At 46.1% G+C, this 1,153,433-nt stretch overlaps 1 protein-coding gene across 12 annotated transcripts; it reads right to left on the reverse strand.

Annotated features, from left to right (window-relative positions):
- Positions 1-29,667: 29,667 nt before the first annotated feature.
- Positions 29,668-900,564, reverse strand: LOC138528761 (uncharacterized). 12 transcript variants are annotated; one of them, XM_069640654.1, is made up of 9 exons: positions 900,358-900,564; positions 719,857-719,931; positions 620,385-620,585; positions 441,672-441,761; positions 294,715-294,830; positions 196,146-196,252; positions 186,584-186,640; positions 44,833-45,067; positions 29,668-38,691 (listed from the first exon to the last, which is right to left on the reverse strand). In XM_069640654.1, the coding sequence occupies exon 9, from the start codon at positions 32,082-32,084 to the stop codon at positions 31,131-31,133; it is 954 nt and encodes a 317-aa protein (XP_069496755.1). In that variant the 5' UTR covers positions 32,085-38,691; positions 44,833-45,067; positions 186,584-186,640; positions 196,146-196,252; positions 294,715-294,830; positions 441,672-441,761; positions 620,385-620,585; positions 719,857-719,931; positions 900,358-900,564; the 3' UTR covers positions 29,668-31,130. The 12 variants fall into 12 exon arrangements, with proteins under 12 accessions (XP_069496755.1, XP_069496792.1, XP_069496799.1 ...); XM_069640691.1 differs by lacking the exons at positions 441,672-441,761; positions 620,385-620,585; positions 719,857-719,931; positions 900,358-900,564 and adding exons at positions 108,971-109,057; positions 368,384-368,590; XM_069640698.1 differs by lacking the exons at positions 186,584-186,640; positions 441,672-441,761; positions 620,385-620,585; positions 719,857-719,931; positions 900,358-900,564 and adding exons at positions 108,971-109,057; positions 368,384-368,590.
- Between the last annotated feature and the right edge of the window lie 252,869 nt (positions 900,565-1,153,433).

The following is a 1,153,433-nucleotide window of genomic DNA, read 5'->3' on the forward strand; positions in this document are numbered from 1 at the left end:
CAGCGCTGCTCTGCTGCTTGCTAAAAAGTTCCTATTGAAAAGGGAATATTTTACATTGACAAGGATGCTGCCCTGACACTCTTTTCATCTGTTCAACATCACACTGATTTTATCAGTGAGACCCTGCCCATCCATATTCGGATTGTGCTCCAGCATAAGAGAGCATTCTGCCTGAATGAAAGGCTGTTTCTGAGCAGATCTGGGAAATCCACACAAACTTTGCTTTCAGGCGCATGGAAAATGCTTGACTTTTGTGCTTCAAAAGAAACCCTAGCTTTATGGGCATATGTCAATTTCAGTGGACCTGTGTCTTGAACAGACTGCTGCATGAGAGAAACTGACTAGGGCTGCAAAGCAATGTTGGGAATTCAGATGAAAGAGAAACCCTTTTGAAAGGGACATCACAGCAGACTTCACCACATGTTAAAATGTGCTTTCACAAAAAAGAAAAATACCCGTTTTAAACGTGTAATGTTGAATAAGGCCCTGTCCTTGCCTAGCAATGTAAAGGGGTTTTGCTGGGAAACATATTTGGGATGTTTTATTTCAACAGGCTTGCTTTTGGTTTAGAACAACATAAAATAAAGAAATAAATGTATTGGCTATACTGGGAAATCAGCCCAAACAGGTTTTCTGTCATGGCTCAAGGGACATGTGGGCGTTGACAACAGGAGTTAGCTACCCCCACAGGAAACCACAAGGGATTTCTGGGACATCTACATGTTAATTGTGCCCTTTGAAACTATGAATGGATGAGGAGGCAGAATATCACACATTCGTCAGACTTCTGTCTGTGCTCCAGGTTGAGACAATAGATTCTGGCACACCGACATGTGACATTTGGAAAATCACCTCCCCTCAACTTCTACTTAAAAGCTTAAGCTTTTAAGGGAGCTTAAAAGCCAACTCTAGAGCAGCCTTGGACGTTTTGCCCTTATTTGGTAGACAATGCTGGCCATCAGGCTCCAAAGGCTATTTTATTAATAGATTTCAAGACTTTTTATCTCTGAAATTGGACAATGCAGTAATGCGAACGTTTCACAATCTAGATGCACTTTTGGTGGCTTTAATTTAAGTCGTGGTAGCCTTCGTTGACATATTAGGGACAGAAATGGCAGAGAATTGAATATTCTGAGGAAAGTGTATATGATGCAACTTTGAAATTCAATACTCAGATGCCTTATGATAATGCATACACAGGAATAAAGTTATAGAATTTTAGGTAAAATAATTTCATTGACAATGAGGAAAAATTATTAGACGGATGAAACAAAGTCCTACAAATGTGAGAATTGGACTGCCATGCTCTGTGTGAAATATGTAATCTGCTTATGTGGTTTGTGAAAGTGCCACAAATGTTTGATTTATGTTAAGATTGATTTTTGGCAAAAAGGACTGTAGGACGGCTTTGCACATCATAAAATACAAACCCATAAATGGAGTCCCCTCCTGGAGGAGGCGACCAACATAGGCTGACAATTCCGGTTCTTAGAGGGTAGGTCTAGCTTAGTTCTGCCCAACATTAAACCCAGTGATGATATCCGCTTTATATAAGGGATGGGAGGTCACACGGACAGGACTCGCTCCTGAATTTCCAGTGCTTGCATATACAGACATTCCAGACCCATCTTTACAAGATTCCAAACTCTACTGCCAGGCCAAAGCATAGCTGATCCTATCCCAGCAAGGCCACTGATCCAGAAACCCCAATAAAAATCCCAATAACAAAGGGGAAAAAGCTGTGGTACCTTTTGAGAGTATCCTGTGACCAGACCCGCTTTTTGCCCAATACCTACATGCCCTCTGTACCCTTGCCATTCAGTGACCAAACTTGCCCAGCTGTTTCCTGTAAGGGGCGCCCGCCGTGCTGTGACCAGAGTCCTTTGAGTCCAAAACCAGGTTGGCTGTCCCAAATCCCAAACTTAAGTGCGGATTGTGAGTATTTCCCCATCCCATATCAACACATAGCCTATCCCATCTTGACCCTTTGTCTTTGTCCTATGTTCTAAGTAATCCTATTCATAACCTGGTAATTGTTTAAAACTTTTAAAATTCTCTGTGCATCAAGTCCTTGATTTCCTAGTGTTAGCGCCATTCTTTCGTTCACCCCATCTTGTAACTCCTTATCAATATTTTGAATAATTAATTTAATTTCTACATAAAGGGGCACGCGGCATGAAGGGGGTTAAGACTGCCGTTTAACCTGTTTCATGGGCAGCGCTATCTTCTTGATAATCTAGTGTAAGTACAACTTGTCCTTTTTCTTTACGAACCAATTTTCTCTTTTTAACTGCTTTATTTGACCAAAACCGAATTTCTTTCACCTTGAACATCTCATCCAAGTATTCAGCTATAGTCACTCTTTCACTTCTATACGATCCCTGTGACGTGCATCTATTCCCCAGCCTAAAAACCGCACTCCGATTCTGTATGTTTCACCCCTTTTAAAAAAAACGTTTTGACATTTAAAACTGCAAAAAGTGTAAATTGCTATTTTTCCATGTGTGATTTTGACTGCGCTATGTTCTCCATTTCAAGTTGTTTTTTAACTATATGCCTTTTGTGATACCTTGCCTTATAGTTGCTAGTGATATAACATCCCTGATACTGTGATAAAACATATGTACATCATTATTTAATCACACATATAAATCATTATTTGTTAAATTCCGAGCATCATTTTATGCCATTGCAAAGGGTTTTAAAATCCACGTTGCCACTAGATTCTGTTTGTTGCCTCATATCCCTGGCTCCCTACTGCTTCTTTCTATCCACTCAGAATTCGATTAATTGGGGTGTGAGGGAACATTGCAGGGGAACCCCTAACTCGTGTACTATGTACCCGAATAGAAAAAGTGCTCCTATTCATTTGTGCTTTAGATATGTTCTTGTAGAAGGTTATCCATTCATTGGTGATTGCTGTCCAATATAAAAATTGTGTGATTTCCTTTGAAATTAAAATAAATAAATATTGTATTGTATTACCACCCACCGGCCTGGTTCATGGTCCATTGTGACCCCGGGTATTTGTAAAAGTGGGCGTGAGACGGGTTGGGTATCGGCTCAATTCGAATTTGTAGAAAATAAAGAAAAGGTATTCTCATTAAGTGCTACATCCTAGGCTAAGACCAAGGTTCGTGGTCCGGTGTGTGACGCCCGATTGGAATCCTTCACAGCAGCCTTAGACATACAGTTAAAATGTGCAGGGAAGCATGCAAAACAGAGAGAGTAAGCAAATGCAATGTCTGTGCTCAATACACAGTCAGAAATATCATGAACATGAACCATAATCAGTAAGTGCATTGCTCTTATTCGCTACACCATCTGACCCTTCCTCTGTCCATACTACTGCGTATGGGCTGAAGATGGGAAGACCATGGGTTACACTTCACTGAATCGTGAATCTGCAATGTGGATGTGCCTACACAAAAATAAAGCCGGCCTTCAGCAGATCAGATGGTCGATGCTTTTCTACTTGACAAACCTACATGAGTAGGAATGATGATGATCCACCACACTACTGGTTCTGTCAGCCGTAGGTTGGACCAGCAATTGAGAGTTGCCACAAAATCCTTAAGCTTGTCCCAGCCAATGTTCAGTTTTGCCAAGAGCCACCAATATGAGCATATGTTCAGGTTCGCCCAGTATCAAGATAGATACATTTATATAACCTTTTTATCAGTCTCTCACTGCTATGAGAAACCTACAACTGCAGATATGTCTCAATGTCTCCCTTCCACTATTCCTCAGGGTTCTCTTGGCATGCAATAGTTGCAGCCAAACATAATTCAGTGTCTCCCTAATAGACAAAAGCTGCTCCTGCCACCAGCTGGCAGCCACCCTACAATGATTGCCATGTGTGCCTGCATTTCAGAACATCTGATCACACAAGCTGCTCCCATTTGGTGCCACAGCCACCCTTTGCGCCACAGGGGGTGGGCTGTGGCTGGTGCCGCTGAATGTGGTTAGCCCTCTTTTCCATGCTTCAGCACTCTACATCATAGTGGGACCTGAATCTCCAGATCTGCTGGCAGGCACTTCTGCCACACCCATGGAGGAAGGTACCATGCGGTGGATGCCACAAAAGGTGTTAATCACTTCAGGCTCCCACCAAATGTGTTTTCACATGTCAAAATTTCCCAATGAAAAATACTTACACTTCTTGCCCTGTTGCACACTATTCTTGCAAAGCTTGAACACCACTGTACACTCCCCTCTTTGTGTTTGCCCCTCATGCAGGGCCAAGTAAAACTACAGCCTGAAAGAGCCAGTTGTAAAAAGTGACAGGGCAATAAATGATCTTTTGTCACATCCTGAGTTCTGCCTTACCCCTTCCACAGGGCAGGAGATTCCCTGTATGAGCTCAGTCAGCCACTCCTCTTCCTCTTCCTCATCCACAGGCTGCCCTACGTCTGCCCATATTCTCTTTGTGTTCCTATTCCTGATATTTATGTGCCTTCTTGTGCTCTGCCCCTTTTCTGATCCTCACTATGCCCCACATATGCCTTCTGTACCACCTGCTGCCTCAAATCCTCTTGCTTGTGTTCCTTCTCCTATTGCCATACATCTGCCTTTTCATGTTCCAACTTTTGCTGCCCCTCCATCTCTGCCTCCTGGTGTTCCACTTATCGCTAACCCGCTACCTTTGTATCTTCATGTTCCGCCTACTGCATCCCATTTTCCTGACCCCTTTCCTCATTATCTTGCTTCTCCCACTGTAACATCGTCAATTCCAACACCACCTCCTACTGCCCCAACAGCCACCATGCCCCCTTGAGAAATCCAGAGGCTCTTGACACTCCTGATGCATTACATCAGGGACACCCTCTCCCCCAAAGTCTGCACACAACTGTTATGTGACTTCTTCCTTACTTTCTCACCCTCTTTCGGTCTACCACTTTACAGCTCTCCACCTTTACCTTCCTCCAAGGCGTCAGTGTATATTTCACTGGATGAGGTATCAGCTAAAACCTCAACAGGCTATTGTGATGAACTGCAATCTGGTAAGGGTGTGAAAGTCCAAGCTCATTTTGATTTGTATTAGATAATATAATTATGCAGGTAAATCTATTGCAGAAATGGTGGTCTGCTAATCAGACACCCCTATCAGAAAAATCCATGCCAAAAGCACACTGCCACCTGTGACCTGATGCATCAGTCTACTAAACTGCAGCTTCTATTTGACAGCTGTTGTGATAGTTTGGTCACTGCAGAGGTTACATTTAAATCTGAACATCTCCCAAAACCATAACAATGATGCTAAACTACTGTCTGGTGGCACGATAATCTTATAATATAGACAACACCTATGTTTTGTATGGTTACTAGTAGTTCACATAATTAAAGACACATCTGAAATTAATCAACTCTGTGACCTCAGACCAGACATGAGAGGCCTTGGTGATTTCACGCAGTCTGAACGTCTGCATTCAATGGAATGAGAGAACAGGCAGAATGACTGCCTTCATGGACTCTGCGGGGGGAAGACTATCTCCTCCCTGCCAGGCACATTCGTTCTCACCGGAATATCATGCGAGAGCCTGGCTTCCATAGCCAAGGCTTGTCTCACTCTAGGGGGTTGCACAACAGAGAGACTGTCAAGTTGCAGGCTTGGGAAGGGGTGGAGGTAAACAAGTCCAAGAGCAGAATAGGGCTTGAGAAGTGTTCCTCCATCTTGCTTTTCTGTGCAATTGTCTCTTCCTGGTTTATAGTCATTAAATTGAATGCAATAATGTCGAAAGTCAAAATATAGAGAAAATAATGTCGAAAAAAAAGGTCTAATTTCTTTTTTATTACGTTTCTTTTCTCGAAATGGGGGGTTCTCCCCCCAAGCCTCCTTTTTTGTATTTTTTTTTATTTTACCCCTTTTTTTTAACTTACTAAACCCAAAAAATACATATAAATAAAAAAATAAAACATTCGACTTTTTTTAATCTACATTTTTTTTTCGACATTTGACATTCAACTTTATTGTTTCGACTTTTTGACTGCACACCTCTCTTCCCATGTCCGCCACTTCCTAAGAAACAAGACACTCTGGGTATGACATAAGAAGGCGGATGCACTTGTCACGAGGACAGGGACCTCTTCAAGCAGGCTTGCTTTCATTGAATCCCTGTGGCCTTCCGCCCAAACAAGAGGAGGTTTCCCCAGTCCTCCGATTCACTCATGAAACTTCAAGGACATCAGAAAGATTTCATATGGACCCCATTGGGTGCAGTCCTCTCCCAGAGGTGAAGGCAGGTGATGGAAGGCAAGGCAGGCTCTGCTCCCTACCAATTCCCCACCCATCCCCCAGGGCACACTGAGGATTGAACTGCTTTTGGGGACCAAAACTGTATTTTGTATGGCAATGGCACTGGAACGTAGACCCAGCACTGGAGGTGAGGGACTCCTGAAGGTGCTAGCTAAACTCCATTGGGTTAGAAGAGAACAATGACCAATCATTTCCCTGTACTCCTGTATTGGGACTCACAGCAACCACAGAAGACAAACCAGCCATGTCACCTGTCTGTCACGCAAACGGAATTCAAAGAATTTCGACACCTTTGAGCCACCAGGCTGCCTTTGGTACTAGACTTTGTGGTATCCAGTTAAATTTTCAAATGCACATTTTGAATGCCTTTTTGTGAGAAAAAACAAAATGTCGAAAAAAAAAATACAAATATAATTTTTTTAATTTTATATATATTTTTTGGGTTAAGTTAGTAAAAAAAAAAAAAAAAGAAATTCGACATTTTTTTTCCAGCATTTTTCATTCGAGAAAAAAGGCATTGGAAAATGTCACTTTAAACCAGACTTTGTACTGCCACTTGCACTCACACTGAAAGTGTTTAAAAAACGCATACCTTACCAGGGGTATCACGCAATCCACCTCCTCCCCGGCTTACCACCATCTATCAGGTCGATATGGCCAGTGAGGGGGTACGAGGCCGCCCGTGCAGCCATGCCTCTCAGCAGACCTTAGACCTACTGACACAGGACGGCAACGAAGTCCTCCTGCAACGGAAACAGGATACATTTGTCTCGCCTTGCACCTAGGCAAACTAACCCGTCGGTGGGGCAGGCTAACCCCCTAACATCTCTCGTGCGTTACAGACGCGCTTCTTCCCCAGGATGGGTGACACTCGATCACATCCCCTAAAGCTGGGGCTCCCAGGGAATACTATCGCCTTCAAAGAAACTCGGCCTGACCTGCAAGATTCGCTGGCAGGAGACCCTGAAATATCTAACCCGGTCCCTCTTCACAAAATCCAGCGTGCATTTTTCACAACTGGATTTACCCACGTCATACGCCTGCACGGGCGCTGCGTCAACGAGAACATTGTCCACCATTTTGCAACAACCAGAAAGGATGTCCACCACAAAATGGGGAATATGGAGTCTATTTGACACAACAGAAAATGAACATAACACGCAGACACCACAGGAATAAACCAAGCACACCTTCATCACGTGCAATACACAGGATCATTGTAACATATGTACTCACAGAATTCATTTTCACTTTCATTTTTTTTCTCAATACCACGGATTATAAGGCAGGGTTACATAAGGATCATCTGTGTCAGGATGTTATAAATCAAGGAAGTCCTGTGTCCAAAATCCCAAACTGACCTTCACACAACAAACTTAATAGAATGTGAAAAATAGGGATGTCTGCTAGCTGTACACCTACAGCTTCTTTTAGGAGTTCCAAACAAAGTTCATAAGTGCAGATGAATCCATGCCAGACCCCATTCTGGAGACAAATATTGTACAGGAGAGAGGCATGCACCCTGTGGGACTCGATTTTGCAAATGAGCTGGGGCTGCCTCCACGCTATTGCTACATACCCACACAAGTCTATTTTCCCAGAAAAACTTCACCCATGCTGCTGTACCATCCGAAAAAGCCACCACTTCCTTTAATCTATCGATCCACAATCAGTGGTCCACCAGATCGAAAGCAACCGACAAGTCCAGCAGCATGAGCAGTACCATATGTCCTTTGTCAATTACTTGCAGCATAATGGATTTTATGCCTGGCCTGAATCCGGACTGCCATTTCTTTAGGATATTATGGTTCAGCAAGTGCTCTAAAATCTGCTTATATGCCACTAGATCAAGTATCTTTAGCTAGAATGGTGTGTTGGAGATCGGCCAATAGGTAGATGGTGCTAGAGGATCAAACCCAGTTTATCTTTTTTTTCTTCTTTTTTTTTTTTTGATCCATGCATTCTTTAATTCATCCGGCACACGATTCCCCTTGAAGGACAGGCATACAAATGTTGTCAAAGTCCTTATCAGAGATGGCAGATAAGACATAACTGTAATTGCTGGGCAAATATCTCCTTTGCAATTAGTAGGTTTGAGTTTCTTAATGATGTAAGACAGCTCTGATTCTGCCAGTGTCTGAAACCAAATTGTCTGCATGAATCTGCTTGCATGGTCTTGCTGGTCTCAGATGCCATACTTCCTACCTCTAACCCTAGATCAAGTGTACTCCTCTTGATGTTTGTGTTTTGCTTAATCTTGTGAAGCTTGTCCAACATTACCTCTTGAATAGAGGTGCACCAAGCACCATCTTTCATTGGGCCTTCATGTTTTTTTGAACAGATGATTTCAGCGTTGGCTATCCTGGTGTCGTACATCACTTTTTTGCTTCCATAATTGCTAGTTTACATACCTTAGCTGTGTTGCTGTATGCTTCCTTATCTTTACTAGTTCCTGCATATTTCCAGACATACTTTTAAAAATGTTTGGACACTTTAAGCCTCTGTAGTTCAGGTGAATACCAAGTATTCACATTTTTACATGTCAACAATCTGGTTTTTAATGGTTCAACGGCATTTACTGCTCTAGAGATAGTCTTTTGGTATACCTTTGCTATATCATCTATGGTATCCATGTTGACCAATTCCCTTATGAATGGGATGATCTATTCTTCCATTGCCCGAGGGGAGAGTTTCTGTAAATTCCAAGAGGTTATCCAGGTTCTACTCAGAGGGGTTTTCTTTATTCTCTTAGGACCAACAGATCAAAAGGACAAAAGAATTGTCCCACCAAGGACACAGGGCGATAGTGGGCTCTATAGTAGTGATATTATATGTGGCCCCCCAGTCCAGAGTGTCACCCCTTTACATGGGGTGCCTTGTTAATTTGTTGCTTATTCCCGTTTCCACGAGGAAGCCAAAATGGTCAGTATCTTCCCCAAACCATACATTAAAGCCTCCCAAGAGAACACATTTTGCTGTCAATTTAAACAAGGGAAATATAGCATTTCCCAATTGATTAGCAAAATCCAGCATCAGTAAGGGGGGGGGGGTCTATCTATCGGGACTAAATCGACTGTTGCATTGGCATCTATGCGGACCTTTATGTGTAACATCTGGCAGCCATCAGGACCCACAATTTCCACATCCCAGGCTTCCAAGTCAGCTCTATACATGAGGGCAACCCCACCCCCTTTCCCATTTTGTCAATCAATATATGAGATATTGTAGCCTGCATGTGTGGCCAGGGACAGGGGGCAGGCTGCCTCATGCAGCCATGTTTCAGTCAGGGCACAGATGTCTAATCATGGAGGGATTTCTGTTCTTGAGGTTTCATGAGGTGGGAATGAACTATAGAAAAAAGAAAACAACAACATGCCTTACATCTATGCACCCTGAAAGTAAGTAACCTGTGAGTTTTGCTGTATTTACTTTTGGGGTCACTCTTAATAAAGGGCTAATTACAATTTCCCAAACACCCGTTTTGTTTTCAGTGCGGAGCTTCATTATTAGGGAGGTTCTGATGAAATGGAGGATCACAAGTCTATTTTCCCAGAAAAACTTCACCCATGCTGCTGTACCATCCGAAAAAGCCACCACTTCCTTTAATCTATCGATCCACAATCAGTGGTCCACCAGATCGAAAGCAACCGACAAGTCCAGCAGCATGAGCAGTACCATATGTCCTTTGTCAATTACTTGCAGCATAATGGATTTTATGCCTGGCCTGAATCCGGACTGCCATTTCTTTAGGATATTATGGTTCAGCAAGTGCTCTAAAATCTGCTTATATGCCACTAGATCAAGTATCTTTAGCTAGAATGGTGTGTTGGAGATCGGCCAATAGGTAGATGGTGCTAGAGGATCAAACCCAGTTTATCTTTTTTTTCTTCTTTTTTTTTTTTGATCCATGCATTCTTTAATTCATCCGGCACACGATTCCCCTTGAAGGACAGGCATACAAATGTTGTCAAAGTCCTTATCAGAGATGGCAGATAAGACATAACTGTAATTGCTGGGCAAATATCTCCTTTGCAATTAGTAGGTTTGAGTTTCTTAATGATGTAAGACAGCTCTGATTCTGCCAGTGTCTGAAACCAAATTGTCTGCATGAATCTGCTTGCATGGTCTTGCTGGTCTCAGATGCCATACTTCCTACCTCTAACCCTAGATCAAGTGTACTCCTCTTGATGTTTGTGTTTTGCTTAATCTTGTGAAGCTTGTCCAACATTACCTCTTGAATAGAGGTGCACCAAGCACCATCTTTCATTGGGCCTTCATGTTTTTTTGAACAGATGATTTCAGCGTTGGCTATCCTGGTGTCGTACATCACTTTTTTGCTTCCATAATTGCTAGTTTACATACCTTAGCTGTGTTGCTGTATGCTTCCTTATCTTTACTAGTTCCTGCATATTTCCAGACATACTTTTAAAAATGTTTGGACACTTTAAGCCTCTGTAGTTCAGGTGAATACCAAGTATTCACATTTTTACATGTCAACAATCTGGTTTTTAATGGTTCAACGGCATTTACTGCTCTAGAGATAGTCTTTTGGTATACCTTTGCTATATCATCTATGGTATCCATGTTGACCAATTCCCTTATGAATGGGATGATCTATTCTTCCATTGCCCGAGGGGAGAGTTTCTGTAAATTCCAAGAGGTTATCCAGGTTCTACTCAGAGGGGTTTTCTTTATTCTCTTAGGACCAACAGATCAAAAGGACAAAAGAATTGTCCCACCAAGGACACAGGGCGATAGTGGGCTCTATAGTAGTGATATTATATGTGGCCCCCCAGTCCAGAGTGTCACCCCTTTACATGGGGTGCCTTGTTAATTTGTTGCTTATTCCCGTTTCCACGAGGAAGCCAAAATGGTCAGTATCTTCCCCAAACCATACATTAAAGCCTCCCAAGAGAACACATTTTGCTGTCAATTTAAACAAGGGAAATATAGCATTTCCCAATTGATTAGCAAAATCCAGCATCAGTAAGGGGGGGGGGGTCTATCTATCGGGACTAAATCGACTGTTGCATTGGCATCTATGCGGACCTTTATGTGTAACATCTGGCAGCCATCAGGACCCACAATTTCCACATCCCAGGCTTCCAAGTCAGCTCTATACATGAGGGCAACCCCACCCCCTTTCCCATTTTGTCAATCAATATATGAGATATTGTAGCCTGCATGTGTGGCCAGGGACAGGGGGCAGGCTGCCTCATGCAGCCATGTTTCAGTCAGGGCACAGATGTCTAATCATGGAGGGATTTCTGTTCTTGAGGTTTCATGAGGTGGGAATGAACTATAGAAAAAAGAAAACAACAACATGCCTTACATCTATGCACCCTGAAAGTAAGTAACCTGTGAGTTTTGCTGTATTTACTTTTGGGGTCACTCTTAATAAAGGGCTAATTACAATTTCCCAAACACCCGTTTTGTTTTCAGTGCGGAGCTTCATTATTAGGGAGGTTCTGATGAAATGGAGGATCACAAGTCTATTTTCCCAGAAAAACTTCACCCATGCTGCTGTACCATCCGAAAAAGCCACCACTTCCTTTAATCTATCGATCCACAATCAGTGGTCCACCAGATCGAAAGCAACCGACAAGTCCAGCAGCATGAGCAGTACCATATGTCCTTTGTCAATTACTTGCAGCATAATGGATTTTATGCCTGGCCTGAATCCGGACTGCCATTTCTTTAGGATATTATGGTTCAGCAAGTGCTCTAAAATCTGCTTATATGCCACTAGATCAAGTATCTTTAGCTAGAATGGTGTGTTGGAGATCGGCCAATAGGTAGATGGTGCTAGAGGATCAAACCCAGTTTATCTTTTTTTTCTTCTTTTTTTTTTTTGATCCATGCATTCTTTAATTCATCCGGCACACGATTCCCCTTGAAGGACAGGCATACAAATGTTGTCAAAGTCCTTATCAGAGATGGCAGATAAGACATAACTGTAATTGCTGGGCAAATATCTCCTTTGCAATTAGTAGGTTTGAGTTTCTTAATGATGTAAGACAGCTCTGATTCTGCCAGTGTCTGAAACCAAATTGTCTGCATGAATCTGCTTGCATGGTCTTGCTGGTCTCAGATGCCATACTTCCTACCTCTAACCCTAGATCAAGTGTACTCCTCTTGATGTTTGTGTTTTGCTTAATCTTGTGAAGCTTGTCCAACATTACCTCTTGAATAGAGGTGCACCAAGCACCATCTTTCATTGGGCCTTCATGTTTTTTTGAACAGATGATTTCAGCGTTGGCTATCCTGGTGTCGTACATCACTTTTTTGCTTCCATAATTGCTAGTTTACATACCTTAGCTGTGTTGCTGTATGCTTCCTTATCTTTACTAGTTCCTGCATATTTCCAGACATACTTTTAAAAATGTTTGGACACTTTAAGCCTCAGCAATCATTTGCGGTGCAGATGTAGTGGATGGTAAACACAGATTTAGTCGAGACTCTTGCTTGCCTTGCAGGCTAAACCCAATGATTGAAACATTTTTACCTAGAATTTCAGGCAATGAAAACAGTCTACCAAGTTTATGGGGTCAGCGCTATGATGAGCTATGCAGATATATTGGTTGCTAGACAGATTCACTCTGGATAATTGCTAGTATAAATACAACATAATTGGTAGTCTAAACACAAGATTATAGTTGAAATTTCAGGGGGGAAAGGTCAATTTAGCTCTGTTATGGGGTTAGCAGTATAATGAACTATACAGTTGTAGTGGCTGCTAAAACTAAAAGATTAATTCTAGATAATTGATAGTCATGTGGTTTAACACAATGGGTCAACCATTTTGACAAGGGTTTCAGACAAAAAGAAATCATATAGCTATGTGTTATGGGGTCAGCAGTATAATTAGCTGTTGTTGGTTAAACTAACACAATGATTCTATACAATTTATTGCCAGGTGTTCAGAGGCAGATATTATAACCTCAACAGTTGTGGTGCGCATATGCGACCTAATGACTCTAAAAAGGCTACGTGTAATGGGGTTCCAGGTGCAAGCATGAGATTGTCCTTCCAGTATAATTGGTGGACGGAACTGCAAACCAACGTATTAATTCAAGCAAAAAGTCACCCAAGATGGCAATCATGAAAATGGTAGGCAGGGCTCAATCCGGAGACCCTCTTCCATTTCCATGGCAGTTTGGATCAAGGTTTAGTGCAGTGCCACTGAAAAGAAACATGGGGGACAGGAGGTTGGCAGGCTCGGTGTGATCAGTGCGCAGATTGCACCACATCGGGCTTGGATTGTGCAATCCAGCCCTGGTTTAGAACGACCGGATTACAGGGTGGGCACGGCATCCAAAGTATTTTGCATGACAGAACACCATAACTACTACAGGTAAGATGTTGCTAGATTGGCGGACAGAAGCACTCCTTTCTATGTTCACAACAAAGCCATGCCCAAATGCTTCCAGTGTTGTTAAGGCCATATTAAAATGGTATGATGGCAATCACACTTTGCTGATCAGCAGTGATGCTGATGAAAGTACATGTTCTGTTATCATACTAATTTTTCTTTCATAACATGCTTAATAACAGAGAGGTTTCTAAACGGAGACCGGGATTCGAACATGTGTTGCAACGTATTTTCTTGCTTCCAAGAGAAATGCGCTCCCACTGAGCTATCCTCCTGGCTCATGTAGACTAACTGCTCATTGGGTGAAATTAGCTTCATAACAGCAGCAGCTCACCTGTACTTTCATTTCCTGCTGTGGGTTTCTTGTGTGATTTTAGGTAATCTAAATAGGTGAGGTGAAAAGAGAGGGTGATAAGTCTCATCTCATTACACAGCTTCCCACTATGCTGAAGGGGGAATATGGATATGTTTCATGACTTTTCAGGACTCGAGAAATCCACTCGACCACTAGTATAGTCTAGTGCTTTTTAGGTAGGTTGAGTACCATTTTCTTAGTACCCGGCCATGTGGTCAAGGGACCCTTCTGAAATGTTAGCTTGAACTAATGGCACTGTCCTCTAGATGGCAGTAATGCACCAGATTAATCCAAATTACCTTGAAGTCACTCTGTGGCAGTCTGCAATTCAAGCTTGTTGGAGAAGATGGTCTGGTAGTAGTGGGGCCTGGAACAGCTCAGAAATGGAGGTCTACTGAGATCCAAGGAGTCGGTGATTTCAGTATGTGGTTGGCACAAAAACGTTTCTATATGACCTAGAAAAGGTGTGGTAAAATAAAGATCTTCCATTACACTAGTCAGTATATAATGGGCACACTGAAACTTACTGGATGAAGTTTTTGCCAACTCATTACAAAATAACGACTACAGGTTTACGTTCTGGGAGCAGGAACCCACAGTGGAGGTTTACGGCGCTTCCATTGGAAGTACTGTGATAAAGAAAGAATATAAGAAATCTGAGGAAGTGGCCCAGCATTGAGGCCAGAGCAAAGCAAACCTCTCCCTTGATAAAAGGGCAGATGAGTTGCCCAATGTTGAGCATCAAAATATATATCCAGGGTGTTGTTCTTCAAGTAAATGTAACTTGGAGGCAGGCAACGGCCAGGCTCATTTGTATTCATGAATGTCCTAGCTCGAGAGAATATACAGCCAACAGTAGGCAGTGGCCTGTAGCCCCTTATGTGCACCTCTGCCACTGCTATTGTGCAAGAAGACACAGATCATTGGTAAGCAGCTGCATTGCGCAGAACAAAGAATTGACTCTTCGTGCTCTGTTACTTATATTAATATTAAGATAACTATGCATCCGTTTTCAGACAACCACATTCATTCTGCTAACAGTCAGCACAATTTAGTTCTCCTTCTGTTTAATAAGGCCTCAGCTGATGGGAGAGTTCATGGTATGTGGCATCATGTATCCTAACCCTGCCTCGAGCCCTAACTTTTAGGCATGTTATAATTCAAACCAACAAGTTATTGCAAACTCTAGGTGAGTCACCTACATGTATTACAAAGCTCACATTGGCCTATTCTTGAAATATAGTGGATCTTGTTCTCTCTTGGGTCTATAGGAAATTGTGTTCCTGGTCCAGAAGGAGAATATTTGAAAAGCAACTTAACAGTGCTGATAATGTTTCTTCGTGGGTCGCCATGGTTTTTCCATGCAAACATATGCCCTCAAGTTTCTATGTAAAGCTCATTTTGTTATTGTCAAGTAGATAAAATGAGTTACTCAGCCTGAATATCACGCAGGATCTTGACTTGCTTTTCAGTTATTATTGCACTCAAACAGTGGCATCACTAGGGTAGGGCCAGGGGGACACTGGACGCAGCCCTGCCCTTTATTGTATACACTGCAGGTAGCCACTCGAGAGGGCAGCAGCCCTTCTCACACCGATCACAGCTGATGCCTCTCCCCTGATCTGCCACCCACCGACAACACAGTCTGCAGGAGCAGCTGTGCACCCCTCTACAGCGCTGCAGGAGCAGTCACTGGGAAGCACTCCCTGTGCCTCACTAGGTGAGCCCCTCACCCATGAGCCCCACTGTTTGCACGCAGTGCACCGTGCATCCCCTCCCCAGGCACCTGAAATCTATTGCCTGCATGCCGCAGAGAGCCTCCTAAAATGGCAGCCGCCATCTCTATTTACATCGTTGCCTAGCAACGGGATACGAATTTGCCCAGAACGCCACCGGCAGGCGGAAGGCCCAGAGAGTAAGGCCCATTCCTGTTTGCCACGGGAGCTGGGGAGCAAATACTCTTCGGACTCGCACCTAAAATACTCTAACACACTGTGAGTAGACCTCAGCTCGCATATAGTTCTCGGTGTACACTTAACCCTTGCAGCCCATTACCAAATACTGTATACATGTATGCCCACCTCTGCCGACTGTATTGTGTTACTGCCTGCTGTTAAGGTCATTACTAAGGTTTGTTTGTTATCTCTGACCCCCTTGTCAAATTGCACCTAGGCAGCCTCCTCTTAGCTCTTCTGTACTTCTAAACTGTCTATTCTCATGCTCAATTCATGTAAATGATGTACCTAGATGTGCCCTCTCTGAATGCTCCCAATGCTTCCCCTTGCACCCACTCGATAGGGCCCCACCGCATCCACCTGTGTGCCACTCGGTTCCTACTCGATATTGTGTTCCTCTAGATTTACCTGTGTACATTATGACCGCTTAAGACAGCATGATCCAAATTGCTACTTTAGCTGTGCCTGTCAATGCAAAATACACAGTTGCATGCCTTGACTCCCACCGCGTTCTAGGTTGTGGCCCATATTAGCGTACTATCAGTTATTAGTCATACTCTTCATATTGTCCCATTTCTAGCTGATTTACCTCATGCTTGCAACCAGCCTACCGTGATTATATTTGCCTCTGCCTGCCCCTAGCGGCCATTGACCGTAACTGCCTCTGCCTGCCCCTAGCGGCCATTGATTGTATCTGCCACTGCCTGCCCCCAGAGGCCATTGATTGCATTTGCCTCTTCCTGCCCCTAGCGGCCATTGATTGTAATAGCCTCTGCCTGCCCCTAGCGGCCTTTGATTGTATTCACCACTGCCAGCGTCCTAGACTATCCAGCCTAGCCTAATGAATGCACAGAATACTATGCTATTGAACTTGTCTAACTAGTTCTGCACTAGCACTATACAGTATCTGCTCTCTACAAATGCATTCCTCTGGTACCCGCTCCACAGCACCTACACCTCTCCTCCCCCCCCTTCATTTTCCTCATTACACTCTCATTCAGGGCTATCTGCAGCATGCCGCCGGCACACCCAGACCTCACACCACTACCAGACCTCCTGCACACTGCATCATCCACAACACTTCAAACTACATTCAGCCACGGCAACACCAATCCGACTGGACATCCCCGTCACCACATCAGGCCCTGTAGACTAAGAAAATGCATCAAGCCCCTCTTCTCTCACCGCAGCCCACCACCCTCCATGCACCTTAGGAACCACAGACTTAGCTCTCGCACCCACACATCACCCCACACCATCACACTCCTACCTCGCCCACTCATACACACACATACCACCTCTCTTACCCCCAACACCAACACACATACTCCTCCACCAGCCAATCTAGACTTAAAATGCGCACTCATCAATGCTCGCTCTCCCCATGCCCATGTATTGAAATCAATGATCTCATTACCTCCCACAAATTAGACCTACTAGCCATATCCGAATCCTGGCTCCATGAAGCATCGAGCCCATCTACAGACCTAGCCCTCCCCCAAGGTTACACCATCCTTAGACAGGACATCAAAACCGCCAAAGGTGCTGGCGTTGCCCTCATCTTCAAAAACACCCTTGCCATCAGAATGTGTGACCAACAATGGGACAACAATGCTGATCTTCTCACTGCCAAACTAGCCCTCTCACCAAACTGCACCATAAACATCATAATGACCCACAGACCACCAGGATCACCTCCAGACTACCAAAAGCAACTCCTACAAATCATAGGTAACAACCTTAAAAGCTCTACTAAAACCATCCTTCTAGGAGACATTAACCTTGGATTATCTGACCCTAAGGACAAAGCAGCCGCACACCTAGCCAAAGATTTCTCACACATGGGGTTCGAACATAAAATTACATCACCTACTCATTGTAAAGGCCGGTCCATTGACTGTATTGCTGATCACAACTGCTCATCTACCATCACCTCCATTTCGGCTCTCCCTTGGACAGGCCACCACTACATACAATTCTCCATTCCCACCACTCCTACCTGCAAAACCCTAACTCATGCCCCCCCACTAAAGTAAGAAGCTCCAAAAAACTCACTGCTATCAACCTCACTCCTCTTCTTGATATTCCTGAGCTCAAACCTCATTTATCCATGACCCCACCTCTATCGCGAACATCTATACCAATGCTCTCACCCAAGCCATTGAAACAATTGCCCCTCTAGAAGATAAAAAAGAAAAGCAAAATCTATGCACTTCAACTCCTGGTTCACAGAGGAACTATCTGCACTTCGCAACAATAAACGAAAAGCCCTATCCATGTGGCAATCAGCACCTAACCAATCTTCTCAACGAATTCAAAGAACTCTTACTGACCTACAAAAAAGCTATATTCCACGCTAAATCCGAATCCTATAACCAGAGAATCACTAAAGCCAGCTCCAAATCTAGAGAAATATTCTCCATATTCAAAGAACTTACCACACCCACTTCTAGCCCGGATGAAATCATCAAGGATGAAGCATGGTGCACAGGCATCCAGACTGCCCTCCTCAATAAAGTTAAAACGCTCCACGATAAAATAGCTTCCCAACGTGAAGCTCTCAATACCCACACCAGTCCTCCCTCACAATCTTCACTCGCAAACACCCCTTTTCGCCTTCAGAGAAGTCACAGAGACGGAAGTCTCTGTCCTTCTCAAAAACATCAAACCATACACCTGCAAAGGAGATATCTGCCCACCCACCATCATCAAAGAGTGCACTGAATCACTCACCCCAATCATCACAGCATTCATCAAATCTTCCTTCTCCTCTGGATCCGTACCACAATGCCTTAAAGAAGCCTGGGTACGCCCACTCCTAAAAAAACCTTCCCTTGATCCCTACTCCCCCCAATAACTATCGCCCCATCACCACCGTCCCCTTCCTCCTCAAAATCTTAGACAAAGCCACCCATAACCAAATCCACCACTACCTGGAAACCAATGACATCTTAGGCAGAAGACAATCGGGTTTCCGTAAAGGCCATGGGACTGAAACTGCCCTCTTAGACATAAAGAATCAAATCACCAAAATTATGGACACAGGCAAACCTGCTCTCCTTCTACTGCTCGATCTTTCCGCAGCATTTAACCTAGTAGACCATAGCATCCTCACCTCTAACCTATTCAACGCAGCACACTTCTCTCACAAAGCAACCGCATGGATCACCACCTTCCTAGAAGGTAGGGCTACGAAATTGTACTCAGACCAGGCCAAAGCTCCCCCCTCCACAATCAGTTATGGAGTCACACAAGGGTCATGCACCGCACCAACCCTCTACAACTTCTTCACCAAACCCCTCTTTGACTTAATGGACACTCTCGGCATAGCCTACACAAACTATGCAGATGACACACAAGTTTTGATCCCCCTCTCCGGAGATTATTACCAAAACACAAAAGCTCTCCTTAAGATCTATACCACTATCCAAACTTGGATGGACATTAATGGTCTTTGCTTAAACTGTGATAAAACTTAGATCATCATCCTAGCCCCCAGCGAAACCCTACTCAAACTCAGCCCCAAATACTCACAAATGACCATTGACAATACTAACATACCTGTCTCCTCAGTCGTGAAGACCTTAGGAGTCTACCTAGATGCCACTCTCCATGACACGACAAGTCAGCGCCATCTCCTCTGCATCCGCCCTGACCACCAAACTCATTTATGCGGTACAACCCTACCTTACCGCACCCAACTGCCTCTCCATCACCAGAGCTGCTATAGGAACTAGATTGGACTACTACAACGCCCTCTAGCTGGCACATCAACCAAAAACTTAAACAGGCTCCAAATAGTGCAAAATAATGTTCTCTGCGCTGCACTACACATACCCAAATTTGATCATGTATCACAGGCCAGAAGAAACGTACACTGGCTCCCAGTCAAGGAAAGAATCCATTTTAAAATACTCACCCTCACACACAAATGCATCAATCATGCAGCACCCCCCTACTTATCAGAAACCATAACCAAGAATGTTTCCATCCGCCCTAAAAGAAGCCACCATGCTAACCAACTCCAAGTTCCCAATATAAGAAGAGCCAAAGCCGGCGGCATTGGCTTCCCTCACATAGCACCTAATCTCTGGAAAGCTCTCCCCAACTCACTCAGAGCATATCCCTCGCTGTACTCCTTTCGTAAATCCCTTAAAACCACACTATTCAATTAAACCTCACCCCTGCCCTTACCACCCCTTACTCTCAACCGTATCGTAACAATGTGTCTGTAATGCCAGTATATGTATGTATTCATTATGCTCCTGTAATGCAAATTACCTTGTAACCACTTGCCTTCCTCTGTAACCAGCTTGATGTCTTTATCTGTAACAGTGCCACGATGCCCCCGGGCTGTTGTGCGCTTTAGAAATATGAATAAATAAATAGTGGCCTTAATGGCTTACAATTACTCCTTTGTCTTATGCCTTATCTGATAGGAGTCTCCCAGATGTGATGGAGAACCCAACAGGTGGTTTACCTAGTACGTGGGTGTACATTTGCAAGATATTTAAAGCTACACAAGAAAGCTTACTTTTTCAAAGTTAGCAATTAAGTCTACTACTTTAACATGGAAAAATCGGGTTGCTTTATAGAGATGGTGCACGGTACAAATACCTTTAACATTTCACTGTCACCACTGAAATGGTCCTCAGGTGCTCGTTTTAAAAAGTTGTGCCCAAAGCTAGAGGTTTGTGACAAATGTAATCGTTATCCTAGTGACTTTACTACAAACACTTTTTTAGCAATTCTTAAAGTGAGGAAAGTACAGTTGTGCAAAAAGAAGGCTTGCTTTCAGGGTTGCATTATTTAGCATTCTGCGACTTCAACTTTTTCTTTCAGGATGTCGAAAATAAAAGAACAATATTTGTTCACTAAGGATTAATATATTGTATGGTTACCTTAATTTGAAATGTATATTTTGCAAGTAAACTATCAGAACTCTCAAGCTTTCAGTAGCCAGGCATAAAAAGGCCATTCTGTCCTGTTTTTCTCTCTCGAGATTCTGGGACTGTTTTATTTTCTATGCCATTTGAAATTTAGGAAAACTATACATCTCACAATTACAAGCATTAACAGGACTGGGCTGCCTTCTCATGCATGGCCATGGGAAACATGAGCACTCTGCTCTAACAAGCAGTATTATTTTAGGCTTGAAATCCGAAATGTACATATTTGTAGGATGTTGAATTTGAAAGTTATGTGTTTGAATGCCTAAATTGTAGATTGGGTTAAAATCCCAGTTTTACTGTTTCACCAAAGTGTGTGATCTTGGGCAAATTATGTAATCTCTTTATCTATAGTGGATGTACCTCAGCAGAGACATAAAGGATTCCCTCCTCTATTCCTGCCAGTCACCCAAATGATGTGGACCCTCCATAGTATGGCCCCAAAAGAGAATGATTTAAACATTTTGCCATGCCCCGTTTTGCTATGTTATTGAATTTTGTATAGTACACAGTCCACCTTTCATGGTCTCTTGGGTTTTCAGGATCTTCAAGAGGTGGGGTAGGAGACAAATGCAGAAGCAGAGGAAGGTTGCAATGTTGATGTGTGCATGATCTGAAAAAAGTAGGATTCTCTGTTGTGTATGTTTTATATATTTTGCGAGTTGCCTGGAGCAGTGGTTAATGTGCACTCCAGGTTGGTAAATTAAATTGCTTATGTGATATTTGTGTGTGTTCTTGTGGTGTTTAAGGAGTGTGGGGAGTTGTATTAGTGTATCTGTGGTAGATTAGTGTGCTATTTAGGGAATTTCTTCGGGTGGTATGCTTTCTATTCTGTAATACGTATTGATTTAGTAAGGAGTTGTATGTGAAAATGGGTTGTTTGTTAGGGGGGTGTAGAATGATATTCAGGTAGTTACTGTTACCATACATTGCCCAACAAACCACCCCGATAAGAACTGGCAGCAACCTTTTTCATTTATTTGCTTATATCAATGGAAAACATTATTATGGGGCTTGGGCTCTGGTGTTGTGGGGGAAAGGATGACAGGTTTGGGGCTTGCGTTCTAACCTCTGGCTGTTGAGGAGGCCGTATTCCAGGTATGGGGCTTGGGTTCTGGTTGTGGGGCAGCAGAATGACAGATATAGGGCCTGGACTATAGTGGTGGGGAGTCAGGATGCCAGGTATGGGGCTTGCGTTTAGGCCTCTGGCTGTTGAGGAGGCAGGATGCCAGGCATGGGGCTTGGGCTCTGGTGGTAGGGAGGCAGGATGCCTGGTATGGGGCTTGCGTTTAGGCCTCTGGCTGTTGAGGAGGCAGGATGCCAGGCATGGGGCTTTGGTGGTGGGGAGGAAGGATGCCTGGTATGGTGCTTGGGTTTTAGGTGTTGGGGGGGAAGGATGCCAGCTATGGGACTTAGGCTCTGGTGGTGGGGAGGCAGGATTCCAGGTATGGGGCTTATGGTCTGGCCTCTGGCTGTTGAGGAGGCGGGATGCTAGGTATGAGGCCTTGGTTATGGTGGTGGGGGGACACAATGACAGGTATCGGGCCTGGGCTGTGGGGGAAGAATGCCAGGTGCGGGGCCCGAGTTCAGTTCGGAAAAGCATACTAATAGCCCTTTTATATGCGCCCCCCCTACATTAGCCTCTGGCCCCGCCTGTGCCCCCTAAATGCGATTCCTGGAGACACCACTGCACTCAAAGGGTTTCTCGAATAACAGACGTGCAAAATAATCTGGTATGATAGCAGCATCATTGCAGCTGGTATCAGTGCCTGTTACTGGGTTTGTCAAACAGATAAGATTCTGCATGTACATGGTTTTTCAAACTGGGAATGCACTCCGATCATGAGGTCCAGAGTGTTCTGTCATTGTGTAAAATGGGTATGTACTGGATTTATTTAAAAAACAAGTGTATATTATTCGAGTCAAAAAGACATTTTGGTTCATCATATTGGATGCATAATGGGATTGTCAAACTATGGCTCAACATCAGGATTTTCTTTTTTTTGAAAATGCGCATAGGACATGACTATCAAGTCCCCAAATCTGGGTCCTTTGCAACAAGATGATGAAGGTAGAAAGGAGTAACATTGACCATTGGGAATGGAGCAGTATGCCAATCACAGAGGGAGAGGAGCCTATAACCGGGCCAAGAGCTGGAAGGCGAGGCCCTGATCCAGCCCTGGCATATGGCAGGAGGGGAGCAGGAGAGCACTGATTCAGCCCAGTACTGGGGGGAGAGGCAAGATGGGGACCAGAAATAGCCGCTGAAGCGAGGGGGAGTGAGAGGGAGGCCAAAGGCAGTCCAGCAATGACTGAACTTCCAACTAGTACTGGAACGTAAAGTGAGAAGAAGCCCAGAACCAGCAGAGGGGGCTGCCGGGGACCCAACAGGTAAGGGAGGGGAGCCCATTGATGGGACCTTATGGGCGGGCGGTAGGAATCCCAGCGATGGATGTGGGTGTGAGAGGGATCACAGCAATTGGAGGCATGTGAGGGAGTGAGGATGGCCAGGAACCTGCCATGGGAAGAGCAATGGGTAACACGCAATTTACCAGAGTTTCTCAGGGCGGTCATAGGGGTCAGGATCACTGGATGGGACTATATTGAAGAGGATGTCTGTGATGTGTGTCAAAATGTGAACACCCCCACAATAAAAAAGGGGAATGTCAAACTCTGGGTATGTGAGAATAGCCAATCAGAGTATGCTGGAATTCTGCAGACAGTACACATTCTTGAATTTAGCAGACTATACTAGCTTGTAAAAACTTAATTGCGCAAACTGGGACTACACTGCGATTTAGAAAATTGAATGTATTGGGTTTGCCAAACAGTATACAGAGTGTGTTCAGCTAGTAGTATACTACGGTTATCAAACTGGAAATATCCTGCACAATCTGTGCTTAAAATGGCATGGTGTAATGAAAATACGGCGGGCTTGTCAGAGTACAATGGGGTTGCCAAGCAGATAATACTCAGATTGTCGAACTGGAATTTTGCAAACTGGGCGCATAGTTGGATTGGAAAGCCAGGAACATACTAGGATTATACAAACCAGGGATGTACTGTTATAATTAAAGTGGAAGATGTTTGGGTTTGTTAAACTTGGACTATATATACCGTGCTGAGCAAACTGAGAACGCACTGGGTTGGTGAAAACGGAATGTCAGACTGGGTATTGAGATGATCAACATGGGAGGATATGGGGTGTGTGCAGACTGGACCCATTGGAATTGTGCAACAGTAAGCTAGAGGAGTATATGCAGTGACCATGTCATGCTTGGTACACCGAGAATACTCTTTGTAAAACGGAATATTATTCAGATTGTTAAATTACATCATGTTATGATGGTTTGACAGGATTTTCCATGTCAATTGTCACGATGACACAAGGCATGACCCATCATGACCTCTGGGATCTGAGTGTGTGAGGGCAGAATGCAAAGACCAGCGGGGGTTGGGGTGGAAGGAAAGGAGTATGATCCATTGGTGTGTTGAAAAAGAAATAAACTCCGTGGTTTGCTTTTCAATAAAATCTGCCCCCACAAGATAGGAAGTGCCTCATTCTTGTGTCTGGAATGGGCTGTCATGGAAAAGCTTACTTTTAAAAATCATGTTATATGTTGGAACTGGTCCTTTGAGAGTCCTAATCCAATAGTGTTTCAAAGCCAGCAAGTCTCAGCCCCTGACATGATAATGAGAGTTCCTTACCTACGTATGGCTTACCATCTGCTTGTACTCCATAAAAACAGGCAAAACAACACTAAAAAACAGTCCTAAAAAATGTTTTCTCTCAAAAAGGTAGCAGGCGCCCCTCTCCAGAAAGAACATGGCACGATAACCTGTTCTGTAGTTTTTTTCCCCACTTTCAGAGTTCGCAGCCATCACTTTTTACTCACTGTACCTTTCACAGACTGGAAATAACTATTTGCATATCAGTCTTTGTCCCTCCCACATGGGCAGTCCAGCACCAAAATGCTATGGCAATTCCCTTCTGAACAAGAGTATCAACAGCAACCCCATACACGTGTTTCAGACCTTGTTGGGCCTCATCAGTGAGGTGGATACGTCATCAGCCTCCTCCCTGCTCTCACCCACATAGCTCCACTGGGTTGTTGGGATCAGTGTTACCAGCAGCACCAGAAAAGTGAAACAGAAAAGGGCTCTACCGTTAGTACTGCCTGGACATTTAAGATTACAATGCATCTTTCACTTTGCATTAATTACTAGGTGCAAAGAAGTATGGTGGGTACCAAGATATCAGTTTTACTGTTCAAACATATTTTTACTAACCTAAAAAATACCCACAATGGAAATTACATTTTCTCCCTAATTACAATTACTCACTGTAGTGAGTAACATACCCCTAGTCCATAGTCCCCTTTGCTGCATACTGCATGGGCATCCCTCGCTAGGGACGGGAAAGGGAACCTTTTACACTTGTAAAAAGCATTTCCCCTTTAAATTTAAAGGCGCATAGAGGCATGGTCATGGGCGCATGTGCTCTGCTGACTCTGCCTCCGCACCTCAGTACCCTTTTCCGCGTCAGCCAAATTCAGACTACTAACTACATTTTAGGAGGAAGATGGAGGGTTGTATGGAGGAAAGGGGACAATGGACTAGGAGTATGTTAGCCACTACAGTGACTAACTTGTAATTACTCCTACTTTCCATCCCCTTTCCTCCATACTGTATGGGCTATTACAACTGATGATTAGCCCTTAGGGAGAAGAGGTGACCTACAGCATTACACAAATAGATTCCTTAGCACTGCTTCGAAGCTGCATCTGACCTTGCGCTGCTGTCCAGACAATAATGCTTGCAAAAAGCAGACAGGGACATCCATGTCGCTGCCCTGCAGATGACCTGCCAAGGTACATGCCTTTGGAACACCACTGCATTAGACAGTACTTGTTCTGCTCCCTGCAAGCTTCCTCGATAACCATCACCATCCATCTTGCTATGGAAGCTTTAGAAGATTGAGAGCCTGGCTTTGATACTCCAGAGATTACGAACACAGTGTCGGACTTGCAGAGCTCTGGGTCCTTTCCAGGAAGAAATTCAGAGTTCTTCTAACATCGGGACTGTGCAGGGCCCTTTACACATCTGACTGCGGATTGGGAGAAAACGTTCAAATGGAATGATGAGACCACCTTTGGTAAGAACGTTGGATGAGCCTGAAGCACCACTTTGTGCTTGTGGAAGGTAGGGAACAAGTTACTTACCTGTCAATATTGTTCTCCAGCATGGGTCTAGCATGGATTCACATGCTCATGAATATTCCCCGTCATCAGGCTGTGAAATCTTGGTAAAAGAAAAACCGTTTCACTTTCACTTTAAAACTGTATTTCTCCCATTAACCAATCACTGTCCTCTGGGTCACACTACCCCCTGCCAATGCCAGTCCTCTCCCTTATCCGCTCCTCTGGTAGCCATCTTCTGATTTGGTAAGCACGCAAAGTGTCAGTATGACTAAGAAGAGCCGCAGAGGAAGGAGGGAGGGTTCATATGTGAATCCATGCTGGAGAACAATAGTTACAAGTAAGTAACTCGTTCCTTCTCCAGCCTCGGGTCTGGCAAGGATTCACATGCTCATGAATAACGAATACACAGCAGTACAACATTACACAATCACAAGAGGTGGCAAGGTTCAACAGACGCAATTCCCGCTTACCTCTGGAACAGACTCACCTCAAGCGAGCAGGTTGCGTAGCAATGCTTGGCTGACCTGGACTCTTCCTTGGAATCCCTTTCGATGCAGTAGAACTTTATGAAGTTATATGTGGACCTCCACGTAGCAGCCCTGCCAACGCTGTAATCGCAGCAATAGCTCTGGTACAATGGGGTTTCAGACGGCCAGGCAGTGGTCTGTTCACCAACTGATGACAGTGCATGATGCAGCCTTGCGATGGAAGCCTTGTACACGGCCTTCTCGTGGTTCACAGGACAAAAGTTCATAAACAGCTGTGAAGTCTTTCAAAAATGTTGTGTGTGCCACGTAGCACTTCAGGGCATGAGCAAAGTCCAGCGAGCCCAAGGCCTTCTCAGCCGGAGACAAAGGTTTCGGAAAAATAAAAAACAGGTAACATGCTGCGCCCAGCCCTCCAAAATTACAACTGCTGCCTAACCCTACTAATCATGACTGTCTTCTCCCTGGCCCCACTCAAGCTAATGTGCAGCCCAAGAAAAATGTGCAGCCCAAACCCAGCAGATGGGACCAAAAACCTACTACAGCATCTGAGCCTAAGCTGATACCCTGCCTTACCAACATCATTCCAACGCTCAGCAATCCCACTGAGCCCACTGATGTATTGAGCCATACTACTCTTTCCTCATCACACAACACCCCAAAAGACATTCAGACTACCACTATCAGTGAAACTACCATCAACGGCGGTCTCATCAACGCTAGATCACTCCTAGCACACGCCCTTGACATATCTGACCTCATAACTACAAACCATCTTGACCTACGAGCGGTCACAGAAAACCTGGCTGCAGCCTGCAGCAGGCCCTGCACTCATTAGCCATACCTGGAAGGATTCACAATTTACAGGAAAGATAGCACTGCCACCAAAGGAGGTGGAGTTGCCCCGATCGCTAAATCTGACCTATCCATCAGAGAATCACATGACCAAGCTTTCCCTTCTGGGGACTTCTCTCAATCAAACTATCCTAACCCAATACTGCAACCACCACCATGCACATTATATACAGACCATCATGCCCACTACAAACGTTTGATGAGTATATAACTCTACTCCTCTCAAAAAACACAAAACCATCCACTCGAATCATCATTTTAGGCGACTTGAATCTTGGCCTCTTTGACATCCTAGATCCCAACGCCACGACCATTCAAAACACAATGGCCACTCTTGGACTTACTCAATGCATTGAACAAGCTACCCATGACAAAGGATGCACCTTAGACTGGCTTGCCGACCTAAATGTATCAACCAGCATTACTGCCAATTCCCCCTGACCCTGGTCAGACCATAACATCATCACATTCACTATCCCCAAACAAACCCAAACCAAAGCTGTTCCACACTTAACCCCAGCTACCCTTGCAAGATACACACAACATCAAACGCACAAACCTGCTCCCTCTATTAGGCCCCATTACTGAAGGTATCTACTTCCATGCCAACCCATCAGCCATGGCAGACATCTACAACCCCATTATCCTCCAAGCTGTTGACAAAATTGCCCCACTCAAACACCACAAACCAAACCAAAACAGACAGCTTGCCTGAACTCCTGGTTCACACCTGACCTCAAGAACCTTAGATTGAATAAACGTGCCTCAGAATTAATCTGGAAAGCCTCACCATCGTAAAACAACAGGATCTATTCATCTCCTCTGCTCAAAAAAATACAAACAAGCTATACTGCTAGCTAAAAATGCCACATACAATGAACGCATATGCTAAATCTGGCAGTAAGGAACTATTCCCCATCCTGAGGTAACTTGAGTCTCCCACTGTCAGAAAGACTAAACCTGGTGTGCTAACATACAGCATGCACTCTTGGACAAAATAGCTATGCTCCAAAACAAAATCGCAAACAAAAATGACAAGTTAACATTGCCAGCCATGAACACTGCCCGGCCAATCTAGAGAGCGCCCGTCTTCCCCCCCCCCACCTTATTGAATTTAGGCCAGTCTCCACCCCCGAGGTCATCAAAATCAGCCACGTTTTGTGCTTTCTGAAGCCGCTGAAGCCGTTTAGTGGGAATACCCAGCAGTTGACTATTAAAATAGTCTAAGTGGGTGCTGGTTAGTGCTCTTACCACAAATGCATGATCTTTTGTTGGTATATAGGAGATTGCTTGGCATAGCATTCGCAAGACAAAATATACTGTCTTGATCTTAGCTCCCACCTGGGCTTCACTGGCCAGATCTGATACTCATCACCCCAGCATGGTTGCGGTTGATTTGGTACCCGGACCTTTTCAGACTGTCAGCGTCAGCGCTAGTTAAGCTACCTGCGGTCCCGGCTCTTCGCACCAGAGAAGGAGGGCAAATCCGGCATCGCAACCCAGGATCACTCAACCTGAGGGCTTGGCTCCTGTAGCTCTATAATTCGGAGGATATGAGTTGCCGACGCACTGCATGAAGGTCCTCATCAAGGCCAGAGCATTGTCGACTCTGAAGTGATAGGGCCACAAGTGGAAGTGTTTCACTACTTGGTGCTGGTTGCAGAAGATTACCCCTTTGCGGGTCACGGCCCTGCAGATTCTTCCGTACTTGCTATCCTTGGCCAAGTCTGGCCTGGCATACACCTCAATCAAAGTACATCTGGCAGCTATCTCCTGCTACATCAAGTCTCCAGGAAAGTCTTCATTTTGGTCTCATTGGCTCGTCATGGACTTCCGCAAAGGACTTTTTTGATCTTTCCTGCTGATGAAGGCATCTGCCCCGCCGTGGGAACTCAATAGGGTTCTGACGAGGCTCATGGGGGCTCCCTTCGAGCCTATGCATCAGGGCCTTCTCAAGTTCCACTTGTGGAAAACGACTTTCCTTGTGGCAATCACCTCCGCCAGGAGGGTGGGTGACGTAGAGGTCCTCTCCTGCAAACAGCCATACCTGACTTCCCACGAATCGAGGGTGGTGCTGCAGACACACCCCTCTTTCATGCTGAAGGTTCAGCCAGTATTCCACCTAAACAAACCTATTTAACATTTGTAGAATGCGTTCCAAACCCTTAGGTATCTGGGTGCTGGAGAGCAGATAATACACATTACAGGGGTTACCACAGGCAACAATAGAAAACATGGGTTTGGCATAAATCATATTAAACATATTTACAGACATAAGATATTTACAGATACATTGTTCCCGTCGGTACATAATCAGTGATATTTACATATGCAATCTTATTCAAATGCGTAATTTGCAAATGAGGTAGAACAGATGTATTTACATAAGCATATTGTATAAGGATGATACTGTGAGCATTGAGTCACAGAAGGCTACACATTGGAGGTTAAGAACCAGGCTTTCTACGGAATGAAGTGTGGGAAGGGTCAGATCTAATATCTAAAGTTTCGCTGCCACAACTGGGAAGCTACGTCCCCCAGCCTTTGTTCTTTTGAATTTCAGAACAGAGAGAAGGGAGGCTGAAGCAGAGTGTGCAGGCTTGGTGGTTTGGGTTGGAGTTAGCAGGTTGGTAAGATATTTAGGAGCTATGTTAGTGAGGCATTTGTGGGTGTGGTGTGCCATTGTTTTAAATTTGATCCTGTCCTGAACCAGTAGCCAGCATACTTTGCATCTGATTTCAGAGATATGTTATCTTCTTGGTATGTTTAGTGCTGCCATAAGGCGTTATTTTAAGTGACCTGTAGTTTTTTAATGCTGCTAGTCAGAGTGCCAGCCAGAAGGATATTGCAAGAGCAAGAACCCTCATTCAAGAGAATGAGGGCTCTTGCTAAGGTTAGGCAGCTGTCTTATGATAAGTAGGGTCTGCAGGCGTGAATGTGTTTTGCAGTGTAGGCTGCTGATGAGATTATGGAGTTAACTTGTCTGGAGAAGGTTAAGGAGTCCAAGCACACGGCCAGCGTTTTAACTTCTTTAGAGACAGTAATGGCATTTCCATCTATTATGAAGTGTTTGTATTTGGGGTCAAGTTTTCTGTGGAATTTGGGTGCCAACCAGGAGTAACTCTGTTTTGTCATTGTTTAGACAAAGTTCATTTTGGGCCATCGAGGATTGGATCATCTGGTAAATGTCATTGAGGATTGTAGAGTCTGTGTTGTAGTCTTCAGTTAGGTGGATTAGAATTTGCATATCGTCCGCGTAGTTCGTATAAGACACTCCACGTTGGTGAATATGTTGTAAAGATCGGGTGACATGCAAGGTCCTCTGTCCAATCTGCTCTGAACTTGCCCAAAGGCTGTAGATGCCAGCTTGGCTAAAACAGCTAAGGATTTAGCAGTCTCGGAGTTAGCCACCTTTTTGTTGAGCTCCTCATCTGTTGAGGAGTAGAATAACCCCACCCCCTCGAATGGGAGGTCAAGAATCCGCTCTTGGACATCTGTATTAAACCTTGTGGCCCTCATCCATGCCCAGCACCTCATGTTGGTGGTCATGCAGATGGCCCACCTCGGTGGGTCTATGTGGGCCACAGCTGCTTCCATCATGTCATGCACCACCAGCTTGGCTTCTGCTAGCCCCGATTTGAATGCAGCCTTTTTGTGAATTGGAAGTTGTGGTAGAAAGGTAGAGATTTTTCTCCATAGCGTCTACTTAGTGGCTGTTAGCAAGGCATCCACATTTGCCTGCCTACAATGTAGGCCCGCATTAAGGTATACCTTCTTTCCGAAGGCTTCCAATGCCCTTTCTTCCTTTGCTAACAGGGACATCATGGTGGATGAGGCGGTGAATGCCTGTGGCTTAGAGTACATTGCCAGAGCTGCTAACTGATGAGTGCAGCTGATGGGACAGCAGAATGGTGTCACCCACTCTGCCTGCCTATACGTAGTGTCCAGCTTTTTATAAGTTGGCTGAGTATTGCAAGGCTTGGTCCAGGACTTTTTATCCAATGCCTCAACATCTTTTTGAAGGGGTATTCCCGACCTGGTTGATGACCTTATTGCTAGCACCTCTGCCAGGACCTCTACCTCCAGCTGTTCTTGCGGAGGTCGCAGTAGTCCAAAATACTCTGCCAACCCTGCTAGTCTGTCATGAAACCTTGACTGGGTCTGTAGGACCTGCACCCCCTGATTGGGGCCTTGTTGATGGGTTCCAGCTGCAGGCTCAGAGCCCGGACGCATGGCATCCAGCTGTTGAGACAGGTTATGGCAGAACCTCTGGTACTCTTTGTGGTACTGGATCTGCCCCGGCAGTGACTGCAGAGGCACTTGTACCGGGGTTGGTGGCAGCCCTTCTAGTGGAGCTGGTGGTTGCACCGGAGGTGGTACTTGCAACAAAGCTTGTGGTTGAACGGGTGTGGAATGAGGCACCGGCGTCACCTCCTTTATGAGGCTTTTCAGTATTCCTACCATTTGCTGAGACCTCATAAGGGTCAGACATTTTTCAAAGAAATGCTGCTCACACGCAGGAGAAGAATGTTCTGGTGCCCTGGGAATGTTTGCTATGGGCTGTGTCCTACCGGCCCCTTGACTGGCCTGCATATAGGTTGCCTCCATATAACGGACTGATGCGGGCAGTACAGGGTATACTGTACACCAGGACATTTACAGTGTATACATTGGCGACCACTCACCCTAGCAGTAAAGTTATGCCTCAGCATTGAAGGAATACAGCCCTGTGGAACCTCAGGCTGGGATGGGCGTGTCTCTTCATGTAGCACCATCTTGTCCCACAAAGCCACCATTTTGTCTGTCCTAGCAGGAATGTGCGGGAAACTTTAGTCCGGTGATGGACCTGCACAAGTAGGTGCCTGGTTGCCCGCAAACTGCTGCTCGGTACTCGCTTGCACCTCAGGTACCGACTTGGAAGGCTTGTAGCCCTCAGGCTTGTGCTCACTAGTGCCCTTGCGGAGTGGCGCCTCCTCAGGCCTGGACCCGGTGCAAGGGAAATGCCCCTCAGGAGTACTCCCCATGTCAGAACCTTGCAGTCCCTCAGTTTGGGTCCCAGTAAGATCTTGTGACCCCTCTGTCTGTAGACCCGTAGGTCTTAGAGCCCCTGGCCCCTGACTGGCACCAGGATCGGAACAATCCCTCCCACTTAGGGTATTCCCAGGAAACAAATCTCTCTTTTGGGGTGTGTGAGAAACCTGAATGTGTCTCCCTGACTAGTTCCAGGGTATCTGTCATCCAGGTGGCCAGGACACGCCCATTGCTATTGGATCCTGTTCCTGGGTGTGGACCAGTGAGGGAAGATCACCTGGATGGGTAGGTCCTCTGGGAGTTAAAGTGGGAGGTGAGATGCAGTATCCCCCCCCTTTTACATTTTCCCTAACCTACCACGTAGGATACGCAAACACTCCAGCCCCCCTTTTTTTACGCAAACACTTTCACATAAGATGAAGGACGATGGACTAACACCCGAACCAATTACCCGACATGTCCCAACACAAGGGTCAGGCAAAGTCTGGCAACTGAACAGAATCACACACACCTGACAGTCCTTTCCCTCACCACAGGAACAAAAAGAGGAGCACAAGAGCACAATATGAGCAGGGCAGAAAGCACGTCGCGAGAGCTAACTCACCACGGCAGATTAAGAGGAGGATGAAAACAGCGCAAAAAGAGAGGGTGACAAGGAGAATGATGACCCTGCCCTTTCCGACCAAAGCCTTTAAAACCTCTGCGGATGGAATCGTAAGATCGCAAACAATAGCCAGCGTGTGTTGCAGCAGATGCCAATGGTACACTGGACCCTACTCTGCTGATAACCAAGCTGGGGAGAGCCGCTTGTCTCTGTGGTATTAACCTAGACTCACCCTTCTTGTGTTTGAGGACTGTGTGCCCTTTTTATTGCAGCCAACCTGTTTGCTTTTGGCAGCAATGTGGCCATTGCTATTTTCCCCAACCATAAAAAGGCCAGTTGGTGGCTTCTGGGCTGCTCTTCTGGGGACCAATTCAGAGATGGATAAAGACCTGTTGGGTTTCCTTGCCTTTGGGAGTCTTGGTTTACCATCTCTTTTGAGTGTGATGCTTCTCCCTCTCCTGGTAACCCAAACTCAAGGTCAACCATCTACCGCAGCTTTGGAGTTGCCTGCGTTAGTGGTCTTCTTGGCATTCACATTACCTAATATGGCCATTGTTGCTTTTGAGTGTCTTTGATTTACATGCTTCACAGGTTGCACATGTTTCTTATGGAATGTCCATGGGCAAGCAGGGATTACACACCTTAGGCGTGGCATGGCAAAGGAAGTTGAATTGAACTAAGGGAAGGCCTTAAACTGAGTATGCTCCTTGCTGCGATACTGAGCCCCACAATGTTAAATATGCTATTAGAATCGTTCTTTTAGTTGACCAGTCCCCAATGCCATTTTTCAGGGATTGGACCAATGTCAGTTGCTGGCGTCATGTTGTTTGAGATCGCTTCCACACCTCCAAATTCTGCAAACCGACTGATGACTGAAAAAAGAAAAACAATGTGAGTGATAAAACTCAAGGAGCATTATGAGAATTTGACAAATACTAGAGGGCTGGCATGACGGGAATGCCACTGTTGATCTTGGAAGTAGACTGCTTGCAATACTCCAAACCAACCTCTACATGTAGGATTATTTATGTGTTTAAAAAACCTAGTGTCCGGAATGTCATAATGACGACACGTACGCTCGAGTCAATTGCACTGGCAACACTCGGGGAAACTGTCATATTACCAGGGGTAAGGCCAGACATTTTTAGCCATTGTGCTGAGAGTAAGAGTAAGTAACGCAATTGTGAAAACCCAATTTGTGCTGTCTGGACATGATAACCAACTTTGTGCTTCTATTAGCACCAGTGATCTCACTAGCGCATGTGCAGTCATTGTGCTGCTGCTTCCACCGATGATTGAAGTCCTGGCATTATTCCAGTATTAAACCCAGACATATTTAGTAATTTCACTGCTACTTCAAGCAGTGCACACCATGTCACTGCTCCAGCACCAAGACCAGCGCAACATGGCTACCAGTGATACAAATGTAGGTCTTCCATAAAGATGTCAGAGTAGCCTCACACAGACCTGCCTGCTTTCAATACGACTGATGGAGACTGGGCTTACCAGGTCAGCTTTCCCCAGACAAGCGGAAAGCCAGCAGCAGAGACAAACACTTCCAGGAGGGGTGGATCACAGTCTTCACTGAAAGGTCAACCACTGACTGAAGGCTTGATGCTAGTCAATTGCCTAGACCACACTGGGAACATTAGTCAATGTTCTTTGAGGCACCGGCTGGTAGAGCAGTTAAAGGCAGGCAATGATGGGTTAACCCAGCATATTAGCCATGATGTGAGGCGTAAGGGGAAAATGTGCACAAAGTGGGCAAAATGTAAACTAATTATGTGCTAAGTGGGTATACTGGAAAATGGCCAGAGGATGCCAACTGCGCATAAGGGGAAGTGGAAGTGGCCATAAATTAACATAACTGGGTAGAATGTATACTGTGATGTGCTAGGCAGGTTGGGGAAATTGGCAATGATGTGCTAACTAGACATAAGGCACACCGACAATGATATGCTAGCCAGGTTTATGTACACCGAAAATAATCAGAAAACATCAGAAATGTGGCGACTTCTAGTGACGACGACCCCTGAAATCGTAAAAATACTGCACATGGTTTCAGAGTGCAACTGCAATTAAAGACCGGAGTCGGAAGAAATAAACAACAGCAAAACACACCATGAGGTGGTATCTTTGTGCCTCTAAAACTTCTGAGGTTATTGATTGGGTTTTCAGAAAGCTAAATACAATATGTTTGTGAATAGAGGACTTCGAGGTGTGTGCATTATACAGGGCATGACTGAGGCTTTGAGGTACACAATGTTTGGAAGTCTGGTTCGGAATAGTAAGTGCCCTGCGCTTTCAACAGCCGTCATCTCTTTTCAAATCTTATCTCCCCCCCACCAACTCATAGGACAAATTCACAGATCCTACCGCACTGTACACAAACACATTAAGCCACTTTTACAGATCGTTTGTGCTGAATTAACTATGTAAAGTAAACTGAATAGACACATGGGCATAACATCTAATAATTTCAGTAGAACAAATATAGCAGCACCATTAAAACCCAGATTTCAAAAGTAGGACAATAAACGTGGCACAGTGGAGAACAGATTCAAATTTGTTGGACTTGAAAGTTGGGGTACAAACCGAGGACATTCCTCCCGATCCTGGCCAGTTTTTCTTCAATCGGATCTACAAAAAAACGAAAACAAAAAAACAACGACAGAAGGTGAGCACAAATATATAACCCCACAAACATGAGTGTGCTTTGCTTGTCCAAGTTGCCAGTGTGATGGCGGGAGTCCACTGCTTTCTTTTCCACTTGGTCTACAAAGTCAACCATCTTGAAAAGAGCTAGCCACTGTCTCCACGTTGCTCCTTGCGGGATCAACATTTGAGGGTGTCTCGGCTCTGAACTCTGCGATGGGTACAGAGACACCCAATCAAGCTTGCTCCCTTTGCGGATTTCTGTAAACAAGACGAAGGCTTCTGATGGCATGCTCACAATTAAGATTTTCAAAGATGACTGGCACTCTTTTGAACCAAAATCAGCAGACAGTTTGAACAGAATATTTTCAAATGCAGCTTGCTTCTGTTTTCAGATGAAAATGATTGGAATCTGAAATCACGTCCTGAAAGGATTTCTTATGATCAATTCTCTGAAGGACAAAAGATGTTTTTAGCAAACCCACAGACACACAGTTGTAGAACATGTGGATGAGTTGGAGTTCAGAACAGAGGTCTTTGCAGAAGCAATCTCTCATACACGTTTGATATCCGTCTATTCTTTGTGTTCATCTAACGAAAGTTATAACTGGCACATAAATAAAAGAAATTTCTGCTGGATCAACAGCGTGTATTACAACTGTTTTGACTGTGCATGGTATGCATTCCCACCAATAGACCAACAACGCAATCATTTCAATCACTTCAACTGGACATGTAATGTCCTGTTTTTTGTATATAGCCTTAAAAATAATCCCCTTGAAATCCACTGGTCAACATTAAAATGTGAAATTGATATTAACAGCTTGCTTGGATCTCTCAACATATTTTGTGAGTCTGCAACCATTGGCTCTCCACGTGCGTTGGCCACTCCCAGCAGCCCCAAGCAGAATAGGGGGGGGATATTGTGAGTGGTAGACAAAACATCTGGTGAGACGCAGTTGTCAGACCTCTGTGTACCACGTCAGACAATTAGCAGGCTCCTTGTAACAAATGAAGTGGTTGCCAAAGGCTATGCAAGTCTGCCATATCAAATAACGGTGCAAATAAAACATTAGCACTAGTTTAGCTGTTTGTTCAATAGAGAACGGGGTACTAGATTTACCTTGACAAAAAGAAAACACTTTGTTGTCACTCGTTAGACTATCAGAGTTGCTCCATAACGAGTAGTAACTAGTACTCTGTATTGCATCAAATTGTGCACAATAGGAAAAACACGCAGCCTGAATTTAAAAATATATATTTTTTTCCTCTTTGGTCAATACAAACCAGAGGAAATAAATACTGTTTTCCTTTCAAGATGCTACTGTAGTGATGGTGAAACCAGTTTGCTCAACGTATTACTATGAAAGTAGCAAACAGAGGAACCAGTTTGTACGATAGGGAGTGAAGTCAACAGCAACACTCAACAGCAACACTTGATATGCTTCATGTGAAAACGTGCATAATGAATGCTGGATTACGTTAGGCCTTCCCCTACGAGTAATGTTACTGTAGATCAGAGGTTTGGGACCTGTGGCCCGCCCGACGTGTTGGACTACAACTCTTACGATCGCTCACCATTAACGATGCTGGTTAGAGCTGATGGGTATTGAAGTCCAAACATTCGGAGAGTCAAAAGATTGCAGACCCCTGATGTAGACTAAACCAAGTTAACCATCTGAGTAAAATAAACGAACACGTGAATGAAAATGATTGCAAATAGAAGAATGACTTGAGTGCATTTACTAAAGCAGCACTCATCTACAAGAATCGGCTGGAATACACAGCATATAAAATCATCCCTTTGCAACCTCAAATACAGCAGCTACAAATGCACTGAAATGGCCATTGTTTGTTAAACAAAATAGTCTTGAGTTCCCAAAATCGGGAAGTATGTTTTTTCCCTCTGCCATCTCGAGGAACTCTTGGATATCAAGAGGGGGAGGTAGGGTGGGGGAAGGGGGGATAAATCAGATTTTCCCTGTGGGGCATTTAGAAACTTTTTAAAAAAACAGTCTAAAAAGTTCAACAAGAGTAACTGAAACACAAAGGTGCGCTTGAAAACTGAATCAAGAAATATCGGGATTGCACAAGAACACAAAATAATAATAAATAAAAAAAAAAAACACTTGGAAAAACGAGCATGATGTGTGCACTGAGCAATTCATTCACTTTTGAAAGGCAGAGGCATTCGGTATGTGCATTCCAGGCCCATTTCAGGGATATGCAATCCATTGAATGAACAATTAAGATCTCGGCCGAGCTTCGCCAGGGAGGTGCATGCCACACAGTTCCCAAGAGCCTCACCTGTGACCTCAGTCTCCCTCACAGGTTAAGGGTCTCAGGGACAACGAGGCATGCTGGGAGCCAGAGGTGCATGCGGTGAGTGCGCAGAAGCCCGACTGAGCCAACTGGTAAAAACAACTGCTTGGATTTGACAAGGAGATCATGAACAGTGTCTCTAGGTTTAAGGTCTATTCACAAAAATAAAATAACAGATGTATCAGCCATTCTAGCGCATGGATTTCTTTCATCTATTAAGTATTCACATGTTGCACATTCAAGAACTTACATTGATGAAGAGCGCACAGGTGAGCGGTTTTGGGGTTGTTTTGAGCCACACACGCTCCAGGAATCTCAGGAACGTCGAGACTCCCTCAAAGCAAAAGATAAAATATCCAAAACGAGCGTCATCGTCCTGGACCAATAACGCGCACACACACACAAAAATACCAAGACATGCATTTACATTTGCAAACCACTATATAGAAATGAGAGCAAAGTGACAAAAAGATATAGAAAAATAAAAAGGAGGACTCGTGCAGGTTTTAAACTAAAAATAGACTAGCATAGCCTTTTGCTCAGAGTTGTGGACCTCTTTGCTTTCCAGCTTTAAAAAAACACCACCATTGAATTTCTCCAGTAGTTGGGTGTGATCCAGTAACAGCAACCATGGCATCCATCATAGTCTTTCTGTAAAATTGAAAAGAAACAATTTAAAACATGACTTATGTGAAATTGTAAAATTCACCCTTAAATACAAAACAAATTTAAATCTCAAGATCAGCTTTAACTGGCTTCAACCAGATTCACGATTTTTGTGACTAAAACATAACCAAGGGTCAGAGTCATGAATAGGTTATCAAATGGCAATATATTTGGATCTAAATGTGCTTATACTTCTCCCATTTAGACTTTTGAACATCAGGATGGAGTTAAGGTTAGGGTAAGTACTAACACATAATTAAGCTTTACTCCAACCACTTAGCCTATATGCAAGGTTTGCAATCCCTAAAACTTGGCCCAACTTCCCCTATCCAACCCTAATCCCCCCAAGCCCCCAACTTGTAAATCCAACTTCAACCTTCCAGCAGAGGCCCAAAACCTACATCTTTATTCCAAGCATAAAACAATATACCAATGGCTTAAGTTTTAAACCCAACCACCATAACATTATGCATGCCTAGGTCTACACCAAACCTATACATTCATTCACCCCCCATGCAAAATAGAACTTAAACTTTCTATTTTTAACCCAATTGCAAGTCCACAACTTCACTTTTCTAAATCTAAAACTGGAAAAAATCTGCAAATAAAAACAAAGAATTGCAGCCGACATGAAGTATAACATTAATACCAACACATAGGATAAACCACAACATCTATACCCTGAAGACTACTCTTAACCCAATAGCAAAGTCTACACCCCTAATCCTTAATTTAACCATCCAAGCCTGCACATATCGCTGTAGGTTTAGTGTAAATTTAATAGGGATAAGTGGCCGACTATCAAAGATCAAAGCCCTAATGCTTAGATTTTTGGCTAAGCCTATATGTCAAGACCACACAGAGAAGCCCATTTGTTAATCTTATGATATGTTACAAGGCTTTTATACGGTGACAAATCACCACCGAAGCAGTCTGAGCACCTGGCTTCTCTGAAAAATGTTGTATTGTACCTCCGCCTGAGGTATAGACGCTAGAATGCAGAACAAAAGGAGTTCAGAGAAGAAAGATGGTAAAGTGGGTAAAACGTTAACCAGCCAAATGAGGGGGCTGATGTAAATATAACCCACTAAAGTAATGTTTCAAAACCTCATTTTAACCCAAGTCTTCCAAATCTAAACACATCCCCCAAGTATGAACTCATAAGCCAATGACCAGGACTATAATACAATTTAAACCTACACCTAAACACGTCAGCCTATAAGCAGCTAAACAAGAAAGTGCACGCCAAAGCCTAGATCTTTAAACCTGAATCTAAATATATATCTATGCCCACATCTAAACTGCAAAATTAACAATAACTTTAAAATAAGATTAAAACCCAATTCTATAAACAAACCCTCATCACTTAAGCCTGAAACTAAACTTGTAGGCAAAACACTTCAGGTTTAGGTTATGTTTCAAAGCTTTTGTACAATGCCAATCAAGACTGTAGTGGTCCGACAGTGGCGGTACCTTGTCCGAGAAAAAACAAAATTACTTACCCCTGGTAATGTTCTTTTTAATGGATGTTCCTCCCACGTATTCATCATCTTTGATAGAGCCGATATCCTACTTGCATCTGAAGCTGTAAGCAGGATATCAGATAGAACAAAGAGGAGGAATACGTGGGATAACACGATCCATTAGAAGAACAAATTATTTACCCCTGGTAATGTTCTTTCTACTGTGGTTGCATAAGAAGGGGGTCTATCGATAATAGCCAACAGTGGATTGATCATGAACTTTGTGAAAGAGGAAAGATGAGAAATCTCATGGTAACAAGCAATTTTCCAGTGATGTCAGTTTACATTATCCTCAATCTCTTTATGTTAAACTTTGACATGTAGGACCAAGGCCTCCATTCAAGAGGTATCATCTCCTCTACATCTAGGCCAAGTGGTCACCTTCCAGCTATCAGCCTTATGTTTTACATGGATACCCTGCAAATCTACGTAGTGTCTCAGGAGGAGATTGCCACTTCAGGGATAGTGCCCTTCAGATTCTCCACCCCATAGGGATTCCCACTGCTCAGCCTTGCAATGCAGCCATGTGAAGGGAATCCATTGGGTTCCCAGAGGCCTCAACTTACTAGCATGCTTCGTAATTTCCTATATCAAAGCAGTAGTTTTTGATGCTTATGTGAGGCAAAGCTAAATCTAGGGGGTCCTAGCAGGTGAGGAGGGTGGGTGGGTGGTGAGACAGAATGAAGCTTTAGCCTCCTTCTCTCAACCTTTATACCAACCCTGTAATCTTTAAATATAACCCCCCCTAACACTAACCTTTAAGTCTTGGCCTAGATCCTAAGCCTACACTTCAAAGCATAAACCATTAAATGTAAAAAAAAAAAAGCTAAACCTAAATATTAACCACTAAAACTCCTTCAATTTGGAACCTCGAAGTGCAAGTCCAGAATAGAAAGCATAAACTCAAAGCCCAAAACTAATCATAAAGCGAAACCCCCGTCCAAATCCAAGCCTGCACTTCTAAACTCAGGGCTGTACTCCTAAACCAAAGGTGGATTCTTGAAATGCACACCCTTAAGTCCAAGTCCCTAAAACTATGCCCTTTTACGAAAATAACTATCCCCAGCCTAGATCCTAAACCTGAGCCATTAAAATAAAGCCCCAAAGCCTAAATTAATATGCCACATGGATTACCTAAACCCTTTAAATTAATCCTAAACGCTAAATGCATATGCCAAAGATTTAACCACTAAGAGTAATCCACTACACATGACCCTAGAACTCTAAACCCAACTCCAAAGCCTAGTTCACTAAATCTTCTCACATTTTAAATCCTTACACAACACCCCTAAAGCCCATCCCCTTATGCCAAATACATCTAAAAAATAAAATGTGAATTTCACAAAATGGTTATTCAAGCGGATAGTAGTAGTTCTTTGAAAAGGCTCTGATCAACTAAAACATCTTTGCAATGGCCAATGGCAGGGAACAAATGTACTCATTAGCTCCTCTCTGTAATGTGAATTAGTGGTAAAGCTGGTGAGGTGTGTTCTCATACTATGAATACTTTCACCCTCGCCAGCTAATTCAAATCTCTGTCATCAAACTTTATCTTATTGGTCTTACATGCATGAAAGTCTGCTGGTCCTTCAGAATATAATATATGATTTATGACAAGTACCAAAGAAGGGGCAATTATTAATTTGAGACGATTTCAAATTTTAAATCCGCAAAAAGGGGAATTTGTATATTTTAAAGATCTCGGTGCAATTTTGTTGAAGGTAAAAACTAAACTAGGTCACAAATTCTTTTTTTTATTCGAGTTTGTGCCTTTGAGGCCAGTTTCATTAGATTGTGATTGATGAAGTTTAATGTTAAAATACATTTTCTTGTAGTACTCTATTCTATGCATTGCTTACAAGTGTATATTTTATTGATTTTGGATTATGTTCTTGATCCTGTGATCCAAAAACAAATAGATAATCAGTAGTTTGAGGAAAAAAGGGGGTTAGCAAGTTTCTAAAATGGCTGTCAATCAGTTAAAATAGATTTATTTTGGGCACCGCTAAAATCATATAAAAGGTGAAACCTATTTGATTAGAAAAGCATTTGCAACCAGCAGAAGCAGTGGATGGTTATGGAGGGTGGGAGAGAAGAGAGAAAGAGAGAAAGAGGGAGAGGGAGAGGGAGAGAGAGAATCCCTTGAAAATGAAAAACCCAATCAAAATAGTCCAGTAAAATAAGAAAGTCCTTCAGAATATAATATATGATTTATGAGAAGTATCAAAAAATGGGCAATTATTAATTTGAGATGATCTCAAATTTTACATCCTCAAAAAGAGGACTTTTGTATATTTTAAAGATCTTGGTGCAATTTTGTTGCAATTAAAAAAAAAACGTCTCTATGCCGGTGGCAGGTAAAAGAACTAAGCTAGGTCACTGAAATTCTTTTGAGGGAACAAATGGGTAAAAAGAGGATTTCAATTTGAGAAGTTTAAATGGAGAGAGGGAAACCCCCAGCTTAGAATAGTCACCTATTTTTCCTGTCAGATTTAATTAGATAGGATTAGTCCATCGTCTGCCTGAAACAAGCTCAGTCATCGAAGGTACAAGCATGTATGAGGTTTCAAAGTGTACTGATTGATACCCCGGTGTTGGAGTTGGCAAGAACCAATGCAAAGAGGCACTTGTAGCCGAGTAAACAAGGGTCAAGCTGGAGACCATGTATAGTCTGACTAAAGAGCAGGCAGTCTAAACCTATAAGAGCGGACAGCCCTGTTAGTCTACATTTCACCATCACATCCTCTAACCTTTGATAAAGCTAGAGGTTTCCAGACTTCTCAGGGCCCCCCAAATGCTTCAGAAATGCCCACTGTACAGCGACAATGGCATTCCGAATAGCCCCGTGCTCACCAGAATACCTGCACATTCTGCACAAAAAGGCACTCTCCTTGGATGATGCTGATAGGTGCTGTCAAGGCTGTTATCAGGATCCAGCAATCGTATGTGATGGGTAAATGTATGCCATTGGGCAGAGAGCAAAACGAGAAGATGGTGGCATCCTCCAAGAGCAGAACTGAGATCAATGGCTTTACTTAAATGCCGATCACGGGAATGCAGCAGGGGGAGAAAGCAAAAACATACACAACAGTAGGAAGACATCCTACACCACCCCAAATCTGCTTGCCCAAGGCGGCCCAATGGTCCACTATACAGCGTTCCGGTCACATTTGCCATATGAAAGGCTTGACTTGCTTGTGTTACATGAAGCCATACCACCCTTGGAGTGGCCAAAACGGAACTAAAAATTGTACAGCAGGTGGGTGCATCTGAACAGATAAGACTGATAGAACAACATTTGTCAAAGATCAGTGTCTCAGTCTTGAACTTCATGGCGCACATGTCTGGTGGCACATACCCCAGTGTGCCTGCTGGACAATACATTTCTGGACCAAAAACATCACTTAGTGTGTAGCCATCCTTTCAATTGGTTCACTAAGTCTCTGAGCTTCCTAAAAGTCCATAAGATTTATGATTTGCCAAACTTTGAGAAACTCGTGGTATAAGTTGAAAGTTGTCTAAGAAATTTTACAAAAGGACTGTCCAAAAAGCAACAGCACCAAATTCAGAGATTACAAAAGAGCTCTAATTGCATGCGACTGTCTAGTCTGAACAGCAGCAAAAAGACGGCAGCTAGAAAAATAAAAGAAATCCTTTAGAAGTACACAAAAGTCTAAGAGCCCACTCGGAGGGAAGTGTATAATTCGCAAATCCCAGTTTTCAACTTGAGTAGTAAAAGTGAATTGTTTATTGAGCAGCTCTTAATGGCTGTCAATATTATGAAAAATCAAGTGTACGCCTTCTATAAACTTCAGATGCATCAAAAACGAAGTCCTCCTTGCCCAGATTTTAACATGTGATCTGCAGGTTACGCACTAACCTGTGAACTACTATTATTAAGGGTCACTGGATAAATACAGATGAAAATGCCATAAATGAGTTATCTTTTGGTCATTTACCAGTATTTCAACTGCATTTATATGTTGTTCGGCAAAAAGGATACAGTACAACTAGCATTGAAAAAATACACATCAACACTTCACATTTGGAGTAATATTTCTCATAGCACCACCTGGGGCTTGCAAGGAGAACTCCATGTACAACTTTACAACAAAAGGCAGCTTTTTGAGCCATGTGCTCTTTTCCCCCCCATACAAAATAATGTGACCTAACATGGATGCAGTCTTAAAGAAAGAAAATCTGCATGGTTTCCTCCCTAGCAGACATGGAGATATAGTGCACACGTAGCCATCCAAAACACCTGCACCTGCGACTGCTGCTGACCCGACATGTCTCGGCATCCATATAAATACAACTAAAATGCAACTGCCTCCTTGGACACTCCCCATTCCACCAGTCTGCAGAGCCATTGGCTTCCAAGACATGACTAACAGCATGGGGAGAAAAGGCAGAGATCTGCTTTTACGTTTTTTCCTTTTTTATCAGGTGGGTTTCCATCTGTGCGTGTGTGTAAAAATAGGTAAAACATGGAGAAAAGCAATCCTTAATTCTAATGCAGCGTTAATGTGATTTCTTATCTTCCATTACGCTGAGTGGATTAGACTTTTAGTCTGAGAATTTCATATCCAAATCTGTAACTTACCCTGAAGTTATACAGCAGAGCAAATGTTTTCTTTCCATTGGCCAGATTGAAAACTTCATGAAGCCGCAGGGAGATACCAGAAGCTTTATTGATATAGGAAGATCCAACAATCAGCCAACTACCAGGACAGGCTCCTGAATCCCTCAAACCTTTCAGCAAGAGCGCGGCCAGGGACTGCGCGCAATTCCTCAAAGTGGTGGATCCTTTTTCTTTCTTGTTCTGCTTCCACGATCGCCTGCAAGACACAGCAAAACAAACCACAAAGGTGGAGATTAAGTAGACAGATAACCCAACATACACAATAAAAAGGTGCTTTAATTCATAGAAACAAAAACAAATGCTTTCACAGCACATTTCAAATCAAATCCTAAATAGGATTGAAAAATCAGAAAAATTAATTTTGGGACAACCCTTCGTCGAGTTTTGCTGTGCAGATGAGTGTTAGGGGGAGCATGGGAAGTGAGGGTCTGGGGGGTAAATGGGGACTTCAACATATTCTGGTAATCTTATTAGATTTGGACCTCCGTCTGTCACGGCATAAGATAGGGGAGGGGTCTGCTACCCTGATGCTCTCCAGCTGTTCTGGACTACAACTCCCCATGAACCCTCAGTATGGACTATGCTGGCTAGGACTGATGGGTAGTTTTAGCATAAAACATTTGAAGAGTCAAAGGTTGCAGACCTCTGGGTTAGGGCATATGAAAAAGTGGACATCGGCCTAAGGAGTAAACCAATCCATTGCACTTGTGTGGTGCTAGAAGTAGCCTCGCTACCGCAGACCAGAGAGAAACGGCCCAGCGCAGATGTATCATTGAATCTGATACATTGGGCAGGTAAGTGGCATATTGGCACAGCATTCTGAGCTTTTACAGAGCATCAGAAGCTATGAAGTGGCATTTTACTTGGTGGAAATGTGGATTGGTTATACTTTAAAGAACCTTTGTTTTCCTTTCTACAAGAGGCTCTAGATCTTTTTTTACATTCATACAACACATCAATTATGCTGCATCAGCCTCTTCAATCTTCACTCTTCTCTGGATATTAATGTCACATCACAATGGCAAACCCCAAAGACAGTGACACTCATCGTAGATTGCTCAACATCCGGAACATTTGTACTGTTCATTTGACATGATGAGGTTTGAGTAATGTAGAGGAATTGCCTGCTAATACTGAACGTGGGGGGTAGGAAAGGTCTAGCCACTGGCCAGCACCAAGACCGCCAACCAGTTGGCATATAGATTGAATTATAAAACTAAAGGCCGTCTAAAGCACTCCTCCAGGAGTTTGACGGCCAAGGGCATTGCAGGGAAGGAAGCCCATCTGCATCACGTCTCTATGCGGTGCTTGTATTCACTCAGACCAAGGTGCATAAATAATACATGCAATATTGGTTAGTTTTTAGATAAAAGGCATGGCACTTACGCCAACAATGGGCCATAATCTACAAAATTCAGCAAGGTTTGTTTGCAAATATTTCCATAAAACATTTAAACTTCCCAACAAATTTAACATTGATAAAAATAAATTATACAATGAAAATTTTAAACAGTTCACTGGCTAGCATCATCAACTAATATGCTGTGCAAAGCTGCTAAAACAATCAGATAACGGGAGAGGCACATTAAAATACAAAGTGCTTATAGTATTTGAGTTCAGAGCAACGGTAGAATGAATAACTTTTGTTAACAAAACAAAGTACAGATAAGCCTGAGTCACAAAATTGGCTGAAGGCAGCTTCACAATAAAAAGAACTGCAGCCGAATGATAACATTCTATTTATTCACAATTGGCCTAATTAGTTTAATTTACCTTTGAATAGGTAAAGTGCCCTCCAGTTTTCCCTGAAGGCACAAAAGTATATTCTATGCTACCTGTGCTGTTCAAAGTTTAAATTCCACCCCTTGGGCAAAATATTAAAATGCAGCTCAGTTACCAAAACCACACTCTGAGATTCACCCATTGACAGAGTCCTTGATAAGCAAGAAAGAGGTCAAAATAGCTCCTTTAACACTACAGCTATTATTGACTATGGACATCAAGAGAACAGTAGAATGGCGGTTCAAATTTCTAAATTTTCCGATACCAGCATATCATTCCAATTGCTGCCAAGGAATGTAACAGAGCGGTTTGTTGAGACCACAAGAGCAGAGCCAGGGTCAGCATATCGTTCACCAGACTGCACTCTCAAAACAATTCTCTTTCCACATTGAATGAGGTACATTACGGCGACAAATGTAACCATGGGCTTTCTTTTTAGTTTCACTACAAACGGTCCATTTCTTACTGTTCAATATCCATCAATTGATGGGATGGACTTCCGTATTTAATTTCTACTATAGAGCAGAAGTGTCTTGGCAAACTCTACAGACACTGAATTGCCCCACCCATCTACAACTGTGAAAAGTCGATGCCACAAGAAACCAAAAGGCCAATACAACCTAATTTGTTTTACTGTGGCTATCATGAGTTATCCGTTAAGCACATTAATTGGACGACCTGCATCCAGGATTTTGCAGTATTCATTTGCAGGTCAGTTAGCACAATTCGTTTACTTTATAAATTGTAAAAGCTCATAATTTGCAAAATAGAAAGCTTAGCAAACTGCAATATAAGGTCACATTTACCCAAAGGTACAGACCAGGGCATGTCAAATTGATCAGCAATTACCAGATGCATACCTCAATATGCAAAATGGGTCAAGAGTTGAATTTCAGTAAATGCAGAGATAATCTGCAAAATGGGTCACAATGTATTGCATATATAGATGAATAGCTATGCTGGTTATGTTTTAGCACCTTCATTGTGTATACACTTGACTAATATGTTTTCAATGGAACATGCAAGCTGTACAACAGCCCAGTTTCTAACAAATGCATAACGTATACAGAGAAAAATAGATCAACATCTGCAAAATGAGAACAATTTAGTAAACAGTTCATGGGCTGAAACAGCCCATATTTTACTGATTGCATAGCTATGCCCCAACTTAATTTGGGGGGTACTAGCAACCAGTGTTGTGACCTTTAAATATAAAGGTTTTCCTGGGAGTCGTTTCTGGCAAGTAGACGGTTACATTTATCGTTTCCCTAGTTTGCCTGCAATCGTAACTGGTGAAGACGTCATTGATGCATTGCTCAAAGCAGGTGGTAGAGACTTCCAGGCATTGTGATGTAATAATAAACTGAACCATAAGCAAATGACAGCTGTGTGTGCAAATCGACGGCACAAATTAGCTTTCAAAGGATGCCAAAACGGCTGGATTGTACTCATGAAGTTGGCGTCAGGAAACTAAAGTGGAAGACCCAATGAGGAAAACACAAATTAATGTCCTAGCACCAGGGGTACACCTCTAGGCACCTAGGATCCCATTTCCTTAGCTGGTAGAGGGCCCCCTAAAAATAATACACCCACAGAATAATTATTTCTGCACTTGCATGGTTCACGGATGACCATAGAGAACATCAAGGCAGACTACAGCAGGGTTAGACTTGGCAAACCTTGGGCATCCAAGGTCTATGGGGGAACTTCTCATTGGACAGACTACTGTTTTCCAGAGGTGGTAGGTTGGTAATTGGTGAACGTGGCATTGTCTCATGACGATTGTGTGCCAGCAGTTAGAGTTAGCAGTTAAGAGTTGACATTAAGCTATTCAATAGACTGGTGCAAGAGTGCCTGCAGGTGTTCACTGGACTAATGGCACATATTCCTTTTGAGCGGACTACCTTTGCTCACAGGAATTTATGAAATGTTGACACTTCAGGGAACCACAAGTGCCCACTCAAACAGATGGCGCTATACCAGCGCTTATAAGCAAACCCCAACATACGAGTGGTAATCAAACTGCATTCATCTGCCTTGCAAAATAAAGTGTTTTGAAAAGAAACATTTACAAAAGAAACAGTAATCAGGGCAGCGCGATTTAGTGGTGGAATATGGATGGAAAAATGAGTTGAAGAGAAATTGTTAACACGAGAAGGGGGGCAGGGCACAGTTCAAGTAAATCCATTAGTTTGCAACTGTACAGCTCGAAACAAGGAAGATGATTAGAGGGGTGGGAGTGATGTCTACCTCAGGACCCTTCAAGAGATAGGAGGTGCTTTTAGGGCGAGCTTGAAGCCTTGCAAACTGGCAATGTTCTTAATTTCAGAGGGGTGTGACAAAGTCCCTAGAGTTCCCTTCTTTTAAGGTTCAGGAAACTCTAGGGACAAGGCAGTAGCACCCATCATGGGATGTGCTATGTGGTGGAGGCCATTTAGAGACAGCCCAAATTGAGGGGGTGCCCAAATGCCATCCCCCTAACTAACCCAGGATCCCAATAGTAAATGGCACATAGTAATTAGCCACCCACGTGAAGGAGGTAAGTTTTCAAATGATCAGGACCATTTTCACCTCCGTTAATTGGTTTACCTAAACTTCCAAAGATAACCATCTGACCTTTCCTACGCACAAAGGAGTGTGGGAGCCCCTATGCTGGCCACGATCATGGGTCAAATACCCTATTCTATGGAATTTCTTGCACTCAGGAGGGTCTACAACCATGTTTTAGCTTACTGCACCCTTCACAGAGGAAAGATACCCATTTGCATATCAGTCTAGTCCAACCCACAAGGGCTGTCCAGCACCGAAATCCTAGGCAATTCTCCTCTGAACAAGAGTACCATCAGCAACCCCAGACACGTGTTTCAGCCTTGTTGGATCCCTTGATCACTGTGCTTAGAGAGGCACAACTTCACCTCACTGATGAGGCCGGACTTGGCTGAAACATGCATCTGGGGTTGCTGTTGGTAGTCCTGTTAAGAGGAGAATTGCCTAGCATTTCAGTGCTGTACTGCCCATGTGGGTGGGACCAGATATGCAAATGGATATTTTTCTCCTCTGTGAAAGGTACAGTGAGCTAAAATGTGGTTGTAGACCCTCCAGAGTGGGCATCTTCCCACAGAACAGGTTATGTGTATGTGTTTGTTCTCAGCAGATGGACTCCCAGGCCTTTTCCAATCACCCATGCCACTTTCCCCTTCCATGAATAGATGCATTGCCCATTGTAATCTGACCCTTGTATGAGAGGCTGTGCCTAATGCTGGTGTCAAAAAAGCTGCACACAACTAGAGTACTTCTTTCCTTGCGTACTTGCAATCCAAAGGTTTAGGCTGCCAACCCACTGCTACCCTCAAAGAGACATGGCAATGTGCTGCAGAGCCTGGTGTGCCACTTCCACCTGTCTTCAATCACAAAGTGTAATCAAAGAAAGAATGATTAATCCAAGGGTACAATTTCTATATCATCCCATCAGACCGATTATAAAAAAAGGGGGCTCTGCTCTCCATGTTAGAATAATAATAATATACATCTTTTTTAGCCCTAAGCTAATCAATTTTGTGATAAAAATCCTGCTTTTAGTAATAATTAAAATGGGGTTGCATTTGGCAGTCATAAGAGTAGAAACAAAATAGAAGTGTGTTCATGGCTTCCTCTGTTAGTTATTACAAGAAAAGGCTGGGTCCGAGGAGAGGGCATGTATTAGTCACCTAGCCTTCACCGATAAACCTAGGTTAAATAACATTTAAGGACAGGTCCTCCTATTCTGCGAAGTAGGTTAGGCTTTTCCAATATGGCTCTATTCTCTTCTTTAAATGCTATATAAACGCTGACTGCACCAACCAGAGGTGAGTTACACATTGAGTCATAGTGTTCAGCCCTACCACTTTGTTAAACGCACAAAAGATATCTTTTAAAGTTGTTCAAATTGTTGGAACGGAGGACAAGTGGATTCTGTATTTAAGGCCTCAAACATAAGTCACCGTCTGTGAACTGGCAGAAAGAGTCATTAAAGCCACAAGTAAAGTGGTATAACAATAACATCTGTTGAATATGCAATTTGTTCGGCCTTCTGAGGATTAGGGCATTATGATGTATGTAGTCTGAACATATGTGTTATCTCTTGCAAATGAATGACAAAATGACCTATGCTGATGCAAGCTTCATTAATTTGTATAAAAGGAGAAGCCAGGTACTTCACTTCTCCACTCTCCATGAAATAATGGCGTGGATGAACCTGAAGTCTGCTTGAGGGTATGATAGGTGCAAAATAAATCGTATCTTGTAATTTTGAAACTCTGCCTCAGATACTTTACTTTGTTTGAATTATAGCGCTTCAAAGTCTCATTCACTCATCCCTTCACAGAACTGAGAAAGAAGAACCACAAACTGGAAAGTGCAAGCATGGAGAAGATGACGGGGACCAAAAGAGCTACTGCTAGCAAAGCCCAGAACTGTTTTTGCAGGAGAATTAAAACTCTGGAAACCTACCAAGAACAAAATGCACCACAAGCAAAGGGAAAAAAAATACTTAAAGCTATGAGATTACTAACATAACAGATGGCTCCTCGATACCCAGACTTTACACTAGACTCTTTGAGGACCAATATAATTGTAAAGCGCTCCTTTGCTTCCTGAAACTAGGACCGCTCTCAGCAAGTATCCGAATAATAACATTCATCAAGACACTTTCAGTTGACCACCTTTGCCTTCTAACTAGTTGGATTCCCATGGGGTGTACAGGGGTTGCCCCTATACATCATAACACAGTTAAGAAAGCTTGTTCTGTTGATCCTGCACCTCATGGGAGAGCATTTGTAGGATAAAGTCAAGAGGAAGAAGCGGAAAAGCGATGCAGCCCAAAGAGGGAGGGCAAAATAGTTGGAGGGCTCGAGAATACCATATTTAAGAAGGGGAGGCAGCAGGATATTGAGTTAAGTGGATGGGGCCGGGTGGGGGTGGATTTGCTGACCACATAGAACTTGAAGGGGTATCTGTGATGAATAGAGAGCCAACCTGTGCAGAGGTGGGGGAGGAGCGAGCGAGGTTGGAGGGTGTACGGGTGACTAAATTGAGTTCTTAAGGAGGGGAGAAAGAGTAGAGGGCATGGATCAGTTGTCATGCCTGCCGAGGACAAGGATTAAGTTTCTCGTTGAGTGAAAGGGGAGGTTGGAATGTGGCTTGCATACATTTATAAGGCTGCGTCTGGCTGCAGAGACTGTGGGAGGTAATACAATGTTTGCGTTTAAGACGGACATAAAAGAGAAGCCAGAGGTTGTGATCCTTTGAGGATGATAGGAGGCAATTAGAAGCAATAATATGGAATAGGGAAGTTGGGCCTGGCTGTTAGGAACAGGAAAGGTGGAGAGCAGATTTTAGAAGGGTTGAGCCTCAAAGCACATATTTCCATCTGGTGATGGATGGCAGAGAAACAGCTGGAGATAGGATTGGATAGTTCGAGTTGAAGAAGGAAACAATATTTGGGTATTGTAAAAAAGATGTTGGTATCAGAAGCTGAAGTGGGTCAGTCTGCTGAGAGGGGAGGTGGAGAGGCAGAGAAACCGGATATCCTTGATCCCTTGTAAAGACACTGTAGCAGTGGGAACATCTCAGTCCCCATTATAGCTTTATATGAATCATTTCTGTTCAAAATGATACCCTTACTTTAAATAAATATGCACCCCCCTCCATCCCAGACACTCTTAGCATGTAATTCCTCAGACAAAGGCTTCAAAATTAGAAAGACTTGCGGAAAACAAATGACTAAGTAAGATCTGATATTTTGCCGATGAAGCACTATTCTCCAGTAATCCCCAGTGCCCTTCCTGATCCACCAACAGGAGCCACGTTCGCAGCTGCATTCGTCAATGTGCACTCTCCATAAGGGTCAGATACTTTCATAAAGAGCCCTATGGCATTCGAGTAGGTCAGCAGCATGAGATGGGCACTATTCATCACAATACATTGGTTTTTGAAAGGTGGTCATGCCCAGCAAGCGGCAAAACAGGTAACACTGACACCTGTCCAGAATACATGTTTTCAGGCCATATACCATTTTAAATGATTCATATGAACGTTTCTACTGAACGTTGTAATCTGCATACATGTGTTAATAATGATTGTCACATTTTTAAAACGGTTCACATAAAGGGTAATCTACAGTCCCAGAGATTAGCAGGATCTGCCCAGCTAAGTGAGTCTTGGAGAATTGCAAGTTGGCCACACATTTTTACCAATCCAAATAAAATTACATCTGTCCATCTAGTGTGTTAAGTATTTCCAAGCTTTTTCAACTGATTAAGAATGAATGTGTTGATGTTATTTTGCTTTGTGGTCAGAAAAACAGAAAAACGTGGTATTTTGAGAAGCTGCCAGGTAGCTTGTGTGTTGGGTGTATGCACAGATGTCCCTCCAGGAGTAATGATTGTGGCTCTAAGCACTTATATATTTTTTATAATTATTGATTTGATTTAATAAAGTAATATTGTTGCTCCCAAACGAATGTTAAATGACAAAATGTAAACTGCAACCACAAAGGCAGAAGATTGCTCCACCAGGGGCATAGGGCTACTAAAGAAACCCACCCTGGATCCCAACAACCTAGGTAACTAATCGCCCCATCACCCATTTTACCATCCTAGGGAAGATCGAGAAAGCGGTAGCCGCACAACTGCAGCAGCACATCAACACCAACAATCTCCTCCAAATCAGCAATCTGGATTCAGACCCAGATGCAGCACAGAGACAGCAACTGTACAGGTGGTCGACGATGCCTTCAACATGCTTGAGGATGGCCGCCCCTGCCTTTTGGTTCTACTCGACCTCTGGGCCGCTTCTGACACAGTACCACCAAGCACTTACGGACACCCTGCATCGGCGCATGGAGATAAGCAACCTTGTCCTACGTTGGTTCAAGTCTTACCTCGGGAGCCGCAAGCAGTTTATTCAGATAGACTCTTCTAGATCGCCAATGCTATCCGTCACCTGTGTCTTGCAGGGTTCCATCCTCTTCCCAGTGATATTCAATCTATACATGGAGCCGCTGGGAGCTCTCAGCCACACACAACATTCACCAACACGCCGATCGACTCCATGAAGGACATCCATAAACTCACAATCAGCCTCTCACTGATCCAGTCTTGGATGTCCAGTAGATACTTGAAGCTTAACCCCTCCAAGACCGAATTCCTACCCCTCACCAACATTACCTAACACCCAGACATACAGACCTGGCGTTGAACCATGAACTCTGAGGGCTTCACACCCAAACTCACCTCCTGCGCAAAGTCTCTTGGGCTGGTCCTATCCCACCTGAATGGGGGCAATTCACTCATCGAAAGCCATCCATCATCCTACCTGGTGCCCCTGAGAAGTGTCCTACACACTGCTGCATGCCCCATCAAGGATCTATGCAGATATGACCACATCACTCCAGCCTTCACTGGCTCCCACTGCATGCACAAATCACCTTCAAGTCTCTCTCCACCATCTATGAGGTGGTTGCCCTCAAGTCACCCAGCTACCTCACAGAGAAACTATGCATCTGCAGCAGACAATTCAACACCAGAAGCCAGGCAGGTGCAGACTTGAAATCCGCCGCTGTGAAAAGCAAAGGACCAGAAAACAAGCCTTCTCTGCTTGCTCCCCAAAACTATGGCACCTCCTCCCAGTCGACATCAGACTTGCTCCTACAATTCTGAAAATAACTCAAGACCCACTTCTTCAAGGAGTCTCTCCTCCTAAACATCTAGGCCACGACATTGCCCCTCTACTCCCCACCACATAGTACAGCTGTACCCCTCCCCTGTCCCCCGCTCTATCCTACTCCGCTGTATAACTGTTCTGTTGTTACCACTCAAATGCTGTTATGTATCTGTGTTTTTTGTATACCTCTGTAAAGCGCTCCATTGCTTCTCGAAGCTAGGTCTGTGCTCAATAAATAACTTAATAATAGGGAGGCAAGGGGCTTGTCCTCAGAAGAGGTCTATAGGAGAGTAAAATGTACTATATAGCAGACACCTTAGAGTAGGATAGGAGTAGGTTTGCATTAGAATCTATGCATACACAGCACAGGTTAGAAGAGCACTGGGTACCATGAAAACGTTGCCACGACTAAAACAGTTCTTTAAAAAAAAGGCAGAAAATAAAATCATATTGATAGTTAGTGTAAATTAAAACCAGAGTGAAAAATGGAGAATAAACACAGATTCCGGAACAGATTTGGGAAAGACATCCCAAATCCCAAAACGTGCATATGAACATGTACAACCAAAATGAAACTTCAGCCAAACCCGGAACCCATCCACACACTAGGAATGTGGCACAGGCCGCATAGCACACATACATGGGTATGTAGATTGTGAGGGTTGCAGTGGTGGAAAGAATTGAATTAGTCAGCAGGGCCCAGCTGAAACCAGACTCAAGCCTTTTAATTCATAATGACTTCTCTGTCCCTCCCACAACACTGGACCCCCAGAGAATCGTGGGCTGAAAAAAGTGCTTGGAGTATGGGGGTGCGGTGGTGAGAGGGGGCAATTGCAAAATGGACATCTTCCTGTAAATTTAACAAAGATCCTTGGATTTAAGTGGTGCTCGCTCTTGCAGCAATGGAAAGAGCCACGCATCAATCTAGGCAGACGAGCACATTTGGTGAAAATAATGAACAAACAACTATGACTACACAGAATGAACACGCTGCAGAACGTAACCAGCACTAGGAAAGGCGTTCCATGCCATGTGAAGGCATGTTTTAATAAACTGAAGTAGTTGTGGTTGAATGCACAGGATTCCTTCCTAAAAGCCCTCCTTGAGATGGAAAGCATAGTTTAATTCGCCTCATGAACGTATAGGTGTATGTTGTTTTTAGGTATAACAAGCAATGTTAAAACTTTGAAAATAAAAAAGGGAATCTGTAAAGAAAACTATGCGCAGAAAAACATATGTCAACAATAAAAATCTTCACAGATTTCTTCCCCGTGTACCCCTCCATTTCATGCCACCTTTTAATATTTCCACCTTCGTTTTCGAAACACCACAAGACATTTTTGACCCCAGAAAGTTAAATTACTTCCATAACATCTAATGAGTGACAATGGAAAGAGCTACTGCTCAAACGTATGGATGTTACAGCCCTGAAGTGTCTCTCGAAATTGTATATTTTTAATCACAAATCTCGTCAGTGCAGGGCTCCCCCATTGCTCCTCATCACTTCTGACTTCGCTTAGGAGAACCAAAAGAAAAACGAGAACTCATGGTGTCCATGTAAGATTTCAATTGAACATTGCGGTATAAGTATTGACGATCTTCAAGGTAGCCACCCATGTTAGTTATTCTTCTCACCCGCAAAAGAAAACTCCTGTGAATCGAGCGCAATTGCTTTAAGAATCAGTCATGAAAACCCCTTTCTAAATGAAATGTTAAAATGTCAAATAAAAGTAGAGATCAACAACAGTTACAGGGCGAAATCTGTCCCTTTAGTTCCCTGGATTATAAAATGCCAATGTCATGAACTACAGAACACTTCCCTTTTGGACTTCCTGGTCCTTGTCACAACGGGGCTTGCACTCCATAATACTCCCAACATGGTCGTCCAGCGTGAAACCCCTTTCTCGCTCCATGCGCTGGATGTAACGTACTCTATTAATAGACCACGCCTTCCGCGGCTCTGCGTGTCTCAATGCTATTCAAAGTAGCGATCCGACATGTGTCCCGTAGCTCGCGGTATTTCTCCCTTGTAGCTGTCTATCTACACGTTACTTGTCCCTTCCTTTCCTCCTATTTCCTGGACTTGTGTGCTAGTTGCACCTTTCCTAGTTCCCCGGATTCCTGGACCCGCGTCCCGGAAACTGAACGCACTCTGGAGTCGGAAGAGACGCAGGCAGCCTTGTTCCAAGAAGGCAACGACCAAGGACTCCAGCAAAGAACGGACCCAGGTGAGAAGGGGGGAGGGGGGACTCCTTGAAAGCCAAATCACCCAAACAAGTACATCAGGCTCAGAAATTTTGGTGCATGAACACAACAAAGCTCAACCCCTAATTATTATTCATGGTGAACACATCTTGCAAAGTTCTGCCACAAGAGTGTTGATACAAGTTTGAAAAATTCAACTTGGCCCATTGCGTAGAGAGGGGGGCAGTTTTTGTGTAATAGTTAAGGTGAAACCTTTATTTTTCTCCCATCACACCCTTTCCTCCGCAGAAAGCTATGATGCATGGACTAAGAAAATTCGACGGCTACCTACTTTTCAATAGTCCAAAAAATCTACATAAAATTTTGCTTAAATATATTTTTTCCCGGGGTTCAAAAAGATTAGTAAGTTTCGGGAGATTTGTCCAACAGTTCAAAAGTAATAGGGTATCCAGTAAAAGGTGTTTTTATTTCGTGCACTTTCCTTATGCAAAGTCATTGTACTGTTGCACAGCCTAAACAAACCCTTGGACAGATCTGCTTTTCATGTGTTTCAGGACTTGCAAAAAGCAGATCAGATATGCCTTTCGTTGGTTTGGTGGGAATCTGTACCCAATTAAAAAAATATGAATTACATATACACTGATCTTTTTTTTTACTTAAAGAGCAGTTAAGTTGAACAGATTTAAAACAGAAAAACCCTTGAAATTAAGCAGATGACCAGATTAGCTCAGCAGGCTCTCGTTGAGGTCACCCATAATGCCATTTTGTATGTCATTGAGAATCCCTTCTCTTATAATATGTATGTGCTCATGGGCTTTGCAAGGGGAATGTAGCAAGTTGAGCTGGTCACGACTTCCCATATCTTCTGAATTTCAATGATTTTGTTAAGTCTGTCAACGTAACTGCAGTTTATATATTGGTGGTCACTGAAAAAAACGTATGTATTTTATAGTTAAGGTGAATAGGAGACACATAAAAACCCCTCAAAATTCGATTGTTAATAACTTTTGATTAGAGTAACGGATTTTGCCGAATTTTCCTAATTAAAAGTCTACCTCATCCATCCAGACTGCAAATTTTCATAAAGATTTGTTAGAAAATAAAGTTACTGAGCGTCAAAGTTTTTTTTTGCCAAAAGTGCAGCCTACTTCCCATTCATTTTCCCACAGACAAAAAAGGTCAATTTTTGCCAGAGTGCACAGCCTAAACCGCTGGATGAATTTGGACCAGGTCCGAAACTACTTGGGCACGAAACATTGACTCGCGATCCATGCATAGCTTGGGGTTATTCCGTGTCATAGTGACTTTAAAATTTGATGGAGAAGGGGGTGCCCCATTTCCCAAAAAATAGTTATATCTCCCATGGTGCATTGCAGGACCATTGTTTTCAGAAATTAAACTACTGCCATCTCGTTTTTCTCTCGATGCGAGAGATGTGTGCGACTGTAGCCGGGGATTTGGGAAAATGAAACGCAGTAAAAAGCTATTTGCAACACAAAGCTTTCTGTTGCCTTGGCTATAGCTGCAAATACCCGACATCTGAAATCAAACTGCATCACAGAAGCAGTGTGCGCTCTGGGGTGAAAGGGAGAGGGCAGGGGAGGTGAGGAGGGCATCTGGGGAGGGGGGGATTTGGCACAGATGAGGGGTGCACTTGGTGATGGCATGGGGGGCAGGGATGCATCTTTTTCCAGTTTTATTTTCAGATATTCACAGCTATATCCGAGGTTACAAAGGACTACAGATAACCATGGGTATGTGTAGTCTGGTACGCACAGTTAAATATTTAAGGTTTTAAAGATATTTTTATAACTATAGTGATATGAGGGTGAAAAATCACTGGCTATGACCAAAGGCCATGACCAGTAACTCAATTGCGATCCAGGTCTCCCATTCATGCAGTAACCAGGACAGGCTCTGCTTAGCTTCAAAGTGAGGAAGGGGCCAGCCTCCTCAGGCCATGTTGCCCGATAAATGAGCCAAATGTACAAGACAACTGGAATGGGCCGGCCCTTTTCTTTCTTTGAAGCTAAGCAGGGTCAACCCTGCATTGAAGCTAAGCAGGGTCAGTCCCGTTTACTGCATTGATGTGCGACCGAATGGGCATCTGAATTATTTCCTTTTTTTAAGCCATGCTACTGTCAGTCCTGGAAGGTTCTACACTAGATGTTTTGCCTTTTGCTGAATTGCATTCTGGTAATTGTAGTCTCCCAGTCAATAATAAAATAAATAGGTATTTTTACAGTAACAGTGGGTTTCCCATCCGTGCAGTAACTGGGACGAAACCCTATGCCCCCTGCCCCCTTAGAAGAACACTTAGAGAAACATGGATGCCCTACATTCCACAGTCCTGAAGGCCATGCAGTTTTAGTTTTAAATATCTCATAATACACGGCATCCGCATTATAAAACAGAAAAAATGAAGAGAAAAAAAGACATTTTTTTTAAAAATCACTTTCATGCTGAACACTGCTATAGAGAACCCTGGCCTTAAGGAGTTCGAGACACAGCTCTATGTTATTTTTTGGATTTTCACAGGTTTCATACCTAGCCTTTTTATCATTGAAAGTATGAAATGTATGCCCCATGAAGCATCAAGCCATTGTGGCCTCGTGATTAAATGCTGGGCCTCGAACTCTGGCAGACCAGGGTTTAAAGCTGTACTTTTTTTAATTTAACTAATTTAAGTTAATTAAAAGAAAATGCAAGTGCGAGTTGGCGAGGTGTGTTGCAGTGCGGTCCTGTGATCTTTTTTAGCATGAGGGCATTTAGACGTGCCTGCAATGTCATCCACGTCCAAACATCCCTCGAGCCAAAAATAACAGCGCCGGAATGGCTCGCACAAAAAAGGGAGTACCGAGAAGGGCACTGCGGCGGTATGGATGTGCCAAATCGGGCCACGCCAAAATTATGGCGCCGAAAAGGGGCATGTTGCATGGAGAACGCTATTTAATCAAAGCGTGTGCTCCATGGCAAATAATGTAATCTCTCTGTGCATTGCCTAAAAACATTGTGAGTTCTCAAAGCCTGCAATCCAAAGGCCATGGCTAGTGGTCTGGTGATGTTTTAAAATGGACAGTAGGCACAGCCAAAGGCCATGCCCACTGACCATGGACGTAGACTATGCTGTTGGTCTGGAAGCGTTCTAAAATCTATGGGATAACAAAACCCTTGAAATTCAAGGCAAAAACTTTAGTTGCAGGGACGGTAAGGTGAGAACTTAATGCAACAAAACCCTGGAAATTCAACTAAAGCCACCTTAACTCTGTGCGATGACATCACTAATTACATTACAACCGTAACTGGCATGAAACATGTCCTTCAGCCATGGTTTGTGTGCATGCCCAAATATATTTGAACACATGAACGTGTACTAGTCATGGCCTTCAGTTATTGAAAGTGGTCACAACATTCACCCATATGCAGTGAATATTTTAAAACACTAACAAGCTATCAACCATAGATTTTGGCCTTTACCAGTGGATTCGGCTTTCAACAGTGTCCACTGTATATTATATACACTGTACAGGCACTAGTCATAGACTTTAGCACAATGCTGGCCAGTGGCCACAATCTTTGACTGTGCCCACAATATATTCTAACAATAAATGGGCCACTAGCCATGGCCTTTGACCTTGATCGGTTTGTACATGTTTTGGCCATGTCCACTGTAAATTTTAAAATAATAAAATGCAATAAGCGATGGCCTTCAGCCGTGGCCACTGTGTATTACACAAGACTAACCAGCCACTAGCTATGGTCTTTGGCCATGCCCACAGTATATTATATACACTAACCAGCCGCTAGCCATGGTTTTCAACACAATACTAGCCAGGCTGTGCCGACTGTATATTCTGACATATTTGGGCAATATCTATCGCTTTTAGCCATGGCCACCGACTACAGCTTTCAACGTTCCCCAATGTATATTTTAAAACAGTGACAGGCTACTAGGCCTGGCTTTTAACCATGCAAATGGGTATTTAACACTAAACAACCACTAGCTATGGCCTTTGGTGCTGTCCAGTGACCCCAGCCTTTGTCATGGCCAAGTCCACGGCCTAAATTGTTATTAAAGTAAGTTTTCATGAGATAACTTATAAAAGGATGTTATGTCTAATTCCATTATTTATGTAATCAGTTATATTTAGTGTTGTCATCAGTTATGGCATCAGTGATGTGATCCCGTAATGGCATCATTGTGGTCATAGTCTGCGCAACAGGGGACACAAAGTTAAGGTGGCTTTAGCTGAATTTCCAGGATTTTGTTGCATTAAGTTCTCACCTTAACTGTAGTTGTTAAGTTCTAGACCTTAACGTCCCTGCAACTACAGTTTTCCTTGAAAATATATCTGTGTGTGTTGCAGCCCTGTAGTTATTGTTAAGTTGCTCAACTCATTGACAGCACTTTTTGGACGAATCTTCATCGAACATTGCAACAAAAGTAGTTTGGTGGGGTTTCTTCCAAGGGGGCTGTGGGGGGGCACAACGTTATAAAAGGGGGGGGGGTCTAAAATGAGTGGAACTACTCATTGACGCAATGGAGAAAAATGTGCTTGCACTTACAGCCCAAACCGCTGGACGGATTTTATCCAATTTGCACCACGAGTGACGGCATGGTCTTCGAAAGCGTGCTTTTGTAAATTTGGTGTAAATCAGTCCAGTCATTTTTTTAAAAAATTAACAAAAAGTAGGCCAAAATATATTTGTGATCTCTGGGTCCAATCAATAGACTCTATTTAGAGTCCACGGACACACCCTGGACCAATAAGAGAACAGCGTGACGTTCGTGGATATCGTACGCTAACGCAGATGCTGAAAAGCGTGAAGCGTGAAGCGTGAGGGAGGTGGGTAATATTTTGGGAAACGGTCGCCATGTTGGATCCGTGGGCAGCGGCCGGTGTCCGCTGAAAGAATGGTGCAGAAAAAGTCTGGAAAACACATTTGGGGTTATTTGGTGGACGAAAGGGACTGGAAAGGGTGGGGGAGTGAATTGTATGTACTCGTTATATGGTTTAATTATATTGTGGTGGTTGTGGCCAGTGGACAGATTCTTACAGCCAGGCCCCCAAGAATCTGGTTACTGCCACACACACTATAGTAATAGGTGTATAGTGATTATAGGTACTGTAGGGGGAGTATACAGTATTTGTAATATAGTGGATTTATTTAATTGAAGTGCATATGGCATTTATGATTGTAGTACAATTGAGAATAGTGCTCCTTGATGTCTCCTCCACCTTTTACACCGTCAACAAATGTATCCTCATTAAACGGTTACATGATACCACCAGCATCATGGACTGACTGGCCTCTTTTCCTCACTAACCATCCTTACCAGCTGCAACTGGCCATTTGTACTTGACCACCTGTCTACCGCCAGAGTACCCTAGGGTTCTATCCTATGATTGTGGCTCTTCAATCTCTATTTCGTGTCTCTGGCTCACCTGATGTCCCTCTTTCCTCCTTTCCAGTGCTATGTTAATGACACACAGCTTTCCTTAAACTCCCCTCAACTAATTTCTTTTCGTTTTTTATCTCTGATTGTTTGACCACCATTGAGGCATTGTGGGAGGCTAACAACTATCTCAAAGCCAGTAAGACACAGATCTTTCTTATTGTGACACTTGTGCCCTTTTTTTCTCCTAATCTCTGGCCACCCTCTTTGGAGCCTCCACTGTCACCATCCTGTGAGGCCAAAACCATTGGGATATCTTTAAGTTCTCTCTCTCTCCTTTATTCCTTACATTTTGGAGTTTGTAAAGAAAGCCCACTTTCAGCTTCACCTCCTTATATGCATTCTACCATTCCTCACATTCCCCCAGAAGCTCAATGTCTCTAGAGCCCTGGTTCCTCTGTAGGCTGGACTTCCATAAAAGCCTCTTCTTTAACTTCCCCGTTTGTGGTCTTCGCACGTTTGGCTAATCTAAAATAGGGCTGCATGATTTATCCTTGGCCTCAAGCCCAGGGATCGTATTGTTGCATCGCTAAAATGTATAAATTGGCTCCTGGTGGTTGCAAGGATAAAATTCAAGATCCTCTGTATCGTCGACAAGGCTTTGTGAGACCTGGGACTACAATAGCATAAAATTTGTCTCCCTAAATACTGCCCTGCTAGAGCCTTCCGCTCCTCTAACTCAATTTCTCTGCTTGTCAAACGCTTTTTCAAAACAGAGCGCGGGGAAGGTTTCCCTCTCTTTGGACGCTGCCTCTCTTTGGAACAGCCTTCCTGCTCCTCTTATACTTCAGCTGTTCTTAACTTTTAAAAACTTTTTAAAACTCTGCTTTCCTTTTCCTGTATTACTTAATCCCTTCTCTGCTAACTCATGCCAAATTGCTTCCCTGCCAACTCATGCCACTGAGACTGGTCCCTCATGAACTTCAGAAGTTCCAGACCCTATATCTAGTCGACACCAGTACACTCCTCACCCCCTTCAGTACTGCCCTTGCGAGTCTACCACCTGGCGGCTGTGTACCCTACCCTTGGGACTCCTCTGACCGAGCAGTTAGCCAGTAGCCTCCACCTTGATATTTTCCTTCTGGGCTTTTATCAGAACCTGGCAATCCCTACTCCCCTTTCCAGTCATGTACTTCTCTTACCGCACAATACATATGTGCATTAATAGCAGCTGTGTGTACAATGTTTTTGGATAAGCAAGGGAGATGCAAAAGAGAACTAGAACATTCTTAGGTGGCAGTTGGTGTGTGGAAGTTTAATGTATTGATATGTTATATCAATAGTTTTCTGAACCGATTGGTGGGCAGGGTTGTGACTGTTTGAAAGCAGGCAATTAGAGACTTATAAACATAAGAGTAAAAAAGGTAGAAGAGCTGTCCTGTGCAATGGTGTGCACTTACAAACCAGGTTTTTTAATGATGCATGGCCTGGCGAGGGGACTGCAGAGACCTTGGATAGTCATAAAGGTCTATGGTCTATGGTCCTTATTGTGTGATAGAGAAAAGTATTTGGGATAGAAACACAATTGCGCTGTTTTCTTTTTCTTTGGTATAAAATTGTCAATTATTTCCATTAGCATAGTAGAAAATGCTAATGGAAATGTTGGAGAATATTATGGATTAACTACTTTACTGAAAAATGTAAAGCAAATGGAGTCTAAGCTTATTTTTTTACTTCCATTTTGTAACTGTAAAAGGTTGTTTCTAAAGGAACTTTTTGGGATGTTTTTTTTTTATTTTGGATTTTCTTTTTTTTTTGCAGGAGAGTTCAGGAAGTAAGGTGGGGAAGGAAATAAAGGAAGGGGCACCAACCACAGATATGGAGGGGCAGGTGAACAGGGTAGGATGTTGGGCGTGCATTAAATCTAAGGTAGAGGGCAGTGTTTATCATGCTCCTAGATTACAGCCTTCGAGAGCACTTCAAAACTGCTCCCCCCTGCAGGGTGGTGTGTTGCAGTATATAAAGAGTAGTGCTGTCTTGGTAATATATGAATCAACAGCCTCTTTTATGGCTGGCAAGGTAGCTGGTGGGATTTTGTGCCCCAAAGGAGTAACCTGTGTGGTGATGGTATTGGTTGAGGAAAATGAGATAGAGGAAGATATCCTACTTCCTGAGAAAGGAACAGCCTTTCTCAGAGCATCCCAGTGGCTGGATTTGGTGTGGTGGTGCATCCCGGTGGTACAGTAGGAGTACTGCCCAGGCTGTCCGAACAGGCATTTGACCTTGGTAACCTTGGCCTTTGGTACACCCCCAATGCTGGTAAAGAACCGCAACACCCATGATTCTCTCTAGGTTTCGGAGGTAGCCATTTCCTCCATCTCATCTTTCTGGTCCTCTTGATAATTTTCTGCATCATTGTGCTTTTTCAGTTGTCCAGGCTATACAGCTGGTGATGGTGGTCGCGGCTCCTGGGGAGGAGGAATGGCCAGGACTGAAAGTAAATAGCAGTTGTGCTAATATTCTTCCAAGCATGTGTTCTCCCCTGGATTGCAGATGGTAGATAATTAAGAATAGGTCTAGGAGCTATGCTATGGTACATTTTCAGCTTGAAACTTTCTAGATCAGCTGAAAATGTAGTTTAAAAATGATTGTGAAGCACGGACCCGTTCGCGAACATGTCATCAAACTGCACGCATGGTCATGTGACACTGTATGGAAAGTGCGCAAACGTGGGCGAACAAATAAAACAGTGCAAAACGTTGTAGAAATTGCATAGAAGTGCTACAAATGTTGCTAGAAATTGGGGAATGACAGTTACAAGGTGAAACTTTGATCGTCCGAAAATGCTGCTATGTTGGGTGTAAGTATAATATTAGGAAGTGGTAGCAAAAGAGGATGCACTGGTAAAACCCCATGAAATTCAGGGAAAAAATGTTGTTAAAGGGACGTTATGGTTACAAGTAAAACTGAAAAACAGAAATTTGCATGAATTTGACTGAAATTGCAAACAAGTTTGTCACGTCTCCACACCCACCCCCCGCACCCTTCCTTGCCCATCCACCCCACGTTTCAGCACAATTTGGAAAACATTCATTAAAAAATGAAAAAGTTATTAAGAAACCAAAAAAAAACTTTTCAGCCTACTACCATTCATTTCCCGATGGGGAAAAGTCCAGTGCACAGAAAAACAAAATGTTTGATGGATTGGACCAGGTACGAAAAAACTTGGGCATGTAGCGTGGACCCCATTTCCAAGAGGGATACGAGAGGGATCTGGGCTTATTCTGTCCAGTAGCTAAAATATTTGACGGAGAAGGAGGTGCCCCCTTCTCCCAAAATTATAGCTAAATCTCCCATGGTGCATTGCAGCAGAGAGGCCGAGAGGCTTCTCAGAAATTAAAAAAAAAAACGAGCAATATTTTCCCCAAATTCTATTGCTAACAACATTTGACTTGCTGGATGTGGATGTAATTTTGGGACCAATATTTTAACAAATGAAAACGTTAAGAAAACAATGACTACCTCCAGACTAGTTACTGCTACCCCATGTTTTTTGGGTGCTTGGACATCTACAATCTGCAAGTGAGTGATGGCTGAACTCTTTCATTGCCTCCACTAATCTTTCTGAACCATTTACTGTGCCTATGTACTCTGCCTTCCTTGACTCAACTATCCTACATCCTCTCACTACATTTGTGCCTCCTTTTTTAAAAATCGATTTTAGCTGTGTGTACTTTTACATCTATACACCTCTTGTCTCTTGAAATTCGATTTCCTTTCTGGATTGCATGTATGCCTTTGTGACTACCCCTAGTAGGCCTGCTGGTGAGTTTAGCTAGAACTGTGCTGTGCAGCCACTCTTCTTCGTTCCTCGACTAACCTCCACCCCCCTATGGCCTTCTCCATTACACCCATCTTCTCTAATTGCTACACTATCACCTATCCCCTGTCTCTCACGAAGTCCGGCAGGAAAAAGCACAAGAAAATAAATCTTTAGTGCAAACCCTGGCCTTCCCATCGCAGACACCTGTCAGCACTTCCTCCAGAGAGGTCTTCACGGATATCCTCTTCTGTCCCCTCCGCATCTTCTCAACCCACCCCATCTCAGCTCTACTCGCTCTCCTTTCACATCCTCTGCCATTAATGGTGGCACCAAGTGGAAAGTCCTCTTGGACGGCTTCTAACCTACATGTTTTTCATTAATGTCTATCACACAGGCACTATCCTGGTTCAGGGTCCTTAACCCAACCTCTATCTCTTTGACCGGATCCTGCTGTCCCTCATTAACGTCCTTCCTTCTCCTACTCTCTCTATTCCTCCTCCTCCGACTGGTGTACCACAACCCTGTATCCCACCTCAAAAAGGCAGACATAGCCTCCATCTGGCGACCCTTAACGCCTGCTCAGCCAACAAACACTCCGCTGACATCTGCCTTCTTTTTGAAGACATTGACCTCGACATTCTCGCTCTTACCAAGACTTGGTTCAAAACCTCGACCTCACTGCACTGGCGGTGGGGTTGCTTTAATCTTCCCTTTAATCTTCCCTGAGTGGATTCCTGCTTCCATTTTACCCACCCAGCTCTACTCTTCCTTTGAGAGCCTGGTATGCAAGTTGGTCATCTCTCCCATCTTCACCCTGCCCATTGCTACCATTTACTGTCCTCAAGGCGCCACCAGCCTATTTCTCTCTGAATGGGCTGATTTCTGTTCTTCCCTACTTTCATCCATCTCCAACCTTCTCCTCTTGGGTGATTTGAACATTCAACTGGACTGCCCTGGCTCAGCATCCACTCTCTTCATCAATCTCTACACCTCTCTATCCCTCGCCATTCTCCCTTCGGTCCAACCCACTTGGCTGGACACACTCTGGATGCCCTCACACACTCTGATCGAGATATATATATATATATATATATATATATATATCTCTCTCTCTCTCTCTCTCTCTCTCTCTCTCTCTTCTCCCCCCCCCCCCCACTAGTCACCCCTCTCTCCTGGTCAGACCATTCTCCCCTCTCAACTGAGTATCTTTGACCCTCACGCCGCTCCCCCAAAAGCCATTCCAACCTCGTTCACCAACATACACCCGATGAAACGAGTGCTGCTGCCTTCATCCCCGCTCACCCCCATACCCCTCACGCTACCTCTGACTGCTCTCAGCAACCTCCACTTTTCCATCACCAATACTCTTGACATTCTTGCCCCAGGCATTAGGATCCGCCTGAAACCTGCCTCTAAACGCAACACCTGGTACGACTCTGGCCCTGAAACAAAAGTGCAGGATGGCGGAACAGATGTGGCAAACCTCAGGCTCATCCTCTGAAACTGGCCTGCCGCCTGCTCCAAAGGCAATACAGACTCTCCGTGTGTGCCAGGAAAAGAGCCCACATACAGGCACACTTTTGCTTCCAACAACACGGCTGAACTTTTCAAGATCTGCAGGGAACTAGCCAACCCTTCCGCAGTCTCCTCCTCCCCTTCTCCTTCCCAGGCCCTCTGCAATGCACTGGCCATTCACTTTGCCAAGGAAACTCAGGACATCCTGAACACCCTTGTTACTCACCCTCCCAAATCCCCTTGTCTCCCTTGGCCCCTCACCCTGCTCCTTCTCACCTGACACACCTTAAGAATTCACCAGAGTTGTCCGCTCCATGAAGGTGTCTTCTAAACAGGGTTCCCCTTACTCATCCAGAACCATCAAGGTTAACATTGGCTCTCTTGCACCCCCACTCACTGATTTCTCCAATCATTCTTTTGCCACTGGATCTTTCCTCTCCTCCCTTAAACAATCTTGTGTAGCCCCCTCCTGAAAAAACCTTCAGCAGATCCTACCTGTCCTGCCAACTACTGCCGTATTTCCATCAGGGAAATAGGGCAGTAGATGGCAGGACAGGTAGGACTGCCTAGGATCAATGTGCTCGCCTTGGAAGCAAGACGATACGGAGCACCACAGGTTTGATCCCCGGGTCCACACTTAGAAACCTCTGGGTATTAAGCGTGTTATAAATAACCTATCATATCATATCACCACCACCCTCCCGGGGGAAGCTGCTGGAAAGCTGGCATAGCCCCAACTTCACTCGCACACCAAACTTTTTGGTGGTTACCAAGGCCATCAATCTGGATTCCGAGCATTCAGAGGCACGGAAACTGCTCTTCTGAACACCTGTGAAGAACTGCTTGCATCTCTGTACACCAACTCCCCTGCTGTCCTCATCCTTCTCGACCTCGCCTCTGCCACTGACACGGTCAACCATTACATCCTGCTACAAGACTCCATGATACCTTTGGTGGACAGGGACATTATTCCTAACTGACCGCTCTTCCCAGGTCATCCTGAGCACCTTTTCTTCTCCTACTTCTCCACCTGTGGTGTCCCCCAGAGATCTATCCTCTCATCTACCTTGCTCGGCTTGCATGCCTCATCTCCTCCAACTTCCAGTGTTATGCAGACTACATACAACTCTTTTTAAAACTTCCTGCTGACCCTCTTGCACCTTCCATCCTCTCTAAAAACAGAGATCCTTCCCATCGGGACCCCTGCTCCCTCATTCTTCCCTTCTCTCTGGCCTTCCTCCATGGGCTCATCCCTTCTTCTTCTGAAGCCAGAAATCTTGGAGTCATCTTCGACTCCTCTCTCTCCCTACTTCCTCGCACTCAGGACATTGCCAAGAAGTCCCACTTTCAGCTCTTCCTTCTCAAAGGAATTCTACCTTTTCTCACCTTCCCCCAGAGGCCCAATGTTACCCAAGACCTGGTTCTCTCTATGCTGGACTATTGCAATAGCCTCCTCCTGAATCTACCTTCTTCCACTCTGCGACCCCTCCAACTAATCCAGAATAGGGCGGTGAGACTTATCATTGGCCTTAAGCCCAGGGGCCGCATCTCTCCTGCCCTAACAAGTCTTCACTGGCTCCCGGTTGTTTCACAGATTAAATTAAAATCCCTCTGCATCATCCACAAGGCTGTCTGGGCCCGGGGACTACACTTTATCTCACTACATACTCTCCCTCTAGACCACTTTGCTCCTCTCACACCAACTCTGTGTGTAAAGAGTTTTGCTAAACAGAGGGTAGGTGGTTGATCGCTTTCCTCAGCTGGCTCCCTCCTACAGAGCAGCCTCCCCCTCCCTCTACGGCTTGAGCAGGACTTAAATTCTAGAAGCTCCTCAAGACTTTCCTCTTTACCTCCTCCTCCCCTTCTTCTCTCCTCTGCTAATCTCACAGTTGCTTTGATTGGTGTCCATGGCCCTTATGCATGCTAAGGCCCCTGACCTCTCACACCAATTGCCCCAGCTCCCATCTATCCTGAGCACTTGCCTTGGCACACCCTCCGACTTGGAGGTTCGCGCTTACACATAACGTGGCTCCGGCCGTGTAGCACTCACCATACCATGCACTTACCCCCTCTACTCTCTTCCTTGTTGCACTTGCACATTCTGAATACTCCCAAGGCATAAAAGGTTTGTCCTTTTTTCCTTCCCTCCACTGCTTTTAAATATTGTGTTTTAATGTGTTTCACTCCCTTGTTCCCTCCCTTTGCCCTGTGGGCCCTTTGAAACAGTATTTTACTTGCTTTATAAGGGCCTTACAAGTGAACAATAAATAAATAAACCACAGTTTGTTTTCAGCTCATTCATTTTCCAATAGAGAAAATGTTCAGATTTTGAACAGCCATAGCATGAAAACCACTGGGAAGATTTGGACCAAATAGGAAACAATTTGGGCACAAAGCAGTGATTTAATTTACTTGGCTTGCTTGGGGAAAATCCATCCAGTAGTTTTTAAAATATTCGACAGAGAACAGGCTGGCACCTTAAAACCTTTATATCATTCTTGGAGCTTTGCCGAGAGAGGCTAATAATGACTTGCTGAATGGATTTGGATGATATTTTTTTTAAAACCAAAAGATTTGTAAAGGCCTCCCCCCACCCAACCAACTGAAAATGTTGAGCACAATTCGACCTAAAATGAAAAATAAGTTATTAAGAAAACATATAAACGCAGTTTTCAGGCTACTCCAATTTGTTTTCCCATAGAGAAAAAGCAGTTTTTGAACAGCGATAGGCTGAAAACCATTGAACAGGCAAACTTTGGAACAAACTCCCCACGACCTTACAGTCTAATAACGTTCTCGACATCAGAGAGAGAGTTAACTCTGTTTCGGTCATCATTCTAGGGGAACTATGCTTGTTTTGAACAACAGCGCTTAGATGGATATGTAAATACCAAAATAATAGCAATCACATAAGGCTAGAGGTCGGAGTGGGAAAGAAGACCAGGTGAAGTTGGGGATTTGGTGGGTTAGGGAGCCAGTTATGGGTAGAAAATTTAAATTCAGGTTACATATGGGAGACCATGTGAATCTCACGATATTACAGAGGCAGAGTCGCAAGACGCGCTCAGAAAAAAATGTGCGTCACACGAAGAGATGAGTAATGAGGGGTAATGACAGTGTGTTAGGAAAGGAAAAAGCAATTGAGTGGGGTGAGGAGGACCTGGAAAAAAAGAAGGGGGACGCATGTTCAGTGTCTGTGAGGATGTGAATGTCTTCAATTCTGAGCATTTTTCCTGTTATCGCAGGAATCCGCGAACCACCACTCTACAGGAGGAATTTTGTTATTGGAAGTGATTACTGTGAAATTATCACGGGAATAAGGATTTAGAAAAAAGAAGGTTTCCTACAGTGCCTACATCTACTGGGAAGGGGGCAATGGGTGTTTGGTAACAAATTAATGGTGTGACATGGCCAGTAGGCCCAAAAGAAAGATATTGTCTCAAGGGCATAGCTAATGAGACATCAAGAAACTATGCCAAAGGACATGGCTAGGAGATGTAGGACCTGTTAGGAAAGATTTCGTAATTGTAGGTAATTTTCCTTCCATGTGGCAACCCCTAAACTTTTTGCTGTTGTTTTTCACCTTGTTCTTGACTTTGCCAGAGAAGTGCAGCCTTCTGCCGCACTCCTCTGGGCTTTCGCTCCTTTCTTACGGGGAAACGGCATGCCCTTAAGACAGTCAGTACCGGGGAACGCTGTTTCCCATAGTTTCTTTTATCATGTTGCGGCTTTCGTGCAACATGACACAAGAGGGCACTGTAAGCTAAGTTACAGCTCTCTTGGGTCTCTAGCCTTCTACAGGCCCTAGATACTCGTTTAGGATTGTATCTGATCGGTGCAAGTGATTCAGGGACAGGAATGGTGGCAGCGATCGTTTCTTGTGTTTTGAGCTCCTTTTGGCGTTCTAAGCGCGTTTCTCGCGCTTAACCCAAAATGGTGGCCTGGCTCCCAAAATGGCCAGACCACGAGGCTCCTTTGTCCTGTCCGCTGACCGTCTTGTTCCCTTCACCTTCCCCAGGTCGAGCCGACCCAGGGCCTTCCTTATTTGGGCATGTACTTTCCCGCGAAACACGGATGCTTTCGCGGGCTTCTACATGTCTTGTGTGTGCCTCCAGGATGTGGGCTGGGATGTCTGGTCCCAATACACACCCTGGGTGCCAGAGAATCTAGGGTGGTGTGAATGCCTGGGACCACCGTGGTCCGTGATTGGTCCACGAATGGTGTGAGTGTTGATGAGCGGATCTCCCATTGGGTCCCCTCCGTTTTGGCGCGAAGGGGACCGTGGATAAGAGGGGGCTGGAAACACCACTACCATGTCGATCTCCTGAGTTCTCACGAACGAAGGAATACAGGAGCCAAGTATCCTGCAACCAAGAGGCTGGACCGAGGAATCGCTGGTGACCCGCTGAAGGACTTCTCCTCTGCACTGCTGTCGCCTTGTGAAACCCTTTTCACCTTTGATCGAACCAGAAGGCCTGTACTGGTACTTCGACCCTTGGAATAGCGGGAACAGCTATTCTCGGCATCTTCACCATCTCCTGCCAGTAAGCCTTCGGAAGCGTCTCTGGGCCATCCAGCTGACTGACCAGCTTACACGGGAGTCTTGCTCTGTAACCGCCGCCAGGTTGTGTAGTATTTCGAGTCCTTGTCACTCTCACATGCTTCGTACACTTGGCGTTCCCAGGTCTGAAGTGAGTAGTGTACATTTGGCTCAGATAAACACTGCCGCTCCGTTGCCCTGCTGTGGTAAACTGTGCGGGTTTCTTCGATTGGGACGTCTTTTTACTCAACACGACGACGAGGCGTTCCCTGCTCTTCTGAACCTGCCAGCTGCTGAAACTGACGCGGAGAAGCCTGGGTCTGCTTGCATCGGGGACCGGTGAGTAGCATAGCTAGGATCTGGTCGCCCTCCTGCTGGAGCCCATTGCTTTTCCCCGCTGTGTCAAACAGCACCCTTTTCCGTACTCGCGCTCTGCTTCTGCCCACTGTGGAGGCTGCGCTTGAGTCGCGGAACTTGTTCTTCTTTTGTGCACTAAACTGAACTGCCTGATTTCCCTGGAAGAGCTTCTCCTTTTGCCCGTTGGCACCAGCGCGTGCAGGTACTTTTGAGCGCAAGGCTCCACTCTTCGCAGGGCTCGGACTTCCATCTAGTTAGGTGCCTCTGAAGGCGAACTGGGTCTAAGCATACTGCCTGTTTTCCCTCCCTTTTAGGTGGACTACACATTTCGTGCATATAACACTTGAGACTTGTTGTATTTGTATATATATTGTGTTGATATGGTATGTGTTGGTTTACTATCGTTATATTGTGATTTTCTCGCTATGGTCATTGTTTTAAAGGCCTTGGAATAAATGTGTATATATTTTTAATATACCAACTGTTTGGAGTAGTTTGTAAGTGATCTTGCTTTGTGTGCTCATTGCGGGCTTTCAGTCACCCTCACCCCTCTTGAGACCTAGTCTTGACCGCCGCGATCGCTACCCTGATCGGTCTGGCTCGTCCAGAGGTTACCCTGTTCCAAGTAATTAGGTTGGCCTTCTGAACTTCTACGCCACCAGGACAGAGTTCAGAAATCCGTCTTAACAAATTGGTGTACAGCGGTGGGATACGACTGAAGGTATCCAGTGTTGCGCACAAACTAAGGCATTTCAGGTTATTCCAACCAGGACACGTAGTGAATTGTTGTAGTATAACTTTAAAAAGGCCATAGTCCTATCTAAGAGTATGGAAACAAATACCTTGTTAACTTTAAATGCTTCCATATCAGAAACATTGAAAAAGATGTGTGCGGAGAGAGGTGTTTCCTCTGAAGGCACGAAATTGGAAATGATCCAAAGAATCGTGGCGTGGCAAGAAGCGCAGCTTGACGCTATAACTTCTGAGGACAGTGCGGAAGGAGGTGGGGCTGCTCTCACTGGTAGAACCGACGGTTCTGCCGCTGCATTGATCCATCGCGACCACGAGGACAGGGAGGACGAGATGTCTAATGTTTCCTCTGCTAGTGCTGATGGGGAGGCGATGCTTGAATTCAAGAAGCAAGAGCTGCGGTTTAGGCAGCAGGAGCTTGAATTCAGCATAGCCAAACTAAAAATCGAACAGGCAGAAAAACAAAAAGACAGGGATCACCAGTTGGAACTGGCCAAGCTTCAGGTTGCAAATGGGTCCAAGGGTCCTGGACATGGGTCTGGGGCCTCCTCTCATCCACGGTTTCCGAAAGATCTGCTCAGTGTGTATGAGGAAAGGAATGACATTATGGACTGGCTGAATGCGTTTGAGTATGCATGCGAAGTTCAACAAGTTGACAATGCTGATAAGATTGCCTGGTTGCTCAGCAGACTGCCCCATTCTGGCTGTAGTGCCATTATGGAAATGTCGAAGGCTGAGCGAGCTGATTTCGCAATGTTAAAGCAAACTCTCATTTTAAAGTTTGGGAAGACTCCGGCCCAATATTTGAAACGTTTCAGAGAGTATAAGAAAAAGGAAGGTGGTACTTGGGTATCTTATGTCACTGAGTCCTTGAAAAACTTAACTGGCTGGGTCGAAGGTTATAAGGTTTCTACCTTCAAAAGCATGATAAATCTTGTCATGCTGGAACACATTTTTGCATCTTCTTCCCCGGAGCTTAAGCAGCATTTGGCCGATTCGAAGGAGATAGATCCTAAGAAGCTGGCCATTGCAGCCGATTTATGGGTGTCACATCGAGTGTCCCATAAGGACCAAACTCATCCTGGTAAGCAGGAGGAAGGGAAAAAGTCCAAAGATAAGGAGGGTGGAGAATCTGAAAAATCTTCTTCTCATAAGGGCCACAAAAAGAAAAATAAGGGTAAGACACGAGAACTCACAGGGTAGTGGAGGTCAGCCTCCGAAACAGAACTCTGGTTACAATAAGCCTCCCTATGTAAACAGACCCAATGGATCTTGTTTTGCTTGTGGAGCAACTGACCACGTGAAGGGGGATCCCCGGTGTAAGGTTAGACCTTTGGGGGTCCACTCCGCTAATCTGGCCTTCTCCTCCTACGAGGAAAAAGAGATTACAGGAGCATCCTTCTCCTCAGACTCATTTCCCAGCGGGATAGAGGCTGAGGTAGTTTTAGTTTCCCTGGGTTCCTGGGAGCCTAAAGTCGCAGAGGCTTATGCTAGGATTCCGGATAATACCAAGCACTACTTTAAAGACAGTGTGCTGATCAATGGAGTAGATACTCCAGCTCTTAGGGATAGTGGGTGCAGTCGCACTGTAGTGGATTCTACCTTGGTAGACTCGGAGGAAGTTGCCAGAGCTACTCTGATGCCCACTAAGTTGGCTGACGGCCCACACTGTATGTTCCCAGTAATACCTGTAAATCTTACTTTAAATGGTACAGCAGTCAGGATTCCAGTGAGCATTCAGAGAAACGTCCCGGGAAAGGTCTTGTTAGGTAATGATCTCAGGGCTTTAGGGCTCGTAGGAGACACTGCCGAAAGACCCTACACACGGTCTCAAGCACGGGCAGCATTGGCGAAGACCAATACGCTGTCCCAGCCGAAGGGGAAACCCAAGGCGAAAGGAGTCGACAAGTCAAGACGAGGGAAAGAGAATATTCCCCCGAGCTCGCCTACCACCTCGGTGGAGGAAGTTGGTCAATCGCCTGGGCCTGACGAGGAGGTGGCGATGCCTGAAGTATTTGACCCCAACGATCATCCTGAACTAAAAGACTTGTTAGTTGAAGGAGGTCCTGATAGGGACGAATTCAGTAAAGGCCAACGTGAGTGCCCATCTCTGGAAGGCCTAAGGAGACAGGGCTGCTCCCAGCTTGAGGGTGAACCTCCTGGGACGCATAGGATTTATTGGGAAGGTGGACTCCTGTATAGTGAGCCCACAGAGTCTACAGAAGGAGACCATAGGAGGTTGGTGGTTCCCCTTGCTGTTAGGCCCTTCCTCCAGCAGTTGGCGCATAAAGTTCCCCTTGCTGGTCACCTTGGTATGAAGAGGACCAAGCAAAGGTTATCCATGCACTTCTACTGGCCCAAGATGGGGGTGCAAGTAGAAAGTCACTGCAGGAGTTGTGCCTCATGCCAGTTGTCTGGTAAGGTTGGCGCGACAATCCAAGCTCCGTTGGTACCGCTCCCAGTTGTGGGGGTACCATTTGAAAGGGTAGGGATCGACATCGTTGGTCCCCTTGACCCGCAAACATCCTCGGGCAATAGGTTTATCCTGGTGCTGGTCGACCATGCAACCAGATATCCTGAGGCCATCCCATTGAAAACTGTAACTGCCAAGTCAGTTGCAAAAGCTTTACTTGGCATATTTACTAGGGTTGGCTTCCCTAAAGAGGTTGTGTCGGATCGTGGCAGCAACTTTATGTCAAAGTATATGCAGGCTATGTGGAAAGAATGTGGGGTCACCTACAAGTTCTCTTCTGCATACCACCCCCAGACCAATGGTCTGGTGGACCGTTTCAACAGAACGTTAAAGAGCATGATTGGGGCTCTGGAGGAACCTCAGAGAAGAAAATGGGATCTTCTTTTACCATGCTTACTGTTTGCCTACCGAGAGGTACCACAGGAGGGTGTTGGCCTCAGCCCCTTCGAACTTCTGTTCGGTCATCCCGTACGGGGACCCTTAGCTATCGTCAAAGAGGGATGGGAGATGCCCACTCCCCCTGTTACTACCAACGTAGTTGATTATGTGCTAGGGCTCAGAAAACGGATGGTACTTCTGATAGGCTTGGCTAGTGATAAATTGAAGGCAGGACAAGCGCTGGTGAAACATTGGTACGACCAGAAAGCTTCCCTCATCAACTTAACACCTGGTCAGCAAGTCCTGATCATGAATCCCATAAGGCCTTGAGCTTTACAGGACAAATGGTCAGGCCCTTACACAGTGGTGGAGCCCCTTGGTGAGGTTAACTATTTAGTGGACCTTGGAAGGCCTGGACAGGCTCCAAAAGTGTTTCACGTGAATAGGCTGAAGGCTTTCGTCCCAAGAGTCGAAATCGCAGCACTGCTACTGGCTTCAGATGTTGAGGAAGAGGAGTCTGAACCTCTCCCCGACCTGTTCCAAAGCAGTCCTTCAGATAGCTCCTTTGAGGGTGTCCGAGTGGCCCCTCACCTGACTTTTGATCAGCAGGCTGAGGTGAAAAGTTTGCTTAGGCAGTTTTCCCCCCTGTTTTCACAGTCGCCTGGTTTGACACCTTGGTGCAAACATAACTGACACAGGAGACAGTGTACCTACCAAAAGTAGGGGATACAGGATGTCAGACAAAGTACGGTCTTATATTAAGACCGAGGTCAACAAGATGTTAGACCTTGGGGTGATTGAACCCTCTAGTAGTCCTTGGTCCAGCCCTGTGGTTTTGGTTCCAAAGGCAGGCACTTCTGAATTGAGGTTCTGCGTGGATTACAGGGCTCTGAATGCTCACCAAGACAGATGCACACCCCTTGCCTCGAACAGATGAGCTGGTGGATACTTTGGGTGCCTCCAAGTACCTCAGCACGTTTGACCTCACTGCTGGCTATTGGCAAATAGCTTTAGTAGAACATGCCAAGGAGAAGACCGCATTTTCTACTCCAGACGGCCTTTACCAATTCCGGGTAATTCCGTTCGGGTTGAAGAATGCACCTGCCACTTTCCAGAGGCTTGTGAATCATGTGTTGAATGGGTTGGACGAATTCTGTCTTGCATAACTGGACGATATAGCAGTTTTCAGTGCCACCTGGGAAGACCATGTGAAACACCTCGGGATTGTGCTCCAGGCTCTTCAGAAAGCACACCTGACCATAAAGGCTAGTAAATGCCAGATTGGACAAGGCTCAGTGGTTTACCTTGGACATGAAGTAGGTGGAGGGAGGATACAGCCTCTTCCCAGTAAAGTACAAGCAGTACAAGACTGGCCTACCCCCACTACGCAAACCCAAGTGAGAGCCTTCTTAGGACTCACGGGGTATTACCGCAATTTTGTGGCAGACTATGGCACCATAGCTGCCCCTCTGACTGCCCTCACAACTCCGAAGAAACCCAAGAAGGTAACTTGGACCGACGAGTGTGAGAAGGCCTTCAATGGCTTAAAAGACTCCTTGTGCCAGGCCCCTGTCCTCAGGGCCCCTGATTATCAAAGACCTTTTATCGTGCAGACGGACGCCTCTGACACTGGGATAGGAGCTGTACTATCACAAGTTGATGAGAAGGGTAAGGAACACCCTATTAGTTTTATTAGCCGCCAGCTTAAGGACAGAGAGCTCAGATGGTCCACGGTAGAGAAAGAATGTTTCTCTGTTGTGTGGGCCCTAAGGAAGCTGAGGCCCTACCTCTATGGGACCCACTTCACTGTGCAAACTGACCATAAGCCCTTAAAGTGGCTAATGAACATGAAGGGGGAGAATCCAAAGTTGCTTAGGTGGTCCATAAGTCTACAAGGCTTCGACTTCACTATTGAGCATAGGCCAGGTATCCAACATAGCAATGCTGATGGGTTGTCCAGAATGTTTAACCGACCTGAACAAGAGACTCATCCAGGGGTGGATTAGTTCCCCCTGTCCATAGTCTGGGAGGGGCGAGTGTTAGGAAAGATTTCGTAATTGTAGGTAATTTTCCTTCCATGTGGCAACCCCTAAACTTTTTGCTGTTCTTTTTCACCTTGTTATTGACATTGCCAGAGAAGTGCAGCCTTCTGCTGCACTCCTCTGGGCTTTCGCTCCTTTCTTACGGGGAAACTGACATGCCCTTAAGACAGTCAGTACCGGGGAACGCTGTTTCCCGTAGTTTCTTTTATCATGTTGCGGCTTTCGTGCAACATGACACAAGAGGGCACTGTAAGCTAAGTTACAGCTCTCTTGGGTCTCTAGCCTTCTACAGGCCCTAGATACTCGTTTAGGATTGTATCTGATCGGTGCAAGTGATTCAGGGACAGGAATGGTGGCAGCGATCGTTTCTTGTGTTTTGAGCTCCTTTTGGCGTTCTAAGCGCGTTTCTCGCGCTTAACCCAAAATGGTGGCCTGGCTCCCAAAATGGCCAGACCACGAGGCTCCTTTGTCCTGTCCGCTGACCGTCTTGCTCCCTTCACCTTCCCCAGGTCGAGCCGACCCGGGGCCTTCCTTATTTGGGCATGTACTTTCCCGTGACACACGGATGCTTTCGTGGGCTTCTACATGTCTTGTGTGTGCCTCCAGGATGTGGGCTGGGATGTCTGGTCCCAATACACATCCTGGGTGCCAGAGAGTCTAGGGTGGCTTGAATGCCTGGGACCACCGTGGTCCGTGATTGGTCCACGAATGGTGTGAGTGTTGATGAGCGGATCTCCCATTGGGTCCCTTCCGTTTTGGCGCGAAGGGAACCGTGGATAAGAGGGGGCTGGAAACACCACTACCATGTCGATCTCCTGAGTTCTCACGAACGAAGGAATACAGGAGCCAAGTATCCTGCAACCAAGAGGCTGGACCGAGGAATCGCTGGTGACCCGCTGAAGGACTTCTCCTCTGCACTGCTGTCGCCTTGTGAAACCCTTTTCACCTTTGATCGAACCAGAAGGCCTGTACTGGTACTTCGACCCTTGGAATAGCGGGAACAGCTATTCTCGGCATCTTCACCATCTCCTGCCAGTAAGCCTTCGGAAGCGTCTCTGGGCCATTAAGCTGACTGACCAGCTTACACGGGAGTCTTGCTCTGTAACCGCCGCCAGGTTGTGTAGTATTTCGAGTCCTTGTCACTCTCACATGCTTCATACACTTGGCGTTCCCAGGTCTGAAGTGAGTAGTGTACATTTGGCTCAGATACACACGGCCGCTCCGTTGCCCTGCTGTGGTAAAAAACTGTGCGGGTTTCTTCGATTGGGACGTTTACTCAACACGACGACGAGGCGTTCCCTGCTCTTCTGAACCTGCCAGCTGCTGAAACTGACGCGGAGAAGCCTGGGTCTGCTTGCATCGGGGACCGATGAGTAGCACAGCTAGGATCTGGTCGCCCTCCTGCAGGCGCCCATTGCTTTTCCTTGCTGTGTCAAACAGCACCCTTTTCCGTACTTGCGCTCTGCTTCTGCCCACTGTGGAGGCTGCGCTTGAGTCGCGGAACTTGTTCTTCTTTTCTGCACTAAACTGAACTGCCTGATTTCCCTCAAAGAGCTTCTCCTTTTCCATCTAGTTAGGTGCCTCTGAAGGCGAACTGGGTCTAAGCATTATTGCGCACTGCCTGTTTTCCCTCCCTTTTAGGTGGACTACACATTTCGTGCGTATAACGCTTGAGACTTGGTGTATTTGTATATATATTGTGTTGATATGGTATGTGTTGGTTTACTATCGTTATATTGTGATTTTCTCGCTACGGTCATTGTTTTAAAGGCCTTGGAATAAATGTGTATATATTTTTAATATAACAACTGTTTGGAGTAGTTTGTAAGTGAGCTTGCTTTGTGTGCTCATTGCAGGCTTTCAGTCACCCTCACCCCTCTTGAGACCTAGTCTTCACCGCCGCGATCGCTACCTTGATTGGTCTGGCTCGTCCAGAGGTTACCCTGTTCCAAGTAATTAGGTTGGCCTTCTGAACTTCTGCGCCACCAGGACAGAGTTCAGAAATCCGTCTTAACAGGACCCAAAGAAACCTGACAGTTCAACATGTACAGTGTCCATGGGCAAAGGTCGTGGCCACCGGCGAAGGCCCAAGGCCATGGCTAGTGGGCCCCAAGGATACCTACTGGTGCAACATGTACAGTGGCCAATGTCGAAGGCCGTGGCTAGTGGGCCACGAAGGAACTATAGTAGAAGAAAACCCTTGAAATTCAGTGACAAAATACCTTAGTTAAGAGAGAGTTAAGGTGATCAAATTTAACACAACACCACCCATGAAATTTAGCACTCACATTTCGAGCAAGTCCACCTTAACTATGCACCCCCTGTTGCACAGCTTATGACCACAATGTTGACATCACTAGTGACATAACTAATCACATCATGCATGACATCACTGATGGCCCCACTAATTCAAGCATGCATGACAGCACTGGTTTGATTAATAACATTTAGAAATATGACAAATGTTTTTAACATAACATGTAAATATTTCATACTTACACACTACAATGCATTCTGCCGATGTTTCTTTACATGTAGCGTGCGGTATACAATTATCTAGCATAAGAAACAGTTTCTTTTCATATTAACCAAACTTTGAATACTTAGATTATATGTTATCACAATGCACACAGGCACATACTTTATTTTTTAATGCGATTATCATGTATAAAACTTGTCATTCAGAAAATAATATGTGCATGTAATATTTCAGTGCGGAGGATTGTAAATTGAAATGTGAAATAGATTTACCAGAATTAGGTACTTATGGTAATTGTTTAGGTATGCATGCCATTCAAACCATTTGTATAACGTTACATATGTATTTTTAAGTTTATAAATTGATAGTATTACAAATGGATGTGCCACAGTTAATCATATCATACTTTTGTATCAGTGTATTGTTCCAGGTCATTATTATAGTAGTGTAATAAAATATGGATCAAAAGAGGTCAACAAAAATATTCTAACTTACGTAATGTCACATTTGATGTAATTATTGATCTCATTGCTGATTTCATGTATGATGTAATTAGTGATGACACCACTGTGGTCATAAGCTGCGCAAGGTGGACTTGCTCAAAATGTGATGGCAGTTTTTTTTTGGTTAAATCTGATAACCTTAACACTAACTTAACCGTGTTTTTTTTCTTTCACTGAACCCACCCATAATGCTTTGCAGCAACTGAGGTTTTTCAGAAAATGAAACGGCACCATATTTTATAGCAATGCAAGGCGTATTGGTGCCAGAGCAGAAAATTACAAACCCTCTTAAAATTTTTTTAGGGGAGGAGGCAAATTGGATGACTTTGTTCAGGGTGAAAGTGGGGGAACGTGAAACAGTAGCAATTGGGAAGTGAGATTGGGGGAGTGGCAAGGGGCTAGGAATAGCATTTCTAGACATTTGTGTTTATCTTTTTACTAGTATTATTCACAATAATTAGCTTTCGTTTTTGAAGTGTCAAAGGAAATAAGTAGGTGTCTACAATTATATTACAAGAAGGCAAGAGAATGTTTTCCTTCAGGTTGAATGTGGGGAGGGTATAATTTTGCAAGAACAAGGGAGGGGGGTCAAAAAATCCTTTCCAAAAGAACTAGAACATACTGTATATCACACGCACCCTTGTCCCCGGTCCTTCGGTGTCACTGGCCATGAACCCTGCATAGCTTGGTTTAGAAACATACTGGTAATAATGAATAGGACCATCTGTGATGATATAAAAAGAACAAACAAGAACTAAAGGTGGTGTGAGATTGCACAACAAATCGCTTGATATTCCGTGAAAAAACATGAGTTGAAGTGACGTTAAGGGGAATGTTGCCAACAAAACCTGTGAAATTCTTAAGTGTTGGAAGTTGCGCCACCTTAACGATGAGCCTCTCCGCCCCCTCCCATTGCAACGCCACAAGCACATTTGTTATTTATATTTATTTGTACAGAACCCAATAAACAGTTTGAGGGCTGTTTTTAAAAGAGACCTTTAGATCGATGACCAGTTTATAGCTGTGTGTGCAATGTGAATGTGGGGGAAAACCAAGGACCGGTTTTGGGGAGCGGAAAAAGATGGTGGCTTCTTTGTCTCACAGAGTTGCACATTCTGGAATGAAACTAGAAAAGGTCAATGTGTTTATTTTTCAATTGCAGGCTATAGAACTTGCCCTGCTGATACCACCAAACCTACATCCGCCCACGTGGCAAGACCCTATAAATGTCGTCGCATTCTTTCTGCCGTACCGATCCAGCACCCGGAACACTATTACTGCACACAGTAGTTATGGACTTTACACCAGCCAACACGATCACAGCTGAGGGCACATGTTGTGGCATGGTTCAAAACTTAGTATTCAATACACTGGGATATCTAAAATCCCACTATCGTAAAGTCAACCGAAGAAAATCATTTCTTTGGATAACTGCACATAATCTAATTAAAATGTACCTAAATAACACATTAACTGGTGGAAATATTATTTAAACCTTTGAATATATACGCATTTCAAGCCGTCATTGTTAAACACACCATATAGCATATATTTGTATTGTTGAAAATACTTTAAGGTAACGGTAAAAAGGAAAACTTGTAGCGACTTATGGTCTTAGTGGGCAGGGTTACCTCTCAGTCCCGATAAAGGCATACGCTTGGCAGGCAACCTTAACCACTTTGCTGGATTAATGCTTTCCCTGAATAGTGCTGTTGATGCATATCACAAGTGAGTCAGCACACATTTCGGGTGCACTGGAAGAGAACTCAAACTGTGCATATTTGCTTTGAGACGAAGAATGGACCCTTTCGCTTTGGCGTTTAGCGTATTGTATGGATCTCATTTGGTTCCTTTCTTTGAATCCTCATTCTCCGGTACCACACTCCTCCCTTCTCAGTTTTGCACTATATCTGTGTATTTCTAGAGCGCCAAAGTCCGCAGGCATCCACTATATCTGGTACTCCTCTCCCCCCGCCCTACTCTCTCTTTTTGTATGGTCTCTGTATCCCCACCATTGCTCCCTTCCTCAGTGTACTATTCCGCATTCCCTTGTCCCTCCTCATTCTCTCCCACCCTTCCTGGGATCTACCATCTCTCTCTGTTTCCGCTTTTAACGCTGCGGACTGAATTCCCTTTGTCTGATTTCTGGGATTTCTCCCTGTGGTAGCCTTTCTGCCTCAAAAAAACACTTTAACTAAAATTGACAAACACATTGCAGCACAAATAAATACAACTAATAGCAGGCATTGCATTACCAAGGCAACCCTCTTTGTTCTCTGCGCCACCAGTCTTGCGCAGAAGACGGTAAATAAGGAAGGTTCCAGTACACGGCAACCCCTGAATGCGTTCAAAATTCACCATGGTTTCTTTTATTTGGATTGAAAGATTCAGAAACAAGCCCACCTTACTCCTCAACCAAATACGCACCTCACAGAATTATACATAATCATTGCGAAAGTAAACAGAATATGAAGAACACATCATGGGAAAGAAATGGAAGCGAGGAGGGGGTACTACTTACCAAACCGGATTTTCTAATGGGGTTGCACGGAAGGGTCTCGGAGGTTCAGGTGTTTTTGCAGCGAGAAAAACTCCTTAGCATTGCAGTCTGCCGCCAGCCTCAGCAATCTGTCTCAATTCCAAGCGAGTAGGATGGGGAGGGGCTCTCCTTTACTGCGCCGTCAGACCTGCTTGCCATCGATGCTGCCGTTTGCTTTTGGCGAAGCTCCAATCCTTGGGACACCCGCAATGCACGCTGCCCATGCAACCCCCTCCTTTGCGCTTTTCCTGCGCCTCCCTTTTGTCAAACCTTCCTTATTAGATTGCCAGACAGCAGCCAGACATTGCGTTGATACCTGCACAGGCAACGCCCCCACCCCCACCGCATGCTACAGATCCCGCCAACAGGTGACCTTGTTGTCCTGCAGACAAAAGCAGCGGGCATTTCCCAAGATGCCAACAATGCAGTCTGAGAATTAACCGGTTCAATGGGATCGATCAGCTCTGTACCACTGATCAAAGCCATCGGAAATTCCCAAGGTGAAAGCTTTGATGAGCCAGTGAGCACATTAACATATGCCCTTCTCCGCAGGTCCCTGCACAGAGGTTTGCATCCAATCTCCCAGTGCGGTCTTGAATGGCTCTGTATGCATCAAGTACCCACCCGCCCTCCCCAGCCATTGTATTGCTTTCTCTTATACCAACTCCTATTCTAAGCTAGACCCACTCAGTGGTCAATTTACAACCTGCCATCTCTGCAATTGTATCAGATATCAGCACATCTTGTTCTGATATCTACCATTCCGCAGCAAAACGATGGAGAATACTATCACCATCAAGTTGCATGAAAGGTTAACTTGGTACAATCTCCTGCAAGACTATCAAACCAGCTTCCGTCCAAGAAGCAGCACAGAGACCACCAGCATCCAAGTTAGTGACGATGCTCTTCATACATACCCTGGGCAAAAGGATAACCCAGGCAATGCAACCTCTCTGCTGCTTTCAAGAACATCAGCCATGAAGCACACCTCAACATCCTTTCAATGCACATGGGCTTCGAGCAGTACGTGCTGCAGTGGGTTGCCCCTTATATCCCATTATATATTGAAAACGGAGACCAATTGGGCTACAAAACATCTCAAGACCCAGTAATCTGCAAAATTTGACAATGCTCCACCCTTTACCTCGTCATCTTTGACCTACATAGGCAGAACCTCTGGTGGTACTCCTCAACAACACAGACATCAAATACAACCATAATAGAGCAGCTTTAACTAAGGATAAATTGCATCAATAACTTCAATCCACTCAAGCATTGTCCGCTTCTCATCCAAACCTGGATGTCATGCAGTTACATGAATCTCAACCAATCAAAGACCAAAATGTATTCTCCTAGAAAACCCAACCAAGAATGCACAAGTCCAGAGCTGGCTGACTGACATGATGCTCGACAGAATCACGCCTCAACGACACAGTGCAAAATCTTTTCGCTTTACTATCGACGCAGCTATCCAAGCCTTGGTTATCTCCCACCTGGATGATGGCAAAACCATACTATCAGGAGTCGAAGGTACAACCTTGACACTTACCTTCCGAAAGCTGTCCAGCAGGTCTCATCAAGGGAACTAGAATATTCAACCACATAACCCCATCCTCAAAGAGCTACAATGGCTAATATTCAAACATTCATCATGTTAGGACAACCTGCATCACTTAAAAAGCAGTCACAACCAACACATCGCTACCTGGCCAAGAACTGCACCACTTCAGGAGGCCACCATGACACGAAAAACCACCAACAGGGGAGAAAAACAAAAATTAAGGAAAGGAACGTTCTGCTACACAAAAGGTCTCTGGAGCAAGGTACCAAGGAAGTTAAAACTGCCCCCATCCCATACTTCAGAAAGGACCTAAATCGCCAATGTCTAATCACTCCACTGAATCCAAATTCTCATGCTCTAGAGCTCCTTCTGACCCCCATCCATCGTGGTTCACGCCAACCCCACGCCCTTACTTGTAATCCCCATGTGCGTTGCCTATGTAAAGCACGCTGTTGCTTCCCAGCTAGGTTCGAGCTTTATAAAAATCCCACACATGCATACTATAGATCGGTGCTCAAAACCTCAGAACATAAAACTGATCCCCAGATATGATTCATTTGCAATTGGTGGTGGCAGGAGGGAACCTGCGACGGGGTTGTGGATTCCAACCACATAGCAATGGATGAAAATCACACAAACAAGTGCACCACATTTCACATTCTTCAATTGTGTGCAAGTGATTAGGGAACCCACGGCTGTATTTTAAGCAGAAAATACCCCTGAAAGGCTCAGTCTCCTATTCCACAAGTAGGCCACTCAATGCCAAAATATTAAGAGAACTGCAGTTTTCTTCCGCACCTATGCCCCAAACTGGCAGCCCTCACCCTACCACCAAACCTATCCTCCGTTTGACCTTTTGTCAACCCCTTCCGATAGCTTTTTTGGCAGAGTGTGTAGCATTGCACCTAGTCTTTCCTTTCTTTTCTCTCCCATGCCCAGTCATTTATGTGTGTGCATTTGCTTAGGTTGTCTTTCCAGCTTTCTTAGTCTTAGTTTTCTTCCTTGTTGGATTCCTGCTAGCCTTAAGGCCTGCATTAAAGACTGTCCCAAGTAATTCACAAATATCAACATTATCATATACTAATGGATTGCTACATCAAACCAATCCTCTTTCATGCCAGCCCTTCCTTGCCTGTGGGTTCGAGCCTCGGTTGAAATATATTCACACTCACACTTGACATTTCCAGAATATAAATCCAAGTGTTTATCTGTACATCCCCTAGTCAGGCATACTAGCAAAGAGCTGCTTGATCGCTGCAGGAATCTGCATATTCCCAATCCATCAATCCCTGCAGGAATCTGCACATTCCTAAAACATGGATCATGTAGGTTGTTTTTTTCACATACCACCAGCATGGATCCTTGCTTCCATTTGAAAATAATGGCGCCCAGGAACAATCTTCACACCTAGAACGGAACCCACCATGTCTTAAAGACGGGCGCTACAAGCTTCAAAAGAACTGGAGTGTACCATAGATTTGAAAAAGCTCACCTCAATGAGCCCAGCAAATCCCCCCCCACAGACAGAACTCTGCACAATACCCAAAAGGAAGGATGAAAACATTTACATTGAACAGACCCCAGAAGGAATCTACAAGTTCCAAAGGGTTATACACACTGAGACAGACTGACATTGCAAATCAAAATGCTAGAAAAGGGGGCATTCAGTATAACAGTAACAGGCACATGTCTAGCTCACACCCTTAAGCACAGACAGGAAGAACCACAGCTACCCACAGACTCTGCACCATCAACACGCGGGCTCAGTAAGACCCAATGCAGTGTCAGCCCCTGCACATTTTGCATTGCACCTCTCACTCCTTTGCCGGTGTCAAGTTATGACCGACAACGTTCCGATCTTTTCTCTACAATATGGACAGTGTCTTGTTGCAGATTGTATAACTAGCACTTTGCAAATCAGAACAAACTGCAGGAGGTGATTGAGACCAACAAGTTACTTTCTTACCTGGTAACGTTCTTTCGATGGGATGGTCCGACGACGTATTCCATGTCTATGACAGGTAATGTCCACAGCTGTGCGGCTTCGGAAAATCTTTGGCGTCTGCGTCCTGCGTCGATGACGTCGATGTGCCGTCCCCGAGGACCTCCTCCGACGGCCGACGTCACCCAATGTGATAAGTAGGACGCACGACGCCCATAGCCTCAGTTCCGTTTTTTCCGCGAACGTGTTCGCTTTGTGAATCTCGGTACACCTCGACTCGTTGGAGTTTGCTGTTTTCACTTCTCGGTTCGTTGAACCTGTTCGATTTGTTGTGTAGACCTGTTCATGGCGATGTCTTTCTCATCTTCAACCCCGCGTCCGGGCTTCAAGAACTACGGGGACTGTGGGTCCAAGATGAAGGCGTCGTGCGAGTCCGTGACCGACATCTGGTGCCTCGGGGAGGCCCACGATACGGACGACTGTGTCGACTGCCAGTCGCTCACGGCAAAGGCCTTGCGGGAACGCAAGAAGAAGCTGTCGGTAGGCCGGGTGTCTAAGCCCCGGAAGTCGAGGTCTGCGGGCTTTCGACGGATGACTCGAGGGGCGACTCTCCGCGTCGTCGTCGGAAGTCCGGTGGGTCTCCTTCTAGGAGTCGGTCTCGCCACTCCTCCGCCTCTTCGAGGCATTCCAGGAAGCGCCGGCATAGGTCGCCTTCCCCGTCCTCTTCCGAGGACTCCGCCCGTCGTCGGGGCGCTTATCCCTCCATGCAAGCGACACCGGTGAAAAGGGCTTCCTTCGGGAATCAGATGCTAGTGATTCAGGAAACGCAGGGTACCGGTCCGTCCGCGCTTCCTAGTGGGGTAGGTCGGCACCAGTCGAGAGAAACCGCTCGTACGCCTTCGGGCTCGAGTGGTCGGCACGGCTCGCGGGAGAGGTCCCGCTCAGACAAGGGTAGCCGTTCTCGCCATGCCCGTGCCAGGTCCCGGTCCTCGACGCGCTCGAAACCGTGTGATCCTGTGCCGTCTTCGATGAAGACGTCGACGCCGGTGGCGCTGAGGTCGTCGACGATTTCTCGAGGCTCCGCCTCCGAGGGGCTCGTTGACGCCGTCGGCACCTAGGTTGTCGACAGACCCGCTCGGAGCTCTGGCTTCGAGGACTGTGTCGACACCGCCGATGCTGGCGGCGCTGCAGCCGACGTCGACGCAGATGCGCTCGACGTTGACGCCTTTTCTGTCGATGCCGGCGCCGACCCGTTCGGTGCCATCAACGTCTTTTCTGTCGACGCCGACTCGTTCGGCACCTTCGACGCCTTTCGAGGCGGTGGTGTCGGAGGGGCCCCGTGGCACAGGGTTTGCCCCTAGAAAGGCTATGGCTAAGATCCGGCACTGCTTTGGTCCACAGAGGTCTTCCTCTCCCCGCCTGGAGTACATTTCAGAGGGTGATGAAGGCTCTGATGGCGGCCTGGTTCCGGTTACGATTACGTACGATTACAGATGAGCTTATCTCGGGCCATAGCCAGTTTGATGACCTGAAGCAGTCACAGCATGATGCCAGTGGACTGGACACCTCTCCGGAGGTGGAGTTTTGTCGGCCGGAGCCTGGCACTCATGCCGATTCTTCATATCGGCGCCTTATGTCTCGGGTTGGGAAGCTCCCCCAGGGGAGTTCGTTCAGGATGATCTCACGGACATCCTTGATCTCGGTCCACCCACTGACCCAGTTTCGCCTTTTCATATGGCTCTGCAGAGAAGGGTGGCGGCGGCTTGGACTGCTCCAGAGAGTCTCCCGGCAGTGGGCAAGTCTTTGTCGCGAAAATACCGTCCAGCCAGTAGCGACCCCTGCTACTTGTCTAGGCACCCCACCCTGGAGAGTTTGGTGGTGCAGGTGGCTACGGCCCCGGCAAAGCAGGCGTCTTATCTTACCATCCCTCCGGATAGGGACGACAAACGTTTTGACGGCTGGGTGAAGAAAGTGTTTTCTTCGGGGGGCATGGCGCTTCAGGCGGCCAACTCCATATGTGCCTTGTCTCGTTTCACACACACTCTGTGGAACTGTGTTGCATTAGCGGCTGATCATATTCCCGAAGGGGACGAACGGGATGGTTTCCTTGCTATGGTTCAGGATGGCAAGGATGCCATGTGTGAGGCAGTTCAGTTGGGTTTGGACTTGGCGGATTGTGTCAGCCGGTCCATGGCGGCTAGCACCGTAATGCGCAGGTTTGCGTGGTTGCGGAAGTCTGGGTTCGCTCCTGATGTGCAGTCCCAGCTCCTCAACATGCCCTTTGACGGTGAACACCTTTTTGGCAGCAAGGCTGATGAGCCTTGAGAGGTTGCAGACCTCAAAAGCTGCAGTGAAGTCGTTAGGCGCTGCAGTTCGCCAACCTACGCCTTTTCGTCCTAGGGGACAGCAATGGAGGGGAGGTTCCTTTCGCTATTACTCATCCTTCAGTAAAGCGAGGGGAGCTAGCAGTCAAAGAGGCCATCGTAAGAGTGCCAGAGGTGGAAACAAAGGTACTCGAGGTGCCAAGGCCGCTCGGGCAGTTGCCTCTTTGCCCTCAGGCAACGCCGCAGCCGCTACCACTCAGTCATGAGGCCAGGTCCCATGGTTCGCCGGCTGGGGGAAGGCTGGTGCAGCATCTTGTAGAGTGGCAAGCCATTACTTCGGATGTGTGGGTTCTGGAGATCATAACCCACGGCTACTGTCTTCCTTTTCGGCAGAGGCCTCACGACAATCCACCAGGGAGCCTCTCTTTGAAGTGTCCGGATCCGCTCCTTGCGCAGGAAATTCAAGCCCTGCTGGAGAAAGGCGCTATAGAACTGGTGCCTGTAGCGGAGAGGAACAAGGGGTGGTATTCCCCTTATTTTTTGATTTCGAAGAAAGACGGGGGATTGAGACCCATCATGGACTTGCGCGGTTTGAACAAACTCCTCAGGAAGGACAAGTTCAAGATGGTGACTCTTTCTCAAGTCCTCCAGGCCCTTCAACTTCAGGACTGGTTGGTGTCTCTCGACCTCAAGGATGCTTACTTCAATGTGCCGATCCATCCTAAGCACAAGAAGTACCTGAGGTTCGCGGTTGGCGACTCGCACTTTCCGTTTCGGGTCCTGCCGTACGGATTGACCTCCGCCCGAGGGTTTTCACCAAGCTCATGGTGGTGGTGGCAGCGCATCTCAGGAAAGGGGGGATTCACGTCTACCCCTACCTGGACGATTGGTTGATCAGGGGGAGCTCTCCCGAGCAAGTCCTGGATCATCTGTCCGTCACCTGCCACTCCCTTCACAGGCTGGGCTTCTCCCTCAATTTAAAGAAGTCCCATTTGACACCAAAGCAGCGGCTCCAGTACATCGGAGCAGTGCTCGACACGTCCCTGGGGCAGTGTTTTCCTCCTCAGGTGAGGGCTCTTCACATTCAGCAGATGGTGCACAAGTTTCAGCTTGCCCAGAATCTCCCAGCGTCCGAATTCTTGAGACTGTTCGGCCTCATGGCATCCTGCATTCTTCTGGTGCCAGAGGCTCGTCTGCGGATGAGATCTTTGCAGTGGGCACTCAAGCTCCAGTGGTCTCAGTCCTCCGGCAGGCTGTCGGACCCTGTTCAGGTGCCGCCCTCGGTAGCCCGGGACCTTCTGTGGTGGGCCGTCGGGGGCAATCTGATGAAGGGGGCCCCATTTTGGCTGCCCTGGCCGGAGGTGACGATCGTGACGGACGCATCCCTCACGGGATGGGGAGCTCATGCCAACGAGTTGACAGTCAGCGGTCGTTGGTCTCCGTCGGAGTCCAGACTCCATATCAATCTGTTGGAGCTGAGGGCCGTGAGGCTAGCCCTGAAGGCTTTTCTGCCGACCTTGCGCGGAAAGAGTGTCCTGATTCTAACGGACAACACGGTGGCCATGCACTATCTCAACAAAAAAGGGGGGGCTGGGTCACTTCCACTGTGCAGGGAGGTGATGCAGCTCGAATTCTGGGCCATCCAGCAGGAAGTTTCGATCTCGGCTGTTCATCTGGCCGGAGACGACAACGAGACGGCGGATGCTCTGAGCAGGCAGAGCTCGATCTCTCACGAGTGGGAGCTGGCTCAGGAGATTCTCCTGGAGATCTTCGCCCTTTGGGGGACCCCTCAAGTGGATCTCTTCGATTCCAGTGTCAACCGGAAGTGCGAAAGGTTTTGCTCGCCGGAATTTCCTCCAAAAGGAGCCTTAGGAGACGCGTTTGTGGTGGAGTGGTCATTCCCACTGCTGTACGCGTTTCCTCCAGTCCCCGTCATCCCGCAAGTGCTGTGGAGGTTACGGAGGTTAGGTTCCCGGATGATCCTCATTGCTCCGGCGTGGGCCCAGAGGACGTGGTACCCGGACCTTCTAGACTTGTCCATCTGCCCTCCACGTCGTCTTCCCTACCGAGACGATCTGCTCTCACGGGAGGGGGGTCAGTTTCTCCATCCAGAGGTCAGGTCCCTCAATCTTCACGCTTGGCTTCTGAAAGGTTGAGGTATAAGGATTGGGACCTCCCTGAAGACGTGATGGAGGTGTTGCTTTCGGCCAGGCAGCCGGCAACAAAGTCTCTGTACCGTTGCCGTTGGAGAAAGTTCTGCGACTGGTGCAGAGTTCAGAATGTGGATCCTTTTGAATGTGACATTCCCATGGTTCTGTCGAGTCGAGGCGTACCAAGATTCACGAAGCGAACACGTTCGCGGAAAAAACGGAACTGAGGCTATGGGCGTCGTGCGTCCTACTTATCACATCGGGTGACGTCGGCCGTCGGAGGAGGTCCTCGGGGACGGCACATTGACGTCATCGACGCAGGACGCAGACGCCAAAGATTTTCCGAAGCAGCACAGCTGTGGACATTACCCGTCATAGATATGGAATACGTCGGAGGACCCAATCCCCTCGAATGTACTGTTTAAGGCCGCGATTGTGAAGGTATATCACAGGTGCATGCAGGAAATGTCTCAGCACAATAAACACTCCTCCAGCCACACACACGCAGGGTTCGAAATTGAGGGGAGCCCTTTAGTTCCCGCTTGCCGCCTAGAAGAGCCTAGGTTAGCTTGAGACCAACAGCTACATTTGGCTCCCCAGGCCAAATGATGGCGAGCAAACACACCTATTTGAATTTAAATATGTGCATTTGGGACAATCTATAAATAAAGATTAGGACACATCAATAAGCCATGTAAAGCCTATGAGAGTATCAATAATGGACAAAGTGATAAACTTACATCATTTGTGGAAGTTAGATATGAAAAACATGATCTACTAGCTCATTATTCCCCAGTGGTAGCTCCTGGTCACTGGTGAATGCTGGATACCCAGGAGCTGCTTTTTGCTCCTGCTTATTCAATCTTAATTTCAACACACACAATTAAGGTTATCAAGACTGTAAAAACATAAATGCCACCTAATTGCGGCTTTTCGTCTTATTGAAAAATTGACATACTGGGGTACACGAAAAATTGCACGAGGCCCACATAGTCACCTCTACCACAGATGACCACTGACATTTATGTACAAAAACACTACCACCCCAGCAGCTATAAAGAAACAGTACAGACACAAGTTCAGTTTCAGCCACCCTCAGAGAGAGAGAGAGACACACACACACACACACACACACCCACAGACCCACAGAGATATCCATAGTTCCATGGACATGTATACACAGTCTAGGCTCCAGGCAGAGGAGTATAGTCTCAGCCACTGAAACAGTGTAAACCCCGATCAAAATATGAGTCTGAAACAAAGATCCATAGTGGCAGCAACAGATACATTGACACTTAATCGGCAACACCATTTAAATAAACAGACAAACCATCATACACTCAACTAAAAAACACACACAATATCAGTCACAGGCCCATGCAAGTAATCACATTCACAAACAGTTCTGCAACAGATGTAGTATCCGGTACAGATTCAGCCAAGGAGTCACAACCTCTAAGTGGCCAGAAAATACAGTCTGAGACACAGGACACATTCACTCTCGACTACAGACGGACCCATTCTCTACGACAGGTGCAGTTTCAGCCCCACAGATGTGCTTGCACAGTTTCCGACAAAATCTCAGCAAAAGAAACGCATTCAGTCTTTGGCAGCCACAAGCATGCACCCTCGTCGCCGCTACATAAACACATTTGCATGGTATGGCTGCTTTTACCCCTTAAACTCAAGAACACATTAACAGTTTCACCGATAGAGACAAAGTCTTTAGCAGTATCCCAACAAAATATCCCCACCAAAAATATTGGCATACATATGGCCGTTTGTCTGGCCATAGGCGATATTTTTGGGGAGGATATTTTGTGGGAACGGGGGTTTCCCCAGCACATTTTTGAATAATGCAGGGGTTGCGGGGGTGTCCCCCGGGGTTGGTGATATTTTTGTATCACAATATTTTTGCGGGGATATTAACAAATGGAACCTCTTTAGCTGAGATCACCACTGCATAACCTCATCCACAGATGTAGTCTCAGTCAGAGACAGATATGGTACCAGATGGAGTCTTGGCGACAAAGGTACACATTCTTAGCTACCTACACCAAGGCATATCTCAACCTCTTGACAGACATGCATCTCAGTCACCAACACGCATACAGTTTTAGCCACAAATATCACAAATATGCATAAAACTTGTCAACTACAGACACATTCCAGTGTGAGGCGGATGACAAATACGCCTGCAGCGTCATTTAAAGTCACACTAGCAGTCTCAGCAATAGATACACAACTAGTCTCAGCCAAAGAGGCAAATGCAGATTCAGATACAAAGAGAATGTACAAGTCAAAGACACACGGTTGCAATTCAAGAGGCATAGGGACACTCTCAGACACAGATACAGTCTTAGCTAAAGGCAGACCTGCAGCTCAGTTATACAAACACACAGTCCCGACCACACAGACAGGAGGACAATCAATGCCATTTAGAGAGAGTGTGGGGAGGCTGGAAGAGAGGGACCATGAGGAGATCAACAGGCCATTAGGGGGAATTTGGTGAAAGGCCTTAACATTGGTTACCATTTTGAATTTTCGAAGAGGGAAGAAGAGGTTGAGGGTGGAAAGGTCCAACACAACTCTCAAGCCATCCTGGTTCTTTTTTATGGCGAAAATCCTGAAATAGAAGCCCAATCCTCGCTGGGAGGCTGGGACTTCTTCCACAGCCTGGTTCTCGACGAGCGACCGAACTTCTGCCAACAGAGTTGCTGTCCCAATCTGTGGGAGGGAGGAGAGGAAGGTATCGATAGGCGGTACCCCATGGATACTGCCGTGAGTATCCAGGGGTTCAAAAACTTCTGACACCAAAACAGTGTGTGAAGGGCAAGCCTGCCCCTCACTGGAGACACGTGGATCCGAAGTGGCGTATCGTGCCTTCTTTCCCTCTGAGGCTGTTGTGGAGGAAGGGGACTGGGAAAAGCCCTTGCTCCTCCTTTTGTTGTTTGTGCCATTGTTGACTCAGCAAACAGTCAGGCTGTCTGGAACTCTGTTCTTGGAAGCCGGGGAACCATCCGAGCATTGATGTGACTCGGTGTATTCCTTGTGAGTGGCCTTCATAAGAATAAAGACTTTGCAGTTTGCAAACTCTTTCTTTTTATCTAACTCATCAGTGGTTGAGTGAAAGCCATCTCCCCCCTTGAATGCAAGATCCAATATGCGTTCCTGGACGTCTGGGTTAAACCTCTGCCAGTGCCCCCGCCTCCGGTTGTTCAACACTGGTTTGAGGAAGGCCCAAGTGCCATTGGTGGAAGGCTTTGGCCGATGATGGGGTGTCGGGGTCTTCTACCTCGTCTGTGTCCACCAGGGCGTCCGGCTGGTCCGGAGCAGGTGGAGGGGTGCTGGGTGCTGAGGGCTGAGGTGTGGAGACCGGAGCCGGAGGCTGCAGCGGACGCTGGTATGGAACCGCCTGAACTATGGTAGGCAGGGGAGCCAGAATGTAATGAGCCGGCGTAGGCAGCAGGGGCTGCACCAGGGCCTGCAGCTCTGGAGCCATAAGAGGAATGACTACAAGCGCAAGTGGAGGGTCTGGAGGGAGCATGTCCCCGATTACATCCCTTAGGATGGGCCCCATCTGAGGAGATCTCATGAGCGCGAGGACATTTTCAAAGAACCTGTCCTCGCAGGCCAGTGGGGTGGCAGGCAATATTGATGGGACAGCAGGCAGCTGCTGGGGCCGGTGCGTACTCCATCTAGCTGTTTGCGGTGTAAACCTGCCATGCGCTGCGCTGCTGATGGATAAGCTGTTGGCCACGTACCTGGTTGACACCAGTCCCACCTTGTAACTCATTCACCCACCTGCTCCGTTCCTCAAGGAGGTATCGGATGAGCGGCCATCTTGTCTGGCACAGTGGCCATCTTGTCGAGCTGCATCCCACATGCGAAAGTCATGGTGCTGGGCTCACTGGGCCCAGTCTCCTCCAGAGTCTTGGCGATGTAGCATGAAACATACACTGCACCTCAATCGGAGGCTGGCTAGGTGTGTTGCCCTCGGCTGAGTTGCTGGTAGTGCTGCGTTTAGGCACCCTCTCTGACATGTTGCTGGTCCAAGGGCAAAGCCCCTCAGGTGTACGCCCGGTAAAAGAACGTTGATGCCCCTCAGCACCATCTCCAGAATGATCTAGACCCCTCTGCCTGGTGGCCAGTAGCTGAATTAGCCTCGGTATTTGTTCTGGTGCAAGAACCTGAGAGGTTCCTCCCATCTGGGCATTTCCTTGGAAAGGAGTCACCCTTGCGTTGTGTGCTGGAAAAGAGCAGCCCTCCTTTGGGCCTTGACTTATATCTGACCAAGTCCTTCAAGTCCTCTGCAGCCGACTTCTCGAAGAGCTACCTCCACCTAGCTAGTCTGTTCTTCAAAGCAAGCGAAGAAAGTGTGTTGCATGAGGTGCAACCCTCCCATCCGTGGTCGGGGCCAAGGCAGCGCAGGCAAAGAGTGTGGGGATCAGATGTAGGGAAGAGCCCCTCGCAGGCTGGACACCTGCTGAAGCCCGCTGAAGTCGACATGCGCCGAGGAGGAGCGTGGCACCAGAGGACTAAGTGCCTGAATGATAAAAGACAAAAAAGGCGGAAGAAAATATCCGGGGAAGTGTGTGGTATTACATGGCCGAAGCCAAACCCAGGAGTGCTGGTGAAATCAGTCTGTTCCCGTCGACGCGGAAAAGGGGCCTGGGGAGTGACACCGGTGGGCAGAGTCAGGGGAGCGCATGCTTCCAGGGCCACACCTCTAGGGAAGATATCTTTCTGGTGAAAAAGGTTTTGTTTCCCATCCCCAGCGAGAGACGTCCATGCAGTATGGAGGAAAGGGGACATGACGTAAAAGTAAGATATAGCAAGGAAGCAGGATACCACCAGGTAACTCCACTTGAGTTAAAGAAAAGGAATGTTCCAGCAGACCAGGTCAAATCTGGAACTGGTGGCATGGTATTCAAGATGATGCAAAATTAACAGCGATCAGGGAGTTTGCCAAAGAAGTGACTGGAGAGGGGGTGTCTCAGGGACCAGGACCGTGGAGCAGTGAGCTATTCCGCAGTAAGGCAACTCCCCAAGCTGAACTCAGACCCTGGGAAACCTAACCAGAGCCAAAAATATAAAACCAGTAACTCAACCTCCTGGAGGAGTTCTTTGTTCTTTTTTTCCAAACCGTGGATATGTTAATCACACAGGCCCCGACAATTGCACTCAACCAACAAAGGTGTGGGATTCCGAAAACAAAGACAACAGTCATTCAAGCATGGCTGGAATGGGGCCATGTCAGGAACATAGTAAGAGACACTGTTCTTTTGCATGACTTTCACCGAGAGAATACTTGGAGAAGCAAACATCTAGGTTTCCTATTCTATGTCCCTCTCTGTAAATGTTTTTCTCCCCTTTCATGAACACATGATTTCTATAAATCAAGGGTGCAAGGATTGAACACCCCAAGAAAACTCAGGAAGGGGTTCCCACTGAAACAAGAGGATTTGTAGTTTCTTTATTGACACCCCTCAGGTTTTCGTAATCCTTTACTCTTCCATTCACATTATTGAAAAATCCAATACAATCGCTAGTTTTAACAGACATTGGTCTGGTCATGTGTTCCCCATGAACATACTTTGTGGCAAAGTCAACCCCATCTCTCCAGAAAGTCCATGGGACTTGCAAAAGGTGAATTCACGTACCCAAAGGCACACACTAGTATGTAGGTATACAATGGTGTCCTCTGTTAGATCTTTGCGTTTCACCTTTGAGACAAATCTAAAAGCATCTTACAATGTTCAGTTCTCCCTCTCTTTTGTAAAGTTAAATCTTTCCTTTGGTCTTGGGTTAGACTTTATTACACCACTGCATAACTGCAGCGTTTAATCTTCTTGGTGTAGGTTGTACATTGTATACGTTTATACTATTTTATGATTCCAATGTATAGTGCCCCACTGCCTTCAGGCCAGGGTTGTTCTTTGTGCTTTATAGATCTACAAGGGATCCTCCTTCAATTAGGACGTGCCTTTGTGACTCTGGTTGGTGCCCCCCCCCTATAGCTTATCAGAACTAATCCATAGGTTAGGATCTATACACTACATTAGGCTCCATGGAAAATGGCAGGCAACCTGAAAAATAAAGCTTGCATTTAACAAGGATTAACTTGAGGGTACTTTCTATACTTATGCTGTGCTTTCTTCGGCAAAAAGCCATAAAAGCAGCAACAATAATTGATTAAAGATGATAAAGTGCATATATAAATGCATAAGGCATTGTCAAATGATAGTAGTACAACATAACATTTTTTCCACAGTACAGAATAATTCTAAATCTCCTCATTAATAAATAATCTTATATCAATTCTATTTAAAATATGTTGAGATCATTGAAGGACCCAATTACTCAATTTCTCAGGATTCATACCCAGAATACAATTGCCACAGCCCGGACAAATGCTGCGTTTTCCATTATTTTATATGCAGTTACTTCTGTATGAATATTACGGATCCTGGCTGTGTTCAGTCTTTGTTTCAAATATTGGGTTTGTATATTTTTATATGCAGGGCCGAGCAACAAAAAATTAATTTTGGTTTGCTTGTGCCAGTACAATATGGGAAGACACCTGTTGGCATAAGACCCTATTTGAACGTACGAGTAGCCAAAGGTAGAATGTCACATCTTAGTTTGAAGAAAAGTGTACGTGCTGCTTTAGGTTTTAAGTAGTGAACGGAGGATAGCACAGGGGCAACATGCCGGTCTTGGAAGCAAGACCACGCAGAGCAACAAAGGTTTGAATCCCATATCCACGCTTAGAAACCGATCTTGGGTACGCTATTCAGTGCGTTTTTTTATTTTTAAGTAGTCCAGCTATGCTTCATAGCCCAGTAAAGGATTACAAACCCAATAGGAAATGACAGTCAAGAGATAATAGCATTGGGTATCAATATCTTCTATTGCACCGTTTCGAATTTCAGTTAATGTTTTGGCCAGGCCATTAATCAGTTTTCAAAGCCTAGATTAAGTAGAGAGGATTTTGTGTGATTACACCATGGCAAACTGCGCCCGCCTTCTTGCCTCAAAACATCTGAGAGTGAATCTCTGTACTTTTCCAAGAAAGGTGAGCTCGTAGAAGGACCCAGTACAAGATGGGTTTGGTCGCAATTTTCGAGACCTATGTAATTCATGCAAGTGGATTGTGGGTGCACTTTTGGGAAGACCCTGAATATTTTTAATGAAAGTATTTTCAGTGACCTTGAAGGAATTTACGGGGTGTATATATATATATATATATATATATATATATATATATATATATATATATATATATATATATATATAATACATTACTCAACGTAATCATATTTCTGATGCTTGTATCTGCTTAGATTCACATGATGTGCATAGGCTGGCATCTAGTGGAAGCTGCAGAGTATTACAGTTGTTTTTGAAATTCAAAAAGGGACGTTGACAGGGCGTGCCAGTAATACTATCCCTAGTGTGACGTTGTTACACTACGGCAGCAAAGAGCTTTCTTACGAAGAACTTCCCCCACCATGGACTCCGTTTTGGCATTGTTACAAGTTGCCTTGGAAACTGTTCAGGTCACGTAAACGTGCTAGTCAGATGATCGGACGTGCTTCGCTTACACGGAAGCCACACCTCTTGTTCCTTAAAGCCTTCAGCCGCGGGAACTTCGTTGCTGCTAATTGTACATTACTACGTGCCTTTTCGTAGCCCAACTATGCCACTGTTTGCCTTCCTCGGATTACCCTCCGTGAACCTTTGACTCTGAACTCTCGTTACCAGACCTTGGCTTTGTACCCTGTTTCAGCCTGGACACAGAGCGAGAGACAGTAATGCTACTGAGCGTACTCATTGAAGACACTGATGCAGACGTGCTACCTCCTCCAAGGTGACCAGTCAGTACCCTGATTCCCAAACTTCGTGAAATAGCACTGACTGAAACTTGCTATAAAGTGAAGGCTATCCCTTTAAGAACAAACATGTGGCTCCGGGGGGGCAATTGGCAGCCTCTTGAAGATTTCCACTTTGCACAAGGGGTGCTTGTTGTCAACTTGTATTGATTCCGGTGGAGGATTGATTTCCGCTGTGCCGTTCACTATCCATTGAGTTGGACCTTGGGGATTGACCACTGGCCCATATATGTTGAGAATAGGGCTTGGTGATTTCTCCATGCCCACGTCCTGAAGAAGGTCTTTGACCGAAACACGTGTCGACGCTTTTTGGTGTGAATCATCTGGTCAAATAGAATACCAGATGCATAACGACACCTGATACTATGGACTGGGTCACTGATTAATGTGACAATTGAAACAACTGGTGTAGAAATATTACCAAGGTCTACTGGTTTAGAAATTACACTGGGGCCTTGAATACTGCCAGCAGTTCTAACAGGATGTGGTTCTGTGCCGTGGCAAGAGTCCACAGACCCTGAGCCGTGTGATGAAGGTGATGAGCCCCCCCACCCAGTAAGCAAGGCATCTTTCGTCATTATAGCTTGCACCTCTGGATCGTGGAAGGGTTTGCCCCTTAACAGATTCTCCCTTGTCCACCAGAGAAGGTTTTTTACTAGTGTTGGCAAAACAACCACTAGATTGTCCCAATGACCAATTTGCCAGAGACCACTGTTTTGCCAACCACTCCTGCATGGGACGCATGTGCAGGCATGCATGCAGCACCTGCTAAATGCAAGATGACATCATGCCTAGCAATCGCATAGCTTTGTGTACGCTTATCTGCGACCGGCCTGATAACGTGGAATTTGCAGTAACATTTTGGACCATTTCCTCTGAGAGGGAAGAGTAAAGCCTCCCTTGTGTCTATTACAGCTCCTGGGAACTGTTTGGTAGTGCTGGGCACTAGGCTTGATTTTTTTTCTTGTTTATTGAGAAGGCCAAATGAAAGAAAATTTAGCGTTCTTTTAATGTTTGTCCTGTAAATTTGGGGGGTTTCCCCTGTAATCAGCCAGTCGTCCAGATAAGGGTACACTGGGATTGACTCCCTGCACTGCCACCACCGTCAGTACCTTTGTGAATACCCTTGGAGCAGAAGCTATGCCGAAGGGTAGCACTTTGAATTGGTAGTGCTGGTTTGCGATCTTAAATCGTAAGACTTTTCTGTGAGCTGGGAACATTGAAATATTAAAATAAGCCTCTTTTTTCATATCCAGAGTTGCCATGTAGTCCACCCGCTTTAGCAGAGGGATTACTTCTTGTAGCGTAGTCACAGAGAATTTTTGTGGCTTGACATATTTGTTTGCAGGGTGTAGGTCTAATACTGGGCGCATTGTTAGATCTTTCTTTGGCACAAGGAAGTAGGTTGAATAAATACCCTTGTTTACCTGGTTCACCAGGATGAATTCTATGCCGTCCTTTAGGAGCAGCGCTGCAATTTCATCGAGAAGGATGCAGTGTTCTTCCTCTGAGTGTGTCTTTTGGCACAGGTGATGGTTTTGGGGTTGCTGGATTAGTGCCACACAGTACCCACCTGCCACGGTGGTCATCACCCATTTGTCGGAGGTGATCCCCCTCCCATGCTTGGGTGAAGTTTGAAATACGCTCACCTACTGGAGAGGCATGGGAGGGCACCGGAAGTGGGTAGTCACTGTTTTGGAGGTGTTGCTCCACCTCTAGAGGTGGAGGACATCCCCGGCCGCGTGTTTGGCGCTGTCCCCTCTGGTAACCCTGTGAGGCTTGGCCTTGATTGTTACCCCAGGATGCCCCTTGGTTTTGACCATGCCCTGAACCCTTCTGGAAATGCCGTCCTCTGAAGTGACGCAAATTACTATTCCCTCTTTGGCAAGAGAGTTTATCTGTAAGTTGTCCCAAGGACTTGAGAGTATCGTACTCGTCTTTCGCAGACTTTACTGCATCCTATACTGCCTTACCAAAGAGGATGTTGGGCTCGACCGGCATATTTAGCAGTGTTGCTTGAGTCTCCTGCTGGAATCCGGATTGGCAAAGCCAAGCATGGTGCTTAATAATAGTGCCTTCTGCAATAATTGTTTCTGCATTATCAGCGGCGTCTAAATTATTTCTTAGGATGCAGCTAGAGACTGCTCTGCCCTCTGCTGCTACCTGGGCCAACTGTGTTCTTAGGGGCTCAGTAGTGTGGACACCTTGTTCCACTTATGACAATTGTAGATAGATAAGAGTAGTAAGAGGCTACTTTCCTGCCCCTGGTGTAGAGGCATTTGCTTTCTTTGTCAGGTGGTGCCTTAGAGGAAGCTGATGGAGTACCGGCTCTCTTCGGGTGTTTGTCACTACCAGAGAGTCTGGTTTAAGCGGTCCCCTGATATAGAGGGGGTCAGTGGGCGTAGGCCAAAGGGTTTCTCAATGCGTGGTACCCCAGAATATCCTGAACAAAATCCTTGTCCTGCTGAGTCTCTTGTGTTTTGATCTGGAAGTGCTCAGCAGCCTTAATGAACATGTCATTTAGAAGGGGCTGGTTGTCAATAGGCGAATCAGTCCCACGGGGAGGTCTTGGGTTACGGGAGAGGCTTTGTCATAGTCATCCCCATACATTTTCTTTTGTACCTTCTTAACCTGTATAAGTATCTACAGCATCATGCTCATAGTCTGTGTCAGAGATTAACACAGGGAGGGTCAACCTGGGATGGAATATCCAAGGTGTCTAGATGAGACCTCCTAGAGGGGGAGTGAGTAGTAGGGGCATTTACAGTGGCTTGAAGCCAGAGGCAGATGTAGTAGGAGTGTTTTAGATGCTTTGGAAAGCGTATGGGTTTTTCTCAAAAAAAAGACCAATAAAGGTCATCCTCCTCATGACCCAATCTATGTCTTCACAAGTCCATTGGGCTGAGCTCGGAATGGACATAGGGCCTAGTGTTGAAGTCTGGGGGCCTGGTAAGGAATCTTCTTCAGAAGGCAGTGATTCCTTGTGAGGTTGAGAACCCTTGTGAGGTTGGGAGTCCCTATCCTTGGATGAGGAAAGTGACCTATCGTTGTGAGGCGTCTTGGAAGAGCGCTTCCTAGACGCCTTTCCCTTGATAAGCCCTCTCGGGACAAGTTTTTTCACCAAGTGGGCTAGTCCTGACTGTACTGAGGCCTTAACTGATTTCTGGAAAGAACATCGAACCTCGGAAGTGGAGTAGCCCGACGCCTCGTCAGCCGACATACGGTGTTGGGGTGTGGTTTTATTCATAACGTCTGTGCTGTCTTTCGACAGTCGGGGTCTGTCATGTAGCGAGCGGGACCTCAAATGCCCAGAGGACAGTGAACTTGCAGACCTCTCCCTAGACGTCGTGTGGCCATTAGTTGACGACCGTATCAAGTCTCGGGCCTCGGGTATGTGTTTAAAGTAGGGGTTGCGTGAGAGCCGATGCCGCCGGGGGTCGTCCACATAGCCGGGCCGCTGGCCTGTCTGGTGGGATTGGGGACTTGCACTTGGGAAACAAATGTCTCCCCTTCGCTGTCCGAAATGGCGGCATCGCTGAAGGTCCCCTGCGCGTATATGGTGGCCTCGGCCTGCATGGCGCGCCCAGCGTTTCATCTTCCGGTCCTTCAACATTTTCAGTTTGAAGAGCCGGCAGGCTCGACAGTTCTCCTCAACGTGATCTTGTGGGAGGCAGAGGTTGCACACCAGGTGCTTGTCGACCCACAGGAATTTTTTCTTGCAACTTGGGCAGAACAGAAAAGGGGTTCTACCCATGATAACATGTAATGGCAGCTCGGCGAATGTAATGTAGGAAAAGGGGCAGTATACCTGGATGTGGTATATTATTTAGCACTTTATACCTGGATACCTCAGAAATAGTTCCTTGGCAGATTCTTAAGGCCACACAGAGACCAGATGGGCAGCCAATCCTTTGCTCTAAAAGTGTTCAACAACCTACAAACTCTCAAAACCTCAGTCACCATACATCAAGACTAACATTACTACAATCTCAATCCTACAGATTGGTGACATAGTAATCGTCACAGCCATACGGGTCACAGAAACAATCAGGCCTTCAGACACAGAATGCATATAAACACATGGTGCACACAATACTGACACGTCCCATATTTACACACACACACACACAGGCCAAACCGAATATGTAAACAAAAACCTTCAATTTTTTTATATAAGAATTATAAAGATTTCACATTCAGTTCCAATTAAAATACAGCTTCTGTGAAAGGTAAATTCCAATTAACATGTTGAACTTGACACCATGTTGCAGCATTTGCCAGTCAAAGCGGAAATCAAGAAAAATGAAGCAATGTCTGCTGTGACATCACAAATTATGAACACTACCCTCTCACTTAGAACGCCAGGTGAGACAGAGATAAATGTAAATACACAGAGAGATACCTCCATGAGAATTGAAGCAATTTAAACAAGCAGGCCAGCAATCTGCAGAATGTAGCACAGTCGGCTTGCCGCGCAGAGGTCAAAGCACTTAAGATATTTCATTCAAAATATAGCATTCCCCCATTCAACAGAAATAAAAGAAGCACTTGCCTTCCATCTAAAAAGCAACTTATCACAGGTGTGGAAAATCAATATGCTGCGATAATTGCCACAGGGTCTCTCAGCGTATGTTGATATATAGGATCACATAATAAAGTAATTCTACTATAAAGAGAAAAATGTATTATCAGCAATTGTTTGCCTCGCTATGTTGCCAACATGTTTGATTCAGGAGATGATAGAGCAGTTTGTTTTGGGGGAGGGAGTCGCTTGTCAGCTCTCAATGACGGCTCACCAGACATTGCCTCATTAAAAAAAAAATACAAAATAAATAAAACACCCACATTTAGAGAAGATCATTGCAATGTAGAAACAAATCCGTCTTGATACCGGTCTAGGCTCATAGGGATCAAGTAGTAGGGTCACCGTGCAGGGACTCACTGTTTGTGCAAAACCTTAACTCATACTATTCTGGGGTTCGCCCAAGTACAACTTAATGCCCCCCCCCCCCGACCAACTGAGGTTCGCGTTATAGGGTTCTACTGGGTTCAACCTCACCTCTCTATAGGGCGAGGCGAGCAGAAACTCAGGCCAGTCTGCAGCCGCCATTTGAAGAGGCAGGAGCTGTGCTTACTAGGAAAGGGGATTGTAGCCAGGACAGTAAATAGGTTAGAGTAAAATTAAATCGATAATAGGGTCCAAGCACAATTGTGGAATTAAGGTGAAGGGGAGGGGCCGAGTGAGGAGGTCGGCAGTTGGGTAGATTTGGGGGTATGGGGCAAACAACATGCAACTAAACACATCAGAGTGCCAGCACAAAACGTGAACCCCACGTGAATATACTCAGAGGAGAAGGCGTCCAAAGCCCTGAACCCCAGGTCACTTTTGTAAGCATGGGAGGAGGACAATGCAGAGAGCCATGCGCATTTATTGAAAGTAAGTGGTGAATGAAATTAACATATCTGAATTCTCATCATTAGCCAAACGTGCTAGAGGACATTGTGAGAGGTAGGGTATGAAGGTGTATTATTGAGTGTTGTTCATCTGCTACTGCAGCAGTGGTCTGCACTGAAGAAGCCCAGATAGTATGTGGGTCTCTGCACCAGTTAATCGGTAGTAGGTTCGTCTGCAAAGAACAGGGGTATCTCCCGCAAACCAATTTGGTGCATAGAAAAGAAATATAATTGCACATACAGCTCCTTGCATCAGGTGCTAAATGATAGGAGTTCAGGAGGGTAAAGTTGAACTGTTGTGAACCAATGCACAAAAGTGAAAAATAGGACATCAGCTCAGCAACAATAGAGCAATCCACGGATGAGGAAGAGGCCGTTCCTGATAAATCAATTTCTTTGGAAACTACTTAAAAAGAACACAAAGAATATAACCCATTCCAAGATCGGGACACCTCTAGTTTCACGATACAACAGATGGTGAGAGAAACAGACAGAAAATATGGTACAGGCATTGCCAAATTCATGCAATTGTCGATTGCAAGCACTATACAACGCAAGCAAAAGAAACACACTAATGGTAGCAGAAATGTGCAGTTTGGCAGGTCAACAGCACACACACATCACCCACTGCAAAGTACACTTTGCAGACCAGAAGGAAGAGAGTTAAAGGCAGTCAGCCCTCACCAAAAAAGGAAAAAAGAAAAACACAAAAATTAGTTCTTTTATGATAGAAAAACAACAAACATATCTTGCTACCTGTAATATATGCAAGAAAGGTGTCTTGAAATCAGGGTACCAAATAGGTCACTTCTTCCCTATGGACCCACATTAGAAATTCTCGTTCACATGCTTGGTAAATTTAAATGGGTACAGGGCTTTTTCAAAGCAAACTGCAGGCAAGGGGTACACATGCACCACTTCAATGAGCACATTGCATGAAAGACCACACAACAGATTCCTCAGATAAGGATTTGCCAGGGAACTACCTACAATCACACATACAGAGCAGTATGGTTTTGGAGATGTTGAATCTTTCCAAAGGGGCAGAGCGAATTGAAAGAGAATACAATGTAATGAGCAATCTAGTTGACTCTGCAAACCACCAGAGCCAAATGTCATCCTCTGCATAGTGTTACACTCTTGACCGCCATGTCTGATCAACACCAACATTGAATTCAGCTTTGATTCTGCCTCAATCTATCTGGCTCTACCAACCAGCAGAGCCACTAATCTAGTGCATTTTTCCCCAGTGCAACTTGTCCCTTTTTTTCTACCCACTTGCCTATATATCATGAAGAAGGTGGGTGTTGCAAAAGGACATACTTCTCCATGACATCCACCACTAACTCATCACCCAGCTAAAAATTTACTGACAAAGGTCAGGTGTAAACCTTGTATAAAAAGTGTAGGCTTTGTAAAATTCTGTGACATAGATGCTCCAAACCAGGAAGGCTGTGAACAAGTCTTGCTTTAGAAATCCTGAGCTTGCAACAACATAGAATGCCCATGTATGGATTCAGCCGTCCAGGTGTGCTTACAAAGCAAACTTAGTATGCTGTGTAGCCAAGGAACAGCTGTGAGAGATTAAGTTGACGCCCCGGCCAGAGTTCAGATTTAGCCCAGGGCCAAAGGCCTTTGTAAGACTGCACTAACTGTAAAATGTATAAATGCTCTCCTTGTGAATGGGGAAAGAGCAGTCACAGAGAGATGAGAGAGGCCAGGTGGTTCACATGGTAGATTGTACAAACATGTGGAGTCTGCTGCAGAGCAAATAATTATGTTCTGGTGTTTCATTTTGCCTTAAAGTTATTTTCTGAACAAAGGCGGGAATACAAATAAGTATTTCCCCACACAGGCAATGCATTGATCTCTCACTTGTTCGGCCCACAAGACACCACATCCTGGATTCTACTACCCCCAGAAGGAGGATGAACTTCAAGTGATGATAAAGTGACTCTTGCTAGTCACTGGCTCAGTCTGTGAAAAGCCAGAAAGGAGGGAGGGGCAGGGAGTTCGGTCATGGAGACAATTGAGCTGGTCCAGAGTCAAGGGGAATGGAGGTTATGATATGATAAGTCATTTATAACACGCCTGTACAAAAGTGTTCATAGGCACAACAAGACAATGGAAGGAAGACAGAGGGCAACACAAACGATCTTACTAGGCATTGTGTCATTCAGATCATGCAAGTGCGACACCGCAAAGTGCAGGGGGAGGGTGAAGAGGAAAGTTCGAGGGAAAGGGGAAGTTCAGCCAGGGCAGCACAGCTCTGGGTAAGTGCAAGGAGGCAGGGGAATGTAGGGTTACAGTTACAGCCCTTAAGTGCATGGTAGGCCCAGAAGCAGTGCCGGGGCAACTGTTTGTGGAGGAGCCTGGTACCCAGTGAGACTCCGAGGGTAGCCAGGCCACCAGTCAGCGCAGCAGATAGGTCAGCAAGGGTGAGGGAGAAATCAGAAACAAAAAGGAAGGCCTTGAGCTGCTTCTGGACCTTCAGGTGGTCCGGCTCAGGTTTGAGAGGGGCAGGGAGGCCATTACAGGGGGAGGCACCTGCAGAGGAGAGAAATCTACCCCCCCCCCCACTCTGCCTGGAGAAGCGTCTGACCCTCAGAGAGTTAGAGGTGGCTGATCGAATGGTTTCAGAAGGAAGGTGTTTTGGAAGAGAGCGGGGTGACTGTAGTGCCAACCCTGGCACCAGAAATCCTTGTGGGTGATGCAGAGGGTCTTGAACTTGATCCTTGCAGCCACCAAGAGCCAGTGGAGAGATTTCAGGGCTGGAGAGATATAGTCCCTTTGCTTGAGGCCAAGGACAAGTCTTGCAGTGCTTTTCTGGATTAGTTGTAAAGGGCGTAGAGTAGAGGAAGACAGATTGAGAAAGAGGCTGTTGCAGTAGTCCAGCCTAGAGAGAACCAGGGCTCTGGAGACAGTGAAGTTCTGGGGGAAAGTGAGAAAAGGAAGAATACCTTCAAGGAGGTGCAGCTGGTAGTGGGCTTTCTTGGCAAGGTCGGTGAGGTGAGGAGAGAATGAGAGATTGGATTCTAAGATGACACCAAGGTTGTTTACCTCGCAGGAAGGCGAACGAAAAGGACACAAGGAGGGCAGCCAGAGTGAGAGGGGGAAAGCAGGAGCAAGGGTCCCAAGGATCTCAGTCTTACTGGCATTAAGGTATAGATCGTTGGAGGCACACCAATCCTGAATCGTAGCTAAACAGTCAGGAATGAGCAAGAGCGGGAGGTGGCTGAGGTGAGCCTGAAAGAGCCAAGTGTCATCAGCATAACACTGAAAGTTAGAGGAGAAGGTAGAGATGAGGTGGGCCCAAGGAGCCAAGTAGCTATTGAAGAGAATGAAGGTTGCTTGTTACAGGATTATCGGTGGTGAGCTGAAGTGTCATCTGACACTCCCTGTGGCCATCTTTGTTGCCAAAGGAGGGTGCTTAACTAGCTATGTCTGACATACAGTGTGGTTTTCTTGAATACATCTTTGTGCCGCAGCATTCAGTGGTTACACATTGTGGAGCTGTTCAAGGCACTCTTTACTTGAGTAGCCCATGGAACTGTCCCCACCCACTCAGTCACACCACTCCAGCAACCTGAAGTAGTCCATCACCCATGACTAGAGGGGCAATGACATCTTCTGACCGGACTACATCCTCTTGAGGAAAACCTTTGCCTGCCTCCAGGCTCCTCCCCCTGAACCATCTTCTAGGGGCCATCTCTAGCTCCTCCACCTTGTTGTTTTTGTTTTCCTAAAGCATCACTACCACCCCATTCTCGTCCTCCATCTCCTCTGCCTTCATGCCCCTGTGCCCCAGTGGCTACCTCTCCCTGCTGCTTCTACACCAACTCCCCCTTTGGTAATTCCAAGGTCACGGTACTGTCCCACCTTCTGCAAGAACTCAATTGACTGTCTCTACTACAACCAACTCTAGATTGTTAGCCACGACATCATCCTCCCAATGTTCCATCTCCTCCCTCTCAACCACTGTATTTTCCCTCTCAACCACTGTATTTCCCCTCCTCACACTGGTTTCAACTTCTGTCTACCCCTGCTCAAGAGCATTCTCACTGCTGGCTGGCTCCCCAAGCCTTGACAGAGAGGAGTCATCACCCATCTCCTCCTCTATGCACTTCCTCAAAAGAAAAAGCATATGTTGCTCAGGGCTGGAATGTGCAAAACAAGTGAAAAAGACAAAGGGATTCTCAAAATACTTACATTGTGGGAAAGGGTTCTCAAAACACAACAACAGCAGGGAAGGTGATTGATCACAGCACAAAAAAGTGTTTCTACTTACACAGGAAGGGAAAGGTCTTAGTAAACTTATTGTTGTGGCTTCACAAAGAGCAGGAGAAGGTGCAATGCAACATTTTAGAGAGGGAGCCTAAAAACACAGAGACAAAAGAGGGCATAACGCCGATCAAAATTACAAGCACAATAAAACTCAGAAAATGTCCTGCAAAACAATCAATGTATGAGCCTGCCCTGTCCACTCCAAACTCAACAACCAAATAAAGCTCACAAAAGAAAGCTGGTAGCTAACTGCGTTTTTTAAAGGCCTCCGCCCCCCCCCCCCCCCCAACAGGATTAAGCATGGCTCCGGGCCTCACATAGCGTGAAGGCACGCACGACTGGCTGTAACGCCATTAGTGCCAGCTGGAATTGCACTGAAATAAGGGTTACTGTCGAAATATCGGCGCCAATAGCGCTACCACCGCTGACCCTGGCGCTAATAGCACTGGCGGAAATTGCGTCATCGCCGGAACGGGAAACATTGGCGACAGCCATTTTTCAAAAACACAATCCATCAAATATCTCCACTTCCTGCAGCCATCCAGTCCTGGAAACACGCCAGAATGTCTTAGGAGAAGATCAGAGGCAAGGTGGATGAAAATCGACTTAGGAAACCTAGGTTTAGTGAGGGGGAGCTGGTGGTACTGACCGATGAGGTTATTCACTGTGATGAGCTATATGGCACCTGGCAACGCAAAACATCTGCACAGCACATGACAGCTATCTTGCACTTCATCAGTCAGAAAGTTACAGCTGTGGCCAGCGTACCCCGTGACGGGGAGGACTGTCGTTAACGCTGGAATGACCTGAGGGTCAGGATGTGGGGACTGTTGTCACAACAATGCCAGGAATCACTGCCAACTGTAGGAGGAACTGTGGAGCCACTGGTCCTCACCGCCTGGGAGGAAAAATGAAGCACAGTGCTGGATATGGAGGGAATAGAGGGAGTTGGCGGCGCAGAAGCGGGTGTCAACAGCAGGAAGCGAGTTACCCCCCCCACACACAAGTGCATGCACAAATGACAAGTCTAGCATAAGATGCCCCAGTGGACAGGGACACGTGTCAGCAGACCCACAAGCTGGGCCTGCCAACAAGTTGGAGTGAGGGGTTGGCACATAAGCCACACTCCACAGTAGCCACATGGCAGAGCACCAAGGGCACCCCTGTGTGTTACGGCAGTGGGAAGGGGTGGCAAGTGACCTATCCAAATGCCATGCACACCACATCCCTGCTGGTGTACATTGTGCCAATGGCACTGTGGTACGTGAGCAACCACGACACTGTGCAGCAGTCAGACCAGCATGTTGTCGGCCCAGTTGCCCTGCCCCATGCTGGAATGGCAGACAAGACACAGGGTAGTACAAGACCCCATACGCTGACATGGACTCAGCTACCCAATCACTTTACACGACAGCACAGCCCTGCTGGCTGCACAGCAGTGCCCCCTAGAGCCATGGTAGTGCCATGGAGTAAGCCACCACATCCACCCCCACAAGCAAAGTGCCATCCGGGGAGGGGATGTGGGGGCATGAAGGACCACAAGCATGCATGCCAAACATAGCTGCCCTAGCATGGACACCCTGTCCTCCCAACACACAGTCCAAAGACCAACTGGTCATGTGTCACACACTCATTGCTGCACCCATCCCCATCATGCTGGGCCCACATGCAATCTCCCCAAACCAACCATGCCCATCTGCCCAAATGTGTGGGGTCCCAATTGTACCATAGTGACTGTGTCTTGCATGCCAACACATGTGGGGGAACCATACGCAACGACTTTTGCATCCAGGCCCTCAAGGTCTGCCATCACCACCACTCACCCCGCAAAGACACAGACAGGATATTGCCAAGGCGGATGTCCCACTGTGAGACCCCACAACCCAGCAGGGCCAGGCCGACGTCCACTCCAAAGCCCATCAGACCCACAGTAAGAGTCATTGCGCTAACTCCAGCAGCTGGTGGGCCTAACATGGAGGCCACACCTCCAGACAGGGCAACTGTGGAAACATAGGGGGACACCAGCCCGGTGTCACCACATACAGAAGGGCCACAAAACCCTGGCCGCACTGGCAGCCACTAGCATGCATCCACACCTAAAAGCCCTCCCCACCACCAGTGTGCTCAGTCCCCTGAAACCCTTTGCTGCTGTCGGCATGCTCAAACACCCACACCGGACATTGACACTCCTTCATATCGCTCCCCTGACAGCAGCTAAGTGCAACTAGACAGCCCCCCTCTCAATACGGCACACCAACAAGCAGCATGGAGCTGCAGTGGCTAGATGAAATGAAGCAGAGAGAGGGAGATGGAGGCAATAGGGCACACACACTCGGAACACCTGCAGGCCATACGTGACAGCATACAAGGGGCCCCCTGAAGGATTGTGCGGGCCATAGCAAAGAAGTGGGCCGAGACAACTGCCAGTATGGCCGCCCAGAGATCATACAGCCAGAGGGTCAGGAAGATGAAAGAAGGTGTCTCTGCACTGGCAGTTGCCATCCGCCAGAGCAACAAGTTGGCACGCCAGTAGATCCAGGGGCCAGGCCCCATCCCTTCCAGTTCTAAGACTCCCAGAGATCAGTCTCTGCAGAGCACACCAAGGCATCAGTCCCAGAACCATCTGCGCCCAAGATCACTGGGGGTAGCATGGTGGGGTGGGTCGAAAGAGGCAACGGTTGTATACATCAATACACTTATTGCCCTGAGCGTTCATGCTGGGGAGTTGGTGGTGGGAGTAGGGAGGGTGGGCTAGTGTGCTGGGGGGTTGGTGGTGGGAGGAGGGCGGGGGATAGTTCATTAAAACTGTTCAACTTCATCAATGCATGGACATTCCTCCATGTGTCATTGTGGAGTTTATTTACAGAAGTGACTGTCACACAGTGGTGCAGGGCTTGTGCCAGGGAAATGACTAAAAGAATTGTCAATCAGTGCCTGGTGAGCCAGTTTCCCATCCATCATGTGATTTCCGAAGTTGCCTGCTGTGGCACCTGCCTCAAGCACATCATCATCATCTGGGGGTGGCATGTCTACATCAGGGACTAGGGGTACATTCCACCCTATGACAATGTTGTGTAGCATGGCACGCACAAGCACTAGTCTTCCTAATTTCTCTGGAGCGTACATAAGGGCTCCACCTGTGCGATCTAGGCAGCGAAAACGTGCCTTCAGGAGTCCAAAGGTGCGCTCAATGCACACACGGGTCCTGCTATGTGCGTGGTTGTAGGCTATGTCATGAAGCATTCGTGGATCATGCACAGGCATCATTAGCCAAGCCAGCTGCGGGTATCCAGAGTCACCTGCATGGGTAGAGGCACAGACAGTCACTGTGAAATGTGTGGGGTGGAATTGCACAGTATCAGGACAATAGACATGTACATGCATATGGGGCTTCATCCCATGACATGTGTCAGTACAATGTCTGCGCATGCTGTGTCACTGGTATCATTATTTTGGCTTCACGTGCACCCTGATACATTGCAGCAGATGTTTCGTGATGCGTCCGTCGGCGACATGTGTTCCTGGTAGCTGTCTTGTGGATGCGTATTACTCCCGTGCATGCGGTATGCTGCATTGACTATCAGCCTTCCCTACACCTCTGGGGGCAGTGGGTCAGCATTGCAGGGTGGGTGTGCATGGGTACATGGCTGTGGCACTGTCACGGCTGCTGTTGTGTGCTGAATGTGGCACTTTGTAATTGCTTTGGATCATGCCCGATGCATTGTGGTACCTGTTGTCATGTGTGTGGTTAGAATTGCTTTTGTATGCGTTCAACAGCAGGTCCGTCCAGATGTGTCCAACATGTGCATGCTCCCTGGGCTGTACTCCGGTGTTGGTGCAGGAGCTGGCCGGGTAATGCCTTTTCATTTACTTCTCATGCCATGCTTTGTGTCCTTATTCAGCCCCACTAATTTGGTCAGGTGTTTCACAGTGCATACGTGCAGGCAGATTTACTCACCCACTATCCACGTTGGTTGTCCTCTGTGCCTCTCCATGTATACTAGCAGTGTGCTGTTCCATAGGACTATGGAGGCGAGGATGGAACCTGGGTAGTGGGCACAGCAGTGGATGATGATGGGGTTAGAGTCAAGGTCACCTGCACATTGAGGGAGTGGTACTGCTTGCAATTTCAGTACACTGATTCATGGGCATGGGGGGGCACAAACGCAAAATGGGTGCAGTCTAGGGTTGCAATCACATTAGGCAATTGGGAAACAGCATAGAACTGTGCATTCATGGCACTGACCTGGGCTGAGGTGGTGGGCAGTGCAAAGTGGTATTGCATATGCGACACAAGGGCATCCAGCACCTGGGTAAGAACTGCACAGAACGTGGGCTTTGCCGGGACCGATGTCCCCTGGACTCCCACCGACGGGGAGCATCAGCCCTCGAGTCGTCGAGGACAGACCGGTAGATTTTTTAGATTTACAGGGTTTGCACACCCGACATACCTGCAGCTTTCCCTTACGCTCCCACAAGGCCTTGGCAGTCAGCGACTGGCATTTCGAGCAGTCATCTGTGTTTTGGCTCTTGCCCAGACACCATAAACAGATACGGTGTGGGTCTGTGATGGACATCTTGGACTTACAGTCCCTGCACTTCTTAAAGCCCAACCGCGTGGTTGAAGAAGAAGACATTATCGAAGATAACACGAGGCATGCAGAGTTCTCGAAGCAAACATGTTTGCGGAAAAAACAGAACTGAGGCTACGGGCGTCATACTTATAACATCTGATGATGTCACCCTCGATGGAGACTGTCGAAGGACATGACCCAACGCAGGACGCCCTCTGCCGAAAAATGTCCGAAGCAGCACAGCTGTGGACATTACATGTCAAAGATGTGGAATACGTTGGAGGACACAATCCATTCGAACTGTGCCTTCATGGCACTGACCTGGGGTGGTGGGCAGAGCAATGTGGTGTTGCGCAGGCCACATGAGGACATCCAGGACCTGGATAAGAACTGCACAGAACGTGGGCTGTGCCATGTCGTGCATCATGGCCACAGAGTGCTGGAAGGTGCCAGTACCCATGAATAGTAATACTGACACTAGCTTAAGCAGTGGGGGCACAGCTGTACGGGCGTTACTCATGTACCCTATGTCGTCCTGTATTGTACTGAGCAGCTCAGTAGTGGTCTACCTGTTGAGGCAGTACAGAGTCACCAACTGGGTGTCAGGGAGTATCCATGGTGAAGACCTGGGGGTGGGTGCATGTCTTGCTTGGCCTCTTCTCCTCCTCCTCCTCCTCTTCTTCTTCCTCCTCCTCCAACCCCCCCTGTGCCCGGGCCTGGTTGTCCTGCATCTCAACATCCAGGCGCAGCATGACCAGCTGCCTGACCGAGCTCACTGTGGATAATGACAGCATGGTGTTGGGAACAGTGTGTGGGGTAGAGGTGTGCCTATGAAGCCTTCTGGAGTGCATTGGGAGTACCTGTGGCTTTATTTCTGACACCTGTGTCCATTTACCTCCAGCTGGGGGTAATTGCCCCGTGTTTTGTTTTTGGCACTAATACCACTGCACATGAACTTGTGATGCGGCTGTGATTGCGCTTGGAGTTGTCGGAGCAGATATCGCTGGCTGTAAAAGTGCTGGATGATTTACAATCAGCAGTATTTACGCCAGCTTGTGATCCAGCAGAGCGGTATTGGCGGCGTTAATTCTGTTACCGTCACTTTAAGGGTTACCGCCGCAATTTTGACGAGGCCCTTAGTGTTAAGATTGCTGTCCGAATAAACCATTTCCAAACAAAGTTCTTACAAGTGCATATTAAAACATCCACACTACTACTGCTGAAACCTCACTTAATATCAAGTAGTTCCCATCAATAGCATAGTTAAAGTGAGAGCTATGGATTAGTAGTGAAATGTGAGTTAAAGTTTAATTTTTATTTGCATGGACTTCATATTAGGAAGAAAGATAATCTGCACTTTATTTGTAAGTTAACCTTTACTTTTCCATTGCTTAAAGCAGTGTTTTGCAGCCTGCATATCTTCAGATGTTTTGGACTAGAACTCCCATTATCCCTCACCATTGACTAGGCTGTCATTTTTAGGGGATAGGGGTGCCAGTATAGTTAGTGTTATGTCATACAACACTTAAAAAAAGAAAAATTAAGAAACATGTTCATCTAAAACCGCTTCCGGAATACATGCCTCGAATTGTCCACTTAAAGATTTTTGGCACACACCTAGCACTTACCTGAAGTTGTGCAGTCCACGATGCCAAACTCGAGATATTCACTTTAAAATAAATAGCACTAATAGATTTGTAGATGCACAGTAGAGTCAGAAAAACAGCAATACGCACAAATGGAACAAAACACTAAAGCATGGTATGAATGCATGAATGAAAACACAGTGATACACAAATATGCACTAAAGTGCACAATCACCTAGTGAAAACAAACAGACGTTTGGTGAATGAAGCTGAACAAAAGACCAGAATGTATGGATGAAAAACACCACACAGACACGACGCATGTATATCAAATTTGCTGATGAGGTATGCCCGCACACAGACACCATCATCAAAAAGACACTGACTAACAATGATACGAGGGAAGTACTAGGGAGAAATCCTCCTTTTTTTGATGAAGACCCAATGGTTGAAACATGTGTTGGCTTTTTTCTCATGTAAATGGCAAAATTGGTGCTCTTAAGACTCTGGCATTCATTTGCCCATTAAAATCAAGACTACGTGCACTAAGCAGTTTCCAGCCTATCAAATGCTCACCATTGAGGCATCACTGAAATGAGTGAAAACCGCTATATCCAGCACCAATATCACCGGGGCCCCAGCACCTTCTCCCCTAACCTATACCACAGGACTTTGAGAGCATTGTCCCGCAGGGGCCCTGGAACGGCAGCAGGAGGAATTATAGATCTCATAACCAGATGAGCGCAGGGATCCGTTTTTTCGTTAAAGCTCCCCGTCTTCATTAACAGTTCCAAATGTACGTCACGAAAAGTGCAACAACCCACCACCCTAGCACATCAAACATCCCGGGTAGAATTACACCACCTTCACTCATCAAAATTCTAAGTAATTCCAGTTTATCCTCCCCACCCACCAACAACCAAAGGAACACCCAATAACTAAAGCAAAACCACCCACCCAAATAACACGGTATTAAAACCCATCACAATTCTCACAGCATTTCTAGACACCAGTCAGCAACCCAGATAACACAATGTACACACCCCTGCAACCGAAAATGAAACCCATGCAATCAATGCATCAACTGCTGACGTGACACACCAAAACCCCTCGACTCTGCAAAAACCCCATCCTAGTCCTAACATGACCCACCAAGCCATGGAGCACACCATCAATGCAGTCTTTAGAGACATCTTTCAACACCCCAAGTAACATACTTAGAATGCTTCCAACTACAACCAACCAAGAAAATACCTTGCAGTTGTCTTAGAAAAAACTACTACCAACAAAGGTAGCTTCCCGCCGCCTGTCCTGGGTGACACCTACAATGAGTCACCATCCTCACATCAACCAATGTAATAACCTCATAATGTAACACAATTATCCTTTTAAAGCTGTAGTGACAACCTAGGTAACACCCCATCAGTCTAAGTAACGTGTCTCCCTGATGCACCGCAAGTACTACCCCAACAAAAATCATCATTAAAAAAAACTCTGCTAGTTTCTTACAGCCATAGCCTTTGCAGAGCCATTTCAATGAGAACCATGTAATCTGCAACCAACAGACTTTCCAGACATTGACCACCAACCCAAGTAGAGCCCGTTCAACCTTCACCACCCTCCAGCCACATGCTAACACCCCATCTTCACCAGCATCCTCGTCTCCCAACAAGACAGTCAACATCCTTATAATATCTGCCCCCCCCCCGCGCCCCAACGGAGCAACTATGGAAATAGCACTGCAATGCACACGCCAGCCTGCCATCTTCAGCTACCAGGAAACACCTCTCCACTTCTTCCCCAAGTCCATTCCTAAACCTCTGCAAATAACAGAGGTAAAACCCCAATAGCCTACTTTACTTAAGCTACCATGTCACGCCCGATCCCTCTGAGAAACAGCGGCAATCCAGGCGAACCCTGGAACCCCAACTCAATCCCAGCCCTCCCAGACAGCTGCAGGCAACACACCCACAACTGCCCCACCTCAGAAACCCCCCCCAAACCCCCCCCATCCATCAGCAATCCGTATAACTGCCCCACAACCGCTCCACCTTCAGACTCCTGCCAGCAATGCATTTAACAAATCTCCATCCGCTACCCATCCACGCCTTTCACAGACACCCATCGGAAACAAGCCATGCATGACCACAACCCTGTCCGACCCTGGTCCGCTATGCAGGTAGCAGCCCACACACACCTCAGTGCTGCATGCGTATATCTAATGTAATGAAGCACGGCCACACCCAAGGCTGGTGCCAGACAGAGGAGCAGTAGACTGGCAGGCGGAGAGCCCCGGAGGCACCAAGGGGTCAGGTCGGCAGCATTCAATATAGCCCAGCACAGCAGCACACATAGTGTCTAGAGCCACTATGCACCCGCGACCCCCGTTGCTACAGTATTACCCTGCAGTTTTGGGTGCGACCTCTGTACCGAGTTCTGCTACTGAAGCAGGGTTAGGAATACAAAAGAACGCAGCGTTACCAGCGCGAGCGCTTTGAGCTTACTCTTCGGTCCCGTTATTTTTCCTCAGGAAATTCTCCCTTCTGCTCGTCGGGCCACAGGGAGTGGCGGCGGGAACGCGGCTGCACCGGCCGAGGAACGACGGCCGCCGCCGCCGTCACCACCACCACAGCCACGGGTGAAGGCAGCGGCGCTGCAACGCAATGCGGCTCCCGTCAGAACGCGGGGCTCGGCCAGACTGGACCCAGACAAGGGGGGCTTGTGGGGGTGATTGCAGGGAAGGGATGAAGGAGGGAGAAACTGAGGGTGACATGGAAAGGAGGGGGTTTAGTCAGAGATAGGGGAAAGGGAAAAAAAAGAGGGAGAACGTGATAGACGGCTATATGGAAGGGGAGGGGGTGGGGGTGACAGACTAAAGAGGAGGGAAGAGACTGCAGCATAATATAACCTGGCTGGAAGTGAACAAAAAAAACGTAAGTGTCTGCGACGCAGCGCCGGGGAGGAGAGCAAGGTGTCTGGCTCCCCCGTGTGCTGCAGGCCCTCGGGAGCTGTGGGAAGCCTCGGCGGCATCCCCCGCCCCCACCGCTCGTTCACTTGCAGACACAATTGCCGGCATAATTTGGGAACACGGACACGTGCCTTGGGGTTTGAAATGGAATTTGCCCTCTCTGGGGTGCGAACACGGGAGAACGTGGAGAAAATGTGAACACGTGAGAGAAAACATGCGAAGAAAATGAACCAGAGACGAATGGCCTCAAAGCACGAAGAAATGACAAAAGAACATAGAAAAATGCAACGATAGAAATAAATCCCAAATTCCCACATATAGACACTGATTTTATTTGAATCAGTGGAAATTATTTCGCAAGATAGTAAAATGAATGGCGTTACAGTAACGTATTTGAGAGAGAAAAAATCTCTTTAGACAAAAAAGGGAGACAAAGAACGCGAGGGAAGGCGGGATGAAAAGGGACCGTATGAAAAAGGAGAGGAAATGAACGATGCAGACACATTGCAGGGAGCTGATGAACAAACAGCAGCAATAGGAAGCAAAGAGGGGGGAATAGAAAAAAAGAACATCTTAAGACCTGCGAAATAAAGTATTGAACGTGACGAGAGGAAAACTGCACGAGTGGAGAGAAGAACAGGACAACGCAGACAAAGGAGGAGGGCGAGGCTACCCCAGAATGGATGAAAGTGGGAAGATAAGAAGCTACAAAAATGGAGGGCAGGTAGCAAAGAGAAACGAAGGGAAAGACCAATTGATAGATCAAGGCCAGGCAAAAAGAAAGACACAAAGGAATAAGTAAAAAGGAGCAAGACAAGCAGCGCTACGGAAAAAAGCGCAACGCGAAGCTAGAAGCAAGTAAGCCAAAGACAGCGTGCATTGTTAAAGTTTCGAGAGAACATTCTGTTTGGGGCGTGCACTGTATAGGCCGTTTGCACTATACGTGAAATATTACACTATCGTACGGCAAATAAGGGGCGAAGGGGAGAAATGAAGCAGGGACAGGAGGCGGGGGGGGGGGGGCATGGGAAACGGGGTCATGAAGGAAAGGGAAGAGGATGGAGAATAGGAAAGAGGGGAAGATGAGACTAAGGGTAATATCGCGAGGCAAGGGAGGGGCCCAACATACATGTGCTAAAGAAAAAGGACGCAAGAGGAACTGAAAACTAGAGAGATGGCACAGGAAACTACGCTGCACAAGAGGGTGAAGATGGCTGCAGAGAAGCATGGCGCAGAAAAGGAAGAGGCGAGGAGGGATGCAGAGCACAGGGCAAGTGGAGAAAGAAAGCAAAGCTAAGAAAAAGCGGAATGTGTTCTCGAAGGAAATACAAGAAACCTAAGAGTGAGCAAAAAAGTGAATGAAAGTGCGGAAAAACGAGACTGAATTTGTGTAAGAGAGCACCAACGGGAAAACACTGACAGAACAAAGAAAAAAAGAAAAAGAAATGAAGACAGATTAATGGCTAGAAAAATGAAAAAAGGTAAGAGTAGCGTAGAGCAGAGTGAAAAGGTGGCACTCGAATCCGACTAAAGATGAAAAGCAGGAAAAGGGGTCGTGGAAGACCAAGAATCTAAAAGACACAAGCCCGGGGGAAATAGAAGGACGAGCGGCAGCCGAGAGGCAGAGGATGGATGCAGCATCCTTAACGCGGATGCCTCCTCGGAAGGAAGGAAGGAAGGAAGAAAGAAAGAAAGAAAGAAAGAAAGAAAGAAAGAAAGAAAGAAAGAAAGAAAGAAAGAAAGAAAGAAAGAAAGAAAGAAAGAAAGAAAGAAAGAAAGAAAGAAAGAAAGAAAGAAAGAAAGAAAGAAAGAAAGAAAGAAAGAAAGAAAGAAAGAAAGAAAGAAAGAAAGAAAGAAAGAAGTCGGGCAGAATGCAAGCAGTATGCACCTAGATGCAGAAAATGGGGTAAAAGCAAACAAAGGAAGGAGGGACAGCGAGACAGGCGACGGAAACCAGGCAGCAACTAGAGGCGGAGAGACTGAAGCAGACGGGGAGGAGTGAAAAAGGGAGAGCGAGAGAGACACGTAAAAAGGCAGACACTGTTGGGAGGGGCGAATAAGGGTAGAGACGGATGAGGGGTGATGCGAAAAGTAGGGAAGTGATAGAGACTTCCTGCACCCGGGGAGAGGGAGAGATTCTCAGGGAAAAGCGACAACGAGGAGAGCGGAGGAAAAGGAGATATTGAGGTTGACAGAAAAGCAAATACAATGAACAAACCAACCGACACTGGGCGGATACCCTGCTGATAAACCAGGGTGCCCCGACAGCTTGAAAGCCATCTTCTGTGATGGCAGTCGGAATGGCATGACATGAAACGCGTGGGCTCTCTCCCACTAGCATTGCTACCCAGCCAGCAGAGCCAAAGACGCTTCCAAGACCCTGCCCGTTCCCACTCCCCATCCTCAAATGACACAGTAGGGGTTATGCATTGTCATTGCCCGTGACTGCCAATGTCGCAGCCAGTGCCGCCGCCACTGTCACGGTCGATGACTCACTAGCATCGCAGTCGGTATCTCCACCAGTACCCAAAGTCACACTGCTAAGCTCCGCCAGTGTTAAAGCTGGTTGTGCCTCCAGTCGAGAATTTCACTAGCATCACAGTCCATACCATCACCAGTACCCAATCGGTGACCCCGCCATAGTCGTAGTCGAAAGCTCCACCAGTGTTCAATCTGGTGATGCATCAGTGCCACAGGGAGCAACTTCACACCAGTGACACTGTAATTGACTTCAACAATTACTTAGTTGGTGACCTAATGAGGCAACGATTATGCCAATGACACAAATGTACAAACCACCAATATGACACATCTAGCAACTTCAACAAAGAGGATTTGGCGTCTCTACTGATGACATAATATATAACTCCATTACAGAAAGAACCACCGTCTGCCAATGAGACACTGAGCATTTAATCAAGGATGCAGTCAACCTTTCCCAGTAATACCATTACATGACCATCCCAATACACTCCACCGTCCATCTGATGACAACTTTGGGAATTCCTCTAACATACCTGCAAAAAGCCCCCAGGATATCAGCTGCCTCTGAGATTACCTAGCCATCATCCGAATGCCTACTGAATTCGTCCCCATCGCCCCCCCCCATCCAGCACGCTAAACAAATTGTCCAACAGTGGCTCGATGATATGCGCCTAGAAGGATTTGATTTGCAACTCTTGGATTCAGCAACATCCTTAGGCTTCACCATTGACAGAGGCCTGTCCTTCCAGAAACATCGCCAATATCCTCCAAATGGCCTTGCTCCAAATCTCCATCCTTTATAAAGTAAAACTCTTCATCCCGCCACAGTAGTGCAGGCCTTTGTGGTCTTGCATAATCAATGGGAAAATGCCCTCCTGATGGGGCTCCCAGCCACTCACTTGACTCGCCTAAAGGAAGTTCACCGCACTGCAAGAAGTCTCATCATAAGTGTGCGGCAATTTGACCCAATTACCCGTGTCCTATGCAAACTACACTGGCTTCCTCTCCAGGCCAGGATATTGTTCAAGACTGCATGTATCATCTACAAAGCCGTCACAAGTAGCAAACCAGCGTGCCTGGCGGCTAAACTCTGCATATCCGGTGGCAAACACCCCTCATCCAACAAATCAACCAACTGGCTCCAAGCGCAACTCACCCACAAAGAGGAGACCTGCAAAAAATCTTTCTCTTGTCACGTAGCCACTTCTTGGAACTTGATCCCGGTAGTGATTCAGAATGCCCACACCATTCTCCAATTTCTCAAATCTGTCAACACAGCTTTTTTAATAACACCTGTCCAAGGGCTAATCTCAATGGATGTACAGACTGATGCAGACTTCAACTGACAGTATTGTGCTACTGTTAAAAAGATCCCAGCCCATACGCTGGCTACCCACACCCTGTACAGTGCTCCACTACTGTGTAGCTGGGTCAGCACTTTAACCAATGAACTACAAATAAGAAAAATACAAATAATTGGAGAATTCCAAAGAATACATTTGAGTACTATTATCATTGTTAAATTCAAAAACTTCTTGGTTATCTCAGGTGGTGAGCACCCCACTGACGCAGAGTCGGCTCTTATTCTAATGATACACAGGAAAGCCAAAACAATGAGACTTTTCTGACTACCCAATAAGATGACCTGGAATTTACTGAGCTTTGTGTCATTACGAATCAGGTGAATGATTATACCTCAGAAAGTGGTAGACAATAAGAAGTGTACAATTGTGTCATTCTATTCCACTTCCTAAACATTATGGCATGAGAAACCTTAATACTTGGGCTGGTACGAATCTACTCCCCGGTAGACAGAAGAGAGAATTAAAAGACCTCAAACATCTACTACCAAAAGCCAGGTCAACAGTTAAGAGCATATTTTTAATACACTATTTAATTTTGAAGCTAAATATGGATCTTCTCCTCCTAACAGAAACATGGATTCCGGCAGATACTCCTACCATTCTTTCTGATCTTACACCTATGGACTACAATCTTATATCCAAGTCCCGATTTACTAAAAAGGGTGGCGGCCTAGCCATTATTTTAAAGTCTGGGGTAAATAATTCTACATTAAACATGCCCAGTATGCTCAACGGATGAATCACTTGCCACACATCTTCAACGTGGGCATTCCAACGCCATTAAGTTGTTGTTAACATATAGAACCCCTGCACCTAAGAGTAACTTTGTTGATGAGCTATCAGAAATTCTTCTGAACTATTTCGGAATCTTACCAAATGAATAGTGCTAAGTGACTTAAACCTAAACCTTTGGACTAAATGCAAGACAGATACATCAGTCGCACATCTGCTTGACTCTTTACAACATTTTGGTCTTCCAGCTAATCCTCTTACACATAAAGCTGGCCATATATTGGACTTCATTTTTGCTTGGTTCTTGGAAATTACTGTCACCTATTGGACTGATTTTTGTGCAATTCCATTCTCAATCCCTGCTATGCAGCTAGAGAAAACAAAAGGACGGTCCCATCCCCCAGTTATATCTCAATCCTGCAACCATACCTTTAAGGAATCAGCGGTTGAATTATTAGCTACTTTCCCTTCAACTCAGAACCTAGCTGTGACCTATGATCCAAATGAGATGCTTGGAAATCTAGACAGTCTCGCCACAGATGTCATTGACAAACTTGCACCGCTCTATTAGGTGGACGACATCTGCTACTGAAAAAGTAAAAGATGGTTTAAAAAATAAACCTTTCACAGAGTAAAGTTAGGAACCCATGGAGGCAGTGTTCACAATCTTGTAATAGTGAGAACTACAGAATATTTAAGCAACACTAGCTTGCTTATAAAGAGATTGTAAAGGCTAAACAACTATGCTACACATGCAAGATTGAATCTGCTCCTAATATTCCCAGGAAGGTATTTGCAGTCATCAATGAGATCTGCAATGAACCAGGCAACCACTATAGTACTATCGCAATCACTGACTGAATAACTGCCCCTTCATTTCACACACAAAATCCAGAAAATTAGGAACGACCTACACTCAGCTAAGTCTCGATTGGCTCTTGCAGCCTAAATTCCTACAAGGGAATACACTGGCTAATAACATCCTTGACTCTTATTAATTTAGAGATAGTCACTGTTTTATACACCACCTTTCCTCTGCTAAATATTCTGGCTCCCCACTTAATATACTTCCTCAGAGATTTGGCCATGATCTTTGCCCACTCTTTCTTGATGAGATCTTATATCTTTTCAAAGTATCACTATCCTCACTGATCTTTCCTGATGACTGTAAATGTTCTGTGACCAAGCCCCTTCTAAAAAAGCAATTTTGGACTCCTTAGAACTGGGCAACTTCTGCCCCACTTCCCAACTACTATTACTATTCAAACAACTAGAGGGGGTTGTAGTGACTCAGATCCAAAACTTCATTGAGAACTCGGAATTACAAGATAATGCCCAGTTGAGTTCTAGACCTCTACATAGTGCCAACCTATTACTACCTAATTTTTGGACCCTCTAAGAGGGAATGCAGACAAAGAGGGCATGGGGGCACTGATTCTGCTTGGCCCGTCAGCAGCGTTCAACACAGTCCATCACACAATCTTACTTGGTAGGCTCCAAAATCTAGGAATCCAGGGCATCATCCTTAAACGGATCCAGTCCTTTCTGGCAGAACGATCCCAAAAAGTACATCTAGGCCCCTTTTCCCAGCATCTCCATTTGAAGTCTGAGGTCCCACAGGTAGCAGCCTTGTCACCGATTCTCCTCAATACGTATCTCTGTCTACTGATGGAGGCCTTAAACAACCAGGAGTGGTCTTCTTTAATCATGCAGATGACACCAAGTTTCTGGTTGACCTCAAGCATGGAGACAAAAACCTGTCTGCCAAGATTAGAGACTGTATGCTCTCAAACGCTGGGTGGGCTGGAACTTCCAAAACTTAACCCAGATAAAACCAATATATTAATGGTAAACAAGAAACCTAATACCTGGGCCTCACTGTACTGGCCACACATATTCGGGAAATGCCCTGAACCAAAATCAGAAATCAAGAACTTGGGTATCATCCTGGATTACAAAAACAGGTTTATTCCAGAATAGAGAAATAAAACATCTCCATCCCCATTTAATTTTCTCACATCAAGTACTAGTGATGAACTCTTTGTTTTCCTCCCGCCTGGTCTTAAACAATAGTATTTACCTGGGACACAAAAGCTCTTGATTTCATGGATGCAGAGAGTGAAAAATGCTGCAGAAAAAAACTGTACTGAAATATACAAAATATGGTCCCATTCCCAGACATTGTGCTCTAAACTGGTTTCCTGTTTAAAAAAAAAAAAAACAAATTGGATCATATTCATGCCCGTTTTTTAAAGTCTTCAATTCCCAAATTCAAACCTCCTTTCCACTGAACTAAGTTTGCACACATCGTCTTGATCTTTAAGTTCTAATCAGGATAAAAGGCTTGTCATACCTAGGTACCACAAAGACAGACAGGGGGGGGGGGGGCAACCTTTGGGGGTTTACGTGGTTAGAATTTGGAACAGCCTACAATTTCTGCTCCATAGAGAGTCCAATTTTTTGGCTTCTCAAACAGCTTAAAACCTCTCTTTAATCTAGCCTAGGTCAATGGTGCTCCTTATTCCCACTATTCATCCTTTCTACAGCACCAAGATACTCTCAGATCATCACAGAACTGTATTAAACACTACTACATAACATAGCAATTAATGAGGGGGATGTCCTTTAACTGCTTGCAACACCAACATGAACAGAGTGTTTTAAACTGTATATAGATTTGTGAAAGTGGGTTTGTATGTTCGGTGTTGGCTCCAGCCCCTTAACAATTGGTGGGCTGAAATGTTGGCCCAAGGGCGCCATACCAGTCTGGGGTGTACTGGCAATAGTGAAATTTGACCAACCCCACCCATTCTCCCCGCACAGGGTGTGGTCTGGCCCTGTGATATCAGTATAGGCGGTTTTGGGCAAATGCCGATTTTGCAATTGTTGGCTGCAGCCCCACAACAGTTTGTGGGCTGAAATGTTGGCCCGGGACAGCATACCATGTATGCTGGTGTACTGGTAGAGGTGAAATCTGACCAACCCCCCCCATTTTCCCAGCACAGGGTGGGGGACCAACCCCCCCCCCCATTTTCCCAGCACAGGGTGGGTTCCAGCGATTGCCGACTTTGCGACTTTTCAAACATAGGAAGTTGTGACACAATAAAACATACACAAGGCTACTGCATATCACCACATGCATGTTAGCTACAGACCCGTGCAACGCTGGGTGTTACCACTAGTATTCTATATTTACTCTTGGCAACCAATGGTTTACCATGGATAAAATGTTGGACTAGGGAACCTGTGAGAATCATTCAGCCTGCACAGCTTTTTCTTTCTTTCACATAGTTTAGGATTTAGTTTTTCTGGTATCAGTAATACTATTACATACCACTAGGGCACAGGTACAGCTGACTCAGAGGTATTTGGTTATCTCTTGACAGACATGGGAAACCTTGTACCTGGATGCTTTATGGAAACATTCAGGAATTCATCTGGTATCTTTTGGAAAGTGGTACTTGTGATACACCCTGTGATATATGGATGGAGCCATGGCATTACCCCCATTCATACAGTCACATACCAGCTCATTTACTCAGCTTGCATCACACCGCTAGGCAGTGCCAGGGGCCCATTAATGAAGTCAGTAACAACCACAATAGTATTTTCTTCAACAGCCACATTGGCACAGGTGGCAACAACCCCTGTCATGGATATAGAAAACCCCATGGATCTAGCCATTCATGGCTCCATTAATAGGTAAGAGGCAGTCACAGGAGTCTCCCAGTGATGACGAAGTGAAGGAGTGAGCACTACTCAATACAATCACAATGACAACCTGTGTTTACACAGTGTTATTTGGTGCACACTAGAATCACCCTTGCACTTAGTGGAATCATTATAGGTAATCCTTCAAAAATGTTCATTCAACCATCTAAAATACATTTATATTACATATTTAATTTGAAAAAATCCACATCTTCACTTTCTTGAAAGACGACGATCACCTCCTTCAGTCATTAGTTGATAGCTCAACTAATACAGTGGACTTCCCCATTATTCCGCGGGAAATAACCCCCCTAACATATTTGGCAACAGCTCCATTCACTCAGTCACGCTGATACAGCCCCCAGCAGCCTAACAAATGTGGATATAGATGATGAGATCATTGACACATCCAACAATAGTCTGATTGATGCATCCTTCAGTATTCCCATTTATACACTCGGCATCAGGTCCACTGGTAATTTTGCCATCAGCCCTACAGATACCCCCAGAAATGGCTCCATTTATACAGTCAATGGGATTCATATACTCAAATAATCCTAAATTGATGTAGTTGGAAAAAAAAGACTACTGCTGCAAAATGCTATTTCTACAGATGGCTACAGCGCCACTGATTCATCTGACAACCACCCTATTGATGCACTGATTAATACAGCCAGAGGCAGTGCCATGAAAACATTTGATGCCAGCCCATGCATACATAAGGGGACCGCCCCATTCATACATTTGGACCTATCCCACTGATAAACTCAGGGACTGACCATTGATAGACCGGACAGTCTATTGATTAAGTCAGCATCAACCTCACTAACGCAATGGGCCGTTCAAACAGTGGTTATCACCACTTTTTTTCTTTACCCTGTCTTGGCACTTGAACCTGTAACCATGATGTTCCTGGTTCACTGGTCTAACCACTGAGCTCACAGGTTCCCTGTAACTGTTGCCATAGACAATAACAGTTCCAACAAGAGTGACAACCTACAGTGGCAATAACCCATTGACACAAAATTAGCAACACCCGATGAAACAGTTGAGTGAAAATTCATTAATTCAGACAGTGACAGATGTTGTGTAGGCTTGGAAAAGACATGTTTAGTCACTGCCACAATAGTGCTACTTGGCCATAAGATGGCAATAGCTGGCAAACGATGTTAGTAAATGGGAATAGTATGCAGTGCTTAGCAAATGCACAACCATCCATCAGTACTGTTGGTTTTTCCAATCCTGTTTTTTTTTACAGGAAAGCAATGCAAGGAAAAGATGCAAAGTCACATATTGCTTATAAATCAAGTAGCTGAAGGTACATTTGGATAAGACATTTTTAATACACTAATTAAGCCCTTACATTTCAGAAGACAACTTAGAAATATAATTGCCATCTCTTTTAGAAGCACTGAGCTAGCTCAAAGACATCCAAGTTAGGGTGGGTTTTGGGCAGGGAGGGCCAGGTGTTGGGTCTGAATGGCCATAGGGATAGCATGGCTGTGGGTGGTTAATAAGCCAAAACCCACAGGCTTCTCCCGCTTGCAACAAACCTCATTCAGATCATCACTTCCCATGCCAATAGTTTCAGCTTAAAGGCAGCACATATAGCACTGCCTAATTAGTAAAACAAAAAAATAATGAACCACCTAAGGTTAGTCAGACATATTGCACTGATCCAATTTCTAACAGCAAATTGATACAATCAAATACACCCTCATTGACAAAGCTTTTGAAACAGACAGCCCCATCATTATAATCAGTATAAGTCTATTGTTAAAATCGTGGCTACTCAAACTACCAGGATGTTAATAATTTAGCAAGCTTCTCCTGCTAACATGGTAACATGGGCAAAATTGTGATGATCTGCTATATCATGGGCAAGATGGCGGCTCATCTTTAAAACTTCCTGGAGCCTTTTTAGGATCTCTTTTTTTAACACCATATTCTCATCAAAACGCAATCGATCCAAAGCATCCTGCCTTTGATTTCATCTGGATGCTTGTGAACCATTTCCCCATTCGTTTTCAGCTATAGCTTATAGCTTGCACCCCTTCATGCTCGGCTGAGTACTGTGGGGACAGACCAGCACTCCCACGTCTTTAAATACTTCAAAAGGCTCTTACCTGAATGTCGATCTTCAAAGTCCCACACCTTGGTTGTCATCACTATTCTGGCTGTGCCACTGGCTCACTGATGGCTCTAATCACCAGTAGCCCTGCAGTTGCTCTGTCAACACCGGAAAGGGAGGGTGAAATCACTGGTGGACCCACATGCTGTCAGCTCTGCAGCCCTCTGCAGTCACAGATCTCTTGACCTGGCTACACTGTGTATGGGATGCCCTTTGTGAGAAACAGGAGGGCACACTCACCTCTTTTCCTCCTGTATTCTCCTCTCAGGTGGCCAGGGAAAGGCCATCACTCTTGGATCCTGACCCTAGGGATGGATATGTGAGGGAGGATCGCCTGGGTGGAGGAGACTTGGGAAGTGGGGAGAGGGCATCCTTATGTGAGACATGGTATCCTCCATTTCCTTTTCATAATGAGCCCTCTATCCCATCAAGTCTTTGTAGGCTACTGTCAGTCCTTTCTCTATTCTTCCTGCCAAACTTTCCCAAAGAAGCACCATATCAACACAGAGATGAGGAGGAGACTAACTAGGAAGAGACATCCTCACTTTGTTAATACAAACACATATCAGCCTCATTTTGATAATGCAGACATACATCAGCCTCAGCTGTGTACTGGGACGAGGAGGACAACATAAATAAGGCAGAACTACCATTTTAATGGTGAGCAGTTTAGTCTTTCCTGGACACATTATGGTGGCAGGAACTGTAAAAAGCCAACACCCTTTTGCAAATGGAGTCAGCTGTGGAAACAGGGCTACGGATTGCTTTGTGCAGGCAGACCTCTCCGGATCTGCGGTGTGGCAGACAGAGTGGTCGAGACCAGAGAAAGGATGAAGAGTTTATGCAGTGGGAAGCAGAGCTGAAGGACGCTGGAGGCCGGTGGCAGACCAAAAGAGGGAGACCGGCACTGCCGAGCGAAGAAGTCCTAAGAATTCAGAGCTGCAGGTGGAGCCTCACCGGATGGGCGGAGCATCAGGAAGCTGCGGTGAATAAGAGCAAGGTACCGCACTGAAAGAAGACAACCCATGGTGGTCGAGAACCTTGCAGAAGAGCTGTAAAATCCAACCAGTGAGTGAAACCAGAAGGGGAAGCACAGGGCTGGCCGGCACATAAGAAAAGCCAGCAATGAACATTGTTTAACTAAATCAAATAAGTACTTTTGAATATCGAATGAAGTGAAAGCAGTTAGAAGCACTTCTGAATGCTGAACAGTCCGGATACAGTTGGGAGCATTCTTGAACATTAAGCAGAGTGAAAGAAAGGTTGGGAATCTGCCTGATGCAAGGAACTGTATATTATATGAGAAAACAAGCAATGGCAAGAGCCGGGAGAATGCAAGAAAGTGTGACAAATGCATAGTGGCCAAACAAGTCACATAACAGTGTCAGGAAAGTGCGACACAGATGAAAGAAGCAAGCATCACTTTCAAGTTTAAACAGTGGCAAAGAGGTGATGGAAAAGCAGTCAAGACGGTGCATTGGTTGCGTGATCTGTAATGGGTGGACCATGTGGTCCTACAACTGCTCCTAGACCAAGTACACCACTTTGTATGGTAAAGTTTTGAAAGCACCTATAAAGAGGCTTGTGTTCTACAACAACCTTGTATGTGCTTTGAAGTCAAGACATTGAACTGCCTATGTGAAATAGCGCCAAGTGACAATCTTCTAAGAGCTGGGAAGTGTCCAGGGCAATGTGTCTTAAAAGCTGGAAGATGTAAACACTTGGGGAAGGGAACATGTATGCCTTTTGAACTATTTTTGAACTTAGGAAAGGGGAAGCTGACTGCAAGCCAAAAGAAGCTCTGAACTGTACTTTGAACAATATTTGTTTTGTTGCTGACATCCCAACACATTGTATACAGTTAGACACAAAGGCAAGTATAGGTTTTGGACACACACAGACTTTTACTTCGACTTCCTGACACAGACTATCCTTACTTTAGGTAAGGAAATCCCACCTTAGCATAGAGCAAGTTAGGCCTTATCCAACCCTGCATTTTAAGTTAATAAAACCTTTGTGGACCAAACTTGAACCTGTTGTCTGTGTCTGCTTCATGATACCTCACACCTTACTGCCCCACCTTTCAGACATTTCACTCATCAATATTGACTTTTAGAATTCCCAGCTCCTCTCCGTATTGATTATGCTGGCGGCCATCTTAGAGTGAAGCCAGCTTGAAGCTTGTGCAAAGAATTCTTGCTTTACAAGCTTATTTTCCTACAACACAGCAATCAGTTTGTCTATTCTAACACTATTGATCGCTTGCTCGAATCACATCCAAAATACCATCCACTTTACAATATTCATGTCTTCAATTGGGCTACATCTGAAATGCGCTCCATTCTCATGATGGATCATTCATTGCTACTTTTACTGAAGAACTTCAAGGGATATGTACCCTTCAATGCCATTAATCTTCTTGTTATCCTGAACACCAATCATGCCCTCTCAAACTCTCCCTTACAGATGCAAACCCAACTACGGTTTCATCAATCATCTCAATTTTACATCAGCCAAGTAATATGCTCTTCGAAGCCATGTTTCCTATCCTATCTTAGATTGTTCCCTGAACATATTAGCTATTATTCAAAAGCAGGCTGATGCAATACTTTCACTCAAGACTGATGACAAGTCAGGAGGTCTGCCGTTCTCACATACTAGCCTCTTGGTAATTGCCTCTCCCTTTTTTCCTCATTTAAAGTTTATTACCCATCTTCAAGTCCCAATTTCACCCTCTTTTTTTCAGGCACATATCGTCCCACTGGTAGAAAACCCAGTTTCCTGCAACTCTTAATTAAACTCCTCACAATCCCACAGGAATACAACACAACATTACTTTCACTGGAGGCATCCACATCTGGGTAGGTAGCTTATCCAACTCCCTAATGGACATCTCTACTATGGGTCTCTACCAACTAATCAATCACCATACCTGCAACGTGGTCCATACACATTACGGATTCCTCTCCTCTGACCACCTTCCAATGCCCTGATATTACTCCTTTGATCTGTCTGGTCTACTCAGTCATTCTCTCAGATTGTGACACACTACAAACTTCAGAAATCCCCAGAAATCAAGTCTGATGTCACCTAGTTAGAATAGTTGGCTCCAAACTAATGTTAAACCATTAAGCATTTCATTCAACTTCTGACTACAAAACTCAGAATATTGACATCAACCATGTTTCACATCTCTGTAATTTTGGGAATGCTGGATCACACTTCTAGAATTAAGATTACTGTTCCATGAACCTACCATACTTGGGTAGTCCAACTCATCCCTGAATGGAAGGAACTTCGGAAGGAAGAAAATAAAGAGAGGAAATCCAAATATCCTTCTAGCAAATTGCAATGTAACAACACTGAGTCCCAATGTACAATCAAATCCAACCAGTCAAGGAGGATTGCCTCCCTCAACGCATCCAACCAAACAAAATACAGACACCATCACTATTTCAGAAATGTGTTTTTCACTTAAATTGTTCTTTGGCACCAGTAACAAACCAACCCCAACTTGCTTGCCTGCACAGAATCCCTCCCCTGTTCTTTAGACGGGCCAACCCTCCCCATTCCCTTTAATGTTTAGCTCTGCCATCACAGGTTTTCCAAAGGCATTTTCCTGGAACATTTGAGACTCTGCTGGATCAAACCTAGAGAGAACAAACCCTCTAACTACAGGCCACTTTCTACTGTCCCTTTACTTGATAACATAATAGAGTAACTGGTCACCACAGAACTACATTCTACCCTCAAAAACAGCTATATTTGCAATCTGCAGCAAATATGGTACCAAGTCACTTACATGAGTGTTACGGCATGATCGCCGCACCCTCAGTGACTTATGCCCATGCCCTCTGAGTCTCGCTTGACTAATCAGCCATTCACAATACCTTCCACCATTCAATCGTACTTCAAAGGCCCATAATAGTGGCAATGCTCATCTTCCATTCAGTGTTATTTTGAATCCTTTTCAAATCACAAATCCAATCCTGGGAGCAGGACACTGCAGTCCCACGTACGATAAGAACCACATTTTTGGGGCCCAGTGCCCCCCATGCTTTTCTCAACATGTGTTCCAGATGCTGTAACCCATTATACCGGATCGCCACATCGTCAACACCACAAAAGTAAAAAGCACAAACCTAGTCAAAACTGATCACATGTGGCCCATTCTTCAATCCTTCCAGTTTATTCCTAGTGAAGGATCTTCAAAGCCAAGGTATTAATCCTAATCCAAAAAGGTCTTTGCATAAAATTCTCCAGACTACCATGGAAACCTCTTTTCCAGTACTAAATACAGCATGTATGTTTATCAGCCCTCCTTCACCTTCAAATTTATGTCAAACGGAGATCTGCTGTGAAAGGTTTCAGAGATTGGAATTCTCACACCCAATTTCTTTAAAAAAGTACCAATCTTTTCAGCTTTTGTGCCCTACTGAAAATGAGCCTCTTCTCTCAAGAGTTCAATGTTCCTCCCTTCACGCCATCCTGTCAGTGCCTTGATACATTTATTTGATTTGCTGTATCTTACAAATGTCCAAAATAAATTATCACCATTTGTTCTATCCTAGTGGACTGGGCCAAGTTTTCCTCCAGAATACAGCAGAGGTCCCCTGGAAAAGAGGCATTTGACAACTTCCTTCCAGTGATGGAACGGATATCTTTAGCCAAAGGTAACACCATCCCTACCATCAAAGACACCCCCGACCCCCAGCTTCTCATACATTCATCCCACTTAAAGGAGCAATAACATACTCAACAAAAGTAGATCAAAAAAATGCTAAGCAAATTATAAAACAGGTCCAGAGAAGACCAAATAATAAAATCACACAAATGGCTTTCAGAATGCCTGGAACCGATGTTGACTTTGTTACAAACCTAGAAGCAGAAACCTCTCAATTTGGCAACTGAACTTGAGAAATTCTGCCCAGAGTGTCTAATAGAATATTTACTATACTGCACTTAGATCCTTATCACCATTCACAAGAAAGGTCAAACAGACGCGCTGGGAACAAAAGTGTTGTCAGCGCATTCGTTCACGAGAAAAGAAGAAAAACAAAGGTAAGTGGGGTTGGGAGGGGATCGTTTGGAGGGGAGCGGAGTCGAGGAGAAAAAAAAAATAATAATAAACTTACCTTAGTCCCCGGCAGGGGACGAAGGCAGCCTTCAGCCTTGGGGAGGCTAGGAGCAGGGATTGCCCTGTTTCAAGGCTCTTCATTGGCTAAGGGGCTGCCACACCCCCCCCCCGCCCGGAACAAATGCAGACACGTAGGTGCATCCACAGGATTACAACGTGGTATGGCTCGGAAACAAGCCAATCACGTTAAGTGTATCCCGTGAACACACCCACGCCGGGTACTAATGCAATATATTGCTTTGCACCCATAGTAATCAGCAGTCGTGCCATCAGCCTATAGATGATCCTGCAGAATGTACCTATGGGAGCTCTTCACCTCACATATATTTTCAAGAGCAAATTGTATTATTACAGCTACCCTAAGGCACCGCAAGACAGAGCCCGCTCTTTAAGGAACTGATCCATTAGTAAGTACAATTGCTGACAGTTGGCTAATCCCACAATTGATCAACTGTGTCAAAGGGTGCTGCATGGCCCAACCTAGAACCTCAGACTCAGCTAGAACCTGAGTCTAGATTGGTCCCTTAGAGTATGAACTAAAAGCATGCACAAAAGTCCCAATGAACAAAGCACACCAATGATGCCCTTTCTCACCCACAAAAAGTCTCAGTAATGACACAGCCAGGATTCAGTCAATAGAAAAAGTGGAATACACCCCGATTGAGATGGCATAAATTCCATGTATATTTCTTGGGATTCCACAAAACATGAAACCCCAGTGTTAACATGAACACTTAAATTATTAGACAGAAATCATCCAGGTCTTCATCAATGATGGAACTGTCTGTACTCCAGTGAGGCGACAGGCAAAATGAGACAACTAGCACTACGCTGATGATACATTGATGGCACCGCAATGTCCAACATCATTTAAAACATGGCACAGTTGTCGTCTTTCAAAAAAAATACAGACAGCATCTTCCTCTGAATAAAATGCATTACCTCTCCTATGACACAGTCAATGACTGCCACAAATGACACTGTTAGCAACTGACTAATGACAAACAGTCACTTCCATGACACAGTTAGCACCTCCCACCAATACCCAATAATGAAATGACATATGAAACAGTCTGTATTTTAGCATAGCATGTATTTAGCATAGCATGGCCAGCAAGTCCTCAAATAACATTTTCAGAGACTTCCTGATTGACAGTTAAGGAACAACCAATGATATTTTAGGTTATATCTTATTGACTCCTCCCATAAAAGGGCCCGACTCCCTAATGTACCTTGGCAGTCTGATACTCCTTCAGGCTTATTGTCCAAGTCTCTCCATGTGCTCAAAAAGGGTTTTACCGAAGTAACTCACAGACACTTTTGCTAACTACGACTCCAGAGACAATACTGGTGACTCTACCAAAGATAGTCAGCAACACCCTGAATGAAAGCCAGGGACTCCCTCAAGAAAACAGATATGTGACGGAATGCCATCTGTGAGGGCAGGAAAGCCTGAATTGTTTGTTGATTTTCATATCCATAAAATGATGAGGATAGTTTGGTTTCGGGAGGCGATGCCTGTTAATCATACCTCACCCCCCTAATGCTCCATGCCAGTAAAAGCGTAGTGCACCCATGTACATTTTCTGGGCCTGTGTATTGGCAGCCTCCGCGACTGCTTTGCAGAGCAGGTTCAAAGGTCACCTATAATGTACAATCAGCTGGAGCTTGCAGCTCCAGGCAGACTAGGTGTGTGCAGGGCAGCATTTATAGCCAAAGAGACCCCTTTTCTAAAATCATAACTGTGTGGCTTAAGGGCTTGGTGGGCATAATAAGAGTAGCCTTGCTTGGTTTGGCAGGGTGGCTATCGATGACATAACTGTTGATCAGCCACAAAGCAAGTTGATATCATAATTGTCACCCCAATGACGTATCAATGGCAGGGCTGTGTAGATCCAGTTTGTCTTGTCTGGGTCCCACCCAGGCACCCTCTGGGTGAGGCCAGGAAGCCTCCCATTTGATGCTCCTGTTATTGAGTGCCACCTTCTCCCCACGTATAGGAAATTTCCCTACAGGGAACCTGCTTTCAAAGACAGATCTGCCAGGATACAATAGGTAGTCCACACCAGAGAGATAAATGCCAGAGACTTTCAAGTTAGGCATATATAGGAAGAGGGCGAGGTTAGAGAAGCCCAGGGACATAGGATAGTCCACAGAGAGGTTCCAACACCTTGGATTTTGCTGGGGCTGCACATACTTCTTGCCCCACCACTTTAGTCCAGACAGAGAACTCTGGGTACGAAAACGGAAGGAAAAGGACCCTTGTTAAAGCATCCCTGATTGGTTCCCATCTATCCTTCTTTATTGGCTCCACTCAGTTGTGTATTTTTACCTTAATAAGAGGTTGAGGTCCCTACTCTAAGGGTGCGAAGTGAGGACACTGGCACACAGGTGGCATGTGGAAAATAAATTCGTTTTATTTACGTTTAAAAATAAATAAAAGGAAACCCTTACCTACCCTCAACTCTAAGAGGCGTATGCCAGCCTCAACGTACATACTAAGGGTCCGGTCAGAATGTCAGAAACCAATAAAAGTTCAATGTCTTGTGTTCGAAAACCTCACTCTGTCTCTTAACTCTAGTCGGACTATAACAAACACAAAACCTTTGGTGGTCCAGAAGAATGATTACCTTCTTCGGGACAGCAGGTTCGCACCCAGATTGACTCCCTTTTCCCAGACGGCAATACTTTTCCTCCACACGTCAACAAAGCAAAGTTCCAGTCAAGGCAAAGCACGTTGACTTCATAAAGTTCCACCTCATAAGGGGGCTGCCCCCCCTAACCTTTCTCAGGTTCTCCCAAAACAAAAACACAAAGGCTCCCTTCCCCCTGGCCTTTTTCTGGGTTGTATGACATAACAAAGTTCTCTTCACCAGGGAGAATGCCTCCCTTCCCCTGGCCTTTCTCAAGCTTATATTGGACAACACCACAATTCACAATGCCCGGGGAATGACTCCCTTACCCTTGGCTTTCCTTCCAAATTATAAAGTATCTCGAAGATCCCAGACCTCTGCTTCTTTCACATTCTGCTTGGTTCACTTCCCTGCCAAGTATGGTCCTTAGTAAAAGTCTCCTGGTTTCCCTTCTCATGGGAATGGGTCCCAGAACCCTCTTCTTTATGTTCAGGTACTTGAAGCCCTCTTCTCCCTTGTACCACCACGAGGAAGATGACTTGTGTAGTTCTTGTGTAGTGGGTCCCAGACCCCTCTTTGCTTTTGGATAGTTGGGACACTTTCCTCCCAAGTACCGCCACAAGGGAGATGACTTGTGTTGCTCTCACATAGCGATGGTTCCCAGACCCCTCTTTGCCTTTGGATACTTGGGGCCCTTTCCTCCCAAGTAAAGCCACACAGACTCATGTTGCTTTCCTTTGGTGGGTCCCAGACCATTAAGCTTCTCTTGTTGCAGGACCGACCTGGTTCACTTGCCCGCCAGGTACTGCGACCATGAAGATGCTGAATGCACCTTCTTAGTTTCCCCACCTGCCAGCACGAGTATTCCCCCCCCCCTCCCTCTAGGGAGCCTTGCAATGTGCTCGGTACAGCCCGGTCTCAATCTTCCTCTGGGCTGCACTGTCTTTCCTTCACACACTTCCCAGGCTTAAGGAACACTGAGGGCTTCTACCAGCTCACCTTGTGGTCCTTCCACTCTGGACTAGCCGTGGTCCTCCCAACTCCCGTCTTGGCATCCTGGTCTGCTTCCTTCCACCTTCCTGCACCCTGCTAGCTCCTTCAAGGAGGATGAGATGACGGATTCCTGAGTCGCCCTTCCTTTTCTACTCTAGATTGACCAATGAACAGCCAGCAACAACTAGACTGCTCATTGTGGTCCTTAGGAATAGTCTTCATGTCTCCTCTTCATCCCAGTGCGGGGCACTGCATTGCTCCGCACATCATGTTCATCCCAGTACTGATCTTGAGGCCTCCCAGTTAGTCAAAGGTGGTGTTCTTTGTCACAATCTTATAGTGGAATTTACATGGGTAGTCCCCACTCTTCCTCGTCTCAGTACATGTTAAGGAGATGGAAGTGTCTACCTTACACAGGTACATGGAAGTATAAGGGACTATGGGACCTGGTACACCACGTGCAGGGGTAGAGGTACACCACGTTCTACCCAGAATGTCATCCCTCGTGCCGTAAGGGTTTTCCCTTCCCATGTGATCCTCCCTTGGTGCACCAACCGCAGGGGGACTCTAGGACTGTGGCCGCACCATTCTAGCCCCATGGGAAGGGTCCCCTCCTACAGGAGAAGGGACGACATCCAACACTACCCTTAGTTGATTCATCTTTGGACAACTGAAGGAGGATTCACTTGGAACCTAGTTGTGAGTACAGTCTGCTCCAAAGTCCTTTATCAGAGAAGTGAAGACTAGAGACATCTGAGCAAGAGCAAGTGCTTGTCCCCAACAATCCCTGGGGCATATTTGGGGTGGATCTGCAGGGTGGACCAAGACCTTAGCTTCTCTCTGAATTACGGGTGACCATGGTCCTGCACACTGGAAATAGTTCCTGAAGGCGATCTCTGCTAACATTGCTGGCATGCTGAGCAAGGACCACACTGGCCCTTGGAGACTCAGAAGTCAAGGAACAGTTCTAGGCCCCAGATTCCCAAATCAGAACGCTGCTGAGATACACCGAACCAGACATCACTTTCCTGTCCCAAGCTTCTTCATGCAAAGTGCTGCTGCTGTTTGTAAACCGCACTGTGTGTTGGACACAGCCCTTTTCTTCTCTTAATCTCTTTGGAATGTGGAATGTGACACAGCTAGTTCTGAGGAGGAGTTGTGTGATGTTGTAGTGTCACATTCCATTCCTTTGGGAGTTGTAATGTGGAATGTGAATCGAAAGAAAACGAGAAAGAGACAGTGAAGGGATGGAGTCTGGCAGTGTTGTTGCCGCAGGCATACTCTGTAACATAAATAAACACATTGATCAACTCACTGTGACTGGAGTTTGTGTGCAATACCACAGTGCCCAGCTCACAAGCCCAATGCTGAATCACAACCTCAGAAAGTGCTTTAAAGCCTGGCTTGATGCTGTTGAGCTGCAAGAGCAGGACTAACAGGTACTTTGCAGTGGGCATGTTCCACATTTGAGGGGCGTAGTAGCTTCAACAAACCCACGCTCTACCTTTGTTCAAAGATCTATTCTTCATTCTGAAATTGCTGCTGATGTTTTTCCCCGGTCTACCCCTGTCTATAAGACCCTACAGAAGTCTGCATTCCCTATGTTCTCTGAAACAGGCGTGGTGTGTTCGTGTTTTTATTAGTTGTGTGAATGTTTTGTTTAGTTAAATGTCATTATTTTGTAGAACCTCGACTGGACAGTCTTATTTTGGATTCATTGTATTAATGCTGCTTGGGTTGCTAATGTTACACACTCGTAAACCTTTTTTTGTGTTGTGTCTGGTTTCACCTTTAAGATTGGGATCACTATTTGTTTATTCGCAGTGTGGGGCTGAGAGGAAGCATTTTAGTCACTACTAATCCCTGTTTGGGGCACAGCAGCAGTCATTTCGTCAAACTGGTGGCAAGTAGTGGGATCTGCTGCAGATTGTGCTTACAGCTTACTCAATCAAAATAAATATGTGTGCAGTCAACGTTAGAAACATTGCCAGGGGATTTTTGCATAATGGAATTGGACACAAGCTGTGTAAAGAGCATGACATCTAGTTCCCTTCATGAGCTACGTCAGGAAAGGGGATTCCCGAAGTGCAGAAAGTTTAGCAAACCCAGATTCCTTAAGGGTGTCCAAGGTTTTGAGAAAGTGAGGAGAGGGGCTGTCCTGGGAGGGGGGTGGTGACCCTGGCCCCCAAGGAACAAGTTACTTACCTGTAACTGTTGTTCTCCAGCATGGGTCTGGCATGGATTCACATGCTCATGAATATTCCCCGTCGTCAGGCTGGGAATCCTCGGTAAAGAAAAAACCAGTATCAGTTTCGTTTCTGATCTGTCTTTCGTAGTAATAACCAATCACTGGTCTCTGCGTCATACTGACCACAGCCAATGACTGCCCTCTACCTAAGCACCGCCTCTGGCAGCCATCTTCAGATTTGGAAGCACGTGAAGTGGCAGTATGACCAAGTGAAGAGCCGCAGAGGGGTAGGCGGGAGGGTTCGCATGTGAATCCATGCCAGACCCATGCTGGAGAACAACAGTTACAGGTAAGTAACTTGTTCCTTCTCCAGCATGGGGTCTGGCATGGATTCACATGCTCATGAATAAAGAATACATAGCAGTACACACATGCACAACCACGGGAGGTGGCAAAGGCTCAACATTAAGCATTACATCAAACTCAACATTAAGCATCTTACCTCCTCACCAGGCTCACCTCAGGCGAACAGGTTGCGCAGCACTGCTTGGCCGACCCTGGACTCCTCCCTGGAATCCCGATCGACACAGGAGAACTTTGTGAAGGTGTGCGTCGACCTCCACGTAGCAGCCCTGCATATGTCCAGCAGGGGCACACCAGAAAGGAACGCTGTGGTAGCTGCGATCGCTCTGGTGGAATGGGCTCTCGGACGGCCAGGCAGCGGTCGGTTTGCCAACCGATGACAGTACATGATACAGCCGGAGAGCCATCTGGAAATGGAAGCCTTCGAGAGAGCCTTCCCCTGATTGACAGGTCCAAAGTTCACAAAGAGTTGTGACGTCTTCCGAAAACCCTTCGTGCGGTCCACGTAGAACTTCAGCGCTCTAGCTACATCCAGCGAGTGCAAAGTCCTCTCAGCCGGCGACGAAGGCGACGGGAAGAACACAGGTAACACCAAGGGTTCGTTGAGATGGAAGTCCGACGGTACCTTGGGCATGAAGGAGGGGTGCGTCCTGAGCACTACCCTCGTGTCGTGGAAAGTCAAGTACGGGGCCTTGCAGGAAAGGGCCCGGATCTCTCCCACTCGTCGTGCGGAGGTGATGGCCACAAGAAAAGCTGTTTTCCACGATAGAAACTTCAACGGGGCCGAGTGCAGAGGCTCGAACGGAGGTCCCATGAGCTTGGTCAGCACCACGTTGAGCTCCCACGCCGGGGCCGGAGCCTTCACCGGCGGGAACGATCTGAACAGTCCCTTCATGAACTCTTTCACCAGACGATGAGACCACAAGGACGTCCGCCCCGTGGTTCTGGTGTATCGGGAGATCGCAGCAAGATGAATCTTGATGGACGCGTGTGCCAGACCAGCTTTGGCCAGCGTCAGCAGGTACGGCAGTACTTGGGGGGCCGTAATCCGTAGAGGGTTAATCTTCTGTGCGTGGCACCAGACAGAGAACCTCTTCCATTTGTGTCCGTAGCATTTAAGAGTCGAGGACGCCCTGGCCTTTGCAAGAACCTCTCTGCAATCGGCCGGTATGTCGTATCCTCCAAACTCTAGCGCTGCAGGAGCCAGGCCTGCAAGTTCAGCGACTTCGGGTCGTGGTGGAGGATGGCGCCTCCTTCCCTGGAGAGTAGATCCGCGTCCGCCGGCAGCTTGATCGGCGGGGACGCTGACAAGTCCAGAAGGTCCGGGAACCATATCTGCCTCGGCCACGCAGGTGCGACGAGGATCATCCTGCACCGTGACCTCTTGAGCTGGTTGACGAGCCGGATTAGCAGAGGCAAGGGAGGGAACGCGTAGAGGAACAGGCCCTCCCAGGGGAACGAGAAAGCATCGGCCATGCTCCTCGTCTGGGGAAACCTGCTGGCGAACCTCCGGCACTTGGTGTTCGTCGCCGTCGCGAACAGGTCGATCTGGGGTGTGCCCCACCGTCGGAAGAGGCGATCCACCAGATCCTGCCGTAGTTCCCACTCGTGGCACGAGCGCAGCTCCCTGCTGAGTGAGTCGGCGATGGTGTTTTTTATCCCTGCCAGATGAAACGGCACCAGAAAAATCCCTTGGGCAACGGCCCAATGCCACAGGTCCTGCGCCTCCTTGGACAGCGCTGGGTACCTGGTTCCGCCCTGTTTCCTGATGTAAAACATGGTGGTGGTGTTGTCGGTGAAGATCCTCACCACCTTGCCCTTGAGGGACGGAAGGAAGGACCTGAGGGCCCAAAACACTGCACGGAGCTCCAGGACGTTGATATGCAGGGACTTCTCCGTCGGGAGCCAGAGTCCCCTTGCGTGCAGATTTTCGGTGTGCGCTCCCCACCCTTCCAGGGAGGCATCCGTGGTCACGGTCTCCTGGTGGGCTGGGGTCTGGAAGTCCATGCCCGCCGTCAAATGCGCGCGGGTGCCCCACCACCGTATCGCTCGTCGGAAACTCTCGTCGAGCTTGATCCTTTCCTCGAAGCTGCCCGTCGTCTGGATCCAGCGCGCATCCAGGAATTCTTGCAACGGGCGCATCCGGAGCCTGCACATGGGAATGAGGTAGATGCAGGAAGACATCATCCCGAGGAGGGACTTGATGGACCTCACTTTGGCCGCGTCGGCCACCAACATCCGTTGCACCTTGCCCAAGATGGTCCTGGTCCTCTCCTCCGACGGGGAGGCCAGAAGGGACACTGTGTCGAGCCTGGCTCCCAGAAACAGAGCGACTTGCGCGGGCACCAGGTGGGATTTGGCGTAGTTCACGGAGAATCCCAGGTCCGTGAGGAGTTGGACGGTCCTTGCCGTGTGGACCACGGCGAGCTCTCTCGTCTTGGCGCGGATGAGCCAGTCGTCCAGGTAGGGGTAGACGTGAATCCCCTCGCGGCGCAGCTGCGCCGCCACCGGTGCGAGGCACTTGGTGAATACCCTGGGTGCCGACCGTAGTCCGAAGGGAAGGGCTTTGAACTGGTAATGACGCCCTTGGACCACGAATCTGAGGAATTTGCGGTACCCCTTTAGGATGGGAATGTGGAAGTAGGCATCCTCCAAATCCAACGACGATAGGAAGTCTCCTTCCTCCAGCTGACCCAGGACGTGCTGGAGGGTGACCATCCGGAACTTCTGCGCCTTGATGAACTTGTTCAGACGTCGCAGGTCCAGGATGGGGCGCCATCCTCCCGTCTTCTTCTTCACGAGGAAGTATCTCGAGTAGACTCCGGAGCCCCGAAGCCTCTTTGGGACGAGTTCGATGGCGCCCTTTCTGAGCATCGCCTTTACCTCCAGGAGAAGTTGAGGGACGTGAAGTTCTTTCCTGGCCACGGGGGGGACGCGCGGGCACCTTCTTTGAAACTCGAGCGCGTGGCCCCGGGCCAGGGCGTCCAGCACCCAACGGTCGGTGGAGATGGACTCCCACACGCTGACGAAGCCCGCCAGCCGGCCTCCCACCGGGGTGCTTCGGTGGGGGCCCGACCCCACGGCCGGTTCAATCCTGCTTGGGCGCGGCCTTGCCGCCTTGACCTCCTTGGCGACGACGGCGGGGTCCGCTAGACTTGCCTCGTCCTCTGTAGGCCTCTTGCGACGACGAGCGGGCCGCTTGACGGTAGGAAGCGAAACCGCCGCCGGAACCTTTGGAGATGCCCTTGCCTCCGCCACTCCGAAAGGGCGTCCGTCGTTGCAGGACTCCAAGGGCCCGGGCCGTCTCAGTATCCGCCTTGATGGCCTGAAGGGAATCGTCCACTGTCTTCCCAAACAGGTTGTTCCCGTCGAAGGGCATGTCCAGGACTCTGGTCTGGACGTCCTGCCGGAAATCCGTAGCTTTGAGCCATCCACGACGTCGAAGGCAAACGCCGTTGCCCAGCTGGCGGAACCCGGTGTCGGCGATGTCCGTCGCCACGGTGATGGCGTGGTCCGAGGCCACCTCACCTTCCTGCAGGATCTCAAGGGCCTCCGCCCTCTTGTCGTCCGGCAGAAAATCCAGCAGGGGAGCTATCTTGTACCAGAGCTCCCTGTCATAGCGGGCCACGATAGCCAAGGCGTTGGCCGCTTTAATCGTCGTCGCTGCCGACGAGATGACTCTACGTCCCATAGCATCCAATTTCTTTCCCTCGCCGTCCGGCGGGGAAGTCGATGTGGAGGCCGCACCCCCCCCGCTTTCTTCCTGGCTGCCGCGGAGACGACGGAGTCCGGGGTAGGCTGCGCCCGGAGGCACAGGGGGGCCGTGTCCGGGACCCGGTACTTTTTCTCGTACCGGTCTCTTCTAGCTGGCGTCGTGGAAGGGTTCTTGAGGAGGGAAAGGCCCTCATCCCAAATGTCGTCCAACAGAGGCACTGAGAGGACCGTCTTCCTCTTGGCCGCGCGCCGCTGATAAAGGAAGCCTTCCTTTTTCTTCTCCTCAGGGCAGAGTTGGAAAAGCTCGGAAGCCCTGGAGATCATGGAGTGGAAAGATCCGATCTCGTCGGGCGGAGAAGCCCTGGTGGGAGGCGACGACGGAAAATCCTCGTCGTATGCCTCGTCGTCCGTACCCGTCGCTGCCGTGTCAGTCCCCGTATCATCCCCTCGGGTGGACGGGGAGGAGGGCTGGAAGGGGCGCGACGGTTGAAAAGGAGGTGGTGGATGGATCCTTCTTTTCTTGGTAGGGGGAACACCAGAAGGTCCCGGTTCTGGATCCCCCGACGGGAGAGGTTCCTCCGTCGGTAACGGTAGCCTCGTCCTTATCTCGGAGCATAAGGACTGTATGGCCAACAAAATGGCCGCCGAGTTGTCTTGCGGCGCTGGCAGAGGGGAATCCGACGGGCGAGCAGGGGCCCCGTCGGTATCCTCGACGATGTCGTCGTCGTCACCTGCGTCGGGGTCCATTCCGACGGGCTGGCCTTCTTCCACGCCTAGGCCGTGGCTTAAGACCTCGATCAGCTCCTTTTCTGAGGTTGAGGCCGAATCTCCAACGACGCCCTGCCCCCCCTTCTTCTTCCCCACGGAGGGTTTCACGGGGGTCCTATCGATGGGCACAAAGGAAGACTCCCTCCGAGGAGGCAGGGAGATTCTGGGCCCTGAGGTCGCCACCACTGGTGCAGCCACCACAGGCTGAGCCAGGGCCGCCGCGACCGTTTCGATAGAGGGCTTGGTCGGATGGATCAAGGCCTTCACCACCTTAGGTGCGCTCACCGCCTTATCCTTGAGGGAGGGGGCACTGCCACGCTCCTCCTCTGCCTTAGAGCTCGACCGGGGCCTCTCCAGGAGCTTCGCCGGGTGCTCGGCCTTCCTCTTACCCGACCCAGAGCGTTGGCTCGTGGTTGATGGTGCCGGGGAGGGTGCGCCCTGCCTGGCGCCCGTAGAGCCCGACCGTTCGGCGCTCCCGGTGCCAGCGGACTCGCGGTGCTTGGCCTTATGTTGGGCCCCCGTCGCCGGGGCGCCCTCAAAGGTCTTAGAAGACCGCTCGGATTTCTTCTTCTTCTCGCCAGACGGGCTCTTACCCTCCAGCCAGTTGGCGAGACGTTGATGGCGGTCCTTCATGGTCCGTTCCGACATGTTGCCGCAAAACGCACAGTCCTTCTCCACGTGCGTCTTGTCCTCATGAAGGCAGTAAAGGCAGAAAGAGTGTTCGTCCTCCTTGAAGACGTTCTGCAGCTGGCATCCAGGGCAGACCCTGAACAGCTTTCCGGGCGTCGAGCTTCCCTTCTCCTGGGCCATCTCCGAGACCGGGCCTGAGAAGCTTCTGGAGTCCTCCGAAGTGTAGCTCGACGAAATCTTCACCCTTGAGGGGCACAGATGAATCCGACACGGGTCCCCGTTGATCGGATGTAGGATCGGTGGAGCTTGAGGCTCTTTGACCGAAAGAATCGAAGTTTTTTGTGAAAAAAGCGCAAAAAATAGCACTAACGCTCGAGAGCAATAGCACGAGGATCCCAACACATGAACGTGCGGTAAAAATCTGAAGATGGCTGCCAGAGGCGGTGGTTAGGTAGAGGGCAGTCATTGGCTGTGGTCAGTATGACGCAGAGACCAGTGATTGGTTATTACTACGAAAGACAGATCAGAAACGAAACTGATACTGGTTTTTTCTTTACCGAGGATTCCCAGCCTGACGACGGGGAATATTCATGAGCATGTGAATCCATGCCAGACCCCATGCTGGAGAAAGGCAAGAACACATTTCAGCAGGGGACATGGTAGAGGAGTGAGAAGAGACAGACAACTGTTTATTTTTCCCAAAGGGCGTGTAGTGTGGTTTCCCAAGAATCCAGAGCCTCACTTAGGTCCCAAGTTTCAGTTAGGTCTCACGCCACAGCCTGGTCCCAGGGTAGTCTCACAGGGGCTGATTTAGCTGCTAGAAACCTCCTTCTAGGTAACAGGATGGTGGGCCCTAGCAGGACAGAGGCAGGGAGAGGAGGCACAGCTACTGAGGGATCTGGTAATGCTGGAATTGTGCAAGCTAAAACCTGAGAAGAAAGGGGAAACCCACATAAGCTTTGTACGGGGGAGAGATACATGTCTCAAGCAATGCCATATAGGCAAGGTCTTTGTCCAGACATACGAGGTGGGTAAAGGCATAATAAACTGGTACAAGGCACCAACGTTAGCCTTCCATCTCCAGGAGGTGGATGTGTAGGGTGCAGCCATTAGCCGCTTAGACAGGGACTGATAATATTCAGATGACTGACTCCTGAGGAAAGGGCTCATTTATTCCAAGATGAAGGCCAACATTCTCAGGAAGTTCTTAAAGAACAGAGGATTCTTAGAGAGCTCTGTAGGAGAGATGGTCCAACGTTTGAAGCATTTTGCCATGTGTCCTTGAAGTATCTGATTGAGTTGGTGACTGGTAACAAGGTTGACACATTTGAGGGAATGTATAGTTTGGCTGCATGTGAGCATATTCTCAAGAATTGAGAGGCAGACTTACACCAGCATCTAGTGGACAAGAATATCACAGACACTGGGGAGCTTACAAAGGCTACCGAGGTATGCAAGCACTCATGTCTAGAAAAAGGCTCAGGCAGAGACACCTAAAACTGATGAAAAGGCCACAGACGCTTGCAAACAAAACGACAAGTGTTCTAGCACATCTTCCGAGAAAGGGCCCCATAAATCTGATGGGAAATCCCAACCACATGGCTCGTAAGCTCTGTGAGAAACCAGAAGTTGTCTCACCCACTAGTCCCCGGGAGTCTGTCATCCAGGTGTCCAGGACTCGGCCTTTTGGATCCCGTTCCTGGTGGTGTACCAGTGCGGGAGGATCAACTGGGTGAGGGAACTTCAGGGAGTGGGAGACCGGATGGTGAGATGCGGTTTCCCCTTCCCTGTGATACCTTTACCCCTTCCTACCAGGAAGGTTACGTAGGAACTCTACCCCCACCCCCTTTTCCTCCACAAACACTTTCACACAGACAGCCCACTGTGGGAGAAAACGGACTAACACACAAGCAGTATACCGGACGTGCCCCAATATAATGGTCAGGCAATCACTGATCATCACACACACATGACTTCCATTAAAGTTCCCTACACAGATAAAAGACGGAGCACGAAAACACACTGAGCGAGGCAAAGCACACGAGGAAATAGCAGTTTCAAGACGGCAGCTGAACAAGGGACGAAAGACTGAACTACTTTGGGTTTGCAAGGAGGGAAATTCCCTTGACCTTTCCGGCAAGAAACCGTTACTTTCAGGAGACCTCGAGATTGGACAGCTTAAGGCCACGAAATCAGTCTGAAGAATCCTGCATTGTGTCGGAGGTACCTGCACGCCTCCTACATGACTAATCAAGTCAGGGAGGAGAAGCAGCAGCAGGCATGGTGCCATCCTTGGGTCCAAGAACAAAGTTGCAACAAAGAAATCAACACAGCGGGTGAGTTGGAGACCGGTACCAGACCGGTCTGGGCTGAAGCCAAGGTTGCAACCAGCAACATTATATAACGAGCCCTGGAATTAACATTGTTCAAACACGTGTTATGAAAGATGCGAGTAAAGTTAAACTGCTGATGAATGCTTGAACATTGAAATGAAAGATACGATACCTTTGACAGAGTGGTCCGGCACCGCATGCCTGCTCAATCGAAGGTCTCTGTAAGGTATCCAGCCAAGAAGTGGCTGAAGTGAAAGTTAAAGATTTGTAAGGAGAAAGAGTTTGTGAATCAAAGTGGTCCTGCAAGGAGTCAAGCAAAACCCTGCGCACAGTCTAAAGTCTTTGATTTTTGATACAGAAAGGAAAGATTGGAAACGAAGATAAAGTGGTCCGAGCCCAATCGAGGGAGGCCAATTGAGAACATTGTGTGAAAGTGGGTCTGAGCCTGACAGAGGGGGTCTCGAGGTGAACAGTGAATCACCCGAGAAATTGTACATGTGGAAATCCTGAGAAGAAAGAAACATTAATGTTATTTGTTGCATCAGGCCCTCTGTAATAAGAGGCTTTCAATGGCAAAGTGACTTTGGCTAAGCTGGAGTGTGCCGCCTTGTCCCGTGCTGACAACGTGGGGAAGGTGAGCCAATGGCTCAACTATCCAAACATATCATTTCTTCAACACTTTTCTTTTGAATAACATTGTTTCCCCACACCATTTGTATTTAGTTGTAAAGATTGGCAATAGGTTTATTAGTATAGGCCCTTTTATTTTGACAAGACTCTACTAGGACTGCGTTATTATTGGATGGTCAAAGCTTGCTCATATCTTTACATTTAGGCTTAGAGAGCCGTTTTTCCAACTCATTTTGAAAGTTCATTAAATACCCTTGAACTGTGATCACTTGTGTCATAGTCAGTGCTATCCTCATGGACGAGGCCATCATCAGAGACAGCATCTGAGCAGATGAATTCCCACTAGGCTACGGAGTGGCTGGATGTTCCCTAGTGACGCAGAGTGGACAACGTATTGGATCCCCAGAGGAGACTCAAATCCCAGCCAGTATGGTACGCCTCATTCACATAAGTGTGTGCCCCTGCCCAAATTCCCCCCATCAGCCTCCATCCCGAGGTCGGATTGGCTGAGTCTGGCTTTTTTTCTGCCAATCATGCGCCGTCAGGCGCTCGCCGTCATACAGCTGGAAGGCACAAGCTCAAAGGCTTGTATCTGTCCAGAGTGACCAGAGGCCAAGGCCGGAACCCCTGCCACTCCTGAATTTTCACCTCTCCCCACTGACCCATGTGCATGGCCCAGAGAGCTTGCTGAGAAACTACTCCAAACAGGCCTGGTAAGCACTACTTATATCCTCTATGCCTCTGATGTATACTGACCCTATGCTCTTGTCAATATTCTATGGCCAACATAAAGACTAAGTGACGCTCATCTCAACAGCTACAGCTTGACATTTCCACCTCCCACTTCCCTCGTTATCATTATCCTTAGGTGTCAACATCTGCAGCCACCCATGTCTATACTAAACCAAACTACTTTGAAGTGATAGTGTTTCATAACTTTCTGTTGCCAGTGAGGGAACCTCATTGAGATAATTGTGTTAACTTTTGCCATCTAGAGTCAATGCCAAATTTTGTGGCCCGCCTGCCTTAATTGTCTGATAATCCCATGGACTCTACCAAATGTTGACTGCTGATACAGCCTGTTATCGCCCATTGTGCTGTGTCATTCACTCCCATAGCCTACACTAGGAAACTGAACTAGGTACACCCCAAAGTGACCCCACCCACCTTACTTTGTTTCTATGATAAATGCACCTTAGCTTAAACAGTATTGAAATTGCCCCTACCTGTCTGCACATTGCATTCTAGCCATACTGTGATTTTTGTACTTATATGGACCCTGCTGCCACAATTGTTCCTACCTGTTTGCACATTGCATTTTAGCCACCTTGTGACTTTTGAACTTTGATGGACCCTGCTGCTACAATTGTTCCTATCGGCTTGCACATTGCATTTTAGCCATTCTGTGATTCTTGAACTTAGATGGTCCCTGCTGCTATAATTGTTCCTACCTGTTTGCACATTGCATTTTTCACACTACATTCTAACCATTGTGATTTTTTAACTCAGATGGACCCTGCTGCCAAAATTGTTCCTACCTGTCTGCACATTGCATTTTAGCTATCCTGTGATTTTTTAACTTAGATGGTCCCTGCTGCTATAATTGGTCCTACTGGTTTGCACATTGCATTTTTCACACTGCATTTTAGCCATCCTTTGATTTTTTAACTTATGCCACAATTGTTTCCGCCTGTTTGTACTTTGCATTTTAACCTAAACTGTGCCTTTTAAACTTAGGCGAACCCCTGCAGCTAAAATTATCTCTGTGAGCACGTGCCTGTGAACATGCCTATACCATGCCCAGTTTGCCACACTCACGCATTTTACTTAGCCTATGTGTGCTAATACGTACTGTCTCTCTGCCTGTCTCATAGCACTGCGACTATCGCGCCGCTTTCTGCTTGCCCACTGTTAATACAGGCACTAGCACCCATTCTGAGCTTACCTTATATATGGTACCCCTTAGTCAGCCCACCTCCACATAAACTATGTGTTTGCCAGTTACTTATACAGTGGACTATCTTACACTTACTTATCACTATAGATGTCAACATGCCTCATTCTCTGCCCGCCCTGGCGCTTGAGATACCCCTGAACGTTCCCAAAAACCTAAATGATATGATCACCAGACCATGCAATCTCTCCCAAAGAAACCTCAAACTTCGCGCTAGACTCCCTAAAAAGTATGAACCCACAGCCAAATCCCTAGACCTCCTTTCTAACAACTTGTCTAGAAACCAAAAAAGTGCCCAGCCTAATACCAAAATATCTCTACATAACTCGACCAACACACAGCACCCACTCCAGCTCAACAGCCGACTCTCTCGAGACCCTACCACTTGCCCTAAACCCCCCCCACAATACTGCGATACCACCCATTGAGCCTACACTGCCAGGTATAAGAGGAGCCTTAATAAATGCCCGGTCTCTGGTGGCACACGCCACAAAAATAACCGACCTTATCAAAACTGACAAAATGGACTTCCTCGCCATTATGCAATCATGGCTGCATCCAGCAGCCGGTCCAGCAATTATGCTAGCCATTCCGGAGGACTACACTCTTCTAAGAAGAGACCGCACCTCCTCTTGAGGTGGTGGCCTAGCCATAATTGCAAAAACTAGCCTAGCGCTGAGACTTGCTACCCCACTAAAGGTAGACTCTTGCGAACTCCTAACTGCCAAACGAACTACCTCAACTACTGAAACCTTATCTATCCACCTCATCTACAGACCTCAAGGCCCTCTAGGATCCTTTGAAGAAGATCTCACTAACATCTCTCGGATAACCTCAAAAATACATCACCAAGCCTTCTCCTATGAGATTTTAATCTAGGCTATAAAGACCACTCAGATCCTAATGCAACACAGATCAACGATTCCATCGAGGAATTAGGCTTCACCCAAAAGGTAACAGGCGCTACTCATACTAAGGGCAGAACCCTTGATTGGATAGCGGAACACCATTGTGTAACGTCCATTAATGCCATAACACCTTTGCCCTGGACTGATCATCACTTGATCTCATTCGCCCTTGAAACCACAGCCCCCATCCTACTATCAGTATAGCCCCTGTTATTCCTACAAGGAACACAAAGAACATTGCAGTGGACAAACGTATTCCTCTGATCATCCCTACTTTGAAACCTCTCCCTGACTCTGCAGACCCGTCTACCTTGGTCGAAGAATACAATAAGGTAATGTTATCCGCCTTAGACACCATAGCACCTTTGAAAATTAGAAAATGCAAGCAGAAAAAACATGTTAATTCATGGTTCTCTCCCCACCTAAAAGCCAGACGACTCGAAAAACGTAAATGTGAACAGATATGGAGATTAAACCCTTCTGAAACTAACAAAAATAACCTCACCAAATTAGCCTCCCTATACAAAAAAGAAATAATCCTTGCTAAACAAGAATCCTACAATCTGCGCATCACTCAAGCTAAGTCCAATACAAAAGAACTATTCACAATCGTCAAAGAATTGGAAACACCTATCCAAGCCCCTGACACCTGCCTTAAGGACAAAACCTGGTGCACTAGCATTCGGAGCACTCTAACAAAATAACGACATTGCAGGCAAGATTAACAACAAAAAAGAATCCCTCCTCCTCGCCTTTAACTCTAACATTACGGCCCGTGTGCCCTCGAACACCTCCTCACCTCTCACCCTGTCTGAAATATCTAAACCCCTTTTTAACTTTAAGAAAGTTTCCATTCTAGAAGTTGAAAAGGTTATTTTAACTCTCAACCGTCCAACTGCCACGGCGACCCTTGCCCTGCACAAATTATAAAGGATGCCGCAAGGGATCTTTCCCCATTTATATCCAAACTCATAAATACCTCATTCTCTCCTGGTACCATCCCCAACAATTTGAAACAATCGTGGGTCCTCCTACTTCTAAAAAAACAAACACTTGACCCGACCATTCCCACAAATTATCGTCCCATTACGACAGTACCATTCCTGCTTAAAATTCTGGACAAGGTAGCGTACCTCCAAATTCAACAATATTTGGAATGTAACCACCTCCAAGGAGTAAGTCAGTCAGGTTTTAGACCGCAACACGGAACGGAAACTGCACCGATTGACCTTAAAGCACAAATAGACACCCTTAGAGACAATGGTAACACGGCACTACTACTGCTGCTCGACCTCTCAGCGGCGTTTGACTTGTTTGACCATAAGACTCTCTGCCACCACTTAAACTCAGACACCCACTTCTCACAAGAAGCCATAGGTTGGATTCAATCCTTCTTAGACAATAGAACTATGCGGGTCTTCGCACCTTCAGCAGCCGCAGACCCTATTCCCATCACTTGCGGTGTGCCTCAGGGCTCATGTGTTTCACCCACTCTGTACAACATCTTCACAAAGCCCCTTTTTGATGATCTAGACGGCCTGGGTATCACCTACACCAACTATGCAGATGATACACAGATCCTCATCCCATTGACGGGAGATTAAGACAAGGATTTGGCCTTTGTGAACAGAGTATATATCATCCTCCAGGCATGGATGGCCTCTCATGGACTATGCCTGAATGATGACAAAACGGAACTCCTCATTTTGGGCACCACGGCGAATATCAATAAATTAGGCCATCTATATTCTAACTTCACCATAGACAATAACAATATCCCAGTAGCCAAGGAAGTGAAAACTCTTGGCTTTTACCCCGACTCCACTCTCACCTTCAAAACACAAGTAAACTCCATGGCCTCGGCCACCGCCTACACGTGTAAGCTAATTAGAGCAGCTAAGCCTTTCCTTACACCCAACAACTGCATCACTCTAGCAAGAGCCTTGGTATTATCTAAACTGGATTATTGCAACGCCCTATACAATGGCCGCAACAAATACATTACCAACAAGATACAGATCTTACAAAAAATGCTTTAAGAGCAGCCCTTAACATTCATAAGAAAGCTCACATATCTGACTTTAGAAGATCCAACAACTGGCTCTCCACCAAAGATAGAATCTTCCTCAAATCAGCCTCCCAACTCACAAATGCTTACATATGGCCACCCCCAGATTCCGGAGACAATCCACTAATCGCCTCGCTAGAACAGCTAATACTAACCTAGGCCTAGATACAAACGTATGAAGACTGGTGGTAGTAGCTTCCCGGTCAAAGCTGCCCAAAACTGGAACTCACTCCCACCCTCTTTAAGAGAAGACATGCCCTACTTACGCTTCAGATCTAACCTCATCCAATGGATTAAGGAGCATGACATCTGACCTTCTACCACACCGCCACACCACTGCGTATAACTGTATATCTGTATCTGTATAATTGTACATATTGTATATAAATGTGGCTTGGTGCTCTTCACTCTCCTTTGCTCTCTTGTATGATACAAGCCAACACTGTTTATTATTATTTTGCACTGTAACGTACAGCAATGTAACCTAAGCTGAACAACCCTCTTTTCCTTCTTCTGCGCCCTAATACCTTCGGGTCTGGTGCGCATAACAAATACATAAACAAACATACAGCACCCAGACAATTTTGGGGTAAGTGTTCATTATTTGGAACAAAGCTGCTAGTGTCCCAAGTATAACAGTTTACAAACTTCACTTAGACACTAAAAGAGGCAAATAAGCTATATTAGTGTGCTGTACCTTGTTCCACCTTCAGGATTGCGATCACGGTTGGTTCAGTAGCAGTATGGGGCAGAGCAGGCATTTTAGCCATTACTCATCCCTGTAGTCCTGCAGACAGCAGTCATTCCTCTTAAGTACAGGCGTGGATCAGGCAGGATTAGGAGCACAGAGTCTAGCAAAAACAAATGATTTAATATTGATAATGTTGGTACCCGAAGGTATCAATACACTTGGATGACGGACTGTAGTGTAACAGATCCATAGGATATAGTTTGTGACTAAACAACTCAACAAAATCTAAATGAGCTGAATATATTGAGGGGGACTGTCTAGTAAATCTATGACAGACACTACTTTTACATTTAGTAACTGATAATAGTGCTATGGTTGGGGGACGGCCTTTTGGCAGACAGACCGTCACAGCATGAACATGGTCAGTCATCAGAGTTCAATGTTCTCCGTCATGTGGTCTTCATTATAACCCTACACCGATGAATGTCTCACTGTACATGTGTGGGAACTCAGAACTCATAACAAGAAAAATCTCGACTCATTTAGCTTTACATTTCTTATATTAAGATGTCTCAAAAAAAAAATGCAAAAGAACCATACCATTGTTTCTGCAAGTCTTTGCAAAATCTCCTATACATTTATATTCTAGTATATAAATAAATAAAATAAGGCCAGGCATGTGCATGCACCTGCTTATGCAGTTGCCATCTAAGCCCACAAAGCAGCATAGCTCCACCACAGTGGAGTATGAGAGAGGGCCAGAAAAGGAGAGGAACTAAGTGCACCTTGCACACTGACCACACTGTTCAAACGCATGGCTCCCACAAATGCCCTGAAAAACAGCACAGTCCCCCGCGAGCATTCGGAATGGCGCACGACACCTCACAGATGACACGCTGACAGTAAGGCTAACAAACTCCGCGAGCAGCTGCCGCATGTCCACAACAACTGAAAAGTCTCCGAGAACCAACAGCTCTGAAATGAATTCCTGCGGCAGCTTGTGCAAGCCTCCACAGAGACCTCCAAACTCCCAGAGCACCAGCAGAAACAACTTCCGGAACATGAACTCCCAGAGCCCACCGGCACCAGCAGTCCAACAAGAGCTGCACTTTCCCAAACTGCGCACTGGACTTCCTGACACCACGGTTGAAGAAGAGACACAGTAGTGTTTTGCAAACACGGGGCTGCGTCCACAAAACACCATCAGAGCAGAGCCGAGGGAAACTCCAGAGCCTGTGCATGTTGAGCCTACTTTCTGAGCACTGCAGCAGCACACAGACATTGCTAGTAAGAAAAGCATTCAATTTGACCACTGTCACTTCAGCAAAGCCGATCCTCCAGGAAGCTACTTCAATGCCCTGGAGTGTCAAGGTTAGCCTTCAGTAAATGTGTTCTACTTGTTTAGCAGGGTTCCCGAACAAAGGAGGCTAGGCACTTGGCTACTATTTCTCAAAAGGTGTCACATTGTTTTGTTTACACAGGTTTTGCTGTAAAACATCTAATGGTTCTGTCTGATTTTGCTTTCTTTTTCGGCCTGTGGATGACCACGTGTTTTTCCATGCCTGCTCACAGTGTCCAAAAGGGGTTGGTGAAATAGCTAAATACGCCCAGCACAATTTTCGGGAATATTATTTTATACCTCTGGATTTGCTTGTTCTGTGCCTGACATGGGTCACAGGTCGCCTCAAGAAACTCGGAACATTGATAAAAGGTTGAATGGTTTTATTAGCAAGATTCGCTTCACCTTCCCAGGTGGGGTTTGAGATGCAGGTTAATTTGACTAAAGGGTAGTTCTATCAGCCACCTCAGCCTCCCGTGGGGTCATTCCGCCCTAACCCTGACTTCCCCACCACCTTAAGATCAGGGTGAACACTACTGATCGGTCACACCTACTAAGATAGCCTCTCTACCCCGGCAGGGTCTTGAGGCTAAAGCCTTATCGGTCTCCCGCGGGCACGTTCTAGGAATGCCGTTCTCTTGTGTTCCCACAAAATTGTTCTTAAAGATGGTTCAAGATGGCGCCTGTTTCTTCATACACTCCCTCGTTCACTCTCGCACTTCATCTCGTTTCCGTATTCTCCACCCCACATTTCCCATCCTTACTTCCTCTTCCTCTCTCCGCATCCATTTCCTATGCTCCTAACTTCTACATTTATCTCCGACTACCTCTGATCTTCCTTATCCTACTCTCTCCCCCTTCTACTCCCAACTCCCTCTTCCCACCCACTTGCACCGCTGTCCCCTACAGTCTTCCCTGGCTCTTCTCCCACCTCCCTTCCCTTCTTCACTGATCGCTTACTCTTACCTTCCACCTACTACTACCTCACAACACATTCTCCTCCTCTCTCTCTACCACTCACTGTCACCCTCTACCCTACTAGTGCCTGGAGGATAGCTCAGGGTCAACACGCTCGCATTGGAAGCAAGACACAGAGCAATACGGGTTCGATCCCCGGGTCCACGCTTAGAAACCTCTGGGCATTAAGCGCGTTATAAATAACCAATTACAACGACTCTCTTTCTCTACTCTCTCTTACCCTTCCACAATGTCCCCCTTTCCTTCCACTACCTCTTACAACCCACTTTACAACCACTTACTCTCACATACACTCACAATCATAGCTACACTCTCTCTACTAGGTGCCACTCACACACGATACCTCCCCTTCACTCCTATTAAACTTCTTCACTGACTTGTTAGTGCTCTGCTCCACCTTCCGTCCTCCTCTGGCCTCTTGGTCCATCTCCACACCTCTTGCCTCCCCTGAAAACCACACATTCTCTGAGGCTCCCACAGGTATACAATACCCGTGCCCTCCTGCATTTTGCCTTCCCTCCCCATTGGTTATGCACTCCACTCGACTCTGGAGCCCAATACGAGGCTCTCCTTTCTGCCGGGGCTCGATTGCTGTAGTGAAATTCTACAAAAAACCCTCTTCGCACCACCCATCTTCCATTGCTCAGCAATTCAGTCTCTGTCCCATTGGGCTTTGTTTTTTCCTAGCAGTGCCTGAAGGTCCTTGTACTTGAGCAAGGTGACAAAAAGAACGGAGCTCGGACCAGCCTTGAGGCGGTATGGCATTTGGTGACTGAAAGTGGAACCTGTCATTACAATCAAAGCACATTCAGAGGGAACATGTTCCCTGCTCCCTCAAACTCTCTCTGTGGTAGGACTGTCTCTTTCAAACGCCCTGGATGGCCTCCTACTCCAGAGTGGGAGTGGCCTTTGTTATCCCCTGACAAGGTCACACCCCTGACCCTTTCAAAACATGCCAAGGACCATCAGGCCAATTCAAATGAATCAAGTACACTCATGGATCTAGAGGCCAAGATCCTTATTGGCACTGTTTGTGGATGAGCTTCTCAATATCATACACCCTCTACAATCATAGCCCTTAATGGCCACACACGTCACTGGAAGACATACAACGAATGGCATGTGGCTCCAGGCAGGTCACTCACCCTAGCCTAGGACCCAGTTTATATCTCTTGCATGAAAGATCACCCACAATAGCTGCATTGACTTTGTTTTATCGTGTGGGTTTGCTTTCTCTTTAATGGTAAAATCAATGAAATAATGGGTAATAAGTGCTATGGAAAAAGGGCGGAGAGTTAGGCTTCCTCTTTGAGAATATTATCTTGTATTCTACATTAAATGTTTTGTATTCAAAGTGGTATTTCTGTAGAATGATTAATAATTGTATTTTAGAGATCATGTGAATAATCCTGGTTTGTTTTCTTTTTTTCTTTTTCTTCTTCTTCTTCTTTTCTCCTTCCCTCCCTTCGAAATGTTTTCTTTTGAATCTTCATTAATGTGTAACTGTAACTGTGTAACCAATTCACAATAAACAATCTCTGGTGTTATCACTGTTCACGCTGTGATTTCTTAAAATCTGAAAAAAAGGTTCACACCCCTTGGTCTTCTTTGTTCCAGTGAACATTGACTCGCCTATCAAATACTTCTAATCACCAACCACTGGTCACACCACGGAGCCACAGCAAGGTAGAAAATACATGCAGCAAGATTTCCCAACAGAGGGTTCTACTTCCTTAATGGCATCCTCAAAGTTAGAGGCCTCACTTCTACCACATGCTCCAAGGAGAAAGGCAGTGTCTCTGCAAAGGACCAGCACATGTCACATCCCGATACTAAATAAAGGCATCCAGTACAAGCATCCAGTACAACCAACAGCTTGTGGTGGGTCTGGCAACAGGAGGGCAAAGATGCCTGGGTTCTGGCATGGGTCACCATAATCGTCAAAGCGCTCCCTCACCAAGCTACCAGACATTTAAAAAGGAAACCCAACTCAACAGGATGGAGAAGAACGTTCACAACCTTATCACCAGGAACATCACAGAGGCTGTTGCAGCCTCTATGGTGTCTAGGACAGGGAAGGTTGATTAATCAAGTTACTTCTTGAAGCATAAGAATGGCCCAAAGAAAAAGGTCATAACTATTCTATATTCAAAGGCTATGAACAAGGTCAAAATGTTGTCTCCTAACTAGGCCTTCAGACATCTTTTAATGGACAATTAGCTGTCTGCCATTACAAGACACTTCTACGTTCTCAAAGAGAGCCACAGACATTGTTTCAATGCATTATCACCAGAGGTCATAATGGTTATTTACTTGTTCCAACTCATCTGTAATCGGCTCCTGAAGATTTTCCTAACTTCATGGGGAAGTTATTTTTCTTGGAAGAAACAGTTTATCCATGCCTTGATGGATACCTGTTCAAAGCATCAAAGAACCCACTGAACCATTCCCTTGCCTGGAGTCTCCAGCACCTAGCCATGGTCAGCCCGTCAGTGAAGCAGGACAATTCTAGCTAGTAGCCATCAAAGAACATTGAATGCCTGTGGAAATCCATACAGACCCCGATTTGAGTTTTTTTTACATTTTTTATTGAGAAGAGAGATTGTATTGATCCAGAACAAATTCACAGGGCTGAAGTCATACCTTATCCCACAGCCAGTATGGTGTCAATGGCCCTTACCTTAATTGACTTGTGCTCGTCTATAGTGCCATATGCAAGTCATATGTAGAAGTTGGAAGATCATCTGGAGAAGCAGATGTCAGAGAAAACAGGGGATTCAGAATACGTCATCCCTCTCCCGGAAGACTGAACAATTGCATCAACTGTAAAGCAACCAATTTGATGGGAGGAATACAGTTCCAACATTCTCCTCTTGGGAAACAAAAATGTCCACAGACCTCTCGCTGGTGGTGGTGCTGTATGGGACCCATTTTGGCACAGAGCTGTTGGTGTGCAGAAAACATCCATTTTGTATTTCTTTTTCAATGATTGCCTCAATGCTGTGGGTTTTTATGGTAGTTTTGTTCGTTTTTTGTGTACTTCTTTTCATAAGGAGGAGCCAGGAATGTTGAAGTCTTTGAGGGCTGATGCATAGCAGTATGCTCTCTGTTATAGAGGGCATCTGTGAAGGACCTTTGAAGGACTAACTGTTGGTCTGCTTGACTAGTTTGTAATCCTAGCCCTGTAATATGTCGACATAATGACCTAAATGATAAACTGTGTATATGGAACTTAAAATGCTCTAAGACACCATAGTTTAATTGTAGGTATTGTTGATATCCCCTCCTCACTTTGGGTGTGGTAGGGGCTAAGCTATACTATTTGCTTTATTTGTGCTACTTGGTCTTCAATCTTCTGGTTCCATAGGTTCTTTTCCCTTATGACAGGTTGAATGCACCGATTGACTGTACCTCTAATTGGGACTGTATAATTGCCTCACGGCCTTGGTTGGAATTTTTAATATTGCCATTATTCTTATTATTCCACTTATGATGGTTAAGTGAGTTTTTCTCTTTTTCCCCCCTTTTAAAAAAATTACTTTCTTTTTTTACTATGATTGTGTTTTTCTATTTGTTCTGATTCTTTTACTTTTGTGTATTTGTAAAGTTTAATTAAACCAATTGCTATAAAAAAATCTATGCTCTTTCAATTGTGCTCATGATTGAAGGTTTTTGGATGATTACTTTGTGTATTCTTATTCCGGATGGCGTGCCATTTTTCAGTTAGCCCAGATGCTGTGCTGAAATATTGGCTAATTTCATTTCACTCCTCCCTCCGCTGCCCAATTTCTTGTCGTTGATAGACTGCATGGCATATTTCCTATCTGTGGATAGCAGCACTAAGCCACTGCTTACTCACAGGCGGGCCAGCCACATGTTTGCCAGTTTCTTCCTTTGCTGACAATGGAAAACATTGTCTAAGTAACAGATCCCACACACGGTCGTTGTCGTCCTCATCCTCTTCTGGAATCTGCCCTCATTGAGTCGTTCTGTTTACCAGCAACGTATAGTCACTGTACAATGCTTTGCATTTTGATTGGCTAGGTCCCTGCTACTGCACTTTGGTTGGCTATGGCCCTTGTTTGAAATCTGCATAGCTGCATTTTGATCACAGAGGAACATGTGTTAATTTGAATTGCATCATTTTAGTCAAGCCTGCCACTGCACTTTCATCACCCAGAGCCCGGTGTTTAATTGCACTATTGCATTTTGATTGCCTTTAGTCCTCGTTTAAAAGTTGCATTACTGCGCTTTGGTCACCTAGGGCCCTCTGACAGGTGGTCGTCCATTGTGGTTACTTGCACCCCCACTTTAACTGTTGGCTACATGCACTCCTCTACATCACCACACTCCCTTACCTTCCCCCTTTTCTATGCCTCTGCTCAATGCTTTCCTCTACTGCTAGTTACACTCTCTTCCCTATGGCCCAGGTCGCACTTAAGCGAGCATCGCCCTCATCCCCTCCTCCCTGTTCGCCTCTTCTGCCTATCATGTTAAGGCCACTCGCCTGATCCACAAAAGGCCTTTTGGGTGGTAACGAGTCTTATAGTTGGGTCAACCTAGTCTTCATAAACCAATCGTCAGGCTAGACTGATCAAATGGTAAAGGTTGTCGACTTGTCAGCGTGATGGACCCGCTTATGAAAGGGGAAGGAGAATGGCTTCCAGGGGCTGGGGTGGAGGGGTGAGCAGTGTGTGAGGAGTAGGTTGACAGTGAAGGAAAAAATCAAGGCCAACATGGAGGATGTGCAGGAGTGGTGGAAGACTTGGGGTAAATGAGATAGGAAAGGGGAGTAGCAGGGCAAGGGGCCAGGGCTGTATAAACAGCGAGTGAACCGGATGAGGTGTGGGCAGGGGTGAGAGGGGGTGGTGCAGCAGACGAAGGTCTGAGTGGAAGGGGATTAGGAAAGGTGAGAAGCAAGAGAGGATGGGTGAGGGGCCCAAAAAGGTGGGTGCAGCGGGGGAGAGAACAGTAAGGAAAGGAGGCCGGACAAAAAGGGGGAGGTATGGGGTCAACTGTTATGCAGTTGCCCATTGTTAAGTGAAATGATGGACCAACCAGAGGGGGAGGAAATCTGTTGGAGTTGAACAAAAGACCAGAGGACCAAAATGTATTGGAATTAGACCTAGACACTGCCCATTCTAATTTCCTCTATACCTCTCACTTCCCACTCAATACTCTCTCCTTATCTTCACCCTCTTCTGCGCAGGCTCTGGAATGCTCAATCTAAAACAAATCCTTCATGACTAATCACTTTGATTCTTAACCCCCACCCCTCCTCTTGCAGTCATGAGAATCACAGACATGGGTGATCACCCCACAACTCCCGGTAATCTGCACACCGACAAGACAACCTCCTGTCTTAATGATGAACAAGGCTCACCCACTCTGCCCCACTTCCACCTTCTGACTTTCCTCCTCTCTCCTATTAGCACATTGCCTCACAAACATTCCCTCTCAACACAACCCTGATGTATCGACCACTGGATTATCCCCATCCCTCCTCCTATGACTTGGGCTAACCTCCTCCACCCCATTCTCACAGAAGCCTCAGTAGTGCTCACAGGATACTTCAAAGTCCACAAAATCTTACCAACTGCAACTGGACTCCATCCTCTTTGAACAATCCCTTACCTCACAGTACACACACTCATTCCAAGGACAACTCTTTTGGCCTGGCTATCCTGTGCTCTTCCATCTTCTTCTGATCTCTGCATTGACCCCCTCCCCTTCTGTGGTCATCGCTTCCCTAACTAAATGAAAATCCAAACCAGACTCCTTGGCCCCTTTACCCAGCCAAGGTCCAGGCCTCCTTTTTTCTCTCCTACTCCTCCTCAGGCTTCCCCTGTTGAACAAGCCTTATCCAACTTCATCCTAGCTCTCCACTCCCCTTGACCAAGGCTACTCTTTTCTGACCTTTTCTCCTTCCAACGCTCACCTCCAACTCTGCATCACCGTACTTCTAAGGTTGACCATGCAATGCCACCTTGACAAGTGACAAGAGTTGTACCCTCTTCACTCTTATAAGAATGCCCTTGTCTACTCTAGTACACCTGGGATTGCGCTAAATAATCCAACTTCAACAATCTAATTGCTAGTCTTCTCTCTCATCCCTGTTGACATCATTCCACACTGCAAGCCATGCTGGCCCCTCAATACCCTTGTAAAATCTCCTGTTCCACAACCATGGACTTCACCCAAATGTTCTCATTTAAGATTGCAAAATGTCCTTTTTACCCTCACCTACTACACTAAATCCCCTTCTCAATTGGAACCCATCCTGAATCTGCATCAACCCATTTCACCTGAAGATGGTCCAAGAATTTGCACCGCTCACCTACGGCGCTATTCAGCTTGTCTCTGATTTTGACTCTTACCTGAATGTTTCAAGGTACAACCTCCAGCCAATCACTAAGTAGCCCTTAGCGGACCCCAATAATCCTAGCAGCTTGTGCCTGTCCTCCCTCATAAGTCTAAAATCCTCAAACGACTTGTCTTTAACATAAACCCACCTACCTACACACAAATGGCTTCCGTGACCAATGCAACCCTCTGCAATCCAGATTCCACAGCAGGCGCTCTACTGAAACAGTTCTCACCCACGCCTCCAACCGGACTTCTGCACACCACTGTGCACCATCCTCCATCCCTAGACTTCGCTGCTACCCTCGACTGCTCTTGGATTACTCTTTTGTCCTTCTGACTCTTTCTGAACTTGGTCTTCTAGATGCATCATTATCTGAAGAGCACCCGCCTGATACGGCTGACCCCAAATGGCAATGGCGTGATGCCACTCTGCCCCATGCTGCTCCCAATTTATGCAGATTTAAAAGCAGGCTGCTCTTTCTACGGACAGCAGCACTTTAGGGGCTTGTTCTATTCAGGGGATCCCCCACCACCCTTTGTGCTACCCCAGCAGCCATGCCCGAGCCAACTCACAATTTTATTCTCTAAACACAATAACTCCAACTCCACATTTGCCTCTTGTTGAACCTCTGCTACCCCCACAGATCCTGTTCCTGACAAAGCGCATCCTTACAGTATCTTCAGTCGTGCAGCCTCTGACCTACTTCCTGCAACCTATTTACATGCCAGTAAGTAGATGCCAGAATTCAGATGGACAATGATCCACAACACTGCTCAACAGTGGATTGCATCCTACCTCCCTCATCGGTCCTTCTCCACTTTGTGGAACTCCGACATCTCCGACCTCCCCTTGGCATGCTTCAAGGTTCTGTCCCCGGCACTTTGGGTTTTTGCCCCTTGACCTCTCTTCCCTCAGTAGACAGAGCTCCGCCTTTGGACTCTCCTACCACCTCTTGGTGGATGACATGCAGATCTTCTGCTTCCCTAGTCTTACTCCCGATCTCTCCACTCATTATTCTGCCTGCTTCGCTGCAATCCATGACTGGGTGTCGTGTTGTTTTTTGCTCATCTACTCCAAAACCAAAATCATCTACATTCCTGCATTCAAAGTTCCCTTCCCCTTCATTCACTGCTCCCTTCCCAACCGGACTTGCTCTCCCCATCGGATAAGGCACACAAACTTGAGGTCCATTTTGACAGCAGCCTCAACTTTAATCACTTTATTACCACCACCTCTACTGCAGGAAGGGTTAACCTCCTTAATATCAGAAAACTGTATCCCTTTCTTACGTTCAACCAAGACAAAACCCCTATGCGGATTCTGGTACTTAGTCGCCTTTACTACTGTGCCAGTTTACTCCTGGGCCTCCCCATCTATTCATTCACACCTCTCGCCAAACTTCGACGCTTCATCAACCAGACCCCCTGTAATCTCGCCTGCTCTGCTCCCCACCTTTAAACACTGCCTCCATGGCGCATAGCTTTCCTTGAAAAATAACACTTACGCTTCACATTTCGACTGCACATTTTCACATCTGTGCACGACCCGTCTCCTTCATTGGTGGAAAACATTGACTCCTGCTATTCTCTCCTTCATGCATGCTCCAATGAACTACCCTACCTAATCTCGCTGTTGCTTGCCACTGTGCGTGCACTCTTGATTTTCTCCGTCTCCCACCTGGCCTACACAAACTCCTTTCCACCACATATTTAAACCTCCACTACCATATACTCTTAAATCTGCACTAAAGCTCCAACTCCACGATCCTGGAAGTAGCACCCTTCACTTACCCTCACAATACTGCCCGTCCCCACTACTAGGTACATAACGCTACTTTAAATCCCACATTGTATATATTCAATCCCCTCGAACTATGCTCTGCTCTGCGGCTTTTTCCATCCCAGGTTTCTGTACCATGTGCTACCCTTCATCCACAGGTGAAATCTGCATTACCTTTTTATTCTTCTTTCATACGACACCTGATCCAGGACACCGCGGTCTGACGGTTTCATGCATGTCTGGTCTAAACAGCGTTTTGCCTACAGTGCAATCCACCCACATTCCCACAATTCTCCAATTCTCCATTCACAAATCTCTAAAAACGTGGCTTTTTCAACAACACCTGACCAAGGACTATATCAATGGACACACACACACTGACACACAGACGGCTACACACAGTAGTGGGCTACTGTTAAAAGGTGCCAGCCAAACGACGGCTACCCACACCGTGTACAGCGAAGCGCTGCTCTTGAGCTAAATCTGCACTTTAAAAAATAGAATACAAAAAAATATGGTGGGCTTTTGGGGTACATTTTCATGCTCCCTCAGTCATGCTGGTGGGTACATAAAATCAGCCCTCTGGTCATAACCAGGCTGGGGAAGCAGCAATGATGCACTATTACTGGGCCCCAGACAGGCGAACACTAGGCATCCACTGAGAAGTCCCCCCAGCCCAGGACTTGCCAGGAGGGGGCATAAGAAAGCACACCCATGGCCAGGACATCGCAGACCGGTGGAAATAGCCAAATGTATCTAGTAACGTATAACCTCTGATGGTGTATAATGCTGCCCCTGCTCACGTCATGCACAGCCAACCCACAGATATCTAATGTGTATGCGATATTGCTCCATGTGTCAGCCATCCAGTATGTTATTTAGTTGCTGGTCCCAGCATAGTCAGTTCTTGGCTAGAAAGGGAGGCTAGACTAGGGCTCAGAGGGTCTGCAGAACAGGACAAAAGATCGACATCAGCTATTGTTCAGCCAGGTTGAGGGCAGCTTCCCGGAGGTAATCCCGGGAGGATAGCTCAGCGGCAGCGTGCGCGTCTTGGAAGCAAGACGACACGAAGCAACAACAGGTTCGATCCCCGGGTCCGCACCTCTGGGTGTTTAAGCGCGTTATAAATACGTAACTAAGACAAAAAAACCACAACTACGCAACTAAGAAAAACAAACAATTCCTGTAACAGCGCCTCGATGCCTGCGGGCTGTGTGAGCGCTTTATAAATGTAAAATAAATAAATAAATAAAATAAATAAATAAATTGATGCCTATTAGTTGTGTTGTACCCTTCAACACGTTCGATTGGCTTAGGACACCTTGGGAGGGAGTACAATGTTTGAGGGGAACAGAGAGCAGAGGAGACCTTCAGAGGATAAGGGCCTTGCTGGCTTTTGTCTTCACCAGATCCTGTGTTTAGGCTGAAGAAAGCCCTGCAGGATGGAAAGAGTGACTTCTTTCCTCTCTTCAAGAGTTTAGTTTAGTTTGTTTATTTTATAGCGCGGCCGAACCCTAGGGAACTGGGCGCATTGTCTTGGGATCAACAGTGTTACATAACTTTGCCCATACAAGATATAACATTGGATAGTACAGAGTAACAGTTAGCGAGAAGGACCAGGTTACATAGTGGTCCGTGAATAATCTTATATTAGCTGCAAACGTGCCAGTAACCTGTCTAGTGATACATCTTAGAACATGCAGTATTTAAGTAAATAGAGCACAAGGTACAGGAATTGGCTATGTGCAGTCTATAGCCGAGTTGAGAGTAGATTATTTACCTTAGCTCGGAACGACCACAATGAGGTGTCGGCTATGATTGTCATGGGTAAGGCATTCCAGGATTTGGCTGCCAACACGGAAAAGCTGGCTCCCCCGGCTGTATTCAAATTGAACCTTGGGACGTTGAGTTGGTGTAGGTATGGGGATCTGGTAGGTCTGGAGGAGAGCACTGTCTCGTAGGTTTGTCAGATAAGAAGCGAGGGGCTGTCTGGTATAGGCATTTGTGCGTAATGACAAGTGCTCATAGTTTAATCCTCTCACGGATGGGGAGCCAGTGGACTTCCTTCCTGGCAGTGGAGATGTGGGCCTTGCGAGGGAGATTGAGGGCGCATCTGAGTGTGTTGTTTTGGAGTATCTGTTCGTTTTTGAGCGAGAGAGTTGAGTCAAGATACACACCCAATGTTTTGACTTCTTTAGAAGCTTTTATAATGTTGCCATCCATGACGAAGGATTGGTATCTGGGGTCAAGTTTGTTGAGACGGGCCTGTGAGCCAACTACCAACAGTTCCGTCTTGTCGTTTAAGCAGAGGCTGTGGGTGGCCATCCATGCTTGAATTTCAAGGTAGATCTCATTAAGTTTAGCAACATCTTCCTCATAGTTCCCCGTGAGCGCAATGAGGACCTGGGTATCGTCAGCATAGTTTGTATATGTGACTCCCAGGTCATCAAGGCGATTGAAGAGGAGCTTGGTGGAGATATTGTAAAGCGTGGGAGAGATGCATGAACCTTGGGGGACTCCACATTGGATTGGGACAGGGTCTGCCGCAGCGCTACCTGAAGGGATGAAAACCGTAGTTGTTCTGTCCGATAAGAAGGACCGGATCCAATTGGTGGCATCCTGGGGGAATGCATCAGCCGAGGAGAAGTGTTTGGTGAGTATTTGGTGATTGACTAGGTTGAAGGCTGCTTACAAATCTAGCAAGAGCAGGATGGCCAGATTGCCCTTGTCTTTGCATTTTTTGATCCAGGAGGGCTGTTTCAGTCCCATGCATGGGTCTAAAGCTAGATTGTCGCAGACCTAGGAGGTTGTCGTCTTCCAAATGTTGTTGAATTTGGAGGTATGCTACTCGGTCTATAATTTTTAGGAGAAAGGGTACAGTCAATATGGGCCTGTAGTTCGCGGGTGTGTTAGGGTAAAGGTTAGGTTTTTTGAGTAGGGGTAGGACCCAGGCCTCTTTGAGGTTGTGTGGGAGTACAGAGTTTTTGAACGATGAGTTGATCAAGGAGGTGATAAAGGGGGCTAGATCTTTGCCTCCATCCTTGATGACTAATGCTGGGCATAGGTTACCTAGACAGTTGGAGGGTTTTAGAGTGGCGATTATATTGATTACTTCATCCTCTGTGACTGGTGAGAAGTGGAAGAGGGGGCAGTTGGGATGGGGTGGCGTGGGAGTATTGCTTGCGTGGGCTTCAGAGACGAGGTTAGCTTTTCTAGATTCAATCTTAGCTTGCATGAGGTCTATTTTATTGGAGACTGCTTGTTGGATGTTGTTACACCAGGTTTTGTCCTTGATGCAGCAATCATCGGTAGGGAGAGTCCAGTTAATTTAGGATAGAGAATAGCTCTTTTGTGCTGGATTTGGCATTGTGTATTCTCGTATTGAAGATTACTTTTTTGCTTTCGTGATAGCTGCTTTGTAAGTAGCTACTGTCTGTGAGAATTTTTCTTTCGTGGAGATAGAGGGGGCTTTTCTCAGCTAGATTCAGCTGTCCTCTTGAGGTTGCGAAGTGCTTTTAGTTCTGCCGAGAACCATATGTTCACGTGTGCTGTTGGTTTGATTGTTTTTTAGTTTTAGAGGTGCGACGTGGTTCAAGGCTACTTCTAGTGTGTCATTGTAGAGTTTCACTAGGGACGTGGGATTGGAGTTAAGGGTGGTGGGAACCGTAGAGGTAATGGGGTACAGAAGGGGTCTATGATTCTCTATAGAGATGTTGCATTTATTCCTAGCTAAAGATTGTAGTGGAGTGGTGTGAGGAGGGCTTATTTGTGTGGTTATAGGGATAGTGAAGCTGATTAGATGATGGTCTGTCCAGGTGCAAGGGGTGATGTCAGTCAGAGAGATATCACAGTTGACATCGGCCAGCCAATCTAAAGTTCTGCCTTTAGCATGTGTAGGCTTGTTGATGCGTTGCGTCAGGCCTGATTGTGTTATGGTGTTGTTGATCAGGGATTCATTTGAGTCATTAGGGTCCTGAAGGCCGAGGTTGAAGTAGCCCATTACTATAATTTGGGAGGTGGGTTTTGTGTTAGAGGTCAATAGGAGGGAGATGTCCTCCTCAAAGGTCTGTATACCAGGTGAGCAAGTATAGTTCTGGAGCTGGACAATGGGAGTTTAAAGGATAGGAGTTCAGCAGATGAAATGTCTAGTTTGGTAACTTCTCAAATATTCAGGTTGGATTTTGTAATGGCAGCTACCCCACCACCTGTCCGCGGAGTTCTGTCTGCTCGGATGATGCAGTAGTTCTCTGGGGCAGCCATGGAAAGAGTTGGCCCTACGGCAGCGTGTAGCCAGGTTTCAGTTACTGCGAGGAGGTCTAGGTCATTGGAAGTAATCACGTCTGCAATATCAAGCGCATGGGCTACTAGAGATCCAGCGTTAATGAGGGCACCTTTGATAGTGGTAATGGCAGGGATATCCGAGTTCCCTAGTGGGGTACCCACATGATAAAGGTGCGATAAGGTCGTTGGAAATATCAGTGAGGATTACTAGTGGATCAAGAAGTGGTGATTTGGGGTTCTCTGCATGTAGGATGGGAATGTTGCATCACATATGCTTGAGGTTGATGCAAGAACTTAGTCTCATATTTCTTAGCGGCAAGGGGCATGCAATGTCGAGACCTTTGGTGTTGTGTGTGTTCAGACAGGAGCCAAGTTTGGTATTTCTCAGGCGAGTGGGACATGGGTAAGGGGTGTAGGAGGAGTGGCAAATTTGGCTATCCATTCTAAAGGAGACAGGATAGGCTGAGGGTAGTGCTCGTCTCTGGACGGTATGGGGGGGACAGTCTTATCCCAGGTGCTGGGTGGGAGGTTTGATGAGGATATGTTGTGTCAGAGCGGGAAGATGGAGGCCATGGTAAGTGCTACTCTTCTTAGTAAAGCCATGTTAGTATGCTCGTACCTTGGGAGAGATGATGCATAAACAGTAGGTGATTTGTGACGGTGGGTGGGTTAGTAGTTGGTGTAGATGGAAGTCTGTTTCAAATCAAGTAGAGTGTCAGTCTGTGAGAATAGGCTGATTCAGGCTGTGCAACATGAGGGAGAATAGGCTGATTCAATTTTTGCAATTCGTTGACAAAGTGGGCTAATTCAGGCTATGCAAGAGGAGTGCCCTGTGTGGCGCATTCACCGCTCTGAAGGAAAGCCGCCATTCTGCAGTATCCCACAGCACAGGAGACCCTTCCAAGGGGTTTCTCTACCAGAAGCTGGTGGATTCAGCTTCTAGATAGTCTGTACGACATCATGAGATGAAGAGAACCTATGGGATAGAGTAGTCCAAAGGACAGAAACATTCTATTCCTCGCTCAAAGATTGGCTGTTTCCTGGAAGAAGAGGCAGGCCCAAATGGTGGGTACTCCCCTTTCACTATATGTTGAAGTCCAGCAGAAACGGAGATTTCCATGTGTGACGAGCCTTCAGATGGCGTCACTTCTCCCCAGGGGAGAATCCATTCCCATGAGGCTAGGTACGTGAGCCCGCTAACCAATAGTCCCGCTAGGGGTCGTTACATACAGGAGGATCTCATGGGGAGGGACTCCTCGCCTGGGGATCAGGATGCAATTGGGAGGCACAACCCCTGTGAAATCCAACCAAGTAGGCCGATGATCATGCCCAAATTGTACCAACATAAGATCCTACTCAACTTCATCCTCATACAACATTCATACCGTAGGTTTATGTACCACATTCATTAGAAATGTACACTTATATTTTGTCTTGTTTAGATTCTCTGGGGAATTAACTTCAAATATCCTCCCTTTTGGTCGTTTCTTTGGGCCCAATCTCCGAGCGGATATCTCAGATCGATCTCTCAATTTCTTGTTTTTTCTTTGACCTGTTGTTTCAAATACACCTCTGGGTCCATGTAGTGGGCTGTATCTCCTAACAACATCTATCGGTTAGTGGAGAACCGCCTCTCAGACTATTGGGATATTATTGTTCCAGTATCCGTCAGTTGATCTAATGGGCCCCCCTCTTATATGAAGGGTCCATCATCCCTCTTTAGGTCCAATTCCTTGGGCTCCAATGAACTTTTTTCCTTACAGCCAAGGTGAGGCTTTTTTCGCTCTTGCTACCCCAGGCTTCTCAATCCCTGGTGCCTTATTTCCGTTTTGTCTGACTCACGCAGATGTTTTTATACTGCCATTCTGGTACCCTCAGTTCTTAAATTGGCTGCAAGGCAAAGTCACACGTTGTGTCTGGGATTATTTGTCCTGGTGCACTATGTCTGGGGTTCAGGTTCCTCCTAAACTGACTCCTATTTGGGTCGTCCCCAGGCCACACCGTCTGCTGTTCCGCCTCTATCCTTGCCGGGTGCTTTTGAATCTATGTGTTATTGTGAAATATTGTGAAATATCGAACCCATCTGATGACAAAAGTACTGAGACGAAGAAGCGGTCAAAAACGCGTTATTTGAGAGGGACAAAAGCTAGAACAGCTATTGTCAATTGAAACGATGTTACGTTGGGGCCGTCCCCGCTATTTAAAGTTAACAGCGAAGAGGGACGGTCTTTCGTAATCCACCGACCCGTCCGGCAACAGCCCGTGCAGTTCTGGCAAGCTGCAAGCTGTGATACAACCAGAGGGAGAACCAGGCGACCGAGGAGGCTGCATCAAAGCCTGGTAAGCTGGTGCCGAACTTCATAAGACTGCAGCGAGGCTGGTCTCCAAGGCTGAGAAGAGGAATAGCAGGACGCCCAAGAAGTGCATTGCAGGTCGGTTGGGAACCGGCAAGATAAACATGCAGAGACAGAGGTGGTGGTACAACCTTTATTGGGTGGACCGTGTGGTCTGACAACAGTGCTGAGACCGCCTACCATAGCCTACAGCAGAGCAGCATAGGTGACTATCAGGAGATTTCGAGAGACCATGGAGGAGGCATAACCTGTCACGGCAGGACTGAGGTGTCCAACAGCTACGCTGAGGCGGGCCACAATAACTTGAGGTGGAGAGAAGTGAGACGCAGACGACTACTAAAGGAAGATGTTGAACTATAAGTGTGGACATGTAACCTGTGGCAAAACCGGTGAAGAGTCTGCCAGGAGAATGCAACAGGAACACTTACAAGCCTGGAAGGGGGCCAGTAAGTTACGAGACTGTAAACCATAGAGAAATATAGAAAACTGTAAACCATTTTGTGATACAGTTTCCCAAGCCAGCTCCACAAATGTGTAGGGCTGAAAAGTGTAGAAGGACTCCGGGGACAGCTTCATCGTTCCAGTGGGGGCAGATACAGAATTGTATAAAACCTAGAGGTTGTGAAAACCTCCCTAAGGGAGCTACAAACCCTATTGAGAACTGTCAAAGACATTGGCGAACCAGCTAGGAGAAGGGGTCATTCTCCTAGCCCCACAAGAACTTTATGTGACTATTTATTTTGAGTCACGTAGATCGCAGAACTTTTGCTTTGAAAAACGAGAGGCACTTGGACGTTTCACTGAATTATGAATAGTAGCTGGATTGTATGGTGTTTTGTTGTAGTGACAGGGATAGAGTATGAGCCTTTGTGATCGGGACGGTGCATATTGTTTTGACTCAGACAGAATTCCTGACAAGCACCAGAGTTTCCTTAGTTTAGGTAGGGCAATCCCCTTAGAGTTAGAGATAGATAGGTTTGGTTTATTATTTAATAAAAGGCTATAGGAACCACTATGGCACCACTTGGGTCAGTCTCGTCATTCCTTGTCACCACACATGCTGGGAAGTACTGGGACTTTTTGCAGATACACACTGAGGCTGGTGGAAGATTCTGTTGGGTTCAAACACCCCCTTTCTGTGCTCCAAAACTTCTTCAGGGACTGGGAGGTATTTGTGTTTGGAGCAGTGACCGAATATTTCACAACCATCCATCTGCAGAGGCCACCATGCAAGATCACGCTGTGCCATAGCCTACATTGCCACCTCAACTGCACAGGGGGTCGTCCATCACTCACAGGTTGAGCGCCCTTGAATCATCATTCCAGGTGTTAGTTGTTTGCCCAAAAAACTTGCACTCGGGCCAGGAACTGCATCATTCCTGAATTTTGGTTGTTTGGAACTCGGTAACATCTGGAAAGATGAAGGGTACTTCAACCCTCAATTCGAAAACAGCAGCTCCCAATTTCACCTCTCTGCTTTTGCAGAAGCAGAAATTTAACACAAACAATTGTTAAGACGGATTTCTGAACTCTGTCCTGGTGGCGCAGAAGTTCAGAAGGCCAACCTAATTACTTGGAACAGGGTAACCTCTGGACGAGCCAGACCAATCAAGGTAGCGATCGCGGCGGTCAAGACTAGGTCTCAAGAGGGGTGAGGGTGACTGAAAGCCCGCAATGAGCACACAAAGCAAGAGCGCTTACAAACTACTCCAAACAGTTGTTATATCAAAAATATATACACATTTATTTTAAGGCCTTTTAAATAATGACCGTAGCGAGAAAATCACAATATCACAATATTAAACCAACACATACCATATCAACACAATATATATACAAATACAACAGTCGCTAGCGTTATAAGCACGAAATGTGTAGTCCACCTTCTAGGGAAGGAAAACAGGCAGTGCGATAACGCTTTAGACTCAGTTCGCCTTCAGAGGCACCTAACTAGATGGAAGTCCGAGCCCTGCGAAGAGTGGAGCCTTGTGCTCAAAGTACCTGCCACGCCGGTGCCAACGGGCAAAAGGGGAAGCTCTTCGGAGGAAGTCAGGCAGTTCGGGTTAGTGCCCAGCAGAAGGAGAACAGGTTCCGCAACTCAAGCGCCGCCTCCACAGCGAGCAGAAGCAGAGCGCGAGTACGGACAAAAGGGTGCTGTTTTTACACAGCGGGGAAAAGCAATGGGCTACTGCAGGAGGGCGACCAGATCCTAGCTAAACTACTCACCGGTCCCCGAAGCAAGCAGACCCAGGCTTCTCCACGTTAGTTTCAGCAGCTGGCAGGTTCAGAAGAGCAGGGAACGCCTCGTAGTCGTGTAGCGCAAAAAGACGTCCCAATCGACAAAACCAGCACAGTTTGTTGCCGCAGCAGGACAACGGAGCGGCCGTGTGTATCCGAGCCAAATGTACACTCCTCCCTTCAGACTTGGGAACGCCAAGTGTACGAAGCGTGGGAGAGTGACCAGGACACGAAATACAACATAACCTGGCGGCGGTTACAGAGCAGGACTCCCTTGTAAGCTGGTCAGTCAACTGGATGGCCCAGAGACACTTCCGAAGGCTTACTTGGCAGGAGATGATGAAGTCGACGGGAATAGCTGTTCCTGCTATTCCAAAGGTCGAAGCACCAGTACAGGCCTTCTGGTTCGATCAAAGGAGGAAAGGGTTTCACAGGACGACAGCAGTGCAAAGGAGGATTCCTTCAGCGGGTCACCAGCGATTCCTCGGTCCAGCCTCTTGGTTGCAGGATACTTGGCTCCTGTATTCCTTCGTTCGTGAGAACTCAGGAGATCGACATGGTAGTGGTGTTTCCAGCCCCCTCTTATCCACGGTTCCCTTCGTGCCAAAACGGAGGGGAGCCAATGGGAGATCCGCTCATCAACACACATACCATACGTGGACCAATCACGGACCACGGTGGTCCCAGGCATTCACACCACCCTAGACTCTCTGGCACCCAGGATGTGTATTGGGACCAGACATCCCAGCCCACACCCTGGAGGCACACAAAAGACATGTAGAAGCCCGCGAAAGCAACCACGTTTCGCGGGAAAGTACATGCCCAAATAAGGAAGGCCCCGGGTCGCTCGACCTGGGGAAGGTGAAGGGAGCAAGACGGTCAGTGGACAGGACAAAGGAGCCTCGTGGTCTGGCCATTTTGGGAGCCAGGCCACCATTTTGGGTTCAGTGCGAAAAACGTGCTCAGAACGCCAAAAGGAGCTCAAAATAAACAAAACGATCGCTGCCACCATTCCAGTCCCTGAATGACTTGCACCGATCAAAATACCATCCTAAAAGAGTATCTAGGGCCTGTAGAAGGCTAGAGACCCAAGAGAGCTGTAACTTAGCTTACAGTGCCCTCTTGTGTCATGTTGTGCGAAAGCCGCAACACGATAAAAGAAACTACGGGAAACAGCGTTCCCCGGTACTGACTGTCTTAAGGGCATGTCAGTTTCCCCATAAGAAATGAGCGAAAGCCCAGAGGAGTGGGGCAGAAGGCTGCACTTCTCTGGCAAAGTCAAGAACAAGGTGAAAAACAACAGCAAAAAGTTTAGGGGTTGCCACATGGAAGGAAAATTACCTACAATTACGAAATCTTTCCTAACAATCATGCCAACAGGCCTCATACTGGAGTCCTGAGCGCGCTCTTTTGGGGGCAGGTGGAACACCCAACATGCATATTGGTGCCCCATCTTCGGTTTATTGGCACCTTGGGAAACAGGCCTATGTCGGTTGTGTTTCCCCTTTGCCACTGTAATACAGGATTAGGGTTGATATCGTGTCCGTTTATGAAATCGTGGTTTATCTGCGAGGTCCCAGGCACTGCAAGCCTTTGTTTCCAGGTGATCAGCCCAGTGTCGTCCTCCATTCTTAGCGCCTCAGTGCCCAGGGTCATCTCTATAGAACAGAGGTGGCCCACTTACCTGCATTTAGTACGACATTGGGGAATTCTGTCAACATACACCCCATTGGCCTCTACAGTGTGCCATTCAAGCACTACTGTCATTTGTATATAAAAGACGTTTTGGAAAATTTCTTTGTACTTCATATTTTGTGCCTTTTTGTGCAGGTTACATTGGGCCTCATTACGAGCATGGCGGTAGCCGTGCCGTACGGCAGGCACGCCTACCGCCATGCTCGCTACCGGCCCGCCACCCACGATTGGGCAATAACCGGCCCATTAAGAGTTGAATGCGCCGGTAATTGCCCATTCACAGGTGGATGTATTGCCGAGCTCCCGATCCACATTCTGCCCTATAGGGCAGAATGGGGGTGGGGAGCATGGTTGCACCAGCACCGTTCATAACGGTGCCGGAGCAATCACAAGTTCTGCTCACGGGTGCCGCACAGCCTGCCAGGAACCCGCGAGCAGAACTTGTAATGTAGCGGGTCGGCATGAACAGCACCGTTCATACCGTCACTGCCAGGGTCATAATGAGGCCCATTGTGTCTTTTTTGTTTAAATATCTGTATTTTTTTTTCAGTGCCGTCACACAGCCTCTAGATGTGAACCACATTGCTTGAAAGAAAAGGGTGGCGAGGTAGCACTGGACAATCACATGTATGACTCTGTGGTACCATTCTACTGGGTAGTAGTGATGGGTACCAGCCTATTGGAGAAGGAATGATGGGGGAGAGCTAGGAGACGTTGACAATGTAAGTGCTCGACTCGAATCATGGGTCATACCATCAAACTAATAATTTAAATAGATCGTGGACTCTTGAGGGGATTGGAAACAAGCTTTAAAGGATAGCAATGCCTTGCTAGCGGGATGAGTAGGTTTGGACCTGTTCAAACCACAATCAAGTAGTGGACTGATGAGGTCACATTGATTCAAACCTGAATAAAGGCCTTGTATCAGAAGAAAATCAAAGTATATTAAATACAACTGAAATGAGAGCAAAATGATTTAGAAAAAGAATTCGTGCTAAGTTGAAAGTGGCTCAAACAGAAACTTTTATCTATTTGAGTTGCTCCAATTGGGTTTGAAATGGAGTCATTTCGAGCTTCAGCTTCAAATGGTTTGGATTATTCAGGCTGATTCGCGCCCCCATTGTTTAGACAGGCGTGACTCTTAGAGGCTTGACTCTCACTTGCACCAGTCTAACCTGAGCAATGCTTCACCACATGGAAATCTCTTGCCATCCCAGGTCTACTCTTCGATACAGGCACATTTAAACCACCCCGTGCCTCCTTGAGGTATGTCTTCAGAAATCCAGATTGGGGAGCTTGTGATGGAAAGGGGGCGGGGGGCATCACCTTAGAGGCCATCATTTTTCTGGCTGGTGTTAGGAGATCCCAGATATCCCTGCTACACGAGAGGTGCCCCCAGGGATATAGTTGCACCCCATTGGGTGAGTGGGGGTGTCCCGGAGGCAGGCTCAATGAGTGGGAAGTTGTAGAGAGAGGCACTCTACTCCGGCCAAACAGCAATGTCATTTCCACCTGTTGCTCACCTTGAGCGTTCGGCAGAAAGGAAACCACTTAACTGTAAAAAGGACATCTGGCCTCACCTAGGTGGAAATGTATTATCTTGTGTGAAAGCCCACCAATACCTGGGCTGGAAAAAAATCCAGGGCAGGTACTATTAAATATGTTTTCTTCTGTAATATGGCAGTTCATATCCATATCGAAATAGGGCTAGATTACTGAATTCCTAAACATTGATATGATAGGTTATTCGCGGACCCGGGGAATCGAACCTGTGTTGCTCCGTGTCGTCTTGCTTCCAAGACAAGCACGTTGCCGCTGAGCTATCCTCCCAAGACCATTATATTGGCTTAACTAGAGCAGGTATCTTTACCATTAATGTGTCTTTGTTTGTTGCCCCTCAAACAGTGCCTATGAATATACCAATGGCAAAACACTGGGGAACAGAACTAGATGTGACCTCAATTTTAAAAAGTGAAATACATGTTTTGATTTGTTAAAGTACGGAGTGTGAGTAGTTCTGTGTTTTAGTCCCACCTGTTGAAGGCTGCATCCAAAAAGAGTGCGTTTTTAGGCCGATTTAGAGCAGCCTTGAATGGGTGGCAAATGCTGATATCAGGAGCTTTTACCCCTGAAACTCCCCTAAAGTCGATCGCCCGCCTGCCCCCTCCCCTATCTGCTCCAAACTCGCGAGAATTTCTCAACTGGGGGTTTCACCACCTAAACTCCCCTTTCTCCCTACCCCCCTCTCCACACTGCAAGCATAGCATCCCCGCCCCGCAAACACACACACACACACACACACTTTACCTGCTCTCGGATCCGCAGCGTCCCTCTCCCGGGCCACCGCAGAAGAGCCCCTCCGCTAATTTGTGTGCAGCACGGGGTGAGGCTTGGCTTCGGCATTCTGTGAGCAATGATACGCAGTCTTTTTTGCCCGCAATCTCTTGATTGAGGGCAAAAGACTGAATATAGGAATGCTCATGTGAATGATTTTGGATCTAAGTTCACTCCCACTGGCATTCTTTATACTCGGATCTCTCAGGAAGAGACTGAGAAATGTTTATCAGCTGTGCTTTCCCAATAATTAAATTCATCAGTATGTGGGACCAAGGTTGTGCACATGCAAACAGATGCGGTAGTATATGGCTGTGATTTTCACAGAACACTTGCCAGAGCAATTGCAAAAGCAGGCACATAGAAAAGTCAAAGATAAGAATACAATCGCCCTTCACAGTGTGCTCGTCTTGTTCGTTGCCATTAGTTCATCCCATCAAACACCAAAACCGATGAGGCTGAGCTAACTTTTTAAATGCAGACATCAAGACATAGACAGAGGAAGAGGAAGAGATTGCTGGTTGGGGAGGTAGCATAAGAGAATGAGGCAGGGTACACAACCACGTGACAGAGACAAAGAGCTGGAGACAGTGAGGCAGAGAATGAGTAGTGAGGGAGGGAGGCAGGGAGATTGGAGGTTAGCGTGAGAAGGAGAGAAAGTGTTTGAATAGAGAGCGCAAATAATACGTTCAGTTGACTAGGGCATCAGCTACAAAGATGTCTGGATTGTTAATGTTACAGTTTAAGTTTCTGCCTGTCCACTTGGCCTTTCTACCTTCCAAGAACTTTAGAGTTAAGTAGCACCAACACCTCTTATTTGAGAGTTCTACGAAGGCACAAAAAGTCGTTACAAAGATCAATTTGAAAACAACTTTCAAAGAGACAGATAGAGAGAGAGAAATAGAATAGACAGAGAGAAGGGAGAGAAACAGAGCAAAAAAGACAGGCAGGTCGATGGACTGTTTATCTTGCTTCAGCGGTATCGGGTAATAATGTTCCCATACATAATGTCGCCGGGAAAAGCCATTGGCATCATGATATAGGGTGCCATTATGTATGGGCAGGGGTTGCGTGGATGTCCCCTGCAAAAGATCCCCTGTCCTGTTATTCGGTTCCACGATACAAGTACAGGATTTGGCCGAAGCGGTTCCATGTAATAATGTCAATAAACTGCAACTTTTTTGTCAGGAGGCAGTTTTGCTGGGACATTATTACATGGCACCGCTTCAGCCACATCCTGTACTTGCATCATGGAACTGATTGACGGGACGGGATCTTTTGCTGGCAGGGGGCCTCGGTATGCCTATGCTTGCAAAGGCATGCACATGTTTCCGTCTAAGTAAAGGAGGTCCCCTGAGAATTGTTCTCCGGGTGATGGCTTTGGTTAGATCCGGGTGGTGACTCCTTTAGAAACTGCCCCTCTCCAGTATGACATCAAAAGAAGAATGGACACATCTCTCCACAGGAGCAACACATCTAGCCCCCAGGTGGCCAGGACTCACCTGAGCACACAACCCAATGTCTGTTTGCTGGCATGGGAGCCACCTCGTCACAAGTTGACCTGCGTTGAGATTAGAGCACACATCATCACCGTCAGTCTAGTCCAAAGGCTCCGTGTTTGAACACTGTGCTAGGAGGTGCTCCTCATCTTGGTTCCATGAAACAAGAGTGTAAGTGCATACTCGGGCGTGCAACATGGAAAGCACACTACTGCCAGGGTGGCCATAGGTGTTTCTTGGTGGCGCTGGGCTCGGCACTGCATGAAGAATTGCATTTGGAGGAAGGAGGCTATTAAAAGGGGTCTATTGCTGGCCCACACTCAGTTTAGAGACTCATTTAATTGGTCAGTCAACCAGATCATTACCCACAACTTTTGTTTTATAAAATGATGGCGACTTTAATACTTTTACATGCACTCCTTTTTAATGTTAGGTTTGTTTTCAAGAGAGAGCGGCATAGCCAAAAGGACATTTTAAAGTTTAGCATAATACAAAATGTCATGTAGTTCTTATTACTTTGTTGCATGTACATTGCAGAGAATACAATGTAACTGATACAATCACTAAAATGCATTAAGCGTCAAAGTAATTCAATGTATTTTAAATTAACACTTTTCAGACTTAATTTCCAACTTCAGGTTTGCTTCCCACACCATCAAGGCAGGTATTAACGTTCTATTCCCAAGCAACAGACACAAATAAAACCGACTAATGTCATCCGCACATTTCGTCCAATACGTATTCCAATATTTTCCTGCAGTCATCAAAAAATCCCATGGCACTGAACAATACCACATCATGTGCTCCCAGATCCTCGTGTACCCACTACAGAAAGTGTTTTAAGCTAACTCAAGAATACTGTAGCGTCTGTAAGTCACATTTTATTTTGGAAGAGCTCTACAGTTAAACTGTATATGTTAATTTGGGCAGTTTACACCACTCAGTGTCCTGTATTTATAAACTTGCTTTTAATGAGCAGACAGAGCACAGGTCTGCATTGTCACCTGGCACGCTGAGTCTTTAATGTAGCTCGATTTAAAGAGTCTTCCAAATTAGATAACACTCACCTGTTTGATCATAAACCTTCCAGATGTTTTCCCCGCTAACAATTTAGCCAAAGATGAATTTTTAAAAATCCCACTGAGGTGCAGTATCCTGTATTGCTTTTTTATGTTTCTGCTGCAATTAAACACGATTAAAAGGAACACTTCGAGCTGGAGTCCTTCCCTCTGCCCTCTAGCACTCATCATCTGCGCTGGACTTGCAACAACATTGCGCCCTGCTGGGGGTAAGGACGGGGAAACTTTACATGCACTTTTTGGGCGATGCGAGTTACTTTCATCTTGGGCGGAATTCGCACAATTTTTGAATGTGTAATTTATTACTTAGCTGGTGTTTCCAGCATGATGCGCCCGTGCTAAATGTGATGCATAGATCTTTCGTTTTCACCTGATGCCCTGCGCATTGCCACCATGCCGAAGGCCCTCCAAGATGGCCGTGTGTTCGTACTTCTTGCGAAGTGCTGTTGGAATGTTTCCTGTTTTGTGGACCAGCACCCGCCCCCTCTCCCATTGTTTGCCATTGGCCCCTTAAGCCAATGGCTGTAACCGGCAGGCAGGAGCCGGCCCAACCACCTAAGGCCCACAACAAAGGCCCCGTCTACCCCTGTCCACCACAGTACGCCGGTTCGCCCCCCCGTGAGTGTCCATGTGCCCCCTGTGAGTGTCCATGTGCCCCCTTTCCCCCCCCCCTTACCTGCCCTCTTCTCCCCCTCCACAACTCCCTCCTCTTCTACTTCTTCCTACTCCCCTTCCTACTTATTTCTGTTCCCTTGACTTTTGATAACAGCTTGTCTGTCTCCCTCCTCCTCCCCACCCCTGCTTTTCAAATTTGTCACTGACAAATTTGCTCAGTAACGTGCCTTGTTCATCTCCTTCTCCCCACTCTTATCCCACCGCGACCCCCCTCCCACCGCTCCTCTTGTATACCTCCTGCACTACATCAATTGTCGTCAGGCATAGTAATGTTACTGCTTGCTTTGTTCTCCTTCCTATGCATTTCCTCTTGCCTTACTTGTTCGATGCACTTGCACTATCAGAGATGTCGACAGGCCTATTACGATAGTTATTTTTCAGATTCTGTATTGTTTCAAGGACTTTAACTGAATGAAACTGTATTTTCCTATGTTCCCTCCCTCCTTGAAGCGCTTTGAAACACATTGTTATAGGCGCTATACAAATAAACAATCAATCAAAAACGACTAAATTGTCCACCTTCCTTTAGACTTATTTTACACCCTCTGATGGGCAAAAAGAAAATCCTTCATAAGAAATATTGGATGGCAAATGTGGGTTCCCCCAGAGAGGAGTCAATTCAAGCATTCGAGTGTCCATGTGGTCCAGGTTACATAGTGCCAAACAGCACAGATCTCACAAAAAGTCTATTAGGACATCTTCAAAAGAAACAGAATGATGAAATGTATACACATCCCTAAGGGGAATCGGGATGATTATTCATCTTAAAAGGGGACCATTGCACATCATATAAAATACATTTACATTCAAACAGATACGGCATGAGGGCAGATACACATGGCATGGTGGCAGATACACAATCATTTCCTATTTTAAGGAGTTCTAAAACGACATTTACCCAAGCCCTATCAAGTCTTTATACACGTGCACTGTTCTGCTTCATAACCCGCCAAAAACAACCCTATGGTGATTTGTTTAAAGAATTCATTAAATAAAAAAGCAGGGAATGGTTTAAAGCAAAAACCAGGAGTTTGTCAAAACCAACAGTTATATTAGGTCTTCCTGTCAGAAGCACAGTTTTTAACCTCTTTAAATGATCAGCAAGTTTAATTGTCTGGAATATGAAATTCAATTTGTAAGGATACTCAAATCTTTCAGACACACAGCAGTAAAATAAGGTTTAGAAGATGGTGACTCTGGGGGTCACAGCTCGCGAGGGAATGCTTACCTGGTTGGATAAGAAACATGGTATGTTCAATTTTGTGAGTAATGATTTTACTGTTGGAAAAGCTGTGATGGTATGTGATAACTGTCTGTCCACTGTGTTTCCCCAAGTATATTTAGCTTTATTTGGGTAGTAATGCAAGGTCATTCCTTTGTACATTTCTTGGAATTTAGACTGGAGGTAGACTATGCCAAATCAGCTGATTCTGAAGGATCCCTTTGTTGCGTTGGAAGGTGAATTTGCCTAAATGGACAGTCTCCCTGATGAACCACTTTACCCGTTACGTGGAATGGGGACGGCAACAAGCACCCACCTCCCCTCCCAAATTATCCCCAGAAACAGGGGGTTAATAATCAATTGTAGATCGGACGGCCTTGCTGGGGAACACTAGAAAAGAGCCCATCAGGTTTGTTGTGGAAGTTCCACGAGCTAAGGGATTCAGGACCAGTCAGCAGCAACTAGAAGACTCGTGACCACAGGCCAGGGCGAGTGTATAGACGGGTTACTGAAGCAGCTTGGGACATTTACTGGACACTTGGACCATCTTACAAAGGCCAGAGGTTGACCACGATTGTGTTCCCTAAATAGCTGAAAAGAACCAGTGGAGAACTGAGCTAAAGTCCTAGAGCCCGCCCAGTGAATATGAGACGTTAACTGGCAGATGTAAGCGAAAACTAGTCCTGACCAGGAAGCATCCGAAGAGCTGTCAGACTTAGTGGATCCCTCAGTGGACAAAGCCTTGGGAATGGCCCCCATTGGCGAGAGGTTTGCAAGTCAAAGGCTAACTGTGCCACCCAGAAGGGACTAGGCCCTTGAGTGCTACCATGGGTCAGACATGTTGTCTTGCTTAGGTCTGTGTAACTAGGCTAACACGAAGGGCCTGTTCACAAGTGTGGCGGTAGTTGTAAAGCAATGGGGTATTTCTGAAATCTGCATGATTTACCTCTCTGCCAAACCAAGAGATTCAATATCAAAACTGTCCTTTTCTGCTGGATTTTGTGTGGGTGTGTGTGGGGGGGCATGGGGGGTTGGGGTGGAATGACTCCAAACAAAAGCATTACAGTGTGCAGTATTGCCCATGCTGTATTACTGCATGTCCCCAAAGGCCCCAAAATGAGGAATAACAGAAGGATCCGGGTGACTGCAAACCATGTGGACCCTTCCTGATACAGAATACTCGCCACATGAGGTAACAGAAAATGAGTTTGGCAGCATTACCAAGTGAATGCGGCCAATCGCATGATCTTGCTTGTGGTCATTCTTTCTCATGGGTTTCGTGTGTTGCTGCTGCCCTACCATTTAACAAAACATTTGAACCTCCAATACTTATTTCCTCAATTACAGAAATCACATGTAAATGTTCAGAGTCTGAACTAGCCATATCATGTTTCCTATAAAAAAGCATTACTTTCACTAGAATGACCCACAAAGAAAATAAAAATCCAAAAACGTATGCTGCCTTTAGATTCAATTCTCTCTCTGCGTTATCACTACGCCTTCAATAGCACGTGTTCACTTGCGATAGCTTTACTCTGCGATACGAGGCATCCGTCGTCAGTCACCGTGATCTGCTTCAGGCTTTATGCCGATAGATCTGACGAGGTACTATTGAAGCCATCAACTTAAATATTTGGAAACATCTCTCTGCAGGGCTTTGGCGGTTTCACTCTTAACTGGGCCTAATTCCAGCATCATCCACCATCTTGTGAATGTTTCACTTATCAATATAGCTAGATAAAGAAATAGGGACCGAGTTACGAGGGCTCGGCCATTTCCAAACCACATCTTGGAAAGCATTCTCCCCATAAACAAAGATAAATTAAACAATCCTGTGTTGAGTGGACCGCTGATTCAATGATTCCTCTGCCGCTGAGAATGATTTGCACATACTCTCTGGGTATCTTATGGTGTGTATATTTAGTAGTAGGCTAGACCCATTTAGCAACTTCTTGTTTTTAACTTTGCAGGAAGAGGTCTGGGCGGATCTGGTCACCAATCCCAAAAGGCAGTGTGCTTCATGAGCCCGCAGGCTGCTCGGTAAGAGTCTGTGCATATGCTCCATCAGCAGGAAGGCGTTTATGTGCTTGGGGACAGGGACGGGCAACAGAAGAGAAAAGAGGAAGCCGGCTAAACCATATCGCTTCACATTTCTACTCAGCATCAAAGTTTGGAGAATGTGTCAGGATTTTGAAGCTAAATTCTTGATTACTGACATTTCCCAGAGTCGCCGCTAGTGTTTGGTGCCCACATCATGCAGGTGAAATCAAGATGCGGTGTGTCTGGAGGATGCATGGGCACGTCTAAGTGGTGCATGTGGGTTCGCGGATGTCACTTAACCTGTGAGGCTAGTGAGACGCGGAGCAGTCATGGGGGTGTGAAGGGTTGGCTATATTTGGAGGCGATTTACAGAGAGTCTCCTGCTCACCACCGGCAGGTAGCCCCAATCCCACCATCGTCCATTGATTCCAAAGACCACACAAAGCCAAACCTGTTGTGCTCCAATAGCATGAATTCAGGAAAGAGTCTCACCTAACCTGACTACCTCTACCCTAAAGTCACCAGCATTGCAGATAAAACATATGTTCAAGAGACGTTCTAACATCCCTGCTGGGCAATCTGGCAACGTGATAACCTGACCCAGGAGATCGAGTAGAATAAACTGAAGAGAAGTGCAAAGAGGAAAGCGCTAAAACAAGGATATACAAAAGGATGATTTACAACGTTGTTACAGTAAGTCAATCAGGGACTTGGGACTGTGCACGGTGCTCCAGATAGGATTTGGAAGTGGGAGCATTGTACTCCCCATTTTTTAAAGTTGGGAGTAAAATAATTTTTTAATGAGTAGAAATGTAAGTCCCAGTGAAAGTATTTGCTAAGCGAGTAAAAAATGTTTTGACTGAAAAACTGCAATGTTTTGTAAAATTGTACTCTTTGCACCTAGTTATTCATGCAAAACGTTTTCTTCTTCCAATCATGCAGTTAAAATAGTAGTTTATTCCTGCGGTACTACATGCACTATTCTACTAGTCCAAACATATCCATGGAGCTGTGAGGGATAAAGTAGGGGCGCACTATTGTACATGTCTTTCTCCTATTTTTGGGGCGCATTGGCCAATTTCTAGGGAGTAAAAGTGCATAGCAGTGAGGTCTTCAGAAACTGGAGGGCCCCATTAAAATGAATATTATTTCATCAACCCCGCCCCCTTCGCTTCTCAGTCATATTATATAGTTTGAACCTGAATCAAGGTAGGAGCGTCAAAGCTGCAAGCTTCGGATAACAAAACAAATACACTCTTCCCACCAGAACGCTAAACACTCAACTATAAAGTAGACAAGGAGGCGCAGGACATGCCTCCCCTGCCCACAATGAAAATGTACATTAAAAACGCATTAAATCCCCAACAAAAGGGTTTTGATTAATGAAGACAGCCCCAAACAACTGATCATCAAAACCACTCATGACTCACTGAGGTCTTCTACTTAATCTTAGTGGATTTCTCTTAAGATGGATGAAGTTATTAGGTCTGATGCTGCGCTGACCCTACATTTTTGTTAATTGGATAAGTCGAAAATACTTCGATTATCGCATTTCTTGAAACATGTAAATGGAGTGTGGGCTGAATAATGAAGCTTAACTAAAGAACTGTTCCATTAGGGCTTCAAGGATCCTGTGCACCAGCGTGCATGTTCTCAGTGTGCAACAAAGAGAATATCCCAACACAGTGACCATTGTGGATTTGAGATCAAGCATTGATTATTTCTGTGTGAACAAATTAGAACGACAGCAGTTTCCTAAATTTGGCAAATAACTAATGTGATTGAAATTTCATTACATGAACTGTGTTTTCTTAAAAATCCCCTTGCTGTAAACTACACAGAGATTGAAACCATGCGCGAAGCACAGCCACGCTATCATTCCCTGTGTAGACTGTGGCTCAGCAGACACTGAATTAACTTCAATTGTCTGGCGGTTGGCTTACTTTCAGCTGCGTTGATATTATTTATATATTTGTTCCTATTGAAGTACAATATATGTGAAATAAATTAATGCTGTTGCTGTCTCACTCTTTTTTACTACAAATGTTGAGAATATTGACCTTTTCAGAATAGTCTCCATTTTTGGGCTAACATTTCTTCAAAATAATGTTTGCAAGTATGTGGCGCATGACAAGAATTGAGTCTAACTTAGCTTATTGGGTTTCTCAAAAGGGTTCATGGTGTTGGTGTAAGAGAAGGCACATCTTTTGTACTCTTCTAACAACCTAATTTTACTGTTTTAAAAAATACAGATATAAAAATATTGTCCTTCCCTAGTTAATGTCGAGACCCATTTTTAGGTCTTCATAATCGTTTTACTGGAGGATGCACAGGGAGTTTTGCCAACACCTGCAATTGTGGCATGAGCTAGACTATGCAGGCTTCTGCACCTGAAGCACCCCTTTTTCGCTGTGGCGTTTCAAGAGATGGCCATTGAAAAACAAGAATCATAGGCAATTTTTCCCAAAATATGGGTTTGGGTTATTTCTGTGGCAATAAAATGCAGCTGCAAGAAAGGACAGGAACAAGTAAAAAATGTGCAACATTTTCACATCAATCTTTTCAACAACCCCAAAAAAGAACCGTCATATAGAAAATAACTTGCATTTGCCCAATGGAAATGTTAAACACAAACGTTACACATTTTCAAAACCATTTCTGGTGTGCTCAAGTGTTCTGGTGGGGTGACTCCCCTTCCGTGGTGGAGTCGCGGTAGCGCGTTGCCATGGCCATGCCGCAGGGAAAGCTAGAAGATTGTACAGTTATCTCCTCAGATGTTATTCTAAACTATACAACCTACTACCTCAGCCTGAAGCACGCCGCAGGGAGGGGAACGGTGCTCCCAGGACCCAGGCCCAAGTCCTGTGCGCAGAGGCTTGCGATTCTTCATCAGCGGTGTGCTGAGGTAGCTCCTTGTGTCCTCCTGTTTCACATCGGCACCCAGCTCCCCCAGCATTTATGCATGCAATTTCCTCGGTATTTTACAACTTTAACCCCATAAGGCTCTAGGAATATACCTTGATGCTCTGCAAATGTGCCTAAGCCCAACCTGGCACCCCCACGATATACACATACTTATCCAGAACCCACAACACATGTTTACCAGTGCACCCCAACCCTGGCATCCAGCACTGAGAACCCCCAAACACAGCTCTAGCAAAGCATCGCAATTCTTACCTGTCGCTTTAAGCTGTTCCATTCCCAGGGGCTCAAAGTCTGGCTGTGGCCAAGAACCTCAAACAAAACAAAAGCAGCATCAGCGAAATGGGGAATGCACAGCATGGAAGCAGAAGACAACGAGCCGAGCAGGGAGTGTAGCATGGGGACACAAAGGCTCACTGCATGGCCTTCAGAGGGATGGAAAGCCAGGTTTCAAACATGTGGCCTGCAGAGAGCGGACAGGGCTGTGCCGCAGGCTCTGCGTGACTTCACAGCACCAAGAGGCGTGCGCAGCTTCATGGAAGGCGGGGGGGAAAGAAGTCAAGGTGAAGAGAATGTAAATCATAAAATGACATTTTTTAACAACGGCCACTGAGCAGCACATTGGCTAAGTCCCCCCACCCCCCCGCCAAAAAAAAACATCAGTCTCTGAACATAATACCTGTGCTATCTATGGAAGTCCATGTCCTCAAAGTTTTTATTGCAGTTTAACGTTGGCATCACTACTCACCTGTAATTAAAAGAGACATCACTTCTCAACTGTAATAACTTAAGGCTGAGTGGTAATGTCTAGGAGCCTGTTGCTATAGCCAACAGCAGCTGCATAAGCAGAATTCCAGCTGCCGTGCATATTGCATCATTCTGTGCTTTCTTTCTCTGTCTGGCAAGTGATGCATAAAGTTGATCTGAGGAAGTTTATGCCGATTTGTTTCTCAAGCAAAACAAAAAAGCCGATGGCTGGAAGGTTTAGAAACGATCTTCATCTCTGGCCTTTCTCTGTGCAACCCTCCAGACCATCGTTTTTCGCAGCCATTACAAAAAGGCCATTACAAAAGGGGAAAGGCCATATGCAAATCAGGCCAGGTCCCACCCAAATGTTTTATCTTTCTTTAATGCACTGCTGGATGTCGGTACAGGGGAGCAGGGACCTATCTGCACACTAACACTTATTTTAAGCTACTTCGTTTTAGCTGGCTTTTATTAAAAGAGGATTACACAGCGTCATGCGTGTGTTTGCATTGCATCACAGACTTGCAGATTCAAAGTGCACTCTACATAACAAAGATCGCTTGCATCAATGTGAACAAGTAGTAAAAGCGGGGGGGGGGGGTGAATCGGATACTGTAGAGAATAAAATACCCCTAGCTCTATTTAATGGGGGTATTTCATATCAGCTCTGAAACCCAGACCAGATAGCGGATCTCGGGGAGCATTGCACACGTTTTACTGTACGCTAACAGGATCCCTCAGCAACTAGCAATATCGGTATAACGCATCGTAGGGGGTACTTTAACCCATGCATTTCAGAAGGTAATACCACTTTCTTAGGAAACATTAGCAATAGATTGCCGTTATACAGCTTAACCCCATTTCATCGTTGCAATCTTAGTCACCTGTAAGTACCCAGTTTGGCCTAGAGATGGCAGCATTACACAAGTTCACTACAATGGACAGATTTGCAGCAAACCTCCCCAAAAACAAGTTCTGAAAGAACTGGCTCAAATGAACCTACCAACACTTAAACAATGTCATAGGAAGGGCATTCTGGCCTTTAACATGAATGCGCATTAGATAAAAGTCCTTCTCTACTAAGATCTTCCCAAAATCGATTTTCGGACATCAGGCTGCCAAGAGGGAAACACTTTAATAAGCCGTCGAACCAGGCACAAAACACGTGTTTTTTGGTTTGTTTTTTTAAAGGGTTTGACACACAAAATCATCCGCGACATTTTAATAGTTTTCGAAATATTGGGCTGAAAGTTGCCCATTATCTGAATATACTTTATCGTGTTTGTCTTTTAAAATAGTTATCTAGTTGCATCCAGTTAGCTTCGATAAACACCAAAAAGAGATGGATGATAAGCTTTGAAGTAATTACAAAAAAACGGCCAATTGGACAGTGCCGCCTTTCATTCGTACAGGCATTGCACTTACGCGAGGAGCCACCCGCAAGGCCGAAGGGTGTCTGCGGTGATTGGAGTCCTGCACACAGGGAGCGTGGCCCCGCAGTGCAGGCTGGACTGTTGTCATTGAGGGCCAAAGGGACGAGAAAGCAGAACAAAGAGAGCCTTGCAAATGAACTGCCATTGTATAAACATGCCAAAAGGCACTGGATTCAAAAGCTACCCACGTGGATTTGCAGTGGTTATGATTAATTGAAAGCTGTGCACAAGCCAGAATATTTTAATATTTTATGGAATGACAATGATTGGGCTCTGCCGCACGATCTAGGTTTGATGGTCAGAGACGGACGTATTCCGAGGGCGCACTGGGAAGCTACTGGGCAGGCAGGCTGATGCCAGCCACCTTCTGATCATACCGTCTCTGCCCCAGCCCCACTGGAAATCCAGCGCCTGCGGGCCCGTATACCTTGACGTCATGTTGGTTTTTGTTTTTTCCCCAGGAGCTGTGTGTGTGTTATATCTGAAAATTACATTTTCGATGGTAAAACAAAAATCATTGTTTATACAAAAAATGATATTTTGGGGGAACGTTGCGCAAAGACCATGGACCCATCACTCATCAACATGTACATCACAGGCTGTTTTTCCTATGGAGGAGTGGGGGTGCTCCCGGGAGGCCGCTGCTTAGCAAAGGTCAGTAGTGCTTGGACAAAATCATCAAATGGAAAGCCAGCCTGCCATTATTAACCGGGACTGCCTGGTCAGGAAATGTCCGATGAACCTATAGACTAGTCAACATTTCCCCGCGTTTCAAAATATACACACTGCTTTAGCTAGTGGACCAACATTCAAGGTCGGCCAGCCCGGCCGCTTGAGTTAAAAGAAAATTCCCATATTGGCCACACGAGGGCAATGTCACATAATATAACGCTACTAGCGCCAGCCTATTGTCGGTTTACAGATTGCCTGCAGACATAGGTTTAAACCAACTGATTTAATGTCTGAGACATCCCTTGTAGACAACACTCTCTACCAGTGGCTCCAAGGACGGAGGTCTTCACTCTCTTAAAGGAAGCTCTGACAGGCCACTCGGTCTCCCATAAACAGCACTCGGTCTCAGAGAGTTGGAGACAGCATTGATGGAGCTCAGCAATGAGATCGCATTCCTAGTGGGACTGTCTCGGAGTCCGCGCTGGCGGGGCTCCTCGCGCTCTGTCACACTACCCCTGGGCTCGTAACACATACATGTTTCTTCTAGGGGTGGTTTTAAGCAGGAGGAAACAAAGGGAGGAGTGCAAGGAGGAAGCGAGCTGGAGGTGACATAATCCTGGATGCTGTTGCCATGCCGACACAGACCCACAGACTCGAGCTTGTGTGTGAATCATACCGCAAGTTCGGATCTACGGGTTTATGGCAACCGGCAGTGCCCGCAACGGAGAAATGGGGAGGAAGGGTGGGCTGGGTACTTTAGGGGGCCCAACGCCTTGTGTCGTGCACAAAAGCATAACTGACCCTGGCTTGCGAACATTCATGGTAGATGGAGGCCTAGGTGTCACCTGTAAGGTGCTGACCCCGGCAATGAAAAGGCGCCCTCGGCATAACGATCGCCTTTTACAATTCTGCAATATGCACTTCTTTTTATCAACATACGAGGGCGCTGCAGGACATTACATGAAGAAAAAAGGCATTTTTTTTACAAACATCCTTTCTGTTGAAGGCTGTCAATTCTCCCATTGCGCCAACATAAATAATAATAGATGTGAACACTTTAGTCTTATTCATGTTGGTCCAATACCAGGTATGACAGTCTGCAGCAAAAAAAAACAACAAAAACACATTCCCAGGACCAACACAGCAACAACATTCATTTCATGAAAGCTCTTGCACAGTGGTGTGAGGACAGTGCATACCTGAATGGTGAAAGCAGTGTTTCCGGATTGTCAGCGAGATGAATGGCAAACACAAGGCAAGGCAATGCAGCTATTTTAGTGGCTGGTGACACCACAATGAGTTCCATGAGGCAGTGGTCTATGGGAAGGCAGCGTTAGCAATGAATGATGACATCACAGCATACTAGAAGTGAAGGGCCATTCAGTTTGCTCTGCCCAAACCTGCATCACCTGCGGTACACATTTCAATCGAGACCCCAGAACATCACTCACTAGAAAGCCCCCTTTAAATAAGCCAACCTAACCTCAACCAAAGCATTATAAGGGCACTTAATTACGACAGAAGCACATTCCGCCAACAATGCAGCACACTCATGAAACATGACTTGCCCTCTCCAACATCTCTTAGTTCGATAAGTTCAATTTAAAGTTCTGGGATATTTGGAGATCTCTACTTGCTTGCTCCACAAATATCATCCTGGCTAGTTATAAACCAATACTTCAAATATTTAAACAAATATGTAAGCACCTCCCTCGCCTCACTTCCTCCCCTCCTCCCCCGCTCCACCTTCCAAAACCAACTATTTTAGGACTGGATTTAGGAAAAAGAACTATCACGTTCTTGACTATGAATCATGTTTTTGCACAGGTCTGCAGCCTGTGAACTTTAATGGGTTTGGCGAATTTGTTTTAGCTGCAATTAGCCAAGACTCGCTCACCTGAGCAGGGCTTCAGCTGAAACGAAGTGGTCAATAGGAAGGCTACATTTACAATGGAAGGTGACATCGCAAGGTGTTCTCTTACACAGAGAGCAACGCGGAGGCCCCTTTAGCAAAGGCTGAGGACGTCTGATGAGCACTCTGCTAGGAAGTTAGAAGTGCGGCTGGTGACATCCTGGCGCCCCTCCTGCTGAGAGGACAGGTTTACCGAGATTAAAGATGATGGGGCCCGGCCAGTAAACAATAGCAGATAGTGCCCATGGCAGGGGCACCCGGCAGTCAGTGTGCTGGTAACATCAGTGCTTTTCACGGGTTCAAGCCTGTGTTTTGAGGAGGTTGACTGCATACCCCCCCCACCTCGCAAATAATAAAAACATTAAAAAGAAAAATGTGCTGCCACACCCGGTGGGTGCTACTCCCTTTTCAGTCTGCATTACCATTAAGACGGGTGCGGGTAACTGTACATCTATACCATGCTAAAGGGCCCTTTACTTGGGATGGAAGGCCATTGTTGACTGAGATTGCCCACTCTGATATATATATATATATATATACACATATACACACAGGAAGGAACAACGCTCTTTTGATCACTAACAATGTAGCAATATAAGAAGTCAGATGTGATGGGAAGCAGTGAGCATCTTACAATGGCGTGAGTTTGAGCGACATTCTGACCAGCTTATGGAGAGGAATACATGGAACATGGGGGACAACGCATGGGTGGACTCACAAAGATGAAGGGCAATCAACATTAGACATGTTTAAGTGCAGGTAGGCGGCACGGCCAGCTGTGCTAGGGATGTGGCTATGATGGCTGGAGTGGAGGAAGGCACAGTGAGGGACAGAGGCAGGTTAGAGACAAGGGAAAAGGTGAGCTAGCAGGCAGATGAGAGGTAGGTTGAGAGGGTCTCTCTGAGGCAAGGAGGAAGCTTTTATTTATGTATACATTTATTGTGCATTTGTTAGGCACTTTTACAGGAAGCAAATACTGTTTCAAAGCACCCACAGAACAACAGGGAGGGAACATGGGATGATGGACAATGTAATTACAGCAAGTGTAAATAATTAAATACAACAAAGAAGAGACAATGGGGAGGAGAAGACAAACCTACTATGCCTTGTGAGTGTTCAGAACGTGCAAGTGCGGGGGGTTGGAGGGGTGTGGGACTGGTGCTGTGCAGTTCATGGAGAGCAGCAGGTGAAGTGCTATGACGAAATGTAAGTGCAACCTCCAGTGGTGGAGGATGAGCCGAGGCAAGTGCAGAGGATAGAAAGCAGCTGGGATAATATGATGGGGGAGGTCAGGGCCCCAAGGAGGCATAAGGGCCCTGCACACCAGTCAAGGTACTGTGCGATTAGCAGGGGCGAAGGAAGAGGTAAAGAGGAAGGTCTTGAGGAAGGAGGTTGTGGTCAAGAGAGAGACTGTTCCAAAAGAAGGGAGCCCGCTGAGGAAAGCGATCAACCATCTGCTCTCATTTTAGCAAACTGCTTCACACGCAAAAAATCCTAGTGGGCTGTTTCTCCAATGTCCTGGGGAATAAAATTCCTGCAAGTGAAGCAAGAAGAGAGAGAGCTGAAATGAGAGGAAGCACGGGGAGGGTGAGGTAGAACCAGGGTAGGCGAGAAGGCAGAGCGCATTTTACAAAACAGCTTGTAGAGTTGGATAGAGGATGATAGATCGTGGCGCCTTACCTTGGATAGCTCTGTGAATCAGAAGATATTTAAATGTGGCCCTGTTTTGCATTGTAAGCCATCCAGCCTGGTGACGGTACAAGGAGGTAGGTGTGAAGTGAGAGAGTTCAAAGAGAGCCCTGGCAGCGAAGTTAATGATCTTGTTGAGAGGACAGAACGCCTAGTCTGGGAGACCAGATAGGATGCTGGTACAGTAGTCCAGTTTAGAGAAGACGAGGGTGGCTAAGAGATGCATGATATTTCAAAGGAGGGGTCTAATTTTCCTAAAATGTAGGAAGTTGAGTGAATCTTACGAAGCCCAACCCAATATAAAACAAATCAACATCCAGGAATGCCTATTGGGGGTGACTGTTGAGGATTCTTGGATGGGCAAAGAGCTGTTATATAATCTAAGCAGCCAAGAGCCACCTCGAGACAGAAAAATATAATGTCATTTCTCTATTCAGTTCAGAATATGCTTTGGTTTGAGGATTTATTGGATTTGGATGAAATATGGTGAAATACCTTTTCTGATGCTATCACAATGCCTTCTGCAATGGCCCACTAAAGCAGAGGTACATCAAAGGTTGATGGCATCACAGTGGGCTCTGCCAGGCGGTTACCAGCATGAACGTTTTCAAGAAGCATCACACACTTCAATGTGGTCAATGAACATGTTTTCATGCACTCTTCGAAGGGTTGGCAAACGATGGGATCTTCTGCAGGGAAATGCAACATCCCTTTTAGCAGACTACCACTGATGCATGCGCCCTAACCGAGTGTATGTGAAGGAGTCAGGTTCTAAGGCTGAAATATTGCTAGCAGATAATTTTAGCCAAAGTATCCGGGTTCCGGAAGGTAAGACACAATGTCCTAGTGTGTCCCTCTACTGGGCGTGCATGCTGCATGGAGAGGAATGTTCCTAGTTAGTCCAATGTATTTAACTTTTCCTGGAAAACTCTTCAGTTCTATTACGAGCTTGAAAGGGAACTCTTTGCCTGGTGGCTAGCAAGTCTTCTCAGATATCCATACCACAACCCGCAGTTCATTTGCTGAACTTCTCGTATCTGAAGTGCACGTTGGCCTGATGGAAAGGATTTTTTCATCTGTAAGGTTGTATTTTCATGTTTTATCCACAGGGCATTATCATGGGTTAATGGACTGATACTCAATTTTACACTATGGACAGAGGATTGTGCAATGGGAACTAATAGAGGACTAAAAAGTGAGCACGGAGTACTTAATATTCCCAACAATGAAATGCCACCGGAATAGCAACTGTGGAATTTCCAGTATTTGCTCCATAGCTGCTGCAGGAAAGGAGCAACCAACGAGCCTTTAACCTAATAGTGCTTTGCAAACGCACATAGGAATTCTGACGCTTCAAAATGGAGGGTGCCATCAAAAAACGTTGATGACACCTTTATACAATTATAATGGCAGGAAGAGCCCGCTGGCTTCCAGAGGAGACTACAGTGCCAGGAAAGGGGAGAATAGGGAAGCGTTTGCACTTTCTCTGATGAGAGCTGTTGCCCTCAGGACTTGCTTAGTGGAAATAGATCACAATAAGATGTCTAATTACTTTCCCCTGGACTTCAATTTTGGAGGAGCGAGTCCCCATGGCCATGCAAACGTTGCGTCTTGCCCGAGATCCATTGGCACTGGCAGCGCATATGATCTATCCTGCATTTGCCAGCTTTCCAGTGAAACTCTTGCTTTTGGTGCTGGGCTAGCCTTATTCACTGACTTTACAAGCTGCCCACGGTCAGGAGAAACGCCCAACAAACACCCAGGAGCCAACTATCAGCACCAATTCCGCTGCGTCCAGATATCTGGGAGTGCACGAGGGGACCGATGGGCCATGTGCTAGAGGCACCCACCCCCTCATATGGATATTCATTTTGCCCTATTTATAAAATGCCACAATATACAAGCAAAGAAACCTCAAGATACCCCAAGCAGTGCTGCAGAGAAGGCTGCGGATTTATGATCTTCCAGGACCTAAGTAGGCAGATGTTTTGAGATGGAGAAATCTACATAAAGGTGGCATGCAAGAAAACACCCATTGACCATCAACAAGTAGAGAAGCCCGCTGCCGTTCCAGAGTCAACATCGCCATATCTGAAAGACCTTTGCCCACTAAATAATTTGGGTACAAAAGAAACAAGCATTGGTAATGCCAACAGTTTTGGCTTTTGTGTAGGCCTGAGAAAGGCATTTTCCAGGCACTGCCATAATGATACTGACTGGTCATTAATGATAACAGTTGCAAAATGGTGCGAGTACCTGGGCATACAATTGCAGTGCCCAGCACATGCTTATCTAATGGCTAAACGCAAACCAACACTGTTGGCTTTGCCAATCAATGCTTGTTTTTTTGCAGAGTTTAAGTGAACAACCGCACACTGCTTGTAATTCAAGTGGCTGAAGGCAGACCTGCTTTAGACATTTGTATTACACCAGTAGTGTGCTTACTGTTCCAATTAAGGTACCTTGAGCTAGCTTATCAAGCTGTAACACCATCCTTTGCACTCAGAGATCCCAGTAGGATTTGTTTTGGGTGGAGAGAGGCCAGGAAGAGGATGGGAATGGCCATAGCAATTAGCATGGCCATGGGCAGTCAATGGGTGAGTAAATAACCAAACATCACCTATAAGCATTGTGTCCCTCCTCACATGCCATCTTGCCCTAGCTGTACCCTAATGCAATCGTGTTTGGATTATAGGTGGTGCTTTGGCGCCACCTAATAGCCTAAACTAAAAAAGGGCTGTGGGTATCCAGTTCACCAGAATCACCCCAGACTGCGATCCCAGAACTCTAGTGGTATCCACCCAAACAAAGTATTTGTAGCAACCCAGTACATATCAATTAACATTTATACTAGTCCCTAGTAATTTAAATGCAGAGATTTCTGGCATCGGGTATTCCTAAGGACACATACATGGGCATCAATACTTGTACAAGCATGAAATCAGTCCACCCAGAGAAATCTCAAAGGATTCACTCTGGCCAAGCCCTATCCCCTACCCACAAACGCCGCAAATTGGTACAACCTTGATTTGTCCACATGGGCCGCCCTCCTTAGAGATTTTCTGGGGAAACCCTTCAACTGTGCCTAGGGAAGGAAAACCCTGACATTGTGGTCCTATTCTGGTGCCTAAGGCACTGCAATGCAGTTGGTGATGGCAACCAGTGCTAGGCAGAGCACTACATTACTGGAGATGGTCAGCAGGCGAGGGTCAGAAGGGATGAGACGTGATCTCCATGCACCCCCACACGTGTCGACTGTACAGCAGAAACCTGGATTAACAAGTCTCCTTGCACAAAGGAACCACTTGATAGGAATCATCTGTCCCCACCCTCCTATCAAACACCAATTGCTACTTCTACCTACCTCTGATGGTACCAGTCAGGGGCAGGAGAGGTGATGCAGTCCAGAATTCGTGTTGAACAGGGTCCGTTTTTATTGGCCTTGCTTCAGCCTTGATTTTCTGGTTATCCCTGAAATTCAAAAGAGAATCTTTTAGCCATATCTTCTAAAATGTAATTGCGGTTTACTCTACTCATCAAAGAAACAAATCCACGGGCCTGGAATAGTTTGTGCATCTCATAGCTGCACATGAAGGAACTCCTCTGAAGTGGCACCCTGCTGGCAAAAGGGGAGGGGCTTTGCAGGAAATGTCATTGGCTTTCAAATGCAATGGGGACATTGCTAGACAGGCTGGGGCAGGCTCAGTCACACACCAGGTTTTGACTAATACGAATATACCGGTCCCACTATGCCCTTCAGACGCACCATTTAATTAAGATATCTGTCCATTTTCCAATAAACCCTTTTGTAAGTCCTATCCTAAAACACGGGAAGGCAAAGCCAGGCTTCACTCGGGGTTCATATGTCCTCCCTTACCCCCTCACCCTTCCACCTTCCCCAACTGTAATCGAGGAAGCTTTTTTGCTCCAGACAAGGACCCCGCACCCTGATCATTTGATAAAAGAAAGAAAAAGGACAGTCTTGCTTTGGGAAATGGATGCCTCACAGCGCACACTAGGGAAGATTGCGCCCCATCAACATTACCTGCGCATCTTATAGTACAAACATGAGACGTTAAGGCTAAACACAGTTGGGATATGCTACAGCTGATCAAAAACCAATTGGATAATTTACAAATGATCATGCTATGCATAGGCATTCCAACATCTCCTGCACAAAATCAGACTTGTGCAAAAAAAAAAAGGTGGTCATTCACATTACAGTCTGATGAATGCACTTGTGTTAAAGGTGCCAATTCAGCTCCAGATAGAGGGACGCACCTACCAACTGCGGGAGTAAAGAAGATGCACGTTGGGGGTGGCCACATGGGGAATAACACAGATGCTCTGAGCCACAGACACACTGTATAAAAGATGAGGGCAAAGTGGGCTCTAGGATAGAACACTCCTGTGCTGAGCTCTTTTTGTTTTCTGGTTATCAATAATTATTCCATACAAGGTCACAGCACAGATGTGGAAAGGTGAACCCAACACCTTTCATAATTAGAAAGTAGAAATTCCTGGTTACCTTGCTGGATCAATGGAGCCGAATGGAGTGCCACTTCATTCAGCTTAATTGATCCAGCGACGCTCGCACAGGCAACAGCCTTGAAATTGAGCAATTATTGAACTAAAACCATACGGCCATATCGCATTCCACTTTCCAAGACCCAGATTACTTTCCTTGCCTTGAGAAGGAACCTTAGGGTTCGAAACACGTGTCGGCTGACCACTTTCTAGACTATTTCTCTACCCTTTGCACATTAAAATAAACCATCTCAGACACTGCAACTAGCGTTTAAATTCTTGTAATCACAAAACTATGAAAAAAAAATCACAGCAAGGTAACCAGGAATTTCTACACACTGTATAAAAGGACTTCACCGGGAATGGTAGGGGGTAGCGATACATTGGATGTAAACTTGGTCCAAAACTATGCTCTATGCTTAGCTAAAGGAGGGGAGGGACAAAGATAGCACAATCACAAATACGCATAGTGGAAAATCCCACGTGCGGGCTGGATCTGGGAACTTTCGATTTTAAAAAACGTGACCACAATGACAGGGATGTGTAAAGGGAGGAGGATTAATTTACTCATCATATGGGAACTAACACAACCAGAACTGGGTGATGTAACTGCAGGGTGGTCAGCCAAACAAGCCATTCTGCACAGTAGCGGGCAGGGAGGCTCTTTTCCAGTGTGCTGGTCACATGACCGCTGATGCCCATAGGCAAGTGGCAGTGGAAAGGGAACACTGGACGGCGTGGCGTTCCTGGAAGGACCAATCAGACGGTAAGTTCATGAGCTCAGACCAGGTGGCCAGCCCTCAAAGTATCTACCACAGAGTCCGCGAAGGTCATTATCTAACAGGTAGTGTGTAAATGTCCCCTTTCCCACCAACTCCAGGGGGTCTTGTGTCCTGTTCTCAATGGTGCTGACCATTGGCAGCGTATTAAAGTTCTGACAGTCAGCACAAATGTTGCTTCAACCAGGGTGGGTTGTGAATAAAATGTGGTACCACATGGGGAGGTGATGTGAAACAATTAACTGTTTGCTCTAATGACGTTTTCACGAATGCAGGAGGAGGAGATCGCAAACCAATCAAATCTCTGGGAAGCACAGAAAAAACGAATTCTCCAACTTGCAAGTGTTTCTCCTGAGTTCCGACTATTGCATTTCTTGTTATAAAACTACTGTTAATATTCATGTCAGCCTCTCGATCAGAGCAAATCCACTGTTTTGTTGGATATGTGTTCATCCAGCTGTAATAAACAGCGTTGCTTCTTGCCCGGTTTGTGTTCCATTTATTGAGTACATGGTTTTTATTATGCACTAATTAGCGGACCTCTGACTACATTTTTGGAGGCCCCAGTGAGATGTCTTCACCGGACTACCGAGGGTATCCAGGCCACCATCCCTGGAGGCGCGGGTCTGGCGACTGCAGACCTGTTCAGAGTGCATCGCTGAGGAGGCCCTGCAGATGCAGAGTTCGCAAAGGTCTGCCAGGTCCCGACAGCCGACTCATGTTTCAGTGGAAGGGCAAGCCTGTGGCGGAGGCTCAGTGGACTCGAGACTATCCAGGATGTGAGTATAATCTTGCAAGAAGACACTGCTCAATAGGTGTATGCTAGTAGAAGGCGGGTAGATTTTTTGCACAGAGTACAGGATGCATCCTCGAGAGAAGGGAGGACGATCAACCATAGTAGTGTAGATATTAGAGTGTACCACCTAATAGGGAGTGGGCCCTGTTGTGGGCACGCCTGCGTTAGAGCAGGAGGGGTGTGTGGTGAACTCTGTTGGACAGGAGTGGTGTGTAGTATTGTATAGTTGCATCATTTGGGGTACGAGTTGTAGAGAAGGACACACATGTGGTAGTTAAGAGTCATTGAATGGCGAGGGCTCCTGGTGGACGAGTCAGCACCCACAGGTATCGTGTGTAAAATAGCAGGCTTTTTGCATTATTAACAGCAGGCATGTCCCAGTGGTGCATGCATAGATACCGGACACTCTTGCACCAACATGGGGAACGGTGAGCCCCTGGAGAGGGCTGTCAAGTACAAACATTGAGTGAATGGTCAGCCTGTGGAGAAGGCCAGAGTGAACATTGAAGAGTGTGCTCGGTAATAAAGGAGGGGAGAAGAATTGGGGGAACAGAACGAAAGGAAACCGAGTAGTGGAATAAAAAAGAAAAATAAATAAATCGCATATATGGCAGCCCCTTAGATCATATGTGCCGTAAATTGCCACAGTATCACAATACACTATTAAAATACAACTTCCAGTGAGCAGAGGAGACTGCAGGCCAGTGTTTCCACGCCTGGCCAGGAGAAGGGACGTTTGACAGTAAAGAGAATACGTTCTCATACCTGTTAAAATATAAAGGCGCTGAGCTAAAAAGCAGGCATAATATATTGGGTCTCTGAAAACTATACGAGGAGAATAAAGAGGATGAATTAAAGAAAGAAGTGGGAGGGGCCTGACCAAGCATACCAGTCCCGCCCTACGGGTTATATCCCACTGTATGACCACCCGCAGGGTACACTAATCCACAGCGGGAAATATCTAAGGGAGATCAGGGGAAAAGCACAAGGGAAAAGGAGGAGGAGGAGGAACAAAGAGAGGAGATAGATATGCGGGCAAAAAAAAAATATCTAGTAGACATCGAAAAGATCACACGCCAGCAAGTGGATGCGTTGCTCAGTGAAACAGAACGGGTAATCGAAGAGGTGAGTAGGAAGAACAGGGGGAAGGAGTATCGGGAAGAATACAATTCTAATTAGATGGGGAGGACTGAGAAGAGGAAACAAAAAAAGATGGGGCGAGGAAGACAGCATCAGATGCAGGATTAATAGGAGATTGATGGAGTGACAGGGACAGTGACAAATGGACATCCGACAAACTAAGGAGAAGAGGAAGAAAAGAGCAGAGACAACAGGACAGAGATAGTTACGGTAGGGATTGGTCAACCCCTTATGCAATAGAACGGGGAAGGTAAAAATGGGGTTAATACAAAGCTGTCAGGGGATGAGGGGCAGGACCAAAAGCAGGAGTAATGCCATTACAGACGGGACAAGGGGGAGCCCATTACGTGCCCTGGCAAACAATAGACCGGGACAACCTAATATGTAGTTTACCTTCTCTCGTGGCTGGGGCCAGTAAATGGATACAGGCACTCAAGAAAAAGACAGCAGGGGTTACGCTGGCCATAGGGGATATGTTTAACGCAATCATAGGAGAACAGGCAAGCAGAATTTGGAATCAGGCGGGCTACAAAGGAGTGAAATTGAGCACCAATGCTCATGATGGAGCTCCATTTAACAATTGTCAAGCACATGTCTGGGAAGTTCTAAGAAGCATGTATCCAGACAGCTATGACCTGGGAACAGTGATGACACATAAAATGAAAGGAGAAGATGACCCGGCAGAATATATAAAGAGAGTTCAGGATTTATGGACCCAAGAGACACAAAGGTCTTGGGATGAATGTATACCATTGTTCCATCACATACTAGTGAAAGGACTGCCAACAGAAGTACAGGCATCCTTAGGTAAGATAGCGGGCATAGAAGCTTGAGTCGCTGGCCTGAAATACAAGCCACAATAACACACTATTGGTAAGGAGGCAGGGAAGTGAGAGGCAGGCAGCGGAGAATGCCACAAAGGCAGAAAATATGAGTACAAAAGAAGCTGGATAAATACACTATGGAAGGAGCACTGTTTGTGCCAGTCACTGCTGCTGTGACACCAGCACAGCAGGGAGGGTTTCCCGTAGGACAAGCACTGCAACAAGGAGGGTACATGCAGCCACAGTATGATCACAATGGGGAATACTACCACAGGGGGACTAGATGCATGGGGGATACTTCCCTATATGAAGAGGGTTTTTACAGCGAGGAAGGCGGGTATCTAGGAACAGGATGCAGGGTCTTCGGACCATGCGACATGTCAGAACATGGGACACGTAGCACTATTTGGCCATTTCTGCAACAGGCAAAGGCAAACCAAGTAGTGCAACAGCAAGGACTCCAGTGGCAGCATATACAGAGTCCTCTAGTGCAGATACAACCACAGCCAGGGGAAGTGCGGCCCCAAGGAGGAGGAACTTACAGCAGGGAAATCGTCTGAGCGGTGACCATGCAATGCACAGTAGCAGGGGGAACTAGGGCAAAACGTGGTTCCCAACTATACAGGAGTCACCCCGGTAGAAGGCAATCCCTTTCCCTTCCTGCCGGAACAACACAGCAATGGGGGAGCCCAAAGAAAGTCAGAGCGTGTCCAGCCCTACCATTAACTGACGACCCCGAAGACGAATCCGAGGTGGCAGTGAAAATATGACCGTGAGCGTTCTCATTTCTCATAGATACAGGAGCAACCACATGCTGCATTAGAGCAATCTAACAAAGTCATGGATACGCAGGGGTTATCTGGGTTGGTTGTCACAGTTCCAGCAACATCTCGTAGCTCCCTTAATCTACTCCAAAAACACACCCATCAACATATTGGGGAGAGATTTGCTCAGTAAATTGCATGCAACTATATCATTCACAGAGAGAGGGATGTGTGCTCCACATCTGGCATTTACTATGCCCAGGTAGCAACTCTTCTCTTGGCAGCACACGTGCAAAAAACCTTGCGAGTGCCGCCACTATATCACAGCATGCTCCGGCAACGCAGGGGAAGGTGTTCTGACTGCCTTCAGAATTCCTCATCAGACCACAGTGCCAGAAGGATGAATTCAAGGTGAAAACAACTGTACTACAGTTGGAAGAAGTAGTAATACGCAAGGACATGGTGATTCCGTGTGGCACAGATGATGACAACATGGAGCGGCGAACCGTGCTGTCCACCGACCCCATTTTGAGAATTACAGGAGTGTCGGACGAACAACTGTTCGCCGATGACCAGGAGGAAGGAGAGATGGTGATACAGATACCATGCCCAGTTCAGGTAGTGGAAAAAGAGGAAAAAGAAATATGGCTACACAGAGGGTGTTCACTGGGATCAACAGACCTGATTTGGCGACAGACTAGCACAGGGAAGCCTCTGATGCCCAAAATATTGTTAAATGTAGCTTTAGAACAGTTGCATTTCCCCACTCATACATCCAAAGAGAGCATAGCAGCAGATCTCAGAGGGGGATGGTACGTTCCAAACATGCATGAGCGAGTAAATGAGTGAGGGAATTGTATGGTTTGCAAATAGTTTTGGTCTGGTCACACAATGAAAACCTTGCTCGTCCAGCACTTGCATATTGACTGTGTCGACATGCAAGAGTGATGTGCCTCCTACAGGTACCCAATAGTAATAGTCTGTCCATTTTCACATTGGCTTGAAGCAGGCCCCTGTGCAAAGAATGATACCAAATCCACAGCAATGTTTCTAGTGAGGGAAGTATTCCCACAACGGAGCATATGTGAAGTGATAAGATCAGATAATGGTCAGCACTTCGCCAATGATCTCTTTGAGGAAATAATGTCTCCTAAGAATTAAACACAAACTTTGCAGTTTACCGGCCGCAGGCGAACAGGATTGTGGAAAGGATAAATGGCTTACTAAAAGAGCGCTTGGCTAATCTAACAAATAATGTGTATCAAAATTGGCTTTTTTACCTTCCTATTGCACTCTTTGCCCTCCGTATACTCTGCATGAAAATGCAACAGGAAGGAGAATGCATGCGCCTGTACTTCCTTCACGTTCAATTTCAGACGCTACCCCGAGCTCAGAAATCCTTGGAAAGTAAATGAAAAAAACTGACAGATGACAAATGTGCTTCTCTACATTTCCCGCCAGGTCCAGCAATCTACAAGTGTGCCAACCAACATTGAATAGAGTGCACAAGCATTTCCACAAACACAGCCGCTCTATCCGGGGGACAAGATCTTCATTCGTAACACAGTAAGAAAGTGCAAAGAGCCTCAGTTTTGTGGTCTGTTCAAAGTAATCTTTTCAACAGTGAAGATAAGAGAACGTCGTGCATGGATTCATGACACCAATGTTCGGCGAGAAACCAGCAGCATGTTGGTAAGAGGAGTTAGTGGATGGGAAGGATAACCCTCTTTACATTAACATTTTGTAATATAATAAAGGTGTTACAGGGCACCCTCAATAAAGATGGACGATGGACAAGGAAAAAGAAAAGGGGCTGGGATTAATGAGAAGAGTGGGGCAAAAAGTAAAAAGCAGTATATTGTTCTGCATCTTTGTTTTCTGTCTTGTTTGTCTCTTCTGGTATTTAGCACATAAGGTTAAATTGATGATAGGCAAACACGCTCTAAGAGAAGTGTGGATAGCACACTGGAATTCCAAAACACTGTTGGGGAAGGAGTAGATCTGGCCTCAGAAAATATATGGTATGGGGAAATGAAGAAAGTGGGACGGGGGGGGGGGGGGGGAGTACCAATGATACCCTGTACATGTGCTCACTGATTCTACACTCAAAAACGCCAAAGCAATTCTTGCCACAAGAGGGGACAGCAGACGAAGAAGAATGTCTGGTACATCTGGCCTTGTGCAGAACCAGGGGTATATTCCAGGGACATACGGTAGAAGTAAAGTGGATTGATGAGGGGGAGGAGGTGTGCGAGGACAACTTTATAAAACTAGAAAGCATGGCACATGAGGAGAAAAATAAGCACATGATTCTGGAATACATAACAGAGGGCGCCCAAAAGGGAAAACAGGTGGCCACTGTCCATAAAAGAATATACTGTAAAACCTCCACAGGGTAAGATGTGCCATGGTTCCACATCAGAACCCTTGATGCAAATCCAGGGTTCTGTGTTACACAATTGGAAATGGGAAAGCGGAACGGCACCGTGCCATGCAGAAGGGCTGGTGGGTTTTAAAGAAAGAGTGGTAAAGAAAATAAATGCTATACGGAAGTACATTTGGAGCAGTTATATACGTGCTTTAATGTGGATAAAGAAAAAACACATGTCAAGAAAACAAAGCCACTGACACAATATTCTTCTCTATGTATGTTTTAGATCCAACGAAACAATACTGGAGAAGAAAACCGGCTGCGGGAGGACTATGGACATTACGGCATTACAGAAGGGGAACACTTCTGTCATGGATACTTGGTGTGCGTGTGGAGCACGAGCATATGCCCAACTACCACAAGACTGGAAGGGAGTTTGTGCACTGGTTACTCTTCATAACCAGACACTAGTGGTGCCCCACACAGACCTGATACTGCTCAATGGGCTGTGTACAGCTAAGGAGAAAACGGCAGTAGAAAAACAAACAAACCAACCAACATAAGGTAATAAGGAAGAAAGGTCCAGTAGTAACTATATCTGAGCTGAGTCTACCAAGAGTTTAGGGAACCTTCCATTTTATTTGAAACTGTTCAGTACAGCATCTGTTTTCTTTACTTCTCTTCTGGTACCTGGGGTGCAAGCAGCAGCCATTGCAAAATGGCTAAAGATCACCCGGTACAAACTGCTCCAACTGGCAAATGCAACTGAAAAGTGACTCAACGCAGTGCATGAAGAACTACATGCTCTATGGTTGATGACCCTCCAAAACCGCTTAGTTCTCAATCGTATAATGACAATGGAGGAAGGAGCGTGTCATAAGATAGGCAGCTCATGCTGTACCGCAAACCCACCAATGACACTACAAATGGAACAATCACAGAGGCGGCAGAGGAAATCAGGACAAAACACGAGAGAGTGAAAAGAGGCGCAAGACATTTTATCGGGCATCTTGGTTGGATTCATTTTTTGCCTCTGCACCCAATTGACTTATAGCTATGTTTAAGATAAGTGTCCCCCTGCTCGTCGCGATCCTCATGCTCGACTGCATCGGTCATCTGATCATCCAGTGGTTTAAATGCCACCAGCACAAGAAAGGGTATGCAATGTCAAAGCAAAAAATGTAGGTCAAGGAGGTATTAGGTGAGGAACACCGCAGAGTGAATGAGAGAGTGAAGAAGAAATAATATTTTCAGCATCACCACCAGACTTGGAGAATTACCATGCATTACAGGGGGAGTGTTCACCTAACGGGACAGAAATATTGATTTTTTGGGGAATACTTGGATGGGTACGAGGAAGAGGGGTACACGATGAATGTAACAAGGGTGTAGATGCGGAAAGAAAATTACAAGGAGATGAAAGGGGCAGAAGTATCGATGGAAAGATCAATCGAAGGGGGGGAATATGTTAAAGGTGCTAATTCAGCGACAGATAAGGTGACACACCGACCAACTGCGGGAGTAAACAAAATGCACTGTGGTGGTTTCCACATGGGGAAATAACAGATACTCTGAGCCACAGACACACTTATAAAGGCATTCACCAGGAATAGTAGGGGGTAGCGATACATGGGATGTAAACTTGGTCCAAAACATTGCTCTATGACTAGCTAAAGGAGGAGAGGGACAAAAATAGCACAATCACAAATATGCGTAGTGGGAAATCCCTTGGGGTGGCTAGTTCTGGGAACGTTCAATTTAAAACATGCGACCACAACGACAGGGGTGTGCAAAGGGGGGGGGGGCTCAATTTACTTGTCATATGGGAATTTACACAACAGGAACTGGATGATGTAACTGCAGGGTGGTCAGCCAAACAAGCTGCCATGCACGGTAGCGGGAGGGAGGCTCTGTTCCAGTGTGCCGTTCACATGACTGCAGATGCCCATCAGCAGGTGGCAGTGGGAAGGGAACACTGGATGGAGTGACAGTAAGATCCTGCTCGTATGAGGTGGCCAGCCCTCAAAGTATCTACCACAGAGTCCGCAAAGGTCATTATCTAACAGGTATCTTGTGAATGTCCACTTTGCCACCAGCTGCAGGGTGTCTTGTGTCCCATTCTCAATAGTGCTGAACATTGGCAGTGTATTAAAGTTCCGGTGGTCAGCTTCATTAATAACAATATATTCTGGGGTGGGTTGTGAATAAAATGTGGTACCACATGAGGAGGTGAGTTGATGGGAAACTATGTTACTGTTTTCTCTAATGACGTTTTCAATAATTAACCTAACTGTCGAGGAGGAGATTGCAAACCAATCAAATCCCAGGGAAGCACAGAAAAAAATAATTCTCCAACTTGCAAGTGTTTCTCCTGACTTCCAACTATTGCATTTCTTGTTATAAAACTACTGTTCAAATCCAATAAGATGTCAGCTTCTCTATCAGAGCTAATCCACTGTTCTGTTCGATTTGTGCTCACTGAGCTGTAATAAACAGCGTTGCTTCTTGCCCGGTTTGTGCTCCATTTTTTGAGTATGTGGTTTTCATTATGCACTAATTAGCAGACCCCCGAGTACACACTTATAAACGTATTGAAAGCCCACTGGATAATGTTTTCCCTTATTTTCTTTCCATTTACCCTTTCCATTTACATATCCTTTCCCCTTTTTTGGTTTTTAATAGGATTTTGCAAGGCTGTCAGGACAACCACAAACCTGGTTTCACCCTTATTAGGGATCATCACTAAAGTACACTGATGTTGGAGCATACTGCACTGATGATCCCTAATTAAGGGGAAACCTGGTTTGTAGTTGTCCTCACAGCCTTGAAAAATGTCTGTCTGTGTTTGATTATTCTTTGTATAACGTAGGACTGCCCTTGAAGACAAAGACTATTTCCTGGAAAAAAGCCTTGCATGTGTGCTAATTTGCATACCCACAATGCCTAACTGATGTGGCTCAGAACTGAAGGTGCACTATTGGTACAAATGCCAGAGTGGTGCCACTAACCCACGAGAGCAAGCAAATAATGAACACAATCGACATTTATTTCTTACAGCCACCGAGCGAGCAGATACAGAACATGTTGGTATCCTGAAAACGGTTTAGCCAAGGATTGGGAGGTGTGCATAGATAATGACAAGAAAGTCGCACAAGATTACTGGCAAAAGTTTACTTTAAATTTAGCAGGCCCATAAAAAAAGGTTGCTGGTAGCTAAGAACACTTTATTGTATGTGATGGTTTTTCTAAATGTTCGTAGGTGGGATTTTGTAGACTAAATAGACAGAGCAAATAGATCAGTTTCTAAATAATATTAAGGAGAGAACGGCAACCAGAAATGATCATAGCCGGCAAAGTCAATTAAATGATCTGTAATGTGATGAATATATTCTTGCATGACATGCCGCGGAAGTAAAACAACAAACAGTTTCACTCTGCCATCGACAGGTCAATGGGTTGGTGGAGCGGTTCAATTGTGTGCTGAAAGATGCTGTGCAATAGATTTGCTTAAAAGAGGAGATGAGGGAGGTACTTGGAAGAGATTCAGCAAACGTACAGGCGTGCTGCAAGCTCAGGGGACATGGCTTCTTCATTTCAGATCATGAGAGGCAGAAAGACTGTTACCGTGGTGGCTGGTGATGGGGGATAGAAGGAGCACGTAGTCACAAATGTGTGCTTGGAAAAAGTTAGGAAGAAAATAAGAGACAGGTACACATGAGTGGGAAGTATGAGAAAAAAATGTATGAAGGAACCACTGTTCTGTGTGAGACTATATGAGTAATGTCGACAAAGCACATGGATAATGGTGCGCAGAGACACAGTACCCCTACCAAAGTGATTGGAGCATTGCGTAACGCAGGTAAGGACAGAAGATGGGGAGAGGGTGGAACAGAGAGAATGTTGCCATGTCAGAAAGGCAGGTTTGTGAAGTGGCAGATCTTAGATTGTGACCGGAGTACCCGATATTTGCACAATAAGTAAAAGGGTAAAAAGAACAGAAGTCTTTGAGAATGAACCACCCAAGGCAATGTATGTACCGCTTAATTAAAAACAACTGTGGAAGTTGAATGTGAACATGGAGGTGGAGTGTGACTATACCAGAGATTATAAAAGTTCAAACCAGGCCTTGTAAGATATAGATAACGTGAATGCAACATTTTTCTATTTACTCATAAGCTATGGGAGCATGACACTACCTGTGAACAGGAGAGGGGCACTGCATGAGCCACATGACATTGTTGTATCTCCCGGCATACCTGTATTTAGTGCCTCCACCTACCTGAAAGGGCGGACTCAGTAGGAAGCGGTGGACAGAGGGACTCTTGGTGTAAGTTATTCCCCTCTAGATCTCAACAAATAAATAATCATTATTTTCACAATTTGTAATGAACAACACAGAATTGTACACACACTTCTGTCGCATGGGCGGGGGTTATCATATATAAAACGGGTTTAAAGATATTTTAATGCCTGTAACCAATCACATTGTTTCTACATCATACTGAACCTATAAAGCCATTTTAAGGTTTACTCAGGCCTTGCGCTCTCACTGTCTGGCCAGTTCTCAAAAGGTGGATCAGCGTTATTTTTTCTGAAGAGCTGCCACCGTAAGCCACAATACTTATGGGCACTAGCAGAAAAACAAGACAAGACGACACACACACACACACACACAAGGTGTTTAATTCTCCAGAACAATCACATGTTTGGAGCACCTGTGGGATTCCTACATTCACTAGAGGGTGTGAGACGGGCATGGCATCAAGAGAAAGACAGACTCATAAGTCACAGTTTGATAACTTTTAGTATCAAACTTTGTGGGGTTGGTCTAATGCCTACCTGGCCCTAGCTTTAAGGGGATTGTTCCCTCAATTGATGCTTGTAAGGGCCATTGATGTCCGTAAGTCCAAAACCAGTGCTTGCCCTCACTGTAAAACCAAATGTGATAGGGGGTCTTCTTAACGGAAAAAAGGTGACTCGAAATGTAATCCACAGCTGGTTTCAGGTAGTCTTACCACTAGGTGTAGTTCTGCCAGTTCAAAATAGTTCAAATCAAAAGGGTTGCCCTTGGAACCTTCCACGTAGGGCTCTAGCAGCAAATCAATTATGCTCACAAGGTCTCTTGAGTCTCTTGGGGTTCCCTTCCCCAAGCTTCTATCCTTCCGGTTCCAAACAAAAAGCCACAGGTCCTTTAAGGCCTCTTTGGGTTCCCTTTCCGCAAAATCTAGGCATCTGTTTACAAAAACCAACAATGTCTTTTGTGGGCCTCTTAGGGTTCTCTTCCCCAAGCCTAGGCCCCTCTGGTCTCAAACAAACAAAATGTTCCTCTTGTCGGGATGTACCTTTCACTGTACAGTTCTTTCACGGGGGTAGTATCAGAGACTCAAGAATGCCGTGTTTTTGCTCCTCCCAGGTGCGACCACTCTGACCTCTAAACCCTCTCCTTATTCTCTGGCACATTGTGCCTATTTCCCTCTGTCCTTTTTCACTTTACTGTGCTTCCTGCACACCACCTTTTCCCGTTGTGCACACTTGCACCTTATTTCCACCTTTCAGTGCCTCTTGCACAATTCTCTTTGCTTTTCACTGTGCCTCTTGCACCTTCAGTTTCTCACTGTACTCTTGCACCCTCAGTATTTAGTATGGGTCACTTGCCATGGTGACTCAAAGTCATCTTGAGATATTTCTGGTAGATTAAGTGTGCTTTGTATATCCAAGACATTTTTTATTATAAGCTGTAGTCTTCTTAGAGCGATGGGTAGGACATTTATGCACAGTTCAATGAAATTGGTATTCACGGACCAATAGGGAAATTTTGGAGTCCACTAGAAGCAGATAGACTGCCATTTAATTGCTTTACCATAATACACGATCCTAAATTCAGGGGGAACAGAGTAATCCAAGGTTACATCGAGCCATGTATGTCTGTCAAGAAAAATGCACACACTGGGCATTACCCTGAATGAGAGTGGTAGATTGGAGATAGAGAAAACGTGAGTATCGCAGGGTACTTGGCTGCCCAGTAGAGCCCAGACTGCAAGCCGAATAAGCCCATAACACAAATGACAAGTAGACAAGGATTTGTTTGTTTGTTGTACTCAAAATATGAACAATATTATCACAATTTAGACAGCAATGCTTGCAGGAAGCAAGGAGATTATCTGCGTGGTCTGCTGGTCTTTTCTGAAAGGCTCTGCAGGTGGAATGAGAACATGAATGGATCAAATATGTATATAGCGCTGCAATGACAACTGAATTACTTCAAGATGAGGCTTGGTTAGAAGGAAGGATTTCAGGATGAATGGGCGATTGAAAAATAATTGAGGTTTTGATTATTTCATTTTGTTTCTGAAGTACAGGTGGCTAGTTGTGTTGCAGACTTTCATGATGTGTGATCCATAGTTGTGGTCCTTGGGCTTGGAAGCACACTTGCCCTGTAATTAGTGGTATCTGTTCAAGTATTTTATGGCCTTCCCAGGGATGCTTTAGTGCGATTTCTTTTTTGATGACGACTCTGCATTGGCGGGAAGGCAGTGAAGGGATTACAGGATTGTAAAAAAAATGGTGTTCAAGAGGTTCATTCAGTCAACCAGTTTGCGGATGTGTTGCAGACCAATTGGCACTGGTAGAGGTGGGGTGTTGATGTTCTGATCGTTATGGTTACGGTATGTATCGTTAAGTCAGGAGTTAACAGTACTTTCCACTATCCTTGGACTATCCTCTGTGGGGATGAAAGAAGGGATTTGTTGGAATAGAAAAATGGGAAGAAGCAGGAAGCACAAATCCGATGTAGGTGTCAAGGTTCACTGAGTAGAGGTGAATGCCTAGAGTGGTTGTCCAACTCCAGCCATCGAGGGCCAATATCCTGACGGGTTTTCATGATATCCTCCATTAATATTAATGAGAAGAAATGTGCATACATTTTGAATCATTGTATGCATATGTATCTCATGAATATTAATGAGAGGTATCCTATAAATATGACATGGATCTGGCCCTCGAGGCATGGAGTTGGACAAGGTGCACTGGACGGTGTGTGATGTCTGAAGTAAGTATGAAGTTAAGGAATATATCTTCAGTTATGATAAGTTTTCGGCAGCTCCTTGCAAAAAGTTTTGCCCGTTGGGGCCTAATGCAGTGAGAGCCATCCCCAAAGGACGTATCATGATCACGTTACTTGATCAGAGGACACAGGCAAGCGTGAAGAGCACGAGTGACGGCAGGGGCTGACACTTGAGGAGCTACCCATGAGATCTGGTGGTAGGTAGACTGCAAAGGGGTACGTTTGAGTCACTGAGGTTAGGAAGAGGGAATGGCCAAAACTGGGAAGCTTCAGATGGTAAAGAACAGAATATCATGGTTACCAGAGATGAGGTAGACCCAATTCCGGAGGGGCTATCAGGCCGGTCTCTCCATCGTCCGCTGCTTTGTGGTTGTTGTGTTGTATTTTGAGCGGTGTGAATGCTGCCATTTTTGGGATCAGGAGGGAGTTGGATCAGTTTTCTCATTGATCTTATGTGGTGAAAACGCTGGCAACATGTCCTCAGTTGTTAAGGTCCAGTGAAAGTGTAATGATTACTTTTTTCAAATATTAACTATTCCTTCTGCAAATAAAGTATTTTGTGAAGGGAGGTGCACACTATGGGTTTCAGTGGGTGTGACGTCCTTGGCTGAACTCTTGTCATGTAAACCCCCCAGCATGCCTTTGCAGGTGCAGGCTTACAATTATGTTCAATCTTGCCATGGATTTCTGTCCTTTTGTTTATGAAGATCTTTGCAGGTCAGCATGCAAACATACACACACTCAGATCTGCGCCGAAGAGTTGATCATATCAGACACTTTTTGAGGGGATGGGTAGATGGGGAGGGAAGAGAGGAGCTGAGATCAGGGACAACAGACATTGTGCCAAGTCAAACCCCAGGGTGCTGGGCTCAAGTCAAACCCCTGGGTGCTGGGCTCAAGTTGCTTCATTCCAAGTTCAATGATTAAGCCGTTAGCAGCACATGCAGTACCATTGCATAATAACTTTGCCCAAGAGCGAGACTGTACAAAATGATGAAAACGGTAAGTGCTCAAGAATGTCCTGAGGTCTTGTGATCCAAAGGCAAGTATGTGTGTCATCGGGCCTAATTTCAATCAGGGCTTTCGACGTGTCCATGGACCAAACTGTTCCCTGAAGTATTGTAGGACAGATCTCCAGGCACCAACATCAGCATTTTGGCCCACACTGGCAGTAGGTCTGTACCAGACAATGCTTTGAGTCTATGCACATGTTACTTGTATCAATCTTTTCAGATATCAATCAATTTCTTTCCTTCAGGCCAACCTTGCCCCGAGGACAAACCGACTGGAATTGCTACCAGGCCATTGAAGTCTTCTGTCCTCGCTTCTTCGAAGCGCAACTTCAAACAGAACATCCGGAGACAAAATATATCACGCACCAGGAGGCTGTTCAATCAAAAGTGCTTTAGCTGCTGTCACACAACTGACCACCCAAAGGAACTGCCAACAACCTTCCACTGAAGAGCCCATCCATGCAGATTACGTCTTCGCCTTCATTGCAAATCTGATGTCCACAACCCAGCCATAATCAGTCTCACAGAACCAATGTTACACCTCCATATGCCTGGTCACCATTTCAATCTTAGATCCAGATCTGCAATCGCCATGCACATGAATTCTATAGCATAGAAAACCCTGGTCAAATGTCATCCCGTATCGGCAAGGCACCCAGTAGACCAGATTAAGGCTCTTGTGAAGAAAGGCAACATGGGCAAGTTGAATACAGGGCCCAGGCTGTGAGGGGGGCCGCCTGCCTCCTGAGGCCCCTTCTGAAATGCCACATCTCATTGCTCGCACTGCCCCCCCAAACCCGACTTGGCAGACCTAAAATTGCCACGGGCACCTGACCTTGCCAGCACCAAAGAAAGGGAGGGCTGGCGAATGTAGTAGCTTCCAACTTTAAAATTTGACTTAAGTATAAGGAAGCCATTTTTTGAAAAGGAGGTGGGTACTTGCTTTGTGGCTAGGGACGGCTTGTATAGAGACGATTTGCTGAAGGCTGGTGTCTCTTCATGCCCACTCCTCCCCCATGTCTAGCAAACACAATGGCTCCAATCCAAGACACTTGGCATACATCGCTACCAGAGCGCCACAGACGCCAGCCGTTCAGTGCCAGCTTCACCCCCACCTTATGTTTTTCCTTTCTCTAAATACCTGGCACTGTCACAGAAGCATATTGCTTCTCCCATCGCCCCAATTTATACTGTCTGGATGGGCACCCCCGCTATTGACGCTATGAACCTTAACAAAGCCCATCCTCATTTTACTGTTTTTTCTCCAACCCTCCATTTTAAGTGGCAGAACGCAGGGAAAGTAGTGCATGCAAAAAGAAAAAATTATGAAAAACAAAATTTTATATGTGGAAAAAAGGGACCAGGTGCCGAATGTTTTAGCGGAGCGCGCCCCATGCCGCACTGCGCCAACCGCTGACAAAGGGGGCAAGAGCTTGAAATGGAACCTTCGTGGATCAGAAATAAAGGGGGGCAAAAAAAGAAGAGGAAAATATAGGGAAAATGGAACAGCTATGTATTTTCTTCCCTCCCCTTATGCAATAAAATGAAACTACTTACCTGAGGGGTGCCACCTGCATCAGGGCATTCTCTGAGCGACGCAGAACCTGGCATCAGCTCACCACAATCTTTGTGCCAGGGAGGAATATGTCTTGGGCAGATGAGGAGGGAGAGAGTGGAGGCAGAGAGAGGGGAGGGGCCATGGAAAGATAATGGCTGGAGGAGGGTGGGGGAACCTCTGAAAGGCACCTCCATGCTTGTAGTCTGCACTTGCAACTACCGTGCCTCGTTTATGGTTGGGGTGTAGCATTTGTTTTCTCATACTCAACCATTAAACACAGAAAATGACAATGGAGCTCGTGGGATGGACGAGGACAACAAATAATAACATTTTAAATATTGGGGAATCGAGCCAACACTGTCGGCTTTTGGCGAAAATACGACCAAATATCAGCCCCACCCAAAACAAATGATATATATATACATATATGGTGTTGGATAAGTAAAAAGAAATTTTAAAAAAATCGTAATTTCAAATTTCAAGCGAAAATGTAGTCTTGGGCTTAATTCACCACTCACCGGCCATCTGCGAGCCAGCCTTTTTTGTAGGTGCCAATTGGCAGAGGCCCAGTACACACACACACACACAACACAAAGGGCATTCACTGTACATGGGAATGGCGCAAGGTGCAAAGAGCATTCTCTGCACCCCTCACCAAACAACAAACATTTATTTTTTTTTAAAAAGGGGGGTGCCGTGAGGTGAAGTCTGGATTGAGACACATAAAAAGGGCGTGAGGGGGTGAATATAGGCCCCCACCGCCGCAAACATTTAGGAATGAGAGGGAGATTGGCACCGCTGAATGGCCACAGCAAACAACAACGGCAGCAGCCCAGCGAGGATGCCCTGCGTGAAGCTGCTGCAGGTTGGCACGGGCTGGCCTGTTGCTATAGAGATTTCAGAATATTGTTCAGCTCCCAGCCGGGCTCTTTGGGTTGGTGCCCATTTTTCCTCCGCCCCTCCCCCACCTCTGAATGTGCTCTGCTACTGCCCCATAGCTCCTCTTTTTTTCTTCCTCTTCCTCCTTTCTCGCTCACCCTCTGTAATGCATTCGCAACACGCAGCACTGCGGCAAGTGCCAGCGGCAAGTGCCAGTCCCACACATGGGTAAATGCTTTCCAGGCAGCGAGCTGGCATGACTATCTGTGCTTTGATCATTATCAACCACTGTATTGAGACCAATAACTTAATGTATTATTATACATCACAACATATCAATCATAACATATCAATCACTCAACCATTATTCATTCCAATAGTCATTGGTAATCATCAATTATTGCATAGCTTTGTATTACCATCAACTGTTGTCTAGTCGTCGAACGGTCCACTGTTTATCCATCATCTACAACCACTACATAGCCACTGTGTCCGTGAATCCTTCTATTGCACAGTACAACCATAAATCACCTTACAAACCCTTGTATACCCATAAATCACTACATTCATTTCAACCAGAACATAATTAGACCTCAAAATGTGCACTCCCCACTAGCGAGTGGAAATGGACTCTTGCCCAGCAGGAAATGGTGTGCTGTGTGCACGTGGATAACTGAGGGTGCGAGGGACTCGTTATGCCTCACTAGTAGCAGGCAGATGTCATTTACCCTTGATCAGCCACCCCTTTAAACATTTATAGATTAAAAAACGACTTTTCATCACTGTACAACCATTGATCACTTTACGAAACTGTGCACTGAGGCCGTTGGGAAATGAGGACAGAGATGAGACTCTCTTTTGGGTGATTAATCAGTTTGTTAGAAGCCCTTCTAGAAAGGAACGATAGACTCACATGCCTCCAGGAAACAAGGGGAAGCCATTCTAAACAAAATGGTTTTTCTATGAAAACAGTATCCAGGAGAGGCAAACACAAAAATGGGACGCGACTACCCAGTTCTCTGAGAAAAGATAGTCTTTTCCATATTCTCAATACGTCTGTCCTCTTCTGGTCACTCTACTCTAAACACAAATGCTCCAAAATAGTGGCCAGGTACAAACCCTATTCTTCAAAGTCCTGCTAGCCCCATAGCAAGCCCTAATATACAAAACACGAAAGATCAAGGTTCTGGGCAACACAATAGTTAAAATCTTGTATCCAGTAGTCCCCTTAGGTGTTGCCCACCTAAGGTACTCACAGTTCAGATCCAATCCTCACGGTTCTTTAGGGCTTTTCCTTCAGACCTGGATCCTTCCTGTTTCTCTGGAGGTCCCTGTGTAGACCCTTTCTTTGTATTCCTTCCTTTTACTTTTTAGAATCCTTCTCCAATTTTTGGGAATTCATATGTCTATCCCTTCATTGAGTGTTCTGTTCAGGCAGCTTATCTTATTTGTCCTTCTTCCTGGGTTACATCTGTTAGAAGATGAAGATTTTACTTTTGTAAAATTGTTCTCTGCCCAGAAACTTGAAGATGTAGATTCTGTGTGGAGAAAACCTGAGGACTCCCACCATCTTCAACACGTTTTTAGAATCTGAAGGGAGGAAGAGGAGGAGGAGCTAGTGTCAAACTACTCAAGGTCCCAGTGGTAGGAGGGCGACAGCCTACAAAATAGAGTTTTCTTATTTTCAGCAAGGGCAAACCGAAGGGTAACCGAGGATTCCCAGCCTGACACCGGGGGATATTCACAGCATGTGTAGTTATGAAAATCCATTGCTGGAGTACCTTAGCTCTGGCTTTCCAACTCCCCCAAGGGCTTCTAGTCAGCCAGCCTCCTCTAGGGCCTTCAGGGCAGCGCAATTATTCCCCTCTCCTAATCTCCCGAGGCTTGCACCACCTTCCTCACGGCAGCAGTTCTTCCAGCATTGCCCGCTGCAACAATCTCCCCTTGTATCCAGGGAGCCTCAGCACATATGTCTGTTTCCTTCACTGTCAAGACCCTGAATCAACATTTCCAGCTCCTTTTATACCCATGGGGCTGTGTGGGATATTCCAAGGATGACTCCGATTGGTTTTTCCCCCTATACTCTTGTATTTTCTCAAGGGAATGGGAATGGTTATTTCGCCATTAGGAGTCTTCCATGGTTCAGGAAGCCATGGTTTCTATTAGGTTTGAATTGCGACCACCAGGTTTATAAGTACCCACGATGTGCAGCGCCATCTTGAAAACCTATTGGGATATTATCGTGACTTGGTTGTGATTTCCAGCCAGTGGAGAACATTCCCATTGGTAAACACACTTGTACTCTATCCCTGTATTTGGGGAATCGGCCTGCTTGTCTGTCGCATCATTGTCTTATCCATTTCAGATTTGTGAACAATATGCAATGGGCCTCTGAGGCACACAGGTTGTGTGGTTCTCGGTTTGTAGCTCCTTCACTAAACACGGTGCGGAGGGTCCAACTCACCATGCTACCAATCTGTTCCTCTATTCATCTGTATTTGTCAGACACCATAAACCTATATAAATCTATCACTCTGTATCAAACAAGTTGTCTCCAACAATCACTCCACCGATTACTGTGTTATCACCATCAACCACTACCTATGCTTTGAACCCTTATTATCAGTATATCAGTAATGATCAACAATTATCTATACATTAAGCATTCTGATGATTACTATAGGTAAATCGCATCCACCAATCACCATCCACCATGCCTATCGAACTAGTGATCACTGCTCATTGCTATATATCCTTTGATTGTCATCAACATCAAGCAATGCCCTCTTTTTAACTAGACATTCATTGATCACGATCAACCAGTGTTTTACCAATTGACTACTATATCATTTTGTAATCACCGATTAATCTCAACCACCATCAACTGAACACTACATTGACAACTGCCCATCTATACCCATCAATCACTCCATACATCATGGTCAGTCAATCCCAATATAAAAATCAACACTACATTCATTACTAATAATTACTTTATAACCAGTAATTGCCATCAACCGCTGTTGTTCACTATCAACAACTCATTTAACTATTTATTTCTCAAGACCTGTTTATCTACTTATCTATACTTCATCAATTGCCATCTGTGCATCAATCACTCACATTTCTCATTAACAGTTCTAAAAACTCATGGACTTGTTTATCAAGCCATGGCTGCATCAAGCATCTATTGGACACTTCCACATGTATTACTGTTGACTAAGCATTCCTTCAATCACTAGATAACTATTCCATCTATCGGTCTCACTATGACAATTTAAGCAACTAGTTATCTAATGATTGGTCCATCAATCACCAAGGGTTCATTGAGTGGTTTGTGGATTGGCGTGCCATCCACTAGCTGTGCAGCGAGTTATCCATCAATTCCTCAATCATTCACAATTGTGTGATTCTTATTATGCACTTATTGGTGAATTCATTACTGTTTCTGAAGATGGATCTTGATTGTTCACTTTAGCTTCCACTATCTGTTCATCTAGTCATGAACTGATCCTATCTCGGACAGTATCTCAATGGTTTTCTATAAATCATTCTGTGCATCTTACTCTCCATTGATTAGTCAATCAATGAACATGGTGCATACAGTTACCCTTTGCTCCATCTATTACAATTTTCACATCCAATTATTAGATTGATCCATCATGTACTATCTGGAATTTCTGGCAGGGGTTCTTCCATAGAGCCCGGTGGGGTATTTGGTTCCAATGGATATTTGAAACAACTCTCTCTCCCCTCCTCCACTATCCTTGATGGAAGAATGGGATCACTGGATTTAAGGGGACTCCCACGGACTACACTTTTAATTAACAAGACGAAAGAGAATGGTGGTCCTAGGTTTGACCATTCATACCCTTCTGATAATTATGAAACCTACTAGCAACCCATATATAGTACCTCTGCACACTAATACATGACGCATTGTCAGCCAGGTGCGCTTTGGTGTATAAGTGTGTCGAGACGAATGCTTTCAGTTTCTGAGTGCTATTGTGGTTAATCTGTGAGAAGCATGTGGGGTGGTGACCCAGCGCCAATTCACTCCCAGACAATTAGACTCAAGTAAAGTACAGACTCTACACTTAAGAACATGCTCTGATTTTGTTTGGAATATAGACGGTGTCATTTGAGAATGTCTCACCACCTGTATTCTTGTTACAAGTGCCTCAAAAGAGCACATGTTTGTCTATTGAAATAAAGTCAGTTGGGGACTTGGGATTTCATGTAAGGGCGCACACACACAGCTTCACAGATGTTATGTTGGCATCATGAAGCCCTAACTTGATCAAAAACAATTTGGTCTTGGAGGAATCTGGGCTAGTAGTCGATTATATGCGGACACTGACATCCCCCCCAATTTCCTGAAGTAGACGACACAGTTGCCCTTACAAAGGGCAGAATTGAGACAAATAAAAGCAGGCTACTGTCTTACTGAGACATTACAGAAATCCTAACATTCTACTCTATGTTTAGCCACATCCTAGGGAGGGTACACCTGTGGACGCAGCAAATGCCCTCTGAATCCATGTATGCCCTTACTGAGTTGCATGCTGAAATCCAAGCAATACTTGTAAAACAGTACTAAATGTACCAAGGAGGACACATCAAGCAGATTTTGACTATCACTGGCGTACCTCATTTGCATGAGGTTTTCAGCCCCTGGAGGATAGTTTTAAACTATTAGCATGGGGGCATGTGATCAGGGACAGATATTTGCAATGCATTGCTCATCCCTGAATAACCCGTTTAGTCTCCAGCCAAAGAAAATGTTCCATGTGTAGGCTTGCTTAAATTGGTTGGCTCTTGGATACACAGTGGGTTTAATCGCATTTCAACCAGTAGGCCCTTTAAGCGAGGTAGCACTATCTGGGATGGATGGGGATGCAGACCGATTCAGGAAGTTGGCAAAAACAAACTTTTGATTGCAATTGTCTAAAACAGGAAGTACAACGGACGTCAATGGATAGTCGCTCAAATCTCTCTCAAGAGTTCTCATCCCAAGCATTTCATAAAAAATTACATTTATATAGTGAAAATTCGTCATCTTGGACATCATACTACGTGGCAAAATAAGAAAACCTATGTGAGATTGTGATTGGTCTGCAGGGAACATCTAGGTATACTTTTTATGGGCGATAGGATTATGATTGGATCTCTAAGGTCCGGTGGACAGCTAGGCCCACCTCTAGTGCAAATCATCTTCGCTGTCATGAAATACATGACGTTTCATTGGCTTTCAAACTATCGGGCTCTTTACTACATGGCCCACTATGATTGGTTGGCACACGTGTACCTTTCTAGAACATTCCACTCGCTAGCAGCACGCAAGCTGGTACCCCAGGTGCTGGAGGGTTTAACTTGACCAGGCCTCCCCGCCCAATTAGCCCAACATCCATCATCACTCTTACTGTCTGCCATTCAAATTAGTCTTTGAACTCGGCCTTGCAAAGTATCACTACGTCTGAAAATAGAAGGGAGTGTGAGCATGGTCTTATCTTCAAGTATCGGGGTAACTTGCCCAAAGTCTATTTTCATCTTGATCATGTAACAGGAGACCGTGTTTGAGCTCTTTCTTTCATAATTAACAGTATTAAATGAATAAAACCTGACACTTCCTGTGTTATTCCATTACACTTCAACGGGAGCTCATCTCGCTTCTCACGGTCATTGTATCTTCTCTAATAGATAGCCAGTTTCTTGGCTGCCCCAACCCTTGACACTAGGCCAAACACCCTTTCTCGAATCTTCCCTCATCATTAGCCGTTTTCTTCTACTGCCCCACACTTTCAGCTATTCTGTTCATGGGGTCCTAGTTTGCCAAAATACGTAGTGGAACATCCAGATTCTATACACATAATGGCGGCGCCGCCTGTAGTCTATTCACTACGTATAGCCAGCCTTCATGATTAGTCTACTTGCGTTTCAGCATCTGTACAAATACAAAACGGCTTGCATTTTATTCAGTGCTTTCCGCATATGCAATCTTCATTTCACTCGTGAAATGTTGCTCAGTTTTTTACTTCGCCATCAGATTCTAGAAGGTCTATATACTCTCTTCATTGGCATCTCTTCTGTGTGCGTCATTTCTGCTTCATGTGACGTCACCAATCTTCTCTTTCATTCATCTTCACACTTCTTCCAGAACCTCCTTTAAAAGGACTATCATTTCTCCGTGTGTACATCATATAGGGTTTTCTCAATGGATACCTTGTTTCGAGGATTCTTCACGGTATAGGTAACATTATTAGCGCTGTGCATGTCACAATTCCCGGTTTCCAACATATAGGCAAACTGGGGCTGGACTGCTGGTAGAGGCACTTAACCCCTCCTCTACACGTTCATTCAGAACATTTTGATATTCATTTATTCCTCCAACACAGACGTCGGCGAGGGGCGGAGCCGTGCTGAATAGCGGAACCAGCTGTGGAACAGAGAGAAGCAGGCAGCAAAAGGAAGTGATGCGGACCCAATACAGAAGTAAAGGCCGCCCAAAGCAAAGCTTACCTTACCTTACGTAGAGGACATGGTGGGCCCAGTTCCCACAATCAGATGCTGAAACCAGGGACAGAGGGAGGTGAGAACAAAATAACAAGAGAACGCAGAGACGAGCGGAACCCAAAAACCGCTTGCATCCAGTTAGGAAGAGCGGGAAGCCTTGAAGAACATCACAGCTGCCAAAGAGACACATCCTTCCCAGAGCAAACCCTGCAACACTGAAGGTACGTAGGTTGCCCAGGTCGGAGGGAGGTGGAGAGAGGAAAGAGTGAGTGGGGAAGAAGGAAGGATTGCCCTAACCCTATACCAGGGTCACAGAGAGGGAAAGAACGGTAGAAGGGTTATGGGAGCTCGAGAAACCAGAGTACTATCAACTTCCAGAGGGATCAGAGGAACTCACAAGAGTTAAGAGAGCCATAAGGAAAGAGGGGTTACCAATACCCCAGAGAGATAAGTGAGACATTGGGACAGAGGAACCCAAGGGGCCAGAGGCACCCAATAAGTAAAACGAAGAACAGATTGGAGGGGAGCACAGTGGCTCTTAATACCTGAACCAGTTATTGAAAGAACCCAATTAAAAAGGGGGTCACCAATACCCCAGAGGGAGAAGTGAAAGAACAAGGCCGGGGGTGGGGGGGAGAAAGGACTTACCTTAAACCAGGAGAGTCATAGGGGTCTGACAAGAACAAGAAAACGAGACAATCTGTATAAACCTACCAAAGAATCTCAAGGGCCCTGAGAACTAAAAGAACAAGAAGGAAAGAGGAGTGACCCCTGTCCCAGAGAGATAAAGCTGCAGACATTGGGACAGAGGAACCCAGCGGAACCACCGGTGCCCATAAGCAAAGTAGAGAGGAGACCGAAGCAGAGCCCACAGGCACCAAACCCTGGTAATTAGAAAGCAGTGGAAAGGGATTAGGGAAGTATCCCTCCACCAAAAGAAAGTGGGACAGTTTGTTTTTTGAAGAAACTTAAGACTTATTGTTGAACTTGGAAAACGTATAGAACTTTGATAAACTGCCATGAACTGATAAATAAGGAGAACAGTTCATTACAGATGACCAGTAGATCCAGATCCAGGAATAAGTCTTGGGACACATGAGAGAGGTTGTGGTGAACACTGAGTGTAGGACACTCTAGCTAATGTCTTTTTACATTTCTTCTCAGTGGTAGTGCTAGTTTAGCGGATAGGTTTGGACCGAGGACTATTTTTCTTTTGACTATTGATAAGCACCTTTCTTTAGTTTTGATATGAAGGGAACTCCGCTTTAGCAATCGGGTAAGTGAGGCGTTTTTTTTTTAAGTTACATAAAGTTATCGGGAAATTATTTGATCTGGTCCAAGTCCTTCTTCTGGCTTTCCAAACTTCCCTCCTGGCCCACTGGTTCTCATACTCCAACAGAGAAGCAGGAGAATTTAAAGTGTTCTCTGGTCCCATAGCAAGACACTATCCGTGCCCGGTCTGCTCTTTTTCTTTGTAGCTTCTACTTTCAAAACAATGTCAACTTTACTCTTTCTCGGAGCTCAGATCTCTCGTTTCAAGAAGAAGCAGAACACCTCTGCATTGCTTTCCATTTCTGAACGCGACAGCCTGTTTCAGCGAAGCAAAGGACCATTGGACCTCTCTATTTACATTGTAAAGGATATTATCACAGCGTGAAGAACAGCTTCAGCCAATCAAATCAGCGAGCTTTCCATGTTTTGTTCAGAGGACTATTCAGTAACTCATCAGGACAAAGTGGTGCTTTGATTCGACCATTCATCAAATTAATATTCCTTCACAATTTCCATTTGAACAAAGGAACATTGTCTTCCTGTATATTTTCCTAGGCCTCAATTCCTACTTCTATGTAGGCTTCCAGTTCCATCTTTTCTTAGACTTCTTGGATTAGTAGGCCTAAACTTAAAATTGAAATGGACAAGCCCACAAGCACCAAAATGGTGGCTTTCTTGCACATTGGAATTTCTACATTTGAGAGCTCTGCTCCTGAATGCGGTTTAGCATGTTTCTTTGTATTTCATTTTCTTAAAAGCTTCATGGCTGTAAACCTCCAGAAGGAATCTGGAAGGGCAAGGAGCTATTGGTGTTTTTTTCAGTTTGTAACCATTGAGGCAACTTGTAGGGATGGCACATGGCTCCTACTATTTAGCAAGCATAAAAGTGTTTGGCTCAATTCTTTCAAACTGAGAGCCTTTCTCGAAAAACCAAGTCAAATAGTAACTGCAAAACCAGCTGCCCGATGCGGTTACCGTTTCTACTTTTTCCATTCACTGTTTAGAAATAAGGCTCACTCGTTGATGAGAACGGGGATTGGTGAGACTTAAGTAGAAGTTGGACGAAGCAATGCCTAATCTCAAACCACTACCCCGACTGCCCGAGTCCATCCAAGCAGCTGGCCATTAAGAGCGCCAAGGTAGGTCACCAGCCCTGGGAGTGGAAGCCGGGGCTGCAAGGGTGCAGAGTGGAATGCATGCTCCAAACAGACTGCCCACAGATTACATTTTTCGACAATTTAAAAAGCAGGTTGTGGAGCGGATACATAATGGCGGCAAGGCCCACTGGCAGCTAACTGTAAAGAGATGTGCAGTGTAAATCTCCAAAAAGGTAAATGTTGTTCCCTCCATTATATCTCTCTACTGGCATGCACATCCATTCCCCCCATCTTGGTCTACCTACCCCATCCAGCTCCACCCCGCCTCCCTCAAGGTGCATCCCCCCTCCCCCCACCCCCCTCTCAGCATCCGCTAATCTGCACGAGTTCCTTATTCTGCATCCCTTTTCATGTCACTTTCTCTCCTCTCACTGCATTTCTCCCTTTTCCATCCATTTACAAAAATGCCAGAATAATGAACACATTGCAAGCTGGGCAGTGTGCAGATTACGCTTTCTTCCTGGGCTGCACCAGGATATGCGCTGTGTTCAAAATCATGAGCCGCAGAATCACCAAATAAAAGCAAGAGAAAGAATGGGGGGAAAAAAAACATTCAAATGACATTATTACTTCCAGCTCTAGTGCCAACCTGCCTTTGCCAGTTCAGTGGTTATTAATCTCAGCCAGCTTGCTCCAACCCGCCCTCTACCCCCCTGCCCTCGGTAAGTGGCAAGGCTTGGGGGCTGCAATCTGACTTGCCACATGTAATGTAGCAGCTGTGTCCCACCTCGGCTTCAGCAACAGCGAGGCAAGAGAGAAGGGAAGGTTAGGCCTCCCCAGCAACCCACTGGTAAACCTCTTCTCTGTGCATTTATTTAATTATTGTGCATTGGTAAGGCTCTTGCTGTATAAGCGCCTTACAAATGCACAATACATAAATACATGAAGAGCTCTTTCTCCGAGAATAGTGGGATCTCCCTGCCTGAGCATCCAAGGTTGTCTCTCTGGAAATAGAGAGCTTTGCCGTGTGCCTGGTACTTCCAGTTTAGGATACAGGTATATTACATAAAAGGGACATTTGGGGAAAGGCTGGGGGAGGGAGGAGCAGGAAAGGAATGAAAACTGTCTCCAAATAGGAAAGAAAGAAAAACAAACGTAGTGGGGATAGGAAGACGAATGACGAAAGTAAGAGAAAAAGGGGACAAAGGGTGACAGAGAAAAGTAGCGAAGAGAAAGAAGTATGCAAGGACGGGGCAAGGCAGGGAAAATGTAAAAAAAGCAAGACACTAGTTAAGAACGGAAGACCATTAAGATAGAAGATGAAGAGGGCTACGAAAGGCAGGGAGTAGAGAAAGGGTGTGAAGGAGACCGGAAGAAGTGAGGGAGTTTGCAAAGGGGCCAAGGCTTCTATAAAGAGGTCTACTGGGGAGAAAAAGAAATAAAAAAGGGGGTCTCAGGGAGAGAGAAAGAGCAGGGGAAGAAACAGGGAGTAAGGGAGAGAGGCAGGTGTAAGCGAGGCAAAGTGGGGGTAGAATGAGGCAAAGGGAGAACACAACTAAGGGGCCAAGAGAGAAAAAGGAGAGCAAAGAGACTGGAGCAGAGAGTAGAGACACAAAGAAAATAGGAGTGCGGTAAGCAGGAGAGAACCAAGAAATAAGGAGGCAGTGAGGGGAGGAAGGACGTCCGTGATTTCACTGAATCCACTTCACCAAAAGGTGAAATCTTCAATTTTATTTTTCTACAAATCTTTTTTTATTATGCGGGTGGAGACCACCTGCACTCCTCCCACTCCCCCCTACCATATCCTATCGCCTTACACCCCAGCTATGTTTTAAAATGTACCCACTCACCTAAAAAATTCAAAGAAATAAAATCGGAAGATTTCTGATTAGGTGAAAAAGTAAATCGGTGAAATGTACTCTACTGGGGGAGGAATGAATCAGAAACAGTAAGCATTAGCAAAAGGAAAAGAAGACATGGCAAAGAGAAAGGGATGATGGGGAAGAATGGGATCGATTCTAGAGAAATTAGAAGACTGGGCTTCGGCAAAGAAGATGCTAATTACATATCAGTGTGGCTTTAGAAAGGGTCCATCAACCGTGCAATATAAAGTCCTTTACTCCACAAAATCCAGTAAGGAGACAATAGACGTAGCATTAATAGACTTCTCAAAGGCCTTCAATGCGGTTAATCGCCAATCTTTACGGATACAACTGAAACATTGGGAGATTCCGCCGCCACTTTCAGCAGTCCTTCGAGCACATGCATGAAGACACAAAAATGAGGATTAAGCGTGATGGCGTGAGCTCCCTCTCGGGTAGGATCCCCACCAATAGAGAACTGAGACAGGGATGCATTCTTGCTCCCGTCTCTTCAATCTATATTTGGTGGATTTGGACTTCACTCTGAGGGGCCTTGTTGATCAGTCCCAAAATTGGTGATCACAGCATCAATTGGTTATCCTATGCAGACGACGTGGCCCTCATTGATAAATCACCCATTGGCTTACAGAGGCTTCTTGCAGCACTGAGGGAATATGCAAATAAGAATTAGCTCATTATCAATCAAAAGAAAAGCCAAATAGTCAGCTTTGATAGTCACAGGCAAACGAGAAGAAAAATAAATTGTTCTATTGATGGCATCATGATCGATTATAGAGAGGATGCAATCTATCTGGGTTTCCGATTGTATTGTTTATATGATCAGTTGGATCTAATATGAATTCTAGAGGATAAAATAGACCAACTAGCTTTTCAGATGAGGAAAATATTGATACGGTTTTGTACATTTTCGATCATACCACTGATAAGGTTCTACACTTAAAAGGTAATTCCAAAAATACTATATGGTCTAGAGAGAGAGCGTGTGTGTGAGTTATGCTCTTCCATGGGACATGTTGGAGGCAGACTATAGAAGAAGATCCTGTGCCTGCCCCTCTCTACCCATGGTCTCATGGGGGTATGAGTTGAAGTGGCGTGTGATCTCTCTGGAAAATAAAATCTATTTTCCCAGTCCAAATTCATTATTCGAAAATGTACAAGAGGATATGGTCAAAACAAAATCCACATGATTAAGTATGATAGAATCTTTTACTGATGCGACTTTCTTTCCAGATATATTCGACTTGTATGCTTTGTTTATTGAATTGTTTTTATGATGATCTCAAGGAAATGCTATGTTTTTGTGGATGTGTTTGTGTGTGATGTGAAGGATCAGATTTTGATCAATACAATAAAAAAAAACAATGGGAGACAAGTAGGGTGAGGAAGGCAGCACAATCAGAGTTCAGTAAGTCATGGAGAAGAGGAATGTAAGGGATGAGGAAAAGGGAATAAGGGAGGCAGGGAAAAGATTTTGAGAAGGGGGAATAGAAAGAAGAAAAATGGAGAGAAAGGTGAGCTACTGAGGGAAAGTATAAAGAAATAACGAGGCATGGGTGGAGAAAGGAAAACAAACGTGAAAAAGAGGGTTGACATGTGGAAAGGCAATAGGGACAAGGTAGACAGAGTACTAAATGTGGCAAAAGGGAAGACAGGGGTGTGCAATCAGGGAGTACAAATAATGGCTGAAACAAGGCATGAGGAAAGGTTAAAGGGATGAGAACTATAAAAGAGTGCAGCATGGGAAAAGAAAAACACACGGGCAGTATGGCAAAAAGTCATTTGCTGTTGGTGTAGGCAAAAGAGGCAGGGGAGAACATACGTCGGTTGATGCCGGTTATGGAAATAAATGCACATTATAGGGGCAACGCGAAACTGCAAGTAGGAGAGAAGGGTAAGAACGAGGATAACGACTAGAGACAGTAATTAGGGGAGAAGACAGGAGAGAATATCATGAAGGGGAGGTGGTGCAGGGGTGCAAGTAAATAAATAGAGGGTACTTGTGAGGAGAAGTAATGTGTTTGTGAAGTATAAGAGGTCAAAGAGAAGGGAGAAGCGGCGGCATGAAGCCACAACATGGCGGCGTGAGAAAGGACACAGGTGGAACGAAAGAGAGAATGAGACAGAGTGAGGCGATCGAGAGAAGTAGGAGATTGGCAGAGACCAGAGAAAACGAAGACTCCCACAATATTATACTAAAAGCCACAGAGCAAGTACGAGGGAGAGGGAAAAAGCGATCACGGGTAAAGGTGAGGCAACAGAAAACATGCACTAACAGTGCTCAGAACCATGAATGCACTGGGCTGCACCAAGGTGATTAAAGCAGAGCAATAGTATTCACACTGAGAGGTTGGCCTCCCGAGGGGCACCGCGATGATGGCAGCGGGTGGGGGCGCAAAGTTCTTACAGATGGGAATACCAGGATTGCTTTTAATAGAAAATATAAGCAGATATCGCATGTGGGGGTGGGGGGGTCGGTAACACTATTTTTACTCAAGGTGGAGGGACCAAGAAAAACAAGACATCACTGCAGCCTGAGAAGAAAGACTGTCGCCTCATCACAGAAGGTCTCTGTGTACAAGCGGCCGGGGCCAACCATTATTGCCAAGGAAACAAAAAGACACGCTTGGATGGGGTCACGCATACTGCTATGTAGCTGAAGGGGTGTGTTTGCACATCTTTCCCTGCATCAGAAAGGTGTTCACTCGGATTAGCGCGACTGCACAAGTGTAGGGAAAGGGGTTTTCCTACACGTGTGCAGTCGCACTAATCTTGGCGGGGGGTGGAAGCTGGGGCGTTGTCCACGTCTTTAAAAGTGTATCCTGTATTCACAAGCAGGGTGCACACGGAAAGGCACGGCAGCATGATGCAGCCCCCTCTGCCTATTCTGAAAAGGCCCCGGGGAGTGTGCAGTGCGCACAAGGGTCATGTATGCATTTCCACCCTCAGCACTCGTGTAAATGCTGGGAGCCAAATAACAAAAGCGTCGGGCTGGTGTGCTCGACAATGCACTCATGTGTGCTGGCTTGGTGCACTTTTGCGTGGCATTTGCTAAATGCGCAGGACATCCACCATCTAAATCCAAAAATCCAAAATGGAGAAAATGCTAAGCAGGAATCAAAGCCATCAGTCTCTGGGGAGACCACAGGATGGGGTCCCGAAGGGCTGATGTGGGGGTCGGTGGGGGGCACTCTTTCTCCCCACATATTCAGAGCCCGAGGGGCGGTGTGATGGTGGTGTGCCGGCTACACCGCGCGCATGCAGGAACATGGAATATGCCGCCTGACAGCAGAGCGCCTTCATTGGAGCAGACAAGTTAAACAACGCAATGCCTGGCTGACTGCAATCTGGATCCGGGCTGCGTGAAAGAAGAGTTTTTAAAAATGATGTCCGAGTGCGTGTGGTGGAGGATTTGTGGTGTAAATGAGGGCATAAATGAGTGTGAATGTGGCGAGCGGGTGGAAGAGCATATGGCTGCTGTATTGTAATTGGTTATTTATAACGCGCTTAATACCCAGAGGTTTTTAAGCACGGACCCAGGGATCAAACTTGTGTTGCTCCATGTCGTCTTGCTTCCAAGACGAGCGGGTTGCCCCTGAGCTATCCTCCCCAGACCTGGGTTCGCAGGTGAACGTGCGAGAGAATGAAGAGTGGGTGCAGAAGTGTATGTTTGTGTGCGTCAGCAGCCCTCTAATTAAAGGGGTGGGGGATGCCAAGAAGACGACTTTTTTTTATTGTGTCATGGTGAAGACAGCATGAGAAGTGTTCTTATGTGGTGGGGGCCAACAGGGGTGGGGGCAGTCTGCACATACTACTTCAAACCTCCCTCCCCCACCACTCGGTACCCCCTCTTGGTTGGTTTGGGCTCCCTCACTATTCTGGATCGCTCCCACATATTCGTGGGGAATAGTTTGCCGTTCCAATTTTTAAAAAGATCACCACCACCACTGGAATTCTCCAGGAACTTTACCAATCTCATATCATTTACACAAGATCCAAAACTCTAGACCTAGAGACACAGACACAGACACAGACACAGACACAGACACACACACACACACACACACACCCCCCCCACGATGCAGCTTCTTCCATCAACGGTGCGTAGAACTCTGACAATACTTCACAATTTGCAAAGCTTTGCCAGCGCTTTCAAACCTTTCACTAAAGCATTATGACATTGAATTATAATTGAATAGTACTGGGAGGGAACGCCAGTGCGGGAAGTGTGTTGAGATGCAGGGGCAGTGCGGGAGAGGGAGGGGCTGCGAGACTGCTCTTCAGCGCAGTGCCCGCGTCTAGGCAGCACTGGCACAGAGCACGCGCTGTTCGGGGAGTGCCACGGAGCTTGCCTCCTGCGATCCACGCAGAGTCTGCAAGGCTGCTCTTTTGTCTAGCAGGCTTTGTCGCCAATGAATATTCAGTGCCGTTAGACACTGCCACCACCATCCCTGAGCAGTAGATCGCCATCCTCTTGTGTGCCTATCCTTTTCAGAGGGGGGGGGTTATTGTACTTGGGATGCATGTCTCTGTTGAAAGCTGGCCCTACATTTCTCCGACAGTAAGCACGGGGAGACATGACTGGCCAAGCTAAAGCTGAAAGACAGGGCTAAAACATGGAGAATGTCTTCCAGTGTTATTATAAGAATCATGTAAGCCTTTTTCCTAGCTCTGGTTGCAAGAGATCTGCCCAGCTGTACTTCTAGATTTATTAACATTGACAGTACCATCTTTTGACATTTAGTGAAGGCTTGGACTTTGGTGTTCTGAGCCCAAACTTTCATTTGCTCACCAATATAACTATGCCAGACTGACAACGGGCCCGTTTTAGGCCATGGCTATCCCCCGTGGCAGGAGGTTTGCACATATATGCTTTTCTTTCGAGATACCAGGCTGTCCCAAGCACCTCAGGAATGCCACCATGCATTAATGGTAACAATTGAAAAGGTGCAGAAGGAGGAGACAGACACACAGGTGGCATGGAGATTGATATAGACCTCTATTTGTATACTGAATAAAGAGAACCCCTCAATTTCCCTACATCTACGAGGGGTTTCCCTGCCCCAACTAAAATGCTAATCGATCTGTCAGAATGTCCTTTGCAACTTAAGTCCACCATGTGCCAGGAGAAGGACTCCCTCCTCCTGGAATTAATGGAACAGTTCTGGTTCCATGTTCCACACCAGAGGGAATGACTCCCTTGCCCTGGCCTTGGTTACCAAGAGAATGACTCCCTTCTCCTGGTATCTTGACCTCCCAGTTTCACACAGCCATGAGGAATGACTCCCTTCTCCTGGTCTCTTGACCTCCCAGTTCCACACAGCCATGAGGAATTACTCCCTTCTCCTAGTCTTTCTTGGTTACAGGGCAAAGCCTCCCTTCTCCTGGTTCAGAGTTCACAAGACCAGCTGGGAATAACTCCCTTCCCCCGGCCTTTCGCTCACTTTGTTACACAGTGCACAACACCAGAGGGAATGACTCCCTTCTCCTGGCTTTTCTGAACTTTACTATGAGGGTCCCAGACCCTTACTTCCCCCTCTTTAGACTTAGGCAGACATGGTTCACTATCTTGTCAAATACTGCCACAAGCAGGATGGCTTCTATTTCTCCTTTCTTTTAGGTGTGGGTCCCAGACCTGGTTTTCTCTATGGTTTGATTCTGGCAGACCTGGTTCACTCTCCTGCCAGGTACTGCCATGAAGAAGATGGCTTAGGTTACTATTTCATGGGTGCAGTTCCCAGACCCATCTCTGGTTCTTCCCAATAACTTTGCTGCGATTACTTGGTCCCGGGAGAGACACCCTAGCATGTGCATTGCCCCCTACATACACTCCAGCTCTTTTGTATCTTCCCTTAACTCTTTGAGGGTTTAGATACTTCGCCAGGACTACCAGGGTTCAGGGTGCACCTCTGCGGGCTGGTCTCTGCTGCAATGGTGATGCTGGTATGCTTTCCTGTCTTCAGGATTTGTTTCACCTTCTCGTGGCAAATGGAGAACTCCCTTGCTACCGTTCTGTGATTTCCACTCTCGCACTGGACACCGGGCTGCTCTCCCCAACCGGATAGGGCACTTTGTTGCTGACTGCTTCCTTCCAGCTTCCTGATCGACGTTTTCCTTCATTTAGTCCTTCTTCCCTTTTATCATTAAACAAAGGGTTATTTAGTTGCACACTCCCCAGTGGAATACTAGAGCGCTCATCTTTGTTCCACAGGGCTTTCATTACTCTGCACCGCCTCCTCACCCAAGTATTGATCAAACGAGTCTCCCTGAGGTAGTCCATGTTCTTCTTCATCTCAGTAGAGTTTAACGCCATGGCCCTACACATGTACATGGGTTGGTTAGGATGATCTTGGGGTGTATTGAGGTGTGTGCTCTATGTGATTTCTTAGAATTTATTTAATCGAAGTAGAAATCATCGAATAATGTTTTTTTTTTCGGGAAGATTTTGTCACAAATATATGCGGGGGAAACCCCTTGCATCACCCCCCCCCCTACATTAATTCTACACAAAAACCCACCCCCACATATATTTGTGGCAAAATCCGAAGCAAGAAATTAGATAATTTCTACATCAATGAAATATACTGTGGCAAAGCGTCCTATCCCGAGGTGCGTAGGGCAGGGATGCCATACCACATGCTCCCTAGATGGTCATCCTTGTCCCCAGATGGGTGGGGGAGCAGTCACTCCCCATTAGATCCTCCCACTGTGTACCACCCCAAGGGGGACTATCGGGTAGTGGTCTCATCACCCTTGCCTCATGGGAAGGGGCTACCCCTCGGGGAGAAGTGACGACATCAAAGGATTTGCCACATAATGTACATCTATAGACACACAGAGTTACACAAACCAATTCGGACCGGGAAATGAGCCTAGTGCTATGTGCACACATCACTGGTGTCTTGTAGAATTTCGGTCAGGCTGAAAGCGTCCTCTTTATTTATTTAAACTGTCTAATTAAAATATTGTTGTCAGCATAGACTACTCACATTAAACCCAAAACATCAGTGGGACCTATAATAAAACAGGACTCCCCATATATATTGCAAAAGCAGGCTATGGGGAAAGTCAGACATGTTACATCTTGTTCCAGACTCCTGAGTGCTAAGGGAATTTGGGCACACAGTAAAGATGCCCACAATGAGCGCGTCCAGAGCTCTGATGCCCTTTTCTATCTCAGAAGGGAGATCCATTCTTCCTTAACTATGGGTGAGGCAGAATGCCTTTGTGCGAGCCATGGATGTCTGCCTCATCAGGTAAGTAGGCACCAGTCGACTGATGTAGAGATTGTGGTGTGGGGAACAGAGATTTGCATCTATGCAAGCTGGAAGATTCACAAGTTAAAGCACCGCCTCACACACGGGACCAGCCTGCACTCAACACATTTGAATCCCAGTTAAGCAGCGTCTGCCATCATCCTTCCAAAGTCAATACATTGAATGCCATTCAATTGTGTAACACTTATTACAGGGCGTAAAGGTTGGAGGAAACTATAGTGGAATGCTATATAAAAAACCTTTGACCTCACGGACCAAACGCCTGGCACCAGGAAGGGCGTTTGTCTCAGTAACTGCCTTTTGAGTTTTACGGGATTACAGGTGCATTAGGTAAACTTCATCAAGAGTTTCTGGTCCCCAAACTGAGCATCTCTTCTGGAACAGGTGTACCTAAAGTAGGGGTCTGCGATTTGCAGTTCTTCAGATGTTCTGGACTATGCCTCCCTTGATCCCTCACTATTGACTATGCTGGCTGAAGTCAAAGGGCGTTGTAGTCCAAAACATATGGAGAGACACGCGTTGCAGGTCCCTGACCTAGAGGAAGACTGCACTGCTGTGCAATAGCCCACAGGGCTGCCCTGTAGATATGCAAGATAAGATCATACCTGTGGAAGTATCTAGAAGCTGCAGTAGCACTGCTGAAATAGCCATAGACACTCAGCTGACGTCATCAAGCTGAAGAAACGAGACATGATCCAGCAAGCAGCAGAAATGGAAGAGTCGAGTCCAACAAAACCATCCCCACCGTAGGCCAAAATAGTACTATGTTAATAGAATGAACAACCCTCTCGTCCCTAGCACCCCTCACGTCCGCGTGGCCTGTTGAGGTAGACCTCTGCTTGGCAAGCTCGATAGGTGATTGGTTCAGGCCAGAACTGCAGTACTAAAACACAGGGGGCGCTGTGTTGCTATTATATGTCTGTGGAGGGATATTCGCATAACACCTCATGTATATGCATTACTAGATCCAAAACAAGTATGCATAGAAAGGAAGAGACTCGTAATTTCATGTATACAATGATGTGCCATACAATCATTTTGACATATTAAGTATGGAGTAGCAATCCAACGTCAGTATCTCCTCTGGTACCAGGGTGTCAAGAGGGAGCTCAGTGGAACAAGCCATTCCTTTGCGGCTCCCCGAAAAGAACAAGCACAGGCAAAGCAAAACGTGTCTTTAATGATGTGCAAGTTTGTGTGCTCACATTTCTGACTGGATTTGTGGTTGGACAGAAGGACCAGTAAGTTTGTGCATGGGTGGGTTTATGGAGTGAGGGACAGAGAAGTGCGTTTATAAGCAGTTGTGTTAATATGTATATAGCTGGGTGGGGTTGTATGGATATGAAGCTGTATTGCAAACTGAAGTCTTAATATGAACTCTCTCTCAAACAATGAATTGCCCTCACCAACAGGACTCTAAATGGGAACAGAAACAAGTATTAACAAACATAAAAAGGCGTATAGACACCCAGAGAAATCGTAGGTTTTCCATTTCTTTGGGTTATTGAAGAAGCATAATAGCATGCTTCAAACATAATGGAGAATTCCACAAGGAGAGAAATTACCCACCGACATGTGGCTATTTTTATTTATTTTTTGAAGGGCCTACCCAATCCCTATTTGAAATAGAAAAAAGGATTGGTTACAGGTTCTGGTCGGTCCCTACAATAGGAAAAACCTGACAATTATCCTCACAGGATGAAAAGTAATATTTAAACATGTTAGTGAACTTTTAATATAAAGGTCTGGCCAGACATACTACAAAATGCGTGAATCCCCCATAGACGCAAATGGGCCGCCACCAGTGGCAGGCACTTTGTGCACACTCTTGGGGCCGATTATAAGCCAAAGGGTAGGGCCTTGAATTGGTAGTGCTGCGCTGCACTACGAAGAGTCGAAAATTGCTGTGATTCCTGTGAATGGGGATGTGGAAGTAGGCGTCCTCCAGGGCCAGCGAAGTTGAGAAATCCCCTTTTTCCAGTTGGCCGAGCACGTTCTGCATTGTGACCATCCTCAATTTGAGACTTGCGGTGCTTGTTTAGACGTCGCAAGTCTAGAATGGGCTTCCAGCCCTACGTCTTCTTTCTTACCAAGAAGTATCCGGAGTAGACTGGGGAACCAGCTCTATTGCCCCTTTTCGCAGCATGGCCTGTACCTCCTCCAAGAGCTGAGGGACATGCTGCTCCCGACAGGCCACCGGCGAGATCCACTGACACCTGTGTTGAAATTCCAGGGTATGTCCTTGGACTAGAGCATCCAGTACCCATCTGTCAGTGGTAATATTTTCCAACTCGCTGATGAACATCGTCAGCCGGCCTTCCACCGGGGTGCATGGATGGGGCCCGACACCTTGGCCGGTTCAGGCTTGCTTCGGCATCCACTTCCTGCCTTGCTGGCGACAATGCTGACCTCCTCCTCTGTAGGCCTGGTAACAGCCCATGTGGGCTTCCTGGGTCATGGATCTGGACAGCTGATGGTACAAGGAGGAAAAACCTCTTGACGACCTTCCTGACATACCTCTGGAAGAACGAAAGGAAGAGTGGTGCTGTCGGAGCGTACCCAGGGCATGGGCCGTCTCCGTATCTGCCTTGATGGCCTCTAGGGACTTGTCGATGGCCTTTCCGAAAAGGTTATCCCCATCGAAAGGCATGTCCAGTACCTGCGTTTGGACCTCTTGACGGAAATTTGTGGCCTTCATGCAGCCTTGGCGATGAAGGCAGACACCGTCCCCCATCTGGCGGAATCCTGTGTCGGCAACTTCCAGTGCCACTGTGATGGCATGATCTGACACCATCTCTCCCTCCTGGAAGAGGCCGATTGCCTCCATCCTCTTGTTCCCGGGAAGGAACTCAAGAATAGGCCCCAGCTTGTACCACAGCTCTGTGTCGTACCTGGCTAGGATCGCCAGTGCGTTGGCAGCCCTGATGGTTGATGTCGCAGTGTAAATGACCTTCCTCCCAATGGCATCCAACTTCTTGCAATCGCTGTCCGTTGGGACGGAAGACGGGGAGGACGGGTTAGAGGACTGCTTCCTCGCGGTCACCGAAACCACTGAATCTGGCAGTGGTTGCAACCTCTGGCATTTGGGTCTGGATGCCGGTACTTCTTCTCCAGCCTATCTCTGTTGGCTGGAACCGTGCAAGGGTTCTTCAAGAGGGCCAGGCCCTCTTCCCACACGTCGTCCAGGAGGGGTACCACCATAATTGTCTTTCTCTTGGTCTCGCACCTCTGGTACAGGAAACCCTCCTTCCTGATCTCCTTGGTCATGAGCTGGAACAGCTAGGAGGCTTTGGCGATCATAGAATGGAACGATCCCACCTCGTCCAGTGGGGATGCCATAGGCTGCAGGGACCTGCTGCCCGCTCCCACGATATTGTCGTCCATCATCGCGGATGTATCCATCGCTGTACCAGTGGCCAGATATGCTGGGGGAAATGGGACCTGACGGGGGTGTGGAGGCTGAAAAGGGAGCATCGGATGGCGCTTTCCCTTCCTCGTAGATGGTTGAACAGACCCTTGTGGCATCCTCTTCTCGATCTCTGACACCAAGATGTGGAGGGTGGATAGGATGTCCAGAGACATCCCTCGGTGGAACTGGTGTGATCAGGCTACTAGGCCCTGCACCCTCATCACTTTAGTCGTTTAGTCGTCGCCCTCTTCCACCTCCTCATGGACCGTGTGCAGGGACTCCATATCCTCGTCCTCCATGGATGAAATTTCGACTGATCTGAGGCCTCCTTGCCCCCCTTTTTTCCACCCTTAGGGTCAGCCCCTTAAGCTTTCAAAGGAGCAGCTGCCACCAGCTCTATTGTCGATGAAGACCTTTCTTGTGCCACCTGGGCCTTCTTGGGCAGCTCAGCCTTCTTCAACTCCGCCTGCGGCTTCTTTGCTTCTCCCACAGGTTGGACGACTTCCTCTTTGAGGAGGAGCTCGATTGCCGGCTGGCAATGGAGGGAGGCGGAGGGTGATGTCGATCACGCCCTGTCTGCCGTGGGACCTGCTTCCGGTGCCACCCCAGAGGAGACAGACCTGCGGTGCTTGGCCTCATATTGGGCCCCCATGAATGGGGCGGCCTCACAGGACTTAGAAGCACACTCCTCGGACTGACCGGTCTTGGGTGAGTCATGTCCCTGCTCGGGGCACGGGGCAGAGGCCTTGGCGTTTAGCCAGGCCATCAGTCTACTGTGCCTGTCCTTTGTCGTTTTCTTGGAGAATCCTCAGCAATTCTTGCAATCCTCTTTCCTGTGGTCCGGGTGCAGGCATTAGAACCATTGCAAGTGCTTGTCCTCCACAACCACATTCTGGAGCCTGCACTTGGTGCAGTGCTTGAAGAGGGATCTTCCTTCTTTCTTCTCCTCGGTCAGGGTCGGAGGGTACAAAGTAGGCACAATGGCCTTCCAGAAACTTAGACAATCTTAGCCCTTGAGGGGTGCTGAACTTAACTAACAATGGATCCCCCCTGTCGGCAGATTGAGAGAAGAGCATGCAGGCTCTTTTAGAACAAAAGTAGAAAATTTTGCTTAAAAAAAAAAAAACACAAAAAACACAAAAAACCTAGAAGTAGCTTGCAGAGCAAAACGAGGACTCCCAATACTGAAGCGTGTGGTAAAAATCTGAAGATGGCTGCCAAAGGAGGGTATTAGGGAGAAGGCCGTCATTGGCTGTGGGCAGTATGACCCAGAGGACAGCGATTAGTTTATGGGAGAAATACAGTTTTGTTAGTGAAAGTGAAACAGTTTTTTTTTTACCGAGGATTCCCACCCTAACAACAGGGAATATTCATGAGCATGTGAAACCGTGCCAGATCCTATGCTGGAGAATGTTTGGTACCTTATCTAGAGAGCAGGAAATCTCCCTTGGGGGTTAGCTAGGAATGGAACTTCAAAGACATCCCTGCCACTACAATAGGTAAGTCGCACAAGGGTGCCGACTGCTGAAGAACTTATTTATTTAGGCAGACAGACGAAGAAGGCGGAGTCAAGAGTAGTCCAGATCAGAGGTTCAGACCACAGGGGGGGAGGGGGTTTGTGGATTTTGCTACGGCTGCTAACGGTTTATTGAGAGGCCACCCGCAACACAGGGAGTCCCTTCCCTCCCCAATTGAGGTGTCACACAATAAACGGTATAAAGTTCATTCTTTTATTCAGCCCCATCTCCAATTCATCTAATACCCCTTGGATCTCTCCCCGAGCTACCAATGATTCACGAACCAGGCCGGTGTATAGGAAATATATTTATTTAAATTGGATATTTAAAAAAATACATATAATAAAAAGAAAAAAAAAAGAAAAACACACTTAAACATCAAACACCACTTTATCCGTGGCACAACACAATAAACTTCTCTCAACATAAATAAATCACACAAGTGGTTTGAAAAGAACACAAATCACAATGCTTTACTTTCTACAAATTGCATTTCAAGAAATAATTAAACTGATGAATAAACAAAAAAAATTAGATGTGCAATGCTGTGCAATTTCGATTTTCCTGGATGCTTAAAAGGCTAGCAGTTTAGTTTTACAAATGTGTCCAAATGCATATGGCAATTATTATTTCACCCACACTTCGCTTTAAAATAAACGCAGGGTAATTTAGCAGTTTGTTTTTCAGACGCCCCCCTCCCTACTTTGGTCTGTGTTGGGGAAGTCGGAGAGAAAAATAAGATGATTCAACAATTTTGAATTTCAGACCTGCCTCCACTTAAAGGTCTGTGTTGGGGAAGCTGGATAGCAACATTTGGGAAGATTGGAGAATTTTGGATTTCAGACCCGTTTCACTTAAAGTCCTGTGTTGGGGAAGATGGCAGTTTAGGGATTTTTTTGGTTTAGGGACAAAGACACCTATCCTCCTCGAGAAGTTGGGGTCAAAAGTATAAATAGGATCACCCAATTAAATTACAGTCTATAGTTTTCAGTGCACGCTGGGAATGAGCTTTCTAAATTTGAATTTTAACAAAAACCGGCCTGTGGTGTTCTGCTAAGGGGAATTCATTACATTTTTATTTTTTAGTTAAATAGGATAAAGATCTGCACAGTTTTGCCCCCCTGCCACTATAAAGTGAAAGGATTTAAAGCCAGCAGACCCCCCCCACACCTTTTGGTTGCGAAGGGTTCAATTCTATGTGCATAGAAAACCTCTTTTTAAAGTTAAGGAAAGTCAGCTGCATGTCAGGGCCCTCTGGAAGGACAGAGCGGGGGGTCTGGTCACTCGATTATCAAGGATGGTGCCCAACTCTTCACCATAGAGTCCAGTCAGATTTTTTAGGCCTCCCTTGCAATAGAGAACTCCACCCAGATGCTATCTCCTTTGGCGAGCCCTTGCACCTGTCAGATGGTGAGTTTCATCCTTCCTCGTAGTGCATCCACCTTATGTAACAGTGATGACACCATCAAGTCAACAATCTTGGGGAGCACCCTGCAAGAGTTGTCGAAAATAGGATTGGACAGTTACACTTCCCTCTTCTCACAAAAACAGCCCATCTCTAAGGATTGGTTTAGGAGTCTGGAGCGGACATTTGGAAATTCCCATTTGTAATCCCCATTTGTAATCATGTCAAGTTTTGGGTAAAAACTAGTTATGTATCAAAAACATTGTGATTTACTAGTAACTGCCAAAATATACATATATTCTGATTCAGCTAATCAGGGGAATTTAATAAAACAACAGCTGGGTCTGCACCATGTCGCAAAGCCGTTTGGCAATTTTCTGCTGTTTTTACAAAAAGCATAATAGTTAGGAACATGTTATTTATTACTCATATTCCTAACTTTACCCTCCACCCGTTCGTCAACTCTCAAATTTGGAAAATGTTTGGATCAGCCAGAAACCCATTTTAGATGGTTATTACAGTTTCCTGAGGTGGATGAATTGTATCACCAAAATTGCCTTGAAATTACCTAAACATTGAAACATATATCAAGAAAATATGGTTTATGGTTGCTGACAAAAAAGCCTTAATGATAAAAGCCCTTTTAAATTAATAGAGCATCTTTGAAATATGAAAATTGGAGGCATCCTGTCTCCAGCGCCATTTGCCTCTTTGGGTTATTGTTTTTAGTATTCTCCTTGCTGTATGAGGGGTAGAGTGCAGATCGTAAATGGGGGATGCATTTGCTACACAGAGATCCCCCACTACAAACATCTGGCATCCTGTCTTCCTATTGGAAGGGGACCACCTTTTCTTCAGAAAAGCTTCTACTTTCCTGTATTTTATTCTTTCCAGAGTTGAGCCTTGATTATAGCCCCTGTTTTCACACCTCTCACCCTACATTCTGGACATGCACCAGCCAGAGCATTTGGCCTGCTCAGAACTGCCCTTTCAAAGACACAAAGTCTAGGGAAAGTTGGTATTCAACACCTCTTAGCAGCCACACTTTATTGCACTTGTAAATAGCTGGGGAGATGTAAAAGCCAGGCTTGCCATGGGGTATTTCTTTATGAAGTTTGCCCTCCAACAAGCCAAAAGGGTCTGCCTTGGGCCTAAATGAAATCTTACAAAGTTTTTTTCCCGTGCTGCAGGTATTTTGCAAGTGAAGCATAATCTATGTTACATCTTGTTAACACCATGTCTTTACCCTGACATCTTTATGTTGGCAGGCGAACATTTTTCTCATGTCTTGATTTAACTTGCAAACACACATGCAAAGCCATTTTGGCACCAGTGTTTAAAAGTTCTGCTTTTCATGTGAAAGGGACCTTTGAATTTCTTCTGCCTTTGAGAACTAAAATGCTACTTTTCCTTTGCTAATGACAGGTAGTCCTTTTTCACATGGCCCTTCAGTTACGTTGGTTTGGGGGCCTTTACAACCCACAGGTCTCAAACTTCATTTTCTGTCATGAACACTGGTTACAGTACATGAATTGGACCATTGACAGCAGACTTGCTATGAACCAATCCACTCACTTTTGGACTATATCCGGTGTGACCCAGCTTTAGGGGATTCATCTTTTGACTACTACGCAGAAGCGTGTGTTGTGCTGTAGCCTCAGTGCCTGTTGCCTTCCCTGAATGGGCACACCATGTCCTATTTCACCAACCAGGAGTCACTGGCTGGTGTTAAACATACCCACCTATTAAGGCCCCCAGAGTAAGGCCGGGTCTGCTCCTGTCAGTGTCTGGCCGGGCCTACGGGCCCTACTCTCTTACAACTACAGCCAAAGATGCTCCATCATGTTGGATACACAACCCATGCACCTCTGGACTGTGACATCCCCATCTTGCCATCACGCGAGTACTGACTGTTGCTGGCTTTGTCTCTACTTAACTCACTTCATCTATCTATCCAGACATTCACATTGCATATGCCCCCTGTACTACCGTGAAACATCACTCTGCTTTCACTCCCATGGCTACATTTCCACTGACCCCATCGCTGTACTGCTGCGCTGCAATACCTGTGTCATCCTGCATAGTTTGTCTGTTGGTGTAAAATTCGAAATTAGATGTGCCGTCATCCTGCATTTTATGTGTCTGTTTGTGTAAAATTCGAATTTAGGTGTGCCTTCATCCTACATTGTTTTGTACTCTTATATGTCCCATCTCCTGGCCTACGGACATCACTGCCACTCCCCCACCTTACTCTTCCACATTCATTAATGGTGGCACCAAGTGGGAAGTCCTCCTTGTGGGCTTCTCTCATCTCGCTGCTGCATTAATGTCTCCCTCACGGGCACAGTCCTGGTTCAAGGCTCGCAGGCCAACCTCCTTTTCTTTGACCGGATCCTGCCTTCTCTCATCAATTTCCTTCCTTCCCCTGCATCTCCCCCTTCTGCGCCACCACTTCTGACTGAAGCCCCACGCCGTGATACTCCGCCTCAAAAAACGTCCAACAGCGGCGATCGTCTCCACCTGGCGACCCTTAACTCATGCTCAGCCATCAAACACTCTGCTGACATCTGCCTTCTCCTTGAAGACACTGACCTGGACATACTTGCACTCGCTGAAACTTGGTTAAATGCCAGATCAGTTAATTCCATTGACTCACTCCTACCTGACGGCTTTAAGATTACCTCAAAGCCTCGACCCCACCGTGCTGACGGTGGGGTTGCCTTAATCTTCCCAGAGTGGATTCCTTCCCACTCAGCCCTATTCGTCCTTTGAGAGCCTAGTATGCAAATTGGACATCTCTCCTTCCTCCAGCTTGACCATTGCTACCATCTGCCGGCCCCCAGGCACTTCTTCTCTGTTCCTCTCTGAGTGGGTGGACTTCTGTTCCTCCCTTCTCTCTACCATCTCCAACCTGCTGCTACTAGGTGACTTCAAAATCCACCTAGACTCCCCTTGCACAGCAACCACCCTCTTCACTGAGCTCTGCTCCCCCATATCCTTCTCCATTATTCGTTCTGGACCTACCCATTCTGTTGGACACACGCTTGACGCCAACATCCACTCCAAGCTTACTCTCTCTACTCCCCTGGTCACCCCTCTCTCCTGGGTCCCTATGGCCCTGTGACATCTCAAAGCTCTGCCAACCTCGTTCACGAACATCAGTCCGATAAAACGAGTATCAGCTGTTGCTTTCTCTTCCACTTTCATTCCCCCTTGCCCACCCAACACAGACTCTACCACTGAGTCCACCCTCCGCAACCTCTATCTGTCCATTACCAATACCCTTGACATCCTTGCCCCAGTCATGAGGATCCGCCTGAAACCTGCCTCCAAGCGTAACACCTGGTACGACTCCGAATTTACAGACCAAAAACATAAGTGCAGGGCTGCTGAACGGAAGTGGCACACTTCAGGCTCACCCTCTGACAAACTGGCCAGCATCCATATCCAGAGACATGACAGACTCTCCATCCGTGCCAAAAAAAAGCACACACATTCAGGCACGAGTGTTCAATGCGTCCAACAACACAACTGAACTCTTCAAAATCTGCAGGGAACTTGCCAACCCGTCCGGAGTATCTTCTGCCCCTGCTCCCTCCCAGGCCCTCTGCAATGCACTCATCTCTCACTTCATTTCCAACATCCAGGACATACTGAACAGCCTGAACACTCCTCCAACCCAACCCCCCCCAGCCCACCACTAACCTCCTCCTTCCTCCTTCTCCACCTTCGCTCCTATCTCCCCTGAAGAAGTCACCAGAGTTGGCAGCTCCACAATGGTCTCTTCCAAACAGGTTGGCCAATGCTCTTCTAGAACCATCAAGGATAACATCTCCTCTCTCGCACCTGCTCTTGCTGATCTCTGCAACCACTGCTTCTTTTCCATACTCCCTCAAGCACTTCCTTATGCGTCCCCTCCTTAAAAACCCCTCTGAAGACCCTTCCTGCCCAGCCAACTACTGCCCCATCTCCATCACCCCATTTTTGGGGGAAACTGCTCGAGTAGTTGGCCCTCCCACAGCTCAACTCTCATACCAAACTTGTTGGCGGTCTGCCACCAATCTGGATTCCGAGCATCCAAAGGCACGGAAACTGCTCTTCTGAACACCCGTGAAGAACTGCTTGCTTCCCTTGATTCCATCTCCCCTGCTGTCCTCATCCTCCTTGATCTCTCTTCTGCATTTGACACAGTGAACCAGTCCATCCTCATAAAAAGGCTCCATGATACCCTTGGTATCTCGGAGCGGGCACTGATATGATTGTTACAGGCCATGAACAGTGAGGATGTGAAATTAACTATCCTACTCGGCCTGCCGACATTTCAGATAGTGCAAGAGCTAAGACATAGATAAGGAAGGGATGGGGAGAGTGGGAAGGAAATGGAAACAGACAGGCGACTACTGTACTAGGCCTGACGACATTTCTCGTACAGCCGGAGAAAAACAAAGGTGGGGAGAGGGGTGCAGAAAGGGAGGGGAGGAACAAATCAAGCGACTATCATACTAGGCCTGAGGACATTTCAGATAGTGCTGGAGGGGTGGAGGGGAGGAAAAAAACAGTAATGGGAGGGTGTAGGAAACAGACAAGGTTGCTATCATATTAGGTCCAGGGACAATTCTGATAGAGTAAGTTCATAGAAGAAAGTAAGGGGAGGAGATAGGAAAAGGGAGAAGGGAAAGGAGGAGAGAAAAGAGTAAGCAGTCAAAAAGAGTGGAGAAGCAAGAGTGGAGAGCGAATACAATTGCAGAAGTCAGTATTAACACATAATGTTGCAAGCCAGGATACAAGATGAAGATGGGAACAGCATGATTAAGGGCCACCATGAGTACAAGATGCAAAGGAAGTCCAGCATGAGAGCTGAGAAAGAGTGATGCACCGTGAATGAATGAAGTCCAAAAAAGTCAAATCCAGCATTGGCAACAAGACAGTGATGGTGAAGGAAGGCACCAGGTGGCCGGGGCTTGCTAAGAGGTGAAAAAGAGCAGCAGGCAGGAAGGTACCAGGTGGGCGGGGCTTAGGCCAGATGACCTAGATCCACTTGCACCTGCTCCCCATATGCAAAGGAAAAGAAGCTGGAGTGCTCCTTAAGTAGGGAAACAGAGCAGCAAGCAGGAAGGCACTAGGTGGGCGTGGCTTGCTAAGTGGTGAAAAAGAGCGGGAAGCAGGAAGGCACAAGGTGGGCGGGACTTGCTAAGTGGTGAAAAAGAGCGGCAGGCAGGAAGGCACCAGGTGGGCGGGGTTTAGGCCAGGTGAGCTAGATCCACTTGCACCTGCTCCCCATCTGCCACTGGACTGGCTTACCTCCTTGTTAACTGACTGTTCCTCCAAAATCATTCTGGGTCCTTTCTCCTCTAACTGTGGTGTCCCCTGGGGCTCAATTCCTTCACCCTGGCTCTAACATATGCACGCCTCATTTCCTCCTTCTCCCACAAATTCCAGTGCAACGCTGACAACACACAACTCTTCTTCAAACTTCCCACTGACACGCTTGCACCTTCCTTCATCCCAGACTGCCTCTCTGCCATTCAGGCCCGGTGCACTGCTAATGACCTCTGCCTCAATGCCAGCAAAACAGAGGTTCTCCCTATTGGGTCCCCGGCACCCTACCTCTTCCCTTCACTCTGACCGCCCTCCCCTGCCCTCTCCTCTGAAGCCAGGAATCTAGGAGTCATCTTCAACTCCTACCCTTCCTTCATCCCTCATATTCAGGACATTGTCAAGAAGTCCCACTTTCAGTTCTTCCTTCTCAAAGGAACTCTACCCTTCTTCACTTTCCCCCAGAGGTTCAATGTTGCCCGTGCTCTGGTTCTCTCCAGGGTAGACTATTTCAACAGCCTCCTCCTCAATCTTCCTACGTCCACCCTGCCACCCCTCCAGCTAACCCAGAATAGGGCAGCAAGACTTATCCTTGGCCTCAAGCCCAGGGACTGCATCTCTCCTGCCCTTCACTGGCCCCCGTTCTCAGTAAAGATTCAATTCAAATCCCTCTATATCATCCACAAGGCTATCTGGGGCCGGGAACCTCTATCTTCAAAGATTTCTGACCAAATACTCTCCTTCTAGACTCCTGCGTTCCTCTGGCACGCACTCCAGACCTCCTCAAGTTCCGGAAAAGCCTCAAGACCTTTCTCTTTACCCCTTCCTTCTCCTCCTCTCTTCCCTGCTAATCATACAGCAGCATGACTAATGTGCAGGGCCCTTATGTATCCTCTTGGGCTCTGACCCCCCACATCTCTCATGCCAGCCGCTGTCTTACTGCACTTGCTTAGGCTCACGCTCCCCACGCAAGGTTGCACTTACATTTTCACTACTTAGCACTTCACCCCGAGCACTTCTCCATGAGCACCACAGCACCTATCCATTAACCCTCCCCTCTGCATGTTCTGAACACTCACAAGGCATAGTAGGTTTGTCACCCCTCCCTTTTATTCTCATGATTTGTTTGTACTATTAATTCTATTATTTATCTTAGTTGTAATTCATGGTCTACATTTCCCGGTCCCACCCTGTTGCTCTGTGGGTGCTTTGCAACAGTTTTGCTAATTGTACAAGCGCCTAACAAGTGAACAATGAATAAATAAATAAACACTGAAGAATTATTCATCTGAAACCTGGTTGAGAATACACTCTACTCCAAAGTCCTCTGCCGGAGTGGTTAAGACCAGAGATTTTCAGGAAAAGGGCACATTTTTGTCCCCAACCGACCCAAGGGCTTTTTTGCGGTGAAGCTGTTGTGTGAACAAAGACCTTACCTGCTTCCTGAACACTGGAAACAGGATCCTAATCACTCAAAGTAGTAGTTCATGCAGGTGATCTGTGGTAAACTTCCTGGTGTGGAAGCACAGAAAAAGGACTACCCTTGTCCCGTGGACAACCTGGTCAGGGCCTCCCAGTAATCCTGGCACCGATGGGCCCAGATTCCTGCATCAAACTGCTTGTGAGCTAAACTTGACCCGGACATCACCTTGCTGTCCCAAGCTTCTTCATGCCCTGTGTCAATGTTGCTTACGAACCAACAAGGGTTGACTGTTCGACCCAGTTGCCCAGCTCAGCAACACATTGTCAGCTCACCACCTTAAAAAGTCCCAAAGCCTGGCTTGAAGCGGTTGAGCTTCAACAGCAAAACTAAAAAGTATGGTCCTGTTCCCCTGGTCTGCCTGTTGAGGACCGTAGTGACTTGTAAGAACCCACCCATATTCTTCATTTACGCATTGCTGCTGAACTTGGCTTTCAATTCCTGTCTTTAAGACCCAGAGTGCCCCTTCACTACAAAGGCCTGCATTCTCTGTGCTTTCTCCAACAGGGATGGAGTGTTAGTGTGCTTATTATTTGTGTGAGTTGTAGTTTAATTAAAGTCCCTATTTTTATAGAACTTTGATTGGATAATCTTTGTTTGGGATTCATTGCACGAAAGCACTTTGGGTTGCTATTGTGAAGGGCTCACAGCCCATTCAGATGAGTATAGCCTGCTGCAAGCCTGCTCTATCCAACAGACAACCCTACAGGTAAGGGGTGCATCCCCCACTTTTACTCTGTAAAAATAGGTAAATACTCCCAAAACTGAAGTAGGGAGTAGAAATACCCCCACCGAAAAAATGGGAAACAGAAACATAGGGTGCTGTGGCCCTGCTTTCACCCACAACTGCATGGATATGTTTGAACCAGTAGTACACTTAACATAGGAAGAAGAAACTACTAGTATTACAGCCGGATACAAAGATTAAAATGCATCTCTTAATGTGCATGAATAAACAAGGTGCAAAGTCGTATTTATTACAAAAACATTTGTTACACGTGTAATTTGTTTTTACTTGATTATAAAATACTCCCATTGGGAATGGGGCTTAATCCTAAAAATCATTTAACTCCCAACTTTAAAAAAAACAGGGAGTAAAATAATCCCACTTCAAAATCCTACCTGGAGCACTGCTAACAGGTGAAGGAGCTATAATGTAGAGGTTTTGCTGCTTCAATTGTACGATTGGCTTTATTGTTGGTTTAGTAGTAGTGTGGGGCCTAGTAGGCATTTTAGCCACTGCGTATCCCTGTACTCCTGCAGAGCAGACAGTTATTTCCTCACAACCCTCTCCGCACACAAAAGTGGGTGTCCACATCAGGGAAGGCACTCCCTCAGAAAAACACTTGAAGATATCACACTATGTCCTACCCTACATCAGGAAGAGTCCAAGGCTTCTGGGGACACTGAAATTAGGTCTGTACATATCATGCCAGACTGACTACCCTGCTGTGTTGGAGTTATTTGCAACCCAGAATCCTCACATAACCTTCCTTTGCATGGGCTCGGGAAGCTGGCAGAGGAGAATGTGATGTGCAGTAAGGCAGCTGTGCTCGGCCGCATGACCAGAGACTTATTTTTATCGGTCTGTGGTGAATTCCTCAGTGCCCTTGACTTCCTCTCAAAATCATTGAGCACGCTGTTGGGAGGTGGACTGTGAGCCACTCCGCTCTAACGTGGCAAAACCAGTAAAGTCCTCATTGTGCCACTGTCAAGAAGGCCCCAGCACTACAGAATACCACAAAAGGCTAGGATAACTGATAAAATGGTGCCTAGCATGGCTACCCAGGCCACGCATTAGCAGTGGATTTTCAAGATTAAGACACATACAGGAGGTTTGGAGTGGAACATCCAAGGAATTACTGGGGAATAATCCACAGAAAAAAAACACACAATATCACTATTGGCAGAGCGCACCACAATGTGCCAAAATGGAATTTGACCAGCGCACAGCTCAGGCGCAACGCGTTTGTCTTGAAGGCAAGGCAATGCAGCCAACACAGGTTCGAATCCCGATCCCGTGCTTAGAAACCAATAATAAAATAAAATAAAAAAAATAGCTTTAGAATGGGAATAGAAGGCCTCAATGTGTCACATCAATGGCATTCATTACTGTGGGATCACAGATATAGTCAGTGCAAGAATTACTAAAGGAACAGTACAACAGTCTTTCCCATTACTAGGCAATATTGAGGAAATACAAACTATTAAATACTAACAATTAGCTGTAACTGTTGTACCAGACTCTGATCTAATACTCTCCCTCACTCGCCCCCCGTTTCACCCTCCCTCTATTTCACTATGTCTCTGCATGTGTTTCTGTCTCTTTCTATGTGGGCGAGTTTTGAATTCTCAGACGTGGATTTGTTAAAGCTATCCCAGACTTCCATGCACGGCCAGAAAGGAAAAAGGATATCTTGTGAAAGGGTGCTATGTTCTTTACAAAAGCAGCTATTAAAAAAATAAACAAAAAAGGGGCTTAGTTTGCTAAAACTGCAAACTGGATCTTTTTAAAATTTCACAATGTTCATTTCTAATGGGCACTTCCAGTACATATTTTAACTGGAGTAAAAACGTTACACTTGCCTTATTGAACAAATGACATTAGCAAAACCTAGAATAGCCGAGCACTTATTTTCTATAGAAGGCTATCATTTTAAGATAGACCGTCTGGAACACTCAGATTGGACTCTTTTGAAATACCCCTATGAGGACAAATAAAGTGAGGTTTCTAGCTTACTTTGCATAAAAACAAAAGGCATTTTGGGAACATAGGAATAACCACAGATCTGTATATATGACAAATAGAGCGGTGCTAAAAGGGTGGTACGATTAAATCAGCCACTAAATAATACAAACTTGGACTGGTGCTCGTTTTTTTAATTAATTATTTTTAAACCACACTTCCCTAACATAAAATGTTTTTAACATTACGGATCTGGTGACCTGGATGCCGGGGTAGAATTCTGCAACGCAACTTCGGTCACTCCTTTGCAGCTATAGAGGTTTAAGTGCCATCTGGAGACGTTTCCTTTCCCCATGCAGAATGATATCTAGTGTCCCAAGCTAAGGATGTCTGTGTACATCCTCATTTCTCAAGTGTGTAATGTGCAGAAATCCTTATATGTGCATGTTCTCAGCAGCATCCCACAAACATTGCAATAGAGGGCTGAACACAGACTGCTCTAAAATCCCAATGCTTGCTCCCACCATTCGGGGTATTTCTATTGGAATTTATAATCGAACATGAACTCTGAGCTGAGACTGGCCTGTAGCAGATCTGCCCAGGAAGGGCTCAGGCAAGGGGGGCAGGTGTGGGTTGCAAAAGAGTGCTATAATATTACATGTGATGCGCACACCCATTCGTTAAACATGTGGTTGCAATACTGATGCCCTTTCCTGCGCAGGGAGCCTCATCAAACACCACCTCAGATGTCACCGGTTTGAATCTATGCCTACTCTTTCCACAAGGAAGATCATGGATGGGCTGCTTAATGGAGGGATGCCGCTGGGGCCGCCTTTCCAAACTTGTAAAGTCGCAGGGTGAAAAACAGATCGTGTGATTTCAGTGTTTTAAGCATCCTAGGCATTTCTAGGGAATTCATTTTATTTATTTAAAAGGGCATTTTAAAAAACAAATCGCTCGTTCTCTTACAACGCTTTATTTACAGGAAAAAAATAAAACCACAATAAAAACTTTAATCACACAGACTATACCCAAACTGTGAAAAATGCCTTTACAGAGTAACACATGAAATGTTTGACAATGCTTGGAAAAATCATGTTCACGGGTGTGGAATGGGCATTGCAAAATAGGTTCTGACACATCCTGGTAGTCGCACCAAGGGATGCCCTTAAGACTCCTGTAAAAGCAAAGACGACATTTTAAAATTCTGCTATAAAATGCCATGAGCAAAATGTTGAGGGCAGCGGATGGCACTAATAGCTAAGAGAAAAGAACCTAAATCGGCAATAGCCAATCGCTCATCACAGAGGGAGGTCAGCGCTGACCGCATACTGGCACACGCGGACCCCAAATCGTCAAGCGTAAGAAGGGAAGACACTTTTTCAAAGATCTCAGTTAGAGCAAAGCTGCAATTAGGCTGGCATTTCCGAGGGCTCCAAGTTGCCTCTTTTCCCCGCCAACAGAGTGTGGGTCAGCAAAAGACTACTTCAAGGGACTCTGCACCATGCCCTGCTGGAGGAATCCATTTGCTGGCAAGCACGGAGGCAGACAACCACTAACTCTGCACGCATAAAAAAACTCAAAGTAGCGAATAGCTCCAGAAGTACATTTTCTTAACCGATCATGATAACTTCTCATGGTCGTCTGTACACTGTCTCACCATTTTTGGCGTTTCGGGGATGAAAGGCAACTATCAGCAGCAACACAGCCGTAGACTGCACTGACCAGTTCCTTTCGGCAGAAAGGGTCTTTGTTTAGGGGTAGCGACACAAAGCCGATGGGTGAAATACAAGATGTCCCCGATAGGTTACATACTGCTGGCTTCAAGGCTTATTGTAACAGAGTATCACACCCCTTTTGCCACTTAGTTTCAAGTTTACAATAAGAATATTTTAGCAGCATTACAATATTAGAAGGGCACCCATAACCTACATGAAAGAGGGGCATTATGGACTGCTTGGAAAACTATTTTCTGAGGTCTTCAAGAGGGATATGCATGAGGCCGAGGCCACCGACTTTATCGGATTTCAATAACAGAGTCTCGTTCTGTGGAAAGCAATCGTTTTTTTCCCTAAGTCTCAGAAGCCTCTCATGCTCTAACCACATCGCTCTGAACCTTTAAGCCCCCCTTCCCGCTCCCCATCAAAGAAAGGTTCCAATTCAAAAGCCTTCACTTCACTCAACACTGTACACAAACCTACCCCCTCGTGATGTCTTAAAAGCAGACAGAACACCACGCTTTTGACACCAGAAACCAGGTTGGTGGCTCACTGGACTGATGCATCCTCTACAGGGAAAAGTGAGACCACCTGGTCACAGGTACAAGAATCCCTGCATGTCCAATCAGACTTTAGCCCTCTCAAGTGGAGTAAAAGCGAGTTGGGTGATGATAAAAATACCTTATTCAGTGCAAAGAGATCTCCAGAGAAACGTACCTTTTGCCAATATACTAGTTATGTCAGGAGCGTCCATGAATAACTTGTGCTGCCGCACCTTTTCAAGTGTCATCATAGAGGCTATACTAGGCCTGGCCGATGGATATCGAATTTTGGTGATACATATCGATATAGTTTCAAAAACGATATAGGATTAGACAATATTGTTAACATCAAGATATGTGTATCTATAATGTGACAATACGATGACAAATCAATATGACAAAATGCCACAATTCCTTCTTCAGTGCATATGGGGATGTGTATACTACTACTTGCATTTTTTTGTCAGCATTGCCATTATTGTTCAGATGATGTCCTTTCGAATCAATTACAATTTTTGGATGATGTTAACTGGCAATGTTAGAGTTGTGGTTGCATATTCTGATAATACTGTTGGCATCTCACATGCAGTTGGCCGCATACAACTGAGCATTTAACCCGCATAAACAATATTGAGATAAATATCGCATATCGCCATTCAGCCCAAGAATATTGAGATATGACTTTGGGTCCATATTGTTCAGCCTTAGCCTATACCATACATCTGCCTTTATGCTCCAAGTCTATGCTTATGTTTAATTCTTGGAGTTAGAGGGAGTTAGAGGGACATCATTTTGAACAGAAATACTCAGAGCAACTCAACAAATTCCATGACCCCTCATCTGCAATCAATCCCTCATTGAATGTCTCTGTATTAACCTGGAGGTGCCAGGTTACCCCACCAATATTACATCTTATCCTTGGATGCAGTGGTCCACCTGACTGCTCGGGGTCTCCTGAAGCCAACCAGTTAGCACGCTCTGCCTGCAGATTCCTCCTTTCATGAAACTATCCAGTCGCAAACGAAGTCAATCTCAACCCGAAGGAAATAGGTTTTCTTTTTTTCTCCAATGGCCTCCGCGGAGAGCTCTGTACACAGCAGATCCTCACATTATATACACAATCGCAAACTATACTAAAACACTCGCAGCAAGCTCCGCACAAATAGGTTTGCTTGGACACACTGACTATCTGTTACCTTTCCTTAGTTATTAACACTGGTCCACTCCTCATTGCGTGGGCACACTTCTGACAATCCTTGGAAAATCATATGGAACCTTTTGGGAAAACAACCTTGAATGAACGTTGAGAGTGAAGTACATAAATAATTGTGCAATTCAACAACTGTTGATCTGAGGACATCTACTACGGCCTGCAATGACACAATGACACCAGTTTTAACCTGTGACCACAGATGCCATATTTAGAGAGGGGGTCCTTGGGTGGTGTTGTCTTACAGACGACTGATCGGAGCATTGGTTATGGGGATCGTTATGTGTCCATTGATTATTGACGATGCATAGGATCACATTCAAATACGTCCATTTGCATGCTCCCCGCTACTGGGCAAAAAAAAGATGCCCTCTCCGGTGGCCAGAGCAACACCAGACATCTCGACCTGGCCAGAAAAACAGCAGAATATCAAAAAAGACTCAGGAAACAAGAATTCTTGGTCTACACCTTCAAACCAAAGAACCTCATAACAGTCAACATATGCCTCACTGCCACCCTTATTCAATTAAGAACAGTAATAAAGACCTCAAAAGAGCACCATCTTCATACCCCGTAGGATGCTACACCGAGACACGTACTCCTGGCGACCACCCTCTAGAGCCCACCCAAATTCCAGCCTCTTCATCAGTGTAATATTAAGTAGTCCATTCTACCTTCAATGGTATGCCCGCAATATCTGCTATGGTGTAAGGATTGGCCACCATCCCATATAGATATAACAGAAGGGAGAGACTCAAAAGCATGAAGGGGACAAATGAGTTCTACAGATATCGCACAAGGGGGGGGGTGGTCCCCTAAATGAACTAAGTCTGGGATGTGCTTCTAGATACAACTATATTTCATACTTATGGTTTATGAAGTATTGGCCGTCAGCAAACCCTATCCGATTTAGCTAGACAGGGCCAGCAGCATAGGATTTCGTCCCAATTCTTGCTAATGTTTGATTGATTTGGAATTATAGTCCAGCATTTGTAGACCTATTGGTTTTTCTATTTGATAAAGGCCTAGAATGACATATGTTTCACTGTCCTTATAATAGGCCATACAGCATGCATAATCTGTTCTGACATTCTGCTGTATATATTTGGACCCACCATCAGTTGCTAGTATATATGCAGAGGTCTAAGGTATGTGTTTACTGTTGTGTTGTTTTCTTTGTTATATCGGTTTACTTTGAAGCATATTTTATGGAATTTATATTTGCAAGGTTTGTAGGACCCATGGGTCTACTGAATAAACAATTTAGTTTTTACTTCATATATGTGCCTTCTATCAGATTCGTTTTGACCAAGTCCACGATAGCCATCTGCCTTATAGGAGTGTGTGGCTCTGCAGAATTGGTTTTCCAATTGGTTCATTTAGTGGACCACCCTCTTATGTGACACCATCCCATGTAGACATCGAGCCTTTAACCCATAGTGATGTATAGCACTCAGGTGCTTCATGAAGCTGGGTTTGTGCTCAAGATATATCCAAAATACAATAAAAACATTGGCCAAACTCGGGTATGACACCCGATGATTAAACAGGGATTGAAAGTTTGACTGGATAAGCAGGAGCTAAAAGTAGCTCCTGGGTACCAAGAATTAGGCAGTCACCAGGAACTACCACTGGGGAACAAGGAGCCAATACATAGTGTTCCACAAATCCGGCTTCCACATAAGAGGCAACCATGTCATTTTGTCCATTATGTATGACCCCTTATGCTTTAAATGCTGTATAGATGTGTCCTAATGTTTATGGATAGATTATCCAAAGAAATCAGAGTTAAATTCACATAGGTGTGCTTGTTCAACATCAGTTGTCCTAGGGAGCCAAAAGTAGCTTTCAATCTCCCATCCTCATCTGACTCTACCAAATCACCTGATTCCACAAGGGCCCTGAGCAGCCTGTATTACTGCTCCAGCTTTTTCAAATTGCTTTCTCTTGGGTTTAAAACCAGACATTGGCTAGCTCTCTCCCCATTCTGGCGAGCTCATGAAACTCATTTCCTTGCACTTAATGTTCCCAGGGTCTTTTCAGACTAATCTTTCATTCTATGCTATCCCCACTTTCCATCCTTTACCGGCTCCATTTCACTGTAACTCCTTATTGCCAGAAATGAAGGGCATTCCAAGAGGGAATGACTTCCAGATCACCTTTAGGAATCACTTTCTCTCACAGCAGGAAGACCTAGCACCTTCTAGTGCCATTATCAGTTTACCCCCAAAAATCTCCCCCATGAACCACAACCACTGCCAAAACGGAACCTCTACAAATACTATAACTTTACCAAAGATGCATTTAAGATCTTCTTGTGCTGCCCCATTCACCCTTTCAATCTACTTTTTCTCCACTAACCCACGACTATGAAAAGCCAAAGTGATAGGTCTGTGCCAATGACTAGTCTGCCATTTGCACATTACTTATTGGTCAAGCACATTTAATTGGGTGGCCAATGATTGCTGGCATAACAAGGCACCCTGTCAAGAAGTTATCAATTAGGTGGCAACCTCTGGCATCACAGTGCTCCCCGTTAGGATACACCCAACAGGAAAGCAGCATTAAAGACCTGTGATGGTGTCAAAATCTGTTCTATCAGCACCAACAATACAGGGCGTTTTTAAGAATGTTTGAAGGCATCACTTCTTTAGTCGTCACTAAAAGAACTGCATTACAAGGGGCCACAATCTGTTAGATAGTAGCCAATAGGAATGCAACTTTGAAAATATATGACATCAACATGACTTTTTAGAAAGCAACCAATAGGAAAGTCATTTTTGTAGGTAGATGACATCACTGTGGCCCGTGCTTAACAATGTCCACCATTCGAATTTGATGACATCACAACGTGCTCTGCCAGGCTCCCATTGAAAACAACAAGGGTGTAGAAATATTAACATAGTATCATTTCCTTTCAAAACAACCAATATTTTTTTGAATGCGATACACATAGTCAGCTCAAAAAGATGGACAGATGTGTGCCACTTGTTCTGGACTTTGAATGCATCTCACCTATGAATTTAAATGGCATGTGTTTCACGTGGGCAGCCACACTATTTAACACAGAGATGTTTATTTCACACTGCATCTGCAGAGGCGCATGCAGCTTTATGTGCCAGCCAGCACCCAAGTGCGGTTACCTTGGATACCCACTCTCCTTACCACCATCGTTGCCACCCTCGCCCTCCGTCTCCTGGCTAGTCCTCGGCCAGACACAGTGTGAATGCACTCCCCATTCGGGAAAAATAACAATTATCAACAATGCCCTTTCAGAAGATGGCATACTATCCGGGTGCCCATCTGCGCTGTCTGCAGGCATAGAAGAGCAGAAGGAGTCTCTGCCCATTGCCAACACGGCCAGACAATGAATGAACATAGTTACCCGGATGGTCATCCAAAATGGTAGCCTGGGCATGAGGAGCGACAGACTGAGGGAGGAGCGTTGGCAGCCAGACTAATCCTCCCTTCCCCCACACATTTTGCTATGTTCCCCCCCCATGCTCCCTAATGTGTTCCCCTCTGTAATATCTCACCAATAACTGGATCCCATTCGCTACAACCAATTTTCTTCCTTTGCGTTTCACTCGTGTGCTTCCGTGCTCTGCTGTGCCTTTCCCGATCACCTTCCTCTCCATCTACTATCGCCTCTCTGTCTCCTCGCCCCTTCTGTGCTGCCATTGTCTCATTACTATAAACCTTCTCCTCCCTCCCAGCTTTATTTTAAATCCCCTATTCACCAACCATTGGCCTACACTTCAAGTGCCATATAACTCTGCCACGTGCACACTTCCTTGTTCCTCTCCTCATCCTTTCTTCTTCATCACTTTGTGCCTCCATTGCCTTTTCCCTCCCTCCCACTCACCTTCCTAATATGGATCATTTCACTCCCTTTTCAGGGTGACTATTCTCTCCTCTGCCCTTTCTGCTCCCTGCATCGCTGTTCTCCATTCCACCACTGCAATGCTTTCCTTGCTTCCCCCACATCCTTCCCTTGCAAGCTCCCCCTTCCCCTCACCTAGGTTGTCTAAGGCTCATTTCCTCTTTTCTCTACTGCCTTTTGCACTCCTATCCAAGATCTCCAAGATCTCCATCAGCTCCATCAGCTCATTCATGCCCTTTCCTCCCGCCTTCCCGCCTCTCCTTTTAACACGGCATTTAACATTCCATCCATCAGCCCATCCCTCTTTCATATCCTGCAGCCTCTATTCAACCCTCTGTATCTGCCCGCTCAGTCTCGCCGTCCTCCTTCTCCCTCCTCCCGCTCGTCCATTTGCCAGTCAGAGGAAAGTGAAAGGCCGGGGAGGGTGCGGTTTCCAAGGAAACCTGTTCCCTAGCAACGGTGGGCCTTTGGCAGCCATTCCAGCTTCTGGTGGCACTGATCGATGATGCTCGCACCTTCCCTGGCACCACAGACAGCAGGCGCATGGGAAATAACCCAACCCCTGGCCTTGGCATTGCCAACCTAATCAGGCGAGCAGTGAAAAACTCCGCCCTTCCGTCACAATGTCTCCGCTCATCAAACTTTATATAAAAGGAGGTTAGGATCAAACCACCCAAATGTCTGAGAAGGATGGAGGGAAACCAGGGCATTTTGCGACAGTTTCGTGCTGCTGAAAGGATTGTATGGCTGGGGTCGAGTCAGTCCCATGGCCTAATTTGCCCTGGGCCTGGGATGTACTATTGAATTTGGATTGGCCAGGCAGATACACACGCACACTCAGTAAAAGCATTTAGTTCAGAGACTATCTTAAAGTGAATGAGTTTAACACAAAAACTCCCGTGCAAGTGTCCCCAGACACGCAAAATTTCATTTTCCACCGTTTCTTCCCATGATGCACTGCAGTTCCTGCTGGACTCTCGTGATGTATGAACGGCAATCCTGCTAGATTTCCACTGTAAGTTGAGACCTATGTGACTGAAAAGGGCATCTCTAGCGTAGCCCATAGTGTCAAACATGTGGTTGTTTTTCCTTCTCCCCACTTCCTCTGTGATGTCAAACCTTCCCTTTACATCCTTCAGATATCAGTCGAAGCACATGCCTTTTTTCAGTTCCACCAGGATTATCACATCGAGCAAAAGAAAAATGGCTACTTCACATTTCTGAAAAGCCTCAGAACTGCGATGAACCATGGGACATGCATAAGGTTTTTGGACCGGGGATCCGCCGACTCTGTCAAATTGTAAATTGGGTGAATATTGAAACATGATTCTGGTACTTCAGGCCTACACCCAGCACGACCACGGGCTTTGTTTGTGCCACTCTGTTTCCTACAAATCATCCATTCCCTCCGCTGTGAACAAAAAAGCCACTAAAATGGCAGCAGTTGCACTCTGTAAGATCCTATTACCAAGGACTCGAACAACGCACTGGTGATATAGTGAACTACATGTAAATACTTAGTGATTATATGTACTGTAGCTAGTGCTAAGCAACTAGTAATCTAGTAGGTGTAAGATACGCCCGATTTGCTGGAGTTGTGTACCTAGTTAATTGCAGTGTCATCCCTGATACAGTGCACCTAGAAAGGGATCACTGGCATGCCAGCCAAGGGCACCAAACGGTGTCCAGAAGTGTAGGGCCAAACAACAGCATAGACCCTGGTCAGAAACAGAGGCCTGTGGATGAATGCCAGACTCAAAAGAAAGCAGTAGTGGTGAAGGCCCAGACATTGAAATGGAAACCCACTGAAAAAGTGCAACAAGTGAAAAATATTGCAGTCTGGAACTTGGTGTGTAAGCTCCTAGAGCCCATGAAGAAAGGGTTCTATGTGATATTCCCGCTTTTTGAAGGTTGCATGCCAGAAAGACCAATTTATCTTGCCCGATTTTGGGTGGCCCCCAAAAAGCAGAAATACCACATTTCACCTGCCCAACCTTCCAGGCAAGCCGTCCCCCTGTTCGCACCCGCCCCCCCCCCACCCTCTCCTGATCAAGGGGGCATATCTCAGAAGTCAGGGGGGGGGGGTTCACCCACCAAAACCCCCTTTGCATCTGCCGAATCCCCCACAGCACCAAGAATTCTGCCCTCAATCCCCCATCACACGCAAACATGTAAACATGCAGTCACATTTACACTCACTCCCCAGTCACAAACAATGGCCTTCTCTCTACCACACAACACAGACATACGGACACACAACAACCAACACCCACAAAACCACTCACCTGGGACTCTCCGCTACTCCTCTTTCGGGCCCTGCCACGCATGTCAGCCCCTGCCCGTACTCGTTTGTGGCAAGGCATGACAGGTCGCTTTAGAAAGACCGCTCTGAGCAGTCTCGGACCAGTCTTTCTAAAGTGATATTTTTACAATCAGGATAATATTAACTATCTTTTCACTCCACACAGAAGAAAGGGGTATTGACAAGAAACATTGCCTTCTGGAACTTGAAGTCAGAACTCCTTGAGTAGATTCTGAAGGTGAAGTTAAATGACCGTTTTCCCAGGGACTGGAAGACCAGAACAACCACAGCCTCAGAACAAGGTGGGAAAACGCTAGTGGCACCTCACCCAGGCGTACAATTTTAACGATTGATCACGTCACCATTTCAAGTACGTCACAAACTATACAAATTCAGTAAACATGCAAAATGTTTTAAAAAACCTGATTAATTTGTCATGAAGTGACACACAGGAATATTTTTTTATTAGTCTTGGCAGGCTACTCCTTGCCACCCCTCACGGAAAGTGTGTTCGGGTAAACCAATATAGAGAAATCTACAGATACACATTTCAAGCATCTGATCCATATTTTTTCGCATCTGTCGCCTGCTAGATTTCACCATTAGAACACTGCTAAAATGTTTCATAAAAGCCTCCATTGTGTAATAAAACGTAACATAATGTAAACTGATCTTCTATATGCAAGTCTGCCATTTTAGCGCTTTTTGGTGCATTCTTCTGGGGGAAAATATGGACTGTTGGGAGGCAGATGAATACGTTACCATAGCTTCTGCCACTCCCCCGGTCCAGTATCACACAAGTGAGAAACGCTATTCACTGAGGCAACCGTACCATACTTATCCAAGGCAGGTTCAACAAGAGATGGACACAATCTTAGCTAAAGATGGCAAAAAGTAACAAAACTAACGCTGTGACAATACAGGTGCATGCATTAGACACGAAGCAAGCACTAAGAACGCATACGTACATCAGGCAATGCATGCATTTATACATGAAGAATATTAACATAGTATCCATTAGACATGAAGAATACCAATTTAAGCAATGTATAAGCTCAATGCAACATGAATTACACTCAAATATAGCTCACTAACAGAGAAACACAACCGAATGGGCAGCCAACTTCTCCAAAATTAAAAGCCACAACATGCTTCTAATTAAATGAAGGGCCTCAATCACCACAAGAACTCTAAATGTTGAAATCTCAAATACAGGTACAGAGAGAGCTCAGACAAGAGCCGACAGCCACACGCAAGGTTACCGCGAATTAAGGGATAGTCAGAACGTTGCAGTGAAAGCACGAGATAGCAATTCCCTTGATGCAAGACAGATGCTCCCAAATAAAGGTTTTATAAGAGTACAGCCAGCCTCTGCAAGCCAGGTGCAGGACAAGCATAAGCCAAAAGACTACATGAATAATTACTCAAGAGTGTTCCCGGTAGTAAGAGAAAACAGAACGCTTGAATCCATATTAGCTGAAATCCCAATAAATGAAGGGTAAAATAATTCCAAACACGGTCCCATCACACGTGAGCCATAATTGGAGAACACGGTTTAGTCATTAGAAACAAAAATAAAAGATAGGATACCTGCCTTACTCCTTACTTGTATCCCCAGACACGAGATGCCACACAAAGCCAAATACAAAGAGATCACCCTTGCTCAGGGCCTAGAAAGGAGGGATGTTATGTTCTTTAATTGAAAGGAAAGCAGTCCATGGACCTCTCTCCCTCTACTCCTGTCTGGCTCATGTCTTGGCAACCTTCAGTTGTGCAAGGTTGGTAATTACGAAAAACCCCCCTATGTTATGCCGCCCATGAAGGAAGGTGCCAGCCAATTACAAATTGCAGAGATTATCTCTTTTCTACATTGATCACTTTAGAGGTGATCGCAGGAGGAGCCTTCAGAGAAGTGTTACCAATTAGAAACATAACCCCTATAGAATGTATATGTAATCACCACTATTTTCCAATCCCTGGTCCCTGTAGGTTTTGGTAACTAAAATCCCAGTATGTCGTCAGTTATGAAAAATGTTGAATATATAAACCATTTTTTATGTAAACAAGCAAGAGTGCCAAGAACATTCTGCTTGTATGCTGTCCCTGATTTATTTTGCAGGGTTTTGCCTTGCACTTTGTCTATTCCCAGTTTGAACTGGCACCAGAACCTCTGTAATATTGGGACTTTCCAGGCCATCTTGACAGGACGTTTAGTAGATGACGAGCAAATGGCATTTGGTAAACCAGAGTTCTTGATCGGTACAGGCCAGAAGTATCAAAGTCATGTGTGGTGGTAGGATTCCATGTGGTTTATGGTGGTGATTAGTTGTATTTGTAATCCTTGTGAGGACACTCGAGAGCTAGTAGCTCCTAGTGCTGGGACACCAGGAGAAGGAGGGGGTACCAAGTGACTCCGATCTGGTAAATGAGATTATGGTCACCAATTTAGTCTTTGCATAAACGTGGAGGTCTTCATGTTCTCTTTCTCATGAGAAGTTGGAGAGACGGCCGGATGGAGTTAGATCGCAAGGGTATTCTGGCCCGATCGAGTCCAGTACCAAGTATGTGCTCGTTTGTGAGGTTAGTGCTCCGGTGGGTCTTTGAAATCAGTGGGTTATGATAATCAGACTTTGACCTAATGTGATTTGTTTTTCCTGCTGCTGTTGCCTAATGTGACATGTGTTTTGTTTCTTGCTGCTGTTGTGAGTCCAAAGCATACAAATCACAACTCCCAACTCTTCCAGGGCCATTTTGGGGATATTAACACAAGAAACTGACAACCTGGTATTTACACACATCCTTAGTGATTTTAAAGCCATAATATTATGGAGCAAAATAGGGTTTACTGTAATATCGATCTCAATGTCGATATTACAGTAAACCCTAAATATTGAATTCTAGTGAATATATTTAACCGGGTGAAAACAAATTGCCCACCCATATTAATTTCATTATTGTTTATGTGTAAAATTGCTCAGTTGGTACAGCATTAATATGGAAGACCGTCGCAGGTGATTACCAGAATTGGAACCATTGTATATAGCTCGAGATAGGAGATATAAAAGCTAATTAGAAAAGGAGGCCAGAATCTGCAGGAATAGAATCAGATGTGCTTTTCGACTCCTGGATTTTGCTCAGCCTGGTGATTGCATTCCAACCCCTTATGGTTCCTTTTATGGCTTGAAGCCCCTCCAAAAACGGAATGGTTCACCACTCATTCCTCTCTAGAAACGAGGTAACTATTGATCAGTCAATTCCAGAAAATGGCCAATGAAGGATTAAGGTTGACAGGTCAGACGAGGGCATCAGATGCTGCACACTATGCTGCACAGCAACAGGAAAAACAGATGTCACAGGCAAACTCCAATTATTAAGAATATTTTTTTTAAAGCCAAGTCGCTCAGATAACTTACTATTAATGCAGCTTTGAAAAATATGATGTCCTTAAAACACCATTTAGGAACATTCCATAAGGCATTACCGCGCAGTAACTGACTCTCTGAAAGTCAGGGCTAAAGTCGAGGGTACACGCGGGTGGACAGAGTCCACCCACTTTTTTCAGAGTGTGAACTGGCCACCCCTCCCCCCCCAGCTAAAATGAAAACACATTGAATGTCATCTTTCAATTTATGCAAGTTCCAGGGAAAACATTTGTATTGGAGTTTAAAACATGCACACCTTTTAACTTTTTGAAAAACACTGTTAGAAGAAAATATCCTCTCTTGTTGTGTGTGTGTGGATTTTATGAAAGGCAAATGCCATTAGTCCCGTGCAATTTGGGTGGTTATGCAAAGCCAATTTAATTATATGTGCATAATTCACCTTGATATGCTCATTTCCGGCGACGTCACATCCCATTGCATTTGTTGAGTCCCCCCCCCCCCCACACACTAATTTTTAGGTCTTGACCCCTGCTGAAAGTATGCATCCAAAGCATAAGGTGGAGTCAAATAGAGGGAAAAGTGGCTGCCCCGCAGCCCATCTACAGCGCCCAAATACATAATCTTGTTGGATCATAGGGCCTGGTGGCACACAGTCCTGCAGAATAGCAAAATGACATACGCCTTGTTCATGTGGGTCAGGGAAGGTCTGGTCCCTTCCTTGGGTGCTCCCTTTTTCTGGATTATTTCTCCTAGCTTTCCTATGCTTGGGGACTTGTGCTTGGTCGATATTGATCGCGTCGCTTCTAAACTGCATCTGCCTCTTTGAGGTGTTGCTGTAAAACATCAGCAGCATTTCCCCATCAAGTAAGGCACCCCCCTGTGAAGACTCGCAGTGCATTCTGGGGGAGCAAAAGGGATCCCTTTGGGCTGTCGGTAACTTCGTTTCTTTGTGTTACACTGTCCTTGCACAGCCTCACCGGCTCTTTCTCGGTCTCTGCCATCAGATGTGCAATCTCTGGTGGCCACACCCATGTTTTCGGCATGTCTGCTGCGCCCGATGCTCCTCGTGCAGTCGTTCACTCAGCAGCTGCAAGTATTGCTGCACACGTTAGCACGGCTCCTGAAGTGGTGCCAATGCCTGTGCCGTCTATGCCCATCACACAGTGACATCACAGCTTGCGGATTACAGTACAAGGTACGATCATACTTTCGCAAAAATACACCTAAATTATAGGTGGAATATCCTTTGCTTGGTGTTAAACCATAAATGTTCGAAAGAGTTACAGTCACATCGCCATTATCATCTGGTCCTGCTCCCCTGGGCCTTTCCACCCAAATCCGAATGGATGAAATGGAATGACAAAATTCCAGCTGCATAAACCCATAGCGTGAAGACTGGGCGAGCTTAGAATTAAACACAACCACTGCCATTGTTTTTCAGCCCGCTGCACCGCCACGTGAAGGTGGTGGGGAGCCCATGCAAATTAGGCTTGATCTCGCACCAAAAAGGGGCAGTCCAGCCAAAACTACATGTTGCATACCTTCTGCGTGTGACCACGGCATTGCCAAACATGTTGGGTATGAAAACAGAGTCGCAGTTTGGAACTCTAGATGCAGCACGTTCTGGACCCGTGTCTAGGTAACTCGTGCCTTTTTGGCAACTTCAGAACGCTGATGTTGTATATACCTGACTGGTCTCCAAGAGGGCTTATAGGTTCGGGTAGTCCCAATGAACAGGCATTTCTTATGTTGACACGGACTTTGTTGACGCTTCAAAGCTCAGTCCAATGACACCTGCAGGTCAAACACATTTCAAAAGAAAAACCCTGGACACTTGGACCCTCATGAACTGAGTAAATGCTTTAAGACATCTTAAACTACAAGCCAGCAAACCAAGAGGCCACCTGACAGGCCCGTGCCACTGGGAGGAGAATCTGCACAATGGCGTGTTCACACGCCAGGGAGGAGAAACCCCTCCTGTGGTAAAGAATGAACATTCCACTAAGAAGGTTTACAAAGGTTCCGACACCTACGGGACAGCAAATACACCTCTGCATTCAAATACTAGGACATCCCACTGTGGAAATATCAAAAGGATTCTAGTGCTCTGAGTGAATAAGAGATCATTTGAAACTCTACGTGGATACCTTGTCAAGAGACCATTCTCCCCTGCCAAATGTGGTACATTCCACTAGGAAGTGGTCCATAGATTCCAATATTGTAAGTTGAGACTGACACATAGACCAGGAACCTTCCAGTTAGAAGTATCGCATGGATTTAGACACCTTTTTGATGGTAAATACCTCCCTTCCTACAGAGAGAGGTAGGAAATGTTTGATGACTTCGGAGAACCCAAAGAGAACAGGGGTTCTCTACTTCACTGAGGGAGAATTCAAAAAGGAAGTGCCATGGAGGGGATCCAAGATCTCATCTGCCACTTAGAAGTATTTCAAAAGAAAGTCATGTGTGTATTCTAAGATTCTGATGAGAGCATAGACTCCATGCCAAAGAAAGAGCATTCAATGATCTAAGGAGCATTCCATGGATTCCGATACACTAACAGGCGAAGAAACACCTGGACACAGAGCAGGCACAGTACTGGGGGTTGGGGGATTTGATCATTCATGCAGATGGCACAATCCACCAGGAAGTGAACTATGGATTCTGATGTGAATGCGAGAAAGAGAGAGAACCCGTTCACAATGTCACACGCATAGGACATTTCACTGAGTGGTGCTTAATCTCGAAATTGAAAGAATAGTTAAAAGGACTTCTGCAAGCAGACTGTGGCATGCCAACATTCTGCGACCAAAAATATGCACGTTTCAAAAATAGTAAGTAGCATATGATGAAATAACAGGAAATTATGTCACATCAATTTTACCCAAATAAATGACAAAGAAATAAATCTGGGGATCAACAGCTGCCGATTATCACTAGATGGCCAGGCAGCTGAAACAAGAAATACCCACTGAAAAGCTATAAATCCTTCTTTGTCAGCAAATGCCTGCTGCGGAGGAACCAGTGTGAAAAGGCAACAAGGTGATAACACTTCTGTATACCCCAAGGGAAGTGACGGCCACAAGGGCTCCCGCAAATGCAGCTTGTAAAGCAAGCCACAGAACAAAAGTAACACAAATATATTGCTGTGTTATAACACTCCTAACTGGCAATGTGAGGACAGTTGCTACCCCTCGCCCCCCCTGAGACTTGAGGCCTCTTTCGTTTGTAAGGGTTGAAAGGCCCCAACGCCGTTCCCGATTGCGGGGCTCGATGTTAGCAAGAGGCTGGCAAAACGTGGGAGAAATATTATTTCCAGCCACTTAGCAAGCACATTGCTCAGGGTAATCAGTTGTTCTTTTTTGTAGGAATTGGAATGCGTCTGTAGTGGAAGCCAACAGGCAAGAGTGGACTCTCACATGGACTTTGATAACAAAGGAAGAGTTACCCGAGTGGTAGGCAAAGTGTAGCCCATCTTTTAGTTTGGTGCCACGGGCAGCACTTTAATCACGACAATGGAAGAATATTTAAAAGGCCTTCTGCAAGCAGGCTGTGTTATTGGTGGGGGGCTGTCATTTGTAGTTTTCTATTTTGGTGCAATTACTTCCACCAAGGTGGTCGCTTTGAGTGATTATTATACTTTGCAAATAAACAACCATATTGTGGTTCTTGTACGAAAACATATGTGTACTAATTAGAGCTTTGACGGTATGTGGCAAGTTGCTTAATGCTGGCAAATTCTGGGTGCACTGCTTAACCAAACTGTGTGATCATGGACAAATCATTTGGCCCAACCCAGCCACATCAGTGAGCTGACACGGACAGTAATGTGCATTTTATCCTTAGGCAGTGTTGGTGACCTGATGGCCATTACATTGCACGATTTGCTGCATGCCACGCACGTCTCAAGACATATCTTAGTCCTACATTGCTTTTAAAATGTTTTCCCCCCAATTTTAAACCAAGCAGTTGCTTGTGACTGTTATTTTATGCCAAACACTAGCTAAAGGAAACTTCATACTAAAATAGAAATTGCACATGCACAATTGAGTCTGTATTGATGTCTTGTTGACTGCTTGAAGAACACTGCATTATGCACCAGTGCCTGCTGCATGACCCAGCCGCATCGATCCTTGAACTGAAAACAAATGTCAGAGCTTTTTTTATCGTAGCTATTGTTTTTGTCCATTCATGCAGCAAACGTTTACATTGTACAGACACTCATTGCACTCATCTATTACTTCAGAGTGCATAGAAAGGCTGTATTCTTGCTAATTTTATGTCTTGGGGTAGATCTAACTTCTGGTGACATTTAAAATATTAGTACAAAATTGCTAATCAAATTAGTGTTTGCTAACCAAACAAATTTGAATCATCGAATTCTGCTAATCAATTCTTGAAAACTAATGTATGTCTTGCACTACCAGAGCAGGTGGCCTTCACTGGATTTAAGAGCCTCAACAGTATGTATTTGTTAATCACTGGTGCATTAATCAGCCCTTTTCCAACAGCAATGCAAAGTTCTGCCTTGCTGCTTCCTGGCCTCATGCACCTGGGTTCCCGGGGACTCGACACCGGCCTGGAGCGCTTTGGGCCGAAGCCTAGGCGAGAGGGCTGGAACGTTCTTCATTGGCGAGAGAGAGTAACCCACTTAACTCTGGGAATGCGAATACCAGACACCAGGCAGGGCTGGCAGCCAATCAGGGAGGAGACAGACAGCGTACACACCACCCGGCAACAGCTCAGACACCCAATAAGGAAAGAGTACAGGGCTGTTGGAGTGGAACAAGGTCCTTATTTCTCTCGCTTGCTCTCACTCTCTATGGCAGTGTGATACGATAGATGTGCCACGTTGCAGCCGGAATGGCGCATGCGTAAAAATGAAGCGTTCTGCAGTGGACGTTTGTGCCACTTACGAGTCAATCCAAAAACAAGAAGGAAACACTCTGCATTCTTATCACTTATTATAACGATTTTAGTTTTCATTTCAGCCCTGCAAAGTTCACAGTGATGATATTCTCAAAGCATGATCCAGTCCACTGTCAAATTTGTATAATACCTAAGCAAACATTTAGGAATTTGCCATCCCATTGAATAGAGATTATTTCGAACTTAGTCACATTCACTACAGATCTAAAAGGGGAGGTGCTTGGCTCTGGCTTCCCAATCAAACTGGTAATAGCCAACACATCAGAAAACATTATGACGTTATCACAATCCATCAACGCTCATGCTTCCTTACCATTGTTGAGTACAGTACCATGTAATGTTATCCCCACCAATAATATCGCCATATATATGGTCGTGGGGTAAGACCATGGGGTTGTGGGGGTGTCCCCAGCATGTTTCATGGCTTAATATCGGTGCAAAAATATGGCGATATTTGTATGGCGATATTTTTGCAGGGATATTAACACATGGAACCTTCAGTACTCACCTGCATTAGCAAACTATGAGGCAAACTGAATAACGCACTCCTGTAGATGCCTTCCCTATTGTTGAGCGACTAGCCCGTCAGCACCTGCTCATTGGGCACCGTAATCTATACGGCTAACACTGTGATTCCCACCAAGCATTTGAGCATCGACATTTCAAATTGGGCACATTGTCTCCTGTTAGAAAACCCCAAACACATTATCATTGCTGCCTCTTGTTTGGTTCGAGAGATCTATACCAATAAGTGGAGTGCATTGTCTGGTTATATTGACAAAGCATGGTCAAAGCCCACTTTTCATAGGTCGTTGCACAAGCAGGCAAAACACAACTTCTTCCATTGTCCTGTCCTATGCTTCATCAGCTGTAGTTCAATATTTGGTCACTGAAGTCTGTGTGACAAGTCACGTGACTTATGTTCAAATAACGGAACGGATATTCAGCACTTTCCTTCATAAGCAGAACTCCACAAAGAAAGAAACCATGTAAAGGTGCAAGAATGGCCCCGGACAATGCCCGCTACAAATCAGATAGAAAGAGCCTGATTTTGTACATCTCGGAGAAGTGATCAGACAGGAAGCAACTAGATCACGCTATCACAGGGCCTCCAGGCTCCACGCCCCCGCTTGTCTCTTTGTCTCTCTCTAGATGGATAAAATCGGCCTGCAGGTCTTTGGCAGGAGCAAAAGGACATCTCATGCATCCGCAATACATAACCTGTGGGGGAGATGCACCTCTGAACAGTCACACATGCAGGCTGTTTTGATAAATACACAATTAGATTTGGAGGGTATTCACAGATCTAAGGTCCACTATTTGGCGATGTTGGCAAAGGTTGTTGTTAGCCGTTTAGAGTTTTGTGGTTGTCTAAGTGTGCAATTTATGTCTTAGAACATTTATGACCAGATGGGTCCCATTCACACCTCAATGGACATGGCTCGGAGATGGTTCTAGAAGCCCCTGGACTTTAGCTGGATCTGGGTGTTATTCTTGCAACAGTATGAACTACTGACAGCCTAAGATTTAGAACGTTTGTGTTCATACTCAAAGGGCGGCTTCCACATTCTTCAGTGACACTCCAACTTCCAGCAATACACATCTTTCAGAGATACGTGCAGTGTTGGTTTAGATGTTTTTAAGTTCCTCCACGGGCAGTCATTTTCCCCGATGAAGAATCCTCTCACCTGACATGCGCTGGATTAATCTGTCCGTCCTCTTGGGAATCATTTGGATATGAGGTCATGTGGATGGAGTAGAAAAAATTGTCCACAACTTGGTGCAAAAATGTATGTTTCCTTGGTGACTTTCCACAAACCACAATTTGTCTTTGAAAGGTAAAGCAACATCCACCAAGGCAAATTGGAGCCAAAAGGCATCCAAAAAGACTAAGGCCTAATCATATATTACAAATACAGTCAGAGATACAGACATCTCATTCAATTTCACCTGGTGATATGCTGCTTTGACAGCCGCCGTATTTTAGAATGTTACACTACTTATTTTCATCCTGTGCATCCATGACAATCAAATATTATCTGGCAAAATGTGACTATTGTGAAACACAGAATCTTTACATTCCATTTTGGTTTTGGCAATCACTGTGATTACTACTATAATTTGTCTCAATTTGCTCCCTACATTGATGGGTAGGCCTATAATATGTAACGTCAAATAGCAGCCTACTATATTTTAAGTCAATCCAGTTTTTGTACCAGTCAACTCCTTGACCTTGTTGTCCCTAATTTGCTTGATGGTTTACTACACCCTGGAAAAATGGTACACAAACTATCAGTGTTATGCACAGAGCACCATTGGAAATTGTGAAATCAGATATTGATCACCCTTGCCAATGTTCCGCCTGCCAGAGACATTTTGTTCTCTTCTTGTACAGTCCACACCATCCCGTCAGTATAATTTGGCTTGCCATAATGTTTGGAGATTGTGGCATGCTCTTTACTCTTAACAATCATTTCAGTTTAAAAAAAACACTAACAACAAAACAAGCATTCCTGCATCTTCTGATTAGAATTGCATAATCACCTGATCTAGTTTAAAACGTAACTCCCTCAACCGAAATAACTGGCCGGGCACCAAAATGCACAGTGTATTGCCTCCTCAAATATGCTAGTAACCCATTTCATCCTCTCGTTCTCATTGTGGCAAACAATTCTTGCCTTTTGCCAGCCTGCGCATTAACCGTGAGTTTGGGAGCAAAAAGATAAGTCCCTTTGTAGCTACTAAGAAATAATTGAAATTCCGTTTTTGAAGGTGCACCATGTCTTGGATGAAGTGGATTGAGTGCACATACACCCCATTGCGAATCCTTTAATGTGGACATCTGCAATGGTGCCCAATATTCTAAACGCACTGTTGCCTCCCACCTATGAACGTGGGAACACAAGACTCCATGCACTCCTGAACAATACGCTCCCATGCCTTGGCACCCCTAACAGTTGCTTAAGTTGCAAATTCTCCAGACTAGAAGTCATTCCAGAGAGATAGCACCGAAAATGCAAAGTGCATTAGAAGACATTTTAATCACAATGTTCTTAGGCATGCAGTTCATAATATGCTAAATAATCTCACATTTCAGATAGAGCTTCCTGCCATACAGCACCCGCTTTTAAACACCTTTAGGTGTGGTTTTCCCATTCAGTATGCCAATATCATAGGCCTGTAACACTCGTCTGCCTTTTAGGCGCTATTTTACAGCCGTTTCCACATGCAGGGATGTTTGTTTCTGTCCCACCACCCCACACTGTACCCTATATCAGTGCACTGTGTTGCATTTCAGTGCCTCGAGCTGCCCTCTACGGTTCTAAAGGACTCAAAGAATAAGGCAGGCATGCACCCAGATATAGCAGTGCCCTGAATGGTGTCTGTGGGTGTCTTCCGTGACCAAGCCATCTTCTGCAGCAAAATAAACATGCACAATGCTATATCTGCAGATTTACATTTCCTCCGCCTTATGCCTTCAACTATAGACAGATCACCAGACATCTACTTGTGTTTAGGCATCTCTTTGGAAGTAATGAACATTGCATTTTGTGATATTTTGGAGTCATGGTTTAATGAGGAGGCTCTGTTAAAAGGAAATTCAAGAACTCTGGGAAATAAACCTACCATGGTCATGAAGGGTAAATCAGACATAGTTTAGAAGATGCACATTTATTTTGCCATCGAGCATCTTTAAAATATATAAACATTGGTGGTTTAAACACTACACACAACCACCGTTAAACGGTCACTGCTGAAACCTTCACTCGCCCCTTTGTTTTGGATGGTTGTTAATTGGGTCGTGTGATGGTGTGTTAATATTTTATCTTTAGCTTGTATACTGATGCTGTGTGTTGTACTGTGATGGGCGTTTAGTTGCAGATTCTTACATTTTTAAGCACAATATGTTTGATGAACAAATCCAGCAACAACAAAAAACACACTCTGTTGTGCGACTCTGAACATATGATGCGCTGAATATTTTTTGATTGGTTTGGTCCTTGTAACCATAACTGCAGTGTCAATGTGAGTTGTATGATTTGTAGTGGTTTAGGTTTAGCTACGTTTGTATAGGTTTCTTTTTTCTTTCACATGTACAGCTGTGTGTGTGTGTGTTGTGGTGGATAATTTCCTTTTTTGTGCATTATCCTCCTCATTTGCATGCTGTAATGGTGTGCTGTCGTGCGAGTATGTGTGTGTTGTCACAGACTGTTTTGAGCCATATATATATTCCCCGAATGATGATGACGTGTCCTTCTGACTGCAGTGTGCATGACTGAATAAGGGTGGGTGGGTGGTTGTCTGTGTGCATCTGTGTATTCTGGGATGCACATGTGTGAGCATTTGTAGAATATCATCTTTCATTTCATGTTGTCCCTTCCACCTTGCTGCACATGTCATTTGCCTGATCATTAACATTTTGCAGAATAGCTTTCAATTTCAGAGGGATTCCCCGCAGAAGGGCGTTCAGTTACCCCAGAAGTCTGGACTATCAGATCCAGTCGAAATGAGAGTTAGCGGAACAGGTAACAGAATCTTTTTGCTGAACAGATACTTTTAAGAAATCCTCCAGATGAGCCACTAGAAAGTGTCCCAAATCTAAATACTGAATCGGAGATCAAGAGAAATGTAATAAAGCTGAAAGAATAACATTAAAAGACAACTTTCCATTAAATAGGCAACCGAGTGCTGGTTGACAATTTAATGAAAAGGTATCTTGTAATGTTACTTTTTCAGCCATTTTACATTTGAGTTGACCCTAGATTCAGTATTTGTATTGAACGGTCTTCCGTTCCAGTCTGAAATCTACTTCATACCAAAGGTTGTGGAGGGCTATCCATTGAAGAAAATGTTTCATTGGCCATTTATTTTATAGTCAAATCAGAATAAAACCCGAAGCTGCAGATTTTGTGTAACGAGATTCACAGCCGTTGGGGAGGGTGGTGTCACACACTGGGCACTGAACAGGCAGACCGATGACAACACCCGAACATCATTTAAGCCTCAGACTGTTGCATTGATGCAGTAGCTGGAGGCCAGACTAACTTCGATGTGGGAACGGCATGTCAGGCTGCAGCCCCGCTGCAAGAAATGCACTCCACACCGTGTCATCACTGCGGAAACCTAACGCCAAGCTGTGACAACCCCACAGGAACTCTACGTCAGGCTGTGACATCTCTGGAGGAAATGATTATTACACTGTATCATCACTCCAGGGACACATCAGACTGACATTGTTGCAGGAACAGGTCCGGAAGAAGAAAAGAAAAAAACAAAAAGCCCAGAAAGTTCATCAGTATAATAAATAGATTTAAAATGGTGGTCATAAAAACAATGAGGTAAAGGAAAAGAAATGTCAAGCATGTCAATAAATAAACTAGTCAAGAAAGAAAACATCGAGTATATTTCAATAAGAAAATGGGGCTATAAGCTGGCGATATATGTCTTCACTCTGCCTCCCCAAATGAATCAGTTACGACTCTGCCTCCCCAAATGAATCAGTTACGAGGTCCTAACTGAATAAAGTCAACACGGTCTTTCTCCCCCACATAAATCCACCATTCACTAAACGTGTCCCGTCAAGTCACTGTTTAATTTAGGATGCTATAATTTCAATAATAGGGCATTTTTTTGGATCAATGTGAAATAAAATCTCATCAAACCGCCCCTTAAAGGGTTACAGAGGTATCCCCGAGTACCCGCATCCCAGAGTTCAGAAAAGTAGCTGTCTTCAACCCATTCCAGAGAGTAAAATCCTCACTATGCTGGAAGTGCACAGCAATCGGCCGCCATTTTAGAGCCAAAGCAGAAAAGAGGCACTTTTCCAAAGATGGCTTCTCATCAGCACTGTGCTGAGAAACGGTTCTGCTCTTGTCCGTAAGGGGATCTTTCTTAATCTGATTTGTAGAAATCAAGCACAATATTCTCAATATCTTGCATAATCCTCTCCATCACAGATTCATTACAACCTACCACGTTTTGTAAATTTTTTGTACACAAGTAAACCAACCGTACAGCAGGTTATATCAAGCAACTGAGCCCATGCTATGAGGGTCACCTTGGGCCAGTCCTCCCTCTTTACCCAACTTGAGACAATGAGGTTTGCAGTTTTGCCTTCTCCATATATAACTTTTTGGGCATACAAACCCCAGCCGTAAAACAAGGCCATGCTCCAGGTGACTGGCATGACTTGACAAGACAGCATTTAGCTGCTGTTACCAGGGGACACGGATATGAGATGATTTGTTAAATGGGGAGGTGCTGGTCCTGCATCAATCTAAACAATGAAACAGCAAAATGTGGGCCGTCATACTTCAGTATTGTTCATATCAGTCTATTTGAAGATAGAACAGTATGCGCCATAACACAATTAAAATTGCCCAGATTCTGGTAACTGAGAGAAACTTGAAGTCAAGTCAAGAAGCGTCATTTCTTTTTCCAACTTCACAAATTATCAGCAGCCACGAATCAGAATATGAACAGTTAATATTTTGAAGGGCTGCTGCTTTAAATTGAAAATAAATACCTTTATTTGAATCCGTTGGCTTCGGCAACTTCTCCTTCGAGTGTTGCATTTTTTGCAAATCTATCCATGTTGATCTTTCAGTCTTTCACACTCTTCCTCGCTGATCCGTCTCTCTCCCATCTCTCCATTCCCCGACCCCTCCCGAGCCGAGGAAAGACATTGCTTCGTTGCCAACCCACACAGTGCTCTCCGCCGTACCTCTTCCGACACCCGTGCGGGCAGTCAGCCAGCCAGTGACCGGACGCAGTGGAGAGCATCTCCTGATCTCCTCAGGTGACCCAACAATTTCATCATTAGTTTGTTGTTGGCCTCAACCTTTAACCCTTTACACGGAGTAGACTTCTTCTCATTATGCTGGAAGTGCGCAGCAATCGGCCGCCATTTTAGAGCCAACACAGAATAGAGGCACTTTTCCAAAGATGGCTTCCCACCAGCAGCGTGCTGAGAAGCAGTTCTGCTCTTGGCCGCAAGGGGATCTCGCGTACTCTTTTGTCGCAATCAGACACAGAATACTCAACTTTGTAACTATCAAACGCAATCTTCTTTTTCACAAATTCTTTCTATCCTTTCAGATGTCGTGCCCATTTTGTCAAATATTTTACGCGACTTTTCGATCGTACCATTTTCTCTCTGAAACATTTCCTAGTTCAAGGAACTTGGCAAAGGTTACACACAAAGTGCCACTATGTATGATCACACAATTAAGGACAGTGAGAGTTGTAGCACCCTAGAACAAAAGTACTTACATTTTGAAATTATGAATGCGGGCTGACCCTATTCAGTCCCTATCTCAAACAGGGCAGTAACTATAAAATACTGAAAATCGGAGCCAGTTGCAATACATTCTTTTTAAAATGAGCATTCCTTTTTTTACTAATGATTGTCAAACAACTGTTATTTGGTCAACCAAAAAAAGACTTTCTGTACAACTTGCCAGTTTTAATTTCAGTTTGTAACCCCTTGTTGTTCGAGTCAGGAGTAATGTGCTGTCTAAGGGCTCCTTGCAAATGCTTAAAAGCGCACAGTTTGTGGGCCCCTCTTCTCCCCACTCTGCATTTTAAAAGGAGAGGAGAGGAGAGAGAGAGAGAGAGAGAAAGAGGGTGAGAGAGAGAGGGGGAGAGAGAGAGAGAAAGAGAGAGAGAGAGAGAGAGTAGAGTGTGTGTGTGATATTCCGTCGAAAAACCTGCACGATCAGAGTGTGATCTTCTACGATGTCACAAACATAGAAACACAAGAATTGCGGAATAACCTGTGGGCCCGATTGCACCCGAATAAAAAACAGGCTTTTTTGGTACTACTTATATAACGCAGATGCCTCTTTATCGCAAACCCAAGGGTCACGTGCTGAGCCTCAAGCAAACCCTTCCACCGCCCATGCATGCCATCCTTTGCCATACAATAAGGAACACGGCCTCTCGAGCCCATGCCATAAGAGCAGGAATGCATAGCGGAGGGCCATGTTCCAGAGGGGAGAGCAAATTGTCCATCACTTTACCAATTTCCCTTATTTTCAAGATAAATCACAAAACGTGCATTACATGGCAACATACACTTACATTATCCATGTGTCTCATATCTGCCCACATACGCTGCATGGTGAGAATGTGCATCGGTGTGCAATTTTTTGCAGTAACCTTGCCTTGCAACCATCAATCTCTCCTCCAAGAGCCCACGCACCCATCAGCCAATGCCCCATAACTACAGGCACCTCAGCATAGTCAAGAAAGTCACGGCGGACCAAAATGGCGAATGCTTTGAACACATTAACGAAATGGTAGTTGGGCACAAATGTAGCCAAAACTAAAAAGGAAACATTTGCAAAAATAAATCCTTAAATGCGACTTTCCTCAATTATGAACTATTGCCCGAGCTCCGTCAGTGTGTAATGGCAATAACAGTAAAGATGTACTTTCAGCACCCTGACGGCCATATACAATATTAACAGAGCACAAAGCAGCATTGCAAGCTTTCTGAAACAGGGGGTAAGTCAGTAAATAAAAGTGCCTCTCCCCCAGCCCATGCTATGTAAAGAGAGTGGAGTCAACAAGTTATTAATAGGGAGAAAGATCCGCGACTCTAGGAGTATCTCAGAGTCTCTCACACATTGATAACTTCACAGACCTAACATCAAAAATAGAAATCACTATGGGCAATTTATTAAATTCAGAACAACAAACCTCGAAGGCCAAAGGTGCCTTGATGTCAAGAGTGGCTCCCAGATTGTGTGACAATGCTGTGTTTAGTTATAACGACCGTGAATGTCCTCTGAAAAGGGTTCAGTCACCTAAAATAAGATGAAAATCATTTCGTTTGTTCCCTGGTTGTTGAAAAGGGTACCAATGCGGGCAAATCATGGACGCATTCAGGCATAGATGAGTAGAGCACACCGGATTCCACGCCCCTTGCTCCTGTGTGACTGACTCCAGTCCCAAAACTAAGCTAGCTGCACCCTATAGTCATTAGGACTGGCCACTTGAGGACCCCTTTTTGTGAACTCCTATGAACTCTAGGCAACATCCATGGTCAGACAGGGGCATGAAATTAACTCAAGTAACAGTCAAAAAGTGTCTCATAGTCGCAAAAGTATGTTATAGTAGTAAACGGAGGGGAAGGGGCGATTCTGGGGGTAAAAATGTGCTCATTGCCAAGAATATTTACTCAGCAACATTTGTCAAAATTACAGTGAACTCGTTAACCCGACCCATTTCGGCCAAAAACTAGCCCACTTAGACCAAATTCAATGGCCCACACTAGCATGTTGGGTCTGCACTCCAGGCACTGATATTGCCCGAAAGGTCAGTCCAAGTATGGCCACACCTTCCCTACGCAAAATCAAGCAACAGCAGTTAGCACAGTCCTGGGTGTAACTCGGCGGCCATCTTCTCGAGTCGATTTCAGTAGGAGAGTTTGAAGACCGCTAAGAGACGCACATCAGATTTCTGTGATTGGGAAGGCTTGTGACAATTCAGGAGGAATAAAGATATACACTTCTTTATAGAAACCTAAACATATTTGGGTGTTTACTTAATGTTCTTTTCTTTAAAAAATGTGGGTAAATGGCATGGATGCAGACCGATGCAACAAGCCCCCCATTTAAAAAAATGTAATACGAAGAAAAGACATTTAACCGTGCATCTACCCAACCTTCATTCTGCATGATAAAACTTTGTAAGGCGCATTGGGCACTGGGTGCTAAACTCTTGGTCTTCGGGTAGCAACATTTTTCTTAGTTTAGTGAAACTGACAACATTTCATGCATGATTGGTCTACGTTCAGGAGGATTAGAATTAGCGGGATAAAAAAGCAAGAAAACAGTGTAAGTTATTGGCACTGCTTTAGTTTAGTACCTTTTAAAGGAATTCCCTGATCTTTGAAACATTTGCCAAAACAGCAAATCTTTTGGCAAAAGAGAAACTTTGCGGGTGAGGTGTTAAAAGTGGTTGCTAGTAAAGGCCTCCAAGAAAACAATTAAATGTCGCTCCATCTTCTGTGTCTACATCCTGCTCTTCATGCACGTGGATGTTCAGCATGCTCAAATATTAGCAGCTCACGCTCGTTCAAAGTTAAGCACATCTGATATCATGTCACAACAGTCACAATCTAGGGGTAGCGGTTATCTCCCAATGTTCAATCCTCAAAAAATGCATGTGTGGGGCGAGAAAGAGACCACTATTTCTCAATATCCTCTTCCACTAGTCCTCTTCAAATTCAGAGGCGATTGGCTTAAACTAAACTGAAGGAAATACAAACAGGGCAGTGTATCTGAAAGGACAGGGCATCCTGATGGGCATTAGCAGTGCTTATTCCTCCACCCGAAATGACAGTCCCATGCGGCGGTAAAGGTGAATCGACACCAGGTTATGGGTTGTGGTTAGTCCCCAGTCTGAAGTCCCTTAGGACTACATTGGGGCATAGAGACATTACTGCCAGATGAAATACCACACGAGGGAATTCCACAATTTTACCTCCTGAGGAGTTTGCAATTTATAATGAGAAGTACTGAAAATACAGGGGGTGCCTGCGTTACCTTCCTTTTTCCCCATTTATTGGCAAACTTGTAATGAGTCCCAATAGGTCGGGCAGTCTTAGTCACTCATCGAAGCAGGTCTGATATGTACGTGTCTTTGCTTCAGATCGCCTCCCCTTTAAAAGGCATCACCTGGTCATAACATCTTTCAATTTATTAGCGCACCGGTACCACCTCTCGCTAAATCCAATTGGAATGAGAAAATTGTGCGCCTGGGCAAGGGTTCACAATTAGCAGTAGAACTGGAGCACCAGATTCCATAAGATCCGTGCATTTCCAAATTATTTCTGCTGACTGGATTTCAAAACAATGCATGCCCAGACTAAGGTCGAGCATCTGCGGTTGTAAGCGCCTTTCTGATACTTCCAACAAAGTGATAATTTGTGTGTGCAAATTTGTGTACACAAGTCCCGGGGGGAGCAGGAGGGGTTATAGGGGGAAATCTAGCAGTCCTTTTCTTAACATTGCAGAATGAGTTTGGGCGGGGGTGGGGGTATGGTCCTGGCAAGGAGTACATCCCTCTCCTCTGACCCCCTTCAGCCCGGGTTTGAGAAGGCAAAATAGGGTTGCTTATATGAACTGCTGTTTGGGGGTGTCAGATAAGATATGGGCAGAGGGATTCTTTAGGGACCACCTCCCAACCATGTCCTTAAGGTCTGAGCGGTGGGGTTTGTCAGTGGGGGTTGGGGCGTAGTGTTGATGGGGGAAATGGAGGGCAAGAGAACAGTTAGGTAGTCTGTGGTGCTAATGTGTTGCACATTAGCGTGTCAAAGTGTGCTAAGTCGGGTCAAATAAAAAAGGCATTATACTCAACTCATTCATTTTTAGCATTGTAATATTAGTGGCACCCAAATGTAGGTGTAGGGTCTGACAAAATGGAGATGACGGGGATCCCGGTACCTTATCAACAAAAAGATATCGTGCTCCAACACGCTGGAACATAAGCAGTGGTGAATGCAGTTATCTGCCACATTTGCCTAATTCTGAAAACATAACACGTTCCCCCAAAAACAATCGTGCACACCCCATGCTTTACATGGCTTGCAATTAAGGAATTTGTCATGCACAGTATTTATAATCCAGAGAATGCTGTCCCACATCTCACTAAGATGGCAGGCCCACAGTGCCAACCTTCCTGGATGTACGGAGGACAGGGCAAGGGCGCTGCCTTCATGTTTGTTCTATGCCCCATGGCTCTCCATCCCCATTACAAAGGTTGGTCTGCTTTCCAGTCTTGGATGTGCACTAAAGGACTGAAAAGAAATGAGAATTAAACCGAGGAGCTGGCCCCAGCAGTCAGGCTTCTGCTGTGACCCTGTGACGTCATGATTTCTGAACAGGGAGAAGAACAAGAGCAGAGGCATCTCCTGGGAACCTCACATTCATGAAGCTGTGCACGCTTAATTTATTCCATTGTCACAAGTCTTATTCACACTGATTTGGTCAGTAAACTTTGGAGGGTAAAGTAAATTAAGAAAGCAACCTATTGCTTTGCCTAACAAATACTGCATCGCTTAGAATGTAAGTGGTTACCTGGCACTGGACGCGCTTTGTTGGAAATCTGCTTCTCAGCTTCTAAGACACCTATCCTTGCCACTTAAAGTTTGTGTCACCATTTATTCTGAAGCCTTTTCTGCTTCGCCTAAGCGTCTAGGAAAAGCCACCCATGTTGGCAGCCACAGAACGTGTCTCTGTTCTGCCAAGGGTCGCCAGTAGTGCTCCTATCCATTAGTGGGGCCCATCCATGGCAAATTACCTTTTGATGTGACTTTTCATAAACAATATGAGACTAAACTTTTGGGATCATTTCGAGTCATGTGTCCTTTGTCCACTTTGATGGGATTCTGAATCAGACGTCTGCAGAATAACATATGCAGAGGAACCTACAAAAAAAAAAAAAAAAATCCCATCGCTCTAGGAAGGATTAGTTGAATAGCAAACGTGTGGAGGTCTGTACATAAAATGCAGACAGATATACCATGAAGTCACTCCTGCAGAGAAAAGTAATAGAGCTTTTTGCTTAGACCTCCCAAGATCGGTTTGAGGGATGCTAGACTAGGACCCCACGCGGGCAGGGGGTCTCAAGAATGACCCTCCCAAAGACACCAGGTTTTCAGAATCAGCATAAACTATGTAAATGACTCCGATTCAGATTCACTGTACGCAAGTATAATTTGTGTGAAAAGCCTGAAAACAAGGGGCGGGGGTGGCTAGGGAGGAGCAGAAATAAAGACCCTTGCCATAAAGGTGTGTAGACAAGAAAAGAGAGACAATTAGAAGGGCAGCTGGAGAGGACATGCAAAAGGGGCGTGGCGACTGGGAGAGAAGGTCACTATCGAAATAGCAGTTCAAATCGGTGGTTGATGTGGCAGACGAGTTTTAAGATGGCGCCAACCGGTAGAATTACTGAAGGAAAGGAGTTCGCCGATGGGGGGAGATGTTAATGGGAAGATACACGTTTGAAGGAAGCGCCAACAGTCTGCCCCGCAGCTCTTCTGCACGGTAAGAGCAGAGATCATACCAGGGCACAGGTGACCTTTCCAGCTATACCACAGACCTCACCCTTTGAAGTGAAATCCAATCTTGTGACGTCTAAAATAATAGGAGACATACACATATGTTACTTTGCATCATTCTGTTCTGCGAGCCAGGCTTTCAGCAGAACATGCAGGTCTAATCTTTTCTATCTGAAAGGCAAAGGGTGGTTTGGTTAGTGCGGAGGGTTTCTTTCCTAGGACTCAATGGAGCTAGTCTTTCCTACTGCACTTGAGAGCCTGTGTGCACCTCCTGTAAGAGTCCCTTTGCTATTTAAGAGGCCACGACTTCCACGCTCCATCAGCCCGGTCTGTATACACATATGTCCTATGCATATAGTATTTCATGAGCAATGTATGCATTTTTGAAAAGCCTCACACGAGTAAAGAATATTGGTATAAATTTTCAGCATCTTGAAAAGTGTTACAGAAGAATTACTGGTGCGCCTGTGATCTTAGGAACACTCATCAAAACAGTGATGGTCTCTGTAGGACCCACCAATGTCCGTGAAGAAAACTGAACGGATTAATACCAGCAAAAGGGTGGTCTTATTATGGATTTTTTGGGCAGCCTCTGCCGGATCTGCAACTTCAATCTTGTGAACCGAGCTGGCGGTGCCGCGTTTGTGTGGGAGCGAGCGCCCATGCATACCAAGATGGGCCCACTGGTGCTGCCCCCAACACCGCCAGGCTTCTACACTCCCATAATTGTTGCTATGGCCTGCTCAACTGTAGACCTGCCTACCAGGTGTGTCCCAGCATGCATTAGCATACTAGCTGCTGGAGAGAGATTAGTAAAAAAAAAATAAAACAAAGTGACACAGAAACCTTATAAGCAGGTGGAGCAGTGCATGCTGTGGCATACAGGCTGCATGCAAACGGAGGACAGCTGGAGAATCGGGAGGAACGTGGCATGAAGAGCAGCAGAACATTTTCAGCTGAGAAACACATTCCTAATCCAAACTGACGTGAACCTGTGCGCAAAGCTAACCCATTTGAATGCCGATGCATGGGCCCCGGTGTCCTGAGCGGCACACATTGTACTCACATTCAGGCGTTGTGCGGAAAGCAGGTAAGGAAAGAGGGTGCCAGAAAAGGAGGCAGTGAAGGAATGTGGGCCTGTAGAAGCAGGTCAGCCCGAGTTCCCAGCGCTCTTATTGGTGGACGTGCAAAAGCATGGGGAGAATCTAGATTATCGGGGGAGGATGTAGCCAATCGGGTAGCTCAGATGTGAGCATTACCTCATAGTATCAGCACATCTTCCGAGCTCCCCTGAGCAGCAGGAAAGCCGCCATCTTGCTTCCCTGGCTTTGCACTGGCCTCCTGCACCCCCTCCATTTCGGCTCATCTCCTCCCTACTCCCTGACACACTTTTCCATTCACCGGCCACTCAAGTCTGTCACCATTCCATTCACACCTCCTGCAATGGCTGCCACAGAAAACAACAGCCCAGGATAGTTTTCCTGCTCCCTTCCCAATGGCAGCCATTTGCTGTTCATATTTTTTTTAATAAAACTTGCGCAAACGCCCACCTTGCCGTTTCACAACTTAAATACAAAGGCTATTGGCCCCCAGAAAGCATCCTGGAGGGGCCATCAGATTTAACCCTTTTCGTGGGGGGCAGGGTGGAAGGGAAATAAAATGATGCCGGGGTGCAGGTTAAAGCCCTCAATTCACTCTGGTCTGTAACTTGGACTCCTGTCCATTAACACGTGTTAAAGACCCCGAATGTGGACTTTATTGCTGAAAATGATTGAATTTAGAATAACGTCAAACTGTAGACAACCAACGTGCTGTTATTGACACCAACAGAGCAGAACACAGACACCCCACTGAGAAAGGGACCACTCTACCCGAGGCTAGTCAAACTGCTCCTAATCTACTCTATTTTAGCAAAGCTCCGAAGACTGCCGTCTTCCAAAACTAACATTTCATAAACAGAATTATTTGAATGAGGATATGCTCAGCCTTCCAGCTAGTTGAGCCCTCTATAAACTTAATTACGATAGCATACTCTGCCCTATTGCTTCCATCACTTCTCGCTGCCATCTTCTCTTCACTTACGCGTGTATTACTGCAAAGCATCCCGACTGCCACAATGCAATCTAAAATAGAGAAATATTTCTAATGAGTAAAACACTACATAAAAGGGAAACACTACCTCCTTGCGGTGCACCAGTTCACAATAAACACCAACTGACCATTGATTACTTTCTCCTCGGAGCTCTGAAACACCTGGGAACGAGGGCGATATAAATAAAATATATCCATACAACTCTTTCAGTAGCATTCTAATCCTCATTTCGTGTTTCATCCTGGTTCAAAAACAGGCGAAACTTTCCTTCTTCAAGTAATGCTAGACACTAAAAAAATTGAATGTCAAAAACAGAACATCTCATCGACAAAGCTTGCCCAAATGGCCAATGGAAAACCGTTCAGGGAACTTAGACTGGATGAAATAAGGTGACAGGACAAATCAAGAAGCTTTCCACCAAAGGATAGAGTGCAAATCTTGAGAAAATAATCACATCTTGCCAAAATGGAAGACAAGCAAGCATAAGCAAAACAGTGGGGAACTTCTGAGCTGCATCAAGAAATATGGTGGCACTGAGAGTAGGATTGCTCAGTGACAGCCTATGCGATCTAAGCGCACTAGATCTGGTTCTATGTGATATTTTTGCTTTTTGTAGGCCGCCTACCAAAAAGACAGATTTTTGGGCCGATTTTCAGCGGCGCACAAAAAACGAAAATAGCACACACATTCCTTGGAACCCCCCCACCCAAGCTCACTGGTGGAATCTTTGAATCTGGGGGTGAGGGGGTTTCACCCCCTAAACCCCCATTCCCCAGCCGCCGCCACCTTCCTCCCCACCCAAGCATTCCCCTTACCCATAAACACACACACACACACGCGCAACACAAACACACTCACTAACAAACACTAAACTGTACTCCCGCGATGACTCTTCCTGGTCCTTTAGTGCCTGTCAGCCCATGCGCGCACTCTTGTGCGGGAGGGGCATGACAGTTTGATTTTGAAGGACCGCTCTGTATGGTCACAGAGCAGTCTTTCTAAATCAGTCTTTTCTATTCGATGAATAGAAAAATACATTTTGACCTAATACCCACGTGCCTTGAACTGACTAAAAGTGTGTGAAATTATAAACTTTTCTTCTTGTTTTCCTATGCCGGTCTACTTGTCTACCATTTCTTCCGTCCCCACCATATTACAACAAAATAAAAACAATAACAATATCATCAGCTGTTAAGCTGCGCTGCATGCTCTATTCCTCTAGCTATTCAAGGCAGACTGATGAGAAAAAAAAGGTAGCTCTCGCATAGTGTCTTTTCCATTTCCATGGAAGCTAATTGAGGAACTACGAGGAGGGCAGTAGTGTGAGCCAATTCAGGCAGCAGAGGTTGATAATCGAGAGGAAGCAGCCCTCAAAAGTGATCAAAACACTGTTCTTTACCGGGTGGTGTAGCACGCGTTCTAAGCAACCCGTTTGGCTGCTGCGTGAATAGTTGTGGTTAGAAGAGTGCTAAAGTCCTAGGGGCAGTTCTTAAAGTGGGCCGGGGCCGAGCCCCGGCAGTCTCCAAAAAGTGGGACTGAGCCGGGGCCCCGTCCTACCGCAACATTGGCGGGATGCATTATCACGTCGCGGCCGCAGCCGCAACGGGATAATGCGCCTGCAATGAAGTCAGGCAAGCTGACCGAAGTGGCAACCAGCCACAGCGATGCTGTGACTGGCTGCCACTTCCGTCAGTCACAGTAACTGCATCTGGTGACCCCTCGCGCGAGAGGTCACCAGAGGCAGTTACTGTCCCTTTGTTTCCCCAGGTCGCCGATGCGTCTTTAACCCTCGACGAACCTGGGGATTCCTCGACATATTTCGAGGTTTATAAAAGATGGCTTGAATTGTGTACTTTCAAAGCCATCTTTTATAAACCTGAAATGTTACAAAAGATGGCCTGAAAACTAGGCAAACCGTAGGGTATGCACACAAATATATATAAATGTTATATATTTGTGTGCGTACCTTACTATGGTTTGTGTACTATGCAAGCCATCTTTTCTAAACATAGAAATATGTAACATATTTCTACGTTTATAAAAGATGGCTTGCAAAGTACACAAACCATAGTAAGGTACGCACACAAATATATAACATTTATATATATTTGTGTGTATACCCTACGATTTGCGTACTTTAGGCCACGCCCCTTCCACAAGCCACGCCCCCAAACGAGGCCCCCCCCCTCGATTTCTTACCCCACTTAAAGCCCTGCCTAGGGGTAGAGCTGAGCACCCATTAATGGCCAGCTAGCCCAGAGCCATAGGCCTTAGCCTTAGCCAAAGACCTTCACCAGGGAAATCACTAGACATTTAAGAACATCTCCAGGCCATTAATGTGATTAAAGACAGGGCAAATACTCGTTGTTCGAATTGGCATTTTTTCCCTAAGGGATCAACTTCAAATATGGCCAAAAAGTAAAATGATACTGGAACACTGGCAGTCTGTTTTCTATTTTTATGGCAGCTGTGGAAAGTGCAACAAGGCACAGCAAAAAGTGAAGGAGGGAAAGGGGGAGTGGAATATTATTGTGAAGGGGCGTAATATGGTCAACAGTGGCAAGGGGAGCCAAGGGTGGCAGTGAAGACTGAGAACTGAGCAGGAGCAGGTGTCTGCTTCCTCAGAATGAAGGCCTTTACTAGTGAATCTGGCCTGCATTCGGAGCAAGCTGCTTGGCTTCTGCGTGACTTTCGGGGGCTAATAGCTATTATTATTGCCCAATTTACCCCGGAAAGGGCTGAGTTCGCACTGTCTGAATTCAGGCTTGGCTAGAACTGCTTTGCCCTGTATACAGTTCCAAGACCTATCAGAAGAATGGATTGGTCGCTGCATTTCCCTTTAGTGTCAGTTTGCTTACCATCTGCCCTACAGGTAAAGGATTAGAACTAATGATCATATGACAACCAAGGCTCCCTTATAGTCTTCTATATAGTCTTTATGGTTCTTGTGTAAAATTCTGTTTTTCTATGTAGGGGATGGGCAATTTACCCAGAAATCGGAGCGTGGTGGTGGATCTAAATGCTGCATCAACGAGACCCAACACTAGTGAAACACACTAACAAAGTGCATGACAGTGAAATAGGTGAAGGATGTCCAGAGCAATGACGGTGGTTATCATTAATTTCACACCATTGCACCCATCACTTTTTGGGTGTAGTTTTCCCCCTTAGTGAGAGATGTTATGCATAGATGGGGGTCTCTTTCTTCCTACATCTTAAGGAGCCAAACCGCACAGTCAAAACACATCTGCAGGGTATGCATTAGTGGAGAGGGGACGAGAGGTGGCAGTACGGCGTGGGCTGCAACAATTGGTGGCATTTGTAGCCCCCCTTTCAGCATTGACACAAGAAAAGAAACACATGGCATGAAGGGTTCTCAGACCCAAACCGATGGTTATGATTCATTCAACACCTTCCATCCATCATGGTTTAGTTTAGGGGTTTCCCCTTGTTCCTGATCCTCAGAGTATTAAATCTAGGTTACCTGCACCCAACCATCCACTTTTGGATTTTTGTTGGTCTTCTATTCTCTATCTGAACAGACTACCAGTTCCAAGACATTTACAAGTTGATTTCTTAATCTCAGTCTGTTGATTTCTATTCATCTAATCTCTCTCTGCCTACTGGTCAACCTATCCATCAAGCAAATAATCCATCTCTATATTTACCCCATATATCTGTCGGCTTGCTTATTATCTAGTGTACATATCGGTTTGTCTGTTTCCAATGAGTCTATTAGCCTTTGGTGTGTCAGTCTATTGCTTTGCATATCTGTATCCTCAGGCTCCGCCTGCTCGGCTCTCTTTCTTGATATCTGTAATATTCCATGCACACTTACCTTTTCTGCCAGCATCTAGGTGTTCTGCGATTTTATTCTAGATTATGGAATGCAGGGAAATGTGTTTTGGGAGCGAGTGGCTGGCAGATGGAACTAGGCTCTGGGTGTGTGGTTGAGCTCCTGTTGTGCCTATTGTGACAAATCTGTGGATGTTGTCCATTCTCCGCTAAAGGGGGGGGGGGCATTTCCTATGGAGCCAGGGTGGTGCATCCACAGTACAATAATCCCCCTGGGGGTGGTGCACCGTGGGAGGATCATATCGGAGGGTAAGCCCCTTATGCTACTAGGAGCGACCATCCCCTGAGAATGCAGTATACATGTGCCTCATTAGACCCTCCCTCTTTCTGAATACCAGAATCTCCTTCACTCTTTCCAACCAGTGCCAATATTTATTATTGTAAGGTCAGCCAACCCAGTAAATTAGACCCAACTAAAAGGCACCTGAAAGCACGAATGGCTTTCCATATAGTTCCAATTCAAGTACTGTGAATAAGATGATGACCAGGAGTACAAGGATCACTCACTCCAGACAACCTGAGCGAATGGTCTAGTCTCCCACACCATTTGATTGGACAAGGACAAAATAACAGAGAAATCAACATGGGGAGAGTCATCCTCCGAGGAGGAAACCCGGGAGAAGCTTTCCAGGCGAACAGGTAAGCGAAGCAGGAGACACCTTGCATCCAGGCAAATGGGAGTACAACGGTAGCCTAGGACGAAGGAGATACATCAGGCGCTGTCCTAGAAACCCTCTTGGCATCCCAAAATCCAAGGAGTTACTCAGTACCAGAACTGCAGCTAGAGGAGACAGCAGTAACCAGTGGGGCACCCGCCGACGTGAAGACGAAGACTGGAAGCACAACCCATGAGAGAAGCAGCGATCGCTGGAGCCGCCGGAGACCAGAGAGAGCATCCGAACGCTAGCGCAGCCTCATGCTGAAGCAGCGCCACTCAGAGGACACGAATCACACAAAAAGGTATGGAGGCTGACCAGGAGGTGCTGGAGGTCCGGGAGAAATCTGGGAATAATCGCAGAACACGAAATAAAGGGAACTGTGACCCAGAGAGTGAAAGAGAGAAATAAACACATATATGCTTGGGTAAACCAATCTATTGTAATGCAACATTGAGCACCTGGGCCCGGCACGCAGATGAAAGTCAGAGAATAAGAGGGCCACGAATCCTGAGAGGAACAGAGACAGTCCAAAGGAAAGTGTATGCTTGGCAGGAGAGTAAACCAAGCTACTGCAACAGTGCACTGCGAGTCTGGGACACACACCCATTTGAGAGCCAATGAATAAGAGGGTCTGAGACCCTCAGAGAAACAGATGATCCAGAAAGAAATATATGCTTGGCAGGCGAGTAAACCAAGCTATTGTAATGCAACATTGCAAGTCTGGAACTCTGACCCATATCAAGGTCTAAGAATAAGGGGACGCTCACTCAAGAGAGCACAGGGCCTGGAAGCCAAGGAAAGAGGTTAAAGAGTGACTGTTTGTTATAACTTCATCGAGTGGGTTTGGCAGAAGAGGGTGCTAGATCTAACCCCCTTTGCACCTGTGAACAAAGAAGGAAGGTTCACAGGCTTGTTTTAAGTAGAACCAGAAGGAATCCAGGGGAAAGGAGCTAATCACTAAATCACTAGAATACTACATTAAGAAAGAGAAGGAAAATGTGTTTTGTTTTGAAAACCCAGGACATTGGGAATGTTCAGTTGAGAGGAAGGGTCATCCTCACTTTCGATTTGAGTTAAACATCCCTGCACGTTACATCTAGGTTACTAGTGTTACAGCCAGAAGCAGGGTTTTTGGACACGACAGTGACTGTTTGACATCCTGACATTGTCATTAGATTTCTTTGAGGCAGGAAAACGCCTCTTAGCTTTAACCCTTTAAGTGCCAAGGACGAGTATCCATAGACTTCAATAATAGCCTGGCACGGACACAGAGGCAATTTCTCCAACCCTTTTTCTGGTTTATAAAAGTTTATAATCAAACCTATGTCACCTTTGTGCCCGAGCCTTCCTTCTGCACCCTTACACTGTGCTCTTGTAACTTACCAGGGCTCCACAATGTCCTGGTGTTTTAAAACTATCTACGGCTGTCTGTCACTGAATACACATTGCTTGATCTGTTTTTTGCTTCTCTCTCAATTCTGTGCCTTCCCTTTCAGTTGATCAGCACACATGTCCCTCTCCCTCTACCCCCATTAGTGATAGAGGCCCCGATATTTCCACATCCACCGCTAGGTCTTTACCTGGGATTCTAATTAAGCCTTTTAGAATGAGGGAGGGGTCCTTATTGCAGGGCAATGACTCACCCCAAGTTCTTTCCGAAAACAAAGCCAATGGCTAGAAGTCATGATGAACATCCCCCCATCCCCTTGGTCTTTGGGGCTAATAGCACATGGAGCTGTGCAGGTAATTATTAATGGGGGGGGTTATTAGTACACAAATAATTTGACATTTTATTTTTATTGATGTGGATTCAGTAACACGCGTTACACATTTTGTGTTTCTTTATGGTGTGTTACTTTGGAAATGGTATTGCGCCTGTTTCTGTCTACTGCAATGGTTTCTGGGTGGTTTCTCAGGCTACTGTTCAAGTCAGAATCTTTGGCATTAAAGAACGGTCCTCGAGATGCCTTGCTGTAGCACACCCGTTATTGTAATTTTTCCCTTTCGGCATCATTTAGGAAACATATCAGGGTCACAGAGCTATAAAGCATCACCCCCACCCCCGCCACCCCCGCCAGCACAAGCATGCATTGCCCAGTCTGCATCATATGACAGCTGTAAACAAAGGCATCCACCACAAAGGAGGACCTTCATCCAGGATTACCTTCAACTCAAATACGTACAGTATACAAATCTCCAAAAGGACCATGTGGCCAATAGTTCTGCAGCCACTGGGCAGGGAAACAGCCTAGGTCATAGGCACTTGCTTATGCACACCTTCCCCCGTCCCACCAAGTAAGAATGATGTTGGTGGGGACCCCACAGATGGTAGAACTGCTTATATTATCTATAAAAAGCAATCTCTCTCCTCCCTTTTGAAAGCGCCCCATACACATCCATAGACCTCCTCTGTGCCCCCACCATGTGGGGGCAGCCTAAGAGATGGAAAACAACTGGCTAGAGCCACGCATGGAAAGGTTTGGGAAGAGGCATAAAGGAACACGTGATACACATGGACAATGACAAGGTCTGTATTTCTGGGTGTCAACAGGGCTCCTGAATTACAGTGGGATCACATATCCATCGGGCAGATCACATATGAAGGGCACAGACTGACACTATGGAGACACGCGTCCCTTCCTCTGAAAAACATAAATGTCAATGCACAACAATGGTCCTAGCGTGCAAACTTGGCAAAATGTGGTGGCTTCTATTTACACGAACCCAGTTAAGTAATAGCATCGTGCTAGATACACCGTCAAATGCTGGAGGAAGGAAGGGCCACCCTACCAATCTCTGGCCGTGCCCAAAGCAAGGCTTGGACAGAACCAAGCCTCAGGGATTCCTTAATCCTGAGAAACTGAACGCATCCAAGCTAGGGCACACTCGCCATATTGAACTGCACACCATGCTCGGTCCCTGCACAGCCTCATGCCAGATGTATCTGCATTGCCCATCTCTCACCAGTCTCAGAATCCCAATGTGGGAACGAGAAAAGAAAAAACGTGGGAGTTTACAGAAAAATTGGAATTTGAACGGAGGCCCCTGTGCGGTTATATTTAGACTTTGCAGCTGCACCACGTGTCTGTGAAAGTGGACTTTGAGTTAGGCAGGCTCACAGATCTCACCTTGGGCAGCTGCCATTCCTGTGCCGCCAAAGGAATGAAAGCTGATCCTCTGATGCTGCCATGCATGCCACTCGTGCATGCCCCCAATGCCGGGCAGGCCATGTGCATGGCAAATGAACTTTGTGCCGCTTGAGCCGTCGGTGTTGCGTCTTCTTTTCCTACATGGCTCCACACCTCACTACTTTCCTCAAAGTTCTCCAAATGGTGAACTCTCTGGGCCAGAAACAGAGACTGGATTAATAGCAGGGTTTAGTCCAGTAATGGACACGTCCAGGGCAGGCAAAATGGGCCTGATGTTCTCATCTGGAAAATGCACAAATCGAACGCTCATTGAGGGAACTAGGTGCAAGCGGGAGTGCCCTCCTTCACATGGTTACTTCCTATCTGTGGGGGGGGGGGTGGCAGAGTGTATCAGCAGTAAATGTTGCAATTGTCAGCTTTCGTGTCAGCTTTGCAGAAATTAAAAGAAATGGTGCCTGCATAAAGGGGTGCAAATGGTATGGGGAATAATGGGATTGAAAGGGTGATGCCTACCTCTCCTTCTTTTGGGCCTATAGTTGTTTTAATGAGAAAGAACACAGAAGCCACACTAAGGTAAGGTATGGGGTCTTACATAGCACCCATCTGCTAATCATGTTGGACTTGCTGCACACGGCTCTGTAAGAAAGGCAGGGGGCTGTGCAAGTCCGATAGCAGGAAAGGCAGATGCAGAAAGCCTGGAGTGTTGACGCGAGTAGGTTTGAAGTAAGGGTTATATTTGTGCCGATATGAACAATCTTTTCTTTTTGATGGGTACCATGGGTACTATGGACTTATGCAGGTTAGCCGCAAGAGCTGCCCCCGGCTTGTGAAGCTTTGATTGAGAAAGTGGTTGTGATTAGAAGATGGGTAAGGTAGGAGTCTGACAGGCATACTAGATCGAGGGGCTCATCTGAAGAGAGTGAGTGAAATGCCAGGTTGCAAGAACTGGCGTCACAGCCACCTCTGTTAGCAGAGGTTTGGCAACATTGAGCAGATTATGCAGCACAAGCAGGCAGTCGATGTATTGTAGTCGGGCTGCCAACATGATTTATCCAGTTTCCTTTTAGTTGGTTGTTCCGAAGGTATATGGAGATGGATTTGGGTATATTGGGAAGAATTTTGTTGTTGTATAGATCCCGTCAGGTGTGAAGTGGGTTGTTCTTATGCATCAGATGCTGACAGATCATCAAGAGCGGGACGTGAACAGAACCCATGCTGAGAGTTCTTGTGTTAAATTATCTAAAAGTAGGAACTGGCACTTCCCTGTCCCAGTAGCGAGAAGGTAAACATGTGGAGGGAAGGAGCCAGAAAGAGAACACAGAGGAATCCAAGAGATTCTAAAGGGATGAGGATGAAGACTATTAGGAGAAGGGGACCATTGGGTACAGGGGCTATTGAATGGTTGGGAAACAGTCGAAGAACTGGAAGGCCAAAGAAAGGGAGACGCACGCCAATCAGAGGTGGGTTTGACATAATAGAATTTCAGACAATATATGTGATGAGGTTTGAAGACTGACCAATCAAATATCAAAAAGTGGGAGAAAAATGACTGGAAGAATTTTGGTCTTGCGGCTCGCACGTACCCAACTACAACAGCATTCCCCATGGATGCTGCATTGGGGAACCAGTCAAGAAACGGATGCTGCATGCGACAGCAGGAGGCAGCCAAGGCTTGCTTCACATCTGCTCCGTCAGGCATTGGGTAGGGGATCCTGCAGGGATCTGCCCATTGGCTGCCAGATTATTGCAGACTGAGAAGTTGAGCTTTAGGGGGCAGCCCCTTATTACTGAAATGTTATGTTGGGGGTGGAGAGACCATTTAAAATCCTTACCTGTAAAATGTGGGTTTCCTGGCTGTGAAATTTGGGACTCGACTTTGGCCTGAAAAGTGACGCAATATAACATAAATTGGTTAAGATTGATCGGAGCAAAACCAAACGTTGATGGCTGGAACATGTCTGAGGATGCTTGTGACCTCGTGCGGAAGGGATATGACCTAGCAGCTCCGGCTAACCTTCCCCTTTGGGGGCATAGGGGTCAAACCCTGATTTGCATATGGTCTTTCTCTTTCTGTAATGGCCTGGCAGGCAAAGAACGACAGTCTGGAGGGTTGCCCAGAGCAATTGCCAGAGGTTTAAGTTTAACTGTAAACCTTCAAGCCATCACCACCTTGTTGTGATAAGATTGATAGGACCTATGATTAGCCCAAACTATGGTGCAATGAGTAATGTAACTTTATTCTGGGCACGTTTAAAGCAGCAGAAGCTGCAAGGGAGTTGCATGACCGAGCATGGTGTCAAAAACTATCCTATTTCAATGTAGAAAAGAGGAAATGATTATCTGACTCAATGCTAGTTGGGTTACTGAACTTAGCATGTTCTACAGGTGATGATCATTCTCAAAACATTCCTCCATCTCAGACATCTCGGACTTCCAAAAAGAAATGTAATTTCCAGAAAAGTGACCTTACATGAAGTGGGCACGGTGAACCCCCACTATCACCACAGTTGGCAACTGAAGTTTAGATAATAGATTATAGCAATCCAGCTGTGATACACCTTTTGGATGGAAGATAATTGGGCTCATAGCTCTAGATTACTAGTTGCATTCCACAATGGATCTTGAATTCATGGCTCGGTTTGAGCAGCCAGGAAACCATCTTAAAAGCTTTGGTGCAAGGTCAGAGACCACTAGCTAACCAGACTGCCACTTTTTCAATCAGTTGCAGGTTCTTGATCCATTTTAAAGTGAAGTATACACACACAGAGTTTGCATAGTCATGGCTAGAAAGTAGGCTAGCCATGCAGTGGCCCGCTATACCAATAAATATGCTGTCCCATTCCTTACACTCTATGAAAGGACATTATCTGTCTTGACAATTTGAGTCACCTGTGTCTCTAGCAATATTTAATTGTATGACACCCTGCCCAGAATCCTAAACATTTGAAGCTGGCATTCAGATGGTTGAAAGCTTGATAAATCAGGGGCGCGATAAAGTGGTTCAGACTACAGCACCAAGCGCCACCTCCTACATTGTGTGACCGATTAATGCTAGATGTTTAGCAATGAAGTGGGTATGGGCAGTGAACAAAAATGCATAGAGTATACGAGTGGTTTATCAGGTCCAGACAAATGTAAACATATTGTACTGCAATTCAATTTACCCTTTTGCATCTCAACAAACAGCTTTTCATGTTTGCTGTATATTGTTTGTAGTGCACCTTGCGTTAGTAAAATTGAAAAATTGTGTAAATGTTGTCGGACGATTGAGGGCCGTACAACCATTCATTCTCTGTCCAGGATTGAGCTAAATCATTGTACATAGATACAAATCTTACAATTGACCCCCCCCCTCCACCCGCAAGGGGAAGGGCACTCACTCGCCCATGTTACTGCAAAACCGAAGATTGCTTGCCCCTTCCTGGGAAAGTCACTCCTAGGGTTTGCTAGCAAGACAAGTTATGCTCTCTAAATAAACAAAAGAACCCACTGCACAGAGAAGGTAAGAGGATGGGAAAGAGAGGGAAAAATATAACAAATTAATTATTATTGCAAAGAAAATTAAGGAAACAAATAAATGAAGGAAGAACAAAATGGCTCTCTGCTTCAGCCAAGGTAACTTATGGTGTGCCCAAAGTTTCAACTTGGTCTGTGTAATGTTTTAATGGCTCTAGTCAACCAGATTTGTAGTTAACAAGACCTCATAAAGTGTTCTTCCAACTCAAAGGCACAAAAATATATCTACAAGTCAACTACAAGATGGGCGGATATTCAAAGCTGAAACACTCGGGAGCAATATCAAGCTCAAAGCATCCAAAATGGAAGGTAATCGTTAAGGCTGTGCACCTGTTCCCCTCTGATCTTTAGCAAGAAAACGAATACCCTTCCGATGGAAAGAGCTGGGGAATTGCTGTTATTTTGGCATGACCGTAGTGGCAGAGATAGTTGCAAAAGAATATGGCAGCACAAAATCTACAGCTACTCCATCCACTCTTACTCTTCTATGTTCAATGACTGAATTAAAGTGGTCAATGCCACAAATGTATGTTGGCTTGACGATGTGAACTTGTCTCATCTGGACCTTCTTAAGTTGTAGGTATCAAATCTACATGCTGTTCATGAAGTGATGCCTGGCCACCTTTCTATGGACAAATTACCTCACCTCTAGTGATTACTCTACTGGCTCCATGCCATTCCCTCCGACCCCAGTGATGTTCAAAACCTTATGCATTATCCATGTGCTTCCATTGAGGGCACAGTATGTCTTCACAAAAGATATGCCAACGGTGTCCTTCTGTATTTTACTACCCACTATCAAAACTGTCAGCATAACCCAAAACATGCTGAACTACGAGAAGATAAGTTCTCACAGGAGTAGTGCAAGCATCTATGCTAGCCCAGGGGCACTGCTGTTTGGTTTGTTTGTTTATTTGTATGACGCAAGGGTATCTGGGCGCCTTAGCACAGTGATTTACAGGAATACTTTCAGCTTAGTTGCAACATTTGAAAGGAATGACGACAATATATCAGTGTATACAGTAAGAAATGCAAACAAACAGCGTGCATACAAGAATACGGGTATACAGTGAGAGGCGAGAAACTTGGCACCCCCACAACCGACTCCCTAATAATGGGGCGATGTTATATTTTTAAAGCCAGAATGGCTCCCACCCCCATTGTGCTCCTCTGAGGGCGACACCTAACACAACTGCCTAGAATTGCCCCATTGCTACGCCAGCCTTGGGTTCCAGTAGCTAGGGCGATCAATGTTCAAGCACTGGGCCATGCTATATCCTCGCTCCCACTTGGTCTCCCAAAGAAAAATTGGGGAAATACAGTTAATGAAATGGAGGAAACATTAAATGGCATGCCTTTTAACAAAAATGAAATTCTAAATATGTCTTGAGGAGAAATATAAAATTGAACAATAGCAGTTGAAAAGAAAATGCAAAAGGAACAGTCGTGGAAAAATGTACAAAGGGGATTTGCATGGCAGTGGCAGAGGCGGAGATGACGGGCTTGCAGAAGGAATCATTGAACGGGCTTCCAGGCCAAGTGCCTTCTCGTAAACCTCCAGCTGTTGATTTTCCCGCTTCGCACATCACATTTATGTGGCTAATGCCACGCCCAGAGCTAGCGCCCTGGTAATCTGAACCGAAACCACCACCCGACCCATGATCTTCATTCCACAACTTCCTCACCAGGAGTAAAAAATGTTTTTAAAAAAGCGAGAAAACAAGGGGACCGACAGGAAAGATCCAAAAGGGACATTTTAAAAGTCTGCGTTGACCAACTCAGGCTATACCATATTTAGTGGAAGAGTAAACCGTACATTCTCACAGCGTACATGAAAGCCATAGCGCATATTAAAGAAAATGAAATACAAAAATCCAGCTTTTCACACCACTGGATGATTTTCATGGGTTGTAGCTTGGGATTTTCATATTTTTGGCCTGGTTTCTTGGCTTGCGTCAGAACCCGAAGATGCTTGCCAAGAAATTGTGGTGGATAGAGGAAAGCAACACACAGTGAAATGAAATAAAAAGAATATGGCGGGAAAATGAAAGGATTCTTACCCTTGCATCAGTCAGATTCAGATGGTTTCTGGCAGGCAACATTTGGCATCTCTGCTTTTCCGATAGCCGGTTATCTGGACAACCTCCTTCCTGAGAGAACGTGGTTATTTTTCCATCTGCAAAATAGAGAGATACGATAGAGAAGCTCGGTCAGGTTGGAGAAAGCGGAATTCTGTCTGAAGAAAGGCGCGGAGTTGGCATGGAAGGGTTACTGGAGCTGTGTGCCTTGGCACCAGTCCATGCCCGCAGAGAGAGAGAAAGTGGTTCTATGCTTGCAAGGGCGGGAGGGGAAACAGAGACAGGGTGGTGGAGAGAGTGGAGGAGCGAAAGCGAGTGAGCACTGGAGAGAAGGGTAGAGAAGGGAATAACTGCAGAAAAAATGGTGGGAGAAAATGGTGGAAAGAGAGAGAGAGGAGGCAAAGAGACGTAGAGAAAAACAAGAGCAAAGGTTGGAGGGACCAATATGGAAAGACCGCGGAGAAAGTGTTTTGGGGTAAAATTGGGTCGGAAACCAGTGGCGGGAATTTAAGGGAAATTAAGAGAATGTGAAATACAAAAATGGAGTAAAGGAAGAGTGCACTGGAAGTAAAAACGGACTGAGAGAGAGACAGAATGTAGAATGCAAGGAACCAGAGAGAGAGAGAGAGAGTGAGAGAGACCCAGAGACAGAACAACTGTGAAAAATTAGATAGACCAAGAAAGGAGGACTGGCGGGCCGGACAGAGCTAGGGGATGGCGAGTCGGACAGATAGAGGAATAGGGAACAAGACAAACCTAAAAAATTGGAAACTCAGTGACACAACAAAACGGGAAGAGTGCAAAGGGTGGCGGTAAAGGAGGAGGCCAAAGAAACTGGAAGACCATATGTAGATGAGAGCAGTAAGAGACAGAGTAGATGATGAAAAGGAGAGCAATAGCCTTAGAGGGCAACGGTGTATGAGGGAGAGAAAGATGGCGAAGAGCAGAAAAAAGAAAGCAAAAAGGGAAGAGGATGCGACGGATAGAAGCAAACAAAGAGCGCACTGGAGAGACCAGCACAGAAAAGAGAGTGAGTCCAAGTGGGAGAAAAAAAGAACAGGGAGGGGCGGGTCAGCAGGAGACCGCGCGGTTACGTTGGAACAATGGCCGGCAACTTTATAGCAACTACGGCAGCACTGCATTCCTGTGCCAGGAAAGAGGAGGGCCAGGGGAGAGGCGATTCCTTGGGGTGGGGGTATCCTCTCAATTAAACCCTGCAAAAAAGGACCCCACAACCACCAAGCCCCATCTGGGCTATTAATCCCCACCCTTTCTCCAGTTTGGTATTTCTATCGAAGATATGGCCCAGTGCCAATAACCGGTTGAGAGGGGCAGCGAGGCATCTAGACAATGACAGGATACAAAAGTGCCACAGGGATCAGCAAATGCTCTCAAGGGGGCACCTCCAGGGAGTGCACCCCATCACACAGTCACCACCACGCCACGCTAGCGCCGCCCACAATATTTTCACACCCTCCCGCCCTCACAACCAAACGAAATATCTTTACCTTCAGTGGTACATCGGTTCAATTAATGATTCATTTAGAATATTTCTGCTTTTAAGACAAAATGGAGCACCCAGTAAAGGCTGGGGGAAGAGCGCGTTGGAGAGAGAGAGAGAGAGAGAGAGAGAGAGAAGAAAGCACATAAACCTCGGATCCTGGGCCCTCGTCCAATCCTCAAACAAACATGCGTTAACCGTTTCCTCCCTCCTTCTGCAGGCGTCAGCCGGCTAGACCAACGTACTCTGGAAAGTCTGCAAGGGCCGAGCGCGCGCCCGCGCACACATATATACACACACACGCACACACACACACACACCGGCCTGCGCCAAGTGACCAACGAGCAGCGGGAGCGATTAGTTATCTCGTCCGGCTTCTTCTATACGTACACTTAAATAAAACAGCCATTCCAAATTCCAGGGCGGGCGGGCAGGCAGGCAGGCGAGCGCGGTCTAGCTGAAGGAGGCGCCGGGGCTGCGGAGCCAGGAAGCCCCGAGGTGAGAGATTCCGAGTGCAGCCACTGACGGAGCGTGCTGTTGCGCGCTTGCGTGACTGCCCTGCAGCTGCTGCATCTTAGCCTCACGTTGGCATCAGCCCGCCTATGGGTGAATTGTAGGGTTTTTCGAATGCTGTAGGGATGCGGATGTTCATTCAAAAGAAGAGTGCCAGACTGCGTTAGTTCATATTTTTGGACCTGAAATGCAACAGAGTGCCGTATGAGTCGATCGCGGCCGCCTCGCTCGAAATGAAGAGGACTTTTTTTTTTTTTTTGTGGAAACATTGGCCTGTTTTACAGCGTGTAAAGCCGCAACAAATTCTCGTGGATTACCGAATAAAGAGAACGTTTTAGTTTGGATTTTACCATTCATTAAAGTATACACATTTGGAAGGCGGGGGTGGGGTTTCTAAGCAGTACCTACGATGGGGCTGGTGGGGTGAAGGCGAGGATCTCGGTAGTGTTTTCTGCGGAAGCTCGGTCTTGTTTGAATTTAAGTGGAGGGCTTCTAGGTCCGTTTTATTCTGGCCCCAACACCCCCGGCACCCCACCTCCCCTCATCCCTCAAACACTGAGACGATCCACGTTTCTGCCAGGTACACCGTTTGCTCAAAGTGGATTGCCTGCTCTCATGATGCCCATCAGTTTCCAAAGACGTTAAGACCTCGATGGCAGCGGGTCTGTATGGCCAGGATGCCCTGGGCCAGGGACAAAATGGCAGTGGCCTGGTGGGAGGCAGCTTTGCCCTATAAGATTTTGTGCGGTCTGCCAGTAGAGTAGTCTCAGTCCAGCCCATAAGGTACTGTGTCATTACTTTTGTTCAACAAATAGTGTTGATGCTGGGTTGGTTTGGGTAAAGTTGTTGATATGAGCGCTGAAACCGAGGGTGGCAAGCAGGGTGAAGCCTGATGATTTGGACAGTGTTGTGGGCATGCCATTAACAGATTACATTCAGAGGCAGGACTGAACAGGGTAGTTTTTTTTTGGGGGTGGGGGTGAAAACATTCTGTTTCAGTATTTAAGTTTGAGGAAGCGGGGACACGAGAAACCTTCAATGGAGCCCCCAGTGATCTGCCCAGGATTTTGCAAGGGGTGGAGAATTTAGCACCTTTCACTGATGGGTGTGTCATACTCTTGAATCAGCTTGGTCTTTGGGCTTCCTGCTGTCCCACAAAAGGCGTGAACGTACTTCAGATGTGAACTTTGTTGTGAACCTAATGTTGACCAATTGAGATATGTTCCGACAGCGGAAGGCTCTTGAATAGTCTGCATTCTGATTCTTCATTCAATATAAATGGCAAGGATTACCTACAACTTTATCGCACAATGTCACTAGGGATGTGGCCAGTGGTGGAAGTGGAAAAAAGGAACTACTGGTACTCTGGCTGCATCCAAAAAGGAGGGAATGGGATGGCCAGACACCTGGGAGGGCAGGGGGGGGTGGTGGTAGCAGGATCTCAAACCATAGCTTAACAATGAAGCAGTAATCCACTCTGCAAATCCTGACCACATATCTTCCAAGCTTTACTCAATATAAATAGTTCAGATTTCAAGACCTACATTAATAATGTCTTATAGAGTGTGCTTACAAAAAACACAAATTGCATAATAAAGCAGGATGACAACATGTACATCCTTACAGCAACATGTTAAGCCAAAAGAATATCCTTGTGGCTTTAATTTTTGCATCCCGAATGGTAAACCATAAGTCCCAGAATGCAAGATAATGCCAACCCGAAAAATCTATTTAAGCCCAGTGTACTTTCATTGATTTAAGACCTGTAATAAAACAAAGTTGTGTAATAAGCGCAAATAGATATGGAGATTCTTTGCAACAAACCTCCAGCTTGCTGTTTTTTATGATTTTGAAAACATATGATTAATGACATAAAGCAACTTTGTGTGTGTCTGCTTAGCTGTGACTTGGGATACTGGCAGTGCTTGAATATCTGGCCTGAGTGGATTCTATATTTGGCTCAGGAGAAAGACAGTGTCAAGTATGAGTTTCTTGAGCCTTTGAACTAAAGGAACGCTCTGTAAAAAGCAAACTAACTAGTGGTACGGCGTACCAGGGATGTATATTACACGTCCATCTCTGGTGGTCTCTTTGCTCATAACCACTCTTCTGCTCCGTTCCATTTGTCTCTTCATTCAAGCAAAGTGACGGGCTAGAAGTGCTTGCTTAGGTAACGGGTAAGACTTTATATAGTTAGCATAGATGTGGACTCTCCCACCCTGTAATCACACATGCTCTTTGTATGCAATTAATATGTTGCTGTAAAGCGGGCATCATTGCAAATATTTTTTTTTATATGAAAACAATTTCTGAATTGTAATATTCCGGCTGATGTTTGACATTTTCCCCACAATGTCTCCTGCGTTAGTTTCAAAGTTCCTCTCTAGGCAAGTCTCATCCTCAGTGAAGTCTAGTTCTGGGTTCTTGCTATTTCCAGGTTCTTTTTGTAAGCTGTGATACTAAGCAATTACAGTGTTTTGCTTACACAGTAATTGACTGTGGCAACTTGTGTAAACTCCCAGTCAAATCGCAGCTTCAATGCCGATTATTCAGCTAGGATGAATAAGTGATGAAGCAACATTTTACATATTTTATACCGAGTTTGGCGATCGAGTTCAGTCTCGCTTCCTCACTTGTGAAATCAGACGTGTTTTGGGCTCCTGTGGATTGTATCCTATCATTTGCTGCTGTACCTTTAAGAAACTAAGGACTGCTTTTCCAACCTAATTGGAGCTGGGTGCATAGCGCCGGCATGCAAGTTCGGCGATCGAGTTCAGTCATGCCGAGGTAAGCTTATTTGTGGTGGTTTGTTGAGTCTACGGAAAAAGTAGGTCGACGTACCCAACAGCAGCAATGATTACACAACTCAACTGTACAGGCATTACAAGGGGTGGTGAGTGTGAATTCCCCTATATCACGTAAAGACATACCCTTATTACAGGACCTATGCTTGTTAGTCTTTAACTGCCCATTCTTTACCTCTCTATAAGTCTGTGATAACAGATGCCAAGCCTTTAGAAGTTGACAATGTTCCTTGTAACACAGCACACTTAACAGGAACACCCGACAGTGTCCCTTTGAGGAGGGAACTGCACATCTTGTCTAATTCTTCCTCGTCAGCTACGAGATTGTCATTGTTGTGACCCACGGATATTCCCTGTGCCGAATCTGGACAAGGTGGGCAAACTATTGATATCTGGGAGGAGGTCCTGCTAATATCTTTGGGCAGCTGCACAGTAAAGGAAGAGGCGACCTCACTACTGGTGACAAGACTTTCCGGCAATATAGCGGAGATCAAAACTCGATGGACCAAAATACATCAGAGGTTAATGACTGCTCTTGTAGAGGAGCAGGCATGCACATCACAGATAGGCCTCATCCCCTCATCTCCTACCTTTTGTATGAATAACAAGAAGACACTGTGCACGACACCTGGTATAATTCCAATAATGCATAGAGTGTATGAGAGACGTTATGCGCTCAGACAACCATATCGAAGGTGGTAGCAGGAGATTTGCAGTCACCACTGAATTTCGAGGAGATGTAAAGAAAACCTGACAGGTGCAAAGTGGCATCATGAAGAGAAGAGAAGACGATGCACCGAAACGATATAAGACATATTTAAAGAATTAAGATGTAACTGAAGAAACAAGAGTAAGCATACATACAAGTGGGAAGAAACCATATATACAAAGATAGTATTCAGATGAGTAGTGAATGTATATATGTAGAAACGCAAAGTAGATGAGTTACAAAGAAGCTTTCTGCAGTAGAAAACATAAAATGGGTGAAGTGGCCATGTTGAAAAGATGGACGTCGGCTTTGAATAAAAGTAAGCAAAGAGCTCGAAGGAGAGAGACTAGGGTTGTAGTGCTGACAGAGGCTGGAAATATAAATTTGTGCATGAACAAAGAATAGCAGTTGGCCAGAGATCAAGGATGCCACAGCGATAAGCTACTGAAGGGTACAGGTGAGTCAACGAGGACAAGCAATGTACACAGGACATATTTCTCTTAGATTGTAAATGAGCCATTTGTGAATACCAACTTTTGACGATTAAAGATGCAGAAAAGCATATGTGAGACAGAACAGCCAAGTTTCCAGAGGCCGAAGAGTGTAATGACACTGGAAATAATTGAATCAAATAGCACTAAATAAAAGGCAAAATGGACAAAATCATGGTCTCTTCACACTCACACATGCTGTAAAGACCAGAAAACAAGGCCTATTCATGAGCTCCAGGCAAAGATAACCTTAACTCCCTTAAAGTTCCAGAGAAGAGAACAACACGTAAGGTCAAGTGCAAAGGAGAATCCTTGGCTGAAGGCTTGGCCGATGAAAGATGGTAGACTAATTGGGCAAGTGGGCAGTAGTCTGACATTGTTCTCTGCAACTGGGTTTCATTTTGCTTACGTGCTGCTAACAAACAATGTCCAAGGTTGGGAGAGAATGCAAACCAATCACAGGGCTTTTGTGTTGGTGACCATATACTGTTGCAGAATCTAATCTGCTGCTGTTATGCTACTATAATCTGTATTTATACGTAGTTAGAGGGAAGTTCAAGGCATGCCTACTAGATGTGGGCAGCTAATCATGTCACTAACACCTACATATGTTATAAGTAGATATGTTCTAACCAATCCCTCCACCTGATAGGTTTTATTATTTGCCACATAGGAGGACGTCAAAGCTAACGTACATTGACTAACCAAAGAACAATTGACACGCAGGGAGCTTTGTCTCAGACAAGAACTTGTGGAACAGGAGACCAATGAATGCCAGATATTCAAGCATCGAACTCTGGAACCAACGCAAGGATACTGACAGAGGAATTCTCCGTCTCTGTGCTGCCTTCAATAACTGTTCATCAAACCCCAGAGAAAGGTTTTTCCTATATTTACCAAACAAAAAAAGAAGGAAGTCGGAACACTTAATAATGACGAGAAAAAGAACAAGAATAAAACAAAAAACAGTCAGAAGAGAAAAAGGCCAAAATCCAATGGCTCAAGATCCTTCTTGTAGAATTTGAGAATGCTGCCCCCTTTAGAATTGATTATATCTAGCCCTCACAAGTTGATGGGATTTCCCGATCAGGTTTCCAAAATAAAAAGAACAAAGAAGTTCATGAAACATCGTCACCTACACTCTCTACAGTGGAGAGCAATGAAGTAGCCACACAGGAGAATGAAGTTGGAAAAGATATTTTTTCTGATTTTTCTACCTACTAATACGTGGAGGAGGAGGTCCCAGAGACACCTGAGCCTCCAGTCAAAATCCTAGAACCCAAAGGCCTTTACTGCCAATTACCCTTTCCTAACAATCAGTGCCCAAGATGATATCCAAATTTGACTCTAGACCCGGTGTCAAGAAGATCTTTGTGCCCTTTCAAACTTCAACACAGAAACGGGGTGTGGCAGTCATGAAATACAAATCTACTGCACCCGAGTACATACTTAAAGATACTAACGAGACCCTTCCAACTACAAAAATCATGCACCCACCAAATAGAATAAGGCTATCTTTGGAGAGGCTTTTGTTTGCGGATGTTCTAATATTGAATCAGAGAAACGTCTGACAACTGTTACACCACCTTCCAAACGTATGCCTAATTGTCTCAGAAGATATCCAAGTAGTAGAATTTGTAAAAGCATGTGTAAAAGAATCATGGACAGTTCGGGTAATTCTCAATTTCTAGTGAAAACTAATCTCGGATGCTACAGACACATTACTTCCTCTGGGTTTGAGCTAAAAGAATGTGATGTACCAAAGCTGGCTGCTTCTTAATCTGATAAACACCAAGCTGCAAGGGAAGGCTTATTGAAAGTGACATTCTCGTGTGGTAGTTCTTGACAGGAAAGTTATTGAAGATCGGAAAGGTTCTCCTCCCCCAAGACCACAAGAATATTTGTCTTGGATAGCAGAGGCCTTAGCTGCCCCTAATAATGACTAGATCGAAGTTGGGGATGACTCCTGTCTAGGGGCAGTGGCTTTCTGGAAGGCTCAGGGGTTCCAACATTTGTTTATTTAGTGATAGTCAGTTAGACTTGGCTTCTTACGACATTTAATGTTTGCAGGAAACGTGGCTGCACTCATGGATGGACTCCATGTGCGATGGATTTTCTGTGCATCTAAATCCATCGTTGAAAGGTATAAGGGGAATACCCTATTCAGGCTTGCTACCCTTGATTAAAAATAGACAAGTCCTGTCTCTGGTTGAGTCAAGACACCTGAATCCATTTATTCAAACATTAATACTTGTGACGAATGTATAGCTCGTTTACCTAAGGCTATTGTTTTGTTTAATCTATAGTGGAACTCGGCTATGCTAGATTCAACTTCCTTTGTTAACTCCGTTAGAAAGGCAACGGATGAATCTTTCATTCAACTGTGCAATCCCTACTTTATCGTCTGTGGGGACTTAAATGTTTGGACACATTCAGGAATCCTCCGCCCCTCCTCAAAACAAACTCTTCTTCAGTTCAAGAGAGCGTGGCCTTATGGACGCATGAACTGAATGAGAGGGAATGTTCTATGTTGAACGGACGGACTAAAGGGGGTATGCCGGGAAGACCAGCTTGGGCATGGGGAAATACAGAGAACTCACTGGATTACATTTTTGTGTCACAAAATCTTTTTCATCAAGAGTCCCTTGTAGTTCTCCCAATGACCAATAGTCATCATAGCCTTCTAAGGATGACATGGAAGGGATGACCTGAAATGGTTCATGGGGGGGGAACACCTTGTGTAACACAGGAGGAATAGATTAAAGATGAAACCGACTATGTTGATTTTGTTTTGTTCATACAGGAGATTTTGGATGGGCATAGGCCTGGTTTGGAATACACCCCTATTCTCTTTCATTATGACGAGGTGCCTGGGAGGCACAGAAAGCCTGAACTTCGCCCCAAACACCTCCATAACAAAGACTTGGTTAAACAAATGAAATTGAGAGCAGATCTTAAGAACCTAAGGCGAGATGGGATGAGATCCTCAAATGCCCAAATAAAGAAAAGAAAGCAAATATATAGGAATTGCTTAATCTCGTTGAGAATGATGAGATAACAACAGGAGGTGGATCTAATGCGGAGGGCAATTTGTAAAAGAAATGCGAGACACACTTGGGACCTAAATAATAACAATGGTTTATTTCAGACCTCCTTTTTGATTAATGGGTGTCTGACAGTTGTTCGGGTAATCATATAAAATTGTTATTTGCCCCTACTAATCCGGTTGTTGAAGAAGATGGACAAACTATTGGTGATTGGTCCCTAGATTCTGAGATAGATGAAATAGAGATTTAAATTAAAAAAATGGAATCCATCGCGCACGCCAGGCTCTGACTGCCTCATCAATCATATGCTCAAGGAGGCATCAGAACCATGGTCTGAGTTTTCTTTATTGCTGTTCCAACAAATTTTTAAGGCAAAGGCCACCCCTACTTCTTGGAAGTCGGCAATAATAATACCGATTTTCAAGAAGAGGGATAGGACGAATCGAAGAAATTATCGGCCTATTGCCCTGTTGGACATCTTGGGCAAACTATTTGCATCAATATTGCTACCTCATCTCACCACCTGGGCAAAGGGAGATGGTCGTTTGGATCCGTAGCAAGCAGGATTTACCAAAGGAGTTAGTACGGATTTAAATCTCTACTCACTAAACCCTCTAAAACTACTATTAAGGGAGGCACAAAACTAGTTTTAGCTTTTATAGACTTGGCAAAAGCTTTTGACAGTGTGAATTGAGACAGTTTATGGTGGAAATTGGTATCCTGGAACTGACCTAGAGATCTGCTACAAGCAATTACATCTCTATACTCAAACACTATGATGGGGGTCAGAATAAATTCACAAGGCTTGCTTTCTAAGAGAATTAAAATTTAGAAGGTTGAAGCAAGGTTGCCCCTGTCATGATGCCTACCTCCAAGGAGCCAGGTCCGACCCAGCAACCCCAGAGGCAGGCATCATTCCCCCCCAGGGAAGTGCCAGCGGGCCCAAGCTGGGGCCCTTTGGACACAGTCCTGGCGCCTTAGGCGCCAGGCTCATGTTGGACCCCTGTCCTGGTGCCTTAGGCGCCAGGCTCATAAAGCTAGACATGTGTTCAAGTGTTTCAATGTGCACTTACCTGATGCAGACCATGCTGCTACATCCAGGCCCTCTTGAGGCCTGAATGGAACTACTTTACCTGTGGGACTACTTTCCACCTGGGTGTGGTCGGGGAAGGATACATACCTGGAACTTCTTCCAAAGCTATTTAAACCACGCCCGATCAGCAACTCACGCTTCGCGTTGTTCTGCTCCTCGCAGCTGGACGTTCACCGTGTCAGCTCCTACATCTGGACTTCAGCCATGCCTGTCAGCATCCTGGGTCGCCTGCAAAGGGAGATAAGAGAGAATTGGAGAGAAAGAAGACCTTACCTGCTAAAGCTGCATCACGGAGACATCACACCGACGATCCTGAAAGGGAAGACATCATTTAAAAGCATTTCGCTTCGATCGCTGCAGCGCTGCATTTCACTCACCTTTCCTGGGCGCCTCCATCTTCAGCAGCGATCATCCGGATCCGCACCCACTTCCCAGAGCCTAGAGAGAAAAAGACAAGAACACAAGGTGAGAGAAGGAAGGGAAAAGTAAAGGCTCAGTTTCCTTCTAAGACTTACCTGTTGGGTCATTCCCATTTCATTTCGAGTCCTGCCGCTTCCTGGCATTCCGGACCCCGGCCCCTATGGGGAAAAAAGACAAAGACATTGAATGAGCAAATGCAAAGACATTACCTGAACCCTCATCCAGAACTTACCTGTCATTTACTGGAACTGCACGTTTCACTTCGGGTCGGCGCCATATCTCCGGCATTCCGAACCCCGGCCCCTAAGGGGAAAAAGACATAAGCATTAGCGCTTGCTGCAATAAGACAATTAACATTATTATTGAGCTTGAACTTTTGAACTTGCAACAGAACTCTTACAGCGCCTCACCTGAATAGTCAAGCTTATTTTGAACTCCCATCAAACCTCAATCCAGTGAAGTAACTGGGTTTCAACGCACCCCTGCATCAGAAGCAGGATGGAGAACTCATCCTTCCAGACCCTAAGGTGAGACTTCACGGGGAATCGTGGAAGGGTATCGTGGAGGGTTGGAAGGGAGTGGGAGGCTTGAACATTATTCCGTCAGTAGGTAATACTCCCTTTTCACGCACAGGGGAATATTCCTGCGAGCCAGAAAAGCCAGAGTAGAGGGGCCCTTCCTGTCCATCTTCAGAGTCCTGCGCTTCACCATTGAAGAAGCATCAGCACTCGAAGCCAGACCTGCGCCTCCGTGGGAATCAGGTGAGCGTGACAGCCCCCTTGCATCTGCTTTATTCAACCTATTATCTATTGGAAGGGAACGTTTTACTGGATACAGCTAATGCCTTCCCACCTAAGCTGAATGGGAATCTAGTGCTGTGGATGCTCCATGCGAATGACTTGGTCCTCATAGACCAAACGGCCAGAGGGTTGCAGCGCAGATTGACAAAACTACAGGCCTATATGACAACCAATAATTTAAGGATAAACATGAACAAATTAAAAATATTAATCCTTGGTAGATTGATGGACAAAAAATTAACTTTAAGTGGCTGGTGGGCAGTGAATATTTGAAACAGGTTACAACAATGCTCTACTTAGGGATTTGTATTAACAGAAGACTAAATGATAATCCCTGGCCCACAGAACTAAAATCAAAAGTTAAGATAATATCCGCCCAAGGGTCCATACTTCATAGGAGGTATGGCAAGTTTATCATGTTAACTATTTTGATCTTCTACAAACATAAGGTAGTAGCGGGTAATTATGGGGCCAAGGTAGGCCTAAATCTACCATGGCAAATTTGGGAAGCCCTAGAAGGTGCGTTTTGATAATCAGACGCGAACTGGGACCTCAATCTCCATATCCGAGGACACTTTGGAAATCTTTGTCCCTTGTGTGGAATTGCATCATGCAAGATTCTGCTGTAAGATCAGAAGCAAGGGAAGAGGACAACTGGTCTATTGGTGCCTGGGAACAGAAATGCATTGATTGTTTAAAGGCCTTAGAAACCTCAATGGAGACCTTGGTAAAAAAAATCCTGAAGATGTTCAACAACTTAGATGCCAAGATTGGATTGGCACTCAATAAAAGAAAGAAAGTTAAAATTAGCCTTGGATCTTGGTTTTGAATCTCGAGCTATGAATTTCATACCCAAATACTTGGCTAGGTTTCCGAGTTCTTATCATCGGAACCAGTTCTTGCATCCAATATTATATCTATACCCAACCAAGGAAGTATCATTTTCTCAGAAACAAGGTCCTTGGATGGATATGGGGGGGGTGTAGATTCTACTTAGGTCTGGGTATAGCTGAGACATTGAAGCATATAATTACTGATTGTGCTGCTTTAACTTCGTTGATATCATTTTATTTGTGGACATGTGTTGAGAATGCTACCTCATTCACTATTGATGAATGGTGGAGCATTTTTTATCTGGTGAATGTCTTTGGCATTTGCTGGGATAACATTTTAAGATTATGTTTTTAATCTTTAATGGGGGTTTTTTTCTGGATCTTTTGTGATGTAGTTATGATGGTGTTGGTCTTATAAGATGTAATTAATTGTATTTTAGGATTCTGTTATGTGAAAGCTTTGTACTAAACCGAGCACAAAAAAATATTAAAAAAAATAAAAAGACTTCATACTTTTCTAAATAAAAACATACCCCAAAGAAACAGCATTGGGAAATTGCTTTTGCAACATTTGTGAAAGGAAAAACAAAATCACTTAAGTTCAATTTTAGAAATACAAGAGTGAAACAAGATCTACAAATTACACATTTTGTTAATAGATTAATCTTAAACTGTCCCACAGTGCGACTGAAAATATAACCCAGTTTTATTTGTATACAGCGGACATGGTTTCCCTGCTAAACCTGCCTTCTTTATCCCGTTTCTACTTTGCTGTATTGGACATTCAAATCAATATTGTGCGGTTCTGCTCAAACCACAAGAAACCCTCAAGCCGCAGGATTCAACATCCACTGGCACTGAGGGTTTTTGTTTGCTATTGGAGCATGAATTTGGTGCTTGTTGTGGTGTGCTGGGGTTCAGTTTCATAATAAGATTACATTTATGTTCCCAGAATTCAAGGTTTATTTTCAAGTGCTGTCTATGCTGCTATCAATTAGGTTTAGAGAACTGTACAAAGATCGAACACTTTAACCAGCTCTGTACTGTGGAGGAGAACAAGTCTGTAGTTGAGTGTGGTGTAAGGTAGCAAAGGAGAGTGATCCCTTAGAGAAATAGCCTTTCCCCTGGTCTAGCATTACAAAGACCGTCGAGGCCCATGCCCATCTCCCATCGGTAGGCCTTCAAGGAATACACATTGCTCTGTGGGTCTTATTTTTTCTACAAAAGAGGGCCAGAGGCTGTGAATGCCATGCCAGGGGCATGTGAGAAGATTTATTAAGTCGCGTTCCTTTTTTAAACATACATGAAGGGGGGACTGCTTTAAATCTTTCTGATGCTCACTCTATTGTCATTTGCCTCCACCACACTCCATTGTTAAACTCCTCCACCTACACTTCTTATTCAACATACCAGTTAATCGTTCCCCTCACTCACAAACCAAGCCACAAGTTAAGGGACTATGGGAGTGTACTGCCTCCGCCCACTTTTTTTCAGAGGGTGAACGGTAGCCTCACCACTGATGTTTATAAGTAATTTAAAAAAAGGTACTTTGCTTTCTCAAAAGTGCACTTGCGCGGCTTGGATTTAAACCCAGGTCGCGCGATTGAAAGGCGACACAAAGTGTCCAGAAACAGCTAAATGTCTCCTAGGTTCACTTCATGTGACGTCACTTCCTTCCCAATGCAGCGCCACAGTCCATCCCCCCACCCCCACTTTTTTTATTTAAGGAGTACAGCCCTGCTCACAACCAGTTGAGTTATTCCTGTCCTTTTCCAGTTGTGGTTCTCTACTCTCGCACTCCAGATGAGGCATTCTTAACTTTGTTCGCAAGTTGACTCTGGCCTTGCATAACACTTGTGATTATCCTATGCTCACCCCCACATAGTTTTTTTCCTTCTGCTCACCCAACCCAGTTGCGGATCGGCTACCGTCACTTCCAAGTTGTCCCTGCCCTTTCCTCACTCGCAAACTGGGTGTTGGCCCGTTTGGCCATTGGGTTATCTTTCACTGACCAATGTTCCTATCTGCAGCTCTATGTGGACACACATCGTCATTCTATCACATTCAAGCCCGTTCCCTGCACTCACCCCAGTTGGGGTGCTCTCCTCACAGGCAGCTGTTATTCCCCTCCACTGAAAACCAGCGGTAGTTTGCTTACCTTTACTTTCCTATTTGCTTCGCCATTGCCACCCTGAAGAGTTGACTCTTACTCCTGCATCCTACTTGTGACTCTCTGTTTTTACACCAAAACTGTAGTACTTCCATCTCTCCACTTGTGGGTTCTCTTCTCTTTGCACATCATTAGTACTCTAATCTAATCTAACACACTGACTGGAGTTTCTAACATTATCACACCGACGTTGTGATTCTCCATGCTTGTATCCCACGTGAGAGTCTCACTCTCGACCCCACCTGTGATTCTCCTACCACTAAAGCCGAGTGGTGGTTCTCCTTATCTCACATTACAGTTCATAATGGTGTTCTCCTCCACGCAGGTTACATATTGGTTTTGGTGTCTATCAGCTCACTGTAATTGGTGAATTATGTTCTCTGATCCAGTGCAGTCACGACAGACTCCACTGTAGGATTGTTAAATATGAGGACATTAAATAAACATTTAATGCTATTCTGAGGATTTACACCATCCATATGGTCGGTGTGCGCTCGACTGTGCTTTTTGAAATTTTTAATTAAATGGAATGATGGTAGACTGACCTCAGGAAAATGTTTGGGGCACACATTTTCATATGCTCATACCTTGACATACTCAGCACTCAGGGTGGACACAGGCACAGTCCACCCTGTCATATTTAGTGGGAATGTGACAGCAGGGAGTGCACCATGTCATCTCCAGGAGGGGGGAGGGTCAACCTTCTCCCTGCCATGGCTAGCCTGATGAACTAACAAAGGCTCCATGGATCCGCCCTGCTCTTTCGTTAGGCCCTGCAGGTGGTGGCAGCGATTAACAGACAGAGTACTTCAAACATGCCCACATGGGGCCTGTCTGCAGAGGTTAACAAAGAAGACAGGAAACCCAACAGCCTTTCAAATGCAACTGTGTCAACCTGAAGCCAGCTCCCGCCCTCAGTATCATTGACTGTGAACTGTCATGTCTGGAGTTGGTGTTTGCGGTAGGCCAACTCCCAGTAGGGGGACCCCCATTCATAAGGTATGAGAATGTGGTTTGAAGGAGCCAGCAAGTCTGGTTTCGCCGCAGATTCAATGGAGGCCTGCCGCTTTAATCAGGAACCACAGAGAGATCCATTAACCAGAAAGACAATAGACAGGAAGATGGGTGGAACTTAGTATCACAAGGTTTCACCTCTTTACCTTTCCTGTTGCAAAGCACTCTGGTAATGACCTCACGCATACAGGAAATTTGTGGTAGGAACCCAAGGATTGGTTCATTAAGGTAGGCTTAGCCTACACAAATCACTGTGGCCCACTTGGCTTTAAAAGAGGGCTGAGCCCATCTTTTGGCAGATCATCTGATGACTTCACCAGAAGTAACAAAGAAGAACTCATCTTTGGACCCTGGCTGAAGGTATAGTTTCCTTAGATCTTTCGCCAGTGAATGAAGGCCAGGATTTCCAAAGAGGGAAGCAAGGTCCCTCCCCTAAACATCTCACAGTGAACAGAGGGAGATCCAGAACTAAAAGGACCCTCCAGCCGCTCCAGAATTGGTACCCAGCCAGCACACAGTGCGCCCAAATAGGCTCTGCAGCAAGCTACCTTTGTAGAAAGTGTGGGAAGGTCTCTGAACCTACAACAAAGGACAAGGCAGCCACCTGCAATATTGCCCCCCCCCCCATCTTAAAACACGACACAAGCCCATTGAAGTAGCTAGAAAAAGTGCCTTGACAAGCATCTACTGCTGTCCACCAGAAAAGCCCATTTTCGTGTCAGTCGAGTTCCTCGAGCTGCAATCAACTGCAATGGTGACCATTGTTAAGCTGCTGTCACTTAAAGACATCCGAGACATCTCGACCAGTGCTTCAGAACCGCCGATCAGTACAGACGATTGCGGACCCTGAGCTGTCTTGTAGGCTAGCCTGCAGCCGTTCGTCCAGCTTCGCTCACCGAACTGTCTTGCTGCCCAATACCCGCAGCTGACTTCCATCTTGAACTCTGTCACAGAAGCCTGCAAAGCACCCTGAAGCTGACTCATCTGTGTTGAGCACCAAGAACACATACAGCACGAGGTACATTGTGGTTCTGTCCCTTTGTGTTTCCCAACCAAAATAGAAATGGCTGCCACGGATTGGGAAACGTGGTCGGTTCTCCCTTTCCGTGGCAGCCATAGTAAACAAAGAAGATGTACATGTATATGTATATGTAATCCCTTCTCCCCTTCCATGGCAGCCATTAAAACGAATGAAAAAAAAAATTGTAAACAAAAAATAGCCACCATGGAAAGGGCATAGTCCCTTCTCCCTTTCCATGGCAGCCTGATGGTAGAATGAAAAGGAACTGTGAGGGACGCGCGCCGCATCCCTCGTCAGGTAAGTCCTTGTTGGCCAAGTAATGCCCCAGCGAGGGCCAATGAGCTTGGTTGTTACAAGCTCATTGACTCTCGCCGGGTACTCATAAACCTTCTGTACATTATTATTTTTTTAAAGGGGGGATCTGCATTCTTTTTTACGAAAGAGAAAAAAAAAAAAAAAAGGAGGTGAAGTAGAGGCTCTGGACAGCCTTCAGAGAAGACCTGGAAATAGAACACCTCTCTCCATGCCAAAAGAGGAGGGTGTTCAAAATAGTCGAGCCCCTGTTGGGTCTGAAAGGAAAGAAATGGGAGAGATACTTCTACAAACAAAGAGAAGATATTAGCGTAGCATAAAGAATGAGAGTCCCAGGGAAAAATACAATGAAATAGAGTCGATGGTAAATGCTCAACTGCATTACAACTATGTTGCTGTTAAGTGGTCTGCCCCTCCTTTTCCCTTATTTGCTTTCTTCACCCCCTTTGCCCCACATCACCCCTCCCATACTTCACTCGCTATACTATAACGTGGTCTGCTCAATTTCTTCAGCACTGCAGAAAGCTCAAATAAAAAAATAAGATGTCAGACTGGGGTCATGGGCACTGCTATTCCTGTAGCAATTCTGGCCTCGCTGTAATCGAGTGCAATCACACAGCGAGGGCCTGGGACCCTGCAGTGAGAAGGGGTGCAGTGGCCCCCACACGCTTGACAAGACATATGTAAAGATATGATGCCTATCTTTGATGGCTCACTCCATGGGCGGCCAGTGGGAGGCGCTAATGCATGGAGGCAAATGCAACTCTTAGGGCTAGCAAATGCCTAGCACTTCAGTGTCAGGGAAAGTGTGAAAATTGTTTTCTGATCTCACTCGAAAATGGTGGCGAACACTTCAATGAGATGGGAAGACGTCCAGGGCGGAAGGACGCGCCCAGGAAATGGCAAGGTTGTGGGTAAAAGGATGAGCCAGGCCTGGAGCTTCACAAGGAAGCGTGGCTCTCCAGAGTTTTCTAGGGATACCGGAGCCCTGACCTGGGAAAGAAGGTGTTACACTACCTCAATTTCACAGGGTTATAAGGTAGGCTTCCGAGCACAACATGTTGCAAACCGCTTGGTGTATCCGCGCGGAGCTTGCATGTCACATTGTCTACTCCCTGCAGATTTGACTCGGATTTTCATTCTTCCATGGTTGACGCAGTGATTGGCATTATATATAGGTCATCACAATGCAAAATACGCAAAAGCCTTCCTAACAGGTCGTGATATACTTACTTGACAATTGGTATCAAACTATGGGGGTACGCAGTGCTGCTGCCTTAATGCTTTTGAGAAAACCTGCAGGTCTTCGACCTTTGCCTCAAAGGTCACACAGAAAATAAGAAAATTAACTTCTGGGCAGATAGAGAAAAAAGGAAAAAAAAAAAAAAAAACTCTGATAAACACATACGGAGCCGCTTCCATAGGTTCAATTTAAAGCAAAGATGTGGAGACCAAAGCCAAGCTTTGGGTTTTAATCTTGACGCACCATGTGAATGCAGAAACCCAAAGCATGCTGGACAAATGTTAAAGGTATTTGTACCATGCACCGTCACCAACAGAGTTGGTCCCCGGGCGCTCTGGCGGATCTGCAAACGAGATGGTGGGATGGGTTAGTAGGTGAAGCGGGAGTAGGATAGTGAGAGGAGTGGTGTTCTGTTGGCAGCTTCAACTCGGTATACACCAGGTGCTGAGCTTCAGTGTGAGTGTCGGATCAATGTCAGTCCTTGTGTGCTGTTGGTGCGGCTTATGTGTTGTTGCGGTGTTGTGAAGTGCGTGCGGGTTGTTGTGCGAGAGGTGGTTCTGTGAGATTTTTGAATGAGATAAGTCTGCAGAAATGCTGAGTTTTTTTGTTAGTGGGTTGTATGAAGTTTAACATGCTAACATTCAGAACTCTGTCCGAGTGTGGTGCTTGCCAATCCTCCCAGTCTCATCGGGGTGAGCTAAGGGGTTACGCCTGGCAAGGTTTTAGGTTTGTGTGAGGCGCTCACTCTGCTGTTCTAACGCACTCTGTAACTGTTCCAATTGCTCCTCGCCTTTCTATTCTAGCAAGCTCTGTAGGAATTCTAATGCTGATGGATTGAATGGTGTGGGTTGGGTGTCTATTCTCCTCCTTGGGTGCTGGAGCTGGTGTTGTGGTCTCCTCTCACTAACTTTCTCTCTAAATGTGTCTGCTGGGGGGTTTGGATATGGTACGGCCGGTGGGCAGTGGATGAGTCGTTTAAGGGATTTCGTCTCGGTCCGAGTATGTGATGGGTCTATGGTGACCTCCTTTTGTTGCTATTTCCCATTTGGGTTCTGTGTATGTCCTTTTTGGGAGTGACCGAGGTTGGTGTTTTTCATCGTTGTTTAATGGGGTGGGCGTTACAACATAACAATTCACAAGGTGGCAGCTTCAGGGGCGGGGGAGGGGGAAACAGCTTTGTGACTTGAGTTACCGCCATTTCTTTATTTAAAGCATGCTAGCAGATGAAGATACCAACAAAACCCTCAGCAAATCCTTAGATACAACCAAGTCTACTGGTAGAAAGCCTGCAGAATTAAAACAGTTTCTGTGACACCTAGCCAGGCGCCCAAGATTATCGCACAGAAGACATCACCCCTGAGTAAAAAGGTAGGATGAGGTGCCAGTGTTTTCACATACCCCAGACGTCAAGGTTTCCTAAATGTTATTGGTTCCTTCAAGCACAACTCTATGAAGTCACCGAGAAATACACCAACTAGACTCCATGTATGACCCCAGCATGCCTGCACTGCCTTCTTTCCAGTCCTACATGGGTATTGCTCTACCCATTACTGGAATATGGCCCTGACAGTACACAATAACTGCACAAGGCATTCTAGATTTACAGCCACAGGACCCAATGTGGTCCATGGCCTTATATATGCCCCCCTACACACTTCAATATGCTGTACGCACATGTTCCAGGTTACTCTGTAAAGGAAGGATGGCCCCCATTTTGAGACCTATAATTACAAATGTGCCTTTACCAATCCTTAAAAATCGATTTTGCCCAATGCATTTGAAAAAAAGGGTTAGACCAGTTCCCTCTACTGCCCCCAATGGTCCCTTCAATTGCCAAAGTGAGTGGGTTCGAATGTGTGGCACAAATTCAAAGTCACAATCTCAATAACCAGATTTAGCTCATGGAAAGATCACTCCTATGGACTCATGCCTTCCAAACGCTACTGGCACCATGTCTCGGGTCCTGTTCAGTGGCACATGCCTGTTGGGGAGACTCCCAATTCTACGCCATGCTGCCAATTATGGCCGTTTCATTTTCAGCATAAGCAGGGTCAATGAAAAGAAGAAACCTCTCACTCTCACTTTAAATCACCAAGATCTTCAACCTGATTGCATGCATATTCTGAGCATCGAGACTAGGGCTGAACCTTGTCAGCTCAATGATCTGCAACCTGTGGCTCTCCAGATGCTTTGAACTGCCTACAACTCCCAGGATCCCTCCACAGCAACTATGCTGGCTAGGGTAGATGGGAGTTGTAGACCCATTACATCTGGAGAGCCAAAGTTTTAAGATCGCTGCTAGCTCATCAAACTCTATCCTTCCCACACAACACCTACAGGGTTCGAAATTGAGGGGAGCTGCGAGCTACTTAGCTCCTGCTTCTAGCATAGCAGAGCCTGGTTAGCTTGAGACCAACAGATACCAGGAGCTATTGACTCCTAGGGCCAACTGGTGCCTTACTAACATGTACAAGTGACATTAGTATTTAAGAATGTTAATAAAGAATTAGAACACACCCAATACACGTTTGAACACAATGGTTCAAACAAAATGGACAGAAAGTTCAAAGGAGCATCCCTGGTAGTTCCTGGTTCCCCCACGGTAGCTCCTGCTTACTGTGTGACATCGGACACCCAGGAGCTGGTTTTAGCTCCTGCTCGTCGAACCTCAATTTTGAACTCTGCAGCTATTGGGGCAGAATTGAATAGCCCTAAGACTTGCCTGGCCTGGAGAAGGCCAGAAGAACATTCCACCCAAGCAGCAGGATCCTAAGCAAACACTACTTGAGTTGGCAATCCTGGGCTGTTCGGTTGAGATCCAAGTGCAGGGATGGGGCATTGGAAGTGGGTCATGGGATGTGCCGAAAGTGTATAAGCTTACCCGAATAACTGAGGCCAACAAGCATCTGGGCATAGTGCGCACACCGCGGGCGGGGACTCTGTAAAGGCCAGAGCCTGGCCTCTAATGCTTGGAGCATGACATTTCACAGTGAATATAATGGGAATGGGACATTACATCTCTAAGGCTTGGGCAGAACATTTGTGATGCAAAGGGTAGTACTTCTAGAAAGACCCGCAGATGTACTGCTACCGTCATGGGCGTAATTTTAGGGGGGGGGACGGGGGTGTTTGTCCCCCCCAACTTTCATGGCACACAATTTTGTCCCCATTCATTTGAATGGGGCATTTTTTTTTCAGATGACATGTCCCCCCCAACATTTTCACCAACGTTACTCCACTGGCTACCGTACTCTTAGCAACACCCACAGGCTCGGGGCAGTACATTTATACGGTCTCACATGATATCCCTGCAAGGCTACGAGCAATATCTCTGGAGGTTCGAAGAAGAATTTCTATTGGAAATAATGTACTATAAGCCTGGGGCCTTACCTGTATTGGGGCCTGAGGCAGCGCCTCTATAAAGCCATGGGCAGCTCTTCTATAATTTCCAGGACCATATTCCTTTAGGGGACAGAGCAATACCTCTGTGTGACTGGAGAAACCTCTCCAACTAGGGTTGTGAAGAATGTATATGGGCAGTACCCCTAGAGGGAGGGGATCCACCAGCTGGCAACAAACTGCCTACCTCGATGGGATTCTCAACCACGTCCCAGTGCGGCGTTTCTGGTGCATTTCTCCCCCTGCTCAGACTATGGAGGGAAAAAAATGCTGAATAAGCAAATCCACGAGCACTGCAAGAAATGTGCAACACCTACAGGCGTACGACCTCTTCTAAAAATGATTTGCGCAAGCATACTTTCATAGCGCAAAGCAATGTGCGCATTTAAAACAAATAGCGGAGCGCCCGCAAGAGGGATTGAAGCTGCCGAGGAGGCGTGTGCTATGGCGTCCTTCCTGATTTTAGGAATTCTTAGGTGCGACCTGTGCCTTAAGGGGGGGTAAGGAATAAGGAGGCGTGTGGGGTTAATGAGTCACAAACAGTGTGGGGGCGGGGGCCTAAGCAATGTCTAGGGTTGGGTGCCGGTTTTGCTGGGATTATCCCGGAATTAGGCTCCCTAGCGGCCAGCCCCAAGTTTGTTTCAATTTAAAAACCCTGTGCCGGTTTTGGAGAAGGGAGGTTGACAGTCCTGTGTTTTTAATCGCCAACAATTAACCTAAATAAACATTATTAGATTTTCAGAATATCGTCATCTAAGGATGGGCTGAAACTCAGGTTTTAAGTGGGCCGGGGCCCGGTAATCTCCGGAAAGGGCTCCCAAGTGTGCCCCAGCTCCACCTCTTTTACCAGCCACCCCCCCTAATCGAGGAGGCAGGGGGCTGTCGGAGCGTGTCCTTGAGCCACACCCCCTTACTAGAGCCCCCCCCCTGATTTCCAATCCCACTTAAAGCACTGGTTCTCAACCTTAACCTTCCACGTTCCAGCTATATGCCTTAACTGCTTGTGCCACAATGACAGGCTCAGATACAAGTAACTTGCAAGGCATGTAATGTCAAACAAGTTCATTGTATGCATATGACATTAAAATGCATCCTTCAGTCAGTATTACTTAATATCATGCTCGTTATTCACGTGCCTTTATCAACAGTGAAAACTGCACAATTTGTATGCAGATATTGGGTGATAAGGTGGGTGGGAGTGGTAAGGTCGGGTTAAGGGAGGGCAGAGGGGCGGCGTAAGTCGTCCTTTTATGTTGTTGGTCGTGCTGGTTTTTTATCTTCTGGTCACCCTATTCTATGGCGGCCCAAGGATCGCAAGTAGCTAAGGCAAGGTTGTCCAACATATGGCCTGCGGGCCACAATGCGGCCCTCCAAGCCATTTCATGTGGCCCGCGAGGCTGAACAGACACGTGTAAGGCAGTTACAGGCCTGGTGCATTTTTTTAAATAATTTTTTTATGAATGTTTGTCAGGTCCGTAGACCCGAATTCTGGGCTCAGGCCACTGCCTGGTTTATTTATTGATTTGATGTTTGTCGGGTCAGTGGACCCGATTAATTTATTTATTTCTGCAATGTTGAGTCTGACCAACATTGTGGAATTAAATAAATAAATCGGGTCCACGGACCCGACAAAAATTGAATAAATAAATAAATATACCGGGCCGTGTCAGAGTAACTGCCACTGGTGCCCCCTAAAAGGGGGCACCAGAGGCAGTTACAGGCCCGGTGCATTTTTAGACTTTGCCAACTTTGCACCAGACCTGCAGACTAACTTAACTGGTCTGCTGTTAAATCTCAGTTACCAGTTTAATGATATCCACTACACTACAGAATAATTGCTCATTTTACTATAGCTAATATGATAGCTCAGTGGGTTGAGCGCTCACTGCTGCGATGTGTGTGTGATCTGCATGTTCGAATCCCTGCAAAGCCATCTCAGCCTTTCATCCTGCTTAGGTTGATAAATGAGTACCAACACAGGTTGGGTGATATTGTATGCATATTTGTTCTATAAAACAGAGCTTTAGTGTAAGTGCTATACAATAACATTATCATTTGGCCTTGGACGTCTGTTTGCATTCACAGTAACTTGACAATATGGATCTATACACACAGATCATATGGTGATCCATTCTTGTATAAAATGTGTTCAATGTTTGTCGGGTCCGTGGACCCGAGTAATATTATTTCTGGGCCGTGGCGGAGGACCGTTGCTGCCTCTGGTGCCCCCTGGATCAATCACCTATGGTAGCAGACATGGAGGCTGCAATGGATCTAGTTGCAGCTCACTCATTGTGCCCACTGCTCCTCATGAACCCCCATAGTTGGTCAATCTAGTGGTGTCATCAGGAATCAAATTTAGGAGGGTCACAGAGGGGGCCAAAGGCAAAAGTAGGGGACATGGTCAACATAGATCCAGAACATTTACTTGGCAACACTAGTCAAAACTATTATCTGCATAGTGAAGTACCTAATCACCAGTGCCATGGTATGCTCAGGCAGCATCAATCCTGCTTTGTACAGGACAATGCTGGCCTAAATTGGGAACAGCCAGCATAGACCTGTTGCTACAGAGGCATATTTTGGGCACAACCAGCATGCCAATGTGTTACATCAGTAACAGAGCTGTCTTACAACACTGTAGACACATTGATCATTAAAACGTGTTGTGTTCTACAATGTTCTTGTCGGCTATTGGTGACATGGAATGTACATGTTTTCCTTTAGAACTGATTGTAAACTTATGGCTGTTTGGCCAGTTTTCCTGCTGTAAAATGCACCATTTCTGCCCCATATTTGGAAAACAAATCTTGGGGGGGAACCCCCCAAACCCACCGTAGATCGTTATAGCTCCCTCGCTGCGCTCGGTCGCCCCCACTGTTTCAGAAAAATATCAGCACACACACACTGGTGGAAGAAATCACAACAAACTACCTTTGATCACTGTCCCTGACACCAAAAGCTATCTTTGGGACTGCATGGCTTTCACTGCCTTCAATGCTATTGTGTCAAAGGTCACACACCATCGATTTTGAATATACTGCTTTGGGTAAGGGTGTTGACTTATGGCTCACCGGCCCACTGGATAACAAAAAGTTAATGCTTCGGCCCCACATTCAAAAAGGTTGGACAAGCCTGAGCTAAGGAGTCTGTGTAACTATAGCAGTGTCCTAACAGATGTGACCAGATATTCGTACCTGGAATCTAAGGGAGTACACTCTACTATTTTAAAAGGTGTATTAAATGGAAAACAAATATTCCACAGTCAAATTCACAACTATAAAAATATGCAAATATGAAAACTAAATAAAATCAAAATAGATTTACTCAGGTAACAAGCCCTCCCAATCACTTCTATATATTAATTTAATTAAATCATTCTAATGGGAAGACTTCAATGTAATAGGTAGCAAAAATCAAACAATGTATTATCTATATTTTTCCTTGATCGGATTTCGAAGGCGACACTGATGATGGGTGATAGTGAACTCTAGTGGGGAAATCTGATGGGGACCCCTGGTAGAATGCCAGTCCAAAGACTGTTTTGTACTATGCCAGGGCAGAGCCCCAGCTATGAGGATCACTGCTGTAGAACAGCTCTGCCAATGCATCCACCCGGACCGCCAATACACCTCAATTCGCCCACCTCCATCTTGCCCTTTCACTGCTCTTCCAAACTTGACAGTGCATCTGAATCCATCTGAACCCCCCCCCCCCCCACCCCACCTTGCTAATCAGGGACTACCTTCCACACAGCTCTGCAAAATCACCGCAATCGTAACCACAGCTCCCAGTAAGAGCAACTGCACACAATGCTTTTCATTGCCCGATATTGCTAATCCAACTGTACAATAAATTGCTGTGATCAAGCTACACCATTACCAAGGGGAAAAATCACTATGTCATGACAAATTCCCTTAATCATCATGAGATAACGGCAATAAAGTGTGTGGAATGAGACCCACAACACTACCATAAAATACTGCAGTGTAGCGTTGTAAAGAAGTGACTTCTGCTCTGCAGGAGTAGAAGGATGAGTAGTGGCTAAACTGCCAACTCAGCCTCCACACTTCTACAAACCAACCGTGATCTCAATCCTAAGGTAAATCAGACAGGGGGAAAGAGGTATACTGCCTTTGCTTTTTGTGGTAATGTGAGCTGAGGGAAGGCTATACTCTCAGAAGGGGTGTGAATGTGAGACAGTTGCAACACAAACAGCAAAGTATAACGGTCCAAAATAAAGCAATGTCCAATCAAGGTTCTATTAAAATATATATAATTACATTAAACACAACAATGCACAACTATTTAAAACAGTATATAAAAACCCACCCCTGTAAAGAAAGAAAACCATAATGTAATTTAATAAAGGCATGCACTCTGGATATTTAGCAGGGAGGAAAAAGGAAATAAAAGACCACAGTGTTCAAAAAGCAGGTCTTATGCGGGAAAAGGGATCAAAAGTGACCTAACCAGTCTCTTGGCCACAAAGCTGGACCAGGAGGGCATTTAGGAGACGATAATGCCTTCTTACTGTTCTTGGGCGGTTCAACAGCATCAAACCAGGCTTCTTGTTCTTCTGCAAGCAGGATGAACCAGGTTCAGATGCAGCAAGTCATGTATCCAAGCAGCATTCGGCAATCAAGCCGGGTTTGAAGCACTGGCTCAGAGCAGTTCAATTTCAGGGTTCTTGTGATGCAGTTCCAAAGCACACCAGAGTCTGTTTGAAATTCGCTCTGGTTAGAGACATGGTAACTGTTGTCTAGGTTGGGATGAGTCCTTCTGCAGCAGTTGGAGTTGAGGTCCGGTGATGACTCAAAGCTGTGGCCTGATATTCCAATGTGCGGTTTGACGTGGGAGCAGGTTGTGTCGTTGGTGACCACTGGTTCGGGTCAGTGTGCATTGAGATGCTTCCAGTGGTTCGAGACGTAGTCTGGCGATGAGTGGTTGGTTCGAACTAACAGGCTTGGCTTGGAATGATGTAGTGTTGAGCTGGTTCCGAAAAGTAAGCAACAGCAATCTAAGTCGAGAGATTGCCAAAAGCAGCACCGGCAGTCCCTGTTGGTTTGACTGCTGTCAAACGTGGTTCGAAGATGGCTCGAAGTGGTTGCATGGCAAAAAAAACAGATATCCTGACCGTCATGGCACTCAGGGTGCTGCGAGTCCCAATCCAGGGAGTCAGGCACAAGAAAGGTCCTTGTTCTCATCTCTCCTAAAATGGGGGAGGCTGGAAAACACCTGCAGGGGTCCTACACCTCCAGCGAGGTCCTAGGTACCAATATAGCTGGCAGAGAGGGAGGTCTTGCTCCAACAGCAGGTCTCCCCTCCTCCCCCCAAAGACACCCAGTGACTGGTTAGGGAGCAATGATTGCCTCCGCCTTAGGAACTCAATCGTCACCTCACTGGTGGAAGACTTTGGTCAACTCTCCCAAAAGATGTGAAAATTAATTCTTCATTTGGTGTGAATGGTTTAAGGGATCCAACCCATGTTCTTCTGATAAATTGCCTTTGCCTGCTTGCATCATGCCCAAAGTGTTTTTTGCTAAAGGAAATGAAGGCAACAAGAAAAGAGGTACAGAGAGAAACATAGTCCGTCCGCACGTGTGCTGAGCTCCCTAAGGCTACAGAATCCCTGCCCTCTGCTCAGACCCATAGTATCAAAGGCCCTTTTTACGCAGCACCCTGGTGTGATGCTAGTCCTTTTGTGTAGGATATGTCCTTTGCTCCTGTCGTGCTGGGGAGAGGTGTTACCTGACCTCACAAATGATTAAAGGAGAGGCACAGTCTTTCACTCTCTTGTCCTGCTAGGTTGTCTAACTAGAATACACAAAAGCCTTACAGAGCAGGCATGGGCTCACAGTGTTGACACATGTATGATATAAATCAGATGTGGCTATTAATACTTATGTAAACCCTCCACCACCATACCACATGAGGTATGGCTTATATTTTCAGATTACCCTGCCACCAGGTAGGAAGTTTTTCATAATCATATGGAATTTGGAAGTATGAATGCAACCTCTGCACTGCAGAGACTTGGCTGTCACAGCAGCTGTCATACAAGACACGTGTAACCTCTGAACCTATTCTTCAGCTCCTGCTCTCCAGTGAACAGGCCAAGGGACTAATGCAATAGGGCACAGATGTACGTTTTGCTTTTGGCATGGAGCTCATGAAAGGGCGGTCCGATTAGCAGGCCACCATTTCAGAGATTGACTTTTCTGCATCATGTTATTAATCAATAAAAATGCCAAAAGCTAGGCCTTCTACACCCTTGACAGATGGCGATTCCTCACAGATCCCAATTATAAAGGTGAACCAGGCAAAGCCCTAAATATATACTTCATTTGCTTTGAATGGTAGCGCAGGCCAAATGACAGGCTAAATCTTCATGATCGGTTTAGGAAACAGTAGCAACCCAAACAGAGACTCCAGAATAAAAGAATGTCCAATCAAGGTCCTATAAAAATATGAACTTAATTATACAATAAAATGCAAATAGCCAACTAAAAACACCGGCAAAGATTCACCTCCGACATCATCAGGGTCATGAGCCCACCAGGGGAGAACAGAGTCCCACCTCGACCTGAAATGGGAGGCTTACAATGGTTTTCACCATAGCCACTCCTTCCGGCAGGTGGGGCGAGGTAGTTTGGAGGTCCCAGCCCTTGCCCGCTACATGTGCCATGCTTGTTGACGGTGGTAAAACTGTCCATCACCCAATACCTGCCAAACCCTATCCTGGCAAGAATGTTGTTTTGTTGCAGGACCTCTGGGTCCCAGAAGGCCCTGCAGCAGCTACCAATCACTGTGTTCTGTAGTACTGGTTTTGCAATTCATTCTCAAACAATAGAGTCAAACGGCCTGACCAGACAACAAACAAGGATCCACCGGATTGCAGCAATTGCAGCCAAACAACTGAGCCTCATGCCGGGGTGATATTATACCACCACGCATGGAAAGTGGGCTGAGCTAAAGGGGGATTTTAATACCTTCAGGCTTTGTGGCCCAACTCCAGGGGGACAGGCAAGACCAGATTGACCTGGGAGAGCAGATGTGCAAGATAACCAATGGAAGGCGGAAAGGAGCAGAACAGGATGTATGGGGTATAAAAATGCTGAATGCCAAAATATTAGTGAGGGGTGTTCGGGAGAAGTCAGGTGGAGTGAAGATGACCTGAAAGACCAGGCAGATGATGGACAGTGGAGTGGAGCATTGCAGACAGTGTTTGGAGAATGTTGCAGGTGAAATGTTGGTAATGAGAGAGAAAGTGGTACTTGGTTGAGAATAAGGAAGCCTTTGGGTGAGAAAGTGTTTGGTGGACCATGTTAGAGAGGATAGGAATATAGTCTAGGTAGAGATGAAGTGAGAGTCGGGAGAGTGATTGAGAGAGTCAAATAACTATGTGAGGAGAGTGGAAAGATGAAAGGAGAGAAAAGGGGGAAATAGATTACAGTGGAGAAAAGAAAGGGGAGAGAGATTGGACTTCAGAGGGATAGAAGAAAGGGATGATGACCCAAGGGCATTGGGCAGTATAGGAGAAGGGGGATAGAATCAGCAGTGTGATGTATCGGATGTCGAGAATACATCCGAGACGTCACACTGCTGCTTCAACGATCTTGGCAGCTGAATGCTCTGACAATAGACGTGACCACGCCTGTTGACAAGATGACGACTGCATCCTAAAGAAGTGGATCCTTCCACCTCTTAATCTGACCCACTAAGCTCCTTGGATTCGATCACATAGGACCCTCCACTTCTAAAGACACTCCTGTCCTGATGAAGGCCTACACCATTAGAGCTCACATAGCTCCACGCAAAATGGCCGAAACACTGTCGTGTTGACATGTATTATATGTTGTTGTTCAACTCTTGATTGTGCCCACACTCTATGGGCCCCCCACCTGTTTATGATTCCACTGAATTCTCTAAGCTTCCTTCCAAAGGAACCTATAGAGAATGAACAAACTGTACAAGTAGATGTCTCAAATATTGACTACTTGATCATTCGTACTTAGGTACTACACTTTGTATGTCCTCAAATATGAATGTCCTATGTTTTTCTAAAAATACCAGTGTATTACTACACCACTGCACTTCAAAATAAAACCCTTTTGTGCAGAAGAACAGTTTCATGAGAATTCTGTGACCACCCACACAAGGGGTCACCCACTCGGTGTAGCAGTGGTTACTCTTCAGCAGAGATTGACCTGACCTTGCTCATTCATTTTTTGATATCACACACAGGGTGCCTTGCCTGCAGAAATTGAAGGAGGCAGGAAAAGGAAGGGAGCCCTAAAATAAGAGTAGATGGTGGAACCCCTCTCCAGGCCTACCTTTCCTCTCTGGCTACTCCGCCCCCCTCCCATGCTTTATGGCTTCAAAGGTATTCCGGTAATCAGCACTCTGCTGTAGTGTAAGGTTGGCTTTGTTATATTTATGTTGCTTCTGAACCACTGTTCAGAGGAGACCTCCTGGAGGTTTCCATGCCCTAGGGAAAGGATTTATCCTTCCAGCTGGAGAATCAAAGGAGGCAGCCGCTTGCCCATTGTTACACCTAGCAGATGTAGAGACTGTCAGCCTAGACAGCAATCCATATCTGTCCTGGTTTAGCAGCCTAGAGTCTTGACCCGAACGTCCTTACATTCTGGAAACTCCTCAAGACTTTCCTCTTCCCTTCCTCTTTCTCCCTCACTCTCCCCTGCTAACCTCCTTCTCTTCACTTCTTTCCCTCCCTGCTTCTCTTCCCCAACCTGCTCAGTTAGCGGACTGGTTGCCTGGTGCACCTCCAGAGCCTCACAAATCCCAGGCTCCCCCACCAGTCCTGCACTTGCCTCCGGGCCTCTGCACTCTGCCTGTCACTACTGCTGTATGCTCCATGATAGGGGCAACCACTCTGCACTTAGCCCATGCCCCTGCTGGACTGGGCACCCTTGTCCCCACCCCCTTCCTCGCACTTCCTGTTCTGTGCACTTAAACAACCTTGAATGTTCCTGGCCCTAACAAGTCTGTCATTCCAGTCCTCCCTCTGTCTCCCCTCCCTAGCTTGGTCTTGCTTGAAATACTCATACATAGGCGCATTTCATGACCAACCTCCAAGCAATCTGAAATGTTCACCAGGCAAGTACTGTAGTTTATTATCTGTATGTTCCTTTCCCTCTTCCCCCCCACCCATTTTTCCCCTCAATCTTTGTCAAGCACTCCACCAGTAGGCATGCCTCTGGCCTAGTATTATAGTTATTGTTAGATCATTCGGAATCTTCAAGGCCTAAGAATGACAACTGGATCCCCTTGTTCCCTTCCTGCATTGAAGAGCTTTGAAGCACTTCACTTGTGTAGAAGCGCTTTACAAATAAACAATTACAAGCCCTGCTCACAGAGCTAACACTGATGTGTTATTAAAATTGATGTTGCTCTATAATTTTGGTCCATAACAGTCACCATGCCAAAACCCTGTCTTAGCTTATATTTAAAGATGTGTCTGCCGCCAGACTGTCTAAGGCATACAATTCTCAGAATGTAATATAGAGTTGCAAACAGTTAAATTGCACTCTAGCTGCAGGGACTTTGTGTTCCAGCAGCTACCAGGGAGGCACACTTGATCTTTGAACTCACTCTGTGTCACTGCAGAGCTGGGGATAAATATATGTGACGAATTGAGGGAATGTGCCCCTTCTCCCCAAGGGGGAGCCCCCTCCTGTGAGGCTAGGGAGGTGAGCCTACTCCGCAACACCCTGAATAGGCTTTGAGGTAAGTGAGACTTCACCGGGAGAGACTCCCCCTTCGAGGACAAGGACTCCCGTTCCTGTGAAGAACTCCCTAAAAAAAGTCCATATTATGGCTTACATTGCATGTTCCACAACATTAGAAACCTGTAAGTATCATGACTATGACAAAGAAACTCTTGATAGATGCCAAAATCTTACAGCAAAATAATATTTTCCTTTAAATCCTAATATCCCACTCACTGGGAAAAATAGATTAAATAACCGACATTCGACGTACCAAGAGGAGAGAGGTAGAATCAGCACGAGCGAAGTCCACAAGTTTAAAACTCACCTGAAGAGGGAGATGGCGACATGGACAGGAAATCCGCAGAGAAGGAAACCAGAGACAGTGGCTGGGATGCCAGAGTCACTGCGCCAAGGCAGAACAAGAAGCTCGCAGTTTAGGAGGCCGGAGGAAGGTAGCAACAAAACCACAGGAACCTCTTGGTGGACAGCCAGTCCCTCCACCATCACGGATACCATTGAGAGTCCAAGAACACAGGGTGTCCGACGCCTTGTCAAGGGACAAGAAAACTGAAGAGGGAAGAGAGAGCGCACAGAGAAGTACGGCCCCCAAGTGCAGGCTACAGACCTGAGAAGAGGTCACAAAGGAACAAGACTCGCGGAACAGTTCCCCCTCAGAGTAGAAGGTAACGGGGAGAACGGGCATAACAGACGGTCGAGAAGGGATCAGTATATTAAGAAAATAACTTCTCAGTAGAAGTCACAAGATAAAGTTCCCTGTGGAGGAAATCAACTTAAAATATGGGAATATAAGAAAAAAAATAATCTACAGAGAAAAGAATCATGGATAGCAAAAAACTGGGAAACGGGAAGAGTCACAAAGGTTGTACAAGAAGTAGAGAATATCAAAAGAAGATTTTTTTTAACCCAAGTTTAGAGAAACTAGACAAGTGAAGCCAAACAAGAGTCAAATAGAACAAAGTAAACTAAGCCACAACTAGCCAAGAGAAAGGGACCATTCAAAACAATGTCTTTCCCAGACCCGATTGAGGCAACAACCAGGAACGCATAGCTGACAAGAGCCCCAAAAGGGACTTCCAAGGAGAAGGGAAAACTACAAATCACTTGAAGAGTTACAGAGACTGGTGCAAGTCATCACAAGAGACGATTTGAGGATTATCCATTAATGAGGAATCCTACAGACTGGTAATAGAAGTAACCTCAGTGGAAGCGAGTCATTCTCCACCTATAGTTTTCATAGTATTTTAGTCAGCTAGGGTTGTTTTTTGGACAGCAGACTTTTCCTTTTGGACAATTTCAACTGAAAGAAGAGCACCTTAGTTAGAAAATAGGCACGGACCACCCAGAGAGACAGGGAAAGTTAGGCCTCATCTTATTTTAATCAAAACCTTGTGAACCATGTCCATACTGTGTCTGCGTTCTTCTTCTGACCCGCCACAGATGTCAGAAGGTGGTTACAGCAAAGGCAGGTGTGTATTACACTTTTGTCATGGAGTGTTTATTTAAAGGGGGGCCCGATCAGTATGTCTCCCTTTCAGAAACAGAATTGCCTGTATCATTTGATTTTAACAAAAATAAAAAATAAAGACAGGGCGTTCACACCCTCTAAGATGGCAATCTGTCGAAAGTGTGACTAACACAATGCATTCCTATGGGAATACTGCACAATTGAACTTCAACGCTCTATCGACTCACTGTTTGCCTACACTAAAGAAAATGTACTAAAGAAAATAATTTGAAAATCAACATTGGAAAGACCAAAGTTCTTATTGTTTGCCCCCGTTCCAGGACAAAGAATAGCTTTACTTGGAAATTGCACGGCACTCCTTTGTAGATAATTATAGCTATCTAGGGGTTCCTATTAGGGCTTGTCCTAAAGAATCTTCTGACAGCGATTTTGTTGGGGGTAAGGTTTTGAGGAAATGGTTGGTTTTAAAGAAATATATAAACAGCAAGGGAGGACAGAACATAGAGGGACTAATATCCATATACAAGACCAGTATTATACCGTGAATATTAAATGCTACCCATTTCCCTTCCAGAATCTAGTACGAAATGGCTCGAGATCTTGGAAGGCAAATTACTTTGTTCAATTATTGGTGTGCCATCATCTGTACTGGTGGAGGCGCTGAGGCTTGAGTTTGGGCTCCCCTCTCTTAGATCTTTGTGGTTACGTCAGCAAGGTAAATGTATACTCTCTTTTTATTTACCTATGTTAAACCAAAATCGCTTGTTACGCCTGATAACTAAACAATATCATAAGTCATCTCTCTGCCCTCTTTTTTCCAAAGTTCAGGCCTCTTAGTGAAGATCTGATCTCCTCCCTGCTGCTGCCAGGGAAATGAAAAATAAGACAACTGTATGGGACATTAACTCCAGTATCTGCCAATTACATCGGAAACAAAAGAAAATTATGCCATGTTCGCTAGTCAAGGGTTTTGCTATAACCAACCTTGCACCTATATGGTTAAGGCATGCAGTATGCAATTAAAATGTTTTAAAATTATATACCCGAGATTTAACATTCTTTTGACACGAGAATAGATTGGTGGTTGGACTGGAATACCTTATGAAGAATCATGTATGCAAATCATCTATAGAATCTTCTTGGCATATCCTTACTGCTTGTGTGACTTTACATAAATCATATGACAAAGGATATGCTTCTCTGGTATGGATTTTATCAGTGCTGACCAATTTTGGAACTCAATATATTGTGCTGAATCTGTTGTAATTACTGCGTTTGCTTTTTATATTTGGAATGAGGCTTTCTCTGTAATGTAACGGAACGTAATGTTTCTGTTTAATGAAATAATGTTTTTTTTATTGTTATGTAACAAAAGTAATTTTAAAGTCACACCATGTATTATTGCAATTTTTTACTTTAGTATTCATGATGTATTTTTCCTTCTTTTTTTACTGTGGTGAATTCTTAACTTTTTCTATGTATATTATGTGCTTAAGGTTTGTATAAATTAACCAAATGCACGATAAAAAAATAAAAAAGAATACTGAACATCTGTCTCCACACTGCATAGCACAACCACAGAAATCCTGCACCTCATCCATCCTAAAGTATTACAATTTAATTCTACCACAAGGGTCAATTTAGCACATGACAGAACTATTACCACTCTGGGGTTCTTCCAATGTTTTATGCCCAAAACATTTCTGCCAAGCGCCTACTTTATCTATGCCATGGAGAATGCCCCATTACCAGAGCTGTCACATATCAACCATCACCCCTCTGATACCATATGGCAGCTTTATAATGGACATGTGTCAGATGTACACTCTTATCTGCTCTTCTGTTTGTGCTTTTCTTTTTCAAGGCATGGTATCTTGGGCATATCTAAAATGTACTTTAAATATGACCGTCAGTCATACGATTTTGGCTCCTTTGCCACCGCCATCAAAAAAATCAGCTGGGTTCATCAAATACACAATTAAGTCATCAGTAAAAAGTGCAAGATTCTGTTTCCCTCTTACTCCATAACCTCTGAAAACTGATAAAGCCTGTATAACACGACAAAAGACCACAGATTAATACTAACTAATGGTAACAATATTAACTTTTTTATATAGAGTTAACATTAGCTGGTATTTCCCAATTTAATGGCACTAAGTTTTCAACCTTGGAGAAGTGAGTTGGCCCTACTGGAATTCCAACTTGCAAAGTACAGTCTTGCCATGCTAGAGCCCAGCTCTTGGCTGTCTTGCTGACTCCTCAACCACAAAGAAAACAATGAGGAGGCTACTCATCAATGAGTACCCTGGCGTTCAAAAGATTGGACCCTGCCTTCACCCACATTTCAAAGCCACTGCCGCCTGGCATGGCCATTCAACATAGTTGCATGTCTTATCCAAATAGAACATCAGCTTGCCCCCCATGTGTGCTTAATATAAGAAGTGCAATGATTTCCCAGTTTTGCTACCCCCCCATGCAAGACCCACTTATGCTCAAGGAATCAAAGGGAGACCCACTTTCGATCGACATGCCCTCACCATAGCCAATGATTCAACTCAACATTGGTTGATAAAACGTGCAATGTCTTGTGGGTGGTTCCTTTGTGGGATAATGTAGTGGCCCACTTTAAGTGTTGGAGATAGCACATAAGCTTAGACATCTACATATCTGCCTGACTCTACCCAGATTTCTTGAAAAAAACAGTAAGGCCATTTTCCACCAGGACTTTTCCAGACAGAATGTGTTTGATCACCTCAATTATCACCGCTCTAGTCTTTTATGGGTTCAGAAATGCATTTGCCTTCCTCAGAGTTTCTCACTGTACACATTATTCTTGCCTTCTGCCATGAGGTGCACATCATTTGGAGTGCCCAGATTTTCATAATGTTGCTTAAGCCATTGTGTGACTGCCCAAGAGTCCATTATCAATTCTGCAGGATAAATGCGAATACCCCCAATGTCCTTGCTTGCACATGCTGTACCCCAAAAGCTTCTCAGCAGTAGCTTATTTTTCATACGTCTGCTCAACCAAACCAAGTTGGCCAGGACACCACCTACCACTGCAACGTCCACATCCGCCTGTACATCTAAGAATTGATGGCAGGTCAGCGTCTCTCCCTCATCTTCCTTTAATTAATTTCTTGCAGGTCCCCAAGATACAAGTCTAGGACCTTTGCTGCTTCACAAACCTCCAGAATGGCCTTCATCTGGAATCCACTTCTAACAAGGAAGGATAAAAATACTGTTTCTTTACAGAGTGTGTAGCTGCATACCCACCTGCAACTTTGTGGCTATCTAGTAAATTTGGATATCTACCCGTTACCAAAGCATGATCTGATCACTGGGCATCGTAATTGCTGGTATCCAGTGCCATCTATTTTCTGAACTCTTGCAGAAGCCCTAGACTAATTTAGCCCTATGTAGGATCCTTGAGGGGGCGAGTAACAATTAAAACTAGTTTACCCATTTTGTTGCTCCAACCAGTTGCCCAAACACCTTTTGCCTGCAACATGCGATTAATGATTTGTGAGGTGCGGTCTTGACATTCACTGTGTCTCACTGTGTCCCATGCTATTTCCCTATCCGGCCTCGATATTCAAATCTTATCCCACCTTTACAAAACCTTCACAAAGGTTAAGTACTCAGATGCATAGACGTTTCGTGAAGATACAGACCGTTACAACAATTACCAAATTAAAATTTGACCCGAAACATGTGCAGACTTTCCTTTGATGGTCTCTTACATTGTATCAAATGCAACAAAGTAATAATATTTTTACATTACTGGAACACTTGTCCATTGATTTAGCTACATGGTCTGGGTTTTTTACTTTCAAGATTTTTACGAGTTAATGGCAACCTGGGTTCCCCGTTGACCATGCAGTGCTTCCGTTACATTGGTTTTATAGGTAACACCTGGGGCACCAAAGCCGAACCAACTACACAGCGGTACATGGAGGTCTAAACAACATTTTCACAACACCTTCATAGAATGTTTTGTAGACTATTCATGGAATTTTAAAAACCTTGAATAAAGTTGTTTACTTGAAGGCTAGTTGGACACCATTTGAGCCCTACAAGAACCTCAAAACAAGAATATAAATGACTAAAACGCTGTAGGAAATCTTTAGAGCTGCAACAAACCACCATTGGGCACCAACGTAGAGATGTGATTCAGTGGGAAATGTGAAGAGAACCAAAAAATGTTGGATGCCTACAGGCGATAGACAGAATAAGGACAGGCAATTTATGGCCCTTCAATGAACCAATACGGACAATTCCAACACTTACACCACCACTAGCAAATCCAATAAAGTCGCAACTAGTCCGGTTGTTCACTTAAATCGATTATATCAGTGACAAATCAATGAAGCATCTCAGACACTCTGATGGACAACCTTATGGAGTAGACGATCACCACACGGACTCCACTGGAAAGCCTCAGAGAACACATAACCAGAGTATCAACAGAGCTTTAGCAAACATATCCTGCAAAAAGCCTCCTTGTATCAGAATGAAACCTCCTAATTTTGGCCATGACCTCCCATAAAATCCCTTAAAATTACTTATCTGCCAGATGCAGCAGATAAACACAATAATGCCACATTTGCTTGTGTGTTTTATATCCCGATGTTACCAGCATCTGAGTCCTAAAAGCCTTTTTAATGAAAGCAAAGAAGATGCAGAAAGTGCTTGGACTATGGCAAATCTGCCTCTTCTTAGCCCGCACCACTGGACCCTGCATGGCCTCAAATGCCAAGTCCGTAGTGCTGGGCAAATCCTGCTACCCCCGTGAGAGACACTACTACTAAAGCATCAAACAGTTCTGCCTTATTCCTGGACTTACAAGGCACTGCCAGGTGGGTGGGGTGGTTTAATCAAAATAGCATACATTCAAAAACTTTGCCCAAGTATGTTGATGAGTTCTTACAGCACAGCGGGTGGGCATAACATCCATCATCAGCTCACACCCGAGTTATGCGCCAGCCCACCTACCCCAGATCTGCAATGCCATTATATGGTTTCAGAATCACAAGACTAGGTTAAAACACAGGTTATAAACGAGGACGTTTTTCAGAACCTTGAAATGAGCATTATCATAGTGTAATGTTGGCAAAGGGAGACGCTAAGCACTGTTGTGGGGTATTGGGAGAGACGCCTCAAGTTTTGTAACAGTGATTAAGAGGCCCTCTGCTGATCTATCTACTGTTCATAGTAACAGGGGTAGGCATCCGCCTGATCACAGCATATAGATCTCACCTGTGCTGTTGTGGGGGATTGGCTGCATGTGGGCTCCATGTTGCCAGTAGGCTTGGGATGTAGCATGCTGAACAATCCATGGGAGAGGCCTTAAACTGCGAGTCGTTCTCTGCTGACTGACAGCCTGGCCCTGAATGCTGCAGATGGCCAAAGGAGTACATATAGCTTGTGGTATGGAGACATGCGAGTGTTATGACAAACACAATTGGCCACACACCCAGAGCGCATTACGTGCTCAGAATGGTTGCAAGCTTGGATTACTTTCACGGTCATATTTTTCTAATAGCGGTTTATTTTATCTTCCCAAAATGCAGTCTGGTTTTATGCAAAGCAGCAAACCACCCACATTCAGGGCTGGCCTCAAGCATGAGCAGTTGGGCCACGCGCAGAGAGGCATTTTTTTGTATAATGCCACATTTTCCACATATCAATCAATGAAAAACCACCAAGTTGCATGTTCACAAATTATATTTTTTTGTACGTCTTAAAGTCGCTAAAAAGTACATTTACGAAAACCAAGGCCACTTTTGTTTTAGCCATGTGCTAAATTGCATTCTGGATTTTATAAACTGCCATTCCTTAGGCATGCAGCTCGCTTTAAGTTTTGAAAATAAAAGCATTGCTTAGAGATTCATTTAACATGCAAAATAATCATCATCAGTAGATTTTAAATTAAAAGCATAATGCTAGCTGGAGGAGATGGCCAAATACGTGTACTATACAAATATAGGCAAACATGAAGTAGCATAACACTATCTGATATGTTTTACACTACATTCAAAAGACTGATGGTGTTTTCAAAACAAATTAGTAAAAATATCCTTTCAAACAACACTTCTGCCAACTCCAACTACAGCTGGGAAAATGTGTTCACGTGCTTGAGTTACAGACCAGTCTCCAGTCCTGACATCGCACTTCAGGTACAGTAAGATAAAATGATTTTCCAAGGAGCATACACTTTGATTAAATGCCAAAATTAGAAGTCCCTACAACTTCAAAAATTCCTGTGACCTTTCCAGGGTTCGAAATGAATATTCAACGAGCAGGAGTTAAAAGGAGCTCCTAGGCGTCAGGCCTCACCCAGGAGGCAGGAGTTACCGATGGGGAACCAGGAGCAAGTACCTAGCGCCTCGCAAGTTTAATTTTAACTCTTTGCCCTTTATATTTAAATGTGGCCGAGGTGTGTTCTAATTCTTCTTTATTAACATTCTCAAATACTCAGTGTCACGTATGCAGCTTTGCAAGGTACAAGTTGGCATGGGTAACCAAGGGAGCTTCTGGAAGATTTGGTTTAAAGCTAACCAAGCTCTCTACTATGTTAGAAGCAGGAGCTAAATAGCTCCCAGCTATTTCGAACCCTGCCATTCACATAGTGGACATCACAGAGGTTTTGCCTCTTTGCTTACTCCTGGCAACTTCTTTTAATGTAACTTCCCACTATCCCCTCGTGTAATACACTCATTTTGTGACACCATTTTCTGTGATGCTATCGATGACCCTACATATGCAAATTAGGGGGGGCTCACAGGTTTTGCCATGCAGAGCCCCCAAATCCTAGGTCCAGCCCTGCCCAAATCAGTGCAGTACCCCTCCCTTTTTTTATAGGAGATTGATTTGCATAATTCATAAATTTGTTTGAGGATAGCTCAGCGGCAACGTGCGCGCCTTGCAAACAAGATGACACGGAGCAACACAGGTTTGATCCCCGGGTCCGAGCTTAGAAACCTCTGGATGTTTAAGCACGTTATAAATACGCAACTTAAGAGAAAAAAACTATTACAAACTATTCCTGTAACAGCGCCTCAATGCCCGCGGGCTGTGTGAGCGCTTTAAAAATGCAAAATAAATTAGAGAGAATTATTTATTTACAAATTGATCCAGAGAGAGCTGTGCGTACAACACGGAGAACAGATGTAAATAGAACCACCCGAGACATGCTGAGTGAGTGAACCAAAATACATATTTGCAGGGTTCTCGTGATGTATTGTTTGGGGTAGGCGGCCATTGCCCAAGACCCCAGCCCCTCTACTTTTTAGAGTGCATCCATCACTCTTTAGGCCAGGCCCTCTTGTTGGAGCACCAGCTCAATTTCTCATGTAGGCCGCAGTTTGGTCAGTCAGCACACCACGTTCTAGGCGTTCACGTTTTGTTCCAGTTCTGCAGCATTGTCACGACACAGGCTCGTGGCTTGATACCGTGACTTGTGCACTTCTTAGAATCACATGAGCACACCCACACGCTCTTCCCTCGAGTATTTACGGAGGAGTGTGTGTGGGGGGGTGGGTGGGGGCGTCACTTCATCCCTGCTCTGCGGAACTAGTACATAGCTTGCGACAGACTGGGCAATAAAGGTACACGACGCCAGCATCTGGCAGCGGGTCTGCTGTACACTTAAATGCACTTTTTGGGAACAGTTGCTATGGCAGCAACACCTCAGTGGGGTGGCGAAATACTAGTGCCAAATATCAGATGTGTACAGATCTCCTCTCCTCCCTGGGCTCTCGAAAGCCTGAACACTTTTCTAGAAAAATAGTGTTTGCCCATTTGTAGTTAGTCCTTGATTGATACGTGTATTGGTTCAGCAGAAGGGCGCGCATCCACAGACTCATACCACAAGGTGTCTACCGGGCCACACGCACACACACTTTTTTATGATTACCCCAAGCCCGATTCTTAAAGCTCTGGGGAACATGCCATTATATTGCATTGCCAGTCATTCCCCAATCTTTGTTGCGCACTGTGTACTGTGTGCCCATTTGTGAGCGCGAGCAAGAACCAGGAGGAGAGTGAGGGAGAACGACTGATGCAAAATGAGAGGCGGTGGGAGCGGTCTGCAGAAGCCAGTGTGAGGGGTTTCAGTATATGGGCTGGGATCAGGGGGGCAATGTGGGTAGGCTTGAGTCGTCGGGAATTAGAAGAGCACTTGAAAGGCATTCGGGAAACCTGGCTTCTTCCTGGCGCGTTTGAAACGCCTAAAATGTTCTTTGTTGTGCTGGTGGTTTATTCACTCTTTCTGTCCATCACCTCTTTCGTCTAGCAATGGTTAAGCAAACCCAAAGTAGACAGGCCCCGTTATGGCAAGAGTGCACATACCAGGGCAACGGTGCCCACCCTAGAGGACAGCCATTGGCGACCCTTCAGCATTGCACCCACAAACCACGGACAGGCAGGCACGCGATTAGGGGTTCTATGCTCAACCTCGCCGCCAGGAATGCCGAGTTCACCCACCACACTGTCTAGCACAGCCCCACACAAGTCTCTGCGCCAGCAAAGGGCTCGGAAAACCCAAAACAAAAACACCGACACTCGTAAAAGATCTATCCTAACACCCATGAACAGATTAGGAGGGGGGGGGACAGAGGCCTATAGGCAGCCGATCGCCCCCGCCCCCTTTCCTCTCACCCCTCCACACTTCACCAATCCTCCAGACATAGCCCTTGACCACGGCAGTGCTCCTCCAATAGGCCACACGGCCTTGCAAACGGGAGCGGTATGCCCTTTATGAATCGCACGCAACCGGAGGTCAAGCATGTAAATGATAGCAGAGGTGAAGGGCATTTCCGGGATTCCACAGTCTCACCTGGAGCCTATGCATCGGGCGGGCAGCGAGGGCGGCCTGCGTGAGAGAGGAGGATGCGACTCTACACGTACGCCAGGCTCTGCAACTGCATAATGAACGCGCATTGTTCCAAACAAGGGGCACGCCCTTCCAGCAACAAATGCCACAGGAGTGTTACTGTTACAAAGAGTCTGCATTTTTCCAAGTTCTGTGGGGTGGTTGTGTTTTCACGTGTCTGAAAGAGACTCAATGGAAAGCTCTTGGAAGCAATTAAAAAAGAATTCAACTCTCCCAGAAATCGATACAAAATTTGAGACACCCATCCATTCTGGAAGGAGCACTTCTTACATGCTTTGAAGAGCATCTTTCTTTCAAACGTGGGATGCCTGAAAGGGGTTAGAGGCGGGGGGGCGGGGGGGGGCAGATCGGAGAGCCTCCTACATGCAGCAAGCAGCAGCCTTAATATGAAACAAGCAAACTGGTGGTATTTGGTAATTACAGCAGGGAGTAAAATACAGTCTATTTCTGAAGGGGAAAATGCAACTGCCTTGTAAAACCCTCTCTGCATCGCTCCATAGGTGACCCCATCAATTGTTGCCTTATATACTATCAGCTCCGAGTTAAACTTCAACAATGCAGCAACCTCCACCCCATGCATGTTTTAGGTTACTGATGAACTTTTCTTTTCTTATTATTGAAATTGAAAATAAACATGTAGAAATTTAGAGGCTGAAAATGCCGAAAAATATGCCTTTTTCCCGTGGCATTCTTAGAACTTGTGGCAAAGTGCCATACCAGAGGTGGAAATGCTTGAATAGAAAACTGCCAAGAATCCTACCAAAGGGATGGTGAACTTGGCGCAGAAGTAACTTGCCAGCAGAAAATGTGAACAAGCGGGAACAGTAGCCTCGCAGAAACAGCCTCCCTCACCCATCAGAAGCGAAGCTCTAAATAGGAAATACGTCTACATGGATCACTTTATATTAACATAGTTGTAAATGTATCAAAGAACAAAAAAGGCCGATCTAAACCACACGCACAAAAATCGTTTTCACACGTTTCACCGTAGAACCTAAATGCCAGCGGGTACATCGTGACGCGCCAAACACCGGACACGGCCCGTAGGTGTGGCCACACCATCCTTAAAGACGTGCAGCTAGCATTTTGGAATGCAATTATAAAATGTATTATTTAATGTTCATCATCGCCACACCAACCAAAGCTGCACATGCGAGGATGCAACCTGTGGTATCCACTCGAGGCACTTCTATTCACCTGAAGCTCAATAAAAGGCCTATTTTCATCAAAGTTCTTGCTAGAAAAATATGTAAGAGCTGATAGTGGGAATGTTCTGCTTGTGCCACAGGCAGCATGTCTAATTGGTTTTGGTCTTCTGAGAAACAAATACAGACGGGACTGCAATGTCCGACTCACTGCTCAACAAATACTGCAGGGGATCTAAATTAAGACTGGATAAGCAGGAGCTAAAAGCAGCTCCTGGGTATCTGGCACTGACCAGGAGCTACCACTGGGGAACGAGGAGCTAGTACACTGTGCTCCACAAATCTAACTTCCACATAAGATGCAAACTTAACATTATGTCAATTTTGTATGACCCCATAAACTATAAATGTCCTCTAGATGTGCCCTAATGCTTATTGATAGATTGTCCCACACACACAAAGTTGATGTCATATGTATGTTTGCTCAGCATCATTTGGCTTGAGGAGCCAAACTTAGCACCTGGTAGCTGTTGATATCAAGCTAACCAGGCTCGTCTAGACTGCAAGCAGGAGCTAAATAGCTTCCAGCTCCCTTCAATTTCGAACCCTGAATACTGGGAATCCTTTAATTGGGAAAATGTCTTTGATCATCCTTGTAGCTTTTGTCAAATACAAAAAAAACAAGCTATAATATTGGATATCGGTAATGAAGTTGAGCAAGAAAGGATCCACTTTGAGAAATGACACTATAGAGTAATCTATACAGAAAAGACGTGGGACAAGTGAGAATTCTAGTCCCACATAGTTCCATTGAAAAAACTCACAATTTCGAGACTTTGACCCACTTGGGGAACAATATGACTGATCATAGGGCTGGGAGAGCAACGAACAGCTGCATTGGACAGAATCATTTCACATTGCTCAGCAAGTTCATCTATAGATCTGTTAGTACCCTGCAGGACTGACAATCCTTCATCCTTTCCTGCTCAACACACTGAGCAACATTAAGTTTGATAACAATGTTGCGAGGCAGATGACTACGGCATCCATAGCTTCTGCCCCTCCCCTGCAGCAATATTGCAAAGGTGAAAGACGTTACTGACTGAGACAGCCATTCCACCCATATCCCCTACAGGTCCTGCAGGGTTTGGGAAGATGGCAAAATCATTAAAACGAACATTGTAACAGAGCCTGAATTAGACACGAAGCAAACATACACTCCACATGGAAGAACACATACAGTAGGTAATATATGCATTTAGACATGAACAATACTAACATAGCACCCACAGACATGAAGAACAACCACATGATCAATATATAAGGTGAATGCAACATGAACAGCATGTTAATATAGCTTGCTAACATACTAGCCAGAGTGTAGGGGGGCAGCCATCTTATAACAAATGGAAGCCGCAGCACGGCTTTAAATGAGCACATGCCTCAACGCCACAGGAAAACTCAAAAGGCTGGATCCACAGAAATACGTGTCTGTGCAGTGCTCAGACCGTAGCTTGCAACTAGTGGCATGGTTAAAGTGAAATTTGGGAGGATCGGAAAGACAACGTGAAGGTACAAGATAGCAATCCCCAAGATTCAAGCAGTATAATCCCAGATTAATTTAATGCTCGTTGTGCTCTTATAAAACTTTGTTAGCCAGGTGCAGTATAACAGTAAGCCAAAAGACTGCAGGAAGAGTAACTCAACAGTGTCCCCACTGGTAATAGAAAGCATGACACACACGTTAATATTAGCTAAAATCTCACGTAAGAAGTACATCTATACCAAACACGGTCCCACCGCATGTGACCATATTTGGAGAACACTGGCCATTCAATTGAAGAGAGCACGGATAGGACACCTGCAATACTCCCAATCTATGCACATAGACATGAGGCACCACACAAGGCTAAGTACAAACGTGTTGCCCGGTCTCATTGCCTGAGAATGAGGGATGGTAACTTTTAATTGAAGGAAGAATGTTCCACGGGCTTCTCTCCCCCTAGTCTATGTCTGGCTCAGATCCTGATGACCTGCTAAGTATCCAAGGTTGGTAAGGAATGTGCCAACCTATCAACATCCTTAGAGACATGCCACCCATCATGCCAACCAACCTCTTTTCATGATAATGATGTAGTTTAACCTTTATCAATATTGGGGTGGCTCCAGGTGGAGCCATCACATAGGTGTAACCTAATAAAAAATTTTAACACTTATGGAATCTATATGTAGTCAAACCCACTAACCTATCCCAGTTCCCATAGGTTTTGTAAACTCATATTATATTTTGTCATCATTGATGACACATTTGTAGATCTAAAGCAATTGTTTTTGATAAGTATAGAGAGAGTGACAATATTTCAATGCGTGTATTCTGTCCCAGTTTTGTTTAAATAATAAAGTTGGGTTTTGCATGCACTCGTCTACTCCACCCGGGAGTCTGGGTTGGATTGACTGTTTCCTCTGGGATTACCTGGGACTTTTGGGCCCCTTAACAACACCTTTTACATTGCTTAGAAACGGGAGGAATTCAGCCTGAAGTACTGTAAATAAATGTGATCTATGGGCTAAACTACTCCCAGCTGCACAGTAAAAAGGTGCTGCGATTCATGCAGGGGCATTTTGTCTTGCCGGAGCGCTGTTCAGTCCAGAGGCCAAAACCCCTGAGCATAGTCTAGCCCACTGAGCCCCAAAATTAGCTCTCAGTCAGGACTCAGGAGCTCTCACTCACAGGCAGGATTCATAAGGCTCACAAGAGACTGAATATTTAACTCAGCGTAGAAACAGCCCAAGCCCGCATCCCGAGTATAAGCTCTCTGAATGGGTATATAGGTCTTGCGATTTACCGTCAATGTTCTGTTAGGGTGAGAATTTAGACAAATGAAAATGGCAGAGAGCCCCATTTGCATTCCTTGGTCAGAAGGATTTCATGCTGAATAACTACGACAGACATATTTCAAATGTAAAATGTCATCATTCTTCCGTTCCTTTTCTTTTATGCAAATCGCCAGGATCAGGCTCCTTCAAGAGATCGACTTGGGTCTTTGTCATCTCCACCCACATAATGCTTCTCCAATCTGCCCCCCCCCCCCTCCGTACAAAGGGGCTTGGGGAGTCCCAGAATAAAGTCTTCCATTGCCAGCACTGGACCCAGCTGGGAGTGCTTCATGATCAGCTAATGTCTATGTAGTGTTGAGGAAAGTCAGCGCCACATCAAGGAGGAATCGGAAAAGCTAGTCCGACCTTTATGGAAATGGCAGCTGGAAGACTCTGCTGGGAGTTGCTTTTCAGCCTAGGTGTTACGATAAATGATAAACGTGGAACACTGATGTCATCTTCTTAATACAGGGCTGTACTGATGCCACTTCTAGCCTCTTTAATTGGGACAAAATACCATCGACTATACACGATAATGATACTGCAAGTCACAGGAGTTCTGTGACCAAGCAGAGGAACGAGGCCCAAGGCGGAGCCACTTTTTAAGGTGAGGGAACTTGTAATATAATTTTAAATGTATAATAAAGGGCATTGTATTCTTATATTACATTATCATTTCTTCTAGATCTCTCACTTGCTTTGAGGGAAGGGTTATTCCACTTGTTGAAATACAGAATACATGCAAATTCTATTTAGTTGGAAAAATTCAGCTACCTGCAGAATTGAATGTCTTTTTAGCAACTCTGAGAAGCATGCATAGAGGAGCTACCCTCTTTTTAGTGTAGAATACTTGGTTCTTAGCAGACGCATTTCTGCTCTCCTTTACTGAATGCCGGAAGTGCTCTAAACACACATACTACTGTAAATGTCTCCTTATTTATCATCTAATTATTGAATTTGGAAAGAAAAGGATTTTTTCAAACAAGGAAGCTGAAAAGCCAATCACATCATTTAAAAAAAAAAGATCAATGTTTCAGTGGTCCCCAACGGCTGCTTTTCACACAGTGGGGACTCTTTCAGTAAGCAAGATTGGTCACGTTTGAACTAGCAGTGATGTCACTTCCTTGTATGTGTAGGCTGGAGTAAGAAGCCGATGTACTAGGTTTCATAACTCTATGGAATGCTGCAATGCAGTTCCAGTCCAGTGCTTGAACTGGGCCGAGGAACAGCGTGTTTGAGTTGGTCTTGCATCCCTGCTTTTCCTTAGGGGCTGCATCTTGGCACCCAGATGGTTACTGTCTCCCTTTCCCCTACCTTGCAGTGACATATCCCGTTGGCAGTTGCACGTGTTTGCTGCGTCACCTGGGGCGGACCATTCTTCCCTGCACAGGGCTTAGATGTTTGGAGTGGAATTACAATCTGGGACGGTTTTAGTGCGCCCTGGGGCCTATTGGCATGTGGCGCAAAACAAATAAATAAATAATGATAATTATGTGAAGAAACCATGGCAAGAGAGCATTTTGAAAATTGGTCTGACAGGACACTGGTTCTGGGGGTAGTCGATGAGCAGGTTGAAAGATGCAGGTTTCTTTTGAGAAAGGGTCCCATTAAAACATGCCCGGTCTGAGAGTTTTTTATTCCTAAACTGCAGACAGGGAAGAGAGACCTATAACATACGCATACATGTGTTCTTTTATTTTAAAAAATCTGGGATTTTTATGGCTTTCTGAAAATCAGAATGAACCTTCAATAGAAATAATGCCACCAATAGACTGAGTAAAGCCCCTGCTGCTACTGCTAGACGACGGAATAGCTAGCACATTTGTCAGGCGAAGTGTTTCAGGCTTAGTTGCTGTGACAGAATACCATCAGTGAGGGCGTGGTTGCCCAAGCATGTTTTTTTTAATAGAAAATGATGTTGGTAATTGCATCTCAGAAAGTGAGATCTGCTAATCAGTCCTCAGTTTCATATTGGCCCGTGCTGAAAAGTATATTGCAAGCATGCATCTCTGCTGGGACTGTCTACTGACCTCCCCATCCCCAAACCTGCTTTTCAGTGAACTTGAACACTTTCAAGTCATTTTCCAGTGGTGTAGGACCTGCAAAGCTACTTTGACATCACGTTTGAGCTCTTGAGCTGCTGACTGAACCATCGCCTGCAAGCACCAATGCCATATTCAAGCCGATGGCCCGTGAAGAACCTCATTGCATTGCTGGAATTCATCTAACCGACTTGACGTCGACTTAATCCATTTATGGCACCAGACTCTGCAGTCTCAACACCAATGTAACCCACTGGCATGCACCAAGAAGGCCAGCTACGACTCAAGAAGAAGGGAAAGGTATCCACTGGGGCTCTGTCCCCCTGGCCTGATTAAAAGGGTTATAGTGACAATCCAAGACCCCAATCCATACATTTTTCTATAGGCTATCATTTAATCTTGGAAAAATGCTGCTCAGATAATTGCTCATCTACCACCGACCTCCGACCCAGCGTGCCTTTTAAATCTGAAACCTGCATATTCTATGTCTTCCTTTACAAAGTTGGGTTATTAGTGTTAGTATATATATTTACTTTTAGTTTAACAACCCCTACTTTTGTATAGGACCTTGGTTGGACATTCTTTTACTTTAGTATCATGGTACTTTTGTTGTTTGGATGCTTCTGGGTTAGCTTAGTCTGCCCTCATCTCAAATTACCAGAAGAGGTGAAGGAGGTACACCCGCCAGGTTTCAACTTAGTTGCAGTGTTGGGCTAAGCACTAGTTGTAGCCACTACTCATCCCTGTACTCCTGCGGAACAGTAGTCGTTTAATCTCGGTTGCATTGAGCCATCTTGCTGGGTTGCTTCATTGAGCTCTCATAATGTTGGCTGGTCTGCCCGAGGAGGCTGTAGTGCCGAGGGTCTACTGATCTGCCCATTGCAGCCTCTGTGAGAGTAGAAAAAAAAACATGTTCTTTAACTATGAATGCCAGATTTGGTGTGTGTGTGTTTTAATGCTAGGAAGGGCTGAGCCTTTGTAGTACGTTCTTAATCTGTCCCTCTAGGAGGAGCCGCTCACTGGGGCCTGGGTATGTGGTGGATGGAGTACTATTGAACGTTTACGGTATAGATTACTCTGCAGTGGCCCCCTCCCCCCGTAGAGCTTGCTGGGGAGGGTGTTCTACTGCTTGAATGCCTTTTTTTGGAACATCCCATCAGGTGTTCCATATATATATGTTGCAGCACAACATAAAAGCATTTCCCATGGTACTTGAAGCACCTTCCCAGTGGTATCCAGTGCACTTGTTTGCTCCCAGCATTAATACCGAGTTTCTAAGCAGGGCTACACTTGTGCAAAAGGACTCAAAATGCATTCTACATACTTGGGCGGTTATCTGAAGTTGAGCCCATTGCTAGGAGCATGGCTTCACAGTTCCTTAAAGGGCCGTAATGTAGGGGAGTACCAGGAAAGAAATCCAGTCCGTTTTCCCCCCACTTGCGATCCATTTGTGCAACAGGGAGGGTCTTCTCATATTTATCACCACTTTATGAGAAGGTTCCCAATTTGCTCCATGTACCGGTATTGCTTTTAAATACCGCCTGCTTGGAGGGACCTTTATGGGTCCACATACATCCCATTCTTAGGATATTGCCCCTGTGTTATGAATTATGGGGGCAGTGTAACACCTTGATTTGGATCAATATGTATAATTAGTGTACCTTATTTATAAGCGTTTACCTTTTCTTAAAAACAGTTGAGTACTGTATTGAAATAAACAGTTCTAGTTATTAATTATGCAAATCTCTTTACACACAATTTTCAAATAAATGGGTCTGCATGCATGTAATGTTGATATATACACACATTTCTGGCACCTGTCGGCCTTGTTAAACAGCCACAAGTAAAGGCCCTGTTAACAGATTATATGTGCAGTATACATTAAACTAAGGGCTGTATGACTGTTTCCCACACTCTGTTGTAGCCATGAGTTTCTTCCAACTTGACCAAATAGAAATGCACTCGCCACATCGTGATGGGTGACAAAATATTTACCAGTGCTTTCCGTAAAATGGTGCATGTTGCCATAAGCACACTTCCCATTTGGTGCAATGCACCCATCCAAAAGCCAGCCATGCAGAGAGAAACTTTTATTGACCGTTTACTGCAAAATGTTTGTTCGCAGTGAATGTCAAATAAACGTTTCTGTACTGGCTCCAGTCACTCTGTGTATTAACGATCTATACAAAGCCCTTGTGGACTCTGATGCAGACTATCCTAGGATCGGCAAGAAAGCGTTTCCACTTTAAGCATATGCCGATGACACAGTTATTATAGCTCGGACTACGAATGCCCTCCAAACACTCATTAATGTTTACATGGAATTTATGACTAACTTAGATTTAAATGTAAATACAAGTAAATCGGCTGTCATGGCATGTTATTCGGGGTGAGCCAAAAAAAATTAAGATGCACAATATGTTTAGCAATGGCTCATTAATTCCCAGAGTAACCAAATGTCACTACTTAGGTATGTGTTTTTTCTGAAAATTGGAGGGATCAGGCACACATACATAAGCAAAGTAGTAAAATGAGGTGGGCGTATCACGTTTTATGAAAATGTGTCAAGGGCAACCATTGAGAATAATCATGGCGGTATACCATGTGCAGACAAAGGCAGTAGCCAACTATGGGGCTTCCCTGTGGGGATTTGAAAATGTAGATGCAATTGAAGTAATTGAGAACACATTTCTCAAGAAATTATTGTGTCTTCCATGCTCCGCTGCGAACTTTGCAGTACATGCAGAGCTCGGATTAAACCACACTGGAGACGACTGGTATGAAGCCTCATTTATGCACTGGCTGGGTCTGTGGTCAAACCCTAGAGCCTTAGTAACTCAGAGCGTTGATGCTCAGTGTTTCCTGGAGCAGGATACCATGGTTGAAGTTCTTTGGCGAGTGTACAAAACAGGTGAATGCCCCCACTCCTTTGTGCCCTGTGAACTCCATAGCATCTGAAGAGTGCAAAACCTATAAAATGGGTTTCCGTTACATAACAAAAGTCAAACGCGAGTCAATAGGACTCTCGCTTGAGTCAAAAAAGAAAAATGTTGTCATAATGAGGGTAGATGTAATCCAGTCTTATCTCATCTATAGTAACAATCCGATAGATTGTTGGGTCTTGACCAGAGCACACTTTAACTTGCTGATGCTGTGAGCAAATACCATGATTTAGCAGGGCCATGTGCCAAACTCAATTTGTCTGTGCTGTGGTGATGCAGTTGAGGAGCTATTGCATTTTGCATTTTTCTGCTCATTCTATAATGAAATTAGAAAGCAGACAATTACGTCTTTGCCTTGGCAAGCTTCATTTACTGAATGTCGGCCAGTCTTACATTTTTATTACAGGCTCAACCATCTTTGTTTTGTTGCTTGATGTTTCCTGGTTTATTTGAGGAGAGCTTGGAATCTGAGAAAGCGTACACTGGATGCTTTGGTGTATTCCCCCACGTGGTTTTTCAGCCCTTTCGTTATCTAAGCTCTTAAACAAATTGCTATTGGGTTTTATGTCATGCTCCATGTTGATAATAATTATAATGATTGAATTTATTTTGTTTTATCAACTAATATCTAATGTTATGTTGTATAATTGTTCATTTGCATTTTATTTGTGTTATGTATTGGTTTATGGATTTTATCCGAATAAACTTTGATTGATATTGATGATGAAATAAATGTTTCAAACATCCCCATACTCTCCAGCAAGGTGGAGTACCATGCAAACAGTACTTGGCCTTCACAAAACTTCCTCACCAAGGAGAGTGTAACACCAAACTGGAGTACACATTGAGGTTACGATTCTTAAAATCATAGTCTCTTGAGCACTATTATGGTGCCATGGCCACCCTGCATTCAGAAGTTACCACTCCTGACACGGACATCTTAAAATTTACATTTTTGTGAAGATTATGTGTATGCACACAATGACTCCGTCCACGAAGAGCTAAAAATACACAAAGCTGACCTAATCAATCCGGCAAATTGCTAAATAATCACTAACACATGGTCCTCCCCAAACTCCTGGAGAAATGCACCACCAACACAGATTCAGACCAAAGAGTGGATACAAATCCCACTAACTCATAAGCAACACACTTGGGAATAAGAGGATGCTGTGCCACATGGATTCGAGCACTACTCTGGTGATTAGAAGCTAGAGAAGTATAGAATAAAGCACTATGTATCTAATACAATACTATGCATAAGAGCCTAGGAAAAATATTAGAGGACTGAGAGGAACCACTGTAGGCTGCATTGCCTAATTCCTGACCCAGTAGACAAACAACGGCCCCTTTCAGGTCATGACCCTGCAAGCCGACATGCAGAGTACCCAAATGACCCAGTTCCCTGCCTCCCTTTTAAAAAATATACATCACCCCACCAGCGACAGCCAAACGACCTGGCGCCTCATGCCCCATATGACATTTCCAGAGCTATAAGAGTTATCATTTTACCACTCTCAAAACTAGATTACGCCTAGGGTTTCTGGAACACCTACTCACAAAAAGGTCCAAAAATGAGTCAGCCAGGTAGCTTCTAAGACTCAAAGGATATGAAGATATCGACTCCGCCCTTTTGAACACCCCGCTGGCTGCCAGAGGATTCCCTTCAAAACTCTGTGCCTTCCCCGGCATGGGCCAAAAACTCATCACAAGGAAATTCATCCACTACTAACCACCAAGAGCATTTTGATACAACATCGGAGCTTCAACCGGAAATACCAAGGAGATCTTTTCTCTCAAGCAAACTTTGTAACTCTCCACCACCTGACCCTTCAGAGTACAGCTGAAAGCCTATTCAACACCAACAAGACAGCACTAAAACCTCAACCAACAGATGCCCATTCTTGTTACTTGTGACTTAAAATCTCCCCAATCTAAGTTATACGAACATACCACAATCCCACACACAACTCGTCACTTGGTGCAGTATGCGATTATGCTCCTCTCCCATGTACCCCTCATTTGCATACTCCCTTCTCCCAAACTAACTCAACTTGAAGATCTCCCACCACTTTACACCACTCGCACAAATCCCCACCACGCAGTGACACCTCAAGACTAAAACGTACCACATGAACATTAACGGAGCTGTGAAAAAGCTCACTTCTTAAGCTCTCACCCTCATCAGCAGCTAATCCAGATGCGTGGCACACTCATTTATCAGACATTGGACTCTCCTCTCTAGATAAACACATACCCAGGTGTCAATGCCAAACCCACATAAGCAGAGGGGTATGTATTTAGGGATTCAGGGTTGATTGGCATATTTTCAGCCTGCACTCCTCAACACTCCAGGTGTTGCATCTGCCTCTCCCTTCAACCTACAAAAATCCTCACTCGCCCCACCCCTTTTCGCGCAGGGCTTAGTTCAGGGAGGACACCAACATGGCAGTAGGGTGCTACCCTACATATATACAGGACATCCAGGGCTGAGCGATGGATGCCATGGACCATATTCATTGGAAGCTTTTGCGCGCTGCTGTGCTTAGGTTCATGTACAACCCTGTGCAAGGTCCTGTCTTTCAAAAGTATGTGATAGACCTATATAGGATAAAACTTCCTAATTTAGAATAATCAATTATTTAACACAGAATATCTTGGGAAATTTGCATTGCAAGCCTCTAAATAGCTATCTCGCGTGCTTGTGTGGTTTTCCAGTTTCTAAAGCTGAGAATCACAATCCCCTCCTCCCCCCTTCTATTTTCAGGGAGACTGGAGAGAACTGCATATAAAAAGAATTGAAGAATGTTCATTATGTCATGAAAATAGCAGCTGACTTCCATGTGTACACGTGCCCTGCCCTGTGCTTTGGATCAGGCAGTTACAGCACCCTATGACTAGAGCCCACGGCTTTAAGAGGGAGGAAGATTCGAGAAGGGGGCCCTTAAGCAATATTTACATGTAGGGGTGGCCCAAGAAGCAAAGTAAACTAAGCAAACTGTACGAGAGGTGCGTCCCATGTAACAAAAGAAACAGCACAACCGATACAGTTGAATTTTCCATGTATTACAAGTACAACATATAAGTGGGCATAGTTCCTCGATTTATGTTTCAAATTCCTCCACGCATTGAAGGAAACGACATGACATGGTAAGGGAGGGGCGTGGGGTTACGCTGACGCTTCTGCCGTCTCAGCATACGTCAGGCACAGAACATGTCCAGTACTCCCTGCAAACTCAAGCCCACGCACAATCTCCCACATACCCAGACACATTAATCAGAGGCCAGGTTCAGCCTCGTATGCCCTGGTGCTGCCATCAAAAATGTATGTGAAGTCGCATATGCCGAGCGAGATGCTCACGTGCCCGGCACTATATCCTATGCCACGCGCAGTCGCATATGCAAGAACAGCCTCTATATGGAAAAAGATGCGCCATGAGGCAGCATACAATTTCACGAACCCAGGTACTGGCGTCATGCCCAAAAACAGCCTTGCTATGCCACGGTGGACATTTTCTGCTCTTCGAGTCACTGAATTCGTCAATTTACGAAGGCAGCCTTGGTCCATTTTGTGGCGCCTGCATGCTGTGTGCGTTCAAACGAAGTGCAACACTTGGTTGACTGTAAACAGGAGGCGCATTTATTCCCTGCGATTGTGTCATTAAAGCCACAACAGTCGGCAACGATTCAACACTTTAGCCAGTGGCAGCGAAAAGTTACTAAAAACTTGAAACTGTAGCACTTATTCGCTGCACGTCCACTATTCCAAAATTACAATGTCTTTAGCCAATTGCTACTTTTCCTTGAAAGCAACTGGGCGGGAGTTGGTGCTCTCGAAGTTCCCATCCTACCTAAAGTCAGGCATCGTGCTGAATAGTTTTGCCTGATGAGGAACACAAGAGTAGGGATGCAGAAACCTCCAACCCCGTCTGAACCTAGCATGACCACCGAAGCAGCTGGCCAAGTGCCACCTGCCTGCCCCATAATCTCGCACCAAATTGTGCCTGGATAACACAAGGTCAGACAGCCTTGGGCATAGATTTCCAGAGATATCCACGATAGTGCACTCAGGGTGGTCTTCTCTGGTGGAAAACCCAAGTACTGTGTTTAGGAATAAGGAGTCCAAATCCAATGAAGGTACTTTGAGATACATTCCCCCATTGTGGGCCCCTTGTAGCCCAGAACTACGGAAGGCCATCCATCCTACGATGTCCAACCTCTTGACTTGGTCAGAACAGTCAGGCGCCTCACACCACTTGATGGGGTGGCACTGTAACTTCAGACATTTAGGCTTTCTGAAGCACCAGCAAAGTTCACAGGTCAAACCATGCCCTCCTGTGCTGGAGCCTGGAGCATATGAGGAACACCAACTGAACTCCTGAGCCTATGTTTACCCCCCTTGAACCCTTTACCGGGTGGCAAGGAATGCTCTCTGCATCTAGCCAGAATCTGCCACATAGTCAAGATAAGGCTCACAGCAATGCAGACAGTGTGGTTAATTATGCATATTAAAGTGTGTCGCTGTAGAGTTAAACAGTAAAATATAATGGTCTCCCCCTTGGTAATTTCATGTATGAAATATTTATGGTCATCAACTTTAAAATCCATTGGAAAAATGTAACCACTCTGAAGGATAACTAAAAACTCCCTTAAAAATATAGTGATATTGATTAATGTCACTAGGGCCAGAAAGGTGGCCTCAGGGCGATGACATTGCATACACGTTCCTCTACTAGTGAGAATAATATGTAGCCCATGGGCCGGCCTTCGGTAGTGTTGGTGTTATTTTTCATCTTGTAGCTGGGCCGGTGGCTTGTCTCTGAGAGAAGGATCTCTTGGTGGCCAGTGCCCTGACATTGAACAGTACTACTGGCTTGGGGGTTCCACAAGCCAGACGGGGCCCTAGATCACTCTGCAGTGGTTTTCCTTTTTTTTTTTTTTGAGAAGCGAGATAAAAAGACACGAGAGGCCTCAAGAAACCTCTTCAGCAGTGGGCACCGAAGGGAGCATACACATATAGCCTTACAGCTGTAGTAAACATAGCAAATATGGTTGGCTTCTGGTTTTCCCCATCATTGTTTCTTTTCCCACATTCAGCCCATAATCAGCCCAAGCAAAGGACCTATGGCATAGGCAGGGTGGCGCAGGTGCCATGGCTCTCTCGGTCCCAGAATCCCAACAATCAGGAAATGGGTTACCGCAGCAGAGAGACGCTCTTTGTACTAAATCAGACCCACAACCCCTTGCATCTCTTGAGCTTCTGGGCGCAGAGAGGGCAGTGCCTGTGTCAAACTCAAAGTGGGCATGGCCTGGACATTGTTCACAAGCTGCCCTTTGATATGCAAGCCCCCTGGTCGTCCTTCTAGCAGTAGGCGCCCAATTGGATTCCTGGACGTCACTAGCAAGAGATGGGGATGGTTGTCCAGCAGAATCAGTACTGCTGCTCTGTCGGGGGCCCGGGGAGGCTGCCTCAAGAGCTCTCATCCCTTCCTCCTGCTTGTTCATCACTTGTTCTCAGATTCCGGTTGATGGTGCCAGAGTGCCAATTACCTTAAGAAGCGAACTCCACCTACCAACCCAGAGCAGCATCTCTGTTCCATTCACGCACTCGTGGCGCTTGCCATGAAGAGAGAGAGGGCACTCTGCCCAGTGCAACGTTAGATCATGCTCTAGACACAAATCTTTTGAAGTGCTAGGGTTGTGCTTAAATCCCCCCCATCCATTGCTCCCCCTCTACACTCAGTCGACCCGCTTTCATCAGAGCCCTAGCAGGACATGCCAACTCTATAAAAGCTGCGCAATGTAGGCCTGAGAGTCTTCCGTAAGGTTGATGAAAAGTTACAAAAACGGATTTGAGAAACTGATTGTCACACACTGGCCCAAACCCACCCACCCCCATTTGACTTCCGAACGGTCTCAGAACTTGGGGTTGGCAACATAATTAGAGGTCTAAAGTAATCTTGATGCAAAGGAGACGCCTGCCTGGCGCCAATCGTCAAAGCCTGCGTCGACAAGCTCACCCCAATCATCACAGCCATCATAAATTCCTCCTTCACTTCAATAAATTGTCCCCACATCCCTGAAGGAAACCTGGGTGCTAACCCCGCTAAATAAACACTTCCTTAGACCCCATCATCCCCATGAACTACCGCCCCATCACAACCGTGCCCTTCTTCCCCAAGATCCTTGACGAGCCACCTACAATCCAGGTACAACAATTCCTTGAGAAAAATCATATTCTGGGGATCCGCCAGTCAGGATTCCACCACAGACATTGAACTGAATCTGCCCTGCTCAACTTGAAAAATCAACTCAATGTCATTAAGGATGACAGCAAACTCGCCCGACTCGTGATGCTGGACCTCTCGGCAGCATTTGAACTTGTTGATCATCAAACACTTTGCACCAGCTCGAATCGATAGCAATCTTCTCACCATCAGGCACAGAGTGGATCAGATCATTCCTGGCTGACAGAACTTCCTGAGTCTTCATTGACAAAAACAACACCTCACCAATGCCAGTAACATTTGGAGTTCGCCCAAGTCTCCTACCTTTCCACTACACTGTATACCATTTATACAAAACCCCTCTTCGATCACCTTGACCACCTCGGAATACCTTACACAAACTACAGAGACGATACTCAACTCCTTATCCCCCTATCAGGCTCCTACACCCGAGATACTGCTTCACTCAATGCAGTCTACGAAACAGTCCAAAACTGGATGGCAACCCACCCGTTATGCCTCAACGATGACGAAACTTAAATCCTCATTGATGGCTCCCACTCCACACTCCGAAACATGGACCCATCATACAAGGAGTTCAACATTGATGGTAACCTGATCCCCAACTCATCTGCAGCTAAAGAACTGGGCATTTTTTTTGCCTCAACTCTTGACCTCTCTCATCAACTAAACTCCATTGCTTCATCCGCTGCATATACCGTCAAGCTGCTCTATGCCAGCAAACCCTTCCTCTCCACACCAAACTGTCTTACAATAGCAAGAGCCATTACAGGAGCCAAGCCGGGTTACTGCAAAACCTATTTGCAGGAATTTCTGAATGTAATCTGAGCAAATTACAGATTATCCCAAACAATGCCTTACATGCTACCACAGCTCTATCCAAGCACAACCACGTCACCGAAGCTAGAAGAAATGCTCACTGGCTTCCGATACGTGGAGGAGAGGATCAAGTTCAAAACCTTATCCTCATGCACAGATGCCTTTCTCAACAGGCGGAAAGATACACCCCCACACACCCACTTATATCAGCAAACTAACACCTAGTCAAAGTTCCCAGCTGCAGACGCAAATCTGCTAGAGGCTCAAACGTCCCTGTCATGGCCGCAAAACTATGGAACAACCTCCCCATTGACTTGAGATAGGAGTCCTCACACTGGATTTTCTGAGAAAAAAAAAAAAGAAAGACCTGGCTGTTCTTTTAAAGCTCACGCTCCAAGGTCAAATCTACCACAATCTTCTTTACAGTGTACTGAAACGTTTATACTTGACCCTCCATATACCCCCTACATCTTTCCCATCCCCTCTCCTTCTACAGTTCTGTCTCTTGATCTATCAATGTAACGAGCGCCTTGATACCCAAGGGTTCAGCGTGCTGTAACAAATGCAAAATAAAATAAATATATGCCCAGAATTAGTTTGAGTGGTACAACTAAGACCAATCCCTCCCCTTCCAACCCAAAGGGAGTTTGACTGACCCAGGCAGGAACACTCTTTGCTTGCACATAAACACGGTCTGCTACTCCCCATATGTGGCTGTGCAAGCTCGGTTCCTTACCACACATGGTCCATGGGGCATGCCACAGGTTACATGTTGGTACTGGGTGCTTCAGAGCTCAACGGACAACTTCACAGATGTAACGTAGGCCAAGCTTGCGGCTCTGCTAGCCCCTCAGCTACTCCATAACGGACAGGCTGCCAGACCCTCTTTCTGCCATCTTACCTTTCACGCGTGATCCGGGGTAGGACCTCTATAACAACCGTTTATCCATTGGCTAACTTTCAGGCATCTGAGAGAGTGCAAACATTTCATCCCACAGTTGGCACGTCCGTCCTGGAAGCAGAGGCTATGCCAGGCTCCCAATACATATATCTATATCGCCCACCTGTGGTACTGTTTCCCTATACAGTGCTTGCATTTTTCTATTAAAAACAAAAATACTGTTTGATCCTCCCTTCATTTAGCCACTTCGGGTCTATTCATGCAACCCATGTCTTGTGCTGCACAACCAGCCCCACCCATTTCACTGCATTTGAGCCTTTTCCTTGGAAAGCGAAATTTAGCTGTGTGCATTTTACAATCCGGCACCCTAATTTCACTGCATTTGTGCCTTTTCCTTGGAAACCGAATTTAGCTATGTATATTTTACAATCCTGCACCCTCATTACACTGCATTTGCGCTCCATCCTGTGCTCAAATTTGCACTGCTTCTTGTTCTCCCATTGTTACTACTAGGCCACCTGTGAGATTAGGCCAGCACCATGCAGTGCATGCATCACCTCTCCTTTCTACTCCCCTCTGCCACCCTAATGGTACTCACTATCTCTCCTATCTTCTCTAATTGATACTCTAGCTCCTGCCCCCCTCTCACTAAACCTGGAATCAAAAAGCACAAAACAAATAAATAAGACATCCTGCGTGCAAACCCTGGCCTTCCAATTGCAGACGCCTATGTCAGTTCAACCTCCAGAGAGGTCTTTGCGGATATCCTTTTCTCTGTCCCCTCTCCAGATCTATGAACTTCTCATCTCATATGTACTCTATCCCCTTTCACCTCCTCTCCCATTAACAGTGGCACCAAGTGGGAAGTCCTCTTGGCTGGCTTCTCATCCTCATGTTGCATCGTTAATATCTACCACACTGGCACGATCCTGGTTCATGGTCCTCAACCCAGCCTCCTCCTCTTTGACTGTATCCTGCCGTCCTTTTAACTTCCTTCCTTCTCCTGCCTCTCACCTGCCACTCCCACTGTCCCACCCCCTCTGACCGGAGGACCATGCCCATGTACTCCTCCTCAAAAATTCTTTCAAAGGCAGAGACGCCCGCTCAGCCAACAAACACTCTGCTGATATCTGCCTCCTACTTGAAGACACTGGCCTTGACGTTCTCGCTCTCACCGAGACTTGGTTCAATCCTAGCTCAGTCACTGCTTTTGACTCCCTTCTTGCTGATGGCTTCAAGATGTGGGTTCCTTCTTCCATTGTACCCACCCAACTCTATTCTTCCTTTGAGAGCCTGGTTTGCAAGTTGGTCATCTCTCCCTCCTCCGCTCTGACCATTGCTACCATTTACCAGCCCCCTGGCACTACCAAATGGGCCGATTTCTGCTCCTCCTTACTTTCAACCACCTCCAAACTTCTCCTCTTGGGTGACTGCAACACCCAATTGGACTCCCCTGGCTCAGCAGGCACGCTTTTCATTGACCTCTGCACCTCTCTTTCCATTTCCATTCTCCCCTCCGGTCCAACCCACTTGACTGGACACACCCTGGACGCCATCATCCACTCTGACCACTCGCTTGCTCCCCCTCCGATCACCCTTCTCTCTCTTGATTAGACCATTCTCTCCTTTCCTCCCTCCTGGGTCTCTTCGGCCCTCCTACCGCACCAACAAAAGCCCTGCTACCCTCATTCTCGAATATTCACCCGATGAAATGAGTGACAGCTGCTGCACCTTCATCCCCCTTCTCCCCTACCACAGGTTCTACCACTGACTCTGCTCTCAGCAACCTTCACTCAGCCATCAGCAATACTCTTGACATCCTTGCCCCAGTCATGAGGATCTGCCTGAAACCTGTCTCTAAGCGTAACACCTGGCATGACTCAGAACTTGCAGCCCGGAAACTAAAGTTTAGAGCAGCAGAATGGTAGTGGCAAACCTCAGGTGCACCCTCTGACAAACTGGCTGACGCCTGCTCCAAAGGCAATACAGACTTGCTATCCTTGCCAAGAAAAGTTCCCACATTCAGTCACGGGTAACTGGTGCTTCCAATAACAGCTGAACTTTTAAAAAATCTGCAGGGAGCTAGCCAACCCTTCCGCAGTCTCCTTATCCCCTCTTCCTTCCAGGGCCCTCCGCAACACGCTGGCCCTCACTTTGTCACCAAAACTCAGGACATCCCGAACACCATTGTCACTCAACCGCCAAACTCATCCCTCACCCCCTTGCCTCCCTTGACCGCTCACCCTCCTCCATCCGCCTTCACCCCTGTCCCACCTGAAGAAGTTTCCAGAGTTGTCTGCTCGATGATGGCTTCTTCCAAACAGGATCCCCCCTGCTCCTCCAGAACTATCCAGGACAACATTGGCTCTCTTGCCCCCGCACTCACCGATTTCTGCAACCACTCTTTCGCCTCTGGTACTTTCCCCTCCTCCCTCAAGCACTCCCTTGTGTGCCCGCTTCTGAAAAGAGCTTCAGCAGACCCTACCCGTCTATCCAACTACCACCGTATTTCCATCACCCCCTTCCTGTGGAAACTGATGGAGAAGCTGGTCTTGCCCCAACTCAACTAGCACACTGAACTTGTCAGTGGTCTTCACGATCATCAATCTGGATTCCAAGCATTCAGAGGCACAGAAACTGCTCTTCTGAACACCAGTGAATAACTGCTCACATTCCTGGACTCCAACTCCCCAGCTGTCCTCATCCTACTTGATCTCTAATCTGCCTTTAACACTGCCAACCATTCTATCCTCATACAAAGGCTCCATGATACCCTTGGTATCTCAGAACAGGCACTGGAATGGCTGACCTTGGGCACCTTCTCCTCTCCTTCGTTCTCCGCCTGTGATGTCCCCTAGGGATCTATCCTCTCCCCCTGGCTCTTTAACAACTACCTTGCTCAGCTGACACTCCTCATTTCCTTCTCCCCCACCCAACTTTCAGTGTTATTCAGATGCCATACAACTGTTTTTTCAGATTTCCTGCTGACTCACTCGCACCTTCCTTCATCCCGATTTGCCATCCAGACCTGGTGCACGACCAACAATCTCTGCCCCAATGCCAGCAAAACTGATATCCTTCCGATTGGGACCCCTGCTCCCTCCTCTCTGGCCTCCACCTTGGGCTCTTCTCTCCTTCGGAAGCCAGAAACCTTGGAGTCATCTTTGACTCCTCTCTCTCCTTCCTCTCTCACACACGACATTGCTAAGTCGTGCCACGTTCAACTGTTCCTTCTCAAAGGAATTCTTCCTTTTCTCACTTCCCCTAGAAGCTTAATGTCTCACGAGTCCTGGTTCGCTCTAGGCTAGACTACTGCAACAGCCTCCTCCTCAACCTACCCTCTTCCACTCTGCGATCCCTCCAGCTAATCCAGAATATAGCATTGAGGCTTATCCGTGGCCTTAAGCCTAGGGACCACATCTCTCCTGGCTAAAAAAGTCTCCACTGGCTCCCGGTTGCTCCATGGATCAAATTCAAATCCCTCTGCATAATCTAGAAGGCTGCCTGGGGCCAGGGACCACATCATCTGCAACTCTCTCTTACCAAATACTATCCTTCTAGACCCCTACTTTCTTCTGGCTCCAACTCCTTGTGTGTAAAGCGTTTTGCTAAACAAAGAGCTTTTCCTCAGCTGGATCCCTCCTGAGGAATAGCCTCCCCTCCCCCTTGAGCAGGACCCTCTTAAGTTCCGAAAGCACCTCAAGACTTTCCTCAGCTCCTCCTCCTTCCCCTCATCTTCTGATCTCACAGTTGCTGCGATTGGTGTCTTGGACTCTTATGCATTCATGGGGCTCCTGACCACTCGCACCCAATCTCCCCAGCTTCCGTCTACCTTCAGCACTTGCCTTGGCACACACTCCACACTGGAGACTTGCACTTTCCACCTAATGCAGCTTCTGGACGCATAGCACTTATCAGACCTTGCACTTCCTCGAGCACGGACACCCCAGCACCTACCCCACTGCCCTCTTCCTTGCTGCACTGAATACTCACAAGGCATAGTAGGTTTGGCGTCCCTTCCCCCAATGTATTTATTTGTATATTTTAATTGTACTGCATTCCCTTGTTACCTCATTCCCTCTCGGTTGCCCTGTGGGCGCTTTGAAACAGAATGTGCTTGCTGTATAAGCTCCTAACAAGCAAACAAACTAAACTATATTACCCATGGGCAGTGTCACATGGCCACAAACAGTTGTTCTACGACAGGTGCAGCCATATTAAGCCCAGGTGCAGCCTCCTATTTCAAGGCACTGCCATTGAAGAACAAGATACATCTTTAAATGCTGAGCTAGAACCAAACATAAGCAAGTACTGCCAGCAAATGCCAGGCACCATCTTAAAAGGCTGCATGCAAAATAAAGGTGCCCAAAATACAGTCCTGCATGTCTGGGTAAGTCCATCCGAAGTCTGGTGTGGCTTCATATGCCCTACCCAGATATATCCTCATACATGCAAGTCAATCCTCAGATGACCCACAGGCTCATTTCCACTCTCAATGTTTGGCTACAGCGACATACACGCAATAACTGCCCATTACACCCACACGGAGACCGTCTAGGCCGGTACTGCTATCACGTGCCATGTACAGCCTCACGTGGCCTACTAAAGTTATCATGGGAACCTGCATATGTAAGCCCGGGGACTAGCATATGCCACATATAGTCTAATGTGTTTATGAACAGCACCAGATATCCAGCATTAGCCATAGCCATAGACATCTATTGGCATCATATGTCCATAGAGCCTCGTGTGCTGATTTAATCAGCTCGGTGTGGCTGCAGATGTCAAGATACACACTCATATGCCGAGCTACTATCATCATGTGCCCAAACACTGACGTTACATGCCAGGTGCGCGTAGGCGAATGAGAGGGAAGGCTCATATGCCCAGAAGCAGCCTTTTATACAGAGCTACAGTCTCCATTTGAAAATATACAGGTAAAAAAAGCCATCTAGAACTAATGTAGGACCTATTTAATTGCAATCAGACATCTAAAGCCACTATATCCTATTCCACATGATATAGTGGCACTGCCACTTAGAGTGTTGCGTTTTCGGAGATGTGACTACGTTTTCATGTTACGGTCTTAGAATGCCTGGGCTACGCAGCAATAGGATGGAGGTTCTTCATCACAATAGCAACTAAATATGGCTTTTACAAAAATGTAGTTTGTTTAGATTTTCACAATGTATGTATGTATTTATTGCGACAAAAAAATAATTCATAAATTAAATAAATGACTGGAGAAAAGACGTGCCCATTTCTTATGATCTACAACTGTGAGAACATCCAGGGTAGCGTATGCCGGATCTAGGGAACCAATAATGGGACCAGAAGATCTCGTTTAACGGCTTTCAACTCATATGTCTCAGCATATGACAGGGGCTGGGGTTGATTTCCCACAGTATGCAGCGGAAGGAGGTCCATTCCTTTTGTGGGCGTCAACACAAATAGTGTGCCGAATTAATATGTTTGCACTTCGATAATAAAGAAGTGTTGAAGGTTTAACAAGTTTATGGAAGGCTTAAGATGATAGCAAATGTTCAAGTGTTCTTGAGGTCTTTTAGGTGGAACCTGAGTCTCAATAAGGCCAGTCCAGGAGGACACTTGGGTGGTCCGTTAGTTACTGAGAGTTTAATGAGAACCCTGGAGATCAAACCACTCCACTGGAAGCGTTTTTCTGTCATCATCTGAGATTCAATGTATAGTCTCAGAGCCCACAGGTATAAGGATTGGAAAAAGCAGCAACGCTCCATGCAGTGCAAGGTGCATTCTTGAAGACAGATGCTAAGCCTCCAAAACGTCCTTTTGAATTCTTCTGTCCATTCTCTCGTAGAAGAAATCCTGTAAATCAAAACTCAGTGGATGTTGGTCCTGTGTGCCGTGATGATGGTTTAACGGCTTCAGAATAGCATTTTGGGAGGTGGCACCAGAGAGTATTTGTGGGTGTTGTAAAGTTCCAAGCAGAATCATGGCATTGATACAGTTACATTCATGGAATCATCCTTGTACAATAGGAAATATAAAAAAGAAAATGAAATTTCAAAAAAATGATATCCCGTTAGAAAGAACTCACATGTATGCACATAAGTGTCTCTGTAGAGCTCATTTATCTTATTTAGTTTTTCATGACTTTATTGTCCAAAATCCTTTCTGACTCTTACTGCAGATAAGAGTGTCGGATGCAACATTTATCTGGCACCAACACAGTGATGTGTTCTCAACTCAAAGCTTCTAGGCCATGGTTCTCAGTGTTGACACACCGTTCTCTGCAGGTCCCACCAAGAATACCCATTTGCGACTCCTCTGAAACCATCTGTGACTCCTCCGAATCCTTCATTTCCCTAAACCCCTAAATTTTAGACCAGGTACTAAAATGCCAGGGCATGTTCCATGGGACACTGATATCATCTTTGTTATGTCTGTAATTACAATATGCCTACGTTCTGGGAAAACGGTAATGCTCTTCACACCCTGCAGACCGGTAACAGTTGGCTAGGAGGCGAGAAGAGCAATTGTCCTTCGGTCCACAAAACCCTTAAGTTAGATCACTTTTCGCCCAGGATGTATGCCACCGGCCTGGTGAGACAAGCAAAACTTTGCTTGTAGCAACCATTTATCGAATGTAGGGTCGGACACTGGGGGGCACAAACCGACAAGGGACGGGTGAAGTGTTCTCCTGTAGCTTCAGCAGAAGGAAGGATGGATGGTGATTTGAGAACTGATTGAAGATAATTGAGGGAGAAGCCTATTAACTATTTCAATGTTGGACCGTGGTGCGTGCATGCTTGACAGTTTTTCCAGGTTTGACACTTTTTCCATGTGTCCAACCTGTCTGTGCTCTTCACACTATTAAAGTTTAGAAACAATGCCTTACTTGAAGGGAAACATATGTACATAAGCACTCATGAAGTTCCTGGGATGTCCTTGGGTCCAGGTAAGCAAATGACATCAAGTAACAGCAGTAGAATTCTGAGGACTGAGAGGAGCATGTAGGGGTACATCCCTAAGAGAACGGTGGAAACATCTGTTTTTGTTTGTTGGTACGGAAGTTTGAACCTATCCATCTGAATTGTGACCGACTGCCTCATCCAATCTGCCTATCCGGTGCCCGGCAATTTCCCCACATGCCAAGATGCTTCCGCATGTAAAACTTATTGGATAAGAATACAAGTAAATTAATACTTGAATATAGCATATGGTCCTGGAATTGAATCACAACACTGCAGCTAGAGGATTGTATCGATATGAGAAACCCCACAGTTATAAAGAGAGAATTGAAATAAAACCGGCAGGGATGGAAGGAAAAAGATTATGGTCCAGTAACAACCCCCAAAAAGTTGGCCAAACGCATCTAAAAACACCTAGAGACAGAGTACACGATGCACGCCTAAAGAAGGGTCATAGACTGATATTCCCCAGTGATCTGAGCCGCTCCGAGCCCTCCTAGCCACACACAACATCTGCATCCACCAATATGCCGATGACACACAGCTATATCTCAAGATCGACTCCATCAAGGACATCCATGGCAAACCTGCCTCTCGCTGATCCAGTTTTGGATGTCCAGTGCATACTTGAAGCTCAACACCTCCAAAACCAAATTCCTACTCCTCAGCAACAATACTGAACATCCAGACATACAGACCTGGCTATCAACCATGAACTCTTGTGTGCTTCACTCCCGAGATCACCTCCTTTGCCAAGATCCTCGGGTTCCACATTGACAAACACCTCTCCTTCAAGACACACATAGCTAAGAAAACTCAAGACTGCTTGGTATCACCTCTCCCCCCTGCAAAAAGTCAAGCCCTTCCTCCGTCCAGACAGTTGTAGATCCACTGGTCCTATCCGACCTGGATGGGGGCAATGCACTCCTCAAAGGCCTCCCGTCAACCTCTCTTGTGCCCCTGAGAAGTGTCCTACACGCGGCCGCATGCCTCATCAAGGGTCTACACAGATACAACCACATCAACCCGGCCCTCATCGACCTTCACTGGCTTCCACTGCACACACAAATCACCTTCAAGGCTTGCTGCATCATCTATAAGGCCGTCGCCCTCAAGTCACCCAGCTACCTCGCATAGAAACTCTGCATCTCCAGCGGACAGCGCACCACCAGAAGCCAGGACACGTGCACACTTGAAATCCACCACTGCAAAAAGGAAAGGACCAGTAAACAAGCCTTCTCTGCCTACTCCCCAGGACTACAGAACCTCCCCATCATCTGCATCAAACTCTCCCCCACCCTCCAACAATTCAGAAAAGAACTCAAGCCCCACCTCTTCACAGAGTCTCTCCTCCTCAACACCTAGGCCAACACGTTGCCCCTCACGCCAGCTGACTCGCTAGACGCCACCCGCCCCTCTGCTCACCGCCACCCGGTATAGCCGTACCCATCCTCTTTGCTCCTCTGTATCCTAAAACCCGCAGGTCTGTGCTCAATAAATACCATGAGAAGAAGAAAATGCATTTACAACATGCACTTAAATTAGAACAGAACCATTGTGGGGGTGAACAGGTAATAGAAATTAGTTAAATGGCTCAGCAGGGTTATATTTCTTTTTCCATGAACAAGAAGCTGTACTCCTGCTAGCGTGCAGCCTGTGCACATGCGCAGTGTGTCCAGCTGTGACTTGGCACAAAACGTGATTTGGGAAAATGGTCACGGTCACTGAAATGCGGGTTAGGGTGGTCAGGGACTACACCGTAAATCCCTGTGCGCTTCCACTTGTGTGTCAGCATACACAGAAGCGACGTGTGCACCTCAAACGCTGCTACACAGGTTTCTATCCACGTGTTTTGGCTCAAGAGGCAAGGAGGAAAGGTACTGTGGAATTTAACATGTCCAGGCAAAAGAACGTGAGAGGCACAGATTAAGCGCGCATCCCGTCACTAAGCAGCAGTTCTACTTTACAGACACATTGGGGAAAAGAACGCTAGGCCCGGAAAGGCAATGGACACCATAGGCTAAAGGTATGAGCCCCAGGAGGTTGCATGCCCAGAGATCAGGCAGAGTTGCATAGTGGAAGAGCTGCATGGCATAGAGGAGCTGCTTGTAACAGCAAGCTCCAGACGTGTCCATTGTGTCCACCCTTCGCAGCACAGCAAGGAAGATATGGTAATGCGGCCTAACAAAGAGGAGTGCAAACAGATTTATTACACTCAATGTAACACACCAAAATGGCAGCTCCACGCCCAAGTCTACTAAAAAATTCCCACAAGAAAGCCATCCATTCAAAGAAAAAAACGTTTTGGCACACAGACAAAATGTGAGTATGCACTGCTCACATAAGTCATGAAAGTGAATATATGTAAAGATTTGAACATACACACACACAGTATCTACAGACAATGCATAAAGAGAAATGGTTTGAAAACATACTTCAATATAACTCACACTGGTAACTACTGCCCCAATAATAGTCACTGGTGCCTGGCTGCAATTGCACAAAAGACAGTGGTTTCCAGGTCTGTCGTTCACAGGTATAATTAAAAATCTGTGGATTACAGCTTTACAAACAAATCGAATAATAAAGTTATTCTTTCCTTTCAAAGAATGAAACATTAAATAATTAAATTAAAGGCCCAGTTTTTCAAGGGATTCCTTCTATTGGGGTATGTAGGCGGATTCACATCACCTTGTGATGGTCCTGCCATTTCCTCACAACCCGTTCATCGCCGAGTGTGCGTCCGCAGATCGTAACACCACGCCTTTGTGCTGACGTGAATTATCTGCGTGTGTGTCATCAACGTAGAACCCAATACTTCCCTGTTGCCCCACACACTTTTCAGTCTCTTTCAACGTCTTATAAAGACATCTATCGACTTTCAAAGATTATTGATTTGTACCATCTAAGGATATTATTTTCAGATAATAAAACAAACGGGTAACAAAAACTGGATCGTTGTGCTTTCACACACACACGACAGTGTAATATTACAATTATTAAAGAACATGAACCAGTTTTGTTTGGTACAAACATTCTTCAAAGTTCCATCTGGGACACATAAGTAAGAGATTGCCTTTCCAGGGATATTTTGCAGGCACGCAGGCCCTTAGTTTGCAATATCTGGAGTATGGTGTAACGGGACCTTGATTCCTGTGCACAAACATTCTGTGTGGGTTCATTTTTCCACCCACAATCTCTTCCCAGATAAAAGTGCATTTCTTCCACGACCCCAGCTAAACTCGTACCTTCAACTCCAAAAAAAATACCAGAGTATCCACCCCCAAAAGGGAAGTCATACCATCGATGGGAATATTTTCTATCTAATAATCTGCCTACACAGCCCTAGCACATCACTCCACAGGGCAGTTCTACAAGAGAAAGTGTCCAGAGTCTCAAGGCACCACCCCGTCATGGATATTTTACAGATGGTCAAAGTGACTGCTCCATCGAGAACCAAATGTCCCTATATGAGAGTCCCCTAAACAAGGCCTTGTTTGCAAAATTCTAATGGGCAGCTCCCAGTGCGGAAGAAATGCCCCATAAACAAGGTTCCTTCCGATTCGGGTGACCAGATTGTCAAAATAAAAAAGGCACAGGCGACCATAAAAGTAGGACTACAACCAACAGTGGCTACCATGACTACACTTCAGTAGTGGGAAAAATGGGAGAGCGGAGAGGTAAACCACAGACATTCCCCTGGATACAACTTGCGCAATTTGGTGGTAAAACTGGGCGTGTTAAAAACAAGCTTTCGCCGATTGCTATTTGAGGCCTTGCTAGGAAAACTTTTCCAAAGCAGTCTCTGTAGCATAATCAGTTAATGCATATGGCTGCCCACTGCGAGGTTGGTGGTTCGTGCCCGGTAGAGATATGGGGGAAGTGTTAATGTAGTTTTGCCAAAGGGTAACGTGTATAATACATGTGAATTTTTGGCAACCGAGCACGGAGCATGAAGATGTACACCCCCTCCCTCAGTAACCGATAGGATTCTGACATTAACCATCACCATGCCTTTCAACAAAACCGGGACAGGGTTTTTAAAAAAAATTAAACAATTCTCAGGACAGGGGGCCCATTTCCAGGGGTTATCCTCGCTAAACGGGGACGTGCGGTCACTATACTGCAGACGGGCCGTTTCACTGCAAACCTGGCAGGGGGTCTCTTCCAAAGGCAACAGCACAGCTTTGCTCACTAGCCAACAGCCTCAGCAAATGTGCCCCCACACCTAAAAAAAACCTCCAAACACTACCATGTTTTACCATTAATCCGAAGAAAATAACTGTCCCCATGCGACTGTTCGTGACTTGTGGCAGGCTCCAGTCCCAATGGTGTAAATCCAGACTTTAATGCAGCATTAATAAGAACGAGGAGGCGGGGTGGTGGGGCTATAGGTACCCCCAATTATTTAGAGAGATCGTTTTGCAACGTGTGCGTCGTTATGGCTTAGATTTGAATAGAGTTCACTTACTGGTAGGGGTCGGCGTGTGCCCCCCGTTGCCAGGCCCGTCGAGAGGTGGCGTCTGCCGCAGGCTGCACAGGTGCCTCGTGACCTCTGCGTCGCCGCACGCTGTCCACGCTCCACGAGAGTCACACACGCCGGGCAGGGCATTAGTCTGCCACCGCATCGCCTTTTCTCTCTTCCGCAAGGGCAAGCAGGGGGAGGCGGCTGCCAGCCCGTCCCCAGAGGCAGGAATAACGGCTTTCGGGGAGATGGCTTGACAGAAAGGACGTGATTTGCGAATGGACTGGAGTTTTGGGGTGAGAAGCAGGTACCAGGTGACTCTAGGCTAGAGCCTCCCAGACTGCGGCCAGTCCGTCAGCCCCGCGTTTCATTCGGTTCGTGAAAGCAAATTCCGCTGAAAGGAAATGAAATCCCCGGCCCGACTCCCGCCCGGATATTTTATCTCGCGCGGTGTGATCTCATGGTGCAAGTGCTGAAGGGGATGGAAGGTCGGACCGGTGCACGAGGGTGCCATCTCGCTGCTTCATCGCCGAGGACCAACCAGCCAATAGTGTGTGTGTGGGTAGGGAAGGGAAGGAGGGTCCTTTTCAGCCGCCCTCCTTCTGTCGACTTAAATTCGCTCTAGCCAATGGCTTCGTTGACGGAGAAAATGTGCACATTTTCTATGAAAGAATATATTTTTTTTGTCTATTCATTTTTACCAATGTATTTTTCTTAGAAGCCTTAGGTCATTGGTATATAGTGCCCCGCCCCTTAAAACATAAGCTCCCACCAACCGCCTATGCCAGTAAAAAAGCAGACACAAATTCTCCCTCTCCAGGCCCGTCTTCTCTTTCTCCTCCAACAACATATGCTCACTTCACTTTCTGCACGGTTGAAGGGGGCACAGACAGATAAAGGACCACCCCGATGTTTTATATATTATTTTTTTAAACAGTGGAAATCAAGAAGAAAACGTGTGGGAACAGCCCAAAAAGATTATATACCTGTTGTCACCCCATTTTTTTATTTTTATTCATCGGCACAAACCGCCAAGTCTTTAAAAAAAAACCTCTGTAGGTTTGCAGAAGCAAAGGGCCCAAAATCACACTGAATGGGGGTAAATATAGTACTGGAGGAGGTATACGGTGGAAAAAGACAACCCAGCGTCTGGGTGGTACTGGCACGGCAGAATCTTGGCGCAAGGGCAAACGGTGTAAGAAGAGCAACCCAAAATAAGGAGGATCAAATACGCGGCTGGAAATCATTCTGGGTACGGCTCTGGTTACATTTCAACCAAGCTGCATGTGAGGGTGGGTCATGTGGGGAGTGTCACCGGCTCCCATTGTGAATACATAGAACAGTGGGACGGGCCGCAAGATTTCAAGAGAAAAGATTATCCCAGAGATGAGATTGGGACAGAGTTCAGAATAGTGTTGCACGGTGCTCTTTGTAAGGAGACGGGTAGTCCTTAAATGTTGAGGGTTAGGGCATTAGAGGAAACTGAGCTAAGCATGTGCGGATTCACAATCGAGGGCCTGACTGGGTTTGTGGGCAAGTTCAGGTTGAGATGGGGAGAAAGAGGGCTCAGGGTGGAGCTCAGGAGGGGGGGAAGAACCAATATCTGGTCTAACCAGATGGTAGCGAGAGGGTTCCAGAGTACTGCAGTATTGGTAAAGATAACACAACTACCCTAAACAAGAGGCATTACAATTGGAATGTGGACAGCCTGTTCTCCATAGGCCGTGTGGATTCGAAAGTGGTGCAATCCAAGTCTGCACTGGCAGAAATGGGAAACCATGAGATTCCAGGGGTGGGCTACACAGAGGGGAAAAATACCCCTGATCTATTAAGCAGAATCAAAATGAAATCGGAGATCTGGTCATTGGAGAGGGGCTGGTGGGGGCAAGGGTGCCAGCAAAGGGAGGCAGTTTATGTTTACTTGTGCTTTATTGTTTCTGCACACCTTTCCACTCTGTGTTTGACTTGCCAGGTCTCCCAGCAATGTAGCCACCATGGATTGTTATATAGATTGGCAGGCCACTCCAGGGCCTACACTTCCTATCCACAGTCCTGGAAAGTTGCAGGTTAAAAACACAACTCCAGTGTAGATCTCCATTTGAGTGACACTCTAGTATCAACGGGCAACTCTTGAAGACCCAGGAACCTCGCCACTTCTACATGATCCACAATGCTAATGTACTGCTCCAAGAGAACAAACCAGGGCATTCCATGGCCCAAGATCACACAGAAGGTAATCGGTGAAGCGGGCATTCCTAGCTTCAAACCTGGACTAGACTGCCATGCCCTTGCAGGTCACTGAGTGGTGGATGTGTTAAACAAGCCCCCACATATGAGCAGTTTGACAGAGAAACCGATGCTACGCCTGGCAACCAATAGCGTGCCCAGCATAATAACTATGCTAGTATGTGGCGGGCAAACGGCCAGTCCAAACAACATTTCCCATGCTTTACTCCCCCAACCACTACCCTCCCCCGGTCATAATCCGCTGCACCCCCACTTTACAGTGGCTATGCAAAGCACAAGACCAGTGGCGATCGAGGTGGAAAATGCCAAAGTCTCCCATTCTTGCCAGTCCGGAAAGTCACCACCACCCGATAGAACACAATCAGTACCTCAAGAGCTGAAATTCTGCCCACTCGTCTCGCGCCCCTAGAGGAGGTTCACCCTGAAAAGCGAACTCTATAACTCCATTCACTGCTATTGCTGGGCAATCCTCCCAGGGTAAAGTGTTACCCACAGATCATGGCCCTGCCCTACTGCTCAGCCATTGGTTGCGGCCTGGCGCTAGGAAGAAAAAGCCTCCCCCAAGCCACCAGTGCTGCCCAGCGATGAAGTGCAGTGTGCCCCATGTCGTCACCAGAACGTCATGGTCTGTTAATGCCACTGTCTGCTCAGGTCAGGGCGCTGCTGCGTCTCGCCCTGTGATATGCTTGGTACATTTTAGCATGTACGACAGTCCCACGGCTGACTCGTATTACGATGATGCTGTGGCCGCTTAACTCAGCATTACTCAATGTCATTGTCAGCACAAGTGGCTGTGTCACTTGGGCTCCACATCGCTGTGTTGGTCACGCCATGAATGTGTCCACCGTTGCCTCAAATCGATGTATCGTACTCACGCAAAATCTCTGTTGCCCCCAAATCGCGACCAGATTATGGTGCTATTACCCCCAATATCACGCCGGTGGTGATACTCATTTTACAGAGTAACTTCACTCCGTGTCGTGAGTGTGGCTGTCACCCCCATGGTGCACTGTCACCCTATGGTGCTGGGTCGCTATGTCTTGTCGCTGCCATACTGTCGCCATGTAGTGCTTTCTCCATGTAGCGGTATCGTTAATACCGCATGCCTGTCATTCGTCGCATATGCAAGTCTGCGTCTCCTGCCTTCCCTGGGCTCACGCTTTCATGCCTCTGTGTCGGCACTCTTCTCCCTCCCTGCTTTAGCTCTCCAGCCCACAACCCCCTCTTTTGTCTCATGTGGTTCGCACTCATCAAACCGCCTCTTCACCCCTCATTCGTTCCTTCCACCCATCTTGCCTCATTCTCTCTCTCCTATCTCCCAACGAGCCCCCACCCTGTTCTCAACAGCACGCCCCTGACCGCACCCCATATTCAGCCGCCACCCCCACATCCATCCAACCGAGCATCGACTCAGAAAAATCACTTTTTCAGCTGCGCATATAGAATTATAAACGAGGAATTTGAGGGCACGGTCACCCATCACCCTACCCGTTCAACTAATACAATTGAAAACTAAACTGGACACTAACTTGTAAGTGTGGATTTCGTTATAAAACTGGATGCACGGCCCCTCCCCGGTGGGTTTCGCCGGTTCCTAGATCCACACGTCTCGCCACCGTGTCCCCTCCTCCCCCCATCGGATCCGTCGACTAAACTGGCAAAAGACATTCACTTTCTCGGTCCCGGCTCCAGCTTTCCAAACCCTCCCCTTTCCAGACAAAGGGGGAGGGAGAGCCTGGGGCGAGAAGGGGAGGGCAGGCAGCCCTGTCCCTGGAGTCTGAGGTCATGTTCAAGAGGCACGTGACCATTCAAACACTGCTGCCCGCTCCCGATGGTCCTCGCCCATAACCCCACCTCTTATCAGCACTCCGCCCCCTTCGGCGGAAGCCGGCTGCTGTGCCCTGGCAAGAGCCAGAAGTCAGGTCTGGCGGATGACATTGACCCCAGCTGGCCAGGGTCGGAGGGGAGGCCCGGCGGGCACTGCTTCCTTCGCTGACCTCTCCTCTCAGAACCACCGGATAATGGGGACAGAGGGGCGGAGAGAGCACGAGAATACCAATGTTGGTGTGTACATTTGAAGATGTGTGACTCGCCAACAAGAAATATGCACAATGGGACCAAAAAGTACATACACTCCGCGCTAAAGCGCCATCGGGACAAAAAAACAGTACGGTGTCAAAATAAGACCGTTAAAAATGTGCCTGCGAAGGAGCTACTATGCTGAAATCCGCTAAAGCACAGGCTCAACGCTTTTCGGTCTTCTCGATTGGTATAACGAGGTGTTCGCTCCTTCTGACCACATGACCCTTTCACAAATTCAGTTATTGCGGATATAAGGAAATGTGCTGTTTAGTTACCCCCGTTTTTAAGGCGATTTTCTGAATGTATGCACTGATCTCAGTAGTGACCAATCGATTTTATTTTTATTTGCTATCGGTAGCTTCTTGTTAAAAATTGATATTTTGCGAGCATTTTCAGTAGGTCATTAGATTCCAGTTGGGCTTTGAAGATAACAGCAAAGTTCAACGTTATGTTTACATCAACATTAAGTGATTAGGTTAAGATTGTTCATGCTGTCAAAATAGTCTTTCCATACGTTGGTATTTGGCGGTTGTGGTGGGGCCCGCTACTGGATCACCGGGGCGGGCCGCCACGGATATCGGGGGCACCCGACGCAAACCATGAGGCTGCATCCAGGCAGGGGTCACCCTGCTAACTCCGGAGTACGACACGTGGGCTGGGGGCACCCGGCTCTGGCGGCACCCAGGCTGGGGTTGCACAAACAGCTGTGATCACACGGCCAATACCTTAATGTGGGACAGTGTTGCGCAGCAGGGGCACCGTCCATTTGCAGGGCCCCGCCATTGGCCCTGCTGCACTTGCTGTAGCACAAGCATGGTGGGAGGAATAACAACACCGGAGTCAGCTCTTTGTTAGACTGACGAGCCGGAAATGGCTCATCCCTTTTTATTAGGTGGGTCACATGGTTAACATCATGTGACACAAGCAGAAGTCCTGGGAGCTACCATGCTCCCAGGAGGGGTGACATGCAACAGCGCCTATGTTTGGGGATGATCGACTAAGATGGGGGATGGAGCCGGCCAGTGGGATTGCCCACTGCTTGACCTTAAAAATCCTACGTCAATGTGAATAACAAATGCCTGACCCTAACATGGATGCTAATTGAGCGACGAGGCTGTCCCCAAACAACTACGATCTACATATGGCTTCATTTCAAAGCTTCTCTCTGTACATATAAATGGTACCGAACTGCCAACTGAATAGCAAAAACTAAAATTAACAAAATAAATCCAAGCGCAGGTCACTTATGGCGTAGCTAGAAAGCTTTAAAGTAGCAATCTCTTGCATAGAAGGGGAACCTACAGCTGCCACACTGTGGGGGGACGTGCCACCCCATGTCAGGTTTTTGGCTGGACTGGGCCTGACTGCAGTAGCGGCTGGGTGCTGGCGTGGGATGAGGAACGCTCCCGCTCTTCTAGGCATGTCAGACGACCTTGAAGCTCTCCCTACTTCTTTATTCCTATCTGCAAGGAGCGTGGCAGACCGAGGCCTTGAGTGAAGATGGGGCATCGAGTTTGGTGGGCCTAAACTGGACATGAAATGAGTAATAAAGCATTTTTCCTATTTTTTTATATGCCTGTATGTGTGTATTATGTGTGTGTCGGATGTGTATGTATGTAATGTCTGTATATGTGCGTGCCTGTATGTGAATGGTATATTTGTATGTATGGGTGTTAGTGCATGTGTTGTGTGAATCAGAATGCAACGTGTGTGTGAATGTTCTGGGTGTGCGTGTGGAGAATGCAGAGTAAATGTTCCGGGTGCACATGTGTGTGAATATGTGAAAAGGCATATGGATGAGTGACTGGTGGGTGCATGGCTATGAATCTGATAGTGTGCATGAAAAGCATTGGGGCTTAGGGCACATGTTTTACTGGGCATCTATGATAAAGCAAGCATGATAAGTGTTATTATGTAACTAGACTGGCATTTTGCTGCAGCCAGTCTAGCCATTTCTTACTGTGTTTGATATTATTTTCCTGGGCATCTATGATAAAGCAAGCATGATACATGTTATTGCCTGGGTAGGCTGGCATCTTGGTGCTTCCAATCTAGCAATTTCTTACTGCAGCATGACACTTGTTTACTGGGCATCTATTATAAAGCATAAATATTAAGAGTTATTACGTGGCTAGACTGGCATATTTGTGCAGCCAGTCTGGTCATTTTGTCATCCATTCTGCCGAAACGTCAGCAGCACATTTACCCAGATTCCCAATGGGCTTTTACTTTGTGCTGCATTTCCATTTCTAACATCATACCCAGATGTAGACCAAATATGAGGTCAGACTTTAGCCAGGCATAGGAGACCTACTATCAACGTCTCCTCCGTTTGCACTGCCATCTTGTGTTCTCTACACCCAATGGTATGGAACATTCCACTTACAAACAAGTTGTCTGTTAAATGTATAAGTGATTTTGATCCACATCCCATGTCATTTGTAATTATGTCATAGTGAATCTTTAACTATGTGTTTGTTTTCCACAATGGACATCATGTAATGTCATGTATATAAAAAAACAACCTAAATATTTTGCATAAAGAAAAAAGCATCAGCTAACTAATAATACAAATCTGAAATTTTTATATGAGTTTGAGATATGTGTTTGGCAGCAGCAAACATGTTGTTTCTAACAACGGTTGCCCAAATTGTACGGGCACCCAAAAGGGTCTAAAAACCAGTGTGTACTGTATTCATCTTGCGCACCTCCTATATTCATAGAGGGTAGGACAACCCCCTTGTTATGGCTTCTCCAGCCCTCCAGTCCTTCCCGATTTAGGGCAGCCTCTTTTTGTTGTACTGTGTCATGATATAGCGCTTGCTATAATAGAGGCCTTCAAATCACAGTTGTGTCTCCAGAGGTCCCCTTTACGGTCCTCCCCTATTCAGATAGGGTACCCACATCTCCTATTTCTAGAGTTCCATTCCCACACTCCTCTCCATGACCTATTGTGCTCCCTTTCTTAACTCACAGCCTCACACTTTGTTTCAATCCGATCATCATGGAGCAAATATTCAGCTTCTCAGAAACAGAAATTAATGACATCATACAAGGCCCATCCATGTTCAACATGGAAGGGCCCAACAGCATCCAGCATCAACAGCCCCAGGAGAAGATCTTCTAAACCTTAAGAAATACTGTTTTAGGACCGAGGTGCACAGACATTTTCTCAGAGAATACCTCAGCGTAAACATGATCCCCCTTGGTCTCATAATACGGAACGAATCAGCACTATTTTTAGATGATCAAGAATACCTCCAGGGATTTAGCAAAATAGCAACTAAATGCAGCCGAGACCTCATGGCTCTCACAATCACCACTGCACAGAGAATACATTCTCATATTCTCAAAGATCTCAAGACGGAAGAGACAACATTTCTCACTGGTGAGAAACTTAAAGAAATCGACAAAGAAGTAGACACCTTTATGGCATTAACCTTAGAAAAAAAGCATAAAAAACTTGCGAAAGACATTAAGAATTTCAAGATAGAGCATACCTATCCTTATCTTGCCGCTGATTACAAAGATATCAAGGACAAAGAACGCATGGCCAAACAAGGTGGGGCCTCAAGAAATAGACGCAGGGGTGTATCCTTCTCTGATACTTCTAGCTCAGACTCCTCAACTGGCGATCAACCACAGGCAAGAGGACATCAAGCTAATTTTGGCCATAACCACCCATTCTTACATCCTCCCAACATGCCTTTTTTAGGCCAGGGGGGCCCCAGAGGAGGATTCTGGGGCCCACCCCATCCTCCTCAATTTCCCTTCTACAATTTCCCCCAATGGGTTACCCGAACAGACGCAGCAGGAGCAACCGGAGGCGCTAACAATGATCTCCGTCTTTAATCTCTCTGGTTCCCTATTGTCAAAAGATGAAAACTCATTATTAGCAAAAGGATTATCTTTCGTGCCCACCAATCAGACCGATTGGTTTAAACTGTACCTCAAACTCACCAACTTTTTTCGCAACATCAGAAGAAAGGTCTATTTTCTCGACAAAGACATCCCGATGGGACCTGAGGACACCGGCCTGAGACCTAAATCAGATTTCCTACCGAGAGACTCTGCGACACCTGCTTCCATCCTCTTTTTCGAGAAATGCATCCGGCAAGAAATTGGGAAATTGCAGTTCACCACGGATCAACATAGGCAGAACCTGACTTCAGGGGAAAGCCCTCGCCACCCTAGGTGCCAATAAAACACTTGTGATCAAACCGGCCGACAAGGGAGGTGGCATCATTATACAAAACAACATTCAGTACAATACCATGGTGATGTCCCTCCTCGAAGAGGAAGGCAACTACAAGAAACTGAAAAAGGACCCCACATCAGAATAAAAAAACAAGATCCAAGAAATAACAGGATACGCATTGGAACACAACTGGATCACCGATAAGGAAGAGGCCTTTCTTAATACAGCAGAAGGAAGAACCCCTGTCCTCTATGCCCTTCCCAAAATCCACAAGAACAGCCACACACCCCCTGGTAGACCCATCGTATCAGGATGTGGCTCTATTCTTGAACCGATGGGAACATTTATTGATTATTTTCTTAAATCCCTGAACCATCAGACTCCAACTTACTTGAGAGACACTATGGATACAATTACCAAATTCGAAAACCAACCATTCCACCCCTCAGAAGATATCCTTGTATCCTTAGACATCAAAAGCCTTTACACTTCTATTCCGCAACAAGAAGCACTGGAATGTATCAGACATCATTTGACACAACACATGACACAGAGACGGGTGCCTATCAACTTTATCATCGAACTTCTTGAAATAGCACTCACCAACAACTTCTTTGAGTATAACAACACCTTCTACGTTCAAACTTGTGGGACAGCCATGGGTGCAGTGTTTGTCCCCAGCATGGCCATCATTTTCATGTCCTCAACATGACCAACCTGTACCTTGACTCCGTCACCTTATGGTTTTGGTACATTGATGATATTATTTTCCTCTGATGGAATTTTTTCAATGGTTGAACATACATACTACAGGAATCCAATTCACCATAAATAAGAGTAACCAGAAGATGAACTTCCTGGACCTTACCATAACACCCAAGTTTAACAAACTTGAATGCTCAATTATCAAAAAAAACTACAGACCGCAACACGGTCCTACATTACAGCAGTCACCACCCCAAGAGCCTATGAGACAATCTCCCGTACGGACAGTTCTTGAGGATCCGCCGCAATTGCACCCAAATGGACGACTTTCAGAAAAATTCTAGTGATCTACAGCTAAACTTGTTGGCAAGAGGATACCCCAAGAAACGTATAAAAAACACCCAGAAGAGAGCAAGATATACACCGAGACAGGCTCTCTTGACACCCAAAGACCGAACTGCTACATCCGAGAACATTCTGACTTGTGTCACCACCTTCAGCCCAACCACCTCTAAACTCAAATCCCTCATCAAAAAATTCTGGCCTCTTGTTCAACTCAACCTTCCAGATGAACCTAAACCACACATGGCACTCAGGAGGTCTAAAAACCTCAAAGAGTTTCTAACCAGTGCAAAATCCAACAAAACCCCGGCTCGTTCCACTTTGTGGGACATGAGAGAGATCATTGGACACCACCCGTGCGGTCAATGCACGGTTTGTAGACAAACCAAGAAACTCACCTCTTTTATGATTGAGGGAAAAGAGTGGAAAATTAGACACTTCTCTAACTGCAAATCCACCAACGTCATCTATGTGATTCAATGTCCTTGCGCCCTACAGTATGTAGGTCAAACTTCAAGACCCATTCATAAACGCATCAGTGAACATAGGTCAAGGATACGCTGTAAATCCCTCACTGCTCCTCTGGTCCACCATTTCATTGAACTTCATCATGATCCAGACTCTTTTTCCTATTGGGTGGTGGACAAAGTCCAGAACAAAACCAACATCGCCAACACCCTGAATTTCAAAGAAGCATGGTGGATGCATAAACTTAAAGGCATGGTCTAGTAAAAAATGTTATTGTCCCTACGGGTCGGCCATGTTTTTTTAAGCCTAAGTGGTTCGATTTTAGAAAACTTTCCTATGGACCTTACCCGAGTTTTCATCCATTAAACGCACGCAAAAACAAGCACCAGGGAGCTGCCATTTTCTGATAATCCTATCTTTTCCCCCATCGCCCTGGCTGACCTGCTTTTGCGGCACTAAATCAATTCCCCCGCCCCTGAGCCTGACATTATCAAAACATTCATATTCCCCGCCTCTCTCCGTGACGTTACTGTGCTGCGTAGGCAAACGTGCCCAGTCGTCTTCTACACGACTCCACACAGAACCCGGAAACCAACACAGACCATCTCACAACACAGAACGCCACTATTCGGAATATGAAACTGTACTTTAAAATCAAACAGCAACACGGTACATTTGGTAAAGTACATTTATTTTACATTAAATGTTTAGAGAATATTCAGCAATTGCCATATGAACTCCGAAAGCCATTTATTTTATTTTATCTGTATCCGCCATGGTACACAGGGTGTTGCTTTTGGTTAAAAGAAGCACTTTGGAAGCACGGTGTACCGCAAGGCTGTTCCATGAACTAGGCACTAGTCCATCGTAAAGGTTGATATGTTGCTTCTAGCCATTAGTACAGCGTAAGGGCATGTGGGCCCTTGGCGATCGTCCCATAAAATTGTTAGTGTGCTCCAGTTGTTCACACGAAGCTGCAGGTGTCTACTGTAAAAGCCATCTGCTGGTGTCTCAAACCGATGGCAGTAGCAGAAGGGGATCAAATACCTGTTATGAAAACAGAAAAATTATAATTAGTCTCGCCAGCCGATCTTCATTATGAACCCTTTTGCCCCTTTTTTCTTTACATTTTTTCTTTACATTTGTACTACAGGGCGAACGAGACAGAAATTTCATCCGAGCCACTCAGCCCTGATGACTTCGCTCCTGGCTCACTTGTGACTCGGCCCTCCTCCTGTTTTGGGCTGACTTCACCAATTAGCTCCAGGTACACTTTCATTCTTATACCCCCACCATAGTGAATGTACCTGCACAGTCTGCCTGCTTTATTCTGTCTCCACAGCCACCCCATGACCAGTGCTGCCTGCTCTCCTCTTCCTCTTTTTGTGCTCTCCAGGTTCGACTTTTTCGGTCCTCCACCAGACCTCGCACCCAGCTCCAGGGGCCCCTTACCTGCCGCCCATGGGCCGCCCGCCCACATTCCGGCCGCCCTCTCTACTAAAGCCCACACAGGCTATTCCTGTTTCTTCATCTGTCCTATGATGAAACCCTCTGAGTTCATCTGCTCCAACTGGACGCACGACAAATGGCGAGTGGAGTCTGTCCCTGGAACCTCTTTAGGACATGTTTTCATGTATTTAATACACTATACTAAACCGCTGCAGCACCCTGCTGTTGTTTTAACACTGCTCTTTCATATATATTTTTTCTTTACCTTTTCTTTTTCTCTATACGCAGTCTCCGGACTTCTTTGGCCCCAGAAGAAGGCTACCATCCATTCTGCCGAAACGTCAGCAGCACATTTACCCAGATTCCCAATGGGCTTTTACTTTGTGCTGCATTTCCATTTCTAACATCATATCCAGACGTAGACCAGACGTAGACCAAATATGAGGTCCAACTTTAGCCGGGCATAGGAGACCTACTATCAATGTCTCCTCCATTTGCACTTCCATCTTGTGTTCTCTACACCCAATGGCATGGAACATTCCACTTACAAACAAGTTGTCTGTTAAATGTATAAGTGATTTTGATCCACACCCCATGTCATTTGTAATTATGTCATATGTGTTTGTTTTCCATAATGGACATCTTGTAATGTCATGTATATAAAAAACAACCTAAACATTCTGCATAAAGAAAAAAGCATCAGCTAACTAATAATAAAAAGCTGAAATGTTTATATGAGTTTGAGATATATGTTTGGCAGCAGCAAACATTTTGTTTCTAACAACGGTTGCCCAAATTGTACGGTCACCCAAAAGGGTCTAAAAACCAGTGTGTACTGTATTCATCTTGCACACCCCCTAGATTCATAGAGGGTAGGACAACCCCCTTGTTATAGCCAGTACAAATGCTATGCCACAGTAATAGTATATGGCCATACTTCCTGCACCAATATAGGGCTGTCTAGTCATGTAATAATATGTATCATGTTTGTTTTATCTTTATGCCCAGTTTATAGTATATGGCCATACAGTCTGCACCAAATTAGGCCAGTCTACCCATGTAATAACACATAACATGTTTTATTTATCATTATGTGCAGTAAACAGTGCCATGTTGTCCTAATATATATGGGCAGACTGGCTGTGCCAAATTAGGCCATTATAGCCACCTAATAACACATATCATATTTGCTTTATCATTAAGCCAGTAAAAAAAAGGTATGCCACAGTAATAGTATATGGGCAGTGTAAGAGGGTCGAAGAAGGAAGCTGACACAAAGATGTCATGATTTTGGTTATAGACTTTTATCGTATTGAAAACCTAACTGTCCCTATCTCTGAGAGAGGTTTCCCTGCCTCGAAATACTAAAGGGTCTGCCAGAATGTCCGTCAAATTAAAGTTCCACCGTCCTGTGTCAAAATCCTACTCTAACCCTCACACTACAACAAAAGAATAAACTAAAAGAAAAGTTCCTTATCCAGGAGAATGGCTCCCTTCTCCTGGTTCTTGAACAGGGTCCATAAGAATATTCTATCACAATAGAAAGGCCAGGTGGAATGACTCCCTCCCCCCGGCTTATGGGTTTCACCCAATCTTCATACAATTTCACACACAGGAGAATGACTCCCTTATCCTGGTGTAGATCTATCCAGTTTCCAATAAAACCAGAGTGAATGACTCCCTTCCTGTGACAAATCAACTTCCGGGACCAAGGATGAATAGTGGTTTCTAAACCATAAATAAAACCCACACCTCTAGTACACCAGAAGGGATATGAACAGATTGGAAATACAAGTAAAATATAAACCACCTTGTCCAATTTTGGTAAAGTGGACGGAACAGCAAGCTTATCTCTGCAAGGTCGTGGATTGTTGGTTAGTTCCAGCACAGTGAAAATACAATTATTACCTACTGATAAAAGGGACTGTCCAGTCAAGGTTGTATACAAATATCTACTTTATTATTATTCCAACGGACAGTTCTAGCACACTACAAAATACAACCCACCCTGTAAAGGAACACAGAGGACAGACAGCTTCATGGAAGAAAGGGATGCACTCTGGATACTGACAATGGGATCGTCGGAAAAGTCTTAACTGTTCAAGGTTATTTGGTTTCTGCACCAAGGGAGCCTGGGGTTGTAAATGTCACTAGGGGCCTTTGGAGGAGGACCAGGGGGACAGAACCACAATGTACCTGATGCTTGAGATGATCTTGATGCTCAACAGCGTCAAGTCGGTTCCAGGATGCTTTACAGCTCCTGCGACAGAGTCCAAGATGGAAGCCAGCTGTGGGTATCAGGTGGCAGGCAGATTGGCAAGTGAGGTGGGATGGATGGCTGCAGGCTGGCCTACATGATGGCTCGGGGTCAAGAATTGTCTCTGTGCTGGTTGGTGGATCTGGAACGCTGGTCGAGGCATCTCAGACAACTTTAGTAACTACAATGTGACAACAGTCACTGGTGCAACTGGTCGCGGTTCGAGGGCTCGACTGCCTCGAAAATGTCCTTAAAAGAGGGATGCTGGTTGATGCTTGTTGTGGCACTCCTCCTAGCTTCTTCGCAGGGCTTGTGTCGTCCTAGAAGGTGAATGGCCCGAAGCCGAGGAGAGTGTTTGCAGGCAACAGCCTTGTCCTTTGTTCAGAGACCCTCTGGCACTTCCCAATTAGGAAGCTTGCTGGCAGAACCTAGCAGGGCACGCTGTGTGCAGGCGCGGTACTGGTTCTGGAGCTGCTGGATAGGTCCTCTGTGTTTGGTATCTCCCTCTGTTCCCTGGGAGATGTTTAGGGGAGGGATCTTGCTTCCCTCTTGGAAATCCTGGCCTTCCTTCACTGGCAGAAGCTGTACCTTCAGCCAAGGTTCAAATGAGTCCTTCTTACTGCTTTTGAAGTTGTCAGATGATCTGCCAAAAGAGGGGCTCAACCCTCTTTTAAAGACAAACGGGCCCAGTGATTGGTTCAGGCTAAGCATACCTTAATGAACCAATCCTGGGTCCCCACCAAGAATCTTCTGTTATGCGTGAGGTCATAACCAGAGTGCTTTGCAACAGGAAAGTTAAGGTGTGACAAAATGTACTACCAAGTCCCACCCATCTTCCTGTCTGTTGTGGATCAAAGTATTTCTCTTGTTAATTGAGCTCTCTGTGCCCCCCGATCAAAGCAGAGTTCTGCCTTGAAGATTGTGGCAAGAATAGACTTTCTGTCTCCATCAAATCACATACTTCTTCCCTCTGAAAGGGGGTCCCTTTGCAGGAGTTGTGATGAATCAACTTCCGGGGCACCAGTGGTCCAGGGATGATATCCGTTTCTAAACCATCAATCAGACCCACACCTCTAGTACTCAAGAAAGTATCCAAACAGATTGGAACACAAGTCAATTATAAACCTCCTTGTCCAATTTTGGTAACGTGGAGCAAGCTTATCTCCACTGGTGTGGATCGTTGGTTAGTTGCAACACAGCAAAAACACAATTATTACCTCATGATAAAAGGGACTGTCCAGTCAAGATTGTATACAAATATCTACTCTATTATTACTACAACAGACAGTTCTAGCAGACTACAAATACAACCCACCCTGTAAAAGAACACAGAGGACAGACAGTTTCACAAAGGAAGGGGATACACTCTGGATACTGACCGGAGGGTAGTTGGAAAAGTAATCAGTTTTACTGTTCAAGGTTATTTGGTTCCAGCACAAAGGGGGCAAAGGGTCATAACTGTCTCTAGGGCCTTTCGGAGAAGGACCAGGGGGGGCAGAAACACCATGTACCTGGGGCTTAAAAAGTTCTCGATGCTCGACAGCATCAAGGCAGTTCCAGGACACTTCGCAGTCATTGTTGAAAGAGTTAGTGGTGGGAGACAGCTGTGGGTACCATGCGCAGGCAGTTCGGCAAGCGAGGCTAGACTGACGCCTGCAGGCTGTCCAGCGCAGGGGCTCAGTGGCCAAGAATCGTTGTCTCTTTGCTGGTTGGCAGATCTTGAATGCTGGTCGAGGTGGCTCAGACGGCTCATGTGACTGCGGCGTGACAACAGTCAGCGGTGCAGCCGGATGCAGTTCAAGGACTCGACTGTCTCGAAAATGTCCTTAAAAGATGGACGCTGGATGATGCTTGTGTGGCACTCCTCCTAGCTTCTTCGCAGGGCTCGTGTCCTTTCAAGGCGGACGGCCCAAAGCTTAGGAGAGTGTTTGCAGGCAACGGCCTTGTCCTTTGTCCAGAGACTCTCTGGCACTTCCCACCTAGGAAGCTTGCTGGCAGAACCTAGCAGGGCACGCTGTGTGCTTTCTGGCAACCGGTTCTGGAGCTGCTGGACTGGTCCTCCGAGACCGGTATATCTCTCTGTTCCCTGGGAGATGATTAAGGGGGGGGGATTTTGCTTTCATCTTGGAACGACTGGCCTTTCTTCACTGGCTTAAGATGTAAGGTAGTCTGTACCTTCAGCCCGGGTCCAAATGAGTCCTTCTACTTACTCTGTTCGAAGTCCTCAGATGATCTGCTATGTGAGGGGTTCAGCCCTCTTTTAAAACCAAATGGTGATTGGTGTAGGTTAAGCCCACCTTAATGAACCAAACCCGGGTCCCCACCAACAATTTTCAGTTATGCATGAGGTCAGGACCAGAGGGCTATGCAACAGGACAGACAAGGGGCGACAATATGTACCTAAGTCCCACCCATCTCCCTGTCTGTTGTAGATCAAAGTGTCTCTCTGGTTAACTATGCCCTCTGTGACTCTTGATTAAAGCGCAGGTCTCCCTTGAAGTTTGTGCTGGGAGCAGACATCCTGTCTCCCCCAAACCACACACCTCTCCCCTCTGAAAGGGGTCAGCTCTGCAGGGGTTTGCCTACTGTAAATAGTGGACCTGGACATGGATTTCACTGCCTTTCATACAGAGGGGTGGGAACTAGCTTCAAGTTGACACATTGCATACCAAATGGGTGTTAGCCCTGCCTTTCCTGTTGTCTATTCCAGAACCTGAGCAGGCTTGCCTCAATTATCTCGTGTTAGTATACACTGCCACCAGCCGGATTATACAAAAGGAAAGCAGATCCATGGAGCCTTTGATATTTAAATTAGGCTGCCCATGACTGGATGAAGGTGTTCCTTCCCCCTTCTGGAGATGCTTTGAAGTACCCGTGGCTGTCACATTCCTGCTGGACATGGAAGGGGAGGATGGCACCTGTAGGCTATGTCCTCCCAGAGTACATGTGACTATGCATTTTGGGTGGTGAGCAGAGGAAATGTGTGTGTGTGGAATGGCCTCACACATTTCCTGAGGTTGGTCTCCCATCATTCATTTTCATTTATCAAAAAAATAAAAAATTTGAAGCCCAGGCAAGCGCACAATCCCTGTGCGGATGGTTGAATTCCTCACAGGCGTTTCCTACTGTAACAGAGGGGAGGGAGCTAGTTTCAAGCTGACACATTGCATATCAAAGAGGTGTTGGGGGTTTCCTGCCCTTTATTAGTTCTGTGACCAGGCCTCTTAGCAGGCCTGCGTCAATTAACTCATCAGTATGCTCTGCCACCACACATAACTACAATGGGCAGGGCGGATCCATGTAGACTTTGATATTTAATTAGGCTGGCAATGGCAGGAGGAAGGTGTTGCCTTTCGCCTTGCTGAGAGACTTCATGTTCTCCTGGCTGTCACATTCCAGCTAAATGTGACAGGAGGACTGCGACTGTAGGCTGTGTCCCCTCAGAGTACACCTGTCTATGTGTTTGTGTGCCACGAGCATAGGAAAATGTGTGCGGATTAGCCCACACATTTTATGAGGTTGATCTCCCATCATTCCATTTCTTACTAAATGTCATTAAAAGCCCAGGCGACCGCACACTCCCTGTGCGGATGGTCGAATTCCTCACACTTCCCCTGGTGTCTTCAGAAAAATTCTCAGCCCAAGCGAATACCTCCCTTCTCCTGGTATTACTTGGTACCACAAGGCCAGGGGGTATGACTCCCTTTCCCTGGCATCTTTGTCACAACTCTTAGTTCAGCACCAGGAGAGTGGCTCCCTTCTCCAGATATTGCTTGGCACAGTTCTTTCTCACAATTGCTGCCCCAGACATTTCTTTGGGGGCCAGTGGTTTCCTCACTAGCACTGCACTGAGGAAGAGTTCCTCTGATACTCTCCTTCTCACTGTTGGGGTCCCAGACCCTTCTATTACTACTGTGCCGAGGATGTTTTCCTCTGATGTTTGCTTTCTCTTTGTTTGGGTCCTAGAACCTTCTATGGCTATCTGTGTGTTTTGTCTCTTCACTGTGACTAGGAAGCTTTTCTTTTATTCCCTGGATATTCTCTTCAGGTTCCCAGACCCTTATGTGGGTTTTGCTTCTCCAATGTGACGAGGAAGATTTGTGCCAGGGTATTCTCTTCAGGGTCCCAGACCCTTCTCTCCTTATGCCCATTAACATCTTCGCTATTATTGGTCTGATGAAAAGCCACCTTAGTTTCTGTGTCCACCCTGGATCTCCTCCAATACTTGTGTACACTTCTCCGGCTCCATGGGCTTCTCCCCTCTGCACACATGGCTTCGCAGCATCTTCCTGGTTTCGGGATTCGTTCTGAATCCACTCAGAGGGCAGATAACTTCTTCGCTGTCGTGCTGCCACTCTCCACTCCTCTGCGGTCGCCGGCCTGTGTTTGACTCTCCTGCACTGGAGAATGTATATGCCGACTGCTTTTCTCAACAGGACTGGATATCACTGTGCCTGCCAGCACTGTGCTTCTTCTTATGGCTGTGTTCGGCTCCGCAGCTGGGTTTGCTACATCTGATAGTCCTTTGTTCCTTTTTATACATTGTATCCAGTTCCTCCCACGCAGATTACACAAGTCCTTCTTTTTGTTACTGACTTAATCCTCACGCCTCCTTGGGGCCACCCGTACCAGTGTTATCACAGTCGATGATCTTTATGCCTCCTGTGCTCTTCCGTGTCATAGTACTTTTGACTTTAGGTCCTATGTTACAAGAATACATAGGCTTGCTTTCCATGTAGTGGCTCTGGACATAAGGGAGGGTAGGGAATGTGATCGTCCTTAACCCCAGTGGGCGAGTCCCTCCCCATGCAATCCTCCACATTAAAACACCCCTCGGGGGACTATCGGGTAACGGATGCACCTCACTAGCCTAATGGGAAAGGTCCGCCCCCGGGGGAAGTGACACCTTGTGAATCATTACAGCAGACTGACTTTGCCAAATGAGCCCAGTCTAGCCCCCTAATAGGAAATATCATGTTTGCTTCATCATTAATCCAATAAAACAAAAGCCATGCCACAGTAATAGTGTATGGCCAAACTGGCCGTGGTAAATTAGGCCAGCCTAGCTACTTAATAACACCTATCATGTTTCCCTCTCCTCACCTTCTGCCCCAAATCTGTAGCCTGTGTATGGTGCAAACACAAGCACGTACACATAGCACTCACTCACTCACACAAGCACCCAAACACCATACACTTGCTCATTCATATGAGCACCCAGAAACCATACACGCACTCATTCACACACACATAAATGCATATATGAACACACAAAATGGGATTCTTTTATTATTTTCTTACCCTGAGCCCTGGTTTCTCATATCACCACGCAGAAGGCCCTCCGGCTTCTGTGCAGCATGAACAGGAATCAGGTAGCACTTCCTGGTTCTTGCACATGCGTGGAACCAGCGTGCTCTGTCTGCAACACCTCAGCCCACCTGAATGTGTGGGGAGGTGCAGGAGCACACTCTAAGCACATTCAGACATGCACCTGCAATGAACCATGCAATGCTAGTGAAGCAAACACCCCCCCATGTCCTTGCCTGGCTCATTAGGCATGCATGCTGGGGAACCCGAACCTCCAAAGGGAAACGCTTCCCAATGATAGCTAAAGCCAGCACAGGAGTGCTCCATCAGATGCAGCTGAGGGATCACTCACTGTTTACACTGGACTGGCTTGGCTCATCCAGAATGGGTGGCACCCCGTCGCCCATTATGGCTGAGCTGTCACTGTACATGTAGATGTTTAGTCGCAAATCAATGTTTTTATCATTTTCACAGGGGACATTTTTTTGTTGATTTATAGGTTAATTCACAAAAGGATGAATATGCAAATTTAACTTGAAAATGATCACATTTATTTTTGCATGGCTTCAATTTGATGAGTCCTGCTGCAGAAGAGAACTGTGGAAATCACTTGTTTTGTCAAGCGTGCATAAGGGATTCAACACATTCTTGTACTGGATTAAGAATACTTGAAGCCTACGGGATGAGCCAAAATATGGGGTTCTAAAAACAGATTTCAAATTATAATTTGTCACAGTTTATCTAATGAATGTGTTCTCCTCGCTTCCCCTTGATTTTATTAGGGTGGGGCACTCCATTTTCTATTTCGTCAATCTCTCCCCAAACTTCCAATTACCCTGTTCCCTTATGCTATATGTATGGTTTGCGGTACTTTCAGTTTTTGGACTTCAAATCAATTACAACATCAGAGAGTTGTTTTGTTCTTTGTATGGTATTGTGTTCCTGGGAAATCCTCCAAACCCCTTTTGTGCTACTAGAGGTTTGCACCCGTCCTCTGTCAACATGAATAACCCATGTGCCCAGCACCTCTGCCAAAATCACACTCTGGGAATCTACATATAGGATGAGGAATCTAGAGCAAGCCCTGGAATGCCACTAAACGGTGTGCCTTGGTACACTTGCTTGGGCAAAAGAACAAATTGGAATGATGCAGAACACCGGCACAAGGCAAACTTGCAGAATACCCGGCCCTCGCCCAAAAAGCACACCACAGGCAGATGCAGACAGAGAGGATGTAAGCTAGATACGGTGGTGGGATAGCAGAGTTCAAACCAAAAAACGCAAAATAGCTAGTCTAGAATGTTAAAAGGAAGGGCTGACTCCCATCCCAGGGAGACCTTTGGCACATCAAATCATCTGATTGTAGTAATCCCTCGTAAGACACTTTGTGGCATTCGACACTCTGGCCCTACCCCGAGGCCGCTGTCCACAGCCTTGTTTCCACTCTACTAAGTTGTATGCTCCCGTCCTTGACTATTTCAGAAATGTTACTGGTCAGGAAGTCACCTAGCATATTGATGCTTGTGACATCCGGGCTCAGGCTGTCCAGCATGATGTCCGCTAGAAAGATCACCTTGATCAGGTCACGCAGTACCAGTAGCACAAGGTTTTCATGAGGGCACCTTCCAAATGGCACACAAGCCCCTTTAGTCATCACTCCCAGTTTGACTTCCGTGTCAGGGTCCAGCCCCTGTCCAATCAAGTCCATAGCCTCTGCTGGACCACTTAGAACCTGTCGCCTTTCATTATTTTTCATAAATGACTGGCTTGCACTGCCTCATCTTATCATGGTGGGTTCCTCCATTCAATTATGAAAACATGGTAAGCCTCAGTTATGTCCCATTGTGTGTATATTTATTTTTATCTTGTGGATTTGTTGAAGTGATTTACCTGCTGTACAATGACTAAATTGTTTCCTTTTTATTCAGCTTGGTGTAGGGACTGCACGTCCCTGCAGTGGGCTGGTGGTTGCAACTACACGAGATATGATTTTTGATGTCAATTTTTAGTTATTTATAAGGCCATAGAATGTGGCCGCTATAGACTTAGATAAGCAAAAAAAAGCTACTCTCTAGTACTACTTTGAATGCCTGTCTTGGAAGCATAGACAAAGCTCAATTTTCACAAATGGGCTGCACTTATGAAACTGGGTGCTTGTAGCAAATGGGAATTCTGAGAGAAACCCCTGTTTATGACAAGTAGCAGAGCTCCTAGTGGAGGGAATTCCTTTTTTGGAAATTCTATCAATTCTTAGAAAAAACATACCTCCTAATGTATCCCTCAGTATTTCAACTCCAGTGATTAGAAATGCCAAACAACAGTTTGTTGTAGCTTGTGTGGCAAACCAGAAGAAATGCTCAGTCCAGTGGACATGGTTTCCAAGTAACTTTATTTAACTTAAAACACAACGCCTCACTAACCCAACTGCTAAAGGGGAATTCCCTTCCTATCAAAACGAAAGTACGGTGCTCGTCGATAGTGAAAAGAAAAATAGTCCTCGATACAAACCTATCCACGTTACTGGCCCTACCACTGAGAAAAACTGAAAAAAGAAAATGTTCTAGAGAGTCCTACACTCCGTGTTGTTCACCACAATCTCTCTGGGGTGTTCCAGGAATTCTTCCCGTATCTGGATCCATTGGTTATCCTTAATTAACAGTTCTCCTTACTTAACCGTTTTTGGCAGTCTATCAAAGTTCCTCAAGTTTCCCAAGATCAACAATAAAAGTCTTAAGTTCCTGCAAAAATAAACTGTCTAAATTCTTTAGGTGTAGAGATATTTCCTTGATCTCTCCACCACTTGGGTTGCTCTCTCCCCACTTGGTTCAGATGTTGGGTGCTTCGTGCTTCCCTCGTATCTGCACTTCACTTTGCTTATTGGGCCCTCTGGCTCCCTTGCCTTCCTCTGTCCCAATGTCTCACTTAACTCTCTGGGGTATTGGAAACCCCTCTTTCCTTGTGGCTTGCTTCTCTCTTGTGGGTTCCTGTGACCCATCTGCAAGTTGACACTACTCAGGTTCTTGGGCTCCCGTAGCCCTTCTCCTTCAGTCTTTCTTTCTCTCTCTGGGCCTCTGTGAGGCTTGGATGGGATTAGGACAAACGTTTCTTCTTCCCCACTCCCTCTTTCCTCTCTCTGCTCCCCTCTGACCTGCATAACCCACGTACCTTCAGAGTTGAAGGGTTTGCTCCAGGGGAGGATGCGTCTCTTCGACAGCAGTGGCCTTCTCCACAGCTTGTCGCTCTTCCGCACTGGATAGAAGCGTTTTTTGGGTGCCTCTCATTTCGGCGTTCTCTTAATCTTTTGCTCTCACATTGAGAGCAGGGGATTCACTCCTCCTGTGGTTCCCGGTTTCAGTGTCGGTTTTCAGTCATCAGGCCCACCACATCCTCTGTGTGGTTGCACCTCCAGGTAAGCTTTGCTTTGAGCAACATTTGCTTATCAGGCCCAGCATGTCTCTGTGTCAGGCCAGTGGCATATCCCAGCGGCATCCGCTTCTCTCCATGCTGTTCAGCATGACATTGGCACTCATCGACGTCCACACGTTGGAGGATCGCCTCTGCGTATGGTTTCTCTCTCGCCATTCAAGAATTGTTGGCTGTTTATTCCAGCTGCGCGACTTCAAATGTTGAAATGTTCACCATTATCTGTTGTGCCTATGGAGAGTTCAGCATTACCTTGAGCCAAACACAAAGAAGTAAGGTCAGGGTTGTTTTGAGTCCAACATATAGATGTACTGTCAGCCTCTCTTATTCCCATGTAGGCAGGTAATACTCTTGGTATAGGGAGTTCCCCGTGGAAATGGGAATCTTTGTCCCTAGGAGGGCAGTTCCTCCAAGTGAGGTCTTGCTTTCACCTCCCTAGCATCAAAATGGGTGCCCTCCCTAGAGAAGAAGGAACAAACAAAGTCTCCAGGTTCGCCACACTTGGAATTTCCCACTCAGAAATTCGCCTGTGAATGGTATTTTGTCTGTCAGAGAAGACGTAAGCTGACTGGAAGTCATTCAGGATTAGATTGGCGAGGGTCTTCGTTGAGGGTTGGCCCACATACCCCCTCATTCAGAGATAGAATTAGTTCGAAATTGAAGTGTGCAGTAAATGGTAGTGGTTTATGGTGGTTTTAGTGATGTGCAATATGTGGCAATTTGGCTTCATGCAATGTGGTGGAATTGTGTCCTGAATTGCTCAAAATTGCATTTTTGTTTGCAATCCATATATTTGCATTAAATAAAGTCAGTAAAATAACTTTTTGTAGTTTTAAAATATGGCACCGTGCTACAACTTCCTACACATATGTTAGGAAAGAGTGCTGCGGAAGGTTTTCTAAACAAAATTAAACGTTTTCACTTAATTTGCAGAGAAACGATGGAACTTGGTCTTGTGCAGTACATGGAGGAGGTGAAAAGAGGACATTTTTGTAATTCCAAATAATGGGTCAAACAAATCTTCACATACACAATTATAAATTGGACACAATATAAAAGGAAGACAATGTGGGGACGGTAGCAGGGTCATGGACAGTACCGTCCATGCATTTCTTAACGTATCCCCTCTGGTGGTCCCTAAGAAGGAGAAATGTGCAGATCGGTCCTCTGTCATAGGCCATGAATGTGGTTACTCAGAATGGAGATAAGAGGGCAAGTCCAGTACCATATCCATCTTCGATGTACCACTGGTCATGGTAAGCATAAAGAAGTGAAGGAATCTTTCTAGTCAAGACAGACATTAAGACGACATTTCAGCTGCCAGATCATCTAGACAGTTTCCTCCTCATCAACGTTAGTCAACATTTAGCACTGTCAATGAGCCCTTTTATTGTGCTGTGATGGATCGATTTAGTACCTTTATGGAATAGGAGTGTAGGAGAGGAAGTTGTTTGGTGGGGTCATGGCTTTGTTGTATGAATTGCAGTTTGTGGTGGAAGTTATGGAGAAACTTGTGTGAAGCTGGTGACTACGTTTGCATAGGTGTAGCATAGGTGTAGCCTCATCATGAGATAACTATGTGGGCCAGCTTCAATGCTGTGAACTAGTAAAGCATTGTACCAAACCCTGACCCGACCCCCGAGGTACCAGCAACTCAGGAAAGATTTGATGGAATCAACACATTTATTTATTGAAAAAATAGACAATTCGAGAGACGATCAAATGATCCTCTCACAGGATTAGCATCTCCTGCACCCCGGCATGTACACTGCCCCTGTAGACTGAATTCCCTTTAGAGGTTTAGAGCTCTTCAGTTGGCATTTAGTGTTTCAGCTCCCTTCTGGCTGGCAATCTTGTGATAATCGGTGGCTATTAACCCCAAGCTGCATTTATCTCCATTATAATGTATGCACCCCTCAGACAGACTGTTTTTGCTTAAAGCAAGAGGCGCTCCCAACTATCATGTTGAAATGGGCCCCCACACATCTTCGACCGGGCCTGGATGAAGGTTAAGCAGCTCAACGAAGATGGAATGAAACCTAAATGTAGTCTATAACTCTTCCCCCTAAACCCTGGCACCCAAGACTTGTCAGAGAAGTCTCTCCACACCATCCAGGTCAGGACGCTGGGGCCTTGTGCCTGACCCCAATTTCAGACCTGGCCCCATCCTCTGCCTGTCCTCTGATTCCTGCCCTCCTGTGTCAATCCTCTTTCCTGTGTTTCTCGCAGCTTTCGGCACCCCACTTCTACTTCATTGTTCTTTTTCGTCTCCCTCCATTTTCTACCTCTATTCCGTCCACAGCCAACTTCTACCTTCCACCATCTTCTTCCACTTCGCTTGCCTCCTCCCCCTCTTCACTGACTAATCTCTCCTGCCTTCTCTTTCCCCCTCTGCCTCTCTCCATCTCGTCTCTCCCTCATGCCCTCTATCGCCTGCTTTCTTCAGGATCGGTCCAGCCTCCCCTCTTTTCCATCTCCCCCTTCTCTGACTCCTTGTCCTCGGTGTCCCGTCTCCTCATTTGTCACATTTTGCGCCTCCCTTGCCATCCCTGCCAGGGCCCTGTGTGCGAGCCCCAACACCAGGCATAGCCCCATCTCTCTCTCCCCACTAGTCCTTCTGTATTCGCCCTGTTTGTGTTGCCCCCCTCTTCTCGCAGTGCCCCTCCCAGACCCTGGCTGCCAGGAATATGGGTGGCTGGTGCCCCTTTTGTGCCATTGCCTCCTAACGCTTCTTCTTTGCCACCAGTGCCACCCCACATCTTACTCATGCCACCTACATTCACAGCTGTTGTCATATTTGAATTGCTCTCGCCACCCTCCCCACCCCGGACCGCTCGTATTACTCATCCCACGACGTCATTTGCTTTCTTTCATTTTCTCTAATCTCTCCTTTCCTTCCTCGCTCTCCTTCCTCCTTTCATATACCCATTGCTCGTCTCTCTTTGCTCTTATCACTCCCTTTTCCCTTCACTCTGTCTCTTCCTATTCGTTGTCTTTCCACTTCATCTTTTCCTCCCCTTCATAGTTTCTTCCTGTCTTTTCTCCTCTCTCTTTTGATTTCTCTCCCCTCCCCGGTAATTCCCCTCCATCCCTTTCTGCTCCCACCCTTGGTTGTTACTACCTCCACAGCCCCGTCAGCCCTATTTCTCGACTGCCTTGCACCCACCTGCATCATCAGTCACATCTTGCTGTTCACCCCTGTGGCACTCTCCACACGCCTACCTTTTCCTCAACACACCACTATCGTGTGCGTGTGGTGAGAGAGAGAGGCGGCGGGGGTCTTGTCTCAGGCACCAATGAAAAAGTGGCCCACAGTCGCAAATGGCAATTTATCCTTTTTGTGACAGACTGTTTGAATAGTATCAAAGGGGGAGTTTTTAAATCAAATGTCAGGCAAATTGATAACTCTTCAAACTGGCCCACACTGGCCAAAAAATGGGCCCACTTTATGGACCCAAAAAACTGTCCCACACTATCATTCTGTATTTCTGGTTCGGGCATTGCCGTATTGCCCGCCCTGGGCCTGGTGATGGCACCCTGGCATGCGATTAGCGCAGGCCTCTCCTCCCTTCCCACCAGCCAAATCTGTGACTCTATCTCACCAAGCATTCTGACACGAGCATAGCAACCCTCCACTAGAGGGACGAGTGACTGCCTCCCTGTCAGTCAACGCCGGCCTAACATGTTACTGACTCTGGCCCACCCTGAGACGTAAGTAAGCCTGCCCCAGCTTGGAAGGTGACTGACTCTGCACCAGCCACGCCTACCTGCCACGTGACTCCCAATACCCTTCATGACTATCAGAGGCCACTGTCCGCCATTCTCTGGGTTTCTCCTATGCCAGGCAGCTGCTTCTGCTGGGAGCAGGGGCACTGACACAGCACGGCGCTTTCCATGGATGCCCATGGCGCCAGGCAGGAGGGGTTATCACTATTCCTGGCACGTCTGTGGGCTTCGATCCTGCGCTCGGAGGCCGGGCCCAGATGGGTGAAACCTGCAGCAGGCTTGATGCACTGCCGCCAATCTCCAATTAACTGTGCCGCATTCAGATCAATGCAGGGGAACTGGAAAGCGCTTCTGCGGGCCTCATGTCACCCCACCCCCCAGCAACCCCCTCAGTCACTGAACCCTAGACTCTACCCCTTACCACTCGCATATGCCGACTTATGCCAATGACTGCCCACAAAAACTACCGTCCGTTCACTGCCTCCTTTCATAGCCACCCGTATGAGTGTTTGCAATTACTGCACACAATCACCATACTCGAATCACTGTCATCCAACATCTTCCCACCAATCGCTGATTCTGAAACACTGGCCCCTAGTGGGTGTCAGAACATTTCGGCCATTTCAACTGAAATGGGTCCCAGCAGTTTAGGGCCCGCTTTGACTATGACATAAAATGCCTAATATATAATTTGTTTTAAGATGACTTGCTGCCTTCAATTCATATTTGCTGTGCTGTTCTGTGCAGTGCAGGGGACAGTACACTTTATGATTTATGTACCACCCTGTCCCTTCAAATTCAGACGTCCAGAATGCTCCATTGGACTTAAGCCACAAGCCGATTGGTATCTCAAGATGTCCCTTGTCCTGTGTGAAAACCAGAGGTCGAAGTGAGTTGGAGCTATCGGGATCTGGGTACCACTACTTTTATGTTTTACTGTTAACAGTTACACTACTTTTTTACAACCACTTTCACCATTCCGGAACTGTTCTCTTTGAAGTAAAAACAAGACCTCTTCATTTTACGACTCTATGGCAGTTGCAACCCCTTAAAATATCTATTGCCACATGGTCAGCCCGGTGTACCCCGTCCCCCCACTGGAGTCACAGTTCCACTACTTTTATGAGGCACACTTCTACCACTGGTGAAACCTTAATCCAGCCTACAGATTTTCTTTGCATTATGGTACTTGAAGTCTGACATTACTTATAGGAACACTCAAAACTACACATGTGAAATGGCACCTAAGAAATGCAGGAATAGGCAGAATTAGTAGGTCCACACATGTTAACAAGGAATTGCCATTTTGTGCTTTAAGGGTGAAAAGCCAAACACTCATAGTTAGTGTCACTTAAAACATGGCCTTTTCAGACAATTAGGAGGGGTTCAGATACAGAGACCCTCAGATTAGCCTGAAGTCCTCAGACTGGAAAGGTCTCTGTGTCAGCACCACTTAGACAAGGAGGGTATATGAATTACAGCCTCTTGGACTGTCACAGCATTCAATTTTTATTGCGTCAGAAGGGAGGGTCTGTGCCCATACCCATTAGACCAAGAGGGATTCTGAGTCACAGTCCCTCAGATTAGAGAATGTCAGAGAGCTCAGACTAGGAGGCTGGCAATGTCAGTCCTTTCAGACAAAGTTGGTATCTCAGTTAGAACGCATCACCTTGAGGGCCTCAGATACAAAGCCCCTCATACCAAGGGAATTCCAGTGTCTTCATTGGAGACCCACAGACTAGCATGATCTCAGCATCGACACCATTTAGACAAGGAGAGAGCCAAACCAAAGTCAGAGCCCATGAGAGTGGCTGTTCTCAGAATTAGAAGCCCATACTGGTAGATATATCACAGTCAAAACACCTTAGACGTTGAGGGTAATTGTGATGATTGTGTGATGCCCCAAAGTCTGAATGTGTCACAAAATGGAGAACTATGAGTCAGAGGCATTTAAAATCAAACAATGGTTCAAAGAGTTAGAGGTCCTCGGACTAGCAGAGTGTCAGCATCCCTCAAACTAAGGGGATACCAAAGTCAAAGGGCCCACCATTTGCAGACAAGAGGGGCTTCAGACAATGTTAGTCGCTCAAACTAGAAAAGTGAAAGGTTCTGTGAAGAATCTTGACAATATGCCTTTCCTCCCCATCAGAGAGGCTATGGAGGTGAGCCCTCTCTGCAAGACCCTCCCTAGGGGTCTTGGCAAGTGGGACCTCACTGGGAGTGACTCCCCTCTAGGGTACAAGGACTCCCACTCCAAAGAGGACCTCCCATTAAGGGCTACATTGTTCATATACATGGGACTCGTAGATCTGAGGGTTCCACAAATTTGACTACAAATACCAGCAATCAACCTTCCACGCACTTGGCTTCAGGTAATGCTAGCTGTTATCCCAGGGCCGCTGTAGAGGAAGAAGGACACAACATTTATGTCTATGATGACATGCGTGTACAGAATAAAAACTGTGAATGGAGAGAGACTGGGGAAGCTGTGCATGACTCGTACGCAAGGAGGGGAATCCACGGTACGCAGAGGGGAGCCTCTGGAAACACGTTGCAGGGCTATGCACACCCGCAGAGCCAACAGTGGTGTAGTACCAGCAAAGCCTTCTAGCTGGAGGCTATACAGCAGGTACGCTGACCAAGAGAGAGGCTCCAAGCCGGAGAGGAGCCTAGACAGGAAGCAATCCGTCTTTTCTGGTTGCCCGAACACGAAAGCTTGGTGGTGGGCCGGGCGACCAGCAATCTGCACTTTGACCGGAAATCAGTGAGAAGCCTGAGTCTCCTCACGGCACGTGCAGGTCCAGGTGGGATGAGCACGAACAGGAATGGGAGCGCTCCCACTGTGAGAATACTAGCAAAGGCAACACGCTTTGCAGTCAGGGACTGCCAAAACCATTGCTGGTACGATGCCCAGGAAATCAACATGGGCATAAGACCCAGGTAAATGAGAGTGTTGCTAAGTTTGCACAACAATACTGGAGAAGTCACAGTGAAAGTAAAAGCTGGAAAGCAGAGAAAGGGCAATCGGCCCCATGTAAAGAGAGAGAAAGAGATACAAGCAATATTTGTGAAGGCTGGGTAAGCCGTAACCAGTAACAGAAAGTTAGAGATTTCTATGGACACACATCCTGAAGACCAAGGAGTTAACAGAATCTGTGCGATTTGTATCCAGGCTGGGAAAGCCAACAGAATTATCAAAGCGTTTGAATTAAAAGATGTTAAACCTATTACAAGGCCACTGGACTTTGGGGAGTCCTGGTGACGGAAGAGGTGAAACACAGAAGACTATGTTGGAGGGATTTTTACTACTGGTCAAGGCTAAATGCATCCTGTGGAAATTTAGCCAGTGGTAAACAACAAATGAGCGAACAAGAGGGACTATCTTTGATTCTCCGGAGAGGAGGGAAAACAAGAACTATATACCAGATATTCATTTTGTAATTATGGACTGCACCTAAGGACTGATTATCATGCAAGGATATCCTAAGAGAATGATTAAGACTTTGATACATGCTGCAAGAGCCGGGCAAGGCAGAAGCACATGCCGAGATCGATCAGCAAGCCTACCTTTCTTTTTAGATAGGTCTTTCTAAAGTAGTAGGACCAGTTAGGAACTTAGGAATTTTGGACACTGCACGCTTTAATTTTGAACTATGATGAGCACCATTGTTTTTTATTTTGAAGGCAGGGTATTTCCCTCATAGTGAAAGGGCCAGTTAGGCATTTTTCCTTTTATGGTAATGAAAGCACTTCTATCATGACCGTTTGTTGTCTGAGTCCTCCTCCTGGTTTGCCACAGTTCCCTCAGAAAAGGTAAGTCTGAGGTCCCTACAGACTAGACAGGCGTCTGTGTAAGAACCACACAGGCTAAAAACGTTTGAGAATCAGCAACTCTCAGATTAGCAGGGTCTCCGAATATGATCCATCTGGCAAGAAGGGTGTCAAAGCACATAGCAAACCAATCCAGTACATCAAGATAAACAGTTGACATTCTGTTAATCAAGGAGGCCTGCAATTCAACCACACGTTAAAAATGTTGTGAAGAATGAGAAACGAAAAAGATAATTTTCCAAGAATTGTTCCCATGCATTCTAAGATTGCTTGATCAGATAAGTGCAGCCGCAAAAAAACGGCACCAATCAAATCTGCTTGTCCACCAGAAAAACACACATACAGCCTCATTACGAGTTAGGCTGTAAGTAGTAAAATTGGCGATAACTGAGTTACTGCCAATTTTACTACTATGCCAAATGATGAGTTTTGGGTTTGAGTGGAGGAGTTATCTCCAGCAAAACCCTGGAGGTAAATCTTCCCTCTCAATACTGGAAAATCGGCAGAATTGGCAAAGTTACTACAGCAGTAATTACGCCACTAAAGAAGCCCCATTGGGTCAAATGGACCCAAAATAAATGGGAAATTACACCGCCACGACTACTTGTAATCAGGCGGAAATTCCACCTGACCAAGTGGCAGCAACGGTAATTCCTCAGGCCTATTTTTTTTGAAGATTTACCCCTGAATTTCTGCCTAACTCGTAATGAGGCCCATAGAGTTTTTATTATGCCCTTTTGCATTTGAAACCCTTAAACCACATGAATACCTTTTTGTTGTTGACATATGCATTAAGGTTTTCCCAGCTGCAGGCAAGGGGCCATTAAACATAATTTTCAAATGGGCCCCTGCGCATCTTCATCTGGCCTTGCTGACCCCAAATCACTGCCCCATCACTCACTGCCCCTCTAATTACTGCACTCTTTTTATTCCTGCATTGAAGTCACTGTGTAAAGTGGAGTCGCTGAAGTGATGTTGCAGTCTGACTTTGGAATCCCACTAGTGATGCCACAATTTGATGTCTTGCAGTTACACTGATGTCAATATGTCAATTATTTTATTGTCTTTATTTCATTGTTTAAAGCACAGACCTAGCTGAAGAGCAGTGGAATCCTATACCAGTTGCCACAATTTGGGCTTGCATTTTTTATCAGTAGTGCAGTGCTGTGTGTTGCGGTCTCTGCGTCAGCATGTGTGTCAATACGGAAGAGTCCTTGGTCAGGTGTTGAAAAGGCCACATTTTGAGAGATTTGCGAGACTTGAGAATTTTGAGGGAATTCTGAATTAATGCGTGGATCTGGTTCCAGAGGGTGGGTGGGCAACAAGCGAAGGATTGTTTGTGGGTCCTCTCTTTGTGGCCGAGTTGTGATTCAAGGTAGTTGATTTGCTATGGGAGGAACATGTGCCACCAGATATGTGAGACTTAGCGACCAGGTACACTGGTGTGCTACTTGTGTGCTGCACTGGTGTGCTACTTGCTTTGTAGAAAATGCATGCAGTCTTGAACAGTATCCAGGCCTGGACAGGAATCTGATGTAGTTCATGTAGGACAAGGGAGATGAATTCATAATTCTGGCCACCCATAATAAAATGTGCTGCAGCTTGGTGGACTGCTTTTAGGGGAGCCATGTGAGCTGCAGGTAGCCCCATCACGAGGCCATTTCCAGACAGAAGTGTGAGACCGAAAAGGGCCTGCACTATGGTCCGGAAGCCCTGCGGCAGGATGAAGGTTTGATTTTGCGAAGGAAGGAGATTTGGTCAAAGGCCGCTTGGGCCTTCTTGGCTCTGTGTTTCTGAAACAAAACACTGCTGTCAATGGTTAAGCCTAGAGATTCTGATAAATCCGAGGGCTTCCGATCAAATAATTCTAGGTGAATATCATTAAGCCATTGCTGGACAAATTGTTGTTTAGCCGGAGGACCGGTGAGGATGAATTCGGTCTTGGAGGGGTTAAGTTTGAAGTAGGCAGTCGACATCCAGGACTGGATGATGGCTAGGTAATCCGGAATTCACTGATATCCTGTGGGCTTTTCACTTCCATGTACAAGTGAGTATCATCTGCGTATTTATTGGTGGTCTATCAGGATCTTTGAAGAGTGTGCTGAAAGGCTCCATGTAAGGGCTAAAAGGATATTTGAGAATATGGAACCTTGGGGGACACCGCAGGAGACTGGGAATTGATTAGAATGCAACAAGTTAATCTTGAGGTAAGAGGTAATTCAGTTCAGACCAGCTTCAGAGAATCCCATTGTATCAGTGAGGAAGGAAAGAAGGACATGGGGGTCGAAGGTGTTAAATGCAGCAGAGAGATCAAGGAGGACAAGGGGGAATGAGTCAACTGTATCCATGATTTATATGGCATCATCCACTGGATGGTGACTATCTTGATGGTGCACTTGGTTCAGAGCTCTGACTCATTTGGGAGGTGTAGTTTTTCGGTTCTAGCGGGTAGACGTGTAGCGACTATGTGGTAAACTAAGCCTCCTTCCCAAATCAGGAACACCAGAAGGTAAGTAGTTTACATGTAGGTTTATTCTCTTAGATATAAAGTAGAGAAAGCACTGGGAAATCCATCCAGCCCAGCACATTAGGTCCAACTGACACCAGTAGAACCCAGCACACCAAACAACCATCAGCACTCCACAAAGAATGTCAATGACATCACCACACCAACACTCCACATAGAATGTCATTGGCATCACCACACCATCATAACACACACATAGCCATAATCTGTCCCCAGCTCAGATTATGACATATCTCCTTCCGTTCCACTGACACATCACAAAACCCATAACACAACCAACCACAACAATGAATGAACCCCCCCAATCATCACACAGAACTAAATAGCTCATACAAGCTCAGAAACAACTCCAACTGAGCCCCTGTGCTATGCCACAAATATAGCCAAACTCTTAATTGAAAACGTAAAAACACAAAACCCAAACCACAGGCCCTCCCTAAAGCCTGAACTCACTCCGCTATCAACCCGCTGAAGAACAACAAAAGTGGAAGGAAGCCAAAAATAGAACCTTCCCCGGTGGAGGCCCCACACACCACAACCAACTACCCATACAACTTCTAAGCCCCAAACAGACATGTGACACCATGTCTAAGTCCAACTCCAAAAACTCCAACCAAAACTCTGATCCCACCACCAAACCTCACATCAACGCGCTATCCCCAACGCTTACCTAGACAGTACCTAACTGCCGCTTACCCCAAACATAGGCAGCACCTCACTGCCCCTTAACCACCGCATGCAAGACCACCACACTGCCCCTTAACTCACAACATGAGCAGCACTAGCACCTCACTACCCCTTGAAACCACCAGACAGCACCTAACTGCCCCTTAAAATGGCCAGACAGCACCTAACTGCCCCTTAAATTGACCAGACAGCACCCCTCACTGCCCCTTGAAACCACCTGACAGCACCTAACTGCCCCTTGAAACCACCAGACAGCACCCAACTGCCCCTTAAAATGACCAGACAGCACCCAACTGCCCCTTATTCCTAATATAGACATCACCTCACTGCCCCTTAACCACAGCATATATGCAGCACCACACTGCCCCTCTAAACCCCCAGACAGCACCTCACTGCCCCTTAAAATGACCAGACAGCACCTCACTGCCCCTTAACCAAAACATAGACAGCACCACAGTGCCCCTTAAGCACAGCATTTAGGCAGCACTAACTACCCCTAACCGGACCGTGGACAGCCCCTCACTGCCCTTACATCAACAACAGCACCTCCCAAAACAACACCCAGCACCACACTACCCTTTAACCCCAACAGTAGACAGCACCTCACTGCACTCTAGACAAAACCTGGTGTCCCTTAACCAAAACCTAAACAGCACCTTACTGCCCTTTAACCACAACACAGAAGCACCTCACCACCCCTTAACCAAAACATAGACAGCACCTCACTGCCCCTTAACCACAGCACATAGGCAACACTAACTACCCCTTATATCACAACTGCCCTTATATCAACAACAGCACCTCACTGCCCCCGCTGAAACAACACACAGCAACCCACTACCCTTAACTCAAAACATGAGAAGCACTAAACAGCACCTCACTGCCCATTACAATAACCAGGCAGCACCTCATTGCCCCCTAAAATGACAGACAGAACCTCACTGCCCCTTGAAACCACCAGACAGCACCTAACTGCCCCTTAAAATGACCAAACAGCACCTAACTGCCCATTGAAACCATGTCAGAAAGCACCAAAGTATTAACTGAAAAGGATACAGTACTTAAAAGGATACAGGTGGTAGGGTCTTCCGGATCCCTGTTCACGCGTTTTGATAGTTGCGAAGTCAAGTTAAGACCTTCCAAATGATACAACTCTCTGACTGGTAAAACAGGCAGAGCGATGGATCACTGGAAAGGGCGTGGGTAAGGTATAAGAAGTCAGCCTAGAACAAAATAAAGTATCATGAATAACTGCCCCAACCTGGGTATGATGTAATAGGAAATGTTATGAATGCACACACTGACCTTGAGTCTAGGGCAGATGAATCCAGAAGAGTCTCTTGAGGAATCCAAGGTAGAACAAACGACAAGGAAGGGAATATTAGTAAGGGAGACTTATCCCGAACGGAACGAGGCTCACGCTAGATACCGGGTTGATGCACCACAGGATAGCGTCCAAAGTACTGTTCACTGTCACCTTCCAATTATCCTTGAAAGTTTCCTTCCCACGTAGTGTAAAGTATAGAAATGAATCAATCCCCCTGTTAATAACACAGGTGCAGGAGTTGGAAATAGCGCTCCTTTTAAGGTATAAACAAAGTACACGCGGTTCTGGACAGCCGCGAAGAAAAGAGCGTGTGCGTGTGGATTTACACGCGATTAGGATTCAGGCAGTCCAGGCCAGCAGCGCTTGAAGACAACATAGGCGTGTGGATTTACACGCGAGCAGGATTCACGCAGTCCAGGCCAGCCGTACTTGAAGATAGCGTGCGCGTGTGGATTTACACGCGAGCAGGATTCACGCAGTCCAGGCCAGCAGCGCTTGAAGATAGCGTGCGCGTGTGGATTTACACGCGAGTAGGATTCACGCAGCCCAGGTCAGCCGCGTTTGAAGATAGCGTGCGCGTGCGGAATTACACGCGAACAGGATTCACGCAGCCCGGGCCAGCCGCGTTTGAAGATAGCGTGCGCGTGTGGAATTACACGCGTTTTGGATTCACGCAGCCCAGGCCAGCCGCGTTTGAAGATAGCGTGCGCGTGCGGAATTACACGCGAACAGGATTCACGCAGCCCAGGCCAGCTGCGTTTGAAGATAGCGTGCGCGTGTGGAATTACACGCGAACAGGATTCACGCAGCCCAGGCCGGCCGCGTTTGAAGACAACGTGTGGATTTACACGCAACCAAACAGCTCCAGGAATCAGCGTGTGGCGGAAAACACGCTATAGAAGGCCAAAAAGGTAGCTGTAGTAACCTGCAAGGATGCAGACCGGAGGTTCAGCTACACAACGCCAAATGATTCGATCAGAAGCAGCGAGTGAAGTTTCCACGCTGCTTAAATACGTAATGCCGTAGTTCACGTGACAAAGCAGAATACACGTGAGTTAGCGACGTGAAAAGTGCAAACGTCGTTTTCCCGGCAACGTGTCGAACAACCGCCATTTGGACTAGAACGGTCTAGCTGTTCTACGAGCGTAGGAGGTAGGACCACGTCCAGCATGCATGACAGTGCCATCCCCCAAAGGGGCAACCTCTCCCCTTCTCGTGTGAAAACGCTTCAATAAAGCAGGAGCATGAATATTAGAAAGAGGTTCCCAGGATCTATCTTCGGGACCATAGCCCTTCCAGTCCACCAGATAAAACGGCCTACCAGAACGTAGTCTCATATCCAGTATGTCCTGTACCTCGTATTCATCCGAACCCCGCACAGAAATAGCAACAGGCCGTACAGGCAATCTAGTAGCTTCAGAACATGGCTTAATGAGTGACACGTGGAATACGGGATGCACTCGCCATCGTTGTGGCAAAGCCAGACGGACAGCAGCCGGATTAATTACTTGGAGCACTATATACGGACCAATGTATATAGGCAATAATTTCTTTTTGCCAGGAATTCTCAAGTGCTTAGAGGACAGCCATACTTTCATACCAGCCTTGTAGACGGGTGCGGGTATTCTATGAGCATCGGCATAGAACTTGTCGCGTCTTTTAGCCTGCTCCAATTGCTGCTTCACTTTCCTCTGTAACTTCTTCAGATCACGAAAGGTACGGCCTGCGGCAGGAGTATCCAAAGACAAGCTGGAATCCAAAGGTATTGATCGAGGGTGCTGTCCATAAAGCGCATCGAACGGTTGAAGTCCCTCTGGCACTATGATAGGAGTTGTTATAGGCGAATTCAGCTGCCGGCAGGACCGTGAGCCAATCCGATTGGTACTGCAGACACAGACACCGCAGATATTGTTCCATAGTGCAGTTGACTCTTTCGGTCTGTCCATCAGTTTGAGGGTGATAAGCACTGGACATCCTATCATCAATCAGTAATGCAGAGGTTAGTGCTCTCCAAAAGCGTGACGCAAACTGTGAGCCCCTGTCTGTAATGATTACTGACGGTAGACCAAAGAAACGAAATATATGTCGGATGAATAGGTCAGCCAGAACAGCAGCGGTTGGTAAACCAATACAGGGAACAAAAAGAGCCAATTTAGTGAAATAATCCACTACAACCCATATGGTATCGAACCCCTGGTTGGGTGGGAGTTCTACCACAAAGTCCATAGATATCATGTCCCATGGTTTGTTAGGGACAGGTAGGGACTGGAGTAAACCCACTGGTTTACCAGGAGTGTTTTTACATTGGATGCATACAGAACAAGTAGATACATGATCTATGACATCTTTTGACATGGACGACCACCAGCACCATCTTTTGAGTAGTTCTAGTGTCTTCTTCCGTCCAGGATGAGCTGCGATCAAGGAATCATGATTCCACTTGAGGGCTTTATTCCGCGTTGAAGACGTCGGTAGGTAGAGCACTCCTTGTGTGAATGGTAAACCGTTATGTACGTCCAGATTCATATCCTGGATAACTTGTGGATGAGTTTTCACCCACTCTTGTACTTCGGTTTTTAAGGATGGTTGAACAGAACAACTACATATTACATGATCTGCCAACAACTGATTCTGTACTTGTGCTTCTTCCTTCGCCTCTTCACTCATACGGGACAATGCGTCCGACTTAACGTGTTCTCGGGCAGGACGATATGTGACCTGGAAATCGTATGGGGCAAAAAAGACATGCCATCTGGCCTGTCGGGCTGTAAGGCATTTCATGGATTTGAATGCTTGAAGATTTCTATGGTCAGAGTACACTAACACCTGATGTTTGGCCCCAAGAAGATGGTGACGCCATTCTCTGAAGGCATCCTTGATAGCCAGCAGTTCCCGCTCAGTGACGGTGTAGTTCCGTTCATATGGGGTAAGTTTGCGAGAGAAGAAAGCCACTGGGTGCTCCTCCTTGGTTTCTGTGCAAACTTGTGAGAGTACCGCTCCAGTAGCGACACTGGATGCATCCGCTTCAACGATAAACTGGCGATCTGGATCTGGATGTTGAAGCACGGGTGCAGTGGTAAATGCCTCTTTCAACTTTTCGAATGATGCTTGGGCATTTGGGTTCCAACAGAAAGGAACTTTAGAACTAGTTAAGGCTGTCAAAGGAGCTACTGTTTTGGAGAAGGAATGAATAAATCTGCGATAAAAATTCGCAAAGCCTAAGAAAGACTGTAATGACTTGACATTGTGCGGAATCGGCCAATTCAATATGGCCTTCACCTTGGAACGGCTCATTCGAGCACCTAGATTGGTAATGTCATAGCCCAGGAATTCCACTTCCTGTGAATGAAAGACGCATTTCTCGGCTTTCACATAAAGAAGGTTCTCCCTGAGTCTTTGTAGGACTGTAGAAACGTGTTTGACGTGTTCCGAAAAAGATGATGAATGGATTAGAATGTCATCCAGATAAATCACCACAAACTGGTCCATTATGTCCCTGAATATATCATTCATGAAGAATTGAAAAGTGGCGGGAGCGTTGCACAGACCAAAAGGCATCACCAAATACTCGTAAAGACCATACCGTGTCTTGAAAGCGGTCTTCCATTCGTCGCCTTCACGAATGCGAACTAAATTGTATGCTCCTCGCAAGTCCAATTTGGTGAAGTAACTGGAGGTACCTAATTGATCCAATAGAACGTTTATCAGTGGTAAAGGATATTGGTTTTTTATGGTAATGTCGTTAAGTGCCCTGTAATCAATACAAGGCCTTAGATCTCCCTCTTTCTTCGGAACAAAGAATAGAGGAGACGCAGCAGGTGATTGTGATGGCCGTATGAAACCCATCGCTAAAGCTTTGTCAATGTATTCTTTCAACACAACGTCTTCTTTTGGGGTCAGTGAATATAAACGACCTGTAGGGATTTTGGCACCAGGAATCAGTTCAATAGGACAGTCGTACTGTCGATGGGGAGGCAATTGTTCTGCCTGGCCCTTGTCAAAGACATCAGCATACTCAGCGTATTCGCATGGTATGGTAGCGTCGCTTTGATGTACCACGCTGATAGTCGAAGCTCCCACCATAGAGGCCAAAATGTGTTGCTTGTTTGACACCTCCTGACTGGTAAAGCAATGTTCATTGCAATGAATCGAAGGATACTGGAGCAATCCCGAAACCCAGTCAACGGCGGGATTATGAAGGGTTAACCATGCAAGACCAAGTATGATCTCGTACTGCGGAGCAGCTATGACATCGAAGATGATTTCTTCCGAATGATTATTCGATAATGTCATCTGAACAGATACCGTCTCCTGGGTTACCATACCCGAAGTCAAAACAGATCCGTCCACGGTATTTACCGTTTCAGGTTTGTTTTTGTTTACAAGGGGTATGGAACAGTTCTTGGCATATGTGATGTCTATGTAATTGTTGGTGGCTCCGGAATCAACCATGGCCTTGGAAACCAATTCTCGTTCCCCACAACGTAACGTCACCTCAACAATTACGGGTGCGTGTTTAGGAATGGTACTGGAGTCCGATGAAACACTCGACATAGGGACTCCTGCTATTGTCGAGTTTTGGCGTTTCCCGAACGCTTGATGGGTTTTTTAGGACATGTCGCCAATAAATGCTCGGAAGAACCGCAATACATACATAAATGGTTCTTTCTTCGGTTCTCTCGTTCAGCATTGGACAATCGGCCTCTCACGACGCCAATCTGCATGGGTTCGGGGTCGTTCGAGAGGACTGCCGGTGTCTCTGAACGCCCGAGGCTTGCATGAAGGGCTTTTTCTCTCCTTTCCGAGCATTCCTTCGGGCATCGATTTGTAAAACCAAATCGAGCAACTCTATGAATCCCGTAGGAACCACCGGAACTGTAGATAAGGCATCTTTCAGTTCTTCTGAAAGACCCTTGTAGAAAACAGCCGTTTTCTTGTCGTCAGGCCATTGAGTTTCGGCCGTTAGTTGATTGAACCGGGCAATGTAAGGCAAAAGAGGTTGATTGCCTTGTTGTAGATTAAGTAACTCCAGATCCATGGCTTGAGTAGCATAACGCATGTCAAAGACTTTACTCATAGCAGCCAAGAGATCGTCACAGTCGTACAACAAAGGGCTATTTGTTTCCAACAAAGGGTTAGCCCAAGCAGCAGCTGTGCCCCCTAAATGGGAAAGCACGAATGCTGCTTTTGTGGTTAGGTCAGGAAAAGATGTAGGACGGCAAAGAAAATGGAGTCGGCACTGATTAACGAAGGTTCTATAGGTTTTGGGATCACCAGTGAACCGTTCCGGAGGGGCCAAGGGAAACTGAGTGGGCATAACCACATTAATAGTTTCCTGTGGGGGTGTCATAGTCCCAGATCCAGATGCAGTGGCCATTGGAACCTGTGCTCCCTGAGGACTACCGTGCATGGCGTCTTGCATAACGTCCATACGGTGCCGTAACATGTCCTGTGCCGTAACCATTTCATTTCTCAAATCGCTGATCAACTGAGTCAAAACAGCTAAAGGATCCGTACCCTCCATGGCTTCTGATTCTGTCAGAAAGCACCAAAGTATTAACTGAAAAGGATACAGTACTTAAAAGGATACAGGTGGTAGGGTCTTCCGGATCCCTGTTCACGCGTTTTGATAGTTGTGAAGTCAAGTTAAGACCTTCCAAATGATACAACTCTCTGACTGGTAAAACAGGCAGAGCGATGGATCACTGGAAAGGGCGTGGGTAAGGTATAAGAAGTCAGCCTAGAACAAAATAAAGTATCATGAATAACTGCCCCAACCTGGGTATGATGGAATAGGAAATGTTATGAATGCACACACTGACCTTGAGTCTAGGGCAGATGAATCCAGAAGAGTCTCTTGAGGAATCCAAGGTAGAACAAACGACAAGGAAGGGAATATTAGTAAGGGAGACTTATCCCGAACGGAACGAGGCTCACGCTAGATACCGGGTTGATGCACCACAGGATAGTGTCCAAAGTACTGTTCACTGTCACCTTCCAATTATCCTTGAAAGTTTCCTTCCCACGTAGTGTAAAGTATAGAAATGAATCAATCCCCCTGTTAATAACACAGGTGCAGGAGTTGGAAATTGCGCTCCTTTTAAGGTATAAACAAAGTACACGCGGTTCTGGACAGCCGCGAAGAAAAGAGCGTGTGCGTGTGGATTTACACGCGATTAGGATTCAGGCAGTCCAGGCCAGCAGCGCTTGAAGACAACATAGGCGTGTGGATTTACACGCGAGCAGGATTCACGCAGTCCAGGCCAGCCGTACTTGAAGATAGCGTGCGCGTGTGGATTTACACGCGAGCAGGATTCACGCAGTCCAGGCCAGCAGCGCTTGAAGATAGCATGCGCGTGTGGATTTACACGCGAACAGGATTCACGCAGCCCAGGCCAGCCGCGTTTGAAGATAGCGTGCGCGTGCGGAATTACACGCGAACAGGATTCACGCAGCCCAGGCCAGCGGCGTTTGAAGATAGCGTGCGCGTGCGGAATTACACGCGAACAGGATTCACGCAGCCCAGGCCAGCCGCGTTTGAAGATAGCGTGCGCGTGTGGAATTACACGCGAACAGGATTCACGCAGCCCAGGCCGGCCGCGTTTGAAGACAACGTGTGGATTTACACGCAACCAAACAGCTCCAGGAATCAGCGTGTGGCGGAAAACACGCTATAGAAGGCCAAAAAGGTAGCTGTAGTAACCTGCAAGGATGCAGACCGGAGGTTCAGCTACACAACGCCAAATGATTCGATCAGAAGCAGCGAGTGAAGTTTCCACGCTGCTTAAATACGTAATGCCTTAGTTCACGTGACGAAGCAGAATACACGTGAGTTAGCGACGTGAAAAGTGCAAACGTCGTTTTCCCGGCAACGTGTCGAACAACCGCCATTTGGAATAGAACGGTCTAGCTGTTCTACGAGCGTAGGAGGTAGGACCACGTCCAGCATGCATGACAAACCACCAGACAGCACCTAACTGCCCCTTAAAATGACCAGGCAGCACTAACTACCCCTTAACCGGACCCTAGACCGCACCTTACTCTTACTGCCCTTAAATGAACAACTAGACAGCACCTCACTACACTTTAGACAAAACCTGCTGCCCCTTAACCTAAATCTAACAGCACCTCACTGCCCCTTGATCACAACATAGAAGCACCTCACCACCCCATAACCACAAAATAGACAGCACTAACTGCCCCTTATTCCTAAAACAACTAGGTGGCAGCACCTCATTAAACCCCATAGAATGACAGGCAGCACCTCACTACCCCTTAACACCACCCGGCAGCATCTCAATACCTCTTTAAAATCCCAGGCAGCACCTCACTGCCCCTTAACGATCAACACCTCACTGCCCTTAAAACCATTAGACAGCACCTCACTGCCCTTACATGACCAGGCCACAACCCCTGCCCACCAGACAGCACCTCACTGCCCCTTGAAGCCACCAGACAGCACCTCACTGCCCCTTAAAATGACCAGACAGCGCCTCACTGCCCCAGACAGCACCTCACTGCCCCCTAAAATGACCAGACAGCACCTCACTGCCCCCTTACAATGACCAGACAGCACCTCACTGCCCCTTAACATGACCAGGCAGCACCTAACTACCCGCCAGACAGCACCTCACTGTACCTTACAATAACCAGACAGCACCTCTATGCCCGCCAGACAGCACCTCACTGCCCCTTACAATAAGCAGACACCTCACTGCCACCTAAAATGACCAGACAGCACCTCACTGCCCCTTAACTCACAACATGCGCAGCACTAAACAACACCTCACTACCCCATGAAACCATTAGACAGCACCTTACTGCCCTTACATGACCAGGCCACAACCACTGCCCACCAGACAGCACCTAACTGCCCCTTGAAACCACCAGACAGCACCTCACTGCCCCTTAAAATAACCAGACAGCCCCTCCCTGCCCCCTAAAATGACCAGACAGCACCTCACCACCCCCTTACAATGACCAGAAACATGTCGAGACTTATCTCTGGACCTTAAACAGGGATTTTAACTCATGACACATCGATCCATTTCTGGATGGGTACCAAACTATGTAGATAATAAGTACCCATAGTGGTCGTATTTTGTGAATAACATCTTTGTAAACTGGGTATCTAAGCCCGTTACGTATTTCCTATTGTTGTGTGGTCTTACACATTAGAAGTGATATTAAAAATACGTTTTTGTAATCCTGACCAATTAATTCAATTGAACGTTTTAAAATTTACGATGTTTTCGTTATTAAAAATTTGACATATCCTTTTAACTACATGTGGTCCCTCATATTGTGTTACTAAAAGTGCTAAGGCTTGGCACCTCTTGCACCTGTGCTTTAACTTTGTCTCCATATACACTGCCAAAGTCCCTGCGCCATCCCCGCACCCACATGTCCATCTCCACCCATCCTGAAAATGAACACGTTGTAAAAATCCATTATCACTGCCCATGGACCCACACACACAAGAGTCCAATGCCTAAAACCAGAAGACAAATCCTTAACAGCAGGCCACCTACATAAACACAACAGCCTACCATAAATTATGACAGGCCTTGACCAACTAACATTTAACCAGGACCAACCCATACATACATCCTAAAGCCCCGAGGCCACAACACTAAACAACAACAGTATTAAGCACAGGCCTCTCCGAACACCTACCATACTTAGATACTTGATAGGTCCTTCTTCAGAATGCATGAGCCCCACTGATCCGGATCCAGGGCTCGCCACCTTGCCAACCTTCTTGCCAGATCACCACCCCTTTGCAGCTTCCACCTTCTTCCAGCACATACACAGTAAATGGCCATAAATCCAGACACGACCCCCGCGCTGTCCAATTGTGCAGACACGTCACAAACTCTAAGACTGCCAATTCTTGTTGTGGGGCACGCCACCTTAACTTGTGTCCCGAAAAGAGCAGCAAATCCTCCAGTGTCACGTCTTACAGTAACAAGAAACTGCCTTACCAGAGAACCGCAGCTTCCGCCTCCAGCGCCGGCGCCGCGTTCAAGAAGAACGTTGCGTTCCAAGAGAAAGTTGCATTCCAGCAAAACACGCTGGGACGCCTGCCCTCCACCTTGCGACGTCATAATAACTGATCCCTACACTAATAAAACAACATCGCAGACTGGCCCCACCATTCCGGCAGCCATCGTGCCTACAGTTCCTCCCAGCACAAAAGCAGAGTGGCACACCACCGTTCCATTACCTTTTGCTCCAGCCGCTCGCAGAACACCCCGTCCAGCCACCACTCTGCTCCCCCCCACAGCGGAACTGTTCATTTCAAGAGAGCGCCGTCCGGCCACAGCAACTGAAACACTCCACACCCCTGCCATGCCCATATGTAAAACCTTGGCCACCTCAGCCCAAGTGGATTTTGCGCCACACTGAATCTTTGACACCATTGCAGGGCGCCCGCCAGCAACTCTTCCACACGCCTGGGCTTTTGCAACTGCACCACTCGCCTGGGGCCCACCTTGCTGCCCCTTGTAAATGGGCCCCTTTCCAGTCCTGCACCGCCCGACTTGCAGGATATCACAGCCGCAACCTGTCCGCCAGCGACTAGACCCTCAGGACCCCCAACCTGGACCCTGGATTGAACCTTCGCTGCACCGCCCGGCCTGCAGGATGCCGCTGCTGGACCTGGACCCCGACCTGGACCTCCACCGCACCGCCTGGCCTGCAGTCTCTTCCTGTTTGATGGATGTCTCCCTGGAAGGCAGCACTTCTCACCAGCTGCCCCTTCCCAGCAGCACCAGAGCCATCCTCGTTGCCAGTGTGGTAAACTAAGCCTCCTTCCCAAATCAGGAACACCAGAAGGAAAGTAGTTTACATGTATGTTTATTCTCTTAGATATAAAGTAGAGAAAGCACTGGGACATCCATCCAGCCCAGCACATTAGGTCCAACTGACACCAGTAAAACCCAGCACACCAAACAACCATCAACACTCCACAAAGAATGCCAATGACATCACCACACCAACACTCCACATAGAATGTCATTGACATCACCACAACATCATAACACACACATAGCCATAATCAGGCCCCAGCACATATTTCGACAGACTAGTTTTTCCAAGATTTTGCTACTTAACGGGAGACTCGTAATGGGATATTAGTTGGGCAGACCTTCTGGGTCTAGGGTCATTTATTTCGAATTAGACTAGTCGTGAGGGTGTCATGGAATGGCCCTTCAGTGAGGGAGGCATTCAATGATGCTGAGGAGTGCGTTGAATGTCAGGCCCATCAACTGTTTAATGGTGGAGGCCGGGATGATATAGGAGGTAGGTTTAAGGGAGGCAAGTGTTTTTAGGAGGTCTGGGGAGAACGGGGATAGAATTCGGTCCAGAGGGGCAGTGTGTGTAATTGGAGGAAGGGGTAGGGGGGGGCGATAATGCTGTGAGACATTGATTGAACGATCAGACGGATTTTGTCTCTTTTTCAATAAGTAATATCCTGAAAACACATGTCAGTTTTTAAGATAGATGTCACAGTCTGTATACGCAACTTGGGCCCTGAGTGAGATATCACTCGTCAGGTTTGTCCGCTAGCGGGAGAAGAAAAAACGTCCTATATGGAAAATTCTGGGATAGGATACTGAACCCTAAATGAACAAACATGCCCAATGCACATTACAAAGACATAATAAAAAAGGAAAGGAAAGGAAAGCTCAGAGTAAGGAGTACAAAGATTGGTCATTTATTAATCCGTAATTTCAACTCATTTTGAAACCAGCCAGTCCTTGCCTTGGGTTGCATGGCTTTAACCCCTTTCTCGCACTACACCTTTCACAGTAACCCGGGCTTCTGTCCTGTGGTTTCTGATATACCCAACCAGCCATTAGGGGGTAATTCTTTGCTATCACGTTTAGTGACGAGCAAACGTTTGCTGATTTTCTCATGTACTTTACAATCTCACTTCAAGTCTTTCTTATCCAAGAAGTTATGAATAAATAAAAGCATGGGAGGTGTTGCTTTCCTTTTTGAACACGGCTGCCATGTTACTTTCTGGTAGCTGCCCACAGCTTGGTAAACAAATCAAAGACTTTGAAGGAGGCGGCTGTGTTCAGGTGACAACGTTCATCCATCTACGCTGCCCACATCACACCAGGGGATTATCCACCTCTGCTGGTTGTTGTGATGCCAAGGTTGCTACAGGTGGGACCGAAGAATGTGGACGAAGTGTAGGTACTTGCACAAGCAAAGTTTCTAGAATGCTCCAAGAGCAGAAGTAAACAAGCATTGGCAAAGTCAGTGTCGGGATTTTGTGTAGACATGTGATAAGCATTTGCCAGACAAAGCCACAATTGTAGTACCTGTCCATTTGACAGTAGCAGCTCAAGAAAGGTGTGAGTACCTGAATGAATAATGAAAATGTCGAAGTAATCCTTGTGCACGAGCTAAAACTGCTGACTTTGCTAAAGCTTGCTTTAATGGGACTTTAGTGCAAGGAACCGATAACAAGGACACAAAAATTGCTTGTAAATCAATTGGCGGAAGGCACACCAGACACAGACAGGATTAGCCCCACCTGGGAGATGCCTGCAGAATACCTTCGGAACATCTTTAACCATTCACTGGGAACAGGAGTTGTACCACAAAGCTTCAAAGTGCATACATCAAACCACTGCTTCAAGACCAGCGGGAAACACAGAAGACCTAATCAACTACCAACCTATCTCAAACATCTGTAATGAATCCAATTATATCATTACTCCTTTGCAGCGGTTACCTTTGCCTATGTGGCCTGGGGAAGGCACACGCTGCCTGATCCTGACCCTGTGGCAGCTATATGAGGGAGGATCACATGGGGGGATACAACCTCTGGGAGGGAGTGGTGATATCGGAGGAGAAGACATGGTATCCCCCTTTCCCCTTGCACATTGAATCACCCATTTACAACACTCTAATGAGGTATTGTGATTATTCCCCTGCTCCTTCAATGGAGAGTGCTGAGTCTCTCTCATTCCAATCGACAGACTAACTTTCAAACACTGACTTGTCCTCAAAATCTATTAGAAACATTCCTCCAATGTTTTCATGCAAGTTAACTGGAAAGGAATAGTATTCCCAGAAGCACCTTGATACTGCGACGAAGAAGAGGAGAGTAAGAATGCAGAGCTTGAGAAGCCCCAAGGACAGGAAACATTCTAGGTTTTGGGAACATGCACCTGTGCCCAGGACATGTAAAACAGGATCGCCAGAAACCATGGTAGACTGCTGGTGGGAGCGGGTGTATCCTTTCTGTGCCACGGACCGGTTGAGAAGAAGACAGTGGAGCCAACCGGCTCAAATGCTGAGATGAAGAAAGCTGTGGAAGGAAGACAACTTGTGGCGGGAATGCCAGAAGCCAGCGCTGGGGTCCTGGGCTTTCAGCGGTAGAAGAAAGCAGTAAGACACTTACCGGAGACCTGTGCGAAGCAGAGAAGCCCAGTTGGAACACCAGGGAGAAGTGACGTGAAAGGCGAGCTGCGCAAAGAAAAAATCACCCAAAGACTGTTATCAGGAGGCTGCGAGAAGGTCAAAGAACGTCACAAAGAACTGGTGAATCCATGTTGGGGCGGAGGAAACACCAGGGCGTATTGGTGCATGTGAGTAGTTGAGCAAAATAGAACGCAGAAAGAAAGAAAGCTGTTTAAGTCAGAAAAAGAGAAAGTGAAAGTGCATCAGTTAAAGAAGGGAACCTTTGAAGTTTGTCCATGTGTATGAAATACAAATATAAGAAACAGTAGCAAGCCAGCATATAACAAAACAAAGTGAACTAGCCAACAAGGCTATAGTGGTAAATTAGCAAGAGTGGAAGTCTGAGCAAAACACTTATGAGGCAATATGCCATGGACAGAATGAATGAGCCAAACAGGCTAACATAGTGAATGGTCAAGAGTGGAAGTACAGACAAGTGTGTGAATACAAGAAGCCCTGGCAGAAGGGTTTACAAGGCAATTACAAGTGTGTGAATCCAAGAAGCCCTGGCAGGAGAGTAAATCAGTCCATTGCATGTGCGTGAATACAGACAGCCCTGGCAGGAAAGTATACCAGGAAACTACAAGTGTATGCATCCAAGAGAATTGAGAAACCTTGGCAGGAGAGTACACCAGGTATCCTGACAACTCAAATGACATTATGTAAAAATTCTTGTATTGATGAAAAGAAACGACAAGAATGGTCATTGGTAAGAAGGCATGAAGATTAATCCAGGGGAAGGGAGACACCCTCTGGAGTAAGTAACAATATCTTTGAGACACGTTTTGTTCGGATTTACTTATCGCTTTGCACATTTGAACATTTTAAAACACAGAAGGAGGCCAAAGACATTATCCTTTTCCCTTTAGAATTCACTTCCTTAAAATGTGAGGGTCAGAATAGTACGTTGGACACAGGACGGTTTTGTTTTGGACATCCTGACACTGACAGATACTTTGTTTTGAGTTTAGATAGGGAAACACCCCTATTGCAGGGAAAGTGAGGTATTTTCCCAACCCTTTGTTATTTATCAATAAAAGTCTTTAGCCAAAACCATGTCTAAGATGTGTCTGAGTTTCTTTACTAACTCTTCACACACCCCTTTCCCAGCAAAACCTCTAGAAAGCTACACATATGAAAATATCCTGAAATATGTAGAAAGCAATCAGATACTAGAATAGGTAAAAGTCAGTTTCAGACCCATGAGAAGTATGGAAACAGTGCTACTATCCATCCGAGATGACCTAAAAATGAGCACAGCCTCCAACATCACCTCAGTGCTAATACTACTAGACCTATCTGCAGCCTTCGACGCAGTCACTCACAAAACCAAAAGACTCCAAGAAATAGGACTCAGCAACATGGCTTTGCTATGGTTCAAAGCCTTTCTATCAAAAAGAACGGAAACAACCTGGTGAGCCCCCTTTAACTCAGCACCACGCACAGCAACCTGCAGAGTTCCACAAGGCTCACCGCTCTCGCCACTACTCTTCAACATAAACATGACTCCACTCATCAAGCTCATCAACACACATGGACTCATTTGCTACAAGTATGCAGATGACACACAAATCATTTATGAAAATAACACCACCGGAGAACCAGGCCAACCCGTCATCACCTGCCTCACACAACTAAATGGATGGTTGAGAACCAAATGCTTTAAGCTCAACCTGGACTTAACGGAAATCATGATAGTTACATTAACATATGAGTAGTACAACAACTTTGAATATATTGCCAGGATTTATACATGGAGAAATCAAGCACTTTTAGTAGAATACATTGCTCATTAAGTTATAATGCTCATCATGTGTAGTATAGTTACATGAGTGCACAATGTAGACAGTAAGGCGTCTGTTTACAATGATGCCATGACGCTTGCAATGCATGACATCATCATGCTGTAGCTATTTGAATGCTTTCAAGATGGCAGCGTATCCCAAAAAACACACCGAACACCGTTTTCTTTAAAGAGTTTGAGCTGTTGGTACGCTTTTTGATGCCTTGCCATGAGGATATTGTTTCAAATTAACTAAAGAACATGATGATAGTCTTCTCAAAATAGCAGTATTCACTTGCATAAAATAATGTTCCTCTTGTTTGACAGGATAACTATCCAAGATAATATGAAAACCTGGAATAGTTCCATGATAGAGGTTCTCTACTAAAAATATCAACATACACATGTACTAAACTCTCAATAATCACCCATCAATCACTAGACACTCATATAGTCAATGCCACCCCGAGTCTTATCAAATGTGGGGTCCCACAGGGCTCATGCATAGCCCCTACGCTGTATAACCTTTTCACAAGACCCCTATTCAAAATGTTAGACTCACTGGGCATCTCATATACTAATTATGCAGATGACACCCAGGTGCTCATACCTCTCACAGGAGACTATCTAGTTGACTCTATCACCCTCAACCTCATCCACTCCACCATACAATCTTGGATGGCAGACAATTGGCTTTGTTTAAACAGTGACAAAACGGAACTCTTGCTTATAGGATCCCCCCTGACTCTAAATAAACTTGCCAAGGAATACCATACTTTCACAATCGACAATATCCATATCGCAGTATCACAAACGATCAAAACACTAGGCGTATACCTTGAACAGGCAGGTCAACGCCATCGCGTCCTCGGCAGCCTACCACGCCAAACTGATCAACGCTGTCAGACCATTCCTTACCCAACAGAACTGTATCACCATAGCTAGAGCCATCATCGGCTCTAGTCTTGATTACTGCAATGCCTTCTTCATTGGCACATCTCAAAAGAACTTGGCCAAACTTCAGATAGCGCAGAACAACGCCTTAAGGGCAGCCACTGGCCTTTTACGCAGGGAACACATCTCCACGATCAAAAGACAGGCACACTGGCTACCTATTAAGGAAAGGGTCGTCTTCAAAACACTAGCCCTTACCCACAAATGTATTCACGGCCTCGCCCCAGATACCTTACGCAAAGGATCTCCAGACAAACAGCCTCCAGACCTGCAAGAACAGCATATGCTAACCGCATCACAGTACCCCATTCACGCAGAGTGCGTGCTGGAGGATCTAGCTTCCCAACTATGGCCGCCACTCTCTGGAACAAACTCCCAGACCAGATTAGATCCATCGAGTCCCATGCTGCCTTCCGCAAGGTCCTAAAGACAAGGCTCTTTGTCTAAAGAGCCTTTCTGCTTTCTACTTTATGCCTCTACCACTGCCATAATCTGTACTCGACACACTCTGTACTGTAGAACATTGTACTCTGTAATTCAACTTTATAAGTAACTGTATGTTGTTAAGATTCACACATTGGGCCACTTATTGTAGCCCACAAGCAAGTCTCCTTAAGTATACTTATAGCGCCTCGTTGCCTAGAGGGCTGCAGTGCGCTTTACAAATCCAAAATAAATAAATAGTTTTGGAGTTAAGACATTAAAATAAGTCAATATATGTATTCTGCCTTTTGTAGATCAAACTAAAGAATGACCCAAAGGTCTAGAGACAAAACCACACAGCATCTAAAAATCTAAACAAATCTTAAACATTGTGAGGAATCATTTGTCCCTTATTGGTAAGGGAATTGATGGATAAAACTTGATCTCATCCATGATACGTTAGCCACTTTTTCCAAAGCACAAATTCGGAATGTACTAGTAACATGTTTCTCATTTATCTTTCCATGTACTCCCCTTTGGATACATTTATGAATAGTGAATTCACCTGGACAAGTTTTGTGGTTGATATATGGACAATTCATTTATGTGAAATAATTATTGGACTTTGAAAATCATTATAGGTGATGATATGTGATGAGAACTAGGATATTTTTGCCTTGATAAAGCGCGTACCAGGTTGAAACATAGGCACGTGCCCCAATTGCACCTTGGGTTAACCACGTACGGCACAAGGACACATTATGATGAATTTACAGCATGTATGAATTTTGCACTACAAAAGAAATAAACAGGAGTTATCCTTACAAAATGTATTGAATTCATTAGTATTTTCAACATATCGTAGGATCCAGCACCCTTTACCTAATGCTTTCCATTACCATTTGTTCCTAATATACTGTCTAGTGAAGAACAGTCTGGTTTAGTTTTCGGCAGCTAAAGTGGGTTGATAGTCAATATCTAATCATTATAAAACACGTGTTTGAATGAAATTAAGGGGGTAGGCGCAATGCTTAATATTCAATCTCCTAATGGATCCTTTCTATCTACCTTTCTTTTTCACAGAAGGAGATGCACAGAGATCCAGGTGCCTGAGGGTAATGTCACTCAATCTGTACTCTATCATAGCACCCCACTGCTAGGGCCCTGCCAGTTACCTGGCTGTAGATTCCAAAAGCAAACATTTTTCCTTTGGAGTACGCAGGATTGTTTGTTGAAACCAAGGGTTCCTTATGAGTATTGCAGTAATGGTAATTCTGGTGGTCGTTTCAAAATACCCCCGGAATAACTGCACAGGTTAAGGAGGTAAAGTCCTCCTGAGGATTTTAACCAAAGTTGCCTATTTTTACCTTCACCCAAGGTGTCGAGCTAAACATTTTAAAATGGCCCCAAAAGAACGTATGTGGGGTCACTGTAAGGGAGTGAAAAGGTGGGCATCTCTGATGTCCCCATAACAACCATAGTGGTGTAATGCACAAATGGGACCGTATTGAACTCTTTCTGCATTAAAAAGCAAAGCAATGGTATGAACCACTACTGTGCATTGTCCATTTGCACCACCACCACACTGAAGGTGGAAATGGACAAAACAAATACAGAAATATTTCTTCAGAGGTTAACACCAGTGGCAGTGGTTTGTATGGAATACCTTTGGTGGTATCCCAGGATTCATACTACTGCCAATAGTAAACTTCAAAAGGAGCGGATTTGCAGAAGTACAGCCATTATTTGATCTGCTGCTGGAAGGGTCGTACAGACCCCAAAATCCGGAACATAACACAATCAAAATCATCATCAAACCATGCAATAGCTGCTTAGCCTTTAGTCAGGATGAGCTCAATAGGCACATAATCCAGCAGTTCCTACAAGAACCAGTAGCGAGTAACCAGGGGATGCTGCTTGACCATAGTTTAAATGTGCTGTCCGAGATCCTCACTAGGCTCACATTGTGGTGGCCTAGTCTGCAGTCTCTCTTGGATTTACTCATTTGAGTCATTGCTCACTGACTTCCTCATCTGGACTGTGGTAAGGTCCCACTGTGGAGAGCCGACCATGGGAAACGGCAAAGACTCCAGTAGTGTACAGCACAGCTGCTTGGATATCAAGGCATAAGCAAAGCTCTGAACACCTCTTTCCCGGCCAGCACCTTTGGATCTTCACACTTCACACTTGCTTCTAAACATCTGCAATGGCTACCAGTGCGGAATTCTGCACAGTTCAAGCCAACCTTCTCAGCTAACAAGCTGTGCCAGGCTTGGGGCTTCAGACAGCATCTCTGGGCCAGGTTAACTCTCCCAGTGAAAGACCAATATGCCCTAAAGTCCTTGGGATTATGTTGGCTCTCTCTGCAAGTCCCATGTCCATGGAACCCTTCAATGGAAAAGAAAGATTCAGTGGTTGATCACCTACCCTTCTAACCAATCTATTGGGTGTGGGTAGCTTCCATTTAGGAAGAATGCCGTGTCAGAGGTTTGCCTAGATTTATATATTCATATTTTTATTTTTAATATGTAATACGGCACACACTTAGCATGAGGGCAAGGGGCAATGAGCACCAACTGAGACAAGTCACAATTACAGCCTATGTTTACGGCACTACATTAAATAGAGACCCCCTATCCCACTTAACCTCCCCACCCATCACATAAGCCTAAGGCTCAGCAAAAAACGGAAGTTAAGTTTCTGGTTACGGGAACAGAGCGTTTATTTAGTTCAGGTGGTGCCAAGCGCTATAAAATGGGTAAGAAGCTCCAGAAACGTGCCCTTGCCATAGAGATGGCCTGCTGGGACATACAGGCCTTCTTCCCACATAGAATGTCCAGATGATGTGTAGGTTTACTCTGTATAGAAAGCAACGCTCCAGCCAACTCAACAATATGTGCCAAATATGGGATGCAAATGGACCACAGGTTTATAGGCAACACAGCCCACCTTGAACTGGATCCTGGCCTCAAAAGACAACCAATGTAATTCAATCAAGGTACGCGAAATGTGGTTACGTTTTCTTACCTCCCAGCCATCAATCTGGCAAAAAAATGAAAATCGGATCTAAGGGGAAGCAGTGCCACCCTGGAAACATGGCTGTGATCTGGTGCCAAAGGGCATTCGTTCAGCTATCCAAGAGTTTCCAGTAAACAGAAATAATAACCACCCTAGATACCTCGATACCTTGCGGTCTTTGTGCACTCTACAAATATCACATACAATACAATACCCTGCCATCCTAGCTGCCACCTTTTCCTCCCCTCTGTGCCTGCCTTGTAGTTTGCTTACCACCAATTCCCCCAACTGAGCCAAAGACCTTGTAATGATCATTTCCCATTTAAGTGGCTAGAGGAGGGACTTGAAACATGTAGGGTCTGGGAAGGCTGCTGAGATTGTCTCTGAGGTAAACGAGCAAAGGCAGCTAATGTATTCACACTCGCGATTTCGCAGGCAGTGTTGCACCTAAAAACAGGCGAAGAAAACCACAGAAATGGGTTGTTGGCGTGTGCAGCATAAGGAAACAAGGGATGAGGGTCACAGGAGTGTCCCGTGTGAAAGAACAGGCCAACCTCTTCCCAGAGCATACAATGGGCAAATCCCATGCATTCTAGAATAGAAGCTTACATGGAAAAAAGGACAAAAGAAAAAAATAAGGGTTGCAGCAGCAAAGATTTTAGGGTGGTGAGACCCTTTTGGGCAGGAAGACAGAGGGGAGTAGATATGAGAGTGGGAAGGAGTGGAAACAAAGTCTGCATGGTCATGTTCCACCAAAATAGCTTCTGTGAAATTTTGACCCGATCCAAATGAGCAGGGAACAGAGGTAGCAAATGTATAGATGTATTTGTAATCTATAGTGTGATTCGAGCCATGAATAAACAATTTGTCGAAGAGGGGAAAGGGATTGGGGGCATTGTGAATGATAATATTTGTATCCGTACAATTCATAATCAAACAGAATCCTCTTGCACCATTTCAGTCTGCTTTAGGCCAGGCTGTAGCACAGAAACCATTAGCTTGCATATTTTAGATGATATCTACCAGATTATAGAGAATGCAGGTTGTTGTGTGTTGGTGCTACTAGATTTGTTGGCAGCATTTGACACTATCATCCATGAGATCTTGATCGAGATATGATCTCCTCTAATGGAGATTGGAGGCCTTTTACTGGAGTGGTGTCATTCCATCCTATTGAACAGAAAACAAACTGTCGTCCTGGGCACCTCCCACCCTGAATCATTTCTGGTTGCCCATCAGGGGCGTTGCTAGGGGGGGGCTAACGGGGCTGTAGCCCCTGATCTTTTGGTTGTATCCCCGGATAGAATCTCAGGAGCTACAAACAAAAGACTAGCTAGCCCCCAGTCCCAACAGTTCCAACATCAGTGTAGCCCCGGGTCTTTTCCAGACCTAGCAGCTCCCCTGTTGCCCATGGTGTCCCTCATGGGTCAATTCTTTCTCTCTTGTTGTTCAGCTCATATATGGAGCCGTTAGACAATTGAACGGCAAATATGGAGTGGATATTCATCAATATGGTGATCACACTTAGGTTTATTTTAGGCTCTTCTGAATATGATTTGCAGCAACTACATGATTGCTCAATAGAGATTGAATCTTGGATGCCATCTCATTTTTCAAAACGAAATCCCTCTAACTCTTTTAATCAAACCTTACTTGTTAGACGGTTTATTAATTCTAGGATTGTTGGATGCTCTACTGAACTTGCCTCTTGAGCCAAATCGTTAGGTTTCTATATTGATGTCAAAAAGTCTTTTACCTCTCGTATTAATATATTGGTGAAATCCTCCAATTTCTAACTTTTTGCACTGAGAGCTTTGAAACATTACGTCTCGGTTGATCATTTTGAAACAAACCTTAGTTCAATCATTGATTTTGTCAAGAATTGATTTTGGAAACTCTTTTTTAATTGTAATTCCACAAACATCCTTGGCTCCATTAAAAGCTGTACTTCATGCAGCTGCAAGCTTTGTCACAGGAGTCCGAAAATGTGAATGCATAAATCCGGTTCAGCATTCCCTCCATTGGATACCTTTGGTAGCTAGGATTATTTTTAAACTGTTATGTAACAACTACAAAGCAATCCATGTTCAGACCCCCACGTATCAAGCAGCTAAATTGAAAATGTCAGGAGGGTCGAGTGGTTTCCGTAGTCGAGACTCTTTACTGCTGGAAGTGCAAAAGTTCAAACTTACAGCTTCTGCTAAAAGATCCTTCTCAGTCGTAGCTGTACACTTTTGGAACTTGATACCAATTGATTTATGAAAGCCTGCCTTTGGGAATCGAAAATGAAATAATCTTGAGTGTTGAGTATCGATTTCTAGTGCATTATTCTGCCTTTTAAATTGTAATGAGTTCGATTTTAATTATATTTGTATGTCTTAATTTGATGTTTTGTATTAATTGAGTATATATATATATATATTTATTCTGAAGCGCTCCGATGCATTTGTGCCTTATTCGTGCTAAACAAAAGGTTTCATAAATAAATAATACCTGAGCCCTAATCGGCACACAACCAAGCCAGGGATCCATATATCAGGACAGGAGCCATCCACTGGACTGCAGGCAGATGAGACTCACCTGGATAGAGTCAGACAAAATAATATCTTCTGACATTCCAATTTTGAAAGTGAACTCGTAGATCATGTAATGATTTGAAAACATTATTTTGCTGATTCTAGATGTCCATTTTAGGGGATAATGCATTATCTCAATGTGTAAAACATTCACTGGTGAAACCAAAAGCTGAAAATATGACTTCTTCATGTCAATATAAATGAGAAATGTAAATGGTGCTACCAGCCAGAACCCTCACAGCCAACTCTCACAATAGTTTGGAGATATGCAGCCCACGCAGAAGAACCTGAGACATGCTTTTGTGATGAGATCTTTCTTCAGGAAGATGATCATCCTAAACAAATGGTTGCATGGTTGCTGTTCAACTTGTGGAGATGCACATAGACCCACTATACAACAACCACCCTTGCAAGCAGTCTACCCAACCCATGCAGTGCCTGCTGCTACAAACCATAAACCGGAAACAAAGGATACATACAGAATGCAAAACAATAACATAGCTGCGAATAGCCAGAGACCACCCAAAACCAACAAACCCTTCTCTCGTCCATACTTTCCAACTACAACACACACCCAGAGGGCTATTGAATTAACCCACCAAAACATGCAAATCGCACATCCCTTTGTAACCCAGCTACAAACCCAATAACCTCTGACAACAAACAACCGAAAGACTGGACACCGCCCTTCCAGACATAACAAACCCAGTGCACAAAACAAAACATAACCAGAAACCTCACAAAAAAACAGACATCAGTTCATCCTGGTTCCACAAGCATCAACAGATGAGCACCACCTCTATCCTATCCCACTCTTCCTTACTAGCCAACCCAACCCACTTTTCATTACAGAGCCGCGTGAGCACCCGCAGACCATGAAAATGGCAGTGGCGTGCAGTATAAATCAACTTAACCTAACATAACATAATTTATAATGTGTCAGTCTGCCCAAGACGGGTGCAAGCGGTATCACAAACATGCTAAGGCGCCACACAAATGTGTAATGGTGAGCAGGAGTGATAGGTGGTGGATAACAAGCAGACTAACAGAGGACCAATCCATGGCAGAAAGTTCAAATAAGAAGCAGTGGAATGTAAGTGATTTTAATTGACTTAGCAGAAGCTGTGTGCTTATCATACACAAAATAACCATAACTGTGAGGGCCCTCTGGCGTGCAGTCCTGTGGGTGGCTCCATGGCTGGGAATATGAAGACACACAGCTATTTAAGAGCTGCGGGAGTGAGCGTGCATGCCTTGCAATGGGCTAATTCCATTCCACACAGCTCCCACATTCTGCGCAGACTCTGCCACTGTCTGCCTAGTCCTCATTCTGAACTCTATCAGCCACTTCCGATATATACAGCCAGCCACCGCTACTTCCTACTAACCATGATATCCATCCCTTTCAAACCGAGCTCCATCTCCCAAACGCTCATGCTCCCATTGGATCAATGTGTATTAACGTAGGCAGGCCTTCGTAGGGCTTTCCCAAAGCTTTTGGGACTAGCTGTGTGTGCTCTGTTTCATTGGTGATTGGTGAACAATGTCACACAGAAGCATGGTGTGATTGTCTAAAAGTTCAATGTGTTCATATTTTCACACTAAATGAAGCATTGAAGAAAGTAGGAGCAATTGCGCTCCTACTTGTTGCTTAACACACTACCTTGATACATGTTGTAGAAGAAATTAAGAGACATGGAGACGGCCTCAATTTAAAGCAATACATGCTAGAATGGTAACTTGCTTAATTTGTGTTGTGTTTGTCTTCAAATACCAGGAAAAGATACACCTGTAAAATGCAGGTAGTGATCTTCTCATCTGAGAGAATGCACCAGATAAATGATGCCGATTCTCCCCAAGAACTAATAGATATCAAAACAGCATAAGCAAAAATAGACTCATGGCCCAGGGAAATGCTGTGACCAACTTTAAATTAACAGCAACGATGCTGAAAAACCTTTTCCTATATAAAACGTTCCACTTTCATCTGAAAAATGATACCTTATTAAACGAATGTGAGAAATTCCAACAATCAACGCCAGTTCTTACATGGTCTGGAAAACGCTGTTGAACATTTAAAAAGAGCGTAATGCATTGTCCTGTAATTTTATGAGCCAAGATGCCAAGTGTTTCTTTTTCCAACAGTAATAACAAATTAATGGACTATCCTGTTAAGAGTATATGTCAAACAAATAATGTGATGCGTTTAGTGATGAATCTGATGATGTCATCACTCCTTTCCCAGAGGTAGCCTCTCCCCATGTGGCCACGGGACGGCACCTGCTACCTGATCCTGACCCTGGGGTTGGCTAAATGAGCGAGGATGACATGGGGGGAGGCAACCCTCAGGGGGATGACACAGCATCCTCAGATGAGAGCATATAACCCTTTTGCCATTTAAGGAAGTCCCCTCCATGTCTCAAGCCCTTATGTCTTACTGTAATTGTTCTCTTCAAACCTCCACCAAATCTACTAATGACATTTTTCAATACTCCATGAGTAAGCTACCAAGAACTACATCAATACCATATGCATAGAAATACTAGAACGAGGAGATTGAACGGAGTAATGATGCTCAATTAGTCTGAGAAGCACATCACACACTGAAGTGTTTGTAAACCTGCGATAGGTGCCAGGACATTTAAAAATCCCAACAAGCCTGGAGAGTGTAGACGCTGCCCGGGAAAGCTGTGTCCTCTCTGTGCGGACCGAAGGACAACTGAGCCACAAAGCACATTGTGGGACCAGCCAGCTCAAGGGGATGGTGAAGGAAGAAAGACTGTAATTGCTGGTTGGCCGTATCAGAGCCGTGACAGGAAGAAGAGGGAAGTCTCCCTGACGGCCGTGGGAACCAAGCAGCAGTACCGAAGCCACCCAAATAAAAAAAGAAGGCCTCCACAGCAAGGTAAGCGGGACCCAGGAATGCTGCAACCTGTTTACTACGGAACAGCTGGACCAACGACAAGGAAAGTCAGTCAGTCCCAAAAAGGGAGAGCGGGACACCCAGGCACTCCAGAAACGTTATCAAGGACAGATGAAAGCAAGCAAAGTGAATGAAAGGGAATTTGAGACCTGATGTCTTCAGAATAATAACAAAGTGAATGCGAGAAATATACAACAAGGTGAATGCAAGAAAAAGTAAATTTTGCAAATGTGGAAAGTGAATCACATGAGAAAAGCCCTCACAAGAGTATATAACAGGCAAGGCCAAGCTTTCAAGTGTACAAAGTGAATCACATGAGGAAAGCACTGGCAGGAGAGTATACCCGCCAAGGTCAAGTTTGCAAGTGTGTAAAGTGAATCACATGAGAAAAGCACTGGCAGGAGAGTATACTAGGCAAAGTCAAGTTTGCACGTGTGTAAAGGAAACCACACACAAGTGCTCTGAAACACTAGTGTACGAGCGCAATAGAAATAAAATATTAATATCAATATCACACGAGAAAAGTCCTGACAGAAGAGTATGCCAGGCAAAGTCAAGTTCATAAGTGTGTTCTGGCAAGAGAGTACACCAGGTAAAGCCAATTTGAAGTTCTTTTATTGACTAGAGAACCCTCCACCCCAGGAAGACTCATACCCTTAGGAGTTTCTAAGTGTTTTAAAGAGAGCTAGGGAAGGGAGACAGCTCCCCGGGAGTAGACTGTGATGCCAAGAGGAGGTAGTTATCCTCTTGGGCTATAAAGAACTTTTGGTGTGTAATTGATTCAATTTGTTAGTGAAGAGAAACCTGGTAAAGGGAGCCATCCCCTGGAACTGTGAACTTTTGTGTTGGAGTTACATTTTTCATTTTGATCTTGAATATTTGTGCACTGTCAAGCCCAAAGACATTATCATTATCACATTAAAGTTACTTGTAGAGTATGAGGACTAGGATAGGATATTGGATACCGGACATTTTGCTTTAGACATCATGACACGGGACGGACCCTTTGTTTTTTTGAGGTAGGAAAATACCTCTTACAGAAGGGACAGATAGGCATTTTTAACCCCCTATAGCCAAAACCATGAGCTCTCTATGTCTGTGTCTCATTCCTGTCTCCTCAAGTGTGTAAATGCAAATAGAGGCCTACTGTAAATACACTAAGTATTATAATTATATGTGAGTTTTTAAACAAGGAATGCATTACTGTTTAAATCTGCAGGGTGTGAGAAACCTGATGGTATTCTCCCATCCACTACCTCAGGATCTTCCATTCAGGTGGCCAGGGAAGGGCCATCGTATTTGGATCCCGACCCTGGGTTGGACAAGCGAGGCAGGATCACCTGAGTGGAGGGTCCCGAGGGATTGGGAGGAGGATGCCAGAGGGCGAAACATGGTATTTCCCAAGTCCCAAAAATACTCCAGCCTAATCTCTCTCCCTCAGACATTATGTGGTATCTTCAATCTTACCCCGTCTCCCCCTCCCCATTTCCAACAAATACTGAGACAAGGAAGAGGCAACTAAAACCAGTAAAGATTACCCATAGGAATAACATTGGAAAATAAGGGAAACCTACCCTAGAAAGAACTCAAGTTGTCCCACTAGTAGTCAGGCAGGGTCAGGCACTTAATAGTAACCATTCACACCTGACCCCATTTGACTGATCTTTTCACTATAAAAGGTGTGGTCTTACACAAATGGATGAGTGACTAGGAGAGCAAGCAGGAGAGCAAGTTGGGAGGAGAACTGAGACATTAAGTGTGCCAGAGACTGGGATGCCGAGACGCAGAGAAGCGGCAAATCGAAAGAGCCGAAGCATGGCGAGGGAGCCGTGTCTCCAAGGAGCCAAGAAGGGTCTGTGTATGGGAGCTGAGAGCCGTGCTGGTCTTCTGCGGAACCTGTGAATGTGAATGCTATTCCCCTGGGCCAGTGAGACCGAGGAGCAGGCGGTGAGACCATGACTTCAGAACAACAAACCGTTGTGGCGCTGAAGCGCAGAAGTCAGCCCGGTGAGTCAGCCCGGTGAGTCTTAAAGCATTACAGAGGCGGGTTGTGAAGAGCGCGATACAAAGTAACACTAGAAATGCATAAAAAAGAGGCCTGTGTTTGTGTGAGTGTTTGATTGAAGCTAACTGAAAGATTAAACAAGGCAATGATGCAAGTAACAGTGTAAGCCAGAAACTAGGTAAACGTGCATGTATAAAATAATAAATGGAAAGAAGTCAGACAACGAAGTGATGCGGATGTAAAGAGGGCCAGAAGCCCATGGAAAAGGTACAAGAGGCACGAAAGGAAAAAACAGTGTAAAAAGGGTGCGAGTGACCCAGAAAGAAAAAAGCAAGTGCAGAAAAGAGTGAAAGAAGCGTCCAAGAGGCACAAAACAGGACAGAAATAAAGGACAGCGCAAGTGTGCATGACAATGGGAAAAGTTCAGAGAACAAAGAGAGGGGCAAGAAGGTCAGAGTGGTCGCGCTGAGGAAAAGTAAAGAGCCTGGCATTTTCAAACACCTTTGTTTGTACTCCATGAGAGGATGGTAGATAAGACAGAAGATATATAAGGAAAAGGCACATCCTGACCAGATGAATTGTTGCTTAAAACTAGAGGGGCCTAAGCTTGAACAAGGGCACCCTCAGAAACTAAAAAGGAACTGTGACAGATGTTGTGTTTTGTGTTTTGGAAGCTTGGGGAAGGGTACCCCAAGGAACTCAAGACACTGAAGGTATTTTAAATCACTGTAAGTGCCCTGTGAAGAAGGTCTTGTGAACAGCCCTGTTGAGTGATCTCATCTGTATGACATTGACCATATTGCACCCGGAGAGAAGACCACCTGAAACCAGTTTTGGCTTTGCCATTTTTGTTGAATCACTATTTTCCCTTTAAAAAGACTTCCCTGTTACATTTTTGTAAAGTGTGAGGGCAAGCATGGGTTTAGACACTGACAAACATTTATTTTGGACTATTAGACAATGAGGCCATTGGAAACACCAGTTAAGGGAACCCTCCTTTTAGAGTTAGGGCCAGTCGGGCATTCCACCAACCCAGGAACCATAGTAAATAAAGGTTTTAAAACTAATCATTTTGAGTCTTTGTCTCTCTTGATGACATGCCTGTCTCACAAGGGCCAGATTGATATTTTAATGAAGCTTGGCCAAAGCTGGTTTGATGGTGCTTCCAGTGAGCCTGGCTACAAGATAATTTCTGTTTAACCCTTCATACATTGTTGATGGGGAGGAATTGAAATCCTAGGAGATTAGCTTGGTCATCAGGAAAAACACAGACATATATAATTAAAGCTATCAAAGAAACACATTGCATTCCCTATAACAAAGACCCACCTGTTCAAGGCCTCTAGTTAATGAGATGCCCTACCCGCATGGGCCCATATTAGGAGACAAAGTCTTAGCAAAATACACTTAACCAATCCAAATAGGCATCAAATAGGGTCCTCTCAAGAGATGTAATCTAAACTGAACCCATTAGATGGGGTTTTGCTTTCCCACCTGGGGCTTCAAAAGGCTGGAATGCATTTAATGTCTCAACTTTTGACATTAGCTCTCCCCATAAAGTCAATAAGGTGCAGCCTAATGGAAACTCAAACAAAGGAGATCTGTCAGCCAACCCTGTAAATCACTGACTAAAGGGTGTACAGTGGGGCCTCTGAGAGCTGCTCACATGGTATTGGGCTGGCACAAACAGAAATGTAATGGACCATTTGAATTAGCAGTCTTCATGTATCAAAACATGATTTTGACACTAACTCCACAACCATATGAATTAGAATCAAAATGAAGGGTGTTGTGAGACCGTGACATTCTCTTCTACAAAATGAAACTAAACATGATACTGTGATAATTATTAATAATCAAACAAATACAACATTTTAATAAGTACTCGTGCTGGGTGTCTGAGTTCATGAGTATCATGGGAATCCAGAAATATGTATTTCATTGATGTGTCATGTTGCTAGGAGGAAATACGGAACAATAAGAGTATCAGCATGTTGAGCAAATCAATAAAACAACTCTACAAATTAAAAAGTGTGATGTCATAATGAAATCGGGTGGGAATATTACCCATTATACAAGCAGAAACACACAGGTAATTATGAGAGCAAGGATTTTGAAATCTGCTGAAAGGGGAATCCCCTGTTCAATATGGATGAATGTTGACCTTGTATAATATCTGTCAGTGAAGGGGTCTTACCCACAAGGAAACCTGAAGCAGAGTTTACCAGAGACATAGTTTGTTTTCTAGAGGGACATAGGGACCAGAAGTGGCCTAGCTGACTGGCAATTGCTTAAAAAGCCTAAAGGGTCTTTTCTGGCTCTGTGCCCTAAAGAATTATTCAAAAGTGAGTATGAAAATTACCCAATGCAATTAGATCCAGGTCCTCTAGAACCATTTCTCTGCTAAGTCCCAGGAGTGGGTGGACTGTGGAGATAATGTCACTGGGGACGAGAGGCTCATTCAAAATAGAATGCTTTAGCATTTTAGTGTAGAAATTCAACATTACTTTCCTGCTATATTTAAAGCCAAGTGAAATCCGACTTATTGCAGAACATATAGCCCTTTCCTGTGCACAGCACACAGAGGCTGATAACATATCATCAACAGAATGGGAACATGATGTTGTAGCTTATTAGGGTAAAACATCCTGCTTTCACAGTATTCAAAGCCAAGTGAAGTTACATTTCAATAAGAACAAAAAGCATTTTACTGCCTTTTTATGCGATGTGTGCATAGTGTAGCATAGATAACAGAGAACATTTCCCAATGCAGAAAGCACAGCATGTTGTAAAGGAAATCCGAATAAATGGAATCCTGTGGTTTGTCATAGTTATAGTCAACAACTGGGGCTATGAACCAATACACATACTTCATAGCCTGACAGAGAATCTGTAAATCCACACCTGTGGAAGCCATAGATTGAGATGAAAGGGAGTCTATCTAGCATTTCCATATCTGTAGAAAAGATTCAATTCCAAATGTACAATAACATGTCACCAATAATTGTGTGTTGAAGTGAAAGTACCTCAAATTAAATACACCCAAATCATCCAAGGGAATTGGGAGGGGGGCATAGTTGTTCTCCCTTCACAGAGCCAGAATCTTGGGTGGATACATAGAGCAGATAAATCAACTTTTTGTGCACTCACTTTAAATTGATAGCACAGCTCACTAGACACCAACTACACCACATTGCACATGGGAACATACTCCTAGTAGAAATATATATAACTTCCAAAATTGATGGGTCTAAACCAGGTGATTGAGGGCACTTAGGCTTAATCAGACACTCTAGCGCTATGTATAATATTAGGTAGCTGCAGATTCCGGCACCGGTTGGGCTAAGCACTGTCTAATGATTTAGCAAAATTAAACATGGTGTGCCATCATCTAATGCTCTCCTCAAAAAGGTCCCGTAACTGATATGCAATGTTGCCTCAACAGAACCTCAGTCATCAGCCAGAAATTGTATCTTTTAGTGTTTTAATTGTCATAGTCAATAAACCAGTTGATATGAATTGCCTGTTTAAATGTCAAAATTAATAAATGTGTTGCTATAAATTGCCAATACGTGTTTTGACCAACATGGTCATTTTCAAGTCAAAACTTTCCATGCACTTTTTCTCTTTTCCCTTTCCCATGCACTTGCGTGTTCTCAATGTCACTGGGCCTAGTAAGATCGCTGTCGTTTTGTTTTCTCCCCTGCTCCCCTCCCTTGCCTAGTCGCGCTCTGAAACACTTGTGTACGGGCGTGATACAAATAGAATATCATATGATAGCATATGTTATATTACACCTGTGTTGGCCATTTAGGATAACGATATGTTTTACAAATGAAAAATAAAACTATACAAAATGATGCAAATCACCATTAGATCCACTCCCAGTGAGGATCAAAGACATATTATGGGCAAAGTACTGTTTTTTTGTGGATAATTTTAAGAAGTATACTAGAAAGTGATCACAGTGTCACTACATTACTACTGTGTTTAGAGTCCTCTAGAATGTACTTAAAACAAGGGTGTGACAGTAACATTCTACTAACACATGTGAAAGTGACAAAGTTTACATTACAAGCTAAATTTGGATATACCATGTAAGCAACTTCTCCTGCTCACAGGGCGATATATTCAATATCACTTCACTATTGCAATCCCAGGAAATACACACGTCCTCTTTCCCAGACCTAATGGATAGGGCCATGATATTTTGGTAATGTTTGTCTTTGGTTGTGTTGGGTTGTAGCGGTACACATAGGAAGTGCTATGCCTGCTGACCCTATCATATGACTAGTCCTTAATGTGCACTTACATGGCGTTAGAAACCCGGTCCACTGGCTATATGCGGGGGTAATGGCCCAGCAGCCTGAGTTGACGGCCCGAGCACTTTGGCTATATCCCAATTAAGCTACATCAGATGTAGGAGAAAATGCAATATTAACAGTGTATATTGTACGAGAGGCATGGGATTTACTGGAATTAAGCATAAAACCACTACAACCACAGGCAGCCATGACACCAGAGTGACCCCCAACACCCCAGGTGTCATAATCAACCCTGGAAGCACCTGCAGAGCCTCGACAGTGACTGTCAGCCTGCACTGCAGAGCACTGTTCAACAATCACAGTTAAGGCAGCATCCGTGCCCTATCACACCTGGGAGATGGCCAACCAGCCCTGTATGTTGACGTTCTGCAGGCCTAGTTTTATAATGTTGAAAGCAAAACAGCAAGTCCTATGGTGAAAGGGAAAACCAGCTTTGGATTAGCCCCTCCCTCGAATCACATGAGGAGTCTGGAATGTGTGAGTTATCCTGCTTTCCCACTCTGAACTCGGGCATGCCTTTTTGTCTGCATTTTTTCTAGAACTTCATCTTTCCAGAAACAATGTAAATAAACATGTATTATCATAGGCAAAGTATTGTCCATGTGTGCTACACTTGAAATCTTTTCGAACACTCCGGCAATTGTTAGCCTAAAGCAGTGGTCTTCAAACTTTTTTGGCCGGGGCCCCCCCTGAGAAACATTTGGGCAGGTCAGGACCCCCCAGAAATGCCAAATGGACAGTATGTATTGCGCACTGTTACCTGCTCCCATCACAGTCGCTTGGCTCCCTCATCCCACTCCTACCCACTCGCTGTTCTCTCCCCACCCCATCACACCCTGGGCTCTCCCCACTCTGCTCCCACCACTATCCCATGGTTCCCGCCCATTGTGCTCCCACCATAGTCCCTGGGTTCCCCCCATCCCGTTCGCAACACAGTCTGAGGGCCAGTGGAAGCTGGTGATTTTGTTTATGTAGAGGGGCATAACTATTTCCCCCAAAAATGCCATAGTGACCGAGCATAGTGAGGGAGCCCGAACCAAAAAGAGGGGTTCGGGGGGGTTTCCGCCCTGTGATTTTTTTTTTAAATAATGGGTTAAAATGTTGCATTGTAGAGCATACTTTTAACAAAAAATGGGTAAATAGCCAAACAGTTTGCAATTGGTGCTGGGGGGGGGCAAGGGGGCAGGAATGACATTTTTTAACTGGACATCTATGATAGATGTCCAGTAAAAAGATACCATCCCTGTGCCCTAGGCCCCACTGGGCCTAACACAATCAACATGATCATGTGTGTATGCAAGGCGCTGCACATTCATACAGAAATCACTCTATCATTCACATGAGTATCCATCACCATACAATCACTCATAACATAAGCATACACGCATCCATACACATGTTTAAATAAAAACAATGAACATAAACGTACCTTCTGCATTGGCCTGCGTGTGGGTGCTGAAACGCCCTGCTCCAGGCTGCTCTGTCCGTATGTGCGAGTAGGCGCAGGAGCTCCCCCGCGGACATACAGACATGCAGTGCCCCAGCCAGTATTTCCAATGAGCTATGCAATGCTGGCAAATCAAAACGCTGCAGCACTTGCATGGCTCAGTGAGCATGTGCGGCTGGAGAACTAAACTGAACTGTCAAAGGGAAAGTGTGTTTCCCTTTGACAGCTCAGCCAGCCCAGGAGCACTCCATCAGATGGAAAAAGTAGCTGAGGGAGTGCTCACGGTTTCACTGGGCTGGCTCCTTAGTTCCTCCATAATGGGTGAGGGGCCACTGGGTGGGCGCCCCCTCGCCATTATGGATGACCCGCCAGGCTCGGACTGGCCTATAGGGCAATGCATGTACCAAAAACGTAAAATGCTGATGTGGGCCAGTCAAAATGGGCCACCATTTTGGCCAATGTGGATCAGTTTGATGAGTTACTTAACTATGGAGTTAGTAATTTTGAACTTTGTTGCTGAATATATCACTATTTACTTACATTTTAACACAAAGCACCCCCTTGGGTACTATTGAAACAGTGGGCCTCATTACAACCCCGGCGGTAGCTGTGCCGGTTAAACTGGCACGGCTGACGCCGGAATTGCATACGGGTCCGGCACCCGCGAATGGGCAATTACCGGGTCATGCTGAGTTAGGCGGACCTGATAATTGCTCTTTCGCGGGTGCCGGTAGATCCCCATTCCCATTTGAGCCCCATAGGGCTCAATGGGAAAGGGGAGCTTGGATGCACCGGCACTGTTAATAACGGTGCTGGTGCATCCAACGAGCTGTGCTTGTGGGTGCCACACGGCATGCCAGGTCATATATATATGTTTTGATCTAGTAAATTATTTATTGTTTTATTTGTGTTTTTGTGTTGCGTATGAGTCAAAATTTGTATTTTCTGTGCACTGTACTGTGATCTCATGTATTTAGGATTAAGATTAGAATCCTGTTACTCTGCATAAAATAGCACTAGACCAAAAACATGTTCTATAACTCAACGTATTTGTGAAAACAAACAAACAAAGCAACCAGATGTTGTTGATATGTTGTATGTAATAGATGTGCATCACTCAGCATAGCTGGCAACGTATTGTGGAATTTACATTTTTGTGTATTTAAAGTTTAGGACCGGACCGGTCATCGCCACCCTACAGGAACAGTATGTGTAATGTAGGGCAATGCTCCCTGCCAACCCTGCCAGCGGTTCCCGACCACACTCAGAATCATTGTGGGGCAAAACATGGCGGCTCTAGATAAAACAGAATACACACACACACAATTGGGTTGCATTGTTATTGAGCAGTCTATATTTGCCTTTGTGGTCTTTACATGTTCGGTTATCGGTGTCTGGAAGGGAACCGTGTATGGTGTGCAGCTGCTGGCTGAGTGTCACAAAAGGAACCAGAGTGGACTGCCGCGCGAGCAGTATAATCCAACCACCTTTTGCACACACCGTACTGAGGATGTTCAGTCCAACATCCCTCGGTGCAGTTGCTTAGATACACTGTGGATGTACACTCTAGTTTAAGGCCTGTGGGCGGACTGTTTGCGGTGAACACGGGCAATGTATCTGTTCCACCATGGTTGCTTGTAATCAGTGGCGTCGCCAGGAATCAAATTTAGGAGGGGCACTGCGGGGGCAAAGATAAAAGTAAGGGAGGCACAGATAAAAGTGAGGGGGGCACCTATGAAAGGTAATGTCACACGCACTACCACAGAGAGGCTTTTGTGCACACCAACTACCAAGCCCCACTGTACCTCCCCTCCTATCAGAATGCAGACATTTGCCTCAGTGAGTGTCACAAAATAACACCACAAACAGAGAACAAAGTCACTGTTCGCATTAGGTGGGGGGGGCAGTGGCGGACTTAACGGTCGGCAGACAGACAAATGGCGAGCGGGCCCCTGTGCCCTGCCCCTCCCCTTCCCTTTCCTTCCCAGTCTCTCTCTGAGACACACGTTGCAGTCAGACCCGAATTTCAGCAGATGGTCACAGCACACTGTAATGGAGGCAATGAATCTATTAATGGGCTTTAAACTTCTCTGTGTTAATCACTTCCCAGTTGTTCTCTGCAGCTCGGTGCAGGGTGCTCTGACTGGGCCGTTTACTTCTCGCCGTATCCCCTATCCCGAAACGCAGGCTCCTCTGCTCTAGCAAATGTTTAATATATTATAGTTAAGAAATAATGCAGATTTAAGCAGACCTGAATTCTGCTTGTTGTAATATTAGTTTAGGGCTGGATGTCTCCGCTCAGGCCTTAAAAATCACAATTTAAATAAAATGAATCATGTGTCCCTAAAGTTCATCTTTGCGCAACTCCACCCACTTTGGGGCCCCGCCTCCAGGACCCACCCACTTGGGGGCTCTCTGTAATTTTTGCCCACGGGACCCTTTGCCTTAAATCTGCCACTGGGTGGGGCACAACATTTCAGAGGGGGGCACTGCCCCCCCCTCCAGAATCCCCCTAGGGAGGCCACTGCTTGTAACTGCTCAGGCCCCTTTGCTGAGCACGCCCGGCACCGGAAATCTCTTCCTTCATATGCGATCTGGACGCTAGAGTGGTCGGACCTGTGTTTCGGAAGACACTCTTTAATTTCCGGTGCTGTCATAGGGCTGGCTCATGGGGTCCTGCGGGCCTTAATGACGTTTCTTCATTTGATGCTTTCTCATTCTCTTCAGCGGAGGAGATTTAGATGTGCGATTCTGTGCCAGAAGTCGTGTATGGTTGGAAGATGTGTCTTTGCCGTTGGATAAGGTTCTTTTGCATATGGCTTCCATTACCTCCAGGCTCCTCCTCTGAGGGGAGCGGAAGGGTCCCTATCCACTCACTGCCTCCCGGGAGATGGCCTGTGCCCTGCACGTGCGAACTACGTATTTCTGTCCAAATGTCGACAAGGAATCCCTGTACCATGGTGAGTTGTGAGAACCATCGCCCCTGGGTTCCCTGTTCATGACTTTTATCTGTGTCGCTGCCACACCGTTGCTATGCCTGTCTCTTTGATGACACTCCCCAAGTGCTATAAAATGGCTCCAATTGCCAATAGCATTATACACGGAATGGGGACTTGAACCCAACTTCGGGCACGCATCACCCAAAATCAGGTGCCTTGTTCTGCCTCATTTTCAGGGTAGTGCCCACGCAATTCCACCGTGCATTTTTTCTCTTTCTTCCAGTCTGATTCCGGCCCTCCCTGCCTCTATCACGTTTTTACGTTCCATTTTCCTTCCCACCCCTCAATGCCAACACCCACTCTGGATTTGCTCATGCTCTGTCTTGCTTTATTGTCCCTTTCATTCGCGTTACCCCCTTTTGCCCATGCATGCAATCACCTTTCTCACTTCCTCTGGCTTTCCCAGCAAAGGTGCTACTAAAATTCGACCCTATCCTGCAAAACAGCCCCAAATCATGGTTTTTGTTGTTGCTTTGACAATTTCCCATTATCAAGTGGACACAGAAATGCGATGTCCTGTCACATTTCTCACGCTGTTGCATTCATAGGAAATCTCCTAAAAGGCGCACAGACTCTCATTGAAAGATGTCTGCTTTGTCACTGTGGGAGGAATTCGACCATCCACATGGGGAGTGTGCGCTCGTCTGTGCTCTTATGATTTTTTGATGAATGAAAATGAATGATGGAAGGTCAGCCTCTGGAAATGTGTGAGGCTATTCCACACACATTTTCTCTGCTTACCGCACCACACACATTGGGCCTCATTACAAGTTCGGCGAAAGCCTTGCCGGTAAAACTGGAGGGCTGCCGCTGAACTTGCAAATTTTTCCGGCGCCTAGCAATGGGGAAATACAGGGCCATTACAACCCTGGCGGACCCTGTATTTCCCCATTGCCAGGTGCCGGAACGCACTACTCCCCATTCCCAAAATGGGAATGGGGAGGCCAGATGCACTGGCACCATTCTTGAATGGTGCCGGTGCATCCGACATGGTCTGCTTGCGGGTGCCATTCCGCCCGCCAGGTCAGACCAGGCGGGAGAAAAGGCAGCCACGAGCAGAACTCGTAGTTTTCCAGTCCGGTAACAATGGTACCAGCAAGCTTACCGGTACCGTTGTTAACGGACCGGCAAACTTGGAATGAGGCTCATTGTTTTGTGTACTCTGGCAGGACACAGCCTAGAGGTGCTGTCCTCCCCTGTCATGTCGAGCAGGAATGTGACAGCCACAGGTAGATCAAAGCATCTCAAGAAGGGGGGAAGAATCTGTTCAGATCCCTTCTGGTATACTAGAGGTGTGGGGCTCATTAATGGATTAGAAACCGATACTCACCACTGGACCACTGGTGCCGCGGAAGTTGATTCATCACACAATGACCCTGTGCCAGCCCTACCAACCTCACAGTCGCCCGCCTGCCCGGAAATCTCCTCTGGGCTTGCCCTCGCCTGATCAGATCTAAGCTAAACTAAACAAGCACAGAATGTTCCATTCCGGTGTCAGGCAGATCGGACTGTCATGTTTTGTTGCACTTTAGTGCATTTTATGTCAGAGTTTACCTGCACTCTCCCGATATCTTCGCAGTGCAACTTTATCACCTTGGCCGTGGCCTTCAGCCCGAACCCCACCTCCCAAATGTGTCTTCAGTGACTCAATTTGAAAACTGCAGGGTTTTAAGCGGGCAGGGCTAGGTGGACCCAAACCCCAGCAGTCTGCAGTAAGTGCTCCTGACCCAGGGCCTTGACAGGGCCCAGCCCTGAATAGCCCCAGTCGTGCTGACTCCTCAGGCAGCCTGTGTAACCAAAGCAATGCACAGTTACATGGGCTGCCTGAAGGTGTCAGCACTTTGGATTAGTAAAAAAGAAAAAAAACATCACTCATCTTTTTTTCTAACCCAAAGTAATGACACCTACAGACAGCCCATTAAACCATGGTTTCAGCTGCTTGTGCTGCCTGATGACTACTCAGAAGCAGGAGGAGGGCTGTAGGGCATGCTGCGTATTGACTCTTTACTCAGAAACAATAGTTGAGCTTGGCCCTTCAGCCCTCTCCCTGTATCTGAGTAAAGAGTCATCAGCAGCAGACAGACCTTTCAGCCAAGGAGCCCATGGTTTTTTACTACTCAGCTACTTGAATGAAAGGGTTGCCTGCTCCGTCGGAGAGCTGGGACACACTGGTGTCACACTTTTGGTGCACCCAGCCTCTCCTTTTGTGGGCTGGGAGCCCCAAAGGTAATAATGCCAGTGCACCCCAGCTCCCCTGCTTACACCAGCGCCTACTCCCCCCTTAGGCGAAGGGGCTCTCGTTAGGGGCATGGCTTAAGTCCACCCCCCCTAATGAGAGCCTCATCCCCTCAATTTAGTATCCCACTTAAAGCACTGGAAAACTGCATAATTAAAGTAAAAAGGGTATTGGCTGATTATGGATGAGCTACAGTGCAAGTAATCCTACCCATGCCGGTTTTTATTGCAGGGTGTGAAGCCGGTTGCAAACCAGTGAACTGGTTACAGTGTAACCCACGCATTATGAAATGGCGAGCGGCAGGTTTGTTTGTAGCGCGCGCCCTGATAGCAGAGCCGTACGGCCACACTGTGACCACACCTAAACAATCGGGTTTATGAAAGACATATTGGCCTTATAAAGTGTCCTATGGTGTCAGTCCAACAGGATGTGCTGTCCCTTACTTGCAAATAATGGTCTTGGGGTAACATGAACCACTTGTACAAAAGTGAAAGCACCACTAACACGCACTAGTAAATAAAATACATAGGATTGGATTGTTATAAACGTATGAAAAAGTAGAAATGTTGCGTCTCTCTTTCAGTTTCATGTGTGCTAAGTGGGTACCGGATATCTGATTTAAGCTTCCCAAGTTGGGCTGGGCTCAGGGACACCTCCCAGATCTCTCCTGAGGTGTGATGAGGACATCTGGCTGATAGGAAATAGGCAGGGGCGGGGTGGACTGGGAACCAAAAGAGGCCACGGAAATAATGTTCAAAGTGGCCCCATATTACACATTTTCAGCAAGCCCAACCCTTTTCCCATGAGAACATTTTGAAAATAAAATATGCTACCACACAAAAGACGCCCAGGGTGCAGAGGCCTACACAGGCCTATGGGCGTGCTGTGCGTTTGAAGTAATACATCATTATAATGTAGGCCAGTCCACCCCAGGGAAGCGGGCCTGACTGTATGAACAAGGCAAAATACTCAAGCAGCGTGACTCCACCAGTTCAGCAGGGGGATCTTGTCAGGTTTTGTTTGTGCCTAACGAGAGGAAGTTCTGCACTGCAGGGGAGGATTCTTATTGGGCGAGAGGTCACTTACAGGAAGTCTCTACGTCACTATTTTAGCCAGAATGGAAGGGATTCTTGAGTCCAGGGGTGCCTCCTTGCATATCCTTCAATGGTCGCTGGTGCACACTCTAGGAAAAGGTGAGATGGCACTTCATGATTAGTTGGTTAGCCAAACATACAGCTATAGCAGTCACAACAGCACATTTCTCTATGTCATGCTGTAGTAAGGTGGTGTGAGTGGGCAGGAGTACGTAGTGGCTAGAGTCCCAACATACTTTAGCTGGTTCCCAAACCATGACCTGAACTATAGAGAAGTGGAATAAATAGCAATAGTCACCGTCTCACTCTGAACAGTGTGAGTGCCCTGCAAATATTAAATTTGTTCTTAACCTTGCCATTCACCACTTATTTGAATCAGACCCCCCAAATTGGCGCCCGATTGAGGAACAGCACACCCACGCCTGGTGCAGCCTGCTGCTGCTTTGATTGGCTGGAGCCACCTTCAACTGGGCTAGTGAAGTAGCCTGCAGGCGAACGTCAGCCCCCCTCTCCATGGTCCCACTCCTAAGGCTCCTGGCTAAGGCCGTCCGAGTGCCGACGAGCCATGAGCAAAATCGCTCCATTCTACCTACAATTTGGAGGAATTCCCCCCCTGCTCTGGTAAGACTTTGTCTTTGTTTCTCTACTCGGATGCTCATACCGCTCAAAGTCCTACCGTCTTTGCTATACATAATGAGCACAAACCTGGTACTCTTGCAATCTCACGTTTCTCCAGGCTGCACCACTTCAAGTGCCCCCACCTATAACAATAGAGAGATCTTGTTGCACCAAACAAGCGATATCGCTCACAAATGTGCTCTCCACCCTGCAGTCACACAGGCCCTGTACCTATTCATTGCCATTACCATTCATTCAACTACGAAACTGACGCCAAGGCCCTCAACAAAGCCTACTCCACTATTCAGGCCTGGATGTCAGCCAACCGCCTCTGCCTCAACGGCGATAAGACTGAAATCCACTGCAGGAGTATTTGGACATACTGGTCTATCGAGCGCTACCACAGTAATATAACCCCCGGACTTCTGCAAGAGTTTGACATGATGCGCCAGATGACACTGCTTCACTTGTATGAGGGGAGGGGGCACTTTCACAGCAGCAGGAGGTGGGACTCTAGTGTCTGTGGGTCTTTTAAAACACGGTTTTGGATCCTGTAATATACTTAGATAAATGGAATGCCTGGAATGGTTTCGATGGTTCACTGCTAACCACCAACCTACTGCTCCCACTCCCCCAACTCCCCTCTGAACCAAAGCGCACAAAAGACTCCAGCCACTCTCCCACGTCCCCTATTGTCCCAGCAAATTCGTCATACTGCCTATGGAATCCCGCCACACTTTGAAAACCCCTGTCATTGTATATAGTCTTATTTCTGAGAGCCAGGCCATCTGTAAAGTTTTGTTTTTTTAAACATCGAAAGAAATTATAGATTTCTCCACACACATACCAACCCTCCCCCCTATCTCTCCCTGCCCCGATCTCCTGCAGGTTTTTGACCTTGGCGAGGGAGTCTGCGGCGTTAATCCCACCAGGAAAGGGGGTTATGCAGGGGATAAAGTGGGGGAGCGGCTGCGACAGCCTGGAGCACTGAGTGGGAGGACTAAAGATAACGCGAGCCTGGCTGATGCTTCCCGGCACCCCCACCTCCACCTCCACCTCCACCCCCCAGGACTTGCTTTCCATATGAATAGTGTGCAGAGAAGCAACAGATCAATAGCTGGCATCATCACACGGCTGGGGGGGGACGCGAGGGGAGGGCGGGATGCAGGAAGGGAGGACAGAGAGAGCTGGAGCGATAGACTGGGCGAAGGAGCGTGGGGTGGCAGCTAGAAGGGAGGAGTGGAGAGGAAAGAAGCGGCGGCTGGAAGAAGGGGCGTTAGGGGAGGAAGGGATGTATAGGATGGGGAGGAAGGGATGGGTGAGAGAAGGGGCGTTAGGGGAGGAAGGGATGTATAGGATGGGGAGGACGGGATGGTGGGAGAAGGGGCGTTAGGAGACGAAGGCATGTATAGGATGGGGAGGAAGGGATGGTGGGAGAAGGGGCGTTAGGAGAGGAAGGAATGTATGGGAGTGGGGGAGGCAAGAAGGATGGCTGTAAGAAGGGCGTTATCAGAGGAAGGGATGTATGGAGGAGTGGTGAGGGAAGAAAGGATGGGTGGAAGAAGGGGCGTTAGGAGAGGAAGGGATGGGTAGGATGGGGAGGAAGGGATGGGTGGGAGAAGGGGCGTTAGGAGAGGAAGGGATGTATAGGATGGGGACGAAGGGATGGTGGAAGTAGAGGAGTTAGGAGAGGAAGGGGTGTATAGGATGGGGAGGAAGGGATGTATAGGATGGGGAGGAAGGGATGTATAGGATGGGGAGGAAGGGATGTATAGGATGGGGAGGAAGGGATGTATAGGAGGGGGAGGACGGGATGGGTGAGAGAAGGGGCGTTAGGAGAGGAAGGGATGTATAGGATGGGGACGAAGGGACGGGTGGGAGAAGGGTCGATAGGAGAGGAAGGGATGTATAGGATGAGAAGGAAGGGTGGCTGGAAGAAGGGCGTTAGCAGAGGAAGGGATGTATGGGAGAGGGGAAGGAGGAAGGGGTGGGGGGAAGAGGGGCTCATACTGATGAATGAAGTAGGCAATCAGAGATGGATGAAAGAGGGATACCCGCTCTGTGTGTGCATAAATCTTATGCTGCGGCTTCTCCTGTGCAAGTTGTGCGTTGTTGACCCTCTGCATCATCCAAAAGGTGTTCTGGGGCCTGGGACCCCGCTACATCCAAAGCTCTCTCCCTAAATAGCTCCCTGCTAGAGCCCTATGGTCTTATAGCTCCAACTCTCTACAGATAAGACGCTTCTCCAATCAGAGAGTGGGGGGTAGATCGCTCTCCTTCGCAGGAGCCATACGTGGTGTCAGGCTTGAGCCGGATCTCCTTAAGTTCTGGACGCTCCTCAAGACCCTCCTTTTCTCTTCTTCATTCTCTCTCTGCACTCCCATGCACACATCTCCCTCTGCCACAGCCACTGGTTGCCTGGTTCCCTCAGAGTTCTACCGGGCACCAGCCACCGCCCACCCAGTCCAACCCCCTGATTGCACTTAACATGGGGACCCTCACCCCATGCAACCCCTGGCACATGCCCTCCTGGTCTGCTGTTAGCACCTGCCTAGCACCTGTGGCCCCCCTTCTTCCCATCCCTTTCACTTGCTCTCTCCCACCCTAGCCCTTTGCGGAGACCAGCACTCCCCCCCTTCTCCCCCTTGCACTTCTTGTTACTACTTGCACGATCCGAATGTCACAAGGCCTAGTAGGACCGGTATTACCTTTCTCTCTTGTCCCACCCACCCGCTTTTTTGTCTTGTGGCGTGAAAGACCATTTGTTGTATAGGTGCCTTACAAATAGCCAATAAATAAAAATAAATACAATAAAATGCTTGTTCCTATCTTAATGAGTGAGTGACGCTTGCACCACTGCCACCCATGCTACTCTCATTCTGTGTGTGTGTGTGTGTGTGATTGGTAATGCGCATGCCCATCTCAATGCGAGTGAAGCTTGCACCACTGCTGCCCGTGCTACTCTCATTCTCCATGTGAGTGTTGTTGGTAATGTGCATGCGCACGCCCATCTCAATGCGAGTGAAGCTTGCACCACTGCGCCCTGGGCTGTGCATGCTCTGGAGAGAAGCTCGTGCTGCTCGGCTCCTCACGCTGCGTCTGTTAGTACAGCAGCCCTGCGACCTTCAGCAGGAAGTGCTCTCTATCTCATCCTGTCTCCAGAACTAAAGAGTGAGGGGGTTCAATGCGAGAGAGTGGCCCTGCACATCACCCCAATTCACTGATGCTTTGCTAAAAAGTCTAATTTAACAAAGGGGGATTTAAATGTACACAATCAGTACCGTTGCCTGCAGCGCCTGCAAACGGGAAAGCGTTAAACAACGTCCTAGTACAAGTTATCTATCCCACTTTCTTCTAAGAACAATATCGACCCCTTCGTCAGGTCGGACCACGTTCTCCACAGCAGCGACTCTGCCCGGCTACAGAAGAAGGCCATGGCTCCATTGCTCCGTCGCACGCCACCTCTGTACGGCAGGGTCACCGGCGTGGAGCCAGTGGCCTGAGGAGCAGCGATGCGTGACGTGGGTTTGTAGTAAGGGCGTCCCACGCGCTCTGCAAAGCAGCATCATTGGATAGGTTAAAGGGGAGGAAGGCAGGGTCTTACCTCATCGCTGTCCTTGGCTCTCGATGCCCCCTCACCCCGGGGGTGCCCAGAGCATTCCATCGCCCACTGCAGCGGAAAGAAAGAAGCGTCCTGTGGAGGAGAGAAGGTAGACGGATAAAAGCAGGGCCAGTAAGGAGCCGGCGATAACATTAAGAATCTGCTAACTGAAGTCGTGTAGGGCTGGGGCAAAGTCCTCGTGCCTCTGCTTGACTCAGCCCCAGCCCAACGTGTCTTTCACGATCATCACATGTTTAGAAAATCTCTGAGATGCCAGTAGGCCGGTTGGCAACAAAGCCCACACGAGTAGGAACCAACACAAACATAACAAACAGTCCAGCCACCATTATTCCAGAAATGAACACCTGATCAGTAAGGTTTTTTCTCGCGCCTCCTCCCATCCCGTTCACTTCCCTGGATAATAAGGGTGGAGTGGCTAAATGGGGGGGGGGGGCTTCCGAGAATGTGCCTTTGGCCTTCCACACGCAAGCTGTTTCAATGAAGATGTAATGTGGGCCTGGGGGGGGGGTGCTTCTTGCCCCACCACCCACCACTTTGCGTCCTCTTCCTGCATCCATGCAGAACATGGACCCAGTGCCTTAAGTGGCCTACAGACTCAAGCCGGGGCTGAGGGGCGTGGCCTGGCAGGGGGTCACCGCTTCAATGAAGATGCAACACTATCCTCACCTGAATGCTGCCTGTTAGGCCACGCCCCCGTTGCAAAAAGCCTGGGGCCATGGCCTAACTGCCAGCATTCAGGTCAGGTAAGTGTTGCCTTGACTTTTAATTGCGGCGCTGACCCCCTGCCAGGCACCCCTTTCATGAGAAATGCAGGGATCATCACCCCTGCATCTCTGATGAAAGGGGTGGCTGGCAGCAGAGGTGAGGCTTTTTTTTCTAAAGCCTGAAGCTCTCTCTTACCAGTGATAGCTTCCAGCATTAGAAAAAAAGCCTTGCAGTGTAGCAGCCTGGTGGGCTGGGGTTAGCAGGGGCCTTAAGTGGGCCCCGGCAGGTCCCCTTCTCAGAATTATTTTAGCCGGCCAGGGCTCGGCCCCGGCTAGCCCTGGGCCACTTAAAGCCCCGCATAGACCATATTTCTGGCTTAATCCTCAGCCACGGAACTGCAACGTGTAAAAACAGACCACATTACCAAAGAGGATACATACATGCATTATGTAATATTAAGTTATTTTAAGATGTATTTATACTGCGCCCATCGCCACTGCAGCAGTCTTATGACGCCTATCCTTGTTTATGATTGGAATATTGTGACGCGGGTGTGCCCTGACCATAGTCTGTTGGTAGTAAGGAGTAGATGAGAAGGAGAGAAAGACAGAGAAGTAAAGAAAGCAGAGTTAACAAATAGAACAGATTAGTCACATGACGCACACGCAGTGTAATAGGGGCGTGGTAAGGGCAATGCTGTGGTAGGATAGATGTGTTTTTAATCCCCACTTGCTTATGAAGCCGTATGAAAGCAACTACCATGAATGTGCAGCGTGGTGTAAAATTTCGCTTTACGCAAGTGGCAACATCTAGCCCTGGGGTTGTGGGGCCCTGGAAATAAGGGCTGTTTATGTTGCATGATGGGCTGAGGTGGGGAGAGAAGGATATGAGATGGTAAATCAAATAGCAATCCACAAATTATGTTGTTAAAAATACCACCATTTTTTTTTTAAATTGTGGAGTGGATCAGTGGAGCCGCAGGGAGAGGGACATTGGCAGCTCCTGAACCCGGTCGCATGTACCTAAGGGTGGGGGGGTGGGTCTTCCAGGGAAGGTGGGTGCTAGTAATCACAGGACATGCCATCTGTGCTGAGACATTGAGCCCTCCAGACTTTTCTAGCCATCCCAGATTGCCCACAACATATTCTGTCACAAGTGGGCGAGTAACCCTTGATTCCAGTATTCCCTGATATAGCTGTCCGCATGCCCTATTATACTGAAGGTCTGACTCTAGCAAAGGTCCACTGATATCGTTTTTACTGGAATGAGCTCCTCCTGACTTTGGGACTCCATCTTTCTTCAAGGTGACTGACATAATGGCTGCATCTTACTCAAGCAGTCTTCTCCAGGAAAACGTCTACAGGAGGCAACTTGGACTCGTTTCAGGTGTCCCATCACACTGTGGGAACCCGACTACAAGTAGCCTGCCAACCTGTGCTGGAGGGATAGGATTTCTGCTAGCCTGAAGTGCAGGAGAGAGTGCCAGACTCGGACTTGTGGGCTGCCTGCCCACTTCTCTCTGCCAGGTTCAGGTATCCCTACACCCTTCTTTCTCTGCCAGCCTCATGTTTAAGGGTTTCCACCTCTGCCATCTTCACGTTTACAGGTTTCCCACACTCTTCTTTCTTTGCCAGTCTTGGGTTAGAGGATTTCCCACGCTCTTCTTTCCTTGCCAGTCTTCGGCTCAAGGGTTTCCCACACTCTTCTTTCTTTGCCAGTCTTGGGCTCAAGGGTTTCCCACACTCTTCTTTCTTTGCCAGTCTTGGGTTCAAGGGTTATCTGACACTCTTCTTTCTTTGCCAGTCTTGGACTCAAGGATTTCCCACGCTCTTCTTTCTTTGCCAGTCTTGGGCTCAATGGTTTCCCACACTCTTCTTTCTTTGCCAGTCTTGGGTTCAAGGTTTATCTGACACTCTTCTTTCTCTCCCAGTCTCGGACTTGAGGGCTTCCCACGATCTTCTTCTCTCTAAGTCTCTTGTTTCAGTGTTTGATGTGTTCATTGGGTCTCCGGTATTCTTCCAGGCTCTGGGGTGTTGCCTTCAAAGTCTGTGGAATCTGTAGGAGCTTTCCCAGGAATGTTAGGCAGAGCGCAGGCACCTAGAGTAGCCCTACTCGGGAATCTCTCTATTCTGGTCCTGGCCCTACTCCTAGCTGTGCCACACTCTTGTTCCTCCTCCCACTGTAGAATCAAAACCTTCCAATCAGGGTCTTAATCCCACCCACTGCCCTGGGCCCAAATGGCTTCCTCGAATCTATCTGTGTTCTCTGTAGTCGCACTCCTCCTGATCTTCTAAAACCTGCTACTTGTCTTCCTCTGCACCCCCTTCAGATGTTCACCCTCCTCAGCTTCTCTCACACCTGCATCCTGATGTTCGCTGCCCTCTTTTCAATTCTTTCTACCACCCCCTCCTGATGTTTACCAACTTATCTTCCTTTATCTCCTCCTCATGCTCATCAAGCTCATCCTCTTTTCCATCTTCTGCCTCCTCCTGATGTTTACCAACCTCCCCCATATAATTCCTTTATCTCCTCCTCATGCTCACCTACCTCATCCTCTATTCATTCTTCTGCGACCTCTTGATGTTTACCCACCTCCCCCTTATCTTCCGTTATCTCCTCCTCATGCTCATCAACCTCATCCTCTATTCCATCTTCTGCCACCTCCTGATGTTTACCAACCACCCCTTATGTTCCTTTATCTCCTCTTCATGCTCACCAACCTCATCCTCTATTACATCTTCTGCCTCCTCCTGATGTTTACCAACCTCCCCCTTATCTTCCTTTATCTCCTTCTCATGCTCATCAACCTCATCCTCTATTACATCTTCTGCCTTCTCCTGATGTCTACCAACCTCCCCCTTATCTTCCTTTATCTCCTCCTCATGCTCATCAACCCCATCCTCTATTCCATCTTCTGCCTCCTCCTGATGTCTACCAACCTCCCACTTATCTTCCTTTATCTCCTCCTCATGGTCATCAACCTCATCCTCTATTCCATCTTCTGCCTCTTCCTGATGTTTACCACACCCGTCATCTTCTTCTCACAGCTCTCCTAATTTTCCCCAATCTCCTCTCCAATTCCTTCTCAAACATCCGTCTGATATTTATCAACATCTTTATCTTCCTCATGTTCACAAACCTCCTCCTAAATTTCTTCTCCAATATTCCTCATGATGTTTGCCAACCTTCTCCCCAATTCATACCCCTGCCTCATTCTAATGTTTACCAATCTGTCCCTCAACTCCTACCACTGCCTCATCCTGTTGTTTGCCAACCACTTCCTAAAATCCTGCTCTCACCTTCCTCCTGATGTTTACCGGCCTCCTCCTCAATTCCTTCGGCCATTTCCTTCTCCCCCACTAATTTACAACCTCCTCCCCAAGATTGTATCTTTCCCAAACGACTCACAGACTCCAAATTTCCCCTCCTGCTCCTAGGCTCCTCTTTTCTTCACAGCACCTTCTTCGCTTCAACGCCTTTATGTTACATACAGGGCCCTGGATTATTAAAGGAACACTCATACATACACAGGCATTGCTATGGGGTGGCGGGCGGAGGGGTCTATAGCTCTGGGTCTTTTGGTTGTAGCCCCCGATAGAAGCTCAGGGGTTACAACCAAAAAGCTAGCTAGCCCCCAGTCCTGACAGTCCCAAAATTAGCATAGCCCCAGATCTTTTCCAGACCTAGCAACACCCCTGCATACATATGACATGATGGCAGTACCTAGCACATAATGGCAGTTTTGTTTTTATTTTATCAGCCATAGGACCACTAATGTGAAATGTGGCTCCTGGCACAATATTTCAAGCTGCTGTAATGGTTTATCTTAGCACAGCATTTAAAACGGGTGTAGTCCATATTGGCCTACAATGTATGATAGAGTCACTGCACTTCCTGTGAAAAATGCCACTGTATTGGGAATTGATTCAGTGCTGTGGCCAAGCAGTTGTCTACAGTGCACCGCATTCCTGCACACACCCTGATGGAACTCAAAGTTCCAACAGCCAGAGCCTGCCTTTAACCATGGGCAGCCCTGATCCAAGTTATATAATTGTGTAGTCCTAGGGCCTGGTGGCAGCTTAATAAATACATATACACCATGCATAGTTTTGACATGGGGGCCTCTGCAATTATATTGGCCAAAACCTATTGGTGTCATTTTATCCTCAGCATGGTTTCTAGTGACTCATTTACCTGTTTGAGCAAGCTATCTCGGGCTGAGTGTAACCTAAATCAAACCATTCGGATTCACCCCCATCAAGCCCTTTGTTACCTCTGTGAAGGCTTGTCGCCTTGCACGGGAACAGGAGTTGCCCCCAAGGGTCAGTGAGGGGGCCCTGTGCTTCAAAGGACAGGCTCTGCTAGCAAGAGGGAAGTCACACCACGGTGGTCATTACTAGAGATGGTTTGAAGTAGGCAGACCGAGGAGAGGGTTCAGAGTTGAAGGGGCACAGGGGAGTAGTTGCAGTCCATAGAAAAGTTCCACCATCTTGAAATTTCCCAGGGCTCCTGAACTTCCTGTGTCCATTTCCAGCAGACAAAGCACTCCTGGACTGACATCACCAGGAAAAGACATTGATCACAGCAGCCAGGATTGGACCCTTACACGAGGCTTGAATTGGGCCAAACCATGTGTCAGAACAGCTTTGTAAGGGGGTGAAACCACACATTTAATTGAATCATCTTTGGACATCAGAAGAGGTATTTTGCTTGAGCTCTAGCGGTGTACAGGCTGCTAAAAGTTATCTGCCAGAGAGATGAATATAGAGGCGTCCAGGGTAAGAGACAGGCCTCCTCCCACCCATCCCAGAAGACCATTTAGAGCGCACTGCTGCGTGGGCAAGGTTTGCCTGCTGCCTGAATGCTGAAACCAGGATACTGCTCACTGGAGATGACAGCACCTACAAATTCTCTCTGGCAACCTTCCTGGCTGGCAAGGGACGGACATGGATTCACCTTATCCCTAGAGACTCTGGACTAGTCTGCCCCCAGTAACCAAGAAGCAAAGGAACTACATTGGGGTCTGTCTCCCACTTTGATCTGCCCTTCGAGCTGACTCGACTGTGTTCGAGTCATTTCAAGCTACTTCGGAACCCCCCCCAAGTCATTTCAAGCTACTACATAACCCCCAGAGCTTCCTTTGTGAATTTGCAGTTCAAGCCGCTCTTCGACACAGATTTAATCTGCTGGCAGCATTAACCTTGGCCATCTCAAATGCTGACTCAACGCAGCAGAAGCAGTCTTCTTGCCCATCTCGACCGCTGATTCAACCAACTGGGAGCCATCAGCTAGACCCATCTCGAAAGCTGACTCAACCTGTTGGGCATCTTATTGCACGCCAACTCAACCCATTGGTAAACCAGACTCGACTCATTGCGATGCTGTCTTGTACTGCAGAAAAGTTCCTAGAAATCTATCTAAATGCTGACAAGACCCAAGAACAATCCTACAAAGTCCCTGCATTTACTATGTTCATATGGCCTGCCTTAAAATGCCCTAGTTACATTTAAGACCCCACTCATTACCTTTTTACCGACAGCTGCATTGATTTTGAACATTGCTGCTGAAAATATTACTTTTATCCCCGCTGTCTTCCAACTCAGAGTGCCTCTTTCATTCTAAGGTCTGAATATTCTGTGTCTTCTCTTACAAGTACAAGTGTGGGTTAGACATTTTTGCTTTATCCCTGTGTTTTGCCTTTTTGGTTTAATTAAAGTCTCCTATTTCTATAGAACATTGATTTGACGTTTCCTTTCTTGTGGTCCCTCAGTTCCATAGTTGTTTGGATGCTTGTTTGCTAGCTCACATCCCTCCTGACAAGTACAGCCCGCCTGGGCTCATGTTACTACAAGAGGCTAAGGAGGCATTCCTGTCGGATGGTGCCAGTTTCCCTTTCATGCCAGGGATCACTTCTGGTTTAGAGGTGGTGTGAGGCTGAGTAGACGTTTCAGCCACTACTCATTCCTGTACTAATGCAGAGTAATAGTATTTTCATCACAAGGAACATGTGCTGTGCTGTGCTCGCTCAGCAGAGACACTCTCTGGATATAGGCATAATCCCCACCGGGTTGAACATTCACCCCCACTACTGCCTTCTTCAGGAACACTCTGTAGATGTGGCCCCCAGAAGAAGCACACTCCTGCAGTTGGGACATTGCAAATGATGTGTACAGCTTCCTTTAGTTCTTCTGGTTAAACCGCCCTCCAATGGCTCCTAAGTTACCTGGGCTTTGCTGCTTGAGAGGAATGGGTGGGGGGTATCACTTATTATTCAGCCCCCATAAGAAAGAATCTAATAACACAAATCCACCGTGCCAATATACAGCTGTCAGGGATGATGCAGTCAGAAGGTGATTGAAAGCTCATGTTCTCACCCTCACTCCCAAGCAAAATGTCTCCATTGGTGGACGCGGCATGGATGCAAGTTGGCATATTTCAGATACAGACTAATTGCATGGCAGGGAACCAGCGGATAGAATGCAGTGGTGGTGCCTTGTCTATGGCCTGTGTATGCTTTCCATGTATGAGTTGTTCAAGTGGAGCACTGCAACACTTTCCGCAAAACTGGTCAGGGAACCCCCGGGACAATAAACACCAAGTCAAACCGCTGGAGGCAGTTTGTGGACCCCCATTTGCCAGAGGTGCTCAGGGACTGAAAGTAGCAGGCGAGGCCCAAATGATTTTGTGCGTGTTTTAAATAGAGGTATTAGTTGAAAGAAAATACCTAAATGGGAGCATGCCTGGACAACGTGATCGCCAGATCAGACAATAAAACCTAATACAGACGCCATTTTGTTTAGGCCAGACAATGGTGGAGTCACAGTGTAAGGTGGCCAAGTTCTATATAACTGAAAGAAGTGAGGCAGGCAAGGAGAGAAAATAATGTCTGACTCAGACTATTCAAATGCTGGGGGGTGGCCTTTTTCCCTATTCCTGGCAAACCGCCTTCGGACTCCTTTTTTGCTTCCATCTGTGGGCCTCAGCTTTTAACAAGGGCTGCGGGAACTGTCTGGTGCAGGGAAACACAGCTGCTCTCAGGGTTAGAGTTTATATGCTACACTATGCTGTCTTTACTAATGCCATTATAAAGTAAAATCGTTTTGGCCGTGTGGAAAAAGGGTCCTGGGTGTCCTAGAACTGTTGTTAATCAATGTTTAGCAACCATTAAGTGTTCTCCAGACTCAAAGCCCTTAGATCCAGGGCCCCTCAGACTCAGTGCTCTCAGATGCAGTGGGCACTCAGACTGCATGCCCTTAGACGCTGGGCCACGCATGTTCAGTGCCCCTATATTTAGGTGTACTCCGGCTCAATGCCCATAAATTCAGTGACATTCTGACTAAATGCGCTTGGATTCAGGGCCACTCACCCTCAATGCCCATAAATTCATTGCCACTCACATTAAATGCTCTTCAATTAAGTGCTTCTTCAACTCATTGCCCCTCATCCATAATAAAATATGCCATTATTAACATAGACGGAGAAGACGTCCTGTCAGGTTTTTTTTTTTACCTCATGGGACTGTTCAATTATAGAATAATAATGTGTTTTTTGTATAGCGCTTTAATCCAATGTGCTTTACATAGGACATATTTAAATTACTATTATTACCCAATCAAAGTTGGTACTCATTTATCGACCACAGAAGGATGAAAGACTGAGGTGGCCTTGCCGGGATTCGGACCTGCGCTCGGCAGATCAAACACAGATCACAGCAACAAGCGTTTAACCCGGTGAGCTATCTTGGACCACATGGAGCCACCAAATGGTCTGTGACACTGACTGCCTAGTAGCACGTTCATAACCTAGAAGGTGTTGAACATTACTGTGGGTGCGGCGTTAGGCTGATGTGCTACTTACCCTCCACTCCTGTTCTTATCGTCTCTCCCCACTCACGCCTTCGGGCGCGATGATACAGCATGCCTGCGATGGGCACTTCATAAAATCATAAAATGCTCATGAAATAAAAATGTCAGTACACAGCTGGCCTTTCTGCAGAATCCCAGTTCTTGGTCAGTCTGGTCTGGTCATACGGTGACCTACCCTGTCACTAAGGTAGCCGGCACGCCAATTCTAAGAAGCAAAGCTGTCTGTATACTCAATCCAACCCACTCGCCTTTTTGCACACTGGGGTCTCATTCCTTTATTTACTCAAAGATAGAAAAGGGACAAAAATGTATCGTCCAATGTTTGCTTCATTGTCTGGATATGTGTTCTCTCTCGCTTTCTTTCTCTCTTATGTTTTGTGTTATTGTGCATTGGTTTATTTTAAACCTTTCACACATACAGATAAGATTTGCATATAAACTATTACACAATTTATGTTAAAAAAAAAAGAGAGAAGCATTAAATACACATCAAAACTAAATCCATTAAAATAATAGTCAGGTTAAATTAGTCCATCTTATTGCAATGTTTATCCCATAGTCCACGGCTATCGCTGATCCATTAAGTTTCAATGTTTTAAGAAACGTACAGCAGGACCATTCTTTCCCCGAGAAAGCACGAGACCAACAGGATGCAGTTTCAACAAAAGCAAGGTTGGCGATACATTTCCCAAGATACGTGGACCCAACCGGGAGGTGCAATCTCCCAAACAGGTGCTTCAGTGTTTCTATCACATGCTGTATGCAAAAGCGGCAGGAGGGACAAGACTGGTCCAACTTATTCCTCTTCTATGGGATTTCTTTGGTTAGTGTTAGGTTAAACCCCAGTTTCATATATTGCTGTCTCCCCTTAGCATTGGGGAACTTGAACAAATATGTGGGCAAAGTGACCCTTTTTTGTGTTCCTGCGCCAAGTCTTAACGAAATTTGTACTTCGTGTTTTCGGCACATTTGTGTATCGAATCATGGCCCCAAAGCCGCTGTTTAATAACAAATGGGGTTTGCACCAGTTCATCTATGGTCAGGCCCAGTTCTTCCGATACTAGAATGCAAGTCACGGCCCATTGCTCTAAATAGCTGCATTTGTTTTCCTTATAAAATTCGAGAAGCTCTATGAATAATGAATTAGGCCATGGGATTAGAACGTTCCTCTTCCACTCCACTCTAACCTTGGGTGACAGCAAACCAAGTTCATAACGAATTACAGATTACTGATATGGGTATACAATTTAGTAAAGTGAACACGCTCCTGCAAATATTTGCTTCCAATCGATTCAAGTCATTAGGCTTAAAAGAGAGTAAAGTTTCAATGCCATATGCAATCTTGGCTGTAACTTTGGCATTATAGAATTCAATAATAGGTACAATTGAGAATCTCCCATATTTATTAGTTCGTTTTTCATCTTCGGTATCAAAGACTCTGTTTTAGTTTGCTAAATGGCCATCACAGCTGTCTTACTCTCTGTACCAAACAGTAGAATTCCTACATAGGTAAGTGCTTAGTGACTTCCAAAGGCGTTTTATCTATGATCCATCTAAAACCAATGTTTCCCTTGGTGGAATAAAGCCTCATAATATTGGTTTTTAGTTTGTTAATTATTAAGCAGTTTGCTACCGTATAGGATGCCACTGGGAGTAAGGTTTAATAACAGGACATCATCGGCGTATGCAAGCCAGCGAAGGCATAACTTGCCCAAAGGACGTGCTACTACAGGGGAAGGTACCAAAAAGTCACCCAAATCTGAAATGTATATATTGACAGACAAGGGCCAATACGCTGCCCTGCCTAAAACCCAATATGTGGGAATTTTATCAGAAAGGTTGCCGGCCAGATGTAATCTAACTCTAATGCTGGTCTCTGAATGAAGATATATTAAAATACTTTATATTCAAGGTGGACACTCAGAATTAGATCATTTCTTTCATGCAAAGTTACAGTTTACAGCATGGAAAGCGGAACAACAATCCACATAACTCAGATAAATGCGTGTGGTATTAGTTTTTAATGTTTTATTTTGCAATAGGTTGAGATTTATTCGTTTTTAATGTGGTTCCAATATTTCTACGGAAACCGGATTGGTATTTTTGATGTGCCCTGTTGATATTGCCCTATGTTAAAGTCCAGAATCAATCTGGCAAAGATTTTAATATTGATGTCCAAAAGATTGATAGGTCTTTAATTATAAGGGTCAGGGCGATTCCTTTTTTTGTAGATTGGAACTGTATATGATGACTTCCACCTCTTGGGGTACTCCTAGTTAAAATGATGTTAGAGAAAAGGGCATATAGAATGGTAGCCCATAGCTCTGGGGCATATTTCAAAACCTGCCTTGATAGTCTGTTGGGTCTTGCAGCTCTAGAATTGCTAGATTTTATAATTAATGTCAGAATGTCATCACAATAAAGTCCACTGTTTCCCAGGATTTGTGAGGACAGCCCAACTACTGTTGCTCCCGCATGCGTGAAGTAAGCTACAATGTGCAACCCATACAGTGTTAGAGATAGGATTAATTTGCACTCCCAGCTGTTTCTGAGCTACATTTTACTAGTGTCCAAAAGGCTGAATCAGATTTAGCCACCAGTTTCCTCAACATTGTTTCACTATTGTTTGATGGCGATGCTGGATCAAGCAGGTTTGATATTTTTGCCTGTATACACTATCTCCGGCGGTAGGTGAGGAGTAAGACTAATTGGAAATGGGCCACAACTCGCAGTATTTCAGTTTTTTTGTATATTAAACTTTAGACAGTCCGTACGTCATCCAAGAGATGGCCTGCTCCAGCAATCTTTAAAGCAAGCAGCCTGAGACCCATCTGGATGACCTGAGCAGAAAATCAACTGAGTATCGTTGGCATAGATATACAAGGAAACCCCAAAAGATCTAATGAGGTGGACTCATAGCCTCACATAGAGATCAAAGAAAAGGGGGCAAAGTGCAGAGCCTTGAGGCACCCCGCAAGTGACAGCAGTGGATGCTGATTCCAACAGCAGCAGAACCACTGATTGAACTCTGCCCACAAGGACAAGGAGAATGCATGCATGCAACTGGGTCATTACACAAACTCACACCTGATACCAGGTAGGGCCTGGAAACCTTTATCATACTCAGATCATCGGTTCCATCGACACAGAGGAGTAGCTACCTTGCTTTTTTTCATCAGCTCCAACCAATGTCCCAGCCCATCCAGTTTGCTGCAGGTTCCCAAGAACCAAAAGGACAGGACAATGTCCAAAGCCACACAATAGCTCACACATATCAATCCTGGCAGAAATAACCAAATATCTGCAGATAGCCATTATCTCGGGCAATACAGCAATATCCACTCGATATCTCTGGAATGCGGAGGGAGCCCAGAAATAGCGATATGAACTGGAGATTGAAAAGTCGTTCCCAGGGTTCGTGGCATTGATTCCTAAGCATGTTGAACAAATGCAGCTGCCACCCCATTACAATCAAACAGAATTCTGTTTCAGAACTTGACAACTTTGCCTTTTTTGACACCAAGAGCACCCGGGAGAAGCCTCTGGGTGGAGGAGTGGCACGACTCAGGACTCGTCTGCCTGCTCCCTGCAGGCGGCCCTCAAGACCATTGCTGAGGTCACAGGCAGGGCAAAGCAGAGGAGCAGACAGAATTCAACCAAGCGTGCCCCCTCCCGGGCACGAGATGACATCGCCACTTACCAGAGCTGCCAATCTGAGCAAGAGACAAGGTGCACCATGCTATTAATGGGTTCTTCTGCAGCACGTACACTTCTGGTGCCACGGGCATGAGCACAGGCCCATAGGCATGGCACATGGGCTGGAGAAATACTGGAAATTCGAAAGAGGGCAGGCCATATGTTTCTTTGTTCCAGCCTCTGAAGGCATCCCCGATGGATGTGTGGCAAGTGAAGGATTGACTCGCCTTAACACCAGATCATGGCAATTCTTATCATTGCGTGTGTTCTTGCTCAAGAGACTGTGCACCATTATGACAAGTCTTTTTCCCAAACACAAAGTAAAACACATATGTTTCACCGCAATCAGATTGCAAGGTTTATCTCTGCGACAGGGCTCGAGGGCACTTCCAGGAGAAGAGTAGTAAACCCACACTCCCAGCTGCTGTGCTGCTGGAAACCGCTCGGTCGCTATACCTTGACTGTGTGTGGGTGAGGAGAAGGCTACTCTCGTCTTGTCTGGAACAATGGCCCAGTGGTGTCCTTTCCTTCCAGGTCTCACACAAGAACCGAATGATGGAAAATGTTGACTCTCTGTGAGAGTAAGAAAAGCGCTGTGAACTTCAATACTTAACCGCAACATGTGGAAGCCATTGATTGAACTATCCTTCCCTACCTGTCGTCCTGATGACTGTCTATACCGCTACACGGTACTGAACCGAACCTGATTCACTGCATCAATCTGTATGTACCCATGGAACCTCTTGTAATGTAATGTATGTATTGATGTAACCTCTTGTAATTTATTGTAACCATGTAACCAATTCTTATGCAAGAAACGCACCCAGATGCCTCAGGGCTTGGTGTGCTCTACAAATAAACAAAATACAAATACAAAATAATTTGCCAACCCATGTCATCTACTTTCACCAAGCTGTGTGTGATGTTCAGCATCGCCAGGCCCCTTAGCTGTGCAGAGCTGTCTAGTGTATCTATCTAAAAGGTTGCTAAGTGCCGGGATACTGGTGCAAATCAGGTCTGAATATGCTAGGCAGAGTGAAGCCAACTCTTCCATTGTGGGCAACAGATATAGAAGAATAAGAATCTACAAGCAAACATGATGGCACCAAATGCTATGGCGTAGGTGCAGTGTCCTGCTTGTAGCATTGCAGTTGCAAGCATTGTCAGAGATGGATTCAATAACTCCCAGACTCAAAAGGATGGCTCTAATGTGTTAATTTTCAAAATGGTAGAGATCCCTGTAAGACAGGGTACTCTAATGGGCTTACCTCGCTCAACCTCCAGTGGGCTCCCTACACCCTAACGCAGGCATCCCTAACTCCAGGTCTTCCAGCTTGCGATTGGTAATACCTACTAGCTAAGGCTAGCTGTACGCAAGGGCCTTATGGCAAAACGCCTTGTCTATCTGGCTCGCTCTGGGGCTCTTCTAGGGGGACACTAACCTACTACTCCCCAAGTCTCAACATTAAATGTTTTCTTGTTCCGGTAACAGACACCCTGGACTGTTCTCTCACACATGTGCTCCCTCTCTCGCCTTTCCCTAATCTCACTACACCTTTCACTTCACTTTCTACTCTACTCTTTCTCGCCCCTCTCCCTCCAATGCCTTCTCTCACGACCCCCAGTCTTCTTCCTCTGTTCTTTCTCTCCTCTTTTGTCTCTCCAACGTATGTGCTCTCTCCTACATCTCTCCTTGCTACATCTCTCTACACAACCTTCTCCTCACATCTCTTCACAACCCGATTCTCATCTCTCTCCTCACCACTCTCCTGACCTTTCTCCTGACCTTTCGCCTGCACACAATCCCCAATCTACACCTCTGTGCCCTGACCATACCACACCCTTTCTGTCCATCTCTTCCAACTGTCCCCTTTTTGCCAGGATAGGTTCCCAGACCCCTCTGAAAGGGTCCAGTCCCGTACCCTACATACTGTGACAGAGTCCAGCTATGGAACCTGTCAGATTATGCAGATTATATCTCCATGGAAATATAGTTATTTATTTATTTATTGTTCACTTGCTACGCACCTATACAGCAAGTAAATACTGTTTCAAAGCGCCCAAGGGCAAGGGGAGGGAAACAGAGTGAGAAACACATTATTAAACACAAATAAATTGATAAATCTGCTTCATATTTATTCATTTTGAGGATCCTGAAAACTTGACTGGATTTACTCATTTGTTGTTTTGTAAATGTTAAAATGGATCAGCTGCTGTTTCCCTTGGACACTAGCAAAATGTGCCTGGTGTATATGTCTCTAGGGAGCGGAGACTGATGTTATGATTATATATAGCTGCATAATCTATGTCCTTCAACACATAGGAAGGTCCCTGTGAGTATAAAGCCGCGGGTTTAGGGCTATATGATCACAGCGGCCGCGCCAGGCCCGGGAGCATAGCTCAGGAGCAACGCGTATGTCTTGGAAGAAAGATACCGCAAAGCAACACAGGTTCGAATCCAGGTCCTGCGCTTAGAGACTGGACTCTAGTATTAGGCGGTTAATTAATAGTGGCATGGACTATGCACTAGAAAACTGCAGTCAATGTATCCGTTTTGAAACCCCTTAAGTTATTGATCCAGATAAAAACGATCATGTACATGTGAGGTATTTTTAAACAACAAATAGTTAAGCAGCAGAGTGCACAGAAAGTTAATAAGTACAACACGTATTGCATACGGTTTGCATTGGTACTTCTTTCACCCTGGTCTCCATTACACGGGCTGTGGTGTATATATCTTGGGGCAAAGCAGTGTTTTATGAGGAGTGGGGGGTGGAGGGAGAGCAGTGTACGGTTGGGGATCCCCTATGTTCCCCAGGTCTACAACACTCTGGTTAATTCAGCTTGATGTCCTTTTCAGATATAACATCTGGATTTACCTGCGACCAGTTGCAAACGTTTCAAAGGATGGATTTATAGCATGCAGCTGCGATTATTCTGATTCTTCGTCACTCCTTTCCGTATGAGCCCTCACACTGGCCTTCTCCGTGCTCCGGCTCAGCTGCGGGGCTGCCCTGCCAATGCAACGGGGAGTCCTAAGACTAACGGGCAGAGTATCGGCTCTGCCAACAAGTCTGACTTGCCTGGTCCCACACCAACACAGGGCTACACTCAGCACTCCCCTTATGTAGTCACTGTACAAACTCTATCCCATACGTTGCCATCCTAGCCTTTGCTGTACACTGCACTGTCCCAGAAGAAAATACGTCATCTTCTTAATGCCTCCCTGTTGGGGGGCGGTCCTGAGCCCCCACTGCGTGCCCGTAAGCCCCCACCCGAAAGGACACACACACACACACACAGCCTTTCGGTTCGGGCTTCCCGGTCGCTCTCCTCACGGCCGGGAACGCCCCTTTATTTATAATCTGGGTGGCGGCGTGCAACGTCACGCCACCGCGTAAACCCGTCATTACGGGCAGCGCCACACTCCTCCTTTTTCGGGAGGAACCACAACAGCTGCGCTTTTAACTATAATAACTTTTAACACACAGCTACACTACAAACCACCACTGCACACCCAACACCCCTTTATTGTCAACCACCCGGATCCCTTCATCACAGTTTACTGGCTAAGTGTCCAAGTACACACTCGCTGAGGTAAGCAGGTTTCCCTCGCCCAGCCCTCTGGGGGTACCTCCTGCCTACCTCTGGCCCGTGATGTCCCTCAGCCGCGGCTCCCCGGATTGGGGAGTCTGGGACATCCTCCTGAAGATCTCCATCATCGGGGTCCTCTGGTGGGTCAGGTTCAGGCAGAGTTTCAGTCCGTGGATCACCCAGTTTCTTGAAGAAACTCACATTCCGGGTGACGGCAGATCGCCCATCCGAGGCCGTCACCATGGATCCCTTGACCGCCACAACATCCAAGGGCTCGGGTTCATAGGGGAGTGAGAGCTTCCCATGGGGGTGTCGGTTTCGGATTAGAACTTCGTCTCCCGGCTCAAGCCGTTGAGGCCGGAGACCCCTTCGCAGGTTTTCCTGGTCAATTCTCACTCGCCTTTCCATTTCAACCCGCTGGTTATCAATCACTCCACGCTCTTTCTCCACAGCCTCGGGTAGCAGGCCCCGGGGGCATCTCTTGAACAGCGCTTCTGCGGGAGCCACTCCAGTTGAGGCATGCGGCGTGGTACGATACACCCGCAGGAATTGGTACAGGGCCCATTGTAGGGGCTGACCCTGTCCCTGGGCGATTCGGAATGTCTTGTTAAGAGTCCGCATGAGTCTCTCCGCATCGCCATTGGCTCGGGGCCACAGCGGTGACACCTTCCTGTGCTGCACCCCGCAGCTCTCCATGAGCTCGGAGAACCGCTCACTTTGGAAATGAGCCCCATTGTCTGAGCACAGAGTGTGGGGAAACCCAAGGGCTGCAAAGATCTTCTCCACCGCCACCACCACATGCTCAAACGCCACGGATTCGACGATCTCCACCTCTGGATATCTAGAGTACTCATCGACAATTGCCAGGAAGTGGGTGCCCACCGACGTCGATCCAAAGTCCGCGTGGACGACCTCCCAAGGCCGTGTGCCTCGGGCATCGCTTCTATTGCCGGTTCCCGTTGCAGAGGAGAGGCTGCCTGACACCACACGCATGCCGCTACAAAGTCATCAACCCTCTTCTCTAGTTCAGGAAACCAGACCTTCAACCGAAGCCGCGCCTTGGTCTTGGCTGCGCCTTGATGTCCATGGTGGGCCAAAGTGATGACCTCCTTCACTTTTGATAGGGGGACGACAATCCGGTCACCCCGGAGCAGCAGGCCCGACTCCGAAAACGACAACTCGTCCTTCACTTTCCACAGCTGTTCAAGTGTTGTTCTGGCCTCTTGTGTCCGCCCGGCCACAGCCTCGAGGACGGACTCCAGGAGCAGTGTTGCATCGAGTGCCTCAGTATTTGAAAGCATTCGTCTTGGGCCGCCGCGGCCTCCAGCTCCGCCAGTGGCATCGCGTTTGGTGTGGCCGCCTCCACCACCATCCGTACATGGCTGTCAGCCTCTTCTTCGCAGATATCATGCCCCTCTCCCCCGCACACCCCTGGGTGGCGGGAGAGGTAGTCCGCCGCATTGTTGGCCCCAGGCCTGTATACCAAGGTAACGGAGTACTCAAGGAGGGCAAGCATCCATCTCTCAATCCTGGCCGGGGGCTTTGACGATGACCCAACCAGGATTGGAAGCAACGGCTTGTGATCGGTTACCACCGTCACCGGACGACCCAAGACATAGAGTCAAAAATGTCTGCAGCCCCACAGCACCGCAAGGGCCTCCCGCTCGATCTGGGAGTACCTCTGCTCAGTCTCTGAGAGTGATCTCAACAAGAAAGAAAGGATACTGGTATGTGTTGGGTTGGCTACTGTGAAGTCTAAATAAATTGGAAAGGTTCACCTGGTCTCAACCCATATAGTCTTGATAATTTATCAAAATTTACATGCACAGAAGGTGTGCTGGAAACTTCCACAATAATGGAACAAAAAAAGGTTTTTTAGAAAAGAAACTTTTATATCACAACTTAGTGCATATAATAAAAACCAACTTGGAGGTACATATATAATTGAAGACATAAATACAAATCTTCCATTTGTGGAAATAAAGAATGACAATTTTAACACAAAGGGAAAAAAAGGAGAAGGATTAGTGCATCAAAAAGAAGACATACATAAAAATACATACGACAATTTTCCTATTAGCAAAACAACAGTTATTTATCACTAGAGTATTGGAATAGATCAAATAGCAAAACATTAGAGTAAATATAGTGATAAGTACCATACTGTCTCTATTTGAAATTATAGAAACTCAAAAATGAATATTCTAAACATTAGAGTAAATATAGTGATAAGTACCATACTGTCTCTATTTGAAATTATAGAAACTCAAAAATAAATATTCTTCAGTGTTTTGAATCAATCCCCAAGGACTCAGGGATGAGAATGGGGTCTGCCAACGCTTTGGGGGGAAGCAAAAAATTAGATACATGTTTAACAGAAAGGACATGGTCCCATTAATGGATACATGTCACATAGGCAAAAAAAGAGAGAGATCCTAGTGTCCACAGGTGATGCTGTGAAGGACCTGTAATTCCCCTCTGATAGAAGAAAAGCGTTTCGGCGGAACAGGATTGGATAAAGACAAGAAGAAAGTGTTTTTCATATCCAAGGATTGTCCTCCGCCTTCATCAGGGCAGTGTTTGGCAAGACCCTGTAAACAAAAAGGGGGGGGAAAAACTGGAGTGAATCTGAAAGACAAATTGCGATTGAAACTTGAGAATGGATCAACCATGGAGGCGGGACAGTACAGGATGCCTGTTACATGTAAAGCGTAAAGCACAAATGCAAAAACAGACAACGATAATAGTCGAGTCTGTAGATGTATCTCATGGCCACAAACTCATTAATCCTCACACGGAGTCGGGGAGAACTCGGAAGTAATTCCGATGCGTCTCCCCCCGGGGAGGGGGCAGAGAATATAAATTGTGGCCTTTGGTCCCCTTTGGAGGAGTGATGCATGGGTCCCTGTGTGTCACCCACCCGCCGGAGGGAGCCGGGGGTGCAACAGGACCGGGCAGGAATGGCTGAATAATGAAGAAAAATGCTTACTTGAAAAGGGCTGCTGTCTAAGTGAGCCAATGGACGTGGGGTACTGATGGCTGGTGTCGCAGAGTCCGACCGTCTGATGAAGTGTATGAGGGTCCAAAAGGTGATTCGCGTACAACAAAGGCAGAAAAGAGGGACCTGTAATTGATAGGAAACCATAATTAGATGCCGTGGTGAGAGAACTCATCAGTAGGCAAGTGCACAATGACTCGGAGAATTATCCGGTAGGACCAGGTCTCTGAGAGTGCCTTGCTGGCATATGCCACGGGGCGAACTCCCCCGTTGCGATCCACCTGAGTTAGCACGGCCCCCAGGCCAAAAGGGCTTGCATCAACAACGATCTCTGATTCCAGGGTGGGGTCGAAGAATGCCATGGTGTCTTCCGTCGTGAGGGCAGCTTTAATGTCCTCAAAAGCGGCCTGCTCAAGTGGGCCCCAGTGCCACGTTGACTCCTTCTTCGTCAGGGCCCGGAGTGGTTCCGATCTTGAGGCGAGGTTTTGGATGAAACGCCCACAGTAGGTCACCATCCCCAGAAAACTCCTCACATCAGACACCGATTCGGGAGGTTGTGCCGATTTGATGTCCTGGACCTTTCTTGGATCGGGCGATACCCCTCCCTCCTTGAACACAAAACCGAAGAATTCAATGGATGTGCGCATGAACTCGCATTTTTCCTTATGAAGGGTAAGGCCCAGTGACTGGAGCCGTTCCAGGGTCTTTCCCAGCCTCCTCATATGGGCCACCTCTGTTTTCGCGAACACCAGAATGTCATCGCTGATGTTGAGGACGCCCTTGAGGTCTGCCAGGGCACCCCTAATAATGTTCTGGAACACCTCGGCGGCAGATGACACTCCAAAACTCAACCTCTTATATCGGTACAATCCCCGGTGGGTGGTAAACGTTGTTATGTACCTGGACTCGGGGTGAACGACCTGGTGGTAACCTGCTCGGAGATCCAGTTTTGAAAAGAACCGAGCCCCGTCAATCGTGGGTGTGAGATGCCGCTCCCTCTTTATTGCCTTGTTAGGGAGCCTCATGTCGACACAGATGCGGACAGAATCAGGTTGCTTAGGCTTTCTGGCCACCACGGTCGGAGATACCCAGGGGGTCAGGCCCTCCACCTTTTCGATGATGTTCAGGTTTACCAAACTGTCCAGCTCCTTGTCCACCTGCTCTCTTAGATGAAACGGTACCCTACGGTGTTTCAGGGCAATAGGTTGGACCGACTCATCGATGTGAAGCCGAACCGGTTCACCGGTCATCTTCCCGATCCCACTGAAGAGTGCTGCGTACCTGTCTAGGAGATCATTGATGTCTTCCATGTAGACTGAATAGGCGAAACTGACAATTCCCAGGGCCTCGGCAGCGGCACAGCTGAGCAGGGTGTTGTCACTCACAGGAGTTACGTAGAAGCGAGCCTTGATCTGTGAGCCGTCATGTTCAACACTGGCTATAAAGGCACCACCCAGTGGTATCGGTTCCAGCCCTCCAAACGCAAATATGCGAGCCTTCGGTGTGTCCAGACCTGGGAGGGGTTCAAGCGTGTCATAATGTCCTCTGGCCATTATATTGACGGAGGCCCCCGTATCCACGAGCACCGGGACTGGGGAGTGATTGACCTCCACCACACATCTGGGCTGCCTCCGGCTCTTTCTTTTCAGGATTTCCACGCTTGAGACGAAAAAGATGTTCTCCTCGTCCTCCTCCTCGGCACCCTCTACCTGGAGATCCACTTCGCCCTGATCTACCTGGGCCACATTCGGCGGGGGGTTCTGGCGTGGACTCCACGTCCGTGCCTGGCCTCTCGGCACCATCACCGGCAGGGCTGCACGGCATACCCTTGAAAAGTGATCGGCCAGTCCACATCTGCCACAGGTCTTTCCCACCGCCGGACATTCTGTCGGGTGAGGAAGGTCGTACCCGCATTTCTGGCACGACTCCCCGGCTCTGCCTGCCCTGTCGCGGGGTCCTCCACCAGGACGTCTCATGCCTCTGCCACCTCGCCACATGACGCACACCTCCTCCGATCTCACTGACCAGGATCCTGCCTCCATCTTATTGGCCCGAGCCTCCGCCACCTCATGGCAACGGTCGAGCTCCAGTATGCGGGGCAGAGTGATGCCTGGCTCTCTCAGGACCTGCCTCCTGAGTTTGCCGGAGGAGCATGCCTGGATTAACATTGTGCGCATCATGTCTTCCGCATCCGTCCACGCACATCCTAGGGAGAGGCGGCGCAAATGACCATAGAAGGTGTCCAGCGTCTCATCATCCTTCTGTTTGGCCAACAGCATAACAAATCTCTCATAGTCCACATTAGCAAGGGGGAGGAAATGTGCAAGGAGTGCCACCTTGGCCGCATCATAGGAGGCATTGGCAGGTGTGAGGGATTCAAATATTTCCTGGACCGCAGGCCCTGCGGAGTACAGCATGGTGGCCACTCTGCTGTCATCGTCCGTCACCTGAGAGGCCCTGAAATACATATCAAGGCGACTCATCCATCTCCTCCACCGGGGGCCCATGCTCGAAGGTGGCCCCGATGCGTCAAATTCCAGAATGGGCTGCAGAGCAGCGTGGGCCGCAGGTGCTCTTGCCTGAGCCATGATGGGGGGTCCAGGTTGGGCAGCTGGCAGCACTGCTGGAGGTCCTTGCAGGGGCAACTGTGGAGCCGGTATCGGCTGTTGCATTGGAATTACTGGAGGCTGCCCAGCCTGTTGAGGAATCGGCGCAGCCCCTGCCCCGTCATCCAAATCTTCAGAGTCAAACATAGGTCTGAGCGCACAGGCACCCACACCAGTTGTCCTGGAGGCCGCAACTCAGCCACCCTTCACCATCCACAGTGTGAGTGTCTATAACAGTCAAATCCGATACCAGGTACACACTACGAGCCTGACAGCTCACCTGGGACGGGCACCAGCTCCAAGGACCAGGAACAAAGCGTGCTGGTGTGAATGTCTCTCAATCACAGCCTTCTCCGATGATGAAGAGGACGAAGAAGATACTACAGCCACTTGATGATGAAGGGGACGAAGAAAAATGCTGTCTCCATCCGCTGGCATCCACCAATGTATAGGTGTTCCAAAAATTAAGCCATAAGCATGGAGTAGGCTAAGCAGGTCCAGCCATGTTAACCCTTCTCCTGGCTTTCACACGACGTAGTAGCACCAAAACTACATGAAAATCCACAATCCAACCATGGGTGTGCAGATCATGCTGCCTGCAAGCAGAATTTCCAAAAATTTGGCCCGGATTCACTTCCCCCTCCAAACCGGAGCTCGGAGAACATCCGCGGCCTACCAGACAAAATGGCCGCCGGCCCCGTGTACGAGCCGCAGCCACGGCGTAAGACGGAGCATCCAGGCGCTCCGTACATGCAGAAAAAAATCGGAAGCCTGCACCGCCGGGCCCGGGCAAACGCACTCGCTCGTCGCCACTGTTGGGGGGCGGTCCTGAGCCCCCACTGGTGCCCGTAAGCCCCCACCCGAAAGGACACACGCACACACAGCATTTCGGTTCGGGCTTCCCGGTCGCTCTCCTCGCGGCCGGGAACGCCCCTTTATTTATAATCAGGGCGGCGGCGTGCAACGTCACGCCGCCGCGTAAGCCAGTCATTACGGGCAGCGCCACACTCCCTACATCTGTGGGCAGAACTTTAAATGGTCTGAAGAGAATAACAAGAACGGTGTGCGTGTGTGCGTGTGTGCTAGGTGTGCTAGGTGTGGGAGCGACTTTACAATGCATCCACCTGAGTGGGCGTCTTTACAACATCGAGGGGTGTGACAAAATCGCAAGGACGATCCCTCTCGGGAAACTCAGTGGGGACTAGGGAAGCCCACCCACTTCTTGAGGAGCTATCAGGAGGCGCTATATGGAGGGTTCTCTAGATCCGCTGCGGTCCTCTCTGCAGAGGCGGATCTAATGGTTGTCAGCCAGACAAATGGGGTTTGGGCCCCTGTACTAGGGCCCGCCCCTTCTACACAGCACAGGGCCCTTTCTGCTGTGGCGGGCCTGCTTTGCAGCAGCGAATTCTCTGCTCGCTTTCCCCCTGAATGCTGCCAGAGAGCACACATGCCATCGTAGTGTGACTCATTGTGGATCTTAACACTGTGATAGCTTTCACACCATAAACGGAGCCAAACAAGGTTGGTGCGAAATGAAGAGGGGTTTGGTCACTGATGAAAAAAGAAAAATAATGCAGTTCTAGTGGCGTGTTTTGCATTGTAGTTGTCACATGATTAGGGCTTTGTTAGATACAAATGCCAGGATCTCCTTCAAAATACATGCTGCAATGTGAAGGTTTTTAAATTTTATGACAATCCACAACAGCACGTTGTTCTGTGTTGCTTTTCTTTTCTTTTTCACTTTTCCTTTATTTAGGAAGTTTACGGAGCACAGCCCTACCCTAAAAGGTGCCATATGGCCTGATTTACAAAATCACTTTTCAATGGAAATATACCATTGGAAACGTTTTGTAAATCGGGCACATAGGGGTGTGGTATGATTGGGGAGTGTCACAGCATTCTATCATCTTTTGGGGAAAAAATCCAATTAATAAACTAATAGATAGTATGTGGTCCTGCAGCGATCACAAGCAGCTCATCATCACACTGTTGTCACAAACATCAATTATCCTCGTTTGTTTTTTAACACCATCCACATTGATCTGTTTTGCATCTAAAGTACACGCAGATATAAAATATTGTAAAGTGCTGCGTAATTCCATATTCCTTATACTGATCCGAGGTTATCCCTCTCCAAGCAGTGCAGCAAAAGCTCAACACTATGCAATTCTGCCGTTTTGCAATGCATGGCTGCAGCAATGCCCGCACAAACAGAATGACATCACTTTTTTGCTACAAGGACGCGTATGTTCTCTAGGTTTACAATATTTAGCATTGATAGCAAAGCCTGCTGAGGAGGCCCAGCTGTTTCCAGTCAGTCAGACCCCTAGGTAACTGTAATGAAGACAACCTAATAAAAAATTGCTTTTGTCCCTAAAGTTTGCCATTGTGCACTGTGACCACAATTAACTCCGCCCACCCAAAGCTCCGCCTCCATGACCCGCCCACCTAGGGCCCTGTGTCAGGTGCTGCCCATGGGGCCCTTTGCCTTAAATCTGCCACTGCCTCTCTGTTCCTTTTGTGTAGCGTTGACAAAAGCAGATATAGCGGCAGGATTTACCCCGCCTGCTGTACCCGGTGTGTTACCCAGGGGCCATAGTATTCATGATTAATAGTTTCTCACTGGCATCAGACATGATAACGAGCGCCATTTCCAACCACTCGAGATCCCTCCACTGGTTTGCTGCACCAGCTTGCTCCTCATAGTGAACATAAGAAAAGGGCCCCTCCTCCTTCTGCGTCAGATCACCACCTGATCAATAGCGACAGCACAATCTTTCCCCATGCAGACTTGCACTGAGGGGAAAACATGTATCTCTGCTTCCCCGAACAGCAGCAAACCAGGGAGGCCTGAGCCCACATTGCATGCCACATATGTTTGACTTCAAAATGGTGGGCTGTTCTTTACAGACCCTGGCCGACACCGTGCAGCACCCAATTAGAGAGGATTACCAACTGGCCAGTAACAATCAACCACAGAGGTGAATATTAATTAGAGCAGTGAAAACACCTGATAAGGAACTAATAGGAAATGGGGATAACCTATCACATGCCGGGAGACCTGGAATAGCCTATCAGAAGCATTCCTGAGAGTATTACCCCTAATTGACGTATCACAATTGACCATTTGAGACAATTGACCGAATTTCAGCGGACCTAATTGCCCTTCTGTACAATTGACCGTTTAGTTATTATTATATATATAGTAGGTTGGTTTGGGTTTATAATTTAAGGGCATTGGGTGGAGGGTTGCAGGGGTTTTGGATTGGGTGGGGGACTGCAGGGGGTATCCCCCGCATATATATCCTAATTGACCTTTTAAATTCGGTCAATTGTACAGAAGGTCAATTGTGAATCGGTCAATTGTAATACAATTAATTCGTATACAACCTTCCTGAGCAATCATCTCAATCATGAGGACTATAAAAGAGATCAGTGCTGGGCAGTTAGTGTCACAGACCAGGCTATGGACCAGACAATAGACGGGGAAAGTAACCTGCAAGATGAAGCTTGCTGAGTTATATCTGAAACATTGGGGGACACAGGACTAAGAGCGAAAGTTAAGAGCCTCCTGAGGGCTGTAACTGAAAGACGGGGAGAAAAAAAAATACAGACAAAGACCAAAGTAGGAGACTCGATCCCAGGGGGGCCTCCCTGAGGTGGGAAGGGAACCATATTACCACCTGGCAAAACCCTTAGGCAGGAAAACAATTCTGAGCAACACCCTGTGTGCCTGACATGCACCTTAACGCCAACTTTCTTCCTGTCAATTCTCTTCCCATTTTCGGAAAGTTATGGGGCAGGTTGTTTCAGATCAGGCGCGTGCCTGGATAGTGGAACACCATCATCTGGCTCCTTTTCAATCCGGTGTTCGGTATAGTTCAGAATGATGTTTGCTGCATGCTGGGTGATGAGGGAGCCTGTTTGCTGGTGCTGCTGGATCTCTCAGTGGTGTTTGACTTTGTCATATATTTGGCGCTCCTTGAAAGCCTTTCAAAGTGGATATGCACTGGGGCTGTGTCATTGAAAAGTTTCATTCACTGTTGGTCAGGGTGGTTTGGTCTCGCTCTGGACCCCCCCACCCCCGATGCCACTTAGGGTGCCCCAGTGGTCGATCCTGTCAACCACTTTATTTGATCTTTACGTGGAGCTGCTGGGGGATCTAGTTGCCTGCTGGGATGTCCCCTTGCACCAGTAAGTTGAAGACACGCAGCTTTACGGGCAGGTTCACCCGAAGACACATCTATCATCCACCAGATAGCCCTGAAGAGCTCAAAACCTGGATGCATTCTCATTTTTTAAAAACTCAATACTTTCAAGACAGAATGTCTCTTTCTTTCTTATTCCAGTCCACGGGTCCTGTCCTGGATTGCGATCCTTCTGCAGGTGGTCCTCCCTTTGATTTTGCAATGCCAACTGAAGCTTTGGGTTTTCCTTTGGAGTCATCACTTCCCATCATTCCACGTGTGGATGCTGTTGTAAATGCTGTCAATGTCCATCGTTTCTGTCTGGAAGCTACTAAACCTTTTTGTTTCTGCTGCTTACTTTGATCTTTTAGTTCAAACGTTGGCTTTCACTTATATTGATTTTGGGAATTCTGATTTGTCTGGTCTTCCCCAAGCCACCCTCGCTCCCATGAAGGCAGCCCTTCCTGCTGCAGCCAGGTAGGTTGTCGGCCCAGGAAATTGAATTGAGTTTCCCCTATGTTGAACTTATTGCACTGGCTCCCATAGGATTCCAGGATTTTCTTAAGATGGCCTCTTCATAGGCGTGTTCATGGAGTGGCCTGGGGTGGCATGGGCTACCCCCAGAATCTGATTAGCCACCCCAGGTGCCACCCCAGACGCGTTTGTGTGTGTGCGCGTGCGTGCACTCATATTAAGTCGGTGCCCCACTTGAGCCACCCCAGTCAAAAGAGCCTAGACACGCCACTGGGTCTTTCTGACACATGAAGACGTTCATTGTCAATGGCCTCGCTCTTGTCTAATGAACTGGTCATCTATGGTCGAAACAGGTGTTTTACAAGTGTGGATATTACTCCTTGAAGGGTTCCTGGATTTCAGAGAACTTCTACGCTCAGGGGATCATTCTCCAGTGCCACGGTTTCCTGCTTCAACACACTCCTTCCTTTTCTGTGCCTGAATGATAATCTCTTGAGATTTGATAAATTACTGAAAAGCTAGTGATGGAGCAGCGTTTTTGTATTTTACTTTTAAAATGTTTATATTACCAGAGACTACTGAATTGCTTATTGTTTTTGATATAACTGTGATTTGTTGTTAGACTTATTTTCACAGGCTTGTGTATGTCTCACTCTTTACACAAACGTGGGGATAAAATGATTAAGGTGGGAAAAGTACTTGCTGGTAGGAGAGGTCAAGAAGAGTGCTACCAGCAAGATTCTTGGGACTCTGAATTGGAGTAGGGAGCTTGGGTCGAGATCAGTATTTCAATAGTGAAGGCGTGAAGATCCCAGAGTTATCCTAGCCATACACCTTTACCTAGGTATCCTTCATTGGTTCTAATCTTATGTCCTGACGGCCTATATAAATTAGTTAGTAGGTCTATTGATCAAATTATTTTTGGTCCAACAATATTAATTCAAAATGTTCAGCTCGATTTTTGGCCAGAAAATGTAGATGGTAGGTTGGGGTTAGGGGATACTGATGGCAGTCGGAGATTTCAGGTGTAGCGGAGGATGTGGGGTTTCGCCACCACTTTCTATACAAAAAAAGCAAAACATTCAAACTAAACATTTCGGCCAAACCAAAACGATCATTAGACATACATAAGTTATCCCCACTCATCCTGCTCTAGTGAATAAAGCGTGTCTAAGTGGAATCGTATAAAAATGTCACCCTCATTTGTGCACCCCCACAGTGACTGCGACTTTGGGGGCGCACAAAACACTGACTCCTATTACTACATCCAAGCAGAGCAGGGGTTGCGGGGGAGTCCCCCGCTCTCCTTGGGCACAGTAACGTGAGTCAGGTGTTGCAGGGGACAAGAAAGTTAAAAAAACAAAAAGCACCCTGCGGAATCAGTTGCTACTTGAACTGACGCCTCTGGGACAGCGAGGAGTCGGCAGCGCACACGGAGGTGTGTGACGCAAAGGTAAGTGAGATGGGGGTTAGGGTAAGGGAATGCATGCTGGGGGTACCTACTAAAGTGATCTTTTTGATCACTGCGCCGCACCGTAATTGGCATTGACATTTTCGTCAGCGCAGTTACGGACGGCGCAGTGATCACATAGATCAGCCTAACTTCATTTCTGGCTCGTGTGTTTTGCCGTTCCTCTGACACAGGGCTCAGTCTTAGCAAACAGTTCAGTTTAAATGTTTTCTAGCTAATACCAGTTGTCCATGTGTCATAACATGGGTAGGTGTATATTGCCAATAGTGTATGTATGGTCTATTCTGTTAATCATCTTTTTTACAGCACCAATCAATCACCACCATAGTGGTTTTACAGCAACAAGGTCTGAAGTGTGGTGTATTGTGCTCTTGCCAGGTGTAATGAGGCTGTGATTTCAGGAGAAATAGAAGAAAGCAAAGGGAATAGCTTCAACCAAACAAAGAAACAACTTGGAAGGCAGGGAAGAGCTTCGGGGCAAGGCTGTTGAGTGTGGTAGCAGGGGCGAATGCAGAGGAATTGATAATTCATTGGAAAGCTAAGCGAAAAGAGGTCATATATCCGGCCAGTGAAAGGAGGGATATTTCCGTAGAATCACAAAGGCACACACACATTCACTTAAATGTCAAAGGAGAGGGTAGAAGTTTCACATAGGGCAACGGGGAAGCTGGCAGCAATATCTTGATTTCTAGATGCTTCCAGGGCTCTCCCTTTGTTGTTCACTCCGCAGAAGCTGATATGTGCTGTTCAGCCGAGGTGCAGCACCGTTCAGAGTGGCAGCTGCGAGGCACTGCAGTGTCTTTCACTCGTCAGGGAGGGTGTACTAGGCAAAATGAAGGTGCCTGGTCCAAACTAAGGATAAAAAGGGTTAAAGGAAGGAACGAGGAGAGGAAAGGAAGAAGGAGGACATTGCCCTCCTCCCTCCCAGTTCATTTCTCCTTTGCTCCCTTGTAGGGACTGTGTCGTGTCAGTACTCTATAGCTACCTGTCTGATAATTTTCTCCCTCTGCCTTTGTGTGTTTGTCTATTTGGCAAAAGTAAAGCGTAGAATGCGCAGCTCCCGGTCCTCTTGGAACAAGCAGCACATTAAAGCCTAGAGCTGCCGGATGCTATTAGGACGCCATTTCATGCACTCTCGCTGAAGCTGCTCAAAATGGTGGCAGCCCTCCAACTCTAGGAGCAGCTGCAGTGCAGCAGCCGCATAAGATCCCGGCATGGTCCAGCTCCCCTGCCAAGCCTTGCCTACTTGTCTGTAGCTGTCAGGAGACACGGGTGAGCAAAAAGGCAGGCGGTTCAACCTGTGCATGAAACCGGTCCTAAACGCTATCATCACGTGACAATGTTTAATAAATATTCTGGTGAAAACAGTATCCTGGTACTCCGCATAACCATGGAGTGTCCATGGCAACATACTGTACCAAATTCTGAGGAGCATGGCCATTTATAGAGCAGCATAGTCTGTTAAGGACATCTAAGCAGAGGCTTGAATTTAGGGTATGCACTTTTGTACTGGTGAAAAATTAAGTTTGAGAGCAACTGAAGCTTGTACGTTCCCGTACGTTCCCATGAAAGCATCAATATCCCTGGATACCAGCTGTCTACATATTGACCAGTTCATTCACCCCAAAACGGCTTTACAGGGGGAGGGTCAGCTCCTAGATTCCTATTGAGACTAACAAGAATGGCACATTACAATAGTGTTGGTCTTTATTCCCATTTTTGAGTCCATTGTGGAATACCGCCATCCGCAGTTACTGTATTGCAATATGTGAAGAGAGCTCTTCTACTGATGCAAGTACACTTTGACTAAGCACCGAAAAGTCGATGCGCGGCCCTGGCAGGGGGTGAGTGCACGTAGCTTTTTAGAAGCATAAATGAATGAAGAATCGAGATGATATGCCGTTTACACACGGGAACAGCTCTATATAAAACATCGCTAGCATACACACAGCAACCACTGACGCGGCTGTCTGTCTACAGGTACGGGTGCTTCACCGCGCTACAGTACAGCAAGCGCAGAATTAATAACTGGTGGCAGAGTTTGATGTCCACCGTTGATTCCATGTGTGAAATTTGGGAGAGAAGTGCCCTCACTCTAGATAGGTCACTTTGACCCTCTTACCGATTGACACTTAGGGTTCTAAGGATGTTAACATCATTTGAATTGAAACTGCACAGTCATTGAATGGCTTCATCCTACATTTTGGGAACAGTGTTCCTTCCATATCTTAATGATCTTGATCATGTTTTCCTTGTGAAGAGAAAATCGGTCAGCATGACTGATTCTGACATTAGTAGCACACTAGATGGTTGGGCTTGTATGAGGTCCTCACTCCTTCTTGGGCAATTGGCAATAAGTGAATATGGCAAATGTCTGGGTGTTACATCCAGGTGGTGCACATATCACATGATTTGGATATGTGCAATGAATATTTAAAGCAAGTGTTCCGAGAATTGTCTTAATAATTCCAGTTGAAAAAAATGTGTGATAAAAATGTTCTGATCTAAAATACTAATTATTGAAGTGATAAGCACGAGATTGATTTGGTTTCATGTGATTTCTTTCCAGTCCATAAGGTTTAAGAAGAAGGGGTCTTTACCTCGAAACGCATCACCCAATAGTGAACCTAAATTCTGTTTTTGCATTGAATCATATTTTTCTTGTGAAAATTGTGAAACGTGCTTCTTTTGATCATTTCTATATCGATTGGACCATTGTAACACGGGATTGAAATTTTGACTGTTTTGTGCAGTATTAGAAAGTGTGCAGGGGACGGGAGGATCCTAATTTTGGATCTTCTTCCTCGTTCATATTTTGTGGTGGTCTTGTGCCTGGTCTACAGTTCCCCCCCAGCACCTTGAAATGTTTGAAGTGTTTATGTTTAACCTTTGAAGAAGTTTGGACATAGAGAGTACTGTGCACTAATATTTCTCTGTTCTGCACTCTCCTATGTCTCACTTCAGCCTCTGCTGAACTTATCCACTAAACACTTCAATTGCCAGCCAGGAAGTGGACACATCCAAACCAACTAACCACTCATGCACAGCTTTCTTGATATCCCGCCAACCAGACTGCAAACACAATGCTACATCATTACAACCAGCTAACATACTGCAGCCTCCAGTCAATGCGTCCTAGAGCTATGGACGTACATATTCTCCTTTCTGGACACAAACGCATCAGTGCTCTTATCAGAAAACACCTAGAAACTCACACGCACTCCTTGCACTGGACTGCACGCACACTATGCGCACTACCCGCCGCTTCCAACACCCGCTCCTTTTCTCCCACTGCTCTTTGCCTGTGCCCCATGAACACCAACACCAAGTGCATTCCGCACTCCCTCCATGTCGAAAAGCGCTGCCCCATTGTCCACCAGCACTCAAAGCTCCTCACCTGCCTTTCCAAATGCGTAGAACTATGTTCCCTATGCCCAACCAACACTTCCACCTACCACATCGTTCCTTCTCCTACTATCACTCTGGCCCCTGCCACACATAACGGAAAATATCCCACAACTCCTTGTCGCACTGACCTCCAGTCTACCATCCAGCATTAATGAAGCTACTAGTCCCAGCCACCCTCCTCTGTGCACTACAGTGATGCAACTGATACCTGATGCCTCCTTTGCTGCGGCTGCTCCTATCTGCAGCTTCCCTACTGTGGAAGACATAACCAGACGCCCCCAAGTAACTAATATGCCTCTACCCCCACCATCCCTCTTCTTGCCAATGGCCCGACTCCTATTGACAGACATTAGCGCAAGTAAGAAGGTTACCTAACGCATGCCAGATATGGCCTCCCTCTAGCACCAGTGTGCATTCGAGCAGTACTAACTCTGCCATTGCAAAGGAGCACAACCCCCACTCGCCTCACACTGCTCCAACACTACTATCACCCAACCACTGACTGTTGACAGCAGCGCAAACACCAGGCCACGACCTATTGGTGAACATACATTCCGGCTAGCTGCACGCATACTTACACCGTCCCAAAACCTGACTTCCTACCCACCTACAACCACACAATGTAATAATACATGTCTCAGACTCCGCACAGCTTCTACACCCCTCCAAACCATGGCTCAGGCCTCCCGGCCATTATACATCTCCAAAGATGCCCATCCAACAGCTCTAACAAGCAGTAAGTCCAGCTGTAGATAGTCTGGTCTTCTATATGCCTTGCGGGGTGGGTTTAAGGCCAGATAAGACGAGTGGATCCTTCCAAGGTTTCCAGGTACAGAGCAATTCTTGAGGATCCAAGGCGAAAGAGGAAGTCAGCTGATGAAGCAGAAGGTATAAGGGTTAAAGGGAAATGAGTATCTGACCAACAAGGGTAAACGGAGTCTGCTAACTGAAGGATGGAGGGTCGCAAGGAGAGAAATCAATAAAGCGTGTCCTCATTGCAAGGAGCGAAAAAATGTAAAAGGTTCTAATAGAGAGGCACTGATGGAATTGAAGGCAAAGTAAGAATGGAGCTGCAGAAGGGCAATAATGCAAGGAGCGTGTGTAGGAAGCAAGGTGCTTGGAGCGCAGGGTCTAGGAGACAGCTGTAGGGAATTTTGGTTGGCGAGGAGCGCAAGTGGCAAAGGCTGCAGGCATAGCGAGGAGCGCGTGAGGTAGTGTCTGTAAGCGTGAGTTGAAGTGCGTGTGACTGAGATTGCAGACATAGCGAGGAGCTCCAGAATGGGACGGTGGCGAATCAACTTCCAGGGCACCAGTTGTCCAGGGATGAATATCGCTTTCTAAACCAACAATCAGCCCCACACCCCTAGTACACCAGAAGGGATCCAAACAGATTGGAAACACAAGCAAATTATAAACCTCCTTGTCCAACTTTGGTAACGTGGACGGAACGGCAGACTTATCTCAGCAAGATCGTGGATCGTTGGTTTGTTGCATCACAACAAAAATAAAATGATTACCCAATGATAAAAGGGACCGTCCAGTCATGATTGTATACAAATATCTACTTTATTATTCCAACAGACAGTTCTAGCACACTACAAAATACAACCCACCCTAAAAACGAATGCAGAGGACAGACAGTTTCAAGAAGGAAAAGGAATGCACTCTGGATACTGGCAAGAGGGTAGTCGGTATAGTAATTAATCGCAAAATTTCAAGGATACTTGGTTTCAGCACAAAGGGAGCAATGTGTCGTAAAATGTCACTAGTGCCCTTCGGAGAGGGACCAGGGGCACAGAACCACAATGTAACTTGTGCTTGTAGATGTTCTTGCTGCTCGACAGTGTAGAGTCGGTTTCAGTTCACTTGGCAGCTTCTGCGACAGAGTTCAAGGCGGGAGACAGCTGCGGGTATCAGGCAGCAGGCAGCAGGCAGTTCGACGAGTGTGGCTGGATGGACGGCTGCAGGCTGGCCAACACGTCGGCTTAGGGTCAGGAATCATCTCAGTGCTGGTTGGTGGATCTGAAGCACTGGTTGAGGCATCTCGGATGACGCTAGCGACTGCAGCGTGACAACAGTCAGCGGTGCAGTCGGTTGTAGCCCGAGGGACTCGACTGGCTCAACAAATGCCCTTTAAGGCAGATGCTGGTTTATGCTTGTCGATGCATTCCTCCTAGCTTCTTCATCGGGCTTGTGTCATCCATTAAGGCGGACGCCCCAAAGCTGAGGAGAGTGTTGCAGGCAACAGCCTTGTCCTTGGTTTGGTTCAGAGACTCTCTGGCACTTCACACCTAAGAATCTTGCTTCAGAGCCTAACAGGGCACACTGGTTGTTGGCTGGGTACCGGTTCCGGGGATGCTGGCATGCCTTCTGGATTCAGTATCTCCCTGTGTTCCCTGGGAGATGTTTAGGGGAGGGATCTTGCTTCCCTTTTTGGAAATCCTGGCTTTCCTTCACTGGTGGAAGCTGTACGGTAGACTGTACCTTCAGCCAGCATCCAAATGAGTTCTTCTTGTTACTCCTTGCAAAGTCTTCAGATGATCTTCCCAAATGATTAAAGCCAAATAGGCCCCAGTGATTGGTGTAGGCTATGCCTACCTTATTGAAACAATCCTGGATCCCCACCAACAATCCCCTGTATACATGAGGTCATAACCAGAGGGCTTTTCAACCGAAAAGGTAAAGGGGGGAAACATGTAATACTAAATCCCACCCATCTTCCTGTCCTGTCATGACTCGCCATTTAGCCCCTTCTGGACTTCCTGGTCCATGGTGCATCGTACTGCTGGAGCGGTTCTCCTCCCAACATGGCCGGCGCATCAGCCACACTGCGCTCTAGCATTTACGCTGGAGCCCTGGCTTCCTAGAAAATGGGCACGCCCCCACGGCGCTGCGCGTCTCAACGCTCTTTTTCGAGTTTGCAGCTAGTGTGTTCATTGTTCCCTTCCTTTCCTCGTATCGTGGTCCGATACTATTCATATTCCCTTTTCTTCATTCCTGGATTATTGAAGCGGCCTGTTGCCTTCCCTGAGGCCGTCCGCGCATTCCTTCCTGGGCCAGCCTTCCATACTCCCCCGCTCGCAACTCCATCTCAATACTTGCGAGTAGTGCTTCCCTTCCCTGGTTCTGCGCTTATTCCCGGACATTGACTGCTCTTACCTTCCTGGAATCCTGAACACTTGTCTTCCTCTGAGTCTACTCTCGTTCCACGCTGGATACATAGGACCACCGGCCTTACCTGTACAAGTCCCGGACATCCTGGAAGACAGAGAAACCTTCAAAGAAGAAAGCGACAAAGGACAAACAGGTAAGACCGGGGTAGAGTGTGACATGTCCGTTGTGGATCAAAGGGTCCCTCTGGTTAATTGAGTACTCTTTGGTTCCAGATTAAAGCAGAAGGTCTCCCTTGAAGCTACGGTGAGACAAGATTTTCGGTCGCCACCAAACCACATACTCATACCTTCTGAATGGGGTCCCCCTGTGGGGGATACTACTGTAAACAGCTTTCCTAGACATGACAGGTCACTGTCCTTGATACTGAGAGGCGGGAGCTGGCTTCGGGTTGACACAGAGCATATCAAAGGGCTGTTGGGGTTTTCCTGTCCTTCGTTAGTTTTGCGACCAGGCCCCCCATGGGCCTGTTTGAATTTTAACTCTGATTAGTATGCGAGGCTGCCACCAGCAGCCAACAAAGCAAAGGGCGGATCCATGGAGCCTTTGTTAGTTAATTAAGCTGGCCATGGCAGGACGAAGTTTTTGCCTTCCCCCTTCTGAGATGACTTGATGAACTCTTGGCTGTCATATTCCAACTAAATATGACAGGGGCGACGGCGCCTCTGGACTGTGTTCTCCCAGAGTACACAGATCTATGTGTATGTCATGCGGTCAGCATAGGAAAATGTGTGTGGATTAGCCTCACACATTTTCCAGAGGTTGATCTACTATCATTCAATTTCATTTAAAATTACAAAAAAGCCCAGTCGAGCACACACTCAACGTGCGGATGGTCGAATTCCTCACAGGGACAGCAAGAATGATTCCCAAAGCGGCAGCAGCAAAAGTTCAGTCCCTCAGCCGGTATTTGTTCAACGTGAGGGGCACTGGAAGGTAGAGGCTACTGCAGTGATTGGAGGCTGCTGCAGAGAATGTAGGCACAGAGAGCTAATGAACGGAGCCCCTGTGAGTGCCAAGAGGAGGGGGCACATGCGAGGATAAGTCAGGCTGGGAAAAAAGGCAGAAAAATGCAAGGTACGCAAGATAAAGGTAGATGAAAAGGGAGTCGGGAAAGAGTAAGAGGAGAAGAGGCAAAGGAGGGTATTACCGGGATCGGGAACTGAATGGCGACAATAGGCGGCAGAGAAATTTCTCAGAGAAGGAGAGCAGGATACCTGGCTGCTTGCAACAAGAGCTTCATAAGAGTAGCAATGCAGTGCTCAGCTGTTTCCCTACATTTAAATAGGGATGGACTGTTTGCCGCTCTAAACTGCATTTCTTATTCCTGACTATGTCCAATGCTGGCAACCATATTGGGTGTGTTTTTTGGCACAGATGGATGGGTTTTACTTTTCATCTGTTCCACAATTTCCAGGTACTCGGGCGATTCTTGACACTGTGATGAATAATGCCAGCCAATGAGTGGCCAATATAATTACATAGTGAAAATATTGTCTGTGATCGGCTAGGCTCAGGAGGAGCCATCAGATAGTTATAACCCAATAAGGAAAATAACACCTATGTAATCTATATGTATCTTAAGGTATTAACCAATCCAAACCCCTCATACATTTTGTAACTGAAATTGTAGTATGACATCTTTGCTAATGTATTTGTAGTACACAATGCACTCACACTCATTGTATTTTGAAAGCTGATTGTATACTGTCCCCGGCCGAGATTCTATGCTTTTAGTAAAGCTGGGTTTACCGTGCACTTTGAGTACCTCAATATTGAGTATCACTTCTTTTATACTATTGGGAATTCGGGCCCATCTCTACAGGTGGGTGATAGAACAATGGTCCTAGAAGAGAGATCTAACCTGTGAAAGCCAATGGCGAGGAGGAAGAGGATCAGTGCTGCTGAGATACAGAGAAGGGACAGTATTGAGGCCATGCCAAGGGGACCAGGCACACAGATAAGCTGCAACAATCGAGACATGGCCTGAAGAAAGTCAGGAGTAGCCCACAGGAGAACTGGGGGGAAACCTTTTGTTCTAATCTCAGTGCCTGAAAGAAGAGCAACCTGTAAGACAATGGAAGTGAGAGAAAGTGAAAGATAAGATTCCTTTTTGCAGACCCTACCGGACTTGAACTAGGTAGGGGGCAAAGACATTCCACCAGGAACTGGCGAAGAGTACCAACGCGCTTTACTTTGCAATCCACCCCCTAATGGCAAGGGGTTTCATTCTTAATGTCTTGCCTATATAACTGCATAAAATGACACAAGCTCCAGGGCCCAAGACCAAGAGCACGGCTTGATAATGAACCCCATCATAAAGGGAGGCCACGCCTTGGGAAAGAAGTGTGCAGGGGCACCCCAATCCCAAAGACTGAGATTTGGTTGAACAATGTCCTGGGTGAACACCCTGGAAACGTTGTTCAGTTTATAGCACTGATGAACTTTGGGCTCCTTTTGGACTAGGTGCACCATCACAAACATTGTGTTTTCCTTGATACTTTACACTGTATTTCTTCGACATCTCTCTTCCCGAACTGCACTCTATCCTGCAGGCCGCCCTCCGACCCATTCCTCGGACACCAAATAGTTCAGGAAAGTGGCCAGCAGTTTGGTACCAAACGTCACTGTGACTATTAGAATTGACTGGCATTCGTCCTTTCTTCCGGAGCAGTTATCTAACATGCTGATTACTGCTGCACGCCACGTGAGAAAACGTGTACTGGCTGCTATCATTCTGGTAAATTAATTCCAAAACCCAGGCACGAAAAAAAGGGGCTCGCATTCCCTTGTTGTGGCTTTTTATCCTCAGATGTCGCGTTGCCCATTTCACGCGCTAATTGGTCCCTCGACTAGTTATTGTCTTAGGGCTGGGGCCTTGCTGTCTATACATTAAAAGCAAACAGCTAGTCGAGCATGGGCACAGAATCAAAAAAGCCCCCAAATACTCAAGCCTCGGCACATTGTGAAGTGTCTGCTCCAATGTACAGTGTGCATTACAAACATATTGTGACTTCGGCTCCATGGTATGGTTTTCGTGAATAATTCTGTATGGGTGAGGAAATGAGATCAGGCAGGACTCTGTGTTGCCTTAGATATCAAGGCTGATGCTCAAGATCTAGTTCTACGTATTATTTTATTTATTTGTGAATTGGAACATCCCAGCACAATGCAGTCATTTCTGTGCACTGAAGTCCTGAATCGCAAATGAATACCCAGGAACGGGAGCAACAATAAATAGCAAGCACTGGTTTCAGAGGGGTTGCCCATTCTCATCTTCAGTAGAGCAGGAGACCGTGTTTGCGTAAAGCTGTTTAAGTCTTGTAGAAGCATTTGGATCCTCACCACGAATCCAGCAGAGCGTTCAGCAAAAGTGAATTGCCGGATTGTAGTCATTTTCCAACTGTGGAGGAAAATAAAAGCGGAATCAGGCCAGTACCTGGGATCCCGGGCCATTACGTGCCCTATGCGGCAAAGGAACTTGGATCGCCACCATGCACACATGCGTGCATGGCAGTTATCAGTTATTGAGGCCCCCATATACAAACATGGTGCTTGCCGTTCCAAGGATCCCAATGGACGCTACCTCCTTTTTCCTGGAGTAAAGTTTTATGCGAGCAGTCAATGCTGGTTTCTCTACAAAGATCATGAAAAATGCACAGCGCTGATTCCCCGCTCCATGCAGGGTCACAAATCCAGCATGGCCTGAGGCAGAGCAAGGTGTGGAGCACTTATCTATGCACGTTTCACGTTTTCTGGCCATTTTGTAGCCTGCACAATATGTGAGAGTCAGTATTAATGGGGCAGGGATAAGAATAGAGATTTAGCAAGGATGCTCTAGAATTTAATTTAGGATGAGTATTTTCTTGGTTGAAGTGTCCCAGGTATAGTGGCTGGCACAGACGGGAGCTTTATGCCATTGGGTCTGCAACATTTGGCTCTCCAGGTGTTTTGGACTATAACTCCCATCAGCCCCGGCCAGAGTAGCTAATGATGACAGCTCATGGGAGTTGTAATATCTGGAGAGCCACAGGTTGCAGACCCCTGCTGTATGCAGTAAAGATCTGGTAATGGTAATGTTCTGCCTTACTTGAAGTTCGGTTATTCCTCTTAATTGACCCATTGCACTCCATTGGGATATGTGGCGTTACTGCATGTGATAATACTGCCATTCGGCACACTCATAGTGTGCCAAACGGGGAAAGTTGTCCCACTGGCAGTTTATGGAGGGAGCCGAGCATGGTGTTCCTGCTCAGCCCCCTCATTGATTTGGCACAGAGCATTACAATGAGAGCCATTAGACATTGATGGGGGGGGGGGAGGTACTATTAGCAGGGACTTTTTTTCCCTTATGAAATGTGAATGGGGCTTATCAGAAGTGAGAAGTGAGGCGGGTGCATAGTGCTGCATGCGTTTATAAAATAATGACTATGACTTTATAACCCAAGGGGAATTTGTTAGGCTACATTTACTGGCATGATGCTATTGTTGCTTTGCATGCAGGATGGGGAGAATAAAACTAAAGCTATACCCTTTTTGCTCAACATATTTCTATGATGATGTATTTAGTGTATAGTTAGTTTAGTTTATTATGAAAGGCTGGTTTATTATGTAATGTGGTTTGCTTCCATGGCATTGCTATAAATAAATAATTTATTTAATCCATAATCAACATTGATAACAACTAAACCTGGGAAGATGTGTTAATTTGCTTAAATTGTCTGTATACATGTTTTCACCATTTAACCAAAGTGTGGGATACTGGGCAAATCATTTAATCACACTGATTCATCTGCAGCTCTGTAAGTGATTCACTTCATAGCTTATGTTAATATATAAGGCTGTTATATTGAATGAAAGCCTAATGATTATAGAATTGTTCCGTATATAATAATGCTGCAATGTAGGTATTGTGCACCACAAAGTTATTTGCCACTTGGCTAATGTTAAGGGGTAGACAAATAGGTACCGCCCCACCCACTGTCAACGGACAGATGTGTAACAGTTTATTGAGAAGCCACCCTCAACACAGGGATTTCCTTCCTTCCACAATTAAGGTGTGATGCAACAAACTGTTTAACAGATTATTTTCTTCAAGCCTACTTCAGACGCATATCATGCCCCTTGGATCGCTCCCCCTGAGCTAACAATGAGCCAAGAACAGGCCTATATACGGGAAATATATTGGTATTTATTTAAATAAAAGTAATAGAAATTAGCACAAAAATATCAAACACCACTTTATCCGTGGCACAACACAATCAACTCTCTCAGCATAAATAAATCACAAAAGTGAGTTGAACAGAAGACAATCACAATTCTGCACTTTCTGCAAATTTCAATTCAAGAAATAATTACACTGATCAATAATGAATGCAATTATCATGTAGTGCGTGATTTTGATTTTCTTGCTGGCTTAAAAGGCTAGCAGTAGGATTTCAAGACTGGTACAAATACATATGGCAATTATGATTTTGCCCACACTTTTGGTTTAAAATAAACACAGGGTGATTTAGCAGTTTGTTTTTCAGACCTGCCCCACCTACTTTGGTCTGTGTTGGGGAAGTCGGACAGAAAAATAGGAATGATTTGGGGAATTTTGGATTTCAGACCTGCACCCACTGAAAGGCCTGTGTTGGGGAAGTCGGACAAAAAGGTTGGACTGATTTAAGAACAAAGACACCCCTCTTCCAGGAGTCGGGGTCAGCAGGACAAAAAGGATTACCCAATTAAATTATAGGCTATAGTTTTCAGCGCACTCTGGGAAGTGAGCGTTCTTAATTTTGAATTTTAACAAAATTCACCCTATAGCCAAATGGGGAATTAATTAAATTAATATTCTTAGTTAAATAGGCTAAGGAACTACACAGTTTTGCCCCTCCCGTCCCTCCCACCCACTATAAAGGGAAAGGATTCAAGGCAAGCAGACTCCCCCACCGTTTGGTTTCCCAGGACTCAGTTCTACTTACATAGAGCACCTCTGTTTTAATTTCAGGAAAGCCAGCTGCCTCTCAGAACACTCTGGAAAGATACAGCAGAGGTCTGGTCATTCCACTGTCAAAGATGTATAGCAGTGATGACACCACCAATTTTACAACCTTGGGGAAGTACCCTGCAATAATCCCTGCAACGAGGATTGGACATTTGCCCTTCTCTCTCCTCCCAAACCCAGCCTCCAATTCAGGATTAGTTTAGGGGTCTGCAGGGAGCAACATATGGCAATTCCCATTCCTAATCACCATTTGTTCTCCTTTCAAAATTCACAGCTTCATAATTTTACTAGCGACTGCCATCATGTCTTATGTCTAGACACTGCCAACATACATGTTTTCTGATTCAGCTAATCATGTGGAATTAGATAAGCCGGCCACCAGGTCCGTACCATGTCGCATGGCCATGTGGCACCTTTCTGCCATTTCCATAAAAAAACATTACATTTGGAACATGTTCAGATCAGCTAGAAACTTAGCTTAACTGGCCATTACAGTTAACAGAGTCACAGGTGGAGTAAATTTATATCTCCAAAATTGCCTGGAAATTACCTATAAAATTGTACATAAAAGAAGAAAATCTTATGGTGGCTGAGAAAAAGGCCTAAATGATAATAGTACTTTTAAATTAATAGTGAATCTTCATATGGGACAAATGGCCATTCTCCTGCCTTCCGGCCATTTGTTTTCACTGGGTCAGCCTGTACCCAGAGTTTATTTTTATCAGTCTCTTTGTGTTGGAAGCTTGCTCTTTGAAGTTATTGCCCCCATGTTCACACATATTGGTCATGCTCCAGCCAAGGAGAACTTCTGCAGTCAATGCCTTCAGAGCCAGCAGGTCTGGAGAACATTGAATTTCGACACCTTTAACAGGACACTTTATTGCAGTTGGTAATTATATTGGAGATGTAATATCCAGACTGGCAGTGGGAGATGTGAAGTTTCCCACAGCAAGCAAAAGGGTTTGTCTCGGGCTTACATTTTTCCATGAAAACAAAGTGGCTTTTCAAATGTCACTGGTGTTTTGCATGTTAGACATAATATACACTGCTTTTTGTCAACCCACACATCATGTTTTTTTCCCTGATATTTTTCTGTGAGTAGTGATACATTTTCACATTTAAACTGCTTTTACTTGCACACGCCCATGCAAGCCGTTTTTGTATCCCTGTTTAAACATTCTGTTTTACATGTGAAATCGATCCTTGATTCCTCCTTCTTTTGTGAAGGAAAATGCTGCTTTTCCTTTCGTAATGACAGGTAGGCTTCTTTTCCACATGGCTCTTCAATTTTACTTGAAGAAAAAGAAAGGCCGTTTGTTTCAGTGTTTAAAATCCTGCAGTTCATGAGAAAGGGACTTATGTTTGGGGCCTTTGAATGCCCCCCACAAATGAACATGTCGGTCAGGGCTCTTGCCCCTCAACAGTCACATATTGTAAATATAAGAATCGCTTCTCACTGAGACAACTGCATCACCCATTCGCCATGCGGGGGCAGTAATGATAAACAAGGTGTGAGCTAAAGATGGCGAGAATGACCGCACAGATGGCAGAAACATACATGCATCCATTAGCCAGGAAGCACATATACACTCACCAAGAAGAAAGACAGACATAAGGTCAAATGTGCATTTATACATAATGAACATCTGTGCAACCAGACACATAGAAGAAACATAACATAAGTGATGCCCATGCTGAAGTGTAACATGAAGAATATATGCTTGTCGGATGCTAACATATAAATTTGACAATACCGAGCAGCTACCGTATCCAAAATGGACACAAAGGAATTGCTCAGAACTAGCCAGCACTTCCAGTCCTCAGAAAAGCTTAAAAAGGCTGAATTCACAAAAACACAGGCACATTAGAAAGGCTTGTTTAGCACATAAAATAATGTAATACTGAACCTCAAGGTTGGAGTATGAGGAAAAGAATATCCTTGCGGGAGGGGAATTTTCGCTCAGAAAGCCAGGGGCCGACTTCGGCATTAAAATATAATAACAAATAGAATTAACTAGCAGAAAATAAAGATTTTAGCAAGACCCTCACAAAGGTTTTTTTTAACTAAAACTTGGCTCAAAGCAGGGAACAGATAGGGAAAATAGGACTGCCAATTAGAGTGAGGTGAGACAATGGTTTACCATAAACTGACCTTGGTACCAGGCACCGTCTTGTTTCGTTCTCAAACAATATCTAGTTGAAACCAGTATTTTTCCAAAGCTAATTTTGCACGTCAACACATAGTGATGTCAATAAGAGGGAGGGGATTTTCAAAGGATGATGCTAGAAAATGGGTGGTGTGTGTTCAATGCAAATGACCTAACCAATCACTGTGCGTGATGTATCTAAATTATTGTTAATTTATTCTATTTTAATTCTGTGATTCATGTCTATAAACATTTCTTTTTGTAAAGGCGGGGCTGAGAACTTTTTCAGTCAGCCCAAGTGCAGGGCTGTTTGCGAATCTGTATCTCCACAGCTGGTGTTTTTTTCCTTCTAACAAATCACTTTGTTTCCTGCAGCGGTGCCCCTTTGCCAGTGGAATTTTTGTTTAATATAATTCAGGGATATGCCTGAAAATAAGAGCCTGTTTACAATCACTTATGGCAACTTATTCTATTGTCACTTTCCATGGTGGATCCAAGTATCAAAGACTGATGATGCTCCTTGCAATGTCATTTTCTGTGAAGACACTTGTGTTGGCTCACTCCATATGCAAATGATGAGGTTTGCGTGTATTCTGCTCCACAGAGCCCGGACAGAGCTGTAATAGATGAGTTTCCTGCATCTGTAATGGTCCAGCACTTTTATTTATTTTCTTATGTGCATGTGTTAAAATGCCATCTGCCATTAATGTTACCAAAAAAGTTGATCCGGAAGGAGGGGTGTGAATGAGACCATATGGAATTGCATGCACTGCATTTGGGGGGGAAAGTAGCAGGACTTTTTTCGTGGCTTGCCTCCCATCCACTCTTGCAATGCTGGATACTCCTCAACTGCCATTTTATGTGGAGGTAATGCCTCCATTCTGAACCTGGCAAGTTTCACTCCTAGATCATTTGGTATCCCCAGAAGTTGGGAGCCTGTGTATGTGTACTTGATAGCTATTATTGCAAAAAATGTAACACACATAGATACTCTCAGACTTGATAATATAAACGGCTTCCTTCTTCTGTTCCATGTATTTATTCGTCATTCATTTTTAACCACACTCAGTTCTTATCTCAGCCAACGCATGTTTCAAGACTTCCTAGGCATGAACGGTATTTTTATTATATTTCATAAGATTTAAATACATCACACGTTGTTGCAAACTCTGTGTTGGTGCTGAAAAGATACTGCAATGTATCTTCATCGTACATGCTTGTTTGAATGACCTTTGAAAGGCCTTAATGTATGTGGAGTAAATCATTTTGTAGCCTGATGTCTGCACTTTTTGAGGGGAAAACAATCAGGCAAGACTCAGTACCCGATTCTCATGTAGATGTTAAGTACCGAAAATGTCTTAAAAAGCAGTAACAACCTTTTCAGTACTTAAGACCTATTCTGAAGGTGGCACAATCTTCCAAATTCGGAATGAATATGCCACTTTCAGAATATATGCGGTGGTTGCCGGGATAGGTGAGAAACCAACCAAGAAACCCCCACATTCGTTACCTGCCATTTAAGACGGGTATTTTTGTGGCACTACTCCCCTTTTAAATGTGTGTTAAAGTGGCGCACATATACAGTACAATTTCGGTACTGGTATTGTGGAGGAGTGCCACAGGAAGCCGGTCGAGGTGCAGGTGGGTGGCCAAACATGAATGTTTGGGGGTTGGGATGGGTGAGAAACTGGTGGCATTGAACCCTGTCTCTCACCTGCATACTAGCACTACCTCTGTGCTGTATTTTAGCATGACATTTTTTTTTTAAGTGCAGTGTATGTGGTAGTGCTAGTATGCAGGTGATAGACAGGGTTCGATGTGACTGTAAATGTAACCAATATCCTTATGGAGACATACACACTTGCAAACATTAACGGATATTTAGCATGTTGAATATTAAGGGCTCTCGGTAACACTTTCCTAAAATAACGATTATGTTGTATTTAGGGAAAGTGCTGCCAAGATTTTTCCATTTTGCCCGTTATGCCCAAAAACAGGCACAATGAAGGTGGTGTACTACATGGACGCCCAGGCCTACGTGAGAATAGTGGTGGAGCCTGGGCTTCCAGATTTGGCGCCGTGAGTCATGCTCTTTAGCACGCTCACTGCATCAACTTCAGAATCGGGCCCTGAGTACACTTGTGTTCTAAATATTTAGCAATAATTGCTATAAGGAACACATAGTTAGGCGCCCCAGCTGCGCAGGTGCACTAAGGAGCTACTTTTGCTGCATTACGGTAATTTGGGAGCATGGAGCCATTACGTGTAGACTTACACGTAGGCTGCTCTCTGCCACCAAATGTTGGTCAGTTGAATGGCAGAGTAAAAATGTGCAGGCAAAAGGCAGAGTAAACGAGTGTACACCGCCTTTTGCCCTGCACATTTGCACTCCACCGTGCAAATGATCAAAAAGCTGCCTACAATGATCGCATGGCAGGCAGCATTTAATTGTAATTGTAAATGCTCCCTGCCATACGAGCATGGCAGGCAGCATTTACTATGCATGCCTGTGTGGAGTCATGGTGGTGCATAAAGCTGGCAGGCTACACAGGGATCGCCAGTATTTGCACCTGCATGAAAATACATGCCGGCGCAAATGCTGGGGCATTTGTACGGCAGAGAGGAAAAGTGGCAAAGTTGCATTCCATCCCTCCTCTCCGCCACACAAATGATTGAAAATGAGGCATAGCGTAATAAAAAATGAGTAAAAAGCTTTTACGTAAGGCTTTACACATTTTGCTTACGCTGCGTTGGGCCAAACAGGAGCCCCTAAACGATCTTTGAGTCAAGTCTTTGTTATAGTCGCTAGTGAACGATTCCATAAGGATCGGGATTGGTTGCCGCCATATAAATCCAGAGTAATTGGCAGCGCCCTGGGCACGGCCTCTCCCTGGTCATGTGGAGGGCGTCAAATATTTCAATACGCGCTGATACAAAAGCATCAGCACCCTACTGTTATTAAATGCACCATGCTAATTTCAGTAGGGCACCTGCCGCGCCTTCTACCACCACGCCAGCTCGGGGGAGACCTTGAGAGACTCTGCCAAGCTCGCGTGGCGGGTGTGGGGGGCTAATGCCGCCCTGGGCGGTCACCCAGGCGACCCTGCCCTAAGGCCGGCCCTAGTAGTGGGCAGCAGCAATTGGAGCTCAAATGTAAATAAGCGGGCCATATGTGGGGTAGCGCCACTAATTGCTCATTTCTTTTAGACGTGTTGATCAGGTTTCACTCATGTGGATTTCAAAATGCACAGTCGTGCAAATGAAAAACAGGCGCCAGAGGAGCTAAAAAATGCTGCCTGTGTTACTGCAAAACCCCTAAGGATGCCCTATGGTGCGCTGTGGGACACAAAGTTTCTCTTTTGTGGCTGCTTAGTCCCACAATGTTACCTTTAGCAGACATGTGACACTGGTGACTTTTCATTCACAAAATATCGCTTCTGCGATAATCAGAGAAACAAAATAGCCCTGAAAAATGGCAGCAAACGGCTGTGATTAAACAGAATGCCATGGATGTGCACTGCATGCCAAGTCCTTTATCACATGCGCACGTGTGATTGACACTTCGTTGATGAGAACGCACGGGCCCCAATCAATGGGTGAGGCCGTGACAAAGTGTTGTGGGGAAACAAGTCCATACAAATCCATATCCTTTGTCGCCGATTGAAATAATTGTCAGTACAAATACATCCGTGAACAGCGAGCAATATCGGACCGAGCTGTGTGGGGTGGCGGGTGCGCGGCAGAGGCACTTGCGGTGCACCGTGCCCACGGTGCGCGCGCGCCCCATTGTCTCCGCAGGTGTGCGGCAGTTGACGGCCCACGCAGCATGCTTCCAGGCGGTGGACACACTTTACTGGTCAGAATGAAAGGGCTAGCTGTTGAGTTCCTCGTATATCAAGGGGCGAGGGGGGACGAGAGGTGGGGGGCTGATGCGGAACAGCAGACCAGACTAATGGGCAATGGTGACAAAAGTCAACCTCTGACCGCGCACCTGACCCCTGACCCGGTCTGGCATCCCAGACAGACTGCAGCTGGGATCCTGTCACCCTTGACCCATTAATTCCCATCGCCCCTTCCCGCCTACCCTCTCCCAGCAGCAGCAGCAGCAGTGCAATCAATCATCGGAGTGGGGGCTGGAGGGGGAAGGGGTGTGTGTACACTTAACCCTGTCAGTCCCGCTATCCTAGGCAGAGACGGAATGAAACCGACTTATTGTCACCTGGAATTAGGGGACTCGCCTCAGTCACACCCCACCTTCCAGAACTCGGCATGGTCTTTAGAAATGTATGTCCCCGCGTGGGCACTAACCCCAAGAAGATACGTTTTATACCCCAACTGGGGTCAGCGTGCCCAAGAGGCCTGTGGCCTTGTAAAACTCACTCCAGCATTCAATGGACGCAGAAGCACTGTAGATACACACGTTGCGACGCCCCCTGTATTAAACAGCCCCTAGGTATCCAGGACTCTTCTCCTCCCACATCACACGATCTATAGACATAGGAGATGCACACATTACACAGAGCCTAAACGCACAACCCCCATCACTGGCTGTGCTATTCTATCAACACTCACACGACGCTGCTTGCCCAGCTAGTCTGTAGAAAGAAACGTGCAATCGCCTGGCATATTACACAGCCTGCAGACATTCAAAATTCCCCACCCGTGACCCACCAGGTCACAATGTGTAGACATACCACTGTTGCCTACCACAAAACGCAACCCATCGCCACCTGTCACACATTGTAAAAACCCCAGCATCTACCGCATTGCGTAGCTCACAGACACGGATCTGTGGCATTGATGTCTATATGGTCACATCTATAGACATACAAGGTGGATTCTATACCCTACACTCTGTATGTGACGAATCAACTTCCGGGGCACCAGTGGTCCAAGGATGAATATCGGTTTCTAAACCATCAATCAACCCCACACCTCTAGTACAGCAGAAGGGATCCAAGCAGATTGGAAACACAAGTCGATATGAACCTTGGTAATGTGGACGCAACATCAGGTTTATCTCCGAAAAGTCGTGGATCGTTGGTTAGTTGCAACACAGCGAAATACAATTATTACCCAATGATAAAAGGGACTGTCCAGTCGAGGTTGTATACAAATATCTACTTTATTATTATCACAATAGACATTTCTAGCACACTCCAAAATACAACCCACCCTGTAAATAAATACAGAGGGCAAACAGTTTCAAAGAAAGAAAAGGGATGCACTCTGGATATGGACAGGTGGGTAGTCAGTATAGTAATTAATCACAATACTTCAAGGATACTTGGTTTCAACACAGATGGAGTACTGGGTCATAAAATGTCACTAGAGGCCTTTGGAGAAGGACCAGGGGCGCAGACGCACAATGTACCTTATGGTGTGTAAATTCTTGGTGCTCGACAGCGTCTACTTGGTTTCAGAGCACTTTGCAGCTTCTGCAACAGAGTTCAAGATGGGAGACAACAGTGGGTATCATGCGGCAGGCAGTTCGCCAATCAAGGCTGGATGGTTGGCTGCAGGATGGCCTACACGGGGGCTCAGGGTCAGAAATAGTTGCCTCAGAACTGATCGGTGGTTCTGAAGCACTGGCCCTTTCGTAACTGCAGCATAACAACAGTCAGTGGTGCAGTCGGTTGCAGCTTGACTGGCTCGAAAATGTCCTTTAAGGCATACGTTGTTAGGTGCTTGTTGATGCACTCCTCCTAGCTTCTTCACTGGGCTTGTGTTGTTCTTTAAGGGAGAGGGTCCTAGGCCGAGGAGAGTGTTGCAGGCAGCAGCCTTGTCCTTGGTTTGGTTCAGAGACTCTCTGGCATTTCCCACCCAGGAAGCTCGCTGCAGAGCCTAGCAGGGCACTCTGTATGCTGGCTGGGTACCGGTTCTGGAGCTGCGGGAAGGTCTTCTGGAGTCAGTATCTCCCTCTTTACCCTGGGAAATGGTTAGGGGAGGGATCTTGCTTCCCTCTTGGAGGTCCGGGCCTTCCTTCACTGGCAGAAGATGTAAGGCAGACTGTACCTTCAGCCAGGGTCCAAATGAGTCCTTCTTCCTACTCCTTACAAAGTCTTCAGATTATCTCCCCAAAATAGGGCCCCAATCCTTTTTTAAAGCCAAATGGACCACAGGGACTGCTGTAAGCTAAGCCTACCTTAATGAACAAATCCTGGGTCCTAACCAACAATCTCCTGTATGCTTGTGGTTCCTGATTAAAGCAGCAGGTCTCCCTTGAAGCTGCGTCAAGACCAGACTTCCTGGTACCTTCAATCCACATACTGGTACCTTTGTAATGGGGTAACCCTGCGGGGATGACTACTGTAATACACACATTCCCAGACATGACATTTCACTGTCAAAGTGATACTAAGGGCGGGAGCTGGGTTCTGGTTAACACAGTACATCTGAAAGGTTGTTGGGGTTTCCTGTCTCCTTTGTTAGCCTCTGCAGCCATGCCCCATGTGGGCCTGTTTGAAGTATACTCTATTGGTCTGTTAATTATGTTAACCACTGCACCATCTACACAGCTAAACAAAAGGCCAGGGCGAGTCCACAGAGCCTTTGTTAGTTAGTTTAACTCTGATTAGTATGTGAGGCTGCCACCAGCAGCCAACAAAGCAAAGGGCGGATCCATGGAGCCTTTGTTAGTTAATTAGGCTGGACATGGCAGGAGGAAGGTTTCACCCTTCCCCTTCTGAGATGACATGGCGTTCTCTTGGCTGTCATAGCCCAACTAAATAAGACAGGGGGGGCTGCGCTTGTAGGCTGTGTCCACCCAGAGTACATGGGTCTATGTGTATGTTGTGCGGTGAGCCTAGGAATATGTGAGTGGATTAGCCAGAGGTTGATCTACCGTCATTCAATTTCATTCAAAATGTTTAAAAAAAGCCCAGGCGAGCGCCCGCCGCCCGTGCGGGTGGTCTAATTCCTCCCACTGTAGACCAATGGGTAACCAACTTGTCACTCCCCACCCCACACATTTGCCCTACAATTCCCATGATCCCACACCCCTGACTCTGCTTGCTGGCACTAATGGTAGCTGTAGGCTGTAATACCTGCAGCCGGGGTGGCAGGCTGGATGCCCTCTGTCCACTTCAGAATCTACTGATGTATTGGGTGAAACCATCCCACACCATAGAAAGACACAAGTCAAGGTTGATAACTTTATACAGCGTGCAGGTGTGTGCTAAAGATCCTCCTTTACACACTATCGTCCTTGCACAGTTGTTTCTCAGAGTCTCCGTGTGGATGTTCGTCTCTCGTTGCCGTAAAAAAAAATCCAGAATCAGAGGCGTTGCTGGGGGTGGGGGACTAAGGGGGGTATAGCCCCTGGTCTTTTGGTTGTAGCCCCAGATAGAATCTCAGGGGCTACAACCATAAGGCTAGCTAGCCCCGAGTCCTGACAGCCCCGGCATTAGCATAGCCCCGGACCTTTTCCAGACCTAGCAACATCCCTGTCCAGAATCAAGACAACTGGATTGTACAACGCATAACTCCAAACCTTCCTCACAAACATATGACTAAATCGGAGGAGCTGTGGATTTGTCGCTCGGTATCTTAATGGGCCGTAAATACTGGCCTCTGGAAATATGCAGCCACTGGAGGGTTTGGCTGTGCGGCTGATGGCGGGAAGTGTGAGGTTTAGGTGTGGAGGTGCTATGGCAGAGCTGGAACAGCACGGCTGCTGCTAGGTGGAAGGGCTGTGGCGAAAAGGACAGAGCTGCGCATGCGCCTAAGTACTGCAGCGGCAGGTGGAGCTGGCTCAGGAACGAGGGGCATTGGCGGAGTTCAGCGTGGTTGAAGGGTCTGAGTGCTGAAGGAGGGGGAGCACAGCTGCAGGGCAGCGGTGAGGGGAAATGACAGCTGTGTGTGCGAGGGGTGGCGGCAGTGATGGTATTGTGAAGGGCCAGAGAGGTGCATTGGAGGAGCGCTGAATGATTCCCACGATGGATGGACACACGGCAGCAGTGAGGTGCATTAAAGAGTCATGTGCAGTGCAGCGCAGGTGTCTAATATATTTAAAAATCAGAGCCTAGTGGAGGGCCTGTGTGAAGGAAGACCTGGGAGCGGTTCAGTGCTGAAATGGCAGGGGATCTACTGGGCAGCACCTGATCTGCAATGCAGGGCACACACCGTGCGTCCAGAGGTGAGCTGAGGCGGACGCAAAGCTGCATCACCGAGTGAAAAAACACAGAAGTGAAATAACTTCGTGTCGTGTCAGGCTTCGAAACCAGCTCCGTCGCACAAGAAAGGAAAAGGTCGGCCTGAAGGCCTGAAATAGTTACATCTGCCCTTCCCCCCACGGCAGGCTGCACAATGCAAACACACTGAAGGCAGCAAACAAACGAGCAGCTCCGATGGCTGACCTAGAAATGTGTCCAGGGAGGGAGGAATGCGAGCGCCGGTTCCAGGAAACCTTAACTCCTTCCTAGGAGTCCCTGCTCTGGGCCTGCAGCGGCATCGCCTCAAACAAACAAGCACGCCAGGAATCCCGCGCGAACCACCGCCTTCGAGGGATGGCTCTGCTCTGTGGGGGGGGGCAGGGTACTTTCACATCTACGTATCCCCCCAAGATCAGACAGCTCGCAGGGATGCAGCCAAGCACAAAGGGACTGATTGCAAATGGTGCCATTCTATGGAAAATGCTTAGTAAATCAGGCCCACACATATTTCACCAAGCGCTGCCTCAGGCTCTGCCCTGTAAAATGTGTGAGACGGGCCAGACAGGAGGCCTAAAAGGCCGAGTCTGACTCGCTGCCATAGACGGGCAACATGTCAACCTGTCTCTAGCCCCGTGGCTTTATTCCGGTTAAACCAAACTATTCTCTATGTGCAAAAGTTCAGCTTGACTTTAAAGGTGCATAATGCAACCAGTGTTGCTGCACAGCCACAGCGTTATGCGATAGTCACATTAGAGGTGCCATCTGCAGAGCTTGCGGTGCCCTAGATGTATGTGGTGGTTGCCCACAAGTGTTGTGAAGTGCTATCCGGGGGTGGGTGGTAGGGGGGGCGGGGGGATGTGCAGCTTGGGTCCATCCATACTGCCCACCCTCTTGTGCTCAGTGCCCGTGAGAAAAACACAGAACCAAGAAGGGAAGTCTTTTACCCCACTTGCCATCACCTCAAAGAGCGCGCCTTAGCCGTAGAGGTGTCCTCAGCCCGCCAAGCAGTGCGACCACCCTAGTTCTGGGAGCTCTGGCAGCGCATAAGCAGAGCCGACCTGAACATTGGCAGATGAATGCCACTAAGAAGCTCTCATTCCTTGGTGGCCCGGGGTCCCACAAATGTCTCATTCCCCCATAAACTGACTCGGACACACAACCCAATGCTGTCAAAGGCTGCTGCAGAGTGCAGGGGTCTTTCTCTGAAGCTTCACGACAAGGCAACAATGGCGAACCAGGGTTGTATACCCCATGTCAGTTCAAGCAGCAGCAAACCAATCACAGAGGGGGAGTGGGAACAGCGCAACACTGTTCCCACTACCAACAGTCTCGGGAGGATAGCTCAGGGGCAACGTGCTCGCCTTGGCAGCCAAACAACACGGAGCAACAGAGGTTCGATCCCCGGGTCCGCACTTAGAAACCTCTGGGTATTAAACGTGTTATAAATAACCCATCATATCATATCAACACCTGAGACACTGGGTAGAGTGGGTGAAATTTGGAGCAAAGCCAGTCACAATGATCATTGGTTGATCAAAGTACTTCAAAGCCCCTTATAAGGGGACAGGAGCAAGCAGAGTGTGGGGCAGTCTAGGAGGAGAAAGGGGAAGACAGAAAACCACAGGGGGTAAGCGCCATATTCCTGCTGGAGACTGCGCCTCAGCTGCTGGAGAGGCAAAACCAAGAGGTTGGATAAAACGAACCAGCCTTCGGCCCTGATAAATGCCCAAGAGAGCGCAGAAAGAGTTGCGGCAAGCCTACTTAGGGCTTTAACATCACCCCTGGCAACAGCCAGAGACCAGCAGGTGAAAGCCAGAACATGGTCTGGCAACGAGAAAAATACTTGCTGTAAGCTCAAGGGAAACGGTGGGGTAATTGCTGCAAAAGTAATCCTCTAAGTTAATTGTGGGGGGGAAATACTTGCTGGTAGGAGTGTGCTGCCATCACATCAAGGATCCTGGGCAGATGACACATGGCTAGAGGGGGACAATATCTGTGCCAGGAAGAAACCCGAAGAACGTCAAGAAGCGTGCTAGGTGCTAGAGCCCTGACACTGTGCGCAGTACATTAGGGATACCGGACTAGGACATGGAATCCCTTTAGATATGTCGTTACCAGATTGGTTCCCCATCCTCACCTTTTTAACATAGTTTACCGCTTTTAAGTAGTTACAGTGAACGGAACCCTCAACTTGCTTGCTTTGAGAAGTGAAGGTGTTGGCCAACACTCGGGTTGTATTTAGTGCTGTGTTGGTTCCACATCACCACTTTTAGACTGAGAGTTACAGGACATATTTCAAAGCTTTGTGTTCCTGTTCCGGGTGCCCCAGCAGCCAGGAAGCATTTCCTGCTTAGTAGAACTATTTCTATATTGCATAAAACATGCTTTTAAGTTTCTTGGTTCAGTACTGTAAGAGTCAGATGCAAATGTAAGAAATACGCTTCAATTACCAAATTGAGAAAACACATTAAAAAGGGAGATGGAAGGATGTTTCATGATTTAAATGGACAAGTAACACATTCTGAGATGATAAGATGATGATATCTATGATATGTGGAAAATTATAGGTTATGTGAATTGGGAAAATTATTTTAATCTGTTTTATTCTAAGTAGTTTATTATTTGACTAATAATCTTAAATGATTGGATGAAAAAATAAAATAAGGATCTTGCAGGCAGCATGCCACACCAGTAAAAAAATTCTAAGAACCAGCTGAATTTATCATAAAATAGTGGATAACTTATTGTACATTTACCACAAATATGACAAGGGGACATTGTAAGGAAAGGTATAAATGTCATCCCTTTGTACCCAACCCCAATGAGCAACATGGATTCGGGACATCAAGGTGTATTTCTGCACACCAAGATGCCCTACTTTGGAAAGCCTCCCATTGCCTCAGGCCTTTGTCATTACAGTAGTATGACAAGGACCACGCCAGCAACAAAAGCCAGGGCTTTCCTTTCTGGGAGTGAGGGATAATGGATGCCATGCCAGGTATGCTTGCACCAGCCTACACAGTGGGGTTTGGCACTTCTGTGTTGAGTTCCACCAATCCCCAACCCCCAACAGAAAACTCACACTGGAGAAGACAGTTCTCCTAGGAATTCTCACAGTTGCCATTTTGCCTAACCAAAAATTGATTCCCGAGACATACAATGCCCAGGAGAGTTTCTGGTGTCACTCCATATTGAATTGTGCCTGTGCACTCTGTATAGGGATAATCACTAATGGTCATTTCACAACTCTTTGGCTACATCAATCGCAATTTTGAATATCCTTATGAAATTGTCAACTGAGCCCCACAGGTAGATATTCCTCAAAGAATATGTAAGGAATTAGACCATCCGCATGGGAAGAGCGGATCGCCTGGGGATTTTGATTTTTTGATAAATGAAAATGAATGATGGGAGACCAACCTCTGAGAAATGAATGCAGCCATCTGCTTCCCGCACCAAACGCATAGTCACATGTACTCCGGTACTCTGGGAAGACACAGCCTACAGATGCTGTCTTCCCCTGTCATATTCAGCTGGAATGTGACAGCCCCGGGTATATCAAAGCATTCAAAGAACGGGGACGGCACACCTTCCTTCAGCCATGAGCAGCCTAATTTAAATATCAAAGGCTCCATGGATCTGCATTTGTTTTGGCCTCCGGCTGGTGGCAGTGCATACTAATGATAGATAATTGAAGCAAGCCTGAAGGGATTTGGTTGCAGGAATAGACAACTGTAAAGGTGGGGCTAACACCCTTTTGGTATGCAATGTGTCAACTTGAAGCTAGTTCCCACCCCTCTGTATGAAAGGCAGTGAAATGCATGTCTGGGCCCATTATTTACTGTAGGCAAACCCCTGCAGAGCTGACCCCTTTCAGAGGGGAGAACTATGTGGTTTGGGGGAGACAGGAAATCTCCTCCCAGCACAAACTTCAAGGAAACCCTGCGCTTTAATCAAGAGTTACAGATGGAGGGATCAGTTAACCAGAGAGACTCTTTGATCTAGAACAGACAGGGAGATGGGTGGGACTTCGGTATATGTTGTCATCCTCTTGTCTGTCCTGTTGCAGAGCTCTCTGGTCCTGACCTCATGCATAACAGAAGATTGTTAGCAGGGACCTAGGATTTGTTCATTAAGGCAGGCTTAGCCTGCACCAATCACTGGGGCCCATTTTAATTTAAAAGAGGGCTGAACCCCTCACATAGCAGATCATCTGAAGACTTCGAAAGGAGTAAGAAGAAGGACTCATTTGGACCTGAGCTGAAGGTACAGTCTACCTTACATTTTCCGCCAGCGAAGGAAGGCCTGGTGTTCCAAGAGGGAAGCAAGATCCCTCCCCTAAACATCTCCCAGGGAACAGAGGGAGAAACCGGACTCAGAAGACCAGTCCAGCAGCTGCAGAACCATTACCCAGCCAGCACACGGCATGCTCAGCTAGGTTCTGCTAGGAAGCTTCCTAGGTGGGAAGTGGCGGAGAGTATCTGAACTAAGGATAAGGCTGTTGCCTGCAAACACTCCACTGAGTTTTGACTTGTCCCCCTTGAAAGGACACGAGCCCTGCAAAGAAGCTAGGATGAGTGCCAAACAAGAATCAGCCAGCATCCATCTTTTGAGGACATTTTTGAGACAGTCGAGTCGTCGAATTGCATCCGGCTGCACCGCTGACTGTTGTCATGACGCAGTCACCAGAGCCGTCTGAGATGCATTGACCAGCATTCCAGATCTGCCAACCAGCACAGAGACAACGATTTTTTGGCCCTGAGCTGCTGAAATGGACACCCTGCAGACGTCCACCCAGACTCGTTTGCCGAACTGCCTGCCGCCTGGTACCCGCAGCTGTCTCCCACCACTAACTCTGTCTCAAGGGCTGCGAAGTGCCCAGAAACCACCTCAACGCTGTCGAGCACCAAGAACTTCTTCAGCACAAGGTACATTGTGGTTCTGCCCTCTCTGGTCCTTATCCGAAGGCCCCTACAGACAGTTACGACCCTTTCCCTTGGTGCTGAAACCAAATAACCTTGAACAGTAAGACTGATTACTTTACCAGCTACCCTCCTGTCAGTATCCAGAATGCATCCCTTTCCTTTGTGAAACTGTCTGTCCTCTGTGTTCCTTTACAGGGTGGGTCGTATTTGTAGTGTGCTAGAACTATCTGCTATAAGTAGATATTTTTATACAACCATGATTTACAGTCCCTTTTTTCATTGGGTAATAATTGTATTTTTTCTGTGTTGTAACTAACAACTAACCAACGATCCACCACCTTGCAGAGATAAGCCTGCCGTTCCGTCCTTGTCACCAAAAATTGGACAAGGAGTTCTTATAATTAATTTGTATTCTAATCAGTTCGGATCCTTTCTGGTGTACTAGAGGTGTGGGGTTGATTGATGGTTTAGAAACCGATATTCATCCCTGGACCACTGGTGCCCTGGAAGTTGATTTGTCACAGAATCAGTATCCTGTCTCTCTTGGAAGAAGAGCTAACTTGCATACCGAATCCTCGAGGAGCTAAAGTTTCTTTTTTAGTCCCGCAAGAGTCCGCCTTCGGACCTCCATCTATCTAGCATCTATCTAGCCGATGAGTGGCTTCACTGTGCCATTACCTCTGGCTGTGGGCAGTTAATAACCAGTAACGCCCTTCCCCCTCCACCCAAGGTGACTATCACCAAAGTAAATGGACCTCAAGGAGCTTGAGAAGGAGGTCCTGAAGATGAAGCTAGCATGGACCTTTCAGAGATCCCAATGCAGCATCCACGGTGAAGTGAGTGGCCCATGCATCTTGGCGGGGCAGCCGCAGATGCCTCAGTAAATATAATAGAGCTATCTAGTGGGAATTATGCAGTTAGCTGGCTGAATTGTCATATGCTTAGCTGTGTAATGAAATAAGTGCACAAGACAACTAAAGTGGTCCGCAAAGATATATCACCTATCAATGGACGCAAGGCCGTTGTAGGCCTAGCAGGAGACAAGGGGACGGTCTAGTAGCATATCATCAAGTAGCAATTTAGAAAAGACCCTGGGAGTATTTGAGTATTTAAGAGTATCCTCCAGGGATGTGGCCAAGAAAACTCAAAACACCTGTTAGGTTTCACTGAATTGTTCACTGAAAGAATTAAGAGGGTGGAACAAGGCTAAGGCTGTGAACTGAAGGCTGGATCCTACCTGCAATAAGAGCTGCATCACAACAAAATTCGATTTTGGGAAGGGAGGGGGCGTAGTTCAAACTGACCTGTCCTTAGTTGAGCTGGCCCCAGGAACCACAAGAAAAGCCTTTCTCCCCCACTCCAAGACAGTTCTGGTATTTCCGTTTGGTTACCCGACCGATAACTCCCAAATGGCTGAAGCGAGGCCTTAGAAAGACACAGGCCTTGAGCCCCCTCACATCTTTATATGGTAAGGATCCAGTTTAGGGTTGTGTAAGCAGGACTTGAGTGTTTTGTGCCAACTTCGTCACTGGCCCACTCCACTGATTTTGAAAACCGAGTGAGGCAAAGTACAGTTGGTAACCCCAAAAGCCACTAGTGATGTGCAGGGGAGTTGCTAGGTCTGGAAAAGACCCGGGGCTACGCTGATGTCGGAACTGTTGGGACTGGGGGCTAGGTAGTCTTTTGGCTGTAGCGCCTGAGATTCTATCCGGGGCTACAACCAAAAGATCAGGGGCTATAGCCCCATTAGCCCCCCCTAGCAACGCCCCTGGTGATGTGGGTATTTTCAAGGATGCGCCTACAACTAAGATTGATGGGTACGCATTGCAGACGGGTACCTCCAACAGAAACAAGGGAACTGCCAAGCAAGTTGGTAATACAAAGAGGTTCACGATTGTAGTGCAAACAATGATCCGTTACATCGAGGCTGGGGATCTTTCAAATATAGTGCCAGGGTGATGGAATGCACTTACCAGCAGTAGGTTACACACTGAACCTATTGTTTAGCTGGGGTGGCGTGGCAACGGGGTCACCTGCATTCCGTTGACCTAGTAGATTTTGTTCTGCTTGGCTGCTCCCGCTTTCTTTTTTTAAACCTGGACTTTGACAAAAAGCACTGTTTAAAAAAAAAGAGAGAGAATAGCCTGATTAATGTGAAAAGGGGTCTAAGTGACTTATTCCCCACCGTGGACAGGAGCCACCGATAGGTAATGTGACGTTTTCCTAAGTCTCGTTTCTTCAGGACGATTTTGCCTTTTTTTTTTTCTGCTTTCTGTCCTGTGCTTCAGTTCGCCTGGTAAAGCTGCACCCTCCCTCGAGTCACACATTCACAAAGTCTGTCTATAACCGTTTGTGTGGGCCTGCACGAGGGGCTGCCCGCCTGTAAGTGGCCGGCAACCAGTGGGAGGAGCTAAAAACATAGGTCCCTTGTGAAATGGGCACGTGTCCTTAAGGGTGGCTGTTGCCAACACACGAGTGCGCGTGCGTGTGCGTGAATTTAATGCACGCTGCTTTTAGTGTGCATGCAAAGGTACGATGGCGCATAAATCCAGCCCTCTGCGTGCACACAAAATGCTCTTTGCCTATGCTTTTATACTGGTGCACAAAGCTTAGTGTGGCAATCTCGGAAAGCGCAAACAAATGTGGCCTCTTGAGGCTCTCTTATGTCGATGCGTCCCCCCTTCTATACACGCCAAGGTGAGTGTACAAAGATGACTGTATGTTCTCGCAAGAGTAAAATGGTTCACTGTGTGAAACGCCCAGTTCATCGGGGTGTCCTGTCCAGAAAGATCTGCATGTACAAGGCTACTTCTGTGTCTACACACCACTGAGCGAGTATCTGGCCCACACACGTGTTTGCATAAAGGCTTTCAACAGAACACTAGAGACCACTGGCCCTAAGACTTTTACCCTAGTTGTTCCTAGGCATCCAGGACAACCAGAGGTCTGCAATGTTCACTCTTACCTTACAGTGCTGGTGATGCGTGTACGCCACACTTTCCATAGAATGCCTGAAATGCCAGTCCAGTTCTGCGGCAATGCTGGGGATATCAGTGCGCTACACTTTCCAAACAATGCTCCATAGGCCAGTTCAGCGGTTTTGCCTTCGGTGTACCTTTATCCTCTCTGCCCAGGAATCTGATATGGTTATCAAGCTTGCTATGCCACCGTTGGCATAAACTGCAGTCTAACAGACCAAGTGGCCCTTCATCGGCCCATGTAGATGTTTGGGCAATGGACTACAAACGACCAATAGTGTAAACGAGAACCAATTGTGACGAATCAACTTCCGGGGCACCAGTGGTCCAGGGATGAATATCAGTTTCTAAACCATCAATTAGCCCCACACCTCTAGCACACCAGAAGGGATCCGGACAGATTGGAAATGCAAGCAAATGATAAACCTCCTTGTAGGCAGGCTTATCTCCAAAAGGGAGTGGATCGTTGGTTATTTGCAACATAGGGAAAATACAATTATTACCCATGATAAAAGAGACTGTCTAGTCAGGGTTGTATACACAGATCTAGTTTATTATAATCACAACAGACAATTCTAGCAATAATACGAAATACAACCCATCCTGTAAAGGAATGCAGAGGACAGACCGTTTCAAAGATGAAAAAGGGATGCACTCTGGATACAGACAGGAGGGTAGTCGGTATAGTAAAAAGAAATAATTGCACCAGCTCAAGGCTACTCAGGTTCAGCACAAAGGGAGCAATTGGTCTTAACATTTCTCTAGGGGGCTTCAAAGAAGGACCAGGCGGACAGAACCACAATGTACCTTGCGCTTGTAGGCGTTCTTGGTGCTTGACAGGGTTGAGTTGGTTTCAGGGTGCTTTGCAGCTTCTGCGACAGTACAAGATGGGAGATGCTGCGGCTATCAGGTGGCAACCAGTTTGGGCGAGCGAGGCTGGACGGACGGCTGCAGGCTGGCCTACATGTGGGCTCGGGGGCTAGGGGTCAGGAATCGTCTCGGTGCTGGTTGGCGTTTCTAAAGCAATGGTCGAGGCATCTCAGTTGGCTTTAGCGACTGTTGCGTAACAACAGTCAGCGGTGCAGTCGGTTGCAGCTGGAGGGGTTTGACTGGCACGAAAATGTCCTTTAAGGAGGATGTTGGTAGATGCTTGTTGAGGCACTTCTCCTAGCTTCTTTACTGTTCTTGTGTTGTGCTATAATGCAAATCTGAGGAGAGTGTTGCAGGCAGCTGCCTTGTCCTTGGTTTAGGGTTCAGAGACTCTCTGGCACTTCCCACCTAGGAAGCCTGCTGCATAGCCTACCAGGGCACGCTGTGTGCTGGCTGGCTACCGGTTCTGGAGCTCCTGGACTGTCCTCTGGAATTCGGTATCTCCCTCTGTTCCTTGGGAGATGTTTAGGGGAGGGATCCTGCTTCCCTCTTGGAGATCCCGGCCTTCCTTCACTGGCGAAAGATGTAAGGCAGACTGTACCTTCAACCAGGGTCCAAAGATGAGTTCTTCCTTCTGCTTCTAGTGAAGCCTTCAGATGATCTGCCAAAAGAGGGGCTTGGCCCTCTTTTAAAGACAAATGGGCCACAGAGATTGGTGTAAGCTAAGCCTACCTTAATGAACCAATCCTGGGTCCCCACTAACAATCTGCTGTATGCATGAGGTTATAACCAGAGTGCTTTGCAACTGAAAAGGTAAAGGGGTGAAAACATGTAATACTAAGTCCCACCCATCTTCCTGTCTGTTGTGGATCAAAGGGTCTCTCTGGTTAATGGAGCTATCTGTGGTTCCTGATTAAAGCATCAGGTCTCCCTTGAAGCTGCGGCAAGACCACATTTTCAGGCTCCATTAAACCACATACTCGCACCTTCTGAATGGGGTCCTCTTGCGGGGATGACTACTGTAAACATGCAGTCCCAAACATGACATTTCACCGTCAACCGATACAGAGGGCAGGAGCTGGCATCCGGTTTACACAGTGCATATGAAAGGGTGTTGGGGTTTCCTGTCTTCTTTGTTACCCTCTACAGCCAGCCCCATGTGGGCCTGTTTGAATACATTTCTGATTAGTATGCAAAGCTGTCACCAGCTACAGGTCTCAACAGAAGAACAAAGCGGATGTTAATTAGTTCGTTAATTAGGCTGGCCATGGCAGGGGGAAGGTTTGGCCCTCCCTCTTCTGGAGATACATTGTGTACTCCACCTGTCAGATCCCAACTAAATCTGACAGGGGGGACTGTGCTTGTAGGATGTGTCCACCCAGAGTAGACAGGCCTATGCATACGTAAGGCAGTGAGCATAGGAACATGTGCGCAGTATGCCCCACAGATTTTCCGGAGGTTGATCTACCATCATTCAATTTCATTTAAAATTTTAAAAAAGCCCAGGCAAACCCACACCCACCCTGTGGATGGTCGAATTCCTCACACCAATAAAGAGGGAAAAGACCCCATACTACATTTCTTTCTTGTAAGCACCTGCTGCCACGAAAATTTGCCATTCTGTCCCACCATGCTCAACTGTTAACCAACAAAATAGTGCACATGCTAATCTCAGAAAGATGAAACTCATGTTGAGTTCTACCAGGAGTCTAACTCGCAATCTGCACGTTACATCGTGACCTTTATACAAGCACTTTACACACTGTGCAGATAATTCTGACCTGTGGATTTGGGATTAGTCCTTTGCTCCAGAGTGCAGGTGTTCATCAACCTTCACACGACTGCCACATAGGTACCCACCTACTCATATGTTCCGAGTCTAAACAAAAAGGCAAATCAGCGTTAAAGCACGGCTACCTGGCACTGGTCTAGGGATGAAGCACGGCTACCTCATGCTGATCTAGGGATAAAGCACGGCTACCTTGTACTGGTCTAGAGCCAGCCTGCTGTTAATGAAGAGTTTAATCTCTACCCCTTCAACCAGCAGTAATTTAGTCAAGAGATTTGGCCTAGGATAGGGGTTAGGATCAAATTACAGGGTAGGATAGAGTTAACATTCGGGTAAGTGTTCCAGTTGCAGTTACCATAAGGCTATGGTTAGAATTGGAGCAAGAATTAGGGTAAGGACAAGGCCTATGGAGTTGGTGAAGAGCTGGTGATAGGATTGAAATGAGCATCACTGTTCATTGTCTATTTATTTGGTGTTTTGTATCCAGTTATATGAAAATAAAAGGCTTTATCACGTTGAAGGGTTAGCATTAGGGGAAGCCTAAGGGTTCCGGGTAAATTAAGGGTTATATGTATAGGCAGGGTAACGGTTAGGAATGGGTTTAGGGAGATTGTGGAGGGCTGGTAATTGCCTGGTTTTATTAGGAGCTTGGGTTTTAGGGTTACAGCCTTGTACTTTTGTGCATTTGGGAATAGCTTTTTTGGCAACCTTATCACTGACAACATGTATATTGCTTGTATAGAATGAGTACATTTTGAAAACGACTTTTTGTGACTACCTTTTCACATAACTACATTTTCCTGGTGCCATGTTCTCATAGAACCCTGGCAGGACTAATATGACTTTCACCTTCACTGTGGGGGGCGGACATGGGCGGTTATGTCCTGTCAGTCCGAGCAAGCCCGAGTCCTGGGCAAGGGCTGGGGGGCGTTACCTGCCATGTTTTCCCCGACAGTGGGGGTGAAAGATATTCGCAACCTGGGCTTTAACCAGGGTGCAAATGGTTTCTTTTTTTCCCTTAGGATATTGGCTGTGCAAGCGACGTCAATCTCCAGAGGACAAAAAAAAAAAAGATGGCCACCACCTAGGGTAAAAGGGACTAAGTGCTTTTTCCATTTCCATGGCAGCGGCCGGAACAGGAGGTGCGCTGGACCGGAGCACAATGCTCCACTATAGCAGGTAAGTGGGGAGGGAGGGAAAGGGGAAGGGGAATGGTTTGTTCTGGGCGGTCTATGGGAAGGGGATGCAACAGGGAGAGGCTACATGTGGTCTCCCCACATTTAAAACAACCCAAAAATGCTGCAACCCGTGGATGGGCTGGAGACAGCGGGTAGAGAATGTGTTTTCTTGCCCACTGTTCCAGCCACCTGATTGGCCTAGCACCCTTCCCTGCCTGTGAATGCAAGTTTAAGTCCAAAACTAGCAGACCAAACAATGAGAAACCAACCATGTATAGAACAATCCTCCAAGCGCAGTGTTGCAATGTGGCAAGCCCGACTGCACGTGGACTGCCCTGCCACACTGCAACCCTAGCAAAGCAATTAGAGGTCTGCAGAGCCCATGTTCACCTGAAGAGTGTGAAAAAAATGGGGTGCCACCACAGTATGAAGGAAAAAGCCTGATGCCAAATGGCTCATCGGCCCCATTTTACATCATTTTTCTTCACAAAGCAAACAGCGGCAGTGCAACAGACGAATGGAGGAGTTCTTCAAGGACCAAACCCTGCTGGAAAATGGAATTCAGAGCAACATGACCATCGCCATGGCCGCATTTGAAGATCAGGTTGCTGATGGGGCATGCTGTCCCTTCCGAGTCAGACCGCTGGCACACTTGTAGTGAAGCAGAAACACACAGGCCTGGGCTGAACAAAAAATAGGCCCATGCACCAAAAATAAGCAGCCCACATTCACAAATCTGTATTCATGGTTTCATGTAAGTAAGAGACTAGTACCTGAAAGGGTGCATATGGAAACTGTGCGGCAAATGGTGCATTTTAGGGGATATTTGGTCAGTTGCAATGGTCAAAGCTGTCAGCTCTACAGAGTTCTAAGTGATCGCATTGGCCCACATATGCCCACAAAACTGACACATGCTGGCATTTTGGGTCGGCCCTTCAGACATTAGCCCATGGCCCGCTCATAGTATTGTAAACCAACTCCATGATCAAATTCACCAATATGTCCTACTCAGTGATTACAAATCTGGATTTAGTCCCAGATGCAGCACGGAAACAACTGCCATCCAGGTCATGGATGAAACTCTCCAAATCATGTATATATGCGACCGCTGACTCTTGGTCTTCCTTGGCCTATCGACTGTGTTTGACATGGTAGACCACTTCACACTTAGAAGCCCACTCACACAGAGAATGGCTTTCGAAGGCACGATCCTCAACTGGTTTGCCTACTATCTCTTGGACAGATGCCTAGCAGTCCAGATGGGTAAATTCAGATCTGGCTGTCGGCCGGCTACGCTCGAAGTCATGGAATCATTCGGCCACGTATCAATGACCCTATCGCACTTCAACAATACGCTGATGCACTTCAACAATACGATGATGCTCCATTATAATTCAGGGTCAATTGTATTCATACCATTTCAAGCCTCAGGAAATGCCTCACCTCCATTCATATTTGGATGACAAGCACCTAACCGCAACTCAATACCACCAAAACGGAATTCGTCCTACTAGTCCATCCATCTAAACTGGAGGCTATCCAAGAATAGCTGAATGGCATGGAACTTGATGGATTCTCACCTCAGTTGGTCCTATACACCAAATCCTTTAGGTTAAATATTGATAGCAATCCCTCCCTCAAGCAACAATTCAACAAAAAAGCTGAAACCGCCTGGTCCTGGAATCAACTAGCAATCCCCCGGGAGAGAAAACCCTCCCTGACAACTGAGGATTTCAGAACCGCGGTTCAGGCCGTGGTAATCTTGCACCTAGATTGAGGCAATGCCTACTCACTGGCATCCCGGCCACACACCTGCCCCCCTCTCCCTTCAGGAATGTTCAACCCGCTTCTACACGCTTCATAACGGGAACTCAGAACATGGACCACATATGCACTGGCTACCCATCCCAACAAGGATACTTTACAACACTGCCTGCCTTACATATAAGACAACTATTACGCGAGCACCAGCCCACTGAGCCACACAACTCAGAGGCTCAGGTGAGAGATGCCACTCCAGGGGCCAGACCATTGAGAAGCTGGAGTCTAAACTGGGACTCAACGAGAAAACCAAGAAACAGGATTTCTCTTGCTACTCCTGAGCCTACTGGAACACCATCCCTGTTGCAATCAGAACCACCCAAATGCCCCTGCAATTCAGGAAGGATCAAGACCCTGATCTTGAGGGAATACCTAGGGGTCACTTGTGATCTGCTTCTCCTAGGTATCTAGCATACCCCTTTTATCAGCTATCCAAGCTAAAACCTGTAACATCCCCTTAAACCGAGCTTTGTGTTCTAAATACAAACACACACTCATACCTAGACAAACTCATCCAGAAACACAGCACCAACAAACACAAGGGCAGAGTACAAAAATAGTAAAGATAGCCCACACAGAACACAAACACTAACACAACACAGAACACAAATGGGCATACTTACACACAGACACAGCGCTTATGCTGGCAGAGAAATACACATAAGAAGAATGCTTCTCGGGTGTGGTATCTGAATCGAAGTTAACAAAAACACACAATGATGACACACACACAATGCTCCCATTGACATAGATACACAAACGATGCAGACACACACTTAGATGAATTTAGCCCCTGCATGCACACAGGCAAAGACATACTATTTGAACACACCAGCACAGCCACACTTGGAAAAGAACACACTGGGCAAACAAGCAAGGCAAAGCATGGCCACGTGCACACATACATTCCACATAGCATTTAAGCTATTACTTCTTGCAGTGACAGGCAGATGAGTGCTTGCGGCCTGCAGCAGAACCGGTGATGCCCGGTAAGAGGGGAGCTGCTTCTACAACACCAGAGCCTGTGCAGGAGAGGAGCCAGACACGAATTCACCCTCTCCTAACGCCACCGGCCCCACCGCTCCCCAGACAGCACTCCTCACACACCCTTTGCAAATACACAAGCACGGCGGCAGGGGCAGGACCCCTTGAGGCCAAAGTGATTGATATCCCACCCCTCGGCCTTTCACCGGATCCCCGCTTTTATGGATCAGGGGCTATGCTCTGAGCCCCTCGGGCAATGGGGGGGTAAGGTGGTTCGGACAATGGGGTTCAGGGGCAGCGGCCTGTGATCCCTATTGGAATGACCATGCGCATTAGAGTGTGAAACGCTATGGAGGCACCCCGTCCAACATTGGGCAGGTGGGCATGGAGACTTTGGGGGGCTAAGAGAATTATATTCAGACATTCTGTGCTCCGTTATAAAATGTCGGCCATAAAACTGAGTGGCCTCTGTACGAGGGGCAAATAAGATACCTACATGATCAGATGTGCATTGTCCTAGTTCTTCGGATGGGGGGAGGGTGAAGAATTGTGAGAGAGAGAAGAGAAAGAGAGGGAGAGCGAGAGAGAAACATAATGAGAGAGGAGAGGGAGGAAGTGGGGAGGAGGGGGAGAAGAGAGACAGGAGAGGAAGCGAGAGAAAGAGTGAGTGTGCGTGCCGCGGCCAGAGGAAAAACAGGACAGCACGAAGAGTCCATGGTTCGATGCGCAGTCTTTCAAAACTCCTAATACGAAAACATCATAGATGATTTGTGAGACGTTTGGTGCCTTCAATGAGCCTTTAGCTCTTGTTCTGTGTATTATATATTGATTGAGTGTAAGGCTTGAAAGTAAAACGAAGGTAAACAATAATAATAATAATAAACATAATCATGAAGAAAAGCAAGAACTTTGGGCTTGATTCATGACATTTTTAGCGCAACAAACACCCTGATTCACAGAGCGGTGCAAAGTGTATTTTTGCAGTGCAAAGTTAGTAAAAAGTCCCTTTGCACTGCAAAGATACACTTTGCACCGCTCTGTGAATCAGGGTGTTTGTTGGCAGTGCAAAGTCACTTTGCACCAGTATAAAGTCACTTTGCACCGCGCTAAGAATTCCATGAATCGCCTCGCATGCACTTTTCGTCGCTGCGTGTTTAAACAGCCGGAATCCCACCGCTGTCAGAGATGCGTAACAGACGGCAGGCAGCAGGGCTGGACTGGGAACTAAAAGAGGCCCTGGAAATAATTACTGGGGACCAAAAGAGGCCCTGGAAATAAAGTTCAAAGTGGCCCTATATGACACATTTTCAGCAAGCCCAATGCTTTTCCTATGAGAAAATTTGGAAATACCACAGAAAAGAGGCCCAGGGTGCAGAGGCCCAACGGGAAATCTCCAGAGTTCCCTAAAGGCCAGTCCACCCCTGGCAGGCAGGCAGGCAGGCAGGCAGTGTGAAGTAGAAACGGTCGCTTTCTATTCCCCCTTCTCACGAAATGTTTTACATAATTCTGGCGAGATTGCCTTGACCTTTGAAGAGTCAAAATGAGGAGAGGTTTCCTATGGAATTTGACAGGAATGAAGTGTTACTTTTTTTGCCTTCTCTTTTTTTCTTCACAATCATGGGCGATATGTGGCATATTTTTGCCATGTGTCCATGCGTTCCAATGGAGGGAGTGGCCCGCAGTGCCAAAGTGCCAGCAGCAGCATGCGGCACCATCTGAAACAGTGAGCCCGACTCATGGAATTATTTGCGCGGAAAATAGGGTATTTGCGCGTGCAACAGCGTGCAAATCCACCTTTGTCGATTCATAGAATCGAATGCGCAGCACTTTTCCTGGACTTGGCTGGAGTTCGCGCTGGCTCGGCAAGCCTGTGCGAGCAGTCGAGGGCCTTACGCGAGACTCCAGGGAGAGCATGGGAGTGGCTTGCACAGAGGGCTCGGAAGGGGCGAACACCAAAAATGGGGAAGAACTTGCGAATAAGTGGGCCTTCCAAGGGACGGCCTGCAGGCAGTCCCTCGCACGCCCACAATTGCGCGGCACGCAACCTCTCGGCCAGGAAATGGCTATGCAAGTCCTTCATACGATCCACCATCCAAAGGCTGGCGTAAGTACACTTGCGTTGGATTTGCAGTGCTGAGGTGGGGTTGTATGTCGGATTTTGGGTTGTGTGTACTCAATCAGGGATCCGATGTAACTCAAGGGCAGGTGTAAGCAGTCTAGTGCGGTGCAGGAACGGTTTACGGAGGTTCGCACACAGATTTTCCGAATTTAGACTGAGTTACGATTTTTCATAAACAGGTTGTCGGGGTGCTGGGAACAATTATGGGGGACCCTACACAGGGTCCTCGAAATGCGGGTCTGCTTGTGGCAGACCCCACGTACTGTTTGAAGGGTGTTTGTATTTGCGCCCAAGGGAGCGCGCGAAAGTAGCTGATCTGGCTGTTTATGCTTTGCCTGTGGGCGTGTCGGGGGCGTTTCGGGCCGCGACTTGCGAATACGGTTGCTTTGCGCAAACAATTCCATGAATATGCGCAGTGTGCATTTTTTATTCTGCATGCAGGCTATGCAGTGTCCTTTTCTGCGCGTGGCCCCTGCTGGATTTCTGCACACATTTCCATGAATCGCGCCCACAGTAGAGCGAACGCACAGAAATGCGCGCAAATGTGCAAAAAAAGGTCCAAAGCAACAATTCTGCATGCTTTTTGTTGAACCCTTATCCACATCCCTACCATCTAAGCTTTCTCTGATCAGGGCAAAAAGATACTTTTTAACAAAATCAAAATACTTGTCATCCTTCGTCCCATCCCCTCTATATCAATTTTATTTTATTTCTTGTTACGTCATTACTTTTCCCGGATTTGATCAATCCGAGTGCACGGTGCTGTCCTTGAATGCATGATAAGGTTGCGTTTTGAGGGCACACGGAAAAGGGTTGGGGTGCAAGGCGAAATAAGAGTAGGTCGAGGCTGCCTCCCACCCTTGAGTTGCAGGTGAGGAAAAAGTGATTATTTCAGATCGACTCATGGGTGTAATTTGGATGTAATTTTAGGAGGGGGCACAGATTTTTGTCCCCTCCCCAACTTTCGCTGCACGCCATTGTGTCCCCTTATTTGGCATGGGCCCCTTTACTTTAGGTGTCATGTCCCCGCCCCCAACATGTTCTGCAAAGTTACTCCACTGAATGGACTTCTTTCTTCAGGCACATTACACAAAGCTGAAAAGACAACTCCTCAAATCCACACAGAGGACCACCACAGGGCAACCTCACATTTTTCTTACACTCAAATTTTCCAGCCAGCAATCCCCTCTTCAGGAGCATCAAACACCCACAATGAAGTCACTCCACAGCTTCTGAGAAGTGTCCAGAATCCACCACACACAATTAGCGAGCGTAGCTCATCGTGGACAGGCTAGACTGGCCTATAGGGCAATAGGCCCATGGCCGAACCAAAAACGCAAAATGCTGGCGTGGGCCCGTTTTTTAGGTCAAAGTGGGCCACTTTTTTAGCCAATGTGTGGCAGGTTGATGAGTTACCTCACTATGATGCTAATAGTTTTGACCATTGTTGCTGAGTAACTATTCTTTAAAATGCACAATTTGCATCACATTTTATCAAAAAAACTCCCCCTTGGGTACTATTCAAACAGTGTCACAAAAGGAATGAACAGTTATTGGTCTTGTAGGTCTCCCCTCCTCCTGGGAGCATGGTAGCTCCCAGGATCGGTGTAATGGTCACATGGTGGTAACAATGTGACCAAACCAATAAAAGGGGCAAGCCGTTTCTGGCTCGTCAGCCGAACAATAGCTGACTCCTCTGTGTGTTTGTTGGCACCAGGCTGGTGCCACGCAGCTTGCAGAGGCCCTAGCCGCGTGGCCCGGCTTGTAGACAGTGCCCCTGCTGGGCAACACGTCCCACTAGATTGGAACTACCTGTGATCATGGCCATGGTTGCAGCCTCGGCCTGGGTGCCCCCACCGCTGAGGCTGCTGTGTGCTGGGTGGCCCCCAGCTAAGGTATGTGGCTCTGGTGCACCGAATGCTGCAGGGTGCCCCCTGCTGTCTGCCATCCATGGTATGTGAATTTCGGTGATCTGGACGCCGTAGGGTGCCCCCTACGGTCCGCCTACTGCATGTCTGCAAAGTGGGTGTCTGCCTGGTGACCCAGGCGCTTGGTGCGGCCTGCCCGGAAGCCAATGGGCAGGCCGCCAACAATGGCGACGAGGATGGGATGGTCCAGGGCCTTGGTGCTTTGTTGAGCACAGACTGCCTGGTGCCCTCGACAATGATGCTGTGGTTGGCCCATGGCCCTGTGCTTGCTTTGTGCACGGGCCGCCTGGAGCCTGCAAGGATGAACGCGGCATTGGCCGTGTGGAAGGAGGTGGAGGCGACGGCAACGAAGAAGCAAAGAAGAGCTGTGGCCCTGAGGCGGCCCGACAAGAAGTGGCGCCTGTGAACATGGGCTGCGCCGGTGGTAGCAGTGAGTAGCAGCTAGCCTTGCGTGCCCGCTCTGAAGAACGAGCCCGCTCACAGATGAAGAAAAAATGCTCTGGACAGGAGCAGTAAAAAAAATAAAAACGAAAAAAAAGACGAGGTGTCAATGCCTGTGGCATTGGGGGGCGGAAGGAGGGGCGTGCCCCGTCAATAACCGTGCCTGTCGGTGATTTTTTTTTTTTTTTGCAAAGGGTCACTGAGGCCCGCGGCGGCTCCGGAATGAGGGTGAGTGGCCCATCGACACCCGGGACTGCGGCGGCATTACAAAGGTACTCTGCTGAGCACCAATCTGACCCTGGAGTGAGGGATAAAGGCTCGTGTGTGCGCGCCTGCCACACAGAGGAGCTGTATTTACCCACCCCCTATCAAACTAGGAGGGGGGGAGAAAGGAGAACATAAACCCCTGAAGCACTTCCTCAATGTTTCACAAAGGGGAGGCGCTGCACTTGTCCAGTGGGGGCATTAGGACAGTCCATCAAGGCCCACCAGATACCCCTGAGAAGAGAGAGAGGAAAAGAAAACACAAGTGGCCATCCTAACATTCTGGGCCCATGGTGGATGAAATGGGCATGTTCTCGGTCAGAGTCTTGCAGAAGAGGGGCCCGAGTGTGATCCTGGGCCCATCAGCGGTGATGTCTGCTGTGGAACCAAAAGATGGAAGTGCGGGGCTGCCCATACTCACCATACACGGGCAGGCCCAATACCAGCGCCCCAAACGTGCGGTTGCCACCGTAGAGCCAGGTTGGCGCAGTGACCCCTAAGAGGAGGAAGAAGGAATGGCGGAGGGTTGCAACTCTCACGAGTGCTTGTGCGCCCTAAAACAGTAGCAGTGTCCTGCATCATCCCCTGGGAGGAGGGGGAAGTGATGTGGGTCACCCATCAGCCAACATCAGCATCCGGCCATCATTCTGCCACAGTCTTCCGGCCACCATCTAGAGACTAGGCTGAGGTGGCCCCTGGTACCCCCAGGTGTGGCTTTGCTGGCCCTGAACTTTGAGCTGGCCCGTCATCTTGCCACCAGCATCCTGTCACGGTCTTGCCCCCAGCTACAGACATTTGATCGATGTGGCCCCTCATGTCCCCAGGTGCAGCTTTGCCGGCCCTGAATTCCGAACTGCCCTGAAGAGATCCCAGTGGAAGTTGGACTGGTATCCTGCAGACCTGCAAGTGATCAAAGTGGACCCAGTAGTCCTACTCATCAAGGCTGGGAGCCCGCAGACCCTGGACATGCTTAAAGTGGCCCAGCCAAAATTTTGTGTGAAGCTGTGCTCCTGCGCTTGTGGGTTTTGTAGTGAGGGGTGCCAGGTGCGAGGGATGGGGGGGGTATGTCAGTGGAGCAAGGTCCACTCACCCAGGTTAATAAAGGGTGTGCTTGCATGTGTAGTTTCCAACATGTCACCAGTAGCCCTCGAACCCTGACTGTCACCAGGGCCCCTAAGTATTGTATTGTATTTGTATTGTATTTTATTTTATATAGCGCCGGTAGCCCGTGGGCATCAGGGCGCTTGTACTTACAATACAGCAACAACAGGACAGACATAAAGTAACAAACACTGCGGCCTATTAAGGACCCCGAAAACATTGCTTTCCCCAGGCTCTTCATCTGAAGAGGTATGTCTTCAGGTGCTTCCTGAAGGTAAGGTGGTTTACCTCTGACCTCAGCACTTCGGGCAAGCTGTTCCATAAAGTGTATGAAGATTAGTTGTACTTATAGTCCTAGTATTATTGTGTGTAGTGTGGTGTAATGTCATGTTTGGTCGTTATGAAAAAGGAGGTGTGTTGTATGTCACCCATCCTCCTGGGAGCATGGTAGCTCCCAGGATCGGTGTAATGGTCACATGGTGGTAACCATGTGACCCAACCAATAAAAGGGGCACGCCGTTTCTGGCTCGTCAGTCGAACTACAGCTGACTCCTGTGTGTGTTTGTTGGCAACATGCTGGTGCCGCGCAGCTTGCTGAAGCCTGACCGCATGGCCCGGCATGTGGACGGTGTCCCTGCTGGGCAATACCATCCCACTAGATTGGAACTGCCATGTGACCATGGCCATGTTTGCAGCCTCGGCCTGGGTGCCCCCACCGCCGAGGCTGCTGTGTGTCCCCAGCTAAGGTATGTGGCTCCGGTGCTCCGGATGCTGTAGGGTGCCTCCTGCTGTCCGCCATCCACGGTATGCGATCCCGGTGATCCGGATGCCGTAGGGGGGCCCCTACGGTCCGCCTTCTGCATGTCTGCAAAGCGGGGGATACAGGTGCTCAGTGCGGCCTTCCCGGAAGCCAATGGGCAGTCCACCAACAATTGGCAACTGTGGGTCATTTTTTCATTTATTTATTTTTACATTTGTATAGTGCTCAGGAAGCCCATGGGCATCGCAGAGCTGTTACTTGTGCACAACTTAGTTACAGTTACATCATAATTTGAGGCTTGGCTACATTTTCATACCATTATACGGTGTGCAGTCAAAATATTGAATCAATAATATCGAAAGTCATCATCTCGAAAACAATAATGTTGAAAAGTCGCATTTTTTATTTTTTTATTTATATATTTTTATATATATATTATATTATATATATTTTTTTGGGGTCCAGGAATAAAAAAAAAAGGGTAAAACAAAAAAATTAATAAAAAAAGTGGGGTTGGGGGGAACCCCCCCATTTCGAATAAAAAACGTCATAAAAAAATGCAGCTATTTTTTCGACATTTTTTTGGGAGATTATGACTTTCGACATTTTTGTTTTCGATATTATCACTAAAAACCCAATTATACAGTGCGCCGGAGACAATGTATGGCCCAGTCCGACCCTAATCAGGGAATCTAAACGCAATACAAATCATCAGAACATTATATCATGTACGGCGCAATAACAACAAAAACATAGCTGAACATGATGCTGCCGCACGTTCTCCTGCATAACCCTAGTATTGCACATCTATTTGAATATAAAACCGTGGAATAACAACCGGTACACGAATTGCCATCGCTCCCAGTTAAATCTCCGCATAGAGCCCCGAGCCAAGATGAAAGGGGAGGTATGCTATACATCAACGATTCACAATATTTAACATACACTAAACAAAAGGAGCAGACTGCTCAGACACTGTCACTGTGGTGGGGGGAGGGGGAGTCTATATGTGGAGAGCGGTCGAGTACTGACCTTTTTTTGCTCCTCTCGTCCCCCAGGCATAAAAGTTGGGCACAGAGCTCAGATCCCTACAGGGGGGGGGGTGGCGCGGGGGATGCTCTAGCCCACGCTTCAGCGCCTCGGTCGATGTGAAAGAAGGAAGCGTGGGGGAGGAGGGGGGGCAGGCAAGGGGGACCATTCCTAGAAGGCTGCCGGTGAATGTGTGTGTGGGGGAGGGTGCGCCCTTTGGCCCAGAGCCGGATTCCTACAGATTCGAAGCCAGAGCTCCCCCCCCTCCCACCCTCCATATGCTTTTCGTGACTTGTTACCATGAGTAAAAGGGGGCGAGAATTATCCAGTTCCTTCACAGCCTGCCATGTGCGAGACAATAGTAACTTGGAGTTTAAGCTCCCTCCCTCCCCCGTCTGGGGTCCGCTGGGGAGCCCCAGGCATCTGAACTTGAACTCCGCCTGTCTCCTGTGTTCCAGGGTTTCAGTGGCGGGGAGGAGGCGGAGAGGCGGGAGTAGGGGGACGGGGGGTGGCTGAGGGGGGGGGGGGGGTGGAGGGGGGTTCACACGGAATGGGCTGCCTCTCAGACACCCGGGTGAAGGCGCTCACAGTAACGCAAGGCTGGCCTTTCTGATGCTGCTCTGCGAGGATAGGGCATGCGAACCGCCTCCCGGCTATCACGGGAGTCCCCCGATTTAGGGGGTTTCACACATTCGTGGGGTTTCGCTTACATTTCACCGTGATTTCACTCCTATATACAGAATCTCCTCCAACTAATAACCCATATTGTTTACCAATATCGCCTGTATCGTCCGCATTAGCGACTCTCTGTTCAGGTCTTTAATATCTACCACCCAAATCTCCCCGATCTTCATTCCTGCACAATTCTCCATCTTCCCTGCACACATTCCCCTGATATGTACAGCGAAGCTCTACATTAAGCACCAAATCCCCCGGATTAACCCTTGACATATTCTTGAGGCGCTCTGCATAACTCCCAGGTCTTCCCTCAGGCCCTGCAGCCCTCTCCTAAAACTTCCCTTAGCCAGAGCTGATGGGGCACAGCTTCCCCGCGGCCAAGGAGCCGGCAGACCAAGCCACTCATTTGAAGTTTATTTCTGGGGCTTTGGTATGTAGGTATGTAGTTGTCCTGGCAGCCTTGAAAAAGTCTGCCTTGGGTTGATTATGCCATGTATAACATAGATTATTTATACACACTCAGAGATCAAGAAATGCGGCAAGTTTTTTTTGTGTCATAATTTTGAATTTTAATATTGTGCCCTTAGTGATGACACGTGTTTCGGCTCATGAAAGCCTTTCTCAAATCAGGGCTAATTGTGCTAATAATCATCAATCCCAATATACATGATATGGTTTGCACAGAAAAATAGACATACATATATAACGATTCACCGAGATTGGGGGTTGGGGTAGTGGAGGATTGCTGGGTAATTAAACAAAAATAACAAAAGAGAAATGAACAAAACACAAAGTCAGATTGACAAAAATGATTCCACAGAAAGCCACAATAGTACAACTGTACCATATTATTCTCATATGGCTTGTTTTCTTTAAATGTCGTTTGTATTTCACATTACCTTTGCAGCATTATGACATTTAAAGTCCTTGTTGGTTTGTTTGAGTTCCTTTTTTATGGGTCCAATCCATGTGAACAAATGTCAGAGGGCAGTGAGTTGTCTATCCTTGCTTGGAAATCCTTTCTCAGTTGCTCTAGATAGTACAGTAAGTATAGCTGTCTATGAAGTATTTGTATCGATTCTCTCTTTTCTTTGTACATACTATGTGTATATTAGGGCTGCTTTTAGATTTGCACATTGCCTCTTTATAATTCCCCTGTGTGGGAGATATTTCAATAGCTGCATGCGCAATCGCAACATGCTCGTGTCGCATTCCAAATATGCCAGTGCTTGCATTTAAAGTTATAGCCGCATACGCCATTGCAACAATGCTCATGTTATTATTCTAAGTACGCTGTATGCTTGTGATTGCAATTCCAGCCGCATTACATTTGTTTCTTGCAAGCATCTACTTATTACGTTTAAGTTACAAAAATGCCTCTGCTATTTTACGTTTCCATTTTATTCATTCATTCTACTTGGAGTGTGTATCTCCTTCGCTCAAGTCTGCCCGCTAACTTTCAATTGCTTAGTCCGCTTTGTGCGTATTTAGAAAGTGTTCTGAAAACATTGATGATCTCTTACTTCGAGTTCAAGCCCTCCGGCGTGTCTCGCGTTCGCGCTTTTGCTCGCATATTTTCTTGCACTCACCATTTTGAAATGCTTTTGTGTGTTGCCTCGGCAACGGACAAAGCTTAAGTCCCTCCTTTGTTCCTACTAAGACGTCCTGCTTATTGCGGGCGCCATGTTTTGGGATGGCGAAAACCTCGCCACTAATGTTAGCCTATTGCACTATACCCTTACCTGAACATTATCATGTTACATTTGATTGGAATAAATAATTGGGGCCACAGTGCTCACATGTACCCAATCCAAAGTAAATAGAAAGCCTTCCTGCTAATTTCGTTTGATTAATTAATTACATTGCCTGCTTATAAAAATGCTTGGTGTTTCATATGAATTCTCCGTAATTATATGTACCTAATCCGTGTCTAAACCAAGTGAATGTGTTTCCTATTTCTTTTTTAATTTAGCATACAGTGTTATGTACCAAAATAAACTGCCATTCCTATTGTTTGAAAATTACATAAAATGGTTATTAAAGGGATAGTCCAGTAAAAAATGTTATTTTAAAAATAGGCAACATTAAAAAAATAATACTAGCACTTTTTTAAAAAAAACTTCCTATGTAAAATTTTGAGCTATTCAAGCTCAAAATTCGCAAAAGCAAGCACATGGGTGCATCCATTTTGTGAGGAGCCTGAGAAACTCGGAAAGAAAAACCGCAGCGTTTTCAAACACAACCGTGTTGTGTTTCTGCCTGCCTTGGCTTTCACTTTGGGTCTCCGGTGCTCCCCAAATGGGAAATGCTAAATGCTGCAGTGTTTCTGCCTAAATCTGCCTTCCCATTTGGGGCTCTCGGGCCCCCCTTGGGGAGCACCGGAGACCCAAAGTGAAAGCCAAGGCAGGCAGAAACACAACGCGGTTGTGTTTCTGCCTAAATCTGCTTTCCCATTTGGGGCTCTCGGGCTCCCCACGGGGGGCCCGACAGCCCCAAATGGGAAGGCAGATTTAGGCAGAAACACTGCAGCATTTCCCATTTGGGGCTCTCGGGCCCCCCGTGGGGAGCCCGAGAGCCCCAAATGGGAAATCAGATTTAGGCAGAAACACTGCAGCATTTAGCATTTCCCATTTGTGGCTCTCGGGCCCCCCGTGGGGAGCCCGAGAGCCCCAAATGGGAAATCAGCTGTAGGCAGAAACACTGCAGCATGTAAACACAACCGTGTTGTGTTTCTGCCTGCCTTGGCTTTCACTTTGGGTCTGCGGTGCTCCCCTGGGGGAGTACCGGAGACCCAAAGTGATAGCCACAGCAGGCAGAAACACAACGCGGTTGTGTTTGAAAACACTGCGGTTTTTCTTTCCGAGTTTCTCAGGCTCCTCTGAGCCGGAGGAGCCTGAGAAACTTGGAAAGAAAAACCGCAGCGTTTTCAAACACAACGTTGTATTTATGTTTGCGGTCGCTTCAAAAGCGACCGCAAACATAAATACAACGTTTTTAAAGCTGCGGTTTTATTTCTAAGTTTTCCGGGCTCCTCCAGCCTGGAAAACGTAGAAAAGAAAACGCCGCTAGTGCTTATTTAAAAAAATAAATAAATAGCACTTACCGAGATTCAGCTGCAGCTTTCCTGCTCTGGTCTCCGGTCCCCGTCCTCCGCGTACAGCACCAATGAAGGAAAAGCCACCCAGCGGTAGCTTTTGTTTACTACAGCTGGCTGGCTTTTCCTTCATTAGTGCCGCAAAAGCAAAAGCCAGCACAGGCGGGCATCCATTTCACAAAATGGATGCACCCATGTGCTTGCTTTTGCGAATTTTGAGCTTGAAGTGCTAGTATTATTTTTTTAATGTTGCCTATCTATTTTTAAAATAAAGTTTTTTACTGGACTATCCCTTTAATGTGTGTTAAATAGTCATTTTAAACACATTCTGAACGTTAAATGTCTTATAAGGTTCAAATTAATCAGTTCCGTTGCAAAGGGTCATAGGGAACTTGTGGCAACCTTGTAGCACCGGGTATTGCTTTCATCAGGAGTTCAAAGAAAAGACGCCATCTCGTTATCCAAATTCAAACCAGTTATTGTACTATTCAGTTTACATATAATTTTGGCTTCAGCCTGACGCAGCGCTTTTTCTCTGTCTCCTCTTCTGCCAAATTGTACATGTTGTAGTCCAATGAATTTCAAGTCTTCTTTCTTCTCCATTTGGTGTCTTTTCTGCCAGTGTGCTGCTAGGGGTAGTCTCTATTCCTGGCTGCCTATTTTCGCCAAATGTTCCCTGATTCTTATGCGCAGTTCTCGAATGGTGCTGCCTATGTATATTTGCTTGCATACGCAGATTATGCCGTACTCTACAAATTTTGTGCGGCAGTTAATCACTTGTTTAATTCGGATTCCTTTCCCATTGATGTCTTTTATAGAGTCGGTCGGTTCACTTGCATATTTGCACATTGTGCATGTCCCACATTTTCAGAAGCCTCTGATGGGTGATAAAGTCCATGAGTTAGTGTTGCATTTCTTAGCTTCTGGTAGGAGCTATGGGCTCAGTTCTGTCTTCAAATATCTGCTTTTTTGAAAATTATTCTTGGGTTGTCCCCAACTTGAGTTCTAATGTGTTTATCAAGTTCTAGCAGATGCCAGTGTTTCTGCAGAATTTTGTTGATCTTATGACTGTCCTTATTGTATTTGGTTATGAATCCCAGTTTCCATTCTTGGTCAGTGCTTTTTATTACAGATTTACTTGGAATTAGAGTTTGCTCTTGAGTCCAGTTCTTGGTTGTGTTGTATGCTTTTATTACACATTCCTCAGGGTGCCCGCGCTGCAAGAATCTGGCTTTGAGTAGGTTACATTCTTTCTCGAAGTCATTTTGTGTGCAACAATTCCTCCTTGCCCTCACATATTCCCCCTTTGGGATATTGAGTATTGTTGATTGTCGATGGCAACTGTTCGCGTGCAGGATGGAATTGACCTCTGTATCTTTCCTATAGGTTCTTGTTTTTATGTTGTTATTCTCAATATAGATTGTGATATCAAGAAAATTAATAGTTGTTGGGTCACAATTTCCAGTGAATTGAATACCAAATTGGTTGACCTGTTCATGAAGCTCTTGAATTGGTCCTCCGAGCCCTTCCAAATAATCAAAACATAGTCTATAAACCTCATCCAGTGGATCAATTGATTCGGATAGACCTCATCTACATACACAACTTTATCTTCGAATAGGCCCAAGAATAGGTCAGTTAATGCACGGGCATATTTAGTGTCCATTGCTACTCCTTTCAATTGTTTGTAAAAACAATTATCAAAATTGAAAGTGTTGTATTCTAGTGTGAGTCTCAACATCTCTTTGATCATCTCAATCTGTTGAAACATTGAGGCCGATTCTTCCTTGAATGCGTGGTAAATGGTTTTTATTGCCCAGTGGTGTTGAATTGATGTGTAGAGAGATTTAACGCCCAAACTTGCTAGTTTGAGTTCTCCATTCAATTCAATATTTTTTAGTTTGATGATCCCATCCGTGGTATCCTTGATGAATGATTTAAGTTTGCTTGCTCTAGGTCTTAGTACGTTGTCTAGATATTCCGATAGATTTTCCGTAGCCCAACCTATCCCATTGAGGATTGATCTCCCTTCCGGTATTTCTTCGAGTTCTTATGTATTTTGGGCAGAAAGTACATGATTGGTGTGACCGGTTCCTTCATTATGAGGACGTTTTTTTCATCATTAGTAAGGAGTCCATCTTTGTGCCATTCTGTGATCCTTCTCCCTAGTTGTGATACAATTTCCTTTTTGGGGTTCATCGGTATTTTGATGTAACATCCTGGGCTTTCTCAGTGATTCATCGCCATTCTTACATAGTGACTTCTTCCGATAATCACAATATTGCCTCACTTATCCGCTTGTTTAATTACCACTGAGGTATCTTCCATCAAATACTTTATTGCCTGGTATTCCTTAAATGTTAGATTAAATTTGCACGTTTGTTTGGTTTGCTTATCTGATAGTTTGTAGAAATCCTCTGTTACCACTTTATAGAAGGTATCGATGACATTGTCTGGGGGTAGCTGTGGGACAAATTTTGATCGTGGTTTCAATTCTTTCATTGCTAAATTTTCTTGTTGGATATTTAGTTCTTGTAGGACATCACCTATGCCGAAGGTTTCCGATTCACATAATGATCTAAGAAGATGAATATCTTCTATTTCTTGTATAGTTGTCTCACTTGGTTGTTCCTTTTCTTTTCTGACATACATCTTGGGTGCCTGGGTTGCAAAAAACTTTTTTAACTTCAATTTCCACATGAATATGTACAGATCAATGTGTAAGTCTGTGTAATTACATGTTGCCAGAGGTGCAAAGGACATACCTTTATTTAATATTTTCCTTTCTTCTTCTGTTAATTTCCTTTTAGATAAATTCAGTACTAGATCTGTTGTCACTTGTTTCTGGTGTTCTCCCGAGCGCTTGCTCTGGTTAATCTTTTGTTGGCGTTTCCTGAGCTCATTAGATTTTCTGGGTTTCTTTCCCCCCCTCCTTCCTCTCCTTCGGGGGTAGATTGCGTTTTTGGGGTGTTCACAGGGGAATCATAAAGAGGCAATGTGCAAATCTAAAAGCAGCCCTAATATACACATAGTATGTACAAAGAAAAGAGAGAATCGATACAAATACTTCATAGACAGCTATACTTACTGTACTATCTCGAGCAACTGAGAAAGGATTTCCAAGCAAGGATAGACAACTCACTACCCTCTGACATTTGTTCACAGGGATTGGACCCTTAAAAAAGGAACTCAAACAAACCAACAAGGACTTTAAATGTCATAATCCTGCAAAGGTAATGTGAAATACAAACGACATTTAAAGAAAACAAGCCATATGAGAATAATATGGTACAGTTGTACTATTGTGGTTTTCTGTGGAATCATTTTTGTCAATCTGACTTTGTGTTTTGTTCATTTCTCTTTTGTTATTTTTGTTTAATTACCCAACAATCCTTCCCTACTCCAACCCCCAATCTCGGTGAATCTTTGTATATGTATGTCTATTTTTCTGTGCAAACCATATCATGTATATTGGGATTGATGATTATTAGCACAATTAGCTCTGATTTGAGAAAGGCTTTCATGAGCCGAAACACGTGTCATCACTAAGGGCACAATATTAAAATTCAAACTTATGGCACAAAAAAAACTTTGCGCATTTCTTGATCTCCGAGTGTGTATAAATACTCTACTATTTCCAAGGTGGTTTTATAGACTTCCTACCACCTAACTCAGACTGGATGCGACAGACCAGCAACACTAGAAACTCTCAAAAAAACGAATTTTGAATTACCAAAAGTATCGCCTGACAGAGTAGTCTCTTAAAGGAGTCTAATTACGCATATATGTATAACATAGCACTGCCCTCATAGACAAAGACCATTTCCTGGAGAGAAATGTTTACATTTGAGCTATTTTGCATCCCACAATGGCTTGCTGTTGTGGCTCAGAATTGGAGATGAACTTCCAGCGATGGCTACTAGGTGGAGTTGTGGAATGTGTGACTTGGCTCAAATGGACTTTCCTACTTGAATATATATATATACATATACATTACACAGCCTGCAGTAGCGGCTGTGTAGTTAGGGTTAAGATGCTCAATTCATAGGAAGAGCACTTTTTGAGCGGGTTATAACTTTGCCCCCCCTGGATGAATCCTTACCAAACTGTGCAAAAACAGTATATGGCTCGCTCTGGATTGTTTTGGTAAGTTTGTTGTGGTTTTGTCAAGGGGGGGCAAAGATATAGAGGGAGCCCCAACATTTTTTTTCTTCCATAGACGCAATGGAAAAAAAAATGTGGTCATGCCTACAGCCTAAACTGCTGGACGGATTTTAACCAAATTTGTGGCAGGAGCGACGGCTTGGTCCCGAAAGCGTGCTTTTGTAAGCAGGTAAAAAAAAACAGGGCCCACTTCCCTGTTCGGTCTGCGGAGGGACATCCGATTGGCCTAGAGGGCGACGTGATGTCCGCGGACATCGGACGCGCCCACTGCTTGGATGTTGAATAGCGTGAAGTGCCTCAGATTTTTGGAAACGCCCACCATGTTGGATTTGCAGACAGCGGCCACTGTCTGCAGACATCGGGGTAAAAACATATATAAAAAACACAACATTGAACTTGTCAAACTTATCAAACAATTTCTGGGGAGGTGAGCAGTGATGAGGATGGGATGGGATATGGCCATAAGAAGCAAAAAAACGGGTGTTTTTCACCCCCGAATCCGTGAACAGTCCGGATGGTCGGGTACAGTCCTGTGACATCCACGAACACTTCAGATGTTCGGGGACATCTATACCTATTTCTGCAATACAGGGTTGGTGAAAAACAGTTTTTGGATGGCTTATAACTTTGGCGCCACTCAATGATACTGCATGAAACTGTGGAATTATATTCTAGACCTGATTCTGAATCGGTTTGCAAAGTTTGGTGGGATTTTGTCAAGAGGGGGCTAAATTAGAGGGGGGTCTCAACATTTTTAAATGGCTTGTAACTTCATTGCTGTTTGACGAGCATGGACAAAAGTTTCCAGAAAGATTATGGACCCAACTTTTGATGTTTGTGTAAAGTCTGAATTGGTTTTGTCAAGTGGGGGCTCAGTTATATGACTATTGTATGTACATACATTTTGACACTTTTGAAAAAAATAAAACAGAGGCGGATTTCCAGCAAACTCATGTAAGGAGCATTGGAAAGGACCTTAAATCATACCGTCATAATGTAGGTACAAAAAATCGTCATATACTTTTGGTGACTGAGGTACAGCCTGTGGCCATGGGAAGTGGCCAGATTGTCTGGATCATGCCATAAGGTCATGACCAGGACACTCTGTCTACTGGCCATGACCACGAGGGTCAACAAAAGGGGTTAAAGTGGCCATGTCCACCTAGGACCTCCTATGTGGTAAAGATATTCAAAAGTGGGATAAGTTTGAAAGGGAAAAAAAATTGTGCTTGTGGTAATATAGTCATAGGGTTCTTTCTTCACCTTCTGCAGGCTGCCATAGAAAGGGAAGACGGGCTCTGTATGGAGCCCCACTTTCCCTTTCATGGTGGCTATCTTGGAAAAGGCCTCCTGTTGTGTAGAAAGAAAAATCCTTAATTTTTTTAGTAACCCGGTGTACCGCTTTCGGAACCCAGGGTACTAATGGTCTTCATCCCCCATTGCAGGGGCTGGATTGGGGATAACGGTCCAGAGCCCTCATTATCCGCCCTTGCTTCGCTTGGGCCGATAACCTGGGCTGCCGGGCCGCTATCGCCTGTTCCAGTCCCTGGAATGGGGGATGAACGCCACATTAATCCCATTACCATAACACAAAATGCTAATGGAAATGTTAGAAAATCTTATTGAGTCTATGTACTTTACTGAGAAATATACAGAAGACGGAGTCTGTAAGATTTTCTTTTTAGTTCTATTTTTTTTACTGTGAAAGGTGGTTCCTAAAGGAACCTTCCTTTTGTTGTTGTTTGATGTATGTTTTTTGAAGGAGCAGTTAGAACGTAAGGTGGGGAGGGAAATGAGGGAAGAGGCACCAAGCACTTATATGGAGGGGCAGGTGGACAGGGGAAGATGTTGCATGTGTGTTACTTCTAAGGTAGAGGGAAGTGTTTCTCATGCTCCTTTATTACAGCTTCCAAAGCACTTCGAAACTGCTTCCCCCTGCAGAGTGGTGTATTGCAGTATATACAGAGGACTGTTGTCTTCGAAAGATATGGATCAACAGCCTCTTTTATTGCGTGCAAGATAGCTGCTGGGATTTTGTGTCCCACAGAAGTAGGCTGTGTGGTTACAGTATTGGTTGTGGAAGATGAGGTAGAGGAAGACAGCCTACTGCTTTCTTAGAAAGGAACAACATTTCTGAGAGCATTGTAGTGGTTGGATTTTGTGTGGCGGTGCATGGATTTGGTGCTGTAGGAGTACTGTCCAGGTAGTCTGTGACTGAAGTTGCACTCAGTGCATTACACTTTGGTAGCTTTAGCCTTCGGTACATTCCGAACAGTGGTAACGAACTGCCACACCCATGATTCTCTCTGGGTGCTAGAGGAAGGCACTTCCTCTACCTCATGTTCTTGGTCGTCTTAATTGTCTTTGGAAGTACTGTCCTTTTTTGTTGTGTAGTTCCTCCAGCTGGTGATAGTGGTGGCTCTTGGGGAGGAGGGATGGCAATAGCTGATGCCATTTTTAAGATAAATAGCAATTTTTCTAATATTCTTCCAAGTATGTGCTTTGTACTAGATTGCAAATGGATGAGTAAGTTTAGGTGTAGGAGATGTGCAAGGGTACATTTTGAGCTTGAAAGTTCCTAGATCGGTAGAAAATGCAGTTCCGAACTGTCATTGAAGCACGGACCTGATCGCGAAGTTCGGACACTTTCGCGGACACGTCATCATGCCATGCGCAAGTGCATGGTCACGTGGAACTGTACAGAAGGTCCGCAATGACATCAGACATTCGCAGATGTCAACGGTTGCAAAAACAGTGGAAAATGTTGCAAAAAATGTATAGCAGTGTTACAAATGATGCTAGAAGCTGGAAAATGGCAGAGATTTAAGGTGAAACTGTAAATTCTACAAAAATGTGGCTGTATTGGGGAAAGTATGATATTAGTAAGTTGTAAGAAAATAGCATGGACTGGTAAAGGGCCATTATGGTTAAGTTGCACTAATAAAAACCTGTGAAATTCGCTGAAAAAAACTTTCTTAAAGGGACATTATGGTTAAGTTGCACTAATAAAAACCTATGAAATTGAATTTAAAAACTTTGTTAAAGGAACGTAATGGTTGCAAGCAATGTTCCCTCTAATTATTATTCTCTATGTGCGGAACTGGCTGGCTGTTGTGCACACATTATTTTCCATGTGCACAACTGACTAATGAGGTAAGCCACTTTGTGAGCATGCGTATGTAGTGAACTACCATCTCAGAAGAGAGTTTGGAAAGGAATTTCCTCTTACCAACCACCGCAATTCTTTACAAATCTGTGTAAAAGGTGCATTTTCCAAAGACATAGGTTAAAAAAAGGACGTTATATGTTATAAAGAGAACCCATCAACCAATCCAGGACTTCAAAATCTGCCTGAGTAACTTGCAAACGTACTTCTGTGCAGAGAAAAATTGGTGTTTTATGCCACAGGAAAAACACAACAAGGGATATATGCTTTTGTAATACACATAACGATCTGGCTGTCAATGAATTCAGACAGAATACAACATTTGCAGATGAATTAATGGCAATTAAAAGAAATCTGTCATAAACCATGCAAATAGGAGTTCCAGGGCCACTTTAATGAAGTAATACAAGGGACAGGAGAGAATGCTGCTAATAATTTGTGTAAGAATGATAATTGCATCAGAATAATTGCACCTCTGAATATGATGATCAAAATGCCTGTGCCTCTGCTTACTATCCTTATTACGTTGTCCTGTGAGTTGTGATAGCACCAGTCTTACAGCTAAGAGACATGTACACACTATCCATTTTACTCCTCACCCAAAAAAAGGAAAACATGCCTGTTGGGTAAGAATTAGTGCAGGTCAACTGGTGTGGGACTACACAAGACTTATCTCCTTGGTATTAGGTAACTCACCTTTTAATATAGGCCTGTACTACACAGGTTGGTAGTGTGACTGAGCAGCCAGGCTTATCCTAAGAGGGCTAATGTGAGCTGTAGAGCTGTACAATGAAACCAGTAAATACAAGTATCCAATTAAACACCTACACACTTAAAGTTATATATTACATATTTATTTATTTATACACAACAATATATAAAACATTCTTTAAAAAACAGTTATTAGCTGTAACATTAAACCCAAGTTAGGATTCAATTCAAACAGTGAATGATAAAGCAGGTGAATAAGTCATTTATATGATACACATCTTTCAGCATCCTAGGGTGACGTCATTTGAGGTCAGTATAGCCTTTATATAGTATCACCTTTGCAATATTGAGTTTTTAAAGAAAGTAAAGATTAGGGTTAGATCAGAACAGACTAATACATTATTAGAGCAGTTCGATTCTCCCAAAGGGATGCAGGCAGTCAATTATCCCAGCATTATAGTGTTCAATATTTAAAACATGTAAGGGAACTAGCACTACCAAAGCCAATAGGTTCAGAAGGAGGCACTTGGGGAGCCAGGACAGCCAAGGTCAATGGACAAAGACGAAGTTCTGATGCACTTCTTCTTAGAAAAATGTTCTTAAATAGTCAGTGTTCAAAAGAGAAATCACAGCAACTCAAGAGGAGTCACCTTTAGAAAGCAAAAGCTGTAAGGTCAATGCAGGTAAGTTGAGGTCAACTCAGTGTAGGGTTAAATTGCACTCCCAAAGATAGGAAGCACCCCAAATGGCAAAAGGTTAAAATACCCCAAGCACCACAGTACCTTGAGAATGAATTAAGTGTTGCAGCTCGTTGCCTTCACGATGCAGTGAAAACAACAGAGTAAAAGCCCAGAGGAAAAGAACTAACAAGAAATGGCGAAAAAAGAAGACAGGAGCCATTTTGTGAAAATGGTCACCCTTGTGTGCAGCAATGCAGCTGAGGTATCAGCCTGTAGATACATGTCACTAGGTAGTAAAAATGAAACCACAACCACCAGCCATTCAAGTGAGTTAGTGTAACAAAATGTTACATGAGGAATGGGTTAATGGAATTACTATGTAACCCCCCTCACTCCACCCCCACCCCCAAGCACTCCACATAGGGTTGGTGTGCTGGACCCATAAAGTAAAAGGTACGTAAGACAGGGGTCATCTTACTATTCTTGGGAATAGTAGTTCACCCAAGAAAATGTAGTTAAACATTAGAAGTCCAAGGGACTTCTCAGTGGCACTGGACAAAAGGTGCTGAATGTGACAATGCAAAAGCAGATGCCTATGGAGTGTACCAGACTCCATAAAACAGTAAGGAACATAGAAATTCATAGTCAGGAAAACACATGAGGGAGTGAGAAAAAAGGTTCCACTCACTCAGGAATAAAGATAAAAAATAAAAAAACATGAATCCAGCAAAAGAGCTGGAGGTCTCTAAGGTTAAGGGTAATTGGCACAGAAATTAAAATTCTCCCTAACAGTGCCTAACAAAAATGAAAACAATGAACATATAGGAGCCTCCCCCTTCCCACCCGCTTCAACCCACAAAGCTACAGAGATATTTGTTTGAATCAGTGACCAGCAGAATAGTGGGGAGATGCTAGAGACGATACATATAGGCACATAGTTATATTGAAAAGCCCTGAGCAACTGAGCATTGAAAGAAAAAGAAGGTGCAAATGTTACCAGAATCGTCTATCCTTTAGCAAACAAGAAACCCATTTCCTTCACTGTACTGGCAAAACGTTTGGCTTGGTTTTTTCATTTGCTACTTTGTTAATTACCCGCAAGGAGTGTGCACCTGTGCCCTTCTGCCCATACCCTTCCCTGACGCTGTGCTAGCCTACAATCCTAGTTGATAGAGCACTGTAGAAAGTGATGGATTGTAGCAGTAAACAATCACTAGGCTATTTACAGACACTCTGCAAGCAAGGCATATGTCTCAACATGATATTGTGTGCATTTTAAGAATGTCAGGACTGCAAGTACACAATTATTTTGCAGTGCATACAAGATTGTTTGCAGCATACCCCACCTTTATAGCAATGTGTAGGATTACACAAGTGCTCAGTGAAACAGTTTGTGTATGGCCGTGGGTTACCATATAATGTGTGAAGGTCTATGCCCAATGGACCTCTGAACTCTTGGAAAGGGTGCAGATTGTGTGAAAAGGTGCCCTGATACTATAGACCCATAATGCCAGGCATAGTCCATACCCATTATCCCTTGTAGGCCAAGTAAATTATATTGCAATGTTGCTCTCCACTTACAGGGTAATGGTAGCAATGCTAAAGTAGGGGGCTCTGTGCATCACATTTGGCTTCTCAAAATCCCTAGAGGGAAAATTCATATTTGAGTTTTAGAATGCGTTAACTTACAAGAGAACCGCTTTAAAGCACTTGCGTGTCATATGTACAAAGAAGACGAAATGTGGGATAAGGTTACACATCCACGTAGTCTGATTACTTACTGCCAGTATCCTATATGTGAGCTGGAATATCAAGACTTGTTAGTTATTTTAAGAGAAAGAAAATGTCCAATAATTGCTGTGGCTTGTGCCTTATTTAATCTTTTTGAATAGGTGAAAATTGTCTGTGTGCACTGCTAAAAATCTTCTGAGCGGCACTCAAAAGGAAGCTGGGCAAGCGCACATGCGCACAGCTTAGAGGGAACATTGGTTGCAAGTAAAACTAAAAAACCTCAGAAATTCACCAGTTATGGTAAGCTAAGCAACCATAACGTGCAACACCACTGTGCACTGCTAAGACTAACACCCAGGACATCAAAGATGGCATCACAAATGTCATTGATGACATCACATGTGAAATAAATTTTGATGAAAAGTCCCTACAAGAGGTTATGTTTATAATGTTGGTAACACAATGTCAGGGGTGATCAGGAGACCTATCATGAACTACTTAATCTATATGTTACTCATCAAACAACGTTGTATTGGAGTGTTGTTAATACAGGAACCTAATCATACAAAAACATAGGCAATGGCTGCAACATGCACCATAGAAGTACAACATTTATAATCTTGTAAATTTGGATAGAACAATAATGAATGCTACCTTATCAGAGTCTTGAGTAATGTTTAACATGTAATAACTAGCTAACAATTCAAGAATTACTACACACTTGTGCTAGTACAAACAATACATATGAAGACCCACAATGCATACAAATCAGAGGAACATACAGGGAAACTAAAGTAAGGAAGAAAGAAACAGCATGTTCAGAAAATGTTAATGACATTAATGTTTATATTCATGTATACAAATGAATAGTGCATTTGAGGCCTGCTTATTGCCCTATGCATGTGGACCATCAGCTGAGACCAAACCCTAAGGAAAGTACTTTAAGAAAATATGACAAGGTTAACGTCTAGATATATAGCACCTTTTGAATTTTAATATTCGGACTTTCAGTGAACAAAACCACCTGGTCTAGATATGTCAGTGAACATAAACAAGAGGCCCAGATATGTGATGTCACCAGTGATGTCATCAATGACATTTGTGATGTCATCTTTGATGTCCTGGGTGTTAGTCTTAGCAGTACACGTGGAGGCGCTAGTTATGGTTGCTTATCTTACCATAACTGGCGAGTTTCTGAGGTTTTTCGGTTTTACTTGTAACCATAACGTCCCTTTAACAACTTTATTTCATTGTGTGTGTGAGATATATATATATATATATATATATACACACACACACAACAAGAAAGTTATGGTGGTTTTAAAAAGGTTTAGAAAAAAACTTTTCACCTGAAATGTGAAAGTAGGAAAATCCATTTGAACCAATCACACACTCCACAGCATGCCGGAAGTTCACCTCCAGGTTTGAGCTACAACAGCAAAGCATTGTGGGTATGCAAATTAACCCAAACGCAAACCTTTTCTCCAGGAAATTGTCATTGTCTGAGAGGGCAGTACTACTTTATACATACCTTAATCAACCCAAGAAAATATATTTAGCAAGGCTGTACCTGGTTTCACCAGTATTAGGGATTATCAGTGCGGTATAGTCCTGACAGCCTTGTGGTTGGAGCATTTGTGCCATGTTGACACATTAAGAAAGTTATGGTGGGTTTAAACGGGTTTGAAAAAAAAACCTTTCATCTGAAATGTATAAGTAGGAAAATCCATTTGAGCCAGTTACAAACTTTACAGCACCCCTAGTAGCCAATGCTGGAAGTTCACTTCCAGTTCTGAGCCACAACAGCATTGCATTGAGGGTATGCACATTAGCCCAAATGCAAACCTTTTTTCCAGGAAATTGTCTTTGTCTAAGAGAGCAGTGCTGCTTTATACATAGCTTAATCAACCCAAAACAGGCATTTTGCACACACACAATTTATTTATTTGTATTTGTAGAACGCACTACATAGGCGATATTACAGGAAGTTGTTTGTAAGCTTGATTCAAGGGTTACACTGGAATAAAGTAAGGTGAATAAAGTAAGGTTTCTTGGTTACAGATACAGTGGTCATCACAGAGGAGGTTACAGCAATGAAAAACAGTAAGAAACAAGTTTCATTATTAGCATATAATACATTATTGGGAGAGTTTTTTCCTAAATGGTGCTAACATCCGGCCACAATACGGCGAGATGTGAGAGTGGGAGCAGGTACATAGTCATACCATCAAACAACTAACCTCGTTTTAATAGCTCTGCAGAAGGCTAAATGAGATTCAATCATTCTAAGGTGCGTAGGAAGAGTAGTCCAGTGTGAAGCGGCCATAGTGGGCAAGCTGGTGCCGCCTGCACGCAATGCCTTGCTGTTGTGGCTCAGAACTGGAGGTGAACTTTGAGCGATGGTTAGTAGGGACGTTGCAGAGTGTGTGACTGTCTCAAATTGATTTTCCTACTTATGTATTTTTTACCGAAAAAACTCTGTTAAAGGGTTGCTATGGTTAAGTTGCACTAATAAAAACCTATGAAATGAGTTTACAAAACTTTGTTAAATGGACGTATGGTTGCAAGATAAAATTGAAAAAAAAAAGACATTTGCCTGATATGATAAGCTAAGCAACAATAACTTGCACCACCACCGTGCACTAAGACTAACACCATGCAGCATTCCATCACATATGCCATGCGCAGTCTCCACAATCCATGCAGCCTGGGCTTTGGCCATGCTGCATGCCCCAATAAGAAAATCAGAGAAACCTTTTGTCCTTGCCGAGGACGAGGCCCACTGCCCAGGCACCAAAGTTATATCACTATTTATTGTACATACATTTTGACACATTGGAAAAAATAGAAGGACAGATTTGCAAAAGTATGTTTTCAGGTCTTTGCTGATGCTCCTCATGCAAGTTTGCTGCAGTGCCATCCAGCACTTCAGGCTATATCCAGGAGCAGAATTGTTTTTCCCACTCAAACCAATCCCGAATAAAAACATTTTTTTACCACCTAGCCGATCCCTGGTGGCCATGCCCACTTTTACCTGATTGCCGGTCCATGTATCTGCATGGCCAGATTGTATATCACTATTTTTTATACCTACATTATGGCACTTAAAAAAAAAAACACAGACACATTTCCGAAACTATGCTTTCGGATCCATGTCAATGCTCCTTGCACAAGTTTGCCGCAAATCCCTCCATGTTTTATTTTTTGAAATGTGTCAAAATGTAGGTACACAAATAGTTATATACCATAGCCCCCACTTGGACAAAATCCAGTCAAACTTTGCATTCAAAGTTCGGTCTAAAATCTTTTTGCAAACTTCTATACAGATTTGTGCAACAGCACCAAATTGTAAGCAGTTCAAAAATATGGGGCACTCCCCCCTCAAATATTGCCCCCTCTATGTATTTGGTCTAATTCTGTAACAGGGTTTAATCATGATGGGCTTGTTTCAACACTCCTGTTTGAAGGGGTGTGGAATGTGACAAAACCTATTTTTTCAATCCAGGGAGCTGCCATAGGGGCAGTTAAAGCATGACAGTAAGGTCGTGTGGCTGCCAGGCAGAATGGGTGGTCTCTCACTTGTAAATGAGGATCTGTTATAGTTGGGGAATTACATATTAATGTAATAAAACATAATGGAACTCATTTGATGCCCACCATTATACATCAGTGGTATACCCCGTTTCTAATAAATATTATACATTCCTGTTATCCATATAATTAAGTTCAAAAGTGGCCGACTTTGCCCTTATCTTCTAGAATGGACTTTAGGTATACCTCGGACTAAAGTGCGGAACCAAGGGTAATTCGGGCATTATGCTCAGGATTCCCGTTGATAGTGTTGCACTATGCAATTGAAATGATGGTAGTAGAAATTGAATATTGTTTATTCTACAGAATAGTGAGAATTAGGCAAAGTAGGTTATTAATTTACTTTGAACACTAATTTGCATATTGTATTTAACGCACTGATATGAAGTATGCAAATTGATGTAAAAAAACAATGTTTGTAATTACAGGAATGTGTAAGAAATTTATGACCATTATTTATAGAATGAACAAAGGCAGTTGTTTTGTAATGGGTTCAAGAAAACATTGTAGTCATCTTTCTATGATTATGAACGACCAGAATCAAAGAGCTTAAATGTATGCCGTGGCCAGGGGGGAACCATGTGATCAAGCTACAGGAAATAGTGAAACGCGTCGTCCCGTTGTTGGCCTCCCATGTTTTGTTGCCGGGCTAGGGTTGTTAACCCTGATTTTAAACACTTTTTGTAATTGTAAATCAACTTTTTTGGAATAAAGGATACGTTTTAATTGAAAAACGGATGGTTCGCAACCCTTTCTTTCAAGGCAAACCCTGCATTGACACCCGTTGCACTCCCACTCTGTGCAGTGCGACTCATATTTTCAGCAAGAGGGCTCACTTGGCGGAACGCAATCTGATATATATATATATATATATATTTATTAAGAGGAAGAACCTTTGTTAAGAGATAGTTAAGGTGATCATATTTAACGCAACAAAACCCTTGAAATTCAGCACTCACATTTCAAGCAAGTCCAACTTAACTTTGCGGTCACTTTTGCACAGCGTATGACTACAATGATGGCATCACAGAATTTCAAGGGTTATGTTATACTCATGTTTCTTTGGGGCCCTCCAGCTGTGGCCTTCAGGCCTAGCTGCTGTACATGCTGCACCATTATGTTTCTTTGGGGGGCCCACCAGCCATGGCCATTGGCCTGTGGGGATGGGCCTTTAATCACCTTAACCTAGAACAGGCCCACCACTTTAGAAGCGAGTACAACATTGCACATAAAGCAAGTTTATTGTACAAAGTTCCGGGGAGCGGTTAGATGGTGTTTCAGGACCAAACTAGCACAAATCTCAACAATCCAACATCAGTTGGCATCTTATATACTTTTGGCAACAATTTAAACCCCCACTCCCAGATTCATTATTACAATGCACCTCCCAAATATGATTGGACAAAACCTCTTAAAAGAAATACCATATTTTCCCAATTCTTCAATTTTCTTTGTACAGCCTTATATTGATTATCATCTTCAGATCATATTCAAAACACACCTCTTCTTGGGATTCGTCCGTAGTAGGTCATGACCTCAGTGCATGGTTAAACATTGGTATTGAAAACATAATCATTTCTATCAATAATTGGCCTAAGGACTTGTGATTGCAAATTGTCTGCTTATGTATTTTAGCAAATAGAGGAAGGTCTGCATAAACAGGATCTTCTTTGAACTACTGACTGCAATCTCAATTTGCCAGACTCCTGGCACCTCCAAAAGACCTTCTAATTTATGCAGCCACATACAGCCAACAATGACCTGGAAAAATGCTTAACCGCTGGATATTCTGTCCCTGGGCCTCATTTTTATTACCACCCAGCAAATGACTAACTCCCCTCTACAAGACGTTAATACTAAGGGCGAGATAACATCTGTTCCCTTGCAGGACTGTAAACCTTGTCCAGTCCAGATGCTGACCTTCTTACTAGGTAACTCATTCTTCTTTTGTCAAGAATGTCCCTGCTACTTAGAAATCATGTGCAACAGCTAACAGTGGAGCAAAGCTCCTGATTGTGTGGAATAGGTTCAGGTTGCATTTGAAGTTTTAATATTGTGTCTTTCTACGTCCGTGAAGATCTAATGTGTATACCTTCTAAATTATTGTAAGACTAAAAGTAACATATCCTATCCATAATTAACTCCATTCGATTCATATGGATTTACAACACTGCACCAGTTTGCTTCATCCCCGATCATCAATATGGTGCGCGCAACATGAATCCCTCGTAATAATGGGGACCCTGCTTGATCACCCTAACAGGCCACGGCCACTGTACATGTTGCACCAATATGTTTGTTTGGGGCCAGTAGCCTTGGCCATGCCCACTTTACATGTTGCACAAATAGGTTTCTATGAGGCCCAATAGCCATGGTTTTCAGCCATGGCCACTGTACACAGCCAGTGGCGCAAGGACCCATTGCTCCCTGCCTAGTAGATGTTATCACTGTAGGTGTAAAATGTCCTTTTTCACTCTCTCCCGATTCATGCAGGATTCCCCAATATTCCCCTGATAACGGCAATGAACTACAGAGACAGCAGCAATGAACTACTCATACACCGGCGGTATTCCCCCATACAGTGCTACCTTCAGAGACTTTGTGTGGACGGGGCAAACCTGCTCCTATGGGATCCCATTCCCATTCCTCCCCAGACCCTATGGAATGCTTGTGGTGAAAAGTGTAAAATAGGCAGCACACACTGCAATTTAGAAGAACATTGGGCCAGTGTCATTGCCCAAAATGTTAGGATATAAAGAAAAAAAAACCTTTTTAAAGGCACACCTCAGCACGGTAATGTGTGCTTGACTTTGTCAGTTGTTATATTTATAGTGCATGTCCAGCTGCATTGTACCATAATCCCATGTAAAAATGAGGAGTGCTGTGGTTGGAGTGTCTATGAGGTGTCAGTGGGCAGTCAGAAGAGAGGTTCCCGCAACTGACTAGAAATTCTGGGCCCTGAATTTGTGCCGGCATACTGTCACCTGGCATAGCATCGCTTAGCCTAACATCACATAATATGGCATAACAAAACACAAAAGCTGGAGAATGTTTTGCAACCATCTGTGATGATTTCTAAAATGAAATAGTTTGGCCCTAGTTGTTATTGAGTGGTCTGCTGGTCAAGGTATGGTAACACTAACCACCTCACAATCATTCAACCTCCCATGATAACTAACAACACATCTTGACACACATCTCCAGAAGCGAAACAATACAGGTTACAAAATGGAATGTACAACAGCCGAAAGACAGATTCCTAAACTAACATTGCCTAAACCCCACACTACTCCACTAGAGATACACCAACCCAAATCTCCACACTCCATAAACACAACCCTGACAGATACCACAGACACCCACACAAACACTACTCATCATAAACCTGGAGCCCACAGTAACCACTGCTCAAGGCAACTCACAAACATTGAACAAGTACACACAATAGAGAGCTCCATCTTTTCAGATGTGCACGTCAACATTTCAACAAAGTGACTTAGCACAGACCGCATCTACTCTGCATCTTGCAGAACCTCAAGCTCCACGAAACCATGAATATGTCAATACCACCTTCTGCCCCGTCCCGCCCCATTACCGCAAGGGCGAGAGACGTTACAGATTGAGACAGCCTTACCACGCCATGAACCTAGGGGTGGTTGACAATATGAGTTAAACTGAGCTCCATGAAACAATATGCTCAACCAAAGTGAATGTACGTGCAATCTGCTACAAAGGATTAGTTTTGTTGACACAATTAAGAACTAAAAGTAGTTGATAGAATGCACAAATAGTGTGCACTATAAATAGGGCAACACAGTATAAAAGGACAGGAGGTTCCTGTGTACCAAGAAAGGGACCCACTACACTTAGAGGTCAGTTGGAGTATAGGTAGATAAGATGCTGAATACATGGGCAGGGATACCATTGTAAACATAAGGTAGTTTCTCAAACATATCCCAATCCAGTCCTCCATTTAGAAATACGCAATTTGTGCAAGAAAAGAGACATGTTTTCTCTACGGCTGGGAGCATTTCACCTGACAACCAAGGTGCCTAAAGCTGACAAAATAAGGTCTCAGAGGTCTTCTATTTCTAACATATATTTATAACCAAAAATAAAATGACACACCAGTCCTGTTCTAACATAAATCCTGCAATCTAATTGGTCAGGTTTTCATGGATGAAATACATCACCCTCTCTCATTGGCTACACATTCTTCCTGAAGTGCATAATTATTTACTGTTCCAATGACCTCATACTATGCTGACCAGCATACAACTTGTTATTCTAATTTTAATGAAAACAGGACATGTTTTTCAACTCAGAGACTGGATGGAAGTGTTTCTGAGATGATGTGGGCTGGCCAACCTGGCAGGGACACAAAGCTTGCTGTCTCGTTCTCATTGGCTCATTTGTCTACCTCATCTATTTCACATTTAATGCCAGTTTCATTTATAAGAAAGCTCTTGAGAAACACTGCTAAAAAATGTCTATTCTACTATTTAATAGTGCCAAGTTCCTGTGCCTGGCTCTGATTGAGCAGACCTTCCCTTTTCCTACTTTCTGAATCCTGCCTCAACCCTTATTTCTGTGGCTTCAGCAATTCTAACTTCCCTGAGGCTTAAAGCCTGTATTCATTTGTAATGCATGATTATGGCGTCCATTTTAAATGAGATAGATACCTTTTGCTGTCACATTTCTATGTTAATGAAATATATCCATATGTTATTCATGTTGTGCACAAATGTATGCATTTCATTATATATGTGTTTTCCTACATGAATGAGTGCAGTGCAATATTTTTCATGTCCAAGTGCATTTTTCTAACTTATTGTTCATGTAGGTTCATGATGAGTGTAATTTGTTTCATGTGTATGGAACGTGTACATATACCCATATCACTTATTCTTGCCACTATCTATTTACATTTTATCCATTCCCTAATGCACTTGCCTGGGAGGGTGGTATGGCTTCCTCAATGAATAATACTTCTCACTTTTACAGTGTTGGTCAGGAGGTCGGGGTACAAGCCCTGAATGACATCTTCACCTGTCCATCACCAGAGGGGAAGGGGGAGTCACTTTTGGCCTAGTCCTCTATGTTCCCCCCTCTGGTCAAGATATCAACCATACCCTCATTATTTACTCTCCCCTGCATGAGGTACATAAATGCACCCCTATCTCAGTCACCCTGCTCAACTCAGTGATCTACTCAATATGGGAGGTGTCATGGAAAACACTCCTAGGGAACAAATAGTGTCTTCAACCATGTTGTAGTCTTCTGATTTATTATATATGTATCTTTATTGTCAGATGTATGGCATATTTTGCACTCTTGTATTACTTATGTATGTTTATGTATCCCCAGAAAATGTAATAGTTTACTTCTATCTTGTTCCTGCACCTCTTACCCAATTAAACGTTAATTAACATGCACAACAAGTAACCCTACCACTGTGAGAATTGGGATATTGTCAGATGACATGTATATACTCTTTGAGGGTACCAACAAGCCCATTTTAACTTTCACTCCTCTTTCTCCTTCTTCTCTTCCTGTAAATTGTAGTCAATCAAAAATGCATACACACATTTTTTTCCGTCTCAACCCCACAACGTTTCCTTGTCCCTGTCCCATTCACCAGCTGCTTTTATTCAACTATCTGGCAATCAACTTCCTCAACCTTCGTCGACACATCCGGTTCTTTGTTCTTTTCCATATCAAGTCCAAGGACCTTTCATCAGTCCATTATCATTCCGGGTGCTTTGTAACAAGTTCATGGGCCCCTTAGTTCATATAAAGGCCCTGCTTTGGAACGGTTTATCTTCTTGAGCAGGATAGACAGTCAAGGGGACATTGTTGTAACTGGGGACACAAAGATGGGGAGTACATAAAGAGGATTGTTTTTATTTGTTTTTTTCAGTTCAGTGGCAACTCAGCAGCAGGGTGGGTCCCCTAAGCCATTTTTATGAGAATTAGGGCCTTCATCCCTGCTCCTAGTTCCAGGTGCAGAGGTCACTTGAAGTGCAGGTATCCTCTATACACGTGTAACATAAAGAAATTGGGTATCATGAAAAATAAGTGTGTTTTATTATCATCACTTCCTCCTAAAACCTGAACATTACTACTTCAATGCTTTTATTTCTTTGAAATATTACAATCTTCTAAACACTTGCTACTAACAATGTCTTCTTTGAATTTAGCGGAATGGCTGATCCTCCTGCCTCCTGTGCCTACTTTAATATCAACTTTGTTCATTTATGCTGTGCCTGTGACCTAGGACAAGAGAGCATACCCAAGATATGTTCGCATGTTCACACCACACTTTGTCCTACCCAGTGCTGTGCTGAGCTCAAATGTCATCTCCAAGCGCTTCTCACCTCACTAGCAGGCATGGCATCTGAGATCCCTGAAAGATGGCAGTGAAAGCCACGCTTTTCTGAGCAGGAACTAACCATCCTGACAGACAGTGTTATAGAACATGCTGGTGAGCTGTTTGCGACAGACCACCGGCGCAGTACCCATTTCAGAAAAAATGCCATCTGCGAGGAGGTGGCACAGAAGATGTCAACCATGGTACCGGCACGCCGCCCAGTATGCAACTGCCATAAGTGGTGGGTTGACCTCTGCCTGAGGGTCCGTAACCTGCCTTTTGGCCCACCATAAGGAATTCCGGGCCACTGGCGGTGAGACCACCTCACCAATTAAACTAATGCCATGGGAGGGGAAATGCAGCAATGTGCTGCATCTTGAAGGGCTCAAGGGAGTGGGAGTGGTGGAGGCTGGTGCAGGGACACCTGGAGAGGGCAGTGAGTACAAGGTGCCACACAAAACAATCACAGCAGGCGTGCAAATGCAGTGCACAACACACAGAGACATGCCCAACTGCATGACATCAGACCACATCCAACCCATATAGTGTCCATCAAACCATGACCGTTGGGCAAGGGTTCACAAACATTACCCCCCAAACAAACATATGCCTACATGAGTACCGGCCATGTGCAGACATTGACGACGTGAGAAGCAGCACATACCTGAGACACACAACCTCCAAGGCAGCATGAATGCACCACAAGCAATCTGCCCCTGTGACACACTCCTATGCATGCGTGCATCAAATGCACCCTGATGGACCTGATCCTGGCTTGGTTGACCGCCTACCTGTAAAACCAACACCCCCAAGTGCCATAGTACCCTTTCCTCACCTCCGCCTCATTACCCACCAATGGCATCCCTCAGACACCAATTAAATCGCTGTGACTCCCCAACAGCTGCCTCGCCCCTCTGACCCACTTGATCACCACCATTGCACCCAACTCCCAATGTTCTGCTGAAGACACACCACTCAACTTCAATCTGCCATCCTCTACTTCCTCTCCATCCTCTCTCATACATGAGTGCCTGAATGCTAATCATGCTGCATGCTCTGCTGATGATCCCTGACTGAATGCCAGCGAGAGAGAGAAGCCCCTAATCAAGACACCTGCACCCTGTTACCCACCCAATTCCTGGCTACCCTTCATGGGTTCCCTCACCACACCTCCCTGAGAGGCTACAGACCTTGGTGTCACCTTTGACACATCCCACACCTCACATCGGCACATCACGGACCATGGCAAGAGGTCCAACTTACAGCACCATCACCTCAGAGGCACCCTCCCTTACCTCACCTACCCCCAGAAACCCAATGCCTCCAGACCTCTGGTTCCCACTAGACTTGACAACAGCAACAGCCTCTCCCTGAATCCACCTCTTACCCCTTTTACACCCTCAAACAAATCCAGAATAGTGTTGCATGATCCAACCTAGGCCTTAAACCCAGGCAGCGCTTCCCCCTCACCCTGGAATCACTGCACTGGCTCCCTGTGACTGCAAGGACCAATTGCAAGACACTATGCCTTATACACAAGGTTATTGGTGGCCTGGTCCCCCATGAGTCACACTGGTGCCAGCCCATCCTCGTCCAGTCACCCCCAGCATCCCTTACCAGCACTTGCCTAAGGACACCCTTCCCTGGACTAGCCTGAATCTGGACCATCCCATCCTTCGCAATGTACTCCCCTCCCCCTTTCACCCTTTGCACCTGCCCCTGTGCCTCCCATGAACATGTGCCTGGCCCCTTGTGGCCCCCTCCCCCTACCCTACACCCTTTCCCATCCCGGTACCCTCACTCCTCCCTCCTCTGCATGACATTGTTCCCTGCACTTGCACAGTAACAATGACACAAGGCCCATTACGGCCAAATCTCCTAATTTGTCCACCCATGTCCACCACCAACTTGCTATTGACTCCTGGAAACACTTGTGTGTATGCGCCATACAATTTGGCAATGCATAAACTAGAATCAACATGCACAGGCATCATGTTACACGCTGTTTGAACTGCATGTTGCAGGGCCATTGGATGGCACAGAGGTGACTAACGGCATGCCCATCTCACCCCCACAGGTCCATCATCTGACAGCGACCAAGGTGACCCAAGAACCTTATGGACACACACACAGAGGAAACCGCTGCAGAGCCAACACCAGCATCAGCCACTCAAGGCACAGACCCACGGAGAATGCCGCATGCCCCTGCAGCATCATCTGCAGCCCCAAAGGAGGCCCAGCCAGCAGCCCCTGATGCACAGCAGTGTGGGCCAACAGGATGGACATCCACCCCCCCACACACCAGCCTCCCCTTTACATCTACAGATGACGATGCCCGACAGGATGCTGGGGGCACAACTAAGGGGACACCAGAACACCCCACTACCATCATCCCTCATTCAGCGCCTCCAACCTCCACAGCTCACCTCCACCATCCATCCCCAGCATCCGAGACATGGATGCACGCATACGGCGCATCAAGGAATGGCATGAGCAGATGACAGGACTCATTTGCTAGCACCTGGAGGTTGATGAGGGAGGAGACCGGGTTGTTGCAGGAGAGCGTGCAGGCCACTGGCCAGCGCCAAGAACGTGCCCTGGCAGCTCATCATGTGCAACGGTCCTGCTCGCACAAAGAGTCAGGGAGGGGAACCAGGCAATCACACCACTTGCTGAATCCGTCCCCCTTTCCCTGCAGGCGGCACTGGAGCGCAGGGACATGGCAGGTTCAGATCTACCCTCAACCATCAACCATCACAATGCCTGCCACCTCACAACAGAACAGCCCGAGGCACCAATCTCTGCACCTGTCAGGTCCAGTGTTAAGAAGCCTCAGAAGTGAGCCAGATCCAGACATCAAGTGACACTGATGCAACCTAGGGAGTGTTTTTGGGACGGTGTGTTTGGGAGGCTTAGTTGAGGAGCGTTAGTCGGGTGGGTCGTTTGGGGTGATTAAGTTGGGGTGGGTCAGTGGGGGATGGTAGGGGGCTTAATGGGGAGGTTGGCCGGGGGGCTAGTTGGGGAGGGGTTGGTGGGCCACACATTTCTTGTTGTTTGTTCATGCAATAACACACATGGTTATGCATATGAAGTCAGGTCCGGACATTCAATTTGTGTACTGGAGTGCTTTCGTTTTGCTTTGCATCACATGCAGTGTGTGCCATGGGTGGTGTGCAGGTGCTGTGTGGTCAGAAGTAGTTCTGTATGAGTTCCTGGCGGGCTGCATGCCCATTCCTGTCATCCCTGTGATGGTGTATTTGTAGGTCTGCAGCTGCATCCATGTCACTGTCATCATCATTGTCTGCCGGCGGCATGTCCATGTCTGGGGCAGGGGAATGTTCAGCCGGATGTACATTTTGTGCAACATGGCACAGGCCAGGACTGTCTTACCCATTTCACTGGCCTGTACAGCAGTGCCACAACGGAGCAGTGAATGCACAAAACCGTGCCTTCAACAGTCCAATGGTCTGCTCTATTATTGCCCTTGTTCTGATGTGAGCATGATTACGCGTTGTTTCCTGGTGGGTCTGTGGATGTCTCACGGGGGTCATCAGCCATGGTAGTAAGGGGTAGCCGGAGTCACCTGCTTACAAACGGGCACAGTGAGGACCATATTATTGAGGTGACTTGGGAGTGCATGCATGTTGGGATGTAGATGTGTGACACATGCATCTGGGTCTGTGCGCTTGCGTGCCGCCAGTCACCTTCTTGCACCCTGTGACAGGTAATGCTAGGTAGGACATTTGTACAATCTGACTACCAAGGATGGGTTGGTGGTGGGTGGGGCATAGGGAGGATATGCTGTGCTTTCTGACATGAGTGATGCATTCTGGTACCTGTGGTGCATTACATGTGCCTGTCCATCCATGCCCAGATTGTGCTGGTGTGTCCTTCTGTTGACCCATGTGGTACATGTCATTCAAGGCCAACCACACTTGCCTGTAGAATGTGTCCCTGCATTTGCATGCTGCCTGTGGGCCTTGCACTGGTGACAGTGAACATCCCCCATGCCCTGGTGCACATGCAATGTGGTGTGTGTGTTGATCCTTTGACTCACCCAATAGCCAGGGTAGCTGTCCACCGTAACGCACCATGTGCCCAGGCAGCATGCTATTGCACAGGACTATGGAGTCATGTGTTGATCCCGGGAAGCATGCGCAACAGTGTGTGATGAAGCGTGTACAGCAGTGTGTGATGGCCAGGTCTGCATCACAGACGACCTGCACATTCATAGAGTGGTACAGCTTTCTGTTCTGATACACTGCCTGTGTGGCGTGGGCAGCCACTAGCTCTATGGCGTGCATTCCAGTGCTTCCAATACATTAGGCAAGCCCACAAGGGCATGGAAATGGACATTGGTAGCATTAACCTGTGCCTGTGTCATTGGTAGGGCGATGTGCTGGGACACATGACGCAGGAGGGCATCCAAGACCGGCACTAGCACAATTGAAAATGCAGGCTGGGAGATGCCATGCAGCTCCCCGGCTGTGTGAACCAGTATTTTTGTGCCAATGTTTCTGGAAAATCTTCTGTTGTAATGGTGCCTTTTTGTCCATAGTGCCAGAGTTTCCGGCACTGATTCATGAGGTTCCCGCAGTTTCAGTTACCTGAGCTACCGTAAACGGTAGCACAGTGTACACTGTTGCCAGTACCGTTGTTTCTGCCATTCCCTCTCATAGTCCTGTGGTCTGGAATGAGTGCCGGTAATCAGAATTACCGGCACGTTGTTTCCAGACTGCCACACTTGTAATGAGGGCCATTGTGAACTGTTACATCATTAAAAATACTGGGGATAAACTATCCCGTTTAATTTTATAACCTCAAAATAAAAAACAAAACATACAACAAGACACAAGCAACAATAATAAAAAGGATCAATTTTCTTTTCTTCCTCTGCTGTTTTTTTTATTTCTTCCAGGCGCATCCATAGATAAATGTGCACTTCCTGTAGAGATCAAATGGAGGCAAAACTAATGATACACTAACAAATAGAACAGTACTCCCCTTTTAGTAATTATTGTATTTCCTGTTCTGCATGTAGGGCATTGGCCTTGTCGCTGTGCATTTCCTTGACATGACGGTGCTGGTTTCATCCGTGTTTGTCCATGGCCAGATCGAACGTGACCTCATCCTCTTAGAGTGGTAGTTATAGTGCACTATCCTTTGTCCTTTTTTATGTGAACATGATGGCAGGCCTGCTTTTGGCTTTCTTTATTTTGGGGCAAATCTTCTCTGCATTTTCATTTTGAAGTCCTTCTAATGTCGCCAGACGGAGGTCGCTCCTTTCCTTGCTGTGTTTATCCTGGAAAGATATACTTAACACTTTTCATTGCCCTTCCTACTCATATACACCTAACGGTGATGCTGAAAACAAGCGCATATTCTATATAAGTGCAGGCAAGTGTGACATATGAGTATACTATTTTTGCCTATCACCTTCATTTTATAATACAATGGGCCTCATTACACGGAAGGCGTTAAGGGTTAACGGTCACCGGTAATGGTACCGGTGACCGTTAACCCTTACCGCTGGATTACGAGGTCCCTTTGCGGGTTGGTACTTTAACGCCTGCTTTTTAGCAGGCGTTAAAAACCAACCCACAAAGGGACCAGGGTGCTAATTACGGTACCGCAATTTGCGGTACCGTAATTAGCACCTTCCCCATTCCCATTATGCCCTATGGGGCAAAAATGGGAATGGGGAAGGGCAATGGGGGAATTACCGCCCCGCCAACCTTGGAATAGGGCAGTAATTCCCCTTTCCTCCAAGGCGGTGCCGGTATTTTACTGGCATGGACCAAGGTGCTAATACCACCTTGGTCCACTGCCTACCGTGTAATGAGGCCCAATGTCTCTGTTCATTTACTAAAACATAACACATATCCAATACATATTTTACATTCATTAAACATATATATATATATATATTCAATATGTTACATTGACATAATCATAAAAAGGTCACTTTGCCTTCTTTTATCCAGGGGTCTACTTTACCGTCTTCAATGGATATGGTCATACCTATTTATTTATATATATATATATATATATATATATATATATATATATATTTATATATATATATATATATATATATTACATGGCCACGGTAGTGGCTGTGTAGTTATGGTTAAGTTGCTGTTTCCATAGGAAGAGCACTTTTTGGGCGGCTTATAACTCAGCTCCTTCTGGACGAATCCTCACCAAACTTTGCAAAAAAAGTATATGGGCCACTCTGAATTTTTTTCCAAAGTTCGGTGATGTTTGGTCCAGTGGGGGAAAGTTATAGAGGGGGGTTCCAAAACATCTTTTTTTCCCATAGACTGAATGGGGGAAAAACTTTGCACACGGCTACAGGTCAAACCGCTAGACGGATTTTCACGAAATGTGCAGCAGGTATAGGGACTTGGTCCAGAAAGCATGCTTTTTGTAAATTTGGTGACAATATGTGCAGTATTTTTCTTTAAAATGACCAAAAAGTATGTCTCAAAAAAATTGTGATATCTATGTCCGCTCCGCGGTCACACTTCCCTGTTCGCTCCGCGGACAAGATAACAATTGGCTATTGGGCTCGCATCATGACAGCGGACATGCGACATCTCTGCCGATTGGCTGCTGCGAGACGTGTTCTGCATCGAAGGCCATGCACCCAACAACAAAGTTGTAAGTACTGGTCGTGCAAGGCACTGCACACCGATCCCATGTAATATCTATGGACATACAGCTAGGAGTGAAGCCTCTGGCCAGAACATATCGCAGCTATTGGTGCACTTGAACTATGCAACATCATTAAGATGGTTGTGGGGAGGGCATAGCATTTTGGGAGCATGGCCAAAGGCCATGCTCCCAAAACCAACTTTGTATATAGTGAAATGAGAAGGCACAATGGTTCCCATATGCTGAGGTGTTTCTGGCTAGGACCGAGAGTCTTGACTGCATGCCCAAAGGCCATGCACCCAAGACTGAAGTCATAAGCAGTGGAGTTATAAGTGAATATGGCAGTGGTGTAATGCATTAGTTGTGTGCACGCAGTTGTTTGCACGCACTAATGTCTTGGTTGCATGGCTGCAGACAATGGTCCCAACAGTAAATTTATAAGTAGCTAATTTACAAGGAACATGGTTTGGATATGCAGCAATGGTTGTGGCTAGAAAGTATACTCTTTGTACTTTGGTCGTAAGGCATAGGTCGTAGGTTAGACACTGAAGATGCAAGGGCCAGCCTCCAGCCACTGCATAGATTAGATGTGTACATTCGCATGTGTAGAAAATGACTGCCAATATACTTACTCCTTACTTTGTTCAGAATCCACTTTATGCTTTCCGTACTTGGCGGAAGTATCCCTTTTTTAATTTCTGTGATAAAAGAAAAAGGTATGTTAGTCTTTGCATTTTATGAAAACTTACAACATTGCATAATAGACAGTTTACCTTTTTTTTTTTACCCTCATATTTAGTTTACAAACCAGTGTACTGTGCATTGTGCTCAGTTTCTGTGTTTGCTTTTCTAATCCTTGGGTCTGGGGAAAAAAAATCCTTGTCGGATTAAACAAAACCTTCTTTTCCTGTGGTACTAACTACTTCCTTGATTCCTTTGACTGTTTCCTTCATCTTTCTGATTAATGTTATGTTTGTTGCCTTCCTGCCTATTTTTAACAACAGTTACATACCTGTAGGAGTATTGCAACTGTGCATTTGTTCCTACATATCTGCGATATTCATTTATTTGTGTCGTTGTTATATACTGTTTCCTTCATCTTTCTGATTAATGTTATGTTTGTAGCCTTCCTTCCGATTTTTAACAACAGTTACATACCTGTAGGCGTATTCTAACTGTGCATTTGTTCCTACAAATCTGTGATATCCACTTATTTGTGTCATTGTTATATCCTCTTGGGCAGTTAGATACCTATTGGCGTATTCGGTTTGTCATCTTTCGCATAATTTTTTGGCAATCTTGAAGTACCGATTATTTGTTAAATGATGGCTTTAAGAAGATTAAATACGCATTTGTAAGATTATCTGGCAATCTTTGCTTTAGAGTAATGGTGCTATCATTACATTTGAACCATCCACATTTCTTTTTAAAGTATGCAGTGTAGTGACCTGCATTGGTTGTAGTTCCTTCATGGTAGATTATACCTGTTGTTGTAAAGGTTTTCTTTCCAAGTGACACTTGACCGTGTGTGAATTCAGTCAGTTTGCAGTTGTTTTTGGTACCATCTGCATTATAACGTAGAAGCATAAGTATTATGTAGGCACTATGTGATTGTATCAGTAAGGTGCGGCGATTGTCTGAATTGCAAATAGTACATAATCTGCCATGGTTTGCATTCTGTACAAATTGCTGAAATGGAATGCTTTCACAATTTGGTATGGAAACATACACAAATCGCCCATTTGGGATTTCTTCTTGTATCACATTGTACAGAGGGTGCATGTATGTTTCCACATGTACGAAATCTAGAAGATTTCATTTACATGTATGCTTTTGTTTTCCAATACTAATAGTAAGTACATTAGAAATTCTTGTGGATCTTCTTGTGAGTTCAGAGTGAATCTCACCATTCCAGCACAGTCGTCCAATTCTTGCCGTATTCCATGAACACTGTATGTGTTGTCAGGATTGCTTGTTGCATTTCTATGAAGCACTAACATTTGCAAACACAATTAGTCTGTACTGTGCAAGTAAATATTGTTAACAATTGGTGGCAATTGAAATAGAATATTCATTGCTATGTTTGCATAGCAACTTACCCCACTTTCATTTGCAAATTTGAATGGACCAGCAAGTTCTGTATCTGAGTGCATTTTTCGGAATTCCTGTTCCTTCTTTGCCGACGGCCCTGGTTTACATTCCCTAATAGGTTCTTCTTTGTGGTAATTGCTGAAACTTTAGCTTCTTTTCTTTTCTTTGAGGAATTTGCTGTTGGATTCTGTTGCATTGCTCTTTCATTAAGTTTTCTTTTACCACATTTTACTTTATCTGGAACAGGATATTGTTTCAGATGAGGGGTGTACAGTGAACGCAGTTTATTGTATTCTAGAATGGAAGGAATATCAGCTTTCACTTTACTTGCATCAAAGTTCATTAGCAATAGACCGTCAAGTGTATGTAAGCGTGATAATGCTACGTAGCTCATGCCTTCCTTAAAGACTGTGTTTCCTATATCTATCAATGCTTTGTCTAGGGTAAGACCTTGGGATTTATGAATGGTAACTGCATCTGCAAGAGTTAGAGAAAATTGCTCTCTACGTACATACATGTCTTTGAAAAGAAGGAATCGAGCAATTGAGCGCCCTATCCTTTTCACTTTTGAAACTTTATCAAAGCGAATATTGACAAACTGAATGTTGCTGTCACATGGGTATGATTGAAAGCCAACAACTGTACCTAGAGCTCCATTAACTAGCCCTTGCTCGATGTCAAGGTTGTGTTTAAGCATTACTCTACAATATAAGGATAATTTTAATATTTTTTCCAACCCAGCTGTGTTGGAAATTGAATTTTCTAAACTATTTAGTCTTGTTGTGGCTTGTTCACACATGGGTACTGTCATACCATGTCTAGTTTGTCTGTGGCGCTAATTTCCATTATTGGTTGCATTTCTTTATTTAACATTGTTTCATTGAATTTGAAACAGCTTGCAAGAGTTGGCATTAAAGCCATAACATTGACACATTTGTTCCATATCATAAGTTGCACATGCATTATCACCATAAAGTGCACGAATGTGCCGGTTTTTCAATACAACTTGTGCTTCTTGCGATAGTACACCAACTCTAATACTTTTTAAGATGTTGGCATAAGTGAGATCTGCAGATTGCCGCATGTTCTCAGTTAATTCTCTGTATTGGAAATGTTGCCAAAGGTTGACATTACCTATGCTACCAACAGTTCTCCGGCAGAGTTTGTGGCCTAAGGTTTTAAAAATAGGTTTACCTTTCACTGGTGTTGATTGTAGAAGTTCTCCGAAAACCATAAAGTGTTTCCCTGCAAAGAGTTCTTCGTTGTTACTTTTAAGTACTTCTTGCAATCTGAGGTGAATCAAAGCCAACATTAGGTTGGAGACCATGCTCACTTCATCTATTAGTAACATTTTCATTTGTTTTAATACTCTGCGTAATTCCATCGCAGCTTCTGCAGAAAGTTTGTAATAGTCTAATTTATTTTGATGCTCTACTGGAAGCAGTAGTAATCAGTGTAAAGTTACACGCCTATGTTGTAGGCAGCTAAACCTGTGGGGGCCGTTACAACAGCTGACAGTTTGTTGTTTGTCAGTTGCTGAAGGAACTTGCTGATGATTATGATTAAGAATGTTTTCCCTGATCCAGCTTCACCACTCACATACAGCAGTATAGGTTTGTAATTTTGGCAGGTACATTCTTTATTTTTGTGTTGTACACCATTTATAATTTGTTTTGTTACGTCTTCAAAAATGGTGTGCTGCTCTTTGTTAAGTTTTGCTTGTTGTACATTTAAGTCTTCTGTATCTTCTTGATACTGATACATGTTGTTTTCTATTTCTGCCATAGCTACTTCAGCCTCATTTGCTATTACTGGTTGTCCTAGTGGTTCTTGACTTCCTGTTACAGAAGGTTGACTACTGTCGGAAGAGTCCTTATCTAGTTGGGCCTGAAGTTCTTCTTCCTGTTGCTGCTCATTGTGTAACATTGTTTTGTACTGCGTAAAGTTCACATCAGTGATAGCGCTTTCATTTGCTTTGAAAGCATCTTCATAGCAGTCATAGTTTTCTAGTATGTTTTCCTCTTTTCTCCATGGTTTGAAAAGTTGTAACAAAGACATGTAATATAGTTCTTTCTGTTGAGGAGTTTTTAATGACAATTTTACATGATTAATTAAGATTCGATGGTAAGTTTCACTAAACTCCCTTCACAATCGGTCACTCTATATCTACGTTTGATTTCATCAGGTTTTACATTATTTTTGTATGCAAAGTTTTGAGCTATGTGGTATAGACGCATGCTTTCCAAATTGCTACTCCTGTTAGGATAGTATGTGTCCTGTAAATTGTTTTATAGAATGTCTCGGCTGTTGGGATCATTTCTGGCAATTGTTTCTATGTCCTCATATGATTTCAGCACTCTTTTTCTAGATTTCTCAGGACCAAGACTTAGCCATACTATGTTGTCTGATTTACCATACAAAGCAGTACCGGTTAAACAATCTTCTGCTTCGTAGGCACCACATTCTCTATGAGAGAGCATTTTTATGCCTAGGCTGTACAATTTCTTTTATAATGTTTTGTCTGATGCTAGGTCATCCCAGAGGTATTGAAGCTCTGTTTTTTCTAATTTTGTTAAGTAGGCTGTAACATATCGTGTAACAGCAGTTGAATTGTCTGCAATGTACTGCCCATCTATGTTTGCATTCCATAAGAGGGCAATGATTGCATTGTAATCATCGATATATTTTGATTCTTCCCTTCTTTTTATGTAATACGTGTTCTTAGGTGATTTACCTTTAACACTATGTCGAACTGAAGACATGAAGTTATTTACTTCACCTGTTTCTGTAACGGGTCTAGGGAAACCAAAGCGGCATTTGGTGTAGTATTTTAGTATTTACCTTTGTTTTTGTATTTGCGGCGACAATATTTGCCACATTTGTGTCTTTGAAATTGTAAAATCTGCCCATGCAGCTCACTATGTGTCTGTTTTGAAGGGATTTCACAAGTGACATTTTTTTGGATAAACTGCAAAACAGTGCTATCACTGTTGTGACCAAATTTCGGTGCACCTTTGATCCATAACAGCATGTGAATATGTGGTGCTCCTCTCGCTTGATATTCTTTTCTCCAAAAGAAGTGTTGCACTTCTCCAAGGGGAGGAACAGTTTTATTGCAAATAAAGTGTAGCATGGCAATGAAACGATGATGGAAATATCTTGACACATTAACTGGATCTAGAGAGCAAAGTTCCCCAGGTGTTAATATATCTATGTTGTTTTTGTTGCTGTTTGCTATGCGTAGGAACTCATGTAAATCTTCCCATGCATATTCTGCACAACTTAGCGCAATAAACCAAGTCGGTCGTCTAAGGTTTCTGATCATGCAATGCACGTCTCTGTGCCGTTGGAACCAGTATTCCTTTGTACCACGCATGTTTGCAAACAAATTTGTTATACTTCATTGTAAAACCTCATCTTTTTCCTGTACTTTTTGTATTAACTGTGTAGCTGACATATTTTGAAAGTGGGTTCCAGATTTCAAAATGTGTGCAACTCTGTAACATAGTGTTGCTAATTCACTTTCATAGAGTAGGTGGAATATGTATTCCACATTTTGTCTAAATCTGGGATCTTGCCAATACATTCGTAAAGAGCGGTATTCTGATGCCCCAATCTGAGTGGGTCTATTATCATATCTTCCGCCTTTGCCAGTAGGAAATAGCAGTGGAAAAGCACATGCTTCTATACTTTTTCCCATATACTCATTGGTGACCTTTTGGTTTGTCACATTTGGTAAGTTTCTAGTGCATCATCTATGCTTTCATTGGAATGCAATGGATGTATTGTGTAAGGGTCCAAAAGAGTGGGTGCTGTAGCAGGATCCAGAAGTTCGAATTGTCCAGTTTCTGATGGCTCTTGAAATATTTCAGCTGTTTCCCTTAAGCTTTCATCAATATTTATTTCCTTGTAGTACTCTTTATTGTCTTTTAGATTTTGCAATACCTGTTTTACCAAGACTATTAAAGAATGCTCTATTGAACGTTGCACTCCTAGAGTGTGTATATTTTCCGTTAGCTCTAATGGCAAATAAACTACTTTGCCATGAATGCCTTTCACCAATTCAGAGGAAGGTAATTTTGCTGTTTTTGGATGAAGGAGTATAATTGCTGTGAACTGTTTGAATGATTATGCTCTCAAACAAATTGAGTTGTTGCAGGATTTTTGGTAGTGGGAACAATTCCAAATTATTTGTAATAGCACGTGAAGGAGTGTGGTTGTTGTCTAATTTTGTAGTACAGTAACTGCAACAAATTATGCGATCAGTTAGTTCATATTTGTTTTCTGCTAAAAGGTAGAGAGCTAATTCAAACCATTTAGAGTCTTCATTGTCTTCTATTTTGTATGCTATGTCTACATTTTTTGTGTTCCTTTTGTAAAAGGTTCTGCGGCAACACACACATACATGGTTTGGTACTTCAGCCGATGACCTTTTAAATTTTACTATTTCTTTTCTGTATGTGTGTAATAGAAGGTTGCTATGTGCAGAATTGTTGCTACTATGTTCTAAAACTATTGCATTTTGTAAGTGGCTTTCACTTCCAATATACTTTCTCTGAATACGGTTAATTTCTTCTTGTAAGTGTTTGGGTGTACCATGCAGAAGAGTGTTATTTAAATTGCCTAATTCTGAAGCTGGAGTTTTTGCATAGTATATTTTATACACTAGATTTCTTACACTTGAATGATGTATTGATATCCTTTTGATATCATGGAAGGTGCTTTTGCAAATAAGCCCAGAAATGCAGGCTAATGAATGTCCTTGTAGTCCTGTGTATTTGCGCACTGGACAAATATCCATATTTTGCAGCACTTTCATTTTACTTTTATCTTTACCTTTTACATACTGATTGAGGAACTGACGTAAAGATTTGAAAGCTTTGTTTGGAATGGCACACATTGATGTGCACTGCCATTTGTATACTTGACGGTGTAGTTCTGCTGAATCGAGAGGTAATTCTGAGTTTACAGAGGATACTTTTGTAAGCAATGTTTCTTGTTCCACGATGGGAGTATTGATTTTCTCATGCCCTCGTCCACTGCTATGGATGGCAATTGTGTTTGTTTGATTTTGTTTGTATGCTTCTTCGTTAAAATATGGTTCTGTGGTTGTTGTGTGACTCCATTCACCACCACAAACATTTAAAACATTATTTTTGTTCACATTGCGTTTATTGCTGAGTTTCTTTTGTAGTTTGGTACTTAGTTTTGTTAGTGTGTTCATCCTATTTAACACTAATACAAACAACTTCCTTTCCAGCAGGATTGCACTGTCAATGAGAGCTTGTAGGATTAAGTTTCTACGGTAGGTTTAAAGGGGTGAGGATGATTTCGGTCCTCTTCTTAGTAGATTCTGAAGGACTCTGTGGTGAAACATTTTTGATAAAAATACTTTTTTTACAATGGGTTCTTTGTGACACATTTTGATGGAGGATGTAAAGTTTCGGTAGTGGAAGCTTCTTTTGTTTTGCTAACCGACTGCATTAGCTTGTTTCTTCCAACATTCTCTACAAACTCTACAACAGATGGATGCTTAGATTGGGCACTTTTATTTTTATTTGCTCTACTTCTGTGTTCCTTTCTACGGAGTTGCTTTTTGGTAGGCATTCTTTGGTGTCTGTTGAAAAAAAGAAGGCATACTTTGATCTGTTGTATGATGTTTGTGTGCTGTGTGCATGCGTGCATGAGTCTGATGGGGAAGCTCTTTGTTATGTTGGGTGAATGTGTATTGGACTCTTGCAATGATTTGGAAAGGCTATTTTACTGTTTGTATACTAGTACAATGTGCTTCAGATCAGAGCACAAAGTGGGCTAGTGGTGACGAGAAGCATTATTAATAAACAGAATGCCATAAACTTGCAACAGCAATTACTTTTCTAAATCCAACCTTCTAAGGATTATATACGTTATTTGAGTTCCAAACACACAGGGATTTGTGAGCCATTCTGCCGTTATTCTTTGTTCAATAAATGGATATTTGTAGGTAGAATGGTTCAGAAATCAATGTTTGCTTTGATGCCCAAATTAAACAAATAACCCATGCAGCCTCTTTGAGGAGTAGTTACAATATAAAGGTAGTACTGTACTTACTTTGTTTTGCAAAATGACCAGGTTTCTTCAGATATGTCGTCTGCAGTGTAGATGCTGTTGATTCTTAGGAGAGTAGTCTTCACTGCGATTCAAAAAAACAAAATGAATTACTTTGTGTGTTGATAGCAGTGCTGATACTGCACACATTCATTGTGCATCGTTCGTCAGAGCATTCTCCTTTCATATTTGAACCCAGTGAATGTGCGCATTTCACTTCACTCTGTGCAGGCTTTGCATAGTATTTGGATTATGTTACTTGCAAGTCCTTCAAGTTTGGTAACATCTTTAAGGTTATGAAAATGCCTTGTTTTTTTACAAGGTGTACTATCAATAGGAGAGAGGTTTGTAAGCGATAGGGCATAGTAGTAGATGGGAAAAATGTTCTACTTGCAATTTAAAAGCACAATGCTAAAAAATCAGGAGACCCTCAGAGGGAGATGTCAGCACAGCAAATCGGGAGTGCTTACTTTTGTCATACGATTACATTGCAAGTAGCATTATTGTAGGCCGTACACAGTATACAACTCCGACATTTTCCAATACAAAATCGAGTTTCGCCATAAATAGGCATGCTTGCAACGTTTGTATAGGTTACGCGGAGGACAGTAAGAAGTTGTGCGGTTTGTCAATGATACATCGGACATCTTGCACTTGAAAGGGGGAGCGTTGGTATTTATTGCCTATGCACATTTAGCAGCTTTAATTTGTTTTAAATTAAATCATAAAGGTTGCACATGTTCTCTGATTGAAATATACATACCTGTACTCTATACTCATGCATGTGCGCATCCATTGAGCTGTACGTAGAAATTCGCAACATTTGCACAGTAGCTTCTGAAGTAGGTGCTTTGCAATGATATGCGACTTCCATTCAGAATTATCAACAGTAATTTTGAAGTGCGCAATGTTGATGACGGAGTTACTTTTAGCGATTTCCAATGTGATTGGTGGATGGTTGTGTGACTGCTTAGTTGTGTCCAATGAGGCACTGGATTTGCTACCTTTGTGGAAAGGTTGAAAGGACTGGGTAAGAGTTGCGTGCCGCACATAGGCAACGCTTCTCCGCGGGTAGGGCGTGTCACATACGGGTTTCTACAGCAAATTCTGCATGGAAAGGGGACTGTAGGCATCAGCCAATCAGATGTTCACATTACTCTTTTGTGTCGAAAGACGGTGCGTACACTGAAGATGGCAGAGGTGGAGAGGGTCAGGGTGTTGGTGCTTGGAGACATTTTTCTCCATGGCTTACAACATTATGCGGAGAGTAGGCATGTGGCACACCATTTCGATGTGAGAGGAGTGGAGGTGGTGTGGAACGCTGAGACTGATGCCAATGTTACGGGAATTCTGCAAGTTTGCACACACATACGTACGATGACCTCTCCTCATGTGGTAATTTTGCACTACGGTGCTTGCCATTTGGGCAACGTGACTACACGTACTTTGTTGGCAGATTTGGGACAGTTGGTTGAAGCACTCATGAACATCTTTCCAACTGCGAAAGTAATTTTTTCTGGTTTACTCCCTAGACTACAATGGAACAACAATTATTTTTTCTGCCCAGATCAAAGTATTGGGAGGTGTATCATTAATCGCGCCATGCATGCGTTTATGTTACGCGCTGGTATGTTTTTGTGCAGCCACGAAAACATTGTTCCAAGTAATACGGATTATTTTGAAGCAGATGGTGTTGTGCTATCTTCTTTAGGAAATGCGATGTTCTTTTGGAACGTAAGGCTTGCTTTAGAGAATGTTTTGTAATGGTTGTAGGAGTAAAGTAAGGACAAAAAATACAAAACAATAACCAAAATAACAGATGTCTGTAAGGTATCTGCCCAAAAGTTTAAAAAACGGCTCTTTTCAGAGCCCACCTCGAAGGGGAAAAAGGAGAATAATACTTTAATGTACCGTCGTCACGCTCTGATCCTATACATGTCCGCGGACATGGCAGTAGTTTGCAGCCAGCGCATATCACCAATGGGAATTCTGGGGTGGAGACGCATGCAAATGAAAATGAGCGGACCTAGGGATTGGTCAATAAAGTTCAGTGGGTGTGTTCTGAACGGCGAGATTTAGTAAGACAGTCTTCTCCCTGACAGGAGACCACACAGCCATGGCTTTGCGTGCTCGCAAACAGATTATCTGGATTTTGGGAGACTCATTTTACATTGGTTGAAGGTGCATGCAGAAAGCTGCACTTTGTCTGCAGATCTCGGAGATCCTCATGTGGCAGTGCACTGGCATGCGTGCGTGGCATGAGGTAGCTGGACCTGGAACCTCTCTGTGTTACTTTACTGACAGAGTATCCTCCAGATATACTTATCATTCATTGCGGAGGAAAAAGTTTAGGCCATGCTCTGGAATTTCTTTGCAATTTGCCATGAAGGAAGGACTTCCGAAGCTCATGGACATGTTTCCACATTGTCAAATACTTTTTTCCCGTATTGCACAAAGACAAATATGGATGTGTTCTTCTGCTTTTGGTCCACAAATGGAGAATGCGAAACGCAATGTGAATAAGGCTGTTTGTGCATTTTTAAGAGATGTTGGCATGTCCTCATTCCACAATGAAAACATTCCGTTTCGCAGCTCTTTCATTTTCCGCAGAGATGGAGTCCATCTCACATATGCTGGCAATCAGAATTTTCTTCGCAATGTACAAAATGCATTGCAACCTCTTTTGGATTCACAATAACCTATGTGACAATCCGTTTTCTCCAATCCACAGTTTTTGACCCACACAACACACCACCGAAAGGCTCTTTTCAGAGCCACTACTTACTCCCAGCGTACACTTCATTGTGTTTGCTCCCCTTGCACCCTCCTTTTTTTTCCGTACGATTGTCCGCAAACTCTTCCACAACTTCGCCGGGGGTCTACAACAGTCACTTCATAGTTCTATTGTTAAACTGAGAAAGGCGGATCTGAAAAGAGCCTTTTCTGTAATTTTTGTTTTCACGTTTATTGGTTCTCAGCAAACGACACACTAGGAGAGGAGAGCAAAGGAGGGTAAGGAAGGGACACCAGCCACGGGGATAAGAAAGGGCAAGTGGGCAGAGAAAGATATAGTGTGAGCTTCACTTAGGTAAGGAGCAGATCTTCTGGTGCTCTGTGACCGTAGCCTCAAAAGCACTTCGAAAACTCTCCCCCCTGCAGAGTACTACGTCACAATATATACACACTATTGTCACCTTTGAAAGGTAAGGGTCAACAGTATTGCAAATGGCTTCTGAGGCAGATGGAGTGAGGCGCTCCCCCACAGGAGTGTCTCTTGTGGTGGGAGGATCAGACTCGGAGGATTTTGTGGAGGAACTCAATCGACTACGCTCTTCACATGGCACCACCTTGCGAATGTCGCAGTGTGGAACGAAGTGAGGTGTCGCTTCATGGTTGTCGTACCAAAGCTGTACGCACCAGGTCTCCCGTGACTCAGCACCACCTCCCACTGGTTACACCTCACCAGGTTTGCACGTGCTTTTGGTACGTTCCCATAAATGGAAAACAACCGCCACACCCACGACTCCCGGCAAGTGCTCCTAGTATGGAGTTCCTCCACTTCATTCTCTTCCTCCTCTTCTTCCTCGATCTCTACATCTCACCCGCATGTCTCTCAGCAGGCCCTTGGGGAGGTGGTGGTGGTGGCGGGTTTGGGGGTGGTGCAGAGGCTAATGAAGCAACAGCAGCCATGGAAGCCATGCCGATTACTTTCCTTTTGGTCACTACAGCAGTAAAGGCAATACACCTCAATCTGCTATATACCTAGAAGGACAATGAAGATGCACTCGTGGGTGTGGCCATTTATAGGGGTGTAGGGTTGTGCCTCGTGACCGTCTTCATCCCTCCAAAGCGGTACGACATTTTTACACAACAGGTCCTCAGGTAAGCTATTGTCTGGGATATGTGAAATTATATTTTTACACTCTACAACATTTTGCCTTGTGTCTACACGTTCTTTTGTACTGCTGCGGAAGCACACAAACTGCGCAAATTAGTCCATACGCTCAGCGTGGGTGCGGTCACATGATGATATCCTGAACACATCCGCGACAGAAATGGGAGTCCGCTGGACAGCAAATGCAGAGTAACAAACATGCACATGCACTCAAGTGTCCTACGGACAGTGTTTGGGTTCTCGAAGTAATTGAAAGTGCCACACAAGTGAGACGGACAGTTAGGGACAGGCACCCTGTTCGCTATACTTACGGTTGTACTGCGCATGTGCGTACATGATATGCTCACTGTATGGACAGGTCCAGTGTCCTTAGGACAACTCCATTTTGTTTGACCTCGAACTTGACGGCCACTGTGCCTTTTCTACAGACGCCACCATTTTGGCTGCGGATGATACGGACAGGTATACTGTCCTTAACACACTCCCATTTTGCTCATTTACAACCATCCCTTACACCTGGTGTGTTATACGAACATGTTTCATCTCGTTTGTAAGCGGCACGGCCAGGTATAATGTCCTTAGAACGCCCCTTTCTGTTTATGTGCGCACAACTTGAACAGATGTTGCAGTCAAACATCAACTCCATCTTACTTGACATTAGTAAGGCTAGGTGTACTGCCTTCACAACACCCACATTCCATTCCCTGCAGATAGGTCAAACAGGTGCGCTGTTCGCAAACATTTTAAGTCTTTTTATAAAAAAAATATTCCACAAAACTCTATAACTACACCTACTATACAAAAACATTACACACACACACACCAGACACACACACACACACAAATATAGGGGAATTAGGATGTAACACGGGCTGGGATATCATCCATGATATTTGTGATGTCATCTTTGATGTCCTGGGTGTTAGTCTTAGCAATGCACGTAGATGTTGTGAGTTATGGTTGCTGAGTTTACCATAATGGGGGAATGTGCAGTGTTTTTTTGGTTTAACTGTGAAGTATAACATCCCTTTAACAATGTTTTTTTACTGAATGTACATATATATATATATAGAGCAGGGAACGAAAAAAAGGGGCTAACCATGTGATGTGGTCAGTATTGTCATCAGTTACATTTGAGATACATCTTTCATGTCCTGGGTGTGACTGTTAGCAGTGCACTGTGGTGATGGCAAGTATGGGGGATTAGTCTGCCATAACTGGCGAATTTCAGGGGTTTTTCGGTTTTAATTTGAACCATAAGGGGGAGGGCGAACATTCTTTTTTTTAGTGAAGTGCACAGGTTTTTCGTAGGGCAACTTAACCATAACGTCCCCTCATCAAAGTTTTTTTTGTAGTTATATATATATATATACTATACTTACACCTGCTACACTCTACGTAGAAGAAATGAAACCACTGTTCCCTCACTACCTTTCATTGTACTTACCTGTGTCTTCTTTTCTTTAATAACAATCAGTGAGGAGATTCACACACTCCCTGTGTCCACAGGTACTTACATTTCCTCTCTCTGTTCATCTTCTTCTTTCATCCACTACTACTTAACTTTTCTTATGATGTTCCTTCCAACTGCATTACTATGCTATACTCAACTAAGGTCATATAAGAATTTTTTAGTTTTCATCTAAAACACAAATCAATATTTTTACTCACACATATTTATAAAATAATGTTCTTGTTACTTACTCTCATACGTCGTTCCATGTGCTTGCAGGAGTTCTCTCGTTGTGTTTTTCCTTACCGCCACTCATTCCTGGCCCTGACAGTTGCATGTTAATGTGACATTTTATTTTGTGTAGTCCTTCCCCTGTAATTCCCCAAATGCTCCAACTATACTACATATATACCATGCAATTTATGTTCTCTTATGTTGTGCTAGTAGGACACAGGGTTACTGTTGCTTAAATTGGTGCTATGCTTGCATTGTGGGAATATTGTCTACTATTGTGGGGGGATACATAGGTTCAGTGTGTGTGTTGCTCCCACCCTCTCTTTGTGACCATAACTTGACAAAATGTTAACGCAGTATCCCTATGATTTTCCATATCTTGTGCATGATGTCCTCTTTTTCCACATTCCCTAAGTTTCCTTCTCTTCACTCCTTCTAATAAACCAATCATCATAGGTACTAATGGTCCACAACATGCTCAGTACTGCCAAATCCTCCTTGTCTCTGTTTGCAATATTTAACTGCTTAAATAAACGTACATTAAACAAGTCTTTGTCAAATGTATCCGTCTGCGTTCCTTACCAAGAGCTATCACCGCCCTTCACTTTATTCGCTCACTTTTGAAGCTCCTAGCTCGCTTATACACATTGGTCCTTTCTCATCCATGGGTAATTCTTATCTGAATAAAAACTGTATGGGCAATCTTAACAATCTGCCCTTTATTCTCGAAAGCTATGCTAATCGGTATATGTACTCCAAAAGTAATACTTCTTAACCTAATGGCACACCGCTTTATGTTTTCTGGGCTTAAAATGGTAATGTGAATTCTTGTGCATTTATATAATTAATTCCTGGAGTAGTGCATATTATCCCCTGATCAGTTACTCAAATCTCTCCCCAATATGTCTACTGATATCTTGCAAAAAAAAGAAAAATGACAATAATGGTATAGAAAGATCACGCACCCCTATCCCATGGTTTGTGTAAGTTCAGTCCTGTGCTGGTGAAAGTGTTCCCTCTCATTAATATCGCTTCTCCTCTTCTGGATATGGCTGTCTGCGTCAACGCATGCGCATTCCAAAACGCTACTGTGTTTTGCTGCGAGGGTACTTATTATTGTGCTAGTACCTGCTGTACTTGTGTAGGGGCTTGTTCTGCTTGAACTAGTGCCATTTGCTGTTGCATTAGCCTTCCCTGTTGTATTATATTCATGGTGCATGTGTCAGACCCCTTGTCCTGAACCTCCCCGGAATCCCAACTCTCCTCCTCCTCAACTGTGAGACTGGATTCCGTACTGCTATGTACCAGTTGTTGCCGGGAACGGTAGTCCCTCTTTTATGAAGAAAGGGTCTACCCCGGGAGGAAGCCACAGTGAATGCTCTCCCAAATGTAAACTTGCGACTCCTCTTCCGGGATGGACTGGTGGGGAAAAAGCAACTCTACGGCATAAAAAATGCCAATGGAAGGCAGGACTGGAGTGGTCTTCTGGACTCCTGGAATAAGCACCTCCAGGAAGGATCCGCCGGAAGGTAGGCTCCGATGGTGTTAGATATGGCAATATTCAAAGAATCCAACACAAGGTAAATGCTCTGCAGAATGGGATTCCGAAATGCGGGGCAACAAACAAGAAAGGGGAGATGAGGCTCCAACGTCCAGTAAGCACTGCGGAGAGGAAGGAGGGACAGCGGAGGAAAGGTTAACCAGGAGAAGCAAGGCAGAGACCAGAGAATCCGAGAGCACGCCACAAGCGGAGGGATGACATGAAGCAGAACAAACGGGAGCACTGAGGCGCAGAGGGAAAGGAAAGAGGGAGAGGAGAAAGAGGGAGAGCACGAGCAAACCTGACAGGGAAGCAGGGTGCCACTCAGGAAATTAGAAGAAAGAATAGAGGTTCCCACAGCGTAGCGAAGTGGAAAACTAGCGTAATAAACCAAAGGCCGCAGGGACTAACCGCCAAGTTTGCAACGCACTGATTGCTGGAGGAGGCATGGCTAAGAACCTCAAGCAATGGCCGTTGATTAAACAACTAGACCATTACAGATTGATCGGCCATAATGTGGTGGAACAGGCTAATGGCCATCTAAGCGTACCTTGGACCACAGGCGCCACGGAGTGAGGCGCAAGACAGCATGTCTGATACTGTGTGTGCTCTTGGCATAATATTCCACTGATTCTGCGCTAAACTGTGAGGGATATGCTGTCCCCCCTTCCTGTCCTTAGTTACCTTTCCGACTGACCAGTCTCCTCACTGTCTGTAAACCTGCAGCACTCTCATGTCCCTTCATTTAAGTCCCTTTCTCACCCTTTCTCTTTTCCTCCATTTCTTTCTCCTTGACTCCCATGCCCGTGTCCCTCTCACCACCATCTCTCTCTCTCTCTCTTTCCTTCCTCAATCGCTTTCTCATTTCCTTCTACTACTTACTTTCTTGCCTTCTATTGTTACAATTCTATATTAAAAAAAAATATATGCTATATGCATCTGCTCTCTTTTTTCATAATGTACTGGCACATCCAAGAACTCTTGCAGTTGTTGCAGTCATTTCTGGGCTATCAACACAAGGGTATGAGGCACCACCCTGTGCTCATTCATTGTATGTTGGAAAACCATTGAGCAAGGCACCTTCCCTTTTACGAATTATTATCCATCAATATACCTAAACTCAAAATATTGTTTCCTTCTATTGATCAACATGCCTTTCTCCCTTATCTGTATGACTGCCCTGTGCACACGTATAGTGTACCTTTAAAAATGCCCCACATATTGATAATAACGATACCTACAATTTTCAAATGGTATCAAAAATCAGGGGTGGGGGCCCTATTTTGTGCCAATATAATGTCTGTGATCAAGGCCTAAAAAGTGTCTGACATTGCCCTAAAATCACAAATAGATAATAAAACCTTGAAAATGGAAGTGGCTTGTATGATAAAAAAAAGAGATATAATGGGTCCATATATGTGCAATGAAAAGAGACACATTCTAGTGTGGAGAAATGTGCTCAAAATATGTTTAATCATACATACATCTTAACCAAAACAAAAATATTCAAATATATAAACACCCACCAAATAAAAAAAACAGAGGTCCATCCACCCCACAATCCCAATCCCATACATCCCAATCAAAGGTGCCCCAAGGGCACCATCTCAAAACAACATAACAAAAATCAAACACGTTTCTTCTTTAAAAAAAACATTGTCTCACATTCCTTCAATTGGTGTTGTTACCCCAACCTAAATGTGACATCCCCGGCAATAAACACCATTATTATTCATTTATCTCATAGAAACCTTAATAAGGGAAGTCATTTCAATGAGTCCTGGCTCCGTAGCACTATTTAGATGCTAGTGGTACTGAGACCCTGCCCACTTAAAGCACTATATTAATAATAGATTTTTTCTCCAAAATATGTCATCACAACCATTCGAATATTCTCTCCACTGACAATGTCAGTCCAAAACCACTTTGCTAATATATACATTTTGCTTCACACTGATAAAAAAAATACATACCTTAAAAACCTATCTTTGCTCAATCAATCTACACTAAAATACATGTACACATATATATCATCTCTAGCCCTACTCATACTTTTATATTGTAATCCAAATCTCATTCTTTTCAAATCTATTTTTCACATGCACATTTTTATGTGCCTCAGATCACACCATTAAAAAGGGATTCATCCTCTTTAATTAACCTATTTCATATCCCCTTTTTTTCTTTTTCCACAAAATACATCCTGTACACAGATACATATATGCCAACGACTCCCTAACTCATTTAAGGTCCAACAATACTGCCTTTTCCACACACCCCTCTGTGTCAATGCCATTATATATATTTTTTCTAAAACCACCTTAGCACCGGAAGGGTTACTGTCGGACTTGTAATGAGGCCCAAAGATTTCTTTGAAAAAGAGGGGGCTATATTACCTTCCCCTTTCCCTATTTGCATTGAGACACCAGCCTGACTCAGATCACCACCTGACTCTTCATGAGTTGGTGACTGGATGCCACATGAGAGTACCCCTTGCTCCTTCCACTCAAATAAAAAACGGATGCCCACAGTGTAGCAAAAACATTATGGGATGAGATGCATGATTATTTAACAAATATGACCGCTAGTGTTTCTTTTATCTCTCAACAGATCAAAAATCGGAGGGTAGGGTTGAAGAAAATTGAAGAAGACAGCCAAGCGATCAGCCCTATCAAACCTTTAAAAACACTTAGTTTGTATCCTGGAGACCAAGTACTCATTAAAAGCTTGGTTTGTTCTTGGAATAAGCCCTGTTTGAATTCGAAGGACTTTACCTAGTGGAGGATGTCACCCCCACTGCTGTAAATATTCAAGGAAGACGTGCTTGGTTGTATCTGACATAACCCCCTCGGCACCCATTGACAATGAAGCAAGAGAAGAAGTTCTGCAAATGCATACCAGATCGGCAACCAAGAGTCAACAGGAGTTATCAAAATAAAACCAACTCGAACATTTGATCATTCCCAAGTTTAAAGGGAAACACAGAATTATCCCTGCTAGGTAAACGAGACAATGTTTTGAAGAAAAGAAGAGCACACAACACTTTATGTTGCCTATAACGTCGCACACATTTGTGTATATTGTTTTTACATGTATACTCCAATCCTATCCAGCTTTAGTGAGACGACACGTTGACATTGTCACCTTTTTGGAAGTCCTAAAACATCCCCCATTAGCCTGAGGATCATCATTGCAATATTATTAGAGTCTCTGTTATAAAAAATAGTGTAGTTATTAAAAGAAAGTAGCAGGAGCTAAACGTTGATAAAGGAGAATGGAAATTTTCCATTTTGTAAGATATACCTTGTTAGTAAGAAAACCAATTAATGCGCAAAATGAAGAACGGTGCGTGAATTCTTTTGCAATATTTCTTGTGACTCTATTTTGTATAATGTGTTGTTTTTATTTCCTTCTTCTTATAGCATTTCGTCAAATTATGTTTTACAATATAGTTGTAGTGTCCAACAATGAGACATCTCTTTCTATTCCTAACAAAAGCACAAGTGACATTGTCCCTGATATTTTCAAACAAATTGATCGGCTTAAGAGGGATGCTGGAGAAGATTATCAGGATATAAATGCATGCTTTGATAAATCAGCTCATTTAAAAAAATAACTTATGGTACCAGCACATGAGTAAGGTGGGTAGAGGAACGTTAGATGACAGCTGCTATGTTGTTCTCTCATCCCTTATGCCATGAGCACAGTCAGAACATCAATAGCAAGAGAAACACCTACACATGATGCGAAGTGTCTCAGCCATCTAGCAGCATGCATGACAAGAGGACAATTTGAAGGGAAGTGAGCAACTCTAACGTTCCCATATGAAGATGCCTACATAAATACACAGAAGAAGATAAAATACCAAAATTGGAAGAGCAAAATGATCCTGTAATCAGCGAATGGTCCGAATAAAGGAAATATGAAGATTGTTGAACAAAAGAGACTGGATTGTGCAGATACATCTGAAACACCAGGATTACCAGGATGATGGGAGAGACCTCAGCTATTGGTATATGGGCAGGGAGCCACCAGTACAGGATAGGAAGAAGGATTGTTGGGATGTAGTGCACACCTATTGATGACAGCGCCAGTAAAGATGCAAGTAGCGAATGATGAATGTCTTAAGGAATAAGCCTTCAAAGTTATTAACATAGGTCGAAGATGAAGCAGGGCATGTAGTCATATTGCCAATGAAGAATGTGACACTGGGCCTCATTATAAGGTTGCCGGTCCGGTAATAATGGTACCGGTAAGCTTGCCAGTACCGTTGTTACCGGACCAGCAAACTACGAGTTCTGCTCGTGGGTGCCTTACCGCCCGCCAGGCCTGACCTGGTGGGCGGACCGGCACTCATGAGCAGACCATGTCGGATGCACCGGCACCATTCATAAATGGTGCCGGTGCATCCGGCCTCCCCATTCCCATTGAGTAAAATGGGACTCAAATGGGAATGGGGAGTAATTATTACCAGCACCCGGCAATGGGGATGTACCAGGTCTGCCAGGGCTGGAATGCCCCGGTAAGTCCCCATTGCTGGGTGCTGGTAAATTCATGATGGTATTTACCGGCATGGCTACCACTGGAGTCATAATGAGGCCCACTGTGTTTCAGGAATGAGAGGAGGTACTGCCGTGTTGATCGGCCAATATTGGGCTTGTGGATCCAGAGCTTACATGAAGCTACCTATGAATTGGGGAGGAATATGTTCTTTGGTGATAATACATGTTCCTGCTGCATTGGTGATCCCTCAAAGTGATCTCCACATGACAGATTTCCAAAAATGGATGAACATCAAAGGAAGAAGAGGTCACTTAACCTCATCCGACAGAAGAGAGAAAATGACTTTTCGGCAAAATCAATAGAAGCTTATCACGACATTCCAGATGAGCATAAATCGTTCACTTGGACGACAGTGATATTTGCAGCAATATTCATGCCAGGAATTCAAGCTGCAGCAAACACCAAGTGGTAACAAATCACAAGGTGGGTGCTGCTACAAACAATTAACACACAAGTAAAAGGATTTAATGCAATTAAAGAAGAATTGAGGGCCATCAGACTCATGACCATCCAAAAAAGGTATGTCTTGGATTTACTTACAGCACTGGAAGGAGGCATGTATGCCAAGATCAGGCCTTCTTGCTGAGCATACATACCTGTCCATGATGGAGAAAATGGGACCCTGGCAGAAGCTATAACTCTGTTGTCAACCCTGGATATGAAAATGGTGGAAGAAGTAGATGAAAACGAAGATGATTAGTTTTCATACCTGTTCTCATGGATTCCAACCTGACTGGCGAATGCATTCAAGGTACTGGGAGCAATACTAGTGTTAGTGTTGCTGGGATTCTGACTTATAAGAATAATCATAGGACAATGTAAGAAGACAGCAAAGTAAACTTTTGGAATGAAGATAATGATCGATGTGACTGAAGAGAACACACGAACCGAGAACACCACCATGAGCACCTAATAGAAAGCCCTATGGCATCCCCAGGAACAACGGTTTATTACCCCAAGGATCATAATAATTATGTGGGACATGAAGGAATGTAGAGAGGCAGATGTACATGTAATTTATAGAGCTCATCCCCCCCCACCCCATCATACTGGAATAATAACAAGAGAGCACTGTGCTTGACACCCGATATCATCTCAATACCACATTGGAGATAAGAGAGATGTTATGCGCTCAGACAACTGTAGCAAATGTATCCCTGAACTGAGATGGTAGACATGAGCCTGCAGATACCACTGGACATAGAAGAACTATGATTAAAGCCTGACAGATGTGAAGTGACATCATGAAGAAGAGAAGATACGATGACGCTCTGAAAACCAGCATATGAGTATCTAAATAATGAAGATGTGACTGAAGTTACAAAGTAAAAGTATATGTGAATATGAAGAAAACCATATGCACTAAGAAGATAAGTAACAAGAGATGTAGTAGATGTATATACGCAGACATGCAAGTACTAACATGACATTAAGGCCCCACAAAGGGATTGGACTACAGGACATGAAATCCTTGTGATGGAGCCTACCAAGCCTGGAGCTTTGGCAGATAAGTGGACTGGACCCTTCAGGATAATCTCCAAGATGGGCAAAGTCAACTATCTGGTTGCCATGGGAGTCCCTGGGGTAACCCCTCAGGTATTCCACGTTAACAGACTCAAGCCTTTCTACAGGCGAGAGGAAGTCTCATGTCTTCTGCTAGCTTCAGAGCAACAGGAAGATGAGTGTGAGCCCCTTCCTGATTTTCTGCATAGCAACCCTCAGGATGGCTCAGTGGAGGGAGTACATCTCTCTCCAGATCTGACACCAGAGCAGCAGAGGACCTGCAGGGCTTTGCTCCGGCAGTATGCCCCTCTGTTCTCGATGACACCAGGCCTCACCCTGTGGTGAAAGCACAAAATTGACACTGGTGATAGTGTACCTGTCAAAAGCAGCTGCTATCGAATATCGCATACTGTAAAGAACCACATCCAGGCTGAGGTCACCAAGATGTTGGATCTGGGTGTAATTGAACCCTCAACTAGTCCCTGGTCCAGTCCATTGTTTCTTGTCCCCAAGGCAAGTTCCCAGGCAGGTACAAAGGATTGGTGGTTCTGTGGGGACTACCGAGGAGTCAATGCCATCACCAAAACTGACACGCACCCATGCCCAGGGCTGTTGAGCTCATGGACACCATAGATTAGTCAACCATGCACTCAGTAGGCTGGAGGCCTTTTGTGTGGCCTACCTAGACGACATTGCTGTCTACAGTTCCACCTGAGATGAGCATTTGGCTCATTTGGATAAGGTGTTGCAGGCCTTAAAAAGGGCCAACCTCACTATCAAGGCCACCAAGTGCCAGATAGCTCAGGGGAAAGTCACATACCTTCGTCATGAGGTAGGAGGGGGATGAATCCAACCTCTCCCCAGTAAAGTGGACTGGGTGACTTCCACTACTCAAACCCAGGGGAGAGGTTTTTCATGGCAGACCATGGAACCATAGCTGCCCCTCTGACAGCTCTGACTTCGCCCAAGCAACCGAGGAAGGTTAATTGGACGGAAGACTGTCAGAGGGACTTTGTTGGCTTGAAGGAAAGTCTGTGTAGGGCACCTGTGTTGTGTGTGCCTGACTACAGCAAAACCCTTTATTGTTCAAACTGATGCCTGTGACACCGGAATTGGAGCTGTCTTGTCCTAGTTAGATGACAAAGGGACGGAACATCCTATCATATTCATCAGTAGGCAACTCAAAGGTAGAGAATTTAGGTGGGCTACTGTTGAAAAGGAATGTTTCAATATAGTTTGGAGTCTTAGGCGTTTTAGGCTCTTCCTTTACGGGGTCTACCTTCAAGGTCCAAACCGACCATAAACCCTTAAAATGGCTTATGCAGATGAATGGTGAAAACCCTAAGCTGTTCAGATGGTCCATTAGCCTGCAATGGCTAGACTTCACTATTGAGCATAAACTAGTGAAGAGTCATGATAATGCAAGATGGCCTTTCCAGAAGTTATGTTGACCGTCTGGATGAGGGTGTCTATCTCGTGGGAGATTAGACCACCCTAACCTCAGTCTGGGGTGTAACTGTGACAGGGCCTCCATGTCCTTGTCCTGTATTTCCTTATCATATGTGTTCTGTGTTGTTTTCTGCACAGGAGTACAGTTGGGGCTCCTGGCAGTGCAGCTCTTCCTCTTTTTGGTTGTGGTGAACAGAGACCCTTGGGATACCCTTATGGCACCCATGGGTGGGGGTACAACCCTGTACCCATAGTGTATGTTTTGGGTACCTGTGAGTGGCCCACAGAGCAGGGTATGGGCTGGCGGCAGCTCCATGCTGAATGTGACAGGTGCACTGAGTAGCCTCCATTTTGGGATACCTAGATCCTGTCATAGGAATCAGTAGATTCCTGATAGGAGACAAGATGGCCCCTGTGGCCTCTTGGTTGTTCGACTGGGGTTCGGACTGCTCAAAGCCCGTTGAGTCGTGTTGCCTAGAAGCGGGGACAGCTTGATGCTGTGCTGCTCACCGACAGGAGCTTCAACACTCCAGCATTAACCTCAGAACATTTTAATCGACTCCCGTGCCACCGCGTCGACCGCTTTGTCCTGCCAGAGAAAGTCGAGATCGCTGAGGACCGAGGAGAATCCGCCAGTGTGTTTCCCGCCACCTGAAGTCCACAAAAGACACTGACGAGTGAAGAACCAGCCATGGTCGAGTCCTGATCATCCACGCCAAGGGCAGCACTGTACTCCCGCTACCAGGCCTACTCTTGTCACTGAGTCTTCTTTGCGTCACCAAACTCTGTCATCAAAGTGCACCGCATGCCTCGTCTAAGTAGGAAGTCCACAACCGATTGTCGATGAGCACCGTAGAATTCGAAGCTGCTGTCCCGACGACGGTGTTCACATTTTCTTCACGGCATCTCAATGACTGTGGCTCCTGCTTTAAAGGGAGTCCACTCACGAAGAATCTGTTGACGAGCTGTCGACGAAAACTCTGCTAACTCAGGTACATTGGGGTACTGGAACATTTTTGACCAGGAAACAGGACTATTTTAACATATATGGACTGGGCTTGTTAATACACTTTATTACAGGTTGCCCAGGTGGGGGATCCTCACACAGAACTGTGTCTTGGTAGTTTGACAAAGTAGTCTGCCATTGTTTAAGCTAACTTTTCTTCCGTCCTATGTCCTATGCTGATACCCATTACTGTTTGAATTGTATGCCATTAGAACTGTCAGCAGTTGTTGCATTTTAAAGGAGTCAATAGTTAAGTGTGCTACCACATAGATATTGTATATATTTGCCATATTAGATTTGCCAAAGTACAAAGTGTGTTATTAATTGTGCATACATTGAACCTTATTTTTTACATAAAGAACTGTGTTATCACATAACATAGTGTGTGGACATTCCTTTGTGGGGGGCTTGGGGACTACACTGTACTTAAGAACCAGCCTGCATCACCTCCTGAGAGCTTAAGCCTTGGTTGCTCAACCATTGCTACCACAATAAAGAACCTTGGCTGGGGTGCTCTGTGCCTCAACTCTGACATATAGAGGGCAGGAGCACAGATAACCCCCTCCAGTATTTACAGGTACTCCTCGAGATTGTAAGCCTGATTGTGTCATTACTGGTATATGAAGTGGATGCACTATGAGAGAAGGGGAGAGCTGCTGAAATGTACAATCTGACAGCTGCCAGGAAACACTAAAAGGAGATTTTGCTGCAATTGCCTCTGGGTGGAGCTGTCTATTATTTCTGTCTTTTGCTGGGGAGGCCTCAAAGCGGACTGTATTCTATGGTGAAGAGGTGGCAACCATCCTTGAGAGTGGAGTGACCAGACCCCTGCCCTATCCTCCAAGAGAGTCCTGAAATACAGCTGGCTTTCCTGCACTTTAAACAGCGGCTTTCTATGTAAGTAGAACTGAGCCCTGGGAGACCAAAACGTGGGGGAATCTGCTTGCCTTACATCCTTTCCCTTTATAGTGGGCAGTGGGCAAAACTGTGTCCATCCCTAGCCTATTTAACTAAAAATATGAACTTAATTAATTCCCCATTTGCAGAACACCACTGAGAGATGTTTGTTAAAATTTGAAATTAACAAAGCTCATTCCCGATGTGCGCTGAAAACTATAGACTTTAATTTAGTTGGGTGATCCAATTTGTCCTGTTGATCCCGACTTCTCTAGAAAGAGGGGTGTATCTGTCCCTAATCTAAAAAAAATACCTAAACTGCCAGCTTCCTCCAACAAAGACCTTTAAATGGAGAGGGGGAAGGTGCGGGTCTGAAATCTGAAATTCTCAAAACATCCTAATTTTTTCTGTCCAGCTTCCCCAACACAGGCCTTTAAGTGTAGGAGGGTCTGAAATCCAAAATTTCCAAATAATTCAAATTTTTCTGTCGGACTCCCCCAACACAGACCAAAGTGGTGGGGGGTCCTGAAAAATCCACTGCTAAATCACTCCGTTTTTATGTACTGCTAGCCTTGTAAGTACACAAGAAAATCAAAATTTCACAGCACTACATGTGTAATGTATTTTGTTCACTGACAAGCGCTAATTATTTCTTGGATTGAAATTCAGATTAAGTTTCTGTGATTAGTGTTTTTCCCAAGTAATTTGTGTGATTTATTTGTGTACCAAGAAGCTAATTGTGAGCCACAAGGAAGGTGGCGTGTGTAGTTTAGTGTTAAATAAATACAAATGTATTTCCTGTACCACGGCCTGGTTCTTGGCTCATTCGTAGCTCAGGGGGAGGGATACAAGGGGCATGATGTGAAGCTGAAATAGGGCTGTATAAAAGAACTGACATTAACAGTTTATTGTGTGACAATTAGCTTGGGGAGGGAAGGAAATCCCTGTGTTGAGGATGGCCTCTCAACAAACCATCACAAATTGGGGGCTTGTCTGGGATTTGGCTAGCTCTTTTTGACTCATGACAAGTGCATTGTGACAGACTATTCGTTTGGATGTAATTGCATTAAGGTGGAGGGAAAGTCATCTTTGCCTTGTTAAAGTGCCGCGAGGACTTGACCAGGTAGGTGTATAGGTGAAAAATTAAAAGTGAGCAAGCATTCATTTGGATTTGGCATTGTGAGTGGAAATTAAGCAGGAATAGAGTGATTTTTGTCCCTGCACAAAGGAAATTCTACAAAAATTGCAAAAAGACCTTTAAAAAAATGAATACAATTGAATTAGATGATGCCAGGTGTAAGGAACCCATGGTGACAACAGTAAAGACAGACACAAGTGATCACAGTTCAAGAGTGTTTACTAAACTGTATGCAGGTTGGAAAAATGCCTAATCTAACCTAAATCTAAAATGGGAGCAAACGTCGACCATCAATTGGAAATAAGGCAGTCCTAGTGGCGTTGTGTCAAATAAAAAAAGGGCCTATACTAAGAAACCTATTGCCAAACCTTACAACTAATACAAAAAGGCTGTGGGATGGTTTGCAATAAAAGAAAGACGTGTTCTCAAAAAATATGTCAGGATGCGGTAGCTTGGTTCTTCCTACCCCATGTTTTGTGCACGGGGTAAGGTGGGACCTTGGAACACAGCACACATGCAAGCTTTTCCCGTATGAGTCGACAGTACCACTCGTAGCCTTTGAGGGTCTGGTGTGTTCAAATAACAAAACAAAAGTTCCTTCAACAAAATGAAAGTTTGTTTCCTGCCTTTGTTTTGGGTTAGGATTCTTCACCCCTGGGTCCCCCTCTTCTGGGGCTGACCCTTGTTCCTTGGTGTTTTGGGTGATCGGTTTTCACCCCTTGGATCTCCCTCTTCCGGTTTTACATCCTATAACAGTTCTTATCGATATTGAGGCCTTTGGGGTTGTGATTTCCCCATCCTGTGGGCCTGATAGGATTATCAAGAAAAACAACAAACAAACACAAAGTTCTGGTCTATGTATTTCTCGGGTGATGGATTCACACCTAGGTCTCCCTCTTCTGGTTGCAGACCCTTTCTCTACTTTCAGCCTTCCAATGCCGGGTTCACTCTGGCTTTTCTCGGGTGATGGATTCACCCCAGTATCTCCCTCGTTCTGTCTCAGACCCTTACTTATCAAATGTCAATATCTTTTTGAACAGTTCATAGAGGACATTCCTCTGCCGGGTTCACGTTTATTGACACAATATTTCTTGGGACTTTAGACTTGCCCCCTTCTCATCAGCATCCCTCGGTCGTGCTCACTCTGGCCAACTTCAGATTCATATAGGTTTGGGGGGTTCACTTCCCTGCCTTTCTCAAGTTTGTAGAACAAAGGCTTTTGACTGTACAGGAATTTTGCTTGATCTTCTGTGTGACCACTTTGATCTATCTTGGGGGCTCTCCAATAGCCTTCTGGTTTCTGTAGTTTTCATTCACACAGGGATCGACCAGAGTCTCCCACGTGGTGCCGGTTCCCTCCGCAGCTGGTCTCCCTTCCACACTTTTCACAGTTCATTGAACTTGGTACAATCTTGCCACTTTGCAATTCTCATTCAACACAGCACGGTTCTCATAGGCTCTTCCTCGACTCACCGGCTGTGATGAACCGCTTGGCTTTCGTCTTCCCTGAAGTCAAGGCCGGTAACATGGTTGCGGCAGCTTCCCTCGCTCCTGCTTATCGGCGTAGGCTTGCCCCATGTACCGTTGACATCTGCTGCAAAGTCACTTGTGCTACTGTTCTCGGTCTTATTCTCTCTTGCACGTAGGGTCAGTGCAACCGGGCTGAAGAGGGCAAGGTCGCTTCTCTCCTCGCCTCCTTCTCGATTCCTGCCGCTTTTCTCCTTCTCTTGAACTGCTGCGCCTGGTTAGCCGTCTCGTTGTGCTGTCTGCCGTGCTTGTCCTGTTCTCTCTTGCTCCACCTTTTATCCCTGTGGGGAAGGGAGAGGACCATCAAGTGTGTGTGATTCTGATCAATTGCCTGACTTTGCCTGACCCGTGTATTGAGGCATGTCAGGTAAATGGCTCTGGTGTTAGTCCATTCTCTAGTGTGTCGTGCAAAAGTGTTTGCAGAGGAAAAGGGGAGGGGGGCAATGGTTTTGAATGTCCTACCTGGTAGAATGGGGAAAAGGGGTTGAGATGAGGGGGATACCGTGTCTCACCCGTCTGTGTCCCACTCCCACTCCCTGAGGACCCCTCATCCAGGTGATCCTCACAGATCCGCCCCCAAGATTTTGATTCAATAGCGATGGCCGTGTCCTGGCCACCTGGATAGCAGACCCCCAGGGACTAGCTAGGGAGACACCTTCACACACAGGAGACACTTCCTTACTAAGCTGTACATTTGTGGTGGGAGGACAGAGGTGGCTGAAGGGAGCTAGCAAGCTACAATGATGCAATATGTTACATCAGAAGGAATTGACCTTTGGTGTGAGGGTGGTATTTGGCACAAAGCATTAGAGGCATGTCATATGACCCGAAAAGGCTCAAGACGAAGTGAGTCAAATGGCTCAACTTAGAACTTTTCTATACTTCCACTTGCAGTTAGTGGAAAAGCGAGTGCAGAAGAGAGAGGCCTGTGCATGGAATCAGACTGAGATTCTAAATGAAAGAACTTAAACAATTAGAAGATCAAGCACAGCAGAGCCATGGGTTTGAGTTAAAACAAGAACGCCTCATGGAACAACTAAAAAATTAGTTAAAGACCCAGCGGAAAGAGAGTGGGGAGCGTGAAACAGTTATCTGCAGTGCAAAATGCACATAGAGAGTGTTTGAAAGATTTGAGCACACTGCAACATAAGGTAAATGATCCAAATATTTATAATAGAGGGCTGTTAGAAGACAGTATGGCCTTTCAAATACAAGGAGTTGAAAAATAAAAATAATCAGTTAATTATTAAAGGGGTTGATTCCCAAAATGACTTTGATCAGATATATCAGCGGGTACATACTTTAAAACAAACGAAAATTCAACTGGTGAAGGAAAAAGACCTTTTGAACCAGGCAAATAGTATTCTTGCACAGGAGGTGCTTCGGTTGAAAATGGATGCAGAAAAGAGTCAGTCAGGTTCTCAGGAACTGACTAGAAATAGGCAAGAAAATTTAGAACTCAGGTAACGTGTGAGGCAAGCGGAACTGAACTGTTACAGGCAGCGCAGTGTACAAATAGGCAGGAGAAAGATCAGTATTTTGAAAGAAACCACTTTGAATATGCACGCACAATGCAGGTCGCACAAAACGAAAATGGGGCAAGTCAGAATTAAATCAGGAAATTGAATTGAAAGATCGATTAATGGCCCAGAGTAAAGTCTCAAGCTAGCTCTCTGAATACAATAAGGAAATAAGGCCTGGGAGAAGCAGGTATGACAGTTTGGCAAATTAAATTGAAAAACACTAACTTTCACTGAGGCACCCTGACCGATCAGGGTATGGGACAGGGCCCTCTGATCCAGGGGTGATGCCCTCTCCAACAGGAACCTCATTCCAGTTAACCACAACTTCTTATGGGCCGACTGCGACGGACCTCATGCTTTCGACCTACAAAACCCAAGGAAACATAAGGCACCTAGACTTAGCCAGGCCTATCCAAACTGATCCAGAAGGCCAGTCCTTATCTGAAATTGAGGAATACTCATTTCGACCATACAGAAGAGAAAGTGGCCGGACCAATGTGTCATGGGAAGTAAGGAATAATCCAGTGAGTACTTCGGACCATGCAAACTCTCTTGATGAGAAAATGAGGGAGTTGGACTTAAAATAAAGGAGATTGCAGACCACCCAGCTCACTTCAAAGCTTCAGCCCAGGAGGGGCATTCTAAAAACCTTGGTACATTCAGGGGAAGGGGTAAATTCCTCAGAATCCCTGGAAGGAGGGATGAGGAAACTGGGTTCTATCCTGGGCGAAAAAGTAACTAAAGGGCAAGTGACCGTGAGAGTTCACTTTTTCCCAGGCGAGAGGAGTCCAGACATCGTGATTCTGGGAGATGTTCCCAGTCTCATAGGGATAGGGAGCACCTAGAAGAAAGAGAAGGAAGTACCAGTAGCAGTTGTGAGTCAGAAAGTGAATGGTCACTGGTACAGAAGAACAAAAAGACAAGGAAACCGAGCAAGGGTTTTGTGAAAGACCCTATAAGACAAATAAAGGACATAAAGAGCTTCCTGACCGCATACCACAAGAATGCCAAGTATTCGGTATGGGAGCACCTGGAACTTTATGAGCAAATGATGGCATCATCCCAGATCAGAAATTATGTGAATTGTATAGCATTTGCTAAATGGACTTTCTCACCTGAGTACTCCAGTTTGTTTACAGGACTGGAGGACCAGGATCAATATAAATGGTCCACTTAAAAACATTTCCCCTCACACAGAAACCACAAAATGCTTAAGGCTGCATATAATTTGCAATGTGGGGAGGATCCGGTGCCTAGGGACTTTGTGCAGGAGTTAAAACGCTAATTTGCTCCGACTTCCCGTTGGGTGAACACAAATAGTAGGGAGTTCATAGCTACATATGTTCATGCGCTCCCTAAATACATAATGACTCAGTTGCCCAGACGTGGGTCCCATGCCTGCTGGGCCAAGAGACCCAGGCTATTGTTCACTGATGAGGCCCAACAAGGCCGAAGCATATCTGCAGATGCTTGTGGTCATGTGCAGAAGGGATGTGACTAAGCAGTTTGGGCTTGACTGCCCCTTTTGGGGGTGGGACCAAGCCTGCTTTGCATATGGTCTTTCCCCTTTTGTAATGGCTTGGCAGGCAAATTACAATCGCCTGGAGGGTTGCCCATAGCAATGCCAAAGGTTAAGACTCATTCTAAACCTTCCAGCAATCACTTCTTTTGTTTTACTGTAGTCACCCTGAGTGGGACGGGTATGCCCTGTTGTGGGTCCCATGCCTGCTGGGCCTAGAGACCCAAGCTAATCCTCATCGATGAGGCCCAACAGGGCTGAAACATGCCTGGTGATGCTCGTGGTGCCGTGTAGAAGGTCTGTGATCAAGCAGTTTGGGATTGACTACCCCTTTTGGGGTGTGACCCATCCTGATTTGTATATGGTTGTTCCTCTTTTGTAATGTCTTGGCAGGCGAAGAAGGATGGTCTGGAGGGTTGGCCAGAGCAATGCTAGAGGTTAAGATTGATTCTAAATCGTCCAGCCATCACCTCTTCTGTTTTGCTATAGTCACCCTGAGTGGGACGGGTATGCCCAGACGTGGGTCCCCTGCCTGCTGAGCCTAGAGACCCAAGCTACTCCTCACTGATGAGGCCCAACAAGGCCAAAACATGTCTGGGGGTGCCTGGGTCTCGTGCAGAAGGAATGTCACCAAGCAGTTCAGGCTTGACTGCCCCTTTTGCGGTGGGGCCAAGCATGATTTGCAAATGATCTTTCTTCTTTTGTAATGGTTTGGCAGGTGAAGAATGATGGTCTGCAGAGTTGCCCAGAGGAATTACAGAGGTTAAGATTGATTCTAAACCTTCCAGCTATGACCTCTTTTGTTGTGCTACCAATTATGTAAGCATGAATGGTACCTGTCAATTAATTGATCAATGTTTTGAGAATATAGAATTCCATTTCAAGAATAACCAACAAACTGGTGATTGGAAACCTTCCCCATACTTGAACATCAACCTTCCTCCCAGTTTTAAGTGGCAATCCACACTGGAAGGGGACACCCTAAAATTGTACACCAGTCCAAAATCAGAAGAAACCTCAAGTCCTGTGAAACCTGACAAGGAAGAACCCGCTCAAAGTCTGATGAAAATTCAGAAAAAGGGCAAACAGTTGTTTTTCCCCATCCAGTTAAATGAGGGGGGAGCAAGTGCTCATCAGAGTATGCCTAAATAATGGAAGGAGCTTTATCAGTGAAGAATTTTTTGGCAACAAGAGCATAGAGCATAATTGTTGGGTCGTGAGAGATGCCCCTTCTGCCTTTTATTTAAGCAGTGCATTCTCCATCGATTTGGACCTAATTAATAATAAAGCTTGATCACAACTTGGGGGGGTAACCCCATGGGCTTTGACAACACTGAAAAAGCATTTCGGTCAGCTCAATTGCTGCCTTATGCCGTTGAAGTTTAAGTGTGGAAAAAGGTTACAATCCAAGGACAGGTGCGACAATTCCCCTCAAAATTAAGCGAGGACAAAACCTCAAACATCAGGACATGTATATAAATTTAAATTCCCATCTCCAATGACAAGGTTTTTATTTAAATCTGACACCTCTAATAGACCTGGAACATGACACCATAAGAATATTGGTGGATACAGCGACCCTTGAAGTATCACTTTGGGTGCAGACACTTTTATTGGAATGGCGGTTGAAGCCAAAGATTATTCTATTGATTTAGGTAGTTGAATCATGGGACCAATACCAAACAACTATTTTGACATCAGCGACGGTATTCCTTTGAAATTATTTTTACTAGGCATGGGGGGAATTTCATGGTGCACTCTTCCTGCCCGTAAGAGGTGGAAGAGGTGACCTGTGACATCAGGAGGGTGGAAGTAGTGGTCAGAGTCAAGGACCACTACCGCAAATCCCTGGAACCTACTAGCTCTGTCAACACCATCAAAAGAGATCTTGCCACCTAACTGGAGGACACCGGTGAAATTGCCAAGCCCAAGGTATTTCCAGGTTTCAAGCAGATGGTTGAGGAAAGGATCAATCTTGCTGATGCCTGTGATACTGAGGAGCAAAGACAGAAGCTGAAAAAGGTCTTCTTGGAATTCCAAGATATCTTTTCAATTGGCTCATACGAACGTGGACACACATCCATTCATTCAATCACCACTTTCATGGACTCTGAGATGGCTCCAGTCCAGTATTTGTGAAACAATACTGTTTACCTCTTGCGTCCATGAAATCACTCATGGAGATTATTAAGAACTTAAATTCCTGTGGGATAATTCATCCGATCCACAGTGCCTTCAACAATCGAGTACTAGGGATTCTCAAACCAAAAGGCCATTGAAGATTATGTGAAGACCTGAGAGAGTTGAACAAATTGGTCCATATGTCAAGGTGGTTACTTCCCTACCTCGATCAGGGCTTGGCACAGATCCAAGGATCAAAGGTGTATACCACCATTGACCTGAACAACAGCTAATGGACAGTAGCTGTGAGTAGGGAAGACCAGTACAAGCTTGCCTTTACCTTCAGGGGCAGCATCACCCTTAGGATACATAAACTCTGGCAATGAGTTCAACATCTTTCTACATAAGGCCATGCCCAACTGAGGCGCAATGGGAAACATGGCCTACGGTGATTATGTTCGGATCAAGAGCTCAACTGTGGAGGAACATAGAGCAGAAATCCGCTATGTTCTAACCCAGCTGTAGAAAGCCGAAGCAAAACTGTCCTTTCAGAAGGCACAGTGGTGTAAGACCTGAGTGAACATCTTAGGGTACGAGATCGCCCCTGAGGGCCTTAATCCCCAGGCGAAGAAGGTGGAAGCCTTATTGAAATTAAAATACCCTATTACTCTGTGAGAATTAAGAATTCTTCTTTGACTCAGCAATTATTGTCAGAAGTTCATTGAAGACTACGCAGATGTCCCTCGACCCTTGGTCCATTTATTAAAGGCCAGAGTCAAGTGGGAGTGGGGTCCGGAACATGCTGAGGCAACTAAACAACCGAAAAGAAGTCTTTCCCAGGATTCTTGTTTGGCTTACCCAATAAAGAACAAGGAGTTCTTCTTGGAGACGGGGTTCTCAGATACTTGCCCAACAGCAGTGTTGTATCAAAAGCATGAAATGGTCAACAAAGTCATCTCGTACATGAGCAAGACTTTGTCCTCTGTGGAGGAAAGATTCAATGACTGGGAGAAGGCACTCCTGGCAATGGTATGGGCAATGAAAAATTGCCACCCATTTATCCAAGTGGAGCTCATCATTGTCTAGACTCCTCAACAAAACTTGCAATATCACCAAAGTGACAGAATCCGGGTGGGGTTTGTTAGTAATTCCAAAATTGCTTCCTGGATTCTGTCCATGCAAGGATTTCCTGTTGATGTCAGATATGGCCAAAACAAGAAGAGTCCCCTAACGCAAAGGTTGTTGGACTTGCATGATTGTGCTCAAGAAAACTGTCTCAAGGATGAAAGTCTGGGAATGCCTGGGTGAATGACACCCAGGAACCCTCTGCTGTTTACATAATAGGACGCCAAAGTAGTCAGGTTGCAGAGTTGATGGCCCTCATCAAGCCATCCTCACTGCAGTGCACCACCAACTTAATGAACCGGTCATAATCACTGACTCTGATTATGTTAAGAATGGGTTTGTGAATCACCTGATTAACTGGAAGAATCAAGGCATGCTTTGTGCAAACAATAAACCCCTAAGGCATGACAAATTGATCCAGTAGATTGATGAGCTGGTGACCTCCAATGAGTTGACCCGCTATTGGAAGAAGATAAGTGGTCTTTCTAAAATAGAGGGGCCAGATAAGACTGGGAATGATCTGGCTGACCAGCTGGCTAAAAATGGAGCCCTGCACGGGGATTTCATAGAAACTGAACCACTGCTGGGTGAAATCCAAATAGCTGCTGTCACCAGTTCACAAACTTGTGAGAATGGTGAACGTTTGACTGCCCAGTGGAATAAAGATACCCCAGATGCAGATTTGATCACTGCACAGAATGAGGACCCGATCATTGGGACAGGTTTTCGATACATTGAAGACCTTATGAGTTTTCCTCTAACAGAGTCAGATTGTACTGGCAAAGAGGGTCTCTGCGTGTTGATGAAGTATTCCAAGATGTACGGGATGCACGATGGTGTGATGGTAAGAAGAACCCTATCTGGCTGTGACCAGTGGATGGTACCTACCTCATTACAGAGCCTGATGTTGAACCACACCCATGATGCAGCCACTGCCGGTAAAAGGGGATTTCACATGACATTAGAAATCCTGCGTGAGGTTGTCTACTGGCCACACATGGGCCAGAACCTCGGCACATACCTAAAGGGGTGTCTTGTGTGTGCTCAATATCAACCCAGCACCCTCACACAAAGAGCTCCATTACAAAAAAGGGGAATGACACTGCCTTGGTCAGATTTGCAAGTTGATTTCATCGGATGAGTAATTTGCTCCTATAGAGGAAACAAGTACATGTAGACTGTGACATGCTTGTTCACAAAGTAGGTAGAATGTCTTCCAGCCCCAAATTGTAAGGTCGAGACAGCTGCTGCACTAATGATCAATCACATCTTCTCTCATTTCGGCCTCCCGCAAAGGATTGAGTTGGATCGAGAAAGCCATTTTACCAGTGAGGTGATAGTAAAGATGTGGGAGATTCTAGAGGTACAAAGAAAACCCCAGACTGCCTACTTGTAACGCTCACCTGGTATCCACAGGGTCGTCACTCAGCTTGTTCTGTCCTCTTACGGCCTCAAACCCTTCCCTGGAGGCTATTCGACTGGAGACTGGGCCTGAAACACAGGATTGGTAGAGTTTAACTCCCTATTGTCTCTGTGTGCTTGAACCCCTTCTTCCCCGGGGTCCAACCCTTCCCTTTGATCCACAGCTCACCTTGTTTTCTTGGATAGTGTGCTCTCCGTCCTGCTTTCAGCGCAGCGGCCCATTGATTGATGCAGGCTCGTTGCTGCCTAGTTACTTCACTGGCAAGAGTCCGACAGGTAAGTATAATGAGTGTTTTGAACAGTTCTCTAATTTCGTTCCTTTCCTTCCTTAGATGATGGCTGGCGCCCGGGGATGGCGGTGTGCTGCTGAGATGAGTAGCGCTGAAGGTGAGTGTGAGCGCGATGCGCGATGCACCCCTTTCATATTTGCATTGAACTGAGTTCTTTTTCTGTGTCTTTTAGGTGCTGCAACGTTTTCAGCGTGGATGCTGGTTATGAAGAACAAATGCGGTGGGTAAGCGTGGTATGCGGCGCCTCTAGATGTTTCCACGCTAACCTGGAGTGTCTTTTCCCTCTTGCAGATGGATAAGAAGTTCCGGAGACAGAGTTCCCCCAGAGCGGCTGGGATTCAGGTAAGCATTTGAAGCTCGTACAGTATTTAAAAATAAGCGAAGATTTGCAGAATGCTTAATATGCCTTTTTTCTGTTCTTTTCCCTTTTCCTTAGGAAGCGGCGTGCCGGGATGGGAATGACACCGCCGAAGATGCCCGGAGGACAGAAGGAGCGATGAATGATGGGCAGAAGCGCTGCAAGGTAAGGCTGTTCCTAACGGTGTTCTTGTTCTTGCAGGAGCTGAGCGCAGAAGAAAGATGCAGGCCTACTGGAGACCGATCCGAACACAGTGTTTTGCTTGATTTAAAATGGTGCTGGTGCGCAATGCATTCTGGGAGCGTGCGGAGCCATGATGGATATTTACTGCATGCCGCTGAGTGTTATATTCACGGTGCTGAGAAAAACATGCTTTCCAAACCTGGTATGCGGTCAAGGACATTTCTGCTGGGAAAGCTAACTTTGTTATGATTTGCTACTGTTCTCCGTGGAGCCTGTTTTTTAGAGAAGGGAGGCACTGCGCTTCTTGGGGGGAGCTCTCGATTGACCCAGCTGGCAACCGAAGGCTGTTCCTCAACTGCGCAAGTGGAATTTCCAGAAGGTTCGAGAATTGACTCCCCTTTGTGGAGTGTGTATATATGCGGAAGCCCGGAGGTGGTAAGATGAAACGTCAGCCGGAGAAGGACGCTTACGTCCGGCCCTCCTGTGAGCTATGGTGCTCTCGGCCTGGCTGTTCCCAGGGTCTTCCAGCCGCTTCTGGACGAGATGAGGAATACTGTTACGCTCACGGTGATGTATTTCCTTTTGAATTCTTTACTTCTTCTGTGATCTATGTCCATATTATTTTGTGAGTTATTACTATGTACTTCTAAGCTTTGAATAAATAGCCGTATAAGAGCTGATTATCTTCTAAGAGTGCATGGCTGTGAGTTATTGTGTCTGTCTACATTCAAAGTATTTGCTCTGTACTTGCATTGAAGATTTATGGTTGTTCCGTGCACTTTGGGGGAGAGCAATACGTTTTTGGCATCGCAAACAGGATACTTGTGATGAGTTGTTCCGAGTATTCAAGAATCTGTTGAAACGTAGATAGGATTTGGTTGTCTTGTAAGTGAAGTTGTTGAATAGTGAAGTTTTTTTTTCTCTTCTGTAAGTGTGTGAGTGCCTGTGGGGAGTGATTGTAGCGTGGAGAAGAAAATATATAGATTCAACAAGGTTTTGTTTTGTTTGCGATAATGAATAGTTTGTTCAGGAAGAAGAACGTAACCGCTGGCGGTGACTGTTCTGATGTTGTTATTCCAGGATGGACTAAGAGTCCATATGATAAGTTGGCTCAGGCGTGGGCATGTGGTGCCGGTTTAAGTGAAACATGGGATCAAGGATTGGGAGATGCCGATCCGGCTGATGTAATTGCATGCTTGCAACAAGTTCCAGTAGAACGTGGCAAAGAATGTGCATCATTAGGTAGGCGAGGTTGGGTTATTTTGCATGCTTATAGGAAAATACATCAAATGAAGGTGGAAATTAATAATGAGGTTTTGCGATTAGAAAGAGAGCTAGCTGCAGAATGGCAGACTGCGTTAATGCAGCAGATTCAAACGAAATTGTTTAAAGATAAGGCCGACACATATCAGGCGGTGGCCGAAAGAGCAGCAGTCAGAGTAGCCCGGTATAAGTATAGGAAAAGACGAGGAGGGGTCAACAAAAGAAAGGTGGCAACTGTAATCGCTACCTCTGGCGTAGACTGGGATCCGGTAAGTGGGATGGTGATATTTTTGATTCGACCAGTTTAGAAAGTAGTTCTGCAGATGAGTCTGACCCCAAAACAGAAGCGAAACAGAAAACAGTGGCGGCTAAACCCGTTAGAAGACGGCAAGCCGGACCCCACCCGCAGAATCCTGCCGGCGGAATGGTGGATTAAACCGCGATGGAGGATTACACACAACAGGAGGTTGGGGAAATTATTACCTGTTTGAGGCAAAAATCAGGGGAAGCTTTATTGACATGGATGGTGAGATTACTAGATGGGGGTGCTGCAGGGTTGTTGGTAGATTCTACGGATTCACCACGTTTTTTACCCCTGTCAATTGACACCAATGTACAGGAGGTCTTAAGAGCAGGACCGTCACCTGATGCAAATGGTCAAGATACGCAGGTGTCTTTGTTGCACCTGGTATCCCAAGCATGTAACCGTAAATACCCTATTACCACAGATTGGCCTAGTGAAGAAACAAAGTGGTATACGTTGAGAGAAGCAATTCAAAAAGTCAGAGAGCATGCTATGAAAGAGGCTATTCACATAGATGCTCCTGATCACATGGGAGCCATGCCGCTCTCAGTTTCAACTCGAAACATGGTGATTAGAACTGTGCCACCCGCATATAAAAGTGTCATTATGACTTTGCTCGTAGGTATGACGGGCAAGGCTACTGATGAGGTAGTGGATGCCATTCGGCAACTTGCAGATTTGGGAGAGTGGGGTAAGAGCGATAACAAGCCACGGAAGAGAGAGGGTCATAGTGAGAGAAGAACAGAAGGCAGGCGGCAAGATAGTAGAGACTCCCGAGTGTCCCGAAAAGACATGTTTTCGGCTTTGTTAAACGATGGCATGCCACATGGAAAAATTGATGGCATTGAAACCAGAGTAATGTATCACAAAAACGAGGACTTGCAGCCAAAGAGCGCTATAAACAGGGTAAGAAACAAGTAGTCACCACACCTCAGGGGGACACCTCACCTTCTGCTCCCCCTGCGGAAGAACCAGATGAAGGGTCTATGGGGACACCTTCCCCATACCAGCCAACATACGCTGATTTGAGAAAGGTGGTGAGTGCGATGCTAGAGGAGGAGTCGAGTCACACTCATTTGAAGTTTGACTAGGGCTTCGGCCAAGCTCCGGCAGCGTTTGCCCGCATAAAAGTAGATAGGCGGCATCATGTTGATGTTAAGATTTTTTGGGGGGCAGGAAATACACAACGGGTGCGAGCATTGATAGACACCGGGGCAGAGGCCACTTTGATTCATGGTAATCCAACACGATTTAAAGGCAAACAGTTTACTATTACAGGTTTAGGGGGAAAGGAGACCCCCCGCAGTACAAACGAAAGTGGAGATGAAAATAGGCAATTTGAAGAGGCAGAAATATCAAGTGTTGATTGTCCCGATACCTGAATATATAATTGGCTTTGACATTTTGGAAGGGTTAACCTTGGGACTTAGCGGTAAAACGTACCCGTTTGGGGTGAGTGCATTAATCTGTACACCCATTACCATAGGCAAATTGAAGATGCCCCCAGTGCAGGTGCCAGTGGCAAACAAGCGGGTCGCAATGAAACAATACCGCATTCCTGGGGGGCACAAGGAAATTTCAGACACCATTAAAGAGTACGTGGAGGCGGGTGTATTACGCCCATTACCACCTCATGGAACAATCCTCTCTGGCCTATTAAAAAGGGAGATTGGTCGTGGAGGATGACAGTGGACTACAGGGAGTTGAATAAACATACTCCTCCCTTAGTGCCGCAGTTCCAGATGCTATTACCTTGATTGAAAATGTCCAAAAGTTTGAAGGGACTTGGTATGCAGTGATCGATTTAGCTAATGCATTTTTCTCCGTGCCAATTGCTGACGAGTGTCAAGAACAGTTTGCATTTTCGTGGAGTGGACGTCAGTACACTTTCACGAGGCTACCTATGGGATTCATACACAGCCCGACTATCTGTCACCGGCTGGTGGCAGAGCACTTAGACAAGATACCGTGTAAACCTGACATACAAATCTATCATTACATTGATGATATTTTGATCCAGGGCAAGGACGAGCACAGTGTGCAAATCCAGTTAGATGTCCTTATGGAAGGATTGAAGAAGGGAGGGTGGGAGATTAATCCGAGTAAAATTCAAGGTCCAGCTGTAACAGTGATATTCCTAAGGATTCAGTGGCATCATGGGCATTGAGAAATGGTGCCAAAATCCTGACAGAAAATACTTGAATTCACCACTCCAATGAACAAAAAGCAAGCTCAGCAGTTTATTGGACTGTTTGGGTTTGGAGACAGCACATTCCTCATTTAGGGCAGATATTGGCCCCCCTCTACAAGGTGACACGAAAGAAATATGAGTTTCAGTGGGGGGAAGAGCAGCAGAAAGCCTTTGAGATGCCGAAAGACACCGTGCAGCAGGTGCTTGATTTATGGCCCTTGAAGGAAGGCGAAGTGGAATTAAATGTGTCTGTACAAGACAATTATGCTAACTGGAGTGTGTGGCAGAAACAAGACAGGAAACGTGTGCCATTGGGGTTTTGGAGTTGTAAATTGCCCGACGCTGGTAACTCATACACTCCGTTTGAGAAGCAATTGCTGTCATGTTATTGGGCTCTTGTTGATACTGAGCAGATGACGGTGGGCCATGATGTATTCATGAGGCTAGAAATACCAATCATGCAATGGGTACTGAGCTCTCCTAAAACGCATCGAATAGGACATGCTCAAGAAGCCAGCATAATTAAGTGGAAATGGTATATTCAAGAGAGAGCAAAATCAGGAAAGGGTGGAGTGGCAAAATTACATGAGCAAGTAGCCAACATATCGCCCTCAGATTACATACCACTGGAAGTGCCTGAAAAACGTGAGTCTCCCGTGAAATGAGGAGTACCTTACAGTGATTTGACCTTGGAGCAAACAAAGCATGCTTGGTTCACGGATGGTTCAGCTCGATATGTGGGAACCGAGCGGTACTGGAAAGCAGTGTCGTACAATCCCAAAACAAAAAAGATGTTGACACGACAGGGAAAGGGAAGAGCAGTCAATTCGCAGAACTTTACGCAGTTTACCAAGCACTGAAACAAGAAACCCCTGGTCAGTGTTATGTGTACACAGATTCATGGTCAGTGGCGAATGGATTGGCAGTGTGGTTGCCAACTTGGCAAAGGAATGGATGGAAGATTCCTTCAAAAGAGTTGTGGGGAAAAGAGCTGTGGCAAGATATTGCAGAAATGTTGTTACAAAGTGAAGTCACTGTATATCATGTGGACGCGCATTGTGCCACAGACTCATTAAAACGTTGGTTTAATTCAGTTGCAGACGAACACACCAAGATTTCATCTGTGGATGCAGAGGCTCAGGAAGACGATTTGGAGGGTTTGGCCAAATGGGCCCATCAGAAATGTGGGCACCTTGGAGAAAAGGCTACTATCAGGTGGGCACAAGCTCGAGGAATCAGTCTTCCTTTAGAAGTAGTGAAATCAATCATTTTGCAATGTCCCGTGTGCCAATACCAATTGCATAGACCTATACCTCAAATTGTTCGAGGCACATTGAGAAGAGGAAAATTACCAGGTCAAATTTGGCAGATTGATTATATCGGTCCCATGCCAATCAGCAGAGGTTGTCAGTATGCCTGTACTATTGTGGATACATACTCAGGATATTTGATGGTTTTGCCGTGCAAACGAGCAACCCAACTGAACACCATCAGGTTGTTAGATCAGATCGTATTACATTATGGAGTGCCTTTGCAGATTCAAAGTGACAATGGGTCACATTTCAAAGGCAAACTAATCCAGGAGTTTTGTCAGGAAAAGAGCATTGAGTGGCTGTATCACGTTCCGTACCATTCAGCTGCTGCAGGGTTAATTGAACGAATGAATGGGTTATTGAAAGAACAGTTGCGCAAATCTGGAGACGGCAGTTTGGCAGGCTGGCGTGATCGTGTGTTTGATGCGGTGCAAGTATTAAACAATAGTCCTGTGTATGAACATGAAACTCCTTTGATGCGATTAATGACTCCTTCTTTACAGGTTCAACCCAATTCAGTCAGAGAAACACTATTGTACTGGGAAATTACTCCAGGTTCTTTAGCTCCCTATCGAGCAACTCCAGAGTCATCAGGGGTAGACTTGCATTCCCATGAAGAAATCAGATTAGATCCAAGAGGAACTGTTGTAATCGAAACAGGGATTGGAGTACAGATTCCCCCGGAGCATATGGGATGGATTGCCCCTAGATCTGGCCTAGCATTGAAAGGAGTTCAAGTGTTGGGAGAGGTAATTGATGCTGATTACCAGGGCGAGATTAAAGACATCCTAATGAATAGTGGGGATCAATTGTTATCAATCCACAAGGGTAATCAAGTAGCCCAATTGATAGTTATTCCCATGAAGTTGTCCATGATTAAGAAGGGGGAGCCTCCTACAGTGTTAACTACCCGTGGAGACCGCGGTTTTGGCTCTTCAGACAGTATGGTACCGGGTGCAAAGGTGTGGGTGGAAAAGCCAAGTGGCCCACCAGTGCCCGCAGATGTCATTGCATCAGGCAAAGATCAAGTAGTTTTAGTTATGGAGCCTGGTAGAAAGAAATGGCAATATGTACCTGCAGACAAATGTTACCTGAGAGAGTGATGTGCAACACTAATATCTCTTTTCTGGCTTTGCTTTGTAGATCCTGTGTCTGGTTGGTGTAACTGTTGCACTAAATGGACTCCATTTGGGAGAGTTAAACAGTCTGCTACTACCAACGAAAAATGTCACATCTGTGCCAGTGATCAAGGGGATACTGATAGTGATGAATAATGTTGTCCCCAAGCAGCCCTATGCCAGTGCCGAAAAGCCAGCCAGACCGAAGACATGGATTCGTGAAATGTGACAAACACATCAGGAGCAAGTGAAAACAACCTTGATGCCAGTCGTGCAAGATACATTCGTAGGAAGGCGAAAACATTCTCCTATGATTACTCAAGAGGAGAATACGTGGATATATTTGGCACTGCAAGTACTGAACATATCACAGTTTTGTTTTACTGATGTGCCCAATGCTGAAGCTTTATTGACTACGTGTTTAGTAGCGGTGCCGACGCCTGTTACGGTTTTAAAGCATATCTTCGGCGTCACACACAATGATTCTTTAGTTCAAGACTCAGACATTAGACAATCTTTTTCTGTTTATGAATACTGTCGGTTCTGTCAAGAGACTGACCGTAAATGGAGAAATTTGACACGTGTTATTACTTACAATATAACCCAAGGTGATGTATGTTACGTAATGACCTGCAATGCACAAGAAATTGGCAAATGCCGACAAATAGAGTTGACAAATCAGCACAATCATTCAATGTTTGAGAGAAGACTATGTTCGCGAGTGCCACGCAAATGCACCAGTGTAAATAACACTATGGCCCTCATTACAAGTCAGGCGGTGGACCATGGTGCTATTAGCACCATGGTCCATGCCGGATTCCGCCATGGCGGATGGCGGAATTACCGCCCCATTCCAAGGTGAGTGGGGCGGTAATTCCCCATTCACCATTTGCCCTTCCCCATTCCCATTTTTGCCCCATAGGGCATAATGGGGATCGGGAAGGCGATAATTACGGCACCGTAAATTACGGTGCCGTAATTAGCACCAAGGTCGCTTAGCGCCTTGGACTTTAACGCCTGCAAAAAGGAGGCGTTAAAGTGTGAATCAGGCATTAAGGGTTAACGGCGCCGACGGCGCCGTTAAACCCTTTAACGCCTGACTTGTAATGAGGGCCTATGTCTTGCAATCATACAGTGATAACTGCTAGTCATTTGAATCATGTGAAACTTCCAAAAGGATGGCTCTTTTCATGTGGTAACATTACATACACTTATATTCCAGCTAACATTTCTGGAGGTCCATGTGCTTGAACTCGATTAGGACTAATGATGTTTCCTTTACGCCCAGCGATAACTCGAGGTAAACGGTCAATTTATGAATCTGTAGGTCTATCTCCTGACTGTGATTCACATGTACATTTGTTATCAGAAGCTGAGGTTCTAGCATTAACCTTTTCCTTAGTGGGAGTTTGGGGTTTAGCTGCTGGAGGTTACAAATCTTTGATGAAATTAGCATGTTTAGTAGTTAACAGCCTTAATCATACTTCGCAGGCATTAGAAGAATTACTCCTTGATAGTCAAGTTATTAGAAAAGCAACTTTGCAGAACAGAGCTGCTGTTGATTATCTATTGCTAAAACATAATTTAGGGTGTAACGCATTTGAAGGTATGTGTTGTTTCAATTTAAGTGACCATTCACGATCTATTGAAAGTCATATTCGAGGTTTGAGGGATCTCATTTCTCAAGTGTCTCAAGATCGTAATAGAAGTTGGTGGGATTGGTTATATTTATGGATACCTGTTACTGGGGGTACACTACGTTACGTTTTTGCTTGTATTGTCTATCATAATTGCTTGTTGTTGTTGCATTCGATGTATTCCCAATTTAGTTTTAACATTTTGTAGGTTTCATAGACCGGTTCTTGTGCCACCGGGTTATGGAAGGTAAATATCCAAGGGTGGAATTGTTATGCTTGATCTAAAATGGCGCTGGTGCACAATGCATTCTGGGAGCGCGCTGACCCATGATGGATATTTACTTAATGCCGCAGTGAAAAGCTGCACACATTTTGCTGAGTGTTAGATTCACGGTGCTGAGAAAAACATGCTTTCCAAACCTGGTATGCGGTCAAGGACATTTCTGCTGGGAAAGCTAACTTTGTTATGGTTTGCTACTGTTCTCCGTGGAGCGTGTTTTTTAGAGAAGGGAGGCACTGCGGTTCTTGGGGGGAGCTCTCGATTCACCCAGCTGGCAACCGACGGCTGTTCCTCAACTGCGCAAGTGCAATTTCCAGAAGGTTCGAGAATTGACTCCCCTTTGTGGAGTGTGTATATATGCGGAAGCCCAGAGGTGGTCAGGTGAGACTTCAGCCGGAGAAGGACGCTTACGTCCGGCCCTCCTGTGAGCTGCGGTGCTCTCGGCCTGGTTGTTCCCAGGTTCTTTCAGCCGCTTCTGGACAAGATGAGGAATCCTGTTACGCTCACGGTGATGTATTTCCTTTTGAATTCTTTACTTCTTCTGTGATCTATGTCCATATTATTTTGTGAGTTATTACTATGTACTTCTAAGCTTTGAATAAATAGCCGCATAAGAGCTGATTATCTTCTAAGAGTGCGTGGCTGTAAGTTATTGTGTCTGTCTACGTTCAAAGTATTTGCTCTGTACTTGCATTGATGTTTTATGGTTGTTCCGTGCACTTTGGGGGAGAGCAATACACACGGTGAGTGACACGCTGCAGGTGCAGAAAACACAAAGCATGTTTCTCAGCCTGGGTGTGGCTTAAATAGTCTCTGGGTATCCCAGGTGTCTCTGGGCTGAACCACACCCAAAAGAATAAACCGCACATGCAGTTCTGGGAACCGAATATGTGGGGGCATCCATCTTGTCCCCATCAATGCACTACAAGTCCAATCCTCAATGTTATCCTATGGGAGTGAGTGAGTCTGGTGCCACAAGCGCCAAGTCTGACTCCAAATGGGTCTTTGGAGGGATGGAAAGGCCCTCCAAGGCATGTAGGTGATCATGGCCTGGCTCCAGCCTGACATCCTGGAGGGCTGGGGACATGAGGGGAAGGAATCATGACAGCACTCCCCCCAAAGTCCCCTCTCAAGGTGACTCTTCTGTCTGGTCCAGGTTTGGTTGGATGGTTTTGATGAAATCGTCTAAGCAAGCGAGGTGCATGGATGTACTCACAAGGCTCCCATGTCTTGTCTTGTGGACCATACCCCTTCCAGTCTACTAAGTAGTATAATTTGGATCTGACATACTTTGAATGTAGGATGTCCTTGACTTCGAATTCTGGCTCCCCGGCGACTACTACTGGCTGTGGTGGCGTTGCTACCCGGGTCCCGGGTTGAACAGATTTGAGGAGAGACACGTGCAATACAGGATGAATCTGCATGTTTGACGGCAAAGCTAGTCTGACCGCCACAGGATTTATCACAGAGGTGACGGTTAATGGACCCAGGTATCTTGGACGGAAAGTTCAGGCTCCTTTCATGGACACATGTTTAGACGCCAGCCAGACTTTGTACCCCCACTTGGTAGTTGGGGGGCCTTTGCTCGGTGTTGATCAGCTAACTTCTTTTGTCGATTTTTAGCTTGAAGTAGGTGTTCAGCTGCCCTTTTAAAGGTTTGAGAAATGGTCGTGTGCAAGGTTTTGACTGCTGGCATTTCCAGGGTTGTAGGAACGTCCAACTCAGAAGTACGTGGGTGCCTGCCATACATGGTATAAAAGGGTGTCTGCCCAGTGCTGGTGTGTAGGGAATTATTATAAGCATATTCAGCTATCCACAATAGGTCGAACCAGCTTCCTTCAGTTTGGTGTAACTTGCAACGCAGATACTGCTCGAGCGTCTGATTTGTCCTCTCAGTTTGACCATCCGTTTGGGGATGGTGACTGGTGGATAGCCGGATGTCGATCTTAGCCATAAAGCAGCATTTTCTCCAGAAGTTAGATACGAATTGAGTACCTCGGTCTGAGACCAAAACTGAAGGAAACCCATGGAGCCGTACGATGCCTTCAAGAAATACCTTTGCCAGAGTGGAAGCATTTGGGAGTCCCTTAAGAGGAATGAAAAGTGCCATTTTTGAAAATAGGTCCACGACCACAAGAATAGTGTTAAACCCTTGACTGGGTGGTAAATCAGAAATAAAATCGAGGGACAACGTGTGCCAGGGTGCTGGTGGGATTTACAATGGTTGCAATAGCCCAGCCGGTTTCTGCTTGGATGACTTGTTTTGAGCACACACTCGAACAAGATAGGATGAATTGGATAATGTCTTTACGCCACGTGGGCCACCAATAATTTCGTTTTACCTTGGCTAGGGTTTTAGCGATTCCGGGGAGGCCCTCGATCAAGGAATTATGAAAAACGGACATGACTTGTTCTTGTAGTTCTTGGTTTGGTAAGAATAAACGATTCCTGAAGTAGGGCAACTGATCTTTTATCATGTAATGTTCTCCTTGTGCACTCCACGCTTGTAATTGCTCCGGACTCATCAGGTTTCGGATTTCTTCATGTAATTCTTTCTGAGTTATGGTTGCTGTGATTCCTAGGAGCTTGGGATGATTGCTATTGGGTCAGGGGTCTGATACCCTTGCTCTTCCACCCCATACGGGAAAGGGCATTGGCCTTCCCTTTTTTCACCCCTGCTCGAAATGTAATCACGTAGTCATATTCAGCAAAAAAAAGAGCCCAACGTAGTTGTCGTGAGGATTGGGCCTTTGCCATTTTTAGGTACTGAAGGTTCCGGTAGTCAGTTATTACGGTGATTGTGTGTCTGGCGGCCAAGAGGTAGTGCCGCCATGCCTTAAAGGCTGACTTAATGGCCAGGAGTTCTTTGTCTGTTATAGCGTAATTGAGTTCAGGAGGTGTGAATTTAAGCGACTAGAAGGCAACAGGGTGTAACTGGCCCGTTTCAGGGTCCTTTTGTGAGAGGACGGTTCCCATAGCCATGATTGAGGCGTCCGCTCCACCAGGTATGGGAGATCAGGGCAAGGGTAGCGTAAGATTGGGGCAGATGTGAATCTTGCTTTGAGTTCTTGGAAAGCCTCCTCGGCTTCTGTTATCCACTGGAACTTTTGTTGCTTTTTCTTAGTAATGACGTGATGGGATGCACGATTTGTGAAAATCCTGCAATGAACCGGCGGTAGAAGTTCGCAAAACCCAGCATACTTTGAACCGCCTTGAATGAATTTGGGGATGGCCATTTCAGGATAGCATCTTCCTTGTGTACATCCATTCGGATTCCATTCGGGCTGAGAACAAAGCCCAGGAATTCCACCTCAGAGACGTGGAATGAGCACTTTTCGAGCTTGGCGTAGAGCTGGTGTTGACAGAGTTTCTCCAATACAGATCGGATGTGTTTAACTTGGTCCTGCTTTGGTGCGGAATATACTAGGATATCGTCGATGTACACTAGAGCACAGACATCAATCAATTCCCATAGGAGATCGTTCATGAAGTATTGAAATGCAACAGGCGCATTGCAAAGGCCAAAGGGCATTACTTGATATTCGTACAAGCCGTATTTGTTGAGAAAAGATGTTTTCCCTTCGACCCCCTGTTTTACGCGAACAAGGTGAAATGCCCACCTCAGGTCTAGTTTTGTGTAGATTTGAGCACCGTTGACTTGATCAAGCAATTCAGGGATCAGTGGCAGGGGGTAGCAATTTTCTACAGTAATCTGGTTCAGTGCGCGATAGTCGCTGCACATTCTCAAGTCCCCCTCCTTTTTCGGTACGAAGAATAGAGGACTGGCTGCTGGAGACTTCGAGGGACGGATGAACCCGTTGGCCAGGTATTGGTCAAGATAGGCCTTCAGGTGCTGGTTTTCTGGTTCCGTGAGTGCGTAAATTTGCCCACAAGGGATTTGTGCGCCGGGTATCGGGTCGATTTGGCAATCTTATGGTCTGTGCGGTGGCAGGGTATTACCGTGTTCTTTCTGAAAGACATCTTGAAAGTCCTGGTTTTCACTTGGTAGGGTGCCGATTGCCACAGTCGCAAGCGTGGAGGTTCTGGTGTCTATTGGTTGTTTTACTTGGCGATAACATGTGTGAGGGCAAGTCTTGGGAAAGGCCAATTCTTTTGCTCGCCATTCGATTTGAGGATTGTGAGCTACCAACCATGGCATTCCCAAAATCAACCGGAACTGTGGTGCCTTAATGAGGTCGAAAACGATAGATTCTTGGTGTCCATCCTGGCACAGAAGGGTTAAAGCTGCAGTGCATTGGGATACTGGACCAGAAGCTACTTCCGTGCCGTCGACAGTGGTAACAGTGTCGATGGTTGATTTAGGGCGTAACGGAAGCCCCATCTTTGCCGCAAGATCCTGGTCGATGTAATTCCCAACGGCTCCACTGTCTATGTACACTCTTACTGCGTGCATCCGAGATGGTTGTTGGTGATTGATCAAGACCACAGATAGTGCAAAATGGGCGGTCTGTAGTTCACTTTCTTCGCTCGACAAGTGGACCCCTACACTTGCCGGGCTGGGGAGTTTTCCGATTCCTTGTTGGTATCTTCCTTGTCTGTGGCCCCTACCGTCCTCCTCTGTGGCTTCATAGGGCACTCTTTAAGGAAATGACCTGACCATCCACAGTACAGACATAACTGCTGCTGTCTCCTTTCATCCCTTTCCACTTTAGTCAAGGGGGATCTGACCCCCCGATTTGCATTGGTTCTCCTGAACCTTCCGTTGTTCGGGCAGTATTGTCCTTTGAATGCACATACATAGGGCGAGGGTCCGGTCTGGTTCGATCTGCTCTTCGGTCCTGCAACCTATGATCCAGTTCAACAACAAGGTCAATGAATTCTGAACAGTCTTTCGGGGGTTCACTACTTGTGCGAGAACATCCTTGAACTTTCCCCGCAACCTCAGATGAAATAACATGGTTCTCTTCTAAACTGGCCATTCTGCTTCAACTACGAGTCTATTGAACCTGGCTATGTATGTTAATAGGTCTTGATTCCCTTGGCGTAGGGACAGAGGTTCGTTGTCTAATGCCTGCCCATGAGTATGACAGGCGAACAGCTTTTCCATCTCCTGCTGAAAGCCCCTGAAGTCATGCAGCAAAGGATCATCTTGGGCCACAAAGGGTACAGACCAGTCCGTGGCGCTACCACTCAGGTGGGATAGCACAAAAGCGACCCGTGATTGGTCATTCGGAAAGGCCCCTGGCCTACAAAGGAAGTGCAGGCAGCACTGGTTCATGAACATTGCAAACCTCTTGGGATCCCCCGTAAATCATTCGGGCGGGGCCAAGGGAACTGCCCCAGGAAGGGTTATCTGAATGGGATTGGCTGATGGCGCTGGCATCGAGGGCACGCTTCCTGGCAATAGTGCATGCCCTGCTTGTGACTGGAGAAATTGCCGGCTTAAATCATCAGTGCGTTCTTTGGCTACTATCAGCTCTCTCCTCAGGGTGTTGGTCTCCTGCGTGGCTGCATGTACTTCGTAACGTAGCTGCTCCAACATGTGGGCTAACTGGTCGGTTTCTAACATTTCCATGACATCCTGGTGGATTTTGATGTGAGGTTAGGCTTTCGGTAACTACCAATTGTCTCTGTGTGCTTGAACCCCTTCTGCCCCGGGGTCCAACCCTTCCCTTTGATCCACAGCTCACCTTGTTTCCTTGGATAGTGTGCTCTCCGTCCTGCTTTCAGCGCAGCGGCCCGTTGATTGATGGAAGAGTCCGACAGGTAAGTATAATGAGTCTTTTGAACAGTTCTCTAACTTCGTTCCTTTCCTTCGTTAGATGATGGCCGGTGGCCGGGGATGTCGGCGTGCTGCTGAGATGAGTAGCGCTGAAGGTGAGTGAGAGCGCGATGCGCGATGCACCCCTTTTGTATTTGCATTGAACTGAGTTATTTTTCTGTGTCTTTTAGGTGCTGCAACGGTATGCGGCGCCTCTAGATGTTTCCACGCTAACCTGGAGTGTCTTTTCCCTCTTGCAGATGGATGAGAATTTCCGGAGACAGAGTTCCCCCAGAGCGGCTGGGATTCAGGTAAGCGTTTGACGCTCATACAGTATTTAAAAATAAGCAAAGATTTGCAGAATGCGTACTAATGCCTTTTTTCTGTTCTTTTCCCTTTTCCTTAGGAAGCGGTGTGCCGGGATGGGAATGACACCACGGAAGATGCCCGCAGAACAGAAGGAATGATGCATGATGGGCAGAAGCGCCGCAAGGTAAGGCTGTTCCTAACAGTGTTATTGTTCTTGCAGGAGCTGAGTGCAGAAGAAAGATGCAGGCCTACTGGAGACCGATCCGAACACGGTGAGTGTCACGCTGCAGGTGCAGAAAACACAAAGCATGTTTCTCAGCCTGGGTGTGGCTTAAATTGTCTATGGGTATCCCAGCTGTCTCTGGGCTGAACCATACCCAAAAGACTAGACCGCACATGAAGTTCTGGGAACGAATATGTGGGGGAATCCATCTTGTCCCCATCAATGCACTACAAGTCAAATCCCCAATGTTATCCTATGGGAGTGAGTGAGTGGTGCCACAAGCGCCAAGTCTGACCCCAAGTGGGTCTTTGGAGGGATGGAGAGGCCCTTGAGGGCCATGTAGGTGATCGTGGCCTGGCTCCAGCCTGACATCTTGGAGGGCTGGGGACATAAGGGGCAACAATGATGACACCACTGCCTGTCCTCAAGTAGGGGGGGGGGGTTGAGAGATAAAACAAAACAATTGTGAGTATTTTTAAGTTCATGGCACACTCTAGACCCAGTTGGGACATCCAATTACTGCCTGTCCTGATGGCTATTAGGTCTACACCATCTTCTGCAACAAGATGTCTCCATTTGAGCTCATGCCCGGACAAAAAGTGGTTTACCTCAGCATCTGCTCTACAGAACACAGGAGCAGACCCTGATAAATGCGTCCACTACTCATAAGTACATAGAACATTTAAGGAACACCTCCAGCACATTTTTGCTTATGCTCAGGGAAATTTAGAAAAGTTGACTGTAGGAATTAAGACCTATTATGATCTGAAGACCACCAAGAAAGAGTATGAAGTAGGGAACAAGGTTTACTTGTACAATTGTCAAAGGAATCAGGCCAAGGAGCGGAAATGTCTTCCATCTTGGTGTGGTGTCTTTGAAATTGTAGATAAACTATCACCTGTTGCCTTTAAGATCTGCATCTCAAAAGGAGAACAGACAGAAGAAAAATGGGTCCACATCAACCAGTTGAAAAGCTGTCATCCCAGACCAGCTTCATGACTGATTGAGGAGCCAAATGAAATTTGAGCAGATGAACCATCAGGGAATGAAAAGGAAGGATCAAAAAAATTGAATGGGAATTAAGAGACACAGACACAGACACACACACACACACTAATTTACTTTGTGCTCATTGAAAAGAAAAAGAAAATAAATAAATACGGTTTTGAGAAATGGTGAGAATGTCTTGTATTATAATTGTATGCTTAATTGTATGCTGTTGTTGTTTCGTTAATTATGTGTCCATCTTCTGCATAATAAGTAACCTTTTTTAGTTTCTATTGTTAGATAACTTACTTCCTTAATTTCCAGCCTGGAGGAAAGAGGGGAGTCCGGAGAGGACCCTAGGCACCCTGGAATGAAAGAATAAAGGTGGGTGCTGTGCAACACCCCAATCCATAGACGGAAGGGGAGACTCAGGTGCCCATTCCCTACTGAAGGAAGTTGAGCCGGATAGGCTCCAATAAAAACAAAAAATAAGAAAAAGAAAAGGGGACTTTGGATGAACCTCCACTCTGCCCTGCTCTTCCCCACCAAAGAATCCTGGAAGAACGGGGGTTGGGGGCATGTGGGGTATAATCAAAGGCTCCAAACCAATAGAACTGAAGGGCCATGTGAAAAAGGCCTACCTGTCATTACCAAAGGAAAAACAGCATTTTAATTTGCAAAGGTAGAAGAAATTCAAAGGTCCCCTTCACATCAAAAACAGGATTTTTAAACATTGGCACCAAAATAACTTTGAATGTGGATTTGAAAGTTATAGCAATACAAGGGAAAAATGTTCCCCTGCCAACATAAGGATGTCAGAGAAAAGACTATCAGGCCGATTCATGGAATAATTAGCGCGGCGCAAGTGGGCAAAAACGTGCGAATCGCAGTGGAATAGCGAAAATCGCAGTGCAAGTGCGAAAATCGCACGAAAAGCAGCGCACGTCGATTCATGGAAGTCCGTGCGCGAGAAAACCAGCGGATGTGCGATAAAAAGTGCGCCGCGCACGTTGGCGCACAGGCCATCTAACAGCGTGCGCCAGGTCACAGCAAAAATCGCACAGGCCACAGCGAAATTCGCACATAGCGCGGCGCACGCAACAAAAGTAGGCGGAACACGGGCGTAACACTCGGAATGGGGAACAACTTGCAAAAACGTGGGCGTCACGGGGGAAGTACAGGGCACAAGTGCGCGGAACGCCCACACGCTCGCCTACAACACGTATTCATGGAATAGAATAGGGCAAAAAAGCGCACGCTCAAACCATCGCACAGGCACAAACACGACCGCCACAAGAAAGCAGGCGGTAGCGTCTCTGCGGCTGTAAGAAATGTGCGCCAAAAGGTGCGCCAACAAATAGCACCCATATACTGCCATGATGAATGTCCTATACTGTGGCCCTCCTGGACAAATGACGTGCAAAGGGGTACCCACAAACACGGACACGCTGACAAAAAATACGTGTGCGTGTATACCGGGGTGCGCGGGAAGTCTCACACGCGATTTGGCCGGGTACGTGGATTTCAGGGGTGCGCGGGAAGTTCCACACGCAATTCCATCAGGGTAGGTGTATTTCAGGGGTGCGCGGGAAGTTCCACACGCGATTCCATCAGGGTACGTGTATTTCAGGGGTGCGCGGGAAGTCCCACACGCGATTCCAGCAGGGTACGTGTATTTCAGAGGTGCGCGGGAAGTTCCACACACGATTCCATCAGGGTACGTGTATTTCAGGGGTGCGCGGGAAGTCCCACACGCGATTACAGCAGGGTACGTGTATTTCAGGGGTGCGCTGGAAGTTCCACACGCGAATAGCCTGGGTGCGTGTATTTCAGGGGTGCGCGGGAAGTTCCACACGCGAATAGCCTGGGCGCGTGTATTTCAGGGGTGCGCGGGAAGTTCCACACGCGAATAGCCTGGGCGCGTGTATTTCAGGGGTGCGCGGGAAGTCCCACACGCGATTACAGCAGGGTACGTGTATTTCAGGGGTGCGCGGGAAGTCCCACACGCGATTCCATCAGGGTAGGTGTATTTCAGGGGTGCGCGGGAAGTTCCACACGCGATTCCATCAGGGTACGTGTATTTCAGGGGTGCGCGGGAAGTCCCACACGCGATTACAGCAGGGTATGTGTATTTCAGGGGTGCGCGGGAAGTTCCACATGCGATTCCATCAGGGTACGTGTATTTCAGGGGTGCGCAGGAAGTCCCAAACGCGATTACAGCAGGGTACGTGTATTTCAGGGGTGCGCGGGAAGTTCCACACGCGAATAGCCTGGGCGCGTGTATTTCAGGGGTGCGCGGGAAGTTCCACACGCGAATAGCCTGGGCGCGTGTATTTCAGGGGTGCGCGGGAAGTTCCACACGCGAATAGCCTGGGCGCGTGTATTTCAGGGATGCGCGGGAAGTCCCACCCGCGATTACAGCAGGGTACGTGTATTTCAGGGGTGCGCGGGAATTTCCACACGCGAATAGCCTGGGCGCGTGTATTTCAGGGGTGCGCGGGAAGTTCCACACGCGAATAGCCTGGGCGTGTGTATTTCAGGGGTGCGCGGGAAGTTCCACACGCGAATAGCCTGGGCGCGTGTATTTCAGGGGTGCGCGGAAAGTTCCACACGCGAATAGCCTGGGCGCGTGTATTTCAGGGGTGCGCGGGAAGTCCCACACGCGATTACAGCAGGGTACGTGTATTTCAGGGGTGTGCGGGAATTTCCACACGCGAATAGCCTGGGCGCGTGTATTTCAGGGGTGCGCAGGAAGTCCCACACGCGATTACAGCAGGGTACGTGTATTTCAGGGGTGCGCGGGAATTTCCACATGCGAATAGCCTGGGCGCGTGTATTTCAGGGGTGCGCGGGAATTATCACACGCGATTTGGCTTGGTACGTGTATTACAGGGGTGCGTGGGAAGTTACACACGTGATTAGGCTGGGTGGGTCCTCACAGGTGTTCCCTGTACACCCTCCACGGCCCCTGCAGGCGGCCCACAAAACAGGGGACTACCCTGCACACCTGCTCATGTCTCCCACCACCCCCACCCCCCACCATCCAGGGGCAGCCTCCACCAGGCCCCCACCCATGTCCAACCCATGTCTCCCACCACCCCCACCCCCCAGCACTGTAGGGCACCTGCCAGCAGGCCCCCACCCATGTCACCCACCACCCCCACCCCCCCAGCACTGTGGGGCACCTGCCAGCAGGCCCCCACCCATGTCACCCACCACCCCCACCCCCCAGCACTGTGGGGCACCTGCCAGCAGGCCCCCACCCATGTCACCCACCACCCCCACCCCCTGCCACCAGGGGCACCCTCCACCAGGCCCCCACTCATGTCTCCCACCACCCCCACCCCCCAGCAGTGCAGGGGCAGCCTCCACCAGGCCCCCACTCATGTCACCCACCACCCCCACCCGCCAGCACTGTGGGGCACCTGCCAGCAGGCCCCCACCCATGTCACCCACCACCCCCACCCCCCAGCCACCAGGGGCACCCTCCACCAGGCCCCCACCCATGTCACCCACCACCCCCACCCCCCCAGCCACCAGGGGCACCCTCCACCAGGCCCCCACCCATGTCACCCACCACCCCCACCCCCCAGCACTGTGGGGCACCTGCCAGCAGGCCCCCACCCATGTCACCCACCACCCCCACCCCCCAGCCACCAGGGGCACCCTCCACCAGGCCCCCACCCATCTCACCCACCACCCCCACCCCCCAGCCACCAGGGGCACCCTCCACCAGGCCCCCACCCATGTCACCCACCACCCCCACCCCCCAGCCACCAGGGGCAACCTCCACCAGGCCCCCACCCATGTCACCCACCACCCCCACCCCCCAGCACTGTGGGGCACCTGCCAGCAGGCCCCCACCCATGTCACCCACCATCCCCACCCCCCGCCACCAGGGGCACCCTCCACCAGGCCCCCACTCATGTCTCCCACCACCCCCACCCCCCAGCAGTGCAGGGGCAGCCTCCACCAGGCCCCCACTCATGTCACCAACCACCCCCACCCCCCAGCACTGTGGGGCACCTGCCAGCAGGCCCCCACCCATGTCACCCACCACCCCCACCCCCCAGCCACCAGGGGCACCCTCCACCAGGCCCCCACCCATGTCACCCACCACCCCCACCCCCCAGCCACCAGGGGCACCCTCCACCAGGCCCCCACCCATGTCACCCACCAACCCCACCCCCCAGCACTGTGGGGCACCTGCCAGCAGGCCCCCACCCATGTCACCCACCACCCCCACCCCCCAGCCACCAGGGGCACCCTCCACCAGGCCCCCACCCATGTCACCCACCACCCCCACCCCCCAGCCACCAGGGGCACCCTCCACCAGGCCCCCACCCATGTCACCCACCACCGCTACCCCCCAGCCACCAGGGGCAACCTCCACCAGGCCCCCACCCATGTCACCCACCACCCACACCCCCCAGCACTGTGGGGCACCTGCCAGCAGGCCCCCACCCATGTCACCCACCACCCCCACCCCCCCGCCACCAGGGGCACCCTCCACCAGGTCCCCACTCATGTCTCCCACCACCCCCCAGCAGTGCAGGGGCAGCCTCCAGCAGGCCCCCACTCATGTCACCCACCCCCCACCCCCCAGCACTGTGGGGCACCTGCCAGCAGGCCCCCACCCATGTCACCCACCACCCCCACCCCCCAGCCACCATGGGCACCCTCCACCAGGCCCCCACCCATGTCACCCACCACCCCCACCCCCCAGCCACCAGGGGCACCCTCCACCAGGCCCCCACCCATGTCACCCACCACCCCCACCCCCCAGCCACCAGGGGCAACCTCCACCAGGCCCCCACCCATGTCACCCACCACCCCCACCCCCCAGCACTGTGGGGCACCTGCCAGCAGGCCCCCACCCATGTCACCCACCACCCCCACCCCCCCGCCACCAGGGGCACCCTCCACCAGGCCCCCACTCATGTCTCCCACCACCCCCACCCCCCAGCAGTGCAGGGGCAGCCTCCAGCAGGCCCCCACTCATGTCACCCACCACCCCCACCCCCCAGCACTGTGGGGCACCTGCCAGCAGGCCCCCACCCATGTCACCCACTACCCCCCAGCCACCAGGGGCACCCTCCACCAGGCCCCCACCCATGTCACCCACCATCCCCACCCCCCAGCCACCAGGGGCACCCTCCACCAGGCCCCCACCCATGTCACCCACCACCCCCACCCCCCAGCACTGTGGGGCACCTGCCAGCAGGCCCCCACCCATGTCACCCACCACCCCCACCCCCCAGCAGTGCAGGGGCACCCACCACCAGGCCCCCACCCCTGTCCCCCTGCCCCCAGGTCCTGACGATACACAATCATGGCAGTAATGGGCAGCATACCCAGCACAAACACCCAGGCAAGGATTGCATCCACCCACATAGTGAATGCAATTACATGACACAACCCCAATGGCAAGTATGTAAATGAACACATGTCCGTCACACACACATACACAATGGCTGCAAGTGAATGTCAAAACCCATATCATGACATGTATGAAACCAAAGACAAAATAACACAAGTGGAAGTAAAAATAAAAAATGTATTAAAGATTAAAAATAAGTAAACAAATCAAACATACAACTATGTGGATAACAAAATAAATGGTCCATGTTGGAGAACAAAAGTAAAAATCAAAAAAAGAAAAAGGAATACAAAAACAAATGTTGACCAAAGCAATATCAAGTCGAAGGAAAAGAATGAAAAACCATTTCCACATGGTGAACACAATAATGAAAAAAAGAAAATGTTCCTTCAAAAAACAAACTAAATACAGGAATGTACCAGGGTCCATGAGCCCAACACCATAAAGGAAACCTACTACTACCTAATGAAAAAAATATATACAAAAAAGTGGCCATTGTCCGAGCGGTCCAAAATAATAAAAAAAAATAAAGGAAACCTAACACTAACTAACTATATAACTATGTACAAAGGCAGCGGGCAAGTCCTGCGGCTCACTTGTTGATGTTGCTGGCCAGGGCATCATCGAACTCCATGTCGATGTCCTGGAGGCGGGACTCTGTCCTGGCCCCGAGGTCTCGCAGGGATAACCCCATGTTCAGCTCAAACTCCCTGCGAGCTTCCTCGAGGCACTCAGCCCGCCTCAACGCCCGACGCATGGAGAACTCCGCCCTGACCATGGCGAGCCGCTCCTCTTCCGCCCGCTGCCGCTCCGCACCTATCCGCTGGACCAACTGCTCCCACACGGAAGACACCACCATCCCAGGGTTGCCCTGCTCTCCGGCCGATGCCTGCCCCTCTGATCTTGATGGCCCCGAGCCATGATGCCTCCCACGTCGAGCCCGCTGCTGCCTCCGACGCCACTGCCTCTGCCAGCACGACGGCATCCAGGCTGATGGAAACCACCAACGCCGTCGTGCACGTGCCCTGCCTGATGATGCTGTCACATCTTCCATCTGCTGGGGTCCAGTTGCTGTGTTGTCCACCCCTGCTGGACCTCCGACTCCCAACTGTGGCAGGGATGGGATCCCCACCGAGCTGGCTGCATTGGTCGGGCAGGTCCACAGGGGGCCCTGGTGGCATCTGGGCTGGAAGACGGCAAGGAGAACGACTGGTGGATAGCCTGCACAGAGGAGGAGAGGGCCGCCACATTGGCCAACACATGCAGGAAACCCCCGAACATGGCCGATCCCAATTGGGCCACGTCGGCACGGTGCACTTCGTGATGACGTGCGTGCTCCTCCCGGGAAGCACGCACGGCATCACGAATCACAGCCGTGCGCATCACGACCCCAATCAGGACCTTCTCCACACGGCCAGGGGTTCCCACGTCCGCAGGTGGAGGGGAGTCAGGTGACATGGACATCCCCTCTACCTGCGGACGGGCCTGGGACGGGGCATCCCTGCTGGTGCATGGTGGTGCACTCACTGGGTCAGGGACAGCGACATGCACAGGCCCCTCCACGGTGACCTGTGCTGCCTCCTGGCCCTGGACTGCACCACTTGCACCAGCAGGGATGCCCCCACCAGGCCCCATGTGTGCCCCAGTGGCGGCCTCCTCCTCCTCTGTGCAAACCACCAACCTGGATGGCTCCTCACCGTCTCCCACCGTAGCAGGCCCTTGTGGGGGCTCACCCACCCCTTCCGCTGCAGCCGTGGGGGCATCCCCGCCGCCTTGCTCCACAGCGCCGTCTCCGCCCTCTTCTTCACTAGCCGCTGCGTAGAGGGAGACAAAGAACACAAGCATCAGGGTACTGTACAATGGTCCCCTAGACAGGAAGCAATAGCAGATGACCACCACTGTCAAAGTACACTTCCATCATGTCCCTCCACAACACATGGGTCAGTCCAGGCAAAACACACACAGTAACAGGCATGCTGCATGCCATGGACATTTCCATGCATGTCCAATGGACTCTTGAAACATTCAATGATATGGAACTCACATGCATCATGGCTCATGCCTTTCACATGCACACACTTCACCTCAGTCACATCCATCTGGCCCCAAACACAACAAACACAGTGGATACAAGGGCAATTTGGCTGCTTCACTGAATCTGTGCATTGTCACACACATGTGTCATGCATCCATGGCATGCACAAGTCACAGACACGCAGGTCAGCCACACAGACATGGCTACCACATATGTACCTGGCATCAGCACCCATCCCTCACCCCCACCCATGTCCCGGTACAGAGACTGGCATGCTCTCATGTTCAAAATCTGCATAGGGGTCCCCATGCGGCATTTGAACACATGCAACAACCATGTGGGTCACACATCACTGGTTGCACATGCATTACCATGATGTCCATGCACACATACATGCATACATGGCCTATGGCACACATACAGGCAAGTATCATAGACCCAGCACACAGCAACATGCCCTGTGTCACACAGTAATGCTTGGACACTTACCGCTCAACTCCAAACGGGCCTCCCTCTCAAGGATCTGGGCGTGGAGCGCTGGGCGTACGCGTTCCAGGACCCTCATCTGGATGGAACTCATGCGGCCCCGGCCCCCCTCCACGAGGCGCCGGGCCTTCACAAGGGTCCTGGACCTCAATTCCTCCCAGCGCTTCTTGATCTTCTGGACGTTGCGGGTTGCCACCCCCTCCGCGTTGATGGCAACCACACAGTCGGCCCAGATCCTCTCCCGTCCATCCTTGCTGGCGCGGGACGATCCAAAGAGGGCATCATACTGCCCCAGGACATGCTCCACCAGGACACCAACTTCGGTGGCAGTGAAGCTGGTGCCCCTCTGCCCCTCTGGCCTGGGGTTGCCACTGGTGCCAGATGTGGAAGTGCCCGACATGGCAACCCCAGAGGCAGGTGTGGGTGGGCAACTGGGTCCTGGGGCTGGGCTGTGGAGCGATGTAATCCCAGTCGGAGTCTTCAGTTCCAGCAGGGGTGGACACAGCAACTGGACCCCTGCAGATGGCTGATGTGCAGGCACCAAATGGCAGGGCACGGTGGCAGCAGGCAGGCAGGCAGCAGCAGATGGCACGTGGGAGGCTGCTCGGGGCACGGGGGGCAGTAACTCGGCCTTCTGGGCAGGAGCGTGGTCTTCCGTGTGTTTTCGCGTGGCCAGCTTGATACGGAGTGATTTGGCACGTGAATATTCGGCACGTCAGCGTGAAATCCGAGGAAAGGCCCTTAGCGCGTAAGCGCGTAAGCACGCATACGCGATTCTATTGGTCCAGAGTCCCTCAGCGCGTAAGCGCATATGTGACGTGACCCGCACGGGTGTTCCCCACCCAGCACGTGATGATGGAGCACACATGTAAATACTGCACGTCAGAGTGTCATCGCGTGTAATTGGACAAAAGTGCGCGTACACGCGATTGGCCTATGTACGTGTATTTCAGGGGTGCGCGGGCACTTACACACGCAAGTACGTCAGCGCACCTGTATCCCGTTGTGCGTGTGAATTTCCACATGCTATTGGACTGGGAACTGGATTCCAGGGGTGCGCGGGTCACACGCTCGCCTAGAACACGCGCAAAGCATGAATTTGCGCACTTTAACAATAACAAGCCAGACGCAAGGATGAACATACCGTTCCTAGCAGCAGTGGCAGTGGGCTACCAAAGGAGGAGGAGGAGGATAGTCGGGGCCAGAATATTCACACCCAGAACCAGCCTTTTCGGGATGCCTGATGACCAGGTGTATGGAAGGTACAGGTTTCCACCACACATAATACTGGACCTGGTGAGTGAGTGGGAGGATGACCTCACATCACCCACCCTGTGCTCCCAAGCACTCAGCCCCCTGGAGAAGGTCCTCAATGTACTGCACTTCTTAGCCACTGGATCATTTCAACGGCCATAGTGGGTGGGGTGTCACAGGCCACCCAGTCACGCTGCCTACACCAGGTCTTGAACATCATCACTGCACGCCCATCAGTCCGCAGGCACATATACCTGCCCAGAACACCTGCAGAAAGGCATGCTGCCGCCCTGGATTTTTACGGTGTGGCACGATTCCCCAAAGTGCTAGGTGCCATCGACTGCACCCATGTGGCTCTACGTCCCCCCAGGGCATCTGAGCACATCTATAGGAACTGCAAGCACTGGCATTCCATCAACGTGCAGGTAGTATGTAATGCCAAGGGAATCATCACCTCAGTATATGCCAACTATCCCGGCTCCACCCACGACAGCTTCATTTACAGAATGTCCACCCTATGCCGGGACCTAGATGCTGGGCGGCATGGCGATACATGGCTGCTTGGTGAGTATGTATGCCACTGCACATGCATGCATGTTGGATACTGAGCAAGGTCACAACCCCACCAATGATACCAATCACCACCTCCACAGGGGACAGTGCCTACCCTCTCAGCCCCCACATGATGACGCCAATTCGGAACCCCACCACGCCACCCGAGGTAAGATATAACACAGCCCACATTACAACCCGGGGCATAGTGGAGCGCACATTCGGAGTGCTAAAGTCACGCTTTCGCTCCCTTGACCGTTGTGGCGGGCAGCTGTTATACGCTCCCCCAGTAGTGTGCAGGATCATAGTGGCAGCATGTGTCCTGCACAACGTTGCAACACGCCGGGGCCTGGCCGTGGACATGGTGGTGGCCCCACATCCCCAACCACATGCACAGCCGCTGCGCATGGGAGGGGAAAGGGCACGGGGGAGGCAGCCCGTACACAGCTAGTGGCTAATTACTTCACATAGTAATCACACCCCTGTGGACTGCACACTGGCCTGGCACATTCCATCTGACAGTCAATGATGACTCAACCTGACACTGATCCTGAATGTCTGGAGATTCAACCGTGAAAAGCATATCAGCCTGAGATTGTTCACCTGGAAGTGTTACAATGTGTGCATCCCTACCCACACACACCACCAATGCAGTGTTGTGAAGAAACACATTCAAGCAGCTAAAATGAATACCCACTTGCTAAATGCAACAAGAGGACAGTGCCATGTCACCCAACCCATCCCCAGCACCGCCACACAACACACCGTGCCATGTCATGCTATGTGCAGGTAAACAAAGTAATCCCCACAACATGACAAGTGTTGCGATGTACAGTGTCCCCAATTGAAACTTGCTACACCTGAAATACTCACTGTAATGCAGGACCAACAACAAACTTGAGCAGGTACTACCATTGACATGACTTCACTAATGTGATAAATCAGTAGTCTCACCACCTGGAAATGCCTGCACTCCCACCACTTCCAACTGAACAGTGTTGGCGCCATGTAGAGTTGTAGGTGCACTGCTGCCAACAAGGACCCCATCTCCAGACTAGAGGGCCTTGTGTAGACATGAGGTAGGGACCTGCAAATTGGGAGGCAGACACAGATGATGAGTTACACATCAATGCAACATGCAGTGTACAACACAACAGCAATATGCACTAGGAATGTATACACAGTATTGACTAGACTACCCACACATGTAGTGGGAGTCCAATGTCACCATGTACTTCAATGTCACTTGGGCACACCCTTTGCAAGCCCATGGAAACGGGAAGCAGGAGGGGTGTGTGTGACTCAAACCCAGGCATCTGAACCTAATACATGACAAGCCTGCATGTGCCCAGCCACAATGCAGCGTATGCCCACAGGAACCACGGAAGCCGACAAATTGTCCCAAAAAAATTGGGAAAAATATAAAATTAAAAATAAAAATAAAAATATAAATAAAAAAAAAATAAAAAATGGCCATTAAAGGTCCCGGGGGGGTTGGGGAGGCCACCCAGGAGGTCCAAGGTCAGGGTGCACACCAAAACCCACCTGTGTGGATCCTGGGAAAAAAAACACCTCCATGGGCTCATGGCCCACACGGCTACCCTATTGTGGGAGTATCACTGCTGTCGCTATTATCACCCTGTGCAGCTGCATCCGGAGGTGGTTGCACTATGGGAGGCAGCCCACGCAAGGCCCTACTCTGTTCCTCCATGGCTGCAAGCATGCGGGTGTGGTAGGTCTCGTTCTGGAGGATGAGGGTGCGGAGGTCCCCATGCAACAACTCACGGGATGCCCTGACCTCCGCCCTCGTTGCTTGCATCTCAGCTGAGAGCGTACGGGTGAGACGCTCCAGCTGCTGTTCTGTCCTTTGGTGTGTTGAAGCCTCAAGCTCAACAAGAGTTGTCCTGAGTTGATGTAGCTCCTGACTCAGGGCTTCCCTGTGGCCCTGGGACTCTATGGAGATGGCCTCCTGCAGAGTCGCCAGTGCCGCCCGCCTGTCCCTGTTGGACGCCAACATGTCCTCCCTGTGTGACTGGCAGATGGAGTTGGTTGCCTGCTCTAGTCGCTCCATCAGCCTTTCAGGGGGGACAATGGAAGTGGCCACCCTATCCATGGCCTGAGCCATCATCTCGGATGATGCTGCCTGTTGGGTTGCCATACCGTAAATGGATTGCTCCCATGCGGTATTGCCAGGTGGCGTATGGCCACCACGTCGGCGGGCACCACACCTGTCTGGGGCAAGGCGGACTGCGCCTTGCTGTGCCGGCACTGCCTGAGGCTGCAGGACTGCATTCCCCCTCTGATCTGCTGGCCCAGGAACAGGATCAGATGTCGCGGAGTGTGACCCTGCATCCGTAACCACCAAAGGCCTAGCTGCCAACACTGACATCCCCATTGAGGGTTCTGACCCTGGTGCAGGTGGGTGGGACAGAACAGAATCCCTCCCTGGAACACTCACCTGCGACGGCACGTAGGTCTCATCATCCGAGTCAACAGCTGAGTACAGCTCGGGGGAGGTGCAGCCAGAGACACCCCTTGAGAGCAAGACCTGCAGCACTTGTGGGTTCTCACCCACCAGCACATCACGTCCCTCACTGGTGGTTGGTCGGCCCTCGGACCCCTCCTGGCTCTGCACCATCTCCACAACCCCAGCAGTATCAGGTGCGTCTTCCCCTGCAATGACATAATGACAAAGAAATGGAAACACGCATTAGCACCATGGCACACAATGAGGGCTGAGAAGCAAGAGAACCAGTACTTGATTGACACATGTCCCACATGACTAAGACCCTCCCATGCATGCACCCTCACTGCGTATGAAGGGCAGGCAAATGGCACACACTCATGACACAAAGATGGAAGATGAACACATTTTCTGCATGCTGCCTGGCAGTGGCATCACACATTGGCCTGTGATTGCCAGGTGACACACACATGCCATCACACAGCTGGCATGTACCATTGCTATTGAGTGTAGATGGAGAGGAGGGCAGCACTTATTCATTCAGTCCAGTTCCCGCATGCAATAGCTTTTCTAATTCAAACAGGTCTGATTTTTCACCTGGAGCTGCCAGTCCAATATGGTCCAATTGCACAGGGACATGTGTGAACATATGATATCCAGGTAACAAAGTCACTCCACTTTACCATAGCCATGCCAGACATGTGACCAGAGGACTGAGGAATGCCTAGTATAAGTGGTGGAATGCAAACAATCTGTCTGATTGAACATAGAAAAATAAGCAACAATGTTGTGGCAAGGTGACACTACAAGGGCAACTGGGGTGCTGTTGGGCTAGATGTCTACTGTTGGCAGAAGGGATACTGCAATGGCCAAATGCAGCTGCGCAGGATGTATTGCATGAATCACATGGCTGACCCATACGACTCAGGCGCATACACTCTCACCTGGCACACAAACAGATGCCCTCACACACACACCATGCACATGGATGACACACACATGCATGTGCACTCACCGGACAATGCCTCGTAATCAGGCAGATCTCCCACGCCTTGGATCTGTTCCTCCGTGACGTAGGTCCCAGCGACTGACTCATGTGGAGTGAGTTCCATGTCTAATACTGGAGACCCACCTCCAGTCACTAGAGTTGCGGCATGGCTTGAGGCCAGCTTCTTCTTTGCCCTGCGCTTTAGGTCATTCCAGCGCTTATAGCAATCATTGGCTGTGCGCCTCACGATTCCAAGGGCACTTACGATGTCCGCAACGGTCTGCCAGTGTGCCTGGCGTTGTGCAGGTGTGGTCTTGGATCCTGCAACAATGACCATCTCGTTATCATGTCCGGACACATACTCGACAAGTGCATTCAGTTCGTCATCCGTGAAGCTGGGCTTCCTGGACGGGCCGGACTGTGTAGCCGTGTCTGGGGCATCAGCCTGTGCCGGACGAGCACTCTTCCTCTTCCGCTTGGAAGGTGGTGGTGATCCTGAGTGTCCTGCGCCGCTCTGGACACTAGGGGCAGGAGCCCTGGTGGGCTCTGTATCAGGTGTGTGGGATTGCACACTCAGCATGGGAGTTGGTGCAGGCATTGGCTCTAGTGTAATGGTGTCAGGGGGAATGTCAGCAGGATGGACTAGGACCGACACTGTCCTGGCTGGGTGTGTGAGAGCTGGGGTGGATGGAGCCGCAGCTGCCCCTGCAGCCTCTCCGCCCTGCCTCCTTGGGGCAGCAGATGACCTTGCTGCCCCAGATCCACGTGGCATGATGGCATCAACGTGCACCAGCACACGTGTCGTTGCCCTGCTGACCTGGACGTCAGCCATGGAGTCAGCCAGGTCTGGTGCCACAATGGGCTGGTCCAACAAGGGCTGAGCATGGATGGTGCCAGCCACATCAGCCTCAACGGGAGGGGGGGAGGGGGGAAGGGGGGGGATTATGGGTGCCCTTGACTGGTCCTCCACATTTGGGGGGACAGGCTCACCCTGCAAGTTACGACCACGTCCCCTACCGGATCCACCACGGCCACCACTTGTGGCTCTTCCACCTTTGCCACCCTTACGGAATCCTCGCCTCCCAGCCATGGCACTGATATTAATGTGCGTATGGGAGTGGATGTAGACTATTGTCCTGGGCAATTGGGGGTCAAAGGGGTTGGGTACCAGATGGTAATTGTACCCTAGTGCTCTAGCAAGGCTGAATGTAACCCCTGGGGAAAGATGACGGGTCACGCAACGCACAGGAGGCCCAAAAAAGGGAGATGACGTGCACGCAACCCCTCCTAGACCACGTGTGCAGAAAGAAAAACCTGCACTACGCTGTGGCACCCAGTAACACAAGAATGAACGTATGCGTGTCACACGCCGCCTAGAATGACCTCTGAAGGGGTAGGCTACACACGGGGCAAGCACAGAAGTTAGATACGTGCGTGACTCACCGTCTGCCAGGTAAAAGAGCGTGAAAAATGAGCGCGTTTGGTTGGCAACACCCCCGCCAAAAGAAGATTTGTACGCTGTCTGAGGAGACAGGAAACAGTAGAAGGGGACACTGTTTGAGGGAACAGGCCCAGGTAAACCAGTACAAGAGAAAAAAGAGAAAAAGCTGTCAGAGGTAACAGGGAGTACGAACTGGAAACGCCCTGAAGTAAATCGCGTGTGAAACGACAAGAAGTACAGAATTCACCCACTCGCTCTCCACGAAAAGCACGTACAAGGAAATGGTGTTCTACACGTACCTTATATACAGGCCCACACGTACAGCGTCACTTACGCGGCGTGTACGTGCTAGGGCCATTGCCACCAATCACACGCTTTGTCACTTCTGCGTGTAGGTCCTTTTTCACCAATCACACGCTTTGTCACTTCTGCGTGTAGGTCCTTTTTCACCAATCACACGCTTTGTCACTTCTGCGTGTAGGTCCATTTTCAACTAGCAGTGCACTAGTTTTGACACTGGGACGTGTCACGCAACATTTTCCTACGCGTGCACGTCGATTTACACACAGACGTGTTTGATTTTCGCGTGCAAAATCACTCGTATAAAGCTGGCCACGCGTTCACACACGGAAGACCACGCTCCTGCCCAGGGGGCCAAATTACTGCCCCCCAGAGCCCTGAGCACGCTCCCACCTGCCATCTGCTGCTGCCTGACTGCCTGCTGGCCACGTGCCCTGCCATTTGCTGCCTGCACATCAGCCAGGGGTACTGTTGCTGTGACCACCCCTGCTGGAACCAAAGGCTACCGACTGCTTTTCCGTCGCCCCACAGCCCTGCCCCAGGACCCAGTTGCCCACCCACTCCTGCCTCTGGGGTTGCCATGTCGGCCACTACAACAGGTGGCACCAGTGCCAACCCCCGGCCAAGGAGGTAGAGGGGCACCAGCTTCAGTGCCAGGGAAGTTGGTGTCGTGGTGGAGGCTGCCCCTGCACTGCTGGGGGGTGGGGGTGCAAGGGGACAGGAGTGGGGGCCTGGTGGAGGCTGCTCCTGCACTGCTGGGGGGTGGGGGTGGTGGGAGACATGGGTGGGGGCCTGGTGGAGGGTGCCCCTGCACTGCTGGGGGTGGGGGTGGTGGGAGACATGGGTGGGGGCCTGGTGGAGGCTGCCCCTGGTGGCTGGGGGGTGGGGGTGCAAGGGGACATGAGTGGGGGCCTGGTAGAGGCTGCCCCTGCACTGCTGGGGGGTGGGGGTGGTGGGAGACATGGGTGGGGGCCTGGTGGAGGCTGCCCCTGCACTGCTGGGGGTGAGGGGGTGGGAGACATGGGTGGGGGCCTGGTGGAGGCTGCCCCTGGTTGCTGGGGGGTGGGGGTGCAAGGGGACATGAGTGGGGGCCTGGTGGAGGCTGCCCCTGCACTGCTGGGGGGTGGGGGTGGTGGGAGACATGGGTGGGGGCCTGGTGGAGGCTGCCCCTGCACTGCTGGGGGGTGGGGTGGTGGGAGACATGGGTGGGGGCCTGGTGGAGGCTGCCCCTGCACTGCTGGGGGGTGGGGGTGGTGGGAGACATGGGTGGGGGCCTGGTGGAGGGTGCCCCTGGTGGCTGGGGGGTGGGGGTGGTGGGAGACATGGGTTGGACATGGGTGGGGGCCTGGTGGAGGCTGCCCCTGCACTGCTGGGGGGTGGGGGTGGTGGGAGACATGGGTGGGGGCCTGGTGGAGGCTGCCCCTGCACTGCTGGGGGGTGGGGGTGGTGGGAGACATGGGTGGGGGCCTGGTGGAGGCTGCCCCTGCACTGCTGGGGGGTGGGGGTGGTGGGAGACATGGGTGGGGGCCTGGTGGAGGATGCCCCTGGTTGCTGGGGGGTGGGGGTGCAAGGGGACATGAGTGGGGGCCTGGTGGAGGCTGCCCCTGGTTGCTGGGGGGTGGGGGTGCAAGGGGACATGAGTGGGGGCCTGGCGGAGGCTGCCCCTGCACTGCTGGGGGGTGGGGGTGGTGGGAGACATGGGTGGGGGCCTGGTGGAGGCTGCCCCTGCACTGCTGGGGGGTGGGGTGGTGGGAGACATGGATGGGGGCCTGGTGGAGGCTGCCCCTGCACTGCTGGGGGGTGGGGGTGGTGGGGGACATGGGTGGGGGCCTGGTGGAGGGTGCCCCTGGTGGCTGGGGGGTGGGGGTGGTGGGAGACATGGGTTGGACATGGGTGGGGGCCTGGTGGAGGCTGCCCCTGCACTGCTGGGGGGTGGGGGTGGTGGGAGACATGGGTGGGGGCCTGGTGGAGGCTGCCCCTGCACTGCTGGGGGGTGGGGGTGGTGGAAGACATGGGTGGGTGCCTGGTGGAGGCTGCCCCTGCACTGCTGGGGGGTGGGGGTGGTGGGAGACATGGGTGGGGGCCTGGTGGAGGCTGCCCCTGGTAGCTGGGGGGTGGGGGTGCAAGGGGACATGAGTGGGGGCCTGGTGGAGGCTGCCCCTGGTTGCTGGGGGTGGGGGTGCAAGGGGACATGAGTGGGGGCCTGCTGGAGGCTGCCCCTGCACTGCAGGGGGGTGGGGGTGGTGGGAGACATGGGTGGGGGCCTGGTGGAGGCTGCCCCTGCACTGCTGGGGGGTGGGGGTTGGTGGGAGACATGGGTGGGGGCCTGGCGGAGGCTGCCCCTGCACTGCTGGGGGGTGGGGGTGGTGGGAGACATGGGTGGGAGCCTGGTGGAGGGTGCCCCTGGTGGCTGGGGGGTGGGGGTGGTGGGAGACATGGGTTGGACATGGGTGGGGGCCTGGTGGAGGCTGCCCCTGCACTGCTGGGGGGTGGGGGTGGTGGGAGACATGGGTGGGGGCCTGGTGGAGGCTGCCCCTGCACTGCTGGGGGGTGGGGGTGGTGGGAGACATGGGTGGGGGCGTGGTGGAGGCTGCCCCTGGTGGCTGGGGGGTGGGGGTGGTGGGAGACATGGGTTGGACATGGGTGGGGGCCTGGTGGAGGCTGCCCCTGCACTGCTGGGGGGTGGGGGTGGTGGGAGACATGGGTGGGGGCCTGGTGGAGGCTGCCCCTGCACTGCTGGGGGGTGGGGGTGGTGGGAGACATGGGTGGGGGCCTGGTGGAGGCTGCCCCTGCACTGCTGGGGGGTGGGGGTGGTGGGAGACATGGGTGGGGGCCTGGTGGAGGGTGCCCCTGGTGGCTGGGGGGTGGGGGTGGTGGGAGACATGGGTTGGACATGGGTGGGGGCCTGGTGGAGGCTGCCCCTGCACTGCTGGGGGGTGGGGGTGGTGGGAGACATGGGTGGGGGCCTGGTGGAGGCTGCCCCTGCACTGCTGGGGGGTGGGGGTGATGGGAGACATGGGTGGGGGCCTGGTGGAGGCTGCCCCTGCACTGCTGGGGGGTGGGGGTGGTGGGAGAAATGGGTGGGGGCCTGGTGGAGGCTGCCCCTGGTTGCTGGGGGGTGGGGGTGCAAGGGGACATGAGTGGGGGCCTGGTGGAGGCTGCCCCTGGTTGCTGGGGGGTGGGGGTGCAAGGGGACATGAGTGGGGGCATGGTGGAGGCTGCCCCTGCACTGCTGGGGGGTGGGGGTGGTGGGAGACATGGGTGGGGGCCTGGTGGAGGCTGCCCCTGCACTGCTGGGGGGTGTGGGTGGTGGGAGACATGGGTGGGGGCCTGGTGGAGGGTGCCCCTGGTGGCTGGGGGGTGGGGGTGGTGGGAGACATGGGTTGGACATGGGTGGGGGCCTGGTGGAGGCTGCCCCTGCACTGCTGGGGGGTGGGGGTGGTGGGAGACATGGGTGGGGGCCTGGTGGAGGCTGCCCCTGCACTGCTGGGGGGTGGGGGTGGTGGGAGACATGGGTGGGGGCCTGGTGGAGGCTGCCCCTGCACTGCTGGGGGGTGGGGGTGGTGGGAGACATGGGTGGGGGCCTGGTGGAGGCTGCCCCTGGTTGCTGGGGGGTGGGGGTGCAAGGGGACATGAGTGGGGGCCTGGTGGAGGCTGCCCCTGGTTGCTGGGGGGTGGGGGTGCAAGGGGACATGAGTGGGGGCCTGGTGGAGGCTGCCCCTGCACTGCTGGGGGGTGGGGGTGGTGGGAGACATGGGTGGAGGCCTGGTGGAGGCTGCCCCTGCACTGCTGGGGGGTGGGGGTGGTGGGAGACATGGGTGGGGGCCTGGTGGAGGGTGCCCCTGGTGGCTGGGGGGTGGGGGTGGTGGGAGACATGGGTTGGACATGGGTGGGGGGCTGGTGGAGGCTGCACTGCTGGGGGGTGGGGGTGGTGGGAGACATGGGTGGGGGCCTGGTGGAGGCTGCCCCTTGTTGCTGGGGGGTGGGGGTGCAAGGGGACATGAGCAGGTGTGCAGGGTAGTCCCCTGTTTTGTGGGCTGCCTGCAGGGGCCGTGGAGGGTGTACAGGGAACACCTGTGAGGACCCACCCAGCCTAATCGCGTGTATAACTTCCCACGCACCCCTGTAATGCACGTACCCAGCCAAATCGCGTGTGATAATTCCCGCGCACCCCTGTAATACACGTACCTGGCCAAATCGCGTGTGATAATTCCCGCGCACCCCTGTTATACACGTACCCAGACAAATTGCGTGTAGAACTTCCCGTGTACCCCTGTAATACACGTACCCAGCCAAATCGCGTTTGATAATTCCTGCGTACCCCTGTAATACACGTGCCCTGGCTAATCGTGTGTGAGACTTCACGCGTACCCCTGTAATACACGTACCCTGGGCAATCGCGTGTAAAACTGCCCGCGTACCCCTGTAATACACGTACTCTGGCTAATCGCGTGTAAAACTTCCCCCGTACCCCTGATATGAACGTTACCCGCTTTGCGTTCCTTGTTTGGCAGCCCTGTAAACTGGTCCAGGGTTAGCGCAGCCCTTTGCGATGATTTAGCGATTTTGATGGCTTTTCCTTGCGCGAGGGCGTTCTTGGGGGCGTTAATGGTGCAGCTGCAGGGTCGCTGCGATACTCTGCGCCACGGCTGGTTTGGGAGCCTACAATCCATGAATACGCTGTGCGCGGAAATCGGTTTTAGCGCACGTGCCTGGCGCAGACAATCGCACGCGGACACTCTGCGCCAGCCGCTTGCGACACTTTTCTGCGAAAATCTATGAATTACCCTGATGGTGTGTGTGTTGAGAGTAATGTAATTAGGCTTCACATATAAAATACCAGAAAACATTTGAAAATAAAAGCCCACTTTGTTGCCATGAAAAGTTCCTGTAGGCCAGAGGCAGACTATAGGGACTCATTACAACCCTGGCGGTAGCTGTGCTTGTACAACAGGCATGGCTGCCGCCAGAGTTGCATTTTTTCCGGCAGCCAGAAATGGGCAATTACCGGGTCTTTACGGCCTTGCTGGACCTGGTATCTGCCCATTCCTGGGCGCCAGAAAAAAACTATTCCCCATTCCCATTGAGCCCACTAGTGCTGTGCTCGCGTGTGCCTTTTTCATTCCGCCAGGTCAGGAATGAAAGCACAACTCAGAGTTTGCCGTTCTGGATACAATAGTGCCGGTAAGCTTACCGGTACCGTTGTATCCGGACTGGCAAACTCGTAATGAGGCCCTACATGGGTGTATTTCTGCAGTGGAAATCCAGAGAAAGCTAAAACAAAAATGTAATCCAAGTGCAGACTGGAAAAGCAACATCACATTACTGGTTGAGAAATCAATGCAGCATTTTGACTGAAAATGCCACCCATCAAAAGGTGTTGCACTGTGCCGATTCAGACTCACTTTTCAGCAGAAAAATGAATCAGCAGATAATTAAAAGTGTATTTTATTAATGACTGAAAGAAACACCCCTGTACTTTCAGCGCAAAAGCAATATTAACACTGAAAACACACTGTATGTCAAAGAATTAAGGCTGATGTTAGAAAATGCAATATGTGATTTCCTTTCAGCTAAAGACAAAGGGTGGGCCCCCGGGTAAAATTCACAAAGGATTTACCCACTGAAAGCCTGGATTGCATCTCAACTGTTTAAATCTGCAATAAAATGTGGCCCGAAGGGGGTCGAAAACCAAGTTTCCATAGGCCTGCTGTCTCCGAGAGAAGTTCTGAGCAGGCCAAATGTTCTAGCTAGTGCATGACAGAAATGTGGGGAGGGCGATCTCTGTGTTGCCAAGCCCCCAGGTTTTACGAGCAGCAGCTACCAACTTCAAACAACAAAGAGGATAATAAAAGAAAAGAAACCCTGGTCACAGGCTGGCCAAGAGAGAAAAATGGCCGGAACGAAGGGAACCTCATATTTGCACATATGAAGATTCATTTTGTTTAAATGAAATGCCACAATTGTTGCATTTTCCCAAACACCACAAGTCACACTGATTACATGTATGTTTCATTTTTTAGCTAATTTCCAGGTGATTTTGTTGATATAAAATTTCTTCATCTGCGACTGAGGGGATTGTAATGGTGAGCTAACAGGTGTTCCTGGCAGGTCTGAACATGTGCCGGATTTTAAAGTTGGCAGACTGATGGGGGTAAAATGAGGTATTTGGAAAATAAATTGCATGTTTCTAATGATTATGTTTTTTGTAAAAACGGGGGCAAATTGCCAGATGGCCATGTAACATGGTGCGGTCCCGGATGTTGTTATATTAAATTGCCCATGATTAAATGAAGCGGAATATATATATTTTATGGCAGTTACTAGTAAATCACAAAGTTTTTGACACATAATTAGATTTATGCCTAAATTTGACATGAGAACAAAAGGAATTTCAAAGGGAAGTTGCCAGACATCTGTGCAGACTCCTAAACCAATCCTTAAAGAGAGGCTGGATTTGGGAGGAGAGAGAAGGGTAACTGTCTAATCCTATTTGCGAGAACTCTTGCAGGGCACTCCCCAAGACTGAAGACTTGATGGAGTCATCACTGCTATATAAAGTGGTTGCACTATGAGAGAAGGGGAGAGCTGCTGAAACGTACCATCTGGCAGCTGCCAGGAAACACTAAAAGTAGATTTTGCTGCAATTGCCTCTGGGTGTAGCTGTCTATTGTTGCTGTCTCTTGCTGGGGAGGCCTAAACGCTGACTGGACTATATGGTGAAGAGCTGGGGACCACCCTTCAGAGTGGAGTGACCAGACCCCTGCCCTGTCCTAAAAGAGGTTCCTGGGATGCAGCTGCCTTTCCTGAACCTTAAACAGAGGCTCTCTCTGTTTAAAGTAGAACTGAGCCCTGGGAGAACAAAAATTGGGGGAATCTGGTTGCCTTAAATCCTTTCCCTTTATAGTGGGTGGAGTGTAGAACTGTGTAGACCCTTAGCCTATGCCAATTTAACTATAAATATTAATTTAATGAATTCCCCTTGGCAGAACACCACAGGGGGATTTTAGATAACATTTGAAAATAACAAAGCTCATTCCCGGTGTGTGCTGAAAACTACAGACTGTCATTTAATTAGGTGATCCTATTTGTCATGTTCATGCGGACTTCTTTAGGAAGAGGCTTGTCTTTGTCCCTAAACTAAAATAAATCCCTAAACTGCCAGCTTCCCCCAACAGAGCCCTTTAAGTGGATGGGGGTCTGAAATCTGAAATTCTCAAATCATCCTAATTTTTACTATCAAGCTTCCCCAACACCGGAGGGGGTGGGGGTGTGAAATTCTGAATTCCCAATTCATTCAAAATTTTCTGCCGGACTTCCCCAACACAGACCAAAGTCAGGTAGGGGTCTAAAAATCTCATACATATGAGTGTCCTCCCCCCGCTTCTTCTCCTCACCCGAGTCCTCAGAGGTACCTTCGGTGACTTTTGACTTCTTCTTGCCGGTCTTCATGGGTTTCTCTGCCTTGTGGTCCTTCTTTTTGAAGAGGTAAGGGCGTGCTCCCCCTGAGGCCACCTTGACTTGGTAAAGGATCCCCAGGCAAGAGGAACCCCAGGGAGCATGCCCCTTTCAGGGAAAAAGTCTTTTGGCTGAAAATCCCTGTGATGGTTGTTTCCAATGTACTGGGTCCCAGTAAAGCGTTAGACTTGTAAATGGTGGGGATAGTCCACTGATGGAGTATCAGTGCAGCCGATTTGAGAAGAAAGCAACATCCACTGGTATCGTCCCAACGCTGCCGAGCAGGAGAACGCTGTATCCACTGGTATGGTATCCGCGTAGCCAAGCAGCAGAATTCTGTGTTCGCTGGGAAGGGTTTCCGTGCAGCCAGAGTTGAAGATAGCTACCAAGAAGAACCAGAGATGAGGATTCTAGTCTATCCTTCTGTGTCCCCTACAACCTGCACATCACAGAAGACATGAGAGGGGCTCTGTGCAGCAGGATAGAAACAGCAGAAAGGGATACCAGTGAAGTGTAAACAAGGAGAGACCCAGGTGGGGGGAAAACAAAGAGAGAGAGAGAGAGAGATCAGGGAGAAAACGAGTGGGTGGCACAGGACAGGGAAAATGCTATGAGACAAGGAGGGTCAAAGAAGGAAGGGGAGACAAAAACAGGGCAAAGGCACAAGCGTATAACCAGAGCGAAGAATCAATGAGGTTGCAACGCGCAGGGCCAACAGCCGTATGGGGAAATATACAGCGGAGGCCATCTTGGAAGCAACAACTAGACCGTGTCTAGTAAAAATGAGTAGTGAATGACGGCCATTAGAGGAACCGCCATTGATGACAATAAACTGTCACACCAGGTTTCCCATCTTGATTGAATTGATAATAAAGTAGTATTTTACCATATTATTTTAGCCTGTCTGGTTATTTGGGCTTTAGATAATTTATTGTGGTTATCCCATTCGGCACTTGGAATGCTCCAGGCGCTATTACACAGATTATTTACATGTTTCAAATTAATCTCATCCACTGATCATTTCCATGTACCCTCCTTCCAAAACTCCCATAATGCTTTTCACTTTCTATGTTAAAAACCATTTACTCGGACAACCACCAACATGCTGCCCATTCTCTAGAGCACACCTCTTTCATTCCAACCACAGTTTCTCAATCTCCACAATATGCGGTAAAATAAAAATCCACTTTTAATCACCATCAAAAGTTCATCACTTTATACACCTAGCGCCAGTACAAAATATATGTATAAGCTAGAAATAAACCCCAAAACAAATATGCACAACAATTTCTAAGAGAGTCTTTTTTACTCTCTCTGATAAAGGTAGCTCATCTCCATTTCACCCAATTTTTCAGAGTAAAACACATCCTTCATTGGCATTGCCACAGGAATCTCTCATTGTAATATTCTGTTCTGGGGTGTGATGTGTTTTCTTCTATCGCCTTGACAATATGTAAACAAGGTATCTCTTCTCCCTAAACAAAATCCTGTTACCCCCACTTATATTTTCACAGTACATGCAATACACCCTCTCCCCCCAGTTCTGTTTCTTGCACAATGCATACTTTACCATCATTTATGAGGCTGGCTCTTCCTTCAGATCTGCTGTCTGCACTGTGCTGCAGAGCACAGAAAGGAAACATCACCAGACGGTTGCTTTGATAAATGGGGTCAGACTGCACGCCTTCACTTGCCTCTCATCCAGCTCTGCAAGATCTCTGTGCCCCTAAGGGCAGCACATCAGAAGATTGCAGGCTATTGTCGTTGTAATCTGCAAAAGATGAAACGTCCCTCCGTGGTCACCATATGTAAAGATAAGGTCATTTCTCAAACATAACCCAATGCAGTCCACCATTTAGAAATATGCACAGTTGGTGGAAGAAAAGAGACTATTATTTCCCAAATGAAATGTTGAGAACTATGAGAACGAGATGCTTCTATGCTGTCCCAACTAGGATTCACTGTTTGAATAAGGCTGGATTTTGACATGCTCCTCATTGCTCCATCATTGAGTATTATTTTGACTAATTGTGTGATATTGAGTGCACCTTTACGATGTACTATCCAAGACTCAATAACATAACATAACTGGGATTAGTAAGGATTTTCACTCATTCTTCTTTGGCGCAGTACTCTGGACAGTCCAAGCAAATTCGGTGACTGGCAGCAAAAGGGCAGGAAATGAATGTTGATTCTTCTGCAGTCAGTCTGCTATAATAGAATCTCTAGTGTACTGACTGGCTCGTCAGACCATATATCTGCATGGCAAATCAAGTGATTTGAGATGAGGCAGGACAGTGCAGCAATAATGCAATTTTAGGTGATGACCTCAGGGGCCACTAACAGGAGATGAGGGGACCAAAATCGTTAAATGTGCCCCGTTATAAGGGGGAGTGGGCTTCCTTTTTTCAAATACTGTGAACTTAATCACTTCTAAGGACTCCAACACACTTTGACAATGAAGCTGGGATTGCAACACTTCCTGCAATTTAGGCACTTGACCACATACCTTCTGGGTTCTAGTTGGAACACATATTTACATTTTGGCTCCCAAAGACTACAATAATGCTGCTTTATAGACTTCACTTGCAAAATAAAGAAATAACACAATAAAGGAACCTGACATTTTGTATATCCTTAAAGAAACAGGTTAAGCCAAAAGCATTTTTGCACTTTTTTTACACACACACACACACACACACCTCCACCTGGGTATAGTTATTGCTTCTCCCAAACTCAGTTTTCTGTTTAATGTTAAGAATGTTTTACTGCCCACATAATAGATAACGATTTTTTGCATGTAGAGGTAGGATGGCCAAGTCGTGGACTTCCTATCGAGGTCTACTCCATTGAGGAATTGTTCCTGATGCCCGTCTTGGTATGGCCAATCAAGCCGAGCACATGGAGGGGCCTGGTCTGTTTGTTGACCCCTGACTTGTTGCTCTGCCCCATTGCATGGACAGTTTGGCTAGGGGTCATGGTTATTCCCATGTGTAGGCATCCGCTAGGTGGGAAAGAACTATTTTGGAGCGTTAAGTGATGCATTCTTCAACAGGATTGATGGTAACGGCCAACCACTGTGACCCATGGTAGGCCCATTCTAGGCCAGAGTGAAAGTCCACCCAACAACAATGTTCTGAGTGTCATTAGAACCTGGCACAATACTGTTGATGAAAGTGGTTTTATTTGTCTACAGAAATAAAATTGGCATCAGAGAGTGGAGAGCAGGAGCTCTGTGTGGAGGTCCTTTTTCTTTTCAATAATGAGTGGGGTGTGTGGCTTGCAAGGAGGGTATTAGGATGGGTGACTGCAGGAAGAGGATCAGACCACACGGCCTTTGCGGATCCTGCTAAGGGACCTCGGAATTGGGCGGTAAGGGTTTAACGGCACCGGACTCCTTACCGGTGACCGTTAACCCTTACCGCCCAACTCGGAATGAGGCCCTTGGTCTCTTCAATGTCCTTTAACCTGGAGGAAGGGGCCTGCTACACCAGTGGCTGGGATGGGGAGCTAACTGACCCCCTACAGTGTAACCCATGATGATAATGCCCCCAATTTTGACTGCGTGGCGTGTGGAGAAGGGCTCACTAATCCTCATCTCTCTAATGGAGCCCGCCGTGAGATTGGAACCTCCGTACTAGAATCATGTTCCCCTAAGTGCTCGATCTGTCATAGAAACCACTTGCCGCTGATCTTTCCTGGAGGCATGAGGAGCAGCAGAAGATGTGAGCAGTGCATGAGCAGGTGGTTTGGGTTCAGCAGAAGAGATTTGGGGCAACATGGGCTCTGGCCCCTTTAATGGTGTACTCAGATTTCCCTCCTGGAGGCCTGCTGGGTTCTTGCAAATGAGAAGTGGGAAGAGGTCATGCAAGTGGGTGGAGAGCAGAGGGTGACCAGCTTTCTTGCCTGAACATGGTAGAAAGATTGTGTGCATTGATGAGGATCCCAGAAGTAGAGCAAGCCCTGACCCTCTTAAGATACTGACTGTAAGGTCAAGTAGTTTGTGTCTCACGCTGTAGTGTTTTCTCTCTCTTTTTATGGTCAGATACATTTTGTATTTCTAAGATCCTTAGGGTGCAACCTGTATGTCTTCTGCAAATTAAACTAATCAGACGGTGTCTCCTACAAGAAACTCCATCAGAGGTTGAAGAGCCTGCTTGACTTTAGGTTGGAGGTTTTGTAGGGGTCATTGATTTGGCCCAATTAAGAACTTGGTTCTTCCCATTAGTGTGAGGGGTGAATGATGTGAGGAACCCGAGGGTGTTATCACAGATAGACACTGAGGATCTTTTGTTCAGGTGGCCAGGGCACGACCATCCACTTTGTCAGTGCGGGAGTATCACCACCTGGACAAGGGATCCTTGGGGACTGTGGGAGGAATGCCCTTGGGAGGGACGGAGTATTCCCCCCTTTCCGACACACCCCTACCTGACACCCCCTCAGTCTACATGGGATATGTTAAACCCAATTTCCCCATAATTACCAGAAAACATATGACTTCCCAACTCCCCCGCCCCCTATTTTATACAAAAAATGAGACGAACAAGAGAGGGGTTGAGATAATGACGATCACTGTGAAGAAACCGACTCAGACGCAGAAGACAGACTCTTCCCTTTTGAGAACAGGCGCTCCCCTTAACAAGGACAGGCAAGATCAGGCCTCCCTCGCCAATCAGTCTCACCTGAGACCTATTCATCCTCCCCCTCACTATAAAAGGCAGAGCAGAAAGGCACACTCTGGGTGATGCCATATGGTGCACAGAAGCCAGAGGGAGAACATTTGAGCTGGAGAGACCCTGGAATGTCTGGAGGAAGAAGGACTCCGTGATTACTGGGCCTGTGAGTACAGGAGAGGCTGCAGTGTGGAAAGGGATATGCACTCAAACCAGGGGCAGATGGGATTACCTGACAGTGCCCACATCAGAGCTCCTCCCCTGGGCAAAACAGGCAAGCCCAGTCCTTTGCGGGGCAGGTGGCATAAACACCTGCAGCTCCCAAAACCACCAGAGTGCCAAAAGTGGGAGCTAGCGCAGTGGGAGCAAAAGCAGAATGAAGGATTCTGGGACTGGTAGTCCAAAGACATTTATTTTGTGAACCTTTGGAGGAGTCCGAGCCCAATTGAGGGCGACCCATCTGTGAACTTTTGAAGGGGTGCGTGCCCAACTGAGGGAGACCCATCTATGAACTTTTAAAGGGGTCCGAGCCCAACTGAGGGAGACCCATCTGTGAACCTTTGGAGAGGTCCGAGCAAGATCGAGGGAGACCACTGCAGAAAACAAATAAACTGAATTGTGCTTTAAGGATACCAGTGACCCTATGGGGTGAACGGCAGAGTTGGGGAGGCGAGGTGAGGCAAGCCTGTGATGTTAACCTTGACTTGTGGAAAACTGCAGAAACAAGAAGGAACACGCACCCAGCCAGTGATTTGGCAAGCGACCTGAAAGACCGCTGTGCGTTAAAGAAAGTTGAAATATGTTCTGTTAGTCGAAGTGGTCTTACAGAGGTCTGTAACGAAACCCACGCACATTCGAAAGTCTTCGACATCCAAAAGTGTTCTGAGCCCAACTGAGGGAGACCCGAAGTGTAATAAAGCTTGAGGAACGGAGCCCCTTTGCAAGTTTTGTTGAACATTGTTTGAAGTGGTCTGAGACCGACAGAGGGGGAACGATGTTCATTTCATTTTGAGGTCTGAGTCCGACAGAGGGGGACCAACATGTGTTTTTGTACTTGGAAAGGTCGGAGCCCGCCTGAGGGAGACCTACCTGAACTTTGTGTTTTGGAAATTGTCCGAGCCCGACTGAGGGAGAGCAGCGTGACTTTGTGTATTGAAACGGTCTGAGCCCGACTGAGGGAGACCAGTGTGAACCTTTTTGTTGAACTATATATTGAAGCTGGAAGGAGAGACTTTTAGTGTGGAAGGCTAGCGGGCCTTGATCCACGTTTTGAACTGCCTTTAATTTTGAAGAACCTGAGCCAGAGTGTGTCATCCTGTCTACAGGGACCATCTTTCCCTGTGCTGTCTGACGTGGGGAGGAGAGCTGACTGAGCCACATTGTTTCTTTATAGTTTTGCACTTTATTCCTTTTGCATACACATTTTCCCCACACACATTTTTGTTATATTAGAGTAAGAGCTGGCATTGGGTATTGTTAGCATAGGCCATATTGTTTTGACAGACTCCTTTAGGACTGTGTTATTTATTATTTGATGGTCAAGCGTGCTCCCATCCTAGGCGTAGGGCAAGATAGGCATTCTTTCAACCCCATTTTCGAGAACAATAAAGGTTTTCCAACCGTATCTTTTGTGTCTGTCTTGCTTTTTATACCATGCTTCCCTTACAATGACGAAAACAGGGATTGCCTTAAATTGGACTGTTAAACATAGGGGAGAGGGTGGACATCATTTCTGTAGGCGGGATTTTGCCACCAATGAAGATTGCCACTTTACTGTAAATTGTTTAGGAGTGAATCCAAGGTTAGCAAAAGTACAAGTCAGTGATCCAGAATTGCCGGTTATAGCACATGATGTTAAAATGTGTACATCATAACACTAACATCAGAACACTGGAGGGAAGAGGTGTTAGTTTTACAAGACAGTGGCATTACAATAACAGTTGCCAAGCTTGATACAGGCTAACATGCAGTTGGTGGGCCCTATTCAAATCTCCACCGGTGTGCTGGTCATATACAGAGTTAACCTAACGGTGCAATATCGCCGGGATTTTATCATGACACCGTGGGGCCACTATTGTTAAGAACATGAGACCGGAAGGGGACCCAATAGTCGCCTGGCTTCGATCTACTGGGGAGGGAGGCACATACATTATTTACCGCGACTCCCAACTCTTCAGCACACCAAACCATTCCTCCACAGTGGGAGGCCTTGCTCTCTTCCACGTTTTGGCTAGTAGGGCCCTGGTGACCACAAAGGCCATTGCCAATAGTTTTCTTTCAATTTTATTGGGGTTTTCAAAAAGTGCAAGAAGCCAGGCTATAGGAGAGTCACGCGGGCAACCTTGGACGATTCCTCCCATTGTACCATATATTCCTCTCCAAAATGTCGGTACCTGTATACAATTCCAAACCATATGCATATAAGTCAAGGGCACACCGCGGGCAGAAAGCAGTACTCTCAGGGTAATATTTGTGCAGTAGTGTGGGAGAGAGATACGATTGGTGTATGAACTTAAATTGTAGAAGGCAAAACCTGGAGTTTAAAGATATCGTCTGGGTCATTGTGCAGATATTCTTCCATTGGGACTCCGTTAACGGATCCTGTAGCACTCTGTCCCATCTGGCCATAAACCTGCCCAGGAGTGCCGCGCAGAGTGATTTAATACGTTTCTACAGTGCTGATAGTCTGCCAGAGAGGCTGGGGGGGTTTGTCACGAACTGTGCAAGGAGGGGAGAGCTGGAGATAGGGGGAACTCCTGCCACAAACGCAGAGCATCTCACGACCTCTACAATATAGTAGCATAGTGAGTGCATTCCAGGGGCCACGATTCTTCAGGGTGTCCCATTGGATAAACTTGCCACCCAGGACTATATCCTCAAGAGCATGAACACCCAGTTTCGTAAATTAAGTTCTGAATATTTCCCTATGAGGTTAGTGGGACCCTGTGCACCGAGTATATGGCATAATCAGCGTGGTAATTTCCCTTTGCATTTGTGTCAAAGAGGGCTTGGTCCCAAGCCCAGTGGGTGACATCGATGGACTGTATTTAATCTCTGGAAATACGTCTGAAGGAACCCCATAATCTACCCTTCAGGTCATCTGGGTAGATCACTGCCTGCTCCAAACTGGTGTGTGGGAACTCTGAAGAGGGGTGCTACCACCATATTGTGTACTGGATTTTTGTCACCAAGAGGTATATATACAGATCAGGGTAATCTAGAACCCCGGATGCGTATGGCTGAGTGAGAGTGTCCAGCACAATGCGTGGCTGTTTACCAGCCCATACCAACCTATTTAACAATGACCAGTTGCGTCTCCAGAATCATGAAGTGGGAATTAGTGGGTCATTATTGTAGATATACTGCATTTTAGGAACAACCACCATTTTTTGCCAGAGACAGCGGGAGCCTGATCCAAATGTCAACCTTCAGTTCCAAATGTTCAAGGGTCGACAGATAATTTACCTCAAAGAGCTTGGTCGGGGAGGTGGAAACCCTTATACCCAGATACCTCTTACCCTCCTGATACCATCAGAACACAGTACCAACATCTGTCGGGAGCACTGTAGGGGTTATCGGTAGTATCTCAGACTTCGACCAGTGTATGCGTAGCCCCGAGAAGTCCCCGAAATTAGACATTTCTTGTACCAGTAGTTGTAAATTTAGTTTGGGATCTTTAATGTTCAAGAGTACATCATCTGCATAAAATGAGATTATTGAAATGTGTGCATATATTTTTACCCCTCTGTGTGAGTGGAATTCCCTTATGGCACATGCCAAGGGTTCGACCGCAAGGGAAAAAAGAATTGGAGCGAAGGGGCACTCTTACCTCATTCCTCTCATAGGGAATATACTGAGCGACTGTAATTGGTTTGATAGAATCGAGACCTGAGGCGAGGTGTACAACAAACAGACCCATTGGATATACCGGAGGCCCAGACCCGATCAATGCAATATTTCGATTAGGAAGGGCCATCCGACGGAGTCGAAGTCCTTTTCGGCATCCAAGGCTGCCACCACTATGGGGGTTTCTTCCCGTACATTGTGCATCAATGTGAAGAGTCGTCGTAGATTATTTTGCATAGATCTCCCCAGGATCTATGCATCAGGAGTCTTGCCGATTGAAAGATTATCGATGACCTTATGGATATCTGCTGTGGAGGGGGGAGTATTCATCAAATCTGCTATTCCGGAGTCTAACCATCCCAGTGCCATGCAGCCCAGATAGCCCTGATTTCCTCAGGACAGACAGATATTTGGGAGGAATACAGCAGGTTATAGTACTCCCGGAAATTTTAATTTATTTTACTGGAATCCCGTACAGGGAGTCTGTTCGGGTCGCTATTCTCCGATATCCCTCTCTGGCTCCTGTCCTTACAGATTGCCCATGCAAGGGTTCGACTGGGTCTGCCGCCTTAGGCATATTTAGTCGCCAGCACCAGATCTCCCAGATATCTGTCCTCACTGTCCGCGGTTTCAGAATATGCACAATGTTTATCTCCTAACATTTTCCCATCCTGTGTGTCTCCCCCTGAGTCTGTTTATGTTCCAATTCTTTCATTTCACTTTCCAGACGACCTAAGGACGATCTCAGGGATTTAAGTACCACACCCTCCCTCAAAATGCAACACCTCCTTATCAACACCTTGAAGGCTTCCCACACCATCCTAAAGTCGGGAACTGATTCAGCATTGACCTCAAAGTATTCATTGATATCCCCCGGATACCTTCCAGAAAAACCATATCCTCCAGAGCCAGTGGGGGGAAACTGCCAACGGGGGGATGATGTGTCACATTGGGGACCGAGACTGTAACCAATATTGGGGAATGGTCTGACAGAGTTCTAGGCATCATTTTCGAGTGTAGCGCATTACTAGCCAATGGGATTGGCAATATGATATAGTTTAATATGGAGGCACTACTGTACACCCCGAGTAAAGTGAGAAATCCCTGTCGTTCAAATCCATATATCGCCATATGTCAAACAGGGCCATAGAATCAGCAATATCGGCCCAAGCAGTGGCCGCCCTCGGTAGTGTATTTTGTGTACTTGCAGACCGGTCCATGTCCAGGGACATTGTCAGATTAAAGTCCTGCCCCCACACAATCTCATACTTAGCAAATTTATGAAGCATGACAGCACAGTTCTGAAAGACCTCCGATGAGTACACATTTGGAGCATAAACATTAATGAACAGCATGCTTGTTCCAAAACATTCCCCAACAAGCAAATTATAACACCCTTTGGGATCCTGTATGTTGTCATGCAGATGGAATTTCAAGGACTGGTGTATATAGATCGCTACTCCCCTGGACTGGGATGAATAGGACTCATATCTGTGTACCCCTCCAGCCCCCCTTGCCAATGAGAGCGGAGCATCCCTGGTAAAGGTGTGTCTCCTGTAGGCACAGAACAGTGCAGTTTAGCATGGTTGACCAAACAATTGTTTTTATTATTGGTAACTCCCCTGATATTCCAGGATATAATGGCTAGGGGGACACACTCATTGCCGCTGCATAAATAATGGACCGCGACCTGGTGTTCCCATGCGGGCGGAGTCTCTGCCTGTGAGGGCTCCCAGGAGGAACACACACCCTCCCCACCCCGCGTTTCTGCACTGTTAGACAGTAATCACCTATGCACCAAAAACATAACACCCCCCCCCCAGAAACCCACGCCCACCCATGCCAGAAACCCCAATCTACTGGAATTCTACCATCCCACCCCACCAAACCCCATGAGAAACTTAACTCTTGAGTAACAAGACGCAGTGTCTGTGCAAATGGGGTGCTGGTCACGGCTACACAGCACAAAGAACCAGCAACTACAACATTATATTTCCAGCTTATCGTGGCTCAGATACATCTCTATTCAGAATTTTAGAACCAGCAAATAACAAGGAGCATCATATCACCCCAACTGGTACTCAAAACCTGATGTCTGGTGGTCATAGTGCTGGTCACGGCCACATAGCACAGGTGACCAGCAATAGCTCTGGGTATCTCACTTATCGTGGGGCAAACAAGGTAAGTACCCTTTCAAAGGGTGCAAAACTATTCTGGAGCACATTTAAGAGAATAGGGGGGGGCGAGAGTGCCCCTGTGTGTCAAAGAATACTTAGCAAATGTTGTTGATGGCCTCAGCTATGGATTGATGGTACCCCCAAAGGAATTAGAGGTGTGGATGTCAATGGTTGGGGTCCGCATGTTCCTCAGTGGCGTTCGATAATTCAGAGATTAAGCGGTATGCAGTTGACGGATTTGTAGAGAACCATGTCTTGCCAATGTGGACCACACAAAGCTTGGCGGGGAACATCATGGTGTAACATACATTTTTATGCCTGAGTTTATTCTTAACCACCTGAAAGAACTTCCTCTACTCTTGTACCAGGGCGCTGAAATCCAGGAACAGTGTGATGATTACTGATCCGAACCTTAATTCGCCCTTATCTCTGCCCATCCTGAGGAAGGTGTCTCTATCCCTGTAGTTGAGGATCCTTACAATGATGGGCTTGTCAGGCATGCCAGGGGCGGTTTGGGGACCAGGGAGCGATGGGCCCTCTCGATTAGGAACATGTTGGATAGGCGAGGGTGATCAAGTATATCCAACAGGAGTTTTTCCACAAAGACTTCCACATTGTCTATGTTGGTTGATTGAAGGACCCCCACAATGTGAATATTGTTCCGTCACACCCTCCCTTCCAGGTCATCGTTCTTTGGTTCCACACGTCTTACCGTTTGCTGCAGTGCCACAACCTCTCTCTGCAAAGAGGTTGTCCTGTCCTCATTCTCCCCGATGTGCTGCTCCGCCTCAGTCATTCAGCCACAACGTTTATCAATTTGAATCACTGACGTCTCCACTCTGCATGTCAGCATATCTATTTTAGCCCCAAGGTTGTCTGTGCTGTTTTTCAGAGCAAGCAGTGTTTGATTCAAGGTGGACATGTCCACCACTCCTGAGGCTGAGGGTGCTGCAGGTGGGGGAGGGCTGGTACTGGTGTGCAAATTGGTCACTTTTGACCTGTTTCTTATTGTTCCTCATTCTGGCACGTTGTAGGTGGACTGATGTTGGGGGTAGGCCTTGTGGATAGTCGTGCCGTGAGTGGCCTTAGCTAGACTGGTGCTGAGGTAGGAGCAATGGAGGTGGCTCCGTGTCTGGTCTTGAGGCTATCAGGAGCCTATACAATTTAGCCAGGACAGGGCAGACCCAAAGGGCAGGCTGAGAGCGTCAGATGAAGTTTGCTGTAAGCGTTGAATGTAGGGGGAGCAAAGTGAAGACATGGCCCCGAAGGGTTGTCAGGGGGGTAGGTATTGGTGGAAAAGGCCGGCCCGTGGCTCAGAGATAACAGACGCGGTATGGATAGACTGTGTTACCGGTGTGGGCCCACAAGGTGGAGGGCCCACCACGTCGCCGGTACTATGATGTTGTCAGGGGGCCTTTATTGGGGCCAGAGAGGGTATGGGGGCTCCAGCCTGGCCAGAACACAAGGCAGCACTGCACAGTCTGAGGCACCCCCCAACTGCGTGAAATGATGCCTGGACGGGGCCAGGGACCTCATGGTGTCCGACCCCCAATGCAATCAAGGGTGCCAAAGTGACCTGGAGCGCCAGTCCTAGCCACCCGCAGTGCCCGATTCACGCCGCAGCGAGCTGACAGTGGGCAATTAGCGGGGGGATCGAGGGAGGCGGGGGAGCGCAAGGCTGGTGCAGGGGCTACTCTGTGGGTGTGTACTCACACGCCTTGTGGATTGAGGGTTGGCACTGGTCCTGGGTGTAGATGTAGTGGAGCTCTGGATACAGAGTGGTGGCGCACGTCCGGTCCAGTCCGCAGCCCCCAGCCAAAGGCTGGTGTGCTCAGCATCGGGGGCGGGCCAGCCCCAGTCAAAACTGCAATGCCACAGGCGCTCCCGTGGATGATTCAGGACTCCTGTAAAGGAAGAGACAGCAGTATCACAATGCCTCTGTTTTCCCAATGTCTGCAAATGGATCGAGCCTTGAAAAAAAGGATGATGAAGGATTTTATGTGTTGCTGAGATGGAGCTGTCTCAGGAGGGGGCCATTTTATAGCCGCGCAACAGCGCCCCTGTAAAATTATTACTTTCAGAAATTGAAGTAAAGAACAGTTCTTTCTATCTCACATGAGATCAAATGTTGGAAGAGGGGGAAGGGGGACAAGTAAGTAAAGACTCTTCCAGTGCCCTCATTGTGGGACATATGTACCTGGCTCAGTTGAATACGATGGTGATGCCGAACCAATCCCAAGCAATGGCTTATCATTTGGGTGAACAGTCTCTCCTGAATCCTTTGCCTATACAATCCTGACATGGGTCACATATGGCAGTAGACCAGCTTGAAGGATTCTGCTCCTCAAGCCATGGAAGGACCATTAGAGGGAGATCTTTTGGCCCTCAGGCTCACCTGTGGCTTTATGACCATGACACATTCAGGGAAGCCCTGATGTTTGACTCAACCTTAGTTAAGTGATGACTTGAGACCGAGACACACATCTCTAAGGGCGTCTCTAAGGGCGTCCGCCAGGGAGAAAATTCTCTCAGCTGCAAGGGTTCCCTGAAGTATGGGTTACTGTTCAGTGAGAACAGAGAGAGGTAACTGACTGGATGACGGTGCAGGGTCAGAGTGAGGAAAAACACACTGTCAGTCACCTGCCAGGTTTTGCTTAAACCTGATCCAGGATCCTGAATTGCTTCACATGGCCCAAGATCACACATGACCTGGACACCTTTTGTAGGTAGTAATATACGTGTCACGTCATGGATGAGACAGATGGGTAGGAGAAGGCTTTCTTGGTTCAGTTCTTGCCTTTGGGGTGATTTTTCAAAGAGCATAGATGAATACCCCTGGGCTCCTGAAACCTCAAAGAGGCAGCAATAAAAAGGTTAATTTATGTTGTCATAGACTAAGCTATGAGTGGTGGTGTTGATGTCTAGCTGTAATGATGATCTTCTCCAAGACCAGATTCTGAGAATAGACAAGCCTCCACGTTGAGATAAATGGACAAAGCAGCTCACAGAACCCTCAGGATTGTGTTGAGGGCATCTCTTCTGAGAAGCATGGGCAGGGGTGGGAGAGTTATCATCCCTATATGTTTTGAACTTCTTTCCAGGTGCCTTAACCATCATCAGGTATCAGTCTCCTTTAGCTCCTATGCAATGTGAAGGTTTAAAGACCTCCTCAAACAGATCAGTGAACACCAGGAGAGGAAACACAAGGCTGAGGCTCAGGCCTTTATTCTCTATGTTTTGAACTGAAGGCAATATCTCCAGGGGTGGATACCTCTTGTACAGAGAGCGTGAAGGAGGCAGAGAAGCAGAAGAGTTGGTACGACTACGAACCCCTATACAGCTCCTATGAGGAGTGAAAAAGGCCCCATTGTAGTATGGCAAGATGAACACAACTTAGCGAGACCCCCAACGGAGCACTTATTATCCAGCGAGATGTGTATCGTATGTTGGAATACCAACACTCAACCCGTAAACTGATGATGGGCTGACCTGAACATAAAGCACCTCTCACATGAGCTCCATCCTAGGAAAAAAGAGGATCCTTGGTGGACGTCTTGCCAATGAAGAAGCTGCACATGCACCTGCATAGCACAGCCTTCATGATGCCGATGTACAATCACCACCTGACTTTGCTGCACTGGCGAGGGCATATGGATGGGAAGGCCCTGGGCTGGCAGTTGGATCTGCAAGATAACAAGTGCAATAAAGAGCAGGGCCCTTATTCCAGAAATTAAAATACTGTTGCCTGTCATAATATCGACCGCCGACAACAGATAGGGACATTAACCATCCTAAACCGGTTGACTGCACACTATCCCCAATATGGGGCAGGTCTCTGGGCAGACCTGGTTTGTGGATTCTTGTCTCTTTTTATTCTGGGCCATCAGACTGTTCTACATTCTGGGAGGTGCCTTTTCAACGTCTATGCTGTTTTGTTCATGTCTGTGAGATCTTGTCATGCACCCACCCTCTGGAACTCGATCCGGGTGTAGGTCCGGAATGCCCCTGCAATTCTCCAATTTTGCAAATCTCTCAACACCTGGCTCTTTCAACAACACCTGACTGAGGACTAATTCCAATGGACCCACAGACCTCATAGTACTGTGATATTGTTAAAAGATGCCAGCCCAAAGGCTAGCTACCCACACTTGGTACAGTGCTCTGCTGCTCTCGAGCTAGGTCCGAGCTTTAAACCATAAAATTAAAATAAAAAATAAAAAAGTCAGAGTTCTTGTAGGATGCCTGACAGCAGGCATGGGCCTGGGACCCTGTGGTTGTCTTGTTGAGATAAGTGAAAGGGAACCCACAGGTGCAGTGAAGGCTGATATGCATGGAGTGTGAAGTCACCTGCCACAGGGGGCTCGCCGTGTAGGTTTAATGAACACAAATAATGGAGTCTGCACCAGCTGGCCGCCATTCCTCTGGATGGCGGACTTTTTGTAATGTGTTGGAAAGGATGGTATCTTTCTGTTGTAGGGCAGTCTCTAATGACCTGGGAGCGTTTCTTCTGTTTTTCATTCTCAGCACTGAGCCTTCATTTTGGGTGGCTAATTCTCCCCTTCAGATGTGGTGGTTCCCCAACAATGGATGCCAGCTCTTCACTTGCCAGGTTGACTTGTCCGGCCACTCCTCTGGGGAGGCTGCTTTCTAGGTTGGCTGTTACAAAGTACACTTACCCCTGCAGAGGTGAAAGTCACTCTCTCTCTTTCCCTTGTTTTGGGTTCATGGAGGGTGTCACAATTGCAGTAATATTCTGTGCGTTCAGTCACCACATCTAGGAAGCCATAATGAAGGACTGCGTTGGTTACTGCTTCGTGGAAATAAGCTTGTCTGAGGGCCAGAGGGGTCTCTGGATGTATCACTTGCCGCCATCTTCAGTAGCTTCATCAACCAACTCAGTGATAAATCACATCATGAGTTCTGATCTTTACACATTTTTGTCATGGGTTTAACTAAAGAGCATATGTTTGTACAAACCATGGCTCTGTGTCTGTGATTTGGTGTATCAAATAAGAGTTATAAGGAAGGATGGACCCTTTTGGGTATGAAGGGATTGTTTCGAACTGGCCCTTCACTCAGGGATTTTGAGACACAGATTAATTCTCCAAAACACACGATTAGCCCTCAAATACCCATGATTAATCCTCTGAAACCCCCAAAGTGCATCCAGAAACTCACTTCACATCTCCTTTATACATCCCCAAATCTCCCTGATAATCCCTCCAAATTGCCATGGCATTCCTTCCAAGTCCTTTCAAAGCGCCCCAATCTTACCACCAAATGTGCCTGGTCATCTGTCCAGGATTCTCTTATCTTCATTGAAATTGCAAGGGCCTGCCCAAATCTTCCTGATCTTCTACCAATTTCACCTGAGCGCCCCAATTCTATAGTTTATAGCTCATGTTTCTGTGGTAGGCAACACAACAAAGAGTCAAAACGTGTGTATATGACCTAATTTGTAAATGTGAATACATCTGAAAATTGAGTTAGTTAAAAAAAAAATGTATATTGTTTAACGTGCAAACAGAAGTGCACAGATCCTCACAAGGGAGGCGTTTTTTAGAAAAATTGTGCATTTGAAAGTACAATATTTTTTTTGTTTTTTATTGTAAGACTTCAGTTCAATATACGTTATCAAACTTGTGTTACATTAAGTTAAATTAAATCAAATCAAATCCACTTCCCATGGTCAAACAATCCAAATTCAATAGACTCAGAAGAGAGGAAAGCAAAAAAGAACAAAATCGTCCATTTCCTTTGGACGATTGTGGCTCAAATTGAGGCATGTTGCAAAATTGGATCCAGAAAATGAATTAAGCTGCAGGAGAGCTTGATGTTTTGACCTGCTACAACATGTTCCCACCATTCATCAGGATCGTACATTTGAGGTTTGAATTCACACAAATGCAATTCGCGGTGATCAGACAACATTGGACACTCCACAATTATTATAGTAACACTGGATAAAACTACTAGCTGTACAGCGCAGTAACTAATCAAGCTGGCCCACTGTCAGAAAAAAAGTGGCCCTCATTAGCATGCTGAGTCTTCAACTTCCGCATTGCTCTCTTGCCCTAGCGGTGGCCACTTCGCGCATGCCCTTAAGGTGCCTCTCGTGCCCCTTCCGTCATTGGCCACCTGGGACCTGCCCTTTCCAGATGCCACCCGTCTGTCATTGCTGCCATTAGTCTCCCCACCCATGCCTTCCTCCACTTAGATGGGAGGCCCCCAGTAGCAAGCGGGTGGGTGGGGGCGGGGGAGGGCGGGGAGGTCAGGAGTGCAGCTATTGTGAGCTCATCCTGGGTGGATGGCCGCTTTGAACGCACTCTCACGAACACCTGAAGGCTGCGTGTCAGGCGCCGAGTGAAATGAGCCCCCATGCGCACCCCTCAATCTGTCGACAGCTTCTTGAAGACCTCGCAGGGAGCCACGCAGCTGCTTGGAAAGCTCGCATAGCTGTGTGTCGGGGGATTTGTAGGTATCCTAAAAATGAAAAATAGCCAAGAAAACTGTACAAGGGCCTTCTTTAGCAAACGCAGGACCTCAAGTAGGCTTGCAAGGAAGAAAGAAAGGAGAGGGCGAGACATGGGAAGCAAAACTAAAGCATATTTGTAAATGTAAGAAAGAAAAGGGCGTGGTTCACAGCATTTGCTTTGTCACAAGTGATGGGATGTGCTGGGGCATACCCATCACTGCGGCAAAACAAGTTGTGTAAAATTCACAGGGGGCATGGCTCACACCTCTCCCTATTCATCCCTTTAACTCTCTGGTTTCCTGCCTTTTTCATTTCATTATTAAGGTCGATCCTATTGCATGCCGATATTAAAATGTCTGTCTTTTTGATGTCGACCTTATGACTTCATCCCACCCGAATATGTACTTCCTTTGGGGTTTTCACACACATCTCCACAAATGTACAGGCCAAATATGTATCTGCGGCGACCTATGCATTTATTTACCCAAGTAAAAAAGCTCATCTACTATGCTTTATTACTTGCCTGCTTTTCTGAGAATACGCCCAAAATGCCAATCCATCCATGCCATCCCACGTTCTGCATGCCCTGTAGCCAATGTGTTCTCGACACCACAAAAGGGGCTAGAAGGTGTGCCAGAGAATCCTCGATACACCTGTGCTCCCATGCCACCCACTGAATGGGTTACAGGATCCCCGAGCATACCCTGTCACCCACTCCTGAGCACCCAGCAGCCCAGAGTTAAGCACAACGACATGAGCGCACCTGCGCACCTGCAAACAGTGAGCACCCAGAAGCGTGCATGTCTGCATGTTATGTCATGTCATGTTACTTGTTATTTATGTAGCGCCTACTGCCATTCTTATGTCGTCGAAGCACATTAGGGCGAGTTATCCTTTGGAAAACCGTGTTCTGAACAAGCATGACATAAAAGAGCATTAGATTGAAGGCAAATAGTACATAGGTTCTTGTAACAGTTCAGTCACTAGCAGAGATTACATGTTTAAAGGTATTATACTAGCTGTGCAATGCAGTGATCAGCCACAGCGTGGAACGCTTTGTCAGTGACTATGTGACAGCTGGACTGAATTTGTAGTGGGACTCGCCTGTATTCTAAAGGTGGCAGTGCTAAAGTTGGAATAGGCTATTGGCAATTAGCCTATAAACCCCAGGGCAACTGACTACTTCAAAGAAGACATAAAGAGGGCCTGATTTACAAAAGCATCTTACAATGGGCCAATCCCACTGAAAAACGTTTTGCAAATCAGGTCCTCTGTTTCTCGATCTGGCTGAAAATCAGCCTGTTGGAGATCTAAAAAAAAAAAAAGCTACTTCAATAAATGTGTGTCACTGCCCGTGTAGGCAATGTAGAGAAAAACGCAAAAAGAAGACGCAATGTGCTATTTCTTCCAGGCTTTAATGATACATTTTGGTGCATGTGTATCACCCTGGATAGTTTGAAGTAGCCAGGATCCTAGAGAGCAAGATACATTATCATGAGAGCGGGGCCGGTCTTAGACCAGATTGCACCCCAGGCAGGAAGCATCATTGACTCCCCCCCAAAATGTTGGCAGAGGTGCTAACTTCAGAGACGAGGGGGAGGGGCAAACTTACTTGTGTGGGGCATCTAACTTCTTTACACATTCTAATGAGACTATTCTAGTGTAGCTTCAATGTTACAATCAGTTATATATCTCTTTCACATATAAAACCACTCAGAAACCACACACTTAAGCTCTGCTGTGAAAATAAACAGCCTCCTGCCCCTGCACTTACAATCAATCCCCTGACATGCAAGAATCAACACCCATCTGATTTCAATTGCCTAAAAATGTATGCACACGATTGCAGGTGCTAACAATAAAATGTTTTACATTGCCAATTGCCGGTCATTTGTTAAATGTGTTGCTGCCACCACCATTTATTTTCTGTGCCTTGTCCTTCTACGGCTCTGTTCATCTTACCAAACATGATGAACTGAAGAGTATCACTGAAGCTGATCATGTGTATTTGCCTGGGCTCTGCTTGATTCACTCAAGGTGAGGGGTAGGGTGTACATGGGTGGGTGGGTTTTCATTCTAACCGGTGGCTGTGCCCACCATTTATCCACACCGTCTCATTTGTGTCTGATCTGGTGCTTCTTCAATGCCTTTGTGTGCCTCGGCATGTGACTGGGTGCAACACAATGATGGGTGCAGCTTTGTGTCTATGTGTGTTCTGTGCAGTCTCTTAGCAAAACCAAGCAGCATGGGGAAGCCTGGCTTGGGGCACATATAAAACAGATTGCAGTGCTAGGGAAGCGAGGACGACCCACAAAATATATAACCGCATGTGGGTGCTGTATCACTTCTCTGCACAGTATTTTTAGGCTGCAACCTTCAATAATTTTCAAGTTGATTGCATTATTTCAGTGACAATACAGATGGTGAGGCAGAAACGTAAATGGTGGACTTGTACACATAAGCCCTCATTACGACCCAGGCGGTAAGTTACCGCCTGGGTCGTACCCTTACCACCATGGCGTAAACCAAGTTTACGCCATGGTGGTTGGCGGATTTACCGCCCCATTCCAAGGTGAGTGGGGCGGTAAATCCCCATTTCCCATTTTACCCTTCCCCCATTCCCATTTTCGCCCCATAGGGCATAATGGGAATGGGGAAAGGCGATAATTACGGCACCGTAAATTACGGTGCCGTAATTATCGCCAAGGTCCCTTTGCGGCATGTATTTTAACGGCTTCAAAAAAGCAGCCGTTAAAAGCCATCCCGCAAAGGGAACCTTGTAATCAGGCGATAAGGGTCGGCGCCGTTTACGGCGCCGTAAACCCCTTAACGCCCGAGTCAGAATGAGGGCCATAGATTGTTTCTTCTGCAGTCTGCAACACCAAACTTACCTTGTAGTATTACAGAGTAATACTACATTCCGAATGCCCGTTCCTCTATATTGTTTATATTGGTTGCCCAATATTTATTAATATTAAATAGAAGCAATTTCAGGTTATTTTACACTCTTAATTAAAACGCTTGATGTTTATAAATTGATTTGCTTGTGCTACACCCAGAGCGTGGCAAAGAAAGGGCTATTCATGTCTGTGTTAAAATGTAATTAAAATAATAATGCAATCAGACGGCGCCCCCTAGAGCCCGGCACCTCAGGCAGCCGCCTGCACTGCCTGATGCAAAGACCGGCCCTGCATGAGAGTAATAACAGGTACAAACAAAAATCTCTGTGTGGTTAGTTTAAGAACGCGACTGGCCAGTGAAAAAGTTGTGATCCACTTTTAGTTTGACTAATCAGGGTGCCAACCTCAAGCCGAGATGGAGGTTTGAAATGAGGACGGCAAGGAAGAGCGGCTGCTTGGGCTACTGCAGAAATAACCAATATAGGCATGTGACTGTTGGATTCGAGCCGCTGGAATACTGTACATGAGCCTCCTCCAGCTGCATTCCTGTAGCTCAAGAGGCTACTTCAGCTTCCATGGGGCTGAGATCCCAACCTCCACAGGTAGGAGAACAGGTAGTCCTCTTGTGCTGTGTTTACGGATCACATCTCCTCGCACACTTACATGTGTCATGTTAGCTGGCGGCATGGAATGTTAAGGAGGGCAATTGAAGCCTTCCATCCAAGCTTTTAGCCGGATGAAGTGTTGATGGGCCTCTAGAGGTGCGGGAGTGGGAGAACCCATGGGAGACAAGCTAGAGCCACGTCGGGGCTTCTGGGTGTGCTCTGGGTGTGCTCTAAGTGCCAAATACTAACCGAGTCAGCCAAAGAATGGATGTTTTAATACCAGGTGTACTGCCTACTTCAAGCCCCCCTACAACACAGTAGCCATAAGTAGAGTCCTGCTGTCCTGCCTCCGCAGTCCCATCGGACTCACCCACCTCTACTTTACTTCTTAGAGGGCAGGTGAAAACCATGCTGGTTCTGGGATATGTGAGACCCTTTGCAGTAGGTCTGGATGAAATGCACAAAAACTGATGTGTGGTAGTGGCTGAATCTTTTAGTAAGGATTTGGGCCAACCCCTGAGAATCTGACAGGTCTTTTCCACCCATGAATCCCAGACAAACTCATGCCGGGCTTCTGGATCTCATGCAATCATTTGTTGCCCAATCAGAACTGGTGGAACTCATGATGAAAAAAGGGTTTATTTGTCGGGTTTGCCCAGCCAATCAGGGCCCTTTCTGCTGATTTGTTGAGTTTGTTCAGACAATTGGAGTACATGAATCTCCTAAAGGAAATCTGTCCCCCTATAAAAGGCATAACTCGGTTCCTGTACATTTGTGGGGTTTGTTAGGGAAGGTGTTTCACAGGGGAGTCTCTGACCTTTTTGGTGAGGTTTTGGAGCAGTGGTTTAAGGAGTCTGGAGGAGTTTCTATTTGTTGTCAGTTTTTGCGTAATCTCTTGTGTTGAGAGGCAGATGAATATGTCATCTATAGCTTCTGCCCCTCCCCCAGTTCAATAGTGCACAGGAGTGAAACGTTACTCACTAAGACAACCATACTGCCCTTCTCCAGGCAGGTACAACCGGAGATGGACACACTCTAAAGATAAAGGTGGCACAAGTAAAACAAACCAACATCATCACAGTACATGTGCATACATTAAACACGCAGCAAATATGCTCTCAACATGAAGAGAATGAACACTATGTAACACATGATTAATATCAACATAGCATCCATAAGACATGAAGAATACTATCATAAGCAATGTATAAACTAAATGAGACATGAACGACACACAAATCTAGCTCACTAACATAGAAACACAACAGTAAAGGGCAGCCAGCTTTTCCAAAATTGAAGCTACAATACGCTTCTAAGTAAATGAAAGGGCTCAAGGCTTCACAAGAACTCAGAATGCTGAAATAACAAAATACAGATCGGTGCAGAGCTCAGACAGTAGCTAAGAAACCCTGCCAAGGTTACCATGTACAAGGGATGACAGGAATGGAAGAGGGAAAGCAGGAGATAACAATTCCTAAAATGCAAGCCATATATTCTCAGATTAATTAAAAGTAGAGCTAGCCTTAGTAAGCCAGGTGCAGGACAATTACAAGCCAAAAGACTCTATGAAGAGTAACTCAAGAGTGTCCCCCGTGGTAAAAGAAACCATAACACTCACAATAATATTAGGTAAAACCCTAGTAAATACAGGGTGAAATATTTCCAAACACAGTTCCATCACACGTGAGCCATAATTGAAGAACACTGTTTATTCATTAGCAACAAACACAGATAAGACACCTGCCTTACCCCTTACACATATTTCCAGACACAAGACGCCACACAAGGCCAAATACAAAGAGATCCCCCTGGCTCACAGCCTAGAAATTAGGGATTGTATCTTATTTAATTGAAAGGATAGAGGTCCATGGACCTCTCCCCCTACTCCTGTCTGGCTCATGTCATGACAACCTGTTAGTTGTCCAAGGTTGGGTAGTGAGAAGCCAACCAATCAGAATCCTTAATGTTTGGCCACCCATTACATATTATACAAACCAATAGCTCATTGTAGAGATGACGTCTTTTTACATTTATCGATTTAGTGGTGGTCTCAGGAGAAGCCATCAGACAAGCATTACCCAATTAGAAATGTAAACTGTGTTATATCCCTATCTGTGCAGTTTTACCCAGCCCGATACAGCAACTCCTCTGAACTACCTCGGTTCTGTATGCACCCCACAAACTAGCCTTACCACTGTAACTGTTTTATATGCTACTTGATCTGCTTTTGACCTAAAATATTCTGAACCAACATACCAGAAGAACTGTTTTGCCAATAGTGAACTGTACTCACCCTAGCATACTTCTAAACTAGCCTATTACAACAAGAGCATGCATGTATTTACCCTAGTGTACTTTTGATCTAGCCTATCACTACAATTGAAAGCACTGCTGAACAGGCCCATCACAGTAATTGCATGGATGTACCTACCCAAGGCACCTCGAACTAGCTGAATCTACCCTAGGGCATCTTGAACCAGCCTACCATAAAACTGCTCCTGCCAGTAATGCACTGTACTCACACTTGTGAACCCTTGCTCCTACCTATTATAACAACTGTACCGACAAGTGCTGAACTTTAATCACCCTAGTGCACCTGGAACTAGCCCACTTCTGCACTGTACTACCGCACCTACTGAATCGCCCTCATAACCTACCATACCTGCTTGCTGTGTGTGCCTGCACTATCTCCATATCTGGAACCACCAGCCTACCTGCACACCTTCCCTACTCTATTGCACTATGTATGTGCCAGGCATTTATACAGTCCTATTAAGGACTATTCTTAACCTGATCTGCATATCCAATCACGCAAGCCTACACTCCTCACCTGCCCCCAACACAACACCACCTCACAAAAACTTGACTCCTGCTCAACCATATTTACCCAACGCCCACAGCCAGATTATAACCCTCCCTACCAATCCATGCAGTCCTTCCTTCAGAAACCTTAGACTCCGCGCTAGGTTACCTAAACTGTTCGAGCCCCTCACCAGGTCCATGCTCCCTACTAAAACAGGAAACAGGAAACCATGCCGCAAGCCAAACATTCCAATTTTCCTACTAATACCACCCACCTCTCTCACCCACTATCACCGATGAATCTTCAACAGTACAAACACCTCCTAAGCACAAACCTAATAATCAAGCACCTCCAAAAACCTCTACTGAGACTAACATCCCATACATCCGAGGTTCCCTAATAAACATCCACTCAACTGTAGCACACACAAGACAAATAGCCAACCTCATACAGCAAGAGAAAGTGGACTTTCTAGCCATCACTGAATCTTGGCTCCACACTGCAGCTGGTCATGCCCTCATGCTAGCAATCCCAGAGGACTACACAATACTTAGAATGGACAGAACTAAGACCCGAGGAGGAGGCCTCGCCATAATTGCCAAAACCAGTCTAGCCATGAGACTCGCCTGTCACATAACTTTGAATCCTGTGAATTCCTCTCAGCCAAAATACCCATTGCTGATACCCAAACTCTTACTATCCATCTTCTTTATAGACCCACAGGCCACCTAGGGTCATTCGAGGAGGACATGACCACTATCCTCTCCGAGAACTTAAAAAACACATCCCAAAGCCTACTCATAGGTGATCATAACCTAGTGTTCAATAACCCCAAAGACCAGCATGCCGCACTAATCGCTCCCTAGCAGAACTTGGCTTCACTCAAAAAGTGACTCTACCTACCCATAACAAAGGGCGAACCCTCAATTGGGTAGCTGATTTCAACTGCCATGCTTCCATTACCTCCATCTCTCCCCAGCCGTGGTCTGACCACCACCTCATAACCTTCTCACTCAAGGCCATAATACCGACCCTACCGAACAACCCCCTATCCAAAGCCATTCCCACCAGGAACAAAAAAAACATTACGGCCAAAAAAACCTGTCCCCCGTAGTCTACCGACCCCGAACTCACTAACAGAATCCACCGACCCCCACACCCTTGTTGATGAATATAACGACCTCAGCACTATACTCCATCACTCCACTCAAAAAAGAAAGAGCAAACCTAAAAGGCACCTAAACACCTGGTTCTCACCATACCTGAAATCTCTTAGACTTGAAAAACTAAAAAGTGAACAGATATGGAGACAATCACCCTCAGACAACAAGATAAATCTTAGCAAGATAACTTGCCTCTACAAAAAAGAAATTCTACTAGCCAACCATGACTCCTACAACCAGAGAATCTCTCAAGCAAACTCAAGTATAAAAGAACTGTTCACAATCCTTAAAGAACTGGAAACCCCCATCTCAGTCCCAGACACCTGCGTGAAGGAGAAAAACGGGTGCACCAGTATCCAAAATGCCCTCTCCAATAAAGTAGCAGCCCTCCAAGTCAAGATTGCCAACAAAAAAGAAATCCTTCACCACTCAACCCCCTTAGGTAGTATGTCCCAGCCCACACCCAAACCCTCACAGAAACCATCACACCGCTTAAGCGTCTCTAAAGTATCCATTTTAGAGGTCAAAAAAGTCATACTTACCCTCAAACCCTCAAACTGCCAAGGCGATCCATGCCCATCCCAAACCATAAAGGATGCAGCCAGAGACTTATAACCATTTATCTCAAACCTTATTAACTCCCCCTTCTCCACTGGTACCATCCCTAGGAACCTCAAAGAGTCTTGGGGCCTTCCACTACTCAAAAAGCAATCACTGGACCCTTCTATTCCCACCAATTACAGACCCATCACCACAGTCCCCTTCCTGCTCAAAATCTTAGACAAGGTAGCATACCTCCAAATACAGCAATACTTAAAACACAATCACCTCCTAGGACTCTGCCAGTCCGGCTTAAGACCCAAACACGGAACTGAAACAGCACTAATCGACCTCAAGGCACAAATTGACACAATTAGAGACAATGGTAAAGCTACACTACTTCTACTTCTCGACCTATCAGCGGCGTTTGACGTAGTAGACCATAAAATCCTCTGCAACCACTTGCAAGAAGCGATAGGTTTCGAGACAATCATTCCTAAACAATAAGACCATGCGTGTTTCCTCTACTTCAGCGTCCGCCGATCCCATCCCTGGGATCATGCTTCTCCCCCACCCTGTACAATATGTTCACGAAGCAACTTTTCGATGATCTCGACGGTCTTGGTATCACCTACACCAACTATGCCGATGATACCCAGATCCTCAAACCGTTAACGGGAGATTACGACAAGGTTTTGGCCTTGCTGAATGGAGTGTACCTCATCACCCAGGCATGGATGGCCTCGCACGGTCTATGACTGAATGTTGACAAGACAGAGCTCATAATCCTCGGCACCTCTTCCAATATCAACAAACCTGGCCACAACTACATTAACTTTATCATAGATAGTAACACCATCAAAGTAGCCAAAGAAGTCAAAACTTTAGGCTTCTACCTAGACGCCACCCTTACATTCAATAGACAGGTCAATTCTATGGCCTCCTCTACCGCCTACACATGTAAACTAATCAGAGCGGCCAAGCCCTTCCTCTCCACCAACAGCTGCACCACCCTGGCAAGAGCCTTAATTTTATCAAAATGGGATTATTGTAACGCCCTATATCTAGGGTCTAACAAATATATCACCAACAAAATCCAGTTCCTACAAAATAATGCTCTCAGAGCTGCATTGAGTATCCCCAAAAAAGATCATATCTCTGACACAAGGAGATCGAACAACTGGCTCACCACACAGGACAAAATTACACTAAAAGTTGCCTCACTCACACACAAATGCCTCAACAAAGCCGTCCCACGATACCTTATAGACAGACTCAAGAAACAGTCTTCTAATCGCCCCACTAGAACTGCCAATTCCAACCTCCTGACGGTGCCCAGATTTAAACGCTTCAAAACTGGAGGAAGCTGCTTCCCGGTGAAAGCTGCCCAACTTTGGAACTCCCTTCCTCCCGCCTTAAGGGTAGATCAAACGTACCCACACTTCAGGCACAACCTCATTCACTGGTTCAAGGAAAATGACCATTAACTTATTGACTTCCCCATACCGATCCCACGATTCCTTCTCCTTCTCCCTTCTGCCTGTACTTCTTTGTACATTATTTGCATTTGTATTTGTATACATGTGTATATATATATATGCATATAACTGCACAGCAATTTAACCGAAGCTGAAAACCTTTTTGTTGCTCTTTGCGCCCTGATACCCTCGGGTCTGGGCCGCACTATAAATGATACAACAAACAAACAAACAAACAAACCTGTGTAGAATATATATGTAGTCACCACTATTATCCAATCCCTGTTGCCTTTAGGTTTTAGTAACTAAGTTTACAGTATGATGTCTGTTATGATGAATATTGAATATAGAAACCATTGTCTTTTTATGTAACCAGTGAGAATGCCAGGAATTCCATGATTCTATGCTGTCACTGCTTTATTTTGATGATAATAAAGCTGGGTTTCACCTTGCACTTTGTCTACTTCTATTACTTAGTTTGATTTTGACTGACTCCATATCCTTTGTGCAACCCAGGACTTTCCTGGGCCATTTTAACAAAGTGGTAACTTTGGGAGCGTCGATGTGCAGGTCGATGAGGCGGCCTTTTCGAAGGCTAGCTGGGCCGAGCCATCATTGTAACCCCTGGTCAGATTCGGTGTGTGACTCACCAGTGATTAGGATCGGGTCCCGGCATTGAACAATCAATTCAGGCCTAGCAGATGATGGGCTTAGCTAGGTGCAAAGCAGAGATAAGCTGGTTCGAATTGCAAGCAATAACTCGACTTGGTGGACTAGTGTAAAAGCCAGCGGCGGCACCTTCCCTCTCATTCGCAGTGCGAAAAACTTGTGCGTCCAGTTCAGTAGAACAGTGCTTGAGCAGGTCTGGCCCTCCAGCTGCTGTGAAACCTACTCAGGGCGACTCAAGGACAGGATAGTTCCATTCGGGGTCTGCTCTCCCTGCTTAGGGATATTCTGGCACGGCACAGATGGGTAGGTCCTGGTCCACAGCAAAGGTCATTCCCGATGTGCTCTGGGAGTGGGTAGGGGCAGACCTTCCTTCTGACTTTGTTGGCTCCTTTTTCACCACAGGCTGAGGGCTTAGGAAAACACAACTTTCCCACAGGAAGTCCAGTGAGTTCTTCTCAAGTGAATCTTCGTGTCTTGATGGGAACAAGAGGATCTGAGAAAATCTAAAGAAGAGGTAGGAGACCCCTTCTTTTAAAGTCAAACGTCCCCAGGTGATTGGACTAAAGCAAGCCTGACTTAGTGGTCCAATCCCAGTTCTTGAATGGAGTGGTCTCTGCCAATCTGAGGTCCCATCCAAAGTGCTTTGCTCCAGAGGAAGTGAAGGGGACATGAAAGAGAATGAGAGACGGAGAGAAACAAGATGGTGGAAGTCTACTTCCATTGACCAGGGCCTCATGCCTACTCTAATCCTGCCCCCTTCCCACTAAGAACAAAGGCCCATAGAGATGCAGCACCATGGAATGGGTGTTCTCCTTAGATGCTCGGGCCCACGACAGCTGCCTCTGGTGAAGAGTGTTACCTGCCCTCACAAAGAGATCAAAGAAGAGAGACAGTCCTCCAGGTTACAGTCCTGCCATTTGGTTGTCTCCACCCGGCTAGCCAGAGTACACATCACCTTCCACAGCACAGGTGACTCACAGAAGCGGACACATGTGCAATTTTAATTGGGATGCGGCGGCCATTATCATAAGTAATATCATGCACCATGCCTAAACTCAGGCATATTTTTTAGATTTTTTTTTTATTGCAAACGGTTTATTTTAAACCTTTACAAATGAGTCTAAAACAAAAAAATACCATCACAATAAAATCACATTACCATCACAATCAAAGAAAGAAAAACAAATTAAGAAAAAGGGGAAAAAACTATGATAAAAATAAATTACATCCAAACGGATAGCAATCAGAATAGCCGCTGAACAGAAATTGATAAAAAGGACATAATATCGTCATACGATTGCAAAATCCAAGTAAATACATTATGCACCTTCCACATTTGCTGAACAGTAGGGAGTATTTCCCCAACCGAAGAAAAACAAAGAGTAGTTACACTAGAAACTTTATACATCGCTCAGGGACATGGATAAGGAGTTCCTCCTTAGATTTTTGGAGGTTCAGACTTTTAATGAAACCTGATAAGGCCAGACCCTCATGTACACTCTGGATACTGAGGCAGCGCTTCCATACCATATCCTCACTGCAAGTTAGATGATTTAAGTCCAGGCCCTGCAAATATTTAGACCTTAGTCTGAAGCTGGATTTCATTAGTAGGAAGGAGGCTCCACCGCAGCCTAAGTAACAGCCCACGATAGTAACGGTTAGGGAATTGGAGCAAAATACAAGAGAGGGTTCCTCTGCGTTTATGTTCATGGGCTGAATGGGCCATAGAGGTGTATGAATGAAAGGCATCAGTAGTCTGAATCCAATCAAAATCAAGCAGGGCCCTTTTGGTTTTTAAGGGGTTATTTACCAAGGTCTCCAAATTAGAGCCAATATTAAGAAGAATGGATTCACTTCTTTCCTTAAGGTCTGACAGATCCAGAGAGAAATCCACGTTTTCACCCAGCAAATGATATAAAGAATCGGTTATTGGGGTCATGATCTGCGCATATAGTGTCAAAAGGCACCATTGCACCCTGGCCCAAAAAGATGAAGTCCCTAATTCATATCTTAGTGCATATAATGGAACTGCATTAGGTACACCGAGGATCTGCCTCCATATCCTACCCTCAATTTTATCCAAATGTTCAATACTCTGTCCGACGTTAGTTCAAGGCCATAGATAATCTTAGGCACGATCTTCCCTTCAAAGAACATTATTGCCAGTTTGAGGGAGAACCTGCCAAACACACAATCGATTTTTAGCATCTGGGATTCTAACAGCGTGGCCTTATGCATTAAGACTTCAATGCCCAATTTAGATCCCCTACATGATCCAAAGTTGAATCCCAAGTACCTGGCACTCTCAGGTAGCTACTTAGAAGTTCCTTCAATATGCCAGACGGGTCGGTTGAACATCCGACTTGCTCTTGTGAATGCAAGAATTTTGGTTTTAGTGGGGTTGATAATAAGCCCATTTGCTTTTGCGTATCCCGCAAAAGTATTTAATAACCTCTGCAAACCAATTCTAGTTATGTCAAAGATCAAAAAATCATCTGCATATGCAAGCCATATGATTTTTTCCCGTCCAACTTTAGGGGCAATCAACCCTACATTAACCAAAATGTTTGCCACATGCGACATAACAGGCATATCTTTATTTAGAGTTTACCCTGGCACCAGCATTAAGTTGCTCATGATAATCGTAGTTTATATCTGCAATATCTTAAATGCTACCCGTGTGCAGCAGAAACTTAGCTGTCGCTATGGCTAGCGAGTGGGCATCTTGTGACCTTTGAATCTCCTCTATGCCAGGAGCAGAGCAGGCGTTGCAGATCAGGCCACTGATGTAGCATGGAACAAGTACACTATGCTTTTGGCATGGAGTTGACATTAAGGGGAATCCGGTTGGATGGAATTACCCACCACATTGTATGTATTATTACAAATAAAAAAAAACAGGGCTTTGCACCCTTGCCAGATGGCAATTCTTCGCACTGTGTTCATTCTAAAATGTGATATAGATCATGCTCAGGAATTTATTAAAACAGCAGTACATTGATCAAAGTGGACCCATAATATGAATAATATGTCTCATATGGTGGAACTCAAACATCAATATTCATTTCAACTTTGATTATTGCATTGTATTAATATATTCCCCCCAAAGAAAGAGGGAATTGCCAACAAGGTTGTGCTGTAGTGAATGCACAAACTGGCCATTTAGAAGTTCAGTTGATCTGATCTGAACTTGGTTGCAATACCTCATCAGCACACCGTGCATTATCATGATTTGTTTAAGTCTTTAATAAAAGTGTAACAACTTCTTTGCTGGGTAACGGGGTGGTGGCCCTTCCCACAGTGCATCATCTGAGTGTAGGCAGACAAATAGATCACACATGTCCTGCCTGTTATGACTCTCCTTTTGTTGGCAGCCAACACCTTAGCTAGTCCCCGATTGATATTTATGGGGTGCTAATGGCTAGGGTGTGGATGCGGCCCTGCACTAAAGATGAACTGTAACAGGCGTACTCCAAAGTGCACACTCGCAGAGAAGTAAGCATGTCAGTGTTTATTGTTTTTCAAAATGATAGACAACATTGAGGGCAGGGACTAAGGCAAGATCGAAACCTATGTCTGCCTATTCTAATTTGTACAGCTCCTCCTACAACAGTTAGACATGCACATAATTGCCAGAAAAAATATTCTCAACAAAAGCCTTCACACATCACACATATGTATTGTGCATTGGTCAACATAATTTCCATTACTATTTCTTTCCTGTTACATCTTGGGAAGTGGCCTATCTGTCACCTGATTTTGTTTTCTCTTGGAGACACAGGCTCCAGGGAGATTACCCAGGCCATGACTGCAAATCAAATGTCCCAATGCTTAGAAGTGACCCAGTATCTGACTGAGATAGCATTTTCCCGGACTGTGTGCAGTACAAGGCGCTATACAAACAATTAGAAGACAAAAGGCATAATTCCGCTCTTATAGCATGTTGTACGAAAACTATACTCAGTTGCTCTCAGAATTGTTGCCCTGATTTCTGAAACCATAAACCCATAAACTTATTTACAGACCCCGGGGATGGTGGAGACCTTCTCTGTGTGCCTTGCAGAATCAAGGGATCAGAGGGCTGGCACGCCAGAAATACTTAACACTAAATTGGGGACCTGCCATTGCCCCCCCATGGCTATCTCCCCCAATCAGACAACTGCATTTCTGCCTCAGACAAGCATTTAAAAAAAATGTATGAGGGATGTTATTTTGAGCACTTTAAACTAACCTAGAGCTTATGTAATCAAGGGTTTCAATGCTTAACTAAACAGTATTCATGTTATCTGCCTCTGAAAGGACGAAAGGCTGAGTCAGCCCTGATGGAGTTCAGAAACGGTGGCTTGCCGGTTACAGAGATCAATGCCTCATTTCCTTTTACTTTAAATGTGTGTATATTTTTTGTACTTTCAGCAGGTCATTACAAATCCAACGTAACGTAAAAGCTGAACTGTTACTGCCTGTCTCCCATATCCTGATGGATAAAAGCTGATATTTGAGATAGATGGAGGCACTGCCCCCTCAAACATGTGCTACCACACGAATAACAATTTGGCCTAAGGGCTATGGAGGCCAAATTAGAGAATCCTAGAAGTGATGGGACGATATTAGCACACAACAGCACAGCAGCTATTGGCTACAGTTTCACTGACATTCCACATAATTGCACTTTTAGACACATGATATGATATGTTATGGCATTTATAATGCAACTATACACAAGTGTTTCAAGGCACGATGGAGATTTAGAGATTGATCCAGAATAACACAGTGCTGATCAGGTACTGAAGCTAGGAGTTAAATCAAAGTGTCTGCATGCTAAGCCCATTAATGCGGACACTGGGCCACACATCCACATTTTTTGTCAATTGAACTAGGCTGCAGATGCCAGAAGTGCTATTCAAGTAATAACCTACACCACACATCGCATGAGGATTCACCCTTCTCACTGGCACCCTCCTTGTGACAGCCCTGTGCAAATAATGAATGTGCATACATTCCCCAATTTTATGACCATTCGTCTCCCTCCCCTCAAGCCTCAAGGTGAGAGCGACTGTGGCAGGCAGGCTCTAGGCAGCAAAGTGAAAGTGCTGATCATGAGGGGAAGACAAACAGTAACGGGGCGGTGACCTGCTACACCACACACCAAAGGAGGGCAGAGGCAGCGCAGCCACCTCAGGCAAGCAGGGGAAGCATCCAATCCAAGGCAGGCAGGAGTCAGAATAGAAGCCAAGGCCAGCTGCCTCTCAAAGTGTGGGCCCTGGAGATGCGTGGCTGTGAGGCTCATGGCTCATGAGGTTGTACTCACTCACTTTTGCACCCATGGTCACACCAAGCAGTCAGGTAAGGCAGAGAGAACAGTGACAAATGATTGGCTCACTGCAAGGAGGGGAGGAGCCATCAGACAACACAAGCACCTCCAAATCAATCATCATTACTGTTTTTTAATTTGGGCTATTAGGTGGCACTTTAACACCAACTATAAGCCAACACTATTGCATTAAAGTACAGATAGGGAGAAATGGCATTAGAGGAGGTGTTGGTTGGTTATTGGCCCACCCATTGACTGACCATGGTCATGCTAATGCCTATTGTCATTGCCACACAGTTCCTGCTCTCCCCACCCAAAACAACTCCTCATAGGAACTCTTTCAGCTTGCTTTAATCAAGCCTTACCATTAAACCTTGCTATCAAAGGGCCTGACACAGTTCTTCCCAAGACAGCCTTCTGAGAGTTAATGACCTAACTGGAGTTATAAACATGCTACTGGTGTAGTACAAATATCAACCAGGTCTGCCTTCAGCCGCTCGATTTATAAGCACTATGCTTGTCCTTCACTGAAGTTCTGTTAAAAACAATCGTTGGCAAAGCCAATAGCTTTGGCTTGTGGATAAGTACTAGGCATTTGCTAGTCACTGCTATTAGATGCCCAGGTACTTGCACCATTTTGCACCTGCTACTATCAATGGTCAGTAAATATCACTATGCAGTGTCTGGCTAGTGCCTTTCCCATGCTTTCATATAAGCCCAAACTGTTGGCATTACCAATGCTTGTTTTTGTGTGTGTCAAATGTGCCTTCATATGTTCTTCTCAATGTCTAAATGATGATATAAATGAGGTAAATAAATAAAGAATGCAACATGTTTTCTGGCCTTGTTACTGGGCCGCACACCATGAGGTGCAACCCGCTCTACCCTCTCCCAAGCAGGGCCACTGCACATCCATCCCCCAAGTTGGGAAGAAGGTTCCCTCCTCCTTCAAGGGAGGGGCCCGGGGCAGGTGGCCCATTTGCCCACCCATAAAAACGTCTCTGCCAACATGGAGCAACAATTTCATTCATGGGGTAGGTAGCAACAGTATCTGCTTTTACTTGACTTTATTACATGTAACACACCAGCACACCTGCAGCCTTCAGGGCGCATAAAGAGTGGACCAAAGAGTGGGAGCAGCTGGTGCCGGCAGAGGAAGGGCACTCCAGAGCTTTTACAAATGAAGGAAAGTAAAACGAGAACAGGGAGATCATGGAACGGCCAGAAAAAACAAAGAGGAGGATCGAAGAGTAGGATTAGTGGTATAGAGAGACAACAGAGAAGAGCAACAAAAAGAATAAAACAAAGCAAAGGTATTGATACTATACTGCAGACAGGTGGGAAAAGAAAGCCTGTGGAAAGCAGAGGGGAAGGAGACATATGGAACGAGGACAAAGTCCATAAATCCCAGAATTTAAGAGGAAATGAAGAGGGGCATGCACGTAGGCAGGGAGGCCAATAAGAAGAGAGGAACAGGTTTCACATTGTGAGAAATCAAAAGCCACAATTCGTTTTTTAGTGGTGAAAAGGTGAGAAATGGTCAGACATTATGTACATTAGAGTAATGCGCAAGAGAAAAACGTGATTGGAGAAAGCGGGTGCAGAATCAAAAATACCACCAAGATTAAAGTCAGAGAATGCAGGTAGATGGGGAGGAGAACCATCATAAGGAGTCGAAGCAAGAAGAAAGAGAATTTCCGTTCTAGTAGAATTAAGATGGAGAGCAGAATAAGCATCCAGGACTTAACATTTGTAAGCGAGTCAGAGAGAAAAAAGCGAAATTCATCAATAAGTGTAAAAAGACCTGAGGATCATTAGCATAAAAGTGACACTGAAAAACCAAATTAGAGAATAAAAGCAAAGGGAGGAATATAATACAGGGAGAAAGTAAAGGGCGAGGGACAGATCTTTGCCGAACTCGAAAAGGCAAGGATAGGGAGCAAAATGAGTCACCAACCCATGAGGTGGATTGAATGTAGTTTGAGAAATAAAATCAGGACAGATCTTATTCATATTTGCCAAGAGGAGAACGAGAAGAGCAATGAATAGATGATTCACTGTGTCACAAGCAGCAGACAAGTCAAGAAGAATAATAACAGAATTTTGTGTAGAGTGATGAGAGCGGTGTGGACATTTGTGAAGGCAAAAGAGCATTTTCAGTCGAATGAGCAGGATGAAAACCTGACTGTAAAGAAGAAAGAAAGGAATTAGATTCCCGATGATGAGCTAATAATTATACTTCTGATGTTTTATATAGCACTGCTTTCCCCGGGAATCCATTGTGCTTGTTTAATGATGGTATTTATCACGAACAAAATGACGCACAATGTGGTACTCATTTTATTGACGCGTTGGAACCAGCCAGTGAATGCTGAATCAATCCAATTGGGGTATTGAACCGTTGATGCATGTCATGGTCCCGTACCAGTGGCTAGCACGTTGGGCTTGAGCTAAACAACCCATTCCAGAAGTTTAGGAAGAAAAGGAAGAACAGAGATAAGACTATAATTAGAAAGAAGGGAGGAGTCAAGAGAGGGTTTTTTAAAAAAAGAAAGGGCAGGATAGACTCTTGTTCAGAGGAGACTTGCCTAGCATTTCGGGGCTGACTGCCCCACGGTAGGACAAAGACTGATATGTTTGGGATAATTATTCTCTGTGAAAGATAGTGAGCTAAATACTCTGGGTAAAGCTCCTGTAACCAGGACTAATGTCTGGCAGAGAGTCTCCCAGGAACCCCCTTGTTATTTGCATATTTCAAGTAACTTTGGGTCTCACCCTAAGTTACTAGGGGAATCCAAACGTGAACCCCTTGCTCACTATTCTTCGAGAGGCACAGCTACACTCTACTGATGAGGTTCAACCAGAACGAAACACGTGTCTGGGGTTGCTGTTGGTACTCTTGTTCAGAGGAGACTTGCCTAGCATTTCGGTGCTGGACTGCCCCTGGTAGGACAAAGACTGATATATTTGAGATATTTCTCCTCTGTGAAAGATAGTGAGCTAAAGTCTCTGGGTAAGGCTCTTGTAACCAGGACTAATGTCTAGCAGAGAGTCTCCCAGGACCCCCCTTGTTATTTGCATATTTCAAGTAACTTTGGGTCTGACCCTAATTTACTAGGAGAATCCAGACGTTGACCCCTTGCTCATTATTCTTCGAAAGCATAGCTACACCCTACTGATGAGGTTCAACCAGACCGAAACACGAGTCTGGGGTTGCTGTTGGTACTCCCCTCTTGTTATTCACTAACAAAATGACACACAATGTGGTACTCATTTTATTGATGCGTGGGAACCAGCGAGTGAATGCTGAATCAATCCAATTGGGGTATTGAACCGTTGATGTATGTCATGGTCCCGTACCAGTGGCTAGCAGGTTGGGCTTGTGATTGAGCTAAACAGCCCATTCCAGAAGTTCAGAAAGAAAAGGAAGAACAGAGATAAGACTATAATTAGAAGGAAGGGAGGAGTCGAGAGAGGTTTTTTTTTTAAAAGAAAGGGCGGGATAGTACCGTGCTCAAACTAAGATGGAAATAACAGTGGAGGAGAGGACTTGGGGATGGGAAGCCTTAAACTGCTCTTCCCAATGTCTGGTTTGAAACTTTCAACAAAAGGGTTGAATTGGCTTGAGCCATTCAAGTCTATATCGAGATGGCTCGCAAGTCAAACTGAGTAGTGTTGGCAAATGCCCGATTCAGCCCAAATCGGATCGACCAAAGTTGTGTTTTGGCTTGAATTGGGTTAAAAAGCTTTTAAAATCCAAGTGGGTTTTGAGAAAGGAAGAGGCAGATTCTCAAACCTTTTTTCGAGTAAGTAATGAGATGCACTTGAGCATCCCATCACTTCCGCCAAAGGAAACCTACCCCCATTATCAAATTCACACATTCAGATGCCTTTTTCCCCTTTTTGCACCAATAAGGGGGTTTTCTGTGCATTTCAATTTGCATTCCAAATCCACAAACGGAATTCATTTTTAAATACACAGAAAATAGTCACATTCCCCTGCTCCTTTTTGCAACTGGGGAGTAGACTGTGACAAGGTTCTCATTACAGAGAATGCCATCAAGTGTATGCCATCAAGTGAATGGCTAGCTACGTAGGTAGCACCCATGACCAATTATTTGAGAGGTAATGCAGTGAGGTGTGCTGTGGGGAATTTCATCACAAGATTATCATCTTTCTAGAACCAGACATTACAAATCTCTGAGTATTGTCAGAGGCTGATAGTCCACAAATAGATTGGCAGCTGCATCTGTGAGTTTCTCGGCAAAAGTTGGACTGCAGGAAGGTCGTCTAAGACAGAGACGGCTCTCCAATTGGGATGTAGTTTACAGAGGGCATTGAGACTTTGATTGAGTGTCTGTGACCTAATGTTATTCCTCTACCTCTTTTATTAGAGCGATTAGTGCATTAGATCTTACCTACTGCTGGAATGCTTTCATGGATTACTGGTGATTGATCATCAGCGACCCAGGTTTCTGAGATGAAAAGTTGATCAATTTGGTCCTCGGAGAGGAGGTCAAATATATCAGAAGAGTAGTTTGCGATTGATTGTGCATTGATCAGAATGTGTTAAGTGCCACCACATTATGTCCTTGAGTTGACAGTGGGAGGAAAGTCAGTGGGAGATTCAATATTGTTTTTTATTTGTTTAAAAGGATTCTTGGCTGAGGTTTTCCGAATCAAATATTCTGAGTAGGTACTCCCTGGAATCAGGGTCCTCATCCAGGAAGCCTTAATACAGGAGTTCTTGTGAGTTGGTTGTGCACTTTATAGATTGTCTTGTGTGTAAGGGTGTGTTGAGCGAGACTTCTTGCAATCATGGTTTTATAGATGGATGTTAGCCTAATTGTTCTGGTGATAGATGGGTGGTTGGGTTAAGATTTTGTCATTTTTCTCTTTTGTCTGCCTTGTGGCCAGTGGATTTATCCTGGACACTGCATTCAGGTGGATGCTTCAGGAGGTACCTGGATACAAATGTCTTTAAGGGTCTTCTGAGGTGTGGAATTGGAAGTCCTCTGTAATCCCCTGTTGACTGGTCTGATGGCATTGACATAGAAACTTGAATCACTTTTCTTTTCCTCACCCCCTTTCTAATTCTAGTGTCTTTGCAATGTTATGGAATGTCATGTTTACAAAATGGAATTGCAGAGTTTGGTGGTGCCATTGTTAGGGGGAGGAGGGAGGGAACGTTTGTTTGGAGGGGTTAATACTTTCTGGATTAATGTTGTGGAGCTTTTATCATGATGCAGTTTTAGTTCATGTACCAGTTCCGAAGCTTGAAGAAGCTGATACATCTCGAGCTTTATTAAGAGGAGAATCTAAAAAGAGAAGGGTCTAAAAATGGAGTAAGATGGCGTTACACTGCCATTGATCACATAATGCTATGGATTCAGCAGGCAGCTCAATGAGAACGATCGCACAATGCTATGGGTAAAACTGATAGGTGAGTCCAATTGATCTGGTAGAGTTATATGTTCAACTTGTGATACATTGCAATTGATCTCATGGTGCCAAGGGTTTTAAATGGTATACCAATGTAGTTGTGCTGAAAATGCTATGGAATCGACTGCTATCACAAAGCAAAAAGATGTAGCTATGCTATAGGTTCAACTGGTGCACAAATGCAAGTGATCTAACAGTGCTATGGATTCACCTGGAATCGGAATGTAATTGACCTTCTCAAGCTATGGATTCAATGGGCAGCACCATAGAAATTGAAATATAGTGCTGTGGATTCTGCTAGTAGCACAAGTCAACGTGTGTAGCTAATCTATGAATGAACTGGTATCAAGTGTTGAATGGAGTAGCTTTGCTATGGGTTCAACTAGTATCACAATGTAATTGATCTAGCTTTGCTAGCGGTTCGACTGGTAGAGGTTTAATTGGTGTTGCTCTGTGCCGTGGCTTAAAACATGGATCCAGGAAGCTTTTGATGTAGGTGATGCTATGGGTTAAAACTGGTATAAGACTACAATTGGTCTGATAATGTTCTGGATTCAATTGGAATCACAATACAAAGTGAGGTAATTTTGGGATGCTTTAACTGTTATTGTAATCCGGTTAATTTTTTAATGCTATTGATACAGGTGTTATCCCAAAGCAATTGATCTCATAATACTATGTAATTAACTGGTAGTACACTGCAAAGATTGAGGTACCTTTGCTATGGGTACATACTGGTATAGCTTGCAATTGATGTAGCTATATTATGGATTAAACAGGAATGGCAAAGCAATTGGTGTAAAGATGCTATAGGTTCATGTGGTTATCATGAGGAGACAAAGGGCAGTATACCCCCTCCTATGGCCGTCTACTGCATTCGCCATCCAACCCAAACCAGTTCTATTGTTTCTATGATAGGAGTTCACTGATGGAAATGGAGGTCGGTGGAGCAAAACGGATGCACCAGAGTGCTTATTATCAGGCTGTAGAACAAGAATCAGAGGCAGTTAAAGACTAGCATGAAGGAATTGAAGGATCTGAAGCAGGGTTTGAGGCCACCGAAGACTCAGTCAGTGGGATCGGCCACGTTAAAGTCCTAGATGATGAAGGCAGACTAGTGCAACATTCAGTAGACAATGCATACTGCATGTTAGCCTTTGAGCCAAGAGCTGACAGGTGGGAGGCGTAGAAGCTGCAGGCAGGCTGGCAAAAATCTCAATATCTAATGTTGGATACTCTGGAGGCTTTGTTGTTAAAGTCAAGCAGTTGGGAGAATACACTTGATGAAGAAGGTGGGCATTCTGGTGGTTCGCCTGAAGCAAGAGGGAGGCAGGCTGGAGGTGTTTCCGGAGAAGATGGTTGGAATTTGGTAGGAATCGCTAAAGCTGAAGCATATGCAGCAACATCTGACACTGTAGACACATATGCCTGAGTCACCGGCGCTGATTATGCAACAATTGTCTCATGAGCTGGAGGCAGCCATGCAGCTCTTTCTGGGAATGACGACAATTAGAAAGGTCTGCTGGCCGCTCTATGGATAAAAAGGGGTCTGCTGGCCGTGTCGCCGTATCTGAAGACATGCATCCAGAGGTGGCTGGGGCTGACGACACGCATGCTGAATCTGTGCAGCTGGAGACAAGCTAGCAAAAGGCTCTCAGGCTGTACACTCCCATGATGGGGGCTCATGAGTAAATGGCAGACGTGACAGAGGTTCTGTGATTGAAGACATTTTGCCAACGATGCCCCTCCAGCCTGAGACCAGAATGCAGAAGAGTCAAATGGCAGGGCTGTGCCTTTGCAGTCCTTTCTTACCGTGGATGACACAGAGTCTTTATTTGTGGAAATCAAAATCAATCAGATGAGTCACCATGGGTAATCAGAATTTCATTAATATTTGGCAACACATATCTCTAAGATGCGCGACGTTGGGCAGCAACACCCAACATTTCTGGGATTGCCACAAAGGTTTCTTGTCATTTAGACTGCAGCTTGAGCTCAGAGGATGGGATATGTTCATGCACTGGCTGTGTCTTATGAATCAGGCTAGCATGAGGAAAAGTGAACACAGCGTTAGCATCTTGTCCTACTTCAGCGAGCACATGGACTTCAGTCTCAGAAGTTGGATCAATCCAGAGCACAGTCTAAGCTTACTGCAGAGACTGATTGTACACAGACTACTTTTTCAGTGTTGTGTTTGAAAATCAAAAACCTGGGTGTGTGTTATGCCAGGACTGTCCCTAGCTTCTCCACTGGAAGTCCTGTAAAACAGGGAGACTAATGTCTGGAATAGTGCCTGGTTGCGTGATGTAGTAGGATAAACATTTCCATTCCCAACTGAGCTCATATCCTGACAAGCATAATGGTCAATTAAGGGCTTTGCATGACAGGACTGCACAGTGTTCACAGGAGGGTTTTCTGAGTCAGGCCCCAGGAAGATATCTTTGGTGCTACTTGGTCCATAAATGTCAGAATTATTCAGAGGAGAATTGTCAGGCATAGCACCCACTAAAACATTTGTATATTGGGTGAACCTTTCTCTTTAGCGAAACAGGACCCAGTCTTGAAAGAATGGTTCGAAATACGTGTACAAATGAAGGGGAAAATATCAGTTTCATGCAAAGACCCCCTGGAAAGAGCTTTAAGGGTTTCTCCAACAGAAACATCAGTGGCGCTAGAGACAGCAGGGAGCGTCAGGATTCTTTCATCAATGTTTGAACAGAAATAGTACTCGGAACATTCTCTGGGGAGCTAGAATTCATATGAACAGGGGAAAAGGTCTGGCATGTATTCAGTAAAGACTGTAAGGTTGCATTCTGCTTCTGTAAAGAAACACATTCTTGTCTTAACTCCTGAATCTTAGCTTTAAGTATGTTGTGCATTAACTGTACATGTATGAATATCTGTAGGGCCAGTGGGAGGCATGGTAACCTCAGAGCGGGGTGCTGTGCCATCCATCTGGATGTGCCCATATTCTACATCATCACTTACTGCTCGTGGGTTCTGTAGTTTCCTTCTTCTTTTACCAACTTTCCTGCGTTTCCATTAAACTAACTGACACTTCTGGACATTAGGGCCTAACGTCTGTTCTAATTATCACACCCATCCCTAATGCTTCCTTCATTAAACTGTTCCATCTGTGGAGCTGTGTGACTTGAAACTTGGGGTTCAAAAGATGCCTCATTACAAGTGTAATGAGGCCCTATATAGAGAATGAGGTAAGCTCACCGGCACCCTTGTTGCTGGACCGCCACACTACGAGTCTGCCTGCCGGGGCCGCTGCGCCTGGCAGGTCTGACCCTGCCAGGCTCAACAGCCCCGGTAGGCAGACTCATCAAGGAAGCACCAGCACTGCTAGTAACAGTGCTGGTGCTTCCGTGAACCCATTCCCGCAGAGTGCTATGGGACTATGCCATTGTTAGGGGGAGGAGGGAGGGAACGTTTGTTTGGAGGGGTTAATACTTTCTGGATTAATGTTGTGGAGCTTTTATCATGATGCAGTTTTAGTTCATGTATCAGTTCCGAAGCTTATGGGACTCCGCGGGAATGGGGACTAACATTCTCCGGCACCTAGCTTCCCCGTCTTGGCGGGACTTGTAATGTCCTGGTGGCACCGGGAAGCTAGGTGCCGGAAACAGTGTTATGATGTCGGCAGCAACCCTCCGGTAGCACCGGCGGGTTACCGCCGACCCGTAATGAGGCCCATAGTCTTGTTTAGTAGACCTAACAATGTGTTGTTTTCTACTGCTATGGTTTGTACAGACCGAATAAGGACCAGAATACTAGATTGAACTAGGATCTGGCAATGTTGCATGTGACAATGAGTGGAAAATATTCTGCACATAAATGCCTATTTAACAAGGGGTGCATGTGTATCAGAACTAGGGACTTCACTGTCTCAGGCAGATGTTAGGGAAACCTTCTGTACAAACGTATTAAAGGCATGGGTGACTTTCCTTTTAAAAGTTGACATTTCCAAAAGTACAAATCAAAGTGCACAAGTGAACAGTAGCTATTGGAATGATAAGAAAACTTAATCATAGTGCTAAAATAGTGTGTTGATCATTCTGTCATGAGGAGACAAAGAACAGTTGCTATGGCTAGTTCAATATGCACAAGATCACATAATGCGGATATTTAGTATTTATTTTAGTATTTACCGTATCAAACAACATGCACTCAGGAACAAAGATACACTAATGCTAATAAACAGGCTGTGCAGGTAGGACGTGACACACATATATGCAAAGGAATGCGGTAGAAGCACTTAGAAGCTTATGAGTAAACAGAAAATCTGCAAGCTCCTCACCCACAATTGCTGCTACCGGTACTGTCAGCGCTAAGCCCACATATAGGCAAAGCAATAACAGGGTCTGTCGGCTGACACCCTTGATGGTATTATATAATCTAGCTTAAACACAATGCTCATGAGAAGGAGAAGCCCCACCTGGGGTGCCAGCAAAGCCCACAAGCCCTGCTGATCAAACAGGAACTCAAAAAGGCGATAACAGAAGCAAATCATGACAAGGAACAAGTAGGAATGGTGCCTACAGAATAGAGAGGAACACACATGCATTCACACAAGAGCAGGACTAAATAGACACCACACTTAAAAATCCGTAGGCAACCAGGGAGACATGCAGGGGGCAGCTAGAAACAGACTTCAAGAGGGAGTCAAAGAACAGGGGCAGAGAAAACACATTTACTAGCCCAAAACATCCCCCCTCCCCACGCAAGGAAGAAAAGGAAAATGGCACAGAAATAGGAATTCTCTCAGTGAGGGGGTGTCTAAAGGATCATGTTCACACTGTAGAATACAGCAAGGTCAAGGTCAAAGAACTGTAGAACACAGATAAACTAGGCTTCACGGGAACAGGAAAGCTGTGGAAAGTGCTGACTGCAAAACAGAGACAGACAAAAAAAGGGGAATCCAGGAAGCAACAAATAAGAATAAGCACACCCATTCAAAATCAAAGAATCTGGGAACAAGACACAAATAACTATGAACTAGAAAATTAGAAAAAGACCCAGGAAAAAGGGACCAGCCACGAACAGGAACACTTCAACAATGGCCAGTGTTGGACAGAACCAAACAGAGGATTTTAAAGCTACAAACCACATGCCTCAGGTGTGATGCTTGCTAGCACCTGCCAGCCACAGGCTCTCCTTATCCTCCACTCACCCGTCTCCTGCTCGCGTTCAGATGACGCAGTGAGCAAGACAGTCTGGGAAGGATAGTTATTTGAATAAACAAACATCCTGGCTGTCACAATCCCAAAATCGATGAGGAAGGAAAGTGAAATGGAAATAATGGTTTTACAGCTCCCAAATCGCCACAGTTCTGTGTTGTGAGATTCCGAAGGGAAGTCCAAGAGGGATTGGAGCCCATATCATACCCCCAAGTTGCGGGAACGTCAGAGGTGGGAGCAAACTGTGACACTGGTATCACAATTGAATCTATCTTGTAGTGCTATGGAGTTCACTGGTAGTACAGAGCAAAAAGGGTTCAATCGGCATCACAATTAAATTGATCTTGTGATGCTAAGGTATCACTGTGTAATTGTTGTAGCTATGCTCTAGATTCATCAGGGAGCACTAAACAATTGATGAGTTCTGCCACGGAATCAATGGGCATCACAAAGGCAAGTGGTGTCCTTTGCTAAGGGATCACCTGGACCTCTGGTAGAATTTGCCATTTATACTATGAATTCAACAGGTAACACACAAAAACTGATGTAACTAAACTGTGCCTTTAACTGGTAGCATAGTGCAATTAATGTAGCCATGCAATGGGTTCAACAGGTATCATACCACACATGATATGACTGTGCTGTGGATTCAATGGGTAAACAAAATAATGAATGTAGCTATGCTATGTATTCAATTGGTACCATAATGTAATTGTGTATTTAAGTTATGGAATCAGCACGTATCATAAAATAGATGATATAACCATCCTATGGATTCACCAGGTAACGCTCTGCAATTGACGCGGCTATGCTATGGTTTGACCAGGTAAGAAAGTGATGGACGTAGCTATGCTATGAGTTTAAGAGGTATCACAGTGAATTTGATGTAGCTATGTTATGGGTTCAATAAGTAAACACAACATCATTGTTGCAGCTGTGGTATGGATTCAGTTAGTATCACAGTGCACTTGATGTAGCTGTGCTGTGGATTCAACAGCTAACACAAAATAATGTATGTATCTGTGCAATGGATTCAAGAAGTATCATAAAACAATGGATGTAGGTATGCTATGGATTCAACCGGCATGACAGTGGGCCTCATTACAAGTATGGAGGTAGCCATGCCGCTTTTAGTGGCATGGCTAACCCCATACCGGGTCCGGGTTCCAGGAATGGGGAATTACCGGGCCATTCCGACCTTTGCGGGCCCGGTAATTCCCTTTCCCGGGACCCGATACATCCCCATTCGAGCCCCCATTGGGCTCAATGGGAATGGGGAGGATGCTAACAACGGGCCCGTTAATGACTGGCCCATTGTTAGCATCCTTGTCTGCTAGCGGGTCCCACTAAGGACGCCTGGTCTGATCAGGCGTTCCAGAGCGGGACCCGCTGCAGACCTCGTGATAGGGCAGCCCGGAATATACGGTGCCGGTCCATTACCGGCACCGTACATTCCGTGGCCGCCCTCGTTGTAATGAGGCCCAGTGTAATTGATGTAACTATTATATGGATTCCACTGGCATCACAAAATAATTGATATAATTATGCTATGAATTCGATTGGTATCACAGTGGATTCAACAGGTAAGACAACATAATGGATGTAGCTATTCCATTGGTATCACAGTGCACGTTATGTAACTATGTTATGGATAAAGCAGAGACCACAACATTTGCTGTAGCTGTGTTATGGAACCAATTAGTATCACAGTAGAGTGAACAGGTAACACAAATCATTTATCTGGCTATGCTATGAATTCAATACAATTGGTATCAAAGTGATCTGTAACACTTTGTTCCAAAAATCCCACAACAAGGACTCATTTCCAACTTTTTATTAGGAGAGAAACCAGGCATTTTTTCCAACGCAAATCTATTGGGGTTCTCAGTCTAGTGCGGTCTCTGCCACATACCTCCAACCCAATGTTTCTTCAATCTCTGTCAATTACAGCAACAGTCTGGGTATACGACATGGTCTGGGTCTATCCCTTACCTCAAAGGGGGCCTTCTCTAACTCTCTCCCTCAAAGGCCTCTGTATCTTTTCTTTCAACCGGTTGATTCCAATGGATCTCCTTACGTCTCTCGCACACACCCTCTTTGTCACTCTGTCTCTTTTTCTCTCACCACACTTCTTACCCTGTGAAAGATGGTCTACTCAAAGTGCAGGTTCAACAACTTCTTTATGGAGTCCTTTTCTATACCTCGCCGTCATGCACCCGTACAACATTCTTGCTACTGTCACTACTCTCCCAGCTCAACCCTCATTCATAGAACCTCGGAGCATAACATTCCATATTCTAACACACAGCGCAATGCTCTTATGCTACACACCTCCTTTCCTAATGGTGAACAATTTAACTGCAATAAACATGCACAAAACTCAAACGAATGCTAAATCTACGATATAACCAAACATAACCTACCCTAACAGCTACTAAACTATAATACCCCATCATGTGATAACTTGTGATAACTCCTATAATTTCCTTATTGTAACTATATTTGCCCCAAACGTGGGTCTGAAACAGCCCTCCTAGCCCTCAAGAATCAGCTAAACAATGCTAACAACCACAGCAACGTCTCCCTCCTCCTACTGCTTGACCTCTTGGTGGCCATAGACCTCATTGACCACCAAACACTCTGCCTTCATCTGACGTCCTCTGCCTACTTCTCACTCGACGCAGCCAAACGAGTTGCCTCATTTTTAGTGAAGAGAACCTCCTGCGTCTTCGCATGGGTGTTGTCGCCCAACCTGTGCCCACATCCTGCGGAGTACCACAAGGCTCTTGTGTCTCCCCAACACTGTACAATGTGTACACCAAACCACTTTACTTTTAACCCTGAGCCGTTAGGCATTTCATTCACTAACTATGATGATGACATACAAATTCTTATCCTCCTCTTAGGCGACCACTCCCAGGATACTCGCAGAGTGAACACAATCTACAAAGCTATCCAATCCTGGATGGCCACACATAGCCTCAGTCTAAATAATGAAAACACATATCTTCTCTTCATTGGCCCCTGGCCCGCCTCACCAAACTAAGCCATGCATACAGAACTTTCACCATCGACAGCCACAGCATCCCCGTCGCCGCCTCTGTAAAAACTTTGGGCGTGTATCTCGACTCTTCCTTAAGCATGTGCCGACAGGTGAACCACATTGCCTCGTCTTCAGTTTACACTACCAAGCTCATTAACGCCAGTAAACCTTTCTTGTCAGCTAAGAACTGGCTCGAGGTATCCTGTGCTCTTTGTTGGCTCAAAACTTGATTACTCTAACTTCCTTCTCAGTGGCACATCTGAAAAAAACTTGAATAAGTTACAGGTAATTTAGAGCAATGCCCCCCAGCCAGCGCTTGACACTGGCAAACACGACCACATCTCAGAAGCCAAGAAATCGGCACATCGGCTTCCGGTTAAGGAGAGAATCAAGTTCAAGATCCTGTCCATTGCACACAGATGCCTGTCAAATGATGCTCTTGCCTACCTCACTCAGAAAATCAAGAAGCTCTCCTCAGCTACGCCCCTGATAACGGTCCAGATGCATCGCCTCCTCACGCCAAGATTCAATCGCAAAAGGTCTGGGGGATCTAATGGAATGACCCCCCCACCTTGTTGGGCAATGAGCCTTCCTATAATAGTTTCAGAAAAAAGTTCAAAACCCACCTATTCAATTGATGTTCCTCCCTTTTTCTCCCTTCCCCTCTGCTGTTTCTACATCAGTTTGTTTCCATTTTAGCACCTAGATACTCATGGGCTTTAAACGCTTATACAAATGCTTAAATTAAATAAATAAATATCAATATGACAAAAAGATGCGACATGGATCACTCACTCACTCACTCACTCACTCACTCACTCACTCACTCACTCACTCACGTACTGACTAAGATAACCCAGTCTGTGATGACATTCCCTTCTGTGCCTGTCTCTTACTTCCTCACCTTAGTGACCACCTACTTTCACTTTCCTCTCTTCACCATGACAATCACTCCTCAAACTGGAACCCTTACTCTGAAGCACCCTCCACTTCTATCTACACCCTCCAAATGTGTCCCTTCCTCCCCATATAGCCCGCTTTTCTGGTCTTACCGGTCGCCCTCTTTTTCTCCCTCTCCACACTCATTTTCCAGTTATTATCACTCTCTATCTTCCCATTCTTTCGCTGCCCTCCAAATCCCTCCTGGTATCCCCTCTCTCCAATACTTCTCACTCCCTTTACTACAGTTGCCTCTACTCTTCTTACACCTACCTCTCACTTTCCTCTCTCTCCCTGCGGCTACCACAGACACACATTGACACACAAACAGACATACACACTTACATATAGTCCCTCACAAACTCCCCAATTTTTTTTTCTACTCTCAAGTCCCCCTTTCTACACTCAGCTTTCAATTCAGTCTCACACACTCACGCGCGCGCAGAGACACAGACACAGACACACACAGACACACACACACACCAATTGGCACCACCCAGTCAGACCCAACACCTCACCTTCGCTCTCTCACAGCATGCCAACTGTCTTCTCAGAATCCTTGTACACCTGCCACTCCCTCCTGGCTGGTCTCTTGGTCCACCTCTGCTCCTCACCTCACCCGACCACCTTTTAGCCTCTTCTGTACTTGTTGGGCTTTTAAGGCACAGCCTATCCTATTGTGGAGTTTCTCCTGGCTTCTATTGGCCCTCCATAGCAAAGTCCCTTTGGCCAATCTCTGACTAGCATATTCCCCTGAGGGTTGAGACTTCCCCTGGAAGTCTTTAAGAAGGCTTCTAGCCCCATTCCCTTTTCAATCTCCATTTGTGTAGATGCATCATTGTGCTCTAGCTGCTTGTTTTCCTGTGGTTATCTCCTTATGTGCCAGTGAGTTTCGTTTCCAACTGGGTTTCGGGAAGATTTCAGTGTCTCCCCGGCTTCCCTGCAGTCTTTTTTCACCCCCACTCCATTTTATATTGATATGATATGATATGATATGATATGGCATTTGTAACGCGCCTATACACAAGTGTCTCAAGGCGCGACGAGGCAGTGAGGGGGGAACAAGGGGAAGACAGACAGCGATCCTACTAGGCCAGGTGTCATTCAGACCGGGCAAGTGCAGGGGTAGGGGGAAGGGAAAAAGTGCAAGGGGAAGGGGAGGGGGGAAGCGCAGTACAAAGTAAGTAAAATAAAAATAAATAAATAGGGCCAGCTGGTGGCAAGTGCAAGGTAAGTGCAGACAAGTGCTGGGAAGGGGGGGCTGTAGGGATACAGAGAAAGTGCCGCAGTGCAGGGGTTGCCAGGGAGGCAGTGCAAGTGGAGAGTGGCTGGGCCCAGGACCAAGGTTGGTGAGAGTGGCCCAGTTGCAGATTCAGTGCAGTTTCAGTGAAGAATTTAGCAGGGGAGAGGGAAAGAGAAAGCAGAAGCAAAGAGGAAGGATTTGAGGTGCTTCCAGAACCGGAGATGGTTCTGCTCATGTTTCAGGGAGACAGGAAGGCTGTTCCAGAGGGAGGCCCCTGCCACAGAGAGAGATCTACCCCCAGCTTGTTGCTTCGAGAAGCGGCTGACCCTGAGGGAGTTGGAGACGGATTCACCATTTCCCTGGGGTTCAACTGGCATCGGTGGGTTGTGTATTGGATGTCTCATACCTTTTGTGCAGTGAAACTTCCAGTTCAATCCATTTCCCTGGTTCTGGTCTGGGTTTTCCCTATTTTCCCCCAGGTGCATCTTGGGAGTTGTAGTTCTGAAAAAGAAGAAAAAGGGACCTAGCCAGGACAGAAGCAGATAGGTACTGTGGCAGTGACAGTGGTATCAATATGCTATATACACTCTCGGGCGTTAGGGACTTGGTTCTCTTTAACCCCTCCTTTTTTTGAGAGGGTCACAACCCGAAACTCATCACAGGACTTAACAGGTTCCACAAAGTAAATGGTGTAGTTATAACATGGATTAAAAAGGTGATTTAAAGTAATTAATGTGGCTCTGCTATGGGTTGTATTGTAGTGTTGTATTGTATTTGTCATTTATATGGCGCCTTTTCCCATTTGTATGGTCTCAACATGCTTTGTGGTAGGATGCCATCAGGGACCAAGTCCATGTATGGGACAATTCTCAGAAAAGGCTTAATGTTTGTGTGTGCATTTCGGCAAGATTAGGAATTAAGGGGGCTGGCTAGACTCAAGTAAGCAACCCAAAAGGTCAGGCATGTGGATGGGTGTTGAGGAAGGACACGACAGAGTGCTAGTACAAAAGACTCTATATTTACCCAGGTAGACTGAACATTGTCATAGATTGTCGCTGTATTCTAATGGCAGAGGTGTTGAGACAAGTCTGGTGTTAGAGCGAAGCCATTACGTGTCCAGCTAGACCAAATTTGTCGTAGTCTTAGCTGTGTGTGGTTGGATAGCCGTGCCTGCTTTAGATGTCCACCAAAGTGGTGCTTTTATACATACCTCAAGCTCAGATGGAGCTTATATCTTTGTTCTCGCTGTGTGATCTGGTAGTCTGTGTGAAGAAGGCAAGCAACCCTCATATGTTATTCTAGGCACTATAGACAGTCTGTCCTCAAAGCTCTCTAAAAGCGAAATAGACTGGCTGTTTTATACCAGAATCAAAGGATTTCCAAGTGCAATAGACAGGCTACCCTGATAGTCTTACCCTATATCTTCTATATCTTCTAACTTCCATAATAGGCTAAAATCGGGCATCTTCTAGTGCAGTATCAAGGATACCTGCATATATCATTATGAGTTACAGTGGCTGATTTATAGATCTTGTAATTGCGATGGATAGATTACCATCATATATCATCTAGCGCAATAGACAGGATAACATTATAATGAGCTTGTGATTCCACTTTCAAGAACATTCTGAGTGCTTTATCTGCAATCCCCTTAGATCTTTGACACAAGATGACCTACAAGTATGGGTCTTCTAGGTGTGCAGATGAGGTGGGGTGTAAGCACAGGAACACAGTGCACATTTCGTGCCCTGAGCGGCTATCCTTATATTTTCTTTGGTAAAGTACCGGCTACCATCAGATTGTCAAGAGCTGTATACGGGTAGCCTGAGCGCACCAGTCAGAGTGAAGAAGGACCGGAGGGCTGATGTGTGGTTGTGTACAGTGTGGGGTCTGTGGGTTGAGTGAGTGGGGCAGGCCGCCACAACCACAGCTGGCATCTGCGTGTGGATTTATATATAACAGAGTTTTCATGTGTGTATGCCGGGCTGCCCTAACAACAGCCGACATCCACTGCACATGTGACCTTTTGGTATCTAGATGTGAGTGAGGGTGATGTATGCGAATGAAGCTGCAATGTTGGAAATGGGGATGAGGAAAAGGGTTTCAGGTTGCCGTATGGAATCCAAAAGAAAATAATGACTGCTAACGCCACAACCCTGATTATTATCCAGTAACTGCCTATCATAAAACAAGCTATTATTGATCCTTAGTATAAAGACACAGTAATCAATTTCTAATACACATTGGGCCTCATTATGAATTTGCCGGTACAATAACAGCGGTACTGGTAAGCTTGCCGTTACAGTTGTTACCGGACCCGCAAACTATGAGGTCTGCTCGCGGGTGCCTTTACACCGCCTGGTCTGACCTGGCAGGCAGACCGGAACACGCAAGCAGACAATCTTGGATGCATCATTCACGAATGGTGCCAGTGCATCTGGGCGGGGACGTAATGACCAGGTAACTACCCATTTCCAGGCGCCGGAAAAAGATTATACCGGCGGCAGCCATGCAGGTTTTACCAGCACGGCTGCCGCCGGACTCATAATGAGGCCCATTATCTTTAATGGATTGCCAATGCATGTTTTGACCTAATCTCCTCAGGTTTTCCTCAGGGATTCAGTACCAATGAACTCATTCATATTAAAGCAACATAATGCAAAACGTATAAATACATCATTATCATTGGTCATAATATATGTGTTGTTTGCATCCAAACAATACATGTCCACATAAAAACATACAAAAATGTTTGTGATAATCCATATAAAAACACAATATGAACCCGATTCAGGAACAAAAACGGGTTGATAGGAGGGAAACAGAAATATGAAAAACCTTTGTCATTGTCTTCCTACTATTCATAATCATTAAACAATCATAAAACACTAAAGTCCTCGTGTTCATCTTAAACACGCGATCCCTCCAGGGTATCATCCTCCACCAATATAGTCATGTTGACACCCCCAACGTTACTAAATTGAGTTCTTAGCGCTCAGTCACTCAAACCTATCACCCTGGAGTGTATACTATCAAGCCACTAGTTCACAAGAAGATTGACTTTAGTTGGCAAAGAAAAGAAAAAAAGAATTCTCAACTTCCTGTTGGTATTTACTGTTTTTCTGGAGTTTCCTTTGATTTGCTACAAATCTTCCGAAAACCTGCGAGGATCCAAATAACTTTGAACCCCTAAAACCAAAAACATAAAAATAGTCAATTCTAAAAAGCACCAATGAAATGATACCAAATCTCCGATGTAAATACCTCAAAAACAATTCTACCTTTAACTTGCAGCCACTCAAGATACAGCAGTGGTATCGATGGTGGCTGTTTGCTTGTAAATTCCAATCTTCAGGGTTTTAATCCCAGCTTAGAAAATCCCTTGAAGCAAATATACACCATTGTTCATATATCAAACATTGACCGCATAATTCAAGGTGCCATTCACTGAATCATCCATCAAGTTTGTAAGTTCATGATCTATTAAGATACAGTTTGTCAAAAACTTGATTCGAAAAAAGTAATTGCGCTTGAAAATCTATCCAATTCCCAAAATCATTAAAAACAATAATATTAGAATTAGCCAAATATCAATGAAATCGTTCACCACTACCATTATTAGAAGTATCCGAACTTTAATGTTTAAATAAGTCATGCTTTTAGGCCATTTTGTGTTGCGTCCATATTTGTATTGGTTATGACATCAGACGCAAAGCATGTGACATCATGCTTCATTATCATATCATAACAGGACGTGCAAACATCAAAATATAATGCACAAGTATAAAACTACCTAGTTTTTCAATGATTACTCATGCCCTGTCCCTTAACGTTTATGTTGGTCATGCTCTAAATGCCGGTTACACGCACACAAACAATTTTGTTCAAAGAATACATATTTACAGAACACTACTGATATTCAAATCGAGGGCACTGCAGAGAAAGCTAAACCCAAATTATTCCTTTCCTAGTTAACTAAAAATAAGAAATATCTTCCTGACTGAAAATCTTCCCTGAAGTATTGAGGGCTTCTTATTCATAATGCAGTTCAATGCTTGAAGTTAGGCAACCCGATAGTTATTGTTTCTTTATTTGGAACGCGCACCAAACCCAAGGGTATCAGGGCGCGGGGACAAGGAGGTTTTCAGTTTACATGGTTACAAGGTACGATACAAAATACAGAATAACTTACAGTTTCACAGAGATAGTACACAGGTATGCAAGGATAGGATACAAAACAAAGTAGCGTGTTAGTTACGGCAAGGGTAGGATACCAAGTACAGATGCAAGTCTAGGATTAAAGATCATTGGTTTTTAGCCAGTTGATGATATTTCGTCTGAAATGTGGGTATGTTTGGTCCGCCCACAATCAATAGTACCTTGTTAGTGGCAACATGATCAAATGATGGAGTAATGCTTTGTTGCTATTCTTAGACCTATCTAAAATCCACATTTATCATGCAATCATTTCCAGTTATATTTTAATTACCCACTTAGCCTCGTACAAGATTTGACTAGATTCGATTATTGGCATGGAATATCTCACCTGTGGTTAAGTGTGATACAACAAGTTCAATTTTTAACATCTGTTGACACTTCACTGAGCAAATCTTACTCCTTCATAAGAACTAAATACATTAACGATTCACATTATTCAAAATTCACTGCTGTAGGGAATAGCCAAGCAAATGTGGAGAGGAAGCGAGTTGCAGATGGCAGGGGCTTGGATGGAGAAAGCGGACCCTCCCAGTTTGGTGGAGTTGTAATGGGAGATAACGAGGAGAAGGTGGGTTGATAGCATGTGAGTTTATCTTGGAGGAATTCAAGCCCGATGTTGTGGAAGGTACAGTGAGTGATGCACATGGCTTTAAAGGTAGGCCGTCGTCCAATAGGGAGCCATTGCAGGACTCTGAGTGTGGGGCTAATATGTTGTCTAGGAGAGACGCCAAGGAGGAGATGGGCAGCAGCGTTTTGGATTCTTTGGAGTTTCCTGAGCTGGTATGCCAGGAGCGCGTAGTTAGAGGGAGTTTGCATAGTCTATGCGGGAGAGGATGATGGCAAGGATAGCATAGATTTGGTGTGTGTCGCTGAGGTACGGGAAGATTCGCCTGAGGATGCGTAGGTGGAAGAAGCAGATGGGAAAGAGATAGATTTGAGTCCAGCGTGCATCCAAGTTTTTTTTTAACGAAGTGGATGTTGCAGGGGCGGGTCCTAGGGAGTGTGGCCAGGGGATAGGTTTGGGAAGGAGGGCAGATTTGCTGCATACAAGAATTTACGTTTTGTCAGGGTTGAGGAGGTGGTTGATTGTCATGCAGTGGTCAATATCAGAAAGGCAGGAGAAGAGGTCAGGACAGATGGAGCCCGGCAAATTGGGAATTTTGAGGATGATCTGTGTGTCATCTAGGTTGTTGTAGCGGATGATATAATGAGCTTGGATGAGTGCAATGAGTGGGCTAAGGTAGATACTGAAAAGGAGGGGGACAGGAAGGCTTCCTGCGGGACCCCTTTCGGCACAGGGTGAGAGAGGGAGGATAAAGGGGCAGGAGCATCATTTGAGAGCGGTTTGAGACAAAGGAGGAGATCCAGGTTAAAGCAGAGTCTTTGATTGCTAAGGAATGTAGCCTGTCTGTGAGTATGGTGTGGTCAATGGTGTCGAAGGTGGCAGGTGGGTCGAGAAGTATAAGCGATGTATATCGTTCTGCGTCTGCTGTTCTTTTTTAGTCATCCCAAGCTGACACAGCCTGTTAGGGCTGGATCAAGAAGGTTGTTGGATTCTGTGGAGGCAGAGCTGTTTATATGCAGTGCGGTCCAGGAGTTTGGCAATGAACCGGGTGTTGGAAATAGGCTGGTAGTTCAGGTTGAAGAGTGGGCTGAGCAAGGGTTTTTTGCAGAGGGGTTTGACGTAAGATGTTTTGAAGGCTTTCAAGAAGATTCCCGAGAAGAGGCACTGGTTAAGGATGGGCCTTGTAATGTTTTGTTGGGATGTTCTTGCGAGGAGCAGGGCAAAAGGGATGTCCAGGGGAGCTTGATGGACAGCTTTGGGACTAGGCACTTGAGGAAATCAGGGTGTGAGATAGGGGAGAAACTAGAGAGACAGTGGTAGGTCTGTGGTTGGGTGGAGATAGGGAAGGGGCTGGGTGACAGCACTAGTTTTGATCATAGCAATATTGTGAAAGTGTATGGACAGGGCATCACAGAGAGATTGGGAGGTAGAGCAGAGAGGGGTTGAGCAGCCTGGTGTCTTGAATTCTGTGATGATTCTGTGCAGTTCCTGACTGGGGTTAAAAGAGTTGAAGATTCAGTTCCCATAGAAGGTTTTTTGGCTTTCCTGGGATTCAGTTAGTATCATCACAGTGCACGTGATCTAGCTATGCAACAGCATCAACAGGTTGCACAAATAATTGAAGTGGCTATTTGTATTTGTTTATTATTTGTATCACGCTCCAAACCGTGAGGTAACTGGGAGCTGGAAAACGTGTGAATATGGACCAAGACGACTTGTGGCACAAACCAATATAGTCATATCAACATTTGACATATCTGAAGCTCCAGCTATTAATAGCTCTCTTGTGTTCTCCTCCTTCCACCCTCTGGACCCCCCTTACAAACTCGGCCACTTTTCTCATTCCGCCCTCTGATGTTCCCTTTTCACTCTCTGAGGTTCTCCATCCAGCATCTGCTGTTTTCTCTCCTCCAATCTCCACCACTCCTTCCCCTTGTTCTCCACTCCCTTCCTCCTTGTAGCCCTCTCTTCTAATGCCAACAACCCCCAAACTCTTTCCTCCTACTCTACACATCCACACTTTACCTTTATGCCTGGTATGCCCTTCCCTTGTGGTTCGAGTCAGGATTTCCATGTATGCCTCATTAGATACTTTGGTTCATCACTGGCCTGATTCAAAAAGCTGGATGGATTTAACATTCTGTACTATGTAACATCAGCTGTTTATAGAGTTTGAATGTGGAACACTTGGTTTAGAATAGTAACCACCTGCATCTTCCATTAGTATGTGCATCTTTAGAAAGATGCTGTTTCGGAAAGAGAGCTAACTTGGAGGAAGCCAGTGGGCGCAGACAAGCTCTTAAATAAAGAATGAGAAAGAAACTCAAGTGTCTGCTGTATCCTTTCAATGGCGAAGAGCTGGACAATGCTGGGGCCCCTCTGTGTACTGGTGTTGTGGACCTACTGTTACCCTGAGTTGTGCTTGATATACTCCTGCAAAGGTTCTGCTCATTTCAAGTAAGGAGTGTCCTGTTTTGCATCCTGTGTCCTGCCCTGGGGACCTTACACTTCGGGAATCCTGCTAACTGATCCCTAATCTCTGGAAATCCTGCTAACTGCCTTGAGTGCCCCAGAGGGTCCATTTCCCACTTCCGTGCCTGCTTGTGGTGGAGAATTACTGGAAGGAACCCGTGCTTTATTAATATCAGCACCGGTAGAGAGTGGATAGAGGGGCCAGAGCAAAACAAGTAGAAGAGGGACCACTTGGGCTCTCCTTTGTTAATACTGGCGTTTGTGGAGAGTCGAGGGAGGGCCTGTGCAAAGCAAGCAAAAAAAGGACCATTATTGATTCTACTTTGGATGAAGTGTGCATCGGTTGCTTTACGCGTTGACCGTATATATTTTGAAGCATGGATACTGGTTCTCTTCTTTCGGACCATTGAGGCTTTGTGAAGGGGCCTTGCCCGCCGATCTGTTGCAGCATTCAAGAGTTCATGGTCTCCACGAAAATATAATGGAGAAATATGCCTGCACTTGACTGGCGGCTTCCAAGTACCTCCATATTCTAGAGCCCCAAGATTGCTTGGCATCCTTACTGTGCTGGCTGCAGCGCGCTGCGTCATCTCCGAACACTTGGAGATATGGAGTAGATTAGAAGAGAGGACCTTTCAACGTGGGATTGGGTGGCAGCCATTTTGGTGGCAGCAGTAACCTGTGCAAGCATTACATTAACTCCCGGTTGTGCGGTGAATAAAAGGAATGGAGTTCTTTATTCTCGTTCCGGACACACTCTCGTTTCGCACATATTGAGAAATTGTTCAAGCAAGCCAAAATCCCTGATAAATGGAACAACTTTATTGGTGTTTTGATAATACGATACACCGTACAACTGTGATGAAAATTAACATATATTGGACCTCATTACAACAAGGGCAGCCGCGGAATGAACGGTGCCAGTAAGGGACCGGCACCATTCATTCCGGGCCGCCACATCACGAGGTCTGCAGCGGGTCCCACTCTGGACGCCTGGCCAGACCAGACGTGCAGAGCGGGACCCGCTAGCAGACCAGGAAGCTAACAATCGGCCTGTCATTAACGGGCCCGTTGTTAGCATCCTCCCCATTCCCATGGAGCCCTATGGGGGCTCAAATGTGAATGGCGATGTACCGGGTCCGGGTCCCATGAATGGGAATTACCGGGCCCGCTAAAATCGGGATGGACCGACAATTCCCTATTTTTGGAACCCAGACTCGGTACCCAGTTTGGGGGTAGCCATGCCGCTAAGAACGGCATGGCTACCTCCAAACTCCTAATGAGGCCCATTGTCTGCATAGTTCATATATAGTCAGCATATTAATAGCTGTATTGGCAATTGCATATAATATCAGTATATTACTTTTATTGTCAACATATTGAAAAAATATGTAGCACTAGCGTGTGTAAGCATACATTGTGGAACTGCAATTAGTGAGAGGCAAGAGAAACAGTGTCATGTAGCTTACCACAGTAAAACGGGCTCATAGGTGGTTGTGAACTGAATTGTACTGGTGTTGCTTTGTTCAAGCAGTTCTGTCTAAAATTAATAGTTGAGGTCAATATACAATAGACAAGAATTGGGTCCATACTCAAACATACCTATCACATATATTCTGACCAGTTTAATTTGTTTGTCACAATTGAAAATACAAGCAAACATGCCAGGGGTGCCCCTTCTAATTACATTTTGGAGAACCAAGGTGATCCCAGCATTCCTTGGAATAGGTGTTCTGGCAATTCATGGGCTGAATTTTGCCAGTGAAAGAAAGAAATGTTTATTGTTGCATTGCTTAGGGAATTATGGCCAAGAACAATACGAGAATCTCCCTCCGTTATCTAGTGATGAGTCCTCTGGTCTGTCAGAGTATGACAAATGTATATTAATGTTGGATAAACACTACGAGAAATCGAGAAATCCATTAGTATCATCTTAGATAGATATCATTTTGGTAAAAGGAAGCACCAATCTACAGAATCTGTTGAACAGTACATAATTGCGGTGAGGGGATTGGCTCCTACTTGTGAATTTGGAGTGACTCTCAATGAGAGACTGTGTGGTCAGGTTATTTTAGAGCGGGCTGATAGTAAAGGATGTGAGCAACCCTCCCCTTTAGGAAGTACTTAGAGTAGCAAAAGAGGTTGAACAAACAACTGTGTCAGGGAACTAGAGAGAGAACTGAAGTGATATCAAGAAAAGTGATGATGAACAGGTCATGGAGGTGTTAGCTGTACAACACAAGAAACTAGATAAAGATAAGAAGAAGTCAGGCACCAACAAGAAAGGGCCTGGATTTAAAGAAAAGAGACATAGTGAAGGAAAATAAATGTTTCTGTTGTGATAGCATTTACCACTTTGCCAATAGCGACACATGTCCTGCTGTCAAAGTTATTTAAGAGGTGCAATAGGAAGGGTCATTTTACGAACTGTTGCAGGACAAAGAAAGAGAATGCGGAATGTGTTGAAGAACGTTGTGACAATTCAGAAGCATGTGCCTATGTTGTAGAGGAAGGAGGAATTCATAACATTGTCGATGTAGATGTTGATATGGAAAAACCCATGTCAATAGTTAAGATTCATTGTGTGGAGCTTGAAATGGTAATGGATTCAGGTGCTGAATCTATCTTAATGCCGAAGAAAATCAATGAAAGTAAGTTACCCAAGAAGATTCACCTCAATGAGGTAGCATATGGTGGGAAAATAATTGAAATATTAGGTTGGTTTTCGACCACCATACAATTTAAGGATATGCCAGTCAAGGGAAAGGTATAAGTCTCAGATAAAGGTAGTCTGCCGTTATTGAGCTGGTCTCATCAAAAGGGACTGAGAATAAAGTTAGACCCAAATGCTCAAGAGGTGGTGTATGCACTGGATGCAGTGATTGGGAGTGTATCCTCAGTTGGTGAATAGTTAAATCACAAATTGCATGATGTTTTCAAAGCGCTACATGCACAAGAGTAGAATGAAATCAGACTGTATCCCCATTATGCAGAAAGCCAGGCCGTCCACATAAACTTCAGAGTCAAAGTCAAGAATGAACTTGAGGGGAATGGTAAGAAATGGTGTGATGGAGAGGACTGATTCTTCCGAATGGGTAACACATGTGGTGATTGTACACAAACCCAATGGAAAATTAAGACTGTATTGATTTGTGATCAGTGAATCGCTCTGTTATACCTGATAGGCATGCATTAATAAACATTACGGAGATGCTAGGCACCATTAAAGGGGCTAAGATTATGAGCCTGTTGGATTTGAGGTCTGCCTCCCATCATATAGTCCTCCATCAAGACTCCAGGAATGTCACAGCATTCATTGTGCTAAAGGGTTTATTTCAGTACAAACGCACGCTTTTTGGTTTAGTGTCTGCCACTGCGGTTTTCCAGTGGGTGATGTATCAACTGTTCCATGACATCCCGGGGGTCCTAGGATTTCAAGATGATGCATTAATTTATGCTTAATCCAGGGAGGAACATGATAGGAAACTAATGAAGGTCCTGGATATTTTCTTGGAATATGAGTTGACACTGAGTATGGAGAAGTGTACATTTCACAGAACCACAATTCAGTAGCTAGGAAATTAAATCTCTGAAGATAGCATAAGGCCAACATTAGAACTAGTAAATAACATTCTGGGTTTCCCCAGCCCAACGGATAAGGCTCAAGTAGTTTCAGTTTTGGGAATGGCAGAGTATTGAAAATGAATTCCTGGTTTGGCCACAAAATATGTGAACATGAGGAAAGTGGTGAAGAAGGGCATCAAATTTCAGTGGGATTGCAAAAGTGAAACTGAATTTAAAGACATCAAGTCTGCTTTAAATAAAGCTCCAACATTCAATAGTTATGACCCTAGTAGGAGATCCATAATCACTACAGATGCTAGTAATCATGGATTAGGAGCACTGCTAACCCAAGTTTGTAAGGAGAATGAACACACTTTGACATTTGATTCTCGAGTGTTAAAAGAGGCAGAAAAAAAGTACTCAACTATTGAAAAAGAATTGTTGGCAGTGAAACGGGCGATAGACAAATTTCAACCATTTTTGTGGGGTATGAAGTTTACAATTTGCTCTTATCATAAACCTTTAAAAAAGATTTTAACCACCAAAGGTTTAGATAAGGTATCCTCTAGAATCAGAAAGTGGGTGGCCACCCTGCATGGAATACATGTGGGATGTGGAATATCTTCCAGGAATAAAAAACAAAGCAGCGGATTGTTTGCCTACATTGACTAATGTAGTTGATGAACATGATACAAATGATGAAGACATAGATGGTCAGGTGTTGGAAATTGAAATGAATCAGGACATGGGGCCTCATTATGAGTTTGCCGGTCCAGTAACAATGGTACCAGTAAGCTTGCCGGTACCGTTGTTACCGGACCGGCAAACTACGAGTTCTGCTCAAGGGTACCTTTTTGCCCACCAGGTCTGACCTGGCGGGCGGACCTACACCTGCAAGCAGACCTCGACGGATGCACCGGCACCATTCACGAATGGTGCTGGTGCGTCCGACCTCCCCATTCCCATTGAGTCCAACCGGACTCAATGGGAATGGGGAGTAATATTTTCCGGCACCCAGGAGTGGGCAATTACCGGGTCCGCCAGGGCCGTAATGCCACGGTAATTGCCCATTCCCGGGCACCGGAAAAAAAATGACTCCGGCGGCAGCTATGCCGGTAAAACCACCAGACTCCTAATGAGGCCCATGGTGTCAGAAGGTGAATGGCGCAAAGCATTGTCAGAAGATGAGGTATTGAGGAACACCAAGGAACATATTGCATGTGGAATGAAAAGCAATTAAATAAGGAGAGCATCAATACCTGATGCCATAAAGATGGTGTTTGATTAGCTAAATTGGAAAGGAGATATGTTAATGAGGGGAGACAAGCTAGTTCCTACACAAGGTATGAGGAATAAAACACTGGCCAGAGCCCATGAAGGCCATCAGGGTATGACAAAGATTAAACAATTGTTGAGGCAAGATTATTGGTGGCTGGGCATGGAAGTACAAGTGGAGAGGCTAGTTCGAGAATGCCACATTTGTGAAGAGTCTGGCAAAACATATGTTAAAAGGGTGGAACCAATGACTTTAATGTCTATTCCAGAAATTCAGTGGGAGAGTGTAGGTTTTGACATTGTAGGGCCGGTACGGTGTCAAAGTGGTTTGAAGTTCTGTATTGTTTTAGTTGACATGTTGTCCCGTTGGGCTGAGACCTCATGGGTACAAAACATTTGTACGAGACATAATTAAGTTCTTCAATGAGATATTCAAAAGAGGAGCATGTCCGTCAATCGGTTTATAGTAATTAAATCTAATGTAAAAATGTCGAAAGTCATAATGTCTAAAAAAAAATGTCGAAAAAAAAATGTCGAATTTCTTTTTTTGGTTGCTTTTTATTCGAAATGGGGTGTTCCCCCCAACCCCTCTTTCTTGTATTTTTTTTTTGTTTTACCCATTTTTTTTACCCCCAGAACCCAAAAAAATGTAAATAAAAAAATAAAAAATTCGACATTTTTGTTTTCGACATTATTGTAATTCGACATTTTTTTCGATATTATGACTGCACACCACATCAATCATCATAATGGACAATGGTATGCAATTGGTGTCAGGAGAAATTGAAGCGTTTTTAAACAAAACAATGGAATTCAGTATAGGACAAGTTCAATTTATCATCCAAGACAAATGGAATAGCAGAAAGGTTTAATCGAGTCATCAAGGACAGCATTAGATGTACCATTGCTGATAGGAGGGATTTGCGGAAAGCTACTGATGAAGTGGTGGTAGCACATAGATTCACCCCCCATACCGCAACATGCATTCAACCCAATACCACAGTCTGTCCTCCTTGGCCTGGTAGGGCAGGGGTGCGAAACTTGGATTTACAGAACATTAGGAATAATATCAGTAAGAAACAATTGCAGAATAAGGAATGTTTTGATGTCAGGAAAGCAGCAAAGGAGGGAGGTTTGAAGTGGGTGATGAAGTGCGCATCAAACTGCTTCAAGGGAGGAAGGAAGGTATGGTGAGTTGGTCATAGCCGATCAAACTGGTGAAAGTGTTGCATGGTGCTGCCAGAATTTCTGATGGTAAAGTTTGGAACAAAAACAGAATTTGGTGCAGTCGGGTCGACCAAGGGAAAAGAAACAATAAAATGGAGTTTAGTACTGCATCTAGCAGTAAAGATACAGTTCAAACAAGAAGAGAATGTCACAAGTCCTCTTACTTGCAGGAATATGTAGAGTGAGCAGTTGTCATTGTTATCATGAGTATACTTGTTATGAGTATACTGGAGAAATTGTTACTCTTTCATTTTAATTTATTCATTTATAGCAATAAGTTGTATGAGATAAAATATTACTTTTTGTGAGAAAACGCTGTAAAGAAGGGTGTGTAACATTCTGCACTATGTAACATCAGGTGTTTAAAGATTTTGAATATGGAACTCGTTGTGCAGAATAGTAACAAACTGCATCTTCCATTAGAATGTGCATCTTTAGAAAGATGCTTTTACTGAAAGAGAGCTAACCTGGAGGAAGCCAGTGGGGAGTAGACAAGCTCTTAAATAAAGAATGAGAAAGAAACTCGAGTGTCTGCTGTATCCTTTCACTGAACTGTGGCTTCAAAAACAACGTCCACCATCTTGGACTGATTAGTGTGTCTCCCCATAAAGGCGCAGGTAGGCACAGCTCCAGGAGCAGAGACGTGTCTGATCCTTTCTGGTGGGTAAACGCTTGTCAAGGTCAGTGTGTGTATAGCGGGCAACTGACAATTACATTTTCCTTCACGATATACAAGGCTTTCTGGGCAGCAGGGCCACTGTATATTTGGGTTTCCATTGTTCACGGATGCTGCTGTACAGGCTCTTGATGCTGAAGTGTGGGAGACTTTGGGTTTTGTACAATGCAGTTTTTTCTCTTAAAGTTCCAGGGGCAGTTATTGCACACAGGTGATGGTCCCTGCCTGCAGGAAAGGGTTAAGTAGGGGTGGCTAAGGGATACTCTGCATACTGCCCTTGGGATAATCATGTACTGTCTTTGGGAGGCCACCAGACCCCTAGGTCTCCCCACTAGAAGTCCCAGAATCAATGCAGGGGGCTCTGTCACAGTGTGGTCTCTGGGTGAAACTACCCCGCAATCAGGGACAGGTGAACAAGTAGTGGGAGCCAAGTCTTCCTGCACCCCCAACATTGAACTACAAGAACTAGCATATCCATCCCCTGGATAACGAGAATAGCCCTGGGAATAAGAGAACTGGGAGGAAAAACAACACAAAATAAAGATCCGAAGATGCCATGACACATGGGGCATCCACTGCCCATGCCCAAGGGCCTCTACCTCTTTCACAACAGACATGCAGATGGGCATCCCCCTGAGAAAACAAAGCATTGAGCCAAAGAATGATGAATTTCTGGGACAGGCGAGAGCAATGTCAGGGAAGCAGGGAAGATCCTGCTTGGGGCTTCGACCCCCATGTGTGGCCCCATTGCACTTGTGTTCACCACTTTGTTTTATTCCTAAATTGTGCCCCACTGTGAGGTCACAACTACTTAGAACACCACATTATTTCTTCTCCCCACTGTGGTTTTTCTACTACTGTGATTGTTCTCCTGATTTTACTGTGTTTTTCTGAGATGCTGTGTTCCACTGTGATTGTACTCCTAGATTCTGTCTCACTTTATTTCTGCTCTCCATTATGTTTCACTCCTAAATCATTTATGCTCTTCTTCTCCCAACTGACAGTCCTAAATCTCCTACCACAGTACCTCGCACACAGTAACTTCAACTCCAACCTGTACTGCTTGCATCTGTGGTACCCACCAAGGGAGGCGGTGCATGACGAGACACAGGGCAGTAAACGTTCTCATTGCTCATTTAGCACTGAGGGAGGACCAGAGAGAGGAAGAGGAATTGTGGTGCTGTAGTTCTGGGATTCTGGGAGCCAGCAACTCAAGAGTAGTCTGTGAGGAATTCGACCATCCGCACTGGGAGGGTGCGCTCCCCTGGGCTTTTTTATTTAAAACATAAAAAAGAAAATGAAAATGAATGGTGGGAGATTAACCTCCCGAAATCTGTGGGAATAATCCACACACATTTTCTAATGCTCGCAGCACAACAAACACACAGTCCAGTGTGCTCTGGGGGACACAGCCTACAGGCGCAGTCCTCCCTGTCACATTTATTTGACAGGTGACAGCGAAGGGTGCACAAAACAGCCATAGGAGAAGGGCAACACCTTCCTCCTCCCATGGCAAGCCTAATTAAATATCAAAGGCTCCATGGATCCGCCCTGTTCTATTGTCAAAGGTCTGTTTGGTGGCGGCGCATACTGATGAGAGTTAATTGAAGCAGGCCTGCAAATAGGTCTGGTCACAGAACTTAAATAATGGGCAGGAAAACAAACACCTCTTTCATATGCAATGTGTCACCTTGAAGCTAGCTCCCGCCCCTCTGTATGAAGCACAGTGAATGGCATGTCTGGGTCACTATTTACCGTAGGCAACCCCTGCAGAGCGGTCACCTTTCAGAGGGACGAAGTATGTGATTTGAGGGAGACCGAAGTCTGTTCTCACCACAAACTTCAAAGGAGACCTGCGCTTTGATCAAGAGCCACAGAGGGCTCAGTTAATCAACAAGGCACTTTGATCTACAACAGACAGGAAGATGGGTGTGACTTAGGTGTACATGTTGTCACCTCTTACCTTTCCTGTTGCAAATCACTCTGGTCCTGACCTCACGCATAACAGAAGATTGTTGGTGGGGACCCCGGATTGGTTCCTTAAGGTAGGCTTAGCCTGCAACAATCACTGGGGCACATGTGGCTTTAAAATAGGGCTGAGCCCTTCACTTAGCAGATCATCTTAAGGCTTCACCAGGAGCAGGAAAGAAGAACTCAGCATTGGAACCTGGCTGAAGGTACAGTCTACCTTACAGCTTCCGCCAGTGAAGGAAGGTCAGGATTTTCAAAAGGGAAGCAAGATCCCTCCCCTGAACATCTCCCAGGAAACAGAGTGAGATACTCAGAGGACACAATCCAGCAGCTCCAGATCCGGTACCCAGCCAGCACACAGCATGCCCTGCTAGGTTCTAGGTGGGAAGTGCCAGAAAGTCTCTGAACAAAGGACAAGGACAGTGCCTTCAAACACTCTCGTCAGCTTTGGGTCGTACACCTTGAAAGGACGCCACAAGCGATGCGATGAAGCTAGGAGGAGTGCCACACAAGCATCAACCAGCATCCATCTTTTAAGGACATTTCTTTTCGAGGCATTCGAGCCCTCGAAACCACGACCGACTGCACCACTGACTGTTGTCACGCTGCAGTCACTAAAGCCATCTGAGACGTCTCGACCACCATTCCAGATCCACCAACCAGCACAGAGACAACGATTCTTGACCCTGAGCCACCATGTAAGCCAGCCTGCAGCCGTAGAGAAGCCTCGCTTGCCGAACTGCCTGCCGCCTGATACCCGCAGCTGTCTCCCGTCTTGAACTCTGTTGCAGGAGTTGCTAAGCAGCCTGGAACCGACTCGATGCTGTCGAGCATCAAGAACATCTCAAGCACCAGGTACATTGTTGTTCTGTCCCCCTGGTCCTTCTCCGAAAGGTCCCGAGTGACGTTTACAACCGCTTGCTCCCTTGGTGCTGAAACCAAATAACCTTGAACAGTTAAGACTGACTGCTTTACCGACTACCCTCCTGTCAGATTCCAGAGTGCATCCCTTTCCTTCGTGAAACTGTCTGTCCTCTGTGCTCCTTTACAGTGTGGATTGTATTTTGTAGTGTGCTAGAACTGTCTGTTGTAATAATAATAAAGTAGATATTTTTATACAACCTTGACTGGACAGTCCCTTTTATCATTGGGTAATAATTGCATTTTCGATGTGTTCCAACTAACCAACGATCCACAACCTTGCAGATATAAGCAGATTGGACAAGGAGGTTCATAAGTGACTTGTGTTCCAATCTGTTTGGATCTGTTCTGGTGTACTAGAGGTGTGGAGCTGATTGATGGTTTAGAAACCGATATCTGCATACACCTCTCAAACTCTAAACCAAACACAACCACAAACCTACTGCAGAACAAACTGCACAAACTTCACTACACTGCAACAACAAAACAATACACACATAGACACACACAACAGTACACGACGACTACAGGCTGCAAACACCCCAGGCTCAGCCAACAGACCCACCGGGCTGAGGCCGCCAACAGCACATCACTGCTCTCTTGCACTTTTCCAGCTTCCTCCCACCAACTTACCCTCCCTTTTTCCCCTCTTTCAGAGCCGCCAGAGCACCAGGGGACAACTCTGGTGGTGATAGTGCACGGTACAAATATCCTTTAACATTAACATTCATCCCTGGACCAGTTGATTCTTCATATAGTCTCACCAGTGGCTTGAGTTTGAGGCAGGGCTAAGGAACGTACCCTGTAAATTAAGCCAGTGATGTATCTGTGGGTCCCTGGTGGTCAGAAAAGAGACCTCAAATGTGCCTGCAATGTCACAGCTCACACTGGCAGAAGGAACAGCATCCTGTTCTCTCTATCCAGGTTGGTATCGCATTGATTTGCAGACAGGTCTTTTTTCAAAGCAATTTTTAACTAAAACTCATCAACATATATAGGGGGTGGGAGATGAGGGTACAAAAGGATTAGGGAGGAGGCTGTGGTAGGGATAGAAATATAGGGGGTGGGGAGGCTTGGGGGGACCCCCGCCCCCAAATATTTAAAAAAAGTCAATGGGCCTCATTACGACCTTCGCGGAATGGGTTAACAGGCTCCGCTAATGGAGGTGGACCCGTTAAACCTGTTCCGTGAAATTACGAGGTCCCTTTGCGGGACCCGGTAAGGACGCCTGGTAAAACCCTCTGGGGGCTCAAATGGGAATGGGGAAGGTCTGGGCCTGGGTTCCCAGAGGGAGGAATTACCAGGCCCTCCAAACTCGGAATGGCCCGGTAATTCCCCATTCTGGGAACCCGGTAAAGGAGCCCGGTTGGGCGGCAGCCATGGAGCTAATAGCTCCATGGCTGCCGCCAAACTCGTAATGAGGCCCAATGAGTTTTTTTGAAGTGATTTTGTTGAAAATAATTACTTGGAAAAAACTGTGGCCAAAGGGACATAGAACCTTCAAATTTAGGACAACTGGGATTTCTTTTTGATGATGGCGATGCCCTTGGATCCTGTCTGTAAAGGACGGAGACGATTCCACGTGGCGCCTCGTTTCTTCATGATTGGGAGGATCAATACACACTTTATCAAATAATAAGAAAGAAAGAAATCAAAGACCTGATTTTTAAAGTGCTCTTAGCACTGGCGTATTTCAACTACGATGTATTCTATTACACATGTCACATGGCCCATTCTAGGACACACAGGAAGGCTGTGTCGACTACAACAGGGCGCCCAAGGCCTGTATTGTCATCAATGGAGATCCTCTGCGCTTGCAGGGAGTGAAACATTAGCAGGAAAGAGCACCCTCAGCAGCAGGGCATCTGGCGCACCACTTCCGCCAAAGCGTGGGCAGCTGACGCCTTAGTAGATGAGGCATATACCTGCTCAAAAACGTGATGTTCCACTGGTAGAAGACAGAGCCAGAAAAACCAGATGCAGCTTGGCTGGGAAAGTTAATATAGACCCTCCCGTGTGGAGGAGCCCGAGTGTTGAAATTAAGAATTCATTTGGGAATTTGGTTTGGCAGAAAGTGTCTCTGGATGCAGGACACTTCCATGTTTTAAGGACTGGGAAGACGCACAATGAGGTAATGGCCACTGTCCACTTTTGCACACGATGGAAGAGGGTCAAAGGCACAGAACACAGACACGGACTTGAGGACTGGCCGACATACACAGACTTCAGTATCAAACTGCTAACAGGATCATTAGCCAATAAGCACCATTCATTGACCCCGAAAATGATCCACGCTTCCAGAGATCGCATTGCGAGATACCAAACCTGGTCCTGCCGCCAAGCTGCAGAATTAGGTAATTCCCTGTAGCTTCCTGACGGCCAGGAAGATGGCGCCGGATGCACGGTTCAGCCCACCCCCTCCTCGCGCATGCCTCAGCCTCGATTTTCATCCATCTCAGAGAGACTTCAGAAAGTAGCCCTTTTAATAAAAAATGACGGCTCTGCCAGTTTCTTCCAACATGTGTTGTCTGAGTGCATGCAAATGAGGTATAGAGAGCAGGAGGCAGCCTGTCAGACCCAGATGGGAACAGCCAATCCAGGGACCCGCGCTTGATCTTTCTAGGACACGCAGTCTAATATTAACTTCAGTAGAGAGGGAGCGCATGGGCGGGGGCCCGTCTGACTCCGCTGTCCTTGGATAACCCTTCTTGCTAAAAGAGTCCCATAGATAGCTATTCTGAGAGCAGCGCACGCAGCATGGAATGCAGCGCTTCCACCAGACAGCCGACTTAGAGAGCTGTAATGGAAGAGAGTTCTCCAGGGCACACAGGAGTGACTTGAGTGAAGGTTGCTCACCTGTGTTTCCCAGTAAACAGATTAGTAGCTAAATGAATGGTACAAACATGGCCTTAGAAGCTGTGACAGATAGCGGTTGATTGTGATGTGAAATTAAGTTGCCAAACATGTGAGAGATTCCCTACTGAGAAGGAACGCAGCCACATAATCAGTTCTAATGGGGGGGGGTGCCCACTCTGGAGGTTCATCTACAGTCACTCTGCATAGCAGCCTGGTGCTGCACACAATGACAGTCCAGCACTGGAATGCAGACACTGTTCCTTCGGACAAAAGTACCACAGCTGCACCTAATTGACGCCTAATTGACGACACCCAACAAGGAAGCGAAACGTGGGTAGTGGGTTTTGTTGGTACTCTTGTTCTGAGGATAACTGCCTATAGTTTTGTTGCTGACCTCCCCTTGTGGGTGGACAGAACCATACTGATACGCAAATTGAGGTTTCTCTTGTAGTAAGGCACAGTGAGCGAAAACTTGATTGTAGGCCCTCCTGAAAAGGGACTTCCTGCGTCCGCCCAACTCCACTAGGAAGGAAGAAGCAATCATGAGTCACAGGGATCATTTGAGGAGTCTTCTACTGCTGTCACCCACACCGCGCATCACCCAGGAGCATTCAAAGGATGCTGCTGCAGGACCTGCTGCACGAGGAACAGCGACAGAGCACCAGCGAGGTGGCAATCCAAACAGGAACATACAGACGCAGCCACACAAGTAACAGGTAACCCACTACACACCTCCCCCCTTAACCAAACAAAATTACCACAGCGTCCTTGAACTTGATTGGTAGACATCGCACACATGTTCCACGCACAAGATCCCCTTCCACACCCTGGCGACCACCATGTCCCTCCAGGCCGTCCCTGTCTTGTGCCTGTGGGGCTCCTTCTGGGTTACCCGTAGCTTCCACCTCATCATTCTCACCCACATCAAGTGTGTTGCCACTGTCCACTGACACAGCAGGCACCCTCTAATTACCTAGAGCCAAAGCACTAGGCCCACCCTCTCTCTCCACTTCTGGATGCGGTGGGCCACTACCTTCAAACACACCAGCCGAGATGCCACCAACAGCCAACTCGTGGAGCACTACACTACCTTCATCATCCACTTTGCTCTCGATTACCTGACACCTCACAAGTTGTTTCAAACTCTACTTAGTGCCATCATCCAACACTGCGGCTCTGCTACGTTGACACTTTTTCCTAGGAGTAGACAGATATGCTTCACCCTAAGGTTCCTTACTCTGACCCTATCACCAACCTCAGCTGGTTCTATGCTCATTCTCTTCCTACTGTCATACCACTGCTTGCATATCTCCTGGCACCTCTCCGCCCTGCTGATCAACTCCTCTCTATTTACTCTGACAGGACCAAATGTTCATAGCCACTCCGCAGTCAGCTCATCAACTGGCTTCCTGCTCTTCAGCTCTAGAGGAGACGTGACACCGGTGGCGGAATGAGGCGTTGTCCTATAGGTCCACAGCATTTCAAACCTTCAATACTCAAATTGGACATTTTAGCCAGACAAAGTGTTCCTTTGTCCACCCTATTGAACCTCTCCACCATTCCGTTTTGGCGCCGACAATACAATGCGGTAGTTTCATGATTCACTACTGCCCTCTGCAGGTCGTGCCTTGAAACACTTGTGTATAGGTGGGTTATAAATGCCATATCATATCAGGTAATCAGCCACAACACTGGACTTAAATTGCACACCATTGTTGGTAAGTAACACAGACAGAAGCCCTTCAATGGTAAACATTCCATCATGTAACTCTACAACCAACTTCGCTGTAGCTTCATCCGGCCACCTACACAAGGGTGTTTGGAATGGTAGTCCATTAGAACAAACATGTACTTTTTCCATTGATAACATTTCGGTAAGGGACCAATTACATCCACAGCCTCTTCCTCCCACTTCACCGGGTACAAAGGAGGTTCAGTTGCCACATGTGACTTGTCTCTGGATGCACAAGGTACGCAATGCTTGCCTAAATGCTCCACCTCAGCATTCATACCCGGCCACCAATACGTCTCCTTCACTCTCATTTTAGTTGAATTCCTCCACAAATGTCCTTTTATGAGCAATCTCCAGGATACGATTCCTCATTCGCCTTTGGGGAACAATTATCTCACCCCTACATAAAACCTCACCATCCTTTGGCTTGTTTGAACTACATACAAAAACCTGTGGCCCCTCTGTGTCAACCACACTCCGGAAGCAGGAGAATCTTAACCATTTCAGCATCTGCCCAGCCTTCCTCACGCCACATGGTAATTTCCAAGATACCACCCTGGCCAACCTGTGCAATCATGGACCACCCTCCCTCACAAGTTTCTTTCCCCCACCCCCTTCAAGGGGAAGTGGAAAAGACAGTTTGCTACAAAATGTCATGGGCTTGAAACAGACCATAGAAAAATGGTATTCTTTTAGGGCAAGAGCCCAACGGTTAATCCTCAGGAAAACCACCCACACCTTTCCCACTCAACGCATGAACCAATGGTTTTTTGATCTTCACTGTAAATGGCACACCCCACAGAAAAAACTTGAAATGGTTAACAGCCCCAAAACAATGCAGGGCTTCTCTCTCTACCGTAGAGTAGGTATTCTCGGAACCTTGTAATACCCTGGAGGCAAACGCAATCACACACTCTCTGCACTCCTGCACTTGCATCAAAGTGGCCCACAGCTGCACCGTTCTAGCATTGGTCATAAGAACAATCTTGCAACATGGATTGTACATGCTAAGTGTGGGGGCCCCCACAATTTTTATTTTATTTTATTGAGCCTTTGTTAGGCGCTTATATAACTGAATTGTGTTTGAGGGGAAAATTACAATGGCAAAAAAAAGTTAAATACAATTGTGGTCCTACCAGGCCTTCTGGTATTCGGACTGGAGTAAACACCATCTCTCACTCCAGGCCCCACCCAAATTTAGCATTCCTTTTCAACAATCCCCTCAACGGTGCACACATAGTAGCAAACACCTCTATACATTTAGAATAATACTCAGCAAGTCCTAAGAATGCCCTCAAAGTATCCTTATTATGGTGATCTGGAGCTTTCAGAAGCACATCCACTATAATGGCTTTGGGTCTGATGCCTCGCCAGTCAATTAAATGCCCAAAATAAGACACCTCTGTCACACAGAACCTACACTTCTCCTTGTTAATAGTAAGGCCAGCCTGATCCAGAATTCTCAATACTTTGCGTGCATACACCTCATGATGCGCAAGGTCAAGTGAAAAAACTACAATCTGGAAAACATTGTGCGTATGACAAACCTTTGAACAACTTCTCCATCACTCTCTGGAAAACCGCAGCAGCTGACACCAACCCAAACAGCATTCTCTTGAACCTTTATGCCCCAAAAGGCGTTACAAAAGAAGTCAGGGACCTCGAGTCAGGATGCAACACAACCTGGTCGTATGCATTGGTAGGTCGATCATAGAAAAATACTTGGCACCGTGCAGGAGGGAGATCATCTCCTGGACACTGGGTAGGGAATGGCAGTCCACCCAAATGTTGTTGTTAAGGGACCTTAGGTCCACACACATCCTTATATTGCTGTCTCCCTTCCTTGCAATCACTACAGGGGACAACCACTGCGCACCGTCAATCGGTTCAATTACACCATTTGCACAAAGCTTGGTAAGGTTACATTTGAGCCTCTCTCTCAGCAATAAGGGAACAGCACGCACCTTGTGCACCACATGTCTGACCCGCCTCTTCAAAATTATTTTGTGGCAAAACCCCTTCAGACAACCCAGCCGATTAGCAAACACATTTTGGTACTGAGTACATAGATCATTTCACGCAAACATCACAGGTTCTAGAGCATTTGGGTTCAGAATGATCTGCAACCCCTTCTGATGCTTCCAGCTGAGGAGTGATACACCTTTATTTGGCACATACAACATACCTCTAATGGCCCTATCCTTGAATGCAATTTCAACAGACTTTGGGCCTCATCACGAGGTTGGTGGTATCCCGGCAGTAATTGCGCCGGCACACCACCAACGCAAATAGGTTTACCGCTAATTGGTCCAGCGCTATTAGCGCAAGATCACGAGTAGCGGTAAGGCAGTAAAATCCCATTCCCCAATGGGGCGCTATTAGCTAATAGCGCCAAAAATGCCCTCTGTGCTGGCTTTCTCAGAACTGGTGGTGAATGCGTCCTGGCAGGGCCAAACTCGTGATTTGGCCAATCTGTAATAGCGTTACTGCTGCATTTAAGGGCTACCGCCCAACTCGTGATGAGGCCCTTTCACCCCACAATGTTAATTGGAGCATCCCCAAACCCCTTGAAGGCATCCGCTCCCACTACAGTGTATTTGGAACCAGAGTCCACCATCATCTTCAGTTTCCACCCATCAACCTTCACCTCACAGCAAGGGGCATCATCCCCCCCCCCCCCATCAACACTGGCAATCAGTAAATCACTCACAATCTCTTGGAACAAATTGCCTTCTTAAACGTATCTCACTTCCCCAATGTTCCTACATACTTTGGCTACGTGCCCCCTCTTATTGCATTTCTTGCATATTGCTTTCCTTGCAGGACATCGGTCACTGGTCAAAATGTGGTCCCCTTCTCGACATGCATAACAACTGATATTTACTATTGTGCCTGGCACTCGACACCCTTGAAAGAGTCATGCTCTACCATACCGCTTGTTGCAGGAATGGGAGCTTGTGCCCTGGGAACTTGCTGACCTTATTGTTTACTTCCCCTTTGGAAGTATTCACACTTCAGAGTCACGGAATAGGCAGAGGATTGCTCTGCTAATTTGGCCATAGCTATGGCTTGGTCCAGGGAAAGTTCCTTCAACATTAACAACCTTTCCTGTAGCTTCTTGTCCGCTGTACATCTAACAATCTGGTCCCGCACCAGACTGTCAGCAAGGTCCCCACATTTTTTGTTAGACCTCCAAGAGCACCAACAAACATGCTCACTTTTTCTCGAGGTTGCTGAGAACGAGAAAAGAACAAGTGACGCTCCATAACAACGTTTATGCAAGGGCCATACTGGGCAAGTAAGGCACGCTCCACAGCCTGGTAGACATCCTGGACATCACCTTGTCCTTCTCCAACTGGAATCACAAGCAGAGTCTCAAAAGTTCTTCATCCTTCTACACCCAGGCAGTTCAGAAGGATGGCTTGCTTCCTTTCAGGGTCAAACCCCTTTCCACCAATTGCAATAAGATAAGTATCAACAAATATTTCCACTGAACCCATGCAATAGTGGGTTCTAAGGCATAGCTTGAAAAGCAGGCAGAGCCTTTATAGTTGCCTCCATCTCCACCTTCTCTTGGTGTGGCTCCCAGCGAGGCCAAAACAATCTGTCTCCTTATCCCACTGCACACACTTCCTGTGAACTTCTCACAATGCCACAGCTCAGCAGAACAACTGAAATTCTTCCTCTTCATCAGCACCTATCCAACAACCCGCTGTGGGTGCAACCAACTGCCACAAGGTGCCAACCAAATCAAGGCAATGCTTGTCTCTCCCAAAGACTGTGGGGAGGACACTGTTCGTCGACAGTATGTTGCATCCACCCAACGCAACTGGGAAGGAAGGAAGAAGCAATCATGTGGTGCAGGCACAGGGATAAGGTATGGAGTCTTTATTTAGTCCAACCTTGCTCCTAAAATGAGAGCCGCACCTTTCATAGGCTGTGCCTCCTGGCAACTGACTTTTGCTGTCTCCCACACTGCGTGTCACCATTCAAATGATGCTCCTGCACTCCCGCCACACGAGGAACAGCGACACAGCACCCGCCAGGCCGTAATCCAAGCAGGAACATGCGGATGCAGCAGCACAAGTAACAGGTAACCCACTACAGTACTCTCTCATAAAACAGGTTATTTGGCCATAATCGGTCTCAATACAGGGGTTCTAACATTTCTGGAAAAATCCGTAATTAGGAGTGATTCATCGGTTATCATATGGCACTGTTGGCAAAGACACCTGCTGATCAGATATGATTTTTTCAACAGCAATGGCATGTATTAATTAGTCAGTAATGGCATTATTATTATTATTGTATGTGAATATGTGCTCTGTAAAGCGCTTTGGATTAAGGCGCTATATAAATAACACATCATTATCATTATCATTATAATTACAGCCAGCATTGACAACTATTAATGATTTACAACAACAAGAGCTGGAGCTTGCTTATGATTATGGGCAATTCTCACTTATGACATTATTTGTTTACTGGGCCTCTAAAAAGGGCAGCCATGTGCAAAGCAGCTAAAGCTCCACCTTGTAATCCAAACGAATGAGTGGGAAAAAGTGCTTAATACCTCATAAATGGAAACATTTCAAGGAGCTCACACAATCCTTGTGGCAGAAATGCTCAGTAGTCTAGCCCAAAGGATCGGCTGAAAAGGAACATCTTCAACCTTCTATGAAATGGAGGAGGTTCTCCATTTCTCTGATGTCCGCAGGCAGTTGTCCAGAGGTAGGATCCTGCAGCACCCATCCTCCCGCCTCCCTGTTTCTTTGTTCTAAAGGCAGCAACCTCCAGCGATGGGGAACCTGTAGATCGCAACCTTCTTGCGGGTTGGTATCTTCTTTTACATTTTCTGTCTGAGATATTGTGGCCCGGGAATCTGTGTGAATGAGGCAGAGGATTTAGAATTGGGAATCAGTGTTGAGAATGCAGAGCAGATTTAATGTGTTCTCTGGGCTTAAGGCCGCAGTGAGCTTGGACGCGGTTTATGGATCATATGTAACTGATGGGAGGTGTTGTTTGGGAGCCCAGATGTATCTAAGAACATGCAGCTGGAAATACAATGTCATTGTATGGCTGCCAGTCTTGGGTTACACCGACACCAAATCTGTATAGTTCTTGGCTAAAGAGTGCTACTAACTTATTTTATTTTTCAGATAAAAAATGATATTGGATGGTCAAGTGTCTAACCGTCTAGAACCGAGAGAGACGCTCCTCTGGACAATAAAAGAGCTCTTTGCTAAAATTACGTTTCGGTAAGGGCAAACTATGCATTCCGTGTATTAAGTTTTACAAAAAAATTGTATGTCTGTAAAGTGACTAATAATTGTATCTGTCTTTTTTTTCTCTCTCCTTTATCTTACCCTTCTATGTTTTCCCTATTTTTTGCGATTTATTGATCCTACTTGAATGTAGAAAAAATCTCTAATTATAATTGTATTGATCTAAGATTTTATTTTTACAAAAAGAATACACAGAACTCATGATTTGCCAATTGATAGCCTTTCAAAGGACCTCAAAGGTCGAAACATGTGTTGGCTAAGGCAATCACATATATACATATAACAAATATACATAGGCAAGATCATTAATGGTTTAGACATAATATTCACAGCAACAATTTGAAGGTTACTAATGGGATGTGTTGAATAATAAAAATGTTTCCACCATCATAATGAGTAACACATTGGGCGTCATTACAAGTCAGGCGGTAAGGGGTTAACGGTGCCGATAAAGGTGCCGGCGCCGTCAACCCCGTACCGGCCGATTATGAGGTCCCCTCGCGCGACCCGGTCTGCATGTCTGGTTTCACCAGACATGCAGAGCGGGTCCGGCGAGGGGAAGAGGGAGCAAACAACGGGCCGCTTGTAATTGGCCCGTTGTTTGCTCCCTCTCCCATTCCCATTCAGCCCTATGGGGGCTGAAATGGGAATGGGGAAGGCCCGGGTCCAGGTTCCCAGAGGGAGGAATTACCAGGCCCTCCGAACTCGGAATGGCCCGGTAATTCCTCATTCTGGGAACCCAGACCCGATTTTGGCGACAGCCCTGCTGCCAATAGCGGCATGGCTACCGCCAAAATCGTAATGAGGCCCATTGTGTTATAAAGATTGAGAGACCCATACAGCGGTATACTAATAGTAAGCAATAATATTACACAATTGATTTGCAGGTTTGTGCACAGGTTGTATGCATGTTCATCTCATAGTTACAGAGGTTCTGAGCATAACTCTTTACACCAGTGCACACGCCGCAACTAAACTATCTACTAACCACAATCTTAGCGCTGTACATTTTGTTCGATTTTGCCCATATTCGTTTGGCTCTGGCGGAAAGAAACATTCTGTAGGGGATCTAGGTGTGTGGTAAATCCGGAAAACTTCTGCTGAAAGGTTAGGTGCCAAAGTGATCGAGTTATCTAGGAAGGCCTTATTTTTACAGGGGATGGTTGCTTGTCACCCATTCTAATGTCTGAAGCAAGCATATGTGTCTTCAAGAGCTTGGGATGCTCGCCAATGACCCTCCAGAGCTAGGTTTGTTCTTTGCAATGCTGCAACTTCGGAATCGTGTCAGATGTCGACTTTAGAGGGAGGCTTGTGAGTTTTCTTTAATAATGAAGTCACCGATAAGGTCAGGGAAAAGAGTAGTCAGATGAGGGTTAAAGAAAGTGGCAAAGAAGTAAGCCGCAGCCACACGCTTCATGGAAAGAAGTGTGGGGTCTCTTAAACCCCAGTGACTGTGAGTGAATGAAAAGGGCAAATATATTCCGGGAAGGGATCGCTTGATAAAGGATTACAAAACCTAGAGAATGTTGTTGGAACCAGAGACTTTGTTGTTTGACCCGCAGGTGAAGACAGCCTGACAGTGAGTTGGTTTTTCCACAAGTTCATTCATCTATGCAATGATCCCTAATAAACCAGCACCTTTTAACCACCCACATTGGTGCAAACTTTATACTTATATCGATTCTGCTCAGTTTGGTAACAGCCCACATGGACATATTTGGTCCACAGCTCATTAAAAGTCTCTACCCACACTCATTCACCCATCTATATTCCATACTAGAAAATGTCTCCGATCTGGTCTCCTCCCCTCTTTTTTTAAAAACGAATTTGCTTTCCCACTTACTCCAGAAAACCCCTACCAACTGATTCTGTTGCTCCTAGAAATTTCCCTTTCTCCCTTAAATCTTTGAAAGACGTATCTTCAGAAGACCATACCCAGAATCTGGTAATCAATAATGCTGCAACCACATCCTACATACAGTCCAGCTTCCAGAAAATGCAATACATAAACACAGCTCCCTCCTAATCATTAGTGTCATCATCTCTTCTCACCACAACCACTCCTCCTCCCGTCTCCTCTGGGATGGGAGAATTATCATTGCTTTCGGTACTGTTGGGCACTAAACCATCTTGAAAGCAGTGCCATTCCTGGATTCTAGGTATTGCTGGCAACACACTCAGTTGACTTGCTACCTATCTTGCTGACAAAGCCTGCTCGCCATCACAGTGCTCTGCTAGCTTTATGACCACCCCAATACCAGTGGACTACCCCAAAGAATTGGCCCCAATCTCCTCTTCTCCCTTCACACAGCCTCTATTTTTTATATTTTTCCAGCTACATGTGGCCCAAAAGGGCCGCTTTTCCTGCAGGCACAGGATGGACCTGTAGTTCACTGGCTGTAAGGCGTCTTGAAGATGTCAGACACTAGTTCAGACCCTTGACAGGTGCAGAACATTGCCTACTGAGGAGACAGCAGCTGTGGATATGCTGGCTTGGAACCGACAGGATTGGCCTTAATGAAACAATGAACAATATGCTGGCAGCCTTTCGCTACACTGTGAAACCAGGGACAAATCTGAGACCTTTGACGATTGTCCGGTTACAATCGTCAGAAGATCCCAGGAACATGAGCCTCTCCACCACAGATTTCATGAATAACAAGCATAATGAATCGGTGAAGATTTTTGAAGGTGGCTAACTGATGTCTGGCACAGTTTTGTACATTTGGACATGCACTAAGACCAATATTTCACTGAACAATTTGGAAACAACCAGTGACTGCGCAAGATTTTGCCCAAATGGCTGCACATGACCTATACGAAAGTTGCGAATGTCACACATTTATTCAGGGCAACATTGTTAAAAAAAAAGGGTGTCAACTAACATCCTTATCGGGCCCAGCCGATACATACCATAATCCTCTGATTTGTGTGAGAACTATTGAGTGAATTATCCGAAACCTGCCAATACCATTGTTGATTTAACAAAAAAATAAGCTTTCAGCAATGGCCACCCTACGCCAACAAGCTATAATACATGCTCTCGGTAATAGAAACGCCATGACATGTAGTAGACGCAACACATACGCGTAGCATTGTCATCACATGACCGCTTTAAATAGGTCTCCACTCAGAATTTCGTTGTGAAGCCCGGACTGGAATCGCTGACAAGAAAAGCTGTGTGCCGTGCAGAACAAAGCAGAGACAGACGGTGACAGATGTAGTGGGTGGACCAAACAATCTGTGGTTATAATGAACGGTACAAGAGTGACTTGCCTAGTCACTAATATGTGAATGGTCTTCTCATAGGTCAGTCAATTACCTATCTGCCCCCCACCAATGAATAAGAGGGAACTCCAGACAAGTTGATGTAAGTAACCCTGACATGTCTTTATACAGAATTACATGTATCTTTCATACACACAGTAGGGGGCACATATTGGCAATCTTGGTGGGGCAAAACAACTTGACATACATATATGGGATACATTACTCACCGTAATCGTATTTCTGATGCTTGTATCTGCTTAGATTCACATGCTGTGCATAGGCCGACATCTAGTGGAAGCTGCAGAGTATTACAGTTTGTTTTTCGAAACTCGAAAATGGGCGACGACACAGGGCGTGCCAGTAATACTATCCCTAGTGTGACGTCCACTGTACCCAAGATCCCTCACGCGTCTAGGATCCTCAGATTGTATTTTTTCTGACATGAGGTAGCATGAGGAGTAGCGTGAGTACAGATAATCCAAGCAGATAGACAGAAAGGTAAGACTACAAGCAATCATGCGCCTTCTCTCGGAGGGGAGGAAGGGTGGGTCGCATGTGAATCTAAGCAGATACAAGCATCAGAAATACGATTACGGTGAGTAATGTATCCCTTCTGAGGCTTGTGGAATCTGCTTAGATCACATGCTGTGCGTAGATTAGCGAGCAGTACCAGAAGAAGGAGGTGGGATGTGAGAAGGGTCATGAGCAAATAAGTGTCTTAGAACCGCTTGTCCCACTTGTGTATCTGCTTTGGAATGGGTGTCAATGCAGTAATGCTGAGTAAAAGTGTGAATAGAGCTCTAAGTAGCTGCTTTGCAAATGGTGTCAAGGGGTACATTTGCAATGAAAGCCAGAGTGGCCCCAATGCCTCTAGTAGAGTGGGCCCTTGGCGTAAAAGGCAGAGTCTTTTCAGAGAGTGAGTAACACAGCTGGATACAGTTAATAATCCACTTCGAGATGGCACCTTTAGAGACGCGATCCCCCTCTCTGCCTGTAGCTACGGAGACAAACAGTTGATCTGTTTTCCTTAGCGGTCTGGTTTTATTTACATAGTGGAGGACCGCCCTACACACATCTAGGGTGTGTAGTTTCACCTCAGCCGAGCTTTGCGGGTTCTGGAAGAAAGCCGGAAGCTCGATGGACTGGTTTACATGGAATTTTGATATAAATTTAGGCGAGAACCTAGGGTGTGTGCGTAAAACCAGTTTGTCTTTATGGATAGTAAAGAAGGGATCCTGCACTGACAGAGCCTGAATTTCACTGACCCTTCTTATAGAAGTAATAGCTACTAAGAAGGCCGTTTTATAAGTCAGGTGTTTGAGACTGCTTTTATGCATGGGTTTGAAAGGGGGGCCCATGAGCTTGGCTAGCACCACATTAAGGTCCCACCCTGGTGGTGGGTTTGAAATAGGAGGGTGAAGTCTCTTTACTCCTTCCATGAAGGCTTTAACTACTGGTACTTTCCACCACGAAACCTTGCTATGGGAAGTGGTATAAGCCGAGAGGGCTGCCAGGTGTACTTTCAGTGAGTTAAAAACCAATCCTGCATCTAGCAGGTGGAGCATGTATGTAACAATAGTGGAAGGAGTGCAATCAACTGGGTTGATTTGTCTACTCTGGCACCAGATAACGAACCTCTTCCACTTGTCAAAGTAACAGTGCCTTGTGTTTGGTTTCCTAGATTCCTTTAGGATGTCCATACACCTCTGTGGTAAATTGAGGTGTCCAAACTCTATGACCTCAGGAGCCATGCTGCCAGGTTCATTGAGTTTGGTTGCTGGTGCACTGTTTGACCTTGGTGCTGGGACAGTAGGTTGTACCAGGCTGGAAGTTTGATGGGCTCGCACACCGCCAACCTGCGTAGGTGTGGGAACCACGGTTGTCTTGCCCACATGGGAGCAACTAGGACGAGTGTCATCGATTCCCTGTTCATCTTGTTCACCACTTTCCTGATGAGGAGTTGGTGGAAAAGCGTACGCAAACATCCCTGACCAGTTCATCCACAGGGCGTTCCCCTGGGAGTCTGGTTGGGGGAACCTGGATGCAAATCCTGGGCATTGTCTGTTTTCGCTTGTGGCGAATAAGTCTATAGTGGGGAAACCCCACTGAGAGAAGAGATCTTCTACGACCTCTCTGTGAAGAACCCATTCGTGTTCCTCTGGGAGGGAGTCTCTGCTCAGAGCATCCACTAGGGAATTGAGCTCCCATGGAACATGTTGTGATGACAGGAAGATGTTCCGTCTGAGTGCCCATATCCAGATTTTCTGGGCAAGCTTGGACAGATTTGGCGAGCGAGTCCCTCCTTGCTTGTTCAGGTAGAACATGGCTGTAGTGCTGTCCGTCCGGATTTGCACTGACAGGTTTAGTAGGTGGGGCTCGAACGCCTGAAGCGCTCTGAATACTGCCAGAAGCTCTAGCAGGTTGATGTGGTTCTTGGCCACTGAGTGAGACCAGAGACCCTGAGCTGTGTGGTGGAGATGGTGAGCTCCCCACCCTGTCAGACATGCATCTGTAGTGACTACTGCCTGTACTTCGGGATCGTAAAAGGGTTTCCCCTGTGCGAGATTTTCTCTTGTCCACCAGTGAAGGCTTTGTACCAGTGTTGGCGAAACGACCACTAGATCGTCCCACTGACCACTTGCCTGAGACCACCATTTCGCCAACCATTCCTGCATGGGACGCATGCGCAGGCGCGCGTGGGGGACCAGGTAAATGCATGACGCCATCATGCCCAGTAAACGCATTGCTTTGCGTACCGTTATTTGTTGACCAGACTGATAATGCGGAATTTGCAGCAGTATATTCCGAATTCTTTCTTCTGAAGGAAAGGTCAACCCCTCCTGGGTATCCAGGATTGCTCCTAGGAATTGTTTTAAGGTGCTTGGCACCAGGTTTGACTTCTTCTCGTTGATTGAGAAGCCTAACTCATGGAGGAGGTCGATAGTCCTTTGAATGTTTGTCCTGCAAATTCCTGGGGTATCCCCCGTTATGAGCCAGTCGTCCAGATAAGGGTACACTGGGATTGCCTCCCTGCGTAGGTGTGCAGCCGCCACCGCCAGTACCTTGGTGAATACCCTTGGTGCTGAAGCTATCCCGAAGGGCAGTACCTTGAATTGGTAGTGCCGACTGTCCACCTTGAAGCGCAAGTACTTTCTGTGCGCTGGGAACATGGAAATATGAAAATAAGCATCTTTCATATCCAAGGTTGCCATGTAATCGCCCTTTTTTAGGAGGGGGATTACCTCTTGTAGAGTGGTCATACGAAATTTTTGGGGCTTGACATACTTGTTGGCAGGCCGTAAGTCCAATACTGGGCGCATTGTCAAGTCTTTCTTTGGCACAAGGAAGTAAGTTGAATAAATACCCTTGTTTACCTGGTGTCCCGGGACGAGTTCTATCGCGTCCTTTTGTAGAAGAATGGCGATCTCCTCGAGAAGAATCTTCTGATGTTCTAAGGAGTGTACTCTTTGTCGTGGAGGATGGTTCCGGGGACGCTGCAGGAGCTCTATACAATATCCCGTGGATACTGTTGACAGCACCCATCTGTCTGATGTGATCCCTTCCCAAGCCTGGGTGAAGTTTGAAATGCGTCCCCCTACTGGGGTTACGTGAGAAGGGACCCTGAACTGAGCGTCACTGCTTTGGTGGAGGCGTGCCGCCTCCCTTGCTGGGGCTGCCTCTGCCTTTACCACGACCTCTCCTATTACCTCTGCCGTAACCCTGGGTAGACTGTTGGTTGTTGTTCCACTGTGTACCCTGCCCCTGGGAATAGTTAGATCCTCTCTGGGAATTTTGGCCACGTGGGCGACGAAAATTACTATTCCCTCTCTGGTTAGGGGGTTTATTGGTTAACTGACCAAGGGATTTGAGTGTCTCGTATTCGTCCTTGGCATTTTTCAGTGCGTCTTCGACCGCCTTACCAAACAACAGATCGGCTTCCACCGGTTTGTCTAACAATGATGCCTGTGTTTCTGCCTTAAAACCAGACTGCCGTAACCACGCATGTCTCTTGATAACAGTACCTTCTGCTATCAATCTGCCTGCGTTGTCCGCGGCGTCGAAAGTTGCTTTTAAAATGCAACCAGACACGGCTCTACCCTCTGCGGAAATCCGAGCTAATTGGCCCTTTAACGGTTCAGGAGCAGAGGCTATGAGAGCCACGACTTCTTCCCACTGATGGCAGTTGTAGCTGGCCAACAGGGTGGTGGAGTTAGCAATCCTTGCTTGTTATGCGGATATTGAGGCTACCTTCCTGGGAAAACCGTATAGTTTTTTGCTCTCCTTGTCGGGAGGAGCTTCTGACGAAGACAAGGGTATCCCAGCTCTCTTACGAGTGTTGGTGACAACTAGGGAGTCTGGCTTCAGATGTCCTCTTATATAGAGAGGGTCAGACTGAGCTGCCCTGAAAAGTTTTTCAAACCTGGGATTGACTGCTCTGGTGAGGTTTGGGTTCACCAGGGACGGATCTATTCTCTGCTGAATGGATTTAAGGATAGGGATGGTCTGGGCGACCGGCCTCCTTTCTCCCACTAACTCTTCTGCAAAGTCCCTTTCCTCCTGTACACCGTGGGTGTCAATGTGGAAATGTTCTGCTGCGCGAGCGAGAACCTCATTTAGGAGGGGCTGGTTATCGACCGGGGAGTCGGTAACCGGGGCTTCATTCTCTACCGGGGAATCTACTCTGTATGTTTCCGGGTCATCCTCTTCTTCTTCCTGGTCCTCATCATCCCCATAGTAGCCCGTCCCGGTTTGCTCTTCTATCATACCAAATTCTTGGTCTCCACAAAAGGAAGCCTCGCCTTGATACCGTGAGTATGGAGTTGCGTAAGGTTGTACCTCGAAGGGTTCAAACCGGGCCTTCTTACTCGGGGGGATGGGATCAGTAGAGCCTGAGGGTGTGGCCCCTTGTGGATCATACGAGAGGAAATGTTCTGGATTTTTATCATAAAAATCAGCCAAAGAAGACATTCTTGACATGACCCTGTCTATGTCTTCACTGGACCATTTTTTGGAACTGGGAATGACTCTCTCAGCAAGTCTATGGGATTTATCTTGAGTAGCTTTGCTGGTTGTGGACCTATCAGCAGACCTGGGCTTGTCTGTCTGTTTAGGGGGGGTGGAGTGTTTCACAGGTGTGGAAGAATGTACAGGTAGTTTCTTCTGCTGTTTTCCCCCCTCCCCATGTGTAGAAAAATGTTTTCCCTGTCCCTTAGTGGCTCCGGAGTTTTTCGACGCCTGGCGTCGAGGATCGGGAGAGGTGTCCCTGTCCTTCGAGCGTGGGGCCTCGCTGGCTTTAATTGCGGGCTCCGCCTCCTGGAGCGCAGCCTGGGGGTGGAAGTCGTCTTCGTCCTCCGACGATCGAACTTCTGTTAGCCTAGGGAGCGAGGCACTCTTGGCAAGAGTGGATGATTGCCTGGAGTCATGCGGCGATCTTGATCGAGAGCGCCCAGAGGACACCGAATCGGACCGTTCTGTCTGTGCCTCTTTCCGAGAACTCGACGTCGTCGAGTCTCGGTTGGACTTAGTGTGTTTAGTGTGTGTAGTATGTGGAGCGCTTGCGTCGCCGGGGGTCTTCCCCATAGCCGCCCTGCTGGACGACCTTCCGAGGTTGGGGACCTGCGCTCGGCTGTCTTTCGACGCCGTAATGCCCTCGCCGTCCAAAAGTACGGCGTCGCTGCTATCGCTGAAGGCGCCCTCTGCTGCCATGGCCGCCTGCCTGGCGTGGTGGGCCCAACGCTTCGTCGAACGGTCCTTAAGTGTCTTTGGTTTAAACCTACTACACGCTCTGCAGTTCGCTTCGGGGTGGTCCCTCGGCAAGCAGAGATTGCACGTGGCGTGCCTGTCGACCCAAGGGTATTTGCGGTTGCACTTGGGGCAGAATTGAAAAGGGGTACCCTCCATACGCACCTTGAGGCAGCGGGCTGTTAAGTGTAGGAAATGTATAAGGTGTACCTATATACCAAGAGTGTAGAGTATGTACCACCCCCCACTCTCCCTACTTGCAGGGCCGAGGCCAGCGGCCTACCAGGCCCTGGCCGAGGCCAACGGCCTTCCGAGGCCCAAATCCGTCATGCAGCAGCCGACGGTCGATTTCTTCTCCAGCCGGCGTCGAGTGTCGAAGTTCGACGTTGGGGTGGGGAAGGATGTCAATAGGTTATTATTTTATAATTTTAGCAAAAGTAGCAAAAGTATGGCTAAGGCCAGGGGACTCCGCAAGATGCTTCCGACCAGTATGGCGGAAAAAAACAATCTGAGGATCCTAGACGCGTGAGGGATCTTGGGTACAGTGGACGTCACACTAGGGATAGTATTACTGGCATGCCCTGTGTCGACGCCCATTTTCGAGTTTCGAAAAACAAACTGTAATACTCCGCAGCTTCCACTAGATGTCGTCCTATGCACAGCATGTGATCTAAGCAGATTCCACAAGCCTCAGAAATATATATATATTATGTCTCCCCCATGCAGAAAGAAGCAGCCTTTTCACCACATGCAAATAACCATAAAGAAAAATCCTATGTGGATGCGCTGGTGTACCTAAGGAGCACAGAATAAGTATTGTAAAACGGCCTCATTTTGGACCTCATTACAAGTCAGGCCGTTATCTGCCGGTAAAACCGGCAGGGTGCTGCCGGACTTGTACATTTTACTGGCGCCTGGCTTGCCGGTAGCACCGGGGGATTCCAACCCTGCTGGTCCGGGAAGTCAGGCGCTGGTAAAATGTTGTGCCCCATTCCCGACTCTATGGGAGTGGGGACCCCATTAATAATGGTGCAGGTGCTTCCGTGGAGGTCTGCCTACCGTGGCCGCTGTGCCCGGCACGGTCAGACCTGTCGGGCACAGCGGCTCCGGCATGCAGACTTGTAATTTGCCTGTCCGGAAACAACGGTTCCGGTAAGCTTACCGGCACCATTGTTTTCGGACCGGCAAAGTTGTAATGAGGTGGGTCCTGAAGAAAGCGTCAAGAAGCATTGTGATAAGCTGTTGAAAGCAATTGGCCATCTGCTTGGGAATACTATTAGTAATCTAGATATCCCTCTTAAGCTAGTTAAAAATTCCTTTAAGTTTTTAACATTAGAGGTCATTCATTTTGGTCCCCTTTTTGGGACAGATTAGAGGGAAAAATACATTTGTGAGGGAATTCCTCTCATCCCCTTACCCTCCCCCCCGTCCCGTTTTCTACCTCGGTCGAAGGTTTCTAGTTTGTTTGCACTTTGTATTAGGTAGGGTGTGCTCCCACCTGCAGACACCTCATTATGCTGGAGATTAGATAGAAGAATAGGGTCCGCCATTCTCCCTCTGTCCTCTTTTACTAGGGCTAGATATCAGACGAGGGAAATGCGAGATTGGGATGAACCAGGCTGCTCAGCCAACAAGAAAAAGAAACGCGCGCGTGCGTGCGTGCGTGCGTGTGTGTGTGTGTGTGTGGCAACAGTGATAGAGGGAGTATGGATCGAACGAATTGCAGTGACATGAGACAAAACTGACAGCAATGATAGTGATATGTGAGACAAAAAGGGGGAATGGGGCAGTTCTGGTGAAATTAGAGTGACACGGGCAAAACTGGGGACAAAGGGACAGTAAGCATGAGATCGGCAAAAATCGAAACAATGGGGTCGTTTTGGAGCAATAAGTACTCCGGGGCCGAACTTGGGTCTACAAAAGTGATATATGGGCAAGTCAGAGGGCAATGGGTCCGCTTATTTCTGTCTTGAGTCAACAAGAGTGAAAGGGAACAACATTGGGAACATCATGAGGGTCAGCTGGCAAAGCAGTGTGATATGGGAATGTTCTGAGACCAGGCAGATGACAAAGGGGGGGGGACAATGCACTCTGCTCCAATGGACTTAACTTGGGTAAGACAGGCATGGTATTGTTAAGGTTGTCATCACCATTTTCATGGGGCAGTGTAGATGTGCCTATATTGCGCCAGAAAAAAATTGTGATGCTCATGTAAGAAAATAGTATGCCAGTCTTGCCACCGTAAAGCACATGATTTTCAGACTAAAACACAATTTTCGTGGGACAGTGTAAATGGCAACATGATGTTTTACAGTTCCATACATGGCTCATACAAACTGCCAGGATAAAATGTTATGAAATGGGTCAGTTTGAAGCTGTATTGGCATTGTAGAAATTGGTATGGCAAAGTTTAAACTAACACACGCATAACTGCTAATCTTACATGTTGTGGCGGGTGGGGCCACCGAGGGGGGCCACGGCCACCCTTATAAAAACACTGCCTCCCCAACGGTCCCCACCTGCCTCTTAAAGTCAATGAATGTGCCATCCTAGGAACATCATCAGGCCACCACTATGAAACATGTCTGGTTGTGACACCACATTTTTAGCTAATTCTTACTTTTTTATTATTTCTAATTGGATTTTATAAACTAGCTCAGGAGCACTGATGTTCGTTTCATGATAATCCCCCTGGCACACTATTTAAAACCAATGTAATTTTCACTGACATGTGATCGACGATTGACATGTTTTCCATTATGCAAGAATTTGGGAGCCCCTCTATGGAATTTCTTCCACTCCGGAGGGTCTACAGCCACGTTTTAGCTCACTGCACCCTCCACAGAGGAGAATATGTGTTTTCCAATTATGTATGGCACTTTCTATCAGGCACTGTTTCAGTGATATGGCATATATGTGTATCTGTCTTCTACGCATACAGTGCTTCTCTTATGCACAACCTTTGCAGGATTGGCACATACATGATTTGCAGTGGTGAGATGCGGCTTTAAACTGGTGACTGTTGGTGACTTGACATTTGACTGAAGTATAGGAATAGTCTTTTATTACAGTGTTACACAGATGGTCTGCACCAACTTTTAGAACAATGACGCACACAGAATGGGGAAAAAAAGAGAACAACTTCAAATAAAATATGTTGCCACTTCACCCATGAGCAGGAAATGAGGTATCATAGAAGGAAAAAAGAACACCTAGGGTCGACCCAACATCACTAAAATGGAAGCAATCCAAGTGTTGCCCTAGAGAACTGCCTGTAAATCCAGTGGGTTTTTTAAAACAAATTTCGTCCAATATTTAGGATATAAAATGCACCATTTCAGCTCATACTTGCAAAATATGTCTTGGGGGAGAACCCCCGAATCCATCGAAGTAGATTTTTATCTGCTTGTACCAGTTCGGGGATAACATTTTGGCCCGGCCACCAACCATTGAGAGTCCATTTAATTGATATTTACTTTGATTACACACCCAACATTTAACCCAACTCCTAAACATTATGCAGGAGCCCTATAAATATGTTTATGCTACCACTGAAATGCCTACTTCTTGGATTTAGAAGATCCTACCTTTTGGATTATGTGGAACCCTTCAAACAGCACATCATCCAATTGCAACAGTCCTTTGTCTGCCCCAATGCCTAGCAATGGCTTTCAGCACTCAGTGCGTCCTGAACTGTTTTGATAAGGACCAAGTATGAGGCAGGAAAGCCAGTTCATTTTTGATCTTCCGGCTAACCACTTGATAAAGGACAGTGACATTCTGATCCACAATATAATTTGGAAGGTTCTGTCATTGTTTTCCTTTTAGGAGCTAGGAAAGATATCCAATAACCTATTTTAGGACATCCTCATTCCTCCTCACTCACTCCCCCACCTGCACACATCATTTAGCATTCTCTTTCCTAACGAAGGAGGCAGAGTGAGATGTCAGGAATACCAATCAAGACTGATGACGATGACTGAGGAGCATGAAAGAGTAGTGAGGAGCAGGAAAGACAATGGGCCTCATTATGAGACCAAGGGAGCTGCCGCCGGTATCATTTTTTTTCCGGCACCCGGGAATGGGCAATTACCTGGTAATTACAGCCCCGCCGCCCTGGTATTTGCCCATTCTGGGTGCTGGAAAAAATGCTTCCCATTGGGAATGGGGAGGCCGGATGCATTCAGGAATGGTGCTGGTGCATCTCACATGGCCTGCTCGCGGGTGCCGGTCCACCCGCCAGGTCAGACATGGTGGGCGAAAAGGCACCCGCAAGCAGAACTCGTAGTTTGCCGGTCCGATAACAACGGTGCCAGCAAGCTTACCAGTACTGTTGTTACTGGACGGGCAAACTTATAATGAGGCCAATGTCCTAAAATGGATGCTGATGACTCTGGCAAATAGCATCTGTCAACCTGGGCACTTTACTTACATCAGTGTGGTGCCTGCCATTAGGCCCGCCACACATTTGGCAATTGGATGCAAGAATGCTGCTTTGTGTTCCGTTTGTATCCAGCGTGAATTACCTGCAGAGCTTTGCTGGACCACTGAGTCTTTCTACAGCTTCTATCGTAGAGGAAGCAGTGTCAGCACAAGTTTATAAAACCTTCATTGGGGCACGGAGCGCAGCGGTGTGCTGCTCTGTGTTCCATTTGTATCCAGTGTAAATTACCTGCAGGGCTTTGTTGGACCGCAGAGTCTTTCTACAGCTTCTATCGTAGAGGAAGCAGTGTCAGCACAAGTTTATAAAACCCTAATTGGTGCGTGGAGCGCAGCGGTGTGCTGCTGTGTGTTCCGTGGGTCCAGAGGGTCAGGTGGAGGAGGCTATTGTGAGCCAGGCACAATATTCCTAAAAGCGTGTGTTGCTGTACCCAGGCCGGAGTCTTGTGCGGCCGCTCGTGTACAAACGGAAGCTTCTGTAAGTACAATTCAGTAATAGTAAAGGCGTGCCGAGACAGCTACATTTTTTAGAAATGGATTGACAAAGTAGTTGTTTCAACGGAGTGGAAATTTGGGCTCTGCTTTTCACTGAAATAACACCAGAAAAGAGCAAAGGGCTTGTGAGGGCGCGGATTTGCTCCTACTGCTTTTTGAAGTCATTAGTCTCTATTAAGAGAACTTTCTTTATGAATTTGAGCACCTTAGTTTGTAACTATGTCTTGTGCTTTTTAGACTATGTGCGAATTGGGGGTTGACGGCAAAAATCTAAGGCCTGGAAACCTCGCCCACGGATATAAAGGAGAAGGGGGAGGAGACAAAGTCGGCTTATCCATAATGGAACTGTAGGAAAGTGCAGACATAGGGGGTCATTACGAGTTTGGAGGTAGCCATGGTGCTATTAGCAAAAGGGGCGCCGTTAACCCCTTACCACCAGCCTCGTAATAAGGCCCGTAGTCTTCTACTGCCCTTCACGTGGGATGACTGTTGGCTATTGTGCCTTTGAACCGTCAGTAACTCTTTAAGAGTGAAAAGCATTACTTTTATGGAATTTTTTATTGTGAATCATTGTGTTTTTATCTGTGGGGTGACTGTGGGTCTTTCGGGCCTTCGAAGCCCTGTTTTATTAACCATCAAGTATTGCAAATGTTATTCTTAAGGGAATTCTAAATCATTGCTGGTTTTCTATTGCTTTTTATGTGGGGTGACTGTGGGCTGTGTGGGTCTTTGAACCCCTGTGTTCATTAAATTGACCAAGTGGTCTGTGCCAAAGAGAGATTCTTGAAAAGCTGATAGTATTTTATGGTGTTTTGTTTTAAATGGGGGTAATGTTGAGAAGTATGGGTCGGTCTGCAGAGCCTGTTACAACCCATCAAAGCAATGACGGTCCCGTGGAAATTCAGGAAAGAGGGGAGAACTCAAACTTGGAACAGACAAATGACCCCCTTCCCCACTTCAGTACGGTAAGGCTCCTTTTTGTTGAGACTGATGAAGTAAGTAAAGTTTTAAAGTCGGGGCTGAACTCGTTGGAAGTTTATGAGCCTGCTACACTATTACAATTTAAAGAGGTGGACCCCGTATTGGGGGTCATAGGCAACATAAACAAAGTCCTGAGTAATATCAAAGGGAACATAGGAAGCATTGTCTGTGATGACATGTTGCAGGAGGGCAACTTAGTTTCCGATGTGTACATCTTGGAACCAGCAATTTCTCATGAGTTGGCCAAATGGGTGAGGTTGTCTTTGGATTTTAAAACAAATGAATGGTCCATTCCAGAATCCACAGCTCATGATTTAGTCCTCACGGAAATAATGCAGGACCAACATATAGAAAAAGCCCCACCAAAAATAGATGTGGCTTGTTCTTCAGCCCAGGCGCCCGCTATGTCAGATCAAAATAGGTGTGAACGGGCTCCAAATAATGACCATATAGGGGTGGCTCTGGGTGGAGAGGCAAAGGCCCAGTAATGTCCTGAGGACCAGTCTCTAGGGGTGGTGGGCAAGGTAGGGAGGGGTGAGGATTCACCAACAGTGGTTGATGAGTTGTCCTTTCTAATCCTTGCTCGGCTCCTTGATTCTATGGATAGAGGGTATGATTCCCTCAATTTTGAAATACGTGATCTTAGACAGATTCCGAGGGAACTGGTGTGGAAGGGCTTTTTTTGGAAGGTTATATAATTGCCATTACCAACCAAAAGGCAATGTTCAGTAAAAGGGAAGCAGCTGACGAGGAGGCCAAATACCAGGGGAGCTTGGTAACGGATAAAGAGGTAGTGATGGAGTTGGGCAAATGAGCAGGGGTAATAATTGATCAGCCCCAGCAAATGGAAATTTCGTTAGATGTGCCACACCCACCAGTTTCCTTTCTGGGGACGGACCATCACCTGGTAAATAAAATGGTATGTAGTAGCCCCAAGGAGCCATTACAGTCAGCCATAGGCCTGTTAAATAAAGAAAAAAGCGGTCTCACAAAAGAATAAAACTGTAAGTTCCCACACAAACAAAACAGGGGCTCCCATACATTTTTGACTAAATTAAGAACTGAGGTAGACAAGCATATGGCAGCAGAAAAGGCAGATCTTGAGCAAAAGAAAAGAGAGTTCTTTAAGTGTAAGAAAGTAAAGGGTTCAAATGTGCCTGTGAGGGATGAAGAGCAAGGGTCGGGGTAAGGAACATATGCTATTGAGCCATCGGAGGATAGTCCATCCTTTGACTTAAGCAATATTTCAGTTTACCCCATTGAAGGGGAGATTCTGGACATTTCAGGGAGGGAAGAGCAGGAGAGTGTGGTAAACACAGAGAAAATAACTGGGCAAGGGGGTGGGAAGTGTTGTGTGTTGAGGTATTCTATCCCGATACTGTTGTTAGGGTCACTACAGCCTAAGTTAGTGGAGGTGTGAAAAGACCAGATGTTGGCACAGGTTGGGGAAGAAAAGGAAAAATTGTTCGCAATATTTTCAAAACAGTTTCTGGTGGCTGATCAGTCTCGGGTTCGGGAAACTTGGGATGTCCCCTGTGAAATACCTGTGCCTCCATCTCGTACAACAGAAGAACAGAGTTCGGGTATGCCAAAATGCAAACAATTGAGGGTGGATAGTTCAATTCTTTTTTTATCCTGACATTAACAGTGAGAGACCTAAAACACAGCGTAGATTACCCCACAAACCCCCCAGGAAAGGAAAGTTCAGGAAGATCAGATTTGTAGCTACTTGAGCCGGCTTTTTGGGAGCTCAAATAGGTACCCTTTGAACAGGCATAACATTTTGTCCCTTATGTATGAAATTCCCAATTTGAGGCTGCTAACCATGGGCAATATCGGCATTGTAGAATTCCGGCATGAAGATTGTTTAGACGTAGTAAAACTCTATTTAAGGTCACACATCATTAAATGCGCAAATTTGGCTAAAAATCATTAGGCTTTGAATTGGCTGATGCAGGGATCTCAATAGTTTCTAGGTTATCCTTGCATTATCAAGAAAAGGGTAGCACAGATAGTGGGCTGTATCCTGCTCAACAGGTTGATATGAGCAGGCCATGGGGATACTCTCAAGGGGCCCTACACAATAACATCAATGAAGGTTGGAGACCAGTCCAAAAATCGAGGGTTGAGAGGGGAGTAAGGATAGGGTATGACTCGTGATTGCCCAAATGGGCAGTGGCCTCTTGGATCTCTAGAAGCTTTAATAACATAATGAATAACCAGGATTTGTTTGTAGCTTTTGACATAGTTTGCCTGCAGGAAACTTTGCTTCTTGATATACTGATCATAGAAGGCTTTGATGTAGTGCATATTGAAGTACTGTGAGGTATAAGAGGGAGGTCTTATGTGGGATTCTGACAGCAATAAAACGGAGCCAGGGTTTCTCTCCCTGTAAAATTGAGTCTGGTCGGAGGGAAATGCTAGTAGCCCTGTTGGAATGGCAGGTCCCTGGTGAAGGGTCGATCAGTAAATGCCTCCTGGTAAATATATATTTGAAGCTGTAGCAGGAGCTGCATTAATTGTTTTGGGTGATTTTAATGCAGAATGCCTGGATGACCTTTGGTATTTGGGGCCAAATAGGTTAAGAACCTCTAGGGAAGCACGGAATAGGGATAAGAAAGTCTGTCAAGAGTTAGAAGTATCATCTCTCAATACTAAACTGTCAACTCCAGGGGGACATACAACCCCGTTTTACATGGCAAAATGGTCCCTGGAAGTTTACCATAAATTATATTTTTGTCTCATTCGACTTGTTCCAGAGGGGCGGTAATCTTTTAGTGAAAAGGCTGGAGATAAGTGACCACTCTGATTTCCTGTGAAATTGCTCTCCCATTGAAAAATCAAGAGAATAATATGCCCTTTCTGGTGGAAATAAATCCAAGAAACCATGTGGTTAAATGATCACCAAAGATTGCAAGGGCCTTTGACAATGAGATTGAGGGGGTTATGTGCAAAGGGGATTGGCTTTCTTTGTTCACGGAAGGGTTTTCCTCCTGTATAGCATTGGTATTGGGTGGTTTTACGACAGAAAGATGACTGAATAAGGGGGCGGTGAGAGTGGGGGGTATTCATGGTTTAGATGCAGAGGTGCAGGATCAGAAAAAACAAATGCGATTTGAGATAAAAGGATTGAGGAAGTAGAATCCCAGAGTTTGTGGTAACGAGGTTCGTATGGTAAAGCAAAGGTATAGGAACTGGGTAAAGGGTCGAAATGCTTAATGAACCTTAATGATGCTGAAAACATGTTGTCTTATATGTTGGGCAACAACACTGGTAGGTTTTGGCAACTGATAAATCCTCAAGGGAGGGATCGGTTTTTGCAAACCCAGGCGATATCAGAGGCAGTCTGCCAATATTAATTTTTGGGGCCCAAACAAGGGATGATGAAATTGCCTGGTCAAAACTGGAGGCCAAACTTTGGAGAGGGGTCCTTCGTCTCCTGATATCAGTGCCACTGGTGGGGTTAATGTATGAATTAGGGCAGCTCCTATTCAGACTTTAATTGACTGGGGAAAGTTGCAAATGCTGTTATATTGTGTCCCTTCCAGTTGCTTCTATTCATGAGAGACTTAGCGAAGCTTTGCACAAAGGGTTGTTTAAGGTTCTGACAGAATGGGGGGCAGTTTGTCTGCAACTATTGTGAAAAATAGAGGCTTCAACTAAAGATCTTATTGTGACTCCACATATGGTGAAGGAGAAACTGTTTAGATATGTGTGGATTTGTTTAAGAGATAACTTGATGAATCGACAGTGCTTTGGTGACCACTTTGTTTGGACAATTAGGAATTACCATAATGTTGCTCCATACTTGAAAAAGCATCCAGCAATGTTATTTAGGACTCAAATCTTGAGATTAAAATTAAACTTATTACCAACTAAGGAAGTTTTGGGCAGACAGAGAAAGGTACCTAGGGATCAGAGACTTTGTCGGCACTGTTCTCGGGAGGTAGAGACTCTAAAACACTTATGTGTGCAATATCCCGCTTTGTGTGCATCAAGGGGACATATTATTCAATTCACTAACAGAACAAAGGAACAGGATCTGTGCATTAGAATTTTAAACATCAATGAAATGTCTCTGTCAATTAAGTTTTTAAGGTTTCTAAAGGTAGGTTTCACAGAATTAAAAAAGAATTCTGGGATATGCATGCTCTTATATGTTATTAGATTGTAATCATGGATCGTAAAGTTGATGAATCTTAGTTATTTAGGTCACGTTGGTGGAAAATAAATTGCATAGGTTTTTATGAATTTGTTAAATTTGTGAGAATGTGTTTCAAATTTGATAAACAGATAAAAGGGTTCCTGTTCCTAGATCCAGTTGTTCTGGAAAGAGATCCTGGGGTGGATACATGACAGTGAGGGCATTCACAGGGCTCTTTCTCCTCTCCTGGTTGTTTTCAGTGTGGAACACGTAGAAGATGGATACATGCTTCTTCCGCACATGCCGAGGAACCTTTTATTAGCTGGCGTGTCTGTGTAACGATAAAATGGAAGGCTGCCTCCCTCCCAACAAAGGCAGACTGGCTGAGCAAAGCGAAAGAAATTTATGAAATGGAGAGCCTCACAGCTATAGTAAAGGTGACAAACACTCTCATAGATCAACAGTGGCTTCCGTTCCTCCAATACTATAGAGAAAACTATGTGGACCACTGAACATGCAAGCTCTTGATCCACGTTCAGTCCCCTGCCCGCGCCAAGTTCTCAACTGAGTGGCCCCCCAAATACAAATATATGTATAAGTACAAGAAAAAAAAGAGGGAAAGGGAAAATGGATTTGAAAAGTAGTAAAACACAACACAATAGAACCTAGAACTAGAACATGATGGTCGAACCATCATGCCCCTTTCCAATACATGTGATTGTACACCATCCTGGAGGTCTGAGCCCCCGCTAGGAATTTCTACACAACTTGCTGGTGCTCTCCATCGTTCAGACAGTCATATGCTTTTTATGCGCACCCGAATCCATCATAATCTATACCGTGGCTATTGCTATTTTTATGCGAGCTCGAGGCTAGGTGGGGTTTCGGTAAGGGAAATGGGCTTTCTGTCCTCTTTTTCTTTTTTCTCTTTGCCCCTTCATTTCTTACTAACTTTCCACAATCCTCCCCCTTTTGCTGTGGAGGATCGGGGGTATATCTTGACTTTCATTTATTCACTTTAGAAAAAGGAAAATGCTCTTCATGTGGCCGCATTGGTCAATATGCAAAATGTTTCTGTGGATTTCCTTGTTTAGGCCAGTTGGCCGATGTAATTCTTGGTCACAATAAAAATATATATAAAAAAAAAAACAACACTAAGGTTTTTGAAACAAAATCAAGTGTGTGGCACATTGTTCTGTGGTGAGGAAACTTTTTATCTGTTTATCAAATAGAGGTAGGGGTCTTTGCCTCTTCTTTTCCTCACGCCTGTGCGACACCTGGATATTTACAATTCAAATTTAGGCGCAGGCCTTAACTAAGTTGGCAAAACAAAACCCCAACCACTTCATTCGTGTTTCAAATTTGTACTGTTAACGCACAATAAATAAAATAAAGTGGATGCAAGGATGACCATGCACCATGAATGTGGTGGATAATTAACTGCATTGCCACCTCCCATTCACCAGATCTCCTATGGTTACATGACCAGGTATGTCCCACCTGCTTCATCTGTACGGTGTGTCACACGACACTACAACCTTCCCCCAAAATGAAGTCTCACCCCATCTCTTCAATCCATCTATTGGGGCGTCTTATGGTTCTGCAGGGTCTCTTGCCCGCTGCTGGAGCTGTTGTGATATCTTGACCCTCATCTGGCTCTGAATCTTCTCCAGCGGACTCATCGCCCGAGTAAACAGAGCCTCTCCATTCGCTTGACTGCCAGGTATCCTCACTGCCAGAGCCAGCGCAGAACCTCCTGAAGAGTGAGACATTTCTCATCACAGTCTTGTCAGGGTGGGCTGTTGTGACAGTTGACCCCTTTCTTTGTGTCACTGCTAGCCGCTGCGGGTTGAATGTGGGGTCTCTTTGTGCAAGGGAAGTTGTTGCACCAGCACCCTTTCTCACACACACATCGGAGGGGCAGGCCCTGTGGCGATGGTACGCGTTCTCCTTCATCTTCGCTTTTGCGTCATTTTCTCTCACATCCTGTTCACTGTCATCTGACCTTTTCTGACGTGGGGTGTGTGGTAGTCTTGTGCACATGGTGAACCCAAACATCAGTTCTGCTGGGCAATCCCCCATAGAGCTATGTGGCGTGTTCCTGTAATCATGCAAGAGCCGGTAAAGAGTCTGTTCCAACGGTTTACGGGTGATGTCAGAGATAAGCACAGCACGCTTCAGGTTGGCCATGAAATGCTCCACCGCCCCATTTGCCTGCATCCATAACGGAGATACTCTCCGGTGTACGAACTCCATGTAGTTGGCAAACTCCTTGAAATCGTTTCTGCTGAAGGGGGTACGTTAACTGACGTCACTACTTTAGAGATGCCGTATATGGAAAAGATGCAGTCCAGCACAGGTATCACCGCTGTGGCAGCAGTCGAGTTCAATAGTTGCACATACGGGTATTGTGAATGTTCATCCAGAGACACCAGGATGTATGTACCAGAGTACAACGAGCCAAAAAAGTAAATCGCCAATTCCTCCCACACATGTTCAGGTAGCAGCGATATCAGCAGCGGTTCCGGGAATGTGTGCGGGCGCAGGCTGATGCAAATGTGGCAGTACTTGAGGGTGTTCTCCAGTAAGCTGTCCATTCCAGGAAACCATGCTTTTTGCCTGCGCAGTCTTTTGGTACAGACACTCCCTCTGTGCCCTTCATGTGCCACATCTATGACTCGCTGATGTAGCTGGGATGGTATCACAATCCTGTTACCTTTCGAAATGATATTGGAGTGAGCAATAGACAGTTAATTCCGTAGTTGAAACATTGGGCCTCATTAGGACCATGGCACTCCCATAATGAACAGTGCCGGTACGGGACCAGCACTGTTCATTACGGGATGCCCTATTACGAGGCCTGCTACCGGGTCCCGCTAGCAGGCCTCGTAATAGGGCAGGCCTGAAAAGCAGCAGGCCTGAAAAGCAGCACCCTCTACCAAGCCAGGATGCTAACAACGGGCCCGTCATTAACGGGCCCGTTGTTAGCATCCTCCCCATTCCCATTGAGCACTATGGGGCTCAATGGGAATGGGGATTGATTTTAATCAGGTCCAAGAAAAGGGCAATTACCGGGTCCACCAAGGTCGACATAATCCGGTTATGCCCTTTCCTTGGACCCGGTAAAAAATCATTACCAGTGGCAGCCGTGCCCTTCATAAGGGCACGGCTACCGCCAGGGTCGTAATGAGGCCCATAGTCCTCCACAGTCATGTGTGCATGGTCGGACTCCTGGCCACCACATTCTGACACCAGGGACAAAGTCAGGTCCTCCCTGGAACACTTGCTGAGCTTTTCTAGCATGATCGTGGGTGGGTGAACATGATGTACGACATAATTGATGTACCCTTCGGCACAGTCACTTGAGCGTATCTGGCTCTGGATGGCCGGAAAGGAAATCCGCCGGATTGGACTCTTCTCTGGGCTTGTGGACTATGCTGAATTTATATTCCTGCAACCTCAGACCCCACTGGGCAATGCAAGGGGCATCAGCACCGACTGTTTGCCGTAGATGGTAACTAGGGCTTCGTGGTCCGTGATGACTGTGAAAGGTTTACCCTACAGAAACAAGTGAAATGGCGACGCTCCACTTTTCGACCTATGAGTAGCGTTGTTCAGCTTTGGATAGACTTTTGCTGGCGTAGGATACTATCCTACTCGGTGCATGGTCACTTCTAGAATGTTGTGCAAGTATCACTCCTGACCCCACGGGAATAGTATCCACCCTAAGCTCAGTCATATAGTTAGGGTCAAAATTAGAAGTGCACACAGCCTTCGCAATGCCTCTTCTGATGCTGTCAAACGCCATTTGACATGTTGCGTCCCATGCAAACTTCTGGTCTTCTTTTGTGAGCATGCAAAGCAGGGTACTAATGGACGCAAACTCGGGGAGGTACCAAATATGTGCACACTTGAGCCACATTCATTGGGCGTGGGGCAACCGTAAGTGCTTTTCTTATCAGGGTCCGGCTCAATTCCTTTGGCTGAGAATATGTGCCCAAATAACTAACGTTGACTTTCTGAAAGTTCATTTGTCCTTGTTCAGGGTCAGGTTGGCGTCTTCCCGTGCTCTGCAGACCCTCAGTACTGTAGCATCATGGAACTCTTGTGACTTGCCGAATATTAGCATGATCTCACTATAGTTTATACCTTCGGGATGTGGCATATCACTCTTCTTATTTCCCCTTGGCACCAGGCCTGGGTTTGCCTGGCCTTGATCCTGGTCTCCCATACTGTATTACTGCAAACAACTTCTGGTGTGCAAAGCCACTGCTTCACAAGTGATTGGCCCTTCTGCCTCAGGGCCCAGTTACAGTTACACGTGTCTGTTTGACCCCGTAGAGCAGCAGCCTCTGGGTTAATGCAGTGAGATAGTGCCCAATGCACGTTCGCTTTTCCCTTTCCGCGTTCACCGGCCGGTTCCTAGGGCCGGTGTAAAGTCTGTGCGTGGTTGGACCTGCTCTGGGTTGGGCCTGCTCTGGGAGTGTAGCACTTTATCCAGCTTCTGCTCTGCTTAGACGTGCTGCTGTGGTCTCGTTGAGGCTCCCAGCCTGCCGACGTTGGGATGGGCATTCAGTGGCGCGGCGGGCTCCGCTGTTCCGGCTACGAAACGGGACCGGCTTCCCAACCGCTCCTGGTTACTGCAAGGCTGCCGGTCCTTCCATCCGACTTACTCAGCAGTGCGGGAGATGCATTTGGCTGTCACGCAGATGGTGGCTGCCTGTATAATGGTGCAGGTGTCCGCCGACACAAGTGTCTTATTCGGCTGCCAGCACAAAGGCAGTTGGGTTCAATCCTCGTCACCAGAGTGGTGTCTGACATTATGCCCGACACATTTAGCAACTGGGCGCAAGGATGACCATACGCGATGAAGTGTGGTGGATAATTAACTTTATGGCCGCATTCCCCAGATCTCCTCTGGTCACAGACGAGGTATGTCCCACATGCTTCATCTGTACAGCGTTTCATGCGAAGTTACTATTGACATTGAAAGTGGAAATCTTTTCAATCTGGGTTAATCGGGAAAATTAGGTCTAGAAAAAATTTGCCTACTACACCCAAAGCTTCTTTATGCCATAGACCATATTTCAATGGCTACTAACAGAAGACATTACACGGCAATCAAGAAAAACCCCATCTCCTAAGCCTTCTAGAAAATGCTGTCGATCTATGTGATTTGTTTTCATACCTTCAGTTTTGGAGGGGGATGTGGTTTGCCCGATAATGAATATCACTAAGGCTTTGTAATTCCTTATACAAGTTGCATACTTCACCAAACAGCGAAAGATAGACCTAACTGGTTTCAAATGAGGAAGTCCTTTAAATGTTGGTAATTGTTCTGATGTCAGGTTACACTAGATTCTCTGAATGTTCTATAAGGTTTGCAGGTGAAAAATGATGTTCTACCTGTTCTATCGTTATTGCATGAGAGGAAAAGCCTTAGACGGCAAACAGTGGGAGGCTGCAGCTTCCTGGTGATTGCAGCCACATTATGGAACTCTATGCCCCCAGCCCTGAGATCAGACCCCTCCCGCTGGTCCTTCCGCAAAGACGTCAAAAACCTAGCTCTTCTCCCAAAACAACCTAAATGCACCTCTGCATGCCCAAACCGTTCTGAACACGAATGCAGGTTGTAATCATTGTAACCACCTTCTGTAACCTATGCTAGTAACCTTTGTATGGCGTAACCTATGTAACAATGTATGTAACCCATGCAAACTAACTCAATTGTGATGCTATTCAATCTAACTCCTATGTAAGTAATCAATGTAACCACCCTTCTTAAGAAAAAGTGCCTAGATGCCAACGGGTTAGGTGTGCTATACAAATGTTAAAATCAATAACTGGGAGGTTCTGGATGCTCTGAGGCTTAACATCCATGTACCCATTTTAACAGGCAGCCCATTTAAGTCCTTTAACTTCTAAAAATGCAGAATCAATTTCTCTCCTCAGAGATATAGCACTATTTACAGTTTAAAAAAGGATCATAGGGAAGTGTGTGGAAGTCTTTAAAACACATTCTTAATTCCAAACCATTCCCAACCACACGAAATACTTAAGAAGCCGCACTTGATTTTTTTTATTTTTAAATAGCCGCTTCATTAATATAGCCTCCTCAATATAGATGTTTCTTAAAAAAGCAAACTCTTATTCTGCATGTCACAAAAACAGAGCTCAATAGCATGCCACCTTGAGGTTACTTCATAGCACTTTTCAGCCTCATGCTGGTTTGTAGTTGTAATTGTCTCATTGGTCAATGGGTTATGAACAGCCAGCAATATTGGAGATAACCCATTCAACAGGATACATGACATGGTAATACTTTATGGGGGACACATTTGGAACAGCAGGAACCAGTTGATATACATGTATCTTCTGTGACAAACCCCCACAGAGGTGGGCACACATTCTCAACACTCTATCCTCAACACTGGCAACCAAGTGTATCCATGTATTACACGCTTAACCCCCAACTCCCCCCCATCTAAAAACAAACAGAAATAAATGTTCAGCTCTGAGTTGGGAAGGCCATTGGAGAATGTATGTTACTAGAAAAATAAATGGACCAAAAACTAGAATTTAATTGAACAAGTGCCCAAGAAGGCATTGATGGAGCAAGACAACTTCCATGCCAAGCGAAGAAACAGAATCTGGCGAGATTACCTGGGCAGCGGGCAAGTATGGCTAGAGCTCAGGAAACAATGCAAAGACTTACATTTCCAGGTGCGGGTTGACGTTGATATTGCTCTGACTCGCAGGGACACGTATGTCTTCGATGGTTTTAAATGGCCTGAAAAGGGAACAGTATATGAACATCATAATACTCACTTTTGGTGCAAACCTTCAATAACATTGCTAGCAAGAAAATACATTTTGACACAAAGGGCCTCATTAGAAGTACTGCACTAATGGTAAAAAAATGCAGTTTCAAATACCTTCTATTTGAAAAATAACACCCAATTATGCATTGGGATTGCATGAGATATTTATGGTATGAAGAACATAGAAAGTACTGCATGGGATAAACAACCCATATGTAACCCCTTAAGCTTTTTTTAAGCGTCCCAGATCATAAATACCACATGACTTCCCTATTAACACCCTACTGATTAGCAGACTTACAATGTATATCACACGAGTTTACCCACTCGTTTAGGTGAGCAGCATTCTATTGGAAAATGCTACTTAAGATGAATGACGGAAGATTACGGGGCCTTGTCTGCATTGCCTGTGAGCAGACCTGGATTTCTGGGTTGGGAGGGAGCTCGGGTAGAACAACTTCTTTCAATTGTTGACATCTGTAAGGGGCAGCACATCGCATTGAAGCTTCACTGAATCTTAAAAGTGATCTACTTGGCTCTTTGTCGGGTGCATTTAAAGGCCCCAAACAGAAGTCCCTTTCACATGTATAGCAAGATTTTAAACAATGAAACAAACTACGGCCTGGTATTTGTTTTCGTTGTTGAAGTAAAATTAAAGAGCCATGTGGAAAGGGGCCTACCTGTCATCACCAATGGATAAGCAGCATTTTAATTTACAAAAGGAGGAGGAATCAAAGATCCCTGTCACATGGAAAACAGGATTTTTAAAACATTGAAAACAAAAACGGCCTGCACATGTGTATGCAAATAAAAACGTTTTTTGAAAAAGCAAAAGTGAAAGAAATATCACTGCTCACAGAAAAATGTCAGGAAACAATACATGTGTGGGCTGACAAAGACCAATGGATATTATGTTTCACCCACAAAACCCCAGTGACATTTGAAGAGCCACTTTTGTCTTCATGAAAAAATGTCAGCCCAAGGCAGACCCTTTTACTGGCTGTCGGCAAAACTTCACATGGACATCTCCCACTTCCAGCCTGGATTTCACATCTCCCATCTAATGAACAACCGCAACAAAAATGTCCTGCTAAAGGCGGCGAGATTCAGTGTTCTCCAGACCTGCTGGCTCTGAAAGCATGGACTACAAGAAAAGTCATCCTTGGCTGGAGCACGACTAATGTGTGAAAATGGGGGCACCCACTTCAAAGAGCAAGTTTCCAACACAAAGGGGACTGATAAAGGTACAGGCTGACCCAGTGAAAACAAATGGCCGGAAGCAGGACCATTTGTCCCACATGAACATTCACAATTTATTTAAAAGGATTGTTAACATTTAGGCCTTTTTCTCAGCCATCATAAGGCAGATGGATTTCATTTATGTACCGTCATTTCCAGGTGATTTTTGGGGATATAAATTCATCTAACGGTGACTCTGGGAACTGTAAGGGCCAGTTAAACTAGGTTTCTAGCTGATCTGAACATGTTCCAAATGTAAGAGTTGAGGAGCAGGTGGAAATTGAAATTAGAGATATGCTTAATAACTTACATATTCATAAATGTTGTGCTTTTTATGGAAACGGCAGAAAGGTGCCACATGGCCATGCTACATGATACAGATTTGGTGGTCGGCTTATCTAATTCCCCATGATTAGCGGAAACAGAAAATCTGTTTAGTCTGGCAGTTGGTAGTAAAATTATGAAGTTGTGATGCATAACTAGTTTTTGCCAAAAAGTTGAAAGGAGAACAAAGGATGCCGACAAATGGGAATTGCCATATGTTGCTCCAAACCCCTAAACCAATCCTGGAGGCTGGGTTTGGGAGGAGAGAGAAGGGTAACTGTCCAATCCTAGTGGCAGGGATAATTGCAGGGTACTTTCCTAAGATTGTAGAATAGGTGGTGTCATCGCTGCTATACAAGGGGGGCTGCACTAGGACAGAGGGACAGAAAAGGGAGAAAGACAGGAGGACAGAGAGAAGAGACAAACCATCAGGAAGGCTGCTGAAACTTACCATCTGACAACTGTAAGGAGACACCAGGGGAGACTGCTGGGTGCATCTGGGTGGAGCTGTCTGTCTCTAGGAAGGCCTCAATGCTGACTAGGTCCTATGGTGGACAGTGGGAGGCCATCTTTGAGAATGGAGTGACCCGACCACGGTCCTATCTTCCCAGAGTGTCCCTAGGGACAGCTGGCTTTCCTGAACTTTAACCTTAAACAAAGGCTTGCTATGTAAGTAGAACTGAGCATTGGGAAACCAATAGGTGGGGGAGTCTGCTTGCCTTGAATCCTTTCCCTTTATATTGGGTGAAACGTTGTAGATCTTGAGCCTATGTAACCAAAATATTAATTTAATTCCCCATTTGGTAGAACACTACAGGTGGATTTTGTTAAAATTCTAAATTAACAAACCTCAATTCCAGTGTGCGCTGGAAAACTATAGCCTATAATTTAATTGGGTAATCTTTATTGTCCAGCTGACACAGAATCCTTTAAGAAAGAGGGGTGTTTTTGTTCTTAAATCAATCCAACCTTTTTATCCAGCTTCCCCCAACACAGGCTTTTCAGTAAGGGGTGGGGGCGTCTGAAATCCAAAATTCCCCAAATCAAATAACCCTGTGTTTATTTTAAACCAAACATGTGGGCGAAATCATATTGCCATGTATTTGAACCAATCTTGAAATCCTACTTTCCTTTCTCCTCTGCTGCCCCTTCTCTCCCCTCCTCGGCTTCTTTGCCTCCCCCTCTGTCTCCTCCTTGGCTAGCTTGCCCTCTCCTCCTTCCTCTTCTGCCCCCCTCGGCCTCCTTCTACACCTCTCTGCAGGGCATGCGTCTGATTTGTACCCCTCCCCGAAAGTCTTTCAAGGAAGGCAACCTTCTCCATATTGCCCCTCTCTTCTGACATCTGCCGTCTCCTGGAAGAACTCTACCTTGATGTCCTTGGTCTCACGAGACATGGTTCACGGCCAGCTTTGTCACAAGCTTTGACACTCTCCTCCCTGATGGCTACAAGATCCTCTAAGTGCCCAGACACAATCGTTCTGGACGGGGGTAGCCCTGATCTTCCCAGAGTGGATTCCTGCCTCTGTCATTCCTACGCAGGCCTACTCCTCTTTCGAATGCCTTGTCTGCAGGTTTTCTCTCTCTCCTGGTCACTCTCTTACTGTGGCTCCTATCTATCGGCCACCTGGTCAGATCACCTCCTTCCTGTCTGTGTGGGCAGACCTCTCCTCCCTTCTGTCCTTGACCATTCAATTCTTCCATCTTGGAGACTTTAACATCCACCTGGATGCTTCCTGTCCTGCCTCTGGACTCTTTCGCAACCTCTATGACTCTCTCTTGCTATTCTCCACTCCGGCCCGACTCACTATGCAGGGCACACTCTGGATGTTCTGATCTCCTCAGACATTCCCCTCTATATCCCTCTCACCACTCCTCTCTCCTGGAGTGATCACTTTCTACTTTCTTCCCATCTCTCCCTCTCTACCCCTCAGGCCAAGCCAACTCCAACACTGCCACCTATCTTCTCAGTTATCCGACGTATGAAGTGCGTGTCAGTTGAGGCTTTCACCGCCACTTTCTCTCCCCCTCCAGCTGTCTCACATCCTGACACAGCCCTTTCCATTCCCCACTCTGTATCTCTGATACTCTTGATGTTCTTGCCCCTGTCATGAGGATCCACTTGAAGCCCAAAGCCAAGTGCAACTCCTGGTACGACTCAGACCTTGCCACTTTTAAATTCAAGTGCAGGGTGGCTGAGAGGAAATGGCTTGCTTCTTGTGCATCCTCTGACAAACTGGCCTGCCGCCTGCTCCAAAGGCAATACAGCCTCTGTCAGCACCAAGAAGAGAGCCCACATCCAAGCCTGCATCTCTGCGGCATCCAACAACTCATCCAAACTCTTTATAATCTGCAAGGAGCTGGCCAATCCTGGTGCAGTCACTACCTCTCCTGTCCCCTCCCAGGCCCTCTGCACGGCCCTGGCTTCTCATTTAATCTCTGAAACTCTCTTGTCCTCTCTAGTCCTCTCCTCTTCCTCCTCCCTCTACTCTACCTCTGGCCCCCTTTGGCCACCTCTCCTCCCTCCTTCTCTTCCTTTCCTCTGTTCTCCCCTGATGAGGTTTCTAGATAATACAGAATTGGAAAGTGGCTAAGCACACCAGTTTTGCCAATTGATATTCTACTACTTCAGAAACTAAGAGCAAAGGAGTAGCTCATTTGTGATTTTTTTCATGTTAAGGGTGCAAGGGAGAAATAGCCGACTATGGTATCAAAAGTCAGTAACATAGATAGGAAACAAACAAAGTGTCCATGTTTCATGGCCACTCCCGTCCCATGCACACCTTAGTTTACTGAAATACATTTTCAGTCAATATTTTAGAAGAGATTTGTATCTTGTAGTGCAATTTTACAATCAAAATAAGTAAGAAGGAAATCTTTATGGATATTTCTAATGCACCTTGTCAGGCAGTTTATTTAAAATGTCTAATCTTACATGCACAGTACAGGGAAATAGTAACCAGTCACAAGAGATAGACCAAGAGGGAACGTCACTCGATTCAATAGACATTGAAGATTCTTACCATAACCACTATGGGTAAGTACAGACACCCATAATATTTAAAATTTATACGTATATACTTAAAATCAAAATATAGATATTGTGAATAACCTGCAGAACGAAAACCATGAAAAGTGAGCATAGAGAAACATGACACGCATTTGTAACTCGTTATGCGTGCATTTGACCAACAGGTTTTAATCCATTTGAATAAGAGAGACCAAGAGTGATAACTGTCAACAAGTCCACACGGACAACGTCCTTACCAGCATTACATCAGTACATGTTGGTAAGTATCGCACTTAGATGCCATCATTGCGTTTAATTAATCTAAGACATAAAGTTAGCTGATGAGCAGCTTCAAATTGATGTACCTGGATTTTTATGTAACCATATGTACCACTCCAAATCGAAAGAAGCTGCGTTAATATGTGAACAAAGTGGATGCACATTGAAAACAAAAGTCATCTTTAATAACAGTCATCTTGAATAACAGTGAAGGAAATCTATAAGGTAATATGGCTTCTTGACATAAATTTACTCGCTTAACACCATAGCAAGGTCCTTCCTCTTCTCTACCTCACTCTCTTCCTGTGGTGTTCCCCAGGGGTCAAACCCATCTCCCTGGCTGTTCAATCAATACCTGGCATCTCTTCTTGCCCACCGCATTGCCGCTCTCTGCCCCAACTTTCAGTGCTACGCGGATGAAACTCGGCCCGTTTCAGGCTGCTCCCTTCTGCCACCTCTTCTCCTTCTCTCATCTCTGACTGTCTGCTATCCAGGAGTGGTGTGTCACCAACAATCTCTGCCTTAATGCTAGTAAGACGGAGATTCTCCTCATCGGCACACCTGCACCCTCCTTTCCTGTCACTCTCTGGCCAGCCTCCCTTGGCCCTCTTCCTGTTCCCACCTGTGAGGCTAAGAACCTTGGGATCATCTTTGACTCCACACTCTCCTTTTCTCCTCATATCTCTGATATCTCTAAGAAGTCACACTACCAACTACACCTCCTCAAAGCTATTCTTCCTTTCCTCTCTGTCCCCCAGAAGCTCACTGTCTCCAGAGCTCTGGTTCTCTCAAGGCTGGACTACTGCAACAGCCTCTTTCCAAATCTGCCTGCTTCTACTCTGCACCCTCTGCAACTCATCCAGAACAGGATTGTTATGTTATGGTACAAACACTTGTAACGCACACATACGCCCTAAGGCACCTTGGCACAGAGCAGTACATAGTAATGCTACAGAAAGGATACAAAAATCAAAATCAGCAGAAAGGTGTAGTCTTAAGTATACGGTAAAAAGCTAGATGGTTCTCAGTGGACGTAAGCTTAAGGGGAGACTATTCCACAGCCTACCAGCCACTATAGAGAAGGCTGTGCTGCCCACTCTTCGAAGACGAAACTTAGGAACCACCACTAGTCGGTCACTACTAGAACGAAGGGTCTGCTTGGGGATGTAAGGTGTAGAGAGAGTGCTAAAGGTGCTAGACCCCCCCCCCCCCAAAACCGAATGCAGATAACTTGTCAGGTTAAACAATAGTTCCAGTATAACAAAAATCTGAACTGTAGTGCTTAAAAGGCCTAACAAGCACATTGTAGAGCGACAAGCATTTTTTTTAGGGACAGAATGCCTCACGCAGGGGAGGGTATCCCAGGTATTATGCATTTATTATAGGTATAGAAAATCTAGGCTTAACATTAAACAGAAAAGGAGTTCTGCTTAAAAACAGATTGATCAGCCAATTTGGTTTAGAAAAGGTGAGGCAAGTTTTAAAATGGTTTCTAGAAATACAAAATGGTTGAATTTCACAAAGCATGCTGATATAATTAAATAATTATCTCACAGCAGTTAATTAAAAGTTCATTGAAGGAGGACGTATTTGGAACATTTGGTTCAAATTTCCTGGCAGCAATTTTGTTACTGATGAGCTGGGGGCAGCCATGTAGTGTTCAAGGGAGGTTGCAATTAAAACAAACAGCTGTTCAAATAAGCAACAATTGTGTTGAGTTCATGGGCAGTCCACACAGCTGATGCTCACAGTTAGATTTCTTGGCAGACAAGCATGCTATCACCTGCCAAAATTACCTTGAGCATGATGTCAAGGACGTTCTTCCTCAAGGCATCAAAGGATTCATATTAAAGGTCAAGAGCATCTCGCACAAATTTAATTAGCTTGCATGCGTAGGTATGACATAGGGACCTGGTGAGTGGCAGTCCAGCCAACCAACCCTGCAAGGGAAAAGGGCTTGTCTTTGATTGTCTAAACCAATCAGAATGAACTGCATCATGAAATGTAATACTGTGCCAACTGCAAAATGTAAAAAAGATAGTAAAATTGAGAACTCAGAGCTGTTGGTTTTCTGCTGCCTTCTTGTTGATTCCTGTGTCCTGAGAAATAGTAAAAGATGTCGTTGAAATCTACCTGCCTTCCTGCTTGGAGTCCAGCCTGCCTTCCCTGGTCCAGGGGTGCTAGAAACCGAGAGAGGGTGTTGGGCCCTTCTCTTCACTGGCAGAAACCTATCCTGGAGGAACTCCAGTCCAACCTGATAGACCGCCTGGTGAACAATACACAAAGATTTAAATGTGATCCGCTGCTGCACTGGAAGACAGTGCAGTGCAGATGATGTAATACCGGACTGATGTGGGAGCCATAGGGGGTACCAGTAGCAACTCAAGTGGCTAGATTCTGGAGTAGTTGCAGGCAATGAATCAAGCCTGCGGGCTGGGCCAAGAAAAGAGCATTACAATAATCTATCCTGCTTGAGACCAGTGGGGCTTCTACCGTCAGGTGCAAATGGGCAGAAAGAAAGGGCAGGATTCTGTGGAGAACTCGCAACAAAAAATGACCAGACTGGCACACTGTGCTAACTTGTGCCACCATAGAAAGTGACGAAGACAGGTAAACCCCCAGGTTCTTCACCACTGTCACCGGAATGGGAAGAGTGCCAAGAGAAGCAGGCCAGAAAGAAGAAGACCATTATTCAGACATGGCCGAAGATCCCAAGGACTGCGCGACTTGTCCTTGGCCTCAAGCCCACGGATCGTATCTCTCCAGCACTACAATCTCTGCACTAGCTCCCAGTGGCTGCGAGGATTAAGTTCAAGACCCTCTGCATTGTCCACAAGGCCTTCTGGGGCCTCAATACCTCAAACTCTCTCTTCGTAAATACCTTCTTACTCAAGCTCTTTGCTCCTCTGCCTCCAACTCCGTCAGGATCTGCCACTTTGCCAAGCAATGAGTTGGTGGTAGATCTCTTTCTTCGGCTGGGGCCTCCCTCTAGAACAACCTCCCTGCCTCTCTGAAACTTGAGCAAAACCATCTCCGGTTCTGGAAGCACCTTAAGACTTTCCTCTTTGCTTCTGCCTTCTCTCTTCCTTTCCCCTGCGGAAGTCCTGGCTGAAACTGCACTGGTCACCTGCCTACCCTCTGATCTCGGGTCCAGGTCCCCCTCCCACCCAGTTGCACACCTGCACTGCCCACCCCGGCAAACCTTGCACTTGGGTCTGTATCTGTAACCCTACAGTCCCCCTACCAGCACTTTGGACACCTGCTGTTTGCACTTACCCTTGCACTTGCCACCCGTTGGCCACATTCCTCGTTATTATTTGATCCCATCTACTGCACTGCCCCCTCCACTTTCCCCTTGCACTTTTTCCCATCCCTTCCCCTGCACTTGCGCGGTCTCAATAGCACTTGGGATAGTAAGATCAGTATATGTCTTTCCTTTGTCCCCGTCCCTTGCCTTGTCGCGTCTTGAAACACTTGTGTATAGGCGCATTATGAATGCCATATCATATCACACTGCTAGCCTTTTAAGCCTGCTGGAAAATCAAAATCGCACAACATTACTTAAGTGCCTTCTTTATTGATCAGTGTAATTATTTTGTGAAGTGAAATTTACAGAAAGGGAAGAATTGTGATGGTGTACTTTTTAACTCACTTTTGTGATTTGTTTATGCTGAGAGAAGTTGATTGTGTTGTGGCACGGATTTACCTTTTCGTGCTCATTTCTATTACTTTTAATTTAAATGAATACCAACATATTTCCGGTACAATGGCCTGGTTCTTGGCTCCTTGTTAGCTCGGGGAGAGGGATCCAAGGGGCATGATATGTGTCTGAGATAGGGCTAAAAAAATAAAGAAAACCTGTTAAACAGTTTGTTACATAACCACTTAAGTGGGGAGGAAAGGAACTCCCAGTGTTGAGGGTTGCTTCTCAATATACTGTTACAAATTGGGGGCTCGGGCAAGGATTTAGCTTCCTATTCCTGACCCATGACAAGTACATTGTGATAGTCTATTCATTTTGATGCAATTGCATTAAGGTGGATGGAAAGTCATGTTTGTTTTGTTAAAAGTGCTGCCAGGACTTGACTCCTGAGTTCCAGGGAAGTGTATAGGTAAAACATTAAGAACGTGTAAGAATTTATTTGAGTGAGGAAATCTCACAGGAACAGGGTGAGTTTGCCCCTGCATAAAGAAAGTTTTAAGTGCAAAATCCAATTGTGAAAATGACTACTGTACAAAATCTGGAAGCCAGGGAGCATCTCCTAACTAAATTATTTCTCAAAGAAGAATGGGTTGTGCACGAGGCAGGAAACTGGCAAACCAGAATTGTGCGGGAGGTTACCTCAGTAAGCAATGATTTTTGGCTTGATTCTGGGATATTGCACAAAGCACTTGAGGCATTTTATGACCACAGCTGCTCGTGATGAACAAATTCAAATGGCTCAGCTAACTGCTCAGTTATATTTTCATTTGCTTTTAGTAGAGGAGCGTTGGCAAAATAGTGTGGCTAGTAGAATTAATTAGACTGGAGCCCTGTCAATGGCCTAGGATCTTGTTCAACTACTCACAGCTGAGTTAAAAACGCTGCAGCAAGAGAGTGCAGAGCGTGAAACAGTGTTTTGCACTGAAAAATGCAAAAAGGCCAGAAAATCTGAGCACACTGCAACACATCCTAAATGACCAGGCTGCCTATAGAGTCGTTTTGGAGGACATTATTGCATTCCAATCAGAAATAAAACAATTGAAAACTGAAAATAGTCAATTATCAAAGGGGTTGAGTCCCAAAATGACTTTGATCAGATATATCAGCAGGTAAGTACTATGAAAAACAGAGGACGCAGCTGATTCAGGAAAAAGACCTCTTGAATCAGGATAACAGCGTCATATTACAGAGAATAAATCAGTTGGATATTGAGGTAGAAAAGGGACAGTCAGCTTCGCAAGAACTGACCAGAATTGGAGAAGAAAGGAACAAGATTGTAGAGCAAGTGAACTATTAGAGGCAGCAAAATATAGGGATAAACAAGAGAAACAGATTAGTCTCCTGAAGGAAAAGCGCCTTGAATATGCACGCAGCTTACAAGGCTCACAGAGGGAGAATGAATCACTTCAGCAGGAGGTGCAGCAAACAAAGGATCGGTTGGTAGCTCAGAGCAGGGTAAATGAGATTAATCAGGCCTTAGTGTCGGAATGAAAATGCCAGCTCTCTGACTACCAACAGCAAATAAATAAGAGCGACCCAGGTGTGAGGGCCTCACCAAGGAAATTGTAAATTATAAATAGGACCTGAGGCACCCTGACCAATCAGGATATGGGATAAGGCCCACTGATCAAGGTGTGGTGCCCCTCCCAGTAGGGGCCCCATGCCAGTCATGTATATCCTCTCATGCACAAATGGGAACTTGTCATGCATGTCACCTATCAAGAGCAGGGTGACATGAGGCATGTTACACTTACCAAGGCCTATCTCAGCTGATCAAGAAGGCCAGTCCCTGTCTGATATTGGTGAGTATTCATCTCTACCACAAAGAAGGGAAAGTGGCCAGACCAGTGTGTCCTGGGAAGTAAGGAATAATACAGTAAGTACTTCAGACCATGAAAACTCATATGAGGAGAAAGTAATGGAATTAGATTGGCTGAAGATGTGACTACAAAGAGACCACCTTGCCCGCTTTGCTGAAGGAGAAAACCCATACCCTCAGCCTAGGAAGGGCATTCTAAAAACGTCAGTATATTCAGGGGACGGGGGGAATTCGGCAAACTGCCTGGTAGGAGGGATGGGGGAAACTGGGTTCTATCCTGGGCCAGAAAGGAAATCCAGGGAGAGTGACCCTGAGAGTTCATTTCGGTCCAGGCGCGAGGAGTCCAGACCCTGTGGTTCTGGGAAATATTCTCAGTCTCATAGAGATAGGGAAGAACTAGAAGACAGGGAAGGGAGTACCACTAGCAGCTCTGAGTCAGAAGGTGAATCAACTCGGGTGCATAGGAAGAAAAAGACAGTGAAGCAGAGCAAGGGTATTGTGAAAGACCTAATAAGACAAATCAAAGCCATAAAGAGCTTTCTGATCCTATTCGGTATGGGAGCACCTGGAACTTTATGAGCAGATTATGTCACTCCAGATCAAGGATGATGTGAATTGTATAGCATTTGCTAAATGGATGTTCTAACCTGAGTACTCCAGTTTCTTTGCAGGACTGGAAGACCAGGATCATCTTAAATGGTCCACTTATGAGGCAGCCATACTGAAAAATGTTTCCACCTATAGGAACCCACAAGAGGCCCGTAAGGCTGCATATAATTTGCAGTGTGGGGAAGATCAGGCGGCTAGGGAGTTTGTGCAGGAGTTAAAGTGGGCATTTGCTCAGACTTCCCGGCGGGTGAACAACCAATAGTAGGGAGTTCATAACTACATATTTCCATGCTCTTCCCCAAATACATATTGACTCAGTTGGTGCATGAATTATGAATTTCATGAGCACAGTAACCTGGATTGGGTGATTGAACAGGCCACCAACATTTATGAGGGCCAGAAGCCTGCTGAGAGCAAAAATATTGTCAAAACCATCTAACACCCTGCTGCTGAAAATGTGGCAGAGGTAATAACTACCCCGCCATTGAATCTGGAGATGGAGGGGGCCCTAAAAGTAACCCTCCTACAAACAAGCAAAATGGAAAGCAGAAGGGACCCCCCACCCTCAACCCAGCCCAAACCGTCAGATGGGAGCCCAGAACAATGATCCCTCTGATCCTGCCACCAATGTAAGTCCCAGGTACAAAGGTACTAAACCAATCCTGGGTCATGTATACACTCTGCCGGCCCAAGGGGGGGACAAATCAGGTAAGTACTGCCCCAGGAAACTTCTCTCCAACTTCCCTCAGGAGAGAGTATCACTCCACCTCCCAATCTGAACTTTTTTCCCCAGATATCCCCCAAACCAGAACTTCCAAAACAATCCTCCCTCTCTCTCCCCAGGTTCCAGGACAATAAACCCCTGAATCCGGGAGAAGGGCAATTGAGGGTTGAAATTTATGGGTGGAATTCACAGTATCCGAGCTACTCCGGGAGAAGGGATAGTTACCCATTTCAGGAGCAGCAGAGGTATGACTTGAGACCACCCAACCACCCACACAAGGCCTTGCAACTGGAGCGACAGGTACAGCAACTGACCAATGATCTGGGACGCATGCTGAGGCCTTAGTCCAATGCTAAACCTCACCCTGCTTCCTAGAATTCCCCAACATCAAGGTCTGATGCCCCAGAGGGGAAATGACGGGAGGAAACCTCCGACAAACCACAGGTTCTGGAGAAGGGGGCCCGGTTGGAGGGGAGATGTCAAGCCCTTGAGGAAGCCTCCTTTCCTACCCAAATAGAAGCCCTAAAAACCTCTCATCCTGAAAAAGTCTCTTCTACCCCTTTAAATGTTAGAACCCAAAGAGCAAAGGGTAAGTAGCAGAGGCCAACGAAGAACCCACTTTGTGGAGGAACTCCAGATTATCCCCTTTGAAAGAGAAGAATCCCTGGAAGATTCAGACCTTCTGTTTCAAAAACAGGGGGAGACCGCCCAAAGAAAAATGGGTCCCAGCAGACCCTGAGTGGGACAGGTAAAGTATGGAGACCGACCCAGAACCAGACACTATTCAACCCCAAACACGTGAGCCACATAGAAGTAAAACAGAGGGGATTCCTTTCAGAGAACTGTTTCCAGGTAACGGGGGGCAGCCAAGGAGGCGGGGAAAAGGAGGATTCCCCAACAACTCCCTTTATGAGCTGTAAAGTTTTTTATGTTTTTTTTTTAACAGATTCCCAACTTCGACACAGTAAATTGCCCAAGATCACACATTGGCGGAGTTCAATATTAAGAAAATGACCAACGGGCTGTCAAGAAATAACTCACACTTTCTTTGCACCGTGGAAGAAAAAGTGCAATGCACTTTATCTAGGTACTAGCCAAAGGAACATCAACAAGCTACAGGTAATGCAGAACAATGCCATTAGGGCTGCTCTAAACATCCCCAGGAAACTCCACATTTCCGACACCAAGCACAGCTTACAGTGGCTCCCTGTTACACATAGAATATCCCTCAAAACCCTGGCTCTTACCCACATGTGCCAATCTATCCTGGCCACTGCTAATTTAGCTAACCACTTTACCCTCATTCCTCATCCCGCCCTTTGAGATCTGCCCAAGCTCATACCTTATCTATGCCTAGATTTAAGCTGCAAAAAGCAGGTGGGTCTAGTTTCCCAGTTCTTGCTGCCAAATTATGGAATACTCTCCCTAACTCACTCAGAGCTGAACCATCCAACCACTCGTATAAGAATAAAGCCAAAACCTGGCTTTCTGCACAAGACTGGTCTCGGTCTTGTATCTAACACCCCATCGATGGGCTTGCCTCAAACTGGCCAGGTCAACCTTAACTGTGCCTGTAAACCATGCACAGTATACCTATAAATATCCAATGTATACTTGTAGGCTCACGCCACAACTGACATGTATGATTATTCTGTGTGCATGTTATTTTGTATCCACAACCGGTCTGTTATCTGTAACCATCCACTGTATGTATGTTATTTTGTATCCATAACCGGTCTGTTATCCATAACAAGTCTATTATCTGTAACCATGTACTTATAAGAAATGCGTCCAGATGCCTTTGGGCCAGGCGCGCAATACAAATAAATAAACTAAACTAAAAGGAAGGCTGATTGTATGCACCGGTTAAGGTGCAGGGTCAGTGTGATTTAACAGCTCTGGTGGATACTAGATCCCAAGCCACCCTGCTGTCAAAAAGGGCCTTTGACCAACACAGGATGGGGGAGGGCCATCAATTTCCACTCACCCCACTTCCCGGACAACTCCAACATTTCAACGGGAATATTTCCATCAAAGGTACTGCAGATCTGGACATAAAAATTGGACGGCACCGGCTGAAACATCCGGTGATCGTTGCGACTCCAGAGGGCACACCTTACTGGGAAACAGAGATCATCACCTCTGATCGACTGTGTAAACAAGGTCCTCTGGACGCAGACTAACCACCCTATCAAATTACTAATTATGTAAGCCTGAATGGTACCTGTCACGTAATTGATCAACGCTCCGAGAGTGCAGAGTGCCATTTAAAAAATAACAAGTGCCAAACATCACAGTTAGCTTTGTAGGAGAACAAACTGATGATGGGAACCCTTCTCCTTTCTATAAAATCAACCTTCCTCCCAGTTTTAAGCGGCAATCCACAATGGAAGGGAACACCCTAAAATTTTACAACAGTGCAAAATCAGAAGAACCCTTGAGTCCCATGAAACCAGACAAGGAAGAGTCCGCTCAAAGTCTGAAGGACATTTAGAAAAAGGGAAAGCAGTTGTTTTTCCCCATTCAGTTAAATGGAGGGGAGGCGGGGGAACCAGTGCTCGCCAGAGTATGCCTGAATAATGGAAGGAGCTTCATCAGCGAGGAATTATTCAGGAAAATCCCAAAAGATTAAACCATTCCCACATTTAAATTGATTGACAAATGGGAAGTAGGTCTGGAAACCCCAAATTCCAAACATCTCCTGCCTAGCAGGTGCATGCTAAAAATTTCCATTGGCAACAAAAGGACAGACCATAATTGTTGGGTCGTGAGAGATGTCCCTTCTGCCTTTTTTCTGGGTAGTGGCATTCTCAACCGATTGGACCTAATTAATAATAAAGCCTGGTCCCGACTGGGGAGGAACCCCATGGACTTTGACAACATTGAAAAAGCATTCTGGTCAGCTCAATTGCTGCCTTATGTGGTTGAAGTCCAAATGCGAGAAGAGTTTACCATCCCAGGACAGGTGCGACAATTTACTCTTACCCCTCAAAATTAAGTGAGGACAGAACCTCAAACATCAGGACGCATATATGAATCTAAATTCCCATCTCCAACAACAAGGTTTATATTTAAATCTGACACGTATAGTAGAGCTAGAACACAACACCATTCGAATGTTGGTGGATAACAGCGACCCTCAAAGTATCCGTTCTGTTGATTTAGGTAATTAAATCATGGGACCAATCCCAAACGACTGTTTCGACATCGTCGACGGTATTCCTCCAGAAAAGCTTTTTACTAGGCATGGGGGGGGGGGGTGGAATTTCCTGGTGTACTATTCCTGCCTCTATAGTGTGGAAGAGGTGACATGTGACATTAGAAGAAAGGAGGTAGTGTTCAGAGTCAAGGACCATAACCTTTAATCCCCTGTCTAGGTCAACACCTCCTTCAAAAGAGATCTCTTCACCCAACTGAAGGATACTGCTGAAATTGTCATGCCATTGGGGTCTTTCCAAGTTTCAATGGGTTGAGAAAAGGATCAGTCTGGCTGATGCCTGTGAGCCTGAGGAGCAAAGACAAAACCTAAAAAAGGTCTTCCTGGAATTCCAAGATAGCTTTTTAGTGGACCCATATGACAGTGGACACGCATCCATTCATTCAACCACCATTCCCATGGACCCCAAGTGGGCTCCCTGATCTGTAAAACAATACCAGTTACCTCTCATACCTCTCGCACCCATGTAGTCAGTCACTCACAGAGATCATTAAGAATTTATAATCCCGTGAGATAATTCATTCGATCCACAGTACCTTGAACAACCCGGTACTGGGAACCTCAAACCAAACGGCCAATGGAGACTATGTGCAGACCTGAGGGAGTTGAACAAACTGGTCCACATGTCAAGATGGCCCTTCCCTACATCGATCGGGGACTGGCCCAGATCCAAGGGTCAAAGGTGTACACTGACATGATCAACGGTTACTGGACAGCACCCTTGAGTATGGAAGACAAGTACAAGCTTGCCTTTACATTGGCGGGGGGGGCAACAGTACACGTGGACTTGAACCCCCTTTGGCTACATAAACTCCGGCAATTAGTTCAACATCTTCCTACGCAAGGCTGTGCTTAATTTGGGCAAAAAGGGAAACCTGGCCTATGTGGATGATGTTTTGAACAAGAGCTCAACTGTGGAGGAACATGTAGCATAAATCTGCTATGTTCTAACCCAGTTGCAGAAGGCCAGAGCAAAACTGTCTTTTAGAGGGCACAGTGGTGTAAGACCCAAGTGAACTACTTAGGGCACAAGATCACACCTGAGGGTCTTAATCCCCAGGCGAAGGAGGTGGGAGCCTTATTGATAGTAAAAGACCCTACCACTCTGCGAGAATTAAGAAGCCTTCTTGGACTTACTAATTATAGTCGAAGTTCATTGAAGACTACGCAGAGGTCACTTGACCCTTGGTTCATTTATTAAAGGCCGGAGGCAAGTGGGAGTGGGGTCCAGAACAATCCGAGGCAGTTAAACAACTGAAAAGAAGCCTTTCCCAGACTCCTTGTTCGTCTTAACCCATAAAGAACAAGGCGTTCTTCTTGGAGACAGGGTTCTCCGATGCTTGCCTAACAGCGGTATTGTACCAAAAGCATAACAAGGTCATCTCGTACGCGAGCAAGACTTTGTCTTCTTTGAGGGAAAAATGCAATGACTGCGAGAAGGCACTCCTGGCAACGGTGTGGGTGCTGACAAAATGACTGCCCATTCATACAAGGGGAGCACATCATTGTCGAAACTCTTCATCAACCCTTGGAGGAGGGTTGCCAGCACACTACACTGGGCCAAGCATCAATGACTTGCTGCCTAAACCAGATGGGTTTGCGGCACCATGAGAGCGCTGAGTAGGCCACTGGGTGAGAGAGGCAGTGGGAGGATGTGGGAGAGTGCAAGAGTTGTGTGTGTGTGTGTCTGTGTGGGAGCAGTCTTAGAAGAGCAGCTGCAGAACAAACCAGAAACAGAGCCAACGGGGTGGGAGATAAAAGCAGCAAGAGGCTGTCAGACAGAACCAGCACAAAACCCCAGGATGTTACCCACTTTAACGTGGCAGTGCCACTGCAAAGGCTGGATTTGCTGTGGCTTCACCACTTAGCAAGCTGGAGACAGGGCCAGAGATAATGTTGCTTAAAATGCCAAAATGGGTGATCTCAGCAATCGATATGACAATGAGAAGATGCTCAAGGCCACTGAGCTTGTCCTGATGAGTCGGCACTTTCCAGCACTCTTGCACCTGTAGCAAGAAGCATCTATGACTCAGCACAATTCCTGCCCTTAACTCTTCTGATGTAACGGATATGCTTTTGGGAGATTATTTTTGTAATGGATTGCTTCGTCTGAGTGAAGCCCTGTCTAGGGGGAGTGGATTAGTAAACTGACCTTATCACAGAGTTGGCTGCGCATGACGGGAGGCTGGAGGCACTATGTGCTGTGCGTGAAAGAAGCCGTATACTAGAGAGTTGCTAGGACTCCTCAACAGTATTCAGCATTTTCAGAGAAACTGCAACAAAGTCGCGGGTAAATAGGTCAGTGGAAAATATGAGAATCTGTTTTGTTCCTTTTCTAACAACAACATGTTTATTCGGAATTTCATCCATCATAACAAGCACAAAGAAATATAAATATGCCAGTACATACATATGCTTTAAAGCCATGCTAAAAATATACCATTTCAGAATCTCAAAATCGCTTATAAAAAGGGAGGGAGCTAACCCTTCTGTATTCAAGGAAATTCATACCATAATTATTTTAGTCTATTCATAATTTAAAAAAATCAAATTTATCAACAGTTTTTAAACACTACTTACTCTCACAGAAAATATTTTTGAAAAAAACGTTCTTGTCTTGCAGGCAACACTCAGAAATTTCAGCAGGCAAAACTAACAGGTAAAATGTATGTCGATTTAGTGAACAAGCTTGCATCTCTGGTCATACGCACTCCTACGTTTCTCGGCATCGGTAACAGGCAGTTTGGTTTAGCATAGAGCGGCCACAATGGACTATCTTCTCTCTGGTTCAGTCACATGCTGGGCAGAAACAATATAACTGATCCTTTCCATTCCAGTGAGCTGCGAAGGGGGATCCAGGAAGCATGCTTAAACGACCTGTAATACGCCGTGTTCTATCATATAATGGAACTTGCGCTCTCAGGTATTCCTCCAATGCGATGGATGAGCTTAACCTCCAAATATTTCATGAATTAATGGCCTGGCCTGTTCTTGCATATCCATGCGGTTGAACACCAAGAGTTAGTTGTAAGCCTGCTTAGCTACTAGCCTTCTCTATACTAGAAGGATTACCCCAATAGCTTCGGGAATCTAGGGTGTATAACATCCGGCTGATATTAAGGAGCCAAGGCAGTGATTTGGCACCTGGAAATAATAGTACCAACGCAACATGATAGCGGTTTCAACCTAGCTATCTGTCCAGTGTTCATTTATTGAAGTAGAACAAGGGTGTACATAGAGGAAGTCCCAATAATTTCTTAAGAAAACTATTCTATGTTCCTCTAATATATGAAAGATCAGAATAAGCCCAGAGATCCAAACCAAAACAGTTGCTGCCAGAGCTAGAGACAATATAATTTTGAAAAGATCCCAATGACTTCTCCTTGCCTAAATAAAGTGAAGCGCAATTGTTCAGTATGCCCCTTAACTGCTCCTTTACAACCCCATAACTGCTCCTCGGTAGCTCCTTCATCATTCAAGTCCCCATCAGCTCTTCTTGGTCTCTCCTGGCTCCTCTGAATCCCTTAAATCTGGTAAAGTTATGGTGGGTTTAAAAAGGCTTGGAAAAAAACGTTCACCCGAAATGTGAGTAGAAAAATCTATTTGATCCAAGTCACACACACACCACAATGGCCCCTAGTAGCCATTGCTGGAAGTTCACCTCCAGTTCAGAGCGACATCAGCAAGGTATTGTGGGAATGCAAATTATCTCAATGCAAGCCTTTTACGCCAGAAATTGCCTTCTTGTCTTACAGGGCAGTACTACTTTATACATAGTTTGTAAAGGTAGCGGGCGCCCCTCTCTCGACAGAACAAGGCCTGATAACCTGTTCAGTGGTTATTAACCACTTGAGAGTTCGCAGCCACTGCTTTTACTCACTGTGCCTTTCACAGATGGGAAATATCCATTTCCATATCAGTCTTTGTCCTGCCCAGGGGCAGTCCAGCACCGAAATGCAATGGCAATTCCAACCTGAACGAGAGTACCACCAGCAACCCCATACACGTGTTTCACCCTTGTTCGGGATCATCAGTGAGGTGAAGCTGATGCCTCTCTAAGCAGAGTGAGAGGGAGACCACGTCTGGTTGCTCCCAGGAGACCTAGGGTTACCAATCCCAGGTTCCTTAAAATTTAGTTTGTAAAGGTAGCGGGTGCCCCTCTCTCGACAGAACAAGGCCTGATAACCTGTTCAGTGGTTATTAACCACTTGAGAGTTCGCAGCCACTGCTTTTACTCACTGTGCCTTTCACAGATGGGAAATACCCATTTGCATATTAGTCTTTGTCCTGCCCAGGGGCAGTCCAGCACCGAAATGCAATGGCAATTCCAACCTGAACGAGAGTACCACCAGCAACCCCATACACGTGTTTCACCCTTGTTGGGGATCATCAGTGAGGTGAAGCTGATGCCTTTCTAAGCACAGTGAGAGGGAGACCACATCTGGCTGCCCCCAGGAGACCTAGGGTTACCAATCCCAGGTTCCTTGAAATTTAGTTTGCACCTCACTGATGATCCCCAACAAGGGTGAAACACGTGTATGGGGTTGCTGGTGGTACTCTCGTTCAGGTTGGAATTGCCATTGCATTTCGGTGCTGGACTGCCCCTGGGCAGGACAAAGACTGATATGCAAATGGATATTTCCCATCTGTGAAAGGCACAGTGAGTAAAAGCAGTGGCTGCGAACTCTCAAGTGGTTAATAACCACTGAACAGGTTATCAGGCCTTGTTCTGTCGAGAGAGGGGCGCCCGCTTCCTTTGCAAACTACTTTATACATAGTTTAATCAACCCAATTCAGATATTCCTCAAGACTGCAGACCACTACAATGTAAGTCAATAACCACACGCTTTACATCCACCACTGTTAGGATGAGTACTGCAAACATGAATACTCTGGTTGAGGGTGTGGCTACTAGTCCTTTCAATGTCACCACTGGCTTAACTGTTTAGCCACTTTAGTGCAGCCAGCCCAATTCCCAAATTCCCTAAGATCAAAGTCTGGCACAAGTGGGGTGTGTCCTATGCTCCCTTATTGCAACAGACCAGTGTACATGTTCAAGTGCTGCAGGGGTTTCCTGAGTCGACAGCTGAAGAGAGTGCCACTGAATCTCTGGCAGAAGGAGGAGATGACATTTAATGGGTTTGGATTTGCAGCTCTCAGCGTAGATTCTGTGGTAGAAGAGCTGTGTCCAGTTGCTCATGCTAGAGGAATATGATGTTTCTCAGCCTAGCACACCCACAGCATACCACCAAACCTTCCACTTATGTGGATGCTGATCTGTATGATGATAATGTTGGCGATCATGAGAGGGTAATGATGATGAACAACATATTGACTACACCATCTCTTCACATACGAGAACACTGAGAGAGGTTTGTACATCACTGATGTCTATGTGCCAGCCAACCACAGCAAGTCATTTGAGTGCTGTCAGAAATAATATAACCATTCACTGCTACAGCTGCTCAATGCGTAACTGCTGCTAATACACTGAGTGCATTGCAGGTGCAACATAAAATCTCACTGCCCCAGCTAAGAATGTCTATTCCAGCCCACTGTAATTCAACACTGCATATACCAGACCGGCTGTGTGAGAAAAATAATGCTGTAAATGACTACAGCCACAGGCACGATTTGGATGTGGCCTTCAGCTGGACTCAATGGCAACTCATGCACAATATCTCCTGTTTTGTACAACCCTTTTAGGAAGCCACACAATGTATCCGCCAAAGCTCTCTTTCACACAGTGATGTACTCCCATTGACCTATTTCTCAAAATAAACCTGTCCAAAAGAACAATAGAACATGATAACATGGCAGTTCATAAATTGCATAGCTGTTGAGACCACTGTACATTTTTTTCAGAAGGACTCATGTATTAAGCACATTAACAAAATCACTGATCATCTTTTGATGAACCCCATTTTAAGGTGAGTGTGTCTTTCTTCCAGACTGTGAGCAGTAGGCTGGCGCATATGTTGTAACAGGTTATGTATACAACATATGTGTCAGCCTACTGCTCACAGTCTGGAAGAAAGCCACCCTCACCTTAAAATGGGGGAGGGGGGGTCCTCGGAAGATGGCAAAAGATGATCAATGATTTTGTTATGTGCTTAACACAGAAGCCATTTTGGGGAATTTGCAAGATTGCACTTGAGAGGTGTTTGCAAGATCACTTGCTTGCAAAGGAGAGGCTTGAAGAACAGACAACAACAAGAACCGATAATCCCCAATAGACAGTAAGAAGTCTGTCTTCATCTCTTAGTGCCCTTTCCACTGCAACTGTGTCGGGTGCAGGGGCACTGCATGTGGTTTGTGAAACTCTTACATTTACACCCATGTGCGACTCACTTCCAGATTCTACATTCTTAAATATGTGTGGGCATGAGAGAACAGCAGGTAGTGGTAATGGGCCTACGAATACAAAGATGGTGGGTGAGCACTTGAGTGACAAATGCCAGCTTTGCAAGGATGATAACCCATTTCAGTAATGGTTTCCCAATCAGTCCTTGTGTCCAGCAGCACTTGTCCATGTAGAATGTGATATCCTAAGCTGCCCCCCCCCCACCCCAGCTAGTGTACAATCCAAGAACATTTTTAGTGCTGCTAGCACTTTCATCTCTGACCATAGGAAAAGCCTATCTGTAGCTTATGTAGAACAACTGACATTTATTAAAATGAATGAGCACCATACCCCAATCAAGCAAGGCATTGCTTCCCTGTGCACAGTTGCAGGATTCCCCAAATTCAGCAGCATATCATAGTTAAGCCAGAAGATAAGCTGTGCCCCAGTGGACAGGGCAGTCCGAGCTGTAGAGAAGGAGTGAAAGCTATGGTGGCTTCCAGCGATACTTCGAGCTCACGATTTGGAGATTAAATGGCATTGTAGTGGTAATGGATGGAGGTGACCGAGGTGATGATGAACAACCATTCTGATGGTGCACCTGCCCGGAGTGTGAAGTACCAAGTGTGAGTTTTGTGTGTGTCTACCACCAGAGAATAACATAGGTGTACATGATCAATGCATCCAAGATGTTCCAATGATTGAGTACAGTCATTGAATGTTTACCTATCCCCTGTCTTGCAAGGATGTGCTCACATACTGAACTTTTAGGTCTATCCTCAGACTTGGTTTGTATGCCTCTCCTGTCTTGGAGGACTGAGTGTACACAGTGAATGTTTACATCTCTCTTTTCTTACAGGAGTGGGAGCAGAGACTACATTTTACATCTCTCCTGTCTTGCAGAGGTGAAGGCACACATTGAATTCTTATGTCTCTCCTCTCTCAAAGCAGAGGGGCACAGAATGAATTTTTGCATATCTCCTGCTTCACAGGGGTGAAGTCACAAACGGACATTTTACATGCCTCCTGTCTAGCAGGGTAAGAGCGCACACTGGAATTTTATGTCTCTCTTATCTCACAGGGGTGGGGGCACACACTTAATTTTAAGTCACTCCTGTCTCGAAGGGGTGGGGGCATGCCTTGAATGTTTATCATTCTCTTGAATCCCAGGGGTGAGGGCACAAGCTGCATTTTTACATCTTTCGTCTCTCAGAGAAGAGGGGCCAAACACAGAATGTTTACATCTATCTACATTTAGATGAGTGGGAGCACAGACTGGTTTTTACTTCTCTCGTGTACTGCAGGGGTGAGGGAACATATTCAATGTTTATGTTGCTTCGCTCTCCCAGGAGGGGGGCACAGTCTGAATTGTCACATCTCTCCTCTAATAAGGATGGGGACCAGCATGAGATTTTATGAGACCGGGGTGACAGGGGTGAGAGCAAACACCCAATGTTTCAGGTTCAGGAGGTAAATGGGTGACAGAAATCTTATCCCTCCTAGAGGTCTTTGACCCCGGGCACAAGCTGCACTCCACAGATTAAGACCCGGCTGCTGAAACACTACCACGCACCTTAATGTAATCCCAGGCCCATGATGATGATGAGGATGACAACAGTGGGAGCTGTCTGCCTGCCCTCCCTGAACCTTCAGAGAACTCCTAGGCCTCCCTAGAATCCTCGCTGGGCTTTTAGTTCCCTTCTGGCCCATACAGTAGTGGATCACCTGCTGACCTGTGTGGTATTGAATTGGTTAGGGGCTCAGGCTCCTCGCCTGCCTCTGTGTCACCACCATTCCCACCAACAACTTCTGCAGCAGCATCATCTGCTGGAGAACAAAGATTGTTTGTGTGCCTCAGCCTAAGAATACTGATAAATTGTCACTGGGGGATGAGAGATCCGAATCGCAATTGCTGTACTACATCAACACAGCATCCCATCTGATTCTTCCCATTGCGTCCCTGCAATTTCCCCCAAAATAAAATGTTTTGAAACAAAATAACAATATATGTTTTTTCTCCAAAACAATGAGACAAACAAATATCAAGTAAAATATGAAGGGGTTCCCTAACAAACGAAACAGGCTTCCCAAGTAAACTGGCTTCAAAAGTAAGAAAGACATTTCTCCTACTTGGGTAACAACTTTTCATATTCAAAACATAACAGTAAAGGATTCCCTAACAAACAAAAATGGCTTCCCAAATAAATTGCCTGAATGCCTAGCTCACAAAGTAAGAAACTTGTTTTAAATGCCTGATAACACACATAGGCCCTCATTACGACCCTGGCGGTAAGTAACGGTCATTACCGGCATGGCGCAATTAACGTGTCCGTGCTGGCCAGATACCACTAAAAGCGGCACATTACGACATCTCGGGCACGAGCATTACGCCATGCTGGTAATGCAATCACTGCCATGCCGCTAAAGTCCTTTAAACGCCACTTACCGGCATCATATGCCGTGCAAATAGCACGTCCGCCACCCTAGCTATCGATATTAGCGGTCATCGATATTAGCGGTCACCGCAAATAAGCAGATCCGGAAGTTGCGTCACCGCACAGGAACGGGAAAGAGCACGGCGGCCATCTTTATTAACACAATCCATTGCCATCCTCTTCAACCAGTGGACACCTGACCCCCACAACCTCCACAAACCTTCTCCTACACCCATTAATCATCAGAATGCCTACATTTCTGAAAAAAAACAGAGATCGGCTGCGGCAGGAGCGTTTTTCTAGCAAGGAGTTAAATATGTTGGCTGAAACCCTACAAGAGCATGCCGATGTAGTCTTCTCAACAGATATGACCAGACCGGCGATCATGAGAAAAAAGGCCATATGGGCCATGGTAGCCCAGAGGGTCAATGCAGTCGGCACAACACCCCGAAATGCCAGACAGTGCAGAAAAAGGTGGGACGATCTACGTCTCCGCGTCAGGAGTATACTGGCAGCGAATAGAAATCTGGACATGGCGACTGGCGGAGGAGCTGAGTCGCCCATCAAAATGCAGCTGTGGGAGGAGATATGTGCAGCAACCATATGCACAGAGAGCATAGAGGGGTCGGAGATATGGAGAGAGGAGCCCCAACATCAGGCGACGCAGGTAGGTGCCTTAAATCCAGCCATGCAAACTCACTGAAGTCCAGATTTTTGGGAAGTGCAATGGTGCCTAACAGGGTCAACACGACACATTAGCAGAAGACTGCCTAAAGGCAGTGCTGACGTCCACCTTGTACACATGCATTATGCACACCCTTTCTGTAGCCACCCACATGCCTCCATGTTTCTACCACCTAAGAGGGAGACAACCTGTATGTCACTGCCTCCAATGTGCACCATCTAGTAATCAAAATGAATGCAGCCATCTCAATGCCTGCTCAATGTCCGCAGACCCCTCACTAACCCTTTCCCTCCTTTGGTCTACCACAGGCTCTCATTCGGACAGTGCCGACGAAGACACTGGCACTACACCTGCCAAGAAGCCAGGCCCGAAGACCCAAAACACTGTCCCTCCACCTCTGGTGCAAAAATCAAACCCCCACAGCAGCCAAAATCCACAAGCACATCACAGTCCACGGCACTGATGTGCAGCAAGTCAGGCACTACGACACCACCAACGACAACCATCCGCCCAGTGGTGTCTACTGAAGGCACTGGGTCTGCAGGAAGCAGCACGATTCGCGAGACTGCTGCCACCGCTGCCAGCTCAGACAATGATGAAGGGGATGTTGATGTTGTTGTGGGTCCCCCCACTGTCCCCCTTCATTCCCCCTACCTGTCGCCATGCAGCCAGCATGACAATGGCATACAGGGGCAATCTCCTGATGACTCTTGGCCGGCCACTCCATGCCCAGTGGCAGATGTGCAGGAGGGGGGCAGCTCAATGGACACGCCAGTAGCATCATCCACAGGCCAAAAAACCCAGGACCCGATGCATGAAATCATCACGCGGCAACAACAACTGGCCTCCCTCTTGACACAGCATGTGGCAGAATGCACCAGCGCAAGGGGGAAATTTGCGAATGTGTAGAAACTGTAAATGCTGCCATGGAGTCCACCTCCAAGGATATTTGTGCTGAACTAGCCGCGGTGCGGCACATACTCTCGGAGCTTGTACAAACTATGAGGGACATGCGTCCTTGTGAGCAGCCCAGTTCCTCCTCGGCTGCCAGTTCTATCCGAACCAGCCCCGTCCGCAGATCTGGCAGGAACCTGCGGCGTACAGACAGGGGTGCAACAGGTGCCGGGAGAGGGGGGTGCCAATAGAGGCCGCCTTGTGGAACTATCCCACATGATGCACTTGAGCACAGACATCCACATCATGTTAAGGGGAGTTGAGGGAGGAGGGGGGAGTTGAGGGGGGAGGGAGGAGTGGGTGTGTTGGGGAGTTGAGGGGGGAGCGGGGAGTTGAGAGGGGAGGGGGGAGTTGAGGGGCGAGGGGGGAGTGGGTGTGTTGGGGAGTTGAGGGAGGAGGGGGGAGTCGGTGTGTTGGGGAGTTGAGGGGGGAGTGGGTGTGTTCACTTAAATTTTCCATTTCAATACACTTTTTGGTTATGCACAAATCACATGTGTGGACATTGTTCATTGCGTACGTGTGCTTTATGGTGAACAGTCCACAGTGTGCATGTCCCAGACACACCCAGTGCCCCAAGTGCCATCTCCATGTGACACCCCCCGTCCATGTGTGCTATAAGCATTGGTTAATCAGAGTCTGACGCATGGCATGTCCCTCCTGTGCATCGCTTCCTCCCTGAGGTGATGCACCATCCCCACCCTCCTCATCCTCTTCGTCAGGTGGTTGCAGTTCAGCATCAGGGGGCAGGGGCATATTCCGTCTGATGCACATATTGTGTAGCCATGCCATGACGATCTTTGCCACCTTCTCATGGCGGCACAGGAGTGCCCCACCAGACCTGCTGAGGCACCGAAACTGTGCCTTGAAGAGGCCAAATGTCTGCTCAATCACCACACAGGTTTGTGTATGTGCACGATTATAGTCCTCCTCGTGCCGGTTTTGTGGGTTCTGGACTGGGGTAAGGAGCCACCTCTTCAAGGGATAGCCTGCATCACCTGTATGTGGGCAACAATGTATGTGTTAGTTATAACATCAGATTTTACCTCATCAAGTGACACCATGGCATGCATTCATCTCTTACATTAAACCCCATTTCAATGCATGAATTGAGTCACACGATGTGACTGCTATATGTGTATTCCTCTTATAGACTGTTTTGCATGCCATCAACTAGTGTACGCAGGGGGGTCCAGTACCTTGCGAGTGCCCATGCACTGTGTTAGTCCACAGTGGTTGTTTTGGTGATCCGGCATATGTCCAGTGATATTAATGCTTTCATCCTGGCACATTTGCTGTCAGCCTCATGATGATCTCTCTGAGCACTTCAAATGGTGTTATGCTATTTAGTTGGGCCTCTGTGTCAGTGTAGTGGTGTATTGATGTTTATGACCATCATGGGACTCCTTTGTACGCAGTGATGGGGGACTGGCCTTTAAGTAGATGGTGTTTGGTGCTGTGTATTGGCTAAAATCATTGCATGTAGCTGCATTTCGTTGAGGGTGGATGCGGTCTGATTTGGTATAGTGCACATGCAGATGGCTGTGGAATGGTTGGGACACAGCTTCATTCACATGGTAGGGCTGCTTACATCTAGCATTATGTGGTCAGGTGACAGCTGCAGTCTGGGCTGATTTGGGGTATGAGCTTGCTCCATTCCCTCTGGTACTTGCAGCCAGGTGAAATATTCATCTCCACCCCATATCAGTCAGGTAAAGTATGCATCTCCCCCCCCCCCTATATCAGCCAGGTAAAATATGCATCTGTACCTCAATTACCTACACACTTCACATTACCATGGCCATGACATGCGACTCACCAAGTAGCCAGGATCTCTGCCCTGCATGTCGCTCCATGTAGCGTGGTATTGTGGAGTTCCGCAGGAACATTGAATCATGGGTTGATCCGGGGAATCGGGCACAACAATGTGTGATGATCCTGTTCGAGTCACATACCATTTGCACGTTGATTGAGTCTTATAGCTTACGGTTGCGGTACGCTACCTCCCTGGCATGTGGGACCACCAATTCAACATGGGTGCAGTCGATGGCACCAATGCAACCAGGTATGCCGGCCAGTGCATGGAAACTCACTTTGGTGTTTGAGATCTCCTGGGCAGACCGTGGTAATGTAATGTGGTCGTCTGTGTGCTTGAGGAGGGCATCAAGCACTTGGTTCAGCGTACGTGAGAATAATGGTTGTGAAATGCCATGCAAGTGCCCCACTGTGTGCTGGTAGGTGCCTGTGGCCAGGAAGTGGAGCATGGACACTACCTTCAGTAGGGGGGGATGGCGGTGCGTGTTTCAATCATGCTGACAATGTCGTTGTGTATCATGTCCACGATGGTGGTGATGGTGTCCCGGTCCAAACGGTACAGGGTGTGGATCTGCTCAGCGGTGAGGTTGAATGGACTGGCTCTGATGCGTGGGTTTGGGGGCTGCCTGCGTGTTGGCACTGGCTGTGCTGGTGGGGCTTGCTGGCCCTGCCTTGCCCTCCCCCTCCTCCTGCGTCTCCTCTGTGCTGCCTGTTGTGCTTGTTGTTGTTGTTGTTGTAGCACTTCCATTGCAATCAGGTCCTCCATCCCCAACATTGCTAGTCCTATTGGAATCATTGTGAAGTGTGACTGGGTGTGGGAAGGAGTGGGGTGTGCTCCTTTTGTGCTTGGCCATTCTGTATTGCCTCCACCTGTGCTGATTATGTGCACCTGTGTCACTTTGGAACACTGCACATGGGCGTTTACGGTTGGTCCGCGATGGCGGTATTAGCACCATGGCGGTAAGGTACTTTACGGCCTTCGCAAGGGCGTTAAGAGCATGTCCGCTTGACTCGTACTCATCCCCACTTTACGCCATGCCGGTATTTACGGCATGGGAGGTCGCGTGCCCCCGCCCTTGGCGCAGTTAGCGGCACCGTTGTTTACGGTGCTGCTGATAGCACTGTCTCGGGTCATAATCGGCCCTAGCGGTAAGGGATGCCGGTAATCCTTTACCAACATCGTTTTTAACTTACCGCCAGGGTCGTAATGAGGGCCAATGTCTCTCTTGTCTGACTCTGGTGTGGATCATCACTGCATCACCCTTCTGCAGCCAAACTCAACCATAAATGAACCAGGAAGTTGCTGGTTTGAGATTGTGACAAATCAAATTCTGCCCTACAGAAGTAGAAGGATGATGTGGGGCTAAAATGCCCACTGAGCCCTCACAGTGCTGTAGAGAAGTAGACAACTACATCATTAGTAGAACCCGCTCCCTCACCTCTGATATACTGGGTGAAGGACAAGACACTGTGCATGACACCAGATGTCATTCCTATCCCGCATTGGGTGTATGATAGACGATATGCACTTAGACAACCATATTGAATGCACCCTCGAACTGAAGTGCTAGCAGAAGATTTGCAGACACCACTGAACACGGAAGAGCTGTAAAGGACATCTGAGAGGTGAAGAGTGATGTCATAAGAAGAAGACAAGATGATGCACTGAAATAATATGAGGATACTTAAAGAATGAAGACATAACTGAAGAAACAGAGTAAACACATATACAAGTATAAAGAAACCAACAGCCCCTCTGTACCAGCACCAGTTTGGCCTTTGGCAACAGAGACAGCCCCGAGTTCTTAGATCTCAGGCTGCGTCTGTCCAGAAGCCATTTCATCTGAGTGACCAGGTAGGATGGACTCTTGCCATACATGCAAGAGTGTGCGATGCAGAGGGTGTGATACAGGATTTTCTTTGCAATGCAAAGCCAGTGCAATTCTTACTGAGCAGTTGACACATGATCCGTTTTGTGCAATCCCATTACAGCCATCACTGCGTTATTCTGCACTACTTGCATGCGGTTGAGTTCTCCTTTGCTCACACCTAACAGATTGCTAGCACAGTTATCCACCCGGCTTCAAATGATATACCTGGCTACTGTAGCACAGCTGGATACATCGAGATAAGGCCTGATTTGTATCCGAAGTTTGATGTAGTAGGTAGCGCTAAACACCAGACAGCTAATGTGGTGATTCATTAAGAGCTCTTGGTTGATGGTAACTCCTAAAGTTTTTACTTTTTTCAGGGTGGGGAGGAGACAGTCTGCAATGTGGACATGTGCGTCGGCCTGATCTAGAATGCGCAGTTTAGGGCCTGTGCCCAAAATTTTAATATCTGTTTTGGGGTTGTTCAAGGCCAGTTCGTTATGCAACATCCAACAATGAATTTGGTTGTAGGTAGCATTGATGATTTCAGTGTCCTTAGTATAGTCGCCTTAAAGCGGAAAAAGACACTGAGTACCATCAGCGTAATTGGCGCAGCAGGTGCCAAATGAGGGAACATTTGTGAATGCCAAGTATTGAACAATTAAAGATGGAAAAAGCATATGTGAGACAGAGCGTCCAAGTCTCCAGAGGCTGAGGAAGGTAATGACACCTTATATAATTGAATTAAATAGCACTGAATAGAAAGGCAAGATGGACCAAATCGTGGTCTCTTCACACGTGGTGCAAGACCAGAAAACAAGGCCTATTCATTAGCCCTGGACGAAGATAACGATGTACCTTAACTCCCCTTAAAGTTCAGGGGATGAAAACATTCAGCAGGGTCAAGTACAAAGAAGAAGCCTTGGCTTATGAAAGATGACTATTTTGGGCAAGTGGGCAGTAGTCTGACATTGTTCCCTGCACCTGGGTTTCTTTTTGCTTATGTGCTGCTAGTGAGCCGATGGCCAAGGTTGGGAGAGAATGCCAACCAATCAGAGGGCCAGAGACAAATAAGAAGACAGCTGAGAATAGAAAGCAGGAGGAAGCACAGTTAGTCCAGAAGAAATTGTCAAAGATAGCTATAGAAGGAGCAGTATTGACAAGTGGTGAAGGTTTGGCCACACAAGAAGTCCAGTCAGCACAGCAAAGAAATGTAGTGCACCCTATGGATCAGAGTGCGTACAACTTTTGGCCACGAGGTAGGGGGAATGGGCCTAGAGGACGAGGTGGATTTGAAAACTCTCAAGGGGGAGGAAGAATTAATGGGGTACAGCACAGCAATGTTGGAACTGTGGGTGAACAGGACACATAGCCCGAACATGTTTGTTTGTTTGTTTTTTTATTGTGCGCGCCGGACCCAGAGGTATCAGGGCGCAGGTGAAAAAAAGATAATTTACAGTTTGGTTACAGATGTTACAGAGCAGAGGTAAAAACAGATTTCCTCAGCGTTACATGATGTGGGTAAAAACAGCAAAGTACATGCATAGCGGTGTACAGGTGTAAACAACATGTCATAGTTAACAGATATTTACATGTTAGCAGATCTATATCAAAATACATTACAAGCAGGCAAGGGTTGAGTTAGTGCAGTCGGGTAGTGTGGGTTACATATCGTTTTCTATGAGCCATTTGAGTGTGTTCTTTTTGAATTTGATAAACGTTTGGTCGGATCTAAGTGCATATGGTAAGGAGTTCCACAATTGTACTGCCCTAACTGGGAAACTGGACCCTCCAATGGTGGACAGTTTTAATCTTGGCACTTGAAGACAGTTGGGGTTGGCTATTCTTGGCGGTCTGATGGAGTTTTTTCTGATAAATCTTTCTGTTAGGTAGCGAGGGGCTTTGTTATTTAGGCATTTGTGGATGAGGGAAGCCGATTTGAGATTAATTTTTTCTTGGCTGGAAAGCCATTTGTGTTTCCTTCTTATTTCAGAGATGTGTGCTTTTCTGGGGATGCTTAAGGCGGCCCTAAGAGCATTATTTTGGAGCACTTGAATTCTGTTGATGGTTTGTTTGTGTAGTAGAGGAGGAGGCATGAAACAAAACTGGCAAGCTCCAAGAGTAGGATGGGCTATTCTCCACAGCACAGCAGAGAACCACAGGAATATTACGTCCGAGAGCAAACGCAGTATCAGACGAGCATCAGACGAGCCTACCACAAATACAGAAAGCGCAGCAGATTCCACCAAAAATACTGTTACCACAGCAAGCATCCATGCAGGCACAACAAGTACAGGCACAGCAACCACAGTACACACCGGTACAAGTGACAGTACCACAATGGAAGGCGATACAGGAGCCCCGCAAGTATCCACACCCAGGATAGGGAGTGTGACAGCAGTGGGAGGGAATCCTTTTACAGGTACAGGGATGACTTTATATCCACAATAGGACAGCCCACAGAGCGACCTGATGCATTCATTACTATCTGTGACACCAGACCCACAAGAGGATCCAAGGGTCAGGGTAACGATAGGAGGCAAGACATTTTCAGTCCTCGTGCATACTGGAGCACCTCTTTCCTGTGTTCGAGGAGGAAAATGCCCAATGTCTGTCATTGCCAGGAATGCACATGAATTCTCTGTGGCCACAAGTTTCATTACCTTTACTGATGAATTACCATGTTCTATAGGTGAACATGACGTATCAATGCCTCGGCAGACCCCAGTTAACATATTAGGGCATGACTTGATGACAAAATTAAACATGAAGATATCCTTTACCGACAAAGGGATCCATTATCTAAATGTGAGAGAGTTTATACTTGCTTTCACAGGCCAAAAAGCATTGCGAGGGTTCCCTTTGGATACAGAAATATTTTTGCATGGAGTAAATATTTTGTTGACATGGCTTCCTGGATTGACAGGGAAAAAATTGAGAACACCTGATGAATTTGTGTTTAGACCAGAAATCCTTATGGATAATGATGAGGAAGGGCAGGTCTTTCCCATAGAGGTCGAGGCAGTAGCGGTAAATCAAGAAAGGGTGGTTGTTCATTGGATAGATGATGAGGGAAGAGCATGCAGAACAGTAATATCCCTTAAGGAAGGATATAGACTGACAGATTAGACTGACAAACACTTGTTTAGAGATGAATATTCAGACAATGAATTAGTATTTTTCATAGGTCTCATTGGATGAAAATTGAGAATAGAGAGATACCACAGAGAATGGCACTGGTAAAAAATAAACAATTTTTTCAGGATCATTTTGAAAAATTGGCCAGCATCTTGTGGACCAACAGTCCATATGATGTGGGCCTGTTAAGCAGAGCAGGAGCAGTTAAAATCAAGCTTAAACCAATAACAATATTGCCACGTCCAAAACTCTACCCCATGCCCAGAGAAGCATATGAAGGCATATTTGAGACCATTTCCGCTTTAATGAAGCAGGGAATATCGGTGCCTTCAGAATCCCCATGTAACACTGCTGTGCACCCAGTGAAGAAATCAACTGGGGTTGTGGAGATTTAATCAGGATCTCGGCACCTTAAGCAATATTGTTGAGGCAGAGTTTCCTTTGGTTACAAACCCTGCTGCAATATTATGTAACATTCCATCTAAAGGCAGAAGCAATTGGGTACTTCCCTTTTTTTTGTTATCGGGGATCAATCTTTGAGTGGGGAGGGTATGAGAGAAAACTATAAAGAACTAAAAGATTGATTACCCGTCTCTTTCTCAGTTTCTTATTTGTTTTGGACAGTGCACCTAAACCATCTAAACTTCAGGCAAGTTTATACACAATGGGCCTCCTTACGAGGTGGGCGGAATGGGTTTAACAGCGCCGGTAATGGTGCCAGTGCCAGTAAACCCATTCAGCCCTATTACGAGGTTCCCTTGCGGGACCCGCTCAGAACATCTGGTCAGATCAGACGTCCTTTGCGGGTCCCGCAAGGGGACCAGGGAGCTAATAACGGGCCTGTTATTAGCTCCATCCCCATTCCCATTGAGCCCTATGGGGGCCCTATGGGGGCTCGAATGGGAATGGGGATGGGTTTTTTGAATGAGGAATTACTAGCTCCTCCAAGGTTGGAATGACCTGGTAATTCCTCATTCAAGGAATCCGGACCCGGGTTTGGAGGCAGCCATGGCACTAATAGCACCATGGCTACCTCCAAACTTGTAATGAGGCCCAATATCTCCAGAAACACTTATTTAAGAAAAATACAATTTTATTTATTATTCGCAAAATCAAGATAAAATATTGCAATGAAACATTCATTCAAAATGTGGGGTTAGTATGTGTCATAAATCCTTATGTAACAGATCAAGTCTGTCATAGAGAACACACAACTCGGACAATGATAAAACAACAAAAAGAAAAAGTCTTCTTGTCCACTGTTAAATTTGTCTTCTGCAAATCAAAAAAGACAAAAGACCATCATATATAGTAAAACACAACAACTTTTTGATCGGAGGAAAAACAGTGTCCTTCAAAAAGCAATAGAAATGATTATTTGCAATGTAATACATCAGACATCACAAGAAACTGTATCACATTTCTAGATAATCTTAGGACTGTTTATTGGTTCACAGTCATAGGCCCATTCTGTGCCGACACATGTTTCGACCGACTTTGGTCTTTCTCAAGGCGGGACTGATAATTTTGGACTGTGGGTCTAACCTCGACCCACCAACCCTGTGTATTGAATGGAATGTTAATCAATTTTGCAATCAGGCCCTGCCTTGAGAAAGACCAAAGTCGGTCGAAACACGTGTCGGCACAGAATGGGCCTACGACTGTGAACCAATAAACAGTCCTAAGATTATCTAGAAATGTGATACAGTTTCTTGTGATGTCTGATGTATTACATTGCAAAGAATAATTTCTATTGCTTTTTGAAGGACAGTGCTTTTCTTCAGATCAAAAATGTGTTGTGTTTTACTGTCATTTGTAGGTCAGGGGATACCTATTATCTGATAGTATTGCAGCAGTCCTTGTTTAAATACTTTTGACCAGTGGCATTCATTTTCCCTTGTTTGAGCGTTCCCATACCTGGTTACCCAAATACAGTGGTCCTCTACCATCTTATATAGATCACACATTATTTAGAGGAAACCCTTTTGTGTGGTTTCCACAATAGTGAGGCTGAATGATGATGTCTCGTAGATGGTCAACATATGTTTCGGCCTTATTATTAAATTCAGCACTATCTCTAGTGCCGCTTTCTTGATGTTGATGGCCTTCTTCAGGACGTTGGATTCAATCACAGACCCCTTTGGATGTTATGGTCGTTTGCACGGAAAAGACAGACTTTTTTTTAAAAACAATTTTATTGATTTTATTTCAACAAACAACCAAACTTGCAGTACACATCACAGTATTTCAAATTTTGTGCAACTCAAACAATGTCTGCTGCGTCTCCCGTTCCCTCCACCCCATCCGAGCCTACACTACTTCGCGATTTGCTTCTTCATCTTGCAGAGGGGTTCCCTCTCCTGTATTCTCTGCTGGGTCCTGGTCGCTCGACCAGACCTGAGTGGGCCCAAACAGTGTGGCTATTACATTTTTCCAAGCTGTCAGGGTTTCTGCTTCTTCATCCCCTCCAGGGTTACTAGCTTCCTGCCATACTGCAGTTTCAGCTTCTGCCCATTTCTGAAGGTATTTCCACCATATTTCTATCCTTGGTCTGTAGCATGCCTTCCATCCCATAAAGGAAAAGACAGACCTGAGCTTCTCAGTCAAGCGAGCTAGCTGCTATCTTGACTGCGTAGATACCTCATGTCTCTCTGGTATTCTAGGGCCACGTATTTAGCACAATTATTTGTGTCTTTCTTTGAGCGTGGTTCCCTCTTATGCTGGACAGTTCTGTTATACCTGATTTTTCAGGGCATCTGTTATTCATGTTGTTCGTTGAGGTATATTCCCCTCATGTGTTGGTCTTTTTTTTCCGTCTATTTCACAAGCAGGAAGATCCATGAAATAGACGAAGAAACGAAAAAACAAAGACCAACACATGAGGGGAATATACCTCAATGAACAACATGAATAACAGATGCCATGAAAAATCAGGTTTAACAGAGAACTGCTCAGCATAAGAGGGAACCACGCTCAAAGAAAGACACGCATAACATTGTGCTAAATACGTGGCCCTAGAATCATAAGAACTTTGTAGAGAGTTGATTGTTATGTCAACCAAAGGGGAGTGATGCCTTATGATTTGGCGTGTGGGTGAACACATAAAGAAAGCAGGTAACCTGAGGGGGGTGACTAAGATATGTATCCCAAAGAAGTCATTTTGTGGAAAAATTAAGGGAATTGAGGAGGAGGAGGTTGAGGACTTGAACAGAGGGGGGAATGTGAGAAGCAGAAGAGTACATCATTAGTAGAACCCACCCCCTCACCTCCGACATACTGGATGAAGGACAAGAAGACACTACATGACACTAGGTATCATGCAATACTGCATCGGGTACATGAGAGACAATATGCACTTAGACAACCGTATTGAATGTACCCTTGAACTGAAGTGGCAGCAGGAGATTTGCAGATGGCAATGAACATCGAAGAGCTGTAAAGGAAATCTGACAGGTGCAAATGATGTCATTAGAAGAAGACCCTATGACGCACTGAACCAATATGAGGATACTTAAAGAATGCAAACGTAACTGAAGAAACAAAATGAAACATACATATGAGAAGAAGAAATCATTACACAGCCACGATAGTGGCTGTGTAGTTATGGTTAAGTTGCTAATCCCATAGGAAGAGCACTTTTTTGAGCGGCTTCGCTCCCCCTGGACGAATCCTCACCAGACATTGCAATCAAAGTATATGGCCCACTCTGAATTTGTTTGCAAAGTTTGGTGAGGTTTGGTCTTGGGGGGGCAAAGTTATAGGGGGGTCCCAACATTTCTTTTTTTCCCATAGACAGAATGGGGAATAAACTTTGCTCATGCCTACAGCACAAACCGCTGGACGAATTTTCACCAAATTTGCAGCAGGAGCAGCGGCTTGGTCCCGAAAGTGTGCTTTTGTAAATTTGGTGAAAATCCGTCCAGTAGTTTTTTAAAAAATGACCAAAAAGAAGGTCACAAAAAACTGATATCGATGTCCGCTCCGCGGACACACTTCCCTGTTCGTTCCGCGGACAGTGTCCTGATTGGCTAATCAGCTTGCGTCATGTCCGCGGAGATGGGACTTGTTCGCTGATTGGATGGTGAAGAGCGTGAAGGGCGTCAGATTTTTGGAAACGCCCGCCATCTTGGATTCGCAGACATCTGCCGGTGTCTGCGAACATTGCGGTAAAAACATATTAAAAAACACAACATTACACTTGTCAAACTTATCAAATATTCTCTGGGGAGGTGAGGGGTGATGAGGATGGGATGGGATATGGCTGCAAGAAGCAAAAAAACAGGTGTTTTTTTTTACGCAAAAGTCCGCGAACAGTTCGGATGTGCGCGAGCAGTCCTGAAAAGTTCACGGATACCTCAGCATTACAGGGTTGGTGAAATACAGTTCTTGAATGGCTTATAACTTTGGCGCCACTCAATAGAACTGCATGACATTTTGCATGCATATTTCTGACCTGATTCTGAATGGGTTTACAAAGTTTGGTGGGATTGTGTCATGAGGGGGCAAAATTAGAGTGGGGGTCCCACAATAATGTAATGGCTTATAAATTAGGTGCAATTTGATGAATCTATACTTTATTTGGCAAACTGATAATAGATCTAGATATAAATGTTTTTGCGGATATTTGGTGGGATTTTGTCAAGAGGGGGCAAAATTAGAGGGGGTGCCAAAATAATGTAAAGGCTTATAAATGAGGTGCCATTTGACGAATCTACACTTCATTTGGCAAACTGATAATAGATCTAGATATACATGTTTTTGCGGAAATTTGGTGGGATTTTGTCAAGAGGGGGCAAAATTAGAGGGGGTGCCAAAATAATGTGAAGACTTATAAATGAGGTGCCATTTGACGAATCTACACTTCATTTGGCAAACTGATAATAGATCTAGATATACATGTTTTCGTAAAGTCTGAATGGATTTTGTCAAGTGGGGGCTAGCTTATATGATGATTGTATGTGCATACATTTGACACTTTTGAAAAAATAAAACATGGGTGGATTTCCAGCAAACGTGCGTAAGGAGCATTGGCAAGGACCTACAAGCATGGTTTTGGAAATGTGCCAGTGTTTTATTTTTTGACAAGTGTCATAATGGAGCTACAAAAAATAGCGGTATACCTTTAGTGACTGAGGGGTAGCCTGTGGCCATGGGCAGTGGCCAGATTGTCTGGGTCATGGAATAAGGTCACGATCCGGACAATCTGGCTACTGGCCATGACCACAAGGGACAAAACATAGGATTAAAGTGGCCATGTCCACCTGGGACTGGCTTTGTGGTAAAGTTATTTGAAATTAGGGTAGATTTGAAAGGGAAGAAAAATGTGCTTGTGGTAATATGGTCATAGGGTTCTCTTTTTGCCTTCTGCAGGCTGCCATGGAAAGCGAAGAGGGGCCCTGTATGGAACCCTCGCCTTCCCTTTCCATGGTGGCCATCTTGGAAAAGGATTTTCCTTCCTACACCGGGACGCCACAGGCGTCCCGGTGTATGAAGAAAAATCCTCTTTTTTAGCACCTTGGGTTCCCGCTTTGGGAACCTAGGGTGCTAATGTCCTTCATCACCCATTTCAGGGGCTGGAATGGGGGGATAATGGTCCAGAGACCTCGTTATCCACCCTCGCTTCGCTTGGGCTGATAACTTGGGCTGCTGGGCCGGTCTCCACTGCTCCAGTCCCTGGAACGGAGGATGAACGCCACAATATTCCTATTAGCATAACACAAAATGCAAATGGAAATGTTGGAAAATCTTATTGAGTCTATGTACTTTACTGAGAAATATAAAGTAGATGGAGTCTATACGTTTTTCTTCAGTTCTATTTTTTTAACTGTGAAAGGTGGTTCCTAAAGGAATATGTCTTTTGTTGTTTTTGAATGTATTTTTTTTGGCAGGAGATCTGAGAACGAAAGGTGGGGAGGGAAATGAGGGAAGAGGAACCAAACACTAATATGAAGGGGTAGGTGGAGAAGGGAAAATGTTGTGCATGTGTTATTTCTAAGGTAGTGTAGGCAGTGTTTCTCATGCTCCTTGATTACAGCAGTGGTGGTGGCTCTTGGGGAGGAGGGATGGCATTAGCTGATGCCATTTTAAGATAAATAGCAGTTTTGCTAAAAGTATGTACTGTGTACTAGATTGTTAATGGATATTGAGTAGGAATAGGTGTTGGAGCTGTGCAAGGGAAATGTTGAAGTTGAAAGTTTTCTAGATCAGTAGAAAATGCAGTTCTGAACTGTCCGCGAAGCAGAGATCTTATTGTGGAGTGCGGACGGGTTCTCGGACACGTCATCATGCCGCGCGCCAGTGTATGGTCATGTGGCACTGTCCCGAACGACAGATAAGTAGTAAATTTATTTAAGGAGACATGCAAGGTAGATAAGTCATATAGAAGTTTTCTGCAGTAGAATATATGGATAAAGTGGCCATGTTGAAAAGATGGACGTTGGCTCTGAATAATAAGTAAAGTGGAAAGCTTGAAGGAGGAAGACCAGGGCTGCACATTGGAAGTGAATTTGTGCATGAACGGAGGATAGCTCCTGGCCAGAGATCAAGGATGCCACAATAAGAAGCAAACTGCAGAGTACAAAGGGAGTCAACGAGGATAAGCAGCATACACAGGACACATTTCTCTTAGATTAAGGGCCTCATCACGGGTTTCGCCTGAGCCCCTAAATGCGGCAGTAACGGTATTACTGCCACATTGAAGGGCTGGCCAAATCACGAGTTGGGTGGAAAATGGCCTTTTTACTTCCGGCTTTTTGCTGGAGGTATAAATGACAATTTCCGGGCCATTTTTCTGGCCATTTGTGGCGCTATTACCGCCAGCGCAATTGCTGCCGGTGGTAATAGCACTTCCCAACCCTATGAGAATGGGATTTACTGACTAACCACCCCCCATCCTCGCAACTCATGATCTGGCGCAAATTGCACCGGACCAGGTTGCAGTAGCGCCATTAACATTGGGTGTTATCCCGGCTGTATTACCACTAGGTTACTGCCCAACTCATGATGAGGCCCTCAGTAACTGTGCAAACATTTGTGAATGTCAAGTATTGAACAATTAAAGATGGAGAAAGCATATGTGAGACCGAGCAACCAAGTCTTCAGAGGCCGAAGAAGGCAATGGCACTTGATATAATTGAAGTAAACAACACTAAATGGAAAGGCGAGATGGAAAAAATCATGGGCCCTCATTACAACCTTGGCGGAGGACCATGGTGCTATTAGCACCATGGTCCATGCCGCTAAGGTTATGATTCCGCCATGGTGGATGGCGGAATTACCGCCCCATTACAAGGTGAGTGGGGCGGTAATTCCCCATTCACCAATGGCCCCTTTCCCATTCCCATTTTTGCCCCATAGGGCATAATGGGAGTGGGGAAGGCGCTAATTACGGCACCGTAAATTACGGTGCCGTAATTAGCACTAAGGTGGCTTAGCGCTTTGCATTTTAACGCCGGCAATAAGCAGACGTTAAAATGTGAATCAGGCGTTAAGGGTTAACGGCGCCGACGGCGCCGTTAAACCCTTAACGCCTGAGTTGTAATGAGGGCCATGGACTCTTCACACGTGGTGCAAGACCAGGAAACAAGGCCTATTCAGAAGCCCCGGACGAAGATCAATGTACCTTAACTCCCCTTAAAGTTCCAGGGGAGAGAATATTCATCAAGGTCAAGTACAAAGAAGAATCCTTGGCTCAAGGCTTGGCTGATGAGAGATGGTACACTAATTGGGCAAGTGGGCAGTAGTCTGACATTGTTCTCTGAGCCTGGGTTTCATTTTGCTAACGTGCTACTAGTGAGCCGAATGTCCAAGGTCTGGAGAGAATGCTAACCAATCAGAGGGCATATGTAAGGGTGGACCATACATTGTTGCATGGGTCTATCTGCTGCTAGTATTACATTATTATCTGTATTTCATGTAGTTAGAGGTTGTTCGTACCTATTAGATAAAAGGCATCCAATATGACACACTTCTAAAAACTATAACTAGACATGTTAACCTTTTGTGTAACTAAAATGTAACTGAGTGTGTGTGGACTACGGCTTGTTGTTCACCAGGTTTCCCTACTTTATTGCGCTGATAATAAAAGTAGTATTTTGCCATATTCTTTGAGTCTGTCTGGTTATTTGGGTCTGAGATTATTTATCATGGTAATCCCATTCTGTGCATAAGAATTCCCATAGGTGCTACTGCACAATGCTACAAATCAAGAGCCAACACAATCATGAAGGTAAGACAGGCACAGTTAAGAGATATACCGCCTTTGCCTTTCGTGGTAATATCGGGCGAGGGAAATTCTACACCCCTGTAGAGGGGTGTGAATGTGTGATTCAGCAGCGACCCAAACAGTAAAGCATAACAGTCCAAAATAAATAACGAGAATATCAAAGTGAACTTCTATGAATAATAGATATACTTTAATGAAACACACCACCTGCAAAATAACTAAATACGAAAATACTACACAAATCCCACCTCTGAGGAGAGAGCAGAGAATAGGCAAAGATAGCACAATGCAGCACTCTGTGTAATGAATCAGGCGTGTAAAGTACGTGAAAACCACAACGTTCTTGTAAAAGGATATGTTTCTTGAAAATAAGAATGTATTTAGTGGCTTAACCAGTCTCTAGGGCCCAAACTGGACCAGAGGGCAGTTAAGAGTCAATTTAACTGCTTAGGTTGCTTGGCACTTCGACGAGATTGAACTAGGCTTTCGGGTCCTGTTCCAGCAGTTTGAGTCGGGTTTGACTGGGTCAACAGCATTGTTCCAGACAAGGAGCAGGCATCGAGCCAGAGTCAAGCTGAACGTTGTTGTAGTTCGAAGAAGTGCAGATCATGAGGGCCAACCAATTTGGTTTGGTAATGAAGCGGCTGATGACTGGATTTGCAGTTCCAGTCGAACAGCTCGAGTGCAGTGCTCGAAGATCACAATTCTAAAGTACCTCCCAGGTCTTGTCATCTGCTGATGAAGATGTGCAGTGAAGATGCTGGTGCTTCAACATGACAGTTCGAAGACGGTGGGTGTAACAATGAGCTTCAGGTTGGAACCGAGGCAACAATGCATTTAGCCATTGCAGTGCAATGGCGTACTGGCTTGAGGATGCAGTTCAGCAGTTCTGGAGCAGCATTCATGGTGGTTCGACTCTAAAGATGCTGGATGCATGGTTCTGCTGGATTGGTTCAATCGAGCGCTAGGGGAGCTGTGGATTGTAACAGCCATGAGGGTCAGTTTGACGGTTGGTTCAATGGCAAGGATCCTGGAAACTGGATACACAGTTCAGTTTGAGTGGCTTGATGCAGCGTTCGATTGTCTGGGCTCGATGGGCCACCAGGGTCGGTTTGACTGGTGATGGCAATCCGCAGCAAAGATTCTGGTAAGTGCGGTGCGGTCCCAAACTGATTTGAACATGAGGGTCAGTGGTTCAAAGAGGTAGAGTGTCAACAGTAGCTTTGCAGGGTCCTGTGGGTTTGAAAGGTTTCAATCAGGCTCAAATCATGGCTCAAATTGGTGCGACAGGAGGAACGCAAACTTGGTCCGCTGGTTGCTGCGAGTCCCAATGCAGGGGCTCATAGATAAGGTTTGGCCCTTGTTCTCATTCTCCTAAACACTAGTGAGGCTGGTCCACAACTGCAGGAATCCTACAACATAGTGTACTGAGTACTGTTGGGACTGGCAGAGAAGCAGTTCTTGTCCCAGTATCAGGTAATCCCCAATGGTCCCTGGGAAAGGTTAGATGGCAGAACTCACCTCTGCCTTGGACGCTTAATCTTAACCTCACCGGCGGAAGACGTTGGAGAGATCAACTCTCTCAACAGATGTCCAATGAATTCTTCCTCATGTTTATGTTCAAGAGGGACTCCAAGAAGTGTGTGGGAGACCCCTTTTTTTAAAGGTAAATGTCTGCAGATTTTTGGACTAAAGCTAGCCTGCCTTAGTGCTCCAATCCCTGTTTTTGAAAGCCATGGACTTTGCCCTTCTGACATCACACTCAAAGTCCTTTGCTCTAGAGCAGAGGTTTTCAAACTGTCGGGCGCACCTCCCATGGGGGTGTGGCCACATCCCAGGATGTGCACGAGAGCCCAGCATGAATTGTAAAAAAAAAAAAGAAAAAATATATTAATTTTTTTAGATTGGTGGAAATGGGCAGGGGCGGCTCACATGGTCGGACTGGACCATAACACTGTCTCAGGCACCAATGAAAAAATGGCCCGCAGTTGCAAATGGATATTCATTCCTTTGGTCACAGACTGAATAGTATCCAAATGGGTGTTTTTTGTCAAAATGTAAGCAAATTGTGATATTTAAAGAATATTTATTCAGCAACAATGGTCAAAACTACTAGCTGCATAGGGAAGTAACTCATCAAACTTACCCACATTGGCCAAAAAAGTGGGCCATGTTGACTGGCCTACACTAGCATTTTGCATTTTTGGTACAGGCATCGCCCTATTACCCTATAGGCCAGTCCGAGCCTGGTGGACCAACCATAATGGGTGAGGGGGTGTCCACCAAGTGGCCCCCTCACCCAATATGGAGGAACCAGAGGAGCCAGCCCAGTGACACACTGAGCACTCCCTCAGCTGCTTTTTCCAGCTGAGGGAGTGCTCCTGGGCTGACTGAACTGTCAAAGGGAAACATTATTTCCCTTTGACAATCGGGTATCCCTTATTGGCCCTTCCAGCCAATGTATCCTCCAGTAAATCCCTGTCCAGAGTCATCCCAACAACTGGTATCCAGAGCAGAAAACTGTACAAACAAGGGCAAGTTCTAAATGGTCCTTTTAGGGCCTGGTAGGTCCAAGGGCCTCTCATTTCGCCCTATTACACTATCCATCCATTTTCCCATCAATGCAGAACTACCATCAGTGTACCATTTTCCAAATCTGCATGTGTCCACCAACCGCACCTGTAATTTTCACTGCGTGATTGCCCAGGACTCTGATTGTTTATCAAATTAAATTACACGGTTGGGTCGCAAGAACCCTGTTATTTTTATACTATGCTGTTTTTGTCACCTACGATGCATTCACTTATTCTTTTAAATAGCACTGTTTGGTCACCTAGTACCCTGTGATTTGTTTTAAATTAGGCTGCTTGGTTGCTTAGGCCCCAATGATTATTTTAACTTCAACTGTTTGGTAATCTAGGAACCTGTGAATGTTTTAATTGAACTATTTGTTCTCCTAGGACCCTGCACCCTCCATATAATTTCCTTAGTGCCATCACCCGGCTAATCCTGCCCTTACTGTTCTCACTCCTCACTCTAAAATGGCCTCCAACCACTCCCCATCTTCCCCCACTCCAGTTTATCCCATCCTCTTATCTCCCCATAACCGTTCCTCACTATCCTCCCAAACACCACAGGGAACGCTCCGCTCTCTCTCCCATCCCACCCACTCCAACCTCATCTGCCTGATCCTTATCCTTAATCTACCCAAGCAACTACTTCCTCTACCTCTGCCTCTACTATCAACCTGAACCTCAGCCTCTCTAATGCCTAATCCATCTGCAAAAAACCTCCTTTCTCATGAATCATTTTGATTCCCATTACCCCAAACTCTTGTTGATGGCTATCATTGATACCCGACTTCTCACCCAAGGCACCCCCATCCTGGCAGCCCTTACACTGACTTTGCACTTGCCTCTTAACCCTCCGTTTCTCTCCAAAACATGTGGAGTTACCCCTTCCCCTCACTAATTTCACTCCCTCCTCCTTTCAGCATATCTAGACCAACTTCTGACTTTCATCCCTCTTAGTATCCTCCTCATCTCCTGCCCACTGGACACCCCCGACCTCTTGTTTTCTGATCTTTACCTCTTACTTGAAATCACCCACTTGATATCCTTCCCTTCACAATGGGTCACCTCAACAGCCTCCATATGAGAAACGGCCAAACAGCTCCAACCTGACTACACTCTCTTTCACAACTCAGTAGTCAACCTAGATAACCTTCAAACCCACATCCAAAGCAAATATGTCAATCACATATTCCCATCTTTCAGCCTGGTCCCCTCTGCTTCCAAGATTTACCCCTTCCACTCTGCCCACTTTCTCATTCATTTCACCACCTATATTCCTCTGCCACTGTCCCGCCCCCCTCGTTCAACCAGGGGTGGACTAGAAAACAAAAGTGGTCCTTGAAATGTAACCAAAAGTGCCCCTGGAAATGTACACCGTGCAAGTATATGCAGAGACTAAGCCAAACTCCTGCAAGTTGGGCTTGCAAGAAGGGTGTGGGGGTGGCATCGCCAACAAAGGAAATTTGGAACGATTAAAAGTATATTGTTAATTACAATTTTCCATGCATAGAGATTAAAACTAAGTTTAATAAACTGACAGAGTACATTTGTTAACAGAGAGAATTAATATACCGGAATATTTATAACAAATTCTTTGCTTCAAAGGGATGTGTCTATTGGAAGGGAACGTAAAAGAAGCAGAAAACCAGGGTAAACACATTAAAAAGGTGCATTATGTAAAGGCCCACCGGGAAACAACCAGAGTTTCCTGTAGGCCAGTACACCAGTGACTTTAACTAACACCAAATGCAAATTCAAGACCATGTCCATGGTCCCATACTCAGACAAAGTCAACATCTCACTCTCTTTCTTCTACATTTGCTCAGTCCATTAAACTCTCCTTTGCTGACTTCAACATGCTCTCCCCTTCAATGGTCTCTACCAGACCCGCTCCTTCACCCGCTCGTCAACCATGGATCACCTAAGCCATCCATCTTCTGAGGACAACAATGATTTATTGCTTACCCTGCTGGTACAAAGACAGATCCCCCACTCTTCTCACTGCCTGCATGCACTTTCTACCAAACCTGGCCACAGCTCGTAACACAGCCAAATCCCCTATTACATTAATCTTGTTTTTTATCTCCATGCTCGTTCTCAAATTATCCATTTCCCCTAAACCATATTTTTACTCCTAAGAACCACTGAATTTCCACCAATGGCTTTGCCCCATTCTTCTCCACTTAAACCACCAAAATACAGGACACATTGTCCACCCTTTTATCTCCCCCACGTCCTAAAACCGCCCTCATTATCCCTTCTTCCCATCTTCTCCAAACTGGACTCCCTATATCACTTCTCCCTCATCTCCCTCACTGGACTTCTACTCATCCTTCACTCTGCCAATCCATCCTGCGCACGAATTTAGCAGTTTGCACCAGAAATTGTTAAGAAACTTTCACCCTGACCTCTTCAGGTCTCACCCATGGCTAGCCACCATGGGGGTTTTCTTTAAGAAACTCTAATATTCATCATGGCCTCTGGCACCAAAGCCAGTCACATCCTCCTAAACGCTGTAAAAATCTGCCTACACCTCACACATAACTCAACTAAAAAACGTATCTCTATTCTTATGCTCAGCAAACCATACCACTGTATAATTCTTGGTCTATTCCTTTACACTTTTTCACCCCAAAACAAAGTTCAAACTTTGAGACATGCACCCTTTTCAACCTATCCAGAGCCTCACCCACCTCTACCTACCGTCAACAATCTGGGAAATCACTGTCCGTTTACATTCCTACTACTCCTATATAAATCCATCCATGGCCTTGCCCCCTGACTACCTAGCTGAATGCATTTCATGGTTCTTTTACTCTCATGATCTCTGCTCCTCATCTCGTTGCAACCTATCAGTACCCTGCTCTCCTGTGCCTCCTCCCACATGTACTCCTGTTCCTACTTGCCCACTCCACGGGAATGCTCTACCCCTGGCCATCAGAGCCATTGCTTCATTTATTTATTTTATTTAAAGTGTTTCTATATCATGAGCATGGTTAAGTATAGCATAAGGGTTCTTCACGAGAAACATATACAATATAATATATACAATATAAAAGATAAACACAGGTTTAATGGAACTCTGCAAAATGAGGATCAAACTCGAACTGATAGACATGGAAGGAGGCCCTCCAACCCACCCAACTAAACAGGTCAACTGTCCAACAAACCTCTCTCTATGTAAATAGTTAATATGTAAATAATGGCACAAGGCTCTCAATTTTAAAAATATTTAGTCTTTCAGTCCCTCGCACATGCTCCTACACTTAACCCTTCACAACCCGGTATACATCTTTCAAACCAACAATGATCTTATCTAAAGGCATCTTATCCTAAGTCTGCCTGTATCTCTCTGTTAAGTCATCTCTGTTTGAAAGGACAGCCTTCTCTTAAATAAATACAAATACAGTAACCTCTCAAGAAGCGGGGAAACACATGGAGACCATTTCTCACTCATGCCCTGTTTCGTCGGCGGAATCAAATGACCAACATTACACAAACCTGAAACATTTCACATAGGGTTTTTCTATGCATGTGCTTTTATCCATTCCATTTTTTGTGTCAAGGAAAATGAGCCTGCAAGTTTTACATTGATCTTAAGCCAGTCTACCACATTCTGGAGAGCAACGGCCTTGCCGTTGATCATATTACTGAAATTAAAATAAGGTAGCTTAAGGAGCTTGTATCCATGCAGTTCCAAATGCCAGCATGGTAAGGGAGTTTCATGAGTGGCTGAAAGGGATTAATTATCCATGACTTCCCTTGCAATACCTACCTAGAGAAATACTGGTATGATACATCTGCAGGTATTCAATGTCCACCTTCACACCCACCTACAAGCTGTGGTTACATCTATTGCGCTTTTGCTATGTACACATGTATATTCCAAATCATTTATGCTTGAGACTCTCTATAAATAGAGAAATACAAACACCACACAAGGCTACATTTGAAAAATGCCCATCTCCTTTGAATATAGTCTTTTTATGCAAGCTCAATTTGTAAATGCAGAGTGTCCAACCGGGAGAGTACGGCAGACAAAGCATATGCTCAAGCACCCTTGGACCACTATTAGATACTACATTCTGACACAAGGCGTTACTCTACTAGGCCTGCTGGTAATGCACAGTTCACAAACACAAGTGAACTACAGTTAAGACACTTTTAGCTAGAAAGAGTACACAATAAGTTGGTTGACTCTAATGTATAAGGAACCAGCAAAGGATTTGGTGCAAAAACTGGATAGCATGACTAAAATATTCTTGTTTGTTTTTTAATGTTAGTTAATGGGGGTTGTAGAAGTGGGCCTTTGATCACTGTAATCCAAAGCAGGCCCACCACTTAAAGAGTAAGTGAGCATTTATCTGTAAAGCAAGTTTATTGTACAAACGACTGGGAGGGGCTAGATGACATCAAAGAGTCAAACTAACCAGAGTCTCCCTGAACCACAAAAAGAACATGCATTTTATACAATTTGCAACAGTAAAAACACTCCAACAGGTTTCGTTAAAATGTCAACCCCTCTACACATGATTGGTTAAACCTATACAATGTAACCATATTCCCTTCAGTTCCCACACTTCTCAATGGATACCTTCATCTAAGCACCGTCCTCTTTAACTTATAATTGCATGTTTCATATTTATACTGCACCCCTCTCTGGGGCCTTTCCATATTTGGTCACAGCCCCATCTCCCAGTTACACAGTTTTCACAACTTACAAACAGTTTCAATTATTACTGTTCCATCTGGTTTAAAACCTTTAACCCTACTTTTGACTCACACAGTGATTCTAGCAAAGTTCCATTGAAGAGAAGAGGAACAAACAAACTTCCTTTTGATCTATTGTTGCTGGTTTTATCGGCCAAACTTGTTGGTGTCCACAGTTCATTCTAAACTATGGAATTTACCATTCCAGCCACATGGTCCCAACCCACACCCTGACAACTCCATTGAAAATCCATGATCTATTGGTGCACCTTCACCGCAAGCAACCCTTGCATCAGGTTAATTGTCTGGCCCTTAAACCCAGCCCTATCAGGTGGCTGAAATCCCTCCATCATTAAAATCAGGCTCCAATGTACCAACAGAGATTACTTCTCTCTTCCACAACAGCAGCAGGCCATAAAACAGGCTTGGTAGAAACTGACCGCGGCTGTCTCAGCCTTCAAACTTGTAAAACCAGTTTCCTGGCCATTCAAAGTTTCACCTGCAGCAGATCCAAGCTTCATTGATTCACACAAACACCCACAATGAGGGGCACACAGAAACATTTATTAATTATTTATTTATATAGCATTTATTTCAGCGTTCAAAGCCCTCAGGCATCTAGTAACTAGTTACAGAAAGTGCAAAGGTACTTGAGATCCGGTAGGTTACATTGCATAGTAGGTTGAGCAGCGTAGGCTGCCTGGACCAATTGGGTAAGTTACATTACATAGCAGCTTGAGCAACACAAGGCTGTTAGGGTCAATCAAGTAGGTTACATTACATCAGAGGTGGAGCAGCGCAAGGATGTTAGGGTCAATCCGGTAGGTTACATTACATCGCAGGTGTAGCAACGCACGGCTGTTAGGGTCAATCAGGGAGGTTACAGTACATAGCAGGTTGCGCAATGCAAGGCTGCCAGGACCAATCAAGTAGGTTACGTTACATCGCAGGTGGAGCAGCGCAAGGATGTTAGGGTCAATCAGGTAGGTTACATTACATCACAGGTGTGGCAGCACAAAGTCGTTGGTGTCCATCAGGTAGGTTACAGTACATAGCAGGTTTAGCAGTGCAAGGCTGCCAGGACCAATCAAGTAGGTTACATTACATTGCAGGTGGAGCAGCGCAAAGCTGTTAGGGTCAATCAGGTAGGTTACATTATATTGCAGGTGGAGCAGCGCAAGGCTGACAGGTCGAGAGCAGTATGGGTGGCTGCATTAGGTAAGCAGTCATGAAGATCAAAGTATAGGTAGTGCATAGTCCAGCACAATGACAGCTCATGGAGTGAGGCAGGATCAACACATGGGAGATAGAGCATGGGCAAATACGTCGGTAGTGAGATGTCATATGAGAAAGAAATGGGGGCGAAGGAGAAGTGGCCCGAGCACAAGCCACGCCTCCATGTGTGAGGGTTGCATTTGGCAACTAGGATTGATGATGAGGCTGTGAGAGGGGGAACGCAGTAAAAGATAGTGAGAGCGGGGGGTAGCCTCCTTACCTTTGACGTCTGGAAAGCGCAAGGAGAGGCAGATAGTGTAACAACGTTGCAATGTCTGCAGCCAGACAGGGGCCTTGAGCGTGGGCCTTTGGTGGGGGCCAGCGTTCGCCTACCGGCTCACTGATTGATCTGGTTAAAGGTGGTAGCAACCAATCACAGCAGCATCAGGCTGTGCACCCAGTGAACTCCGGTGCTTGTGGGTAAGGTGGCCATTTTGGAAAGGGTGTTTCTCCACACAGAGGCTAGGCCAAATGTGTAAAAAAGCAAAACTGCAGATCAAAGTAATGAAAGAACTAATACATGGATTCAAAACGAAAGTTGCAACCTACATTTAGGAGAGGGCACCACTCGATCTGCATTCAGTCCAAAAAGGGCTTAGATGGGGCACACAGGGCAGCTTCCTCCAGTGCCACGAGATAGCTAGGGAGGCTCAGCAACAGACAGCTGCAGGGAAAGGCAGGCGAACTCTGATGCTGCTGTAGAAGAGAGAATGGAGGTCAGAGGAGCAGGGGCCTGAGCATGGGCCTTTGGTGGGGGCCAGCGTTCGCCTGCCAGCTCCCTGATTGGTCTGGTTAAAGGTGGGAGCAACCAATCGCAACTGCGTCAGGCTGTACACCAAGTGCACTCCGATTCTTGTGGGTGAGGTTGCCATTTTGGAGAGGGTGTTTCTCCACACAGAGGCAAGGCCAGACGTGGAAAAAAGCAACACTGCAGATCGAAGTGATGAAAGAGCTAATACACAGATTCAAAATGAATGTTGCACCCTACATTTAGGATAGGGCACCACTCGATCCGCATTCAGCCCAAAAAGGGCTTACCTTCAGTGAAGAATAGATGGGGCACACAGGCCAGCTGCCTCCAGTGCCACGAGATAGGTAGGGAGGCTCTGCAGCAGGCAGCTGCGCCGAAAGGCAGGCGACCTACGATGCTGCCGTAGAGGAGAGAATGATATCCCCCATATCTCCCAACTATCCCAAAAAGCTTCCTGTGTATGTATGTTCATGCATGTGTGTGTTATAGACTACTGTGTCGCCTCATCACAATCTCCATTCACAACCTTCTATCTCTCATGCGTATGTTTAACACTTTACTTATCATTAAGGGCTTTGTGACACTCAGTGCATTTATATTGTATCTATATCAAATCAACAAAGTTGTCTTATATTGCTGCACGCATGCAAATCTAACCCTAAAAGTAAAATGTATCCCTTGCACATTAACTACACTATATTTGTACCAATTCGCAACATCGCCGTCACCTCAGTCCACAATATGGTGTGCACAATTCAACCTTCGCTTTACCGGTGGGACCTTTATTAATTACCCCAACAGGGTTCACAATACAATGGTTTTCAATGGATCTTTATGCAAGCCTAAGGGAGGATAGAAAAGAAGGAACATCTTTTTATGTCCAAGACTGTTCTAGTTTAATGGTTGGTCGGCAAGGTTGCCTAAGTTACAGTGTTGATAAAATAACTTGATTTATGGAAATCGCATAATTTTACAATAAACACATTAATGAATCAAAACCAGTCTTTCTTTTGGTGAAAATCTCTTTATTTCTTTTTTGTAAAAGAAAAACAAACGCAATAGAAAATGTTTTGCTTCAGTCCGCTCACCAAATTCTCCTACTTAAATTAAATACCATAGTTTGAAATGCGGATCCATGTTCATTTGTTACATTAATACAACTTTATGTCTTTATAATAGACTAAAATTGATGCTTTGGCTTCATTTGGATATGTAGGTCAGCTTTTTATAATGTTATTCTTGTATGTATAATGGGGTGATTTTATTACTATACTTGCAAATGTGAGATGCGTAGAGGCTGATGTGAGGCTGTTATTGAGGCTTGCGGAGGTATGCACCCCCACAGATACTTTTCTTTCTTTTGCTCATTTACACTAATATTCGGGAGCGTTTTTAATCCAAGCAGGGTTTGGGTGATAGCCTTGACATGGTTAAATGAGGTGCCGTGTTGCGTGGATTTCACTGAATCATTTTCTTGCATTTCAGTTTTTAGTCTCATGGTCTATATTTTGAACATTATTTTTATCTATTTTGTTTTCTTATTGTTTAAATCGCTGACCTAGCTTGAGAGCAGTGGAGTGCTGTACAGTGAACATGCACATAAAATGTAATGTTAAGGTTTTCTGTGGACATTTTGTACATTGTATGAGCAATGACTTTATCAATGTTTGTCCATGCTGGCTATCTGGACTGGGGGAGGGGGTGGCATTGGATTATCACACTCATGGGAAAACCTAGGGATATAGGTGTGGGTTCTGGTTTGGGCATCGGCTGCTTGTTAACAGCAGTATTTGGAAGAAACACCTGTTTATTTTTATTTTTCTATTTGTTTTGCAATTGCCTCCATGAAAGTGGGCACCCTGAATATCAAGGGATTAAATTCAGAGGTTAAAGGGTTGGTTGTTCTTTCCAAATTTTAGGAACTGAGGTTAAATGTAGGACTTTTACAAGAATCCCATTTAAACCAACAAGACAAATGGAGGATTTGTTCGAGGCTGTTCCCAAGACAAAATGCTGCTTACAGAGGGAGTAAGAAGATGGGAGTGGTAATCTTTCTGGGATGTGTCTTCCCTTCATGACTCTAGCAACATGTAGAAATCCTAAGCGGTTACCTGAGGGAATTTCAGATTACTATAGCAGTGAACTATGGTACAAATGAGTGGTAGGATTCATTCTATCATAAAATCTGGGAAGACATACTCACTTTGCAGAGGGAGAAATTGTGGTAGGAGGAGATGATTCAAATTCAGTTTTCTGGATCTGGATTAGTCTTGTAGAATGAAGAACATGTCCATATAGCTTGGTGGAGGGATAGAAAATCTTACCATGCATGATGTTTGGCGGGTATTCCATGCGAATAAAATTGATTATGCACTATTCTGATTGATAACTTTGTATTACTTTCACTTGTAAACTATTTAATACAGGAGGCAACCACAGAATTATTAATGCAGCACGTGGAAAAGGATGTGCGAGAATAGGAAATATCCTAAACGCAGTCAGGTTCACAGAAGGTTTATCATAGTTTACAGTCTGGGATTTGTGGGCCGTGTTACTTGACACAAAGAGTCAATCTGTACTGCCTCTCAAACATGTTTTTTTATGATAATAGTAATAGGGTGAGTACGCTTTTAGCTGCTCATTGTGCAAAACATCACTCACCGTCCCAAAATTGATAGAGCGCACGGCATGAACACTAGGTACAATAGCAGAGTTTTATCTGATAACTTATAATTTTATTTATCAGAATAGCAAGATTTTCACTAAAATCCTGGCAATTAAAATGTATATTTTCAGCATTTATGCATAAAGATTAGGCCGACTTTGTAAAAAGTAGGAATAACGTTAATGATAAAATTCACAGCACCCTACATACTCGACGGACTCGATGAGGTTGACTGACCATTTAATAAAATGACCATGAATAAGTATGGATTTGACCACATTTATTTGGTCAAATGAGTATGTTTGGCTCGCTTCAGTCCCGGAAAGACCTGAGTGTCTAATTCCACAAACAAAGACCAACCTTGATAAAATCACATGCATTACCACATTCAGTCCCATAAGTAATGAACTTAAAAGGCTAATTTAAAAAAAATTGGAAGATGATCCAGATGTCGGGTTTCACCCTTGCCAAACCCAGGTTTGGTTACAAAAGACAGAATAATCTCAATGACATTTTGGTACATATTTATTAGAACACAAAACCCACACACCACAAACAAAGAACATTATGGGATCTACCACCCGTAGTAGGCCATTACAGATGTGGAGGGTTGTTCAGTGTGTCATTTGACACAGAATCTTAAGGAAGTGGACCTTTATGGCTGAATATGGCAATTAAAATCTTTTTCAAATTGCAAACCACAATGGGTGATTTACGGCATCAAATGCCCATGTGGTCTCATCTATATTGGAAAAACCAAACGGGCAGTTAGGCAACGCATCTGTGAGCATAGCTCATGCCTTAAGAACAAAGTGGACGACAAAGCCATAGTAGACCATTTTATCCGGTATAAACACAAACCAACAGATATTTTGTGGTTTGTCATTCAAACTATAGAGGCACCCCCAATAGGAGACACAGAAAGGCTGAACAGAAGTGGATTTTTAAGCTAAATACATTCAACTACGGATTGAACACCAGTATAGAATGGGGTCTATTTATGCATGCCAGATACACTTGGTCTACCCTGAGTCAATTTAAGTGTACAGTGGACCTTTATGCTGATCTTTGACACTTAATATCATCTATGAGGAAGACACAGCAGACCAACATTATGTGATATTTTCATGCCCTTGCACCATCACCATGTGGTAAATATTGTGTTCTCCATTGGCCATATGAAGCATTTATTATATAAACTAATACCATCATGCCAGAGTTGCTTTTACAATCACAAAATATTTCTAATGACAACATCAACATCGGCGGGCCTACGCGATATTACGCACCTAAGATGGCCACTGCAATATTATCCCAAGCCTCGTTATGAAACCAAGGCTTGGACATTAATGCACACATAAAGTCGGGTTCCCCGCATTTCTATTCAATCCGGCGTATTTTGCTCCTAATTTGCAGCTGGGAGATATACATCGGTCTTCAACAGGTGAGAATATGTCAACCTTCTCATAAATAGTTCTCACATGGCGTTGGGTATTACCCCCCATTTTTCTACCAATATTAAACAGAATACAGTAAGAAACATGGGCACAAGACTTTCGGTTGTGCACTTGTGTTTAGCACACTACTATAGACATAGGCGTGGGTCATTACATAATCGTTGAGTTCCAGTCTATCAGACTTTTCGAATCTGTCCAACTTTGAAACATTACCTTGTGTCGCTGACTACACTTGGGTCAGTTGCTTACACATTAGATGACTCGACACACTAGAGTGGTAAATTGATTGACTTTGGTTATCATACGTGTCAGCGAATTGTGGGACCATGCCACTACTTGTATGGTCCTCTATGAGGTTATAGGTCGCGTGATGATATCAAATCGTAGGTGAAAGGAAGGTTTGACCTGAATGGCCAGGATAATGTAAAAAGATGTAACAAGATTTCCATGGCAGGTTAGTACTATTGTGAAATATTGCACACATCCAATGGCATTAGTTGTATCCAAAAGAGATGATATGATACACATTTTTTCTTGATCGTCCATTTAGGGGGAAGTAGCTTTACTCAAGAGCAGGTTTTGAGGAATACGTTTCCTGTATTTAGAACTTTGTCCATCCCTGCACTACCTGCAACACAAGTCCAGGTCAGCACGCATTTTACTTATCAGTACGATAATTAAGACACCAATAAGTAATCTTGGAGAGTGACATTTTTATTTAAATGTTGTGTATTTATTGCTATAGAAAATGTGATCTACGGGTTTCTCTACAAATTAATTCTAGTACAGAATAAAGTTTATGTCCTGATGATGGCCCAATAAACCAACGACGTGAACACGTTGGAGAAGGTGCATCACGAGTAAAGGGCTGAAACATGTGTCGACCAGAACAAGATCTGTCTGTTTGTAGTCTCTGTTGTCACACAGATAAACATAAGCTAAATATTAAGCTGATTTGTACCAGAAAACAGAACTGATGTATAGTTTCGACTAGAGCCGCTGTGAAGTTTGTTTGTAGTACAGACATCAGTACATGTCCAGTTTACTGTGTTGTGAATAATACGTCACTTAATACTAACCCCCAATCACACTAAGAACTTTTTTTTTGTTGTTGAAGTTTCTTTGGTTGCTATAAGAATTTGTATATGTAGGTGACAGAATAAAAGTTGGTTGTGGTATTACTCTCTCTGTCCCGTTTTGTGCTTACAGTGTAGTAAGCCTCAGTACAAGTAAAAGGTGTGTGCACAGTTTCGTGCAATGGGAGGGGTAACCAGTTTCCTTATACAGATATTGTTGTTGTCTTTTCCCACTTTGAAACTGGTTCCCCGTTACCAAAAAAGAGGATAGTACCCAAAAAAATAGACCTATCACATTTAAGGTACTGATTAAAGGGTGGCGGCAGATGCCACATTGTGACTGGGCCAGGCTTGAAAAAGAAAAATCCAAGTACAATTTACAGGAACTGCCTGGCTTATCGTTGCATACTAAAGTATGACTGTTCTAACGTATCACTGGGCATTGTTAGTTTTGTCTACTGCATAGGGCTTGTAGAATATATCATCTCTGCCTCAGATGGTCCTCTAACCCTAATTGATGACCATCCATATATTCTGCCAGGTATATGATATAATATTTATAACACTTAATACCCAGAGGTTTCTAAGCGTGGACCCGGGAATTGAACCTGTGTTGCTCCAAGTCATCTTGCCCCTGAGCTATCCTCCCGAGGTATATAGGGCTTATAAAATGAATATGGTCCTTAGAGTGGGCCAAAGGTTTCAAGATGCCTTATTTCTATCATTTGAAAAGGTTAAAAATAAATTTGGAATGGGGGATGGTGAATATTACACATATTTACAGTTTCAACACTGGTTACCTGCAAAGAGGAATTTTGATACATAATGAATAACTTCCAGCGATTTTGACTCTTGCATTTGTGAGCCTCTTACTAAGTGTATGGGTTCATTAATTTATAGCGCCATGGATGTAGACAAAGAACTCGCAAAATCCCACCTCCTCCACTCGTGACCAACATGGAAAGATCACTTATAAGTAAGGCTTCCAGTTTTCCATTTCTACTGATTTGTACACATAAATACAAACGGAAATCAATCTGCTTTCGGTCTGTATTTATTCATAAAAATGGAAAAAACGCAAAAACAGGTCTGCTGGGTCTCCATGATGTCACTCATAAATTGCAGGGAAATCACATTTCAGATTGGCAGCATGGAGAGTGTAATAGTTGTATAAAAATAGCATCAAAGTTCTTCAAATTGCTGAAAACATATATTTTAAGGCAGCTGCAGTCACAGGAGCAACCGTTTGTTGTTATGGAAAATAGGGAGCTAGCATTTCTTTCCTATATGGCTACATGTGTGCTTTAATAAAAACATTTTTTATTAGAATAAATGGAGAAAAATACCTGTTCCAAATTATCTTTTTGTATGACAAAAAATAAATGTGGATAAATACAGAAAAAAGCCCAAATTTAAACATGGATACAGTCGAAAACGGCAGAGAAATAAATACCATAAAACCAGAAGCCTTACTTACAAGGTATGTGATAGAGGGTATTTTGACCCACAAAGACTACATCTTATGTTTCAAACCTTACCTAGTCTCAGGAGGATAGCTCAGGGGCAATGCGCTCACCTTGCAAGCAAGACGACGCAAAGTAACACAGGTTCAATCCCTGTGTCCACACTTAGAAACCTCTGGGTATTAAGCATGTTATAAATAACCAATTACAATTACCTGTTCTTTTTTGGCGGGACTGTGTGGCAGTGGGCTAAGCTTGAAAGAACTATTATTGCAAATAAAAGCAATGACAAAACTCACCTTACAAAGGACGCATCCTATGGCGATTTTTAGCAATCAGGACAAAAATGGTGTCTACCCTATGTGTACCCCTGTGAATACATTGAATATGTGCCGTTTAATAGCGTCATGCTTAACAATTGCTCAAAAATTGCATCAATCGGAACCCCTGGTTTTGGGACATTGGTGAGTGAGCCTTTGTGGCATTCATGAAATGGAGAAAATGTAGTGCTATAAATAAAGAAATATGACATACATGCGTTATGTGTGTTTTTTAAATACATGAGAAAGTAGAACTGTGTATGACACACCCTTTATCTTGTGAGTTGCTAAGTCCATCTTGCGCAACAGTCACAGCTGATGTTGAAGATGGCTCTGATGCCGGGCGAGTGGGCTCAACGGGCCTGAAGGGTAAAGGATTTGGGATTGGAATGATGTGCTCCCTAACACTAAAGCCAAGAGACCATTCCATGTTGAAGGTGTAGATGTACCCTCACCCGTTCTACCCTCCTTTCTCTGAGGAGACAGAGGATCCCTGGAGCTGATTGCTATTCTTAAAAGGATTTTCTTATTTTCTTTCCTCCCCCCGTTTATTAAAACGGTCATTTCCTGGCAGCCTGATCAGTGTGATTCACACTTCGGCAGGTCCTTCGTAATAGCATACTTTGGGGGCTTCTGAATAATAAGTGAAGGTCTGTGGATACTGATTAGAAATGTTCCAAGTATATCATAATGTAAGGAAGGAGAAAGTACCATTATGCGAATCTGAGATTTTGGAGAAAATTGTTGGAGCCCATCAATGTTAATCAATGTACCTCCCCATTCTTCATCCTTTTCCTTCTGAGTCTTCTACTTTTATATTTTCGGGGATTGTCTCTCGATTTGCAAGGATCAAATTCAAGACCCGCTGCATCTTTCAAAAGGCTTTGAGGGTACCTGTGGCCATACTATATCCAACTTTTTCACCCGAAATACCTCCCTGCTAAAGTCCTTCGGTCCTCCTTTCTGGAGGTCAAATATTTCTCCAGCAGCGAGTGGGGGGTAGATCTCTCTCCTCGGGAGGAGCCTCCGACTTTAATGGCCTCCCTGCACCTCTCAGACTTGAGCCGGATCTCTTTAAGTTCTGAAAACTCCTCAAGACTTTCCTCTTCTCCTCCTCCTCCTTCCCTCTCCCAATCCCCTGCTAATTCCCCCCTGCTGCTACGACTGGCTGCCTGATCCAATAGGGGCCAGGCCCTCCTCCTACCAGTCTTCCGCAGTACCCCATCACCAGCACTTTCCTTCCGGCACCGTTCCCTGACCAACCTTCTGAGTCTGGTCCACTCCTATTCCTGTCACTTTTACCCTTACCCCTAACTCCCAGCACACTTGTCGTCCATGTGCTCCTCTAGCACTTACCCTGCCTCAGCCAGAGGGCCTTCCCCCCTGCACTTTGTTTACTGCACTTGAACAATACGAATGTCTCAAGGCCCAGTAGGACCGTTTCTTGTTTATCTTTCCCTGTTCCTCCTCCCCTTTTGTCTTGTGCCACCTGGAAACACTTTCTGCTGTATAGGCGCCATACAAATGTCCAATAACAGATAACCCTGCCTCCCATCTATGGTGTTGTACTCTTCTCCTCTTTGTGAAGGTGGATTAAACTCTACCCAAGTAGCTGCCACATACTCCTGCCCTGGATGCTAAAGGGTCAGGATCTCCATTGGTTCTTCTGTGGTGTGTGGAGACACGATCTGACCATCTAAGGAAAACGTGTGCCGAAAAGGGACACAAAACCCCATCAGCACTTGAAAACAGTGTGCCTTAGATGTCGCGTAATGCCTCCCATCGCTCTTGACTTTTGCATTGTTGCGATTGCCCAAGTTTTGAGATAAACGAACCTTGGGGTCTTCTAAGGTGATGTCCTTCTGTTAAAAAGCCTTCTGGATAATTTGATTTTTTTTTGTCAACCTTTATTTATTCAGTTTTCTGTACAAAACATGTGCATTAGCGAGTGCATGAAGTCAAGAAGGTCATGGTATTTAACACTTATCATAGCATTCAAAGCAAAACAATTCAATCAGATAATGCAATTCAAACAATTCAAACTCTTCAAACTATTCCCCTGTTCTTTGGCCGATTGTGGATCTTACAGCCTTGGTCTCAGATTCTCCTCTGGAGGGAGGAGGTTGCGGTCATGGCCCATTTCGTTTCAAGGCTTTGTGTGATGGGCTTGTCTGCACCCCCTGTCCCCGCCTGTCTCACCCACCCAAAGAGTTCTTGATTTGGTCTGTTCCTCTTTTCATCAAGTATGTAGGTCGGCTGCTTGAGTTCATCGGTATATCGGCCTTTCCCCCTTTGATTTTTTTGATTTTTCATTTATTTTTGTTGATATGATTTTTTGATAATAGAAATGTAGTTCTTTAATTGCGCCTGGGGTACGGCTTTTTACCCCAGTCATATTTGCTACACATTCTCTTCATGCAATCCCGAAGAATGTCTACTAATTCAGGATGTATGTGGATTGTTTAAAGAATTGGCTGCACCTAATCCGCAAGCTTTTCGTCAAGAATAGAACCAAGAATGTGTCAAATGCATGCATGCGTTATTCCACCTCTCCTGATTTTCAGTTTCTTCGTGCTTGTCTCTGAGGCCACTAATTTCCTCCCTCAGGCCAAGCATGCTCACCCGCAACTCCTCCAGATCATTGGAATGCTAGTGAAGACAATTCTTCGAATCATCAGTTATTTGTTCCACTACGTTGGAGGTGTTCTATAAGTCCACAGTCTGGATTGGCAGGTCATCCTTCAGTGTCACAATATTAGCTTTGATTTCTGTAGGGGCTTCTTATAGGAACTGTCAAAGAATTTTCTTTTGTCACAGGCTGGTACTGATGGCCCCACTGGAAACAGGGTTCTATTTTCAGCTCCCACGTATTCCTCCCTGACTTCTGCCTTTTGCCATCTCCGCATCAGGCCTTGGTGATGTAGAACATACTATATGTCCATTGAGCATTTAGGCTTCGATGCCTCATGTATACTTAAGCAGACACCCAGTCCAATGGAATACATGGGTTTATGGTCATTGCATCGAATTCCTTGCATCTAACTGCATTTGCATAAAACATTTTCCATCTAAAAAATTAGCATCGAATGAATTTTCTTTTTGGGGGCACCCCCCAAAACCCCTATGTTGTACCCTTTTAAATGCTCCTGAACAAAAATTAACCCTTTACCCCCCAAAAATATGCATTCCATGCACATTTTTTAGATGGAAAACATTTGATAATGACCAGATACCGAATACATGGAATGCTGGCAAATCATCCAAGCACAGGTATTTATCACATGAGATTGCCAATTCATAGTTCTCCCCAGGGTCGCCTAGCATGACCTCTCTTACAAGCAAATTCCATCTCAGTGAAGGACAACACCTGCACAGTTACGTAGTGTATCAAATCTCAATATGTTTAAAAATGCAAATTCTTCTGCCCATCTGTGCGCGCCAAGCCCTGTGAAGATAAGCTGCCAAGCACCAAAGACCAACTTGGTAAAATGTCCTTTTCCTGAACACAACAAATACGGTGTACCACGAGAAGCAGCAACTGTAAGTACCCAGTACCGCTGCCACCAAAGATGAGAATCCGTGAGTCCCAATCCCGGAAATCTCCCTCCACCTTCTTGCATGGTTAATTCCTGAAAGCTCGGAACACTGGGATGTCACTTATCTGCAGGGACCCTCTACTGCAAGTGTTGTGTGTTCTCCATTGTCCAGAGGTAAACTGTGTTTAGACACTGTGTGATCACCTGGTTCAGTGAGAGTCCAGCATACAATAACTACAGGGCCCCTTGTTCCCTTCCTCTATTCAAATGTAAAATGCCCAGACATTCACTGGGTCCCCCGAATTACAGCTCCTTCAATAATCCCAGCTCCCACGTTGTGTGGGCCTCTGCTGCACCTGTGATTCAGGCTGCCTGCCGCATCTTGTCCGTGTTTTCAGATTGACTGGAAACTGTATTGAAATGGTGGTTTCTTGTGTGGGGGGCAGAAGGGAGGTCAGGAGGTTTTGCTCTTCCCATTTATATGAACTACCTTTTGCGTTTGACATCATTCATACGCAACTCTTTAGCTGCCACATGTGTAGCCCTTCATGTACTTGTCCCTCACCGGCTACGAAGTAATCTGCTGCATTTGCGTGGAGCATGGCCATACTGCGTGTATTTTATACCAGTAGGGTAGTCACTCTAATTTAGTGCTATCTTTATAACATCAAGTATTTGGCTCCAGTAGGATTACCCCCACAACCTTGCGTTCGCCGCTACTAAGCAGGTCAAATTAGGGACCTCTGGCCACCTTTCTACAGCAGGGATTCCCGCAGGAACTCCACCTTGAACCCCCACCTCCATCTTTGCCTGCATGCCCCCAATGGCTCACAGAGCAGCCTGCTGTCTATGGCAGACTGTTGATGATGGGCTCATGCTTAATGGTTATCGGCCAGACCCACCTTTGGGGTCTGCTCCCTGGATTCCCTCCTCAGTAGACTCCTCACCTTGGATTTCCTCTCTGCTTCACACCCGCCTTGGGGGGCCAAACCAGACTGCCATGTTGACTACTGTAGCCTGTAGCTCTCTGGCCTCGCTCAGGGCTGCCTCGCCTCACCCACTATATATGTGTGTCTTTCGAAATAAAATTACACACGAGCAAGGCACACAATTGTCTGAAAGTAAGTGAATTCTGGATGCATTAGGTCAGTTAAGGTGATTATGGAATCAGATATTTAATCATTTAATTAGAGCTTGTGGGGTGAGCTTGCGAGCTATAAGAAGCGCTGTCCGTTTGGTCTTTACCATAAAGGCGTGGGGAAACATGCCCTGGTCGAACAAAAGAGATCTCTGAGGACCTCCCAAGATCAATTATTGAGGCTCACCAGTCTCGAAAGGTTAAGAAACCATTTATAAGGCTATAGGGCTCCACCGGACCACTGTCGGACACGTACTCTACAAATGTAGAACGTTCAGGCCCACAGTCACTCCAGCCAGGAGCTGTCACCCTGACAAAATGTCTCCAAGAACAGACCCCAAATGATCCGGGAAGTCACAAACCTTTCAAAGAACAGTCCAAGAATCTAAGGATCGCTCGCATCTTGGCGAATTTCAATGTTCATGATGCAACTCTTTGAAATAAAAGCTGATCATGATTGGTGTTCATGAAAATACTGCCGAAAGGAAACTCGTGCTCTCTTAATAGAACATTGTTACCCATCTGAAGTATGCCAAAGAGCACACAGATGATGCACACTACTTCCTGAAAAATGTTCTCGGGACTGGCAAGATGGAGATGGAACGTCAATGGGAACCTTTCTTTGCCAAAAAGCAGACACTAGCCTCATCCCATGGGTCAAGCCTGCGGATGGGAGTGTGATGAGCTGAGGCTGCTTTGTGGCCTCAGGGCCTGGACAGCTTGCCATCACTGGCACAACCATTCATTCTGAATTGTATCACATGATTCCAGAAAGGCATGTCAGGCCATCTGCATCTGCCTGTGAGCTGGAGCTGAACCAAAAGAGGGTCATGCAGCAAGAGACTGATCCTCAACACACAAGTGGGTCATTGTCTGGCTTCATGACGCATTTTCGGATCAGGTTCCGCTTCAGCCCACGGTCGGATGGTCTGACATTTTAATCTGGATTTTCTCATGCAGCATTCGTGGTTGTGTCAGTGATGGCAGCTGTACACGTTCTGACGGGCTAGCCACAGCAGTTGAATAGCCTAGTTAAAATCATGACCTGAACCCCATCAAAATGCTTTGGCAGTACCAGAGGAAGATGTCTGTGCAAGGAAACTCTGAAATGTCACAGAGGTGAAGCAGGTTTCCAAGGGGGAAAAGGACAACATTCTTCAAAGCCAATGTGAGAGGCTGGCCAAGAGTTGCAGGAAATGCTTAGAAGTCATTGCTGCTGAGGGGAGTGTGACTAGGCAGTGAATATAAAAGCTTGCATCCTTTCCACAGATGAATATCAAGGTTGTCCTTTTCTATATTCAGGACTGAAACTCAATACCATTTAATGTTTGCAGTGTATGTAATATGTGAAAATCTTAAGGGATTTAAGATATCTTTCTTCACACAAGGCCTGGGGAGTAGATGCTAGAACTGAGGGATTCGAGCTGGAGCTGGTTGCAAACACCGTCCAAGATGGCCTCCACAGTCCCATATAGGCACTGCATGATCCTCTCGTGAAGATAATTGCCAGAGGTGGAAACATTTAGAGGAGAACTAGTTGCAATCAGAGCCTGAAGCATAATATGTGGTTCCACGTGGTTGACTATTCTCAGTGGTTTGACCGGATGTAAAAATACTAGGGCTACAAACTTGCTACTGGGAACTTGCTGGAGATGGCACCACAGAATCTATATTATACTGAAGGGGGCGCTGCCAATTCAGGCCCAAATGATGCATCCTCCCCAGTTCGACTGAGTTGTTTTTTACAGACCCCATGATACACAAAAGTTTCGGATCACTTTTGCAGGCTTTGAATTCTACAGTCATCTGCCCTTTTGTTTTAAAAAGAAGCTTTTCTTGTGAGGTAATGAAACTTTAAAGATAGACCCTTAAATATTCCTCAGAGAACTGTGACAATGCCCTCTGTCTGACCGTAGGGGTGTATGGGGCGCTGTCCATGGGGGCCAGGTGTTGTCACTCACTCCATGAAGCAGGGCCCAGAGGTGTTGGTGCAGGAACCCCATGTCACCTCCCAACATGATTAAGGTGGCAGGAACCCGTCGCGTGTGCACCATAATAAAATCTGCCCTTTTGAGAAATTACACATATTTAGTTATATCATAGATTAGAACCCTGAAGAAGGCGTGGGGGATGGAAACTTGGAACTGGGTCATTATCTCATGGTTCGAACCTCCTCAGTAGCGAGAGGCCACCATCTTCCCGCCAGGATAAAGGTAAGTAATCCCTGTGCTCCTCTGTGACTTCGTCCGCCCACCACCCACCCCTAATTTCCACATTCCTAAACCAACCCTGACCCACTTATCTGACACTCCCTTGTTCCTCGCCGGTGCCCAGAACACTCAATGTTGCCGGCGCATCCCTGTCACAGTAATGGCCACCATGGAAAGGAGAAGGGATTAAGTGTAGTTTCCTTCTCCCTTATCAGTGGAAGCCATCTTGGTTTTTCGTTTTTTTCAAGTTGATAAGTGGCAAACATGTCGTTTCTCAACTTTAAAAAAACGATTAGCAATAAACCTCTGCGGGCAGGGGATTTACCTGGTCTGGTAATGCCCCGGGGCTAACGTTTAGGCCTTTGCTTTGCTTTGGCCTGCAAATCGGCCTTGGGGCATTACCTGACCAAGTAATGCACCCACCCATCGTAGTTTATTGCTTAATTAATGCACCGGGTCCCACAGGACCTTTAAATCAGTCCCCACGGTTGGGAATCCCATTCTGTTCTATGCAGGAGAAGTGAAAGGAGACGCAGGGGGGCAAAAGGTGGGAGTAGAGTCCGAGGAGGAAGGGGTAATAGGAGGAAGAACTGAGAATGAGGATGAAGATAGAGGAAAAGAGAGGAATGGAGGAAAGGATTAGACCACAGCAGAAGGAGGAGAAGAGTAAACAAACTGAGGATCAGGAGAAAAGACTAAGAACTGAAAAAGAGGGTGGAAGAGAGGGCAACACACCTTGTGCTAAAGGGGTGTGTGAGACTGGAGGAGGTGCCAGCATTTGGAGAAGCATCAAGGAAGTGTTTGAGCAGCCAGGAGAGAACTATGACTCCAGAAGAGGAGTAGTGACCCCCCCATACCCCTCCTAGGTATGTGTTCGAACGACAGGTGAGTTTAATGGGCTGTCAGCCAAAGTAACTGAAAAGTATAAGCCTACCAGGGACAGAGGAAGACAACCCTCAGTACTCTGAGACAGCCTCCCTCCCTCCCTGCAAGTGCCGGGAAACAAACCCCTTCTCGATTGTGGTTGTCCACGACTTTGAGGTGCCTCTGAAAGACCACACTGTGTTAATCTCAGGTCCCTGACAACAGGGACCCCAAGAATTGCATACCACTTCCCCCAACAGGTCAATAAGGGCAGCCTCAACGGAGCAAATTACCTCTCATCCCATTAGAACCAAGACGAAGCAGAGACTGAGTGATGCCAGGATGCCAGTGATACCTGGAAAACCTTCAAGAGACTTTTCTGTTGGAAGGAAGGAAGGCTGTCCTTTCATTGAATCCCGAAGACCTTTATTCAATGTTCACAATGTCTCCACCAGGAGAGGAAAGCACCAACTGGGAAAGAGACTTTCTAGAGACTTCTTTGTTTGACTTTACTACATAAAAGTGCCATTCTGATGACCCTGCGTTATTCTTTAAACCCTTTGGTTTTTCTTTCAACCCTTTGGTTTGATCATTGGGGAAAGAGCATTGGCCTGGGATCGAGGGGTCCCGAGTATAGAAATCAAGTGCAGGGGTAAGAGTAAATCTCATAAACATATTAAGTTGCATTTTGATTTCTCTTTCTCCTTTCTTACCCCTCTGCTTAGCCCAAGCCATTCTAATAAAACGGTACGTCAGAACTCAAAGTTGGGCGCCGCTTTAATAATCTATCAGTGCTTTGCGGCAGAAGCCTCTACTTATTCCCTGATATTCACCATGAAGGGGCGCATCCTAGTGTGATTAATACCATGGAGAGAGAAAACACCTGTGCCAACTAGAGACGGCTATGCCAGCACATGCTCTAAAGATGAACACATAGAGACCAAAGGGCAGAAAGGTGCCAACTACTCCACCCGACTGGAATATACGATGAATGGGAAGCACTACTTCAAGGTCATCTGCAATGCAAAAAATATGAATTGACAAATAAAATCCCAGTGTCTTTGAACAAAACCTGCAAACTGTTCAATAAAGTCAAGAAAGAAACTGGGCAGCTACTTCTAGGACAAAGACGAAAGGAATGCACATATTGTCCCATCCCTTTTCTCCGGCAAAAAACAGCATCTTTGTGTCTTTATTCAAAGTGGTGCACCATAAAGACATGCTACCACAGAAATAACACCCAATACTTGCTAAATAACTTAAATGGCATTACTCATGGATTGCTCGCACTGGCATCACAGCGTGCCCAAATACTCATTCATCATCTCCCACTAGAGAAAGGGATAGTCCCAATCATTGTCAAAGGATTTTTGAAACCTCCTTCCTCAAGAAGGATTTGCTTAACAACCCTCATACTGGGCAACTATTGTACCATAGCGGACCTTTCATAGGTTTCAGACAATCGGGTTTCTATCAACCAGCTCTAAGGTCATGTAAATGATCTGACAATACTGGACACCCGTCAATTATGATCGTATCCCAAGAATCGGATAGGGACCCCTCTAGTCCAAATATGGGACTACCTACTGGCCATGGCAAATGATGGACCCAAAGCAATGTTTCTCCTACTTGACTATTCAGACACCTTCTACCCTGTCAGTCAAGGACAACTTCTGGGATGACCGCGGGAAGTGGACATAGTGCCTGGGCAGGTGCTGCGATGGTCTGAAAAGTTCTTGAGATTGAGATTGTTCAAAAGACTGAGATTGTTGCATCGTCTCCTCATCGACCTATCCCTTGACCATCCAGGATTCCCCTTCAGTGTCCTACCTTTCACATAAAACATCTACAAAAGACCATTCATACACTGGCCCAGAGAGCACCAGGTCAGCTTACACTATGACACCGTTGGTGCACTAGTCTACTTGCGTTTGCCTCGATAGTGCAGGTACCAATTTATCAAAGAATCTCACCACACATACGCTCTGGTCGCACCAACCATCCTGCAGCTTAATGTGCGAAAGGTTAAGTTCTTTGTACTGGAACCCAAAACAACTACTAAGAAAGAAACTGTTCTATACACGACCCCAAAAATAATATTGTTTGGTGATGTTGTCCTAATCCAAACCAGGTTCAAGCTCTCGGGCGTGCTTGGAATGAGGACATGAGTTCCAACTCACAAATCGCAGCTGGGATAAAATCCTCATTCTGTTAGCTAAAGTTCCTGAAAACAATCCACCCCTTTAATACTGTTATGAGCCACACCACAAAAGTTCAGGAACTTGTCAATAAACAGCTCGTTGGTGCTAACACAGTGTATACTGGAGGTGCAGCATGCAGAATTGGAAGGCTGCAGAAGGCCTAGGATACAGTGGGCCATTTGATCGCAGGACTTTGGAAAACATCAGTTTTCATGCCATTCCTCACAGGGTGTACCGGCTATCCGACAAAGACCCAATTGTCTTCAAACTGATGTGTCTGACATTCAAGCGCCCTCTGGGCACAGCACCAACATACTTTGTGGTCAAAATCCAACGACACCGCCCTCAGGAATTTACACTGACAGGACTAGCTGCTGCAGAACATCCCCACCTCGTAGTGTGGGGAAAGGGTTAATCGAGGTCTCTGGTTGCCACTTCTGCCCTCCAGACCATCTACCCGAACACATTTGCCAAGCTTCATCTCTAATCTAGTTCAGGAAACCGCTGAAAACCTGACTGTTCCAAAAAGATGCCATTACCATAGTGTCTGTCTGCTGGCACCAGCCTGGTGATGGCAACTTATCTTAGGTTACAGCCCTGATGCATGCAAACACAGAGCGTGCTGTGGCCTGATGATAGAGTTTGGATACAATAGGAATAGGGTCATTTCGAGATACTGCGCTGTTCTTACACTATGTTTCAGGGAAAGGTCCATTGTTTGCTGGTAAATGTTCAGCCAGGGTTCCAAGGTGTATATGCTAAGCTACACTGTCTTGATTCTTCTCAAACGAGATGCTCAATATTTACAAGGGCTTTCAATCTAACCAGGGCACGACTGCTCACTCTAGTGACCCCACTAGCCCATCTCGGAAGAACCCAGTGGGTTAACATCCCCTCCTTAATGTAGAGCAATTCATACCTGCGATTAATAACAGCAAGTGCTCCAGTTCCCACCTTGACACATTCTCCCCTAACATTTGCAAAGACCTAACCACTTTTCAAATACTGTTTGATCCGCTGAGATGCCAGTCAACAAACCTTCTCTTTCCCTCTTGACAATCCCTAACGCTGCAATGTTTGCCATTTCCAGTTTGCCGTTTGTGGCAGAATATTGGAGCAAGCGTCAGTATGTGAGCTTCAAACTTACATGCATTGAAACAATCGACTTGATCCCTTCCAGGTAGAGTTCCACCCATTGAGAGGAAACACATCAGTGCTTTTATCATCATTAGATTACCTACGATTCCAGGTGGATGGAACAATGGGACAGCCCTCCTCTTCCTGGTGTTCCACAAAATGAATCACGAGGCCCTTTTGAGAAGATGATCCCCCTAAGGGCACAGATTCAATGGTTTCCTCTTTAGATGTAGGAACATATTTGCACCCTCAGCACTTTATGGCTTAAGCTGATTGGACGTGAGAGAGCCAGCACTCCAATGCAGCACCTGCTTTACACATGAGTGACCTTCTTCTACCTCCATACGCCCATACAAGTTAAACTTTTTGAAACTCATCTACGGAGTCCCTCAGGGGCCAGCCTCCTCCCGATCCCTTTTAATGTATACATCCAACTAATGATAAGGCTAACTTGGAACCCTGGCATCCTGTTCTACGACTATGCTGATGATGCCCAACTGATTATAAAACTTGCCAACCAAAATGTCTCTCCTTCAAAATGTCAGTCCTGTATGCGGGTGAAACATTCTTGTATGAAACCGAATTTCCTAAAACGCAACCCAGTAAAATGAGAGTTCATCTTTGGTGGTCCTAAACATGACCTGTGGCAATCCTCTTTCTGTCCACTTGAACTTGGGAGCTGCCCAACTCCAGTCAAACAGGTCAGAAACCTGAGTTGTAATTTTCGATAGTACACGCTCCTTATTCCCAGGAATAAGCAGTGATCCAAAGAGAATTCTGACACAGCTGGATCCTAAAACATATCTTTGCATTCTTGGGCATTGAGCGTAGGGGGTCATCTGTGCTGGCACTGGTGCTCTGGCAACTCCCTCTACCTGGGCGCTCAGGCCTACTTGATGACCCATCTCCAGCAGCTTAAAAACACTGCTCCCAGTTCTATCCCTGGCAAAAGCCGCAGGCAACACATCACATTGGCACTATTTTCTCATCAAGAGTTACCCTGATCTTACTCTGGTCCTGAATTCGCGAAGTGTTTTTCAATGGGTTGCATCCATTGAAAAGCGCTTTGTGAACCAGGCCTTTGTTTCTTCTACCAACACACCCCTAGCTTCACCCAGGACAAGCATATCATCTACGCAGAAATCTCTGCTCCGCCTCATCACTCCTGATTACCTGCCCCACATTTCAGACAGCCCCAATAGGCAGCAGATCCTTTAGAGTCCTTTCCCCCACTTATGGGGGAAAGGACACCAAAGGATCCCCCAACTCTCTACTGCTGTCACTATGAGAAACTAACCACTTTCGTTTGTGTGAAAACATTGCCCGTCACACACAATGTGGACTTCTTCCTCTGATACTGCCATTTGCTCCACGAGTGGCAAGGGAGCGCTGTATTACAAACAACACCCTACATAACACAACTCCCTCGGCTACAGAACAAATGGCTTAAACCACCACAATGAATTCCCCTGCATGGTTGTGGGGACCGACAAGGTGGAGACTCGGAGGGCGGGATGCCCCTCACAGCCAGTGAATGTTGGGCTCAGGGGAAACATGGGGAAGATACCCCCTTGTCACCCCACCTCGGCCCCTGCCACATGGCAGGGGACAGTAACAGTGGCACCCCTCATGGCAGTCATGGGAGACAAGACCTTCTCCACTCCCAGGGCCTGCTAGGGCGAACGAGTCCTTACGGCTCTGCCCCTACCAAACACCTTTGGAGCTGCTGAAGAGTGATGCTGATGCCCCCACCCACCCCCCCAGCCCCCCACGCCCGAGAACTGATGAAGCCCCAAGATGTTCCCATTGCCAGACCCAATATGATGTAGTGTCTCTTTTACACTGACAGATGGCAGTGGAGCGATAAAACCCCTGACACGGAGTCAACGCTTGAAGCCACGTCTCAGAGTTCCAGTCTCTGAATCCTCATCAGCAGCGACTATTGCAAATCCACTGACATCCGACAAAATAACCAAAGAAGCGCATGCGCGCCACAGAGAGAGTATATGGCTTGGATACAACATAAGACGAGGAGCGGGAAGGCCCCGCTCCATGTCTCCAGGTTGGGGATACACACGTCACGCCTGAGAAACAAACTCCGACACGGCAGGTGAAAGGTGCTGCCCCCAAACATTGCTCACAGGGGCGGCCTGATGAGGTCACTGGGGCGGCACACCAAAACAAACACATAGAGGCAGGCGGCCGGTGGGGGAGGGAAGGGGAGCAGTACCAGCGTTTTTATAAGAGTGGTAGTGGCCCCACTTGGCAACCTCTTGGTGACGCCTTACCGCACCCACTTCTAAGCTGCTACTAAGTACCTTTTGCCCATTGTGAAGCAACGCTTGATGAAGAGAGGCCTTTCATTGGCTTATATGGGACAAAATGTTCTATTAACACACCTGACATGTCCCAGGAGACATGCACTGCAGAAGGGAGGATACAGGGCCCCTGAAGCTCACCAGAGACGGGTTTAACATTCAGTAAGGATGATCACCTTTTTTATAAGAGTGGCCCAATCCCATTGCAGCCCAATTAAAACACCTGAGGAGGTTAGGCTAAACTCATCAGAATATTAACCCGATTACTGAAACAGCACAAGATTCTGCCAGGAAGCAGAACGCACGGCAGGGGGCACCAGCCCAATATTAACCAGGAGATTCATTCCCTTGATGGGGGTTGTCAGAGCAGGGGACCTGTGCTTAGGGTAAGTTTGAAACTGGACAGTGGTGCAAGAAGCAGAGGCCTGAGAGATGGTGGGGAGTGAGGTAGCCGGTGTAGAGGGCAGGAGGAGGGGATGACTTCAGAGGGTGAGTTTGACAGAAGGAGATAGTGGGAGTGAAGCGGTTAAGAGTGAAAAGAGTAGAGTATGACAGAACATCAGGCCAGAAGAAAAGAAAAGGTGCTAGGAGCCCAGGTGCATGAGAAGGTGCTGCAGCATATGGAGAAGGTGGAGATGATATAAGGCGGGAAGTGATAGAGCAGAGATAGCACGTGGGGGGCAGACACTGGCCACAAGGTGGAAATGGCAATAGTGTTAAAGGTGGTACAGAGGAGATAAAGGGAAATGGCATTAGGAGGAGAAAGGAAAGCGGGGACAGGAATATCAGACGATGAGGAAAGGAAGCAGGAGAAGGAAAAAGGCCAACATCTGGCTACTAAGAGCAGGCAGCAGGTTCTAGATGTTTGAGTATGTACCCAGCTGGAACCAGGAGTTCACTCTGAATATATGAAGTCCAGGCCAAGCAGAAGAACATTTCAGGTGACCCTAAAGCCTGCAATACCAGGGAGGAGTGAGGCAACTCCTCCTTAACACTTTGAACTTCAACATTTGCTTCTGATGCCAGGAGAGCATAGATATCAGTATGATGTGGAATCAACATTTGGCAATGAGAGATCCCCCAGAAGCAAGGGACCCAAGTCTATTATGGTGAAAGTCCACCCTGACCTCTTTTTTGTTCGGGAAAATCCAATTTCAATTGTAAATTGATCAACTTGTGAATGGAGGATAGCACAGGGGCAACGTGCTGGTCTTGAAAGCTAGAGCAACAGAGGTTTGAATCCCGGATCCAGGCCTATTATTAGGCATGTTATAAAAAATCAATCAAATAAATAAACAAATAAACCTTGTAAAAAAACGAAATAAAGATAGAGTATCATGACTTCCAGTCTTGCTGTCTTTCTGGATACCATCTGTGGTTACTGTTGTGCTGTGAACTGTGTCCCATTAGCCTCTCTCCCACCCTCTAGATCCCCATCTAGCTGTGGGTACCGTTTCTAGTGTTGTGTGTCACCTGTCTGCTCCTCCTCTGTGTGCTCCTTTCTATGTGCACTCCCCCCCCAAAGCGCATCCTGCGTTGTGCATCTCTACATTCTCATTCTCTCTCTCCCTCCCTCCCTCCTACTTTTCTCCTTGCACCTCCTTTGGTGCTCTCCAGTTCTCCCATTTTCCCTAACTGCTACTCTATCTTCTATCCTATCCCTCTCACTAAGTCTGGAAGGAGGAAGTTCAAGACGGACTTCCTGGTCTCCAACCCAGGCCTCCCTAGCTCTGATACCTACATCAGTGCTTCCTCCAGACTTTCAGCGACATCCTCTTTGTCGTTCCCTCACCAGACCGATGGACCCCCTATATGGTCTTATCTCTCTCGCTTATCTCTTCCTCTTCCATTAATGTTAGCACTCGGTGGGAGGCCCTCTTGGCCTCCTTCCACTCCTCCAGATCATCATTAATGTGTATTTGAATGGACAGTCTTGGTCCAAGGCCCTCGGCCCAATGAGCTCCTTTTCGATAGGCATCTCCTGTGTCTTATCAACTTCCTTTCTTCTCCTGCTACTACTCCTGGCACCTCGTAGGCTCCTCTGCCACCTCCTTCTTCTGCCAGCTCTCTGGCGCCTGCCTCCTCCTCTCTGGCTACTATTCCACCTCCTACTACCACCTCTGCCCACTCTCGGGCCCTTCCACCTCCTCCGCTGGGTGTACCTCAAGCCTGTACCCCACCCTGGAAGTCTTTCAAATGTGGCAACCTTCTCCACATTGTTACTCTTATCTCTCGCTCTGCTATCAAACACTCCTCTGACATCTGCCACTTCCTTGAAGAACTTGACCTGGATGTCCTCACTCTCACCGAGACAAGGTACATGCACAGAAGTCACGATTTTTGACACTCTCTTCCCTGATGGCTACAAGATCCTCTCCGAACCCAGAACAGACCGACCAGGAGGTGGAGTAGCCCTGATCTTTCCGGAGTGGGCCCAAGTTTCAGGCATTCTTTTGCAGGCCTACTCCTTCCTTCGAATGTCTGGTATGCAGGCTCTCGGTCTCTCCTGTCCTCTCTCTGATGGTGGCCACCATCTACAGGCCGCCTGGCCAGGTTGCCCTCTACCTCTACGAGTGGACTGACCTCTCCTCTTCTCTTCTCTCCTTCCCTCTACCTCTCAACCTCTCCTCCTCAGAAACCTCAACATCCACCTGGATGCTTCTAATCCCTCCTCTGGGCTCTTACCCAACCTCTGCAGCAGCCTCTACCCCTCCATTCTACCCTCTGGTCCGACAAACGCTGCCGGTCACACCCTGGATGTTCTCATCTCTTCGGATATCTCCTCTCTAGCTCTCTCACCACTCCTCTCTCTTGGACTGACCACTTTCTGCTCTCCTCTCTCCTGGAACTCTGTCCCTCAGGCTACGCCTACCCCGGCACTGCCACCTACCTTCTCGGTCATTCGGCCCATGAAGCGTGTGTCAGTGTATGCCTTTGCTGCTACTTTCTCTGCTCCTGCTATGCCTGCAGCTGACTCACACTCTGACACAGCTCTCTCTAACCTTCATCTTTCCATCTCCAATACTCTGGCCGTCCTTGCCCCTATCATGAGGATCCGTCTGAAGCCTACCCCCAAGTGCAACTCTTGATATGGTTCCGACCTCGCCGCCCTGAAACGCAAGTGCAGGGTGGCTGAGAGGAAGTGGAGGGCTTCTGGCGCAACCTCTGACAAACTGGCCTGCTGTCTGCTCTAAAGGCAATACAGACCCTCTGTCCTCTCCAAGAAAAGAGTCCAAATCCAAGCCCGCGTCTCTGCAGCCTCTAACAACACGGCCGAACAATTTAAAATCTACAACGAGCTGACCAACCCTTCTGCAGTTTCCACCTCTCCTGTTCCCTCCCAGGCCCTCTGTATGGCTCTGGCTTCTCACTTCACCACTAAATCTCAGGACATCCTGTTCTCCTTCTCCTCTTATTCTCCCTCTCCATTTCTCAGCCATTCTCTGGTAGCCTCTCCCTCTCCTCCTCCTTTCTTCTCTTTCGCTCTGACAACACCTGGCAATGATACTATACAAGTCCGATCTATGAAAGTGTTGTCCAAGCAGGTGATTCCTTGCTCCTCCAGAACCATCAAGGACCACATTGAAACCCTTGCTCCTGCCTTGGCAGATTTCTGCTATCATTCATTTTCCACTTCATCCTTCCACTCTCTCCTCAAGCACACCCTTGTACACCCCCTCCTTAGAAAGCCTGCTACTGATCCTACCTGTCAGGCAAATTATCACCAGATCTCTATAACTCCTTTCCTGGGCAAACTCTTGGAAAAGATGGTCATCTCCCAGTTTATACTCGACACAAATCTGTTGGTTATCTCTATGACTATCAGTCTGGCTAATGAGCAACTAATCCAGATCAGGACTGCAAGACTTGCCCTTGGCCTCAAGCCCAGGGACCTTATCTCTCCAACCCTGAAATCTCTCCACTGGCTCCAAGTGCCTGCAAGGGTCAGGTTCAAGACCCTCTGCATCTTCCACAAGGCTTTCTGGGTACGGGCATACACTACATCTAACTCTCACTTCCTAAATACCTTCCTGCTCGAACCCTTCGCTCAGCTACCTCAAACTCTGAGGGTCAGACGCTTCTCCAGGCAGAGAGTGGGGGGTAGATCTCTCTCCTCTGCAGGAGCCTCCAGCTGGAATGGCCTTCCTGCCCCTCTCAAACCTGAGCCGGACCACCTGAAGTTCCAGAAGCAGCTCAGGACCTTCTGTAGACGAGGAGCCAAGAACCCCTACTCCACCTACCCCGCCTACATTACCTGAGAAGTATGAACCAAAGTATGTGACGTATACTACACCAATCAGAAAGCAGGAAGAAGAGCAATGACTCTGTTCAGTACCCATAAGAATATCTATACCTAAGAGAATATAGGAAGTAAAGTATCCTTTAAGGAAACCATACCTACATTCAAGACAATATGATGGCCATTTGAATGCAACTCCTGATGAAACAAAGAAACTAAATGACCAAGATGAGTGGTGACATCATATGAAAGTGAATCGACCCCATATAGAAGATAATCAGACATGAGAGGCAGATGATTTATGAAGAACAAAGAAGTACCAAGAATAAGTGACATCTTTGAGATCAAGATAAAGAGACTTATGCCATAAGCATAATAAAGATGTGTAGTTAGTTTAAACGTGTACAGATGCATAAAACGCAAGCAGCAAAGCAATCATGAAGCTAGCCAAATGCTTATAGTGAATAGATAGCGGCTAGCGCCAACATATACATACCTACCTCATAGATAAATATGGATTGAATAAAGAGTGAATGTTCCACTACGTATATAGCAGTCTTGAGCAATGAGGAAGGCCTCAATTCAGTGTCGCAGTTACAAAAAGCAATTGAATTAAACAGAATACATTTCAGCTAAAGAGTTGGATGAGTAGAAGCAAAAGATTAGGTAAAATACCCAATCATACAGCCACTCTCTGAAATCCCAATCTGGGTTTTATATTAGTTGACATTTTACTAAATGCGGTTAGTGTGACCATTACAGCTGATTCATGAAAGAATTCAAAGTCGTTGTAGTTTTCAAGGTCGGTTTTATCCATCAAACCAAAGTTTTTTAGTAAAGAAGTCACACATAATCACTAATATCGTTCTTAGTGAGGAAGGATTTGCCACAAGTCACTATCTGTAGACTTATATTGTGCCAATGCATTTCTGAATAAAACAATTCCTTCATCAGGGCAAGTCTAATCCATTTAAACATAACATAACATATGGATAAAATTGTGCCAGCCATATCATGGATAGGGTACATATATAATCAATCCCATATTCAAAAAAGGGGCATGTGTGTGTAAACATGAACATGAACAGTCATCATTCACATGGTTAAATAAAATGATTAAATAAAATGACGTAACCCAAATGGTTAAAAATGTGAAAGATTGCACATACCCAGAAGTATCGCATGCAGAATCAGAAGGCAGGAAACAATGGAAAATAAAGAAATGCAGAAAACAGATCAGTACCACGGTTAGTAATGGTGTCATGTAACTGATTTAGGAGGGAAAATGGTCCATTACCTTATGTAGGTGAATGGTGGCGTTTTCTAAGCTTCAAAAAGCAGACAGCAGCAACAAGCTCGGTGAGCAGTGGCTGCCAACAAGAAAGTATGCCTAAGGAGCCTTTCAGAGCATATACTGATGCATCGAGTAGTGACAAGCGTGGAAGTTGCCTTACCGCTTCAAGGATACAGTGCGGAGCTGTTCTTTCTGTGTCTGCCGAAAGCAGACTGTCCTTGTTGCATCGGCGCGTTGCCGAGCAACCTGATTTTACGTGACACGTGATCGCGGCTCCTCGCTGAAGAGCGCGAGCCACGATCCGTATCTGCAAGCACGCCCATTGGCATGAAAATCTTGAAAGCCAATAATTATGGGATATCCTGGGCATATTCTGGAAAAAGTCATCACCAAAAATGAAAAAAAGGAAAAAGGAAAAAATGCGAAACTCATGGACATGGAAAAAATACTAAAATACCAATGGGATTATCAAAATTGAAGGGGGATATCAAGAGGGAAAATTAAGAGGGAAAGAGCTGTTCATTGAGCACAGGTCAAGAAATAATGTTGCACAGTTATTCATGTGTGCCTAAATATAATTACACAATAAACTAACCTTTAAAACCAAAACACGTGGCTATATTATGCAATATATGCGTGTCCCTTAATGCCGCTAGTGGTGTAGTCTTGGAAGACGGCACCTTGGTCCTGGATGGGACTCCAGGAAGCGCAGCATGTGGGTCACTATATCAAAATCATTTACATATGTATGTGAGAAGTTATATCCATTCCGAGTGACCATCAACATTCAGGTCATGTGTGTAGTGGTGCCATCTGCACCTAGGTGATGATCCAAACAAAAGATTGCGACATGCACTTAGAAAAAACAGAAGATAGCAACATACAATTAGAGAAAACAGAGGAAACAGTGAAAGTCAATCTCCTCATTTAGTCCATTAGGTACCAAACTGCCAAGTTTATCAATCCAATATGTTTCTCTGTGATTCAAACGTTGGCATACATCCTCATGAGGACTATTCTTAGTTAGCACTTCCAAAATCACAAATCTCACTGAATAGATCTTGTGCTCGGATGTCATTCTTAAAGATCTCCCAGTGCTTCATGATGGTTCTTTTGATTTTGTTGCTTTGCGTGGAAAACTTGGACACATTCCACGCAAGGTAACAAAATCAAAAGAACCATCATGAAGCACTGGGAGATCTTTAAGAATGACATCCGAGTACAAGATCTATTCAGTGAGAAACCTGTCTTTGCTTACCAACGCAGTAGGGACCTCAGAGACGAACTGGTGCAAACGAAACCCACAACTAAAGAACTTATGACACAGCGAACTGGAACCTATCCTTGTCTTCATTGTGTCAACTGCAACTTTGTTATCAAAGGGAACATCATTAACCATCCAAGAACAGGGCAGAAAATTATGCTTAAAACTTTTGGCACTTGTGACAGTAGTAATGTCATCTATGGTATTAAATGCCCTTGTGGGAAATTCTATGTTGGACAGTCAACACGAACAGCCAAGTTGAGGTGGGGTGAACACCGCTCCTGTATTCGTAATGCGAACACTAACTCTGCCGTGGCACGTCATTGGATGGCCAATGGACATAACGTGTCACAGATAAGATTTGTGATTTTGGAAGTGCTAACTAAGAATAGTCCTCATGAGGATGTATGCCAACGTTTGAATCGCAGAGAAACGTATTGGATGGATAAACTTGGCAGTTTGGTACCTAATGGACTAAATGAGGAGATTAACTTTCACTGTTTCCTCTAACTGTTTTCTCTAATTGTATGTTGCTATCTTCTGTTTTTTCTAAGTGCATGTCGCAATCTTTTGTTTGGATCAGCACCTAGGTGCAGATGGCACCACTACACACATGACCTGAATGTTGATGGTCACTCGGAATGGATATAACTTCTCACATACATATGTAAATAATTTTGATATAGTGACGCACATGCTGCGCTTCCTGGAGTCCCATCCAGGACCCAAGGTGCCGTCTTCCAAGACGACACCACTAGCGGCATTAAGGGACACGCATATATTGCATAATATAGCCACGAGTTTTGGTTTTAAAGGTTAGTTTATTGTGTAATTATATTTAGGCACACATGAATAACTGCAACATTATTTCTTGACCTGTGCTCAATGAACAGCTCTTTCCCTCTTAATTTCCCCTCTTGATATCCCCCTTCAATTTTGATATTCCCATTGGTATTTTAGTATTTTTTCCATGTCCATGAGTTTCGCATTTTTTCCTTTTTTTCTTTTTTTCATTTTTGGTGATGACTTTTTCCAGAATATGCCCAGGATATCCCATAATTATTTGCTTTCAAGATTTTCATGCCGATGGGCATGCTTGCAGACACGGATCGTGGCTTGCGCTCTTCAGCGAGGAGCCGCGATCACGTGTCACATAAAATCAGGTTGCTCGGCAACGCGCCGATGCAACAAGGACAGTCTGCTTTCGGCAGACACGGAGAGAACAGCTCCGCACCGTATCCTTCAAGCGGTAAGGCAACTTCCACGCTTGTCACTACTCGATGCATCAGTATATGCTCTGAAAGGCTCCTTATGCATACTTTCTTGTTTGCAGCCACTGCTCACCGAGCTTGGTGCTGCTGTCTGCTTTTTGAAGCTTAGAAAACGCCACCATTCACCTACATAAGGTAATGGACCATTTTCCCTCCTAAATCAGTTACATGACACCATTACTAACCGTGGTACTGATCTGTTTTCTGCGTTTTCTTTATTTTCCATTGTTTCCTGCCTTCTGATTCTGCATATGATACTTCTGGGTTTGTGCAATCTTTCACATTTTTAACCATTTGGGTTACGTCATTTTATTTAATCATTTTATTTAACCATGTGAATGATGACTGTTCATGTTCATGTTCATGTTTACACACACATGCCCCTTTTTTGAATATGGGATTGATTATATATGGACCCTATCCATGATATGGCTGGCACAATTTTATGCATATGTTATGTTATGTTTAAATTGATTAGACTTGCCCTGATGAAGGAATTGTTTTATTCCGAAATGCATTGGCACAATATAAGTCTACAGATAGAGTGACTTGTGGCAAATCCTCCCTCACTAAGAACGATATTAGTGATTATTCGGGACTTCTTTACTAAAAAACTTTGGTTTGATGGATAAAACCGACCTTGAAAACTACAACAACTTTGAATTCTTTCATGAATCAACTGTAATGGTCACACTAACCGCATTTAGTAAAATTTCAACTAATATAAAACCCAGATTGGGATTTCAGAGAGCGGCTGTATGATTGGGTATTTTACCTAATCTTTTGCTTCTACTGTTTTTGGGCTTGTGTGTCTCCAAACCTTTTTCAGCCGGCTCCTGTACACTGAACCATATTTATAAAAAAGTATTCATCACATTAGAGACCTTTAAGGATACTAAACAGACTCATACTCCCGTGGTGCCCACTGATTTGCTTCCTGCTTTTTTCCCCCTCCGCTTGGAAAGAGTTGGATGAGCCCAAGAGCCAAGGTCTTATCAGAACTAAAATTGGCTGACATTAGATACAATTAACGTGAAAGAACATAAGCTCCTGTTCAAGAAGGTCAAGTGAAAACAAAAGACGCCAGAATACTATTGGGGAATCAAATCAAACACAAGAAAAGGCTAAATTCATGGTGTCCAGTCACGTGATGGAAGAAAGTTGGACGCATGAGGAGATCACACCTATGCACGGAAGCCAAACAGTACCCATACTCCTTAAAAAATCCCAGAGAAGAGTACAGACTCACGGCCAACTTCAAACACTAATTGACACTGATTGGTGGGAAGCTAGTATCGAGACAAGCTCACCCGCACCTGGTTGTTCAGTCTGCATGCTGCTCACATAGGTGGAAAGTTATTGACAGGGTTAGAAGCCAGCCAATTATAGAGGACCACGTAGTTGCGATCCTCTAGTTTGTGTAGCCAATGGGACGTCGTACATTTAGTGATATTCATAGTGGCCATCTTGAAGAGAGGGCATAGTTACCCCACTTGTTGTTGACTATCCAATTATTTCTCTCTGTTACTCTATACAGATATAGAACCTATGCTTAGTTATCCTTTAGAGCCAATCCTGCTCCCAGATAGGTTTTAGAAGTTTGCCACGTAGGGTGACGTTGGTAATGATGCAGGTCAGTACGTCAGCTATGACCATTTTAGGGTTTAAGAACCCAGCTTTTTTATGAAATGATTGAGAGTTGAGTATCAACCGATTGCTGATGTTTGTTGTTTTACTTGCTTATATTAAAACAGATAAACGTTTTGCCAAGCTATTTGTGTCGTCTGAATTATTAATGTTTGATTAAAATCTGCATCCCCATCAAGGGTATTGCTACTCATCTTAAAGGGCTGGAAGGCTCGAGTTCACTTCCTTTTCTCCTCTGCTTTCTCTCTCTCTCTCCCCTGCTGACCTGAGTTACGGCTTCAAGTGTCAGATCATGGTGCAAAAGTGTCATAGGGTGGTGCCTGCACCCCTAAATAATATTGGATAATGTGAATTCTTGCGTCTGATTGATTGTTACACGTTTGATTTCGGCCAGGAGGAATAGCGATGCCAGAGAGCAGACAGCATGAGATTAGTACAAAGTTGCCTCCAGTCATCCTGGGTAGGGTCCAAAGTCAATATTTGAATTTGGGGGAAGCACTCACATCAGTGTGGTGCCCCTCTTCAGTACCCTTAAGAACTGCTTAGCCTCTCACAGCAGAAGGATAACGATGCTTAACAAAGTCAGTGGGTTGTCTGAGCAATCCTATAGCCTCAGAGTTAACAGCATAATATGGACTGCATCTCTAGCGAGCAGGAGACAGAGGATGACCAACTCTTGCACTGAATCCACCCTGCTCCGGTGTGTACCTTCCGACGTGCAGGAATGAGATCAGCCCTCCAACAGAAGAGGCACTGAAAGCTGGAGGTTAGAGACCTTCCCGGACAAGGTAGCCCTAGTGTCACAAGGAGAGCTCCACACATCCGAAAAATCAATGCAGCCTCCAGAGTGTGGGGCAGAAATATGGACCCGAAGCACCAGACCGCATGTAATGGGAAGCTTATGATTTACACTCCCAAATCCTGGTGAGGTGCAGATGTGTTTCTTCAAAGTCACTGACACTGGGGGAAGAAATCCTGGCGGTTTTTGGGTCACGAGTGGTTCACTTGACAGCTCAAGGTATAGGGAGGAGGGGGGCTCTCCTGCTTTTGCCACAAGGACAGACACGAATTGCAGTGTCTTTATGGCCCATTCTTGTTGGGAAAAAGTGCTCAAGGTGTTAGGAAATGGGGGACTGTTATTCTCCCTGAGGAAGTGGTGCGGGGGCAGTGGCAGGTGATTTCACATTCATGAAGCAGGGAAGGTTTAGTGATCTGAACAGAGTACAGTGTCTCTCTCACACACACACCACACACCACCCCCCATGCAAATGTTCATCCACACATGGTTCTGTTTGGCTCAGATCTTTGGGAGTGGTAGCAGATCTAGCTTGCCATACTAGGTACTTGGGTGGCAACTCCTGTGAATCTTCCTACCTGACACATAAATCAAAGACATGGCACCAGGTATCACTATGTTAGTAATTCGGTCTTCATTTAATGTTGGGCTGCATTAAAGCAGAACTACTGGAGAGCTTTCCAGTTGGTAGCATGGCGACCATTAGTCCAGAACACGGCTGCATAGCCCTTCCACTAAGCAGTTTAAAATTCATACACAGAGTGACAGCTTGCACATCTCTCGCCTGCTCAGCTACCTCTTTAATGGTAATTGGATCAATACAGATATACTCAATTTACAAGCTGGACACTTGAATACCAAAGCCTCCACAAGGGCTGAATTTTGGTTGCTCCAAGGGCAGAACTGTGGCATAGCTTGGGTCAGATCATTACAAAATTGTTACGGAGCAAAGGAAGTTGTGATGGTTTGTCAAATAGATTGTCCATTTTTATCTTTCATCATTAAACTGGTACAGCAAATCCGAAGCAAAGAAACCTCTCAAAACATAGGCACAGGTCTCTAAGATAGGCAAACCAGTTCTGAGTCCTTTCCTCACAAGTGTTGTAACCATGATTCTCTCATAAGCAGTCCTCAAATTGCAAATATATCAAATTACTAGATGTACTCTTCTTAAAATTATAATACTAATATCATTACATGAATTTAAACAAGAGCACCTGCAATAGGCTTAGAGAATATCACAGGCTTACATAGTGATAGCAGCAAATCAACAATGTCCCCTGAGCTGCAAACAGTTCCATTTGAGTACTGGAAACCCTTTGAGGCTCACTGTCAGACAGGCATCTGACCACATGCATGGAGGTTGATTTTAATTGTCTCTCTTACTTATTTTTAATGCTCCTTTATACATTTGTGTGCATTGTCAACTCTAAATTCTTAATGCCTCTGGGTCAAAACAATTGTTGTGATATATTGTACGAGAGATTCAACAAGACTGAGTCCACATTTGTTTTGCACCATTTTGCTCCTTCAGACCTCGTTCAGTTGGGCAAAATATATATCTTATTATTTTAGAAGTCCCTCGGCTGAACTATGTCTCTGTGGCCATTGTCTCAGCTATAGGCTACTATAAGGAATTCTACTTTACGTTTGTCAGAAGTACCAGATTTCAGTATTGTTGAGAAACGTCCTGGTCACGCCTATTTATTTGTATCATGAGTCTGCTGCTGGATAAATTGGTGCTCAGAACTTCAACTTCTGGGTAAAAGATGGTGGTAGCTTTATAGCAGGGGCAAGAACAGAGGCAGGGTAATTTAGTTGGTCCTTCTGGCCATTTTACCACCGTGAGCCCACTTCTGCCTCACAACCCAGTGTGTTTTGGGACACTTTGATTATTGGGTTTAAAACCCAGTAGAGTGCATCTAATACACTTGTCCTGTTCCTATTTAGGACTGGGCTCTAACTCTAGGTCCTAGATATCTATTCAGATTAGTGTTGCTTGGACTCTGAAGGCATCATGGAGTAAGACACAGACAACAGATTCAAATTTAGTTCCAACAATTTTACTTAACTTAAAATGTAGGAGGGGGTAAGGCCTAACATGCCACGTGCTAAGGTGGGATTTCCCTACCTAAAGCAAACTAAGGATATTCTATGTCAGGATGTCCAAATCTGAGGTCTGTCTGTGTCCAAAACCTATACTTGCTCGTACAACTAACTGTATATAAAGTGTAGGGATGTTAGCATCAAAAGAATAGTGTTCCAAAAGAAGGTTCAGAGCTCCTTCCAGCTCGGGTTTCCCTTCCCCAACTTCAAAACATTTAGTCTCGGGGTTCCCTTCCCTGAGAATTCAACCCACCAGCTTTAAAATAAAAAAATAAAAAACTGTTCCTTGGGACACTTCCCAGTTCCTTTAAGATTAGTGTCTTGTAGACACTTCTGTTTCTTAACTTCAACTTCACATTTCAGGCTGGTGCAGAACATAAACATCTTTAAACAAGCTTTCATTGTCTTCTTTCATGTAGGGCATTCGGTCTAGGCGCAGTTGTCAGACCACACGGTCCACCCATTGCAGGTCACGCAACGGATACCCCTTCGTACTGTTTCCATCAACAATTATGCACTTTGTAATTCTTTTCTGTATTCCTATGGCTCTTGCCAACACAGGTTTCCTCTTAGCCTGTAATTCCTGGGCCCCTCTTGGCTTTGGACCACTACTTATTTTCTCAACGTCGTACCTTCCTTGTTATTTTCTTTGTCAATGATTGTTTCATACATTGCATTCCTTGATTTCCGTCTTGTACAATACTTGGCCTTCACTCCATTTATGAGTATTCACTGGGCTTTGTATTCTGTGTGGCATTCAAAAACGCATTCAATCAATTTCAGTTAACCTGGTATCTTAAAGGTACTTGTTCCGACATGCAAAAGTACTTTTAATTACTTTCAGTTCGTTCGACATTCGCAAAGGATTTGGTTATGCATTACTGGAGTGCCCCGGCATGAGTGTGTAACTGCTTTACACTCAACGGCCGCACTAGACAGCATCCTTGTCTTCAGCGTCCTTCCGGGCTTCTTCGGCTTCAGCTTCCCCAGACTCTGCCTCTCCTTCGCAGCTTGCGCAGAGAGCACTGCATTGCTCTGCTTGCCTCCCGCTGCGGCGGATGCTGTTAATGAGCGTACCACAGCTTTCACGAAGCAGACTCACACTGGAGGATAACAGGACCTCGGGACACTCGCACAGCCGACCTCGGCTCTGCCGTCTCCTTCTCCTGCCCAAAACTGCTCCCAGCACCTGGGTCTCCAGCTTCCATTCTCGCAGCCCATTTCCCTTCTCCAAAAGCGGCAGGCATTTTTATATCCATCAGGTTTACTAACTGACCCCAGGTGTGGGTCATTGAGTTCCATTGCCTGACTATGGAGAACTCCATTAGGCGGACATGTCTGATTGTTTCACTGGTAGGCCTCCATAGCCCTCTTCTTCGTTTCACTACTAGAGTGGTGTTTGGAACTGTCAGATTTAATAAAAAGTGCATTCATAACTCTGTTTTGTCTCGGGTATGTGTGTGTATCAGTAAAATGAGGATGTGTATTCCTAGTTCGTCTCTTCCTCGTCCCAATACTAGGGTGTTGTTTCGGTGAGACAGTTTGGAGGAAAAAGGAAAGAGTTTACATACCCTCAAAGGCTTTAGGGATAGAGGGCTCATGGTGAAAAGGGAAAGAGGGATACCATGTCTCACCTAAGGACATCCTCTCCCAAGTTCCCTCCACCCAGGTGATCCTCCCTCGCATATCCAGCCCCAGGGACAGGATCCAAAAGGATGGCCTTTCCCTGGCCACCTGATCAGAGGATCTTGGGGGAAAAAGGAGTGAGGCACCCTCAGATTCCTCAAAGTACATACTCAGATTTTAAAGTAGCTTTCTTTGAATTCTTGAAGATGTTTCCAGAAGACATTAGTGGGAGAGGTCTGCAAAGGTATAAAATACAGCCTCCATCGCACCAAGGGATCTTTGAAGCTAATATGCCACTCAACCTGCTCCCTGATCTTTAGAGCTTGTTTCCTACTGACCTGTAGTTCAGCATACCAGAGAAATAGGGCACATAAGACTGACACATTGCAGTCCCCTTCATGTGACTTGTGTGTTATGCTTCTGGGCAATAGATTTTCTTTGTTTGACAAAGCAGCTCTTATCGTCCTGTGTGCAACTCAACAGTCTTGTCCCCGAGGGCTGTTCAGAGGGCTGCTCTTTTAGCACATTTGCAGAACACCAAGCTTCTTTCTGCAAAAACATCACGCCTGGTGGCAAACCCCTTGGGTTTGTGCCATTCCAATAAGTGGTGAAGAATTTGATGAGAAATCTAGGTAACTGTCAGTTTGTACCCAAGCTGATCGTTTTGCCAGTCCACAGCCAACATATGCAAGGGCTATACGGTTTTGAAAAAAGAAACAGCAAATGGGGCCAGCGAGCTGAATCAGAGTTCGACCACAATGTTAGACAGATGTCTTTAAACTCACAAGGCTATCTTGGGCCAGAACATGATTTGACTAGCCAGCTATTATAAGGACCCTGCAGTTCTTCTGAAGCAAACCAGAGCCTCAAAGTTAGTTATGGGGTACTTTAAATTGGCCTGTGACACGGTCAGTAATCAGACTGTGTCAGGAGGGGTGTGTGGACCCGTCTCAGCCTGTAAAGGGAAAGCTCATTCTACCCAAGAGGGGGAAGGTGGCAGTTGAAAGGGCCACAGCTGCTTTTCCCTCCCCAAATGCGTGCATGTATCTTAACAGTACCCATATCCGTCACCCAAACCTCCTGTCAACAATAATGGCCAGTTTCTGTCTTTCTCTTTTAGAGAAGATCGAGTCACAACCAAAGGCTGGGCATACTGCCCGCAAGACAGCGACCCACCAGCATCTCCAATCACACGACTCTAGTCATCATAAGGCGGTAGCCAGCAGAGGGAGAGAGAACCACTGAAGGAAAGATTGGAAAGCCTGCACAGCAATCAGGGTCCCCAAGTATAGCTTTCCAACACGGAAGTACATCGCACACTATCAGCTGGGCCAGATCTGCCTCAAACAATTCACTATGGACTTTCCACGGAGCAGCTTTCTAATCAAAAGCAACACTATTTATTGCTTATAAGAGATTTCACCACAACCTGGCTCCCCAACACAACCGAAACACTCTCCAAAACAGGCGCCATTGTTTCAGCATGGTGGCCCCACACAGAAAAAAGGAGCTGGATTTAGCCCCCAATTTAAAATGAGCGCCATTGTTAAACCTTTTGGGCAGGAAAGACAGGACCAGATTGGTTATGGCAAGATTTCCAATGGCAGAAAAAGGAGGAGCATAACAAGGAAGAAAGGAATCAGGAAGGTGTGGATTGTTCGGGAGAGGAGGAGAAAATGGTGGACCAAGAGAGCAGCAGGAGGAAGGACGGTGGACTGGTGTGCGGAGGTGATTTAGAGAAAAGGTGTGGTATTGGATGGTGAGAGAAAGTGGTACTGTGTTTTGAGAGTATGTGCAAAGTGGGGGAGTGAGGATTTTAGGGGGAGTGTAGAGAGTGATTGGAACGTCATTGTGAGAGTTAAAGGAGGGTGACTAAATAGAAGGTGGAGAGGAGTAGTAGAGTGGACAGAGCAGAGTAGTAGTGGTGAAGGGAGGCAAGAGTAGTAATAGAGTAGAGAGGCTAGCGTGACAACAGATAAGAGTAGGTGGGAGTATCATTTAAGGGTGGAGGTAGAGGACACAACGACATAGAGCAACCACGGGGTCAGATTGAGGAAGTACTTGGAGAGAGAGCAGCAGTGAAGTTGGAAAGGGGAGAGTAGCAGTAGAGCAGTGATACACACAGAAAAGAACATCAGGGCATGAAAGGAAGACGACACACTCATTTAATCCCAGTTTAGAAAGTTCTAGAGGGAGCATAGAGAGATAAAGCGATTTCCTTTTTGCCATCATTGACAGACCATTAGAAAACAGAGAGTAGGGGTCAATAAGCTCTAGATACTAGCCTTGGGAATAAGGACGGCATGGTTAGAGCATTTAACACCTTGCCTAAAAAAATAAAAAAACATGGACCTTCTTTGGGCGTTGGTGTGTTATTTAAGAGATCAGTTACATGTAGTGCCATCGTTCGTTTCGGCAGACCTTGATAAAGAGGTCACCCGCTGCCGTCCAGAATTTCGAGGGTAGCACAATTAAGTAAAATGGCATGAGTTCCTACATGGGTAACCCCCAGAGCCGTGGGGTGTGACCTACATCAGCATGAAGAAGTAATTATTCCAAGAAGGGACAAGACCCTGGATCAAACCGGCTTATGAGTGGAGGTACCTGGGAGGGCCTATGGCAGAATCGCCCCAAAGTCTGGGCTCGCCCATAAGCATTCCAGAGATAATGGAGGTGGTGTAGTCGATGGGAATTATCGTGGTGAAGTGAAGATAATTCTCTTCAATATGTGGCACATGTCCTACATTTTCCAGCCCAGCCAAGCAATAGAAAAACTAATAAAAGAAATGTTCTTTTTACCAGAGATTGAAGAGTTGCAAATATTAAATGAGATGCAATGTGCGGATGCCAGATTCTGAGAAATGAGGAAGCACCGGAGTCGGGTGCTCCGTCCAGAGAAATCGCAAGTCCTGCATCCGTGGAGTTTGCAGATGCCCGGAGAATGGATCCACGTCTAGAATAAGTTATGGAGAACTTAGTATCAGAAGCTGAGAGACGAACATTAAGGATTCCCCTTTTTATCAACAAGATGGGACTTCTATACAGAGTTGATGTGAATCCAAGTGACGAAGGAACCAACTATCACCAACTGTTGGTAAGAAATCACTTCTGAAGGATGGTTTTGGAGCTGGCCCACTGTAACATAACAGCAGGGCATCTGGGGTTAGAGAAGACCCAAAAGCCTCTTTTAAGCAGATACAGCACAAGGTGTACGCTGAGGTCAGGCAGTTCTGTGCTAGTTGACCAGTCTGTCAAAAGACGTCCCTGGGTGATGTCCAGGTAGAACACCTCAACCAGACCGTGAGAAGTATCCTCATTAGGCTGGTCGCTGAAAATGGGGGAAATTTGGATGGCTTAATCCCAGATGCCACAATTTTCTACTTGGATGTCATCCTTTGTAATCCCAGTGATGTGTTGGAAAGCATGCGGGAGGAATGGGAAGGACCAGAGAGGCGACAGACCAGCAACCACCAAAGAGTGCAGAACACCCATAACTATATTGATAGGTTGCAGAGTCTGGTGAGAAATCACATGCAAGAGGCCCTAGCCCAGCAGCATAAGGCCAACAACCAAGATGGCTGGTGGCTTTCCTTCGAAGTGGGAGACAGGGTGATGGTGTTGATCCCAACCACGGAAAACAATTACTGGCCAGATGGTCCACACCTCACCTATAGAGGTATAACAAGCAGACAGTCGGAAGCCATCTCAATTATATCATGTAAACGAAATTAAAAGCATAGAAGGAGAGTAGTAATCCCCAACTCCTGCAGCCATGTGTCAACAAACCCAGGAAACTCTTCTACCAATTGAAGTTCATGAGGTCACTTTATCAGTTGTTCACAACAAACAATCAAGGACTTAGCCAACTGATAGGGAGTTACCAGGACATGTTGTCCACAAAACCAGGACGAGTGAAGGAAATGATCCACGATACCCAGAAAACCTTTGGAGTGTCATACATCTAAAATCTTACCAGCTACCGGCAGCAAGAAATCAGATAATTGAAGAAAAACTGAAAAAGATGCTGAACCTCTGTGTGATGGAAAGGTCCTACAGCAAATGGTCCTTTCCTATAGACCTTGTGCCTAACCCAGAAAACACATGGAGATTTTATATTGATGTATTAAGACATTTCCAAATTCAATGTCTATCCTATGCACTAGTCGTGACATTGGGGAGGATAAGACTAATCTCTGCCCTAGACCAAACTAAGGGCAACTGACAAGTGCCGCAGGAGGGAGAAGCTAAACCCAAAACTGCATTCTCAACCCAGAAAGACCTCTTCCAGTTTGCAGTTCTGCCATTGGGTCTTCATGAAGGGCCTGCCGCTGCCAGAAACGAATGGACTGAGTTTTTGCCCATGTCGACATTTGCTGGAGCATATTGAAATAAAATAAAGGATGTAATCACTCCTTTCCCTGAGACGACCTTCCCCTATGTGGTCAGGGGATCACAGCTGAAACCTGATCCTTTCCCTGGAGGACCACCTGGGGGAGGTGACTCTCAGGGAGACTTGATTACATCAGTGGAAGAAATCTAATACCCTCTTCTTTACTTAAAGGATACATCCAACGCCCTCCAGGCCTTGATGGCATACTGCTACCCTCACTCCTCCCCTCTTTGTAGAGTTGGTGTTTACAAGCTCCAAACTCCAAAGGGGTAATGCGGACCACTGAGAACAGGAGGAGATGGGGAGTAGTGAAGGTCACTCCTCTTGTAGCTCGGTATCCATTCCCTCTGAGTGATCTGAAACCTAATCTGTCATTTAAAACTGTTGAGAATACTTCTTCAAACTCACCATACAAATCATCAAGTTCATCATGCAAAACTACTTACAATACTTCTTTAGTCTATACCTACAATTTGTTGCATACTGATTTCTCTTTTTCCAATTAAAGAAATCCTGCCATAAGGACGCTAAACTGAGTAGTGAAGATCATTAATAACTGAGAACGCAAGCAGCGCTCTAGTTGTTAAAAGTGCATATCAGCTGGTGGGAAATTTAAACTGGGAAACCAGCTGACACAGTGGAGCTGGCTGGCTAGGTTGAGTCCTCTCGGTACTGACCGAGGGACTGTAGGGTGGGTACATGGTCTGCAGAACCAACAGGCTCAAGTGAGAAACCAAAGAAGGCAGATTGTGGAGGTCAGTATGCCGCAAGATTGCCATAGGACGAAGGACAACCTCCTGATGTACAGCAAGTACAGAAAAATCCAGCCCAGGGGAGCATGGAAAAGGAAAGCGAGAGCCACGAGAGAGACGGGATCCACAAAGCAGAGGTGGTGAACCGAAAGAACTAAAGCGGGATGTCAGCAAGCCACTGCACGTTCAACATGGGGAAAGCGGACCGGTGAGTCCACATGAGGGAGAAGGGAGCACTGAGGCATTTAGGTAATGGAATCTAATGCAAATAACGATGAATGAAGCAAATGAGATGGAACAAAAGTTGCCATATTTCTTAAAGAAAAAGACCAGAACAAACATAAGAGATTATCAAATTTGGGAGTTTACAGGAGACAAATATTATAAAGCCCTGGCAGGAGAGTATACCAGGCATTTCAAGCCACAAGTATTTTGCATATGAGAAGAACGGTTTACATATAAAGAAAGCCCTGGCAGGAGAGTACACAAGGCTCTTCGAGTTACAAGTGTTTTGTATAAGAGCACTAGTGTTTGCATGTAAAGAAAAGAACTGGCAAGAGAGTATACCAGGCATTGTAAGCCATAAGAGTTTGTGTATGAGGAAAGCAAATATTTACATTATCCCGGCAGCATAGTACACCAGATAAGAACAGATTGAACAATTTATAGAATATGCTGCATGAGATAGTCCTGATAAGGATACATCAGGAATAAGTCAAAGAGTGTAATTGCGACATTAAAGAGTAAGAAGAACCCTGGCAGGACAGTACACCAGGCAGTTTATCAAGAACCAGACTGTCAGCCAAGCTACTTTGTATATTAAGTTTGTTTTGATCCAGTGGAACTTAAGGAACCAGTATGAAGCTGAGTAAAGAGAAAACCAAGGGAAGGGAACTTTATTTGCATGGAACTTTTGTGTTGGATTTAAGCATTCTTCTTTTGGAACATTTGTACACTTTCCAAGGCCAAAGACATTTTTCTTTTCACTTTATAGTTATTTTTTTAGAATGTGAGGATCAGAATAGCACTTTGGACACAGGACAATTTGCCTTGGACATCTTGACCCATTTGTTTTGTTTTAGGTAGGGAAAATACCTCTTAGAGCAGTGACAGAGAGGCATTTTCCAAACCCATTTCTGTTTAATAAAAGTCTTTGGCCAAAACCATGTATCACTGGTGTCCGAGTTTCATTCCTGACTCCTCATAATATCTAGATGACATCATCATATACAGCTCAACATGTGAAGAACATGTAAAACATGTATGGGCTGTGTGTGTGACCAACTGTGGAAAGCTCATATCTCACCACCAATCCAGCCGAGTGACACCTGGTGCAATGGTTTGTCAAATACCTAGGATTCCCGATCAGCAACGGTCAAGAGTTACCCAACAAGTCAAAGTGGCTACATTTGTGGATGTCTACAGGCACTTACTTCACCGTCCAGGATCGCTTAGGGAGGATAATTTTAAACTGGCACCTATGCTTGATTATCAACTTTCTGCAGCTGTGTGGTGGGACATCGGTCTGCCACGAATACTGCAGTCTGAAGTACTATTTAACAGATAAGCTACTGTAATGAATTCCAGACCTGCACGTGATATACAGTACGGTCTAAAAAGAATACCTACACATGTGCGAGCAGAAGCCAGTCCAAAGTGTGCATGCAGTGTAGTACATGCTTATCTTGTTCTATCCAGACGAGTCTCAAGCTTCATTTGCGGCATAATTGTGTTCCATTTTCACCTACGTTCCTGGTTGCACCCTCTCGTGTGGACTTATGTTAATTTCTGCTGCACATCCTTATATTCTTCATGCCAGTCATTCAACCAGAGATAACTGTGCGTTTGCCTCATGCTTGGGGGGAGGTAGGTTACTATACTGTAGGCGCAATTGTACATATGGATATTTGATAATGATTAGGATATCATCAATTATTCCGGGTAGGCCCACTAACATAGAGCATTCAGGCTGTGGTGGTGGTTGAGTTCGGACTGCAACTGAACTACATAAATCCAGCACCCCCATTTTGAATTGGAATAGTGCATTGTTCGTAAATTGATCTGAATCTACATTGCATTTAATCTCGAGTACTCATCTCATTTAAGTGTGGCAGGCTTTCAACATTTGCTGGAATTTCAAAAGCCACAGACTTCAAGAGCCCACTTGAGCACATCTCGTTAATCATGAAGTCAAACACAGTGCATACATGTGTATAATCAAAATAATATTTTTAATAGCTAAACCAAGCAATGTTTGCATGTGTACCTTTTCGAGTGTGTCTAGCCTTTGAACTGCGCTATTTTTTCTGTGGTGAACAGACTGGTCCCTATTGTGTGGATAGCAAGTTCCCTCTTTTGTGCATCTCATCCATGCAGGGGTAGATATGTCACTTTGTGGTGTACTAGCCCGGCATGGAATATGCTTGCCCTTGGGCATGGGTGCCAGCTCTTTGCAAGCAGTGGGTGCACATTTTGTGGCATAATAGTGTCAGAAAGAAGAGAATGAGAACTAAACACTAGGAGAGCTATCTAGGGAGCGGAGGGGTGGGGGGCCCAAAACCTGCCCAGTTAGTATTGATCACAGTTCCCTGATTTATGTTCTCTGGTGCCATGGAAGGAAACCGCCATTTGGGAAGGTTCTTCCGATGGAGTCAGGTTTATGTGTGTGGGCCTTTCTGGAGCTGTTTTCAGAGATTGCATGAATGTCTTTGGATTCTGGATGGGTTTTCCTTATGCTTTTCTTCCTTATACCTTAGAGGGACTAAGCACTGTTTTTATCAGGTTGTGACGTCTGTAGCTTGCAGTGAGATGGAGTGACCTGTGAAGGCTCGAACTTCAGTCTGGTTGTGAAAGCACGCAGGAGAGGATCAGCTATTTGGGTGGAGTGTTCCTCTTATGGTTTGTGGGGACCTCCAAGTATGAAAGTACGGCAAAGAGGTTGGACCTTGCGGGATTGGACCTATCGGGGCTATCACCCATGTTGGTCAGTGGTCGAAGTGTACGAAAAGAAGTAGTGGAGCTATGTTCCCTACTGGCATGCACCACTCCCCACAAACCCCATTGCCACACCCTTTCCCATGCACAATACAAACCCCAAAACCATGCACTTGCTGTTTAAGGGCACGTCCAGTGGAGTGCACTGAAAGTGCAAGTTTCAACTTCTTCCTACACTTTTATTTTAAAACGAAACCATTCCGGAACGGTTTCTTTTTAAAAGAACCTAACCACTTTCTCAATGACACTATGCCTGTCAAGTAGGTTACTCATCGAAAACACGTTTGCTACCACTTGGGCCTGCTGACCTATTTCTGGGACTGCAATCTATCTGCCCGGACCCCAGACTATGCGTGCCATCTCGTTGACTGACTGATACCAAGAACACATTGCCAGCGAGGCAGTGCAATAGTACAAGACTCTTTGTTTCGAGAGCGTCCCTCTATGACTGACACGTGGACCTTGGGCTCTGTCACAAACATGAGTGGTATCCATACCAGACAGACTCCTAGAGATTTATTGAGGACATCTACATATGGCTCAAGTTAATAATACAATTCACAGTTCCTTCTCCTCTGTCTCTCCAATCCCCCTCTTATCTCCTGTTTCTGTGTTTCCCTCATACATGGGATTCATAAAGGTTGAGAATTGTCACAAAGCAAACAAGGACCAATCAAAGGCCAGACATGACATGTGTTCCCCTCCTTACAGCTACAAATAACAAAAAACATGTGCCATGTGCTCAGTGTCCCAAACAAAACAAAGACGTTCCAAGAAAAATGTCTCTCATAATATGTTGTTTACAATCTGCAGCAAAGTCTCAGTTCCTGGTAATCTTCTTGGCAATGTTCTAGGGCAGCTAGATTATGGCAGGCAGTCCTTCTCCCAGGTCTCCAATCTTTACTGGAGCCTGACGGCTGAGTCCGTAGTCAGTGGACCACTGGAACTGGTCTAAATCTAAGCCCAGGATCCATGGTTAGACAGCAGACAGCAATAAGGTGTTGACAGGGTTTTCTCCAGACCTCTCAGCACCTCCCTTACGAGGTTCTGGTTCTATAGCCTCCAAACCCAAACTCTCTCCCCTCATTGATGGCCCACCAGAGAGCCCGTCTCTTGTTCCTTCCTTCTTGCTATCTTTATCTGTGTGCTTCTCATACACCTCCCCAATGCTTACCCGCTGGCTGATACCTCCACTGAAACCAAACATCTCCTTCTAGCTTCCCTCAGTCTCCTCCTGCTGTTACATTCTCCCCCTAATCTTCCTTTCCTCCCCTCCTCTCTGCTCTCCACTTCACTTCTCCACTCTGCTCACGCTTCTATTTAATGTCCTTCTCACTGTTCATCGCCTTCTCTTTCAGGACCTCCTTGCAACCCCCTGCTGGGGGAAGAACAATGAAAAAAGGAAAGAGCATAGCTCTCAACCATTTGTGATGCAAAGGCGGGTGAAATCACCCGATTTTGTTTTTGGCGGGTGAGACGCCCATTGGAATGAATGGGCGTGCACGAGTCTTGGCGGGTGAGTCAGCCCTTTACAAGGCGGGTGACACCCGCCAAAAGCGTGTGAGTTGAGAGCTATGAAAAAAAACATGACGGATCCCCTGGGCTGTGATGGCGGACGGCCGACACTTCAAACATGAATAAATAGACTGCTTGCAGCAGTGCGAGCGGTGTGCTGTTAAAGAGTTGAATCCCAACTCTAACATTGGAGGGTGGGACCGGCATGTCAATCAGGGCCGTGCTTAGACAAAAAAACCTGATTGATCCTGTGCCCCAAATCCAGGATGGGGCACTGCATTGCCCATCACAGCCTGTTCCAGAAGTCCTTTTTCGCCGCGGCATCCCATTGCCAGGAGAAACACTGCAATGTATTCACTGCCTTGGCCCGGGCTCATTCATTGGCGCTCCCCGTAAGGACAGGGAACACCCAACGTTCACTGCCGCCTCCTGAGCTGCACCTGCCACAACTATGGCGCTTCCATCCGAGGAAGGGGAGTCCCAGGTGAACATTTCACCCTGCCCCTACCAAGATGGCCACCGCCGGGCTGCTGCTCGCATATGTGGCCAGGGTTGTGGAAGGGAGTGAGACCACCGCACGCTGCTGAAATCCACTCTGCCGCCCAGAGAAAAGTATAAAAATGGGACCCCCATCTACGCTGCTCCCGAGTTGCTGGACTGCTTCTAGCATAGGCAACTCAGCCTACAAGGGCTGGGCTCCTCCATATGCTGCTGCTGCCGTGCCTGCCAGTGGACCACCAAGGAGCAGGAAAACAAAGGCCTGCAACAAGAAAGGACTTTGTTTTATATTTTTAAATATTCTTTTTATTAAAAGGACTTGTGATTCCCCTTTTTTAAAAAAAAAAAAAAAAATTGAAAACTGCTGTTGTACTGGGTGAAAGGAAATATCTACACTTTAAGAACATCTAAAGGAACCGTACGACAGCATGTTTTTGCCTGCCTTTCCTTCTGTGTCGATTAAAGTTATTATAAGCCAGGGTTTCTCTCCTAGGAAGTTTGGGAACATCTCACCTTTGCCTTTCCTGCCCACGTCTGTTTCCCACAGAGGTGCACCTAAGGTGATCTTGAGCCGGGGTTCCTGGAGACAGTTGGGAGGCAGGTTAAGTATTTAAAAGTAAGAAAAGGTGTAAAACAAAGTGCATTGCTGTGCTGACCTACACCTGTCTCCCACTAAGTGCATCAGGACCATACCCAGCTACTTCCTCATTAGGCACCCCTATATTAAGTGCTGGCTTTCTTATACTCTTCCGCAGGGTTTTCTGCCATCTCTGCCTTAGATTATCTCATCCCTTCCTCCTTAATTTCTCTTGCCACCTCCTGTATACCTAAACACCTCTCTAAATAATGCTAACTTTGCAATCTCTTTCTCCCAACTTCTGGGTTCTCTAACTCTCCATCTCACTGGGTCTTCCTCTTCCCAGCCTCAGGGGTCTCTCTCTCACACCCCAGCTTCCTGGGTCACTCTCTTTTCCCAGCCGTTTGGGTTTCTCTCTCCCAGGACTTCTTGGGTTCTCTCTCCCTAGCTTCCCGGGCGTCCCTCGCCCCAGCCTCCTGGGTTTCTCTCAGCCCATTCTTGTTGGTCTCTCTTCCCAAAATCTTTTCTCAACTTTCTGGGTCTCCCTCTCTCCAGCCTCCTGGGTTTCTCTCTCCCTGGACTTTTTGGGTGTCCCTAACCCCAGCCTCCTCTGTCCACCCTGTTGGGTCACTCTGACTCCCCAGACTCTTGGGCATCTCTCTTCACAGTTTCCCGGGTCTCTCGCTCTCCCCAGTCGTCTGGGCTTTTCTCTCCCCAATCTCTTGGGTTCCTCTCACCAGCTTTATGTATCCCCCTCCCTCGCTCTCCTCAGCCTCCTGTGTCTCTTTCCCAAGCCCCTGGGTATTTCCCTCCCCACCCTGCGGTGCCATCTCACCTCTGGCTTCCTTACTCCCACTGAAGCTTCTTCTGCACTCTTTCCCAGCCATCTCCAATGGAGTTTCTGTCTCTGGATTTCTACCACAGGATCTTCCTTTTAATGGATCTTCCTTTTAATGGATCTTGACCACAGCTACCAGCCTCTCTCTGGCCGAAGGGAACTCAGGTGTGTCTCTATGTAATTGCTATGGAAATTGGTTGATGGACCATGCCCCTGGGGACGGCTTAGAGTTTTGATGAGTGGCATGGGATTGGTTAATTACCCCATCCACACATGGATGGCCCTTTATTTATTTATTTAAATTTGTAGAGCACACTGCAGCCTGCAAGCATCGAGGCGCTATGTCAGAGTTTAAGAAGGCTTGATTAAGGGTTACAAGGAAGCCGCCCAAGAGTGCTTGTTACATTAAGTTCAGAGAAAGTGTTTACAGAGTAACACAGAATACATGCAGGTGCAAATTGTCATAGAATCCAGGTTAAAGCAGTCACACAAAGAGGTTAGTTTTGATGGTTTTGCGAAAGGCTGAGTGGGATTCAATGATCCTGATGTGGGACGGTAGGGAGTTCCATAGTAGGGGGGGTGACAGCAGGGAAGCTGGAGCCGCCTGCCCGGACCTTACGGGTTCTGGGAACCGATAGGAGGCTAGAGTAAGGGGATCTAGAAGGTCTAAGGGAGGTGGGTTTGGTGATTCTACAAGAAAAGTGGGGGGGGGCAAGGTCGTGAAGGCACTTGTTAGTCAAAGCCAGGGCTTTGAATGTGATCCTCTCCTTGACTGGGACCCATTGGATCTGTCTTCTAAGTACCGAGATGTGTTCTCTACACGTGAGGCCGGTGGCGGCTCTGAGCACGTTATTTTGAACGATTTGGAGTTTGGCGACATTCTTGGCAGAAGTGCCGATGAGTAGTGCATTGCAGTAGTCAAGCCTGGAGCCAATTATGGCCCTGGTGATGGTGAGGCAGTTCTGTTGAGACAGGAAGTGTCTGACTGCGTTGATGAGTTGAGAATGATAGGCAGATGAGGCTATGGCATTGACCTGCCTCTGCATAGTTAGGTCTGGTTCGAGGTAAACACCTAGTTTTTTGATGGAAGGTGACACAGTGATGGGGATGTTGTCAATGGAGAAGGTGGAATATTTGTTATCCAGTTTGCTCAAAGAGTAGGGGGAACCAACTAGCAGTAGTTCAGTTTTCTCACTGTTGAGATATAGCCAGTTTTCTGCCATCCAGGATTGGATTGTGGTGTAGATGGAATTGAGGGTCTTCTGGTCGGCCTGGTAATCACTCGATTTCTTTGCTTACCAGACCCTATGCCCACCCTAGCTCAGGGCTCCCTGAGTCAAACAGAACTTAGGACACTATATGTTTGTGGGGACCTTGTGAGGTGACTGGTTAACTGCTCAAGCTGTCTAACTTGAACTGGGTCCCACCCTTTGCCCTGTGGTTTTGGATATGATTTCTGCATTCATGCAATGGGAGCAGGGCATGCAGGGAGGTACCTACTCCACAGAACTGTCCCTCAGTACTGGTTCCCTTATAGGGGCAGGAGCTTCAAAAGCAGCAATGTCAAAATCTCCTGCCTCCCGCTTGTGGTATGGTTGTGGTAGTCAGGGGATCCTCCATGTGCCATCACGGGGCCCAGCATCACATGGCTTGTGTGGACACCTGACCCCCTTGGCAACCCAGCATCCACCAATAAGGTCAGGAATTGGCCTTCTTCACAGTATTCCGAACACAATCCATTTTACAAGTGCTCCATGTGACTTCTTCCTGGGTAGTGATTCACCAGGCTTTTCTTTACACATGTCTTTAAACCAAGATGGAATAACTTAGAAAGGATACTTTAACCGAGTCTCTGGATTTCTTGTAGTTATCAAACCATGATTTGAGTGGAGTCCCTTATCTGGCAAATCTTTACAGCACTGTCTGTCTTGAGGCTTTAAGTGCCCCCATACTACATTCCTATTTCTACTTTTTGTCAACTCAGGTCCTCTGCTTCTCATCTTCAACTCCTGCCTTCCCTGGGTCTCGGGGCCTTAGGGGACTTCCATGATTGGCCAAACTAATGAGAGAGGCTATGGGTGGTTGCCACTAGTCTGAGCACTAGTGTTTCCACCAGGAAGTTGGCCAAATGAGCGTTCCAACCAGCTGGATCAGGGTGGGCTAGTACTACATGCGCCAGATCTTCCACCCATATTCTGGCCAGATAAACTTCCCTGAAGCTTCAGTTGGGTGGCCCTCTCCCCTCACCGACTCTGGTTTCTAACTCCCATCAGCAGTACTGCATCCGTAAAGAGTTGCAATGATTTCACAGTAAAGGATACTCTCCTGCACCTCCTGACTTCTATTCTTTCTCCATTACGTCCTCCTGGGGCTTTTTGATGCTTCACCACATGGCATACCTCCACCGCACTTAATCTCTTTGCTTCTAGCCTGGCAGCATTCTTGTCCCTTCATCTCAAATCCTCCTACCTCCTCTTCACTATCTCCACTATCTTCCTCTTTTTGATCCAGTTCACCTACTTTCTCTTACATCCACTGCTCTGTTTCCTACCCTCACTGTTCTTCAACTACATCCTCTTGATAATTCCACCAGCCGACTCAGAGTATATTTCACTTTTCTCCCACTATTATCCCTTCCAGCCTCCTCTCAAATAGTCATCCTCCTTTATGCCCTTAGATCTTCCTCCTGACAACTCCCTCCTTCTGGTGTTCCTCTTTATCACCCCCTGCTTGTTTCCCACCTTATTCCTCTTGCCCATATTCATGGCAGTCTCTGCAGCTTTCACCTTCACCAACTCTCTTAAGAACTCTGTCTCCCTACCATAACACCCAGATCTCTCTTGTCTAGCTCATGTGTTATATAGGCACACAGCCATGCCCCACAGGCACTTCCCTTGTGGTTCAGAATTGCACAGTAAATTTGATTGCTTTGGTTGCTTTAGTTTGCAGGCTTGCTGCTGATTCAATGTACCGGCACTGGGATCCGCAGCAACACTGCCTGAGCCTTGATTAAGGTTGGCCTCCACCTTGGATACTATTTGTTGACCATTGGAAATTGGGCTGCCTGTTTGGGACTCCTCGGTATAGGTCTGCACATGGCAGTGTTCCATGGTACCGGAGGATGAATAAAATGGGATTTGTTGGTGCATGGTCGCGATTGTATGCTGCTACCTTGGAGCGGAGCACACTGTTCAATACACACCCAATTATTCTTACATTTTAACATTCTTGAAGCAGTATTTGAGCCATGTTTGAAGACTCCTGAACTCTGCTTTCTGTGGCTCAGACCATTTACTTTCCAAGCTGTTCAATACCCTGTCACTAGGTCTCATGGGAGGTGGAAAGATCCTGAACAATTTGGGGGCTACACTCGGAAGACAGTGGGACCACTGGGTTGTTGGTGGGTGTGAAAAACTACTCACGTTTGAGGTCCCTTTAAAGGGATTACAGTCAGGTGGGTGGTAGTCCAATGTGAAAAGTTCCAAACAAACAGCTGGAGAATGGCAGGGTAGTCCTAGGGATGCCCACACCATTCCCGGATTCAGCATCACATAGCCGGTGAGGTTGCCCAGTCCCCCTAGCCATCTCACCCCCATCCCAAGATCCAGGCCAGGAACTTCATCACTGCTCCTCCACCTAACGTATGCCCACACACGTGAGGAACATATAAAATTAAACAATGGGCCTCATTATGTGTCCGACGGTAGCCGTGCTAGTAAGAATTGCACAGCTGCCGCCGGAGTCATTTTTTTCCGGCGCCCGGAAATGGGGAGTTACCGGGGCATTACAGCCCCAGCGGTCCCCGTAATTCCTCATTGTCAGGTGCCGGAAAATATTACTCCCCATTTCCATTCGAGTCACACTGGACTCAATGGGAATGGGGAGGAGGGATGCACCAGCACCATTCATGAATGATGCCGGTGCATCCATCAAGGTCTGCGAGCGGGTGCATTTCCGCCCGCCAGGTCAGACCTGGCGGGCGGAAAGGATTCCGCTCGCAGAACTCGTATTTTGCCAGCTTACAGGTACCGTTGTTTCTGGACCGGCAAACTTGTAAAGACCCCCAATGTCCCCTTCCTATATAGTGGCACTACTTTCATTGATACATTGACTGCTTCATAATGTGACCGGTATCAGCACTTTTATAAGCATTTAACTTCTTTAGAGGATGTTACAAATATATACCCATTAATTAGACTAACTGGCTATAATGCATCATATTAAACATCTGTTGCCAATATGAGTCTGATGGCATCACCTCTCCCCAGAGGTGAATCCCTTCCCACGAGGCTAAGGAGGTGAGGCCGCTAACCAATAGACCCCCTAGCGGTGATAACACGTGAGAGGATCTCATGGGGAGGAACTACTCTCCTGGGTATAAGGATGCAATTGGGAGGCGCAACCCCTTTGAAATCGCACCACGTAGGCTGACGACAATGCCCAAATCTTGTCAACATAACACCTCCGAAACTATGCATTATTGTGAATTATCAAACCCATCTGATGACAAAAGTGCTGAGACGAAGAAGCACATGGAAATGCTACGTTCAAGTGGGACGAAGGCTAGAGTAGCTGATGTCAGTTGGAAGAAAGTTACGCTGGGGTGCCCTCGCTATTTAAGCTGAACAGCAAAGATGGACTGTATTGTTCTTCATCCACTGACCCGTACGGCAACAGCCTGTGCGGTTCTGGCAAGCTGCAAGTTGTGATAAAACCAGAGGGTGAACCAGGCGATTGAGGAGGCCGCTTCAAAGTCTGGAAAGCTGAATCAGAGCTTTGAGAGACTGCAACGTGGTTTGACTCCAAGGCTGAGAAGACGAATAGCGGGATGAGAAATAACTGTTTTGCGAGTCGGTTGGGAACCAGCGCGATAACCTGACAGAGACTGAGAGGTGGCGGCACGACCTGTAGTTGGTGGACCATTGCGGTCTGACAATGGTACAGAGACCGCCTACTGTTGCCTACAGCAGAGCCCTGTAGGTGACTATTAGGAGAGAGCAAGAGATCGTAGCGGAGGCATAACCTGTCACAGCGGGACTAACAGGTCCAACTGCTACACCAAGGCGGTCCACAATAACTCGAGGTGGAGAGAGGCGAAACACAGAGGAATACTAAAGGAGGAGGTTAAACTAAGAAGTGTGGACCCGTGGCCCCTGGAGAAATTGGTGAAGAATTCTATGCCAGAAGGTAACTGAAACACATAGAGGTCTGGGAGGGGGCTGGGAAGGTACAAGATTGTAAGATATAAAGAAGTTGAGAAAACAGTAAACCATTTTAAGATAGTCCCTGGGCCAGTTCCACAAAAGTGTGGTGCTGCAAAGTCAAGAAGGACTCCAGGAACAGCTTTATTGTGCCAGTTTTGGTCGGATCATGATTTGTACAGAAACATTGTGAGACTGGGAAAACCTCTCTAATGGAGTTACAAACCTTATTACAAAATTTGAAAACCATTGGGGAAATGGCTAGTCGAAGGGAGTCACTCTGCTATCCCCACAAGAACTTTCTTTTGTTTTGAACTGCCTGAAAGGCGTTTGCACGCTTTACATCCAGGAGAAGGCAGTCATCCGCCTGGATCACGAACAGTAGCTGGACTATATGGTATTTTGTTGTAGTAACAGGCATAGAGTAGGAGCCTTTCTGACCAGGACTGTGCCTTTTTGTTTTGACTAACACAGACTTCCTGACGAGCACCCAAGTTTCTTTGGTTTAAGTAGGGAAAATCTGCTGGCGTTAGATAGGATTTGTTTATCATTGAATAAAGGTCTAAAGCAATCACTATGGCAACACTTGGCCAGTCTCTTCATTCCTTGTTGCCACACTGGGTATACAGTGGTAGTGGAGGCCTTTTTGGGGAAATGGACTTGGGAATATTAAGACAAGACCTAGGCATATGACGTTATAATGGGTCTAACCTGGGAAAATGTGTTGTCGGTCCTGGACCTATCATGCTGTATGTGGCCTTTTCGGTGGCAGCAGCTGCGCAGACAATGGCAATATGTGGGTATCTGATGCATTCAAATAAAATGGCTTCTGATGGCTGTGCTGAGAGACATGGTGGGTATACAAGGGCAAACTGTGGTGTTCTTGCTCATAGGATTACAGTACAAGGGCACAAGATAGCAGAACATGGGCATACAATATCGGTAACTGGCAATGAGATATCAGTACCCGAGTACCCTCACACGGACTAGTACAGTCTGTAAACAAAGATCACAGACAGTATGTGCTGCACATGCATGGTACATACAACTTATGGCTGTAGTTTATCGCCACACATGTAGCATGGATGCAGATTAAGGCTTTTGGGTATTTCTGGTTCACCTGACTGGTGCATACAGGGCATGTCTGCATGATGTTCAATGTGTGTAGCTCACATGTGCACACAATACAATCAGTTCACATGTGCACACAATACAATCAGTTCACATGTGCACACAATATAATCTTCAGTTCACGACACTGGTCCATTTCAGATGTCTCAGAGAGGTACACACATAACAAGGTCCCAGACGGTGCACTGTGTATTTCATTAAAACGGATTAGATATGTGCCTCAGCAAAATGTAGTGATGCAGGTTTACAACATCCAACTGGTGCACGCTACATAAGATGTGCAATCTTTGGCTGCATTCCAAGTTGTGCACAGCTGCTGGCCACGCACGGCAAGTACCACATGGATGAGCAGGCTGTCGGCTGAAGAGTTGTGGCATTGTCTGAAATATCTGAATGGTTTATAGTGATAATTTCGACAACAAAAATGTCGAAAGTCAAAATTTCGACTTTTTTTTCCAATGCATTTATTTTTTGAAATGGGGGGGTTCCCCCCCCAACCCCTTTTTTTTTTTTAATTTTTCCCTTTTTTTTTAACTCCCGAACCCCTAAAATAAATATAGAATTAAAAAAAACGAAAGTCGACATTTTTTTGTCGACATTTTTGTTTCGAAATTATGACTGCCCACCATCTGAATACTATGCGACAGGGTGAGACATTACGTTAACCACTCGCACCAGAAAGCATGGCTGTAGACTGCTCCCTTTGTCTTGGTTAAGTCCATGGGTATACTGCGACAAGGTGCTCAATGAATTCCAAGACAAGTCCAACACATTTTCAGTTTTTATGATCAAATATACAAATACAGGCCCGTTGGGCCTTGCTCTCTTGGTGGGATCCCAATACAGCCCTCGCTCTGCCTTTGTGGATGCTCCCGCCGTCCTGGCCCACTATCCCTACTCTAACAGGTCTTAATTCCATGCCAAACTACTAGAGCTTGGGTGCCCCTACTGTCTGGTCTATCCCATATCTATTGAGAGCCTAAAGGCTGGGTCCTTATCTTTCCGGCTCCCTCCCTCAGGAACTTCCTATGTGACCTAGGAAGATCTTCTGGTTGTCCTGGCACCCTTTACCCCAGGATGACCATGTCTCGATCTTCTTCCTCACTTCCTCACTCACCTCTCAATATTTCTTCTTTTGTTCACTCCTCTCTCTCTCTCCCTCTGCCCCTATATATATATATATATATATCTACACTCTGTCTCCTGGTCTTACTGCTGCTTATGCTTTCTCCCCCTTCTCCTCTCTCCAACTCTCCTGGTCTTACCACTCTCCAAATAACACTCTGCACAACAATATCCCTGTCTTTACTCTTCTCTACCCTCTTGTCTCTCACTTTCCTCGCTCTCTCTCTCATGTACACTCTCTCTCACACACCTACTTTCAACTCCTTCCCCTGCTCTCCCTTCACAACATCCTTAAATTACTCTCACTCACATGCTATGGGAAAAATTGGTAAAACTCTCACAGTCCCAACACCTCACCTTCCCTCTCTACAAACTCGCAAAATCTTTCCTCCAAGTTCGCCTCCACCCGCTGCACCTTCCTCTATGGTCTCTCTGTCTCCTCCCAGCTCTGCGGACCTCACCCAAACAACTCCCACTATCGACTGAGTCAGCTTGGATTTTATAGCCATCGCTTCATACATAGAAACCTCCCTCTGTTTCCACTGGTTACCCGAGTCAGCTGCTCCTCTGGACCAATCTCTGTCTGAGCCATCTTCTTGAGGGATGGGACTTCCTCTGCAAGTCTTCATAAAGCCCTCTAGCACCGCCCCTTTGCAGTCTCCATCTGCCTGCAGGCAGCAGTGTGGTCAGAAGGGCATTGGCTTTCCTTCAGCTTCTGAAGGTGGAAGCCCATTTGGGTAACCAGTCTGTTCCTTCTGTTCCAGGCTGGGTTTTGTCCATTGGGGCCAGGTGTACTGTGTCCCATTGTGTTTTTACTTTGAGCTCCTTCTCAGGATCTGTGATCGATGCCAGGTTTCTGAGGGGTCTGGTGTATGCTGGTCATATTCTCTGAAGGAATAGAAAAAGATGCCTTGGGGAACCGAGGCTTATAGGAAATGGGTCAAAGAAAGGGCCATCAATGTGAATACATTGCTCCAGGCATACCGGGAAGCCTGGGACAGGTGCCCCCCTCAACTCACTTGACAGGGTGATACTCATTCCCCTCCCACAATGCATACCACAAAATGTGTCCAAAAACTAGGCCTGCAACCTTTTGCCTGCCAGCAATGTTATGTGCATTTCAGTGGTACTCGCAGTGGACTGTCGTAGGCTGTACTCTTTGGGCGTAAATGAAAAAAGCGCAGAGGAGGCACATTTTTTATTGTCGCAAGAAGCTGGAAGGAAGGTACGCAGTCCGAGAGCCTGCAGCAGGAGACGCTGCGCGAAGGAGGCCATGGTGAAGTTGGTACCGAAGAGCTGACAGGACGCCATAAGCCAGACAAGACTCCCTGCCGAAGGAAGCGAGGACCGTAGAGAATGCTGAAGCCGCCACACGAGACCCACCGGTGAGCCCAAGCAAGGGAAGTGGGACACAGGGACGCTTCTTGTGTCCGAGTCTTACTCCCGATTCCTTGCAATACATTAGTGTCAGGGGCACACTCCCGACACTAACGTTAAACAGCTTGGTTCCTAGCAACTAGGGGAGCCCCTCTCTGAGAAATGATCGGAAGGAAAGCGTTTCCATTCCCGTTTGTGGGAGGGAAATACACGGGTGACAGCCGCAGGTTAAACCACGGCAGCCACACTTAAAGAAAAAATCATGATGGGGTTAGAAATTACCCAGCCGGGATTTGCTTCTCCCCCTGCGCCTGTTCAGGCACAGGGGACGGAGGACTCATTTCTGCGCATTTAAAAGGGCATCCCGTTTGTGAATTTGGGATGCACTTTTCAATGCGCAGAAACATCCCATAATTTGCACAAATGCCTAAAGGGGGCGGGGGAGACGACTGAATGAGTGCCTTTAGGATGCGTTCATTTCGATGCTCTTTGTGAATTGGACTGCTCCTGTCTTTGGTGCAAGTGAGGAGATGCGCTAGCGCACTCCCTGGCTTGCGCCAGAAAAGGTTTTTGAGAATCTGGCCCCAGCAGATCAGGAATGCAGGCGGCGAAGCATGGCCTGGTATTTACATGCCCTAGGCTTTTAAACAAGTGCCAGAGGTGTTGGCATTGAGTCCCTTTAGGTGCATCTAAGTAGTATATTGAGCGCCACTGGGCTGAATAGTGGCTGCCATTAAACGGTGCCCCTGGATGCAGCAGATCTGTCTTGCAGGGCATGGGTGGGATAGCTCAGTGGTACCTGTATATAGGTGCAGCTAATGCAGTGTGTGCACCGCTCAAATGAACTGACCGCAGTATGCAGCTCAAGCAGCGGTGGCTATGCATGAGGTGTCTGTGCAGTGCACACAGCGCACAGATCATGCCCCAGTGTGCAGCCTCTCTAGTGTAAAATCAAAGACTGTGATGACTGGAGATGTGCAGCACAGATATTTAGAACATATTATTTACAAAACGTATACCTTGCCGTAAGGTTAAATTAAGATCTTCTGGATAGAAAAATGTGTGTGGTCTTTTAGTGTACAAACCTCACAAATTCAATGACAGATTTTATTTGAGGTATTGTTGAGGATACTCTAAAGAAAATCACAGAACTACAGAAATGTGTACGTTAAGGTAGTCCAAGTCCAATACTATGGTGTTAATGGTCTTGTTTGTTTATTTATTTATATTGCACAACCAGACCCGGGGGTATACGGGTTCGAAGGCAGAAAGAGGGTTGTTCAACTTAGGTTACATGTTGCAGAAAATCATGAAATACAGCTTGTGGTTACAGTGCTGTAGGCATGTAATGTCAAGGAATCATAACGGTATATACAGTAAATGCAGTGTATATATGATAAGTAAATAGAACAGAACAGATATTCAGAATATACATGAGATCCCATATGCCATGGGTGTGAGGTTACACATCGTGGTCTTTTAGCCATTGGACAAGTTCGGATGTGAATTGCTGGTATGGGAGGTCATCCCTTAGGTCATATGGAAGGGAGTTCCACAGTTGTGCCGCTTTGACAGCAAAGCTACTCCCGCCAGATTTGGTACGTTTAAATCTGGGTACTAGCAGTAGGTTAGAGTTGGCTTTTCGTAAGGGGCGCGAGGCTGTCTGTTTACTGAATCTCTCTATAAGGTATTGTGGGGCTGCCTGGTTAAGGCATTTGTGTGTGAGGGAGGCTGTTTTGAGGCGGACTTTGTCTTTAGTAGAGAGCCAGTTGGTGGAACTTCTAAGGTCTGATTTATTTTTTTTGGGAAGTTTAGGGTGGTTCTTAGGGCATTATTTTGCAAAGTTTGAATTTTGGAAGTGATGTATTGATTACTGCCTATTTAGAGGGCGTTACAGTAATCTAGTTTCGACAGGATTAGGGCTCTGGCTATGGTGACACAGTTATTAGGTGAGAGGAAAGGCTTGGCTGCTTTAATTAGTTTGCCTGTATGAGAGGTGGCTGAGGCCATGGAATTCACTTGTTTGTCGAAGGTAAGCGTAGAGTCTATATAAAAACCGAGGGTTTTGACTACTTTAGCTACGGAGTTGGTGTTGTTACCGATTACGAAGGAGTCGTATTTGGTGCCCAGTTTTTTTATGTTAGACGAGGTGCCTAGAATGAGGAGTTCGGTTTTGTCATCATTCAGACATAGACCGTGAGCGGCCATCCATGCCTGGATGATGAGGTAGAATCTGTTCACAAAGGCCAAATCCTTGTCATAATGTCCCGTCAGCGGGATGAGGATCTGGGTATCGTCTGCATAGTTAGTGTAGGTTATACCAAGACCGTCTAGATCATCGAAAAAAAGGGGCTTTGTGAAAATATTGTAGAGGGTGGGCGATACGCAGGATCCTTGGGGTACACCGCACATAATAGGTGCAGGGTCAGCAGCTGCTAGGGGAGAGAAGACTAGCATTGTCCTGTTATCCAGGAAAGACTGGATCCATGCGACAGCTTCCTGGGAGAAGCAGGCTGCCGTGACCAGATGATTGCATAGTATTACATGGTCTACCAAATCGAATGCGGCAGACAGGTCCAGTAGTAGTAAAAGTGAGGTTGTGCCATTGTCTCTTAGTAAGTCTATTTGTCCTTTAAGGTCTAGTAGTGCAGTCTCTGTGCAATGTTGTGGTCTGAAGCCGGACTGTCGGACTCCTAGGAGGTGATTTAGTTCCAGGTGGTATTGAATTTGTTGGTAAGCCACTTTGTCTAGAATTTTCAGCAGGAACGGCACAGTGGTTATAGGGCGGTAGTTGGTTGGAATGGCGGGGTCCAAGGTTTGTTTTTTGAGAAGGGATAGGACCCAGGAATGTTTCAGGTTACTGGGTATGGTGCCTGAAGTGAAAGAAGCGTTTATTAGTTTAGTAATGAAAGGTGAGAGTTCACAGGCGTGTCTTTTATGATTTGGGCTGGACATGGGTCACCCTGGCAATTGGAAGGTTTGAAGGTGAGGATGACTTTCTCCACTTCTTTGGTGGAGACTTTGTGAAAGTGGAAGGAGGGGGCGCCCAGTGGTATCCGAGTTGGTGGTAGTGGATTTGTGGTGGACTTGGATAAGGTGCCTCTGTTGACAGAGTTAGGGGCAGTTATGGACACTTTTTTGTTATTAATCTTCGCTTGAAGCAAGGATATCTTGTTGGCAAGGGCGTCTTGGATGCCTGTGCACCAGTTTTTGTCCTTGAGATAGGAATTGGGAACTTGGGTGGGGGATTCTACTTCCTTCAAGATGGCGAACAGTTCTTTCGTGTTGGATTTGGCTTGTGGAATACGACTGTTGTAGGAAGTTTGTTTCGCTAAGATGATTTCTTTTTCATATAGGGAGGCTATTTCCTTCATCATAGATTGCATCATCAATAAAATCCTTGATGACATTGCAAATGATGTCACGTATGATGAAAAGGTTTTGCAGCCCTGGGATCCCCTTCACAGGTTTCCAAAATATCTAGTGTTACCCTGTTAACATATTCTGGCTGAAACCAGGAGGTACAACTGATTGAAATGTCTTTGGAACGTTTATTCTGAAAATAATGCATTAAACGAGGGCAACACATTGAATAAATTCACCACTGAACACACATATATATATATATATATATATATATATATTGCTAGAAGGCCTAAGTTATTTTCCCTTGCTCAATATTCAAAAGCTGCTGCCACAATTGACACATGAATGGCTGACTTGTGTTTCGCACTTGTGTGCTTCGTCAAGGCCAATATTCACTAACAGCTGAGCCCTTGGTTTCTCATTCGCATCATATGACCCATGGCTCATGTAGGTGCCATTAGTTTACAGAGTTTTTTCAGCCACTTTCCAACACTGCACAAAAAACACGAACTATGGAAAACAGAGCAGGAGTTCAGTTTACATGTTGAATTGTGACTTTAAGGGCTTGCACTCGTTGAAACGAGTATTTCCAAAAAAGAAAACGCATATGTTGTCCACATAATATTTGATGTCGGAGCTCTGAGCGTGACTGAAAGTGAAAATATTTTGTCAGTGCTTAATTGTGTATAAGTTCAGCAGGAAAATTTGTATTTTTTATGTGCAAGATTATGCTTCTGTAAGCTCATTTGCAAAGAGCATTCACAAAGATGCTGTGCATCTTTTAGGCATTAGGGGAAGGAGCCTGCGTCTTGCTAGTAGTTGTTCTCAAAGATATAAAAAGAATGACAATACTTGGTAAAATCTCCAGGGAAGACTTTGCTTTAAGTAGGACAAGAGGAATGGCGATGCCGAGATCCGAACCTGCGACCGCAAGGCTACACGCAGATTCCAGAATAGGCTACTTAAGTCACTGAGCAAGTACAGTGGCATACCCTTTGTGTGTGTGTGTGTCCTAAGACCAAGAGTTGAAAGACTAGTGTGATGCTCCCGAAGGTCGGTCGATTAGTTGGAGGGGTGGGGGAACTGACTGCCCCTGTGTTTAGTGCAAGAGTGGAGAATGGATCTAGGGGTGACTACCACATACTCTTGGAAGGTTATGATCCCCTAGCAATTAGCCACGTTGCGTTCCAAGTGTGTGATCACATTTGATTTGCAAGATCATAGCAGGATAGCATTGCACAACTACCTGTCCACCGGTCTTTCTTAAACCCAAACCCTGAGTAGAACCAGCGAATACGCATTTTTTTTTAGAGATTTCAAATAATTCCTCCTTTGGGGACTCCTACCACTTTCAGGTTTCTTCCTTTGCCCGATTAGATCAAACTCTGCTCAATCTACACTAACAATTCTGCTCAAAGGTGTGCCAGAAACATCCTCTCGCCTTAAATCCTCAGTCTTCAGTGGAGACTTAGCAAAACTGTAAACAGACATGTCATCGGTCTTAAATCTTTAGTCTACAGTGTGGACTAAGCAAAGTTGTACACAGACACAGCATCTGGCCTTACATCTTAGTTTTCAGTGGAGACTTAGCAAAACTGTACATAGACATGTCACCTGTCTTAAATCCTCAGTCTTGAGTGCAGACTAAGCAAAGGTGTGCCCAAACACATCATCTAGCCTTAAATCCTCAGTCTTCAGTGGAGACTAAGCAAAGCTGTACACAGGCACATCATCTGGCCTTAAATCCTTAATCTTCAGTGGAGAGTAAGCACAGTTATACACAGGCACATCATCTGGCTTTAAGTCCTAAATCTTCAGTGGAGACTAAGCAACGGTGTACACAGACACATCATGTGGTCTTAAATCATCAGTCTTCAGTCGACACTACGCAATGATGTTCATAGACACATTATCTGGCCTTAGTCAATCAAACTAAGCACTTTGGCTTAAAGCGCTATATAAATTCAATAAACATAAACATAAAATCATTGTCTAAGGCATACGACCTCCTTGCGACTTCCGACCATAATACCATAGACATTCTGAATCTGTGATTGGGGAGAGTGGGGGGGGGAGCAGTTGGGCACTACTTGCTAAAGCCCTCCTATTTGGCTATCTATTCTGGCAGACATTTGCTCACATAAAAGCGACACCCATCTTCCCCATTGTTAGGCAAGACATTACCTCGTTCCTGCCATAATAAAAGCTTGAGCTCCAGGGAAGATCCAAATGCAGCAGCTTTGGGCAGATCCTTCGCACCAAGCAGCTTAAATCCACATTACACATTGGTTGATGTTCAGAAAAAGATGTATAATTCCTGCCTTTACTTGTAACTAGCTTTTGATATACATTTGAGAAGATTCCAATCCTTGGTCATATATTAATTCCGAGTCTGGTGCTCCAATTTTGGTGGCGGTACGGCGCACGGATCCAATAGGATTATTACCAAGTGTATTCACTGATGTGTGGTCTGGATATTCTGTGTTGCGTGTGAGCTGTGAGCACACATCAAAAGAGAGGTTGCAATATTAATTTCTCTTAAAATAAGCTAAAGAAGAAGAAGACTGAAATGGGCTTTGATGTCCCAGATTTAATGTGTGCCATAGAGCATTTGTTTTCTAACTGTTGTTCTAATGGCTCCACAGCGGGAACATTGAAAACATTTCTTTGGATGGAAATAGTGACCAATTAACTTAGTGTTACACCCCGACGTTCGCCGCATCACACTCCCCGGGGTCTGCCCCGTGCCTCTTCAGTCTCCCGCATTAACAAGGACAGTTGGGGAGCTCTATGTAAGGCCAGAAAGAGGGACAAGAAAGTGGTTGCTCTTCATAAGGGGCTACGGCGCCGTCATGCACCTTTTTTCTCACGCTGGCAGCTGCCATGGAGAATAGCTGCAACAAACTACATTTCCCAGAAAACCTGCCATAGGTTGTAGTTCCCGGCATTAATACGGGAGCCTCATTTTCGATTATGTCACGCCTCCTTGTTGTATTTAAACCACAGCAGTTTTCAGAACGCCGCTTCTGTTTATAGTTACAACCGGCATTTCCATGAAGTGCGACTTCTGTACCTTAATTCCGGAAGTCTCCTGTTTTTTCCGTGTACCGACCTTGCCTGCACACGGACTCCTACATCTTGATTCTCCTTTGGTATTGTTTGCTGACTGTCTGTGTACCAGACCCCTTGCCTGCTCCCTGGACTCCTGGATTGTCATTTTGTTGTGTTTGCTGACCGCCCGTGTACCAGACCTTTTGCCTGCTCCTGGACTCCTGGATTGTGATTTTGTTGTGTTTGCTGACCGCCCGTGTACCAGACCTTTTGCCTGCTCCTGCACTCCTGGATTGTGACTTTGCTACTGCTACTTCCTGTTTGAATACCATATCACTTGGCCACGGACTTTTGAACCCATTCCTCATAGTGCTTCCGTTCTTCTGGGAAATAACATTGGTAAGAACAATTCTTCATTTTGGGAATCCTGTCTTCATCGAACTGTTACCTCAGGGTTGGATAACATTGCTTCATTACTAAAGTGCATTTTGGAACGCTTTGCTGTGGTGCACCATCCCGAAACCAGTGCGACCCTCGTTCCGCCTGGGGCTAGCTAATCTACTAACCTTCCTTTTTTTTGTTTTATACTTTCGTTGTTGCCCAGGATTCTTTGTACTACTCTTACCTCCACCAGTGGTAAAGTATATTTCCTTGATTACCTTAATTGGGCAGTTTCACATTTAGCTAGTATCTAAAGTCTCTTCTGCTTTATAGGTTGCTCCAGGTCCTTTTTTGTGGCTTAAGGGGAACTCACTCAGGTACTCTATTAAGGGTAATAGTCTTGGGGAAAGCCAGGGTTGAATTCGATAGAATATTCATCTCTTGTCTTTTCTTTACAGATGGGTCCGTGGCAGTGTGTTCTCCCCGCTCTTTTGATTGATCGGTCCCCTTGTCTGTATAGTTCAGCAGGTGGTCATATCAGTTTAAAGAGTTCATTCCCTCACAGAGAGGAGGCTCGGGTAGGAGGCTCCAACCCGAGCTCCTTCAAGCAAATCTCCAGCACAAGAGGACCGGTCTATTTTTACACACTCCCCATACCGGTGAGTAACAAAAACAGAAGCCATGCATGAAGTCGATCCTTTGGCCACTTTGGTTCGCTTGGTGTCAGAACTTCGGTCTGACATGACAGCTGCACATGATGCTATCCATCATAGGATTGACAGTTTACAGAGTTTTCCAACCCCCCAAACCCTGGGGGTGGATACTTCTTCTGCTACTGCATCGGGTTCGAGTGTTCCTACAGCCTCTGCTTCCGGCTTTACGGCAAACCCGGTGCTTATGGCTACCCAGTTCCCGCTGGCCCCCCCAGAACGTTTCTCTGGGGAACCCAAACAATACCGGACATTTATCAACCAGTGTAAATTACATTTTCTGTGTCGGCCCACTGCTTTTCCTAATTCCACTACAAAGGCAGCCTTTGTCCTTTCCCATCTTGGGGGTACAGCAGCAGCTTGGGCTAATCCGTTACTTGAGTCCAATAGCTATGTCCTTTACGACTGTGATGCACTCATCACTGCCATGAACACAGTTTTTGACACCCACTATAAATCTCAGGCTACTGACCTGGAGTTTCTCAATCTGCGTCAAGGCACGTCTTCTTTGTTTTCGTACCTTACCAAGTTCAACCAATTGGCAGCTGAAACAGATTGGCCTGAAGAGAAAAAATCAGCCGTTTTCTATAAAGGGTTGTCGGAAGAATTGAAAGACATTTTGGCTACAGTACCAGTGGTTCCTACCACTTTTGGTGAATTTCTAGATTTGGTTTTGCAAATAGATGCTAGAAGGTCCGAAAGAAAGGGGGAACGCAAGGCACCAGTCCCTGTTACCCCTCATATGGACCAGTCTTCTCCTTCTACTTCTGTTCCAGAACCTATGCAAATCGGGGAAGTAAGAGGTCCTTTGACCCCTGCACAACGGGAATATCGCAGATCACAATCTATGTATGTATTGCGGATCTGCTAAACACCAACTGAAGGACTGCCCTAAGAAACCTGTCAAAAAGTCGGGAAACGCCAAAACCCGGCGATAGACAGAGTCCCTATGCCAGGGGTTCTTTCTTTGGACTCTCATTGTGCTGTTTCTGCTCCCGTAAGTCTTCCTGTGGTGTTTACCACCATTGAAGCTAATACCTTTCCTTCCTTGGCGATCATTGATTCTGGGGCCACCGGAAATTACATGGATTACGATTACGCCACACGTAATAACATTTCAGTTGTGTGTAAAGCCCAACCTGAGGCTGTTCACACTGTGGATGGCACGTCTTTGATCTCTGGCCTGGTTACACAAAATACTTCCTTAGTTCGGATACAAACAGAGGAAGGACATGCTGAGTCGATTTCCTTTGACCTAATTAAAGCCCCTCAATTCCAGGTCATCTTGGGCATCCCTTGGTTGCAACATCATAATCCAGCCATTGATTGGGCAAAGAAAACTGTTCAGTTTCCTTCGACTGAGTGTAATGAGAAATGTTTCCAAGACACTAATGTGTCCCCTGAGTCTTCTTGTCAGGCTTTGGTGGCATCCATGGCTGTAATTGGAGCCATCACTAAGTCTCCTGAACCTAAATCCCTCCTGAATACAAGTCTTTTCGAGACGTGCTCAACAAAGGAGGGGCAGACCAGTTGCCACATCATAGGCCCTACGACTGCCCCATCGACCTATTACCAGGTGCTAAGATTCCTGCTGGTAGGGTCTATTCTCTTACTGTACCAGAAGATAAGGTGTTGAAGGAATACATTGACAAGGCTTTGGCTATTGGATTCATCAGACCTTCAAGGTCCCCTGCGGCCTCTCCTCTCTTTTTTGTCCCTAAGAAGGAGGGAGACCTCCGCCCTTGTATTGATTATAGGGCATTAAATGCGGTGACTGTAAAAAACCAATACCCCCTCCCGCTCATTTCAGTACTTTTAGACCAACTTGGTTCCTCTGTAATCTTTACTAAGCTTGATCTTAGGGGGGCATATAACCTCGTTCGAATTAGAGAAGGGGACGAGTGAAAGACCGCCTTCAAAACACGTTATGGATTGTATGAATATCTGGTTATGCCGTTTGGTCTGTGCAACGCCCCAGCCACTTTTCAGGCGTTTATGAATGACGTTTTCCATGACTGTTTGGATCAGTTTGTGGTGGTACATTTGGACGATATCCTCATATATTTGTCCTCCAAAGAGGAACACATGAAACACATGCAAATTGTCCTGCAACGGTTGAGAGAAAACCACCTATTTGTCAAGGCTGAAAAGTGTGTTTTCAATTCCACTGAGGTGGAATTTCTTGGTTATGATCTGACCAGTCAGGGTATACGAATGAGTCGCTCCAAGGTTAAAGCTATTTTGGATTGGCCCCTTCCTACATCGATTAAAGCCTTGCAATCATTCTTGGGGTTCTCGAACTTCTATAGGCGATTCATCCGTTCCTTTTCCTCTATCTCTGCGCCTCTGACAGCATTGACCAGTTTTAAGAAATCCTATCAATGGAACCAGGAGGCACAGCAAGCTTTTGATGCCCTTAAGGCAGCATTCACTTCTGCTCCAGTATTACAGCATCCTAATCCTTTACTCCCATTTTTGGTTGAGGCCGACGCTTCTGGGTCGGCTATTGGGGCAGTTCTCTCCCAGAAATGTCCAGATTCAGGAGAGGTTCATCCAGTCGCGTTCTTTTCAAGGAAATTGACACCATATGAGCGCAACTATCCGATCACGAAACGGGAACTCCTAGCCATAAAAGATGCTTTTTCCGAATGGCGGCATCATCGTTTGGGGGCTCGTCATCAGGTCACGGTCTTTTCAGATCATGAGAGTCTTTTGCATTTAAATCAATGAAATGTCTTTCTGCCCGACAGGCTCGTTGGCATCTTTTTTTAACCAGTTTTATTTCACAATCACATATCGGCCGGCCCGATTGAACTCTTGCGCAGATGCTTTGTCACGCATTGCCATTCATTCTAGCAGCAATGTCTCTGACAAACCTCTTTTGTTACCTTGTAACGTTGTCTGTGCCTGCACCCCTCAACCTACTCTGCGGACTTTGATTTCAGATTGGGTCTCCACACATAAAGAAGAATGTGACACTCTTAATCTTGATGTGGTTCAAGGCCTGCCCTACATTCCGGGATGCTTGTTTGTGCCTCCAGGACAGGCACGCATACGTGCCCTGGCTTGGTCACATGACTCTATTCGCGGCTCATCCGGGTCATCAAAAGACGCTGGAGGCCTTACACCGATGGTCATGGTGGCCTACTATGTCAAGGGATGTGATTGACTATTTGGCGTCCTGTTCAGTATGTTCTCAATGCAAAGTCTCCCGCTCTAAACCTGTGGGTCTGTTAAGGCCTCTTCCTGTGCCCCACAAACCATGGTACATGGTCTCTATGGACTTTGTTGTGGACTTACCTCCTGTGAAAGGCTTTGATACCATATGGGTGGTCATTGATTACTTCACCAAGATGGCATTGTTCATTCCCTGCTCAGGTTTGCCTTCTGCTCCCGTCTTGGCTTCCCTTTTTCTTAGGAACGTTTTCCGATTCTTTGGGTTGCCTGCTATCATGATTTCAGACCGTGGCTCTCAGTTTACATCACGTTTTTGGAGGGCCTTGACTGCTTCCTTGGGTATTGACGACCGGTTCAGTTCTGCTTATCATCCTCAGACTGACGGACAAACTGAGAGGATTAATGCCACCCTTGAGCAATTCCTTCAGTGCCTCTGCCTCCGCTTTCAAGCCTCATGGTTGACGATGCTTCCCTCTGCAGAATTCGCTTATAATAATTCTATGCATACCGCCTCAGGAGTCTCACCGTTTTTTGCTCTATATGGCTGTCATCCACGGTCATTGCCACTAGATCCGACTCTTCCCATCGACAACCCAGTGGCTCAGGACTGTCTGAGGGAACTGGTGACGATCCATAGAACGGTCCGTTCACATCTGCTTCAAGCCCAAGCAAGGGCAAAAACGAATGCTGATCGTCACAGAAAACCGGCACCCGACTATAAAGTGGGCATGAAAGTTTGGTTGTCCACCCGCAATTTGCGAATACCTGGCAAACGCTTGTTGCTGCCTAAATTTGTGGGGCGTTTTTCCATCACAGAGATTATAAATCCGGTGGCTGTACGCCTTTCTTTACCTACATCTTGGAAACAGCATCCTGTGTTTCATGTCTGTCTTTTGAAACCTTGTCCGCCCTCTATTCGGCTGCCTGATCGCCCCCCTCTGGATCAGGTGGACGGGGGTGATGAGTATGAAGTGGCGGAAATTCTGGACTTTCGTCTCCGCAGGGGGCGTCCCTTTTATCTGGTTGATTGGAAAGGGTATGGTCCCGAAGACAGATCCTGGGAGCCGTTATGCAACATGCATTCTCCAGCACTCTTACGCCGTTTCCATGCTCGGAGGGGGTCTGCGCCGCCTTTGGGGGTGGATGCTGTTACACCCCGACCTTCGCCGCATCACACTCCCTGGGGTCTGCCCCGTGCCTCTTCAGTCTCCCGCATTAACAAGGACAGTTGGGGAGCTCTATGTAAGGCCAGAAGGAGGGACAAGAAAGTGGTTGCTCTTAATAAGGGGCTACCGCGCTGTCATGCACCTTTTTTCTCACGCTGGCAGCTGCCATGGAGAATAGCTGCAACAAACTACATTTCCCAGAAAACCTGCCATGGGTTGTAGTTCCCGGCATTAATACGGGAGCCTTATTTTCGATTATGTCACGCCTCCTTGTTGTATTTAAACCACAGCGGTTTTCAGAACGCTGCTTCTGTTTATGGTTACAACCGGCATTTTCTGAAGTGCTACTTCTGTACCTTAATTCCGGAAGTCTCCTGTTTTTTCCGTGTACCGACCTTGCCTGCACACGGACTCCTACATCTTGATTCTCCTTTGGTATTGTTTGCTGACTGTCTGTGTACCAGACCCCTTGCCTGCTCCCTGGACTCCTGGATTGTGATTTTTGTTTGCTGACCGCCCGTGTACCAGACCTTTTGCCTGCTCCTGGACTCCTGGATTGTGACTTTGCTACTGCTACTTCCTGTTTGAATACCATACACTTGGCCACGGACCTTTGAACCCATTCCTCAGAGTGCTTCCGTTCTTCTGGTGAATAACATTGGTAAGAACAATTCTTCATTTTGGGAATCCTGTCTTCATCGAACTGTTACCTCATCTTTGGATAACATTGCTTCATTACTAAAGTGCATTTTGGAACGCTTTGCTGTGGTGCACCATCCCGAAACCAGTGCAACCCTCTTTCCGCCCGGGGATAGCTACCCTACTAACCTTCCTTTTTTTTGTTTTATACTTTCGTTGTTGCCCAGGATTCTTTGTACTACTCTTCCCTCCACCAGTGGTAAAGTATATTTCCTTGATTACCTTAATTGGGCAGTTTCACATTTAGCTAGTATCTAAAGTCTCTTCTGCTTTATAGGTTGCTCCAGGTCCTTTTTTGTGGCTTAAGGGGAACTCACTCAGGTACTCTATTAAGGGCAATAGTCTTGGGGAAAGCCAGGGTTGAATTCGATAGAATATTCATCTCTTGTCTTTTCTTTACAGCTGGGTCCGTGGTGGTGTGTTCTCCCCGCTCTTTTGATTGATCGGTCCCCTTGTCTGTATAGTTCAGCAGGTGGTCATATCAGTTTAAAGAGTTCATTCCCTCACAGAGAGGAGGCTCGGGTAGGAGGCTCCAACCCGAGCTCCTTCAAGCAAATCTCCAGCACAAGAGGACCGGTCTGTTTTTACACACTCCCCATACCGGTGAGTAACACTTAGACCATAAATTGCCTCTAGTGTATAGTACCACTTGTTGAAGATCACGACTTGCAAAGGCCATGGGTTTTGCTGTGTTTGTCTGGAGTACCATTTTCGAATAAGTGAGTAGAACTGTCAGCCTATATCATAAACAGCCCTTTAGGGTAACCCACTGACCCATAACCAGCATAATACGATGGTTTCATGGAATGACATATTACAGGGTATTGTGTCAAAGATGAAAGATGCTGTCCTTCAGATAGCTTACTCTCCATTCCACTGGCTCTCTTTAGCCATTGTCCAAGTATAACCCATGAAAAGAAAAAGAAACTAATAAGAACTCAGTCACATGGCCAGTTGATGCTGGCATACCTGAAAGCGAGCGTGATCCCAGAAGGCCTTCAGGTAAAGAATGTCCCAAGGGTCTTCATCGAAAGCCCGAAATTTAAAGGGAAGTTCAGTGGAGTAGGGAACAAGTGATCCCGTGATTGGCTAATTCTAATAATTGAAATTGCCAAAGAGGAAGCCAAAGAACAACAAGCTGAAATAGACACTCTTGAAGAGAAGATAAAATCTGACCAAATGATCCAAATGATCCAAGAAATAAAAGAAAATCTTGAAAAAATAGAAGAAGAAATGGTGAAGTTTAAAAAACTGACCCTAGACAGAAAGAATTGGGAATTAAACAAGATGTGGAGCTGTACAAAGAAACAAAAACATATCCCTATCTAGTAGAAACCTACTATGAAGACCAAAATAAGCTTAACCAAACAAGAGGTAGATTCCAAGGAAATTAGAGAAAACAGTTTGTATCTTTTTAAAACACGAGCAATAGCACAACGAGCAGTGACTCAGACAACAGTACAAATGCCAGTATGTCACGGGGAAGAAAAACCCAAAATCAACAGTTTTTTCAAAGGCTGGGGACATGGGGTCACAACAGGCAGCAAGGCCCACCCCGCATGCAAACCCGGAACTGGAGGGGACCAATGCAGAATTGGTAGTCCCCATCTTTAACCTATCCAGTCATACTCTGTCTGAGGGTGAGAAAAGAGTACTCAGCTGAGGGCTAAGTTTCATATCTATGGCAAGAGCAAACAATTTCCAAACAGAGGTTGAGTTACAAATGTTTTTTAGACTCATCCTTTTGAAATATTTCTTTTGTGCCCTTTCGAACACTGAGAAAGAAAAGGAAAAAAACATAACAGGCCTAAAACCACCTTCCCCTTTCTGTCCTTTAACATCTATGGTGAGACTTGCTATTGTGGCTTTCGAAAACAAAATAATTGAAGAAACATAAAAAATTCTGAAGTCATAAAAAAATGTCCCATTGGACAACCTATCAAAAGAAGAAAGATTGTCTTTAAAAAACTTACAGGAAAACCGACTGTTTGTAATTAAACCTGCAGACAAAGGGGGGGGGGGTAGTACTATGGGATAAAAGTGCATATAATATCAAAGTCACTAATCAATGGAACAATGACATCTTTTACCGGAGGCTACAAGTAGATCCGACCCCCAGATTACAAGAAGAAATCCTGAGCCTTATGAATTATGCATTTTCTGAAGGCTGGATTGACTCAGATGAAAAACTTTTTCTTATTAAACGCAACCCGACAAGACCTGCATTTTATATTTTACCGAAAGTTCACAAAAATATGACTAAACCACCAGGCAGACCAATAGTGTCAGCTATTGATTCTATATTAGAACATTTGTACATCTATGCTGACTGGTTTTTACAGCCTTTCGTCCAACAAATGAAATCATACGTTAAAGATACTACGAGTATGATAAGAATTCTTAAAGATCTTTACATCTCTCCAGGAGATCTCCTAGTCACATTAGATGTAGTATCACTGTATACAAGTATCCCGCAGATGGACTGTATACATGTCCTTGAACAATATTTGAATAAACGAACAACAACACTCTCGCAAGTACCTACAGCCTTCATATTAGAATGTATAAGATTAGCACTTAAAATTCTATATGAAGGCATATATTACAATCAGAAACATGGGACAAGCATGGGGGCAACTTTTGCCCCCGACATTGCAAATTTATATATGGATACCCTCGAAACAAACTCAATTTACCATCAAGAGAACCCCTACAGCAAAAATATTATCTTGTGGCATCGTTATATTGACAACATTTTTGTAATTTGGAGAGGTCCACAAGAAATCTTGGTAGAATTCACAGATTGGTTGAATCAAAAAGATAAACATAGCACATTCACTTTAAACTATGACAAAGAAAAAATGCCATTCCTTGACCTTGAAATTGTAAAATCACAAGATGATTGCCTAAAGACTGTACTTTTTAGAAAGCCTACAGACAAGAACATGTTGCTCGAATATTATAGCTTTCACCCAACATGTTTGAAAGAAAATCTTCCGGTGGGACAGTCTCTCAGAATTTGGAGAAACTGTTCCCAGATGTCAGATTACATAACACACGGGAAAGCCAAAACGCTTGAGTGACAGAGGCTACCCGAAAAAACAAATTCATGTTGCATACAAAAGAGACAAAAATGCAGACAGAACAACGTGTCTTAATCCACAACCAAAATTATATGTGGAAAAAATAACATGTGTTAGCACATACAGTCCCATAAGTCACCATCTACGAAAAACAATCCTCAAGAATTGGCATATTATAAAAACTGTGGATTTCAATCCAGCCCCACCCAGGTTTGCCTTTAAAAGACAGAAGAACATAAAAGACAGCTGGGTATATACCTACCCTGAAAATAGACACACAATGATAAAACAAAAAACCCTATGGCATTTACCCCATGTAGTGGGTCACTTCAAGTGTGGTAATTGTTTGGTTTGCCCACTCACACAAAATATCAAAAAGATCAATCTCAAAGGGAAAGATCAGATACTGAATGCCTTTACAAATTCCTTGTCACAGTGGGTGGTCTGCGGGATTAAATGTCCCTGTGATCTGTTATGTATCGGAAAAACCATCCGCCCCGTGAGACAACGGATTGGTGAGCACAGATCGTGCATTAGGAACCAAATGGAAAACAAACTGTTAGTTGCTCATTAGATGCGCTTTAACCACAAACCCACTGACATTTTCTGGTTTGTAATACAAACTGTGCATGCATCAAAACGAGGAAGCGACAGAGATTCCGCGCTCAAGAAATGCAAACAAAGATGGATTTATAACTTAGATGCAGTCAATCACAGTTTAAATTCAGCAATAGGATGGGGGAGTTTTACATAGACACAACATGCCAATCTTTATTGGCTGTGGCAATAAGTAGACACCCTATAAGTGCAAAAATTTAGAAACCAACTTTTTCAAACTGAGTTGCCCCTTGAGGCTCCCATGTATAAGTATTGCTTTCTTTAAAAGTTGTTAGAGTACACAGAGATGTTTTGATGAGTAGAAAACCATTTTCCATTCGGAGGATGTCTAACAGATCAACCAAATATGAACTGTGAAATTTTGGTTCAATAAAACAACCTGCATTACTACATACTAGCTAGAAATGTGTGTATGATTTCCCACACCAATGCACACATGATGGTAACATATTGAAAAATTGAAACAACCCGGTTAAGGTAATGTATTTTTTCGACCATCTATAAAAATTCACTTCTATATCACTGCTGAAAAATTAACAGAACAAAAAATAAATCTGTTAGACACCAAGGAAAACCAATTCAATATGGCAGCCATGCACGCCAAAACACTAATCACTAAACTCAAACATATGAATCACGTGGCGGTCACCCGACTGCAAGAAATGACCTCTGATTCAGACGAGTAGTCATGACGAACGCAGCAGACTCCTGTGGTTGCTTCACGCCAAGGCGAGAGAAAACAACGCAATCAGCGTTCGTGCCTAGAAACAGCTTCTGGAAATATCAAAAATGTAAGTAACCCAAGATATGGGGACCTCAGAAAAGTTAGTACAGCAATGTCTTCATGCAGAGTTAGGCGAAAAAACGAACAAACATTTGTTTTGATTAACTGGAAGAAGCGAAAGAATAATAGTGGCCCTGTGTTGTGTAAAATGTTTTTTTTAAATCAAATAAGTACCTGTTCGAAACTTTTGTTACAAAATGCGATATGTTTAAATATATTAAAATCTAAAAGCATGTCACTAGTAGAAAGATTGAAATGACAAAAATACACAGTCCTTCATTGACAAATATAGTCTACATTACAGATATTGCGATTCCGACAAAGAACGAGGTCCGCAAGCTATGATCACTGATGACATAAAAAGAGGAACAAAGAGAATCATTCCTCGTGTATGCCGAATCATATAAGAAGACTCTAAGAAGCTGATGCAATCTTCCTTGAGAAGACGAGATTAGCAAGTTTTTATCTAAATATATAGATGAAGTGACATTAACTAATTAGTATTCAGGTGACATATTTATTGTGTATCAAAGATAAGAAGACATGATATGAACTCTGAACGTAGAAGGAAATCAACATGCAATAATGAACTGGGCATCCTTCTAACATATATAAAGAGATCCTTTCCTTTATACAAGAAAAAGAAGAAGTCTCCAATCCGATTAAAGGTACAAAGTAGGGTAGCCTTTCACAATACATGGGTTAATTTGTTTCCCAAGATCATGTTTCCCAATTTGGGTTTTAATTCGACGTTGTTTGTTTTATTGCAGTGACTTTTTTCAAACGCACCTTTGGGGTCCTTGTGTATACTTGGTTAACATTACGAATCAAAGATCTGTCCTGAAGACGTCCAAATCAATCAGGAATTGACACTAGGGATAGTGTCTAATGTTTCTCTTCAAGGCCGAAACATATGTAGACAATCCAACGGATAGTTACAACAATCCTGACACATGAGAGAAGATAACAGCTGACTCATTTTACCTATGTATAACAATAGTTTAAATTTGACAAAATATACAAAATCCAGCTAAAATATAAAAATGGTCAATTGTGTACAAATATTGTTATGTGACATACTAACCCCACGATCCGCTAATAATATCAGTTTGCAAAAAGTTGTTGATAAATCTGTTTTATGTTGTTGTGCCTTGTGGAAAGTGCACATAATGTCTTAAATTGGTTTTTAGTTTTAGTTTTTGTAATATCAATATTTTTGAATAAAATGTGTTGAAAATTCAATAGTGTTCCTGCATTGACATGATAAATGTACTGTGACCAAAATTGGCAAACAGTACGATTGTGAAAGTCTGCCATATATACAAGCGGATTGAGAAAGTGGTAGTTGGTCTTAAACTTACTGTTGTTTGCTCTCTCTCCCTCAGAAGTCTGACCCCTCTATAACAAATAAATTGGGACATACCCATATGATTTCACACTAACCCATGAAGGACCGTTGCTCGTAGATCTAGTGGACCCTAGATCCATGACAGCACCTGCCATTTTTGATCAATTGTAGAAAACGTTTAAGGCGGAAAAAAAACTGCCAGGAAAAGAATAGCATGTACAATAGAACCTGATGAGTCCATCGCTGAAGGGTTCTAAAGTATAGTGTTTGCACTCACTTCCAAGCACCTACCGGATAAAGTTTAGTTACCCACTGAAAAGGGGTTTATTAATTCTACTGGATCCCAGGGGAATTCCTGAATCTAGGATTCGGGCAAGATGGCCTATGTTGGGCATGTCATGCTGGTGATGGACGTCTCATGCAAAGTTTTTGGCAATGCTGATATTATAGTCTGTGATGCTGCTAAACTAACACTGCTTCTAGTCTTTGTTGGATTTAGCAATGAACTCAAACTCCAGCCAAGTGTTGCCTGTATCTTTATTCTCCGCCCCATTTAACTTACTAAAATATTGCCTTGCCGGTTTGAAAAATAGTTTTGTGTGCTCACAGACAGAGGATTGGTTGCAGGGCCTTATCAAGTTAGCCTTACATCTGTTTGGCCAGGACACCTGTCTCTTTGTACTCTGGCACTCCTGGTACCCTTGTATCTCTCAACAGCCTTTGACAGAGTGGGCTACTTATTTCCATATTAGCCAAATGGATGGGTGTTGGTGGGCAAGCAGTGGACCGCTCGTCATCATTTCTGTCAGGAAAATGTCCCTGTGTCCAGGGAGGCTCAGTCAGGTCATTTCAATATCCCGTGAGATTGCTCAGGAGAGCAATTCTGTCTCATTTCTACAAGGAGTCGCTGGGATACCCAATGCAAGGAGCTGGGCATCCCCACCCACCAGTGTCCACAGGACATCCGGTTGCATCTTAGGGGGGGCATCAATGGCGAATATCTAGCGGCTTTAGTGCTGTCTCGCTGTCATACAGAACTGGATGTCACATGACTTGCTAAAATTAAATCTTAATAAAACTCAATTTTTTCCATAATGTCTTCTTCATCTTCACTGCTCTGAATGCAGTACTGTGTGTATGCTTTTGCTCTTTGGGGGATTCCGTCTGCCCTGTCCCCTGCACATTCATTTACGTTCATGGTTGCCTCTTCTTAAAATTTCCACCCTCATATCACCAAGCTGACCCAAGCTTTCTATTATCAAATGGCATTCTCAAAAAGGGGGACATCCCTGCTGGAGGCTGCCGACCTTAGACTGAAGATTCAGCCTTTAGTTATATCTGGTCTGGGCGGTGGCACGGGCATCTTTAATGTTGTGCCTGAATCCACGGGGGCACCATTTAAAGACACACTGCGACCAGGGATGGACTGGCCTACAGGGAACTATGGAGATTTCCCGGTGGCCTCTTCAACCTGGGCCTCTTTTGTGTTGTATTTCCACATTGGAAAAGGGTTGAGTCTGCTGAAAATGTGTCATATGGGGCCACTTTGCAAATTATTTCCAGGGGCTCTTTTCGTCCCCAGTAATTATTTCCAGGGCCTCTTTTCGTCCCCAGTAATTATTTCCAGGGCCTCTTTTAGTTCCCAGTCGACCCCTGTCTGCGACTCAGAAAGAAAGGGTAGCAGTCTGCCCGAATGGCACCTGGAGAGTGCGCAGGGAAAAAGGGAAACAGAAAGGGACAACAAATAGAGTAAGACGCAAAGAGCAAAACACGAAGAGAGGCACACACATAGATAGTGATACAGGTAGAAAAGTATGCAAATGCAGAAGGGCACACAGACTAACACCAGAAAGAAAGTGGTCGGTGGCCCAGCAGGAACCCAGGCCAAGAACAACGTCTAGCCCCTGGTGGGACTGAGCCCCGGCCCACTTACACCATATGAGGTTAGTGAGTTACTGCACTTCTTTCTTCCATTTAAAGCGCTGAACCCACACCCTCCTCACAAAGTCCAAAGTGCAGACGAGTCAGCATGCTTCTGATAGAAACAACGTCCTTTCTAGACCTCTCCCTGCTGTGGGCACACAGAAGAGAGGGCAGAAGTGTGCCACCCCTCGTCTTTGGGAGCATCACAATTATTCAAATCATCTCATGGCGGAATTCTGAGAAAGCATATACGTGACCCCAGCGACATTAGCTTAACCCCCCGTCCCCCATCTGACACGGCGTCCTGGGCAAACATCATATGGTCAAACATCTTATTCGGGCCCATCTACAACAGGGTGGTTATGTTCCTGAGGGACGTCGCCCATGGGCACTCAGGGGCACAGTTAACCATTGCCAGGTGACACAGTGTCAAGAGAGGGTAAGAGGACCCAGAAACCTGTCAATGGGCATAGACCCGCTCACAAAAGGTGCAGCCCCCACCAGCAAGGCAGACTACTCGCCTCTGTGTTACCATGAATCTTACAGTGGCCATGCATGCCACAGAAGCACGACTTCATAATTGGGCTCTGCTTCCCATCATTAGCCAGCAAACACGTGATCATATTCTCATCTCTGCCATCTGAAATGGGGATATCACGATGAAGTGGAGAATACATTCCCTGTAGCATTTAAGCACTAACAACCTCAGGCGATGCTGGGAGGGGCGGGGGGGGGGGGGGGGGTTTTGAGGGCCATAGCCCTGGGTATTTTGGTTGTAGCCCCAGATAGAAGCTCAGGGACTAGAACCAAACGGCTATAGCTAGTCCTGAATCCCGCCAGTCCCGACATTAGCGTAGCCCCTGATCTTTTCCAGACCTAGCAACACCCCAAGTAGCCAGCCTTGTCATGCTCGGTGGCCTTGCCATACGGCACACACCCCATTCAGTAAACCCTGAACTGGTAAAGACTTCCCGCTACTGGTGGAGCAGGGGATGACAAAGCCAGCACCCAATTGGAGCCATCCTCAGTCCTAGTGCAATCTCCCTGCTTCCTGAGGAACTGGTGCTGCTTCCGGTATGATAATTAAAAAAAAGAAAATGCAGTTGAGTGGTTGCGAGGACTCATTGCAAGTGCCATGTGTGGGCGCATGTGTTTTGTTTGCTTGGCACAGATGTCAGGGATTGTCAGGGATTTGTAGTATGATTGCAGGAATATATTGTGAGCACAGCATCATGAAAGTAATCTATAGGGGCAAGCGCTTTCATATATTGTGGGCACAGATTTTTACTCTAGCATATATTAAGGGTGCAGCATCAGGAAATGGATTTAGAGGAGGAATTCTGGAATCGATTGTAGCCACAACATCATGAAAGTGATTTGCAATAGCTATGTTGGCATATGTTCTGGACACAGCTTCATGAAAGTGATTTATAGGACATGCTGTAGGTTGAGCATCATGCTAATGATTTACAAAGGCAATGTAGGCATAAACTCTCTGTGCATCATCAGGAAAGTGATTTTCAATGGCAATTCTGTCACAAGTTGTGGACGCAGGCCTCTTGAAAATGTTCTTACTTTTTCATGTGTTAGTCTAGAGAACTTATTGTAAATTGTATCAATTTGTACCCCTTTTTTCACATACATTTGCTGTACAATGCACCATTTCGCTCTTTACTTTTAATTGATGTGGGCACTCTCACTACACTGAGGACCCGATTCTGAGGTGCATGCAAAAATAAGAAAGTGTTCATCTGTGAAGGATGAACACTTTTCTCAAAAGCACCATATTCTGATAAAGTGATTATGTGGTGCTCTGGCATCAAAGCCATGACTTTTGCAAATGTCTAGTTTACTGCTTGACAACAGCCTTGGCAACCATGATAAATACATGGGAGGCATTACAAGGGTATTCTCCTTTCAAAGGCACTGCTTTTGCACATCAAAAAGAGGAGTTGAAATTTGGCACCTGTGAGGTGCCGTTAAATGCTGCACCACTTTTATAGTTTAATGAAAGTTTAAGAAAACTTTCTTAAAAGAGAAAAGTTGCAGTCTTTTGGGAAATGTTTGCAGTGCCACTGGCCCACTTGTTTCTAAATGATAGATTTAAGCAGCTTTTGCTGCTGGAAAGCACGTTTCCCTTCCAATATTTTCACCCACCTCAGAATAATGGTGCTGGAAACTGGAGGGGAAAATGCCAGCTTTCCTCGCTATATTTAGCACGATCTGCGAACCAGGCCCTCAGTCGCACAGGCTAATTTGGGGAGTTATTTATGCCACTCCATTGAAATTATTCACCAGCCACAACTGAGCTTCAAACATTTACAGGGGCGCTGTCACCTTGGGAACCGCCATGGTAGCCAGAGCTGCAGCCGCCACTGCCTCCTCTCATTTAAGTCTCCACTGGCTCATGGTATTGTGGAACACTCACTCTGTGCCCTTCAGAGTTCCCCCTTCCCATAATCCCTTTTTGAAACTTGGCAGAGCTGCCAAAGCAGAAGCCATGTCCCCTGTTACCCAAACTCCAAATCCACACCCTCAACTGGGACTGGCAGCACTGTGGTGCCATGACAAGACCATTCAGATGGGAGTTTTGCTATTGTTTGGCAATTCTTGCTCTCTGGATTTCTTTCCTCCTCATAATGGCTGTAAACATCAACATCGGATGTGTGGAAAGCTTTCAATGGCTCAGTGCCCATGGCCAGTTCCCATGTGTAGCCTATCGGTTGGGTTATAGTCACAGTGCTTTAAGTGGCCCAGGGCCTGCCGGGGCCAGGCCCCGGCAGTCTCCAAAAAGTGGGGCTGAGCCGGGGCCCTGCCGGGGGCCCCGGTCCCACCGCACGCAACATTGGCGGGATGCATTATCCCGTCGCGGCTGAGATGCGCCTGCCATGAAGTCAGGCGATATGACAGGAGTGGCAGCCAACCACAGCGATGCTGTCCCTGGCTGCCACTTCTGTCAGTCATAGCAACTGCCTCTGATGACCTCTCGCGTGAGGGGTCACCAGAGGCAGTTACTGTCCCTTTGTTTCCCCAGGTCGCAGAGGCGTCTTTAACCCTCGGCGAACCTGGGGATTCCTTGACATTTTTCGAGGTTTATGAAAGATGGCTTGAAAAGTACACAATTCAAGCCATCTTTTATAAAGCTTTGCCGACGGTAGTCAAAGCTTTATAAAAGAAGGCTTGAATTGTGTACTTTCAAAGCCATCTTTTATAAAACCGAAATGTTTTTTTTTTTTAAATGGCCTGAAAAGTAGGCAAACCGTAAGGTATGCACACACATATATATATACATGTTATATATCTGTGTGCGTACCTTACTATGGTTTGTGTACTTTGCAAGCCATCTTTTCTAAACATAGAAATATGTTACATTACATTATAATAATATGTAACATATTTCTATGTTTAGAAAAGATGGTTGCAAAGTACACAAACCATAGTAAGGTACGCACACAGATATATAACGTATATATATGTGTGTGCATACCTTACGATATGCGTATGTTTTAGGCCACGCCCACCCACAAGCCACGTCCCCAAATGAGGGCCCCCCCCCTCGATTTCTTACCCCACTTTAAGCCCTGGTTATAGAAGAGAACAGCAATATGCAAATCCATCTTTGTCTTGCCACCAGTGGGAGAAGGCAAGTCCAGACAGACATGTTTCGACTGGCTGGGCCATATCATTGATGTAAACACGAATTCCATAGGAACGGCGAGCAAGGGGCACATGTCTGGGTGCATCTCTTCTACTCGGACAGACGTACTAAATACCAAGAAAATGACGAATGTATTTGAATTAATCATAACCACTGGCCATTCCTCTGTGCATCATACTGGCGATTTGCTCCCCAACACACTCCCATACGGCTGGCTGCAACCTGGTCTCAGCCACCACAGTTTTAGAATGAAAACCCAGCATTTCTCGAAGCTCCAGCATAAAAAGCCAGTACAAGTTGGCCACCAAAGGTGCTTTACAAACCATCTGTTGATTAGAGGGCGGAGCTTGCGGTCTGCCCCCCTCCTGGAGACGACATCCCAAGCAGAAAATCCAATCGCATTTAATCAATTCCGCCAGCCGCCTAGGGGACACCTGTTGCCATGCCAAGTTTCACAGTCACCCCAGATCTCTTCCCCTACACTGACTTTAAAACACCCGCCTCCTTTGTCCTTATTTTAACGTTTGTCCCGGATAAGATTTCCCACCGTTGCATGTTAGACAGTTTTGAGCCATCCCAAACTTACATCTGTCAGTTACTCTTTAATGAGATCCGTCCCAAGCGTAGACCGGTTAATCTTCTAATAAGATCCGTCCCAAACTTAGATCTGTCGGTTACTCTCCTAATAAGATCCGTCCCAAACTTAGATCGGTCGGTTACTCTTCTAATAAGAGCCGTGCCAAACTTAGATCTGTCGGTTACTCTTCTAATAAGATCCGTCCCAAACTTAGATCTGTCGGTTACTCTTCTAATAAGATCCGTCCCAAACTTAGATCTGTGGGTTACTCTTCTAATAAGAGCCGTGCCAAACATAGATCTGTAGGTTACTCTTCCAATAAGATCCGTGCCAAACTTAGATCTGTCGGTTACTCTTCTAATAAGATCCGTCCCAAACTTAGATCTGTGGGTTACTCTTCTAATAAGAGCCGTGCCAAACATAGATCTGTCGGTTACTCTTCCAATAAGATCCGTCCCATGCTTAGACCTGTCGGTTATTCTTCTAGTATTGGTTTATTATGAGTTCTCCACGTCCATGGTGCTCTGCTTTTTCCTGTAGAGATTAGACCTATTAAACTCATATACTTCTGAATTACGAAGAGCGGGTATGGATAATTAAGCTTTCTCTGGGTTAATGCAAGTGACTCGTTCAGGTGCATATTGAGCACTTTGCAGCACTTAGACACTTTATCTACTTAGCACTTTATGAGCTAAAAAATAGGTGTTTTTTAATAAATATTTCACTGATATATACATTTGACTGAATGGTTTAAGGAATTAGGTATGAGTGTCAATGTATTTATTGATGTACTTGTTATATGTTGTGTTCTGGGATAAGAGACCTGCAGACCTCTTATACATTACAGTATGCCTATGTGTTGTGAAAATAAGAAATGTAAATACAACCAGCCTTTTTCAGAATAACAATAACTATACATGTTTAATCAGGATAATGCAAGAGTCGGTTTTTGTTGTATTATAAACATACTGTTGAGAATATTTATTGTTGTTAACATGATTAGATTTACAGTCAAAATCGCACAGTTTAAATCCCAGAGAAGTTCTGGAAATACATTGGGATCACAATTCAGGGAGGTACGGGGCAGGTTATAGGGAATTTTCTTCTGGGGGCAAGGGACGTGGGGTAGTCCCACATTTTTGTTTGTGGCTGGTCCCATTTTTCTATTTTGAAAATCTGGACACCCTCAATTTGGGAACATAAAAATGACATTTAAAATGTTAAATGTGTCTGTGAGAATGAGTCGGTGTAAAACCCCTTGGATCAAGTAATGCAAATTGGGTTATCTGCTCTTTTTATGTAGCTCAATACTCCCCCTTAGAGAAAGATATCTTTAAATTACAAGAAATACACACCCATGACAGCTTGTCAACCTGTTCTGAGGCTTGGGCTGTCTCTGCACAGAGCTCACGAGGTAAACATTCAGGCTCACTTGTGGCGTCTCCTGAAGCCTGCTCCTGTGTGAGAGCTCCCGGCTCGGGAGCAGATTTTGGGGACTGCTGGGCTAGCAAGGAATTTGGACCAACAGCACTCCATTGGGGCTCTGTCTTGTTCCGGTCCATTTCCTCCCCTGCTCATCATATATCAAAGCATCTACAAAATAGAGGAAGCACAAGAAGAAAACACAAGGCTGGAAAACTGTCTACAGGAACTATATGAATACAGACCGCCTCAAACTCAACCCATGTAAAACCGAAATAATGGTTATACCCCAAAACCCGGAAAACAACCACTACATCCCATGATCCACAGAACTAGGAAGAGCACTCATGCCATCGACAACAGTCAAAAACCTTGGAGTCCTGATGGACAATGAACTAACCCTAAACCACAAGTAAACGCAGTAATCAAGAGGTGTTTCTTAGTCCTGCAAACAGTAAAAAGGATCCTTACGTTCCACTCCTTCACCCATAAAAAACATACCATCATCTCGCTCATCATGAACACCCTCCCAAAAGAAATATGCAATACAAAGGACCACCTAAAATTCAGAAAACTTCTAAAAACCTGGCTCTGCACCTCAGAATCAGGTGGAAATGACTAGATAAAACAAAGACTCCACCGGAAACAGAACACACCTCAACAAGCACACATGGAAGGAACAACCTAGGGAGGGAGCCGAGGAAAAGGCCACTTCAAACAATACTCCCCACTCTAAACATCTTCCTAGGGAATGATCAAGCCAAGGAGGGAGCCCAGGAAAGACCCACTCCCTATATTACCCTACTCTAGACATCGCCCAAGGCACAAGAACCCTGTGACCCCCAGCTGCAGAGGGTGGGAGTACTATGCAATAACTGACACCACTGGAGGCCATGGAGATCCTGGTCCACGGAGGGTGGGACGCCACCCAAGCAATGGTAGGCGCATCCTTGACAAACTAAGAGCAAATCCTCAACCCAGCCTCCTCCACGGAAGGGTGGGGGGAGGCCGTCACAACCACATGCCCCACAATCCACTACATAATTACAAAGGAAGCCACCACCGTACTCAGAATCTGGTGAATGAACCACTACAAAATGCCCAGCAGACAGCACGGACAGAGACGCTGAGCACAGAAGTACAACACAACGATCTAAGAACAAGCCCCATTAACCCAACCCCAAAACTTCAAGCTCTACATACAGCTTTTACACACAGAACCAACACAACCTCCTCTCTGCACAGCAGTCCACACGCACTTCACCACACAGCAACAACAAACCAACCACATATACGTCTGCACAACACCACATGGGAGTCTACCGAACCATAAATCTCACCCAAGCTCAGCGAATGGTGCAACCCGAACGGAAGATGTCAACAGGACATCGCAACTCTCGCTCTACCTCTTCCTGTAATGCCCTACTAACTCGCCCCCCCCACACTTTTAACATTCAGATCCGCCAGAGCGCCAGGGGACCACTGCGGTGGTGAGCGTGTGCAGTACAAATTATCTTTAACATTAACATATATCCTCTACCTTGGATTTAACATCTCTAATTATTCTTTGGCCAGAGGGATGAAGGGATCCCTTTTGATCTTGAGTTCCGTGGCTTGAAGATTCCCCTTCAGAATCGCTGCCTTGTTCTCAGTCTCATTGGTCTGTGAGGTGGTGGTGGCTGATCCATAATGGGGGTGGGGTCACCGCCCTGCCACCCATTGTGAAGGAGCCAGTGCTGGCCCTGTGGAAAGCTGAGTATCCTCTCAACTGCAAAAGAACATTGCCTTTTTTGCATAATATGAAAACTATTGTCTAGTAAATATATAATTCCACATTGATGTGCATGGGATCTGACTTCCTGCCACAGTCATGACTGCACCACTTCCCAGCCACCTTTATTTCAGTGTCTAACACATCTCTCAATACTTGTAAAATATGTAATCCTCTACATATTTAAAATGTGCTGTAGATTATCCAGATTACTCAGTGATAATAGCTCCAGCTCATCTCTGAGCATATTAAATGGGGTTCCTTTGCCCAGGCATAAGGCCTTTCACCAGGATTTATCTTGCAACCTATTGAGAAAAAAAAAAAAGGCCCACGTTTTGGTTCCCTACTAGAAAGTAGATATCTCCATATTTACAATAATAACCTGCTAGCACCGCCATTAAATATTAACTTTCGTTGACATTTTACTATTTCAAATGTTCACACACAAAGTATCCAGATATCCAGATCCTTAAACACAGGTTGTTACCCTGTCTCCTGCACAATCTCTTCAACGTTCCAGCAACGTGGGCCTCTCATCGTCTCTTGTCTCTTGTGGTACCTTTACACTAGAGCAGCAGTTTAGGCCTCGCACTGTCTCTTACGGCCTCGGAGCAGAGTTCCAACCACTTGTGTGTGACTCCTTGCGTGTCTCACTACAGCTCAGCACTTGAGTCTTGCACCATCTCTTGTGGCATCATACCAGTGTTCCAACACCTTGGCCCTCATTACGACCCTGGCGTTAAGGGGTTAACGGCGCCGTAAAAGGTGCCAGCGTCGTTAAACCCTTATCGCCTGATTACGAGGTCCCTTTGAGGCTCCCGACCTTAACGGCTGGTCTGGACCAGCCGTTAACGTAGGGACCCGCAAAGGAACTTTCGAGGTAATTACGGTACCGCAATTTGTGGTACCGTAATTACCGCCTTCACCAGTCCCATTGAGCCCTATGGGGCAGAAATGGGGAAGGGCCAATGGTAAATGGGGAATTACCGCCCCCGCCAACCTTGGAATGGGGTGGTAATTCCCCATTTACCATTGGTGGAATCGGTAAGTTAAAGGCGTTAACCAATGGCGCTATTAGCACCATTGGTTAACGCCAGAATCCTAATGAGGGCCCTTGTGCGTCCCTGGGTCTCAGCACTTCGTCTGCACTTGCGGATTCTCTCACAATATTTCACCAACGTTCCAGCCACTTGGACCTTGCAATGTCTCTCCCACCGTCGCACCAGAATTTCAGCCACTTGTGCCCCACAGCATCTTTCATTGTACCTTGGCAGTTAGTTTAGCAGCGACCTGGGTCTAGCTGTGTGTCTCGCTGCATCGCCCCAACGTTTCAGCGGCATTTGCTTCACAGCATCTTTCACAGAGTCTCAGCACTTTGCCACGACCTAGCACCTTGCAGCTTTTCTTATAGTGGGATTCCTTTGGTATACTTCAAGCCTGATACAATATTTGCATGTTGCAGTCGAGTCTTTTTCAGCTCCTGCAAGCAGCGCAACTTCTGCCCCCATACCCCAGTCTCTTTCAGTCTGTCCTTGCCCCGGATCACAATATTCGGCTCCATGCAATATGGTATATCCGTCCAAAATCGACTCCTTGCCGTTCCGGGTGCTGGTCAACTCATCCTAGACATAGATATCAAATCTTGTTACATTCAGTGTGCCTTCTATGCACGATAGAGCGCATAGATGGATAAATGTGTATATGTTGCCTTTTGTAGAAGTGAATGTTACTAAGCTTTTACTGTATATGATATTTTAATACTTTTATAGTTGTTTAGTGTATCTATTCTTTTTTGTATATGTAAAGTATGACATTTGAATGCTTATGTATATTTTGTTGCTAAACAATTCTTTTTTAAAATATTCTGTGTCGTTTTTTAAATTGGAATTTTTGGGAGGAATTATGCGTGCGTATATTCCAAGTTTGTTATTAAAATTATGTCATAATTTTGCATCACGCAAATATTGGATACTTTCTTTTAACATATATTATAGGTCTATAGTTAATCCTATAAAATGTAAAGTCCTTAAAAGTACATTACTTGTTTTTATATGTGAAATTATTATAATTTTATGGTAATATTGTATGCTTTTAAGTGTAGAGGTGAATTAAGGTTACCATGGTATTTGATTTTAACATATATGTCTTAATAAAGTTTATTTGTTGTTACCTTAACATTATTATTTCTGATGTTTGTAGACTTTTTGTTTGTTTAACCTTCTCTCTACCTTCATTCTTCTCTCTACTGCCTTCAACTGCGATGCACGCAGCCTGCTCCTGAACTTCTGCTACCTCCATCATGCTGATTCCATCCTCGTGTTGCCTGATCTGCGCTGTGGTAAGCCCACAGCACCTGCGGTGCAATTTTAAATATCTCGCTGATATTTACTACATCAGCACGTAAATTGTGCTTTGCGTTTCCCGTGGCTGGGGGCTTCATCTACAGCACACCAGCATTGACTTACCACTCACTACCTGGGTTTTCTTCAACATCATGCATTTCTACACCTTTGTCAGTGTGTTTTTTCAGGCCTTTGCAAGATGGCTGCACGCTTCACCTTTGTTTGTGGTTGCCTTGCCAGCCCTCATGCCCGCCTCCATTGGTTGCCATTGGTCTGAAGGGCCAATCGCTGCAACCGGGAGGCGGGAGCCGGCCCAATCCACCAAGGCCCATGACATGGACCTGTCTACCCCGGTCGACCACGGTAAGCCTCTAGCCACCCCTTTCTCGGTCCCGTGACTGTTTCCTCTCACCCCCCGTTCCCCTGCCAGTGTCCCCTTGTCTCCCCTGCACCCCAACAGTGTCCCCTTGTCTCCCCTGCCCCCAGCCAGTGTCCGCTTGTCTCCCCTACCCCGCAACAGTGTCCCCTTGTCTCCCCTGCCCCCGCCAGTGTCCCCTTGTCTCCCCAACAGTGTCCCCTTGTCTCCCCTTCCCCCAACAGTGTCCCCTTGTCTCCCCTGCCCCCAACAGTGTACCCTTGTCTCCCCAGTCTCCCCTTGCCTCCCCTTCCCCCAACAGTGTCCCCTTGTCTCCCCTGCCCTCCAACAGTGTCCCCTTGTCTCCCCCAAAAGTGTCCCCTTGTCTCTCCTTCCCCCAACAGTGTCCCCTTGTCTCCCCTTCCCCAACAGTGTTCCCTTGTCTCCCCTGCCCCCCAACAGTGTCCCCTTGTCTCCCCTGCCCCGCCAGTGTCCCCTTGTCTCCACTGCCCCCCAACAGTGTCCCCTTGTCTCCCCTTCCCCCAACATTGTCCTCTTGTCTCCCCTGCCCCCCAACAGTGTCCACTTGTCTCCCCTGGCAGTGTCCCATTGTCTCCCGTACCAGTTTCCCCTTGTCTTCCCTGCCCCCTACCAGTGTCCCCTTGTCACCCCTGCCCCCAACAGTGTCCCCTTGTCTCCCCTTCCCCCGCCAGTGTCCCCATGTCTCCCCTACCAGTGTCCCCTTGTCTCCCCTGCCCCCCTTACCAGTCCCACCCCCCTCTTATGCCCCCTCTTTTTTCCCTTTCCCCCTGTGAGTGTTCTTCCCCCCTCCCCTTCCTGCCTTTACGCCCTATGCCCCCTCCTTCTATCTTCCCTCTCCACCCCCCTTTCCTCCCCTCCTTTACCTCTGTCTGTCATTTTCCGGCACTACCCCAATTGCCGTCTGGCCTAGTAATTTGTAGCCACCTGTCCTATCAGCCGTTTTTACCCCCCCCCCCCACACCTCTAAACTTTTCTTAGCACTTACTTTTATCATTGGTCACTTGACCACTGATAACAGCTTGTCTGTCCCCCCTTGTCCCTTCTGTTTTCTCCTCCCCCTCCCGCCCCAGCATTATCTTGAATAGTCGTCGACCTTCAATTGATAGTCACTTGTTTTGTTCCTTCTCCTCACCCCTTTCCTCCTATCCCCACCCCCCTTTCCCCTCCTCTTGTCACACTTGCACTGCAACAATTGTCGTCAGGCATAGTAATGTTACTGCTAGTTTTGTCTCCCTACTTCCTCCCTCTCCTCTCCCTTATTGTTACATGCACTTGTACTATCTGTTATGATTTGATAGTTATTTTTCACATTCTCTACTGTTTCAAGGACTTGTATGAATGTACTTGTATTCTCCCATGTTCCCTCCCTCGTTGAAGTGCTTTGAAACACTTTGTGTATAGGTGCTATACAAATAAACAATCAATCTATCAATCAATCAAAACTCTTTTGAAAAAATGTTTTTTTCAAATAATTGCAACTTTATTTCATGGTTACGTGATTATTGATTTTGAGTGTCTGTAGTCATACTAGCATGTGTTGTAAGAGCATGTAGTATAAAAATGTGTGTGGCATAAGAGGATCTTGCATAACAGCATGTGTTGCAAGTGTGTGTGTTCTACATTTCTGTATTGTAAGACAGTGCCGTAAAATTGTGTCATGTATGTGTTGTAGGTGCATGTATTAAATAAAGTGCATGTGTTGTAGGAGTGGTGCTGTAGGAGGTGTGTTATAAGAAAATGTGCCATAAGAATGTGTGTTATAAGAATGTCTGTCATCAGATGTCGTGTTATGGAAGCAAGTGCTGTAGGAGCACGAGGGTGTGTGTGTGTGTAGCAGGAGCACATGTTGTAGGAGTATGTGATGCTGGAAATGCATCTTAGGGACAGGGCCTCCGTATCCTTGTCCTTTACTGCTTTTTGTCGTATGTTCTGTCGTGTTTTCCGCACAGGAGTTCATGTGGGACTCCTGGCGGAGCAGCTCTCTCTTTTGGTTTGGTGAACAGACCCATGGGATACCCTTATGGCACCCATGGGTGGGGGTACAACCATGTGCCCCTAGTGTATGTTTTTGGGCACCTGTGTGTGGCCCACAGAGCAGGGTATGGGCTGGTGGCAGCTCCATGCTGAATTTGACAGGTGCCCTGAGTATCCTCCATTTTGGGATACCCAGGCCCTGCCATTGGAATCAGTTGATTCCTGATAGGAAACAAGATAGTCTCTGTGGCCTCTTGCTTTCTATTGCCTGTTACCTTGTTTTCCCAAAGTCCTGGGAAGCCCTGACTCTGTCCCTTCCCCCTGACTGGCTGTTGGGTGGAAGTTCCATATATGGTGTTGTTGTGATGTCCAGGCCAGACTGGCTGGAGCCTACCTAGTGACAGTATGTTGTGGGTACACCCTGTGGGTGGGACCTGGGTGAATGGAGCGTGTGACGAATACGCATTCTGTGTTGTGGGTGTCTAGTATCTGGTGGTTGACACAATGACTGAGACAGCCCTGCCCGAAACTGGTATGAATGCAGTGTGGAGTGTTGAATGGCTGGGTACTTGTCCCAATACACATAACTTGTTGTGAGTGTCTGGAGAGGAGTGAATGGCCTGAATGCACTATGCACCTGATTGGATGCCTGCCTGCATGAATGCCCTTCTGACTGATTGGTTGCCTGAGTGTGACCCAGCAGAATGAATGGGAGATCAACTAGTATATCTGGGGGCCTCTCACTGCTAGAATTCGTGTTCAGAAGCTGAAGTCCACTACGACGAGTAACTGGAGTAACTGAAGCTTGACCTTGAAGCCCTGCTGGACAGGGAGAATTGCTGTTGCTCTCCTTCAGAATCTAAAAGCTGCTTTGTCTACAAGGACTGACCCAGAGAGGACCTGGTAAGGCGCCCTCTTCCCGAGCTACGAAGGACCATCGTGCACCAGCAGATCTTTGTCAAAGCTCCCTGGTAGACAGACCTTCGACAGGCTGCCGACCTGAGACAGGGACCGCTGCAGAATCACAAAGAGAAGCGTCCGGACTGTTGTCTTCCACTGTCGCCGACCGCCGCCGCTGACCGGAGCCGACGTGCTCCAGTTTGCCTAAGAACTTTCAAATCCAAGGACGCACTCGTCTGCATCGTTGCCGCTGTATCCTGCTGGAGAAGGCCTGACCGTCGACGCGCCGAGGAGCATCCACCAGTGGGTTTCCCGCCACCCAAGGACCACAGAGACGCCGACGACTCGACGCTCTTGCTGGGCCACAGTTCTTCAAACTCTTTGCGGTCCAGAACTATTGACACGAGGTGCCCCGCACGCCTCATCTTTGCAGGACGTTTACGCTTCCCCGTTAACGGACACCGCTAGGAACGAAGCTGCCACTTCACCGCCGTAGTTCACCCTGTTCTCCGTCGGACGTTCGACGACTTGTGACTCCTGCCTTAAAGGGACGGCACTCAAGAAGGTCCATCCATTCCCCGCCGAGGAACGCTACAATGCCAGGTACTTTGGGGTTGCAGAACTATTGGGAAGTCTATTGTGAATAATACATGGCCTGGAGCTTGTGATACATCTTTGCTTTACAGGTTGCCCAGGTGGGGGGGGGGGATCTCCACACAGAACTGTGCTTAACGCTAGAGGCCAGTATTCTGCCTATTGTTTCAACCATCTTGCTTTTCTTCCTCTCTCTACTGCTGGTTTCCTCTTTATTGATCTGTGTGAAATTTTGAAAGTATAGTTGATGCACTTTAATGAGATCTGATAATATTTGTGGTACCACTGTAGAACTGTATGTATTTACCATTGTTGATTTTCTGAGCACAAAGTGAGTTATTGTGATAGTGTACATAACCTTGAATATTAATTACATAAAGACTGTGTTTTAACCAATACAGGGTGTGGACATTCCTTTGTGGGGGCTTGGGGAGTACACTGTACTTAAGAACCAGCCTGCATCACCTCCTGAGAAGCTAAGCCTTGATTGCTCGACTACATTACCAATAATAGAGAATCTTGGCTAGGGTCCTCTGTGCCTCTCCTCTACCATATAGAGAGCAGAAGTACAGACACCCCCCTCCAGTCTTAACAGATTGCATGTTGTAGGAGAGAGTGTCTGTTAGGGAGAATTCTCCAGAATGGCTAATGTCCCTTACCTAGTTAGTCCCTGTGTGTTTAACATTTTTGTGTTCATAGACTGTGGAGCCTCACCTACTCTATAGACATCATCTTTTTACTGTGTGTTACACAGCACCGTCAGTGCAGTGACACAGGGTTGTCTTTTTAGACTTCCCAACTAAGACTCAATTTTCTGGGACCGACTACTGTCTCCCTGAACATGTAAAGTTGCCATTGACTTTATTAGTCTTTTTAAAACCACAGACCCAGTGCAAACTATCTTACATAGAGTACTGGAAAGGGTTAATAGTTATCCCTTTTTATCTGTCCCTCATGAAACATTGTTTCCTTCCCTTTTCATTAAGACTTGGCTGGTGGCAGTGGTATCTACCCTATTTTTTTTACTGTGGTTATTTTTTATAGCATAGCCTTGGTATTGTTTTAGGCTATCTTGGTAGCCTAAAACTTAAACCCGCTGGACCATAAATATTTTTATATGGTTCCGGCTGGGTTTATTCACCATTTCTTTCTGTAAAGGTCTTTCTCGTGTTTAACTCTGTGCGCCAAACCAGGTTTGGTCCCTTTGTTCGCCGACCTTTGGCGGGCTTCTGCACAGAAGCCCTCCTTAGGCGCCTGAAAGTCTGGGTAGGCAGGATGTGAGGGAGGGATTTTAGGACCCCTGCCATGGGTTCCCTTGGTAACCCAAGTCACACTCCTGTTTGATTGGCTAGGTGACTGTCCCGCCAGGACAGCCAACCCGCTGTGTGATTCACAGCCAGGCTGTGTGAATGGGGGAAAACTGCATAAAAAGAAGGTCTCTGGGACTGAGAAGGCAGCGTCGCCACTGGATCGAGAGAACCGAAGAGAAGCTGACAGAAAAGGACCTCTACCACGAATGAACCTCCCGGTGAAGCCCTGCTGTGGGTCCAAATCTCCAAACTTCGACGACAGGGAAGATCTGCAAGGAATCTTCTCCCCTTGAGCTGGTGGGAACAACTAGTTCGCCAAACTGCTAGCCAGGCCTCCCTTCTCTGGTCAAATTTGCTGTGCACAGCTTCAGTGAACCGGATAGCCAGGGGGAACGGACCCTGCTTGCGTTTAAAGGAGCGCACCTTTTATTCATTGCTTTGCTCCGCTGCTGGTTTCTTCCCTGGGCAGTGCAGGACCCTCCGATCTTCCTCCTTCTTGTCAGTCCGACAGTCGCCTCAAGAATCATGAGCCTGCAGTACCTGCCAGGAACGTCTGCCTCAGCTACAGCATCCTTCTGCTCTAAGGGTAATATGCTAACCCAGATGTTTGTTTCGTCCAGCAACGTTGAAAGTGTGTGAAATCTTTTGCCAATTCGAGGGCTTGTCCTTCTCTCTTCTTTAAAGTAACTTTTCGTCTGACCAACTTCGTTCTGAACTCTTGGCAAAGACTTAACCGCAAAATACCCTGAACTGTGTGATCCTCTGCAAAGACTTTGGTCCATTGACTTTGGCCGTGGCCTCTTGTTTTGATTTCCTCACTGTAGTTCCTTTTTCTAGATTGCCCTGCTTACTTACTCGTTGATGCTGCTCAACTTCTGTCTACCTTTGTCTTTCCCTCCTTTTTTATTGCTGGAGTGCCATTTTGCTCGCACTTCATTTTGAGCCTAACTTTTCCAGAATCTATTGGGTGTAGTGTATTAGAATCATGATTTTTCAACTGCTTGATAATAGTGAAATGTTTAATAACTGATGTGTAAATAAATGTATATTCCTTTACTCAGAAAACTTGAGTCAGTGTTTGTTTGAATCATAGTAATTGCTGTCCTTTGTGTAACTATTAATACTACTCACTTTACCTTTGAGATAAGTCTGGCTGCTCAGCCATCGCTTCCACTTTACTGTGTAGTACAGACTTGTACCAAAGATGAATTTGTACTGTCACTTGTAGTCCTAATTGTGTGTGGTGTTCCCAAAGGGTACTGCATATAATTCTGCCTAATACTGGTAAAAAGCGGTGAGGATCAAGTATACTAATTACACTTAGAGAGCTGCTATTACCTTGGATCAACTACCCACAAGGCTAAACATCACTAAAAAGCAATATTAATCATGTCTGATTATGGAAAGCTACAGTCGGGAGACCCTCCTTAGTTACACTGTGGATTATCTGAAAAATCTGTGTAGAGAAAGCAATCTCTCTGTTAAAGGCAAAAAGTCAGAATTGATTGAAAGGTTGTTAAAGAAACAAAGTCTGGAGGGTGGGTCTGAAATACCTAACCCCTCAGCAAATGTGGAAAAATGATGAGGATGATAATGTGTCTACTATTTATGTGTTAGATGAAACAGGTGTGTCCCACAATGTAGGCCTCGATGCTCCTTTACCTGCTCAGCAACCTCACTGGGACCCCTACAGGTCCTACACTCAGTCCTGAATGCATTGCTCTAGAAGAGATTAGGCTTGAATTGGAATTTAAACTTTTAAATGCTCAAACTGAACAAAAGCATCAAGAACTTAAGCTCAGAGAAATGGAGATGAACCATGCCTTAGAAATGAAAACGTTGTCTATTGAAAATGCTTCTCTCCCAGAGTCTTCTAGGTCTTCCAGTCCTAAGAGACCCTGTATGCCTAAATACATTGTTGGTATGTATGAGGCTATGCTTGATATTTTGGATTGGTTGGCAATGTTGGAATATAACCATGGGATTCAAGACATGAAAGGGAATCAGTTGCTGCCTTGGCTCTTCTATAGGCAACCCACTGTTGCATCTGATGTTGTGATGGTGTTAGGGGAAGTGGATACCAAGGATTATGAGTGTGTGAAGCTAGCTTTAATTGCTAGATTTGGGAAGACCCCTTCCCAGTACCTTAAGAGGTTTAGGACCCTCAAAAAGCATGACGGTACCCCTTGGGCTACCTGGGTATGTGACAGTTTGAAAAGCTTAGATGGTTGGGTTAAGGGTTACAGAGTAAACACTTATGAAGGTATGAGAAATCTTGTTATGTTGGAGTCAATTTATGATGCCTGCTCTCCTGAACTCAGACAGCACTTGGCTGATTCTAAGGAGATAGATCCAAAGAAGTTAGCTAAGGATGCTGACTTGTAGGTTGCTCACAAGGATTCTGGGGCAACTCAGAAGAAGGATGAGGGAAAGCAGCCAAAGAACAATAACAAGGAGAATTCAAATACCTCCAATCCAAAAGAGGCCCCCAAACAGCAACATAAGGGTAAACCAAAAGGGAAACCGAATCAGGCTAGTGCACCATCTGGGCCCAAACCAGATGGAGGTCAGAACAAACCTACATTCATCAAGGCATTTGGGAAATGTTATGTTTGTGGGTCAGCTGACCATGTGAAGGGGGATCCCAGATGTAAGGGTAAACCTTCAGGGGTGCACACTGGCTCCTTAGCCTTCTCCCCAGAGGAAGAAGTACCTATGGCAAGTGGAAACTTTCACCTACTGGCTGATGAACCCATGAGAGTCTCAGCTAGTGTTTCTTTAGTGTCCCTGGGCTTGTGGGAACAACATAATTTAGATGTCTATAATTCCATCCAAGATAATACTAAAGAGTATTATAAAGATAGTGTTCTCGTGAATGGCCAGGAGACTCCTGCCATCAGAGACACTGGAGCCAGCATAACTGTGGTGGATTAATCATTTTTCAAGGTGGAGGATGTTGCTAAGGCACCCAAATGCCTCACCAAGTTAGCTGGAGGCCCTGTGCAAATGCTTCCCCAGTTACCAGCTCTCATCCAGTGTAATGATATGACTGTCAAAATACCTGTTAGTGTGCAGCGTGTAGTGCCTGGGAGAGTCCTGTTGGGTAATGACCTGAAAACTCCTGGGCCCTCCTTACAACCTTGGCGGAGGACCATGGTGCTATTAGCACCATGGTTCATGCCGCTAAGGTTAGGAATCCGCCATGGTGGATGGCGGAATTACCGCCCCATTCCAAGGTGAGTGGGGCAGTAATTTCCCATTCACCATTTGCCCTTCCCCATTCCCATTTTTACCCCCATAGGGCATAATGGGAATGGGGAAGGCGCTAATTATGGCACCGTAAATTACGGTGCCGTAAAAGCAGGTGTTAAACACCAACCCGCAAAGGGACACTTGTAATCAGGCGGTAAGTGTTAACGGCGCTGACAGCGCCGTTAAACCCTTAACGCCTGAGTTGTAATGAGGGCCCTGGAGTTGTGTCAAGTACCCCCAGGCCTCCCAGTAAAAGGAAACAGGAGCTCACTAGGCCTGCAAGGGAAAGGACCTTGAGAGGATCTCCAGAGGAGTCGATAGAGGAAACTATCACTCCCACTCCACAGGAGTTGCTCACTGCTATTTCTGGAAAGAAAGAGGCAAAGGGTAAACCCAAGACCTTCCAGAAGAAGACAGATGGCACCTCTGTGCTACCAACAAGGACATCCTCAAGATTGTCCAAGGTCACACCTGTGACTCCTCCACCTGCTGAGGCAGAGTGTGAGGTACAACCCTGTGTGGTTGATCCAGTTTCTGAAGAGTCAGATCTGGAAGAAGACACTGTTTTGGTTGGAGATCTTGACCCTGTTGACCATCCTGAGCTGCAGTCTTTACTGGCAGAAGGTGGACCCAACAGGGCAGACTTCAGCAGAGGACAAAGAGAGTGTCTTACTCTCGAAGGTCTTCAACAACAGGCTGCTTCTCAACTTGATGGCCAAAAAGTTGGAAAGCATAGGTTGAGCTGGGAAGATGGCCTCTTTTACAGTGACCCGACTGAGTCTATCCCTGGGGACTGCAAAAGAATTGTAGTGCCCCTAGCAAACAGACACCAGCTCCTACAGTTGGCCCATGAGATACCTTTAGCTGGTCATTTGAGTTTCAAAAAGACCAAGGAAAGGCTCTCCTTATACTTCTACTGGCCTAAGATGGGTTCAGAAGTTGACAAATTCTGTAGGAGCTGTCACAGTTGCCAAACCTCTGGCATGAGTGGAACCAAGAATGTGGCAACCCTGGTGCCTCTCCCAGTGGTGGGAGTTTCTTTTGAGAGGGTGGGCATCGACATTATTGGTCCCCTTTACCCTCCCACATCTTCAGGAAACAGGTTTATCCTGGTTGTAGTAGATCATGCTACTAGGTATCCTGAAGCCATACCTATGAGGACTGTTACAGCTCAGGCTGTGGCTAAGGCTGTACTTGGTATTTTTTACCAGAGTAGGGTTTCCTAAGGAAGTGATATCCGACAGGTGATCCAATTTTATGTCCCACTACATGCAAGCCATGTGGAAAAACTGTGGTGTCATTTACAAGTTCTCTACAGCCTATCATCCACAGACAAATGGACTGGTAGAGAGGTTTAATCATACTATGAAGAGCATGAGCTTTAGAAGAACCCCTTAAAAGAAAGTGGGACCTTCTACTGCCATGCCTTCTCTTTGCTTATAGAGCTTATAGAGAAGTCACTCAGGAGGGAGTTGGTTACAGTCCCTTTGAACTTCCCTATGGCCATCCAGTCAGAGGTCCATTGGCCCTGATTAAGGAGGGGTTGGCGAGTGCTCCTTCCCCCAAGCCAGTCAGAGTGGCTGACTATGTGAAAGGTCTCCAGAGGAGAATGTCCCACATGATGGCAGAGGCTAGTGATAACTTAAAAGCAGGTCAGGCTCTGGTCAAACATTGGCATGACCAGAAGGCCAGCATGGTTGAGTTTACTCAAGACCAGCTTGTATTAGTTACTGTGCCAACAAGGCAAAGGGCCTTGTAGGACAAATGGATAGGACCCTTAAAGGTTGTGGACAAACCTGGAGAGGTGAACTATTTGGTGGACTTGGGCAGACCTAAGGAGGCTCCTGTTATGCTCACCTGATATCCCCGGGATGTCTGGAGGGCTCTGAGATCTGGAACCCTGGATGCATAGTTGCCCAGTGCTGAATAATTAATCTTAGTTATTTGTAGGGTGAGCTATCCGTCCTGCGTTTCTTGTGCAGGGGCGCTTGACGTTTGTTGGCAAGCTGCCCAAGTTGCTTCACTGGTGCAGTTCGCCTTCCTTGGGCCCAGGACTGCTGTGACCCCGAATCTGCTGGTAGGCAGGTAGGTTTGTTAATTGTAGGTCTTTGTTCTGTTTACGGTGGGAATTCGTTAATGTCTTTATCTCCTCTTTTTCAGGTTCGAAGGTCTTGATGCTGGCGTGTCGGATGGAGAGGCACATTTTCTAGGTAAGAGAAAGCGCAAAGCACAGCGCCTTTATTGTCTTTTAAAGCTAACCTATGTTTTCTTCTTCTTCTCCTCACAGGCCGCTGTGGTGCTGCGAGTGGACAAGATTGCGATGAAAACCAGGCCCCCGGAATCTGTTAAGGTTAGTACAGTGCTGTGCGGTTTTTTAATATTGAAAGCGAACCTGAATATGTCTCTTTTCCTTTGCAGATGTTGCTGTGCTGCTCCGGATGGAGGCGTGGCGTAGCACGATGGAATTCAGGTAAGACCTATGGAATTCGATGTTTTGGAAGCGTGCATTCTAATATTGTTTTTCCCTTTCTCGTTATTGCAGGTCGCAATGTTCGAACAGCAGCTGTGGTAGCGGTTTGCCGGAAGTCCTTAAGCTAGCACTCACAAGTGAGTGATGTTTCTTCTTCTCTCGGTTCCCACAGATTGCAGCCCAGTTGAGATGCTGAGTGCTGGATGGTGTTTTCTCAGGTAAAACAGAATAATCTTGTTCTTGTAGGATTACAGGAAGATCCTGAAGACCAGGAGCTGGACACAGTGAGCGTCACGCTGCGGGTTGCAGAATAACTCGAAGCGTGTTCTGCAGTCAGGGTGTGGTTTATATAGCCCAAGTAAAATAGTACCAGGGAAAGTAGTTCCAGGCCTGCCACACCCAAAACACTAGACCGCATGGCTTGGTTCTTAGTACTAGACTGTGTGGGTGATTCCATGTTGGATTTAAAGGCCCATATACATAAATGGGACCTAGTTTGAACGCCCTTCCTTCCTACATATGAGCCTGGTGCCAAAGGCGCCAGGACTGGCTCCAGGAGCCCTTTTGCAGTGGTTCTGGTGGGAGCCTGCTTGTGGCACAACTTATGCCCCCTCACAGTGGTCATGACAGCTCCCAGAGACTTTCACACCAACCATTTGAAGGCATATGTCTTGAGACCAGAAGTGGGAGCTTTGCTTCTAGCTTCAGCTCAAGAGGAAGAGGAGGGTGAACCTCTAACTGACCTCCTCAAAGGCCAACCTTTAGATGGGAACATAGAAGGAGTCAATCTCTCTTCTCAACTGACATCTGAACAAGAGGAGTGCAATGTTCTGTTAAATCAGTTTGCCTCCCTGTTTTCACTTTCACCAGGCTTGACCCCTTGGGGCCAGTAGGATATTCTCAATGGTGGCTCTCTACCTGTGAAAAGCAGAGGTTACAGAATGTCAGAACATGCGAGATCCCACATCAAAGGAGAGGTCAACAAGATGCTTGATCTCAGGGTTATAGAGCCCTCTACAAGTCCATGGTCTAGTCCAGTTGTTCTAGTACCAAAGGCAGGATCAAAGGAGTTGAGATTCTGTGTGGACTATAGAGCTCTAAATGCAGTCACTAAGACTGATGCCCATCATTTACCAAGGACAGATGAACTGGTTGATAAACTTGGTTCAGCCAAGTACCTCAGTGAATTTGTTCTGACATCAGGCTATTGACAAATAGCCCTAACAGAGCATGCCAAGGATAAAACTGCATTCTCAACTCCAGCAACCGTCTACCAGTTTAAGGTTTTGCCTTTTGGATTAAAGAATGCACCTGCTACATTCCAAAGGATGGTCAATCAAGTTCTCAATGGGATGGAGGACTTCTGCATGGCATAATTGGATGGCATTGCAGTGTTCAGCCCTACTTGGAAAGAACATGTTGATCACTTAGGATATGTTTTGCAGGCTCTTGAGCAGGCCCATCTGACCATAAAGGCAAGTAAATGTCAAGTTGGTCAGAGCAAAGTGGTCTACCTAGGTCATGAGGTAGGAGGAGGTGAAATAAGGCCATTGCCTAGCAAAGTACAAGCTGTACAAAACGGGGCCACCCCTACTACTCAAACCCAAGTGAGAGCCTTCCTAGGTTGCACGGGGTACTAGAGGAACTTCATAGAGAACTATGGGACCATAGCTTCTCCCATGAATGTAATCTCCTCTACAAAACTCCCTAAAAGGTTAGATGGAATGAGGAGTGCACACAAGCCTTTGAAAACCTGAAGAAAACTCTTTGTCAAGCTCCAGTCCTAAGAGCTCCTGATTATCACCAACTCTTCATTGTGCAGACAGATGCATTCAATACAGGCATAGGTGCAGTCCTTACTCAACTGGATGTGAAAGGTAGGGAGCACCCCATTTGCTTCATCAATAGGAAACTGAAGGAACCAGAAACAAGGTCGGCAACCATAGAGCGTGAATGCTTTGCCATTGTGTGGTCTTTGACGTTTATACCATACTTGTATGGATCTACTTTTGTGATTCAAACTGACCACCAACCCTTGAGATGGTTAATGCAAATTAAAGGGGAAAACCCAAAACTTCTAAGATGGTCAATCTGCCTGCAAGGGTTTGATTTCACCATTGAGCACAGAGCAGGATGTCACCACCAAAATGCTGATGGTCTCTCTACGATATTTTTAACCGACTAGAGTGAAGAGATTCATCGAGGAGGGGATTAAATCCTCCTGTCCCTTAGTCTGGGGTGGAGGGGTGCAAGTGTTAGGGAGAATTCTCCAGAATGGCTAATTTCCCTTACCTATTGAGTGCCTCAGCAGCTTTGCTGGATTTCCAGGATTTCTTTTTTCACCTGGTAAGAGTGTGAGCCTTTTTTCCCACTCTTACATGTGTATTGTTGTGTCTGTTTAACATGTTTGTGCTCATAAACTGTGGAGTCTCACCTACTCCATAGGCATCATCTTTATACTGTGTGTTACACAGCACCTTCAGTGCAGTAACACAGGGTTGTCTTTTTAGACTTCCCAACTAAGACTCCATTTTCTGGGACCAACTACTGACTCCCTGAACATGTAAAGTTGCCATTGACTTTATTGGTCTTTTTTAAAACCACAGAGCCAGTGCAAACTATCTTACATAGAGTACTGGAAAGGGTTAATAGTTATCCCTTTTTGTCTGTCTCTCATGAAACATTGTTTCGTTCCCTTTTCATTAAGACTTGGCTGGTGGCAGTGGTATCTACCCTATTTTTTCTACCGCGGTTATTTTATATAGCCTTGGTATTGTTTTAGGCTATCTTGGTAGCCTCGAACTTAAACCCGCTGGATCATATACGTTTTTATATGGTTTCAGCTGGGTTTATTCAGAATTTCTTTTTGTAAAGGTCTTTCGCGTATTTTACTCTGCGCGCCAAACCAGGTTTGGTCCCTTTCTTCGCCAACCTTTGGCGGGCTTCTGCACAGAAGCCCTCCTTAGGCGCTTGAAAGTCTGCGTAGGCTAGATGTGAGGCAGGGGTTTTAGGACCCCTGCCATGGGTTCCCTTGGTAACCAAAGTCGCACTCCTGTTTCATTGGCTAGGTGACTGTCCCGCCAGGACAGCCACCCTGCTGTATGATTGACAGCCAGGCTGTGTGAATGGGGGAAAGCTGCATAAAAAGCAGCTCTCTGGGACTGAGAAGGCAGCGTCGCCACTTGATCGAGAGAACCAAAGAGAAGCTGACAGAAAAGGACCTCTACCATGACTGAACCTCGCGGTGAAGCCCTGCTGTGGGTCCGAATCTCCAAACTTCTACGACAGGGAAGATCTGAAGGAATCGTCTCCCCTTGAGCTGGTAGGGACAACCAGTTCGCCAAACTGCTAGCCAGGCCTCCCTCCTCTGGTCAAACTTGCTGTGCACAGCAACAGTGAACCGGATAGCCAGGAGGAACGGACCCTGCTTGCGTTTTAAGGAGCGCACCTTTTATTTGTCGCTTTGCTCCGCTGCTCATTTCTTCCCTGGGCAGTGCAGGACCCTCCAAGCTTCCTCCTTCTTGTCAGTCCGACCGTCGCTTCAGGAACCGTGAGCCTGCAGGACCTGCCAGGAACATTTGCCTCAGCTACAGCATTCTTCTGCTCTAAAGGTACTGTGCTAACCCGGTTGTTCGTTTCGTCCAGCCGCGGTGAAAGTGTGTGAAATCTTTTGCCAATCCGAGGGCTTTTCCTTCTCTCTTCTTTAAAGTAACTTTTCGTCCGACCAACTTCGTTCTGAACTCTTGCACAGACTTAACCATGAGCTACCCTGAATTGTGTGATCCTCTGCAAAGACTTTGGTCCATTGACTTTGGCCCTGGCCTCTTTATTTGATCTCCTCGCTGTAGTTCCTTTTTCTAGATTGCCCTGCTTACTTACTCGTTGGTGCTGCTCAACTTCTGTCTAACTTTGTCTTTCCCTCCCTTTTTATTACTGGAGTGGCATTTTGCTCACACTTCATTTTGAGCCTAACTTGTCCAGAATCTATTGGGTGCGGTGTAGTGTATTAGAATGGTGATTTTTCAACTGCTTGATAATAGTGAAATGTTTAATAACTGATGTGTAAATAAATGTATATTCCTTTACTCAGAAACCTTCAGTCAGTGTTTGTTTGAATCATAGTAATTGCTGTCCTTTGTGTAACTATTGATACTGCTCACTTTACTTTTGAGATAGTCTGGCTGCTCAGCCATCGCTGCCACTTTACTGTGTAGTACAGGCTTGTACCAAAGGAGAACTAGTACTGTCACTTGTAGTCCTAATTGTAATATAATTCTGCCTAACAGTGTCGTAAGAGTGTGTGTGGTTGGAACATGTGTCATAGGAGCATGTGTGCACATCTGCATTTTATGGTAGCAGGCATGTTTGTGGTAAGTGTGCTTGTCATCGGAACATGTATTATAGGAGTGTGTGTTGTACGAGCATCTGTTATAACAGCATGTGTTGTAGAAGCACGTGTCATAGGCGTGTGTGTCATTAAAGTGTGTGCTGGAAGAGTGTATGTGGTAGGAGCATGTGCCATAGGAGCATGTGTCGTAGGAACATGTGTCCTAGGTGCATGTGTCCTGGGTGCATGTGAGAGCACTTGTCGTATATGCTATGTGTAGTAAGCACATGTGTATTAGGTGTGTGTGTCATAGGAGCATGTGATTACTGTTTATAAACACAATGTTAATACCACAAAGTATGTGTAGAGTTTTAATGAAAAATGTATCTCAATGCTGCTCATGCATTGTATGCCTCTTAAAGTGTACATTGTCATGTTGAAAGTGCACATTTATTCCATCACTTTAAAACTGACATTTCTGCTCATACATTGTAGCCTCCTAAAGTGTTCATTTTCACATGAAAAGTGTGCATTTTCATACTGAAAGTGTACATTTATTCCATCACTTTAAAACGGGCATGAACGCCAGCTCTGACTTGCCTTTCATGTGAGTTTTTAGGCAATGTTAATTGTGTAATGTTCAAACAGTAAAACTCATAAACTGTGTGTAAATTTTGTATGACTTGCCTTTGATGTGAATTTTCAGGGGATGTCAGTTTTGTAATGCACCAACTGTAAAACTCATACACTCTGCACAGGTGATTGAAGTGCATGTTGTAGACGCCAGAGTGGTTGGAATATGTGTTGTAAGAATGTGTGTCGCTGGACCATATGCTGTAGGAGGGTATGTTGTAGGAGCATGTGTCATAGGAGATGTGTGTATAGGAGAGTGGACAAAACCGCAATTATCCATGGATAAGTGCAGACCCTCCAATCATTAATAATACAATTCATGCGTGGGAACGCCACACAATCCCTTCCAAACAGTGACCCTAGTTAAAGGATATGTATTCCAGACTGTTAATAATTCTGTATGTTGTGGAATTCATTTATTTTGTTCATCAGCTAAATCTCCTCGTGAAAAAACATTTACAAAAAAAAAATCACAAGAAACACATTGACCGGACATCTATTAAAAACCAAATCTAGAAAAATACATATCACACCAATCAATGATCACATATCACACATCATTTATCACATCCCCTTTCACCCCCATTCATACAAACAACCATTCGTACTTGTGCAGAAAAACGCAATGTTAATAATTCTGTTCTGTAATCAGAACTCCTATCTGCTTGGATTTGATTCGTTATCTGCTAAAAGTGCAAAGTTGGTAATGTTTTTGAAAGTTTTTCTTGAAATGGTAAATGTTAGAAAGTTATTGCTTTTAACTTATGCTAATTACCACATTTTTTGTATAAACCCAAGTTAGAACCAACTCCAGAAGGAGTGGGCTCTATGGTAATGTCTACTCGAGTTTCGGGCAACTAGACAAACATGTGCACTTTCCGTCTAGTGGGCCTCCTCAGGACATATACATTTAAAAAATATATATATACAATACTTTTTACAATGATTCAGGTTGGTGTGTGTTGAATCTTGTCCAATATTCAGTGTGTAAGTTCTTCCAGGTTACAGAGTCCAATACTTCTGTAGGTCACATGTGTTACTGAAGAGGCCACATGTACCAAAAAAGAGGAAAAGGAAAGAAGAGAGAAACAATAATTTTACAATCATTCTCTACAACATCCTCCATATTGTAAACATGTATCATAACTTCCCAACAACACAACACTCTGCTTTGTCTTGACAATGCCCCTCCATGTCTTTGGGCATTGTTCAGTCTGGGTCATTGAACCCATATTTTAACAAGGGAGACTTTGTCTTCTCCTTGAGATTTATAGAAGGGTGGTGTGGCTGACTTTTGCTAAGCAACACCTCCCCAATGGTATGGCAATACACACAAAGAAGAAAGCCGAAGCCTCTCAGATGGATTTGCCCCCCTCCATTTCGAAAAACACTAGTAGATCAATTCAATGTATTTTCGTAAATATTGTCACTCCAAAAGTTAACCCTGATTGGATACGTATTCTCATATCCTAATGGGCAAGTAATTCAAAGATATCTCACCCATTATTTTGTGGATGTACTTTTCACAGTTGTATTGCAGATTGTGTTGTGTTACTTTGAGGTGGGAAATCTCTATGCAGTTGCTCTACTCTGGCCACAGCAGAAATTAATGCTTAGTATAGGAGTGTGTGTCATTAGAGTGTGTGCCATAATAGTGTGCAGTAACTGTGTGTTCTAAGACTTTGTGTGGTAGGCGTGTGTGTCGTAAGAGCATGTGTAGTAACTGCAAGTATCATAGGCACGCGTGTTGTAGGAATGTGTGTCATTGGAACATTTGTCGTAAGAGCACATGTTATAAATCCACATGTTATGTGTAGTAGGCCTGTGTGACGTGGGTGCACTTGTCATCGGAACATGTATTATAGAAGCCTCTATTGTAGGAGTGCATGTTATAGCAACACTTGTCGAAGGAGCGCGTCATAGGACTGTGAGTCCTGAGAGAGAGAGAGAGAGAGAGAGAGAGAGAGAGAGAGTGTGTGTGTGTGTGTGTCGTTTGTCATAGGAGCATGTGTTGTAGCTGCAGATGTCTTTAATGCATGTGCCATAGGTGCATGTGTCCTGGGTGCCTGTGAGAGCACTTGTCGTACGTCTGCATATTATGTGTAGTAAGCACAAGTGTAGTTGGTGCATATGTCATAGCAGAACATTAGTAGTGTTTATAATAATAAAATAATGACTGGTTTTATATAGTGCTAAAACCTGTAGGTGTCTTAAGCACTGAAATAACAGTTGATATCATTATCTGTGGGGTGCCTTTAAAGGCCCCAAAAAGAAGTCCCTTTCACATGAATAGCAAGATGTTGAACACTGAAACAAAAATGTCCTGGCATTCGTTTTTGTTTTTCAAGTAAAGTTGAAGAGCCATGTGGAAAGGGGCATACCTGTCATTACCAATGGACAAGCAACATTTTAATTTACAAAAGGTGGAATCAAAGATCCCTGCCACATGGAAAATAGGATTTTTAAACATTGAAAACAAAAACGGCCTCACATGTGTGTGCAAATAAAAACAGCTTTAAAAATCAAAAGTGGAAAAAATATCACTGCTCACAGAAAAATGTCAGGAAAACAAAACAGGATGTGTGGGTTGACAAAAGCAATGTGTATTATGTTTATCCTACAAAACTCCTGTGACATTTGAAGAGCCACTGTGTTGTCATGGAAAATCCCAGCCCAAGGCAGACCCTGTTTCTGGCTGTGGGCAAAACTTCACAAAAGAAAATTCCCACTTTCTGCCTGGATGTCACCTCTCCCATCTAATGACCACCCACAATAAAAATGTCCTTTGTAAAGGCATCAAAATTCAGTTTCTTCAGACCTGTTGGCTCTGAAAGCAGGGACTTCAAGGAAAGTCATCCTGGGCTGAAGCATGACTAATATGTGTGAACATGGGGGCACCCACTTCAAAGAGCAAGCTTCCAACACAAAGGAGACTGATTAAGGTACAGGCTGACCCAGTGAAAACAAATGGCTGGATGGCAGAAACATCAAAAAACGGAAAAGATATGTCCAGAGAAAAGTATATTTAGAAAAAATGTATCAAAATGTATTTAAAGTGATACAAAAATGGAAGACTAGTGATTAAATCACAGAAAATGATTATACACTGATCATTTTAACATAGCAAAACAGCAGCAACAATATGCCAAAAATCGGCTAAACCATCATCACTCATACTCAACATACATGGTGCATTCATTCACACACAACTCATCATACCGTGGCATACATCCAAAGTACTAAAAGACACAAAAAACATGTTAAGAACCAATGGGGAAAATGAATTCATAACTAGTCCCCATAATGACACACATTATGGCGATGTTTACAAACAATAGAAATAATTCATAGGCAATCTAGTGTCAGGGTGGATAGAAAGAACAGATACAAAGATCACATCCCTGTAGAATTTATCTCTCGACCGGTTTCGACGTTTATTGGTGGTTAACTGAACGTCTTCCTCAGGAGGTGGGTGTTACCATTCTGAAGGGTGCCCCATGCAATTTAAGGAGATCCAGAGCTGCATGTATTTAAAAAATAAAGAGGCAGCACAACTTAGCCTCAGCATTCAACGCCGTCTGCGGATCACTGCAGAACGGTTGCCGTATAATGAAATTGACCAGCAAAGAGGTAGAACAGATGGTAATCTCTTTGTTCCAAACTAATTGTAAATTCGAAACGCTACGCATGCGTGTAGGGACCCACATGAACATTCACAATTAATGTAAAAGGACTATTATCATTTAGGTCTTTTTCTCAGCAACCATAATGTGGATCGATTTCATTTTTGCTATTTTTTTATGTAATTTCTAGGTGATGTTGGGGATATAAAATGCATATACCTGTGACTTTGGGAACTGTAATGGCCAGTTAGACTAGGTTTCGGGCTGATCTGAACAAGTTCCAAATGTGAGAGTTGGTGAGCAGGTGGAAAGTGAAATTAGGGATATGCTTAATAACTTACATATTCATAGCTGCTGTGCTTTTTATGGAAATGGCAGAAATGTGCCACATGGCCATGCTACATTTTACGGATTTGGTGGTCGGCATATCTAATTCTCCATGATCAGCTAAAATAGAAAATATGTTTAGTATGGCAGTTGCTAGTAAAATTATGAAGTTGTGATACATAACTCATTTTAATCAAAATTTTGAAAGGAGAACAAAGGGGTGATTACAAATAGGAATTGCCATTGAAAACCAAAAGGTGGGGGGAGTCTGCTTGCCTTGAATTCTTTCCCTTTATAGTGGGTGTGGGGTGGGGGTCAAAACTGCGTAGATCCTTAGCCTATGTAACCAATAATATTAATTTAATTAATTTTCCATTTGGCAGAACACTACGGGTGAATTTTGTTAAAATTCAAAATTAATGAAGCTCACTTGCCAGTGTGCGTTGAAAACTATAGCCTATAATTTAATTGGGAAATCCTTGTTGTCCAGCTGACCGTGACTTCTATAAGGAAGAGGGGTGTCTTTGTTCATAAATCAGTTCAACCTTTTTATCCAGCTTCCCTAACACAGGCATTTCATTAAGGGGGTTCTGAACTCCAAAATTCCCCAAAGCATCTACGTTTTTCTGTCTGACTTCCCAACTTAGACCAAAGCAAGATAATATATCATTTATCTGTGTAATGTTTTTGTGAAGTGAAATTGGCAGAAAGTGTACAATTGTTATTGTGTTCTTTTCACTAACATTTGTGATTTATTTAAGCTGATTGTGTTGTGCCACAGATAAAGTGGTGTTTTTGGTATTTTCGTGCTGAATTCTGTTCGTTTTAATTTAAATAAATACCAATATATTTCCCGTACAGCGAGGGATCCAAGGAAAGGATATGTGTCTGAGATAGGGCTAAAAAAATAATCTGTTAAACAGTTTGTTGAATAACCACTTGAGAAGAGAGGGAAGGAACTGCCTGTGTTGAGGGTGGCTTCTCAATAAACAATTACATATTCTACTTTGTAGTTCTCAATTATATACACAATGTTAGTATCCCAAATGTACATGTAGAGTTTTAATATAAAATGTATGTCCATTCTGCTCATGCATTCTATGCCTCCTAAAGTGTACATTTTCATATGAAAAGTGTAAATTTTCATATGAAAAGTGTAAATTTTCATATTGAAAGTGTACATTTATTCCATCACTTTAAAACTGACATCAAAGTCAGCTGTGACCCACCTTTGATGTGAGTTTTAATTGTGTGATTTATAAACTTTAAAACTCATATGCTTGATGTACAGTTCACATGGAAAATTTGCATTTATTCCATCACTTTAAAACTGACATCGGAGTCAGGTGTCACTTGCCTGTCATGTGAGTTTTTAGATGTTAATTGTATAATGTATGAACTGTTAATTGTCACATACATTTTAAATCCTTAATATCTCAAAATTGGGCAAGTCAATTTTCAAATGTATTTATTTTTTCAGTGCAGCAATTCAAGCTACAATCTTGGTGCCTGCAAAAAAATGTGAACGTTGAAGTGGCTAGTTTTGAGATATTTGGCCTGAAAAAATATGTTTTTCTCCTCTGGGAAAACCCCATGTTAAAAGCTCTTGACAACACAATCAAAGAAAACATTTGTTTAAACTATGAAGGCCTTAATGTAGAAATCTGATCTTTTGCATGCACAGGCAGCCGCCTCAAAATATTACTCTGGAATATTTTCAATTTATTTCATGCAACCGTTCAAGCGTTATTAAGAAAAGTAATTGTCTGAAACACCAAAGAGACTTCGTCTTAACCTTAACTCTTGGGCTAGCATGAAGGCATAATAAATATATTTTATTTGTTAATGTGTTATTGGTTCAAAATAAACCTTACAAGAAACGCACACCTTATAGATTTAATTCAAATCAAAACAACATTTAGAATCAAGTATACATAAAATGTAAAAGAAATTCTAAATCTAAAAAAAGAGATTATGTACAAATTCATATCAAGTTTACAAACAAATCTAGGACAACATAATTTGATTATTTTTAGTCTGTCAAGGTATACGACCACAGCTAATAAAAAGATTTGATTCCCAGAGAATAGGCGCCCACAAAAGTTATTTGAAGATAGAAAAAATGGGTTATGAACAAATCTTGCAAAGTGAAAAATGTGCAAGCTGTGCAAAGTAGGGCAGGCAAGCAGTAGTGTCTCAATTTCACCAGTTACCTTCCAATATCTACAGGTACGTGCATTGATATTGTGTTTTCCCCGAATGCCTACAATGTCCTGATTTGTTAGGAGATTAAACCTGAACATCACATCCTGTGATCTCCAGGTAGCATTCAGCATCTTTCTCAAATAGCAGGCAACTGCTCCAAGCTGTTTGTGCTCCTTGGCTATCTGGTGGTACATGATCCTCACACAGCAAATCGACCAACCGGCTTGAATTACAACTCGTCCACAAAGAGAGGACCCGTAAACCACCCTTCTCTTATCATACACCCACCCTCTGCAACTTGATCCCGGTGTCAGCTCGGAGTGCCCCCACAATTCACCAATTTCGCAAACATTTCTCAAAACATGTCTCTTTCAACAACAACTTGACCAAGGACTAATTCCAATGGACACGCAGACCTCATAGTACTGCGCTACTGTTAAAAGATGGCACCCCAAATGCCGGCTACTCACACTCTGTACAGGGCTCCGCTGCTCTCGAGTTAGGTCTGCGCTTTAAACAATAAAATAAATTAAATATTAGTAAACAGTGCATCATTCTTCATAGAAGGACAAGTCTCGCTCAAGTCCTTCAGCCGAAGTAATCTGTTGACCTGAATGGGATTCTGAACCAAAGTCGTTTCTAAGACTACTAAAATTGTAAGGCACTTATCTGCAAGCAAATTGTTGCCCTGCCCCATTCCCTTCTTAACCTCTGGTTGCAAATCTTGAAATATCGAGTCTGTGGTTGAGTTAAGACCTTTCCAATATAAGAGCAAGTGGTTCTGTGTAACCCATGCTTTTAAGGACAATAAGCCCCACTCACAGCGTAGCACTCAATAGTTAAACCCGCTGCCATAAGCAGCCCTCGACAGCGCTCATTTCTAGCCGCTTAGTCAGCGCTGGGAGCACCTTAGCTCTAGAATGTTCTCATAGGTAACAAAGAGAACCTGCTGCGTTTCCTGTTCCTTCTTTTCCTCGGAGCACTTAGGGGCGTGGCTTGCATGCGTAACATTGCGTGAAGGCTTCTTTATTCATTTGAACAAAAAGGAATATGGCAGATATGTCAGATTGTTGAGAATTTCTAACCAATTATTATCAATTGATCCTGCAAAGCCATGCCGCTTCTTAGAATTAGTCAGCCCTGTGATTTTAGACGCATGAGGGTTCATTAAGAGGTCATTTTCAAGCGCTTATTGGTGAAAAGAATGAATGAGGCGTTGAAGTGCAATTTGGGTGAGGTCAGGAAGAGTGGCATCGCCTGCGTAGGGCAGCCAGCGCATTATGAGACGCCCCAGACGAGAGTGGACGGAAGCCTTCGCCAAATGCACCCCATATCTGAGAGGTTGAATAGGCACAGGGCCAAAACACAGCCCCGCCTGCCTCCTCTCCACGGCATGATCGTACACGGGGTTCCTATGGCATGTCGGGTAACACTACGGAGTATTACGTTGGGAATGAGTGAGACATGTCTGTGGGAGCCCCTGAACTGAATAACTCCTGGCGTATCGCACTTTTGGCAGTTAATGAAAATAATTCACAGTGAGCTAAAATGATTCGCTCAGAATCACACAATGTGTCATTTAGGGTAGCCGCTAATTTGAGCCGTGTTTTTAGAACCAACCGACCGTGCTTTCTGGGCATGTGGCTTTCCAGGTGTAAACTAGACTTACCCGCAGCGCAGACCTGCAAATTGCACAAAAGCAAAACGTTCTTTCGTCTCCAGCAAGAATGGCGCAGACTAGAGAGGCGTGTTTACTGTGTACAGTGGGAACATCTCGACAGGGGCCAAGTGGGGCCCTGAGCCCTGTGATGAAGAAGAGAGGGGCGTTGCGCCGGTGTACTTGGGGCCCATGCCTGGTATCCATGTGGTATGAGAGGGGGCAGAGAGCATTGCCGCTACCCATCCTGTATGTGCGAGGGAAGCTTGCACGGCTGCGGCAGATCCTATCCGCGAGAGCGGCGCTCCCGCCGCGGGTGTCGCCTAGACATGTTCGGCATGGTTTGGGGACGCTTGCACTGCAGACTAGTGGCATGTGCTGTGCTTGTTCTGTGTGTGAGATGTACATGTTCATTACTGTCCCTAAAAGGTGCACTGCCTCTTCTTCGTGCAGGGGAGTGTGGGGGGGGGGGCTTTTGCTGCTGCTGTATGCGCTGATTGTATTTGTTACTAGTGTGTTGTGCCAGCTGATAACTTTTGTGATATTCGAAGAAATATGTGTTCGTTGTCTGGAGTGCACCTGTGTTCGCGGCGAATATCACCCCCACCTGCACAGGTTTGAAGTGGGAGAATGGGACAAAAGACTCCCACCAATCCCCTCTCGCCCCTGGCCTAGAGGATCGCGGCCCAGACACCCGCCACGAAAGGAATTTGCCTATCTACCAGACGACCAAATACCCTGGTACAGAAACATACGGATGTGCCCACCAGCCTGCCCTGCCCAAGCCGACACCTGCGGCATGGATGAACTCAACTGAACCATTCAACAGTAAATAAACACATCGTTAGAGATGCCATGACGACCTAGCCAACGGTCAGAACACCCGTGCAAACATGCACACTGGACACTCCCACACCGATCCACACGAAGAACATATTCAGTGCTACGACGTAGGTGACGGACACACCCACTGACACGCATCTTAATTATTTTTCACATAGGTTTTTCAAAATGCAGAAACGCAAGACGCACAAAGAACTCATCTAAAATGCTTGCTGACGCTTCTCCTAACCCATGCATTGCGATGAGAAATACAACGAAGACATGATACTGGAGATGAAGCAATATGATACCGTAACTTAAAGTGCCGTGCATCAAACATCCCCACCTATGCACCAGGCCCAAGTAGGCCGCAAGCAAGATCCTCCGTGCACATTGAACAAACAAGAGTACAATTACTGACCCTGCAGAATGAGCCCAGTGAACATGGCAGCCAAGGGGGCAATGTTACAACTCGCATGCCACAAGCCGAAGCCAAGGTCACACCTGCAAACTAAGCCAGACACACAGTGGAAAATACAACATTAAATGTGCATAATTCTGCCTCAACCACGGTCTCTCCTCACGTGACCAAGCCGAACCTGACAGGGTGCCAGACCCAGGAGGGAGAAGTCGCCTGGGTCCCACGTTTTGAGACACAGGCGGCAACAATGAAACGACCCAATGGACACCTATAGCGGTGGGAATAGTCGGCTCTCAAACACATAGTTACATATTGTTGCAAATAACAGGTGCACCGCGAGCTGGGAACAACGATGGTCCCAGGCTGGGGGGCTCGCGAGTGGACCAATCAGAACATGGGGCACTCATCACTGACGCCATTAACATTAGCCAATCATCAGGGGTCTTCGTGTAACAATTTTCATGTATCAAATAGAAGGGACAACCCAAGTATACCAGCTGACTGACCCTTAACCACTAACAGCGTTCTCTATACGTATGCTATACTAACCCTACCACTCGAGGAACCAATCCAGAGTGGCGATAGGTTTTTTGCTAACTTTCCCAGGTGACGCAAGTAGCGCGTCATACTGAAGCAAAAAGGGCCTGCGAGCCCCACGAATTTCGAGAGTCAGGACGGACGCGTACGATCCTAGACTAGTCCCTGTCGTTGTTTAATAAACAGCAGAACCACCTTGCTTCTTGTGTGTGTCTCATACTCATTTTTGGGATACGCGGGAGGAGTTGGGGCCTCCCTGCCCAGAGGTCCGCGGACGGCCCAGCTGACCCCGGGAGAATTTTCCCCCCGACAAGTTGGAGGCACTGCTGAGATCTGTTTAAGATCTGCTTTTATTTTATTTTTCGGAGTGCTCTCGTTGCGAGCAGGCCCGGCGGCGCAGCCCCCTCTGCCCCCTTTTGAGGACTACAGGACCATCGCGGAACTGCGAGAAGACCGGACAGCGCAATCCGGATATTGGCCTTCGGGAGCCGGTTGAGAAGTATCCCGCCCGCGGTTGGTGAGTGTCCAGACGTGGTCCAGACGAGGGGAGGTGGTGAGCCGCTTGGAGGGGTGCACGCGGTCGAGCGGCCCCGCATCAAGAGAACTTGGTGAGTATGCCACGCCCAACAAGCAATGTGAAATTGTGAGGGAGGGGGGAGGAATAGAATACGGGAGGAGGGAGGTGTTACACAGGTGCGCGGCGAAGGTTTGATAAATTAGTGTTGACGGTGAAGTGAATGGTAGCTGGACAAGTGCGAGAGCAGTCCGCTACGTTACAAAGGAGGAGGGGGCGGAGCACGAAAACATCACGTGCGGCCGCTCGTAGACACTGATTGGCCTAGATCGCGACCACCTGTAAGGGTGTGTGTGTGAGTGCGGTTTCCTACGATTTGGTGATTATTGATCAATAAGTAGATGAGGATCCCTATTGATCGAGCAGAAAACTCGATAGATAGATGACGTTTTCCTGTAGGCGGTAGCTAGCTGGTTGCCAAATACGGAAGATAATTGACTGGTTAAGCCCTCCTGTCGAGGGGCGTATCACACGCGAGGCGACGCAGCGTGCGCAGTCTGATTATATTGTTGATTACCTTGTTCCAGGCGTGACAAGAGGACAGCTGTGAGATTGCAAACGTATTTCGAACTTTTAAAAACATGTAAAGAACTTACCAGTAGTTTTGGAAGAGATCGGTGACGTCACCAGTAGGGCTTTCATAGGATATCTCGAACACAAGGCATTTTTTGGAGAGTGGTGGGGAAGAGAATAATGGTAAGGGAGTGGTGAGGAAGATAAACGGTAACGAGTAGATCGGGGCAAGGTGAAGAGGGGGAGGTGGCCGCGCATGGAGAACGCCGGCCACGACAAGTGAAGAAAGAGGAGGAGGGGTAAAATAAAGTGGGACGGCTGTATAAGAACGTCACACAGGGCACGCAGCCGCAGGGGGCTACGTGCGCCTCGGCCGTAGGGGGCCGTAACGGTGTTTGGTGAAGGAAGAAAAGAGAGAAAGGAATATACAAATGCAAATGCTATATTTTACTATTTTGTTTTAGCGGACAATCGCAAGTCCCCAAAATTACAGGGCCAGGTAAAGATCTGAAATTGTATAGCGTACACTATTAGCAAGATAACCGCTACCACATAGTGGGAGGATAACAATTGAAGTGCTACTATGTCATACGGGACAGGATCGGGAGGGTGGGGGAACACCCTCACTACCCCGCTACAGCATATATGTAAAACACTGTCACCCCATAGGGAGAAACTGATCAAATACAGCATAGAATGGAAACAGGGGACGGACAGCAAAATGACGACACCATGGCCGCCTAATGGCAGTTTCGATCCATATACCCAACATTCACTATTAACCCATCTGCATAACACATACAAGGGGAAGAAGTTGACACACCATGTGGAGGTGTTTAACTTATGGAGGATGTTCCAGGGGTCCCGACCAGGACCAAACGGAATGTTCACGGTGGGAGAAACAAAGGAAGAGAAGAAGATTAAGGAGGAAGAAGAGAATGGGGAAAAAGAGAGTGAAGGCTCACAGAACACAGGGAACGAACAAGAGGGAGGAGAAAAGAGTAACAACATAAACGAAAAAGAAATAAAAAAGGAACCGAGCGACGACATGCCCCTAGCGAAGGTAGTGAAAAAAGAGGAAGGGGGGTTATATCCTTTAACGGAACTACGAGAAATAGTGAGAGAACAATTAAGGGCGGCTGAGGGGTATTCGAACCCGGCATACAGCCCGCCACCATATACAGCTACAGGTGGCAACACGGGAGGGGAGCAGACTAGTACGACGGGATCAACTTATACGAAGATACCTGCAGGGGAGGGGAGGACTAGCGAAGAACAAATCGCAGCAATAGGACATGATGAGTGGGTAGCTGCGCAGGTATTATTAAAATTACGAGGTTCATTAACAGGAGAAGAGAAGGAGGTAGTAAGGAAAATGGATGAGGAAAAGGACAGGAAGAGCGAAATGAAACGGGAAGGGGGAAAAAGGAAGGAGGAAGAGCTGTTACGACAAAAGGAAGAGATTTTGGAGGAACGATTAGCAGAATTAAGGGATGAGCAAAATGCACTGATCAAGCAGCTCGAGAGAGAGGAAAGAGAGAGAGCACGGGAAAGGAAAGAAAGTAAGAATGAGTTGGAAAAAATGAGGGAACGAACTGAGGAGCGAAAGAGAGAAGCTGAAAGGGTAAAGGCAGTAGCAGAAAGGGTATCCAGAGCAGCACTGCGTGACAAGAAAAGAGAGGAAGAAGAGAAAGAAAAAGAAATGGAAATATGGAAGAGGAGAATACTATCAGAAACGACAAAGAAATACGAAGAAGGGAGGATGATAGAGAGTATATTAGAGCGGGAAAGAGAGAGATGGGAAAGGAAGAGAGAAGATGAAAGGATATTAGAAAAGATGAGTAGTGTAGTAATGGAGGAATTAAAAAAGAAAAGAGAGGAAATTGGTAGAGAAATAGCGGAGAAAAAAGAAGGGGAAAGAGATGATAGGAGAGGGGAGAGTGAAGTAAGGAGATATGTACGCAGAGACACAGAAGTAGCAACAACATCAGCACAAAGGGGAGCAATTGGTAAAGAAGAAATGGGAGGAACGGATCTAATAGACTTAAAAACAGTAACGATTAGGGGGAAAAAGACAGATTGGGGGTTGTCGCTCCTGGATGAATTTTGTAGTGAGGAAGAAGAAGGAATGGAGAAGGAAGGCAGAAATAGGGAAAGGGAAAGCCTAGATAAATTGTACATCACCCGGACAAACAGGGAATCACCATGGGCCTGCAGGAGAAAGGAAGAACTGGGTTGAAGTGAGGAGGAAGAGCAAGGAATGGCGGGAAGGCAGACACGTACAGCTACACCCTCATCATCCCGTCCAACATGCTCCACCACCCCACACTCATCCCGTGCAACATGCCCACCTACAACCGCACCCACCCCTCACGAACTCACACCATATGCAGGCAGGCTTAGAGACCTCCCTGGACGCAGGCAGGAAGAACGAATACACACGCCCACATTAAATAAAGGAAATAATAACAGAAGGGGAAGAGATGGAGGAGAAACAGTTCCGAGCAGGGGAAATATGGACACAACAGACGATGTAGACGACACGGAGGAAGAGGAGGGGTACACGGACTCGACTTTGGGGAACCCAGGGGGTCTAACAGGACACAACCTAATGCCACTTCTGGAGAGGGGAGGGGTTAGACCACAATACGTCCCTTGGAAGCATGCAGACAAGGAAAATATAAAGTGCAGGCTCCCATCATTCAGTGGAGGTGCGGGAAAATGGATATATGAAATGGAAAAACACACCGCAGGACAGAAACTGGCAGTAGGAGATGTGAAGGGCCTCCTAATATCAATATTAGGGGATGCAGCAGATGACATATGGAAGAGAGCAGGCTTCCCCGGGGTCACAATAACAAACACATCACACGATGGGGCACCATTCGCAAACTGCAGACATGCATTATGGCAAGCGCTGAGGGTACAGTACCCAGACACATCAGACATAGGAGCAATTACATCATGCAAGATGCGTGAGAACGAAGATCCTGTCGATTATATCCAGGAAATTCAAGAGAAGTGGCGTATGGAAACTAGAGAACAATGGGACAAAACACCAGCAATATTCTATCATATACTAATACAAGGGCTCCCAGAAGCAGTGCAGAAACAACTGAAGAAAGTAGTGGGGATGGAAGCAAAAGCATGGCCAGAAATACAACTGACGATAGTACATCATTGTAGGACATGGCAAGAAAAGATGAAACAAAAGGAAGAGGATAGAAAAGCGGAAGAGGCTAAATTGGTACAGAAAAAACTTACTAAATATACGATGGAAGGTGCACTAATAACTACACCTACAACAATGACTCAAAACCCCACACAAGTAGTGGCTGCACAAGATCCCAAATACAATCATCACAGATTGTAACGCAACAGCTGCCACCACCCCAACCATACACGACTAACATGGGAGGTGGATACGCAACACCAGGAGCTGGATATTATAATTATAACAGGGGAAGGGGAGGAATGATGAGGGGGAGGGGATACGACTATAACACACAACAGCAAGGGGGAGGATTCAGAAATTTCTACCCCACTGGGCAACCAGTATATCAGGACAATTCAGGGAGCTTTCCATGGCAGACCAGAGAACCACCGGTATGTTGGATTTGTGGATTACTAGGGCACATGTCACGCACATGTAGAATGAGACCCGGCACACCAGTATGGGGAGAACAGGGACAGCAAGGGCCTACAAGGGAACAACAGGGCAACCAACAACATCAGGCACTGCAACCGGGAAATGTGCAGCAACAACTAGTAACACAACAACAGCCACAGACATATTCACTACAACAACAGGTAGCGATAACACAACAACCTCAAGTGCAGCAAGTACAGCAACCTGCCCAAATTCAAGACCATAAAATAACATCTACCAATACACAACTACAGCAAACACAACTGGGAAGGGTGACGGTCCTGGGACACAACCCTTACACAGGAAGTGGTCAATCATTATACCCACAATAGGACAGCCCACAGACGGCCTTGGTGTGTCCCATCCTGTCGGTAGCACCTAATAGTGCGGAGGAACCACGCATAGAGGTAACGATAGGTGACAAAAAATTATCATTCCTTGTTGACACCGGGGCGACCCGGTCTTGCATAAGGGAAGGTAAATTTAAGATGTCAGGTGAGGCCATGAACACCCAAGGATTCTCTGGGGCTAGGGGGTTGGTTCCCTTTACTGATAATATCCCTTTATCAATAGGGGATTATGACATGTCCGTCCCGCTTTTATATTCAAGGGACTCGCCAGTAAACATACTTGGGAGAGACATAATGAGCAGGTTGAATATGACGATCTCCTTTACGGAGGACGGCATAATTTGTTCCACTCCTGGAATAAACATGCTCACTGCACGACAAATTATGCAAGCATACTGTGGACAGACAGTGATTAGGGCTGAGCCAGTAGATGGCGAACTATTCCAGTACAGAACAGACATGGCATTTGCATGGATGCCAGGAATAGAAGGAAAGATCTGGAGGAGGCCAACAGCCTATTTGTTTAGACCAGAAACACCAGCCAATGAACCAGAAGGAAAGGTGATTTCAGTGAGCATGGAGAGCATTATAGCAACTGCTGATTATATCGCAGTACATGCCCAAGACAGGTAAGGAAGAGCATGGAGGGCATTGATAGCACTAGCTGAGGGATGCAGGCTCACCCAGGTGTCAGACGAGGAGCTTTTTTCAGAAGAAAAGGAAGAAGGTGAAATGGTATTTATGATAAGTGTAGATATATGGCTAAGAGTCACATACAAACAAGTGGCACAGAAAATTGCAATGGCACTTGAAGCACCCACATCCACCACAGTTCCTTTTTTTGAGGAGGATATGGCAAAAGTCCCAACATCATTATGGACCACTAGTCCCTCTGACGTGGGGTGCATAAAAAGTATAGGGGGAGTGAGAATAAAATTGAAAAAAGGTGCAATACTCCCTAGAGTGAAGCAATACCCACTATCAAAGGAGGCAGATGAGGGCATATATGAAACAATAACGGCCATTATAAATAATGGCATATTGGTACCATCAGAATCACCATGTAACACAGCCGTATATCCAGTGGGCAAGGCTAAAGGAGGGTCTTGGCGTTTCATCCAGGACCTCAGGCCCTTGAACAACATAGTGGAAGCAGAATACCCTATAGCAGCAAACCCGGCCACAATATTGTGTGGCATTCCAGCAGAGGCATCACGATTTACAGTGATAGACCTCAAAAATGCCTTCTTCTCAATACCCCTGCGTCCAGATTCACAAGATCTAACAAGTTTCACATACAGAAACACAAAATGGAAACACACTAGATTGCCACAAGGGTACTGTGAGTCACCCTCAATTTTTAACAGAGTAATACAGATGGACTTGGGAAACATTGAATTGGAAAGCACAGTGTTGCAGTATGTTGACGATATAATAATTTGCAGCACAAGCGAAAAAAAATGCAGGGAGGACTCATTGAAGATGCTGACAATATTGGCTGAAAAGGGGTACAAGGTAGGCAAGGAAAAGTTACAGTACTGTCAGGAACAGGTACTATACATTGGTCAGCTGATATCCCAACACGGAAGAAAGATTGCACCACAAAGAGCACAGTCTATATCAAAAACGCCATTGCCACAAACAGTGAGGGAACTGCAGCAGTTCCTGGGATTGTGCAACTACTGTAGAGCATGGGTATTTGATTACAGCTCATACATAGGACCCCTACTTGAAGCATTAAGAGAAGATAACAAAAGGGGAGAAAAATTGGGGTGGACAATGGAAATGAGAGAGGCCTTTGATGAACTGAAAGACGCAATATCAACTGCTCCGGTACTGGCCACCCCAGATTATGAACGACAATTCTTTATATTTTCACATTGCGACTCAGCAGTAATGAAAGCAGTATTTGCTCAGAAAACTAGCATGGGATACAAACCAGTACCATTTTACAGCGGTCACTTGGATCCTGTTATGTTAGGTCATTTCCCTTGCGAACAAGGTCTCGCCGCAGCTGCCTTCGCGGTAGAGAAATCATCATCTATTACAATGGGGTGCCCAACCACACTATTTGTGGAACATGCACTATTTGCAATATTAAACAAGCCTAAATCCACACTAACAACGCAGAGGGCGTCAGGTTATGAGATCATCTTATCTAGACCAGAATTATCAATTGTCAGATGCAGCACAGTTAATCCTGCAAGGTTTATAGCGGAAGTTATTGAGGAAGGTGACCATGCACATGATTGTACGCAGACTACCGAAATGTACTCATGTACTAGAAAAGTTGAAGAGGACGCGCTAAATGGAGGAGAGCTCTTGTTCATTGATGGGTCATCAACAATAGACCAGAGTGATGGGATAAGGAGAACTGGGGCAGCAGTGGTAAAAATGACAGAGGAATTGGTGTGTGTGGCGGTGAAATGCGTACAATTACCACAACATTACTCTGCTCAAGCAGCAGAATTGGTTGCACTGATCTTGGCGTTGAAGGAAAGCTTTGACAAAAGAGTAACTATATATTCTGACAGCGCATATGTCACGTCTACTGTCCACTCAGGATTGTCCAAATGGAGGAGAAGAAGGTTTAGGGGAGCTGACGGCACCCCAGTGCAACATGCTCTCTTATTAGCTGAATTAATTGAAGTAATAAATGACCCCCAAGAATTATCTTTGGTCAAATGTACCGCACACACTAATGGAGAAGATCATATCTCAAAAGGAAACGCAGCAGCAGACGCACATGCGAAGTATGCTGCATATTTTGGTGAGATATGGAACCCCCCAGAGTCAGAGAGAGGGAGAGGGAGGGGGATAGCTAAAGAGATGTTGATGAGAGAGGGGTACACCCATCTCCCAGCCACACAGATAATGGAGTTACAAGCGGCTGCACCAATGGCAGAAAAAGAAATATGGGTAAAAAGAGGATGTACAATGTCGCCAACTGACGCACTATGGCGTCAGGGTAACACTGGAAAGACGGTAATGCCATTGGCACTATTGAACACCGCCCACACAGGCAAGGAAGTTATTGCAGCACGAATTAGGGAAGATTGGTTCTGTCCCGAGTTAAATTCCCATGTGACAAATTTTATCAGCAATTGTCTCACATGTCAACAGTTTACGGCCGGTCACACACTGAAAGTAATAAAAGGTACTATACCCCGGCCAGAGGGACCCTTCCTGCACATCCATATTGACTACGTTGATATGATCAACGTATGTCAAGGAAATAGGTATATGATTGTAGTGGTATGCCCATTCTCCAGGTGGATTGAGGGAGGACCCTGCTCACATCCAGATGCATTTAGAGCAGCTAAATTTCTAGTGAGGGAGGTTTTCCCCAGGTGGGGAGTGTGCGAGGTACTGCGGTCGGATAACGGCCCGCATTTCGCTAATGAAATGTTCCAGCACATCACATCCTTACTGAACATCAAGCATAAATTTGCATGTGCATATCACCCGCAGGCCAACGGTGTATGCGAACGCCTGAATGGCCTACTGAAGGAGGCAATTGCAAAGATAAAGCAAAACAACCAAGAAGAGTTGGTTGTGTTGCCTTCCGCTAGCTCTATTTGAACTGAGGAATAGACCAGGCTCCGACCACCACCTCACTCCTCACGAGGTGGTGACCGGACGTCAAATGCGCCTTCCTCTAACGCCAACATCAAGGGCATTCACAGACTATGAAAACACTGCAACTGTTCTCGGTGATGAAATGTACCAATATGTGTCTTCTTTGATTACTAGTGTAGTGTTTGTGTCTCAACAGCTCGAGCGCACACGGGGCGGGTCTAAGAGTGATCAACAAGAAGACGCGGATAAAGAATTGGAAAAGGAAAAACTGTGCAAAATTGCTAAAGGTGACCACGTGCTACTCCGCAATTTTAATAGAAAGTGGAACAGCCCACGCTTCACTGGCCCCCACCTGGTAGAGGAGGTATCTACGAGAGCAGTAAAGCTGCAGGATAAACGTGCTTGGAATCACCTACACGACGTGAAGATCTGCAAACTCCAGACCCGCCCTAGCGTTACCGACAGGGCCATTGGAAGAACAGCGACAGCGTCACCCACGGAGAAAGAGACTTTTACCACAGCTGACGACCTCAGTGTCTCCATACCCTGCCACCCCCCAGATTCCCCAGAGACAACTACTGAAATAGAAACTGGTAATTCCCATACCGCCCACCCCATGGTCACACGATCAAAGAGTAAAGAGACTTCTGCCAGTTGAGCCCCAAACCCTCTGCCCACCGACCTCCTACCCACTACAGTCACCACCCAATTGAAGGACATTGGGCCTCATTACAAGTACTCCGGTCCGGAATTAACACTGCCGGTAAAACCATACCGGCACCGTTTGCATGTCCGCGCAATCATGACCCGCGGCCCCGGTAATAGCACCACCCTAAACCGCCACCGCGGAAATAGGGTTCCCCTTAATTCCGCCTGCACGGAAACCCCTCCGTTACCGGCAACACGAAACACCGTGAGCATCACAACTAGCGCGGACACGGAAATACCGGGAAAAAAATGGCGGAAATACCGTGATCACGGTGGCGGAACCGCCGCCACCGCGAACATGGCGTTATACACTGCCGGCTGAACTGAATCAGGGCACAGGTGCACCAAATCAGCCCAGCTGGACCTAGCAGGCCACTGGGAGCCAACAAAAGGGCCACACCCAGCCCAACACAACACAGAACCATGCAGGCAGCAGGGCTAGTAGCACTGGGACTGGGCCTACTCAACCAACAGGCAGTACTGCACATGGTGGCAGCAATGGCGCAGAGGAGGAGGCGTAGGCGGAGGAGGCGCAGGCGGCAACCAGCCAACCCTGCAGCTATGGCAAACCCCATTGCCCAGCCAGCCCGACCCCGCCGCCAGCCACCAATACCACGCATCAGGGCCTCACCCTGGAACCTCACCCCAGGACAGATCCACACCCTATACCGGCTGGACCGTGCAACAATCATGCACATCACCGCCATGATTGAGGACAACATCAGCAGCCTAATTGACACCCCCACCGCCATCCCCCCCCTCTTGAAGGTTGTCTCAGTTCTGCATTTCCTTGGCACTGGCACCTATCAACACACGGTTGGTGAGCTGCACGGCATATCACAACCGTGTTTCTCAAAAGTCCTGGTACAGGTACTGGATGCCATGTTGCGCCATGTGTCGGAACACATAGCCCTACCCCGCACCCTCCCCGGGGTCATTGCCACCAAGTTGGCCTTCCATGCCATAGCAGGCATGCCAAATTGCATAGGCGCAGTTGACTGCACCCACGTCGAGCTGACAGTACCACATGCAATTGAGGCTGTGTTCCGCAATAGGAAACAGTATCACTCTTTGAATGTCCAGATGGTTTGTGATGCCATGCAACTGATTACACACTGCTGCGCACGTTTCCCAGGCTCATCACATGACTCAATGGTACTGCGGAATTCCACGTTGCCACGGTACATGGAACGCTATGCCGGACAAAGCACGTGGCTATTGGGTGAGTACAGCTGACGATGCTACAACCCTGTCGGAGTGGTGTGTGTGTGTCCAGGCAATGAGCATTGTGAGTGTGCCGCTGTGACCGCACATGCATCACCCCCCTTCCATCTACCAAATACACAGCGGATGCCAAACATCATGAAGGAAGACATGACAGGGCACCACAATGTGCCCGTGCACACGCTGCCACAGCCAATCCCGTCACTGTCCCATGAACCCTGTGCCACTGCAGACACCCACCCTCAATTGAAACACTGCCCCAAAAAGCACGAGAGGCGTGTAAATGATACGACGAGTATTTACTACTTCCGTACAGTGGAGTCACTCTGCCATGTGTGGACAGCACTGCACCATGACATGCACACAATCAAATGTCACCCGCAGGGCACAGCAAACATGCAAGTTAATGTGTAGGCCCATATGAAGTCAGCGACATTCCTCGTGATGGCCAAAACATACCTCCAGACACTGCATGGTTCATATGCATGAATGAATGATGATACAAGAATGCACAGCAGCAGATGAGGACATGATGCCACAAACACTGACATGTTCCCCCATCTACATCCCATGTAGGTGATGCGGGATATGCACTCACGCCATGGTTGATGACACCTGTACGGAGACCAAGGAACAGGCATGAAGAGGCATACAATAGGGCACATATCCGCACACGTGGAATGATTGAGAGGACATTTGGACTGCTGAAGGCCCGTTTCCGCTGTCTGAGCAGATCTGGCGGATCACTGCTGTACAGCCCAGTGAAGACGGGCAAAATCACGCTGGTATGTGCCATGCTGCACAATATATGCCTGCGCAGGAACATCCCAATGCCACCAGACGCAGATGAGGAAGATGGGGATGGGGATGGAGATGGAGATGGGGATGGGGATGGGGATGGGGATGGGGATGGAGATGGGGATGGAGATGGGGATGGAGATGGGGATGGAGATGGGGATGGAGATGGAGATGGGGATGGGATGGCACCGCCTCCCCCTGGGGGTGCACATGATGGCCAGAGAGCACGGGATGCCCTGATTCGCATTTACTTTTGAGTCACAGCACATTCACAGTAATGCACAAACATGGTGACGACAATGAATTAATAGTTGCACTGCAAAATAAATGATCAATGTCCACACATGTATGTCTTGATTTGAAATGGTGATGTATTGATGTAATAACAACAGGGAAGAAGGTGCATTGGTTAGGGAAGCTGTACACCCGGGGCCACCCACCACCCAAACGTGCCCACCCCCACCCAGAGCCCATTGTCCAAACCCCCAAAACTACCTACCCCACCACCCAAACGTGCCCACCCCCACCCAGAGCCCATTGTCCAAACCCCCAAAACTACCTACCCCACCACCCAAACGTGACCACCCCTCTCACACCCTTGTAGTCCACATGTGTCCTGCACTGCCCCACACACATGCCATCACTTCCGTGTGCGCTTCTGTGCAACCTTGCCCAAGGGACCCGTTAGCCTACTCGAGCGCCTCCTTGGACTGGCAGTAGTGGAGCTGGATGGGGTGGTAGTGTTTGATTGGCCAGAATCAGGGATTGAGGGCATCCGTGCCAGATTTGCCTGTTGGCCAACCAACATGGCCTCCACAAGCCTGGAGGTGTGGTCATTGCCCTCCCGCACATGGCGTGCAAGGGTCACTATGGTGCTCGCAAAGCGTCCAATGGACCTCGACAGGCGACGCACTGAGGCGCTGTAGCTCTCCCTCTGCAGCCTGGATTCCTCTAGCTGCCTCTCCACCAGCTGGGTGAGGGTAGCCTGCTGGTCCTCCATCCGCTGCATGCGGGCATTCAGTTCTGCCATGGATGGGCTGGGCGACCTCATGGGACTCCCCAGTGAAGTGGGGCTGAACCCCAGCTCATGGAAGGAGCCCAGGTCTTCCAATGTGGGCATCTCCCCCTGTGGCCCCGTTTCCGAGTGCTCTTGCGGGGCACTGTTATCACTGCAGGCCGCCCCCTCTGCAGTGCTGCTGCCTTCGGTGTTTTGTTGGGTGGCCATGATAGGTTCCTGTGGCACCTGTCTGGACTCAGCCAGTGTGGAGATGGTGGGGATGTTGGTGGTGGTGGTGGTGTGCTGCACATCTGTAGTGGCTGGTAATGTGGCCAGAGGTGCAGAACTGCCGGCAGCATCCTCCTGTGTGGTGGCGGTGGCTAGTGTACTTGCCGATGCTGATTGGCTGGCCTGTTGTGCAGTATCACTGTCACTTGAAACGGCTGTGGGGACACAAAGGGCATGCAATTAGTGTTGTTGTGGTGGCAGATGGGTGCATCACATGCGTCATTAAGATTGTACATTGAATAGTGTTAGTCACATGCATCTGATTGCTGGTGTCTGCATTCAGTGACATTGGTTGCCATACGGATCATAATGGGTCCTTTGGCCCACACATGCACTGCCTGGGGGGGGTTGTTAATGGGTCCTTTGGCCCACACATGCACTGCCTGGGGGGGGGTTGTTAATGGGTCCTTTGGCCCACACATGCACTGCCTGGGGGGGGGTTGTTAATGGGTCCTTTGGCCCAGTACTCACAACTGCATATTTACATGTGGCATTCATGTTTGGGCACTTACCGGCATCTGCAGGTGGGCTCACTCCTGCCTCAGCCTGCCCAATCCCATGGATTCCCTCTAGGTGGAGGACGCTGCTGCAACGCTCCTCCCATGCTTGCAGCCTCAGTGGGGAAGGGGGTCCTCCGCCTGTCCCACTGCTGCGTTGGCGGTGCGTGGAAATGAGGTTGCGTACCCTCAGCCTCAGGTCGTCCCAACGCTTGTGGCAGTCCTTCACGCTCCTCACTGCCACGCCCACAGCGGTGCACTTGCGTGCAGCTTCGGCCCACACCTCCTTCCTCCGCTGCTGTGTGGCACGCCGTTGGTCGGCGCTGAACAGCATCTCAGCATTGTCCACAATGTGCTCCACCAAGACGGTTAGCTCCGCCTCGCTGAAGCGCTGTTTGCGCTGCCTCTGAGCAGGAATCCTGGCAGACATGCTGGTGGTCCCTTTTGGCTTCTCGGAGTCAGGATTGTGCTTGTGCTGGCTCTGGATGGCAATGGATTGTGCTTTTATATGATGGCCGCCTCTCTGTTTCCTGTTTTGGCGATCATGGTATTTCCGGTTCCGTGTCCGTGGCGGCGGAGGCGGAAACGGGTTTTGCGCCACTTGTGGCTTCGTTATTTCCATTTCCGTGGGGTATTCCGTGACGGCGGTAACAACGTTTCCGAGTCCATGTGGTGCGCGCGACCGACAGCGTGTAATCGTGCGGTTTTTCCGCACCCTTGCGGACACGGAAACGTTTTTACCGCCATCACGGATTTTGCGCGGTCCCGGACTGGCAGGTTGTAATGAGGCCCATTGTCTTGCACATATACACATGTAAACACTTGAATGTTCTCTTTTTCTTTCTCGCACATGCAGGTACCGCATATTGTTGTATTGCTGAGAAAACAGATAACTAACAGCGTCCATTGCCCAGGAGTAGATGCTACCCTCAGATGATAATTACCCTGAAGCCCTATCACACCAATTTGTCTATCACATAAAAAGGCCAAAGTACCTAAAAAGAAGGAGGGTACGTGTCTACTACACAGCATTTATCTTGGCCATAGAACAATCAATGCCCCATCTTCACCAACACTTGCCTTCCCTAAGAGACAGATCCCTTAGATTGGCATGGGAACAGCTCTTCGCCTGGGCACTGAACGACTACTTGATAGGGAGAGCTTGAAAACAACAACTAACACTAATAACAAGCTTATTGAGAATTTTCAGGCGGGCAACTTTAACGTCGCAAGAATAAGCTGCCGGACTGCAGCAAGGTAAGAGCAAAATGCCGGTGAGACTAGCTTTTGTAATAAAAATGATAGGGGTTTTTTGATCACTGGTTTTCTGGCTGCCTCTGTATGGCAGAAAAGTTATGCTATCAATATTTTGGCTGCACCCAAACCTAATGTACCCCCACCCACGGCTGCAACAGGTGTTACGTCAGGTGGTACTAGCAAGCCTCCACATAAGGGAAATAGAGTTAAACGCAGCACATACTCAGATAATAAAGGTATTGATAATTACATAACAGATTCAGCACACGTCTCGAAAAACATGTGGTACCAACACATGACCCAAATAGGTAAGCTGACAACAGAAGACAGCTGCTACGTCTGCTCATTGATCCCATACGCCATGAGCGCTTCTCGAACGTTCGTTGCCACGGAAATAGATGAAAAGACAGCACGATGTATAATATACCTGGCACTATTCCAAACGAGAGGGAGATTTCAAGGGACGGTGATGAGACTGGTGTGGAAAACGCGAGACACATATCCATACGAAAACAACTTCCTCAAGACTTATTTGAGTTACCACAAGAGCAGTTTGCATGCTGAAGCATTCAGATACATGACAAGTGGTCCTGAAAAGGGAGAAACGAAGAAAGTAACACTACAATACCTACCATGTGACTGGTACGCTACCGAAGTTCCTGGTACACAAGGATGTTGGGAAAGACCACTGGTAACAATAACAGGGAAGGTGTACATGGACAACAAATGGGACATAGGAGTGATTGGCAGCAACATGGTAACAAGAGAAAATATTACAACTATTGAAGAACACAATAACAGATGTTGGAAGATTTGGGGCAAGTACGTACCCATGCTGACGTGGAAAGAGAAGGATGAAGACCCAATGAGCATACTGCCGCTGTCTGCACCTAAGATATGCTACCAGCATAGAGGAGAAGTGGACGTGGGATACAACACCAACTGTGCAAGCGTGACAGAGTTACCTGAGGGGGGAGCAGGAACAGCAGTATTAATGGACCATTACTGGGCCTGTGGAAATAAGGCATACCACACACTGCCCCCTCTGTGGAATGGTATATGCACTATGGTACACATTAACGTACCATCACTAGTGGTGCCCCAGAAACATGTGAACATGGCAAACTTCCCTAAAATGGATGAAGGAAACAAGAGGAAGAAGAGATCTGTAAAACCTCAGAAGGGGTCCGAGAATGAAAACAACAACAACGTCTTGAATAGAAAGAAGAGACAAGGAGAACCTCTGACAGGAAATTACCTATGGGGAAGGTCGGAAACAGCACTCACTTCAATCCCACCAGAACACAGACTATTCAGCAGAGCAGCAATGTTCTTCTCGTCAATAATACATCCGGGACTACAAGCTTACGCAAACGCAAAATGGCTCCAGATAACTAGATGGGAGTAATGATGACAATTAATTCTACAGTAAATGGATTCAACGCAATAAAAGAGGAACTGCGAGTAGTGAGGCTGGTAGCACTACAGAACAGATATGTATTAGATCTCCTTACAGCAATGGAAGGAGGAGTTTGCGCAAAGATAGGACAATCATGCTGCACATTTATTCCTGCTAACGATGCTGACAATGGTACACTCACAGAAGCGATATCACAACTGGCCCAGATGCACTCCAAAATGATGGAAGAAAGTAAAGGAGTGAAGACGGATGACAGCTGGTTTTCAATGTTATGTTCATGGATGCCATATTGGCTGTCGGACGGACTGAAGATTATAGTTGGATGCATAATACTGGCTGGGGCTGCACTGATCATAATAAGGTTTTGGAAGGCCCGGAAGGCACGCACTACAGTCAAATGATCGAAATGGTTGGTATGCACCCCTTGACGCCGACGGATGATGGCCAGCACACAGACACAATAATAAAAGAAAGAGAAAAACTGCGCAAACAGATCACCACCAACCACTTGGACCCACCATCTGTGAAGCTCGAGAACCCAAGGAGCTACATAGGGAAATGGGTATACTGCACACCTGGAGGAACCTGTGTGTATATGTATTGGTCATTTGAAGACCATGTCAACCACTATGGACACCTGGGAGGAGTAACTAAAATATGGAGAGTAAGAGGAGATAAGGAAAAAGATATGTTTGTGGTCGACAAGAGGGGGGACTGAGTGGGAGAATGGGACAAAAGACTCCCACCAATCCCCTCTCGCCCCTGGCCTAGAGGATTGCGGCCCAGACACCCGCCACGAGAGGAATTTGCCTATCTACCAGACAACCAAATACCCTGGTACAGAAACATACGGATGTGCCCACCAGCCTGCCCACCAGCCTGCCCTGCCCAAGCCGACACCTGCGGCATGGATGAACTCGACTGAACCATTCAACAGTAAATAAACACATTGTTGGAGATGCCATGACGACCTAGCCAACGGTCAGAACACCCGTGCAAACATGCACACTGGACACTCCCACACCGATCCACACAAAGAACATATTCAGTGCTACGACGTAGGTGACGGACACACCCACTGACGCGCATCTTTATTATTTTTCACATAGGTTTTTCAAAATGCAGAAACGCAAGACGCACAAAGAACTCATCAAAAATGCTTGCTGACGCTTCTCCTAACCCATGCATTGCGATGAGAAATACAACAAAGACATGATACTGGAGATGAAGCAATATGATACCGTAACTTAAAGTGGCGTGCATCAAACATCCCCACCTATGCACCAGGCCCAAGTAGGCCGCAAGCAAGAGCCTCCGTGCACATTGAACAAACAAGAGTACAATTGCTGACCCTGCAGAATGAGCCCAGCGAGAACTGGCAGCCAAGGGGGCAATGTTACAACTCGCATGCCACAAGCCGAAGCCAAGGTCACACCTGCAAACTAAGCCAGACACACAGTGGAAAATACAACATTAAATGTGCATAATTCTGCCTCAACCACGGTCTCTTCTCACGTGACCAAGCCGAACCTGACAGGGTGCCAGACCCAGGAGGGAGAAGTCGCCTGGGTCCCACGTTTTGAGACACAGGCGGCAACAATGAAACGACCCAATGGACACCTACATCGGTGGGAATAGTCGGCTCTCAAGTATATGAACAAATCCACGTATTGTCTGCACAAACACATAGTTACATATTGTTGCAAATAACAGGTGCACCGCGAGCTGGGAACAACGATGGTCCCAGGCTGGGGGGCTCGCGAGTGGACCAATCAGAACATGGGGCACTCATCACTGACGCCATTAACATTAGCCAATCATCAGGGGTCTTCGTGTAACAATTTTCATGTATCAAATAGAAGGGACAACCCAAGTATACCACCTGACTGACCCTTAACCACTTACAGCGTTCACTATACCTATGCTATACTAACCCTACCACTCGAGGAACCAATCCAGAGCAGCGATAGGTTTTTTGCTAACTTTCCCAAGTAGCGCGTCATACTGAAGCAAAAAGGGCCTGCGAGCCCCACGAATTTCGAGAGTCAGGACGGACGCGTACGATCCTAGACCCGTCCCTGCCGTTGTTTAATAAACAGCAGAACCACCTTGCTTCTTGTGTGTGTCTCATACTCATTTTTGGGATACGCGGGAGGAGTTGGGGCCTCCCTGCCCGGAGGTCCGCGGACGGCCCAGCTGACCCCGGGAGAATTTTCCCCCTGACAGGTTGAAACTGTTCTCGGAGTATGAAAGACGCTTGCACTGCAAGCTGTGCTGGTGGAAACTGTTCTAGGGGTACGGAAGACGCTTGCACTGCTGGTGGCGCTGGTGGAAACTGTTCTCGGAGTATGGATGAAGCTTGCACTGCAAGCTGTGCTGATGGAAACCTTTCTCGGAGTATGGAAGACGCTTGCACTGCAGGCTGTGCTGGTGGAAACTTTTCTCGGAGTATGGAAGACGCTTGCACTGCAAGCTGTGCTGATGGAAACAGTTTGCGGGGTATGGAAGACGCTTGCACTGCTGGCTGTGCTGGTGGAAACTGTTCTCGGAGTATGGAAGACGCTTGCACTGCTGGCTGTGCTGATGGAAACTGTTCTCGGAGTATGGATGACGCTTGCACTGCAAGCTGTGCTGATGGAAACCTTTCTCGGAGTATGGAAGACGCTTGCACTGCAGGCTGTGCTGGTGGAAACTGTTCTCGGAGTATGGAAGACGCTTGCACTGCTGGCTGTGCTGGTGGAAACCGTTCTCGGGGTATGGAGGACGCTTGCACTGCAGGCTCTGCTGGTAGAAACCGTTCTCGGGGTATGGAGGACGCTTGCACTGCAGGCTCTGCTGGTAGAAACCATTCTGGGGCATGGAGGACGCTTGCACTGCAGGCTGTGCTGGTGGAAACAGTTTGCGGGGTATGGAGGACGCTTGCACTGCTGGCTGTGCTGGTGGAAACCGTTCTCGGGGTATGGAGGACGCTTGCACTGCAGTCTGTGCTGGTGGAAACAGTTTGCGGGGTATGGAGGACGCTTGCACTGCTGGCTGTGCTGGTGGAAACCGTTCTCGGGGTATGGAGGACGCTTGCACTGCAGGCTCTGCTGGCAGAAACCGTTCTCGGGGCATGGGGGACGCTTGCACTGCAGGCTCTGCTGGTAGAAACCGTTCGCGGGGTATGGAGGACGCTTGCACTGCTGCCTGTGCTGTAACTATTTCCCGGTTGTAGGAAACTCCTCGTGTGTGTGTGTGTGTGGCTAACGCGCATTGCGCATACCTTTCCAGTACCTGTCTATGCATTTGAAGGAAGCGTGTACACGCACTGCCTTTGATGTATTTCTTTAATTGGCATGTGAGCAGCACGGGAAACGGCTGCACTTGCAATATGCTTTTTTTGGGGGGGGGGGGGGGGGTTTAGAGGACGCGGGTTCCCTGTTCTGAGGACGCTTGTACGTTCCCTGCCAGCTAAGCCATTTGCACCGAGGGAACCCGTGTGGCACCTGTTCAGTGCCGGAGTAAAGCTTGCGAAGCGCTGCTGTGCCTGGGCGAAGCTTGCGGTGCTGCTGCGTGTCCTGGACCTCTTCTGTGCCTAAGCGAATATTACAGCAACGCTGTCTGTCCTGAACCTTCTTGGCGCCTGGGAGAAGCTTGCACTGCTTCTTCCCGTGCTACACCTGTTCAATGTTTCGCGCCCGAGGGAAGCTTGCAATGCGGCTGCTTGTCCTGCGTCTGGTCTATGCAAGAGAGAATGACTACACGCTGCCTGTGCAGATGCTGTTCTGTGCCCGAGTGAAGCTTGCAATGCTGCTGCCTGTTGGTGTAGGGGAGCTGCACTGCTTCTCTCTCACACACACGTGCGAAACAAACCTCCATATCATGATTACATTTCTCAAAACAAAGGAAATAAGTGACTTTTTCTAATTGTATTGATTATTAAAAGCGGGTAAACCATCCACAAACGCGTGCTTAGAACCAGAGACCACACACGGCCATGGCCATCTGCTGATTGTATTTTTGCTTACCCATAATTCAGGACTACACATACCAGAATGCAATGGGAACAGTCAAACAGGCGGGTTGTCCTACTCACACTGGCCAAAGGATAAACTGACAGTTTTGTGAAACAGCCACAGAAACCGGACATGGACAGGCACATGAACAAGGCGTAATATACAGGGGGGGGGCGGGGAGGACAAGGGTTTGGAGGGTTGGGGGGTGTTCTGGTCTTTGAATAGGTTTAAAACATCACACACAGGCCTACCTGGGCAGGTCCTTGCATAGGCTTTCATTTAAACATCACGTACAATCCTACCTGTGCAGTCTTCAGTGTGGTGGGGGGGCATTCTCATAGGTGGGGGCAGGGACACGCTTATTCTCATCGTTGCCTTTACCCGTCCGCTTCATTTCACAAACAAGCGTAATGTCTATAAATGCAGGTCCCTTTTCAGGCCGAGATTGGGAGAGAGGAAGGAAAACATTGTCGAAAAGCAGAAAATGAGAGAGAGAGAAAATGACGAGGCTAGAGGGTGTGTTCTCTGCGTTTTTTTGAAAGTTAATTTAGTAAGCGCCAGTGCGCCTGGGGTCAAATAAGGACATTTAATGCACAGTTTTACGTTGACACCCTACTGGAAAATCGGAGCTGTGTTGCAGTGGCAGATTTAAAGCTAAGGGCCCGTGGGCAAAACTGACAGAGGGCCGCAAGTGGGCAGGCCATGGAGGCGGGGCCTAGAGTGGCCGGAGTTGCACAATTATGAACTTTAGGTACAAATGCTATATTATGTTTTTTTTTTTTTTACAGTTTTCGGTGTTTGGGGGTCTGACTCAGGCTAGAGACAGCTGGGCCTCCTCGTCAAGCCTGAAGGGACATTACAGGCGGTGATATCACAGGAACATTCCTACAGCACGTGAAATGTCATTGAACATCACAGACTTAAAGGAGTGCACCTTTTAATCTCAAAACATACCAGGGGTTACCTATTTTATTTGTGGGTGCTAATGGCACTTGAATGATGGTAGATCAACCTCCAGAAAATGTGTGGGGCTAATCCGCACACATTTTCCTATGCTCACAGCATGACATACGCATAGACAGGCGCAGTCTCCCTGTCATATTTAGTTTGGATATGAGGAATGCACCATGTCATCTCAGAAGGGGGAATGCCAAACCTTCCCCCTGCCATGGCCCGCCTAATCAACTAACAAAGGCTCCATGGAGCCACCCTGTCCTTTTGTTGAGCCCTATAGCTGGTGGCATCCTGCACACACTAATCAGAATTGAATTCAAACAGGCCCACATGGGGCCTGGCTGCAGGGACTAACAAGGAGACAGGAAAGCCCAACGCACTTTGATATGCACTGTGTCAACTTGATGCCAGCTCCCGCCCTCAATTTGATTGACAGTAAAATGTCATGTCTGGGAGTGCATGTTTACAGTAGTCATCCCCGCAGGGAGACCCCATTCAGAAGGTACAAGTATGTGGATTAACAGCACCAGAAAGTCTGGTCTCGCTGCCGCTTCAAGGGAGACCTGCTGCTTAATCAGGAACCACAGAGAGCTCTATTTACCAGAGGGACCCTTTGATCCACAACAGACCGGAAGAGGGTTGGGACTTAGTATTACCTGTTTTCACCCCTTTAACTTTTCCGTTGCAAAGCACTCTGGTTGTGGCCTCACACATACAGGAGCTTGTTAGTGGGGACCCAGGATTGGTTCATTAAGGTAGGCTTAGCCTACACCAATGCCTGTGGTCCATTTGGCTTTAAAAGAGGGCCAAGCCCCTCTTTTGGCAGATCATCTGAAGGCTTTACCGGAAGCAGAAGGAAGAACTCATCATCGGACCCTGGCCTTACATTTTCCGCCAGTGAAGGAAGGCCGGGACCTCCAAGAGGGAAGCAAGATCCCTCCACTAAATATCTCCAAGGGAACAGAGGGAGATACCAAATCCAGTGGACCCTGCAGCAGCTTCAGAACCGGTACCCAGCCAGCACACATCGTGCCCTGCTAGGCTCTGCAGCAAGCTTCCTAGATGGGAAGTGCCAAAGAGTCTTTGAGCCCAGGGCCATCTTAAGCACTTTTGGGGCCCTGGGCACAGACTTCTTTGGGGCCCCCCTCCACCAAACCAAAGGAATTAATGAATCAAGAATACTGGTCGCGATGCCATCCCCACCCGTCACGCTCACAACCTATAGGTTGATTTGCTGTCTCGCAGCATAATAAGCACATTCACTCACTTTAAGTCCCCTTACCCTCTTCATCCTTGCTCTCATCAGAATGATAAACAAGTATCATTTGAAGACCAACATTAGCTGTCTACGAAGAGGTTACTGTTCTAGCACATACAGGATCATTTTTATCAATAGCATCTAGGCACGTATGCAGCCTGTAGTGTTAATGCAGGATCCTATGTAAAAGGTACATGTAACCCATAACAGACAGAGAACTCACATTAGCTCCCTCACAGAATGCAAACGTGTTCATGCATGGATAGAGGAGACCAATTGGAAGGAAAAGAAAGCTACACATACCGTAGCATGGATAGTGGATGCTGATTAGAAGCTACCAGGAAGGTGTCTTTATCTAGACAGACTGAGATTAGAAGTGGGATATGGTTTTCAAATAGTGTTGCCATTTGATATTAAAGGAACACATGCCTGTGGTGTGCAATATAAATATGCTCACTATTAAAGTGGAAGCAACCCTATAGCCAGTGAAACCATGAATACGTCTTTTATGAAGATCATACCCTGAGAAGAAAATCACTCTGAAGGGCTGACAATTTTGAAAGGTTTAGGGAGTGGCAATATTGAGATATTAGGCAATACAAGTTTAAATGAGATGCGTAGGATCACACATTGGTTAAGGGGTGAAGGGGTGAAGCTGGGATTTGTGCCAACTCTGCAATTTCCGCATTTGAACACTTTCTTTCCCAGTTCTTCCCATGAACTAAAACAATCTCATTTTATAAAAACGGACTTGGAAAGGACACAAATCACATTACCAAACATTACCATTTTTAAACAAAATATTATAGAAGGGTGTTATGCACAATGGGAATGGTTATAGCTTCATTCTCTCCATCATCAAGGGAAGTATATAAGTACCAGCATACCAATCAGTGTGATTTAACACATTTAATCTGGGGTTGTCTTTTGTATTTTAAAGATTTAAATATTTCCAAAACAATGGCTTGTGACATTTTCATTTATAAAAATGTGCATAAAACCTTCAACATTTACCAAAAAAAAAACCATTTTTTGTGTCAAACGAGCAGCCATTAAAATATGCTTGCCAGAGGCCAGCAACAGTTCCACCCAAATGGCCTACATAAGGAGAAAGATAATTGGCTAAACGATACCAGCGGCATGCAAGAAGGCACACCTCACAGAAGACAGCACAGTAATGTAAGATATATTAGATGATTTGATCAGGATCACTGTATCGACTGCTGGCAAATCCAGGATACAAGCATGAACGCTTTCGTTCCACAGTCTTGAATTAGGATACTTATTCACCTCTTGGACCAACAGTTTATGCCATTGTTGGAGGCGATTGCGTAGGTTTTACAACACCCCATCTGAACAAACCAATTTCTAGATCTTCACCATACGGATGATATGTTAGTTTTTATAAACCCTATCTGGTGCAGGTACATTGCTGATAATAGCAGATGTTGTTCTGCAAAACCAAGTACATATGCAGGCAGGTTTATAAGCTTCAGACATAGGAAAGGCTCAGCCAGGCTGGCTGGAATGTTATATTCTGATTTTGCATATGAACACATATGTCTTCAGATGGTGCTTCACACACTGAGCTAACTTCTGAACCATTGTGGCACTCAATTTATCAATATGCATTTCAATGTTGTCTACATGATCAACATAATCCCCACAGGAAGGAAAGAATGCTCCAGAGTTCAGCCGTAAGAAACACACAAACTATGTATACCACAGTGAACACAGAAAGCAATACATGATGAATTGAAAGGCAATGGGTTTAGACCCTCAGCAGCACCCCATAAAATATCCTGACGTGTGCTATTTAGGACTGGTGAACAATGTAATCTTACTTCTTCAGATCAGGCAGCTTTGTGGGGCCCCCTCCCAGGTGGGGGCCTTGGGGAAGTGCCCCTTTTGCCCTCCCATAAAAACGTCTCTGTCTGAGCCAAACCAAGGACAAGGCAGCTACCTGCAGCACTCTCCTCAGCTTTGGGCATTCTGCCTTAAAGGATGACACAAGCCCAGTGAAGAAGCTAGGAGGAGTGCATTGACAAACATCTACCGATGTCCACCTTAAAGAACATTTTTGAGCCAGTCAAATTCCTCAAGCTGCAACCAACTAAAGCTGTTTAAGATGCCTCAACCCGTGCTTCAGAACCGCAGACCAGCACAAGGACAATGACTTCTGACCCTGAGCCGCCATGTAGGCCAGCCTGCAGCTCTCCGTCAGCTTCACTCGCCGAATTGCTTGCCGCCTGATACCCGCAGCTGTCTCTCATTTGGAACTCTTTTCGCAGAAGCTGCAAAGTGTCCTGAAACCGACTCAACACTGTCGAGCACCAAGAACTCCTACATCACAAGGTACATTGTGGTTCTCTCCCTCTGGTCCTTCTCCGAAGATCCGTAGTGACATTTTACAATCCTTTGCTCCACATGTGTTAAAACCAAGTATCCTTGAACTATTGCGATGAATTACTGTACCGACTACCCTCCTGCCAGTAGTGCATCCCTTTTCCTTTTTTGAAACTGTCTGTCCTCTGCATTCCTTTACAGTGTGGGTTGTATTTTGTAGAGTGCTAGAACTGTCTATTGTGATGATAATAAAGTAGATATCTGTATACAACCTTGACTGGACAGTCCTTTTATCATTTGGTAATAATTGTATTTTCGCTGTTTTGCAACTAACCAACGATCCACAACCTTTCAGAGATAAGCCTGCTGTTCCATCCAGGTTACCAAAATTGGACAAGGAGGTTTATAATTTGCTTGTGTACCAATCTGTTTGTATCCCTTCTGGTGCAGTAGAGGTGTGGGGGCTGATTGATGGGTTAGAGACCGATATTCATCGGTGGACCACTAGTGCCCCGGATGTTGATTTGTCACATTGGTGGCAGGCGGTCGTATCGAAATGGAGCCTTGCGCACAGCATAGTCACCCAATGATAAAAGTACTGTTGCAGGCAACGTTTAGGCATTACTAGGTTTTGTTAATTAATCATGGACCTTAACATAGAGACTGTGAAAGGCATGTGCAAGGATGTCCTGCACGTCCTATGCCAAGAGAGGGGACTCCCCCACAGCACTAAGTTTAATAAACCTAAGTTTCTGACCATCCTCAAATCTTGGTTAGAAGCGAGGGCAGTTGGGGAGAAAAACAGAGGGGACACATTGGATCCTGTGTACCCGAATGAAGAAGACCGGAGCCAGATATGTTGTTGAACTTTGTATATAAGGATAACATTCCTTTTTGGTCCTTAGTATTGGAAACATTATTTGCTCGGATTTTAGAATCAGGACAGATCCCCATGAGTTGGGGAAAATCCATCCTAATACCTGTTTTCAAGAAGGTGACCACACCAATCCCTGTGACTATAGGTTATTAGCCATGCTGGAAATTAGCTCAAAGATGTTTTCCACCATCTTGTTAAAAAAGTTATCTAACTGGGCTATGGCGTGCAATCTATTATCACCATTCCAGACGGGGTTGTGTAAAAGATTTAGTACGCTGCAAAATCTAAGTATACTTCAAACTCTCACTTCACCATATCGAGGCAATATTGCATGCAATCTTTATATCTGCTTTGTGGATTTTACAAAAGCTTTTGACACCACATCCCGCCCATTACTTCGGTCGAAATTTTAAAAATGGGGGACAGATCCATCCCGCCTACATTTTCTGACTTCATTACACACCGCCACTTCTGTTGTAGTGCCCATCAACCAACTGGGTGAGTTTACTTATGAAATAGCAGCCAAGATCGGCCTCAAGCAAGGGTGTGTCTTAGCCCCATTGTTATATAATCTGTATGTCTCTAACATGGGCTCAGCTTTGAATCCACTCACAATTTTCTCCTTCGAATTGATAAAATCTCGCGGTCTTGGGTAGGATTTGCAGATGATACTATATTGCTCGATAGAACCCCGATTGGATTGCAGCATTCTCTAGATTCATTAGCTACCTATTCAGATGCAAATATCCTAAAAAAATGAATAGCAACAAAACTAAGATCGTGGTGTTTGGCCAGAAACCTAGAGGACAGAAATTTAGTTGGGTTTGAAAGGGGTCTGCCATTGGGATTGTTGATAATTATGTTTATCTGTGGGTCCTGATCTGTAACAAGCCAACGCAGAGATGCTATAGTGATTTTGTGCAAGCTAAAGTGCTGAAGAAGTGGGTGCTTAAACGTTTTATTCGCAGGAGGGGAGGTCACAATTTCAAGGGGCTGGTATCAGTATATTGCAAAAGTATATTACCTGGAGTTTTATATGGTTTTGCGATTTTGCCTGAGCAAGTGATGAGTTGGGTGGATAAACTCGAGCGTAGGTTGCTGCAATCTATTCTCGGAGTTCCCTCCTCCGTTCCAGTGGAGGCGTTCCGATGCGGTTTGGGGTTCCCTTGATCCGTTCGCTATGGCTAGAGCAGCACTGCCAGCTCTTTCACAGTATTTGTACCTCTCCCTGATCTGCAAATAATTTATTAAACTATCTAGCTAGATTATATCTACGAGAATGCACCAACCCTTTTTTAAGTAAGGCAGATAAGAGCTACTGCCATGAGTCACTTTTTAAATATTGATGTAGTCCGAGAGGAATTGATTTTATTGCCTGATCTATTGATTATTTTAAAAAAAAGAAAACGAGTGATTTTGATTTTATATATAATGTCTCCTACCTAAGTAATAAGGTAAATTATGCAATTTCTAGTACCCAGGGATTTTGGCGCTATCATTTACCTTCTTACTTAACAAGAATTTGCTCCACTCCTATTCACAGATTTATTTCGTACCTGCATTTTAACATTCTCCCGTCTAGGGAACATACTGGTCGCTGGATCAAATTAGCATGTAAAGAAAGGACTTGTCGCTTAGGCTGTTTGGAGCTTGAATCAGCACGTCACTTGATTACATCATGCCCTCTTCTAGTGCCTTATTATATGAGGAGCTACATGGGGCTTGTAACTGACATTTGGTCCATTAAAAGTGATAAATTCTAGAGCTATATATATATTGGGCGGAATCTATTGTGTATACAGCTACTGCCTATCATGTATGGAAGGAAGTGCTCCACCGCATTGTTCTTAATGGCGGTGCCGTAAGCTTGTAAATTGATGATAATGCATTGTACTATTGACTAGTATTCACATATTTTATAATTGTATGTACGGATTTTGCATGTTTTGGGTCTTATCTATGCCATTTTAATATGTTATTTATTGATAGACCAACTGATATAGGTTGTAAGATTGATTAAATGAAATTGTGTGAAAGGTTTATATTTAACCATATGCATGTAAGTTAATAAAAACAAAAAAAAAGACTGATGGTCGGACGCCCCCCTATGTTCTTCCGGACGATCGGCAGGACAATGGGGGTGGCACACTCTATGTGTACGGCGGCGGGCCGGCCTGGTTCTCGGAGTCGTGTAAGCCTAGGTTCTATCCTACAGAATGGCCGGGACCTTGTATTTGGCACACAGAGCCTGGAGCTCTTCATCCGCGACGGACCTGCATGTCGCCCAAGCCGCTCGAGCCGCCGATTCCTAGGAACCTGGGTGTCATTGCAACCCATGAACACTTACCTACATGGGGCTCTCGCCAACCTCTGTTTGATTACTCAGGGGGCAGCTAGTTGTCTGCACGCCAGGGGTGCGGGGCTGTTAAAGGCACAGGAAGGCTGGTGCAGTCTCCCAATGTAAGCGGAGGGGGTGGAGCGAGGGCCCATAGCTGGAAACCAGGCACTATCGACACACCTGGTTGGTCCGTTTCCACTGTTCACTCTGTAGATACGAGTCCTGCCAGTCTTCCAAATCACTATTGTTCTCCTCTTCACAGGAAATCGACATTGACAGGAGTAACGCCCAGACCTGGGCATACGAAGACTGAGAGAACCGCAGCTAGGAGACGACATCCTCACCTGCCTGGAGTTCATTTGAAGCACGGCTCACAGGGTCTGAAGCAAGACTCAGAAAGGGCCTAAACTTATCACCCAGAATAAAGGACTTTTTGTTTGGTACCACAAAGCTGAGTCACTGGTTCTTTCACAAAAGTGGTGGCAGCGGTGGGATTCTCAACACCCCATGGAGGTGATTATTAAGACTCTCGCCGAGCGGCAACAGCAATTGCAGCAGCTCCTTCAGGTGCAAAGCCATCAAGCACAGGCGGATCGCCAAGCGTTTCAGCAGGCTATCCAGATTCAAGCCGCCACCCAAGAAAAAACCCAAAAAGCACTGAAGCAGATAACAGAGGAGATGGTGAGCTCTTGTTTATTTATTTATTTATTTATTTATTTTTGCATTTGTAAAGCGCACTACAGCCCACGGGCATAGAGGCGCTATCAAGGACACTTAAGGCTTGCTTGAGGGTTACAATAAACGGCACAGAAAAACTTTGCTTTGGTTGGTACAGTTCCAGACAAACAGTCTTATACATACAATGTAAGGTGTGAAACATTCAGAGATGGAGCATATGTCAGGAATCGTACATGGGTAAGCCCTCTAGACAAAGAGCCTAGTTTTTAATGCCTTGCGGAAGGCAGAATGGGATTCGATTGATCTGATCTCGTTTGGGAGATTGTTCCAGAGGGAGGCTGCCATTGATGGGAAGCTCGAGCCCCCAGCACGCACTCTGTGCGTGTGAGGAGTCAGGATGCGGTTGGCATAAGCGGCCCTGGAGGGTCTGGTAGCTGTTTGTTTGTAGATCCTTTGTTCGAGATAGGGGGGTGCGAGTTCATGAAGACATTTATGTGTTAGGGCAAGGGTTTTGAAGACCACCCTTTCTTTGATGGGTAGCCAGTGTGCCTCTCTCCTAGCCAATGAGATGTGTTCTCTGCGTGAAATGCCTGTTGCAGCCCTTAAGGCATTGTTCTGGGGAATCTGGAGTTTAGCCAGGTTTCTTTGAGAGGTACCGATGAAGAGGGCATTGCAGTAGTCAAGTCTGGAGCCAATGATAGCTCTGGCTATGGTGATGCAGTTCTGTTGGGTGAGGAATGGCCTGATAGCATTGATCAGTTTGGAGTGGTATGCTGCTGAAGAAGCTATAGCATTGACCTGCCTGTCCATGGTCATGCTAGGTTCTAGGTATACGCCCAGGGGTTTGTTGGTTTGTGATACAGCAATGGAGGTGTTGTCTACATTGAAGGCCTGATACTCTTTGTAAAGTTTGCTCAGTGTGAGGGGGACCCAATCAGCAGGAGTTCGGTTTTTTCACTGTTTAGACAGAGCGATAGTCCCCTGATAGGGGTATGAGCACCTGGGTGTCATCTGCATAGTTTGTATATGAGATGCCCAGTGAGTCCAGAATACGGAACAGAGGTCTGGTGTAGAGGTTATATAGAGTAGGAGCAATGCAGGAGCCTTGGGGGACTCCACATTTGATCAGACTAGGTGCGGCATTAGAGGATTCTGTTAACACCCAGTAGCTCCTACCTCATTCTTTCATCCATACTGGCAGGGCGAGCATGCTGGGTTCTTTTTCACTAACTTTGAGCGGGTTGCACGCAATGCCCAATGGCCAGTAGAACGTTGGGGTCACTATATCGCTCCATTGCTAACTGGCTCGATGCAGGGGCCTACCAGGCCGCCAACCGCTCCAGTGATATTAGCTATCCTGAAATCAAGCCAAGCATCCTAGAATGTCTGGTTGTGGATGACAAAGTTTACAGGCTCCGCTTGAGGGAAACCTGCCTCAAAAGCGATGACACTCCTAGACAATTGTATTACCGCATTAAGGACCTTACAGATAAATGGATGAAGCCCTCTACCACCTCTTTGTCTGAATTAATGGAATTAATGGAAAAGATCCATTTGGCACAGTTTATCGAGGCGTTGCCGGGACCAATGCAACGCTGGGGGAGACAGCATCACCGGCCGTCCCTGACAGAAGCCACCAACATTGCCACTGCTTTTCAGAAGAACGTCCTCCTTAAACACTCACGCACCAGAAATGTTTTTCCTGACTCCCTGAAACCAGGTCCCTCCCATCCTGGCCCGTTGGAACCTAACCCAGTAATGAGGAGCGTCCCTTGCCCCATCCTTCTGAAACAGCTGAAATGCTTTGAGTGTGGCGAATGGGGGCAGATAGCCAGTTTTTGTCCACAGAGCCCATGGAAGTTGGGGTTCTACAGTCCCAAGAGTAGCAAAGACGATGTGGCCTTAGACTGTGGATGCCACCGTAGATAGAAGAGCTTGTGAAGCTCTACTCGACAGCGGAAGTCAGCAGTCGGCAATCAGACCAGAAGTAAGTGGTGTGAAGAAGAGTGATGGGCATGTGATACAAGTAAAGTGTGTGCATGGCAATGTCAAATCATATCCTTCGAGGGTAGTGAAGTTGGGGATGGACAACAAGAATTTCCATATCGGAACTGCAAAATGCCTTCCCGGTCGTCCAGGGAACAGACTTTCCCTATCTTGGTAATTGTATGCGGCAGGAAGATGGTGGGGTGAAGCCCCTTTTTCAAGTATGGAGGTGAACCCTCCCTCCCTTGTAAAGAGCCATTAGAGCTGGAAGGAGGTGAGGGCAGAGAAGAAGAACGGGGCTACGTGTGAAGCTCTTGTTGGCGTAACAGACTGGATTATTGAGGGTAGCACAGCTACCTTCAGGAGTGAATCTCTTATGGACTCCATGCTACAGAGAGCACGAGAACGAGCTGTACTATCTCGGGATCCACAAGATCCCCCGGGACCATGGTTCAGAGTGAAAAGAGGATTATACTATCGAGCTATTACAACACCCGGCAACATTTCAACAGAACAACTATTGGTGCCCAAAGGTTTCCGCGATCTAGTTATGAGACTAGTCCACAATGAGGACTCCGGTGGACACCTCGGGCGGTTATTTTGGCCTGGCGTGTATGCAGACATCACCCGATACTGTCAGACCTGTGCAACATGCCAGAAAACCAGCTCCTAAATTGCCCCACGAGCCCCCTTGCAGAAGATGCCCTTGATCCAAGAGCCGTTCCAACAAATAGGGATGGACATAGTGGGGCCTTTATAACCAACCAGCTGTAGAGAAGCAGCCAACTGCCCCTGCTGTAAGTCCCGCCCCCCTACTACCTGTATGCTGGCAGCCTGAAGTTATGCCATATTTGACACTAGCAGTTTTGACTATTCCGCGTCAAATCTTCGAGAAACGGTATCCACTAAGAACACCCTATCAGATGTATTCCTGAAGAGATAACAATCACATGGAGGAGATCCCTGAAGGAATATGAAAAAGAGAGAAAGAGAAGTTGGTGATGTCACAAGAAACAAGCGTGACACACTGAGAAGGCTGGCTGAAGAAAGGAATGTATGGACCTTATAGAAACTGATGACGAAGTAAAGAATCAAGTAAACTTTCACATGCGAGACCAAGATTTCACGTGTGAAGAGCACTGCAGAAAATGCAAGCCGTTTAATAACTGTACAGATGCAGCAACACAAGTAGATCAAATAATCTTAGAAGCTGGCTATACGTAGTGAATAGACTGCAGGCGGAGCCGGCATTATATAGGAAGTGGACATCGGTGTCACAATCTTAGTAAGTTCAAACCATGAAGAGAAGGGCTGAAAGCTGTGTCGCAGCAGAGAATTAGCAGGGAGCATGGAAGATTCGAGAAGGGTTGTTCTGGCCTGGTGTCAAGACTTAAGGCAGCCAAGCCTGGTTATCTGTCCTTGAAGAACAGTGAACGTGAGAAGCTGAATCATCCCTTGTTAAGGAGCAAAGAAAGAACACCATGAGTGCCAAGTTTTATTAATTCAAGACAGTTAAATGCTGCAAAATGGGCCAAATTGTGGTCTCCTGTCACATGAGCCCAGGATGAAAATAGAGTTGGGAATGCAGTCCAGAACTATGATAAGCATGTGCCCACTCTTCCTTATGTTCCCAGAGACGAGAATACATTGCAAGGCCAAGTTCAAAGACAATCGTCATGGCAGAAGGCATGAGTGATGAGAGATGCTGGGCTAATTGGGTGGAGAGGTATGGTCCAATCGACCCCCTGACACCTGGAGTATGAGCTTACGTGCTGCTAGTGAGCCGAATATTCAAGAAGGGTACGAGCGTGTCAACCAATTGCAGAGGGACATATAACAAAGGGCCAACCACAACACCCCATAGGTTTTCGCTTATTTGCCACCTAGTATGATGTCACATATGATGAATATTTGCTATAGAGGTATTATTATTTTATTAAATGCTTCAAGAGAGAATGGTGTGTGAGGTCTGTTGATGTCCGTTGTAACTCCCTGTTTTAGACAATTGATATTAAAACAGTTAACAAACTTTGCCATATTCCTGAGTTGGTTTGATTATTTGGTGTAAAGAGTTACTCTGTTTCCCATCCAACTGCATGACACACTACCCGCCAAGGGCCCTAGGTTCACCTGGTAGCAGTGTTGGATAGTTCAAGACCCATCGATCAGTTAGCTCCAGAGTTTTGGATGCTCGGACATCCTCAGCCATCTAGCCAAAAGATTGCAGGGTTTCCTGTGGAGAGCGGCCGAATAGAAATCTTGCAAGAAAAACCGAGACGGTGGGCAGGGTCTGTCTTTGAAGAAATCCCTACCTGGTTTCCACTGGCGCTCTCCGGACAGAAGGCAAAAGTGGTCGGTTGAAGGAGGAGAAGATACCGAAGGCCTAGCGTCAAAGAACAACCAAATGGTGAGTAGACTGCAGGAAATGGCAAATTAAGGGGACAGGGTTGTGGTAATTTAAAAGTAACTGGAAATATTGTGTGGAGATAGAGATAGAAGCACCCAGAAGCCTGACCCAATTGGCCTAGAAGAAGGCGTCTCACACTCCAGCGGGAGTCACAAGGCTACATGTGAACAGGTTCACAGAAGGAGACGAGACAGGATATTTGAATATGGGCGAGGAGAAAAAGGGTGATGACAGAGGATTTTTGGTAAATGTGTTAAGTCGACCAGTCTGTCTGTGCTGTGTTGAGTTAAGGTGTTGAAGAGTGACACAAGTTGTGAAGAAATTGAAACGAAGTTAAGGAGACTATCTAGGGAAGTGGGTGGTTTGTTTGTTTGTTTGTTTGTTTATTATTTGTAAAGCACGAGCATACCCTGAGGTAACAGTGCGGAACATTTACATGACATCGCAAAGCTTAGTTACAACAACAAGAAAAAAGTGGTACTAATACAGAGATAGACAGAGATAATTGAAAAAGATAAAGGTTTAAGCGGTGGTTGTAGCCCGCTCATATTTGTTGTTTTAAGAATATTGAAAAGTGGTGGGAAGTATTGTATAACATCTGTAAGTATTGACAGTCAATTGAGATTCGTCACAATGGGAGATACTCCCCTGATGCATTTATGTAAGACATTGCCAAAGCACATGCCCAAGCTCAAACAGTATAGTGCGGAATGGGTGAAAGGCACGGCTGATAAGATGTTCATGCCGTGGCCACAGGGGATCACTGTCAAAAGCAGTACTGCAACACATGACCACATACTTGCACGCTGCGTACATGGGGAAGAAATGGGAGAAAAGTTTAGTTATTCTAGAGCTTTGGAAGATGTACCAGGAAGAAAGGGAAAATCCACCACCTGAGGAGTGGTTGCTTAATCAGTGTAAGGAGGAAGGTGTTGAGCCCTCAACACCTCACCTCCCCTTACCTCACCGGAAGTAAAATGTGCTAGTGTGGAAGAAATAGGGTTGTATGCTGTAAAGGAACTGAAAGTGGCGACGGGTCATAGTAACCTGATATACGAACAGCCCGCTTATAGCAGTGCCGACAGTCCAGAGAAGAATACAAGATAAGAGGAGATCTTTAAAATCATACAAGTTAAAGTAGAGAAGAGTGAGCGATCGAATGCATCAAAAGAAATAGAAAGAGAGATTAAGAGATGGAAAGGGGAAAAGGACAAAGCTGACGAGGTAACGCTTGTGCAGAACGAATGGATGGGAGTACAGATATTACTCAAGCTAGATGGGAAAAGCATTGAGGCAGTAAGGCAAGGAGAAGATAAGGATGAACAGGATAGAACAGACAGAGAGTGAGAAAAGTAGTTGAAGGTAGACAAGCATAAAAGAAACAGCAGGGAGTGGCGAGAACAGATGTATCTGGAGAAGCCAGCGAAAAAAGAGGAACGGGCAGAGGAGCAAAGAAAGTATGACAATAGGCAGAGAGCAATAGAAGACAAAAGGATACAGAGACGAAGAGAAGATGAAGAAATGAGAGCAGGAATGAGGAGAGAAGAGTGAAGACAAGAAGAAAAGAGAATTGGAAGGGAAGGAGAGAAAGCGAAGAGAATTAGATGAGGAGTTAGAACTTTGATATAAGCCGTGTTCAAAAGGAACTAGTAGAGCCAAGCCCAGTAATACGATGGGACAGAATAGAAGAGTTCCTTCTGTTAAAGGAAGCAACGCCAGGGGCATCTAGAGTAGCATTAGAAGAAGAGAACTTTGATATAGGAATTATCGGAGACAGGATCGATAAGGCCTACCAAGAATTTAAAGTAGCAAATCTGGAAGCCGAGGGAAGGGAGATCAGTCCCTAGTGTTCTGATCACGAAGCGAAGAAGAAAATCCATTTAGTCTCAAGCATAGAGCCTTATCCTTAAGCAGACTGACCTTAGGTAAAGGCAAAGGAGAAGAGAGTCACACTAGTTGGGGACTAGACATGTCAGATGAGGAAAGAGAATCCTTCCTTGAGGAAGAGGGAGGGAGCATGTGTGCCCCCAAGGGAAGGCTGCAGATGGACAAAGAAGTAAGATGGCCTGATCTAGAGCAATCCAAGGATAGGACGCCAGATCCCATAGCGTATCCAAAGGGTCCCAGAGGACGATTGTATAGTGAGAAAGGAGAAACACTGCCATATGTGAGCAGGTTAAGATCATTAGCAGCAAGGAGACGGTCAGGGACGATTGTCCCTGCCATGATTAGGCAGACAATGGGAGCCACCTGCAGGTTAGGATTTACGCAGTTTCCCTTATTGGAAAAAGGGGAAACAAGACCACAGTATATTCTATAGCCACAGATGGATGAGGATAATTGAAGGTGCAAACTCCCAAGTTTGACTTCAGGCTCTGGGAAATGGATATACGAATTGGAAAAAATGACAGGAGGAAACACACTGGCCATAGGGGACATTAAGGGTCTCTTGGCAGCTATTCCTGGGGAAAGAGCTAATGACATATGGAGGAGAGCGTAAAAGCACAAAACACAGCGCATGACTGAGCGCCATTTAATAATTGCAGACCAGATGTTTGGAGAGCTCTCAGGGTGCAGTATCCTGACACTTCAGATATGGGTGCAATCATGATATATAAGATGAAGACCCTATTGCTTACATTCAGGATATTCAAGAGCGTTGGCAACTTGAAATGCACAAGCTGTGGGAAAAACAGTGGCAGTATTTTACCACATTTTATGTCAGGGGTTGCCCGAGCAAGTACAGAGGCAAATGAAAAAACAAGTGGGAATGGAAGAGAAGCGTGGGCTGAAATACAGTTGACGATAGTGCATCACTGTCGGCTATTTCAGGAGAAAAACAAGAAGAAAGAGGAGGCTAGGAAAATTGAGAGAGCCAAGTTGGTTCAGAAAAATTGTCAGAATTTTCATAGAAGGGGCGGTATTGACAAGAGGAGAATGATTGGGAATTCAGCAAGCAGTGGGTGCATCGCAGGTGAATAATCAACACCTGATGGACCAAGGAGGGAATGGTTTCATGCCACGAGGCAGAGGAATGGTCTATAGAGGAAGGGGTGGATTCCAAAACAATCAAGGTGGGTTTTAAAATGCGCAGAATGAGAATCAGAATGCTCAAGGAGGATTCAACCAAGGGGGATTAGTCAGGCGGCCACCCCCTGTATGTTGGACTTGCTGGATGACAGGGCACATTGCAGGCGTATGTGGGAATCAAGTGAATGTACAAAATGGCCAATTATCAAGAAGGGGGACAGCGTATCCTCCACCATATAGCACACCAACGAGGGAAGGGTTTGCCCAAGATCAGACAGTGTATCAGATACAAGTGCTACGAATGCAACAGACACAGCAACCAGAGCAAGTGCAAATGAATCCACCACAAGGGCAGTCACAACATGCCCCCATGCAGACACAACAGTATGCAAACACGGGACAATGACTAAAACCCAGAATAGGAGGTGCCACTGTGGTAGGAGGAAATCCTTTCACAGGTACGGGGATATGCATGTACCCAAAATAGGAGAGCTCACAGGGGGGACTTGATGTGTTCAGTACTATCAGTAACACCACAACCCCAAGAGAAACCAAGGGTTGATGTGTCGATAGGGGGCACATCTTTTTCTTTTCTAGTAGACACTGAGATTAGTTGTTCACATATACGAGAGGGAAAATATCCAATGTCGGGAATTGCCATGAATGTTCAAGGGTTCTCCGGAGCTACGAGTCAGTTCCTTTTACTGATGAATTACCAGTCTCTATAGGAGAGTGTGATATGTCTGTTCCATTGTTGTATTCACGACAGACACCAGTTAACATTTTGGGAAGAAATTGGATGACAAAACTTAACATGATGATTTCATTTACTGATGAGAGAATAGTGTGTTCCACTGCCAAAATACAATGTGGGCAAATTCATACTGGCGTTCACAGGGCAAGTGCCTCATTGGCTTTCTCCAGTCTGTTTCTTCAGATCATGCCACAAAAACAGTTCACTCATGTCTCAAACTTGATCCCTACTGCTCAACATTAGACATTGTAATCCATGCCAACCCTTTTGGTCTCTTTGTGGGCTATGGCACTGTTGATCACTCACCTGTCCTCTTTACTCTTTCTCTCTTTCTCTTCCAAGGCACAGTCATTGGCTGGAATGCCTTATACCTGTCTCGTCAATCATTCTCCATATCTTTCAAGGACCTTCCTTTGGTCCCCTCCTGTTTACTCTATACACATTCTCACTGGGCAAAATCATCTCCTCGTTGGTTTCTCTTTCGATTTATTTGCTGACAACACCCTAAACTTTTCCTCTTTCAACTTCTTCTCCCCAAAGCTCTCCTAAGAATTGACTGACTGCCTTATAAGTAAACACTACTGGATGGCACGCAGCTCTCTCATGCTAAGCTCATCAAAGTCGGAAGTCATCTATCTCCCTGTATGTCGGGTCCTTCCTCAACTGTTCTCACATCTATCCTTTCCTCCCCAGACCCTCAGTCCACCCCCCCCATGTCTCGCATCCTGGGGTACCTCTATGACAGTGACTTCAAACTCGAGCAGTCCATCATCTCCATTGCTACAACTGTCAGGCTTAAGCTCTTGAACATCCGTAGAACTCGACCCATCCCCCAATCCATCCTTCCTCTCCACTAAAACTCTTATTTCTACCCATGTCCTCAGCAGCCTGGACTACTGCTCCAGACTGCCCTTGCCCCCCCCCTCGAACTCAATGGCCAAAATTGAACCTGGGTTTCACTGCATGGTCATCATTGGTGCAAATTCATGTTTTGTGGTAGTTTTCTAGAAAAAGGACGTCGAAAAAAAGGCTCTCGTCGAACGTACGTATCAATGGCGTAACAGGGGCCCCCGCAGCCCCTGCACTGTGGTGGGCCCAGCTAGCACATGTCCTAGGAGGGGGCCCCACAAGGAGAGAAAAAAAATGAAAAATATTTTTTCAAAATATTTTTTTTTGCTTTCTTTTTGAAATCACTTTGCCTTCATAAAGAAATTATTTCTGTAACAGAAATAATTTCTTTATGAAGACAAAGTGACTACAAAAAGGAACTTTCTTTTTGGAGTCTGAGGGCTTCCCCTACCCCATGACATGGAAGCCTTTAGGCTGGAGGCCTCCATGTCATGGGGTGGGAGAGCCCTATGACTTCAAAAAGAAATTTGTTTATTTTTGAAGTCACTGTGCCTTCATAAAGAAATGATTTCCGTTATGGTTCGGTCCTTAACAGAAATAATTTCTTTATGAAGTCAGAGTGATTTCAAAAAGAAACGATCAGCCTCATTAAAAGTTTGGCGGTAGCCTTGCCAGTAAAACCGGCGGGCTGCCACCAAACTTGTGCTTTTTTCCGGCACCCACGAATTGGCAATTACCTGGTCATTACGGCCCCGCCGGACCCGGTAATTGCCCATTCGCGGGCACCAGAAAAAAATGCTCCCCAATCCCATTTGATCCCCATAGGGTTCAATGGGAATGGGGAGCTCGGGGATGCACCGGCACCATTCAGAATGGTGCCGGTGCATCCGACATGCTCTGCTCGAGGGTGCCGGTACGCCCGCCAGATCAGACCTGGCGGGCGAGAAGGCACCCGCGAGCAGAACTCGTAGTTTGCCGGTCTGGTGACAACAGTACCGGCAAGTTTACCGGTACCGTTGTTACCAGACCAGCAAACTTATACTGAGGCCCAATTTCATTTTTGAATGACGTGTGCGTGTGTGAGTTTATTGTGAAAGGGTGTACACATAAATGTGGAGGTGGCTGCCTGTGTGAGTGTATGGTGAGAGGGTGCACACAAATGTATGGGTGACTGGGTGTGCGTGTACAATGAAAGGGTGCCCACCTAAATGTATGGGTGGATGCCTGGGTGTGCCTGCATGGTGAAAGGGTGCACACTTAAATCTAAGGATGGCTGGGTGTGCATGCGTATATATGGTGAATGGTGTTTGTGCTTGTGTTCAGGGGCGCAACAAAACCTACATTTCGGGGGGCTGATCCTTCAAGTGTTGGGAGAGGCGCTACCTACACGGGTAGTGGGGGAGGCAAACTTATTTGTGTGGGGGCATCTAACTTCTTTACGCATTTTAATGAGACTATTCTAGTGCAGCTTCAATGTTAAAAGCAGTTAACTCTCTCCTTTAAGTGTGAAAGCACCCACTTCTGAACTGTTGTGAGAATGAACGGTCTCCTGTTCCCTTTCTACCCTTCCAATCACTTCCCTGGCATGAAAGTACTAAACCCACATCACAATTTCAATTGCCTCTTGTGAACCGCGAATCCCATCGTCATTACTCCTAGCCCAATTCTTCCTTGTGCCTGTACTTTTGTATGAGGCAGTACTTGTGTATGAGGCAGAGTGCCTCATACACAAGCACTGGGATGAGGCAGAGGTACATGGAGGTAATGCCTGACTTAGCTAGCTGTATATTCATTACTCCTAATCCCACTCTTCCTCATCCCAGTACTTACCTATGAGGCAAGGAGCCTTAAACGCAATCTCTGGGACAAGGAAGAGGGATGTGAAGGTAATTCTGGGCCAAGGAGCTGATTTTGGAGGTTGGGGTAGGGCATGAGAGTGAGAGGGGATGTGTGGGTGGTGGGATTGTGCGATAAATCATAATGGTTGTCGATATCCAGGCTAAGCAGGCATGATATGTGGTATTAGTGGCTAGAGGGGCATTTTGGTGCAGCCAGTCTAGTTATTCCTCAGTTTGGTATGACTTTTTTTTAACTGCGCATTTCTGATAAAGCAGTCCTGCTAAGTGTAATTACCTGGCTAAATTGGCATTTGGGTGCTGCCAGTCTAGCCATTTCTTACTGCAGCATTGTATATTTATTTTGTTTTTTGAGTATCTGTGATAAAATGATATTATATAAGTCTATTATAACACGCCTGTACACAATTGTTTCTTGGCGCGACAAGCAATGGAGTGAAGATAGAGGGTGGACAAGATAAATGATCTTCCTAGGCCTTGTGTCATTCAAATTGTGCAAGTGCGAGAATGAGAAATGCAAGGGGAAAGGGAGGGGAGGAGTGCAAGGAAGAAGGGAGGGAAGAACAGGGCTGTAATGCTCTGAGTAAGAGCAGCCAGGACAGTGCGGCTCTCGGTAGTGCAAGGAGAACAAGGGACTGTAGGGTTACAGTTACAGTCCCTAAGTGCGTGCTAGGCCGGAGGCAGTGCAAGGGTGACTGATCAAGAAAGAGCCTGGACTGACAGGTAGGTCAGTAGGGGAGGGAGAGAGCGAAAGCAGAGGAGAAGAGGAAAGTTTTTAGCTGCTTCCGGAACATCAGGTGGTCCGCTAAAGTTTGAGAGGGGCAGGGAGGCCATTCCAGAGGGAGACATCTGCAGAGGAGAGAGATCTACCCCCCTCTCTCTGCCTGAAGAAGCATCTAGCCCTTAGAGAGTTGGAGGTAGCCGGGGGAAAGGCCCGAGAAAAAAGGTATTTTGGAAGAGTGCTTTGGATGTAGTGTGGGCCCGACCCCAGAAAGCTTTGTGGGCAATGCAAAGGGTCTTGAACTTGATTATTGCAACCACCGGGAGCCAGTGGAGAGATTTCAGGGCTGTAGAGATATGATCACTGGGCTTGTGGCCAAGGATAAGTCTTGCTGTGCTGTTCTGGATTAGTTGCAGAGGGCGGGGAGTAGAGGAAGGTAGCTTGAGAAAGAGGCTGTTGCAGTAGTCTAGCCTATCGAGAAACAGGGCTCTGGAGACAGTGAGCTTCTGGGGGAAAGTGAGAAAGTGAAGAGTCCTTTTGAGGAGGAGCAGCTGGTAGGTAGTGGGACTTCTTGGCAACGTCCGAGATGCGAGGAGAGAAAGAGAGAGTGGAGTCGAAGATTACGAAGAAGGCGAAGGAAGAGGGCCGAAGGCGGATGGCCAGAGAGAGAGAGGGAAAGCAGGGGCAGGGGTCCCAATGAGAAGGATCTCCATCTTAATGGCACTAAGGTAAATATTGTTGGAGGTGCACCAATCCTGAATCACAGATAAACAGCCAGGAATGAGCATGAGAGAATCCTGAAGGAAAGCTGAGTGTCATCCGCATAACACTGAAAGTTAGAGGAGAAGGTAGAGATCAGGTGAGCCAAAGGGGCCAACTAGAGGTTGAAAAACCAGGGGGAGAGGATAGAGCCCTGGGGAATGGCACAGGTAGAGAGATAGGTGGCGGAGAGAAAGGGACCAAGTTGGACCTGGGAGGGGCAGTCCAAGAGGAAGGAGGTCAGCCACTCCAGGGCCTGATCCGTGATGCCCAGGTTCTCATGTAGTCGATTGTTCAGGATGGTGTGGTTGACTGTGTCGAAAGTATAGGAAAGATCAAGGAGGATTAGAACAGAAGGAATGCTGGAATCAAGGTTAGAGAGCAGATGTTCACGGGTGTTCAGGAGAGAAGTTTCCGTGCCCCTGATAGCTCTGAAGCCAGACTGATGGTCATGGAGACAACCAACAGATTCAATGTGGAGAGTAAGCTGGGAGATGGCCAGCTTTTTTTCAAGAGTTTGCCCAGGAATGGGGTGATGGAGATTGGGCGATAGTTTGCCAGACAGGTCGGATCGGCAGACGGCTTCTTGAGGAGTGGGTGCACAAGGGAGTGCTTAAGGGGAGAGGGGAACGTTCCAGTGGTGAAAGAGTGATTACAGAAATCGGCCAAGGTGCAGCGAGGGTGTCAATATGGCCCTTGATGGTTCTGGAGGAGCAGGGGAGCACCTGTTTGGACAACACTTTCATGATTCGGACTTGTCTATGAACCTTGTCAGGTATTGTCAGAGAGAAAGAGGAGAAAGGAGGAGGAGAGGTAGAGATGGCCAAAGGGGGGCCGAGAGAGGGAGAGGAAGAGGTGATAGTGGAGAGGATGTCCTAAGTTTTAGCTGAGAAGTGAGAGGCCAGAGCCATACAGAGGGCCTGGGAGGGAACAGGAGAGGTGGAGACCGCAACAGGATTGACCAGTTCTGTGTAGATTTTAAAGAGTTTGGCTGTGTTGTTTGAGGCAGAAGCGACCTGAGCTTCAATGTGTGCTCTCTTCTTGATGAGTGTTATTGCTTTGACTGGCATGTTTGTGCAACCAGTCTAGGTATGTCTAAATGAGGCATGGCATGCTTTACTGCAATGTTATTATGTGTCTACACTAGTCTACATTGTGCAGCCAGTGGGACATGTTTTCAATGTGGCATGGAATATTTAATAGCAATGCATTAATGTTCCTGTGCACTGTTGGTGACTTGCATGTGTTGGATTGGTGTTACCCTACAAAACAATTGCATACAAGCTTGTTTTTTAGCCAATTTTTCTCAAAAAGTGTGCTGTAAATTGCATTAAAACACATATTTATATCTTTCTCCTAGTACAGTGTGCGGCATACCCCTTCAGTAGCATGTTCATGCGTATTGTGCATGCGTGATAATCTAGGCCTACCCAGGGTGTAGCACTACCCGTGATTTGTTGCCGAGTTGGGGGGGGGGGGGCCGTCAGCATGGCTCGCATTTTGGTGTTACGCCACTGGTACGTATGGTATGAATTACATCCCATGGCAGGAAACTGCATCTCAAAGTGGTATCATATCAATCGCCTGGTGTTCCTGGTCTTTTGCGATAAGTGGCCATCTTGATTATAGAGACAAATAGGAATGCATTATCATTAGGCAACCATTTAATATTGATTGAAAGGGATAACCATGAAAAAATAAGTCCAAGAAACCGCAGACTGACAAATGAATACTTTACAAAAGTTACATTTTAAAAACTGTCAAGATCATGTTACATGGAGCATGTCAGAATGTACTGAAAATTGACCGATTACTATGCGGGTTTATGGACCCCGTTTGCTGGACCACCTGCAAAAGAGGACACCCAGAAAACTCCTCCCATAGAATCCCGCCAACGGGGAAGAGCAGGAGGGGTGCGCAGGAATGGGAGAAGACAGAGGAGGGCAAAGGGTGTGTGTGGGGTTTGGACGGGAGCTTGTGGGATACTCGGAAGCCATTAAGACAGAGCTGGTGGGTTTCCTGGGGCAAACATTTAGGGTGGTGACAGTATGTTCCTGAGTGCAAAATACACAACTTTGCATTCCTGCGTTACTTGGAGAGGCGGGCCGGGCAGTCCGTTACATGCATCTTTACCGGCTGAGTAGACAATGGGTACTGCTAATGCCAAAGACTCACTGGTCTGTAAAGGCAACTGCGTAGTTTATACAGGGGGCCAATAACGAGATCTACTCCGTGATATTCCAATCGTGGGGTAATCCTGTTTTCCTTTTTCCTTAATCCCCAAGTAATGTTACTTTTAGAACAGTGGCCTGTGTGCTGATGCAAGGCTGCCTCATCATCACAAATCAATCACATGTGAGTGAGTGACTAGGTTTTGGATGATTTTATGAAAAGATCACGTGGGCACAAGATAATGGGTTAAAAGAAGCTAAAATATCATATCTGGTGCTCAATATTATTTTGTTTATAATTTTACTTATTGAACAGTTGTATTGTTTAAAGGGTGCAGCTCTGACGTCCGCATCACCACAATGGAAAGGGAAATGGGACTGCATGAAGGCCCCTCTCCAAAATCTATGGTGGCCATTTCTTTTTTAAGTTGCGAAATTACAAATACCTAATTTCACACTTAAACACTAATAGTATCCTAGAACAACGTGTTGGGATACTAATAGCAATAAACCCTTCACTGGGGAGGGGCATTGCCAGGCACTGTAATGCCACCCCAACCTGGGGTTTATTGCTTAAGTAAACTACATTTAATGTCCAAATGAGGTTGTGTCCTTCTTTACAGTTTGTATGCTCGTGAGTTGCAGGAAGAAAATTAGACGAATGCTGCAAAGCCTCTAGAGTCGTTATGTTTGAGTGTGTTAGGACAGTCTTTCTGAAGTCCAACGACGGGCTTAGTAAAACCATTCAACTGAGGCAGTACAAGAATCCACTCTTGATATAAGAGTGTACCATCTGAGTTCAGGGTAGCGTAGACAGAGCAGACAGGCTTACCTTACCTGTAGAATCAGTACAAATTAAATTGTAATACCAATGGTCCAACGAAACATTGACACACTATGTATTGTAAAAATAAAGGATTTATTTAAATACAGGTAGGCACAGATACATCTAGGGGTAAATAAGTACTATCACACATTATATGTAATCACAATTATTAAAACACAACACTATGCTTGAAGGTGCACAGACCAAAGCATATACCTTATTTGGAACACCTAACAGTAGTTCTAGGGAAGTTAAAACCTTTTAATACATATTCAGTATATGTCACTCCTATTCTTGGGGAGTAAAAACCAATGGTTACTTTCACACGTACCGTCAGTAATGCAAGGGCAGTAGACCCTATCAGTTGTACAGTGACTCTCAGTACAAATCACATAATCAGTCAACTGGACAATATACTTTTTTATTATTTTTAATAGTGGAACACTTATTCCACGTACAGTAAAAACCTATAACAACTTTTGTGATAACACACAGTCATACTAGGTGAGTAAAACCTAAGGATGTAATATTCAATGACAGGTGTTTTGAGATCAGTGAAACACAGATTGAGATACACAGTAACTCTTGTAACTTATTTTTGGGATGGCACACAGCTAACTCAAGGTAAGTAAAACCCATATACGTTTTTATCCTCACAATGAAATCCAGGTGAGATCTTTCCCAGCTATACGACTTCCTTATTTATGACTTATGAGGAACAGTTAGAACCAAAGACTCTCTGTGAGTCTGTCTACAAAAGCACAGGGAAAGCAAAACCCAATGTTACACTTTACCGAATGACTCAAAGTTATTCTAGTTAGGCAACAACCTAATATAGACTTATTCAGGAAAGGCTAGCAGCAAGTCAGGGGAAGCAGGACCCAGTTGGGGGACACTCATACAATTATCCTATCAGGCATAATCTGGTGAAACCAACACATTAATTTTGGAAAGAGGCACAACCTAATCACAGGTGAGTAATATACCTTCACATCTACTTTCTATTAGAATGGCAAGACAGTTTCTAAGGAAAGAAAGATGTTAACCATACTTTTAAGACTATTGCATCACACATCCAAGGTAAGTAGGAACTTTTGTAACTGTTCACTCTCAAAGTTACAGTTACCAACCATAGTCTTTTACAAGTAACTTTTAACACTTATTTTCTTTTCTAGGCAAAAGGCCTAATCGCATAACAGTCTTTCCCTTATTCTTGGAGCATGAGTGTTTTCAGTGGCAGAAGGGGGGGTCGCTAGGATCTAGTGACCAACAGACAGTATCAGAATAGGTTCTTAAGTAGCAAAAGTCAGAGTTCCTCAGGAAGACTGGGCAAACAAGTGAGTACTTTATTTCAAGAGTTAGAAGAGGGTCCAGGGGCTTCACAGAAGACACCCTAGCAGGATTCTAGCAGTGGGAATGGGTGCACTGGATGAATGGCTTCCCCATCACATAAAACACCCCACAGCTAAAAATAAATCCCAAGAGACTTAAGGTAAGTACATAGCCAAGTCAACACAATACCCCAGCAATGAAGAAGATTTTTGCAGCAGGAGGACTTCAGGGTCTGCAGCCAAATACCTGGTCGGTGGATTCCTTGTTGTGGTGACTGAAAACAAGACCTCGGAAGGAACTTTGCAGCAGGGATCAATGGAGAACGCTCTAGGCAAGGTCCTCCTTGTGGCTGAAAGTGGTTCTGGGGATTTGGCGCGTTTTCAAGGAGCACAAAAGAAGAGAGAAAATCGCAGTTGAATTCTCGTCGTTACAAAGGTCCAGCACTCTGGTGAGGGGACTTTTTAGACTTGATTTGTGTCTCTGGAGATCCACCAGAGTGCCCACAAAGTTTCAGCGAGATTCGGAATTTGGAAGATCATGCATCGCACAGTGGCTTGAGGTCCCAGGGTATTGGGGTATTGCAGCAACGCAAGGTCGCAGCAATGCGTGGGATGGCTGAAAATGCAGGCCTTCTTGAGTCTAATATGTCTCATCAGGCTCTGGGTTGGGATGCTTGTTTTCGGAGTCCCCAGGTTTATTGAAAGGAGGGGCTACAGCAGGCTCTAGTTACACAGCAGGCTCTCCGGTCGCTGGAAATCATTTCAGCCGTTTTTTCTTCATCATCGTCTTTGTTTTTGGTTCCAGTGGTCGACTTATCTTTACTGTAGCATTTACATCCTGATGGAAAACGTGATTTACTAGCTGTGTTGACATTTACAAATGGATCTGCAAGAGCAAGGCGTATTGCTTCTATGCTCCCATTTAACGCTACAGCCCATTTTTAAGCAGTGATGAGGTAGAGGAGGGCCACGTAGCGCAGATAATATCTCTGCCAAGCATTCCTCCTCGTCTTGTCAGTGCTTTTCGTGTCAAGCCTGCATGAGATTATCATGCAGGTGTGAAACACATGGAATCCTCTGAAATCCATATTGGTTTAGCACCAGCTAAACAGCATGCGGATTCCATAGCAATCCATTAGTAAATGCTCTCTGTGGTGCGTACATTGCAAGCTGCCTTTACTTTTTCACATAAAAGACAGGAAAATGAACGCGTAAAAGTGAATAATACCATCTCTTTACTCTTTCCTTTTCCCGGCCACTCTGTGAATGTTTGTAATTGCATGCAAGGAACCCCACAGCAAATAAGTCCCCTGCATGCAATTAGCATTCAATATAAAATTAGTATTTTTCTCTCATTCGGTCATATTTTCCGTACCATTATTAATTAGAAAATGTAATATATAACTTAAAAACAAGAAAACTAAAACCTGAAAATATTCTGAAAATTCCGGGAAATCCTCTTTATCCTGGAAGCTGTATACGAGGAGAATCTTCTGAATTGCATAATTACCAGAACACGTTTCCTTTCAAAGTGTAAATTGTTTTTATGTAGAATCAACCTAGGGAGGTTACGTGCATTTATTGCAGCTTTGTGCTAACGTTCTAGGTAACTGGAGGGACAGCTCTAACTAGTGGGCGGACTATGAGCTAAATAGAATTGAAACAAAAGGGTTAGCGTCCTGCCACATACAATCAAGTATTTACTAACATGTGTGTAAATAATGCTCATTTTGTCATGTTTTTAACTTAACGGGGACATCTCCGTGTCTCCTATTATCATCTTGAAAAATAGAGGTTCATGCTACTGAATTGAGTTCACACAGCTTTTATTATTTAGCTATTGAGTCTGTTTTTTCTTTTTCAAAACATTTGTTTTTTTGTTTTTTTCATGGCGAGTATTTCTATTGTACTCTTTCTATATCGAACTTATACAGTGCATACAGTGGTGCATAAACGTAAATATACAAATAACAACATGGTATAACACAAATCTCAAAAACAGCTGTGTGCTTTAACAAGAAACGTACAAATCATTATGCACAGAGCATAAAAGTTCAAAGGCTTTGTTTGTTCCTAAGGGTGCTGGATATTATGCTCTTTTCTATTGACCTCTATATGATCAGAAATGCCAGGCGGGAGGGTGACCTAGTCATCAGTCTACGTCTAGAGCTGAATCAACAATTGATATTATGAGGGGACTGCTATAACACTCTGAGAGTGGCGTCCGCTGACGTTTTGGCTGGTTGGTCAATTAGCCTTCTTCTTGGGCCAAGACAGGGTCTCCCTAAAGGGGGAACATATAAAGGAACTCAATTAGTCGGTGGCTCTTCTAAAGTACAACTGTGTGTCACAATGTAAAAACATGAAACAACATATAAAGGTTAAAACAGTAAACTGAGAAATAAGAGTTGTTGTCTTTTTCTCAGAAGCACCACAGCAATTCACTGACCTTGGCTGTATCGCTCTATGTGACTCTCTCTGATGGAAGAGGCTGTAAACCTCTAGGTATGTCTTCCTTTCGGCTCCCAGCATACTTGCCAACCCTACGGATTTAGGCAGTAGGCTAGTGCTTTTTAAGCAGTCCTACCGCCTACTGATTTGGGTGACAGATCCTACTCCTTTTTACAGTGGCAGGTAATTTATGCGACTCTAAGGCAATTAATCCGTCTGTGCGGTGGGCGGGTAAGTGATGCATTTGACTGGTGGGATCAGACCAATCCAGTGACCTGACAGCTACATGACTCTGCCCTGCACTCTGGCCGGGATAGACCTTAGGTGAACCACCAGTGAAGGCAGGTGGCAGAATGTACCACCATCACCCAGCATCTTCCTATTGGAAAGAGGAGGGTATCAGTCTCCATGCTGTTCAGTGTTCAACCTTCACTGCAGGAACAACTATGTACTTCCCGGGCTGCTGCTGCAGAGCAGTGCCAAACGTTGTGATTGGTGTTGACTTACCATTCACAATTATACATTTAAAACATTTGAGCATCTTTTCATGTTGTGCTGTTTGATAGGTTGTGCATATTCGAATTCTCCAGTCGTGCCAACCATGCATTTTTTGTAATTTCCTGTGATGTCATTTTTATGCTAAGTAATATTTTTGAAACTTGAAAAATCCTACATCTTTTTGGTCACAGAATGTTGGCAAGTATGTCCCAGCATGCGATACTAACATGGAGTACTGTGTAAAAGAAGGGTGAGCATTAACATACTGTCTTATGAGTCTAAGAATTAAAGTTACCGAGTTGACATTTTATGCAGTTATGACTATGTCAGGTAACAAAATAATTGCCTTTACCTGATCTTCCTATGTATAACGCTTGTTCACATAAGTAGGTAAAGATAGAAGAGCTCTAATTACTCCGGGTCATTGTGTACGGCGGCTCCCTACAGAGGGGAAAAGATAGCCGTATTGTTGCTAAATTATGATAGTGGTTCCAAGGCATGTCCCAGTGTAGTGGGAGGACCGACTTCTAAAGTCCAGAAATGTATGGTGTCGTGAAAAGAAACAAAGACTACCTGCTGAGGAGGCAATCAAAGGTATCTCTGTGCAGCGCCTATGTATGTCGTCTTGTGATTTCCTCGGTAACGACGCCGCCTGCGAGCTCGAAATGTCCGAGCTGTTTATTCTTCTTTAATGCGCATGCGTGGGAGAACAGTGTCTCCTCGCTTACGGCTGGGCTCGGGCGTCCGGTTGCCCATGGTAACCGACGTCCTGCGTAGTCTAAGGAAATAGTATGTAGCAAAGAAGCAGTGGGGACCGGAATGGGTGCCCGTGGGGAAAGCTCTCTGGCCGCAAAAGAAAGGAACTAATGGCGTGTTTGTGCACTCTCATTACTGGAACAAAGGTGGCTAGAGTTGCTAATCCCAAAAGGTGGAGAAAGGTGCGTAGGCCTACTAATTGTGAAAGGTGTTGCTGAACTTGGGCTAGAGACGGTGTTAGTGTCTCTAGTTCATATAGTGTGCTCGCGCCAAAATATAATCTGCCTTCGTTGGTCAAGAAGAAAATCGTAAATAAAATAGTAAAGAATAATGAAGCGGCATGCACTTAATGCTAGAACTGTACCTGGAAGGGGGGGGCATAAAAGGGCCTACCCAGTGCATAAGGTCGGTGTGCAAAGCTGCTAAGAGCGGATCTAGTATTTAGTTGGGTTACCTATAAACAGGTGGTGTGAAATGTCCGATGCATAGATACGGCGGGGAGCTAGTATGCTTATGTACCTTGAATGTACCTAAGGTGTTCTATGAAATCAGGGTATTTTCTAGGTATGCAGTTAATAGACCAATTGTGCATGGGGGTCTATTAAAACAATTATTAAAAACGTTTTTTTTTAATTGTTTTGGCCTCTCATGTTCCGACATGAAATGCGGCCTTACATAGCTTCAATTAAACAGTCACTGATTGCAACTCTTTCCAGTCTGTCTCTGCTACAAGTTCAAGCACCAGAGTCTGAGAAGTAGCTGTGGACCAAGAGAAATTGTATTTTTCCCCAAAACACACTTTGGCACGGCCTGAATGGACACATGGCAGTGCATAGACTGATTCTACCTTATCTTGCCAGGCTAGCACATTCTGCAGCCCATTCTGGGAAGGGAGCGATGATCGACATTCTAAACTGAGACTGGTTTGCTTCCTAGTTCCCTACTGTGGGTCAGTCATATTGTAGTAATTGTTCGGTGTGCTTAGCACACAATGTAGGAAGAGTGGTGAATAGTGTGTCATTGCAAAGGGCCCTTTCATAAATGTGCAGATTGACTTCATGCAGCTCCCCAAGTGTCAGAAATATGAATACTGTTTGGTCCTTGTAGATGCATTCACTGAATGGGTGGAAGCATACCCTTGCTGAAAAGTCTTATTCTGTCACTGTAGCCAAGTGACTTCTCATGGACTTCATACCCAGGTTTAGCCTCTCTCTCATTATTGATAGCGATGGAGGTACCCACTTTAATCAGCAAATAATCAGGCATGTTTGTAAGGCTCCCAATATTTCCCAGCATTTTCACTGTGTTTATCACCCCAGTCTAGCGGGACAGTGAAATGCAGAAATGAAGACATTGAAATCTGACTTTTGAAGGTGTCAGCAGACCGTTTTCAGATGGCCTGAGGCTTGCCCTTAGTACTACAACACATGCACAATAACCCAAACAAAAAGCATGGCATATGACCCTATGCAAGATTGATGGGATGCCCTATACAAATGGGCACAGCTCTCCTGTTGCACAACACTGTTGGAATATTCAGTTGGAAGATGTGAAAGTACTGAATTACTGCAAGAGCCTTGTGAAGCCTATTACATTTCTCCATTCACAGGTAAAGGAGGCATTGCCAGAACCAGCAACTGGACCCTGCTACTCGCTGCAACCAGGTGGGCTCTTCTATCTGAAAGTCACCACAAGAAGAGGACCTTGCAACCTTACTGGCACACACTGCATCAAGCGCTACTCACCACACGGACTGTAGTGAAGTGTCTGGGGCTTTCGACCTCGACAGAAGCACCCAGTCCGCACCAGTAGCCTCAAGAACAACTGCTATTTTGCCAATTGATTCATAAATCGATGCTGAAACAGGTACCCCAGACGCCCCCACACCTTTTTCTGTTCTTGTATGCAGACGCCCTGAGACAGGACCTAAAGCTGCACAAACTCTTCAAAATTGTGGGGCTGCTCGAGTGAGGCTCTTCAGCCAGCTTCAAAGAACTGTGGAAGCCCCCACCAGTAAACACAGATACCAGTATTGCTGAAGAACCAATGCAGTATGATGATGCTTGCAAGGTTCCATCTCTCCAACATGCAGAAGATACAACCATCGTCCCCACAGAGAACGATGCTGGGGTTGACCCAAAGGGTTTAAATTGAAAACGACTACTGGGCTTGGCAGAGTGTGTTCGCCTTTAATGACTCCCCCGGCTTGCAGAGATAATGAGATAATGAAAGAAACACTTAGAGGAACTAGAAAAACACTGTTTGTTTGAAATGGTGCTGGTTTTCCTTTTCCAGTGGTACTGCTGAATTGTTTCTATTGATGAGCAGTGTGCTCATCCTAATGCGAATGCATGGCCGCCTATAGCCATATCAGACTCAGCTGCTTATCCCTACCTTGATATTTGCTGCATTTAACTAATTTCTCCATCTGCATTCTGGCCTCATTTGTTTTTGTTGTCCCTAGACACTGGACACTGACTATCCTTTAGTAGGCCTCTTGTGGAAAATTCATCTGTGGGTCAATGCTTACTCCTGGTTGCCCATAGATGAAGGTGCTACTTGGGAAATATTCTGCCTGCTATCAGACACTCTTCAACATTTCCCTCAGCCCCACGAAGAAATAGAGAAGCTGGTTGGCAGACTTTCATTGATAACATGGGATACATAATACCTGGGTGGATGTCAAACTGAATTGAGATACACTCACCAAGCTGTTCCTGTTGCTGGAGAGAGTAGCTAATGACATCATCATGTCCCTTTCACTGATCACTCATGGCCAGGTGGCTATTCGTACAATGATACTGCAAAATCGTATAGCACTAGACGCCATTTTGGTCTGTACGGGTTATGCTTGCACTCCCACCGGATCAGAAGGCTGAACTTTGATTCCAAAATATGGTGATAACATCACCAATACCATCACAAACTTTAGGAAAACTGTGGCTATATTACACCAACATAACACTTACGCTGAATGTTTCTTATGATCTTGGTTAAAAAGTTAAATTGGCTCCCTAGGATCTTCTATATTATATTGGATATTGCTAGTATGTGTAGTCCTTCTAGGAACAAATTGTGTGTTCCTGTTGGCCAAAGGCTTATTTACATATGTGTGAAAGAAAACGCAAAATTCCCTGAAATTATCTGGAAGATTGCTTTAGATGAAGACCTCTGAAACTTTATTGAACCCTGATCTGGGAATATTTCAGCTGTTTGCCCAAATAATTTGAAGATATGTTACTACTGAGGGTACAACATCCCTTCATCGCCTGCATGTTCATCCCCGGAATTTTAACGTGCAAATTCCATCGAATGTGTTCATCACATTTCTAGGGGGGGAGGGCAGATAAGGGTTTAGGCAGGTAGGCAATAGCTAAAATAAGTGTGGGAGATGGGCTTGGGGGGGGACCCCCCTTAAAAATGTTTACAAAAAAACACATGAGCGTTTTCAATGGAATGTGCACGTTAAAATGACGGGATGAAATTACAGGTGATGAAATGACATGGAACCCTGCTGAGATGTTCTCATAAGGGGAAACCTTCACAGAAAAATGTATGTTATATACAAGGAAACTTGAAAATGGCACAATGTAATGAATGATAGATTTAAGACATAAAATGAAAACAATACAAACCTGCTATATTACGTTAGAGGACTGCATCTTCAAAAATCGAGTGCTTGGCTACAAGATTTGTCTGCATGCTATCAGATGGAAAGACTTAAGCTACTATACACCAGCCGGTCCACTCCAAAGGGCTGCTCCTAAGGGCCATGATGCCTGTCTTGGCCTGATTGACCGACTCCAGCTCAGGTGAGGGGAAACACCGGATGGTCCCCCCAGTTGCCCCTCCACCCTCATTGCAGGCACTGGTGTCATGGTCATGAAGTCAGGGGCACAGGCATGCAGGGGTCGCATGCACATGAGACCTGGGTGGACACTGTCAGGCACCAGGCTCATGAACAAAAGTAAACAAGAACATCCATTTAGATCCAAAAGGCTTTTATTATGGACATAGCACTTCAGATGCATTAACCTTCAACATTCCATCCATTAAGCAGGATGCATTAAACTTGAACATTCCATCAATTAAGCAGCTCCAAGTGTATTCCTGGGTGTGGCTGCTAATGGATTGCCTTCGCACGTGCTCACTCTCTAGGAGTGGCAGGGTGTGGCTGGTAAGCCAGCCCTAATGGGCGTGCCCACGATCTCAGCTATATAAGCTGCCCCGATCCTCAAGTCAGACGCTTCGCGTTATTCTGCACTTGCAAGCAGTATAACGCTCGCCGTCGCATGAGGTCAGACTTACCTTTGAAGATCCAGGTTCCTGGACATCCTGCTTCCTGCCAGCATATTTACCAACTGGGGTATTCATCTTTACACTTTCCGGAATGCCGAAATCTTCATCTTGGCACCGCAGCACGACATGCTCCATCGTCGACAGCAGTGCATGCAAGGAAAAACAAAAGACAAGGTTAGACATTGGAAAAAACAGTCAGTTTAAGGTTGCGCTTCGCCATACTTCGCGCTTTTCCTTAAACCATCACTTACCTGCTGTCGAACATTGAAGTAGCATCCATCTTCCATCCGGCCGCATCTCACGTCTCACAGCTGCATTGAGGCTGCATTTCCATCTAAGGGAAGAAAACAGAAGAGAGACATTATTGCGGGCATAAATAGGAGCAACATATAAAGACATTAAAGAGAACGAACAGCATCACAGGAGGTCAAGAAAGACTTACCAATCATAAGGAGAAGCATAGTCGCAGCTGGACTGGACTAATCCTTATCAGGGATCAGTGAAGCAACTAGATCCTATTCGACACACCCCTGCCAGAAGTAGCAGGACATATAGCTTATCTTCCATAATTCACAGGTGAGTTTTATGGGCCGGCGTATGCTCACAGAAACCGTACTTTGGGGTGAAGGGTTCGAGAGGTACAACAATCACAGATTGGTGCACTCACTCTTATCTCCACACAAGAGCAGAATCACCACGTACCTCCACTCACAGCTTTTCTACTGAGGAAGAGGCCTGAAGGGGGTGATTCAAGTTCAGGGAGGGCTGCAAACGTGCCCCAACTCCTCCACAGAGACCAGGTGAGCATAACAGATGGGACTCCTTGCGCGAGAAAACCATTCTAAAATGCCCAATGACACTTCGACTGACCCACCGAGATCCCAGAAGGACTCGCAGCAGCCCTCCCATCTCCAGCAGCATGATTCGGCTGCCTCTGCTTCAAAGGGAGATCCACCTCCAAGCCGGCAGGTACAGCCGGTCCACTCCGAAGGGCTGGTCCTAAGGGCCATGATGCCTGTCTTGGCCCTATTGACCGACTCCAGCTCAGGTGAGCTGAAACACCTGATGGTCCCCACAGTGCCCCCTGCACCCTCATTGCAGGCACTGGGATTCCTTGTGCGAGAAAACCACTCAAAAATGGCCGATGACTCTTCAGCCGACCTACTTAGCTCCCAGAAGAGCTCACAGCAGCCCTCACATCTCCAGGAGCATGATTAGCTGCCTCTGCTTCAAAGGGAGATACCACCTCCAAGCCGGCAGGCGCAGCCGGTCCCCTCCTAAGGGCCATGATTCCTGTCTTGGCCTGTCCTGGACAGTCTGACACACTGACTGCCACTCCACTTAACTGTGAGAAGTTTCTATGATCAATTTCTACATCTGCGATCCATGCGGCTGAAATTGCTGCCTGCACGCCTATGCCAGCTTTTAAAGGTAACCACATTGATAAAATCCTGCCTCCTACTGTGTATATCCCTAACCCCATCAATACGTCAAGTAGCACATTATGCCATAGACGTATGCCCCTCCCTCCACCTTCCTACTTTATACCATCATTGTCCTCTGTTTCTGCCGGTGTACCTACCTATAGTAACCCACAAGCACAAAACCTCCCCCAAGCATTGTGCCAGCAAACGCCATCCTCAGCAAATCAGCGTTGCTCCCCACGCCTCGAACCCACATTGGCTCCCTGAACTTGGAGGCCCAAGCACCTCACGAATAGAACTTCACCCTACAAGTACTACCAACACCTACCCCCTTCTTTCCCTCACTTATCTACATCGGCTCCCCCTGCAGCCGTAACCATTGTTCCCTCAGCGATCATTGCTACCAATGCTAGTAGCCTCGACACTGCCTCACCCTGGGATGCAGAGCACAGTATCCATCGCCTTGCAAAACTGGTCCAGGCACCTCAATAGCAGTACTAGCATAGTCATGTACGTTTGAGTGACCGTATTGCCTTTGCACCATTACCATGACCAAAGCAACAGCCACTACCACAACCTACCGCTAACAGAAACACTTGCTTAGGTGATCGACAGTCATTACCCCAGGGGCTTATTCTAATGCACTAGAACTGCCCAGCTCAAATAATGTTTCCAATCCTCTCAACCATCTGAATATCAGGAATCCCGCCTCCATAGACTAAATTGAAACTAACATGCCTCTCAAGTCCCAGGTGCTGCAAAGTAAGATAGTAACCATAATGTCACCTCCCGGCCTACCTATCAAGATCATACCTTCACCACTCTTAAACTGTGGCCTGATCAACGCAAGATCTATCCTGCACACACCCTCGACATCCATGATATGATCACTACCCAAAGTATTTACCCCCTTGCAACCACTGAAACGTCGCTACAGGCTGCCCCAGGCCTTGCCCTCTCCATAGCAATCTCCCCAGGCATCACCATTTTCCACTTTGATAGATCTAATGCCAGGGGTGGAGGAGTAGCACTCATAGCAAATGACTCCCTAGCCATCAGCGTCTGCCACTCCACTCACTTTGATAACTGTGATATCCTGTCCACCAAACTAACCCTCTCAGACTCCAACACCATCACCCTCCATACCATTTACCACCCCTCAGGTCCTGCACCCTCCTTTGAGGAGAACCTCTTACTCACCCTGGGTACTACTATCAAATCTACCAACATAATGATTCTGCTGGTAGACTTCAACCTAGGATACAACAACCCTTCAAATCTAGCTGCATTATCACAATCTGTTACCTCACCCACGCACAACAAAGGATGCATCCTTCACTGGATTGCTGACCTTAATTGCCAGGTCACCATCCTTACAAACAACCTACTTACCCATGGTCAAACCACAACATTGTGCATTTTACTATCTCACCTTCAGCCCACTACACACCTATCGCCATACCCATACCAGGCGGTAAGCACCCTAGCTCATAGTTCCAAGAATATCACCAAAGAGCGTATCATCCATCTGCTTAACTCTCTCTTACTGGAACCCCCCTCTGCTGCAGACCCTAACACACTTACTGATCCATACGGCAAAACTCTGACAGATGCCATTGACACTATTGCCCCACTAAAACCACGTAAACTCAGACCGTTTGCACACAGGAACTGCTGGTTCATCCCCGAACTGCATATACTTCGCTCAATAAAATGGCTTGCATAAGCAGACTGGAAGAAATCACCACAAGAAGCCAAGAAACAACGCTTCTCTCTTGCAATGAAACATTATAAAAAAGCCATCATTTCCACCAAAGCCACTACCTAAAATGCCATTTCACCACTGCAAAATCTAACACTCTTGAGCTGTTCACCATCCTTAGAGAACTGGAAACCCCCACCAAACCCCCTGCCACCATCCTCAAAGATGATGCCTGGTGCACCAATATTCAGAACGCCATGCTTGCCAAAATTCAAACCCTACGCACAAAGATTGATACCAAGCAAGCCTTGCTTAATATCCTGCCATCCTTCCCATTAGCGAGTACAACCCCCCTCCTGCCGAAAAGATCTACCAATGTTCCACTTCACTGACGTCTCAGAAGCCGATGGTGAATCGATTCTGAAGGGTCTTAAACTATCCCGATGGTGACATCTGCTCCGCAAGCTTCCTCAAAGACTGCACTGAGATCCTGGCACCATCCATCACCTCCTTCATTAACGCCTCTTTCACCACAGCATTGTCCCCACTAGCCTTAAAGAATCTTGGGTTCTCCTCCTCATCAAGAAACCCCCGTTGGACCCCATAATTCCCACTATCGACCAATCACCACCGTCCCCTTCCTTCTCAAAATTCTAGACCGAGCGGCCTATCTGCAAATCCAAAATTGTTTGGAAACAAACCACATCCTAGGCCTTTGCCAATCTGGTTTCCGCCCAGGCCATGGGACTGAATTAGTGCTACTTGATCTAAAAATTCTGATTGATGAGATTAGGGATAATGGAAAGCCTGCACTACTTCTACTCCTCGACTTGTCTGCTGCCTTTGACTTGGTGGACCACAACATCCTAGGTCATCACCACTCATCTGCAGCAAACTTTTCCCCTGAAGCCTCATCCTGGATTGACTCCTTCCTAAGCGATGGAGTCATCCGAATATTTGCTGAGAATGCCAGCGCCCCTCCTGCTCCCGTAACCTGCGGTGTCCCACAAGGATCCTGCGTATCCCCCACTCTGTAAAACATCTTTACAAAACCTTTTTTCATCCTTCTAGACTAAATCGGCATATCTCACATAAATTATGTCGATGACAATCAGATACTACTCCCAATCTCCGGGAATTATCCTCAAGAATCCACTACCCTTAATTCCATCTACACATCCATCCAGGCATGAATGGCAACCCACCGCCTGTGTTTTAATGATGAGAAAACAAAAATCCTGCTGGTGGGCACCCCATCTATAATCAAGAAACTCGATTCACAATGATCCACCTTTAATATCAACAGCACTACAATACCAGTTTCACCTTCTGTGAAAACGCTAGTAGTTTACTTGGATGATACAATATCCCTCTCTTGGCACATAAGCGATATTGTCTCTTAAGCCATTTACACAACACAATTGATCAACTCAGCCAGACCCTTCCTCTCCTCAGAGAACTGCCTCACCATAGCCAGGGCCACAATAGGATCAAGACTTGATTACTGCAATGCCCTCTTTGCAGGCACCTCGGCCAACAACATAAAAAAGATGCAGGTCATACAAAATAATGCACTAAGAGCAGCCTTGAACATTCCCAAACTCGACAATATCACTGCAGCAAGAAAAAAAACCCACTGGCTCCCTGTCCGTGAGAGGATTCTCTTTAAAACACTGCATCACCCACAGATGCCTGTCCAACGACCCTACATTGCACAGTCATTCTCAAAAGCTGTTTCCTCTAGACAGACGAGAGCTGCCTACACTCATTGAATCATCCAACCTAAAATCAAATGAACCAAAGCGGGAGGCTCCAGCTTCCCTACCATCGCTGCCAAACATTGGAACCTTCTCCCACCCTCCTTGAGAGCTGAGCACTCCTACCGGACCTTTCGCAAAATCGCTAAAAACTCTTCTGTTCATCTAATGGGCCACTCTCAAATGCATGGCTCAAAACATGGACAATGGTCTCCATGGCTAAAGACTCTGGCAGCCCTTTAGTTTGATATGATATGATATGCTATTTATAACACACTTAATACCCAGAGGTTTCTAAGCGCAGACCCAGGGATTGAACCTGTATTGTTCTGTGTCGTCTTGCTTCCAAGGCGAGCATGTTGCCCCTAAGCTATCCTCCTGAATGTACTACTATGATATTTCATGCTTCACTCAGTATGTCTGGCATGTAACTTGTCCTGTAACAGCGCCTTAATTCCCCTGGGCATAGCGCACTTTATAAATGTACAAATAAATTAATAAATATAGTGTATTGTTTTGTTGAGCCCTGTTCACTCTCTTTTTATACAGCCCAATACTGCCTGACACTGCCTCTAGCTGAAACATGAAACCATTGTAAATCCACCATAATGAGTTTGCAGTTGCAGGATGATTTTTGAGACGGTTGGCATGGGGGCCAGTGAAAGCAAGAGAGTTATTGTTTGTGTTTGGAGTTCCTAAAGAAAAGCAGGAAACCTTACAGTGAAAAGAAATGTGTTGGATCCACGCCACTATCATAGGTTTCAATATACAAAGAAGTGTATAAAAGCTAAGACACTGAAAGGAGGGGCAGATGGATTTAATGTGTCTGTCTGATCAATCTGTACATTTCCATGTCATATATTACTTCGCTTTGCCTGCTGCTATTAAACGATTTACCAAACCTATGTCATTCATCATTTGAGTGTAGAATTTTTCCGTAACAGTTCAGATCCTCTCCTTAGCGACATTACACTTTTTCTTTGTTTGCTTCAGATCAAATAGACTCCAGCGATTATCACCCGGTTGTGGCACCCCCTCTGTAGTGGTAGAACACCCTTTGAGGAACTAGTTCCCATCCTTCCCCAGGGCTATTTTCTGTTTCTCTGGTGCAGTGTCTGCACTTCCCAGCAGAGAACAAAGGGCCCTTCAGGGCTGGGCTCAACCTATGTTGTCTGTGAAACCCCCAGGCAAGAATACACAAAACCTCTGACAGTCCCAGGAGTCACAGGAAACTGTAAAGGTATACCAGAGGAACAAGGTTCGTGCTACACAGTAACTGTTCAGCAGCGTGCCCAGGGCCAACAAATCCTCCCCTGGCAATGATGGAGGACTCAGCCAAGGGCAAGTTAGAATCGTCCTTTATTTTCCATAACATACAGGGATCATACAGGAAACCAAAATGCCTAGCAATCAAAGCTTCTGAGCCCATGTCACAGGTATTTATTACATAATTCCATCATGAAAGGAAATCTATCCCCATAAACCTAAGAACCCATTCTATTGGGAGGTTTGGGTGGTAGCACCTATGGAAGTCGCCTATATAAATGACCTAACTGATCATTCCATGTTAGGTGACCTCGCCTGAAGCTTCCCCAAATACTATCTATTACATTGCTGCAGGGTCACTGGCCTATCATTGTCCCTTGCCCCTTACACACCACCCCAGGATTTGGCCTTCCTGATTGGCTGGAGCGGGTCCCCCAGGCCTGGAGCCCTGCTCTGTTCCCAGTGCTCAGTGTACCTTCTCAATTTAACGAGAAAGACTGTGTGTCCCAATTGTTGCGACTGGGTTAGCCACCTAGCCTGAGAGAGTGCCTCCGGATTGCAATATTTGTTGGGCAACACATGTATCAGTTCTTGACAAACACGAATGGATCCCAGTCTCTCTGCGCCAAGAAGATGTACAAATTGAAGAGTGATTTCCAAAGGATTTATTTGGAGCGTGTAAAGGAAAGCTTGACACGTGTTTTGAGCCTGAGACAGCTCTTCATCTGAGGCTTGGGTTGAGCTTAAAGGACTTCAAAACTGAGCGACCATAGAATTATGTCTGACTGGAATCCCAGCAAACATAATTCTACGGTCGCTCAGCCTTTCCGCAATTGCGAGGCCATTTGAGAATTACTTTCTGGCATTGTCCACATTCTCAAATTTGAAGTCCTTTAAGCTCAACCCAAGCCTCCAATGAAGAGCTGTCTCAGGCTCGAAACACGTGTCAGGCTTTCCTTTACACGCTCCAAATAAATCCTTTGGAAATCACTCTTCAATTTGTACATCTTCTTGGCGCAGAGAGACTGGCATACATTCGTGTTTGTCTTGAACTTTACAGTGGTTTTGTATAGGCAGTACAACCACACCACCCAGATACCTGCTGCCTTGTTGTACTTTGTCTCTATTTCTGATATACACAAGCGCTGTGGTTTTGAGACTTTTTCTGCCAACCATTGTTTTTGATGTATCAGTTCTTGTCTGCTTCGCTGGGATCAGCTCCTCTTCCCACCACGGGTAAATGGCTATTGTTTGGCTTGGCCGAGTCACGTGGGTGAGGACCGCAAAGCACAGTCTTTTCGGTCTGCAATTATTGAGGATTTATTCTGTTATTTTGCAGGTGGCTTCTTGCTCCTGGATTCTGGAATGTTACACTTGTCCTTGACTGCAGGCACTGGCCCTTCGCTTTGTGCTGCAGAATCTACATCTCTTCATTCCTAATTCTGAGGCCTATGGCTTTGTGCTATTTTACTACGGTCGGTTTATGGTTTCTCTCTCTCTCTCTCCTTTGCAATATACGGCTGCAATCTTGCTCTGTGTGACTCTTGCTTTCTTGCATTTCTGCATTTGGCTAGTGAAAGAAAACAACATCTGACAGTAGGAGAACTGGATTGAGGTAGCCGTATAGGAGGCGCTGGGACTACGAAAAGATATGGTAATAATGGGAATGCAGTTAACAGTTAGTTGAGAGAAAAGTCATCTGGTTGCTGCACATTAGAGGGACAAGTAGTTAACTCAGAACTACTAGTTTACAACAATAACACAAGGAAGAGTGTCACCCCAAATTTGTTGCGCAACCTTACTACAAGTTAGTGGATACACAGGTATATCAGATTAATGACATTGCTGAAAGACAGAGGTCAAATTAGAACTAAACAATAGAGTCATCAGCCGGAGTGCTTTGTCCAAATATTTATAAAGAATACACTGAAACAGAAATGCCGACATGTGTTTCGACCCTTTCCAACGGGTCCTTTTCAAGGCAAAGCATAATATTGCGGTAACGTGGGTTGTAAGGGAGACTGTCACGCAGCCAATTTGGCAGTACAATTGGGGACTTTTATATAGAGAGCCTGGTAGGCAGTAGCGTGGGTTTGATCCCCTGCAAAACCGCGCCCTTGCAGGGGATCCAACCCCAGCATTGTCAGGTTTCATTTATACAGAAGTGCCGGGAACAAACCCTTTTAAAATCTTCCTATATTTCTCCACATGTTCAGATTGCGGTTGCTATCAGAATACTGTGTTACTTACCACGCTACTCCGGCTGATGACTCTATTGTTTAGTTCTAATTTGACCTCTGTCTTTCAGCAATGTCATTAATGTGATATACCTGTGTATCCACTAACTTGTAGTAAGGTTGCGCAACAAATTTGGGGTGACACTCTTCCTTGTGTTAACATCTGACAGTATGTACATGTATCTGTCCTCTGGCTACAGAACTGTGTGTGCATGTTCTTCGTGTGTGCACAAGTTTATCTGTGTAACATCTTGCAGGGTTGCGAATTTGCTTCATGGCTAACGTTACTATGCTGTGGTTTCACTAATGATGTCCGCTGTAACGCTCACCTGATATCCACAGGAACGCCACCCGATCTGGCTGGACTGCTTCCAACCTGGATCCACCTCCCCCGGGTTCTCGTTCTGCCGAGGATCTAATCTGGAATACAGGAGTTTGATTTAGACCACAATCTCTTCCTCTCTGGGCCCACCTCCCTTGTGAACCCAACGACCCCCTCAGAGCTTTCCTCACCTTGGATTTCAATATGGTGCGCTCTCCGTTTTGCAGTTCTGTGCAGGGGTGCATTGTGGATGGGCGCTTCACCACTGAGTTTGCATCACTGGTGCGGGCCCGTGAGTCCAGACCTGCTGCGACTCAATTCTTCAGGTAAGTCTATGGTTTTGATAGTTTGTTCGTACTTTGCCCCGTTAATGTCTTTCCTTCTCTCTTAGGTGCGGGAGAAACGATGAGACGCCAAGCAGGCTGGGGCTGTGTTCGAGATGGTAAGTGAATGCGCGGAGCGTAGCGCTATGTGCACTTTTGCGGTGTGCTAACCTGTGTTATCCTTCTCTTGCAGGCCACTGTGATGTTCTGGATGGTAAGCTCCCAGGAGGATGCGGAGCGATGAGTAGATGTCCGAATCGCCATCGAGTAAGTATGCGTGTTAATCAACCTTGCCTTTTCTTGCAATTTGATGGAAGGCCGGAACGAGAATAAACCAACAGCCAGTTCCGCTCAGGTAAGCGTGCTTCTGAATGTTGTTTAAATGAGAGATGCAACCGCTTACTAATGCTGTCTTTCTATGTCCTTCCCCAGCTGCAGTTTCAAGGAGAGAGCGAGCATCCATCGAGATGCTGGAGGTTCGGGACACTGGAGCGAACAACAGGAGCTGGAATAACTAGCAGATAAGGATGGCTAATGATGTCCTTCTTCTTCCTCTTCTTGCAGGTGCAGGCCTGGAATGCAGAGGACAGACCGCGGTGTTTGTTACGCTGCGAGTGCAGAGCAACGCGAAGCGTGTTCTGCAGCTCGGGTGTGGCTTAAATAGTCTGTAGGTATCCCAGGTGCCTTCAGGCCTGACCACACCCTAAATGCTAGACCGCATGGTTCAGTTCTGGAACTGAACCATGTGAGGGTATCCATGTTGTGCTATTGCCATTGAAAGCTCCAGGCCATATGAGCCTGGACCAAAGGCACCAGGACTGACTCCAAGGGGCATGATTGGGCCCTTGGGGCCATGTAGGGACACTGTGATGCGACCCAGAGGCCCGAGTGCCAGGGCCAGGGGCAATGGTCATGACATCAGCATGGCTGGATATTTATCATTAGTCAACCTGGTCCGGTGAAGTGGCACCTGTGTCTGCGAAGACGTCAGCTGGATAGTGTTTCAATGGTTGTCTAAGAGAATATCTGCTTGCATATGTAGAATGTGCTGGCCCTCCTGGGGGCTGGCCAAACAGTGATTGGCAACTCTTGTTTCTCAGTCTTCGGGCTGTTATCGGGATCTCATGCGTATAGGGGACACAAGGGCCATTCCAGGGACCCTCTCTTCAAAACCAGTTGATAAAATGGCATTAGGTGTGTTTTGCCCTTTATAACTGTACCTCACCAAATTACAACCACCAGGCCTTGGGTATTCTCAGACAAAGACCGAACCTTCCGATTGTCTCCTGCAAATCATGAGAAAAAGGCCACACCTATCCAAGAAAAGGGATCACCCTCCCCGGTATTATACAGAGAGGGTCAGAACCTTCCCCTAGTGAGGAGCGTCTTATCAAATGCACCCCCTTGTAGTGTTTATTTTGGGTACCACGGCCCAGGAGCTGCAGGTTGGGGGGTGACATAAGGAATAATTTTTAAATAGAATGGACACAAAACCGACCTTTTTTCTCTCTGTGATTGTACAACGACATTCCTTGTGTACTATGAGCCAGGAAAGAACCACCCTAGAATCCCATCAATGACACTTTACATGGTCTAAGGTTTCCTGCCCTTGGATGTATTCCAGAGAAGCAAAGCAGGAAAGCAGCAGTTAAAAATTACAAATCTATTGTACAGGTCTTACAAGAGACAAAGGCAGACTCACCCGGATTGAGGATGGATGAGGGACAGACAAGGGAAACAAATAAGACTATTTGACAATACCATGGCCTGGTGGGTTGTACTTTGGTAAAATGTAAATATAAATAGCCACCAGGTCGGGATCCTGGAAAACAATTTGCAAGACACGGTTCTCTCCACACTGCCACCTTTGTATATGAAACGGCAGAAATGACATCACACGCACTATGTTCTGACATATTGACCTCATGGCCTCAGGGCCTTGGATGCCGTGCCGGCCATCTTAGAATGGGATGTAATGACTGTTTGTCCATCCTTTGCTTTGGGTTTCATGCACAAAGGTTCCAGATTTAAAGGTTCCAGATTTTGTTGCGCCAACCTATCGCTGTGCCCACCACTGTTGCCAGAGATGTCCCGATAGGAGGGGAGCATGCCCAGGTGAGACTCTAACAGGGATACACAGTTATATATCATTTGAATCATGGGTGTCCAATATTAAACATGGTTGTTTAAATTAATGTAATTCCAGCAGGTTGTTTTCATGAATGCTCAATATACTCTGTAGCTGCCATGTTGCCAAGTCACACTGCAGCCGCTGATGTGTCAATAGAATGGGCCCAGAAAAAGTGCAGATGTGTGATCTAAACTTTTGTTTTAGCATGGAGCACTGGAAAGTGGGGCCTCGTCAAGTGAAGACCAGAATCATTTCACAAAGCAACAGTAAAAATATCCAGAGTGCACACCCACACAGACGGCATTTTGTCACTGAATTATTGTGTTAAAAACATAACATTGATTTATTAACCTGGTTTTTAAAGTGAGACTTAACACTATCAGATTGGAGACAGTGATAGTTTGAGAGCATTCAGGACTTTTTAAATGGAGCACTTGACAGGCTGTGTTGGAATATCTCTGTGCTACCCCACATTTCATCACGAATAACACTTTGGGGAACTACTTTTACCAGAAACGTTTGAGGAGCTAAATGCATTCAGTAAAAAAGAACAATAAATGTCAGACTTATTAGATGGGGAAATTAGTTTCCATAAGGGATGATTGCCCAGAAGTACCACCCTTTTCTTTTAGCCATTTGCATTATTAAGGTCTTAAATATTCTCTATTTCAAACAGATGTGCATTTGCAGACGAATGTGGGAAGATCACTGCAGTACACTTTATTCAATTAATTGGATACAGAAGTATGTATCTATAATGTCTATATTATTACCTGAGCATAAGGAGCAACCAATGACAGGACTGATAGAGTGCAATTGGCGGTTTTTACATGAAAGGGAAAACTGGCAAGAATACCTATGCCTTGACTCAGCAACATTTACTGCAAGTAACTAGAGGCGTCGCCTGGGGAGGCCTGGGGGTGCTATATCTCTGGGTCTTTTGGTTGTAGCTCTGGATACAAGCTCAGGGTCTACAACCAAACGACTCGCCAGCAACGAGTCCCGACATTAGCGTAGCCCCGGATCTTTTACAGACCTAGCAACACCCCCCCTGCAAGTAACAACAAAATGAAGTCTTCCATCGTGAGTAGCTTGCATTGCTTTCTGGAGAGGGCTGCAAAGCAGTAAGGGGCAGATTGGTGTGCATGATTCTGTAGAAAAGACCAGGAGCAATCATTCATGGTATCGCTGCCTGTCAACCTGCAGGAAACTATTCTAGGCTACCACAATTAAAGCTTTGTTGTAATGTGACTCTCTTTCGTATGTCCATGGCATGCTGTTCAGGAGGCTTGTTTGCATGTATGAGGTAATGAGTGCCCATAGTCAGGGATGCCGTGTGAGTGCGCTGCTTTCCCTGAGCTGCTCTTAATTCTTTAATACACAGTTATGAACCCTCCCAATGGTATGTATTTTGCCAACCACTGAAGCCTGAAAAGTAGATCCACGCAGGCTTGACATGTGGCCAACTTTGCACCAGACCTGCAGATGAACTGGTCTGATGTTAAACCTCATTTGCCAGTTTAATGGTATCCACTACACAGTGTAATTTGCTTTCTGGCTTTGAGAACATTCAGACATGTAATTGCCCATTTCACCATAGCCAGAAAGATAGCTATAATTGCTAAAATGGCTCAGTGGGTTCAGTGCTCGCTGCTGCGGTGTGTGTATGATCTGCAGGTTGCAGGTTCGAATCTCTGCAAGACCAACTCAGCTTTTCATCCTTCTGAGGTTGATAAATGAGTACCAACACAGGTTGGGTGATATTGTATGTATATTTGTTCTATATAAAGCTCTTAAGTGTAAGTGCTATGTAACAACACATCATTATCATTTGGCCTTGAAGATCTGCTTGCATTCACAGTCATTTGGTAATATGGGCCTGTACACACTGATATTAACGATAACGATATGGTGATCCTTTCTTGAATTAAATGTACATCAGATTACAGTGATGGCGTAACCATATTTTTCATAGTGTACTTAGGAACAATGCTAAGCGATGCCACTTAATGTTGTGTCAAGGGGAGAAAGATCGTTTTCCATCACTTCCTGTGATGTCACTTTGGGGTGGGCTCAAATTACATCACTTCCTGTGATGGCATCAGAGGTCAAGGGTCATGTGATGCCACTTCTGCTACCCCTGGCATTTTGGTGAAATGACATCCCTACCATCTACCCCCATGTCATGTAATGTAATAGCCGTCGTCTGAACCCCGTTACCTCTATATTGTTCTCTTGGCACTGAGGCTTGTCTGACATATTGTGCCCACACCTGAGCTTTGAGAACTTAGTTTGCGCCTCTGCCGCGAGAAGATGAGGGTGTGTGTGGAGGTGGAGGAAGTGGGAGCAGCAAGGACACAGTGGGGTGTAGGTAAGGAAAGGCAGTCAGGTGGGGTGGAGGTGTGTTTATTTAAAGTCGGGTGCCGATGGCCTCGACGTCCTTTGTTCGATCAAAAGGAAGTGCAGAAACTATCGCTGCGGTGCTGAAATCCTGATATATTGATTCTGCATGGCAGACCTGCTACGACCAGATAGATGTTCTCACAGGGACTAGTAAAGTTGCTTCTGAGATGGGATGGAGATGTGCTCATGCCGTACAATGTAGTTAGGGAGCCTAGTTGGATTGGCTGTGCTTGCATTTCCCCAATCCCCCCTAGCAGGATAGACGATGGACTCCAGTTAAGGCTGCACATTCAATTGCGTGCAGGTCCTTGAAGCAGCTCGAGACTGAGTCCCAGCTTCTCAATCTAGCGTGGTGGAGTGTCTGAGCCTTAACTGGAGTCGAAACAACAAGCGGATCCATCGGCGCACACATTGCGGCCAGTGACCTCGAGTATAGCACTTGGTTTTTTCCGGCACTAAGGCGTACCTGCTACACCGCAGTATCCTGTGGTCACAATCTCCTGTACTTAGGACAAGGGGAACCGCGCACCAGCTTTTACCGTGGTGATAACGATCACACGAGATCAACAGGACTCCTTTCTCAACCTGTTCTCCTATCCTGATGAAGGCCTACTACATGCCAGCTTCATTACAAGACTGATCACTTTGTCCGAAGCACAGTAGTGTCGACTACCAATTTTACATACCAGTGTCCACCACCAGCACTGTCATTTGTTCACTGTAATTTATCGTGCAAACATGATTTTTAAAAAAAAAAAAATTTAATTGGCCTTTACAAGCCTTTAAAACAAAAGGAAAACAATCAAATTTCATCACGTCAATTATATACAATAAACTTCACGTCAACCCAACAAGGAATCTGAAACCACCCTGACCCAACCATAGTTAGTTAGTGATCGTTAGTTTACTGCCACAGCTCAAGCGCAAAGCTTGGCTCTAAGCAGACCTTGTACAGACATTGTCCGTGGTTTCGAGACACTTTTCAATCTCATCCAAGAACAAAGTTAGTGCAATTGGCATTTTTGTGTTCTCTCCTGTGTACATCAGGTGCCACCACTCTTCTGCATTCCTCATTGACAGTCCTGCTATCAAAGGGCTAAGGCATTTCGTTCTTTGTAGTCGGAGTAGGGGGCAAAATAGGACAAGGTGTTTAGTCGTTTCTTCATAGAGTTCACAGAACCTACAATTCACATTTGTCTTATCCATGGCAACCCAATTCTTAGTTCTCTCCTTAGTCTTTAGCAGATTTAGGCGAAACCGCATGTATGTAGATCTTCTCTTATTATCAGGGAATAGAGCTACATAGTTGAGCAGGCTATTGTACTCTCTAGCTTCACAAGGCACATCATTCATTAGTTTGGGCGCGCTTCTTTCTTCGCCAGTTATAATCCAGTCGAGTCTCCAGATCTTTTTCTTCACGAAGTCTGGATTATCCCGGAGCGTTATGAGATCTGTTCCATGCATTGTCAACAGCTCCTCGCAACCTGTGCTGCATAAAGATAGTAAGCACTCAGGGTTACCACTACTGGCATTACTCAGGATTTTAAATTGCGGAGTAACGTTTGATTTCTAAAATTTGGCTTCCCTATATGTTGTAAGGGAAGAAACATGCTCATCAACATCCAACTCCAGTCCAGATGACTGGACTGTACCATCATGTATTTTGTACAGACTTTTATAAGTAAAATTTGTCCTGTTGTATTGTTATTTTGATATACTGTAGTACATTAAAAACTTGGGGTCAAAACATTTTGTCTTGACCTAGTCAGCATATTCAGATTAATATAATTTTTTCTGCGTAAGGATACTACCATGAAGGTATGTGGTTTACAGTCACCCTGATTATTGTTTGATTATATATATTTGCTTACTGATGTCTACAATTGCACCTATACTGCCAGAGCCTGGTAATGCCTGCTTGTAACAATGCAGTTGAGATGTCTTCATGGCAGCAAGAATTGCACACACAATTCGCTCAAGCGCAGAAAAGGCATGAATTACACTTTGCGGTTGACCCCATTTCTGCTCAGACTCACAGGAGTAGCCCAGATATGTGCCGGGCACAAGGTTGGAAATATTCTGTTGCCAGTTTGAGGGACTGCTGTTACCATCAGTTGTCAGCCGTTCGAACATCTATTTGGTACAATTTAGTTAAAGGGTTTGGCTGATGAGATTATGTGGCCCAGATGCGTTGGAGTAGAGTAGTTGTGCCATACTGGATATTTATCTTATCTACCTTGATCCAGGTACTTTGGGGGCTTGAAGAGCATGGTCAGATGTGACGAGACGCCTGTGTGCTATGTATGAGGTGATTTAGGTAAGGATGCTTGTCGTGGCCTCTGAATGAGTCACAAGATGGAGCAGGGTGATCGCGAGCAATGGAGATAATGTATTGCAGCAATTTGTAAGAGCTATGTAACGTGTGTAAGAATGTTTCTCCCACCCCCATCTCAGCTACCTCTATCTAATTCCGCTCGGAATCTTGGCATCGCTTTCGTCCCTTCTTTGACCTTCTCCTCTCACATACTTGCCACTGCTCGGACTTACCGTTTCCATCTTTTCAGCATATGTAAAGTTCGCCCCTTATTAATCTTCAAGGAACCAAGCTTCTGATCTCTAGTTTCATCTCAGCTCGACTTGATTACTGTTCTTCTTTATTTCTTTATTTATTTCCTTTCTTGTTCCATTTCGGTCTATCTACCACTCATCTGCCCATCTTCTTTCTTCCCTATCGTTCCTTTTCGACTGCTCCTAACTCTGTCCTTTGAACATCCTCTTCAATTTCATTTTCTCTTTATTGTATTTAAGTGCCTTTAAGGCATGGCTCCTCTCTATCTCTCCTCTCTTATCTCCTGATACCATCCAGGACGCCTTCTTCACTCCCAATCACTTTTCCTCATCTCTGTCCCCCGCCCTCCATGTGCCCAATCACGTTTTTTTTCTTTTTCCTCACTGGCCCCTAAATTCTGGAACTCTCTGCCTCAATCTATTTGTTCTCTTGATTCGTTCCCACTATTTTGCTCTCACTTGAAATCTCATTCTATTTCCTCAATGTAATGATGTCACCCGTTTCCATTTTTTGTACCATCTGACTAAATAAATCAAATCAAATCAAACTGGAACAATCAATTGTGCAACTCTTAGACTATTGACTTGGTTATCTAATTTAAGTATGCTTACAATTAATTGTGCCAATGAATGCCTACATATTGCATTTCGGGTTGGTGGGGTTGCATGTAAATGTATAGTTATATTTGTATATGTGTAGGGGACCTCGATTTGAGCATTTCACACTGGGGTTGTGGCCTTGAAAACCATAGGCCCAGGAAGAGGCAGTTGTAGTATGAGTTAATATAGGTTAGAGCTGGCTGGAGTTGAGTGTGACTATTAGAAGTGATGCTATGCACTGCCTATGCACCGCTCTCTGGGTATTGGACACCCTTGGTTATTGATGTGGAGTGTTGGACACCATTTGATATGTATGCGAGGTGTTGTACACCATTTCTGTTGCGTGCATACATAAGGTGTTGGACACCAATTCTGTAGCTGTTGCAACTGAGGGAGTGTGCCAAGTGACTGGGTCACATAGGGTTTTCAGTGTGCACACAGTGGACATGTGAAGCTTGGGGTAGGCCTTAAAGCTATGCTATGGCGTCCCCGTCGCTGGTGCTTAGCAGGAGGTGCAAGGTCAGTGATACAGTGTTTGGTTGCTAATGCTTGTTAGGGGCTTGCTGCAGAGACGTTTTTATGGGAGGGCAAAAGGGGAACTTGCCCCGCGCCCCACCTCGGAGCGGGCCCCCACAAGACTGTGTGAGCTAAAGAAGTCCATTCACATTGTTCCCAAAACTAAAATAGCACACGTCAGGATATGTTATGGTGTGCTCTGAGGCTCTACATCTGTTGCCTGTCTGTTGTTCAGAAGTACTTTCTGCTTTGATCAATATATCCTGTAATGCTTTCTGTGTTCACTCTGGTATACATAGCTTGTGTGTTCACTAAGACACAACTCCTGTAGCACTCTCACCTTTCTGTTGGGATCATATGGACCATGTGGTTGAAATACATAATGATAATTTTGAGTGTAGTGATGGTTCAGAAGATAGCTCAGTGTGTTAAGCACTCATTGCAGCGATCTGTGTTCATATGCAAGATTACAATACCAAATTCCAGAAAGGCCGACTCAGCCTTTTCAATGTTTGGAGTTGATAGACCTGCATGTATATGTACGTTGTTTCATTGTATACCAGGTACTATTCTGAGCAATGTACCTGCACAAGATAGCAGTTGCCATAAAAACAAACAGCATCAGTGTGGTGAAGGTATAAAATTGGTTTGTTCAGATGGGGAGCAGTACAATCTAGGCAGCCGCATCCAATGATGAGCGTAAAGTGTTAGCCCAGAGAGGTGACAAGGTATCGAAATTCAGGACTGTAGAAGTAAAGCGTTCATGCTTGGATCCTGGCTTTGCTGCAGATGATACAGTGAACCTGGACACATCATCATATCACTGACATTACTGTGCTGTTTCTGTAAAAAGATTTGGATTCTGACATGCTGGTGGCATTGTTTAGCCCATTACCTGAGCTTTCTTTTTACATAGGCCATTTGAGTGAAAGGGGTTCTAGATAGAGGAAAGAAAAGCAGATATTGCAGGCCTTGGGCAAGCACACTTTAAGATCTGCTCATTTGACATAAAAAAGGTTTGCTTTTTGTACAAGTCAGATTTGTTCTACACGCCATTATATAACAATTTCACAAGCATGTATTTTGGGTGAAATACAAAGAAAAAACTGATCAAATTCTTTAAGATCACATCAATTAATATGCTGGTACTTCTATGCTTCCCTTGATAATGGGGACAATGAATCTAGAATCATTCCAGTTTTGCATAATACGCTTCTATAACATATTGTTTTAAATAATTGTCATGTTTCTTATTGTTGTACCTTCCAAGTCAGTTCTATAAAATAGTATTGCTTTAGTTCATGGTAAGAACTGGAAAAGAAAGTGGTAATGAGTAGAAATTGCAGAGTGGGTGCAAATCCCAGCATCACCTCTTAACCGATGTGTGATCCTGGGCATCTCATTTAATCTTGTTTTGCCTAACTTGTCAAAATGGTGAGTCCCTAAACCTTTTTAAAATTGTCACCCTTCAGAGTGATTTCATTCTAACGGTATGATCTGCAAAAAAAAGCCTCACTCATGCTTTCACTGGCTATTGTGTTGCTTCCTCTATAATATTAGTGATCATTGATATATTGCACACCACAGCCACTTGCTCCTTTGCTCTTTAATGGTAACGCTCTTTAAAAACCATGTCCCTCTTCTAATCTCAGTTTGTCTGGATACAAGCACCTACATGGTAGCTTCATACACTATCTGTGCTATGGCATGCATAGTGTTCTCCTTGCTTCCAATTGGTCTCCTGTATCCATGCTTGAGCACTTTTGCATTCTGTGATGCAGCTAATTTGAGTCCTATGTCTATTCTGGATTATGTGCACCTTTTTCATAAGATCGGTCTTCTGAATTTATACCTTCCTTGTGGTGGCTATTGATGAAAAGTGTCCGGTACCTATGCTAGTGATATCCAAAAAACAAAGTAACTCTACTTTGTTAGGAAAGGCGCTTCACAGTTTGCCCCATTTGGTTGCTGCTAATTAATCTGCTGTGAATTTTGCATAAAGGTCTTGACCATAAGTCAGTGATAAATTCAAAACAGTATGATTTGTTACAGGAAATGTTTAATGCACATTCCTGAAATATCCGTTAATATAACTTGTCTTTGCAAATCACACACTGGGTTTACATCTCAGTTTGCCCAAAATACGCTAGTGCCAATGCATTTCGGATAGAACCTTCATCAGGGCGGTATTTAGGCAAAATCAGTATCACATGACTGATATTTCATTCATATCTAGTTGATGTTCAGCACATTAAACACATTAAGCCATTACATTTCAGTTAAACCAATACAAAAACACATACCATTCCGTGAGCGAACCACATCCGTTTGCATAGGTAAAGAAAAATAAAACAAAATGGATGTATCAATTAGTTAGTTAGTAGTGTAATATATACTATGTGTATCAGCATAGGCTGAGTGAGCATGTCCTACCTGAGTCATGCCAGTTTCTTGATAACGTACGTCTGTACACAGATACATCTACAATATAAATAAAGACTTGTCACCCTTTTGCTGGTGTAAAGAAGGAAAACATGTAATCCCATGGACACGAGCAGTACTTACCGAGCAGCTTGTGCTCGCAGGACGTGTAAGCCGAACACAAGTCCCCTTGTCGTGGACTGGAAATGTTGCTAAATGCTACTGTCTTATCATTCTGATTACAGGAAGAATGAAGAAGGTAAGGTGACTGAAAGGGAGTATACCCATGTTTATTTTGATCACTGCGAGGCAGCCCATCAAATTATGGGTTGTGATTGTGCTGAGGGGGCGCAACCAGATATCCTGGATCCCTTAATTTATTTGATTCAGTGGAGGCGAGCCAAAGAGGTGTCTGTGCGCCAGGGCCCAAAAATGCTTAAAAGGGCCCTGGCTTGTCGTCTGAAGTGAGGTTCCCAGGCAGTAAGTGTGATGTTAGATTGCTTTCAATGTGGTTTGGTTGGTTTAGTCAGGGTATCCTGTCATACTTGGCTTGAGTGTTGTCACCCTCTCATCTGATTCTGTTTTGCTTTGGCTGGCAAAGTGTGGAGTCTGTGCCGCTGTCATGTGGGTGTGTGCTTTGAATGGCATGCAAGAACGTTCTGAGGGTGCTAGTCACTGGGTGCTGTGAAGCGCATTACCCAATGATGTGAAGTTAGGAAATACCCTTGGTGTGAATGGAAGTGACACTGCACACAGTGGAGCTAAGTGGTTCATGTAGAGTAGTTGGGTTTTGATTGTAAGGTGGTTTGAGTGGAAATGGTTAGGTGATTCGACTCTTTACTGCGTATGTCTCTTGAGTTCTGATAAGGGGGAAGATGTGTTGCAATGTGCTTTCTTCCTGCCTGGTCTTTTATGCATGACTGGTGATGTTATGAGAGTTATGTGTGTGGAATGTGTTGTAAGTGCTGCCTGTTGGGTGTTCTATGACTGGCAGTTGGAGAAGGCTGGCTGAGAGAGAGGTTGTGCTGGTAGATGTTTCCTTACGATACCGAGGTCTTTCTTGTGTCCTGTAACCTTTGGGGCTGATTTATCATGTACTGTAACCAATGAAGATTTCCTTTAGTACCTGTGGCTCCAGGAAATGACACTTCACAACAGTCTTTCTTGCAAATGACGGCCCTTTTGAGTGCCCCTTACGTGTATCATTTGTTTGTATTTTTGTGACATGCTACATGCCACCTTCTTGCTTCTTCAAAGCGCTTGTCCACCTTGCGAACAGTGTCAAGGTAGAAAGGTTGGGCCAAATATTGATTAGTAACCCTGATTGCGTTATAGGCTGATAGCGTTCTTCACATGGGTAGAGGAGGAGCGGCTTGCACTGCGTTCTCTGATTGGTGGAGCCCAGTTCTTCAGTAAATGGTGTGAGGAGTACTGTCCATGTCTTGTCTGCTATGGGGCATATACTATTCTTTCGTTACTCGCCCTCCCCAAAAATATGTCTCTGTAGTGGATAGGTACCAACAGATGAGAGAGAGGGATGGAAGCAAGTGATTGCATGTGTGAGGAGGTAGGAAGGTGAGAATAGATGGGGATAGAAGGGTGGGGTATGCAGCAGGGAAAGGACGGATTTCTAATTTGACAAAGGAGAGATTCATTGTTGAGGAATTGTGGCTTGGGTGTAGAAGGGCAACAGGTAGGGGAATAGGGGAGACAAATCCCCCCACAATTTTAATCAGGGGGGGGTATAACGCCATTTATCCCCGCACAATCTTTCCACAATCGGAAATGAGGGGAAAGCAGGGGTTCATTATTTTTCCAAGTGAAGCAGGGCAGTATTTTTCGAAATGTGCATTTCTTTAAATGTGCATTCTTGTTCCCCTTCCCTTAAAATGCTGTTCAACAGCTCAGGCTCAGAACAGGTGACAAGGCCAGGCGGAGCAGGAAGGGGGATGTCCCGCCTGGACTGCTGTAACAGATTTGTAAAAGATGTATCTGTAAACAGGGCTGTTCTTCTGGTAATGTCATGTCACATGAGTGCTCAGACAGAGAGATCATATCAGACAAAGTCAGACTAGTAAAAGCAGACGGTCTCATCTCCTACACTCTCCCCAGACTTCACTGCCTTCAGATGTATTGCACTTGCTACTGCTGTCTGCTGCGAGGGGGCTTATCTGAACTAGGACCTTTATGTTGCTCCAGTCAGGTTGGAAAATATGTATTTGCAGTTCTCCTTGCTAATGCACTGGAATCGTAAGGGCTGAGAGGCCTAACCAGCGCTGCCCATTCAATAACTCTTGCTGGACGGGCAGAGTGGCCTGCCAATCTATCACAGACTGGCCGAGGCTTTCCTGGAGGGCAGCTGGACTCTCACACTACAGGAAGGACTCTGAGAGAAACAACAGAGCATACCTTACAATACTGCTACTAAATGACCCTGCACATTGATATCTAGCAATGCTTCCCTCAGATCCTTCCTTCCGGGGCAGCGATGATTCACTGTCATTTAAATATATTAAGGGAGTCCCGTGGCTTTCCTGCCGTCAAGTTAAACCTCCTTCAGTCAATGCAAGAGGAATCGCAGCCCTGCCAAAAAAAAAAAAAAAAACATTGACCAGAGGGGAACTCACAGCAGGTCATCTGGCCACAGATACACTGCAGTGTAATGCTGGACACAGCACCCTTGTTCTCATGCTTCCATAAGACCCATGCACTTCAGGTTAGGAATAAATGTCACAAGTCCCTGAAAGGCAAAAACAATACAGGCATTTTTTTTAGCAGGCATGCATAGTTTTTTTTCTCAAAAATGTGTTCAAGCCGCTGGCGTGGTCCTAGCGGGTTTAGCAATAATGCTGCATGTCCTGTTTCATAAAGCAAATTTCAGTAAGGTTTCTGTATACAAGTAGCACAGTCGCATGCCATTCAGTGCAGCACTGCATTTAGTCATACATGTTGCTGGCTCTTAATTATAGCCCTTAGAAACTGATATCCAATTGGAAGTAAACGTCCCACATGATCAAATTAGCAGCTTAAATGCTGTGAGTAAAAGTGCAACTCCAATTATTAGCTATACTGCAATGTGAAATGTTTACTTGCTTTGATATTATCTTGCCCATTCCCACATGACAGCACCAGAACTACCTACTTACACTGAGCTGAAGAAACATGGAGTTCCATGTCCTCCCCTGTGCCTTGCTTTCTATGACTATTTTATATCACCATGATTACATTGTAACCATTTTAACATATGCTTTGTTCCGAGAACCACGCTTAATGTGCCCTTTATATTTGTTAAGAGAGGCTCCAGGATATTACAAGTAGCGAAGATTCAGATGCCTATGCTATATGCATATGGGATACAGTACTCCTTACTATATGTTAGCAGGCTATTGCAAGTCCCTGGGGAGTTCTGTGACCAAAGAGAGGAAAAGGCAGAAGGTCTCAACCCTCTGTGGTGCCTTTCAATATCATTTATATATACAGCAGGGGGTATTTTATTCCATCATACACTGTCATCACCTTTTGCTTAATAAAACGTAAGAACCTAACCCTTTGCTGATGCATATAATCCATTTACAATCTGTTTGGATTTTAAAAAGCTAATGTGCAACTTCTAATGTGTTGCAAGAAAATACTTTAAGCCGTTTAAAGATGCATTAAAAACGTTTTCATGTGTAATAAACAATTTCATGCATATTCTTGCTTGCATGTGTTAAACTCCAGCAGTGCAAAAAATAAACATTGTACCATATACAGTTGCCTTGTCAATGAATGGCTGTAAGGTATACCAGAAAACTATTTTACAAGAATGGAATATGGAAAGGTTGTCAAGGCTTTAATTAGGTGGTGCAGGGACAGCTGGAATTCTCTCTCCTGGCTCAAACAGCAGGCATTTTGAAGTCACAACGGTAGCATAATAACTGATTGCAGAGCAGTTATGATGTCATTTTTATATTACAGGTCAGTTGTGATGTCATAACGAGCTTGTACTAGGAATATTATTTGCAGGATTTTATATGAATATTGCAGGCTACCATGTATTATATATGTTTAATGAGGTGATTGAGTTACAATTGCATTCTAGTGCACGATTAGTGTACACATCTGATCAGTCACCATCTCTGCCTAAGGCCACTGGCGCGGATATCTGAGACAGAGTTCTACCTTAAGCAAAATTACCTTGTTTAGCCCTGTCTATGCTAAAGATGAAGGGGTTTTACCAGATGTATTCCCTGAGACTGTATAGATGGTCTTGCCCCAACCAGCCCCTACTTTCCTTCAGCATGCCTTTTTTCAGTCCAGCTCTAGCTTGAACTCATAGCTCCTTCTTTACAGCTTGCATGCTCTTTCTCTCTGTCGCACATCCTGACACCCCTCATCACCCCCTTCCTTCCCAAATGGTCATATAACATCCTTTCTGTATATTTTGCCCCTCCAGTCTCTTGCTTAGTGTCTGTGCATTCTCCTTTTCCGCCTCTATTTCTCCATTTTCCGCTTCTTACCTCCTTCTCTTTATTAATTTTGGCTATTAGGTGGCACTGAAAGCACTACCTATAAAGCCAAAACAATTGTCATTAAAATAAGAGCTTTAACATGAGAGCTTGAAATAGGGGCTTTGAATGCAGGTTTGTTATGCTTTTCAATGCAGGTTGACATATGAGGATGGATATATGGAGTTTGGCTATGTGCCCCACCCATTTAACACCCATTGCTAAGTGAAATCTATAGGATTTGCCTCCCATTCCCACCCATTTTCCCTCCAGCCACGCGTCTTTTTGCACTCTTTGGCTGATTTTCTACTGTGTGGTGAATTTGTCAGCCATTTTCCTTCCAAAATGACAGCCGCCATGTTTTAATGTTATTAAAAAGTTATTTGATTGAGGCTTTAAAATATATTTACTGCAGCTTTCAAGTTATGTTACACATTTTACTGTATTTTGTATTTAAAATAAACAAAGTACTGTACTCATAAACCTTTGGTTTAAAATGGTTCTGAAAATGCCCATTTACTGGTTTGTGGGGGTTGCTCTAGTGCTTTGAAATGGAAGTCAGAGCACCCAGCGGACGCACATCGCATTGAACCCCGGCCACTTAAGACGTTGCGGCCGGGGCTTCAGGTGAGTTCTGCTTTCTCACACTCTCCCCGTCTGGCCCCGGAGAGAGCAGATTGCCTGCAACCCTGAGGCGGTGCTGGCGCTCTCGCTGGTGCTGCTGGGGTCTTCATCGTTACTGCCCACCCCGCCTAGCCACAGGGCAGGCGGGCGTCCCCAGCATGGCCATAATCTTCACCCAGACCGCACCGCGCACACAGGCCGGGACTTCCCTCACCTCTGGGCCACCCAGGTATGCCACCAGGCGGCCTCTAGCCACCAGGCCATGCTCTGGTTCGGGCCGCCATCACATGCAGCCCCGGACTGGAGCGTCATCTTCACCTGGGCCGCACCGCACATGCAGCCCAGGTCTTTCTTTTCTTCTGGCCTGCCTGGGTTTACTTCTGGGCGGGCCCCTGCCTCCTAGGCCACGCTCCCGCTCGGGGACCACCCCGCCCCGGGTGCAGGAATTAGTCTTTCCACAGGCCGCCTCACACACACGGCCTGGGTTCAACTTCTCGCTGGGCTGCAGCTGACAGATGCAGCCCGGCTCATGAATGAGTGCCCTGGCGGGCCGCTCGAGGCCACAACCACCCAATGTTTTTGAATGGCTGGTTTTGCTTTCAACTGGGAATTGAAGTTTGTTTTAGGTGCTCCTGTGCTGTGTGCTAACATTGCACTGCTTTGGAAAGGCAACTAAATTTGTACAGTAGAATTGGACATGCAAGTCAACCTATATCCGAGCTGTGATACTTTTAATTTGAGCATAAACAGCCAACTGGGCTTTCGAGCTGAGCCCTTTGCTTTGAAATATTTGGTGATTGTATTTCATTGAAGGTTGGCGTTGCATAGCATTTTAAATCCTTGCGTCCATACCCCTGCCCGTTTCCTTGCTTTTGGAAGCAAGCCCCACCTCCCCTTTTACATTTTAGAGTTGCATAAACGCTATTGGAGTGACTTTTGTTTGTGGTGGATCACTTTTCTGCTTGACAGTGTTGTGTAGGTGGCATACTGTCTGGGTGCTTGGGGGGGAATGTTTGTGGTGGATCACTTTACTGACTACAGTGTCATGAGGTAGGCACACTGTCTAGGTGCTTGTGAGGGTTAAAAGACCTTAGGGAAGTACACCAAATGAAGAGGTTTGCATCAGACAGCACCTACACACACCCACCGACCCTACTACACTCTCTCATCTTCCACCTACCTATTCTACACCTGCTTTTTCTAAACCCACCCACCCTACAACACTCTCTAACCCCCCAGCCACCCACCGACCCCTGCATGCTCCCTACCACCAGTCAACCACCCTAACCCCATGCTAGCTACCCCCACACAACCACCCTACCCCCACATCTGCACCCCGTATCGTATCCTACTTTGAAACTTTGCACACTCCACCTTGCAGCCTGGTACCTATAAATGCAAAGGACAGCAGTAAACGCGAAAACTATTGGTGTTGCCAAAGCTTATTTTTTCATTGTATCGTCCCAGTTCCTAACGTCTCCCCACCTATCTTCCAATACTCATGTTTTCTTGTCTTTCCTTTCTGTCTGCTGTAGTTACTTTATCTGTGGGTATTTTCTCCCTCCCCTTCTACTCAGTAAAACTCCTTAAGTGCCTTTAATGTCTTCACATACCGCCCATTGAGGCGCCACTGGAAGGATCTTCCATTAGCTACCACGTTGCTTTGTTTCACACATAGATGTTCTTGTATAGCTCACACTACTAATTAAATAACTTCTAGAAACTTTAGTTATCTTTACATTGCTGTTTCAATTCTGTGCATGTTTATTTTAAGTTTCTACATGTTTCCAGATTGAGGAATAGCAATATTCAAAACATTTTGTGAAAAATTGTGATTACAGAGGTAACTCACTCATTGTTCTAGTGATGCCTGTGGCCTATCAAAACCATTTGAAGAGGGAATAACTTTCTTAAGTCTGCAGATTGTTCTCCAAGTTATACAGCTCCTAGAGTGCTTGAATATTGTCATGCAAGGACACCAACAAACAGTATCCGGATAACTTGCAGCTGTGAATAACCCACATAGGGCCTCATCAGGGGTCTGGCAGTATCCCGGCCGCCAGTGCAAATAGCGTTACTGCTACTCGGTCCAGCGCTGTTAGCACAGGATCATGACCCCAACTGTCCCATAAAGCTGGGGGTTGCCCAATAGCACTTTAAAATGAGGCAGCAGCAGGCGTGAGATGGATGGGGATGCAGATTAATACTCTAGCATCAAATCAATAATGACAACTCAACGGTTTGGCAAGGGGAGTCCGTTTAATGACAAGTACAAAAAACGGGGAGTTCATGAATATCAGCAATCGCTCGATCTTCCTTCTCGCTTTAACAACTCCAACGAACTTCATAAAAAACACATCATTTATACTAAAAACTCGTCATCACTGACGTGTAATGCTTAAAATGTTGCGTGCAATTCTACTGGTTCTAGGAAGGTAACTTTAATATAGGTACTATATTTGTTTATGTAACGGAGTGAGGGGATTGGACAAACACTGTTAGGTGTAGCATCTAAGCCCTACCTTCAGAATGGCTACTATAAATGTCACTAAAAGTACAACGTCTCATTGGTTCTACTAACTATAGGACCCTAGATTACTTGGTCCTCTATGATTAGGTTGGCAATGACCCCACTCATAATTTTCCACTTACTTAGCAGCGTGCCGAATAGCCGACCAGGTGCAGGGAGCTCGTCTGCACCTCCAGCTTTCCTCCAATTATTGCTACAATCAATCATCACCTCAGTGGTCATGTGTCAATTATTTCTTTGTGGTTGGCCTCGAAACTGCTTCTTGGTCTGGAAAAGATATATTTGCATGGCACAAGGCCACGCGTAGGTGTGAAGGTTTCATCACTTCTCGCTTGGCTGTTCACGTGATTCAGACACCGTGAAATTGTCTTATTCTTCATGCAATTTGTGTATTTGATTTAAGTATGCCAGCCATCTGCCTTCTGTGGCTTATCTTGACCTTTCTGAACAGGATACCCTGTTCTTCTTTCATAAATTGTATCCACTGTTGGTCTATTTCAGCCGATACAACCTTGGCTTCTTGGCTACATTTGCATGCGTCTGTCTTTAGTTTTCGATTTGCTTTCTGTGGGGCCCTTCTCTTGAGATATTTAGTAACCTTTGGTTGTTTCTGCTCCTGTGAATAGTGAAGTATACTTATATACAGTACTCCTTTTGAGGTAGATATGTATAGGTGGAGCTTGCCGCAATCTATTTTACTTCTAAACGTAAGCAACCCTCACGATTCTTTGCTTCTTGAGGTTCCATGCATATGTAAATGTGTAAATTAACTGAATATCTTCATCGTGCTCATGGCATAAGATTCTGACATTTTGACATTGTTATTTCACTTTAGCTTCATGATGTCCCTTATCCATGGTGTTTCATCTCTTTTTATCATTCGCAGGTCGTCATATCTTCTATAGGTGAGTCAGCCCGGGTTCTTGTGATGTCACCATTCGTCTTCCTTCAGTAACTTTTTATCTTCTTCATGGACTGAATTCTGACAATCTTCATTCTGTTTAATTTGTTGATATGGCTTTCTCAATGGGTACCTTAATGGGAACCTTAATGTCCAGGTTTTCTTAGGTGTTGGCAATTCAACAGGTGCTGTTCTTCTGATAGGTACTGGTCAGAGCCACACTGCGGCTCTCTGCTGGTTTATTTGCTCATCATACGTCACATATTTTGGCGTGAACGTTCCTGGTACTTCAGAATGGACGACTGGAGTGCGGGTCATGCTTGGGACATCCTCTACACTCCCCCCTCTGGGCGATTCATCGACCACTTTCACTTCTTTTTTGGTATCCACTTTCACTTCCTCCTCTGGATCCACACATAGAGGTTTGAAGAAATACATCTTTGGGGTCCATATCTTTATGACTCCCTTTAAGCTTCCTGCTGTTCTCATGTGTTCATCTTCATTCCATGTCATTAGTTGACATTGTCCACTTGGGCTACAATAGATCCATTTTCCCACATAATTTCTATGTTTCCTTGGATATCAAAACTTTGTTCCTTCTGGTGCATAAATGCTGGCTTTTACAAAGTCCCTTATTTCTTCATCAGTCAGGACCTTGGGTTTCCATCCTGGTTCAGCATCAATCATGATCTTCATCCCTATGGCCTTGTTCGCAGTTTTCTGGCACTGAGAGATTATTATCGTGATGACACAGAATCCAAGCAGTATCATCACTAGGAAGGGCTCCTAAGAAGTTTAATGCATCTGCCATGAGAATAGTGATCAAAACCAACTGTTGTTGTCCACTTTGTCAGTTTCATCAATCATTTGATTCTGTAGTTTTGTCGCATTACCTATGGCCTCTGTTAAAGTTCCATTTTCTTCGTCGTGAGATGGTATAAATGTGCAACATGATTCACTGATTTTTGCACAAACACCTCCATCCATAGCTGTGATCATGTCAAGGACATATCTGTTCTGGAGAGTCATCAGTCGGATTGCCCTCAATTCTTCTTTGATTGCGTGGAATCCTTTTATGGTCGTGTTGATGGTTTGCAGTAACTCCCATCTGGTTATCTGCAACCATTTAGTATTTGCTCCAACCTGAACTCTTGGCATAGAAATGGTTGTGAACACTGATGAGGTTAGGCTGAATCACTGCAGTACCATATACCATTCCTGGAGCATCATAAACTCGTCTACAGTTTTGATTCTCCCCCATTTTCCTTGTGCCATTATTCCCGAAGCAGATTTTTGGGCTCTCCAATGACACTATCTGCAAGGGTCCTACCCTGTCTTCGACCCGTGTGAGTAGTTTAGCAAGTTTTGGCCATAATGGCTTGCATCCATTTCACACTATGTTAATGGTGGGCTCAGAGTGACAGAAAACCATCCATGCTCTGCAGATCACCACTCCTTTCTCCCATCCGTCTGGTGAAAGCACTGTTCCCCCAAATTTGCATTTGGCCTCTGTTCTTCCACTTCCGAGTTTCTTCTGGAGTTTTTCCTTGGATGTTTAGTTTTTGATTTGCCTCTCTTTTGATGTCTGCTCCTTTAACTCCAGGCTTCTCATCTCTGATCACAATGTGCTTTGTTTTTCCATTGTCTCTTCATTTGGATCATTTGGATCAGTTGCTTCAGTTGCCCATTTCAGTGAGGCATCACTTCCCATGAACTGACCTCTGGTCTTGCACATTGTTACGTGTGATAAACAGTGTGCCGTCTGCACATCTATTTCAACAGCTACAAAGATCTTTGATTTCCCCATGTTTTAAGGTTGGAGTGCACACACAAAGCATTCCTCCTCTGAATTTTGTCTTCCAACTTCTTTCATATGTTGGTACCAGATGTTATTTCCCAAGTATGCTGTGCTGTCCAGGTAGTCATTTAGTTCATTATCATCTCCTTGTATGCTACTCTTGATTCCCAAGGTTTTTATGTAGTTTGCTATCATCACATCTTTAATAGCATCCATGTAACTTCTTCCCACTGGAGCATTCTCAGGTACTTCCATCCATGTTTCAGGTCTCTTCATCTGTACCAATTGGGTAGAAGACAGTCTGGCAATTCTTTCTTTGTCCTCTTGTCTTTTCCTGGCTCAGGTTATGAACGGCCATAATGATTCTGCTATCATCTGTGCATGTGAGATTTTTTTCTGGGCTTGCACTTGCCTCTTTCAGTGCTGGGTCAGGGTTGCTTATCAATGTTGTCTCTGTTGGTTTCTTCTCCAGCTCCTTTTGTTTCTTTAAAAGTTCAGCTTTTTCCATTTGTCTTTTCACTTCACTTGTAGTAGAGCTTCTCATCGTTAGTTGCCCAACCTTCTCCCATTCTTTGGATTGTGGTTCTGCAGTTATTGCCACTAGACCTGGTGTATGTGCACTCATCGTTTGCATGCGTGTGGTTGTCAGTAACCTTTCCTCATTTTACTCTGCCGACTACATGTGTCTCATTGCTAATCACATCTATTTCAAGTTCAGTCACTCCTTTGTGAGACCTTCTAGGAACTGGAATCACTATGAAGGGTCTGGGTGCTTTTGTGGGTGTCATGCATACATCATTAGGAGGGTGTACTGGAATCGGAACACTTTGTGCACCAATGAAAAATGCAGTTCGAATCGTCAGTGACAGTAAAACAACGATGAATACAATGCATAGATACATTATGCCTCTATAGGTTAGTTGGCAGCACTTAGTTCTGGAACAATAAGAGCGTTTCTCCTCCTGAGGGATGACAATGCTGCTGTTTTGGTTGTCCATCTCTATCATCTAAGGAAAGAAGACTAACTGTTAATATATTCTAGGCAATAATATCTCTGGATTCTGCTGTCTCTGCTTGATAGTTGCAGGTACTGGAACAATTGTCCTCCTTTGCCTGGACAATGGATTGTCTATTGTCTCTGGATACAGTTCTCTTTTCTGTATATGAAAAATGTCAATTAAAACAATAAGTTCAGCAAGTCCTTTTTTACTGTACGTGTTCAAAATACACAAGCTCCCAATCAATTCCTCTTATCTGTTTCACTCGGAAGTGTCATGGCCACTAGTCAAGGGGCCAGTCCTTCCTCATCCTCAGAGTCCCATTGGACCCAGTCCTGGTGCCTCTGGTGCCAGGCTCATGTAAAAGTGTGCTCTGCACACTCTATGCCAAGGGCGTGTGCAGCTGGGCCGGGTGTGGCCATAGAACAGAACTGAAAGGCACGTTCTACAGTCCCAAAGAAAGGCAAGGTGGAGCCAGTATGTGGGACTAAAGGGAGGGGCCTGAGCCAGCCTATATAATGCCAGCCCATCCTATGCCTTCGCTTTGCGTTATTCTGCTTTCAGCAGCGTAACGCTCTCCGCTGTGTTTACATGCGAATCATTGAATTCCTGCAGCCCCATCCTGAAGATATTCCTGAGAGCGCTCCTTACCTGCAGTCTACCGCCACATCGCCAAGTGTGCCTTCCACCCCACCTACTCCATCGCTGAGGGCGCTCCTTACCTGTTGCCAGCCGCTGCAACGCTGGGTGGGCATCTTACCTCCTGCCAGCCACTACATCACTGGGTGCGCATTTTACCTGCTGCCAGCCGATACATCACTGGGTGCGCATTTTACCAGCTGCCAGCCTCTACATCGCTGAGCGCTCATCTTACCTGCTGCCAGCCGCTACATCGCGGAGAGCGCTTCTTACCAGCAACTCATCGCGGCCGGAGTCGGTCTCTTCTTCCTCTTACCTGCATTCCATCACGGTCAGAGCCAAAGTCTTCTTTCTCACCGGCATTCCAGCACAGTCAAAGTCGGAGTCTTCACCCTGCAACCGCGAATCTTCATCAAGAATCTGGATGCCAGTCTTCATAGTCGGCCTGCACCTACGAGGAAATAAGAACACAACAGGTTAGAACTCATATGCATATCGAACGCACGGCCACATCATACAATAGACTAGAGGTCCCTTGTAAAGACAAACTTACCTGTCACTGTTGAAACGCCATCAGCCTCTAAGGTCTTCTGGACTCTCTTCGGTCCCAATTTACTTCTCCGTACCTATGGAAATGGAATGAGACATTGCAAGAATAATTATTAGACAAAATACAGACAGTCTAATAGAACAATAGTTATAACAAAAAACTTACCTTCAAAGTGGATTGGTCGCAGCTGGTCTGGATCAACACTCCCATGGACTAGTGAAGCAACTTGGTCCATTCTACACGCCCCTGCTAGGATAAGCAGGACAGATAGTAAACATTACAAAACTACAGGTGAGCTTATATGGGAAAGCGCTTGCACACCGTATTTTGGCACGAAAGGGCTGGGAGAAGTCACGATATCCCCACTCCATTTTCGTTGCCTCTCCTCTTCACTCAGGGGCAACACCCACCTCCCGAGCCGCAGGTCCAATCACTATCTGGAGGGGAAGGCGATTCCGAGGAGTCAAGTCAAGGGAGGGCTCCAACCTTGCCCCCCACCCCTGCAGAGACCAGGTGAGCATAACAGGAAGACATATATTGTTCTTTTCAATGTAAACAAGAGTGACGTCTATGGCAACACCTTCTCGATCTGTCCCTCAGTGGAAAGTCTTACAGTCTCCTCCAGAAATTCTGATGATGGTTAGAAAGTTCAACTTGCATCACAATGCCATGCAGGAGCATGCTCATCTGTGTAGAATTAGTAGGGTCTCTGATGAAAGTGAGGACGTCAACACCGGTGGGCCTCCCCACAAGTTCTGGAAAGTCCTCAATCAGGCAAAAGAAGACATTGCTTGCCAATCTGCTATCTTCTGGTGACAGAGACATTTGTTTTGCCCTTTCCGGCGAAAGGAACTGTTCGGCACTTACTTTGAGAAGCTTCTGTGATTTCGATGAGCGTGAATAGCAACCTGAATTATGATTCCATTCAGGATTACACTCAAATGTTCTGTGTTTGCTGGGTCTCGAAGAAATGTCGAGACGTCAATGTGTCTCCTGACAAGATCTGGGCAGTCTTCAATTAAATGAAAGAATAGCATGCTGACAAGCCAATTCGCTTCTTCTTCTGCTTGGGACATTTGTTTTTTCCTCTCTGTATACCGGAACTGCTCGGCGATCACAGTGAGCAGTCTCCTTATTGTCTTTTCGTTTCAGGGTCTTGAAGAAATTCAGTGATGCTAGTGAGCCTTCCCACTAGCGACGGGTACAATCTTAAGACTAAGCCAAAGTAATTTAGAACGTCTTTAGTGATGTCACTGCTGTGGGACACCATAAGTGAGGCTTCAGTGGGCCTCAGTTCAAAGTTCAAAGTTCAAAGTTAATAACCTATGTTGTGGCTTATGAATGCATTTCTCTTCATCACCCTGCAACTAAGATACACAGAGTGTCCGTTTTCATGTCCTTATCCCCTTTTGTGCATAGAGGAAATGTACAAAATTAGGTTCTTTGTCTTTGCTTTGCTGGTTATGCATCCTCCTCATCATGGATCTTGTCTGCATGTGCTGCGGTTCTTCCCCGTCGTCTGTAGTCTCTATGCGTTGGGGTGTGGGCAGGGGGCCTTCTCCATTGTATGGCTTGATATCACCCAGGAAGAGCCAAGCCCTTCTTCCTTGTAGCTTGACTGCAGAGGGAGTGACGTCTTCCAATGTAAAGGGTTTGTTGAACGTCGGCTCGTCCCACTTTTTTCTTGTGTGGTTTCTCACCAGGACCGTGTCTCCAGGGAAAATTGGTGGTAAACATAAACTCTGAATCGGGTTTGTTGTAGTATCTCCTTCTGGGTTCTGTGCTGCCCTGCACCCTTTTTGTCGTTGCTGCAGCTGTCCTCAAATTACAGTAAGACAAGATGTCATGCAATTCAAGTAATTCTGCATTTCTCATCCTAAAATGTCCCCTGTTGGCTGAGCATCACATCTAGCTCTATCTCGGGGTGTCAATGGAGTGTGCATCCGTCTGCCTGTTGCTATTTCGTGCGATGTAAGATGATGGCCACAACCAAGCTGATTTTTGAGTGCGTACATTGCTAATGGAAGGCAGTGCAACCATTCCTTCTTTAGAGTAAGCTTCCACTTGGCTATCCTTTCCTTTAACAAGCCGTTGAGCTTCTCACATATTCCATTACCTTGTGGATGATACGCCAATGAGAACTTGTGCTTTATACCAAGCAGTAAGCTGATCTGTTCAAATACTGCATTAACAATGTGAGGACCATTATCTGACCTCATGACCTCACATACTTCCCACCTGGAAAATACCTCTCTCACCAGAAATTTGGCCGCACAGGTAGAGTCTGGGTGTGTACATGGACCTGCTTCTATCCATCTAGAATGGACACACCACAACAATTAGATACCTGTACCCGTCATATACTTGAATCATATCGAAATAATCGACATGCAAGTGCTGAAAAAGTCCATTGGGCCTTCGGATGACTCCTCTAATTACTCCTAGTGTATGCCCAGCTGTGAACTGTTGGCAGATTATACAGTTCACCATCAAAAATGCAACGTGTTCTGCTAAGTTTGGTATAAACCAGTCTTCAGCGATCGCTGCTGCTAGATTCTCTTTTGTCATGTGCGCTGGATAATGTAATTGTTCCAATGCTATTTTTAACCGGGCTATAGGCGTCACTGGTTTAGCAGTGCTGCCTTGTCGCCACAAGCTTTCGGAGGGGTTTAAAGAACACCCTTGCCGCTTCCAGAGATTCTTTTCCTCCTGTGGTGCTTCCCCTTGGAATTCCATTAACTGGCTTGCCCCATGTTACTATAACCCTCAGGTTCACTTCGTGCAACAATACTTTTTTCATGTACATCAGTTATTTCCACATTCATTATTGCTTCGCCCTTGGTCGCCATACGCTTGGCTTCCATATCTACTACTTGATTTCCTTGTGAGATAAAATCTGTCCCCTTCGTGTGGGCGGTGCATTTCACGACCGCTATGCCCACTGGGAGCTGTAGCACCTTAATGATCCTGTCCAATAAGGCTGCGTGCTGCGCTGGCGTGCCGTCCGCTCAGAGGTAGCCCCTCCTTTTCCAGCGCACTAGGCCTGCGTGCACTGTCGACATCACATACGCAGAGTCAATGTACACTGTCACTTCCTGGTCTGTGTGATTTTCAATAGCGAGTATCAATGCCAATAATTCTGCAACTTGCGCTGAATAATGAGATGGTAATCAGGCTGAATGAGTACTTGAAATTCTCCATTTGCTGTGTGCTTTATCACAGCAGTGCCTGTATATCTTTGCCCATCATTTTGATCGATTCTCGAGGAACCATCAAGGAAGACAATTTCTCCTTCTGCCAATGCATTTTCCTTCACTCTGGGAATGTCATCATAGAATTCTTCATAGTTTGCACAGTCATGGATTGGCTCTGTCAGTGACTGGCTCTGCTATAAACATAGCTGGGTTCACTATCTTACATCGAATCATCTTAATCGATGGATTAGATATGATCACTTCATAAGCAGAACCTCTCTGAGATGTCAATGTACCTTTCGGTTTTTCTAGAATGGCAAATAATGCATGCTCGACGTACAACGCCATTGAGCATCCCATCACAATGGTTGTAGCCTTCTCTATGGCGAACGCTGCGGCAGCTAAACTCTGTTCGCAAGGGAAGTAAACTCTCATCACTGGGTCCAAATTCCTGCTGTATTATGCCATGGGCTGGTACCCCAACGTGGTTCTCTGTGTGAGTACTACCGTCATAACACTGCCATTCGTGTGTGAAAACAGGTAGAATTCCTCTGCATAATTGGGAATCCCTAAAACTGGTGCCGTGCAAATAGCTTTCTTGAGTTCACTAAACCCTTCTTCCATGGTCTCAGACCATTCCATTTTTTCTTTCGTCACTTGTGCTTTCTTTAGGGCCTGTAACAAGGGCTTGGTATATGAGCTGTAGTCAAAGACCCATGCCCTGACATAATTGCAAAGACCTAAAAAACTCTGCATCTGTTTTATCGTGTGTGGCTTGGCTGTGTTCAATATGGCCTCAGCCCTTTCAGGGGTAACCCGTTTCCCCTCATGTGAGATCAGCAGGCCTATGTACAGCACTTCTTGCTGACAATAATGTAACTTCTTTTTGTCAACTTTATATCCTTTCTCAGCGAATATAGTCAATAGCGGCATAGAATCGTGTCTGCACGTTTCCTCTGTAGTGCTGCAAATTAAGATATCATCCACATATTGCAAGACAACACTCTCGAATGCAATATTGCTTAAGTCCATCTGCAGGACTCTGTTGAAAATCGAAGGAGACTCACAGTACCCCTGGGGTAACATTGTGCTTTTCAGACGCATCTGTCTGAATGTGAATGACATCAAATCTTGTGAGCCTTTGTGCAATAGGATTGAGAAAAATGCATTTTTCAAGTCAATCACTGTGAAATATTTTGCCTCAACGGGTATATTACGTAGGATTGTGGACGGGTTAGAGACTAGAGGGAACTCAGTCTCTACAATATCATTTATCGGGCGTAAATCTTGAATTAGTCTCCACGACCCTCCCTTTGATTTTTTTATAGGGTACACCACGGTATTGCATGATGACTCTGACGTCACTAAGATGCCCTGTTCCATCATGGCGGAAATTGTCTTGAAAACCCCTCATCTGCTTCCCTAGACATGGGATATTGTCGTGCCTTTGGTAAAATTGCTCCTGGTTTCAATTTAATCCTCACGTCTCCGACTCCTTTCAGTAAGCCTATGTCATAGGGGCCTGTGGTCCACACTGAGACAGGCACCTGGGCCATGTTGTCATCAAAATATTCAGGACGGTTTTGTGCCAGCATCATTCTCTGGTGCACCTCTCTTTTGATCAATCTCACCCAAAAAATGAGATTTACCTCAACTGTTGTTTCCTCAACATCTGTTTGTTTGTCAAACAGATCGTCATCAGTGATGTCAGTCAATCTGTACCCTTCCTCAATGGCAATTACTGTACACCATTGTCTGCCTTCATCATCACAACCATCGATCCATTCCAGTTTCCCTCGCACTATGGCTGTGTGTATTGTCAAGGGAAATACTTGCCCCTTTTCTTTTCTTCATGCATAGGTATTCTTGGCCTGAATAGAAACTCATCAGGGGATCTCATGGTTTTACCTGCAAGGCCTGGTAGCCCAGCCATTAACACACACATACGGGAAAATGTCTGGTTTCAATGGGACAGCTGTCATAGCTGTTTGTCCCACGTAGGCTCTAATCATTTCGCATACGTTCAAATAATGCATTCCTGGAGTCGAACATACTATGCCCTTCTCCGTGAACGAGATTGTCATGTTTAACTTCGTCATTAGGTCTTGTCCCAATATATTTACTGGGGTTTGCCTTGAATATAGCAGTGGCACATTCATGTCACATTCTCCTATAGAGATTGGAAGTTCATTTGTAAAAGGAACACGACTTGTTGCTCCTGTGAAGCCCTGAGCATTTATGGTATCGCCGGACAAGGAAAACTTGCCTTCACGTATACATGAGCGTGTTGCATCTGTGTCAACTAAGAAGGAATATTCTTTATCCCCTATAATGACATCTACCCTTGGTTCCTCGTGACGGTTAGGTGTCACTGATAGGATAGAACACATCAGGTTTCCCAGTGAGCTATCCTAATCCATATATAACTTTGTCCCATGCTGAGTGAATAGACTTCCTCCATCACCAGTGTTATTTCTCATTCCAGAATTCAGTACCGGTCCTGAACTTGTTGTCTGTGACAGTTGCATAAGCGACTGTTGAGACTGTGTCATATTCTGGGGTTGCAAGCTTTGTTGTGCTCCCGGCGCTTGCTGCTGCACTGTGTGATTTTGTGCAACTCCATTTCCACCCTGCTGTAAAAACACAGGTGTGTTCACCATTCCTACTCTTGTTCCTTGGCCGTTTTCCATCATGCCTTGACTTCTGCATGTGCATGCTAGATGCCCTGTCATCCCACACGTCCATCATACTGGCGGTGGTCTGATTATTTGCCCATTGGACATATCCTGATTGCCATTTTGCATGTTTTGAAAACCTCCCTGATTACCTTGGAAACCTCCCTGATTACCCTGCCATCCTCTTCCTCGAAAGTCTCTCCCTCTTGGGTAGAACCCATTACTACCCTGATTAACCTGCTGTTGATTATTGACCTGCTGTATGTTCGATCCGTCTATGATAGTTATCATTGCCCCTTCAATGGCATATTTTGACAAATTTTTCTGCACTAATGTTGCCTCTTCAGCTTTTCGTGCAGCCTCTTTTTTGCGATTCTTTTCTTGCAGCAATCTGCAATAGTGAGCTATGGTCAACTGTATTTGAGACCATGGTTTGGCCTTGATTCCTACCAATTTCTCAAGCTGCTTCTGCACCTGATCTGGCAGTCCTTGGCATAATATATGGTAAAACACAGGTATAGATTTCCCCCAAGATTCACGAGTTTCCAGCACCCAGGCGTCTTGGAAATTCTGAATGTAAAGCAAAGGATCCTCTGACTCCTTAATATTTCGTGTCATTATAGCTCCCATGTCAGATGTATCCGGGTACAGCAATGGTAATGCTTTCTATACCGTGGCTCTGCAATTGTTAAATGGAGCTCCATCGTGTGCAGTATTAACTGTAGTCACGCCAGGATAACCTGCATGTGTCCACACGTCGTCGGCTCTATCACCAAGTATGGTGATTAAAAGACCCTTGATATCCCTTATAGCTAACGTGTTCCCTCCCGTCATTTTTTCTAACTCATATATCCATTTTCCGGCTCCGGATGTCAACATTGGAAGCTTATTTTTCAGATTTTCTCGATCCATGTGTGGCCATAGAATATACTGTGTCCTCGTTCCTCCTTTTTTGAGCAACAGGAATTGTAATACATGGAACTCCTTTTCCTCTCTCATCATTTTTCTATCCACTGCAGGGGTGATAGGCCCTGGCAGTGTCCTTAGTCAGCTCACATAGGGTGCAGGAGACACCCCCCTCTGACCGTAAAATACTCCTTTGTGTCGGTCTGACTGTGTGGCTGACTCTGATGCCTTAGGTGCAGACTCGCTAGAACCTGACTATCTTATCCCTTTTCCTCCAAAAAAGATTTTTTCGCGTCTTCTCTCTTCTTTCTTTTCCTCATATTCCTCTCTTTCTGTGTCTGATATTGTCTGCGCCCAACTCGTGCAACTTCTCTCATCCCCCTCATTCCTGTTTAGCGTCAGCCTATCTAGCGACAGCACTCTATTTCTGCTACTTTGAGAGGCATCCTCAGTGTCATACAGCTGAGTGCTCTCAAGCCGCTCGTCCTCTCCTCTTCCTTGGGGTACTTGTTCTAGCCCCATTTTATCATATATTCTATTGATCGTTTCTCCGATGCTACTGGTGTGGAAGTCATCTTCGATATGTGCCCTAGAAGTGCCTGGTACTGAATCGTACTCAGGAAATAATTCTTCTATGTCTTCCCAATCCACTACTGGATTGGGTTTTTTAATCTCTCTCTCCAGATATTCAAGATTGCGTGCTCTCTGTCTTCGCTTACGTTCTATGTCGTCATCGAATTCTCTGCGCTTCCTCGCTTCCTCTCTGACCCTATCTTCTTCTTGTTTCTTTGCATCTCTTCATTAATTTTCCCTTCGTATTTCCTCATCCCTTCATCTCTTTATTCTCTTCTCCCTTATCCTTTGTTCTTCTTCTTCCATTCTCTGCTGTTCCTGCCTGCTCTGATCGTTAGCTGTTCTCTGCTTATGATTACGTTTCCTTTCTTGCTCCTCACGATACAACTGCTCGTCTCTGTCTATCTTTTTTCCTGATCCTTTCGTCTCTCAATCCTTTTTCCTTTTCCTTCTCTTTCCTTTTTGGCATCGTCTGGTTCTCTCTTTTGTCTCACGTCCTCAATGCCTTTACCATCGAGTTTCAATAGAATCTGACCTCCCATCCATTTGTTCTGTGTGAATGCTATATCATCAGTTCTATCCTCATCTCCTTTCCATCTCTTGCCCTCTCTTTCTGTATCTAGAGATGCACTTGCTTGTGTCTGGTCTCCTTTCTCTTTCTCGCGCCTCTCCTTGTCCTGATGCAGAAGGCGTCTCACCCCCCCCCTCTGCGCATATGTTACGTATCCAGTCTAACGGCAGCTCCTCCTCCTTATCCTCTTTGTACATCTTCCAAAGTTCTAAACTCGCTAGGCATTTGTCCAACTTTTTGCCCGTGTATGTGACGTGCAAATATGTCGTCATGTGTTGCAGGACCGTTTTAGATAGCGATCCGCCCTGGGGCCATGGCATGAACATTTTGTGGGCAGTTCCTTTAACCCATTCTGCACTGTTCTTTTTCAGCTTAGGTGCATGTTTTGGCAACTGTTTGCACAAATGTATTAACGGTGTAATGTCTTCCATGCTTAAATCTGTTCACCTTCTCTTCGTATAACACTTTGCTATGCTTTTACGCTTCTTAAACAAAACCAACAATATGAGCGAGCACCAATCGTCGCAAGCTCCAATCCCGTTTTTTCACAAAAAAATATTTTTTCTTTTCCAAACAATAACCATCAATTCATATTATACAATATCCTAGCTAAACAATCACACAATTTCTGTGCTAATTCCTCCCAAAAAAATCGTATTCTATGACATCAGAGAAAAAAAGAAAAAAAAACACAAGACAGATGTGACAGACTAGACAGACTCCGGCTGGCTACACAAATCTCCTGCCCCTATTATTATTCTGACATGGAATGTAAGCCCATCCCTCTCAGATTGTTCTTTCATCGATTCTGGTTTCCTACTGTGTCATATTTTTTCAGAACTTTGAATGCAGGCTTCTTCTAGCGCTATATTAAAGTGCAGGTATCTGGGCGTATCCTCTCTCTGCTCAGGTACCCTCCTGGTATCTCTCTCTAGCTCGGGTAACTTCCCAGTATCCTCTATACACGGGTATCCTCTCGGTACCTTTATCTATTGCTCGGTCACCTTCGAGTGACGATTTCCTTCCCCTTAAATATATACATTCTACTCTACCTCTAACTTTATTTGTGTCCCGCCTCCCTCCGTTACCTTCCCTTACTTGTTCTATGGCATGCAACTTTCTGCCAAAGCATTTAGTCTTTTTCATTCACCGCTCGCATGTTTTCCTCTCTGGAGGCTCGGGATCACCACCTTTGTTACCGCCACTCCTGCTTTTCGCTCAATCGGCTGCTAGAACTGGGAAGGGGGTTGTGGGAGAAAGCACGTGTTCCTTCAGACCTTAACCTGCAGGTTTTACACTTTAGTCTAACGACTATCTACGGGGAGCTTCTCTGTTTACTTAGCCGGATGGCAAAGGACTCGTGATATTGCTGAGGACCTAGAGTTACTTATGTCAATGGTCAATGGGTGTCTTAACTAATCGATAGTCGATAAACCATCCCCTCCCTGCTACCAAGTGTGCACTAGGACCCCAACCAGCCCATAAAGCTGGGGGTTGACCAATAGCACTTTAAGATGAGGCAGCAGCACCCGTGAGATGGATGGGGATGCAGATTAATACTCTGGCATCAAATCAATAATGACAACTCAACGGTTTGGCAAAGGGAGTCCGTTTAATGACAAGTACAAAAAACGGGGAGTTCATGAATATCAGCAATCGCTCGATCTTCCTTCTAGCTTCAACAACTCCAACGAACGTCATAAAAAACACATCATTTATACTAAAAACTCGTCATCACTGACATGTAACGCTTAAAATGTTGCATGCAATTCTACTGGTTCTAGGAAGGTAACTTTAATATATGTACTATAACTGTATATGGTAACGGACTGAGAGGATTGGACAAACACTGTCGGGTGGGGCATCTAAGCCCCACTTTGACAGCCCCACCTTGTTTGATTCTGCTCTTGTGCATAGTGGAAGTATACTTATATACAGTGCTCCTTTTGAGGTAGATATGTATAGGTGGCGCTTGCTGCAATCTATTTTACTACTAAGCGTAAGCAAGCCTCACGATTCTTTGCTTCTTGCAGTTCTATGCATATGTACACGTGTAAACTAACTGAATATCTTCATCGTGCTCATGGCATAAGATTCTGACATTTTGACATTGTTATTTCACTTTAGGTTCATGATGTCCCTTATCCATGATCTCGGGAGGATAGCCCAGGGGCAACGTGCTCGCCTTGGAAGCAAGACGACACGCAGCAACACAGGTTCGATCCCCGGGTCCACGCTTAGAAACCTCTGGGTATTAAGTGCATTATAAATAACCTATCATATCATATCATATCCATGGTGTTTCATCTCTTTTTATCATTTGCAGGTCGTCATATCTTCCATATGTGAGTCAGTCCGGGTTCTTGTGACATCACTATTCGTCTTTCTTCAGTATCTTTTTAGCTTCTTCAGTGACTGCGTCCTGACAATCTTCATTCTGTTTCATTTGTCAATATGGCTTTCTCAATGGGTACCTTACTGTCCAGGTTTTCTTAGGTGTTGGCACTTCAACAGGTGCTGTTCTTCTGATAGGTCCTGGACAGAGCCCCACTGCGGCTCTCTGCTGGTATATTTGCTCATCATATGTCACATATTTCAGTGTGAACATTCCTGGTACTTCAAAATGGACGGCTGGAGTGCAGGTCGTGCTTGGGACCTCCTCTACACTGGTGCAGCGGTAACTCCCCATTCCCCATTGGGTCCATTGGACCCAACGGGTTGAAGGGTGCTATTACCGGGCAGTAAGGGGAAATGTTTACCTCCAGCTAAAAGGTAAAAGGTAAAATTCCCACTTACCTCCTAACTCATGATTGGGTCAACCCTTAAATGTGGTGCTCATAGCGTTACCGCCACATTTAAAGGCTCATGCCCAACTCATGATGAGGTCCATAGTGCCACCCTGAAGCTTCGCAGCAATCTTTTGACAGTCTACTCATGTACAATAACCTTATGGTGGCAAGAAATCAACTGAAGGAGATAGAACTGCCGAGACTGTGTCGAATTCCTAAACGTATATATGAAGGATTACCTGAAAATGTTCATTCAAGCACCATAAAGGACTACTACAGACCACAGGATTTTTTACTTTTAGATACAGTTTCTGTTCCACTTATGCTCAGTGATCGAAGTGTACAAAATGAAGTAGTAGAACTATGTTACCTGCTGGCCTGCACCCACTCCCCACAAATCCCATCACCACACCTCCTCCCACACACAATACAAACCCCCAAACAAATCCACCTGCTGCTTAAGCAAACGTTCACTGCGTTGCAGTGAAAGTGCAAATTTCAACTTCTTCCTATACTTTTAATTTAAAACAAAACCATTCCGGAACAGTTTCTTTTTAAAATAAAAGCATAGGAACAGTAAAACTTAATTAAAAAAAGTAGAGGACAACCGCTCCCAACCAATCCTGCTCACTTCGACCACTGCTTATGCTGCGTTTTGACCATGAGTATTCTTCAGTCTCAGAATTGGTAGACATGTTTCGACGGATGGATCCCGCAGAAAGAGCTTTCTTTGAACAGGTGGAGAAGCTACTGAGGATCCTCCTCACTGTTCCAGCATTTTCCTGTGAGGCTGAGAAGAGCTTTAGTGCTTTGCGACAACTGAAAACCTGCCTGCATTCAACTATGACTATATCATGTTTGTGTGTGTAATATACATAAAGATATGCTGGATCCAGTTGAAATACAAACAATAGCAACAGAATTTGTCATGTCTACTGAACAAAGCAGTAGTGTCCAGTTATTGACCTGTGGCAGGAGCACTGTGAGCTTCCCCGAGCAGTGGCATGCCAGTATAACAAAATCACACTGCGTGAATTTTTTCCCTTTATGCCACCTTCCTGCAATAGGACACCAGCAGGGTGACATTAACCACCAATGAATACTCAGACATATCATCTACAACACTGCTTTTGCAGACAATAATATTTGGGTTATTCGGTTTTTGAACCCAAAATACATTTTGGAGACAATGGCCCTCATTACGACCCTGGCGGAAAGCGACTGACCGGAGCGCCACAGCGTAAATAGCGTTTCCGCCATTGCACGAAGGAGCAAAGTGCGGCCCATTCCGACCCATCGGGCACGAGCACCACGGCATGGCGGAAGTGCAAAGTCCGCGATGGCGGAAATGACCCCAAAACGGCCCACACCGCCGCCGTACGGCGCCCCAGGTGCAACACCGCCACCCCTCTTAGCGGTCACCGCAGTGTGCGCCTACCGGAAAGTACGGTGCCCGGAAATATACGGAAACGGAAGTTAAAACATGGGCCCGGAACGGGAAACATCCCGGCGTACACCTATAAATACACTAAAACCACACAACCACTAAAATCACTACCCTGAAACACACCCCAACCCGTCAACCACCCTAGCGAAACCAAGAATAATGGGAAAAGCAGCGAAGAAAGCGTGCGACCGCAAGCGGCAGGTCCACTTCTCCCGTGAGGAACTCACCGTGCTAACAGAGACCCTCCAGGAGAATGCTGCCGTCGTCTTCTGCACGCAAATGACCAGGACGGCACTTGCAAACAAGAAGGCCATATGGGCTCTGGTGGCACAGCGGGTAAGTGCGGTGGGGACCGCACCCCGCACCCCACAGCAATGCCGCAAGCGATGGGACGACCTGCGGATACGCGTCCGCAGCATACTCTCTGCCAACCGCAACATTGCCACAGCCACCGGGGGAGGTCCTGAATCACCCATCAAGTTGACCCCCTGGGAAGAAATCTGTGCCTCCACCATCGGAATGGAGAGCATAGAGGGAGTCGGAGGGATGGAGAAAGGAGTGCAGACATCCGAAGATACAGGTAGGTGGGCCAGAAAAAACAATGCCAAATCCACACAGTCCATCCATGTGAAGTACCATGCGTCCACATAGTGCAACAGAAACACATGTCCAGGAGAACGTCCACACACATCGGCCTGATAGCGCACGTTAAAACCCACAATAAATACATAAATAATTAAAAACCCCTAATACACGCACTACACGTGCAGCAGGCACACCCTAACTGCAGGCTGCCAAACAACTGCACCCTCACTCCACACACAAATCAAAGCACCTCCAAGGGCCCGGCCCAAATCACCCTCAGGTACCACCCCAATGCATGTGATACAATGCCATTCCAATTCCCACAGACCCACCAATAACCCTCGCCCTCCTCTACTCCACCACAGGGTCCGATCCAAACGACGAGCTACAGGACACCCCTACCAGCACACCTGCAAAGAGGGCCAAGACCAACGGCCAGAGACCCTCCACCTCAGCTGCACGCATCAAGACACGGCAGCAGCACAAATCAGGTGGCAGCACAGAGGAGGGAACATCAACAGGCACCCCAGCAGCCAGCATGCCCACAACACCACCACCACAGGTCCCCCCAATGGATGCCACAGAAGGCACTGCCTCCGGTGGCAGCAGCACCATAGGTGACACCCCATTGATGGCAGCATGCTCCGACACAGAAAACGGGGATGCCGAAGTCAGATCCATCCATGACCTGTCCCAATCCCCCTGTCTGTCCCATCCCGTACAACATGAGGATACCACGCAGGGGCACCCACAAGACGACGACTGGCCATCCCCCACAAGCCCTGTGGCAATGCAACATGAGGACAACAGCCCCTCTGTGACACCCCCGCAAATGGCCTTGGCCCAGCAGAGGCAACAGTCCCTCGACCAGTTGATCGAACAACAGCAGCAACTGGCCACGCTCCTCAAGGACCATGCTGATGAATGTGGGGGCACTAAGGCAGACATAGAAACATCAACTGAGACACTTAGGGCACAAATCGAGAGTAGCACCGAGAGCCTGAGAGTCCAAATGGAGAGAAGCACCGAGAGCCTGAGAGTCCAAATGGAGAGAAGCACCGAGAGCCTCAGGGGGGAACTGCATGCGACGGCCAAGGACGTATGTGCCGAACTTGCCGCAGTGCGCCGTGTGCTCACTGAGCTCTCGCAAACCCTTAGGGACATGCATGGACGTGAGCAGGCAGACACATCATCCGTTGCAAGCTCCGTCCAGGGCAGCCCCCAACGTAGATCTGGAAGGAACCTGCGCTCCACAGGCAGGGGTGCCCCTGATACCCGCAGAGGGGGCTTGCAATAGCGACAGCCCACTGACAATGAGCATCTTTGGACACTGGTGTTCGGGGGGGAGGTAGGGAGGTGGAGGGGGTGTGTTGGGCTCACTTGGGTGGCGGGTCGATAGGGTGTTCAACATGACATCACATATGCCATAAAAAGTGCACGATCAACCAATGAGATGTGTGGACATTGATCTTTGTGTACTAGGCCATCATAGGCGTACAGTCCATATTGTGCATGTCCCAGACACACGCAGTGCCACGAGTCCCGTGTCCATGTATCAGCCACCAGGCGTGAGTGCTAGAAGCATACATCAATGAGATGCTGACGAATGTCACGGGCCTCCGGTGCCTCGCAGACTCCATGAGGTGCTGCCACATCCCCACCCTCATCATGACCATCTTCAGGTGCTTGCAGTTCTGCGTCAGGGGGCATGGGCACATTTCTACGTACGCACATGTTGTGGAGCATGACACATGCCATCACCATCTTTGCAACCTTCTCATGGCGGTACAGGAGTGCCCCGCCAGACCTGCTGAGGCAGCGGAAACGGCCCTTCAGTAGGCCGAATGCCTGTTCTATGACTACACGGGTACGTGAGTGGGCATGGTTGTAGTCCTCCTCATGCTGGTCCCGTGGGTTCCGGACTGGTGTGAGGAGCCATCTCTTCAGTGGATATCCAGCATCACCTGTATGTGGACGAGAAACGTATGATGTGGAATGCCATTGATACGTACGCACACCCCCCCCCTTCCTGCCAGGTCATTGCCAATTCACATACCCCACATCATCATGCATGTAATGAGACTCACCGAGTAGCCAGGATCTGTTCCCTGCGTGTCGCTCCATGTAGCGTGGTATTGTAGAGTTCCTCAAGACCATAGAATCATGGGTTGATCCAGGGAATCGGGCGCAACAATGTGTAATGATCCTGTTGGAGTCACACACCATTTGTACATTCAGGGAATGGAATTGTTTTCGGTTGCGGTACTGGGCCTCCATGGCATGTGGGACGACCAATTCCACATGGGTGCAGTCGATGGCACCAATGCAACCCGGTATGCCGGCAAGTGCATGGAATCCCACTTTCGTGTTTGTAATTTCCTGCTCCGAGCGTGGTAGGGAGATGTAGTCGTCTGCGTGCTGCAGGAGGGCATCGAGCACTTGCAATAGTGTCCGTGAGAACAGTGGCTGAGAAATGCCATGCAACTGTCCGACTGTGTGCTGGTAGGTGCCTGTGGCCAGGAAGTGGAGTACAGACACCACCTTCAGTAGGGGTGGGATGGCGGTTGGGCTATCTATCATGCTGACAAGGTCAGCCTGTGTCATGTCCACAATGGCGGCTATGGTGTCCCGGTCCAAACGGTAGAGGGTGTGGATCTGCTCATCAGTGAGGTTGAACGGATGTGCTCGGAGGCGTGGGATTGCGGGCTGCCTGCGTGGTGGTAGTGGCTGTGCTGGTGGGCCTTGCTGGCCCTGCCTTGCCCTCCTCCTCCTCCTGCGTCTCCTCCATGCGGCCGGTTGTAGTTGGTGTTCGTCTTCCTCTTGGAGTTGGAGCACTTGCAGTGCTATCAGGTCCCCCAGGGCCAACATCGCGAGTCCTGCCGGTAGCATTTCGGTGTGGTTGTGGGAGGAGACTGGCTGTGCAATTTATGTGTTTTCAGGCTGTATGGCCTCCACCTGTGGTGATTCATTCCACCTGTGCAAACTGCCCTCCCCTTTGGCCGAGCACGTCACGCGCACAACGCTGCAATTCGGGGAATGGTATCTTGCTATTGCTATCATGTATTTGTACCCGATGGCCGTGTTGGATTGGTTGTTATGTTCATTCGGCTATGGTCCCATTGTTTCTCATTCTATCTGTGCAGTCGCGAACAGACTTGTGAAGGGTCAGTGGAACGTAGTACTCGAGTAACGGTGGGCCCTCATGCATCACTGTACCGAGTTGCAACGACGGGCGGGGCGTCCCATTCGTGGGTGAAGGCAGTTGCCATTTTCACACACAGCCGCACTCGATGGAATAATTAGTGATTTCAAACGGCCACAGATGCCTTTCCGACGTGGTGTTGCAAATGAGGAATTCGAAGGGCGGCGCTTTCGGTCTTCAGCTGGCGGCGAGGAGATGCCCACAGGTCTGACTGCAAATATAACGTTCTATTGTTCAATGTCCTTGAGACAGGGCCCATGGCGAGGGAGCAATGATTGATATGAATAGTTTGGGATGCGCATTAGCTACGTGGGCGATGAGGCCGGCCGTTCCCAAATACATGTTACTTCACAACACTGGAATTACGGGCTGGGGCACTGTGGATTTTGCAGGCTGCATAACGCACAGACTCAATGGATGTTTCTAATGTCATGTGAGTAATTATTCAGGCGTTTTGATCCCGGGATGAGGGAATGATGAATGGATGCATGGGCAGGTGATTTGATACAGAGTTTGCCATGTACAGGGCTTCTTGGGATCTATCCGCCTCCCCTACGCTATGTGATGCAGGGCTGCCATAGTGGGACCATCGTCTATCTGGCCTTGTTGAGCCCTCCCTGTCTCGAGGCGCCCTCAGACACTTGTGTCCATGCACGTTGACATTCCCATCTGATGGATTCTGTTTTGACAGACGCATGCACAGGTACACTCGTTTGTGATGGTGTTTGCACCTCGATATAGATGGTTATGAGTCGCAAGTGGTTTTGGGGTGGTGATGATCCTTTTGAGTGGGCTAGCATGCATATGGCTGTGGATTTCGTGTGATCATTGAAGTGAGTTGTTCGAATGTAGTTCTGATGGCCATTCTGTTCTTTTTCTTTTCTTTTGGTTGACAGGTATCTCCTCCCCTTTTGCCACTGCCATCTGTATGCCACTCCTGCAGATGGATTTTACTCCCGACACCTGCTGCTTCGTGTTAATCGGTGGAGCAGCATTACGATCTTATGGGACGATCGCCAATGGCCCACATGCCCTTACGCAGTACTGGTGTCTCGGAGCAACATTTCGGCCTTTCAGCTGGACTAGTGCCTCCCCATTGGGACAGCCCTGCGGTTCTGTGCGCTTCCATGTTGCCTTTTCGTACGTGAATGTGGCTCTGTGTACCATGGGGGTACAGGGCGACACACAAGTAGTGGCTGGTCATTTCTTGCGGATGCAGCCCACAATGGTGATTAGTGTTTTGGAGTTCATGGCCTGATGGCTGTATGGGCTTGGTGTCTTTGATGTGCATAAATTGCTATTCTGATTTGGCCCGTGTAGCGTTTTTCTTTGCAAGTGATGTGGCATATGCCTATTTGGGGGGCGATGTATTGTGAGGAGATCTGCATTGGGTTCCAGCTTCGGGGTTTAGTTGCGTGGTACTGTACTGGGCGCGTTTGCCTACTAAGCCCGTGAGGTCAGGGATGGGGGCTGCCTATATGACAGTTTGAATGTTGTCATGCTCAGGGGCGGGGGATTGGGTTTTGTGTAACAGATGCCGGTCAGCCAGGTGGACTGGTGGAATGATGTGATTTTCGGAATATTGCTGGGCACAGGTGCCTGTGTTTGCGTGCGTTTCTTGGTGGGGGACTGTGGTCATGTCCATTGGGATGGCTTCTGTATTCGTGCCATCTGTGACCTGCAGCTCCCATTGGCCCCTCTTGTGTTGCTTTTGTTCGTTGGCATGCATGGGTGCTTTGTACATTTCAATGGTTGCATTGTGACTTCATTGCACCTACCGGGAGTTGTACTTTGTGGGCAGGGAGCGGTGTACAGGCACTCAGTGGGGCCGTTTACGGTTGATTCGCGATGCCGTACTTCTCGCCATGGCGGAATGGTACATTCCGCCATGCCTGATGGCGTTAGGTACATGTCCGCTAGGGTCGGAATTGGCGTACCGTTGCACCATGGTGGTGTTTGCGGTTTGGCATGGCGCGCGCGCGCGTGCTTGGTGCAGTTAGCGTTGGCGTTCACTACGGTGTCGCTAATGGCTTCGTACTTTGCGGTGACGGGTCATAGTCGCACCGAGCGCTATTCGATGGCGGTATTGCATTTCCGCCATCGTTTTTCGATTTCCGCCAGGGTCGTAATGAGGGCCAATGTAAACCTCTGCCTGCTGCACCTACTATTGCAGGGGTCGAGCCGTGTTGACGCGCATGCCTGAGCTGTATTTCCTTATTCTGAGAAACCTCATTCAAATACTGATTCGACCTTTTTTTACACAAAGCTACTAATCTTTAGTGTACCATTCCAAACATTCTTCAGGACTAAAACATGTCCACTGATCACTTTAAAAGCACCCGAACTACAACTACATCAATATCATGAAATATGTTGAGAAAACTTTGGTTGCTCAAATTCCCTGCTGTAAGATCTCACACCTTTGAAAGTTTGTTCTAGCTGTGCAAAAACACTTTGTCTAACACTGTTTTGATGAAAACATGTTTACAAACAGCTTTAAATATTGTGGCATAGTTGAGAAGTCTGCAACTTGTTTGAAGTGTCACTGTTTTCAAAACTGTCCTTATCGCAGGGGTTTTCTTTTAAAATGTATGAAACGTAAGTGTTTATCAGAGCGTTGTGGCTTCGGCATCTGGCGGGACTTGCCTTATGAGCGTTTGAATGTGGGTTGTTTTGAGTCTGTAACAAAGTCCCCAAGGTGTCCTCTCTACCCCCAAGATTGTATGTGTCTCCTATGCCCCTGTGGGAAGGGCTGGGTGCAGTAACAATGGAGTATTGGGGAACAATTCCGTAGGCTTGGTCTCCTTGGTTGATTTAATGACCGCCGAGTCTGTTCGGCAATAACAGTTCTATCACAACCCCTGTTAAACGCCTAAGCACTTAGGGCCCAATTCATGGAACTTTGCACTGGTGCAAAGTGACTTTGCACTGCCAACAATCACCCTGGTTCACAGAGCAGTGGTTAGTGTATTTCTGAAGTGCACACTGACTTTGCACCTGTGCAAAAATACACTTTACACCGTTCTGTGAATCAGGGTGTTTGTTGGCAATGCAAAGTGACTTTGAATCGTGCTAAAGGTTCCATGAAGCAGGCTCTTAGGCACTCGGGAGGCAGCATTCCTACATGAATCTGGTGTTATTCTGATTGAGTTGCGAGTAGAGGCTGACCACGCCGCTTTACAAGAAAAGAGATCTGAGAAACAAGGAAGCAACTGGCCTTGGCGACTTGTGTGGGTGCTGTGGGCTGGCTTTCCTCCGCAGGCTCTCAGCTGCACTGCACACACTGCAGGATAAGGGCTGTGCTCTGCGCTCGGAGGCCTGCAGGCAGGGCCGCGGCACGACAGAGCCACGGCCATGCTAAATTTAAAAACTGCTCGAGGACTACTGTAAGCATCAAAAACGTTATACATATTTGAGCTTTCTTAAGAAGATAAGCTTATGTTTAACACATATGCTGTATTTTGAGACCGTTTTGGACTCCATTTTGATCAGACACACAATATTGCGGTTGTTGAAAAAGCTATGACGTTGCATAATGTAAAATCCAGCAAAAACATTGTTTTCCGTTAAACTGAACCCCTGGTCACATGACTTGGGGGTAGGTCTGCAATATTTTAACGTGCATTTATATTTAAATGAAAATAAAGTAGTTACCCCTGGGCCAAGGCACCAAGCCGGGGTGTGGAGGGTAGGCCGTTTTGGAGGGGTGAGGGAAGGAATCTAGTGGGCTGTTTTCACCAGCCCTGGGGACACGAAAGGTTGAGCGCTATGGGGATGGCGTGCATGCGCAATCACCACATGGGGCACGAGCGCCTGGCTGTGTTCTTCATCAGTTGTATTCACTGCTCCTGCTCTGCTTTTATGCTGTCTAAAAATACCAAAGGAGTTTCAGAAAGCAGCCTATTGGCAGCCTACACCGAATCAACTGACAGTTCAAGGACCTGCTGAATGTCAGTAAGATATTTGGAGCTGCTCTGAACCCCTTTACCCCTGTTCCCTGTCATCTGGCTGCCCAAGAAGGGCCAGCGCAGCTATCGTGATTTATGAATACAGTTGGTTGTTGGTTGGCTGCCGTGATAAGTTATCACATCAGGGGTATAGGCTAACTGCATGCGTGCTTATCACTGATAACTACACGGCGCCCAACGACTCTGTGAGTCTCTAACACACGCACGCCATTCATTGTGGTTCAGTGAGCCTGCGGAATCCCCCCTAGACTACACACAACAGAGCTATTGGCATTACACAATTGTCCAATTGTTCACTTAGCACTGGGGATAGTCTGAGGTATCGCAATGTTCGCAGGTATGAGAGCTGAGCGTGCTTGTACTGGCCTATAGAGCAATAGGGCAATGCCCGAACACAAAATGCTAATTTGGTGAGGTTTTTTTGGGTACAGTGGGCCAGTTTGATAAGATACTTAACCATGCGGCTGGTAGTTTTGACCAATGTTACAGAATATTCTTTAAAATACACCATTTGCATCACATTTGATCAAACACCTCTCCTTGGGTACTACTTAAACAGTGTCACAAAAGGAATGAATTGCCATTTGCAACTGTGGGTTTTTCATTGGTGCCCGAGACAATTGTATGCCCCAGTCTGACACTGGAGCTGAGACACAGTGATTTCCCCAGGATAAGTTCGGAGTAGAGCCCGGGTGTGCTGGCTTCACGGCCTGCCTACTGCTCAAAGGGCCTACACACCCTACACAAGTGTAGACTGAGACAGGGAACCTTTTAGAGGGCCTCACAAGAGCTTAGTTGGTGAACTCGGATATAAGGACCTTGACGTTGGAATACAATGCAGAATTCCCAAAAGGTCCAACTTCCAATCTCCCACACAACCCCCGGTCAACACAAGCCATCAGCTTGCTTTCCCTTGGAGAGGGACATTGGCACTCTTCAGGGCACCCCTTGCCAGGCGGTTGACGGAATGTGCAGAAAGATGAGTCTTCTCTGGGGGCGATGAGCCCTCACACTCTTTGCACCCGCAGTCTCCATGATGACCCTGGGGAACGGCCTCCTGGGTTTCTCGGATGTATCACGTAACAAGACAGTGTGACATTTCAATGTAACGTATCCTGATTAACACCCCGAATACCATGATGTTTTGGGGTGAGAGAAATTGACTCTCTATGTGTATGTGCGAGTCAATGTCACTAGTTCACACTTCTCGCCATTCCCAGTTTGCAGCCCTTTCCTTTTGGAAATATGTTTAGGGATTTCAAATCTGGTAAGGATTACTGGGCTTTTCAGCTGGCAAATTACTCCTGCCAGATGAAAATCTGGCCTGCGGCTTTCTCTACGCAGGGCCCCTCGTTCTGAGGGGTAATCCGTCCTTAATAAGGCTGAGAGAAAGCCAGTCATATGTCAGGCAAGTCTGGCATGTGGCAAACTCTACTACTGCACGACAGGCATTTCATTTACTCCACCCTACAAGGAAACGACCCAATGTACAGCAACCAGAAAGGTTATAGAGCGTCCCCACCCACTGAGCTATAGTCTTAGTGAACCCTTTCACAGGACAATAACTGGAGAGGGACCTTTGTACAAGGATTTACAATCTGGACTTTTTTGACATTGAATGCCAAATTGCGCTATTCTCTAGGTCACCCCATTGGCTTCAAACTCCCCCAACCCCTTCCCATCTGATTAGCAGTAACATCAGCAAGCGTCTTGGGCGATAAACCTTCGACCCAAAAATATCACCGAATTTAGAATACCAAAATGTTGCCATCACAGATGGAACTTTGGCCACCATGACTTTGCCATTTAGGCAGCTGTCATGAGTGAATGGGTGTGTATGGCACAGTCATTAGTGGAGGGCCTTTGCTGATTGCTATGGTGTCTGCCTAGAAATTGAGGGCTTGCCTCTTTGTCTCTTACAGGCCAGGCCTGGAGTTTTTTTCCACCCAGTGATGCATTGCGCTTTGATCTGCAAGAGATGGCGGGGACGATGGGGTGAGGTGCGGTGGCTGCATGATCCATGCCAACTCTCAACTAGACCTATGTGACTGTCAGGTGGGCGTAGTTCATCTAGTCCTGCTTTTTTCTTTCCATGTTGTAGCCTGGGCGTTTTCATTAAAAATGGGGGACTATAAATCCAAGAATGCAAAAGAAAATACACAAGTGGATGAGCTGCACCCACCTGGCATTGCTCGAGTTGCTAGCTAGCTATAAGCAATGTTTCAAACAGTATCCTGAAAGGCCAGGGCTTGAATGAGTGCATCCTTTAAGTAATATGCTGCTGCCCCCTTACATACAGGACTTCAAGTCCCAGAATGCAAAGAATAAAGCAAGAGTGAATGGACTGCATGTGAGGAATTTGACCATCCGCATGGAGAGTGTGCACGCGCCTAGGCTTTTTTGAGTTTTGTTCTAAAAATGAATGAAGCGAGATCATCCGCAGAAAATGTGTGGGGTTCATCCGCACACATTTTCCTCTGCTCACCGCACAACAAGCACATAGTCATGTGTACTCCGGGGGGACACAGCCTACAGGCGTAGTCCTCACTGTCACATTTAGCTGGAATATGACAGCCATGGGTACATCAAAGCATCTCAGGAAGGGGGAAGGCAACACTTTCCTCCGGCCATGGTCAGCCTAATTAAAATATCAAAGGCTTGATGGACTGCCCTGTTCTATTGTAGTTCTGTGTGGTGGCAGTACATACTGATGAGAGTTAATTGAAGCAGGCCTGCGAAGGGGCTTGTTCACAGAACAGAAGGGACAAGAAATACCAACACCTCTTTGATATGCAATGTGTCAACTTGAAGTTAGCTCCCACCCCTCTGTATGAAGGGAGACCCCCCTTTCAGGGGGAAGAAGTATGTGAATTAATGGAGACAGAAAGTCTGTTCTCGCCACAAACTTCAAGGGAGACGTACGCTTTGATCAAGAGTCACAGAGAGCTCAGTTAACTAGAGAGACACTTTGATCCACAACAGACAGGAAGATAGGTGGGACTTAGTAGTACATGTTGTCCCCCCTTACCTTTCCTGTTGCAAAGCACTCTGGTTATGACCTCATGCATAACAGAAGATTGTTGGTTTGGACCCAGTATTGGTTCCTTAAGATAGGCTTAGCCTGAAGCAATCATTGGGGCCCATTTGGCTTTAAAAGAGGGTTGAGCCCCTCTTTTGGCAGATCATGTGAAGGCTTCATCAGAAGCAGGAAAGCAAAACTCAGCATTGGACCCTGGCTGAAGGTACAGTCTGCCTTACATCTTTCGCCAGTGAAGGAAAGCCTGGATTTCCAAAGAGGGAGGCATGAGCCCTACTTTAAACATCTCCCAGGAAACAGAGGGAGATACTGGACTCAGAGGACCCGTCCAGCAGCTCCAGTACCCAGCCAGCACACAGCATTCCCTGCTATGTTCTGCCAGCAAGCTTCCTAGGTGGGAAGTGCCAGAGAGTCTCTGAACAAAGGACAAGGCTGTTGCCTGAAAATACTTTGCTCAGCTTTGGGCTGTCCACCTTAAAGGACGACGCAAGCCATGCAAAGTAGTTAGTAGGTGTGCCACAACAAGCATCAACCAGCTTCCATCTTTTAAGGACATTTTCAAAGCAGTCAAGCCCTCGAACCGTGACCGGCTGCACCACTGACTGTTGCCACGCTGTAGTCACTAAAGCATCCGAGACGCCTCCACCAGCGTTCCAGATCCTCCAACCAGCACAGAGATTCTTGACCCTGAACCGCTGGGTAGGCCAGCCTGCAGCCGTACGTCCAGCCTCGCTTGCTGAACTGCCTGCTGCCTGATACCCACAGTTGTCTCCCATCTTGAACTCTGTCGCAGGAGCTGCAAAGCGTCCTGGAACTGACTGGAAGCTGTCGAGCATTAAGAGCATCTGAAGCACCAGGTACATAGCAGTTCTGTCCCCCTAGTCCTTCTCCGAAGGCCCCTAGTAACATTTATGACCCCTTGCTCCCTTTGTTGCTGAAACCAAATGAACGGTTACGACTGATTGCTTTACCGACTACCCTCCTGTCAGTATCGGTTACATGTGATTTCATTGAATCCCAAAATAACGAATGCAATTGCAACGAATGCAAAACAACTAATATCAAAATAACAAATTCCTTTTCTGGCGTTTTTGGGAGGGTTCCTCATCCCAAAGATCCCATCCTTTTTTTCCCTAATACTTTTCACGCACCCACAAAACCACTATTCCCACTCCCAACCCCATGTTTACTTTTTTCCCAAATTCATTATATTCATTTTCATTGTTTTGTATTCGTTGTAATTGCATTAATTATTTTGGGATTCCATATAATTGCTGCATACCTCAGCATCCAGAGAGCATCCCTTTCCTTGGTGAACTGTCTGTCCTCTGTGTTCCTTTACAGGGTGAGTTGTATTTTGTAGTGTGCTAGAACTGTCTGTTGTAATAATAATAATAAAGTAGATATTGTGTATACAACCTTGTCTGGACATTCCCTTTTGTCATTGGGTAATAATTGTATATCCTCTGTGCTGCAACTAACCAACGATGTACAAACTTGCGGAGATAAGTCTGCCGTTCTGTCCACGTTACCACAATTGGACAAGGAAGTTTATAATTTACTTATGTTTCCAATCTGTTTGGATCCCTTCTGGTGTACTAGAGGTGTGGGACTGATTGATGGTTTAGAAACCGATATTCATTCCTGCACCACTGGTACCCCGAAAGTTGTTTTGTCACACTGCACCTACCTGGCATGGCTCGAGTTGAGAGCTAGGTCTAAGTTCTTAAGACATTATCTTGACATCCCAGGGATTGAGAAATTGAATCTATTTAGTGTTAGGCTGCTGTCTTCTTACATGATGGACTACAAGTCCCAGAAGCCAAAGAACAAAGAAAGGGTGAATGGGCTGCACCCGCCAGACATGGCTCTCGTTGAGAGCTAGATCTAAGCTGTGCTTCAGTGATTGCGTCATTTCAATGATGTTCTGCTGTCCTCTTGCAGGTGAGGGCGACAATGCTGCTTTGCTCCTGTGTGCAAAAGCTCTTCGTCAGGTACACCAAAATATGGTAGCATTCCAGTCCAACTTTTGCAACAAATAAAAAGAAATACTGCAACGCAAAACTGTGCGTTTTGGGGCACGTGCAGAATTAGCATAGGAATCACATGGCTACTAAACTTTAAAAATGTGCTTCTGATATCCTCATAAAGCTCATAACTTTGTAAACTAAAAGTTTGATCTTTATTCGTGCATCAGCAGTTTATGTAAGAAACTCCTCGCTCTTCGCCGGAAACACGGAGAAGAGCATAAAAACCGGCAGTCTCCCGGCTAGTCCCGGCCACTAGGCTGGCCTGGGCTCACCATTTCACACAGAAGTTGTAGTTGTAACTGTGATGTCAACCAGTACAATTTTATCTCATTGGTGTTTACATGTGTTTGACCGCCCCGGGTACAGTAGCTTCCGTGCCTCGTTCATAGACGTGCTGCATAAGAGTTGCTATGAAGTTAGAACATTCTGGAAAGGCACTGGCGATGTCCGGCCACAGATTTGCCACATCCTGTTTTCGGTTCCTCTATTTTCTTGCCCTGTTGGACTCTTCCTGTTTCCCCGGTCTGACAATTCCGTGTTTTTCCGACAGGAACACCTGCTGCACTCATAGATAGCGAGGCTAGGGAGGTGGAAAGGCCTACTTATAACAACCGCGTTGTTTTGGGCACGTCAGAGGCCAGGGCTGTCAGATGAACCTTGACATTTTTGGCTTAAAGCACGAAGACACTGTGTAGCTTAAAGGGCCAGCGTTTCTCCTCCCTGCCCCCCCCCCCCGCCTCTTTCCTAAGATGACCACATTTCACAAGTAAATATCTTTCCCGGCTCTTGGCTTTTATTATGCTTTTATTACGCTTTTATTAAGCTGCCTTCTGAATTCTGGGAGTTGTGATGTTGGCTGACCAGACTACCTGTGAAAATCAAAAACTTTAAAATTCTACAAACATTTCGAACTATCGAGCAATCAGAAAAAAATACAGCAATTGCAATGTAGCATCAGCATGTTTCATTTCCACCTCTGCACACTCAGATATTGCTGATGTGTTCATAATTAAAAACATAAAAACAAGCAAATGCCATCCTCCATTTAGTGAAAAAAAGAAAACAGAGTTTATTGTCACACAAAGTAGTGAGGGGAGAATAGCCTGAGTTTGTATTTAAATTTTTTATACTAAAATGATGCAATTAATTCTTTTTTCTGACAAGGGAGTTCCTCTAATCAGGCCTCCTTCCATAGATGCTGAATGCCAAAATTATAGTGCACACTTGTCGCTTTCCTGTGACCGGTCTCCTGCCATCTACAGCAGAAACTCTGCAGTGGCACATAGCCGCGTCATAGGTCACATGAGCATTCCTGACACAGAGTTCATGCAGGACTAGGTGGCTTTTTAACTATCTGCACCTCTGATCTTAATTATAATAATTGTTCTATATAGCCAGTTTGGTGGTACGAGAAATATGTACAGTTAAGCCATTAATGGATTGGCATGGTGTCTGCTAGAATCGCACAATTATAAAGCCACAGCAGTTTGGTATTAGGCTAGTGTCATCTCTCTGAGAAGGGCCCAGCTATTACAGGACTTATGTGGATTAGAGTGTGGTCTCTCCCCAGTGCAGCCATGTTAAACACCATCTGCACTGTAAGAGGCTGAATGAGCTGGAAACCAGAGTGTGCCCCTCACCCCCCTTTTTGTGCATTAAATAGTTGCGAGCACCGGACTCCAGAGGGGCAGCTCCAGGGTGACACATGCCCACTGTGGAGAGCCACACTATTGGTTTTTCCTCTACCCCCAACTGTGGGATATACATTGTGTAATGGTAGGGAAGTTGATTCCTGGCTGTCTGCGTGGACTACAGCTACCGGAATTCCCTGATGCTACTCACCTATGCTAACCAGCAATACCTGAACTGACTGCCTCCCTGATGAGTGTAAGAGGCATGAAAGCGATTGGAGGAGACCATCATCTCGACTGTGGGAGGCTGATTGATCTGAGAACCAGAGTGCGCCTCACAACCCCCTTTTTCTGCAATAAATGTAATGTGTGCGAATGAGTGAGCACATGATGTATGGGTGGCTGGGTGTGCGTGTGTACAAGTGTATGGTGAATGGTGTGGGTGTGTGTGTGCTTGTGCTTAATGCCCTTATAATTTACTGACAATCTTCATTACTCCTAACCCTACTCTTCCTCGTCCCGGTACTTGTATATGAAGCAACTTGCCTCATACACAAGTACTGGGACAACGTAGAGAGACTTAGAGGTAATACCTGGCTTAGTGACCTGTAATCTTCATTACTCCTACCTCCATTCTTCCTCACCTCAGTGCTTACCAGGTTGCCTCATAGGTAAGCACTGGGATGAGGAACAGAGACGTGGAGGTAATTCTGGGCTGAGGAACTGATTTTGGGGGCTTTGGTAGGGATTGGGAGGTAGTGGGGATGTGTAGGGTAGTTGTGTATGTATCGTAATGCTCATACATGTCCAGACTAAGTAGGCATGATATGTGTTATTAGTAGCTAGACTGGCATTTGGGTGCAGCCAGTCTAGCCATGTCTTAATGTGGCACTGTATATTTTTCTGGGCATCTGTGATAAAATAACCATGATAAGTGTTATTGTTTCAACTGGCATTTTGCTGCAACCAGTCTAGGTATGTCTTAATGTGGCATGGCATGTTTTGCTGTAATATTTGTATTACCTGTCTAGACTAGTCTACATTGTGCTACCCGTTGGACATGTTTTCATTTTGGCATGGCATTTTTAATAGCAAAGCATTCAATTAAATCATTAATGTTCCTATGGACTGTTGGTGAATTCCATGTATTAGATTTTTGGGTTGGTGTTACCCTACAAAACAATTGCTAACACTCCGCTTTTTAGACAATTGTTCTCATAAAGTGTGATGCATAATACATTAAAACACATATTTATATCTTTCTCCTAGTGCAGTGTTCAGTGTGCCCCAGCAACAGCATGATCATCATGTCTGTTGTGTATGGATGGTAGTCTAGGCCAGCACGGAGCGTGGAACGACCTGTGATTTGTTGCGGAGCATGGGGGTGGGGCCCCTCAGCATGGCTCGCTGGGGGTGGGGGATTTTGTGCTATGCCTCTGATCCTGATTCCACACCTCAAAACGTCTTCAAGCTGGATGAACTGTGCACAATGACCTTTAGCCACCAGTGTATCCGCGGTGATGTTTTCTTTCTCCATTTCTAACTGTTCACTTCACTTCAAGCCATCTAAACCCGAGCTCAACTCACTTCTGCAAACTGTCTTTAGCAACCTGTCCTCACGCTCGACTTTCGTGGAGCAACTGATTCGAGTGCCAAACTCAACCTCTTCAAAGCTATTGAACTTCACATGGTGAATACTGTCTTGTCCCAGCAGAAGCCATCATCTCGCCGCCAACTTCATTGCTGGTCAACCATTGGAAGACATTGACTCACCGTCTTAAATGCCGATTCATCTCTTCAGGAGCCTGTACCATCGAACCAACCCGACTGGACACCGACTGCCAGTGGGGTTGCATTGAATCGAAATGTGTAGCTATCAGCTCTGCTGCAGCTAAAGCACCAAGAAGCTTGGCTCTGCACTGTTGAGTCCCCAAAGACAAGAATATAGATACTGTGAAGAGGCCCTGCCCCTCTGTTCCACTTTCGAGCCTCCCTTCCCCATCTTTTTCTTCAAGAAGTTTGTACATTGACACTGTTGCCCAATCTGATTCCCTCACCTATCCAGAGTGACATTTTCTCTAAAGTTTGCATTCTCTGTGTTTTCTTTTACATGAGGGCTTTTTCTAGTGCTTTGACATTATTTGATTGCATTTAAAAGTCAATATTTTTGTACAACCTGTGCTGGACATTCTTTTATTTTGGTACTACTGTAATATTGCTATTTGGGTTGCTAATGTTATCGGCTCACACCCCTCCTGAAGATATAGACTACCAAAAACCCTTTTTACCATAACAGGCAAAGGAGGTATACCTTTCAAGCTATGCCTGTTACACTTGTATGGTTGGGATCAATGCTGGATTAGTAGTAGTGTTAGGCTGGGTAGGTGGCTTAGCCACTACTCATCCATGTACGCCTGCAGGGCAGTAGTCATTGTGTCGCCCTGGTGGGCAGAAATAGAATTTGATACATACTGCACCTGGTTTATAGTCATTTGGTCGAAAACAAAAATGTCGAAAGTCATAATGTCGAAAAAAATATGTTGAAAAAAAAGTTCCCCCCAACTCCCCCTTTTTAAATTTTTTTATACTTTACCAATTTTTTATACTTACCAAACCCAAAAAATACATATAAATAAAAAAATAATATATTCGACTTTTTTTTTTCGACATTTTTTTTCGACATTTTTGTCATTTGACATTTTTTTTTCGACATTATGACTGCACACCACTGCACCTACAGCTTAGTCATCCAAAATAAAACACTGCGTTTTCAATGATAGAAACCCTGGCAGGTGTTCTTAGATTGTTACACAACGGAACTGGGCATGAGCTCAGTGAGGAGCCAGAAAGCTGTTGCCCTTCCTGAGCGAGCCAGAAAAGGGCACTTCCCCATGGCAGTAAGGTTAGCAAACCTGAAATGCTGGAGAGCCTCCAAGCCTCCAAGCCTTTAAGGAAGCTAGGGTGGCTGATGAGGCCTATGGTGGCCTATAAGGATCTGGAGCCTGCAATCGGTACCTATCCCTCTGGGGACCTGGAAATAGGTGGGGGCAGCAATAGTGGTAGTAGCTCTCTTGCCATTTTTCAAAGAGGCTGGATACTGAATAGTGTGGGTTCTCGCAAAACCATGGGACAGCTAGATCCCATGTTTCTGTTAGGTTCCCGAGTCTCAGCTAGGCCCCAGAGTTGAGTCCCTGGGATGTAGCTGTCTGCAAGAAAGACCCTTTTAGAAGAAAGGAAGGTGGCCCTGGTTGAGAAGAAATAAAGTGATTTTGTAATTTTTCAATAGCTAGCACTTGAGGAAACGAGGGAGGCTCTCAAACAGACCGCTGTTGGGGAGGGGAGTGTTTTCATTGGTGACACCCAAGGGAAGCCTAAGCGTTACATCCCCAAGAGCTTAGTCCAATGGTATGAGCTGAAGAAGGGCATCTTCGGCTGGTTTGAAGAACTGGCACTACCCTTATATCTCAAAAAGGGGGAATTATGGCGCGCAGCCATCATGACCCATCTACCACCGGCTGGAACTGATGTTATTCAGCTGGCTCCTGAGGAAAGGCCTATTTATGCTAAAATGAAGATCACCTTCATATGGACGTTTTCCAAAACTCCTCAACAATACCCCAGGAGCTTTAGAGATCTCATAAAAGGGGAATCAAACCTTTGAGGCATTTACATACCAGTCCTTAAAGAATCGAAGTGAGTGGGTCCCTGATAGCAAAGTTGACACATTTGAAAGGATGTAAAATTTGATTGCATGGAAGCATGCCCTTAACAATTGTGAAGCAGAGTTACATCAACATTTAGTGGACAAGAATATCACAGTCCCTAGGAAGAGTGGCTGTGAATAATCAAATCCAGGAAAAGGCCCCAGTAAACACACCCAGAGCAGAGGAGAAAGCACCTGATAAAAGTAAACCAAATGAGGGTACGGACAAAGATTCTCACGCTCCTGCCAAGAAAGGTCCCCAAAAGCATAATCTGAATTCCCAGCCACATTGCTCGTTAGCTTCCAGAAAAAAGAGAGTTCATGGTTCCTCTAACACTGAGGCAACCACACCCTCAGCACCCAAAGGTTGTTTTATGTGTGGAGACATGACACATCTGAAGGGAGATCTAGCCTGTAAGCTCAAGCCAAACAGGCTGTAGCCAGTGCTGGTCTCATGGAAGAGGCTATAGTCAATGTTGGCATTTTAGAAGATAAATTCCCACTAGGCCAGGGAGTAGTCGATTGTTCGCTACTGGTTCAGAGTGGGCAAGGTACTGGGTCGTTTGCGAAGGCCCATGTCCTCGCAAATAATCAAATCGTTTTAGAGCATGCCTTCATAATGGGGAACAAACCTCCCACATTGCGTGGCACAGCTGCAGGTTTCACCACTGTCAGGCGATGTTGGTTGCAAAAGATCAGATACTTTCTGTTTCATCTGAGCTAGTGTGAGGATTTGACAGCCTCAGCCGATGCCCATTGGCAATTGTGCAGTTTAGTTGGTGGGGGACCTCTCAGCACTGTATTGCAGTGAAAGACAACATTCCAGTTGACTGTCTGTTAGGGAATGGCCTTCCTGAACCAGAACCAGAGATAAGCTCCATGCTCCCTAGATCTAGGGCCAAAGAAGCAGCACAGGAATCAGAACTTGAGGAAAAGGGCTGTTCCAGTAGGAGAAAGCAAAAAACCTGAGACCTTGTTAGCGCCATGTCTAGATCCTCAGTCCGCAGAGATGCTTGCTCCTGCACCAAGAGCTGGAAGAGAAATATGCCCAGGAGGAAGACCCTGGGATATTCAGTGAGTACTGGGAGATTGATCGCCTGTTCAGTGAGCCCATATATTCTGAGGCAGAGGCCAACCAGAGGTTGGTTATGCCCCAATACCAAAGGAAGTCTCTATTGGACTTGACTCACAACATTCCTTTGTCAGGTCACTTAGGAGTGACGAAGACAGCTGACAGGATGTCTGCACACATTTATTGGCCCCAGGTGGGTGTAAAAATGGTAAAGGCTTGTCAAGAATCTGTTAAGTCAGGAGGGTTGAAAGAGGTCCCCTTTCATATGCTACTAGTGGTTGGGAGACCTTTTGAAAGAATTGGCATGAACATTGTCAGTCCTTTAGATCCCCAAAGTACCTGAGGGAACTGGTCTATCTTGGTTGTGGTAGATCCTGCCACCCGGCATCCAGATGCAGTATCCTTGATTTGTATCAAAGCTCCTGTGGTGGCAACGGCTCTGATTGCGACAGTCTATCATGTGGGGATCCCAAAAGAGGCAATATCTGACAGGGGCTCCAAGTTCATATCTGCATAAACAATGATCATGTGAGAGGAGTGGGGAGTTACTTATAAATGTTCTACAGGCTTCCAGTCTACTGCAAGAGTAAAGTCTACTGTAAGAAGGATGGGAGGGTAACCCTGGAAGTCCTGCCCATAACATAGTGGACTATATACTTCAGGTCCGATCCAAAATGGCCTAGTACTGAGACCAGAGAACAGAGTACCCAGAATCCAAAGGTCAGCCAGGAGTTGATGAAGCATTGCCATGCCCAGAAGGCTACAGTGACAGACTACACGCCACGAGAGATGGTCTGAGTTATGGAACCTGGCAAACCCAGTGGCCATCAATGTAAGCGAACTGGACATCATTGATGCAAAGGCCCAGAATCAGAAACACAGGGTCAATGGGTTGAAACCTCATTACAGGGGGTATGACTCTATTGATCGATGGCTCTAGTTGGCTCTAGTGATAGATGATGAGACCTAGGAAGAAACCGATCCCCTTCCAGACCTGTTACACTCAGAGCCCACAGATGTGCCCCTGAAGGGAGTGCAGGCCTCATCAGACCTGAAAGAACAGAAATTGGAGGACTGCCAGCAGCTGCTAGGCCAGTTCACAAGTCTGTCCTCACTGACTCCAGGTCGAATAGATTGGTGCATCCATGATATTGACACTGGGTAAAGTAAGCTGATGAAGAGCATAATTCACTGGATGTCTGATAAGGTAAAGGACACCATTGAGGAGGAATTATCCAAGATGTTGGACGTAAGGGTTATTGCGCCATTCCGTAGCCCATGTGCTACTCCTGTGCTGCTGGTGTCTAAAATGTCCAGCAATGGGAAGACTGAAGTCTGTTTCTGAGTGAACAGAGGGTTACATTCCCTCACCAAGACAGATGCTCACCCTATATTTCTGCAGAAGAATTTAATGACACCTAGGCACTGCCAAGTAAATGGGTACCTTTGACCTCACAGCTGAATACTGGCAGATTACCCTGACTGACAGAACAAAGGAGAGGTCAGCATTTTCCACATCGGAAGGGCACTACCAGATCAGTGTCATACCCTTTGGGGTAAAAATGCCCCTACTACATTTCAGTGGGTAGTGAGTAAGATCCTCTCTGGTCTGGAAGAATTCATCATTGCCTATTAACATTAGATTGCTATCTTCAGCCATACCTGGGAAGGTGATCTATCCCACCTGAAACAGGTGGTTCAGACTATGTGGAAGGCTCGCGTGACTATCAAGGCTTCAAAGTGCCAGATAGCACAAGGTACTGTGGCTTACCTAAGACAACAAGTGTGTGGTGGTAAGAAGCAGCCACTTCAGGTAAAGGTGAACGCTGTGAAGGATTGTGACATCCCCACCACACAGACCCAGGTGAGAGCCTTCCTCTGCCTCGCTGGACACTATAGGTCCTCCATCAAGGGTATGGATCACTGCCCTACCCTTAACTTGTTTAACATCCAAGACATTTCTAATGAAGGTCACCTGCACTCCAGCCTGCCAAACAGCTTTCTAAAACTTAAAAGGTTGTTTGTGCGGGGCCCCAGAACTAAAGATCCCATATTATGGGCAGGAATTAATTATACAGACAGATGGCTGTGAACTTCAAATTGGAGCAGTGAAAACACAGCTAAACTCTGAGGGAGTCAGACAATCACACGCCTACCTTGGCAGCCGCTTTGCAAAGCAAGAACACAACTGGGCCACAATTGAAAAAAACAATGCTTGACGTAGTTTGGGTGGTACGCAAGCTGAAACTCTCAATTTGTGGGTCTCACTTCCCCATCAGGGGCATCATTTGGGGGTCACATGGGGTTACAGCTGTGACCCCTGGGTTCTCCCTTGCTACCCGTGCAATCTATCTTGCTACCCCTGTAAAATAAAAAAAGGACATTGTAAACAGAATGTCCTGGATTAGCCGGGGCCCTTGCAGTACCTGCATGTATGAAGTGCATGTCAGATGTATGTATATGCTATGGGTTACTGAGTGGTGGGTGAATGATTTGAAATGTGATAGTGTGTGTATTTCAATGTTCTGGGTGGATGGGTGTGTGCCTGTGTAGATAATGCAGTGAGAGTGGATGCAAGAGAAGGTGTATGAGTGAGTGACTGTTGGGTGAATGAGTATGAATGTGATAGTGTGTTTCAATGTTCTGGATAGGTACGTTTGTGTGTGGAGAATGCAGTGTGAGTGGATGCGAGAGAAGGTGTATGGGTCAGTGAGTGGTGGGTGAATGAGTAGGAATGTGATAGAGTGTTTTTGAATGTTCTGAGTGAGTGGGTGCGTTCCTGTGTGGAGAATTCAGTGCAAGTGGACGAGAGAGGTGAATGGTGGGTGAATGGGTATGAAAATGATTGCATGTGTGAATGTTTTGGGTGGGTTGGTGCATGCCTTTGTGGTGAATGCAGTGTAAATGAATGTGAGAAGAGATGTATGGGTGGCTGAAAGGGGATGCCTATGTGTGTCTGTGTGTGTGTGTGTGTGTAAGGCCCTGGGAGACTGGGGATCCCTATAGCATTTTTGACACATCCTATATTGACTTTGCATATTTTACTGGTATTTTCAGGGAAAGCCAAGTTCATGTGTGGCATTACCTGGCTAGACTGACATTTTGGTACAGCCAGTCTAGCCATTGCTTACTGTGGCATGACATTATTACTCGTCACTGGCTTACATTGGAACCAGTTTGGACATGTTTTCTTATTGTGACATGTCACTTTTAATGGCCACAGCAATGGGAGTATTTTCTTACATAGGAGTACTGGCATATATCGGCAGAGCCAGCTTTGTGCGTAATGCCAGTAATGATACTACAAAAAACATCTCAAAACGAACATGAGTATGTTCTTATATGGGAATACTAGCAGATGTTGGTGGAGCCAGCATGGAAATGTATGGGCACAGCCAGCATGAAAATGTTTTTTATACTGGCATATATTGAAGGGACCAGTATTTGGTGACTTGCAGCTATTGTACTTTTTTCTGTGAGTTGCCCTACAACCTACAAAACCGATTGCAAACTGTCTGGCCTTCTACCCACATTTTCACAGAAAGTGTGCTGTGTAATTAACAATGTCACCCCTTATTCAAAACATTTTCTAATGGGAGGGGGAAGAATCCCCCTGCACCCCCGAAATACTTGTTTTCATTAGTTCGGGCCGGTCCTGTAGTGGGGGTCATTGACCCACTTCGCACATAGAGCTCTGAAAATAGTAGATGCATGGAGCCCCACTCTTGAGGGAAGTGCAGCCCAGCCTCTTCCCCACACCTCACCCCGTTAAATAAGATTGAGGAAGAGTCACGTATCAAAGCCTAGGACATTAAGGTGTTATGTTCAGCTCTGGGTTGTGGGGGACAACATATGGTTGCTTGTAACATAACTTAAAGATATATACACACAGAGACAGATGGCTTCAGTTACACCCCCACAATAGGTTTCTTCTATCATAGTGGTAGCTGACTCATAGATACATTTATAACCAGGGTATTTTATTGATACTAAATCTGATTTAATGTTCAGGCCTTGCTCATGAAGAATTTTGCTCCTGGGCAAACAGACAGCGCATGCCTCCCCAGGACAGTGCTTTTTTGGCTGGTTTAACACATGAATTCCACAGATAATGAGTACTTTTTTGTCCATTGATCTATAGATGTTTTGTAAACTAGCTGTAGTCTGCATTAGAGATTTTGGTTACCCTGTTACAAGTACTGAATTATGTATGTTTTACAAATAGGCTCCATGTCGAATCTGTAAAATGACATTCCCCATATGTGTGATCGTGGACAAATCTTGCCTCCCTCTGTGGCTCGGTTTTTTAAAATTTGGGCTGAAATGAGAGCACCTGGAAACAAGGATTTTAGAAGGTCACGTGCCATCACTTCCCATGATGTCACTTGGGAGCGAGATAAAATACCATCACTTCCTGTTATGTCATCAGAGGTCAAGGGCCGTGGGATTTCACTTCCTCTACCCCTGGCATTTTGGTGAAATTACGTTCCTGTTCACCATCCACACTGGGCACAGAACTTTCAGGTGGCTGATGGCCAGACAGGGAGAGAATCCCAATTTGCTGCATTGGGCCATATCTCTACAGGCCCTGAAAATGCGCATCCAGTATAAACCTGGCTAACAGCACTTCAATGCAGATGGCCTCAGTAGGTATTTAGCCAGACCCCTGGAAGGGTGGTGCTCAAAAATTTTCTGTGGGGGCCATATGATAGAAGGCCATGTGGTGAGAGCAGAATAGCCCAATCTTTTTCAATTTATCATACTAAATTGATGGGTATATGGAGATCTACAAATCAGTCTCTGCTTTTATCAATATGCCATGCCAAAATTATAATGCACACATGCGCCTTTGCAGTGACGTTTGCTGTAACCATTCTTCATTTATCTACGGCACCATTTCTGCAGTGACGCAGAACAGGTTCAATGGTCACTTGTGTATTCCTGACAGCTGCTGAGACACAGAGATTGTACATTCAGAGATGGTGTTGAACTACCTGAACCTTTGAAGGAAATTAGAATAATTTTGGAATATAGTCATTCTGGTGGCACGTACATCTATAAATATATGTCCTGCCGGGGTTAGCATGGTGGTGGCTAGAATTACACAATTACAAATGCCACACCATTTAGATATCACACTAGTGTCTTCTCTGTGGTTTCTAGTCTAATTATCTCAACTATAGCCATATAGAACAATGACCAGGATGCTGCCTCCTTGATTCTCCTACAGGAAGGGTTACGCCTTCCCTTAGAGAACATGAACTTCACCAATGAGGTCTCCTGGGAACCGGTGCCTCAAAGACACCACTGTTTTAACAAAGCCACTCTCACATCAAGGTGCAGATGAATAGATTCCTTTTGAATTTAGCAGGCTTGGGAAGGGGATGGAGTTAGAATAGCCAGAAAAGAGAGCTGGACTAAGGGAAGGGTCCCACAAGCATGGTTTCTGCTAGGACTCTCTTCCTTTTCCTGTCTCCTCCACTAAGGGTATAACTGGGACATATAATTGGCCAAGGCACCAATGACAAAGTGCCCGACAATCCCACATTACAATTTGTTACTTTTCAGAACCGGCTGAGTACTACCCAAGGGGGAGCAGGGGTTTGGTAAACTAGGTTTCAAGTAATACATTGAAAACATATCTTCTTGGTAACACTGCTTTAAATGAGTGTAGTACCTTAGAATCCTGGGCTGGCACTTTGGTCATTCCCCAATTGCCCTATAAAACAGTCCATGTCGGCCTCACTTTCCTGCAGACAAGGTATTCTGGTTGTAATGTTATAAGGCAAAAGGCACTTGGTACAACAACAGGGCTTAGATCCGCTCAGTGCATTTTGAGGCACACAGAGGCCAGATTGGCCCATTTCCACCGAATATCTCAAGCAATCTGACCGCAGGTTCAACGTTTGTGGAGGCTTTTGATTTGAGTGCTAACTTGTCCTGCTGGAAGCCATCGAATTCGCCATTGCGTACACCAACTCGACCCAGCAGAAGCCATTATCTTGCCATCGACTCGACCGCTGCCTGAACAATTGGAAGATTTTGTCTCACCATCTCGAACACCAATTGGTTCCTTTGAGAGCCTACATGATTAAACCAACTCAACACCAACCACCAGTGGGATCGCATTGAATCGAAACATCTCAACATCGGTTCAACCGCATCTAAAGTACCAAAAATCCCGGCTCCATACTGTGGTACCCTCAAAGACAAAAATAAATGTACTCTGAAGAGGCCTCTTCTCCTGCTCCACTTCTGGGACCACAGCGACTTTAAAACCCCCCTTCCTGGCCCTTTTTCTTTAAGAACATTGAACATTGGCCCTCATTATAAGTTTGCCGGTATCCTGCATTTATTACCGGTGGGATACCAGCAAACTGTTCTACCATTTCCAGAACTTGGCCTGCTGGAATTACCGGCAGATTCCAAGTGGCAGAACCACCAGTAAATCCCCATTCCATGGAGTCCTGTAGGACCCCATGGGGGATTGGCCTTTATTACTGGCACCAGTATTACCTGGCCAGTAATACCAGCAGTTTTTTTCCGGTATGGTGGCGGATATACCTCCAGCTCTTATAGTTGGCCGGCCTGGCTAGTACACGTTATTACCAGCACTTTCTTTCCGGACCGGCCAACTTAAAATGAGGCCAGTTGTACTATTGCTGTTTGGGTTACTGATGTTATCAGCTTACAACCCTGATGAAGATATAGCCTGTCCTCGGCCTCCTTTACCAAAAGAGGTGAAGGAGGTATACCTTTCGGGTTGAGCCTTATTCACCTTTATGATTGGGAAGACTACTGCTTTAGTAGTAGTGTTGATCTGAGTGGGTGTTTTACCCACTACTCATCCCTGTAATCCTGCAGAGCAGTAGTCATTTCATCACACATAATTCACATTAGAACTACTGTGGATAAGGCACAGAATGATAAACTGATATGCCCAGGATCAAACACTCTAGTCTCAAATCTTTGGACTGGTCTCAAATGCTGGAAAAGCCTGAATTTGAGACCAGTCTACAATTTAAGGACTTAATGTCATATTTTCTCAAGTCAGGTCTTGTTGGCAGAAGTGTGAATTTCAAGAGAACTCTTTTTTTTGTGTTAAGTTATTTTGACTAAATCTTGTAATGAATAAATACAGAATAAAATAATCTGCAGTTGACAACAATTAGAGGATTTACCAATTAAATAATCCACTATTAATATGTAAATTGAATTAACAGATACAAGACATCAGCGCAGTGTATCAAGGTTACAATAAAGGCAGAAATTCACTAAACTTATATTAGCAAAACTCTAAAATTAGAACATAGTGGAACAATTAAAAGTAGACAAATCATAATAAACCAATTTGAAAAGTATATAAAACACTATAAAATAGGTTAAGCAAAAAGAGTGTAATAATAGATTACATCCACACCATTCTCCACCCCGGCACCTATCTTGTTTGGAAGATAACAACTGCCAGAATGCACACTAATGTGTGTCAGATAGCCTATCTATTTCCGTAGCCAGCATTTTCTGTACACAGGTCTTTTGAGCAAATAAAGGCTGTGATATCCAGGTGATTATATAGCCTCTCATATAAGGCCCTCATACCATGCATAGAACTACTATACCTCTCTTGGAAGTTTTACAGCCGCGAGGGCCCGGTAGCCTGGTCAAGACTTCCAAATCTCACAAAATTATATTTTAACAATGTGGCTCAGTGAGTTCAAGGCTCATTGGCACAGTGGAAGCCCGCAGGATACAGGTTTGAACCCCCTTATGTATTCAAAGTGTAATTATTCACCGTCCCCTAAACCCTTCATCACAATCTACGGTGGCACAACAGAAATCCTAGATCCCCAGGAAAACCAGAGAAAGGCTTGAAAACACATAATCCCGGGATATTCCCTTAGGTCAGGCAACTCTGAATGTTGGATACCATCAACTGGACATATTGAACCTCAGTTCCTGATGCCAATTATATTTAATGAGAAAGGATGTGCACTGGGAATGTTGTGTCCTAGAATCATGGGATCATCGGGTCCATTCATTCACACTAGCATTAGTGCGGGCATTCATGGTACCATTATCCATATATTGATAATACTGTCGCCCCAGGCACAGATGCAAAGACAGCATTGTTTACCAAGTGGGCCTGATGCCAATGTAGTTGGGCTCCCAAGGGGAGCCTGTAGAGGGAGGGGGCCTCTTAACCCCCACCCAAATATGAAGGAGTGACCGAACATAGTGAGGTAGCTTGAACCAACTAAGAGAGATTCAGAGAAGGGAGGGGTTCCCTGTTGATAATTATTTTAAAATAATGGGTTGAAGTGGTGCCCTTTACTGCACACTTTGGAAAATTAGGTAAAAAGCCATACAGTTTACAATCGATTTTGTAGAATAAGACATGAAAAAATACATTAGATGCTAAGTCACCAACAGCGCAACAGAGTGTTTTTATTATGCCTTTGCCCACTGTATGCCAGTATTGTGCCAGTCTAAGCATTATTTTCATGTTGAGTGTGTTCCTACATATCTGTATAAGTATTATCTAATTATCTATTATCTAATGATGAAATGAACTGGTTGTCCCACTCCCGTTTGTTTTTCTTGCTCCAATGTGTTTTATCTCCATCCCCCATTCCTTCGTATACTTAACGTTGATACATTTGATTTTATGAAAATCTGAAATCATAATTAATTTACTGTATGGATAACGGTCCATTGTTCTACCGGTATTCTCACAAAATAGTTGCTTTCATGTCTTTTATATAGTTTCACTTTTCAGGTGAATATTTGCTTTTTGGTTATTATTATTATTTCTGATGCAAAATAGTCACTGCCTTGAAAAAGACCTGAAGTAAGGTCGAAACACGTGTCGGCTGTTCGTTGTTTAGCCAAATGTTTTTGACCTTGATTTGTTATTGGATCTCTTTTAAACACAATATTTAGCAATACCATATATCCTTTCCCACATGGATTGTTGTTCAGGGTTCCCTTAGGGATTGGGTCTTCTACCCTGACACAAACTGCAGGAAACAACATTTTTTACTTTCAATATTCCATTCAGATCAAGCGCAGGTGATCCTTTAGTTTGTAGCCCTCCTTTCAGTTGTACACAATACAAATTGTATACCAAACTAAGAAGACATATTGTGGAATCAGAAAAAATACAATATTATGGCTGTTACACCAAGCAAAGGAAAATACACCGACACAGGCTTGTAAAGATTCCCAGAATCTTTATTACAAAACTAAACAGTATTCAACAAGGTACACAAATAGCTATTTGGCCATCAGTACTTCACAGAGACCACCAGCAGGGTTCAATGTGAGCAGTGAACAGAATTTCCTAGCTGGACATCGACGCATTTATACAATTTGTAAAATGATGTCCAGCCCTCTTACAGGTTAATCATACACTGGGCTAGGGTCGCGCCAGGTTCACTTTCCTAATTTACATATCTCATGCATGCGGTTTACTTTTGAATACATTTACTAACACACTCCATTATTCTTTAATTTAACATTTACACACTTTACATGCTGGTTTAATACAGACCAAACAAATGTTTCACCTATTACATTTGGATAGCATTACTGTTCTTGTATACATGTAGTTTAACATTGCTAATTCAAGTAATCCCCTGCTCCCGAGGTCAACAAAGGACAAGGTCTACATGACCCTAACATGTAGCCTGAAGGCAGGATGGACATTAACTCTCCTACAGAGGTTGGAGAGGTTAAGGCAAGAACAAGGGCACACAAGACGGCCATTTTAGATTACAGGGTGAATTTGCACAAAAAACCCCAAAATGGCAGTTCTAACCTAAAATGGAGGCTTGATTCAAGATGTCGGCTTACATCAATTTCTAAGGTCAAGACCTTGCCGTAGAGAGTTATTCGCATACAATTTTAAGCAACTTGGCGTAGGCCAATATACATACAAATCGTTATAATAGGAGGCATAATTTAATATCCGGTTTGACAAACCCTCCTTTTGGCCTATGCCAAGTGCTAACACTACTTCTGATCTGCTTGCAAGTAACTCCATACGTCATCGTCCATACACCCGAATCATTGTCGGACATATTTATTGCCATTAGATCTGACACCAGAGTTTCTTTCAACACATACTCTTTGGAAACCTTCTTTGGGGCGTATATTTTATGTCCTAATACACTTGTTGCTTGCGCGCAACATCCCCCTAACACTGAGCATACACCAGGGAGACACTGTATACAACAATAAAGAAACAGAAAACTTCCCAAGATAATCAGCAGGGCCGAAAAAAACTTCCATCCCCATCACCGTAGGAGGTCCCAGTTTCCCTCAGGAACATGTACTTCTGATCTAAGAACATGTAGATTTTGGATAGCCCTAAAGATCGTTGGAGAGGAGTCTGGTACGTAAACGCAGCAAGCAGACCCCACTAATCTACATACTCCTCCTCACTCTGCCAGGATAACATCTAATGCCATCCGGTTCTGAAGAGCCACTAATCTTATCGCTCTCTGCTCTAACGTCATATTATAGAGTATGTCAGTGGTCCGGTTGATGATTCTCTCTAATACTCTTCCTAGTCCCCTGATATCTTCTGAATTCGTAATTTGCCCAAAAAATGGCACAAAGGATTTCATAATATCTCCCAGAGTTTGCGCTGGAGTATCCCCTTTTACACCTCGTCGTGGACGGGTCTTCGAAATTTCTATAGTACTGGCAATAAATACCCCAGGTAATAGAATCCCTAAATAACAGGTTCCTTGCCAATCCCTGGGTAACCATGGAAATGCCACATTAGCGCAAACAAAATAGACAGGTTCGCCTACGTACAGAGGTCTGTTTTCACTAGTCAAATTTGCAACGTTGGCGCACTTTCTAAAATTACCCATTGACCGTGTTCCATTCCTCTGTATGCAGAAGGATACTGAATCGGGGCTATGATTAACAGAATGAGATGGAGGCGTGGCATCCTTATTGCCTATAGGAGCCATTTTAAAAGAGATTAAAGACTGAAAGGGACGAGACAATCTATCAGCGGGCCTAACAGAAGCAACGTTTGGCTTACTTCTATTTGCAAAAAGCGAGCATCCCAGGGGCATCAAAACATTCTTTTCAAAATTATTTAAATTTATACCATCAAAGTTCCCTGAGATGCTGTCATTCCATCGACCAAAAAATAGTGCTCTAAGAGAAGCGTAACAGGCAGTTGTCAAAGGTAAGGGATAAATATACCAACCTAGCTCCTTATCCCCATGTTGCGGTAGATGTGTACAGATCCAGCAATTGGTCTTATTAAAAATTGCATGAGTGGCATTCATTATTGACAAAAGGGTATTACTCTGATAGTTCCGTCTATGCAAAGAATCCCTAGGCGACAAAGTATGCAATTGCATAGAAGGAGTGGGAATAACAGATACATTTTTCAATAGGTAAAAAGTCCTCTAACGGATATGCTTCCTCCAGATACCATACCTCAAACCCAACAGTTACTAAAAATCCAGTAATTATCACAAAAAGGCAACAATATACTTTGGGGGTCCCCTTACATGCTTGATCATCGTCTCTGCTAGTCACATATTTATCTAAAAGTTCGGTACGAGCGGTAGCGGGTGCAGGCATTGTCGTCTTCAACCGAAAAAACACCAATTGTTCGTTTGCTGGCGACTCCAGTCGCGCGTCTTCTTAATGTCTTTCCCACAACCCTTAGCCGACAGAATCTTTCCGCACAGTCGTGCCAAAAAGGCAAGCCCTCAAATGGTTTTCTCAATCGCACAGTCAGACCATTCTGTACGTTTTACTTCCTTGGTCGCAAATTATATTTGGCAGTTTCTGGTAAGAACAACGTGTCGTCACTTCCTCCTGGAAGTGGCGAATGGACGGAAATGGGATCAGAAAAGGATTGATCCGTAAGTTCCACTGTTGGGGAGTGTGGAGAAAAGATGGCCATTTTGTCCGGCCTTGCAGATTCTGAAGCAGTCTCCGATTCTCCCTTGTTGGTTGTTACTGTTTCAGGCACGCTAGTTACAGCAGTGGGAAGGGATTCTGTTTCTTCTGTATCGTATGGCACGGGCTGTGGGATCCGTTTGGTGTTTGTCACATGGATCCAGTGTTTACGACCCGCTACCCGCACGGCAGTCTGCTTGACTAGCAGGACTTGGTAGGGACCCCTCCACCGAGGTGCAAGGCAAGACGACCTCTCAAAACCCTTCGTCAGGATCCGTCCCCCGGTCGTAGACTGTGACCAGGACCCTCGTAGTGCACAGGTAATGCCTCTCGCACCTGGTGATAAATTGAAAACAGATTTTTAGTTAACTGGTTACAGTAATCTGAGAGAAGCACATATTCTATATCCCGTAATGAGCGACTTTTTTGGCATACCCCAAATATTAGCAGGTCTCCCCATTACCAACTCAAAGGGAGAGAGCCCAGTCTTAGTTTGAGGGGTTGTTCTCATCGACAGTAAAACGATCGGTAAGGCGTCCGGCCATTTTGGCTTGGTGCCAGCACACGTCTTAGCGAGTTTGTTCTTTATAATGCCGTTGTGCCTTTCCACTAATCCGGCACTTTGGGCATGTCTATCTGAATGGAACCGCTTGTCAATCTGTAATCCTTTGCAAATTTGTAGGATTACAGTGGCAATAAAGTGTGGCCCATTATCTGACCAAATGACTCTCGGCAGCCCGAACCTAGGAAAAAACTCTTTCAACAGAGTTTTTGCCATGGTTATGGCCGTTGCATCTCTAACCGGGAAGGCCTCAACCCACTTACTAAAGGCACAAATAACAACCAATACATATTTAAGATTGTTACACCGTTCCATTTCAATAAAATCAAAGTGAATAACCTCAAACGGGACAGAAGGTGGAGCGAAACTTCCTCTAGGAGTCGAGGTACCTTTTCCTACATTGTGCTACAAGCAAGCCATGCAGTTCTGGACAAAAGGTTCCGCAGTTTTTAAAATCTTATCATTGGCCCATACACTGTGTAACATTTTTGGCAATTTTCGCACACAAACATGTGTCGGACAATGAGCCATAACAACCATCATTGTAATGGAGGCGTCAGGGAGTAACCATTTTCCTTCAACATTGTCCACCCAACACCCATCATCATCCAGTCTCCATGCACCCATCTCTTAGTTTCCTCTATGGTGGCATCTGCTTGAATATCTTTTACAGCATCGATACTTTCACCCAGAGTGAAAACATTTACAATTTCTTTTACAGCATACATTTCTGAACTGAAATCAGTGGCAGTCTGTTTAGCTAACTGATCGGCGAAAGCATTCCCTTTTCCTACATCATCTGTAACCTTTTGATGCGCTGAACATTTTATGATAGCTAACTGAACAGGGAGTGCAAGTGCTGAAAGTAATCGCACTATTAAAGTGCCGTGCTGGATTTTCGTTCCGTGCGAGGTCAAGAAACCTCGTTCTTTCCAAAGTCTACCAAAATTGTGGGCCACCCCAAAGGCATACTGACTATCAGTATATATATTCACTGTAAGCCCTTCAGAAAGTTCACAAGCTCGAGTTAACGCTATAATTTCTGCGGCCTGCGCAGAGTTATGCATAATTCTTTTAGTTTCCACAACCGTGCTTAAAGTAGTGACAGCATAAGCAGCCGTGGATTTACCATCTGGAAGTTTAAAACAAGAGCCATCACACAATAGCTCTCCTTGTGGGCTATTCAAAGGCGTGTCTTTCAGATCAATTCTGCCTTTAGTCTCTTGTTCTGTCATATAAAGGCAATCGTGTGACGTATCGTGACCATCAACAGTATCTTGCGAGACAGGTAAAAGTTCAGCTGGATTTAATACTCAACACCTCTGAATTTGAATGTGGGGGGCAAACAAGATTAGTTCATATCTTGTCAATCGTGCAGAAGTGAGGTGTTGCGTTTGAGTTCTATTCAATAGAATATCTACAGAGTGAGGTACCATTAGGGTTAACGCATGACCCAGGACCATTCCATCACTCTGTTTTACAGACGCAGCAGCAGCAACAGCGCGCAAACATCTTGGCAAAGCGCATGCTACAGGATCAAGGGCGGAGGAATAGTAACCGCACGGCCTATTTTTCCCTCCATGCTCCTACGTTAATACAGCCAAAGCACATCCATCACGTTCATGCACAAACAATACAAAGGTCTTGTCATAATTTGGAGTTCCTAAAACCGGCGCTGAACACAGCACGGATTTGAGCAAATCAAATGCTGTCTGGTGTTCCAAAGTCCATGGCAATGGCAAAGAAATGCCCTTTTTTGTCAAAGCCAGCATTGGTTTAATCGTTAACGAAAAGTTAGGGATCCACAATCTACAATAAGAAGCCATACCTATCAAGGCTCTAACTTCCTTTTGCGTATTTGGAACAGACATACCAGAAATGGTCTTTATTCGTTCAGGTGTCAACCGTCTTCCCTCTTTTGACAGGAGATAGCCTAAATAGGCGACCTCCTGACAACAATATTGGAATTCTTTAAGTGAAGCTTTGTGGCCATGTTTTGCTAGATGACAGAGCAACAACACGGTGCCTTCTTTACAGGCGCTCTCAGAATCAGCAGCCAAGAGGAGGTCATCTACATACTGCAGCAATGTGCAAGTAGTAGGCAACTCAAGGGTATCAAGCTGCTCTTTCAATGCCATACTATAAATACTTGGACTCTCAGTGTACCCTTGTAGTGCACGAGTGAATGTAAACGAGCGTCCACCTAGGGTAAACGCAAACAAATACCTGCTATCCTTGTGTATGGGAATACTGAAAAACGCGTTTTTAAGATCAACAACGCTAAAATGAGTGGCAGAAGCCAGAATCATGTTTAGTATCATTGTAACATCAGGTACAATAGGAAATTGAGGAGCCACAATTTTGTTAATAGCGCGTAAATCAATTATAAAACGAAAGGGAATCGCATTATCACCTTTTTTGTATAATGGCAAAATGGGGCTGTTACATATGCTACTCGTAATCTCCTCAATTATTCCACGATGTACAAAATCAGAAACTATACATTTCAAAGCCTGCTCGCCTTCAACTGAGATCTTATACTGCGGGATGCGAGGCAATTTTACTCCATGTTTCAAAATAATTTTAACAGGTTCAATTTGAAGAATGCCCACATCATTATCATCAATTGCCCATAAGCAGTCTGGAACATTACTAAATTATGGCAGTAAAGGTCGAGTCAAAAACTAAGAGGTGAGTGATTGCTGAGGTGAAATTGTCAGCCGAATTCCGTCCGGAGAACAATGTATTACTGCATGCAATGCCTTCAACAAATTTAGCCCCAGCAAGTTCTCCCCACAGTTTGTGGTAAGTAGAAATGGACACTGTTCCGTGAAGGGACCCAGTGTTATCAGTACCGGCAAAGAGACCGGACAAACTACAGTCGTGCCTGAAAACCCTACCGAATCGTTGGACGGCCCTGACAGGGGAATATTCGGAACCCGCAAATGATCAATGGAACATTTCTGTGCTCCCATATCTACTAAAAATAGATGCTTCCTATTTCCCACCGCCATCTCAACGTAGGGCCTTTCTGATGAACGGGAATAGGCGTTGGTTCCAAATCCTGCTCCGGTCAATCCTAGCGGAACAGAATATTATCAAAAGGAAGCTCTTCAGAGAGGTACGCGGCAGAAGGGTGATCAAAAATGTTTCTATTATCCACATTCAAAACTTGCTTATCTTGTGAAGGAGGTTGCTGTGATTCTGGTGTAAACTGACCTCTGCCAGGGCCCCCTGCACCTGGGCGACCTCTGGATCGTCTACCCATGTTCCCAAATGACCTTTGCTGTAAGGCCGGACATTGTGCACGCCAGTGGCCTTCCTGCCGGCAATAGGCACACTGGTTAATGGTTAACGGAGCCAAGGGCGCTCTTCCCTGTGGAATGTACTGACCTCTAAATTGATTACCCCCTCTAGGGTTTCTAACAATCTGCTGTAATAAAACTTTAGTTTTCAGGTCACCCTTTTTTTTCTGAAGTTTCTCCTTTTCAGTATTTACACGATTTTCATAGTACTGAGCCATATGCAGTACTTCTGATTGGGACTTTGCCTGCCAAGCGCTTTCAGAAGACATAATCTGTAACTGGATGTCAGGCAGCAATCCACGTACAAATTTTTCGACAAACAACCTTTTCCCTGACTCTGTGCCTAAGTCTTGTCCACTGAAATCTGAGAATACCCGCTCGAACCGATTGAAGAAATCGGTAGCACCCTCAGACTTTCCTTGGACACAGGCCGTAAGCTTGTACCAAATGATTCTTTTTTCTGGAACCATAGTTTTCAATTTTACAATAATTCTATCAGGCAAGGTTAAAATCACTTGAGGTGGTCGTTCGCCAGCTGGTCTTTCTCTGTCTAGCCTAACCATGTTATCCCATGTATCTCCCAACCCAGGTATGTCATCTATAGTCCTAATCTGTTTCCACAAATCAACTGGCAGGAGTACGGGAAATAATAGGTCAATATCACTTAAAGTGAATACCGACGACTGTAAGACCGACTCTATTTCTTTATAGAATCCGGTGGGATTCTTTCTTATATCGGGAATAGATTGCTTTATGGTGTTTACTTCCTGTCTTGAAAACGGGACGTGAACAAACTGTGAAACGTAATGTGCAGGAATATCTCCGGCTACTATTCCTCGTCCAGCATCGGCCGCAATCTCAACTTTCGGGACAAATGTCGGAGGGACCTCTCTCATAGGCAACTGAGAAGTAGGCAGCTCCAAACGCTTACTAAGCAACAGAGCCAAATCAAGCGCTAAGGCAGTTGAAGAAGTATCAATCGAAAAAGCTCTCTTATAAACACTCAACAATTCTGCGGGACAACAAATCTTTCTTCTTACACACTCATTCTGCAGGTGCTCTACCATCACCTGTATCACTTTCTTTTGCATTTCTAACGTACACTGACTATATGTGTCATATACTTCATCTGGAGTTATCGACATATCCGAAATCCATTTTATCGCATCCTTTATACAAATTCGCGCTTCCTCTCCTTTTAATTCACGGCGAGGAGAAAACCGTTTCTGTAAATACATAATACCTAAACTACCACCATCTGCTTCCTCATTCTTTAACTCTTCCAACTCCTTCCTATACTCAAAAATCCTCTCAACATGCTCATATACCTTCTCCGCAGTATCTCTGGACAAAGCTAAGGCGTTCAAATCCCGTAACCCTTGTGGGAAATCTACATCATTTAGTCTATTCCACATTATGCTCAAATGAGTCCCTAATCCTTCGATAAAAACATTTTTCTCAGGAATATCTTTTAAATTTTCAAGTGTGGAAAAAACATCAGCCTGTTCACCCTTCTCCATACAATGTTTAGCCCAAGCAGTCAATTCGCTCCTTTTGTCTGGGGACACAGTATTACGAGTCACAACCCTTGGTCTTGCTCCCTGGTCTACTACAAGCGATGCAGAATCACTTGGAAGAGGAAGAGTAGGCACATTCTGAATAACAACAGGTGAAGGCAAGGGGCAGTCAAAGGGGCGACGGCTGAAAGAACAACAGGAAGAACAGCAGGGAGGACCGGAGGAACTATAGGAGGGGGAACTACAAGAGGAAGGGGCAAAGCGCCAGGAGGAGGGATGTATGGAGGTGGCGTGGAGGCATTGGGCCTTCGTTCATGCAAAAGTTTATTAATCAATTCATCTGACGTATGAAAATCTTTTGAAGGGTAGATTTTCTGAATGCCTAATTGAAACGCCCTGTCCGTGTTCCTAACTGACTCCAATTGTTTATTTTGATCATATAACCGTGCCTTTTCGACACTTGTCATATGTCTACGCATGTGTTTCTCTCTACTCTTTTGTTGCTGCAAAGCTTCCGTTTTCCAACTGTACAACGCGTCAAATGCTGCAGGTCTAGCCTTTTTCTTTACTAACACAGACTCTAAATATTCTATACAAGGGATTTCAAAACTACCATTGGTTGGCCACCGAAGTTCAGAATTATGTCTGGTTTTTCTGTGCCAAATGCCATTAAATGCTATAGTACCAAAGCCTTTCTTACAGTACATAGTACATGCTGGCGACCCCTCCTGTGGTGCGGGACGGCTATCTTCCAAAGATTGTATGTCGCTGCGGAATAATGCCCTAAAGCAGGCAGACAATTTCCCAGACATATCAAAATTCTGGTGTTACCTGGTTAAATAATTGTGCTCGCGAGTACAATGCTCCAAATTCAAATTGTCAGGGTTAGATTAAGAATCGGGGCACGATTCATCTGACTCGTCGTCTCGGGCTACAGCTCACCGTCCAGGGATCGGATTGTGCAGTTTCGTCAAGGAATTCGCTTCTCGTCTAGAGTGGCCATTTCTGTTGGCACCGTCCGATCCCGGTCCGATAACCGAGCCAACCTTCAACAAGACGAAGTCAATCTTGAGGGTCCCTATTCGGGCGCCATCTGTGGAATCAGAAAAAATACAATATTACGGCTGTTACACCAAGCAAAGGAAAATACACCGACACGGGCTTGTTAAGATTCCCAGAATCTTTATTACAAAACTGAACAGTATTCAACAAGGTACACAAATAGCTATTTGGCCATCAGTACTTCACAGAGACCACCAGCAGGGTTCAATGTGAGCAGTGAACAGAATTTCCTAGCTGGACATCGACGCATTTATACAATTTGTAAAATGATGTCCAGCCCTCGTACAGGTTAATCATACACTGGGCTAGGGTCGCGCCAGGTTCACTTTCCTAATTTACACATCTCGTGCATGCGGTTTACTTTTGAATACATTTACTAACACACTCCATTATTCTTTAATTTAACATTTACACTCTTTACATGCTGGTTTAATACAGACCAAACAAATGTTTCACCTATTACATTTGGATAGCATTACTGTTCTTGTATACTTGTAGTTTAACATTGCTAATTCAAGTAATCCCCTGCTCCCGAGGTCAACAAAGGACAAGGTCTACATGACCCTAACATGTAGCCTGAAGGCAGGATGGACATTAACTCTCCTACAGAGGTTGGAGAGGTTAAGGCAAGAACAAGGGCACACGAGACAGCCATTTTAGATTACAGGGTGACTTTGCACAAAAAAAACCAAAATGGCGGTTCTAACCTAAAATGGAGGCTTGATTCAAGATGGCGGCTTACATCAATTTCTAAGGTCAAGACCTTGCCGTAGAGAGTTATTCGCATACAATTTTAAGCAACTTGGCGTAGGCCAATATACATACAAATCGTTATAATAGGAGGCATAATTTAATATCCGGTTTGACAATATCCTCACTGGCTTCACAAAAGTACCCCATGTAAGAACAGTCATTATGATGGATTTTCCCTTAATGCCAGTAAAATAATCCGTACCACAGTATGAAAACGTTTCATTGCTGGCTATACAAATGTCCTGCCTCCCTATGTACCAACACCAATCATGTTGTATTTGCCCTTAACACCAGTAAAATGTTTTCTTCCACAGTAAGAAAACATTTCCTCGGTGGCTGCACAAATGCTCAACCCCTAAATAACAACACTGACTATGTTTTATTTGCTCGTATCACCAGTAAAAATTGCAGTGCCTCAATAAGAAAACATTTCCTTCCTGGCTAAACAAATGTGCCCCTCCCACATAAGAACAATCAGCATGTTGGCTTTACTCTTAACGCTGGTAAAAAATGCCAATCAAGGAAAGACAACATGTCCTTGTGGGCTTCACATATTCTCTCACCTCCCCCATGTAAGAACATTCATCATGTTGGCTTTGCGATTATTGTGATTATAAAATCCAATGCCACTTTATTAAAAAAAAAACATCCAGGCTGTCTGGCCCATTGCCACAAGCCTTCCTCCAACCCAACCACTCCTTCGCTTAATAACACTCATCAAGAAATCTTTGCTTTGCCCAACCACAAATGCCAGTACATCATGTCATACCACTGTAAGATAATACCCACGCTCCAACGCCCCCCATCCTTAACCTTGCATGCTCACACACATACACACATTCACCCAAAAGTCACACACCCAGCTTCTCTCTCAGTCATTCACACAAGCGCCCAGAAAGTTCACACTTCAGTCTCATTTACACCCACACACAGCATTCAGAGTGCATTCATTCATACATACTCACTTGCACAGACATCCCCTTGCATTCATGCATACATAATACATACAGACATTCAATCCTTGCACACACACATAGATAAGGCTTTTCTGACCTTACCTATCTGCAGCTCCCGTGCTCTGCACAGACTGGAACCAGGAAGCAGGGAGAGCTTCCGGGTTCCTGAGATACCATGGGTGCTGGAAAGCTTCCATTGCACCGCTGCCTCTACTGCTCAGTTACTCACATATCTGTAAATGCCCACTCAGCAGTGCTATACACCAGCAGAGCCAGAGGTTGCAGAACTCTGTATTAGACACTAGTCGCAAGACAACACGTTACCAGAAATGCTGGCAAGTTTTAGCACAGCTAGCATTAAAATGTCTTCTTAAAGTGGGAATACTGCATTATTGGGCACACCACCAAAATTGAAATTAAATGAAATTATATTTTCTTTATATCGCGCTCGTACGCAAGTGTTTCAGAGCGCGACCAAGCAAAGTGAGGGGAACAAGGTAGAACAAGAACAACAATCTTACTAGGCCCAGTGACATTCAGAATGCGCAAGTGGATGGGATGGGAAAAGGGTGAAAGTGCATGGAAGGGAGAGAAGTTGAAAGTGCGAAACAGAGAAGAGACAGAATAAATAAAAATAAGTGAAATAAATAAATAAGGGCAATAAACAGTGATAGTGCAGCCAGCAAGTGGCAAGTGCTAGGTTAAGCAGATAGGGTACATCTGATAAATGCAGAAGAAAAGTGGTTGGGGGACTGTATGGGTACAGATACAGACCCCAGTGCAATTGGTGGCCCGGAGGCAGTGCAGAAGGGTGGCAGGGTGAGCAGCTATCTGGGCTCGAAGGACAGAGTGTGGCCAGGTCCACAATGGTGGGCAGTGTGTTATTAAAGTAGAACTCCTGTTATTATACGGTACAGCCACCATAGGTATGATTCTATTGGGAAGGCAGCAAACCCATCCACCCCCCTAGGCGCTTTAGAGTGAGGCGAGCCTCACTGAACAAACTGTAATAGATCAGGGGAACAGGGGCGTCCTAATGGTCCCCACATGATGCGCAGTTTAGATGGGTTAAACATAGTGCGCGCATATAAACAGACGCCATTTTGTAGGTGTGGTGCAAGCATAGGGCCTGAATGGCCATGCAGTATTTAGTGTGTTAGACACAGGCCGCGAGCCTGAAGAGGAAACCTGAATAGGCCCAAGCGCTGATGAGAGAGACCCACGCTGCTTACTTCCACAGAAACGCTTCTTTGTTCTAAAAGTGTTGCCAATATGTTTGTTATAAGAAAGAAGGTGCCCTGCAATGCCACAAAACAGTACTGGGTGCCTTGGTGCACGTGTTATCACAAACAGGCCAAAGCAGGCCTCCGACCCCCACCCAGCCAACTATGAGTTATAGCCCCTGCAACTGCCCCAGTCCTAAGACCCCTGAAATCCGAGATACGAGCTGACCCCATACCACTGACCATAAACCAAACAACCATAAAAGATCTAAGAGCATGGTTGCCGCATCTTTATTCCACAATGGCATGATTTGTAATGCGAGGTACATGGAGGGATAAATCATAGTTCAAAAGCTAGGGTGGAAGCCTTGGAAGCCCAGAGAAGCGATGGGGATGAGTAAAATGTATGTGTGTGTGTCAGTGTGACCTAGAGACTCCCCTTGTGTGTGTCTGTGCACATGCCAGGTGCAATGTATAATAATAAAGTAGCACTGTTAGCAATTGTAACGAATTGTTTCTTTGATCTTGGTTCCCCAGAGACGATGCACCCAGCAGACCCACGTGATGGAAGACGGACGGACTGGGCTGGGACCAATGGCTTGGTATCCCTTACGGAGTAGGCTAACCATGTATAGGGTTGCACCAACCAGCCACACCAGTTTTTATTATATGTAATGATGTTATTTATGACGCTGTGACTCCTTTTAAGCTTCTGCTGGTACCCCCTTTCCTTAGAATATTCCTTGGCAGCAGAGCTCTTTGCTGGCATACCCATTTTTGAAGAAATAAAACTTGTTATCCTTGCAAGAGTTTCTTGTTCCTTTTTCCCTGGCAGGTTGTATTTATTTCTGGTGGTTTGGGGGCGCGCCTTCACTCTTAAAGTGGCACTACTGGCATTATTAAGCATAGCCACCACAAATGTGTTTTTACAGTAGGAATGCTGGTATTATTAGGCACCTCCAAAGTGTGTGTTTAAAAATAGCAATATTTGCATAAGTAGGCACAACCACCGCACGTGGGTTCTTACAGTGCCAATATTGGCCTTATTAGGCACAGCCATAATTAGTATGTTGTTTAAGTGAGAATACTGACATTATTAGGCACAGCCACCATGAGTGCTTTCTAAAAGAGGTAGTACAGAAATAATTAAAAGAAACAGACATCATGAGTGTGTTTTTACTTTGGCAACACTGGCATATATTCTCATTGTCAAAATATTATTGTCTATGCATAATAGCATTACTGGCTGTATTGGCCACAGTGAACGTGAGTGTGCTTGCAGTAGCAAAACTCGCACTATTGGGCACAGCCAACATGAGCATGTTCTGACACATGCAATACTAGCATTATAGAGATCAGCCAAAATGTGTTGGTTCTTACCATTAGTGGCAATGGTGTCATATATTTTCACAGCCAGCATTAACATGTCTTCTTACAGTGGTAAAACACTGCCATGTATTGATGGCATGGCACAGATATTATGAAGTGTGCTTTACAGTAACATGCTGGTATATATTGTAGCAATACGCATCATGAACATGTGCTGTGAAGTCCTACAGTTCATGACTTCACACCTATCTTTTCTTATAAAGTATGTTGTGAAATGCCCCATTTTAAGCAATAATTGTAAACCATTTCTCAGTGGGAGACCTCACTGAATGTCCCTTGGTTGATTGGAATCAAAAAATTCGGGCTCCTGGTATGGAACCTATTCTACCCAGGGGGGTTAAATCAGAAACAAAATACACCAATGAATAGGTTCAAGGGTACTCATACACGAAGGGCTCCCACAATTGGTTTGAAAAAATGACTCTTCGAAATTGTTATCATAGAGAAAGATCTCTAGAGGACTTTTTATGTTGTAATTGCATGAGTCAAAAACACAACAACACAATTTACAGAGAGAGAATAGACATCATCAATGGTTTGTTGGACCATAACAGAACATAAATGTAAATGCTTTAAAACACCATTTACCACCAATGCTCGGGACAAAGTTGAAAATGGTGTGTGTGCAAAAAACCCAACCTCTGTGGAGGTTTGTCAAAACAGGCACAGTTCAATTGTGAAACAATTCAAAGCGGAATTCTAAAGACAACGTAAAACAACTAAGAGGCAACAGATAAGATTTTTCATCTGTGAACAGCAATCAATGTGCTGTGAATTTGGGGAGTAGTATGTCTACACCAGGTGTTTCGGCCGTTTAGAATTGGGCTAAATGAGCCTCATCTTTGGGACGGCCATCATCAGGACAAGGTTCTGTACACGGGACATCTAAGCTGTGGGGAAGGGAGATCACAATCAGGTGGGTGTATGAGCCGCAGATCTAATTTAAATTGACTGAATCAAAAATGTGTAGTCACAAAATAGAAAACACACAGCTTACCTATGTAGCAATTGATAGGCACTGTATTAGAGATCCATACGCCACACTGGGCTGGTCTCTAGGTACTCCTGTTGTATTAAACAGAAAAAAGGGGGGAAGTGAGTCTAAACCCCAACCGTTATGTACATAATAAATATAAATGTACACAAAGCATAAAACGTGTCTTACCTTTTACCGAATAACTACAGGTGAAAAGGTCCAATGTGGTGTAAAGCGGTCAGCCATCAAAGGTATGGCTGCAAGTAAACAGAAAGTCACATTTAAGTGTCTGAATGTAACGACTGCTCATGTGGAACTAAAAGTGCCCATGCTGGCGAATTTACCTTTGGTGGTGGGCCAGATAGGCTGTCAAAAGGCTGCGTGCAGAGAGCGGGGCATCTTCGAGTGACTGAAGGAGCACACTGCACAGCGTGGGAAAAAGCTGTTGCCAAGGCTGCATGAGTGTTTTATATGGCAGCCATGTTAGGATCAGGCTGAAATCGAGCAGCCAGAGAAAAAATGTATAGCGCTCGAACTGGTGGAGCATAGTGATAATAAATCAATTTAGAGGGCACACGGGATACACATCTGTCTTAACAATTAATTTAGGAGCTAAAATTAGCCAACTGGTTGTCATGGTAACCGTCATGCGACTCATGCAAAAAAATCATGCATCAACAGAGTGTAAGATGACCTCATGGGGATGATAAGAAATTCTTTGAAAAGTCGGCGCATAATTTAGAAAATGGGCCCAATATGTACAGCTCTTGGAATGCATAGGCAAATAGTAAAGCAATAATAAATACATGGCACATAATGCAGGTACATAATTGCATAGTCATAGAAAGCCGCAAAATGCATTAATAGGTACAACCCTTGGAATGCATAGGCAATAGTAAAGCAATAATAAATACAAGGCACGTGGTGCAGGTACATAATTGCATAGTCATAAAGAGCCACAGAGTGTACTGATTAAATACCAGCCGTGGGCAAAACAACATATAAATTGTACCGCTATCCTAAATAGATGGCAAAAGAGAGCCGCAACAAAATGCTCACTAAATGTGCACACAAACATAAGAATTGGACTGGATGGAAATCGATGTATAGAAAACCGAAAAAACAATGGCATTTTTTGGAAAAGCATTCTAGTAGGCATACCGGGCACATCATTTGGTCTAGATGTAAAAATATCTAAACAAATGAATGTTCAAGAAACCAAAACACAACATTTTTGAGAACAGTGTTACAATGGACATTCAAGTGTGTCAAAGATGGTTTAAAGAAAAGACTTCCATTCCACTGAAATGTTTAAGCCAGAATTTACGGTGTTAAGTCTGTGCACCCATCGTTGCTCTAACTGAGTCAATGTTTTATTCAAATCCCCACCCCTCCTTGTCGGGTTCACTTTCTGAAGAATAAACCACCTTAAATCTGTGTCTTTGTGATTTTTACTAGTAAAATGTTCTACTAGGGGCTTGTCTGGTATTTTGTTCCTGATGCAGGAACGATGCTCGAAAATGCGCATTTTAATTGCACGTACTGTTTTCCCCACGTATAGAAGATTGCATGGACACTGTATGATGTATATAACAGCCATGGTGGTACAATTGGTGAAATCATTCATAGTCCATTGCGCCTTATCATGTTCAAATGATTTCTTTTGTAGGGTCAGACGGCAGGCGACACACTGGCCGCACTTATGGTGTCCAGAGACAGGTGGTAGATCCCAGAGCCGGGATGGGTTACCAAGTGCCAATTCTTTTTAATCGTTTTCTGGATCAGTGGACTCAAGGGTCCAAAAGTGGTGACACACACCAGTCTACCCAGGTCTTTTTTTGGTTTTGTGCTCAAACAGATCTCTCTGGGAGTGTATCTTGCTCTTTTTTTCGCTTGGTTGATGGCTTTTTTTGGATAGCCTCTTTCAATGAGTCGTTGGGTTAATCCTTCTGCATGTAGATGAAACTTTTCCAACTCTGAACAATTTCTACGAATACGTAGGAACTGTCCATAGGGTAAGTTATACTTGAGGCCCATTGGATGGTAGCTGGTAAAGTGCAATAAAGTATTGCGGTGTGTTGGCTTGCGAAACGGCTTAGTTTTTAGTCGGTCTCCCGTTTTATAGATGTGAAGATCAAGGAAGTCTATGTGACGGTGGTCCCACTGCATCGTGAAGTTGATGTGGGTATTTCTCAAATTGATCCATGTATGAAAATCTTATAGTTCCCAGTTTACCAGCTACCATCCAATGGGCCTCAAGTATAACTTACCCTATGGACAGTTCCTACGTATTCGTAGAAATTGTTCAGAGTTGGAAAAGTTTCATCTACATGCACCAGGGGTGTTATATACATCATACATTGTCCATGCAATTTTCTATACGTGGGGAAAACAGTACGTGCAATTAAAATGCGCATTTCCGAGCATCGTTCCTGCATCAGGAACAAAATACCAGACAAGCCCCTAGTAGAACATTTTACTAGTAAAAATCACAAAGACACAGATTTAAGGTGGTTTGTTCTTCAGAAATTGAACCCGACAAGGAGGGGTGGGGATTTGAATAAAACATTGACTCAGTTAGAGCAGCGGTGGGTGCACAGACTTAACACCGTAAATTCTGGCTTAAACATTTCAGTGGAATGGAAGTCTTTTCTTTAAACCATCTTTGACACACTTGAATGTCCATTGTAACACTCTTCTCAAAAATGTTGTGTTTTGGTTTCTTGAACATTCATTTGTTTAGATATTTTTACATCTAGACCAAATTATGTGGCCGGTATGCCTACTAGAATGCTTTTCCAAAAAATGACATTGTTTTTTTTTCGGTTTTCTATACATCGATTTCCATCCAGTCCAATTCTTATGTCTGTGTGCACATTTAGTGAGCATTTTGTTGCGGCTCTCTTTTGCCATCTATTTAGGATAGCGGTACAATTTATATGTTGTTTTGCCCACGGCTGGTCTTTAATCAGTACACTCTGTGGCTCTCTATGACTATGCAATTATGTACCGGCACCACGTGCCTTGTATTTATTATTGCTTTACTATTGCCTATGCATTCCAAGAGTTGTACCTATTAATGCATTTTGCGGCTTTCTATGACTATGCAATTATGTACCTGCATTATATGCCATGTATTTATTATTGCTTTACTATTTGCCTATGCATTCCAAGAGCTGTACATATTGGGCCCATTTTCTAATCATGCGCCGACTTTTCAACGAATTTGTTAACATCCCCATGAGATCATTTTGCACTCTGTTGATGCATGATGTCTTTGTATGAGTCACATGACGGTTACCATGACAACCAGTTGGCTAATTTTAGCTCCTAAATTATTTTTTAAGACAGATGTGTATCCCGTGTGCCCTCTAAATTGATTTATTATCGCTATGCTCCACCAGTTCGAGCGCTATGCATTTTTTCTCTGGCTGCTCGATTTCAGCCTGATCCTAACATGGCTGCCATATAAAACACTCATGCAGCCTTGGCAACAGCTTTTTCCCACGCTGTGCAGTGTGCTCCTTCAGTCACTCTAAGATGCCCCGCTCTCTGCACGCAGCCTTTTGACAGCCTATCTGGCCCACCACCAAAGGCAAATTCACCAGCATGGGCACTTTTAGTTCCACATGAGCAGTCGTTACATTCAGACACTTAAATGTGACTTTCTGTTTACTTGCAGCCATACCTTTGATCGCTGACCGCTTTACACCACATTGGACCTTTTCACCTGTAGTTATTCGGTGAAAGGTAAGACACGTTTTATGCTTTGTGTACATTTATATTTATTATGTACATAACGGTTGGGGTTTAGACTCACTCCCCACCCCTTTTTTTCTGTTTAATACAACAGGAGTACCTAGAGACCAGCCCAGTGTGGCGTATGGATCTCTAATACAGTGCCTATCAATTGCTACATAGGTAAACTGTGTGTTTTCTATTTTGTGACTACACATTTTTGATTCAGTCAATTTAAATTAGATCTGCGGCTCATACACCCACCTGATTGTGATCTTCCTTCCCCACAGCTTAGATGTCCCGTGCATAGACCTTGTCCTGATGATGGCCGACCCAAAGATGAGGCTCATTTAGCCAATTCTAAACGGCCGAAACACCTGGTGTAGACATACTTATCCCCGAATTCACAGCACATTGATTGCTGTTCACACATGAAAAATCTTATCTGTTGCCTCTTAGTTGTTTTACGTTGTCTTTAGAATTCCGCATTGAATTGTTTCACAATTGAACTGTGTCTGTTTTGATAAACCTCCACAGAGGTTGGGTTTGTTGCACACACACCATTTTCAACTTAGTCCCGAGCATTGGTGGTAAATGGTGTTTTAAAGCATTTACATTTATGTTCTGTTATGGTCCAACAAACCATTGATGATGTCTATTCTCTCTCTGTAAATTGTGTTGTTGTGTTTTTGACTCATGCAATTACAACATAAAAAGTCCTCTAGAGATCTTTCTCTATGATAACAATTTCAAAGAGTCATCTTTTCAAACCAATTGTGGGAGCCCTTTGTGTATGAGTACCCTTGAACCTATTCATTGGTGTATTTTGTTCCTTGGTTGATTGGGCCAGCCTTGCTATGCATGGCTGATTGCACTCTTTAGGGGGGAGATATTTACACCGGTCAACCAAAATATTCACCAGCGGCCACTGCCTTCGCTCAATGCATTTATACTAATGTTATCAAACAGATCATAACGACAGTCCTGCCTTCAGCTTCCTCAGCCCCCTCACTGCTATTTCCCATCACTACCTCAAGTTCTTGGACTACCCTCCATTAAACAAATGCTGCCTGTTGTCATGTGTTTCTTACATTCTGTATTGATGACGAGATCTGCATGTTACTTTCACATTCCTGCTCCCCCTTTACTACTGTACACTTTTTCAGATTCTTGAGCTTCTCCTCAATTTCCTTATGGTTTACTCATTAATCAATTTCGTATATTGACTTTCTGCAGTCTGTTTTTCTTCTTTGTTAGTTGAGGCCTTCAGTTTTGGCCCGTGTGTCTGGATGATGCCATATGTGGTTCAGATAAATGGATATAGTACTTGAGACAGGGACATCAGGATGGGAGCCATCCTCCAGATGTTGCCTCTAGAACTGAGCACAATACCCCAATGGAGGCTTCTAGGACAGATAAGGTGCCCTGGACTCCATACAAAGCTCGAACTCGACACACTACTTCAGGCGAGTCCATCAAAACAGTTGTACAAATACAGATGATAGAAATAGATATGGTTTATTCTGTGTTGTTTACATTGCTGACAAAACGTTCCTTTCCCTAATAGTAATACTTATGACTGTGCACTCTAACATATTTCGTGACCTGCCACACTCACATCCCTGTTTTCTCATTTACACACTGGAAAGATGCGATTTCCCCAAGACTCCTCTACTGCTTACTGCCCTGGCGACCTCAGCTACCATCATGCACCTCTCTTCCGGGTTTCTGCACTCTGTGTGCTCGGCTTTGCATTTGGCTCGGTTGTATCCAAGTGGCTCACTCTTAGACCACACATACATGGACATATCCAGTTTCTCTAAAGCACTATGGACTGCTGTTCTTCCTGTTGCCAAGCGTTTCTTGGTCCAGCACATTAAAGAAGTGTGTCACAACAGGATAGAGCAATGTGGTTAAGTAAGTGGACATGCCAGGACTAAGACTTGGATCTCCTGCTTCCACAGTTCACTAATACATACTAAAGAACACCACTTCCTACGTTTCTTAATCTTATGAACCCTTTTTGAATGATTTTATTTCCAGAAAAAAACAATGAACTTCCAAAAAACGGATAGGCCAGGAAGTCAAAGGGTTCCATAGAGTTATTATTATTATTATTGTATTTATTGAGCACAGACCTAGTCTCGAGAAGGAACAGAGGGCTTTACAGAGGTATGCAATACAGATGCATAACAGAGCACTTTTTGGAGGTAAGAACAGAACATATATAAAGCGGGGGGTGGGATACAGAGGGGCACATAGGAGGGGTACATCTGTCCCAGGTGGTGGGGAGGAGACGGGTAAATGGTGTCTAGCGAGTCAGGTGGCGCAGGGCGAAGTGATGGCCTAGGTGTTGAGGAGGAGAGACACATTCTTTGAAGTAGTGGGTCTTGAGTTATTTTCTGAATTGTGGGAGCGTTGAGGCGGGTCTGATGCTGACGGAGAGGAGGTTGCATAGTCTTGGGGCGTAGGCAGAGATGGCTTGTTTTCTGGTCCTTTCCTTTTTACAGCAGTGCATTTCAAGTATGCACATGTCCTGGCTTTTGGTGGTGCGCAGTCTGTCCGAGATGCTGAGTTTCTCTGCAAGGTAGATGGGTGACTTAAGGGTGACTGCCTTATAGATAATGCAGCAAGACTTGAAGGTGATTTGTGTGTGCAGTGGGAGCCAGTGAAGGTTGAAGAGGGCCGAGGCGATGTGGTCCTATCTGAGTAGATCCTTAATGAGGTGAGCAGCCATATGTAGGACACTTCTCAGGGGCACAATGGAGGACAACAGGAGTGCATTATTTTTAAACTATGGCTTCCGGTTGTGGAGAATCAGAAGTAAATTCTAACATGCTTTAGATGTTTTGCTTTTTTACTGCTCCCAGAGTCCCTCCCACCAAACCCTGTGGCCCAATTTAGAGTTTTACAAATCTAATTCCTACTTGGTCTTATATTTTGTTGTCTGACTTGTAAAACAGACAGTAGGAGAAATGTACCCATCATCCTCCAAAACTATTCACTTACTTTTTTTTATAATAGAAGTCTCACACTCCAACATGTTTACAATGGAAGTATTGAACGTATCGTAAACATTTGTAATAGTAGGCACATCATTTGGTCTAGATGTAAAAATATCTAAACAAATGAATGTTCAAGAAACCAAAACACAACATTTTTGAGAACAGTGTTACAATGGACATTCAAGTGTGTCAAAGATGGTTTAAAGAAAAGACTTCCATTCCACTGAAATGTTTAAGCCAGAATTTACGGTGTTAAGTCTGTGCACCCATCGTTGCTCTAACTGAGTCAATGTTTTATTCAAATCCCCACCCCTCCTTGTCGGGTTCACTTTCTGAAGAATAAACCACCTTAAATCTGTGTCTTTGTGATTTTTACTAGTAAAATGTTCTACTAGGGGCTTGTCTGGTATTTTGTTCCTGATGCAGGAACGATGCTCGAAAATGCGCATTTTAATTGCACGTACTGTTTTCCCCACGTATAGAAGATTGCATGGACACTGTATGATGTATATAACAGCCATGGTGGTACAATTGGTGAAATCATTCATAGTCCATTGCGCCTTATCATGTTCAAATGATTTCTTTTGTAGGGTCAGACGGCAGGCGACACACTGGCCGCACTTATGGTGTCTAGAGACAGGTGGTAGATCCCAGAGTGTGCGCTGTGGTTGGGAGGGTGGCTCTATGAAAGTATGGACGAGAGCATCTTTTAAACACCTGTTTTTCTTAAATGCGAAACATGGTACATGCTGCAATGTGCCGGGATGGGTTACCAAGTGCCAATTCTTTTTAATCGTTTTCTGGATCAGTGGACTCAAGGGTCCAAAAGTGGTGACACACACCAGTCTACCCAGGTCTTTTTTTGGTTTTGTGCTCAAACAGATCTCTCTGGGAGTGTATCTTGCTCTTTTTTTCGCTTGGTTGATGGCTTTTTTTGGATAGCCTCTTTCAATGAGTCGTTGGGTTAATCCTTCTGCATGTAGATGAAACTTTTCCAACTCTGAACAATTTCTACGAATACGTAGGAACTGTCCATAGGGTAAGTTATACTTGAGGCCCATTGGATGGTAGCTGGTAAAGTGCAATAAAGTATTGCGGTGTGTTGGCTTGCGAAACGGCTTAGTTTTTAGTCGGTCTCCCGTTTTATAGATGTGAAGATCAAGGAAGTCTATGTGACGGTGGTCCCACTGCATCGTGAAGTTGATGTGGGTATTTCTCAAATTGATCCATGTATGAAAATCTTGTAGTTCCCAGTTTACCAGCTACCATCCAATGGGCCTCAAGTATAACTTACCCTATGGACAGTTCCTACGTATTCGTAGAAATTGTTCAGAGTTGGAAAAGTTTCATCTACATGCAGAAGGATTAACCCAACGACTCATTGAAAGAGGCTATCCAAAAAAAGCCATCAACCAAACGAAAAAAAGGGCAAGATACACTCCCAGAGAGATCTGTTTGAGCACAAAACCAAAAAAAGACCTGGGTAGACTGGTGTGTGTCACCACTTTTGGACCCTTGAGTCCACTGATCCAGAAAACGATTAAAAAGAATTGGCACTTGCTAACCCATCCCGGCACATTGCAGCATGTACCATGTTTCGCATTTAAGAAAAACAGGAGTTTAAAAGATGCTCTCGTCCATACTTTCATAGAGCCACCCTCCCAACCACAGCGCACACTCTGGGATCTACCACCTGTCTCTGGACACCATAAGTGCGGCCAGTGTGTCGCCTGCCCTCTGACCCTACAAAACAAATCATTCCAACACGATAAGGTGCAATGGACTATGAATGATTTCACCAATTGTAACACCAGGGGTGTTATATACATCATACATTGTCCATGCAATTTTCTATACGTGGGGAAAACAGTACGTGCAATTAAAATGCGCATTTCCGAGCATCGTTCCTGCATCAGGAACAAAATACCAGACAAGCCCCTAGTAGAACATTTTACTAGTAAAAATCACAAAGACACAGATTTAAGGTGGTTTGTTCTTCAGAAATTGAACCCGACAAGGAGGGGTGGGGATTTGAATAAAACATTGACTCAGTTAGAGCAGCGGTGGGTGCACAGACTTAACACCGTAAATTCTGGCTTAAACATTTCAGTGGAATGGAAGTCTTTTCTTTAAACCATCTTTGACACACTTGAATGTCCATTGTAACACTCTTCTCAAAAATGTTGTGTTTTGGTTTCTTGAACATTCATTTGTTTAGATATTTTTACATCTAGACCAAATTATGTGGCCGGTATGCCTACTAGAATGCTTTTCCAAAAAATGACATTGTTTTTTCGGTTTTCTATACATCGATTTCCATCCAGTCCAATTCTTATGTCTGTGTGCACATTTAGTGAGCATTTTGTTGCGGCTCTCTTTTGCCATCTATTTAGGATAGCGGTACAATTTATATGTTGTTTTGCCCACGGCTGGTCTTTAATCAGTACACTCTGTGGCTCTCTATGACTATGCAATTATGTACCGGCACCACGTGCCTTGTATTTATTATTGCTTTACTATTTGCCTATGCATTCCAAGAGCTGTACATATTGGGCCCATTTTCCAATCATGCGCCGACTTTTCAACGAATTTGTTAACATCCCCATGAGATCATTTTACACTCTGTTGATGCATGATGTTTTTGTATGAGTCACATGACGGTTACCATGACAACCAGTTGGCTAATTTTAGCTCCTAAATTATTTTTTAAGACAGATGTGTATCCCGTGTGCCCTCTAAATTGATTTATTATCGCTATGCTCCACCAGTTCGAGCGCTATGCATTTTTTCTCTGGCTGCTCGATTTCAGCCTGATCCTAACATGGCTGCCATATAAAACACTCATGCAGCCTTGGCAACAGCTTTTTCCCACGCTGTGCAGTGTGCTCCTTCAGTCACTCTAAGATGCCCCGCTCTCTGCACGCAGCCTTTTGACAGCCTATCTGGCCCACCACCAAAGGCAAATTCACCAGCATGGGCACTTTTAGTTCCACATGAGCAGTCGTTACATTCAGACACTTAAATGTGACTTTCTGTTTACTTGCAGCCATACCTTTGATCGCTGACCGCTTTACACCACATTGGACCTTTTCACCTGTAGTTATTCGGTGAAAGGTAAGACACGTTTTATGCTTTGTGTACATTTATATTTATTATGTACATAACGGTTGGGGTTTAGACTCACTCCCCACCCCTTTTTTTCTGTTTAATACAACAGGAGTACCTAGAGACCAGCCCAGTGTGGCGTATGGATCTCTAATACAGTGCCTATCAATTGCTACATAGGTAAACTGTGTGTTTTCTATTTTGTGACTACACATTTTTGATTCAGTCAATTTAAATTAGATCTGCGGCTCATACACCCACCTGATTGTGATCTTCCTTCCCCACAGCTTAGATGTCCCGTGCATAGACCTTGTCCTGATGATGGCCGACCCAAAGATGAGGCTCATTTAGCCAATTCTAAATGGCCGAAACACCTGGTGTAGACATACTTATCCCCGAATTCACAGCACATTGATTGCTGTTCACACATGAAAAATCTTATCTGTTGCCTCTTAGTTGTTTTACGTTGTCTTTAGAATTCCGCATTGAATTGTTTCACAATTGAACTGTGTCTGTTTTGATAAACCTCCACAGAGGTTGGGTTTGTTGCACACACACCATTTTCAACTTAGTCCCGAGCATTGGTGGTAAATGGTGTTTTAAAGCATTTACATTTATGTTCTGTTATGGTCCAACAAACCATTGATGATGTCTATTCTCTCTCTGTAAATTGTGTTGTTGTGTTTTTGACTCATGCAATTACAACATAAAAAGTCCTCTAGAGATCTTTCTCTATGATAACAATTTCAAAGAGTCATCTTTTCAAACCAATTGTGGGAGCCCTTTGTGTATGAGTACCCTTGAACCTATTCATTGGTGTATTTTGTTCCTTGGTTGATTGGGCCAGCCTTGCTATGCATGGCTGATTGCACTCTTTAGGGGGGAGATATTTACACCGGTCAACCAAAATATTCACCAGCGGCCACTGCCTTCGCTCAATGCATTTATACTAATGTTATCAAACAGATCATAACGACAGTCCTGCCTTCAGCTTCCTCAGCCCCCTCACTGCTATTTCCCATCACTACCTCAAGTTCTTGGACTACCCTCCATTAAACAAATGCTGCCTGTTGTCATGTGTTTCTTACATTCTGTATTGATGACGAGATCTGCATGTTACTTTCACATTCCTGCTCCCCCTTTACTACTGTACACTTTTTCAGATTCTTGAGCTTCTCCTCAATTTCCTTATGGTTTACTCATTAATCAATTTCGTATATTGACTTTCTGCAGTCTGTTTTTCTTCTTTGTTAGTTGAGGCCTTCAGTTTTGGCCCGTGTGTCTGGATGATGCCATATGTGGTTCAGATAAATGGATATAGTACTTGAGACAGGGACATCAGGATGGGAGCCATCCTCCAGATGTTGCCTCTAGAACTGAGCACAATACCCCAATGGAGGCTTCTAGGACAGATAAGGTGCCCTGGACTCCATACAAAGCTCGAACTCGACACACTACTTCAGGCGAGTCCATCAAAACAGTTGTACAAATACAGATGATAGAAATAGATATGGTTTATTCTGTGTTGTTTACATTGCTGACAAAACGTTCCTTTCCCTAATAGTAATACTTATGACTGTGCACTCTAACATATTTCGTGACCTGCCACACTCACATCCCTGTTTTCTCATTTACACACTGGAAAGATGCGATTTCCCCAAGACTCCTCTACTGCTTACTGCCCTGGCGACCTCAGCTACCATCATGCACCTCTCTTCCGGGTTTCTGCACTCTGTGTGCTCGGCTTTGCATTTGGCTCGGTTGTATCCAAGTGGCTCACTCTTAGACCACACATACATGGACATATCCAGTTTCTCTAAAGCACTATGGACTGCTGTTCTTCCTGTTGCCACGCGTTTCTTGGTCCAGCACATTAAAGAAGTGTGTCACAACAGGATAGAGCAATGTGGTTAAGTAAGTGGACATGCCAGGACTAAGACTTGGATCTCCTGCTTCCACAGTTCACTAATACATACTAAAGAACACCACTTCCTACGTTTCTTAATCTTATGAACCCTTTTTGAATGATTTTATTTCCAGAAAAAAACAATGAACTTCCAAAAAACGGATAGGCCAGGAAGTCAAAGGGTTCCATAGAGTTATTATTATTATTATTGTATTTATTGAGCACAGACCTAGTCTCGAGAAGGAACAGAGGGCTTTACAGAGGTATGCAATACAGATGCATAACGGAGCACTTTTTGGAGGTAAGAACAGAACATATATAAAGCGGGGGGTGGGATACAGAGGGGCACATAGGAGGGGTACATCTGTACCAGGTGGTGGGGAGGAGACGGGTAAATGGTGTCTAGCGAGTCAGGTGGCGCAGGGCGAAGTGATGGCCTAGGTGTTGAGGAGGAGAGACACATTCTTTGAAGTAGTGGGTCTTGAGTTATTTTCTGAATTGTGGGAGCGTTGAGGCGGGTCTGATGCTGACGGAGAGGAGGTTGCATAGTCTTGGGGCGTAGGCAGAGATGGCTTGTTTTCTGGTCCTTTCCTTTTTACAGCAGTGCATTTCAAGTATGCACATGTCCTGGCTTTTGGTGGTGCGCAGTCTGTCCGAGATGCTGAGTTTCTCTGCAAGGTAGATGGGTGACTTAAGGGTGACTGCCTTATAGATAATGCAGCAAGACTTGAAGGTGATTTGTGTGTGCAGTGGGAGCCAGTGAAGGTTGAAGAGGGCCGAGGCGATGTGGTCCTATCTGAGTAGATCCTTAATGAGGTGAGCAGCCATATGTAGGACACTTCTCAGGGGCACAATGGAGGACAACAGGAGTGCATTATTTTTAAACTATGGCTTCCGGTTGTGGAGAATCAGAAGTAAATTCTAACATGCTTTAGATGTTTTGCTTTTTTACTGCTCCCAGAGTCCCTCCCACCAAACCCTGTGGCCCAATTTAGAGTTTTACAAATCTAATTCCTACTTGGTCTTATATTTTGTTGTCTGACTTGTAAAACAGACAGTAGGAGAAATGTACCCATCATCCTCCAAAACTATTCACTTACTTTTTTTTATAATAGAAGTCTCACACTCCAACATGTTTACAATGGAAGTATTGAACGTATCGTAAACATTTGTAATAGTAGTCAACACAGGATGCATGTTTTGCCCCAATACAAGACTCTTTGGGGGTCATCACAAGTTGGGCGGTATCCCGGCGGTAAATCTGCCGGGATACCACCCAAAGCCAATAGCATTACTGCAATTCGGTCCGGCGCTACAGGACTCGCTGAGGGCATTTTGGCACTAATACCACAGTGCTGATAGAGCCGCAGTAATTGCGCCGATAATGGGTGGAAAGTGGGCAGATTTACCTCCAGCTCAAAACCTGTAGCACCTGAACAGAAACCTGTTGGCACGGGGCAATGGTGGGCCCGCTACCTTCTTTGTATTCTCTGTTTTATTTTGCGGATCTAATCAGGCTCACGGGTTGTTAGCCGAGGGGATCAGTCAGTGCCCATACACTGGATAGTTGCAGGTAGTCTGGTGAAAGATTTAAGAGGCCCCGCTCAGAAGTCTGTTGCAGTCAATTCTGTTTTTAGTCCCTCTCCTGACAATGGCACACCTTGTAATCAGTACAATTAAACACAATGGTTTTTGTTAAGAAAACCTTAAGGGTGCCAAACTTTATCTGCATCCAGAGACATGGAAGCCCAGCCTGCGGTAGTGCTTGTGTATTGAAATCGGCTGTCATTACCCACCCCATAGCCCCTAACCCCTGGACACAATACAACTCGTCACAGTACTTACTGCTTGATTGAAACATGCGCTATTGTTTCTATATAGGTTGGTTAAATACAAAATAAAACGAACATGTAAAATAAGGATCCGATTAGAGGGAGGCGTTAAAAGGGATGCACAAAATTGCCCCCAAGTATCTCCAATTAATAATGGAGCTGTGCTCAACCCAGTCCACCACCCCCTGGTTTATTTTCCATGAGGCCAGGTCCCTTGGGTGAATGTTGGGTCAGTATTTGTGGTGTCTCAGAGCCTGCTGTGCTTACTCTGACAGCTTTCTCGCATTGCTCTCCAATACTGAGTGGGGTGCAGGCCCATATGGAATCAAGGGTTAACCGCCTGCAAAGTGACCTGCTCTGGTGCTGCCAGGCCTCTTAAAAGGTCTTGATTGACACCTTTTTAGATGGGAAGTTTCTGTCTGGCTGGGACACAAAGGCCCAAGTGACCCTGATTGTTAAGCCTTTGATAACTGTACTCCACCTGATACTGTAGGAGAGAATTAGCTACTGCACCCGGCTTTTAGAGGACCCCTTTTGAAGACTAGTCATGCTTTGTGCAGTGGCTTGAAACCTGTGAAGAGAAGGGACACATGATACCAGTGAGACACAGTAAGAACTCCAAAAACCTTACAGCACACATGACTGCTGCAGCCGGAATGCCCACGCAGGTGCAGGGAATATGGACAGTGAGAGGGCTGCGGCGGGACAATAACACGTGACAATGCCAAGTTTATTCCCTGATTCATTCTTTTGGGATTGCATGAAACACTACAACTGGTCTCATATTCGTAAGGCTCTCGCACAGCCAGCACTCAATACGTGTCCATGCTGGGGGCCCCAAGGCAATCTTATGGTGGTATTCCTGCGCTTTGTCACAGGTGAAAATAAAACGAATGCATAGCATTGTGTCACAGTCTGGAGCACCGCTTGCATATCATCTTCCGCAATGTGCTGCCCACCCTTATGTGTTCGGGTACATGCTGGGGTCATGCAATTCTTTTGCTTGCGATGATGCCAGGTGCAGAAGGGGGCACGGTGCAATTGTCTCATGGCACAATGCTATGTATTGTTTTGCTTTTTCTTGTGGTATATTGCAGCAGTGCACAGTGCCTTTAGAACGTGGAGTCACGTGTTCAGAGTTCAGCCTGGATCATGTATAATACTAGGAAATCTTATTTAGGAAAATTCGGAATCACCCGAGTTTTGGGGGGGGGGTGAAATGGGGCTTAATAGATACTTAAAGAGATGATAGCCAAAATAAAGATCACTTTAAAGAAGGGGTGTTTACATTGCATACCCTTTGCATTATATGCACTGTGAAATCAGCCTGGCTTAGACCACCACCTAACTCCTCATGAGTTGGTGATTGTACGCTGAATGAGAAACCCCTCTTGCTCTTCCAACTAGATTAGAAACTGATGCCCACAGTTTAACAAAGAGATTAGGTGATGAGATGCATGATTATTTGGCAACCATGACAGCTAATTTCTCTTTTATTACTCAACAGATCAACAACCGGAGGGAGGGGTGAAAGGGGATTGAAGAAGACAGCCAACTAATTGATCCTGGGAAAAATCTAGATATGTGGGTTCGATCTGACTTCTGTGCGCTAATGACCATTCCTGATTAGCAAAATCCGATATTTGGTCCATAAGGTTCAGTGGCAGCGACCACACAGTTCCCTCAAACCACCCACAAGGTTTGTAAAACTCAGATAAATCGAATAATAGTTCAGGGAAGGTGATTTGTGCTCCAACCACTAACTAGTAAGGAATTGAATGAATGTGTCAATATATATTACAATGACAAAGTGAACAGTGTGAAATCAAGATTTAAATTCGTTGTCGTGGCACAGCCGACATGTGTTTCGACCACCTGGTCGTTTTCAAGGCTGAAATTAGTAGCCAACAAAAATATAACATATCATTAACAGAAATGCAATATCCAAATATAAATATAAAACATGAAACAATCAGTAAGAGAAAGTAATGTAACCATAATGAGTAAAAAACAAAAAACATAATGATGGCAAAAATAAATGAAATAAAAAGCATACCAAACAAGTCCACATTTCAGGTCCGAGATGGAGATTGATGTCAAAAAAGGGGTACAAATATAGAGAAAAGCTATATCATTCCGAATACAAGACCATGCACAATAAGTGTGCATTAATTACTCTTAATTTCAAATTTGTACAGCAGTCATTGTGCTGTGGTGTGCTACCTCATATCTCGCATTCTTAAGGTTCAGTGAAAGCCATCTGGTGTGAAGCCAACCTGCTCACCTATTAATAATGGACCTATTGTCCCATCCTATAGAAATTAAAAATGTTATTAGGTGTGGGATTCCAAAAGTGAATTGAGTTGGAAAATTAGCTGAGTGCAGTCCATTAGTTGGAATTGTAAGTAAGTGAAAAGTGCTGACAGCTAAAAGGAAATGCTCACCAAACATAGATAAGGCAAGCTCTCCTTATCTGCAAATGAAATATAATGTCAAGAAAGAGCAAAATTGTAAAATCCTGGAATTCCAAAATGCGTAACTGGGGCTCCTGTAGAGAGCAATGATAATATCTGAAATGGAACATACCTTGAATTAAAAGGCTATTCTTTGAAACAATGAGTCAGTCTCAAATCCAGTAATATAGTGTGATTGAACTGTTCTGATAGACTTAATAGTGTCCTCTGCAACGTAATAATAATATATATTTACCAACTAATTGGGACAATATCCTGGGCCAAAATCTGGAGATGTCTTGTAAAAGGCTCCTACCTGTAGTCTGACTACCCTGTTGCGATCCAAATGGAGTGTTTGATAATCTGATGAAAATAGTATTCAAAGGATCCAATACTGGATGTTGAATGTGTCCAAGTGCTGATTGCAACCTAAAAGGATACATTTGTCTATGTTATAGATGTCTGATTGAATAAGAAAATATACATGATCGGGTACAGTCAGACGGGCATGTCCCCTAAAAGGAATTTGGCGTGATCTCACCTATTTGTGATCCATTCTCTTACTAAATATCACCTTATCTCTAAGCTACATTACTGGCATTGCATGTTAAGATAATAGCATTTTAGTCCATTCTTTTGTTAAACTTTTGTTAAATAACCTTATCTCTGAGCTGCATTACTACCAATGCTTACTAAGATAATAGCATCTTGTGACACGGGTTTAGCTCAGCAGCAAAACATCTGTTTACCTGAACTTTAATGAAGCAGAAATCCTGGGGATAGATCCCTCGAGGCAATGTTACTCGGCTGGTGCCTGGCCTGAATAGTTCTCGCGAAACAGAACAACACAATTCTCATTGCATATATACTTCCGCGAATGCACGAATACGTGATGACATCATGCGTACATTGACGCATGACGTCAGAAATAATCAAAGAAGGCGCGTCATTGTCAATAAAGAAGATTGTGTAGAGAAATACGCGTTATGCCTACAAAGAGGATTATGTACAATGAAATATTAGTTTTTAATCAGAGTTGTTAAGAAAAGTTACCTATGATGTAGCCATTGGCTAATAATCAATCTAATTTCTGGAATGTCATAATACCTTAAATTGGAATGTTGAGAATTATAATGAGATACCAATGGTATCAAACCAATGAATGTCAGTAGAACTGTCACATGCTATATGAATGGAGTAACAAACCAAACTCCATTATCAAAGCCTACTGTGTCATAAATAAACAAAGAAAGCGCGTCATTGTCAATAAAGAAGATTGTGTGGAGAAATATGTGTTATGTCTACAAAGAAGATTATGTACGATGAATAATTAGTACTTCATCAGAGTTATAAAGAAGTATTACCTATGATGTTGCCAATGGTTAATAACCAATCTAATTATTGGAATGTCATAATACCTTAAATTGGAATTATGAGAATTATAATGAGATAACAATGGAATCACACCAATGAATGTCAGTAGAACTGTCACATGCTACGTGAATGGAGTAACAAAACAAACTCCATTATCAAAGTCTACTGTGTGGGCTCAAGCCGATATCCAACAGTGTAAGTATCATATACTAGAAATAAAAAGATAAATATCCATTCTCGATTGTCTTGAAATCCACAAAGGGTGACAAGTAACATAGATGGCTGGATGTCTGGAGATAACAAGTCTCAAATCATGCAGTAAAAGATGGAAAAGGATAATGGGGTACTAGCTCACCTAAATGAAACACTGAACCTCCCAGCTATATTAGCATTCACTGTATACTGGACAGTAAGAAATGAGTACTAGGCCCTGCTGTGTCCGAATAATTTGCTTCAAAATTTGATAATGTTATAAAACTGTAAACTCACAAAGATGATGGGGCCAAGATGGGAATATAGAATGGCTTCACATCCAACAGCATCCAGTGTAGAAATTATAAAAATACATGCATCTCATGGTCACAATTTAGGCCATTGGTGGTGCACCTAAGAAAACATATTAGTTTGCGTTCTAATTGTCTCAGTTTGAGCCTTATATCTCCACCTCTCTTCCCTCTCTTAGCTTTCATCAGTTCTAGACATCGTAGGTCCTCCATATTGCCCCACTGATGTTTTTCTCGCCAATGTAATTGAAGGTATGTTCCATTTCAGATAATATCATTGGTCTCTACAGGAGCCCCAGTTACGCATTTCAGAATTCCAGGATTTTACAATTTTGTTCTCTCTTGACAGTATATTTCATTTGCAGATAAGGAGAGGTTGCCTTATCTATGTGTGGTGAGCATTTCCTTTTAGCTGTCAGCACGTTTCACTTACTTAAAATTCCAACTAATGGTCTGCTCTCAGCTAATTTCCCAACTCAATTCACTTTTGGAATCCTACACCTAATAACATTTTAAATTTCTATTGGATGGGACAGTATGTCCATTAATAATGAGTGAGAAGGTTGGCTTCACACCAAATGGCTTTCACTGAACCTTAAGAATGCGGGATATGAGGTAGAACACCACATCACAATGACTGCAGTACACATTTGTAATTAAGAGTAATTAATGCACACTTATTGTGCCTGGTCTTGTATTCTGACTGATATAGCTTTTCTCTATATTTGTACCCCTTTTTGACATCAACCTCCATCTCTGACCTGAAATGTGGACTTGTTTGGTATGTTTTTTATTTCACTTATTTTTGTCATCATTATGTTTTTTGTTTCTTGTTTTTGACTGATTATGGTTACATTACTTTCTCTCACTGATTGTTTCATGTTTTATATTTATATTTGGATATTGCATTTCTGTTAATGATATGTTACATTTTGTTGGCAACTACTTTCAGCCTTGAAAACAACCACGTAGTCGAAACACATGTCGGCTGTACAACGACAACGAAATTAAATCTTGATTTCACACTGTTCACTTTGTCATAGTGATATATATTGACACTTTTATTCAATTGCTTACTAGTTAGTGGTTGGAGCGCGAATCACCTTCCCTGAACTATTATTCGACTTAACTAATTGATCCTGACAATCTATTGAAGCCACCTAATTTATATCCAGGGGACCAGGTGCTGGTTGCAAATTTGTTCACACTTGGAATAAACCCCGTTTTGAGGGACCTTACGAGGTGGAAGAAGTTACTCCCACAGCTGTCAAATTACAAGGTGAGCCTGGCTGCACCTGCACAACATCAAACGATACAAAGGAGAGACCTTGACCCCTCATGCAGCTGCTGACAGAGAAGCAAGAGAAGAAGTTCCGCGCATGCAGACAAGATCAGCAACCAAGAGCACAAAAAAAGAGTCTATGGAATAACAAAGCACGTTTGAATAAAAAATTGACATTTCTTAAATCTAATAAGGAATGAATGGACTTGCAGCTATCCTGGAACTTTTTTAGATGGAACAAGAAACAATGTGTTGATGAACCAGAGCCGAAGGAAAAGGGGTGCACTGCATCTCCTATGCTACCAATCACAATAATATTACATACATTCCTGTATGCTGTTTTTACCTATAAAGTGAAGATACCGAGAAGTAAGGCCCTTATGTGGGTAGTTGCGCACACATTATTATTAGTTCACTCAAAGAGTTGTTATGGTGTGAGGGGGGGTCATTAGCAGCAGTAGCAGAGCGTAGAAGGGTAACTTCTCGGCACCCCTTCTATACAATAAACAAAAGGTAAGGTAATGCCTGCCAATCTGCGCTACCCCAACCGAACAGTAATCTGAGGTTAGTTTGGTACCAAAAAGTTTTCACAATGCCATACTCTCGTGGGTTATACAGTAAGTATTTTTAATTAATAAGAGCAAAGAAACACTACACGCCAACACGTGTTTCAGCCCTCTCTGGGCCGTCCTCAGGGCGTATGCACATAACAAATTCAGTGTAGCTGTTCAATAAACATGTCGAAATACATTTATCAAATATAGGACCAGAGTGATGAAACAGCCAAAATTACAATATTCAGTAGAATTACAGTTATTTACATAGATCATGAATTTAATAAGGTGGGAGACAAAAAGAAGGAGTGTAGAGAGAGAGAGAGGAGAGGAAGAGAAAACAAAGCGTTAAAATTAAAATTGAGCATTGTTATTAAGGATTGTACTTTGAATATTAGTTTGTGCTAACAACCTATAATTACTAAGTTGCCACATACTATGCACTGGATTGAGTTAAGGAATATTATTCTAATTCGGTCAGGTCGTTACACCAAAGAGACAACAAAAGGTCAAATGGTATGCTGTACCTTAAAATGGTTCGCATTGCCCAATAAGTCACCTCTGTAGGGTCGATTAGTTCGAGTCGGGAAATGGCTGCAGTGAATATACATACAAGCATATTTAACATTCTATAGGATACTAAACGTTCCAATAGATAATTTCATCTAATGAGTGTACTCCAGCAAGTATCAACTTATGATGTTAAAGGTTGCTTACCACTGGTAACAGTGCTGGAGAGCGTAATCGTGGAAAAAGCAGTGTGCTGCTGCGAGTCTAATGACCGTAAAATACGAGCGTCATCTATTCCAAAAGGAAAGGGGGATATTATTATATGCTGGTAGTAGCTGGTAATACTAGCTGGTCGTGATAAAACATATCTCTTAACAAAGACAAAAACAAAAACAAAAATAGAGCGCTTACCATAACATGCCTGAATGCGTTCCTGCACGGTAGTTTCTGCCGGCAGGCAGTGGTTCTCTGAGCAAAGTAAGGGTGTGGCTGGTCAAGCCAATAGCTGTACTGCTTTTGCTCAAGAAGAGTGCGGTCATGTGACCGGACTGAGTTCCTGTTGCTTAGTAACTAAGTGAAAGAAAGCTCGGTGATCGGAACTGCACGTAAGTGTAATCATTCTGTTTGTAAACCATTCAAAGGGAGCCTGAGCTTTTATGATTTTGTTACCGTTAACATATACGATTAAGAGGTTACAAAACTACAATTACCAGTGTCAGTCGTAGACTTCGCTAATGTACTACTTGTACTATAGGAGAGTGTGGTCATGTGACCGGACTGAATCCCTGTTGCTAAGTAACTGAAGGCAAGAATGCTTAGCGATCGAGACTGCACTTGAGTGCGGTTATTCTGTTTAAAAGTCATTCAAAGAGAGTCTGAACTTTAGCGGTATTAGAAAATGTTGACAAATGCTGCAATGTGCGCTGACAACGTTACGGAGCTATAATTACCAATGTAGTCATATAGTTCGCTATAGTTATGAGATGCGAATTGGAACATCTTGTTTGTTTGATATCTATAAACAGTCATATGACGCTCGTATTTTACGGTCATTAGACTCGCAGTAGCACACTGCTTTTTCCACGATTACGCTCTCCAGCACTGTTACCAGTGGTAAGCAACCTTTAACATCATAAGTTGATACTTGCTGGAGTACACTCATTAGATGAAATTATCTATTGGAACGTTTAGTATCCTATAGAATGTTAAATATGCTTGTATGTATATTCACTGCAGCCATTTCCCGACTCGAACTAATCGACCCTGCAGAGGTGACTTATTGGGCAATGCGAACCATTTTAAGGTACAGCATACCATTTGACCTTTTGTTGTCTCTTTGGTGTAACGACCTGACCGAATTAGAATAATATTCCTTAACTCAATCCAGTGCATAGTATGTGGCAACTTAGTGGGGCCGATTCATGGAACAAACGTGCGCCGAAAATCTAGGCGCAAGCATGCGCAAGCATGCGCAAGCGGAAAAAAACAGGCGCACACGCACGCGTGCGATTCATGGAAGTCCCTGCGCGTGTTCACCGCGGGATGTGCGCCAAACCCGTGCATGGCGCACAAGTCACTGCAACATCGCGAAAGGCGTGCGCGACGGTGCGCAACGCGCACAGTGAAAGCGCACAACCTCAGCGCACACACCAGAAAGTGGGCGGGACATGGGGCGTAACGCGCGGAATGGGGAACAACACGTGAAAATAAGGGCGTAACTGGGGATGTACTGCACGGAAGCAGAGGGAACGCCCACACGCACTCGAACCACACGTATTCATGGAATGGAATAGGGCAAATCCACGCACAGCCAAAGCCACGCACAAGCTGAAACACGGCCGCCACAAGAAAGCAGGCGGTAGAGTCCCAGCGCATCAAAAAAGTTGCGCCGCGGGAAGTAAAATACGTGATTGAGCGGGGTACGTGTATTCCGGGGGTGCGCGGGAAGTTCCACACGCGATTCGGCCGGGTACGTGGATTTCAGGGGTGCGCGGGAAGTTCCACACGCGATTTGGCCGGGTACGTGGATTTCAGGGGTGCGCGGGAAGTTCCACACGCGATTGAGCGAGGTACGTGTATTCCGGGGGTGCGCGGGAAGTTACACACGGGATTGAGCGGGGTACGTGTATTTCGGGGGTGCGCGGGAAGTCAAATATGCGATTGAGCGAGGTACGTGTATTCTGGGGGTGCGCGGGAAGTTCCACACGCGATTCGGCCGGGTACGTGGATTTCAGGGGTGCGCGGGAAGTTCCACACGCAATTTGGCCGGGTACGTGGATTTCAGGGGTGCGCGGGAAGTTCCACACGCGATTGAGCGAGGTACGTGTATTCCGGGGGTGCACGGGAAGTTACACACGGGATTGAGCGGGGTACGTGTATTTCGGGGGTGCGCGGGAAGTCAAATATGCGATTGAGCGAGGTACGTGTATTCCGGGGGTGCGCGGGAAGTTACACACGCGATTCGGCCGGGTACGTGGATTTCAGGGGTGCGCGGGAAGTTCCACACGCGATTTGGCCGGGTACGCGGATTTCAGGGGTGCGCGGGAAGTTCCACACGCGATTGAGCGAGGTACGTGTATTCCGGGGGTGCGCGGGAAGTTACACACGGGATTGAGCGGGGTACGTGTATTTCGGGGGTGCGCGGGAAGTCAAATATGCGATTGAGCGAGGTACGTGTATTCCGGGGGTGCGCGGGAAGTTACACACGCGATTCGGCCGGGTACGTGGATTTCAGGGGTGCGCGGGAAGTTCCACACGCGATTTGGCCGGGTACGTGGATTTCAGGGGTGCGCGGGAAGTTCCACACGCGATTGAGCGAGGTACGTGTATTCCGGGGGTGCGCGGGAAGTTACACACGGGATTGAGCGGGGTACGTGTATTTCGGGGGTGCGCGGGAAGTCAAATATGCGATTGAGCGAGGTACGTGTATTCCGGGGGTGCGCGGGAAGTTACACACGCGATTCGGCCGGGTACGTGGATTTCAGGGGTGCGCGGGAAGTTCCACACGCGATTTGGCCGGGTACGTGGATTTCAGGGGTGCGCGGGAAGTTCCACACGCGATTGAGCGAGGTACGTGTATTCCGGGGGTGCGCGGGAAGTTACACACGGGATTGAGCGGGGTACGTGTATTTCGGGGGTGCGCGGGAAGTCAAATATGCGATTGAGCGAGGTACGTGTATTCCGGGGGTGCGCGGGAAGTTACACACGCGATTCGGCCGTGTACGTGGATTTCAGGGGTGCGCGGGAAGTTCCACACGCGATTTGGCCGGGTACGTGGATTTCAGGGGTGCGCGGGAAGTTCCACACGCGATTGAGCGAGGTACGTGTATTCCGGGGGTGCGCGGGAAGTTACACACGGGATTGAGCGGGGTACGTGTATTTCGGGGGTGCGCGGGAAGTCAAATATGCGATTGAGCGAGGTACGTGTATTCCGGGGGTGCGCGGGAAGTTACACACGCGAATGAGCGGGTACGTGTATTACGGGGGTGCGCGGGAATTTCCACACGCGATTCGGCCGGGTACGTGGATTTCAGGGGTGCGCGGGAAGTTCCACACGCGATTTGGCCGGGTACGTGGATTTCAGGGGTGCGCGGGAAGTTCCACACGCGATTGAGTGGGGTACGTGTATTCCGGGGGTGCGCGGGAAGTTCCACACGCGATTGGCGGGGTATGTGTATTACAGGGGTGCGCGGGGAGCAGCACACGTGAATTGCACGTGTGGGTCCTCCCAGGTGTACCCTCTACACCCTCCACGGCCCCTGCAGGTGGCTCACACCACAGGGGCCTACCCAGCACATGTCCTGCAGGCACCCCATCCACCATGCCCATGCCCACCAGCCAACCCACATATCAACTAGCACTACTGCCCACCAACGCATGTCCCCCTGCACCCCCAGCCACCAGGGGCACCCTCCACCAGGCCCCCACCCATGTCTCCCACCACCCCCACCCCCCAGCCACCAGGGGCAGCCTCCACCAGGCCCCCACCCATGTCTCCCAGCACCCCCACCCCCCAGCCACCAGGGGCAGCCTCCACCAGGCCCCCACCCATGTCTCCCACCACCCCCACCCCCCAGGGGCACCCTCCAGCAGGCCCCCACCCATGTCTCCCAGCACCCCCACCCCCCAGCCACCAGGGGCAGCCTCCAGCAGGCCCCCACCCATGTCTCCCAGCACCCCCACCCCCCAGCCACCAGGGGCAGCCTCCAGCAGGCCCCCACCCATGTCTCCCAGCACCCCCACCCCCCAGCCACCAGGGGCAGCCTCCAGCAGGCCCCCACCCATGTCCGACTCATGTCTCCCAGCACCCCCACCCCCCAGCCACCAGGGGCAGCCTCCACCAGGCCCCCACCCATGTCTCCCACCACCCCCACCCCCCAGCCACCAGGGGCAGCCTCCAGCAGGCCCCCACCCATGTCTCCCAGCACCCCAACCCCCCAGCCACCAGGGGCACCCTCCACCAGGCCCCCACCCATGTCTCCCACCACCCCCACCCCCCAGCAGTGCAGGGGCAGCCTCCACCAGGCCCCCACCCATGTCTCCCACCACCCCCACCCCCCAGCCACCAGGGGCAGCCTCCACCAGGCCCCCACCCATGTCTCCCACCACCCCCACCCACCAGCCACCAGGGGCACCCTCCACCAGGCCCCCACCCATGTCTCCCACCACCCCCACCCACCAGCCACCAGGGGCACCCTCCACCAGGCCCCCACCCATGTCTCCCAGCACACCCACCCCCCAGCCACCAGGGGCACCCTCCACCAGGCCCCCACCCATGTCTCCCGCCACCCCCACCCACCAGCCACCAGGGGCACCCTCCAGCAGGCCCCCACCCATGTCTCCCAGCACCCCCACCCCCCAGCCACCAGGGGCACCCTCCACCAGGCCCCCACCCATGTCCAACTCATGTTCCCCACCACCCCCACCCCCCAGCACTGTGGGGCACCTGCCAGCAGGCCCCCACCCATGTCCAACTCATGTCTCCCACCCCCCAGCACTGTGGGGCACCTGCCAGCAGGCCCCCACCCATGTCCAACTCATGTCTCCCACCACCCCCACCCCCCAGCACTGTGGGGCACCTGCCAGCAGGCCCCCACCCATGTCCAACTCATGTCTCCCACCCCCCAGCACTGTGGGGCACCTGCCAGCAGGCCCCCACCCATGTCCAACTCATGTCTCCCACCCCCCAGCACTGTGGGGCACCTGCCAGCAGGCCCCCACCCATGTCCAACTCATTTTCCCCACCCAACATGTCATCACAGTCCAGATCCCTGGTCTCTATGGTCAGCCCCCAAATGCAAAACACCCACCCGAGTTTTGCATCCACCCACTCATATTTTGCAATTACATCACAGAACACCAATTGCAAGTTCCAAAACAAACACATGTCCCTCACATACAACCAATGGGTGTCAGTGATTCTCAAAACACATAACATGAAATGCATGAAAACAATGAGATACCACACATTGAAGTTCAACAAAAAAATAATGTATTAAAGGAAAGAAGAATAGAAACAAAAATGAAGAAACAGAAATGTGAATGGAAAAAAATGAAAAGAAGCATGTCCGTTCAAAACTTAAAAAAATAAAGAATATAGAAATCCAAAGTAATGTAGTATAAAGTCAATGTCCACCAAACAAAATCCAATGTGAAATAAAAATAATAAGCCATTGATCCATGGAGAATGTTAAAAAAGAAAGTATGTACAAGTCCACAACTATGTACAATGCAAGAAGCCAGGGTCCATTATCCCAACAAAATAAAGGAAACCTAACTAACTACACTAACTAAAAAAAAAAACTATATACAAAAATGTGGCCAATGTCCAAAAGGTCCAAATGAAATAAAAACAAAAATGAAACTTAACACTATCTACATAACTATGTACAAGGGCAGCGGGCTAGTTCCACGGCTCACTTCTGGATGTGCCGGGCCAGGGCATCATCGAACTCCTCCTCAATGTCCCGGAGGCGGTCCTCCTCCATGGCCCCGAGGGTCCGCAGGGCCGTCGACGTGTCCACCTCCAAAGCCCTGCGGATTGCCTCGAGGCACTCGACCCGCCTCAGGGCCCTCTGCATGGAGTTCTCCACCCTGACCATAGAGAGCCGTGCCTCTTCCGCCCGCTGCCGCTCCGCATCTATGGCGTGGCCCAACCGCTGCCACACGGAAGACACTTTTAGTCCTGGGTCCTCCTGCCCTCCGGCCGATGCCTGCCCCTCCGATGTCGAAGGCCCCGAGCCTTCATGGCTCCCACCATGGTGCTGCTGCTGCTGTGCCTCTGCCCCTGCACTGCCTCCTGCTGCCTGCACATCCTCCGCCGGCTGGGGTGCAGTCGTTGACGTGGCCACCCCTGCTGGACGTCCGACTCCCGACTGTGGCAGGGATGCCTCCTCCACCAGCCTGGCCGCACCGTCAGAGGCAGCTCCACAGGGCACCCAGGTGACTGATGGGTGGGAAGATGGCACAGAGTACGACTGGCGCGTAGGGGGTCCAGCTGAGGAGGGGGTCGTGGCAAGCCCCATCAGACGGAGGAATCCGGCCTGGGTGACCTGTCCCAGCAGGCTGACGTGGTCAACGAGCCATTCGAGATGACGTGCAGTCTCTTCATGAAAAGACTGCAGGTCACCTCGCATGGCCCGTTGACGCAACGCCACACCAGCCAGGACAGGCTCAACCCGGGCCTGGATAGCCACGTCCGCAGGCAGAGGAAGGCCAGTTGACGTCAGCTCATCCCCTGCCTGAAAACTGGTCTGGACATAGGCATCCCTGCTGGTGCAAGATGATGCAGGGACAGTATCAGGGACAGGATTGCACACAGGCACCTCCGCGGCGGCCTGTGCTGCCTCCTGTCCCTGGTCCTGCACTCCACCACTAGCACCAGTGGGATCCCCACCCCCAGACCCCGTCTCCGGTGCTTGCACGGCCTCCTCCTCCACCAAACCCCCCACCAACCTGGATGACTCTGTGCCATCTTCCCCCGTTGGGCCCTGTGGGGTCCCAGCTGCCCCTTCTGCTGCCGAGGAGTCCAACTGCAACCTCCGCCTCTTGGACCTCCCCCCGGCAGCTGCGGCCTGGGACGCGGCACCGGACTCCTCACTCCCCGACGAGATGACAACATGGGAGGGGAGCCGGGCCTTGCGTCTCCGGCTGGCGGTGGGATCCCCGCCGCTGTGCTCCACAGCACCTTCTCCGCCCTCTTCATCAGTTGACGCTGCAGACAGGGAGAAACAAAACACACGCATCAGGGCACTGTACAATGGACACATACACACATGACAGTTGCACATGAGTGGCATTGGCAAACCTCAGACATGTCATCACGATCACCAACACACATGTCATTACAACTCGCACACACGAGCCATACCACAGCCATTTCGCAACTGCCAACACCATCCATACACATACAACAGCATGAGCAGACAAAGGTGAGCCAGACATCACATGCAACACATGAAGTGCACCACACATGTACACACACCACCACACTTGCATGCATGTGTACACATCTGCCAAGTGTCGCAGTGTTCAGACGGGCATCCATGTCACATCTGCCCATCAGGCTTTCACTTAAAGCTGTCACATGCATCCATGTTGCATCACTGTTGCACCCTTGTCAAATACACACACATGCACATGTACACAGCGCTGATACATGCAGCTGAAAACAACATACATGCGTGACATCACGGACATGTCTACTCACATACACATTCATACAAACTTGTGTGCCCACACAACTGCATATGGCATGCAAGCCCACACACACAGGCACCATCCATGTCTCACACATTACAGCCCTTGCATGTGTCAGCCCCACGGCCCTGTACACCTGCACCCATACTCGACCCCATACAAACAGATGTGCAACCTGCACACTACTGAACAATCACCACACGCACTGCTCACAATCAGGATGCATGTACACTCACCGCTCGACTCCAGACGGGTCTGCCTCTCAAGGACCTGGACGTGGAGCGCTGGGGATATGCGTTCCAGGACCCTCATCTGTTCTTCCGACAAGTGGCCCCGGCGCCCCTTGGCATCCGCTGCCTTCAAGAGGCGCCGGGCCTTGTTCAGGGTCCTGGACCTGAAGTCCTCCCAGCGCTTCTTGACATGTTGGAAGTCGCGGACTGCCACCCCCTCCGCGTTGATGGCAGTCACGATGTCAGTCCAGATCCGAGTCCGTCCTTCCTTGTCGGCGCGGGAACTTCCGAAGAGGGCATCATACTGCCCCAGGACTTGCTCCACCAGGACACCAACTTCGGTGGCACTGAAGCTGGTGCCCCTCTGCCTCTCTGGCCGGGGGTTGTCAGTGGTCACAGATGGAGTTTGCCCCGACATGACAACCCCAGAGGCAGGAGTGGGTGGGCAACTGGGTCCTGGGGCTGGGCTGTGGAGCGATGGAATCCCAGTCGGGAGTCTTTGGTTCCAGCAGGGGTGGTCACACCAACAGCACCCCTGGCTGATGTGCAGGCAGCAAATGGCAGGGCACGTGGGCAGCAGGCAGTCAGGCAGCAGCAGATGGCAGGTGGGAGCGTGCTCGGGGCTCTAGGGGGCAGTAGTTCGGCCTTCTGGGCAGGAGCGTGGTCTTCCGTGTGCTTACGCGTGGCCATCTTGATACGGAGTGATTTGGCACGTGAAAATTCTGCACGTCAGCGTGTAATTCGAGGAAAGGCCCTTAGCGCGTAAGCGCGTCTGCACGCATACGCATTTTCATTGGACCAAAGGCCCTCAGCGCGTGAGCGCGTCTGTGACGTGACGTGCGAGGGAGTATCCCTCATTGCACGTGATGACAGTACACACGTGGATTCCAACCAATCGCGTGTGAAAGTTCACGGGACCCCGGAACACACGTACCCAGGCCAATGGCGTGTGGAAGTACCCGCGCACCCCAAAACACACGTACCCAGGCCAATGGCGTGTGGAACTACCCGCGCACCCCGAAACACACGTACCCAGGCCAATGGCGTGTGGAACTACCCGCGCACCCCGAAACACACGTACCCAGGCCAATGGCGTGTGGAACTACCCGCGCACCCCGAAACACACGTACCCAGGCCAATCGCGTGTGGAACTACCCGTGCACCCCGAAACACATGTACCCAGGCCAATGGCGTGTGGAACTACCCGCGCACCCCGAAACACACGTACCCAGGCCAATCGTGTGTGGAACTACCCGCGCACCCCGAAACACACGTACCCAGGCCAATGGCGTGTGGAACTACCCGCGCACCCCGAAACACACGTACCCAGGCCAGGCCCCTCCGATCACACGCGATGACACCCGAATACGGGAAACCAACGAGTCCGCCCACACGGAGGCGTCCCGCGCCCGCGCACAGCATAAAAGTGCGCGCAAACAACAAACGCGTATATACAGCGACGATGAATGCCCCATTTGTTGCTGCACTGATTGTGGGACACCGCAGGAGGAGGAGAATAGCCAGGGCACGCATTTTTGCACCACGGACAAGCCTTTTTGGGATGCCTGACGACCAGGTCTACGGCAGGTATAGGTTTCCACCCCATATCATCCTAGACCTGGTCAGGGAGTGGGAAGATGACCTCACATCCCCCACCCTTTGCTCCCAAGCATTGAGCCCCTTGGAGAAGCTGCTCAATGTCTTGCATTTTTTGGCCACTGGGTCGTTTCAGCGGACCACTGCCATAGTGGGGGGGTCTCACAGGCCACGCAGTCACGCTGCCTACACCAGGTACTGGCAATCATGACAGCGCGCCCCTCAGTCCGCAGGCACATATACATGCCCAGAACACCCGCAGAAAGGCAGGCCGTTGTCCTGGATTTTTTCAGGGTGGCACACTTCCCCAAAGTGCTCGGTGCCATAGATTGCACCCATGTGGCCCTACGTCCACCTAGGGCCACTGAGCACATCTACCGAAACCGCAAGCACTGGCATTCCATCAATGTACAGGTGGTATGCGATGCAAAGGGAATCATCACCTCTGTCTATGCAAACTACCCTGGCTCCACCCATGACAGTTTCATATACAGAATGTCCGCCCTGAGCCGGGCCCTGGAAGCTGGGCAGCATGGCGACACATGGCTCCTAGGTGAGTACAAATGCCCTTGCACATGCATGCAAGTCACACACAGACAAATATACCAACCCTAATAATCTCAACAATTATCACCTCCCCAGGGGACAGTGCCTACCCTCTGAGCAACCACATGATGACGCCAATCCGGAACCCCACCACACCACCCCAGGTAAGATACAACGCTGCCCATATTGCAACCAGGGCCATAGTGGAGCGCACATTCGGAGTGCTCAAGTCACGTTTCCGCTCCCTTGACCGCTCTGGTGGGCAACTACTCTATGCACCACCAGTTGTGTGCAGGATTATTGTGGCAGCATGTGTCCTGCACAATGTTGCAACACGGCAGGGTGTCCCGGTGGACATGGTGGTGCCCCCACATCCCCAACCACAGGCACAGGCGCTGCCCATGGGAGGGGACAGGGCACGTGGCGAGGTAGCCCGGACCCAGCTTGTGGCCACATTTTTCACCTAAACTCCCACCCCTGCGGAGTGCACACAGGCCTGGCACATACCAGGTGACAATCGATGATGACAAAGTGACAGTCAACTGTCACAACCCTACCACCCTGAGATAGTTGCCATGGAAGTGCCACATCGTCTGCATCCCTAGCTACTTAAACACAAGCTATCCTGTGCAACCAAAATGCACACATATGACATGTGACATGACATGAGCCATACACAAGTATTCAAAGGCACAATGAGGCAGTGGGGGGGGAACAAGGGAACACAGAGAAAGGTACTACTAGGCCAGGTGTCATTGAGATTGTGCAAGTGCAGGGGTAGGGGGAAGGGAAAAGTGCAAGGGGAAGGGTGGGGGGGAGTCCAGTACAGGGGAAGTAGGCCAAAAAAATAATACATAGGTCGCCTGGTGGCAACTGCAAAGGTAAGTGCAGACAAGTGCTGTGAAGGGAGGGCTGTAGGGATAGAGAGACAGTCCCGCAGTGCAGGGGTTGCCAGGGTGGCAGTGCAAGTGGACAGTGGCTGGCCCAGGGACCGAGGTTGGTGAGAGTGTCCCAGTTGCAGCTCCTGTGCAGTTCCAGTGAAGAATTCTGCAAGGGAGAGGCAGAGAGTAAGCAGAAGCAAAGAGGAAGGTCTTGAGGTGCTTCCAGAACTGGAGATGGTTCCCCTCAAGTTCAAGTCAGGCAGGAAGTCTGTTCGAGGGGGAGGGCCCTGCTGCGGAGAGAAACCTACCCCCAGCTAGTTGCTCTGAGAAGCGGATGACCTGGACATGCAAGGTGTGCATCACACACACCTGCAAAACAGGCCAGGGCCATCACTGTCATGTCAGTCAAACCCTCCCAAACATCAACATGACATGGCAAGCAATACCCATACACCGACCCAGTAACGATAAGGTACACATTGCCATGTCCTAAATGTACAGTGGCATCGGACAATGATGCCTGACCCGGAATCCGATGAAATGACAGACCAACAAAAAGTCCCACCCAAAATACGTCGATTCCAAATGCATTACAACAGTCGTAGACGTAACATCACAATGAATGCCTGTCAATATGCACATTATGCATTGCAAAATCAACACTGCAGCTCATGTGTGCAGTGTCCTACTCCTGCATCACACTGCTCAGTGCACAGCACAGTGAACAGCCATTGCGTGTGATGCACACCCTGAGCATCACATCTAAGTGACAGACTACATCAAACATCAAATTTGGCATGTACTGGAACCATAACCGGTCACAGAACATGTGCTGCCGGGACACAGTGGGCACCAGAAGGCAAACAGTGTACACGTGGATATGCAAGGGGGGGGAGTACATGGAGTGCATCCGAGTGCAAGTGTGTGGTTCTGCAAGGACATGCACTCCACATATGCATGTGCACTCAAGTAACCATCAGTGTTCCCTACACATCACATGTGAACATCCACCATGTGCACACCCCAGCATGTCAAACCACTACTATCCCCTCGCACCTGAAAGGAAAACACAACACATGAACAGGCATTGATCAGCAGAACACAACATGTACATAGGACAACAACATTACAATGTCAGAGTTCCCATCACACTGCAGGGCAACGCAACTATCAACAACAACCCCCCCCCCCTCGCAAATGACCATGCCCACTGAACAACTGCACCTGGGTCATGGAGCCTCCAACCCTCATTCCCACCTGGCCACAGGATCACCTTTACCCTTCGTGTCCATCTCCCACCATGTGTGTAAAGAGATGCCTGAACCCTCAGAATCCACACTCATTTCCTAAATCACATAATCCAAGGCATGAAAAGGAACCCAAACACCCTCCAGTAGATGACTTGACGTAGCAGTACGTCTCAAAGGCCAAGTACTACCACAATGATGCAACAACCAAGGTAGCACAGCAAAACAATGTCACAACAGGATGTGAGACATGTGTGGTACATGACATAGGATGATGCACCATGAATGGATGTGTACTGTCACGGGTCCCCTGTACAGGCGCCGGAGTCTCATGAAACAACCACCCACACCATGTCCCGGGGGCCTGCAAGATCAAACTCACACAGGCCCCTGAGATCCTGGTGGGGAATGAGGTTCAGGGATATGCAGTCGGGACAGGTGTAGACACACTGGATGACTGGAATGCGTGGCAGGTGAGGGGAGTAGGAATGAAACATGAAACCAGGGAATGCACGAAAATGTACAACCTGCATGAACACATGCACAATCCAAACAAACTTGGACATCATTGTCATGGCCTTCTGAAGTCCAGGCTCAGGAGTGGTACGAACCAACCACCCCCTCTAGGGTTTTGGCGCCTGCAAGTTCGGGGCTTACACAGGCATCCGCAACCCCAGTGGGGAAAGAGGGTCAGGGAACATTGCTTGGATAGGCATGGGAAGCAGGAACACCGGGTAGAGGGTACAGGTTTCAAAATTGCATAGGATCACGGGTGATTAGGGTAAAAAACATACCAAATAGGACCACACATACATCCATGCATCAGTACACTCCCCAGCAAGCCTATGCAGGGCAGTTTGTAAGAAAATACAACAAGACACTTAGCTCTGGTTTTGAGTGCTGGCCTCCTGCCTGCGCACTCTCAGGTCCGGTTACAGGAGCACTGCAATGCTGCAAAGAGAGACACAGTCAGCAACCTGTACGTGCCAATTACACAAAAACACAACACAAAACATGCCCCATAACAACATACAACTCTACAAACAGACAATCTGTGCTCCATGCTTCGTACCCATATATAACATCACCCCTGTGACGGGTCATTCACAGTCAATGCAGTAAGTCAGCCGCTGGTGGGTGCGTGGCAAATGGAACACCAATGTGTCACAATTCACACAACATGCAATGTTCCCTGGGTAAGCAGACAGACCCATATGGCAAGCCATGACTACAGAGCAAGTTGCGTACCACCATGACCAAAACAAAGTTGCCAGTGCATTTATCATGAAGTACGTGGAATAGACATGCACTGCACCCGAGTATGTCCCTTGCTGTATGTCCCTGTGAGCTGCCCCTTTCCATGTCTTGGAAGGCTACATGGTTGATACAAGTGCCTCAATGAACCTTGGTGTACCGCAGGGTATGTGCCACTGCCCCCGCATGTGTCCCAGACAACCCTACTATCAACAGCCATCAGTCCACAAACACATCTGAGCTGCATTGTGTGCTTCAACACCAATATTTGTCTAAGCTCACCCTCAGTGCTGTGACTAAGCCTGCACGTGCAACTCGCCTGGTGCAAGCTTTGCTGTCTCGTGGCCCCCCTGTGATGCTCACCTTGCCTGGAGTTCCTTGGAACATGTCAGCAGTTCTAGGATGTGGGTCTGCAATCACTGTGGCTCTGCTTGTGCACACATGTGCATGTGGGCACCAACAAACGGGTCAGGAATTACGTCGTCCAATGGGCCATGTCTGCTGGCAAAGGTGCTCTGGTGCCTCATCCCCCTGCAGAAAGTGCATGAAACACATGATTAATGCATCAAAGTGATCTGTGTGTGTCTCATCAGGCATCTCATTACTTGACCATGTCAGAGAGTCACATCACAAATCACACCATCAGTCCGTCTTTCACCTCCAAAGTGTGGAACACTATCTACAGCATGATTTGCAACAAGCACGTGTACAGGAAAGATATGAAACATAATACACAATGCATAGCAATCAATGTCCACATTAATCATGACACGCCCCATCTAGCAAAAGCTGAACAGTGGACAATTACACCTAAATCATCCCCACTAGGGGTGTCAACACAAGTCAAAAAGCACCAGACATGCCACAGATATGACAGTCCAAAGCCCTTGTGTAAAATTCTGTTACACCGAACCATCCTTGCGAGCCCATGGATAAGGGAGGCAGGAGTGGCATATGTGAGTCAAGGAACCCAAGCAGCAAACACATACACAAGACAACCATGAAGGGCCCAGCTGGAACAGACAGTGGATGCCTTCAAAAACCACAAGGCACCGCACTGTCACATGTAAGCACAATAGACTACAAATTTTAAACTAACTCAACTATTAACTAATTACACTAACTATAGAAAACCTACATTACCTATTTAAACTAACTATCAAACAGAAACTTAACTAACTAAACTAAAAGAAAAATCAAAAATGGCCACATACGACCCGGGGGGGAGGGGAGGCACCCAGGAGGGGGGAGGTACAGGGTGCTGCTCAACATCCACATGCGATGATGCTGAGCCAAAAAAAAATACCTCCATGGGCTCAACGCCTTCACAGCACGACCTATGTGGGAGATAGATGGTCGTCCGAGTCTGGCTCATCCTGGTAAGGAGGACGTGGCACAGTAGCCTGGCCACGCCTAGCCGCAGCTTGCCCCTCGTCGGCAGCAAGTCTGCCGGACAGGTGAGCCTGGTTCTGTGTGGCGATGTTACATAGGTCTGCATGCAGGACCTCACGTGATACACGTGCTTCCTCTTGCAAGGTAGCACGTGTAACACGGAGTTCCTCCTGCAAGGCCTGGCTGGACAACCGCTGCACCTCCCGGCAAGCCTGTAGCTCAGCCGAGATGGTGCGCTCAAGCTGTGCAAACCTCTCCTCTGCCCGCTGCCTCTGGGACATCATAAGGACACCCAGAGTGGATCTGAGGGAGGCATACTCCTCCCTCAGGGCATCCATGTGCGCCTCTGCGTGAGCAGCAATTGCTTGACGCAGAGACGACATTTCAGCCTGGCGTGCCCTGTCTGAGGCCGCCATGCCCAGCCTGAGTGAGCGGGCCGTGGACCGTGCCGCCTGCTGCTGGAGAAGCACCTGCCTAGCAGGGGGGAGCACAGATCGGGCCACACGCTCCATGCTGTCAGCGATGTTCTCCATTGCTGCCCCCTGCCGTTCTGAATTGGCAGTCATGTCTTGCTCCCACTCAGTATACAGCGGTTGCGCGCGGCGACCGCGTTGCCGGGCTTGACCCCTGCGGGACCCAAGGACCGGGGGTCCTCGCTGTGTTGGCACCGCCTGCGGCTGCACGACTACATGCCCCCGTCGACGTGATGTCCCAGGCACATCAGTGACTGGTGTGGAGGGTGACCCTGCGTCCCGATCCACCACGGGCGGAGGAACCAAGACTGTCTGATCCCTCAGTGCAGGGGTCGCAGACAGAGGAGTGTCCACATCAGAATCACTCACCCCTGACACATGGACTTGATGCTCATCCAACTCAACATGGACGTCAGAGTCGTCATCAAGGCTGGACTCATAGGCAGCCAGAGACAGGATGGACTGCAGCACTTGGGGGTTTTCGTGGCCTACCACCCCACGACCCCCACTAGTGCCGGGTTGATGTGGTCTTACCAACCCTGTGTCTGGCATGACAACACCATCCTCTGCATCCATTGCGTCATCACCTGAAAAATAGAGAGGAAAAGGTCAGTACACATGTCAGAAGCACACAACACACACACACACACACCGACAGCAAAGGCATCCGGCAGACATGTGACACACAACATATGACCTTGCATGCATGCTGGGTCTACTTAGAATAGCTTCTGTGATCAGACCTGTCGAAAGGTGGCAGTTTGCATGGAAGTGGGTCTATGCAGTGCAGAAAATGTGTACGCCACTCACTACCTACATGTACAAGCACTCCATGGTGTGTGCCAGGAAATGTGAAGGCAGTGCAATGTCAAAATCAGACATCACGTGCATTGTGTATTCAATGTGTACCATGTCTAGAAGGCAAGCACCCCTCCACCCCAGTACCAAAGCAGGGATGCCTAGCATGGTATCAAAAGGCTGACCATACACCTGTGTATTGACAAGCAGTGTTGACTGGCATCAACAGCTTAATGTGATTGAAATTACAACACTGCAAATGATGCTGGGACAGTGGGCAGGACACATGATGGAAGATCCGGAGGCCGGCCACGTGTGAAGAAGACACAACAAGAGTTGGACAGAGTCATTGGCCATTGAACAGGCTGAGGCCTGTGAGCCACACAGATTGTCAGAGCCTAAACATGTGTGCAACGCAGGACTGAGCCACAGTTGACATGGGGAGGCCGATAATATGGCAGGCAATGTATGTAACCAAGGACTCATATTACAGTGATCATCCAGTCAAGGACACATAGGGGCATGCGTGCCATGCACATGGAGCATGAATGGGCACTCATGTCCCTGCGGGACATCTGACCCATGCACAGTACAAGTGGGATGCCCTGCATCGAGTACTAAGGCTGTACCACACGGCATATGTCTGGCACTTTCTAAGCTGGAAGTTAGCATCTACACAGGACACATGAACATGAAACTACACATTGGCAAGAATGTAGCAGACCAGTGCAAAGGTGGAACTGGGGTGCAGAGTGGCGGAGGAGGGGCAAGGGAGCATGGCCACATGGAGTCCCGCATGCAGGCAGAGGAGACATGCATGACGGTGGGATTGCATTACTTACACATCAGAACCATGTACACGTCACATGTAGCAGCAATCATGCACAACACATCCCACAAGTGAAACACACACGTCCTCAACAACTACGCATCAACACTCACTGGACTGGGCATCAAAGTCCAGCATCTCTCCCACACCTTCGACCAATTCTGGTGGTATGAACTCCGCAACGAGAGCCTCATGCGGAGTGAGTTCTTCCTCCTCTGGTGCAGGCCCACCGCCAGTCACCAGAGTCAAGTTGTAATTTGAGGCACGCTTGGCCTTAGTGCTGCGCTTGATGTCATTCCAGCGCTTTTTGCACTCCTGCGCCGTGCGCACCTCATGGCCGAATGAACTGACATGTTCCGCCACATGCTTCCAGTGGGTGTCACGTTGGGCAGCCGTAGTCTGACTATTGGCACCCACTAGCATGTCACGGCTGTGTCCCCGCACGTAGTCCACGAGGAAGTCCAGTTCCTGCTTACAGAAAGGCTTCTTCCTCGACGTGCAGGAGGTCGTGGCTGTGTGTGGGGTCCCAGCCTGTGCTGCAGATGCAACCTTCCTCCTCTTGGACTGTGGCGCAGACCCTGGCTGGCTAATGCCGCCCTGACCAGTATGGCCAGTGGGTTGGGTGGATTGAGCCGAGGGAGTGGCAGGTGGAGGGATGACCAAAGGCCTGACTTGTGTCAGTGGCAGCTGGGTGCCCACTAATGGACCCTGCGCAGCAACATCAGCTGTGGCAGGGTCATTGACCGCAACGGTCCTGGTTGGCAGACTCACAACTGGGGTGCTGTTGGGTGCATCTGCCCCTGCACTTGCCAACACCGGGGGCAGCAGATGACATGACTGCCCCAGGGACACGTGTCTTGGTCTGAGCAGCCCGGCCTGCCCCAATGGTTTCCCCCCCTGGCCTGTTGGAGATCTACCAAGGGCTCTTCAAGTGCCAACGCAGCCTGCGCTGGCAGACCCTGAGCCTGGGTGGCGGTGTCCACAGCTGCACCTGCAGCTACCGCTACCCTTGGGCCCGTGGCAGTCGATGAAACGGACTGCCGGGTCATACGGGTGCCAGTGCCAGATGCAGGAGCTGCATCCCCCTGAACCACAGGGGGTGGTGGCATTGCTGCACCAACACATGGCACAACATTGTGCTCAAGTGGCGCACCCCTGCCTCTTCCCCCTCTGTGGCTGCCCTGGACACCCTGGAGTCCCCCTACTCCCTGGTCACCACGGCCACGTCCCCGACCACGCCCGCCACGAGGAGGACGCCCAGCTGAGGCGCCCCTCACCTTTGGTAGCCTCCCTACCATGGCACAGATGTAATAGTGCTGGCACAGATGGAGTGGTGCCAATGGGAGGTGTACAGCACAATTGACCTGGGCAATTGGGGTGAAGGGGGTGGGAAGCAAGATGTTAACAGCCCCCCTGCACCTGCAAGGCTGTATGTGACCCCGGTGATGTGTTGACGGGTCACGCAACGCTCAGGCACCCCAAAACTGCAGTAAAACCGTGCACGCAACCCTGCAGCCTACGTGCGTGGATTAAACCTCCCGCAGTACGCGGTGGCACCCAGTAACACGTATAACGCGTACGCGTGGGACACGCAGGCTACGATGACATCGAAAATGGGTGCGATACACAGGGGCACCCGCAGTGGGAAAAGGAGCGTTTGCGACTCACCGTCTGACTAGCGCGATGCAGAAAAACACGCGTAGCCAATACCCCCGCCAAAAGAAGAGATACGTCCTTGAGAGCTGTGAAGTAGATGGCGCGCGAAACAACTGGAAGCAGCAACACACGTCGGTCTCCACGAAAGGCACGTACAGCGAACTGCTGGGCCCGCTCACCTTTAACCCGTGCTGAGGGAAACGCACGCGCGCGTCACGTCACATGCGGACGTGCACTTTTTCACGTTTGATTACGCGCATTACACGCGGACGTGCAGTTTTTCACGTGCGCACGCTTATGCATGGCCCCTTTCCTCCTATTACACGCGGACGTGCAGTTTTTCACGCGTGCTTACGCGCATTACACGCAGCGTGCAGATTTTTCACGTGCCTAATCACTCCGCATGAAGCTGGCCACGCGAAAACACACGGAAGACCACGCTCCTGCCCAGAAGGCCAATTCACTGGCCCCCAGTGCCCCAAGCAGCCTCCCACATGCCATCTGCTGCTGCCTGCCTGCCTGCCTGCCTGCCTGCTGCCACCATGCCCTGCCATTTGGTGCCTGCACATCAGCCATCTGCAGGGGTCCAGTTGCTGTGTCCACCCCTGCTGGTACAGAAGAGTCCCGACTCAAATGACATCGCTCCACAGCCCAGCCCCAGGACCCAGTTGGTCACCCACTCCTGCCCCTGGGGTTGCCATGTCGAGCACATCCACATCTGACACCAGTGGCAACCCCCGGCCAGAGGGGCAGAGGGGCACCAGCTTCACTGCCACCGAAGTTGGTGTCCTGGTGGAGCATGTCCTGGGGCAGTATGATGCCCTCTTCGGATCGTCCCGCGCCAACAGGGAAGGACGGGAGAGGACGCGGAGGGGGTGGCAACCCGCACCATCCAGAAGGTCAAGAAGCGCTGGGAGGACTTGAGGTCCAGGACCCTCATGAAGGCCCGGCGCCTTGTGGAGGGGGGCCGGGGCCGCATGAGTTCCATCCAGTTGAGGGTCCTGGAACGCGCACACCCAGCGCTCCACAGCCAGGTCCTTGAGAGGGAGACCCGTCTGGAGTTGAGCGGTAAGTGGCCAAGCATTGCTGTGTGAGACAGGGCATGTTGCAGTGTGCTGGTTGTCTGATACTTGCCTGCATGTGTGACATAGGCCATGTACGCATGTATGTGTGCAGGGACATCATGGTAATGCATGTGCGACCTGTAATGTGTGAACCGCATGGTTGTTGCATGTGTTTGAATGTGACATGGGGAGCCCTGTGCAGATTGCACACATGACAGCATGGAAGTCTCTGTTCCTGGACATGGGTGGGGGCCTGGTGGAGGGTGCCCCTGGTGGCTGGGGGGTGGGGGTGGTGGGAGACATGGGTGGGGGCCTGGTGGAGGGTGCCCCTGGTGGCTGGGGGGTGGGGGTGGTGGGAGACATGGGTGGGGGCCTGGTGGAGGGTGCCCCTGGTGGCTGGGGGGTGGGGGTGGTGGGAGACATGGGTGGGGGCCTGGTGGAGGGTGCCCCTGGTGGCTGGGGGGTGGGGGTGCTGGGAGACATGGGTGGGGGCCTGGTGGAGGGTGCCCCTGGTGGCTGGGGGGTGGGGGTGCTGGGAGACATGAGTCGGACATGGGTGGGGGCCTGGTGGAGGCTGCCCCTGGTGGCTGGGGGGTGGGGGTGGTGGGAGACATGGGTGGGGGCCTGGTGGAGGCTGCCCCTGGTGGCTGGGGGGTGGGGGTGCTGGGAGACATGAGTCGGACATGGGTGGGGGCCTGGTGGAGGGTGCCCCTGGTGGCTGGGGGGGTGGGGGTGCTGGGAGACATGGGTGGGGGCCTGGTGGAGGCTGCCCCTGGTGGCTGGGGGGGTGGGGGTGCTGGGAGACATGAGTCGGACATGGGTGGGGGCCTGGTGGAGGCTGCCCCTGGTGGCTGGGGGGTGGGGGTGCTGGGAGACATGGGTGGGGGCCTGGTGGAGGGTGCCCCTGGTGGCTGGGGGGTGGGGGTGCTGGGAGACATGGGTGGGGGCCTGGTGGAGGCTGCCCCTGGTGGCTGGGGGGTGGGGGTGCTGGGAGACATGGGTGGGGGCCTGGTGGAGACTGCCCCTGCACTGCTGGGGGGCGGGGGGGTGGGAGACATGGGTGGGGGCCTGGTGGAGGCTGCCCCTGGTGGCTGGGGGGTGGGGGTGGTGGGAGACATGGGTGGGGGCCTGGTGGAGGCTGCCCCTGGTGGCTGGGGGGGTGGGGGTGCTGGGAGACATGAGTCGGACATGGGTGGGGGCCTGGTGGAGGGTGCCCCTGGTGCCTGGGGGGGTGGGGGTGCTGGGAGACATGGGTGGGGGCCTGGTGGAGGCTGCCCCTGGTGGCTGGGGGGGTGGGGGTGCTGGGAGACATGAGTCGGACATGGGTGGGGGCCTGGTGGAGGCTGCCCCTGGTGGCTGGGGGGGTGGGGGTGGTGGGAGACATGGGTGGGGGCCTGGTGGAGGCTGCCCCTGGTGGCTGGGGTGTGGGGGTGGTGGGAGACATGGGTGGGGGCCTGGTGGAGGCTGCCCCTGGTGGCTGGGGGGTGGGGGTGCTGGGAGACATGGGTGGGGGCCTGGTGGAGACTGCCCCTGCACTGCTGGGGGGTGGGGGTGCTGGGAGACATGGGTGGGGGCCTGGTGGAGACTGCCCCTGCACTGCTGGGGGGTGGGGTGGTGGGAGACATGGGTGGGGGCCTGGTGGAGGCTGCCCCTGGTGGCTGGGGGGTGGGGGTGGTGGGAGACATGGGTGGGGGCCTGGTGGAGGCTGCCCCTGGTGGCTGGGGGGTGGGGGTGCTGGGAGACATGAGTCGGACATGGGTGGGGGCCTGGTGGAGGGTGCCCCTGGTGGCTGGGGGGTGGGGGTGCTGGAAGACATGGGTGGGGGCCTGGTGGAGGCTGCCCCTGGTGGCTGGGGGGGTGGGGGTGCTGGGAGACATGAGTCGGACATGGGTGGGGGCCTGGTGGAGGCTGCCCCTGGTGGCTGGGGGGGGTGGGGGTGGTGGGAGACATGGGTGGGGGCCTGGTGGAGGGTGCCCCTGGTGGCTGGGGTGTGGGGGTGGTGGGAGACATGGGTGGGGGCCTGGTGGAGGCTGCCCCTGGTGGCTGGGGGGTGGGGGTGCTGGGAGACATGGGTGGGGGCCTGGTGGAGACTGCCCCTGCACTGCTGGGGGGTGGGGGTGCTGGGAGACATGGGTGGGGGCCTGGTGGAGACTGCCCCTGCACTGCTGGGGGGTGGGGTGGTGGGAGACATGGGTGGGGGCCTGGTGGAGGCTGCCCCTGGTGGCTGGGGGGTGGGGGTGGTGGGAGACATGGGTGGGGGCCTGGTGGAGGCTGCCCCTGGTGGCTGGGGGGGTGGGGGTGCTGGGAGACATGAGTCGGACATGGGTGGGGGCCTGGTGGAGGGTGCCCCTGGTGGCTGGGGGGGTGGGGGTGCTGGGAGACATGGGTGGGGGCCTGGTGGAGGCTGCCCCTGGTGGCTGGGGGGGTGGGGGTGCTGGGAGACATGAGTCGGACATGGGTGGGGGCCTGGTGGAGGCTGCCCCTGGTGGCTGGGGGGTGGGGGTGGTGGGAGACATGGGTGGGGGCTTGGTGGAGGGTGCCCCTGGTGGCTGGGGTGTGGGGGTGGTGGGAGACATGGGTGGGGGCCTGGTGGAGGCTGCCCCTGGTGGCTGGGGGGTGGGGGTGCTGGGAGACATGGGTGGGGGCCTGGTGGAGACTGCCCCTGCACTGCTGGGGGGTGGGGTGGTGGGAGACATGGGTGGGGGCCTGGTGGAGGCTGCCCCTGGTGGCTGGGGGGTGGGGGTGCTGGGAGACATGGGTGGGGGCCTGGTGGAGACTGCCCCTGCACTGCTGGGGGGTGGGGTGGTGGGAGACATGGGTGGGGGCCTGGTGGAGGCTGCCCCTGGTGGCTGGGGGGTGGGGGTGGTGGGAGACATGGGTGGGGGCCTGGTGGAGGCTGCCCCTGGTGGCTGGGGGGGTGGGGGTGCTGGGAGACATGAGTCGGACATGGGTGGGGGCCTGGTGGAGGGTGCCCCTGGTGGCTGGTGGGTGGGGGTGCTGGGAGACATGGGTGGGGGCCTGGTGGAGGGTGCCCCTGGTGGCTGGGGGGTGGGGGTGCTGGGAGACATGGGTGGGGGCCTGCTGGCAGGTGCCCCACAGTGCTGGGGGGTGGGGGTGCAAGGGGACATGTGGCTTGGCTGGGGGGCATGGCCATGGTGGATGGGCTGCCTGTGGGACATGACATGGGGTGCAGGGTAGTCCCCTGTGGTGTGGGATGCCTGCAGAGGTCGTGGAGGGGGTAGAGGGGAGACCTGGGAGGACCCACACTGCCAATTCACGTCTTGAACTTCCCGCACACCCACCACCCGCGCACCCCTGAAATCCACGTACCCAGGCCAATCGCGTGTAGACTTTCTCGCGCACCCCTGAAATCCACGTACCCAGGCCAATCGCGTGTAGTCTTTCTCGCGCACCCCTGAAATCCACGTACCCAGGCCAATCGTGTGTAGACTTTCTCGCGCACCCCTGAAATCCACGTACCCAGGCCAATCGCGTGTAGTCTTTCTCGCGCACCCCTGAAATCCACGTACCCAGGCCAATCGTGTGTAGACTTTCTCGCGCACCCCTGAAATCCACGTACCCAGGCCAATCGCGTGTAGTTTTTCTCGCGCACCCCTGAAATCCACGTACCCAGGCCAATCGCGTGTAGTCTTTCTCGCGCACCCCTGAAATCCACGTACCCAGGCCAATCGCGTGTAGACTTTCTCGCGCACCCCTGAAATCCACGTACCCAGGCCAATCGCGTGTAGTCTTTCTCGCGCACCCCTGAAATCCACGTACCCAGGCCAATCGTGCGTAGACTTTCTCGCGCACCCCTGAAATCCACGTACCCAGGCCAATCGCGTGTAGTTTTTCTCGCGCACCCCTGAAATCCACGTACCCAGGCCAATCGCGTGTAGACTTTCTCGCGCACCCCTGAAATCCACGTACCCAGGCCAATCGCGTGTAGACTTTCTCGCGCACCCCTGAAATCCACGTACCCAGGCCAATCGCGTGTAGTCTTTCTCGCGCACCCCTGAAATCCACGTACCCAGGCCAATCGTGTGTAGACTTTCTCGCGCACCCCTGAAATCCACGTACCCAGGCCAATCGCGTGTAGTCTTTCTCGCGCACCCCTGAAATCCACGTACCCAGGCCAATCATGTGTAGACTTTCTCGCGCACCCCTGAAATCCACGTACCCAGGCCAATCGCGTGTAGTTTTTCTCGCGCACCCCTGAAATCCACGTACCCAGGCCAATCGCGTGTAGTCTTTCTCGCGCACCCCTGAAATCCACGTACCCAGGCCAATCGCGTGTAGACTTTCTCGCGCACCCCTGAAATCCACGTACCCAGGCCAATCGCGTGTAGTCTTTCTCGCGCACCCCTGAAATCCACGTACCCAGGCCAATCGTGCGTAGACTTTCTCGCGCACCCCTGAAATCCATGTACCCAGGCCAATCGCGTGTAGTTTTTCTCGCGCACCCCTGAAATCCACGTACCCAGGCCAATCGCGTGTAGACTTTCTCGCGCACCCCTGAAATCCACGTACCCAGGCCAATCGCGTGTAGACTTTCTCGCGCACCCCTGAAATCCACGTACCCAGGCCAATCGCGTGTAGTCTTTCTCGCGCACCCCTGAAATCCACGTACCCAGGCCAATCGTGTGTAGACTTTCTCGCGCACCCCTGAAATCCACGTACCCAGGCCAATCGCGTGTAGTCTTTCTCGCGCACCCCTGAAATCCACGTACCCAGGCCAATCGCGTGTAGACTTTCTCGCGCACCCCTGAAATACACGTTCCCAGCCCAGCCGCGTATGGAAACACCCGCACACCCCTGGAATACACGCTCCCAGCTCTGCGTTTGCTGCTGCCCTTTGCGCTGGGTTGGGGATTTTGATGGCTTTTCCCTGCGCGAGAGGCGTTCTTGGAGGCGTAACTGGCGCTGCTGCAGGGTCGCTGCGCAACTGTGCGCCACGGCTGGTTTTGGTGGCTGGAATCCATGAATACGCTGTGCGCGGAAATGGATTTTAGCGCACGCGGCTGGCGCAGGGATTCGCACGCGCACACTGTGCGCCAGCCGCGTGCGCCACTTGTGCGCTGAATTCTATGAATCGGCCCCAGTAATTATAGGTTGTTAGCACAAACTAATATTCAAAGTACAATCCTTAATAACAATGCTCAATTTTAATTTTAACGCTTTGTTTTCTCTTCCTCTCCTCTCTCTCTCTCTACACTCCTTCTTTTTGTCTCCCACCTTATTAAATTCATGATCTATGTAAATAACTGTAATTCTACTGAATATTGTAATTTTGGCTGTTTCATCACTCTGGTCCTATATTTGATAAATGTATTTCGACATGTTTATTGAACAGCTACACTGAATTTGTTATGTGCATACGCCCTGAGGACGGCCCAGAGAGGGCTGAAACACGTGTTGGCGTGTAGTGTTTCTTTGCTCTTATTAATTAAAAATACTTACTGTATAACCCACGAGAGTATGGCATTGTGAAAACTTTTTGGTACCAAACTAACCTCAGATTACTGTTCGGTTGGGGTAGCGCAGATTGGCAGGCATTACCTTACCTTCTGTTTTTACCTATATGTTGCAGTCTTACCCAGCTTTGATAAGGCAACATGTGGACATTGTAACATTTATTGGCAATCCTAAAACAACAATATTATTTTCAGAATCATTGTGGCAATTATTCTACAGTTTTTGGTATAAAAGTGTGATTTACAAAAAAGAATAACAACATTACATATTGAAGTAAAGACAATGTGCAAGTTTCATAATATAAGAAATTCACTGCCATCAAGAAAGTCGATTTGTTTTTCTGGAATGGTAATTGTGATCACATTCTGTTTTAGGATTTGTCTTTTCTTATCTATTATCATGGCATTTAGACACCTAAAGATTAAAAATACAGATACAGTGTTTGACATTGAAACATTTCTTATGATCCCTAACAACAACACAAATAGCATCTTTCCAATTTTACTAAATAAATTGTTGGATTTAAAGGGGATGCTGGTGAAGATAATGAAGATATTAATACATTTCTTGATAATTTGGCCCATTCAAAGAATAACATGTGGTATCAGCACATGAAGGTAGTGGGAGAGAGAATGTCAGATGAAAGCTGCTACGCATGTTCTCTCATCCCCTATGCCATGAACGCAGCCAGAACATTCATTGCAAAAGAAATACCTGCACACAATGCTAAGTGCCTCAGACATCTAGTAGCGTGCACAACCAGAGGACAAGTCGCAGGAAGATGGGCAACCCTACGATAGCGATCAAGGAGAACATTCCCATATCAAGATGGTTATGTGAACACACAGAAGATGGAAAAATTGATAGGCTATGATGAGCATAATGCCATAGCATTTCGGTGCTGGACTGCCCATGTGGGTGGGACAAAGACTGATATGCAAATGTATATTTCCCATCTGTGAAAGGTACAGTCAGCAAAAAGCATGTGCTGCAAACTCTCATCTCAGAACAGGTTATCATGCCATGTTCTTTCTGGAGAGGAGCACCAGCTACCTTTTTTTGACATATTTGCAAGGAGCCTGAGGTTGGTCACCCTAAGTTACCTGGGGGCAACCAGAAGTGGACACCCTGCTCACTGTGCTCAGAGAGGTGCAGCTTCACCTCACTGATGAGGCCCAACAAGGCTAAAACACGTGTATGGGGTTGCTGTTGGTACTCTTGTTCAGAGAGGAATTGCCATAGCATTTCGGTGCTGGACTGCCCATGTGGGTGGGACAAAGAATGATATGCAAATGGATATTTCCCATCTGTGAAAGGTACAGTGAGCAAAAAGCGTGTGCTGCAAACTCTCATCTTAGAACAGGTTATCATGCCATGTTCTTTCTGGAGAGGAGCCCCATCTACCTTTTTAAAAAAATATTTTGCTACATATCCTGATGTCACTCATGATGAATATTTAGTATAAAGGCAATTTTTTTTTAATTAATTGTGTCAAGATAAGTCTTTGCAGCATTAGTTGATGTCAGTTGTACTCACTGTTTTAAAGACTTGTAATTAAAACAGCTTACCTTTTTGCCAACTTCTTGAGTCGGTTTGATTATTGATGCTTGAATAGGATCTGCATCCCCATCCATCTCAGATACTGTTACCTTGTCTTAAAGGACCTGTTGTCCGGGTTCACTGACAACCGACGGAGAATGCTGTCACATGACCTGGAGTATGGATGAACATGTAAAGAATGCAGGTGACCTGAGGGGGTGTGGGTGACAAAAGTATGGATTCCGAATAAACCAAAGTATGGGAGAAGATGAAGAAAATTGAAGAGGGGGAGGTGGTCGACCAGAGGGGTGAATATAGAGGAGCAGGTAGACATGTCATTCCTAGCTCTCAACCCCTCACCTCCATCATATTGGAACAGCAGGAGAAGAGCCCCATGTGGGACACCAGGTATTATCCCAATACTGCATCAGGTGTATGAGAGACAATATGCACTGCATTAGAAGACATTGCTGACCTGCTTGTTAAATTACTGTTCCGAAACAACTGTTTATTAGAACTCCATCACTTTCCACTGACCCTCAAATGTCAATTTTTCATTGTCCATTTATCTCGTAAAGACCAGACACATTTGATTAGTTGCTTGTGGTCACGTTACTCATACTAAATGTGTTCTAGCACTTTGAAGCGCGTGTGTGCTAGATGAAATTACCAATAAAATATTTCAGACCAAATAACCCGACAGACTCAAAAGAGATGGTAAATTACTGCTTTAATCGCAAATAAGAAAAGCAGGGTGAATACACACTCTTTAAATCAATGTATGCAGGATTACAATGGACCTCATTCTGAGTGTGGTGGTCCGAAAGCAAGGGTACCAGTAAACTCACCGGCACCCTTGTGCACCTAGCAGGTTTGGCCCCAGTAGGCAAATTCATCACGGAAGCACCGGCAATGTATGGGACTCCACGGGAATGGGGAGTTACTGAATATGCTGCCTGACTTCCCACTCCGCTGGGACTTGTAATGTCCCGGTGGCACTGGGAAGTCAAGCGGCAGATTCGGTGTTGTGGGATATTTTTGCTGATGCGCCCCAGTGTGCCCCTTTGCCAATGGGGAAAGAAACAGTCAAACATGGACGTGCTAACCCATGTGCGCGCAGAAAAGTTGCAAAACTGCGCATTGGTCCACCATCACCAAAGGCTGCACATCCCTGTCACACACGGTCAAAGCTGGTGTAAAAACAGAACTCACTGCAGAAGAATGCCAGTGGGCGCTGCACATGAAGCAAGGCCACAGAAGTGGGCTAAAAACCGAAAATACCCTTTAAAATGCAGCTTCCCCTAATCAATTGCAACCTTCAAAGTGCTGATTTGGCACTAAATTCAGTCATTTTGCAAGTGAACTATTGAAATTAAAAGTGTACTGAAATCACAGATCCTCCAGGTAGCTCAGAGCAACCGGGACTCACTGACTGACAGCAGCTAAGAAATTTATTTTATGGAAACCAGTAGAGCAACAGTTTGTTTTCAGTTACACAGGAACAATGCGGATAAAAGTGGCAACATACAACAATTTCAGCTGTAAAGAGAAAACTCCAAGCATAGGCTGAATACTTACTTCCAGGCTGCAACCAAATTCCAGCACTCAAGGACAGAAACAGTGCTGAATAGATGTGTATGCTGCAAATGAAAGTGTGATGTAAAAGACTCAGTTTAAATGTGCTGTTTTCCTGAAGAAATTGCTAAATTCACCTATTTAAAAGCATGTTTTGTGAAGGGCTTAACTCTTTAAATGTCCAAATCCCTTATAAACTGTGTTTATTTTTATATGTTTTAAATGAAAGACCTTAAAGGAAATCTTAAAGTCAAAAACCCAGTTTGGAATTTACTATTTAATTCTGACTTGACAGTGCCCAGCCTGGGAAAGATGACACTTCAGGTTGACACTCCCTTGCTACAGGAAGGCTTAATGGATGCTGGAGTTTCTTGCATATTGACAACAATGAGCTCATTAGACTTTCGTCTCTGGCACAGCCAAGGACAATGACAAGCTGCCTATTTATCCCTACAAGGGAGCTTCCCTCTCAAGGAAGAGGACACCCGCCCCTGATCAAAGGAATGTGACAGCTGTTGCCTGTTGAAAGGAAAGTTACAAAGAGAAAAAAACTGCCCAGAACTTTTGGTGTTTAAATGCCTATTTGTGATTAAGTTTTGAAACTCTTTAACTTTGCAACATGAAGGAGGACAAATCTAAAAATTGGTAGTTGTTAATCTAATTTTAGGCCCTTGCTTTGAAGACGTTAATGAACCCTGTACTACATAAGGAACCAAAGTTAGAGGAAAACCCTAATTGCAGCAAAACTATTAATGCTGCATGTCTAAGATTACATACCCAGGCTCTAGTGATAATCACCCAGATATGTACTGAATGAGAAATTATTAGGCCAAACTGTTATGAGTAAAATTGATAAAATTCCACAGAATGACAAAGACAGCTCTCACAGAGATGGGAATTGAATGTAAAAATAACCCATCAAATATGTAATGTATGTGTCCGATTTTATTAGGGGACATAATCTTAGAAATATACATTTGTGCAAAAGTTAAATTGTGGTCCAAATCAATGTGGGAGGTCCCAAATCATATCATAAAGATGACAGCTCTTTTCTGACTTCCAACCATAGCAAGGCAAGTGCCTTTGACCACTCACAGCTGTAGGGGTGTGGTTTGAAATTCTGCCCCTACCATAAAATTTGTGATGTCACTTGGTAGGATAAACATAGGAACTTCACCACACACACACACACACACACTGCTTCCTGACACGTCCTGATTTCCGCGCAGCGCTTTGTTCCAGAACTCTACATCTTGCAGCTGATTCCAGACTTCTTTGCAAAACCCAGGCATCTGCATTTGCTGAACTCTTTTCAGCTAGGCCCAAATCCAATCATCCCAAACTTCAGGGAAATTAATTCTGATCGAGTCTGGCTTGCTACCATTCATGCTTGCCTACTGAACTCCCCATCCTGCGAATCTACCGTGTCCAGTGACCAGAAGGGCCAATCCAAATCCAGTCTGAGGTGCAGTCCAAATTGACCAGAACCGCATAGCTGATCCAATTCCGCCAGAAGTGCCCTGCTGCTGGTAGACCTGATCTGATGACCAGAACACTGACGGTCCAATCTTAATTACAGTGGACTGTAAGTATCAACAGGAATCATAGGGGGTCATTCCGAGTTAGGAGGTAAGGGGAAAACGATGCCGGAAAATGATTACCATCATCGTTTTCTGTTACGGACTATTCTGCCCTGCCAGACCGTTATTTACGGCGCCGTAAATTACGAGGTTGTAAATAGTGGTCTAGTGGCGCGCGCCCGACACTCCATGCCAAAATTTGCGGCATGGCGTAAACCGGAGCTGATCCCAAATAATGCAGACATGCAAAAAACGGCCTCCACAAGGCCGCAAAGTACCTTACCGGCATGGAGTAAATAACGACATCGCCAAGAAGGTGTTAAGAACCATGAGCAGTGTTTCCAAGAGGCACAGGTGCACTCAATCAGCACAGGTGGAGGCAATGGAGTCTGGCACAGCACAAAAAGAGCACACCCACACCACACCCCCTCCCACACCAAGATGATACCAATTGTAGCAGCATTCCTGGAGCTGGAGGCCCTGCTTGCAAGGCAGCAACTACAACAACAGCAACAACAACAACCACAGCCCCCACCACAGAGGATACACAGGAGGAGAAGGAGGGTGAGACAGGCCCAGCATGCCCTACCGGTGCAGCCACCATTACAACGCCGCCAGCCTCCAATCCCCCGCATCAGAGCCACCCCCTTCAACCTCACACCAGAGCAGATTAACACCCTGTACCGGCTTGACTGGGACACCATTACCACCATAGTGGACCTGATACATGACGATATAGTGAGCCTCATAGAAATCAGCACTGCCATCCCCCCTCTACTGAAGGTAGTGTCTGTGCTCCACTTCCTTGCCACAGGCACCTACCAGCATACAGTCGGACACATGCATGGCATTTCACAGCCCATATTTTACCGGATACTCAACCAAGTGCTGGATGCCCTCCTCAACCACACAAGGGACTACATATCCCTACCCCGGACTCCCCAGGAGATATATGATACAAAAGTTACCTTCCATGCACTGGCAGGCATGCCAAATTGCATAGGTGCCCTCGACTGCACCCACGTTGAATTGGTGGTCCCGCATGCCATGGAGGTGCCGTATCGCAACCGCAAGCAATACCACTCCATCAACGTCCAGATGGTGTGTAATGCCAGTAAAGCCATCACACATTGCAATGCCTGATACCCCGGATCAACTCATGATTCCTTGGCCTTGCGGAACTCCACACTACCACGCTACATGGAGTGACATGCCAGACGACGTGCCTGGCTGCTTGGTGAGTAACCTGAATGGGCCATGGCAGTGCATTGGGGCTGTGAGTATGTTGGCTGCCTACTTCTCCTGGGTGGGAAAGGGGGAGAGATGCCTATTTCACCTGGGTGGGAAAGGGGGGGGTGCGTACTCCACCTGTGTGGGAATGTTCACGCCAGTGCACGATGTTCACCTCACAGAACACTGTGCCCCAAGGCAAGTGACACGGCACATGGCTACCTAACCACACAGTGATGATTTAGAGCCGACACCTAACACAACATGACTAACAGGAAACCTGCCCAAATACCACAACACATGCACCACTCATCGGCGGCCCTTACACACCGTAAGGGCATCCAGCACCATGCAGTGCAATAGCACCATGTCGCAGACTCCTGCATCTCACCACACAGGACAGTCATCCCTGGGAGTGCATAGAAGTGAGTTTAACAGGGATCCCACAGTGTGTGACTGATCCTGCACACCCATAGCTGCAAGTCACCATGGCACAGATCAGTGCAGAATGATGAGTATGCTACTAACTACAGGCATCCCCCCCTGTCACCAAAACTCGCACAACACATCAATGAATGCAGTCCAACACTGCTGCATGCATATACGATGCACGTGCAACAAGACGTGAGTGCACACCATAACCCATCATGAAGAAGCTACCCCCTCCATCATTCCATTGCACAGGACACATAGCCGGGCCAGTAATGGGGTAAATGCATCCTGGGACATGTGTGTATGGCCAGTAATCACCTGCTGCCATGTAAGACTAGTACAGTTCTCCACCATGAATTTACAAACACTTACCTTCATTCCACTCTTATGCAGGTGATGCTATCTACCCTTTGAAGCCATGGCTCATGACCCCGGTCCGCAACCCACAGAACAGGCACGAGGAGGACTACAATAGATCCCATACCCATTACACGGGTGGTGATAGAGCAGACCTTCGGCCTGTTGAAGGCACGATTTCGTTGCCTCAGCCGGTCGGGAGGGGCACTCATCTACAGCCACGAGAAGGTGTCCAAGATCACCATGTCATGTGTAATGCTGCACAACATGTGCATCCGTCGGAACATGCCACTGCCCCCTGATGTGGAACTGCTACCACCAGATGATGATGAGGGGGAGGATGAAGGAATGGCAGGACAGCATCACGGTGCCGATGCACAGGAGGGACGTGCCGTGCGGCAATCATTGATCAGACAATATTTCGGACTCACTAGTCAGCTAAGGGTGTGAGGATGACAGGACATCAGGCACTGGGTGTGGGGATACATGTACACCATGCACTGTGGAACATTAAAAGACACATGCACAATGATCAATGTCCACTGTTTTTTTTGGATGATCAACCGGTGTATTGAATGATAAAGTTCTAATGTGTACAACAAAACCTCCACCACCACCCTCCTCCCCCTCCCCCCCAACTCCCACACACACACCCTCAACCCCCTCCCCCACTCTCTCACCCGTGTCGTGGCGGCGCAATGTACTCAGTGAACGACGGACCGGGCTGGTCTGGGCGGAGGAGCTTTGTGAAGGTGGCTCCTCCCGCTGGGGCTGTGGTGTGGGGTGTGCTGCTTCCAGGGCATCTGCGATCCGGCCAAGGACGTCGCTGAGCCGGTTTGTGTTCGCTGTGATCACCTCGCCCAGAGCCTGAAGGTCATTGCACCACTCCACCCTTGATTCGCGATTGTCCCTGATGAACTCCTCAATGAGGCCTGTGAGATGCTGGGAGCGCACTACATCCATGGCCGATGTGGCCGATGTGCTTGGCAGGCTTGGTATTGGGCCTGCAGGCCTTCCCAGAGATTCTGCAGGGGGAGTGGATACAGGACAGGCAGGTTGTACTCCTTGCCCTGTGAGCCCTGGGGTATCACTGTCCCCGGAGTCGCTGTGTGCCACCGGGCTGTATGATGGTGAGTCAGGGGTATGGCCAATGTCAATGGTGTCCTCCACGTTGGCTCCCGATATTGATGGGGGGCTGTCTGGCACATCGAGGAGGCACATGGCTGCATTCTCACCAGCCACACTGGACTCCTCAGAGTGCAGCGTTGGACATGTGTCCATTGGCACTGCAGGCATGGGTAGGGGTGCGGGTGGGGGTTGTGCACCCTCCATGGGGGTTGCTGGAGCAAGTGGTGTTGCCTGTGTTGTCTTCCTGCTTGCAGGTATGCAGCGGCCCCTGACTCTGCCCCTGGAGGTACTGGCCCGGGTGCTTTCCTGGTCCTCGCTGTCATGCTCGCTGCCTGTGGGGGGGGAAGAGAGAGACGGCATGAGCAATGATTTGGGGGTCAGCATTTCTACATGCCTATGGTATCACAATGGGATTGCAGCGGTTTGTTGACATTTGGGTGGTGAGTGGGACAGTGATCTGGGCTTGGATGGTCAATGCATGCAGATGTCTGGGTCACTCATGTTGGCGGAGTACTGTGATGACGCACATTCACAATGTTTATAATCACTGCCCCGTGTGCCTCATAGATTCGGCCTCTTTGTGTGGTATGGGCCATATGGGTTACAGCCTTGCACCTGACATCAGCCTGGGTCCCACTTGTCACAGCATGATTTCATTGAGGGTGGGGGGGTTGCCCAACCATGACGTGACACCTTGCCCAGCCCTTGGCAGTGACTTACGTTAGGAATGCATGTTCTGTCTTGACTCATGACACTCACCTCCATCAGCCTTCTATGGCTTCTGTGCCCATCATGGCCGCACACGTTGCCTCCCACGGCATCATTTTGATTGGGGAACCTGGCCCTCCTCCTGTCTCCAGGGCCTGACTTCGGTTTGCCGAGAGGATGGCCCGCACCCTGAGACGGAGGTCATACCAACGTTTCCTGCAGTCCTTGGTGGTGCGGGGGGTGTTTCCCACGGCACTCACCCTCTGTGCCACCAAGGCCTAGATCTCTTTCTTCCTGACGACGGTGGGCCTCCGCATATCACTGCTGAATACAGTGTCTGCATGTTCGTGCAGAGTGTCGACCAGTACCTGGAGCTCATCCTGGGTAAAGCGCTCCTTTCTTATGCGTGCAGCACCCTTTTTTAATGCTTTGGGCATGATGCTGGTCTCCAATGCCTATTTCTCTGATCACTGTATGGCTAGGGGTCCTGTATGGAGAGGATGGCAATGGATTGTGATTTTAAAGATGGCCACCGTGCTCCTTCCCGTTCCTGTGCGATGACGTTTTTTCCGGTTCCGTTTTTTAACGGTACCGTAAATAGCGGGGACTGCTATTTACGGTTACCGCTAATTTCTCTATGTCGGTAGTGTTATGTACGGTGCGCTTGTTGCCGGTAAGGGCTTTTGGGGGCCTTTTACGGCATGGCGCTGAGGTGCGTTACCGCATGGCGCAAAGTGCGTGCACGCGGAGTCGGAATAGGCCGATTTTTACGGTTTTCTGCCAGCACGGAAACACTCTTTACGCCATGCCGGTAATCGCCTATACTTACCGCCCTACTCTGAATGAGGGCCATAGTAACCCATAGTATATTGCCTTGTCCTATCCCAATCTCAACCCATCCTCTCTTTAACTTAAGAACTTGTAGTAGTGTGATACCAGTCTGAAACCTTGCTTTGATTTCTTGTAGTAGTAATAATTTCTTGAAAATCCGTTTGTCTTTTGCAAATCCCAACCCCTTAATACCATTCCACGGGTAATCCAACTGAGTCCTCCAAGGCGGATACGGGGGTGCTGCGATTGGTTTCCGCTGAGCACTCTGGGGTTTACTGTGTTTCAAACTGTTAACCATCCTGAATACCCTAGTTTAGAGCATAATTGTGATTGTAAGAACTGATTTATTTTTCATTTTTGCGCCCATTTTGTCAAAAACGCCTCTCACTAAAACTTCCATAACTTCTTCAATTTTGTAGATAGAAACATAATTTCAACTCTCGTATATTTAACCCATTCTTATTAGAAATCGCATAGTGAAATTTTGCCGCAAATTCACATTAATCAAAAGTTTTACACGTGTCTTTTCCCATCCAAAGTGTTTCTTAACTTCCATTCTGATCTAAAGTGTGTACTGTTGCTCATCTTGTCGCTCATGTGTGCTAGGACCTGTTTAGTTTCTATCAATTTAAGCATGTTTACATACTTTGCATTGTTTCACAAAGCCATTTTCAACTGTCATTTTAAAAAAGTGTACATTTCCAAAAGCGGTTTCTCTCTTGTTTGGGGAGGGAAGATTGTATTCAAACTCTAGACATTGGGCCTGATCACGACTTTGGCGGTAACCCTTAAATCCGGCGGTAGCGCTAATACTGCCGGATTTAAGGGTCCGCCAAATCAGGACTTCGGCGGATTTCACCCCAGCTGTTAGCTGGGGGGAAATCCGCCGTAAATTCGCACTATTACCGCCGGCGGGCAATCCGCCAGCGGTATGAGCACGAATTTTCCCCATTGAGCCCAATGGGGAATGGGGCATTCCCGAATGGGCTCAATGGGGAATTACTTTACTGCCAAACTTGTGATCCGGCATTATTAGCGCCGGGGAGTTCTGCGGTAGGGCTATTACCGCCGGCGGTAACGCCCAAGTCGTGATCATGCCCATTGTTTTTTCATACCTGAATACCTGCTGCTCACTTACATCTGTGTAGAATTACTCATGTGTGAATTAAGAACTTTGCAGGGGAAATATTAACCTAAGCGCTATCTATACACAAACCAAAACTGTTCTTTTTCCTGTGTTTTCTATTATGCATTACTATAAGTGAATTCAATTGCTTTACTTAATTTCTGAATTGTACGATCACCACTTGGTGATTGCTGCCCCATATATATATATATATATATATATATATATATATATATATATATATATATATATATATATTAAATAAATAAATATTTACTTTTACCAACTAGCCTGATTGCTGGTCCAGTGTGACCTGGGGGGTATTGTGAGACGGTGTGATATGAGTGGTATATTGCTCAGAATTTTGAACCTATAGACATAATAAATACATATTTCATTTGTACATTACATGCTAGGCGAGACCTGGGTGTGTGCCTGCTTGAAATCCTTAACAGTGTTGCCGGGTCGGCGGCCACCGGCGGATTACCGCCGACCTCAGAATGAGGCCCAATGTCTTCTTGATTGTACTCAGTTTAAATAATGCTGGATGCTTCATCTATGACATCATCCTACATGGCAAACTGTAAAACCTATTGAATGGTGAGATTGGATTAGGGGAACATGTCTACATATAAAGATAATACACGTGTTAATCCCTCATTTGTGGTCCCTTGCCTGTGAGACACATCCTAAGCTACTTCTATACATGTGGTCTAATATACTTGTCATAGCAGAGAATATGGCAGTGGAATAATCATTTGCAACATTGTATGTAAAAGTGCATGACATGCTTTTCTGAATGGTTGGCTACCTAAATCTAACCTTGGTCATGCGGCTTGATAGCAGCACGTACATAGAAACGAAACCTAGGTGTTTGGCGATATGTCAGCTCTCCCCTTCTTATTCCAATTAATATACCCTTGCTAATCAGTAGGACCTATGCCAGTGTCTTCTGTTGAAATACTGACCCTGCCAGTCTGCACTGTCTCAGGACATTTGAGGGAGTGTAGGCATACCATTATTTTAGCTTTAGACTTAATGAATAGCCTTTATTTGGGGGCTCTCCATCACGTGTTATGAGACCATGAATTCATCCATGTTGATAGTGCATTTAATACCATTTGATTCAATTATGCTGGGTGCAGTTGCTCCTCCTGGCCTTTAGAGACTTGCTCACTCTATCCCATATAAACTTCATGCCCTTTTAATTGGTCAATACTTGGCATCTGTAAATGTTCTGGTTCCTCCTAATCGTTGGAAAATATGTCCTCGCACATGGTCTGCTCATTAGGATCACTTTGTGCTTTTCCTCCATCTCTCGAAATTGCATCCTTGGATCCAAGCAAATGTACTCCTGTATTTTGCAAGGGAAAACAACTTCTTCATAATCTTTTCATATTAAAATCCATGTCTCATATTTTGAGGTAGCTTGGTTGATTGACATAAGCCTTCGTCCATCTTCTTCTGATGGTCATCCTAAACGTTGAATATATACCTCTCATAAGCAAGCTATTTTATTTCTACTCTGCGTTTCAGCATATTTAAAGTTATTGACCAGTGAGTCACTTCATTCTTCTTTGTGTTTGTGATTACTGTACCGCAGAGTACATGTTTCTCTTAGTGCTTCAGTTACATCGTCATTCTTAAGTATTTTCATATCGTTCCAGTATAAGTTCTTACATCTTCTTTATAAAATGCCTTTGCTGTTGACAAACGTTGTTTTAACGCACATCCATACTGTTCATAGCTGCATTTTGACAACTTGGCAAAGTACATCCTTCTTGGCAACTTTGCGCCACTATGTCAGCTTGCGGGTGCACTCTGAAGCATTGTCTGAGTGCATATCGTTTTTCATATACTCAATGTGTTACAGAATTATTGGAAGGATTCAGGCATGGGTTCCATGTCATGGCTCTTCGTCTGTCATCCCAATATGATTGTGGCAATCAGACGGGGGCTAAGGGGAAGACAGGTCGCTCCTCCTCTACATAACTGTCATTTATTGAAGGCATGCAGAGGATACTGCATTTGGCATTCTCTGCAAACTGAGGATGTTGGTAATTCACAAATCTGTTTAATCACTGTTATGAACTTCAACCAATGCATGTTGTAACTCACACTATTTGGCCACCTGGGACCCTGCAATTTTCAAAATGTAATTGTTTGGTCATCTAGGACACTGCAATGTTTTAAATGTCTCTGGTGGTTAAGAACCCTATGCTGTTTTTTAAATTGAATGTTTAGTCACGTAGGAGCCTGTGATTTTTTTATATTACACTGTTTGGTCACCCCCCTGACACACCACTGCACGCACTCCTCGCCTACCATGCTCTTGCCAGTCATGCTCCTTCTCCTTACTGTTCTTTGCCCCTCTCTCTCTCTAATGGCCTCCATCCATCTCTCATCTTCCCTTCACTCTCCCAGCACATTGCCCCTGTCATTCCATCCCCATTTCCACACCCCTCTCAAACACCACTCAGTAGGCTCTTCTCTTTCCCATCCAATCGTCTCCAGCCGCATATGCCCTACCCACATTCCATCATTTATGCTGGAAAATACCCCTTTACTTGTGCTCCCCTATTGGCCTCATCCTGGATCTCTGGAATGCCCAGTGTCCCTGCAAGAAAACGTCCTTTCTCAAGAATCCCTTTAATTACAATCATCTCAAAATATATTTTTTGGCTATCACTAAAAACTGGATTTTCCAGCCCAAGGCACCACCAGCCTGGTAGCCCTTGAATCCACCTGTGCCTCTTTCTCTCTCTGCCATGCCTCTACAAAAAAGGTGGCGTTGACCTTATGATCAGCAAGGGCAGACAATTAGCACCCCTGCCCCATTCTAATTTAATTCTCCCCTCCTTTGGGCAGATTTTGGTCAAACTCCTCATTCCCACCCCTCTAATTATCCTTGCATCTATCACCCACTGGGCACACTCACTCTCTTCTTTTCTGAACTTGACATCTTAATTGAATCACTCACAGCTTCCATCCCTGTTCTTATAATGGGTGACCTCAACTTCTCTGATGTGACTAAGGCCTACCAGCTTGAACTTGACACCACTCTATTTGACAACTCCCTAGTCAACCTACATAAACGTCCCACCCACACCCAAGGCAATTCTTAAAATCCCATGTTAATATACCCCCCCCCCACCGGTCTCCTATGTTTGCACAATAGAGCCTCCCCCTCTGTTCACTCTTTCATTCACTTTACCATTGTCATGACCCATAGAACTTGCCCTTTCTGGACCTCCTGGTCCTTATCGCGCCGGGGCTTGTATTCCTTGTTACTCCCAACATGACCGCAACAAGCGACTAGCCTCACACCAGCTTTCACGTCGCACACGGCACATCTTATAAATTGGCCATGCCCCGCGGCCCCGCGCGTCTCAACGCTATCATTAGGTAGTGACTTGACGTGTGTGCTGTTCGGCGAATCTTCTATCCAAGATCCTGGTTTCCTTCCTCCTTCCTTCTTCCTTTCCCTCTATTCGACTCCTGGAATCCCCATTCTTAGCGACCGCTACCTACTTTCCTGGACATCCTGGAACAGCGGCCTTCCCGGAACTCTGAACGCGCTCTGCAGCCGGACGAGACTCGAGCGAGTCTATACAAGACCCGATCTGTCCACAAGAGGAATCCTCCCGCGGAACAGAGCAAGAAGCGATCCCAGGTGAGACGGGGGAGATTTATGACAGTTTGAGACACCAAACTACCGACACTGATACTGCTATGGAGAAAGCAGTCCAGGACCTTATGCGTGGCATGCAAGAGCTCACAACTGAAGTACAGAACTTAAAGGCTGAGAATACTGCGCTAAAGCAGCTAGTTTTGTCTCGCGACCCTGCTAACAAGGACTGGGTGTTACTTGGTGGATTGGTGGACAAATATGATGGATCGGCAAAATACTTACGTGGATTCCTGGATTCCTGCTTGGTGCATTTTACCTTTAAGCCCTATTATTTTTCAACTTCTAGGGCGAAGGTGGGCTTCATTATCACGCACCTCACAGGGAACGCGTTAACCTGGGCTACGCCCTTAGTCAACTCAGGGGATGCCCTCCTGGATGATTACGATGGATTCATTCAGGCACTCAAGACTATGTTCGACCGCCCAGAACAGGTTTTTAGTGCTCAAGAACGTTTACTTAATTTCCGACAGGGTACCCAGGATATGCTAACATATGTTGCTAGATTCAAACAACTGGTCAAGGAAGCGGATTGGTTCTCTGAATCAAGTTTCACTCTATTTTGCAGGGGTCTAAACGAGGACATTAAGGATGAATTAACCTGGGTGGCTTGTCCTAGTTCCTTCCAGGCTCTTATGGATCTAGCCCTGCAGATAGACTTTCGAATCCAGGACAAAAAGGCTGAAAGAAGAAAGACCAAGACACCTTTTCAAAAGAATTCCCTTGAGACCTCTGTTAAAACCGATTCTGACCCAACCCCTGACACAGATCCGGAACCCATGCAAATCGGAGCCTTCCGTGGGCCTATTTTCCCTCAAGAAAGGATGAGAAGGATCCACACAGGCCTGTGCATGTATTGTGCCTCAGATAAACATCTTGTTAGAGAATGCCCTCTAGCCCCTCCACGGCGTTCGGGAAACGCCAGCTCCCGATCCTAGATGGAGCGAGGTGTCTGGAGAGAGATGTTTGCTCCACATCAATTCCATCCTTGAACTCTCTTGGACAAAATAGTTTGGTGATACTACAGGCCTTCCTCTCGCCCTCCAAAGACAAGACCTATCCCATTCTGGCCTTGGTGGACTGCGGAGCTATGGGAATTTTCATTGATCAAGACTGGGTAGTTAGTCATCATATTCCGTACGAGACACGAAACATCATGCAGCCGGAGGAAGCAATTGACGGAAGACCCCTCTCTTCAGAGCCTGCAGACTAAAGAGATCCAACTTTCCATAAATCATCATCAAGAGCGGATTACATTCGACATCATTTAGTCAGCACATTACCCCATGGTTTTGGGTATGCCCTGGTTACAAAAGCACAATCCGTATATCAATTGGACAGCAGGATCATTATTCCTGGGCTCAGAGTTCTGTATGTCCCACTGTCTATTCCTGCACCCTTCCTCGATAACTCCTAAAGAACCTCCAAGAGACCAAGAAACACCACTCATGATTTCCAATATTATACAAGTCCGAGAGTCCTATCAGGAGTATGCTGATGTATTTTCTACCGCCATAGTCCAAGCCTTACGCCCTCACAGGCCTGAAGACTGTGCCATAGATACAGATCCCTCAGCTGTAATTCCCTTCGGCCGAATGTTCATCCTTTCCGAACCTGAGAAAAAGGCCCTTCGGGAACACCTCGACACCAATCTTGAAAACGGCACCATAAGACCCTCGAAATCTTCAGCGGGTACTTCGTTGTTCTTCGTTCCCAAGAAGGACACCAAGGAACTCAGACCTTGCCTCGACTATCGAGGCTTAAACCAATGCAACCTCAAAGATCGATACCCACTGCCCCTGATTTCGGATATCGTGGAAGCTGTGAGAGGAGCCGTAATTTTCACGAAGCTGGATCTCCGCGGTGCCTACCATTTAATACGAATCCGGGAAGGGGACGAATAGAAGACAGCCTTTAGAACACCCTTTGGTCACTTTGAATACCTAGTCATGCCTTTTGGACTAGCCAATGCTCCTGCAGTCTTTCAGCGTTTTATGGGCAGGGTGTTCTCTGATATGTTGTTCCTCTTCGTCATTGTCTATCTGGATGACATATTGATTTTTTCCAAAGATCCTCTAAAACATGAAGAACACGTAAAGGCAGGACTACAACGACTTTGTGAAAACAAACTGTTAGCCAAACCCGAAAAATGCTTGTTCCACGTTACTTCTGTTCACTACCTAGGATTCATCCTTAGCCCAGAAGGAATTGGCATGGACCCTTCGAAGGTAAAGGTCATACTGGTCTGGCCTGCTCCCACTTCTGTGAAACAGGTGCAATCCTTCCTGGGGATCGCCAACTTCTACCGGAAGTTTATTTCTACCTTTTCCAAGATTGTTCAGCCGATCGTAGATCTATTGAAGAAGGGCACCCTCTTTATCTGGTCTACATCGCAAGATAAACCATTCCAACGATTGAAGACAGAGTTCACGCAAGCACCCATCCTGCCCAACCAGACACAAATCGCCCATTTCTAGTGGAAACGGATGCCTCTAACTACGTCATAGGGGCAGTCTTGAAACAGGAACTTGAGGATGGACTGGAACACCCCATTGCTTACCTTTCACAAACCCTGACCCCCAGTGAGACTCACTATTCCGTCCTGGAAAAGGAACTCTTGGCCATCCGCCAAGTCTTCACTGAATGGCGACACCTAATCCTGGGTGCTAGATATCCAGTTCAGGTCCGCACAGATCATCGGAAAATCCAAATCCTACAGTCTTTGGAGTGCAGGAACAGTCGTCAGGCCCGTTGGACCTACTTCTTTGCCCAATACCAGTTTCAAATCACTCATGTTCCCGGATCACAAAACATGATTGCTGACGCCTTATCTCGACGTCCAGACTACGCATCCACTGAGGACAAGGCCTATCCTGAGATGTTTCCCCAAACTATCTTTGTAGCTCAAACAATCAACCTCCTGGAAGAAATCCGAGCGCAAACCCAGTCCTCTGACCTCTGGAAGGAAATTTCAAGGAAGAATCCATGGAATCTAAAAGTCAAGGAAGAATATCTATTCAAGGACAATGCACTGGTCATTCCTACGCAGAAATTACAGCACAAGGTAATAAACCTCTTCCATGATACCCCTCACTCCGGTCATCATGGTATAACTAACACCCTCTGTCTTATACAAAGACAGTTTTGGTGGCCTCAAATGAAGACCGACGTACAATAGTACGTCAAGGCTTGTGCTGTCTGCAGTCAAAACAAACATGATAAAAAGAGACCAGCGGGTCTTCTACTGCAACCATCGCTGCCAACAAGACCATGGGAGTTTATTGCCACAGACTTCATTGTGGAGTTACCACCTTCCCAAGGGTACACGACCATCATGGTAACCATAGACTTGTCCACCCATATGGCTCATTTCTCACCTTTGTATAAACTACCATCCTCCTCAGAACTTGCTGGAATCTTCCTGGAACATATTTTCCGTCTCCATGGACTTCCTTCCAAGATCATATCGGACCGAGGACCTCAATATGTCTCATAATTCTTTAAAGATCTCTGTCGTATTCTAGGGATCCAACGCACTCTCTCATCAGGTTATCACCCACAAACCAACTGAGCCACGGAACATGTAAATCAAACTCTGGAGCAATATCTTTGTTGTTTTGCCACCAAGGTTCAGGATGACTGGTCTCTCCTCATACCCCTGGCCGAGTTTGCCTACAACAATTCCGATCACTCAGCACTCAAGGTCAGCCCTTTCTATTGCAGTTAAGGTTTTCACCCGTCCGTTTTACCTTCTGTTCTTCCACATCCCACTCCAGTACCTACTCCCGACTCTTGGATACAGACTCTCATCAACATTCACAAGGAAGCCAAGGAACAATTGAAAGAGGCCCAAACACGCACTAAGCTCTATGCGGATTCCAAGAGAAGACCAGCTCCCTCTTATTCTGTTGGTGATCTAGTCTGGTTGTCCTCGAAACTATTACCCCAACATCTACGGCCAAACAAATTGGCTTCTCGGTACTATGGACCATTTTCCATAAAGGAGGTTGTCAATCCTGTCTCATTTCGACTCAAGCTACCCGATTCCTGGAAGAAAATACACCCAGTCTTTCACACCTCCCTATTGAAACCTTACATCCAATCCTCCCGAAAATCCTGCAGACCCAGTCCTGTTGTTGTGAATGATCAGCTAGAATATGAAGTGTCCCGAATATGCGATTCCAGGTATAAACGGGGTCGAATTCAATATCTGGTTGAATGGAAAGGATACCCTCCTAGCGAGAGAACCTGGGAACCAGTTTCTAACTTAAATACCCCTCGACTGCTTAGAAGATTCCATCTCATACACCCCGGCAAACCTGGTGGTACAGGTCGTCGGAGGAGGCATGCTGTCATGACTCATAGAACTTGCCCTTTCTGGACCTCCTGGTCCTTATCGCGCCGGGGCTTGTATTCCTTGTTACTCCCAACATGGCCGCAACAAGCGACTAGCCGCACACCAGCTTTCACGTCGCACACGGCACGTCCTATAAATTGGCCACGCCCCCGCGGCCCCGCGCATCTCAACGCTATCATTAGGTAGTGACTTGACGTGTGTGTGCTGTTCTGCGAATCTTCTATCCAAGATCCTGGTTTCCTTCGTCCTTCCTTCTTCCTTTCCCTCTATTCGACTCCTGGAATCCCCATTCTTAGCGACCGCTACCTACTTTCCTGGACATCCTGGAACAGCGGCCTTCCCGTAACTCTGAACACGCTCTGCAGCCGGACGAGACTCGAGCGAGTCTATACAAGACCTGATCCGTTGAAGGCAAGCGTCCCCAACCAGCACGATCCTCCCCGCAATGAGAGACAATGATGGACTCTCCCAAGTCGGGAATAAAGCCAAGACAGAGTGCGGGTGAGCTTAAGTGGGAGTTTATCAGTCATAATAGGGCATGCAAAGACCTCTGCAAACTCCGAGAGCGCTCTGTCTGACAGTAGCAAAGACAGGCGTATATATTTACAAAAAACGTCATAAGAACCTACATACTATAGGGGACACAAGTTTGATAGGATTGGGTGGCGATGACTAACTATAGGTGCTGCTGCGATGCGGTTGGCTTCGGTTGGAGGACGTCACTGGTCAGCCTCGTGGGTTGGGCTGGGCCTGGCAGGTTGGCTAAATTCATCCGGGCGGTGTTGTTGTGCCATCGCGGCCAGTGTCAGAGATGAATGTCTTTTCCTGACTTATTTGCCCTGGGCCATGCACACCGCAGTTATTCAGTCATTGCAATATTATCTTCTTTAGTAAATCTTCCAATAGGTTATTCTACAGGTTAATGCAACGCAGGAGGAATGCACCTTGTGAGAGGTCTGATGGTCATTCGTCAGGGCATGGTTACCAGTGTCCTGTTGACCGGAGCCATAGGTTGAGGGGCTAAGCTTCAGGGCATGGGACGGGCGGTACATGCCTTCCTGTCTTGTTAGATGTGGTTATGAATGTGCCGCTGTGTGTTGCCACAGTATTGGGTGTCCTGATTGCACAGGGCCATAAGTCTAAGATGATCCGGTGGGTTGTGGGGTTTACGAGGGGCCGCCTTTGGAAGTGTATGCTCAGGCAGAGGTTTACTGCTGTGCTGTAAATTATGCAGGTGGCGGGCCGTGGCCTTGGGTGCTGCAGAGGGGGCTACACATCTTTGAAGCGGCTCCAGTCTGGTTGGGGGAGGTGGAGCAGCGCAGCGCGGGCCTCTGCTCTCATGTTTTGGCAGTCTTCGCAGGGTGGGAGGGGGAATGGCCTTGCACATATACACAAAGGTATCTTCCTCGTGTGTTGCCGGTTTTTAGAGGTGAAAACATCTCAATCATTTAAACACTTTATAATATTTGTTTGAATACATTTCAACTTTGCTGGATGTGTCTCGATTATATCCAGTCTGAGCCCCTTATTCGTACACTATGTTTTAACAATTACAGTATTTAGTTATACGCATATACATTTGCAGTAAGTGAGGTAGTAGTGAGGTTGGTGGAGTACATAGAAAATAACCCGCCACCGTACGTGACGGTGGTGGCACACAAGGGGCTTAGACATACACGCATGACAAGTGCGTTCTCGCACATCCTTCACATGAGCCCTCTGTATGGTTACATTCATCTTCTTGTGTACTCTAGCAGCATTAGTTCAGTTATGGCGCGGGACTGCGGGGTGTACGGTTTTCAATGATACATATAGAGAATAATCCCCCGGAATGCTTTTATCATTTGCACACCTCTGCAGGGGTGTGGGTCCTTCATTGCTGGTGTCATGTAAACATGCGTTTCTTACAATAATTACACAATTTTACGGGTCTCTTTAGTAGAAGTAGTTTTGTGGAAAAGATACACGTATTACACGTAGTTTTTGACATTCGTATTTGGGTATTTTTCTGCTTTCATCGGATGACCATTCTACAGTTCTCCCCATCACCCTGGCCTCGCTGACCGGGTCATGCTGAGAGCAGTGATACACTGTGGACGGTGAAATGTTACAGTGTTAGTATCTTATGCCAGCTCATGTCCGTTTTGTTCGTGGGAACGGGCTCACAGCGGATCTGCCAGGGTGCTGCGGTGACAGGGATAATTGAAGCTCTCCGAGGGTGGGGGCCGCGCTGCAGTGCGCTGAGCTCAGACTATCTTTGATAGACAAAATGGTTTCTGGGCCTAGCTAAATTCAATACGTGTGGGCAATGTCTTCAGCAGGTGAACCCTCCACCACCTGGGTCCGGGTGGTCTGAGGGGACGCCCAATGAGCCATGGCCCTCACCTGGGGAGGAGATGCAGGCAAGGAGGGTCTTTTGGACCACTTCTCCCCTACATTTCCCCCCTTTCGTTACTTAAGTAACGAATACTTTAAGTCCTCCAACCTTCTACATTCTGCTTCGTCCATTACTGCCTCATCCCATGCAGGTGTGCCTTTTATGGGCATCCATGCTCTGCACACCCCCCGTAAGCTCTCCCCTCTTCTGGCATATTCATCTGGGGTACAAGTCAGGTATATACATCCGCCAAATCTACCCACACCTCCTGGTACCATTCTAATACACGGGGCTCCCTAATGGTGGTGTGCCATGCTTTATCTACGATATCCTTGTCATGATACCTAGGCACCAGTTGATATCTTGGTGCGTCATCAGTTCCAGTTTGTACCTGCACTTCCTGCATAGTTTGCATTGTCCCACGGGTGTTGCCCATTGTCACCATCATCATTGCACCTTTAGGTACTGCCTTAGCACAACATCGAAGACCCACCTGGCACAGGCAAAAAATTAAAAGGAGGAACACCACAGCTGGCATCAAAAATTTCACAGTTGTTCCAAGCCATGAGGGGACCCAGGAGAAGATGTTATCGAACCACGTACTGTCTTCTGCTCCACCTTCCATTTTCATTTTTTCTCCCAGGTTGTGTACTGCTTCGATCACATGGGACAGGGAGCCATTTTCTGCGTCTTTGGAAGGTACGAAAGTGCAGCAGGCACTTCCAATTTTTCGGCAAACACCTCCATCCATCGCCGTCAACAGGTCCAAGACATACCTGTTTTGCATTGTCATCAGCCGTAGAGCCACTTTTATTACGTTGAACCCTTCTTCAGTGTCATTGGCCAGCTGAATCAATTCCCAACGTGTTATCTGGAGCCATTTTGCGTTTGCCCTTGCTTGGACACTTGAGATGAGTGAGGCAAAGAATGTTTCTGCTGAGCTGAACAATCGATATCTGTCTGGGATCTGAGCCAACAGTTCTGATGATGCCTTTGATATGTAGTTTGATGCTCGTCTGTTACGGATCATTCACCTCTCCCTTGCTCCCGGAAGACAGGACATACATTTGTGACTCTGCAGTCGGCTGGGCTGCGCTCTGTTGTATGCGTTCCTGTGCCTTTTTGCTCCCATCGATGTGGCTTTCTGGTATTACCATTAGGGCTGAGTGCAGAGTGGCCATTGAGCAGCTGCCACTCCATGACAGGGGAAGGTGCAGGTATGCCTGGTTGCCGCATACCCAGTACGTGTCCATCAGGGCCGCTGTCCCTTTTCTCAGATCTGGGATGGTGAGGGTCTTGTTACAGTTCTTGTTTGTTCCCATGGGGGTTTTCCCCTCTCCTTTGAAACATAGTTCATAGTCTATTTCGTTCTGTAGTTTGAAGGGTTTTTCAATGGCGGTCACCCAAGTTAGTTTTGAAATGTGTTCCTTCCATACTGGGGTGCATGTTTCTTCTATCCATTGCAATTTCTCCGGTGCCACACCTCTTAGTGCTTCAGCTTTACACATTATTTCTTCATCCTTCCACTTGTTGTCCGAAAAAAGTGTCCATTGTATTACAAAAAATGGTTCCTCCAGACATACCACCCCTGCCGTCTTCGGGTAGCACGTTTTCTCGTTCTGCAGCATTCTGAAAGTAACTCCATGTGCCTGGAAGGTGTTCTTAATCCTGCATAACGTAAGATGAAGGAGACACTGGGCATCTATAATTGGCAACTCTTTGGGTAGCAATACTTTGGGTGTACCTGAAGCATGAGGAATGAGGGAGCAGACATAACAGCTCTCATTTGTTGTTTTTTTAGCTGTAGCACTCATATCCGCATACCATTTATTTGTCTGGTGGGGGTGTCGTGGGTCTTCCATTTTATCTAGTCCTAACCCATAGTACTCATCATACCTTCTTCCCCCTGCGTCTCTTTTTCGTCTGTTGTTCTTGTTCCTCATGTATTTCCCAGCCTCCTGGGCGAGGGACAAAATAGACCCCCCTTTCTCATTCCCGTCCCCCTTGGCCCATTCATCATATAAGATATCGTGTGCTGCTAGCATTTTTTCCTTTTCGTCCCTAATGTTATCTTGCAGGTTGTTTTTTAATATTGGGGCAGGTTGGCTGGTGGGGGTATCATACAACCACGATATGGCAGACGGGTTTTGATCATTTAAACTGCGAGCATTATAATTAGATATCTTTGGTGGAGACACTGTGTTGTTTTGCATTCCACCCTGCGGCTCTTCTTTTTCTGAAATGACAGCATTGGATGGTGTAGTATAGTAACCCCATACAAGTTTAGTTCCATCCCATACCAGAAAATCACCTTCCCTCGTATTGACACTTGCAGTTGCATTGGTCCCAGTAGTGCTGTTAATCCCTCCCCCCTCGTTCATCTCGATAGAGATGAACGCTACAAACCAATATGTAACCAGGCCAAACATTATTATAAAAAACAACGTAATGCACACAGATAGTCCACATTCATACGAATATCTGCATCTCTCATTTAATAATTCTCTCATTCTACTAATTCTATCCGTTGCAGGCTGCCCGTTAGATGCCATGGTAGTTCCTGTTCGAGATATAAAAGTGCATTAAGTGCATGCATGTAAACATTTTGTTGGCACTATCAGTGCCAATATATATTGACGGGGAATGGAAGCGGGTAGGGATGCAGGGAAGGCTATTCACAGACAAGGGTGTAAACACGTCATAATTTGGTCACTTCATTAATTACATATAAGTCTACAAGATAAAAAAGAAAAAAAACTTTTTTTTTTTTTTCCAGTAACATCTTAAAAAGAATGCAAGTATACTTATCAGCCATTTTCCCATTCAGGTCCAGTACTAACACACATACACAAGTTCATTTTCAAACATTCTGCTCAGTTGCATCGTTTGCTGTTGTCTGTGCCTCCTCGTCTACCTCCTCTTGCACATTACTATATGCTTTTCGTACATCTGTCAAGTGTACCCAGTACTTCAGGCCCTTTACTTTTACTGCCGTGGGCGTGCAGAACACTACCTCGTATGGGCCATGGAACCGTGGTGCATTCCATCGACGCACAAAACTCCTGACATAAATCAATTTGCCCGGCATCAGCTGTAGCTGTTGCTCAGGCTCCGTGACAGACCCTGTTATGTTTCCCTCCTCTCTCGTGAAGGGTGGAGAGAGCTGCTTTGATATTGCCCGCGCTGCCCTTGTCAATTTCTTCAAATAGTCTGTGAACTCTTCTCCCAATATCGCGGCGCTCCTGTGTGCATCTGAGTGTTCGCGCAGTGGAGAGTGTGCTGTGCACATTCGTCTCCCAGTCACGATCTCGTGCGGGGACAAATGGTGGTCTTTGCTTGGCTGATTTCTCAGCTCAAATAGCGCAAGGGGCAGACAGTAAATCCAATTCTTTTTCAATGAAAAGCATAGTTTTGATAACCTGCCCTTTAACAGTCCGTTCATCTTTTCCACTACGCCATTACTTTGAGGATGATAAATCGAACACAACTTGTGTTTTATTCCCAATAATGTAGTCACTTCCTTGAAAAGTTCATTTACAAAATGAGTGCCATTATCTGAGCGAATCACGTCACAAACTCCCCAGCGCGGGAACACTTCCCTCACTAGGAACTTTGCAGCGCTTTTGGCATCAGGTCGTGCACATGGTCCTGCTTCCACCCACCTTGAGAATGGGCATACAACCACAATCATGTACCTTGCGCCATTACACCTTTCCCCCATGTCCGCGTAATCAATATGTAGCTCTCTGAATGGGCCAATGGGTTTTGGAATTGTTCCCCGGATCGTGCGTAATGTCATTCCTGAATTGTAGATCTGACATGTTGTGCATTCCATTGCTAATCGTGATACGTGCTCCTGGAGACAGGGCACGAACCATTCTTCCTGTATTTCTGCTGCAATGTGCTGTTTGGTATTGTGTGCAGGGAAGTGTAGTTGTTGAAACGCAATTTCCAATAACATTATTGGCATTACCACTTTCCCTGAGTTGTTTTGTCGCCACAGTAAGTCTGTTGCCGACTTGCTGCACCCTCGTTTTGCCCACATCAAATTTTCGTCTGCACTAGCTCCTTCCTGTAATTCTAGTATTTGTGATATAGGCATCATGTTGTAGCCTTCGGGGAGCTCTTCGTTTGTCTTGTGCTGCAGCATGTACTCACCTGCTTCATATTTCTGAAAATAGGAAGCCTCCTTGGCGGCAGCGTCCGCTGCCGCGTTTCCCAAAGACACAACGTCTGTGTTGGATGTATGTGCTCGGCACTTCACTATTGCCACTGCAGTAGGGTTTTGGAGGGCCTCAATTAACTCTTTCAGTAATTCCGCATGCTGTACTGGCGTTCCATCTGCCCGTCGGAATCCCCTCCGCCCCCATCTCGCTAGACCTCCATGTACTGTCGTCGTCATGTAAGCTGAATCTGTGTATATTGTCACTGCGCAACCCTGTGCTGCGTGTAGTGCTTCGATGAGCGCAATCAGTTCTGCTGCTTGTGCGGAGTAATGTGATGGGAGGCGGTACTGCACTAGTGTTTCATACTCACCGTCTTCTAACCTCACCACTGCCATACCAACATGTTTTTCTCCCGTGTCCACATCAATGGATGCAGACCCATCCACGAAGTACACTTCCCCCTCGCTTAGAGCGTTCTTACACACCACTGTGTCCTCCCCTCGTTCTCCTGTGTAAGTTGCACAATCGTGGTCCTGCATGTCCTCTAGTGTGCATGCTTCTGTAATGAATGTTGCAGGGTTTACTGCCTTGCATCTCACCACATGGATATTGGCGCTAGACAATATTATTTCATAGGCTGTTGCCCGCTGTGTTGTCAGTGTGCTTTTTGACCTCTCAAGTATTGCAAATAGTGAATGTTCCACAAACAATGTCACAGGGCCTCCCATTACTATTGTGGCACTTTTCTCAATCGCAAACACGGCTGCAGCGAATGATTGCTCGCACGCGAAATTACCTTGCATCACGGCATCTAAAGTACCACTATAGTAAGCCAAAGGCTTGTGTCCTAGGGACGTCTTTTGTGTCAGAACAGCTGTCATAAGTGTTCCCTTGCAGTGTGAGAATAGGTAAAATTCGCGTCCATAATCAGGGTTTGCTAGCACTGGAGCGCTTGAAATTAACTCTTTTAATGATTGGAATGACGCGCTCATTTCTTCTGACCATTCAATTTTTTTATTTTCCTGTTGTGCTTCTTTGAGTGCTTGTAGTAGGGGTCTCGTGTATGCTGCATAGTCTAATATCCATGCTCGGCAATAGTTGCACATTCCCAAGAATTTCTGCATGTCTTTCACTGTTGTGGGTTCTCCTACTGATCTTATCGCTTCTACCCTGTCGGGGATTATTCTCTTTCCATCTTTTGATATCAGCTGTCCCAAGTATAAGACCTCTGTCAGGCAGTACTGTAGTTTCTCCTTGTCTACTTTGTACCCCTTATTGGCCAATAGAGTCAGGAGCGTTGTTGAATCCTTTCTACATATTTCTTCGTCTTGTGCACACACTAGTAAATCATCTACGTACTGAATGATCGTACTCTCAACTGATAGGTTACCCAGGTCTTCATGCAATATGCGGTTGAATATGCTTGGGCTCTCACAGTATCCCTGCGGTAATCTGCAGTGTTCATATCTCTTTCCCAGTGTAAATGCTGTCAGGTATCTGCTCTCTTCAGCCAGGGGGATTGAGAAAAATGCGTTTTTCAAGTCTACTACTGTGAAGTGTGAAGCCGTTTTTGGGATGCTGCATAATATTGATGCAGGGTTCGGGACCAAAGGGAACTCTTTCTGAATTACATCATTTAGGGGGCGTAAATCCTGTATCCTCCTCCAAGACCCTCCCTTTGCTTTTTTGATTGGATAAATACATGTGTTACATGGGGAGTTCGAAGGCACTATTATCCCTTGTGCTAGTAGTGCATTTATTGTCTCTTTTATCCCTTCTTCAGCTTCACGGGACAATGGATACTGTTTCACTCGAGGTAAAATTGCTCCTTGCTTTAGTTTTATTACCACAGGTTGTACTCCATGCAACAGCCCTACATCATGGGGGCCTGTTGTCCACAAATTATTTGGTACGAGCCTCATGTCATCATCAAAAAATGACGGCGGTGCTCCCACCACTGCCATCAGTTGAACGGGGATTTCCCTGGCTTGAATCAAAATGTCACAGGGCATCGCTATTTCCATTACTATTTCACCATCCCCTTCTGCATCTGAAAAGAGATCCTCATCTGTTAACTCTCTTAGAGCGATGATGGCATTTGTACACAGCACTGTACGCCACTCACATCCTTTCCTATCTAATCCAATCACAGCAATCCTTTTCGCTGATACCTGTACAGCGTGCAAGTCTAATGATACCACTGATCCTGGTGCTGTGTCGGGGCACACTATGGGGCGGAAGAGGAACTCCGCTGGAATCCTCCAGTCCATTCTTCTCAGCTCTGGAATTATGAGGGCTAATGTCTTTAGCCCTTTAATAAACATTTCCTCATTTTCCGGCAACCCTCGTACTTCTTGTGTGGTTGTGTAGGCTTGCACTACCAACATTGCACGCAAGGGGCATATTCCGGGTGTTGAACACACTATTCCTCTCTCGGTAAATGATATGGTCATGTTGAGTTTACTCAGGAGATCCCTCCCTAATAAATGTATTGTTGAGTGTTCATAATACAGTAAGGGTGTCTTTACAGTCTTACCCCCCACTGTTACATCCAATGCTTCTGTGTAAGGAACTTCAATTACAGCCCCAGAGAACCCCTGCATCTCTAACTTCCTGTTAGATAACGGGAACCGGCCCTCCCTGATACATGATTTCTCCGCTCCCGAATCCACCATGAATATGAACTGCTTGTCTCCTATCTGCGCCCCTACCAATGGTTCCTCTGCTGCATCGTAGGTGGTAGATAGAACTGGACACGTAAGTGTTCTCTGTGGGCTGTCCTATGCGGGGTGTCTCATTGCCCCCCCCTTGATTGAAGACACTCCCTGAAACTACTGATACGCCGCTATAGGGTGCTGGTGCGGGGGCCCCGTTTGCCGCTGTCGCAAAAGGGTTGCCTGGCGTGTACTGCATATTGTCACTGTTTTGTGGGTGGTTCTGTGTTCTATACTGGTGCCCCAGTTGTTGCTCATTATTACCTTGTCCTATGTTTCTCGGTTGTTGTTGTCCCATTGGAAGACCATATGGGCTCCCTGGGTGGGGATGGCCATACTGTTCTACCTCTTGGAACCCGTTGTTGGGTCTGGCTCTGCACTCCCTAGAGTAATGCCCCCATCTTCCACAGTTCCAGCAACTCCCTTGTGCACCTCTAGGGCCCTGCCATCCCTTTCCTCCCATTCCCCCGTACCCCGGTCCACCTCCTCTTCAGCCTCTGTACCCACCTCGTCCCCCTCGAGGGGTCCACTCTTGCCACTGCGGACCTCCGCCTTGCTCCTGCTCGTTCCACTGCCGCTGTCCTGCTCCAGCCCAATTAGTTGCCATCCTTCCTTGTATTGCTATCAGCCCCTCCTCCTCCTCATCTCCCTCCCTGCCGTGGGGGAGTGCGGCTACAGCCGCTGCGACCTTCACCAACTTTGCCTGCACTAGTTTTGCTTCATCTGCCAAACTCTTCTGCGCCACCTCCTTCACCCTTTCCTTTATTCTCTTACAATGGTGTACTATTATGCTCTGGATCTCAGGCCATCCCTCTGCCTCAATACCTGCTATCTTGTCGAGCGCCTTTTGCACTTCCTTTGGGAGCCCTCTTTTTATAATGAAGTAAAATAAAGATGTCGATTGATACCAGGGCGTGCCCGTTTCTGTTCTCCACATCTCTTGGACCCGAAAAATGTAATCCATAGCCTCCTCCCCGTCATTCATTGTACACTGCATTACTGACTGTAAGTCTGGTGTATCTGGAAACGTTTCTCGCAAGGCATCCCACACCCTTGCACGCACTGTGTTAAAGGAGGCCCCGTCATGGCGGTCACAGTCTAATGTTACTCCCGGGAAACCGGCCTTGACCCATACTCTGTCAGCCTGATCCCCCACTGCTGATACAAGCAAGCTCTTCACATCTCCTATTGCTAGGGGTACCCCGGCAGTGTGTTTCTCGAAGGCGTATATCCACTTACTTGCCCCTCCCGATAACGGGGGCAATAACTTTAATAAATTGGCTTTATCCATCTGAGCCCATGGGATATAATTCGGCCTCCCTCCTCCCCTATGTATCAATGGGAGCTGTAGCCTTCCTTTTGTCGTTGCATCTGGACCCGTTTTGGCTGCTGATGTTCCCAGTGATGCCATTTTCCCCACTCTGTTCCTTAATCGCCCCGTCCACTCATCATCCAGTGTTCTCATTGAACATGTACCATCCACCCCTTCACTTCCCCCACCCATTGCCATGCTCAACCTGTCGCTTTCTTCTAAATCGTCCCTTATATCACATAATAGTTCTTCTCTGTCCCCTATAGGCCATTCTTCATTATCAATACCCCCCTCTCGTGTCCCTACTTCTATTATTCATGTCGGTTCTTCCTCGATTCTGAACAGTATCTCACCTTTTTTCCACCCATCTTCAAGTGTTCTATTCTCACTCGGCGCTCTAGACGTGCGCCCTGATCTTGCTGCATTAAGTGCTGTTTGTTCACGTATGTCTTTTATCCTCGCAAGCTCATCTTTCGCTATTGAGAGTCTTGATTGTAAATCATCTGTTAGCTTTTCTATATCCACCCTTTGTGTACATGCCTGGGCTCGCTCCCTTGTACTTTCATATGGCGGGGGTGCCGTTGGCCGGTGGGGTGTAGTAGTTGTCAGGGGAGGAGGGACATAAGTGGGGTCACTGTACCCTTCTGCGGGCACAGGCATGTTTAATATCGGGTACAAGCTTATTACCTCTACTTGTGGCGCTACATTTGACGATTCTTTATCATCTTTCTGTATCATCAGTGGATTGTCAGTGGTGGATGGGAGGTCAGTATTTAATGCTGGTGCTTTAGGCAGTGGTATCTCTTCAAATAACCTCCAGAGATCTAATATTTCCCTCCTATTGTGCAACTGCTTCCCCTTGTATTTCAAACAAATGCACGTGGCCACCATGTCCAGAACACTTTTATCAAATGACCCCCCCTCGGGCCATATCTGGGGTAACCCCTCTCCCTTCAGTTCTGTTATCCATTGGTCATGATATTTCTTAATTCGCTCCGCGTACCCTGGTAGGTTCTTACAAATATGTGATAAGGGTGTTTCGGCCCCCATCTCTGTGTTTTCCTAGTATTTGTGTGTCTCTGTGTGTCCACAATTACAATGTAAACATATACCAATATGGGTTTCGTCTTCTCCTTCACATTCAATAATGGGCTCCTTTGTGCTCTTCCCCCTGCCTGCGCAATACAAAACTGGCCGTGCACAGTCTCTATTCTATTCTCTTCGGGGGGGCACATACAAGAGCAAACCATCAGCGATTTTGACAATATTAACCCGGAAATCAAAAAGGTACACACTCACTTCACCTTGTCCTTTTTTCATTCAAGAAGCTTTATCCGGCCACACTTACCATGACCATGCAATTACTATACATTTATAACCACTTTACACACCCACAGCACCAAATTGTCTTCTGACGCATACGAGGTGCACACACTTCTCTGTAACACTCTATTCACAATTCAAGCTGCCCTCCCTTTCCTCCATAGCCGGCTGTCCCTGTCCGTCTTATTCAGATATATGAATGCGCATATATATATATATTGGTCTGCTCTTCCCTCTTCTGGTAAGGCTCTATCTCTTTTACTTTCTCCCTAACGTTTTGTACTGATCTCACTTTTATTTTTCCCCCCCAACCCTAAAGAAAAGAAAAGAAGGAAGAAATAGCAGTCACTAATATATTCTCCGTGTCCCCCTTTGCCAGACACTTTTATTTTATAATCCACTTCTTCATATATTCCCAGTACTAGTCAAGATAGCACTATGCGGCGCCGCCTTCCACCCCCTTTCGGAGCTAGGTTCCCGTCACTTTTATCTCTTATTCACCTTTTATTCCTAATGGCCATATGCAAAGAAAAAGCAAAGAAATTTTAGGATGATCCTTATTAGATCTGCGTACCCCCTTTTCTACCCCTCTTCGTTCTCTGTTCTAGACTTCTTCCCCCACTCCCTTTATGATCGCTCGCACTCAATACTCACGTGCCCGTCTTGAACCGACAGTCTCTGAAACGGGGCCCGTCCAGGCAGTGTTGCCGTCCGCTCAACAGTCAGCCCCGGCTCCGGCGAGCGGTACTCAAAGGGGATTTTTCAACTGGGATCCCGTACCCTCTCTCTTTTGAGTGCGCACTTCTTAGTGTACCGGTCGCCGTTGGCGGGCAGCCTCCCGGAGCCGGCTCACCGTGCGTATCACTTTTCGACCGGAGATTCTCGTGCCAAAAGGGGACGGTAATGTTAGGTCGGGAAAAAATAATAATAGTAATGATCACGCTTTCGGGGTCACCACTGAAGGCAAGCGTCCCCAACCAGCACGATCCTCCCCACAATGAGAGACAATGATGGACTCTCCCAAGTCGGGAATAAAGCCAAGACAGAGTGTGGGTGAGCTTAAGTGGGAGTTTATCAGTCAGAATAGGGCATGCAAAGAACTCCGCAAACTCCGAGAGCGCTCTGTCTGACAGTAGCAAAGACAGGCGTATATATTTACAAAAAACGTCAGAAGAACCTACATACTATAGGGGGCACAAGTTCGATAGGATTGGGTGGCGATGACTAACTATAGGTGCTGCTGCGATGCGGTTGGCTTCGGTTGGAAGACGTCACTGGTCAGCCTCGTGGGTTGGGCTGGGCCTGGCAGGTTGGCTGAGTTCATCCGGGCGGTGTTGTTGTGCCATCGCGGCCAGTGTCAGAGATGAATGTCTTTTCCTGACTTATTTGCCCTGGGCCATGCACACCGCAGTCATTCAGTCATTGCAATATTATCTTCTTTAGTAAATCTTCCAATAGGTTATTCTACAGGTTAATGCAACACAGGAGGAATGCACCTTGTGAGAGGTCTGATGGTCATTCGTCAGGGCATGGTTACCAGTGTCCTGTTGACCGGAGCCATAGGTTGAGGGGCTAAGCTTCAGGGCATGGGACAGGCGGTACATGCCTTCCTGTCTTGTTAGATGTGGTTATGAATGTGCCGCTGTGTGTTGCCACAGTATTGGGTGTCCTGATTGCACAGGGCCATAAGTCTAAGATGATCCGGTGGGTTGTGGGGTTTACGAGGGGCCGCCTTTGGAAGTGTATGCTCAGGCAAAGGTTTACTGCTGTGCTGTAAATTATGCAGGTGGCGGGTCGTAGCCTTGGGTGCTGCAGAGGGGACTACACATCTTTGAAGCGGCTCCAGTCTGGTTGGGGTAGGTGGAGCAGCGCAGCGCGGGCCTCTGCTCTCATGTTTTGGCAGTCTTCGCAGGGTGGGAGGGGGAATGGCCTTGCACATATACACAAAGGTATCTTCCTCGTGTGTTGCCGGTTTTTAGAGGTGAAAACATCTCAATCATTTAAACACTTTATAATATTTGTTTGAATACATTTCAACTTTGCTGGATGTGTCTCGATTATATCCAGTCTGAGCACCTTATTCGTACACTATGTTTTAACAATTACAGTATTTAGTTATACGCATATACATTTGCAGTAAGTGAGGTAGTAGTGAGGTTGGTGGAGTACATAGAAAATGACCCGCCACCGTACGTGACGGTGGTGGCACACAAGGGGCTTAGACATACACGCATGACAAGTGCGTTCTCGCACATCCTTCACATGAGCCCTCTGTATGGTTACATTCGTCTTCTTGTGTACTCTAGCAGCATTAGTTCAGTTATGGCGCGGGACTGCGGGGTGTACGGTTTTCAATGATACATATAGAGAATAATCCCCCGGAATGCTTTTATCATTTCCACACCTCTGCAGGGGTGTGGGTCCTTCATTGCTGGTGTCATGTAAACATGCGTTTCTTACAATAATTACACAATTTTACGGGTCTCTTTAGTAGAAGTAGTTTTGTGGAAAAGATACACGTATTACACGTAGTTTTTGACATTCGTATTTGGGTATTTTTCTGCTTTCATCGGATGACCATTCTACAGTTCTCCCCATCACCCTGGCCTCGCTGACCGGGTCATGCTGGGAGCAGTGATACACTGTGGACGGTGAAATGTTACAGTGTTAGTATCTTATGCCAGCTCATGTCCGTTTTGTTCGTGGGAACGGGCTCACAGCGGATCTGCCAGGGTGCTGCGGTGACAGGGATAATTGAAGCTCTCCGAGGGTGGGGGCCGCGCTGCAGTGCGCTGAGCTCACACCATCTTTGATAGACAAAATGGTTTCTGGGCCTAGCTAAATTCAATACGTGTGGGCAATGTCTTCAGCAGGTGAACCCTCCACCACCTGGGCCCGGGTGGTCTGAGGGGATGCCCAATGAGCCATGGCCCTCACCTGGGGAGGGGATGCAGGCAAGGAGGGTCTTTTGGACCACTTCTCCCCTACACCGTCCACAAGAGGAATCCTTCCGCTGAACAGAGCAAGAAGCGATCCCAGGTGAGACGGGGGGAGATTTATGACAACCATCTCTGTTCCTCTTTCACTTTCCCATCCTGCTCTCTCTAGTACCATCAAATGCAACCTAAGTCATCATCTTGCTCCAAGCTCCCTCTCCTCCACTTATTTATTAACAGGAAACAAAATTATATCAAAGGGCTCCTGGTGGATACAACCATATTCTGCCCAGGAAGGCTTACGTTACTAGAACAAAAGTGAATGGGTTGAGGACAAAATTACTATGGACCCTCCTCCCTTCTCATTCATTCCAAGTTGCAGCACAATCAAGTGTATTGAATCACACTAGAGGTTTCCAAAAGTTGTATATTTGGATACAATTTGAGTTTCTATTTTTTACATTCTGAACATCATGTCAAAGACAACAAACACAAGCAAACAGAAGCAAGATCCTGTTCTTGCATAATGGTATTGATAAACAAACGTAATGCAATCACTGCTGTCGCTACTGAAAGTAGACGGCAGGCGTCAAACCAAGAGTGAACAGATAAACAAACAGGTCAGTAGTACATATCTACATGGGAACAAACAGTTGACAGTGGAGATACTGTGTATTGGTGAAAAATGCATCTACACCAGGTGTTTCAGCCCTATAAAGGGGCTAGGTGAGCCCTTTCTTCTTAGGGCCTTCATCAGGGGGAAGGGAGAACAGAGTGGTCAGGATGTTCAGGAAGTGCTGAAACAGGAATGGAGGAAATTGATAAGGGGAGGCTCAAAACAACTTAGCTAAGGAGTGTGACATAAATCACTGAATGTCTGTCTAAGAACTGGAAAGACATTGCTTACCTGTGGGGACGTGAGTCAAACCACAGGTGGAGGTGACGTAGGTAACCTAGTAGGAAAAACAGACAATATCCTATGTATTAATCTGGTATTGTGAAACTAAAAAGACTAAAAGAACTGAGTCCACCGAACTGCTCTGTGGATCTTACCTATTCAATGGTACCTGTGTATCCGAAACAAACGAGATGGGGCTGCTGTGTCTTCTCGTGTATTGCTAATAGTGGAGAAAACAGATAAAGCTATGGTCACTATAAATGTGAGAGCTATATAATATTTTGTGCACTCTGTTATTGTGAGGCCGTACTAAAGTGCTTACCCGATGTGGGAGATATCTCACTGTGGCATCAATTCAAGCACCGAATACGTCCATCTTCATGGAGTCCAAGGGACAATTCTGGGGTATAGTCATAAAGGAGAGGATATAACAACTCTTAGGGTAGCATGCGGACTAATCGCATGGATTGCTGTGTATTGAAGAGTATTGAAGAAGCACTCGCTTTTTACCTGAGTCTGCGGTCACGGATCCAGGCTGTTACGCTGGAAGAAGCAGAGAGTCGCGCGAGAAATGCTTGTGCGACTCCGCCGTTAGAAGGGATCGCAGAGGGGCAGCCTCTGCAGTGTCCGTCCATGGTAGGAAATCACACGCATGCGGTGGAGACGCTGTTGCTAAGCGCCACGTAGTCTTATGGCGGGCGCCATCTTGGAATGAGAAAAGTTTTGTAACACGGAAAAACCCAAATAAATGAGAATATCAGGGTTATCCGGCACGTGTAATTAAAGGTGGCTAAGTGGTATGGCTTCCGAAGAATTTAGATCAATTAAAATCACCATGTTTACAGACGTTGCCATGGCAACCTGATCGTGTTACCATGTCAGCGTCTGTGAAAAAGGTGAGGGACCCGCGGGCCCTCGATGCGTGGGTCACATCATGTGACTAAGGTGACAAAGGAGTGCTAGGGGGGTGCATAAAAACCAACCGATGCGGGATGCATCCAAAGGCCATAATGGCGATCCGCCTGGGTGCCGTTCAAAAGGCCTGTGTTATGTCTATGGGCTTCGGAGGGGGCAAATCACCCACAAAACTTCATAAGAAGGCACAGTGGTGCTTGTTTGGCATGAACAAAACAAATGCATGTGTCATTTTAGACTAAACGCCTGGGTGGTGCCACAAGGACATTTAGCATGTTGATGTGTACCAATCGATTAAAAAACATCATTCATATGTACAGTTGTTTAGATGCATAGTGCCAATTGCATGGAAACACAATAGTGTTCAGACAAATCACCTAAGAGCATAGTCCCGATCAATTAAGATAAACAAAAATTTAGTATGGAACACAGAGTTTGGCTTGTTGCAGAGGGACTCATGAAAGTGTTGGTCACAATGTGTCTAGATCTATGCACTAGGGAATAATATAAGCACAATATAGAGTAGTCTTCAGCAGGGTATCGTGGATCTCAATGTGACCAAGGAGTGCATTGTACATAAAGGATTTCCATTCTACGGAAATGTTCAGACCTGTTTTGACTGTGTCTATTCTGTGCACCCACCTCTGCTTTAGCTGTGTGAGGGCTCTATTTAGGTCTCCTCCTCTAACGGTTGGTTCAAGTTTTTGGATAATGAACCATCTAAGGTCCACGTCCTTGTGTTTGAGAAGGCAGAAATGGTCCACAAGTGGTTTATCTGGGACTTTTTCCCGATACAGGAGCGATGTTCAGAGATGCGCATTTTTATGGGGCGGATTGTCTTGCCCACATACAAGAGGCCACATGGGCACTCGATGATGTAGATGACTCCCTTAGAGTTACAGTTTGTGTGTACTTTCAGGGTCCATTTCAAGTTCTTGTACTCAAAGACTTTCTTCTGTATGGTTAAGGGACATGCTACACAATGGCCACATTTGTAATGCCCCACTACAGACAGTAGATTCCAAAGTGTGTTTTCAATCGGTCGTTTCGCTTCCACAAAAGCATGGACAAGGGTGTCCATTAGATACTTATTCTTTTTGTAGGCAAAACAGGGGACTTTGTTGAGTGTGCCTATTTGTTTGACTAGATGCCAGTTTTTCTTGACCACTTTTTGGATAACATAACTCAATGGGCTGAAAGTGGTGACACAGATCAATCTATTTAATTCTTTTTTGGGTTTGGTTTCGAGGCAGATTTCCCTAGGAGTGTATGGGGCTCTCTTCTTGGCATCCCTTATAGCTTTGTGGGGGTATCCTCTTTCTGTCAGTCTTTTGTGTAGATCTTCTGCATGTTTTTTGAACTTGTCAACCTCGGTACAGTTCCTTCGAATTCTCAAAAATTGTCCACACGGTAAATTGTATTTTAAACCGTGAGGGTGATAGCTATGAAAGTGAAGTAAACTGTACCGATCTGTCGGCTTGCGAAATAATTCCGTTTTTAATTGATCTCCTGTTCTATATATATATAAGTCTAGAAAGTCGATCTGGTGGTGTTCCCACTGTATAGTGAATTTGATTAATTGGTTGCGCTGGTTTATCCAGAGGTGGAAGTCCTGAAGAGTGTCTGATGTTCCATTCCAGATCAGGATAATGTCATCGATGTAACGTTTCCACAGGGCGATATGCCAGAGAAAGGGATTTTCCACTGTCACAAGCTTCCTTCTTTCTCACCTTTTTCTCCTTGCTTGTGTTCTTCCGGGATGAGGCTTCTTTCTTTTTGACCGACCGTGACTTGTACAAGCTGGAACGCGAGTCCTCGGGTTCCAGCGTGGAAGCCGGCTGCCAAGCCGGTAGCGTTCGATTTCCAGGAACAATGTCAATAAATCCAGGAAGGAAAATATCCGAAGGTAAGGATAAAGGGGAAAGGGGTTCCAGGAACAATGAGAAAGATAGAATGCACGAAGCACAGAGAGCAAACTCGAACAATGTGTAGTAACTCGTAGGGGTAGAGTTTAGAAGTGCGGAGCCACGGGGGCGTGCTATTTTTCTAGGAAGCTGGCGAGTGCACGCAAAGACTAGACTGCAACAGTTCTGACTCGTCGGCCATCTTGGATGAGTCGCAGAGTTAATGCCAGGGTGCATCATGGACCATGAAGTCCAGAAGCGTGCAAACCGGCTATTCCTGACAGCATGCCTCCTCCTGAGCCCGGACCCACCAGGTTTGCCCGGGTGTATTCGATGAAACCTTTTGTCATGATTCTTGCCCCTCATGTCCCCAGCCCTCCAAGATGTCAGGCTGGAGCCAAGCCACGATCACCTACATGGCCCTCAAGGGACTCTCCATCCCTCCAAAGACCCACTTGGAGTCAGACTTGGCACTTGTGGCACCAGACTCACTCACTCCCATAGGATAACATTGGGGATTGGACTTGTAGTGCATTAATGGGGACAAGATGGATGCCCCCACATATTTTGGTTCCCAGAACTGCATGTGCAGTCTAGTCTTTTGGGTGTGGTTCAGCCCAGAGACACCTAGGATACCCAGAGACTATTTGAGCCACACCCAAGCTGAGAAACATGCTTTGTGTTTTCTGCACCTGCAGCATGACACTCACCGTGTTCGGATCAGTCTCCAGCAGGCCTGCATCTTTCTTCTGCACTCAGCTCCTGCAAGAACAAGAACACTGTTAGGAACAGCCTTACCTTGCGGCGCTTCTGCCCATCATTCATCGCTCCTTCTGTTCTGCAGGCATCTTCGTCGGTGTCATTCCCATCCCGGCACACCACTTCCTAAGGAAAAGGGAAAAGAACAGAAAAAAGGCATTAGTAAGCATTCATCAAATCTTTACTTATTTTTAAAGACTCTATGAGCTTCAAACGCTTACCTGAATCCCAGCCGCTCTGGGGGAACTCTGTCTCTGGAACTTCTCATCCATCTGCAAGAGGGAAAAAACACTCCAGGTTAGCGTGGAAACATCTAGAGGCGCCGCATACCGCGCTTACTCACCACATTTCTTCTTCATAACCGGCATCCACGCTGAAAATGTCGCGGCACCTAAAAGACACGGAAGAAGAACTCAGTTCAATACAAATACGAATGGGTCACATCGCGCATCGAGCTCTCACTCACCTTCAGCGCTAATCATCTCAGCAGTACGTCGCCATCCCCGGACACTGGCCATCATCTAAGGAAGGAAAGGAATGAAGTTAGAGAACTGTTCAAAAGACTCATTATACTTACCTGTCGGACTCTTGTTAGTGAAGTAACTAAGCAGCAACAAGCCCGTATCAATCAACGCGCCCCTGCGCTGAAAGCAGGACGGAGAGCACACTTTCCAAGAAAACAAGGTGAGCTGTAGATCAAAGGGAAGGGTTGGACCCCGGGGAAGAAGGGGTTCAAGCACACAGAGACAATAGGGAGTTAAACTCTACCAATTCTGTGTTTCAGGCCCAGTCTCCAGTCGAGTAGACTCCAGGGAAGGTTTCGAGGTCATAAGAGATCAGAACAGACTGAGTGATGTCCCCGTGGATACCAGGTGAGCGTTACACCTTTGTAGTAGATGAGGACCATTCATGTTAGAAACTGGTTCCCAGGTACGCTCGCTGTGGGGGTCACCTTTCCACTCTACCAAGTATTGTAGTTGTCCTCATCTATACCTGGAATCACAAATCCTGGAGACTTCGAATTTAACCTGATCATTGATGAGCACAGGATTAGGAACTGTCTGACTGGATTGTAAATATGGCTTCAATTAGGAATTATGAAAGACCGGATTAATTCTTTTCCAGGATTCTGGGAGCTGAAGTCAATATGCCACTGGGTTAATGATTTCCTTGATGGTGAAAGGTCCATAATACTTTGGAGCCAGTTTGTTAGGCCGTAGATGTCGAGGAAGGAGTTTGGAGGATAGCCAGACTTCACTCCCTACTGAATACGAAGGGCTAGGTCTCCGCTTGGCATTTGCATATCGTTTTAAAGCTATCCTGGCCTTTTCCAGATGTTCCTTAGCATCCTTGTGAACATTTACCAACTTTTCAATCCAGGAATCAGCTGCAGGTACCGGAGTAGGATGTGGTAAAACTGATGGCAAACCTGAAGGATGGAATCCTTGACTGCAAAAAAATGGGCTTGTCTTGATGGCCGAATGATCTGAATTGTTGTGAGCAAATTCAGCTACCGGAATCAATAGCGACCAATCATCGTGGATCTTGCTAGCAAAGCAGCGAAGATATTGTTCTAAAGTCTGGTTAACTCTTTCTGTGATCCTGTTGGTTTGGGGATGGTATCCTGAAGACAATGCCCGCTGAATGCCTAGTATTTGGCAAAGGTGTTTCCAGAACTGGGAAATATACTGGGGACCTCTGTCGGAGATGATCTTGGAAGGTAATCCATGGAGCCTAAATATGTGTTCAATAAATAACCCAGCAAGTTCAAGTGAAGAGGATAATTTGAACAGCGGTGTGAAATGAGCTGTATGGGTAAACAAGTCAATTGTAACCATTATAGTCGTATATCCCCGGGATGGGGGTAATTCCACAATAAAATCTGTAGCAATGAACTCCCAAGGACGTGTTGGTAATGTAGGTTGATGCAGAAGCCCGGCAGGTCTCCTATTGTCGTGTTTGTTTTGATTGCACACAGCACAGGATTGGATGTAGGTTCTTATGTCAATAGTCATTCTTGGCCACCTGAATTGCCTCTGTATGAGATGAAGGGTAGTAGTAATGCCTCGATGTCCTGAATGAAAGGTGCCATGACAGAGATTCATGATTTTATCTCTCAGTCCTTGTGTAGGGATGACCAGTCGTTTGTCCTTGAAGAGATAACCATCTTTTGTGTTCAGGTTCCATTGATTATTCCGGGTGTATTCTTTCCAGAGATCAGAGGGAGATGTATGAGCATGGATGTCTTCCAGGAGGAATTTAGCTTGTGCCACAAACACAGTTTTTGGAAACATCTTGGGAAAGGCCCTGACCTTGACAGATTCGTAGTCAGGACGTCTGGATAAGGCGTCTGCGACGATGTTATTGATTCCAGGAAGGTGGTTAATTTGAAACTGGTATTGCGCGAAAAAGAAGGCTCAACGGGCCTGGCGACTGTTTCTACATTCCAGGGATTGTAGTACTTGTAAATTCCGATGATCTGTTCATACTGGCACTGGATATTTAGCTCCCAGGAGTAAATGACGCCAATCAGTGAATGCTTGTCGGATGGCCAATAGCTCCTTCTCCAGGACGGAATAATGGCATTCACTCAGCGTCAATGTACGGGACAGGTAGGCAATTGGATGTTCCATCTTGTCCTCAAATTCTTGTTTTAGGGCTGCCCCAATGGCATAGTCAGAAGCATCTGTTTCCACCAGTAAGGTTCGATCAGTGTCGGGCTGGGCTAGGATAGGACCTTCAGTGAATTTTCTTTTTAGATGTTGGAAGGCCCTCTCTTGTTCTGTAGACCAAATAAACTGTGTATCCTTCTTTAAAAGTGCCTCGATGGGATGTACAATTTCAGAAAATGTTGGAATAAATTTTCTGTAAAAATGTGCAAGCCCCAAGAAGGATTGTATCTGCTTCACATGGTAGGCGCCGACCACGAAAGTATGGAATCTATCTTACCCGGATCCATTCCAATTCCATTAGGACTGAGCACAAATCCAAGGTAATGAACGGTTTGAGCATGAAATAAAAAAATTTCAGGTTTGGCCACGAGTTTGTTTTCTCATAATCGCTGCAGAACTGCCTTAACATGCTCTTGATGAATCTGAGGATCTTTAGAATGAATCAATATATCATCCAGGTATACAATAACAAAAAGGAACAACATATCTGAAAACACTCTGTCCATGAATCGTTGAAATACCGCAGGAGCGTTGGCAAGACTGAAGGGCATGACCAAATATTCGATGTGGCCAAAAGGTGTTCTACAGGCTGTTTTCCATTAATCACCTTCATTAATCCTAATGAGATGATAATCACCCCTAAGGTCGAGTTTGGTGAAAATAACAGCTCCTCGAACAGCCTGCAGAATGTCAGAAATTAGTGGTAATGGATAACGGTCCTTGAGGGTACATTGATTAAGACCACGGTAACACAAACAGGGTCTTAACTCCTTTGTGTTTTTCTTGGGAACAAAAAACAAAGACGCACCAGCGGGAGACTTTGATGTCCAGATGGTTCCATTTGCCAAGTTGGTATCCAGGTACTCACGTAAAGCCTTCTTTTCAGGTTCGGATAAAATAAACATTCTCCCAAATGGAATCACGGCGGAGGAATCAGTTTCAATGGCGCAGTCCTCTGGTCTGTGGGTGGAAGAACTTGAACAATGTCTGTTGAAAACACGTCAGAGTAGGTTTGGTAGGATTCCGGTACTTGGATAATGTTGGACACGCTTAAGGAGGATGGTTCGTGGTTCTGAGATTTTACTAGAGGAAGTCTGGGACGTGTCCTGACATAAACAGTGGGACATACAAAACTCTGAGCCAAGGAACATGGACACTGCTGTCCAATTGATGTATGGGTTGTGCTTCTGTAACCAGGGCATGCCTAAAACCATTGGATAGTGGGCAGCCTTTATGATGTTGAAGTGGGAGAATGGGACAAGAGACTCCCCCCAATCTCCTCGCGCCCCTGGCCTAGAGGATCGCGACCCAGACACCCGCCACGAGATGAATTTGCCTATCTACCAGATGACCAAGTACCCTGGTACAGGAACATACGGATCTGCCCACCAGCCTGCCCTACTCGAGCCGACACCTGCGGCATGGATGAACTCAATTAAGCACTCAACAACAAGCACCCACATCGTTAGAGATGCCACGACGACCTAGCCGACTGTCAAGAACACACGTGCCACCATGCACACTGGACACTCCCACACCAACCCACATGAAGAATATACCCAGTGCTATGACATAGGTGACGGATGCACCCACTGACGCGCATCTTTATTATTTTACACATAGGTTTTCCAAAATGCAGAAACGCAAGACGCACAAAGCACTCATCTAAAATGCTTTCTGACGCTTCTCCTAACCCTTGCATTGTGATGAAAATACCACGAAGACATGATACTGCCTATGAAGCACTGTGATACCCCAACTTAAAGTGCCGCGCATTACACATCCCCACCTATGCACCAGGCCCAAGTAGGCCGCAAGCAAGAGCTTCCCCGAACATTGAACGAGCAAGAGTACAATTGCTGACCCTGCAGAACGAGCTCAGCGAGAACTGACAGCCAAGGGGGCAATGTTGCAACTCGCATGCCACCAGCCGAAGCCAAGGTCACACCTGCAAGCTAAGCCAGACACACAGTGGAAAATACAACTTTAAATGTGCAGAATTCTGCCTCAACCACGGTCTCTCCTCACGTGATCAAGCCAAACCTGACAGGGTGCCAGACCAAGGAGGGAGAAGTCGCCTGGGTCCCACGTTTGAGACACAGGCTGCAACAATGAAATGACCCAATGGACACCTACAGCGATGGGAATGGTCTGCTCTCAGGCCTGTGAGCAACTCCATGCATTGTCTGCACAAACACATAGTTACATATTGTTGCAAATGACAGGTACACCGCGAGCTGGGAACAACGATGGTCCCAGGCTGGGGGGCTCGCGAGTGGACCAATCAGAACATGGGGCACTCATCACTGGCGCCATTAACCTTAGCCAATCATTAGGGGTCTTCGTGTAACAATTTTCAAGTATCTAATAGAAGGGACAACCCAAGTACACCACCTGACTGACCCTTAACCACTAACAGCGTTCTCTATACGTATGCTATACTAACCCTACCACTCTAGGAACCAATCCAGAGTGGCGATATGTTTTTGCTAACTTTCCCAGGTGACGCAAGTAGCGCGTCATACTGAGGCAGGACGGACGCGTACAATCCTAGACCCATCCCTGCCGTTATTCAATAAACAGCAGAACCACCTTGCTTCTTGTGTGTGTGTCTCATACTCATTTTTGGGATACGCGGGAGGAGTTGGGGCCTCCCAGCCTGGAGGTCCGCGGAAGGCCCAGCCGACCCCGGGAGAAAACCCCCCGACAATGTCAAATCATATTCTTTCCTGGTGGTTGTTTATTGACAGTTGCAATTCCTTTGTTTGGTGAGTAATGGGACCTGAAGACAAAGGTCTACCGTCGATTCCTTCCACTGGTTGTATCCCTTCTGTGAGCTCTGTCAGAATTTTATGAGTGGTGGCCAATTCGTGATCAATGAAAATCCCCATGGCACCGCAGTCCACGAGAGCCAGGATGGGAAAAGATTCATTCTCGGTAGATGTCAGTACAGTTTGTAGAAGCACTAAGGTATTGCGTTCAGGAGTATTCAAGGAAGGAATGGATGCGGAGCAGGCATCTTTTTCCCAAAGCTGTGCTCTGTTTAGGATCGGGAGTTGGCGTTTAGCAATATCGAGGGCAAAAGTGTCCCCCATGCTAACTCCTTGTATCTGTTTGTATATCTGCTTGTGGAAAAGGAAGTAATTTTCCAACATAGCTAGCCTTGTACACTCCAGGATGAAATTGGTAGTGCGCTTTACACCTCTATCCCTCAAGTTGAGGGTCTAGAAGCCATCCGTCTGGTTCTAGACCAGAGAAATGACACCACCACGACGCCTACCAATTTCATCCTGGAGTGTACAAGGCTAGCTATGTCGGAAAATGACTTCCTTTTCCACAAGCAGATAAACAAACAGATAGAAGGAGTTAGCATGGGGGCCACTTTTGCCCCCAATATTGCTAACCTCTACATGGCGCAGTATGAAAAGGACAACATCTACTGTGTGGAAAATCCCTTTCTTGGGCACATCGCCCTGTGGAAAAGTTACATTGATGACATTATCCTGATCTGGAATGGAGCATCGGACACTATTCAGGACTTCCACCTCTGAATAAACCAGCGCAACAAATTAATCAAATTCACTATACAGTGGGACCACCACCAGATCGACTTTCTAGACTTACATATATATAGAACAGGAGATTAATTAAAAATGGAATTATTTCGCAAGCCGACAGATCGGTACAGCTTACTTCACTTTCACAGCTATCACCCTGACGGTTTAAAATACAACCTACCGTATGGACAATTTTTGAGAATTCGAAGGAACTGTACCGAGGTTGACAAGTTCAAAAAACACGCAGAAGATCTACATGAAAGACTGACAGAAAGAGGATACCTCGCATAGCTTTAAGGGATGCCAAAAAGAGAGCCGCATACACTCGTAGGGAAATCTGCCTCGAAACCAAACCCAAAAAGAATTTGATAGATTGATCTGTGTCACCACTTTCATCCCATTGAGTGATGTTATCCTAAAAGTGGTCAAGAAAAACTGGCATCTAGTCAAACAAGTAGGCCCACTCAACAAAGTCCCCTGTTTTCGCTACAAAAAGAATAAGAATCTAAGGGACACCCTTGTCCATACTTTTATGGAACTGACACAACCAATTGAAAACACACTATGGAATCTACCGTCTGTAGTGGGGCATTACAAATGTGGCCATTGTGTAGCATGTCCCTTAACCATACAGAAGAAAGTCTTTGAGTACAAGAATTTGAAATGGACCCTGAAAGTACACACAAACTGTAACTCTAAGGGAGTCATCTACATCATTGAGTGCCCATGTGGCCTCTTGTATGCGGGCAAGACAACCCGCCCCATAAAAATGCGCAACTCTGAACATCGCTCCTGTTTCCGGAACAAAGTCTCAGATAAACCACTTGTGGACCATTTCTGGCTTCTCAAACACAAGGACGTGGACCTTAGATGGTTCATTATCCAAAAACTTGAACCAACCATTAGAGGAAGGGACCTAAATAGAGCCCTCACACAGCTAGAGCAGAGGTGGGTGCACAGATTAGACACAGTCAAACAGGTCTGAACATTTCCGTAGAATGGAATTCCTTTATGTAGAATGCACTCCTTGGTCACATTGAGATACACGATTCCCTGCTGGAGACTACTCTGTATTGTGTTTATATTATTCCCTAGTGCATAGATCTAGACACATTGTGACCAACACTTTCATGAGTCCCTCTGCAACAAGCCAAACTCTGTGTTCCATACTAAATTTTTGTTTATCTTACTTGATCAGGACTATGCTCTTAGGTGATTTTTCTGAATACTATTGTGTTTACATGCAATTGGCACTATGCATCTAAACAACTGTACATATGAATGATGTTTTTTAATAGATTTGTACACACCAACATGCTAAATGTCCTTGTGACACCACCCAGACGTTTAGTCTAAAATGACACATGCATTTGTTTTGATCATGCCAAACAAGCAACACTCTGCCTTCTTATGAAGTTTTGTGGGTGGGGTGCCCCCTTCGAAGCCCATAGACATAACACAGGCCTTTTGAACGGCACCCAGGTGGGTAGCCATTATGGCTTTTGGATGCATCCCGCATCAGTTGGTTTTTATGCACCCCCTAGCAATTCTTTGCCACCTTAGTCACTTTATGTGACCCACACATCGAGGGCCCGCGGGTCCCTCACTTTTTTCACCGACGCTGACATGGTAACACGATCAGGTTGCCATGGAAACGTCTGTAAACATGGTGATTTTAATTGATCCAATTTCTTTGGAAGCCATACCACTTAGCCACCTTTAATTTCACGTGCCGGATAACCCTGATATTCTCATTTATTTGGGTTTTTCCGTGTTACAAAACGTTTCCCATTCCAAGATGGAACCCGCCATAAGACTACGCGGTGCTTAGCAACGACGTCTCCGCTGCATGCGTGTGATTTCCTACCAAAGAGGGACACTGCAGAGGCTGCCCCTCTGAGATCCCTTCTAATGGCGGAGTCGCGCAAGCATTTCTCGCGCGCCTGTCTGCTTCTTCCAGCGTAACAGCCTCGATCCGCGACCGCAGACTCAGGTAAAAACCAAGCGCTTCTTCAATACTCTTCAATACACAGCAATCTGTGCGATTAGTCCGCATGCTACCCTGAGAGTTGTTATATCCTCTCCTTTATGAGTATACCCCAGATTTGTCCCCTGGACTCCATGAAGATGGACGTATTCCGTGCTTGAATTGATGCCACAGTGAGACATCTCCCATTTCAGGTAAGCACTTTAGTACGGCCTCACAATAACAGAGTGCACAAAATATTATATAGCTCTCACATTTATAGTGACCATAGCTTTATCTGTTTTCTCTACTATTAGCACTACACGAGAAGACATAGCAGCCCCATCTCGTTTGTTTCGGATACACGGGTACCATTGAATAGGTTAGATCCACAGAGCAGTTCGGTGGACTCAGTTTTTTTAGTTTTTTTAGTTTCACAATACCAGATTAATACATAGGGTATTGTCTATTTTTCCTACTAGGTTACCTACGTCACCTCCACCTGTGGTTTGACTCACGTCCCCACAGGTAAGCAATGTCTTTCCAGTTCTTAGACATACATTCAGTGATTTATGTGACACTCCCTAGCTAATTTGTTTTGAGCCTCCCCTTATCAATTTCCTCCATTCCTGTTTCAGCACTTCCTGAACATCCTGACCACACTGTTCTCCCTTCGTCCTGATGAAGGCCCTAGGAAGAAATGGCTCACCTAGTCCCTTTATAGGGCTGAAACACCTGGTGTAGACGCATTTTCACCAATACACAGTATCTCCACTGTCAACTATTTGTTCCCATGTAGATATGTACTACTGACCTGTTTCTTTATCTGTTCACTCTTTGTTCGACGCCTGTCGTCTACTTTCAGTAGCGACAGCAGTGATTGCATTACGTTTGTTTATCAATACCATTATGCAACAACAGGATCTTGCTTCTGTTTTGTTCTGATAATGCAAATTATGTTTGCTTGTGTTTGTTGTCTTTGACATGATGTTCAGAATGTAAAAAATAGAAATTCAAATTCTATCCAAATATAAAACTTGTGGAAACCTCTAGTGTGATTCAATACACTTGATTGTGCGCAACTTGGAATGAATGAGAAGGGAGGAGGGTCCATAGTAAGTTTGTCCTCAACCCATTAACAGGAAACAAGACTATTTAAACATAAATTGACTTGTCTTGTTAATATACTTTATTACAGGTTGCCCAGGTGCGGGGGATCCTCACACAGAACTGTGTCTCATTAGCTAAAGTACTATTCTGTCATTGTTTAACCTAACTTGTCTTCCATCCTATGTCCTATGCTGTTACACATTACTGTTTGAATTGTATGCCGTTAGAACTGTCAGCAGTTGGGGCATTTTAAAGGAGGCAATAGTTAAATATGGTACTACGTAGACATTGTATATATTTACCATACTAGATTTGCCAAAGTGCAAAGTGTGTTATTAATTGATGTATATATCTTAAACATTATTTTTACATTCCTTTGTGGGGGCTTAAGGACTACTTAAGAACCTGCCTGCATCACCTCCTGAGAGACCAAGCCTTGGTTGTTCGTCCATTGCTACCACAATAGGGAACCTTGACTGGGGTGCTCTGTGCTTCTACTCTGCCATAGAGAGGGCAGGGGTACAGATAACCCCCCTCCAGTCTTTACACTGTTGGCAGCGGTGGGATGCTAATGGTTTTAAGAATCAGTGTGTAACCTTGCCACCTACAGAATATCCAAACATTGTTAATTTGAGGTTTTAGTTGTGTACTAGAATAACTACATTACAAGCAATGGAATCGATTGCAAATGGTAAATTGACTAGGATGAGCTTAGAGGCTATCCGGAGTGCTTGTAAAGCCAGGGAGTTAGACTTTGAAGAAAGGTCTAGGGCTGAGTTGATAGCTGCCCTGATGGACTACCAGACTGATTCTGATGCTCGTGATGAAGGGGGGATGAAATCACTGAGGACCCTGCTCCTGGGGTTGTGATTGAATCTGTTTCTGGGAGTACCACCTCTCCTGCTGCCTCTATTCTGTAACCCAGCATTACTTATTCTGGGAATGCCTTGGAACTTAAATTATTAAGGATGAAATTGGCCTTTGAATATAAAAACTTGGAAACTGAAGCTGCACTAAAGAACGAGGAGTTGGCACAGCAAGTGATACTCAAAGATAGGTATCTTGAACTTAAAAGCAAGGACACTGAATGTCAGATAATCCAGCTAGAGAAAGCTAGAGTGGAGACTTCAGCCAAACCGATTGAGAGTGTCAGATCCCGTGCCACCAATTTTATGAAGAATTTGGTTGATGTGTATGTGAAGGGTTCTGATATTCTCCAATGGATTGAAGCGTTTGTAATGGCTAGTGGAATCCATGATATTGATAAAAGAGCTTGACCGAAGTGTTTGTTAAGTAGAGGGCCTCACACTGGTTATGACTGTATTCTCAAACTGAGTGTGGAAGAAAGGGGTCAGTATGAATGCATGAAAGCTGCTTTGATTGCCAAATTTGGCAAGACACTTTCCCAAAACCTAAAAAGGATCAGGGATTATAAAGAGAGAGACCTACCCTTGCTCCATGCCTGATGTGGCGGCCACTGTCCTGCCCTCCTTCACATGAATCACATTTGGTGCTTCTGCAGAGATTTCCCTAGTGTCCCTTGGGGCCTGGGACCAGTACGCAGAAGTACTAGCGACAATCCCTCAAAACACCTGCAGATTTTTAAGAAGTGTCCTTCTGAATGGCCAGCCTTCTACTGGTTTGAGAGACACTGGGGCAAGTATGTCAGTGGTGGACTGGACCCTGCTCAAGCCAGAGGACTATGTGGGTGCTCCTCTGAGAACTACCAGGTTAGCTGGTTGGTCTCACAAATTATCCCCTGTAGGCCTAGTCACCATCACGATTGCTGACAAGACAGCAAAGCTTCCCATCCTGGTTCAGGACAATATACCTGCCAATATTTTGTTGATGAATGATCTAGTGGAGTTGGGGTTGATCTCTGATGGACTACCCCTGACTGCTGCTGCAGTCACTAGGTCACAGGTAACACCGGGTCTGACTGCTAGTCAGGTACCCAAGCCAAAGGGGAGACCCAAGGCCAGGCAGAAGAGCATGAAGGCCACCTCTGTGAAAGGGGCTCCTTCTCTTCCCGCTGTTTCAACAGCACACACTGGGATTCAGGCTCCAAGCAGACTTGGTCCAGTGGTAACCCGAGGCTCAACTCCTGAGGGAGAAGAGCCAGAAGACCCTCCTGCGGGAAAGGTGCTCAACCCGGAGGATCACCCTGACCTTCAATGCATGTTAGCTAAAGGGGGCGCTATAGGGGACACTTCTGTAAGGGTCAGAGAGAGTGCCACTCTCTCGAGGGTCTGAGAAATCAGGCCCAGGCCCAGGCACAAGGTGAAGTGCCTAGGGCATTCAAAATGTATTGGGAGGGTGAGCTCCTTTGTAGTGAGCCCACTAGGCCTGAAACTGGTGGCCTCAAGAGGTTGGTGGTACCCATGGTTTACAGGCCCTTCCTGTTGCGGTTGGTGCATGAGGTGCCCATAACTGGTCATCTTGGGACCAAGAAGACTAAGCAAAGCCGCTCTGCACATTTCTACTGTCCCTGGATGGGAGTAGAAGTGGAGTCCCACTGTCGGACCTGTCCCACAAGTCAGTTGTCTGGCAAGACTGGAGGCAGTGTCATTGTCCCACTGCAGCCTTTGCCAGTGGATGGCACGCCATTTGAGAGGGTTGGCATCAAAATTGTTGGTCTCTTAGACCGTCCCACATCAGGTGGACACGGGATCATCCTGGTCCTGGTTGATCATGCCACCAGCTACCCTGAGGCTATACCCCTTCGAACCATTACTGCCAAGGTGGTTGCCAGGGATCTCCTGGGCATTTTTACCAGAGTTGGATTCCCTAAAGAGGTGGTTTCTGAGAAAGGATCCAACTTCATGTCTAGTTACATGCATGCGATGTGGAAGGAATGCAGGGTAACATAGGTTCTCCACCTCCAACGATCCCTGGACCAATGTCTGGTTGAGAGGTTTAATAAAACTCTCAAGGGCAAGCTGGGTGCTTTGGAAGAGCCCCTACGAAGGAAATGGGATCTCCTTCTACCATACCTGCTGTTTTCCTATAGAGAAGTGCCTCAAGAGGGTGTTGGTTTTAGCCCCTTTGAGCTTCTCTTTGGACATCCTGTGAGGGGGCCCCTTGCCTTAATCAGAGAAGGTTTGGAAGCAACCCCTCCAGGTCCTGCCAAGCAAGTGGGGGGCTATGTGTTAGGCCTCAGAAGGAGGATGACACAGATGATGGGCCAGGCAACAGCGAATCTTAGGGAAAGCCAAGAATTGAACAAGTACTTGCACGACCTTAAGGCCTTACAAGTGGATTGGACTCGGGGACTGGAAATCCTTGTGATGGAGCCTACCAAGCCTGGAGTTTTGGCAGATAAGTGGCCTGGACCCTTCAGGATAATATCCAAGATGGGCGAAGTCGAATATCTGGTTGAGATGGCGGTCGCTGGGGTAGCCCCTCAGGTGTTCCACGTTAACAGGCTCAAGTCTTTCCACAGGTGAGAGGAAGTTTTATGTCTTCTGCTAGCTTCAGAGCAACAGGAAGATGAGTGTGAGCCCCTTCCTGATTTGCTGCATAGCAAACCTCAGGATGGCTCAGTGGAGGGAATGCATCTCTCTCCAGATATGACACCAGAGCAGCAGCGGGCCTGCAGGGCGTTGCTTCGGCAGTATGCCCCTCTGTTCTCACTGACACCAGGCCTCACCCCGTGGTGCAGGCAGGAAATTGACACTGGTGACAGTGTACCTGTCAAAAGCAGCTGCTATTGAATGTCAGATACTGTACAGGCTGAGGTCGCCAAGGTGTTGGGTCTGGGTGTAATTGAACCCTCAACCAGTCCCTGGTCCACTCCAGTGGTCCTTGTCCCCAAGGCAAGATCCCAGGCAGGTACCAAGGATTGGAGGTTCTGTGTGGACTACCAAGGTGTCAATGCCGTCACCAAAACTGACTTGCACCCCTTGCCCAGGGCTGATGAGCTCATGGATACCATAGGTGCTGTCGAATCTGTAAGCACCTTTGACCTTACCTCAGGCTATTGACAAATAGCTCAGATGGACCAGGCCAAGGAACAAACTGCGTTCTCAACACCTGAGCGACTCTACCAGTTTAGAGTCATGCCTTTTGGGTTGAAGAATGCACCTGCCACCTTACAAAGGTTGGTCAATCATGCGCTCAGTGCGCTGAAAGCCTTTTGTGTGGTCTATTTAGATGACATTGCCGTCTACTGTTCCACCTGGGAAGAGCATTTGGCTCATTTGGATCAGGTGTTGCAGGCCTTGCAAAGGACTAACCTCACTATCAAGGCCACCAAGTGCCAGATAGCTCAGGGGTAAGTCACTTACCTTGGTCATGAAGAAGGAGGGGGTCGAATCCAACCTCTGCCCAGTAAGTTACAGGATCTACATGACAGGGAGACACCCACTACTCACACCCAGGTGAGAGCATTTTTATGCCTCACTGGGTATTACTGAAACTTCATGGCCGACTATGGAACCGTAGCTGCCCCTCTGACAGCTCTGATATCACCCAAACAACCGCGGAAGGTTAATTGGATAGAAGACTGTCATAGGGCCTTCATAGGCTTAAAGGAACGTCTGTGTAGGGCACCTGTGTTGTGTGTGCCTGATTACAGCAAACCCTTTATTGTTGAAACTGATGCCTGTGACTCCGGAATTGGCGCTGTCTTGTCCCAGTTAGATGACAAAGGGAGGGAACATCCTATCAAATTTATGAGTAGGCAACTCAATGGTAGAAAACTTAGGTGGGATGCTGTTGAAAAGGAATGTTTCAGTATAGCTTGGAGCCTTGGGCGTTTTAGGCCCTACCTTATGTGGTCTACCTTAGACCATAAGCCCTTAAAATGGCTTATGCAGATGAAGGGTGAAAATCTGAAACTGCTCAGGTGGTCCATTAGCCTGCAAGGGCTGGACTTCACTATTGAGCATAGACCATGGAAGAGTCATGATAATGCAGATGGCCTTTCCAGAAGGTATGTTGACCGTTTAGATGAGGGTGTCAATCTTGTAGGAGATGAAACCCCCCCTAACCTCAGTCTCGGGGGGTGACTATGATGCTTAAATGCGTTGGAGGGAAAGTGTGTTCATGTCCTTGTCCTGTACTCCCTTATCATGTGTGTTCTGTGTTGTTATCTGCACATGAGACCATGTGGGACACCTGGCAGTGCAGCTCTTCCTCCTTTTGGTTGTGGGACACAGAGACCCTTGAGATACCCTTATGCCACCCATGAGTGGGGGTACAACATTGTGCCCCTAGGGTATGTTTTTGGGCACCTGTGTGTGGCCCACAGAGCAGAGTATGGGCTGGTGGCAGCTCCATGCTGAATTTGACAGTGCCCTGAGTATCCTCCATTTTGGGATACCCAGGCCCTGCCATATTAATCAGTGGATTTCTGATAGGAGACAAGAGGGCCCCTGTGGCCTCTTGGTTTCAATTACCTGTTACCTTATTTTCCCAAGGTCCCGGGAAGCCCTGACTCTGTCCCTTCCCCTGACTGGCTGTTTTGTGGAAGAACCATATATGGTATTGTGGGGAAGTCCAGGCCAGGCTGGCTGGAGCCTTTCCAGTGACTGTATGTTGTGGGTACACCCTTGGGGTGGGACCTGGGTGAATGTAGTGTGTGACCAATATGTATTCCATGTTATGGGTGTCTGGTATCTGTGTGTGTGACACAAAGAATGAGACAGCCCTGCCTGAAACTGACATGAATGCACTGTGGCGTGCTGAAAGGCTGGGTGCTTGCCCCAATCCACATTCCTTGTTATGGGTGTCTGGGTGCAAGTGAATGGCCTGAATGCACTGTGAGCCTGATTGGTTGCTTGCCTGCATGAATGCCACCTGACTGATTGGCTGACTGAGCTTGGCTCAGCAATGTGAACGAGTAACAGATGTGTATATCTGGGGACCTCTTACTTACCAAGGTTGTTCAGAAGCTGAAGTTGAACCTTGAAGCTGCTTAACCTTGAAGCCCAGCTGGAAGAAGAAGGTTTTCTGCTGCTCTCTGTCAATGAAATCCAAAAGCTGTCGTGTCTGTTAAGGACTGATCCAAGAGAGGACCTTTTTAGGAGACCTCTACACCGAGCTATGAGGGAACATTGTGCCAAAGCTGATCTTCATCAAGGCGCCGTGGAAGTCAATTCCAAAAGGCTGTCGACCGGAGACGGGGACATCGAGGCTGTTGACGTCCATCACCGTTGACCGGGGTCCAGAGTATTTCCATGACCGCTGGAAGCCTGTTGAGTCGTGTTGCTCAGTAGTGGGGACAGCTTGACGCTGTGCTGCTGGACGACCGGGGCTGCAACGCTCCACCATTGCCTAAGAACATTTAAATGAAGGTCTCGCTTGCCATCACCATCGACCGTGTTGTCCCGCAGGAGAAAGTTGAGGCTGCCGACAACTGAGGAGAATCCACCAGTGAGTTTCCCACCACCTGAAGTCCACAAAGACGCTGACAAGTGAAAATCCAGCCGTGGTCGAGTCCCGATCATAAACGCCAATGCTGTCACCCAATGCTTGCTGCCGGGTAAGCTCGTCACTGAATCCTCTTTGCGGCACCAAACTCTGTCATCGAGGTGCACCGCACTCCTTGTCTACGTAGGAGGTCCATGATCGATCGTCGACGAGCACTGTGAAATTCGAAGCGGCTGTCTCGACGGCAGTGTTCACATTTTCTTCACAGAATCTCGACGACCGTGGCTCTTGCTTTAAAGGGAGTTCACTCAGGAGGAACCCGTCGACGAGCTATCGAAGAAACTCTGATAAACTCAGGTACATTGGGGTAGTGGAACATTTTTTACAAGGAAACAAGACTATTTAAACATAAATGGACTGGGCGTTTTAATACACTTTATTACAGGTTGCCCCGGTGGGGGGATCCTCACACAGAACTGTGTCTTATTAGCTAAAGTACTATTCTGCCATTGTTTAACCTAACTTGTTTTTCTTCCTATGTCCTATGCTGATACACATTACTGTTTGATTTGTATGCCATTAGGGGCATCATCACGAGTCTGGCGGTAACCCTTAAATGCAGCGGTAGCGCTATTACCGCCGCATTTAAGGGTCAGCCAGATCATGGCCTTGGCGGATTTCTCTCCAGCTCTGAGCTGGGGGGAAATCTGTGGCAAATTTGCTGATTTTCGGCACTATTACCGCCAGCTGGAAATCCACCGGTGGTAATAGCGCACATTTTCCCCATTGGACCCAATGGGGAATGAGGAATTCCCAAATGGGCCCAATGGGGAATGGGCACTAACCGTTCTGCCAAACCCGTGATCCGGCGCTAATAGCGCTAGGGGGTTTGGCGGTAGGGCTAATAGCGCTGGCGGTAATAGCGCCGGCGTTACCACCCAACTCGTGATGAGGCCCTAAAACTGTCAGCAGTTGGTGCCTTTTAAAGGAGTCAATAGTTAAGTGTGGTACCCAATAGACATTGGGCATCATTACGAGTATGGAGGTAACCATGCCGCTTTTAGCGGCATGGCTACCCCCATACCGGGTACCGGGTACTGTGTACAGGTTCCAGGAATAGGGAATTACGCCTGGTCTGATCAGGCGTTCCAGAGCAGGACCCGCTGCAGACCTCGTAATAGTGCGGCCCGTAATGAACGGTGCCGGTCCCTTACCGACACCGTTCATTACGGGTCTGCACTCAATGTAATGAGGACCATTGTATATATTTGCCATACTAGATTTTCCAAAGTACAAAGTGTGTTATTAATTTATGTATATATCTTGAACTTTATTTTTATATAAAGAACTGTGTTAGCACATAACATAGGGGGTCATTACTACCCTGGAGGTAGGGGGTTAACGGCACCGGTAAGGATGCTGGTGCCGTTAACCCCCTACCGCCCTGTTACAAGGTCCTTTAGCAGGCCCCACCAGGACCGGCTGGTTTTACCAACCTGTCTTAGCGGGACCCATTAAGGGACCATGGAGCTAATAACGGGCCCGCAATTTGCCTCCTTCCCCAATCCCATTGCGCCCTATCGGGTCTCAAATGGGAATGGGGAAGGGTTTTCGAAATGGGGAGATGCAGGAACCTTGGGGGGCACCGCAGGTGATAGGGGCGGGAGAGATGTTGGCTGTGTCTGAGAAGACTCTCATGACTTGGCCTTCTAGGAAGGAGGCAGACCAGGCAATGGCCCGAGGGGAGATGTTGGCATGGGTAGAGAGGTGTTGGAAGAGGATTTGGTGGTTGACCAGATCAAATGCCGCGGATAGATCTAAGTGGAGGCGCAAGGTGCAGTTTCCTTTATCCCTAATCTCGTCTAGCTGGTTCTTGAGATCTAGCAGTGCAGATTCTGTTCCATGACCAGGGCAGAAACCTAATTGGCCCATCCATAGGATTTTATTGTCCTTCAAGACAAGGATTGCTGAACATGCAGGTAGGCTGCATGGTCTAGAATTTTGAGATGGAAGGGGACTGTAGGCAGTCGGCGTATTGGGGGCAGGGGGAGGGAGAGAGTAAGGAAATCAGGATTGCGGGAATTATGATAATAATGCAGTGTCACCAACCCTATGATAGATCAGTTTTCAATCTGAAAGGGGCTTTTGGCTGGAGGTTTCCACTCTATTCCTGGAGGTAGTCTACTTCTGGACTCTTGTGAGGAACAGATAGCAGAGAGACAAAGAGAGCTACCCAGGCCATCAGGGTAAGCCTTGCCAGGAGAAGAGCTGGTTACCTGGAAAGGCCTTAAATCTTGCATGGGAGACAGAGACTGGGAAATGTAGAAGCTAACTGGGGCTTCCATTTGAGGTGCCACATGAGGGCTGGGTTGCTGGTGACTATCCTCGACCAAAGCCTTTGACCAGATCTGTGCTGTCTTCAGGGGAGCTCTGCTGTTTCCCTGGATGCCCCATAACTAAGGCCCCTCATGTAAGTAGATTAATCCAAATGCCAAAAAAACTGTGGGGGGAATCTGCTAGGCCTTAATCTCCATTTCGCATATCGGGTTGGAGTGTGGAACTGGGGAAACCCTTGGCACATTTTTATTAAATATAACTCTCCATAGTTCCCTATAGAAAACAACCCTATACATTTAAATGTAATTGTGTGGGGAACTGCCTGCCTTAATCCTTTCCATTAAATTGTCGTGGAGGAGGTGAAACGGTCTAGCTACTTAGCGCATATAATTAAAGTTAAATCAATTAATTCCCATATAGTAAAATCACAGGATGAGTGCTGTTAGAGTTTGAAACTAACAAAGTTCATGCCCAGTCTGTTTGAGCTTGTATAGTACTTGGTTGACTCTACATTTCTGAAACCCCTGTCCTCCTTATCGAAGGGGGGTGTCCATACTCCCAAAATAAGTAACCTTAAAACTCTGTCATTCAAGTGAATTTAGAGTGTGCAAAATGAAATTTCCCATGTATTCACTTGCATCCCAAAAGAGAACCCCAAAGCCCTGCATTTTATTCAAATAAAAAGCCCAAAACAAGTTTCCCATTGAGTTCCTTTCCCAAACATTGCCTTACAAATATAAAGCCCAAAACGATGTTCCCATTGGAGTTCCTTTTCCAAACATTGCCTTCCAAATAAAAAGCCCAACACAATTTTCCCATTGGAGTTCCTTTTCCAAACTTTGCCTTTCAAATAAAAAGCCCCAAGCGATTTTCCCATTGGTGTTCCTTTTCCAAACATTGCTTTTTTAATAAAAAAAAAGGCAAAATGATCTTTCATTGTATTCCCACTCCCTGTACCTTGCCTTCGAATCAGAGGGTGTAATGCGGGACTCCTGGCGGTGCAACTCTCTCCTTTGGTTTTGGTGAACAGACCCATGCGATACCCTAATGGCACACATGGGTCGGGGTACAACCCTGTGCCCCTATTGTATGTTTTTGGGAGCCTGTGTGTGGCCCACAGAGCAGGGTACGGGCTGGTGGCAGCTCTGTGCTGAATTGACTGGTGCCCTGAGCTTCCTCCATTTTGGGATGCCCAGGCCCTGTCATTGGAATCGGTAGATTCCTGATGGAGACAAGATGGCCCCCGTGGCCTCTTGCCCTCCATCGCCTGTTACCTTGATCTTCCCATAGTCCCGGGAAGCCCTGACTCTGTACCTTCCCCCTGACTAGCTGGAAGTTCCATATATGGTAGTGTGGGGAAGTGCTGACCAGACTGGCTCGAGCCTTCCCAACGACCGTATGTTGTGGGTACGCCTGTGGGTGGGACCTGGGTGAATGGAGTGTGTGACGAATATGCATTCCGTGTTGTGGGTGTCTAGTATCTGGTGTTTGACACAATGATTGAGACAGTCCTGCCCGAAACTAGTATGAATGCAGTGTGGAGTTTTGAATGGCTGGGTACTTGTCCCAATACACATAACTTGTTGCGAGTGTCTGGAGAGAAGTGAATGGCCTGAATGCACTGTGTGCCTGATTGGCTGCCTGCCTGCATGAATGCCCTCCTCCGTGATTGGATGCTTGAGTATGACCCAGCGGAATGAATGGGAGATCAACAGTATATCTGGGGGCCTCTCACTGCTAGGAATCGTGTTCAGAAGGTGAAGTCCACTACGACGAGTAACTGGAGTAAACCTGAAGCTTAACCTTGAAGCCCTGCTGGACGAGAAGAATTGCTGTTGCTCTCCTTCACAATCTGAAAGCTGCTGTGTCTCCAAGGACTGACCCAGAGAGGACCTGGTAAGGCACCCTCTTTCCGAGCTACGAGGGACCATCATGCACCAGCTGATCTTTGCCAAAGCTCCCTGGTAGACAGAACTTCAACACGCTTGCGACCCGAGACGGGGACAGCTGCGGAATCCCAAGGAGAAGCGCCCGGACTGCTGTCCACCACTGTCGACGACCGCCATCACCGACTGGAGCCGCCGTGCTCCCGTTTGCCTAAGAACTTTCAGATCCAAGGATGTTCTCATCCGCAACACCGCCGCTTTATCCCGCTGGAGAAGGCCTGACCGTCGACGCATCGAGGAGTATCCACCTGTGAGTTTCCCGCCACCCGAAGACCACAGAGATGCCAACGACTCGCTGCCCTTGCTGGGCCACAGTTCTTCTAACTCTTTGTGGTCCAGAACTATCGACATCGAGGTGCCCCGCACGTCCCTTACTTGCAGGATGTTTACGCTTCCCCATCAACGAGCACCGCTAGGAACGAAGCTGCCACTTCACTGTCGTAGCTCACCCTGTTCTCTGTCAGACGTTCAACGACCCGTGACGCCTGCCTTAAAGGGAGGGCACTCAAGAAGGGCTGTCAATTCCCCAACGAGGAAAGCTACAATGCCAGGTAATTTGGGGTTGCAGAACTATTGGGAAGTCACTTGTGAACAATATATGGACTGGGATTGTGATATAGCTTTATTCTACAGGTTGCCCAGGTGGGGGAATCTCCACACAGAACTGTGTTTAACGGTAGTGACCAGTATTCTGCTAATTGTTCTAACCAACTGCTTTCCTCTTACCTCCATTGTTGGTTGCCTTTATGAACTGATTTGTATGCCATTTAACCGTACAGTTGATGCACTTTAAGGAGATCTAATAGTAACTGTGGTACCACTTAGAACTGTATATTTGCCATTATAGATAACCAAGTACAAAGTGAGTTATCGTGATATTGTACATAACTTTGAATATTAATTATATAAAGACTGTGTTTTAACAAATACAGTGTGTGGACATTTCTTTGTGGGTGCTTGGGGATTACCCTGTACTTAAGAACCAGCATCACTTCCTGAGAAGCTAGTCCTTGATTGCTCGTCCATTGCTACCTTATTGAAAATCTTGGCAGGAGTCCTCTGTGCCTCTCCTCTACCAAATAGAGAGCGGAAGTACAGACTACCCCCTCCGGTCTTCACACTGGTGGCAGTGGGGGGATGCTTATGGTTTTAAGAATTAGTGTATAACCGTGCCACTTACAAGGATATCTGCACTTTGTTAAATTGAGGTTTAGTTGTGTACAAGATAACTGCATTACAAGCAATGGAATCTATTATGAATGGTAAATTGACTCGGATGAGCTTAGAGGCTCTCCAGAGTGCTTGTGAAGCCAGGGAGTTAGACTTTGTGGATAAGTCTAGAGCTGAGCTGATAGCTGCCCTGGTGGACTACCAGACTGATTGTGAAATTCTTGACGGGGGGATGCAACCAATGAGGACTCTACCCCGAGGGTTGTCGCCGAATCTGATTCTGGGAATGCCGTCATTCCTGCTGTCTCTGTTCCAAACCCCAGCAATTCCTTGGAGCTTGAGTTATTAAGGATGAAATTGGCTTTTGAATATCTCAAGTTGGACATAGATGCTGAGCTTAAGAAAGAGGAGTTGGCACAGCAAGTGGAACTCAGGAATAGGGATCTTGAACTCAAAGACAAGGACACTGAATGTCAGCAAATCCAGTTAGAGAAAGCTCGAGTGGAGACTTCAGCTAAACCAGTTGAGAGTATCAGGTCCCCAGCAACCAAGTTTATGAAAGGCTTAGTTGGTGTGTATGCGGAGGGTTCTGATATCCTCCAATGGATTGAAGCATTTGAGATGGCTTGTGCAATTCATGATGTTGATAAGAGAGATTGGGCTAAGTATTTGTTAAGCTGAGTGCCTCAGACTGGATATGATTGTATTCTGAAACTGAGTGTGGAAGAAAGGGGTCAGTATGAGTGCATGAAGTCTGCTTTGATTGCCAAGTTTGGCAAGACACCTACCCAGTACCTTAAGAGGTTCAGGGATTTTAAGAAACGAGAGAATGTGTCTTGGATTGACTGGGTGAGTGCTGTGCACATGAACATGATGGGGTGTATTGATGGTTACAAAGTGAAAACGTTTGTTGAATTGTCCCACCTTTTGTTTTTTGAGCATTTTTCGGAAGCCTGCTCACCAGAGCTGCGTCAGTATGTTGCTGACCAGAACATTTTGGACCCCTTTAAGCTGGCTAGGTTGGCTGAAAAGTGGGTCTCCCACCGGGTGTCCCCTAAGGACTCCAGTGGGAAGGACAAGGACAAAGAAAAGGGGGCCTCTCAGAAAGCTGAGGAGTCCCAGAAGCAATCACAGTCGGGTAAACCAAAACCTTCCTCTCCTAAACCCCAAAAACCTAGTGGGGATAATTCTGTCGTGGGTGGGAGTAAGAGTAGTGGTCTACCTGCTGCAAAGCAGGGTCCCAGTGGTTCCAGTACCGTACCCCGCACTCCTGGCACTTGTTGGGATTGTGGGGCTCTAGACCACCGAAGGGGTGCCCCAAGTGTAAGGGTAAGGCACTTGGAGTCCAGGCTGTCAGCCTGACATACCCCTACTCCGTACCTGAGGTGGAGGCCACTGTCCTCCCCATCTCTACTGGAATCACCTTTGGTGCTCCCATAGAGATTTCCTTAGTGTCCCTTGGTGCCTGGGACCAGTACGCAGAAGTACTGGCGACTATCCCACAGAACAGTCATAGGGTTTTGAGAAAGTGCCAGCCTTCTACTGGTTTGAGAGACACTGGGGCAAGCATGACAGTGGTGGACAGGACCCTGCTAAAGCCAGAGGACTATGTAGGTGCTCCTCTGAGAACCACCAGGTTAGCTGGTGGGCCTCCCAAATTATCGCCTGTAGCCTTAGTCAGCATTACGATTGGAGACAAGACAGCAAAGCTTCCGGTCCTGGTTCAGGACAACGTGCCTGTGAACTTTTTGTTAGGAAACGATTTGGTTGAGTTGGGGATAATCGCGGATGGTCTACCCATGGCTGCTGTGGCATTCACCCGATTGCAGGTCACACAGGATCCGGCTGCGAGCCTGGTATCCTTGCTGATGGAGAAACCCAAGGCACAAAGGAAAAGGAAGAGTAAGGAGGCCACCTCTGTGGAGGGAGCCCCTGCTCTCCCTGCTGTTCCGACAGCCCCATTGAAATCCATGCTCCGGACGGGCTGGGTCCAGTGGTGAATCCCGTCTCAACTCCTGTGGGAGAAGAGCCAGAAGACTTTCCTGTGGGAGAGGTTCTCAACCCGGAGGATCATCCTGACCTTCAATGCTTGTTAACTGAAGGGGGACCCTCCCGGGCATACTTCTGTAAGGGACAGAGAGAATGTCACTCTTTCAAGGGTCTGAGGAAACAGGCCCTGTCCCAGGCACAAGGAGAAGTGCCTAGGACATTCCAGATCTATTGGGAGGGTGAGCTCCTTGTTAGTGAGCCCACTCTGAACCTGGTGCCCTCAAGAGGTTGGTGGTACCCCAGGTTTACAGGCCCTTCCTGCTGCAGTTGGCACATGATGTGCCCTTAGCTGGTCATCTTGGTACCAAGAATACTAAGCAGGGGACCTCTCATTGCTAGGAATCGTGTTCAGAAGCTGAAGTCCATTACGGCGAGTAACTGGAGTAAACCTGAAGCTTAACCTTGAAGCCCTGCTGGATGAGAAAAATTACTGTTGCTCTCCTTCACAATCTGAAAGCTGCTGTGTCTCCAAGGACTGACCCAGAGAGGACCTGGTAAGGTGCCCTCTTCCCGAGCTACGAGGGACCATCGTGCACCAGCTGATCTTTGCCAAAGCTCCCTGGGAGACAGACCTTCGATAGGCTGCCGACCCGAGACGGGGACTGCCACGGAATCCCAAGGAGAAGCACCCGGACTGTTGTCCGCCACTGTCGACTACTGCCGTCGGCGACTGGAGCCGCCGTGCTCCTGTTTGCATAAGAACTTTCAGATCCAAGGACGCTCTCGTCCGCATAGCCGCTGCTTTATCCCGCTGGAGAGGCCTGACCACTACCGCGCAGAGGAGTATCCATCGGTGGGTTTCCTGCCACCCGAAGACCACAGAGACGTTGACGACTCGACGCCCTTGCTGGGCCACAGTTCTTCTAACTCTTTGCGGTCCAGAACTATCGACATGGAGGTGCCCCGCACGCCTCTCCCTTGCAGGACGTTTACGCTTCCCCGTCAACGAGCACCACTAGGAACGAGCTGCCACTTCACCATCGTAGCTCACCCTGTTTTCCGTTGGACGTTCGACGACCTGTTACTCCTGCCTTAAAGGGAGGGCACTCAAGAAGGGCAGTCGATTCCCTGACGAGGAATGCTACAACGCCAGGTACTTTGGGGTTGCAGAACTATTAGGAAGTCGCTTGAGAACAATATATGGACTGGGCTTGTGATATATCTTTATTCTACAGGTTGCCCAGGTGGGGGGATCTCCACACAGAACCGTATTTAACGGTAGTGACCAATATTCTGCCAATTGTTCTAACCAAGTGCTTTCCTCTTACCTCTATTGTTGGTTGCCTTTACAAACTGATTTGTGTGCCATTTAACCGTACAGTTGATGCACTTTAAAGAGATCTAATAGTAACTGTGGTACCACTTAGAACTGTACATTTGCCATTATAGATAACCAAGTACAAAGTGAGTTATCGTGATATTGTTGATAACCTTGAATATTAATTATATAAAGACTGTGTTTTAATGAATACAGTGTGTGGACATTCCTTTGTGGGTGCGTGGGGACCACACTGTACTTAAGAACCAGCCTGCATCACTTCCTGAGAAGCTAGGCCTTGATTGCTCATCCATTGCTACCTTATTGAGAATCTTGGCAGCGTTCCTCTGTGCCTCTCCTCTGACGAATAGAGAGTGGAAGTACAGACTCTCCCCTCCGGTCTTCACAGAGGGGTCATATCTAATTGATGCCGGGGGTGGGGGTTGCTGGAAGAACAGAGCCTCATAACAAAGTAAGCAATCACTGTGTGAGTTATATTGTTCTATAGGTCCAATTGCAAGGAATCTGATGTAAAGTGATGACTGTCCATCTTTAAATATTACCTGTGTGTTGTAGTCCATTATAAATATAAGTCAGTCAATTGGCGCAAGTAATTTGAAACTGTGATATTGTGTAGTACCACAGCGTTAGTGGCTGATGTTTTGGTTGTTTTGGTTGTTCAAGTATTCTTTGTCAAACCTTAAATAAATATATATTCTTACTATACATCGGCCTGGTTCCTAGCTCATTGGTGGTAAAGAGGGTATTTGCAGAATGGCACGAGATAGGTTGGAGGCCTCACTAATGTTGAATCTGCAAAGCGCTTTGTTGCACACCACCTTGTTTGAGGGGGAAAGGAACTCCCTGAGCTGAGAGTGACCACGCAATAAATCATGACAGGCACTTTAACTGGAGGGGAATGAACTACCCATGTTAAGGGTAGTGTAAGGAACACATGGTGGCAATAGTAAGACTCAAGTGACACATGGTGGCAATAGTAAGACTCAAGTGACCACAGTTCAAGGGCGTTTATTGAACTTCCACAACGGGGTGATAAATGACTGTCTAAACCTAAATCTACAGATGGGAGAAAGCTACAACCTTCAAATAATAACAATAACACAGTCTTAGTGGACTCTTGTCAAATAAAAATGGCCTATACTAAAATAGGTTTCCCAATCCTTACCACTAATTTACAAATAATGTGGGGTAATGTTCATGAAAAAGAAAGAAGTGCTCACAAATTCATATGCCAGGATGTGCGGGCTGTTGGCCTCCCTTTACACACGTTTTCACTACGGGGCACGGCAGGTCATTCGAGCAAAGCACGGACAATGGCTTCTGGAGCACGGGGATGCCATTCAATTTCCACAGTTCAACACCTACAGTATTCAGGTCTCTTTACTTCTTGCAAGTCTCTTGACTCAGAGGCCATGTACTTTATATGATAGAAGATTTTTGAATGTGCACAGGATTTAGCTTGACCCACTACATGACCACTTCGATCTCAATCTTCCTTTCAATTCACTCAGCATCAGCTGGATACCAGAGACTTTCGAATGAGCGCCCACGTGGCACCGGACCACTCTGAATATGGTATCTTGTCTTGACCTCCCAAAGTCAAAACACTCTGTTAATTTCCAATCACAATCGCGGCGCTCATCGCCAAAGCTTCACACACTGTTCTCTTTATACAAAGTTGCCGCTTGCAACCTTGGTTCAAAACACAAGTTGCAATCGCTCCTCCCTGCCTGGGTTATCGACGTGGCACAAGTTTAATCAGCCTTCATTCCTGGTTTTTGGTTTCTTACGTTCCAAGGTTCACAAAAGTAACAGTCTTAAGAGTTCCTGGGTACTTCCCTCCGTGTGAGCCTCTCAGATCTCACCGTCTTTCTCTATTAAACTGCCATCTCGGAATAGCTGTCTCCTCGTGTGTGTAGCCTTGCACAGAGTGTGCTTGCATTCTCCGCCTTTTATCCATGTGGGGAAGTGTGACGGAAGTCAGGTGTGTGTAATGATCCGTAATTGCCTGACCTGTCCTGATCATGGTGTTGGCACATGTCAGGTATACGGCTCTGGTGTTAGTCTGTTGTCGCTCACGGTGAGGAGCCCTTGAGAAAGTCTTGGTGTCGGGAAAGGAGCAAGGGTTGAGTTCCCAGGTATCCTACCTTGTAGGATGGGGGAAAGGTGTCATAAGGAAGGGGATACCGCATCTCACCCTTCGGTGTCCTACTTCCACTCCGCAAAGACCTCTCATCCAGGTGATCCTCCCGCACAGGTCCACCCCCATGAACTGGATCCAAAAGCGATGGCCGTGTCCTAACCACCTGGATGACAGATTCCCGTGGACTAGCGGATGAGACACCTTCAGGTTTCTCACAGTAGTCTCTAAATATATTGTTACAATGTTCCTTTAGCATCTTTATTCCTTATGTCTGTTGCAATGATAAATTGTAAAAAATAAAAAAACAAGTAATGGGATGCTTACATTTCTCATTTATTTTCTTGTTGTCGGTCATGTCCTGTCTTTTTCTGCTTATTCATTCATTTAGAAACCTCAATCCTTTTAATCCTTGTAGTTATTCCTTGAACCATTTGTAATGCGCTCATGAAAGGTTAAGCAATATCCAGGGCTGGCAAGACAACCCCCTACCATTCGATGGATGGAGAAACAAGACTAAAGGACTAACCGGGGGGCGCAAGGCATAACCCAGAGTCATTTGTGCTATAGGTGAGCCATAGACGAAGAACGTTCCAGACGATCAGCCGCGAGCCCCCTCGCGAATTGGGGACAGGCGAGCAAGACGACCAAGCATGCTGAGGTGCATTATCTCCCCAACCCATGTATAAAGCGAAATTTGCTGTCTCCCATTTTCTTCCTTTTTCCCCCTGATCCCCCCCTTCCTCCTCTACCAGGAACTATTAACGTTAGTTGTTTCTGTTATTTAAGTTCTTCTGTTACTGTTTAACTAAGCTACGAGCAGTGCACTTGCTATCCGATGCCATTTTGAATGCTTGTATGTACAAAACCAATAAAAAGAAGTTTGGATAAAAAAAAGATATACCTATGGTTTCTAGCAACTCATATATTTATTCATAGAATGGTGCTCTTTGACCTCTCGCCCCAGCCTTTGTGTGGATTTTGACTCAATGATGCCCTCTGGTGGACATTTTCATCTTTGTAGGTATGATCTTCGATTTTAAAAATGAGAAATTCAGAAGTGGTCTAGTTATACTTTTTTTTCTTTGCGAATGCACAATTTTAACTATATCCTTTTTTTTAAGTAAATTCCATTTGGAGAACCAGTAAAGAAAGCTGTGTGTGACCATGACTCCAAAATACATGCGGCCCATTTCAAAAAGATGTTACTATGAGAATGACCCCTGATGTACACCTGGAGAGGACTATTCGATACAAAAAGAGGTTACTATGAGTTTGTCATACCATGACTTACTGTGCAAGAGAGCTATTGTATCCATTAGCACCCTTGGTGGGGGAGCCAGCCAATCAGGAGGCAGAGAACACAGCTTGAAACTGCTAATCTAAGCCTGCGTTCCAAGCCACCTGATGGCCTGTTACCCCACCCGCCATCCCCCCCCACCAACCGAGCAGTTATCCCCCCCAATCCCCACTTACCTGATTAGCCGCAGCTGCTTCAGGATCTGTCGCTGCTCTGTTTGACCGCCATGGAAGAGGGACTTCATAGGGAGCCCAACTTCCTATTCCATGGACATGTTTGTATATTATTTTCTATCCATGTACAGGACGCCCCAAGGCGAAATGATCATGGAAAGAAAATACGTTCCATTTGGAAAGAAAGATACATTAGCACCCGTGTAGAGAAATACACGGGTGTTAATGGCAATACGCCCGACCGTGGCGGGCCTACCCTTTGAGAAACGGCACCACCACCGCTGTTAAGGGAACCTCGCTGCGCTCCTGGGCTTAACCTGGGCGGTGAGCCATTACCTACAGGGTCGGACCGCCACCTCGGGGCATATCGCCACAAAATAGCATTCTCGACTCGAGGAGCAACTCGGAGTTCTATTTTGCTAACGGAGCTCACCTTTCATTTTATCTTTGTTTTGTATGTTGATGAGAGGCGACCCCTTCCCTAAGCCCACCCCAGGGCTGTCTTGGTGGGAGAGCTACACTACCACAATATATGCAATCTGGGGGCAGAACGCAAGTCTCACATGTTGGAAGTGTAGCACTACCAGCCGTTGAACACATATAACCCTACTTTGTAAAAATCGGAAATCGCGTGCAGGGCACCGCCAATGTTAGCACTTATGCGCAGTGGGTCTTCTGATTGCAATATTAAATGTTCACCAGGAACAGTGGACAAGGAAAGAGTAAAAGCAAGGAGGCAACCCCGCTTTTACTGTTTCATTTTCCGCTCCGTCTCGGGGAAATGTGAACCCTGCCTTCTAATATGCTTTGCAGGAAGCGTTTACAATATGTCGCAGGGGTCCCCAACCTTTTGGGCGCAATGAGCAAAATGTGCTTATCAAATGAAATGGTGAGCAACATCAATTTTTTGACAGAACTCATCGGCGCTCAGTGGGCTGACAAATGATTGAAGCACAACTTAGAAACGTAAAAACTTTAGACTGCTTATAAAACATTTTAATTTGCAGTATTTAATAGTTATCTAGAACATCTGCAATTCTAGCAAAGGAAATTTGCAAGGCCTTCAACTCCATTTGACATTACGCGTTTTTTTACAAGAAATGTTTAGGAAATTGAGTGTCAGTTAGGATGTTTTTAGACACATAGGACCAGTCAAGTTGTTAAAAAATATAGTAGGATTGAATAAACATTACCAGGGGTTTTAGGTCCTCGGGCAAAATATTTTTTTGAAATTTCATGCAAATGTTTGGACAGTACAATTGCTCACAAATGGATTTTACCTGGGTAATTTCTGGGATCTTTAGTGGCAGATGGTGCATTTCTAAGCATACAAGATCAGAAATACTGTTCCACAGTCATTGATTACTGTATTGTGGATTGGTTTTTCTTCAGGAATGTTATGCATTTTTCATTTCAGATTGAACAAAGAGCGAACACTATCCTCTCTTGAGTTCATTTTCAAATGACCAGGGTCGGCACCACAAAGATTTCCGACAGTCAGAGGGGCTCTTTGGCGATGCTCAAGGTCAACAAGGAGGCACTGGAAATAATTACTATTTCACATGAAATTAAGATATTCACTTAAAACTAATAGTTTTATGTTTAATGCAGTTGTCGAGACAGGCATTCTGCCCTCTCCTTGGACAAGTAGTCATTGGTCCATCAGCCCCCCACGGTTATAGATCACTTTCCTTACCGGACATTGCCAGTAAGATATTCTCCAAATGTTTGTTGCTCAAACTGGAGGAGTGGACTCAAAGTAACAATATCTTGAAGCCCTCCCAAGCAGTGGTTCAGGGGAGGGTATAGTACAGTGGACCATTGCTTTACTCTGCGCCCCATCATGGAGACACACACTAAGGTTAAGTGAGGGAGATCATATTTCTGATTTGGAGAAAGCATTTGATTTGATAAAAACATAGTGGGGCATAATTTACATTTGATTGGGTTCCCTAATGATTTATTAAATCTCGTCCCATTGTGATACACAGACATCTCAGCGTCTGTCCATTATACAAGATGGGAATTGTACATTTTTTCCTTTCAGACGTTAATTTTATTACTTCTATTGGGAAACTTAACCCACCTTCTCTGATGGGCACATTTTATAGCATGCTTCTTTATACCGAAGAGGTGGCTATTTAGGACTTAGCCCCGGCAGGTCTACAACAGGACCTGCTAAACACAAATGACTATTTTGGGAACTATAGTTTGAAATGTAATATGATAAAACAGAAACAATGGTGTTTGAGGGTGAAACCTTCTAGCTAGTTTTTAAATGAATATACAGATGAGGGGGCAGTCTCATTTTTATCTCAAAGAATCGTGTTTTGGTCAGTAATTTTAAGAAGACAGCTGAAAAGGCTTCATTAAGGATTACAGGGCTTTTAAAAATTGTATTTCAAGTTTGGGGCATTCTGATTGGACAAGTGCATGCAGGCATATAAGGCAAAGGTCTGTTGCATGATTTTTTTGGCTGAGAAATCTAGAGTGGTACAAACTGTTATGCCCTGGAGGAGTTGCAAAATAAATTCCTGTGCCAAATAGCAGGACTCCTTGCAGATACACCTGGTAGTGCCTTATGAGCTAAATTGGTGGTGTTCAGTTTGAAGGTGTTGGGCCAGTTAAGATTTGTAATTTATTTTTTAAAAGCACATCTGGGATTTTCTGCTCCCCTGGAAAAGATAAAATGCTTTGGGGGTTGTAAGGCACTGCCCATTTGGTTAGGGGGTGGTATATAACTAAATTTGGCAAATTTAGTCAACTCAAAATAGCTCTCTTAGAGCTTGTCCAATGGGGAGAGAGGCAGATGTCCAATATATACATAGGCTGCCCTCTTTAGCTTTATATGCAGACTTACGTACACATATAAGATTACAAGGAGAAATCTGTGAAATAAGAGCCCTAGAATGCAGGAGGCTGATGCTAATGGTACATTTGAACATACCCACGCCTCAATAAATTAAGAAGGTGTGCTGGTGGAAGCAAAAAGTGTGGCTGAAAAATAGGAGTCGATGAAGATTTTGTAAATTTTGTGTTACTTGGCTGCTGTTTCTCTGTTTTGCGTAAGCATGGACATGCATGGGAGCTATGTTTTATATAATGAATTGCAATGAACCGGTTTTTATATATAGCTTGTTTGAATATGTTAAAGCTGCTTTTTGTAGGCTTGTTCTATGTGAATTTTATGAAATATACATGTTTTTAAATGTTAACTTAATGGAGAAATATGATTATATAAATATTGATTGAGTCATTCTGAACGGCTTCAAAGATCACTTCACGAGGGGCTTTGGAGGTTGCCTCCTAAGAATTAATTTGGGATAATGGGGCGCAGAGAAGTAGGAGGGAGATCCCCAGGAGATCGGAAAAGGGGGCAGAAGGGATGGGAGAGGGGTCAGGGAAGGGTGTGGGGGACATAGACCCGGTGGAGGACACGGGTGATAGGCGATTGCATAAGGGTGCAGGACAGATGGGGTGAGGGGATAGCGAATCAGGGGAGCAGAGAGGGGCAGCAGTGTGTAGGGAAAAGGGAGGAAAATACCTGCAGAAGTGTGCGGGAGGGAGGAGGAGAGAGCGATCCCCTTCGAGTGGTGAGGAAATGGAGAGGTGTGGAACGGCCTCACTGTCTAGGAGGATTTCGGGTGGAGGGCTTAGTACGGTTCCCGCTGTTCCAGTTGTGGAGTTGGGAGAGGGTTTAAGAATGGCCCCTCCGCAGGAGTCACGAGGACAGACTAGAGGGTGTAGCACGGCCCCTAGCACAGAGGACCGAAGGGTGGAGGAAAGGACCTCTTGCCCGAGAGAAGATGATCAGGAAGGTTTTTTTTCCAGCGCCCCGTCAAGAAGATGCTGAAGGAGTGGTGGGGCGGGCGCCCCGGGCTCACAAGAGGAGGATCTACCCGGCCCGAGCATGTGCTCGCAAAACAGCCATGGTATTACATGGGGGATGATGAAGGGGTGGAGGAATACGTGGCGCAGTGGGAGGATGAAGGGTACAGTGTTGTAAGGAGGAGGGATAGGGCGAGAAGGGGTTTAAGGTGGGAAGGGGAAAGCCAGGAGCAAGGAGCCTGGGGGGCAAGAGGTTGGGGGGGGAAACTGGCTGGGTGAGACTGTTAACATGTTTTGTCCCCGCAGCAGAAGCCCAGTAAGGAAGGAGATGAGGAGCATCGGAGTGGAGGTCAGGCTGCAGACGGGCGACGGCAGGGCAGAAAGAGGTGAGCAGGAAGGGGAATGGTCAGTGGCATGACAAAGGGGGGACACAAGGTTGGGAGCAAGAAGGGAATGGGCAGGGGTGCAAGGGGCGAGGAGAGAGTTTGGCTTGCAGGCTATGGGGGCCTTGGTTGTGGGAAAGAAAGTTTCTTCGGTGGAGGTGCAGACAGACAGGGCGATTGAGCCCTTGGTACCCGATGTACAGGTTCCAGAAGAGAAGGATACAGAGGGAAAGGGAAAGGAGACGTAGTTGCCATACACTGGCATTACGAAACCGTTGGGAGCACATTTGATGACATCAACAAAGGATAAGACATGGGCTGGGGAATTTGTGGACGTTTTCAAGCTTCTACATAGGGAGGTGAGAGCTAAGGAGGGTTCTAAGGAGGAGGAGTGGGAGTTGGCATCGTGTCCAAAGGTGCCGGTGACGATTGAGAACTTAACGTCGGCTTTTATTATCTATTCAAGTGTCTATTGTGAGAAATTCCCAGAGAGATGTGTGGCACTGTTGAAGTACATGGATGTGATTAGAAAGGCATTCACAAGTTTTTGGGGCTTCACATGGGTGCGTTATGACGAGGAATTCAGGGCGAGGATGGCAGAGGACAGCCAGGCGGTTTTGGGTGAGATAGACATGGATCTCTGGCTGCAGTAGGTGGCGCAGACGAGGCCAGCTCCAATATTACGCACAGCGAGCAGTTTACCAGTGCCTTACCGGCCCTTTCTTGGTCGCCCCGCCCATGAGGGGTTGGTGGGAGGAGGCAGAGGTCAGCCCTCAGCAGCATGTTGGGCGTTCAATAAAGAAGGCTGCACGAGGACAGTGTGCAATTTCAAACATGAGTGCAGCAGATGCGCAGGTCGGCATCCGATCACGCATTGTTTTCAGGCAGAGGACAGAGGGGAAAGGGTGAGGAGCGGGCAAGGAGGTGGGGGGGAAGGACCGTATACCAGTTAAAGTTGGGGTTTCTGTAGGGGGGCCTCAGTTTATCAGAAAAGGGTGGGGGGCGTGAAGGTTGGGGAGAGGTTTGGGGCGATCCCAAGGGAGTAGGAGGTGGGTGAGGAGGCAGAATGTAGATAGGGCTGGGGAGGGCCACACGGGGGGATGTAACTAAAAAAAAAAAAAAAACTGATAGGGGGTGGTGGCCGTCATTGGGAGGCCACGGAAGATGGCGGTTAAGCCCTCACGCTTGCTGCACAAGGTGAGCAAGCTTTGGGGGGACTTGAGAGGGTTATAGGGGCACAGAGTCAAGACAGAGAGACTCACAGAGGTTAAGCGGATATCGCAATTTCGAGCGTACAGTAGTAGCCCCGGCTCGCATGAGGGGCAGGAGACAGGGCATGCGCTAGGGCGGGAATTCAGTACGCACATCACTGGAGGAACTTGGCAGGTGAGGTCAAGGGAGTTGCAAGTTTAAAAAATAAAATAAAAGGGATTATATCAGAGTTGGTGCTGGAGAAGGAGCAGTAGGACAGAGGAACTCAAGAGGAGTAAGGTTGCCGAGAAGCTACATGAAGGGGCAGGTTATGAGGAATGGGCTGCATGGACGGGGGTGCTCATTTGGCCCCTGGTGCAGTGGGGGAAATGAGGAGAGGTGACTGCATGGATGGGGGTGCGGGAGCACCCTTGGTGCAGTGGGGGGGGAGTGATGAGAGGTGACTGCATGGACGGGGTGCACGAGGGCCCCTGGTGCATTTGGGAAACATATTGTAATGGACGCAAGGTGCTGGTGCTGGAAGAGCAAGTTATGTGGATTGGACTGCATGGACGGGGCGCAGGTTTGACCTCTGGTGCAGTGGCGGAGAGGAGAAATTAGGAGATGGTCCTGCATGGAAGGGGGTGCATGTGGGCCCCTGGTGCAGGGTGGGTAACATGGTGCAATAGTAGTAAGTTGATGGAGGGGAGGGGGCAATTGTGAACAGGAGGGTAATAGGATAGCGGATGCAGGAGTTCTAACTGAGTTAGGTGTATTGTATTAGTTAGAAGAAGGGGGTTAAAGGTACGAATTAAGGCGGGCCAGGAAGGGAAGGGCCGGGAGATGTTTCCGGAGTGGGAGTAAGGAGTTGGTCAGGTGAGGATGGGATGTCTTGCGTGAGAGAGAGGGGAGTAAAAGAGGGTGGTTTTTTAGGAGTTAAGTTTGGGTCGGCAGTGCTGGCAGCACATGTATTAGGGGGTCAGGAGGAGGGTTTGGAGGAAGTGGGGAGTGAGCAGACGTGGGGAATGTTGCCTGAAGGAGGTTGGCGCAAGGCATTGGGAAGGTAGTTGGAGGGGGACTAGCTGAGAAGAGGGGAACGGGGGGCGCTGGGATAAGGGAACTTCAAGGGATATAAGTATAGATTTCCTGTAATTGGAGGCCGATTGGGAACGAGGGCAGGAACAGGTGGGGTGGTTTGGCAATGGCAAAGAGAGACTCATAACTATTTTCTTTTGCAGATGGGGGCTTGAAGGAGAGGTGAGTTGCCGTAGACGTGGAATTGTGGCCAGCAAATGGTTATTGGGGCTGGGAATGTGGGGGGAGAGATCGGATTGTTTGGACACAACTGAGGACGCAGTCATAACTGTAGAGGGGTCTATTTGCTGCCCATGTTGGTGGCGGGAAGGGAGTGTCATGGGGTTTGGGAGGCCTTTATAGTTAGGGTGACCAGACATCTGGGTTTTCCCGGGACAGTCTGGGGAAATCAGACGACGTCCGCGGGTCCCGGGAGTTTTTTTCTTTTATAAAACCCGTCCGGGGTTTCGGATATGGTCCCTTTTTTTTGCTGGGACCCGATTTCGAAATCCCGAAATCGGGTCCTGGCGCTAATCTTTTTGCACAAAGGGGGCGTGAAATGCTTTTCACGCCCCCATTTCTGCCCCCTTACCCTCCCCGGCGCTCTCCTCCAATGAGAGGAGTGTGCATGTTAGCACCCCAACTCCCTGCCCACCCCCCGCAACAGGTCACTCACATAGAAGTAGGACTAAAGTTGTATGTATTTACCTTAGTCCTACTTCTATTTCGATGACCCATCCGTTTTTTTAAATGTTTATCTGGTCACCCTATTTATAGTACACGCAGGATGTATGGCTTAGTAAATTAATGATTAGTAGCTTTGCTATAGAAATAACAGGGGACCTAGCTGGTTTTCGGGAGTGGGGCTCAAGGTAAGGTGGTTGGACAAAGTTGTCGCTGAGGAGGGTTGCAGGGGGAAGGTATTTGAAGGGGCAGTGGGTAGGTCTAGGAGGAAGTTTAACGGCTGGTCATAATACAAATTGGAAGTAGAGGTAAGTTAGGATAGGTGGGGCAGAAAGAACACCTCAAGGGAGGGTTTTTCTGGATGAGGGGGTCGGGAAGCAGAATGGGGGAATAGCACAATGGGGGAATAGCACGGGAAAGGATGGGGGTGGTGCTGTTTGCACGAACGGGCTACTCCAGGGGTGCAAAGAGGGGGAACAGGTATTGAAGATGGAGGAGCATGGCCCCGGGGAGAAGATGGGAGAAAGCGGGATGGAAGGCTGGAGAAGATGGTAAGGAGACGGTAGGGAGCAAGGGATAGGTAGGGAGGAATTTAAACTTACTAATTTATTTAATTGTTGGGGGAACTCAAATGTTTGATTATTAATTTGTTTGACAAGTTGTTAAAAACAGATTTGTTGGTCTGTAAGGCCAGGGGCCGGGTTACCGTTGATTTGTGAGCTTTGGCCTGTCAAATTAAAGCAACCTTTTCCACTACAGGCGAGTCTGGGTGTTTTGTGCAGTAAGCCCAAAATATATGTGTTAGTCAAGGCATACGTAGCTTTGGCAGCCATTTTAAACGTAGTTTGGTTAGCCATTTTAATCCCACATTTGTCAGCCTATTCTGAAGATATTGTAGAATGACTGAGTGCAAAAAGACCATGGGGTGAGAGGAACATAACATAGGGCCTATACAATGGCTGGTGGATTTGTACATCTGGTGCTGCATTTTAGAAACTTTGCAATCAGTGCCGGGCTATTTTGCATTCCATTAGCTCTGTGGCAAATAGTACCCTGGGGCAACAAAGCTTTAAGAAAATACATATTTTCACTGGTGTAATGGTTCCCCAAGTGCCAATACTGTGCAGAACTGCACTCACACTGGTGCAAAGTTTCTATAATCAGGGCAGAGACAGGCAGTAGACACAAAAAAGAATTCTGATCTCTACAGGATACAGTGATTATTGGTTCTTTGGGACAGCGAAAAGAGGTAAAGGTGGTATCAAATGTTAGCTTTCACGAAAGGATCTGTGTGGTTTCAAGAATTGTAATCGATGGATGGATGTTCTTCAGGCATAAATTGGGACAGCTGTAAGCGAAGCTCCAAAAGGCCACTAAAAAAAGCGTCAGAACACCAGGCAACTGACACATTTGGAGGGAAAAAAATGAACCGTTCTGCTCTTTTAAATGATTTTGGCCTCACTGAGAACAGAATTAAACCAGAAGCCAAGGCTCACTGCCTTTGGCTGCCCATCAGGAAACAGAGCTCAAAACAATGAACCAAGAGCTTGACGAAGATTGTGGCCGAAACATGGGCTTCGAGAAGAGAGCAAAGCAGCACACGACATTCCTGAATTGAAAGGAAAGCCTCCATCTTATGTCCCTTGAAGCTTAGACCAGGGCAGGCCACGCAACTTTGCAGGGAAGTACTTGGCAGGGTGGCAGGTTGGGCTAAGGGCCCAGGACAGACAGCAGAGACACACTGGCTTGCAGGGAAATTAGATTATGTGGCAACTCTGCATTTACCAGCATAGGGCTGGGGAGAGGTGGTCGAGTTCGCGTGTTAGGCTTTTTTTCATCCTTCTTTGCAGGCACAGAAAGGAGCACATTGACTGGATGGGGCAGGAGGAGTTTGATGGGGGTAGGAGGTGTGGAGGAGGGGGGGCAGGCTCGGCTAGCATCTCACCACATGATTCAGCCTAGATGCCTCGGGCCTCCCAGTAACCAGGGGTAGACTGGTAACCAAGAGGTGCCCTGGAAATAATGTTCAAAATGGCCCCATGTTACACTTGTTCAGAAAGTCCAACCCGTTTCCTATGAGAAAATGTGAAAATAAAATAGGTTATCACACAAAACAGGCCCAGGTTGCAGATTCCGACCAGAGTTCCCTATCGGCCAGTCCTCCCCTGCCCGTAGATGACGGCTGCAGGTGTGCCTAGAGTGGGAAGGCGTACAAGGAGAGAATGTGTGTGAACAATGAACAATAACATAAGTAATTTAAAAAAAAGTGCCAATTGCCATGAAGTCCAAATGACTTCACTTTGGGCACTGCGTATTCCTGGCCCATGGCGTGGTACTACTAAAAATGTCGCGACCCAACCTCCAAGGTATCTTCCATGCGACAACAGCATGCAAGGAAAGACCAAGACACGTCGCTGCTGAGCAATTAGGAGTCTTGAAGAGGCCTGCGGGGCTGGGGAAGAGTCTAGCACTAGAGCGACTGTGCCCCAGCCCAGCTGTCCTCGCCGCGGCAGCAGGGCCGCCGGGAAGCCTCCCGGGGTATCAATAGACGGGCCCGCCTCTGCGCGAGCTGGGGGAATAAATAGACTCGGCGAATGCACGCACTAAAGAGGACACGGCTCTGGCGCAGTCAGGCGCTTGGCAGCCAGCCATGCTTCGCTGGAGGGGCAACCAGGGCGACGTGTCTGTTGCTATGGGAACGGAAAGGGGGATGGGAGGATGGATGAGGGAAATAAAGCTTAAGGGATCAGAGGAAAAATACCAGCATCTCATAAGAAGTGTGTCTGGCCTGCGAGGCTGGGAAAGCGGGGCCGGGCTTCATCTGCGCAGCAGGAGTCGCCTGCCCTCTAGGGCCCTGTCATCACCTTGGTTACCCGACAGAGCCCCCGACCTCGTCCCGAAGCAAGGCTTGGGTTCGTGTCCTAGTGTGCACCGAGTGTGCGCTCTGCCTAACACGATGACCTGGCCTCCCCGCTTTGATTTGCCCTCGCATCACCTTGCATTCATGGCTCGTCCCCTGTCTCTAAGCAACGTCTGTACTCCACCTATCAGGTGCCATGACAATAGCTTGTGTCCGCGAAAGCCTCAACCCATCGATTCTACCCGAGGCCCGTACGCCAATCCTGTGGGGAGCTGGCATTATGTTGGCTTCACACGGGTGAGTGTCACTTTATCAACTTTAAACAAGGTGATATAGCCAAAGTGGGGTCCTTCCACCATACAGCACACAGGAACCAGGTAAGTTATTAGTAGTTTATTGGGCCCCGTAGTACAGGTAAGTTCATCAGTGCAAGAAAAGTGTTGACACTGGCCCATCCACCTGGCTCACTCTCCAACTGACACTTTGGAACCTCTACACTCAAAGCTCCACACTCCACACCAACATTCGACAGTCAAAACCCTGACTGTAACCAACAGCCCCACAACCTGCCATAGCCAACAGCAACCGACCAACTGCACCCAACAGTCAGAACCCTGTAGCCAACAGCCCCACAACCTGCTGTAACCAACAGCAACCGACCGACTGTAACCAACAGTCAAAACCCTGGCTGTAACCCACAGCCCCACAACCTGCCGTAGCCAACAGCAACTGACCAAATGTACTCAAAAGTCTAAACCCTGACTGTAACCAACAGCCCCACAACCTGTTGTAACCAACAGCAACTGACCGACTGCAACCAACAGTCAAAACCCTGGCTGTCACCAACAGCCCCCCAACCTGTTGTAACCAACAGCAACCGACCGACTGTAACCAACAGTCAAAACCTCGGCATCACTTGGCCACCAGGACTCCATGGACCAGGACTCCACTGAGGCTACCCCGCATCCCTGCCTACTACTCCTCCGTGGCTACCTCTGCTTCCCTGCTCCCGACACTGACACAGGCAGAGGAACCGGTTGCTGCGCCACTCAGCCCAAGACTCCTCCGAGGCTACCTCCGCCTCCGTGCCACCTGGCCTGCAGCTGCTCCAGCTCTAGCCATGCCCTCGAGCTCAGGACTCACCCTCCGGGGCTTACGTCCACACTCTGGGGCTTACATTCACATTGCTCTCTGCCTTTCAACTACTCCGGCAAAAGGCTGTCCTCCGAGGCTACCTCTGCCTCCCCGCCGACACCAGCAGGGGAACCTGTTGCTGCGCCACCCGACCCACAGCTGGTCCAGCTCTAGCTGTGCCCCATGAACCAAGGACACTCTCCTCTGGGGCTCCCTTCCGCATCAGTTGTCCGCCTGAGAGCGCCTCATCACACCGCCCGGTTTGCGAGTTACCCTGAACAGGGTAGCTGGTGAATGGGAACCTTTGGGGGCAGTGTCTTCCACCTGCTGCACCCCCCCAGCAGCTGCTGGTGGTGGCTCAAAAGATCCTCGTCGCCAGTGATATAACGAAAGTGGGGTCCTTCCACCATACAGCGCTCAGGAACCATGTAAGTTATTAGTAGATTATTGGGCCCCGTTGTACAGGTAAGTTCATCAGTACAAGAGAAGTGTTGACACTGGCCCATCCACCCGGCTCACTCTCCAATTGACACTTTGGAACCACTACACTCAAAACTCCACAGTCCACACCAACCTTCCACCCCCTAGAGAGTCCACAGCACCAGTACCTCACCCCAGCACATTATAACACAAGGTTTGTACTCCAACCCTCATGTGCCCTGGCATCAACTTGAGTTCACCTAGGCCTCCATACGTCACTTTAAAAGCAAGGTGTGTACTGCAGATCCGAGGTGCCCTGGCTGCCATCGACTTGAGCACACTTACCAAAGCCCCCATCACTATAGCTTGAAGGCCAGGCTTGGACTCCTGCTCTGAGGCCTTGCCAGCCTCCAGTGATTCTCCTGACCAGGCAACAAGCCGATTTTTCTGTGGAATTACGGCACCTTGTAGGAGTAAAGCGAGGGAGTTCCCTTAGTTCGGTGTGAGGTGTGGGGTGGCACATCTACTCCGAGACCCAGTCCAGAACCTTCCCCCAAACAAGCTGGCACCAAAGGGCTGGGGGCAGAAGAGCGTGGCAAATATGACCGGTGACAATGGCTCAGGTGGATATTAAGAGCGGTTTAAAGAAGGGGAAACAGACCGAAAGTGTCCTTTGTCGTGATCATTTTCCTGGTTTCTGATATAACAAAATAGACGCTGACCACCTGCAGCTTGCAAATGGTGGACATCTTTGGGTGGCTACGGGTTTCTTGTTATCGGCTAGACATAAGGAAATAAAATAACTGACCATAACCCACAGAGATGGATGGACTTCACCCGTAGACAGGGAATGACAGGACTGGGCAGGGAGTCATCTGACTCGGCGCATTGGTAAGGTTGTGTAATGGCGTCAAGGGCTCCACCTTTACACCTTCATTTTCAGGTGCTGCTTGTGTGTGTGTGTGTGTAGTTCAAGCCAATCCGCCAGACGGGTTGCAGTGTATTTTTCGCTTTCTTCTCTCGGACACGCATTGCTTTAAATGTACTAGTACTTGCCGGTCATGGGAACCTGCACTTCTATGAATTGAAATACATAGTCCAATGCAATCCTTTTTTAACTTAATTATCACCCACACCGTCGTAAAGCTCATTCACTCAAATCTTCACCGAACTCATATCTCACGTATCTATTGCCTTATCCCAGGAGATTAAAATTTCTAGAAGGAGCTCTGTTTTGTGCAAAGCCTTTTGTTAGCCATGCGCTGAGAAGGTTCCACGGTTGACGCCACCTTTAGTGCGGGAGAAGCCTCTACCACCTCTGTATGTATTTATTACCCTCATATGTTATGTTATGTCGGAATTGGTCCCCAGGCGCTCTGGCGGATCTGTAAAGGAGAAGGTGGGATGGGTTAGTAAGGTGAAGAGGGAGTAGGATAGTGAGAGGAGTGGTGTTCTGTTGGCAGCTTCATCTCGGTAGACACCGGGTGCTGAGCTTTGGTGCGAGTATTGGATCAGTGTCAGTCCGCGTGTGCTGTTGGTGCGGATTATGTGTTGTTGCGGTGTGGTGAAGTGCGTGCGGCTTGTGCGAGAAATGGTTGTGTGAGTTTGTTGAGTGAGATAAGTATGCAGAGATTTGAGCTTATATTGGTTAGTGGGTTATATGACATTAAACACGCTAATATTCACAGTTCTGTCTAAGTGTAGTACTTGCTGATCTACATAATTCCGTCTTAGTGTGGCACTCGCTAACCTTCACAATAATTGTCTAGATATGCGACAGGATAATGTTCTCGATGCTAGTGTGGCACATGCTAACATCCAAGTTCCATCTAGGTGTGGCATGTGCTAACATTCACAATCCTATCTAGAACAGCGCAGGTTAATGTTCTCAATTCTAAGTGTGGCACAAGTGTAACACCACAGTTATCCCAGGAGATTTTAATTTCTAGAAGGAGCTCTGTTTTGTGCAAAGCCTTTTGTTAGCCACACACCGAGAAGGTTCCACGGTTGACGCCATCTTTAGTTGCGGGAGAAGCCTCTAACACATCTGTATGTATCTATTACCCTCATATGTTAGGTTAAAGGTACTTAAATAGCGCACTGTCACAAACGGAATTGGTCCCCAGCCACTCTGGCAGATCTGTAAAGGATAAGGTGGGATGGGTTAGTAAGGTGAAGAGGGAGTAGGATAGTGAGAGGAGTGGTGTACCGTTGGCAGCTTCAACTCAGTAGACACCGGGTGCTGAGCTTTGGTGCGAGTATTGCAACAGTGTCAGTCCACGTGTGCTGTTGGTGCGGCTTATGTGTTGTTGCAGTATGGTGAAGTGCTTGCAGCTTGTTGTGCGAGAAATGGCTGTGAGTTTGTTGAGTGAGGTAAGTATGCAGAGTTTGATTTTATATTGGTTAGTGGGTTATATGACATTTAACATGCTAACATTCACAGTTCTGTCTAAGTGTAGTACTTGCTGATCTACATAATTTCTGTCTAAGTGTGGCACTCACTAACCTTCACAATGAGTGTCTATATATGCGGCAGGATAATGTTCTCGATTCTAAGTGTGGCACATGCTAACATTCAAGTTCCATCTAGGTGTGGCATGTGCTAACATTCAAGTTCCATTTGGAGTGTCATGTGCTAACATTCACGATCCTATCTAGATACGGCACAGGCTAATGTTCTCAATTCTAAATGTGGCACATGCTAGCATTCAAGTTCCATTTGGAGTGTCATGTGCTAACATTCACGATCCTATCTAGATACGGCGCAGGCTAATGTTCTCAATTCTAAATGTGGCACATGCTAGCATTCAAGTTCCATCTAGGTGTGGCATGTGCTAACATTCAAGTTCCATCTAGGTGTGGCATATGCTAACATTCACAATCCTATCTAGCTACGGCGCAGGCTAATGTTCTCAATTCTAAATGTGGCACATGCTAACATTCAAGTTCCATCTAAGTGTGGCATGTGCTAACATTCAAGTTCCATTTGGAGTGTCATGTGCTAACATTCACAATCCTATCTAGCTACGGCGCAGGCTAATGTTCTCAATTCTAAATGTGGCACATGCTAGCATTCAAGTTCCATTTGGAGTGTCATGTGCTAACATTCACGATCCTATCTAGATACGGCACAGGCTAATGTTCTCAATTCTAAATGTGGCACATGCTAGCATTCAAGTTCCATTTGGAGTGTCATGTGCTAACATTCACGATCCTATCTAGATACGGCGCAGGCTAATGTTCTCAATTCTAAATGTGGCACATGCTAGCATTCAAGTTCCATCTAGGTGTGGCATGTGGTAACATTCAAGTTCCATCTAGGTGTGGCATATGCTAACATTCACAATCCTATCTAGCTACGGCGCAGGCTAATGTTCTCAATTCTAAATGTGGCACATGCTAACATTCAAGTTCCATCTAGGTGTGGCATGTGCTAACATTCAAGTTCCATTTGGAGTGTCATGTGTTAACATTCACAATCCTATCTATATGCGGCGCAGGCTAATGTTCTCAATTCTAAATGTGGCACATGCTAGCATTCAAGTTCCATTTGGAGTGTCATGTGCTAACATTCACGATCCTATCTAGATACGGCGCAGGCTAATGTTCTCAATTCTAAATGTGGCACATGCTAACATTCAAGTTCCATCTAGGTGTGGCATGTGCTAACATTCAAGTTCCATTTGGAGTGTCATGTGCTAACATTCACAATCCTATCTAGCTACGGCGCAGGCTAATGTTCTCAATTCTAAATGTGGCACATGCTAACATTCAAGTTCCATCTAGGTGTGGCATGTGCTAACATTCACAATCCTATCTAGCTACGGCGCAGGCTAATGTTCTCAATTCTAAATGTGGCACATGCTAGCATTCAAGTTCCATCTAGGTGTGGCATGTGCTAACATTCAAGTTCCATCTAGGTGTTGCATATGCTAACATTCACAATCCTATCTAGCTACGGCGCAGGCTAATGTTCTCAATTCTAAATGTGGCACATGCTAGCATTCAAGTTCCATCTAGGTGTGGCATGTGCTAACATTCAAGTTCCATCTAGGTGTTGCATATGCTAACATTCACAATCCTATCTAGCTACGGCGCAGGCTAATGTTCTCAATTCTAAATGTGGCACATGCTAACATTCAAGTTCCATCTAGGTGTGGCATGTGCTAACATTCAAGTTCCATTTGGAGTGTCATGTGCTAACATTCACAATCCTATCTAGATACGGCGCAGGCTAATGTTCTCAATTCTAAATGTGGCACATGCTAACATTCAAGTTCCATCTAGGTGTGGCATGTGCTAACATTCAAGTTCCATCTAGGTGTGGCATATGCTAACATTCACAATCCTACCTAGATATGGCGCAGGCTAATGTTCTCAATTCTAAGTGTGGCACATGCTTACATTCAAGTTCCATCTAGGTGTGGCATATGCTAACATTCACAATCCTATCTAGATACGGCGCAGGCTAATGTTCTCAATTCTAAATGTGGCACATGCTAACATTCAAGTTCCATTTAGATGTGGCATGTGCTAACATGCACATTTCTATCATAGTTCTGTCAAGTGTGGTGTATGCTAACCTTCCTAATTCCATCTAAGTGAGGCAGATGATGACATTCACAAACCTATCTAGATGCGACGCAGGCTAGCGTCCACAATTCCCTCCAAGTGTGACACTTGGTAATATTGACTAGTATGTTAGGATGCAGTGCAAGGCAACATTTCAAATACTGTCATGGATAAAACCAGGCTGGTGGTCACAAATCTTTCTAAGTATGCATGGGCTAAGTCTATGGCAGTCTTGTTATGGAAAGGTAAAGTAGAGTGGCGGGGGCTTTCTGGTGTACCCCCCACCCATGCCACACTTTCAGTTTTTGTTGGTGTTTAGCATGGTTTGAGCATCAATAAGCTGCATGGGAGCTCTTCTCGCCTTTATCCAGTTCCTGTGTTTGTTTTTAAGTTGCCCAACTTGCCGCACTCTCACCTCGACAGGAAGGTCTTTCAATGCACGAATGTTCGCTCTCATTCTGGATTTTCTTAGCTGTATATGGACATGTGCTATGGCAGGTCTTATTGTTGGATACTTTAAAGGTCTGCATAGCTGCTACATACACCCCTTCTTTGTAAACAAGTTCTGGAATAAGTATTTGGGGGGTGTATTACTCTTGTCAGCAGGTCCTGAAGTTCGTATGGTCAGAGTACAACGCTTTCCTCTCCTCCAAATCTTTATCTCTAGCGCCTCCTGTCTGCAATGGCCTCAATAGGCGCACTGCATGCAGAAAATGCAGCAGTTTAAACGACCACTGCTTTAAAGTGGAGAGAAAATGCACCAAAGTGGAGGTACGGATAACTCACAAGTTAAGCATTCGCCTCAGGCAGAGGGGGCGATCTACACTTCAAAAGCTTTACTCTAACCTTGCCGACTCACCTCTTCCTCCTCGAGGTTGAAAAATGGTGTAACATTAAATCGAATAATTATAACACCTGTTATTAGAGCACTCAAAAGTGGGAGGAACCCAGCATGAAGCGCTACATACAAGCGAACATTCTATCAGTGATGTCCTTTCTGCGCCTTGTGCACCTCCTTTCACAAAGAGGGTGGGGATGTGAGCGTTAGATGCTCTCGTTCTCACCCCCTAATGTGACACTCAACACATTTCTATCCTGCAATGGAAGGGGATGCGCTCACAAATTAATAATTTCTACCTAACCTTTGGGAAGCGGTAACATTATAAAGTAGTACCTTTGATTTTCTGGGGGTACTGACACCCCTAATCCTACAAGTTTACCTACTGCAGAATTTATTTTAGAAAGACCCAAACGACCTTTTACACTGATGGGGATCTTTGCCCTCTGATAGCCTAAATCAAAGGTCTTCCTTAACCCAAGTCTCAGTGTTGGATGAAATACATGAAGAAGAGCAGCTAAGTAAAGTCACTGCTTGGCTTCTTCATGGGAGCCCAGGTAACAACCCATCCCCGCCCAAACTCAGCGTGCCCAATACAACCTGTTAGCCCTACTGGTTTAAGCCATACATGAATGCTGCTAATAAACAACAAACATTGGCAATGCAAACAGTTTTGGCTTTTGTGTAGGCCTGAGATAGGCATTTGCCAGGCAGTGACATAATGGTACAACCTAGCCATACGATGGCAGCAGCTGGAAAATTGTGAAACTACTTGGACATATGAGTAGTAGTGTCTGGCAAATTCCCATCTACTGCCTGTACACAAGGCAAAGCTGCTGGTCGGCCTATGCCTGTGTTTAACAGGACTTCAGTTGAATGTACAGATTTGAGGACACACATATTGCTTGTAGATCAATTGGCTAAAGAAATAATTATTTTAAATTTGTTTACACTAGTAGCTCATTTACAACTGTAATTAAGCCACTAACTCAAAGAAGACTAATTCGAAATATAACTGACAGGCCGTTTATAGCCAAGAAGTTGATGTTACTGCTTGATAGCGTTAGCTCCAAGAGATCCCTCTAGGACAAAGGTCTTAAAACTAAGTTGGCTATGAACTATTGCGCACCATCACCGCACCCTACTCCCAGATTAGTCCCGGGGCTCCCATCACAGTCTCTGGGCTCCCTCATCCCACTCCTACCCAGTCCCTGGGCTCTCCCACCCCACCATGGACCCGGGGTTCTCCCCACCCTGCTCCCACCACTATCCCATTGCTCCCCCCATCCTGCTCCCACCGCAGTCCGTGTGCTCCCCCACCCCGTTCCCAGCACAGTCCCAGTGCCAGTGGTGGCTGGTGAACTTTTTAAGTGGAGGGGCATAAATAGATCCCCCAGATATGCCATAGCAACCAAGCATAACGAGCGAGCACCAACCGATCAAGGTGGGTTCGGGGCGGTTCTTCACCCGGGAACCGTTTTAAAATAATGCATTAAAATGTAGCATTTTAGAGCACACTTTCAAAAAAATTGGGCAAAAAGACAAACAGTTCGCAATTGGCGCTGGGGTGGCCAGGAGGCAGGCATGGTATTTTTTACTGGAAATATATGATAGATGTAAAGTAAAAAGATACCATCCCTGTCCCCTGCGCGCACAGTGCCTAACACACTCACGCAATCAACATGAATATCAGTGGCGGCTGGTGAGTTTGAAAGTTGGTGGGGCGTAAATTTCCCAGGGCGAATATTTGGGAAAAATGGCCTACAAAATGTGCAATTTACTGTCCAAAAAACCCACCGAAATATGAAAAAAGCATTCTGTTTCCTTGGCTAGAACTAGTTGGGCATATTGGATAAAACATGATATTGGGCACCCCGGATAACATATTGAACAGCTATACCAGCGCTTCTGTCCATCTCAAGGACCAGGACAGAATCTCGAGGCTCTTACCTGCCCAGCGCCGCCAGGTGAATTCACGGCTCCTCTTCTCTGCCTGCAGTGCCTGCTCTAGTACATGCCTGATGCCCTTTTCGGGAGAAGTTGCTTTTGCATGAAAGGACCAGTGGGCAGTTCCTGTATTTGGCCCATCTGTATCTGCATGAACCATTGGAGGTATTAAGTAGTCACCTCACTGCAGCCCCTGGATCCTTGGCCAACAACTTCGTAGCTTGATCTCATTCCTTGTCATGGGTGCTGCGCCTTTGTTGAAGTCTCCCCGGTGATGGGGGGAGCCAATGCCGTGTGTCCAGGCCCCTCACCCAGGTGCCAGCCAGAGGCTTGTCATCCCTGGTTTAACTCCCTGTGGGGTTCTGGCCCTCGAATTTAGAAGCCAACGGCCTTAGGGACGGAGTGTTCCTGCAGAAATGATTTACTGAGTAACTTGTGTAACTCTACCTAAAAGCATAGTGCTTCTACCATGCAAAATTGCACTTGTCAGAGTGCACATGTTTTCGAATATGCCCCCAAAACGTTGCCCTTTTGCTAATACGGTGCAACTTTAAACATGCATCTGCGCCAAATTTCTGGAATCTTGCCCCATGCGCTCAGCAATATGAGCCCCACTGTTTTTTGATGATTCAGTTGCGCTGAAGCAGCTGTTACCAGAGCAGATGTGCATTCTGCTTTCCCTTTGCGCCCAGCGTAGAGTGCATAGAATTAACCACAAAGACCTTTAAGATAAACAGACTGCCTACTGATCTTCAATCGCAGTATTCTGCCACTTTTGTATTTTCTCCTTGAAACCTGTCAGTCCTCTCTCGGGCTGGATTCCTTTTCTGCCTGTTCTCAATGCACTGGACTCCACAATTACGTTTTTTTGTAATTTCAGAACCGTTCTGGTCGGCAGATTCTTGGAAAGACATGCATGCATGATAGATAACAGAATAAGCATCCTCCGTAAATGAAACCCCAGCCTGAGGGATGCTTCACACCACGTGTGCAATGCGTGAGGTGGAGTGTAGAGACCTTCAATTATTACCAATCTGAAGCGAGCCCCCGTCTGCCATCGCAATATCAGATACACAAGCCCCAGTTATGCATTATTTGGAGTATTAAAATCAGCCTGCATAATTCACCCTATGAACCTTTATTCAGCGAATATGCGCTGCTTAGGTCCCTTAGTGGAAGATTGCTCCAAATAAACAGCATCATTGAGGAGTGTGCTGGCTGCCCCCTAGCAGCACAGACAGGAAGATGGAGGCATGGCTGGAGAGGTGAGCCTCAGGCTGCATGGGTTGCTGGTTGTCCAGGCAGCGAAGTCGGCCACCCTTTGCCCCTGGGTATATTTGTAACTCTTCCTTTTTTTCATTATAGGTGCATGTGACTGAACACGTTACATTCGAGATTCACAGAAGCGTTTTATAATGACAAAATGCCACAGGAAAGTGCTCTGTGAATCAGGTCCTACATGTGGCTACTACCAGTTAAATCCCGAGAGCTTCTCATTTAAATTACTCTCGAGCTGTGCAATATCTCAAGGTAAGCGGTTCTTCCAAATATGAACTTTTTACAACGTCTTTCCCTTGATGCTTCCCAAATATATTCCTCACTTGAGTCCTCTAAATAGGTCGCTCCCGTTGTTGCCTAGAACTCATTTAGGGCGCGGACTATCTGTAACCAGGGACCAACATGAGAATACCCTGTAGCAGAGCCTCCCAAAGACTGTGACTATTCTTCTCACAGTCTTTAACAGATCTGCAAAGTGACCCTCAAATATTGCCACCACAGCAGCACCCCACCAGTGCCTGTCCCTCACAGAGCACCAACAGACCAACACCTCGCCACTAACTGACCCTCAACTAGCACAAACAGACCAGCACCTCACCACTAACTGACCCTCACAGAGCACCAACAGACCAACACCTCACCACTAACTGACCCTCAACTAGCACAAACAGACCAGCACCTCGCCACTAACTGACCCTCAACTAGCACAAACAGACCAGCACCTCACCACTAACTGACCCTCACAGAGCGCCAAAAGACCAGCACCTCGCCACTAACCCACCCTCAAATAGTACCAGCAGAGCAGCACATTGCCAATAACTGACCCTCACACAGCACTAACAGAATAGCACCTCGCCACTAACTGACCCTCAAATAGCACCAACAGACCAGCACCTCACCACTAACCCACCCTCACATAGTGCCAACAGACCAGTACCTCGCCACTAACTGACCCTCACATAGTGCCAACAGACCAGCACCTCGCCACTAACGGACCCTCACATAGCACCAACAGACCAGCACCTCACCACTAACCGACCCTCACATAGTGCCAACAGACCAGCACCTCGCCACTATCTGACCCGCACACAGCGCCAACAGACCAGCATCTCACCACTAACTGACAATCATAATGCACCAGCAGAAAGGACACAGCACTACACACTGACCAATGACCATCATATGGACCCAACAACCCCTCTAAGGTTACCCCTAATCAGACCCTATTAGATCTGTAATAAGAATCAGTTGTGACGTCTTGGGCAAGATTATTTTACATTTACACCAGTGATAAGAAATTAGGCAAATGCTCAAAGCAAACAGGTTGTGACTCTCTGTATCATCTATATAAAAGGTTTGCACTAGGGCAAAAAAAAAGAATCGGGCCGTTGTCTTGTTTTATGCTTGCTGTGTAACATTAAAAAGAATGTGTTTACTCCG

This window comes from Ambystoma mexicanum, chromosome 1q (genome assembly GCF_040938575.1).
Source record: "Ambystoma mexicanum isolate Mex_15411 chromosome 1q, UKY_AmexF1_1, whole genome shotgun sequence".
Lineage (NCBI taxonomy): Eukaryota > Metazoa > Chordata > Amphibia > Caudata > Ambystomatidae > Ambystoma > Ambystoma mexicanum.

Coding starts and splice junctions, on each gene's coding strand:
- LOC138528761 (XM_069640654.1), bottom strand. CDS start 32,084: ATGTCCTGGTGTACAGTATACCCTGTACTGCCCGCATCAGTCCGTTAT.